Source organism: Anabas testudineus, chromosome 17, assembly GCF_900324465.2.
Source record: "Anabas testudineus chromosome 17, fAnaTes1.2, whole genome shotgun sequence".
NCBI classification, from domain to species: Eukaryota; Metazoa; Chordata; class Actinopteri; order Anabantiformes; family Anabantidae; genus Anabas; species Anabas testudineus.
This window is the reverse complement of record NC_046626.1, coordinates 16,798,869-17,885,901: the sequence shown is the minus strand read 5'-3', so window position 1 is coordinate 17,885,901 and position 1,087,033 is coordinate 16,798,869. Positions and strand designations below refer to the sequence as shown.

The 1,087,033-nt window shown below is 40.2% G+C and overlaps 52 protein-coding genes, 1 long non-coding RNA gene and 4 other non-coding genes across 95 annotated transcripts; 35 read left to right on the top strand and 22 right to left on the bottom strand.

Annotated features, from left to right (window-relative positions):
- Positions 1-3,705: 3,705 nt before the first annotated feature.
- On the top strand, positions 3,706-38,788 carry LOC113172449 (zinc finger protein GLIS1). The gene is made up of 9 exons (XM_026375420.2): positions 3,706-3,822; positions 18,299-19,404; positions 24,216-24,377; positions 28,185-28,298; positions 30,004-30,136; positions 31,198-31,354; positions 36,403-36,536; positions 36,759-36,857; positions 37,038-38,788. The coding sequence occupies exons 2-9, from the start codon at positions 18,499-18,501 to the stop codon at positions 37,178-37,180; spliced, it is 1,848 nt and encodes a 615-aa protein (XP_026231205.1). The 5' UTR covers positions 3,706-3,822; positions 18,299-18,498; the 3' UTR covers positions 37,181-38,788.
- A 255-nt stretch (positions 38,789-39,043) lies between these two features.
- Positions 39,044-46,478, top strand: si:ch211-106k21.5 (probable serine/threonine-protein kinase pats1). The gene is made up of 3 exons (XM_026373574.1): positions 39,044-39,328; positions 42,825-42,995; positions 43,080-46,478. The coding sequence occupies exon 3, from the start codon at positions 43,082-43,084 to the stop codon at positions 44,297-44,299; it is 1,218 nt and encodes a 405-aa protein (XP_026229359.1). The 5' UTR covers positions 39,044-39,328; positions 42,825-42,995; positions 43,080-43,081; the 3' UTR covers positions 44,300-46,478.
- A 1,779-nt stretch (positions 46,479-48,257) lies between these two features.
- best4 (bestrophin 4) lies at positions 48,258-51,186 on the top strand. 2 transcript variants are annotated; one of them, XM_026374528.1, is made up of 10 exons: positions 48,258-48,354; positions 48,429-48,606; positions 48,686-48,786; positions 48,866-49,099; positions 49,608-49,762; positions 49,902-49,979; positions 50,187-50,339; positions 50,420-50,500; positions 50,599-50,753; positions 50,834-51,186. In XM_026374528.1, the coding sequence occupies exons 2-10, from the start codon at positions 48,455-48,457 to the stop codon at positions 51,015-51,017; spliced, it is 1,293 nt and encodes a 430-aa protein (XP_026230313.1). In that variant the 5' UTR covers positions 48,258-48,354; positions 48,429-48,454; the 3' UTR covers positions 51,018-51,186. The 2 variants fall into 2 exon arrangements, with proteins under 2 accessions (XP_026230313.1, XP_026230314.1); XM_026374529.1 differs by having other exon boundaries at positions 48,266-48,354; positions 48,448-48,606.
- Positions 51,187-51,596: 410 nt separating this feature from the next.
- Positions 51,597-58,764, top strand: hectd3 (HECT domain containing 3). Its single transcript, XM_026374527.1, has 20 exons — positions 51,597-51,830; positions 52,185-52,669; positions 53,239-53,492; positions 53,592-53,727; positions 53,981-54,102; positions 54,311-54,424; positions 54,889-54,971; positions 55,067-55,232; positions 55,444-55,525; positions 55,758-55,940; positions 56,075-56,127; positions 56,239-56,407; positions 56,500-56,613; positions 56,712-56,801; positions 57,072-57,278; positions 57,407-57,536; positions 57,821-57,895; positions 57,997-58,078; positions 58,183-58,260; positions 58,544-58,764. The coding sequence occupies exons 2-20, from the start codon at positions 52,310-52,312 to the stop codon at positions 58,626-58,628; spliced, it is 2,583 nt and encodes an 860-aa protein (XP_026230312.1). The 5' UTR covers positions 51,597-51,830; positions 52,185-52,309; the 3' UTR covers positions 58,629-58,764.
- A 2,144-nt stretch (positions 58,765-60,908) lies between these two features.
- On the top strand, positions 60,909-64,237 carry rps8a (ribosomal protein S8a). The gene is made up of 6 exons (XM_026375466.1): positions 60,909-60,974; positions 62,155-62,261; positions 62,525-62,624; positions 62,846-63,021; positions 63,599-63,728; positions 64,079-64,237. Exons 1-6 carry the CDS (start codon positions 60,971-60,973, stop codon positions 64,186-64,188), a joined length of 627 nt encoding a protein of 208 aa, XP_026231251.1. The 5' UTR covers positions 60,909-60,970; the 3' UTR covers positions 64,189-64,237.
- Positions 62,304-62,410, top strand: LOC113172551. Its single transcript, XR_003299766.1, has one exon. It is a non-coding gene; the product is annotated as a small nucleolar RNA SNORD46 (small nucleolar RNA).
- Positions 62,669-62,738, top strand: LOC113172550. The gene has a single exon (XR_003299765.1). It is a non-coding gene; the product is annotated as a small nucleolar RNA SNORD38 (small nucleolar RNA).
- LOC113172549 lies at positions 63,418-63,486 on the top strand. The gene has a single exon (XR_003299764.1). It is a non-coding gene; the product is annotated as a small nucleolar RNA SNORD38 (small nucleolar RNA).
- An 853-nt stretch (positions 64,238-65,090) lies between the features above and the next one.
- acadm (acyl-CoA dehydrogenase medium chain) lies at positions 65,091-70,990 on the top strand. The gene is made up of 12 exons (XM_026375373.1): positions 65,091-65,178; positions 66,630-66,738; positions 67,016-67,113; positions 67,283-67,352; positions 67,519-67,619; positions 67,832-67,912; positions 68,059-68,189; positions 68,520-68,628; positions 69,135-69,275; positions 69,424-69,519; positions 69,701-69,949; positions 70,036-70,990. The coding sequence occupies exons 1-12, from the start codon at positions 65,164-65,166 to the stop codon at positions 70,105-70,107; spliced, it is 1,272 nt and encodes a 423-aa protein (XP_026231158.1). The 5' UTR covers positions 65,091-65,163; the 3' UTR covers positions 70,108-70,990.
- Positions 70,991-72,710: 1,720 nt separating this feature from the next.
- rabggtb (Rab geranylgeranyltransferase subunit beta) lies at positions 72,711-77,698 on the top strand. The gene is made up of 9 exons (XM_026373576.1): positions 72,711-72,785; positions 73,064-73,171; positions 73,566-73,763; positions 74,489-74,594; positions 74,879-74,931; positions 75,070-75,180; positions 75,468-75,593; positions 75,804-75,953; positions 76,288-77,698. Exons 1-9 carry the CDS (start codon positions 72,783-72,785, stop codon positions 76,426-76,428), a joined length of 996 nt encoding a protein of 331 aa, XP_026229361.1. The 5' UTR covers positions 72,711-72,782; the 3' UTR covers positions 76,429-77,698.
- Positions 77,699-107,379: 29,681 nt separating this feature from the next.
- On the top strand, positions 107,380-153,902 carry st6galnac3 (ST6 (alpha-N-acetyl-neuraminyl-2,3-beta-galactosyl-1,3)-N-acetylgalactosaminide alpha-2,6-sialyltransferase 3). Its single transcript, XM_026373585.1, has 4 exons — positions 107,380-107,877; positions 114,209-114,618; positions 146,376-146,483; positions 148,154-153,902. Exons 1-4 carry the CDS (start codon positions 107,587-107,589, stop codon positions 148,338-148,340), a joined length of 996 nt encoding a protein of 331 aa, XP_026229370.1. The 5' UTR covers positions 107,380-107,586; the 3' UTR covers positions 148,341-153,902.
- Positions 153,903-169,459: 15,557 nt separating this feature from the next.
- On the top strand, positions 169,460-208,488 carry st6galnac5a (ST6 (alpha-N-acetyl-neuraminyl-2,3-beta-galactosyl-1,3)-N-acetylgalactosaminide alpha-2,6-sialyltransferase 5a). Its single transcript, XM_026375519.1, is given in 6 exon segments — positions 169,460-169,578; positions 170,371-170,502; positions 170,504-170,581; positions 193,456-193,868; positions 202,399-202,506; positions 206,341-208,488. Coding segments are annotated over 6 exon segments (1,005 nt in total). The 5' UTR covers positions 169,460-169,563; the 3' UTR covers positions 206,600-208,488.
- A 4,359-nt stretch (positions 208,489-212,847) lies between these two features.
- On the bottom strand, positions 212,848-234,689 carry pigk (phosphatidylinositol glycan anchor biosynthesis, class K). Its single transcript, XM_026375187.2, has 11 exons — positions 234,579-234,689; positions 234,326-234,379; positions 234,094-234,185; positions 233,369-233,504; positions 232,125-232,236; positions 231,478-231,574; positions 230,635-230,752; positions 229,929-230,039; positions 228,503-228,672; positions 223,591-223,666; positions 212,848-214,825 (listed from the first exon to the last, which is right to left on the bottom strand). Exons 1-11 carry the CDS (start codon positions 234,642-234,644, stop codon positions 214,709-214,711), a joined length of 1,149 nt encoding a protein of 382 aa, XP_026230972.1. The 5' UTR covers positions 234,645-234,689; the 3' UTR covers positions 212,848-214,708.
- A 2,483-nt stretch (positions 234,690-237,172) lies between these two features.
- Positions 237,173-284,983, top strand: ak5 (adenylate kinase 5). Its single transcript, XM_026375180.2, has 14 exons — positions 237,173-237,461; positions 238,720-238,906; positions 240,402-240,569; positions 243,246-243,418; positions 246,365-246,478; positions 255,317-255,508; positions 262,349-262,439; positions 265,352-265,425; positions 271,954-271,999; positions 273,245-273,289; positions 278,509-278,672; positions 283,115-283,231; positions 283,594-283,794; positions 284,234-284,983. The coding sequence occupies exons 1-14, from the start codon at positions 237,402-237,404 to the stop codon at positions 284,306-284,308; spliced, it is 1,707 nt and encodes a 568-aa protein (XP_026230965.1). The 5' UTR covers positions 237,173-237,401; the 3' UTR covers positions 284,309-284,983.
- Positions 284,984-285,784: 801 nt separating this feature from the next.
- On the bottom strand, positions 285,785-302,913 carry zzz3 (zinc finger, ZZ-type containing 3). Of its 3 annotated transcripts, none has more exons than XM_026374340.2 (12): positions 302,821-302,913; positions 294,958-296,737; positions 292,474-292,612; positions 291,864-292,011; positions 291,621-291,733; positions 290,853-290,924; positions 290,354-290,455; positions 289,885-289,980; positions 289,331-289,480; positions 288,177-288,311; positions 287,578-287,678; positions 285,785-287,450 (listed from the first exon to the last, which is right to left on the bottom strand). In XM_026374340.2, exons 2-12 carry the CDS (start codon positions 296,670-296,672, stop codon positions 287,306-287,308), a joined length of 2,916 nt encoding a protein of 971 aa, XP_026230125.1. In that variant the 5' UTR covers positions 296,673-296,737; positions 302,821-302,913; the 3' UTR covers positions 285,785-287,305. The 3 variants fall into 3 exon arrangements, with proteins under 3 accessions (XP_026230125.1, XP_026230126.1, XP_026230127.1); XM_026374341.2 differs by lacking the exon at positions 302,821-302,913 and adding an exon at positions 302,311-302,559; XM_026374342.2 differs by lacking the exon at positions 302,821-302,913 and adding an exon at positions 301,754-302,036.
- Positions 302,914-303,108: 195 nt separating this feature from the next.
- On the bottom strand, positions 303,109-323,005 carry usp33 (ubiquitin specific peptidase 33). Of its 2 annotated transcripts, none has more exons than XM_026374555.2 (24): positions 322,836-323,005; positions 318,707-318,805; positions 318,514-318,567; positions 318,346-318,408; positions 315,920-316,069; positions 315,475-315,583; positions 313,618-313,687; positions 312,211-312,324; positions 311,919-311,997; positions 310,208-310,646; positions 309,987-310,127; positions 309,741-309,856; positions 309,391-309,563; positions 309,203-309,273; positions 309,088-309,121; positions 308,926-308,971; positions 308,651-308,831; positions 308,393-308,519; positions 308,128-308,297; positions 306,473-306,554; positions 306,221-306,329; positions 305,231-305,333; positions 304,498-304,566; positions 303,109-304,354 (listed from the first exon to the last, which is right to left on the bottom strand). In XM_026374555.2, the coding sequence occupies exons 2-24, from the start codon at positions 318,788-318,790 to the stop codon at positions 304,197-304,199; spliced, it is 2,742 nt and encodes a 913-aa protein (XP_026230340.1). In that variant the 5' UTR covers positions 318,791-318,805; positions 322,836-323,005; the 3' UTR covers positions 303,109-304,196. The 2 variants fall into 2 exon arrangements, with proteins under 2 accessions (XP_026230340.1, XP_026230341.1); XM_026374556.1 differs by lacking the exon at positions 322,836-323,005 and adding an exon at positions 322,459-322,515.
- A 372-nt stretch (positions 323,006-323,377) lies between these two features.
- On the top strand, positions 323,378-332,148 carry miga1 (mitoguardin 1). 2 transcript variants are annotated; one of them, XM_026375296.1, is made up of 16 exons: positions 323,378-323,481; positions 324,289-324,445; positions 325,474-325,645; positions 326,440-326,558; positions 326,674-326,806; positions 326,974-327,110; positions 328,103-328,226; positions 328,375-328,475; positions 329,656-329,765; positions 329,866-329,938; positions 330,114-330,200; positions 330,293-330,391; positions 330,501-330,635; positions 330,746-330,799; positions 330,918-331,034; positions 331,156-332,148. In XM_026375296.1, exons 2-16 carry the CDS (start codon positions 324,347-324,349, stop codon positions 331,372-331,374), a joined length of 1,779 nt encoding a protein of 592 aa, XP_026231081.1. In that variant the 5' UTR covers positions 323,378-323,481; positions 324,289-324,346; the 3' UTR covers positions 331,375-332,148. The 2 variants fall into 2 exon arrangements, with proteins under 2 accessions (XP_026231081.1, XP_026231082.1); XM_026375297.1 differs by having other exon boundaries at positions 323,383-323,487.
- Positions 332,149-332,489: 341 nt separating this feature from the next.
- Positions 332,490-341,964, bottom strand: fubp1 (far upstream element (FUSE) binding protein 1). Of its 5 annotated transcripts, XM_026374176.2 has the most exons (20): positions 341,814-341,964; positions 341,276-341,399; positions 340,605-340,640; positions 340,457-340,493; positions 340,319-340,365; positions 340,158-340,229; positions 340,017-340,074; positions 339,758-339,920; positions 339,540-339,638; positions 339,301-339,399; positions 339,115-339,217; positions 338,608-338,847; positions 338,273-338,433; positions 338,026-338,177; positions 337,862-337,938; positions 337,620-337,745; positions 337,212-337,286; positions 336,693-336,755; positions 335,821-335,984; positions 332,490-335,585 (listed from the first exon to the last, which is right to left on the bottom strand). In XM_026374176.2, exons 1-20 carry the CDS (start codon positions 341,904-341,906, stop codon positions 335,577-335,579), a joined length of 1,998 nt encoding a protein of 665 aa, XP_026229961.1. In that variant the 5' UTR covers positions 341,907-341,964; the 3' UTR covers positions 332,490-335,576. The 5 variants fall into 5 exon arrangements, with proteins under 5 accessions (XP_026229961.1, XP_026229959.1, XP_026229960.1 ...); XM_026374174.2 differs by having other exon boundaries at positions 332,490-335,984; XM_026374175.2 differs by having other exon boundaries at positions 332,490-335,984; positions 341,309-341,399.
- A 595-nt stretch (positions 341,965-342,559) lies between these two features.
- On the bottom strand, positions 342,560-346,383 carry slc25a24l (solute carrier family 25 member 24, like). Its single transcript, XM_026375117.1, has 10 exons — positions 346,261-346,383; positions 346,042-346,168; positions 345,678-345,765; positions 344,905-345,016; positions 344,588-344,746; positions 344,122-344,259; positions 343,929-344,039; positions 343,482-343,649; positions 343,267-343,405; positions 342,560-343,180 (listed from the first exon to the last, which is right to left on the bottom strand). The coding sequence occupies exons 1-10, from the start codon at positions 346,381-346,383 to the stop codon at positions 342,996-342,998; spliced, it is 1,350 nt and encodes a 449-aa protein (XP_026230902.1). The 3' UTR covers positions 342,560-342,995.
- Positions 346,384-347,869: 1,486 nt separating this feature from the next.
- Positions 347,870-352,886, top strand: dnajb4 (DnaJ heat shock protein family (Hsp40) member B4). Its single transcript, XM_026373722.1, has 3 exons — positions 347,870-348,381; positions 349,647-350,227; positions 351,457-352,886. Exons 1-3 carry the CDS (start codon positions 348,171-348,173, stop codon positions 351,685-351,687), a joined length of 1,023 nt encoding a protein of 340 aa, XP_026229507.1. The 5' UTR covers positions 347,870-348,170; the 3' UTR covers positions 351,688-352,886.
- Positions 352,887-354,541: 1,655 nt separating this feature from the next.
- On the top strand, positions 354,542-368,515 carry gipc2 (GIPC PDZ domain containing family, member 2). Its single transcript, XM_026374678.2, has 6 exons — positions 354,542-355,151; positions 364,760-364,945; positions 366,075-366,255; positions 366,391-366,503; positions 366,611-366,692; positions 367,310-368,515. Exons 1-6 carry the CDS (start codon positions 354,876-354,878, stop codon positions 367,459-367,461), a joined length of 990 nt encoding a protein of 329 aa, XP_026230463.1. The 5' UTR covers positions 354,542-354,875; the 3' UTR covers positions 367,462-368,515.
- trnaf-gaa lies at positions 362,130-362,202 on the bottom strand. The gene has a single exon. It is a non-coding gene; the product is annotated as a tRNA-Phe (tRNA).
- On the bottom strand, positions 368,312-372,392 carry txndc12 (thioredoxin domain containing 12 (endoplasmic reticulum)). Its single transcript, XM_026374679.2, has 7 exons — positions 372,231-372,392; positions 371,146-371,206; positions 370,917-370,969; positions 370,430-370,503; positions 370,149-370,218; positions 369,637-369,720; positions 368,312-369,477 (listed from the first exon to the last, which is right to left on the bottom strand). Exons 1-7 carry the CDS (start codon positions 372,328-372,330, stop codon positions 369,398-369,400), a joined length of 522 nt encoding a protein of 173 aa, XP_026230464.1. The 5' UTR covers positions 372,331-372,392; the 3' UTR covers positions 368,312-369,397.
- Positions 372,393-373,975: 1,583 nt separating this feature from the next.
- Positions 373,976-377,682, top strand: LOC113171296 (transcription factor BTF3 homolog 4-like). The gene is made up of 6 exons (XM_026373581.2): positions 373,976-374,076; positions 374,576-374,635; positions 375,695-375,808; positions 376,282-376,483; positions 377,048-377,110; positions 377,458-377,682. Exons 2-6 carry the CDS (start codon positions 374,582-374,584, stop codon positions 377,502-377,504), a joined length of 480 nt encoding a protein of 159 aa, XP_026229366.1. The 5' UTR covers positions 373,976-374,076; positions 374,576-374,581; the 3' UTR covers positions 377,505-377,682.
- A 2,019-nt stretch (positions 377,683-379,701) lies between these two features.
- zfyve9a (zinc finger, FYVE domain containing 9a) lies at positions 379,702-406,493 on the top strand. Of its 5 annotated transcripts, none has more exons than XM_026375192.1 (19): positions 379,702-379,929; positions 386,855-386,954; positions 387,530-387,637; positions 389,158-390,608; positions 392,143-392,242; positions 392,555-392,731; positions 392,898-393,061; positions 394,276-394,405; positions 394,822-394,944; positions 395,716-395,871; positions 396,839-397,063; positions 398,314-398,396; positions 398,671-398,775; positions 400,782-400,932; positions 401,088-401,168; positions 402,096-402,258; positions 402,826-402,931; positions 403,038-403,214; positions 403,449-406,493. In XM_026375192.1, the coding sequence occupies exons 3-19, from the start codon at positions 387,568-387,570 to the stop codon at positions 403,608-403,610; spliced, it is 3,624 nt and encodes a 1,207-aa protein (XP_026230977.1). In that variant the 5' UTR covers positions 379,702-379,929; positions 386,855-386,954; positions 387,530-387,567; the 3' UTR covers positions 403,611-406,493. The 5 variants fall into 5 exon arrangements, with proteins under 5 accessions (XP_026230977.1, XP_026230979.1, XP_026230975.1 ...); XM_026375194.1 differs by having other exon boundaries at positions 386,855-386,958; positions 394,276-394,384; XM_026375190.1 differs by having other exon boundaries at positions 386,855-386,958.
- A 433-nt stretch (positions 406,494-406,926) lies between these two features.
- cc2d1b (coiled-coil and C2 domain containing 1B) lies at positions 406,927-420,570 on the bottom strand. Of its 3 annotated transcripts, none has more exons than XM_026375195.1 (26): positions 420,474-420,570; positions 420,060-420,194; positions 417,354-417,498; positions 417,039-417,142; positions 416,571-416,690; positions 416,027-416,173; positions 414,843-415,143; positions 414,562-414,680; positions 413,989-414,067; positions 413,678-413,752; positions 412,258-412,394; positions 412,083-412,155; positions 411,707-411,846; positions 411,489-411,618; positions 411,201-411,373; positions 410,936-411,061; positions 410,667-410,725; positions 410,271-410,387; positions 409,839-409,912; positions 409,698-409,756; positions 409,544-409,595; positions 409,355-409,454; positions 408,940-409,030; positions 408,687-408,809; positions 408,549-408,591; positions 406,927-408,406 (listed from the first exon to the last, which is right to left on the bottom strand). In XM_026375195.1, exons 2-25 carry the CDS (start codon positions 420,120-420,122, stop codon positions 408,580-408,582), a joined length of 2,619 nt encoding a protein of 872 aa, XP_026230980.1. In that variant the 5' UTR covers positions 420,123-420,194; positions 420,474-420,570; the 3' UTR covers positions 406,927-408,406; positions 408,549-408,579. The 3 variants fall into 3 exon arrangements, with proteins under 3 accessions (XP_026230980.1, XP_026230982.1, XP_026230981.1); XM_026375197.1 differs by having other exon boundaries at positions 416,027-416,170; XM_026375196.1 differs by having other exon boundaries at positions 420,060-420,188; positions 420,474-420,569.
- A 1,179-nt stretch (positions 420,571-421,749) lies between these two features.
- si:dkey-222f8.3 (XendoU domain-containing protein) lies at positions 421,750-426,389 on the bottom strand. Its single transcript, XM_026375448.1, has 7 exons — positions 426,293-426,389; positions 424,415-424,514; positions 423,529-423,640; positions 423,320-423,441; positions 422,756-422,868; positions 422,328-422,481; positions 421,750-422,235 (listed from the first exon to the last, which is right to left on the bottom strand). The coding sequence occupies exons 1-7, from the start codon at positions 426,301-426,303 to the stop codon at positions 421,975-421,977; spliced, it is 873 nt and encodes a 290-aa protein (XP_026231233.1). The 5' UTR covers positions 426,304-426,389; the 3' UTR covers positions 421,750-421,974.
- Positions 426,390-427,165: 776 nt separating this feature from the next.
- pak1ip1 (PAK1 interacting protein 1) lies at positions 427,166-430,831 on the top strand. Its single transcript, XM_026374575.1, has 10 exons — positions 427,166-427,471; positions 427,729-427,891; positions 428,058-428,178; positions 428,261-428,335; positions 428,419-428,471; positions 429,088-429,233; positions 429,353-429,450; positions 429,592-429,691; positions 429,934-430,063; positions 430,248-430,831. Exons 1-10 carry the CDS (start codon positions 427,394-427,396, stop codon positions 430,355-430,357), a joined length of 1,074 nt encoding a protein of 357 aa, XP_026230360.1. The 5' UTR covers positions 427,166-427,393; the 3' UTR covers positions 430,358-430,831.
- Positions 430,832-441,571: 10,740 nt separating this feature from the next.
- Positions 441,572-443,259, top strand: LOC113171837 (transmembrane protein 14C-like). The gene is made up of 4 exons (XM_026374576.1): positions 441,572-441,838; positions 442,589-442,690; positions 442,784-442,871; positions 442,966-443,259. Exons 1-4 carry the CDS (start codon positions 441,763-441,765, stop codon positions 443,021-443,023), a joined length of 324 nt encoding a protein of 107 aa, XP_026230361.1. The 5' UTR covers positions 441,572-441,762; the 3' UTR covers positions 443,024-443,259.
- A 27-nt stretch (positions 443,260-443,286) lies between these two features.
- LOC113171835 (serine/threonine-protein kinase MAK-like) lies at positions 443,287-452,069 on the bottom strand. 3 transcript variants are annotated; one of them, XM_026374571.2, is made up of 15 exons: positions 452,004-452,069; positions 450,637-450,861; positions 449,630-449,684; positions 449,140-449,261; positions 448,955-449,034; positions 448,049-448,181; positions 447,741-447,912; positions 447,342-447,509; positions 446,525-446,878; positions 446,123-446,325; positions 445,925-446,046; positions 445,537-445,647; positions 444,581-444,703; positions 443,750-443,830; positions 443,287-443,662 (listed from the first exon to the last, which is right to left on the bottom strand). In XM_026374571.2, the coding sequence occupies exons 2-15, from the start codon at positions 450,735-450,737 to the stop codon at positions 443,517-443,519; spliced, it is 1,971 nt and encodes a 656-aa protein (XP_026230356.1). In that variant the 5' UTR covers positions 450,738-450,861; positions 452,004-452,069; the 3' UTR covers positions 443,287-443,516. The 3 variants fall into 3 exon arrangements, with proteins under 3 accessions (XP_026230356.1, XP_026230359.1, XP_026230357.1); XM_026374574.1 differs by lacking the exons at positions 448,955-449,034; positions 449,630-449,684; positions 450,637-450,861; positions 452,004-452,069 and having other exon boundaries at positions 443,289-443,662; positions 449,140-449,226; XM_026374572.1 differs by lacking the exons at positions 448,955-449,034; positions 449,140-449,261; positions 449,630-449,684; positions 450,637-450,861; positions 452,004-452,069 and adding an exon at positions 448,451-448,944 and having other exon boundaries at positions 443,392-443,662.
- Positions 452,070-453,854: 1,785 nt separating this feature from the next.
- On the top strand, positions 453,855-496,923 carry gnal (guanine nucleotide binding protein (G protein), alpha activating activity polypeptide, olfactory type). 2 transcript variants are annotated; one of them, XM_026374944.1, is made up of 12 exons: positions 453,855-454,581; positions 464,212-464,284; positions 465,077-465,131; positions 465,301-465,420; positions 473,463-473,560; positions 490,709-490,763; positions 490,867-490,940; positions 492,005-492,063; positions 493,453-493,573; positions 494,020-494,150; positions 494,234-494,301; positions 494,538-496,923. In XM_026374944.1, the coding sequence occupies exons 1-12, from the start codon at positions 454,077-454,079 to the stop codon at positions 494,682-494,684; spliced, it is 1,506 nt and encodes a 501-aa protein (XP_026230729.1). In that variant the 5' UTR covers positions 453,855-454,076; the 3' UTR covers positions 494,685-496,923. The 2 variants fall into 2 exon arrangements, with proteins under 2 accessions (XP_026230729.1, XP_026230730.1); XM_026374945.2 differs by lacking the exon at positions 453,855-454,581 and adding an exon at positions 463,180-463,950.
- An 892-nt stretch (positions 496,924-497,815) lies between these two features.
- mppe1 (metallophosphoesterase 1) lies at positions 497,816-504,793 on the bottom strand. Its single transcript, XM_026375347.2, has 9 exons — positions 504,239-504,793; positions 504,018-504,126; positions 502,659-502,762; positions 500,832-500,912; positions 500,143-500,251; positions 499,786-499,866; positions 499,127-499,249; positions 498,802-498,942; positions 497,816-498,688 (listed from the first exon to the last, which is right to left on the bottom strand). Exons 1-9 carry the CDS (start codon positions 504,487-504,489, stop codon positions 498,503-498,505), a joined length of 1,185 nt encoding a protein of 394 aa, XP_026231132.1. The 5' UTR covers positions 504,490-504,793; the 3' UTR covers positions 497,816-498,502.
- Positions 504,794-506,526: 1,733 nt separating this feature from the next.
- LOC113171311 (cathepsin Z) lies at positions 506,527-510,794 on the bottom strand. Its single transcript, XM_026373601.2, has 6 exons — positions 510,652-510,794; positions 509,445-509,608; positions 508,985-509,164; positions 508,353-508,500; positions 507,595-507,760; positions 506,527-507,499 (listed from the first exon to the last, which is right to left on the bottom strand). The coding sequence occupies exons 1-6, from the start codon at positions 510,777-510,779 to the stop codon at positions 507,386-507,388; spliced, it is 900 nt and encodes a 299-aa protein (XP_026229386.1). The 5' UTR covers positions 510,780-510,794; the 3' UTR covers positions 506,527-507,385.
- A 6,712-nt stretch (positions 510,795-517,506) lies between these two features.
- On the top strand, positions 517,507-579,266 carry LOC113171469 (piezo-type mechanosensitive ion channel component 2). 6 transcript variants are annotated; one of them, XM_033326408.1, is made up of 54 exons: positions 517,507-518,052; positions 524,061-524,156; positions 528,426-528,551; positions 534,007-534,049; positions 536,748-536,910; positions 537,992-538,256; positions 538,386-538,599; positions 541,238-541,412; positions 543,811-543,936; positions 544,505-544,540; positions 545,280-545,397; positions 546,489-546,670; positions 548,038-548,268; positions 548,686-548,806; positions 549,786-549,979; positions 550,635-550,783; positions 551,632-551,805; positions 554,309-554,598; positions 556,748-556,908; positions 557,934-558,110; positions 558,263-558,385; positions 558,551-558,751; positions 558,853-559,057; positions 559,370-559,459; positions 559,933-560,098; positions 561,994-562,237; positions 562,429-562,546; positions 563,100-563,250; positions 563,775-563,864; positions 564,634-564,758; positions 565,006-565,074; positions 566,215-566,318; positions 566,632-566,730; positions 567,458-567,578; positions 567,663-567,743; positions 567,994-568,160; positions 568,309-568,502; positions 569,146-569,319; positions 569,807-570,475; positions 570,591-570,849; positions 571,089-571,268; positions 571,535-571,847; positions 571,975-572,107; positions 572,650-572,797; positions 572,883-573,094; positions 573,186-573,344; positions 573,641-573,788; positions 574,219-574,407; positions 574,730-574,822; positions 574,942-575,111; positions 575,241-575,360; positions 575,528-575,607; positions 575,948-576,152; positions 576,497-579,266. In XM_033326408.1, exons 1-54 carry the CDS (start codon positions 517,989-517,991, stop codon positions 576,747-576,749), a joined length of 8,958 nt encoding a protein of 2,985 aa, XP_033182299.1. In that variant the 5' UTR covers positions 517,507-517,988; the 3' UTR covers positions 576,750-579,266. The 6 variants fall into 6 exon arrangements, with proteins under 6 accessions (XP_033182299.1, XP_026229620.1, XP_026229619.1 ...); XM_026373834.2 differs by lacking the exon at positions 566,632-566,730 and having other exon boundaries at positions 517,989-518,052; positions 567,666-567,743; XM_026373833.2 differs by lacking the exon at positions 566,632-566,730 and having other exon boundaries at positions 517,989-518,052.
- Positions 579,267-580,045: 779 nt separating this feature from the next.
- napgb (N-ethylmaleimide-sensitive factor attachment protein, gamma b) lies at positions 580,046-583,506 on the bottom strand. Its single transcript, XM_026373837.2, has 12 exons — positions 583,331-583,506; positions 583,038-583,105; positions 582,868-582,952; positions 582,759-582,776; positions 582,639-582,669; positions 582,440-582,549; positions 582,073-582,139; positions 581,916-581,986; positions 581,742-581,820; positions 581,332-581,411; positions 581,022-581,151; positions 580,046-580,716 (listed from the first exon to the last, which is right to left on the bottom strand). The coding sequence occupies exons 1-12, from the start codon at positions 583,384-583,386 to the stop codon at positions 580,579-580,581; spliced, it is 933 nt and encodes a 310-aa protein (XP_026229622.1). The 5' UTR covers positions 583,387-583,506; the 3' UTR covers positions 580,046-580,578.
- A 969-nt stretch (positions 583,507-584,475) lies between these two features.
- Positions 584,476-592,269, top strand: rab12 (RAB12, member RAS oncogene family). The gene is made up of 6 exons (XM_026374980.1): positions 584,476-584,869; positions 586,448-586,508; positions 588,563-588,701; positions 589,092-589,181; positions 589,436-589,540; positions 590,186-592,269. The coding sequence occupies exons 1-6, from the start codon at positions 584,644-584,646 to the stop codon at positions 590,291-590,293; spliced, it is 729 nt and encodes a 242-aa protein (XP_026230765.1). The 5' UTR covers positions 584,476-584,643; the 3' UTR covers positions 590,294-592,269.
- Positions 592,270-592,591: 322 nt separating this feature from the next.
- On the top strand, positions 592,592-641,768 carry LOC113171613 (microtubule cross-linking factor 1). Of its 7 annotated transcripts, none has more exons than XR_003299719.2 (16): positions 592,592-593,940; positions 596,228-596,452; positions 597,148-597,306; positions 615,525-615,584; positions 615,877-617,262; positions 620,609-620,755; positions 622,631-622,702; positions 623,175-623,402; positions 624,263-624,433; positions 626,605-626,772; positions 628,155-628,421; positions 629,767-630,111; positions 630,342-630,415; positions 630,783-632,361; positions 640,511-640,925; positions 641,188-641,766. XR_003299719.2 is itself a non-coding variant. In XM_026374089.2 (16 exons), exons 1-15 carry the CDS (start codon positions 593,092-593,094, stop codon positions 634,097-634,099), a joined length of 5,769 nt encoding a protein of 1,922 aa, XP_026229874.1. In that variant the 5' UTR covers positions 592,592-593,091; the 3' UTR covers positions 634,100-634,118; positions 640,511-640,617. The 7 variants fall into 7 exon arrangements, 6 of the variants coding, with proteins under 6 accessions (XP_026229874.1, XP_026229870.1, XP_026229875.1 ...); XM_026374089.2 differs by lacking the exon at positions 641,188-641,766 and adding an exon at positions 634,061-634,118 and having other exon boundaries at positions 640,511-640,617; XM_026374090.2 differs by lacking the exon at positions 641,188-641,766 and adding an exon at positions 632,556-632,580 and having other exon boundaries at positions 592,593-593,940; positions 640,511-640,600.
- A 7,109-nt stretch (positions 641,769-648,877) lies between these two features.
- Positions 648,878-658,748, bottom strand: acss2l (acyl-CoA synthetase short chain family member 2 like). 2 transcript variants are annotated; one of them, XR_003299748.2, is made up of 19 exons: positions 658,438-658,748; positions 658,087-658,282; positions 656,036-656,127; positions 655,639-655,742; positions 654,300-654,372; positions 654,069-654,144; positions 653,402-653,486; positions 653,020-653,157; positions 652,398-652,568; positions 652,187-652,320; positions 651,647-651,779; positions 651,465-651,521; positions 651,089-651,169; positions 650,787-650,895; positions 650,573-650,641; positions 650,197-650,373; positions 649,420-649,494; positions 649,125-649,324; positions 648,878-649,091 (listed from the first exon to the last, which is right to left on the bottom strand). XR_003299748.2 is itself a non-coding variant. In XM_026375474.2 (18 exons), the coding sequence occupies exons 1-18, from the start codon at positions 658,559-658,561 to the stop codon at positions 649,197-649,199; spliced, it is 2,022 nt and encodes a 673-aa protein (XP_026231259.1). In that variant the 5' UTR covers positions 658,562-658,748; the 3' UTR covers positions 648,878-649,196. The 2 variants fall into 2 exon arrangements, 1 of the variants encoding a protein (XP_026231259.1); XM_026375474.2 differs by having other exon boundaries at positions 648,878-649,324.
- Positions 658,749-659,501: 753 nt separating this feature from the next.
- ndufv2 (NADH:ubiquinone oxidoreductase core subunit V2) lies at positions 659,502-666,108 on the top strand. The gene is made up of 8 exons (XM_026375302.1): positions 659,502-659,626; positions 660,435-660,497; positions 661,965-662,027; positions 662,440-662,556; positions 662,711-662,879; positions 664,552-664,661; positions 665,722-665,798; positions 665,909-666,108. The coding sequence occupies exons 1-8, from the start codon at positions 659,585-659,587 to the stop codon at positions 666,000-666,002; spliced, it is 735 nt and encodes a 244-aa protein (XP_026231087.1). The 5' UTR covers positions 659,502-659,584; the 3' UTR covers positions 666,003-666,108.
- A 1,738-nt stretch (positions 666,109-667,846) lies between these two features.
- ankrd12 (ankyrin repeat domain 12) lies at positions 667,847-699,075 on the top strand. Of its 2 annotated transcripts, XM_026375300.2 has the most exons (13): positions 667,847-668,017; positions 684,498-684,611; positions 687,510-687,660; positions 688,788-688,859; positions 689,240-689,380; positions 690,184-690,387; positions 690,688-690,830; positions 691,383-691,530; positions 691,942-696,338; positions 697,068-697,166; positions 697,389-697,532; positions 697,628-697,723; positions 697,941-699,075. In XM_026375300.2, exons 2-13 carry the CDS (start codon positions 684,552-684,554, stop codon positions 698,124-698,126), a joined length of 5,841 nt encoding a protein of 1,946 aa, XP_026231085.1. In that variant the 5' UTR covers positions 667,847-668,017; positions 684,498-684,551; the 3' UTR covers positions 698,127-699,075. The 2 variants fall into 2 exon arrangements, with proteins under 2 accessions (XP_026231085.1, XP_026231086.1); XM_026375301.2 differs by lacking the exon at positions 688,788-688,859.
- A 1,727-nt stretch (positions 699,076-700,802) lies between these two features.
- Positions 700,803-713,009, top strand: twsg1a (twisted gastrulation BMP signaling modulator 1a). The gene is made up of 5 exons (XM_026375326.2): positions 700,803-701,493; positions 702,465-702,629; positions 707,976-708,075; positions 710,364-710,624; positions 711,571-713,009. Exons 2-5 carry the CDS (start codon positions 702,498-702,500, stop codon positions 711,750-711,752), a joined length of 675 nt encoding a protein of 224 aa, XP_026231111.1. The 5' UTR covers positions 700,803-701,493; positions 702,465-702,497; the 3' UTR covers positions 711,753-713,009.
- Positions 713,010-713,366: 357 nt separating this feature from the next.
- On the top strand, positions 713,367-722,251 carry ralbp1 (ralA binding protein 1). Its single transcript, XM_026375036.1, has 10 exons — positions 713,367-713,459; positions 715,691-715,999; positions 716,997-717,428; positions 717,525-717,874; positions 718,403-718,564; positions 719,309-719,440; positions 719,778-719,888; positions 720,030-720,151; positions 720,240-720,360; positions 720,680-722,251. The coding sequence occupies exons 2-10, from the start codon at positions 715,750-715,752 to the stop codon at positions 720,977-720,979; spliced, it is 1,980 nt and encodes a 659-aa protein (XP_026230821.1). The 5' UTR covers positions 713,367-713,459; positions 715,691-715,749; the 3' UTR covers positions 720,980-722,251.
- A 1,044-nt stretch (positions 722,252-723,295) lies between these two features.
- rab31 (RAB31, member RAS oncogene family) lies at positions 723,296-730,656 on the top strand. Its single transcript, XM_026375381.1, has 7 exons — positions 723,296-723,479; positions 724,969-725,048; positions 726,012-726,093; positions 727,312-727,383; positions 727,777-727,883; positions 728,064-728,173; positions 728,568-730,656. The coding sequence occupies exons 1-7, from the start codon at positions 723,444-723,446 to the stop codon at positions 728,663-728,665; spliced, it is 585 nt and encodes a 194-aa protein (XP_026231166.1). The 5' UTR covers positions 723,296-723,443; the 3' UTR covers positions 728,666-730,656.
- A 1,147-nt stretch (positions 730,657-731,803) lies between these two features.
- vapal (VAMP (vesicle-associated membrane protein)-associated protein A, like) lies at positions 731,804-741,821 on the top strand. The gene is made up of 6 exons (XM_026374534.1): positions 731,804-731,955; positions 736,506-736,658; positions 737,639-737,742; positions 738,972-739,052; positions 740,197-740,376; positions 740,895-741,821. The coding sequence occupies exons 1-6, from the start codon at positions 731,898-731,900 to the stop codon at positions 741,048-741,050; spliced, it is 732 nt and encodes a 243-aa protein (XP_026230319.1). The 5' UTR covers positions 731,804-731,897; the 3' UTR covers positions 741,051-741,821.
- A 2,518-nt stretch (positions 741,822-744,339) lies between these two features.
- LOC113171809 (protein APCDD1) lies at positions 744,340-757,892 on the bottom strand. The gene is made up of 5 exons (XM_026374533.2): positions 757,522-757,892; positions 752,731-752,914; positions 752,088-752,607; positions 746,140-746,461; positions 744,340-745,731 (listed from the first exon to the last, which is right to left on the bottom strand). Exons 1-5 carry the CDS (start codon positions 757,559-757,561, stop codon positions 745,283-745,285), a joined length of 1,515 nt encoding a protein of 504 aa, XP_026230318.1. The 5' UTR covers positions 757,562-757,892; the 3' UTR covers positions 744,340-745,282.
- A 26,630-nt stretch (positions 757,893-784,522) lies between these two features.
- Positions 784,523-787,291, bottom strand: LOC113172437 (zinc finger and BTB domain-containing protein 14-like). The gene is made up of 2 exons (XM_026375404.1): positions 787,166-787,291; positions 784,523-786,519 (listed from the first exon to the last, which is right to left on the bottom strand). The coding sequence occupies exon 2, from the start codon at positions 786,494-786,496 to the stop codon at positions 785,324-785,326; it is 1,173 nt and encodes a 390-aa protein (XP_026231189.1). The 5' UTR covers positions 786,497-786,519; positions 787,166-787,291; the 3' UTR covers positions 784,523-785,323.
- Positions 787,292-789,105: 1,814 nt separating this feature from the next.
- On the bottom strand, positions 789,106-822,053 carry epb41l3b (erythrocyte membrane protein band 4.1-like 3b). The gene is made up of 25 exons (XM_026373841.1): positions 821,924-822,053; positions 816,493-816,689; positions 813,468-813,611; positions 807,972-808,076; positions 807,761-807,803; positions 807,580-807,655; positions 807,175-807,393; positions 806,440-806,527; positions 804,797-804,949; positions 804,507-804,604; positions 803,814-803,989; positions 803,164-803,369; positions 802,151-802,735; positions 800,802-800,855; positions 799,621-799,686; positions 798,836-799,021; positions 798,096-798,155; positions 796,995-797,693; positions 796,124-796,156; positions 795,835-795,915; positions 794,193-794,276; positions 793,344-793,442; positions 792,996-793,076; positions 792,497-792,612; positions 789,106-790,113 (listed from the first exon to the last, which is right to left on the bottom strand). Exons 2-24 carry the CDS (start codon positions 816,676-816,678, stop codon positions 792,502-792,504), a joined length of 3,633 nt encoding a protein of 1,210 aa, XP_026229626.1. The 5' UTR covers positions 816,679-816,689; positions 821,924-822,053; the 3' UTR covers positions 789,106-790,113; positions 792,497-792,501.
- Positions 822,054-832,381: 10,328 nt separating this feature from the next.
- LOC113172189 (transmembrane protein 200C) lies at positions 832,382-837,455 on the bottom strand. Its single transcript, XM_026375048.1, has 2 exons — positions 837,348-837,455; positions 832,382-834,572 (listed from the first exon to the last, which is right to left on the bottom strand). Exon 2 carries the CDS (start codon positions 834,537-834,539, stop codon positions 832,983-832,985), a length of 1,557 nt encoding a protein of 518 aa, XP_026230833.1. The 5' UTR covers positions 834,540-834,572; positions 837,348-837,455; the 3' UTR covers positions 832,382-832,982.
- A 15,186-nt stretch (positions 837,456-852,641) lies between these two features.
- On the bottom strand, positions 852,642-978,567 carry LOC113171312 (protein tyrosine phosphatase receptor type M). Its single transcript, XM_026373602.1, is given in 35 exon segments — positions 852,642-853,817; positions 854,376-854,511; positions 855,061-855,224; positions 856,178-856,303; positions 857,954-858,085; positions 858,901-859,074; positions 859,476-859,625; positions 861,888-862,023; positions 862,222-862,376; positions 863,308-863,424; positions 865,714-865,811; positions 871,395-871,431; positions 875,616-875,692; positions 876,495-876,582; positions 880,358-880,551; positions 883,539-883,565; positions 884,232-884,312; positions 886,315-886,532; positions 894,020-894,049; positions 895,408-895,543; positions 896,974-897,048; positions 897,780-897,816; positions 900,176-900,449; positions 908,419-908,521; positions 909,199-909,400; positions 912,796-912,905; positions 914,264-914,303; positions 914,305-914,573; positions 925,155-925,448; positions 931,286-931,460; positions 932,456-932,571; positions 934,381-934,459; positions 937,973-938,247; positions 949,232-949,354; positions 978,301-978,567. Coding segments are annotated over 35 exon segments (4,575 nt in total). The 5' UTR covers positions 978,374-978,567; the 3' UTR covers positions 852,642-853,763.
- A 5,509-nt stretch (positions 978,568-984,076) lies between these two features.
- Positions 984,077-984,976, bottom strand: LOC113172324 (leucine-rich repeat-containing protein 30). The gene has a single exon (XM_026375249.1). It carries the CDS (start codon positions 984,974-984,976, stop codon positions 984,077-984,079), a length of 900 nt encoding a protein of 299 aa, XP_026231034.1.
- Positions 984,977-992,635: 7,659 nt separating this feature from the next.
- rheb (Ras homolog, mTORC1 binding) lies at positions 992,636-997,573 on the top strand. Its single transcript, XM_026373675.2, has 8 exons — positions 992,636-993,340; positions 993,940-994,011; positions 995,237-995,304; positions 995,441-995,523; positions 995,611-995,667; positions 995,768-995,815; positions 996,165-996,246; positions 996,771-997,573. The coding sequence occupies exons 1-8, from the start codon at positions 993,289-993,291 to the stop codon at positions 996,861-996,863; spliced, it is 555 nt and encodes a 184-aa protein (XP_026229460.1). The 5' UTR covers positions 992,636-993,288; the 3' UTR covers positions 996,864-997,573.
- A 365-nt stretch (positions 997,574-997,938) lies between these two features.
- ly97.3 (lymphocyte antigen 97, tandem duplicate 3) lies at positions 997,939-999,741 on the bottom strand. Of its 2 annotated transcripts, none has more exons than XM_026374983.1 (4): positions 999,606-999,741; positions 999,100-999,169; positions 998,669-998,791; positions 997,939-998,270 (listed from the first exon to the last, which is right to left on the bottom strand). In XM_026374983.1, the coding sequence occupies exons 2-4, from the start codon at positions 999,146-999,148 to the stop codon at positions 998,164-998,166; spliced, it is 279 nt and encodes a 92-aa protein (XP_026230768.1). In that variant the 5' UTR covers positions 999,149-999,169; positions 999,606-999,741; the 3' UTR covers positions 997,939-998,163. The 2 variants fall into 2 exon arrangements, with proteins under 2 accessions (XP_026230768.1, XP_026230769.1); XM_026374984.1 differs by having other exon boundaries at positions 999,601-999,728.
- Positions 999,742-1,000,913: 1,172 nt separating this feature from the next.
- On the top strand, positions 1,000,914-1,002,679 carry LOC113172221 (gamma-crystallin N-A-like). The gene is made up of 4 exons (XM_026375090.1): positions 1,000,914-1,000,972; positions 1,001,182-1,001,430; positions 1,001,849-1,001,994; positions 1,002,487-1,002,679. The coding sequence occupies exons 1-4, from the start codon at positions 1,000,952-1,000,954 to the stop codon at positions 1,002,620-1,002,622; spliced, it is 552 nt and encodes a 183-aa protein (XP_026230875.1). The 5' UTR covers positions 1,000,914-1,000,951; the 3' UTR covers positions 1,002,623-1,002,679.
- Positions 1,002,680-1,004,750: 2,071 nt separating this feature from the next.
- On the top strand, positions 1,004,751-1,014,951 carry LOC113172399 (activin receptor type-2B-like). Of its 2 annotated transcripts, none has more exons than XM_026375349.1 (11): positions 1,004,751-1,005,542; positions 1,007,531-1,007,738; positions 1,009,476-1,009,591; positions 1,010,024-1,010,175; positions 1,010,416-1,010,559; positions 1,010,683-1,010,826; positions 1,011,366-1,011,514; positions 1,011,712-1,011,826; positions 1,012,248-1,012,386; positions 1,012,655-1,012,779; positions 1,013,069-1,014,951. In XM_026375349.1, exons 1-11 carry the CDS (start codon positions 1,005,491-1,005,493, stop codon positions 1,013,261-1,013,263), a joined length of 1,539 nt encoding a protein of 512 aa, XP_026231134.1. In that variant the 5' UTR covers positions 1,004,751-1,005,490; the 3' UTR covers positions 1,013,264-1,014,951. The 2 variants fall into 2 exon arrangements, with proteins under 2 accessions (XP_026231134.1, XP_026231133.1); XM_026375348.1 differs by having other exon boundaries at positions 1,012,649-1,012,779.
- Positions 1,014,952-1,017,385: 2,434 nt separating this feature from the next.
- On the top strand, positions 1,017,386-1,043,635 carry LOC113171662 (rho GTPase-activating protein 29-like). Of its 6 annotated transcripts, none has more exons than XM_026374187.1 (22): positions 1,017,386-1,017,549; positions 1,018,215-1,018,594; positions 1,028,806-1,028,949; positions 1,032,045-1,032,141; positions 1,032,311-1,032,383; positions 1,032,630-1,032,690; positions 1,033,297-1,033,446; positions 1,034,071-1,034,135; positions 1,034,247-1,034,357; positions 1,034,600-1,034,680; positions 1,035,107-1,035,277; positions 1,035,408-1,035,545; positions 1,036,108-1,036,295; positions 1,037,268-1,037,437; positions 1,037,999-1,038,133; positions 1,038,609-1,038,707; positions 1,039,420-1,039,583; positions 1,039,899-1,040,087; positions 1,040,227-1,040,364; positions 1,040,562-1,040,794; positions 1,041,222-1,041,522; positions 1,041,724-1,043,635. In XM_026374187.1, the coding sequence occupies exons 2-22, from the start codon at positions 1,018,306-1,018,308 to the stop codon at positions 1,042,894-1,042,896; spliced, it is 4,170 nt and encodes a 1,389-aa protein (XP_026229972.1). In that variant the 5' UTR covers positions 1,017,386-1,017,549; positions 1,018,215-1,018,305; the 3' UTR covers positions 1,042,897-1,043,635. The 6 variants fall into 6 exon arrangements, with proteins under 6 accessions (XP_026229972.1, XP_026229971.1, XP_026229970.1 ...); XM_026374186.1 differs by having other exon boundaries at positions 1,041,721-1,043,635; XM_026374185.1 differs by having other exon boundaries at positions 1,038,609-1,038,722.
- Positions 1,043,636-1,046,087: 2,452 nt separating this feature from the next.
- LOC113172245 (retinal-specific phospholipid-transporting ATPase ABCA4-like) lies at positions 1,046,088-1,074,422 on the top strand. The gene is made up of 49 exons (XM_026375122.1): positions 1,046,088-1,046,153; positions 1,046,388-1,046,481; positions 1,046,580-1,046,721; positions 1,046,847-1,046,986; positions 1,047,689-1,047,816; positions 1,048,285-1,048,482; positions 1,050,177-1,050,266; positions 1,052,741-1,052,978; positions 1,053,227-1,053,366; positions 1,053,947-1,054,063; positions 1,054,274-1,054,471; positions 1,055,934-1,056,139; positions 1,057,172-1,057,348; positions 1,057,650-1,057,872; positions 1,058,046-1,058,267; positions 1,058,358-1,058,562; positions 1,058,652-1,058,738; positions 1,059,200-1,059,406; positions 1,059,729-1,059,906; positions 1,060,179-1,060,310; positions 1,060,711-1,060,850; positions 1,060,948-1,061,085; positions 1,061,399-1,061,580; positions 1,061,732-1,061,837; positions 1,062,588-1,062,793; positions 1,063,072-1,063,126; positions 1,063,363-1,063,422; positions 1,063,947-1,064,110; positions 1,064,353-1,064,477; positions 1,064,636-1,064,734; positions 1,064,940-1,065,221; positions 1,065,496-1,065,528; positions 1,065,699-1,065,804; positions 1,065,884-1,065,958; positions 1,066,266-1,066,435; positions 1,066,880-1,067,057; positions 1,067,229-1,067,344; positions 1,067,587-1,067,734; positions 1,068,247-1,068,370; positions 1,068,658-1,068,787; positions 1,068,966-1,069,086; positions 1,069,418-1,069,480; positions 1,069,839-1,069,945; positions 1,070,452-1,070,593; positions 1,070,874-1,071,008; positions 1,071,301-1,071,404; positions 1,071,624-1,071,716; positions 1,072,624-1,072,873; positions 1,073,829-1,074,422. The coding sequence occupies exons 1-49, from the start codon at positions 1,046,088-1,046,090 to the stop codon at positions 1,073,940-1,073,942; spliced, it is 6,954 nt and encodes a 2,317-aa protein (XP_026230907.1). The 3' UTR covers positions 1,073,943-1,074,422.
- Positions 1,074,423-1,075,226: 804 nt separating this feature from the next.
- LOC113172246 lies at positions 1,075,227-1,084,314 on the bottom strand. The gene is made up of 3 exons (XR_003299740.1): positions 1,084,214-1,084,314; positions 1,076,339-1,076,397; positions 1,075,227-1,075,280 (listed from the first exon to the last, which is right to left on the bottom strand). It is a non-coding gene; the product is annotated as an uncharacterized LOC113172246 (long non-coding RNA).
- Positions 1,084,315-1,087,033: the final 2,719 nt, after the last annotated feature.

The window sequence follows — 1,087,033 nt, the reverse complement described above, 5'->3', positions numbered from 1 at the left end:
TAGATAATACAAACTCCATTACATTTCATTTGTGCCACATGGAATATATTAGTCACAGCTAACATACCTTGATACTAGGCCATCAGCCAAAGTTTGTACGCAACCTGAACCTTGCTGAGCATTTGATCTTTTTCTTATTTTATTACAATACTGACTCAAAACTATTACTTACTGCTGCTGGGAAGAGTAAACATAGAGGACAACTGCAGTATTACCAAAGTCAGACATGAGGAGGCAGCATTGTTACAACCATAAATGAATGATGACCCCGGAATCAATGCAAGATAATACAATTTGGCAGGTTTGAAGATATTTTAAACTGAACAATCCTGCAACAGTTTCACAATCAGATGAATGAGCATGATGCGTTGCTAAGAGGGATGTATGGTGTACTGAAACAAAATCATCCACAAATACTGATGAAGTGAATAAAGCATTAGGATCAAACCACAAAAACAACCAATTGTTAACAAACAAATGAGCAACGTTTCTTTCAAAATCGACTGGAACATCTGCCTCAAGCCAACACAGAAAACAACATGTGTGCAGACAGGTGATCGACAGGGGTGGGAACTAAGGACATCTTGTTTACAGGTATATTTTCCACTGCAGACATTTAACACAGCAGAAAAAGCAGGCATGAATAATAACATTATTAGTGCCTATATCTTACTGTAGGGGTTAAATTACACTTGTGCATCTCCTGTAATGTCTGGGTTTCTTTCACCTTTTCAAGTTGTTAACCTCTAATACTAAAGCCAGACCTGTCTATGACCTCTTGTCACAGGTTGGACATGCATTTCTGCAAATAGTGACATTCTTGTAATTTTATTTGAATAGTTTTAGGATGCCAGAAAAGTAAAACTATTAATTATGGCTGCAGCAACAAACACTTATTTTACTATAGATTAATCTGTTTGTTATAATCTCAATTAACTGATATATTGTTTAGCCTGTAAAATTAAAAATAATAATACAAAAAGTCCCTTCTAACATCTGATATTATAGTGTGTGCTTTGCCTGACCAGCAGATAGTCAATTTATTACCACATGAGACAAAGAAAAAGCCAACAGAAACAATTAATTGATCAATAAAATGAAAAATATGTATCATACAGCTTATTAATGTTACTATAACTCCCCAGATTTAGAATGAATTTTCCCCCTTGGCCAGGAACCACTGTGTTATGATAAAGTCAAAATGTCTGCAAATTAATAGCAGACAATGTGTGTGTGTGTGTGTTTGTACAAATCCTTTATATTAAAAACACTGGATATAGCCCACATATAAAAATGTGGGAATCATTTAACTTTCCAAACTGGAGACTCATTCGCATCAGCACATCATTTCTAGAGACATGTTTGGAGTTTATTTGTCACTGAATTATATGTAGCTGCTTTTTCCTTTGGAGGTTGCTCATGCTGGCTCACTGTCACACTATCATGTCTTACTGGAACATTCAAACTGACCCGAGATGCTGTTAATGTTAGTTTTATTTAAATCACCTGCCTTTTCTTGATGGACGACAAGTCAAAACGTCTGCTGTGATGAAGGCCTATTAATATTCTGGATGATTTTATTGCACCTGAGGAGGCAGAGAAACGGGGAGAGACAGCATGGCAACTAAAAAAGAACAATACCAGCTGTTCTCTGTATCTTGTTAAGAGATGAAACTCTTTACAATGTCCCAATTTTTCATGGAGAATATGTTCTTTTGTGAATTGTTCTCGTTCATCTGGTTTTGTTTTGCGCACCGTCCCAGAGGACTTGTTTACAGATCTGTGCATCATCTTGGGAATCAGAAATCTAACTCCAAGTCTCAGTTTCACTGTGTAAACAGATACACAGATGAAAGGTTTGTCTGCTTGTTTGCCTCCTTTGTGTATTTCTGTCAATCTTACTAGTGCGAGGAATGGCTAGCTGTTTGACAGGTTGTCATGCATCACATCCAAATTTTGATGTGATTGGTGCAAATGTGAGAGGGGCAGAGCGCACACTTCATCTTCTGAGCGTCAGTGCAGGCAGTGATGGAAAGGCTTTTTTTTTTCACTATTACGTGGGATGCCATGGGAAAATGTGCAGATCAAAAGCCAGAAAATGGTCAGAAAAAGATCAATCCTGAACACCATGACCACACAGAGAACACAATTATAGGGACATAACTGGAAATAAAAATACCATAAAGTGAAAAAGGACCCATGTGACCTCACTATAATGTGCTAAAGACTGTAATGTGCTTGTGAGTTTTTATATAAGCTGATAAAAAACATTATATTAGATACATGTTTGTACTCTCATGATGTAAGAATATGAACCCTGTTTAAGAAAAGGTGTCTGATGTCATTAAACACACAAAGAGCCCTTTGTGGGTTTCTATGAAATATAGATAATATCAAAAAATAGATGAGAGTCACCCTGACGATTAAGTTGTTAATCATTGTTGCTGTGTTTATGAAGTGCTTTCCCATAAAAAAGAACAGATCTAAATTGTGACAGAACTGTATCTTCATAGAAAAACAAACAAGATCAAACAAGATCATCAAAATTTGGACGTGATGCATGACAACCTGTCAGGCTGCACTGATAGGCAGGAAGACATAACTAGGAAAGAGGCACAAAGGGTTTTCTTTAGCAGGTGAGAGGCGGAGACAATGAGGTACAGGTGTAAGAGATGAGTGCTGATGAGATGAGATGAATCTGCAGGGAAACACAGGTAGAGACCAAACCGAGAAGGGAACCATTCCCGAAATGAGAAGGGGACAACCGGTGAGAGTCACGCAGAGAAGGAAATAAAATAAGATGCCGCAATAAATCATGATATACTGTAATAGATTTTAGAATAAGTTTAATGTTTTGCATGTAAAATCTTACTACTGTCGTAACTAATGCTGTCAGATACTCGCAGTAAAGTCAAAAGTCAAAAGTACAATGTTTGTTTCTGAAATGTTGTGAATGAACAGATTTAACATAAATAACCCTCCACATTAATTGTGGTTGGGCTCCTGTCAGTCACCGCTGTATCATGCACTTTCATTATTTTCACAGGCAGCCAGAAGCCAAGCCAAGGAAAGTGTCAAAAATGTTTTGTCTTTACACAGAAAATACCATAAATTCACTTTCTGAAATGTGAAACTTCCACTTTTATTTCATAGTAAACTTAATATCTTTGTGTTTTTGACTCTTGGTCAGACAAAGTTAGACATTTGAAGTTAACTTTGAATGATCACTGATGTTTCATCATCTTCTTTTACAGTGAACAATTGAACAACTGACGTAAAAAGAGAAAAATAATGTTGAAATTATTACAAATTCTTAAAAGCACATCACCATTTCCTCTTCTCAGTGAAAAATGGATTTTTGAACATGTGCATAAAGTTGACTTTTTAAAGTTTTCTCCTATTAACTTCCAACATATTTGAGATGTTACAAATGATGCTCCTATGTGCACATATTCTAGTGTTAAGGTGAGCTCAGACAAACTTTCCTTGTCCTGTTAAACTCTTCACAAACATCGTCCAGACCTGAAAACTGAGGACATTAAGTAAAATATAAGCACAGCATGTTTTCGAGTGGAGGGATACTCCAAGTGCCAAAAACATTGAGGCCCACATAAGTGTTCCACAATATATTGGCTGCATCCCATCCTCTGTTCAATCAGAAAGAAAAACGGAGTGCGTGTGCGCGCACACGCACGCACGCAGCGAAGCAGATGCTCGCGGTGCGGAGCGCGCTGCACAGACAGTGGGGAGCCCAATCTGCAGGCAGCTATCGCGAAGGAAAGACCTTCCACCGGACGATGAACTATGACTGGACACAAAGCAGTGAGTACAGCGCTTCAGACGCAACTGGACTTCACTTAAAATGTGTTTTTAATGCGTTTCCCTGCAGGAACAGTGAATTGTGTGGATGAGCACGTTACCATGTGATGCGCGTTGTGTTTTACACATTTGCAGAAATCGTCTTCATGCAGATTTAGTGTTGTTCTTATCACGTAGATCAACACACAACCTGCTACAACTGCTTTAGTTGTTGAGGCAGTGATATAATACATCACTGTAAATGTTTGTAACCCTGTTAGCAGGCACACGGACTCCAGCTGACACATGAGCCATTGTTTGTTGGATGTAGATGTGCAGCAATACTTTAAAACCACAAACTTGTCAGAAATATGATAAATGAGGAAAAATGTCCCTAGATAGAAGCTTTTTGGGTTTTTTTCTTTTTGTGATTCTCATCTCTAACTGTACCTCAGCATCTTTGATTACACAAGAACTTGTTTTGATTGTGCAACAAGGATTTGAGGAAGGCAATTAATAGATATGCAGCTATATACTGTAGTGAACTCTTACCCAAATGGTTCCCTGTGATATTTTCCCCCTTATTACTTAAGGGACTCTTCCTTTCCACTCCTCTGCAGTCCACTGATTTATGTAATGTAGTTGGAATGAAAAGTGCTGCGCAGGGGGTGGAAATCTGGCTTACTGAAAGTCAAACAGATGAGGAGGCTTGTTTTAATCATTAGTCTCATGGTATCACTGACATGGAGCTTGTGCTGGGGAATCAAGGTTTATACTTGCAGGTCTAAGCCAGTTTTCCCATTACACAGAGGTGAGTGCAACGAGGGCTGAGTCGCAGTTAACTTCATCAGTTACTTCATTTAATCTTATATATGTGGCTATTAAAACGTCAGTAAACACGGTTTGTACATGAAAAAGCATTTAATTATCGTATTGTGCCTCTGGGAGGTTGATCAGGTTGTTGATCAATAGGAATGACTCACCAATTATTTCACCAGATGCTCAGATTGTTTGTTCAAGTGCGCAGATGGAGAATGGCGCTACGAGCGAGAGACAGCAGCGAGCCAAGATTTGTTTCACCCTAAAATATTTGTTTGCCCTGGCAGTGTATGTTCGCCTTGATTTCACACCAGGGGAATAAAATAACAAAAGCATTTCAGTTTTAGTGGATTGTTATTATTGCTGACTTTGCAAGATGTAAACTGCAGTTTCAAAATATGTCATTGGGTTACAAGTGAAAGTGTGAACCTTGAAGTTCTGCATGGAAGTTGTATAGCTTAAGAGTTTCCAACAATTTATCGCTGCATGTACTACTTTCAAAATGAACACAATTAGTTTTTGACAGTTAACTTCATAAAAAAATAAACAGAATAAAAGGATGTGGAAAGAAGGTTTCAATCATTTGGAGAACTTGCCACAGTAATTTGACTTAGATTTCCTTTATATCCTCTGTCACTTTCATTCACTGACTGACCACAGAGACAAGACTACTAGGTTTTGTCTCTGAAGACTCTTCTTTATGACTCTATTATGTGGCTGGACATTTGGGCTCATTCTCATGCTGCAGAATGAATCTGAAACAAGCACACACCTCCGTGATCATAGAACATGGTGGAGAAGAATGTGCAGTACTGTATGCATGAACAAGGTGAAATATAAATCCAAAGAAGCAAACAACAATGAAATGAGGTAATGCTCAGGAGCAACTAAAGTTTGGCCACCACATAGATAATGTTAAATCTTACTTAGGAATCATGATGATGCAACAGATGCAGCAGCTCCTCTCAAAATTCATGGACTAAGACAGACATAGAGTTTTAGAATTAATGAAAACACAGGTTCTGGCCTCTGTCTGGTCACCCATATAAAAATGCTCAACTGCAACTTAAGGTGCTCTAATAGCATATTCTGTCATCTAATTTGGAAGACTTTTAACTTTTGAAGTTAAATTAAATGATCTCCTGGGAGTTTACTCAATTTGCAAACATATTGCATGGTTTTAATACATTTTAAGAAGGGTATCCAACTAACTATCATGCACTTCGATTAGATAAGTTATTGGGAGCAGGCTCACAACTTACCTTTGCACAAACTTTGGTACAAAGTGACTCTAACAGGAGAAAGATTCATCTTTGATTGCAGGTTGCAGGCAGCAGCATTTATTAGCACAAGCTAAAAAAAGGCAGTTTCAGTCCTACTCTCCTTAACTGTGTTTACATACACTTAGTAACCATGTTACACAGAGAAAACCTCTTTTTTTTACTTACTCGAGTAACCTCCTTACTGAAAATCTATGGGAACATTCGATTTGATTTCTCCTTATTTAAGAAGTAGCTCAATTTTCAGTTAGTAAGTCGTCACTGGAGGCTGACACTCTGCTGTTGTTGTGCATACTAAGGGTTGTAAATGTGTCGTATGTTAAAATTTATATTGTTGTTATCATGGACGGTATGATATGGCACACCTCCAGAAGCTTCTTCGTGTTAAAACCACAATATGCAACTTTTGGTATTCAATCTAGATGTAGAGATCTGAAATAAATCCACCCAGGGCATCAAATACTAAAACTGTGTCAAAACAATATATCCATGGTCTGTGGCCACTGTAAGATGAGTTCAGTTAATTCAGCAAATTCGTAGTGAAATGTTTTTACATTTGTTGAGCTAATTATTCAAATTCCTTTCATTCAGTTAATCACTTTCATTTTAACCAGCTTTAAATGATTTCCTTTACTCACGAGGGTGGTTCTAATCTTCTCAATTTAATGTGAGTATTTCCCAACATGCAGAACTTTTTTTTCTTCACTAGAAAACTCCCAAAATAAAAAACACAAATGTCAGAAAATTAAAAACACCATTTGTAAAAGTACCCAATAAAATCTTTAAAGCAGTTAGCTGCAGAGCAAAGAAAGAATAAAAGCAGTTATTTTCATGGCTACAGAAGAGTTACTCATGCTCTTTCGAGTATGAAGCTTTCACAGTAAATGTAATTATAATGCAGCTAATGGAAACACCTGTTCTTTTGTTGGAGGTTTTACTAAAACCTGAGCCTGCAGTTCTCTGTGGTGACCAACAGAGGTCATTTAAAGTCATGGGTTTGTTACTAATGCCTCTTTAATACTTGTGTTTACATTACGTAGAGCAGGATGACCTAATGTATTTAATTAAGGGTTCAAAGTCACAAAGAAACACTGATCATATGGGAGGCATTAGTGTTAGGCAAGAAACAAATTTGCTTTCTTTGACGTAAATATTTGTTACTATGCCTCTAAAAAAACAGCCCGGAGTCAGAATTTGTCAGAACCCATCTCATGCCACTTTGCACTGTCGTAGCCTGACAGCGGTCCCTGTGTTCCTAGCATGCTGATCAAACGGGTCGTCACTTGTTTTTCTCAGCTGCCCGGTCCCTACATACCTTTCACGGACATTAACAGTGACTGCCCAACAAGCAGAGCTCATTTTGGTTTGGTTCAGAGATGTTATTCCTGGCCAGAGGTGCATGCTCTTTTGCAACACCCAAGAGTGACACAGCGGGGTAATATGACCCGCTGCAAGTATCAGAGGTAACAGTTTCAACATTGTTTCTGGTGTGTATTAACTGCAAGCTAATGTATTTTAAAATCGTGTTTACTTGGGAAATTATTAAACCGCCTAGAACTTTTCTTTTTTGTGCAGTCCAGTGAATTAGTGAGGTTATAAAAGCTTCAGTTAATACACAGAGGGTAGTTTGTCTTTACATGATGATTATGAACTCCAGATCCTTGCTTAGGGTCATTCTCACAATACATAAATGAAAAACAAATGTATTAAAGAAATGTGCGTGTATGTGTGTACGCTGTTTGGTTTGATTTTGAATCCATATTTAAGTGCATGCAAACCTTTCATCTGCTTCTTGATTGAATGATTCACTTTTTTAGTGTTGGACAGAGCTGGAAACTGTAAAGTAGCAACAGTATAAGAGTTATGTACTAGCAGTATAGTATAATAGTAATAGTTGTATACTTTATGTATCAAAATTGACTTAAAAGTACAGGTAGTACGTCAAAGAAGACGTTTGATCGAGTTGATGCATCATTAGTTGAAAGTTGCAGGTGGTCCAGGTGACCCTGATCATTTTACATTAATACAAAAACATTAGAGAGATGATCAGGAAAAAATGAGACGTGGATCAAAATCTGTGATGGTTGTACCAACCTTTTTATCACTGAATGCTCTAGTCTACACAAGCTGTGCAGCTGTGAGCGCATCCAGGTAAGCAGGGCGGTGTTTGATGTGTACTTTCATACTAAAGTGTGTCGTGCAGACTTTTGTGAAGAGACTCTTGTTAGTTTATGTGTTGTTTTTTTCCGATAGGGGAGTGAATGCAAATGCACATTTGTTCATGCACATTAGGTCAAAGTCAAACTGCAGCTGTAGATGTTAATAATTGGTTTATAAACAGATTTTAGTCCAGATGTCCTGCAGCTCTGTTCCAGAAGTTATTAGTGATCAGACTGATGAGACTACAAAGGTTTCTAAACTTTGCAAACCTAATTGCTTCTATGTGATCTACCAACAAATAGTAATTACAGTAACAAAGTCATTAATCACAGCTTATAAACCCATCATAAATGACACGATATCACTCTACTAGCACTTCAACCTCATCATACTTGTTCTTAAATGTATTTGCCTTTAGTATCGCAATGTCACAATGACATGCTTACCAAACTCTTCCAACATTCTTCGGTTGCACTGGATGAACTGAAAAAAAAACAAACAGTATGCAGTCATTCTGAAAAAAAAAAGTGCAATAACTGATTATTTTTGGTCACTTAGGAGCAACAAAACAAGCAGGATCCCAGTGCTGACATACATTATTATCACCTTATAAAGCTGTGATGGTGAACACCCAGCAGACTCAGAACAATTTCACAAGAAGGAAACTGTCCGTAGAAATGACCTCTTTCACATTACGTATAATTATATAAATAAACCTTTCATTTTTTTAAATACAATAGAATGTGACCAGGGCAGCTTTAAAAAACAAATACAGTTTGACATTGAAACCATCCAATTCGACTTGATAAAACTCTGTTGTTCTTTATTCTTGAAAAGTTCATATTTTGCAGATGAAGCTTTTATGAAGGATAACGCAATAAAGATAATTAGTTTATTTCCCAAGAGTTTCTCAGTGGGAGGTTCGAGTTGCGGCAGCAAGAGAGCACAGAGGTTGATTAAAACAGTACGGAAGCAATAAACGATATAACAGCATACATATTGCTAAATAAACTCAACAAAGAAGAGTAATAGTCCGAGAAAAATGAGAATATTATCATGTCAAATTAACAGTACACTTCTCACGGTGCATTTATTTACAGCCAGTAGCAACATGATGTGCTGTTTTTTGTTAGTTGGTGTTGGGACATGTACAAAAGAGAGGACCTAAAGGATGGATGTAGAGGGAAATGTTCCAGTTAGGCTTAAATATTATTACTGGGAGCCAGTGAGACCGACATACAAGCATAACAAATATAGCAGTTAAAGTGATGTGTCACGATTAATGATGTGTAGTACACACAGCTTTTCTCGTTGCATCTACTCTCAGAGGAAAATAAATTTACATTTCAAAGTTTGAGTACAAAAACAAGCTGAAAGAATTCAGAGGCCCTGCTGGAAACACAGGGAGGAATGTTGAACTCTATACTCGAAACTACAATGTGCGTTTTCAGTGAATGTCAGAAAGGGAGTTGTTGGTCAGTGTTGTTTTGTTTTGGCTTGAATACATGTCCGTGTTGCAAAGTCACGGTTGCAACTTGAAACACATGGATTCATTTGCTTTTAGAGTAATTTAATAAGCTTATCTCTTTTTTGGCTTTATTCACACAAATATATTGGTTATTTTTCCTGTGGAGAAAGTTGTTGTGATTTGCTAGTAGTGGTATGGCATAAAGAAGGCAGTGAGGCATCGATTTCCCTCAGCCACCTCCATGTCTATTCAAATAACTGAATTAACACGTGCATCTCCACTCGTTACTACAGTATTGAATTATGGCGTGTGCACCGTTAGAACATTTTCTTGTTTCCCAACATCGTTTTTTTTGTTTTGTCTTGTTTTCGTTTTGTTTTTTTGCAGTTATGTAGTGGGCAGCTGTGTAGAGATGAGAGAGGAGCCTGGGTTTCAACTTGTTTTTTTAGTATTTTCTGTCACTTTTCATGTGAACATCTGACTGAGACACTAACGCTGTTTTTGAGGAGAGACTGCACAGTTATCCCTGTCTTTAAGCCATATTTATCACAGCCAGCTTTTCACTCTGCATTCCTCTGTGCCTGTCTTTTTTTTATGTGGTCACACAACACATCTTACAAACTAGTTCTAATCAAGCCAAACCCAACATAAGAACATACGATGCTATTCCAGTTTGTTGCAGCATAGCTGTAGCACAGCAGCGTGACACCATGGGTGTTTATGTTGCAAAAGTCCTGTCAGTATAAACTGTTGAAAATGACTGCTTGAAATAATTTTATGAGCACAGCTTATCATGACATCCTTCAGTTTTATGAGCCTATGGTAGTAATAGATCTACAGCTCCACTGTGACCTGGCAAATGAATTATCTGTTGAAGAGAAAACATTGGAGAAAAATTGCGGAGGATGAGAATGAAGGATGGCATGGTGGTGCAGGACGATGGCTGCAGTGAGAGAAAGGTTTGACCTGGAGCTACCTTTGTGTCTGTGCTCAGCAGACCTCCACCCTTTAAGAGATGATGCAGAAAAAAGGGGAAAGGCAGACGAGAAACCAGGATGATGGTAGATGGGGCACAGCAAGTTGGATAAGACACAGCATAAGAGCAAAGAAGGAAGGTCTTTATAGGCATGACAGGAAAAGGGATGTTTGAGGTGTGGTCCTCTTTACTGTATATACAGTTATATCACATGTCTTAGTGGATAGAATGACTATGCACGTTCAAAGCTAACACTGAAGCACATTCTGTCTGAAATGTTGAAAAGATGGTTAGTTTTAGTTTTAGTAGAGGATCCTCACACAGAAAGACGTTCAGGGTAGGTTAAGAGTTGACTCATTGAATAATTGAATGTTTCTATACAACATTAATGAGAAGATGCCAATATGTTGGTACTTAAAATGAATTAAATATACACAGGTGATGTTTTTCTCCCCACCAAAATATCCAATCCACAACATCCTGTTTCTATTTTCTGTCCTCCATCATCAATAAGCTGCAACATCAAGTTTCAAGACTCTGACATTATTATATTTCTGTTCTTGGGTTCAGGCACTAACAGCACTGGTTTAAGGTCACTTGGCAGGAAGATTCATGAGTGCTGACGGCTACTGAGATCCACGATTCAAGGAGCTTCAATTGGACTTTTAGAGAGTCTGCATAGGGTGCAGACTTCTTTAGGCTGCTTATAATCTGCTAAATTTAACAAGCAAAGGTTATCGCTTGTCTCTCATTGGTGTGATAATGTAATATTGTTATTGTTAATATTGTCAAACTGTTTATTCAGCCAAGAGTAATAGCTTAATTATATGGACCAGACTTAATTTCAGGCTATTTGAGTTCCCCTGTTGTGGTTCTGTGTACATTATTTGACTATTTTCCCACATTACCATTACCAGTACTGTCTGCTAGTAATTCTCCCATGACATAATATGGAGGAGTGCTGCTGGAAAGTGATGCTTGATATAGTCTTGACTGGCCTATTGGCTAAAATACTGATGGTTCACCATACATAGGCTACAAAAACCACTACATGTAAAACAATCTATTTTCACTAGGTTTCTCAGACCAAATACCACCCAAAATTTGTTTGGAAAGACACATTGGAGTCAGTCAGTACCCACCACACCAGACTCCAGAGTCCATCGGCGAAGAGTTTAAACAGACGTCTTGTGAAGCTGCTTCTATTTCAAGACGCTGGCAGGATAAGGAGTCCAAGTAGAGTCCGTAAGCTGCTGCTGGCCCTGCTATATCTCGTTCATGGGCTCTGCTCAAACTGTTGTGTGGTTTGGACCGAGTCGCTGTCATTTCACTGGAATTTCCTGCCATCTGCGCTCAGTCAAAGTTTCTCACAGATCCACACCTGCTCGTAAATGTTCAGGTCTGCCAGGAGGACAGGACAGAGGGATACTGTAGGTGAGCTGTGAAGGAGGCAGAGGGGGCAGCTTAACACTCGCTTTTCAAGATTTAGAACAGTGAAAGAGAAATTTACTCGTGTGTAAAGGAAATGAGACAAAAAGATGAAAGAAGAAATTTTAACACCAGCTAAAGAAAATAACACATCACATATCACGTTTCATTCTCACAAACTATTTTCTGCACTTACTGTTATGCTTTTATATAAGAATTCCTGCTGTATACCAGTGGTGGAAGAACTATCAAGTTAGAACTTGTACTTGATTAAAAATATCCATAAAACAATCTCAAACAGTTTGACTATTGACGTTCAAATACAGTTTATCTATTAGCTTAGCATAAAATGAAGAAGGTGTGGAGGGTGTGAAAACAAACCTTGAAGTGTGATCAGGGTTCAGCATGAGAAAACTTTGATGTTGTCCTTGATGGACAGGTATCGGACCACACAGTGCATTGCAGCTTGCTGTGAGGCTGCATAGACTGGTTAGAGCCACAACATTAATACCACCTGATGTTAAAAAAAGTGGTTTGTATGTAAAATAACAGAATTAATTCTCTAAGCTCCATCCAGTAAAAATAGACACTGCTGGCCATTAGCTTGCAAGCATTGCACATTTTCTAAAAGCTCCATGTGTCTCACTATCAAGGAAGAGCCCTGGAAGGATCACTGTGTCTAACATTAACAGTAATTCAATCCTCAAACGAAGACGAGATGTCTGAATTGTCATAACACATCCTCATTTTGTGCAATGGGACACTGTGTTATTCACCTGCTCTCCCTAAGTTTGCTTTGCCTCGAAATCTGTGCCAAAGTGCCAGACACTTTTTCTGGCTACAGCCACGCAGCAAAATCTCCTCCAGTACTGTGGAACAGGGAGTGTTACACATCAGTGATATCAAATCCATCAAAATAACTGAGAGGATTTTACTAGTACAGAACTGTGAGTTTTTCACATTCGGCACATTGAACACATCTAAAAGACTTCAGGTCAAACTGGGTCAGAGCACTGCGTCAAAGCACTTATAGGACTGTCACAAATCCAGGACTTTGTTAACTCGAAGCCAGCTGTGATTTTATACAGTCGAAGCAGTCACCAGCACTGATAAGGTAACTTGACTTTTATGTGAATGACCCTGTAATGAGTGATTTTTCCAAAACTAACACCACATGTGGTTAAATCACACACTTAGCTCACACTCAGCATAAGGCTGAAATCAATTCACTCTGCCTCTGACATTTCAATAAATAAGAAGCTACATCATTATCCTCTTTATCTGTGAAGGGCTGACGCTGACGTTCACTTAAAGAACTATGCTCACCCAGTAAACCTTGGCCTGGGAACTATTTTTAATTTAAATAACACTTCAGTGGATCTTTATCTTTGGCAAAAACAAACTCTGTTCTGTACTGGACTTTTGGTGGAGCCTTGCAATCCTCGCATCAGATCTCTGCCTTGTGTGCACAGTGACCTTTAGACACGTCTTGGTGGCATTGGCATCACCACTGAATGCTGTTGTGGTATTGGTGCTGCTTCAACAACTTTGACATCGCCTCCTTCAGTGATGGGGGCAATGTCAATGTCAGTAGCTCAACTGTTAAGTGTAGGACTTTCTACTTGTGTGAAAAACACTATAATCAGCACCTTGTTCTCTCTGACCTTAAATAAGAGGTGCAAGACTCACACTGAACCATCATTCAAAATCCCAGAGGGAAGTGGTTTGAAAATGTGGAAACACTTATCATGGGGGCAGCTTTCAGCCATGTGGCCTCCATTAATTGTATTAACGTATACAGGTGTTTGGTACACCTGTTTTCTGTAGCCTCACCGTACACTCGATTTGCTTTGGCTACTTGTTGTGGCTCTAGTTCAACATGAAATAAACAGTCTAAAAAGACTTTGTGTTCACTGGCGACACAGATCCTTCAGTCCTTATGCTAAAATCCAGGAATGCAGGAGTTTGTCATATTTAATTAATAAGCTCTTGTTGCTCTAGTTATTATTTGCTGGTTTTCTGGAAGTTGAGTCATGGCGACTGACTCAACTTCATTTTGCTGCAAACTTTGCAGCTGAATCCTCTACGTTGGAGCAGAAATCTGAAAGGACAGCAAGGAAAGCGACAGAATGGATCTAACAAGAAAGAAGTCCAGTTGCCATGACTCATCTTCCAGATAACCTCACCTGGATGACTGAGAACCTTCACCAACAATATTACAGGTTTGTTTTCCTGGACCGTTTGAGGAATCATAGCTTGGGAAAATTAATAAGTTGTAAACCGTGAGCGTGCCAGTAGAAATCTGTAGTCATTCTGTAAATTTTACCAGGTGTGAAATGCGTTTAACTGTAAGAATGTAAACCAGCATCTGTTAGAAAAGAGCTCATTCAATTTCCTCTGGATAAATAAAGGTTAATGACCTGAAAGCAGAGTGAGTTATGATTTATTATCAAACTCCGAACTTCACAAAATTGGCTTCACAGAATTAATCTATTTTGAAAACGGAGGCCGTGAAGCGCAAATTATTTAAAGAAGTGTAAACTCTCACCCTCCGGCCAACTTTCTCCATTACTGGGATACTGGTCTCTCATGTCTTTTATAAAAACACAAGCAACAGTTGTATAACTAGTGAAGTAATTCACATGTTTCTTTAATGCAGAGCCAAACTCATTTATGAGAATTTCTTCCTCTGCAAACTTATTGTCCAAACCAGAAATATACTGCACCTGTGGGTATTTCTACACTAAAAAACTGTGCTCATGTATTTGTTAGTTCACTCGATCAGACACTTATGCTCCTCAATCTCATAAAATGTTATGTTTTATATAAAAAATTTGTATAAAGATATGTCAGGATTGCAAATCTCAGACAATAATGATGTAGCCCAGTGATGTGTTTTTGTCTTTTGCAGTAATATGACAGGAACTCATTATACTACATGTATAATGTTGTCTACAAGGCATATTAACAAAATAATTCCAACATTTATTTAACTTTTAGGAACAGGAATAAGGCAGCGAAAAATGCCACATCCCAGAAAATTAATACCTGTGTCTATACAGTAGTTGCTGTTGCTATCGGCCCCATCATAAAGTGATAATATGCTGGTGATGTTGTTGTCGGGGTAGGACCAGTGAGCAGCTCTTCTGTGTTCGGGCTGACACTAATGTTCCACTGTTATAGCTGTAAAATGAGTAAATATTTGATTTGGGTCAAAATGAGAAAAGCACACACAATGCTCACTTGCACCTGTTTCTTTACAGCATTTTCTGCACAATGAAAAACGATAAAATAAAACTATTAAACTGTATAATTTACATGGCCGCATACCAAAGAGTTCGTCATTAGTCATTAAGACTAGAATTCGGAAACTGGATGTTGTCTGTTCACATCTATCATTTCAATAAGGATCTTTTTCCCATGTTTAAGTTGAACTGAAAAGTTTGTAATTCAAGAACCAAAGTGCTTATTGTTGAGACAAGTACACATTTACTTGTCCTGAAATGCCACAGCTGTGTTTAGCTAACCTCAGCGAGTGAGTGTTTAAAAGACACCACATGAGACGGGCCTGCTATTTTACAACGTTAGTTGGCTCAGTTGAGGCTTTGTGGGACACTTTTCTTAGTTTTACTGTCTGACTCTTCTTTCTGGATTTGGACCAAAGTGGTTTGTGAACAGACACTGCTAAAAAAATCCCCCTTTTGCTATTTTTGCTCCTGGATTTCACAGCTAGATTTATGGTGGATGTTTACATGCAGATAGTGAGATACTATTTAGATCAAAAAACTACGGTGAACCTAATTTATTTTTTAATTGTAGTACATATAATGTTTTGTTTGCATCTAAAATCCCTCAGTTTTCCCTCGAAACTCTTATATTGGTTTTTGCTCTTAAAGCCAACAGGTACTAGGTTGCAATTATCATACTTCATAATGACCAAACCACTTCTGCTGCTTTCTTATCATTAATCCTGCTCAAGCCGTTGACACACAGACGCATCACAACCTCTCTAATTAAGACTCAACCACAGTTCCCATGACTGGTCTGCTACACAACTTTGGTGGGGGGAACTCCGGCACTTTACGGGAAGAATCATAAAACTGTAAACCAGACTATACCAGGAAACTATGTGCATGAACCTACACTTAGCGAGTCCTTCGTCAGCTAATATAACTACAGAACTAAACTTACTCATCCTCTTAGCTGTGTCAGTTTCTGGCTCATAAAATAGCCATCCACATAAAAATCCCATTGAATGGTTCCAATGACTAATTGCACATGGCAGGGATCCTGTTGTAAATTAGATCAATATCTGGCAGAGAGTAGTTCATTCCAATAAACACCCAAAGAGTTTTGCACAGTGGAGCTACTGTATATGTGAAGGAGTTGGGGAACTTCTGTTTGACCCACCACTTTCCAGCCTCCCTGTCTTGCATCACTACCGAGCAAAGAGATGTGGTTCATTGCATTTCTTCAGTTAATAAGCATCTGGACAAGGTTCCAGGCCATCAGCCGCCACACAACGCTTTTCAGTTTGCTGCAAGGGTGGCCTTAATGCCTGCAGAAGCGAACAGTACCAACCTTTACAGCAGCTCAAATGAAGCCAAATATACACTCACTGCAGTGTTGCACTCAGAGATGTTTGATTGAAGTCTGCTGACAAGCGGGACAGGCACATTGTTTGTTTGGGTTTTACCTCATCCAAAAGCTTCTCCGCTGTTCACCTCGGTCCATTAGTTTTTAATGATTGAGCACAGTGATGGAAGTGAGGGAATAACATTCAAATAGTGACACATTTTGTGTTTTATGTTTCAGCTCTTCACATGGCATAGCAGGCTGAGTCATAGCTTTGCAGCATTGCAAGAAAATTAGTCATTTTGTTTGATATCTGCTCACAGAGCCAGCAGGCGAATAAAACATCAAATTCTGCATATACAAGTGGCAAGAAAAAGTATGTGAACCTTTTGCAATTTAATGGTTTTCATCAATTTGTTATAAAATCGATCTGATCTTAATCTAAGTCAAGAGCATTAACAAATATAATGTGCCTAAAATAATAAGACATAACAAATTGTTATCTGTTATATCTTTATTAAGAACATCCATAAAAACCTCACAGTGCGAGTGGAAAAAGTATGTGAAAAGTATGTGAAGGAATAATGACTTCAAACAAGCAGTAAAAAACAAATGCTCAAAGAATCAGGTGTTAGCAAGTTAGAAAAATTAGTTTGGAGGTGTGGACTAGAGCTACTTGGACTGACAAAAAACACTTTTTGAGTATGCTTATGTGAGCCATGCCTCGTCAAAAGAAACTTTCAGAGGATCTATGATCAAGAATTGTTGGTTTACAAAAGGCTGGAAAGGGTAAGTGATGTCAAAGACTTTTAACCAGTCTACAGTTAGACAATCTACAAATGGAGACACTTTGGGACTGTGGCTACTCTACCAAGAAGTGGGCGACAAGTCAAAATGGCCTCAAGAGCACAGTAACGCTCATTAATGAGGTAAAGAAGCAACCCTGAGAAACAGCCAAAGATTTGAAGGCATCATTGGAACTGGCGAACATCTGTGTTCATGAGTCTACAGTAAGTAAAACACTGAATAAGCATGGTGTCTATGACAGGACACCACGAAGGAAGCTGCTGCTTATTAAAAAGAACATTAATGCACGCCTAAAGTTTGCCAAAGAGCACATGGGGGGGGTCAACAAGTAATTCATTTCAAGGGGTCACATACTTTTCCACTATCACTATGAGGTTTTTATGGTTGTTCTTTATAAAAATATTTGTTAATACTCTTGACTTAGATCACATTCTATGACAAATGAATGCAGAAAACCAAAGGTTCACATACTTTTTCTTGCCACCGTAGGTCTTGTGGTGTAGTGTTACATGTATGAATAAAGTTTATTGTGTCTCCAGAGGACGCTGTGAGAAATATGCAGCCCTGTCTCTCCTGTCTAAAAATATTGGCCCCAGATTTTGACCCAGTGAAGAAATCATGGAACAAAAAAAGACATTACAGTCTCATCCAAAAGTATTGAAACAACAAGGCTAATTAATTAGCTTTTTGCCACGAAATTCAGAATTTCAACTTTTGTTTGATGTTGTCCTGAAAAAGAAAGAAACCACTGGTGTTCTGAGCATAAACAAACAAATTAGCCTCCTTTAGAGGGGACTGTATGTCTAGTTCTGCAGGTACCATTCACGTACATGTCCAACTACAATACAATAGTTGTATTTGTGTTGAAGTAAAATATCCTCCACAGGGTCACAAAGCTGATACATGATGAGTTTCAGAAAGTGTTTTGTATTCGTGATTTTTGTCTTTTTAAGTGACTCATCTGGGTTTGGTTTCTGTCTCCCACAGAGCACGAGAGATGACTGACCACGCTGCAGTTTGGAACAAATAACAGAAGATCACACATGCCGAATTCACCAGCAGATCCAATTTAATCTAATTCGATTGAAAGATGCTGTGGATGGATTTTTAAAGTTGTTCCAAGACAGTCATTGTTAAAGATTTTACTGACGCTAACTCTTGGTGGTAGTCAGAGAGTGGGGGCCAGGATGTGGCCCCCGGACCTTGGGCCTCCAGACGTCCAGCTGACTCTTCCTGGCTTTGGGAGTGTGTTTGAAGATGCAGAGGACCTTCAGGCACCGCTGTCTTCTGGTGGCTTCTGTCAATCGTCAATTCACTCAGGAGGTCTGTGCTGTCTTCCAAGGACATCGCTGTCGCTGTCGTCCCTGGGGCGAGACCTCACCTCCTTACTCAACTGTAAGACTAATGGATCTCACATAGACCAGACTGTGGAGGACTTTGCCACCACAGCGCACACAGACCCTAAAAACAACACAGAGAGGTTTGGTTGCTACCCCCAGCCCTCACTCCCTTTATCCTACCTGCTCACCAACTCTGCCACCTCTCCTTCTTTCTGCCCCCCTTCATCCTCCATTTCCTCTACCACGTCCTCGTCATCTTTATTTTTTGCCTCTTCTTTGCCTCTTCCTGATGCCAACAACAAAGCATCTCACCCACAACTGAAGCTGCAAGACGAGTATCATTCGATCAAACAGGAGCCTGCAGATGATTTCTCCCCATGTAAGAAGGAGCCGTTTCACGTAAGCAACCAGCAGGGGGAGCTGTTCCACGTCGGACAGAACCTACAAGTCCACGATGGTCAAGACAGGCCTCAGACCGCTCTGCATTCCCCAAGGCTTAACGGACCTGATGGACAGGTCCCGACAGGCGACCAACAGGAGCAGTCGTGCCATTGGATTGACTGCAGTGCCACGTACAGCAGCCAGGAGGAGCTGGTGAGGCACATCGAGAAGGTTCACATCGACCAGCGCAAAGGGGAAGAGTTTGCATGTTTCTGGGCCGGCTGCGTGCGACGCCACAAACCCTTCAACGCCCGCTACAAGCTGCTCATCCACATGAGGGTTCATTCTGGTGAAAAACCCAATAAATGCATGGTGAGTTTGTTGGTTTCTGCATGAATTATCACAAGAAATAAAATTTATAAACTGTTAAACATTTTCAGAGGACAAGGTAAGATTAAACACATGTGCATTTTACATCTGAAAACAGTGTGGATGGCCACGAAGCAGCTCCAATAAACATAAATGACAACAGAGACAGTAGCTTCTCAGTGGAGTTTTTTATCTCTACTGGATTTTTGTCTACAGTCAGCACAGAGACATCTTAATGTTAATCGTATCAGCAGTCTTTCTTTAATTCTTAGGCAATTCTGCAGTAAGAAAGGAAGGTTTTTTTAGTTTCTTCAGCCACGAGCTTCACGCAAAATGCAGTAAATCTCATCCTTTCCGACTTCGTGTTCATTTCAAATAGTCCGTTCAGAGGTTTAACTGGATTTAAGAGGCATTAACCAGCTTACAGTACTTCTCTCACACAGCTGCTGATCAACAGCCTGTTGAGAGATGATCAAACAGTTTCCTCTCCTCACAACAGGTTTCCCTTACTCATGCATGCCAGAGGAAGAAACGTGGCAGTGTTGAATGAATGAAGGATGTGTTCATGGAACTGAGCCTCCAAGAACCAGCCTGGTTATTCTGACAAATGCAATTAATGTGGTTTTTATGTCTAGTGATGTAATATGTAGATAAATCATTTATTCCTGTAGATGCTGTGTTTTTACAAAGACTCTTTCCTGACTTGTGTGACAGATATATTGTGTTTCCTGTGTCAGTTTCACATTAAAAGCCCCCAGTTATTTACCAGATTTAAATGTAAAATAGCAGCTGCAGGATATGTTGAGTTAACATTTGTCTTAACACGACTTTAATAGATGTAATGAGAGTGATCGATAAGAAGAGGTTCATATAATTTAAATACATTTACATTAAAATCAGTCATTTGTGCATGTGTATGATCAATGTTACAACAGTGAAAGATCCTGCACTCAGTGGCCAAACCTCAGTGATTATACAGTAGGTAGCACTGGTGGAAAGTACATTTACTCAAGTACAGTCCAGTTGTATACAAGCTTCAGTACTTGTTCATCAATCATAAAAAATGCGGGGGTGGGTGGTAAAATAAGCAGACAAATCATTCACTTCAGTAGAAACTTGAGAAAACTATTTATGCAAAATACTGTACATAAACAATGAAGTAATACATGAGCTCAAAGTGACACAGTGACTACGACAAACTAAACAACCGTGATGTTTCTGCATTAACCATCACGACAGTGGCCGCTGAGACCCAGCGTGGCATCACCCTCATCACCATTTTGTGAGAACAAGTTTGGTTTTGTACCAAACCCCTGTCCGTGAGGCCCTCTGTAGTTCCCCAGCGACTCGACTACTGTCATCAACCTGGGACTCATAATAATTTATTTAGAAGTTTTCATTCAGGCGCACGCTTCCTCTTTAAGTGAATTAGTTCATTAATATAACCTGCTGCCAGCTTGTAAATATATTACTACTGCGAGTCGCCAGCAAACATATTAATAAGATTAAATCAACACCAACACAAAAAATAGTCATAAGTCACACTTGAACTACGTGAATAGCGTCATTTCATTTTCATAAAGCGCTCAGGCCAAAACATGTAAATAAAGTCACAGCTGGTGCTGCAATGGAAAACGAATATTCCAAATGAATGTAGTCAGTGTTTGTTAATGAATTCAGCCTTCTTTACCAGCTCGTAATGTCAAGTCTCACGATTAAACAGGTGTTATTACCGCAGTAAACACAAGTTCCCAAAGCGAATTTAAATTCACTGTGGTAGAGTCATCACTCATAATTTATGGTGCTGGGATGACATTCGTATGTGGATTCAATTAAAGGATAAGTCTTTTTTTTTTTTCACTGCCAGCAAATCCCACAAAAAGCTGAAAACCTACAGCGATTCAAGTCCCAAGTTTCGTCTGTGTAGTCGAACGTGAAATTCTTCTCACTGTAAACTATTAAAAACACATCATTGCCCTGGCTGAACATGGGCACTGTACTGTAGTTCACTATGAGCCAGGCCCATAATTACAGTTGAGACTGTTTTCATTTCAGCAAGTGCTCCGAAATGAAAAATGTTTACATACAAGTCACAAAAACTCTCTAGTGGCTTTATTTGATAGAAATTAAGATTTGAATTTATTTTAACCCAAACCATGATATTCCCCCAAACCTAGCCAAGTCGCTTTTGTAAACTTATAACCAAACCATAACCACAGCAATCACGTCATAAAACTGATTTATTAAACTGATTTGCAGTGATTTGTACATGTGGTCGTGCTGCTGACAGGGCCGCTAGATTGCTTTAACCATGTGTTGTTCTAAAGAGCAGTTACAAATAATTGGATTTTACCCATGGTTGGATTCTGAGAAAGCGGGTCCCACAGAGGTAAAATGGTACAAACAGCACAAATGAGGCTGCCACACAGTTTGTCTATTGTCTGGTCAGTTTTATTTATTTTTTGCCTCTTTATGGTTGTTTTTTGTCTGTTTTCGATTGTTTTGCATCCCTTCGTGGCTGTTTTCTGTCCTTTAACGGAGCTCTGTGACTTTCAAACAACAAACACTAGTTAGTTGAACTGTCATTTAATTTGTAGGACTTGTTGATTCTGTCCTGCTGCTGAACGTCCTCACTCAAACACCAAATGCGTATTGATCTGCAGCTGAAAATAGTCCCCAACAAATGCACTGTTGACTCCTGTTTGAGTTATGTTTGCTTACGTCTCCAGTGCCCTGTTTTCATTTATAAGATGACTCAGCCTTTAAAAAGACATGAATAAATAAAAGTATGTATCTGGGGGACCCATTTCTTTTTACTGATTTACTTAACTTGCTTTAATAATTAACCAAGAAACATGACACAGTAGAACAGATGTTAAATGATAATAAACTAAATCTAACGTTGCAGGTTAAACTGTACGTCTCCTCTTTAAATGCCAGACAGAGTGAAGATTAATGTATGGCTTCCTTGAGTTTATTAGGATTGGTATTCATTTTCCCCTAATCCATAAAATAAAGCCAACATTATACCTTTGGTAATAGAGACTTTAAGAAGACACATGTGTGCTGTCATGCTGGGGAAATAAAATATGTAAACTACAACCAGAGCTTAAATAAAGCTGTGCTCAAATTTCGACTCCAAGATTTTAGAAATCTGTTTCCATTTAGCTGCGATTTCCTTTGGTTGATTTTTATTGCCTTTTAACTGCACCATCAATTGGGTAAATTGCAAGAGTGAATGTGCATCTATTGGACTTTCAAATAACTAAAACTAACGTGTTTATGTAGAGTTCGTCTCTGCAGCTGCATAATGTGGATGCAAGCATGTCATCGGGGATACATACATTTGAATTACTCTGTTCTTTAAATAGTCACGTTTAACTTTGTGTGCTGAGATGATTTTAATCAATCAGCATGATGTAGTGGTTTTGTGTACAGACGTATTAAACTAAATGAGGTGACTGACATTTACACACTCATTAGCGAGACCTAATAAAAACCCTGGAATGAATATTAGGTCGAAAAACTGTTTCCAGATTTCTGCGCTAGTTTAAAAAAGATGAATTCTTTTGTTTCAGTATAAGAATCAGCCCAGGTTTGTGTCTTCAACAGTCTTTTTAAACAGATGATGATGGATAGGCTGGATAATTACAGTCAACATGTGTCAGATTAACCACATCGTGTTTGGTTCGTGCAATAAACAGACTTTCTTGTGACTCTCTAAACTTCCTCTGACTCCTTGTTAATGGGGCAAGAGGATTAAAATGAATGCAGAGGAATATTCACTTACATTTCACAGTGGCTAGTAGAAACTGAATGTTTCTATAAAGTTATAAAGTTTTATGGTCTAACAGAAATACTGTTGAAGCCTCTCACAGACTGACGTGTGTGGTTTTGTTACCTGCTATTCATTTATGGTCAAACAACCTAAAATATACAGTATGAATTTCAAGTGTAATATATCTTAGACTTCAGCAAACTTCAGTCAAAGTGGGATTTTATTATATGTAAGTCATAGGCCAACATAGTTTAAAGGTACAAAAGGGATTTAACACCAGAAGTGGGATAAAACTCGGACGTATGGATATGCAAAGCTATATAAACGTCCAGTGGAGTTTAATAAGCAAAATATAACAAAATATGCACTGATGCATCAAGTACGTAGTCGTACAGTACAGCTGCTATTTTATTAGGTATATCTGTGTGTTCCAGTTCAGTCTGCTGCCATAACATCTGTCTCTAACATCTGTAACGTGGCATCATTTTGAGTTATACTACTTGTTTATCGTGTGTCTCCTGTGGTCACTTTTCAACACTTTGTGGCTGTGTGCCTGTTTTTCGTGATTTCGTGCCTATTTTTGTTAGTTGTATCTGTTTTTCTCTCTCTTTGGGATCATTTTGTGTCTGTTTTTGTTCATCGTGTGCCTTTTGTTGGTCATCTTTCTACTCTCTGTGGCCAGTTTGTGTCTATTTGTAGTTGTAGTTGTGTAATTTTTGTCTCTTTGTGGTCATTTTGTCTTTTGATGGAGTGCTGTGATTTTCAAACAAGGAATATTAACACTCACTTCATTCAGAGGCACTGAGAGGTCCTTCGCATTACATCATTTGACCCATTGTTAATATAAAAAATATTGATTGAAGCAGATTTAAGTCTGGAGCCAACAACCTTTTTTAGCTGGACTTCAAACCCAAAAGACGTTTACTCCCTCAAAGCGATTTTATTGAAGAAAATATTTAAAAAGTGATAAGTTAAATGTTATTATATGGTGAAAGTCTCAAGTTGTAGTAAGACTGTTTGTGTTTTCCCTTGTTAGTTTGAGGGCTGCTCCAAGGCGTTCTCCCGTCTGGAGAACTTGAAGATCCACCTGAGAAGCCACACAGGAGAGAAACCGTACATCTGCCAGCACCCCGGCTGCCTGAAGGCCTTCAGTAACTCCAGTGACCGGGCCAAACACCAGCGCACACACCTGGACACAGTCAGTGAACTACAACACACACAACACAAGTTTCCCCTTGTGACAGATGCTTACACTGAAAAAACATCTTATTGTAGCATAATCTCTGCTTTGTTTTTGTATTTAGGAAATCCAATGACAGTTATACAGCTGTGCACATCATCCTTTAGTCGCTTTTAGACTTTACCTCATCACGTATCTCAGTCAATAAAGGTTACAGAGCCATAAAATCTGCACACAAAGAGATTAAACATTCCACTTTAGTAAAAGCACTGTATCAATTCATTAGAAAAATAGTAGTTTTAATAAATCATGAGACACCGTGAACTGGCTACTTTTTACTTTTCATTCATGACAACTACATGGATGAATGACGATGAAATCAAAATGCAGGAATTAAACTCAGAGAGTCAACTTAACTTTTGCACTGTCAGATGTTGTAAAGCAGCCAGAAGAGTTCACCATTTAATGCTGGTGAGTGATGAAACTCCTGTGAAACTTTACTCGGGGGTTTAAAAAAGCAGGGGCGAGCGTCCCCCGTGCTCACGATGGTCATAAATTAAGGATTCAACTGCAAAATAAGTTATGAAATCCACTGATGCAGCATGTGAGGGAACAGAAAACAGACTTTTTCCTTGAAATCCAAACTTTTTAACTCGTCATGGCTCCCACTTGTGCACCAGGTGCCAAATATGATGCCAGGATTGTGGTTCTATTTCTGTAAAGGTCTTTTCCTATGCAGCGGTGGAAAGTAATCAAGTATTTCTTTATTACAAGTGCTTTTACTCTATTACACTTATTAACAGCTGTAGTAAATAAATCACTTTAAGAATCTTCATATAACACAAATACATGATGAATCTATATTCTGTACATATACAGACATGTAGTATATGAATTACAGTGGTTTCAACATAAAGGTCAGTTTCCTCTAAGGGTCACAAGATGATTAATGTTCTGAAGAAAACATATTCTTATAGACATGAATTAGACTTTTTCAGATATCTATGTGAAAACTATTATGTAAAGATGCAGTGTGTAGCCTTTTTCAAATTGAAATCTGCTCTAAAACGCCTCTTAATGTGAGGAGGAGCTCCTGCAGTGCAGAGATTTTCACTTCTGTGAAGTGTTTTAAAGCGAGGCGCCCTCCTAACCAATTCCAAACATTTCTGGTTGATTGGTAAGTTTTGAAGCATTCTCAGTTATTGTCATTTCATAATTACTAATACCTAAACAATATATAAACACAGTTTCCAGAAAAGACAACACATCACATGTTGAAACTGATAAAACCGTCCTCTGACAAACATTAATCGCTGTGTTCTATCACGTCTTCGTCTGTAACGTCTGTCACCATCTGGAAACTGATGGCTTTTAATTTCCATCCTTACTTAATATGTAATATTTCAGCAGAATAATTTCTCCTTTACTGTTTATGTCTGCATATAGTCACAAGAAATATTCATTTATATATGTTTGAATTATGAGGCGCCATAATTTAAACAGCCAGATGAAACCAGCATATTCGCCTGAGCACCTCACCAAGTTCAGAATATTCCTGATGATTTAAAACATTCGCTAGGTATTAAGGGGGGAAAACACATAAAACCACTTTAATTTAAAGTACCACTGCTCCCCTCCTTTCTCCTCTTTCTGCATAGTTGCCACTGAGCATTCTTTAGGATTGTGAAACTGCATACCTGCCGTGGATTTATTCTGAAAACCACAGTTATTTTTACTCCTGCTGACAAGCGTTGAGGATTTAGCGGTAATCCTGCAAATCAGATCTCTTATTACACGGATGAGATGGAACTGTATATTGCACCGTAGTGTTATTACAACAAGAGGAAAAAGTTATTCTCTCCCTTTTTGTGGTTTCACGCTGGCTAATTGCAGCTTCACAGTTGCGTCACAAATCAAGAATCAGACACATCTGGCGCCATCACGGAGGCCCAGTGGAAGATCGTCTGAGTGTAAATAATTGCTGAATATAGTGTAACCAGGAGCCAGGAAAAGGCTGGTGGTTATTTAAGTTTGACTAAATAACTTGTATTGTGTTACTAATTTTATGAATAATAGTGTGTTAAGTGAGATTTGTTTCTAAAATGAGGTCAGCCTCATGCAGATGTGTGTCTACTAAAATTTACAGCTCACGTAAATTGAAAATTAGATGTTTTTTTATACCTTACACCATCTTGTTATGAATTTGCTATGTGCAATTCATATGTGCTTCCAAGACAGTAATGATTTTTTAAATATGCATAAGTTAGCAACTGTCAGACTGTGTTGCTGATGAGTGACCATGTAAAATAGCAAGTAGCAAAATAGTAATTTAGAGCATTTATCACACAGGAAAACTTAGTTTGAGCCATGTGCCACAATCTGACACTCATCTGGCCGTGAGACAGCTGTGCAGCCCATCGTCCAAGTACTTCTGAGCCACTAAAATGAAATGCAGTGTTTCATTTCAGATCTTCTGTGTTGTTTTACAGAGCCAAAATGAATATAATTGTCATTGCTTCACTGTCCAAATATACTGATGTAACTATAAAATCAATGTTGTCTAAAATAATCTTTAAAATTGATGTTGAATCACGAATGCTCTAAACCACAATCACTGTGCAGTTTGTGTAAGATTAGAAAAGTCCAGCACTTTATTAAGAATTTATCTGTTTAAACTCAGGGAGCCCTGCGTTGGTCTCCCTGAGGATAGTGCTCAGAAATAGTTTCATAAGACCAAGATATTGCCCAATTTTTGCAAACTTAAACACTACAGTGGAGTATTCGCTCTGACATCAGATCTATGTCACAGCTTTTGCACATCTGCAACTTGAAATGTATTTATTTTGGGTCTATAGAGAATAACGTGAACAATTTAATAGAAAAGGAGAAGAAACAAACATTAAAACATTAAACTGCCTGCAAAAAACATCATTTGATGTCAAATGAATTAGATGCAAACAGGCGTTTTTAACATTTCTATATGAAAACAATGAATACGACAGAATATACAGAACTCTACTGCAAACATGCGTCCAGGTAAAGACAAACTGAGCCAACAAACATGTGTCACAGCCCCCAAATGTGAAAGTATGTGCGTGCTAGGATCCATTTTGGTTTCTAAATCACAGTTTACATTATGAATGCATTAATTTATGGCTTAAAGTTTATTGACACTGAACTGTTCCTCTTAACTATTTTCTCTCTTCCTCTTCTTAAGCCTGCAGACGAAAGGTAAATATACTCATAACATCCATTCTCTGCTGAGAGGCACCTGTTGACCTCATCTAACTGTCCGTCTTTTCACTGTTAGTGCAGTTGTCACAGTTGTTACAACATTTATCCCAAATATTTGTGCAGAGAAGCGCTGACAGCGTTACACCTGTAACCCATCTGGACGTGACTCATGCAAACCTGTATTTTTATTTATAAACACACTTAAATTATGTGTTTGACATCATGTGGTGAATGTTCTGCCATTCTACGATCTGATTTAGAAAGTAATGAAGTATGTTTTGTAATATTTGTACAGTATACAGTACAGTCGTGTGTTTCATTGGAGGGTTGTAGGGAAGTGTTGGTGTCTCAGTATTGGGAGTAAAGTGGAAACTGTAGTAAATCAGTAAGAGAATCGCTGCAGCACAAGTAGACAACTTCTGGTGAAAGAGAGATTACAGGAGAATGGTAATGTGCCAACACTTCACAAAATAGCATAATAAACGTCACGGGCTGATGATATATGTGCCACAGTTTTATTTTATTTTATTTTATTTTCGTTTCCTTTCCTTCCATCCTCTCTCACCTCTTTCTCCTGTGGCTCATTCACAGAAACCGTACGCCTGTCAGATCCCGGGCTGCACCAAACGTTACACCGACCCCAGCTCGTTACGGAAACACGTCAAAGCTCACTCAGCCAAAGGCCTTCAGGAGAGGGAGGTCAAGGTACCAACAATAACTGTGTTTATTTACACCGGTCATTTAAATGACTGCATTTTTAAAGTTGATGAATATACATAAACGAATAGACCATTTTATGGTCGGGACATGTTGCACTTTGACCTCAGCTGCAGTATAATTTGCATTTACCTCTGATGTTCTTACTCAGCAAGCTAGTTTTCTGATTAAGTTAATGTGAAAATATAAGTTAATCCGACTCAGTTTCCACATGTAGATTTCAGTTTGTAGATTGGTTGACATTGTTCATATCCTTAATACAGGAATACACTACAGCATCCTGGAAAACCATCCAGCTATGACAAACTAATTGACACTAATTATGGCATTTTCCAAGAAAGATTCATCGTATATGCTGCAGATATAAAACCTATTGTGAAATTCGCTTCAGTTTGGGTAGTCAGATATTATGAACATGTTTGAATTCAAAGATACAGACAAACAAAAACAAAAAATATTAGTACAATGTACAAAGAGTTAATAATAATGCAAATAATAGAAAGAGAGGTGAAGAGTTGAGAGTTTCCTGTGGCAGCATTCATGAAAAGAAGAGCATTTAGAGTATTCATAACAAATAAATGAAATAATGAAGAGACTAAAGGAGTACATCAACATTCAGAACATCAACAAATATATCTTCTTTTATTATTATTATTCCAGTTAAATGGTTCTTTATAACACTTCCAGTAGAAAAGAGATTACTCAGTCATCAGTAGTCACAGGTAATAAGAGCTGGAGAGCAGAGGCACAATGAGAGAATAAGCATGTTTATGAATCAGTAGGATGAAATACAACAAAATAAAGCATTACACACACTCCCTGGAAGACATAATAGGGAGCCCATTGTTCAGCGTTATCTGGGCCTTGTTTGTTTTCTATGGACCATGAGTGACACTGGAGTTTTGTATGTATTCCCATGCCTTGTTTGGTTTAAACAGAACCACGTGTGCCTTTAAGTTGTGACATGGCTAACACGCCCTGCACTGCAGTAAATCCTGCGGGGCTAAATAGGACTTTGAAATTTTAAACATGCATTTCATAAACTCCTTACGGTTATACATTTCTTGGAGCTGATGTGTCACAGCTATTGAAGTTTGTGTCTTTATAAACACTGGTTTAGGGAAACATTTTTCACTGATTATTCAAACGTCTTTTGTGGTTTCTGGGTGTCCTTTGCAAGCTTCTTCTGAGTCCTGGAGCTGTCGATAAATTGCTGTGGAAAGTCCTGGGGGATGCTTGGTTAAAGCTGAATAATAAAGTAAATTGTCTTGCCTTAACTGTGTTAGAACATTTTGGAACACGATTGCCTAACAAGATTTCTAGTTGTATCTTGAGAAGCTGGCTTGCATGATGAAACAAGAAACAGGCATCTGGTGCAAGTAAAGTGTCTTTGAAAAATGAACAGTAGAAAAGTGCCTGCAGTAAACTTGAAATTGATCTACGGTATGTAATCAAAGGAGAAGTGAATCCTTTCAAAATGTAGCTCCATGGGAGATGTGTTGCTCAACAGCAAAATAAAAAAAGACAATTGGAAGACAACTAAGCTGTAGTTTTAACATAATTACTCACATCCCTAGTTACAGGCAGGCTTCCACACAGTCCCAGTTCCGTGCAAACACAATATTAGATGTTATATTTAGTATTTTTAATCAACTGCAACTGTACAAACGTTTGTCTTTTGTCTTACTGACAGGTTCAGGTGCACACATTGTTGGAATCTGACATTCTGAGTGACTGTCTGGCCAAGCAGCACCTCCACAGCTCTGCTTCGTCCCACCAAGGAAACAACAACAGCTCATCTTTACCAGGCTTAGATGACTTCACAGGTATTCCCAGATGAAATGGTAGCAACAAGCAGCGCAAACCTGTGTTTATCCTCCAGCACGTCTCTGGAAGAGACTAAAGACAAAGAAAACGCAGTTAACACCTGGCCTGTTAAGTTGTCTCTTTCATTTTCTCCCATGGCCTCATTTGCTCCTTTTCCTCTCCCTCCTCTCCCATTCCTTCGATGATAGCTCATCATGCCAGTGTTTACCTTGTCCAATTACCGGGCACTGACTGCGGGCAAGTTGGCCCCCTCACCGCCCGTCCTTCAGCTTCTCCAAACCAGTTTTCCAGCCAAACTCATTTTCTTTCCCTTTCAATGGCTGAACCACGATCAAGAAGCTGTCAGGTACACTGAGGCTCAGTTGGCAAAAGAGAGGAGAGAGTGTCCAGGAGAGCTGTCCACGTCTATTACTTCAGACTACTTGCAGTTTTACCCAGAAGACTTTGAGGGAAAAGCCTCAAACGGCAAACAACAAGCTATGTTTATCCAGGGTGAAACAAGCATGTCAGTGTTTAATATTGAAAATGTCCCACAAGGACTTTCTCCCTATCAGAAATGGTCAAATGTCAGAGCCTCAAACCTTGTATACATGTATGTGTACGATGTATGGTGACATATCCTATCATCGTGAGCTGCCATGTGCTGAAAGCGCTGCTGATGGCAAGCAGACGAGTGTTAAAGTTTTAAATGAATACACCCCCAAAAGTATAAAACACTCGCAGCCCGTCGGCTTCGAAGGTGATTCTACAGTTTGTGTAGGTTTAAAATGTCAACACCGATTTCTAATCTTCTTAGTATTTAAATGATCAACAAAATAATATTATATTGGAGACTTTTCAAATCTTTTATGCTCATTTTATGTTTACAACTAGTTATATATTTGCCAAAAAGATGAGTAAAGCTAGCATTTGTTTTTCACTTAAACCTAAATATATTTGTTGTGCTGAACACATGACGACATATAGTTTAATTGTTAAATAATATCTCCCTATAATTCATACTCCTCAAATCTTAATGTAATAGGCCTAATTTTTCGGGGGGTCACTGTGTCTCTTTCAGGCGTGTACTCAAACAGCAGCAACATCCACAACAGGGGAAATTCAGATTTTCTCTCTACACCAGGAGACACCTGCTCCAGGTATCAAGGCTTGGAAGGAAACTTTGACGCCAGCAGCCCAGTATCTTCAGTAACAAGCCCAGCGAACATGAGAGAGGGGTGAGTGGATGATAACAGCAAATACTGCCAAAAAGTAAATCATTAATTTACGTGTGCAGGGAAAAGTCTTCAAATTCACACTTAGAAACTGGACAGTTTTCTTTAGCAAATGGCTTCTAGATGTTAAATACCTTGCTCAATGGCTGCCCAACAGTAGTTCTTATGGGAATTTTAGTTGTTCTTGTTTATTTCACTCATTTCGAATATATCCCAGTGTGCTGCGTTGGTTTAGAGCATCGCAGAGTGAAGTCAACCTTAAGAAAAACTACTTTGAATACCACAAGAGACTGTAAAACTATAAAAGTCAAAAAAGATATTTTTATGTCCTCACTGTCATGCATTGTAAAATTAGATTGCTCTCATTTCTTGGAGAGCAGAGTACTTTAATGATACTTAATGATGTACCCAGAGGCAAACTTAAATGGTCAGTTTGTCAGAAAAATACATATTTTCCCACTTACCCCTAGTGGTGTCTGGCAGGGTCTCCACTTATCTGCTGCTGAGATTTCTGCTGCCAACCCAATACAATAGATGGAATTTTGTTTGCATTTGGCTGTTTGGATTTGGACCTATTTTATACGACACATAAAAACACTGAAATGCGCCTCTCTGCATGTGAAACGGATTTTCTAGAACAGTGCATATTTGGGTGTTCACCCCAAAATCTGTTGCCTTTTTGTATGTTTTAAATACATTAATTTAATGACTCTTGCGTGTATTAGCGCATTTTTAAACAGCTCGACGCACTAAGCAGTCCGACTCTGCCCTATGTCAAATCCGTTCAGTCTATTTTGATGCGAAGTTTTCATAGGCACTGTGCTTTGCCTCTCTTGTCTGAGAGTTGTGTGAGTATATGCATTCTTGTATAAACCAGAGGCATTATCACCAGAGATGCAGCTTTGGTTTTGTGGTTGCAGTGATTGGGTAGTTGGAAGCCTCAGAACTTGTGTGTACTGTAAACTGAGACAAATTTTGTCTAGCCTAGTATAAAAGTAGAAGTGAGACTAAAAAGATACATCCGAAAGGCTCCAGGGCACCGGTTTCTGGACAGCACGGTCTTAAATATTGGTCATTGAAACTTTGCCCATAAACTAACTTTTATTGGCGCAACATTGTCAACAAATGCAGTCTATTCAAGAAAACTGTTACTAAGGGCCAAAACTACATTTTTGTGGTTCAATAAATGGTATGAAATCTTCACATATAATGCACATAATTGTGAAATTATCCAGTGTTTCCACAGGTTGTTTTCAAATGGGCTTTCTTGGCATCTTGGCAAGTGTGTTAAGATGGTTTGCTCTCTTTTAAAACAAATTCATGACTGTAAAACACTTAACTTGAAGGCTCATTATTGATCTTGGAAATGAAATGTTAACAAAACTTCTTAGTACAAACTCCACAAAAAGAAGTTCTTTGTCAATTTGAGCTGCAGTTTAAACTCTTTATCTGTTGATGAGATGCACGGATAAAGCTCTGGAAGTTCAGTAATAAAAATGCATCATTTTTATTCAGTGTCTTTATTCAGTTTTCACATGTTGTATACAAGATTCAGAGCCCGGACAGTATTGTTTTAGAATACTTGTTTTGAACTTTATGTATTTGGATATCCTTGAAAATAGTTTCAAAATGCTTAAGGCCATCTATTAAATGGAACTGATGAAGAGAGGGCATTAAGGCAGAGTTTCCATGCTGGAAAGTTTTTAAAATTCAGACAAGGTTAATATCAATTAGATGTACACAAGAAAAGTTTTTTGTCTACCAAAATATCTGATCTACAACATCTAATTCTGTTTTCCCATCTTGCAATACAATGTCCCGCTATTTAACTGGCTGGGTTCAGGCAATCACAGCACTGGGTTGTGTTCAGAGAAAGACCGAACCACCTAAACAGAGAAACAAGAAACAGTCGCGCCGCACAAAAAGCCTGTATTCAAATTTAAACTAAAACACAGTCTTTCTCTAACACTAACCAAAGTGCTTTTCTTCTAACCCAACCTCGCGCTGGACTCTGGACTCGAACTCGTCTGTGGTTTGACAGTTCTGCACATTATCTGCCCTCCATCTACCCCAACAACCTCCTTCAGACACTGTTTCTGTTAATAAATCTATTACGTCATTCATTCAAAATATTTTATGCAAAAACATCATCGTGGTTGCAGTTTAGTTGCTGCTATATAAGCATTGTGCATACATCCAAATTGCTATTTAGGGGTGAAATGAACTTCTTTAAAGTTTGTTTAAAGTTTACTAAACAAAGTCATACATCAGTAATTCAAATATGACGTACAGGTAAGAGTTTGGATGTGTGTTCGTGCGTTTGCAGCACATATAATTGAACTGGCCTCAGTGCAGCATCTTTCTGCCTCCTTTACCTCAAAGCTTGTAGCCAGAGCTGCACAATCTGGGCTTTGACGTCTCTTTATAGAGACTGAGGATGTCATAGAATCCCACTGGTGCCCACAGAACGTGACGGCCTGCCAAAGCCAATACCAGACAAGCACTTGTTTTTCCCCCAAATGACTTAGCGTGACGTTAAACACGTGAAAGTAAATTATCTTTGCTTCACAGCACAGCCGGCATCAGGCTCTGACCTCATAGCCAGGCACGTGTTTACTCTGGCTGGGATGAGCCATTTCGGCTTCTTCTAATTATTTAATACTTGAGGGATTCAGAGACTTGTCCGTCAGCGAGCATTTGTGATGTGCAGTGTTTGTTTTGCGGTTCTGGGGAGGCCGTGCGGGATTGGCTTTTTGGAGCGGAGTGTCCATCAGATACAGGCGCACTAACTGGAAGAGCTGTCACACAGAAACACTATTATACAATTTGAAGGAAAGAGAAGTAATGGAGTTTACTTTACAGAAGCTCCGAGTGACACTGAATCTAAACGCTGATTTAACTGACATGTTTGACGTGTCTGCACATTTGTGTATTTAATATATCTCTACCATTCAATAAGTGGTTACTATCAGTGCCTAGCTGCTAGCGCCTTAGATCTAAATTACATACATCCAGTAAATCTTCATGTTAGAAATACTCATCAGCTTTTCCTTTGCCAAAACCAAAAACCGATCAGTTTTGCGTGCACAAACTGGCACCTTCAGTAAACCTACTCATGCCCTCCTCTGATCCTGCCCATGTGTGCTGCTATTAAAAAGCAGCCCTGGATTAGGGTAGGGTTGCATACAGTATAATGTGCATATAAACATAAGATCTTAAATTCTGCAAGCAGGATTCTTCTCATTCCAGATATAAGGAGGACAACTGGCTGCAGTTAGTTAGGCAGGAAAAAAAGTGAGTGATGGGGGGGTTTAGCTTGTAAAATATGATCATAGCAACAGTTTCCTAAGGTCGTGCTGACAGCAGCTCCCTCAGGCGAACGCTCACTGTTAAGCTCGTGCATCTGAGAAGTTCGGGCACCCTGGCCACAAAACTAGAAATCGAGCCACGCACGGCACAGCTCAGACATCTCAGCTATGTTGTTGCAGCATTGCAAGAATGTAAGCCGTGGAGCAGGCTGTTGTTTATAGCTAAGGTCAGTGCTGATGGTTCAGGGGCCACTGAGGGGAATCCAGAGAAGTGCTGAATTTTTGGGGCTCGTAGCCATCGCAGCACATTCATTTTCAACAGTCTTACTATATCAAAGCTAACTTTATTTACATAATCCTATATAAAGTCTGGTCTTTATTACCTTGGGAAACCACAGCCATCTGTAATTTACATTAGCTTTGGTTCCAAAAAGCCATATTGATTAATTTTGGCTTTTATTGTGTTTCTCCACTGAAAGCAGAGACTGTCAAATTAAATATAATGGCATTTGACATGGGAAATGGGTAATAAAGAGATCTGGGGATGATAAATGATAGATATGTAAAAAAAAAAATCTCCAAACATTTCCTGTTTTATAGCTGGTCAGATGTGTATATAGAAGGCGCTTGGGCCAGGAGCCATCAGTATCTCTGACAAGGCCTGGCTTGTTTATGAAGTCCACTAAAACCCTTCCAGTAGAAACCAAGGCCATTTGGCTCTCAGGGGACCAATATGCTACAGTACATCATCCAGGAGAATTCTCAGGCCACATGAAATGCTGCTCTTTGAAGGAGGAAGGCGGTGGGGGTGTTCAAATACCATACTTGGGGGTTTTCAGCTGCATATCTCCTTGGAGAGAGATTTGACTGCCTTTTTTTCTCCTTGTCGACTTGGCTCCACTGACTCATTCGTTTCCATGTTGAGTCAGAGTGTTTATGCACAGTCAGCACATTCTTACAGCGTAGCCATGGATACAAAACCCGCCTACAGTACCCCCCAATGTGGAAACCTATTTAAACTGCACTGTTTGCTTGTGGGTTTTCATTGTATATGAGTATTTACATGTTTCCTTCTGATAACAGCTGCAGCCCCACTAACCAACCCCCAGCTAATGGTTAAAATGAAAAAGACTGTGTCCGGGTTTGATTTCATCAGTTTTGTGTCAGAGTTTGTTTGAGTTCAAGGCTACAAAAGGTGAAAAACAAAAAGTGAGCCCAGGTGATGATGTTGTTTTGATATTGTTTAGTCTCTTAGTGACCGGTTAGATCACTAATCGTCATTTTTTTTCTTGGCTCGGACATGTTGAAGTGAAGTTAATGAATCTTGAGCAACACTGATGTACATCTCTATTTGACAGAAGACTTTCAGCAGGACTGAAGCTCGAGCCAAATGAAGAAAGTATAAAACAAAGCCATTGTTGTAAAAGTGTGTCTGGATTGTGTCCGTCATGGAGCCACGAGGACGTTTGATTTGCCTTCATCCACCTTTAAAAAAACGTTCTTGAAAAAGTCTGTTTTTATGTATTCCTGTTTGCTTGTGAATTGCTTTTAAATGACTACGTCGTCATTTTGGGGATTTGGCTTGTTCGCCGACTTATCGAGAGTTGGAGGAGAAGTTTGATACCATTCTCATGTCATTTCATGTTTGTAGCAACATCATTTGTTGAAATGCTCATCGGGTTTCTATGTGTTCATATGTGAAGTAATAGAAACTAATAGAGTCACCTGGGAATCTATTGACAGGAACAGATCTTCATTGCTGTTCATGCCTTCTGACGTCCGTCCACTGAGCTCCCCATCAGACCGACTCGACGTTCGGCTTCAGGGCTACCACAAAACCTACAGTCACCAACAACAAGTGTTCTCACAGCAGCAAGGTACTGACAGTGTTCACTGAAGGAGTGTTAGTTCTGTTAGTATGACGAACACCAAAGACCCCAAACATTAGTATATATAGTTTAAATACATGACAAATGCTGATCATGACCAGCATTAAATCTTTCCCATGCTGACCCCTGTGCACCACAACATTAAAACCTCCTGTGACCTATTTTTTGGTGTCCTTGCCACTGACCGTCATCCCCCCTTGTTTCTCCAAGGTTGTCTGTTCAATGAAGGAAAGGTGGTTCAACCAGTCGGTGATGGAGGCCTTGAACCCATCAGTTACGTCACAAACCCCTCTGCTCCTCACTCCACAGGTAGGACAGCAAGAAAGGAAAGCAGAGTAAAGACCTCAGCATACTCCAAGTTTTAAAATGAATTCATTTTTCAAATGAATTCATATCGATTTCATAATTCTTTATTTATCTACATAAAAAGAAATGCGCTGAAACAGAATAAAAATGAATACAGAATTTCCTGTGTCTCTGTCTTGTCAGGATTTGACTTGTTACAGGATCTGCAGGGCCAGGCCGGGGGCGGTTTCTCTATGTCTCCTCGCCCAGACGACAGCTTCCTCTTCCAGACAGGAGGCGTCGACCGCTGCCTCAATCAGATCTACTCCATCTACCTGGACTCATGATGGCAGCCCACCACCAGAAACACAATCACAATCAACAAGTACTAAATGCAGCATAATTGATGTGCGACAACAATCACATCAACAATACACTGAAAATTCAAGGATCAATCCATCAGTACTGTTCTTGTTCTTGGGATTTTTTACAGTACCAACAAAGAGGCCAAAGAAGAAATTTGGCATGAAGATGTAAATAGCAGTTGCTCTTGTTTTTGGTTTGATCATTTGAAAAATCAGTAATCAGTTAAATGGCTCTCTGGCTCTGCCACTGATGTAAATCTCAACCAGTGAGGTGATTTCTCCGTCTTCAGCAGCTTTGCTCCGGGTGAATGTATGTATTGGATGTTATAGTGCTGTGTTTCTCAGCCTAAGTTCAATGTATACAACTGCTAAACTGGTCAAATAATGATTGAGATGTCGTCAAGTTGTCGTTAACAAAACCAAATAGCTCTGCCTCACAGATTCTGCTAATTACTCACATGGTGCAACAAAAGTTTTAAAGAGTCACAAGCCAAACAAAGTATGGAACCACTATGTTAGAATGAATGAGCTTTACTCTCGAATCTGTATAGTAAATATAAAGCTGGCAGCATATCGTCTTAGCTGCCAGACCAGCCCACAGTTAACACATTTATCCTACCAACAACTATCAATCTGGTACCAAGTGTTAAAATAACAGGTTGTCCTTCTTTAGGGCGCTGACGTGCTGGACTTTTACTTCGTTCCTAGAGTTGTTAAACTTACCTAAACAAACAATAAACCAAAAAGATGTAGCAGCTAATCTGCAAAGCAAGCCAATTTACACACTGTTAGCCTTTAATTTACTTAATTGAAGCACTCTGTGTTTTTCAGGTATAAATAATCCACAAGAAAAATCACTGACTGCGGCTTTTTGCAGCCACCACACAACCGAAATAGAAACGTTCCCACATCTGCCCATAATCAGGTGTCAGACCACCCAAAACAGGACCAACACTATATATTCATTAGTGAGCCTTGGATAGAGCCAGTGAGCTGTTTCATTTGCCGTTTCCATTCTTTATGCTAAGCTCAGCTAATGAGCTGCTCGCTCTAGCTTCACATTTACTAGAAAGAAATAATAGTGGTAGGTTAATTTGCATTTTCCCTGAAGTGCAGCTGCACCAATGGGAGCAGCAGGAGAGTGGAGCGTATAGAAAACTGTAGCAGTGCTGACCCCGAGTGTCTGAACGGCTGCATGTACAGTCTGTGAGTGTCTCAGTGTGGAGAAGTCCTGGGATTAACAAACTAACACAACAACAATCTGCACTAAAATCAAATGACATACAACGGTCATGGACTGAGAGGTGCCAACAAATGCATTTTAATGTGTGTAATCTAACACGTAATCTCCTTTTTGTATGTCGTCTCGTGATGCTCGAGCACGGAGCTTTTTACATGTTAGTTTGTCTCAGTGTTATATTCAGTGAGAAGGAGGTGTGCATTGTTTACAGTAAGCAAGAGACTTTAAGACAAATGACCAAGCAGAAAATGTTTACACTGATTTGTAGCAATTCAAAGAATTTCTTATTGTTGTAATTGAACAGTGTATAGAGTGTATAAAAATGCATCCAGCTTTTATATCTAAATAAAAACCTGTTTGTATATGTTGTTAATTAACACGTTAATTGGTCTTAACTGAAACAAATGTCAATTATAACACTTCAGAGCAACCTGCTGTTGAGGTTTTATACTGGTTAACACTGCCACTTATTGGTTATACATTAAAAAGATAACAGTCCATTAGAAATACAGTTTCACCAGGGGGCGCTGCGTCCTCACCGAGCTGCTGCAGGTCTGTTAAACTTTGGACCGAGCTCTGAGGAGATCCAATGTGACAGATAAACGTGAACATAACGTGAACATTAATTAACACCTCAGCGTGTTCACACACTTTGCACACAGTCGTTGAGTGCAGGCTGATTTTCCACATTCCGCCCGGAGGGAGACACACCCTCAGGATCCGGAGGAGGAGAGCTCCACACGGGCCGGTTGGTGGGATGCAGCGAGGAGAGGGACGCTGCGGTCGCCGGTGTGCGTGTGTGTGTCCGTGTGTGTGATGTTTGGATCCTTAACTCAGAGTTTCCGAGTTTGGGAAGAGCAACAGAGCCTCAGCAGATATGACAGCCACAGGTAAACAACGTGTTTTTGCGCTTTATTTCGCCTCCACCTGCTTGTTTTCGTCTCAACAGGTGTGCACTCATGATCTGAGAAGGTTTTCAGCAAATGCTTTTTTTTAATTTGCATGTTTGCAGTTATTCAGTAACTTGGACCAATGCTATTGAGTTTGTGATGTTGAATTCTGTGCTGCTGAGCCAGATTTAAGCAGTACTGTCTGCAGTGATGCATTCAAGTGCTCCCAGTGTCACCCTCCATATAAAGAAGTGGTGTAAGTTTGAAGAGGTGTAATTATTTGTATTTTTCTGCCTATTATTATTTTTAGTTTATTTTTCCCACACACCGTTTCTGTCCAAACTGACATATGGTGCTTTGTTGACCTAAAGATAATCAATTTATTACATTTTAAAAAATAAAGCAATCCACCTCTAGAAAACAAAGTGGTGCTCTGTGGTGCCGCCTGCATACAGATATTTTCTGATGAAAAACCCAAGAGGAGAATGGACACCGTTATTTCAGGAAGCTCTGCAGCCACAGAGGATGTAGCAACTCACATTGTTAGTGGGTGAGATCATCCATGTTCTCCAGATTCAGACCTTGCTCCTATCGTCGGGACGCACACACACACTCACACCCTGAGAGGACACGATCCAAGAAAATCCTATATTTGGATGAAGGGCTTTCACACTCGCGCCTCAGCCTCTGTGTAGGTCCACCAGTGAGTGAAAATCCAAAGATCGACTCATATGTCAATATTTAGAGTGAGTGCTTGATTCATATCTACAGAAACTGCAAACACAGCAGATCTGCTCAGCTGTCAGATACCGTTGGGATGAGAGTCGACTCCAACCTTTTGTTTCTGTTATCACACTGAGATGAGAGCGTGGCTCTTGAGCTTTTCTTTAACTAGTGAATACATGGACTAAGCAACACACACAAAAGTCACTCAAGCTGTGAACATTTGGACTAAAGCATCCAAAGCTATAAGCACATTAATACCTACGTCCAACAATACAAACCCACACCTACAGAAGAGCTTAAGGGTGCTTCATAAACACAGTTCATACATTTCCTTCTTGAAAGTCCCTTTCACACATGCACATCCTCTGAAAGTGTCGCCTTTGTGTCTGAATGATCACAACAATCCTACGAGGTTGGACATTTGTGGGTTACTTTCAACACAGAGAATGCCCCAAACAGCGTTTTAACGTGAGATATTTGTCAGATCAGACAATCTCCATGACCAATTAATCAGCAGACACGTTGTTATCACTGTTGACTTAAGGAGATTTCAGTGCAGAAATTCCATTGACTCCGTTAACATAGTTGCTTCACCACAGATTGCTGACGAGTGGATTCTTCAGGTGGATAATGTCATGTAGATTTTAGTGATCCAGTGAGTTTAGTGCAGCTTGTCCATAAAACTGTGGAACTTTAGCATTAAGGCATAGGTCTACTATCTGATAATAATAATTATCAGTGTAATGTTTGTATCATAGGTAATAATCTAATGTAGGCTCAGTAATAAAATCATCATTTAACACTTGACTTCCAGTAACTATAATATTCAGTAATGCATGTCAAACCGTCTCTGTTTAAAGCACCAGTGTTGTCACATTACCTCTTTGCATATTTGAATGTCATCTTTAACTACCCACTGAGGGGCTTTCAGCTGAAGTTAGCGGGGTGAGAAAAGCCGAAACACGCCCACAGCGTTCAACAGGAAGTTTTGATTTAACTCCTCGCTGCTGTTTTGGAAAGTTTTTAATGTCAGGATGAATTGTTTTATCTTAACGGACTGATTTTCCTCCAGCCTTGGTGTGTCTTAACATTAGATTAAGATTTGTGAAGATACAACAAGAATCTTGCAGATTATCATCCCTCTTAAATTTCATCTGCTTTTTTGGTCTGCCGTGGTCACTGCTCATGCCAACCACCCAGAGTTTCTTCTATTTATCCCAATCAAGCATGTGCTTGAGTCTTTTACTGCTGGAATTGAACCTGTGTCTCAGACAACATCAGAAATCCACTGGTTGTTTCAGTCAGTTTAAATGTGACTTCGTACACTGTCACTTAGCCAAACGAGTCACTTGGGAATAAATCGGTTCTTTCCTTTAACACACTTCCTGCATTTGTTCAAGAGACCAACAGTAAGTCGAGGCTGAAAACCCACTTTGGCTCTTTTTGTGGTTCTTTTTTCTCATTATTCTCTATGTTTATGTTATGAACGTTAACCTGAAAGGTCACTCTACTTATCATGGGGAGCACTACTCTAAAAGATTAAAGCCAGTAATATGTTAGTCTGTTTGATTTTTATGATATGTTGTTGTTTGTTAGATTAATTGTTTGTTGCTTTTCATTGGATTTCAGATTCAGATGCTGTAACTCACTGTAAACCCAGCGTTCTATCACTTTAACCACATTTCTTTGTTGTGAATAATGTGTTGATCAGTTACTGATCAATTTTAATAAATGATCACATATTGGCTCCAGCTGACAGCTGCAGTCCTCTCAGACCCCACAGTGGTGATGAATTGACCCTGTTGTTAGGGAGTGGGCACATTCTTGCCTCCTAACTGCAAAGCAGCTTCCAGCTCTATTGTGGTGGGCGAGGACGTCTGATGTCACGAGCAAACACACACTCACTCTCCCTCTCTGTCTGTCACATCCTGCTTCACATGTACGTCATTCGGAAAAAGACGAGCCTTGTTTATGTCGACCACATCTGCTTTTATGTTCAGGCAGCGTCACTGAGTACAGAGGAGTTTTAAGACATGACCAGCAATTACTCTCGTGTGTTTCCAAGAGCAGGGTTTCCCAAATGTTGTCATGTCATGGTCCTCCAACAACACACACGTTAGGAATGAAACCTGAGATTAAAAGAGTAATACAGGGGTAATTTCTCCTGCATTAAATTACAGTGAAATTAACCAATTTCACCTTATTTTGGAAGCCGTCTGAACATCTCCATGGCCTCTCACACTGTTTTCTACTGTTAATTTGTGTTTTGGTGCCTGTTTTTTTGTCTTTTGTGTTTGTTTCTTTAATTTTTTACATGAAGCCACCCATGCACTGCACACGAAAACTTGCTTGTTGGCTAAATCTGGCACATTTTCAAGTGGCTGCAAGATGCAGTTCTTTCTACTGTAGGTCCACGTTACCTTGTTCTATTCCTGCATGCATGTTGTACACACAGCGCCTTTTTGGTTACAGGTTGCATTTCAGTGCATAAGTTTGAATTTTCCCTTAAAGAGTGAGTTCATTCATTTTCAGTGATGTTTACAGTACATGTGTACTACAGTAGCCACCACTGGATTCTACTGTTTACATTTTCCAAGACTCCCCTCTCCGGAGGATCCCTCACTACAAGTCTGAGGGGGTTTTAGTCATCTAGACAACCTGCTTGTTGAATCCTAGGCCCCAGCTGTAATGTTTGTGCGACTCCCATCTGCCAATTAGCGACATTGCCTTCACGTGAAAGTCATAGTAACATCTGTTTCCTCTCCCACAGCCAAACAATGGGCTCCTGATCCCCAGTGATCTGTGTCACCATGCCAATTCCTAGGATCCTCACAACAACTAGGAGTCCTCAGAGAAGCTGCTAGGTTTACAAACACATTCGCATCTCAGCCTTTAAAAAGTAGATCCCCTGCAGTACTGAGAGAGAGAGAGAGACCAGGAGGCAAGTATGGCTGAGGAACAGGGCAGAACAGATGATGACATGATTATGAACCTTTTCTGAGTGCTGCTGTCATTTCTGTTTCAGAGATGGTTTTCAAGTGGAGTCTCCTGCTGATTTTCACATTACTGGTGAAGACGGGACTTGTGGGTGGATGTGTGTGTCCAGCAGCCACCATTTTGTCCCAGTTTCCCTCTGAGATTCCTGCTGGCATCTGTTGCCTGAACTACTCTGGCTCTGCTTTTAGCCATGTGCACTGGCCTGTGTTTACCAATGAGACAAACATAGAGACACTGGATCTTTCCTACTGTAATATCAGTTTTGTTGATTCGAGTGGGACAGAGACCTCTACACTGCGGAGGGTTTACTTGAATCAAAACAGACTAAAAGTGTTACCAAGGCAATTTCTGGCCAACCAGCCCAGCCTAATGGAGGTAGATCTGAGTGGAAACCTGCTTCAAGAGCTTCCAGATGGTTTCCTCCAGGACTCAGAAAGCCTGGAGAAGCTGAACCTTCAGGGAAACCAGTTACAGTTTCTCCCCAGCTCACTGCTGCAGAAGCACAATCTGCAAAGCCTGGAGCTGGATGGAAACCCCTGGGACTGCTCCTGTGTGTTGCTGGAAGTCCTGGAGGACGGCATGAAGGCTAATAGGACCACAAGGCTGCAGGACCTGGTGGGGAACTTAACCTGCTTGTCTCCTAAGCACGTGGCCGGCATGACTGTGTGGTCGGTAAGTCTTAAAGACGTGTGCCGTCCACCTGGCCTCACTGCCCTCTTCATCGTGCTTCCCCTTCTCGCCCTCTCCACCTTGGTCCTCTGTTGGTGCTGTGGGAGGAAGAAGGAAGCATCTGGGTTCAGTGCTTCAAGAAAGAGGGCCAGCTCCAACTGCAACGGGCAGAAACATCACAACAAGCCACCACCATCAGCCACTGAGCAGCATAGAGCTGGAAAAGGTGGCAAGGAGGGGATCTTGAAGAATCAGCTGTTACTCCGCCCAGCATCCACCCTCCTGGGCAGCACCAGGGACATCTATGAAGAAGTGGAGGTCAAGCTGGGCTCAGTGGAGTCAATTCCTCGAGTGTCTTCAAATTGTTCCAGCTCCACAGAAGGGAGGCAGGGCTCCCAGGAACCTGACGGGGCCAGTAAGACAGAAGTGGACGCAGTCAGTGTGACGGAGGTGATGAAAGACTCGGCTGACAGGGAGAAGGCTTACCTGACCCAGTCCACTGAATATTACAGCCTGGTGCCGGGTATCGAGCTGGAGGACTCAGACCATGGAGAGTATGAGAACGTTGACCTCTCATGACACCATCTTAAAGGAACAGTTCGTCTTTTTGGGGAATATGTATATATATATTGCTTTTTCACTCAAAGTTAAATGAGAGGATCATTACCACTAAAGGCTCGTGTGTTAAACCTGTTACGAATTATAAACACAAACGTCGGTGCAGGTTTAGTTCATTTGCACAGCAGATTTGTCAGGTCTACACTGCACAATATTTTGGCCGACTGATAAGATAGGCTGCATGTACCTGACCAATGTCCCAACACATTGGTGGTCGTCCATTATGTTACACGATATGAAATAAAGCATTTCACTGTTTCACTCAACATGCATATTCAGTCCCCGGGCTCCACGTCTGTTGAGATGCACTGGTCTTATCTCAGGCAATCTGAATCCAGCATATAGCATATAGTGTTATTTTTGAATGCTTCATAGTGGTTTAATCAAACTACAACAACATTTTCATACTGTGGCACATTATGCTTTTGACTCCTCATCTTATCCAAAGTAAACACAAATGAGTTTTTACACTATTCTATTTTGAAATCAAGTTTTCAAGTCCTCTTTGTGCACAGCTAGTCTCTAAGCCTAGCGCAGCATAAAGACTCAAATTAGCCTGACATCTTCCAAAATCTGTTAGTTCTCAATTTCTTTACTGTATGTTAGTGTGACCGGGCCTTTTGAGGTGTTCATATACCTGGTTCCTGCACCACCTATGAATCTTCTTATCGAATTCTCGGAAAGAAAGCAAATAGGTAAAATTACCTAAATGTTTAATTATTCTCACAGTGCTCTAACGAGAGACGGGGCGTGTGTGTTACAGACACAGTTTGGTCTGACCACTGTAGAATCACAATGTGAGAGGAAACGATCTAATCTGGAGCTTTTCCTGCGGGACCTGAGGAACGCAGTGACTGTATTAAACGGAGGCCCACTTTGTTCTCTCTGGAAAAAAAACGAACAATTTTAAAGATACAAAGACTTTTATTGTATTTAATGCTCACACCATGCAGATGTACACTTCATGTTGTTTTCACGTCCACAAAGTCTGAGACAGATTTTAATTACTGTCCTTACTTATTTTCAGTCAAGCATGTTTTTGTACAGTATGTACTTTTCTTTACCTCACCCAAGTATAACTGTTACATCCCATTTAAGCAAAGACAGGACAGGACACATGCTTATTCAGGCTTTGAGTCACACACTAAAATGTGCACATTGGTAGAGAAATGCCAGGGCAGTCAGATCTGCGTACATGCTGGTTTAAGATTAACATCTCTGTAGTGTTGGTTCAGTAAACTGAGAAGCATTTCTGTACAGCGTTACAACATGACGACACTGGAGAGGAGGCCTACACACAAAAGACAAAATTGGCGTCAACGTGAAGGTGCAGAAGGCAGACACTTGATCGTTATCTACGATGTGGAAAACAAAGAGACGTCTCACTCTCATACTTGGCCCTGGCTCTCTTTAAATGCTAAATGGTTTGTGTTTAGAGAGGGAGAGCAAGTGAGGGTGAAGCAAAGGGTGTGAAGCTTCCTGGAATTTAAAAGAGAGGTGCATTTTCCAAACGTACATCCAGCAAAGACTGGATGTACGAAAGTTGCTGCATTCAAAACCTCTGAGGTCAAACAGACAACGGAGTGATTTTTGCATGTTATCATTACATTGTACACAGAAAATAAATTAATTGTTAACAGGGCTGAAGCTAAAAACACTGATGTTCTGTCCTCAGTTTTTCTATTTTATTTTTGGATACTTGTTTCCCTAACCCGGCTCCCAAATGGTGACTGCAGACACAACTTAGTAATTATAACTAGCCAACACAGACATGTCAAGATTTGGATTTCTCAAGAAACAAATGACAACAAGCTGCCTTTAACCTTAGCTCCCATCCTCAAACAGCAGCCATCAACTGCTCATTTAGAAGTTTTGAATAGGTTTTAGGTTTTATTTAGGTGAGCTGGAGACTGTTTTCATATGATCAAACCTGCTAACAATTGTCATTTCAGTTTGAGCTACTTGTATCTAATATCAAGGACTCACTGTTTAAATAGTTAAATATATAAATAAAATCTATTGTGTGAGATTATGGAAAAGCTAAGAAGGGCTGGGTTTAGTAAACTGTCACCATTAATAATCCCTGTCTGTTAAAAACTGGAATTACTGGTGTGATATACAATAAAAGCACAGATTTTCATCTTTATGTTTATACTGGCACGTGCACTGTGTGGATTTGGTGTGTGTGTGAGCAACAGCTTTGAAATACTGTTGAAAGAAAAATAAATGCTTTTTGAATATCGCGGCCTCAGGATAGTGTTTGAGAAAGATGATTTACAAACAAAAGCAAACTGTGTCATGCTTCTCGTCTTTTTATTTGAGCTTCTTCGGAGCCCTGACAGTGACCCAGGTCAGCCGCAGCTACCTGAAATCCTTTGGAGCTCTAATTTCACTCTCTGTGGGAAGTTGTAATTGCCGCATTGGGTTACCCAAATGATCTGCATGGAGCTGGTCTTTCTGTCCTGTTCTCAGAGGTCTTAGCCCCCTAAACAGTAGATCCAGTAGACAAGGCCAGGAAATGATTTTCGCCGTATCAATGGATGCTAATCTGGGGGTGAATTTTATCCAGATTGAAAACACAGACTGACCCTTGTCCTTCACCTCCTGTGAAGGTCATAAAAGCCAGAATCCCTGATTTATGTTGCATCTTTTTAAAAGAGAATAAAGAAAACAAGAAAGAAAGACAACGTTTGCAGTACTGTACGGTACAGTGCAACAGCTGAGCTCTACTTTTACAGATAACATAAATATGTCACATGCTTTTGTTCTGTCAATACAAAAGCTTTGTGTGTCTGTTTATGAGATAAATACAGACAAGGGGGCCTCAGGGCTCAGGCATCTGTTCTGCACATTACAAGATCACCATCTAGTGACAAAGACAGAAACTACCATTTAACGATTAAATCACGCCGGTCGTGAAACCTTTATTGTGACAGATGCATAAATCCTTTGGTAACAAATGCAATAAAAGTGAAGTTATCACGGCAGCTGAATGAATGACACTGATTCAGACAGAGAAGGGGAAGTCCACCGTGAGTGCTTGTCCAGGCTGTGATGAAGGATAGATGGTCTCATAAATGTCCAGTCAGCAAAGAGCAAACATGGTTAGAGGATAAAACACGGCAGAAAAAAATCAGTAGACTGATGTAATGATGTGAAAAACAAACACAAGGTCCAAGCACAGAAGGCTGAGGGACAGGTGGGACGGACGCACCTGACAGCCTGTCTGTGTTACACTGTAAAGCTGTCTGGGCTGGTGCTATCACACTCACTGAGGTCAGAACAGTAAATAACACTGAAGTCTCTGCTGTGGAAACAATTTCTGTGTTTTATATGATTTTTTTACAGCGAGGAAGCAGATAACACATCCAAAGTACTGACTGATGTTCGTAGAATTTATAAAGACATGTCAGTCAGAGAGTATAGAGTTTATGTATATTAATATATTAGAACTGTATTTACCCAGAAATAATATTTTTGCAACACATTCAAGTTTATAGACACTTACCTCTATGGATTTCAAAGTTTGGGAAGAGGTTGTTGATTTTTATTTCTCAGCTGAGCTCTCCATAAGATTAAATGTTGCTGTTGAACACAAGATCCACACTTTCAAAACAGTTGTAATTGTTTAATTGTGGCCTCCAAAGAAATCTGAAATTATATTTTTATATTCAAATGAATCACACACAACTCATCATCAGCTCAGATCATATCTAATTAATGCTGGAAACATTATTCTTATCTGTGTGTCTGCCGATCGTCCAAAAGGTGTAATTACCTACTGAAAGTCAAAGGACCTTTCAAGGAAAAAAAGTACAGAGGTGATTTTCATGCTTTCTGGAAGTATTTATCTCTTAGGCATCAGGTTCCCAGGTAATAAACGTGAGATTTATTTATGACAACACAACAGACGGTTATGACAACACAACAGACAGGTTTAAATTGACACCCAGAGGAACAACCTTTCTTTCCAGGACAGAGGAATTCAACGCCAGCTGATACACCAGCCTTCACAGGTGCGACACATCTAGGATTTTTTTATGAGATAAAATGTGTAAATGTTGAAAATGTTGTTTTTGTTACTTTGCAGGAATTTTTTGCTGTAACAGAATAAACATGACAGTTTCTTACACTCTGGAGGTGGCCAATGTGAGGTTTGGAGGTTTCTCTAAGCTCCTTTTCAGGTGGAAGGGGAGCATCTACAAGCTGCTTTACAAGGAGTTTCTGCTGTTTTGTGGGGTTTATTTCTTTTTCAGTGTGTTTTACAGGTAAAGTAGCACATTTTATCTTTTAATTGTGTTTTTTACTGCTCTATGTTAAATACAAGGGACTTTTTTTGCTTCTCAGGTTTCTCCTCACGCCAAAGCAGCAGGATCTGTTTGAGCGTATTGCCCTTTACTGTGATCAGTTCACCAATACCAACTTCATTCCAGTTTCATTTGTACTAGGTAAGTCTGACTGTCTGGATCTGACTTAAACCAGTCAAGTCAACACATAAATCACTGTCATTTCTATTTTTGGTCCCAGGTTTCTACGTGACTCTAGCCTTTAATCGATGGTGGGGTCAGTACACCAGCTTCCCGCTGCCCGACAACCTGATGATGGTGGTGTCCGGAAATGTCCATGGGACAGATGAGAGAGGTCGTCTGCTGCGTCGCACACTCATGAGATATGCCAACCTATCCTCAGTTCTTATTCTCCGCTCCATTAGCACAAGAGTGCACAAGCGTTTCCCAACGTTGGAGCACATTGTGGAAGCTGGTAACTGAGTCCAGTTTTCAAACAGCAGACTTTTCACTTTTATCCCATTTATCTTTAAGTAAAATTTTACTTTTTTTACAACATTGAAGCCTCTCTTCAGTTATTAGTTTGCTCCACAGGCAAGTTTTGTTTTTTGTTTTTTGTGGTGTGGACTACATTTATTTTTTACATTTGCTGATCTGTATATATTTCAAAAGTCTTTTAAGGAGTAATAAGACAAAATTGACCTTTATGGAACCCAGAGACTAAATTTCAGTGTTGCTGCAGGACAGAAATAAATACACATAAACAGGGGAAGTAGGAAGAACTCTATATAGGAGCAATTGAAGTGTAAGACCAGCAAAAAACCCACAGTATCCATTCAGTGTTTTAAATTTAAGTTGAAGCACTGTCATATAATGTAGGATAAGGTGTACAAACAACAACATAATACAAACAGTGTCCAATGGGGAAAATGCCACAGACTGACTGGCGTGTCAATCACGTTTGATATTAAACTTCTGTGCAGGATTTATGACAACACATGAGCTAAAAAAGTTTGAGTCGCTGCACTCTGACTTCAACAAGTACTGGATGCCTTTGACTTGGTTCTCAAACCTGGCGTCCAGAGCGAGAGAGGAAGGTCGAGTGAGGGACGACATGGCTCTGCGACTTCTGATGGATGTGAGTGTTTTTTATTAATAAATAAACAGCTCAACCAAAAAAATATCTTTTCTATGTCGTACAAAGTGTAAATAGGAAGTGGAAGCAGCCCAAATAATGTTCACCTCTCATTTGTGTATTTTATTTGCTGTGTTTGCAGGAGCTTAATAAGTACAGAGCCAAGTGCAGCCTCCTGTTCCACTACGACTGGATAAGCATCCCCCTGGTCTACACTCAGGTAGCATCACACAGTGGTGAAATGGAACTTAATACAATTACTAAAGTACTGTGTATTTGAAGTTCCTGTATTAGCTTGTCATGGCAGCTGACAGTTTAATTACATGAATTGTTGGAACTATTGCAGACTGCACATTTATTAAGCTTCTTAAATATGAGAATATGCTGCATTTTCTTGTTTCTTGTTTGTTGTTTTCAACCCATCCAGGTAGTTACTATTGCAGTTTATTCATTTTTTGGCTTCTGTTTGATTGGTCGACAATTCCTGAACCCTGAGAAAGGATACAAGGATCACAAAATGGACATGTACGTCCCTGTTTTCACCCTGCTGCAGTTCTTCTTTTACAGTGGCTGGCTAAAGGTAATGTGGCACCTTCCCATGTTAAATGTAGAAACGTCACGTTAATGGCAGAGCAACTTCACTCTGCGTCCTCTCTGCAGGTGGGGGAGCTGATCATCAATCCGTTTGGCGAGGATGATGATGACTTTGAAACCAACCAGCTGATTGATCGAAACATTCAGGTTATTCCCTCAAAGCTTCTTTTCATTTAAACTGTTGTACACTGTGCTGTACGACATCTAAAACTAGTGCTAAGTTGAATTCTGTTTCTCTCTCGTAGGTGTCAATGTTAGCTGTTGATGATATGTACCAGAACTTAGCTCCGATTGTGAAGGACAAGCACTGGGAGCAGAGGCATTTCTCCATCCCCTACACTGTGTCAACAGCAGCAGAGACTCTGAAACCAGCTTTTAAAGGCTCCACCTTCGACATGAGGTAAACAGCTATTTACTTTCTGTGCTTCAGTGACTTTTCCATCCACTGCAACACTTTAAAATGGCTCCCTGTGTTTACAGGATGAGCTGTGAGGACCTTGAAATTCACCAGCCTGCAGACACTGACGAAAGCAAACAATTTTTATCCTTGGATGTGTCATCCCAACCAAATGGGAAAGAAGACACTGACGAGGAAGACATCAGTGCCACTAATCACAAACAACAGGAAAAGACATTTCTTAAGGTTGCAGTGGGCCATAACTAATAAAATATCTTACTTGTCTCTGTAAACCTTGATACCCTTGGATCCTCTGTATGTTTTTGAATCAAAAATGTGATGTGACAGAAGCGAATGTGTTATTATGTTTGATAATGAATGTGAGAAAACTTGTTTTTATGACCCATTTATGAGAATATACACACATACACATTTACAGTTGAGTCGAGTGATTATGTACAACTGTCTTTGCAAAATAATCGGTCATCTTACAAAGAGACCCATTATATGCTTAAAGTAATACTGTATTGTAAGGAAATAACAGAGAATTCAGTTTGTGTTTTTGGATTATCATTGGGGCATTGCACATATGTGATTAATGTGGAGCACATTTTGTCTACTTTATGTCTACGATTGGACAGTTTATTCCAATTTGCAACATCTGCATCAGATTTTAAATAAATGTTAAGTTTCCTCTCAGTACTGGAGCAGGATTTTAAAGATTCTAACAGTCTAGTAAAGTACAATAATAAAAATGTTGAGATTGTGCTTCAGTCTTTTAAAAAAAAAAAGCTGCTGGGGAAAATAATGCGATGGTAGCCTGTGCTTTTACCAGAATCCACGTGGTCTGCAAATGTCTAAGTCCAGGTCACATACACCCCTCCTGCAGCAGGCACAGACGTAATGAAACATGCAAATGTAGGCAAAAGGCAGGAATAAACGCTAGGCTTTTATTTTGAAATTTCACGAATTCCGACGGAATTTCGTAAGGGTCAAAAGTCTTTTGTGCTTCCGCGTTGTCGGTCATCTACAGAAATCCATAACACCCAGTTTCACATAAAATACCTGTCACCATTAAAGGTATGTCAACTTTTAGTGTTTCTAATCATCCCTCTGTCTTTTAGTTTTAAAGCTGTATTTATTTTTTTACCTTTCTGCGTTTGGGTCCCTCACGGATTTGTTAGTAATTTGTTGATAGCAGTAATTTACTAAACACCTAGCTAGCTTGCTAACGTTAGCTCAGCCACTCTTCACAGGCAGAAGTAGCGCAAACTTTTCTCACAGTTTCAGGGAGCTTTGGTCTTTTCTTAGGGGATTTGGGGTCTTTTAGACCCCAGTGTGAAATGGATAAGAATTAAACGAATTCGTGGGAGTTGGGTACAGTTTATTGGACCCTCTGTTGCTGAAAAGTATTCGGTTTTGTTTGTTTTACAGCAGCATCCCTGCGCAAACAGCAGGAAAACAAAGGCAGGACAGTGGTGTAATGTCAGCTGACGCCCCCTCCTGCTGCTGCTGAGCTGTACACAGTCAACTCCATCACTTCCATCACCACCACCACCATGTCTCTCAGCGATAGCCCCCATCTGCTGCTGGGCAGGATCCGCTTCCTGAACAGGTGCATTGAGTGCTTCAGGAAGAGTGAGCCAGTACCGGAGTGTCTGTGTTATGTCCCCAGAGAGGTGTGCTACAAGATATGCAAGGATTCATCGTCCACCTCCTCCTCCTCCTCCACCTCTGGGGCATCAATAGGAGGCTCCGCCGTCGGAAAAACCCTCGTCGCCGTCTTTGAAAGTCCACATCAGATTCTCCACAGCAAGAAAACATGCAAGTACAACATTGAACCAAAGAAAGGGACCTGTATCCGGACCACAGGGGAGGAGTACTGTAACAGTCAGGGCCTATGGGTCAAAATGAATAAGGTAAATTACAGTTTCTCCCTCCTTACATTCATCTTGCACTTCCTGGTTCATTTAATGACAGCAAATGAATTGGATTACTTTGCTGGAGGAAGCATTCAAAACCTCTTTAATAAAAGTACAATCACCACACTGAAATGCTCCATTGCAAATGAGAACATACTCACTGCAGGAAATGTCCCCTGTGACTGCTGTAGATTGATCTATTACAGGGGTGGGAACTCCAGGGCCAATGCTCTGCTTGTTTTACAGCTAACCCTGCCCCACACAATGCTGATTACATGGGTCAGCAAGAAGTGGGAAGATACCATTTTGGATTAAAGTGGAGTGAAGAAAGACAAAGTTAACTGGTTTCTTCCAGCTTCTGATTGATTATACATACCTGAACCAGATAATCACTAGTGGATAGGGCAGTAATAGTTAGGAAACAACCAGGGAACCCCTGATCTATTATTTCATAGGGTTAAAGTAGAAGTATGAGGTGGCATAAAGTTTTCTAAAGATATTAAATATATTTTGACTCTTGAATCCTGAATAAATGTGTTAAATGAATGATCAATGTGTATGTCCAGGAGCAGCTGGAGGAGCACCGTCCAGGTCAGGAGTTGGAGGAAGGCTGGATCCTGGTGTGTAAACACACAGAGGGAGGTGACAGGCTGGTGCCCGTGGAGTCACCAGAGACTATCAGCAGGCAACAGCAGCTCTTTGGCTACGACCACAAGCTGTGCAACAGGTGGGAGCAGGCGGTGGACGTGGAAAACGCATTTTACATCGGCTCTAAACCTAAAATTGCTGAGTGTGATGGTGCAGCCGTCCAAAAGCTGAGGTGAGCCTGTCTCTGTTAAGGCTAACTAAGATGTTTTGAGATGTGTTTCTACAGCAGCAGATTTTCACATTAAGATATTTTTTCAATAAAATCTTTAAGATATGTTCCTCCAACCTGGACGTATGAATGTGACGAGGACCTGGTGCATTACTTCTATGACCACATAGGGAAAGAGGACGAGAACTTGGGGAGTGTGAAGCAGTGTGTGACCAGCATCGATGTTTCTTCATGTTCAGTGAGTAACAAACACACAAAATACTTTTTACTAGAGTACTATCATAATGTAAAGCATCCAATACACATACAGTTAAATAGTGATTAAGCAAACTCTATGGGTGTTAAGGCAATCAAACCTTCAAGCTGTCATTTGCTTTTTGTCATTGATAATATCACAGAGTTTACATAATCTTCCTACTAATATGTAATTCTAAATGTGTAAATCTCTCAGTGAAAAGAAAACTTTAAACTACTTTGTTATTTGTTGACAGGAGGACCCCAGTGGTGGGGCGAGCTGTCTGACTGATGGCGACGCTGAAACTTACTGGGAGAGCGATGGCATGCAGGGACAACACTGGATCCGCCTGCACATGAAGAGAGGCACTGTGGTTAAGTGAGGATACAATAAAAAAATTAATAGATTAACTATAAAACCTGAAAAATGTAGCAGTAATGACAGAAATTGAAACCAATGGTTTTATTTTAACTCACTATCTGATACTGTATAATATTAACATGAGGCATAATGCTTACTTAAACATGTGAATGATCTTATAGGAACTCTTATCTTGTTATATGATGTGCCTTTTTTTGTCCACTAGTAAGCTGATATTGACGGTGGACTCTACAGATGATAACTACATGCCTAAGAGAGTGACAGTGTATGGAGGAGAGGTAGACTACCTGAAGAAGCTGAGTGATGTCACCATTGATGAGTGCGTGTTTTTTAAAATGGAGTTCAGCAAAAGAGTTTTTCACATATATGTACCTCAGATTCTTCTATATTTCACTGTAGACAACTGATAGAATTACCATCCTAAAGAGAGGATAACACACATATTGTCTGCAGTTTATATGGTATGAGAATTAACGGCCTTTGATTATGTAGTGAACTTATCAGGAAAATGTAATAAACACAAAATGTGGTAATGAAATTTAGTTTCAGAAAGCAACAACTTGATTATTACAGCAGATAGTAACTCCTATTTAATAGAATGTCAGTATCCACCTGTTATAGCCCTGATGTAAATGTGATGTTCTGCTGAGGATTCCCAGTCAATTATTATGTCTGTTATACTATGCTACACCAAGATGTCTTCATCTTCAGTACAAATACTGATACAAGTACTTAGAAGTGGTTTTACTTCATCTGCTTCTGCTGGACTGCTTCTACCTCTAGCAACTTGATTGGAGAAGTGTGTGTTCTGGAGGACATGACCTCCCACCTGCCTGTCATCGAAATCCGAATAGAAGAATGTAGAGGTGATGCTGTTTAGCATGTTTTTATTATTTAACACTTTTTTTACGTTTAAATATTGTTTCCGGGTCATCTGTAGTGATGTTGTGGGTCTTTTTAGATGAAGGGATAGATGTTCGGATCCGAGGTTTGAAGATTAAGTCGTCATGTGAAAGGGACCTGGGTCTGAACGCTGATGTTTTCCAATCCTCTAATCTGGTGCGCTACCCACGTCTGCAGGGCACCACACCGGACGTCCTGTATCGCAGAGCACTGCTTTTCCAGAGGTAGTTCACTGTTCATCACACCACCAGGGTTCCTACCATAAAAGAAATATCATGTTTAATATATATATCATCTAATCATGATACTTTTTGCTCAGAAGAATTGTGCTCAGAACATGTAGAGTCACAGGTGATGCTGTGATGGTCTTTAATGGCCTAATCATCATTTACCAGACATGGTGTTGGTAATTTTCTTCTGTCTTGATCTCTGCAGGTTCATCTCTCTCCTGGACAATGTGCTTCCACACGTGGTGCCGGCCTGGGACTACAGCCTGGGTACTTTCAACCAGATAAAGGTGAGTTGTCTTCACTTGAACAATAAGCAGCATTAAGCCCCTAACAGCTGTTGTTTACCATAATATATTGATGCCTACTACTAATTTATAATTAATACACAAAAAGTATAATAACATGCCGCTAAAGACTTGAAGTGTCATTATTTTGAATCATTGCATTGCCCACACACTAGCTTTCAAAATAGTTTCCTAATTGTGGGTCAGATTTTGTGTGTTGTTTGTCTCCCTCTAGAGCATTAAACAGTTCCTGCTGCTGTCCAAACGCCGCTCAGCCCTTATCACTCAGTGCCTGAAGGACTCTGAGACCAGTAAACCAAACTTCATGCCTCGACTCTACATCAACAGACGTCTGGCCATGGAGCACAGAGATAACCCCTCTCTGGACCCGAGCTGTAAGAACGCAGTGTTCAATCAGGTAATGACCGGACTCGTGTTTATGTCAATGTGATGAGATGTAAATATCTAAGTGTTAGATCTTCCTGATTGTTTCCATTAATCTGTCTGACTCTGTGAGTGCCGTTACCGCTATTTATTGTTCTCCTCTTGTAGGTGTACGAAGGTCTCAAACCATCAGACAAACTTGAGAAGACTTTAGATTACAGGTGTGTGTCATTAGTTTTACATCTTATCCTTATGTTTCAGATGTTTCTTTCCTGATAGTCACTAGATGGCACTGCAGTCTAAATCTTCAGCCTCTCTTTTTTATTCATTAGGTGGCCTGCTCGGTATGACCAGTGGTGGGAATGTAAGTTCATTGCAGAGGGAATCATCGACCAAGGAGGTGGATTTCGGGACAGCCTGGCAGACATGTCTGAGGAGCTTTGCCCCAGCTCAGCCGAGTGTCCCATGCCTCTACCATTCTTCACCCGTACATCCAACCAGGTCACTCACCATCACTGTTTAAACACTGTCAAGACGGTGTTACGATTGGACGCAGATCTTTTTTCTCACGCTGTCTTGTGTTGGTCTCTCAGGGCTCCTTAGAGGCCAAAGATTACTATGTCCCCAACCCATCCTGCAAAGAGTTCCACAAGTACGAGTGGATCGGTCAGCTCATGGGAGCTGCTCTCAGGGGAAAAGACTTCTTGGTGAGTGAAGACTTTTTCGCCTTCTGAGGTTGTTTGCATCGCTAGTAAGTTAAACCGGGTGAGTTGATTTCTGGCATCTTCTGTGTCCAATATTACAGGTTCTGGTTCTTCCTGGACTTGTTTGGAAGCAGCTGACTGGAGAGGCTGTCAGCTGGAGTAAAGATTTCCCTGCTGTAGACTCTGATCTGGTAAAGACATTTAGATTACTAACTTGCTGTTGCAAAGTAAATTCTAATGACTCCACTGAGAATGAGCTTCATACCAAACACCAAGCTTTGAATAGAGAGCAATCGGCAAAAGAATTTAAATCTTCAGTACCTTAAACCCTGATCCGCTTCAAAGACAGAATAATTATATGTGATCAGTTAATCTTCTTAAAACTCCCCAAAACACCTGGCCTGATCTCCATCAATCTTTTAGGAGTCATTGTCTGAAGGTAAATGTGGATGTGTGTTCAGGTGAACCTGTTGGAGGCCATGGAGAACATGGATCAAGAGACATTTGAATTTAGGTTTGGGGAGGAGCTGGTTTACACCACACTGTTGAGTGACGGCCAGATGGTGGAACTCATCCCTGGTGGCAGTAACGTGGCTGTCTGTTACAAAGACCGCAGCAAGTTTATCCGCCTTGTGCAAAAAGCTCGACTAGAGGAGAGCAAAAAGCAGGTCTGACTTCACTGCATTATTACTGTACATACATTGTTGTTAGAATTTTTCTATTTGAGAGATCTACTCAGTTGACTTGCCAAGTAACTCAAGAGTATGTTTGTCCCTATTTATCTGTGTGTTTGCAGATCGCAGCCATGCAGGCGGGGCTGCTGAAGGTGGTTCCTCAGGCAGTGCTGGACCTGCTCACCTGGCATGAAGTGGAAAAGAAAGTGTGTGGTGACCCTGAGATCTCTGTGGAGGCCCTGAAGCGACTCAGTGAGTGTCTTTCTTTTAGTTTTTTCTGAAACACATTTACTGTAGTGGCTGAAGAAATAACAGTTTTATTTTTTCTTTTAATCATCAGTCCAACATTGATAGTCCCACAGCCACTGAAACCTAACTTTTGTGGCAGTGCCATTATGAATTTTACATTTGGGATTTTTTGGCAAAATGCTAAACTTCATTACTGTTAATGTTAGCATGCTGCTGTCAGAAATATGTTACTATAGTCAGGACTTTCCATCATTATAATGCATGATTGTTTTCTATCTACCCACTAGCACGCTATGAAGACCTGGAACAAAGTGATGTTAGAGTTCAATATTTGTGGGAAGCGCTGACAAACTTTACCAATGGTCAGTTCACTGTTTGTTTTGCAACATGATGCAGTAAGATATTAAATATGTAGTTGGAATCCTGCCATGTGTCAGACAGTAACTGTGAATTTTGTTTTTAGAGGATCGCAGCAGGTTTCTAAGGTTTGTAACTGGAAGAAGTCGTCTTCCTGCACCTATCTACATCTTTCCTGACAAACAAGGGTGAGTGCATCCTAATACAAACGTTGTTAGGAAAAGAATTGCTAAAAATGATGCTGTTGACTTCCACTGCATTTTAACATATACATATATATTTTCTGTTTTAGAAACGACTATGAAACGACAGATGCACTTCCACAGTCCTCCACATGTTCCAGCACCTTTTATTTACCCAACTATCCAAAGTAAGCTAATGCTCTGTGATCTGTATATGCATAAATTGTTACTATATATTAATGCATACATGAAATATACAGTTGTGACATGCTTTCATTTTGTTTATAATACACAAGGTAAATACTAGTTGCTTTTATCCTAAAGTTTGCATAAACCGACACTTACATATATGTAACGCTCTGAAATGTTATGAAATGCATGACTTTGTGAAGACTTGTTTTCCTGACAGTAATATTACATCCATTATCTCATATCTCTCCCCCCTCCTGTCTTGTTCGTTCTGTCCTGCAGTGCAAAAGTTTGTGAGGAGAAGTTGCGTTACGCTGCTTATAACTGTGTGGCCATCGATACAGACATGAGCCCCTGGGAAGAGTGATCTCTCTGCTGCTTCACTGAACAAACTGCACACTTAACAAATCACTGTTAAAAAGAGAAACGTTTCAAAGTTTATCCCAGTATCAACACAGTTGCCAATTAATTATAGCTGTATATAATAAAGAACTATATGGAAATATGGTGAATGCTTCTGGGTTTCATTAATTATTTCTTACATAGTATCTTTTGGTCTTTTGTTACTTTAATAAAACATGAAATGAGTTGATATGCTTAAATAATCTTTATTAATATATATTATAATAATTATGTTTAAGTTGTGACAAGGTTTTGTGTTGGCTATTATAAGAGAACATTTTACTTCTTAAAATTTCTCAATGATTAATAATAAAACAGGAATGATTTTTTTTTTTCTACAAAGTAATCTCAATTAAATACAAATATGTTTGGTGAAATCAGTGTTTGCATTTACATTCACCCCCTTTAAAATGACTGACCTAATTGAACAGAGGTCCAGATATTTGGTGCTAGTAGTCCCACAATTAGTGAAATGGGGATTAACTGAGTGCAGTTAATGTGTCTCAATTGATTTTCAGTATGAAGACACTTGTGTCTGGAAGGTCCAGTCACTGGTTATTCAGTATTCCTGTCTAGATATACACCACGGAAACAAAAGAACACTCCCAGCAACTCAGAGCTCATTGAAAAGCATAAGTCAGGGGATGAATACAAAAGAATCTCAGAGGCACTAAACATCCCCCAGAGTTCAGTGAAATCCATCATCAAGAAATGATAGAAATATTGCACATGTCTATATCTGCCTAGGACAGGCCGTCCACTCAAGTAGGAGACTAGTGAGAGAGACCACTAACACACCGATGACTACTCTGAGGGAGTTACAAGCTTCAGCAACTGAGATATGAGAGACTGTACATACAACAGCTGTTGACCGGGTTCTTCACCAGTCAAAGCTTTATGGGAGAGGGGCAAGGAGAAAGCCATCATTAAAGAAAATTAATGTTACATGACTTGAGTTTGCCAGTACGCATGTGAAAGACTCCATGGTCAGGGGAACGCGGTTCTTTGGTCTGATGAGACCAAAATGGTGATTTTTTTCCATCAGACAAGACGCTATGTTTGGATGTTTGTTACACACCAAACACTACATATCACCACAAACACATCATCCCCACTGTGAAATACGATGGTAGCAGCATCATGCTTCTTGGCAGCCGGCCCTGAAAGACTTCTCAAGGTAGAGTGTAAGATTAATGCAGCAAAATAAAGGACAATCTTGGAGGACAAATTTATTCCGTCAGCAAGACAACTACGGCTTGGGGGAAGATTTGTTTTCCAGCAAGACAATGTCCCGAAGCACGTAACGAAAGCTACACAAAAACGGTTTACTGACAACAAGGTGAATGTTCTGGAGTGGCCGAATCAAAGCCCAGATCTCAATTCAATAGAGAATTTGTGGATGGACTTGAAAAGGGCTGTTCACACCTGATCCCCACACAACGTGATAGAGCTTGAGCAGTTTTGCAAAGAAGAATGACATTGCAAGAATGAAATTCCAGTGTCCAGATGTGCAAGTCTAACTGAGACTTATTCACACAGACTCCATGCTACTAAATACTGACCTGATTTTATTTTTTGACCTTTGATATTATTTGTAAAGAAAATCATGGTGTATATATATATATATATATATATATACTATAAATATATAAACAAATGTTATGTACTGTATGTACTGTTTCGTGTGTCTGTTTCTTTATTGTCTTTTTAATGCTTAATGTTTATACTAACACTATACTAATATTTCTTCATATAATTGTATGTACAATAGATACATATATACATTCATTTGATAAAATGTTTAACTATTAAATATATATTTAACATATTTAAAAATATTTGTATGTTGAATTATTTGAGCCTGCTCAATGGTATTCAGCCTACAGTATTCAATTAGTTAAAATGTTAATATAATGTACAGTTATTTAGTAAATATATTATTTAATATATAGAGACTGTGCATTAAATAAATACATATACAAATATCTTTCTGCATGATACATGTTAACTAAACATATTTTCTTCATATATGGATACACTTTAAGGTAATTTCTATTAACACAAATAAAAAAAAATTAAAGATTTTGTATTATAGCTACCACACCATTTCTAATTCCTTATTTTCATTTGTTATATGAAAACATTTTTATTTTCTTATGTCTGTTTTGTCTTATTATCTACTGTTCTTTTTCTGAATACGCATTCAGGTGAAATCTCGTTCATGGCGGCGCCAATCCACGCGAGAACTCGTGGCTTCAAACCTCCCCATGATGCTTTGCGGGTCCTCTTTCTAGCCGGCGCCTGAGAATGGGTACGTGTTTTCAGCCTCGGGTTGGAGGGAGAATCCTTGTCCATCTGATGTTTTATCGAAGGGATATTCTAAAAATGGTTTGATATATTGAAGCTAAATATTGCTTAAATAGACGAAGCCTATTTTGTGTTGTTTTCAGCCACTTGGTTATATTTTATTGAAGTTATTTCCAGGAGATGTCTGAACTGCCCCAAGATGGCTGCTCTCATTGGCCATGTAGTTAGCTGTGGATGCTTGGCGTGAACAGAAAAGGCACATTTTGCATTTTGTGAGGTTTTGGGTAGTTTAGCAGGGTTCGGCGTTGTCTTTTTAATATGCCGTGTTCTTGGAAGCAGAGGGAATGAGTTTTGGTTTCTCTGTTTAAGTATCACGCAAATGGAGAAGCTATGCTAGCGTTAGCTTGCAGGCTAGTCGTGCTCATGTCATGCTGCTCCAGTGAAACGAAAGAGCATATTTTGAATGATATTCCTCATTCTATAAGGTAGTTGCCACATTTAGCACTTCTGTAATTTATTTTTACTTCATAGTGTTGTACATTGTGTAATTTACCAAGTAGCATATTAACTCTTAAGGTGCATGCTGCTTTTAAAGACCACGGCATAACGTTGGTTGAAGAAATGCAAACTGCTAAAACGATATTGTGCTTTCATGAAGACACGTGTTTTTTTTTTGTTTTTTTTTGTCAGGCATATGATGTATTGATTCTTTAACTGTTCAACAATCCTGGCTATTGTTTATAATGTGCAGATTGACTTTGGTCAATATTTCAGAAACGGCTGTAATAGATTCAGTAATAAATTCCCAGTATTTGTTCTTATAGAAGTTTATGGGAACGCTATGTCTAATAAGAGAATCTTAAACTTTGAAAAAAGTTTGATAAATCACTTGTTCTCATAGTTGCGGAATTACTTATGTTCTGTTATAACTTATGATATTAAGTGTCTTCAGCGTAACAGACAATGCACGAAGAATCTGTGTTAGACACCTTTACCCATGAGGGAGGATCATACATTGCTTGAGTGAAATGATGAAGCTCTTTTTTGCGGAATCCGAATTAAAATTGCGGACAACTTTACCTTGGAGAACTGATTACTCAAGCATTCTTAATAATTTTCTGGTGAAAGTTTTGACGAAAAAGGAAAACTGATTTAACACTTTGTTGTTACTCCCATTTATCTAGGTATCTCAAGGGACAACTGGCATAAACGCCGCAAGACTGGCGGTAAACGCAAGCCCTACCACAAGAAGAGGAAGTATGAGCTTGGGCGCCCTTCTGCCAACACAAAGGTAAATATTAAACACCTGCAGAAGCTGAATGTTTTGTGATTTTGCGTGGGTGATGAAAACTTGACCTTAGGTAGGTCTTTTTGGACCGTTTTGGTTCAAAGCTTTGGACTTACCAATGTTAGGACTTGTCATAGTTACACTGACACGCCTCAATGCTTGCTCATAAAACCATTGTTTATTTTTCCACACGCCGTTAGAATGCAGGCTGTACATGTGCTTAATGTGAAACATGGGCACTCCTGATCCAAAGTGTCTTTCTTTAGATTGGACCTCGTCGCATCCACACAGTGAGGGTCCGTGGTGGGAACAAAAAGTATCGTGCTCTGAGGCTCGATGTGGGTAACTTCTCATGGGGCTCTGAGTGTAAGTTTCTTGTCATTGTCATTTGATTTTATGTTGCGCACATCTTTCCATGATGATATCTTTGTCCAGTTCTGCTACTGAATGAAAGTGGTGATAGCAAAGACTCTGATGAAGATCTGTTTCCTACACTGTTGCATTTTGAAACTGTTAACAGTGTTATTAGTTGGAAAATTGTCTGCAAAGTTAACTTTTCGTGACACTGCTGAATTTTGTGTACTCAGGCTGCACAAGGAAGACCAGGATCATTGATGTTGTCTACAATGCCTCCAACAACGAGCTTGTCAGAACCAAAACCCTGGTGAAGAACTGCGTCGTCCTCGTCGACAGCCTTCCCTTCAGGCAGTGGTATGAGGCCCACTACGCCACTCCTCTGGGACGCAAGAAGGGAGCCAAACTGGTACGTGATATAATATAATGGTTGAAACTACTGCTTATTTTTTAATTAAGTACTGTCTTATTATACTGTCCAGACTTCTCAACATGCCACAATTAATTGATTTTTATAAAGTGTGACAGTGTGTTGACATGCATCTGATTTCACTGCCATGTATATGTTTAACCAGATTCACTTATGAGGGCATGTGCATGACACTTGCCACTCATTACTTTTAGCAAAGAAGTGTGGCTGAATAAGAGGGGGGATCATTACATGGAGTATTGTCTAAATAAGTAAATTTTCCCCATGTATTTAATTCAGTTTGTGATCTGAAAAAGGTTGTTGCCTGTCTCTCAGCACAAGTCATGAAGAACATGCATATTCCTTGTGAAGTGTTGATCTGATCTGGTTCTTGTCTTTCCATGATGATAACTTTGTCCAGTTCTGCTACTGAATGGAAGTGGTGATAACAAAGACTCTGAGAAAGACCAGTTACCTACATTGACATCTGTTGCAGTGTTTGATATTCACTGGAAATTCAAGTGTGGACTAAACTCCAGAATGTTTCTAATAAGTTTTGTTTTCTCTTCTGCTTTAGACTCCTGAGGAGGAAGAGGTCCTGAACAAGAAGAGGTCGAAGAAGACTCAGAAGAAATACGACGAGCGTAAAAAGACAGCCAAGATCAGCACCCTCCTGGAGGAACAGTTCCAGCAGGGAAAACTGCTTGGTAATTAAGTTTACCTAGGGTTGAAGTTAAATATTAGTATTGCCATTAAGCAAGATGTGTAGTGAACTGAAAGTTAAGATTCCAAGTTTAAATTTGTTTTACGGAGCAAGAACTGCTCACCAGCAGTTCTTGAACACCAGAAGTCAAAGGATCTAAAACAGTGATTTGAAGAACAGGAAAAAATCATTAACAACAAACGTTAAACTCAGAATTAATCCATTTTTAGCAGGGTCCTTCTTTATTTGACATCAATAAGTGCAACTTTATGTAAGCTAGAAGTAAGAAATCTGGTTTTACTTTGTAAAAATATCTGTCTCCTATAATCATTGTTGTCACCTCTTCTCTTGCAGCTTGCATTGCCTCCAGACCCGGCCAGTGCGGCAGGGCAGACGGCTACATCCTGGAGGGCAAGGAGCTCGAGTTCTATCTGAGGAAGATCAAGGCCAAGAAAGGCAAATAGATGTACAGCAGTTTGATACGTCAATAAAATCTAACGTCCCACACCTGTCTACTGTTGCAGCCTTGTTTTTGGTTTTTTCCAGTGTGATTGTGCTACTGCTGGCCTCAGAAGGTAAAAGTACTACTGGGAAGTGGCAGGGTAGACATTGGTTTCCACGTGATTAAAAATTTATCTTTTTGAAGTTATCAGAAGCCAACATGATGAACGAGACGAGCAAACGGTTAACTCAGGGATAGTGTGATTAAAGTGTCACTTCAGTCATTTGCATGATTTGATTGTCACTGGCTGTAAATCTAGATATTGTTAAATGTTTTTTTGTAGAGGGAAGAGTGGATTTTTATCCTCCAGTAAACTTAAACTATATTTTCAGAGGATAATTAAACTTGTATAAACAGGTCTAACAGCAAGCAAAATAAGATTAAGAACATATGAATGGGGCAAAATTTATGAACCAGCCCTTTAACAGAAAAGCTAGTGCTAAATGTCATCAAAGAAAAGGTATTTTATTTCATTTGGTTTTAACTTTAACTTTTTACATGGCACCAGTTCAAAGGTTTATTTTTAAAATATCTGTTTAAATATTCTTTACCCTGTTACTACTTTTAAATACAGTTTTCTGCTGCATTTGTCAGATAATATTTAAAATTGGCTTGAATTCAACTATGACTGTAAAACGGAGCTACATGTTATAAACCTTGATAGTACTGAATGTTTACGTTTTTTTTTATAAAGTAATCAATGAGGTGATTTTAAAAACAGTACCTACAGTAGTGCTCGGTGCGTGAACTTTGACCTCAACATTAAAACAGCGCATGTTATCTAATAACGATCTGGGGTAGAGGTCATCCTCCGCATGCCGCGGAGAACACGTGGTCACATCCCGCCCCTGTGATTGGCTGAGACGCCGACTATTTCCTGAGACGACTGTAGTACGGACCCGTCCTGTGTGTCAGCCGCTGTGAAGGTGGAATAACAATGCTGCTCAACAAGGTAGATGACTTTATGTTTGATATAATTCAGCTAAATATATGTTTACAGTTTAAGATGATTGAAGACTGGTCGTCGAAGCTCGTCTTTTCCTGTTTTGACCTACATTTTCTCCTCTGGAATGTACCAAGTGTCCTGTTAGCTAACTACATTGGACATGTTAGCTAATTTTTTTAAACAACATAAACACTTTTATCTATCCTAATGTTTCCGCTGGCTTTTAGTTAGAGGCAGATTAACATATATCCTGGAAATGGTCAATCAAGACCTCGCCTACGGGCAGTGATCGAGCTAAGGTGAACTGCAAACAGAGCTAACACAGACAGTTTGGTGGCTGCAGACGTGCGCTAAATCTTTACATATGTAAACCTACATGTATATGTTTCCGCAAACAAATCGTCTCCACAAAAGGCTCAAATGAATCACAACACTCGTGCTTTGAGGCACATATCGACCCCCTCCACGTATCTCTTTTGTTCTGCAGAGCTGGATTCAAATGAGCCATTTCCACTTGCAGCAGTTTTTTAAATGTATTTTTGTTTTTGCAAATATCGATGTTAAATTTGCAAATGCATCACCAGGAATTTTGTAGCGTTTTCAAGGCATTAGTTATTAGTGTTAATTTACAATGTGTCCATATGAATCCGACACCAGAGGCGCATGAGAAAACTCCACACTCAAAAGTGGAAATACTGCTGGTAAAACTCCATTACACGTAGAAAGACCACTTCATGTTGAAGTACTTGAAGTAAGTGCTATAAAACCTACAACAAAAATACTCTGAACAAATCGGAAGCTTTACTTTAGAAGCAGTAAAACAGTAGTAGCATGTAAATACACTTTAAATAGAGTATAACACAGTAATAAATATAATGATAGTAATACTAATCCAAACGACTTCATGTCCTGCCAGGTGGTTAAACCATAATAGTACATGTTATTTTGTAGGGCAGTAGTAGTCTGATGTGATCTGTCCCCAGGGGGCAATTATTTTGGTAGCAGCACATGACACAGAGAAAACAGACACAGTCAACATAGAGTAAAAGGAGAGTAGAGTGTTTATATCTGTTAGTTCTGACTCTTGGCTGCTAAAGGGAGAACCAGAGCACAAGTTAGTAAATTATACCACGACAGGGCCGTGAGACGAGAGACTGTCATCGTAACTGTGTCGTCTGCAAACTTCAAGATACAACGACTTTCAAAACTGCTGATACTCTTTAGGATTTATGAGTTTATTTTATCAGTCAGTTAACATCTTGTTTGTTTTTCTTTGTCCTAACCTGACTTTAAATGGCCTTCAGTGTTTATCTAATATCACAGGGTATTTTGTTTTTAGAGGCACAAACTGGGCATAACTCATAATTTAAGTTTTGTTTTTTTTTAAACAGCAAATGCTGTCAAGGTGTCCTTATTAACTTTAATTGTGTTTTTCTTCCTCTTCTATTTGTTTACAGATACTTAAAGCCAGTGTGCGATCTGGGATCCGGCTGCATGGTTCCAGTGCTGCTGCCAGTGCTGCAGCATCTTCCAGCAGCCACTCGTCATCCCATGGCTTCTCGTTCGGTGGGTAGATGTTAAACAGAACACCTCGTCCTTTTTCTGCTCCACTGTCAGGAGTTGTTTTGCAACACAATACATATAACTTGATATTAACATTAATAACTCAATTTGTCATTTTAATTGTGATCTAGTGACCATTTTAAGACCTGAGGCGTGTAGTAATGTTTAACAACATTCACTTAACACTCCAGTATGTATTTCAGTTACCCACCTATTAGCGTTCCTTTAAATGATTATTGAAGCTTCTTCATGTCGGCCTTTTTGCTGCTTTCTCGTCCAGAGCTCACAGAGCAGCAGAAGGAGTTCCAACAACTGGCAAGGAAGTTTGCACGTGAAGAGATCATCCCTGCTGCAGCCGCTTATGACCGAAGTGGTGAAGTGAGTAGCTCCATTATTATATTAGGCTGCACTGTGAATGATGCCTCCATCAAATGCCTCAGTCTCCCATTCGAGGGGACTTTTCAGAGATGTTTATGACTTTTTATGGTGTAAAAATATATTTTATAAGTGTATGAAAGTACGTCTAAAATGCCCCGTTGTATTGCAGTATCCTTTCCCTCTCATCAAGAAAGCATGGGAGCTTGGTCTGATGAACAGTCACATTCCACAGGAATATGGTATGGTTATTTTCTTGCTCTGAGAATATTTGAAAATCAGATTCCATATTTTGAACTTTTGTAGACAGTTTAGACTTAATTTGTAAGTGTATATTAATTATAGACAAGATGGTTGTCTTTGGGTTGAAAACAATGCAAGGAACCCTGTTTGTGTCTTTGTTGTCAGGTGGAATGGGTTTGCCAAACTTCGACAACTGTCTCATCACAGAAGAGTTGGCTTATGGCTGCACAGGGGTACAGACTGCTATAGAAGCAAACTCTCTGGGAGTAAGTTGTTTTTGTTCTTGCTTGGTTTAATAATGACTCCTCTGTTCTCAACATTGCTGGTGCTGCTTCTATAAAAACAGTATTTTCTTATTTTATTTTGTGTGCCCTCATGTCAGGGAACTGTCTTACCAGGATGTGACTCTTAGTGATGATTGATAACGTTGCTGCTGTAGCTCAGTTTGAATTAAGTTACATATGTTTCTCAAATGCAGCAAATGCCTGTTATTCTTGCTGGAAATGAAGCTCAGAAAAAGAAATACCTGGGAAGAATGACTGAAGAGCCTCTTATGTGTGTAAGTATTAAATATTAGAAAAATAAATCAATTAGCAAATCCACAGAAAAATAAGCAACTGTTTTGATAATTAAATGATAATAATCAAACACAAATTTTTAAATAAATGCAAAAAAATTAACTACTGTGTGCTGTGTTTTCGTTAGGCATACTGTGTGACAGAACCAGGGGCCGGCTCTGACGTGGCCAGCATCAAGACCCGAGCTGTGAAGATGGGTGATGAGTATGTTGTCAACGGGCAGAAGATGTGGATTACAAACGGTGGCAAAGCTAACTGGTGTGTACTCACTGCTAATGCTGGTATTGGTTCACTAAGAACATATGTTAACCTGCCAGTTTATTAGGTACAGCTAGCTAAAACTAACATTGCTGCAATAAATCCTCCCGTGTTGAAACTGTTAAAGATTAGAGTCAAACAGGTGCCAATTTTAGAGGCTGCAGTTTACTCCATTAGACTTCAATAGTTTGTGATGGACCTAATAAAATGTTGTCACATTGTTTGAAAATGTGAAATAAATAAACAAAACATCACATTTTACTATTTTCAAAATAATTTATCTCTATCTGTTCTGATGGTTCAGTCATTCATGTCTTTCATGTTCCTTAGGTACTTCCTCCTGGCCCGCACTAATCCAGACCCCAAATGTCCAGCCAGCAAGGCCTTTACAGGTTTCATTTTGGAAGCTGACACTCCAGGAGTTCAAATAGGGAGGAAGGTAAGATGGAGCAGAAATAGCGTTAAATTAAAATCATTGTTTGGTTTAAAACTCTGTATAAAATTTAGTTTTGTAGGAGACATTACAAAAATATTTGTCTCAGTAAACATAGAAGGAATAATAATAAATATTAAAAGTACAGCGATGTTTAGGGGCATGTTCTGTTCTATGAAGCAGGTTTATCAAGTAATCTCATTACAATGACTGATGGAAAACCTCCTCAGGTACATCCTCGGGCACATGAAAAACGTAAAAGGAACAGTTCATTGTTTACTCCAGTATTCCCAGTCAGGCCAGCCAGACTTCTTTCTTGTTATCTAGTTGACCTGGTGCAACTTCCAGACAACCTCACCTAGATGACTGAGAACCTCCTACATTTATGGAGAAGCATTTCCTGTTCAGTCAGGGCGATCTAATAAACTTCTTGATGGTGCAGTCCAGTAATTTGACAGAATAGCATGTGTACCCTGTGATAACACATCAGTGTTTTTGTTTTGCTCTTGTAGGAGATGAACATGGGTCAGAGGTGCTCAGACACCCGAGGTATCACCTTTGAGGATGTGAGGATACCAAAGGAGAACGTCCTAGTCGCAGAGGGAGCAGGCTTTAAAATAGCTATGGGTGCTTTCGACAACACAAGACCACCAGTAGGTTTTCTAACTGTAATCTAATTGACTGAACACACGTGATGTACACGCGTATATATTTCTCCCATGTTACTTAAAGTAATTGCTCTTTTTTATGTTATACACATTTGAGTTAATTGTGTTTACTGATGTAATTACTGTGATGCAGGTGGCAGCAGGAGCTACAGGCCTGGCACAGAGGGCACTTGATGAAGCTACCAAGTACGCACTGGAGAGGAAGACCTTTGGCAAAGTTATTGCTGAGGTTTGTTCAAACAGACACCTTCAAAACCACATGTTCTTTCACAGTCTTTGATAAAAGAACAGTATAGAATTTATTATTTATTATTATTAGACTTACTTCTCATGGAAACTACCAGGTGACAGCTCAGGTGTGAAGGTGAATACAGGATCAACAGGCCGCTCTGTCTCTCCCTGTTTCACAGCATCAGGCCGTGTCCTTCCTCCTGGCTGAGATGGCGATGAAGGTGGAGCTGGCCAGGATGGGATACCAGCGTGCTGCTTGGGAAGTGGACCAGGGCCGCAGAAACACCTATTACGCCTCTATTGCCAAGGCCTTTGCTGGAGACATTGCCAATCAGGTGGCGTCTGACGCTGTTCAAATATTTGGAGGCAACGGCTTCAACAGTGAATACCCTGTAGAGAAGCTGATGAGAGACGCCAAGATCTACCAGGTGGGTGGATGTATTGCAGCCAATCACTCCTAACGGAGATATAATTACTTGACAAAAAGTAATTTTCTCTTATTATTCTTTTTTAGATCTACGAAGGCACAGCTCAAATCCAAAGACTCATTGTTGCCCGAGAACACCTGGGAAGATACCAGAAATGAACTCTGCTCACCTGACTCGTCCTCTTTTAAATTTACTTTGTTATAACTTTGCAGTTGTACAACATCAGTTCAAAGTTTCACCACTGATAGAAGCTGTTTATGTCATGTAGAAAATAATGGAAACAGAGAGAAATCATTGAATGAGAGTTTTACTCTACATGTGTTCCTGGAAAGCCGTTTGCCTTACAGCCTTTGTTTGCCTGAATTCAGATGACACAGCGCTTGCAGCACTCACAGTGCCAAAATTCATTGAGTTAACTCTTAAAGGAGCTATCAGATGATTACAGGCAAGGCACCACATGACCTTTTCAAATTAGCCACATGATACAAACCATTGTAAAACAGCATTCACAGGATTTTTATGTAAGGAAAGATTTCTCATATAGGACCTGCTCTTTGTTTTTATGGATGAAGGAGCGTATTCAGCCCCACTCTGTACTTTGTTTTACGGCTCTCATTGTTGATTTAGTTAGTGAAAGTATCTCAAATTAAAAATAATGCTAGTTATGTTTCTCAGAACATTGTCCTGTTTACACCTTATTCTGCCTCTGACATGCTAGTGACACACTTGTAATGTTTGGTTATCCCTGCTCAACTTCTGTGTCATTTCAAAAAATTCTAATGTATGAATAGAAGGTGCAATGCAACAGTTACATGCAGTTAAACCAAGTGGAAGCAAAGACATATGAATGTGTGTCTTATTGTTAAAATAGCATGTTGTCTGAAAATGGTTTTCACTTTTCAGTTCTACATAATCATCATCAGCCATTATAATTGTATATGTTTAACTCTATGAAGGTAATATGTACAGTAAGGTGTGTTTAAGTTGACACTGTAGCATCATTTGTATTAATTAAAACCTAAGGGTTCATTTTAATTTCAACCACAAACACTAAAACACTGTGTGTATATTTGGTTTGGAGATTCTCAGGGGAGGGTTTAAGCCAACTTCTCCTCTGGATGGTAAAATCATACATAAAATGACAAGAAAAACAATGTGAACTCTTGAAATAATGACCTCCAAAAACCTCATTAGAGTCGGGTGTTAGCATACCTGGAGTCTTCACAAGATTAGAAAATTAGTTTGGAGGTGTGGACTAAGATCATTGCTGCTGAAGGACACAGTGAAAAACATTTCCAGTCGTTTTCAGATGGGCTATATGTCCACATCATTAATAAATACAAATACACTTAAAAAGGCACCACCTGGATTTAACTAAGCAAATAGATAAGAGCCTCCCACTGGATAATTACTTCATGGATGATTATGTTTCAGCTGACAACAAGTTATTTAACCCTAACTGATGCAGTGAGAAGCTTCTAATTTTTTAAACAACCATGTCTGAAGACACATCCTGTGGTCGTAGAAAAGATGTTAATCTGTTTCAGAAGGGTCAAATTATTCACATCAAGCAAAGAAAACATCTAAAGAGACTGATGAAAGTACTAAAACTTGGTTAAGAACTGTCCAGTAGAAGAAGGTCATGTGGTCTGATGAGTCCAAATTTACCCTGTTCCAGAGTGATGGGAGCATCAAGGTAAGAAGAGAGGCGGGTGAAGTGATGCACCCATCATGTCTAGTGCCTACTGTACAAGCCTGTGGGGGCAGTGCTATGATCTGGGGCTGCTGCAGTTGGTCAGGTCTAGGTTCAGTAACATTTTGTGCCCTAAGAATGAGGTCAGCTGACCTGCTACCTGTGTGTGACTCCTCCAGCTGTTCTCCCCTCCATGAACACAGGTGATGGTGGGACCCACTAATGAGAGGTCACTGTCCTTATGAGAGCTACATGCCTTATTTTAATTTTGTTTGAGGGTTACATTATTGAGGCTGATCCTGGTTTATATTTAAATGTTGTGTTGGTAAGCTCAAACATCTAAGACTTGGAAACCTGAGCTATTTTAATTTTAATATAGGTGTTTGCTCATGTTTGCATTTTATTTTGCAGCATTACATAATGGCCCAAATTTTGTGCTTGTTAAATTTTTTTTTTAGTTCTAAAACTACTTTTGCCTTTTTGTTAATGTATGTTTCTTTCTAACTTTTTTTTTTAGAACAAAGTAGGTTAACACTTGTTTTTAAAGTTAATTCTGTTTAATAACCACATATTTGAAACTTTTCGACCCTATGGATGGAGAAGCATAAAAGTTATAATGATAAAAGTAACAAAAAATGAAAACTAGAAGCACCTCAAAAACTGGACTAATAAACACAACCTTCAAACTTCTTATAAGTTCCTATCTTAGCAAATGAATTTGCTTCCTGTATAAACAAAAAATCTTTTAAAACTGATAAAAAACGAATTAAGCGATACAAGCTATTCATATGATTTTCTTTAATGAACTATATATACATTCTCCCCTTGTGTTATTATTGTTGGGATTATTGTTTCCATTAATATATATAATATGAAAAAAATGTATGTGAAGTGTTTCACCAATACACAGTATATACAAGTGTATATATGTTTATAATAAGTTTAAGTCTGGTGATACAATAAAATCTGAAGAATAAGACTAAAAACATTTATTTTTATAAAGTATTATATGTATTAATTGAATGTGTAGTTCACCCTCCGAAGCAGAAGGTGGCGCTGATGCTCACTACACGCTGGTCGTCAACCACCATTAAAAGCAGAAGAAGAGCCTGGAAGCCTGATCATGCTAACATTTCCAGAATGGTAACCCGTCAACTTTTATAAATATAGTTGTTATTCAGTGTACTTTAATATAATATTACAGTTAGAGTATGTTACAATGGCCATTTATATTCGATAGTGGCTGCTAATATATGAACACCGCTAGCAAAATGGCAAAAAAAGTAGCTAGCATCAGTGTTAGCATGGCTGTTGTCAATGACACATTTGAGTTATAATATGTGCAGTGTCAGGTTTTGTAGTGAAATGATCCTTTTATCAAATTAAATAATATCAGAATGTGTGTGTGTATTTAATGACAGGGTACACAAGTGAAAGATGTCATCATTAAGCCTGACGCTCCCAGCACATTGCTGCTGGATAAACATGCAGACTACATCGCAGCCTACGGCTCCAGAAAGGATGACTATGTGAGTCACTACTACAGATTTCACTGTGTTTTCTTACTCTGGAAACTGCGGATAGCTTCTGTTTGTCCACTAAGATCTAGGCCCAGTACATCTATTGTCACATATGTGCCAATAACTAAATATAGTGGGTATGTGTGTTAACATTTAAATGTTCTTGTGTTGGGGCAGCTGCAGTAAATCATAGACTATAGAGTACTATCAACCTTTTTTCTTTCATACACAGGCTTAGTATGTTTTACCTTATATTAAACTTCTTTTTCTTGACACTCATTTGTAGTTCAGTATGTTTTTAACCCAACTAAGTTTGAAAACAAATTTTTTAATGAACCTCTATGGATAAATGTTTGTTATTCAGGTGATGTGCAGTTAACCTGTCCTGTTGTTTTCTGTCCAGGAGTACACGTTGTCGGAGTACTTGAGGATGAGTGGTATCTACTGGGGGCTGACGGTGATGGACCTGATGGGTCAGCTGCCCCGCATGAACCGACAGGAGATCATAGATTTTATCAAAGCCTGTCAGCACGAGTGTGGGGGCATCAGCGCCAGCATCGGACACGACCCCCACCTGCTCTACACCCTCAGTGCTGTCCAGGTGACATTAAGATTGTTACAGACACTTAATCTCGTTTTCTCAACAACATTTATTTATACCTTTTTATTTATTTATCTGTGGACTATATATTTGATTTATTGATCAGATGCTTGTCAGAAAATTATGATATATACCCAAGGCAGTGTCTTGCTTTCACAGTCAAAGACCAAAAGATACGAAGTTTACTACATAATATTAGAGAAACAAAAAAATAAATAAACATTTGAGAATCGGGAACCAGAGAACGTTGGATTTCTTCACTTAGAGGATATAGTAAACTTTATTTTTGTGTTTACAAAATCAGTGGCTATATTTGTCACTATTCCGACATTTTTTGACATTGTGACTATTTGTACCTTAAGCGATATGGGAAAAACTGCTGTTACTGACATTTTCTAATAATTTCAGTGGTTTCTACTGTTTTTTTTACATTTACATTTTAGTCATTTAGCAGACGCTTTTATCCAAAGCGCCTTACAAGTCATTACAAGGTAATGACTTGTAAGTCGGTGATGTAAGCGGTGATGTTACCACTACACTAACCAGCTATTTCCTCCATTATCTGCGTTTGTATTATCCTTATGCTTAAAGTAATATTTATGTTTAACTTCCCAGTTTGTCACTTCAATCTGGCTTATAGATTAACTGAATTGCTCTGCAATCCTCGTGTTTTAAATTGTTAATTTTGGTTTAATTACTGTACTTCTTAAAACTTTCATCCTTAGATCTTGAGCTTATATGACAGCGTGGATGCGATTGACGTGGACAAAGTGGTCGAATATGTCAAAGGGCTGCAGCAGGAGGACGGCTCGTTTGCAGGAGATAAGTGGGGTGAGCAGGTTATGTTGTCTCAAGAAGCATTTGCTCTATAATTGGGGGGAAATAAATTAAGTGACATAAGATATTCAGTACAATGAATATAATGTCAGGTACCATAAGCTCACAGTTTACAAATTGAGTATTTTTTTGAGATATATTTGTACAACTTAAAGAATTGTTTCCATATTTTCACATAAAGTTCCAACCAAAAACCATTTTAGCTTTTTTATTTTAAAAATTATTATTATTTTTATGTAATATTAACATGAATACTGTTGATTTCTCTGTCTTTACAGGAGAAATAGACACAAGGTTTTCTTTCTGTGCTGTTGCTACACTAGCATTATTGGTATGTTCTGACTTTTTCCACACTAATTACTGTGGTCTGACTGTTATTTCCAATTAGTTTATTATTTTGCACATTATTATTTAATGTTGTGTTAGACTGCATCTGAGTGTGTAACACTCGTCCTCTCTTTGTTCTCAGGGCAAGATGGACAAAATAAATGTTGACAAAGCTGTACAATTTGTCTTATCCTGTATGAACTTTGATGGAGGTTTTGGCTGCAGACCTGGTTCAGAGTCTCATGCTGGTCAGGTGAGTCCACTGATATTACTCAAACAGTACAGGACAAATGTCATTTTATAAAGGTAAAATTTAGGTTTTAACTTATCACAGTTAAATGGACTCGTCACAGATGTGAGGCTGCAGGCTGCTCTTGAGGGAGTGAGGCTGACTCATAACTGAAGTCTGTCAGTCTGACAGTAATGTGATGAAATCTGGAAGGTGGCTGATATTGCGTTTTACAGCCCTCTCGAGTGGTGCCGTGTATTAAAATCCTTCTCATCTAAAACCTCTGTGATCTTTTCCCTGCTGTCTGTCAGATTTATTGCTGCACTGGTTTCTTGACACTCACCGGCCAGCTGCACCAGGTGAACGCTGACCTGCTCGGATGGTGGCTCTGCGAGAGGCAGCTGTCGTCCGGGGGCCTCAATGGACGACCTGAAAAGGTTTTTGCTTTCCTGATGTTGTTCTGGGAAATCAAACTCCACTTTGCCATCATTAATAGGACAGAATTTGAACATAAACATAAAACAAAATGTTTCTTAATCAGAGGAAACGATTAAGAAACTTGCCAATCCTAACTTATTTGAAACTGCTGCACAGAGATGTACTCAGCAGAATCTTCTGTAACTTCAAGTTGTCTTTGTTCCACTCAGCTTCCAGATGTGTGCTACTCGTGGTGGGTGTTGGCGTCGCTGAAAATCATCGGCAGGATTCACTGGATCGACAAGGCCAAGCTGCGAACGTTTATTCTGGCCTGCCAGGATGAGGAAACGGGAGGTTTTGCTGATAGACCGGGAGACATGGTGAGCTGTCAAACACAACTTAAATCTGCCTGCTGCCCTGAAAGAAGAAGTGTGTCTGCCTTTTCTCAAAACCCTGACTCCTGTTTCATCTGTAATCTTCAGTCACCTCCCCAAACTATTATTTACCCTCCGCTGTTGTTTTTATTTTTCATAAAGCTGCATCATGTAACTACATATTATTTATGTTTTCTGTGTTTTCTTTCTTTAAAAAACCTCTGTCAGGAGTTTTCTTAGCTGTTACAGCCAGCAGTTAGATGAGGACAACATGCAACTTGTTATATATTTTTATCTGTCTGATTCTCACATATGTCCCCTCTTCCCTCCTTCACTGCAGGTGGATCCTTTCCATACTCTGTTCGGAGTTGCAGGTCTCTCCCTCCTCGGAGACGAACAGATCAAGCCAGTGAATCCTGTTCTGTGTATGCCTGAAGACGTCCTGCAGAGGATCGGTCTGCAGGTGGACCTCCTCAGCTAGCCCCCTGGCACAACAATCGTCATCATCATCATCACACCCACACTACCACAGCTGGATGTTGGAAGCAAAGAGGACCACCACCACACATCGTACTGTTAGTTGAAGCCTACAGGCACAGACACATCTTAGAAACAGGGTTTGGTCTCTGCCCACTAAGGACAACAAGGATCATGCTGTTTGTTTCCTCTGGTTCTGTCTTTAAACCCTCAACCACTCATTATCAATAACGAGTCTGTTTTCTTGGGTTCACGCCATGAAAATGAGTTTGACAAACTTGTTGAAGGTGTGGGAAAGAGATGCTATGGAGTACTCAGTGAAATGATTAAACATCACTCCTTAAACTTTTGACCTGTTCACTCAGTTGGTTTGAAGCACAGGATACTTATCTCTTTCTTGCTCTCGTCACCTTTTCAGATTGTCAACTTGCGAAGAAGGTATAACTGTGATTAGCTGTTCTGACCAGACACAGAGGAAGCCTGTCACCTTTTGTTATGTTACATTTCATTATCACTTTCATTATCTGAATAGCTGAGGAATATTCAGTTTTATTCAACACATCTAACCTCGAGCAGGTAAACAAGTATTATCTGTGAAATTCAGCTGAGGGAGATGAAAGGTAAAAGTTAGGTTTGCTATTTCATTGCTTAAATGTTAGTGACCAAATTTCTTTCATGCACTTTCAATTTAAAATGAAAAAAACTCCCATATTTAAAATGTAAGAGCAGATCATACCAACACTGTGCGAGTGATAGCTAGACTTGTTGCAGACAAACATACTTTTGAATATGTTGGTATATTAAAATAACCTCAGATTACCATAGAGACAATTATTCTGTTAACATGCTGGAGGAAGGAAACCCAGGAATAAATTGTATAACGTCTTATCCACAGGCTGAGCCACACTATTTATGCAAATGCTTGTTACTTGGTCCAGCATTGTTAATAAGCGTTTGGCAGAGGGGTTAGATTAGCTCCCACACTGTGTGTAAAGCCGTAAAATATTTCCAGTCCTGTGGATGTTGCATGTTCACTGGATTCACTGAAATAGCTTTTAGGAAATGTTTAGGAATTATATGCTTTTATTTGTTGAATTATGAAAATTCTTACAGGAATGACTGATCTATATGTGACTAGACTACCGGGTCATGTTTTTGTGTCGTGGGAGCAGAACTAATCCAAAAGTTTCCAGATTGTTGCAAGTTTAGATGTGTGAAGATTCAAGTAAATTATTTGTTACCTTGGTTGGCAATAAATACACGATTTCCTCTCACCTCATCTGTGACCTTGCTTGTTTTTACTTCTGCAGTTTCCTGCAGTTTCGAAAGGTCGTCTGATGCTGTAGGAAAGTGTACTCGCTGATGTCTAGGCATTGTTTTCAGTTTCTCCAAAGGATACTACAGTTTTAAAGCTTATACTGGTCTTCCTTTTTAATTGCCTTTCTCTTCCTTATGATGATAAGCTGACTTACTGCAGTGCAGTATTCCAAATAATGCTTCAGAGGGTAATTCTAATGCTGCTTTTATACAGGATTAAGAACATGTGCTCATTTGTGTGTTGGTAATTTATTTCCCTTGGCTTTCTGTAAATAAAATATCCTAAGTGAAAAAAGCATTAGCTGCAATACCACAGTACCTATAAATTAAATAAATATTGAAAAATGCTAAAACTATATTTGTTACAATAACAATGTTTAATTGCAAGTAACTAATGATAATTTTTTGTGCATTTACAGGTTGTTTGTTGGTGTTTCTCCTCTAATAGACAATATCAAGTGAGTAGAAACACTAGATGGCAGCATTATCATTTAACATCTGTTAAACATGCTCCAAGCAACCCGCAAGCTTCCACATGGTCTGAGTGAGAATTATTATTACTAAGATTATTAGTCATTGCACTGTGAGCAAAATCTAAACATATAGACAGAGGTTATTAAATATTTATCAACCACAGTGAGATGGAAGTATTAAAGTGTAGGCTAAAGCTTGGATATTTGTTTCAGCAGTTACACAGTGCCTTTACAGGAGATGGCTCTGTTATAGCTGCAACTAGTGAACCAGTAAATATTCTTGCTTTCTCTTTAAAATTAAAATACATATTTTTACAGCAGCTTGCAGCTAATAGAAGAGAATGGATTAAAACATTTTCACGTCTTATAACAGTTTATTTGAGACACCTTTATATTTCTGATTCATATATATTCGTGCTGTGGGGGCTGCAGTAATAATGCTGGGATTCCATTAAATGCCACTAGTGAGAAATGATGTTTCATTGCGGTGGCAGATTGTAATATTGAAGCAGTGTAGAGATTTATGCACTCTCCCCAAGTCATATTAGATTGGTAATTGTTTCCTACCTGTTTTTCACCACGTAATAAAGATGAGCGCTTTCTCTGCAACACATGTTCTCTCTTTATAGTGATTTTCCATGTTCTCTGGTCATTTTACACATATTCACTTTGTGGCATTTTTGGGTCAATGTGGTTTTAATTAATCTCTTCATTTTAATTTTTTGATCTTTTTGCTATTGATGTGTCTTTTGTGGCTATTTAATTGACTTTCCCACAAGAAATGTTAGACGATATGTAGAATACAGAGGTTCTGCTCCAGGGCTCCAGGATGTGTATCTGGTAGACCTATTCAGTAATTCATTCATGATACTAACAAGCTAATGACCTATCACCTTCTCATTCTGATTTGGCAGTAGGTGGGTGGGGAGCATGATCCCACCTCTACACCGCTACATGCATTTTTTATAATCTGATATTCTCAGAGCAGCATGAACCTGCAGAAATAAGCAGGCAGTCCTGTGAGTTTCGTATTAATTTGACTATTTATTTAGTCAGTCGGGGAGCAGTAATCTGTGGGCCCCTGGTGTCAGGGAAGAGACAAACATGCGGGTTGTTAGGCTACTGAGAAACCCCACTGGCTCTCATTAGTGAGGAAGAGAAAGATGAAGAGGAAGACAGAAGGTGGGACGGAGGAAATAAGAGAAGTGTGAACGAGAGATGGAGGCAGAGAGAGAAGAGAAGCATAAAGACAAATGGAGACAGATAGAGCATAGGTTTCACCTCTCTGTCTTGTTTGTTTGCACGGAAAGCGGCAACCCATTTTTCCTCCCTCTCCTCTCCTCAGTCCTGTCACCGTCTTGTTATCTCACAGCACAAAATACTGAGGATTAGTTCAGGCCACGGGGGCTGCAGCCAAACGCTGCTGAACCACAGGCAGAGCAGACAATCACTTCATAAATGTTTAATTAAGCCGCTGCAGTGTTATATGTGAATGTGGAAATCACTCATGGGTTTGGAGAAAAATGGAAATGCTTTTAAACAGTCAACACTAGAGATCCATGTTAAACTTTGCACCCAGCTCGTGGTAATTATCAGGGACACTGGGTGACACGCTGTCATTATTCACTCTCAGGTCTGGTTTTACAGCTCGAGACTCGACACTCGACTGGACTGGAGACTTTTGATTAGAGAAAGTTTGTTTCCCTGAATTCATAATTTAACTCATGTCACTGTGGAGTTTTTTTTTCACCCATCAAGTTGCCACAGTTTCTGCAGACTGAGCAGCTTGTATTGTTGTTTCGGTCAAAGTTGTGATGTCCTTTCACATAGCTGTCACACAAAAATATCGATTTTCAGTGCTTGAGCTGAAGTGAGCTCACCTTTGGTCCAAATTCTCACAACCACCTCCATAAAAATCTGATTTAGAAACAACCTATAGTTGAAGTAAAAAGTAACTTATAGACTACCCTAAAAAACAAATTGATCACTAGAAGAAAATGCACTTAATTATCTGTGGACACGTCAGGGATAAAGATGCATTTACATCCATTTCCATTTAAAGCGCAGTACGACATTTCTAAAAACATGGATGTTTGGATTTGTATGTAAAATGCAAATGTAAATGTAAATGTAAATCTCTGAAACTGTCTGGTTGTTTACACTAAGCTGTTCAACATGTATCTTAGAAATTACATTTAAATACCAGTGAGTTGCACTAGTAAATACATTTTGAAGGAAACTAATCAATGACAAAGACCCTATTTCCTCATATCCCAAACACCAACCAGCCATTTTCTTAGATGCCATGATTAGTTGCAGACGTTCAGAAGCTCCACATTTATGAACTGCACTTGAGTGAACAGAACAGGGTTTGATTCCTGAATCCTCTGTGGTTAGGTTCAGGCAGAACAAACAGTTAATGAAGGTTCTGGACAATAAAGTAAACATAGGGCTGTATGGTATCTGTGTGGTTAGTGCTGCTTCACATCTGGAAGGTCCCTGGTTTGAATCCAGACTAAGTGGGTGTTTAATGTGCCAAATTTGGATGTTCTCCCTTCATGGGTTTTCTTTAGGTACCCTGGTTTCTTCCCAGAGTTAAAACGTACGCAACTTAGCTTAAATAGTGAGTCTAAATTGCTCATTGTTGTAAATGGTTTTCTCTCTATAGAGACAGCCAGAGTGTACCCCACCTTCTGCCCAATAACAGCTGTGATCAGCTCCAGCAGCCCTGCAGCCCTCTTCACAACCTGCTTTTAGATAAAAGCTCATAAATAAATAAAGTCAACTTTCTGTATCCCATGAGATTAGACCTGAGTTTTTCTCTAACCCTAACCAAGTTCTGGCTGCATGAACATAAGTATAAAAAACAAAGTTGAATAATGCTGATCTATGAAGTTACTGTAAAATGTACAACTGAAACTACTTGTTACTGTAGTGCTGTGTTGATGTTCAACTATAAATGACTAAAATATGATTCTGTTCCACGAACACTGAAAGTTTTTTAATAAAAACTTTGTCAGAGGGGACATTTTTTCTCTTCTCCAGCCCAGTGGTAGCAGAACAAGTTGACATGGCAGTGACGTGTTCAGTAAAACAATGCTGCACAAAAGATGTCAAGAAGTTGACAAGTGGGTAAAGATAACAAGTCCTTCTCCCGGGCTGCACTGAGACGCTGCAAAATGTTAGAAGTAGGAGTACATTATTTTTATACTTTATACATGTCTAATATATTTTTCAGTTATATGTTCTTCATTGTCACATTTAATTATTTATGCATTTATGCTAAATGCTTTTAATAAGGATGTTTTTAGTCATTGGAAACATTTCATTATTGTTGCTTCTCAAATGTGAATATTTCCTGTTTTTGCTTCCATTTATTTTTAATAATGAAAGCTTTTCTCATTTGAGCTAATTTGAAGGCCAGTTCCTTTTATTTTTATAAAGCAAACCATTAATTGATTCTATTATATTCTTTTACATTCATGCACATTAAATAATAATCAAGTTGTTTGATATATGGTAATGTAAGTAACATTTTTAGTACAGGACATTTACTTGTGATATTAGAACTTTTAGTAAACTAAATTATTTTAATGCTTCCTTTTACAGTGAGCAGTTTTGCACAAATACAAGAGCTACCTCAATGTGAGACTTCTTTTCCACCATTATAATCACTAGGAGGCAGCAAAGCACAAATATTGGATCACTACTTTGAATGGTACATGTTGACACTGATCAGTAGTTAATAGTGATAGTGTCAGAAAAACTAAATAAACTGACCTTAAAGCTGCTTAGGGGAAAAGGAACATGTGGAAAACTTGATTTTAAACTGTGGACACACACCCACACAGTCATAATTATATCAGTCAGCATTCAAATCTAAATTTACACTGTCCGTCCAAAAAACAACTCACCACCTGGATTTAACTAAGCAAATAGATAAGAGCCTCCCATTGGATAATTACTTCATGGATGATTATGTTTCAGCTGACAACAAGTTATTTAACCCTAACTGATGCAGTGAGCAGCTTCTCATTTCTCAAACAACCATGTCTAAAGACACATCCTGTGGTCGTGGAAAAGATGTTAATCTGTTTCTGAAGAGTCAAATTATTCACATCAAGCAAAGAAAACATCTAAAGAGATTGATGAAAGTACTAAAACTTGGTTAAGACCTGTCCAGTGGAAGAAGGTCATCTGGTCTGATGAGTCCAGATTTACCCTGTTCCAGAGTGATGGGAGCATCAGGGTAAGAAGAGAGGGGGGTGAAGTGATGCAGTGCTATGATCTGGGGTTGCTGCAGTTGATCAGGTCTAAGTTCGGGAACGTTATGAGGTCAGCTGACTCCCTGAATATACTGAATGACCAGGTTATTACTTCAATGGGTTTGTTCTTCACTGATGACACAGGCATATTCCAAGATGACAATGTCAGGATTCATCAGGCTCAAGTTGTGAAAGAGTGGTTTAGGGAGCACGACACATCATTTTCACACATGGATTGACCACCACAGATTTCAGACCTTAACCCCATTGAGAATCTTAGGATGTGCGGTCAACGACTTTCAGCAGTGGTCCGACTCTCCCATCATTAATACAGGATGAAAATGGTGAAAATTAATGCAGCTTTGGACAGAAATAAATGTTGTGATATTGCAGCCGCTTCTCCAAACAATGCCACAGTGCATGTGTGTAGTAACTAAACCTAAAGGTGGTCCAACAAAATATTAGAGTGTGATTTTTGGATGGGTAGTTGAATCATTAACTGCTTCAACAAAATGACACAGTGTCCAAAAAAAGATGCTTGGTAATTAAATTTCAAGTTATTCTTCTTTTCAGCAGCAAGAGAAACAAATCTGCCGTACTCAGTCAGAATGATTCATGCTCGTAAGCCTTCGTGGAAGCAGAGAGGAACACAGGAGAGGAGCTTATCGGCTGTTTCTGTAGCTGGAGGCGATCTGATGTGCGAGCACATCTTCTGTACTGACTTGCAGTCTGAAATCCCCCACTTGTGTAAGAGTGCTTGAATTACACTTTATTCACGTCATCGTGAGTCTATAAAGAAGTGAAAAGTGTCCGAGTGAAATAATTAGTTTGTTTTTGATTGTAGTAATTTGTCCATTATTTAAATATAGTTTGTTTCAGATCAGTAAAAGCTGAAAGGTCCAGAACAGCTAAATGGACACTTACGTTACAAAAGCATGTTTGTGGTTAGTGTGCAGACAAGTGACAACTTAAAGGGAAAACCCTTAATGCTTGACTGTTATAGTTATTATGTTATACTGTGGGGGTCATTTTATTATCATGATCTGGGTCCACTTGTCCCCTGAGAGTGGAGAGTCACTGCAAATCAATACAGAGTTAATCAGTGTGATCACCTTTATCTAAAGCTAAAACATCTTCTATCTGAAGAGTCAATGATGCCCTCATCCACAGGACTGTGGAGGTCACCAAGTGGTTTGATGAGTATAACTAAATGATGCTGTGGCCTTCGAGGGACTGAGGTCTCAACCCAGTTTAAATCATTATGGGAGATCTAAAGCGGGTTGGACAGAGCCCTCCACCACCACCATCAAGACTTCAGTGAGAAGATCTTTTGGAAGCATGGTGTTCATCCTTCCTGTAGAGGTCAGAGACTTAAAAAGCTTTCAGATGGCACGTCATGGCCATTGTATCAAACAATATTCTCATTTGGTGCATGAATAATTTACAGATCCACAGATATCCAGTGGTGACATGAACATTTATTATTTTATTATCAAGATTTACCATAAGAAAAACATTTTTAATGTTATGTACCATTTTAATGTAGAAATTGCCTCTAAAACAGAGCTACTTGTCTCCATCAGCTGGGAACCTCCATCAGTGTCTTTGTGTCTGCATCTGTCAGCAGCGGAGGAAGGTTTCAGGGAACAGAGGGCATCATCACTCAGGCATCCTCTTACAGCCGGACCAATGCCGACTATTCTCATCAGGAAAATGGACTCAGGTAGTCTAAAACTGAAATCAGAGCCCTGCTTCACAGCGTAGTATTTCAGACAAAGGCTCGAAGAGAATAGTTGGCGCTGGTCTCCTCTGTGCACATTCATATATACTGTATATTTTGCTTTGCAAGATCCTTAAATGAGGTGAATCTGATAACTGTTAACTGGCTTTTTTCCCCTGAAGGAGTTTCTGTTGATTATGACTAATAACACTACAGTCATGCTGTGTCTCTGGTGTCCATTATTTTCACACATTTTACTTTAAAAGGGAAACATTACAGTACGCCTTGAACTAAACAGATTCCAGCTGTAAACAGAATTACGTTTGTAACTTTAAGTCTTCAGGCAAATTAGTTTTCACACCTTTTCTAACGTTTCTGTGGAAGCATGTTGTTTTGTGCTGTGTTCAGATACGATGCCTTTTATCTCTGCAGGTAATTATTCATCAGATGTCCAACAGGAGCTGAGAAGACAATGTGATCTCTGATTTAATCATTTACAAATCATGTAATCACTAACGTTATTCCAATGCTTCCATCCACACTGCTATATGTCAGCTATTACTGAGTGAATTACCAACAGACATTCATGGTCCAAAAGGATGAATTTTTATGATGCTGATGATTTTATTCCATATATTTTAAGAATAATTGAATATACAGTAGTGTGGATGGTGCATGCTGATCTTTCTTGAAGCAAACATTTATTTCATTATTACGTCAGCAGTAGTTAGTGTGGAAATGAGACAAAGCACTGTTTCCAGTTTTGTTTCAGACTTTTGGAAGAAAACTGCACTGTTTTCACATAATAAATAGTATATGGAGGTAAACCTGTCTGTCATTAGATTTAATGTGCAAAGTGGAGACCGCCATACGAGACCTGAAACTGCTTTTATCTTGAAGGCATAGCGTTACCCTCCTCAGCTTTCCTGAGTCTGATAGCTCCTTATCACATCCAAAAAGGTGATGGAGTATCATCCACAGTCTCTTAATGATCCAGAGGTAATTTCAGATGCACCGTCTGCAGGTGACCTTGACTTTCTCTTTTTCGAACACGGTGCACACTCCTGAGAATGTAATCCGTGATGCGGCACTCCCAGAGTTTGAGGATTACTTTTTTCATGCTCTGTTTGAAAAGCTTTAAAAGAAGAGAGGCAGAGGGAGAGAGAGAGATGGAGAGAAAGAGGGAGATTTGGTGATAACCCTGATGGAGCTATTGATTTGGTGAGAGGACCTGCTTCACACCTGGCAAGATTCAAGAGAAAATAACTGAGAAATTTAATCAATGTGCCGACAGCTAATCAAAAGTAGTGAGGTGTATCAGCAGCCTGTGGTAACCTGCTTACATGGTTTATGTGTGTGTGAAAGTGTGAGTGCTGCTTCTGTTTGTGTCTCAGTAATTACAGACTGTACATCAAATACAGTGTTTTTGTGTTTTAGAAAAAGTTTGTTTCTTTCATTTGCAAACCAGACTGACATCTTGGAAAAGTTCTATTTACTCAAGGTGTCATGTCATCTGGTGGGAAGGCAGGCTGCAGCTGAACTCAATTACAATCTGCCATACAGACAGGAGACACGAGAAACACAAAGACGGCATCTGAATAACATGAGGGAGAAGACAGACAGAGTGTTTGCCAGCTTTCTATCGCCACCAGTGATAATTCCAGCTGCTTCTATAAAATATACTGAAAGTTGTTATCACAAACCAAATTATTTCTATCAGCATACGCTGTCAAAGGAGGTTGAAGAGAACTATCTGGGTGGTTGTGTGGGCTGACTTCGTGTTTGTGTCCTTGGTATCTTTAAATGGGCTTTTACATTTTATTTAAAGCTTCCTCTGTAAATAATGGAGTGAGATATATGCTGCTGTGTACATACACTTTCAAATTAGACTTTTGTGTGCCTGTACAATTATTCTGATAAATATCATAACTGCTACAGAGATGTTTTAAATTAACCATCCTCTGATATAACTGGTTCTCTGGATTCAGACAGTTTGCATCATGCTTTTCTTTCTCCCTTATTGCACGTAGTTCACCTTAAAATAAACATCATTGTTGTTGTTTCAGTTAAAATCCACTTTTAAGGAATTGCAACTAACAGTTTAAGATGATGTAAATGTAAGGCAATTTTCCAACATAGTAAATAAAAAATGAAATATTCTAAATAGAGGATTTCGCAAGAGAGCTGACAGGATTCGCTAAAAGGTAAATTAACCTGTGATGCGGTAGAAAGTGGTGAAAACATCAACAATAAAAGCAAAGTATGCACCTAAATCTGGAGTACTAGTCACTTCAGTATCATTCAGCATCACACTCTATATACTGTAGCTGCATCCAGTAAGCGTCTATGAGTTTAACAATCTCATTTTGTTCCTTACTTTTCAAGAGTTGCCAGAGTTTTCTCCTCTCTATGCTGTTCCCCGCCTGCAGCATCCATGTTGTGAGAAGAATTTGCTTTAGAGTTGGTGACAGAGTCTCTCTACACCTGCAGAAAACATTAATCACCCAGAAATGATGCCTAAAATATTGTTTGTTTGTTTCTGCAGAAAGTGAAAAAGTAATGATGTGAGTAAGAGTTTACTAAATTACTTTTGTAACCTTGTTATAAATCATAAAGGAATATCACACAAAACTGCAATAAGGACAACAACATGGCACAATAAAGGTACAATAAAACTTTAGTATTTCCTATTATTGTATGGGAAAACTCATATGGGGGATGATAAAATACCACAACAAATCATTAAACACGCTAATGACCCCATCACAGTGAAGGTTTCCTGGCTCCGTGGTTCTTTTACAGCCTCTGTGAATCTGATCCTGTCAGCTGGATTCCCTCCGTGTCGTGTTTTTATTTCTGCTCCTGTTTCCAAACGGTGGGCTGGATATTTTTAAGTAGCGTGAATGTGTTTCTCAAGTATTTAAAACGCCATCCGTAAAGTTCTTAATTGGTTTTCATTCAATAAAAAAAAAAAAACAATTTGTTTAATAGTTTATGATTTAATTTAGCTTCTCACTTCCAAACTCCTTGAGTAGTGCAGTTTGTATCAGGATCTTATCCAAGACGAGATGATTATATTCACTAACATCTCTGTGTTACAGTGAATTCAGCATTTATCTCACTCTGAACTATCCAGCAAAGGTGGAATAAAAAAAAACTGCTATAAGAAAGAATAGATTGGTAAAACTATTGTTGTTGTTGTTGTTAGTTGGTATTTATTAGTCAGCCCTGTTGTTAGGTTTAACACCTAACAGACGTAAATCAGTTTAACTTTCCTGCCCATATCTCTTGAGTGTAATAGGTTTTTAGGTATTTGCCCTCCAAGCCACTAGTGGGCAACAACGTGACTGCAGTGGTGGGTGTCACTAATGAGGCACCTTCACACCAGGTTAGGAGGCACCAACTTTTAAATTAGTGATTTCAAGGTAAAACAGAAAATCTGTCCTTCAAGTGATCTGCGTCATATCTTTGGTGATTTCAACCTACTGCAACCCTACAACAGACACCTTCCCCAGGTTAGTGTCACAATAAAGAACAAACCAGGTCAATTCAGCTCTAAATTTACATTACGTTTACAAGAAAGGCTTAGTTGGTTAAAGAAAAATCCTTTATCAAGTACTATTTCAAATTATTTACTCAAGTAAGTACATGTTCAAAAGTTTCCAGTGTACTTTAAAGACAAACACTCCATAAAGAAACAGGGAGTTCTCATACTCTTAAATTTAATCCATGCACAAATTCAGGTAGAAATTTAATTTACAAATAAATAACATAAAATTGCTTCTATTTGGATATTTAATATTTGGCCAGTTTCCACCATAGATCATCAGTTTATAGAAGATCTTTGGACACTTCATGTTTCTACAAACATAAACATTCATGGTTGAGATTTCACAAATTAAAAAATAAAAACACACACACACACACATTGTGGGATATTTGTAGAGAAAATAAAGATTATGGAGCATTTCTCTCCACTCTGCCATGTTGAGAGATAAAGTCAGGAGGAAATCAGCGGCCGTCACATGACAGAGGGGGGCGGGCCTCTGCGTCTCCGCCGGCCAGTAGGAGCGCAGCGTCGGGGCCGGTGGCAGCAGCTCCATGAGAGAAAAAAACACCCAGAGAGAGGAGACGAATAACGGTACACTCCAATATTCATGGAGCCTGTGCCTGCCTTTGTCCGCACCGCATCTGCGTCTCCTCCTGTGATGTGTCCGTGAGTACGTGCGTTTGGAGACGGACGCGGTGCACGGCGTCTCACGGCGGACGAGAAAACGAGCGCTCCACCATTGTCTGCGGAGAAATAAGAATGGCCTGGATGTGGAAGGTAAGTGGGCTTTTCTTTCTGTCACATACGTCACATTCAAGAAAAGAACAACACAAGGAGCCAGTGTTATGGGAGGATTTACATCAGTGTGCATTTGAGCAGATGTGAGGGGGGAAAGTGAGGCGGGGGGAGCTGCGGTGGTGATGCTGCGTGGAGGTATTTCCCCCTCCGGTGGGTTCTCTATGTTCCTCCGGTGTCTGGACTCTGGTTAGATGGGACCATGAGAGGAAAACCAGGCCCCTGGTGTTTGTGTTTTTGCATCCAGCCCATGTTTGTGTTTATTGCTCGTGGTGAAGATGTGGATGTGCAGATGTAGGCCAGCCAGCTGTGCGCACACCATCCATCCTGATGCGTTCAGGTGCGGACGTGACGCGAGGAGCTGAAAACACAGGTTGTACTGCTGCAGAAAAGTAAATAGAAAGTTAACTAAGAAGTTCCCCACGGACTTTTCTAGAGAGTTAATTCACATAAACAACACGTGTTTGATTCATCTACCAATCTGAGGAAAAGGTCTTTCAGAGTTTCCTCAATCTAAAACTCAGCATGATTCAGTTTATAATCTCACACAAAGCCATAAATTATCATAGTTAAAAAGCTGGAACTTCACAATATTTGAAATATTTACTTTGTAAATGACTTGAACTTGAAGTTTAAGGTAACATCTTCAGATAGTGTCTCATCATTTTGTCTATATAAACTCAGGAAACGATCAATCATTATGTCATAGGTCTGAGGATTCAGTTACATTATAATAAACAATTGTACCCTAGATGCAACATGCTGTGAAGGACACATTTAATTCATTTAATTTGACTTTAGGTTGAGCATTTTAAAATGATCAGGTTTGTGTTTGCCCATCTCTTATGAGTTTATGTTGTGACCTGAGGCTAAAAATGAGCAGATCATCATATTTGAGCATAACTTCAAAATATTTGGCATTTCAAATCAGGGCAGTTCTTTCAGGTCTTTCATATATTAATCAATCATCAAAGATAATGAGTTTACACAGATATGAAACAGAGAATAGCAGCAAATTTTCACCTTGGAGAAGACAGAACCAGAGAATATTTACTTTGAATAGACACAAAGATTTTCAATTTAGACTGTTTTAGACAGAGGGAAGCTGTAAATCCTTTAATTAGAGAAGCTAGAACCAGACAGTGAATGACAAGTGCTTTTGCTTGATAAGTGAAAGTTGTTGTTTGATTATCTGTTGATTTACTAATGGATTAATCAACTAATCATTGCAGCTTTAACGAATGTCTGCGTGAATGTGCGTGAGGCTTTCGGAGGAACAATCAGTCCTCACCCGCACAATCACATCATGTAATGCTCCTTAATCCCCAGAACACACAGTCACATATAACCTGCAGTACATTTGTATTACATGTCATTTGTGTGCTTCGAGCAATGCAGTGTTTTTACACGTCCCTCCACATTTTTCCAGCTCTGGTGGATTTATGAATGACTGTGTTTGTGATTTTTGCTGGAACACAGAGTAAATATAACAGTTTGCACAGTCTTTCTGTAGCTGTGAGGATACTCACAGTCTTCATGCTTTTCTGTGAGGTTTGTTTGTGTTCCAGATTAGAACCACCACATTCACAAATGAATAGCGCTTGTTCATAATAAAGTACATTATTGTCAGATTGGATCCTACAAGTTATCACACTCAACGCCTCTAAATTTGCCATGTGAGGCTCCGGTTCTGCTTTATTTGTGGAATAGTTTCATTCACAAAAATGTGAAAAAACAAAAACGTAACATAATTAGTAAAGTCCTAAAACGAGGTGTTTAAGGTGAAAACAATAACTCAGGTGAGAAAATCTTTAATCACTTCTGGTATCATGTTTATACTCACATGAGTTAAAATCACATGAATGTGTTTCATCTGTGAAGACAGTCATTGTATCAGGATATTGTGCAGGACTTGTACAACTTCAGTTCAGTTTCAGTTTCTTTCTACAATAAAATTGCTAAATGCCTCAAATTCAGGTAAATGTTATGGATTCACTACTTAAGAATTATTTGGTTCTTGCATGATTGCATGCAGATTGTCTATATAGCTGTGTCTGTATCGTTTGTGTGATGTGTCTGCACTAGTGGGAGCCACGTTCACGACGTTCAGCATGTAAATCACCTGTGGTGAGCGAGAGTGATGTGAAATAGTGAGCAAACGCTGCCTTGTTTACAAAAGACAACTTATAATAACCCAAAAGTGACTGTGGTGTCCCGTATATATCTGTGATGTGACACCTCCCCAGTCTGTCCAACCTTGATAAATGCAAATTGATTATTACCCATTCTTTATCAATAACGCAGTGCCAGTGTCATTGATCTCAGAGTGCTGTGGGGGTAATTACATTTTTCCTACTCTTAATAAATTGTTCTCTCCATTCATCCTTTTGGTGTCTTCAAACAACCAGTGTCACTGAAGATGAAGAATTCACTTATTTATTATCCTGCAATATGAAAACAGGTTCCTCAGAGCCAGACAGACTTAGACTATTAACATATAGCCGTAGTCTTGTTGTTTATCCTTGTCGCATTGTGTTTTTATTCTTCCAAAGGCACTTTGGTGGCTGTCAATCCCCCAACACCCACAGGAAGAAACAAAGAGTCTGCCAGGAAGCAATCCCTCAACAACATGTCACTTTGCAAACTTTATCGTCACGTCAGCGTCTGCTTGTTCAGGCAGTTTTTTGTTATCTGACACAGCAGTTAATTTCACACTAGATTTGACACTGTCATATTTTAATACGTTTTGAAATTATTAAAAAAAAAAGCAAAGCATAATTACACGGTACAAATTGCAGAAGTACACAAGCTATAACTTTAAATAAAATCACACCAGTGTTCTTGTTTCTTGACAGATAACTAGATTAGCATCAGTTTGATGTAGTTAGAGACTATTGGAGACATACTGTCCTCACTCAGAGGCTTCTAAATCTAATGGAAATCCAATATCTTTATGATAACACACATTCCTTAGCTATTTACTCTGTTTTACGTCTTAGGGTAGTTCTAATGCAGTAATCATTACTTTCATTATGTACATTCATGCTACTTTTCTGTTTCTTATTTTATGCATTAACACACGTTCTGTTAAGGGACAGGGGGTCTGCTGGTACCATGTCTGTCACTACTGCAGCCACACATCTGATGACTCACAGTACAGTGGGGAAATCCACTCTTGTATGACTTTGAAATAGAGCTAGCTGCAAATAAATTACACAGACTGCACAACAGCTCCATTTGTGCACACTGGTCTGAGGTCATGACTTAAGAGGAGGGAGACAGACAGCAGTAAATGTGTCTATTGATTTGATGCTAATAAGTATAATACTGTATCCACACAGTAAATCATGCTTTAAAAGTACTACTTCTCCTTCTTCACTTTTATGTTAATGTTCCTCATGGTTTCATTTGGACATGCTCATAAGAGCAACAGTTATATGCATATGGCAAATACTGCACCAGATTGGACAGTACATCAACTTACATATGTACAGGACAAAGTTTTAACAACAAGACTTCAGTCAGTTCCTGGAGAATCTTTGTTCTCTCATGTTTTTCGTGAGCTTCCCAATAATGTCTGGGTTTAGGTTGCAGCTTTAAACAGCTTTTGACGCATGTGAGATGCAATAACAAGGAGAGAGTGTTGTGAGGATGTTAAAATACAGGAGATGAATGGATAAAGTGTGGAAAATACATTTTAACTTGAGTGCCTGACCTCCCTCCCACTAAGTCCACTCTGGTCTACTTGTATAATGGAAGCAAAACAGTGATCATAGAATTTCACAGGAAGAATATAATACCGATGATCAAGCATGGAGGTGGCAGTGTAATGTTGTGGGGATGCTTTCCTGCTTCAGGGCAACTAATAATTAAGGAAAACATGAATTTGGCTCTCTACTGGGTAATCCTGTAGGAGATAGTCAGGTCACCTGGTCTATAGTGTTACTCTCCTACTCTCTATCACTAGACACAGTTTTATATATTACTAAATATTTTATTATTTGATTAAGAGTGAGTAAACAAAGTGTTAGCATAGCATAGAAACATGTACTGTACATGTATACTCTGATTAAATCTCAATCAGAAGAGTTTGTTGTTCAATTCTCATGGTAAAATGTACAGTGAGTCACTTCCTAAGCTGCCCCACTATGGGTCATAGCAGAGAGTAGTTTTACTCACATTCTTAGCTCATGTTTTTACTCGGTGAGAGGAGCCTGCAGGGAGAGATCTGACGTGCAAGTTTTACCCCTTTTGTTAGCTTGTGTTTTAATTGGAGTGAGTTCATGCGTGAAAAACTGCGCTCAGGCTGGGAAAGGTTTTCCGCTGTCGTCCTCCATATACCAGTTTAGGATGAGCTCTCCATCACATTTCATCAAAACAGAGGGAAGCTGCTGTTACTCCTAACTGCGTATGGCAGAACAGGGTCAGAGCAGCAAGTTTTTGTGATGGGTTACTGCAGGTTTGCACAGGAAGAAAACACACAAACACACACACACACAGAGGATTTCTAATTAATGAATGCATATTCACACAAACACACTCAACTTGTGTGTGTGTGTGTCGAGGTGTTGTAACAGCTTTGGGGAATTCAGTGAGTGTCCCAGTTCTTAAGAGTTCCAGGGATAAATGGCACTTCCCTGAGTCCCCCTTGTCCCCTGTGATTGTGTTACAGCAGAAGGCGGGCTGATAAAAAGTGCCCTGCCACAGTTTTAGAGAAAGCGCAGGGCACCGGCAGGATGTTGAATGAGGCGGAGACTCCGGTTTATATTCAGAGTGTTATCAAATCCGTGCTCCGTTTTCCCTTTGTGCCATTCTCTCGTTTTATTGCTTTCCATTCTTATGTGTGAAATTTACACGAGATCTTTGGGAATCCATTCTTTTAAAGTTTGCAGTGGGGTCTGGCTGCAAATGGGTCTGAAGGGAAGCTTATTCATTTTTAATCCAACAGTAGATGGAGCAGTTACCGAGAGTTCATTTATACAATAATGAAGTAATAGTACTTTTTGAAGTTGCAGAAGGTTCATTTTACTCATAAATGTGTTTCAGTGCAAAATGATAATCTGCCCAAATGCAATATACAAAAGGAATAATTCCAAGTTCTATGTGAAAGTAATAATGACATTTTTAACTACACCCCAGAATCAAATTACTTTTTGCTATGGTATAGATATACAGTATAAAATAAAGTTGAGGTAAAACCTAAAGTTCTAGGCTCTATTATTAATAATAATAATAATAAGAATATATAATAATATAATAATGCCATGTGCATGTCACGATGGAGTGAAGATAATTATGATAAGGTTTCCCAGTGTGTTCACGTCATCACGCAGCTCAAGACAGCTGATGTCCGTCTTGTTTGTTTCTCTCTCATTACTGGATATTCCCGCAGTAAACACCAAACAAAATACAGTATAAGAGCACAGTGTTAGGTGCATCACTTCAGAGAGGGTCATGCTGCACAGCGAGCTAATGATTTGCTTTCTACTGTTGTACAAATTGTAGTAGTGTAGTGACAGATGTTTACAGCAGACTTGTAAGGGTTCAAAACACAGGTCTTTGTCAATAAAGCACTAAATTTCAGTATTTATTACCTTTAACTTTGTTAGCATCTTTATATTTTTTTAGTGTGGGAGAGTAGTAATTCTGAGTTGGGAAGGATTTGTATTATCTACTCTGTCTAAATAGTGATGCTATTTTCCATTTCTTTCTAGAGTGTGTGATTTTAGTACTCATTACATTACTCCTCTCATGATTCAGGCTCTCTGAAGCTGTGATAAACACTTGGACTTGAACTTGGACAGACATCTAAGTCAACTTTAACTTAACTTTTTGGTGGAGGCATACAACTGTGAGGTGGCAATTTTAGTTAGGCTATACAGAGCAGTGATATTGTGACATTCTTCATTCAACACCATGCACATGTCCTGGCAATGGTAGCTCTAAAGGTCAGTGATTTGTCAAGGGGAAACTCTCACCTCAAGCCCGAGGCTAGATCCTGTTAACGTGGACTGGATAACAAACTGACAGATTGATCCAGTCCATTTAAAAAGAGCCTTGTAGACTTTGGTAGCATCTGGTGATGCTTGATATCAGGTCCAGTATTTACCATGTCTTAGCAGTTTTTTGGTTTCTACTACTGGCCCTTAAGCTGCTAAATGCTCCACTGTTTTCATCTGTGAGTCTTTTGCTGTGTCTGAGCAGATATTGTGCAAAACGACTGTGATTGAAAGAACGCTAAAGAATCCCAACTGTTGAAAATCCGTTGTGTAGAAGAAAAATATGCACCATGTGGCTGCAGCGTCGTCATGCTTCATATATTCTGACACAAAAAGTGAGGAGAGTTCACATTTCAGTTTGACTTCAACAGCATCCTTTTCCTGACCACAAGACCGTCTTTGTCTTTGCTGCAGCCCATTCTTTAAACCCTTTAGAGCCAACAGGGTGCCATTTAAGCGTGTGGCTGCTTTATTATGGTAATGTAACCTACATCTGTTGTCTGAACACACTCATACACACACACATACTGCTGCAGGAGCTAGTGCAGGGGTTAGTATATTCACAGTGGTAACCACCACGTCTCATACTAATCCACACTGCAGCAGTCATGGTGCTTACTGGGCCAGTGAGCTGAACCTTTGTTCATAAGAACATCTGGGAGGACTTAAAGCTTTACTTGATCTCACTAGGTGTTGTCAGACGTGTTCTTCAGGTAGTCTCTAATCCTGGGTGGTTTAATCAGGTGCCACTCTGCCAGTTCAAGGTGCTTGAACCCGCTGACTTGAGCCTGACTGCCAACACGGGTCATTTTTTTATTCTGATTTAGGAAGACTACAAAGAAAAGACAGAGTTTAATGAAAGAGGTGATATGGCAACCGACAAATTAAGTTCCACTCTGTAATTGCAGTCGCGGTCAGCAGCATAAAATTATATGTCACTCACAAAGAAGCTCTGGGCCGTAGCCCCTATTATTACAGTACACACATTCACAGAGGAGCTTTGTGAAGGTTGAAGTGTTACAGTTTAATTAACCTGAAACAAAAGGACGGATCCAAACTTCATGTTGAAAAGAATTAAGTATTGTTAATCTGCCATTGGTCTTCTGGACATCAGAAGAAAGTGCACTTGCTTTAATCAATAGTACAACATTTAATTGCATTTTCTTTAAAAAGACTCAAAAGAGAGAATTTGCAGTTTTATTTGTCTTGTCTTCATACGTAAAAAATACTGTACTGTACAGTGGGTGAACTAGCTAGCTCTGCACTTCTTCTTATTTTGATATTTTAAAGAGTTTGTGGTCACTTTAATCATAAATATTACAATATAATAGATTTCATATGTAATAAATCAAAATAGGTGGAAGCATTGTAACCTTCCTCAAAAACTCAAACTAAAACTGAAACTGTAGTAAAAGTATTTTTACAGCTTTTGCTTTTGACTCCCAAAAAACAAACCAAATGCTTCTACATCATGTATTTTTGTCAGGCGCAGTTCAGATAAAATTCATAAATGATCTCCTACATCCTTTGACTGTATCCATACAGCTTTAAATCCATGTCATTTGCAGCTTTTGCAGCAGTATCAGTGTTTATCTCAGTGGACTTGGGAAGGATAATTTTCAGATAATCAGTCACACTATTTGTATTTAACTACACTTGTCTGATCCATCTGCAGCACACACATGTTCAGCAGCCCTTCAGCGAGTCCTCTGGGTATTAAAGGGTCACACACCATTGTAGGATTAAGACTGGCCTATTAACTGGCCACTCAGATGTGTGCTCCGACTTGTAGATAAAGACTAAGGGACTGACTGAGTGCCATCACGGTACAATCTGCGGCACAGAGCTGCCGAAACAGCAGATCGTTGGTGGTCAGATGGCATCATCCGGCCCTGATGGGTCCCTTGATGCAGGTGGTGATTTGCCAACTCACTGCAGCTTGGAAATGACAAATACCGGATGGACGTCTTACTGTGTATGTATAAAGGAGTGACCAATAGTTTTCAAATGGCTTTGTCTATGTCAGATGTCACATTGTCTGATGACGTGATGTGTTGTACATGTGAATGTGTGTATGTGTTTGGCAGGTGGCAAGAAATCAGCAAAGCTTTCAGCTTTTTAGATCTTAAGGTGCAGTATATTATTTTCATTGTTGCTTCATTTTATATGTTCACTATTGATCTAGTGCATAAAATGTCACATCACACTTTGCAAGAGGCCATGGTGACGTGCTGTCACGATAATAAAGGCCAACTACCATATTGAGATCTCATTACAACATGTATGAAATATGTGTTGTATGTGTTTTCAGTGTTTGTCTTCACAGACTGACTAAGACTAACAACTTATGACATCGGTTTGTGTTAATTTCCTAACATGAAGTAGTTACAGAGACATACAGCTCTTAGCCAGTTGGATTCGTTTGAGTGTGTTTCAGCACTGCTGAATTACAGTTTGTAGTGCCCCCCCCACCCTCCAACATTGTACAATTGGCAAGCCCTGAGAGCTTGTTGTGCTCTTGGCAAGGCCTGACAGCCCACTGGCACAGGGGCGATCCAAAGCCCCAGAAGAGGCCCGCAGCAGAGGCCATGTTTGATAGAGAGTTATGTTCTCCATAGATGTGGATGTGGTTTAGAAATACTGTCCAAATGACATATACAAGAATCAGAACGGGCAGCAGGAGTTGTTCAGTGCATCACCTACGGAAAGTTATTTTTTTGTGATCTGAACTTTAAGCTTCTTGTGGGTACAGGAAAGCAGAATCTTTATTTAGAGCATCAATTTAGTATCATAGTTTTATAATATTCTCTGGTAGAAAAATGTACACAGTCTCACAAATGAATTCTTGTACGATAAAATCCAAGAATCCAAACCAGCCACGCTCAGTTGGATCCAGCCTGGACCCATCAGAGCTACAGAATACCCTTGATCTCACAGCCACGCCGCTGTAACACTGCATGTGTTTTCTCAACAGCTTTCGCAGAGAGTGAGGTGGCATGATCAGGCTTGGCTGTTACTCTGAGTAATGGCTGATTTTGTGCAGCTCGCCTTGAGCTCTCTGCGCTCCGCCCTTGAACCGAGCCTCTGAGCAAGCAGAAAATCCCTGTAATTGCATTAGTGTTGTCCAACTGCGAGCTCCATGCCACACCCACTCCTTCCAGTCCAGCTTTTTAGCTTAATTTATTGCCTTGACATGTTAGGATTTATTTTCATCCTGTTGCAGTTTTGCAGATGACATATACAGCATCAGATATCCTTGACGAATATCCTGGCTTTGATTTACTCTTCACTTCTCTCTCTCATTGAAGTGTCAGGTTGCGCTGTAAAGTAAGTGATGTGCTCAGTAGGAGCCACGTCTGGTCATAGTATAGTATAGACCCGTCCCTGAGGGCTCTTGACCAAGCCAGCTAATAAAAGGTTTCAGTACCACTGTTATTATCCCCAGTGGAAGCCCGGCTGTGCTCTCGGCGCCTGCATGGGGAGGCTGACTGCCTCAGTGAGCTGCAGAGGTTGATGGACACAAATAGAGCTCGGTAGTTAAGTGAAAGCATTAAAGTGTTGTCATTTTTTTTTTATCATAAAACATAATCCCCAGCCTGCTTTTATGTTCGCCTGTGCCCTGGAACTTTCTGTTGTTGTGATCATTATGAGAAACGGAAATGGGCAGCGGTTCAGATTGCTGTGCTCTGGTAGCATCTGTTCAGTGAGACTGCTGTTGTTCTGTGACCAACCTGGGCTGATGCTTGTGGGGTCACATTGTTGTTGTTGTTGAGGTTACATGGGTGGTTGTGTGATGGGTTTTGTCTGTCCACATTTGTCTTTTGGCTTCTTATTGATCACCCTGATGACTGCAGGTGTTTTCTGCTATTTCTGTTTCTGTTGTTGACTCTGACACTGCTGCCACCTCCTGATCCCAAACCCACAAACACACACACACAGTGAATGCCACCTGTCCCATCCCTCAGATTTACCAACACAGTGCAGCGGCACCACAGAGGCATTGACAGAATAGGCTCTGCAAACTTTATTGTTATTTTGTGAAATGAACACCTGCATGTGCCGCACAGCGGAGCTATTTGGTGGCCTTCGATTCACCTGACTGGTTTGTTTATCGTGTGCAGCAGCTGCTCCACTTAAGTTTCATAATGCTGTTCTTCAGGAGGACCACTGCAATCTAAAAGGATTAATGGAAAACAAAAAGCTGTGCCAACAAATCATTAGAACGTTTTTGTGGTAGAAAATCTCAGAGAAATTTCTGCAGTTAGGAACAAAGAGGATTTCGTTGACTCAGATTTTCTCTCCTTCAATAAAACTCAAGGCCATAAATCAGTGAGACATGTATTAAAAATATGTCTTAAATGCAACAAATCTTTTATCTGATCCAACATATCCTATTCGTTCTGCAGCTCAGGAAGATAAGTCTTGGCGCTCATTGCCATGTAATTCATCCTGACAGACATTTAGAGGAGGTTTTTGGCTCATATGTGGGAACACATCATCAATCATTAGGGAAGCAGCATTTTGTGGACTGAAATAGTTATTGAATTATCAACATAGGTGTTAACTAAAGGGGCAGACCACCTATTTCATACCTGAAGAACCGCTTGGCTTAATAGTTAGGGTACTACTGTGCTTGTTTATAAAGAAAAGATTTTTACCGACCAGCTCAAGTATAATTTTCTTCACTACTTGCACACTCTTGCTGGATACAAGACTTCAGCAGCTCGACAGTTTGTTCATTCCCTTGTTTTTCAGTCCATCTGACATGTGGCTATATTCATCATGGTAGCTTGACGGGTTCTCGTGTACTGCAACGCTGCCTGAGGGCTCCAAGGTCACACACATTTAGTGGTTACCGCCCTTGACCTTCATGCACTGAGGTTTTTCTGCAGTCTCTGAATCCTTTCACACTGTAAATACTAAAAGACCACATTTTTTATTTTTTGCAATCTTGCAAAAAAAAACAACAACTTTCATCTTTGCAATTTGAAGTTTGGCACAAACTGGTGAGTCATGACCCACATTTGCCTGCAAAGACTGAGACTGGCTTTTCTGGAAATGGAGGTTCCACTGAGTCACAGAGCTGCTGGCACTTTGTGTGTTTCTCGACTTCATGGAGCTGAACCTAACCTTATCTATCGATTGAATAATCCATTAATTGACTGAGTTTCTGGACGTGTGGTGGTGTGTGTATTTTTTAACGGTAGAAACTGAATTAAATAACTTCTCTCTTTGAGTGCTTTGCTGCTTTCAGTCCATGATGTCCACTCCTGATGAGGCGGGAGGTTCCTTGTCAGACACATTTCTTTAACAAATAACACCTTCAGTTAAATCTCTGCAGATGTCTGTGTAGTCAAGTGGAGAAGGAAATTGACGACTGTTCCCCAATCCTGCAGATGATGCACTGCACCTGCCTGTCTGTCTAATCTTTTTGGATTCTCAGATCTGTGTGTAGTTTGCACTGATGATATATGTATATATACCTGAATTTCTTTGTGAGCAGTCATGCTGTGTGTAATCACTATCAATGAGATGAGGCTCTATTATGGAGTTATGGAGGGATACCATTGAGTTTCAAGGGAAATATCAGTTGCTAAATGTCAGTAATCCTGTGCTGGCATTTGGCAAATTGGAATGGATTTTCTCTGGTCGATGTTTTTCTCGACAGCCAAATTCCCCCCTGCCTTCGCCCTTCAAACACAAAGAGACAGGCAGAATAATTGCTGTTCTGCTGTAAAGTACTCCATAGAAATACAAAACTCAATACGCAGCATATGCTCCCTTTTCCCCCAGTTTACTTGCGTTGGTGCATTTAAAATTCTCTTGCAAACTGGCCGTCTGTGTGCCTGGATGTGGTGGATGGAGAGCAGCTGATTCATTATTGTACAGTAGTTTTGTCCTTGGCGAGCAGCGTGGTCTCCTCTGCCCATTGGCCATGTGTGACCATAAAAGCCAGCACTTAAAAATGGTGATGTTACAGTAAGAAAAAGCCACCATGGCTCTTTCTGAATGAATGGCATATGTCGTCTTCTGCCTTAAAGCTGACGGGCATTCTGGCTTCTTACTCCCTCTAAACAACCCTCTGCAATAGAAGTTGATGATGCTGTAATTTTAAAGGATAGTTATAGCACAGCCCTAACAAGAAAGATGTCCTAGTCAGTCAGTAGGGACTTGTACCACCAAGTACAGCACTGCAATCCAGATTTTTAAGGATTTAAGGATTAAATATATTTGAGGATTATAAATCTGTAAATTACTATAGTGAGATAATGTTAGATAACATGAAAAACGTTGGTGGTTGGACATCACTGTCCGTAGCTTCTGATGATAAGAGGATGAAATAGTTTCTGATTATTTCTCTGTCAAATGTTAATTTAACCAACTCAAGTAAACTTTCAGCGCCAGATTTAAAGTCATGTACTTAAAATTTAATTTGTTGTCTTGATTACAGCAGACTACAGACATTTTACAGTGAAAGACAGGTATACTAACGCATACTGTATGTTTAGACTTTTCTCTTCTTGAAGTGCTAAAAAGAGCAGATTTTCCTTTTTCCACTCTGACAAGTTCTCAAGTGAGCGAGCATCAACCTATGCAGCAGAGCACAGAGCGTCACCAAACTGTTTCTGGGAACATATGGTGCGGGATTTTTTTCCCCCTTGTCCCAAAAGTTTGCTGGATCCAGAAGGGGAAGTGAATATTGTAGAGTGTTTAATCCTTTATACTTTTGGGGATTATGTTCCATTTGATATCCGATATGCATTAGTCAAATGGGTTTGGACTGCTTTCCTGTCCCAGTCACGCACACAAGTACACGTGTGCATGACGGAGCACGCGGACACACGATGGATTATATTAGTCTCTCCTTTTCTTTATAACTAGAAGAACAGGTGGATGAAACGTGTGTTTTCTCTTTACTGTTGCACTCTGCAGTGTGTCACCCACATAAAAACAAACAGATTAAGATTCTCTGTGATGGTCGGTAACATACTGATTCAGCATCATGCCACCAGAACAGATTAGCGTTCATTTGACCTGGATTGAAGGATTTTCTTTTCATATGTCACCGTTGAGGGCGGCGATACAATGGAAGTGGCAGCGGTATCAGGACATTTTGTTATTGTACTAAGAGACAGTCACCATCTTTATTAGCTGCTGGACGTTTTCATCATATTAAACTGTTATAAAATGTTATGTAAACTGCTATAAACTCCGTCACATTGATGCTGTAATTGCTAAGGATTCGGTGCTCTGTACACAGAAACAAAACTTCAAATATAACTGAACTCCCTACCAACAGATGGGTGGGCTTTCCATGCTACTCAGCTCTGTGTAATAACAATGCACATAATGAAGGGGAGACAGTTGGACGACGTGATGTCATGCTAACTCGCCCTCTGTTTGAGTTGCACATGGGAACTAATGTTGTAGAAGTCAGAGGATATTTGGTTAAAATGGAGCCTTTTTAAACCTCCCTCTGAAGTGCAGCTGTGCACTTTTTGTATTTGTCTGATTACTCCATGAGTGCCGGGTAGCGTTATAGCAGCTGCCGCTGGCCCAGAGTTCTGAATCCGCATGTGTGTGTGAAAAACCCATTTAACTGGCTGCAGAAGAACAGGAGGCATAAATGGCATATTCTTTATTTAGGTTTGTATTTGAAACAGTCCTCTAACCTAATATTTTATTCAGGAATTGTTTGTTCCTTTACAGTTTGATCAAGATGTTTTGTAGCAGCCTCGGTGAAGTCTTTATTTTACTTTCGATGTTCAGAGTAAAAAGCTTTTATGGTTGTTTGAATCTGCAAACACGCAGACAAGCAATAGTAAAAAGTGGCTTTGTGAGAGTTGATAGATTATGAGGAATATGTTGTTTCCTAACCAGATTACTGGCAAATGCTTTGCCAAGTAAAGTGTAAATGGATGAGTTGGATTGTTTGCTCAGTCAAAAATAAAAAACCTGCTCCTGGAGTCTGGTTGATTGAATGAAAAAGGGGACTGGGTGTTTGGAAAGTGTCTCCGAACCAGAGTTTTAGTCAAAGAAACTAAAGCAGATTATGTTTTTTAAGATGACAGGTTGGATCCAGAGATCATTTGGTGCCATCTGGGAGGCACATGGGAGGTGTGTGAGGTGACTGCCCCCTCTGCTGGGCTCGGCAGGATGCAGCAGGCTGCAATCCTCCCAGATGAGGGATCCACTTTACTGGTGCTTGCTCATTCACACTGCTGCAGGTTTAGCATCCATCACTTGGCCTCTGCATACTTGCATTAGTTCAACTCTAGTTCCTTAATTCAGTAAAATGATGTGCTTATGCGCTTCTACTATTTCATGCTGTGTTATAATTCTGCTGCACTACATTTCAGAGGGGAATATTGTGTTTTGTTTTGTTTTTACTTTTATCTGAGGACTGTAATTATTTAGCACATTATTTTTCATACAAAACAGATGATTAGCTTCCAAATGTTGAATTATTCAGTAAAAACATATCTCGCCTCTATTATGTAGTCACCTTTGTGTGGCATTTGAGTCCAGAATAAAGTAGAACAGTTTCAGCTGTTTTCAGCTGAAACAGAAATAGAAAATAGAAATTTGTTTGTTTCAACCGTTTTTTTAACAATGTACAATTATATTTCTAGAACATAGTTTAAACAGGTATGTTTAATTAAAATCCAGCTGATATATTCTTGCCACACTGCACAGATTTAACTTTAAACCAATACCTAAAACCAGTTTAATCTTGACCGACTACAACAAAATACGCTCCCACATAATAATACCACATTTAATTGGAAATAAATATATAAAAGGGCAAATATCATCCTTCTTTACTTGTAATTTAATGTTTTACAATGAGCTTTTACAACTTTCACTGAAGTAAAGGATGAATGCTTCTTTAATCCTTAGAAAATCAAATAGAAAGGTTCCCATGAAAGGAAAAAACCCAAAAGACTAAATGTAAACAGCTCATGAATAGAATTAATCAAATAGTTATAAACCTAATCTAAATGTAATAACATCTGCAAATTGCATTAGTTTTCCATCAGTCAAAGCAGTCAGAGTCCCTGTGGGGGAAATTTGGGGAACTTGTGTGTAACCGTGTGGACGTCGTCTTCCTCCTCCCGGGAAAAGAACAGTTTGTTATCTTGCACTTGGATGACTTTTGAAGCGAGACCTTTGCTGGAAGTATGACACGAATTAAGCAATGTGTCTGGACCCCACTCTAAATCTCAAAACTGGTTCTTTGTTTATGCGCCTATCTTTTTGCCCTGGAGAGAAACACTGAGGCTTAAAAGAGAGGAGGAGGAAGACTGAGAGAAAGACTCAGTAAATATTTTCTCAAACGCCTTAATTGAAATTGGATTTAAACTGCTCACTGGACCGTGGTGGCAAGAATCAGGTGCCAGAGAGGTAGTGTTTTTGCATTGCAAATGTAATTTTCTGTTTTTTCCTCATTGCCCACGAGGCGCTCCAAAATAGCTACCAGATATGTTTTTTCATGAGCCATTTTCTTCGGGTTGAGCCTCTCATTATTCCAATACCCACTGTGATTAGTTTTTTGGATTGAACTACAGTGTGGTCCTGTTGTTTACTGAGCTGCAGCGTTAGTCTTTGTGGGAAATTGTATTCTCTTCATGCCCAGATAGATAGTGATGGAGCTGAAATTTTCATTGCACAATATATATATATATATATATATGTGTGTGTGTGGAAATAAACTGCTAATTTGCTTTGAGCTTTCATTCATCACACAAGTGGATGGGGCTCCGCTTGTTGATTATTCTGCAATTTTCATAAATTTATTGCCTATTTGGTGTACATTAGGGTAGTAAAATGGCTGCTGTGATTGATACAAAAAGTAATCTGTAGATGTTGAGTCTAATGTGATCTCTTTAGTTACCAAATAGTGAGTATCATACCCCCAAACTGAACGCGATATTGTCAGCAGGGGAGAAAACATTTTTGATCCTCTATTTAAATATAAGTCTAAGTAAGTCTAGTTAGAGGTGCTCATTACAGAGAAACTCTCTCAATATCTGTTCTATTTTTCAGGCTAAAACTAATATCGAAGACCTTTGTGTAGTCTGTAGAAAATCAGCAATTTGTCCATTAATTAATTAATCAGTTGATTAAAGAAAGTTATTGACAGGAAAATTGGTTTTAATCAAGTCTAATTGCCGAAATGCTCTGGTTCCATCACCAGATGTGAAGATTTGCTGATTTCCTTCTACACTATAGAAGATATTTGTCACTTATATATTCATACACATTTCACACTTTTCTGAACTTTCTTAGATCAAATTAACTCAAATTTACTGTGCTTGAGTAAAAGTACTTAGTTACTTTAGACCATGGGCTAGTGCTCCGTTTCTGCACAAAAGACAATTCAGTTAGGTCTTTGCCACAAACGGACGACGTGCCCATCAATAACTTTCTAGTAGTTTTCCCTCCTATATGTAATCTGGTCACACAGACTCACTCCAGGAGAGACTGGGGGAAAATTATGGCTTTCTCTCGTGTCCTGGGTCCCAATGGTCCCACACAGTTTGTCTGTGAACTGAGATCAATACCAACTCACAGTAGGTTTTAGCACCTTTAAAAATAGCCTCCTCAACGCTTTTCAGTCTGGGTGTGTTAAATGAAATGTCCCCAGGCTACAACCACAAGTGGCACTCTTGTTAATTGCCATCACTGCCTGACTTGATGGTTGCAAACAAGGTCATTGCAGCCACATATGGAGTCATATTCCTCAAGTGAGATGTTTTAACATTAACCATAAACTCTGATGTTGAAACTTTATAGCCTTTCTGCTGCCTCCCTGCTGGTGTTAATGACTTCCTCTGTTCCACTACTGTACCGCTTCCTTCACATCAACTCAACAGCTCTACAGGCCGACTTGTGATCGCCCTGATGGATGAGTGAACGAGGAGAGGAGTTGTGAGTCTCACTCCCGAGCTTGAGGAGGTTCAGCGCCACGTTGTGCCCACGCCGAACCATCCAATCGCCTCCACACTTTGACACATCATTTCCCCTGTGATTTGTGGCCAGATTGAGGTTGAAGGAGACAAGGAAATTTTCTGTCCTCGTGAGAACAGATGGATGTTGCAGTGCTGAAGACGGAGCCAATGGTTGTTTCTTTTTTCTCTTTCCTGAAGAGCTCACTTGCTTGATATGGGATGGGTTTCATGCATCATAATGGACTCTTGATGACTAGCTATCACTGCACATTTTCTGAAAATGACCTGCCATTTTTTTCTCTTGTACAATGACAGAGAACAGGCTGACTGTCTTTCGTGAGTGTGATGTCTGTTATTTTGTGAAATACTTAAAGTAGAGAGTGGCAGTAGAGAATTTCTCAGTTGAGACCTTCTGTTTGTTATCGAAGATAGTCAGTAATGCCATGAATTGATGCATGATGTAACGCACATGCAACTGCTAAAATGCGATAGGCTTGCCAGGACAGCAAATGGTCACCATCTCTTTTGATCCATCTCACCTCCCACTGAACATGTTTGATCTTGTCTATGAGAAGTGAAGCCTCCGGCTGCTCCCTTGGGACGTTTGATGTTGGAGATCAGAGCCTGTGGTGATGCAGGCTCTTTGGCTGTGGGGGCTTCACCATTACCTTGCACCACATCCAATCATCTCACCATCAGATAACTTCAAAGAATCTGCCAAACACCAACTTCCTCCCAATCCAGAGTTTCCCACCGGTGTTGTCTGTTAGATTAGCAGTACGTTATTCAAGTTTCCTGGTAAAAAGACTGAGATGTTGTCGCACAGCAGATTTTTTTTTTATTTCTGATTGCTTCTCTCTTCTCTGCATCGATCTCCAGCTTTGCCAATACTTTCTCGTCTGTGAGGCCTTTTACTGTCCTCCATCGCTTATTATTCATCACGTTGGGCTCCTTTTTCCAGGTTATGACTTCGAGATGATTATCTTTCTGTTTTGCAGCTGTTGCTTTATTGATATTATATTTGTGCCCAATGGACACAGATATTAGTATAAATACTCTAGAGCCATGTCAGTGAGGGTACATTTGTGTGGACTCCAAGGAATGACCTGAGCTTTGCAGACAAACTGCTGAACTAAATGAAATGTTATACCTGATGGTGGCGCTAGAGGGAAAGACACAGGATCACCAAAGTTAATACGTCCCCAGAGAACCATACATACCAAACTACTGGATGAAAAGTAAGGGCTTCACCAGTAGCACCATCTTCTGGGGACCACGAATGTAGTTGTTGAGATATTTCAGAGTGCTGTGAACGTGCTGTGAAAAGTAGAAATTTCAATGTGTCAATGAGCAGAGATTAAGTATTAATCTCTGGAAATTGAGTTTCTGAGGAGTAAGACTTCAGAGAGATTTTTTCATACTTGATCCATCTGTACTGAAGAAGTTACTGTGAGTTATCTGTGCCGAATCAGAAACAGTGAATGAATCTTAACACTTTTCTTTTCTCCATGTTATCAAGTCGCTTCTCACTGTTAAATCGCTCTTTTTCTCTTAGAAAGTTGTCTTAGATTTTTATTCTAACTCTGTGAAAAACAATCTTTTTATTCTAATTCTAAAAACAAACCAGTCGGCTTCACTGGAATTTAGTCAAACTTATTTGCTGTTTTCATAGCGAGATTTTCCTTTCAAGGTTTATTTGGCTAAAGCTGATCATTTAAATGCTGCTACATGCCTCTGGGTTTACTATGTTTCAGAGTGATAAACAAATTATCCAAACCGAGAACTGGAATAGCACAGGTAAACAAAGAGAAACAACAACTTACTCAAATCACTGTTGGTTACTGATTGTGGAGAGAAATTAATCAGAAAGGGACTGATCTGCACGACAAAGCCAAAAGCCATTATCTCTAGAGGATTACTGTCTGAAATCTGTTAAAACAAGCCTACCAATTACCCAGTTTAGTTATGCGAGAGGCACAGAGTGAATTCAATCATCACAGGGCAAATTTGACCACATGATAAAACATGAAAACTATATGTAATGTATGAAATTCTGTCAATGTAAACCAAATCTGTTGTTTAAAAGTATAAATGCTGCCCATTGTTGTATTCAAGGTTTTAAACATACAGTGGGATTTAGTGATTGCTGCATTTATCAGACTTGTCATCTCCACTGTGTCTCCGCAGAGAAAGTCGTTGATCGCCACCAGTCTCATCGTGGCGGTGTCGCTCTTTGTGGTGGTGGTGAACTACTCAGAGAAGCCCTACTTCCTCTTCCAGCCTGTGTTCGGACAGACCTTCAGCAGCCACTGGATCTTCTCCAAGCAGTCATACAAGGCCTTCAAGCCTCACCAGGGCTACGTCAGCATCCCCAAACAAGAGGTGACAAACATCAGTAGTAGTATTTGTCTGCCTCACATATGACACTTTATTTTAAATATTGTACTTTTTGTACTCTGCATAAATGATGATATTAGACACAAATAGAAAGAGCTACAGTATACTCCAGTGTCTTCAAGCACATCATGACTTAAACATACTCAACTTTACTGTGAAACTTCTTGCATATTGCTTTATACAACATCTAGTGTGACATGTCAACATTTACTTTTGTGTATAAATAAATTATCAAGGACATTACCTGGTTGGTTGAGGGCACTTCAGCTGTTTACTCAAGTTGGACATTTATACAGAGAGAACTCAAGGACCTCGAGCTTTTTGTTTGCAGGAGTGTGTGTGTGAAGCTAAATGGTCTAAATTGAATATGTTAAAACATCTGAGAAAGTCTGGCTCAAAAGCTAAAACATAGAAAAGAAAAGAAATAATATAAGAAGGACAAAGTGGTCATGGACACAGACTGGAGAATTGTACACGTTTCTTGGTTCAATAAATGTGTTGCTGTGGGGTGACTGGACCAGATCAGGTTACAAAAACACAAGAAAACAAACAAAAAGTTAGCTGAACCTGACCTGTAGAAAAACTCGGAGCAGATGGTCGTCATCTGGTGGTCTCAGATTCACCCATTGAAATCAGTTTGGCCAGCAGATGGCGTCAGTTTTGACTGTGTTAAATGCTAAAAACAATTTCTAGCATCTTCACTTCATATTGATCCAGAAAGCTTTGGTTTCTCCTCCTTTACAACTTGCTTGGTAAACCGCTGCACACTCAGAGCTGCACTTCAGTATCGTCCCTTAACTGGCCTAGAGCCACTGCTTAAATACCATCTTTAATCTGGATCAACTTCACTCTAGGAGGAACCATTTCCCTTACAGGTACACACAATTTCTATTCTAAACACAGGCCAGTAACATTAAGTTAATTTAACCAGTCAACACTCAGTACATCTAAAAAGTCACAAACTATAGATTAAATCCAAATTCCATAACTCGACAACTTAAACAAATCAACATGAATACTCATACTCAACCCAATCCCCCCTACACACTTGGTCTACTCCATGATCTCTTTAATGGTGAGAGTATAAATAGAGGAAGTAGTTGGGCACCTCCTCCTTTTAGCTCCTGGATATAAGGTGAGTATAATTCTTATGGTTTGATTAAGTTAGAAACTCACAGTTCAATCTGTAACCAAACTTAAACAACGTTGTTTGTTTTACTTTAACACATTGCTGGATAGTTTGTTTGCAAAGCTAGAAGCTGGGATTTTGGATAAGCAAATATTTAACAAGCATGGTTAAGAATGTTCTCGACTGCTTGTTCCAATATGATTAAAAGTTTACAATTTAAGGACAAGAAACAACCTCACAGGTGTGATTCAGAAAGCTTTGGCTATAAAAGCAAACATTCATAATCATGTCATGTGCTGCCTAAACATAATGCAAACACTTTAGTTTCACCCGTTACTTAAAATCCCTCCTGAAGTACATTTCCCCCCGCAGTCCTGCGATAAAAGCATTAACATCTAATGTTTAACAATGAACCCCTTTTTTCCTTCCATTTTACACAATAAAAGTGTCACAACTTATGGCATACACAGGCAGCCTTTTCTTCTGGAGCATTCATATTCTATAACCCTCTATTAACATTAACCTGTCATCACACTGCTTCACCTCAGTGATGAAGGTTTATTCAAATGCACTCATGCAAAAGCGAAGCACCTCCTTGAGGATTTTCTTAATTCATTATATCAAGCTCTCTGTGATGGATCTGCAAATGCCTGTTTGATGTCTCTTGTGTGCATTATTTCTTTGTAATTCCAAACACACATGTCCGTGATCCTATTCTTCTGCCTTCAAGCAGCTCTGAGCTTTATATTCCCAGAACAATTTATGGAAATTGAAATATCAAAGCCTTTTAATTCCCAACACATCAAAATGTAAAAACCATGCTGCGTGTTTGTTGTCTGGTGAGGCATTCTGGTGAAAATTGTGCTCATATTGGTGGATGTTATTGGTTTGTCAGGCAGGAAAATTGTGTATTTTGTTCGTTTATGTGCGTTTACACCTGACGTTTCAGTTTAGATGGCAGTGCATGTAGAGTTGGAGTTGCGATGGATGTGTTGGTCTTCCAGGAGAAGTGAATGTCTTATGTTCAACAGGCTGATTTTGGCAGATTAATGCACAGCTCCATCCCCTGCCTTTGGAGAGCTTCATTCACACAACATAGGCCCAGAGGCAATCACGTCTTACACCAAGCTCTACGTCTGCACCTCCTTCTGCCTCCAGACAAGCCTGCTTAAATCACTGCCCCTGTCCCTGTGGAGATTTATGCAAATCATAGAGAGAGACCAGTAGCTTCTGCAAAATTAGGCCTCTTTTTGGCTCAGACTCCCCCACAAATTAGTTCACTGTGACAAATCAGATGGGGCAGTGATTGGCCTGAACGTGAGTGTCAAAAGTATTCTGCACACTTTCTGACAAAGGATGGACAGAATTGTGGAGGTCTGGTCAAGGTGATACTCTTGGTGCTGGTTGTCGTAAGTGATTACGTCCAGAGTGAAAGCCTGCTGTGAGCTGTCAGGCTCTGTTAAGCACACAGCAACACCTTAAGAAGCAGTAATATTTCTCCCGAACAGTAAAGCAATCTTACAGGATCCACAGTGAGGTGTCATCTGACGTGTTATAAAGCTCTCGCGAGCATGTTTAATGTATAACCCGGCCGCATGGGAATGGTCTGCCTTATTTTCCTCATTTGATTGAGTCTGTCTCCAGGTGTGATAAATTGTTCCTGCTCTGCTATACAGGAGAAATGGAAAACATTTGTCTTGTGGCACTTTACATTCATGCCTCTGGTCTATCACAGAATCTCACTGTTGTCATTTAGAACTAGAAACTTTAAATTCAGGCCATTTGAGATGCACAGCGTGGTTAGATTGCATTGTGTGTAATGTCTGAGGAAACTTCTGTTTCTGGATTGGGTTACGCTACGTTTGTGTATAAAAGCCTGTCTTAGCAGCTTATGGCAAATTCCAAACTAGTGACTAAATCAATAAAGCTAGTCAAGTTGGATAACATCTGTAGCGTCTGATCTGAAGTCTTTGACTTTTTAGGGAGACATATGATGCAATGTATTAAATGTATCTACTGTAACTTATGAAATGAAAAATCAATGAAATAAAATAACTGACTCTCAAATATATACAGTAAATAAATTCATTACCTCCATGTTTTCATTCTATATAGCGTTGCTATTTATCACACCTTATTTCAAAGCATTGACTTTTATTTGTACGTTTCTTTTCTGCTTCCAGGTTTTTATTACTGACTGTGACTCTTAAATATGTAATTTCTCCCACTGTTTAACATTATTTGGAAAAGGCTGCTAAAATACTAGTATCCACATATGAAGCTGGTCCAGTGCAAACATCTTCCCTCCCTGTTTTCCTCTTGCTTTACTGTATTTTAGTCCAAGGTCATACATTTTCTGGAAATACATATTTTGTTTCTTTTGAGTTCACATCATTATGAATCTGTTTTTTGATCAAGTGCCTAGATGAGAAATGTCAGCCATGATATATTAGCGTGTTAAAGTTAGCTTTGTTAACCCTACAGCTTACAGTTACTGGGTGTAAATACTGTACGGAGGAACAGTTGGATCTTAACAAGTTTCGCCATGCAGACAGCTACAGTTAATCAATTATTTTTTAAGTAGAAGGATGTCTAAATCCCAGGGAAGCATCCTACACTGGGACTTGACATGTTAATGTAATAATTATTGCATATTAATCGTGTCTAGAGCATCTTAATGAACGCCAAGGTTAAGTTCACACCCTGGTGATATAATTTAATGATGGCTGTGTTGCTGACATCAAGTATGCTTCTTTTTTTTTTTTTTTTTTTTTTTTAAATAACCCACTTTATTTTTAATACGCTCATGCATGAAAAGCCTTTGCTGAGTAGATTTTGTACTTATCAGAGAGTGCCAAAATTATTGGGATTATGAAAGTGCACTCTGTTTGTGATTAGTGCATGCCACACTGAAACAGCACGGTGGTGAACATGAAACTGAAACATGAATTACAGCTGAGAGGATGAGGAGGCCATAACATTTTATGGATTTACAGGATGTAATACTCGTAGATTTGCTGGGACTTAGATTCCTGTCCTGTACTAACTGAAAATGTTCCAGTAGGGCTTTCCACTGTTACATATGGCTTTATACACTTAGTAATGCATGTCAATGTGATTAGTGCTCATGGGAAGCTAATAATGTTCATTGCTGTTTTTATCTTTGTGACTATAAACTACTCAGATGGTTTTTAACTTTAAAGGAGTTGTTTTTATGTAGGGAAATGTTTCACGCAGTCTGAAAACAACCTGTCGTATATTGATTTACACTGAGCAGCTACACTGCTGCACTTGTGTGTTAAATGCTTTGCTCAAGGGCTCCACAGCGGTTGGTTTCTAGCCACAAACCGTGTCTCGTATGCAGTTAACCAACCAGTGCTCCCCACAGTTCCCAGCCAATCTGTATGTGCTGAGAGGTGTGATGGAGTTATGTGCTGGACTGGGCTGAGGGGGGTGATGATGGACGTGCTGCTGACAGCTCAAGGCTGCGGTGATGTGTCAACTACCCATTAAAAGGAAAACTACCAGCATTCGTCCCACAATTTAGTCCATACATGACCAAAAGCAGGTACTGTGTTGAAGTAAATTACACTAAAATGCTTTCTTTACGAAAAATTGAAAATTTTCTATATATTTCTTCTAAGCAGCTTTAATTCTATATGCACAACAACGGGTTGTGAGTGCTGATAAGCCAAATAACTTAATAGAATTTACTGTATTGTCTTGTGGGATTCGGTTTGTACACTAAAACTGTTGTCTGTTGATTAAACGCAGAACACACAAGGCAAAGTTTCACATTTCTCCACCCAACCAGAAGGCCAGAATGCAACACAAATGCAATTTGTATTCAAACCAGTGACATTACAGTTATTCTCCATTAAGCAAATGATCAAATGGGGCTTAGTCATGACACAATGCTTTTTCTTTTCTAACTTTCTTTTGCATTCATTCACTTAAGTAAGTTTAATCTCATCAAAACAAACCAAGCATATTAGCTTCAATTAGGTAAATCTCCCGTTTGAGATTCACAGAGGGCTTTCTTCTCCCCTTGGCAAAGCGTAGCTAAGAGCTATTATTGAAGATTCATTACAAATCCCTTTACTCCAGTAAAGTATAATAAGATATATAAAAAATATACAGTAAGATAAATGACGCATCAACGTTTTTGCTTCTCTGCTCTGCACTGATGCATTAAATCTGTCGTCGTAACCTCTGAGGTCCCACATCCAATTAACTTAATAAGTGTTAGTTGTGGGTCCTGTGACATTAATCTTAGGAACTAAAGGAAATTTACAGGACTGTAAAACATAAATGAATATTTTTTATAAATAATTACCAAATGCATTTTATGTAATGTTATGATCACACATAGGCTGCCAAAACATCACTTTCATATTATTATTATACATATAGAAAGTTTATCACCAACTATAACATCTTAACATAATTAGTAAACGATATGAAATGCAGTATATTTAAATGAAATTCATACTCTAACATCATTAAAATTTTAATTTTAAAAAATTGAAGTCTGGAGCAATTCATATAAAAAAGTTTATTTTTAATAGTCAGGGTATTAATGCATAATTTAAAACATTCAATGAGATAAATATCACACATTTTTGTAATAAAAAAAAATCCTAACACACACACACACACACACACACACACACACACAGTGTATTTAAAAGCTACAGTACTGTCTTGAATCTCTGTTTTAATTATCCTGTTTTCTCAAACCTCTACAGTGTGAGCTGTACTATAGTCTCGCCCGTGTTGTCTTAGCTATTGATAGAATTTGATAAAGGTTATATAGGTTTTTTTTTTTTTTAACACAGCTGTAGCCTTGAGGCTCAACATTTATATTAACCCCATTGTAGCAGGAGAAACATTTGTTTCTACATGGACTTTATTATAACAGACTTAATATATTCTGCTTGAGATAGAACTTCAACTTGTCCTGAATTGGTCTTGACTGCAGTGTGCATCCATAGACTTTAACTTGACTCCTGACTTGAACTCGTATAAAACGTCTTGATTTGTTTTGGACGTAACTCAGACTTGAAACCTCACTGGGGCTTTGACTTGACATGCTTCATCACTACTGATGCTGGATGTGACCTCTAACCTTTATAGTGCAGACTGCAGTGTAGACTGATTGTCACTGACCTGCTTTTTTCTCTCCAGCCACTGAAGCTACACTGTGAACTCTGCAGCATCGTGTCCAGTTCTGGTCAGATGTTGGGACAAGCTGCCGGCCCGCAGATTGATCGCTCTCCCTGCATCTGGCGGATGAACAACGCACCAACTCGAGGATTTGAGAATGACGTGGGCAGACGAACCACGCTGAGGGTTGTGTCCCACACCAGCGTCCCCCTGCTGCTGCAGAAACCACAGTACTTCTTCGGGCAGGGCAACGACACCGTCTACGTCGTGTGGGGGCCGCTACGAAACATGAGAAAGGATGGAAAAGGCATTGTCTACAATATGCTGCGACAGGCTTCGGAGAATTACCCCCATGCACGCATCTACGTCACAACGGAGGACAGGATGAACTACTGCGACATGGTCTTTAAGAAGGAGACGGGAAAGGACAGGTGAGTTGAACCTCGGTCTGCCATATTTTTTTGCTCCTGCCTGTTTTTGGCCCAGCTTCACTCCTTCTGCAGGAGTGCATTCTGCATTCCTCTGCACACCTCCAATTTATCAGTCTTGACAAATTTAGCATTCAGTACTTTGACATACACTGTTATGCTCGATGCCATAATATCATCCTTATCGATGCTGATGGTCTGCTCAGTGCTCTGTACTGTTCTTGTGTCGAATCCTCCCTTTCATCAGGCACTTTCAAAGAGTTTCTTCACTCTACATGGCTCTGGAGGCCATTTCCTAAAAAGAAGCTTTTATGGGAGCCTCTGAAGCATGCACTGCCTGCGTTATAGACATCAGCCAAATGCTGGTCTAGGGAAAATCCAGTTAATGAGGTAACATGATTCTGGCAGTCTTTCTAAACACCCCAGTTGCAGCTGGTCTCCTAACTTCTCTGACGGCATCTTGGCACATTGTGAATATCCAAAAACGATTAAATGATTCAAGCTGCAGATCAGCAAAGGATAACCTGGAAAGCTGGATGGAAAATTGGAAGCAGTGTTATAGTCAGATTTATTGTGATTATTTGTTGATATTTGGCACACTACAATATACTGCACACAGCAATTTAAAGACAAACCTGGTCGTTCCTCTTTCTACCATTTACCAAAAGAGAATTGCAGGTTAATGGTTTGGAGAACCAGGCTCCAGGCGCACTATTGTTTAGGATGAACCGTTTGCCTCAGACCAGACAGTGCTTATTTCTACCGAGCTCCACACTCCTGTCTCTCCCACATGTCATCAAGACCTCTCTTAACTTCTTAAGAGGATTAGCATGTTCAGTAATAGGCATAGCATCCATTCTATTTCAGCTCCATTGTCTTGCTGTTATGCGGGATGGCAGGGTTAACACTGAATTTCATGTAGAGCGTCCATGTTCAGCTTGGCTCAGCTTTTCCGAAGGCCCACAAAGCACAGATAGAGACATGGGATTAGGCAGGGATGCTCGGGGAGAAGAATCTCATTACACGACATAATGCTCCCAGGTATGATGCAGCGCTTCAATCATTACTGATTGGAAACAGAGACCAAACTGAAAGTGTAACAATGAAGAGAATCTAATGAATATGTGATGAGTGCTGAGAGGTTTGTCTATATATCTGCGCCTCGGTCTGTCTGTTGTTTGTCTGATACCTGGTTGCACATGTACTACTACTGAGAGGTAATTAGTCCATGGAAACAAATTATAAATTAGCCTGAACGACATTTCAGGTTAATATGATAAGAGAAAGGATCTCTGCCATCGTCATGTTGAGCCAGTACAGTAGTAACTCACTTTGTCAGCCACCTAGCAATGCAAACTAGCTTTAACAACACAAGTAAACTAACAATTTGCTGCTCCATGTCAACATTATTTATATTTTGAAGTGTGAACAACATAACACTCTCAAACACACTAACTAGAACAGCTTGTTTGCCCTCACCCTGTTATTTGAATGTGTCTGTACTATGAGTGGTTGCAGCGTAGTGCAGGGGATAATCATCAGCTTGGTGGAAATGGAACAGTGATCGAACACAACTTTAATTATCCAGATTTTTGCAATCACCTTGGGAGACGCGCCGTCTCAGCTTCAAATTGCTGATCAGGCGGAACATAGCAACGGCAGACTGACTCACCAGTCAACCGAGGACCCGTCTCCCTGCTGGTGATTTAAAAATAAACGTGAAGGATTTGTCAGAAACTACTGTTATTTGTGGACAGTGGTATCAAATTAGAATTTGGGAGGTGTAAAGTAAGACTATAACCATGGAGTTCAACATCAAGAAGGAACTAATAAAATACCAAATTCACCAAATTTTAATGTATTTATGGTGTATTGTTTTTGCAGTTAGTATTAAATTAAATTAAATGATTACTAAATAAATATTATTAAAAAAAACTCAATATATTAGTATGTTAGTATTAGTATTGTTACCTTATTTCCAGAGAATAAACAAACTTAAACAGCTAAAATTGGCATTTAGCCTGAAATTGGCTGTGACTTTTGTTGCACAATTTATTTCTCAAAGAAAACTGAGGATCTTCTCACAGCTGGAAAAAATAAAATAAAATAAAATGGTTGTGTAGTAATGAAAATCGGCTCTGGAAACACACCTGAAAGCAAACAAACAAGTCTTACAGTATAAATCTTTGGAGTAATAGGTTTTTCTTTGAAGTATTATTCCAGAGTCGGTGGAATTGACACTGTATCTGACAAAACATTGAAGTACTGTAATCTTGTAGAATAACTGATAAAATAAATACCATGAAAAAGTGTATACTGTATATATCATTAAATTGGAATTTAAGTAGGTCTTTAAAATAACAAAATGTCTCCTGTGGGATGTACAAAGTTTACGATTCAATTACTGAATCCACAATAGACTGATGATTAATATTCTCCAAACATGGTGTTGTCTCTCCGTCTTTACGCATTTTCACATTTACACATTTAAGCAGTTTAAGTTGTAATGTCACTGTGGCATCCTGGAATCGAATTTGGCCAGAAAAACCGTCTAAAAGAAATTAAAGAAGAAAAAAGGTGAATCAATAACATGAGCCACATCTGCGTAACGTCTAACTACAGCCCTGCATGTAAATGGATCAAGCAGCTGCTTAAACATATGATTCGTGTAATTGCGCACTGCGGCTGGAAGTTGCACGGGCTGAACCGCTGTTATCAGCACTACCTCCTGAGCTGCAGTCGTTGGCTGTCGGACCGTATCGGCATGGCCCTGTTAGCCGCAGCAGATAACAGACCCTACAACGACACAGGACTTAAATCACACTGTCACTTTATAGCAGTGCCACCTGGGCCTGCGAGACCTGGGTCTCTGCTTCCCAGCCAGTCGCTGCTTCATGGCGTGTTTGTGCACGTGGGTTTGTGAGTGGGTCTGTTCATTTCAGCAACACAGTATGTTGTTTCACCTTCTGTGCAATCAGGATTCTACAGCAGTGCATCACTTTAAATGTTTTAACCTTTAAAAAGTTCCTTACAACGTTAAAGGTTAGTTTGGCACTTTCATTAGAAGTAATCTGGTATTTTCTCGACACCCAGAGTTTTCTCAAGTGATGGGCCGATGATTCATGAACACAGTATTTTCTGCCAAAGTTAGAACTATTACTGTTGATATTACCTAAATTTCATCCTGTATGTGTCACAAAGTTAATGGCATCACATTTGTCTTATACTTAACTCACGAACTGACAAAGACATCTAAAATAAGAAGGGCTGGATGTCAAGCAGCTGGCTCCATATTTACTCCCATTGAGACACGTCAAATAAAGACTGTTGCTGGAATAAAACGCTGCTTATGCTTCTGGTTAAGTAACAGTGAAATGCAGGGACCAAAAATGGATATTTCATGTGCAATTTATCATCGAGGGTGAGTCAGTCTAATCGCAGATGAACTTAATAGCAGATGCTCCGCTCTCATGGCCTTCCAAATACATGGTGATTTTTATTTTTATCTGTTTTTATTAGCTTAAATGTCACGGTTGTGTAATCATGCTTCATAATCTCCACCCATCCGCTTCATATGAGTTTAAGTACCCCTGGCAGTCTGTGCTTACCCATCCAAAAATAGTATGGTTTTAAAACAAAACGCCATTTAGTTCAACAGCTTCTCTCCGTCATCATCACAGTAAGAGATTCTGTTCAATATTTGTGAATGTGAATGTCTTTTTACCAAAGTCATGTGTCGCAGATCTAAAATATGTTGTCAGTTAGAAATGCCTGAAGCTGCTTCATAGAGAAAAGATTGGAAAAGACGGAAGAGCCACACACCCATAGGGAGATGGGAGTGTTTTCTGGTTTGCAAATGGCATTTTCCCATATGGAATAAAAACTCACTTGGATAAAAACACTCAGCCAAAAGTGGAATTTAGTGACTGTATCATACTCAAAATGTTTGATTGGACAGAGTGAAATTTTCTCATGATTGTACGGTGCAGTAGTTGGTGCTAGAGGCTTGGAGACAGTGATTTCTTGCAGGTTGTGCACTGGCTACTGGTTGTAGTTAGTCTTTATCTATTTTGCCTCAGCTGAGGAAAAATAAATGAATAGTGAAGCACTGCAGTGTTATAAAAGGTGGATACTTTAAATGTGAATTTCAGCCAAAAATAAAAAACTGAGAAAATGTGGTTTGTCTTTGTATGAAGCAATTACACTGGGTAATTCAATATTAAATGGTACCTGAACCTGTGCTGTTACACAAACTAGTGAGACACAGATTTCACTGCTATGTACAGTATATCCATAATTGGGTTTCTAATCTTTCACAAAAGTGCATGTTCATGACAATAGTAGCAGAGTGAAAAGCTGAATTAAATGAGGTCACGGCACAGAAAGACACCGCCTCATTTTTAGAGTCCAAACTAGTCGCTTTACACTTCTTTATTTATTTATTTATTTATTTTAAAATCAGACAGTGCTGTGAAAATGAATTGTCTGCCTGTGTGTGTGTGTGTGTGTGTGTGTCTGTGTGTCTGTGTCTGTGTGTCTGTCTGTCTGTCTGTCTTTCTTCTCACACAGAACTAGCAAAAAAAAAAAGCAAATAAAGCCGCTATAGTTGTGAGCTGGCTGCAAATATTACTACTCTATCCAACAGTTAAACATAAATTGCATCATTCATGTTGCCAAACTCTGTAGCATAAACTGCAGAAGGTTTCACATTTTGCAAAAAAACTCACCTGCTGCATGGGTATATACACTGATTTACAGGAAACGGGCAACAGAAGTCCATGTAAACCTGTTCCCCTGATTACCCATAATTATTTTTCGGGATAACCTGGTTACTTAAGTGCATGTAAACGTAGTCATGGACATTTGAAGACCTGCTGTTCTCTTTGTGTCAACTAAATGCCCTCAGACTTCCCCACCTGTCAGCCACCTGACTCTCCACATGTCTCTGCTCACCTGTTTCCCATTCCCTAAGCAGTTCAAAGCAATTAGCACCAGCTCTTTTGCTCCAATGTTTGGTCAACTGGTGTCGAGCCATCCTGCCAGTTATCTTTATGCGATCTCTTCTCTTCTAGATCTCTCCTTCTCTACTTTGTCTCCATCATTCATACAGTACGAGTTACTACTTTTGTCTGTTTTGTGTTAATAAAGCAGAAAAGAATCATTTACTCAGGACATTGCACTAATATATTGTCAATTCCAGTCGGTTCATTACTGAGAGAATCAGTTGCACTTAATACATAAACCTATTTTTACTCAGATGGGATTCTTTTCTTTGTGGCAGCCTCACTCGATTGTTCTTTTATGTTAAAAATGTGCCAGTGCAGCTTTGAAATGCACAATATATTCCAGACAAAGCAGCTGAAAATTGCTATCTGACCTCTAAAATATTCAAACTCAAAATGAAGGAATGTGACAGAAAGCCCCCATCACTGAACTTTGTTGATGCAATGTGTGTCTCAATGTGATTGAGAGCAGGCGCTGGCTTCAGTGTCTGATGACTCTCCACCAGTGTGCAGACCTTTTGTTTACAGGGTGCATCGTACGTGACTGCATCTGTAATTACTTTGTGTATTGGGTGTCAAGAGAAGAAACTGCAGATAGTGGGGAATGCTGCTTTTGGCTCATGTAGGAGATTGAAACGCATTATTTGCAGCATCACCACGTAACTGTAATTTCATGCTTATCACGATGAGGATTCAATGTGTTTCTCTCTTCATGAATTCCTACTGTATACATCCCTAAAAGTCAGCACTGAGCCTATTGCCCGCCATCCAAACCAAGAATTTGTCACTGAGCGAGCGTGTAATGACATTACATTTCTGTGTTGAGAGCTTGTAATTGCTGTGAAATTATCTTATTAAATGTAGCCACTGGAAACCCTGCAACACAAATAACCCGGCGTTCTGGGTGGCTGTTCATGGGGTCAAAACCGGTCAATTCACAAGAACAAGAAAGTCATCACAATGTTCGCTCCCAACAAAAGAGGGGATGAGCAACTCGTCATTTTCTGTGCTCTTGCGACCCCGTCTAAGAGAGAAATGAGGCGTTTGTCGGAGGGCGAGAAGCAAACTGTCAGCTGAAGGCGAAGAGCAGCCGTCCTTAAAGTAATTTTTTGTGCTAATGATGTAATGGCAGTCAGAGGACGTTAGGCAAACTATTAGCAGGGGAGGGACATCGCATTGGCCATTGAATCTCCATTTGGATGTCAGATAGGCAAAAATTCTTCATTCCTCTATATCAAAGGGAGGTGTTTTCTCAACCTTCCTGTATGCGCTTTATTAAACATCTTATTTACTCCATTACCTAAAGTGTGTGATGCTCAAACATTACACCGTGGTGTGAGTGAACATCTGATAACAGTTTTATTCAACAATAAACTTCTCTCCATTCAGCAACATGAGCATAAGAGGTCAGGCCCTAATTTTGGTCATTAATTGAGATTTGATGGATTTTACAGCTTCATTGATGTTTCAGTTAAACTCCTGTCAAATCAGGGGCTGCATGAAGTATGTAAGACCACACCTACATTCAACAATCAACTGATTAAGCAGCTTCCTTTACTTTATGGATATATATACTATATTTTACTTTTACAGAGCTCTACTGTTTTGCATCTGGTGCTCAGCACCAAACAGCAGACAGACACAGTTGGAGAATATCTAAACACAGTGGAGCATCTAGCAGCTAAAGAGCCAGTACTTTAGTTCAGGAGTTGGCAGAGACCAAAAACAGAGTTAAGAGCCTAGATATTGGACCTAGGTTTGCTGGGTGTAAATTAATGTGGTTCCAAATTAGCATTGTTTTTCCATAAATGCCAGATGTCTGAATTAGCGACTGTTTGCTAACTACTTTCCCACACCTTTTTTTTTATTTTAACATACACTGGCAAGAAAAAGTGTAGAAACACTAAGAAATTATTGGATTTTTTTTCACACTGAAATGTAAAATGAATCCTGCATGGATCCAATTTGCAGACCATAATTCACTGAAATGAATAATTTCACTATGTAAAGTGCCCCATAGTCCTGCTGAGTGTACATGTTGCAGACACAGCACAATTGTTAGTTTAAATATGAGAACTATATTTCATTTTTAATATGTAATCTATAAATAAGGACTGCTATCAGGCCATTCCTACTCATCGTTTTATTCGACTTTAGAGACATAAACAGCTGTTTTCACATATGCGGAGGAGAAATAGAAATTCATTTTCATTTAATCTGTTTGCACAGTAAAACTAGATATTCCTGCAGATATTTCAGCAGCTGCTGCACCAGTAGATATAATATAGAGTCTGGTAATACTGTGTTGACACAACATATACTATGTATGATGATTTATTTTAATTGTAATGGGTATTTTTCTTGTTAATGGGGACTGATATGATTGGCCAATAATGAGTCCCACCCTGACTCCACCTGCTCAGGGAAGATTCCTCCCAGTAATGTATTTCACCTGTGCTCCATGTTGCCCCTGATTGTGTCCTGTAACACTAGTGCTGGTGGTCATGAAAACTGCAAAGATTGTTGCTTTGGCCCAAAGAGATGAGGCTTGCGTTTTGACTGTGCCTGGTTTCAAATAGGGCCCCAGATTTGCCAAGAGAAAAACCCCTGCTAAGGTTGGCTAATCGAAAGAAAAGTTTGCAGTGGGCCAAGATGCACAATCAGTGGAGTTTTTGGATCAGTGGACTGAAACAAGTCTTGTGGACTGAATCCAAGATTGGGGTATTTTGGATCCAAGTGAATAACAGACAGTACAGTATGTCAGATGCAGAGCTCATGAAAACATGATAGATGCCTGCTTAACATTATCAGTGAAGCATGGAGGTGAAAACGTGATGTCACGATGCTTTGGCAGTCGGAGAGTGGGCGATTTGCATCGTGTGCATCCTCACTCAGCAAGGATGCCACGGCATACTGAAGAGTCATGCCACTCCTTTTAGGCGACGACTGAGTGGGAATAACTTCATATCACAGCAAGATGATAACAGGAAGTCTTTCTAGTTGTGTAAAAACTATATGGAGAGGAATGTAGCAGCTGGAATACTCTTAGCCAACACAATCACCACATCTGAACCCCATCAAGCTGGTGTGAAGAAGCTGTATTGAAGAGGTTGGAAAACTGCTGCCCAATGAGTAAAGAAGTGCTGCAGATGGCCTGGGTGGAAACTGACCTGATTATCTGCAGATACACCTTTATTGTGGAAACTATAATTGAAGCAGCCTGATTAGGTGGTGTACGATACATCGAGCCACCTCTGAGCTGAAAATCAAAACTACCATGGGACTGCTGCCATGCACACCTTGTATCACGCTTAAACTAACTTAAGACGTGACTCAGTCCAACTCATCTCAAAGGTTTGAACTCTATGCAAACCTGTCAAGGACAGAACAGAACAGTTTCTTTAAGGCTCTGGCTTTATGCATGATTTTTTAGACTTTGACAAAATAGAAAATAATATTAAATAGACAACTTTGCTTTCACCATCATTTTTGAAAATGACTCCCATTTGTCATACCTCTTTTTACAGCAGATGATTTGTGCTTCCTTGCATCAGAATGTCCTCTCTGCAGTGGACGCTAACAAAATCCTGTTCGGCTCACATGAATCTGTTATTGTGCAAGCTGAGCTGTAATGTGAGTAGACATGATGGTTAGCCTGCAGCCACAAAAGCAGTAAATGCATTTTCTGCCATGTGGGACCTGATTGAATAAGCTTCACTGGGTGAAATCTCCCAAACACTCACCTGCATCACGATTCATGTAGCAACCCGGCCCCGTCTATTAAGTCTTATTAGATCTAATGCCTGTGTGACTCAGAGAAATAACTCTAAAGAGATAAAATATATATAATATATTCAACATAAAACTCCAATGTGTCAGTGTAAATTAAGCTTTTTGTCTGAGCCCTAGTGTCACCAAAACGTTGTTTAAGCTTTAATAAGAATTTGTCCTTTTAAGGGTTTATATAATCATTCAGATCATCATATTCAGACATGAGATGAGACAAAACTTTATTTGTGCCTACTGAGAAATTATAGAGCAGTTGAAGGGAAAATTATTAGGATTCATTAGGATTGAAAAGGTTATTAACATAAATGGAAACAACTAAAATATCATAATATAAATGTTTTTTCTATTATACCGTATATATTTTTGTAGATAAAGTGGTTCACATGTGTTTAAATGCATCAACAAAATTCATCAGAAGCTATTTTGATAATTGAATAAAAAGTGATGTGAATTTCTGGTGACACTAATGCTCTGTAAATATCTTTGCATTAATCAACTCTGCATATGACCAACGTGTTGTGGTTTCAGTCCACACATTAAGCCATTAGCTGGCCTAAGCTGTTTTTGTGAGTGTATAGGAGCTGGTTGTTTTGCCGTGAAGGTGAGATCCTGAGAGCATCTGAAGTGTGGAGCGCTGTGGTCAGGCATGGAGAGCTTTCCCCGATATACTGCTGTACATTTTTACCACTCGTGCCCCTGCTCCCACTCTCTCACTGATCTTCTTTTCCCAGGCCAGTGTTTGACATTTTTACTGCAGCAGGTGCTGAATTCGAAGTCTCCTGACAGAGCAGATAACTTACTCTCTCTTCACGTCTCATGGATCCTCTAACACCCTCTGACAAGGTTTTCTAGTGTTAAGAATGGATAAAGATTAATTCCTTTATACCCACTGTGATGTGGCTTTGCAATCAAATAATCTCCAAAAGAAACCAAAACAAAATGTAAAAGGTGCAGCGCGTTTCATCATTTAAGACGACACTCGCTCTGTGGTGTCAAGCAATGCAGTTACTGTTGCAAGCCAGACAGAGATGGATCACAGTGTCCTAAGAAAGACGACTGATGCAGCCATGCAGCATCAGCTGTAATGCATCCTGTCAGTGATGCTCTGTTATATGTTCAGCTCTAAATTGGATGTGAAGTAGTCACTTCAGATTACAGTTGTACAACGCTGTGTGAAAAGAGAAGCAATCACCTCTTGGCAGCAGTATTAAAATCTGCTTGTAAAATTGTCAAACCCTCAGCTCCCCAAACAGAGGAAACGCCTGTTCTCAAGAGTTTCTCAGCCAGTGAAAAATAATAAATCAGGCATTTTGCCTGACAAACACCAGCTTTTGAGGTTCCTTTCAATCTGCGAAGGCAGCACATTACTGCTCCGCATTTTGTTTCCAATTTTTTTGAACTGCATTGACACACTAATCATAGTAATCCCAGAGAGAGACTTCTAGCGTCTTTCTTTTTTTTTTTTCTTGTGCATCTGCAGAGCTGTGTGAATTTAGATGGTTTACTTTCTGGTCAGCTTTCAATGCAGCTGGCAGAGATTGTGAGCATTTATAGTCTCAGTAATGCACTTAAATTTTCTAGATTTCAGCTATGTACTTCCTCTTTACTACCACAACTTTAGTATTTCGATGACACTGATTAACATGCTTATTATGCAAGGCTCATCTTTTCAGAATGTTAAAGGGAATATACGGTATTTTATTTTTGTCAAACTGGGGTTTTTCTTCTGTAATTTATCTGTTTGTAGACCTTTCTTGGTTAATTAATTTTTCAGATTTCGATTTTGTCAGACCCAAAGATTGAGTCTACGAAACTAAAAAGACCCAATATTCCAAATAGTGCTATGCTAAAATGCAAAATAAATCAAGTTATCTGTCAGTGAAAATAGTTAAACTAAAATAAAAAAAACCTCTAAGCAGAATTCAATGATGCAGTTGGAGCTAATTTAATATATAGTTGTGTACTTTAATTTATAGCACTTCATCACATTCTAAAAATATTATATAAGTAAAACAAGCTTCCTATATGTTTACCTTTCAGCAAATTGGCACTAATTAAAAAAAACAGATTAGCCATCTTGATTAGTTTTTTTTGTTGTTTGTTTGTTTTTTTTATTGCTATGCCTAAAATACAAATTAAATCATTATACCTGTCAACTAAACTTCTAAAGGACAGTAATTTATCTGGAAATGATTTTCAGGCAGGATCTGGAGTTAAGGTGCTTCACCATAAAGTGACTTTATGGACCTTCATTTGCGACGGTCACTGGACATAATGACATCCTCAGGAAATTCAAGTCAGACTGGATAAAGAAATGAGTGTTACTGAGTTATAACTCAAAAGAGGAGAGTTATTGAACAGAGAGACTTAAACTACTGTAAGTGCCTTTATGATAGTGTATGCATGTGTGTCACAAGTGGACCAAATCAGTGGCCATATTACAATAGGTCAATTACTGTGTACACTGTCATTAGCTGTCCTCATCCAGTATCTTTGTCTCACATCCCTCCTTCACTCTCTACATCCACAGCTGCACAACTGGAAATCCTGTGGTCCACTATTATTATATGGAAATAATAAAGAATAATGCTTTAATAAGTGGTTAGAACATGTTCATGTACACAATATGTATCCTGTGTGCATGGAAACAAAATCTAAATTGTGTAAATGTGTGCAAAAACGACCTTTTTCAGCAGTTTTGCAGTGAATTTATTACACGCTAAAGGAAGAATAATCACTTCATTATTCCGCCTGTCACACCTTTGAGATTTCTGATTTGTGTGCAGCATCATTTAGCGTCTTCATAATGTGGTGTGATGAACATGAAAATGTAAAATCACGACGCGGTGCGCTGTAAGCCTCCTGTAACACCAGGAGCGGTGCTGCATTGTCAGAGCGAGAAGGTTTTGCATATTAAGGGTCGTAACACATTTCATCGCGAGCTGCCATAAATCTTCTTTACTCTGAGAGGGGGCCTGGCGTGGCTTAAGAGCAGCCTGAACAGTCGAGGAGAGCTTAATAGTGCCATGGTTAGTGGAATTTTGCATGGGATTACACCCCATTGTGAAGCTCTCTAAGGTGTGAGGCTCAAGAGGAGCCTGCACTAAATTATTCAACAGTACAAGTGAGATTAATTGATTATTGAGCTTTAAATCAATGATAATCAGTAGTCCTGTGTGTAATTCTAGATCATTGGTCTTTGTCTTGATCTGTCGTTGGAGAAATCTCTTAAGTTGCTCCTCATCTGTTTTTCTAATCCTTGGTTTTTACTCCTCTGGTCTTGGACAGACATCCCATTAACATGCTGAGTAGGCTGCAGAGCCTTCAGAGTCTGCCACTTGCCTCAGACTATTTTCCTCCTTCCTCTGTTTTAGTAAGTGTTTTTGTTTTCTGAGCATTAAAAATGGCTCACTTTTACCAAACCGTTTCAGACTCCTGCTCACCTCCTCTGACCTTCCACCATTTGTTGTTCTACTTTTTCTGCAAAATAAATCTTCATGAATGGGTAATGCTCAGGGACAGCGTTGCCTCCAAGTCTGGTGAGTAAAACATGGCACAGATGCCTCCATAGTTGATGCTTTGCTTCTCTTTGGGGACAAAGACTAAGGCGTTATGTAGTAAATCCAACTCCTTATGTTCCTGACTAAAATAGGTTAAGACAACTGTCTCAAACTGCATGAGACTTTAATTTCCAAGTCACTTTACACTCACTTTGAATAATACATAAATCTGACTCTTTGAGCAAAACAAATGCTGTTTGCTCCTGTGAAGCGTGTTAAGGTCTTGGCTCAGGTCGTAGATAATGATGGGATTCTTTTACTCAGGGCTGTTTGTCAGAGCTTTGATAAGTGGAGTTAATAGGCTTACGGTGTTAAAGCGTGAAGTCGAGTTTTCTTTTTATCAAGATGTTATTTGGTGAACTGCAGTTGCATTTGACGGTGGTGAGGTGAATAACATGTTAAACTGATCCATAAAGCTCAACAGTTTGTCCTCAGGGCTGTATTACAGCTGCAACTAATCAATTTTTTGAATAATAGACCAAATTAGAAACCAGCCCAAGAGATGTATTAAAATTACACATTACACAAACACAAGATATTAAACAGACCACAATATAAGAAGATGCAAAACACCTTCTACTGATTGAACCAACTATTGGATGGATTGGCATTTACATTTATACAGAAACTTATGGTAACACCCTAAATTTTTATTTATTGAAAATGCAAATGTTACCGCTAACATGCTACGCTAAGATGGTGGACATGCATAAGATGTGTTGACCTGTTTATCTTATGTGTGTCATTGTTCAGCTCAAAGCACTGCTAGTAGTGTTTATTCAAAATGTTTATTATGTTATAATCAAATAGTTTTATATAAAATAGTTAGATTTTTGGTCGGTCCATTTGTTTTACCACTTGTTTGAATTCAGGACTATATGGTTAAGTTGTTGGTTCACTGACAAATGGCCTTTTCAGTTTTAAAGAAATGAACTGTTTCAAAGAAAAATAGCCTATTTGATGATTAATGCATTTTAGACCTTCTTTATTCACCCACACTACTCGTTTCTCGTTTCTGCAGAAGCTTTAACTTCAACTTTAGATGAACTGGAGCTGTAGTCTTGTGCGCTGAGGTTATCTGACAGTCTGGCTTAAGCTAAAAGCCAACATGTCAGAATCCAGCATAGGTTGCTATTGAAAGCACTTTATTGTTAAAGGCAACAGTAGGAATAACAGCAGTACAGTGTACACACTGACTTTATGAAACTGGGGTCTGAGTTACTTTATATATAGTTTGAATTTGCTGCAGCAGGGAGAGACTTTTTAAAATGCCTTTTGTTATTGCTGCAGCTTGTTGCTTTTATCTCATTCAATTAAAATTCAAACCTGTCATTCACACCACCTGTGTTTCAACCAAAATAAATACGAATGAATAAATAAAATTGTGCGGTTGTTGATAGGTGACAGGGGGGTTACAGGGAGGTTGACAGGTGGCCAGTTTCCATGACACTGGAGCCCATTATGGCGGTGGTGTGTGGCTGTGTGTTGTCCTGTTGTTGTATATTGGGGAGGAAATAACATTCCCCACTAGGAATAAATGAGGTTTATCTATCTGTCTGTCTATAGTTATCTCAATTGATGAGTGACCTCCAGTATGTGGAAGAGACAATGATACTATATAGATATACTGTAATGCAGGGACTTATTTTATTATATAGCTGCACAAAACCTGCTGTAGATTTTCAGTTTTCTTATTCCCAGGAATGTTCTCTTCCCAGTTCATAAAGCTGAAAGCTCTATGGGTCTGATTTACTGCATCTTTTAAATAAGAAAAATATTGCATGCTGTGGATTATGCACCTTTGCCTTTATACAGTAAATATGCAAAGTGAGTACTGAACGAGGGCAAACAACGTTTTTCTACTGGTTTTCCGAGAGCTATATGAGCAATCTTTCCATGTAGCGTTTTGATCTTGTAATACTGAAGCTCCAGATGACGGTGCCTCCTCCACTTAGACCTTTAATTTCTCAGGATCTAATTTCCTTTTGCATTTACACTGGTCCAAACTCCAAATTCTCCACGACCACTGAAACACACAAAGCCCTTGTTTAAAAGTGCCTTGAGATCATGTTTATCATGATTTGGTGCTATATAAATAAACTGAATTGAATTAAAATTGAATTGAATTATCGCTGCTCTAGTATCTAATTATGCCGTGAAGTAAACTGGTGTTGAACGATGAGCTCACATATGTTTCAGCATGGTTTAGATGTAGATGTAGTTGCTCTCTTTCCTTTGTCATCTGTGTTATTTGCAGCATGTTTCTGAGCTCTTAAGTCCACATGAACAGAAACCTAAAACCTATGTTTCACTGGTTAGCAATAATAGTGCCAAGTATTCCAAAATAAAGAGTGCACAGCTGCAGTGGAAGAAATAACCTTCTAGTTTACTGCAACGTCTGCACTGGCACTAATTTTTGAGTGGATGTACACACATCTGGACGTCTTTCCGAACCATTGCAGACATTTATGGCACACATACCCTTTGGGGAGGCAGGTAACCTCTGTCAAAAGAAGAGAAATCAGATTGCAGGTAATTTCAAAGGTGGCTCATTTACCTATTGTGCATTTTTATCTCGCCCACTAAGTGGAACATTCAACAGTGACCTAGTTTTGTTTGGAGGTGGTGGTTGCTGATGGCATGTGAACCCCACAGTTGACCTTGGGACTCCTGGAGAGTTGTGTGCAGACACCAAGGTTAAACTGCTTGTTAAACTACATTATCTTGCATTATCGTACTTGGCATTTGGAGCTGTTGAGCACAGCTGAGTAATGAAAGTAATGCCTACATTTGCTATTAAGCTAAACTAGTACAAAAGTCTATCTGAAAAACAAATTTGGCGATGGGATTAGCTCAGCACTGTTGTGTAGTGTATACGTACAGGGTCAAGGAGTTTTTTGCCTGAAAAACGTGACTTTTAATAATAGTTAGGATTTAAATAGAGAGACTGACCTCCTTTGGGCATCTGAATGTTATTTCAGTGCCAATAGGACAATAAGACAATATAGAGCAAATGATACTTTCACAGAACGTAAGCTATTGATAACGAAAATACTAAAATGAGCTGAACCCAAGTACGACGGTTCTGTTCCTCTTGTTGAACATCGTTGAGGATTAGCATGTCAGCTAAATGCCAGAAAATGTAAATACGCTCTATTCACTGCTCTGCTCTAGATGACTAATCTGGCTTTGTCTTTTAAAGAGAGACAGTTATATAATCACTTCGAAATATCTGCCCAGTTGTTTCAGATGAAACCGGAGACAAATTTGCTTTGAAGTTTTTGCTGGAGTGTGACAGAGACAGGAAAATTATCTGTGGGCGGCAACTGTATGAGAACTATCAGTGCGGGCAGACTGCTTTTAACTTTGACTTACTTTTGAGGCATTTGAGTGCAATCAGTTGAACTCAGTTCAAAAGAATAAATGGAAATTATATTGTAACATCATACGCACACCTTTCTTTCCTGTGGTAAAAATATTACTCTGTTCTCTGTGAGGCTATAAAAAGGCAGGAATGTAATATTATTTTTTCATTAGACTTTAGTTCTTTTCAAAGATAATGGCAGCTCGTGGCTTTTTCTGTTTTAGGAATAAGCAAGGAGTTAATTATGATTATAACAGCTATGTGTCGCACTTTAATGAGTGTAATCTAACACTGAAAGGTTCTGATTTATAAATTATAACACCACTTTAATGCATTTTAAGATGTAGGTGAAATGTAATCATGCATTTATTTTTCCCTGAGACACAGACGAAGAAACATTGGTTGTAAAACAAACAGCCTAGACACATTCACCTTAGACATTAAAAAGAAAACAGATTAAGATGTGAGTGCGTTGTCTTGCCTCACGCTCAGTGGGGTGCTGTGAAATTAATGAGAGAAAACTGCTGGGGTGGTGGTGGGCATAAAAGCATCAGATGCCTTCCTCTGCTGTGAGAGAATTATTAAAGTGCCGGTTGCCAGGCGGAGATGAGATCAGTAGAAACCTTGTTGTGAGCTCTGTGCGTGTCAGGAGGGGGGGGGGTCACCATGAGGTTGCAGGAGAGAGGCAAAGAAAATATGTTGTTTTTTTGACTTTTGCTATTTAGCACCATCTGGTCAGTCATTTGGGTGTTTATGGGTTTTTTTTTTGTGTGTAAATGTGGCAGGGGACAAGCGTATGGAGCAAGTTAGGATGATGGATGTTCGGCACATGCAGACTGTCAGTGAGCACTGCTGCCCGGATCATGCTAACAGCACAGAGAGTCCGGAAGGAACAACGTGTCAAAAGAAAGACTAGCACATCGCTGTCCCCAAGTATATAACTGTATTGCCTTAGGGGAGAAATCGATAAACAGGAATACGTGAAAGCACCATTATCTGTGAAATATTAGTTACTGTTGAATAAACAAAACATCCATGAGAAAGCATGTAGTTTTTAACAGTTATGCCAATATGACCAACATATTGGAATCAGCATCAATCTCAAATACAAACAGATCTGGTAATTATAATTGTATTATTATATAATTATATATGTCACATATATAATATATATTATAATATATATTCAGTAATTATAGACATTATTGCAGTAGTAAGAGGCCAGTTTTAGAACCACTTCACAGGTAGTATCATGGCGACGGTGGCTGTGTCTAAGTGACAACAGATGTACCTTAAACTTCTCTTTCCAGCTCTCTTTTTCATTTGACACGTTTTGCAGGAACATCTGAGAGCTGCTCCCTGAACATCTTCCTTAAGAGTCTCCCTGTGAGCCATTAGAAGTGTATTCAAACAGGTATGTTTATTGTAGGAAGCCTCTCTCCATTTTAATAGCCAGCGTTTCATGCATTCAGTTTCTTTTCTGGTCATGCAAACTAGTGTGTCCTGGCCCTGAAAGGCCAGTTCAGAAGCTGCAGTCAACACAACTCAACCATCTGGACTTGGGCCAGTCTAAAAGCTTAAGCCATTTTAAATCTGCCTCTCTTCACTTTTCCTGGGTGGTCAAAGATCACCACTAAAAGTCTCTAAAAGGTTTAGTTTTTAGCTGATTATGACATTTTTCAGCCAAACAGGCATACGGTACATTGGACTTCACAAACTAAGTTGGATCTTGCATTAGAAAAGGCTGAGTAATGATGACCATAACTGAATAAATGTTTTGTCAGCAGAAGGCTTTGAAGCTCTGACATTTTTCTGGGACACTCCAGGGAAGGTTAAGAATAAATTTCTACTTAACTGTGATATTTTCATCGTATCATGGTTGTGTCAGCACAGAATTCTCCTTTTCCCTCTCTCCTGGTCTCCATTTCTGCTAAAAGGAAGCACAATTTGACTCCAGTGTCAGTAGACTCACAGTAGCCAGGATTGGTTGTACTTCACTTTACAAAATCTGCGATGCACAATCTCAGTGCAGCGTCTCAACTGTTGCTGGGAAGTTCAGAGTCTCCCTGTCCCTTTTACCAGCCCTACTGTCCTCCATCCTCTCTTACCGCTCATTGACATCTACTTTATTAGGACAACAGCATCATTAACACAGGGGAGAGTGGAAGGCAGGGAGCAGAGGTCGGAAGAGAGGTGGAGAAAAAGAGCTGAAAGGGTCAGAGATGGAGAGGAAGTGTGGACAGAAGGGATAAAAATAGGAAATGTTTAAAGTTTTGAAAAATGGCTCATACTGAACCAGAAACAAAGATTCCCAAGGGCTCTAAAAATCCAATATCATCTGGGCCTAAAGGACGACAGTAAAATGACTAATCTCCAAGAAAAGAGAGGTATCAGAAGACAAACCAACGAAAGCAATTGAACAAACTTCTTTTGGGGATTTAACTTTATTTTTGGAAATAAAGCCTAAACAATATAAACTGGGTAACTGCGCAATTCACAGTGCAGCACAGAAGCCTGGGAGGTGTGTTTCTGAATAACAGCATTTCATGTTGATTGCAAAATCCTGTGGAGCTGTCCGACCAGTGACGCTGACGTACTGCATAAAACTCTCCAAATGCCGCTCTCGTGTGTTGTGATTTCTGTTTCCCCAAGGATCTGAAGACAATAACCTTTTTCCTCAATCTCCAAAAAGCAGATGGGTTTTGCTATAAGAACAGTAGCATTTGTTTAAATATCAGCCTAAAGCAGGTTTAACAAGTATCAAAGACGACCTTCTTTACTGACCACGGTGTCTTTAGCAAAAAGCACCTGCAGCTTGACTGGATATAACAAGACATTTCAAGGTATCTGGTTAAATTATTACATTTATATATAACCCTCTTTAAAAATGATAAGCTGAATAATTGATAATGAAAATGATTGTTACAGCTGCAGCTCTAAAATATGTTATAGGTTATTAAAGGTGATTGTAGGCTAAATCATTTCCTAAAACAGCTGAGCAATGTACAGGTGAGCTCAGGTGCGGTCCTTCTGCAGGAAGCATGTTCGGGGTTCACTAAACTTGTTTTCGTAGTTCATCAGTGCAACAGTTTCAATTCAAACATGTAAAGTGGATTCTATTTATCATGATTACACACTATGGAAAATTAAAATGTGGGGGCTGATCTCACACTTCTCAAATTTGGACAACACTGGCTGAAGAACAAAACTACAAACCAGCAACTGGAAAAAAAAGGATCAGGAATCACAGAACACACCATCCAGAAGTTTTTAAAAAGGACAGTAGAAATTTGACTTAGACTCCCTACGGGGAACTTTATTTTAAACCAAGTGCTTCTGTAAACTGGAGAGACTGCTGTATAATCTGCATTATGCTGAGTTCAGCTGAGTCGAACAAGAGTCTGAGTAATCCAACAGCACAACCACTGTTGTTAAAAAATGAAGATGTGATAATGAACTTTACAAAAAACCAATGTGCTCTTTGTTTCTCAGTTATCCAAATACAAAAACCTGTCTGTTGTTGTCAAACTATTTTAGTTTCAGCTTGGTGTAGCAATAGTCTAACAACTGTTTCTCGAAATCTAAAACACAGAATTGAATCTAACCTCAGCATCAGCAACCTGAGGCTGAATGAGGTCACTACTTTAAAACTGAGACAATCAGTGACCCAGTGCAAGCAGAAATACATTTTCTGTGCTGAATAAAATTGAGTAACATGAAATGGTAAAAATATATAGGGCAGGACTGGAGGCTCTGTTTGTCTCCTGCTGCTATAAGACAGGAAAAAGGTAGAAACAATCTTTTTGTTCATTAGCTGGTTCAATATGATTTTGTGTGCAGAATAAATAAGTGTAACATGTAGTAAACCTTCTCATATCTTACAGTATTGTACCTTCTCCTTCCTGTTTCTTCATGCTTGTGTCGGATGTGTTTGTCCTAACTAGTTTTAGTCATTTTACTCAAGATGTTTTTAATCTTTCAATTCTTAATGAGAGATGTTTACATTTCTTTACATTTACATTACATACGATATATAGAAATGAGATATTCCTCATGCACCCAGAGTTACATTGAACATAAACGATGAGCAACAAAAAAATAAATGAGTGCAGTAAACTAAATCATGGACAAAACCAAAAAACTATAAATAAAAAACATGTACAAACTCCACATAGTCTGAAAACTCAGAGTGATGAGTCTTAGAAGATTCAGTGTATGTTTTCCTCTTGTAGGAAAATTGACATGTTGGTGCCGTGTTGGCACAAGAGTCTTTAAATGTGCATGACTGAAGTCACCAGTGATGATGAAAAATCTGTTGGCTGTGCTGTTTGTTGTTGATGCCGCTGGCTCTTGCAGCTCTTGCTGTGTCTCTGTCTCCTTAGAAATTCGGGGGGCAGGTTTACAGCTACAGTAGCAGCAGGTAGCGTGGCTGGTACCTCATGATCATGAACATCACCAGGGGAGAACGATGTTTGTTCTTGATTGAAGCACACAGTTCAGCACCGTGAGTCTCACCGGTCAGCGATGACTCCATCATTTCAGTAATAAGGTAGCCTCTCCAGCTTAAAGCTATTTAGTTACACGTCGGTGAACAAACAAAGATGCAGCAGTTCTTCTTATTCTTCTTATTTCACACTTGCCAGTCTGTTGTACTTACTCTACAAAGCTCCAGAAAATCCTGACAGCTGTAGCTAAATTTTGCCACATGCAAAATGTGGCAACATTTTGACAGTAGATTGTAATATTTCACAGATGTTTGATCTGTGAGAAGCCACTGCAGCTGCACATGCTGCATTGGTAAATAACAGACTGATGAATTATTTGTTCTGTTGCTTAAACAAAGCAATCTGACCATATGGTGCTGCTAGATGATCAGGTTAAATGATTATCAAAGATGATCATTCCACACCTTTGGTTCTCTAGTTGTTAAGATATTTCACTCGAAACCAAAAGGATCAACCGCATGGTGACTCGGTATTAATGCCTTATATTAACGCTTCAGTCCACTAAAACTGTAAAATAAGAGTGAGATGCTTAAAGAGGAATTAAAGAGCAAGTTTCTTTCTTCAAACTGACAACATCCAAAAAAAAAAAAAAAAAAAAGCTCAAGCTTCTCTGAATCAACAGCTTTTCTTTCCTTCTAGGCCTAATGTCCTGGTTATTAATAGCGTTGCACACATGTACAAAAATAAACAAAATTAGACTTAAAGAAAGCAAATTGTCTTTTTCCTAATGCAAGTTGTGTAGGTCACTCCCAACGCTTCATATTACCTCCCGGCAGAATTAAGAAACGCCTCAGCAAGCCTACACGACTGCACTGCTCATTCTCATCATTAAAATAAATTGCTGTGCTCTGTGGTCTGTGTAAAAGAAAAATGTTATAAAAAGAAAAGAGCCCCGTTTCCACCCTGCGGCTCTGCTCAGGATTTCGTCACAGTTGTTCTCCCAGAGGCTCCTCAGCTGCTTCAGAGATACAGGAAGACACAGGGGTTTGCTGCTTCACACGCAGCAACTTATCTTGAGGCCTATTGTTGTATGAAGTAATCAATTAATAATGAACATCGTCATTTGCATCAGGCTACATCCTGCCGGGAGAAGAACATCACATCCGAAGAAAGAGAAGCATAGAGAAGATGCAGGCGAGTCTACTGTTCATGATGTTGGAGCTCAGATCTGTGACTGCTGAAGAAGCCCGTCTTCATTACAGGGATGTGTTTGGATGCAGCAGTTAGATGATACTTGTGCTAGTCCTGCCAATATAGAAGTGAGGCTTTGCTCGAGTGGCAATTTCTTTCAGTGAGAATAGAAGATAAAGAAGTTTAAAGTCTGGGACAGAGGGCGGAGCAGAGGACAGGGGAGACAGGTAAAGTAAATGAGGGCGGGGGTGGGGGGGGTGGGGCAGACAGGGGCAGAGAGAGAGGAAGAGAGAGAGAGAGAGAGAGAGAGAGCACTTCCTCCACCGAGAGTCCCTCTAGCATCGGATCCCCCAAGCCTCTGCACACCCCGTGTCGACACGTCCATCTACACGATCCTTGCAGAGCACCGGGGGGGTCCTCCAGCTTTGACCTCTAGCATCGGATCCCCCAAGCCTCTGCACACCCCGTGTCGACACGTCCATCTACACGATCCTTGCAGAGCACCGGGGGGTTCTCCAGCTTTGAGTGTCTCCGGGACTCCGGAGAGAGGAGAGGTGCTGTGCTAGACCGATGGATTCACCTTCTATTTATAACCTCGGATTTGGGGTCTAAATTGCGTCCCTCGTGACGTCACTCGAGACGTCGCCGCTCAATATTCAGACGCCTGTGGCGGATGATTGACAGCTGCATCGTCACAATATCCCCTGAGGACAACATGTACATTATGTCCATATATGATCTTTTCACTTCTATTGTCTCAGACGTGTGGAGCATATTACTGTTTGAAATCCAGTAACACGGAAATCTCCAGGATGTATTAATTTAGAAAATGCAGCTATCATATTCGTGGAGGCGCTGTTTCACTAAAACAGTTTTCAAATATATCCACGTGTGTATATATTTAAAAACTGTTTCACTAAAACAGTTTTCAAATATATCCACGTGTGTATATATTTAAAAACTGTTTCACTAAAACAGTTTTCAAATATATCCACGTGTGTATATATTTAAAAACTGTTTCACTAAAACAGTTTTCAAATATATCCACGTGTGTGTATCTGTGGAAGCTGCTGAGTTTCTTATTTATAAACATTCTCAGTGATCCAGGTGAAGTTATGGTGCAGTTCCTCATGCTGCCTGCAGCGTGCGTGGCGGCGCTCGTTCGTCAAAACTGGTGCGTCTCTTGTTGCGTCTGTGTTCATGAGCAGTCGATATTTTTTAATTAGAAGCTCAAGATCCTACCTGTCACTGAACCCATAAGACCCCAAAAAACAAAAACACGACGACACAGGTGTGATAAACATGTTTTTGTTTAAATTTGTATTTATTTATTTTTTATTTTATTTAAACTGTGTCCTGTCTGGCAGCGCAGCATGCAACATGGAGCACTGCATGCGTTTTTGTGCAGGACAGATTCGCTTTTTCAAAAGGAGTATGTGTTCTTGCCCAGGTGTAATTACTATTTCATTTTTTATCCAAATGAAATAGTTGTCTGCACACTAGTTAAGAGCCACAGAGTGTGTAATCTGCTGTGACCAGCTCCACTTTTCCTCTAAGCTGTACATAACTGGTAGTAAATATGAAAACATGTTGCACATGATGTAATGGTTGAAAGATGTTCGAGTTGTTATCAGTCTCCAGGTGCATGTACTGTATGTTCATCAGTTTTCTAAGAGCTGTGTAACACAGCACAGGTTTGATGTGAACACAACACAGAGGCTGTGTCTCTATTAAAGGCTGGGACAGAGGGCGGAGCAGAGGACAGGGGAGACAGGTAAAGTAAATGAGGGGTGGGGTGGGTGGGGCAGACAGGGGGAGAGAGAGAGAGGAAGAGAGATAGAGAGAGAGAGAGGGAGAGAGAGAGAGCACTTCCTCCACCGAGAGTCCCTCTAGCATCGGATCCCCCAGGCCTCTGCACACCCCGTGTCGACACGTCCATCTACACGATCCTTGCAGAGCACCGGGGGGGTCCTCCAGCTTTGACCTCTAGCATCGGATCCCCCAAGCCTCTGCACACCCCGTGTTGACACGTCCATCGACACGATCCTTGCAGAGCACCGGGGGGTTCTCCAGCTTTGAGTGTCTCCGGGACTCCGGAGAGAGGAGAGGTGCTGTGCTAGACCGATGGATTCACCTTCTATTTATAACCTCGGATTTGGGGTCTAAATTGCGTCCCTCGTGACGTCACTCGAGACGTCTCCGCTCTATATTCAGACGCCTGTGGCGGATGATTGACAGCTGCATCATCACAATATCCCCTGAGGACAACATGTACATTATGTCCATATATGATCTTTTCACTTCTATTGTCTCAGACGTGTGGAGCATATTACTGTTTGAAATCCAGTAACACTGAAATCTCCAGGATGTATTAGTTTAGAAAATGCAGCTATCATATTCGTGGAGGCGCTGTTTCACTACACAGTTTTCAAATATATCCACGTGTGTATATATTTAAAAACTGTTTCACTGAAACAGTTTTCAAATATATCCACGTGTGTGTATATTTGAAGACTGTTTCACTAAAACAGTTTTCAAATATATCCACGTGTGTGTATCTGTGGAAGCTGCTGAGTTTCTTGTTTATAAACATTCTCAGTGATCCAGGTGAAGTTATGGTGCAGTTCCTCATGCTGCCTGCAGCGTGCGTGGCGGCGCTCGTTCATCAACACTGGTGCGTCTCTTGTTGCGTCTGTGTTCATGAGCAGTCGATATTTTTTAATTAGAAGCACAAGATCCTACCTGTCACTGAACCCATAAGATCCCAAAAACAAACAAAAACACGGCGACACAGGTGTGACAAACACGTTTTTGTTTAAATTTGTATTTATTTATTTTTTATGTTTATTTAAACTGTGTCCTGTCTGGCAGCGCAGCATGCAACATGGAGCACTGCATGCGTTTTTGTGCAGGACAGATTCGCTTTTTCAAAAGGAGTATGTGTTCTTGCCCAGGTGTAATTACTATTTAATTTTTTATCCAAATGAAATAGTTGTCTGCACACTAGTTAAGAGCCACAGAGTGTGTAATCTGCTGTAACCAGCTCCACTTTTCCTCTAAGCTGTACATAACTGGTAGTAAATATGAAAATATGTTGCACATGATGTAATGGTTGAAAGATGTTCGAGTTGTTTCCAGTCTCCAGGTGCATGTACTGTATGTTCATCAGTTTTCTACGAGCTGTGTAACACAGCACAGGTTTGATGTGAACACAACACAGAGGCTGTGTCTCTATTAAAGGCTGGGACAGAGGGCGGAGCAGAGGACAGGGGAGACAGGTAAAGTAAATGAGGGGTGGGTGGGTGGGGCAGACAGGGGAAGAGAGAGAGAGGAAGAGAGATAGAGAGAGAGAGAGAGAGAGAGAGAGAGCACTTCCTCCACCGAGAGTCCCTCTAGCATCGGATCCCCCAAGCCTCTGCACACCCCGTGTCGACACGTCCATCGACACGATCCTTGCAGAGCACCGGGGGGGTCCTCCAGCTTTGACCTCTAGCATCGGATCCCCCAAGCCTCTGCACACCCCGTGTCGACACGTCCATCGACACGATCCTTGCAGAGCACCGGGGGGTTCTCCAGCTTTGAGTGTCTCCGGGACTCCGGAGGGAGGAGAGGTGCTGTGCTAGACCGATGGATTCACCTTCTATTTATAACCTCGGATTTGGGGTCTAAATTGCGTCCCTCGTGACGTCACTCGAGACGTCGCCGCTCAATATTCAGACGCCTGTGGCGGATGATTGACAGCTGCATCGTCACAATATCAGACGAGTGGATTCTTGCGTTTAATAGACAACCCGCTCTACCTACAGAGCCACAGCTCCCCAACAGTAAAAGTCTTACAAATAGAGCTCACAGTAAAATGCACTAATCATCCAGTGATGTTCACTGTGATTCTTGATGATCCATCACTGTTGACAGCAGCAGGTGGATCACACCGCTTTGAATAATACTTTGTTTAAATGTTTATGCCACAAAACTCTTATTTTACCGATTTAAAATCTTTGTACAGCACATCAACCTTGTTTTTCTCACCTTTGTTGTCCAGGCTACATCTGCCTGAGTCACTTAACCCTGAGTACAACATGTACATTATGTCCATATATGATGTTGTTTCCACTTCTATTGTCTCAGACGTGTGGAACATATTATTGTTTGAAATCCAGTAACACTGAAATCTCCAGGATGTATTAGTTGGAAGCTGCTGAGTTTCTTGTTTATAAACATTCTCAGTGATCCAGGTGAAGTTATGGTGCAGTTCCTCATGCTGCCTGCAGCGTGCGTGGCGGCGCTCGTTCGTCAAAACTGGTGCGTCTCTTGTTCCGTCTGTGTTCATGAGCAGTCGATATTTTTTAATTAGAAGCACAAGATCCTACCTGTCACTGAACCCATAAGATCCCAAAAAACAAACAAAAACACGGCGACACAGGTGTGACAAACACGTTTTTGTTTAAATTTGTATTTATTTATTTTTTATGTTTATTTAAACTGTGTCCTGTCTGGCAGCGCAGCATGCAACATGGAGCACTGCATGAGTTTTTGTGCAGGACAGATTCGCTTTTTCAAAAGGAGTATGTGTTCTTGCCCAGGTGTAATAAGGCACATGATGTAATGGTTGAAAGATGTTCGAGTTGTTTCCAGTCTCCAGGTGCATGTACTGTATGTTCATCAGTTTTCTACGAGCTGTGTAACACAGCACAGGTTTGATGTGAACACAACACAGAGGCTGTGTCTCTATGGTTGATGTGATGCCTGCCTCCTCTTTTCAAGACACTTGGTTTGTTCTGAAATCTTCTCACTAGATTATATCTGAGGTTGATACAGAATGGATGAGATGACCTGTGGGTCTCCATGTAAAGCTCGAGCTGACCTGGTTGAAAGGACGGGACATACTGCACAGTTCCTACTCTACAGTGATAAGATTTATAAAACCTGTTTTTTAGGAACGGAATCACACATTACACGTAAATAATAATTATTCTACTCCATAAACAACAATAAATTAATAGAAATGTATCATGAACTTTAAAGACCAGCAAAACACATCTAGTGTATAACCAGGTTCAATTGTGGTTGAAAAGCGAGGTATGGTTATAACTTTTAATTCAACAGCTCTTAAATGAATAAAACAGGTTCTAAACACATTTCAATTTGCTGAAAGTAGAAGAAAGATGGGCTTAAAGAGCTGTTCAGAAATTAATTGATTTGAAATATTGGGTGCAAGAGGATAAAAAGAAAAGTTACGTGAGGAGTCTGATTAAAGCCCATCGAGACATCATTATTTTATTCAGATTAACTGAAGATGGTCTTTCTGGTTGAACTTTTGATAAATCTAATGTGGAGATATAGAAATTAAGATGCTACTCAAACATCTGTTAAATTAGATGAAACCAGCCAAATTTAAATAGTGGGAGTAAAAAACAATTACACAACTTCAGATTTGATCACTTTTCAATGTGTTAGCTGTTCCCTTGCTACTGGCAAACAGAGAGTAAGAGATTGGAATGAGCACATAAAAAAAAAAAGGCGGACTGCTCCTTTTAAATTCATCGTTTTGATTTATGAACTGCCAAAGTTTCGTGTTTTAAACTTTGTGGATCAATATCACTGCTGTGAACATCCAATAAAAACAGTATGTCCTGCTCTGATCGTGTCCACATTTGTCTATATAATAATAATATTATACCAGATATATTAATATGTAATAATATTACATTATCATTTACTTTTCTCTGACATATAACATGTTTTTACAGATCAATAGTACTCACACAATTGTTGAGTTATATTCCACTAAGTGGTTATGACAAGTGTCGTATCATGTTTGTGCAGCTGCACAAGCATTATAAAGCGCGATTCGACTAAACCAGTCATCAGCGAGGATTTTCTCGCACACGTGGACAGCTCCCCTGCTGTGAATGTCAAGTGTGAATTATTGAACAGAATCAAGAGTTCCAGGAGTGTCTCCCTGATCCTGGGCAGCTCTCCACCGCTCTTTAGCCTCTGGCACTCGGCAGGTAAAGCACAACAAGCTCGTGCTCAGTCAGACTTAGGGGATTATTTACTTAGACCCTTCTCCAAGTGTCTGACTTCATTTCTCAAACACCCTTCGTTTCCTGGTGCTGGTAGCACTGCAGCTCCCAATCACAGGTTTGTGTTAGAGAGAGCATGAAAACGACGGCTTCAGCGGCTTTGCACATGTTCTCATTTATCTTTTTTTATTCCTTTTTTTAAATCCAGCACTGCTTGAGCCCAAACACGACTTTCTTTCGTTTTTCAAGGAAGCTGTGGCGGTACGAACAAAACAAGGCTGTAAAAAAACAAAGAAACAGGCCGCATTGAAGCAGATGTCATGACTAAGAGACCTTTTCTGCTTTAACAAAACAAGCCAGGTCGCATTTATTCCTGTCCGTTAGCTCTGCACGTTTGTTGCCTGCCAATGCGTCTTCACACTGTGCCTTATCTCTTTTTTTTAAGTGGCCAATAACATCCTTTCTGCACAGTTGTCACCTTATAATTGTTGTAGGTAAACACATTGTCGGTTGAAGACCTTGAATCGTATCAGTCGTTTGCTTTGAAAGGTTAGTTATCAGGTCAGCAGATCCCACCCCTTTTATTTATTCCAGCAAGCCTTTTTGCTCCAGGACATTCAGGTCTCGACTGGGAGATGTGGTGTATGTGTGTGAAAACAGTGTATGCATGTATTTGTGAGTGAGAGTATGTGTGTCTGCTGCTAGAGTGGCAAATGGCTAATGAATAATGCAGGGTAATAGTGATGTGTTGACAGCTCTGACGGCTGAGAGCTGCTGAGCTGTGTATCAGTGATAATGTGCCATTTCCCTTCTGTGCTGCTCCACTCCCTTATTACAACAAATAGCATTTTTTGTAATTTCACCTCCACACAACCCCAGCGTCTGTGTTTTTGTGTGAGTTGGTTGGACTAACCAAACTCAAACTCTAGAACAAAACCACATTCTGCACTTGGGCTTTAAATACAGATTAATTGGTTTCTAAATTAATTTCCGCTCACCAAGTTTGTTGTTGTGTTTTTTACATAAGATAGCCGGGCTGTAGCTGCCACTTGTTGGTAGTTTGGTCTGGAAATTAGGAAGGTTCAGATTCCACTGTTGCAGTTTATATTTTACTACTCAAAGTCCAATATTGCTAGTTAACATCAGGGATATTGGCTCTGTGTGGCTCTATTTGGCAGATCTGTGCTTTGAACTACTCTAAATACAAGTTCATCATCTTAATTTAGCATCACCACAGTTACGCTTCTACAAATTCCTTCTCTACAACTAGTTTAATTTTTCCTGGTAGGGCAACGTGGCTTCTTCCGTGAAAGATATCACTCACTGGCATGATTAATAACTCCAGTTATTAAAAACAGATTACACTGATTTTAGTATCTGGTTGAAGTGATTTACATGTTGCATGAACAGTGAGGGGTGATGATTTCTAATGTCCTTGCTGCAACGTTATGTTTAAACACTGTCAGCTACTGTGGGTCAACAAATCCTCAGCTGCACAGGAAAATGTAACACGTTACTCGTTAATAAAGAAATAAACGGTGTTTATTGTGTGTTGACTGGATAGTGTAGTGACTGGGGTTTGAATCCCAGCTGTGGTCTACCTCCAGAAGCAATATCCCTTATACGCCCTCTGCCTGCCTTTTACCTTGCACCTCACTTGTAAGTTGCTTTGGATAAAAGCGTGTGCCAGCTGACTAAATGTAAATGTAAACAGAAGAAAAACACAGCTGAGCTGACAACGATAAGAGAACCACCTACAGAAACTCAAACTTCATCAACTCGAGCACCAAGGACACAGACGTCAAGAGTATGTCTCATTGTTTGACTGATCTCTACAGAGCACAAACAAATTATGCTTAGCACTAGAGATGCAGAGGTGCTGTAGGACAGCAGTAAGACAACAGTGGAAAGCAGGGTGTTCGTAAGGTTAGACAGAGGTTAGAGAATCCGGTGTTAGAAAGTTCAAAAGTTCCATCAACACAAGACTGCATCCTCTTTATGCCGATTTTTACCTGCAGCACTGATAACCATAAAATGTTAAAATGTGGAACCTATAGTATGTAAATTCCCTCCTGGTTTGACCCCTTTGCATTAAATGGCGCATGTGTTTGCATAATGCTGTGCAGCGACTGCAGCGTATATTGAAAGAGGTCACTGTGAGGCAAATGGTGCCCCTGTGCGAGTTTGTAAATTCTGCTTTTTGTGAACCCACTGAATATACAGTACTAGGCTGCCTTGTTACTTACAATAAATATTTTTTAGTATTTGTTGGAATCTTAAACGGACAATGTTTGGTGTATCCTGTTACTGTGAAAGTTTGAACTGAGATGTGAATCTCTTATCCGCTCTTATGACTATAATGACTTTCGATGGATTTTAAAAACTGTGTTTTGGGTTTTTAATATTTTGAAACCTGCATTACAGAACGTGTCTTCTTAACATCTATATATAAATCCAATGTAACTGTTTGAAACTATCACTCCCTCAGTTTGACTCACTCATTATGTGGTATCCTTACAAATTGCAGCCGTTGCCTTGTGAGGACACTATAATTAAAGGTCAACATTTTAAACTCAAGTCTAACATTTTGGACACTGCTTTGGGACACAAATCCATGCGGCCTTTCACAGTTTGCCTGTTGTAGACTCCTTTCTTTTCTCACTTCTTCCAGCCAGCATCCAACCCCACTGACTCTTCTTCTGCTTCAATAAGGGTTATGTCCATCACTGCTTGATTCATAGATGTTGTGTAAATTGAAAAGCTGGCAGCAATAGACACTTGAAATTGAATTAAAGTGATGCTACATTATTTGCTTTTCTCTGTTTTGTTACTTGGCACATGAAGGAAATGTAGTAGAGTTGATCTCCAGTGATAAGAGTAGTTCACAATGTGCAGGATGGACTGTGAATTCAACATTTCTGGGAAATTAACCTCTGGACCTCAATCACATGCCTGCAGCTTCCAGAATCTGGGCTGGGGTGAACGGACATTTACTCATCTACACCGTGCGCTGTAGTCGCTCACTCTTTATCGTCTTGAGGCAAATGAAGTGATGATTAACAGGATAAGACAACAAAGAAACCACACAGTATTACTGCTACAACATACTATGGTATTTTTCTAGAGATTCACAGCATCATTCGTGTCGACCGCTGTCCAAGGTGCTGATCTTGTGGAACAGTTTTCTTATCTCTAACAGGATGCACCACAGCTAACAGGATTTTCTGATCCAAATATCAGTTTGATTCTAGAAAACTAAAAGTAAAACAAATTATATATTATAGGAAGTAAATGCTGTAGTTTTTTTGTAGTTCGCTGTTTTGGGTCACCACTATGGGATTTGGTTCTACAGTTTGTTAGTTATTATTATGGAAATAAGAATAGTTTGTAACTAATATTTAAATAATTTACACATCAATTGAATAAATTCATTACTGGTAAAAGAAATGTAATTTAATTTGTGAATTAAGTATTTCTGTTTATATATAGAACCACTTCCATTGCACCTTTGGTTGTCTATAATCTCTGCTGATACTGTATCACACTGGTGCTGCAGCCATTTTTTTTTCTACATCATTATCACTATCATGCTCTGCACTGTATTTAATTTAGGCAAGGGTTAAGGCTTCTTTGTGTGCACTGCTGAGAGAGGGGGTGGGGCCCTGTGCCTTGCAGGGTTTACTGGTGTCTTCTTTCTGACTCGCTTGAGATGCTACAAGTCTAGTTTAACAAAACCTTGAGTGAAGATTCGTCTCAGCTGCGTATTCTGCGTTTGAACATGATCAAAGTGTTGAATTTTTAATGCTGGTTGGGTCATCTATAACTCATACACCACAGATCTGATGCTGATGAAAGGATTATCTATGTTGGTATTGATTGGCCTGGAGGCTCCTGCATTATTCACAGGAGACAACATATGTACTGCTGTTAGCTTGTTGAGGTGAACTGTTCAACGAACCAATAATGTGCTTCTCTCTCATATCGAAGAGTGGATTTTATACATATTCTCAGTGCACAAAACCTCTTGACCTGCAAATATACACAAGAGTATAGAGAGATAAACTTACTCATGAAACTTGCAGTATGACAGAGATACAGTCTTACACATGAGGGTGTGTTCTGTGCAATTGATGATGATCCCAGTGATCCCAAGCTGTGACTCTTATCCAGAGCAGCCTACGTTGACAATAAGAACATATGTTAGAATAATTGTAATTCTCAAATCAGCTGAATTACAAGCACACCAGAGTAAAGAGTACAGAGGTCAGAGAAGCAACATCCTGGAAACTCGAGAGAAGTTTTAATATTAATGCAAATGATTTTTAAAGATTTGTATGCAAATGATCATTACAGTCAAAGAGCTGTGCTTTGTGTGTTTGCAGGATCCAATCTGGCTCCTACCTCAGCACGGGCTGGTTCACCCTCATCCTCGCCATGGACATGTGCAAAGAGATCCATATCTACGGCATGATAAATGACACCTACTGCAAGTAAGACACCAACTATCACCCCTCTTCCTCCATAAGAGGGTGAAAAATGTGCACATTTTGGCAAAACTTCGAAAGCGAGATTCACATTCACAGCGGCGCCAGCAAATCACAACTTCCCATAACTGTGGACTGCCCTGTTGGAATACATTTCCAGTGCCTCCGTTTGGGTTTAATGGCTGAATTTCTATGCTGCAATCCATATTGGGTTGTCTGTGCTGTGAATACCATTATGTTTCCCTGTCTCTGTCGCTGCGGGTGGCTGGACTGCAGCACCCAATTCCTCCTCTGCTCAAAGTTTTATTTGTATTGTGGCCGCTCTTCTTTTCTCTGACTCTTCAGTGAATGAGTGCTGTCTGGTTGGGAGGCCACAGAAGGGATGACAAACAAGATGCTGTAGCTCTGGGCATAGCTGCTCAGTCTTCAGTCATCTCAGCCTTGATGGACTCCCCCTTTCTCACTCTCTGTATGACTCCCCTCCGCTCTTGCAGCTCAACTTGAGCTCTCTCTATCCCCTGAATCAAACACTTTTACCTCATGCACATTGAAAATCCTCCCTTTTATCCTCTCTGTGTTCCCCATGCACAGCAGGAGTTGAAATAAAAACAGCCACAGACAAGGATTTTATGATTCACTGAGGCAGTTAAGGTGCAGCGTTCTCTCTCTCTCTCTCACTTATTTCCTTCCTTCCTGCATCAGATAGGAGGATATTGTGTTTCACAGAGTTTCAGAATGGACAATTTAGTGTCACACAAAGTGCTACTGACAGCCAAAAGCTCCAGTACAACAAGAAGAAGTGATGTTTGGTGCGATGATGTTCAAAGCTTTAGCCAGAATTGACCTCAGCGGTAGTGTGGTAATAGGACTTCAACATGTGCTGCAGAGAGGGTGAAATTGAATTTATTTGTTAAAGGTGGTGCACACCACTGTGTGACAGAGGAGAGGCAGTGATTGGGCTGTGTATTACTGTAAGCTGGCAGACAGCCACAGTCTCTCTGTGGACCCACTTGCTGGCTGTTGTGATGGCTGTTTCTCTCCTGTTGTTCTCTCAGTGAAATTGTTACACAAGTCATCCTATCATAAAGCTGTCTCTCACTATTAGAAACCCACTGCAGAGTGCACGTTGAATCAATTCTACCTCTTTGTCTGTTCCTATTGATTCATAGTTATTTTTAATGGCTTGAAGATGCAAACTGAAAGCAGAGAGACTCATCATGAAACTAAGGTTTGAAATGGCTTACATCTCCTACTGTACATCACTCAGTGTATTTACTTCTGGCTCAGAATAGAAATAAGTCCTATCATGATGTTTTACAAATAAATGCACTTTAGTTAAGAGCATTTATTGAATAAATTACGCTGCCAACAGCAGCGTTTGAAATGTGAAACCTGCTGAGTGGCGAGTATGGCTCTGGGCAGCTTCAGTTTAATTTTCTGAATACTGTCCTGAAGGAACTTCAGCTTAATATTTTAATCATTTAGTTTGCTTATTATTGCAGATAATAATTTGTAGTGTTACCACTTATAGAAAGCTGTCAGGAAAATACAATGCAATGGCCGTAAATTGAGTTGAAGTAGTTTCCACACACGCTGTAGTACGTCCAACATCTGTACACTTATTAGAGTTCCCTTTAAATATATTGGGTTTAAAATCATTATCTTCTTTCCTTTAGGTCGGGAGGTTACAGGAAGGTCCCCTACCATTACTACGAGGCTGGCGGCCGGGATGAGTGTGCAGAGTATCTGCTCCATGAGAGCGCCCCCTACGGTGGACACCGCTTCATCACGGAGAAGGCTGTGTTCAGCAAGTGGGCCAAAACCCATGACATCAAGTTCTTCAACCCCTCGTGGCTGTCGTGACCCTGGCTGAATCAACAGGGAACTACGTCATCACCACCATGATTATCATTAACGCAACAGTTGAACATCTACTCTGACAAAAGTTTGTGCGCATTAAAAAAACACAAACAGTTACAGGTGGTGGAGGATTAGTTATCATGTCCTGGTTGGTGAGAGGTGAAGCTTCTAATTCCAGCCTGTTTATTTGACAAAGGCTTCACAATCAGACAAGTTTCCATCAAGGTTTCGCCAACGCAGACGACAAAAACATATCTTGAACATTTTTCTCCTGAATTTGAGAGCTGAGAGCACGCTGCTCTGCACCGACCGAATCGATCCATTCACTGCTCTGTGAGTCCAGCAAAGGATCGCTCGAAGACTGACTTTAAAAAAAGAAAAGAAAAGGAGAAAACAACATGAAGAAGACACAACCGTTCGTCAACTCACAGTGACCTCAGTGGTTCAGATGTCTTCAGGCGCTGTACACTGCAAAGGCTGAATTAAAAAATTTTTTTTAGGATTGTAGTTGAAGGGGAGCTCAGCTGCTGCAGAGACGAGTCACGTTGCCATGGACATCTTACGAGCTCGCCTACTCTGTTTCCTCTGCATGTCTGTGTTCTGACAGGCTGTAATTAATCTATAACGAGTATCATTCAGGCCTTCATCTCTGAGTGAGGGAGTATTGAAGGCAGATGCTCTGTCAGTTTCAATTTAATCCATTTAAGGATGCTTCAACAAACAAGGTCATTTGTAAAAGGAAATGCAAGTGAACAAAAACAGATTTCAGTCAAACCCTAAGGTAAACCAGAGGTGTAGATGATATTTCTAAACTTAAAGATGTCAGCTTTTTTTTTTTTTTTTTATAATGCTGTGAAATTCAATTTCAATAGACACATTTTGCCGTTGGCTTGATGTCCCTCTGGTTTGGTAATTTATTCTGCTGAGATAAGTTCCTAACGCTCTTTAACAGTGTGCCATTGACAATGTGAGCATCGCAGCACATAGAGCAATGTGCAATTAGAAACTCCGTCCGACGGAAGGAGTTAAGACATTTGTGACCCCGCAGAGAGAGATTTATGTGTGTGGTGAAACCGTTTGAAGTTAATTGTATTGTATAATCATTTTGTGCCTGCAATATCGTCTGCAGTTCATTGTATGGACAGAGGAAGTTGCACTCGTGCTGTCTCTCTCACTCTTCTTCTCATCCAGCTTTGTGCCTCTTTGTGTACAGTATCACTCTGTGAACACATCACATTTGTCTTTGGATGCAGCGCGCGCGTCTTCTGGTTCAGGCCGTTACATCTGAATGCATCTGTTCCAGGCCGAACAGTGAAGAATAATCAGTGAAGTGCTGAGGTGTGTAGGTTGGCTGGTAGCTGTGGTGGGCTGAGACACGCTGGCTGTGACCGTGACTCCCCTCTGAGGCTGTGATTAGTGTCCCAGTCAGAGCGGAGACCCAGAGGGGAGGACTGGAAGGATTCAGAGACTTCTAATTTAGGTGACTTGATGCACAGGGGCCCTGACGACTATAATATACTGCAGCTGAGCTTCACTCCTACTGCAGTGTACTGTTTACTCCCTCACATTTCTCTGTAAGCCTTGATTTGCAAATCATATCAGAGTTTTAAAAAGAGTTTATTTGTGATCTAGGAAACACTAGTTTGACAAAAATATCTTAAACTCAAGACTCGTTCAGAAGCGTGTTCACCCAGTTTTTGACTAAAAAGGAAAGTAAAAATAAAATTATATTGTCAGCTTTAATTAGTTTTTAAAAAGTGATGGAATAACCATGAAATACTCAGCAGGAAGTTTATTTTTGACTTTGAAAATAATTTCACAAAATCTTCTAATCTTTTTTTCAGCAAGTGATGAATACAAAGCGGGTCCACAAAACCACCATTTCATTATTTTAGAAAGTGTTATGGAGAAAGTCACCTAATTATATACTATTTCTATCCACAAACCCTAGAAACACATTCAATACAGTAAATAGTCAAGACATTTATTAGTGTAGATAGTGTTGTACAATATATTTGGCAGTTAAATTGCAAGGCCAGTGAGCAATTCAGTCATGCCACGAAGTTTAAAATGACGATATTGACTGCCGATAACAGACTGTTGCAAATGCACAGACGATAATATTTGTGATGGAAATTGGGGCCCACAGGAAAATTGCCTTAATAGATAAATAGAAAGTCATGTTATGTCGAAAGGCATTATAGGGAGGATGTGAGTATATTAGATTGAAAGTGCTCAGAAACCTGCTCTGGGGTTTCCAGACTCCCTTTACGTCTCTGTGCATCTTCTTTGCAACATCAATTCAAACTTCAGCTGGACAACAGTAAATTATAAGCATGACTTCCTGTTGCAAAGAAATTTAATCTAAGTCAGAGTCTATTATCCTTCTAATTTACCTTTTCTTTAAATACATGCACAGTGCACATCTTTATTCCTAAAACTATTTGAAAAATGAGTTAACTTTTATTTTAAAAGTTAATTGGGAAGTGCTGTGTCAACTGTTTCAAGTCAAGAATGAACTTCCTTGCACATCAAACTGCTGTAGATCAGCATACATCTCCAGGACAGTTGAAACTCTGTTAATAGATCTGAAAGAGTCAAATTTAGCACAGTTGTGATCAGATTATTTTATTTTGACCAACAAATCCCCACGCGTCTGCTTTAGGGGCAGAAAAAATCTGTTTTCCAACATATCCTTGAGCTTGCAGAGATTCTTTTACACTACGACTCAAAAATAAATCCTTGTGCGTCCTGTTGTCACCTTGTCACTCATTGCAAGTCAACCTGGCTGACGAGAGCACATCAGCGAAATGTAAAAACACCCTATTTTAAATTCTGCCTGGTGTCACTCAACAGACAGGAGCGGGCCATGACACAAGCAGGGTCAGGGGTCCAGTTTCCTCTGGGACGACACCAGCTTGAGAAACATTCGGTCCCAGCACTGTGAGCAGCTATGGATCAATGTTTCCGCCGCAGGATACATGTAAAGCAGAGACATCTTACAGGATTATTTTTCCTGTATGGAAATGCTGAAGATAAGATCTGGGCTTCAGGAGGAGTTCAGGAAATCAGATGTAGCTACTGAAGCGTGAATTTAGAGATTATACCATGCATGTTACATGATTAAGATGCGTCTTTTATACATAACCGCTCAGCATGTGATTGTGCAGTCATCTGGCAGCTCTCCACCGATCAGTTTTACCTCTGCTGTACAGTATATACACCAGAAATTGTAAAGCACCTCACGCCAGGCTGAGAACTTCTGCTGGAAGACGTGTTTTGCCACAGTGATCAGATTTTAAGATGTTTTTATGCATCATTTGAAGATTTCTTCTAAATTGTTTACTCACATCTGGAAGACGACCCCAGTATTCCTTCTCTTCATCCTCCATCCTCCTTTTTTTGATTGTTCATGTAAATAACGGTTGATTTTGTTTGTTGTGGGTGCAGTGGTTTGTGTGCAGCAGTTTCTTGATTTTATTTCTGTTGCAGGTTGTGTGTTGCCAACATTTCCTGCTGCTTCAGGCTGTGCACTTGGTTATTTTCTGATCAACAAACGCTCCATTGTTCTCAGCCAGAACACACTGGAAGAATACCCACAGATTCATTATACGGGGTATTATGGAGAATATACGACCTCTTATAGGCTCCAATGAATCATCTGTGGTTCAAAGGAATGGGGTTGTTGTCACATTCACAGTGACTAAGTAACAGCAGGGTGGGAGGCATAAATGGGACACTAATCATTTTCAGGGATTTTTAGTTTAATTTGTCAACTTAGTTCAACACCTTGCAAACATTAGCACGAGCATTTTGGCAAACTTTGATGACGATTGATGCCATGGTCATATACAGTATTTGTCTAATGTGACGCTTCACAGCCAACACCTAGTTAGTATAAGTTATAGTTGAGAATAACACCAACAGCAGAAAAGCCTGGCTCTGGTCAAAAGCAGCAAAACCCAACTACAGAACTGCTCTAAAGCTCACTAATAAACACGTTTTTGTTTGTTTAATTCATAAATAATTACGGTTTAAAAATGACAATTTAGTGATTCTGGGCTCTAAGTTGTTGCCAAGGAACCAGCTGAGCTGAAAACATTCCTGCATTCCTAAAACAATTTTTTTTTACTTTTTTTTATTAAACATCTAAATTATTATTATTATGTTTATTTAGACAGAGCCAGATTAGCTGTCTCCCCTGTTTTCTGTTTTTGTGCTAAGCTATTGCCAACCAACACATAAAATTAAAAATAAAAATGCTCTTTTGCCTCCAACTCTGCTCATAATTTTTCACAGTGAACGTGTAGGAAATGTTGAACTTCTTTTTAATCTAAATTCTACTTGATTTTAGAGTCTTTTGTTTTATTCACAGCTTTCAGCTCATTCATATCTCATTCTCAAACCTAAAGCCAAAACTTTTATGTTTGCACCTCTATGCATACACTGATCAGCTACAACACTGAAACCACTCACAGATAACTTGACTAACATTATCTTGTTATAATGGTAACTGTCAAAGTCTGTCAAATCCCACGTCAGCAGCCCCAGGCAACAGAGGAAAAACTCCCTTTAATGGAAGAAAGCGCCAGCAGAACTAGGCTCAGGGTGGGCGGCCATCTGCCTCGATTGGTTAGGGTGAGTGGAAAAATGTCTGTCTATGAACGTCATCCTGCACGGTGACAATACTAGCAATGTACATCACCAATTTCACTGGCATGAACAGACACTGTTTACATCTATAAACATCGTCTGATAAAATAAAAGTAGATTAAAACTAGTATGAAACACAGAACAGCAGGTAAAGTAGACAGATCTGGACTTCTTTGGGTTTAAGTAAGTCCACACCTTCACTTTTTAGAGCTGTCTTGGCAACACAGGTGAGCATACACACTGTTAGACATCTGATTTTAATGTTGTGGTTGATCAGTGTACATGCAAATAGCAAGAACCACAAACACTGTTTGTCCATAGCGACTCAGAAACAGCAGTGGCAGGAGAATGAGCCAGTTTCAAAAACAGTCCTGATTAAAGTGTCTGGGTTTGCAGAGCAAAGATGTGAATGTCATTATTCCTCACAGTTTAAATGCTCTTATTATTTCGGCAGAGGTAATTGCTGTCTTTTGGAGTTGAAAGTTCACATTTTAAAGAACTTTTGATTGTCTGAGTACACATCGAGACCTCTTCAGTTCACTCTGTAGCGCTTGACTCATTTGCTCCTGACTGTCGTACGTGTTGCCATTTATTGAAGTGCTTTCTTACATTAAATACTCCAATTTATTTTCTCTCTTTTCCCATGTGCGTGTCTTGCAATTAATTTTGTGTTTTAATGCACTTTTCCTTTTCATTTTCTGGTTAAGTGTCCTTGTGAACTGTGTAACTTTGGCTGTGTTTGAGTTACATTGAATGTAATATTAACACTGAGCTGGTTGTAAAGAAGGTTGTTTTTGCTAACACACTCCTTTCATTGGTGGTAAAATAATATCCAAATGCTGCATGGATTATTGCAGGTTAATGAAATGTACATGCTGTAAAGGAAAAGTGATTAAATGTATTATTCTGTCATGTGCTGTCAACATATTAGCTAAAATTAGATATATTGTGAAGATTGTTCTGTTTTTCCTGGTGTTGATTCTGTCTTCTGTCTTTTATTCTCTGTGGGGATTAAAGAAAACCCAAAACCCCTTTATATGATTAAATTCCTTTAAAAAACAAAACAGAACAAGCAGCATCAGAATATAAGAAACTGGTGTGTTCGTGGTTTATGAATGGAGCCTGAGAAGAGCTGTCGTCTCAAATCTGGTGTCTCATGAGATTTTTTAAAACATCAGTAGAAGAGCAGAGATGTGCTGAGTTCAGACAGTTCTTGGGAGTTTGGGTTTTATGTAACCTCTTCATAAATGAACATGAGTTTGAAATAATAATGCCTAAATGTGTGATTTTTAATGTTATTGCAATGGAAACGCATCAAGACAAAAATATAAATCAAAGAGCCACTTCAGAAGTTAGTTGAGGACTTCAGCTGACTTCTGAAGTAGATTTGGGGGATTTGCAAGAGACTGATTTAAACAAGAGTTGAGACAGAAAAGCCAGAAATATCCTGACTTTTTGTCCCCGGTTGGAGTAAAGTTCCAAAAACCCACAAGTTACCTTTTCCTCTACATACCTAGTAAAAGGTCCAACAGTTGGTCAATTATAAACACATAATGTTGCCCAGATTCCAATTTTATTACCACATTACAATGTTTTTAATTAGTTTATGTGCGAAACCTTCACTGACAACATTTAGTTTTTCCCACAATCTCAATTTGTGGTGACTGAAACATGATTAATGCTTTAAACATTGTGTTTAGACCCTAGAGCATTTGTTAGCATTTGGAAAGATGCAGGTCTCGATCAACATGTTTACTTTTTAAATCAAACACAAGCTTTGCCGTCTTTTTTGTAGGCTACATGCAACCAAAGGGTTGGAATACAGGGAAAATACTGGTCTTCAGTGTCACAAATCTGCACTCTGTTGACTGGAAGTCATGCAGAAATTGCACTTCCCTCTAAATGTATCATGCAAAACCATTTACCAGCATGTGTAGGAGGTAGGAATCTCCATGCCCAGATAACCCAGATGGCATGATCTGAGATATTTTCTCACACTTAGTAAAGATCCCCCAGAGAAACACTTTCTACAGCTGTAATCGCAGATTGTACTCCTTAGTAAACTGGTCTTCATGTCTAAAATCAGTGGAGTGGCCCTTTAAATAAGACTATTTTAGCTTTAGTGCTAAGTGACAATGGAGCTGGACAGAGCTTATTTGAAAAGTGCATTCATTTGAAATAATACCAATATCTAACAGTCATTCAGTTCCCAGGTAGATGCCAAGTCTTGCCTTTGGTGTGATTTATCAAAATGTTCCAGGGCCCTGGAAAAGTATGCTTGGATAATTTTGTCTTGGCCCCTTTGGCTTTAGTTTAATTAATTGACAGTGACCATCAACACTGTGTCTCCAGCCCTACAAGGGTGATTCATTTACAGCAGCAGAATCACATCAGTCCAAACACGAACATATTCTTCTCCATTCGAGTCCATCTCTGAACATTGTGTCAATTATGTCTTATGAGATAATAAACTAAAGTGTCGGGCATCTATGCACTGAGCTGACCACATCAAATCAGCAGGCTCTTCAGTCTTCTTTATGAAAGCCTCAGACAGTACAATGACATGGCTGATGTATTAACTAATAACTAAATGGCTGCAAGCGCACATTCATTCTCAGAAGTGCTGGGTGGAGTCGTACAGGGAGCTCGCAGTTTGAGCAATGGGAGTAATGGACATGATGTAATTTGCACAAGCTTACAACAACAGAGAAACTAATGAGCCGTTGGCTAAATGGAGGAAAAAAAAAAAACTTTCAGTCTACCTTACCCTGAAGAGAGAGAAACAATCTTCCATTTTCACTGCAGTTACCTTGACTGTGTTAGACCTCAATCAAATTCCAGCCTGAAACCACATTTACTTGATTTTTTTTTTTCCCATGCCTTTTTTGTTTTGCTGACAGCTGGATCGTGTTGGTGTTTTGTGTTATGTGCACGACTAAACTGAGCAAGGTCAACAAGACAACTGGAATCTTTTCAATTCGGTGTTTGCAAATTTGTTCTTGCAGAGTGTTTGACCTCTGGAACATATTTGCAGGAGGATGTTCTCTCCAGGGCCAGATGGTGCTGCAGTATGTAGCATTATCATAGCCCAGAGACACTAACACTAACACAGGCACTTTTTAAGCACATACTCAGGAGCCTCAAATTTATACTGGACCACCTTATAGATTTCAAACACACGAGCTGTATCCCTGTTCTATATCTCACACTTACTTGGAAGAAAAGTAATGAAGAAGAAGAAGGAAGTGGAAGAGCTAACCACAGCTATAAAAACAATCTGTAAAAGTTAGACAGTGTATACATGTTTATGTCTTTTAAAAACAATAGATTATTACAATTACTATGTATGTGGGATCTACTAATACTATATACTATGTATTTGGGTCACAGCAAATTGGCGGATTAAACAATGCCTTACATACCTGAGTCCCACGGCAGCAGCTGTGTTTCCTGTTGTGACAATAAGCACTGAACAGCTACACATTCTCATATTTGAAGCTGCAGTTCATTTTGAGAAATGCACATTTTTGCTTCAGTGCCAGGAATTAGATCAGGGTCTGTTTGCTGATCATCAACATAGAGTTAGTGTTAGTTTAACTTAGCTAGACAATAAATCCTGGAAGCAGATGAAAACTGCTAGACTGGCTCTCTAACTATGGAGATCATTTATTAACACTCATATAACTCATATATTTATCCTATGGCAGTTACATGTGGGTTATAAATGCAGAGAAGGAGCTTTCCTGATACAGTTTGCCTTAATTGTTATCTCGCATTCATGTTTCATACTTGTAGCTGTGCTGTTGTCATTCAGATCATTTTCTAGCCCCCAGGCAAACCACTCACATGACATGACTTTAGCAACATAAACCCGAGAGTAGTTTTTTAATAAGAGCTTGAACCTAATTAACCCTGTTTCCAACATTTCATTCAGTCCAACTCATCTCTCTGCTCCCTTAAATGAGAACCTCTCCCATGTTCTGTTGCACTAATGACCGTTCTGTTGTTTGTTGACAGATGACAGAATTACTCAGGTGTGTATGAGATAACATCAAGCCAAAACACATATCACCTTCCTGCGGGCAATCATCTCCAGCTGTGCACAAAGCTGCAACAGGGCGTTTTTGTTTGTTTGTTTGTGCCTTTGAATGTTTGCATCCCTGTTTGCACTCATTTGCATGATATCATGTTTTTTGGACTCTGTCCTGTCCACTTGGTGCAACACTCGTGCTTGCTGCCAAATCCTGTTAATTGGTGTATTTCATTGGTTTCAAAGTGGCCGACCATCCTAGAAATTGGGTACACTCTCAGTTTGTAGCAGAAATGAAGGAGGGAGTCCACTGGGGAGTCGACAGCCAGACCTGTCTTTCTTTCTCTGTCTGCTAATTTTTTAAATTATCTCTAACATAACGCAGAGCATGAAAGATGGAGGAGTGTATCATGTTTTAATTAATTCCATGCAGGTTTCTTAAAGGCTCTTTAACAATGTATCCCTGTAGCCGCTCCGGTGCCTCATTAATGACTCGCATGGAGCAGACATCACTTTGATGGCCACGTTTTTACACCCACCTCCCTAAAGAAATATGAGTGCTACACTAATTGCCTCATGTTTATATTGATTACACCCACCTTCTCAAGTAGTTGCTCATCCTCCCATCTTTACTTTCTCTGAACATACCGAGCCTGTCAGGAATCAGGAGCGTTCGCAGGATAAAGTGAATGGGGCTGGCGCTAAATGTCAACAATTTTCAGATTATCTGAGGCAACAGAAAACATTCAACTGTGACTAATTGGAGCCGTAGCTCTGACAAAATAAATCTCGGTACTGTCATGGAAAGCTATAGTGGGATATATTCTTCCACAGTCTGTGTTTTGAAACTTTCTACAATAATTCAACTACTTTACCTGCAAAAAGAAGTTTTTTTTTTTAAACTTAATGAAGTGTTGTCTAAGTTAAATATTGTCTCAGTTAATGCCCCTGTTTACAGCCATCTCCTCCCATCGTTTCATCAACCTTGAGGTAATCAAAGTTTATAACATCCTCCATATCCTGTGGGCCTGAAGGTAATTGGATTGCTCTAAAGGGTCTTATCTCTGGAAAATCTCCCTTTGCTCATCTCAATCAATCACCACCCCCTGATGCCTATTTATACTCCTCCAAATACATTAGCCACAGGTTTTCTTTATTCATTTCCAGTGCATTGTCACTTTTATACCGACGACGCCCTGATGTGTGTGTGTGACAGCAGACAGAAGTGATTGACTGCTCTGTCAAATGCACTGCTGGGAGGTGTCAGCTGCTTTCAAGGTGCATCAGGATCAAGGAGAAAGGGAGTGTTCTGTAAGTGGGAAACTTTCCTCGAAATAAACGCTTTTTCTTCCAAAAACCCTGCATCACATTGGTACCGTTAAGTCTGCAGTCCAGACCAATCATCTGCTGCTGTTTCACTGAATCCAGTGGGTGGTAACCATTTATTCAAGTACAGCAGTTAATACAGTTTTGAGGTGCTTTTATGATATTGTGCTACACTTTCCTTTGCATATTAAATCAATATAATAGTGGTTTTACAGTGATATTGACTTGACTTGACTTTCTAACTCTTGTTTCAATGAAGTGTCCATCAAACCTTAACCTGAAACATCAAATAAAAAAAAAAATCCATACATTACTACATAAATTGTTTTGTGACCTTATGTCCTCATCATTCAGAGGAGGAACACAAAGGGCATAAGGGAAGCTCTTGATGCACCTGCTGATGATAGAAATGACCTTTGCCATTGATGACAGATTAAAAAGACACAGCCCTGAGGCTGAATGAGTATTTCACATCACATGGAAATATTTAAGCTAAGAATCGAAGAATATTTCTTCCATTAGTTACTATACTTCAGCAGCAAGTGAAAACCAATCCTCATACTGTAAATTAAATGGCAATAATCCAATCAAAATCAAAACAGAACTGCCTACGATTATCAGAGAGGTGAGTGTGATTTTATAGGCAGTAATAGGTGTTCACAGTACATCTGCAGACATACCAGGCAACTGAACACATCAAAGATTTCACTGACTGTGCTTGCCAAATTAAAGAAAATCTGTAATTCACTGACAGTTTGATAAACCCCTACCCTGCTCGAAATACTGTATGCGACCAACTACAGCAGCTTTTAAACCCTGAAGTCAAATGAAAGTGCAGAACAGCCGCACACAGCTGTTGTTCTCATTCTAACCAAACATTATATGAGCACAGTTATCATCTCTGCCTTAGAAACCCAGCTTGTATGTTGCGCGGTTTGCTTGTCTGTCCAATCCTCCGAGGCAGCACTGATCTCTATGGGGATTCTCACACTACAGAGACAGAGGCGCTTTCAAAAGCCTCCTGAAAATTAGATCTGTCCAAACCAATCACATATCGTGCAAGAATACTTCCACAAAGAAACTTGTGCAGAGTGTTGATAGGATCCAGTGGGTCTCTCTATCTGTCCCACTGCTCTGTGCAAATATCTGAACACTGGTTACAAACTGTGGTTCATCTGTGATCCTGCACAACAACAACTTAGAAACCCACTTAACTATTAAAAAGTGACTGGTGTATGATGTTTAATTAACAATTTTTCTTAGTTAAGGCAACCCCAAAACATTTGTTTTCATGATAATAATATTAAAGTCTAATAATAAACTCGTGCCTAACACTAGAAACAGGAAAGAAACAGTGGTATTCTGTGTCAGCATGTGGGGTTTAAAAACACTATTTCCACCTCGTCTCTAAACGTAATTCTAAAAGTTGGTACAGGGTTTTCTCATGTGAAAGTCAGCACTCACAGAACTCTTCTAAAGCAAATGATTCAGTCTTTTTTCAGTAAAGTCTATACTACAGTCTCTCTGAAGTCGATGTAAACTTAAATTATAAATAAAATTGTATCCAACTCGTCTGTTTTGTGCTGGAGGCAAAAATCTCAGTATTGAGACAGATATCTGACAAATATAAGCAAGGATTTCAAACAAAGATGGTTTCATCACTTGTGCCTCCCTGATCTCTAATTAGTTAACAGCAGTGAGGATGAATTCCAGGATTTTCTATGAAACAAACAAATCCACAGGAGATCTCCTGTTGCTACTGAGAGAGCACCGCGTGGTGTGCATAAGTGCTAAGTGAAGGTAACATTTAGTGAGAAGATTTTACAATTTAGAGAAAACAAATGACACATTTCAATACCACATATTCCTGAAGAATAAGTGTCATTTTAAAATATCAGGACTACCTTGGCTCTTGCACACTCAGACAGCATTACAAATGGTTTCAGCCTCTCTGTTTTGCAGACCTTCACTCCTGACCTCTGATGGGTCCCTTGACACCCAGGAAGCCTTTCCAAGCATCTGGCTCCCCCCCACCCCACGAGAGTGAGCATGTCTGGGCAGACGAGTGTGCCTCCCTCTGGGCCCGGATGATGAGACAGTGCATTTACATTAGCCTAGTGAGGCAGGAGCAGTGGCACACTGCCAGCGCTGAAGCACAGAGCATGCAGGCAGAGCATCTGTTGGGTTTGTGCTAACGTCAGGAGCAGCTTCAGATAGACTAAACCGACGAAACGCAGGCAGGCAGACAAACTGGCACACACTCAGATCATAAAGTCAGATAAACAATCGTATTCAGGAAGTTAATTAGCCATTATTCATTCAGCCAAACCATTTGTTAGCCAAACAGGGAGACAGACTCCTGGCCTGTATCTCAGCCAGTTATAACCAGGGAGTGGAACTGCAGGGGAGAGCATACAGCTTCATTTATGGAAATCTGGCCTCCAATCTCTTGGCTTGGACAACGAGGACACGAGGTTGTTCTGTTCACAGGGAAATTAGGGAGCAGAGAAAGTCACTTGGTGCTGAAATTACCTTGGCAACAAACTGTAATCTGCTTCCTAACCACCAACCATCATAGGGGAATTTTCTTTGGATTTCAGCATGACTTTCAATAAAGATTCAAATGGAGGGGCCTGAGAATGGGACATTAGAGTGGCACTTTGAGAGAGGTACTTAGATACACCAAATGTGAATTTCCATTAGCTGGAATGGAGAATGGAGACGTTAATGGCTGCAAGCACAGCAACATTTTGGGAAGGGTTGCATTACACCTAGATTTGATGTAACAGAGAAGAGAAATAATGTAGTTCTTTATTGTAGGTAAATTTGGATAAAGGTGGTTGTGCACTAAACTTAGGAATAAAAGCAGTGCCAATGAGCATTTCTTACTCCCCTCAATGCTGTCAATGAGCTTTGTGGCTTTTAATATGTACAGTACACATCAGGGAGTGCAAGTACAACAACAATAATAGCTAAGCTAGTCTGCAGTGCCCTTCATAAATTACCTTTCAATTTATATAAGTACATCATTTAATGGAAACATGTAGATAGTGTCAGTCATCATCCATCTAGAGTTTTTCTTTTTAATCCAGTTAATGGAGAAAGACATTTTTGTACTCAAAAAGGCACATGACAACTCCCCATAGACACATCACAAGTTAGGTTTGAATATTTATAGACTAATATCAAGGGTGCCTACTACGTAGTTAGAGTAGCTTGAGTAATGTAGAACCAGTCTGTATTCAAGAAGTTACACAAAAACATAAATATTAAATTATTATGTAATGCTGTAGTCTTATGCAATGATGGGAAATGTAAAAGCTTATGCAAGAGAAGAGAAGAGGAGTGGACCAAAAACAGAACCTGGTGGAACTCGGCTATACTCTGTTAAAAAAGCTGGCTTTTGGGAGTAATAGAAGGTGAAGTATGGTTTTTTACAAGAAAAAAAACCCAAAGATTTCTCTAAATTGGAGTATTTTCTTGTCACAGGTAAGGACAAAATACTTCTATTTTGTTTTTCACTAATTTGCAACTAACTTAGTTACCTGACTGCAAACCAAATTTCCAAATGGTGACATTAAGGGTAAAATGATGAGCATATTTTTCTCCTCTTGTGTCCAGGTAGGGGAAGCACAGCTGTAGAGCACCATACAAACTATTTATGTATACCTCTAGGTTGGTTGATTGTACGAGTGGTGAGGGGACACTGATGCATCGCCCCCCAGCTAGTTTCCCATTTGAAGAAGTCAGACTCTGAATGCTTGTCTCGCCTCTAGCAGAGACACACAACAAAGCCAGGCCTTCACAAAGTGTCGGATCTCCCTCTGTACCCATGGCCCAGTCACCCCTGAAACTAGATTCCCTCTTCCATCATGCCTGAGGGAACAATTTAATTGAAGGCCAGCTCAGAGCAAAGGACACACATCACCCTATTCTTGATGCGTCCACAGTCAACAAATATGGAGAGCAAATAAATCCCTAGTGGACAGTGTCCTGGCCTCGCTACACTAACTGTGAATACAAACCAAGTGAGCAGATTGTGCTGTAATGACTGTAATTTACTGGGTAAAGGGGCAGGATTGAATATTGTTTGAGATTGGAGTTATTTTCAGGAGAATGACCCTGATGATTGACGTTATTTAATTGAATCCGGTTCTTGAAATCCTATCTGTTTTCTAATTTAGCTGCAGTCCAACATGAATAGGCTTCATTTTTTTTGTCCCACCTGGTAGCATAATCCATTAATTTTCCCCCCTAATGACCTGTCAGCTGTTATTATCATGTTAACAATGTATTTATCACACAAAGAGCAAACCCCACATTCCTGCAGTGACGAAAAATGTCAGACTTAACTGTTTGTTCCTCATACCAGAGTTTTGGTACCATTTTGGTTCCTTTTCACAGGTCTGAGCAGGTACACATACTGTATATGTGAACAAATTGTAGTGATGAAACTTGAGGCAATGTCTGTTGAGGCCACAGTACAAGTTTGTAAATGTGAGGATGTGAAGTTAGAAACAGTGAGTTTACCTTATCTCTTTAGCCCGTTTGTGAACTAAACCCACATTAGCTGCTACAGCAAATCAGAATTACACACAGACACACAACTGTTGGTGGATGATTTGAGTTGCATTGGAAATACTACCTTGATATATATGAATCAGAGGAAGCTAGCTGCATGGTTCAATTCACAAACTTGTAGTTTTAAGCAGACATCATAAAAGCTGGTGAGGAGGTGGTGTTCCACTAGTTTAGATGAATCTTGCCAAGTCTGATGAGACAATTTAATAATATATAAAATAGCCCTCCGTGAAGCTAGAACCCACATATTATTCCTCATTATTGGAGACAAATAACAACAACTCCAGGCTTCTTTTCAGCACTGTAGCCAGGCTGACAAAGAGTCCTAGTTCTGTTGAGTCGAGTATCCCCTTAACTCTCAGTAGTAATGAATTGATGACGATGATGAACAAAATCAATTAACAGACCCCAACATGAGTTTTATAATCAGTCACAGTGCATGTTATGAATGTTGCTCTGTATTTGTGCTGTAATGCAGGTGTATGAGCAAATCAATGTTGCACTGTGACAATGTGACTTTAACTTTAAACTTATGTTGATATTTTTGGCCACTTGTCAGCAGATGGATATTTACACATCCATGGGCAGCGTTTCAGTCCGATGTTTATTCTCTCGTAATTTCTGCTGCCAACTTCTAAGCAAAATCTGGCTCTTTAGCAACAAAATATTCCACTTTCTCCACCAGCTAGCTGCTAATTTTCTGGCTTTCTCTCTGGCATTTTGAGCTGAGGCTCACAGAGCGGGGTTTCAAAAGCATGTTTGCTGAAAACATTTGCCTGTTAAGTCTGAACATCAGTGCACATGAGAGCAGAGATAAATTATTTAAACAGCCAAGTTACTGGAAAACCAAAACAATCAGCTGAAAGAAACTAAAATATGTCGTAGAGCTGAGGGGAGGTGGAATCAGGTGATAATTATCATGTGTGGCTTTCAACACCATGAGTGTGCACATTGCATGTTATTTCAACGATACTTGCTTTGATGGATTCAGGAAAGTTTCAGCCTCCAGATAACTGGATTACATATTAAGCACAGAAAAGATTTGAAATACACAAGTTAAATTAAAATGAGTCTTAAAAAAACAATATTATAGTATTTATCAGAAATGTAAATTTAGTTAATGAGCTGAATCATTCAATGTGACGTCTCCATTACATCTCATTCTGTGTTTGGTCCTCTGGTGAAAAATGCCGGTACTTTCTAAATGGGATGTGCAGAGATGAAAAACAAAATCCCTGTGACATTTTGTATAATACGGTGAAGATAATTGAACTACTTTGCAAATGCATCACCCATCTCCCATCCTCTTGTATGCGCTGTTGCTCATTCACCCTGAACGGGACAGCCAGCGAGACTGCGTTAAAACAAGTCTCCTCATCATTTGTCACTGGGCCCAGGGGTAATGAACAGGGTGAATTGGATGTACTCTCTAATTATGGAAAGGACAAAAAGTCAGTCAGATTCCCTTGTCAAGGTCCCCTCATGCAGCACCAAAGGGAGCAGCTTTCACTCATAAATCAGAGGTGGGACACAGATCTGCAGTGGATTAGAGAGAACATAAAAGGGAGAAATATAGGCCCGTGCACACCCTAGACAATCAACCATGTAACGGCCTACGACAGGCAATAAGTGGGTGCCTGAGCCCCCGTGCATCGTAAACACCTGCTGATCAGCATCCGCTACCTCTATCTGCCCAGCACCAGCAGCGATCTTTCACAGTGAGCCCACCATCACTGTCATCATAGAGTCTGCGAGCGCCGTAACCCCAGTACTACGAGAACCATTAGCATCGATCAATATGTTCCTGCTGCTGCTGGCATGTTAGGTTCCCCACGTGGTGATTGCATTTTAAATTTGTGTGCTCACAGCCTGGCGGTCATGGTAAGAATATATAACACAGCAGTGTGGGCGGCCTCCAGCAGCTTCATGAATAGTCATACTGAGACTTGGGTTAAAGTTCACTAGAGCTGTAGGTATGTTGAGATTTTGTGCACTGTTCTCCCTTGGGTATTTAGGTGTTTGAAAAGCAGCAATAAAGAGAAATTACCTCAGCAGAATTACGAGCACAGACTTTTAACAGCACAAAGGGTTCCTACTTCAACTTGAACAGCTGCAACCGCTCACTTTTGTGTCTCTTAATTTATAATAGTTTAGAAAGCCTGAACTTCACTGGAGCCCCTTTTATCTTACCACTGAGTCATGTATAATGTATAAACATTCGAGCTGTAGTAGTCGGAGTTGTAGTATTCCTAAAGTGACTTCACAGTGGAAAAAACCCTTTCATTTAAATCCTTTTTGAAGTATTAAACATCACAATAAACCACACGGAGCATTAAAAAGTAGGCGCAGAGTAAATCTGGGACTATGAGGATATATCAGGCACAGCTACCTTGTGTTCATATCACATTGCTAATTTAGATTCTTTTCCTGTTTCCATTTTTATTCTCTACTCCTGTCAAGGGACGGCAGATAAAAACCAGCAGTTTACCAACTCTGGGGGAATTTAACTGCAGGTGTTGCCATGTAGAAGTCCTGTTTTTGATGAAGAGCTTGTTGAACTTTTGGTATGCTTTAATCGTATTTCCCAAGTGGAAGCGTAAACATAAAAAACAGGCTGCGTGTTCTTCTTTAGAGCCTTAGATGTTACACCGATCGCTCTGGTCACCGGGTAGTTGGAGGATAATTCAGTTTTATTTCACCAATTTTCCTCTACAGTGTAAATGTCTGCAGCATCAGTGAAAAACAGTCACAAAGTAAATGCATAAATATACCAAGACTTGTGCAACAGTGAATTCTGCAAATGCTTGTTACAGCCTATCTGCCCCCTTTTTCCTAAATATCCCAATTAAAGCTCAGGGATCCACATTCATTAAGTGCACACTTCAAAGATGCGTCTTTAAAACGGTTTCTCTGGTGTACTGCTGCTGCTGCTGCTGTTGTTGTTGTTGTTGTTGTTGTTGTTGTTGTCCCTTCCAACCTTATGCTGTGTTATCGCACATGATTCCCCAGTGACTCTGATGGCAACACTGATGTGGATTATTGCTTCTGGGAGGTCTCTCGTGCGTCTCCCATGAGGACCTTTTGTTTTTTCATAAGCAGATTAAACACAATCACTGACAAATGGGAGTGAAACGTGAACGTGCAGCAGACTGAACGATGAGCGGTTTCACTGTCCGTTGTGATTAGAAGACAACAGAAGCTGCTGTGACCAGTGAGCAGAGTTAAAACCTGGGAACGGGGTCATTCTAATTCTTTCTAGTCCATTAGTCTATTTTAGTTTATTTTATAACACTGTCAGCACAGTAAGCACCACAGGACCTCACATTTTATATATAGGGAGTTAGTAGAAACCATCATTTCTTTGTTCTCAGTTTACTTTCTTGCTTGCAATGAATCAATAAAGCTCAAGAAAATGCTAAACCTTGAAACCTTGTTGGACAATAAACTGCTGTGTCCATGTACATCCACACAGTGCATCACTGACAATTTAATTAAAGTTTAATTCATGTTTGATTTTAGACAAGTAAAAGTTACAATGTGAGGAAGTCAGTGTGCTTGGATTAAATCAGACCTGAACATAGGACACTGCATTCGCTTCCTGTTTCTGACTGATGGTCATCATGTGTTTAACTGTGGATATATTTGTTCCTGAACCTGATCAAATGAAGATATTAGCATTTGCATATTTGAAGTTCTCGTTGGAGCTTCATCACTGTTCAAAGTCTGCTGCACTGACGTCTTTACAATACACATGGGCAATGTAGTTTATTTTGAGTCAGTGCTGCATGAATGGATTATGAGACGATGGAGTCGTGGGCTCTGACAGTTAAAGAGCCCCCCACCCCTCCCTATATTTGTGTTTATCTTAGTTGTCATGTGCTTCTTCTGTAATATTTCATCTCTTCTCTTCATTTTATGCCTGTTTTTGGTACATTTTCAGCTTTTCATGGTGATTTTGTGTCTATTTTGGTCATCCTGTGTCTTTTTTTCAATTCTTTGTGGACCTTGTGACCTCTTGTATTTTTGGGCCTGCGCCCATTAGAACTATGAAGTTTACAAAACCCTTTATCAGAATTAATGACAACATTGATTCACGACAACTACAGTATAAAGGAGAAATTATAGTTTTGAAAAACATTAATTGCAGGTCCCCGATGAGAGCTTGCTTGTAAATGTGATGTGTTACACCCCCATCCACCAACCTGACCTCCACACTGTTTACAGGTCAGTATAATAGTTGATGGCTTGGATTTGAAAGTTGCTGCTGGTTACCAATCATGAGAAGAACTGTGTAATTTCAACATGTCTCCCAAAGATACTGTGTTGGTAAAGACTCACTAGAGCATCTGAGTCTGAAAATAGTCCTAAACAAGTTCAGCTGTTTTATATTAAATAACTGAAACTATGTGTTTGTGATCATTGTTAAAGACTTATATATATTACAGGCTGGGGCTGAGAGCCAACACACTGGCTCTGTGGTCTTTTCATGCTTCACTAAAGGGAAGTATTATACTTTAATTTGGACTTTTTGTAGTTAATGCACTAATTTGTCTTCTCAGTATATTTCTGTTATCAGTGCTCTGAATTCTAAGTTACTTATTCTTTGAATTTCTATCACACCGATTGGACATTTTCCTTCCTTCAATCAGAAATTCTTTCTTTCGTACTCATTTCTTTCTCTATAATGCAGAAAACTATCTCATTGCTGACCTGTTACGATGAAATGTGCTCTTAAATAATCTTTTTTTTAAAGAACTATAAATCCCCGTACTTCTATGTGAGGCAGAATTCCCTCTTCTCCCTGTACAGTTAGCACAGACCGCCGCTACAAGACTTCTAAGTCTACAGGATGTGACAGTCCTACCTCTATTTATAGCATCACTAGACTGGACGACTAGAATAATCATTTTTAACATTTCATTGATCACCTTTCAAGTCTTGTGCTGGACGAGCCAACGTCTCTGACCCGTTAATAACCTATGAGTCAAATCCCACAACAAGAGCCTCGGGCAGTGCACTGCAGCGCTTTACTTAATCCAGATCTCAGGCTGTAAATGAAAGGACACGACTTTCTGTGTGAGAGAAAACTGAGTTTTATAAAGTTGATGTTCTCCCTTTTCTTACTGGTTATGTTACATTTATTTTATTAATGCACTTGACATGTTTGCTTCTCCATATTATTAGTATTTTACGTTTTTATTTTCATGACTGAATCACAACACATCCACTGTTTATGATACTGATCTATATGTTAATGATAATTTAACCTTATTTTCTTGTGACCTGTTTGTGACGTAACCATAATGTTTGGCACTAATGTTCAAAACTGCACCCACACATAATAATTATGTCTTTTTATCTGCTGACCATGCAAAAATGTGCAGCATGTCTACAGGAAATCCTTCAGGTCTACTGTGATTTTGTGGCCCCTGCTATCAGAAGGTTTCTATATGTTGCCAGTCTTTTATTTTGGTGGTTCTATTTTCTCGCTGCAGCTCTGTGAAACCCCTTTGAACTTTGTTTTGAAAAGTGGTCTGTTCATCAAGTCTATTAATATTTATGCTAAACCACAGTTGCTGTTGCTGGAAACACAACACACATCACTTTCAGGACTCCACGCGGAGCTTAGAGCTGCAGATTTAAAAGCTTTCAAGAAGTGGCAATTTGTTGTTTTAGTACATGGAGCGTCAAAACATTATGCTGTTGAGAACAAGTCGACTCAGCCCAGAGAGGAGCTGCAGACTCTTGCAACTCTTCTATCAGCAGTTCATGTTACGTAAATGGAGGAATTATAAAAGATGAAACAGCTCATCACATGCACCTCAGTAGTTTTGAGGTTTGGTGGGTTCAGTATTTCAAACTTACAAACCACATTTAGCACTTTTTAGTATATAAGACAACTTAGATACATGATTGGCACATTTCAGTATGAGTATCCTTAACTAAACTAAACTAAAAGACACCATCTGACCCCTTGGCACTCTTGTTTGTGTGTTTTGGTCCATACTGGACTTAATCTCTTTTCATTGCATGAAAACTATAAGGTCTGGAGTCTGTGTATAGAGTCTTTAGGACCCCCTTATGGGTGCAACACCTGCTTTTCATGTAATAGTAGGTGAGTTCACAGAACAGAGTCCCTGTCATAACTTAACACTAAAAGTCCAAATGAGTCCACTACTACTTAACACAGACTGTTAATGTTCATTTTTCATTTATACTCCACCTCACATTTTATGCAGCAGACGTGAAGCCACGTCGTGGCGCGGACTCACTGTACTCCAGAGTAATCCGAGCAGAGATTTCCATCAAATACTGCTCAGCGGGAAATAACCATTAAACAAAACGGCCTTATCACCCTCTTGCAGGTAGTGTCTTTAATTAACTCCGCTGCGCCTCCACTCTTCAGACGCTCAAAGTCGGGGGGCGTTAAGACCCAGCAGAGGAACAATAGTGAACATCTGTCGCCTCGGTCTCCACTGTATGAATTGCGCCTGGGCTCCGGTCTGAACACAGACGGGCAGCGGCAGGCGGGCTGGCACGGTGCGGACGGACTGGATGCGAACCGATGACGCTGGACCATGAGACCAAGTGGACTCGGACGCGCTGAGCCGCAGCGATAAGACAGCGCGCCGCAAAATGAAGACACCCATGGTAAAGGTTTCTGCCGTGTAACCCTTTTAGGCAACTGTTTGTGCTGGCTTTCTAATCTGGTGTTGAAGTGCGCTCCAGCAGCCGTAGCAGCTGATGCGCGGACACTGTCGGATCAAAAGATTAGGGTCTAAACAATAGGCGTCCAGCTGCGCGCACTGGTTGGCACTGGAGCTTTTTCCTATAATAACACAGCGCGTCGGTTTCACTGCCTTTAATGCAAATGTTTACATTTATTTTAAAAAGTGCTTAGAATTTAATGATTTCAGTTTTGATTAAACTGCAAATCGAGTTTGGAGAACTGTGAAATAAGAACTAGATCCACACAACAGTCAAAAGTAGCGCCACGAAAACAAATCAAAAGTGTCCTGAGCTGCTTTGCATCAGCTGAGACTGTTGCTCCTCTGGACACGAGGTCAGGATATCGACGTGCACTTGATGTTTTATAGCTTTCTGGCTTGATGCGTCCTCAGAGGTGTGGCACTTTTTGTAAATCACTCCTGTGCATCAAAATGCATGCGCACTAGTAAAGATGATCAATAAAGCCTGGCATCTTGTCAATGTCATGATTAAATCAAGTCGATAAGAGCTGTTTGGTTTTTGTTTTTTTTTTTTGTAAGTTTGGGTTGCACGTGACTTGAATTGCAGGAAGTTGTTGTTTCATTGACAACTCGGCTGCAGGAGGATGGAGACCGTCGCTGCCTGTCATCTGCTGTCAAGCCCGTAGGTGCAACTTAAAGTCAGTTCAGTGCAACAGGACTAATTTGTCAGCATCTGCTTGTGTCTTTGTGTCAGCGCCATGGGGTAGCCGTGCTTCTCGTGCTTCTCCTCTGCGCCAGCTTGTTCCTCGTGTACAACAGCAGCTTCAACAGCGCTTCCAGGGACGCAAACGACACGCGCGTCCGGCGGCATGAACAGCTGCGGCGGCCCCACTGAAGCCTCCGTGAGGGTGGCCAAGCCTCACCCCCCGGTTCTCCAGGGATACAGTGGCATCATCGACCATAAGGTAAACAGATGTAGCTGTGCACGTCTTCTGTGAGGTAGGAAACGGCTTCAGATGTTTGACTAATGCAGTGCAGAGCAGGAATCAGAGTGTTTGGGAATAAAGACGCACATTTTCTCCCATTAGGAACACATTTGTGCACTGCGTCTTCACTTCCTCCACCTGGAACACACCTTAACGAACACAGACACACACCTTTCCTTTTGTTTAATGACCAGCAGTCCTCAATCTGCACAGCTCTCAGGGAGAGAGAGGCCTCCCCCCCTTGTCATTTATCACAATTTTCTCCAGCACAGTGTTGCGCCACACTCAATACCCACCTGTCGTTACTAATAACAGCTTAGGCTGCAAATGAAATCCTTGGCTGCATTCTTGTGCTCTAATTGATAAACCCAGGAGACCTGCAGCTAGGTGAACCCTGACGTCATTCTATCGGTGTATTGACTTCCACCTATTTACCAGACCAGGAGAAAACAATCAATGTGAGGACTGGGGAGTGAAGGTGCTGCAAATAAAGCGTGCCCACCTTGTGAAGACCTCTTGCAGTTTGGAAGACTGGTGTTGGGGCAGTTTGTGTAGTGGTCTGTGTCACCGACCCAAATGATGGATGCATCGTTTCTCTAATCATTTGCTACGAGGTGTTAAATTATTATGAGACAGGACTTCCCATAAACAGACATGTAACGCATCCGGCATCCCACTTGCATACAAGCGGAGACAATGTGAGCATAAAAGATGTTGATTTGTGTTTCTTTGGAGTCATTTTACATCTGTCTTTATTAGCTTTGCATGTCTTTGTAGCTGTACAGTGTCTGTCTGTGCTTGTTTGTTGCTCTGTAGTCATGTCTTTGTGTAAACTAAGAAAGAAGCAGAAGAGTCGCTTCAAACGTGGGGTTGTGTATCGCTAGGCTCTGTCAGTAATCCATCTATGGTAAGAGTGACAGCAGTGCCACCTCTTTTCTAGAAGGGTATCTGTTGGCTGCAGGAAAACATGCTTTAAGTCATCAGATTATGTCACAGGATTTGCATATGAGTAATTTGACATCTTCTCCCCCGCTGTTGTTGTGTACACGAGACACAAGCAGCATGAACACATATCAGCTGGACCAATTTGGATGTTAACATATTGCTCATGAGCATCAGAAAAAAAAATAAGGCTGGTTGGTAAATGAACACCAGGAGCTCTGAAGAGTCACTTAATCTTCAGACAGAGTAATGCAAGTTGGCAACAGAAGATGGAACTATTATTCATTACAAGAAGTCCCACTGGTACAGAAACCAGCATGTGTGAAACCTGTAATGTCGGCTCAGGAGAAAAGCTGCTCGTCTGTCCACTATCCCTTTTCAAGTCACTCAGTTATGTAGGAAATATATGTTGATAACCTTTTATGTGTACACTGTGAATCCATACTTAGTTTGTGCATGAAGTCACGGGGACCTAAATTATCTTTGTAACTATATTAGTTTCATGGTTTTCCCTTAGTCAGGATCATTATCAGTTATCATGACATCTCACCATCTGCAGTCTGGGAGTTTGGTGATGATACTAAAACACAATGAAGCCTCACAGTCGTAGTTTTTCCTTTGTTTCCACCTGTAACTAGAAGGAAACATTAAAATTGCAGCTGACATTTTTCTTACGCTTTAAAACGTTTGCCGTGTTCTCGTTTAGTGTTGACTTCTGCTCTTCTACATTTATCCATCCACATCAATCTATAAGTAGAATTTTGAGTTGTCATAAGGTTGAAAAACATGTTTTGTAACGACGGGTTTCTTTTTCACTTTTTATGAAAGATAGTAGAGATTTGACAGGAAATGAGAGAGGAGAGGAGGATGTGGATTGACATGCAACGAAGATTTCTGGCTGGACACAAACCAGGGATTTTATGAATCATGGCTGCTGGCACCTAAGCTACGACGAGACCCTGAAAATAGAGGGTGTTTAGCTCTGTTTGGGTGTGAAGACTTGTTTTTTAGAATAAGGTTAGAATTCAGATTGGTTAGGCTCAGGTAAGGTTTACTGTCTGCATGAAAACAATGACAAGTTATGCACTCTTAAGCATTTTCCTTAAGTGATAACCTGCACCAATCACTAATTGGTTAATTATGAAGTTAAAAAGTACAGTGTTCTTTAGTAAAATTTTGTTTAAGAAACGGTAAATTAGAAATTTAAAGATTAATTTAAACACATAATACTATGCTGCAGAACGTGCAGGCTTCGTTTTAGAGTGCTAGATCTGACAAATTACACAGTATTTACTGTACAAAGGTGTCACTTAAACAGGTGGTCGCTTTTGTGTGTCGATGTTGTTGAAGCACGTTTAATCAAATTATCTTAAGCTTGTCTTAAACTCTAGCTCCAGTTCTGACGTGCAGGACAACAGGGAAGCTGCTGGAAACCAACTGTCTGCTGTGGTGTTCATCCACACAACTTCACAGTGCAGAGACTACAAAGATACTCCGTCTTCTCCTTATGTCACTTTATAAATTAAAGCCCTTATAGGTGGTCAGCTAATATATGTAACTCCATCTCACAACCAGGATGAAGTACATTGAAGTACAGTTACTGATAACCTCACTTCCTCATCTTATATCTTGTACACTACTACACTAGTATGCATAAATATTCTATGCATGAGTATTTCTCTTCATGTCACCTCCCACAATGGAGGATATGTGGCCTTTAGTCACATTTTATCAATGAGAACTCTACTATTAGTATAAATATGATAAGTACAAATATGTGTAGTTGTGCAGTGCATTGCAGAATTATGACATTTTACATGCATTCAGCTGTGTTTTCGCTTCTGGATAATTTGATTTAGATAATTGGTTTAAGCTGGGGATTTTCACAGCCTGTTTGCCTCTTGATGCATTAATGGACAATGCCGTAATGTTCTCAAAGCTTTGTGTAGTGCAGTGCAGTTGCTGTACCCAGATCTCAGTAATTTACTTGGTGCGTGGTTGCAGAGATTTGTATCACCAGGACTCATGCTCATAAACAAAATGTTCCTTTAAGTGTGAAATCTTTTAATAGTGTAAATTAGTTTTTTAGAAATATGGGAGTGTATCACTAATCATGTCTGATACAGAACATTAAAATCTATTTAATATTTATCAGTAGCTGTATAAGTTTTGGTCTCTGAATCGGAATGAATGCACAACAAAGTCATGTATGTCTCCCAGAACTTGAGTGGCACACTAATAAATATGCAATGAGCGAGTCAGATTTTAAGACAGCTGATGAAGCACGCAGCTGCATATTTTTTTTCCCACTGCCTGAAATGCCAATATTCAGTGACCGTGTACATTTTTGATTTGATGAGGATTTGTCTGTAATGCGTCAGTAAACCCAGCTATGGATGAGAATTGATTTTCTCCTACTGATGGGAGCAGCCAAGCATCGTAAGTAAACCGCCAATTTATTTTTTGTGTTGGCTATAAACTTATTGACATTTTAGTGACAAGGGACATCAATTAGAGCCATGGCTCCAAAGAATATCATTCATGCTTCTTCAAACCTGCTATTATGTCACATTCTTCCACCACAAACTGCAATGAATACTTTATGATTCAAACGCGCTTTGCTTCTGCAGAACGTGGCAGTGAATAATGCACTGCAACCTCAAAATACTTAGCAATCAATTTTCTGGGCCATTGTGTTCTTCCTGCTGTTTGACAACATGGATGGTTTTCTCTCTATGCATTGAGAAGTGAGAAGTTGTTGGCCTTGCCATGCATTTGTTTTTCTGCAGTGCAATGATTGGTATTTGGAAAAAACCCTCTGACAAGAACATTTGTCTTCTTCATCTTTGCTTGCTGACCTCTCTGCCATATTGATCTTTCCAAGATATCAGCTGGCTGGCACGCAGGGTGCAGTGCCAGTCAGCCTTTGACCATTTCACTTTATCTTCCACCAGAGTATTAAACTCATCACAACCCAGAAAACATTTTGAAGCCTATAGGTTTTCTTCAGACTTTTGGCCAAGATGCTGAAACATTTTCCACAGTGTTAAAAAAAAGATTCTCATCAGGTAGTGAACCAAACTTTAGGAATTTTTTACAGACTGTATTTATACATTAGTTTTTCATACCAAGAATTTGTAATGCAACATTTTGATTTAGGTTGGAATGAAAGGTAATTTATTTCTAGCTATGCAGCAGCATTGCTTTTCTTGGACTTGTGTTGTGATGGAGTGAGATGAGATAAGGAAGCAAAGACAGAAACTTAGGAAAGCAATGAAAAAAGGGTAGAAATTCTTTTAAGGTGAGGATGGAAAGAGTGAGAGAACAGAAAAAAACTAGGAAAGGGTAATGGCACAGTGAATGATAAAAGAGGATACAGGTCCCAGGAATAGTTCATTCTGAAAAAATGAGACGAGAGAGAAGAGGCAGGCAGAAACGGCCTCGAGTGAAATCCAGTGGGGTTTTCCTTTTTCTGAGCACTATCCAGCTTTTTATTTTCTCAGAGAGGAGAAAGAGGAGGAGGAGGAGGAGGACGGGAAACCACTCTCGCTTGTCTCTCTGTGGAGATGGGAGGAGAGGCTGCATAACCACCTGCCTCTCATTGCTTCTCTGACACCAGAATCATGCAGATTCCTAACTGATATCCTGTATGTCAGGTGGAGACGAAGTAATGGAGGGGATTTCGGTGCAGACGAGAATGAGCAACCTTATCAAATATGAGGGGCACCCTGATGTCGTGCCGGAGAGGAATGGGCTGACTTTTCTTGTCTAACGAGACACAGGTTTTTTTTTTTTTTTTTATTCTTCAGATGATCAAAAGCCAAGCCTTCTGCTTCTTAACAAAGCCTAAGAGTCTGCAGCCTAGCAGCTCTGTGAGACGGACTTAAAAGAGCACTCCATTGATTTAAGACAGCACTCGTACAGTTTAAAAACATAAGGCTCAAAATTGAGCCTTATTTTTTTTGGCGTTACCTGCAATGCAACACAACCACCAATAATTCTCTTAGCAATTCTTAGGTGTGTTATGCTAAAACCAGCTAATGTACCCTTGTACTGTCAGTCCCAAGCTGAGATGGGGAGCTTGCTACAAAGGCCTGAAAACTTCACTTCTCCACACATGATGAGTTATTTTTCATTTTCATCTTTTTAGTTTTTAGTGCCAACTGGTCAGATTATATTACACAAACATTTATACTTGTACTCACGAGTGGTAACACAATATGTATCTGCAACATCCCCATGTCGAGGGGAAAATTAGTCCATGCTATAAGTTCTGACACATTTCCGTCTGGACTTGTGTGATGGATGCTAAACCTAGAATCGAACTCCTTAAAAAATACTGCAAACCTGTTGTGCAGCTGTATAAAATCCCACTGAGATGACACAAGACATTTACAAAGCAGATTCTCCCTTGCAAACTGTGGACAGAGTCAGTTTTATCTGGGCTGGAACTACTCTGTGAATAGGTACACTTTGCTTGAAGGCATGAGCCAAGGAGAATGATGCCATCTGTGCCAAGGAGACATGACAAGGCATCCTTCTCCCAACCACAGCTTTAGTGACAGCTGGAGAAGTGAGATGTTTAATATTTCATCTCAGACAACCACATCTTCAGTGGTTTTCTCCAACCAACAAAGCCATTTTTTACTGTTCATTAGGATTTTGCTCAGCAATCAGCCAGCTGGATAGCAACACAGAAAACTCCCCAATTACGCCATTATTGCAAAGGACTTTGTAGTCATTTTATGCGAACTAATGGCGTTTGTGAAGTCTGCTGGGCTGCGTGTGTGTCTGTGCATAAAGTTGTGTGTGCTTGAGGTCTGTCTCTCTTTATGCTTTGTACCATTTGGAGTTTTTAAATTACAACCCAGACTGTTTGAAACATTAGTGAAAGATAACCAGTATTTTTATGCACAGACCTTGTTAGAATGCTAAAGCTGCTCGGTTCTGACTGAAGAGAACAGAACAGTACTTTTGTTATGCCACAGTGGTCCCAACTGGGCTATAGTCTTGGATTTCAACTTATCTCCAGTGCATTCTGCTCTCGCCAAACATAACACAGCTTCAGGCTCTTTCCGACGCAAGCCTGGAAAGCAATTATGGATGAAGGTGGGAGAGGTGGGACGCTGCCTCTCGATAAGCATTCCCTAGACAGAGTAATCTCACACTCAGTGCCTTTTGGCATTCTGTGGTTAGGGAATCACTGGTGAAGTCATACATTTTCAACTTAAAGGAAGTGGAGAGGATTTTTTTTAGATGCCATCACAAGCTGAATGGTGATTTCATGCTTCTCTGTGTTTTAACCTTTGGTGTTTGGTAAGCTTTAATCTGTGGGGCGCCTTTCTTGCTTTTGTTTGGCCCCTGAGAGACCTGTGAAGGATCTGAAAAGGTTAAACTATGATAAATGGATGATACCTTTTGGCACAACATCAGGGGATAGATGATGGGCTGCTGCTACCTTCTCTCGCTGAGGGTGAATGCAAAGAGATGGTTGGCAGGAAACATTGCAATAAAACCCAATTTTTCTGCTTTTCTTTCCTGTGGCTCCACAGACATATGAGGCCAGCTACATTACTCAGCTCTTTAGCTGTGATTAATGAGTGTGCCGTCCATAGTGGGAGAGAGGAATGATCAAATTGTTATTTGTATTGTTTGCCAAGGAATGCCAGGGTTATTAATTATGGAGAACTGGGGTTTGCCGAATCAAAAATAAAAAAGCAAAAGAGCAAAGGAGGAGTATTAAAAGTTTTTATTTTTTGTAAAACAGGAAGTGACAAAGGTTGTTTAGGAACCTGAGCACCAGAGGACCATGCAGACAGAAACAGCCTGCTGTGGCCTTGTAGTGCTTTGCTGATGTGACTTTAAATTGCTGCCTGTACCAAGTTGTCTGCCTTCAGTCAAAACACTCCCCGTTACAGAGCGGACTTTGATCTATATCCCATCATCCCCCTCTATTGAGCAGACAGTGTCATGGTTATTCATCTAAGGTTTTTTGGTCTCGCACTCTCACTGACGAGCCTACTGATTACACCTCCAGAGGTGATGAGGAGTAAGCATTTTTCCTGGATGCAAACAGAGCTGCCACCACTTCCTATTCCTTCCTCTCTACAGGGACTCTACATTCAGGTTTCAGGTTATATCAACAGCAGGGTCTGTCAAGGGAACCTAAATCTCGGTAGTGTAAAACAGATCCTGCAGTAGTAGTTGTAGTCCAAAGAATTCTCTGTACCTGTCCGGGACTGAACCATCACTGTATACCCATCCACAGTTAGGGTGGGATTATATATGTGCACAACTGTTGGTGCATTGTCAGTTTAAAAGTGTGCAAGATAAGACAGCAGATTGAAAAGCCAGCTGTGATAAAGAGGGGACGTGCATAATATTGTTTTAACATGGAGTTAATAGCGCACATTCTCCTGGTCAGCCAGAAAGCTGTGAGGGAGATGGGGGTTCCTCGAAGAAGCACTTTAGCCACTTCATGCATCCAGTGCAGATTGCATATCTATCTGATCTCTACATATAAATGCAGTGACAAAGCATTCAAGGAACATTTACAGCCAATTACTCAAGCTAGCTGCGAAAGTGTGACTGCGTGCGTCTTTTCAAAATGCATACATCATTTTTAGTCCACCCAAGTGTAACTACATCAGTAAGCGTTCACTGAAAGTGGCCTTTCTCAAGGACTGCCCGCTGCGTGAACAGCCTTGTATAATAGAATGATAACACAGAAGTTGTACTGAACTGTTGCCGCATTTGATTCCTGATCAGAACAACTGTCTGTTTTCTGCATTCTTGCAAGTTGTCTATGTTTGTATTAGGTTATTGAAACCTGGTTACTGCCTTGGACGAGTTCAGCTTAATGTGTCCCAGCCCGATTCTGCTATTTAAAGTTTCTTCTCTTCTTCCATTTCCCTTTTCTGTGCTTTCTTTTGGATTTGGTGTAACTGCCTTCCTTTTTTATGTCCTATATATATATAGGACATAAAACCTTTCCAGTTATTTTTTAACTTCATTCCAAATTGACGACGTTACTTACTAGTTTGTGTTTGCTTTTTTGCAGAATGATCTACTGCTTCATTCCCTTGTACCCCTGAATTAGCTGTCACCCATAGGAACTGCACACTATTCCTAGACCAGACTGAAACCAAACTGCTAAATTAGACAAGATATTCTTATTCTGATGCTTTTGGCAGTTACTTAAACAACTTCAGGGGTATTACCCCCCTCCCTCTGGACTGGAGTAAGATGGACCCTGATTGGCATGTAGCCTGGGAAAACCAAGACGGACACAATCAGAGTTATGATATAAACGGCACAGGCTATAGGTGACTATCAGCACACTCAGCTGCCAGCTGGGCAACAGTGTGTAAATGAAAGACTATTAAACCACATCTGGATTTGCATGCTGCGGTCACATTTTATTAGATGGATGGTAGAGATCAAAAAGATTGACATGTTAATAACTTGCAAGCATTGATCAGGATGGCTGCGTGATTATAGAGTTGGACATTGTGCGCTGACAGTGTAACAGCATATCCATCACATCAGGGTTTAATTACACAGAACGTTGTGTTTGGCTGATGTGTGATGTCCATGTTTGATTTTTGGAAACATAATATTAGTCAGATATATATCAGTGCTATTATATTAGAAAAATCGGAGTTTCTGTTCCTAATCATGTGTTGTGCTGTGAGTGGGAATCTCATAATTACGATAATTCTCACCAAACACAAACGCAGCATATGACTTTAGTTATTTTCCATTACTTTTCCGCTTTTTTCCAAAGCTGCTGCACGTAGCAAAGGAAGGAGAATAAAATGAAAGTTTCTGTTTTGTTGAATCAATAAACAGGCTGCAGAATACTTATTTAGCAGATATAAGACCAGCTGTGCCACCGCGACTAAAAATTTGGATTGGAGGTAAAAGATCTGTTGGCAAAAATTCTTCTATCACTTCTCTGATAACACACTGTCTCCATTACTGTCGCCAAAGCAGAGGTGTTAGTGTGACTCTGCAGTGGAAACGGACGGTAGAGGAAAGAGCCATTCGAGGAGTGTGGAGGATAGAATTTGTCCCTACAGCTCTGCCTGTTTTCACACTTGTGCACACCTTGTCAATCATTGTGGAAGACGGACGTGACTGTTGGTTTATTTGTTCCAGAAAGTTAGAAAAATTGGAGCGTTTCACCATGTTACATCCAAACACTTGTGAGAAAGTAGATTTTGATGCACTTGAGATATATATATATATATATATATATCTCAATCTCACCATGCTGGACGAATGAGGGATTCAGACTTTAACTTTATTGAGATCTTGGACAAGCCACAGCAGTAGCAAGTGGGTCACAGTGACATGTAGGCCAACGCTGGAAGTTTCCATGATTGTGAATACAACTGAATTGATTTTAGGCAGGCATGCACCGGGTGTAGTTGATATGGTCTCACTAGCTCAACACAATCTCATCATAAACAGCTCTGCAACTCTATTTCCTGCAGATAAAAATAGAATGTTACTGATAATTGTATATTTAATCATGTAATTTCTTTCCCCAAAGACAGCAGTGTTGTTCAGTCTCACTGTGGGGAGGTTTAATTACAGCCACAAGGAAACCAACACAACATGTTGGCAAAAAATAGTAAGAAAAGGCTTCTTTACTTTGCTCCTAGTAGCATTTAAAAGCATTATGTGATTAACTTGAATGCACAGTGTTAATTCACGCAATAAAACAACCTCGAACAGGTACGGTATCTCTTCTGTCCCCCATTGTCATTTTTGGGAGCTGCACAACAAAATTAACTTGTGCTGAACAAATAACAGATTAAATTTACAGCCTGACAGCTTCTTTGTAGTATGAATGCATGTTTGTGCTTTGAGATAATAGGAAATAAGCGAGTGGGATACGCGCTTATTATAAGCCAGTCGACAGGTTACTTTTAAAAAAACTTTGGATTTAACATAATGAAATAAATTAGATGCATCTTTTGTCGACAATGCAAAAGCAATCACATACATAAAAAATAAATCATGCCGACAGGGATTAACTACTTGTTTCGAAAGCAACTCAATTTGTCAGAAGATTGTTTTCACTAGTCATTTGAAATTTCTGCCTCATCTTAAACTTGAGTTATTTTCCAGGAGACTAAACAATTTGTATGAATGAATTTGCTTTACTGTAGAGTCTGTTTAGAGCCTAGAAGTGGTTTTCAGAAACCCAAAGTTCCTCCGACATAACTGTGGGTGCCTTGAAAATCACTTTTTGAGTTTGTCAAGAGGAAAAAAAAAAGTTTGGGAATAAAATGACTGAAAACATTCTTGATTGTCTCTTTTACACTGAAGAAGAATGATGTGAAGACAGCTGGCTACAGCTAATAAAATTAACAGATGCAGAGGCTCATTTCAGAGATGCAAAATACTATCTGTCTATTTATGAGCTGAAGATGACTCCATTTTCTCGCCTCGTAATCACAGCTTTAATTCTTCCATCATCATCTCATCAATAATGCAGCATAAGCCTGGATGGTGATGATGATGGCATCAGATGCTCAGCTAATAACGGAGAGGAATGGGTATCGACTGCACAGACATTAATATCAGTTTTAATGGTTCTAAAACTTCATTCAGAGTTACAAACTTCACTCATAGAGCAGCTGGCAGACTATATAGAGGTGGATGATATCACTGAATTAGCACTGTGCATTCACGTTTTGTTACACTAGTAGCATAACGACATAATGCCGGGATCTGGTAATGCTACGCCGGCTCTTTTTTCTTTTTTAAACTCACACAAACATTTTATTGAATTTCTGGAGCTACAAAAAGCTTTATTAAACCTCATTTCACTGTTCTTAAAGAAGGACCTGAGCATTCAACATCACTGGAAACCTCCTTTGAGTAAAACTTTGAATGCAGTACTTTTACTTAAAAATAAATAATGTACACATTGTTGTATCGGTACCTTTACTTGGTAATGGTTCTAATTATTTTTCTTTCTCTCACTGTGGCTTTGTGATGCCCACTGGTCCTTCAGGGTGCACTAACATGACAAAGTGTGATCTGGGCTCATTAAAGGATGAAACGATGTGGGAGCACCTCCCCCGACAGAAGGCTGTTAGGATGCACGCATGCATTGTTTGTGTCTTTATGAATTCCTGCTAGACAGAATGCACTCAGGATTAGACTAATGAGCCCGGTGTTTGTGGGGGAGGCTCATCACCTTGGTGAAAAACGTGAACAAAAAAAAAAAAACAAACTCCAAGCATCCATTTAGTGATGTGAGTCAGACCCACACCTGCTGAGAGGAATAATTTCTTTCATTGTCAGCCTGTGTGAAAGTTACTCTCTCGCGTGTTCCTAATCATCAGCTTGGCTATTATCACATCTCAGGTGTATATCCATTAAGTAAATGAATAGGCATTACCTTGGTAATAAACATTAGCATTGTGATTCATTTCATTAGCATTTTTCTATTAAAAGTCAGAGTCTCTGGTAACACAGCAGAACATTGTATAAACAAGCCAATGTCTAAGTTCAACTTAGACATTGGGCTAATAATATTAATAATAATACAACTACTACTACTAATAATAATAATTTGCAATACTATGATCCTCTACTTGAGTAAATGTATAAATTACTGTGTGAAAATCGTACTTTAAGTATCAACACTAATTCTTCAGAAGCACGTCTCCTATGGATCACATTTTATAAATAACATTATTAGCATTGATGGATGAAAGTCTAAACAGCATTTTTGTTAGAGATGTGTGTTAATGAAGTGTTAATACAGAAATCTGCATTTATCTTTTTCTGTCAATCATTGCATCAGTTGTTCTCTTCGGGCCTTGAAACGTTGCTAAAATGAAAACATCCGATTCCTTTAGAGGGGAAATCCCTGTTTGGTGAAACTACCACTTATATACTACTTACTATTGATTTAGGAACGTTCAATACAACTGTGTAGAAATACTCCTGCATTCAAAATGTTTCACCAGAAGTAAAACTCGTGTTGTCAGTAAATCATACTTAAAGTACTCATTACATACTCTGACACTTTTCAGAATAATACACATTATATCATTGGTTTATACTCAGTGATGCATTTAATGTGCAGCTGGTAAAGGTGGAATGTAATCTATAATAAAACCTAATTTATTATATTATTAATCTGAGTCTGCAAAGTAATTACAGCTGTCATATAAATGCAGTGGAGAAGAAGAGTTTTCTCAGACGTGTAGCAAAGTTTCGTAGACTAGAAACTAGATTACAAGTACCTGAACTTGTACTTTATTGCACAGTGAAGTAAATGTACTTAGTTCCTTTCCTGCCACTGCATGCATGAGCAAAAAAAACCACACACACACAAGCATGGAGAGATTGAAAGACACATTCACGTGTCCTGCTTGCAAATATGAAATCTGTTGCCTCCTGGGAGATTCTTTCTGCTTGATGAGTGTTGTCACTGGCAGCTGGTGTTTTACACACACACACACACACACACACCCTTATACATACTCACACACACCCTTTTTCACTTACAGTGTCTCATTATCCTCTTTTCCAGCACATAATGGACACGCTCCAACTAGAATATTTACTATTGAAAAGGTTTTCAAAGGAAAACAGAGTCCCCCCTGCCACGTAGGGACGGTAGTATTGGTAATATATTATTGATGTCTTCTTTTTGTTTTTCTTGGGCTTGTTGTTATATTGCGAGAACACAACAGTAATTGCTCCTTTGGGACTTAACTCGACGGGATTTATTACACTGGCACTCTAAGATTTAACAGCCAGTCTCCAGTCTGGGAGAACTGCGTTTTTGCGTCGGTGTGAAAATTGCCTGTTTGCCCTTGTTCACAACAAACGTGTCATCTCAAGTTTGACTGTTAACAGTTCGCTTGAGTTCCATATTCAGATTTCTTCACGCTGTCCCTATCCGCACATATATTTGGCTCCATGCTAGGATTATGCTGCACCTTTTATCTTTCAGTTTCATTTTCAACTTGCTCGTGTGTAGAAAAGGGACTTTTGCAGTGCAGTGGCGGACGTGATGTGAAAATGAAATAGCTGCACACACCTTGCACTCAGACGTCTGAGTATCAAGTTATTACTCTCACCAGACTTCTCTTAACAAGATCATCTTCTCGTCATCGATTCACTTCATTGTTTACCACGCCGCGCTGGGCGATAACCATGCCTATCACTCCCAACAGCTGATCTAAGTGGATTATGTGAACATATCAGCCCGCCACATCAATAAGCAGTGTGACGACGGAGGCTGCTGGGGGCTCATGTGAAATCTCCCCCAACACAGAATTGACTTTAGGTGTGTGTGCGCACTCGGGAAGTGAAACCCTGCAGACGTTTTAATGATGGTTCAATGTTATCAGGAATCATAACTTTGATGCGGCAGCAAAGTACCAGAGTGTGTGTTTCAAACTTTTCCTCATCAAAGGATGCCCCTGAAATCCCTCCATGTCTCTCTGAAGGCCCTGCCCTACATTTCGTGGTCTCCAAAGTGCTTCTTTCTCTGACAGCCACTCCTTTTTCTTGCTCCTCTTTTTCATCTATCAGATTGCCTTTCATTTTCCTCCCCTCCTTTGCCCGCCCCTGTCTGTCATGGCCCCACTCTCCTTTCTCTCTCTTTGTCTTTCTGCCTCCTTCTCTCCTCCTAATGTCCCTCTGTCATTTCCTACTCCCACCCCTCTCCCCCACTCCATCTTCTCCACTCGCCACCTACTGCTGCAATTTCAAAGCAAAAAGGGGGAGAAGGAGAGATTCTTTGACCTGGTAAATTGCACCTCATCTTTTGTATTCATGCCAAGGCAATCATTCCTACGGGGATGTGCCTGTGTGGTCTACAGAGCAGTATTCATCTCTTCTCTTCTATCTGGGTGGAGGTTATAGGGACGGAAAATGGCTGCATCATTGTACGGTCTGTACCAGTCGCTATCAGGTTGATATGCAGCCAATTAAGGTAAAGGAATGTGTGTTGTAACAAGCTGCACCTCGATTGTCTCCACACTTCCAGTGGCTTTCTGGGTCCTATCTTTATAGCTAATAGAAACTAGAAACTAGAAACGAGAGGAGGCGTCGCTCTCTTCTCAGAGTGACCCGAACTGGATGAGGTGAGGTAGAAGAGGTGGAGCGGGTTCACTTTATATGTGGAAGTGAGAGAAAGACACAAGGTGCAGCATTGTTCTTTTCACCTTTTCGCGCAGTTGGTGAGGAGAGTTAAGGTTTAATGACACAGTTCTTCCTTCAGGGCAGAGTCGGGCTGCACACGAGCTGCAGAGTGTTTGGGATAGAAGGGCATCTTTGATAAGAGAGGCAGAGCACGGACTAGAGTGAGAAAGAGAAATCAAGCTGTGGATTCAGCGTAGGTGGTCACAATAATAGCACCACCTGTGTAATAAGATGAAGTCCACTGTAGCACGGTGTTGTTTTGAAAGTGACACCAAGTCATGCTGCAACTTTGTAGTTAATTTTTCTTTTTTTAAAATAAAACTAATTAAGTTAACTATTACTAGATAAGAGTGGTTACACCAGTTAGTGCTTCCCTTGAGGTTAATACATATGATCAGGATGTTAGTAAAACAGTTTTTATTTATTTGTGCATCATTTGTTCAGACGCTGTTACGTTTCCGAGCATGTGCTCGAGTACCCGTTTGACATCCAAATGACTCCAAAGCGGTTTGCACATTATGCACATTTGTGCAAACAAATCAGACATTTTTGCTCAACGTAAAAATAAATGAGACCACTTTGGAGTCATTTGGTCTTTAATGGAGTGCTGACAAAATAGACCTACTGTTAGCTTCTAATTTTAGTATTTAATTTCTCAGAGGCACAATGTTATGTTTCACAAACAAATGTATTTGTTCTGATTACATACAGCACGGTGCCAACTTCAGTAGTAATTTAGCTAAATTGTCATTAGTTCAATTAGATGCCCAATCTAAATAATGCAAAAAAGTGCAGGTATTGTGACAGTTTCTAGAAAAGACTGTTAACAAATAAATTCATAGAAATAACTACCAACCATTTCAATTCTAAACAAACCTGTAAAATAGTATTTGAGTTAAAATCCAATGACAGAATTCAACAGTTGCTCTCCAAAGATATGTACCAGTCTTCCAACATGCAGCATTAGACATTAATCAGTTTATTTGACAACAACAGGTAACGATCAATTTATACATGAATGTTTTATGAGCTGCTATTGTGGGTTTTTTTGTTTTTTTTACTTCCTTTTGCAGTTTTTGTCTCCTACTCGGGCAGCATCAGTCCACCTTTATCTGCCTTTAAATAATGAACGAAACAGCACGTGGTTACTACTAAAGTCCTGGCGAACTGCTTAAATTTGTGAGTCAGTGTCTGAATTCTGTTTGAGAGTTTGGCGGTGGGACGTAGCGGTGGATCAGAAGTGTGTGTAATGACTGTGCCAGATGTATTCTGCTGCAGTCTGTTTTCGACTTGTGTGTGAGAGAGAGAAAGAGTGAGAGACTTGGTTTGATGTCCTCTAAACTGTTGCATCCCTCTCCAATGGCTGTACACTTTTACTTTGATCACAGACGTGCACACAGGCGCACATTAAATCTCCTCACTGTAGCGATGTCTGTGTTGAGATCTCTCTCTCTCTCTCTCTCTCTCTTTCTGTCCCACACACAAACACACACCGATTGAAGAGCCCTCTTCATACTCCTGCTTTCTTTGAAGATCAAAGCCCCGCGGCCAATCTCCCCTTTACTTCAAATGCTCTGGATGATATCAGCTCTTGTTTCAACCAGTGCCCCTGTAACAAGATCATCAGCCGTGTCACTTATCCAAAAAACGCTAGCGGCCTCCATCAATGAATTTTTATTAGCTTCTTTTTGGGTCAGATGCTGTTTTTTCTGAAGTAGATAATTGCCCTCCATCAAAGATGTCTTCCTTTCAAGGTGCTCACAGAAAACTCTGCCCTAATTAAGACCAGAGCGTCAGAGCAGCAGGAGCTGTCAACCTGGAGTATGACTGCTGACCACTGGAATCCCTAATTGCCCCGGTTTCGATATCCACCCCCTCCTCCTCCTCCTCCTCCTCCTCCTCCTCCTCCTCCTCCTCCTCCTCCTCATCTTCATTAGTTCTCAGCAGCACTTGCTTCCCGTCTCAGTTCTCTCTAATGACTGGTCAAACGCGCGTGCCAGTCAGACGGCTCCAAATAAACCCTCCTCCATCAACTCTGCCCCATAGCAGTCAACCTGCAGACGTGTGTGTGTGTGTGTGTCAGAACAACAGAAGCAGGTTTGATTCTCCTCTCAGCTGAACGCCTTTTCCACCATAACTGGATTCACTTTCCTTCTCTCTGTTGCCTCCAGCTGTTGAGATTTTACTCTAATTGGTAACTGTAGTCGAACCTCCTTCCCATCCGAGTCTCCTTTGCTGCCGTTGGCTCTAATTGGTGTTTTGTTTCTCCATTCGTTAATTCTCTGTTCAGTCAGTATTTCACTCTCCAAATCCCTGTGCTTTTCTTTTCTTTATCCGTGCATTTCTCCACCATTTCCCCTGTCGTTGTCTTCTCCTTTTAATCATCTCCTATCATAAATTGCACATTTTGCACACTCATTTCATCTCGTTCAACTGGCTTTACAGAAGATTTTCCCCAAACAGCCTGTCCTACATTTTTGTATTGTTGATGTTGATGTTGATTTTTATTTTTGTTAATAATGCTGGTAATATTATTTTTTTGCTGCTGCACTCGTTTGCATTTTTGGCCATGCAAGCAGCCAGGCTCTAGGGATGGAAATGTCTGTCAGTTGTTCCACCACAATTCGTCCACACTGTAATAACTCACCACCTGGAGGGCAAGTTTTTCACTGATTTAGTGAAATATCTCCACATCGACCAGATGAACTACTTTGAAATTTTTTGCAGGCGGATGAGTTTGTGAGTGAAATACAAGATCTTAACTATGGGATGGGTTCTGTTCCCTTTGAGATGGATTGTAATCACAAACCTTTTATCATCACGTTCAAATTTCAGTTTGTCCAATACTTTGGTTTATGCTTAAATATCTGCAAAACTAATTCACATTGTTATTCAAATCAGCATCTCCTGTAAAGCGCAAGCGTGATAGCATCCTAAGATAAAGAACAAGGTGAAGATTATACCTGCTAAACATCAGCATGTTGGTCGTATGTTTGGGCATCATGCAAGAACGTTTTCACCTCACGTGTGTACAGAGTGAGACACCAAACCCTCCTAACTGCAAAGACTTGTCATAAACAGACTGATTAGCACCTGTTCATGAGAAGCTGTGCCTCCTTAACCATTAGCATAATCAGGCGCTCTATAATTGCCTTAGTCCTAAAAGGCTCCGGCTCCACTTCATTTGCAGGAAAGTTTAATTCACAAAATATCATATGGGAGTAAAAATATGGATTTCATACTGCAGAGTGAGTGAAAGTCTAGTAGTTTGTAATGGTAGTCACAGTAGAAGACCCAGAAGTACTATAAAATGTTAATAGTACAACTGTCAGGGACATGTCATCAAAGCATGACAGATGCTAAAATACATCTTTCTATAGCAAAACGCTAGTGACTAATGGTAAGTACAGTGTGGAGGTCAAGAGGACGACTGTATTCAACTATGTTAGTAGTAGTGAATCTACAGTGCGAGATGTTACACTGTCACTGACCTGTGTTAAAATTTTAGATTTAATGTTAGAATTTACATTACTTAACTGCAGAAATGCAGGAGCTGCTGTGATTAAATACGTCAATAAAATCTAAGGTACCTCTCAGTTGATTGGCAAACCGTGACGATGATATGATAAACAGAATATTAAGTCAGCATTAAGTTTATTACTTAGGGCACACTCTTCATTTTAATTTGATCAGTTTCTGTATTTTATTGAAGCTCCACGTTCATTCAGATGACGCCAGTGTAATTCTAAAGTCATATAAGACGTTTGATCCCATAAACACACAGTTCTGTTTATGACCCGTGTGTTTATGGGATCAGACATCAGACAGATCTCGACCATTTGACATTTTTATACAACTGAAGTAGGAGAAAATAATTGAGTGAATGCTACAAGTGAAGTCGCTGCTTTGTGGCAGCTAAAATCATATCTGTTCGTGTGAGTGTTTTTTGCGAGCATGTTGCCACGTTAGCATTTGCATTAGTTGAAAGCCCTGCACAATCTCTCAGAAGTGCTACCAAGACCGTAGACTCCTAAGCCTCATTTACATGTCTGCATTAACGAGATACATTCAACATACAGCGTTGTGCCCTCTCTTCATGCGTAACTACACAGTGAGGCTGCAGGGAGGAACCTTTTAAAGTGAATTAACAAAACAAACCTCGTAGCAGACACAGTTGTTTGTATGATAATATCAATGATATGATGTAAATATACTCTTATTAAAAACTAAAGTATGATCCAGTCTGATCACAAGAGCAGGTGAAATCTGGGGTTTAATTCAAGCCTGATGGTTTAATGTTTTACATGTAGACCATGAGAGACAGAGGCTGCATCCACAACCCAATGAGCAGTGTGGCTAATAATAATAACATACTTGTACATATATTGAGGATCGAGTTTCTCCTTCTTTTCAGAAGTGCTTCCATGCTCCGAGCCAACATTCATTTCTGACTATGGCCAGAAGCCCTCTCTCTGAGGAGCCTGTATAAAACAAAGGCGTCTTTGACGAGCCTAAAGGTCAGCCTGCAGGAGTTTGAAAATGTTCTGCTCTGTTGTGGTATGTCTGAGCAATAGCAGACAGCCAGACAGCATCCTGCTGGGCCGGATGATTGCCGCCTCTCAACGCTAACATTTACCGCCCATATTCTCCATTTCACTTCCTTGAAGATCCGGCATCCTCACTAAGCCCTCGCTCGATCCCACCCCTCCCTCCGCATTCACCCACACAAAATCAATAACAGCACTCAAATGCTATTTCTCCACTCGGAGGGGGGTATGGCATACATCAAGCATAATGGTCCGCTGCAGTGTAAGTATGTCTTTCCCTCCGGGGACGGAGACAAGCTGGGGAAGGCAGAGGGAGTCAGGTGAGGAATTAGAACTGATTTCACGCCCCCTTAAGGCCCATGTGAGTTTTAATCACCAATTATTGCTTGTGATACCCATGAGCAGCGAAGGGCTTGGAGCGCTGACCACGAAGCCAATCAGGCCGACCGGACAATCTTTTTCCAGCTACAATCATATGGTAATAATGTGTGGGTCTTCCATGGCTTTTATTCCTCCCCGTTGTTTAATTACACACTTTTGTGCACGGCTTTGAAGTGCCAGTCAATAACACGAGCTTTTTGACTCACATGGAGCCTCATATCACCAGAAACACAACTGTGAAATCATGGTTTCTTCTGTACTTCAATGAACACCACAGTGCCTTCTGGTAATACAGCATCTCTCTTCCATTCCTAAACACCCACCCATCTCTTCTGCCTCCAACGTCAAGTATACAAGCTCCCCAGTTGGTCTGCCTATCACCCCCTCCACCATCTCTCAAGGTTAAGCCCCACAGCTCTGACAGCCATGTTTTCCTCGGGTCAGGAAGTCAGGCTGAGCGAGCTGTGGACAGACAGCGATGGTTCGTGCAGTTTGGTGAAGGACGGGGACTGGAAGTAAAGGAGATGCCGTCACGTTGGGGGAAACAGACGAGGGCTTGTCCCCGGTGTCTCGGCTGTCTTTTCCGACAGGTGGGGCAGAGCTGTGACTGGCTGGGGTCTGTTTGCTTGCTGGTGTTTTTGTATTTTTACTAGGCCACTGTGGAAGGATGGATGGAGGGGGCTTAATGAAACTAGGCCAGGCTCCCACTGTGTGCCACAAGTGGGACAAGGTTACCCTTCATCCCCCCTTTGGCTAAAAATTTCACCATGTAAAGAAAAATGATTGTGTAGTTATGTAAGCTTATTTTAAGTTGGATAATACACTGTTAAATAAAACAAGGTAAAACTAAATGGAAATATTCTTTTAAATTGATCATTTAAGTGAGTTTTTAAGTAAAAATAAGAAAAAATTAATCGCCAACCTCTCAAATGTGAGAAAGTTGAATTTCTTTAGGTTTGAGACAGCTGACAGGCATTTTTTCAGTGTTTTCTAAACTTTTTTTGACCAAATATTAAATTGGTTGAGATCACTAATGTGTGCATTTTGAAACGTGGACACAACTCCAGCCAACAGATGCACATGATAGATAAAACTGCTTCACAAAAATCTAATCAAACATCATTTGATTTGTAGAAGAACCCTGGACTCAGAGAAAGCTTTGGGGAAAAAACTGCTTTTGCAAACCTGTAAAGCATTTACTGAAAGTTTTGTTTGTTCGTTCAGTCTACTTTTATACCCTCTGTGTGACAAAATAGTAATACGAATCTATTATGTAGCTTGTGGGGCTGTTTACAGGTGTTGAACACATTAAAAACAGTAAGACTCACAGTTTAGATGTAGTAAAATCTTCTAATTAAAGGTATTTTGTTCAGCTAGGACGAACAAAGCCTCTGATTTCAGCCACATAAATGATACATGAGCCTTGAATTATGAACCATTTATTGCATGAATCATTGAGCAGAGTGCAATTTTCACAGAAGTTTGTTGAGGTTAGATTCAATTTAAAATAAATTTAGAGTTTTTAAGGAGACTGGAGACGCATTTCTGAGGTACACTACACTTTACCTCGACTCCGCCACCTGAACCCAAACCACCACACTGGGGGGGGGGGGTCACGCAATTCCGGATGAAATGGAGAGTCTTATCCAGACCATCCAGCCTATTTCTTAGTAATAGCCTGACCAAGCTCCCTGAAGAGGCCAATTCTGTCCAGCAGGGCCCACTCAAATTTTCTGTGAGACAGAAGAAGAGAGAATAGAGTCTGTGGAGCCACTTAAAAGCCCCTGGGTGAAAATGGGATTTCTGACCTGCTCCACTGGTGCCGTAGCTCTACAACCAGATTGGCTGTCAAGACGCTGCCAGGTGTGAGAGGGAAGGGCAGGGGGAAATGGGAGGAATGGAAGCTGCTGCTGGAGATGGTGTAGACCGCCAGGACCTCATTAGCCCAACATTTCATCAAACACTATGGCACCGGAGTGGCTCTCACTGCGTTTCTCTCTCTCTCCCTCTCTCTCTCTCCTTTGCCATCTTTTCCTTTTCCTTGTTTTTATCATGTTCCCATTTACTTGTCTTTTCTTCGTCTTCCTCATCTCCCCGTCTCCTTTTCTTCTTGCTCCTTGAGGTCTCATTAACCAGATGAGCCTGTTCTGCTGGTAATCTGCCACTAAGTCAAAGTCAGCAGCTGAGGATGATAATGATGAATGTTCCCCTCACCCCCCTCCACACATCCAGCTACAGTATAATCATTTGTTCTTGTTAATGTCATGAAAATGTAAATTTGTTTTGGCTATACGAATGTAAATAATCACCATATTTCTGCTGGAGACATATTTCAGGGCACATTAGGGGCCTCTGCAGGCCTGGTTTGCAAATCATTGATTTTCATTGCAGAAGTCTGTGTAGAAGCAGAAAAAGTCCCCGACACACACACACACACACATAGAAAGTACATGTGCAGCAGTCTTATACACACACCACCAAGTTGCACATGTACAAGCAAGTCTAGATTAATGATTTATGTGCATGCACACCCCCAAATCAGCATGATGTAGAGCAGAAGAGTGTAAGCACAAATGGTGTCTGCATCTTCAACCACAACAACAGAAGGTGATTATATGTCTGCGTAAAGAAAAACAAAAGCGGGTAATAAAGCAGGAAGATGTCAAAACTCATAGTATTCAGAATTATGTCAAACATGTCATTTAAATTACAGTAAAAACTCAAATTACATACACAAAAATTACTATATTACTTAGATATAGTGCTGAAACTCTTTTTACCAAAGTTACCCTACAGTAGGTGTGCATTTCTTCCTATATTCACAAGGTAAACATGTTAGAAAAAAGAGTAAACATTGTTCAACGTGACATTCGAATTGCATATTTTGTCCTACCTACAGTGCAAAATCTGATATAATCTGATATATCCTGTGTGTGTATATATAAATATATATACAGGATGTAAAAAATATAAATAGAAGTAGATGTGAGATAACAACAACATCAACTGGCACAGTAATAATTTCAAGACAAATAATTGACAAGCAAAGTAAAAAAAAACACTTGCATTAGTAAGTACATACACAAACCGAAGTATAACATACAAACTGTGTGTACATACATCGAGTAGCACAAAATACCCGGATTATCTACAGTTACCAGTATGCTACCAGCAAATCACTTGTTTTGGTGGATTCATGTGTGCATTTCACTCTGCATGTCCCGCATATGTACATTATTATGTTATTATCCTCATTTTACATTAAATTAGACTGTATAGTAGCATATTTAATATTTAGGTATTTATTCTGAATTTCAGGCGTCAGAACAGAGGTTTTGGAGGTAAACACACGTTCCTTTGTTGTATGTGAGCGGGAGAAAGATTTAAAGTGAATCCTTTGTAAGACCCCGGGGTTTCTACCAATCGCAAAGCAATATGACAAGCTACATATACCCAGGAGGCTGTGTCGCTACGCATTTGTCAACAAAGCATTTTCTGCCTCAAACACATAGTGATGCTTTTTACCAAAGTTGCCCTAGGTGTGCATTTCTTCCTGCTTTGCATATTCTGTATAAACCAGGGCTAAACAGAACTTACAGAGCATTTTTAAATTCTGAAAAAAGTACAGACTTTATAATAAATACGGTGGAAAACTAACATAAGAATTCTGCTGGCAGTGCTGCTGGTGGTTCCACAGGGGATGAGGAGGCCACGTATTTGGATTCATGGTATAGATGTGTATGAGAAACTTTATTTTTTTCTCAGTTGACTTTCTTTCTTTCTGTTTCCACCAATCAGCCTCTCAGGATGCACTGCCAGACCTGCGCCCTGGTGACCAGCTCAGGTCACCTCATCGGAGGTGAACGGGGTGAAGAGATCGACCGGGCCGAGTGCGTCATCCGCATGAACGATGCCCCTACTGCCAGAGGTTACGCCCGTGACGTTGGCCGGCGCACCTCCCTGCGTGTCATCGCTCACTCCAGCATGCAGCGGGTGTTGAGGAGCCGCCATGAGCTGCTCAACGCCAGCCAGGATACCGTGTTCATCTTCTGGGGACCCAGCAACTACATGAGGCGTGACGGGAAAGGCCTGGTGTACAACAACCTGAGACTGATGAACCAGGTGCTGCCGAAACTCAAAGTCTACATCATCTCCTGGCAGAAGATGCTGCAGTTTGATGAACTTTTCAAGAAGGAGACTGGCAAGGACAGGTGAGGGATAAATCACAGCGACATGTTATAATGTCATATCTTAAGCTCTGCATTTGTCATGTATTATTTAAGTGAAAGTACAAAAGTATGAGCTGAAAGAAATACTTGGAAGTACCAAAGGTAGAAGTACTTGTCATGCAGAATGGCTCCCGATACATCACTGAATGTGATTTTATTATATTTATTGAGCACTAATGTGGTTATCACCTTAATGTTGATAGTTATTTTAACAACCTAATATGCTGTTTTTATAAATGACTCACGAACATTGACCTTTGTAGCGCCGAGAGGGGGGGGAAGGTTTCACATTGGTTCAGTATATACAACAGTAATGCAACAAAGCAACAAGGAAAAACTCTCCTTTCCTAGTGTGTGAAGTGCAAATAATGTAGTAAACACTGCTCTAAGTTTTTGTCTCTGTGTCACCCTCTCTACACTTGACAGTGTTAAAGGACTCAAATTGAATGAGTCCAAGCTGGGTTCTCAGTTCGGTGGCCATTAATGCTTAATGAAAACGCCACCTTACACATACACACACTATGTTTGTGCCTCCTTCTCTTGTCTGAGCCTTTGTCCAGGGTGTCAGTGGATATTGAATCTGACTCAAGCTTACGACAGATGTCAAGGAGGAATCAGGGTAAAATTGCAAAGTAGAGGATTTGGTAAATGGCTCAGACATCCATCCTTCACAATCTGTGCCTGCAATCAGAGTAAATGTTTACAGTGAGCCATCGACTTCGGTTACTGTTCTCATTCACTGGGTCTCATCTTATGTAGCATAGACGATAACATGAACTGTGTGAGGCTTATTTGAGGTCATTTCTGCTGCTGAACACAGGAAGAAAGCATCTGAATCTGATGTTTCAGGAAAATTTAAAGAAAGCATTTAGCATGTAAAATCTGCTGAACCCCGATAAGATCATATTTTTTACATAATTTAGAAACTGAATCCTGTTGTCTTAAAGAATCTGGAGCTTGTGTCATCAGCATTAATAGCAGAGTTTCTGGGTAATCAACTGTGCAATCGGCAACCCTGGAAGCCTGTAATTGTAATTATGGGTTATGCCATTTCAGTAAAGGTAATTAAGATGGTGTGGGATGATTCCACAGCCACATATTTTAATAACACTGGCAGAGGAGCAATGAAACACAGGTGTCCATCTGCATCCTCTGTGTTAAATTGCCAAGTCGAAATGAGCCTCACCCTGTGATTAAAGTAAATTAGCTTTTGAAATAACTTTTTCTTTTTTTAATTCAGTGTTTATGTTTCTGTAAAGCTTTATTGTAATCACTGACAGCTCCTCTATGGTTAGGTTTTTACTGGATCTGTTTGGGTTGAGTTCTGGTGCAGCTTGTTGGAACAAAATGTGTGGGAGGAAGGACCGATGGCTGGAGATCATTCAGTTGCCAAACGATCACAGGTCTGATTCCTCTAACATCAAACCTACCTGATGTTGACAAAGCTGAAAAAATAGAAGGTCAGGTTGTGGCAGTTGCTGGAAAAAAATATCTGTGTTGTGTTGACTTATCAGAAATGGTCAAAACCAAAAAGGAAAAGAGAGACATGCAACAGAGGAAGCTGCATCAGCTGCATCAGCTGCATCAGCTGCCACAATAGGAGCTTTATTAGCAGACCTCCTTCTAGACTGCTGGAATCTGGATCAGACTGTACAACATTTCTCAAGGGCCTTAGAATTACACAAAGGGAAATCATAAAGAGCTGACCTAGGTGTGAGAAGTCCCTTTCCTTTTCATTTACCACGAGATCCACTCATGCTTACTACAAAGTGTAAAGTAACCTTTAAAGGCCACACACACCTCTAGATGCTGCTAATAAGACCTTTGGTTTAAGGTGGATAACCTGTGCTGGAAAATAGAACAGATTTATTATACTAAAATAACTGATAATGGTGTAATTTAGCTTAATGAACAAATTACTAATATTAACATCCAGTATTCACATTGTTATTTACACAAGTTTTGGTAAAATTTATAATAGATTTGAAACCTGCTTAGTTACTTTAAGTTTAATCAGTCAAATGAGGGAATAAACCTCTGTTGGTCGTCTATAGGTGTCTTACACTGCAAAATGTAAAAGTAAGCTTACAATCAGCTCCAAAAATATATATATAATATATATAAATGTGACACATTTTCTTGTAATTTGCATCTGCCCACTACAATGAATTTAAAATGAAAATATCAATAAAGTTTAGACTTTTAGCTTTAAATCAGATCATTTGTTTTGAATACTTAGATGATCACACTTTGACACCTTAAACTCTTCATTTTATGATGGTGTATAGAAGCAAAGTTACAAACATGTTCCCTCTATAATGTTATGTTTCTCCAGTAAAAGGTAACAGATAAATAAAACAAAAGCATGTTTAAAGAGAGAGAATAGAGGAAACTGGACAAAATGTAAACTAAAGGAAAACTAAACAAAGCAAGAAGCATCGTCTGCTGCTGGTGGAGGGGAAACATCAGAGAAAATATATAATGAGGCAAATCTAGTGGAAAAAATATGCATGGAAAGAGAATAGGGAACAAAAGAAATACCAGCTTTATTCTTGCCATTTTCACCTCAGAACGCAACAAAGTGACGCAACAGAAATGGGAACTGTGTTCAGACTAAAGGTTTGATAGAAGTCAAGCAGATACAGATGTCCTTGGAAAAAGTGAAGTGTCTTAAATTAGTAATCAACACCAAACAACCTCTCATCACTGCAGCAGCTCGGGTATAAACTGCACACTGTACGAGCCCGCTGGTGTCTCTGGTGCAGGAAACAACAGAACCCAGAGCTCACATGAAATAATGATTTAAAAAAAAAAATAATGTCTGTATTTTTTACACTAATTTGCATCAGCAACATGTCCTCAAAAGGTGCACTGATGATGATGTTCAACAGGTGTTTTAGCTTTAACTAATTACACATAATCACACCTTCGTGTGACCTTTACCTCTCAGCAGTCACATAACAACCATAATGAGCTCAATAACAATACAGCTGCTCTTTGGAAATGAGTACAATGCAACAACACGAACCCAAACAGCAGCACAATTATCTGTCTCAGATCAGATGCTGTATTCCTAATTAGCACGATGCATGTTTTATAAAAAGTTTCCTCTAACTCGATTAGTTGGTGAATGTGTAAAACACAGTTTCTAAGAGAAAGCAGGGCAGTCTGCCTGCAGGGATTTATTCTTTTTTTAAATCTCTTAAATTAAATTAATTGATATGATTGAAGAAAACCTCACATTTTAATAGTAGTAATATTTTAGAGTCGGTAATCAAAACACAATATAACTGCTCATTAAAAGGGCAATTTTACTAGATTTACAAAAGAGGAAAACATGAGAAACAGCCTTGTTCTCGGATAAATCTGCTTTTCCACTCAATGCCTGACGCTGTCCTTTCTTTCAAAAGACAGCCATAGAAGCTAAGAGCTTGACATTTCACACCACATTATTCATCAGCATGTTCATAAACAAGGAAATGAGGAAGTCTTCTTAAGCGAGATTAGCCGTGTGCCTCCTGACTCAGACCCCCGTGCATCCACCGCAGATTGCTCGATGACAAAATGTTGCGCTTTGAACTTTGAAAGTTTTCTAATTTGCAAAATGTGTGTGTGTGTGTGTGTGTGTGTGTGTGTGTGTGTGTGTGTGTGTGTGTGTGTGTGTGTGTGTGTGTGTGTGTGTGTGTGTGCACGCGCACATGTGTACGAGGCTGTTGTCATATTAAAGCTCAGTGGCTGTGTTTGCCTATCACAACAAATCAGCATGTTCCAGACAACCTGGGTCCTGTCTTAATTAAATGAAAATGAGAAGTCTGTGCTACAGCTGCGATAGCATCAGTTTAGGATGATGCCGTTCTGTGTTGCATGGGCAGACTTTAATAAAAGTGGAAGTCACATTGTCACTGCTCATCACAGTGTCACTCAGCCAGTGCAGAGTGATTGATTTTGGAGAATCGTCCAGAAAACTGGTTTAGTGATGGCATCATGTTAGCCTGATAACATTATCATTTCAAATTGCATAAGGTTGAATGTGTTCGTCTTCAGCATGCACACTAGTTTTCATATGTTAACTTACAGGATAACTTGTACTTCTCATGTATTACATAGATTCGAGTCTTGGTGCTAACTTGCAGCTGTTTCTAACTACGTAGAGTCGTTTTTACAACAATCACCCAAATTCTGAAGGTGTTTCCTGAATCCTCAGACTCCTCTATGTAATCAGAATCGATCTAAACCCAGTTCACTCCTGGTCAAGTGTAATTTGTCCAATGGAAATTACACTGTTGCTTCACCAAGCACAGACAGTAATATTTATGTCTTTATATTTAATAAGTATAAAGACAAATTTAAATGATTTTAAAAAAGTATTTTCTTCTTTTCTTTTAATGATGATGATGTTTCCCATTGCCATCTTTGTTTTTGTGGAGAAGAACATGTGACCCTGGAAACAGAAGACAAGGCAGAAATTACACTGCCAGGGGCTAAACTAGAAACTGTGTTTGATTGCGACTTCCTGGAAGAGCAAAGATTTAGAAAATTACTTCAGAATTTGTGTGAGTGTTTTAAAAACTTCACTGAGTTACAGCAGTCACAATTTTTCTAACTTACAGAGCATCTGGAGATGAGCACTGCGACTTGAATGTATGTAATAAATGGGCTGGAGCTATGTTTGCGTGATTGTATGTTAGGATTCATCTTAAAGATGATATGTTGATGCCATCCAGCATTCAGATGATTTTTTGTGATAAATTTGACTTGGTCCTAAAGTGAGAATGAATTCTTAATTGTTTGACTTCTGTTTGTATGTAGATGATGAGTTATAATTCTCAAACCAAGCTAACTTGTTGATAGGATGAAAGTCCTGGTCTTTAAGGTGCACTTCATCCCTAGTAGCCAATATATGTCATGGGACCAGGTCTAAATAAGGTCTGAATTGTCTTCTGGCTATGGTTGTGCTCTTTTGCTACTGGTTTTAGGTTTGTGTGTGAATCTGATGATCATTGCTGGTGAAAATGTGTTATTTAGTTTGATGGCTGTGACCATTTCATGCTTCGTGCTACTTTTAGTGTTGTTTTTGTGTCTGTTCAAGTAAATCACATTTTGGTCCTATTTGGATTGGACCTCTTTTTGTGTTTTGGGTTAGCTTGTGCACAAGTCTTCTCTGGATCAGGTATAAAAAACAGATTTTTTGAATTCTTACAGTGTGAACTGTAGAAAATGTGGCACTAAATTTCACACTGTGGCTGCTTGTTCCCAGTGTTTCCATATATATGTCACTTTATATTAAAGTGAAAGTGTAACTGATCATTGTTGTACTACATCATTAGCGTGGCTGAAACACACCGAGGTGTGGATACAAACCTTGATAACCCAACACAGCAGTGTATATCTTCGTAGTTACACTCCAGAGTCCTCTCTGTCACGTCCCTATTCACCACTCAGGCAGCATTAACTCACCGTCCCACAGCTCCGCAGGAAGATGTGTTTCTATTCCACACTCCCCAAGTAGAGAAAATGTTCAAAATACAAATGATAAACAGGCCTTTTTATTTCGGTATGTCACTCGACGTGTACACCCCGGCACTGTTCCCTCTGCGAGAAAATAAGAGAAAGAGAGTCTGAACATCTTTTCAAACAACCAGGTAAACCCTCCACTCCAAATGTGTCACCCTCATCAACCGGAGGCGAGCAGGGTGTCAAAGTGCCTGCCTAGTTGTTCTTGTCAAGACTTTTCTTATCAGACCCAGGTTTTGTTTCTCCGTCTTGCCGAGTTAAAACCTGAGCCGTTTGTGGATGTTGGTGTATGTGTGTGGGAGCAGACGAGAAGCAGTAACAAGCTTTCTGAAAGCAGCGGGGTGATGAGGTGGTCGAGAGAGAGCGCTCCTGTCAAAATGCTCTTAATAAAGAGTTTGAACTTGTGCCTCCTCACTTTTTCTCAGTCACATCGTTTTAAAAAAATATAATCTCTTATCATGAAAAAACAACCAAAGAAATTTTACAACTAACTTTCACACATTTATAGTTTTCAGTATGCAGCTCTTACTGAAATGAATAATTACTCAACAGCCTGGTACTGAGGACGGTAACAATTACTGGATGGATTGTAGTGAAATTTAATATAGATTACGATCGTAGCCAGAGGATGAATCCTGCTGACCTTGTTGATCTCTGACATTTTATCCAGCGCCACTTTCTCTAAGGTTATCAGGGAGTTATTCAGTCACATATCTCTACATGTCAGCGATGGATTTCACCAGTGTTTTCCAGATGTTGCATCTCGTGATTTCCATGATTCTCTGATTTTTCAGAGCCACCACAAGGTTAACGTCTGTGATTTTGAATTAAGTGTCTTGACAGTCATTTGATGGACTTGAGAGAGACATGTTCCCCCAGGATAAATATTTTCTCTCTTGATTACAATTTAACTAGAGCGGTCACCAAGTCAAAATCTCACTTTGTATTGTTCTTATTTTAGGACAAAATATTCACAAAAGTAATCCACATGTAAAGTAAAAGATAATATCTTAGTCTTATTATGACTAAAGTCTAAACTAAGTCCAACTTTGAAGCCTTGTTCATAATAAAATGACAGTAGTTCTAATTGAAAACCATAAAAAAGTAATTTTGATTCATCAACTTTCTGACAACACAGTGATGTTTTGGTATTTTTATAATCTCTGAACTCGTCTTCTGCAAAGTCCAAAAAATAAACGTATACTAACGTGTCAAAATTAATTAAGACAATTAACTTAGATCGATTCTAATGAAGGTTGCAGAGGTTTTCTACTTTCATCATGTAACTTCACCATCCTATTTCATATTTAGAAGTGGGTTATCTTAAGTATGCACCTGATAACTGATGCATGAATACATCTACCAGTCACCAGTCACAATACCAGTCAAGATGAGGTTCAGCTGGGTACTGGGGAGCATAATGACATCCACAACTGTGCCTGATTCGGCTGAAGGAATCTAATTTATCCCTGCTGATTTCTGCATTAGAGACCTTTTACATCAGCTCGCACTCGAATATTTTCACACTGTTTGTGAAGGAACTAGAACAGTTGTGATGCCTCTTTTTTTTTTTTGTTCACATTGATTTGATGAATATGAATGATTCCAAACAGCAAAGCCCCCTGCACGACCGTGCTTGGATTGCAGCAGTGCCAGCTGAGCCAGAGATCAGCATCATTAGGTTTTTGTCACTGTTGCATAGTGAAAACAAGACAAGAACAAGAATCTACACCATACAGCGCTAACAAGTCTGCGATGACGTTCGGCACAGTGGTGCTCTGAGCTAAATGCTAACAGCAGCGTGCCTTCATCCAAGTGTCACATATTATAGACTATACAGTATATCCACCATGTTTACCATTTTAGTTGGGAGCTTTACTTTGTGTGCAGGGCAAACGTTAGCAGGAGCTGATTTGCAGGTATTTCATCATAAAGTATTAAGGATGATGAAATTGTGACCGGCTGATGATGACCTGAATATCTGTGGCGAATGCTGTAGCTCATCAAGATGTTTCCCCCTTTTAAAAAAAAAAAAAAAAATCAACCTGATACTCGGAGAAAAATAACAGAATTGTGAAAGTCAGTATGATGATTGGCCATTATCTCCACAAAGCACCTGCTATAAACATCTTAGCATGTCAAAAACTGTGAGGTAGTTAATTTAAAATGTCTCCTCAAAGGTCACTTTGGATGACACACTGTTTTTATTTTTATAGTGCAGTCTGAATCAAGTTGCTCTCATAAATATTTCATGCTGTTCTGAGAATATTTCAGAATGTTGTCATCACAACATATTTCAGTAAACCATTAGAGTTTATTTATTTTGCTGAACCAAAGTGTTTCTTTCATTCCAACTGAAGTTATTTTCACTTTAAAATGAGGGTTTTCGTGCCCCTTTAGAAGCCCATTGAATCTATTCATAACCAAGAAGGAATTCTTTAAAAATGCGTTGCAGTCAGCCTGGAATGTTTTTTCATCTGACATCAGTCTTATGAGAGCGACCACTCTGGTGGTCATTTAAACTTTCATTTTAAATTTTCGAATGCAATGCAAATATAATGTCACATCGTAATTAGCGCTCATTTCTTTGCTAAAACACTGCACTGTGAGAGCAGGCAGATCATTCTGCAGCTGATGCTATGTCATCTGGACTATCAGCACTACATGCAGACCAAGGATACCTTCTGATTAAGGGTTTGATTATTTGACAGGGTTCATTTGTATCGGTCGATATGTAGGAGAGATCTGTATTTTAATGAAGCTGTGAGGGAACTTGAATGATCTTTGCAGTCAGGGAAATCGACCTCTGGATTTAGATAAATCTTTATTCTGCTATAATACAGCAATGTGAGATTTTCTGATGATTTATCCCAGTTAATCACATTCAGGAAAATCAAATGTGGTACAGTTTCATCCCTGTGGTCTCCCACGCATGAAATCCTTCTGTCTTTTCTCTCTCCATCTCTCCATCTCTGCCCCCTCCTCCTCACCCCTGCAGGAGGATATCAAACTCCTGGCTGAGTACCGGCTGGTTCACTATGACCATCGCCCTGGAGCTGTGTGATAGGATCAATGTCTACGGCATGGTTGCTCCTGACTTCTGCAGGTGAGACAGTGGAGCTGAATGTAAAACATCATCACTCGATCGCCAACAAGTGCCATCGCTGGGAGTTTTTTAAAGCAGAGCTGCATACGCAGTCACTTTAAGTGTGTACAAATTCATAGCAGCACAGCCCGCTGATAAGAACGATTTAAAATACAGTCAGGCAGCTGATAAAGAAAATGTCAGTGTGGCTGACAATGTTTTTGAAATGCTTAAATTGCCCGAATATTAGCAAGAAATAAGTCAGTAAACATGCATTTTTATGTGCACGAGGGGAAGCAAGAGGGAAAAATAAAAAGAGGTCTCACTCTGCTCCTTTCTCTGGCTGCAGTACCACAAACATCCCTAGACAACGGTCCAGAGGTGTGAAAAACAGCTTTATCTTGCTCATATCTAAGAAGAAAACAACTCTGCGTATCAGTACACTCAGTTTGCAGCAGGCTGGAGGGTGGAGTCAGGTAAACGTGGAGATTCAGCCTCCAACCAACAGCCTCCATTTGTTTCTCGTGGCTTTGTCCACCCCTTTAGTTCGGCTTTATTTGATTTGTTTGCTGCTGTGTGCACTATCCCCACAGCGTCTTTTACCTTTTTTCCCTTCACTGCAACAAAAACAGAACAGTTGACCCGACATACAATGTGTTTATCAGCTTGTGAGGGCTTCAAAGGATACAAAGGTTGAATTCCCCAAATTTCAAGCAAAAGAAAAAGAAAAAGCTGCGTATCTTTGATTTGTTCAGATAAGATCGGACGGGCCTTGTTCACCCTTATAACATATTCTGGATTATTCAGTATGGAAACGCTGAATTTAAAAGACCCAGCCCATGAACTGGAACAAAGCTTATGTGACAGGAGAGCACATAAATGGGGGGTGAAGTCACATGTTTAGCCAAAAGACAAGCTGTATTTATTTCACATCAGTGATTCCTGTTTCTAATCATGTTGTGACACACGATGCTGTTTATGAGATGTTAACTGGGCTTTTACCCTCTCACCCTGGTCAACAGTATTATAAGATGAGTAAAACTGTTTGGGTTTATAAAAAATTCAAACTTTCCCTTTAACAGGTATCAACAGTGAAAATGTGCACGGGAAGGGTGAAGGTGTATTTTCCTTTTCAGTTGAATTACGTTTTGCCAGTATATGACTTCTAAACGTTGGAGTAATATTATTTTATATCATGTGCACATTAGTTCACCATCCTGCCAAATGCATGGAAACTTTTAATGATAAAACTTTTTTTAAGGTGTACTGCACCAATTTAGTGTTTCACATTCCACTTATACTTTGGCCATTAAGATTTTCAACAAATGTTCTAGCTTTGGTATTAATTTAAAAGATTGTCTCAGAATAAGTAAAATTTAAAGATACATGGTTTTTACTAGTTGGTAACTTGTTGTTTAAAATAATAAAAAGTAATATTATATTCCTAACTATTACCTAGTTACTATTACCTTTTCTACCTATGACATCTCACAATCTCTGATTGTGGGGAGGATAATATCTCCCCACTGACCTCGTCATGCATGTCGTCCTGGCTCCCCCTTGCCGTAGCATTTGTGTCGTACCTCATCAATCTCCAGTTTCTTGTAGATATCATTAGTTCATTAGTGCAGCAAGGTAGACAGGTAGCATTAAGGGCCCGCACTGGATATTACCCTAACCAGGAATCAAACCCACACCCTACCATACCAAATTCAGTGGCACAAACCACTGCGCTATCCACTCTCAGAAAACCAGGAGTTTTTGAAGTCGTTCTCTTTTTGAGTCTGTTCACAATCTAAACTGAACAAGTCCTGAACATTTTAGACTTCTGTACCAAAACTGTACTGGTACAGTACTACAATACTGAGTGCTTCAACTTGAGTAGTACTTCTATTTATAGTTGAGTACTTTTTAAGCAAGTATTTAACTTGAGTATTGAAGTTGTGTTCTCCTGCCTCTGATCAACTATATTATACAGTAGCACAGAAGTGGAACCACCATGAGCGACACAATATGAGAATAAAGAAAAGCCTCCAGCTCAGACTGAGTGCTTGGCTGCCATGGTGACAGAATATTTTAGATTCTTATTTATTATAAATTAATTAGGTGGATTCTGTTTCCATAGTTCTCTGAGCAAATAAATGTAGAGAATTTGTTTCCCCTCCATCTTCACTGTGGAGTTCATATTTACGAATGCACACTTTCCATGTCACTTAGCAGCATTGATGTTTAGCCTTCTGTAATGAAATTACACTAAACGTGTCCTCGGTGCTGGTCTTGTTTAGCAGAAATGCAAAGAACCGTGACATAAAGTACATAGCAGGTTTTGACTCTGCTTTGCTCCGAGCAACTAACTGATCCTGCCTCATTAGCAGAGCTTAATGGTTTGAATTACAGCTCACGTCTCATCCATCTCAGCCAACGCTTTAATTGGGGGATTTTATTGGACAAGGAACAAATCTTATTGGATTTCTCAATAAAAAAGAACAAACTGTAAAATGTTCAGTTTATCTTTGTTCCAGGCTCTGATTGATTAAAGAATTATTTTTTATTTTGGGTTTCGGCACAAATTCAATCTTAATGATAATGAAGAGGGAACGTCGGTTCATTTATCTGAGAAATCGATGGCTTAAGCTGATACTTTAGTATTTGTTTTAGTTCTAATAATGAGAGGCCGTTGTAGATTTTACTGGATGTGATCCCACTGAGAATTCAAACACCAGTCTCTCTCCAACTTCATGTCAAACGTGCTTTATTGACGTTTAGTTCAGTGAATATAAATAACTCATCCGTTCTTTATTAGCAACATTTGGATAAAATTACATTCGTACATTGTTCTCTTGTTTAAATAATGTTCTTTTTAATCTTAAGAACAAATATGTTGAAAAATGAAGCAGACTAATGATTACAGTCTAGTAAATGCTGGGACACAGTTTTTAGGTGCATCACTTCTTTTATTTCACTGTTAGTATGTGCAGAGATACGGATGACATAAAATTGTCACTGTCAGGTTTTCATTAAAAACTGAAATCTGTATTTGGAGAAGTGTTCAGAGCCTCAATTCAGAACTGACATGGCAGCAATTACAGCTTCCGGTCTTCTTGGATCAGTCTTTACAAGCTTTGTAGACCTGGATTTGGTCAATTCATCTGATTTTTTTGTTCCGAACTTTGTCAGAACTTCCATCATCAGGACTTTCCACAGATGTTCTGTGTGGGTTTAATCCTGAGCTTTGGTTGGTTGGGTTCAGACAGACTTGTGTGACTTCACTGTTGTCCTGGCTCATTATCAGAGATTTATTTAAGGATATCTCTGCATTTGTCTGTTCTAAATTATGCTAACATAGTGCTCATGCGTCACTTTTTTATTTCTGTGTCCATATTTTCATTCCAAATAATCAAAATGTACGAACAATGACAGTAAGTGCTAACGCAGGAGGAGGCTAGAGAGTCAGAGTCAGTGTCTTTTCTCAAAACAGGGAGCTTTGTAGCAGCAGAGATGCAGAACTCCACATCGTTGTTTACGGAGTGAATCAGCAGCCAGTGAGGAACCTGAATGAATGTTTTCCTTGCTTGCCTTACCAACCCTCGAGATCTATTTTTAGAACTTTCATTATTTGCTCACTATGTTTCTTTATTAGGACTTTTCAGTGTTTGGCTGCAGGTGACATTTAAAAGTTATTAGAACGAGTTGAGTTAGGCTGTGCACATCCTCCAAAGACAAACAAATGAATGCAAATTGTCCCCCTCCCTCCTCCAACACAAAGTGAAAAACATTGGTGTCTAATGAAACTCAAGTGACTCATTAAGGCGCTTTAAAATGTCAGCTGTCTCCCTTCTCTCTCTGCCCCCACAGGGAGCCGCAGCATCACTCCGTCCCCTACCACTACTACGAGCCACGTGGTCCAGACGAGTGCGCCATGTACATCTCCCATGAGCGGGGGCGGCGGGGCAGTCACCACCGCTTCATCACGGAGAAGCGAGTCTTTGCTAACTGGGCACGGACGTTTGACATCCACTTCTACCAGCCCGACTGGAGCCCCCCACCTCTCCCAGCCAACCGGACGCTGGAGGGAACAGTCACGGTGGCTCCTGTGGCACAGCGGAAGACATGACTAACGTTGGGATGAAGAAAATGCTTTAGAGAGTCATGTCAGACGAACTGAGGATGAGGGAACATTTGCCTCGAGGGCTTCTCGACCTTTAAAGAAAGCATAAGACATGAACTGGGCAAGAAAAATAGTTACCACAGATGAAACCGTAGTCTTGTCGATCACGCTGGAAATTTGTTATGAACACTTCTCCAGCTCCACCACTGCGGCTCCAGCAGCGGGTTTTGTTTACTGAGGTGAACCAATTCAAAGCCGTTCATCCCTTGCTGAAAACCTTTTAAAGTGAGGTTATACAAGAAGGCCACATCAACACATGCTCCACTCTCAGTGCATGCCATGTCGTACTGTGGATCCTCTTGGTCTTTGTGCATATGTGTGAGTGTGTGAGCATATGTTTACCAGAGAGATCACAGAGGGTACAGACGTGAGTTTGAGTTCTCCACAAAGCTGCTGTTGGATGAACGTTGTTGTTGAATTCCCAGTTCATTGAAAGAAAAACACCACTACATATAGTCTAACCATGTAGTGCTAGAGACTATGTGTTGAATAGTAATAATAGTGTGGCTTGACTTAAATTGGGCTATTTGAAAGATTGAATTATCACCGATCAGATGATATTTTCATCTGCAGTTTCGAGGTCAAGTCAGATGAGCTATTTTAGACTTATGTGTTGCGTAACACAGTCTCAAACTCATTCAAAACAGGTATATAAATCACTTCTGTGACTTTCATTTATACTGCCTTTCAAACGTGCGCGTCGTAAGCTCACTGAAGTGTCACCAAAGTGAAGCTTTGCAATGCGGCACATCCTTGCTGAATGGCAAGTGTGTAAGTCACCGGCATGTTTTATCTCATGCCTGTGCACCTCTGCTGGCCCCGTATGTATGTATCATAAGGCTTTGTCGCCTCCCATCACCAGTTAATAGAGCAATTTATATAGCTACAAGCTGGATTTCCATGTAAATGCACAGTCATGTCACACAAGACAAGTGGGAGATTAAGATCGAGAGGAGGGAGGCAGCAGTAACATCCATCCTACTATATTGTTCTGTGTCTGCTGCTGCTTCTGTGAGCCTGAAAAGCCCCGCAGGAGTATTACACATCTGGATGACTACTGGCTTTCTTTTTCTGTTAAACTGATGAGTATATGATCTGTAACTCTCTATTCTCAATTGTGTCTTATGTGGAGTACATGCAGGCTACTCCTCTCTCCCTCTCTGAGATCCTCGATATGCCTCCTCTCTGCTCTTTCTCCACGAATAAAAATCACGTTTCAGGCAGTGGGAAAGTGATGAGACGTGTGTTTATCTCGATGATACATCCTGGTGCTAAGTCCCTATTGATTTTGCCCTCATCACTGTAATGAGAAGACAGATGCTCTGGGTCAGATACATAGGTGCTCACACCACAAGAACAATTCCCTTAGTGGCGATCAAGACACAGTTGTTCCACATACATCAACAGCTGCAGGAGTGCTGCTAGTACTGTATGACACCTGGCTCAGTCCTCGGAGTCCAGCTGACTCTGTACTATAACAAAGAAATGGGTTTGTTGTCCACAGATGCTGACTCATCTGCGAATGACGTATTAGACATGTTATCAGAACTTCATTTAGGTTTTAGGCTAATTAACACTGAAGTCTAAGCATGTTGTTTAGAGCTGCAAATGCCATACTGGAAGCACTTGAAATTATAGCTCGTTAATAAGAAGGGTTGTATTTCAGTAATCTCCAGGTAACAGCTTGATTTAATCAATGCTAGATATTAGAAGGGCAAAAACATTGGTAATAATGTGGAAAGAAGTGCTGCAGTTACCTCTCAACATTTGGTTCTGTGGTAGTTTCTGTGTAATAAACTACAAAACTACCTGTTTCTACTTGCACCTGAACCCACGTAAAGCTCCTGTATGGAGCTGGAAGGATGGACAAAGGATTTTGTGCACTCTGGTTCTCTATGACTTTCCAATCTCCACTATTACAGACCTTAAGAGAACAGGGAGCCAGTACCTGAGGAGATGGCTAGGTCAGCCCAGGAGTCTGAGCAGCAAAGCCCACTAAGGTAAAGTCTTAATGCGCAAGAGAGGTGGAGAGGTGCTGCAATACATGGAGTCAACTGACCCACAAGTCTCTGGAGTGATTCAGGCCAGGACTAGTCAGTGGAGGGAAGTAGAGGGAAGAGGTTGCTGTAGATTAAGATGTCACAGCTGTGCCAAAAAGAAGCAAGAGGCCTTCTGAAAACCCAGCTACATCAGGAGGTGCAATCCTAGAGGAGTGAACCAGCAAAGCAGTGGGGACGAGTCAACATGACGCATGGACAAAATGGGAGCAGGCGATGGAAAGGAAGTTAACTTGGAGTGATCTGTGATAGGCAGAACCACATTGGATCAGGTTCTTAGTCCAGCCAGTACCCCCAGCACATCCACCCTGCATTTTGACCTGAAGTCTGGAGAACACATTGACCCCTGCTAATCACCTTTGTTAGAGCAGGAGAGAAGCTATGAACAGTCTCCAAAAGACAATCTGGGCTCCTCACAACTGCACAGGACTGGATTTTAATGGAGGACAACCAAAACGGCTAAATTTCCCCCAGCACATTGCTAAGACCACTGTGAGACCTGACATCATCTTAGTTTCCAAGGCAACAACCACAGCGGTGATTTCAGAAGTAACAGTACCATGGGAGGAAGCCTTTGAGCGTAACAAGGAGAAATATGAGGGTCTAGTTAGAGACTTTGCTGGACAGTCCCTCGACAGGTCGTACGCTGCACTCGGCCTCACAGGGGAGAGGAGGAGGAGGAGGAGGGACAATACTAACACAGAGGCAGCAGAATCGGCCCCCAGGTGGCTCTGGCTAAAGAGAGCGGACCCATGGGAGCCTTTATTTTATGAGCTATTTGATCATAACAAAGAGGGAAGTCTTGGTGTAATCGACAGCGTGAGAGCTAATTTTAAACGAACCTGATGCTGCAGTCAACTGTCACCACCAAACTGATCAGAAAAATATCACTTAAATCAGAGTGACACCTGTGTAAAAAGGTTTATAATGAGGAGGGGTCAGGGTGTAGAGTCTGTACAACAACCACGGTTCAAGATGATCACTTCTGGGGATGTCATAATGATGGTGGGCATCATTATTACAGATATTACCATGACATTAAGTAAAAACGGGTAGTTTTGCATTTTATAGCACTGTTTCATGGTTATTAAACAAAAACAACAAGGTTCAGTAATTGCTCTAGTTGTTGGTTTCCACATTATTACCCACGTTTTTCCTTGTTACATTGTTATTACCAAAATATTACCACTCATTACCTTATTTGTTAATTATTATTCCTGCTATTACCTTGTTATTACCAAGCTGTAAATTTAAATGCTACCAAATACCAATCAGTTTCACAATTAATCATTTTGATCTATTATAATGTCAGAAATAGTAAAAGTACCCAGAGCACGAGGGGACACTTTTTAAAACAGATCAAACAGAGAAAAGCTGAAAATCTTCACATTTCACACATTGAAACGAGATAAATATTTGACATCTTTTTTTGATAAATAACTTAAAGGAATTATTCCACATTTTGGGAAATGCAGTTCTTTCTTTCTTGTCGACAGATAGATGAAAGCATATATTCCTTATTCATGTTAGTACGGGTTAGGTTAAAGCTACAAAAGCTACAATATGCTGGTTTGACATTCAAAATCAATGCACTCTGATCCATCTACTTCTTTCTCTCCCTGCCCTTCACATCTTGTGAAATTACAATAAATAAGAAGCTGCAAAACTTACCAGTCAAGTGGAAATCGTTGACCTTCTGTGACTGGGTAGTAGGGAAGCATTTGGAAGGGAACATCTCTGTTTAATGAGCCAGGGTTTTAGAAACCTTTGACAGGACCATAAAGATATGGTTTGGATCAGATTTCAACACACACGCAAAAGGAAATAATTAAGAAAAGTCACATATTGTAGCTTCAACTCAGTAAAAAGTAAAAACCACAACCTAAAACTGACAATTAGCCACTTTCTGACTTATAATCCTCCCATAAAATTGCAGTTTTTACTCCTTAAATTTTACATGGCTCTAACATGCCAGGTGTGACATGTTAATTAGTGAGATTTAGACGCTGTGGTACAGTAAGTGGATTTTTGCTGCCTTTATACAGAGCATGTCTAGCTGCCATCTCCAGTTTTAATGTTAAGCTTAGCTCCAGCCACACAAGACATACTGTGCTGTGCTGCACAAGACTGTACAGACATGACTGTGGCATTAATCTGCACATATCACACAAATCCTGTAAAAGATGATTTCTCATTGCCAATTAATTGTGTTCATTATGAAGTAATTAAGATGTTGTTCTTTTCCTCTCTGTATGCACATGATGGAAATATGTCATTCCAATCAATGAATTACCTCTGGATTAGTATGCAGTAGCCTCAGGAAATGAAGCTGAATCGTGGAGGTTCTGCGGAGGATGGGAGGCCAGTGACTCACCTTCACCCTGCACTGACGGCAGATGACATCTCTCCTTTTCAATCTCTCTCTTCCTGTCTGGTTGTGACATCGGGCTCTGTCATACTGAAATAATAATGAAAGACAGGCAAAGCTACAAGGCCTTCTCATTACTCCCCAGAGCTACAAATAGATCTCTGACGTGTGGATTTTATTTTGTTTTCTCAAACAGCATTTTTTGTGTTTTTTGGAAATAGTACTGCCACATCGCATAAGCTAACAAAAGATGATAAAGGGAAATCAAGTATTCAGCTGAGGGTCTTGAACTGTTGTTATTAGACAGCTGAGTCTTTACCAGATCAATAAAAATGTACTGAATATGAATGGCTCATTAGAAAAGCATAAAATTAAAAGTTATAATCGGGGTGAAAAAAAAAATGTTTTTCTCTTTATCATCCTCCGAAAAAAGACAACATATGTTGTCACAGTCTTAGGGTTACAACTAATGGTTATTTTCATTATAGTCTGTTTCTTTGATCAATAAATGGCTTGGTCTATAAACAGGGATTCTGTGAGGTTCTTCTGTTTTTAAAATGCCTTTTTTTAGGCCAACAGTCTAAAAAAAAAGTTGGAACTATGATGTTTGTCTGGTTTGTTGAGTGAATTAATCCATTTTGTTCCAATTTGTTAGATTTTCTGTAAACACATGATAATGTCTCATCTAAATTAATGCTTTGCACAAAAGAAGCGACTGAGTGTGAAATTTTACTCAACCTTGGCAATTATTAGTTAAAAAAAGAAAAGTCTAATCATGAGGTTCACTCGCTAAAGATTTTTCTTTCAAGAGAGAAAAAGTTTCCATCTTCAGTCATGTTGATAAATGATGACACCAGGTATACAGAAAATTAACTGTTCAGTTTCCACTTTTCAGCATTTTGATGAAGTTTTGTTAAGACTGAAAGATCATTTTCAACCTTGGAAAAAGTAGATTATTAAAATGACATCTGCCAAAACTATTTTCTCCAAGGTCAGAACCAAACTGTCTACTGTCTCACCCGTTTTAAAAAAAAACATTTTCTATGCTTGTAATACAATATTTTTGTATTCAAGCAGTCCTCCATTTGAATTTTCTTTGCTTTTCTTACTTTATGCTCAGTGTAAAATCGACTTTGCATAAATGAATGAATTTCAAAACAAAGCTATGTGGACACAGAAGAGAAAACTGGTAAAATGTATTGCTGGGCTTTCTCTCTAAGCAACCATCATTACTGTGCAAGTCTCTGTTCGCCTTTATTTTTGTTTTCTATCTCACGGTTTAAGAAAAAGCCACATTTAAATGTAAAAATACTGAATGCAGGCACTGCTGAGCATGATTTATGCCACAGCTATTGATGCAGATGAGAATGAAAACTGCTAAAATTACTATTATCATTCCTGGGAATGATTGACATTACAAAGGCTCACTGACAGCCAAGCAGTTGGAAATTCAGAGTTTCCATGGAAATTGGACAACCTGTCAGGCGAACACATCGTCTCCTAACAGCATGTGTGTATTTGAGTCTGTTTGTGGGTAAATCATTAAATTTAGCAGGCTGCCACATGGGGCTAATGTCGAAGTTGTTCCACTTCTAAAGACAACCAGCGCGTGTGTGCACGCTCACTTGTGAATAGTGGCGCCGCTCGTCATTTGAACAAACTGCGTGACATATTCAGCACATCCTGAGCGACTCTCCAGCCTGAAATCTCGCTTCCTCTTTGGACACAGCTCTCTAATATTGTCCTGTCGCTGGTTTCTCTTCACCAAGTCAGGTGTGACGGAAGACAGACACTGATCTTTATTAGCATAGAGAAACCATAGTGACAGAGCAGATGGAAAGTACATCAACACGCTGAAAGGCAGAGTATATTAAATTTCATCAGCAAGTGCTGAAGTAGGAATAAGAGGCTCAGAGGAGATGGAGTCAATTTTGGTGGGTTTAGGAAAAAACAACCAGTGTGGCTGGTATACCATAATTGTATATAAAGACTTAGATCAAATGGCTGCTGTCTTTTTAAAATACAAGACTTGAACAGGAAGGAAATCTTGCAGGATTGTTTGAAATGTTTCCAGAAGAAAACAACAGCAGGTGTGTAAGTCGACGCAAACGGCACAGATTTCAAGCATGCTTTGTGCTAGAAAATCAGCTTAGTGTACAGCTCTGCCAGGCATACCTTCAAGGGTTTGTAACAGTGGAAGCAGATCTCACAACTTTAAGCGTCATTACAGAGTAATTAAAGAAGCTCAGGATTTCTTTCAAAAAGAAAAATACAAACAGCAAGTTAAAGACGCAAATATGTTCCTTTGATTCAGTATTTCACCTTTAATCACAGTTTCACAATGCCACCAAGTGAGGAAATAAAATCTGTTCACTGAAAAGGGAGCATGAATAAAAAGATTATCGAAAATAAACAAGGAGAAAAAGGGAGGAAGAAGTAAGCGGTGCATAAATAATGCAGCTGCAGCCTTCCAATACATATGGTTTCATTTCCAACTCCATCTATTTTCTACTACAGCCGCAAGGGAGAGTGGCAGCAGGCACACAATGGGTGGGTCGCTGCGCCAAGGAGCCAAGATAAACTACCTCTGGTTCGATCCTTATGCTTTGAGCATCAGTCACTCCCCCAAACAATGAGCCTAATGCAGAGTGCTTACACGTGGAGAGAAAGGCAGAGAAGAAAGAAGGAAAACACATATAGAAGATTCATTTGGGACAGACGGCGGACACTAGGTTATCACTCACTTATCACTGCTGTAGTGCAAGACACAGAAAGGCTGGGGAAATAGCTGTCCATCACCCAGAACACAATCAGTACAGTACATGGCTAGAGGAGCTAATGGATGTTTCCACAGGGAGGGCAATTTGGTGAATGGGAAAGTGGATGGGTCCATCATGCAAGATGGGATTATGTGTGATTGTTATCCTTCACAAGCGTGATACGACTGTCAAGGGGTGTAATGTATATGGACAGAGGAGACATTAAATAGTAATCTCTCCACAGCCCACTCACAGCCAATCAGCCGTCCCTCGTCCCACATTTTCCTATTCTGACCGAGCAGACGTTCTGAGTAGCACTTAAACAAAAAGGCTGCTGCTGAAATATGCAGAGCAGCAGCGCTCTCAAAAATAAATTAAATTCTTATCTGCGGATTCAATTCAGTGCATTTTTAACCAAATCAACGCAATTGTGGAATGGCTTGGCAAAACAGAGCCTCTGACACTAAAAATAAATAAGATGAATTCCTTTTCAAAGAGAACACATTTTAGAGAAACTGTAAAAACGGCCATAACCAGTGGTGTTCCCATGTAGACAAGGGGCTTTGCACAAGTGATGCGTGACTTTCAAGTATTAGTCCGTTGTTCTTTGTCTTATCTTAAATAAAACATGTTTACATTTCATCGGTACAGAGCAGTCATTTCAAAGTAAAAAAATAAAAACAAAAAACAAAAAGGGCACCAACGGCATCACATTAGTATTTGGCCAAGCAGTTATGGCATCATACATTTGCTTTCCAAGAAAAACCCAAGCCTGTCACAAGCTGCTCCTTCCCGCTAATATCCCTTCAGTTAAAGCTCCTGGTCTGCAGCTTCCCGTCGTCAGACATCCGGCGGCATAAACACCGAGGCCTCAGAAGATGTGTTTGAGGTGCTTGACGCCGTACGTCTTGAAAAACACCAGGAGGATTAGAGTCCACAGGCCCAGTATGAAGCCGTCAGGAGGATGCCAGTCTTTCTGCTTTGGTTTCTGAAAGGAGGGGTGAGGGTGAGGTTGGGGGCAGGAAAGCAGAGAGGAATGGGGGGTTGCAGGTTAGTAATTGTGTGAATATTTCTCCTGTTGAGGCCACTGCTGATTGTTCTGTCATTCACACAGGCAGGTTGGTGCAGAGTCACACATGCACTGACTTTATCTCCACACACACACACACACTTTATGTACACTTTCGGCTGTCTCTCTCTCTCTCACACACACACACACACAGAAGCAGAAAGGTTCACACAAAAAGCGGGTGGTACAGCTCATCAGTACACCTCCCCTGTCTTGTGTTTGTCCCATTCACTGCCACATCATCACTTTGTGTATGATTATACTTTTAAATCTCACCCGTATTAAACATGCATCTCACAAGGAGCACATTTATATGCTAATGTGGCGGCAATATTCCACAGAGAGATGAGATTTAACCTCTAAAAAAATCTTTCTAACTCCTCTGCTGGCGACAAAGCTATAGACGGGCTGTGAGGACGCACTTAAGAGATTTCTGTTATCCCTTGCTATACAAGCTGCCATTATCCAGTCAGGAAACCACCAGTCAGAAAAGGCATTCCCCAAAGCCAAAATCCCAAGACTTGGCAAAGACGATGACAACACAGCACAAGCTCCAAGTCTGCGTGAGTCACAAACGACAAACGCAACGGTAGCGCGGCGGCATACAGAACAGCAAAGCTGCTACAAAGGTACTTGAGAAACCACGATATTCCCTAGCCTGCCCGTCCGCTACTGCAGTAGCGAGTGTACATTTGTGCCTTTTCAAGTACATCCATATCAGTTCGACACACGTACACACTGCAGTAGGAGCTGGAGCCAGGCTGACAGCAGATTGACAGGCCCTGGAGGATTAGATACTGGTGTGAGAGCCCAGGCCAGGGTGATCATTACCCACAAACTATAGCCAGAGGGTGAAACACAAGGTTATAAGTATCATTGCATTACATGTAACCTGTATTAATCAGTAACTGTATTGCTGAAATTATGGAAAAAGAACATCACTGTGCAGCTAAATAGAACTTTATATCCGTTTCTACTTCATTACACATTTTCTGTATGGTTGACTTTCAGCCTTAGTCATCAACTCCCCCATAGGCAATAATTTCCAGCAATAAAAGCTCTGATAATCCCACTGTAATCTCCCTGTCCTCACCAAGCACTGTTAACAAGTTGATGAGTTTGTTAAAACCCTGATGATAATAAATATCCTGCTGACTGAGAGTGTCAGCAGCAGCATGTATTGTAATTTGACAATACTGTATTTAAATGAAAAAATATGATCATATTCCTTAAAGTTCTGTTGTGCTGTATAACCTTCACATACATGATGACACATTAAAAGCTGCTGAACTAAACTGAGTTCCTTTACTGCATTTGTGCTTATACAATAAAGTGACTACTGTACACATACAGTAAACCGGTTTAATCAGTACAGTGTCTGAAATTACGAGCCAGTAAAGACAGAGTGTCAGTAAAACACGTCTTTGGCTCCTAAAATCTCCACTGGCTGGTAACATTTGAACGCCTCAGAGTGTTTTACACTCCACGCCAATCAAATCAACTTCCTACAATAGCTCAAATGGTTTTCAAAGGCTGACTGTAACGCTGCTGCAACACAAAGCAGCATTACCTCAGCTTGTGGAGATGAACTTGACCTACCACATAATACGGCGAGTCCTCAAATAACACACTGGAACAGGCACGATTACATGTTTCTTAGAATAATGCATATTAATTTGACAGGTGAAAATTACTGTAATTTCTTATTATTAACAGCTCTTGGTAAGTGAGGCGAAAAGTTAATTTCAGGAACTGTGTACTTGTGCCTCTGTGTGCAGGGTACAGTCTTCTCAATGCTGCCTTTTCAATCCAAACTCCAGGTTACGTGACAACGCTGCCAATTTCCAATGTAAGACTGAGGACAGCAAGTAAAATTGGATTACGTCTGACTCCAAATTTATTTAACAGCTCAATCAAGTCAAATCAATAGAGCTCCACTGCCATTCAGAATGCTAAACCAGAGAGCTAGGCGTTGCCATCCACATGAGCCCTGAGCGCCAGGCTAGGCACAGAGTTGGACAAAGTCAGGGCAAGAGGTCCAAGGCAAAGAGCTTTATGAGTAAAAGCTGCATTCACACTGGAAATATATAAATTATTTTCTGGTAAGATTCTTTTTTTCCATTTCCAACATATTTTATTTGTTCATTTTATTGGCTGTCTGGAAATGACCATTAAATTAGGTGATAGACAAAGACTGACGTTAAACTCAGGCTTAGAGAAGAACTGTGGAACATCTGCCACGTAGTGAAATGGGTCAGCCCTTCAATGATGCGCCATAAATGCAACGCATCTCCAGCAGATCATGTGACAGTGACTTCACCGAACGGCAGAGACAATGGAGATCAAACTATAAAAAGATGCTTCAGCGTCTGATTCAAAGGCGCTTTTGTGACAATGACAGAAAGTACAGGACAGATCTCAGACAACAGACATGAAAGTGGGCGGTTAGTCCAAAAATAGCAGGTCCTGAAAACCTGTTTCTTCAATCAGTCAATCAATTTTTATTATGGGTGATGGGGTCTTTTGTGAATACTCCTCTGCCACAGTTAGAACATCTTTATTCATTTCAACTGGGACATGTAAAGTGGGCATGACTAAGTAGTATAAGATCTCTGGACTTGATGTTGTACAGCTACTGCCAGTCGAGTCTGGTGCTTATGAACCATATTTTTAGGGGCTTCAGAAAAAAATGCTGAGACAGTTCAGGCTGAAGATTGGTTAAATTGTAAAACACTGCACAGAAGCCAATTACAAAACTGGATATTATCGATTTCACAAATAGAAACTTGCCAGTTAATGTGCACGTATTTGATTTGCTAAAGCAGTCACATTGTGTTGTGGCAAACATTAAGCCAGGTTCAAATAGTGCTCTCATTTAAATAAATACAAGAGCTACTACTATTATTTTACACAAAGCTAAAGTGTGCTGTACAAAGCTAATTCCTCATTTAATTAAGCAGGGACTAATTCATTCTTTATTCTGAGTAAATTAAGTTATATTTTAAACTAAAGTACTGCTGCGACTGCTTCAAGGCACTCTGCTCTTCCAACATGTTTTATGTTGTTGCCGGGTTATATTGACCTTTTTCATAGAAACATGGTTCTTAATTTGAAAATAACGTGGCATTAGAGAAGCTCAGAGGTTCTCAAACTATTGAGGCCCCTAAAGACAAATATGACAGGTTACAAATTGTACTGTTAGAGTGATTGATGAGCGTTCCCTGCTGTGTTGTGGCTTTTCCTTTAGAAATACTTCAACTTATCAGGAGCCAAGAAGAATTAAAATGACAATCTGCAAATATAACTTTGTTCAGCGTGCTATGAGAAGCCAGAATTAACTCCAGAGACCAATCAATATGAACAGACTTCTTTCCTGATATGACTGATATAAATAATTTGCCCAAAACATTGTCTAATCCACAAACAGCACATTTTGCAGTCATGGTTGCAGGTCGTCTTTCAACCGCTTGTTTTTTTTGTTGTTTTTTTTTTTGCAAAAAAAACCCCTCTCACAGTTTTGAATGCTGGTCCGTTTTGACCCGTCTGTTCTGGTTTAGCAGAAACAGAGGCATCGCCCCAAATCCCAATTAAATTTGCCAGCATGCTTGAGTTGTTGTCCTCTATGTTTTCCGGTCAAACGGAGACAGAGCTGCGATGGTAGTGATTGGTTCCATGGAGAGACTGACATAATTACATGAATACCCATCTGATAATTGTCATCACATGCCCACTAATTCCAAACAGCATACAAATGTGGTCTACATTATACATTCAGTGTTTGGTTTCCTGCAGCTACTAAACTGCGAGCATCTGATCAGTGTTGCATACAAAATCTGAGTTAGGACACTTTCCGCTACAGCCGTGGTGACAAAGTAGCCGACAGGAAGACGAGGAGAGGAGCTGAGGGTGAAATACCTGGAGGACGAGACAGAGCCCAGCCAGGGACGCTCATAAGAGATGACTGGGAGCACGTGGCTGCTGGGGGCACTTGACCTCTTGGCAATGGTAGACAGAGGTGTGCATGACTGTGACTCTGCGTGTACATGCATGTATGTGTAAGCGCGAACCCCTTGGGTAAGGAAGCGCAGAGGGAGATGGATCGACTGTGACAGGAAGCTACGTCAGCACAGCGGGCAGAGATAGGAGCATATGTCAAGATGTAAGTGATGGAGAGGAAGGGAGACATTAGAACAGAAGTAGGCAGAGAAAAGAAGAGTGATACATAAAGTCTGAACACTCACAGGCAAATTATATTATGATTATACTGTATAATTAGAGTGAAAACCCTGCAGAAGGCACGCATTAAAAATGACCCAAATATGAATGCATTCATACTTACTAAGTAAAAATGCATGTTACAGGGCCTGTTGTGTTGGGAACCCTCCCCACATAAAACTTACTTGCAAAATTATTATTTACTTCACTGTTAAACACTTTATCTGTGCTGACTGGGGAGGTTCTCCCCTGTGGATGTGCAACAGACTTTAAGTGATTATAATAAGCCTGTCGTGAAAATGAAATCTGACTAAAAACTCTCCAAATGCTGCCTTCATTACACAACCGATTTTTTAGCAACGTGAATTCTGCAGTTAATTATTCAATAGGTTTTAGTGTTCAAATGACAAATTCCTATTCTAATGTCAAATGAAATGTCGCAAAAATCACATGTGTAGTTTTTGACTTTCAAGAAATTAGCAAAAAATTCTTATAAAACATGTTTTCACTTCATCATTAGTCATTATGCCAATTTTATCCATATGGATTTAAATCTGCTACACAATAAACATGGAAAAGGCCCAAGTCTGAGTGTAGTGTGGAGCAACAAGTCACAGTCGTTATCTTTTTGAGCTACCACTGCAGAGCAGAGATGCTCCGTTTCACATGTAATAAATTTAATTAATTGAACGGCAATGACCCCCCCCACACACACACACACACCAGAAAAGCTAGATCCGTCAGCCCTGTGACAAACCTGGAGTTTGAGGAGATTTCTACAACACATCAGTGTAAAAGTTTAGTTTTTCGAACAACATGATGTCCTACTCCTACAAAAACTAAATGCTGTGGATCACGACAACAATCTTATTGTTATATATTGACTGACATGTCGTAATAGGGTTTGTTTTAAACCCAGAGAAAATATTTCTGAAGGCGACATCTGCCTTTTCCAAACCTTGCACCTTGTCCTTAGCCTTTTATTTACCCCCCTCCTAAAAACACACACACACACAAACTGCAAGTAATGCAGCAACATCGGCACGGAGAAGGCAGAGGAAAAAATATTAGCCACAGAAATGCGAGAGGAGCAGCAAGCATTCACCGACCTTCACTGACGGAACCATTCACATCCCACTGCCAAGGACAGGGACCTACAGTGACGTAACCTGCCTCTATTACACACACTGTGTGTTGCGTATTCAATTCACCAGTAAAATCAATTAACGGCTACCCATCTGATTGATTGGAGCTAATTAACATGCCCATGCAGGATGCTAATGGTCGTTGAGGGAGGTCTGAGACGCTCTGCCAAACACTAGCACTCCAAGGTCAAAACTGCTGCAAATTTATGTTGAGGAGAGCCGGATGACAGAGCAGCAGCCATTGTGTGCTGCCAGGACACTCCACTGTATTGCCTTGACATTTAAGCTCTTAGCAAGTGCTGGGACAGTCAAAGTAGTGGGTGCATTATTCTCTCATAAAGAATGTTTTGCTTTTCTAGGATATTATTTGTTCTTATTGAGCAGTGAATGAAATTCTAATTGATGTTTGACTAAAATGGAAAAAACGGTTGTTGGAGTGGGTTTGGCCTGTGATCTGTACAATCCCAACATCCACTTTTTGAAAAGTGTCATTGTTGCAGCCTGAGTGAGAGGAAGGAGGATTTGGCGAGGCATGCGAGGGAGGCAAAGCATTAATTTTCACTGTTTCCATTTTCAATTGTTTGGAGCCATATGGTGTGGCGTCAAGCTGGCGAAAGAACAAATAACAATTTGCTGCCAGAGACCAGGGCTCGCAGCGGCAAAGGAGAGGAAAAAAAAAAAAAGTGGAATACACAGGAGAATAAAAACACAGAGCTTATTCTACTTATTTCCAGTACGGAACATATTGTGATTAGTTGTTGGCAACGCAGGGAGATGTGTGAGGTTCAGAAGAGAAGGTGGTGGAGGGAGTCACCCGTTCACCACCAGTGAGACAACTGCCAACGATGACAGGACATTAATCAACTCCACACATCCACATACACATGAGGAGAAGTTTGTCTACAGACAGCATACCGCACAGCTTTATATTTCCACTGTCAGCCACTGTGATGACTTTTCTATTTACAAGCTGTCGCCTGGTCTACTAGCAAATGGAAAAATGGTTTTCTTAGAAGATAAACACAGCGAGAAGATTTGTTTTTGTTGGTGGCACAATTGAAATCCACTTCAGACAGTTTTGGGAATATTTTAGACATCAAATCTTATAAGATTCAATCTCATCTAGTTCTTCAGATGAGTGCATTTGATCAGTGACAACAAAAGGCAGCGACAACAGCATGAAGACCAAGATATCTCAGAGAACTCTGAACACAATATGACAGCTAATCAAAAAAAAGGGGGATTTGTCAATAGGCTTGATGGACATTGGTCATTTTGCTGCAGTGTACTGTAGATGGACTTGAGTAAAGGGGGGGGGGGTCAGGCTGTCAAGACTCCCATCTTCAAACCAGTAGGAGTTCTAGCCACTAATCGAAAACTCAGCAGCAGTAGTTGGATTGACTGTACTTGTGTGTTGCACGTGTGTCTGCATTTAAAAGGCAGAGGGGTGGGGTGGGGTGGTCAGAAAGAAATATATTAAAAAAAAAAGACAGAAAAAGCTGTGTGAGGAGGGGGGGGGGGGGGGGGGGGCAGACAAAAGGGCCAGCAAAGATATGAAGCCAAGCAGTAGAAGATTAATATGGTGCGTTTGTGTGAGTGAGTGTTCAAGCTTTCAACAGTGTGATTGAAAATTATGGACACAGTTTATGGGGCAATCTTATGTGCACAGCAGGAGGCCGACTTGAAGCCAGTTCATGTTTGCTATGCTTCTGAGGCACTCCTGAGCTAATTTCCCAGAGTGCTGCTGGGTGTGGAGACCTCTCCTGTTTCCCACCGTGATACTCAATAAGTGTCTGACAGGCCTCAGGGCTGTGGTCAGCTTCACTTCTCTGGAAAGACGGACTGTGACTCCTTTTTTCACACTAAAGCTGATGTCTACCAGGGATGTTTCAACCAGCGGGACTCAAGCTTTTCTCTGAGTTTTGTTTACCACCTACTTAGCTAGCTAGATTTAACCTGCTGCTATAAACACCAGAGACAAAAGAAGAGAGGAGACAAACATCATTTTAAAATCAAACATCAGCAACTCCAGCACAACCGCAGTAAGTGAAATCTGAACCAGAAGCACCAGATCTGACCTCAACAACTGACTTTGCTTCCTAATCAAAAACAGACTAGACGAGGCATCATTTCACCTCTTTTAAAAGATCATTGTTCTGGAAACTTCACAAAACAGCTGCTGTCATCCTCCAAAGGGAGATTTGACACGTGGCATGGGGGGTGCCACCTGAAATGACCTCAACATTTAAAATTAGACCAGCAATAGCTGTCGCAGTGAGACAGCTTTGATCATTTCAGCTGTGCATGCCACCACAATAGATTCAAAATGACACAATCAAGATGTGATTTATTGCAGTCAAATTGATTCAACCCCCTTCAGAATGAAGTCTGAAGAGAACATGAACTAAAGCCTTGTTAAACTGTTGAAGAAAGTTTAATTTGAGGTGATCTTATTAAAAATTAATTTAATTTAAAATTGCTGTGGCTGCAGGGGTGCAGTCAGAAAATAACATGAAATAACAATAAAACAGTTTATAAAGTTACACATTTGTAATCAACACCTCAATACATTAACTGTACACTTCACAAACTTAGCGGTGATTCCTGGATAATACTTTGTAGATGCTCCTTTTGTCTTTTTAACTCCGGCCTGCTCAGAGGCAGCTGAACCCCACATGTAAACACCACTAATAACTGTTCTTGCCTGTGGCAACGATTAATGCGACTTCTTTACTTTTCTGAAGCACAAATTGAAGTGGAAGTATAGAAATAGTATTTTTAATAGGTTTATAATGGAAAATCACAAGCATTATACGGGACCCAGGACCGACTATTTTGAATGCAGAGCACATGTTGTAAAGGTGGAATGAGGAGGAATAGGTGTTCATTTGTGAAGGTCGGCCCGGCTGAAAGCCACAATCCATTTGAGAATGAGGTGAATGCACAATTTCTCGCCACAATCCTGCCTATCCATTCTGCTGGATTTCACGGTGGCCCCTCCACACCGAGACCAGGAGGCACTTGCATTTCACACTTGGAGCCGTCACCATGGAAACGGCACAAAGACATCTGTTGGTGGATGTTGCACATAACTTTCTGCTCAGTGTCCAAATTAAGGATGAGCGTGGACACACTTCAAATAAGAAAAACACAGGAGCCCGAACAAATGGCTTCCCACGCAAAGGCATAAAAAAGAAAATGACCAACGTGACACCTAGAAGTCCCATTTGAAATAAAATGCATGTAAAAATGAAAAAACACGGGCTTGTTCATGTGGTTTTTGAGTGTCCTCAACTGACCCTGGTGTGCGTGTGGGTCTCTTACCTGATGGATGATCTCAGAGACTGGCAGCTGGTCCACATAAGAGTACGTCTCCTTTTGCAGCTCTCCATTCACAGCACTGCAACACAAAACAGCGCTCTTTTAGCATCTACCTGAAGTAAGTAAAAAGCTTTTGTAATGTGGGACACCATTAGTCAGTGATGAAGAAAAGCTGTCAGGAAGAAGAACAGACTGCTGGCAGTGTGTGTGTGTGTGTGTGTGTGTGTGTGTGTGTGTGTGTGTGTGTGTGTGTGTGTGTGTGTGTGTGTATGACTGACAGATCATTTCAGAGCAGAGTCGGAGTCAATGATATGCAGTGTAAATTAATGCAAACGATCCCATTTTTTACTCTTGATAAATGAAAAACGTCGTGAAGAAAACATAATTGAGTCAAATTTATCTTGATAATAATGGATGTTATTAGAATGGATTCAGTATATCACTACACCACTCTGAAGAGAAATAGAACAAAACACAAGTTTAAAGTGATGTATCGCCTAAAATCTGTCTTTTGAGCAGCCCACTCACTCCCTTTTTCACTTTAACGATTTCAGAGGTGTTCACAGAACACCCAGGCACCCTGCACTACCCACGGCGCTCTCTGCACTTTGGTTGCTTTATCTAAAACCCGAGTGACCATCAATGCAGCAATCAATAAGAGTTAGAGGGAGCTTCTGACTCAACTTCAATACTCATACGTGGTTGCCGTTCCATTTGATCAGGTAAACAACCTCTGGTACAGATTACCTGTTGTTGTTGAACATCAGCTCTCCTGTGTCTCCTTCACTAAGATTTTACAAACACCCACCACTCCTCTCATTGTGCTTTTCATGGTTGCCAGGTTATGCAAGAAAGAAAGAAATTATTAAAAATTCAACTTCCAAAGAGAATCTGGCCAACTTTACGTTTTACTTGCACTGATAAATTACCAGGATCCATTAAGTGCTGCCTTAGTAAGCAGGAAGTAACAGCACAAAGAAAAAATAGCATAAAGGAAATTTAATATAGGAAAGTGAAATTAACACGGTCAGTATTCGTCTTGATACATGCACTTAATGGAAAGACGATCCCACAAAGGCTTCGACTAACATCTTATATGTATTTCAACATGTTTCACACTCTCCTCGGGCAGTTCAAACTACCCGAGTCAGTCTGTATTAGCCTGGTATGGTGACAGGTGGCTTGAAATTTGTTTTTAAAGAAAACATCAAAAAGCAAAGACGAATGATGTGCATTAGGTTGTGGATGATTTGTGATGTTATATGCTAGTAGACTTTAAAAGTTTGGGCTTTCGGGGTCGAGTTTCCAAAATAAAAGAGTTCCTTCTGCAAAGCTCTTCCTAGAATTAGACATTTAAAGCGTTCAACTAATGCCACACGTATTAATGAAGTAAGCTGAGGTTTAATATCTTGCTCAAGGACATTACGAAAGGTCAGCACGTGGCAGGTGATGGATGGACATTAGTTAGCGCGAGACAAGACGTATTAAACCGGTGACCTTTCAGATACGGAACGGGTTTTCCAGTCACAGGGATTTCTTGCTAGTCCCCTGCTGTTGTCCAAACATGTTCCTTCATAACATAACATAAAATGTAACTACATGATTGGGTGAAAAAACTTCTGAAATTCACTAGAACTGTTTGGATCCACCAACTTCTCCACAGTAGCTATAGGATAAAACGCTCGCATGCTTTCAAATATGCCTTTTTTGAGAGTTTGTTTGTCTCCAACATCACAGTCAGGCAGACAAGTCTCTGCTAAAGGTCACAGTCGAGTGGAGGTTCAGCTGAGTGCCTGTCTTTAGCTAATCAAAGAAAGTTCAGGGCAGACAGCTGTTGACAAAGTGGGCCACATCCCCCAGTGAGCCACTGTGGCTCTCCTCCAACCACTTGCAGAGTAGAGCAACCTGTTCTCCTTTTTCTTCTTGGCCCATCAGTTTTCTACTATTTTTCCTCTCTCACTTCCGTTTCTGTTCAACTTAATTTCTCTCTCTTCTCAATACGTCGCTAGCTGCTCTGACAGAAACACAAACAGAACCAAACGAACATGTCAAACTACTTTTCTATCCTTTCTGGAAACGATTTTTTTTTAATCCACTTGAGTCGATTCTAATGATGTTACTGACCCTTTCACCCAACTCCAGCTCGGGTATCACTGCTGTCTCCAGCTGCCATCTTTAGGTCAAACAAATTTCCTTCTAACATCTGTTCTACTAATAGCTTTAAAAGTTTTTGTAGGCTCTATCAGGCACTGCAGGTCACTACTTACACAGTTTACATTATAACTCAGTGGGATATGAATTCAGCTTGAATTATCTGAGGAGCTGTGTGACCCACAGGAATGAGTTTTAGTCAATAACCACCTATGGCTGAAAGTGAGTAACTGCATAATGTCATTACACTGTTAAGCTTATGCATAATGAAGAGGACTGAGGGGGTCTATTAAAACATCCTCTCCATCAAGTGCAATTCACTTAATGAGAGAGCCTGTTCTGAGGAAAAACTGCTGTTTAGACCTAGTTTAGCGGAGCAGAGAGGGGACTGAGGGCAGGGGAGGGGAAGCAAGGTAGAGAAAGAACAAGAGACACACACACAGACACACACTCTAAAAAACCTCCTCCACTTGTCTGAGTGGCCGAGCGATTGGATGCAAGTGGATTGAAGCGGTACTATATTTGATAACGGCCTGTTTCAGAGAACACCTGTGCTCTTTTCACAGCGGGATCACACACACACACACGCACACACACACGCACACACACACACACACACACACACACACACACACACACACACACACACACACACAGTGTACTCAAACTCATTTTCAGGTCATGTGGAACGACATTATTTAACTAAACCTAAAGATCCTGTTTCATGATGATCCAGGTGTGTTAAGGAATGATTTAATCCAAAACGTAGTGTCAAAATAGTGTAAAGTGACACACTGAAATTGCATGTTTTGTTTGACCAAGAGATCCAAAAATATTCTGTTTACAAACACGACGTTTGAGAATTTTTCCTTGGAAAGAGTGCACAGATTAATTACTTAATTGACCAATCATTTCACTGCTACTGGCAAAGCAATTTTAATCCTGTACTGAGTGTTCATTTGACATTTCACCCATTTCAACCAATTAAATTCTATTTTTTGTCACACTTGCAGATATTTTCCTATAATTTAAATCAAGGCAGACATCACTTTTGTGTGTGTGTGTGTGTGTGTGTGTGTGTGTGTGTGTGTGTGTGTGTGTGTGTGTGTGTGTGTTTGTGTATAAACCCGGATTTTCTGTTACAGATATTACTTATGTGAAACATGTCTTGCAATTTGTTAATGGATAAAATGCTCTCCAGACCTTACGAGTGCACAGCAAATACTTCATTACCCACCCCTCACTGTAATATTAATCTCATCTGAATGGGGCTAAAGAAACATTAATGTCACATACAAAATGACGGAAAGTGTTATTAGCCTCTCTAATATGTTTGAACTTTCACAACAGTGTTTTTGATCATTCTTAAAAGTAAAAAGGCTCTACCAGTGCTTCGGTGCATCAGTAAACTTAGCTCCATTAAACATCAAATGGATCAGGGGATTGCTGGTTTCTTACATCAGAACTGAAGATAAAACATCTCTCTCAAGGACTGAATTAGGGCAACAGGCTGCTTGATAGCCCTGGTGCTGTGTCTGTGTTGCACGGGGGGTGGGGAGGGGCTCGGCAGACCTAATGTGTTGGCCTGTAATCAATAATAAAGTAATAGGGGAAGTTGTGCACAATGACTAACTAGCCTGAGGCCAAAACAACCAATGACTAAAACGGGTATGGCAATTGCCTCTAATTACTAATTAGCAGCCAACCACATTAGATTCTTTGGCTATAATACCTCCCAGTGGTTCAATTAAAGCCCAGCTTAATGAAATTAATAGAAGTGCGGGAGGGGTGGGAGGGGGGTATAATCATGAATAAAGTTTTAATTTCTATCACATCTGTTTGAAGCGAAGTGAAATCAATTCTTCACCCATAGCTTGATGAGGCAACATAAGGAGAACTGTTTGGATTTTGGCGCTTTAGCCGTTTCCTAAACTCCTGGTGATTATTATGGGATTAGTGTGTCTGGGAACTGGCTAATATGAGAAAGCATGCAATATGTCACCAGGCACAGAGGGTGTAGAGCTGATGATGTTGAAGGGTTTGACGCTAGAGCCATCTAGTGGCCAAATGTATTTCTCACAGCATGCATCAACCGGATGAAAATGCTGTAAATTGCACATAGATGCATGATGTCCTGTTTGCCACAAGGTGGCGCCATAGATAAACCTTTACAGCCACAGCTGCACACTTACTGACACTTCTGAGGAGCAACTGAACATCATAAATGTCCATTTATTATCCTCACTTAGCTGTGAAACAGCGCTTTAGGTGGCGGTACAGATGAGAAATAGCAGTAAATACTAATATCTAATTGATCTGTGTTGTTAAGTGAAACACTAATGTCAGCTGCAGCGTTGTCATAGCAACATCCTCAGTACGGTGTATTCGCCTGGAAACAGGCCACTCAACACATCATTAGCGGAGAAATCAATATCACTAATGAGAGATGTTCCAAACAGAAATCAAAGTCTAGTCAGTTGGGAACAAAACATTAAACCAATTTCGCCCACAGCACCACAATTAAACAAAAAAAGAGGATGACCTCAATTAAGGCTTTTACGTCCAGGTTGTCCCTAATCCACAACAAACATCACTTTAATTTTAGAACTAAATGTACTTCAGTTGTTATTATTTGCACTATTTTAGGTTCATTATTATATATTTGATGTTGATCTATTTTGTCCCAAACACATAATAAACTACTTGTTGGTGATATATCTTGAAAACATCTCACTAATACAACTAGGAAAAGAAATCAGCTTACTTCTCCACTTGCTTGATGTTGTCTGTCAAACTGATGGTTTCCATGGTGATCTCCACTTTGCGGACGCTCCCAAAGAAATCTGTGATGAGGACACTTCGAGGGTCCCGCAGGAACAGGTCAGTACGGTGGCCCGGAGTGGACACACACTGACTCTTGGGACACACTTTGAACTGTGGAAAACAGAGAAACCACAATTGGAGTTTGAGGATCAAGCAGCATGTTGTTATAGACCATCCAATTACACCAAAATGTACAAATACTAAGAATGTAGGTATCTACATATGGTGCTGTCAGAAGGTTTGACCAAAGGCATTAACTACATTGTAGAGGTCACTGAGGATTTTAATATTCAGACAGTGCCAACTAAATTGTATTTCCTCTGTTTTATACCACTGAGTGAGCTGCAGCTGGCAGCCAGCTGTACTGACTGTAGCTAGAGCTGCAGAGGGACATGTTAAAATATGAGGCTGTGTCATAATGGATAGAGACATGGTGCGTGACATTTGTGCATGTCATCAATTTCAAATCTTTCATGTGTTAGCACTGGGTTAATCCTCTTAAGTGTGCGATTCATCAGTGTGTTGTGCAGCTGGGAAAAATATCATCAATTAAATCAAGGTGAAAGTTTTCTCCATCAACCAAACAAGACTTGGAAATGATAGACTGCAAAAAGGATTATGGAGGGAAAATGGAGACAATTTCTGTTTCATCAATGGGCTCGCCAGCAAAATCCATAGTATCAGTATCGATCCTTAATTCAACAAAATAACACAAAAATAGTGGAGCTACAGAAACAGGAACAATGGAAAGAATAATAAGCATTAGTCAAAACACATCAGATGAGGTTGAATAGGCATGTGAGGTGAGGTGAGGTCCAGAGTGTGCATGAGGAGTGGTCCCTGAGGTCCATGGATCTCTGCAGGAGTGTAAAAGATGAAAAGGGAGGTGCTGCTGAGATGGAGCCGTGAGTTCAGCAGCATGTCCTCATCATCGCCACCATCATGTGTCAAAGGCCAAAAACCTCAACACAGCATCAGACATTCTGTTTCAAGTGCAAAGTGGCTTTCATCCAGAAACTTTCTAATAGCAGACAGATGAGAGGGCAGTGCAGGTCAGATACCGGCTCACGGTTGTAGGTATCACAACCCAAATGTTTTCGCTGGCCACAGTTCATATTGATGTTGCAGTGTAGAGCTGCAACTAGATAATTGTTTGGTCAAATATGAACCATTCTCAACAGTATGATGATCCAGATGTAGCTTAATGTTTGTCTGATTTTATCATTCATTAAACTTCAAAGACTGAACAAATAATCAATCAGCAGCTCAATGAACAACTGACCGATAGCCAGAGTGACCCTCTGTTGTTGTTCTATAACACACATACACTCTGTGACGCTGGGTAAAAGTCAGGCACACATCCTCACCAGGTCATTCATGTTGGTTTTGCTCGCAGGGTGGATGTCTTCCAGGAACTCCAGGAGGTAGAAGGTGTAGCGGTCCATCAAATGGACTCCTATGGCCAGATCTGGCTGGTGCTGGAAACAGACGGGAGGGAAAAGGTAATATTTAATAAATAATAAAGATAATATTCAAACTGATTTTGGATTCTGAATGACAGAAATTAATAAATGAATTATTGGAGCCGATCATGTTGGTTCTCAGATTATATTAAAAATACTCATTTTAGTTTATTGATGGAATTAGGTCAACAACTAATGATACCAAGATAGTGTTATAAGTAACTACATGGTGGTTTTAATTCCTCATGTTCTCTAGAAAAGGGTTAAAGAACATGGAGTCAGGGTGAACTGATATATACAATACATCACTGCAGAGTAAATGCATTAAAATTTCTTCCTTCTCTTAAAACCTTAACTCACCGCCTCCTTTCTTTTTTGTTCTCTTTTTGTATTAATCTTGTTTTGAATGTAAATTACAATGTGACTACCTGTTGAACGTGAACATACTGAAAGTATGAAAAAGAGCTTGGATGTGGACAATCTGTATGATACAGTGAGTGTGTCTGAACATCTGTCTTAATGGAATCAAACCACACTGGTTATTATGAAAGCTGACAAACTGATTGATGATTTTTCATTTCTCTCTTCCGTGTGAGAGCAGGTAACTCACCGACAGGGAGTCTTCTCCTACTTGGCTGCTTGCCAAAGCCATGATGTTCGGAGAGTAGAACCTCTCGTACATGGAGGCTCCCTGACAGGTGTCAATGATGAAGAGCAGCTCGTTGTACCTGGAGACACACACACGCACACACACACACCAACAAATAACAGGATGTACATTCTCGAACAAAACTTACGTGAGAATACACAGCTGGTATAAAACTTGTCTATTTGTTCCAATGAACTCTGGTTTCACACAAACCTTCTCACCATCTTTTATACTGCAGTTGCCATGGTGACAAAGAAAAACCAACAGCTCCATTCGGTCCAAACACTCCCACGCACACTGTTTCTCCCTCCCTTCCTCCTATTTTACCTCTACTGAAGACACATTTCTCTGCAAATTATTTCCCCTTGTTCAGATAAACAAATATTTTATATGCATTGGGCTGAATCAAGGTGATTTGGGGATGGCGAGGGGGAGACGGCAAAGTTTTTAATGGAGGCTGTAATTTGACAGTTCAAGCCTGCAATTATCACATCAGCATCAAAGCTGGCGTCACTAAGCTTTTATCTGGCAGCCTGAGGCCTGACTGTTAGCCAAACACTATTGATAGGTTTAGAGGACAATAACATAGAATTATTTTAGCTCATTTACTGTCTCACAAATTAAATTAAATTAAATTAAAACCTATCCTTTTCTAAAAACACTGACTTTAAAGACCACACTGTGAAAATGTGTATGAGTACATCTTACAGTAATGTATGTACTGTACTGACCACACCCTACTTCACATCACATGACTGTAACAAGAAAACATTCATGATTTAGGTTGTGTTGTAATTTATTTACCTTCTTTTCTGCCACATCTGCTCAAAAGCATCAGCCAGTTCCACGTTACTAATCTCCTCAGAGTCCTGGAACTTCAGAAAGCCATTTCCGCCATGGCCTGTTAAACAAATACATATTAATAATTCATTTCTCTCTGATTCAAAATGAAAAATATGATAGACTGTGAAATTAGACAGAAAAAAAAAATCTTGTGTATGGATTGTGACAAACAACTGCAACTTTGCATTTCAGTTGTACTGAGAAGCAGTTTAAGATCTAAAAACACTTATAACTACTTATTCGGCCAACTTAAAGCTACAATATGCAACTTTTAGGAATCAAACTAGCTGTAGCATGACACCTGAAATTAATTCACCAAGGGCACCAAATACACACGCAGTGTCAAACACATACATCCATAGCCAGAACCTGGGGCATCTTCCAACAGAGCCTTATGGGATTTTGAGATACAAAGTCTACGGGACAAGTGACGAAACACTTTAACAGCTTAAAGTTCTGACTCAGTAATGTCATCAACTGCTAGAAAAACTATCGCTCTCACAATAGAGGATAACATGTATAGAAGAAGTAGGGAAGTCTAAACATACACACCTCTGCTATCATCACATGACAACTGACTGGAGTGGATTTGTCCTTTAATTAATTACCTGTCAGGTATATGAGGATGTTGCTGCGGTCATTAGAAAGAAGGCGTTTGGATCGTGGCGTGCTGGGAGGCAGCCTTCCAGTCAAAACTCGCAGGAAGTTCTCCACTGTTACCTAAAAAAAAAACAGTCAGGAAAATTACAGTGATTTTTATAACCCAGCATGGATTAGAAGTGATAAATTATGAAATGTACATCTTCTGCTTCAGTGCACCGAGGCAGAGGTTTAAGACAGTGAGCAGACTTAAAAAGTTAAAAAAAAGAATATGATTTCTCCAATAAAACATATTCACAAATGTTTCCATCTTCATCACTAAGGTCACTAAGATAAATATTTTCGTCCCACTCTACTTATCTTTTAATTAAACTGTGGAATCAGTTATTCATTGTTTTTTTTCCTCCTTTTCTCCTCATCTGATTACCATTTGACAGCAAACATGTATTGGAAGGGCAGTGTTTATTCATATTTTAAAAGCCCGGCACAAAGCAGAGCAAATAATCAAAAACAAACTGTGATAAAAAGTGGATAAGCCAGTGTGGCTCTGCCTTGGTCCACAACAAACAGAACACTGTGGTGCTCCTCTATTTAAGAATTTATATGATATCAAGTCATTTCCTGGTCAACAGACAGAGCAAACACTGAACAAACAGTGTTGACCATAGAACCCTGCAGGTCCCTTCTGCACCTGTATATAACTCTACATTATGTTATATTAAACAGACTCTTCCTGAAGCAGGTGAAAAAAAGGGCCCCCACCAACACTATGCCACCCCTGTCCATTAGACACCACTGCAGCAGCTCCAATCCACCAAGGCACCGCTTATGCAAGACCAGCCAAGGTTTAGTATCTGGCACAAAGACATTAGCTGCAGATCCTTTAGGTCGAGTAAGTCCTGAGGTGGATCCACTGTGGATCAGACTCATTCCAACGCATCCTTCCTCATATTACTGTCAATAGCGACACACTACTGCTGACACCATTTCGGACATGCTCCAAACTATAACAACTTCACCCATTTGTAAGTTGCTCAGGTCTTTGCCCCTGGCTGCTTGTCCTGCACCCAACACAGTCATAACAGTACAAGTGTGTCTAATCCAGACTTTTACAATGTGCTGCAGCTATGATACAAAGTTATACTCTGAGAAATATTCTGATCCTCAAAGATCACTCTTCATGATACTGACACGTAGATATAAATTCCTAAAGTCAGTGGGAAATGGAAAGTGGAAACTCAATGTAACCAACCTCATATCCTCGGTAGTCCACCTCCACATCATCACCATACACATTCAGCTCCATGTTCTTATGGCTGAACACTGTGGCAGGTTTGGGGTTCCTGTGGTTACAAGCCATGTCATCAGCCAACATCAGAACTATGTGGCTGGGAAAAAAAGAGAAAAAGGAGAGAGGAGATTCAAAGTTATTATATTTGAAAATACGTGAAAACACTAATGCTATGTTATGTAGGTGAACACTGTATCAGTGTATAACTGTTTCCTATTTTACTTCAATGGACATAAAGTGCTTCCATTAAATACCTTCAAGGTCTGATCTCTCCCAAATTCATTCTACAGCATAACAGTCTAAATCCACAGTTCTCAGAGATGCTTGGAACAACTTTCCTGGCAAATACCTTGAGAATTAGATAGTGTCCCTATGCAACCTCACACAGTGTGCAGTACAAGTACAGGATCTGATATTAGAGTTCTTTAAATTCCAAAACTACAATCCGAGTTTTATGGATAAATATTTCAGCAGCAAATTAAGAGCACGGCTGTAGTTGAATCTACAAAATATCTGCAGTGGAAAACATGATATTCTCAAATACCCCATCAACTAACATCTCCCTAATAGCATAATTTAAATCATATTTCAGTGGCTATTGGTGGTAAATATATGTAACATCAGGTGATTTCTACAAGTGACACAGAAAATCTAATATAACAACGACAGCTGATTGTAATAATTACCTGTCAGGTATTCCCAGTCTTTTAACACTTCTGTAGACGGACAGCGTATTGGCCACATGACGGTAGTTGAACCAGAATCTGGACGTGCACACCTGTATTTGAGATGCAAAAATAAGACAAATGGAGAAGAAAGCGAGTGAATCAGGTGGAAATCTGTTTCTGCTGCTTCAACACTGATGCTGGAAACCAATTAGCATACACTGGGCAAGATGTCACATCAATTAATACGCACCAGAACAGCCCAGTTGTTATTGTGACCACTGCTGAAGAACTGTCCTGCATTATCCTGAATAAAAAAAAAAGAAATTAGACTCATTCATCTGCATTTACATTGGTCTCGATTCGCGACAATCACCAACAGCTTTAAGTCGCTAGCATGACAGCTGTGGAAAGCTAACATGAGAGCGACCTAGCAGGTTTAAATTAGCATTAAACACACAAATTGGCAGGATACTCGCAATCGCATACATAAAACATGTACTCACCTCAATGTTAATGCTGACTACTAATAGATACGTGCAAAACAAGCTTAATAAAGTGAGTAACTGCATTGTGCAGCAGTATTAGCACTGTACATCCAGGAAGTGAACCCGGTAGCTCCGCCCAACAACCGCTTCCGGTAGGAGACATTATAAAATAAAAGCTTCTGGTGTGGTGTATGAGGTGAATGTGCATATTTCATTTTGGAAGGTAGAAACTACCAAAACAGACTCTAAATTACAAAAAAATGAATGCATACTTGCCACAAAGACATTCAAAATGACCATTAGAGACTGGAAAATCTACTGAAAGATTTCACTGAGATATACATATCTAACTCAGTCAGATGTTTATTTCATTTACTGTTTATGTAATATTATTTATATTTACAGTTGAATATATTCTTTTTTATACTCTGTGTGTGGTTTTACAATAACATATACTCCACAATATATAACATACAACACATATAATAAAGGCTTGCTCAAAAACTTATGTACATCAACACCAGAAACATAAATCACAGACAGAGAGCAACACATGAATACATAATTTTTAGTTGTAAGCAAAAGAAAAAATAAAATAAATAAAATACATCTTTTAGGCGCATGCAGTTTTAAATGCAAACCTTTATTTGAGGCCCATTGCTACCTATTTACCTATAAAAAGTATGTGAATAGTGAATTAGTGATTGCTGAGTAATAGTAGGAGAATTGTGAGTTGATTATCATTTTATGGACAGGCACTGAAAACAATTTATTTCAAAGCTTAAATCAGGAAAACGTGATATTTTTCTATGTATATTTTATTTTTGTGTTATGTGACAATCAGCTTTTAAGATACTGAGGTTACATCACACAGCTGACTGTACAGACATGGCTGAAACACAAACAAAAGAAAAATGTACAGATTAAACATCAAATCATGCTGACAGCTTCATTTGCTCTCTACTCCTAAGAGGCAAAAACCTGCTTAAGGAGTAGTGACATGGATATTACATTCAGCAGATGTCAAAATTCATGTCATGTTACTACTGAAAGTAGTGTCTGGGTGCCCTGCAGTAAGGTGGAGCTATAAAAAAAAATGCCTGCAAATCTAATGTAGAATTACAGCATGGCAAGCAGAAGGTCTGCTGGAAATGTAGCATCAAAATCTGTTTTGACACACCGCAGGGCGCCTTCACAGGTCCGCCAACCACTTTAATCCTCCGGATGTCTTCTTCTTCTAGGAGACTTGCAGCATCCCTCGCTTTGCCTGACCAGAACTTATAATGCCACTCTCAAACTACATCACATTTGAAAATCAAATCTAATCCTTATTCCACTTTCAACCCATAAATTAGCATTTTACTGTCAGGCTATGTTGTCCTCAGCAGTGGCTTATTCTTGGTCAAGCATGAAACGCTTTTCATATGGAATGAGCATCACTTTCCAACACTCATGTCACTGAACTAATCTGATGCTGTTCTGTGATATAACCAACAAGGAGACTCAGAGTCAGCTGCCCAGTTGTCAAGAGGATTAGTGGCCTATAAGGATCAAATCCTACGGGACAAACGAGGAAATCAAATTGGCCTATTCCTGGGTTGCCTAAAAAAGCCCTCATTGTGTGACAAGAGGAATTCACCTTTTGCTGAGCTGTTTGATTCCATGTAAAACCCAAAATAAAAGCAAAGATTTGTTGAGCATGTTAAGTGATGACCTGCAGCAAAGCATGCATGATACTACATTTAGCTGCTAATGAGCTAAGCACCCTAAGTTTAAAACATGATGCACTATACAGTTAATTGGGCATTTAATCATATATTTTTGTGGCACTGCAGTCGTCAGTTGTGACAAGGATGTGGCATTTGTGCTCCCTGACGGAAAAAGTATAAACTTCTAAATGTATGAATGGTTATTTAGGTTGTATTTTTAATCTATTCTAAAACTTTACAATAACTATTCTCTAAATGATGCCACCAGGGGGTTACTATAAAACAAAATATCTTTTACAAGGTAATTCAGTGAAATGTAAAATGTAAAATGTACTTGGCCACCTGTGGTGAAGTAAGGAGATAATTAAGTCATGAAGTAATGAAAAGAGAAAAACAGCTAATTTGTGAGTGAAGTAATCATTATCTAAAAATGTTTAGCCTAATTTATTGTTGAATTTGTTTTCTCACATTACAAACTACACTTTCGCAGCAGTCTAAACTGTTACAAACTATTTATTAATCAGAACATGTAAAGTTGCATGTGTCTGTGCACTCTCATTAATAATAATACAGTAATATGGTGTCTCGTCTTCTAAAAGTGTTTTTTTGTTTGTTTGTTTGTTTGTTTGTTTTTTCTTGTGTGCTCTGGCCACAGAAATGTCTTCACATTACCAAATAATTAAAGTTATGAAATAAATGCGGTGTAGTAAAAAGCATTTCCCTATAAAATGTAAAACATGATAAAAGTCTTAAAGTAATGTAACTAAACTAGAGTAATCATTTAAAAGGAAAAAAACAAACAAACAAGTGTCTACAGTTATTGTCTGCGTTTTTTGGCACCTATAACGCGCAACCTCTGTGCCAACGTCAAGACACACATGGTGCGCGCTGGAGGCAGAGCGCTGTAGGAGGGAGGACGGACGAGCCACGCATCCGCATCACAGAGGACGGTGGCGCGGTGGCATCGCCTGCAGGAATCCAGTTGTAAAGTCCACACAGATGGGAAACATGCGCTGAGGGGAAACTGTGTGGAGCTCTTTTGTTAAACGCAAAAATACCTTAAGGCAGAGAAACAGCTGAGGGGGAAAAAACGCTGTGTGAAGTTGTGATTTCAGAGGGAATCCGACTGGAGATGAATACCAACGATGCCAAGGAGTATCTCGCACGGCGGGAGATACCTCAACTATTTGAGGTGAGAGATGGTGTGCGCTAAGTGGGGACGACAAGACGGTGCTGAGGGCAGATATGACAGAGTGGTTTTTACACATTTTTCCATCGGTGCATGGCCAAACGCACGTCGGAGTCATGGTAGAAATATCTTTATGATGGGTAGTAGTCCGCATCTTGCTATGGTTTCCACTCGGAGTGTGTCAGAGAGCGCATTTCCTGATGTAATAGTGATTTAAAAGAGAAGGGAAACTCCAGTGGTTCATCATTTTATTAACTGTACCGTGTAGATATAGTTCAGCTGTAATGATAAATAAACCAAACGCTGCTCTCCTGAACTGACGCGAGGCAGCCGACATACAGCGTTATCAGTTCTTTTATCATATAACATCCAAACATGTTTAAATGCTGTGACATAGACAGAAAAGAATATTTACTGTAACTCATGTTAGCATTATTGCATCAAAAATAACACTTACTTTAAGGAATATAAGCAGTTTACATCTGGTAGACATGAAGTACTGTTAAAGAAACCAGTATAATTTAACATTTAACCATCTCAGCCAGACACAGTGTGAGGACCTACAGGAATATAACAGCAAATATAATATTCCAGCTCCTGAGGGTGAAGGAAATTGGCTCATCCACTTAATTAGACTCAATCCCAAGTGCTGTGCATCTAATGTATGCAAGCAATCACAGCTTATTTATTTACAGCCAGTCCAAATTTCACCAAGCAGTGAAGTGACACGGCATCATCCTCTCTGCAGTGTCATTTAACTTCTTACAGCTGCTGCTCACATAGTTCAATCCACCAAATAAGCGCGTCTAATTGTTTTCAGTTGGGAGAAGCTGTTTTGTTGTATCTGTTTGTACGCTGCACGCTGGGAACAGGGAGGAGGGTGGAGACGGAGTCCCAGAGGATGGTATTGTTATAAAACATTCAGGGTGAAGGGGACAAATGTCACAAAAACATACACTTGACTTGTGTTTTGGCAGGGAGAGCGTTCTCACGTTCATCATAGTCACTGATTTCCTCCTCGACAACAACAACAACAACAGGGCGTCGGGCTGTTGTGTGTTATTTGCCAGGCTGAGTCCAATTTCATGGGCTTCTGACAAAATGTTGGAGCTAAGCCAAAGCCACCAGGACGGGCATGTTCCCGCCACCGCTGTGTCACAGAGCAACACATTATTACAAAGATGTGGCGATGCCAGAATAAACATCTCCTCCCTTCTTATTCTTTGGACTTAATGAAGTCATTCTCTGATGTTTTCCACAGAGCCTGCTGACAGGTTTGATGTACTACCGGCCCGATGACCCCATCGACTACTTAGAGACCTGTCTGAAGAAAGTCAGGGAGCTTGGAGGAACAGAAAAGGTGCGGTGGGACACTTTTGTGGGCCAGGAGAAGAAGTCCCTTCCCCCTCTCAACGGTGGCCAATCACGCAGGTCCTTGTTCAGAAATGGTGAGTGGTGAATGCAGGTCAGACACATATATCGGCCTCATGACTGTGAAGGTATTCTCAACAACATATATATATATATATATATATATCTGGCACTTGTCTTCTTTCTACGTATACTTTCTCACGCCGTCGAGACAGGTTGGCTCAGTTTCTGAACAGGAAAGGGTGTTGACATCAGTGACATTTGTACTTTCCCCTCATGAGCCCCACTGCAGATATACTGATAAAACTATTGCTGTGTTCTATGTATTTTACCTGCCTGCCTGGTGAGAGGGGATGCTTTTCTTTCTACTGCAGTGTAAAGTGCAGCTGTGTGCATCACTACTTTCAGATTTAGTTCCTTAAATGTTGTTGAGACACTGTGTGTTGGTGCTTTCCCAACACCGTTTGTTGAGACACAAACACCCGATGTCCCAAACAACAGCTACAGCGTGTTCAAAAACTGCATCCGAGGAGCAGATCACATCCTCAAACGTGCCTGTGCTGCCTTCACTGACACATGGAGTTATTGGTAATCTATTACTGTACAGTAGAAGACAGATGAATGTGTGTAGTTAATTATTTATCTGGGTGGAGAGCCCTGAAGGCCTCCATTCATCAGTTATCTATTCCAGCTGTGTTTCATAGGAGGCCTGCTCGATTTGGGAAGTTGCGCACATGGAAAAATTAGTATGTATTTGCAAAGCAAAGTTGACTTCAGCCACCGCTCCAGCATGCTAATGATATATTCAATTTGCATTGTTTTATGATGTTTACATTGACCTCTCGGTTTGGTCACAGCACGGCATGTCCCCAACAGCTGACAAATAAAAATTTGTTTAGATATACGTGATCACGCCTCACAACTACACAGATACGGACAGATAATATTCCTCAGAGAGAATCCTTCACAGTGAGAATGTTGTTTGTAGCAGTGTTTAGGACAGATTTGATTTACTTGTTGTAATATTGTGGTGAAGACGCCTGTACATTTTGCCAGCTGCAGCTTTTAGCTGCTGGGAGCTGCAGCCTAATTAGGGTTAGAAATGTTTGTGTCCTGTGATTCCCCTCTCAGCTGAGAGCTGAGGCTCCGCTCTGCCACATTTCACAACATGTGCTGGAGAGGAATGCTGCTCTCCCTCGTTAATTTATTCTTCTGCCGGCCTGATTGTCAGATTTACGTGCTAGAAATGTTGGAAGGGCCAATGTAAGCCTCCGTTCTGTCAGGTGGTACAGTATTAGCTGCTGTTTTTCTAAATTGTTTTCATCATAACTGGAGCAATTTGTGTTTTGCTAAACTGTTAAATTGCAGAAAATTGCTCAGTTGTCTCTGTGATGATCAATATCGCCCTCAGAGCTGTTATTTATATCCATCTCTACTTTACTGTCTGTTAAAAGTGTCGCTCCATGTTTATCAATGATGTGATTTGCAGCATACATTGACTATATTTCAAATATATATTCAGTGATCTCTTCACGTACTTGTCTCTTTGTGTTCGTTTTCTGTGTGTGCCAGTGTTGCCCGACAGTCCCAATTTTCCCTACAGACGGTACGACCGCCTCCCTCCCATCAGCCAGTTCTCCATCGAGAGCGACTCAGACCTGTCAGAGACAGCGGAGCTCATAGAGGAGTACGAGGTCTTCGATCCATCGAGACCACGACCCAAAGTCATCCTCGTCATTGGTAACGAACATTAAAACTATGTGTTTGTGTATCCTCACAAGACAAGTCATAAAGGCAGGACGGTGTATTTACAGCTTCATCAAATGCTGTAGCTGATTTAAAGTGCTTATCTGGACGTCTCCTGAATCATGTTTTCCATTAGATAAGAGAGAGCAGTAGAGCTCCTTCTACGCGTAAACACAGTATCTCACTCTTTATTGCTTCAGATGAGTGCTTTTATTTTATTTATATTAAAAAGGTCAAAGTAAATACAAAGTAGAAGTTTATATTTGCCTCGCTGATGAACTAAAAATACACCCTCTGGATGGGAATCTTTGACTAGGGATGTGTGTGTTTTTCTGATATTTTGAACGTAGCCCCGCCTCTCTCTGTTTGTATCAGCAGGGGGGATCTTGTGTTAGACACTCACACTGGCTTAATCTGATTACCTAGATGGGCCTGCATTAACCTGTCAAATACATTCATTAATCTTATACATTAAGCTTTGCAGCAGCGCAGTGAGAGTAACGACACTGGCCTGAAAAAAGCTGCTATTTACAGTGGAAACCCTCTTTAAAACCGTCCTTTAAAATGCTTTCAGTGTCTGTTTAAAGGCTCTTACCAAACTTCTCACAGCCTTCTGCTACAGCATGTTTTGCTTTCAGTGTGTATGTGGGATGTTCACTCTGTCTATAGTGTGGATAATAGTTATTTGTCCTCGCAGCACAAAGCCAGTTCCTATCTCGTTTTTGTGAGCACATTGTGCCCTATTTCAAAGGCAAAACAGGATGGCAGCAGCTGTCATCTCTTCGGAAGATCGTGGCAAATGTTTTGTCTGTCAGATTCGTACAGAGAGACTGACAAAGACGTGTGGTCAAGAGGAGGTTGGGAGGGAGACCGAGTTGAATCTTACAAGTAGCTGTGATGCAGGACAGAGTGCACATATACAGACATCTCTCCTGTCCTCTCAACATCCACAATCTCATCACATAAGAAACCTGTAATTAATAGCATTGCGTTGTCTGTCTCACATGACATCTTAATTAAAACGGTGTCTCATTTACTTCTGTCAAACACAGAAAAAGCTTTGAACCTTACAAAGCAGGAAGTGAGTCACAGTCTTATACTAATAATTTGAATTCATTTTTGCCTTCAGTCAGATAATGCTCTTCGGGTTTTATTTTCATATTGAACATACAGCTACGGGAGTGGTGTCTGTTTGGTCTTTTAACTTTCTAAAGAGGAAAGAAGTCAAAAGACAGCAACAATACTCTTAAACAAAATAAGTACTTAGAGGTGACAGTATATTTAGAAAGTCCTGTGCTAGAATTGTTCAGTTGACTGAAGCCAGTGTCAGCTTTTCCACAGATCAAGCAACCTAGAGCCCAAACTTAGGCCTTGAATCTGCACTTAAAAAGGCCTTAATATGCTTTAAATAATCCAGGCTGTGGAAGCAAATGGCATTTGAGGTCATGTATGCACATAGAACAGACAGGAATAGTGAGAATATTATATCGAAATTAGGAAGATTTAAACCCTGTCTTCCTTCACTCTTCTTCACACTGAGCCAATCACGTTCCTCCAATCGAACACTCTGACAAGGAGCATGCTGAAGCTGTAACTGTGAGTGTAAACCCCATAAATCTGGATTATTAACTCCGCTTGTTAGCTAGATACTAAGTACTTGTAGGATGCTTTTTCCACATTCGCACGCATCACTTGGGTCTCGGTACACCTTTAGTGACACATTACAGTCACTTCACTAACACTTGGACTTTCTAATTTAAATCCAACCAAATAATATATCAGCAGTCGCTGATTTGTAATGATTTTCTTCACATGGGTGCACACTTCTTCTCGTCATCCATGAAAAATCATTTCTGACAGTAACACCATGATGGAATAAATTACCAGCCACGCAGCTTGTTCTCCAACTAATTTCACTTCACTCTGGCCTGGCTGTCAACCAGAGCAATTTTGGAGCTGGTGACATTTCTATGGTAACAGTAGCATCTGTGAAAACCTGGGATGCAGTTGCTGCAACAAGTGCAGTTGTTGCAGTATTTTGTGTCAGCTGGCTTGAGCTGCAGCCCTCTCCTCTATTGCATGATTATCCCTAATAACTGGGAATCTTTTGTCAATCTGGAGAATGTGTGAACGTTGTTCTGCTGCACTGACATGATGAGATGTTAGAACTAGTGCTAACATGACATATATTCACCAAACCTCTTTGAGAGCTGTTTCCTCCTGTCATCATATCCTTTTTCCGTTATCTCTGATATCTCTGATATATAGAAGAAGAGGATTTGTTAGCAAATGTAGGAGTTTCACACGTACCTGTGTCTCTGCCCGCCCCTACATGCCCTTCTCCCCCGCATACACTTGGACAAACGCACAAGCAGTAACACACATTCACACTGAGAAACACACACACACACACACACACACACACACACACAGTCACAAACACACTCTCTCACACATGTGCAAACACTAGCGGAGTCGTGCACAAACAAAGTCTCACGTAGTCTGGCTGATACACACATGCGCCTACGCTAACACACCCACACGCATAATGTTTCACACTCACACAGACACATTTCACACACAAGACAAAATCTCTCCCAAAACATCAACAGCTCTCTCTCCCTCTCTCTCTCTCTCCCTCTCTCTCTCTCTCTCTCTCTCTGTGCCTAGGTGGCCCTGGCAGCGGCAAAGGAACGCAGAGCCTGAAGATTGCCGAGCGCTACGGCTTCCAGTACGTGTCTGTGGGCGAGCTGCTGAGGAAGAAGATGATCCACAACGCCACCAGTAACAGAAAGTGGAGCCTGATCGCTAAAATCATCACCAATGGAGAGCTAGCACCACAGGTAGCAGCACAGCAGAGGTGGGGGGGCGAGAAGAAAGATGAGCACAGAGTGTGTCCAGTCACTTGCCGGTCATTATCTCAGCATGCATGTAACCAGGGACTAATTAGCAGCATCCATATCACATGCATGCGGCAGAGAAGGATGCTCATCCGTCTTATTAGCGCCCTTCTTTGCAAGATAATGACTTTGCTTGGGAAGAAAATGGACACGGACCCCCTGTGGTTGTTTGTGGTTGATCAAAGTTCAGAAGGACCAAATAACAACAATTATTGTTGTTAAGCTCATTAGCTGCTACTGCACACTGGTGCCAAGCAAACCATAAATTATAGCAGCTCGTCCACTAATCACAGGGCTGGCAGCTCCTGGATGTGACACCTGAAGATTATTGAACAACTTTATTATAAACAAATATCCAATAAAGTCTCATACATGAGTAAGTTTGACGCAACAGCAAACAGTACGGTGTTTTATTTCAATTACAAAAAGTATTTTACGCCTGCTTCTTCTCATCCAAATCAGACCCAAGACCAAACTCGTACTGTGCTCAGTTTCAGAACACGCCCTGCCTCATGTCCTTGTGTGGACCAGCAAGAAAAGTATGTCACCAATGTCATTGTGGTTCGTGGTTTGGTTCCCATAAAAAACAACCGTCCTAAAAATAAACACACTTCCTTTGAACAACCACAAATATCAAGTATCAGTCAGGGTTTTATCTTGTACTGTATCTAAAATGGTTTCAAACAGTACAAGTGCGTGACAGGTTTGGTTTCCTGGATGAACATAATGGAAACACCTGAGAGGGTGGTCTTTACTGTCAACTCAGGCAATGTGAGGCTGTAACACAGACGCTGGGCCCCCACCTGCTTCGTGACTGGTTGTTCATGAATTACCTCTGATAAGTGCCCACCTAATGATTTATCATCCCTCCGCTGCAGCTCTGGCACGACATCACATCTCCTGTTGGCCGTTCACCAGATGTCAGAGCAGGAAGCAATGAGCTAAAACAGCAAAGTGGGCCAAGCTGCAGACATATTACATCGAAAAAAAAAAAGTGACTTGTGGCTGTTTGGCATTTAATTTCCAGCCATGATTAGTTTAGCAAAGCAGCTTAGAATTTTATTTCTTAATGAATGTGGATGTGATGATCAGTGGAAGAAGCACGATGCAGCTGGATGTTTGTGAACGCTGCTATTTGCTTTTAACAGGAGTCCTGCTGATTCACATTCTTGAGTATTACTAAGCATAATTTGAGTTTTATTATGTGTTAAGTGGCATTATTGATAAATTTTAGGAAAAATGCTTATGTCCAGTGTTTTTGCTAAGCTAAGCTCACTGGCAGCTCCAGCTTCAGATATTAGAATAATTTCGATCAAACTCTTTATTAGAAGATGTACTTTTATAACTTGGACGTTTATTTCTGTAAGGTCCCGAAAAAAAGTAATAAATGCATATTCTCTTGTAGCCTGGAGTGCTGGAGCTGTGATCGACCCTTTCAGTGTCGTAAATGATTCAGAAGGCGCACAACATCACTCCACTGACTCTCAGCCAGCAGCCATCTCAGCTTGAAGTTCTTGTTGTTTGTCTGCAACTCGCTGCAGGGTCATGTGACTCAGTGTATTTCTGAACTTCTGTTCACTCAGAAATCCCACAGGTCTTCGCATAAGAGGCTGTTGGATGCTTGACAGTCTGGTCTAAAATTAAATACTGATAGCACTTTTGCTTTTATATCCTCAACAATCTCCATGTTAAGAGGAGCTCAGGGCCATTTTTAAAATCATTATACTGTGCTGCCCTTTAGGGAGGCTCAAGGTAATCTTACTCTTTAGCATTTTTACTTTGCAGTTTGCTTTTTGTACTGCTTTTAAGGAAGTGCACAGTGCACATGCTACATGACAGGACACTGTTTTCTCACTTAGTATATAAGAAATCAATGAAACAGCAACTTTGGTGCAACGCTACCAAACATAAAACAGTCCACACATTTGAATGCAGCAGTTTCTTTAACATATGATTAATGCACAAATTACAACCGTGCAACACTGCACCTAATGTAAAGTTAACAGTGAATACAAGCTCAGTTCACTCGTCACTATAAAGTGAACATGGGGTGATCCCAGACTCAGCTTTAATGGTGAATCTCTTTATCTGCTGCTGTTTGATGCCTGGTTTAATGTTGTACTCACTGACTGGAGTGAGAGATGATTGTTTGATGCTCGGCATTACTGCGAGAGCTCAGACATCTGCAGAGGACCACACACAAATCTGTTCAATGGAATCGAGATCCCTGCACAGTCGGCCTGGACGCTGCTCTTATTCTGCATTTGCAGGGAGATTAAATGTCGGTGTTAGTCAGCGTTGACCATGATCACCGATGTTATTTTTAGATCAGCGCGTTGCTCACGTATCTCTGCCATATCGTATGATGCACTCTGCCTGGAGAAATACATTCGAACACGTTGACCTCCTACAGGGATGAGGAAATAAGTGATGCTGAAAGATGCTGGCACTCTGGCCTCAAGTGCCCTCAAGACAGTCGTTCTGCTGCATCAGGAAAATTAAACTACAATTGGATAAACAGATAAATTATATTGTGGAATTCTCCATTGTGCTATCATAGATTTCTGTTCAGCCTATTTATCCCTCTAAATCATCTAATTGTTATTAATTTTCAGGGGGTTTTAACTAATCTACAGCCTTTATGAATCAGCACGAGGAACTGGAACATTAACAAAACTCATCTCTTCCTTTATGCTCCTGCTTGAAAAGCAAATTAGAATCATAACTATGTTTTAGCTGAAACAAGCCCATCGATGATAAAACTTTCCCCTATAGCTAGAAAGTGTTGGAGCTATTTGTATTGTTCAAACTTCTAATATACTCATTGCAGATAAGTGCAGTTTGTTACCAAGCAGTGGGAATAATAATGTTGCTGTTTTTAATTTTCAGGAGACCACAATAACTGAGATCAAGCAAAAGATTATGAAGATCCCAGATGCTAACGGCATCGTCATAGATGGGTTCCCTCGTGATGTTGGACAGGCCTTATCCTTTGAGGATCAGGTGAGTTTATCTCTAGGGGCAGTCATGGCCCCAGCTCTTTATACTGTATGTGTAGGACTCACGTGGCCGTTTGTGGATGCATAGTTTACACTTCAGCCAGTGCAGCGATGTGAAATATTTCTGGATACTTTCCTCAAACTGTTTAATAATAATCTGCAAGAATATTTATATGTTGTGAACACGGCTTGATTCCCGGTCAAGTCACCTTTGTGCCCAGTAAATTATGAAATGCATGGCTTGCTGGACACTGGGGTTGTGATCTACAGACCACAATCTCCACTATCATTTGTTGTACTGCACCTGATAACAGTCACCGTCAACGTGTCAGTCAGACAAGAGCAGCAGAAGGAGCAGTTTGCTTTGATATTCTGTGCAGGTATTATTTATTTTCAGCACAGCATTTAGGTTTCATAACACCTTTCACACTGTGGTAAATGGGCCAAACTCTCAAAGTGAACTGCCTCAGGGTCCTTTTCTCACCCAGTTCTCATCTGTGTGTGCAACACACACAAAGAGACATTCAAGTAGGCACCTGCTGCAAGTCAAATATGTAAATGAGTTGGTCGCACACCACACACTGGAACTCTTATCTCGCTGGTTTTATCTCTAATAGCGTGACATCTCAGGATAGCAGTGTCGACGTTAGTCGGCGGTTTGAGTCACAAACTTGATATCAGCTCGTCGCTGTTCAAGCATTTAAACTTTTTGACAATATATGTTTCCGTTTTAAATCACATGACATGTAGAAGACATCCTGACAGTTTCTGTTTTGTGCTATTGGACTGGAAAACAAGAAGCAGCCACGATTTAAAGGGAGTTTCTGATTTAGCCACAGAAACTGCACTCAGCTCCAAAACACAGTTGCACATCCTCCAGCTCTAAACAAACTAGATCCTGAATGTATGTGTACCTGTGGATAACAACAGCCCAGCCAGGAGCACTCGCTATTTAGATAGAAAAGCATTGAAATTACCAGAAGTCTCCTTTGGGTAGTGACTTGTGGAATTTCATTTTCACTGAATTCACCTGAACATATTATAAGTTATTAGAAAAATCACCAATTTCTCCATATGGGTCCCTGAAGCACACATTGAGCAGCAGAGTCTGCAGCTTACAGTAAATCCATTAGTCGTTTGACATTAAAGGGCTTTTTCCAGACACCGACTGATGGAATTTGGATAATGTTTTATTCCATCATTGGTAAATGGACTGTGCTGCTGTGGTCGACACGTTTCATTTGCATGTGAAATGTGAGCTAAAAACTAGTCGGTGTTCCTGCAGCGTCGGCTCGAGTGATCTCGTCCAGATTGTAATATTTTACATTGGCAGCGACCTTGAGCTCACACCGTTTGCTCTCACGATGCCTTAAATCAGCGCGCTTTAGCTGCTGCTGCTGCGTCTGATCAGCTATTCAACAGTGAAACACTAGTTTTCCATTTCGCTGCCCAGTCGATGCTCAGTGTTCCTGAAATGTGCAGGTAGTGTCACACTGAGGACACTCTGCCCTTTGACTGACAGACTGGTTCAGTTCTTTTGTTCTCGAGCATCTGGCCTTGATCAAGACTAAGAAAACACCTGATAGCTGTTATTGTGCATGTTGTGTTCGGTTTTCTGATGGTGACTGAAGCATTACCTGCCAATTTTGTCACACAAAAAAGAGCAATGACGAACAAGAAAGCAGAATTGAAAAGGTCGGTTTCAGTGTGAATAAGCAAACAGAGAAGATGATGATAGAAGACAAACGTTACACTAAAAACCTGTAATGTAGAAGTGTTTTTGACTTAAAATTGAGTTTCATATGGAAATGAATCCTTTACAGTACAGTACAGTAGACGGCTTTTAGAGGGATCGAAGATTGGTGATTGTGAACATGCTGAAACTCACTTAACACTCATCAACTTCTAAATGAGCACTCAGTGACTTTTACAGCTGAATCACCATTTGCACAACAATAATATTCTGTGAGGAGATTAATATTTTCCCTGTACCTAAATCACTAAAGTCATTGTTGAATGTTTCATAATATTAACTCATTGATAAATGTGTGAGAAACTCAGGACGTTTACATCACTGTGCAGACTTTTTATTGTTACCGTTCAAACTTATTAATGCAACCAAACCTTCATAAGCACAGGATTTCATTAGAGCCATTTCGCAGTCAGTTTACGACCCAACACACCTACCCGCAATGTTTTCGGAAGTGCCTACAGTTTTTTGAGATCATTTTCTAACAGTTAAGCTGTGCTGATAATGGTAATAGTAGACATGAGTCTTAGTGCTGCGCTGTGGTGCACTGCCTGCAAGCTCAAATCAGATTCAGTATTAGATTAGAAAAGGTTCAGTTTAGGTCACTTTGAAAGAGTTTAATTGGAGATACATGCAGCCTTGGACCAAACAGTTCTACTTACTGTATTTTATTTGAACCAGCTTTTAAACGTGTCCACAAATATGCAGTAATTGGTGATCTCAGTACTTTAGATGTAAATAAATCTTAATGTTTTCCTGGAACTGTTTATGTTTTAATTCTCACGAAGAAATCACAGCATCTATCTTTTCATGTATTTATACTTTATACTACTTTATGCTACATCACAGGTGTTTGAGAGCGTTTGTGCAGTTGCAGGGTGAGAGTGTCACGTAAAGAGCTACCGAAACCCTGAGCGGTGATTAAAAGCGCTTTCCTGCAGAGATGAAACCAGAGGCAGCTCTTCTGGATGTACCGTTTAGTGAAAGACGGTGCTGTGTCCCAGCATCTTTCTCGTTAACTCATCCAAATGGCTTGTTTATGTACGCAGCCAATCAGCTGGCTGTATAGAGTCTGTCAGTTTCAGTTAAGTCAGACGCTGAGAGAAGCAATCTCTGGCTGTTGTTTGTTATTTCATACCAATTAGCAGACACACACACATCAGCTACAAGCTGTATATATTATAATCACACACACATTAATACAGATCCTGTTCACTTTCTCAGGCATGGATGTGACACTGACACACATCTGTACATCTTTAAATGCATCAAAACATTCACACACTCACCTATTATTCAGAGACAAACACAGATGTTTGAAGCTCTGGTCTCATGTCTGTGTTTTAATTGTTGACTTTGCACCAAAACTATGATGAGTCATGTTTTGAGTTGTGGCTTAATTAACTCATTAAGTCTGACTCATCCACTACACGTACTTATTAGTGAGATTAGCATTAGCGCTCTGTAACTCACTCATTAAAGTTCAGCTTTCCTTATAATTTTATTTACTTCGCCTGCAGTTCTACAGTGTTATGAGTGCTGCATGTCACTGAATAGATGTGGTGGGACATCATACCTCTAGTTCAAAGGGCAAGGCTGGCATCTTCCTTTTTTCTTTCATGAAAGGGCAAAATAATTTGTTTTTTTGTTTTTGTTAAAGGGCAGAGCAATTTCCTAAAACACTTTGACACTGTAGTTTTCACCAATTATTTCTTATGCTGGAGTGAAACCTGCAGGTTTTTATGCACATTATGTGGACAAAGTGATCCATATGTGGACAAATAAGCAACATTAGACTACAGGATAACTACACCATGATATCCCACAAAGATTTATGAGATTTGAGTGTCTGTGTAGATATCATGACCAGATTTTTGAATAAGCGCTACGGATACATTAACAGATACAGTACCATCCATCCATGTTGTTTTTATGTTTTCTTATCACTCTGGTAATTGTACATTTTGTCCTTTTTTGTTTTTGTTTTTGTTTTTGAAGAGATTAAGGCTCGGTATATTGAGACTTGATAATGGGGTTGCTGCCGTCTCCTGGTCCACCTCAGCTGACAGCAGAATCCACTCTGTGCATGCTTCCTGTCTGAGAGCTGCCTGGGGAAACAAAACAAAGAAATGAGATGATATACGTGGCTCGAGTAGAAAGAGAAGGATTTCTAACTAGACAATACCCAAGCAATTACGCACTCCCCCCTTTTTGATAACGCTCACAACTGAGCTATTACTGTGGTTATTATCAACAGTTGCAGCTGTTTCAAACATGAAGCAGATTAGATGTGATTAAACACATCCCACCCTGCATCTCCATATCAGCTTAGGCCGTAAATGAGAATAAATCATCATACAGTTGCTAAATAACTTAAATCTGTTGCTGAACATTTGAGAATTAACAGGCAGAACTACATTTAAGGATGATGCAACGTCCCGTCTCTCATCATATAAATTGGAAAATCACATTCGACAATTTGTAATCACAGAAATCCGTCCAAACGTAATTTAAGTTGTCGCGCATAAAAGCATTGCTAAAAGGGTTGACGGCAGTTTGTAAATGGGCTCCAGGGTTAGATAAGGACCCGAGGAAGTTCACTGGAGATCAAATCACGTAGATAACGCATGTATGCAGTTGTGTTTAGAAACGTGTCCCAGCAACCGCTTGCAAACAGCTCAGACAGTCACTGGAGACTGGATGGCAGCTGATGCCCACTCGGCCAATAATGCACAGATGCAGCAGCCCTGGGATTTACAATTGAATTAAGTGGCAACTGGTTATTAAAGGGTCTTTTGTGCAGCTCAGGAGCAAAGGGAGAAAATAACAGTGGCCAGCTTGGACAAATGAGGGGATGAGGTCTTGAGGTGTCTGGGATGAGACCTGCAGCAATGAGAGTGAGTGTGGATCTTTGTTAGCCCCCAATTTAGGTCAGATTCAACTTAAAGCAGTTTAATTGACCTTTAGGGAAATGGACCTCTATTGTGCAATGTCAAAAATACAGTGTCAAGTACTGTGATTATGCTGTGGCTTCGAAATTATGTATTTCTTCTTCAGTGGCAAGAAAAAGTATGAGAACCTTTGAACGGAGCAAACTCAAAAAGTAAGAGTTGCTTTTTTAGCTCTGGTCCCCACCCTCAACACACATACTTCACATAGATTTTCCACTAGCACTGTGGTGTATTTGTGGTTGTTCTCAAAAAAGATATGAAAGATCAGAATTTCTTTTGTGTTGTTATTTTAGGCACATTATATTTGTTAATACTCTAGACTTGATCAAATCACATTTTTTGACAAATTAATGCAGAAAACCATGAAATTCCAAAAGGTTCACATACTTTTTCTTGCCACTGTACATAATAATAATTATTCTGTACTGTACTCATTAGCTGTCACAATCACTGATAACCTCACTACAGCCTTTATTTGAAGTATGTGAACTTACTGCAGCCAATAAGCATCTAAATATAAATAAATATAGGCAACAGTACAATATATACAGTAATAAAGTATCTAAGTCTAAAAACATCATACAGTTTAGTCTGTTGTTATGAAAAGTTTGGTTCCCATATTCCCCAGCGCTGTAGTGATCCTCTGAGGACCCGCAGCATCCACTTTCATTAGTCTCCCTCCACCCCATGCAGCAACTTTGCCCTTTACACCATCACAGCAGCCATTTAAGAGCTGCTCCTGTGGGCCACCACAGCCGCCCTGCTCCCCTCTATAACTCACCGGAGAGGCCTGTCTGTGTGCTCATCTGCGTCACTGTGAGCAATCACTATTTTGTTTTGGAGTCTAAATGTTAATTGACAGTGATTTAATAGGAAATCTTCAATCTGCTGATGAAGCTGTTATTTGTCTAATAAATTCTCACCTATCGCAGTGGTTATGAAAAAGTGGCAGCGCGGCGCAGCAGCTGCACTGCTGTACTGCAGCGTGTTCAGTGTGGACATCATAACGCTCTCAAACATCAGAGAGAAACTCAACATTATGCTTTGGGCAGATTTAATTAGTGTGTACCACAAGCACACACAGCTTCATCCTATGAGACTGAGATTTCTGCAGGCTTAAGTCGAAGCTGCAGAGACAGTGTTGTTATATAATTCTTCTTTTAGCGAGCGTACACGGCCCTGCTGCTCAACCAGAAAAAAGTTTCATTTCCTGTGAGGAAACACCAAGATACATATCAACGACGAATAAGCGAGGAAAGTGTGAAGATGACATTTATACAGTCTGACACAATCGGCAGGATACAGCTGAAGACCGAGCTTCATCTTCAAGTGGCTTCACAGATGATAGCTGTGGTTGTCCGGGGTCACTCTGGGGCAGAATTTGAGGTTCTTGGATCAGCCCAGTTTAACTGAATAACGTCTATACTGGTTACTCTTCAACAGCTCAGCAGACAAATGTGTGGTTCTCATTTCAGCCTCATATTTGTTTCCGTTTTGTCTCATATGTTGCTCCTAAAATTAACCAGGAGAAACAGGTGAGACAGGAGTCATCCTTGAGCTGTAAGTGAGACGAAGAATGAAGAAGACAAAGGTTTGAGAAGCAAAAAGAGGAAATCTGAGCAGCATTTTGAGACATAGGGGATCTTTTTTAAATCCTAAAAAGAGGCTAATTTAAGATCTTTTTGTTCTGCAGCGAACACGAGAGACAGCAGGAATAAACTACAGTCTCATTAAGTTTCACACAGACATCCTAGTTCTCCTAGAAAAAATACATAAAACACTGTCGAGAGCAAGTCTTTTTTAAATTTTCTTATCCTCTGGGGAGACCAAAGCTTTTTATACATTTTTTTCAGGTAGTTATTTATACTAAAGAGACTAATATATATCCACAGTGCAGCTCAACACTTTGCTTATTTTCAACATAAAGTAAACTGTATGTGTCGGATAATTTCCTCAAATGTCAAAACCTGTATGTGACAGTATCAGTACTCTGTATCTAAGGTTTTGCTTCATAAAGGATCTTGACTTCCCTGTGCAGCACAACAGGAAGCCAGCATTTTCTGCTGTATTTGAAAAACTGACATTAGTTTATTAGTTGTTTCTTATGACGAATTGCATTTATCATAAAATCAACATTTGCCTGTTTCTGCTCTTTAAGTGTGTTCAATAGGACACTTACCACACACCTCTTAGCCTGTAAGCAGGAGATAGTGTCGCCAGCCAAACTACCAGAGTTTAAAGTGTTTTAAATAGATGCGTTTTTATCACGATAATCTAATAACACCCTCATTGGAAAGTAAGTGGTATCTGATGGTGTCTCCACATACACAGTGTTGTAAGAAGAAGCAATATCACAGTGCAGAATTACAGAATTACAAAAGCTTGCTCTTTAATTTCAAAGTTCATCCCATTATATCACAAAGAAAATAATAATAGTTCCAGGTATAACTCAGTAAATCTCTATTATCTGATGGTAAAATGTGCAGTTAGGTGCTCACTCATACATGCTTAGTTATTTTCCACCACTTAAATAAGGCAAATGTGATTAGGATGTTAAATGATAACCGTGAAATTGAAAAAAGAAATTGTACAGTTACATCATTGTACAGACTTTCTCCATCTCTTATACCACCTTACAAGTTTGCCAATACATTTGCCAAAAAAAAAAGAGACAGAACATAAACAATAAAGTTTAAAATGAGCTTGACTGACTAGTAATCTCGTAGTAAACAGCTTTTGCCATGATAATATCTGATATAATCACAACTCTAATGAGATTTTAGAGATTCAGAAATGTCTCAGGTATTGATTTGATATCAGCCTCTGCAAACGTAAGGAACAAATATTTTTCTCCTGATCTGTAGTAAAAGTATAAGGTAGCATCACTCAAAGTACTTTCCACTACTGCACATTAACAGTAAAACCTGGAAAAAAACACAAGGGCACGAGTGTGTTGCCATGGAAACAGAAACTTTGATTTGAAAAGATCCAAAACGTTCTCCAGACCCGCATGCGCCTCAGTAAACAATGCCATTCAAGCTATTTTTGGCTCTGGCTGAGAGCCAAGTGCGTCCAACACGGAGGGAAACAAATGACAGAGTGTGTTTCAGGTGAGCGGCGCCAGGTTCAAGATGAGGACGGCACCGTGTCCTCTGTACAAACCAGATGGAGGTCAGAACCTTAGGAACCACGGTGTTCCACTTTCCTTCACTGAGCTTTAAATACACGCCGTGCACGTCGGTCGGTTCAGTTTACGCACTCGTTGGTTACTGAGGAATGTCTTTGTGTGTTGGACTTTGTAAAATAAAAGCGGCTCATGCTCATTGGCGTGTCACAAATTAAATCTCTGTTAATCAGATCTCAGTCAGTGCTGTTACTGTTATCTGACTTTTTTTTACTTTATTTGTCTGATATTATATCTTGGTAACAGGTATTGAAGTAGTTTTTTACTATTTAAGACTGATATTTTGTGATTTGAATAAATTAAAGCAGCACTAATGACTTTTATCCTACAATTTTAAGAGACGCCTTGTGAAATAATTAATAATATTACAAGTATGTGCAATTTAAAGTTTTTGTGGTTGCGTAATCACACGTTATTCACACTTTCTGTTGATATGAGGCAATATTAAGCCTTATACACAAAATTGGTTCCCCTTCACGTTTGAGCTCTAAATAGAAAAGTGTCGTCACAGTTACTAAAAAGACTGCATGTGTGATCGCACTTATAAGTCAACTAACTGGCTCTCGAATACATTTCTGTGACCATCTACAAAGGCAGGTAATAACGTCCTCGTCTCCTGTTGATGCGGTGCAGTCTCATCCTGTTTGATTCATAATAGCACCTGTATTAAAAGTGCATCATCAGTGGAGAAGCTGCAGTTTTTCTCAGTGTACGATCTTAAACCTGATCTGAAATTTGATTTCTTCACATCTTACTGAGAGGGAAATTTTTATTCTTGTGTGAATTGCAGTTCTGACCCGACTCCATTGACTTTAAAAATGAGACTGTCTCCGAGGGTGCTTCTGTGGTTCTTCAGGTTAAATAGAGTTTCCTCTGGGTCAGAACCTGAATGAAGGTTTAACTGGGTGGTATAACGTTTGCCGTAAAGTTTCCCACGTCCTTTCTCTTTCCTGGTAGATCTGCACTCCTGACCTGGTGGTGTTCCTGGCCTGCACCAACCACCACTTGAAGGAGAGGCTGCAGAAACGAGCCGAGCAGCAGGGACGACCAGACGATAACCCGAAAGCCATCGACCGCCGCCTGACCAACTTCAAACAAAACACCATTCCTCTGGTCAAATACTTCCAGGAGAGGGGCCTTATTGTTACGGTAAGGCACGCCACATATACATATGTGTGTTTACATTGGAGCCGCAGACAGGGAGCCACAAAATCCCTCAGAATTTTCATATTGCAACGCTCATGCCAAAACAGGAAACAGCACATAGCAAAGCTGGAAGGAAGGGTGTGGGTTTTATGTGGATGCTCGTGTAGGACATCTGACTTTTATGCCAGGAAGGGGAGACCACAGACCAACTGTTACAGCATCCTGCATTTACATGATGTGGGAGTGGAATATGTCATTGTTTAGGACTCTAAGTTTACCAGTGGACAACTGCCAGTGTTATTTCAAACACTAACAAAGCAGAAGACGAAGCACAAACTACAATTACAGTAGGATTTTTACTTCAGATCCATCTAAAGTAATCTCATTTGGGTGAAAAAACACTAATCATGATGAGAAAATTCACTAATTGTTGCAGCTCTTGTGCAGCATATGTACCGGGACAGCACAATGCAGATGCTGGCCGATATGAGGTCTCTATGTTCATTTGATTTTCAATCATTTTTCAGTCAAACAAAATGAAGCCTTCATAAAAAGTTTTTCTGCAGTTAAACTTTCATTCATATCACATCAATAATTGAAGCTAATTAACTCATTTATTTAGAAGGTCACACTCTGTGGTTTTACTAATCATAATTTAACAATACAGAAATAACTTGTTTAAAAATGACACTAGAGCAACCTGCTAGTCTTGTCCCCCTTGTCCATCCCTGGCATACTGTAGGCCCACTTACAGTGTGTGCACAGTAATCATATTTAACACTCAGTCTTCTGTTCCAACAGTGATAGTCTGGGTTTTAATGCATGCACAATAGAGCTACTGTCTTTTGGGTGTATAATGATCAGGAATATCTTTGGTAATGTAATTAGAGACCACTGGGAGCTTCATCAGACTGTGTGGTCTGGTCCAGAGGGGCAGCAAGTTACCCACAGTATGTGTGAGGTGGGTGCTAACAAGGCTCCTGGCTCCTGCAGCCAACAGGAAGCGGCTGCCTACTCCTCTAGTGGGAGTCTTATTGATCTGTCTGAGTCTCAACGCAGCGTCGTCAGGATAAATCCTCTACTACTTCATTGTGAGAGGGAGAATTTGTTTGCATGGGTGTAGGTTGTTTTATCTCAGTGCAGTTTGAAGTCAGTGTTCACAGTATTGAAAATGTTAGAAGATCCCCTCTATAAGTCAGAGCCAGTGTCAGTGCTCTCTCTCTCTCTGTAGCTGTTCATGCACTGCTGTTAGAGGACTGGTGAAAATACCAGCAGACACCTAATAACTCTGGGACACACTTGCAAAATAAAACTTTCACCTTTTAGTCTGTTAACGTTTCCAAGTGGATATAGCAGCATGCTTCGCTTCTCTGTAGGCTAACAAGCATTGTCTTTGTTTGAATTTACATAATCTACATATCTTTGCACTGTGGGAGGAAACTGAAGGTGAACTGGGGAGAACAGTCTCCATACAACTCATATCGTGAATAATCCAACTCCCTCTTGCCCTCCGCCTGTGCGTCAGTCTGGTGCAGCTTTGCTGGTTGCTGACACTAACAGAGAAGTAAAGCAGGCTTTGTTACCCCCTCACGTCCTAGAGTTGTTCCATGATCTGGCAATTTTGGTGTGATTTCCACCATTTTCCTCTTTTTTTGCTTTGTCCATTTTTACAAGTGGCTTCCTGCATTTTACAGATCGACCTTAAGTGTTGTAGATCGAAGCTCAGTATTATATTGGTACTGACTGAAATTTGTCTGGAACCTAAAGTACTGACAACTGGCAGAAAATGCTTTCCTCGATTTGCTCTCTTCTGTAGTGATATTTTTGATTTATTAGCTTTTCATGTTCAAATGTTAGGCTGAAAGTAACTGGTTGTCTGTATTAATTATTGATTTTTATATAATATATGGATAGAAATGAGAAATTAGTTTGAAGGTGTCAGAAAATATTCACATTTTCAATCTGATGTCAGTGAATTTATGCGTTACTGTGTTATTACTTCTCCTTTAGAACGCCTCCGAACAAAAAGCTGAAAAGCTTATCCGTTGTTTTTATAAGATGACGTTTTTTCATTTAATGTTGGCAGGAATGTAAAAACCACAAAGTGCACTTGCAGATCTGTGTGGGTACTGTATACAGTACATTAGGAGTCAGTTACATAATTTAATGTTGGCTGTTAAAACACAATTATTTATTCCCTTATGATCAAATTATCAGCTCGTCCTTTCACAGTTTGGTTGTTAGTGGAGACTGAGACATTTCACAGCCTTAGAGAGAAAAGCTGCATCACTATATAATATATACACAACAGATCTGTGTTTAACATTCAAAGTGTCAACTGTTAACTTTACCTACACAGTTCTGTGTCAAATGTTTTTCTGTATCAGTGCAATGCAAAACTTTATGCAGCTTTAGAGACAAGGTTAGAGATGCCTGTGTCCTGTTTCTTAAAAAAAGGACTGAAGACTGTTTTGGCTGCAGGTGAAAAACAAAAATGATAAGCTTTATATATATTTAATATATATACTCACTCCTGTTTATTTACGTATATTATTATTATTATTATTATTATTAGTAGTAGTAGTAGTAGTAGTAGTAGTAGTAGTGGTAGTAGTAGTAGTGGTAGTAGTATAATATAATATAATATAATATAATATAATATAATATTATATTATATTATATTATATTATATTATTATTACAGTTGCCACAACATTAAGCTCCTACAACAACCACCTTTTTTGCAAAAACACCTTAGCTCTAACCAATTTCCTTTCCTTATACCTGTGAATGAAAGACGCTTGCAGTCCCTACACTCCCCTTTGCTGTGATTTGAACATTTTGAGAGCCTATCGATTGATTTTTCCTCCTGTGAATTGCTGTCGCCACTGTCTTTGTTGTCCGCCAGCGTCGACAGGCAGTCACTGAGATCCTCAGACAAACAGCGTCACTCCTCCTTCTCGCCCAGTGTCAAATTGTCCCAGCAATCACACACACTTGACACCTGTGAGATCAAAAGTTGGCACAGACTAAAACTCACTTTAAAAAAAAAAAACACACACACACACAAAATAAGTTTATTCATTTATTTATCTTTACAGTAGATGTTTAGATAATTCACTGAGAGATGATTTGTTGACTTTTTACAGCATGTCCACAAATCACAGATGTTTTTTTTAAGCCAGTTTGTCATTTTACTGTTTCTTAGACAAACTTAAAAACTGGCATTGGTGAGAAGGATTGCCATCAGTTCTAAACAGGTAAAGTCAAACCACAATCCACGTGAAACTGCTGCAGTCTCATGTTTTTTTCCATCTATGTTGTGATTCTTTAAATTCACATGAATATCTTAGGGGAGCCAGCGTTTTCAGCTGGCCAGGTCACAGATGTACTGTTCTGATTCTCCCAGCTCTGCAGCTGTTTTCAGAGAAAAAGCTCTAAAAATTCACTGTCCGCTACATCAACACAGCAACAAACAGCAGACATACACAGTACAGTACACAGTGTCAAACTGGTGAACATAATGGAGATATAGAGGCAGATATCGAGGGTTGGGGGAGACCAAAAACAGAGCTAAAAGAAAAAGTATATTGAATATTGATGGCCAAAAACTTCACTCCAAATAAATAATGGCATAAACACACACCTAAATTACTGAGCATTGGGTTCAACCATGTCTCACTTTTTAATTTTTAAGCTCTGATGCTAAGTGAGTCAGACTCGATGCAACTTATTAGGTGAAGATAAGTTCGTGTTGGTTTCTGCAGCCCCGAAGTGACAAAAACAATCAGCAGCTTCAGGTTAAATAGAGCAAAAGCTGATTGATTTAAAGACAGTAGCAGGAGTACTCTTTGTTTGGTGTGCAATAATCTACCTTATTGCTTTGTGGAACAAAAAGAAAGATGAGGTTCTTCTTCCAAAGAGAGTACAAGAGAACAAGCAAACATGTAACTGGGAGAAATCAAACGGTTGATTTAAATGCTGCATTCAGCTGTTCTTTAAAAAGTTATTTGTAAAATGTGACAACAGTATTGACTTTAGGTTTTATCAGAGCACAGAAACAATATTTAGAGATCAGATTAAATTCTGTTTGCATTTGTTTCCTCCTGCTCTTTAGTAATTATCCCAGGAGAAGGACTCAATACTTGCTTGACTAATGAATGCAATGAACGTCTGAGGCTTAATTGTTTTTGCTCTGCACAAGGCTTTTGTTTGAAGGTAATCCTTTCATTTTAAATGTCAAGTCCAATATGAGAAGACGTAACTCTATAAAAGATAAAAGAGCAATCGCACTGAGTCATTACTCCACTTCCAAGACGCTGAATCGGAATGACTGAATTGTCAATCCATGCATCCTCTAATCTATTATTCCTGATGTTTTATTGAGTTAACGCATCCTATTTCTGTCATCGTAGAAAGGTTCTGTCACCTCTGACGTACAATTAGTCAGTAATTTTATTTTTGAGCAGTTTTCAAACACTGACATTTGTATTTTTCTTATAAAAGTGATGATGATGACAATGATCTGTGGATCGGATCTGTTTTTTTATGCAGGCTGACTCTGATTTTCAAACACACACACCTCCACAATAATAAACCGTGACGGGAATTTGCTGCTGGATTAGATAATTGTTTGTTGTTGCTTTGATTGACGCTTTCCTGTGGTTCTAGGAAAAAGAAACAATCTAATTAAGTATTCCCTGAGCGAATTCGGCTGCAGCTTCCTTCCCACATGCAGCTCAATGCCACAGAGATAAAAACAAACAAAAGACACCTTGGTTTGTCTTCTTGGTTCCCTTATCTATCCAGGTACAAGGTATTAGTTCATTATTGCAGACATCTCAATGAGATACAGGCTTTGTTACTAATCAGTAAAAGTATGAACAACTGCTTTCATGACCCGAATTTCAATATATCTCTCACTTTAGAGATAAGACTGAGTAAACAGCAGGAAATTGGTACCGAGTCTTTACATCAATTTGTGTCTATGTGTATTTATAGCTCCTCTGCTTTCTGTCTACTTAAAAGAGTGATAACTTTGAGCAAAACCTTGAAACTGGACATGTATTGTTGAAGAACTTTCCAAGTTCTTTTCAGCTGAAGACCTTCTCATGAATTCATTCAAATGATCAAACAGATTACCGTGAATGCCCCAAACACTATCTTAATTTAAAAAAAGATGTTGCAGAGTCCAAAAAGAGCTGCTGCTCTCAGCTGTGTCAAAGCTTTGAGTCTCCTTTGATTCACCCTCTTCCTTTAATCTACTTTGACATCTTAAAGATAATGGATGATGGCTTTTACCCCGCTTCACCTTATCACTGGCCAACATCCAGACATACAGCCTTATAGACCTTATATAGGCTCAATGCATGAAGGTGAAATCGTTCTTGGATGAGACATATGAGCGTCTGAAGCTGGCACATCCACTGCAGATAAACGTTCAGAGCTCAGAGGAGAGCGTCGGGATGAATGACGCTCACACTCTGTGGAGCATCAAGTGGACATGAGGCATAGAGTGAGACCGAACATTTCCAATTCAGCTCACAAAACAACCACATTACCAAAGATATGTGGTCAAATGTGTCACCTCAGTAATCAGATCACAATCCATCTTGATGGTTATTCCTATTAACAAATCGAGCACACTGTGTAGTATGCTCAAATGATTTATTATCATTAGATTGAGTTTTGGCAATCTCACGCTGACTTAAAATGAAAATCAGCCAATCTGAAAACATCAGAGGAGTCAAGTTGTTACTCCTTGTCCTCTCCAAAAAATCACTGCACACGAAGTAAGTATAAATGGATTATATGGAGTCTCTCTGATGGAGTAGAAACAGACAGGGCCGTCACTTTACTGGCTCCTGATGCCAGACAGAGAGAGCTCAGAGTTCCCTAACGGGTTTTTCGAAGCCACGCTCCTCTGGGGAATCCTCAGTTTGGTCCCCTCTGCTCTTCTTCTGCAGGTGGACTCGCAGGGCCCTCGGTGGCTCGGGGGACTCTCCCACGCGGTAGATACCAGACACCGGTCTCTTTTTTTAGGCTGCTACCATGGAAACCCTGGGAGAAGGTGTTGACTGTGGACTATCCTTATCTTACATTTACTGGCACTGATGAAAGGCGTTCATTTCTTTATTTAAATTGTAATATATATGTAGAAAGTAACCCTGCTGAGAATCTGAGAGGCTGTCTTTTTATTTATATCCATTTTTTTTTTTTGTTCGCACAAGGTCGCCTTTCAGCTGCTTGGCATCAGCCCTGACGAGAGCGGAGGGACAGCCAAAGAACAGATTAGGGAGGAGGAGAAGTCTGCTTCAATCAGCTTCTAGTTCAGTCACAAAGCAGATTGTTCATGGCTAATTTGCGAATACTGTATGTGCAAAAGAAGGCAGCTGAACCCTGAATAATCTGAAAGAGACCCAATGACACAGATGGGAAGTTAATTAATCTAGTGTTATTGAAGTTTGCAGTGTGTCTTGAATATAAAATAACCTGTGTGTAGCTGCCAGGACCAGAGCTCGTGTCCTATGTTTGATTTTATAATGAGTCTCACTCTCACGGTGGTTTTTCTGTGTGTCTGTTCTACTGACGATGTTCAACTCATGATATTTGTGCAAACTACCACAAACTATATCATTAAATTATAATAGCTTTATTTTTATCTTATTTATACAATCTTAATGGCAAAACAAAGCTTACAAAAACACTGATTTACGTCACATATTGTATAAAACCACCTCGACCTCAGTGTCTTCTGGTCGTATCTCGTCCCGTGTGATCAAACATCATTAAATTTAATAAAAACATGAATTTAGATTTAGTTTGACATTTCTTCTTCTTTCAGCTGGATGCCGATCGAGACGAAGAGGAGGTCTTCTGCGACATCAGCATGACTTTGGACAACAAGCTGTTTCCCTCCAAAGAGCCTGCAGCAGGTGAGACAGCCTCTTATTCTGCAAGAGACACCTTTAAATTTTTCAGATTGCAGTCTAGTTTGTTGTGTGTGTTTTATGAGCTTAGGAATATTGTGTTTGCTGATATTTGTGACTTTGGTGAAGCTCAGATCAGATTTCACGATCAATTTATGCAGAAATTTACTTTTTCTTGCAACTTTATGTATGTTAATCTATAACGATAGTTAATGATGAATTAAAGAACATCCTCAGGGGATTTATAGCTTGCTACAAGTGTGAGGTTGTGCACCGTGTAGACAGACTCAACTAAACTGTTCACATATGCAAGAAGAAGAGAGAACAAGTGAAAATCCAAAACATCAACCACCAGCTTCCTGACTATCACAACACTTGGCATAGCAACCAGTGAAGCAGGGTTAGCCATGCTTTGTGAGAAATACAGAATCAACAAGGTTAGTGTTCGATGGCTCAGATGACGGGAATGAGACTGTTATATTATTATTATTATTATGTAAAAGTCTGTTCATATAAAAATGTGCCAGACAGATCTGCATACTTGACGATCAGGGGAGGTCTCATGTCAGTTTATGATAAGTCAGCATCCTCCTGGTGTTTCTGCAGTGAGTGATCAAGATAATAAACGGTTTAGTTAAAGGAGTACATGTTACCATTGGCAGAGAATGTATCTGGCAAAATATGCTTGCGACATCATAGTTGCGACAACCAAATTGCACGTTTTCCGCCACAACAGATTTACTCAGGAGGAAACTGAGCTTCATGTCAGGGGGGTTCCTGAATCACCATCCACCAACATATGGCAAATAAGAGAAAATAGATATTGAGACGCTGTTGTTCTGATCAGAGGAAAGCTGCTGCACAGTGATACAAACCTTTCAGTGATATTGCAGGATGGGATGTAGCATCTCCGCGCTCTCCAGCCTGTGTGTCATTGCTCATGCAGGCAGCACTATCCTGGATGACAGTTATTACACAAAATCATCCGTGTCTGTTGTCAGAATGAAAATCGGTACCTCTTCTTGCTTTGAGGTTTGATATTAGAGTCAAATTGACCCCTGAATCATCAGATTGAGCCAATAAAACAGTTTATTGGTTTTTCTCTAAAATCTTTCTAACAGGTTAAAAGACCAAGCACATAATACGACTGAGGTTTATATTGCCGGTGATCTTTGACACCTAGAGCTCCTCATGCTACCTTATTGAAATGTGAATGAGTAAACCTATATAAAACTGATGTTTTCCTCATTCATGACATAAAGCACTGAGAGCACTTCCCTTCAAGAATCTACTTCATTACACTCATTTAAGAGCAGCGTAGCATCTATACATTGGTGAAGAACTCCTTCCACATAACGTTTTCCATAAGGGAGCCTCTCACTATACATGCTCCACACAGAAATCTAAAAACAAAGACATCCTGAGTGGAATGTAACTTGAAAGGACGACTAACAAGGTCTGTTTTTGTCTTGTAAAACTCTTAAATGCACAAACTGGAAATGTGGGTCATGTGACGTTTAAAGAAAGGCTGCAGGAAAACAAAAACTGCAAAAAATACCAATTGACTCTCAAGAGAAGGTCTTAAAGAGAAACGACCTTAGAGTCCATCTGCGGCTTGTAGTGCCACATTTCTCCAAGGAGGGAGAAGAATGTCGCCACTCTTCCTCCAGCCTTGTCCATCCTCAGGCCGTGATTATCACAGCAGCACATGTGGCCCGAACTGGAGTGCTGCTGATGAGCACAACCTCGGCCACCTGACATCACTGTCCTCAGCAGCAAAACAGAAAATGTCCACGCTGTCATTGTGCAGCCATCTCTCCCCATAGACCCGACAGACTCTGACATGTTGCTGACTCTTGAGTTAGGAACTGCAGCGAGAGAGAACTGTTTTGGTTTGCCCTACAAATCCGGTGCATTTGGAAGCCTTTTTAACTTAATGCATCTAAGAAATTCACAGCTGCTGTTCTCTGTGGAATTAATGTTTGATGCGATGCTGCATTCTCACAGAATCTAACCCAGTTCTCTAATCTGGAGGATCTGGGATGCAGGAAAAAATTCAGCCAACGGGCTGCGTTATTTATGACCCACTTACACCGACAAAGGGGATGAAGATGCTGTGAGTTAATTGATCACAGCGTCACCTTCGGCAGCAGGAAGTTCAGTTCAGTTCAGGTTTGTGGGTGAGAGGCAGAAAACTGTGTACAAACACAGGTCATACAGTTATTTTAGCATTTAAATGAGTCAATAAATAAAATCTAAATAATAAATAGCACATCAAAATTCAAATACATCACACAACTTGTCCAATGTACTAAAATTAATTAAATATAAAAATGCTAAGTTTGGCTGTGTGTGCAAAAGACAAAAATAAAAAAAAACACATCAAGGAAAATTAGCAAAACAATGTTTGAGCATAAGATTACATCTCTCCTATTTATTGTCCTCATCATCAAGTTTTTTTAGCACATGCATGTGTTTTTGTGCAGTTTCATCTGTCTTTGTGAATATAACAGGTTCCTCCACATGTCTACATCTAGAAATGTGATTTGACTTTGTGTCTTTGTTATGTACAAATGGTACAAGGACAAAGTTAAAGCTTATAAAGAACTAATCTGCAGCAGCAAACATGTTTTGTATTAACTGATTTCCTATTGACGTCATGAGGAAATGTTGTTAATGTATTTAGAAGGTCACGAATATCAGTTGTCAGAAAAACATTGTGTACTGTAAGTTATTCAAAGTACTTAACCACAGGCAGAAGCCCAAGTGTGAGACCTGTGACAGTCTTGCACTTTCTATGCTCACCACACAACTTAGTTATAGATGCAGCTTTTAATTTGTCCAATAAGCACGTCATCACCCAAACTATTCCTCTAAACACTAAGTTTGCTGTATGTTGTGGGTTTTTCTGTCTCCAGGGCCGAGTGAGCTGGACCTCAGCCTACTGGGTGAAACCAGCAGCCTGGCGGACGTTGCTTGCAAATATGATGAGGTACGATTACATTACTGCTCATTACGTTATTACCTGTTGACTGTGGAGCTACTTACTCCGCTATTCCCAATGCTTAGGAAAGCTTTGTTCTGGTCTGATGGGTTGTGCTGATCCTCTGTTTCTCTGGGACAAACTAATCCTATTTGCACTTTGTATATTAGAATGCAGGAACAGGACTATGAACAAACATCTCCTGCTTATGGATAAACTGTTTCTGAGTCTTATTCCTCCTGCCACACTAATACACCATATTAATAATTAATGCTCTTTCACAGGGATGTTTTTTAGCCCATTATAGAAATCTGGTTTCTTTCTTTCTTCACCAACACGTGTAAACCTTTTCCACGTCCTGCTCTCTCTCTCTCTCTCTCTCTCTGCAAAACAGAAGTGACAATCCCAAAATTACCCTTTCAAAGCTGGCAAACAGTGAACTAGCTTCAAAGACCGGATGATTCAATGAGACACATGTCCAGAGATGGAGAGTGTTGTTGTGTAATGCTTGGCGAGCCTCATTCCTCCACACTGTCCTGGCGCTGCAGTGAAGAGTAACCCCGACCTCTGTCTCATGTTCCATCCTCCGACTCTCTCTGCTTTTTTATTTTTTATTTTTCGTTTGGTTGGGATTGTTGCTGCCTGACACAGTTTTCCAAGCAGGCATGAATTTCAGAGCACACACTCTTTGTCGACAGCGCACCTCTTTACATTTATTCAATGCACTGAATTCCCACCGGGGAGGCCGTTTGTGATAACTGAGTCTATTTACCGTCGGACGCTCTTTAGGGAAGAAGTTTGGGTGCTCTGCTCAGCAATCATTCAGAAGTAGTGGAGTAAAAATTTCTCCACTGTAACATTTACTGTCACTTCTCTCATTTACCTATTTATACATTTCTTCTTCTTCTGCATCTGTGGAGTTTTTTCTGCTGTCGTTCAGGGTTAGAGCTTCGAATCCTTGGACACCTACAGAAAAATCATATGATAAAGGGAAGTAGCAACCGCACTGCCTATACCTCCTGTTGTGTATGCTTGTAACTATGCAGACACATCTTTTACAGCAGTACACTGTGGTTTCTGAATGAAAAGGGCTTTAGTGTTTTTATATCTTTCATATATGGACATCACTTCAGAACTGCTGCAGTTTTAAAGGTCAGGAATGAACTTTCAGTCTGTTCAACATGGGAGAAAAATCCCTGAAGTGCTCAACAAAATGTTCACATCACTATTCTGGATCATGTGAGATGAACAAACGCTGCATATTGATCAGAACTAATCATAATTTACCCTTGTGTTCGGAAGTTGTAATCACATGCAGATATCTGATTCGTTTAATTAGTTCATTACCAGGCACCGATTCCAATTCTTCTCTTCATCACAATCTTTGGCAGCAACAGATTAATGGCACAACATCGCAGCCAAAACTGGTTGAAACCTAGCGGCACAGCGTGAGCACGATGTGAAATCTTCTCCTTCTCCTTGTAACTCAGCTTCTATTGATATGTTTTGATGTTTTGTCTGCGTGTCGTTCATGGAGCCGACGTTGTTTAATCTTAATCAGCCCTGTACACAAACAGAATTACTTTCACAGCCAGTGGTTTTGTTACCTCCCAGCTGTTATCCTGCTGAGTGTCTCCTGGACTTCCTGGCTGACTGTGATTTATAATAAAACACACTTACAGCAGATAAAAGTGGACTCAAGCGAGGCTCATCTGTGCTTACTGACTGATGTCACCTACTCACTCATTAATTCCACATTCAGACTCAGGATAAAGCGATGCAATATAGTGGTAATCCTTGGAAAGGAAACCACAGAGCAGCTTGAGGACGAGGAGAGAGCAAACAAAAAAGGTGTACGTGGCTCATTGAAGACAGTGACGTCCCTGTGCAGCCCTTCCTGTGGCGAGCAGCGGCGAGAAGTGCAATGAAGAGACTGAGCAGCCTTGACAGACATATCTGTGGCCTCGGATATGAGGCTGAGATGGATTTTGTTAGTGTGGTGATCCACAGAAGGGCAGAGCAGTAATTCTGGGTCTCTGGTGTCAGATCTCATGGACTTTTTTTCCCCAATTACTGTCCACAAACCAATTTATTGCTGCAGAACATCCACAGTGCATATGCTTTGCATTTCTGAGACAATTTGATCATTTCATGGTCGATTTTTCTAAGTCTTATGTCTGTAAGTAATGTTTATTTAATGAAAAGTGTTGTTACAGTGACGTTTAAGGCCTTTAGTGGCAACCTCGTAGATTCACAAAGCAAACACTTACTGTATTTTTACATATATTTACTGTTTTTTCGTTAACTCACCTAGTGTGAGAAGTGATTTTCTAATGCCGTGGTCACATCATATGATTCAGATGATTATGTGGAGCTGAGTTGGGAAAAAATTGCTTCTGCCAGTTTCAGAGTTGTAATTCCAAGTCAGGGATTTCTGACACTATCAATTTCTCCAACTTGGTGAAAGAACTACAGAAGAGTCATCAAACTGCTGCCAACATGGCTGCACTAGCTGTTACAGCTAAATAAATCCAATATTAATACTGACTGGATCAATCAGGCTAATTTGAAAAGAGCTATGAGTAGTTTTTATCAACACAACAAAATAATAGAACAACAAAACTAAATAAGAGAAAACAAAAGCATAAATATTAGACAAATACAGATAAATGCGGTGTGACTACAGAGACTTTTTAGATGTGTTTATGGTAAGATGTGTTTGAACCTAGCGTGAGTGAAACTCCACATTCAAAAGACTCATGAATCATTAATGTGTTGGACGTCATGCTGCTGCTTTCTGTGTGATGATGATGTGCATTCTTCAGCTCATCAGAGCATCCCCAGACTCATTTTGACGGACAGGACATTTCAACATCGTCATCCCGGGGTCTGAAAATAATGAGTAGAGGACAGCAGCCACACGTGTCTCAGCAGGAGTCTGATGTGAAAGAATTATTCTCAGAAATTACGATCAAGAGCAGCGCCGCAACACTGTTGACCCTGCTCTATTTAATTTCTGTGGAGTTTTTAGTCACATATTAGGCAGATGAACAAATTCATCCAGTCCTAACAATTTTCAATCTACAATTATAATCTACTTCACACAGTCATAGATCTCACAGGACTAAAAGCACAACTCAGTCTATAGAGCAGTCTTCTTCTTCTGATTCCTGACCCCATGTCAAATTGACACTGCACACTGAACCCTTGGCACCATAACAGGGCTGCCTGCCCACAAGAATTTCCCCTAGAAGATTAATGAAGCATCAGTAATTATTATTACATATACTGTTGCTGTCGGTTAGCAGCGTTCTCAATTATGGCTCTTTACTTTATCATCTAAAGCCTCCATCATGTGATCATTTCAATATGTCCAATACCTTTTATCATTACAGATCTACTGTTTAGTTCTATATAGCAAATATTAGCCTTAGCATTTAATTCAAAGCGCCATTTTTTCTGAAGTGCAACTTCACCTGGTGCTAATTCAAAGCATTAGCCAAAACCACTGGTGCCATTTATCCCTATACCATAATACATTTATATTGCCAGAGACTGAATCAATTTTAAGTCCTTATGCTAATTGTAGGCTACTCAAAGATAACATAATCATAATCTCATAGACTTTACAGTAAGTGTAGTCTTAGGAATACGTGTTTATTCCTGTACACGTGCTGTGTGTCTTGCATACGTTCATCAGCAACATACAGTTTTCACTGTACAAGAATAAACAAAAACAGGGTTTACATGTGCGTTTATATGTTTGTAATATCTGGTCTTCATCACGTTTAAGCAGTGTGTGTTGTGCTTGTGTTCGTCTCTCTGAGTCATCGGAGCAGTTGGTGTACCCACATGCCAAGCTGGCTTGTCATTGGCACCCAACACTCCCCCACACTGACGGCATTTATTTAACACTAACAGAGCTCTTCATTCTCTTTACTTTACTCGGGCGTTCTCCTGTATAAGTGCAGCCCAGTATGACCCCTCTCCACACAGCCACATGTCTAAGTTATAGCAAAGTCAGGTCAAGAGCTGGCTGTGGTGGGAAATATCATGGGAGGCCATTTTCTTCAGGCGCCCGTCTGTAGATGATGTTGAGCAGTTTTCTGGCAGTGAGGTGGATAAAAACACTCCTTAATGCTAACATGCTGCTGTCAGCTTAATCTATTATTCATTATCATATACTATTTTGTACTATTTAGCACTAAACAGTGAGTAAAGTACTGAGTTTTACAGATAATAAATAAAAAAAAGTATTTCTTACTATAAGATTCTGATCAAATAATGACAGTAGAGGACAAAAAAGAAGTTTGGCCATGCATGTGTACAAATGTTACCACAATTCATCCCAATCCTGTCTCTCATGTTTGCAAATTTTGTTTCCAAACATGTTTTGATAAGTGACAGACAGATAACGCAGCCTTCCCACCATCATGCTGCTGTGTTTAATGTTTAAACATGGTCAATGTATTTATTGAGTTTATTAGCATATGATGTTTGTAAGACTGAGATTTACTTTATTCTGTGCATGGTTTTATGAAGACATAGTGTTGACAGATTGTAGATGTAGCTGCTCCATCTTTTAGAGGGAGCTCGTCTCCACATGTCTTATTGTTTTATATATATATATATATATATATATATATATATATATACTTTTTTACCTTTTTGCACCTGATTGTGATGTGAATATGTTGTTGCTCAGTGAAAATTACTTGAGTTCAGTATGAGAAATGCATGTTTCTAACCCCACTAAACTGGCAGACATTCATCTCACGTTGGATTTATGTTAATGTTAGATGTTTTTCTCTGAAATGCGAAGTTGGACACTCAGTTTTCACACATTCAATTGCTTTTTGGAGGAAGAAGCGAACAGAAACATGGAGGTGATGAAGCGCATAATGTTTTGTTTGGGCACGTCTCTGTCGGCGGCATGCATGAGACCAGACACAGAGACACAGAGAATAGAGTTTCATAATCAATATGAACATCAGTATAGATGAGTTTGTTAAAAACAAATTGATCTGTACACTTTCATTTCCTATACTCCCACAACAGTTTCAAAAAATGTTTTGTTTGTATATACACCCCATGAAAATGGTCAATTATGGAATTTTAACACACATTAGACTTAAATAATCAATTCAAAATGCAAAATGCACCATGCATTTGGAGTAAAGAGGGTTTAAATGGAGTTAAAGTGCCAAGAAAATCTGTAAGAAGAAACTAAATGAAGCCAGACTGTGGGGGTTTAATGCTTATATTGGAATAAGTAGTAATAAGTTGTCACTTACATTTTACTTAATGTCATGTTCTTTTATTCCCCCGATGGGACTGGTTTGTGAAAGTACATGTGCAGTAATGGGATTTGGCTGCTATGATTGACATCCCTTAAATATATTTTTTATGAGATAACAGGTTGTTTTTGTCATCCAGCGCATTTCATAGCTGTGGGAAAGTGAAGTGGAGACAGCACAATTGTTAAAAGGCACACATAATTATTTCCAGTGATTTAGTTAAAACTGCAACTGCACGTAACAAGAACAATAACAACAGATTAAAGGTCAATATATCTTGTGCCACCAGATCTCATAATATTAAAATGTGACAATATGCTGCACACTGCAGCTACATCAAGCTGCAAAGACACCTAGAACCACAGAAAATATTCATCCACCCAACTCACTCTAGTGTGAGCAGCAAATGACTAGTTGTCCTAGCAGGCTTGAAAGGGTCTTAGCACTGTCATGGCTCTGGATATTATCCTCTTGTGTATGTACATACTTCAGAGATCAGCAGTGATCCGAGTATAATCAATAATTTGGTTCTGTCTTTTAGCCTTTTTGACACCAGCTATTCTGGCTTTTACGTGTTTTCTGTTTCTGCTGCGACCAGACTGTTAAATGAGAACTATTAATGATTTTTCTAATGCTACCACTCAAGTCATTAGCTGATTATTTGTGACAGAATGATGCAGATGGCCAAACGCTGAGGAGGATAACCATGGAAACGTGCAGCGACGAGACTTCATTTTCAAAAATAGTGTTAAATATCTGACATAGCTGATGTGCGCTTGAATCAAATGAATCAGATTTCCTCTTGAAAGAGATTAAACTAAGTGGAAAATGGCTCTCAGCCAATTTTTCTGCTCCAGTTTGACTTTGACATGTGTTTGTAACTCTGTAATCAAGATTCAGTGAATGATGCTGCTGGGAATTTAAGTCCTTCTCCCGGCTCAGACCATGTGTTGTGTGCTGCAGGGAGACTGAGGGTTTACACAGATCTCAGTCTCTTTCTTACTCAGGTCTTCATCGTACTTCTTTTCTTTATTATCTTAAGCCTTTTCAAATACCAGAGTCTGATCTAGTGTTAACATGTGGGTGTCCACATACTTTTGGCCGTGTTTCGTCCCTCATCCTCTAACCCTAATACCCGTCTTCAATGAGTGTTAACCTCAAGTACGTAGTGAAAAACAAATGAAACATACACAAAAACAATTATGGTTTAACCTAAAATGTGAATTCTCTGATTGTCCAGGTGGAAGAGGAGCAAGAACTGGGGTACGCTGAAGGAGCTGCAGAGAGTAAGTGAATGAAATTATTGATTTTTAATATTGATTTTCTGTATAAACACTCAATAGACAATATAAACATCCCCCATTCTTTCTTTTAATAGCATACAGGACACAACACAGCACCACACCCTATCCACACAGCTTTTCATTAGCAGGTGCACGTTTATCATCTTCTCTTCTTTCATGAAGTAGCGGTAACTCCATTCATTTTATCACACACATTGTTCTATGGCAGTAAATGCCACAAGTGTCATAATTGTTATTCACCAGATACCTGAATGAACCTCTGCTTGCACGGTGTGTGTGTGTGTGTGTGTGTGCACATTTGTGTTCATCGGCCTCGCTCTGCATCAACAGTATTGATTGTTTAATGGAGGAGGAGGAGGGCTCGTCTGTTGATTCACTGTCGCCAGTTAGACCTGATGTTTATCTCGTCAGCTCGCTGTCGTTACGCTAACGCCGCCCTGCACCAGGCAGAGGACAGAGAGGAGGGAGAAAGCGCTCATCCGATTAGTGAAGGCAGCGTTTGGTCGACATGTTGGCCATAAGTGACATTTAGAACATGAAATACATTTTTATAAAGTCTATATGTTAAAGTTCACTGGTCCAAATGAACATCTGATAATACACAGACAGTAAATGACTAGTATAAGGCCCTGAAGTGAAACTAATTAGAGGTTGAACAATATCATACAGGATTCAAAATGTCCTGCAGTGACCCGGTACATCATCTGCCCTGAATCCACTTGAGCTGCTTCTCACTTTCTGACAGATAAACGAACCACAAACAAGCAGGGTGAAGACAGATGTAGTATGGACCAGGCAGAGCATCATGTGAGGTCTAATTATGTTGGTTTGTCCAATTAATTTCAGGCTACTTTAATTTAGAGACTATAAATAAAAATGGCTGTAACTCCTTCTGGTTAATCCAGTATTGTAAAACCCTTTGATTAAAGCTGACACTACTCACTTTAAGCTGCCTGAACTGAAAAACGTTGGTGTTTCATTAGAGGCGTACAGAGTCACAATGTGTGTGTGTCTCTGTGTGACGGTCCAAATATATATATGGGCCACAAATATTTACATCTGCTAAGACGTGACAACACACTTCAGAAGCTGTAGATGATGATTTCCTGATGCATTTTTCTGCATATTTTTTTAATATATTAAATACATCATACATTTAAAATGTGTAAAATGAACTGAACATCTTTGATTTATGTTTATGTGCATTGTGTCTTTTTTATCTCATAGGTTTTAATACAGAACAGAGGAAACCAAAGGTCGTCTTCATGATGGGTATGTATGTGTAGTAGAGCTCAAATACACACACACCTCAACGAAATATTGTCACGAAGGGAAACTTCACGTTTTCACAGAGTTTCTCTGTTCTGAGGCAGTTGGAGCAAAAGTTAATGAAAGTATGATCAGAAAAAGCTCACAACCTTGATCCTGTGCAGTTTCAGGAGAGGAAGGTGAAGTCAGTTATTTAAAATCATGGGTAAAAGCACTAAAGGCTGTTACAGTCTGACACTGCGTAGTACAGGAGGGGAGAGCAGCTGTCTATACTGTACTTCAATTTTAAATAATTAGTCAATTAGGTGATGAACATAAACAATCTACAGCTGCATTCATTTATAATTCACGTCCTTTTTCAAACATAAGCTGCTTCCTGCTTCTTAAACATGTAGATCTGCTGCCTCCCTCGTGTATTTCACTGTCAATTGAAGATCGTTACAGCATTCCTGTAGTTTGAGCCTTACTGGAAAAGGTTTAGGGCAAATACAAAGTGATTTTCTGTCACTTTACAGTTAGTTAATAATTATACAAGTAACAAAGACACAAGAAAAATAATTGTCAGATCAGTAAATAATGGGAGTAGCCCTAAAATGTGGGGCTTATTAGATGTTTCTTACTGCAATAACATAAAAAATAACATTAAAAATCAACCACAGTTAAAATCCACAGACACTCGTGCAGAGGAGTAAATGTACTTTCTGTGATTGATGATACACAGTGACAGCAGTAGCCCGATCTCCTCACTGAAGACAGGACAGACATCATGGAAAAGCACAAACGATCCAGTCATTAAAAGACTGTTTAATCAGTCCTGTTCCCTTTCACACCCACACAGATAACAGATCAGTTACGTGGTTTGAGAAATGAACGCAACAAAAATCCTCGCTGATCTGAATTAACACTAGTTTATCTGAATATTTGAGAAACAAATGCGGAGACAAGGAGCTGTTTCTCAGCAGGAGCAGATAATTGGAGGAAAATGCCAACGGTACTATATGTAATAAATGTCACCTAGACTCTATCTGTCCATATAATGAACGTCCAGTTATTCAGACTCACATTTCAGGTGATTTAATTTAGTTTTGTTATCAGGACCGTCAGTGTTTTGCCAGTACAAAACGTTTTAAAAATCAAAAAGAAACATAGGATACGTGCTCATTACGAGTCATTATCTGGCGGAGGCAGAAGAAAATAAAGTGGCTCCTGAGTCTGTGAGGTTTGTGTCACCTCGGAGGACGCGTTCTCTTTCTTGCCACATCAAACATCATGCTGACTTTGAAAACCAAAGACTCCCTGACACAGCATGGTGACGCCTCCCTTGTACGTGAAAATGTTCACGTCCTCCAACGCAGATGCTGCAGGGCAGACCCAGGTTGTCTGTCTGACTTTGGTCTCTCATGTGGTGAGGACGGGGCTCAACCACCAGTCACTCGCTGCTCGTCTACCTGCCTTCTGAAATGCTGATGAGAGCGATAATGAACTGTACAAGGAACACGATGTTAGTTCAGAACTACTGAAGGCGCTTTTTAGTTCATGATAAAGATACAGTTAGAATTTGGTGCCGTTTTTTTATGGTAAACTCTGCCAAACGAGTCTAAATCCTGGGTTCTACTTAGTATTTGGTTAGTTAAGCTTTTATTTAACTGAGAAATGTCACTGAGATCAAGATTTATCTCATTTATATCATTTTATTTTAGCATTTTCTGACACTAATTTGCTTTACAACAACACTTTCTGTCCTCAGACCCTCGAGTCAGTTTAGGAAAGAAAAAGTCTTTGTATTGAAATTCTCAAACTGCCTTAATTAAACGTTTTAGAGTAGATTGTCTCGTTTACTGTGAGCTCACCCATCCAATACATCCCTGACTATAATAACTGGTGTGAAGGTTGAATAAATCTGCAGCAGTGCTTCAAAAAAGCGTTCTGATAAAGCCTGAAGCGAATGCTAATGTATGTAGGAGGTGCTTTTAGTTTGTTTCCCCTCTTTTCTCTTCCTCATGCTCTTATTCCCCTGCTCCTCTCTTTATATTTTCTATTTCTGTCCTCTCTTCTGAAAATTACCATTTTTACACATGTAATCAGACTCAAATTTAAATTGTGCTGCTGTTGGTGGGAGAGCACACTGTAATGTCAGTTGTTTGGAATTGATGCAATTGCAATTTTACACTTGTGTGGCTTTGAGTGGGAAACAGTTTTCTGGGGTTAAAGGATGCTGTTAACAAGCAGGGAAAAAAATAAATTATGTATTATAAATCCTCATAGACTGAAAGTGTTTAGTAGCTGTTACAGATAAAATAATAATTTAGATTTCTTCATGTACAGTAATTAAAAAACGATATGATGGTGTAGCTGCAGATCGCCTCTTGTCTTACCTTATTAGCTGCAGCTCACTAACCTTAATGTAGCAAGATGGTTAAAAAACATTAGCAACATCCTAAAATCTGCATTTAATGGCTACAAACCCAGTAGTAAAATAGATTACTGCACAGTGAAGCAAAAAAATTAGATGTGTCATTGCTGGGTGGTCCTTTTTCTAACATCAGTGGAGATTTAAATCTGTTTTCTAGTGTTAAGAGACTGATAGTGCTCATCTGATTTGGCATCTCACTGTATTCCACGATGATTGTCACTTGCTTATTTAAGCTTCAATCAGGCAGCGTCCAAAGCAGATTCATCCATCGTTTGGAAATCTAGTTCTCATTCAGCTCTGCCCTCGCTTGTTGCATTTGGCGTTTAGGTTTTCAGATGCTTTTCTGCCAGTGATCATCACCAACATGTCAAACTGATGCGGATAACTGAGGCATCTCCGTTGGTGCAGGCGACTCTGTTTGCTGCTCCATCCCTTTCTAACTCTCTCTAAAATATACCATCTGTCACTTTGGATCCAGTGGAGGTCAGCGCTGTGACAGAGCTGTGCACACTTGGTGGGATGGTTTCTCAAATCGAAGCCTCCACCTACACGAACAATCTAAAAGGCATTCAGCAGAGTGTAAATAACAACAAATACTCAGCAAACTTGTCTTTTATCTCTTGTTGCTTCACTCATTTCTGTTCTTTTCAATTCAGATCTGGATTTTATACCAGAAAATGCATCGGTGCTGAGCTGTTTATCAGCAAATACAATTCCTAGATGTTAAATTGATCAGTAAGGGTGTATTCACATTACAGGCCTTGATGCGTAATTCAGATCTGTTTATGCTCCTTACTTAATTGGACTGAAATGTGAGCAATGCACTTACAATAAAGTTAACAGCAACATTCAAATTGTGCAATTTCCTCAAAAACTGGCTGCATAAATCTACAACAAATCTACAACCTCCTCGCTCTCCTCAATTTTTATTTTTACCAGACAGAGAGAAGTCGACATGGACTCTCTCTAAAATATACCATCTGTCATCATTGTGACAGCGGCCATATTGTCAGGGATTGTTTGTGAATCAGCTCTAGGAACCACATTAAAAAGTCACTTGTGAGTAGAAAGATCAGATTTGCTCCACTTCACCATGGGATGTGAATGTATCCTAAATAACAGCCAGTTCTGTTCTGTCTACTCTACGTATGAATGATCAGATTTTAAATACTGTATTTCTACTATCAAAGAGATTACAAGGAAATCTACAAACAAATACTCAGTTTATATCCTGAAAACGACATTACCATCAGCCTTAGTTGTTTTGTTTAGTGCTAATTAACAAACATTAAAATGATGAACATCAGTACCTTACACCTGTATGTCTTGTATAGTCATGGAAAGCTACTAGTATGATTTAAACTGAACTGATTTCAACATACACAACATTTTTATTCAAGCTACTGGTTTTCCCACATCCAAAAAAAAATTGTAATCAGTTTTATTCATGTTTGCAGATGTACTCCTGGGTAAATTAACTGAGAGAGGGGAAGGTACATTTTGGAAATTTAAAAAAAACTTTAATTGCAAAAGCGTGAATAAGTAAGAGCACAAATAAGATTTAGGGTGTTAGTAGAATAAATAAGAGTGCAGAGGCAAAGTATTAAACTTCAAGTTGCCTTGAGATATGAATGACAAGGCCAGGTGATCTAAATTTCAGATGGTCTCACCAGGTTTGACCCGACTAACTAGAAGAGTCACTAACAAGCTTCTCAGGGTTCCTGGTTCAGCTCCGGTGGGTCATTATTTTTGCTTCCTGGCAGAGGTGTCAAGCTGCAGAGGAATACCTCTACTGGGTAGGTGTTTGGGGAGAATAAATTAAGTCAGTGAGAAGTGGCTGAATGCACAATGAATGAACCCCCTTCCTTGATTTCTTATGGACCTTTTCTGACTCCTGTGATTGAACCGGGCCCGCTCATATCTGTCCGTGCTCTGAGTAAATGGTGATGAGGACATTTGTTTTTGCATGCTGACAGAGGGCAGCGACACTGAGACTCGAACAGAATACTGGTGAATATGAAGCATACCATGAGCCTTATTACTGAGCTCGGGGCCGGTTATCATAAATCACAGCTTCCAAGTTATGCATCGCAGAGCTTCATGGCTGAGTAATACAGTTAACCAGAGATAAAACACCTGCAGGAGTCATAGCACAGCATCTTGGTTTTAGGGCTTCTTGATCATTTAGACTTGATTTTAAGGCCAGGCCACAGTCTTTCCAAACCATGAACCCACAGCCTTCAGTGTGTAAACATAGTGTAACCACAAAAAGATTAAAAGAACTTTATTGGACCCGGAGGGAAATTGTCTTGTTGCTTTGCTACAGTTGCTCAACCAGGAACAGAACCACAACCAACACAAATACAAACAAACAAACTCTGAAAGAACATCTGAACATGGATAAAATGAGGTTTACAATAGTCAGGGGGTGAGATGCAGCACAATAAACAGGGAGAAAGGATCACCTGTGGCGCCCTGTGGAGTCTCAGTCTCAACAATGATTAAGGTCAGATTGTCTTCACAACTGTAGACTAACAGGTGTGTGGTGTCATAAAATCATCTTTAGCTTGCAAAATACTGAACATTTGAGATGTTCCAATAAGAAATTATATCTAAAGACCATTTAAATAATTAGCTACATTAGATCCAGCTTCGCCTATTTCATCGTTCCACACTTTTCTCACTATTCCTCCTTCATCTCTCAGTTTCTGCCTCTTCCTCCTCACCTCATTTGTGCTCAGTCTCAGTGATTTGATTGTCTGTGAGGATCTGGACTGATCCTCGTGCGTACCTGCGTGTGTGTTCTCAGGCGGACCCGGCTCGGGGAAGGCTCTCCAGTGTGAGCGGATGGAGGACAGGTTCGGCCTGCGTCGTGTCACCGTGAGCGACCTCCTGTGTAACGAGTTGCAGTCTCAAAGTGACAGAGGGCGCCACCTGCGGGACGTCCTGGAGAGAGGAGAGCAGCTGCCCGAGGTCAGTGTGGTCGTCATCATATTGTGTAGAAAGCGAGAATGAAAACGATTTAATTATTTAATCACATTTTTTCAACTGTGTTATTACTGTACTATTAACTTTATTACAAGTTAAGTGGATAAAGTCATATTTTCTCATGCACTTTTCTTCTTATGCCATTGTGCTACAATTCAACTGACATTCATTACCTAATGTGACATGAAATTGCTTTGACAAAGACCGGATCAAATAAAACCTGTGTGTCATTCACAGTGTGACACACAAGTACGAGACAGTTGTTATCAGACAGTTCAAGGAAAGACACCTTTACAAATACTCGAGGCCAGTTAGTCTGCAGGTGGATTGAGATTCTGGTTTTCTTATTTGCACAGAATAAAGGTTTTATTTTCATCACCAAAAGGGAAATAACAGTTTCATCAGCAAAATAATCTTTTTTTCTGAAGCTGCCAGCTCATCTGACTTGACATTCACATACACACAGAAAAAAACATTTCTAGGATCTGAATATTTACACATAAATATAATTGACATTTAAGTTAATTTCAGTTTATGGATGTTTTTTTTTGGGGGGGGGGGGGCGGGGCACAGGATATTTTTGTCACATTATAAACAAGTTTAGCAATTCTCTTTTGCTATTTGCTGTTATTACTCTGTAGAAAACGTCATATTGCATGAAAAGAAAAGAAAGATCAAGCAGTGCTCAGACCTCGAGAACTACACTATAAAAACATGATGTGCTTATTTTTGTGAAGCTGCTTTTCTACTCTGTAAATCAGAATTTGCAACTTGAATTTTTATTTGACTAAATGAAACATTTTACAGATTTCTTGCGCCCTTGGTTCAAAAAAATGCAACTTTTGCAGAGTCAGACTTGAAAAAGAGTAAATGTAAAATAAAATATTTTCTGGAAACAACATGAGAATATGGTAGAAGCAGAAAAAACAACTACATAATGGCTGAATATAGATGTCACAGAACCTCCACCAACACATTTTGACTGACAGGTGGTTTCTGGAAAGACTAGTGCAAAAAACATGGCAGCACTGAAAAGTAAAGTGTGCAAACTAAATCTAATTTAAAAACACGATGTTGCAGATTCATATTAGCTCATAAATACACACAGCTGAAGATGTTAAATCTGCAGAAACACATTTTTTCCCCTCTTCTGAGAAAATGCTGTTATACTATATAACGTGTTTTACTGCCAAAAACCTAATGAAATAAATAGAGATTGCACATCTATACACACTGTACCAGACAGAGCTGGCATGGCTGTCTGAGCCTATACTGGAGCTGGAAACAACAATTCACAAACTGCATAAACCAGATAAATTATCCACAACTCCCAGGGAGCAGAGCAAATATGTTACTGCCCTCCTTCCCCTGATATATTAGCACCATCCCAATGAGACTTAGATCACATTATAAATTCACTGTGGCGGACAGAGGTGACAAATATTTAGCCACCCAGACTCATTTTCATCCTCCACATCTCTCACTGCGAACCCAGAGATGATGAACGGTGATGTATTTTGGCACTGGGCAACACTAAGCCACAGAAACCTACCATGGTTCTGTCATGTGTGACGTTTCACATAAAAACGCACATCACCTATCATTCACACGCTGCCATCCCTGCTTCATATGTTCAAAGGTGGATGTGTGGCTCAGTGTGTGTGTGTGTGTGTGTGTGTGTGCCACTTTCATACACAGCCATCGGCTCGAGTGAGTCACAAACATTGATTGGCCTCCATGCGTAACAAATTTGAAAAGAAATGTAACGTGGCAGCATGTCCATTCACTGCGCCTGACAAAGTGAGGTTTGCTCACAATTTGTCCGAGCAAACAGAAAAAGGATTTTTAACCTCTTCCTGTCCAGAGACCATTTACGGTGTTCACATTCATAAAATCATCACAGCCTGCACTGAGTGAGTTACTGAGACACTGGAGGTTAACTGCAGAGAATCTGTATTGTCCAAGAGTACAACGTGTACTGTCCAGTATGTCCTGTATAGAGGGGGTTAATTTACAGCAGCAGTAGCTCAGTAAATGTGTCATTAACATGCTGAGTTTTCTGGCCCCAAACTCAATTTGTGATTACTCATTATTAATGTGTTTTTCTATTTTTATCAACAGTTACTGAAGTGTCATCGAATCATGACTTAAAATGAACCCGGATTAATTAATCCTCCATGTACATGAACCAGGCAGTAATAGTGCAGATATGATGAGTTGTGGTTTTCATATCTCTGTCTAGTGTAGAAAAAGACGTTGAATAGTTTCAGTCACTTGAGAAAAAAGAATTTCAGGGAAACAAACCTAAGGAAACCTTGATGCATGCTGGGAAGAACATATAAGTATGTATATACTGTTCTGACACAGCCTCCGCTGAATGTTTTTGTCAACATTGTGAATGTTGGCAAAGCTGCACAACTGCAAACTTCTGTGAATGCAGACGTTTCCAGAACAGCACAAAGTGACATAACAACGGCTCGGTGGATGACCTTTCTCGCTTCATTATAACCTGCAGCAAGTGTTGGATTGTCTGGTTGTCAGAGAGAAAGAAAAGAAAAGACCTGAAGTGAAATTCATCGACTGGAAACCTTCGTGTGGAGCAGTGAGGTTACAAAATCTAACAAAGAGCTTTTTGCAGCTCATTTATTTATTTATTTAGTGCTTTGATGCACAATTTCTGGAGGACTTTGTGCTCCTCGTTTTGTTCAGGACCATCTTTACAGAGTTTTAAAGTGAGTTGCGGCTCTTTGTTTAGCTGTCCAGCTCCACTTTGCTGTTTTCTCTCACTGTCACGGTTGTTTTCAGACACAAAGAACGCTGATACTGTCACAGGGAATCGTTTAGCATCTTAAGAAGCACTTATTGTGCATGAAAGTTGGTGGGGACCAAAACCAGAGCTAAAAGTGTTTTATGTTTAGATATAAACATGTTCACAGAAGGTGAATGGTAGTTATTGGTTAGTTGGATCCTAAAATGTAATCCTTATGAAAACAAAAGTGAGGTCCTGTGATATCCTTATTTACAGTAAACTTACAGTAACACCGTCTCTGGAACAAAGCATCAACAGGGAAGTGAGAAAAGTGAAAACTGTGCGGTTTTTGAACTTTCATTTCTGCTCCTGAATGCGTCACGCCAAGTTTTGTGAGCAACACAAACAACTGATGCAAAAATAAGAGACACTAACTGTACCGAGACGTTGAGGCTGTCCATTATTTCAAGATAAAGAAGTTGTTGCTTTGAACCGATTTGCAAGACATAAAGACGCCCTCACACAGATTTACTTTAACTTTCCATTTCCATGGGGGAACGCAGTGGCTTTCAAGCAAGGCTCAGCTGTCTAAGCTTCTTACAGCGCATTAAGGTCATGTCCCATGTATTCACTAACATAGTCACTGCCAAATGCTTATTTTTATGTTGTGCAAGTGAGATATGGAGAGAGAGAGGCAGTGATTCAAAGCAGGACGAATAATCCCACTGTGGGATTACTGAAGTGCACCTCTCCAGGTTTATAAAAGCTGCTGTAGAGCAACAACACACCGCTATCAGAGTTATGGGTTTTATTTCGAAGTGAGATAGAAATGCTGTCATATGTGGTTCACCGGTGAGGGTAAAACTGTAAAATCAACACGGCGAGAGTTCGACTTGGTGAAGTGTTACTGTACTGTTGCCTGGCAACGCAGAAAGTGCAATTAAATTTTTGATTTGAACTGAAATCCCTCTGCAGATCTGTCTGGCCACATGTGTGCACATGTGTGTGTCTGCACAGGGCACAGTCAGGAAAACCAGCAGTAAGACCTCACAACACAACATAGTTTGGGGTTTTTTTATTATTTTTTTTTTGTGACACCAAGCAGAGATGGAAGAACATTTCAGAAAGGGAGAAATTCACTCTCAGTTCCATGTTTCAGGCTGAAGCCAAAGAGCAAGTAGTAGGTACTGTATGTCAAAATCGGTCTCTCATGGGAGGAAGAGTTGCACATCATTTGATGCATCTTAGGCAGCTCTGGGTGTCCGTCCAGGTACAGGTTATATCTGACTTTGGACAGGGTTGCACAGAAATGTAGTTTTCCAACCAAACATCTGAGTAATAATGTTGTTCAGGAACTTGTTGAGAGGAGCATCTAGCAGCTGACATTTGACGACGTTACAGTGTCGGAGCTTTGAGGAGGTGAAATCAACCTGTGAAGTAATGTAGCATCTTAGTCTGTGATTATAAGACGATATATAAGATAGATTTCAGACGATGAGCACAATTCTGGGCTAATTTGCTGTTAATCGACACAGTGGAGCTTTCAGGGAACATGGATGAGCCAGCATGTTGCACACGAGGCCTTGTAAAATGTCCCATGTAAACACATGCATATCCTCGTTTCTTTTTAGGTGTTAATTAAAAATGCTTGTGCTGCGTGTGTGTATTTGATCTCCAGGACGCTCTCCTGGAGCTGCTGTGTGATGTGGTGGCGTCGTCAGTACGGCAAGGAAAAGGTCTTGTGATCAGCGGGTTCCCCAGAGACCTGAGACAGGCGGAGGAGTACGAGGCCAAGGTCAGAGCGCTGGAGCGACAGAGCAAACAGCACATGTGTGGTCAGGAGCATGAATAAAAGAAGGAATAGCCCCTCACCAGTAGACACATTAGAAATCATGTACCTGCAAAGGTTTAATGAGTGCAAAGTAGAGAGAGGAAGTAGAGATTCAGAGATGTGTTTTAAATGCAGCACTGACATCAGTATAAAGAATAATTAATGACTCATACTGTTAATAAACAAGTAAAAAAAAAAAACAATTCTAGACATTAAAGCCGAACACAACAGGTTAGTGGCATACAGCAGGAAGTGAAACAGAAGCTGTAGCCTGAGGTCCACTGCTTTAATCAGACTGACTGCTTCTCCTGTGCTGTGCTTGTCAGATGGGTGAACCCAGTGCGGTTCTTCTTCTGAACTGTCCGGTGGACACCATGTCTAGTCGTCTGCAGTGCCGTGGCAGATCCACTTCCAGCTTCCATCCCGACACAGACAGAGACAGCGCCGTGCACAAGAGAGCGGAGAGCTTCTGCACCAACAACCCGCCACTGGCAGCTCACTACGAATCCAAGAAGCTTCTGCACATGGTAAAGAAAAAACTAGTACACCTGTACAGCTAGAGTCAGCTCATTATATTGTTTCTATCACTCATTATATCAAGTGCTGTCTGGAATATAAAGCCTAACGAAGGTCAGTCTGTATGATTTATATCATATCCACACATTAAATTAGCCAGTGATGCTTCATGTGGCACCAGATGTAAGCTTAGAATAGTTTTAAATACTTGTTTGTTGCTTCCTCTGACATGAAGGTCAGTAAACCATCATACAATGTCAGGGTGGGAGCGACTGTCCCTTTAAAATGAGCTGGAGTGGTTGGGTTCAATGCCACAGCAGGTATTGAGCTCATCAGTCTGCTGTGAGCTTACAGATGTTGTGCTGCAGCAGATTGCTGTCCTCGCGTGCACGTGAAGACACTGATGACTTGTGATGGGTCTCGTCTCAACCAGTTTGTCTCCGTCCTCAGATTGATGCAGAGAGGTCACCAGATGAAGTGTTCGCCCAGATTTGCCAGGCGATGGAGTGCTGTTCCACCTTCTGATTTCCTCACCGCTCCCACCCCGAACTCTTCTGTCCAGGAGGTCGACCCGTGAAGACCCTCTCTCTCTCTCGCTCTCTCTCTCTCTCTCCGCCACATCCCTCAAAGGAGACTCACCTACACCCTCATAACCTCACACCTGCACCAAACACATGCTCATTGAGCTCCAGTGGTTCGCATGTCCCGCCTGATGTTTTGAAACACTCCCAGCACTCAGTGAAGCCTCTCTCTGCTTTTGACACAGATGAAGCGCGTGGTTGTCACATTCTGCTCCACTTGCATTGTCTCTCTCTTACATCGACCTCAATATATGCTGCCAACTGCCAGAATGAGGAAGATAACTGTACTGAGAAAACAGCATTCCCTGCTGTGACTGAGAGCGTGTTGCCAGATGAATGTGAAGTCTCTCTAGAGCTGAAAGAGGGTTCCCACCACGCTAGAAAGGGAAATTGTCAGCGTGTGTTCATGCTCTCATGCACAGCAACATGCTTTATATTGTAACAAGCATGCAAGTATTACAATCAAGCTTAACTGCCTTTTGTGCATCAAATAAAAACAAGCAGAATATTATCAAGAGTGTTGAAGAATAATGCATTTATATGTTTCAAAGCTCATTGTACAGGTGCTTGTTTGAGTCTGGTATTTAACATTCAATAAAGCCAGTGCATTTGGACGATTTCCCAGTGTGTGCAGGTGTTTTGTACATACACGGGTGGGAGAGGATGACAGCTGGTATGATAGCCCCATCTGCTGGTGAGACGCTCACAACAACACAAAGTTCATGCTGAGAAAATGAAAGAGAACATTATTGTCACACATCGAGCCCTGGAAGTCTTTTACATCACAGAAGCACAATAAGGAAATCAGCATTTTAATTATTTTAGCAGGAAGAAAAGGTGATAAAACAAATTAGCTTTCTGCTTTTCGTTTCGTCTGACAGCCGAAGTAGGTTTAGATTTGGGCTGATGGTTGAACATATTAAGAAAAATCTACTTTCTATAATTTTCTTACTCTCGCTTTATGTTTGAACTGAATGTGAAGTTTCTGGTTTCTGTAGTTGTCTATGAAAGTTAATATCTTTAGGTTTAACTGGTTATTAAACAAAATGAGGCATTTGAAAGATGTTTTGACATTGACTACTAATCATTAAAATGAACTGATTAATAAATGTGTACTTCATATTACTACTCTTTTCACTTGTAAGTTCACTGTTCTGACCTACATAAACATATATTACATTTCCAAAACACACACTGAACATAAGCAGGAGAAACCACTTCAACACCAAACCTCGAGTCTCCGTCTGCTCTGTAGACGTTGTGAGATTTCTATCATCCATTTGCATTTTATGTATGTTACACAAGACCTTTCAGCTCAAACTTAAACCAATCGAGTTGTCTATAGATTCAAATATTAAATGTTTTTGTATCAGCTCAACCATGTGTTAAACTGCAAATAATAATACAGGAACCACGTGTGTAGAAACACTATTTTCACATACTTTTATTTCCACGGTTCTCCTCTAGCATTTTTTTTTTTTACATTATTATTATTTTTTTACATAAGAACAGACTGTTATACACAGATATTGAAGCAGGGCAAAGGGGGTGAGGAAAGGAGACGAAAACCATACAAAATGGTGTCTACTCAAGCACAACAAAATCTATGTGTATAAAATTGTGTGGGTTATTCCACTGTGGAGGCACCATCCACTACCTCAATACTTTTTTTAAATAGATTAATAAAAATACAATCTTTTAAATGGACTTAAGTGGACTGCAAAATTAAAGAAGATCTAGAGGCATGATGACTGGATCAGTAATGTAGGACAATGTGGGTCAATGGTGCCACGCAAGAAGAGAGAAGTTGTGGCCAGGTTCAAAGGTGGAGTTACCCACAAAAACAAATTTCTTTTTTTTAAAAATGGCACACAGCAACTAGCGCTGGCTACTTTTCACCATATACTTGTACACTCAACATGATCAATAACGGCACACACTGGGGAGAAAGGAGAAAAGAAAACCGGAAACACAGTCTTGTGTATTTTTCCATACGTTCCCATTCCCCTGCCTTCACAAACATTTGCTCTCCGTGCTGTAGTGCTTCCTTGTTAGACATGTTTTAGTGGAGAGAGCAAAAGGGGAAAGGAAACAGAGATGAGAGTGTGTAGCTGTGAGTATGTTTGTGTGTGAACGGTGAGGGGTTAGAGAGCAGCGTTGTGTGACAGTGGTAGTGACGGCTCCATGTTGAAACATGATGCACAGTCCGAGTTAACACATACACGTGTGTCTGCAGAACGTCATGTGGATCGGCAGACCTTCCTACAGTCTGCAGCCAAAAACACTCCAGTCTCCTGCAGCAGTGCCAACTCCCAACACGGAAGCTGCGACTCATAAATACTCAATCTACGGATACCTAGCTAGGACATGTTTCACTCTTGCATAACACGCAGACCACATACACATAAAAACCACCTATGTGTATCTGAGTTGATGGCTTCACAGTCCACTATGACACAATGGTCGAGCACACATCTCCATTAGGTGGCGTTTCGCCAGACTGATCATCAGTTCTCCAGTTTCAAAGCAGCACAGGGAGGTAACTGGAGGGCGGTGAGGGAGGAGGGGAACAGGGACAGCCCTCCTGATATCACAGAGCTCGGGAATGTCAGTGTGCCTTCGGTTTATTTTGTTTGTTTTTAAAAATAGTGTATCGTTTCAATTCACAGATCCATTGATTAACCTGGCTGAGGTGGGGCGAGGCCCCCTTGTTCTGAGGAACCAACATGGCTGCCCTTCGCTCAAGTCAGGGAGGCCAGTTTACCCCCCACCCAGCAGCACGGAGGTCTGCTCTGATGCCCCTGGCTGTGTGCCTGTCTGCTGGCCTTCCAGCCAGGCGGCAGGTTAAGCGGTTATCTTGGACTTGGAGGATGGAGCCATGCACAGAGTGGCCTGTGGGGTATGTGGAGAGAGCCTGGAGCTAGGGGCGCCTGGGACCCTGTCATCTGTTGGCTGGGAAGTAATTAGGGTCCAGATAGTTGTAGCCTGTGCTCTGCGGCAGGCAGTAGTCCCTGTCCAGGAAGGTTTCTGGCTGGTACACCGGTTCCAAGTGGTGGTCAGGCTTGTGTGTCTCTGTTTTGAATAAGCTGCAGGACGAACAAAGAAAAACATTAGTCAGTTTCATGTGCTTTATAGAGTCATACATTGTTGTCTCAAATACAAAAGATAAGAACATGTGACACTTAGTCTCATGACAGAGGTGGAGAATCTCACCAGTCTGAGCAGCTGGAACAAAAATCCACCGAGTTGTCCGGCGGACAGTCTTGACAGTGCCACCGCACTCCCTGGATGGGCTCCATGCCACAGACGTCACACTGCGCAAACACGCACACATACATCTTCAGAACACAATGTTGGATCAGTGTACAACTAGTAAAACCTGTCTTAAAGGTGAAGGTGTCTTAAAACCCTTCAGGCACGTAGGACAGAGTCGTATCTCGTTTATGGAGAAATGTGAAATATTAAGGTTGTAAACTTCATTAAAGGCAAAAAATTATTTGTGTAAGGAGCACTCAGAAGGCTTTATGAATATTATCTAACTCACATCTAAATCTTTCACCAGAACGTTTTACAAATTTTACAACTGTAAATAAATCACCAGAATCAAACGCTGGTTTGTAGTGTGTGATTACAATTTCTCTTCCCATACAACAGGTTCTGACATGGTTGCTTGTTCTGTAATGTGAAACTTCAAAGCTCCTTCTGTTGGGTCTACATGAGCCACGCAGGTATCTGAGCATATAAGTCACATTAGTGGTAGTGCAATTTATAAATAACTCAGCTGACTTCACTCATGTACACAGTTACCACACCTTGTAGCCGACATGCCGCACCCCCGCCTTATCGTCCTGAATCTCCTGGAGTTTCTGCTTTTTCAGCCGCTTCAGCTCTAAAAGTTCTTTGTATTCTGGTAAATTTCTCAACTCCACAGGTACACTCTCCTCATCCTGAAAGAGGCAGACAAAGAGAAATAAATGAACAAAACAGAGACGGCTGATTGGCATTGGGAAACAAAATCATCTTTACATGAATCCAGTGAAGCAGGTTATCTTTTAGATTAAAATACATGAATGAAAACCTTTGTGTCCTACAAAGACATTAAATGTGTTGGCTCTATGTATAGTCTATTCTCCACTTTTTATTAAATGGCAGAAGTACTCAGTGGCGACATTTTATTTTCAGCACAACTTTAAGTTGCACTTCCAGAGCTGGACTGCTCTTAAATGGCTTTGTGAGAGTCCCGCTTGTTCTGCCAACAACACTTGCTCTGAGCAGACTTTACTTCTTTCCTCCAAACACGGCCAAAATAAAGGACAACCAGGTGAAGTGAGAAATTATTGTCGCCCATGCTGGCAACACCTTTATGACTTTGCTCCATACCAGCAGTGTCAGGGGTTTTGTTAACGCGCTGGTGGAGCCAGCAGCCTGTGTTCTCTGCAGGGCACGACGACCTGGTTTTACTTAAAGGTTACTGCCATCAAAGGGGGAATAGAAAATGTCAGTTCTTGGATAACAACATGCGTCACGAGTTGCTCAGTTCAAATGGAAAAAGAGGCGAGGCTGGCTGGGTCCCTACTCTGATTTAGCAGATTTTAACAGCACATCCTGGTAGGAGTGAAAAAAAGCAGAGACCTGCATCATCAAAGGTGTTAAAGTGAAGTAAAGAGGTAGAGGTACAGTCTGTCATATGAGAGCAGACGTAAGTGACAAGGGAGGAAAACTTTTACGTGTCTGAAATGGATTTGAATGAACTAGTCAGGTACAGAACAAGCTCCCAGAAGCACATAACATGCAGTTTTAACCAGTCTTTATCTTTCAGGTCACTGCTTACATAAGGAGTTGTCAGAGGGATGGGATCAATTACAAAACACAAGTTGGAGGAGTCAAAAAAGAAGCATGTATAAAAATACAGATAACGCCTTTGTGGCTTCCAGTAATTGGTGTTGTGTGATGACAGAAGACTGACCGAGTCATCAGCAGACGGGTCCTGAATGCTGCTGTAATACGCTGAGCGCTCATCATCCTCGTCCATGTAGACCGGAGGCTCATAGGAGGTGAGAAAGGTGGACGGTCGGTACAGATGCTTGTTAAGGTGGTGCTGCCTCTTACTGGATGCCTGGAGAACAGAAAAGGTACAGTCAAAACACCATGTAGACATTTTAAATAACATTAAATCTGTGAAATCAATAACATGATATTTAAAAAGTATGCTTTCTAACACCAATACATATAAGGATGTGACTAATTATACATGAAATGAAATAATCAAGAATGCAATAAACATTTTATCCAGCAGAGAGCACTGACACCAGTTGTTTTCACTCAGTTGATATTTATACCTTAATAGACACACATAACACTCAACATGGTCTACACTAAATAATAACACCACAATACCATGAGACTGAAAGTCGGCTCTGAATTCACCTAGTATAAACACTTTACATTAATTAGAGACAAGTGTTACTGAAATTAGCTAATGAGTGTGGGTAAAGGGTTTAGTAAAAAGCTTAACGTTACCTTTTTAGTGTACATGCACAGGTTGGGTGTTCTTCCAGGCACAGGAATACCAGCTTTTGTCAGTTTGATGAAGTACTTTTGAACCCTACTGGCAACCTGGAATAATTTTACAGGAAAATGGCTGTGTTAAGATTTCACACTGAGGAACAGCTGCTTGAAGTAATTAAGGTCACACACACATGTATCATCTAAGTATCTGCAGGGGGTGCAGTTATCATACAAGTCAGTCTTCGCCTTTCAGCACTGCACTATGTACACGGTACATTTAGTAGTAAAGTTACAGTTTTTTTAATCTCCTGACTGTTGTTCAGCTGGTTCACTGATCTAGCAGCATACAATTAATCATGTTAGTCTTTCAGGTTTAGACCACCTTGAAGTTAATTAATACATTACATTTAATTAAACCAAAAGCTCAGAATGAAACGGGCAACGATCATCCCCTTTTTCTCGTTAATCTTAACTCAGTCACCTGTTTTGCCGTCCGATTGCCTAGCTCATCAGCAATCTTCTGCCATCTTCTAGACTCGACCTCTTCAGGAGGGAATTTAACAAGAAGCTGCTCCAGTTTTTTCTTCACGATACAGAAAAACACCAGGTGAAAACCATATGAGGACAAACATCTTCAATGCATTTACAGACACATGAAATTAACCCAATGATAGTTTTCCAGACTAAGTGCTGCAAATGTCATATAATTTAAGTGAGAATAGAAGTCAATGTGGGAAGATCCTGAAAATGTTTTCATCAAGCATTTCCCACACACACACTTGGCTTTTCACTCTTTATTTTATATGCTATTCATAATTCATTGTGTTTTGTGCACTGAATCTGTTACTTTTTCCTTTGTATATGGAGACACGTGTGCTATGTGCTGGTTGTCTGATGTCAATAAAACTAAACCAACCCCTTCCCTTAATAAATAATGCGATTCTGTTATAATCCAGTGAACCATCTTACACACAACCTACCTGTTCCTCCACAGTCCACAGCTGGTTAAATGTGTCAGGCTTGTTTGGGTGACAAATCCTTCCCCTGATCATCTGTCAAAAAAACATAAGTGAGAGGCATCTTAAAAGACACAAAACAAAAATAATGGGTACTACGCCATTTGAAAGGATCGGTGCCTATGAACTGCCTAGCACACTGAATCTGTCAGTTTGACAGAAAAACCCCAGCTGTCAGATGCGACTTGAGATGTGTCATTGGGAAAACACAGAAAAACAGCAACTCTGACTGTTAGGGTTCAGAAAGTGCAGCCAGAGAATGTGAAAGAAATGTGTTTGTGCAAGATAAACAGCGAGAAAAAAACAAGTAGTTTGCTCAGGGTTAAAAGCTTGGCTTTGTCTAACCTATAATCAATTCAAATTGAAACATTACTGCCCATACAATTTGGGAAAAGACATACATGTGATAAAGGCCAAAAAAGACATCATAATCAAAGGTGTGAGCGAGGCGGTCCTGTCATGTTTCCATAGATACCATCTTTTGTGCTCACGTGTGCTGTATGTTTAATTCTGGTGAGTAGTGAGAAAAAGGGGAGATGAGGATGGAGCTGGTCAGGCAGTGTGAAATGGTAACAACCTGGTGATTTGTAGGGCAACCTGCAGGAGATCAGTGACTCACCAGCTACAGTTAAAAATGGATGTAACTGCATCTGCACTAATGATACACTTGGAGACAATCACAGCTGTCAGCAGGCAGTAGCAGGTTATTTTTGTAAGGACAAAGAGCTATACCTGTGTTTGCCTGCCATTCTCTGGTGCATCACTGGTGGGAAGAGAGGAGTACATGGTGGAGGATTCACCCTCCTTCTTGGGCTCTACAGGACTTTTTGGTCGTAGGGGCAAACCTAAAGGAAAAGAGAAAATGAGCAGGATGAATATTTCTCTTGTATTTATTGTTTATAAACCCTTTTAGGAATAAAGGAAGAATTCATCTACATTAAATGAAATTCAGAGGCATCGTAAATGCTTACGTACCTTTGTCAAAGATCAGCTTTAGCTGCCTGGTTTTGCGTTTCTTGTCACAGAACTCTCTCTCAAAGTCACCGAGGCCTGAGGTGTACTGTTCCCATGCAATGTCAGGGAGCTGGACGACTCGCTGGGGACACGGTAAGCCCAAATTCACCTGAGGATCACAAGTTTTAAAGAATCACTATTTTTTCCTAAAGCGCCACTACATCAAGGTCACATATGTGGACATAATGAAAAGACAAGATTTTAACTACTGTAATAGGTGTTCAAATGCTATATTTATCTGATTGGCTGATTTATTTGCTGATTTGTCCTGATATTCTACTGAATAAGCTGTCGACAAGATCCCAAGCAGAAAAGTTATCTTCAGGGGCAGATTTTTCCAGTGCAAAAATATTTTGAACCTTGAATTTTACAAGCAAGTATTTATTCAAGCAACATTTCAACAAGCAGCATACCCCTGAGGCAAAAGCAAAAAACAAGATCTTGCATACCTTGTCTCTGAGAGGGGTTGATGTGATGGCATATTAAAATACGTTTGTTGTGCACACTGAAACATAATATAAAACTCCCCCAGGTTTTTGGCACATTATCACATTAAGGACATTGCTTTTACCCGTTTTTGTAGATGTTCCACAAAGCCTATAGGATCAGCAAGTGCCTCTCGTTGGTGACGTGCCAATGTTTCCAGATCCAGGATGGCCTGTGTGCGCTGGGCCTCGAGAACTCCAATGGTCTGTAGCAACCGCTGATAACTGACATAGAGAGAAGCAAAGTTAGATAGGAATGGAAAGAAGGGACTGCTTGCATTATCTAACCTGACACTTACAATGCTGCAGTGCATCAAACTTTCAGACCCCTGACTGTGCACAATTCAACTGTGGTGCTGAGAACCTAAATAGCACAAAACAGAAGGAGTTCTATCAATTCAATCTGGTTTTCAACTAAGATGTTTAAATGTGTATCAGAAATGTTGTGGTTGAAATATATGCATCTTCTTCAACCAGAAAAAACTACAAGCATTAAAACAATAACTGTGCACGTCACAAAGATTTCACAGCAATATGAGGAGCCTTCAGCACTGTACAAGTCCGACCTTTCTATTTACATCCTGGGGCAACAGGAGACCTGCAAAGTGAGCGGTCAATGTATAAGTGTGATAGTGACTCAGTGGCCTTACAGTAGTGTGAGCAGAACTGGAGGAATCAACAGGAATGTCTACACTGCTATAACCCAATGCAGCTCAGTGGAGCAGAGTGGATCAATCTTTCCTAACAGGACAGGAATGAAAATCAATGCACAGGACACAATTTATTCAACAGCTACTTGTGGTTTGGAAATCCTACAAGTAAAAGCATTCAGAAGCATCAACTATGTTTAACCTTATACCCCTTTATCAGGTAGACACCACTCTTTTACACTATGTGAGGCTCAGCAGACCTTTTACAGCATCAGTTTCTACTATGCCACAATCCAAGCTCTAAATTTGTCTCTGCAACATTGGCACAGAAACATACTACTGCACATTTCCTGAACTACAGAGTGATTCTGACTCAAACATAATCTCTGCAAGAGAAAACAGCAAGCATGCTGACTTCCTGAGATGAACAGGCAATCTGAGCATTAATCTGTTTTAGGGAAATGAGGAAGTCTTGGCTCTTCCTTCTTTCACTCTGGCACAGTTCAGATGTCCAAAGACAAGTCTGGCATTCCATTGCCACCTACTGGGCTTGAGGTCCACTGACAAACATTGATGCAAAATGAAAAACTGCATAAGACATGTTAATGCCTTAGAATAAAACACCTTACATTATTTTTTGGAAACACTTCCCCAAAAATGACACAGCAGGATATTGATCTGAGCCTTCAGAACTTCTCCTTACTCAGCACAACCAAACCTTGCAACATGAGAGCAATGAAATCTTATTGTAAAGTCACTATCAAAGTTTGAAACATTCACCAGCACCGATTTCAAAGATAAAACGGGTCCCCACTGATGGTGTCTCTAAGCCCTTAAAGCCCTTTCGCCCCTCCCTCTATGAAGATGCATCATGAATCAGCTGACCTGCCACAGTGCAGTTAGCAGAGCCTGACTGAGCACAGCATGAGACCTGTCCCCTAACAAACATCCCATCTTGTATGACAGCTGACAACAACTTATCTAACTGAGTGGAAAAAAAAAAGAACAGAAGCAATCAGGAGAGTAATTTTAACATCCTATCTCCTTGGGCTTTGGAAACCTGACAAATTGCAGCTACTTCACACACTCACAGCACCAGATTGAAGGTGGAAATGAAATGCTGAAACATGTAAAACCTAAACAATAAGACAGGAGCTATAGTTAGATGTTCACCAATACCCCCATAAAGAGTGAGAAAAGATTCCAAAAATAATGTGTGATGATAAAAACATTCTGTCTGAGTGTTAGTGCAAAAACACAGATCCACTTGTACTGTATACTAATTCAGTGTTCCTGGGAGCCTGCTGACCAAAGAGGCCATTAATAATATACCTAAATGAAACAAACTGTGTCTTCACCACAAGCTATTAATAGATAAACACTGCTCAAATGGAAGAACTCACCAGGTTATTTTCTTTTCTACCTCCAACCAACACAGTGCTGTCAACAATCACACGGTTTCAAGATAAATTGTCGGGATAAACATCGTTCTGCTGCTCAAATGTTCGGACTTTCACCTACACCTTAGTAAAAACTGCAGAAGAGAAACCTGTCCACAGCTCTGACATTTTCAGCTGCAAGAAGAGTTCATAAGCAGAAACTGCTCCCTGTCAAAACGATTACAAGCCAAAAAGGTTGGGAACCACTGATGTACTTTGTATGTATGTATTTTTAGAGGATGCTAAAAATTATACTCCTGCATATTAAACTAGCTAAAAGAATATAAAACTATACTTAAGGTTTTGAAGCACCTCAAATGTCAAATTAGTACATGAAAATCCACATTAACTGAAGTGTGTTTCTGTTTCATTCAAAACCACAGACTGGAAGCTTCACAATGATCACACACTATAGTAATCAATATGTGCGAGCTACATCACAGAAGAGACAGGACAGAATCTCTGGGGAGCTCCCACATACTCTTTGTTGTGTTTAAGAGCCAGGTGGTCAGATTCAAAGTAATACACATCAGGCTCATCCTCCTCTTCCTCCTCTGCAGTCTGGCTCTGTGTCAGTTCCTTGCTGCTTTCGGTCCCTTTGCCATCCACAGGTCCGGTGACCTGGCCGCCCCCTGTGTCTCCAGGATCCCCGGAGATTGGCTCCTCACTGGAGGGGCCAACAGAGTCTGATGGAGCAGGTTCCTCCACCATGGGGCAGTCCTGTTCCAGTCCAACCACCACCTCCCCCTCTTCTCTCAAGGGGCCATTGTCTCTAGGAGAAGTGGGTTTGGAGGAGGATTTGCCACCATTGGCGGCCCTCCTGGGTGAAGTCCGTAGGGTGTATCTGTGTTCGTAGAGCTCTGTGAAAGAGGGAGGCGTGCTGGAGATTGAGGGATTGCACCCTGGCTCTGTGGGGGAGGGGGTTGTTGCTAGTGGGGGTGTAGTTTCTCCTGAGTTGCTGTTGTTGATTGGACTACTGTTCGTGTTGAGTATGGTGGAGGAGGTGGCAACAGCGATCTCCTGCACTGGCGTTAGCGGCCGGCCGTTAGCATCACTCTCGCTTTCCGTCACCTGTTCCTCGTGGGCCAGACACAAGGAGTCGCCCACAACGTCAACCTCCACCTCCTCCACCTCCTGCTCCTTCGCCACTATCAACTCAGGGACAGGATCCTCTGGAACAGCCTCAAAGGTTGGCGCAGAGGAGGCTGGCGATTCACCTTTGTCAGAGACTTCCATCTGCCCAGGGACAGAGTTTCTACAAGGCACAGCGGAGTCAGGGGATGAGGGAGCACCCATCTGGCTGCCGTTAAGCAGCGACGGGCAGCTGGTGGCAGAGGTGGGATTTGCATCAGACCCTTCACTGATTGTGCTAGGTTCCTCTGCTTTATTGTCTCTGAGTCCATTTGCGGCCTTGTGAGCATTTGGGGACCGAGATGCCCCTTCACACTCCACATGACCATCCTCTGCCTTCTCCCCTGTCCGCTCACCTTCCTCTTTACTGAGGACAGGTGAGGCAGGAGCTATGTTAGCAGAGTTTTGGCTGGAAAATTCTTCGCAACTATTGTCCTTGCTAGGCTCTGGGACAGAAACTGGACTTTCGGGTTTCAGAGGTTCAGGGTCCTCATCGTGTCCCTGAGACTCTCCAGAGCGGGAGCACCGTTTGGTCCTTTTGATTTGAGGAGAGGCATCCCGCGCCCCCTTCCCTCTATCACAGTTCTCGGACTTCTCGGGACTAATGTCTTTTTCTAAACAGGACAAACCCCTCTTCCTGGAGCTGGTGCAATGCTCCACCTCAACTAAAGAAGCATTTGAGTCAGTCACCTTTCCCTGCAATGAGGATTCTTGCTGGCCATCCTGCTGAGTGTCCTGCTTTGTATCATGTTTAGCATCATGCTTTGACTCCTGCTTAATGTCTTGTTTTGACTCCTGCTTGGCCTCGTGTTTGGCGTCCTGCTTTGACTCTTGCTTTGTTTCGTGCTTGGAGTCCGGCTTTGACTCTTGCTTCGTTTCCTGCTTTGCATCCTGCTTTGACTCCTGCTTCTTCTTGGGCGAGCGCGCCCTTGGTAACGGAGACACTGAGGTGTCCTCTGGCTGGGCAATGCTGCGGTTCCTGAGGGTTCGACCACAAAAGTTCTCATCCAATCCATTGAGCCCCACTGATGACCTTGTGACACGCGAGGAACGGGACGCGGCCATGCTACGGCGGGTGCCTACAGTCTCATCATCCTGGTGCTCTCTCCTTTGCAGCAGAATGTGGGCACCTACAAAAAGCCACAAACAGAAACATGCTCTTAGTTAGGGCATTTTAACAACTCAACACTAAAGATCTTTACAACAAAGAGCACACGGTAACACCAACGCTGCATATAGGTTCGATTGGTTACACTTGCTAGCCAAGTCAAAAATTAATACATGAACTGCATCCTAAGGTGTTTTAAACAAAAGTGGCCTCCAAAGGCCCTTTGTTAAATACTGCTTGGGTCACTTCTCATCTCACACCAGAAGGGTATTGATTTCTCCTATCGCTGTAGCTAAGCAACACCTTCTGTCCACAGGCTAAATTAGATGTCTTAACCCAGGCATGTACAAAGAAAATACATTTAACAGGTAGGAGATCAAAACAGGAAACAATAAGGTCAGATCTCCCACCTAGCCTAAATGAACAACCACACAATCTCTTTTGATACTTCACAAATGTCAGAGCGATGAGGCTCATCTGTATGTACTTGGTAACTAAAGAGATAAAGGTGACTGCAGCACAGCACACATTTTAAGTAGTGACAAGCCCACAAGCAGACAAGCAGGTGATTTTCACTGAAAAAAAAAAGAACAAGTGATTTTACAGAATGTGTGTGTGTGTATGTTTCAGTGAGGGTATATTTATTTACCCTCCCTGCAGACATCACATATTCTGTCACACAAAGAATATGGTTTACTGGTTCCATGATTTCTGACACAGAAGCTGCACTGTAATTCTTACATCCAATTCAGCAGAGATAACAGTGCAGATGTGCATTTGTCATCTCGCACAGTTGGCTGTTTATCTCTTTTCCACAGGTGTGCCAGAGGACCAACAGGCTGCAGTCTTTTGACAACTTATCAAAAGGTACAGAAATTGAAATGCTCCGAAACAAAAATTCTACACAGGGCTTACAGGCTTAAAGTGTGGGCAACCACAGAGGCTTAGGACATGACGATTAACTTCCTGACACAGTTTAAAGCACAACAAAACTCAATGTGCTGCTGAGGTATCTTGCAGATAAAGTGCATTACTGTGCATTAGATAAATAAATCCTGGCTTATAGCAGAAACCTAAAAAATAGTCAAATTTCTACCAGGCACTAATAACAAGTCAATATCTTAATCTTTACTAAATAACCAACTAGATCAATCAGTGATCATCATGTTTCTCAGATTAAGATTGTTATTAAGGCAAAACATAACTTGATTAGTAGCACATACAACATAAATGAATAGAGTACACATATGCAGACAGTTTATTCTGGTTTGCCTCAGTATTTTGAGTCTGCACATTGCATAAAAGGTCAAGGACTGAAGTGCATGCAAAGCAAAGTGTTTGGAAAAATATAAATATGTAAAATAACACCGCGATGGCAGACAGCTGAAGACTAAACACACAATATCAAAGTAGATTTCACACAATAAACACATAACAGTATAAAGAACAGAGCTCAAGGTCTATTCGGAAACTTGTTAATACAAAGAACAATTAATACAAAATCAAACAACACACTTTAGTGGGAAAGTGTGCAACTGTAAACCACATAAATACTTTAATCACCTATTAATCTTCAGCTACATATACAGTAATTATCAAGTAATCTTTGAGTAAACAACCATGCAATTAATCAAAGTGCAGGGAAATTCTTGCGACTTCAGCAGGTAGATAAAGCTACAACGTACCCATGGACAAAATGCATGCATTTATTCCCTAATTCCCAACAACATTCCCAAACACCACACACTGGAAACTTGCCACTGGAGTATCCTCTAGATCATAGCTCTAACTAATAAATCTAACAACAGAAGACAATAAAAACGTGACGTGGTAAAGGTCATATTAAAGTGACATTCAGTGGGAGATGATCTCATTGTGTGTCCTTTTGCAGAAGACAAGACACAATCTCTCAATGTAAAGAAGAGGAATTATTGCATCAATTAGAACTGCGGACATTGCGTTCACTTGCATTAATTCCCACTATGTCAATCTGTCGGCCACCCTCTGTCAAAACTGATTAAGCTTAGCTTAATTAAATAAATTAGCTAAATTAGCTCATTTTTCCTTTCATGGGACAAACCCTTCCTTTTCTAAGCTGCTAACACAGCGACATCAAAGCCAGAGGGTACCCCGTCTACAAACACATTTTGATCATATTTCTTCAGGGAGCTAACATAGTGGATACCTGGAATAAGCATCACCACATGAACATATTACTCACACCCTGCTAAAGACTCCAGCAGAGAAAGCTAATGTGATTTGTCCGAGCATAAAATCAGAAAGAGAAAGAAAAAACAGGACACAATGCGAGGACACAGGACTCACCTTAGCCTCAGCATGACAAAACTAATTAAGCCAGCTCATCTGACCCATTCTCCAAAACTAGGAGATTCATCACTACTACTTCAAAATAATCAGGGTTACAGTTGAGCTGATTACATTAAATATCTACTCACTCCTCCTTAGCGAAATAATTAACATGTTGTTGGCATAGCTGGCAAGACCTTAATTAAGGATTACTAATGCTGTGTTCTAGTGCCTGTGGGAAATATCAGAATAAGTTCTGCACCTATCAAATAACAAAGCATGTTATGATTACTTTGAAAATATGACTTATCTAAGACTACATTCACATGAAGCCATTTAAATTTCTGAATGCATCTTTTTCCTCTCTGTTTAAGGGTCTTATCAAGACTAAAACTGCATTTTCTCTCCCCCAAAGCTAAGTTTTTCCAAAACAGCCTGCAAAGTGTGCAAATGTGAAAATGCAGGCTTGGTGTTTTAGCCAGTACTATGTAAACAGAGCTCCTTCCAAAAAGATTACCTAAGTTAGTGAAGTGAGGGTCAGAGCCTGTGTTGCCAGACAACCTTTAGTCGCCCCCAACGTTCACTGTGATCATTCATTATAAATGCCAATATAGCAGAGTACACTGCAGAGCTGTTGTCATTAACCTGGGTTTATGCTGATTTTGCCAGATGACGTGGTGATTATTAATTAAGGATTAAACCACTGCAACACAGCAATGTCACAAAAACTGCCTGTTCAGTGTGGTATTTATAGGCAATGGTTAAACCACTATTTCACTCTCATTTAAAAACCGAAACATATGTAAATAAGAACTACTAATATTGTTCTTCTTGAGTGTACAAGTAGCACAGAATGGGACTGCTTTGTTTTTCCCCCAGTCCACACTATTACCAAGTAGTTAGGCAAGAACAAACTCCTTCTAGACAGCAGTCCACTTGGCTGTGGAGTGTGTAGTGAATTAGCATCGAAACATACAATACAATTCAAAAGATTTAGGAACTGAAGACGTTTTTCAATCTCGCTTCACGAAGGCTAATTGGGCCCAAATTAATTCTGTAGTATGACACTGACCCCAAACATACAGCCAAAGTCATAAAGAACAGTCTTTAGAGACAAGAACTACAGCAACAGATGGTATGGTCCCCACAGAGGCCTAGGATTATACAAGGAGAAACAGACATTAGGAGCCTAAACCTGCAAAGGAGCTGTTTCTTAAGATGCTTGTAACAATGCACCAGCAGAATACCTCTTTAAAAAAGATGCACAAGATGCCAGTGAGAACTGATGCTATTTCAAAAGGCAAGGCAAATAGAGATGCAAGTTTTATTTCTGTTTATTGCAGTTGTATGATTTTTATTGATAAATAAAGTAATGGAATTACTTCTGGAACCATCCTCACTTACCTAAATCTTATTTATCCTAGCATTGTCTCATTGCTATAAAAACTATGATCAATAAAATACATTTAAAAAAAACTTCATTATGTTAAACTTTTCTGGTGTTTGTTATAAAGTATTGGATGTTTTAAATTTGACAAAATTCTAAAAGTGCTTTAAAGAGAAAAAGCGGATACAAAGGACCCACTTTAATTGCATTTAAATCATGTCAGCACTGAGGCCATAAGGTCAGATGAGGTATCGCAGTGCTTTATTTTATGGGGCCACAAAGGTTGACAACCACTGCTCAAGCCCACCATCTGATTTGTGTTCTCTCTCTACTGTTGTTGTGTAAATGAAAATCCGGAGCCAAAGACACGTGTCATTTCGTGGGTACTTTTTTTGTTTCACATATCAGTTTATCTGTGGCCACTTTCACAGAATAAAACATAAGCATGGTTAAGCTGTATATCAGCACACCGGATCCCAGGGCACACCACATATGCCAAGTTAGCATTTTGCAGCATCCACATTTCAGCAAGTCTTCTACAATCTTAAAGTTTGACTTCTTACACTTCTAGTTTGGGATGTGAATGTACTGTAATTGAATGGTATTAGCCTCTCCTCTGCCTTATTTATAATAAAATATCTAATTCTATCTGAAAAATTCCTTTGAGTTCAGATGATGTTATCTTGTTGCTCATACTATAGAAGTTGCAGTGTTGCTCCTACAGATCTGTTCAGCTTTTATCAACTAAAAGCAAAACAATATTTTAATTTAGAGCAGGCAGAAGGAAGCTTAATGCCAATCACATAAAACTAAAAGGTTCTCCCTAAACTAGAACCATAAGAAGCGAGCTGAATTTGGAAGAAGTTATCCTTTAACACATTAAAACCATGGATAGCCAGTGATCCTGAAGGGTTGGTGAGGGCACAACTTATGCTCACAGACTTTAGTTTAACCACATTTTTAAAGTATCACAGTCAGAGTGTGTTATTAGTCGGTGCAGCTACTTATGTAGGACCATGTGTGACTCTAATTCACTTTCAAACGACTTCCTGTTCTCGTGTAAAGCGCGTTTGGTTGTGGAGTTATGTTAAACACGTGCTTTAATCATGACAGACTAGGACTTAGTGATGGCACGTTTGCCTTCATGAACTAAACTCTGGTTTCACTGGTATTCAAATGCTGCAACTACACAAGTAAACACACTGCTTGCAAACAAAACGTGAATGCTATTGTGACCACCCCAGCGAAGCTAACTGACTTTATTTGGTTCACGATAAACAAACAAGCTTTGCGCCGTTCAACCAGACTAACAGCCGTGTCGGACGGGTTGTCTCCGGTACTGACCTGTAGTTCAACACTTCCACGGGGCCTACTGGCAACAACAATATCCACGAAGTGGTGTAGGTGTACACACCGATGAGAATCGCTCAAATCCCAACATCTCGGCTAATCAGCTGCCGCCAGCTCGGTGCCGACAAAGTTGGAGACACGAGGATGCTTTAAAGTACCGAGACTAGACAACGGTGCCGCCGGTTAAGTCAACGCTAGTCTGCCGCAAATGGACTCTAAAGTTCCCCGTTAAAACTCCACACACGCACATTTAGGCAAAACAACCCAGCTGGTTCACGGAGCTACACGTTAGCATGGACCAACTTCCAAGCAAATGATACTACACCTAGCTTGCCGTTTAGCGGGCTAACCCTAGCAGCCAACTAACTTACCGTTAGCTCTCGGTGCTAAATACAAAACATTAACGCTTGAGTCACCAAACTGCAGACTGTTGCACCGCTGACATTTTAATAATACCGTGCACGTTTCCCATCGCACCCAATGAACAACACTACATACACCAGTTTCTTTTTTTCGCCAGTGAACGACTTAGCCAAGTTTGCTAACGTTACCTCTGCTAGTTCTTCCCGGCTAGTTTTCCCGTTAACCGCATCGTGCAGAGAAGAATCGTGGCGATTTCTCTGGGAGCCCCTCCGGTAGCCTTAACGTTACTAGCGTCCGATGCATGCTAGCTTAACAACTGAGTGGATGTTCAGGTCTATCAACAATACATATAAACAAAGGAGGGATCGCTATTAACATTGTGTTTCACCGAGGTTTACATTTCAACTGCTCCGCACAGACAGAAGTAGCATGGTTAGCATTCAGTCAGTGTAACGGCAGTTGGTAGCCAGTTAGCCGCTACGGCTAGCAGCAGCAGCTTGGCTACCTATTATTAGCTAGGCAAGCTAGCTGATTGTTCAGCGCATAACTTTCCCGATGTATTTGTGAACTACCCACAATGCTCGCCAAACACACATTTGATGGGATAATTAACGGAGGATTTGTCATTTGCTGTCCTACAAGTGCCGAATTGGAGGTACACTTCTAAATAGCTTTTGTAGCTCAAGAATTACACATACCTCACTTCCGTAAATTTGCTGCACATTCGGCCGCAGCCATGTTTTCACTCCAGTCAACTAATCGGGGTGTGTGAGCAGATTCAGCCGCGCTCGGCAAAATGCAACACTATACTGAACATTTTAGCAGCCGCAAAGAGTGCAGGCGCTCACACAGTGTCGGGGACACCTCGCTTATAATAATCAGTGTTTAGTGACACTCTCATTGATCGTTCTTGTCCAATGTACCCGTTGTTTAGCATTTAATAACCCCTCAAACTCATAGGTGGCAAAATCAGGATGACCACAATGTTCAACATGTTTTCATCAAGTTTTAATAGTGTCAGCCAGCACAAATCTGGATAGATCTTACTCAAGTGACATCCATATGCAAAAACTTACAGTAATCCAGATGCAAAAACTTACAGTACAGCATTCTGTTTACCCCTATGAGCCAACACATTAATTTCATGGCCATACACAAAAATAATGCCTCTAATTAATTAATTAATTGCGGATGATGCTGATTACATACTGCAATATGCTTTCTGTAGCTGTACAATTTAGTGACAATAGATCCAGATTGTGATTTGCGTGCACATTTTATGAGCAGTGTTGCATTTACATGCAGTTACATGTGATGTTAAACTGGGACTGTTGTGTTAAAGCATGCACTCTTATCAGACTCTGCCTTCCATTTATTTCCTACAAAAAAAAAACTATTAACATATTAAAACACTCCCTTCTTTGATGAATATTCAAGTGCTGAATCTTGACCAATATGCAGTCAGTACTGGTACATTCAAATAAAACGGGACATCTGTGTGAGCATACCAAGTTGTACGTCTACAGAACAGTGCAAACACAAAATTCAATCCTGAGGCTAGTCAGTAATAAGTCCTTTCATAACCTTATGATTTTCAGCACTTTTAAGTGTCACATTTTGCTCTTCTACCCATTCACTAGACAATATTCTCTTACAACCAGAAAAATGTGTGATATATCTACAGCAAGATAGCATTGTGATTCATATATCAATATCGGCAACACAAGACACATGGACAACCAATATGTGCTTATTTGGTCAAAAAAAAAAAAAAAAGGAATATGGCATTCAGTGGAAGTTTTAGCTGCACATACTTTAAATGCTTGGTTCTGATAACAACTCGACACATGAATAATACAGTGCTAATAGAAATTTCATTGCTCTTTATACACATTTATACAACATGACAAACCTTTTCAGACATGTTAATTCCCTCTGTCAGCTGTCAAAGGCTGTCATGGAGCTGTGAAGATGAGGTCCTTTGCTTGGATGCTTTAGAAATAAAAGTCAAGTGCAAAATAAAAGGCGTTTTCGCTTCTTAAATGTTTTCCATTGTTTACTATTGAGTGCTTGATTAAACAGAGCGCGTCTCCACCTCGATCTTTTCCTCGGACTGTGATGATTCTGATTCCTGGTGGCTGATGTTTGGCCGAACAGTCAACAGTGGACCGCCGCCATAGATAGAGTGGAGGAAGTTCCATGTTTCTTCAGAGATCTGCCCAGAGTCAGCTCCTGCAGGGTCAGTGCAAGGACACACACGCACTTTAATATTGCAAGTATCTACATGGCTGGTTTTAATCTCTATATTTTTACAATCAGGACAAAAGCAAGAAGTAATAATACAATGTGACATTAATAATAATATTGTTTTGTACCTTGTTTGAGTGTTAAATAGCCATTCTTGTTAACTGCAATCTTAGAATTATCAATGGGTCCTGGTGGATCTTGGAAGACAAAGAAAGACAATTAGTTTTCATAAATATAGACAACAGTAATAGGAATGGCTACATTTCAGATTTGTTTGTTTGAAATAGCTAAGATGTTAAAATGTCAAATGTTTTTGTCACAGTATGAAAGCCATTTCTGCACCCCATTTGCTACAGAGACAAAACAAATATTAGAGGTGCAGAAGTCACAGGGAAAAAAACGTCTGCAGACATGCCAGATGTTAGTTGGTATAAATAGAAATGACAATACAAAGCACAGAAAGGGGAAAAAAAAGAAACTTTTGGAATAAAAATGAAATATATTTTGACACTTCATTTTGTTGTAGCAGGAGGGAAACATGACTCGGGGGACTAAATCAAACTCTTTGAAGATAAATCAAAAGGAGAAATGGAACTTCACAGTTTCTTTTGAACATGAGCAGCTTTTTGTAACAAGAAGATGTCCCATATAAAAGAACATATGTGTCATAGTCTGCTCGACAGAAAGCTGTATAGGACATTTGGTGGATAAGACAAATTTACATCAAACAAAATCACACTGAGGATAAATCACAACCAATCACAGATATTAGGACAAACTGTCATTTAGTTTTACATTTAGCCTGTTAATTAAATATTTAAACAAGTTGGGAGTGGAAAGACAAGACTTTTGTCCAATTACCATTGTCTTTTCCTTTGACAAAGCCCTCCCAGTCACGAAACCACTGCATGCTGATGCAGTATATGACCACTGGAGACTCCTCCTCCTGGAACGCCTTGTTCAGCTTCAGTGGGAGGAGAGGGAGAGAGGATATGGGGGAGGAGCGGTAGAGACAAGAAGAGGAGAAGAAACAGCAGGGAAAGAGGGGGGGGGGGGCAAAAAATTAAGTGAGGATGAAAGGATTGAGGAGAGGAGATGGAAAACCTAATCAATTCTCTCTGGTAATTATTCCAATTAGAAGACATTCTTAACACCACACTGCACCAGTTTCATCTTTTTTGGAAAACGACACACTTCCTGTTTCTTTTTAGCTTACTAAAGCTCTTTTCACACACACACACACACACACACACATTCACTCATTGACATTATTCATTCCTTAGCCCGCTACTGTTGCATAGGCCATGCTAATCTACTCTGTTTCAATTATTAATTTATCACGTGTACTGCCTCACCCTAAACTTTACCCTTACCCTAACCTAAACCTAATTACAACCCTTACCCTAAAACCTAGTCTTAACCACAAAACCCTTCTCATTGTGAGGACTGGCTAAAATGTCTTTAATCCAATGGTTAAAAATTATGCTGGTCCTCCCAATGATAGCCATACAAACACAAACACACACAGAACATCTCTCTCTCAATGAGCAGCCATTGTGTGAGTGGGCAGACGGAGCAGGCAATAACAGCTGCATCTGTCCCAATGCATTAATGATAAGGCTTTCATCACGCTTCTCATCTCCTGCCGGGGTGAAGAGCACCAACACATGCAGCCTATCAACTGGTTAAACAGACTGAAGAATGGGCCTTTACACACCCATGAACACCGGCTGCACACAGGCTTACTGACACGCAATGCATTAACACTCACATCAATTTTCACTGTATCTGGCTGAAGCTCTGTTGTCCCTGCACAGTTTTGCTGGTGGACACACGGTTAAAAAGACTTACCCGGACAAACATGTCCAGCTCTGATTTGCGTCGTTTCTCTAGCTTTTCTATCTCAATCTGGCACGTATGGCAAACATACAGGTGGTTGACAGCTGGTCCCCCACCGTACCTGCAGGGAGCAGTTCACATTAGCTTACACAGATAAAATTAACACTACAAAGGAAACGATAGAACATCTATGAGAGCGACCAGAAATGAGAGATTTGAAAATGCTTAAGGCCACTAGTAAATCTGTAATTGCCCTCTATGTACCTGCTGTAAAGGTGATCCCACACATTCTGTGGCAGCATCACCACCAGGTCGTCAATGAATGTTGCTTTGTTGGGTGGAACACCTGATGAAACACATTGAAACAGCCATCAAATATTTTACATTTTGACAGTAATGATTGGCTGAGATGAGATGTTTCTTACAGATCACTATTGGAAATACTGTTACTGGTATTACGTTGCACAGGCAAGAAGCAGAACTATACAAAAATTGTCAAATTGTCTAACCTTTCTGAAATATAACATTTTCCATATCAAGTATCTACAGTGGCTCTGGAGGGAGCTTTTTCACAGTGCAGAAATATAACCTTGGTTGTCACAGCTTGGACCTTTCAGCTTGGATTATTTTAAAAAAGAAGGCATGTAGTTAGTTTGAAAAGAATTGACATTTAGGAGGCATGTAGGGTTTGAAAGGCACTGTCCAGTTGAAAGTCACTGTCCACTTGCAAAATGGGGAATGTAGCATCAAGATTTGTGAAGCTTTACAGAGAGTAGGTACTAAAAGTTTGGATGTCGTGGCATCTGCTGCTTCAGTTTTGACCATTTGTTTTTAATCTACAAGTTCAGATTGATCTTCAACAGATCTTGGACTGGAGTTTAGTTTTTTATATATATTTATACTGTAACACATGACAGATCTTGTAGTCATAAGAAACATAAATGGTCGGTACTAGGACCCAGCAGGTACTGCAAAGCAGCAAAATGTGTGCGTGCAGAAAAGCAGTGACACTTTGCTACAGCAGAGAGGAATGTGACAAGACAAGATAAGCGACTGTATAATGAACGTGATGGTGTAAAAATCTATAATTATTATCAGTTGTATCATATCAAAATGTTTTTATTAAAGGATTAAATTAAATATGCATTATCTAAAACTAAAAGGGAATTACATACTGTGTTCAGTACAAAGGAGAACATCATATTTTTGTTTGTTTGCTTTTCTCTGACCTGTTTCCTCTTGAAACACTTATGGGCAGGAACCATTTTATGGCTGTTATTTCAAAATAGTCTCCTGAGAAAAAATGCTGCCAAAGCTCCTGATGACATCCTTAGCAATGAACAGCAAAAAGAAAATAAGTTACAAATAAGTACATTCAGATTTGAATGGAAAATAAACCACTGACTGCAATGCTGAAATATAACACTATTTTAATACACTGATATAATCACTTATATATATGCTGGTAGCTGCTAAGGAAGAGAAAACAACCTGCAAATGCTTGTTTATACCATGAAACAGATTCTCCGCTGTCACTGCACCCTAAATGCTTTATCATAAATTGGGATTATTTGCTACTTAAATTTCTATTTCATAATTTCCTGAAAAAAAGAAGCCTGACTGGCACAAACCCTTTTAGTATCCTCCCCTCTTCACTACCAAAAGGAGAAAGAAGGATCATCTGCACGAAGAGAAGTAAAACCCTCTTTTGAGGTCTGCTGTGTTGTGAAGGGAATGCTCTGCAGTCTTTGTCAAAGCGAAAAATCCCTAGCCAAGATGAAAGCAAAAGCTGTGCTAAGAGAGGGCACAGCACAATTTTTCCACTAACGGGTGGACACAGGGCAAGGAAAAGGATCCCTGCTCAGAGACAATTTGACCTCTGCGTGGTTTCAGTAAGAAAATTACATGGTCATATGTACCTCCATGTGAACACAGGAAGTCATCATTGGAAATGGGCCCCGGCTCAGCAAAGGTCTTGAACTTGTTAAGCCACTGGCGAGAGATGTAGAACTGCAGAAGGCTGGGCTCCATTATGTTGAATAAACCTGACACCCGCCTACGTTCTTTCACTGCATCCTCGTTGCTCTTTCTGTAACAGACACAGACCAAAGATTAGTCACTATCGCAACTGGGTAATCAAAAATAAGATGTTAGGTTATGTATATAAGTGGCGTGAATGCTTACTTATAGAAGAGCACATAAGCTTCAGCATTCTGGACACAGGATTCAGACACCTCGGTCACACTTTGGTCATCAAATTCATACCACAGATTGTTCAAATCATTCCTGCAGTAGGCTATGTAGTGGCCACCTGGGATTAAATGGAAGACTGTATTAGAGCAGCATTCTTCAAGCTAACAAGAACATGAGAAATCAAGGCTAAATGAATGCAGGACACTCCTATGTGCCAACTGATGAAGGGGAGTGACTCTGCCCACTCACTGCTGGCAGTGCCATGGTGACAGATGACTGACAGCAGGTCGTAGTTGGTGGTCTGGGTAGAGCTGTCTTTTGCCAGAAAAGGCTGCAGGTCCAGGCCTTCAAGCGGGAAGGAAACGTGGGTGCTTATCTTGGTGGAGAACATCAATTCATGTCTAAAGCGCTTCAAGTGGATACACAGGATCTGGAGGAAAGGACCCAAGGATACAAGGACGTTTTATTTGAGAGGCCCATTTTGTGAAAAAGCAATATGATATGTTATAGAGATGTCTGTATACCTCTGGCAAACTTTGCACTTTACAAAATTTGACTCCGTTCCGTAATCTAAGATAAAGAAGGACAAAGAAGATGAGTAATGACTAAAGTATTATTATTATTATTATTTTTATTAATGTAAAATTAATAGTTCTCTTCATTATTCAGGCACTAAAATTACTCACTTCTTGCATTTTTCACAGCTGTACATGTTGTCTCCTAGAAAACAACAAACATAGTCACTGAGGCATCAATCTTGGTGTTTGTGCTAGTAGAACAGTTTTACACCCACTTGCTTACCCTTTAATTCATCCCTGGCAAAGAAAGCCGCAAGACAGTCTTGTAGCGTAACCACTGGACCCCAGAACCAACTAAATATAGAAACAGACACAAGAGCAGATTATGAACAAGAAGAGCAAAGTAAATAGATTCTAATGTCTGTTGTGAAAGTCTAAAACAAATACAGTGTTCACATTATGTACACACACCTCTTGATATATTCCATGACAAAGGCGATCCAACCCTGTGGTGCATAAGCTTCCCCACAGGAGCCTGCTTTTACCAGAGAGGTCTGGTGGGTGGATGAGTGGAGCTTGGCCAGGTCTTCTTTACCCGGGATGGGCAAGGAGATATCCTGGAAGTTCTCCAAGGTCACAGACACCTGATATATACACACAGTAAAGATTTCTCTTAGGACAGCTACAAAGAAAATAGCCACATTCAACAACTACTATCCACAGTATAAAAGAACTTAAAATATTGCAAAATATTTCTTTTTTTTAAGACAAATTACTTGTTGATGAATGTGTCTTAGTATATATATTTTTAGAAAACTAACCCGATCACAGGTGAGGCACTGAACTGAGCTGACAATGGTCCCATCGAACACATCTGAGATCACACTGCGGTATTTCTTCTGACGCTTGTTCTTAGGTGGAGAGAATGTGGTCACTGCTGCAGGAAGGCAGGGAAATGTGAGAGTAATGCGTTACTGTATGTTGGCAAAAATAGACCAGGGGTATGATTACGCCACAAAACCCTGACTTCAATCTAGATATGACTTTCTCTGATTATCCAGAAGTACCTTTCTTGTGTGCAGGGTTAAGGCTCGGCCAGCCAGAGGCAGCTTTGGGTGGGCTGCTAGACATTTTGGGAATGTGTCCCTCCATGGGAACTGGACTCTGTGGTCTTGTGGTGTTGGACATTTGGATGCCTGGAAAGGAATCTAGGGGAGAGCAGGCCAAATATTATAGATTACGGATTTCCAATATGTTGTGAGCCAACATGTAGCTTCTTTCTGATTACCTGATGTTCTGCTTTGAACCTTAATGGCTCCCTGGCTGCTGATAATAGGTGTGGTCTCAGTGGTGGTGTCAACATCTTTGTCCATGTCTGCTCCACAGTTTCCACCCATAACACCAACTCCAGAGCGATAAAGGTCATTAATCATGTTCTTCTCCTTCTGCCACTCCCTGTTGGCCTGAATCTCATCTTGTTCAGGAATCAGCATCTCAGCCTCGTTGGTGTTGTCCATGAGCACATTCCCACCCTGCACCTCGTTATCGGCCCGCTCGCTGCTACCACAAGACTCACATGACTGGAAGTCATCTGACTGGCTGTGGTTGTCCTCCATAGGGCTGTCGTCCACTGTGATACTATTGCTCTGGTCATAGGGCTCAGCAACCAGCTCCTTCAGCTCCTCATGAAGCTGATCCATCAAGCAGCGCAAGAATTCCTGGGAGTCCTGAAGATCACAAGAAGATCCGTTAATATCCAAATGTTAGTGGGGGTAGCAAATTAGTGTGAGCTGGTATAATCTGAGGTTTTTGCTGTTGTTTTGGTCACAGTAGTCTGTGAAGAAATATCCAATTTCCTCTGCCTGAATATAACACTAAATAACAACACAGCAGTAAGTCTTCTGCAATATAATCAAGTCTGACAGTCAGAGTAATGCTTTTCCAAAGCTAGTTTTTTTCCTAAATTTGAACAACCACTTCACCTTCTTGTTTATCTCAATTCTGCCAAAATCTGAAACCAATTCCTTATGAAACTGCAAACTAACTTAATGAACCTCAGACATCCAATCTCCCTCTCAACCTCGATGTACTCTCCAGGTCCAGAGCCTGGAATGTTAACTTCATTCATAGCAATGCTAATTCCAAGGCTGTGCAGCCCAGCGTGGCGTGACAAATGAATATTCTTCAGCTAACTCCACTGAACAAACACTGGCAAGCCGAGAGGAAACAGGCTTTTTTTATCATTCCACCATTCAGGCTTATAAATCCTTTATTTACACACACTGGACAAAGACAAGACGTGCAGTTAAATGCATAAATCCTTTCTTTTTTCAAGCACCAATGGAAACAAAACGAGAAATGTGCCTTTAGATTTAACATGAGCATTTGTGTGTGGATGAAAAACTGTAGCTCTGGGTGATTTGAGCTGGAGCTAATGTGATTTGTGTAAATGAATGAGCATGAAGGGATATAGAGTGGAAATGAGTAAAGAGAGGCTGTATAAGATCTGAGACAGACTTTATAGTCTGGGCTTCAGACTCATAAAAACCCCAAGTCAGCACATATTCATCCTCAGAAGGAAATACTCAACAAAGAGCAGAATGTCAGTGACAGACACATTTTTGTGTTATATGCTTGACATGCTGTATTACTGCAATCTTTAAAAAAAAAAAAAACAAGTCAAAGCATTACTCACACACTTAAAAACACCCAAACATCACTATAAACTGTACAGAACAATCAATTCAAACTTCATTTCAGAGTTTACATTTATATTGACTTATTTACAAACTGCAGAAGGAAACGCAAAAGCAAAGACTACACCTGCTTAAATTATTATTCATAGAGAATATATATTGCAACATACAGTATTAACTGCTGTTTGCAACGTTTCATTAAGGCTTCCAACCATGTTAAGTGTGTCCATGTTTTATTTATACAATGAATATGCATACACATACTTCAGTTGAATATTTATTTTACCATCTGGGATGACTCACCTGCTGAGAATATCCTCTAAACATGGGGTTTATGGCTTTGATCCCCTGGAACAGGTTGGTCGGGACCACATAGGAGGGTCTACAATGTGGGAAAACACAGCTTGCTTAACAGTATTGTAACAGACAGTATCTTGAAATCTAACACAGTATCATCACACATCACACATCACACATCACATTCAGCTCGCCAATGATTCTGAGCTTAACTGTGGCTTGCGCGAAAACTTTAACACTCTATAAAGTTAAAGAGCTAACTACCCAAACAACAACCACAACAGTGACAACCACCAACCTGTTCTTGTGCCACAGGTCTGACACTAGTTTCTGGTAGCTTTTGCAGAGGGCAGGTTTTTTGTCGGTCCTCACCAGGCCACCACATTCAAGAAAGAACTGTGTCAAGGGCGGACTGCAGTGGAAAGACGGATAAATATATCATATGTGGGCACCAAACAAGCTTTTACTAAATATATGCCCATTAACGGAGGAGTTATTCTTTGATTGCTGTTGCAAAAAAGCTTGCAAAATAGCTAGTTCTCAAAAACCTAAAAAGGTATAAGATGGCATTAGGTTAACTGTAACTGGTTTTGTTTAGAAATTGCTGTTTTTCTACAAATCGTTTTAGGTTTGTGCTAATGCATTCATAGAGGTCAAACATGATCTGAAGAAGTTTAAGTTCAGCATTTCTACATAATTCTGCCCGTTCAATTATATTCATAGTTCACTCATAAATTCCCAGAGGTACTGGCTCACGCAAGAATGAAGGACATCTGAAAGAGCGGAAAAGAAAAACAGTTGAGGGGAATAGTATTTGATGGATACCGAGTGGACAGAAATTTGCAAGAGACAAACTACAGGATGAATAAGGCATGTTGTGTTCCCTTCCCTTGGGAAAAGTAAAATCCTTTCCAACTGAATAATGACCCGACAGAAACTGAAAGAAGCAGCGCTCACACAAACAGACATCAAAGTAAAGTTTCAGAGAAGGTCCCTCCTTCTGCAGCTGCATAACTCAGTTACTCCTATTTTTGGAATGTGATTTAGATTGCAAATTTTGACCCACATTTTTCCCCATTTTGACTTGTATCCAGACAAGGCACCATCAGTTTAATTTAAAATTTTACCAGCTCCTGGGTAGAAAAAGTATGAGTTACAAGAAAGTTGGTAATAACACATCCTAAGGCTCTGCTGCAAAGACCTAATTAAAGGGATGACACCAGCAATTGTATCACAATTACAATCATGAGGAATGAATCAGAAGGATTGGCACCCTAATAAAAACAATAAAACTGCAGGAAAAAAGAAAAAGTAAAGGTATGCACACAACAAGACATGGTGGGGAAAGAAAAAGAACAGAGGAGGAGGCAGATGAGATGGGGAAAGAGTTCATTTGTAACAAAAGACCCTACAGGGATCTACAAAAGGCCATTTCAGCCGTCTCAAATGGTGCACTGCAGCAATTTTCACTCAGCCGTCACTCTCCCCAATGAGCATAACCATGGTTGTTTCTCACAGTCAACAAGAAGCAGCCAGGCAGTGAATATATATATAGCTACTGAAAAGAAGCATTTAACGTCTGAGTAGTGAGCACAAAGTAAAAAGAAGAAAAACCAAAGAGCACAAAGGCAGAGTCAGAGAAGTGATGTGGGGTAGACAGGTTGACCAGGGACAGAAGGCAGGTAAACAGGGGGCGAGGTCTCACCAGTTGGACAGAGCCTGTAGGGCAGCATTCATGTAGCAGGTGTTGCCAATGTTCTTCAGTCCCGTCAGGCCTAAGGGACACACAACACACCAGGGAAATTAAAACAAGCTACTCATGAAACGCTCGTAAATTTTGATGGCAGCCAGAAAACCTCTACGTTGTTAAGAAGACTCATCCTATTTCTTAATTAAAATTTTACAGCAGGCGCAGAAAAAGTGGAAACCTGGTGTTTTGTAAAGGTGACTCCATTTGCCGGCTATGAAGGCCAATGGACACTCATTAAAATCAAACAGTTTTTGAAATATCTCATTTACAGAAGTGTTTTTTCTTAATTTACTACCGTTGAGTATTCTTGAGTAAGTATGTACAAGCTTTGTACACCTGGATTATCCCCACTAATCCAGGTGTATCCCCAGAGGGATAAACTGTACAGAGGGTTTCTTGGACTGGAGGGTTTTTGTCCTGAGATGTAGTGTGAATTGTGGGAACTTATATATACTCAGATGTGCTCCTTTCCAAACTATGTTTAATCATTTATATTTGCCACAATCAAGTAGAACCAATCTGTAAGTCACAGTGAATCTAAAAACAATAATGTGCATGTCTGTGTTCAAATTCGACAGCGTTATGATTCTGCAAAAAGCAGCAATCAGACCTAACCGCCTCCACAAGCACAGTCGTTGACCGTGTTGATGTGAAGTGAGGCAAATCAGCCAAACTACAATAACTAAACGCTGGAACACAGCATGCACCTGTCCCTTTCACCTCACTCCTTAACTGTGCTTCATGACTCTCTCTCCACACACCACCTGCAACTCTCACTCACCCACTTGAGGAATCACACCTGACAGTTTCAAAACCTCTGATGTTGTTTTGTGTAGCCTGTTCTTATAACACCTAGTTAATCCACCTCCTGAACATATGACCAGCATTTGTGACAAAAATAACCAAAACGTGGATCCAAAGATGTGAGGTTTAACCTAACATATGCTACTGAAAGAGCCTCTGTGTGTTTCTCACAGCACTGAGCGGAAACATTATTTGCATTGGTGGTTCCAGTGGAGTGTGAGCTAGGGACCATGTGCAGTTTGTTGTATTATATCTTTGTAGTGTGTGGCTGCACTGATTGTAGTCAGCACTTATCAACAGCAACATATGACAAAACCTTTTCAGTTGTATTTGTCTTTTCAACATGTCGGACGCTGGCTGTGGTCTTTGTGTTGTGTACAACAAAGTACCATGTACAACCAAAGATGTGGTGAAGTGAGGCAACCCTTGTGTTCATCAGCCAATGTACTCTGAAGTCTGCTTGATGTGTCAGGGTCTTTAGAAATTCTCATCCTGACGTACCGCTTCCCTGCTCTTATTCATTTAAATAATAACCTTCACTTTGAATTACATCGACTGTTGATAACTGAGCTCCTGTGTTTGAGGTGCTCATTTGTTAATTTTGTCAAACTTGGATTAAGACGTGATAAAACTTAATTACATTTTAGTCCCCTCACTGACTTCATCTATATGATTTTAATTATTAAAATGATAACGTAAAAAAAGAAAAATGAGTCTACTGCAGCAGAACTGTAACTGTACCTGGAGATAAGAACATTTTGCATAAGTACATTTATGCCGGCTTCATTTGCAAAATTCAGATATTTCCACTAGTATATTTGTATGTATTTGTATTGTATGTATTATAGCCAATGCTAGCATTGTGCTTGAAACTTGAACTGTTTTTGCTTCATGTACATTTTCATTTGACTGCACATCTCTGTCAATGTGAGTAAAACCTATAACTTCCTCAAATCAACAAATTATTTTTGTCATGTGAAGATGAATACATTGTCTGATTGGGCTGACCTCTTGCACGCAGGTCATCTTCCTCTTCTGTTTCCATGTCCAGATCTTCACAGGCTCCATTAAGGGGCACTCTCAGAGAGGTCGGGCTCCCAGGGGCCTTGCTGTTATCCTGGAGCAACAGAACAGCACACAGACCTCATTGTAAAACTCTTATCTAGTAAATGAGCAACCACTCAATCTGGCTGACAGTTCAAACTGTAGCTTAGGACAGACTGGTGCAATCAGTCAGTATAATTGGAGAGTACGTGGTTATGTAACAGAGTGATTATACCACTAACAAGTGCATTCCAATAAGACAGGCAGATGCAAAAGTCACTTTTTGCATTTTTTTTTGCATCATCATCGTTATGACTTTGAACATTAATTAACAAACTGTAGTTTAGGGTGTGAAGGCAATCCTGCATAATAACCCATTATGACAAACAGCAGGGAGTCTGGCTCTTACCTGATCGGCCTTCTGTGGAGAGGGGAGGGGTTTGCTGTTGGCGTGGAGCGAGTGAGGACCCAGTTTACGCTCCAGGAAAACCTCCTTGCCGCAGGCATAGCACCACACTCGAAGTGTGGTCAAGTTCACTGTCAGGTTGTGCCGTGTCTCCTGCACATAAAGTTGTCAAAGAAAAACATTTGGTGAACAGACGTATCAAAGTGTGTGTGCTTTGTTGTGAGTACAGTGCAGCAAAACTAAATACATACTGAAGTCTGACAGTCAATCAAATTATTGCTTGTTTTGTTTCTCTTGACGCTGAAACTCAAGGCCACAACATCGTGAATAAACTAAATCAACCTTCCACCATTGTCACATATACAAAAAATAACATATGGTACATTCCAACCCCAAACACAGACATTATTCCAGAGCTAAGTGTCTCAGGTTACAGGTGCAGATTGAGGCAGCAGTGCAGCCTTTTACTGCTGCATGGAAACATGGCCGAGTTCTGCTGACCCACTGTTGCTCTGACAAACACCAGCAGCCTGACAGGTCGACAGGAGACTGAACGTGAGCAGCACCCGACCAGAAGACTCTGCATTATTCATCAGGGCTGCATTAGCTTTCACACAGCGGGGTAAAGTGGAGCAGGGCAGGGCTGGCAGAGGGGGCACACCAGACTAAGCACGGGCATGAAATACCCCTGTTTCAATTATGTATGAATGGAAGTGCACCAGGTAGGGAAGTAATAACAAGCTGGATTTATATGGTTTAGAAGATACTTTACCAGCCCACATAATGTTTCATATCACAATCAACTGCTTTTCCAGTGACACTTTTATATATTCATATAAAACAAACCCACTCACACACAGAAAAATACTTGAGAAAAGGAAAAAATGCAATAAAAGCTGTCTGAGTATGTCAGTAACTCCCATCATGCTCCATATATATTTTAGCCAAAATAAACACTGCACAAATATTTAGGATATTTCAGCACCAGCCTAGATTCACCACTATGTTCTTCTGATAAAGAAGCAGGTTGGTCTGGTTTTTGTCTGACAAAAACACTGTCAAGTCTCCTCTTTAGCAGTCAAGACATCACTGAGAAAAACAAAGAAACACCAACAGGAACTACTCCTTTCAGGGCGATTCTGTCTGTCGGTGAATCTGCAGTTTTTGCACAAATGCAGGCAAAAGTACTAAAAACTGTTGTTTTAAGAGGAGCACTGGCATCTTGAAAGTAATAACGAGGCAGTGATTCTTCTGCAATGTAAAGGATTCCTGAAGTTTACCTGTGGCTGAATTCTTCTTCCTTTCCTTTCCTTTTTATGATATTCAGTCTACTTGTAAATACTGATTGTGTGTCTCATTTTGTTGCCAAAAGTACATACAAATGTGAAGCCTTCTAAAATTTTCTGAACTTGCTGTACATTTTAATTCCACACTAGCCAGTTTTATTTACTCATATTAGCAGTGGCTTTCACTCTCAGTTCAACAACATCCTTGCATAGTCAAGATATTAAAATGTTTCCCTCCTCTCAGGGCTTCCAAAGCACTAATTAAACATGACTTTCATTCCTACAAGATTTAAAGATCTGCTGAAAAAGTACAAGAGGCAACTGGTGAGCTGCACAGTCAGATGCCCCAGATAAATGCACAGATATCAAATTCACTGGTGATCATTTAGAATCTTTCTGCTGATATTACATTTTGCCAGCACAGTCTGTATCCGATTTCTGTCTCTTATCTGGGTGGAGAGCTTCACTGAAGTGGTTGGCACTTTAACAGGCTCTTTCTCGACAATAGTTTGAGCAGCTATGCAGATACCATTAGGCAGGGCAAATTACACGTTTGCTTTTATATTCCTCCTTCTAACCCCATTTGGCCCTAGCGTGCTGGAGGAAAAGCCTTAGTCAACAGTCGCAGCACAGAGGCTGAGTTAAGCTTCACAGCAGATAGGAGGGGCACTGACTGTAACCATGGAGCTGACAGTACTAGTGGATCTCCCCCACTTTCTAGAGGAATGGCAATTAATAATGGATGATCCACTGCTGTAACTGCATCAACTGTGGAGATGTAGGCGCAGAATGTTGGCTTGATGGTTTTTAACAAAGCGTGCACTTAAATAGCTAAAAGTTGCACATGCGGGCTCTTGCAACATGGAGAGAAAACGTTAGAAGTAAAGCAATGCAACAAGCAGTTTTATTCCAAGTCATGGCTCCTGGGAATTTGAAAAAGTATTCCTGTCCTGAACTGCCATCTGTGCCTCTCTTCTGACACCTCTACTGCTTTTTAGGTTACACTTCTCCTTTAACTTAACATCACAGTCAGTACTTAAGCACTTCCCCTTCTCCTTGAGTCACATTCCTTTCCTCTCTCTTCTATGTATTAGATGCCATTTCCCAGCTGATAGAGAATTTTTACACTCTGAGAATTCTCACCTGTGAGTGGACAGTGCTGTGGTCAGCGTGAGATTCTCCACATCCTACATATGCACAGCCATTCTAGAGAAAAACATACATGATTATGTGTGAGTGTTAGTGGTGAGAAATTATATTTCCAACAATCCAGTGAACCTTTTTTTTTTTTGCAGGGGAGCATTGTCTTACCTCCAAACATGCCCACAAGTTTGGTCCTCCGACTTTACAGTCTTGGCACTGGCCCTAAAAAATGTAAAACAAAAAAATGAAACAAAAACAGAAAGCTTGATGAAATCATATTAAATGAGCTATTACAACATTTTTTAAAGAGTGACAAGTTATGAGTAGGACAGTTGAAAGAGTCAAGAGGGTGGGGTCTCACATGGGATTTCTGAATAAGTTCCTCTTTGGTGATCTCCCCCACACAGTCCAGGTGGGGGCAGTCACAGCTGGACACTGGCGGCATTGCTCACCAGCAACTCTGTGACAGCAAAAGAAAGAAAGACAGAGAGAGAGAGAGACAAAAAAAAAACACAACATTCAGGCAACTTGCTTTTTGTGTCAGGTGACTTCTTGTTCTAACATCTGATACTTGAAACATGATAGGTGATAAATCCAAAGAATAGCACAGAGGTCAAGTAAAACAGTTACGCTGCTATAACCTGAGTCACCACCAAATAACAATGTGCACCTTTTACTATGTTGTGTAAATTTATTTTAAAAATCTAAATCATGTGCCCATCTATCTACACTCAATCCCATAATAGCAAAATAAAAACCCTCACGCCTTTAACTCAGTACTGTGTAGAAGTCCCTTTGGCAGCAATTACAGCTTTGAGTCTTGTTGAGTAAGTTTCTACAGCTTCTCAAACATGGATTTGGGCAGTTTATGCTCTGAATCTCAGTCAGATTCAATCAGAAGCATTTCTGTACTCTCCACAGATGATCGTTATACTACAAATGGGGCATAAGTCTGGATTGGCTGGGCTGTATACTTTAGGTCACTGTCATGCTGAAAGGTTAACTATAGTCATACTCTGATGTTGTGTTCAATCTGGATCAGCTTCCTTTGGAATAGTTAGTTGCAGTCATCTGTCCCTTTGTTCATCCCCATCGTTGGATAAATAAAGTCTATCTTATCTTATCTTAAGGAAAAGGCACAGATGTTCCAAACCTCTTCCATTTCACAATTGCATGAAGTGTGTTGTCCTCCTGGCAACACTCAAAGCTTTAGAAATTATTTCAAACCCTTGCTGTGATCTGTGCCTCACCACCATTTCATTAAACAGATCAACAAAAGTGAAAGCAACTGAAGTCTCAAGTCCCAGGTTTTTCCCTGCCTTCATGACTGACAAATTCCTCCTATCAGCCACTGAAATACCAAGCAGTGCATCACGCCACAGCTGTCAGCAACTCGTGTGGAACCAGCATTGTATGAACAATGAGGCTATAAATGATTTTAGTGTTGACAAGGTAGAAAAATGTCTTTTAAATGTAAAACAAGTCAGAACAAATCCTCTTCAAACATAGTCCAAGTGATTAAGTTCTGCTTATTGACAAAACTCAAGCAGTGAGTTTAGAAAGATTTCCATCTTCACATAACAGTGATTTCATTCCATTTGACAACAAGAGAGAAGAAATGCTTTTCTGCCTTATCAGTAGATAAGCACTTTACAATGTCGCCTCTCATTCACCCGTTCACCTATCAATGACACTGGAGCTGCCAATGGCTGACCACAGGTGCTGTTGTGTGTTGTGCATGTAAACGATATAGCTGGTTTCACAAACCTGGCCTTATGTAAACATGCTGAAATGCAAGTAAGGTCTTTCAGGTCATCTGTGTAGGCATGACAAAGAGCTTTAATTCTCTACAGGGATAGAGCTACATTAACCGGTTGTAACTACTGATTAAGGAACTACTGAGGAAGCATTTGGAATTTTGTTAACACCTTACGTGCTATGACTAAGCCAACCGGCTTGACAAAATGACATGGCTTGTCACTGTCACCACAACAATCTTTAATTGTAACTCGAGAAAAGCTGTGCATCACAAGACTTCGCAAGACTGATAATCTACTTTTGCTACAATTTGTTGGGCGTCTGTTGCGCTTCTGTTTTTTAGTGTGTATGAAAAGAGGAAGATCGGCAGCTTCCCAACACAGGCGTAAAAGCCTTTGTTGGGATGACAGGAAACCACTGACGGTTTTTATTATCAGCCTTCCTCAGAAGACTGCAGTCGCATCTCCTCCACAAAAGAAAACAATGCTCAGGCACTGCCTCGCATAGGGATTTGCTCATATACTGAAAGACAACATGGATTACTTGGGGTCTGTCCATCAGGTGTCCTGTATGTGAACAACTGTTAAATCATGAAATAAACATCTGAGTGTGACACAAATCCTTACTCTTATGTGAATAAAATAAACAAGCAAGGTTTGATCAGTGCTTTTCAGACAAATCGGCAGTACATCAGACACCACGACTTTTAAAAAAATCATGTGACAGACTGGGAAAAATAAAACAAAAGAAAAACAAAAGGAAACAGGAAATAAGACTGTGAATGCATTTCTTCCCCTGCATAACACAAACCAAAATAAAAACAGTCTTTATCAAGCAGTTTCATTGCAGGTGTCACTACAGCTATTAATAATTCACTCTTTATCTTAAATGTGTAATAACACTCATAAAAAGCCTGGTCATAATGACTGACTCTTTGAGGAGCTTTCTGAAGACCAAAAACTTGTTATTCCAATGTTTCTGTTGCTCACAAAACACCTGATCATTAAATATGGAACCACTTTGCCATGGTAAGGCTGATCATTTCATGTTATTGGTTGTTTTGATTTAAGGTTCCTGAAGTTGTGGCTCTTGCAGACAAACGGTAAGGACATACATAATTGGAGCTATAATAGGCAGTTGATTAGTTCATTGTTTAAATATTTTTCATTGGTTCAGTATTGTACATTTAATATTCTGTTGGTTGGACTTTACAATGTATTTAATGACACAAGCGTGTCCTCTATATATAATGTACATGTTTCAAAGTTTCCTTTGAGATGTTAGGAGGTGAAACATGGGCAATGGTAAAGTGTACAGGTACCTATCCAGGAAGACTCAGAGTTGTAACGGGTGCAAACAGGGTTAATACACAGGACTGAATTATGCCTGAATACTTTTAGATTTTAGTTTTTGGCTTTTAATAAATTTGCAAATGTTTCTATCAGCATGTCTTCTTTTTGTTATTATAGGTTGTTGAGAGTAGACGGATGGCGAGTGCAATTTAATATTTTTTTTATTAAATATATATACAACATGATAATAACACATCAGTCGTTTCTAAAGTCACTATACATCCTGTATCTTAATACTTTTGTGATCAGCTTGAACACAGGAAGAGATCCTCTATTACATTCATGCCCAGTCTTGTACAAGTCAATACAATATGCCTGCTTCCTCATCTAATCACTGCTATCTGTTAGTCTCTTTAATAACCCAACTATCTTATCTAATTAATGTATATAACCTATAACCTATCTGTTTGTCTTACTAGAATCCTACAATAGCCCTGAACTTTGGACGCTTCTTTCAAAGGGTCAAATGAACAAACTCACTGTGCCTCCAACAGTAAACAGTCACTATTACATCCAGTAGTAAGCACTGAGAAAATCAAATTAGCCCATGGTTTTACTATTAAGGCTAAAGCAATTACGCAAGGCGGGTGAGAGAATATTTGACCATTCTTGTGTTTTCACTGTGATGAACAGAGATTCTGTGAACAGGAATAATAGTAATAATGCCGGAGATTTAAATCTCCACAAAGAAGTGGTAACCTAGAGTCAGGGTGGGGCGTTGACCCAGACCAGGCAGTGCACATGAAGCCGATATTGACTGTCTGATTCCGTGTTATCCTTAGTCTTAGTAAACTTAGACGCTAAAATCTGATACGTGAACATTGCAAATCACAAAATGAGTCAATCTAAGTATGCTAATGGTTCCGTTTAGCAATCGACCAATTACGCCATTATGTTGAAAGCGTAGAATTACTTAGAATTAATGTTAGCTGGATACATTAATGGTAAATTACGTTTTCTCTAGCCAGTTTAGTTTGTGTGAGATAAAGGCAGAATACGTTACCGATATGTGTGGCTTTGGCCTTGTCCTCTGGTCAAAATGAACTGTCAAACCCGAGCACGGCGTTGACAGCGTCATTGGCTGACTAGCAATCTTTCGCTGTTAGCATTAGCTTGTTGGCTATAACTGGTCTTTTTTTTTATTCGTTTCTTTTGCAATCTAGCTATAGCACTTACGACAACATACACACATAGCTGGGGATGAATAAAGCACATAAAGCAGTTAAAATTTGAGTTAATTTGGATGGTTTGCTATCTCCCCAGTGATCTGTCAGCTAATGTTAGCCAGCTAGCTAACGTTCCTGTATTACATGACGATCCCACAGTGACTAGCCTTACACCAGTCAGTTAGCATCCAAAGAAATTAGCCATGGCTCTTACCTGTTGTATAGTAAAAAGTGATGTCTTTCAACTGGATCCGAATGTATTTGATGTCTAGGATTGAGTTTAATCTCTATTTAGAGTCATATTTCAAAGAACGATCCTTCAGGTTAACGATAACCGTTCCCGTCGCTCAGCGTGGTTGCTAACGTTACAACTGTCCCCGCCCATTTCCGGTTACAAAATAAAACAAACCCTCCCTCTCAGTTTACTGTAAGCAGCTGATTTTTGTGTTGTCCTCCCTTATGCTTCAAAATATAATAACATAACAAAACGTAAGAAGTTTGAAAACAACAATTTGAATTAAACTTTAAAATTAAAATAAAGAATATTGAAAACTGATAATTGCAGAAGTCTTGACTCGTCATATATATGAGTAAATAGTAGTACTGTGAATCAAGGCTGCTTATTTACAGCCTACATCTTTACACAGTGCAGTGGAAAACACGACTTTGTCCATTTGTAATGCTTTAAAAAAACCGATAGGAGGCGCAAAAACTCCACGAAGATGATGGGGAGCAGCCTTTATTTTGAAAGTCACGCTAGCTGGACGCCGGCTGCCGCCTGAGTCCTTCAGTTGGCGGAGCTGAGGTCACCGGAGGACCGGGTGAAGCAGCGGGGAACTCCGTGGAGGAAACTTCAAAATGTACCGGTGATATCATTCATACTTCTTGTCTGTCGTGTTCAGGTAGAATATAGACGCCCGGACTGACGGGTTTACTTGTAAGACTGTTTGATTGAAGCCGCTTGAACAAGTCGTGCTAATGCTGTTAGCAGCTGTTAGCTAGGTTAGCCATTAGCTTTACAGACAGGCCAGATGAGGATTTTAATTTTTTTTAATCATGTAATAAAATAAATAAATGACCAAATTGACAGTTTGATTAAGAGCTGTGATATTGCTTTTGGTCACATCAGTGTCTTTGTCTCGGAAAATAGCTCGGGAAGTTAGTTAAACTTTGCCAACTAATTGATTTTGAAGTTTTGTAATTAATCGTTTCCATCAATAATGAGACAAAAGAGTGAAATGGGAACTATTGTTTTACTGTTTCTTATGTTCAGGTTTCAGAAATAGGACGATTTACTGCTTGTTACTGTCATATATCAAAGTAAACTGAATATCTGTATAAGTCTGATGTAGATACTTCACACATCAATTAACTCACTTCATCTTTTCTCTAATTTACATGTTCAGGCATGTGTACAATGTCGGTTGAGGTCTTAAATGTCATCATGCCTCTCATGTGCATGATTTTCTATAGATCAGTTCTTTCATGTTAGTTTTTATGTAGAGGTTTAGTATTTAATGCATGTGGTTGATTAGCCCTACTCTGCTCCAGTAAGGCAGATACTGCTTCGTGAACATACTGTATGTCTGAGGCTTTATGAAATAATGTTATTATATCCCCTCTTGAGCCTCCAAGGTTAAATCCTTGCATGTCCCTCACTCTTGCAGGTACAGCCAAATAGTGATGAGGATAAGAGAGCTGCCAAGTCATGGATAGACTGCCAAAATGACACATGAGACCCTCAAAAGTTCCCAGCTGTCTATCAAGGCTGCTGCCCTGCGCATGGTCGACCTACCTCTGGTCGTCTACGGTTCTTTGGCACAGGTGAGGGTGTGTTAATTGTGGTGAGACTTTGTCAACAACAGCCCTCTTGCAGGAAGACCTTATGGGGTCTAAACTATAACCCCTCACCCAAATACTCAGACCTGCTCATTGAAACTCTAGAGTACTATTAATAGTCTCAAATTAGCCGGCTTACGTTTAACCTGCTTTGTCACACGAGATGTTCCTTTTTTTGTCTTTGTGAAGCTGAGTGAGTTGTATGAACGTCTGATGTGATTGAACTTGGCGCAGCTCCATTCATAGTGTAAAGCCAATTAGATGTGCCTGTGGCTGTGTCTGTTTACACATAAAGTTGTGCAGCGCACTTTTGCCGCAGTGGAACTTGATAGTTGATAAGATATTTGAAGAATACCTGTGATTCTGTTTGTATATTTTGCCAAGGTCGACTCATATTGAAGTGTAACAGGATAATGCTGAGCGTTTATGAGACTAGAGTCACGTAGCAGATCTGATATCATTAAGAATCTGGTGCGGCTGTGTCTGCTGTGTGGTGGTAGCAGGAACAGACACAGCATGGAAACACTACAGACCTGTAGCACCATTTACCCTCAGTAGCTTTTCAAAAAAGTCAGCATTATGGCTTTTATGATTGTTTATGTATCTTGATTTGTTGGAAAAGTGCAGTGGCTGTGTCTGTAGTCTCTTTATCACTCTGTGTTTCCATTGATTGACCATTTGGAGCTACATCTGACAGACTGGAAGCTGACTTTCAGTGCTGCTTGTTACATCACCAGCCTCCTGCTGTATTTTGAGTTGTCTGTCCTCAGTTTAACTCTGATCAGGCAGGGAATTTATTCTTTTGAGTATTAACGCATATCCTTTTATTATTTGATATGATTACTGTAAATTGGAGGCATTATAAATTTCAAAGGTAAACAAAACATTAGAACATATAGGTTCAAATCTCTGGCCTCAGTTCCCAGTATTAACTACTACTACTACTGCTTCTACTACTGTTTAGTGAATTAACCTTTTACATAAAACTTTTCCTCCTTTTACTTGTGCTCCAGGTGAGCGTCAGCACAGGCACCAAGAAGCTGGTGGCTGCCACTGCCTTTGGCGCCGCATCGCTCCTCTTCCTTGCACGGCACTTCCAGAGGAGGAAGGGCAGAAAGAAGGCTCTTGCACCTCAATGGGAGCAGACTGGTTTTGAGTTTTTCTCCCCAGCCTCAGCAGAGAATGGTAAGACTTTCTGACACCGTGGCGTTTTTCTTTTTACCCTCAACCAGCAGCTCACTGTCCCTGTGATCTTCTTTTAATGTGTTAGCCGAGCTGCGAGTGTGTGATGTAATCAGACGGACACGTTAGGCTGCTCCTGTTTAACCGTGAACTGCAAACAGCAGGCTCCAGATAAATGCTTTACCTCATTTAATCTCACTTAGGAAGATTAGAGTCCTAAACAGAAATGAATAGAAATATAGGATTAGATGGAGTCAAATGAGCAGCTGGTCTATTTAAAATATTGATTTACAGTGATTTGCTTTAAATATGGACAGCGGTTATACAAGTTTAAACAGTGTTTGATGGGATTTTTGCAAAGTCGGTTTAGTTTCTGTATATTAGCATTAGTTTTTCTATCCCCTGGTAGTGGATTATTATTTTCTGGTGCAATAAACTTGTTCTAATGCTCAGACTGTGGTAATTAAACATGGACTTAATTAAAGAACGACAAAGGTAGCTAAAAATCACTGTTCACCAAAGATTAAATTTCACCTGATACCTGACTGTGCAATAACTTTGTGAGACTAATTTCTAGTGTTGATTTTTGCCTTTTCTCAGACTTGGTCCTCGTTTTAAACTGTACATTCTGATTATTCAGAAATCAAAGCATTTCCCCATAAACTGTGTATGAATTTAGATTTTAAAAAAGTAGATTATATTTAAAACTGAAATTAAATTATAGACTGCTAATCCTGGTGCATGCTGTTTTAATCTTTCTCTTAAATCTTATGTCTAATCTCCCATTTTCTGTGTAGATAACACCAGTCAGAACATCACCCTTTCACTCAGCTCAAAGAATGGCTACTCATCTGGTCTGGTCCTCACTACAGGAGACTACAGAAAACTGTCCGGGTCTCTTCGGAGCCTGGCCTCGGTAAGACAAGGGGACAGTTTTGTTGGAAAGAGTTTTGAAGGGGCTGACCTACATTGTATTTGTACGAAGATGCTCCTGCCTCTGCCTCAGCTGTGTCCTTTTGTTGGCTTTGCAGGTAAAAAGCATGAACTCGTCCAGCAGCAGCACCTGTGCAAATGAATCCACCTGTTGGGACAGAGTGGGGGACGCTGACATCTGCAGTGTTGTTAGCTTACCCGTCACTACACCTGAGAACCTGTACCTTATGGGTAAATACTGTTGCACAATATTTCCCCAAGGGGATCAATAAAGTATACATTACAATACGTTACTTTACTGTGTTTGCGGTGATGATGGGTAATAAGTAGTTTTACAAAGTAGCTTTGAGTTATTGATTGTTTTGGAGGATCTAGAGTTTATGTTTGTGTGTTTGCAGGTATGGATTTATTCGAGGAGGCGCTCCGACGGTGGGAGGAGGCACTGACGTTCAGGAGCAGGCAGGGTGAGGACAACGTGAGCTGTGCCTCTGTGAAAACAGGAGCTGGAGATGCTATTGCTGAACAGAGTACTGAGGTGAATACACAGAAATACACCTAAAAGTATAAAAGCTTTTTGAACTGGATGTACTTTTAAGGCATTTTATTATTTACCTATAAATTACTATTTCTACTACTAAATAAAATAAGATGCACAGCATCCTCTTCAGCCTGAGACTGAAGGATTGATGTATTGATTCAAGTTGTTCCAACATCTTCTGTCTGTGTACTCTTATTTTACACCAGAGGAATGCTGAGAGGAGTCGATAGCTCACAAACAGAACTGCAGTGCAGTATAAATACTCAGAACTTCTACGAATAACAAGGTCTTGTTGACAGCCCACCAGTGTTGGAGTTTGGATTGTGTAACAAGCTAACTCATTGGCTCTGTAACCTGGTTGAAAGGTTTTTGGCTTAGTGCGGGTCAAATAGTTAAGCCTGAGCACCCAGACATCCAGTCTGCTACTCAGTCTTCTGTCAAGGATTTTCCCTACTCAGCCGTGTCTTTTTAGAAAGCTTGTTAAAAATTAGGTCACAGGGAAAGGGTTTAATTAAAACTTTCTAAATGGTCTCTCTTGTATCGTGTCCAGTGTCAGTTTAATGATTTCTGCAGTAATCACCAGTGTAACTGCCCACATTATTACGCGCATACTTCTAAGTACACCTCAATTCAGTTAGTGCGGTACTTCATTGCTCACATGCTGGAAAATAGTTTGCAGCATCACCACAAAATGATAAAATCCACAAAAATGAGGACAAAGGGCAGAGAACGTGATTTAAAATGCATAAAAACTCTAACAGTAAGTAAATAAAAATGAGTTATTTACCTGAGGAGGTATATCACCAGAATGACCAGTACACAAATGTTCAGTGTTTATTAATTATCCAGTAATCTAAACAGTTTCTTGTTGTTGTCTTTGTTTAAAACACTGTTTCTGTCTGTTATCACGCTCATGTTAATGTAAAACATTAGGACTCCTCTCTCTAGTCCATATTCCCGCAGTTTAAACCTCGATTATTTGTGTTTAGGATGTCATCAGTGCCGAGTTCATCCACAGGCTGAAGTTGCTGCTGCAGAGGGCTTACCGCCTTCAGGAGGAGTTTGAGGGAGTGTTGGGAATGTCAGAGCCCTCAACCCACAGCAGCTGTCAGGGTGAGTCAGTATTATATAATCTTTCATGACCACCTCATAAAAATATACTCAACTATAGAGGAAAATATTAATCCACCAAATATCATTGTGCGTTCAGCTCTGTAAATAAACTGCTGAAGCTACAGTGAACAAACATCTTTCTTTACAGATAAAGTGGCAGACATTTTGGCCAGAGAGGAGCCGGATGACGCCTGTCTGAGAGACAGCATCAGTATCGCCTCCACTGACTCCTTTGTTTCTGCTGCTGAGGTGAGAGGAGCATCGAAGCTCATATTGGACATATTTAGAATTTACCAAACAATATGCAGAATGCTCAGGTATCATCTTTTGTAAAAGAAATTTACCTAGCAGTCTAGATTCTTAGGTACAGTTGACAAATACAGTGTCTATTCACACATTTTCCATGTTTCTAAGAATTTGGAGTTTATTCACTGCTGTTGATTTAAAAATAATCACTTTTAACAAACTGTATGAGATATTGTTGATAGACTATTACTAACAATAAGATAGAAAGTGTAATAAAGGAGGTGCTTCATAAACACATGAACACCCACAGGTGAAACAGAAACAAGCAAACGTGATCTCAACCTGAAGCGCTAAATGAGCGACAGGCTCCCAGCGGGAGTTTGAGTCCTGTTAGTCCTTAGATCTTCCTGTAGGGTCACTGCCCGCTGTTTTCCTGTGCAGCTTATTTCCTTTACTCATTAAATCACTGTGGGGGCTCGAGCTGTGCAGCCGGTGCTACTGGGACACTTGATCGTCAAAGTACACAAATAAACTGGTTGTTAGGGATTACTGATTTGTTTACTGAAGCCACAGGCTGAATTCCTCATAATGAAATATTCAGAGACGACCTGAATATCTCCACTGGAATCAGGTGTTAACGTGTATTTAATGTAAGTAGCTGTTAAAAATTAGATGCAACATGAAATGTAAATGTATCTTTAAAATGTGTAGGAGCTTAAGAAGATTCAACCCCAACAGTAAGTTTATGTTAAAGACCTCAGCTGTAAAACTGAGTCACTCTCTAAAAATAGACCTAAACATGCCTCAGTGTACAACGTGCAGTTCACTTTTACTCTGCAGCTCTTTACAATAGAACCCCCACTGTATGGTATCGTGTGCTGTTTAAAACTGTACGCTACAAAATACAGTAAAATACACACGTGAAGAAGTAACACAGGCCTTGGACTTTATTAGTTCAATTAGAATACAATTTCTTTTTATTTTCTGAACCAGTGTTCAATAATCATAGTGGTTCTGTGCATAAGGAGCAGTTTTAGTGTTGTTCTAGTGGAAAAGTCTCATTTTGGAGACTGCAGTTCATTTTCCAACCCTCTCTTTAACAGGAAGTGGTTCAAAGTGACATTATTTAGTACATAATGATTTTTTTTTTCCTCTTTTCTGTCTGTGTGTGTGTGTGTGTCAGCTGTCAGAGCACAGAGAGCTGAGGAGCGTCCTCGCTGTGGGACATCACCCTTTCTACGAGGAGGCGCTTCAGATGGCCGAGGAGGGGGCGATCTCCTGCAGGGTGCTGCGGTAAATGCACTAATGAGTGTAACCTGCGTAACTTCCATCCCTTTAACTTGTGTTGTGTGCAGACATTTTAATCTGATGTTTGTCGTGATCTGATCGTCAGGACTGAGATGCTGGACTGTCTCGGGGACCTAGACTTCTTGGCCAAGTTGCACTGTGTGCGGCAAGCATGTCAGGTACCGACAGTACATTTTAATAACATGGTTCCTACTGGTGAAAATTGTGAAACTTAAAAAGTCAAAAGGCATTTGATAATTAAATCATTTATATATAGCTAATCTAAAGCAATAACTAAATTCACTGAATTGTGTTTTTACCACTGAAGCACTCATATACATATTTTGTCCTCAGCTCATTTTGTGCGAGAGGACGACTCGGCTGTTTCTGGCTGACACTGGAAAGAAAATACTGTCTTCTATTATAGTTAAAGCACAAAAGGTGAGATTAAAGCCACAACTCACAAAATGAGATGAGACGTCTTCGCTGAGGTTTTCTGCCTCCTAACCTGCCAATTATCATTTGGTTATCAGAGCCCAAAGAGATTCGAGGAAGTGTTTGAAGAGATGATTTCCTTCCTGGAGCACACGGAGCACTGGGAAAACACAGAGGTGGAGCTCGCCACACGAGGAGTAAGAGAGAAACTTACATTATGTCTTACTTGTTTCTGGATCACAAATGGTACAGCAGGAATGGACTTTTTCTTCTCTTAATTTATTTTAAATAATTTATCTGCGCCAGGTGAAGCACTTGAACTTCTACGACATAGTGCTGGACTTCATCCTGATGGATTCGTTTGAGGACCTGGAGAATCCACCGATCTCCATCCAGAATGTGATCAACAACCGCTGGCTCAACAGCTCCTTCAAGGAAACGGTGAGTAAAGAATTAAAATATTAAGAGTTGAAGAGTCTCTTTTAGGGATGGGCGGTGATTTTTTTTTTTGTTTTGTTTTTAACAGTGTTTAATCTTCATGTATGTTGCAGGCGGTGGCATCAAGCTGTTGGTCAGTGCTGAAGCAGAAGAGACAGCACATGAAGGTACAAGTCCACCAGCTCCCAATCGCTGCTTTACCTCCAACAGTATATGACACAACTTAGGCGGAGTAATTAGGGCTGGAAACAGTTTAATTAAAAACGCTTCCACTCTTCATCTCAGGTACACAACGGCTTCATCGCTCATTTCTACGCTGTGTGCGAACAGATCAGCCCTGTCCTGGCCTGGGGCTTCCTGGGCCCCAAAAGTTCCCTGCACGACTTCTGCTGCTTCTTCAAGGTCGGTCTCGGCACCAGAAGCAACATCTGGAACAAAATCCAACTAAATATTAGAGTGTAGCTGTTGTAAAGCTGAAAACCTCATGTTCACGTCATTTTTTTTTTTTCACTCTTTCTTCCAGGACCAGGTTCTGTACTTTCTGAAGGACATTTTCGACCTGGATAAGGTGCGCTACTCCTCGGTGGAGACTCTGGCAGAAGACATGCTCCACCTGCTGCACCGCCGCTCTGAGCTGCTGCTGGCCTACCTGGGAGCAGACTCGCTGCGGCACCTCAACAGCTGCAGCTCCCCACAGGTGCAGCTGGTTCCCAGCGGTCTGCTGGAGGCGCGAGTACAATGAGAGCTGGGAATAAGTCAGTCCCAGCTCATCAAACACTACGCACATGGAAATCTCTGGAGTTCACACCAGCTGCTGGACCAAAGAAAACTCTCCCTAGGTGTCAATGTGTCTTTTATCTTTGTGATGCACACGTTAGATCACAGCTAAAAATCTCCCATCCTGTCGTGCGCTCTCATTTCTCTGTATGAGGAGCCATAAACTGTACCAACCGTTTGCCTTCACACGTATTTGCGGCCTCTAATGTGCCGTGGCAGTGCGCATTTATTTTAAACCATCAGAGCAATAATATTTGTAATTTAAACGTGGTGTTTGCCTGGCACTGATACTCACGCAGTAGATGTATTGTGTAAATTAAGGTATATTTCCTGCCATTAGGAGCCATTTGTGAGAAGGAAATGTATTTTACATATTTATTTTCTTATAAAGCTTAAGTATCGCAGGTCAGTGTTAATGAATTAAATTCATTATGTATTAAAACATACTGAACATCAACTATTCAGAACCATTAAATGTACTTTGTGTTTTTGTTAAAGCACTTTGCTCGAGGCAATCGCTGAACTAAGGGGCGCTGTTTGTAAATGTGCCGACTGCTGTCGTTCTAAATGTTGATGGCTTAGACTTTCTCGTCATTAAATTTAGTTATTTTCTGACACCAAGATACAGAAACCTTGATGCAAATTCAAACAAATCCCATCAGCTACAGTTATACATCACTGCTGCGTTCAATTTTTTCATGACAAGAAGCCTAATTAATAAATCCATGTGCATATTCAAGCCTTGTTTATAACAGTCTGAAAATATTTTTCATAACGAGAGGAAGTATATGCACCTTTTAATCAGCCACAGAACGTGCCACAGATTTGAGTGACAGTCACTGCAGGACTAAATGTGTTGATAAAATGTGAATTCCAAAATACTTAGAAATATTTGAGGGGTGAGGGTGAGAGAGTTTCTCTTCCTTCTTATTCACTCATCACTGTGTGCAGAAATTAAATGAGGCTGCAGCAGACAAATCAAGTTTTTTTTTTGTGTCCAACATGTGGTTCAATTTCTGAATTTAAATTAAATAAACTGAACCCCATTGAACAAGTTAAAATAAATTTCAAGTACTGATGTGGTTTTTAATACAACTTTATTAATGAACATGGCCACATTTCAAAGATCAAAACAGTTAATTTAAGAAACAAAAACCAATAGATTTGATAATATACACAGCACATGAAACCTTTTTACCTCTAAGGCATGCTCCTTGTTTTATCTTCTACACCCCCTCGAACTCTGTGTTGGAACACTGAGCATCTCACATGTACAGATTGAACAATGCGACTAACTACAGAAAATGTGATTTAAAGTGATAACCCCAAAGTTATTACCAAGAAAACAGTGCATATGTCATTCAAAGTACATCTCTTCCTGTCCTCGTCCAACTTTCTAAAGCACATTCCTGTTCAGGTTATTGATGAGTCAACCAAGCGATAAACAGAAACCATCAGACAACTCTAATTACACTATGGCATGGTTAAAAAAAAAGAATTAAGGAAATCCGAGCTGAAAACATCTGACCAACACTTTGTGCAATCACAGAATTTCAATTTCATTGCGTTGCTTTTTTTTTGTCTTTTACCTTATCACTGGAGCTCTTGAACGGTCTACGTTCAGCAGTGGGACTGACTCAAAGGATTCCTCCTTTTGGGGACAAACTACGACAGGGCCTGACTCTACGACCTAAGCTTGCAGCATCCTCCAACACTGTGAGCGAGAAGTGAAGGCAGCAGCATTTCAATAAAAGATTTGCACTGCACTTGAGGGCAGATTCACACCACGACACAAACAATATCAAAGAATCATGTATTTCAATGTATTTGACCTATCAGGTGGGCACAGTGCTAACTTCTGGCAACAGGTTTGCATGGCATGCAGTTTGTTAAACCAGTCTATAGCATCGATACACAATCACTGTCAGACTTACCAGGGTGCAAAGAAAAGGCTATTATCAAACATTAAGCACATTACATTTCCTCAGTGAACCTACACAACAACGTTTTCTGGGTAAAGTCACTTTTTGAGAAGTCAAACGTCATGTAACAGGTCATATCATGCAGTTCATTCATGAAAGCAGATCTTAAGAAGGGCTGTTCATACTTAAAATATATCCTCGACATTTCTGTACGGCTGAGCATGAATGCATTGAGGCATGTTAACACAGGTAAGCAGTTCTTTGCATTTATGTCATGTCACTGGACAAAAACACTGGTTTCCTTAGATTTCGCTTACCTGTGTTACTGCAGCAGAACCTAAGGTGCAAGGTCTGGGAGGACACTGCAAAGATCAGATATATTGCACTGTTTGCCGTCAGTGAACAATGCAGTCAAAGATTGTTTTGACCTTTAAATTAAAAAGCCTTTCACAACAGTGCTCATCAGAAAATGTCATAATACTGGACTAGTCAGAAGCACTTCCACTACCATCATTCCATGCTCATATAGGACATTGAAGAAATTATCAGCAGAAACCTAAGCATGCTACACTGGACTTATGAATGTTTTCTAAGCAGTATGTTGCAGTAAATGGCATTTATAAACATAACTGTGTCAACTACACAATGGCACTTTGCAAGGTCGGATTTTCAAAACGCATGAAATAAAAATAAAAGAACCAACATGGACATCCTTACAATTCAGTTCCTACCAGCAGTGAAACAGTGCTGACATTCAAACTCTCAGTTCCGAAATCCAACTGGCACTGAAATGCTACCTACACAGACAGTCTAGAACAATCTACAGAGAATCAACATACTGTGAAGAGTAAGCAGTCAGGAGTCACACAGGGGAAATGAGTCTCAGAAACATGTGGTACAAGAATCACCAAAGACTAAAGTACTGAAGCCTCTCCTCAGAACATTTCATACTTACCCAAGAGAAGGGGGAAATGACAATATCTGACAAAAATACTACATTGCTTGCAGTTTATGAAAGCATCAAAAAAAGGCGAGTATCTCTCAAAGTGAATCAGTTTTGTACTTACATTACAGGAGGGCTCAACTGATGGATGAAGGCTGCTTAGCCACCTCCGACCCTACAACATCTATGTTCTTATATTGGATAAACACTAACAGAACGGGCACAGCAAAAAATGATTTTGCAATGTTTTTATATTAAAAAAACATTCTTTAAAAAAACAAATTTATACATCAGTTAGTTCACAATTGGAAACGGGCAAGACAAACTTTGCAATGCATCTTGATACAGTGGCAATTTATCTTACTGTCCTGGAAAAAGAACAGCACAAAAAAATATGTGTAACACTAAAAATATGCAACATTTCTTGCAACCACATTTTCTGAGGAACATGTTAAGAAAAAAATACTTGCTTACCGCTTTTCTAAACTTGCCTGTGGAGGAGGAAGTGTCTAATCAGGGCAAAATACAATGCATACTACCTCAACAATGTCAGCAAACCAGGCAGAAATGTAAAAACACAGTGCCGCAGCAACGCAGTTAATGCATGAGTAACGATACAAGGATACCTGTCAACAAACATCTGTCTACAACTAGAGTCAGCAGTGTCAAGAAACAGGTGTAAATAATAAAAAAGGGCCTATCAACAGGAGGACGTTTGTTGGTCTGAACCGCTCAGGATCATAGCACGCGTATAATGTATCTAGGAGCCTTATCGATAGTTGGAGAGAGACAGGACAGCACAACTTTGAGTCAACCATTTTGGACAATTAACCCAACACATGGCTTGCATTTCAAACTTCACCCTCCCCCAGGTTAAAAACAAAAAAACAATACAGAAACTCCACCCTTCATCCTCATCAGACCACCCCAACTTACCAACACAGGAGGTTTCAGTTTGTTTTATTGCAAAAACACAACAGGCAATAGCATTTTAAAACTGAGATGATTTACATGGTAATGTCTACAGTTTAATAAACATGAGTTCTAACCACATTTAATGTAGATACAGGGCTGGAATGACCATATGTATAATTGCCTCACTAAAAACAAAGCATTTACAAGAAAAAGAAAAACAACAACAAAAAGAAAAAGAAAGGACGTGTTCGCCGGGAAATCTGCCATCTATGTGAAACACTTTCAAACCAAGGAAATTTAAGATCTTCATCAAGGCGTCTGCATCCAAACATTTAACAAAGGATTTTGTTTTCGACAATGTAGCATTTACTTTATGTCCACGTCACATTACTGGCCCTGTGCAGAAGAAATACATAGAAGATACATTGCATGTTAACAGCGGAAACAGTGGACTCAGCTTCCCAAAATAAAAAGCTAAAACCTGTGCAGGGAGGAAAAGTGTTTTTGGTTAAGTTTGTGAAGCAGCTGCAGCCACCAGAGCCCTGTAAAAACCTGAGGAAGGAAGGGGGTTATGGTACAAAACAACTGGCTATAAGTGAATGTGCAGGGCAGATTCTGAGCACGAGTGTACCTGAGGGGCTTGTGGTGCTGCACCCATCGCCTGAGGGTTTGCCGTGCCGTAGTAAGCGGCCTGCTGCCGGTAGTACTCCGCCCAGGCAGCGCTGTAGTCCGGCTGTCCTCCAGGCTGGGAGGCTGCTGCTGCTGCCGCTGCGGTGGCCTGAGGAGCTGCTTGACCTGGAACAAAACCAAGAGAAACCGGTTTGAACAGCTACAATATCAAGCACACAGAGGTTCAAAAAGCTGGGAGAGCAATGGCCAAAAAGAAAAAAAAAAAAGTTCTGGTCCAACACTGATTTTTATCTTCAAGTTATAGTTCAAGTTGTCAAGTTGAAAGTGGTTTTCAATATACAAGATTTTCTTTCTCCAGCAACTCCAACGCTGCTTCTCTACTGACATAGATCCAAGTCAAATAATATATATCCTGCTGCATAACTATTGAAGTTAAATGTTTCATTGCCCGGTAACCTAAACAAGAACTAGGGCCTTGAAACACATGACTGTTTTACTGACCTTTCCATCATTTTATATTTTGACATTTTGCTACTGACAAAACAACTGGCAGATGAATCCATGCAGCCACAATCGAGCAAAATTTGTAAGAAGGGGAACGAACCCACCGCCCACCTCTCTGGGTGGCGGGTCAGAAACCTTTTGGCTTTCTCTCGGGCAGCTGGAAGAACAGCAACTCTACTACAGAGAGCTGCTGAAGAAACGCAGCCACCCTTATTATCATTCATCTCCAGGATTAAAAAAATATATATATTTATGATTTACAGACCTTGTTAATTAATAAGTGTATATATCATTCTCCCTTCAATGTTAAAGTACAAAAACTACAGGTGGTAAGGACTAGAAATATAAATAAAAAGGTAAAGTACTGACCTTGTTTCTTGTAGTACTCCTCCCAGGCTTTCGTGTAGTCCTGAGGTTGTTGACTCTGTTGACCTGCAAAGAGAAGCAGAAAATGCAACCGGGTGTCAAATGAGAAAAAAACCAAACAAAATAACATACATCCTACATTTTTTAATACCCATGAGCCACAAATCAAACATGAGGCATCATTTAACCCTACAAACCTTCAGTAGCAGTAACACATTCATAAAGACATTGCAAATACTGACATCACTTTAAATAAAGCCCTAACATAGTCTAGAATATAAGCTACTCTAAGCTCATAAAAGGTGGTTCTGTGTCGACAGCTTAGTCCTGTAAACACTCATGTGTGCAGTCTAAACAGCACAGGCGTCAAATGTTAAACCAAGTGGATGCACTGAAAATGCTCTATAGTGTGCCAGTGGTACTGACAAATACCCAGACCTGAAAAAGAAGTTGACTGAATGCCCAGTGGCTGTTTAGACTGTGATGTGTTAATAGGTGTACACTGAAGCTACGTTCGTATACCCATTTTCTTGTAATATTCCTCCCAGGCCTTGGTGTAATCTGCCTGTCCACTTTGACCTGCAGCCTGTGGGTCACCTGTTAAAAAAAACGGTACTTGTAATTAGTGAATCATTCTCAGCAGTTTCTCCTCCACCTGCCTGGACCCGACTGTCAGCCTAGGGATAGTGGAAGAAAACTATCCTGTCCCTGGAGTGATAGCAAGAGGTTTTTCTTTTTAAAAGTGTTCTGCAAAAGCAAAGTTCTTTTAAGGTGAAACCAAGTCAACATGTCTGCTGTTAGCGACATGAGCACAGGACACTACTAAGGTAAAGCTAGTAAAGCTACGCTGTGCTACACTTCACTAAAACACTTTCTGCTTCTTGTTCTAGAAGCACTGGCGCCTGCCTATTTGAGAAACACTGCAGTTACCTTGGCCGTTGGTTTGAGTCGTGCCAGGAGCTCCACTGGTCGGGGTCATGGGAGCCTGAGGCTGCTGGCCATACTGAGCATAGTAGGCTGCCCACGCTGCTGCATTGGCATCAGCTGCTGCTTTATCTGCACAAAACAGGTTACAACACAGAGCCTTAGATTAAAGCCAGTTTGTAATTGTTATTTTAAAAACAACTGCACACTTGTGACAGCTATCACACTAGCAGCTAGCAGATACTCACTTGGATCAGGTTGTCCCTGTTGCCAGTGTTGGTAGCCATTGCCCCAACCCTGAGGCTGGTAAGGTGCAGGAGGACCACTGATGAGAGACAAATAAAATATCCATAAATTATTTACTCACCTGTGTGACGGGAGAAGGGAGAAACACAAGACTAACTGCACTCACTGTGGTCCAGGAGGTCCCTGGTTGTATGGTCCAGGGTTGTACGGACCCATAGGAGCACCAGGGGGTCCAGGAGGTCCGGGAGGACCATGTGGGCCTGGACCTCCATGTGGACCAGGAGGGCCGTGTGGACCACCCACAGGAGTGACTGGTCCCTGATAAGAGCACAAATAGATCCAGATCAGTAAACAAGCATAGAAAAGACAAATGTCTTCACAGGGATATTATAGTAAAACCTTCAGTGTCTCACCCCAATTTTCTCCTCCACCAGCTGCCGAGCATAGTCGATCTGTTGAGGAGAGCCCCTGACTGTGAACATTTTGAGGTTAGGATCAGCATTAGGTGGAGGATTCCTCTGTAGCTCGATTCGCGCTCCTGATTGCTGGCTGATGCCCTTGATTGTCTCACCACCTGTAAAGTTCCAAAATTCATGATGTGTCTCTCACTTGACAAATAATGTATCACTTAATGTAACAAAATATGGTTAATAGTGACAATTACAAGTACATTTCAGACTATCAGCTCCATTTTCAGTAGCATTTAACTATATAGTATATTTCTGAACATAAAGGAGGAGCCACTTGCCTTTCCCAATAATGAGGCCGGTCTTCATAGTAGGGACGGTGAAGGTAAACTCCTGCAGGCCTCCAGGGGGGCCCATGTTCCAGTTGCCCTGCCCACGACCACGTCCTCTGCCACCTCCGTGTCCTGGGGGTCCTCCAGCTTGGACACTCCTTAACAGGTCAGATATGATTTCTGCTGCATGCTGAGCCTGGTCAGGGGGACCCATAATCTGTGCTATCCTGTCTGGTGTGCTGCCATCATCTAGAGAAGCAAAACTGGGCAATTAGAGACTATGAAAGTATTTTGTGCTGAAACTTAAACGCTATTGTCTTGTAATTAAAACCCAACAACATTATACTCTACTGCAAAGTCTCTGTATGTGTTCAGGTCTCAGATAAGTTTAGGGTTAGGGTTATACATCAGCTCTTCAGCGTGGTGCATGAGTTTTCATCATAGACCATACACATCTAAATGACTTGACTTCTGCAGTTTTAGATATTTTTAAGACTAAGCAGAGCAATCACTCACCTGGTTTAAACTGGATCCTGACACCTGTGTCATTCTGTATTTTCTTGATCATCTCTCCATTTCTGCCAATGACTATTCCTACTGCAAACCGGGGGACGGGAACCTGAGCGACAAGAGACAAACTTAAGACACTGCTTGAAGCCAAGTCCAAGCCTAGTGTATAGTGTAGATGAAACAAATACTCACATCTAAGCTATCTCCTCCTCCAATTCGTGAACCATACTCGCCCCTCTGCTCCCTGAAGCCTTGATCTCTGATCAGTTCCATCACCATCTCTTTAGCTTGCTGCAGAACATAAAAACATCTCATAGTTCAACTCAACAAATAAAAAAAAAAAAAAAAAAAAAAAGTAGTACATATCCAACTATATTAAAAAGCTACTACCCACAACTCTCACATGCAAGATGAAGAATTACACTACCCACCTGTACTTTAAAAGGTTCTCCTGAAATGCGAAGTGGTTTGTCTGCGCCTGTGTTTTGGGGTCCATCCTGGATCATGACCATCTTCACGCCAGCTCTTTCCTATAGGTTAAGAGTAAACACATACAGTATATGTGTACCCTTGTTTTATATAGCTCTCTAGTCCATACATTGCTTTACCCCCAGTTAATTTTTGTCCCTAAATATTATTGAACACTCACCTGAAGGCTTTTGATGGTTTCTCCTCCCTTCCCAATGACAAGGCCGGCTTTAGAGGCAGGGACCATGATCTCCTGGACAGTCATCCCCGGGCCATCGTTGTGGTGGAATGCTGGAGCAGGCCGTCCCTTCTCAACGATCTCTGTCAGAAGCCTCTTGGCAGTCCTAATAACAGAAAAGTTCTCCTCAATCTGGAATCCTCTGGAACCAACTTACTTTTTCCACATGGATGCTTTCAGTGGAAAAGAGATTGCTACTTACTGGATTGATTCTGGTGGACCTGTTAATGTCACCGACCTGTCTGGCATCCCTCCACTGTCTACAACAGAGGGAAAGAGCCGCTAGTACAGGTTACAACAGTATCTAAAAGTAACAATTAATACGTCAGAATCCCAAACCTACCAGGTGCAATCTGTATCTTACATCCAGACTCCTGCTGCAGACGTGATATTTGCTCGCCTCCTCTTCCAATAACTAAGGAGAAGAAGAAATAGTTAAAAAATACTCAATACTAAAATTTTAAATTATGTTTTCTACCACATAATCTTTAAATAAAAACTTACTGAATCCAACCATTCCATCTGGAACCTTAAATTCTTCTGATGCTGCCCTGAAAATTAACAGAATAAAATCAGCATAGATTACAAAACAATGTGACCAAGTGTAGAAGACAGACATTTCAATTCAGTTTGAGTATCTACCTTGGGGCACCACCCATTCCTCCCATTCCCGAAAACGCTGGCAAAAAGAAACATACACATTTTATGACAGTGCACCAAATGTCATGGTGATGTTATAAATAATAATGAAATATATAATGAGCTACAACTATTTTACCAGGTAACTTACCATCATTTGTAGCCACCTTCTTCGTCTCTGGTTGGTCTGTGACAACATGGCATAATAACTGTAAGTGTCTGTGTTCATACACACTATCACATGGTTTTAAATTCTGGGATAGCACAGTTTAAACAAATAGCTTATCAGCAGGACCTGTAACGCAGATGATTAAAAGCCTACAGAGTCTAGTGTACACTGAAACCAGTCATATTTGCTTAAACAAAAACTGGTTTTCTGTTCTCAGGTACATACTTTACATATTAAAGTTTAACAAAGTGAAAGCAAAACCAACAATAACGCCATCTGCTTAGACAGTGTGACTCAAAATCCCCAATCACAAAAAAACTGCGTTTTAATTTGTGAGGTGACTTTATGTGATCATTCCCAAAATATTTATACATTTTCACAGCTGGGCAGTGATTGGAAACAACAGCAAGAACAGGCATTGATAGTAATGTTAGAATCAAATCACATGCAGTTAAACATGCTGCAAAAAAAAGTTAAAAGCACAAAAATGAGACGCTCGCATGGTTGTTAGATGTTAGACTTAAAGATGAAAATGCACAAAACACAATAATTCTGTAGATTAAGTCTTGATAAATATAATTTAGTAGCTGCAAAAAAAACACAAGCACGGATTAACTATGAAGACTTGCATCGAATCGATTTGAGCCACTGACCGATATTCAGGTTAGGCATGGGAAAATACCCACCAGCGTCCTCCAGGGGCCTTTTCTGGCCTCCGTAGCCAAATTCATTTGTTGGAGGTGCCGCAACGCCATCACCGCCGATCTTCGCTGCAATCTGTAACAGAAAATTATAAGAAAACAACAATTTAAATGGACGATTTGCTGTTTACGTCGGTTTAAATATAGAGACGCGCTGAATGCGGCCTACACTTCGGGAAGTGGACCAACAAAGGAAAGCGAAACTTCCACTTAAGCTAAGTTAATAAATTCATACAAAACCACCAAACGCTAAGATTCACAATAAACGCTCATATATAACTAATGTTATATCTGTTTTCAGCTCGGATCGTTTGTTTTCGATGCGTTTTCGTCGTTCTGTGCCGTAACGTTAACGTTTGCCATCGTTGGCTAGCTTAGCATGTCCGCCTCGATGCTGCATGTTAACGGCAGAGAGAGCTGTGAAAACTCGCCTTTTACCGTCGAATTCGTGGTTATTTTTTTTAACTAAATGTGCTGCTAGTCTTCTCACCTGTCGTGCTCGCTGTAGAGCGTCTTTAAAAGCATCGTTCATTCCGCCACCGGCGTTAGAGGACGGGGGAGCCACGCTGCTGTAGTCGGCCATATCTGCTGCTCTTCTCCTGCTCGGCGCGACAAGATGGCGGGTTTCATTCACGGGAAGTCAGAGGAAGATCTCGCGATCAAATACGTACTATCGCGATAACGGACGACAGCGTTAGGAAATGATTTATAGATTTAATTAGATTTAATTAAAATTATATTATAAATGAGTTTATACAAAGTTGAGTCATTTACTTTTTTAAACAGAGGTAAATAAAAGCATTGAAGGTATCCAAATATTCTGACACTAGTTTAAATGTTTTACGCATCAAAATGACTTAAAATGCACCATTTTATAAAGAAAGAAATCTAAAACCATAATATGATCATTGTCCCAAAAGTTACATTTATTGGAGCTCACATAACTTCTCTCAAGTAAATCCAGTAATTAATAAATATATGATGGATGCAGATTTAAATTCCAATCCCTCTGTTGTTACTTACCACATTAAACTTAAAGATGTAATTATTTGTATTGTTTGAATTTTATGATAATATAAATGACAGGTGTCATTTTTACACCTGTTAAACATCTGTTTCCATCACAAGTCAAAATCTTTCATTTGTAATTTCACTTCAAGAAGATGAGCTGTAAAATGTGTATAAAAGTGTTGAGGTACATTGGTGATTATAATTACAATGTAGTCTTGCCATGAACTACCTGCTTTAATAAAATTAGTTTATAAATGTTTAAATACACAAATGGACATAAGAAAAGACACAGAAAACACACAAAAACAAATTCTGCTGTTGAACAATCCTACCTGTTGTCAAACTAAAGTTGATCAAACAGCCCACACTTTAAAACATGTTCTCACCCGAGCCTCCAGTTAGCAAAATAAAATTAGAAAATGTCAAAACAAACTTTGCACCATGTCTGGTACTCTTGGCCAATCTTTAACCATCTTAAATGTTATATTTACTCATATGTTAAGACATGTCTGGAGGACTTCATCCATGTTTTTGAGGATTCCAGTTACTACTGGACATTTAATTCACATTAACAGAGTTCACAGTTGTGTTTTTCTTAGTATTTCTTGAAAACATGTTTTTAAAATAGGAATAGAATAGAAAGCAAAACCAACATTTCTTATCATTCTATGGAGGAAAGGTAATTTTCAATCTTCCTAGTTAAAGTGTAGTTTATCAGAGCGCAGGGAACAGCCCTGACAAAGCTGGCTCCCATGCCGTTATAATACCCTCTAATTCCACGTCTTTCATATATCCCAATAAGTGCTCGTAAAACACCAGAGGCCTGAGGCGAATCTGAGCTGAAAGCTGGAAAACAAAACAAATGCAGATGAGCATGGTGTCTAGTTGTGTCAGATAATCTCACCGGGGTTAAACCATTGTGTAAATGTTACCATGTGCTTGCTGCTGAGTCCGGATCACTGCCAGCGGGTAGCTGGTCATTTGACCAGATGCAAAGGCCACAAAACTGAAGAAAAACAGTTTGGAGTCACTGTTGTAGTCTGGATCGCTCTTTGCCCAGTTCATGATGGACTGTAATGACAAGTAAATACTTCCTGTTAGTGTATTTCAGATCAACATTTGCCGTGTCAGTGTTGCTTTCTCTCACCTGATGAACTGCACACTCCACACCTGCATAGGGGATCATGCACAGGATGCTGGGCTGGAATCCTCGGTAGAAGGAAAACAAAGACTCCTGTCTGTAAATGGATCGGGCGCAGGCTATAACGCCGTTGTATTTACCAGCTTGCTGCAGGTTCAGCCTCACCTTCAACACCTGTGAACGGGAGAGAAGGGAAGTCCCACGTTTAGATTCATTTCATGAACATATTCATAACTCAAATTTTTAATCTGTGAGATACTCAAAAACCACCCAATCACTTCCACTATTACATCTTTCGTGTACAAAAATGAAACATGCACATAATTAATTTCCCCACTGATATGCAGATATTGCACATGTTTAACAATCTCAATCTAATAAACATGTTCACCTATTACAGCGTGACACCACAGAAATGGTAAAGGTCTCAGACCTGCTGCTGATCTCTGATACCTCTAAAGGGTAGAAGGCAGCATGAGTAACAGCACCGGAGACACAACCTAAACCGAACCGCTGCTGCACCGTCAGAGTCTCCTGGGTGTGGTTTTGGGTGTACACCTTCATCTGGACAGAGCAGAGAAGATTTCAGTGTGCTGGTCACTTTGGAAACAGAAAAAATGTTTCATTCCAGGCTGATACGCCTCACCTGCGCGTATATAAGACACTGTAGTGTTGACTGCGGTGTTCCCTTCAGCATGTTAACCGCGTTACCTTGCCACATTGACCGTAGACCCCCTGCCCTCATCTCTTGAAAGCCCTGGGAGAAGGCCTTGGATCCATGAACCTATAAATGAAGAAATACAAAAAAGGTGGTTAATCTAAAATACATACTGAACCTTTATGCATCTGACACATGTACACAGGAAATAATTTCACTTTCACCTGCCAATGTGAATCTGTGACATACTGACAGAATGTGATTTATTTCCCTTCATCTATCCAGAGAGCTCAGAGCTCAGTATCAACAACACAACAATGTTGCTTACTGTTATTAAGTGCTTTTTTGTGAAAACCTGTATGAACCTCCCAGATTATTTACAGTGGAATAATCCCACAGATCCGGCAACTTGCAGTGGTTTAAGTGTGATGATAGAACTGACTGTAGAGCTGACCTGAAGTTGGGTCTTGAGGCGGTCGATGGGAGCCGTCACAGTCCGGGACACAGCGTCTGCCAGTCCTGCTGCAAGAACAAATGTTCTCCACGAACCCAAACCAGACGCCTCCTCAGGGAACTCAATGGGCATAGCACGACTCTCCCCTACATCAAAGACCTACAGACAGACGACGTGATGAATCTGTCATCTTTTAGTCATCGTCTTATTATTTAGATGTGAATTGACAGGATGAGTCAACGTTTCTTTCACACCTCTGCTTTGCTGAAGTGTTTGCACATTTAAAATTAAAGAGTGATGCTGCCAGATGATTTTACCAGACTGTGTTTCCACGAGGACACCAGCTCCCCGATGTCGTCCACAGGGTTGAGAATGACATGATGCAGGAATTCACTCCAGTCAATCGTCAAGGAACCGTCCTTATCCATCCTGCCATTAACCAATTAACCATTAATTAATACTTTAACAGTCAACTGTCATCAAACTAACTGTGTTGTTACAGAGCTGTAATAAGACATTTTAATCAGAAATATAATCAAAGAGTAGAAGTTTCCTTTGTAGCATCCAGCTCACAATACATTTATTACTAAGGCTTGAAAAACTTAGTAAACCTAAAAGTTAGGTTCAAAGTACAGTACTATACTGGTGAAATACTCCATTACAAGCAAGTGCTGCATTTAAAATCCTACTTAAGCAAAATTACTTATATTTTGTACCAGGTTTTGTTTTGCATTTCAAATGTTCAGCATATTCTTTTACTATTGTGAGCTTTTAATTGAAAGGTAAACAACTACAGTTGTCAGAGAAAAGCAGAAGAGCAGAAAAGTAAGAAGTATTTCCCTGTGAAATGAAGTGGAAGCAGAAACCTGCATAAAATGGAACTACTCAACCTTTAAAATGTACATCAATTAGGTAAATATAGAGGGGAAGTGCTGGATTAGTCTACTCAAATAAATCTACAACTTGTTGACAGGCAGTAATATGTGTAGAGTGTATCAGTGTACTTGGAACTTAGTGGTGTACATTGCAGGTAAAGAATCCATCATGAAAATAACAATAATCAGTGAGGTTGTGGGCAAAATAATCTTACATTTGTATAATTGTTTTCGCCTTCGCCTTTGTAATGACCACTCCTAACTCCTTAAACAAACATACGATGTCCTCCTGGTCAATCACCCCTGATCAGAGAAGAAACGCACAAACATTACAAACAGATGGTGGAACATTTATCCTCCGCATCAGGAGACGCTGTGGTCAACGTTTCTGTAGAGTGATGCTGAGTTTTGTAACTGTCTGCTGTAAGCAAATCTTGCATTTGCATGTCTGCCCTCCGTTGCGTTTGATAACAGCTCTTTGCCATGGAATTAACATTTAATGACGTTAAATCATCGTCTTGTAAAATATATGATGCCCTTTAAGGGATAGGAAGTGAAATATTATGTTTTAAAACTCACCACACTTGTTCTTGTCGAGGTCATTAAAGTAAATTTTCCATTTCTTCTCTCTGTCCATCATGTAGCAGAGGAACTCTTCATAATCCAACAGGCCATCTTTGTCTTTGTCATAAGAATCAATGATTTTCTACAGAAATACAAACTCTTTAATGAGACTCAGACTGAAGCACACACAGGTTAAAATATGTGATATATATTAATACAGTAGTATAATGTTACCTGGACTCTGCCGTCTGCTGAGAGGATCCCGTGCTTCCTCATTTCATCGTGGAGCTCTGCCACTGATATGAATCCATCATTGTTTTGGTCCAATTTGACAAATAAACCATGAAACTGATCCATGGCTGGAGGAGAAAATGAAGGCGTAGATGGTTGTACCCACTGAGCACAGGTTTAAATTCATTAATAACCCCTCAGAGCTTACTGACCTGCAGCTCTGCACTGATGCTGACTCATGGGCAGAGCTCAGAGCCAGTGCAGTCAGAGTTGAGCATCAGCTCAGTTTCTCTGAGGTGCAGCAGGTGGCGCTGTAGCTGCAAGAGAGGCGACCATGTTGGGTTTTTAAATTTTATTTTAATGTTACTGCATTTCCATTATATTTATTTCAGAGATTGTCAATGAAAAATATAATTAATTAATATATTATGATGGATTGTTATGGATTAACCAGGTTTTAACCAAGTTGTTGTCTCCTTGAATCTGTTCATTAATTAAACATTTGAGATTATTTATTGCATGAGGCACATGTGGAATAAATCTGGAGCAGACTTTCACAACAGCTTTAATAGTGTTTAAAATATTTTTTTTAATTAGCTTTTTTAAAAAGCCTAATTGACACCCAGAGAAAGTGGAGCACATATTTCAGTACTTCAGCTTGAGTAAACTATTTAAACTGGTCAGATGTTATTTACACTTTTTACTGTTCACTTCCAGATGTTAGAGGTCCATTAATCAGGTGTTGTGTTATGTTTGGGAGAAGATTTGCTCTTTGGCAGGTGTCCATCCTACTACAATGTGAGCTGTAGGAGCCTCAGTGTATCTGACACTGGGAGTCCAGCTGTCAGTGAGTGTGACGTCAGGACTTTTGTCACCTGTCACCTGGATGATGCGTAAAGGACCCTGTATAGTGAATGACGAGCCTCAGCATTTGCTTTCTAGAAAGAGCCGCTGGATTCCAGCGCAAATTCGAGTTGAGAGTGTGAAGTTGGATATTTGGAGCCAGGACAACCGGAAACAAGCTTTCAAAATAAAGACAGAGTGTGTAATTCATTAAAATGTAATTTAAAGGACTGAAAAGGTTAATGTGAAACGTGAGGTTGACAACTGGCTGAATAGACAGTTGAGAAGGATTATTCTTTTATTTCACTACATTTTAGATGCAATATTTCATAGAAATTTCCACATAACTTTTCAATTAGGTTTCTTTCTGATAAATTGAAGGACTAGAGCAACGAAAATTATCCAGATCACAGAGTGTGCTAACCAGCAGCCTAACAAAGCAATTTAAGATGAGTAAACATATAGCCTACGGTAAAATACTGATTGCACATTAATACAGTAACAACAAATGAAAAATATGATATATTATAATATGATAATAGAAAATAGCAAAATAAAATTCCTTTGGGCACCTGACTGTGAAGAAATTGTGATTATATACATCAATTATGATAAAGAATGGCCAAAATCACCCAATATAACCCCCTGCATCATGCACATTGCTGCAGGCCCTTCTCATAAATAACACTGTGCACTGAAACCCTGGCACCGGCAGCTCATCCTGTTGCAGCGCTGCTCTCACCGGAACCAGACGTACCTGCTGGGATTAACTTGACTTTGGCGCTGTGGCTGCAGAGGAGGGAGCTGTGGCTATTTAAAGAGGGTCATCCAGTCACGGAGAAATAACAGAGGGTCCACGGCGTTGACTAACCGGCTCTAAATGGTCTTCATCCTGCGCTGTGTGTCTGTCTGCGACCACTTATTGTTATTTAGTCCAGACTGAGGCTGATTCCCTGCTGTGACAACCCTCCGTCGACCAGACGCACACCGCTCCTCCAGCTCTTCTCCAGGGGCTCATCCGTTTTTACTTTATTTTATTGTATTTTTTCTTTTCGGGGAGGACGTGAGAAATGGGGAAAGATTACTATAAAACGCTGGGTATCTCTAAAGGAGCCACAGATGAGGACATAAAGAAAGCCTACAGAAAACAGGCGCTGAAATGGCATCCGGACAAAAACAAGTCTGCAGCCGCCGAGGAGAAATTTAAGGAAATTGCTGAGGCATATGAAGTCCTCAGTGATCCGAAGAAAAGAGAAATCTATGACCAGTATGGAGAAGAGGGTAATGGTGTATTATTATAACGCGTTCAGTTGCGTTTTCTCTGTGTGTGTGTGCTGCATCACTGGCCTTTAAAATCCTTTCTAAAGCTGGATGGTTGGATGTAAAAACAGCTGGCTTGAATTCAAGTCACACGCTGCAGCCAGAACAGGCCCCAAAACAGCTGTTCAGCACAGCACAGGAGAACAGTTTGTGCATCTGATGTATTACATTTCATTATTACAAACGTTTCTTATACATATTAATGCTTTAATAGAGAGAATCGTTATTTAAATCACGTCAAACCTTCTGTACAGTGTGTACTACCGAGACTGTAGCATCTGAACACACAGGTTTAATTTTCAGTCCAGATGGTTATGGGTGGGAAGTATGTTTGAAGTGAGAAAGATCACAGATCATGTCTACAGATGAAAAATTGAAGGTGGCATACAGTGATTTTTGCAAATGCACGCAGGGATTTCACTGCCTGAAGAAGTAAATGTGAGTGAAAACAGATGCATTTTAAGAGGGAAGCATGAAAAGGTCATGCTAACAAAAAACAAAACAACAAAAAGACAAACCTGCACATGTCTCAAATGGATTCTTTTAAAAGCTTAAGAGACAGAGCATCTAAATGCACGTTTTTCACACTGTTGTGAAGAAGAACAAGAAGAAGAAAACAACCTATTGATTAGATAATCAGCTTTAACAAGCCTGAAAAGTTGAAGAGCTTGAGTGTGTGCAGTCTCACAATTTGACCACCAGACGATATCGATCATCAGTACCAGTTATTTCTGACAGACTTAGTAACTGTATGACACACAGCGCTGAACTCACTGGGATTATTTTTAAGTGACATGAGCCCAGGGTTGCTATGGCATTAAAAAATGATCCTGCAGACTGATGTAACAGATGCAATTTAGTTGAAAATGTATTTGATATAGATGTGTAATGAGCTGTTTAAGGCTAAAACCAAGAATTATTAACATTTTCAGTTATCATTAATTGTTAAATTAAAATATAACAGATCAGAAATGAGTAAAATAATTCAGTAAGTATAAAAATAGGTCTGTCTATGAATTGAATCATTGCAGCTGTAATAAACTGAATTTAATATGTTTCGGTGACTGATGTACGATCTGCTTAACATGGGCCTTTATCCAGCAGATTGACTCGTGCCTCACTGTCATCCTAGTGTCATCACTCGTGGCATAAAAAGTTCTCACACTGCTAAGTGTCAATGTCACGATGACTGATGACTGATGACAATCGTTTCTGTCGCCCGTCAGGTCTCAAGGGAGGAAATGGACCCACTGGTGACGGACCTGGCAACACGTTCACCTACACCTTCCACGGGGACCCTCACGCCACCTTTGCCACTTTCTTTGGGGGTTCGAACCCTTTTGAGATGTTCTTCGGTCGCAAAGCCAACGGGCGAGATGATGATGACATGGAGGTGGATGGGAACGACCCCTTTGGCTCCTTCACCAGCTTCAACTTGAACGGATTCCCCCGTGACGGCCACGCCGGCCTTGGAGGGCAGCAGCGTCGCAAGCAGGACCCAGCCATCATCCACGAATTGAGGGTCACCCTGGAGGAGGTCTTCCACGGCTGCACCAAGAGGATGAAGATATCTCGCAAAAGGCTGAATCCAGACGGCCGGACCATGCGCACTGAGGACAAGATTCTCACCATCGAGATCAAGCGGGGCTGGAAAGAGGGAACCAAGATCACATTCCCACGAGAGGGAGACGAGTCGCCCGGTACCATTCCTGCTGACATTGTTTTCGTCATCAAGGACAAACCACACCCTCACTTCAGGAGGGAAGGCTCCAACATTGTGTATCCTGTTCGCGTGAGCTTACGACAGGTGAGGCATTTTCTATTCTGAGTGCAGCAGTAATAATAGAGTCTGATAGATGGATTAGTCACACACAGGGCAGAACCAGAACAGGCTCACATTTAGATAAGAGTGCTGCTTTAAAGCTCTGAAAAGCCTCATCACCATCAATGAACAATAGTCTGCCTCAACAGGTACAGGCAAACTGAATGAGTGTAGTACTGAATTACACACACACACGTACTTTGGATGTGCACTTATGTAATCTGGATCATCAACATTGAGAAATAGGAGCTGTATCACATGGAGGGCAGAGAGGCGGCGGACGCCCACACACATGCGGTGCAAGATGTACTTATATGGTTCCTCCTACTCTTCTCAGCACTTGAGAGATGGAGCTCAACACCAGTAGATCAGCTCCACATCACATAAATCCTGCGGAGGAATCACATATTAGACATTTTTTTAATAAAATAAACTGTTTAATATCACAAGGTTGAAAAGACAAAACATATTTATAACAACTCAGTTCTTAATTTTGCGAACTGTAGTTTGAGAAAAGGTCCCACGTACTAGCTCTTTCCAGTGTACAACCACCTGTTATCATGTCAGGACCAAAGGACAGCAGTAATTCTTTGATACAAACCACGAGATGCAGCTGAAAGCTCTACAAAATGCCAGTAAGATGAGTTCACTTCCAACTTCAACTCAAATATCACTATGATAAAATAATAATTGTCCTTAAAAGCCACATTACTTAATGCACAAATGACATAACTTGCACATCATCTGTTAAACCTTGACCAAGAAATCGGTTGCTATGGGGGCTCATCACAGGTACATCATGTTGCTGTATAATAAGTGACAGAGGAAACTGCACAGCAGAAATGTAAAATACACACAGGTTATAAACAATGAAGCATTGTGTGTGTCCTCCATACAGCACTGAATAGTTTTATTATCATCTTCAAAGTGGCCCACCTACAGTAGTATTAAAGTTTAATAAACTCTCTCTGCAAGATCCCAACCAGGAATCAAATGGCATGAGCTGTAATCATTTGGCCACCAGGGCTCACATCTGTTTATCTGATTACTAAATGTATACCCAGTAATATCAGTATCAGCCTAAAGGTCCAGGACTAGTCAGTCAAGTATGTTCATATCACAAAGCCCTATTGATTAATGTATTTTTCCTATGTTGCTATTTGTCTGCTCATTCTCACTCTTGCATCCATTTCTTGAATTTTTCTGACTTGCAGTCGCTGTGCGGATGCTCCGTTACCGTGTCAACAATAGACGGGAAGACGTGCAACATGAAGATCACAGACGTCATAAAGCCTGGCATGAGAAAGACTGTTACCGGGCAGGGTCTCCCCCTACCTAAAAACCCAGAGCAGAGAGGAGATCTGGTGGTGGAGTTTGACGTGAACTTTCCTGAAACGTTGCCCGGCAACGCCAAGGACGTCCTGAAACGACACTTACCTGCTTAGGACGAAGGACGCGGACTGAATGAGGGGAGAAAACTGCATGTCAGTGCTCACCCTTGTCACCAAACACACCATAACACACACACACACACACACACACACACACACAAGGACAGTTCTGACAGCTCACAGATGGACCCCCTACTAAAGAATGTGCAATTTCTATTTTTGAGCTATTTGGTGTTTTTATAAATACCGTGCATGCTGCCAAGTTGATACAAGTACAAGTGAAAGACTGTTTGGGCTGTTGCTATCTGAAAGTACACATTTTCTGTATGTGGATCTTTGCCACGCTCACTTTCTCTTTTTGTTTGTTGGAGGTATTTGGCTATGAATTAGTCTAGAGTCGCTGGGAAATCTGCAGTGCCAAATGGTACACTTTAATGCTCTCATTTAGATTTAACAGGCTTTGTTACTGAAATTTTTAACTGTCATTAATGTGTATTTTGTTATAGGACAGATACAAGCTTCAGTTTGGAGTCTGTCTTAAACATTTTGTGCATATTTTATTCAAGACGAAAGCGATTGATGAACTCAACTGGTTCGTTGTGCATTTTAGAAACTTTCATGTGAAGATTTAGACTTGAATTTTAAAATAAATATTTCCAAATGAACTGATTGTGAGCTGTTTCAGTCATGGAGAGACATTTAATGAACCGACCTCCATGAAATAAACTGTGTATTAGCAAAAATCTCTTGAAACTCACTAATACTGCTGAGACCTATTTATAGTCTACACAAAATGGGCTCTCTACAGTAGCAAGATATGAAATAGTTCCTGCAGAAATACATATTTTCATAGTAAAATGTGGATATTTTCTTGTTGTAAAACTGATGTGACAAATCGTTATTAAAATACATTACCTGAATTCAATTCATAAAGTTACTAACAGTAAAACACGTGTAAAAATAGCTGTTTGGTCTCAGCTGCTGGACATCAGCTGCCAACACAGAGGCCTTTATATGTTCCCACCAGGGGACGCCACATCACTCATCATGGCTCAGGGGCCCACAGAGGGGAGAGTCTGTTTGGTCACTTGGCTGCTGACATTCAGTTTTTAAGTTTAGACCAAGAAATGAGGCATTAACAGCAGTATTTATCAGTGTTTGGGTTCTAACATCTGGTATTACACATCTACAACATGTATTTGTTGTATTATTTGCTACACGGAGGCCCAGGGGTGCATAAATTGCTGTTTTTTTAAACCAGGTTTTGTATTAAACGTCAGCACAGTCTTGCAGATACTTAGGAGCACATCAGTTTGTTAGAGATTAGTGCAAATCATGAGTCACTATTATCCAGGGAGGGTGGAGAGTAAATACACCTGCTCCTTCTATGTGTGTAACCCTAACAGCCTGACGTCAATATTCACTGTATAATATTACAAACACTAATGGAAGAGCAAAGGTCATTTATATAAAAATATACATTAAAAAGAGGTCATAGTATACATTTTATGTGTTGATCTTACTATTTTTTTTATGAATTTGGGTGACCACGTCACACGTAGTCAGAGGCTCAAAGCTTGAGGTGAATGTGTGTTTGCATGCTGGGTGGTAGTGAAACGCCCAGGTTTCAGTCTGGACAATTTGCTTTGTTCTCAAGATTTTCTTTAAAAGGCTGCTTTAGTTTACGTCCAGAGGTGTGGAAATTCATAACTTGCCATCCTTCTGAGCTCCTACGTACACCACCCTCCATAGGGAGCTGTTTTAATTCATAATAACTCATTAAATGTAGACAATACAGGCTTATAGTCAACATGTTTTTCTCTCCATGTTACACTGCTATACGGTAGTTACGATTTACTAGTGAATTATTACCAACACCATATACGCCAAGCTGACCTGTGTCCTCACGTGTCTAATTTGAATTCTCCCGTCTCAGGACCTTTATTTATACCTCAACCTCAACTTCACGCAGTTATTGGTTTAAGTTGTCCCTTTAACACGAAGCCTATATCCAAACCTTAAATGCACTGATTGAAAATGCAGTGCACTGATCAGGAGAGGTCAACTATAACCATTAAATATGCAGGAAGGGCATCATCATCATCTACTGTTTGTTTACCTCACAGGTCATAAAGTGGCTGAAATCAGCTCCACTTTTACCAGTTGTGCTATTTTTGTTCCACACCAAGTGAGATCTTTAGCCCTTTTCTACAACTAAGTAGTAAAGTTGATTATTATTTACAAAAATCTTTTGTCTTTTGAAAATTTGTTTGCATTTCGCAGCACAAATTTGAAAGTGTTCTTTTACAGGCTTGTGGCCTCAAATATTTGCTTTTAATTGATACTAATGCTGGATGATTTTTCAATTAAGTAGTGATGCTCAGCTTGAATTTGCACATTAACCAAATTTGACTTGATTTCTGCAGAAATGTTATTTGTGAGGCACATGTATACATCTGAAGTAAACATGCACATTCAAATTCAACAGAATTAAGTAAATAGATCTGTTGCTTTTTATCAATAAGTAGAATTAATGCACATGTTGAACTCTTAGTGGCGTAGTCATTTAACTAATTGTAGGGCAAATATTGGCACTTTTACATCAGCAAGCCTAATTATTATTTATTTATTTATTATTTTTTTGTGGGCTAATTAGTTTGTATAAATGTTTATAAGCCACCGAGACAGATGATGCATCAGTTTCACTAATCCTTAACCGAAATCCTGACGAGAAACCAGTTCCACTGTGTGCGGGGATAACCTCAGACTACTTTACCTAATACTTGCACAATATGTTTTGTTTTTTTAAATACCTGGTTAATTGTTTAAGGTGTTGCCGTGGGGGGGGTACAGGTGCACCGGGAGCGTCCATGCTGCCCTGTGGATCCCGGGAACGTCCCACTGCGCCTGCGTCCCGCTGACAGACAAACAGCGGAGCTATTGTTAGCAGGGACCGGGCAGCAGGTTGTGTCACCCTCCTACCTGTTGAATATTTACTCCATTTATTTGCAAGCGAGCGCTGAGTCGAAGAACAAAGTCGAGTCGCAGCTGAGCGCAGGTGAGGGACGGAAAAGTGTTGACGGTAGGACGGAAGAGACCGAGGAAAGCTCCGAGGAAAGAAGGAAGTAAATAAGGACCGCACGGCCGTTGGGACTTGAACTCAACAGGTACTTCAATGTTAAAGCAGCGGGTCGGACTTTTTGGTTTTTAAACGACTGAAAACAAACGCAGACAACGCAAACATGCCGCTGGGACCGTGGAGGAAGAAAAACAAGTCGACGAAGGAGCATTTGGTGGAGAACGAGGAGGTCAGCGGCGGACTCGCAGGTGCCGGGAGCCTGGCTAAATCCGCCGTGAACGGAGCGGGGCTCCCGCCGCCACCTGCCAACCTGCGGCCGAAGCTGGTGTTCCACACGCAGCTGGCGCACGGAAGCCCCACCGGCCGGATCGAGGGGTTCACCAACGTCAAGGAGCTGTACGCGAAAATAGCAGAGGTGTTTCATATAAGCCCACCTGAGGTAAGCCCTCACCTGCTGTTAGAGAGGCGATCTGGTGCGACGCTCAGGGGCTAAAGCACAGATTTACCCGGAGTACGTGAAGGGCTCTAACATGCTTCTCCACTGTAGTCATCATGGCTGAATTTACCTCATCAGGAGTTGTTTTATGTCCCATCTGTAGTTTAATCATTTATCAAACATCTTAAAGCTGTGAGGATTGTGAAATTGATCATGCATACCTTCATAAATAACATATCTGAAGATGCTGGGGTTATCACTATTTATTCAGAATTTAAACATTTGTTCAGATGTGGAGCAGAAAAGTAAACATTCAAACAATAATGACCTATTGCAATTTAAGTTTTACAGTCTATAAAAGTGAAAGATCACTTAAAGCAGCAGAAGTTAAAGTCCGGCATTCTTTAAATTCCCAAACTACCAACAAATGCTGTTACTGACACTGTTATAACCACCATAACAACCAATCTGAACACTTTTCCACCACTGACAGCTGAACACTTGCAGTAAATGGTTTTATAAGTCCGTTTTCTAAGGGATTTGTCCTGTGGTGGCCATTAAAAGTCAACTTTGATTGTCTCGTGTCAGAGCTAGTCAGTGTTTGGAAAGGCACGCCCTGAAAACTCCACACCTTCAGTCCTAGAAGATTAAGCAATACGATCTGATCTGATCTGCATTATGCAATCGGAGAATCTCACAAATTAATGTCACGTCTATTTTAAGATGCTTTTACACATTAAAACAATTACTGGGCAGTAAGAGGAAAACGTATGTCTACGTGGAGGTCCTGAAAACAAAAACAGGTTCAGGGACCTCCTCTGATACCAGACTGCTTAAGCTCTGCTTTTCAAAGGGAAAGTGTGAGTGGCATGTTTGGCTTTTGTCAGCCTGATTGTGACTAGATAGGCTGGTGCGGCAGCCTGTTATCAGCCTAATGTGCTGCAGGCACTATAGATGTGAACTTCCTTCTTGCCTTGAAAGCTTAAAGATAAAATTTCTTTACTGAAGAAGAGACATAATGGTAAGTAATATGATAGTAGTAAATAGTGACGCAGCTGACTTTTATCATGTTGCACTGGAAGTCTGGGATTACTACTGTGATTCTGGCAGGTTTGTATCCTCGTAAAGTGTCCATGACCAAGACACAGATGCCCTACCAGCTCCTGAAGAGCTTTTCTGTAGCTGATTGAAATATTAAGAATCTTAAAAATGTACAATCACATCAGTCATAATGACAGAAAATAAATTATTTCCTGCTTAAGTTATACCTGGATGCTGGCCAAGCCTGGCTGGCATGTTTTTGTGTACAGTAGGTACCGAAAGTGTTTTGTCACAGAGTACACTAGCCTATTCAGAAATGTGGTGAAGATAGATACACAGGGACAAACACAGATAGACGGGAGGGAGTGTGACGTGGTAATGTTATAGCTGGACTCAGATTTTACCACAGGAAGTCCCTCATGTCCTGCTCAGTGGGCACAGCCTCAAATCTAACCAATTAATCCGTCCCAGCCACAGGCAGAGGCGTCCCGGAGGACCCTGGGGAGCTGCTCTGCCCAAGGCCTCCTCCCTCCATAAACACCATCAGATCTCACTGTGCCCATGTTGACTGAATGTAACCTGTCACCAGGCAGAACAAAAATATCAGCGCTGCCAAATGGGGTACTTAATAAAGTGGCGTCATTCCAACAGCGCACAGCTTTTTAGGCATTTATTTAAAGTTGCAAGTTACTTTTTAGAGCAAAAATGTCACCTTTCCTCATATAAGCTTCTATTCTGTGAGTTACTGAGGCAGAATAAGCAATTTTAATAAATGATGATGAATAATGGGAATTACTCTATATTCTGTATTTATTGAGCTTAACTTGAACAAAAAATGAAATTCCCACTAACGACACATATTCTGAATGTCCCATCTGCTTTTGAATATTTCGCCTTAGTACTGTTACAAAGCTGTAATCACATTTTTCTATATTAATACATCTCACAAAAACTTTAAAAATTAAATACAACTAAATATAATCTAAGTGTGAGGTGTTGAGGTGTCCAAGATGCTGTTCATCGGCTTTTTTCTGGCCCAAACCTCGACCCTGATCCTCCAACTCATAGCTGTTGCTACACCATCCCACAGGTGGCATTTAACATCAGACTACACTTGTAGGGTTATTATGTTGAGTCACTATGGTGCTTTTGGTACCTTCAATACCATAGAAAACAAGCTTGTATAAACTTGGTACTGACAACAGAACCATCATTCAGGGTTCCACACAGGAACCATTACTGTGGTTGTTTGTAAACCAGTAGCTCTGTCACATGAGCACTTGGCTGAGCCTGATATGAATTACATAACGAACAGCGACCGTGTCTCATCATGCTCATTGCCTCTAATAGGTTGCACTTTTCTTTCCAGACATCACATTGCATTACAGCACTTTTTTGAGGCAATCACAATTTTCAAGAAACAGAACTGACAGAAATTAATTAATGTGGTAAATAACTGACGTGAATACAGTTATATCAAACACAGTCTTAATGGGGGTGAAGAGCATACAGTAGAGTAGACTCTGTTTAGTCTTTGTTATCGTATCCATCATCTACTTCTAATATGAAAGATTTGGGATGTTTTATGTGCTCGCTCTGCACAGGTCAAAGTCTGGTTATTATCCGTACAGCTGTAGAGTTTTAGGTGTGGCCATTTGACTTTGGCTTCTTGTCGGCCCATTGGAGTGAGTGTGCTCCCTGCTCATCGGAAAGCACACAGCCATTTGCCTAAAGTTTGAATATCTAGTCTGCGGTCGTGTGACAGAAACAAGCATCTTGTTTTTTGTTTAGCAGGAAGTTGTACCACCGTGTTTGCAGCCAGACATTTCTTAATCGTGGGGATTAGGTGAAATAATCTCATCTGATTAAGCTCAAGTCTGCTGTTTGTATTAACTAGGTTACTGCGCTCACTTCCTAAATGTTGTAAAAAGCAAGAAAGCATCAGGATGTTCTGGAAACCATGAGCACGAAATGTGTGAGGCCGAGCAGTACAGCTGTAATAAACACTCTGTACCCCTTCAACTGTATTAGGTGAACTTACATAAATCAATCAGCTTCATTTTGTTTCATGTTCATGCACAGGGAGTGCATGTTCTTCCTGTACCTGCTTGGATTTCCTCTGGTTTTCGCCCACATTTTAAAAACACCACTTGAGCAATTATTGACGCTAAATTGGCCGTAGGAGAGAACGTGTGTGTGAGTGCTTGTTTATCTCTACTGTATGTGCCAGTCTGGTGATGGGATTGTGTACCATGCCTCTAACCCAGTGTCGGCTGGAATCAGCTTCAGCCCCCCATGACCCTCTGTAGGATAAGTGGTTAAGCTAATAGATGGATAGATACTCATCGCATGCTCCCAGAACCCAAAGTAAGAGGTTTTTATTGATTGTTTTATCTGAAAGCCACAAAAATATTCATCATTAGCTCATTTGAAAAATTTAAAAACAGAGAACGTTTGCTGTTTTGTTCTGTGTCGATTTTAGAGAGTGGCAAGTCTGAATATGTGCGCGAACGAAAGCGACCAGTTCTGTGCTGCTGCATAAGTCCACAACGACCTGAATCTATCAGTCTAAAACAAAAAAATCCACAATCTGTTCAGAGCCTAACAGGATATGAAGAGAAGAGAGATTTCTAAGTTTGTCCATAAACCAATAGCTGGGCTTTGTCTTGTTTTGGACTTGTTTTGCGGCCAGGAAAAAGTCCAGTGGACTTTACAATAGAAAATGCGTTTTTCTGTTTTTTTTTTGTTGTTATTCTGTCTCTCACTGTTAAAATAAACTTACCATTAAAATTTTAGACTGATCATTTCTTTGTCAGTGGGCAAACATACAAAATCAGCAGGGGATCAAATATCCCTCACTGTTCTTGGTGTGTGTCACCATAGAGTCACATAAAACAGAGTGACTGGAAAATAATTCATTGTATGAACTTATTGCACACTTGATGTTCAGAATGAAAGATACAACTCAAATATGTTTCAAGAGTTTACTGATTAATTATTAATTTATTTATTATGTCAATAAAATACCAAACGGTAGAAAATCTTATTGACAAATTCCATGCGCTCTAAATGACTTTATTTATTATATTTAGTATTTATTTATATATTAAGTATAGTGTCGTGATATATTGACATACCCACAGTGGGTGTCCAGTGATTTTTCATTTTGCCCATAACATGAAATAACGTTAACTCTTATTTGAGTACTTTAGATGATTTGTTAGTTGACTGAATGATTGACCAATTACATCCGCCCAATGAACGGGAAAGTTTTGGTTTCAAAATGTATTTCCCAAGTGTTCCTGCTCAGTAGAAAAACATATTTGGCTTAACATGAATTTAGGCTAAACTAATTTGCCTGTTTTGTGTTTTTCCTTTGTTGAGACCATTGTTTTTCTGTGGGTTAAATAAACAAACTTATATTGTATTAGTGCCTAATAACATGCTCTGGATTTATCCTGCAACATGATTCCAGTCAACATGTGGTTACTGGTAATTGTGCCTCGTTATACGTGTGACAAGCAAATGAGCATGGACTCTTCCTGTGTGCACACTACACGCAAGAAACAAATGTGCTGCTAAAGAGGAGTTTGTGAAGCTGCAAAAATAGACCCCAGGTGAGCGTGTGGGACTTAAGTGGTTGTTTGCAAGCAGTGATGCAAAGGAAAGTGTTGTCAAGGCACCGCAGCCTGCAGAATGACAACAGCAGATTCGGAGAAGTGAGTTCAGGTTCCCATCGGCCTCTCTGTGGATCCACAGTCAAACAACTGTGGATAAGAAACAAATATTGTTACCACCGGTCATTGAACTGACGCCTGCCTCCCTTCAATCAATCTGACAAAGTAAAATATCAGATACCTTTTACTGCTGCACTATGATCACTCGATACACTGGAGACTCTATGAAGGTCCTGGAGAGGTTAGCATCAGCTTGTGCCTTTTATTTACATACATACATTTCAAGTCACCGTCCAAAGTCTCCATAGAATCATAGTTTCACTTTGTTTTTGTAAAAACAAAGATGGTGACAGAATCATATTCATTATCATTTACATTTGTCTCTCTAACATTTCTTCAGAAAGACATTAAACCATTTACAAATGTCTGACTGCGCTCAGTAAGAAAAGAATTTCCAGATAAACTGACTTAAATGATACGTATTCAGGACAGAACAGGATTTGAGATGTATCTTCAAACTTTGGTGTTAGAGAAACAACAACACAGTCAGAAGCTTTACATTTGGGCATATTCATAACCTTCTGCATTATTCCAGTCAATCTATATGCTTTTAAATCTTCACAGTTTGTTCCTCTAAAAATATCACATAGATTAATCTAAGCATGCTGACTAAACTCCTCTTTTGCTTTGTTTTTTATTTGTTTTTTCACATTTTGAATTGATGGAATCATTGATATGTCTTGGATCTGTTTACAGTTCATGTTATAATCTGTGCTGGACTCTGATCAAACTACCTCTGAGTCAGTTACAATACATTATTCCTGGTTCAGTTTGTTCGTTTAGGACGAGCATTTAACACTAAACCCTGTTTTTCTGAACCACCTGTATGAAACGCCACTCTGTCATTCTGGAAAATCTCACATCCGTAGTAAGGTAAATGATTACACTGGCCTAAATGCTGATGAATGTGATTTCCTTATGAAAACAGCCACACCACAATACACACGGCTTACATCAGCAGTCCCTGTTAACTACTAAAAACACCCAACACAGAAATAACAAACGAGAAATGATGAAAAAACGATTCCTCTCTGGGATATTGTCTCTTTAAAGTTCCCAACCCTCTTTTTCTGACATTAAAGGGCCAATTTGAAAAAGGCAGTGCAGTAAATAGACAGTGGTTAGGTTACTAAACAGACAGGTTTCCCAAGTGTTATTCAACCCTGTTTCAATGCAGGATTTCAAAGGGAGATCCAGCTAAAAGCTGTATTTATCCAGCTTTAACTTTCTTCAAACACAGGCAAGTGAAGTGGACTTTCAAGAAAACACTGGGGTGGAGATTTGTAGGGAAAGTATTGAATACCTGTACTATTAAATTATTACATAAAGTCTTCTGGACAAATCTCCTGTGTAGTTGAATTGTGTTTTATTTTTACAGCTGAGGAACTGTTTACAACTCCTAAATGATGTTGTGTGCATTGATGAAGTCAGCAGACAATAAGCAATACACAGCCTACACTTGATTGTACTTTTGAGGCGTTCATCTATGGCAGTTAGTGGTGTTTGGGTCAGTTTTATGGGCCTGTTGGTTGAGGCATATACTGTAAGCAGAGTAGACTATTGTGGTCTAAGTTGGCCTCTGTGCCATGTGGACAAATGCAAAGTGAAGATTTTTTCCACAAACAGAATTTATTAGATTCTCAATGGGTGTTTTTCTATCAGACGATGTCCAACCTAGTAGTCAGATCAAAGCTTTTGGTATAAAGTAGAGTTCTGTCTTCATAACTAGGAAATTCGTACATTCACGGTTTGCCACACATATAGGACTGTGTAAAGTATTCAGGTTTTTATTTACATAAAAAATAAAAATGTTCAACAGTGAAAAATATTCTCTATCCACGTAAAAGTTTCAAAAGTATTCTTGTCCACTTGAGGAAGTAGAAATGAGTTGGTAAAGCTGACACGTCACCCTGTAAGTTGCATCCAGCAGTGATAGAGAAATATTATCATTAAAGTTTTGCTCTTTTAGATCTGTCTTTGTTCATGTCTGTGCTAAATGCTCCACTGTGATCACCAACTTGTCTGCTCTTTGGTGCTGAGTAGTTGGTGTTATAAATAATCATGACATATTTTATTGATCCACATGTGAAAATTGTGGTTGGACAGTACATATCCACACTCCTATGGGGTTGCAGTGTCTTTCCCAAGAACCACTAAGCCTGGGGTTCATAGACAACTGCTCTACCAAAGGATTCACACTCTCTGCCGAAACCCGGGATCGAACCAGGGACCTTTAGATCTTCAGTCTAACGCTCTCCCAACTGAGCTATTTCGGCACAGCTACTATGAGTGTTCAGAGCTTTTTACTGAAAACAGCTGTCAGAAGCCGTCAAAGTGAATCAAAACAGGAATGTGCGGTCAGACAGCTAAACACTGATGTGAAACTCAATACAAAGCATCACAGGCTGTTTCTTTCACATTGTCGCATTGTTTTAACGTTGTAATTTGATTTATTGTTAAAACTATCAATTACTGCCACTTTAAATTGTTGTATAATGTTATGTGTGTATATTATTATACATATTATTATCATATATGTATATATACATGCTGAAGATGCTAAATCATTACTATTATGGTAGTTTGTCAAAGCTGAGATAATTTATACAGTGAAATAAAATTAAAGTTGCAAACGTAAAATACTAAGAGTATAACGTAGCCTAAAATGGAAGTACTAAAGTATGAATACGTTAGAATTAAAATTTAAATTACAATATTTAATTCAATGCTTTTATTTACATTCCTCCACTGTGCTGTGTGGATAAATACTCTGACAATTACAAATGATGTGATGAATCAAACAGTTTTCTGATGAGTAGAATCAGATTCTAATGTGTTTCATGTCATTGTCGTTGTGGTTACTTGGTGACAGTTTTGACAGTTCCCTCGTTAAACACATGCTGCTCTGCTCCACTCCACATTTCTCCCAGCTGATGTTATTTTTCATAAAAATAGAATGATTTGACTCTGACATTAACAGAGGCGCTTTTTATTTCAGGAAACGAATGGCACCTCTACTGTAAATTGCTGCCATGAACCCTGCATTTATTCAAATTTATTCAAAGCAACGTGGGCACTTAATGCAATTTTGAATCAAATTTTTGTCTCTTTATAGTCATTTCATGTGCTTTTACTCATCTTCTGAACGGTTTGACCCAGAAATAGCCCTGTCGTGGGTGATGCAGAACAGATTGCGGTCCCTGGCCTTTCACTTGCCCTTTTCCATGTGGTTATCAGGGTTTTCAGGGAGGGCAGTGGGAGGTGTAGTATCTGTTCTTGTGAGTCATGTCGTCAGAGGAGAGGCAGTCGCTGCAGTGTGTGATGCTGCTCGCTGCAGCCTAGCTGCACCCCGTGGTGTGAACACGCTGTGGTTGTCAGCCCAGCAGGAGGAGAGGAGTGCTGAGAGCTGCCTGCACACAGAAGTAGCTTAATCTGGTTGGCAGCCTTAGTAACCGGGAGTAGGCGTCTACTGCTGTTCCTCCCACTCACTCTTGGGCAATGCCCTGGCTTCGGTGGTGGTGGGGGGAGACAAAGATGGGGGTCTGTTAATGGAAAAAGAAAGCTAGAGAGCCATCAACTGAGCTACAATTCACCTTTCCTTTGGTACAGCGATTTGCTCCTCTGTCTGTCTTTGCCTTCTCCTCTAGCGGCCCCCCTCCATTATAATCCCATTCTTTTATAGTCTGGTAACCCAAGGCAACGCGTGAGGCTGTGTCAGCTAATATGTGTGTGAACAGCGCTTGTTGGTACACAGAAACAAGGCCCGAATAAGGCAGGCCTCACTGCCAGAGCCTGATTGGTGCACGAAGGTCATCCTCCTGATGAACCAGTGTGAATCATTCCCTTTTCCACATGCAACCCGGAAGTTGGCCACTAAATCCTGGCTCTGTATTTCACAAAGCCCCGCTAGAAAGCTGATCTCACAATAGGATTTGGATGCATGACTTATATTAATGTATATCTGTGTGAGTTTAAGCTACTATATTAATAAATGTCAATTGGGTTGGAGGCAAATAAATGATTCACCATGTAAGTCTCCTCTCAGCCTGTGTCCAGCCTCTGTTTTAAGTGCCGTTAAATCAGGCCACTTGTGGATCGTGTTCCTGGTGATCACGTTTCCATCTCTGTGCCCTGCCAGGATGTGACATCCACAAGGTGTGAAGCCAGATTTCTACATGTGTGGCACAGCAGAAAAAGTCATTTTCCCCTTCCCCCATTTTTATTTGGCCGTCATAGGCCATGCTAATCTACTCTGTTTTTAATTTATCACTTGCACTGCATACCCTAACCATCCCAACTAACTGCCTGACCCTAAACTTTACTATAACAAAAACCTAATTCTAACCATAACCCCTAAAACCCAGTCTGAACTCCGAAATAGCTGTTTAAACACAGCTAAAATATCCTCACTTTGTAAAAATGCCCTCAGTCCAGTGGTTAGAAATTCAAGCTGGTCCTCACAATGATAGCCATACACACACAGAGGCTGGTGACACCTCGGGGTAGATGAAGACATAACTACATAACTGCTGCAATAAAGACAGAGCTCCCTGGTGATTCCTGTATTTAGCATCCTGACGCAGCGTTCTGTCATCTACACTTTTATTTTTAAATCCAGCTCAGTTTTCAGGCCGTGACTCAAACAGGGATTCGTTTTTTGATTGTGTATGAAAGATGCAGACTATTCTGGGTGTTTCCTATTGTGGTTGTTCTTTCCGTGTCTATTAGATTTAATTCGTGAGAACATCCCATCAACTATGTGCATTTTGCAGTAAGTTTGTCTTCTTTTGTTAACATACTGCAAATCCCTGCTCCATTTGTGTCTTTGTACAGATTCTGTTCTGCACCCTGAACACCCACAAGATTGACATGGACAAGCTGCTGGGGGGCCAGATTGGCCTCGAGGATTTTATCTTCGCCCACATTAGAGGGATCAAGAAGGAGGTAGAAGTTCATAAATCTGAAGATGCTCTGGGCCTCACCATCACCGACAATGGCGCAGGCTACGCTTTCATAAAGGTGAGGAACATCTCACTCCTCAAAATAAACATCTACTGTGTTTGCGTTATTAACAATATGTTGGTATTTATCCTGGGAAGTTGAATTATGGGCTTGAGAGTAATAAAAGGAGTACATTACAGAGTACATAACAGTACACAACTAAGAGTTGGGCTGTACATAGCACCTTTCTTACATCTAAATGCACTTCAAAGTGGTTTACTGATGATTGAGAAATTAATCAAGATAAAAATACGAAAAAATTAGACTAATGCGTGCAAAATAATCAATAATAACAATGATAATAAAAAAATAATGATGAATGCAATAAATAAAGGACCTTTAATAAGCTTTTTTTTAATAAATAGTGGTTTTGCACTGTATAATGTCTTTTTTAAATTATACTATATCTTGGCATGTTGGGTCTAATGATGGAGACCGGTCTAAGGAGCTTATTTGGCTATTTGGTCTCAGTTGTGTTGCTGCGCCAGAACAAATTGCTCACATGTGCCATCATGTGATTCTGCAGCAGCACTGCATCCAAACCAACCTGACTCATTATGACTCATTAAAGCCACGGATCAGTTCTTTTATGTGAGCATAGACAGTCAGGTCAGCTACAGTAGCCAGTGCTCAGTTTACTTCTAACCTCTGCTCAGTGAAAATCTTTATTTAAACATGTTTAACAAACTGTACAACATGAAACATTAGTCCCACTTCTCTGTGTCCTGAGCTCAAGCCAAAAGGAAATCTACTGAAATAAAGAGAAAAGACCAGGAAGTTATTGTTTACATTATATTCAGAAAGTCCATGCAGTGCAGATGCTCTTGAGCCAGTGGGGCGGATACATTTGCATCACAATTTGTTTCCTTTTTAAACCCTTTGAAATCTCATACAGAAATAAACAGTATTATTGTGCTATAAACATAATAATATATTATGTTTGTGTTCTGCTGACTCAAGCGGCCTCACAAACAAGACAACAAATTATACTGTACGCTTTTGTTTTGATCTGTATTTTAGTCTGGAGTTGCCTGGAGAAACAAACCTCATTTCATGTGGCACTAAAACATTTGCTCTTGTTTAATTATATGTGTCACTGATGTTTTCTATCCATATTCTGTACTCTCCTTGTCTCTTCTCGTGACAGCGCATCAAAGAGGGAAGTGTTGTGGACGGGGTGAAGGTGATCTGTGTGGGTGACCACATCGAGTGCATTAATGGCCGTAACATTGTCGGGACACGACATTATGAGGTCGCCCGCATGCTTAAAGACCTTCCCAGAGACAAATCCTTCACCCTCAAACTGGTCGAGCCAATGAAGGCCTTTGGTGAGTGAGGAAGGAGATAAAGAGAAGGTGGAGGTGATACTAAAACTGATTCAGAGACGCCAACATCCACACGTTTCATTACCCACCCAAGTTCTGAATGAGGCTCTGTAATGCTGTTTCTCTGCCTACTGACAGAAATGCTTGAGCCAAGGTCAAAAGGCGCTAAACCTGGCAGTGACAACAAGATCGGCACAGGGAGGGGGACTCTGAGACTTCGCTCAAAGGGCCCAGCTACTGTAGAGGAGGAGGTAAGACCTAAAACTTAGAAATAAGCATTCAATAGAATGAACAAATGACAGATTTCTTGTAACAAAAGCAAGAGAATGGCTGAAACTGAGTTGTTTGTTTTCTGTAGCCAACAGAATTTGAGGAGAAGGCGGTGAAGAAAGTGGATGACCTGCTGGAGAGCTACATGGGCATCAGAGACACTGAACTTGGTGAGTGTCATTAGCAAACATTATTCACTTTATCCATACTGCTGGTTAAAAACAGAAGGAGGGTGAGGGCGCCTGTGCCGAACGTGCTGGAGGCATGACATGACAGCAGAGAGCCCACTCGGATATTAATCAGACTTTGTACTGGGGTAAGCTCTGGGTAATCTCCAGGCCGTCTGACTCAGACATTTGAGTTCTCACATGCAGCTCAACTGGGTCATGCCCAGGTATCTTTAGGCTTCCAGTGCACGTCTAAGCTAGCAGCTACAGACTTCTAATATTACAGATGCAGTTCAGCTGAGAAGAGCACACTGCAGTAGTCAAGTGATTGCACTGTGATTGCAGTGATTTCTCTGTGTCTGGAGGGGGTGAAGCTGCTATATAATGCAAATCAAGAATGAGTAAGAATGTAGTTTTTGTTGTCTGATTGTTATTTGGCTTAAAAATAAAAGAATCAGGGACTAATCCCTTTTTTTGATTGAAAATAGCACAAACTTCAGGATTTATCAAAGTTCCATTAAACCAATGTCGTGAGGGGTGTCTGAAAACCCATTCTCCAGCTTGTAGGGGTGATTGGCTGTTACAGTGAGTAAGATACATTCCTGCTCTTCTCTGTCCAGCTGCTACGATGGTTGAGGTCGGCCGTGACAAGAAGAATCCAGATGAATTTGCCATGGCGTTAGACGAGACCCTCGGAGACTTTGCTTTTCCAGATGAGTTTGTCTTTGACGTCTGGGGGGCCATTGGAGACGCCAAGCAGGGAAGATTTTGAGTTGCCCCAAACATACACACACACACACACACACACACAAACACACTCACTCCTTCCCCAGTTCACTTCTTATTATCCTCACAAATCTACTGGACACACAGACGAGGGTGGATGAAGTGATTTTACCATTGCTTCCGTCACAAGAGTCTACCGTACATAACATAACAGCCTTTCAGCGTGACCTTGTAACGCTGGACCTGCTTCCTACAAGCTGAAGAGTTGTTGATTGATTCCAGATGCTGTGTAAACCTTGTGACCCCCACCTCGGGGGCAGCACAACTCCAGCTGCATCGGATGATGTCAGAAAAGCAAACCTAGTCAACTGTTGTCTCTTACACTGGTTCTAAATGGTACTTACACACACACACCTTAAATCTTAATCACACTCAGCTGTGTAATTTTGAAGATACAGATGTGTCACACAGCTTTTATAGTTTTTTATATGTGAAAATGCTGCTGATTTTACAGCAGCAGCATAGTGTAATTAGTGTAATTATAGTGGTTGTAGCAATATTTCTCTCGAGCAACCTTTTTATTTTCATCCTATCTTTTTAAAACCTTTTAAATGACCTCACGGCCACATTTCACATTGCTAATGTTCTCTTACACTTCTGTCCATCTGTGAGAGACTGAGCAATACAGAGAAAACGCTTTATCTTTGAACACCTTTAGTTTGAAAACCCACATTCCAGCAACATTCCTCTCATGTTTTCGTGTTGTTGTAGTATATTAGCACCACATGTCATGAAATGAGGCATATTAAGAGAAGCACGCTTGTTTTTTTTCTTCCTGTAATTTATTTTATCATGAAAAATCATTTTTACACTGAGACGTGGCTCAACATGTACTCTATTTTTGTAGAATATGTCTGGAATGGGATCAATTGCAATCCAGTGTCTTAAATAAACACACCTACATTCATATAACTGCACTTTTTAATTCACTGTCAACCTCAATTTATTTAGCGATTAGTTAACTCAGCAGTTAAATATTGTTTGACAAACCATAAGGGATCACTTTTGTTGGATAGACAATAAAATTTGATATACTATTATATTGCTGCTGTGTCATGAATATATGTGGTTCACAATAGTATAAAAAACACAAACCACTCAATACAATAAATTTTATTTGCACACTTGGCTGTGTACATGTATAAAATACATCAAGACACTTAACCAATGTTTCCACACCTCATTCAAAGAGTTTAACAAGTAAAAAAAAAAAAAAAAAAAAAGAACGGGTCACTTCACAAACACCAAAACAAACTGGGAAAAGAAAAGAAAATCATATAGTTTTATCTTAGCAAGTAGAGATTACATGGCAGGATTAGAATTGGTGTTACTTTAAAGAGAGCAGATAATAGAAAGAAGTGCAAAGCCCCTCTAGTAGTGCATGGTGAATATTGTCACAGACAATGTACTGTAGAGAATCTTTGGAAGCACATTAGTATATGTTAAAATAGTGATGAAGTGCTGTATCAGTTGGGTGAAAACATAACACTACTACTTCTTCTCAGTGCTAAAAAAAGAAAAACTTTAAATTTCATGGCTGTTTAATGACAAACAAGGCATTTTACTTATGTGGTAAAAACTTGGCATATTGAAGATACTGTTTGCAGTTAACTTGGCTAACTTGAGTCGTTTAAATCCTCTACAGTCAGTAAATACAGTATATGGCATTTCATTAACAGTAGACTACAAATACACATATTTTAAAACAAAGACAGGAAAATGAGTAGTAGTTTTGGAAACACTATACAGGACAAATACTCGAGCACCGATGCCTATTAATGATCAGCTTGGTTTGGTCAGTGAGTCTAAAGTATAGGTATAAATAGTGAATCCTGGGGTCGTCAGGACACGAGTGCACTCGAAAGCTCAGGCTCAGGTAGAGGAAGTGTAGCCCTTAGAGCCTGACGCCCGGCTCGGCCTCCTCACAGCTCGTCTCCAGTGTGACCCCGCTTGTAGGCGTCACCCGTCAGCTTCTCCTGAGCCTCTTTCATACCAGACACAACTGGATGAGACGGAGGAAACAAAGGCAGAAAATACAAACCATGATTAGGACATAGTCATATGGGAATTTAGATACCGAGATTTAAAGAAAATCTATTTTAATCCTAGTTCTCACTTTAAAATAGCCAGTAGCTATAACCACAATCATCTGCAGTGTTACCTTGATCTGCACTGCTGTAGAAGTACTTGTAGTTTGGATTCCCATTCTTGTTAGTGATTTCAGGATGAACTTTGCCGCTGGGGTCTATGAGGGGAATAAGGAAAATCAAATAAAAGGTTTGTTTAGTTCAAATTTAAATCCAAAAACATGTGGCAGCGAATAATCAGATGTTTTCTCAATTCTCCTGGTCTAAACTGGTCAACAGATTATGATAGTATTTTAAATTATTAGATTTATTTTAATTAAGATAAATTGCAACAGTAAGTTTCCCAGCATTCAAAGTAAATTGTGTCTTTTTTAAAATTAGTTATTGAATTTACAGTTATATAAATAAAACACTGTAAATATTCACATCTGCTTTTTCAGTTTAGCCACACTGAGACTACTTAAATCCAGCCTGTGGAAACCTGATCATTGGCTGCACGTTATTCAGGAAGAGTAAGTGAAATCAGACTCTGCAAAGGAATTCCCAAAACACGTTGACATGACTGGGGAGTCGACCCCCTCCGTACCAAGGAAAAGAATCCGAGGAATGTAACCACCATCAGGGCTGAAGGCTTCATCCTTTGGTTCCTCCTCATCCTGTTCAAATACAACACAACTGATCATTAACAAGACTGAGAACAAATCTCAGCCACTAAATGTTGGCTGTTAGCACAGTGAGAGTTCCTGAACTGACATTTTAAAATGTGATTGAATATATATTTCATGGTTGTTTAAATTTCCAAATTACACGGTAATAAATAAATAAATAAATATTTTTCTGTACATGTCACCGTTACCGTTTCCTTACCTCCAGGTTGACCATAACAAAGTTGTGTGCATGTTCAGAGATTTCCTTAGACTCAGCAAATTTAGGCTTCAGTGCTGATGCAAAAAGAATTAACACAATTAATAATTATTGTACCTTACAGCATTTCAAAAAAATTGAGTAATGAAGACGGTAACGAGCATATGAATCAGTAATGAAAATAATTTTATTTTTTATTCTAGCTGTGCTGTAATAGTGAAAAATGTCCATTATTGAAAATGTATTATCTTAACAACGATCTTCAAGCTGCACACGCAGCAACTGTTTTGAGAAACAGCTCTGCCCTTAAGTGAAGGCTTCCTGTCAGAATTGAACTATGCTGACTTCATCTTTTTGTTTGTCTTCTGTTCTTTGTGATTGAAACATGTGCTCCCTATGCATTTGTTTCATAAAGACTTAATTAGCCTTCACACACAGGTTCAGTTGTGTTTATATCAGTGACGGCTAAAAGGAGCGAACTGTGTTTTACCTTTGCAGGCTCCACACCAGCTCTTGTGGATGATGACCATGATCGGCAGCCCGCTGTCAATGATAAAATAAAATAAAAACAAAAAAAGAGTTGATAATTACACTCAGACTGTGAAAACTGCTGTCGTCAACATTTCAGTCTGTTGAGGTCATTAGTGAAAAGCTGTATTCAGCAGCGGCTGTTCGGCAGAGTTACAGCAGGAAGTGCTGCTGCTCTCAGTCGAACTCACCTGGCCTCGGCCTCTTTCTTGCCGTCATCCAGCGTCCTCCAGTGGATGTTATCTCCAAACCCTGCAGGAGGATGAATTAACGAGCACATCAGCATTGTGTAACTGGTATTATATTTCTACAGCAGGGTGGATCTGCCCTAAATACAGTGTCAATAGAAGGAACTGTCAGAACACTAGGCCAAACACAACTGACTGAGCGGTAATTCAATATCTCACTGCTGGAAACATCGACTCTGCTCTTTAGCTACTTAACTGGCTCTTTGTGTAGCAGCAGTGGGATAAATAATCAATACAGCAGCGAAAATTACTGTGATGCATCATCTTGATAAACTGACGCTTAATTTACTCTTCAGGCTTTGATTAATACATAGAGAAAGAACAAGCTACACAGCCAGTGTTGGTGCCTTTTATATTTCTGGATACATTTTGCAGTATTTGAAATAGATTTCTACACATTAATTAATGAAAAGAACATCATAATAATCATTTCCTTCCCTTTTGGAGAACACACACTTCTCTATGCAATTCTCCATGGTACACAGTATATATGCTTTTTTAAGTTACACCTCAATAATAACAATAAATGATGCCACTAGGGGAAAACACTAATTATATTTGGCACCTTTTGTCAGCAATTAATGATTATTTGTCCATCAATAATTCACAAACAAATTTCACATTTTAAATATAAAGACTTAATTTAAGGAAACGGGAAAATAAAACATTAGATTATATTTAAAATGATTGTGTTTTGAGTTTGGTGTCTGTAAGCAGACATTTCATTATTATTTTATTTATTTTTTTTTTTAATTATGGGCCTAACAAACTTATGCACATATCCTCTTCATGGTGTTTGAATGGAGAAACCATCAACATTCAATTGATAGAACCTGTGTGTCTGTAGAGTTTTTATTACCAGTAAAACAAGTCGGTTGAAACAGGATCTACAGCCTCTGAGTAAATACTGATCCGGGACGGAGGCTTCAGGATCCAGGATCCAGCGACTGAGACAAACTATCAATGAACCAGCTGCTGCACACAAACAACCCGCTCTCACAACAAATTCACCCCGAATATGAACTCACCTCTGCCGCTGGCTGCTTCGACGACATCCTGGAAACACGACAAACACAGGAAGACCTGCAGAGAGGAAAATAAAGCGACATTCATCACAAACTTCTGCATTTTGTCTGCTCTGTCTCTCGCCGACTCTTGCTAACAAGTAACAGCGACGGCTGCTCCGTAAACCGGTGACCCGGATGTGCAATGGCTGTATTTCACAATAAAAGTCTGTCCAGTGAAAGTTGTTGCAAATAAGACGAATTGGAAACGAATTCACCTAATAAAGTCACATAATAAATACCTCTTAATGTACACCACAAATTTACATTACAAGTGTTTTACTATACATATATATGTCCATAATGTGTGTTATTATATACTTAGACATGTGTTTATCTGTTTAAATTTTATATGATATAAATATTTTTTATATGATGTAAATATTAGGGCAGATAAAACCATATCTAACACAGGAAATAAAATGATAACATTAATTCAAAGAATAAAAATCCACGAGCAATGAGCAATTAAAATTTGCCAGATGATCATTGTATGTCCAAAGCTGCAGTGGGTGGTGTTTCAGGTGTCATCATTCATTTCTCTGGACACACATAAATAGTGTATACACATGCATTCACTGGGACTTTGTTAGGTACAGCTATACAATCTAATTTAATCTAAAATATTTTTATAAGGTTATAACTGCTCAGTTTTTGTTTAAACTGTCATAAAGGTGATAATACGTTAACACGATACGATAATATGTTTATTATTAAGGTGTTGGAGTACTAGGAACTAGAGTGCATTATGTTAAAAGGCGTTTCTAGTGTTTTGGTCCTTTATTATTGTATTTTGTATTGGGTTGCATTAGATTGTACAGGTGCACCTAATAAAATGGTGCACCTGTACAATCTAAGTGAGTGTATATATGTGTACCTACATTATGTACTGTGACCACACATAGACTATTAACACATGTACATACACATATATGATGTATGTTTCAAAATCAGACTCTATATAAAACACTCTGTGTATATTTTTAACATCAGGCTGCTGTGAACCGGTGCCTGTATGTTTGCACTGGGCTCCTCCTCCAACTGTGATTCATTTTCCATTTTTGGGGCCGTTCACATGACATCACATCCACACAACCGCGTGTTCCTGTCTGCAGCTTCTGCAGCTTCAAGTTGTCAAGTTACACAATGAAAAGTTGGACTAAGACCGGAAATTTGTGTAATAACAAAAGTTTAAAAGTCGCAAATCTTTTCTGCAACAGCTTTATTAGCTGAGGTTGATTTTGCAAGGGTACGGCAGTTAGAGTAATAAGTACTAAGCCAAAAGCCTATACGATTAAAAGTTTGTTTTATATATATAGTTATTAGCAATAAAGTGTAAACCATTAGAGTAAAGCGATCATGTCAGTCATGTCATGATACATTTTTAGAGATTAATAAAGTACTATCTATCTGTATCAACAACTTTATTTGTATATTATGTGCTATAATGTTAGACTTACCAACAAACCAGAATATGTAAAAAAAAAAAAAAAACATAAATAAACAATAATAATAATAATAGAATCACAACATTTTTGATGTATAGATGACAGTATGTGAGCAGACTGGGTATACTCATTCCAATATAATATAGTATGATATAATAATGACAACAATAGTTAATAACACTGTATTATGGAATAAAAACGTGTGATATTGTTCGGTATGAAATGTGTGATGCAGCAGACGTTTAATGGAAGTTTTATTTTGAAAATCAGAATCGGAAGTGTGCTTCATTGCTGCGGGTTAGCTTCTTCCGCCTCATTAACGAGAGCAGTTCAACGGGCTGTGGGTTTATTCCTCGTTTAAGGTAAAAAATAATAATAATTCTGTCTTAAACATTTGACCCGATTCGAATCATCATGTCAATTAACTTTAACTTCTGTTGTTGTTCTGCCTAGTCAGGAAAAAACCCTTCGTTTATGCTGTTTCTTTAGCAACTATGCTAATATTAGCAGTATTCTAGCTAGTTAGCCACCTAGAAGCTACATTCACTGTGGACAGGAATAAAAATCTAATTAAAAATCTGCCTCTTTATGATTTTATTTGTCTATTTCACTTTATTTTCCCCGTCGTTGTAAATGTGTGCTCAGTATAACTGTCAGAGGTAGTGTTAGCACTCTGTTAGCTCAATGCTAATGTGTGGAAGGATTATTACCTAAATCATGCTGTGTCTATTGCACTTTGTCATAAAATAACCTTTGTTGTTTTCTTTAAACTAACTATGGAAACACTGCTCTCTGCCATTTACTGTCACTTGAAAACCGTGTTAAAGTATTTTTTTTTCTTTTATTATCATTTATAAACAGAACACTATGAATCAAGAGAAGCTCGCCAAACTTCAGGCTCAGGTCCGGATAGGTGGAAAGGTAAAGTTACTGTTACTGTGTTTTCACTGTTTTTATGTGATCTCTGGTCCAAGTTTCTTCAATTTCTAGAGAAGGTTGTATATCAGCTACACAAAGAACCCCAAAAAAACAAACTTTGATGTGTGTCATTTGGGTTTTGGTTATTTGTGTAAGGTTTCTATGTTAAAATCTAGTTTTAGGGCTTTTTTAGTTGTAGTAGACAAAATAATTCAAATTAATTATTAGCAGAAACAAGAGGCAGCAGGTTGTAGAGCAATAAAGCCGATAAATGTACAAGAGTGTTTTAGTTTTGTCCTGTTGGGCCAGTTGTTGCTTATTTTAGGGAGGGTGATGACATCCAGCATCTGCTAGGTCTTTCCTACTGACCTCAGCATTCCCTTTATTGGGGGAGGGCGTTGGCCCCCTCCCTCTGTGTCATCTGTGGCTTTGTTCAAACTCACTACTCTTTAACTAAACACTAGGTGGCGTCAGTATGCTGTGCGTTTTCCCCACATTGCACCACATCAACATATATTGACTTTATTTGTATTTTCCCAGAAGTAACACTGTGTCACACACTGCACTTTCACTTGAGGTCAAAGTGCTGCAGCTGATTTATATCAAACTGATTTTTTTTTTTTTTGGATGCTGGACATTTGTCAGTGGGAAACTATGAAGTTTCCCACCAGTTATGTTAAAAGTGCAGCGTGGACTTTTGGTTGAAATAGTTCCCTTTTTTATGTGGACAGTGTTTAGCTTACTAGTGCACTAGGAGAAATTACTTTCTGTTACATAACAGAGATTAAAGTAGTGTTTTTTACTTCTTTATTTGAGCCTAAATATCATTAAGAGGCTAGAATTACACACTGAGTAGCATAAAACAGTTCATTTGCAGCACGGGTTGTAGTAATTTGTTGTTAAACTGCTTCAACACAGTTATAAAATAGTATACAAAAGGATGTACTCTAATCTCTGTCCCATATAGATTAAAAAGTCTGACCCAGTGCTGGTAAACTGTTTTGTTTTGGTACATTCTGTCATCTAATTATTTTTTGCCATCCACACCTGTTCTTTCCTCAGGGAACAGCCCGCAGGAAGAAAAAGGTTGTTCACAAAACGGCAACAGCTGACGATAAAAAACTCCAGGGCTCTCTGAAGAAACTGGCAGTGAACAACATTGCAGGGATAGAAGAGGTGAGGCATCTCCGACAGGATTAAAAGGAAATCTAATGACAGCGTTGTACTGCAGCTGTCCTGAATATTTTGTTGTCACGTCACAAAAGACAGGGAGACTGCTTTTATCCAACAAGCTGCTGAAAAGTGTTTCAGTTAAGTCAAAGCATGAAAAACAAAGAAAACACGACATGAAGACTTAAGCTTTTGAGCATGAAATTCCTTTAGTCTCATTCGTTGGTACCTGTTTTGTTTTACTCCGCTGTTTTTAAGGATTCATGGGTGTAGAGGGCTTAATAAATTAAATAATTGGCTACATGGTCAGTAGTATGGTGGGTATTGTTCTGTTAAAATTGATGCACATCTTTTTCCCTTGTCCGTTTATTGCTTTATGAATTTATTATTTGTATGAGTTGATCCTACTTTTGCACTAGTCATACGTCACCCTGTGTGGGATCCTCTCTTCCTAAGTCTCACTGTGTTTCACCTCTCAGGTAAACATGATAAAAGATGATGGAACAGTGATTCACTTCAACAACCCCAAAGTGCAGGCGTCTCTGTCTGCCAACACCTTCGCCATCACAGGCCACGCCGAGATCAAGCAGCTGACAGAGATGCTGCCAGGCATCCTGAGCCAGCTGGGAGCCGACAGCCTCAGCAGCCTGCGCAAGCTGGCTGAGCAGTTCCCACGGCAGTGTGAGTACACACACAAGTCACAGCCACAGTGTCAGTATTGTGCAATATCAGGAATATTCACAGATGATGTTTGCTTCGAAAAAATACAATCAGCCGGTTTTATGAATACGTAGATGAAGAGTAAGAGTTGTATAGTGAGAAGGGCTCCATGTGAGTTTACATACAGTATTTAAATCTCTTCACATTTTGAATGTTGATGTAATTTTCAGTCAGTAACCTGTAATGATAATGGAAATGTATAAATGGGACCTCGAGACACAGGTTGTAGGAATGAAGAGAATCTGGGGAAAGAACATGAGAATCTCAGTGTTTGCATGTAGATGAAAATAGAGCCAGTGAAGCAAACACACAGTATGAGCTGCTTTTCCACACGTCATAGCTGTCAACAGTGTCGTCACCAAAAGACGACGACTTTCTGATCGATATCACACACTTTTCTGATTCTAGAAAATCCAAATTTTACAATACTGAGCACATGTAAAGCAACACCTTTTCAGACTCATTAGACAAAATTCACCCACAGTAAAGTAAATTTATTAATAATTAATCATAATTTTTTTGCAGCAATTGACAAGAAAGCAGGCAAGGAGGAAATCCCAGAAGAAGAGGAGGATGACGATGTACCAGGTATAAATTGTTATTATTGCTTTAACGAATGAATTTTACATGTTTTCTTTGTGCTTATAAAGATGTAATATTATGTGTTTATTATAGGATTTGTATCCAAAACGATGCATTACATCCATTTTTCAGAAAAGAAAAATTACAACGTAAAGCCGACCGTGGTGTCTGTTACCACTTCGTCAGTCAAGAAAATGAGGCTTTAGATCATTTTTTGTGTTTCTTAATGGTTTTTATAAACGGCAGCGGTACCGGATAAAATCAATCACTCTCTCTTTCAGAAATTGACACTTTTGTCAAATGCAGCTGTCAGAACCAAATCCTGATGTTCTTTGCTGTTTCCTTTCTTACAGATCTGGTGGAGAACTTTGACGAAGCCTCAAAAAATGAAGCAAACTGATGAACCGTATTTCTGTTTTCCTGAGTCGGCCGTTTTATCTTTTACCTCTTTTGGATTCACAAAGGGCATTTCCTCCTGAGGGGAAACGGTGGTTAGAGGTGCAATGCATCATCTCCTAAGACTTGAGCCGCTTTGGTTCAGCCTGCAGCCAGTAGGTTCTGATTTCAGAAATTGATACTTTTCTGTGTCTATTTCTGAAATACTGCGGTGATACTGTGGACATGCCGAGAAACGTGGATCAGCACGACTCTCGGCACCCAAAGGACGGTAGAAATAAGCTTTCCACATGAGAACATGTGGCTAGTATTTAAGAGATTGTTTATTAAATTACAATTAAAGTGGATGAATAAATAATTTCACATTGTAGTGGTGATTATGAATTTAATAAAACATTTTTGGGCTTTTGATGCTTCTGTATGTTATTTGACTTTTAAGATTTGTCTTGGAACAAAATGAAAATGAACAAAAAAAGCAGCTGAGTTTTAAACTTTTAATTTTACATATAGAATAAACAGTTAAGCCTATAAAAAGCAACTCGGTGCACTATATTTCACAATTAACCCTACAGTCTGAAGGGAAACTTTACATACCTTCTGTATCAGTTTGACACATTTACTCATACATTACACTAATATGCTGCATATTTGTATCATGTAATTACAATGACAACGGCAATGCATGAAATATTTAGATTTAGTTCAGTAGAGTTGTAAATGTACTTGCTCTGCAGCAGAATAATATCTGAAAGCACAATATACTGTATATAACATTTTAATATTTTATTTCTACTGATCAACATGCAAAGAGCATTTTAAAGTAACTGGCTGTAAATGAAAATATCCCAGTGAATCTCAAATTTGTAGTTCAATAAATACTTTACATTAATGCAAATCAGTTTTAGTTACTGTCTTCGGTTAAATGTTTGTGTTTTATTTTATTCTTTTGTTATAACCTCTGAAAAGAAAAGTGAAGGATTAGTTTACTTTTTATTTGCTCACTCTGAATAGTTTAATTTGTGTTACATCTCATTTTGTGCTGGAAATCTAAGCAATACAATCAATTGTTAAAATGCAAAGTATGGTTGAGTTTGCATGAAGAGGGGTTAACTGAGTTTGGGTGGGTTTTCCACAACACTGTCACGCCGCGTTTCATTGATCCTCCCTGATGCTGCTCTGCTGATTCCTGCTGATCAATGGACCGAGGGAGAAATGTGCTGTTCTGGCCCTCGATGGCGGAACCGTGAGCTCGACGGAGCTGCGGACCCGCCCCAGGGCTCACCGCGCCACCTTCTGCAGCCCGGTCTGAGCCAAAATGTCCCTGCTGCTGCAGCTGCAGCTGCGGCTGGACCTCAGCAGGAGCTGGATGAAGCCGAACCGTCTCGGAGCCGCGTCAAGTCCGACGGGAACAGCTGGGTTAAAACCGGAAGCCAGGAGCTGATGCCTTAGAAATAAGAGCTCATAAACTTCTGGTGGCTCATGTTGGTCAAGTTTTCTACAATGTGCAAAACTCCTAATGCAAAGAGCCACAGGATTAGGATTATTAAATATTACAGGTGATAGTGTTTTAGGCTAGAATTATATTTATCAGATTTCAACTTCAATTTAAAATACTGCTTTCTGTCCAAAAGATCATCATCAGAATTAAAACTGGAATAAAACTAGTTAGTGTAAATAAAGGATGACTGTGTTTCAGCATGAGGAGACTACTGTTTCTAATCTGCTTCAATTGTAGACAGTTTTAAAGAGTCATAAAATTATACCACATCTGTGCAGCAGTCAGAGATAGGAATCACTAACCAGCTTTAGTGGACATAGTGACGTATAAACAGAATAACAGAGTCTAATGATTATACAGCAGCTGAAGTCTCACAGTGACCCCGGACACACATTTGAATGCATATTTTTGCATAAAACAGTGATAAAGCATTTTGTCCTCCATCATGTGCGCTGAAATGATTTTAGCAAATGATCGATTCACATCCACTAGGAACAGGAGGAATAACAACAGCAGGCAGAACCTCCCAGGAAGTTAACCTGACTGTTTTAAGAAGGACTTGAACATATCCTTAAACAAAGAAACGTGTTTTAGATAAATAGTTATGGAATTTTAACACTTGCTTCATCCATCCTCACTGATTATAGTGAAACCTTGCAAGTGAAGCCTCTTATTTTGAAATCTGCCGCCGGATGTTGTGTATCCTCGCCGCTGGAGTCTTGATGTTGCTCCTTATTTTTCCAGATATTAAACCTTGGGGGAGGGATAGTTGAGTGCCGTCGCACAACTACGGTACACTACAAGCTGTACTTTCCGAGTTGCGCTGTTTGAGTCCGTCAGTCGGCGAAAATAGCTTCCAAAGGCGATTAGATATGACCGATACCGACGGAGGGGCTCTGCGGGACCGTACGTAGAGATGAGGGTTCCTCCGGTGAGTGGCTGGGTTTGTTTTGATCCCATTTCACCGCTCGGTTGTGGCTCTAATGTTACAAACCGCCATTGCAGCTGCAAGTATTAACATTAAGTCAGCCGAAGTCGGCGTGGAGGTGTTTTTATTCGTTAGCTAAACGGTGTTGAACACGGTGGAGGTGGTGTTACGGTAACGGTAGCACTACGTCAGTTACACAACACGTTAACGCTCCTGTGCTGTAGTGAACTAGCTAAACAGTCACATGAACACAACACGTCCATTGACTGTGAGGGATTTAACGAGTTAACCGGTCGGCGGGGGGTGTTTTGTGGTTTTTCTTTAACCGTTAAAACTGGCCGTTAGCCACCAAGCCCGCCGACTCAGTGACGGTGTGACTGTCCGTCAGAGGAGCAAGTCACTGCCGTCATTCGGCGCACGACTGCCCGCTGAGTCGTTGGAGCTAACTCTAGCTACTCCCTTCCCCTGCTGCACCCGGGTGTTAATAACTATTATTATTAGTCTCCACAGTTTATTTTTTCATCACATTGGTCAAACGACTTGGTGGTGACTGTTTGGAAACTTAGTCGTGGCCTTTCACGCCTCTGGAGTGGTTAGATTGAGCTAGCAGCTCGGCTAACACAACTAACTCCAAGTTGTGGTGCAGACAAACCTTCAGCTGTGGTGGTTTTTGCAGCTGTTCCGTTTCAACCTGCTGCATTTAATAAGACAGAGCAGTTTTTCCTAGTGTTTACCTAGACTACATGTGAATAATATTTACCATGTGAGGCTGTGTTTGGCCTGTAGGCACAGCCACAGTGCCAATTATGGTTGCATAATCCAAGCTAATGGTCACCTACCTGCTCCTGAGAGTTGGTTTGGTTAGGTTTGTTGATGCCATCTGTTTTGTATTTACCTCCTCATTTGGATCTGCAGGCCTTAGTCAAGGTCTGGAGGTGGATTTGTGAGTAAATCATCTCATCTCATAAATGTACCTTGAATAGGATGAATGTGTCGCTAGAGATAGAAAAGTTAAGATTGGGGGGTAAGACTGATTTGCAACTGTTTTGATTGTGGTTTGTAATTTTACTATTTCTTCTGCACATTTTTAGTTTCCAGGTTCTTAAATAGCAGGGTTTGCTGCTTATCTTTATTGTCTATAATGGTTAACTGAAGATCTTTTGGTCTTAAAACTATGTATGTAACATTTAGACAAATGTCTTCAGGTTGAAATCTGCTTTAAAAACACATTTTAATGTGAGTAGGTGTTGTCAAACAGTTCCCTTGGCAGCAGTGTCAATGTGTTCCTTTCTCAAGGTTTTAGTGCACTGCTCACCTTTCTAACCAGCCAGCCGTGGGAGGTCATGGCTTGTACCAAAGCTTCATGATGTGTCTATTGCTACAGCAGACAAAACCCCAAACACAACAAGTCTAAATATTAACAATCATTAGTTGCAGCCCTACATTAAAGTGTATTTTCACCTAGTTTAGTGTAGCATTCACATTACCAGAAACTAACTTTTATCACTTCCTTGTCTGCCCCTACTTGGTGTGTCTCAGCTCTTGATGCACCGATTGTCCATCACATATACAGGACATCTGAGGATGATGTCCCGCTCAATCATCAAGTGGTATTAAAACCCAGGGGGGTTGATTGAGTAGACTGGTCCAACGGGCTCCAATGCAAAGACGGGCTCTCTTGTGTGCAGAGATTTCCCCGGATGTAGGTTACTGTATGCTTTCAGAAAGTATTACAAGTCTATCCCTGATGGCAGCCCAGAAGCCTGTCTCCGTTTTGCTTTTTTTGGTCTTGTGGTAGTTAAATGTAGATCAAAACATAAGGGAGAAAGCAAGCTCGTAATAGCTTTTGACATCTGCTGTGAAGAAGAGCTCCTCTTTGTAACAGTAGGACACCTACTCTCTTTTTAATCTTTCCTTCTTCAAATCTCAAATGATTTACCATTTCAACTCATCTTGTCAAAGCTTTTTTTTATTTTGAGGAAGCGTGGCCTTTTGGAGGATACGAACCTGTGGCATGTTTTTCTTTTATGGGATTTGTTTTAATTTCTTAAGATCTCTGGTGGTGTTTGACAAATTTCTATGTAAAAAATATTTATTAGAGGAGTAGGTAGGACTATTCCCAGTGTGCTCCCAGTTTGGGCGTTAAACGTGACCTAATGTGTTGCTCAGACATAGAACTATATTTTTAAAAATTATGTCACTCCATTCTTAAAAAGAGGAAGTAATCATTTGAGGTTTCCTGTGCTCACCCTGTGCAGACAGTGTCAGGAGCATGGCAACATTGTGCATCTAAAAACGCTGTTTATCAGGATGCAAGTTCACAGTCCAAGGAAGTTTGTAGCAACAGGGAACAAAGCACTGAACATAGAGACCAAGATCTTCAGTTTCAGTCAACATGAAACACACAATATTAAAAAGTAGGGAATCTACAAAGGCTTAAATAAACTAGGGAAGAAAGCTATCTCCCCAATTTCCCAGTAATGAAGAAAAAGTGAAGTGAATCAAGTTTCTAAAGAAATTAGTGATTATAAATGAGAATATACCAATGATGCAGTTGTGATTGATTGAATGATTATTTTGTGTTTTGGAATATTGCTTGGTTATCTAAAATACTACTAATGAAATAAACACTATGCTGTTTTAATGATTATTTGAAGATTGAAGGTTTTGAGGACATTGGTGTTTTTGTAAAATTTGTATCTAATGGTTTAATGAAATGAATGTTGAAGCTTTGTTTCAGATAGGACAGTGATGTCAGTATTGTTTGAGTGTCCCCTTGAATGATAACTCGATAAGTCAAAGTGTCAAAGGTGTCAACCTTTGACACTTTTTTACATTTTTATAGACAAAGCAATAAACTGATAAATGGAAACAAATCAGATCGATCAGTTCTTAAGAACAATTGTGGTTTGCGACCTCAAGCTCCATCAGCTTTAATAGGAAGTGTCTGTGAACTCTTGTCTTCAGGTTTCTCCACATATGTTCTGTGGAGTAAATCTGGGCTTTGGCTACTCAGGGGCAGTCAGAGACTTGTGCTGAAGCCAGTCCAGCGTTGTCTTGGCTCAGTTACTCAGTTTGGTCGTATGGCCAACTCTACTGCTGGTGGTTTAAACTTCTTCATTTCACAATAATTGAGGCCACTGTGCTCCTGGGAACACTCAAAGCTTTAGAAATTGTTTTACACCCTTGCTGTGATCTATGCTTCACCACAAAACCTTATCATGTAAGTCTACAGGGAGCTTTTTGCCCTGACATGTAGTGTGAATTGTGGGACACACAGGAGTCGGCCTTTCTAAACTACAGTATGTCCAATCTGTTCAATTTGCCACAGGTGGACTCAAGCTTTAGACACATTTCATGAAAAATAACAGCAAACTGGATGTACCAGACCACTTTTGGACTGCTTTCACTTTTCAAAAGATGTATGTCTCCAAAATGTTTGGTCTGCATCGGTGCTGTCAGTCTCTGTGGTAGACTTGTCCTCACTCCACTTAAATACTTAAGGAGCTGAAACCAGGTCTGAACACTTAGGACCATTTATGCAGGACATTTATTTGTAATTTGAAGAAGTGAAACACTGAAGACTAAGTTTTACTTACTAATATACCTGCCTAGTTGCCAGGTAGTGTACTAACTAATGATGTCTAGGACACTTGAATGTTTTTATGCTGTGATTAAGAATATTACATGTTTTTTTTAACTGTGATATATGAAAACATACGCCATTTGTTGCTGTTCAAGCAAATCAAAACCTGGGTAAATGTATACATTACGTAACCAACAGGGTGAAGGAGTTTCCCTTTTGCTGAGGAAGTGAGTTTAGCTCCCTCACAGGAAATAACAGGAAACGGAGTCTTGTTCTGACAGCGAGGACTTAATGAACTGTTTTAGCATTCTAGGACTGTAACAGTAAATGTGCCCTTATGTCTTATTTAATTTAGCTGCCATGCCAGGATGTGCAGTCAGGCATGGTTTATTGTGTTAGTAGCCTGTTGTTAGGCCATTTCATTATTAGCATGTCTGGCTGACGCTGGAGGCCGGAGCATGACTGAGTGAATGAGGATACGACCTCTGTTTTCTGGATTTAAAAATAGAATACAGACTCTGGTCTTGTTTTCAGTCATGTTTCATTCAACATTATATTTTATACTTATGTTTTATTTATGTTTTATCTATTTATATTAGTTTTTTTATTATAACGGCACACAAATATAAATTAGATGAACAGCAAAGGATAAGATTGGTCTCTTCTTATATTTACATTTCTATTCTATCTGTAAAATAGTTACAGGTAGAAACAGTAGACGAGTTGGAATAAGTGAGTAAGTAGGAAACACCCATGTGAGAGGTACATACTGGGTGGAGTTTTTTAATTTTCTTGTTTAAGACAACATGACATGTAATTTCTTGCTCCTCTGATAGTTTTAGATTAGTCATTGGCTCATGAGTTGAAGGAGTCGTTTGTATGTTGTGTAGCTGAAGGGAGTATACCTTTTCCACTGATAGTCTCTCTCTGACACACTCTCTCATGCACATATGTCTCTTTTGAAGCATCTTCCCAAGTTTACATGTCTAAAAATACAACTCCTTCATGCACTTTGACTGAAGATGCATTATTCAGTGCCTCTGCAGAGTAATTAAATCTTAATCAAGTTGTCCTTGTGAAGGCGTGTCTGGGTGTGTTTGTTCACATGTGTTTGTGTGTGTGTGTGTGTGTGTGTGTTTAGTTTTTAGTTTTTTTTTTTGTTAGTGCACTGTCTCGCAGACCAGTGGAGTTTTTTAGGCATGCATAGTGCGAGACGAGTCAGAGAAGACTTTCATTCAGTACATTTAGAAACCTCTTTACTGAAGTTAAACTTGCAGAGCGTTAGACGTGGTTAAACTCTGGTGCTAGACGTTTCTAAGATTCAGAGTTTGGATTCATGTATTGTGAAGATTATTTATTCTACTCAGACTCATCTCATGCGCCCATTTTTTTCCTGTCACTTTTAAAACACCTCCTGAGGCAATTTATGTGAAATGTGCCTGACGCTGTATACGGCTCATGTGTCATCAGAGGCACCAACAGAAAGTTCTGCATGGGTAGGCAATGAGAAAAGTCAGAGTCAAAAAGTCCTGATTTAGACTTTTTCTTTGTCTTGTTACTTTAGACTTATCGTAATTTTTTTACTTACTAGTGATATTATCTAACATGACAACTTTTCTTCTGTTTTGCTGAAGTTAACAGCTTCCAAATGGAGATCAATGTATTTATTAGTAGTAGCAGTAGTAGTAGTAGTAGTAGTAGTAGTAGTAGTAGTAGTATAAATATTTACCTTATTTGAAGTTACTTATTAAAATTTTGCCAATTTCACCTTTATTTTGGTGACAAGGTCTGCTTTCCATCAACCCCTAATTTAGTCCAACAGTTATCAAAATAATAATTTTGGTATCCTTGGCTGCAACTAGTGATTCTTTTGGTCTTTACAATGTCTACTTGCTCCTTTAGCAACTTGACAATGTTAAGTACAGTTATTTCTCACACAGGTTATCTCATTCAAATACATTTGCATCACAAATGTTTCATTTATTTTCATTCATAAACTTCGTGTGAGGAAAACTAAAAAGGAAATGGTAATGGTATGTTAGAAAAATTTAACAGCAGTTTGCAGTACTAGTTTTATTTTAGAAAGTAAATTCATTCTTTTATTGATTGAGTGGTGACGTCACTGCCTGAACTGAGTCATCGTACTCCATCTGGACAGTGCCTGCATGTGGTTTGTGTCATACTCTAATTAAACCACACTTGGTTTGTTTCATTCAGTAGTAAATGATTAAATTTGTAGTCTGTGTAATTTGTTTGGCTCTGATAGCTGCATTGTCCTTCAGCCTCGACCCTGGTGTGACTGAAATGGTTTGGCCCCTGAGATGACACACTACACCTTCAGCCTCCTGTCCTGTGTGTTCACTGTTTTGTGGTCCCATGTTTGCATCCTAAACTAAGCGGAAAATGTGTTGACTGTGCTCCTTTCTCCGAGGACTTCGCTCTGTGGAATATTTGGTCTCTGGTGTATTCCCTGGTCGCTCTTGTCCTTATGAGAATGACCCTGAAGTTCAGCCTGGCTGTTACTCATTTGCAGCCCAACACACAAATACACATGCTCCAACACATCACATCACATCCTCACTCCAAGGTCTCCTCATCAGCAAGGACTGGCTGAACAGTGATTCAGGTTTCAGCTGTTTCCCATTCATAACTCTGATTGCCTTGTCGAGATTGGATGGCTAATGGCTCACTATGTATGATAATTTGCAGAAGACTCTGTTGAGTCCATGGTAAGTGATCCTGACCTGTATTAACATTTGAACTCATGAACTGTGCCCTAGACTGATCTAAGATGTTGTGATGCGTCATCCCTATTTTCTTTATTTCAACAACATGCTCATATTCTCTTAACTAGGGCTACCGCTCATTATTAGTTTCATTATCCATATGCAGTTTATTAGGCACACTGAGCTAAAACTAATCCAACACTACAGCAATAAATCCTTCATCATGAAGGTGAAAATGTTCCAGAAACAGCTGCAGTTTGTGCTGCTTTATACAAAGAGGTATTTCTGTTATGTTTCTGTCACACAAATTGTGGTCTGACGTCTGCATGAACTGTGAGGCGTTGTGTGTTTGTTTGTTTTTAAAGGCAGTGTGTTTTTTCCCAAAAATAACCTAAACCTGACAGTGACTTGCCATAAAGAAGCCTCATTCATAACAGAGACCCTCTGAATTCAGGTCCTGACACTTTTCACCCACAAGAACTGAAATATTAAGCTGGTCTTGCGTCACTATAATATATTTACTCTTCGTATCACCTTGTAGTGTATCTAACAGCGTGCTTTGCCACACAGGTTGAGAAGCAGCTCTTTACTCAGTGGTGTTTTCCTTCTGTCTAAGGTGTGGGCGCTGGGCGCTTGCCAGACTGGGTGAAGTGAGAACTGAAAGGAAAACCTGCTGGGATAAAACACTGCCTGGGACTGCTGAGAAGGACCTCTGTGTAGGTAAGGGGGGGGGGGGGGGGACAGCATTATTTTGCAGCTTAATGTACTATACAGCCTTTTTACCTGAGTCACGAATATATATATATATAGAAAATACAGTATGGTTATAAAACAAACAATTCATCATAAGAAAGCCTGGTGGCCTCGGAAGCTCGGCTTTTAAAATTACTTGTGATATGAGTTTGCTTGTTTTTTCTCTTGTTCTTTTATCCTCAGTAGTTTCACACATCTGTCAATGTAGGAGCAAAGAGAATGTGATAAATTATGTACTGTCACACCAAATTATGTGTGAGCTGAACCTGTGTGAGTACGAGCTACACATAAATATTTGCATTTTATTTCATAGCGTAACACTCTCATTCAAACTTAGTCTTATAGTCGGAAAGTAGGAAAATTACCAGTACTAGAACAGTGCAGAACAGTGTGTATGACTTGAGTGTATTTGTCATCTAATCTAACAGGTCATATTAGAGTAAAAGGAGGACAAAGATATGGAAATGAGATAGGATTCAGGCTGCAGGGGACAAATGCAGACATTATGAAAATATGAGGACACGCTCTCACTCTCTAGGTTCACACGGCTGTCGGCAGGGTGGAGCTTCCTGACCCATGGAGAATTACTTCCAGGCCGAGGCCTTCAACCTGGACAAGGTGCTGGACGAGTTTGAGCAGAATGAAGGTGAGCTACTGCGTCAGCTCTACCGAACAAGGAGACGAGACAGGGACAAGCAGGGAATCGCTGTACTTGAGAAATGATGGATGGGAGAAGGTGTGGCTGTGAGATCACCGTTCTGATCACAGACGTTGGGATTGGATAACTAATGACTAAAGCATCAAGGTGCCAGACAACAATGGGTTAGACTCACATTTACAGGTGTTGATTGAAGGTGTGCAGGGTGGGAATAGGACTAATTGGGTTTTCCATTCCCTCAGGTTTGTACGAAACTGTGTAATCAGTCCAAGTCAAGAGCCCTGTTCTTTTTCACAGTTAATGTTCACAGGAAGTAAAGAAATGACATTAGGGCTTCTTTGAAAATGTGGTTCCAGAGTTTTTTCATGGTAATTGTAGGTGAACACTACATTACTGAGGTGTGTGTGTCTACAGCCCCACAGTTCCTCCTAAACGATCTGCTTATTATAGCGGAAAAACTTCTTTTTATGGATTTATCATCAATGACCCCAGAAAAATGCTGTTCAAGCAGACTCTCACACACATGCTCACACAAATAATGTATTTTGATGGTGCTCTGAGCGCAGTGTGTATTTTGACTGTGAGCGATTATCTGCGTGTCCTTTGCCAGAGATACAGCTTGGCAGATTAACTCTGTGTGTGTTAGTGTGTGTGTGTTAGTGTGTGTGTGTGTTAGTGTGTGTGTGTTAGTGTGTGTGTGTGTTAGTGTGTGTGTGTGTGTTAGTGTGTGTGTGTTAGTGTGTGTGTGTGTGTGTGTGTGTGTGTGTGTGTGTGTGTGTGTGTGTGTGTGTGTGTGTGTGTGTGTGTGTGTGTGTGTGGCAAATACTAAAAGAGCTTAGCATGAATTCCAGTGAAGAGAGAGGAAAACTGTACAGTAGCTGACACGGCTGTGTGTGTAAGTTGCTTTGAATAGATATAAGAATTTCCACTTGTATTACACATCATTCATGTGTTTGCTGCACTGATGGCTCCCAGGGGTGACCAAGCCGTTTGGCCCACTTTCTCAGAATTTCACAGTTCGTCCACACACTAATTTCCCACTCCATGCCAACCTCATTTCTCAATTTGTCCCCTGGTTTCTTCCTTCCATTTTTAGCTCTTTCAATCACCTGGGAGCGTGTGTCTTTGTATCACTGCTGTGTGGCAGTTCATTTGAGGCTTTCTATGTTGCCCCATCCTGCTTTTTCTGTGTGTTGTCTTAAATATGTCAAGAAACCTGCAAGCTATCCACTAAATGGGGGCTAAAAATGTTTTGCACACAAGATAATGATCAAATTAAATGCAGAGTGCAGCAAAGCCACTGTTGAACATGGAACTGGTTAGAATCAATTAGTCGGCAGCTGTTTTGAATATTTAGAATAGTTTTTCTCTAGATGTCAATAAGTGTGTTTGTGATCGGCAGTGATAAAAAAAAATTGTGGCAGCACTGATAGTATATATTCATGTTTTAAATTATTGCAAAGTGAGAACCATCTAATTCTGTGTTTTCGTCTCTTTGTCTCTGCCAGATGAGACTGACACTCCCATTCTCTCAGATGCCAAGTGGACCCAGATCCTGGCTCCACCAGCCCACCTGCTCTCTCTGAACCCCGCTCTGGCCCACGGAGACCTCAGCCCCCAGAGTCCGCTGCCTATCAAGAACCTCCCAGACTCCTCTTCCAGCGCCTCCCCAGGTACTGACCCTAAAAGACATTCAGGTCCTGAACCTTCATTGTGGGTTGAGGAGAGGCCTGCAGACATCCATAGCCCACCACTCCCCCAGCCTAACATTGGCAAACTGGTGGGGACCGACGACCTCTCACCGCCCCCTTCGACGGCGTGCAGTGCCCTGGAAAATGGCTGCCATGCAAGCCCACAGCACGATGAGCTCAGCAAAGAGATAAATTCCCCTCTAGACAACCAGCCTGGTGCATCTGACCCGGAGGTGAAATGTCAACAGGACGCTAACCCAGATTCAGCAGCAGCAGCAGCAGCAGCAGGAGGAGGCTCCACTGATGGTCACTCTCATTTTACATTTGAGGTTGGATCAGGAAAGGAGCAAGCTGCATTTGAGAAGGGTCATTTACATGGAGACCCAACACAAAACGGAAAAGGTGTCAAAGAGGAGGCCAGTACGGCTGTTTTACAGGACTTTAGTCCAAAAAGACAAACTGCAAATTCACCAGAGGAGCAGGCAGATTGTTTCATAAATGGGGGGAGGGATGTTCAGGCTAGTTGTAAGGCAGAGAATGGTGTATCTGCTCCTGAGAGGGATGTAGTGGAGGAGGAGAGGAGACGTGGTCCAGAGGGGCAGACAGACCAGTTCCTCAGTATAACAAACCTTCCCAATGGTTTGGAGCAGGAGAATAGCCATTCCTTACTGAAAGAGGAAGAAGAGAAAGAGGAGGAGGGTTGTTCTCCCTCTCCTTTGCCCTCCAAAGAGGACTCTGTCACTGAGGAGAAGGAAATGGAGGAGAGCAAACAGGAGAACACTGATGGAGGAGCAGTGGGATCAAGTATCATCCAACCAAAAGTCAACAACAATCGGCTTCAGCCGGTCAGTGTTCCCTATGGAGGGGCACGCCCAAAGCAGCCAGTCAACCTCAAACTGCAGATTCCACAGCCAGTGTCAGGCCAGGTCCAAAACCAGCTTGTTCCGCCCACCATCAGCAAGAACAAGAACCTTGAGAACCAGTGTCGAAGAGGCACACCATCTGAAACGACAGTCAGTGGGACAGATCAGCATCCTGCTGAGGTGAACAGAGGTGGTGTTGTCAACTCTCCTTCTCTGATACCTTCAGAGAGCCCAGACAATGACCTCCAGGCGGGCCAGCAGGGTGCTCTGTGCAGGAAACCTGCCAGCTCCCTAGGAGAGGTGGCCCCTGTGTGGGTGCCTGACTCCCAGGCTCCTGTCTGTATGAAATGTGATGTCAAGTTCACCTTCACTAAGAGGAGGCACCACTGTAGGGCCTGTGGCAAGGTCAGTGAAACACAGGAACTGCTTTTAAAGCAAAGATTCACATTAACACAGCTGCAAACTGTTAGTACAGAAACATACCTGGGTTTCTGGACTGTATTTACCTACCTATCTTATTTTAGGATCTTTGTCCGTTGAAACTGATAAATTCACCTAAAGTTATTAATGTTATGGTTGAGTGGTACGATATACATGTAGATATGGTCAGATAAAATACAGTGGCAAGAAAAAGTATGTAAAATTTACTAAACTTACTTCGTGGTGTCCTGCCATAGACACCCTGTTAGTTCAGTGTTTTACTTACTGTAGACTCATTAACAGAGATGTTCGTCAGTTCCAAAGATGCCTTTAAACTGTTGATTGTCTCTCTGGGTTGTTTCTTTACGTCATTAATGAGTGTTTGTTGTGCTCCAGTCATTTTGACTGGACGCCCACTTCTTGGTAGAGTACAGTCCCAAAGTGTCTATTTGTCTAACCGTAGACTAGTGAATTTCTAAAGTCTTTGACATCACTTTGTAACTCTTTCCAGCTTCGTGTAAATCATCAATTCTTGATTGTTAAACTTCTAAAAGTTCAAGGAGTGTATTCTTCTTGTACGGAGCAAACTCAAAAAGTTTGAATAATTTTTAACAGTCGAAGTAGCTCTAGTCCACACCTACAAACTAATTTTCTTAACACTTGACTCTAGTTAGCCAAGAGGCACATTGTATTTGAGAAAATAATGCAGAAAACCATGAAATTCCATAAGGTTCACCTACTTTTCTTGCCACTGTACAACACTAACAAACAGGATAAATATGTAGACAAGAAATAAAATAAAAATGAGAGATACATTGCACATTGTACTGGGTAATATTCCAGCCGAGTGTTGAAGCGTTGTTGGACTCTGTAGAGTAAGGAGCTAAATTAAAAGCACTGTTTTGAAAATTAGTTCCTTTTTTAGGGCTTTATGTGCCGATTAACTCGGTGGGTGAGCAGGTAGATTTCTGTCATCATGTCCACCCACACATGCAGCAGGGAGTCCACTTTAAAGTGAAGATGCGGTCGCTGACAGAGCAGTGGAAAATTGCCGGACTGCTACTTAATTTCCCATGGTGGTAAACAAACACACACACTCTGCCACTTGAGCAGGGAGGAGCTGGCTCTGCAGTAATTCTGACACCAGCACTGGGGCCGCAAACAATAGACGCAGCGGGATCCTCAGTGCATCCACCACCAGGCTGGTAGATCCAAAAACCGCCTTATGATGCTGAAATTAAAAGGATCCTCTGCTTTGTCTAATCATCTACTAAATAGATGTTACTGGATAATGATGCGTAATAAGGTGCTAATCTATTGAAGAGAAACTGCCCTGTACACAGCTGCAGCTTGAAGTGCTAGCTAAGTGCAGGAAATCAACATCCACACTTAATCACAGGTTCCAACACTTAATTTCAATCTTTACGTGAATCTGAATTAATTTGGCAAAAACGTCAACCTGCTTTGTCCAGTTTTCTGAAATTATAAACTCTTTTGTGTGCCTCCTGTTATTTTCAAGGTGTTCTGTGCAGCATGCTGCGGTCTCAAATGCAGGCTCACGTACATGGACAGGAAGGAGGCCCGTGTCTGTGTCACCTGTCATTCTGCTCTGACGAATGGTGAGCATAGTTGCAAGTACAAAGTCGATTATTTCCAGCGTATATGTGGTATTTTTATGTGTATATATAAACTTCATTTTAATTGTCACTGTTAAGTAATGCAAAAAGTTTTACAATATTATTACAAGTGTAATTTTGACATGTAGGTGGGGTTAATAGCATTTAATCAGAATGGGGTACCTGGCTATTTACTGGAAATCTCTGTCTTGATGTCTTGAAGCTGACAATATGGACTCTCCCATCGCTGTAGTTTTTAGATGCTAATAGACATTTTTTTAAAGTTACACTAATGTTATTTTCTGTCTCTTACAGCACAATCGTGGGAGACACCGGCTACTGGAAGCAACCAGAGTCCCAACCCCAACAATCCAGCTGAGTACTGCTCCACCATCCCCCCTCTACAGCAGGCTCAGGCCTCGGGGGTACTTAGCTCCCCACCTCCTACTGTCATGGTGCCTGTGGGGGTCTTGAAACAGACTGGCAACGAGGGTATGACCTTTACCAGAAATAAGAATACGCTCTGTCATCATTTACTGTGACTTTTTAAAACTACTTTTTGTAAGTTCTGAGGAGACACAGAGCATTTTGGTGATAAGTTGTGTACTATGTGTGGATGTTATATTGAGGCATTTGAGTAAAATGTAATTTCATTTAGGGTCCCTCTCACGAGAGCAGAGGCGGGTGTGGTTTGCTGATGGTGTTGTACCTAATGGAGACACAGCAGAGTCTCCCAAACCTCCGACCTCCAGTCCAGCCCCATCTCAGTCACTGGCCATTTCCACGTATTCAAACAAATCCTCCACTTCTGACTCCTCGGAGGTAGGCTTGGCACGAAAAACATGCCCAGCTAATGTTATTAGGGTAACTTGTATGACAAAGAACTCTTTCTGTGGTGGTTTATTAGCTAAGTTGTGGACTCTAGTAAACAGGCAGTAAACAGGGTTCAAAAGACTCGTACTGTTTAATCAGAATTAAAATCACAGTGGTGAAATGCTCAAAGCTAGAAACTGGTTGACTTTAAGCTAAGACAAGTAGCCAATACATGGAAGTTTCCCTGTATGCAGCAGAACAGCAAATTGTGTTTGGTTGTTTCTGTGCTTGTGCTGTACACTCATTGGACTTGAATGCCAGCTGTCAAGATGATTCATGGTCTGTTGAACAGAGTGATTGTTGAAGCTCTGAAAAGGCCTTATTTCCGATGGCCTGCTGATGCAATGCGGACACAGCTTGTGTAGAAGTCGCACTGGAATTTTACCTCCAGAGGTTTGGCTCATGGTAAAGTGACCACTGTAGCTACTACTGAGCTGATTGACCCCTACTGGGTTTTTCAGACTATTTTAATGGTTTAGTGCCTCAAACGGTTTCAATTAAAAGTAAAAAGTCAGAGTAAATCAGTATGTTACACAGAAAAATGTGTTATCTATTGGCCATTTAAATTTGAATGTTTAAAAGATCTGCACATGTATAGAATTAGACTTCAGAATCAGTGTTAGTTCAGTTTTCTTAATGTAAGGTGTTTCTGTCAGGTCTAATAGGAATCTGTGAGCTTCCTTTCTGCCCTGCTCAAATAATCCTGAACACAAAAATTATGAAAAACCCATGACAATCTTAACTCTGCAGTCCAGTACTACATAGTTCGGACTGTTTTCATCAATCAGTTTACATGTTTAGTGGGCTGAGAAGCAAATCAGTGTTTTTACTGTGCCCAGACTAAAAGTGAGAACTTTTCAGGACAGTAGTAAACTTTAAAAGAGAACTCAATAAACTTTACAAAGTCATTTTACTAGTCAAAAGAAGCCTTACTCATTCTGTGAAAAGAGATCTCGACAAGTTTGCATTACAGACCTGTTGCATGGAGTTTGAAAACAGCTTACCATGTACAGAGGCAACATCTAAACAATTTGTGTTTTAGTGTGTGAGATAAATACTCATTTGTTGATTATATGTCCACTTTATGAATGTTGATGCTTTCTGTATGTTATGACTTGCAGTACATCAAATTCCATACCTCCACCCCACTTTTCCGCCCCCAGGTCGCCCATACACCAGTTGCCCCGGTGGGCAGCCCCGTGGGCAGCTCGCTCAGTCTGATCCCGGAGGACGGGCTCCCTCCCATCCTCATATCCACTGGAGTCAAAGGAGGTACGGGAGGCCACATCACAGGTGCTTGCCCTCATCCTCACCATTCTGCTGCCTCCTCATTGTTCTGTCAGCTGCTGTGTTTGTGCTCGTCATGTTGTTACATGTGCTTTATATCACGGCTCATGTTACGAGCACTCATCGCCAACAGTGGGGTACGGGTTGTTCATTTGAAAGCTGCAATGTTGTGAATCATTTTGGGACTTCTAGCTGTTGTTAACTTGGACTCTGAACACCATGCCACTCTCTTGCCTCACTTACTTTGAATCAAAATATCTTTATTGTCATTGCACCATGTACAACAAAGTCCTTTTCCATCTTCACCTCTCCCCCGAGTTCCACTCTCATCGCTTTCTCCTGTCTGTCTGTCTAACTTTATCTCAACTCCTCCCTTCTTCACTCGTCTCTCCTTCTGTTGCTCCACCCTGACCCACCTGCAGACTATGCTGTGGAGGAGAGGCCGTCGGAGATTGTTCTCATGCAGCAGCTGGAGGAAGGAGGTCCAGACCCGCTGGTCTTTGTGCTCAATGCTAACCTGCTCGCCATGGTCAAGCTTGTCAACTGTGAGTTACCACAACACCATTAAAAACACTGATTTGGGTGCTTTAAAATGTTTAGTAAGTATGCAGAACTGTTAAATTGATAGTTTCACAACGATGTAAGAGAAGAGGAAAATTTATGGTTGCATTATGGCTGATTTTAGTTTTTTCCTTATGAATTACAGATTTTTATAGTGTTTATAAAGAGTCTTAGTGATAAATTCAAAAACTATATTTTGGGTTTGAGTGGATCCATTAAGACATTTTAGTAATAATAAAATGTAATAATTTATTGCATAATTCTGCTGCTTATTGTCATTGTTACCAGTGCACAAGTGTAGGGTGACAACATGTTTAAGATTCACGTTTCTATTTGCTTACATGATTTATCTAAAGCCTTTTCCTGCACATTAATTAATTTATCAATGCAGGTGGCATGGATGAAAATTTAAAATGGAGACAGATGGTCTAATTATTGTTGTAGGTGTGGGACATAACATTGCCATGAGGGGAAGCAATCACTTTCAAAGCCCAGTCTGACATTTGAAAATTGTCTCATTTAGTGTTTTGTGTTTTATTAAAGTGACTTTTGCTCTACTACTACTACTACTACTACTACTACTACTACTACTACTACTACTACTACTACTACTACTACTACTACTACTACTACTACTACTACTATCAATCAGCAACAAAATCTCCCCAAATGAGAAATATTTATGGTTCTGATTAAACTGTCTCCGTGTTTGGCTGATAAAACAAACTTGTTTTCTGCTCTCCCTCAACCCACAGATGTAAACAGGAAGTGCTGGTACTTGACGACTAAAGGGATGCATGCCGTCGGCCAGGCAGAGGTGGTCATTCTGCTCCAATGTCTTCCTGACGAGAAGACCATTCCGAAAGACATCTTCACCCACTTCGTGCAGCTCTACCAGGAGGCCCTCAGTGGTAAGAAAACAATCAGCAGCTCCATCAGGAAGCTCACTATGAAAATAGTCAATTTCCCCTATGGGTTAGAATCATCACTACTTGTGTCTCAAGGTTCACAGGTGAATCTCAGTCAGGTGCAGGTACCTAAAAAATTAGGTAACCTTAACATAATGTAGTATAATGCACAGAGAAACTTTTCCAGCTCTACGTTTTGTTCCAGAGAGACAACTGGTGCCCCCAGTCGTCCTCTATTTAGAGACCAGGTTGCTCTCTACTGCTGCTGAATTGTCTCTGCGTTTTTTATGACAAATGGTCTGAACATTAGCATCCTGCTGTCAGGTCACCCCCCTCCAGGCGTGACATCTCACCACTGCTCATCTTGCTTTTTTAACTCCACATGCTGCAGAGCAAATACGGCTAATATCTGTGACTTTGATGGTTTGCTCCCTTCAGGCCGTTTCCTTTTTCATATTCACACGGGAGCAGTTTCAAGCTGGTGGAAGGGAGCCATATTGTGTTTGTCTTTCCTGATTAAGTCACTGATAGTCAGGCCCTGAGAAGAAATGCTGTCTTTAGCAAATCCCAGCCACTGAGCTTTGTCTTGTCATTAGGCTTATTGTGTTGTGTGTCATCTAAAGGACCAAGACCCTTTGTAGGTAATATGACGCTGTAGGGTAAGCAGCAAGGTCTTTTTTTTTTTATTATTCACTGCAGAGCTTAATAGAGGCAAAGCAAGGCTCCTTATTCACACAGTAATCCCAGGAATGTGCTGAGAGCCTCTGCTGTTCATGTCTCTCATGACGAGAGCCTCTGTTTATTTTCTGCCTTGGCATTTTCCTCCATGGCATTTTTTATTTTTTCATTTTTAATGCCTGATCACATTTTACTTTCTTTTCTCCCCCACTTCTCTGCTGTGACTTCCCTCTCCCATTTCCTCAACACTCCCTGATCTTGTCTCTCTTTCTCTCTCCCTCATCTCCTAAAGGTAACGTACTGAGCCACCTGAGTCACTCGTTCTTCACGCAGAGCTTTCTGGGTAGTAAGGAGCACGGGGGCTTCCTCTACATCAGTCCTTCCTTCCAGTCTCTGCAGGACCTGCTGCTGCCAAACCCGCCTTACCTTTTTGGCATCCTTATACAGAAGTGGGAGACGCCCTGGGCCAAGGTCTTTCCTATTCGACTCATGCTGCGGCTAGGGGCAGAGTACAGATGTGAGTTACTTGGGTTGACACTATAAAATGTAATAACAGTGATGATTTGGTTTAAGTCTACAGTTAAATTTTATTATTTAGTTTCAAGTGTAAAATCTTACAGCAGTTTACAAAATAAGCTTATGATCACAGTTTAAGGTAAAAATAAATACAAAGTTTGAGCCTTACATTTGAGATGAATTAGCAGTTTGTGTGAGGTTTACTGCATTTCATTTATTATTTATTTAGTCTCTGTCGGACTACAGTTGCAAATTACAGTTGGTGAGTGTGAGAGCAAAGTGTGTGTTTCTCCTCATTAGATTTGATTCATGCGGTAAAAGATTACTGACATATCCAGAGTATGTCAGTAATCTTAGGAAGCCTGCAGACCTCATACAAGACTGCCTTATACATTCCTCACTACCTCCCATATGCACCAGGAAGTCTTGTCAGGAGGTTTATCAACGAGGCTCCTCTCCACCAAATCCTCTTCTTTCACAGCCAGACGTGCCACCACGGAGCGCCGCCTGGCTCCGTTAAGCCTCTTGCTTGCTTCCAGTGAGCATGGATAGAATACATTAACAAAGCCACATAAGCTCTTCAACGCAAAATATCAGTATTTCCATGAATTGAATCCACTACACAAACAGTGCAGCTCTCTGTGCTCTCACCTCTTAGCTTAAACAGTGACCTGCAGAAGGTTGGCAGGATTGTCAGCATATGGATCCCAGCTGAACTGCAGATTGAGGCTTAGATATTTTTTTTATTGCTAATAAGAGTTTGTGGCAAAATCTTATTTCCAGCAGTTTCAGAGACAAGACTAAAAATAGTCATCTAAGGAGCTTTAGTTGCTGGAGAAAAAAAGCAGCCGTATTTTTCTCTTGTGCATTTGGAGTGTTCCTAACTGCAGACACAGTTTGCTGTATTTGATTTTAGAGATGAGGGAGACGGAAAACACTGGAAACAGATATGGTACAGTTAATAAAAACATGAAAAGAGAACCTTAGCACAGAAAAAGGAAAGACCCAAAAAATGAAGATGAACATTAAAGAAATAAAAACAAATGGGGAGGAATAATATAACAGCACAAACTGTTCTAAGAATAAATCTATTTCCCTGGACAAATCTAAAACACTAAAATTGTTTCCAAATCAACGTTATTCTGCTGAATTAAGTAAGATGAGCAATATTAAGTGTGATTTACAATAAAAATGTGATCTCAAGGGGCAGTAAAAGCATGTTATTGACATTGCAAACATTTTATTTTGCAGTTTATCCATGTCCGCTGTTCAGTGTTCGCTTCAGAAAGCCACTCTTCGGAGAGACCGGTCACACTATCATGAATCTGCTCGCAGTAAGTGCTTTGTTTTCCTCCTGCTGTGGCTCTGTTATTACTTATTTTCGAGACTCAACAGTTCTGCTATTTGCTGTAACTTTGCTTGAGAGACAGTTTCTAACATTAAAGCATCACGTCTCCTCTGTAAGATGTTTGTCAAACTAAACAAACTAAACTAAACTCGTGTCACTCATTAAGTTAAGTATTTTGTAGGCTTGTAACTTCATTTTAATTAAACTGCAGACATGCAATTTAAAATAACTCACATTTTACCTGCATTTGTCTGTCACAGGATTTCCGTAACTACCAGTACACGCTACCAGTGGTGAAGGGTCTGGTTGTGGACATGGAGGTGAGGAAGACGAGCATCAAGATCCCCAGTAATCGCTACAATGAGGTGAGTGTCCTGCGTCTTATATCTTTACTAAAACTTAAGCGTTAATGTGTGTATTTATGTTCTCTGGTGATTAAAGTGTGCGTTAAGAATAACTCATCAGGAGTGTTATTATTAGAGTTTATATGATTTCTGCATAAATTACATTAAGTACCATATTTAGGTCCCCTAAGGAGACTGCTGCATAAAGTTATGTAATCCATAAACAGCTTTTTCTGTAGTTTGTTGAACATTTTCTGAATGGTGATATAAAATTACATAAACTGTGACAATGATTATTTTTTAAATTTTAATAGGAAATCTGCACACATCCTAAAACTAAAACCATTATGATGTCAATGAAGATTCTTAGTCGTCCATGAGAAGTTGTCTGGAAGTTGAGTCATGGCAACTTGACATCCTTCTTGTTAGGTTGAAATGTTTCGCTACTCATCCATTGCGATCATCATTAGTTACACTTGCTGCTTGAAAACAGGTTGAAAATGTGCAAAATGCAACGTCTTTAAGTGTTGGAGGGCTTCCGGTAGGGTTAATGAGAAACTACTGAAATACATGGACTAAAATACAAGCACAAAATTCGTGTAATGTATGATTTGCATAAACATTCTCAAACGTTCCTGCACATACAGTGGCAAGAAAACGTATGTGAACCTGATCATTGACACAGCAGTATTGGCAAAATGTTTTGTGGACTGATGAAACTAAGATTTAGCTTTTTAAAAAGAAACCACAGCACTACATGTGGCGTAAAGAGGTCATTGCATATCACCATGAAAACATCATCCAAACTGTAAAGTACGGTGGAGGAAACATCATGTTTTGGGCCTGCTTTTCTGCATCAGGGCCTGGCCTATCAAGAAACGCCAATGATTAATTCCAAAAGTTCACATACGTTTTCCACTATGACTGTGAGGTTTTTATGGTGGAGCTGAATAAAGAAATGAGAGATCTGAATTATTTTTGTTAATATATATTTTTGTCATATTTGTTAATGCTCTTGACCGAGATGATCAGATCATTTTTTTAGGACAAATTAATGCAGAAAACCATGAAATTCCATAGGTTCACATACTTTTTCTTGCCACTGTACATAGGTCACATTACAGACAGATTTAAAAGTACTTCAGCGTTTGTATTTATGCAAAATTCAAACAAAACGCTGCAAACAGACCAAGGCCTTCTTTATTTATGTGGTCATCGTCTAGTTGTCGTGTACACCCTCCAAATCAATGCTCTCAACCTTCCAATTCAGACATTTTTAGCAGCAGAATAAATTCCAGACACTGAGAAAGCAGAACTGTGTCTTGGGTGTTTTTCATTTGAGAATTGTTTTCTCAGAATATACATTTTTCAGGAAACTAACCCAATAGCCCCCCCTGCACATCAGTGGAGGAGTTTTTAAGCTCCCTAACATCAGTGCGCACATTTACTCAGTGTACTGTAGGTGATACGTGACAAACTCTCCAGGGTCCCTGCAGCTGAACACGAGGCGTAGGCTGTCGGCTTGTTATAACGCTGTTGCCTCGAGGGTGTGAATGAACGTCCAGCCAGAAGAAGTGATACACATGAAAACTCCGTTTGGCTGAGAAAGTGAGCCATGGTGGAGAGGGTGGTGCTGGTTGTAGCGTTTGGCTGCTGATGCACTGGCAGATGGGATCCCAGTGATATGAAATGGGGACTGTTTCTCAACAGCTTGCAGAAGAGCTTTTAGCGCAGCAAGTGGTTAAAGCCCTCCAGATTTTCATTTTATTTCTGATTTGCAGAAGGGTGGCTGCTAAAAGCCAGAGGCAGGGGATTTAGTCAAATTAATACGTGGAATCTTTCAACTATTGATATCCATCCGTGTCGATGTCTTTCTCCACAATCTGTCATCTCCAGCACCATCCTCTTTAACTTCACTCACAAGCCCACTGCAATTAGGCTTAACCAGAGAGCCTCTCATGCCCATTTTCCACAGCACACTCCCAAAGGGCAGCTTAATTAGACATGGATATTATTTGTCCTTGCAGCTGATGAAGGCCATGAACAAGTCCAACGAACACGTGCTGGCCATGGGGGCGTGTTTCAACGACCACGCCGACTCCCACTTGGTGTGTGTCCAAAACGACGACGGGAACTACCAGACGCAGGCCATCAGCATCCATCACCAGCCACGCAAAGGTGCTAAGACAGAAACACGAGTCAGACTTTCTTTCTCTCTGGCTCTGGCTTGGTTTTATCTCCAGTGTGTTGTGTGGAGGACTCTGTTTGCCTGAAATCCTTCTCCTGACTGTTTTTTCTTTCTGTTTGTGTTTTGTTTTGTTTTTTTCTTTCAGTAACTGGAGCCTGCTTCTTTGTATTCAGTGGTGCTTTGAAAGCCTCATCGGGATTCTTAGCCAAGACCAGTATTGTGGAAGGTGAGAACTGTGATGACAAACTACATGTTGGCTGTAAAAATGGTGAAATGTTAGTTGAGTATATTTGTCTGAAACTACCAACACAAAGGTCACAGCATCTACAGAGAACAATGTGGGTTGGAGTTACATTTGCCAGCTGTCAAGGATTTTGCTAAACCATCTGTAGCAAGGTAGCTTCTTCTTTAACATATCTGAGTGTTAGGCTGACGTGGGAACTACTGCAAAGCAAAGTTGTTTCGGGACATTATGTGATTCTTAGGAGATTAACAGAACAATGTTATTGCTACAATGGTTGTTAAATACCATTTGTCAGGTGTTTAACAAACTCAAATACCCTAACAACAGGGTATGGTTGTTTCATCTATGACCAGCTTCTAACAGTGTTTTTTAAAATGCACAGCCTGTGCAGTAAGAACCCAGCAGTCACACAAACAGAACTTCAGGAGTCGACTGGCAGCACTTCATCAGTCAGGCTTTAATGGTAGAGCGGCTAGATGGAAGCCACTGGGAGTAAAATGCATATGACAGCTTGACTGGAGATTTTAAAGACTCTGATAGCATGAGGAAAAAAATTTTCTGGACTGATGAGACAGGATTAAGACTATTTGGGCAGAACTCCAAGCTCCAGGCACTGCTCATCATCTGGCTAAGAATATTTCTACCATTAAGCACAAACACAGCTTCAGAGTGCACGAGACCTAAGACCTAAGATGGTTCAATCTATTTTTTAGATAAAATATTTGGTTAAAATCTGTACAGTAAAGAGTTAATAATGTTATTATAAAGCTCCTACAGTTTTGTTAATGCACCTAAAAGCATCTCAGTCGACTGTCTGATCCCAGTCGTGAGTTTCAACTGACTAATCAATTAATACACAGGTTGATTGAGCACAAGTCGTGACGATTGATCAGCGTTTTCCACCCTCAGATGGTGTGATGATCCAGATCACAGCTGAGACTATGGACTCTCTACGGCAAGCCCTGAGGGACATGAAGGACTTTACCATCACGTGTGGTAAAGCCGACCAGGAGGAGAACCAGGAGCTCGTCCACATCCAGTGGACGGAGGACGACCACAACTTCAACAAGGGGTGAGACAGGAAGAGAAGAGAGCTTGTGATCGGGGGGGGGAGAGATGGAAGAGACACATTTATGTCACGGATAATTGAGCTGATAGATTCCCAGTCATTACATTTACTACTTTGCTGTAAAACCTCATTATGTGTGCTTGGTGAAGCTGTCTGGAGGAAAATCTCAGCAGCAGGGTGGAATGATGTGGTTTGGTGTAGCTCCGAGAAACCCACCGACACAATCAATTTTACAGCAGCCCGATAAAATCAGCAAATTTAAATGTAACTTTTCAGCTTTAAATATAAATGAGGCCTTTCACCAGATACTGTATCACCTCATCAGCACAGCAGCAGCACTTTTAACCCGTTTTTCAGTTAACAAGCTCTGCAGTCATCGTATTACGTTTGATTATTACTGTCTGTGTTAGACGTCTCCACACAGTTTGCTCGTCCTTTATTGAGGTTAAGTTAGTCTTGTAATGTTTACCCCCCTCTTTTCTTCTGCCCTACATTTACTTGTGTGATTTCTTTGTACCTCGTACATTTGATTTAATTCATCACTGTCATGTTGTGTGTTGAATAATTCAGTGTGATCAGTCCGATCGATGGCAAGTCTATGGAGTCCATCACCAGCGTTAAGATCTTCCACGGCTCAGAGTTCAAAGCCAACGGCAAAGTCATCCGCTGGACAGAGGTACGGTGCACCTGACTCCTGTTGATTATTGAGTAATACAATTAATCTACATCACATCATGTGTGCAGAGATCTTCTCCGTGACACTGTTTGTACGATTTCCTCAGGTGTTCTTCCTCCAGAGTGAAGACCAAACCAGCGGACTAAGTGACCCGGCCGACCACAGCCGTCTGACGGAGAATGTGGCGAGAGCTTTCTGCATGGCGCTGTGTCCGCACCTCAAACTGCTGAAGGAGGACGGGATGGCCAAACTGGGACTGAGGGTCACACTGGATTCTGACCAGGTACAGTGAAGGAGGTTTTATTTATTCAGATTCAGGCAGAAGAAAGGTTTGGTGAATGCTTTTTTATTTTTAGGCTTCTTATGTCTTTGTGTGTTTTTACTAGTTAGCAAAAAAAAAAACTGTAGTTCATTGATTAATTGAATTTATCAATTTGATATTTAACTGAATTACAAGAGGATTTATTTTCCCCAGAGACACTTCACAGGGTTCAGTAACGTCTCTTTATCGTTACAGGTGGGTTACTTGGCAGGAAGTAACGGCCAGCCTCTCTTGCCTCAGTACCTGAGCGACCTGGACAGCGCTCTGATCCCCGTCATCCACGGCGGAGCATGTCAGCTGAGCGAGGGCCCCGTGGTCATGGAGCTGATCTTCTACATCCTGGAGATCATCTCGTAGGAGTCAGACACAGACATCTTTTTCACAGTTCATTCCTCCATCCCTCCGTCATCTCTCTTAAACAGTTTGCACTTCAAAGGAGCCTGAAAACTGTGCCGTGCCAGCTGGGGTAGCGTTCCTCAAATCAACCTATGCATCCAGCCACCTTCTGCTCTGCTCCAGAGGTCACCCAGGGCCCGAGGATCATCTGTCACCTTTCGCCTCACCCGTCAGGTGCCTCGATCTCTGGTGAGCTCCAGAGATCACACTGGGTTCGTCCTGATAACCGCACTTACCGCCGTATTTGTGAGTTATCAAGTGCCTACAGGAGTGGTTTCTGGTTAATGTTGGTTTCAAAGAACTAATAATGATGCTCAACCAGCCAGTAACAGTCGGAGATATCAGCTCAGCAGCTGTTAATAGACATCAGGTTATCTACAAGCAAAAACATTTTAGAAAGATCATATGTCTTAAAATGAACTTTTATAATATAACTAGTATAATAAGATGGGTGTAAGTGATACCCACCTGTGGAGGTTCTACTACTAATCATGAGTACTAATAGGCTAATGTCTCTAAAAACCCTTAATTGGCAAAAACGTTCTGCCAAGAACTGGACTGTGATGAGCTGTAGCTACACTTAACTCTGAGCTGCAGTCTTCAAGTGTCTCAGAACATATCTGAGAGTAATTCATGTCATAATCTGTGTACTGTGCCTCAACACTTTCACTCCCAACAACTTCAGACTTCAGCCTCTGGAGTGAATTCCAAAATGAGTAAATGTGAAGTCTCATCACTTCTGAGCAATTAGGACTGATGACTCCTTTAAAAAGATATTAGTAAATATCGGCGGCACGTGAAGCTGAAGTGTGGGTATTTGGACAGACCCAGTGTCCGACTCCTGCGTGGTGTTACGTAGCTCCTCAGTTTCCTAATCTCACCGTCACTGTGGCAGCCAGAGGTCCTGAAGCACTGAGCTCAAAGTCTTCTGTGTAGCACGGATGATCGCCGGAAAGTTCAGACTATTCCTCTGAAGTTAAAAAAGGAAAACGACAAATCATCGACAAGAAAGAAGGTGTGTGTGTGTGTGTGTGTGTGTTGATCCATGTTTTTTTACTTTTCTCTGAGGCTATCAGAGGATCATCAAGGATAAAAAAAACAAAACAACATCTCAGCTTCACCTCTTAAGCTTTACTCATCAATCACCAGATGCTTTACTTCATGGACAAATGCGTTTGTTGTACATATTTTTGTAGGCAGAACGATTTCACATTGTAGCCTCCAATGATCCCACTGAACAACAGTATTATCACCTACCCTGTGAAATAAGATTACGTTACTCAGTCAAAAGCGTCAAAAAGCTCTTTTGTCCTACAGACGACAGCTGATAAAAAGGTTCCAATGCTTTATTTACAAACTCGAACAATCTGTACATAAAGCTGAAAAAGCAGAAGACGAAAAACTTTCTAATCACATCAATTAAAATCATCAGTGCTCCGTGTTCGTCCAGCGGTGGTCGGAAAACCTCCACTTATTTTGGTCTTTGTAAACATACAAAGAGGAAAACTGTTAAAAGATGTAAAGATATATACAGTATATATAAATATATAAATAAATATATAAGAACTGTGTAAAAATTGCAGAAGCAGTGCACTGGATTCTAAGCCATTTACAGGAGAGTTAAAGCGAACGCTGGAGTTGCTGCCACTGTGTCCGGAAGACAAACACGTTTGAGGAGGAAACAAAACAAACGTTTGTAAAGATCCAGGGTTCCTGCAACAACAGTTTGACCACTTTGGAGCTGAATGTATTTCATCTCACATTTTCTGCAGCTAATCTTTCTAAATCCCCGAAATCATCAATGTCCAGACGTTTCAGAACTTTGCAGATCTGCACAGGAACCCTGTGGAACTCCACACAGGTGGCGCTGTTGTTACCTGCAGCCTGTTTTTCTTCTCTTTTGTTTTTTGGACTGTGCTCTCCTTCAGCAACATGGACCTGGAAACCAATCTAAGAATGTATTCCTCCTGTTTCTGTTCAAATCTGCCACATGTTTTTGTTTCTGGCTTCGCTCGTCACCAAAAACCATCCCGTCGTGTCAAAATGCTCTGTACAGTGATCATTCGGCATTACGGCAACTTCTCCATCTTTAATCGTGCTAATGTAAAACCAGAAGGGGCTTCGTTTAAAAAGTATCAGTGGAGAAAACTCTCGTCATCACAAGTGAGAAACAGACAATCACATGAAAATCTGCAGAAGAGCCGACGCTTCGAGTTTAAATTAGACCTGTAGTGATTCTGTATTCGTTTATTACTCGATTTGAAGTATTTTAGAAGCTACTGTAGCAAAGTAATGCTAGTACTTAATGAGAGGTCAAAGGTCACAAGTTCTGGGTTAATTTACTGTGATCAAACCAGAGTTGGTGTCACTCAATCACTGTGTCTTCACTGTGTAACGTTCTGTTTTTATAAATTAGCAGAAAGAAGAGGAGACGTGACAATTTGTTTTCCCGTTCCCTGTTTTTTTTTTTTTTTTGTTATTTTTAAATTTCTGATCTTGTCTGATGTGCAATATGTCCTAAATCCAAAAAACAAACGGTGCAATTTGACTGAAAAAGTAGCATTTCTTTTATTCCCTATTCTAAGATGTTATAATCTAAACACTGCATGCAAACAGGAACAAGCTTTGAATTTCAACAGTTACGATCTCGGTGTGTGGATGAAATTTTCCACTTTCAGTCAAAAACAACTGTTTTGTTAAAACTTTTTTTTTTGTTTTTTTTTTTTGATAAACATCAGTCAAATGTCTGAAAAAGCCAAAAACCCTGTACATCTTTTTTCTTTACACTACAAATGTCAAGAAAACTGTAGTATATGTAAAATAAAAACTCATAGAAAACTGAAACTAGTTCTTGTCTGATTTAGATTTTTTTTCCCAGTTATTAGAAAATAATCGACAGTGCACAAATTATTATTATTATTATTATTTTAATGGTACATTTTTAAGCAGGATAGGGAAATCCAATCCACAATTAAAAACAAGTTCTTGATTCTGTTTTAGATTATTTTTGGAAAAATAAACATGACATCATTGCTCTTTGTAAACACGCAGACAATCCAGATGTTATAACAGAAAATAAATGACGGGTAACTATTTTTTTTATTTAGGGCAATTTGTTCCTAAAAGTCCTGCAGAAAAACAGAAAGAGAAATGTTGTGACCACAGTAACGGTTGGCAGCTACCGAGCGTTGCAAATATTATTGAGGTAAATCTGTTGAAGATGAACTTTTGTAGTTGGCTCATGTTAGTTATGGCTTCTTTTTGTTTTTTTAAAGGGTCAGTTCAATCAAATTAATAATAAAAAAAAAAATACTTTTCTCAGTGTTCCAACTTAAAACGGTTTTAATTTAAAATGTTTAATTTATAAATGCTAAAATAGTGTCTAGTTTTGTACTTGGTTGGCAGCAAAAGTCAGGAACCATAAAACCAACTATTAGCGTAGCTGGAAACAATAAGGAGTAAACAAGAACGTCTTTTTTCAATTTGGGTGAACTGACCCTTTAAAAACACTGAGGATTAACTCCAAGCTTTAGTTTCTAGTCCACGAGAGAAATGATGCATAGTTTTAACAACTAGTTTCTACATTTAAAGGAACACTTTGACATTTTGGGGGAGTCCGGAGCTGGAGGAGTTTAGCTTAGCTTAGCATAAACAAACCAGCACCACTGAAGCTAATTAACACATCATCTTATTAGTACATAACATTTTATGTTTTGGTGTCAAACTGTGAGATTTAAATGTGTTGTTTTTAACTTTGGACTAATGGTTTCCATTCTCCCTGCTAAACTAATTAATGTTCGTCATCTCTAACTAAAAGCATTTCCCAAAAAAGGTCAAACTGTTCCATTTAGCTATTAAAAGTGATTCAGCCAGTGATGTTTAGTTATAAATTACATTTTAACATAATTATTTATTTATTTGCTTTAAGATAAAACTACTATATAGCTTTCTAGAATGAAAACGCTTAAATGTGTTTCCCATAAACCCGGCACCGGTTAGTGCTGTTCTGTGTAAACAAGACATCAGTCTAACACCCGAACCGCAGATAAGTGCACATTTAACTTATTAAAGTAAAAAAATAAAAATAGGGGGAGTGTGATCGTTAAATTAGTCGTTTTAAATTCTTGGCTTGCTCTTTCCTTTGTATCTGCCTGTTTTCACACAATAAACCTGATGAATTGTGAGGGAAAAGAATAAAATAAATAAACCTCCGACAGTTCGTGTCTTGTCACATATATTGAAGTCTTGTGTCAGTGTAACAGGTTTGGCAGCTAAAGGCAGTTTCAAATACGCAGGACTATACAGCAACAGTGATTACTTTGGTATTAGTGCATAGGTGCAGTTCTAGATACCAGAGGAATTCGCACACATTCTTTATTATATTAACTAAAGTCGTGTTGGGCAGCAGGATCAGGTTAGCGCGAGCACTGAGTCCCTTCAACATTAGCTGACATGCTGCCATCCTCCAGCAGGGAAAAGGAAGTCTGCCTGGTGTGTCAGTTCCTCAGACTTGAGACGGGTTCACATCAGTGAGCCAGCGGACCTACCGTAAACCAGCTGCAGGTCTCCCTCTGGTGGACCGGCATGTGACAGGGAGCTCTGGTGTCTTGCAAATGTGCAAAAGTTTTAACAAGTTAAAGACCCGTGTAGGCCTGAGTCCGACGAGAACAACAGACCATCCGCATCAGATCCCAACACCCCTTCCTCTGTCCTCCACCTCCTCCTCGTCTGAGTGTTTTTGATTGAGTGCCTTTAATCTGAAAGGAAGAGACATGAGTCTTAAAGGGTGGAAATGTGAAGTATAAGAACATCAGAGTGGATTCACGATCTTAATCAGGAAAACATTCTGGGAAATACAAGCCGACAGATTTGGTTTTAAATTCATTTTCATTTCATTACCTTTTAATTTGCTTTAATCTTCCAGGAGCATCTAAACAAGAACCTGAGACAGAGAAAAGAAAACTAAATCTTGTCACATGTCTTTTGAGATAATTACTCTACGGAGACATCATTGGAGCCCTCTAACGAGAGTCCTACCTGTGACTGGTCGATCACCAGCCAGCGCTCTGTGCTCTTCTGCACGTCCTGTCCACTCAGAGGCTCCCGCAGTCGAATCTTCAGCTCAACACGACCTCCTGTGGGCTTACGACCATCCATCACCTGCCACGAGCAACATGATAATGATGTTTCTAGAGATTAGCGTTCAATAAGACCAACAGCAACAACCTTTCCCTTCTTTCTCCCTCCTCTTTTTTTTTTTAAGTCTCAGTTTAAACGAGATGCCGCCCACCTCTACGATTTCCCTGATTTCACTCTGTGACTCCAGTTTGTCCAGCTTCACCAGCGCCGTCCCGATCGGCTTGTCACTCCGCAGGAAACCTCTGTGAGACGACACAACATCACTGTCACACTACACTGTTCCTCTGACATAACAGTGCTTAGTTCGTCTTGTTTTATTATGTTTCAGAAATTCTTTTCATATCTGTGGCATCTCTCAGACATTACAATTACTAACCACTGAGGATTGTCTGACTTTTCCTCATACTGTCACACTGAGATGCTGTTTAGCAGCAGTTAATTGTATGTTTAATTACAGACAGTCAGAATATCCAACAATAAAACTAAGTAGAACCTTCTCCACCTATTTAAAAATGACACTTGTATGGATGTTTTCGTGCAGTGAGAGCAGCTCAGTCGTGACTCACCCTTTGTGCAGCAGCTCCAGTTTGAGGCCTTTGGACGTCACCAACCTCCTGAAACCGCGGTGGTTTCGGTTGATAGATAGTGTGAAGCTCTGGTTGTATTCTGGTTTAAAAACATCACAGATGAAGACTTAGAACCAACAGTTATTCAGTACTTTGGACAGAAAAAGGCCTTAATCCACCAGGTCTCACCTGGGGAGTTAGTGTTCTTGATGACAGCTGTTTTGTTTTTCTGAGGCTGCTCCTAGTGGTGACAAAACAAAACAAAGGTAATGTATCTACAAACTGTCTCATCAGTCGTGGTAATAAAAGAAAAGAAACAAAGGCTCTGTTGAAACTTTCTCACCGCGCTCGGGTAAGGAAAGTCAAACTTGATGTAAGCATCCAGATAGTTTGGCTGAATTCCTGAGAAGAAGGAAAAAATGTTTGACGCCCTGTGGACATATTATGCTGTGCAGGACTGATATGTGTGGACTGTTGTATTTACCACTCGGTGCAGGAAGATTCATCCCTTTGACGATAACGACAACCATGTCAGTACTGCTGAGCTCTGGAAATATTCTAGAGAGAAAGGAACGAAAAGAAAAAGGAAGGGAAAAATACATTAAAAAGTACTTTGTTATTGACTTAAAGTACAAACAGTAGGAGGATTCAGTTCTTCTACCATCACAAGCTTTAAAGAGAGAACAAACACTCGACAGCCCAACATGGGGAAATATTTTGTGGACTGATCGAACTATGATTAAAGTGTTCGAGAAGAACACGTAGCGCAGCACAACCTTTTCAAAGTTTGGTGTCACTTAGAAGAATAGTTCTTGTTCTTGAAAGAAAACCTAATATTATTATTATATTATTATCTGAAGACCCTGAACATACGGTGAAAACATCTGTATCCTGGATGTTTAGTGAACGTGCCCACCTGACCGTGTTAAACGATCTCTCCTCGAAGTGATGTCTAGGAGGAGGCAGACCCCTCGACTGAGCCAGCTTCAGGATCTCCAGACTCTTCTTACAACTCTCCGCCATCTTCTCAAACCTGGAGGACACACACATTAGTACTTCTATCTTTGTAGAGACATTCATTGACTTAATACAGATAACACACATTAAACACAGTGTAATGAATCACATGGTCACAAACTAAAAATCTGACACTGAATTCATTAATCAGGTTATGTTCATTTTATACACACAGTTTGCTGCTAGTGAAAACGTGTCAATACAACAGCCCTGTGAATTCAACCTTTAATATGTAAACATTTATGTGTACATTAAACACTATGAGAGACTGTAAACCTGATTAAAGTGATCTTACTTTGTGGTTTCTGAGACGTTCCCCAGGTGTGTGAATTGCTTGGAGTGAGTCAAGCATTTCTAAAAAGAGGAGAGGAAGAAGAAGTTGGAGACATCTCTTTGCTCACTAATGGTACGAAGTAATCACAGCGAGAACAGACAAACAAAACTAAATATTCATCAGACATCAGATGAAGCTAGAAGGAAGTCCCAGTGTCCATGTCCATGTAAATAATTAAATAAAAAAATATCTAAAACGTGAGCACCAAACATTCAGAGTTGTTTATTTACCTCGTACTGCTCTTTGAGGATATTGGCCAGTTGTGTGTAAACCTGTTCTGCTTTGTCTGAGTTCTGAACTTCACTGTGATGAATCAGGATGAAGTCCTCGTCTTCATCACCAGGGGGCGACGGCACCTGCAGGTAAAACAGAGTCTGCTTCAGATCTAGATGTTGACCTGTTTGTGTTGTGATTTTACAGAACACAGAACAGGTAACAAACAACATGTAAACTTCCAGCAACAGCAGCGACAGACTAAACCTGCTCTTTTCTCACCGTGCTGATGTCCACAGCTTTTCCGCTGCGAGCAGCCTCGATCATAGGGTCCAAGCCTTTGGCGGTTCGGAGGAAACTCTTGGCCTGCTCCATGTCTTTATACTGCTTCGCCTGCAGAGCTGCCTTCATGTACTGCTTCTTCCGACCCTCCAGGAACTCCAGCTGCTCAACCGCTAGAGGACGACAAAACACAAAATAACACTAAATGTTCAAACTTTAATACTTTTGCTGGGAAAAAAAAAACCTAAATAATAAATGATCAGCAATCACTGCATGTTAAAGACGGACCTGATGGTGAAAGGTCTTCTCTGGTGACTGTTCTGTCAGGCGAGGCTGTAGCAGTCCCCATCTGTCCTGAACCTGCAGAGGGAACATCTAGTGCAGGCTTCTTTGGTTCTACGGGGGCAGCAGTTTTGGACTAAAGTGGAGACAGAAAACAATGAATTAACTATTTCTCCACAAAGTGAGACAGAAAGGAGAACAACCGTCTACTGCTGATGTCCCACCTCCTTTACTTCCTCCTCATCTTCTTCTTCGTCTGCTACTTCTGCAGCATCAGTCGTGGCGAGTTTATTGGCTGTCTCCAGAGCAGCAACAAATCCCTGCTCAGCTGTTGACGCCTTCTGACCCGGGAGAGGAGGAAACCCTGTAAAATAAAAAGAAAATGCTCATTCTGACCAGCATCACAGTCCTTACACTCCAGTCAATCACATCTTGTGCTTCTCGTACAGAGTTACTGACAGCTGGTGCAGTGGTTCTATGATTATATAGCCTGCAGAACTACAGAACCGAAAACACCATGTAAATCCAATTTCACGCAGCCAAACATAATGTGGAAATTACACCGTCAACTCAAAAACATGAAACACTAAAGATTCTCACCAGGGGGAACTGGCAGCTCGTCGAAGTCCACTGCTTTTCCTGCTTTGTGTGCTCGGATGGCGCTCTGGTATTGCTGCAAGAAGAGAGAGTTGAAATATTTCAGCTACAATCCTTAAGTAAAGCATCATTATATGAAGCATGAATTGAGAAAAGGGATTTTGAAGTACCAGCGTACCTTAGCAATGCGGTCGTGCATTCGGGCCTTGCGCTCATCTCCGCTGGCTTTAGCCTGAGTTGACGCCTCCACATACTTGGCTCGTCTCTGCTCGAGGGCCTCCAGTACGTCTTTGGGAGCCGCAGGAGCTGCAGGAGCTGAGGGATGAAACGACAACTGTATTACTATTTATTTTTATTTAATCTCTATTGTAACTGTAGAACATGGAACTAGGTTTATCATCTAGTTTTCTAGGTCACACTATTCAGTGCGTTAGTTATCATCATCATTTATAATTCATGTATAGATTTCAGGAGGGTTTTGTTTTTATATCACAGTATAAATGTTTTGTCCATTTTTTTTCTATTGTTATCTTCGCTCTTCGTTATTATTTCGCTGTCTTTCAGGCGTGAACTGCTCGCAAAAACATCAACATCAACATCAACAACTTTCTAAACGCGTCTTCTTTAGGCAACGTGTTTATACTTAGTGTTTTCAACTTTTTATTTTGTTCATCATTTTTTTAAAGGGCAGTCTATGAGTGTCATCAGTCAACTTCCTATCAACTTTCCTCTTCTTCCTCAGCTTCCTGTTTCATCATACTTTGTCGTAAAAACGTAATTTAAACTTTAAATAAGTCCAGACGCTTTTACACGTTTTTCCCTTTAAGTCAGCTTCTTTGTAACTTTTATACTTTTTTTTTAGTTTTGGCAGTTTTCTTTTTAGGTATTTCTTAATGTAATTTTAGCTTCTCCGTTGGCTTGAATGATGAGTGGGTGATGTCATGACATCTCACGGTTAGAGCTCCACTTCATCTTTGATCAACTTTTTTTTTCTTCTCTCGTCTCTTCTAGAAGTCCTCATACCTCAAATCTAAAAGGAAAGGCTTAAAGTGATTTGATTATTCAAACTAAAAGCGTATGAAGTTTCAAAATCCCTGTTACTCAATTGTTTCTCCTTCTTCTAACAGTTACTGTCTACTTCTTGTTTTTCACTGGCCTCTGTCTGTTTTATTTTAACCTCTTTTGTAATCTTAACTTTCCGTCCTTTATTTTTCTTTTCGCCTTCCTTGTACATTTTTCTCATCTTTTTCTGCCATATATTTTTGCCCTCACCTTTGTCCATCACTTTTATTTTGTATCCAGTGTTTCATTTGGTCAACTCTTTATCTTTGTGAACTTTTATCACTTTTTCAACTTTTACTCTTTACCAACTTTTCTTTGTGATGTTCTATCAACTTGTGATAACTTGTCGTAACTCAGCAGCTTCTAAGCGGTCGAGTCTTTTCAGCAACAGATCAACTCTCCCACGTAATTTCTTTGGAAATTGCTTTCTCTAGTTTGTATTACATATTTATTCTCAGCAGTAACTTCTGTTGGTAAACCTGAGTGCTGGAAATGACACAAATACAGACGTAACTACATGCTGGAATTATTCTTACCTGGAGCAGCTGCTGCAGCTGGTTGGGTGACTTCAGGGGAAACTTCCTTCACTGGAGCAGAGCTTCCTGCTGAACCTTTAGCACAATAATATAAGATAAACTGCATCATACAGAAGCAGATCCAAACCATTTCTGTTAATTTACCTTTACGTTTCCTGGATCACCTAATTTCTCATGTATTTTTAACTTTAAGTTAAAGTTGTTGTTTTTTTAAATACAATCTGCACCAGCCCTTACATTGCTTTTTAAAATAGTTCAGAATATTTAATGACCTCACGTCAGTATTTTTGTAAAATGCCAGTGCTCCTCACCCTGTTCTGGAGACGGCGGGAGGCCACTCAGGTCAACTGGCTGTCCTTTCTCCAACGCCTCGATCACTGCATCGAACATCTGCACACAACAGAATAAAATAACAACACTGTCAAACATAATGATGGTCTTTGTCTACGTCCTAATTCTTGTGCATATTTCACATATTTGAGAGAAACACTGCAGTAAGAATGTGCAGTAACAGACTTAAACAGCACAGAATGAACAAACAATGATATTCAACTGATGATGAAATCTGACATCTGATCATTTAAGACTTCTCATGTGGTTTAGTTTCATAACTTATTTTTTATAAGTCTGGTATATGGACAAAAGTCAAATGATAAGAAGGAACTGAAACAGGTTGGTTATTTAAAAATAACTGGAAACAATAAGACTAAAAAACACAGTGTGTCTATTGTTATAAATCAAGCTGCTGCCACAATCCTACAGCAAAAGATTTACTTATATAGTCTGGAGGCTGCTTCCATTTCATTTCCTTTTCTCTGACCTTCAGCATAGTCCACTGTCTTTGTTTTTAACAAATCACTGAGGATTGCAGTTGTTAAACTCACCTTGCTGGTCTTGATGTAAAGCTTGGCTTGTTCCACATCCCCCTGCTTCTTGGCTTTCAGAGCTGCCATCCTGTATTCTTTCTGCCTCTCCAAAAGAATCGTCTTGGTTGCCTCATTCTCTGTGGAATCACAGCACAGAAACACACAAAATTACCACAGCAAAAGGCCATATTCATAAAAACTGCATAAAGAAAAATACATTTAAAGCACAAAAGTTTGCGGAGAGTGAAGATGTCTAAATAGTTTCCAAATGCAAACTGTATGTAATCCAACAAACTGACCATGTGTCAGACTAGACTGAAGCTGCTGTGCAGGTTCTCCTGTCTGCTCCCCTGGCGAGGGGAGGCTGCTCAGACTGGGTGTGATGATCTCTGGTGCAGCATCTGGTGGTGTTGTGGCCTTCGCCTCCATCTGCTGATCTGAAATAGTGGGTTCAGGACAGGTGGGTACAGGAGGGGCAGGTCGTGCAGGAACAGGAGGTCGAGGAGCGACGCTCGGAGCTCCAGTGGCAACAGGTGGAGGGATTTCTGCCTCGTTTACCGGTTTCCCTTTTTTCACAGCAGCTAACATCGTCTCAAGAGTCTGTAGAGAGTAATGGTAACATTCAGTATCATTTTAAATTTGTATTGCACAACTGAAAACAGAGCAACATTATGTAAAGCATGTTATGTAAGGTGATAAATCAATTTATATCATGACAAAGAGCATAATGTGTTCCTTTACATAGCTAAACAGTGTGATCAGACACATGAACACCAAAAGAAAGACTGCCTCTTGTGTCTCTGTGAATCTGTAGCTTTTGGGCATGTTTAGTGTTGCTGACACAAATCACATACAGTCTGGCTGGGCAGTTGTTTTCAGCTTGAAAACTATATTTCAAAAAGTGTTTAAGTACTTTCATAGTTAAGGTGCCATAGTTCCATCTACGCATGTCTTTCCCTATTTCTCTGCCCTTTCATTCTAATGTTTTCAAAAAAACAATTAAAAACAGATCCACCAATGAGTCATTGTTGCACCTGGTGACATGTTTGCTTTTATGCAGATGCAAAGCACTTTGAATTAACTCTGAATTACTATTCTGTACAAAAAGTGCTATATAATAAAATGACTTTACAATGAACACACACACACATTGTAGTTGTATGTTGAGTTATTACCGCATAAAAGTAAGTTTGAAGTATTGGACTCTCAGGTTGAATTGAATCTTTTATGAAATTTGTTGAAAGTAAGAAACTATTATATAATAAATACATCAGCCTTCAACTTCCATGTAATGTCATGCAGATATATAAAATATGGGATCTGACATTTTTCAGTATTTCAGGACTATATTATATTTTAAGTCTCACTTCGTTAATAGTCTGTATTGGTAATTTATAAAACAATCAATCAATAACAATCAATGCAAAGCTGTAGTTTTGCAACTAGAGCAAATATCTTCTGATTAGTAAATAGTGTCACTCACCTTTAAACCGCGGTCAAACCTCCGGCTTTTAGAGGTATCCCCTGCGGTCTTGGCATTTTGTAAAGCCGCCTTGTACATGGCTACCCTCTCCTCCAGGGTGTGTTGAAGGCTACCGGGGGCTGCTGAGGAGACCTTTATTTCCTGCTGCTTCACAAGTGCAATACCAAAAACAAAAGGTAGTTCCTGTCATCATTATCTGAAAACATCTGGTAAATCTATGTCAGGTCAAGATATTACTCAGCCAGCAGAACTGTGGGTTGAGAACGGAAAGTATTTGTCAGAGATAAACAACAAGAGGGAAAAAATACTAACTGCAAATTCTGCATGTCACCTCTCATAACTTGTTTTAAGTATACAAAGTATTTATATCAGCCGGAAACAGGTGGAATAAGTAACAGGAATTGCAGGAATGCACAGGCTAGATAAAATTGATTCAAAACTGAAAAACATGCAGCTAATTTTGTAAACCAGCAACAGAAGAGCATATTATAGTTGCTGGTGTCAACTTCAAAGCTGGCAGAGAACAGTGTGTACTGTAACGTACCTGCAGCGGTGAGGACTCTGGGGTTTCAGCTTCATAACATTCAGCAGCGGCAGAGGACGTGGGGGAAGTAGTAACAGCATCTTCAGCGTCCCCCTCACCCACCACTTCCTGTAGCTCTGCCTGATGTGAGGGAAAGAAATACAGCAACTTATCAACAGAGAACTTTGATTGTTCACATGCGAGGCTGGATTTCAGAGAACAGATTCAGAGTTTCCCAAAAGGCAGTTTGTGCACCCATATTACACGTGAACGTCCTGTAAATCAAGAAGTGCAGATGAAATGAAGGCCAACATACTACAATATATGATGTGTAAAACTGGCAGAGATGGTTTATTTATTCAGATATTTCTCCATCATTATAATACACAGATCAAATATAACTAGCCGGTTTGGTAGAGTTAGGATTTTTTATGTCTGTGTGTTAAGCAGCCACAACGACAGCAGAGATTAATTTAGACAAACACTAACCAACAGATCCTCATCATCTTCCACGTTATCATAGTCGTCATCTTCATCAACATCTTTCATACACTCATCAGCCATTTTTGCGATGTCCTCCATGGGCAGGGGGGCTGCAACACAAACATGTGTCAAACCTGAATCTGTATGAAGTTAACTGACAAACAAAAGGCATTATTACACAAAGCATCCTCACTTTACTTTTATTTATTTTATTTTATTATATACCATAAAAAGAAAACACATCATCTAATGTACTGTATCATCACCAGATTCATCACCTCTGTTGTTTACAGGACTATAAATCGAAACCCCAACACTCACTCTTCCCCTTCGTCTTGGCTTGAACTCTGGCAGCAGCTTTATTTCCAGTGATAGCAGCAAGTTCAGCCTCCAAGTCCGTGTCGTCCAGATTCTCCTCCACACCCATCATCATCTCCTCTGGGCTCAGGTCAACAAACAGGCCCATCTGTTACCAGAATGGTAAAAGGTAAACTTCAGAAAGAAACCTGCGAAATCACTCAAACACTTGGGCTACCGATTTATTTCTATGAGTTATGAATGAGGATGTTTATATTATAATTTAAGGTGATTTTTTTGTAGCACATTTAATTTTGTAGTTTGTTTTTTCATGTGCTTTTATTTTAAAAATGCCTTCCTTATATTCTTTTTATTGCATCTTGCTCCATGCTGTTGGAGTGTTTTATAGTGTCTAACACTCTCACTGTGAACTGTTTTAGTGTATAATATTTACCCCCAACAGGTTTATTAGGTCTTCGGCCCATATTTACAGTCTGCTTACCTTTCGACCATATATGGTGTCACTCCCCAGACACACCCCTTACCTTTTTGCCAATGTCAGAAGTTGACTCGGCCAAAACCACACGTTGATGTATAAGCCCACCCATGTAAATCCTCCTTATTGGCTGATGTGTGTGTTTGTATTTTACTTTTTGTAACACCCATTCTATTTGCATATATGCAAATATCACACACTGAGTGATATGACAAGGTGGGTTTATCTATCTGAACTGCAGCGATATCCAACACCAACAGCTCAGAGCTGACAAACAGGACTCCAGACCGCAGGAGAAGTTAAGTTTAAATGTTCCTCATTCCAACTGGTTTCCAGTACTATGCACCTTCATACTGGAATGAGCTGCAACATAGCTTGACGTTAGAGACCATCATTACTCTGAGTGACTTTAAAAGTCTACTACCTTCCTTTACCAGTAATATTTGTAGTTACCTCAATGTGTAACAACTGTTCTGGTTATTTTGTCATTTTTTATTTATTTCCTTGATTTTATTTTCTCCCACTGAAAAAGTCTGAACATTTTTTTACTGTTTACCAGAACAAAACACACCAACACTCCAAATATCCTTGACGTCCTCTGCAACACTGCATAGGCACAAAAAACACAGAGAAACTTTCATTGATAATAACGAGAAGACGTCCCACACATAACCTTCCCTCGCCTGATTACACTGTAGCAAGAGACCAAGTGTTTCCTAATCTGACCAAATACTTTCTGGAACTGCAGAACTCCACTGTGGATCTAATTTGACATCAAAAACTTTCTACATAACAAAGAATTAAAAGCATTACCCAGCCTCTGAGTACTGGCTGTAAACTACAGTTGTGCAAAATACAAAGTGAAGGAGATAAAGAAATAAGATCTTTAACCACAGTTGTTAACCATCGCTCCAAATTAAGCCAAATCTAATGAAGTCCCTAGAGCAGGAAGTGACAGGAAGTGAAGCAGATTCTCTAATATAATTTTGCACTTGATGTCAACATCTGAAGCCGTGTTGTCAAACTGGTTTGATAAATTCTTACCATCACCAGAGTCTGTTTTGTTAGCAAAGTGTGCAAACACACCAAAAAAATGTGTTAGCTTCCTAAATGTACTTATTACTACTTTATTTTTAAACAAATATGTGAATACAGGACAGCTAGACATTGTGACTGGAACTTAAAAAACAGTATCACATCTGTTTCACTTAATCCAAACACAGAGCACTGTGCATTATTTACTACTAAGACCATTTGGCCATCAACAGTAATGCCCTGCTGTGCAGTTGCTTCCAATTGGACCTGATTGAAAGCTTTAATTTTATTCCACGTTAATTTGATAACATCCTGGAAATCTCTTTAAATTCCCAGAAATCTCTGGAAACTTCTTGAAATAAGAGAGTCTGTCTTTTTCCTGTTCCTTTAACTGTCTCTTATCTGTTTATCTTATGACTCTTGGGGGTGTGGAGGGGCGTCAAACCTTAGAATCGGACCAAACTAACTAGGGTTAAATATCTGGTGCCACCCCTGCTGTGCATACTTTAGTAATATCAACCTCTAAATATTTTACATGTTACATAAGATGTATTTATTAGTGACAGGAGTCACTGTTAGAAGAATGGGTAGTCTTTCATAACCATAATTAAGAAACTGAAACTGAGTCATCTGCCAACCCCCAACCCATCTCCACCTCCCTAACAGACTTCAACAATACATTAAGAATAAACCACAGGAAATGTGGCTTAATACAAACGAGCTACAAAAAGCAAAAAGCAGATCATACTTTTCTAAATTATTAAATATATTCCTCTAGTATGAGAAAAGAGATTTTTATCGTTCCCCATTAAATAGAATAAGACAATAATGACAGCACTGTGGTAAATATTCATAAACAAAAGAGATGTTTTGTTCAGTCTGTGCGTTGTAAGCTTCACACAGAGCTCGACATAACCAAAGCAAGTGAATCAGCAAATTAAAAATGCTATATTTCACTAATTATGGTGCTTGTTAAATAGACACAAACAACCTTAAATCATACTTATATACTTTTAAGTCCCATTCAGTAGTGAGGGATGCAAACCTGTGGGGTTTTAATCCAATATTTGTTCATATTTGGGGCTCAACCCCCCTTGGAATTAATACTTTTGAGCTACTTTGAGTTTGTAATCGGTGCATGGTTCTTTAACTTCACTGGAGGACCTCTGTCTCTGTGTAACTCTCCCAGCTGATGCTACCTGCTTGGCTGCAGCAGCTCCCTGGCCTCTGGGCTGCGGTGCTCTCTTCTTTTTCCCAAACATCTTGTTGTTGTTGTTGTTGTGGCTTGTTCACTAACAAGCCCCTGAGCGACTCCCTGCGGATCCAAACTACACCTAAGACACAAACACACATGTTAGAATCGGTTTCCTGCTGTCACCACAGCTGGTGATCGTAGTTAAAATCATGTGAGCGGTTGTCAGGTGGTTCCCAAACACACAGGGAATGGTAACGAGCTACCAACCGACGTTAGCCGGGAGCTAGCTGTTAGCTTCTCTGTTTATCTACCTCTAAGTGTAAAAGTTCCTTTATGAGAGAGAAACGGACTGTCACAGACGCTGCTGCTGAGTATGTTAGAGAGTTCTGTCTAACTTGAGGAGCGTGTGTGTCTTTACCTGCTCGGTCATCACTTCATCGAGTAGTTTTCAGAGGAGCAGTTTCATTTCTAGGGTTTGACATGAGAAGATGTTTGAGTACGCATGCGCACACCGAGGAGGCGTTCAGGGACTAGAGGATCCCTCAGTGTTGTCTGCCAGGCAGGACCAGGGTGTGTTATAGTGTGTTGTCTGTTGTCTGTTGTCTTACTGTAATTATCAAATATTAAATGAAAGAGTAAAGAAGGTGCTAAACTAACTTGTTTGTTCTAATTCTTTTCAGCTGCATCCTTGACCCCTGAGGTTTATCTTGTGCCCCTTTAAAACAAAAACCTGTTTCTTAAAATGCTTCTACTGAAGTAATACTATCACGGGGGGGGGCATTGCTGATAATTAGTCATTTTAACTGAAGTAAAAGATCTCAGTGCTCCTGCTGCCACGTACTGTAACTGCATTAAGAGCGCTCTGTCATGCATCTATGCATATAAGTTGTGAAATATGTGCAGATGTACAGATATCCAAAAGTAGTCTACTCCCCTTCAAGTAGAAATACTTCTTAATTTAATTAATTTACATATTTAAAGACAACATAACTTATTTACTTATTTGTAAGAATTTAATTTGAAGAATCACCAACATATATTTAATATCTTCTACACTAAACATAGCTTTTAAAGTGGCAATACAAAGCACAGTAGGTGTTGGGGGTGCACATAAGCAAAAGGATAAATTATTATCAACTAATTTCATATTTGAGGTCTTCACTTCAAAGAAAAAGGTGGAATATGTGACAGAGACACTTTCTGAGCAGGAAACAAATCAATAAATGTGAAATGAGCTCTAGTTCTGCTTTCGAATTCTGCAGCTATCTCATGATTACAACACCACACTTTTATGCAACAACACATTTTTATTAGTGTGTTTTTAAACTAAAATCAAGACTTGAGCTATACAATGTGTAACTGATGTCTGACTACACAGGGTGTACTAAGTAAGGAAAAACTATTTGTAATTAATATTAATTCAGTATAATACTAAATATATATGTTTCTCTTTTACTCCAAAACAGGTCATTTAAGAAAACATGTTTTGCCCTTAAATACTAGTAACAATACTTTTTCTAGTCAGTTGTAGCTGTGATACTCAGTTATTGGTGATGCTACTTTTGTGTAAACGTAAATAATATCTGTAGTTAGAGCGCCTTATAATTAAAAACTGAAACTCAGACGTTAACATTTAAACAAGTTTACCTGACAGACCAAGGTCAAGACAAAAAAGACGAAGCTCCAACTATGCATCTTTTGTTCCTGTCTTCACAAAGTCATCTTGTGGTTTAATTTTAAAAACACAAACTCTGTAACATGAAGTTTTACTTACTTTATAACAAAATAGGAAAGACAACAGATTAGGCTAAACCCTCTGTTTTTGACCACATATCATTTTTTATGATTGTACTGCGTAGCCATTAAACTAAAGTTTAACAAAAACATGCAGGATTTTTTACAGTCTGGACGTTGTAACATTATAAATCCCTGTTGTTGCTGCTGAGCAGCTTAGGGAAGGAGGTGCCGATGGATCCCCCGTGACGATACACAGTCAGCTCCAGCAAGTACTCGTCCACTTTCACTACCACAGATGTCATCTTCTCAGTCGACATGAGGAAGATGATGGTGAAGACAGCGACCTCAAACTCTGGACTAACACCAATGAAGGAGCTCCCAACCGGCTTCACCAAACCCTTCCAGCTGAACTGTAGGTTCAGGACATGGTCGTCTTCATCAGGCTATAAAAGAACAAAAATAAAAATAAGTTATGAACAGTTGCATTCTAATAGGAAAAAGAGAATAAAATATTTAAATAGAATATGTTTCTCACTGTGTCTTTGTTGTCTCTTGCTTTGTAGCCTTTGTAGTCCACGTTGCCTAGTTTTTCCTGCAGGTAGAAGTGGACCCAGTTGTGAAGACCCATGATTTCCTTTCCAAATTTGGTTTCTCCAACAAACACATGTTCAAATCCACAGGAGTCCTCACTGAAGTGTAAATAAAGCCAGTTTAGTTGGACAAAAACATGAAGTGTAACTTTAAACCCTAAAATAACCAGTACATTTTTCTTAAATAAATAAAAAATTAAATAAATTAGTGGAAGTCCTTTACAAATAAATCATGTAATATATAACAGTCACAGGGACATTTTCTACAATGAGTATTTTTACTTTAATTATTTTAATGCATTTTACTTATTGTACTTTTACATTTCATTTGTTTTACTTCACTAGCTCCCTCTGCTGTTACTGTGAAACTCACCCTCCACTCCTGTCCCGGTGATAAAGGCGGAACCAGATGTCATACAGCTGTTTCTTGAACTGTGCAGGATCTACTGGCGACTTCCCCTTCTTAACCAGGTATTTGTGAGCACACTATAAACAGACAAAACAAACACAAGGACAAATTCAAGAGGCTTTTCTACACATAGGTGACTTGTCAGGTCAAGATTAAGTTACCAACCAACATGTACAATACACTACTAATTAGCACATTTACTAACATATTCATTTACAAATGAACTGCTATTAAATTTTGCTATGGCAGGGGTAGCACCTGATATTTAAGGTGGCTGTAAAGGAGTGTTGTTGCACTCTTTGTTTAAAGCTGATCCCTAGAAAGTCAAATAACAGCTAATGCCTTTATTTCTTGGAAGTCACCTTTACAGTCAAACCTTCTGTTTCTAACAACACCTGAACGAACACTGTAACCAGGAATGTAAACATGTGCGGTGTAGAAACAGTGTGTTGCAACTCTGTCTGAGGATTAGACGTTATGCTGACAGACATGTTTTAGACATGACTCTGTCTCTTAAAGTTACTCTACCTTCATGACACTTGTCTCCGCTATGGCATCGATAAACAGCCTGTTCTCTTTGAGCTCCTCCGTGGTGACCGTCTCAGATACACCTGTGGACATCTCGTAGTTGTCCAACAAACTGATGAAATCTGCATAAAGAAGACATGTGCATGTTATAAATATAAAGAAATGATACTAAAGCAACAAAGCAACTATTAGGAAAGGAAAATACCTACATGCATATGTCTTGATACTTTTGAGTTTGTCTTCGTTGACATATTTGAAGAGTGGAGCACTGGCCTTGTCTCTGGCTGAGTTACTGCCCTGAGCCACATAACCTGCCTTCCCCTGAATAAGATACATAGAGAAGAAAAAGAAAAACAGAACTGGTTATACTGGATATCATGATGTGTTTACCAATACTACAGGTGTACAGCCACGCTAGCCCCCATGTTATTGTGTACCGTGTGCAGTGTTGCTTTGAGCTGATGCTAAGGTATCATTTACTCTGTTCATCATCTTAGTTAATATTAAAATGATATAGTACAACTGAAGCTAGTGGGAATATCCAATATTAAGGTTGGTGCTACAGAAAATGTCAGATGTTAGTTTTTCCATAATTTTCATAGCTCTATAATTTAATTGGTAAATCCCATCTGAGAACAAATACTATACAGTGTATACTGTATAAAGCAGGTGTTCTCAGTTCTGGGACAGTGGTCAGACACAAGTTTTGAACTTTTCTGACTTAATTGTTAAATAATGAGTGATTGTGAAATGTTTATATAGTAAAAATAATTATTCTTGTAGTGCAGTGTGTAGGATTCTGTATATGCATATGTAGTTTATGCTGTAGTGTTTGTTTGTTAGTAGCAATACTATGGAATAGAATCTATGGTGATTTTATGCATTTTATTTTCTTGTTTGGTTATTTTTCTTAACTCTATCATTTGACTTCCCTTTTATTTTTTAAATGTACTTTAACATATGAGTTATTGTACATAAACTATGTTATTATTATACTGATGATGTCATAATGATCAGACGTTGTATGCCACTAAAAAACAAGCCCTACATTTATGGCAGAGTGATTTGCATTGCAAAGAATCTATGCAGGCAGACCTGGAGAGAAATTATGTAATCAGTCCCTGGTTTGAGGCGGTTGGTATCCAGTTGCCAGAGTTGGTTTAGGACGTCTTTGAGCTCCGGGTTTGCCTGTTGACTGTGAAACCACAAACGTACACATAAGTAGCGGTAGACAAATGAGAAAGGGTGGAGTGGGATTGGTCTCCTGGAGATTAAAAGTTTACACTAGTAAAGAATTAAATTAGACTGTCTGAAAGGATGTTCCTCTTTTAAAAAGCAATCATTGTGGCTATTGCCATTTAAAGTAATGATGGCTCTGTTATTGTCAGGTATGAAGAACTGTATGACAGTGTGGCAGCATTCATAAAAATATTAATCATAATGCAGAATTAACAAAAGGGTATTAAGAATTTATTAGTTTCATTATTGACATCTGTGCTTTTCCTGCTGTGTCACATCATTATATCTAAAAAAAATACCTATTCTTGGAGTGACAAAGTTCAAAAAGTTAGTGAATTATTAACTCAGGTGTGAGATCCTTCAAAGGACCTGAAATGGAATTTCAGTGTCCACAGAGAGAAAGAGAATTAATAATGACAGAGAAGTTAACTGTCAGTATGATTGTAGAAGACTTCTCTATTTTTTAACCACCACTGAATAACTCGGCAAAAAAGTAAAAGCAAACAAATACACAACAATGTCACCAAGGAAACCTCACACTGATCTCAGTAGCTGATGTGAGGCGGTTTTGATTCAGCCGCACGACATTAGTTGATAGGAAGTTGCTGTAATAAACCCAAACCAGCTTGTACACCTGTGTCAAACTAAATGTCCCATCTGTGAGGTTAAACAACACAGAGACAGGTTTTTGTGAAATCACTTAAACACAGTGAGTGTTTAAACCCAGTGCATCTAACAGTGGTGGGCGACTCAGAAAATGTGTTAATTTATCTTTAATTTAGCAAATTTAAGCTTTTTACTTAAATCTAATCAACAAAAGAGTCTATGAGCAATGATTACTGCCAGGCTCTGCTACAAGGAAGAAAAACATCTTCAGATGTTTTAATATGCATATTTTAAAAACAGATTCCTGCCTGAAACCTGTATGACAACTAGAAATCTGTGTTGCTGCTCCTGTTATGTTCAGTTAGACATCAGGGAAGACTGAAAGACGGGTGGGAATCATGGCTCCATTTAACGACCACACCTGTCTTTGCTGCCACTAACAGCTGAATATCTCATTCATTGTACATTATAATAGAAAGTGGAATTACAATTTACTGCATTTCAAAAGTCTCCATAATGCCACACCCGTCTTACTATTAGGATGGCAGGGAGATGTTTGCCATATTCAATAACAGCTGAGTAAGACCCAAATGACAGGAAGGAGGGCGACACACTGAAACTCCTCTGTTCTTATTTTAGTCTGGGTACAGTTATGAATATCACAAAGCAGAAGCACAGTGCCACAGGCTGTTCTTGCTCAACTGTGTCTACTATTTGTTCTGTTGTAAAACTCAAACAGCTAATCCCACTCACATCCAAACAACTGTCCACATCAGCACACAACATCCAGATAAGTATCCGCTGCACAAACATGTAATCTTCACCAAGATACAACAGCAGCAAGTCTGAGTCAGGAAGAACCAGTGTTTCACAGCAGAACAGGAAAATCAAACAGTACAAATGAGGATTTTCCACCTTCACATCAACAACAATAAGAAAGTGTCATGTTTCATTGTAGCTCATGTTTACATCAAACGTTACTGCAACAGAGAGTTAAAACGATTGGAAAGTAACTAAAAGTATAAATATTTAACTATTAAACAAGAAAAGAAACAAGAACTGAATAAATCACAGTAAATAAGATGCATTATTATGCTAACTGTGTTACTTTATGATCTCTAAACGTACCTTTTTGCCATCTCGTCGACTAATCTTTACTTCGACTTCTCACATCCTCTAGTTTCATGCGCTTTAGGAGGCGTCCATCATGACGTTTGCAACAGAAACAGCCAATCACAGGGCAGGAAGGCGGCCAAACCCCTCCCCTCTGACGTAACATGAGCAGACCCCATCATGTGGTTGTTTTATTAATGAACACTGGGCTCACTGTGAGGAAATAGAGATTTAATAGAGATTGAATCCATCTTCATTTTCGTGATATAACCAAGTGTTAAGTGCAAAGTTGCCACACTTACCAATAAATTGTATTTACGTAAGATTTGCATGAACTGATGATCTTGAAATCTGCACTTCAAAGTCAAAGTGAACTTTCTTGTCAAACAAATAATACACCAGTTGTACAAAGCTGGATGACACTGTGTTATCTCCACACTCCAATGTGCAATGTGAAGAAGTGGAAACACTGAAGTGCACACAGACGCAACAGGTAAGTATACAAAATATAAGTGATTTAGTGGATCAAAACAAATAAGCATAACACTTACTATACACTTGAGAAAAATAGAAATGATCGCAGAATTGCATATATTGCACTGGACTGTGAAACAAACCCTATTTTTGTTTTTATTATTTTTGGCACAGAGAATATACCAACTGTGGTCACTAACAACCCTTTGGCTTGGCAAATTTAAATAAACTTTTGCACTGAATTAAAATTTGTAAAACGTAACACACATTCTAAAAATATTTACATAAAGAAATATATATATAAAAATGTATATATAAGGAAATACATATCTGACGTTCACACCCACCTCTTTTCAAAGTGCTGGCTTTTATTTTGAAAGTTACTAGACGGAAGGATTGATTGCGCATGCGCCATAGGTGTGCACGTTAACTTCTGCTCGGACGCGTGTTTCGTCAAAACAATCATAGGAATCTTGTTTATGAAGCTTTATCCCTCTATTTATAAGGTTGATTTTCACTCGTTTTATTATGTATGTGTGTTTGGACTTTTGTTCATGTCACTAAAGCCAAGCGACACATTTTAGCTGACGTTTTAAGAAAGCTAATTGGCTAGCTTAGCTCTCTGTAGCTGTAAGTGGCAGCATGGCAGCTGTACTGGAGCTGATAGCTGGGAGCTACGAGCAAGTCACCTTTGGTTACCGTGTAAAAACCGATGAGAAAGTAAGTTGGTGGATTTTGTCTTGTAGTTGTGTCTGAAAGTAGTCTGTATTGTGATTTCTGTCATCTGGTACTTTAAAACTAAACTGACTCAGGAACTGATGGGGAGCAGCAACCTTTAGTGATTTATTGTACGGTTCAATGTTGTTTAGTAAGATGATGGACAGTTGAAACTCGTCTTACAATACAGTTAAATTGTCACTCTTCAGGGACTCACTGTAAATAAAATTATTTTCCCTCAATCTCATCTCTTCACATAGGAGTGGACAGCCAAGGCAGACTTCACTCATCATGCCCACACAGCATCCATATCGACTGTGGCAGCCAGTGAGAGGTTTGTTGTCACAGGAAGCAAAGATGAGACCATACAGCTGTATGATATGAAGAAGAGAACTGAGCACGGTGCTTTACTGCATCATGAAGGTGAGTGTGTATCTTCTGTTTTAGATCAAGATATTTGTACTGATGAGGAGCGACCCTATGCCTGCTAAAGGTTTCTTGGTGTTTAAAGATCTCTGTAGCCTGTAGCAACATGTGTGTACCAGTGTGTGTCCTCTGTGAACTTCTGCAACGCTCTTATGTTGCACAGGTACCATCACCTGCCTAGAGTTTTATGGGACATCTCACTTGCTGAGCAGAGGAGAGGACGGACTCCTCTGTGTGTGGAGCACGAAGAAGTGGGAGTGTCTAAAATCCATCAAAGCTCATAAGTAAGAGAGAGCTGCTGCAGAAGCACTGAGATGGTTGTGTGATTGTCATTTGCAGCTTTCTTAATCCTCTTGTTTTGTTCAGAGGCCACGTCATGTCGCTGTCCGTCCATCCCTCTGGGAAACTTGCACTTTCAGTTGGGACAGATAAGACTCTCAGGTAATAATCACAGCTCTGCTCTGAAGTCAGTGTTTGACTTAAGAAGAAACTAGAAGTGACTCTTGTCTCTTTTATTCTTCTAGAACTTGGAATCTAATTAATGGAAGATCAGCTTTCATCAAAAACATAAATCAGAGTAAGTTTCATTGTAAAATTTGTGCATTGAGGGTATTTTGTTAGAAATCTTTACATGTCTGAAATAAAGTGAACTAGAGCTGCAACCATTAGTTCATTTATTTAAAAAAATATCTGCCACTGTTTTGATATTTTATCATTTTGACTTAATTGTAAAGGTGCAGTGTGTGAAGTTTAATGGACTATAGTATTTATACTTATGTTTCCATTATTTTGTTCATCTAAAAGTATGAATCACGGTGTTTTCTTTAACTTAGAATGAGACTTAATTATCCATATATTCCTCTTTACATTCTGCAACCTTACAGCCAGATGTCACTAAATCCTTGTAGAAAAGAGTCCCATAATTCTGTGGTTGCAGCTCTAATTCTTTCCTTTTTTTGTTTCTTTAGTCTTGTTGAAAGTACTTTTTTTTTTGGTTGATCACACAAAATAAAACATTTGTAGCGGTCACATTTGGCATATTTCACTATTTTCAGGAAATATGCCAAAGGAGACGACTACTTGATAATCACATAAAGGTTGATTTGTGCTTCTGCATTGAATCCATGATTTAATCTAAAAAAAAAAAACTCTAAAGATTGAACTGAAAAATCTTTTACTTTCACTTTTACCAGATGCTCACATTGTCAGGTGGTCTCCAGAGGGGGATAAATATGTGGTGGTGGTAAATGACAAGGTGAATGTTTATGACCTGGAGACGGCGTCAATAACCGGAACAATAACAAACCCCAAAAGGATCTCGTCTGTGAAGTTCTTAAATGTGAGTTTTCAGTTGTTTGAGAAACCTGATACAGTGTTTGTGAAGACAGAGATTAATTCAGGACGTTAATATACCACCAGTACGTTTAAATACGTTTTGTAATCCTATGTGTTTTTCAGAACTCCATCTTGGCCGTGGCAGGAGATGATGAAATTGTGAGGTTATGTGACACTGGGAAACATAAATGGTTGTGTGAGTTCAAGGCTCATGAAACCAGGTGAATTCAGTGTTTTGTGTCTGTTGTGTGTCTATGCACAGGTGTTTTTTAACATAAAATGAAAGTGTTTAGTGCTGAAAATGAAAAGAAAATGCTTGGTGAAAATAAAGCAAACAAACCTTAGTTCTCTTGGGATTTCAGGGTGAAAGCTGTCGACAGCTTCAGTATGGATGATTACTGTGTGATGGTGACGGCCTCGAATGATGGATTCATCAAAATGTGGAAACTGCATCTCAAAGAGGCACGTCTTTAGTGTTGACTTTAATCACATGCACAGAAACCATTTAATTGTAACGTCATTTAAATGTTTTCAACATTTTCATCAGTGTCATCATGACCTTTTGATACACTCTCTCTCTACTTTGAGAAGCACATTAATTAAATGAGATGAATAGACAACAACACCAGCTGCTACAAGAATAAAGGTTGTTGTTACTTTCCAACTTGCTGATGATCTGGTGATGTACTCGTGCTGTCCAACAGGAGCTGGAGTCTCCAACTCTCCTCGGGGAGGTGAACACAACAGCCAGACTGACGTGCCTCGCCGTGTGGAAACCTTCATCAGTTCAGCAGGTCAAAGAGGAACCAGAAGCTCAGGCGACAACATCTGAAGGTGGCGTCATTATGCAAACATTGACTTACAGTAGTAGAAAACAGGAGTAAACTGTAAATCTACAAAAGAGGATGTTCTTGTAAAAATAATTTTGTGTTTAAACATCTTTGTCTAGACAAATACAAAGCTTCAGGGTCCCCAGTAGTTTTTCTAACACCTACCTTGTGTCTGCTTCTGTTCACAGAAGCTGCTCGAGAAATGTTGAAGAAGAAAAGAGTTAAAATTTCAACAGAAGAAGTCGTTCTAGAAGATGAGAGCAAACCTAAAAAGAAGAAAAAGGACAGTGGGAATTGAAATGAGCAGCAATATTTTTTTAAATAACTGTTGGATTTTAAATTCCAATTCACTTGTTACAATAACCACAAGGAGACGATAAACTCTAGTTGAAATCCTACAAATCCTGTTTTAATTTTTCTGAGAAATATTTAAAAAAGAAGAAAAGAACCTGAATAAAAACGTTTCTAAGATAAATTCATATGTGGCTGTGGCTAAAGTTAACAGCAGAGTATTACTTGCTAAGTAGCATTAGATTAGACTTTACTTTTTCTATCAAGAGAATAGAGGACATTTAGAAACTCATTCTCTGAGACAGCCGTTTTGCTGATTGTAGTTTTTATACTGAGGAAGTCTCATCTTGCTTAGTTCTTGCATCATGTTTCTCCACCATCGTTCAGTGAAACACCCCTTTCTCATAATCCTCACACGTTTATAGTATTTTAGCAACAAAGCTCCAACAGCAAAGAAATATCAATAGCATCTATGCAAGTATGGAACCACTCCAATAAAGTGTGTGAAATGTGAACGAAACTTTATCATTCCAACATTTCCATAACAGAAAATGGGCTCATCCTGAGGACAGCTGCATTACTCCAGATGATTTTATTGTTCAACCTGGAATGTTTTCCAGTCGGATGGTTTGAAAAACAATGACACTATTTTACAGGATCATGTTAGTTTTCAGTGTTACCGTGTTTCTCTGATTTTACACATAGAGGGAGCAGCAGCACCAACTAATTTGTGACCTAAATTAGTAAATCAAATGTTAATAATTAAAATAATTGAAAAATGTCTGAATTTGGTTTTGAAAGGCAAATATGAAACTAACAAATTATAACATTACAGAAAAACTGATAACAAATTCATACAAATTTAAAGTATTGAAGATTTGTAAGAAAATTTAAAGCAAAATAACAAAAGAACACAATAAATGACATGATACTGGAAAAAATGTAAGAAATTACTTCTGTTTTGATTTAATCAATGAATCTTTTTTGATTAAATCTGTTCCTTTATAGGTTGTAGGTCAACACAGTCTTGTTTAGGGTGATGGATACTATGACCAAGCCAAATTTTAAAATAAAGGTAAAATCAGTCAAATAATCCACGATAGACCATAATGTACTCATATTTGAGTTTTATTAAAAACTTTTCCTTAGGAGGTTACATGAAACTTTCAGTGTAGTAGTGTTTATAGAGATGTGTAATAGTACCAAACAAAATCTGAAGTATTTTTAATGAAGAATTGTGAAGGAAATGGTCATGACAATAGTGTCATCACCAAAAAAAAAAAGACTGCAGTGAAAGTTATAGGAACCTTTAAAGGAAAAGATCTGGATCTGGTTTAGGACGGTGGACAAGTCCCACCTATGTCACTTTGGCAGGAATCACTTGCGGCACTCAGGGACATGCTCGCACACATCACAAGACTGAATCACCATTGTGTTGACTGCTGTTTGTCTCTGCACTTGATAGTGACGTGTTATTGCTGTTATTATCATTGTTGCTACAGTTAATATTATTAATGTTAGAACTGGATGCTGGTTGTACTCTTTTGAGCTAGGTGTTTGTCTCCCTCTCTTTGTCCCCCTCTGTCTCTCAATGGATTTCTTCTTCCCGATGTCATTGGTATATTACAAGATGACTGTACCAGGATTCATCAGAATCAGAATAACTTTATTGTCATTGTATGTTGTACAACGAAATTAGAGTGCAATCATTTCGGAATTAAATTGTCATAAATATATAAAAACTAAAAACTACTAAATAAGAAAAAACACCAGTATGTTACACAAACATACTCCAGCTATTCCACGGTTCCCTTAATAAATTAAACCTTTTTTTAGCAACGTTTAAGGCAACCGTGGTTCTTGGATGAAAACTGTTTTTAATCTGTTCTTGTTTTAATTGTCCTGTATCTTCTGCCTGTAGGCAGCAGTTCAAACAGAAAATGTTCAGGGTGTGATGGGTCCTACAGAATGTTCAGTGCTTTTTTTAGGCAGCGGGAGCTGTACAGTTCTTCCAGGGATGGGAGAGGGCAGCCGATGATCTTCTGGGCTCTCGTGGTGACGCTTTCCTATCCGCAGCTGTGCAACTGGCAAACCAGGCACAGACACAGTATGATAAGATACTCTCTACTGAGCAACTGTGGAAGGACATTAGCAGTTTCTCATTCAGGTTGTTTTTCTTTAGAAGACTGAGAAAGTACAGTCTCTGCTGGGCCTTCTTCACCAGAGCAATGGTGTTGGCGCCCCAGGTCAGATCCTACTCATTGGTGACTCACAGGAACTTGAAAGCAGCCACCCTCTCCACACGATCCCCACCGATAAACAGTGGCTGAATGTATGTTTTGTTCCTCCTGTAGTCCACCACCAGTTCCTTGGTCTTTGTTGTGTTGAGGATCAGATTGTTTTTTCCACACCAGACACAGAGCCGCTCTACCTCGTCCCGGTAAGCAGACTCAGAGATAAGCCCCACCACTGTGGTGTCATCTGCAAACTTAATAATGATATTGCTGGGGTGGGTGAAGGTGCAGTCTTCTGTGTAGAGGGTGTAGAGCAGGGGGCTCAGCACACAGCCCTGTGGGGAGCCTGTACTGAGGGTGAGAGCTGTCGACATGTGGGACCCTACTCTAACCCTCCGGGGGCGGGCTGTCAGGAAGTCCAAAATCCAGAAGCATGTGGAGGTGGAGAGTCCGAGGGCCTGTAGTTTGGACACAAGTCTGTGAGGAAGGATGCTGTTAAAGGCTGGAACTGAAATCCACAGACAGCAGCATGTAGCTCCCGGCTGCTCCAGGAGGGACAAAGCAGCGTGGAGAGTGGTGGTGATGGTGTCTTCTGTGGACTCGTTGCCCTGTATGCAAACTGATAGCTGTCCAGTGTTGATGGAAGGCATGAGGTAATGTGACTACGTACCAGTTTCTCAAAGCATTTCATGATAATCGGGGTCAGGGCAACAGGTCTACAGTCCTTAAGGCTGCTGATTGTGGATGTTTTGGGCAGGGGGACGATAGTCAAGGACTTGAGGCAGGGTGGGACAATGGACTGGTGTAAGGACCGATTGAAGAGCTTGGTAAAGACCCCCGCCAGCTGGCCTATGACCCGACCAGTAATGCCATCAGGTCCGTCAGCCTTACTCGGGTTCACAGACCTCAGCGTGCACCTCACCTCATGTTCCTCCACACTGAGGGAGGGGCCACTGTGGGCTGATGCCTGTAGTACAGCTGTCTCTGGTGGCTCCACCTCAAAGCGGACGAAGAAGAGTTTAAGCTCCTCTGCCAGTTAAAAGTCCCCATCGACAGCAGCGAGGTTTGGTCTTTAGTTGGTTAAATGCTGGATCCCTTGCCAAACCTGCTGTGTGTGTTTGCGCTGAGGTTGTCCTCAATCCTCTGCTTGTAGTCCAGTTTGGCCCATCGGATGCCTCTCTTCAGGTTGGCTCTGGCAGAGCTGTACAGGTTCATGTCAGTGGACCTGAAGGCTGTGTTCCTCTCCAGCAGCAGTCGCTGGACCTCTCTGGTCATCCAGGGTTTTTGATTGGGATACACTCGGATGCACTTGTCCACAGTAACAGCATCTGTGCAGTGTTTGATATAGCACAGGACGGCTGCTGTGTGCTCCTCCAGGTCTGGGTGGTCAAAAATCTCCCAGTTGGTTTCTCTCAAAGCAATCCTGCAGCTAGTGGGAGGCACCTTCGGGCCAAGTTTTAATAGTCATTGTTCTGGTAAGAGCCTTATTCCTGAGGGGGGTATATGCTGGTGCTAGGAGCAGGGACCTGTGGTCTGACCGGCCCAGGTGTGGGAGCTGTATAGCTCTGTAGCCATGTTTTATGTTGGAGTAGACCTTATCTAGTGTCTTATCACCTCTGCTGGCAAATTTCACATGCTGATAGAACATAGGGAACACAGTTTTTAATTCAGCATGATTTAAAATCCCTGGCAATAATATGCACAGCCTCAGGGTACTTGTCTTGGTTGCTGCTAATCGTGCTATGCAGGAGTCCCAGTGCCAAGTTAGCATTGGCATCTGGTGGTGGATACACAGGACATCCTCGATTCTTAGATCTCTGAATACGACAGAACAGGTTTGGAGAGACAGTGAATACTGACACAACACAGACAGACAGAGTCACAGTTTTAGATGTAATATTGCAATTTATTTATTTTGGTAAGGACACGTTTGGTCTTGAGGTGATTAACATAACCCATGATCATAATAATCTGATACAACATGTTGTTGCCACAGTGAAAGAAAATATTTGCTCAGTTGATTTATTATCATTTAACATTTAGGACACAGACGCTTGAGCCATCACAATACTGTATTTTCCTCTTAATTTTCTCTTGTTCTCTACGTATTTCCTCTTCTTTCTCTTTCAACAGGCGTTCTTTCTCCTCTTCAATTGCCCTCTCAGCCTCTTGGAACATTTTGTTGGTGTAGTGACTCCCTCCATTCTTCTTCACTATGGTTCTGATCTTCTGGAGCAGCTCAGTGACCTGAGACTGATCCTTTAGCTGATTATTAAAAACATGGTATTGATTGTTACATCTGGCCACAATTTCTTGAAGATCAGAGCTTTCATCCAAGAACTCTTCAATAGTGGTTCCTTTAAGAAGGTCACCACCAGTAAAGAGAACCATGCTGTATCTGTCTGCAGCCTGACCAAAGATGTGTTGAATCTTCTGCACTGTCTGCTTTTCCTCTTCAGTGAATCTGCCCAGTCTGACGACCACCAGGAAGATATGGGGTCCAGGAGCAGCGTATGAGATGCACTGGTTTATAATTTTTGTTGTTTGTTCCTCTGTAAACCTGTGAGTATGAAGATCTGAGTGTGAACCAGAAGTGGTGAGAGGTGGTATGACGTTACGGCCAAGATGGCCGACAAACGACGAGCACGTGGAGCAGATAGAGGCAGATGGAGAAGGTAAGTACTGGGAATGGAGGCTGGCAACAGTGGAGTGCTTCCAAGAGAGCAATAACAGTTTGCAGAAACACGATGGGAAAACTGTCCAAATACAGAGTACCCTAAGAAATGGAACAAGAGATGCTCTCTGTGAATTTGTCTCATGTTCCAGGGGATCCAACAAACAAATGTGAAGAGACTGGACGGACGGACAAACCAGAATCATGGAGGGGACTAATGGGCATGTAGAAACAACAAACCAGCACTGAACAGAAGACTGAGGGGAGCTTATAAAACAAAAGAGACACACAGGTGAAAAGAGTCAGTTAATTAGGAGTCCGGTGAGTGGAGAGTGGAGGAAGGGAGACGAGGGAAACTCCAGAGGGAGACAAAAAACCCAACATCCTGGGGATGAGGCCAGAACCATGACAGAACTGTGATAAATTAACACTTCACAGAACAAATGTGTAGTTTTAATGTCACATCTTTATTTGTAGTTCAGTTTACTACATGAACACAGTTTTGTTGTAACTCATGAAATAGAGGTTAATTAAATCATAATAAAATAATGTTTGGATTTACAATTAGTTCCACAGTAAATCTGATCTAACACCAATCACAGAGAATTACTACTGTACCAGAAACAACACAAGATGCAGTGGTTAAAAAACACATATGATGTATGTCAATCAATGTAGGATATAACATGAGTTATGATATGCTTCTTATGAACTTCTTATCCTAAACACACACTTAGGACCATTGTTGGTCATATTGAATAAACATCATGTAAAAACAGCATTAGATGGTTTCATCATACAACATTATGATGAGTTATTCAACCTCACTAACCTACACTGTGGCTGAACTTTAACAAATACCATCTTCATCATTCACTTCTGATTATAGTTCTGTGGAGTCAACATATGTTTCTGTGATTGGAGGGTTTCTCTGAAGATGACTACCTGAATTTAGAACCACTTATCTGAACCAGCCTATAACTTGCCCTGTCACTGAATCAATGACTTCGCCTAACGTTTGGAAAAGTGCCCCTCTCCTCCTCATTGCAAGTACCATCAAATCATGCAGTCTTTGTTTTTCCTCTCTTAGGTTTTGCATCTCCCTTTCTCTCTCCTCTCTCTCCCTCCTTCTCTCCGCTTCTCTCTCCTCTTTCTCCCTCTTTCTTTCCTCATTCATCTCCTCCCTCTCCCTCTTTCTCTCCTCCTCTCTCTCTCTTCTCTCCCTCTCTCTTTCAGCCTGGATCTGTTCATTAATTCTCTTCATCTCTTCTTCATATTGTTCCTTTATTTTCCTCTTAATTTTCTCTTGTTCTCTATGTATTTCCTCTTCTTTCTCTTTCAGGATGCGTTCTTTCTCCTCTTCAATTGCCCTCTCAGCCTCTTGGAACATTTCATTGGTGTAGTGACTCCCTCCATTCTTCTTCACTATGATTCTGATCTTCTGGAGCAGCTCAGTGACCTGAGACTGATCCTTTAGCTGATTATTAAAAACATGGTATTGATTGTTGCATCTGGCCACAATTTCTTGAAGATCAGAGCTTTCATCCAAGAACTCTTCAATAGTGGTTCCTTGAAGAAGGTCACCACCAGTAAAGAGAACCATGCTGTATCTGTCTGCAGCCTGACCAAAGATGTGTTGAATCTTCTGCACTGTCTGCTTTTCCTCTTCAGTGAATCTGCCCAGTCTGACGACCACCAGGAAGATATGGGGTCCAGGAGCAGCGTATGAGATGCACTGAGTTATATCTTTAGTAGTTTTTTCCTCCTTAAACCTGGTGTCAAACAGACCTGGGGTGTCAATGACAGCAACCTTCTGACCATGTACCACAGCTCTGTGCTTAGAACAGTCTACAGTGATAGACCTAGGACTGAACCTTGACTGAAAGTACTGTCGACCCAGAATAGTGTTTCCACTGGCACTCTTTCCAATTCCAGTTTTCCCCACCATCACAATCCTCAGCTCTTCATTATTTATGAATACTGTGGAGAATAATGAAGGGAATAAAAAAAATCATTCATGAACCCTTTTCTACACTTTTTTTTAGAAGTAGAGAAGTGAAATATAAAATACAACATATGTCATTATACATCTACCCAGTACAAGTCTGCAGTATTTGTTTCTATGAACTACAGTAGTAAACAACATTAATTAGATTCAGCAGTGATCGTTGTCAAACCACTGTAAATTAATTCTCCTTTAAAACTTACACACAGTGACATGACTTACCTTTGTTAGCCTCCATGTTTGGGTTGTAGAAGTTCCCGGTAATATTTGGATTAAAGAATAAAGAGTAGAAACTGCAGCTGTAAAGTCAAAGTGTTCCAAGTGAGTCTACTGCAGCTTTTTATATTGACTCCATGCACCAAGACACATCCCACAGCTCATAATGAAACTGAAACTAAACCTGCAGCACATCAGATCTGCATTATTTCAGTTCAAAGCAGGAAATTAAAACCACACCATACAATAAAAAAAGTACAAAGTTATATAAATCCCTGAGGATGAAAGTTTTGATATTTTAACAACAAAGGGGATCACTTGGATATCAGTGGTATGTCATTATTATCATTCAAAACAAAAACCAATACTCTAACAAGTGGAACAAGAGATGCTCTCTGTGAATTTGTCTCAACATAATCACCATGATAACCAGTCAAGACACAAGACCCTACTTTAGGAAAAACAGTTTTGTCATGTGACTTTAAATTTGTGACTGAAGTTCTGATGTAATTAAATAAAAAGCATGTATCTATTTAAAGGAACATATAAATGCAGTAATGTGTGTTTAATGGTCTACTGCATGTTTTTAGTGCTCAGGATCGTATAGTTTATTATTTATTAGTTTCTCTTTTGTTTGTTGTTGTTATTCAGTCTTACCGTTGTTCACTAGACCAGTTTTACTACTGTGAATTCCCAGTGGAAATCCACACCTAAAACCACAAAGTGTTTCCAAGAAATGGCAGCAGTTCTTTTAAGCTCCATGTAAAACTGTGTACTTTGCACAGTATCACAGAACTGACGTGTGTTAATGAGTTAGAGAATCGCAGTGTACAAAAATGCTAAATAATTCTTTTTCACTGACCAACTTCATTTTATCTTGGAAATAAAAGCAAATGTACAGTTTGACACCTGTCACTTACAGCTGTGTTAAAGTATAACAGCCAGAGTCAGTGAGAGGTTACTTCATGTATTTCTTAGATACAAAGAACAGAGTAAATTATTATTATTATTATTATTATTATTATTATTGATACACTTTATCTATCATGTTTTCACATTGAGACCAGACAACAAGAATAAAAGAAAGTAAAGAAAATATGTTGTGTTAAACTTTCTATACATTACTGTTAAGAAATAAATTGCTCAATATTTCATCAACTGAAACCTTATCTGCCAGTTCCCTTTTCTTATCAGGACAGTGGAGATTAGATACTGAAGGCCAGCAGAGTCTGATGTGAAGGGAGCGGTTAGGGGGGCGACATTGTGTATATATGCTGCATTATTGAGTTGTGTAGTTAGTCAGACATGTAATCTTAATGTGCAGGTACTGGGTCTTTGCAAGTAAAACTTTTAAAAGACTTCAATGAGTCGGTCATCCTTGAGCAATTGAGATTTTTTTCTAACAACTGTACATTCTACAATAACACATACCTTTACTGTTTAGAATAATTTGGTAAATATAAATTTAAATTTTAGGTGAATCCCCATAATGACAGTGCTGTAAAAACATGTCATTTGATCCATGTACTAGGTGAAATAGACTTTTCCCTGCCTTCCTCTGTCTCCATGCTCTCTAATGTGAAGACAATATCAGAGAATGAGGGACATTTATCTATTCATTCATCTGAAAATGTTGATATGAGGCTGAAATGATCCTGTAAATTTTCACCACAACCCATGAACCGAACTGTCTTCATTAGTTTTATTTCTTTACATAGAAAGGCCAACAGCAAGTGTGTTAAAAACATGTATATCCCTGCATGTTTTAAAGAAAGAAAAATGTCCAGCATTAGAGTGACGTGTATGGACAACAACAGGTTACAAAAGCACTAATTGTGTCTCTAAACTCAAAACCTCCATTACATCTTACATCACTTATTTTAAACCATGTTGTCAGTTGTTGGCATAAGTGTGAACCTCACATCGTACAACAGTTACACCTTTGGTAACAAACCATAGTAAATTGTGTATTAAAGATCTGATCTTTAAGAGCACCCTGTTCAAAACAAGCAAGCAGAAATGTGGCTCCACTTCATCAGGTTGAGTGAGGAGGCTGGACGGGTCGAGAGTAGAACAGTGATGTTAGGATTTCAGGCTGTTGTGCTGCTTAAAACAACAATAACAACAACAATACATGAACCATCATTGATCAAATCAACAACATGAAGAGTGACAGGTTCAGCTCAGATTCACCCACAATGTCAACACAGCCTCTTCTACAGCTTTTCAGCTTTTATCATCAAAATCTGTTTCTTAATTAAATGATTCTGAAGACATCGTATTTGTTTGTTTAGCAGTTTAGCAGTAAGACACTTCCACCATATCTCTACAATGTCACTGTTTGTTTGCTTTTTGATGGACCCGCCTATAACACATGGCTGTTCTCCTGTAAACAGCAGCTCCTGTGTAGAAGAGACTGACAGAAACACTGACAACCTGCCTCATGAAGAACACCATAGTTTCTTACCCTATATGATGTGTGGTGCAGGGTGTCATCAGTGTGTGTGTGGAAGCATAAACAGTATATGAGTGGTGATGTTTGAGGTGTTTCATTATTAATTAATATTAATTAATTAAGTACATACAATCATGTGCATGTGAATTGTAGGTCAGTGTTTCCAATCTACATTATCCGGTATGGAGAAGATGTTATTGTGATGTTAATCATTGGAATAACAATACAGTAATAAAGCAACACTAAAGCAAAACTCAAACATTATTTGCGCTGCACGTGTTACAAGGTAAATTAGAAGTAATAGTACAAACTTGGTAATTTCACAGCGAGACACAGACACATTGATAGGATTATAATAATCAGTTAATGATAGAAATCTACTGTTGGTAATTTAACAAGGTGATGTAGAGAAATTAGTTACTAATGAACATTTTACAATCAACTGACTGTTCCACCAAAATATGCTGTTACCCGTCTTTACAACTATTGTTAAAGTTGTCACCACATATGTACTAATCCCACTAGTCACCTTTGGTTACCGTGTGAAAACCAATGAGAAAGTAAGTTGGTGGGTTTTGTTTTCTACTTGTGTCTGAAAGTAGTCTGTATTGTGATTTCTGTTGTTTGACTCTTTCAGACTAAACTGACTCAGGGACTGATTCCCAAGATATGGGAATTGATGAGGAGTGATCCTATACCCACTAGAGTTTCTTGCTGTTTTCAAATTCACTTGTTACAATATCCACAAGGAGGAGACAAACCCCAATTTGAAAGTTTTCAAATTCTGTTTTCAGTTTTTATTTTATATTTAGTTGTATTTGTGATAAATATGATGTGTATATATTTTCTGTCCACATCAAAAAGAAGAAAAATGAGATGGGCAACAATAAAAAAGGTGTTTTAAACCAGTGATTAATTTTAACGTGTATTTGCTCCTGATACCACAGGGAGGTGACAAACTGCATTTTTAAAGTGTACTGCCATGTAACAAAACTACAATCATGGAAATGTTGGAGCTGTAAAGAAAATTTAATATTTAAGATCCAACTGCAGCAAAAGTCAGCACACAGTTCATCAGTGGTTCCATATTTTTATTTTTCTGCCTAGGTTTTTGATGACATTTTAATCCTTAATGACTGCAGCCTTGCATAAATTGCTGTAGACATGGTGTGTCTTTTTTTTTTCTAGTGGGACCTGTGTGAGAAATATCTGTGTAAATAGGTGTTTCAATGACCGATAATAAGGAAATATGATGCCCGAACAAGCAAGGAGGGACTTTCTCAGTATTAAAAATACTGTCAGTTTTAAGATGACTCATTTCTCTAAGAACTGAGAATAGGTCCTTAAAAGTAAACTGTCTAATTCTATTTAGTTATACTCTCCTGTTACCTTGAGCCACAGCCATACATGTATTTATTTTGTAAACTTTATTTATTCTGGGTAACTTTATTGAGAAGTCACTTATTTGATTTCTTACTAAAAAACAGAGAACCTCAAATATTTCTTTAACTTATATATCATAACTTTATGTTTCTCTCATTTTTTGTCCTAAAATGTTCTGACCTGTGTTATTCAACTTTAGGACTTTAGTTCAGTATGCTTTTATTTTGGAATTCTGTCCTGGATGACCCCGGAAGTGTTAACTTCAGGAAGTTGCTAGGTGCTAAGCTAAAGTTGTTTATAAGTTCATGTTTCGTTCGTGTTTTCTGACACATTTTCTTTTCGTCGGTGTTTTGAACCTCACAGACCTGTAACCTGTCGCCTGGTTGTGGTACAGTGGAGCTGTTAAACCTTATTTACTTGTTATAACAGCAGGTTGTTCGTGGACATGGTTCTGGACCTGTTCGGCTTCAGTTACTCTGCTCTGGTGTCAGCAGGAGGAATCATTGGTTATGTTAAAGCAGGTAATAATAATAATAATTAGGAATAATTACACACTGACAGACTATAACTCTGATTAATTAAAACTGATTTATTGTTAGTAAGTTAAAATCAGTCAGTCTATATTACTGTAACGTAGGTAACTTTACTCGAGTTACTTTATTCTTCTTTTCAAGTACTACAAATACTTTAAGTAGGGTACAACTTCACATACTTTACATTTAATTAAATATTATAGTTTTCTTACTCAGTTACATTTATTTGATAACTTTGTTACTAGTTTCTTTTTTAGAATGAGAATAATAATTTAAAATTACAGTAATTCAAGTTTTAGTAGTCAAATAACTTTTCAATACAGTACTGTAGTGTAAAGGAGTATTTTTACACTACATTACTGTCATTTAAAACTGAATTTCAAACTTTAAATTTTTTTTTTTTATTCCATTATTCCAGTATTTTTACTAATTAAAAACAAAAACTCACAGCCCAAATAAGAGTATAAATAAGAAAGAAAAAAAAAATTAGAAAAAATATGTATTGATTATTCATCTCAAGATGCTTCATCTTTGTCCTGTGACCCTTTGCAGGAGGTAAGTAGTTTGGGAACCACTGGATTAAACAATAAAATGCTGTCTACAAGTTATTATTAATAATCTAAGACTACATGTTATTTAAAACTAACTTATGTCATTCTGTAAATTAGATTTTGAGTGCTTCTACCTGTAATGTCGCATATTCACTTTGTTGTAATTGTGTTTTCGTTTCATCCACAGGCAGCGTCATCTCTCTGGTTGCAGGACTTGTGTTTGGCCTGTTGGCTGCAGTCGGTGCTTATCTGACATCTCAAAATCCCAGGAATGTCTGGCTTTCACTAGGTGAGCAGGTTTAGTTTGTTAAACTGTGGCAGAGCCAGTTCATCCTTCACAAACACCTGGGAACAATTCTCTCCCTCTGCTGTGGACATTCAGGCACCTCAGGAACTCTGGCTGTAGTGATGGGACTGAGATTTCTTAACTCCTGGAAGTTCATGCCTGCTGGTTTAATGACTGTAGTGAGGTAAAACATCATGGTTAAACATTTTAAACATTTAGTGGCATTAATGGGATTATAATCTGTTGTATTCTGCTTTATACGTCTCATCTCTTTTCAGTGGACTGATGCTGGCAAAGATCATCACTGGAATGATAAAGAGGCCTCACAGATCCTGAAAATACTAAATGTATGTCTGTAAACATTCCCCGCCGTGTTGTTTAATAGACTTCTGTAAAAACTGTTTAATAATGTTTTTATACGTTCTTTGGACAACAAAATAGAAACTACAAAGACTGTAAAGTGTAAAACACTTTGACAGAAACATACAGAAACAGGTTTTTGTATTTAAATAAGATAAAGTTATATCTGTAGTTTCTCTGATGCTTTGAAATAAAACATTCACTCAGTTAAATAAAAAAATAACTTGTTTATTTCATCTTCTAGTCTTTGATAAGAAAAGAAAATAAATACTGATGGTGGGTCGTGCCACACTTACAACAATTTTTAAAATTTAATGGAAAAAGTAGCAGCAGCAGTAGAAACAATAGAGATGGAACAGAAACACTGTTGGCAGTATCAAACATGTCTCCTTTAAGTATGTATTTCCTGGCAAGAGTGCAGTGGGAACTTTTCCCATGAGTCACTGGTGGAGCAGAGCAGACAGCTGTGCTACCGGTTGCCTCCATATTTGGCGGTCCAGTCGACTCGTCCGTGCACGGGCTGGATGTTTGTGCTCCGTAGGAAACTGTTTTTCCCCATAGAGCTGGTGCTGGATCCAGGGATTTGAGGAGTCCTGGTCCTCCAGCCTTCGTACTCTGGACATTTGGGAAAGAACGTGTTTGTAAAGTGAAGAAACTGATGGAAATCTGTGTTGTGTTTTTATACTTCTAATATTTTATTACCTTCATTTGAGGGTGATAGTTTGTTTGTTGGTGGTTTGATTTTAGAGTTGGTTCTTAGATCAGCAGCAGATGATAGATCAACTAGAAGATCAGAAGAGAGATCTCTGGTCAGGTTCAATTCTGATTGAAAAAAGTCATATCTCACACTTTTGTCTTTCCACTGAACCACCAGGGGGCGCTTTGCTCCTCTACTGTAGTGTGATGAAACATGAAGTAGAAAAAGAAATGTATTGGAAGAAAGGTGGTGCTCCTCAATACAGGCAGGACTGTCAGTGATCTGTTTGAGTCTGACATTTAAACAACTTAAAACCAAGTATGACATATGAGAAACATCTTTTTGGCTTCATGCAACTTCGACACTTCACTAAACAATCTAAATTTTCCAAAACAAGCCAATAGTTCCCACAGACTAATTTCCGTTTGTCCACATGCCAAGTCTTTATTTTAGAACTGTTTAAGTGTTGTAATTTTTCTCTGCTGTGATTTAAAATAGTTTTTATTCTATTGAAAATGTGAAATAATTAAAATGATTTTTTCCTATGTTTGGGAGCATCAACAGTAAAGATACAGGTGTAAAGATACAGAAAGGGACACGAAGTGATGCAGCAATAGTGCTTGGTCCAAATGTAACTAGAAGTGTTGTAGTTAAACAGATTTAACCTAAACCACTTGACAACAGGATGCCCTGAAAGTTACAGAATACTTAAACAAAGTGCAACTCCAAACCTAAACAGTGTAACTCAGGCCTGGTTGATACCAAGCAGCACTGACCAAACTAAGTCAACTTGACTCTGCTGCAGAGAAAATAAAAAGCTCTTTGTGGTGACTCACTTGCCGAGGCGCCTCCTATCGGTGCCAGTGTAACTCTCTGACGTGCTGCTCCAGCCTCGGTCCTCTGAAAAGGTGGCGTGAACGTCTTGGCTGGGTTGTTGGATTTGTTGCTCATGAAGGAGTCTGAGAAGGACAAAGAAATCCAACACAGGGAACTAACGACCTGATTGAAACTACAATAACTACAAAGGGTTAAAATGTATTTAAAAGTACAAAAGAAATATCAGAAAAATATAATTAAAGTCAGCTGGGTTTAAATGACGCTGGTTAATATTTACTACTATTTAGCTAATTTACTGATAAACAGTTTATTGTATGTAATAACTAATATGTAGAATCTGATCACCATCATTAAATATACATATATATAATAGTATGATAGTTAGCTAGTGCTGATGTGCAGATCATTTAAAGTCTTGATACACCACTAAGTGGAGACCAATGGAGAAAGAGAAGAAGAGGAGTGAGTGGAGGGGAAACAAAAATAATAATAGAAACTGGCAGCAGATCAGTTGAAACAGTTTGAATAGACACTCAGTTTAATATTGCTCTGGCTGCTTAATTCTCTCTTAAAAGAACATAGAGTAACTAACATAATCATAATGAAGTTATGTATATGCTTCTTAATACAACAGTGAAACCTTTACAGCAGATTTGAAAATCAAAAAATTAATCCAGGGTTTTAAACTAGCCTCTGTAATTTGGTAAATAAATAATAATTTTTTACTAAATGATTCCTCTAATTCCTCTGAGTTTGAATGAAAAACCTGTCCCTAAATGACATTCCTTAATTTCTGTTTACAATTGTTGTGCATCAGAGTAAGATAAAAAATGTAATGAAGTCGAATGAATAAAATAAAAGTTATTGTCCTGCTCTGTGGCTGTAACTTTGTCGCAAAATCACGCTGCAGACAACTCCTGTGAAACTGTAATGTATATTCTCAAATCCTTCTTACCTTTTTTAAGAGGAATCTCCAGCCCCTGTCCTCTGGTTAAGCAGGAGTTGGACCACAGGTTCCTGTCAGTCACCCGGCCTCCTGCTGAAGAGCTGCTTATTGGATTTACGCCTGAGAAGGACAAACAGCTCATAGTGAACTCCCTACTAAAAAAGCTGCACACTGTGGCTTTAACAGAACTGAGTTAGCTGTGTTTTTTTCTTCAGTCACTGGTTTTAGTTCCAGATACTGTAACATCAGTGTTGGTGTTGGTCAGTTTTAAGTCGTTTCTTTAGGAAACCGAGGAAATAAAATTATATTTATTTTATCAGATGTACAAAAGCTTTTGGAACAAACCTTTAGGCTGGACAAAAAGAGGGGTGTGGAGATAAAGTAATAGTTGACTCACCAGGCAGGTATCTGGACTGGCGGAGGTAGTGCTGCTTGGCAGAGAAGGTGGTGGAGTCAGCTCTGTTCACCCCAGTGTTTCCTGGTGATTTTCCTACTGTGTTGTTCTTTAACTCTGTCAATCTACATAAAATCGTATTATTGTATTTTGTCAAAGCCGTAACAAAAACAGTTCTACATGAAAATGAAGAGGCCTAACCGACAGCTGGGTCCATCAGGTGTTCGGTCCTTCAGAAGACTGATAGTGGGTTTTTTGGAGATGGAAACTCCAACGTCTGCATCGCCCCCATCATCCCAGCTGCTGACCGACTTGAAGGATGTCTGGCCCCATCGTCGACGTCCTGTCCTGACTGCAGAAACACTGTTTTCTGCTCCTGTGGCTGCTCCTCGCTGATGTAGACACTAGTGAAGAGATATGTCAATGCATCTCATGAACCAGTGTTAAGTATTAAACATTCATTTGCTCGTCTTTCTGAAATAATTTAAAATGGTCAAAAAACTTAAACTGATTTCATGAACCTAGTATTAATGGCATAGATATTATATTAAGGCCTTTGTATGACAGACATTAATATTACTGTATGTCATAGAGAGTCAGTACCTCAGTGATTCCTCCAGAATGCCCACTCATTGGTTTCCTGTTTTTCACCAGGCTCAGAGGTTCCTGCTGCCCTTCTGTCCGTGTCTTGGGAGCCACTGCTTGTTTTGTGCTTTGCTCTATGTTTTCCTGAGGAAGAGGGATCTGCTTTAGAGGCTGGTGGGGAGACTGGCTGTAGGTCTGCGACTCTGTCTGACTCATATTTGCTTCGCTGGACTGCAGTTCTGTCTTATAGAGGGGCTGAGGAGTTGGCTCTGTAGGTGCCTCAGACATCTCTGCCTGAGCCTTGTGCTGCTCTGAGTGCTTCAACGGCGCACCAAGCGCCTGGCCGACATGGAAATATGGATACCGTAGAGACTGGAATACAAATAGTGCAAACAAAAAGAAAAATGTTGTTAATTTCAAGCTCAAGAATTTAAATCCACAATTATAGGAAGAATATACAGAAAACTGTACTGTATACTGACTAAACATTGAGACTCGTTGCTTCAGTGGTAGTTTCTGTCTCACTCCTTGACTGAAGTTAGTGGACATTAACTTTCTTAGTGCACCCAAGTTTTGGTATTAAAGTAATTCCCAAGGTAAGCTGATTGATTCTAACTTGTCGCAGCCTGTGCTAATAATAAATGGACTCAGCGTACTCAACAGAGCTTAGAATAAAAAGATTCACCAAAGAATGCGTGTTACTTTGTAAACAGTGACACCTCACTATCTGTCAGTTGTCTTCGCTCTGATCTTTGTTTGGTTTTATAACATATATGTTAACACTGGAGTGTTATGTTTATATATGTGTTATGTATGTGTTGGGTTTTAAATGTACCTGAGCAGCACTCGGCCTTTTCTCTGGGTCCCACTGCAGCATGTCCTTCATCAGTGTGATTGCCTCATCGCTGGCATTGGGGATCAGGGATTTGAGGCTGGTGGGGACACACTTTGGGAAGCGGAAGTTCATCGAGGCGGCGAGGTTGTAGCCCTCAGGCCAGTCTGACTGATGGATGAATCATGAATCATCAGTGAGTTTGTGTGCACTCCTGTGTCATGTACACAATCAGTTTATTTTACCTAATAAAATGTAAATGTCTGAAAGCCAAAGCATCACAGAAGCAGAGTGAGTGCCGTCATAATCCAACACACATCAAGGGAATTCAATTAGTTTGCTTTCATTCAGCATCAAAGCAGAAGTCCACATTAACACCTGTAGCAGCCACCTTTTCCTCACCTTCTTCAATGTTCCCAGCACCTGACAGATCTTAAAGATCTCGTCCACTTCGCTGTTGCCTGGGAACAGAGGTCTGAGAGTGTAGAGCTCTGCCATGATGCAGCCCACGGCCCAGATGTCAATGGGTGAGCTGTAGGAGTTGGATTTAAGGAGAACTTCTGGGGCTCTGTACCTGTAACAGCATAAGAGGATAGATTTGCATTTAGAATAAAGATTAAATTCAGGTCAGACTTGTGCAAGAAGTGTTTAATCAGCAGCAATTAATTGTACATTCATCTAATAATATCCTGTAAACACATTAGACTCACCATCTTGTGGAGACATAATCTGTATAAGGTGGCTGGGATCTGATTTCTCTTGCTAGTCCAAAATCTGCAATCTTAACCAGCTCTGGGCCCATGCAAAGCAAGTTCTCTGGTTTCATATCCCGATGAAAATACCCTGAAAAACAGGTCTGCCTTATTTTTGAAACTAAATATGTGTTACATCTCTCAACTACTACTGTCATTATCACCACCAACATTTATACTACAATCAAGACCAGATTCTATTTATTAAATTAACTATTTTAATAGTTTTTTTTAATTTAAAACACAGAGCAAAAACAGACTTTTCTGACAAATAAGATGCTTTAACATGAGAAAGCACAGTCAATAAAAGCCTTTAAAGCAAACAAAGCAGAGTAGAGAATGATAGGAGGAGTGTCTTACCATGCCTGTGCACAAATGCTAAGCCAGACAAAACCTGGAACAGAATGTTCCTTATCTCATTTTCAGAAAACATCTTATCATCTCTGGCAGCAGTAAAGTGGTGAAAGACAAAAGAAAGAAAGAAGGGATAAAGAAAAGAACACTAAGCAAACAATTGTGCCTTATTGAAGTTGGAACAACACCAACACCCACAAGCACTAAAAACGGTGTTGATGATTTTAATTTTTTTTTCTGAGAAGCAAAACTTTGTTCTGTCAAGTTTTGGTACCATTCACACCTCCTCTTCTCACAGGAGCACAAGAGAAGTGACTCGATTTTGGTTGGAGAAAATCCTGCAATGCCTGATGTCTTATCAACTGTCCAGCATCCATATACTTTTTAAAATGTAGATATGTTGTTAACTTAACCGAGATAACGCCGACAGCTTGATAACACAGCATTTTACAGGAGAGAAGAGACAGTTTGTTTCTTTGTGTACTGAACGGCTTTGCTGAAGTCACCTACCATGTTTATGAATAAAGGACAATCCCTGTAATATCTGAAATGTCATGTTTCTGACGACTGACTCAGGGAGCAACTTGTTTCTGCAAAAACGAAGACCGACACGATGACTCAGCTGACCCAAATAATTCTCACATTCCCAGTGGTAATAAAAACACACTGCAGTATGAGGTGTGGTATGTTCTTACCTTTCTTTCATGAGCTGATAGAGGTTTTCTTTCATGTACTCAAAGACAAAGTAGAGGTAGTCATTCTCTCTGATGACTTCTTTCAGTTTTACCACATTGGCATGGTTTAGCTTCTTCAGCGACTAATAACACAAGATATTAAAGAAACAGTGATTAAAAATCACATTATGCTCTCAGAAAATAAGCTTAAATGCCTGAGCATACTGTACTGTGTTAAAGGAGCTCTTAAAGTCCACCCCAGAAGCATATGTAAATGAAATTACATGCTAATACTATTTTAAGTTAAAAATAATTTGTCATTTTACCCATTATAACACTTATGACAGGCTTGGGTATTGTGTTATAAACTTGCTCACAGAAGCAGATCTGCTGGCTTAAAATTTAAACGATAAAGTGGTTGACTGCTTGATGTAACTGATGGTACAGTGTATAATGAATTTAGCTGATGTAGTCAGCGGTGATCCCTTTGTGTGACTATACTGATTCTTACCTTTACTTCTCTCAGATTCAAACACTCATCCCAAGAATAAAACTTTCTCTTCATCCTGTTGAAAAACAAAATAATTTCTTAATTAGTTATTTTTAATATTCATGTTATTTTTTAATAAAGCTAATCTCTTTCCCCACAGTGACACTTTTTGTTTGTCTTTGGTCTAATGTAAATACTCTTCATCTACTTCTTTCTAGTCACCCTCACGACACAAACAAGCCTCAATCAAAAACATATCTTAACGTATCCATGTATTCACAGCATATTTCAACTAAAGACACATCTAAAGAATTACATCCTGTAGACACATATTGGAGCCAGTATGTGAAACTAATGTAAAATGCTTCTCAAGAACTACAGCTACTGTGGATGAATACATCTTCAAACACTAGGCAACATTAAAAATCTCGTTACAAAATACAACACAATATGAAGCTTATTCTGTGCTGGACAACTGTTAAAGTGCTTGTGACTTTGTTGCAGTGAATCTGGGATACACACAGAAACTGCTGCATCACTGCTTAGTTCTTGTAAAAATAACATAATAGGTAGCTGTTTTTAATTAACTATATATTCTATTTTTTATAGTTCTTAGAACTGGCAAGTTTCCTAATGCTTCCCATACTCCTGTAGCAACACTATCCCGTGTACTTTCACTCCTTTCACTGTCTTCAGCAGTATCAGTTTGCACTATAACCTTACATTTACAAACACTGCCTGGTGGAGCCACATGAAACATTCATTATTAATGTTTTGAACAGGCCAATTGCTAAACAGCTCATCCTTAGATATATTGGGCTAGTAAGGAAATCTAAAAGTATACTATATTTACTAAATAATGGTAAAGGAGACCTTTGCTTTGTGTACTGATCTTTCTTCTTTATGTTCATGTGCTCAAAGCACCTGATCAAGCACCTCACAGCAGCCACTGAGGGTTTAATCAGCTTAATGGTTCCAGACAAAACAACACAGTATGTCCCTGGCATGTTTGCTGGAGCCACACTCACCTCTTTATGGCCACCAGCTCCCCAGTTTCATTGCTCTTGCCCAGGAGTACGCTGCCATAGGTGCCATCCCCCAGCTGCTTCAGAGTGGTGTAGCGGTTCATCGTCCACAGAGAGCCCTGTCCCTCCTTCACCGAGGAGCCTTGACAGTCCAACAGTTGGTCATTGTAAACACAGTAACATCCCACCACAGACTTGACAGCCCTCTGCAGTGTGTTATCTTGCTGGCTGCTCAAAGGTAGAAAGAGAAATCAAGCATGAATATACTTTACCTTATTCTCTGCAGACTGGTAAAGAAGAGTGGATGTTTATTTGGTGAGAGGTAATGGAAAAGTGACACTGTCTCGATCCTCTCTGTTGTACTATCTCACCTATCCTGAGCTTAGCTTTAAAGTGGACAGAGGAAGTCCCTGCGATGAGAAGTGGATTAAAGTTGACGTTATCTTAAGAATGTGTGCCAGGAAACAGACTCATAGGAGAGGATGGAGATGTGGCCACTAAATCAACTAAGTTTAAAAATAAGTCCTCTGTGATATAATGTTTGATAATGTTGTTGATTTTTTACCTGTCTGTTTTAAATGGTGGCACAGAACTGGTTGTTGATATTTATAGTCACATCCTGGGAGTCTTTCTTTAGTTTATCATTTGATCAATAAAATATCAGAATACAGTGAAAATGTACAAATTCACAAACTGGCAAACAGCAAGTTTAGGTAATTTTCAATTTATTACCATGGAAGACTAGCAAAATCAGCAAATTTTTTTGTGTGTTTTTTATATATAAGCCATCAGAATAAGTTCTTACAATGATATTACTTCTCCTGTTCGTTTTCTGTAGTACATGCATTTATTTGGCTGCTAGTACATTTGATTAGTCTACTGATTAATCTCCCTGTGCTCTTATCACAAGCTAATAAGTGATCTGTAAACACTTATAAATTGAATAATTGATATTGATACTCATTATTTTCAATAGTGAATTATAAAGGATCCTTTCTTAAACAGTGGTAGCTTTAGAATAAGGGTTATAGTTTGTGATATTATTGATATCTAATTGATATAAATTAAATAGCGTACAATAAACAATATAAAAAAGGTTTTCAATGATGATTAATGTTGAACAAGACGGAAAAAATGTAAAAAAAAAACCCTTTTTGTACACTGTCTAATCACTTCATCACATTATTTCAATTAACTGTATGATTTATTTTAGCTAATGTTTGTTAGCAGACAACCAGCAAAGCCTAAAAATACCGTTAGCTAGAGACCTAATTAGCTAACTTAACATCCAACTGCACGTTTAAACATTTTACTGTATTTACTATGTCAAACATAACATAAATAAAACGTAAACTGTAAAATATATTTACCACAGGAGACATTAAAATGCTGCTAAAGATAAAACGGAGCGGGACTGAGTCAGCTGCTTCCTGTCTCCTAGGCAACGCCGAGACCTTCAAAATAAAATAAAATAAAATAAAATAAAATAAAATAAAATAAAATAAAATAAAATAAAATAATAAAATAAAATAAAAAATGTTTTATAAGTTTTATAAAATATAATTTTAAATAAGATGATGCTTTTAAAAACAATATATTCAACAATATATAAAGTGCACCTACATACAGTATAACATAGAATGTGAATACAAATATCTACAAATAACTATGATTTTTACTGTCCTGAATTTGCATTGCAGTGCTAATATAGTATATATACACGTTTTAAAAAGTGCAAATTATGAATTAAAATTAATATTTGTCCCATTTAAATGTATATTAAAGGATGTTCTAGTAAAATGTGTTTTTGTGTTATTGTAGAACAGTACATTTATTTAAGTACTGCACTGGGATTTCCATTTTCTACTGCTTTACACTTCAACTTTTTATATAAAATATCACACTTCATTCCATTACATTCATTTCATAAATGGAGTCATTTTTAGGAACCTGATTGATAACATAACTGATCCCCAATTTGAAACATTTGTGGTAGCTATAATTCAAATGATCTGAGATTCAAAACATCATCATTAAAACTGTGTAAAAACTAAATAAAGTTAGATCCATCTTTCTCAAGTCAAGCATCTAAGTAAGGAACACATTAAAGCATCAATCATAATCTAATAATGTCATATCAACTGATATAAAATGAGACATTCTACATAGAGAGTGTATAGAAGTATTTTTGATTTTAATGACTATACTTCATTAAGTAATTGACCTGAGAACTTCCTGCTCCACTGTGTGGGGTCACTGATACTGAAATCTCTCTACATGTTTGACAAGTCCTCCATCTAGTGGTATATTTTCAGCCCTGCATCAGATTGTGACTAAAGCCTCTATAAGGCAATGAAACTTTATTTGACTCTTACACTTATACATCACATATTATAAAACCCTGATTACGGAATATCTAATTAAAGTGACTGACAGCTGGAAAATTAGATAATGGTTTTGATTTGCTGTCCAGTTGTAGGTGAAAAGAAAAGTAATATATGAATATGTTTATGTCTTATTCTGTAAATTAGAGTAAACAAGAGTCCTAAAAGTGTTAAACCCGCTCTGGAAAATGAGGAATTTAGTCCATGAATGGAAACTCTGCTGCATTTAATGTAAAAATAGGTCCAACAGATGAAGACTATTGATAAATGACTCTTGGAAATGGGAATTTAGTATACACCACCTTCATATAAAGGCAAATATGTAAAAAGATATTAGACCTTTGTGTAAATAAGTCAGTTAAATCAGGACACTGGAAATAAAGTTTAACACAAATGATGCTTTAAATAGTTTACTATAATCTCTCTGTGTGTGATTATACTGAGGCAGCTCAGCCTGTGTTGGAATCTTAAATCTTCTTTTGTTGATATTTCCATTAGACCTCTGGACAGCTCGGGTCATTTTAAATAAATAACCACTGAACCAAATCAAGACACGTTACGTTGCATCCGTCCGGTGCTGAGGAGCAGCTTCACTATCTATAGTGCGGTGGGTGTCTTTAAACATGCAGGCATGAAATGTGAGGAATGAAAATCATGACCAGCATTCTCGAAATGGCCATACTGTAGTAACATGACGCACCGTGCATTGCACCTAACAACTGTGCAGCCGGATTGTGGACTGTCTGCGCAGCAGATGGACGCGCTTTTTCTCCAAGGTTGTGCTTTTGGTTACTTACGGTAAGGTGGACCCGCAGTGTTCACTGAAGGATCAGGTGATCCACCAACTACGAAGCGAAGGTTGACTGGGGAAAATGCAAAATGACATATAGCAAATGTCGGAGCATAATTCATTCACATTTTCGGCTCAAATCCGGACTTAAATCGCACCGCTGGAGCTCCAATGTGACGATGGCTCGTTAGGGCTGGTGGCGCAACTGCGACTTTTTGGATATTTTAATTTATGAAAAATCACATTCACAGACAGAAATTGGTTTCAACATGGGGCTGTGCTACAGTTTGCGTCCCCGGCTCTTCGGGGACCTGAGCGGGTCTATCTCCAACGCTACCTCGGACTCGGACCAGCCTCCGGACGCCGCCGTGCCGACTCGCGCCGGGGGAGCTCGCCAAGAGGACACCGGGGGATGCGGGGAGACTTCGTCGCTACGCGGCGGCGGCGGCGGCGGCGGCGGCCCGGTGCGCCCCGGGGACCCTGCCAGGCTCCCGGCCGGGGAGCACCGCCGTGGAGACACTGGCACCGACGGTGTGCTTATACAAAACGGAGGCGGCGGAGGAGGAGGCAGCGGTAAGGGCACGGGGAAGGACCGCGGCCGACGCTTGCAGCTGCTGCAGAAGACCAGCACCCAAAAGCAGAAGAACTGGGACAAATTGCTGGTGGAGGAGAAGGAGGCCGAGAAGGAGGCGAAGAAAGTCAGTAAGAACATTGACCGGGCGCTGAAGGAGCTCAAGCGGGAGTACAAACAGACGCATCGGCTGCTGCTGCTCGGTAGGTTGAGTCCCTGTGTGTCGGTGTCGGACTGCTGAGGCGTTTTATTATTAGAAACACTAAACGTACTGGCCTTTCCACAAATTAAGTCACGGCTCTGTCGAGGCCTGTTGCCACATCTGTTGGCTTGGCTGTGAAGACTACCCCCTGCGGCTGTCAATGACAAATGATGAAGATATAGGCGTTCAGGCTCCCCGGGCCTGCTGCGCGTCCGACGGTGCGTTTTGGGGTTGTGAGGAATTTAAAACGAGCACTTAAATAAAAACGTGGGCTTTTAAAGGAGCTCAGGTTACACAGGGTGGATGGAGAACACATAGCCTTGGGCTATGTTTGCAGGGAAAGCTAGTAGGCCACAGTAAAGTACAGTAAAGCATTGCATATACAGTATTTCTTCAATTAAATAAATATATATCGAAGTACATAGTACACAGTGGGTGGAACATAGGAAATGCAGTATTTTTAGGTACATGTAAATAATAGTAGCCAGCTTTTCAAATAAATCAATGTAGCATAGAGGAAAGCTGTAGTACAGTGTAAAGTAACAGTATAGTGATGTATAGTATCATTTAGTTGGTTTTAGGATACAAATATATTCAAATGATGATGTTTTTTTATAACAAATCTACATTATTGTAGTAGATTACAGTGTAGTAGAAGATAGTATAGCTGATTGTTATGTGTACAGTCCAGGTACAATAGAAATACCCTTTGGTTGACCGTGGCACATTTAAAGTGTTGTATAGTGTAATAGAAAGTACCATTTAATATTCACACATGTAGTGGGACTGTAAATAACCAACTGTAGTTTATTTACAGTAAGATATTTTAGTTAACATTGGGGTGTCGTACAGCAGAGTACAATGTAGTATAGTTGAGTGCAGTATTAGAGTTAGAGTACAGTTTATAGGATTTATTTCAAAAGATATGTAAAAACCACTGGGTAGTGTTTACTCTGAATATAAAACAGTATGTTGTACTACAGTGGCCTGTGTTGTTGTGTGACATGTGTCCAGCAATAACAGGTGCCTTCTGAATGACCGTGGCTCCACAACACTGAGGGTTTTCAATACATATTTACAATAAAATAATAATAATGTATGGCAGGGTGATGGCTCATGATGTAGAATGTACTGTACTATAGGGTAAAGTACTTTAATAGGTTCAAAACGTGCTAAATTTAGCTAAAGAGACAAATGTCTTGCACATTCATAGCAAGGTTTTCAATAAAGAAATGTACAGTAGGCTCTAATGTGCAGTGTAGTGTGAGTATAGTAGAGAATGGGGGCTTGTGGCACAGGTCCAGGGATCAAACAACAGATGAAAAATAGCATTAACAGCATTTTGTCTGTTAATCCATGTTTGCTCTGCATAGAATAGAAGATTATATTATACTGTTAACAAAGATGATCCATTCAATTTCCTATTATCTTATATGGTAAAATAAATTTACATTTAGCAGGTGCTTTTATCCAAAGCAACTTACAAGCAAAGGCAGGGTAAGCATAAGGAGGTCTTAAGGACCCTACTGGAGGTAGGATAGCTGGGATTCGAACCGTAGTCTCTCACATGGAGGGCAGCGATCTTACCACTACACACTAATGCATTAACAGATTGTCTAATGATGTTACACTGATTACAGTTGTTCATCGTACTGTATAGTGCATCAGAGTGTTGTACAGTATAGTGTAATAAATAGTAGTTTAGGGTGTCCTACACTACAGTATAGTACAAAGGTTGTACCGCAGTAGGCCTAGTTCTGCATAATGTGGCTGGGAAATATAACTCTATTTATCTCATATTATTATATACCATAATTTTAGCCGCTATTTTAAATAATTGATGGCACTGGAAACACATGGTGAGCTTTTAAAGTACTCTAATTTGACATTTTATATAGGAGCAAATGTTTTAAGTTGTAGCTCTGACAGGTTTATTAGTGTCCACATAAACCATATCTATTAGAGGTTATTAGCTTTGTGAGTTGAGCTATAGAAATACAAACAGTGAGTGGGTCATGTGATTTACATTTTGTATTATTCTTTAGGCTAAAATAAGTTGTGAATATTGTGCTGAAACATTCAGTGTGTGTCTCTTGGTTAGGACAAGGTTCATCTACTGCAGGTTCCAGTTTAACATCTAATTCACCTCAAAGCCTCCGCGATGAGGAAAACAAAGTCTGAATGTTGGTACATTTACCATAAAAAAACAGCTACACTCGGTTGCGGCAGCGTTATGTCACACTTAATACGATTTTACATGTATTTGCTTTACTTTAAACAGTGTAATGCTTTGTTACTCTATATAATAAATGGCTACCAGTTTAATTTCCTGAGTAAACAGCCCTCAGTAATTACAATCACAGGAAGAAATGGCTCATCCTAATGAAGTCACACAGGGAAATATCATACATTCTTCTATGAGCCACTGTTGAAAGCTATACAGCATGTGCAAGCAGTGTTACCGTGTGATTTCAGCTTGTTATTATGGTTTGGGCGGCTTTCTTCACCGCTACAGAATCACAGTGATGTTGGGAGCTATCTGTCCTCTGGAACACAACAGCCTTAGCACGCGCCACAGGCCACTTTAGGTTTTTTCTACGAGGCCTTTGGGACTTTATATCCTCCGGGCTCCAGCAGGACTCTTATTGCATGCCTGGGGACTGAGGTGGTTTGAGTTCCTCTGAAAGTGGACACCTTTCAAATAGTGTTACATTTCAAGGCAGCCAATGCTAGCTAATCTGGGTCACTTTATCTGTTTGTATTCGGTGCAGGTATTTAGTTGAATAATGGTAGCCATAAGAAGCTTTTGTTTATCCTAAATGGGCAGTTTGAGCTGCAATACATAGGAACTACAGATAAACCTTAGAATATTTCATCAGGTTTTAGGGTTTCAGGGTTATTTTATTATAAAAACATTCAATGATTCACATCAAGGTGTCTTACTACTAGTATACTGCTAAGTTTTAGGTTGTGTTAGTTACATTTATTCAGTGAATATGAAACCTGCTGAATATCTTTTTTGGTTTTGGTAAATGTGTTAAAAGTAATTTTTGTCTTTATTAACAGCATTTTTAAACGTCTCTTCAATGAGAGTAAACTCATTATCTTTGGATTTTTGGCTGAGCTTAACAAAATTATCAAATTAAAGGGCGTTAGCTTGGGATCTTGGAAACGGATACATGTTCTTTTTTATTTCTGACATGTTAAAGAGCAGACGAATCAGTTGATAATGAAAATATTTGTTGGTTTAAGCCCTGAATTATAAGAAATCATATGTTACATCAGCAACAAAGTCCCCAATCATGTGCCAGTGGCTCCTTAGACGTTTACAGATTTCTTTATGAAGGCCAGCTGGCCATGCAACACTAGTCCACACCCTTTATTACATGGGAAAAACACTAATTATTAAATTACAAAACTGTACAAAAAAAGAAAATAAAACAGATTTTAGTGCAGGGATGCAGAGATTGAAACTGGAAGCTGCTATTATTTCTCACACGGGATGTTACCTTATTGTTAGCTGTCTTGGATCAGTGTGATAATATCTGTTACTGCTTTCCTAGCTGTCGTTAACCAGCCATTTCATATGTCAGCCTTCACTAGCTTGTTGAAAGTCACTGATTGTCATGTTTTGTCAGTTTTCTTTCTTTGTTTTTGAGCCACTATCCTACACATGAAACCATATTTTGGAAAATCTTACTCATGCACAGAAGTGGAGCGTACAGCCCTGTCGGCCCTTCCCCCTTTATATACACGTAGAGGAAGGTGAACTTTGCTTCTGTCTAAATGGGTTTTATCATTGACTGTCGCTGAACTTTGCTACCAATTGCACAGAGTTCACAGTTAATGTGGTGACCAACAGGAGGACCTAGTGTATAAATGTTCCACATATTTATGATGCTGATAGCAGTAAGGCTCTGTGCATTGTCTTTATACTTGTATCAGCTCAATCAAAGTGAACCACGCCACAGAAGAAGGACATTGGACTTTTGCTTACTGTATAATTTCCTCTTTATCAAGAGCCTCTGCCCCTAACAAGAGTGCTATAAAGTTATTTCCAGCATCAGAATAAAATTCAAGGGGGCTAATTTTAGCTGGATATCAGTTGGATGCGTGCCCTGTTTTTACAGTGTGGAAGATTTATACATGGAAAAAACTCCTGTAAGTGTTGGATGTTGTTGAACTTATTGTTAGTAACAGCTTACTGGCAGTTATAATCTTTTCTAGGACAGAAGGCTCATGTTTTAGGCCATATTTAATGAATCTATCATTCAGTAATCATGAACAAATCACCAATAATTATGTAGAACCTCTGTTATGTTTCCAAAATACAGCTGTACATTGTTGAGAGTTTTATTAGCAACTGTTTTTAAAGGCCTTACTGTGCCAGAGTGTGTAAATCAAACACCAAACCCTGGCAGTGCCTCAGTCATTTTGCAGCACAGGGCTACTGTTGGCCTGAATATATATAGTAAAAACATCTTTGTCAGTCTTGAAAACAGAATTTACTTGTAGTACACTATTTTTAGATTTTTGTATTGATGCGTTTACGTAAGCAAAGGATCTGAAAATGTCTCAACATGCATACACGCTGGCAGAGGAAATAGGTATGGAGTGTTTTTACCTGCAAATATTGGGATCATTGTTTAAAGCTCTTCTGCAGAAGTGTTTTTATTTCAGATGTTTAACTAATAGAGTCTCAGTGTATGTGCACCGGATGCTTCAAGTTTGTTAATGTCACATTACAATGCACAGAAGGACTTAAGCTCTTTTATTTAAGGTGAATACAGTGAAGTGTCAGACGCTGCTGATACGTTCAACTGAAGCAACCTTTTTTGAGCAAGGGCTTGCTGCAAGTAAAAATTGAAGTATACTGGCTGGTGAAACTCAAACCTCGAGTCTCACACACACACACACACACACACACACACATACACACACACACACACACACACACACATTTTTAGTCTGGTTAAACAAAAGCCACAGCAAACTAAACATAAACATCAGTCAGCACAGGACTTCCTAAAAAGGCTGATAATGTATGCAACAACACAGGGGGACTAACAGCACCCACAGCATGTGTTCAATTCTGCCTCTGACCACTAGAGAGCGTTGTGGGACAGGGACTTGTTTTGACCTTGCTTCCTGAGGTGGGAGACAGGATTTTTTCCCCCCTCATTTAACAGGGGCAGTGGGCTGGTGGTGATATTTTCATACCACTGTAGGTGAAGTGAGAGTTCCAGTCTTGGTTTGCATGCTGCACAACTTTGTTGCACTCATTTCACTACTTGGAACTAGTATTTGCATTGTGTTTGCATAATGTACACAATAACAGCACACTCTTTGTTATATGTTACACAAACATTCATTCAGAGTTGCCTCATGCTATTGAGTGATTTATGGGTGTTTGTAATCTAAGCATAAAGAATTGTATATACAAGAGTTTTGGTTTTTTTTTTTTTACTTCAGTGGAACAGTGTGTGTGTTAGCCGAGCGTTAGCTCACCTCGATCTTGAATGAAAAATACTTCACTCTCGGTCTGACTAAGTACTGACAGAGACATTATTGCTACAGCTGCCTGCAAATAGAAGAACGGTAGTCTATATGTAAAGAGTAGTTGTGGATATTGAAAAGTCAAACCAAGCCCCTATATTGGTTTGGGTGAGAGGAAGCCACAAAAAGCTAAACAAACGCCCGACCACTCTCTCAACAGTGACAGTTCCTTCTTTATGCAATAACTAAAGCCTGCATTGGCATGCTGTAAATGTACTACCTGTTCTGTTTTTTACGAGACAAAATAATAATTTATACATAATGTAACATGCACTTAAATACACTTAAATTCTTGATCCTCTGAAAGTTGGTAAATGTTTGCTTATTATTGTGAATTATCAGATCATTTTAGCCTCATTAAGCCTAAACAGAAACAGATGAAACAGAAACTGTTTAATTGCTTTGAATTTAAGGGGGTCAACAAGCCATATAGGGATGCAAACCATCATATATTTAGACATGGGTCAAAAAGTGACCCTCAAACCTAGATGCACTGGTCAGAATGTGCCTGAAAGAACAATTAGCCCAATATTTGGTCAACAAAACTCAGTAATTTCCAAAAATTGGCAAAACTATAAGCTTTTTACAGTACATATACCATCTTACTCTGAAAAGGTATTGCCAGCATGAGAAACTAAAATGCCACCTTAAAATCATCAAGCCTACAACCAGAGTAATGGAAGTTCCAGTGCTATGAAATTAAAGTGATCCTCAGGCAATAAAAACAAAGTATGATAAGGTTTACAAAAACTCCCTATTGAGCACGCTGTCAATTTTATAGAGATGTTTTATTGAGGGAAACAGGTAATATACTTGTCTAACATATGTCACAGTTAACATCTCTGTTTAGTGTGAACTCTTTGTAGTTATTTGTTAGGTCTGCAGGACTTTTTACTATCAACCACCACTGGATCAAGGATTTGAGAGTACATCTGGTGTCTGTTTGACTTTAATTAAGTATTTTTATATAGTGTTACACCTTCTTTTACTTGAGTACCTCGCTGAGGAGCACCATGATGGCAGTGAAAGTGAAAGTGGAAGAAAAACACTGATCATTTACTTAAGTAAAAGCACCAACATCACACTGCAGAAGTACTCTGTGAGACTGTGTTAATCAGTTAAAAGTATTAATTAAGAGTAAAGTGATGACTATATCTCAACTCAGAGGATCTCTGAGTTAAAGAAAGAACACAGGAAGATTTTTAGACTCTGTCATTTTTTTGTGATTTGAAGACCTACTGCTCTGTTTCTGGGTCACCTCAAATGTTTCTGACACTTTAACAAGAAACTATAAAAAGTTCAGCAAATACCTTTTTATTCTTTTTGCCTGAGTCGATTAGGAGCTACAGTTGTTGTTATTTGTGTGTGTGTATGGAACTGAACAGACATTTTTGTTGTAAAAACAACATAGTTAGAGGTAGGAAGTAAATAAATAAATGTACACAAGTACTCTACTTAAATACAGTTTTGAGAAACTTATCCTTTACTTTAGTCTTTCCATTTTGTGTTACTTTTACTATATTTATCTGACAGTTTTAGTTACTTTGCACCTCTAGCTTCTTAATGCACAATGAACTGGTAATAATTCAGATGTATTATTTACCTGTGAGTATACCAAGTAGTTAAAATGAAAGGTTTTCACACATTCTTGTATCAATAACATTTATTTCTCCATAACAAGTTTTACTTCAGTTTACATATGTTGTTGAATACTTTTGTAATTTGTAATAGAGGGCATTCTAAAAAAGTACTCCACTCGAAGTAGAAGTACCACTTCAAATACATAAGTTAAAGTAGTAACTACAAGCTCTAAGGTTTACTTAATGTACAAAAGTGCAAGTACTCCACTGAGAAAAGTGTATTTTAACAGGTATTGAACTTCATGCTGTTGACTGCAACGACAGGTGGTTAATCCATAATAATACATCATCAAAAGTAGCCTAACTAGTAACTAAATCTGTAAAAGTAGTTTAGTACGTAAGTATACAATATTTACCTCATTACAGTGTGGTTAAAGTAAAGTACAATGAAAATACTACAGTCGTACAAGTACAAGCTCATCAACATTGAGTACATGTAGGGGACAGTGGGGAGGACAGTGTCTTAATCCCTAAATCCGTACATGTACTGTACATGTAAATGTAAAAACGTCACATATGAGGTTGTCAGAAAGGTGTTTTGGGAGTAAAAGTACTTATTTTTTTTTTAGTTTTATTGCAGATTTGATACAGTCTTTTCTCTTTCAGTTAAAACCCTGAGTTTATTATCACATTTAGACACATTTCAATGACATAGTTAATGAAAAACTGAGCATATCTAAACCAAGTTCAGAGTGATTGAGTAAAAAGTATAGTAAAGTAACTGAGTACATGTACTTACAGGTAAGTACTGTGCTTATGTACAGTAATACAATAAGGTCGAGGTGCATTTTCTTCTTCTTAATATTTTGACTTCACTACATTTCAGAGGCAAACATACTTTTACTCGAGTACATATATTTGAGAAATGTAGTTACTTTTCAAATTCAGATAATAATATAAAAAAGTTATAATCGTAAAACTTTATTGAGTCTTTGAGTTTGAGAAATTCACAAACTAATCAGCAGCGTGTGAAATAATTCAAATTATAACCATTAGATAATAAAAGCAGCATAAGGTTATTAAAATAATCATTGTTACCAGCTGGAGAATACAAACACATGAATGCAGCCTTTTTACTTTTGGTACTTTAAGCTGTTTTAGGTGAATACTTTTGTACTTTTACTATTTCAATGCAGGACTTTTCCTTGTTGTGCTGCATTTATTTAAGTTAGTTACTTCACCCCTGTGGAAATGAGTTTCTCAATTGAACTTGAGCTTGAGTAAATAATGAAAGTGGTACTTGTGCCTGTAGTGGAGTACTCTGTAAGGCAGGTACTTGCACTTCTACTCGGATAATGGAGTTTGTTGTACTTCTGCCTCCTCTGGTACACAGATACTGTACACGGGTTGCCAGTTTGGGTCAGGGCCACCTCTCCAGGCCCACAGTAAGAAGACCCAGCCCCTGTGTAAAGCAGCAGGGAGGCGTCCGGGGCTCCAGCCCGGGGTAGCGAGGGTAGCAAAGGGCAAAACCAGACGACGAGTGGCTGCTCACGAGTTATAAAATGCTATTGCTGTTTATATCAGTGCGGGTTGTTAACGTTACAGTTTAACGCAGGTTTGTTTTCCACCTCCTCCTCCTCCTCCTCCTCCACGGTCCACGGCTACTTCCTGGTGCCACAGAGAGAGGCAGTGCTGAGTTAAAGAGGCAGAAATACTGATAGAAATTCAGATAGAAAAAACACGGAGAGAAGAGAGGGGCTGGATACGCGATAGGAAACAGTTCACTGGATTCCCAGGAATTAAAAACCCTCTCTCTCTTCGTATTTCTTTTGATATTCCTCCGTCGAACCGAATCGTTTTTCTCCGGTGGGTTGCTAACTAACAAACCGTTCGGATGACGGTTGGCTGCGGCTAAAGCGGAATTGTAACGGGGAACGTATTCCTCCCTCCGACGGAGAAGCCTCGCAGAGATTTTTTCCCCCCTTTTTATATGACATTAGACTCGTTATTGTGTCTTTTCACGCCGCAATATCATCCCAGGTGGTATTTTTGATCTGTTTTACGATTCCACAAGGAAGGGTTAGGGCGACGGAAGATGGGTTGTTTGGGCAACAGCAAGACTGAAGATCAACGCATCGACGAAAAGGCACAACGAGAGGCTAATAAAAAGATAGAAAAACAGCTGCAAAAGGAAAGACAAGCTTATAAAGCCACACACAGGCTCCTATTGCTGGGTAAGGCTCGTTTAAATGTGCTCGGCTATCTCGAAATGTAAGCTAATGCCGTTCGTTTACCGAACACGTAGCCCCATTTGACAGCGCTTGCAATAATATGTCATGGGGGTGGATATTGATGGAAGCGAAGCTCGACCGACCGGAGCCTACAATTAGCTGGCTTCATTTCTAAAATATTTCTGGGCTTTTTACGTAACCAGGATGTCCCCATATGTGGGCATTTGGTTGATGTATTTGTGTATTTTTATGTTGTTTTCGAAGGTGCGGGAGAGTCCGGAAAAAGCACCATTGTGAAGCAGATGAGGATCCTACACGTCAACGGCTTCAACGCGGAGTGAGTGCTATTCAATACCTAAAAGCAGCATTAACGCCATAAAATGTATATTAATGCTTATCTTTTAATGTCCCGTCTAATTAATAACACTGAGACCAGAATATAGTCTCTTAATGGATTTTCCCCAGGCACTGCAGCGCCTGTTGGGCCCAGTATCCCATGCACAGCAGCTAATACCGTCCCCACTCTCTTTCTCTTTCTCTCTCTATCGTTTCCCCTCCTTTTCGTGCACAGTGATCATACATGTGAGGATTTCAGTGTCACACAAGCGGCCAAATAAGTCACTGTTTCCTGTTTCATGTGAGAGGGTGAAAGGTTGTGATCGACACAGGCCTATTGATGATTTGTTTTGCTGCAAGGCCTTGCATGGCATTGATCCTAGCAGTGGTCTATTTTAAACAGGCCCAGTACATGTAAAGTGTACATGTCGAGAGTCCTGTAACTGTGTGAATTTATGTGGAAATTCAACATATGATACGTTGGATTTTAGAGATTAAAATGAAAATGCATCATTATGCATTTTTAGCATTAGAAATGAGAATAATCTTGAGCACAGCACATTATATAACTTTAGTTTTGCTGAACCCTACCTTGTATTTTACAGTTACCTGACCTACATTGGTACATATTCTCAGGCTTGACACCTGTACTGTACATATAATTGTATTAAAAACACTCTAACCTGGCAGTAACCCCTGTCTCATAACCACCTTGATGATTAATCTTTTGTGGCCGGCTGTGGTTGATGTTTTTGTAACTACTGCCTCACACGTCTATTATGTCTCCATGTAGAGAAAAGAAACAGAAAATCCAAGATATTCGGAAAAACGTGAAGGATGCCATAGTGGTGAGTTTCATCTGCATTGCTAACCAAATGTCTCCTGTTGCACTGAATACCACTGCAATCTCATTTCACTGATTACTGCACGATCAGATTGTTTTTAGTCCTGCATTCATCCTGCTTAATATTTGTTGTCTTGTTTTTTTTTTGTTTTTTTTTCTCCAACAACATGTAGACTATAGTGTCTGCGATGAGCACTTTAATACCCCCTGTTCCGCTAGCCAACCCAGAGGACCAATTCAGAATCGAATACATCAAAAGCATAGCACCTCTCTCTGATTTTGACTATTCACAGGTAAGGTTAAGTTTCTGCAAGCTTTTATATATGTTTGTGAGTGAGAGGCATTAGAATGTGGATAAGTAAGGTATATATGTGTGTGTTTATGGGCTATTTGTGTTTGTGTGGGTGTAACATGGTATGTGATGAAAGTGTTTGCTGTTTTTAGGAGTCTTATACCCAATACTGTAGCTCTTAGTAATGTACAGTAGCTCAGGGGTGCAGATATAATTATGTTATAACAGAATTACTGTTTCTTTATTTTTCACTTTCTTAGGTTAGATGGTATTTTTTAACAAACTAAATTGTTGTTTTGAAGTTGTAAATGGCAAAAGTTAGTTGATTCAAGTGACCGTTTGATTCCCCCTTTTGTAAGTGGGGCAGATGTACTGTAATGTATGTGGATTTGAATACAAGTTGGAGCACATGGGATACTTTTGTCTGTGATCAGCCATTCGATAGTGTGGAGTCATGTGTTGGAAATATAGATAATGTTTTACATAATTTTGAAAGCACTCCTTGTTTGACACAAGCCTTTATTGATATAGACTCATGGAAGTTTTGATTTTTTTAGTTCACTTCAGGAAACAGCAAAGTACTGTATTAACATGCTGTTATGTGTGAATCAACTGCAGGATTTCTCATTTTAGTGTGTTGGTCTTCACTTTTGCTTTGTGTTGTATTGGACTTGACAATGATCCCTAGTCTTGTCATGTTATAACTGAACAATTTTAAAGTTGCAGCTGTTACTATCTTATTTGGAAATACCTTGTGTATAGAGCTGGAACTATAAACCAGTTGATAGTAAGTCGTAGTTAATATTTAGTTAAGTTTTGATAATTGATTGATCCTTTTTAATTGTATAAGAAAATAATAGCAAAGTTTTCCTAGTTCCAGATTCCTATGTGAGAATTTGCTACTATTTTCAGTATTCATTGTGTGAACTGCATTGCTTTGAGTTTTGAACTGTTGGTAAACTCTGAAGAGGGCACGTTATTGCAAAAACTATAGCTTTTAGAGCAAAGTCTGTGCTACACATTTGTCTGTGTACATCTGCTTTACTGCAAGGACTTGCTCTTGCTTGTTGTTCAGTTTGAATATGTCGTAAGAAAATCTATTTTTTCATTATATATATATATCTTATAAATGAAACAAGACATTAATAAAAAAAACTTCTTGAGGGATACTTTTATAAGTTAGCATTTCTTCACAATAGTTTATAGCTTTTGCTGTCATACCATATAGGCGTTTTTCAACAGGGCTACAGACTTTGTCCTGTGCTGACACTTTGTTGACTTGGCACTCAGGTCTGATCAATTTAATTCAATTCAGTTTTATTTGTATAGCACCAAATCACAACAGAAGTCATCTCAAGGCACTATACAGTGTTTACAGAATTATTTAGAAAACCCAACAACCCTACTTGAGCAGCACTAGGGTGACAGTGGAGAGGAAAGACTCCCTTTAGAGAAGGAAACCTTCAGCAGAACCAGGCTCAGGGTGGGCAGCCATCTGCCTTCAACCAGTTGGGGTAAGTGGAAAGAGGAAAGAGAAAGAACAGCAGGCAACAAAAAAAAAAAAAACAACAAGAAGCAGCAAAAACACTAGGCAGGTTGGTAGGACCAGTAACTGGACTCTGGAGATATACACCTCCAAGGCTGAGGATACCTGCTGAAAAGTACAGAGAGAGGGAAACAGAGAGCAGGGTGCACGGCTACAGGAGAGAGAAAAGACTAAGTTAATGACATGCAATGGTAGCATTTGAATGGATAAAATAGAGGATTGGAGGGTAGAGGAGAGAAGACGAGCTCAGTGTATCAGTAGAGTTCTCTCAGCAGACTAACCTATATCAGCATAACTAAGTGATGGTTTAGAGTCATCTGATCTATCTCTAACTATGAGCTTTATAATAAGGGAAGGTTTTAATCCTAGTTTTAAATGTAGAGAGGGTGTCTGCCTCCCGAACCTGAACTGGGAGCTGGTTCCACAGGAGAGGAGCTTGATAGCTAAAGACTCTGAAAAACTCTAGGAACCACAAGTAGACCTGCACTCTGAGAACTGAGAGTTCTGCTTGAAAAATATGAAGCTATGAGATCTTTAAGATAAGATGGAGCTTGATTATTAAGTGCTTTATATGTGAGGAGACGTGTTTTAAACTCTATTCTTGATTTTACAGAAAGCCAATGTGGAGAAGCTAATGTAGGAGTAAATATGATCTGGCTGGCTATTTCCAGTCAGAACTCTAGCTTCAGCATTTTGGATTAACTGGAGGCTTTTAAGGAGTTATTAGGACATCCTATTAATAGTGAATTACAATAGTCCAGTCTGGAAGTAACAAATACATGGACTAGTTTTTCAGCATCACTTTGAGACAGGATGCTCCTTATTTTACCAATATTCCTTACAGTATTACTTGGCATCAAGGATTAATATATTGTTGTGCTGTTTCTGTGTAGTTCGGTTGTTTTAAAATCTTCCACATGCTTCTCAGGATCCTTCTCATCAATTTAATTCAGTGGCTTCTAAGGAATATCTATCAGAATGAGGATTTGGGTGTTAATTTCCTGACTGGGCCCACAGTGATAGTGTCAACAGGGCAGCGGTAATCTGTGATGCTGTGTTGTGTGAGGACCAGGGCCATGGGGATTGCCGGCATTGAGTTCCCAGTCCCAGCCAGGCCAAAGGAAACAACATGGCTCTGTTTGGAGTGTCTGTGCTTGTCATCAGTCTCAAGCTTCACTTGTGCCGTCAGTGTCACCACTACATTGTCACTTATGCCACCAGGCATGATATCCAATACAGCAGCACAGGAACACGGCCAATCAGTAACCTGTGGCTTTCACCTGTTGGCGCCGTTTTGAAATGTGGAAGCATATTTTTCCTTTTGGACAGATGATGTCATGGTGAACCAAAGTTCATTAGTTTCAAATCATACAGGGAAAGCCAACTCTTGAGAAGCATAATGGTTAGTGCATTTTAATAGCTTTTTTTATGATAAGATATTGCTGTGGACAGGAAGAAGTAGATGATCTTTGACCTTATATGTTTCCCTGAATTATTTCTTTACATGTATAGGTGAAGATAGTGATAGCAGTTGCTTAGCATTTTTGATATGACATTTTCACTGTTGGCCCCTATTATATTATTATCAATAGTATTATTATGTTTTATTCATAAAATGTCAGAAAATAGTGACAAATGTATGTCACTACATCACAACATTAAAAAATTGTTGAGAAACTCAAACCAGCAACCGCTTGTCATGTTTGCTAATTTATCAATAACTCAATTGAACTGTTGCAGTTGACTTCCGTTGATCAACTAATTAATTAATTGTCTAATTGTTTCAGCTAATAAGTTGGTGTTTTTGGCTGCTGCTCTTTGAAAACATTCACCTTTAATTGCTTTCTGTTTTGCAACTGATTTAATTTGATTTGTCTGACACAGACAAGGAAAGTAGACCAAACAGAGAACTGAACTGGGTATATTAATGTTTAACACTGACCATTTTTGTTGTTTTTATAAAACTGATAAAACATTTATTTATCTATTTTCTGTCATGCCAGATGTGTATTATAATTTTGTGTCATTATCTTTAGTACAATGTGCTGTTAATGGTTATTGTAATATATCACACATTGTTATGTGATGTGACAGTGTAGTAAGGTTTTTCCAGATAGAGAAAAATAAATACACAATGTTGTAGTGTGTCTAGTTACTCAAGTAATACCAACATCATAGCTGCTTTATTTCATGTTGTTGGTGGACATGATTTTTTTTCCAGTATGGTTTTTGTATGTTGACTAAAAATCATGAAATTTATTTTAACATTTTGCATCTTTTTGGTGGTGCACAGCTTCTTTTTGGCTTAGGTCAACAGCTTAACTATTAGCTAGTGAGGAGAGTTGATTTAGTGCTTTAAAGTTTAGCATCAAAGCATCCTAAAATTTCTCCAACAGGCTCTTTGGAAAGCATGCCAATGGAAAAGTAAGTACAGATAGAACGGTTGTCTATGCAAATGGAAACAAATGCCGGTGCGGTAGCTATGCTAGCCACCTGACAGCATCTGTCAGCTGAAGTGGAGTGAATTCAAATGAGTCCTGGTCCCTGTTTTGCACAAATACTGCATAAAGCTTTCTGTCGGACGGGGTGAAGCATAATGTGATTACAATATAACTGTTTAGTGGTAGTTAAGCACTGTTAATGTTTTTACACTCACAACAAAAAGCAGAGGATTAGGTTAAAAAAAACTTGTTCTTTGCTTCAGGATATGAATTACGGTTTGTTGTTACATTGCTGTCAAATGTGAGCTCGTTATGTTCAGCCCCACCCTTGATGAACTCAACTACCTTTGTGTTTCGGTGCAGAAATTCTGTACTGATGAATTGTTTAAATCTTAAGCACACATCAGTGACTGCCAGTGAGAGTGTAACTTTATTTAATGTCTGATTGTAGTTTATAGGCCAACCCATAATTATGACTTCCTCCTAGACAACATGACCTGTTTTGTTCTTCCTCTGTTCTCCGCTATGGCTGTCAAGGGTAACACCTCTGCAGTATTCACTTGTTGTTAGCTTGTTGTTGGTGACTTCTAATGATGAAGACGTTGAATCCTAGAAGTAAGTTTTTACATCTTAATTAATTAACTTAAACATCCATGACGTGGGGCAAAGGGTAGCATGGAGGGCTACTCTGTTTTTGGAGCCTTGTGATGAAAGGTGTCTGATCTCAAACTCTCTTTTGCTTTTGCTTTCTTTCTTTCTTTATTTATTTTTAGCTAAATGTGTCTTTAACTGAGATAACTAATGAAAGTCAGGTCTGCTGGTGCTGGTTGACTTGTTATCTAACACAGATATTCTCTTCAAATCCAATAAATGAGATGATGATGGTTTACAGAGGAGCTTGTTGGTTGTCTGGCTGGCTAAATATGGACAGATTAGAGGTTATTGGCCGATGCTGTACATATAGCTCTAAAGTCAGCTAAAACTTTACCCAAAGGAATTCCAGTGTCCACATGCGACCTAAGATACTAGCCATTTGCTTTACAACTTTGTTAAGCTTAGTAGAATCAGATTTAGGCCATTTTGTTCTCTGGGTCAGCCTGACCTATATCGCTCAAGTGAAATATTACGTCACAAACCCGACTTGATTAACACCGAAACCAAGGCAGAACCACCAGAGAATCAGTGTCTCGTGGCTGTTTGGCGTGGAAGTGGACTGGGAAAAGCAGAGGAAAGAGTTAATAAAGCTTGTGTTAAAGCAAATTCCCTCCTGGTCTCTTTCTGTGTTATCAGTTCCTCTGTAGGGCACTGCAGCACACACTGCATTTATTCAAAGGCCCAGTGTCACACGCCTCTGTGGAAAAGAGCCCTGAGGACCAGACTCTGCTTTCCCCCCCCTCTGTGCCCCTTCCACCCTCTAACCCTCACCTTCGCTCCATCTAGTCCCAAAGCTTACTGGCTTCATTTGGCCCTTCTTTGGGTTTTTTAAGGGCCTCATGTCAGGTTGTAGCAGAAGAATGTAAAATGTGCTGTTGACTGCTATTGATATTAGTTAAGGTGGGTGTTAAAGTTTGATTGTGAAAGAACTGGGAACAACTACAAGCAAGACAAGAAAACAAATATGGACCGTTTTTGTTTTTATTTTTGTTAAGTAAGAGTTTAGGGCAGTGGGTAGATGCTTTTACAGTAAGCTCAGCCGTGCAGACAACGCTTAAAGAAAGCTAACATGTTAGCATCACAGTATTTAGGTAATTCCTAAATTTATACCTGAAGGCAAATGTAGACTGAAGATTAAGTCTACATTTGCCTATAACAACAACAACAATACAAAAACAATGAATAACATCTACCACTGTGAGACCGGCTCTGCAGACTGGATCAGTGGATTTCCTCCATGTTGAACTTAATCACCGGATCTGCCGAGAGGAGATCTCCCAGAGCATGTGATCATTTATCAGGCTCCTTCTCCCTCTCTGTCTCTCTGGTTTGGGGCTACTTTTACCCTCTCTCCAGTCAGAACGCACAGCCGGTGCTGAGTGCAGAGAGTCATGTGGTGGTTCCGGGCTAGAGGAGGAGCCCATCTGAAAGATGTGCATAGGAGGCGACGAGGGATGTTAGCCCAATCATCTTTGTTTAGGGCATGGAGAGAGTCCTGGGAAATGTCTCAAAGTCATTGATAAGATGAACTCCCCTCATAATGCTTTCCATTGTCTATTAGCAGGAAGTCAGCTGAAGCAATGAGACTATAGTCATTTACAGCATCATGTCTGATGCTGGTTATATTTGGACACTTTAGGGGATGTAATTAACTTGTTTTTTTTCTGTTTTATCTGAATTAAGCTACAGCATCCACGTGTACCACAGTTAGTGCTTTAGCTTTGTGTCTGATCAGAAAAAAAAGAGTTTAAAATCAGGAACTGCTGAGTGAACCAGAATAAAATAAAAGAATGAGAAACTCAACTTGCCTCCCTCTATTACAGATAAGAGAGATGTAATGTAGGGCTGCAGCTAACTATTTTTGGGGTTGATTAATGTACTAATTATTTTTTTAATTAATAAAATGGTATATAAAACGCATCAAAAAATGCCAATCACACTTTTCTAGAGCACAAGATGATATTAAATGTTGTCTTGTTTTGTCAGTAATCCTAAAATAACATATTTGCTATAATGTATGATAAAGAACAGCACAAATTGAGACATTTGATTCAATCGTTTGATTGAATTGTCACATTGTAATCATCATATTGTTGGCAATTCAGCTTGACAAATGAGTTAAAGATACAATGTGAAAGTTCTGGAAATTCCAGCTGTTCACCTAATGCAAGAAACAAAAGCTTGCTAGCCCCCGAGTCTACCATAGCTAATGCTAACATGAAGACTTGGTGCTAAAGAATTACACTGGAAGTGAGTTCATGTTTTGATTGGAAGACCTGAGCTCCTACCCCTGACTTTGGCCTTCTCTGAGTGCCTAAAAGGACAAGCCTCATTCAAAAACGTAAAGAGGTAATACTGCATCTATCTATTGCTGCCAGGCTGTTCAGTGTATCGTGTCAGCACAGTGACCTTTGACAGCACCTCTCCACATTAAGACATCCTTTGGAGCATATTTCTACAAAAATATTAGAAACTAAATATTTATTATTGTCTGTTCTGTATGAAGCGATTGTCTTTTAATTGAGTGAAGTATGGTTACCTTAGCTTATCTTAGACTGAAGCAGGGGGAAATAGCAATCATGCTTCTGTCCACAGTGAAATAAATGCCTACTCACAACCTTAAAGCTCACTAGTCAGCATTTTAAATCTTGTTTGTTTAATCCATAAACAAACAGATATGTAAAAACAACAATTTCCAGTTAACGGGAATTGTGTGGTGTAGCTATTTTGTGATGAACAGCTGTTTATGAATCTGGTGACAAATTTGTGCACTGTGTCCAGCAGGTTACCAGGTGGAGTCTGTGAGCACAGATTTTAGTCTACCTTTGGTCCCTGTATGGAGTGTGTGGTACCAAACCTGAGAAACTCGGGGAAGCTGTGCACAGTCCTCGCTCCTGGTAGTTGTTTGTTTAGATCTAATACTTGCTGAGTAAGATGTTCTGCTACTCGTTCTGCTCCTGCTGGCAGTATGCTTGAGCAAATCTTCAAGCAGGATAGTCTACAGTATAAGACAGTGATTGTGGTAGCCAGAAGTGTGTGTGTGTATTATTGTATGTAACAAAGTGTGGAACTTGGTGTTGAGAAACATAATGCGTGCTACGGTTCTCTAGATAGATTTATATGTGTATATAAAATGTACCTTTTGTTTGTTTTTTGGTGTAGCCATGCACCTACTGTGGCATTATTAGTTTTAACAAGCTCTCGGCTTTCAGAGATAGTGTTGTGATTAAGTGGGCACGATTTAAGTATTTCTCTGTCATATTACACTGGTTGTTTTTCGATTGTGTGAATGCGATGTCAAGGCCACCGACCTTTGCATTACTACACTGTACACTAGAACAATGTGTTTCACAGTAAATGTTATGGTGTGTTGTTTATTTCTTTATGGTTTTTTTTCCTCAGGAGTTCTTTGATCACGCAAAGAAGCTGTGGGATGATGAAGGAGTGAAGGCATGCTTTGAGAGGTCCAATGAGTACCAGCTCATCGACTGCGCACAATAGTGAGTTCGAATTTTAAAAGCATGTTTTGTGATATGCATTTGGGTCATGTATACTTAAAAGTTCACATAAGATTGTTCAGAGCTGCATAAATCATGCAATTGGTTATCTGCGTATGCATTATATACTGAGAGCAAGACGAGAGTTTGTTTTTACAGCAAGCAAACAATTGTCACATCCCTGCTGTGTCCATCCTCTTTGTGTTGTGTTTGAGGTGAAAACTGTGCAGTGTGTGTGCTTGTGTCATGTCATATATGCCTGTGGCTGAGGTATGTTTACACTGGGTGTGGCAGGGCAAGCAACAGTTGTATTCTTTGGAAAATTATACATATATCTCCTCACGTCATTGTGTTTGACATTTCACTATGGAAATATGCAAAGGCTGCTTTGGCCTGTATTAAAATGTTTGACTGTTCATTGAAATTGTCTCATGTAGGATTTCTCTGTAAAACTGTAATATTGCGGTAGTTAAAGTATTTCTCATTTCAGTTTTGGAGGTGGAAATAATCAACCTCTTGAGTTAATACTCTAAATTTCAGTGTGTTGGACTGTACAAAAGCTGAGTGGGTCATGAGTTTGTCTACCACCTGTATAGTGTTTTACTTAATACAATTGTACTGCAGATACTATAGTTATGAAATACTGATAACTGCAGTGTGGCAACACCCAGAAACTGATATCTTTTTGCATGGTGCCCCGGATTGTTTGTAATTCTCCAACAGTACCTGTTGTCTGTAAAAGGAAGTTTGGATATGCAAACTGATTCACTGATTACAGTGCTGTCCTTCTGCTTCCTCTCTGACTCACCTCTGGATTCACATGTAAATATGAGGACATGTACATGGAGCTCAGGAGTGCAACCCGCTGGAAGTTTTCACTTGGCATCCCAAAGATTGGCTCGGTCAAAGGCAGACTTTATCAGTGACTGGGGTTATTGTCTTGTTGTTAGGGTCCTGTGAGTCTGTGTTGCATGGGTGTAGCATTGTTCAAATGATTATTTAGCAGCTATGCAAGACTCTCTGTACTTTTGTCCTGAACATCTTCCATTCCTTGAACACAAATTTAACTTTGGATCAAGTCTTTCCTGGTTGCCCAGACCGAGAGCAGCTTCCATAGAATGAAGAGAGATAGTCAGGTGATGGTTGGAGAGTCACATGAATCAGTAAGGTGGAGCTGTTACAGTCTAGGGCCTGTGTTTGTCTTTGCTGCTTTCAGTCAGTCTGTGTCTGTGTGTAGTGCAACTACAATATATATAAAAGAGCATATTCTATTTATTTCGGTCAATATTCCTGTATCGTAATGACATTGCATAACATTGTGATTAGAAACATTGTAAACCTTTTGTTGTCGCTGTCTTATGCTGTAAATGCAGTCGTCTTCTGCATTCAAAGCTTTTCTGGGATATAAATAAGACACGTAAATAATAACACAGTGAAATGAAGACAGTGATCTGCATACAGTGTTTAAATTGAGCAGTACTGGTTTATATGTTACCTTTTGTGGTGATCAGAGTGCATGAGCTAGTTTTGAACTTGTTTGCAATATACAGCACACTCTTCTCTGTGTTCATATGTAGTGAGTAGCCTGTATTGTATATTGTAGTTATGATACATGTATTCGGATACATCGAAATGACTCATCCCAATCTTTTTCCTCTTGCATATCTTTGTTTTTTGTTGATTGCATCTTTTCCTGCCCTTCATGCTCTCCTCCTGTCGCTGCATGTGTGGCTCTTCTTTTGCTCCCCTTGATTAAGTAGCACCTCGTGACCAGCTACAAGTAACACTTTTACTGTACTGGTGTGTAAAAGGGAAATAATTGCATTATGCTATTATTGTGTTACTTACATATATGGCTAGTAAGAAGCGGTGTGTGTGAACAGGTTCACTTTTAGATTAGGAAAGATTCATTTTAAAACCTCACTATTCTGTAGAAACACATTAATATGTCTTTGATGTCAGTGCCGTGGGTTTAATTGATGTCTGGAATTTGTCTGTCTACATGGCCTCTCTCTTACTTACTTTCTCTCTTCGTTTTAACCTCTGTATGAGCTCCTATGTATGGAGGGCATTTATAGATACTCTGACCTACATGGCAGCAGACCTGTCTGCGTGTTATGGCCCACAGACACACACCTATTGTTGTTATGGCCACTATAGTACAATAACTGTTCTTAGTCAATATCCTGGAAGTAGTGAAACACTGGCAGACAGCCTCGGCAGCCAACTGGGTTGAAGAGGAGGGAGCAGAGTTCATAACTTTGGGTTGTGGCTATATTTAAACACATTTTTGGTATTTTGGTTTTAATATTGTTTGGTCAATGTCTTTTATGTTGTTTCAGCTATTTCTCAGAAAATGCATTTCAGGCTGTAAGTGCCTCATCTTGTACTATTCACCTCTTGTAACCTTATAGTCTGCCTAGAAACATGTTGTTTAATGTTTTACCTTTCTTCTGTACACCTGCTCTCGATTTTATGTGTTGAGCTTTTACAGACATGTGTTTGTGTAGTAGGCTACATCTTGAATCACAGATGTGATAAGAGAGCTTTCAGTCACTCTCAGAGTAAATTAAAGAGGAAGTTGGCCTGCCTGTGGCTGTTTGTGGGAGGAGCAGATTAGCAGGCAGCAACCCTACATGCTAACACTCAAAGACAATAGATACAGATCTAATAAAAGCACCGACAGATCTAATAGAAAGAAATTTTAGTTAGATCTAGCTGTATGTCGAACTGAATTGCGTTGGATTATATACCTCCACCATTTCATCCACTTTGTCCTTCACAGACCTTCCTCCACTGGCAGATATTTTTCCAGCAGGCCTAATGCTAGATGGCCCATTGGACAAAGGCACAGGAAATAAGTATGGGCCGATCGCGAACGCTTGTTATGCCAAAGAGCATGTCTGTATCGATGCTTTTGGAATTCTGTCACCCATCGATCTGCCCTCTGCATTGCACATTTATACGTTTTAAGAGCACAGATATGTGTCTGCCAGTTGATTGATTATGAGCTATTTTCAGCTGCAGCAGGCTTGTTCCATTGCAGTGCCTTGGATGTGTCAACAGCAAAATCAAACACCTTTTCACACGCAAATCTGAACTCCCAGACCTCTTGCTTTTTTTATTTTTGCCTTTAGTGAGTGATTGTTGCATATGACACAGTTCATGACATGATTCTTATATTAACGTATGTCTAACTGTGCTGGATACTTGTTATTCAGTGTTAGATTCTGTTTTATCCTGTTTTAGCGTATGTGTGTGCGTGTGTGTGTGTGCGTGTTGGTGTGTGCGTGTGTGTTGGTGTGTGTGTGTTGGTGTGTGTGTGTGTGTGTGTGTGTTGGTGTGTGCTGTGGCTGAGATGCCAGGCTGCCGCAGTGGAGATTGGGCTAGAAGAGAGCCGCCCTGGATGGAGATGGTGCTGGAGCTGGAGTCAGGGAGTGTAACTGAAGAAATTAGGCTATGAAACAGCTGAGCAACACAGCTGGGGTTTATTCCTGCAGTGAGAATAAGGCCTGGGACAGAGATAGAGCTGATGCCGAATATGAGAGTGTGATGAGAATGCAGTTTGCTTTAAATGGCTTAAACTCACATTTTACTTAACATTTTATTTTATTTTAAAATGGTGTATAACGAAAACAAACAGAGAGGCCAGCCATGTTGTCCCTTTGATCAGTTTGAGTCAAAAGATACAGAAACTATCATGCTTGTTGTGTAAGGCTTAGTGACTTGTTGTTCTAATATACCAGCCATATGCTTTCAGTGTGTGGTAATATGAATTAAGTCATACTGATGAGAAACATTTAATTTACCAGCTTGTGATAGAATTTAATAGCTGTTCATATACCTTTACAAACTTACTTAACTTGTCAAAGAGAAATTTATTTTGATAATTGAAAATATTTAAAGCCGTACTTCACACTAGAATCCTAAGCTTTCCGTACTTCAAACTTCTCACTTGTAAGGATTTCATGCTTCATCCATTCTTCGTGTTGGTGAACTGCATATCTTTGGCCTTTAGACCGCTGGTCAGAGAAAATAAGTTATTTGGAGACATCACTGTGAGCTGTATTATTATGTTTATATTTATGTTTTATTTGGCATTTTATAGACCAAATGATTTGTCAATTTATTTAAAAAATATGTGTCCAGGTTAATTAAATAAGTGACAATGAAAAATGCTGTTTGCAGCACTAATTATCTTACCTAATGTTACTTTTACTGTAGTGTGCGTTTGTTTTTTAGATCAAATCCAAATTTTATTTAAAATAAAAGCCACTACATTTAGTAATTGTAAAAATCCTTTCTAGACTAAATATTGATTGTGTCTCACACATATAAAAATAAATATGCACACGTATGCAAAACATACAGGTAGATGAAACCTTCCTATTGAGACAACTACTAGATTGTTCTTGGTCAAGTCTTCTTGGGACACTCATTTTGGCATTTATTAAAATGTAAATTAATTACTAGATAATAGAACTAAAAGAACTAAAGATCGGATATTGAGTCGAAGTTTAGGCCATTCATGATGGAAAATATATATATATTATAATATAATATTCGGAAAATATAAAAAAGTCAGTCTGATATGTTATAAAATTATGTTATAAAGGTTCATAAAAAAAGGTTTAAAAACTATTGTTTTCAGCCTGTTATTCTGTTAATACTTCTCAACTAACAGAATACTAATGTTCACAAGAGCTGAAAGTGACATTGTTAGGTGCTAAAAGATATTAATCTTATAATGATATAAAACTTTGTCAAGCTGCAAAACCTCACCTTCTGTTTCTGTTTTATAGTGAATTAAATTAATTGCATCACAAAGAATTTGAGAAGAAATGTTATGTCTGAAGATGTGATGTTGTGTAGCTGGGATGGCCCAAGATGGAGTACTATAGCTAGGATGTGACAGGTCTCTAGCAGTCTCAGAGTCCTGGAGATGGAGCCAAGCTGTGGATATTCAAAGGCTGGGCCTGGTTTGTGGCCTAGGCTGGGGCTGGGGCTGGGGCTAGGGTGTAGTGCTGGTCACGGGACTCTGTCACCAGCCTGGGGGCCACTGACACAGTCATCTGGAACAGTAAAGTGCTAAGAATGGTCGGCATTGTCAGCCAGCCCTGGCCCCTGAAGGGCCTACAGAAACAGAGGGGCTACGCTTCGCAAACAGTGGTTCTCCTCAATCAGTAGCCTCTTCTGTTCACGGAAGAGCCAGAGAGAGTGATATTTATACACTGGCTGCATGTCACTGCTACTTCTGTCACCAATAAGTTGCTGGAGTTATACATGTTTTAGCTAAGTTGATGTACAAATGAGGCAGACTTTGACTTTTGTCTTCTGAGTGTTTCACTACCATCTTCTTGGTCTCTGTGTACACAAGAAATTTAGGCCAAATACATAGATTTTCTACTTGAATGTTTGTCTCACTGCAGCCAAATCAGCATTTTGGATTGTGTTAAACCTGGACTGTATTGTTTTGTACAGTTTCAGGTTTTGCTTAGTTTGAAAAAGAAATGTGCAGAGTCTGTAAGACAATTGCAGTCTGAAGGGTCAACGATGGTAACTTTAATGTTAACTGTTAACTGCAAAACTAAGCTGGTAATGAATCTATTGGTGATTCTGTCTTTTATCACACAATAAAATAGTTCTGTTTATTCAGATGTTTACTACAGTGGAATTTAAATAACTAATTGTAAAAAAAAAAAAAAAAACTTCAAAAAAGGCCTTAATCCAGATTAACAAAAACCTTTGTGTCGCTTGCTAAAATCATATGACCCTGCTGTCAGCTGACTGAGAAATAATCAAAGAGGGCACTATGGAAGTGTTTGTGTGCATGTGTTTGAGTATATCTGTGACTGTGTAGCAGTGGGTTTGTGTGCATGATTTCTGGGGAAAAGGAAGGAGTGGTTTGGAACTGTAGAATCTGATCTACTGGAAGCTCAGTGGGACTGCAACTACACAAACCACTGTCCTTAAGGTTGTTAGAGCCCCCTGTGGGACCAACTCTCTCTCTCTCTCTCTTTCTCTGTCTGTCTTTTCAGTCCTCTCTTGATGCCAGAAAGCAACAGCAGAGAGGATGTTGTGGAACACATGAGAACACATGTCGTTCCCTATATGAAGCACAGTGTGTGTGTCTGTGAACCCTTTACAGATAGGGTCTAATTTTACATTTAACATCCTAAAGTTTATCAGGAAGACCTACTAGTAAACTTGTCTTTTAAAGTACCGTGGCTATTGTTGAAGTTGTAGATGTGGGGTGAAGAAAGCTCTCAGCCTTGCTTGGGCATTTGGAAACAGTTAAGAGAGCCTAAAGCTGGCGAGCATAACATGCTACATGTCACAAGATTAGCTACACTGCCAGTGTGTTTTTATTTTGTTTCTAGAGACCAGAGGCTATTCCAGCCTGTATTTAGTTTAGTCAATGAGTTGAATCACATTTCAAAGACAGCACAGCTCCATGGAAAAACATACTTTTTGCGTAGCCTCCATTAAAATACAGAGAAACTAAAAACTCTTTTTGCATTGTATAGTAAATTAGCAAAATGGTGTCATATTTAGCTTGTGTTTTATTTTGTTAAACATGAACAGTGTTGTGGGGAAAATGGAAATTTATGTTCCACTTAAAGGGGAATTGTAGCTATAAATAGATTTTTATTTTTGGTTTAAAATGCGCGTCCATTTTAAAGGACAGACAGAGACACAGAGCGAAGCCGGTGAATGGCGGATATCTGTGAGTCTGTCACTGTGTGCCGATTACACACACACACACACACACACACACCTTTCTCTCTCTCACACACACATACACACCCTGCTGTTGACCAGGAGAGTAAAGGCACAGACTGCTGGAGGACAGCAGTGGCGCTGCAGGTTTTCTGCTCAGAGATTGTGGAATGGTTGTCCATAGACCCCTCCTGCTCCCTCTCCCTCTCCCTCTTCACTGTGCCCCCACCCCTCCTCACTCCCCTTTCTCCCCCTCCCCTTCCACCCCCCTTAGAGCTTATGTAAACTAGCTGTGGAGCCAGGGCAAGCTGAGGCTATTTTTAGCAGCAGCACTGCAGAGCAGAAACTGGCGGAGGGTCACGTGTGCACAGCCAAATCAAAGGGAGTATCCCGGCAATGCGCTGTAAACAAAGGGAAGGTCAGTAGCAGAAGGTGAGACACAAAACACCTCTGTATTGGTTTTGTGTGTGTGAGTGACTACACAATGCCTGGTCATACCTTCTCTTCTCTTAATGTCCTGACATAAAACAAAACATTGTGAGAATATAAATGCACCTGTATGCTTTCCTTGCCTTCACGCGCACACAGTTCAACCATTTCTTCCATTGCTAGAGACAGAGAGGGGGAGCTGAATTGATCAAAGCGCGGTTTGACACACGAGGAGACATTTTGCTGTCTAATCATGAGAGGGGCTCCCAGCTCCACACTGTTTCTCTGTTGCCTATCAGAGTGAGGAGCTACAGGCTTGAAGCCACGGAAAATCCATCAAAAACCACATGCCCATATGTGTTTAGCTTTGACAGTAGCATGTTTTGTATCACACAGAGATTTCAGACCCATAGTGTGGCCTGGTTGTGCAGTGTAGCTCGGGCTGTGAAGGCACCAGGCCCTGGCTAACAGATAGTGGTGTCCAGCCACACCCAGGCAAAAGGTCTCCCTCCACCTCAGCCACTAGTCAAACAAGCCTCAACTTTCACCTCCTGTGGAATGTAGCCAGAGGGGGGGCACAGCTATTTATAGAAACCTTTTCTATTTTTCTGTCACATTGGTTTGTTTGCCTAGACATTTTGAGCTGTTGGCTATTTCATCAGGCTAGACTGGAGGAGGTAGCTTGGAGGCTAACTTAAGCAAACATTCTGCCCGAGCACAAGCCGTGGTTCAGCACCTTTGGTTTCTCATAGACATCCTTAACCTGGGATTCTGGAGAGTCTTCAGACTGATGATGACCAATAACACTTGTCAGTGTCCTGACAAGACAACATGCTACATTGGGGGAACATCTGGTTTCTCTTTGTAAGCCTTTGAGGTTTATCAGAGTGATACTGTACTGCACTCCAAAGCAGTATTTATCTAGATATTTCAGTCCACACCTAATATGTTTTTACAGCTGCTACAAGTTAAATAAGAGTGTGAAGTACTGACATGTTCATGTGTGTATGTTACTTGTTAATGCGTCTTCCTGTTTCTGCAGGTAAATAATGTAGACAGTGGAAAAACTTAACTTATGTGATACATCATTTGTAATTTCTCAAACTAAATGATTTTGTTGTATCTTGAGGATTTGGTGCTTTTTGCTCTTGTTATCAATTCCGCTGCTGTGTGTTGGTCTGACAAAAATAACCAATTTGTTAGATGAACTGATCATGAAATGTTGGTAACTATGTTTTTGTTTTTACCTTTAAGACTATTAAACAGCTCCTGTATTAGAAGATGCTAATGCTAACTGTGCTTTAATTGAATTCCACTGACATATTACCAACAAATGCAGTCTATATCAGTAGACATTGGGCTTTGTCTGCAGTCTAGTATAAATGTGTCTTAATGTAGAAGTGGAATGAAATCAGCAAATTGGTGTATCAGGTCAAGATCTGGTTTTACTGAATATCAAATTGATTAGTATTACTTTTTTACAGTAAACCACTGTAATAATCAGCATTTTCCGTGTGGGTCCTCTGACCCTGTTCTCACCTGTTCACACTGTACACTCATTACTTTCACATATTCCACTAATCACTAACAGATCTAATCACTCCAAATCCATTTCCACAGATCTGCTGGTATCACAGAAAGGACAGAGTTAAATAACAAGCTAATTCATACAGACTAGCATGACTAGAAATAGTCTTCATAAGCCTAAATGTGTACTGAACTCCCCCCAAACACACACAGTGACACATATAAAGGTGTAGAGAGCTAGTATAGAGCGTGGTTTGTGGTGATGTACGGGAGAGTCTGGGAATGGAAGGATACAAGTGCAGCCTGGCTTAGGAAGAGACAGGGATAGAGAGGGAGAGAGGAGTGGTATGGACTGACTGGAGTTACCATGGGAACCCAGCTGCTAAAAGCAGGCAGGGTCATTTTGGAAGAGGCTGTGCAGCAGGAGCGAAGGGATGCCACCCAGAGGCCAGTTTGTGAACTGAACAAACAACGTACACAGGCCTGTACAGCTCTGTTTCTGAGTGAATTTCATTCAGATAATCAACATGTATAACATATAAATAAATACATGAATAAATAAATAAAATAGGGATTTAATTTGGTGTTTTATAGAGAATTTCTTTCCTCTTGTACAGTTATGTTTGATATGTGATCACCAGCCAGTTGCCTGCACACTTGGTTCCTGCTTACGCAACCTGTCCTCATGCTGTAGACTTCCCTGTCTGATATTAGTTGTTCATTATTGACTTTTGATTAGGGGAAAAGAGGAAAAGCTCATTTTCACTGGGTCACCGGTTGACTTCCAAGAGGAACAACAAATTTGACACGGAGGCTGCAGTTGTTTACAGGCAAGAGAATTGAAACCTGATCGATGTTGTTGATTAGACTATTTTTACTTGGTTTTCTATTTTTGGTGCAGACTAATTCAGTAGCTGACAGATAGCGTATTGATGCTGGACCTCAATATTATTTAGAGACACCCATAAGTCAATTTCGCTGTGAGAACTGCATTTTAGAGCTCCACATGGGACATGTTTCAGACGTGACATAGTCCCCACTGTGTTTCAAACACTGAATTTGGGGGCTGAGTCTATTTTAAGCAGGGGTAATTTAATAGTCCATGTGGACATTGAACAGAGACAAAAGGCAAAATTTTTATACAACACCTTTCAAAACTATGACTTGATGCTGCCCTGGAAAGCGAATTGGCGGCCTTGAGATAAAGCAGGCACTTTTGTTTACACAAGATTTGGTTTGACTTTCAGGAGTGTCTCCGTTCTTGTTCCTATATTTAGGAAGTACCCACTGAGCCATTGATGGATTTGTCTAGTTTCAGATCCATCTCCCAAACTGCACAGTGTTCCTGTTTGGATGGATGAGTTGAACTCCAGGCTCAGATGTTTCCACTAGGTGACCAGGATCCTGCACAGCTCCAGATTCACTTTGTCCTGTTGCATGTGGCTCTGTGTGCTGTAGCAGCTCAACACATAAGACAGTCAGTGTGATGTGATGAGCTGTGTTGTGCAGCTGGTTTGTTGGGATACTGGGTGTGTTCTGTAAGAGAAGACAGATGAAGTACGAAAGAAAATTTCTCAAGCTGAGATATTAGGTTACAATTTGGCAGTGTATCACTTTAGGAATGATTGAACTAAAGCTGAAATGATCAGTTAGATTATTGATTATCTGAAAATCCTTTTGCTGCTTTTCAAACAAAGGACTAAACTTTTTCAGCCAATCTGAACATTTGGTAATTATCTCTGTTTTATATTAGTAAAGCTCAGAAGCTCAATGTCGTTTGGTTGAAGAGAACAAAAATACTTAATTTGAGATTCTCCGAATTTATAATAATAATAATTTATATATTTTTAAAGTAGACAAAACAATTCCTACATCAAATAGTGGATCATGATCCTGAATTTTGTTAAACATACAGTTACAAGAAAAATAAAGTGAACTGTTTCAAATTTCCTTTTTCTGCATAAATTATGTTTTAATAACTGGTTGAACCACCTTTGGCGTCAACCTCAAGCAAGCCCTTCCTGTAGCAGTGGATTAGACTTTTATTTACAGGAGCAATCGTCACAGAATTGTTGTAGTAGATTTACCTGCTGCATCACCCTTACATTATCCTGTTGAATAACCTGATGAACTTGGGAATTAATTTGGATGCTCCACCCACCGTGCTTAATGTTTGAACGCACTTCTGTTATTACACAATGTGTAGTTGTGTTCTTCTCTATCCTTTGTGGGCCCACAAGCTATTTTCCCAGTAGTTGTGGAGTGTCAAGGCGGTCTTTGGTAAATTTAAGGCGTTCTACAATGCGTTCTTTGTAGTGACCTGTAGTGTCCCGCATGATCAGGGATGTTAACCAGCTTGATTAAGTCAGGACTGTTACTCTTTGGTTCCTTTTCACTTTACCAAGCATTCTGTGTTGTGCTTTTAGAATGATCTTGGCTGGGTGCCCACTTCTATGGAGAGTAGCCACAGTACCAAATCGTCTCCATTTATAGACAGTTTGTCTAGCTGTGGACTGATTCCTTGAGATTAGTCTGTAACTCTTTCCAGCTACATGCAAATCAACAACTCTGGATCTTGGGTCTTCTGATAATTCTTTTTTGCAAGGCATGACTCACATTAGCAGCACACTGACACTGTTGGGGTGTTTTTATAAATCAAGGCAACTCCAAACCATGCCTCCATTATCGTTTCATTGATTAGACTCCAGACACAAAATATCATGCCTGTTTCTGTTTTATTAGCTTAGAGATATTGTGTTTGTTGATATTTTTGACTTTGGTGAAGATTGGATCCTATTTTATGACCAATTTATGCAGGAAACCAGAAAACTGAAAATAATTTATTTAGTTTTTCTTGCAACTGTAATTAGCGTTTAGTTTGACTGTTTTTGTTGAAGTTTTTTGCACTTGCTTGACATAATTTGTTAGTCAAAAATTGTGGTTGCTACAGCCATACAATAAATGCTAAGGTTTTTTTTTTTTTTTTTAATTCAGCCATGATAAATATTGCTGCACGTGCTTCTGTTTTTTCCATTTATTCCAAATAAATTTGGTGAATTGTTACTTCAAATAGTTCTCTTGGCAAAATTAACTTGAAATAGAACTGAGCTACAGTAAATATACAAATGCAGAAAAATATTTAAATAAAACTTTACCAGAAAGCAGTAGAGTGATTGTGATACTGCCGTGTCCAGCAGTGGGTTTTAAAACACCAGTCAGATCGAGACTAAAGTGAAAGTCCATTATGCTGGCCTGAGCGGCTCAAAATATGGAAACTATTGATCGTATTTCTCTGCACTGCTAATTAAAGATGGTGCACTATTTGTAAAAAGTCAACCCAATTATCAAATGAGCACATGAGGCTGGGTGCTGTTTGTTGGCATGAGGGTTGACTGTCTGTTGCAGGGGCTTTTTTTTTTTCATCCATTATTTCAGCATCCAGCAACTTTTCACAGTTTTTTTAAAACTTATTTACATATTTGCAAGAGACTCTGTTTTTGCATATACTACTGTTTATTAAGCCACATATTTAATGAACTGATAGGTTCACTCATTTATCCTGTTAGTAGCTTTATTTGTCGTTAGGCTTGATTATTTGTTGCGGCTCCAAAATGGTACGTGAGTGTGTATCGGTGGTCTGGCTGTGGAGCTGGATGAACTGTGTGTTTCCGACTCCCAGTCTGTATTTTAATACACAAGTATTTTAATACCTCTACCTTTCCTGTACCACCACTATCTTCTCTCTACCCATATTTCTGCTCAGTGGGCAGCAACATGTGACCTGGACCACGTAGAGGATGAGGCCTGTGCCCCCCAGCATCAACTGTCCCTCAACCTCTTGGTGTGTTTGTGTGGGTGAGGGTTTGGCTATTGTGTATTCATACTTGTGTCTGTGTTTTATGGAAAGATTAGGCCAGCAACACAGAAAGACCAGGCCAAGTCAAGTGATACTGTCCGCACCGAAGCCTATACATAGCAACACTGACGGGCCCGCAGGACGAGCACAGTTTGTTTTGGTTAAATACAGACACAACCCAGCGGCGCAGACACAAAGAGAGGGACTGTACAAGACAAGATAGTTAAATTTAACCTTCCAGTTCAGAATAAACCATCATACTATTAACTACAGCAGGATTGAAGTGGCTTATGGTTCATCAACAGCCTTAAAAGAACACAAAAAAACAAAGGCAAATAATTTTCCATATACGTACTGTGGACATACTAACAATAAAGTGAAAAACCAGTGGCCTTTTATTCCTCAGATCCACAATTTTGCCCAGAATGACCACATCATAGAATGATCTCAGTTCTGGGAGGAAACTAAAGAAACCAACACAAACCACAGATTTCCCTGGATTTGAAATGCAGCTCGTCTATTTGTAGCTCTCAACCAGAACAGCTGTAGTCACTGAAAACTGAACCCAAACCTTTTGATAAGGCATTATCTGGACGGCCACTCGGTAGTCAATGTTATCTTTTTCAGCATTTTTCCTGGATCCGGGACCGTTGTTTTATTTTGTTGTTTCTTGCTGGGTATGGGGACTATATTTGGCTCTCCGGTGCTCTACCAATAGTACTTCTGTCACATGGCAGTCACAAAGTGCTCAGTAATTATAACCTAGCAAGGTTTCTGCAAGGAAGGCTGACTAAAAATACTCCCACATTGTTGCAATGATGGGGTGAAAGCTGAGGTTTTTGGAGGTTTTGACGACATTTTTGTGTGCGTCTGCCCAGTGGAGAAGAGTGTGTGCTTTTTAAGTCATTTGGTCTGATGTCTTGCTTCATGGTTCCAGAGAAGCACTAAATGACACACAAATGTTATTAATTATGTGATTTCTTTTTTTTGAGCCATCATGTTATTATGACTTCAAAGGCAAGTTTCTGCATTTCTTCGTGCTGCTGCGATTATTTCAGATCAGTATTTTTGTTTCTGCATAATTTAACCAGAATGTTTCCCTTACATTCACTAAAACACTAGCTGTAACACATGTCTATAAATTGTTCATTTTGGTGATCGATTAAATGTTTAGTCAGTTCATTTAAGCAAACTAAATACTTGTTGTTTCTCAGCTTTCTTTGTATTGTAATCATGAGTTAAATATTTATGTAATTATTTTTTTATTAATTTATGATGGGTTTGTTTTTACCTAAATGATTTATCAAGAAACTAATTAGCAGACTACACCCAATGACAATGAATAAAATGTTTGTTGTAGCCTCTTAAGTAAAATTTTATATAAATAAAATAAATATATTTGCTGCTTCTGTATTGTTCACATTAAATTAGATTCAACTTAGTTTTGCAGAGTAGAGATACAGCAAAAGTAAGAAAAGTATTAAAGAGAAAGAAAATATAATTTATAGATAAGGTGCAAGTATGAGTAAGTAAGTACATCAATAATGCCATAAATCTCACGCTGACCTGGTTATATCAGCTTCTGGTCATTTCATATTTTATTTCATGTATTGCCACATTTTAAGGCACCACCACATACCTTTATGACAACCCTCCATAGTCATGAGACATAAGATGTGTGTGTATATTTTTACTTAATTTGTTTCTGTTTTCTTGTGAAATTTTAGTGGAGGAAATCAAACTTTGATGAAACTACTCAACCCTTATAGACAAGTAAAATATAATATTCCTTTGTTTTAAGAAGTCACAAGTGAAAAGGAAAAGATAGAGCACAAAATAGTGCTGTGACCAAAATTTCATATCCCAATAAAAGTCATTTTATACCCTAATAACGATACATATTAAGCGTTAGCACTAACTCACATAACCTCTGTTTGCCCACTGTGTAAATTTAGGCAATGTCTGTAGATGTGCTGCGATGGTAACTGTTATCTCTTTCCATCTTTATGTTTCTTTCCCATATGTTGTGCTGCAGGCAAAACCCTCTTGTAATGTCTGAGCCTAACATTTGTTTTAAGCACCTAACTGTACTTTTGTGACTCTGGCCTGTTGCATAGTTGAGGTTAGTGGAGTTTAGGCCTGTTGTGTGGACCACTCTGCGGCATAATTGACTGCAGTGCAGCTGCCATTCACATTTCTGGTCCGTAACAGAATTTTCATATCCAAACCATCTCCATGCCACAGTAGTACAGAAGCTCTTCTTGGAGCACTCTGGTAGCTGCATGTCATGCAACAACAGCATCATGGGTTCGAGTCTGGCTGGGGATCTTAACATCATGTCATACCCCTTCTCTTCGTCATGTTTCCTGTATATCTCTTCACTAAAATCGCTCAAATAAAGGCAAAGATGCCCAAAAATGTATCTTAAAAAATACGATAACTCCTCTTTAGGTATGAACTCTTTCCTTTAAGACACTTTTTATTACAGCACATGATACAAATCATATCGCACAGACAAGACACATTTTTACAAGATATGAACAATAAAAGCAGCTGTTCATCAAAGCGTTGCTTTATAGAGCTACAACTAGCAGTTGTAAACCTGTTTCAGGCTTAGTATCTATAGAGAGGTTAAGGTTCAGAATGGGTTAAAGGTCTAAAAGGTGCTTCAGTTCAGGCTTGAATCCTGGCCAAAAAGCTACAGCCATCTGAAGTTCAGGTTACAAGGGAAAGATGAGGTGTGGAATTTTACATTGAGAATTAGACCTCTGATCAGCCTGGGAAGATGACTTGGCACAAATACTGTAAGTTGTCTAGTTAATGAGTACGTAGTGGAGCTTGTACCTTGATAATAAAGACGCAATTTTACATGTCACTTTTGTGACATAATTACCGGTACAGGTAAATCAAATAATTGTGTTTATAGACCAAAACCGTTTTTTTTTGCAGGACTGAACGCAGACATACATCTTACACATACTGTACATGTTGCTGTTGATACAGTGGAAGCATCTTCTCACATGAATTGTAAGAAAGTGTCATCATTCAGATATAGCCTATAGCTTCTTCTTTTGAGTGGTCTGAATGTGGCAGAAATAAAGTTTGTCTGATAAACACATTGTTGTCGAGCACATGAGCAGTGTCTCTGTTACCTAATGGTTCATAAAAGAGCATTCATTCTCAATTATTTAACACTCGATGGGTGTGCTACTTTTGAGGACCGGATTGGACATCAACCATCCCAGGCTAAAACCATACCCACCATACCAAACCCTCAAAGTCACAGATGGTTTGGGTGAGAAATGAGGGATGGTTTGGTCCACATCTGTGTCCTACATACCAGAATCACTACACACCAGCTTCAGCCACAGGCTGATATCTCTACTTTCTAAGAAATACCTGACACACCTTAATCTCCCAGCACTACAGTTCAGATTTGGTTTAATGTAGGAATAAATTGAAAACTTGATTGATTGATTTGCTTAAAACATCAATTGTTTGAGTTATGTAACATAAAAAAATAGTCAGATCACAAAATTGCGATCACATTTAGCCACAGTCTAATGTCCAGTGACATATTAAAATACATCATCCGTTTACCATAATTAAACACAAGAAAAACATTCAATTCTCACAATGATTTTTGATGAAAACATATCACTTAATTAACTACTTCAGTTGCTGTAACACACCTTCTTGCTCCCTTTCCATGACTTGTAAAGACAATAAGTTGCCTTTTAAGAGTTAAGAGCACTTTTGCATTGACCCTATTCATTTCTAACTCTGCTGTGGTCCACTGTTGGCCTGTAGTAAGTCAGCTAAAGAACGCCTTTGGCCTTGTCATTCTATTGACGTGTGTATATATAATGTACACATCAATTCAACTGTTTTTTTCTTAGCAGTGTATTATTAGAGTATCTTGTTCAGCCTGTATGAATTTTGGCTTTGTCATGATGTGATCAAGACCATCCATGGGCCTCCATGGACTGTGTGTCCCCGGCCTTGGTATCCTGAGCCTGCCTGCTGTTCTGCAGAGAGGCCCAGCTGCTGCTGCTGCTGCTGCACATGCTCTGTCGGTAGTGAAGAGATCGCAACAGCAAGCTGTCTAACCTCCACAATAACCGCCTTATGTAATCACTCTGGCTAGAGACAGACCAAAATAGCCCAGACTGAGCAGCCCTGCCCTCTTGTGGTGACTGGCTGCCTCAACACCGGCCTGCTGAGCCTCTACAGGGAGTCAGACATGGCGGCTGCTGTTTGTGGCATTCACTGTAGCTCACATGAATGTCTAAACACCAAGTTCAAACAGTTACTCCACAAGACAGAGGTTTCATAAATGATGTTACAGCTGTGGTGTGGATCAGATTTAACATTTGTCATATATAGTATTTGCAGTTAATGAATAGGTTTGGCAAATGTATTAATTTGAGTGTGGATTTTTTTTAGCATTAAAGTAGTTGTGGGGTTGTGTCTTGTTTCTAATGGTGTTGTTTTGTCTAATGTTGAATCAGTTTCTGGAGAGAGTAATATTTCCTAGTTTTCTTAATTAGTGACATACAGCTATTTTATGAAGTAATAATACAGCAAAGTCTGACTCTGTTCTTTTTCTTTCTTTACAGTTTTCTGGACAGAATTGACTCTGTAAGACAGAGCGACTACACACCAACAGACCAGGTGAGTCCTCCTTTTCACTTGCTAAATATTAGGGCTATGAATCGCCCCAAAAACCTTTGTTATAATTTTTCCTACATTTCTCCTCTGTATTTATGTTTTACAGGACCTGCTACGCTGCCGAGTGTTAACTTCAGGGATTTTTGAGACGAGGTTCCAAGTAGACAAAGTGAACTTTCAGTAAGTTTTTGCTTGTTATTCTTTGTTTATACTTTGCTGTTTTACATTTTTCCAAGCTAGGCTAAAGAAACGCCCTGTCCATGCAGAGCAAGCAAAAAACTTTAAGTAACTTCAACTAAGTGTTGTCGAATCCTTCCACCTCATTCATTCACTTAAACCCTAAAGAATAGAAGTATATTACACGCCTCATTTACGTAAAGGTTTATCTGTTCTGTCCACATCCGGTGTGACATGGTTTCTTATGCAGCAACTTTTCCTAAATTGGCCACTCGGTCTTGAAAAGCAGACTCTCCAGGCGTTTTCCAGTTTCTGCGAATTATTTATTTTCTTTTTAAAACACCTCTTTGTCTCCTCTTTGCATCACTATTGCTCCAAATCTCCCAGTTTTTAGTGCGATCGCTATATTTACCCAGGCCTCGTGTTAAGAGTCTGAAATGTCATAAGTTCGTACCCTGTAACAGCAGCGTGTCCTTGAACAAAAACACTGAACCCCAGCCTCCTCTGTGGCTGGAAGCTGAGGAAAACAACGTCATCCAAGTGCCTAAAATGAAAATTGAATCCTCTGTGGTTGACTGGTGTGATTTCTGAGGCTGACCATTGGCTGTAGTTAGACGAACAGCTGATAGAGAGAGTAAATGTTTTGTAACTGCTTTGATGATGTCAGAAGAGATGACCCATTTCCGCAGTCACAACAACAGACTTATTCTATCATCTGAAACGGGCCTTTGTATCAAATTATATCATCCTGAATGATTGATAAAAAAGCTCTGGGACATGACTCCCCTATTGGTTTGCAATTTTTATTATTCAGCTTTGATGACTTCCAAAAATCCAGCCATACTTACAGAGGGTTACCGGTCTATACCCTGTTCTTCTGGTCTTTATTTTATTTTTTCATGAACCGGTTATTCTTGTATCTCTTTGTGACATAAAAGGAGATTAGCAACAGATTTGGGCTTTTTGTGATGGCCAAAATAAATGTGTATTTATGGGAATAATTTAAAACCACAAGAGGGCAGCAGCAGGTGTGTTGTGTCTAAAACAGTATTTTGTCTCCTCCACAGTATGTTTGATGTTGGGGGCCAGAGAGATGAAAGGAGAAAATGGATCCAGTGCTTTAACGGTGAGACTTGTTTTGTTTTGTTTGTCTTCACATACTCACAATGCACATCGTCCTCGACCAACCACATGTCTTCTCCTGTCATATCCCGCCTGTGTTAAAATATTTTCTGCCTGCTTCAGTATCACTGCTTCTTTTTTTTGGGTCATTCCAGCTTATCTGGGAGAGTATCTATTAAATTAAATCACATTACATTAAATTAATCATATATATATATAAGATGCCTCTAGTACCAACTTAAAAGAAAAAAACTTTTGCTGCAGGACTTTCGGCTGTTGGTAGGCGTCAGAGAAATTATATAATATGGCTAATTTAGAACAACTACCATTAGATGAGATGTTCTTCTCTACATGAGACATCACAGGACTGAACTAATACACCAGAATACATAGGAACTAACGCCACTTACTGATCTTTAGTAATCAGGTTTGTGTCGAGTCAATTGTAATGTTCGTGTCAGTACTATTATTGTATAGTATTATTCAGCTGCATTATACAATGCCCGTCCACAAAAAGCAAATAGATAAGAGCCTCCCATTGGATAATTACTTCATGGATGATTATGTTTCAGCTGACAACAAGTTATTTAACCCTAACTGATGCAGTGAGCAGCTTCTCATTTCTCAAACAACCATGTCTAAAGACACATCCTGTGGTCGTGGAAAAGATGTTAATCTGTTTCTGAAGAGTCAAATTATTCACATTAAGCAAAGAAAACATCTAAAGAGACTGATGAAACTACTAAAACTTGGTTAAGACCTGTCCAGTGGAAGAAGGTCATGTGGTCTGATGAGTCCAGATTTACCCTATTCCAGAGTGATGGGGGGTTTTAGGGTAAGAAGAGAGGCGGGTAAAGTGATGCAGTGCTATGATCTGGGGTTGCTGCAGTTGATCAGGTCTAAGTTCAGGAACGTTATGAGGTCAGCTGACTACCTGAATATACTGAATGACTAGGTTATTACTTCAATGGATTTCTTCTTCCCTGATGACACAGGCATATTCCAAGATGACAATGTCAGGATTCATTGGGCTCAAATTGTAAAAGACATTTCCCACCACAGAGTCCAAACCTTAACCCCACTGAGAATCGTTGAAATGTGCTGGAGAAGAGTTTGTGCACTGTCTGACTCTCCCATTTTTAATCTGCATCTTAAATCTTAGCTTGTTTTATAGTATTATCATTGGTTATTGAGTTGATAGTATTTTTGGACCTTTCTAGGTGCTAAGATAATAATTAGCCTTTTGGCTTATTGTGTGTGTGTGTGTGTGTGTGTGTGTGTGTGTGTGTGTGTGTGTGTGTGTGTGTGTGTGTGTGTGTATATATATAATGATATAAGGGAAATTCACATCAGCCTCTGACTTTCTTCATGTATCATCTCTGTCTCCTTCTAGATGTCACTGCTATCATCTTCGTGGTGGCCAGCAGCAGCTACAACATGGTAATAAGGGAAGACAATAACACCAACAGGCTACGGGAAGCACTGGACCTCTTCCGCAGTATTTGGAACAACAGGTGAGTAAGAAACTTAAAATGAAATGAAACATAACACCTTCACAGCAAACAGTAAAATAAATAAATCAATTAGGTTTGAACAAAATGGACACAAAGGCAGTAGTACAGGAAGTACATTAGTTGTTACAGGTACAATTTCACAAAAAATCAGTTGCAGTTTATTACAAACGTTTTGCAGAGATGATGGTGAATGACTGTTTCAGACTGTGCTGTCTTAAAACAACAAGAGCATCATCAACAATATTCCAACAAAAAGACCGGAACAGCTTGTTCAGCATTAGTGTGTTAGTGTAATCTCAGTCCAAGCGATCACATGTTCATCGCTTTGCCTTCCTTAATCCACGACACATTTACTGTAAATATTAACCACTTTGTTTTAATGTAAAATTAGACCCCTGTGCACATAGTGCTAATGTTTTTTCCTAATTTGTGTGTGTGTTTTTTAGATGGTTACGCACTATATCGGTCATATTATTCCTGAACAAGCAGGACATGCTGGCTGAGAAAGTATTAGCTGGAAAATCCAAAATTGAAGACTACTTCCCTGAATATTCTCGCTACACCATACCAAATGAAGGTTTGTGATCCACTAGATACTCACATCCTTACTCGTTTTTTACTTTATTACACCTGTTAACTGTTCTTCTGCTGTTCTTTCAGCAACTCCTGAACCCGGTGAAGACCCAAGGGTGACGAGAGCTAAGTTCTTCATCCGAGATGAGTTTCTTGTAAGTAGATGACTGTAAAAGTCTGAACACAGAGACCAGATAGAAACATTTACTCTCCAAGGATCCTGTGTCCATCACAAACTCACGTTCATCAACATGCTGGGTCATTAGTCATTTAAAGATCCTATAGCTGCACAACTTGCCAGTAAACAGGCACTGCTGATATCACATTGATGTATTCAAAATATAAACAAATACAACAAAAAACAATGCTCGTCTCCTCTCTTTCCCCTCAGCGGATCAGCACTGCGAGCGGCGACGGCAGACACTACTGCTACCCCCATTTCACCTGCGCCGTGGACACAGAGAACATCCGGCGAGTGTTCAATGACTGCCGGGACATCATCCAGAGAATGCACCTGCGGCAGTATGAACTCTTGTGATTGGAGACTCCTCCTCCAGCCTTCTGTGTTTTTCTCCACCATTCTGCATCCTTGATGAACCCTTCCTCCTCGTCCTCCTCTTCCCTTACTCCACTCCCCTCGTCCCTCAGAGAAACCCTCAACGACCCCTGACCACCCCTCCTGTCGAGGACTATGAAGTACTACTGAAGTGTGTCAAATCCTCTTCCTCTTCTTAACTTCTTAGCTTTTTGTACTTTTTTTTTCTCTCTAAGACAGATTCGTCCCCATTTGACCGATGTAAAAGGAACACTGGGGAACAAAGGTGTTGCGTGCCGCTTCTTTTTTTATTTTCGGTTTCTCTTTTACTCCTTCCTTTTGAATGCCTTGATTTTTGTCATTCCACTAAGCCTTGGGCTACCTCCTTTTTTTTTTTTTTTTTTTCTTGCTGCCCCTTTGTGTCCTTCTCTTTCTTTGGCTCCGTCGTCGGACCTAGGCTGGTGGGTGTGGAAACATAAAACACGCCTACAGGACCTCAGTGTAGAGGCAGAGAGAGTGTGTGTGTGTGTGTGTGTAATGAAGAGAAGGAGGAATGCCATGTGATGTGTGTTTGTTTATGTTTGTATGTCACTTGCCAGTTTACTCTGGCATCACCACAACGACCTTCGCCCCCTTTATTATTATTTTTTGCCCCGTCGTCCCTTTCCGACCGGCTTCTTCTCTCCGCGACTGGACACCGAAGAAACGGGAGAGGGAAGAGGGGAAAACCGAGTGGATGAAGAGATAAATGCACTTTGCATCAGGTTCCTTAATAATTTTTGTTATTGTTGTTGTTGTTTTTTCTTAAGAGGAAGCATACACACAATGTAGCATCACAATATTTATTACCCTGTCACGATGTTAGCTTGCCGAGCTGCAGGGTGGACCGAGCAGCCGAGAGACATGTGGAGCGGAAGATTAAAGAGGGGGTGGGGGTGGGGCAGGAAATATGACGACGATGTGACAGAGGATTTAAATGAAGGAAAAGGGACTAGGCTCTGTGCACCTTAGCCCTGCTGCCTCCACGGACTCGGACCTGCCTCCTTTTCCACACAAACCATCCTTTTAGCTTAGAGGGGAGGGGAGGGGAGCGTGGGATAAAAATGTATCGTTCCTTTGTTTTTGTTTTTTGTTTTTTTGTTAACTTGTACACTGTGCAAGGTTGAATTATCCTGTACAGACTGTAAAATGTAATATTATTTTGTACAACTTAATTGAAAGAAAAACAAATCTACTTGTAGATCTTTGTGCCTTGATTATGGCTGTACCTGTAAATGAGCTCAGATGTAAGTATGTTTTCGACTGCGCTGTACAGCTTGATGTCAAACTCTATCGGCAGCGGAAGACTGCGGGTAGGGGACTTTCTCTGTAGAGTTTAGTTTTTTCTGGTTTATAAAAAAAAGAAATACTATTTAGTAAAAAATAAAAAATAGGGAAAAAATCCTAAAAACCTGTATACATTATGCAAATTAACCACTTACCTGCAGTGAAGACCAGATGTTGCAGCGCCATGCCTTTTGTTTTTAGTTTGTTTTCTTTTATTGGTTTTATTTTTCCTCCTTTTATTCTTTTTTTTTTTTTTGAAATTTCACAGCTTTAAACATTGGAAATCAATTGAAAGTGTCCAAATTGCAACCTGGTGTTGTTTTAATAGGAACCAACGTTTTTTCGATATGTGTGTCTGAGATCTGTACTGATGTGCGTGCCTGTGCGCATGTGTACATAAAACAAACATAGACTCACAGACGCATTGTGTGTGTGTGTGTGTGCGTGTGTGTGTGTGTGCGTACGAGGGTGAATGTGCATTGCGTGTAAAATTTTATAAATGTATGTACATGTAAATTTATAGGTCTATATAAATATATATGTACAATTATACATGTTTAATTATGTGTGTGCCTAGGTGTACATACCTATGTATGTATACGGTAAATATGTATACATACACACATAGGAAAGCATGTTTAGAATGGAGATGAATAAATGAGAGTGTGCAATATTAGTAATTCTTTGGTCCTTTGGAGCCATAACAAATGGCACAGGCACTATGAATGTGTGAGCAGCACCCAACAAGACAAGCTCTTCTCCTTGTACAAACAGCATCAGCCTTTTCTTCTGCTACAGTACACATCTATCCCCAAAAGAGAGTGAACTGACTGGAGGTGCAAAAACCTTGTTTGGCCTGGGAGGATGATTTAAATGACATTTTTATTTTCTTTAAATAAAGAGGCACATTAGAGGACTTTGCTTTATTTCCATCTTGGTGTCCAGTTGTGTCCAGATTTATTTTTCTGTTTGTTTGTTTGTCGACGATGCAGTGGTGTTTGTGAGTTCATGATTCGAACTTGGCTGCATTTGTGGAAAGTAGTGAAGTACATTTACTCAAGTACTGCACTTAAAGTCGAAAAAGGTGAAGTCGCCCTTTATGTACAATTTCTACTTTCATTGCGCATTTTCATTTTCTCCTTTGTCACTACGTTTCGGCAGCAAATATTGTACTTTTACTCCCCCATACATTCTTTTAACTAAAGTTAGTAGTTACTCTTGGATTAATGATACAAACCACTCAGCATTAGGTAAAGTAATTCATCATTCTAAATATTAGATTAAATATTATCATTAAAAACGACGTATAGGGGAAGATAATCCTGTAAAATATGAATTAATGTGAACCAAGTCGTTTTGTATGAAGAATACGTCATATTTTTACCTAAACTACGTTTTGATCTAATATTTTTTACTATTAAGTAACATTTTGAATGCAAGACTTGGACACTGTATTATTGCTACTTAAGTAAACCACTACTCGGTTATTAGGTACACCTGGCTGAAAACTAATCCTGTTTAAACTGTTTTTATAGAAGTGACTACAGTCGAACTGTACTACGTTACACAAAAGTACCTGTTAGTATAATGCAGTACAATTTAACAGCAGCAAACTACATTTAAAAATACAGTAAAGTCAACACATCATCTGGAATATTGTCTTCACCTCTGCTGCAAAACATATTGAACCTGAAGACTTGAAGTTTAAATATTTAGTATTTTCATCACAACTCTGTGGATGATTCATTATACTGAGTATAAATAGTTTATCTGCCTCCAATTTACACCATAAAACTCTGAAACGCAGCTTAAGATTCCAATTTATTATGTACAGTTCATCAGAAACGCTTCAACAGTTTGGCAAAAACCCTCACAAACATTTGGCACAGAAAGTCAGCAATAAATATATTCAGATATGCATCGTTAAAAACGAGGAGAATCTGGCTCAGACATCAACAACAGAAACGTGATGGTGGGTGTGAGACGATCGGTGCGTTTACACCAGGTCACAGTTAAACATCAGAGTGAAGAGACGCGAAGCACCAACGCACGATCGGACTTTACCACCTCAAATTAGACCATTTACCAGAGTATTTACAGAATGGATGTGTGCGATTTGGCGCGTGTGCACTTTAATTAAGCAGACGGTGGAGGTGTGGTAAAGCTCCACCCGTCTCATACTTCCAAGGAAGGTAAAACAAACTCCACTGGTGATTTGTAACAACTAATTTGGCCCCGTGTCTTCTGTCAACTTAGGATAAAACCATATAATCATCATCAATATCAGAAGTGATAAACGTTTGAGTCCTTTAAAGACATAAAATATCTATTCAGGTCCGTCACAGTGCCGCAAAAACATTTGGACAAACAAATCGAGGTTGTATGAACAGAGTTTTGGCCCCTTCAGAGGACGAGCGCAGCTCCCCAAAAGCCTCACATCGAGTGTTTACTACATGGCTCTGTCCTGGAACGTGGTGCGCCCTGGGTAACGTAGTTCACAGAGACTTGTGCTTCCCCAGCAGGCAGAGGCTGAGGCACTGCAGCAGGCCCTTCATCCACAGACAGTGAGCGAGGAACAGCAGCAGCAGGCAGGCGCCGGCCGAGCAGTAAACGCCGATCACCGTGCTCTCCTCAGGTAGGAAACACTTGGACAGGGTGTAGCTGCTGGGTGACACCGACGCCTGAGAGGGGGCAGGTTAAAGGTGACTAACAGTACGCCTGCATAGTCTAGCAGAACTTCTTCAGAATGAGCCCAACTCCCTTTAAAGTCTGTAAAGTTTGTGTTTGCACTCACCAGGATGAAGCTGGGGTTGTTCCTGTTCCTCCAGCTGAACGACGGCACGCTGATTTCTGGGTACTTGTTGTCATGGAGAACCTCACATCCGCTGTGGGTGTGTCCGCTCAGGATGAGGCGCGGCTTGAACCACTGCAGCAGCTGAGGAGAGAAAACCCACATCCAGCTCAGAGGCCGGTTGCTGCTGCCTTACATCATCAGCTTCATCATCGTCACCATCTGCTCTTTTCTGACGGCAGCCGCTTGTGCTGCGTTTTAATTGGTTAAAACCGCTTGATGCTTCTGAGAAAGACGAGGCGGTGTGATGAGACTGCGGAGTACTCACCCTCTGAGAGGCCTCCTTGGACAACACGTCATACTTCTCTCTGAACAGCAGGTGTCGCTCTGCAGGCGGCGCAGCGTCTTGCCCCGTGCAGCCGGCATCACTCACTCTGAACAGTGGATAGTGCTGCAGAGCAGAGCGCCTGTGATTATTATTTAGATTTCCAAGGTGTTATTAAATATTTTGAATCAACGAATTAATGTGCAGCAATACAGACTACAGAGACACAAGAAATAAGGTCTCACAAAGAGCTGCAACACCAGAACGAAGACACGCAAATGAACAGAACACAAAGACGGTGCAAAGTGACCACAGAGAGAAGATGAAAGAGACACAACACACACAGAAAAACACAAACATGCCCCACAAATAGAAACACAATTAATTCACAGAGATGCAAAACAAACACACAGACATAAAACTACTTTGTAAAGACGCAAGGATGAACACAAAGAGACACAGACTGGCATAATGTAGACTAATGTGACATGTGACCACAGAGACAATCACAGTTAACAAACATAAAAGACCTATTAGTTTGTGTCTCTTATAGTCTGGAGGTCGTATCTAGGTGGTCTAGTCTAAAACCCGGGGCCGACTGTCCCATAATCCGTCCATTCAAGGACGTCCTATCTGCCTGGATGAGAAGTGAGAAGTTTTACCTGTAACATGATCGGGGATGCGGGAGGGTAGAGCTGCGAGCCTTCACAGCTGTCCATCACTCCGCTGCCGGACTGTGAGTTCTGCAGAGAAGAACAACATAAAGAATTCATCAGCTGCCTCCTCAGACGTCAGCAGACATCTTTACTTCACATGTCTGTGCTGCCTCTGTTTTAGAGCGCCACTTTTTGAAACGTGCAACAAAGACAACAACAACAACAGCAGCAGCAGCAGCAGCAGCTTTGGAAACATAAAAGCGTTTTCCTCCTCCTTTCTCGCTTGACGTGAGTCGTTCTCACTTCCTGAGCGTAGCCGAGGCGCCGCCGGCGTGCTACTGATTTCCAGAAATGTTCCCCCACCTGACGAGAACAGTTGAGGTCTCTGGAGAGTTTGATCAGCTCCTTCTCCACCGCCTGGCAGATGGGACACCCGTCACCGTGCAGGGCCACACTGTTCACCAGCAGGAAGCTGAAGAGAGGAAAACAGCCTCATTGAAAAGCAGCGACTGCAGAGAAACATCATTATAGAGGTTTTTTATCTAGCGAGGTTTCTTTTGATCCAGTTTCATCAGCCTTAGGGGTCGTGTGTGGAGGATAAACAGTGATTTTGTGAGTTTAAAGGTGAACTGGTTGGCAGCACAAACACGGTTTACTGAGTGGTGATTCTAACCTGTTTATTTCAGCTAATCATCCTTATTTATTGTATGTTGAAGAGCTCATGCTGCATTTCCTAAAACAAAAAATCAGTCAGTGCAGTGAGAATCTTTTAAACTGTTTTGAGTAGAGATCATGAAAAACTACGACCATGTCAAGAATTTTGTAGATTTTGTTTTTAGATCCTGAAACGACACAGGCCAGGGTAAGTCGTTAGGTTTCCTGTTTACGCATCGGTACAGTACGTATTCACCTCGTTCAAGACACGACATCTCTGCATATTTAAAGCTCTGTTTTGGTGCAGACTGACTCAGGGGATTAAACCTGTGACCTGTCAGGCTGCTGAGTCACATGTTTGTCCTGCAGCGTGCGTGTTGCATCCTCCTGTCACTCACTTGACTCCCTTTCTGGTGACAATCCTGGTGGACGAAGCGTTGAACACCTTCTCGAAGCGCTGCAGCTTGAACCAGTCCATCCTGTCGGGGGAGACACAATAGCGGCCGTCACAGCGTGACCAAAACCAAAACCTGCTGCTCAGTCTGCCACGTCTGTCTGTCATGCACTGTTACGTAAGAGCTGTGCCACTTCACTTCCTGCTGCACGAGTCAAATCAGAGCACACATGAGCCGCTGCATGTCTACATAATCCCACATTTCTGAATCACAGGCATCAAATACTCGACTGGGGGGATTATTTTGTGCATTTACTTTCGCCGCTGCTTCCCCCGAGAAATCAGCTCCAAATAAAAACAGAGCGGGGGGGGTGGACGCAATAAACGCAGCGTCTCTGCAGAAGTGGAATCCAATCACAACACGAAATATACACTATCAAAAATGACCTTTCAGTTACATCGAGCTGATGAGCAGAGCTTCTTTTATCTTCTCCATTAAAACAATCCACAGTATAATTTAATATTTGAATTTCAACAGTGTAAACGTTACAGTGTCTCAATCTGTGGTTTCCTTTTTTGTAATCTGTGTTTAGTTTCATTAGAAAACGCCTAAATAATAGGATTTTAAGTACAAATTCACCCAAACACTTTGGATATTTGATTATTTAAATGAGTACTTCAGGGTCCAATGTGTCAGAAGATGAATGTTAAGAGTTGAGAGATGGGAGAAGACCTGAAAATCTTTTTTATTTTAAACATTATTTTCTCTGTCTTGTAAAACATTGGAGACGTTTAACCTTTAAACGTTATTCGTGAACCAAAGTCAAAACTCTGCTTTAGATGTTATGTACCTTTGAGGACGGGGCGTTAGCTGACTTTTCATTATTTAAAAAGAGTTTTGTTTGGTCTCTGATTTTATTATCAGCTGCACGTGAGGAGGGAATAAAGAAACACTATAAACTATAAATCTAATTTAGTTAAACTGCTTCTTCCAGGATCAAGAATGGACCTTTTAGATGAATATCAATCACACGTTTTGCCTAAGAAACCTTCAATTACTGATACTGTCAAAACATTTAGTGAGGAGCACAGATACCACATCAAGTATAAATCAGTTTTATTTGTTGAAATCTGTCTAATTTTCTAAAACAACTGGATATAGTAATATTTAGCAAACACAGATCCACGGAGTGTTTGTCAGGGAGCGTTTTGAACCACAGATGAACACACATTTGGTGCTCTATTGAGTATTTACAGCAGCAGGATGGCGTATGTGGGACTGACTCGAAATAAACCACAGTGTTTGTTCTTGGTAATGAAGGAACATGTCACCTAGTGCGACTGTGTGACTCATGGATGTGTTTTTATTCGTTTCGGACGACAATGGAGCTCTACGGCACAGAGGAGACACATAAAACACAGTGATCGATGGATGGATCACTTCGTGGACGGTGGATAAATCACAAAGTATCAGCAGTTTCACGCTTTAAAAGCTCTAATCTCCTTCAACCCTGGCTGCGTTTTGTTCTGTTCTAACTGTTCTCTGGCTCTGTGTAACAGTATGAGGCCTTTATTGACATTTCTTTGGCAGCTGATAACTGTCTACTCCGGTTACGAACTGCTAGCAGGTATTTCTGCAATGACAGCAGTGAAAAATTGAACAGGAACTCCCCGTGCTGACGTATTCTGACGTCTAATGAGTCACAACCTGTGAAATCAAAGTCCTTGTCTTATCAGGGAGCGTTTCTTACTGACCAAACAGGCTGTCTGCCTAATAAAAGGCGGAACAACGACAACAATAACACAACAAGGCTGTAAAGCAGTTGCTTACTCATAATGGAAACCGATGTCATGGTTCCCGACCAGTACGACCAGTTCTGTGTCGGTGTTGTGCCTGAACATCCTGTGGAAGCGACGCACATCGTCCTCCCAGTGCTGCAGGGAGAAACAACACAGTTCAAACAAGTCCCGCCGCAGGTCTCTATTAAAGAAATAAAATAAAAAAACCTCCGCCGGGAAGCTCGGGAGAGGTAATGGGATCTCTGAGGGTCACCCAGCAGCCCCCATGGGCGTCTGAGCTTTGATTCAGGCTCCAGATTCAACTCCTGCACCCACAGGCACCGACGCCGCACACAGGAGGCCTTTAATTACAGCGGTGCTGCGGGTTTACATGATGTTGTGCGTACCGATGTGATTCCCTGACGCTGCTTTTAATTAGAGACACTGAGTCAGTCGTTAGCCGGTCATTTAAATAATCAATTCATGGCTTTGGCAAACAGAAAAACACCAAACATTTGCTCTTCTCAGACTCTGAAAGGCGCCAATTTTCAGCATGTTCTTTGTTTTTTAGAATCACATATGGAGAATTGAAATCAATTTTGATCATTTATTTCTTGGATGTGGGTTAAATAATGTTTTATATAAAGCTACTTGTGTGATTCAAGACATAACGTTGTGTTGTTTGTCACTCGTTTTGAACATTTACTGTATAAATGACAAAATAATAGTTCAATAAATAGAATTATTAATAGCTGGAGTCGTCATTTAGTACATTTTCTCTCTGTAAATTCAAAGCTTTGCTCCACTAAAGGAGTTATCTGAAAGCTTGTGACAAAATCATTCATAATCAAAGTTCTTCTCTATTACAGAGGAGCAAGAGTGAATCTTTTAGTGGAGAAAACAATCAACAGATTGATCCATGAGGGAAACAATGAGCTGCTCAGACACAGTTTTCAGTGTTTCTCTCTCTGCATATTCAAAGAAGCGATGAGCTGCCACAGGAGGGAACACGGCGGATATTTTACATTCTGCAGAATCCTGGTTCCTTTCTAATGAGGCTTTGTTTCTGTGCTGCTTCTTCTCTCTGGTTTGACGGATCCCGTTTGACAATCCAATAATAGATGCGTGAGAATTCCCAGGGGCTGTTTTTCTTTTTCTTTTTCCTAAAGCATCATGGATGTCAGGAGGGGCTGCAGCTGCTGGTGTTTTCCTGCACACCTGCAGCCTCTCGGGCCTGTATGGTAGAAGATGATGGTGATGGGGCTGATGATGACCGGAGTGCACTGGCCTCTGCTCTGCCTCCACATCCACCGTTTTCTCCCCCCCCCCCCACCACCACCACCACCACTATCATGAGCACTGTGCGTGTGCAGACAAAGCAAGTGAGGAGAAAATGGGAGCTCTACGTTACCTTCTGGGAGCTCCACTTGCCTTCGTCGAAGATATCCCCGAGAATAAACACTATTTCGGGCCTGAGCAGCCACAGCGCGGTCTGGAAAGCCCTCTCCATCTGCCATTCCCTGCGCGTTTGGACACAGAAGCCAGCGTTATGTTTACAAATCGTACCTGCAGAGCCCCGACGGACGGATGGATGGACAGGAAGGGATTTCAAATGGAAAGACCTGAGATTACCTCCTCAGCTTGTCGAACCAGTGTCCACCGACGGCTCCCAGGAGGTGGGTGTCCGACAGCACCATAGCGCGGACCGGCGAGTCCATCGGCCGGCCGTCGATGCCCTCTCCGCCCCGTGCATGGTTGATCTTCGGCCAGGCGCACTTGAAGATGGTCGGGAAGTAGATGAGATACTCGCAGAAGAAAAAAGCACCGCCGACCACCAGGATCAGCACCGCCGCGACCATCCACCTGACGCTGAACCTCGGCATTTCTTTGTTATTCGGCGTTTGGGATGCCCTGAACTGGCGCACTGGAGGTGGTGGTGGTGCTGCTGCTGGTGGTGGTGGTGATGGAGCGGTCCATGAGGCATGTTCACCTCTTCCAGCCCCGACTGTTCAGGTCTCCAGCCGCGGGATGCTCATGGCAAGTTCGGTCTCAGGAAAAACGAGCCGCCCGTCGGGTCCGGTCGGTTCACGGTCCAAGATAAAAAAGTTCAAAACGCTTCAGGTGGCGGAGCAGGAACCTGCGTCCGAGTCGCACCGAGCTCGTCTGAGTTCTCCACGGTCAAGCTGGAATCAAGACTTCCTGCGAGGGCTTTTCAAAATAAGACTCCCGACAACCGGTCCCGGCACGTGGCCGCCCACCCTGTGTTAGTCAAATGATTTACTAAATCAAATGCATGCTCTAAAATTAACTCCACCAAGAAATTTAAACCTCTGTGCATCAATCAGATTAAGTTACCAATAAACCGAAGTATTTGAAACCCTGTTGAAGTTCTTATACTACATGTTTGAGGTACTTGTACTTTATTTGACTTTGCAATACTAGTAAATTTGTGTAATGTGACATTTAAGCTCAGGTTGGTTATATTTGTGCAAAATTTACAGTCAGTGTTTGTCCTGCTTTGAAAAATGTGAAACAATAATTTACATTAATAAGTTGCAAAATATCATTTTAAAACTTCACTGTATATTTGTTTTCTAATATTTACAGTAGAAAAATGCTCCAATTAATCTACATATTTAAATATAAGCACAGGTCCAAATTAATAATCTTACCATACCTACCTCCAACAGAGCAAATGCTGTATTTTTGTAGATTAAACCACCTGACAGTATGTGAAATCGTTAAAATAGCTTTAATTGGCAAAAAAAAAAAAAAAAAAAAAAAAAGACAGAAACACCCAGGTTAATAAAAACAATTTACGTTGTTATCTCACCATGGTTGTAAGTGGTACCTATGTAGCTTGTAAAACAGTCAGCTGATAGAAAACTAACTAAAATTTAATATTAAACACGAATTTACACTGTTTACACAATGTTTAAACATGTTTCTTTTAATAAATAATGTTTTTCTGTCACAAAGTTCTTATATAAGACGTGACAAACTGAACTTAACCTAAAAGTAAATTCATCTCACTTCCTGTACTTGTGCTATAACACACCTGCTAACTTGACTGTATGTTTGTTATTATGTTTTCAATCATGTGAGAGTAGGTGAAGTGGTGACAAAACACAGAGTGAACATACAAAGTACAAGTTAATCTCAAAATGATAAAATGATTCTGTAAAACTGGTCACTGATCGGTAAACCTGGCATCCGTCCACCCAAATTCCAACAGTGGGAAAGGAGCCTACAATCTATGGGACAAATGAGATTAAGCGATTAGGAACAGAAATCTAATCAGCAGGACTCTGCTTATCTGTGCAGCTCTGTCAGCTATAAAACCAGGACCACAGCTCAGACGAAACGGCTTTAATTGTGCGTTCACATTGGAGCTACCAGCTAAACCAGTTGTGCATACTTGCTCAGAAATGCAGAAGTCAGGGAGGAGTTTTCACCCTTCACCTGAAAAAAAGCGTTTGCTCTGACTTGTGCCCAGTGGGGGAGCTGAAGAAGTGACAAGTAAAGCAGAGCACTGATGCATGAGAGTGAGATTAAAGCAGAGGACATCTCAGTTTTCAGGCGTACGATTCGTTTGTGGTCATGAATGAGTATTTTTATCTCTAGAGACCTAAAGGGTGGAGACTCCAAACATTGGTCCCCTCCAGATGTGTGCTCTGTTCCACTGACAGCCGACTTTTAGGATATAAAGACCGTTTGCTTTCAACGTCAAACTGCACTTTCACCCCTTTAACAGTTTATCTCTTTCTGCTTTAAGACCTAAAACAGACTCAAAGAGATTCCTTTATACAATAGGCTGACATGAAGCTGCCTCTTCTCTGAAGCAGTGAAGCAAAACAATTTACACTACTTTAAGCTATGAATGCTGCTTTTATTTACAGTAACTGTCAGGCCTCCATACACATTTTGTCACATAAAAACACAGTTTTTCTCACTAGGTTATTATAAAAGTATTGAGACAATAAGTCAAAACCCCACCCAAGTCATGCCAGTCATGTCATATAAACTCATTGATTCATTTGTAAGGAATGTGTTCATAGTTAGTATGCAATGAAAACCTATCTGTACAATGAATAAATAGCACAGATATATTGACACAGCATAAATAAAACATGAATACATAAAAGAAAAAAGCTTTTTATCCATTAAAATAACATATTATCACACATAAAGTGCCGGAAACAGGAGGGAATGTAATGTTGTGGGGCTGCATTAGTTCTGGGAAAAAGCCTTTTATAGCCTAAAAAGCAGAAGGAAGAAGATCGGCTACCACTCTGCTCTACAATACGATGCTATAGCTTGCAACTGGCGCTTGAGAACAATGGTACAAAGCACAGCTCCAAACTAAGCTGCATTATTTAGGGAGGAAGATGTTTTTTGTCTATGATGAAGGAGAAAGAATAAACAATCATTTAATACTGGTTACTATGGGTTTTTTTATTATTTAATATAATAAAATACATTTGATTGTATCACTTAACACAACAGAACATTTCTTAATCTAAACATTTTTTTATAAATTAAAAAAACAAACAAATTAAAAGCAATGGTTTCAAATAAGCCAGTTTTGCTTTGATGCACATATTTCATGGCTTGAACCAGACTCGAGGAAGTTATTATGTCCAAGAAAATGATTCAACATTTAAAACAGTAAATTCTCATTTTTACATAAAAATTATGATTTCCTGACATGTTGAACTATTACTATTAAAAAACTTTTTTTAAATAAAACTCAAACAAAACTTACTATTTTATCAGTTTCTATGTTACAATAGGATCTCCATATGCACAGTGTTTTTCAATACCCAAATTGAACCAGTTGCCTTTTCCTCCTTTGTAGGCACTGGTGACAATTCTTGCCCATCCATGTTCTCCCTGAAACAAAAGCAAACACCAACAAATAATATTATATGCTGGCAGAGTAGTGTAAACACAGGGGTGATTTATCTGTGTGAGGGAGGGAAACTAACCCAAAACTCTCCCCAGGAGTTTCGGACGACCCAGTACTCAGTCCCGTCCTCTGCCACGCCCCAGCCAGCCACAGACACGATGTGATTCGGTAAAGAGAGGACGTGAAACTCTGAGAAGATCCCTCCAGAATATGCCTCCAGCCTCTCAGTGGCCATCAGGGCACAACTGAAGAAGAGATAATCACAAACTTGAATTTTATAGTTTAGTAATTTCTCAGATTAATTCATTTTAATCTGTATTTGAGTCCATCATTCACAATTCTAATTACAAATGCATTACAAAGTTAACTTCAACATATCTGCAGGTATTAAAAAGGCAAACGTTTGATGTATGTAATGTAATAATTTAAATGCAATGTAAAGCTGTCAAACCAGACCTTCACCAAAAGATGAACAGCTATAATAAGGTGTAGTTATAAGTGAGCAGGATCAGAAAAAGAACATCAGTAAATTGTTCAGTGACCAAAAGTTTAGTTGCGTTTTTTAAAATGGACATAATGAAATATATGTCTGCATGTAAAGTAGGATATTTTCAAAACTCTAGCCTTTAAATTCACAAGATTTACAGTATTTTATGACTGATCTCAGTGAAATAAAAGTACACTTAGTGTTTAAAGAGTGATTAAATATGCATCTACTCATAAAACCTTCACTGTGAAGAATCACTCTGTGAAAAGCTGAATCTCCTCGTTCATGTGGAGGATGTACAGTAGGTGGATGAATCATTACAAATCACTTGGGAGGATGACTTAATGTACCTGATGGGCCCGTTGGTGTAAATTTCAGCCATAATCTTGTCCCTTCCAGAAACTTCTCCGTAGTCACCCACTTTCCACACAGTGTAGTTCTTCACAACAGCACACGATTCAAAAGAGCATGTACCACACTGGTTAAACAGCTCACACTCTGCGAATGAGCAAAAACAAAATGAAGAGTTTAAGTGATGAATATAAAATATTACACTTCTTTATATATGGCAATGGAGCATAATAAATACACATGACCAAATATATCACTAATATTTGGGCACACATGTGTGATACACCTGCTGCAACACCCACTACTTCTCTGCTTCCAGGCTTTTCCCCAAATTTTGGAACCTGGCTGCAGAGATTTGGTTCCATTTTATCCACAAGAGCAGTGAAATTGGCCTCTGATGATGGATGATATGGTCTGTGGGTCACATACTGTATTTCAGATCCCAGATGTGTTGATAGGAATCAGGACTCTGCACAGACCAATGATTTTCTACAATAATCTAATAGAATAATTTCTGTCAGGATCTTGCTTTCTACTCAAGGAAACAGGAGAAAGTCTTCTCCAAATTGTCTTATTGCCAAACTTAACAGTGTGACTTTTACAACTGAAAAGAGAAAATAGAAACCGTTACTTTGGTTTCTGGCTTGGTAGTTGTTGCAGGTTTCATCAGGAATGCCTCTGTTGTGTGCGTAGGCGTAGACTCCCAGGTGATCTCCTCCATAACAAGAGCCCGCCCTCCCGCAGTCGATCACATTCTGGACTGACAGGTAGGCCAGCGGCCACGATCCTCCACGCTTGATGTTAATTCGATCTTGGACAAAATAAAGACAAATAGTCGTGTTGAAGTGGTCTTCTCTTTACTTGTGGGTGCTGCTCTGATGCTATGCTAACGTGATGCTGTGTAAATATACAAACTGTACAATATGACGTATGATGCCAACAGTCTGTGGTAACAACCTGTGTAATAATCATTTTAAATTCACATAAAATACATATGTCATATATTACACTAGTCCCATCTTCTCTTCATCCCTGTTCTCATCTTTATTCCTCCCTCCTCCATCCCTCCTTCCCAGCATTGCCATGGTTACCAGCTAGTGCACTGGTGGCTCCCATGGCCCAGCAGGAACCACAGTACTGTGGGATGTGTTGGTTCCTTGTGACGCTCACATAATTCTTCCCCTTGATGTTCCTCCAGTCCCAGGAGAGAGGAAGGTCCGACGCATTGACAAGCTCATGTGGTCGAGCCTTTGTCCTGAAATAAGAAGAGGAAGACGCTCGTATCTACCTATGAAGTTCAGAATCTGATTTATTCATAGAAAAGATATGAACATGAGTGTGTCACAAAAGGGTCATGAGATTATTAGGGCCCTGTGTTGTGGGGGCCAGACTGTGTTCCTGCATACAACGAGTGTCAATATGCATGAAAACTATGTGCAAAGAAACATAATAAAGTTAAGCATAAATCATGCTTCATATCGTGAAATGAAGTTTATTACAGGCAATCAGTCAGGAATAATCTAATAATAAGTTTAAGTAATTTTACTTTGATAATAATCCTGTAAACTGTGCATAAAAACAAAACAAAATAAAAAATATTTAAGGGAGAGCTAACAAAAAAACTAATCAGAAAATGTATTTAAAATGTATATAATTTATTAGATTAAGAGTCAAGGTTAAGTCAAGTACCACTTCAAATCCTTCCTCAACTTGAAGTACTTAGTGCTTTAAATAATTTAATCAAAGTATAAAAGTACAAGTAAAGGTAGTGGGAGACTTAATTGTAATATTTTAAACATAATTATTAAAGCCTATTTTCAGATTAGTAAAAACCTTTCTCCCATTTGTGGAAATTAGCCTTTCTCCTAACAGTCGAGTCTGATACCAAGACGTTTTCTTTGTACTTTACTGAAGTAACTTTACTTTTACTTTCGTGGTACAACTTCAAACAATTGCAGTAGAGTAAGAGTTAAAGTGGAAATACCCCAGTACAAGTACAAGTACAAGTACAAGTACCTACCTCTAAATATGTAGGTATTGTAATTACAGTAACGTTACTTGAGTAATATACACAGTTAAGCTATCACTATAGCTTTAAAGTTACTATAATCACTATAGAGTCATCATTATTTTATAATAGATCGATAATACTTTGAATATTAAGACAACACTGTTAGAAACACAGTAACTTTATGTCTAATCTCCAAACCACAGCTCGGTAACTTAACGTTACTTCGCTCACACGTAAACGACCTATGATGGTTAAACTCGTACTTTAATCATGTTCTGGTCTCTAACCTCACGGAGTCCGGTCTGTCGTCCTCGATGGGTTTGTAACAAGGCTCCGATAAAAATGACGAAGAGCTAATTTGCAACGATAATGATGCAAAACAAAACAACAGCGGAACAGTTTTAGAAGCCGCCATGATGGCTGTCCTCCCTCTGACGTAAAATCAGCGCGCCCCCTGTTGGCGCGGATGATCACGACAATTTCCAGCGACGAACTCTGATGGAGCAGGTTGTTCCAATGTGGCTTTATAAAGTGTGTAAATTAAGACTAACAAGCTGACATCAAGCTACTCTGATCCTGTTAATTCTCTTCCAGCAAATATGTAGTCTGCAATTTATGCATTTATTAAGAGACAATAATTATTGTCAAAAAGAAGCCACATTACATTATGACATTTGGTTATGACAAACAATGACAAAACAATGTCAACTAATCATAAAGATGAAAAAAATGGCAACAAAAAGAGGAAGGATTTAGGGTTTTAAAGGGCCCGATTATAATGCCAGATAGGTGAAGGAGTTTATTATGACATGGGAATGGTGACTAGGCAGGGAAAACATGGCTGAAAGCAGAAAAACAGTGACAACAACAACAAAACAAACAAACAAACAAAACAGGAATACAAGAACAAGAACAGTAGGAAACAAAAGGCACGGTAAGACTGGTAAAAATAACAACAAACTGTCACTGCAAAAAGAGCAGGCAAAAACATACAATAATGTCTACGATCCAAGAGGGTATCCAGAACATGAGGCAAGGTCGTGGCATGGAAAGCAGTAGGCCTATCAACACCCGCAATCTAGCAAGGTAGTGAAGACATTTTAATTTATGCCACTTCATCGATGGTAACCTCACAGTTTTACACAGTGATGCACCTCCATACCATTACAGATGCTGGATTTTGCCCCTTATGTTTATAAAAGTCTGGATCTTTTTAGTCCGAACCCAACATCCGTTTTCCCTAAAACAACCTGAAACATGATTTGTCTGTCCACAAATCATGTTTCCACAGTCTTAAATAAATTCTTTTAGACCTAATTCTGGCACTCAGAAAAAGTCCCAACTTGCATTTTATTTATATTGAATTATCTGTATTTTCAAGAAGATGGTAAAGAGATGAGTTAATTAATATTTCTGATATTCTTTGCTTCAGCTGACTCCTCTCTGAGTCTCGCCACATGGATCAATAAAGAATATCTACCAAATAAAAGCAGATGTCAGAGGAGGGCAGATTTTGCAGGCGCAGCAGGAAACTTTTACATAACACACTCAGTTCCCAGTTACAATCACATTACACCTAATGCAGTGTCTGATTGGTTGAGTTATCATAGATAATATGCAGCTCTTAACAAGGTTATCATACAGGATGAGGCTCAACTTCAATCAAGGCCTGTTTTTGTGAAGGGGAAGCACTATTGTTTGTGCTTTTAATGATTAAAACTAGAATCAGATTAGATATGCATTAGGCACCTAATGAAGCCTCAACAGGAACACTAGATAAAACACTTACCAGCTATGGTTAGTTGTGTGATCAATCTTCTGTTTGTGGTCTTCCTCCTAAAGATGAGCGGCTTGTGTAAAAGAAATTCAACATTAGGAGGAAAGGATGTTCATGTCTTGATGTCAGTGTAAAGTGACAAAAATGGGCTCTAAATATATTCTAAATGCTTTCTGTTGTAGCTATTTGACGATGTTTTATACCTAGTCGTTATTTTTGCTGTAACCTTACGAGGTTCAGCCCACAGCTGAACACGGCGTATTCAGGAGAATGCTTAAATTTGTTCTGGGAATGTCATAACTGTAAAGGTCCAGCATTGACCAGCACTTTGTCACAAAGTCGGCTAAATAGTGAATCATGACTGTGAACGTCAGATAATTATGATATATGTGACAGTAGGGAAGGAGAGGTTGAGTGTTCCCAGAAGGAGTCACTAACCTCAACTAATTTATTACTCAGGGTTTGAAGCTTCTGAAACATGTACCAAACAAAGCTAACCCCATCACTGGAAAAGTTAAGATAATACTGGAGTAGATATTCTAGGATGTAAAGTCACCAACTTCTGCTGAATTTACTTTTTAACTAAGTGCAGTTGCAGTTTAATCACAGACTTTCTCTCTTGCTCTGTGTTTTCTTGGACAGCAGACACCGCCTGCTCCATCATGTTATAAAACACTGACACTGTTGTCTGCAGTGATCTCTCTATGACCTTTGGCCTTAGGTCATGATTGCTGTGTTAAAATCCACCCCCCCTCATCCTCCACAGCTTTGGGAGCTCTTCAAGAGCACAAATACTTGTCAATAATGCATTTGCTTTACAGCCTAAGGCAGGACTTCAATCTGAGTGCTGTAAATCTGTCAGGATGTAATGTAGTGTTACAAACAACCCAGGAGTAAAAGAAGACATCTCTCAACATATCAGTTCTTTGTGATGAGGATGACGTCCTGTGTTTGTGCATTAACACAGGCATCTTCCTGCCTGCTAATGCTAAGATAACAGAATCTGATGACACTGCTAAACAGACCTTCAGTCATCAGGTAATGAATGCCATTATTCTGCTTCAGTTTGCAACAATAAAGCAGCTTCTTCCATCCAGTTAAATAATTTTAGCTGTGTCCAGCTGTCTTACCATTTAAAAGTCCTGGATCACACCTGTAACTGATGTACTGACTTTTCTTTGTAGTTAGTAAAAAACGCTTTTTAAGTAGAAAAAAAATCTATAGAAGGAAAGAGAGATAACATTGAAACCAGTTGGATTTAACCACTTCTCCTGTTAATTAAAATATCATTTCAATATAAGTGATGGGGGACAAAATGTGCACATGTAAATTAAAATGTTAAAATAAAAGGACTTACTCAGATTCGTCAGCATGAACAGAAGGGAAGATGACAGCTACAAAAACCTCTTTTGTTGTGTTTAGGAACGTTGTTTGAAGACCAGTTTAAGCCACACTGCTGGTCAGTTTAGAAATAGAAATATCAGAAACATCTAAACAGCTACTACATGAATGACCATCACATTTTGTGCAGACATTTGTTGTCCCCTAAAGATGAATCCTTATCTATGACCACATTTCTGCAAGACTTATGACATCCTGTGCTTTGCTTACCCCTCGTTCTAAACATCAGCATTTTACCTCAGCACAAAAAACATAAACAAAACCCAAACTGGACTTGCAATAGTATATCTGACTAAATTCCTAAAGAGACAATCTGCCCGCAACCACCGCAGTAAGACACTAAAAAGCCCACTTAAGCAGAGGCACCTTCAGAGTGTATGGAAAGTGCATCCATGTAAATATTGAACATGCACACAGTTTGGATTTCACTTGTGGATCAATATTGAAGCAATCTGGACGTTAATCTCATTTGCACTTCTGTTTTCTTCTTGGCAAATGCTGCTGCAGACTGACAGCACAGGCTCTTCAGAGAAAACACAAGAAACTCATATTTTTAGGAACATGTTCGGTGCTTCAGTTGATAACCAATACACTTTTTTGTTCCTAGTAGTGAAAAAAAGAAAAAGGAAATGCTATCTGTAAGTTTGTGTGAGCACTTCCTTGTTTTATCTTTCACATTTATGCCCTCCCAATTCTTTTGTTGTATTTTCCCTCTTTTCTGTCGGCCCAGCCCTGATCCGCCCACACACTCACCTGCGTTGCATCAGCACAATCACAGCCATTATATAAGTCCAGGCCACGAAGCTGCCTGTGGTTGTTTTCCTTCACTCGCTCTCATCATAACCTCTGTCTACTGAATTGACAGGTATGAACTTTTGCTTTGCCCTCAACAACTCTTCTCCTTCACAATCCTGCTTTGTTGAACTGTTATCATTTACTGAACCTTCCCAGTACCCAGGCCGACTCTTTAACTGCCCATCAATCTGTTTTTTGTTGTATCTCATCAGAGCTCAGCTCCACTTGCTCTCTGGTGACTCTGAACCACTTCTCCTTCAGGTGCAGTCACATCAAATCGTACTTGCATTTACTCCAGGACGAAACAGGAAATGGTGTGGGTAGGTATGGAAACAAAACCTGTAGGAATTAACATGGCTAGGGTCTTAACTGCAACAGTCCATAAAGGTCTCATTAAATAATGTGCTTCTTTAGTTGGGTCCTATTTCCTCATGACATCCTCGATGACACCATGTTGAAATAGATATATGCACTTTCTTACAAATCCAAGAAGCAGCAGCTAAATCCCTCAGTGTACAGGCACTGGATAAGGTGGAGATCAGGGCTCTTTCCACTCAACACTGGGAACACCACCAGTATATAGACCTTACTATGTGGACAGGGGCTTTAAATAAGTTTTATTTATTTGTGTAACTTGCTAGCAGCTCATGTGTTCACCACACTCAGGCTTCTTCTGTCACTGCAGGTTGATATATCTGTATTTGATTGAGCAATATTTGCTGAAATCTTTCAAACAACCATAGAATTTGTTCTAAACATTAATGTCCCGCCTCTGGATGAGTTGTATTAAGACACCTTCACCGAGTCAAACTTTTGTTCACAACCTGCATAAATAACACACCCATAATCCTCTGCTGATGTTGGCAGGCTGCTACTAAGAAGATTAATGTGGTAAATATTACACCTGTATGTTGGCTCAAAGCTCTCGGTACAAGTGCAACCACCCCCCTTTCCTCAGCCGAACCTCTGCTGTCCAAAACATTTTTATCCATTTGGTCCAGGGGTGTATCGATAAGTCCCTCTTAAGAATTGAATGAATAATGGATCAAAGACAAATGTTACTTAAGATTCACATTCATCTGAGGGATTAGATCAGCAGGTCCTGATGTCAAGCTGCAAAAACAAATCAAAGCCCGACATGTTTTGAGGTTGGTTATTGATTATTGCTGGCTGCAGTTCAAGGGCCTCGTGGTGACTCTGACTGCTCCCACATGAACGCTGTAGTGTACGTCCAGGCGGTCTGGACTTCCAGGGACAAGTGGAGCTTCAGGACAGAAGTTGGTTTCTCAAAGTCGGCTCTTTATTTTTCTAACTTCCATAAACTGAGTCCAATTTGGTGGTCGAGCCAAAGACTGATTCATCACATCACAAGCGGAACCTTTGTTGCTTTAAGTGCGCTGTTTTTTTTTTTTTGTTGTTGTTCTTGTTTTGTCCCCCCCACCCCCAACACGGAGGGTCATTTGGCTCAGTCCTGACAACTCCCATAATGCCGTGCTTCCCTCCTGCCTAATGCACTTCAGAGGAAACGGCATGGATCATTTTCCTGTCAATATAGTCGTTAAATATAAAAGTGTGATTGACTGATTGGGTTTTATTCTCATGTTAATGCTTCAGTTAAAAGAAGTAAACATGATGTCAGCACTTCTGAGCTTGTTTCTAAATGTTGTTTTATTTTAATAGTAGTAAATAACTTTAAGTGGGATTTTAAGTGTTTTTGATATCTGGGAAATAAAGGGGGGAACTATATTAGTGTATATATTCCCTCCATTATATATATTTTTTTAAACTATGTGGATATTTCCACAAACTGGATTACTGACACTTTGTCTGAAATTGGTTAGTCATGAAAAGAACAAACCATAAGTCTGGCTAATTTTCTTTTGCTTACAAACAGAAGTAAGTCTCTTTTCTGATTTTTAAAATGAGAACTAAAAATAAATTTGACATTTGTATTGTAACCTGAAAACAAACATTTAAAGGGGAAAATTAAGGCCAAGAAAAGAGATGAATAAAGATTTTCTACAAGTCACTTGGTGTGAAAGTATTCTGATCCTCTACAGTAAAAACATTACCACATTAATAAAAATACAGAAATAATGACATCAAAGTACCAAAAGTGAAAGTAATCATTATGCAGAACATTACTAAATATACTTATTAATGAATTAATATATAAACTTCTAATGCTGCAGTGGTAAATGATTACACAGGATTATATTGTATCTGTTGAATGTTGGTTAAATTCTTATCATCTTTAGACCACTGCTGCTGAATGGCAGCTCAAGCTGAACTCAGACCTGAAGACAACAATAAAGGCAAAAAGTAAAATGCTTCAGGTATTAAGTAAATAAAACTTGACCTCATCAATGTAGAAGACTCAGGCACTGTAGCTAAGTATAATTGAGGTACCAGTACTGTACTATTTACTGTTTGTTATAATTACCACTAAAGAGCAGAAAAAATAAATATGTATATATGCATAAAGATATTTATTTAGGTCTACAAATCTTTATCCCATAATCATTCTACAGATTTTAACCTCAAGACCTCATAACATTCAACAGTTGACGCCACAACATGATGCAAATCTGTTTTTCCATAAATTCATTTTAAAGGGGACTTTTGGTTATACATAAACAGATCGGGGCGTTTTGAGTCATGCTACACGTCTGTTTACTCAGCAGACAATTGGATTAAATGTAATCAGAGAAGATGTTTTTGCTGCACTGTTCACAATTATTTCCAGAAGTGAAAACATTTTGGTTGCATTCTGCCTCCAAGGGAGAAGCTGACAGATGTGCAGCTGTGTGCAGGCTGATCTTGCACCATTAGGCGTCAGTGTTTCTCTCTAAACAAAATCTGTGCAGCAGATCTGAGCAAGTTGAAGTCTTCATAAAACCTCCCGGGGGAAGGTAGTTCTTATTTAATATTGATTAAATATACATGTAGATTAAATATGAAACATTTTTTGCGTCAAATCAAACAAAATATTTGGATTTGTGAGGCGTTACCTCCACTCGTGGTATTTTCATCCATCTGTGTCCCACCTCTTGCCTCCAATTATCTCAGGGGGCTGGACCGGCTCCGGGAGGGAGACTTGTGATTGGCTGGCTCGGGTGTCAGTGACATGCTCGTCCTGTAGCCTCCTGGTAGTGAGGACCGTGCACACCAGAAGTCAGAAAGTCCAAATTCACCAAGGAGAGAAACGGAGAGGGCTCGACTGATCCGGTGGCAGTGGGCTCTCTTCCCACCCTTCCTAGTAAAGCAGTGTAATTTAACGTGTTAGTACTTTGAATGTGTTTGTTTATGGGGTTTGTTTTACAAATTAGGAGGTTAATTGGACTTGAGAACTTGTTGGCTCCTTTCTCCGGCATTTTTACGCGCTGTACAGTTGCGCAGCGTCAACATGACTTTAGAGCATTCGAGCACCTAAACTGTGATGCTGCCATCACTGGCACACCTGCTGTACCTGCTCACTGTGGAATAACCACCGGTGCCCAGGTGGAGAGCTGATGTGGTCGCTTGGAGGAGCGCATCAGTTTGACGCCAGCTGGGGTTTGACGGAGCTCAGGAGTTTGGGATGCAAGAGAAACGGTAGAGAGACGATTCTAGGCGACTTGGACGTGGGTTCATCACGGGCTGCGTAGAGCCATGGCCTCTCAGGTGGTGTGTGGACTGGTCTTCAGGCTCCTGCTGCCAGTGTGTCTTGCAGCTGGTGAGTTTTCTCACTTTTTACGCATCTTAATGGATCTGCGGCAGGGTGGGTTGGCTGATAAATCAGTTAATGGATTAAGGCTCATAAAGTCACTGTTATTAACTAAAACCTGGTTATTATACCTTAATGTTCCTTTAAAGGAAGTCTTTATTTTTATTTAGCATTAGGAAAATGGCTGTCCACTTTTTTGTTTTTACACTGATGTGAATCTCTGTGATTTATAAGAATGAAGTAGTAATAATCTCCTAGTACAAATCTGAAGTGTGTGTATGCAGGATGTTAAGCTCAGCAAGCTAATTTATGGGTATGTGAAAAGTTAATTGACTTATCTGATGATTTATGATTGACCTTACAGTGCTGGAGGTCATTTCATCCCCTCCTCACTGCTTAGGGCTGTGCTCTAACTGAACCCTGACAACAGAAATAGACTGCACACAGTGACACGCCATCAATAAAATATACAGTATGTAAATTACAAACCATGCATGTTGCACCGGAACTGTTCTTCACCTACCACCTTTTACTGGAAAACAGCTGAGCAGAGCGTCCAGTGACGGCACAGTGTGCATCAGACGACCTTTAGCAGTCACAGCGTATGTGGAGAAATATCTCATAAACAAATGAAACTAACATGAAGTGCATTCTTCTCCATTGATAGTCTGCGATACTAGAGTCACTGATGATGATGATGATGATTATTATTTTAACTGTAGTATAGAAAACGTATTTTCAGTGCACACAGGCTGCACAAACAAGTACATGACATATTCACTATAGTGACAGTAAATACGTCACTATACTTTTCCAGTTTTACTAATTAGTATTGTTGGTTTTCATTGTGGTTTCTGACTTTGTATAGTGACTATGAATGAGTCACTGTCACTGATTATCTGCAGACGGGACATTCAGTAGTGTTGGTATCATTCATTCATTCATTTTTATCATCTTGACAGTGTTGGAGCTTCATGTCTTGTGGTGTTTTTCATTCCTGTGAGTTTTTTTGGTTTGTTTACATTTTGCTGCACAGATGAAATTATTGCTGCTTGTTTGCTTGATTCAGTTTTTTGCTCTGCAGTTTCATTCATTTTGTTTGGCAGCTTTGTTTTTATTTATTTATTTATTTATTTGGGGCTTAGCTGTTGTAGGGTGCCTGGAAAAGTCTCATTTCTACAGCACAGATATTACTAGTTTCTCTGAGTAAAGGCACACACTTAAATGCAGATTTGTGGAGAAGAAGCTCGTGGTATGATCACACCTTGGACGCAGACTCTATTAAATGCAGTTTACTTTATGTTTTAAGCTGTAATCCTGTGGTAGACCACGAATGAGAATGGTTGTTCTAACTGAAGTGTCTGTGTAAGACTTATTACGCTGAGGTATTTCTGAGGCTAACAGCATGCTTTCTATGGATAAGACCCACTCAGTACCACCCTAATGCATCACTTGACAGCCCAACGCCCCCTTTTATTTCCAAAAAGCAATTGTGAGGCCATGCATTGTCTCCATTAATTCGTGGAAAGTCGTTTTAACAGTATGAATTAATAATGCGGTTGTGAGGGAGAGAAGAATTGCCTTCCCTTTTATCGTAAACATAGCTTTTAATATTTTATGTCTTTTCAAAGTGCAAATGAGCACTTGTCATTCACCTTAGCTGTACACAAGAACTGACACAGAGGAGGGAAGGTAAAGTGGAACATATAGAGGAACAGATGATGTTACGAGATGAGCACAGGCATTTCTGTAGTATCACCTGATCTGTATCTGGTTTAACTTTTTGTCTAATCTTAATTAAAACGAATGAATGAATGTTCTGTAAGTCAATAACTCTCACTTCTTATAGTTTTGACTTTGATGCCACGTGTTATATGGTACAATAGTGCAATAAAGTTGTTTTTTTTGTGTGTCTTAGTGCTGAATAAACAGCACAGCAGATGTTATCTGACTCCAGACACCTACAGTACCATTACCATAGTGTAATATGTTACAGATCGTCGCTTTTCTCGTGTCCTAGTGAAAGACTCGTCTGCTGACGTTACACACTCTGTGTTTCCTGGGAGCCATCTGACAGCACCTCTATTGAAACGGACTGAACTGCTGGGCCCGTGTGTACACAGTCCCTCCGCCACACACACTCACACATTTGTACACAGCTACAGTTTCGCTCATCAAACAGGCCGCTGTTTATGTGTTTACCGGCAGAGTTTGGAGTGTGAACATGATTATGAGCATGCACTTTCCCAAATGTCTGATCTAATATCGAACATGTGGTGCAGGTTGCAGCAGAGTAAAACATAAGCAAGACAGAGTAGAAGTGGCAGCGGACATGCAGATACTCAGCTGCTTGGAAGCATCACTGCAACCATGATGCTTGTTTCTGTTTTTGAGTTTTAATTCAATAAGACAAAATCAATTTCTGCTACCACATCATTCCATAGATGGATCAGTTGGCACAATCATAGAGAACTTAGTACAGAAATAATGCTTCTAATGTGCTGCAATTAGTTATCAGTGGTGATAATACCACACACTAAGAGCCTATTTTAATAATTTTACAGCTATAAATACGTAAGAATAAAAATGTACCAATGAAAACCACACTACAAAAAAAAAACACATTGTTGAAGATAAAAAAAGATAAGAAATGTGATTCTGTCTTTTAATTATTCAAAATGAATTGAAATGAAACAACCTTGAGGCTCAAGATAAAGAAAAAGTCAGTTATATTATATATAGATAAGTTGCAATAAGTCAGTAAGTTGACTTTATGACTCTCATCTACTGTTACATCAATTATACTTCAGCTGTAGTATTTACTAGTTGTTAGTTTGTAATGTTAATTATAGTGGCCACTGCTTAGTCGAAGTTAACTACTGTATGATGTTAACTAACAAGCTCATATTTTATCTTAAAATTGAATTAGAATGAAATTATTTTCCTGCTAACATCTGGAAGTAATATGAATATCATTAGGTTTTAGGCTGTTGGCATATGGACAAAAACATTCATTAAACAATTATTGGAGAACATAATTAGCAGATAAATGGTTGTAATAGTTTACAATAGTTGTAAAAACACTTTTCAAATGTCAATAATACTGATTTTCTTATTATTCTATGATAGTTGATGTCTTGGGGTTTTGGACTGATGGTTGGATGAAAAGTCACCTTGAATTTTTTCATATGTGTGAATTTCATCAGTCGGTGATATTTTACAGCCCGAATGTCTGTGATATGTTAACCGAAACTTACAGCACACTTACCCGGCTGTTTACTATGACTTTATAAAGTCTGTTTCGTGTTTTCAGGCCCTGATGAATACGCAGTGCTGGTGTAGCCTTGATGTGGTATGCTCTGTATTATTTTCATGAGAGTGGTTTAAATTCCTCTGATATCTCCCAGTGCTCGGCCTGGCCAGGCACCGCACCACCTTATCTTCCATCACCACATTTATGTTTTCAGGCTCAAACTCAGTCAGTTGGCCTTGACTTCACTTTTAAGACTAGTTTGATTCTTTTATGTTGTGGCTGTGAGTGTCGGTACTAAGAGCGTTTACTGGGGAAGACAAAAGCCCAATTCACCCGTGAATGAAGATTTCTTTCTGTTTTTTTGCTCTAATTTGATTTCTGAAAACAACAGCAGTTTATTTTCATTCCCTGTGTAAAAAAATCCTCAGATGGTGAGTCATACAGTGAAGGCAAATGGTCAGGAAGACTGTAGTGAAGTGTCTGCAAACTAGCAGCTGGAGCAGTGCCATGCAGAAACCGATAATCTCCACGTAGTATAGATACAATAAGACCACTTTAGATTTGTGACTTGGAGATGATGAATGATTGGAGTGACATTCAGCGTGCTTGCTTGGTCAAAACAGTTAAGAGCTTATTTAATACGACATTTAACCAAGTGATGTGGGTGGGGATAGAAATGGTGCAGAGTTACACCAAAAATTAAAGACTGTGAGTCATTCCCTCCTCTGTTCACTCCTCAAGATGCTTTAACCTACTTCTCGCAAACATTTGACTGGGAAAATAAAAAATGATTAACAGGATAAACTGCTTTGTATGCCATCAAATTTGTGGTTAGTCTGTCAGACATGTCAGGCATTTTATGTATACGTGAAACTAAGATATTCTACAGATGCTGTAGATGTTTGCCCTTCTGTCATTTCTAAGTAGCTTTCGTTGGTCTGTATCTGAGCACAGGGAAACCCATGAGGTTCACTTACTGGCTCTTGCAAGGGGAAAAGTAAGAGCCAAGTCAAATGTCAATGAATAGGTCCATTGAGTGTGCAAAGATAAATAAAGCAACATTTTCAGCAGTTAAGTGTAATTTTTCAGTAGTTCAAGACCAGTAGTTGTCCAGACAGACTAATCTAACTTATGCTGCTGACCAGATTGTAAACACTGTGCTTGTTGTTTTAACCGCAGAGAGAAATTTCAGAGGTCAGACTGTGTGTCATCGTTTTACACAAAGTCACTGTACTGTTCTGCTAGCTGAACTATCCCCTGACCAAAAAATGTTAATAGAAAAGAAATAACTGATGCATCCCATCACATATTTGCTGGAAAAAAACTGTGAGTTACATTAAATATTTTTGCTTTGCTGATTTTGTGTTGTTAAAACACTCTTGCACTGGCTTCAGTGTTGAAATTGGTAAGTGTTTGCCACAGTCTCGTTCATTTTGGACGCGTTAATTGACGTTCAGTCAGCAGGTGATGTGAGCCGTTTAACTGGTAAAAGCCCTGATCAGAGCAGATGGTCAGTCTGGCTCTGGGGAAATGAGGTGCGTTAAGGATCAATACATCAATTAATGGTTTTTGGAAGTTACATTTGCACTTAAGCATTTTAACTTTCATCATGAGCTTAAAAGACTTCCTGAATGAGCTATGACAGAGTGTGTGTGTTCGTTTGTAGGGGAAGTGTGTGGGGAAATGATGAATGTGTGGAGTTACATAATGCAGCGTCATGTGTGGTGACACAGCCTAAATACTGTAACAGCTGACTGAAATCAAACATGAGTAGAGCTGCAATTATGGGACTGATTAATCTCAGTTATCTTCCCAAGTGAATGATGGATCGTTATTAAGTCATGTAACAGTAAAAGTCGGCATGTTCTGTTTCCAGAACAAACGCTAATCACAAAAAGTTGATAATCAATTATACGATCAGTTGATTATTTGTGTATAAAGGAGAGAAAATGTAAAGTTTAAGATGAACATTCACTTATTCAGGGAATAAGGAGATAACATTAGCCTTTCAGTTCTCTGATAAATAAATGAAATTAAGCAGAAATGCGGTGAAAGTATCACACAAAAAGAAAACACTCGGGTGTTTCCACACTTGTCGTTCCAGTCTTCACACATGTGGCTGTGTTTTCTATCACATTTTGGCAACTAAAAGTTTTCTTTCCTACTTTTTAAACACCGGGGAACGTCATGGATTTAAGGGCTGCGCGTGTGATCCAGCCCCATTTTGCAGATTTTAATTAGAGAAAGTTATCCCGTTTCAATAATGCTCACAATCCATGAAATCGAAGTGAAATCTGATACAAAGCTGCACTTTGTGAGGCATTAAACAGATCTGACCGCAGGCAACTCAGTCGATTAACTCTCTCTCTTAACACCCAAGGACTATTGTGTGATTATTTTACTTAAACATACATCAGCTCTCTGAATGGCTGAGTGAAGCTCCGGCTCTTTTTGTGATACAGACCAGATGAACAGATAATGAGGCTTGTGAGTGTGAAGTTTGGTTAGAGGAATGCTGGAGCTCTTTATTGCTACAAGCAGCATTTGAGCGCCGGGAACTTTTAATGAGTTTCACCACATGTTTCTCTCATATCTGTGTTTAGTTGATCTCAGTGACCAAGCAGCTTATAACCTGTTGTTTTACTGTTCAGAATGTAACGTAATGCAGCTATAAATATCCACTTGCTTTACTGATATTTTACTGCTTCTTTCTTTTGTTATGTTATGATTAAAAGTGCTTGTTTGTTGTTTTTTTCCCCTGCAGCTTGCCTGTTCAGGTACAATGTCCTGTCCTTCTTCTACCTCATCTATCTCCTGCTTATTCCACTCTTCGCAGAGCCCACGAGCACGACGATGCAGGGTAAGATTACTTTTACTTTCAAGCTTCATGCGTTCAGTGACTTTTGGGGTCATGCATTGCCTGGAGAGTCTTGAATGTTTTCCAAAACCCTCCAGTTTGAACTGCAATATTGTTCTCTGTAATACAAACCAGCCTTTCTCTGGGGGGACTTGAATTTTCTTGAGATGAGGATGGATTTGGCACATAGCTCGCTGCATGAAAGGTAATATCGGTTAGTGAGTCCATCTGTAATAATAAAAATGATCCACGGCCAGATCTGAGATAGAAAGCGATGATTTATCACGGCCATGTCTGCATGATGAAAATTAACATGTTAGGCTTAGGTTTGGTTTATTTGCACAAGTAATGTTCATATAAATGATTAAAAAGAAACTCAAAAGAGGTGGCGAATCACCTCCGTTATAAAAGGGGTTTTTATTTACCATGGTCTGCAGTCTTTGCTGCTGAACTAACAACAGCGCCCTCTCCCTTTGCAACAGGTGCTCATCCTGTAAAGAAATAAATAACAATGAACATCTGAGGTTTATCAGAAGTGACTGAGCTGCCTGTTCTTTTAAATGTGGCATTACGTTTAGCCACACCTTATTGCACTTCGCTCACTGCAAAATACTAAACTGTACATCTCAGACCTCTCATTATGTAGGAGACCACATGCATGTTTAATAATACATAAACGTATATTGGTGGGGGGGAACAACATAAGAGTCTGAGACCCGTCTCTGCTCGTCTCCAGCTGAAATAACAATCAGGAAGTAAAGGAGGAAGAGTGGAAGAGGAGGGAGTGGAGAAAGTGGACCACTTACACTCTCATCAATAGTTAAAGAGAGGAGTCTTCTAGTAAAACTGGATGTTCTGTTTCTGTTGGCTGCTGAATTCATGCTTTAACAGTTAAGTCAGGATTTGATGAAAATGATGATGTTTAATCAGCATGAAACATAAATAGAGGCTTTAGCCAAAACATCCTGTCCCCAATTGAAAATAAAAATAGCATCTTGGTTAAAAGTAAATCTGCAGTTAGGGATTTTCTTCAGTCATTAAAGCTTCTGAATAAAATCTTCACATTAAAAACTCATAAACAAACGAGCGAACAAGCTAATTGTTTATCATTTTATTTTTCATTGAGTTTATTTAAATATTAAAGTAATTTATCCCTGATTCTGTACCTTAATATCTCCTTTAAACCAGGTGGTTTTTCTGTTTTCTCTTATGTTGTCTGAACTCTGATTCAGATTTCATGAACTCACAACCATGTTAGCAGAGTGTCATTAATGTTCTTTAATTTTAAAGTACTACTTCTCTCATACAGCAGCTACAAACTTTGTGATTCCTAACCAGGCTTTTACATTTTGCAATAACTTTGCTGCTTCTGGTCTGTTTTATTTTTTCTTATTCCCACATAATATCAAGGTGTCACAATCTGAGTAAGGGACCTTTAACACAAGACCCTCTTTAACAGTTGAAAGTACACATATGAATGCATTTATCATCAATGTTTTTAAGACATTTACATGTTTTGTGTACTGCACAGAAGCTCTAACAACCAAATTATTGCTCTTAAAGTGGTGTCGAATTATTCTCCGCTCTTTATGTATGTTTATGTAACCTTTATCCAGGTGTTATTGGAGTGTAAAGAAGCAAATACACAAAATATGTGAAGTAAATTGCCACCGGTGTCAGATAGTGAGATGTTTGCCTTGTGTAACACCTGTTTGGACGTGAGTCCCGCCTGTCTGTCATCAGGCAGGAGGAGCGCAGGCTGACAGTTATGAGGAAGTTGAAGTGAGTGGCGTCTTAGTAATAGGATTATTTTGGACAGGTTATAAAACAACATAAACATATTGTAGGTACAGTAAATATCGGATTAAACAGCTCATTAAAGGGAGAAGTATTAAATGGTAACACTGCCAACACTGAGTTTAGGATACAGAGTAGTTTATTAATCATTACATTGCTGGTTTGTGTCAAATAACAAATGTGTAGAATTTACAGTTGAAACTATCTGTTCATTCTTCTTTTGGAATGTGAGATTTAAATAATGTAAAATAATATATAAAAACTGCAGTAGACATTCAGAATACACTGATAGCGTGCTTTTTGTTTAGAAAACATTTTTTAAAATGTATTTTGGAGAGAATTAGGAAAGGGATTTAGCTAAGTTGAGTGTTTTGTTGTGATGGTCTGTTTCATTCTGTGTGTTCAATTTTAAAAGACACGTGGCGGTCAGAACCTTCGACGTTATTTAAACCAAATGTTAGACATGAATAATTCATTAGGAGTATTTAGTTGTATAAACCAGGGCAGTGCAGTATGCCCAAGGATACAGTCCTAGCTGGAGACAAACAATAGCTTATGCAACTTGTTGTTGTTATTTACTCTCTAATGCCATAATTGTAGTATTTGGCTGCACTTCCCCCTGAAGGCATTAAATTCTCAATAGAGGTGAAGAAACCTAAACTGTTTTGCTGGGTAGCAGCATTTTATGAGCCTTTGCAGTAGGTGCAGTATGGCTTTTTGAATGGGCACTGACATGACAGCTTTCCTCAGGGGAGTCTTTTAGTAGTGTTGTATGAATTTCTATTAATATTTGATGTTATGGGTGAATTATTAGGTTTGTGTTTTGGCTAGTAGACTTCTAACAGGATGGCTAACTTTAACATATTCAAATCCTTTTTCATCATACAGTTTTTAAATAACCCGAGACACCTTTCTTCTCTTAGTGCAAGTTGTGCTGAAATTGTTTTGCTGCACAAACCCATTGGCACAACCATGCGGCATAAGGTTTTTATGCTGATAAATGGTTAAGTTTCCCTGATTGATTAGTGGAAAAGCACGATCTGTTAAATCTGAACAATGTCCTTTGTTTTGTATGCATTTCAAAAGCACTCCTGGGATGACGTTTTGGGACTGAACTATGGAGCGAAGCAAAATGCTAATTGAAGTTGAGTGTCGGCAAACCAAGACAGATGGCCGTCACACAAAAACATGCTCTATTAAAACAGGGAAAAAGGGGGACAGAGCCAAAGCAGTTGCAAAGTCCAGAGCGTTTGGACCATTTTAGACACAGGAGCTTGCAAACAGTTTGCATACGTCATGTTTACAAGCATTCTTTTGCACCTTTGTGAAAGCCCAGGGAATTACAATGGGAAATTAGCACAAATAGTTTTTACTTGAACATTTAATAACCCTTCCGTGGTGCTGCGATGTTGGTTCTGATCAGGTTAGCCTGAGGCTCAGCAGTAGAGCTTCACTTTAGCCAGGATATTGTGCCACGCTGTAATAAAATGATTATGTGTTCCCCACAAAGATGCAGTAAATTTAATGAGATGGAGATGTTTCCCTGTGAATAACTAGTAGAGCAAACTGTGCAGATACGTGGGATGATTTTATCTTTCAGGGCTGGTAGCACAGCAAGAGATATTACAGTTATTTCCTCATCAAGCTTGTTCTTCCCAGTGGATCTTCTTTATAAGAAGTGAGTGTCAAAAAAACTCCTACTGTAGAGAACTGTCACTATAACAACTCCTCAAATTATCCCAAATACCTGTAGGTGCTCTGTAAAACGGCCATGTGTTGAACAGCTGTGCTAGCTCCCCGCACTGCTCTCATCCATCTCTCCCAGGATCAGTAATTTCCCACTGACAGCTGTGTATGTACCTGTGTTTAAAGAAGACACAAAGTCGGTCACGCCTACATGTTACGCAACTTACAGTCTGGGAAAGTGAAGATGTGAACTTTAAGCTGCTCAAGGCCAAAACTAAAGAATTAAATCAATTATAAAGCCCGGCTTTGCCCCTTTTGATGATGAATTAGAGACTTGGAGAATTAGAGGCCTTGCGGTGCACCAGTGTTTATTTACCTATTGCTTTTCTCTATGATGGTGTTGCCAGTTCTTAACTGGGATATGTATCTTGATCCACAGAAAATCCACCTTGGACCCTCTCCCAGCCACCTTCTTTATCAAATTATTCAGAACAGCTCCACAGTCCATCACCTGAATGTGATTCATATTCTGATTTTTACTATGAGAACCAGCTGTTCATGCTGAAGTGCATTCCTTAATCTGCCCTTAAGAGTAATATAAGAATGTAGAAACAGAAATACCAGCACGTCTAATATGGGAGCAAAGTTTCATCTGTGTTAGACAAGGTTCTTTGTGGTTTTTAAAACAAACCAGCGCAGAGACGGTGTGTTTCAGTGCAGCATTAACATGTGGAAATCCTTAAACCGAGTGGTGGTGGTGAACTCACTGTTGCTGTTCTCCTTCTCCAGGCCACACAGGCCGTCTGCTGCAGTCCCTCTGCTTCACCAGTATGTCCTTCCTGCTGCTCCACATCATCTATCAGATTACAGTCAACAGCCTCCTGGCTGGGAACTCCATCGCCTCCGACTTCAACTGTGAGTACACTGCAGCCTTTATAGCTCAGCCTCTAAAGCTTCTGAGGTTTGTTAGGAATGTGGAAGCACCTCAGTACACAAGACGTCAGTCTTAACTGGGGACAAACAATATCTCATGTTGTTGTTGTTGTTGTTGTTGTTTGTGATTTATCAACACACTGCTGTCTTTATAGTTAGTATGTAGTGAGTACAAGCACCACAGAGGTCAGAAGACATACAGAAAGTGATATACTGTATGTATATTTATAGAGACGCTCACACAAACTACTACACTACACATTTTAGGCTAAATGACTTTGCAGTAGTTTGATAATTTGGGAAATAAACTTATTAACTGTCTTAGCTTGGATACAGGTGGAAACAAGTTTCCTGCACCTCTAAACACATGCAGATTCTGTTTGTAAAACAATTTAATATGTCAGAGCTGGTACCACATCAATACAGTAGATGACTAGCAAAAAATGTGTGTGAATGAAAAATAGATGTATGTGAAATGTTTTTTAAACAGTAATATTAAGTCCATTCATTCCCCAGAAGCCCAATATTCTCAAGTGAGAATAAAAACGAAGTGCCTTTAGGTGGTATTAACATACCCACTAAATTATTTCTTAGCTCCAGGTGAATGTTACAAAACAGTGTCAAAGCTTTTTAGACAAGTTCAGTGTTTAGTAACTTTTCAGAGATGCATATGAAAAACATTGATGAACTTTACTTATGTTTTTTGTGTTTTACTGTTGCAAATGAGTAGCGAGTCAGCATGTACAGTTTAGAGTTCAGTGAGTACATACATGTACAATTTAAGGTGATGAAAACTTGAATTCATCCATCTACCCCCTGACAGTTTTAATGGATTCACTCTTCGTGAGCAGATGAGATCTCTACTTGTTGGTGCATGCTTACTCCTGACAGACTGTGTGCATATGTGCCACATTCATCACACAGACTGTTTTGTACTTAAACTCTGACCTGATCTATTGATGAAGTGTCACAGAGTTGTATATTACGAGAAAAGGAGTAGTTTTTTTTTTCTTTTACAACCTGGGGGATAGTTTCCATTCAAAAAAAAAAAAACAACCAAGATTTGATGACATGTGCTATTCTTCAGGAGTACTGTTTATAAAATATGCTCTCTAATAATTTCATAATCTCTAGAAGTATTCTCAATCTTATTGCGTAATGTTGCCTTGTGAAGATTTATGAATCTAACACATTCCTCAGTGTAATTAGCTTCCTTCTGCCATATGCGTTAAAGATTCCTGCTGCCAGTAAAGCAAACACTTTAAGCTACTAACTCAGTGTTGGGAAGGTGTTAATAGTTGGCCTTGGGGATCTCATGAAACCCTGTATCAAACTGTAAAAATCTGAATGTGTCTAGACGGGACAGACCTTGACCTTGTGTTCTAATGACTTGTTCTGTCTAATGCTAAAGTAGCTTGGTTTGTACTGTCGAAGCGCAGCCAACTTTGCTCAGGAGGCAGAACGAACTTTATCGTCTCAGGCAGAAACACAGAGCCGTTCAGAGAGGTAGACTAAATATTCACTGAAGGAAATCTTTATTACTGAGGTCTCAAGGGTTGCAGTTTTTGGCAGATCAAACTGTGGAGAGATGGGACCATAAATTCTATCCATAGACTCTGTATCTAACCACAGTATGTATTATCCATCCGTCTATTGATCTGTCTACTTAAACAGTAGTGAGCTGCATTAAGAGGATTGTAAATTAACATGTTTTGTTTGCACTTTGAAAAGTTTCTTTTATACCAGTCAGCAAACCAATTGATTGGTTCGCCTGAAGATATGGGGTCACTTTTTTATAGACTTTATTTTATACTTTTTCATGTTATTGTTTAAACATTGTTAATACTATGAATCATTTTTCTTAAAAATAGAATATATACTGTATGAAAATATATTAGAAGATACTGTTTTACCAAAATAGTTAGACTAAGACAGACACAATTCCAGGATAAGATATTAGGATGTTTCATATTTTCCATGAGAAAACCAAAACCAACAATAAATTGATCCTAATTTTTAATTATTGCCAGCTCTTCGTTGCAGACTAAAATAGCTCAATTGGATGAAATTTGGTTCAGACAATCATGAGCCACAGAGGATGAATCCTGCTGAATTTAATGACACTCTTTTGACTAACTTTTCCTGTTGCACTTAACTTTGATCAAATCTGCTGCAAATATTTTTTCACCTATTTATTGTAGTGTATTTTGTTTATGCAGTTTTGTTCCTGAGTGGGAACCAGTTGACTCTAGGGCTGAGACAAGGATGAGGAAGTCATAATGCATTGTTTTTGTCTTTTGTTTTAATTAACATTAACAAAATATGCTGCAGAATGCCACCAGATTTATTCTAGACTTTAAATAACTGGACAATAGTGTTAAATAAATACAAGGCTGCATAGTGTAGTGGGAGACCGGGGTCCTTAGGTTTACCCTGCCTTTGCCTTGGAACTCACTTGTAAGTCTCTGTGGTTAAAAGTGACTAAATGTAAGGCCTTTGAATGCACAATGGTGCTGGTGTTAAGCTGAGTAAGGACTATCCTTATCTACAGTATAAGTTTCAGATGTTAGATCATTATCACTCTGGCACTTGAACACATAACATTTTGGGTCATTATCTGCACCATTTAACAGCAGCCCAGTCTCTGGATGAGCACTGGGCTGCTCAGCATTATTTTATGGTGAGCAGCTGGTGGACACTGATGAGCCACAGGTAGGAGAAATATATCATTACACGATCGTGATAAACTTTACGTGGAGCTGAAAAGACAATAAAAGTTTCAAAACGACATAATATTTCAGATAACCTGTGTATGGCTGATTTTCAGCTATCCTCTTATTCCTGGTTTTATTCTTGGACTATACATGCAACAGGAAGTCAGACATAAATTTTTGTCATCTTGATCCGCCGGCTGCATTCAGAAAAAATGCCTTATCTCAGGTTTCTATATTTGGTATTTAGCCCCTTGACACCCTTTTCCTTTTGGCAGCCAAGTATAAACAGGGAGGCGGTGAGGCAGTTATCCTCCCCCCTGGATATCTTCATATAATTTCCTCTATTCACTGCAGCCAAATACACCATTAGGGCAGTAAACCGAGTGCAGAATGAATGAGAAAACTTTCCAAAAAAGCCGCCACCTCCAGCTGTTAGAGCAGGTCAGTGACTGGTCACCAGATGATCCGGAGCTGTCTTCTGAGTCATCATGGTGGGAAGTGCATTTACAAACACTTTGTGAGAGCCAACGAGCACCAGATGGGTGGACCTCGCTTATTTTCAGATAATGTCAACTAAATTGTCAAATAGTGACACAACCACACTGACTTTCAGATCCTTTCCTGTTATTGTCTCAACTTTTTTGCCATGCATTGTCCTCTGTGGCAACCTCCGCCCATCTGACTTCTTAGTAGGTTAAAACAAACCATAAAAGAAGGAGCTGTAAGTTGGATTGGCTTCATATCTGATTGTCACTGGTATTTCACCAGTGTTTTAGTGCTCAATGGACTGTCGAATGGCTGTTTTGTGGCCAGAACCTTTGGTATAGTCTATATTAAGGCTTATACACAGCATTGTTGACCTTTTACTGAATTCCCCACAGCATTCAGATACTTTGATAATAGTTATGACATACTGTAATGTTGACGCTGCATATTACCAATCTGTGTAGGAGAGGCCAACTGGCACTAGGCCCCAGAGATGGAAGAGAGTGCACAGAAATGTGGTGCTGAGAGGTTAACAGCCCAGCAAGTACAAAGGATGTTTTACGATGTTCACATAAAGTCTGCGGACAGGTACTTTTGGTGCCCAGCTGGGCTGGAAAACGGCCTCGCCTCGACAGGCAGAACATCTCGCATTGTTCCCAAAGCCTTCACGCTGAGTTTAGACTATCCCACAGTATTCCTCTGTCCTCCCTATGGATCAGACTGGCCTCATTTTACCTCCTCACATTCCTTGTGTATAACATAATAAACAGGAAGGATTTCCCATCCAGCAAATACAGAGCGACCTGACGCAATCCAAACTTTGGTTTTGCTTTGGTCTTAACCTACAGCTACTCCTCCCTCCTATGACTGATGTGTTGTTTAATTTCTCAACTATTTCTGTTGCTGCACACCCACTGATCTCTAGAGAGTCTTTACCAGAATTTATTTTATTAGTTGTAATCCATTGAGAAATTCAAAGGATATGTCGTTTCCTCTCACACCTTTACTTCTGCCAGACCTAGAGGTTTGTGGACACGCAACATCTGTGATGGTGAAGAGATTCTTATTGCGTTTTGTCACTGATGAGTAATAAAGAACACCGGGATTTCTGCTGACAGGCCATTATTGTTTTTACCACCTTTAGTACAATTGACTTCTGTTTCCTGTTATTATAAAGTGCCTGATAGTGTGAGTCAGTCCCCTTCTGGATGCTTGGTGTGTATGTGTGTCATTCAGGAGATAACCCTTACTTCTTTATTACCTGTAGTGTTTTATTATTGATGATTTCGTATTAACTGTAATTCTCTCCATTTATAAATTGACCTTTTAAGTTTGAAACTACATTTAGTTTCTTTTACATCTATCTAATTCCTGTAAAATGCTGATGTTTGATGTTTGTTTGATGCTTTTTTTAATCACTTACACCTTCTAAGAGCTCATAAAATTATACATTTCAGATGTTGAAACTGTCCTCCCAACATAACAAATCAAAAGTAGCTGCACACAGGTGACACAACAGGTGACATCAGTCTGAACGATTGTGTTGGTTTGACCAGAAACGTTAGCAGCAGCTCAGCACCTACTTATTTTCCGAATACACCCACAAAACAGCTGGATAAACCAATATGGCACTGAGGCGAGATCCTTCGCTCATAAACCAATGCTGTGTTTTCTCTGGCAGTAGAACAAAGGCCAATAAACCTTCCTCACTTTTTCTCAGAGTGAGAATTGAATACCTGGAAATTTCCCTCTGATTGCTGCAGTGACGTTCAGGAACACTTCAACCAGTCCAAGTTGCAGCAAGTTTATATGACACTTTTTATTTTCTTGTTTTTCATTATTTCCTTCAGATGGAAATATAAAGCATTTTATTTCTAAGGATTAATGAATGGTTAAAACAGGGGTAACCTATTCTACAGACTAAGTCATCATACTTAAAGCTACAGTGCATAACTTTTTCATCTTCTTGTGGAGAGGTTCTGCTTCATTGGTATGTTTCGTTGCATTGTATTATTTAAGACTGGGCTGAGAAGAGTGGATTGATTTAGACTGATTCTCATGCTGCTAGCTTAGGCTGCTTACTTTAGCTTAAAATGATAGTAAAAGTGTCCTTAAACTGTTGCATGACACACCTTTATTTCTCTTTAACGTCTAAAATATGTTGTGATAGATGTGAACATGCTTTTCTGTGCCCAAGTATCTTTATTGACTGAACGACTTCATATGTCTCTGTCCAGGTTCCACGTGGGAGAAATCCATAAGACAAATTGGCTTTGAGAGGTAAGATGATAAATTGAACCCTCCACAGTAAATGCACTCATTAGATGTACAACTGATAATGATTGAATATTTTGATAATTGTTAATGACATGAGTGATGAGAGTACCAATTTCTCATAGCGTCTCTACCGACTGACAGCCATGCAGCATAAAATATGCAAGTGTGTATTTCGTTTAACTGACCATTAATCTTTCTCCCGGTTGTGTAACTCAGACACTTTTTCCTAGGACTCAGCTCAGAGAAAAGCAGCGAGAGCACTATGATAACCTCTACAGAACAGATATTACTATTATTATAAAAAAAAAAAAGCCTCACCTGTCAAAGATCAAACATGTGGTTCATATATTCTCACTTTTTACAGGTAGGTAGTTGCATTGTCTGTGCAAAGTGTCCTAAATATTGCAGCACAATAACAATAACATTAAACACCACTTTTCGCATTTTAGCCACACGGGCTCGTCATCTGACAGGGTTTATAAATGCTCCTCACTTGTCCCTGTGTGGATTCTTGATGAACGCTAAACCCAGTTACGTCTGACAATCCGTTGACAGGCCTATTTTTCAAAGCTTTTGCCGCTCTGTCTGTCTCCTCACATCCCCGTGATCGTATTAGATGTGGTTTCCTAAGTACGGGAATGTCCAAACTCAGCCACGTCCTTTTTCCAGTACTCAACAGCCCTCAGTGGATAGTATACTGTAAGTGGCGGAAGTAGAGCCATAAACATTTTATCCCGCCTGCATTTACCTGTTTGTGTTGAGGCTCATATACAGTATATACAATATTTACAGGTTCATTTGCTGCACAAGTGGATGCTTTCTCCGTTTTTACTTCCTGTGTGAAGGAAATGGTTGAGTTCAAGTGTGATGTAGTGGAGTCTGAAGAGAACTCACAGCTGTTGTCTGTCTTTTCACAGAAAGATCCTTTGATTCCCTCAAATTTGACCTTTTCAAATGCTTTCTAAATACCAAATATTTATATGGTGCAGAACATTTTTTATACTGTCTTTATTTGTAGTTGTAGTTGTAGTTGCTGCTGCAGCCTGAGGCAAAGAAAACAGGTTTTAGCACGGCTAATGCTGAAAAACAGGAGGGAGTAGGAGGCTCAGCGTCATCTGCTTCAGACCGTTTCCATTTCTTTGATCCATGTGAGGATGCACAAATCTCCACAACAATAAAGCACATGGAAACTGACGTCCTTGATTAGATTAAACTCACCAACAGCAGCCAAAGGCACAATTACTTATCAGTGTCTGCGTTTTCTTCTTCTTCATCTTGCTGATTCTACTGTTTCGAACTTTTTAACTTTATATCCATTTAAGGCCACCGTGAGATTGGTTCTGTCTCAAATGACAAGTTGTTTTTTAACTAGATCCAAACATTTGGTCAGCATTTCTCTGCAGCCTGCGCCATAGAATCAACCAGTATGTTTTGTTTTTTGTAAACAGTTTAATTACACTTGGAGCTCAGCATGAAACGAAAAGAAAACATTTTAGTGGGCAAACACAGGATGCAGTATGATTGCTGTAAAACCTATATAGAAATGGGTTTGGATGATAAAAGGGCGTTTTAGGGGTTCTGAAACCTGTTAGCCATTCCAAGGACAATTTTATTTGCTTTAATTGTAAATGCAATCATGACACCTCATAAAACATGTCCTAAGGCAACATAAATACATCACAGTGGATTATTTGAAGCCTGAATAAGCTGTAGCAGTCATGGGAACAGCTGGCCTGAACAAACCTGTTGGTATTTAGTTAGAGGGTAGCAGATAAATCAAATAACAAGTTTTACAAAAGCTTTGTGTGCCCAACAAGACAAAAGCACAGTATTTTGTAGTGTCACATGTAAGTGGATTATTGAAAAATGCACACATGCAGAACACAACTGTCATAAATATGTTTTTTAGCAAGTGCACAGCGTTTGTGCTCACCACAAAGAGAATCATCACAAGTTAATTAACACATTACATCTGAAAAACTCTTAAATAGTAGCCTCTGTGTCACTTCAACTTAAGGAGGGGTGAGTGTTGCAATGAGAGAAGGATGTAATTTCCAGTGAAGTAAACATGTTTTTCTCACTCTCCCATGGCCTTTTTGTTTGAATGGAATTTCACTCGCTGGTTAATAGCAATACATTTGAATCCAGGAAGCCTGATTTCATTAAAATGGGTGGTACTCCTTATAAAAGCCCAGGCCTTCAAAACAACTCATATTAAATGAACAGTTGAGTAATAGTAAGCTGGAGATTCCCATGCATTCATGAGAACAGGTGATGTTTTCTGAAACATAATTGCTGCTATAATATCTGTCGTCACGAGTGTCGGTGCAGTTTTAGTCTGTGGGGAAATAAAACACGGTGACAACTTAATGTGCATGATTGTTAAACTAGTGGTGTCTTTTTTAAAATAGTCACAGATGCACGAAGGATTAGAAACGACATTAGAAGATGACGTGTGACAAATGTTCAAGGCCAAATTCAAACACAGGACGAGTCACAAGTCCCTGGACCTCTCAGGAAAACTGTTTCTTATTAGGAGTGATTGAGCTCTTTGCTTTGTACTCGGTCCCATTTTCAGTCAGTCTCTCATGATCCTAGCCTGCGAGATTTCTGCTGATTGCTTTATTTAGAGATACTGGGACACATCTGTGCAAGCGTATGCTTTCTGTCAGCGTATGTCTTGTTTTCTGTTTGTCTCCAGTGTGATTGGTGCAGATGCGGGAAACGGCATCCGAGTATTCATCCCTGACATCGGCATGTTCATGGTCAGCTTGGCCATATGGCTGCTGTGTCGCAGTCTGGTCCAGAAGAGGCCGCCCGAGGACATGGCCCAGTACAACGCCGACTTCGAAGCAGAAGAACAAGTGGGTTTAATTTGTGGAGACACGCACTGCCTGTGACCCTGAACATATTACACTTAAATAAAATAGTAAAAAGCAGAAAATACTTAAGAAAAGAAATACTAATATTTTTGTATGCTGCACCTCAGTTGACCACAATCCCCTTTGTAAGTATTTTAACTAAAAACTGATTTTAGATTTCAGGACAATTTTGTTTAAGATGAGAACTTGTCAAAATTTCTTGCTGCAGTTCAGGTTTCTCACAGTTCACAGCAGTAATAGATTACATTTAATTACATCTGGTATATGCAAACAAACAAATGCCACCTTATCACTACCAACATAATTATTTCGATTCAGCTCTTACTGTGATCACTTACTCAGCTCCAACATGGTAAATAAAGCAGTGAGCAGAGTGGAAAGTTGATGACAACCTCCATCCCCTGGCAAGTCCTCCAATCTCTTTATGACTCAGTGTTAATTAAATCCACATTCACTTTCGCTTCGTCTGTGCTGCTCGCGCTGGCACAGATGGCATTACTCGCCAGTACTGATTCATCTATGGATGATCCATTGTTGTCAGACTTTTATTTGAGCCATCTGAGCTGAAATCGACATTGGATTCAGATCAGGATTTCTACCATGTGCTACTTTACTTTTCTTTATAAATCACATTTGTCTATTGTATTGATACGTTTGGAGACGAAGGACACATAGTTGGTTTGATAGAGCAGCCAAAGAATAACTAGATAAGATCTCAAGCCAACAAGTGGTTCGAGAGGAAACATCTGCCAGTGGTCACTAATAATTTGAAGCAGCCACAGACGCCACATATGTTTATATCAGCTGTATTACACACAGTACATGTTGTAGTACGTCTAATACATACAGTGTTTGAATGGTTATAGTGGTAATACCTGTAGGAAATAGGTTTTCAGCACCATGGAGAGCTCTGACCTCCAAACTGCATCCATCAGTCAACACATTGAGTCATTTGGCAAGACGCTTTTATCCAAAGCGACTTACAATAGAGGTACAAGGCAAAATATCTAAGTCAAGGACAAGAACACTGAAATGAGTTTGTCCATTACAATCTGCTTTCAAGGAAGAAGAGGAGAAGCTGAGCCTGGACGACAACATCCTGCTGGAAGAGGACTCTGAAGCGGGGTACGAAGCCGAGGAGGACGAGGACGACGACGACATTTATGAGGAGGAGGAAGAAGACGAGGAGGAGGAGGAAGCGAAGGAGAGCACCAAGATGAAGATCCTGAGGCTTGTGGCAGAAGTTGCGTCCAAAGTGAAGGAGATCATTGGGAACCTGATCACCACTGCAGGGAAGGTGGTGGTTACCATCTTGCTGGGCATGACAGGTGAGTGTGCTGTTAATATCTTCCATTGAGCCCAGTGCAGATTTATAACCTTACCCTGGTACTGACGTCCAGAACCAGGGAAAGGGTAAAACCCTTTGGGTTCGTTATCCCCTGTTTTTGTATTTGCAGGCATAATGCAGCCTTCGTTGACCTCGGCTGTTTACTTCTTCATCTTCCTGTTCCTGTGCACATGGTGGTCCCTCTGCCGCACCTTCAACACGCTCCTCTTCAGCTGCATGTGTGTCCTGATTGCCATCTTCAGCGCTGGACACATCATCGTCATCTACCTCTACCAGTTCCAGTTCTTCCAGGAGTCCATCCCACCGGGGGACAACTACACCAGGTCAGAGACGTGGAGTTCAACTAAAATAACATCTGTAAAGTATACGTTAGCCACTTTTAAATGTAGATGCTGTAGATATAACTGCAGAATAAACTCCATTGGTACACTTACAGCTGCTCTTCACACAGATGGAGAAGAATCAGACCTTAGCAACAAAATACAAACTGTCTCCCAAACAACAGTGAGCTAAAGTTAAACTTACCAGGATGCCTTGTCTCTGTTGTGACTCTGATTGATCTTAGAAGTTGTATTTCTCCAGTTAAACAGCACAAGTCCACACTAATACTGTCTGCCTCCTTAATAATGTGAAAATACATGACGTGATGACAGAGCCCAGCAGCCAGAGCTCTTCTGGCTCTGTGATATTTATTGCACCCAAGCCACATTTGTTTAAACATTAATAAATATTTACTATTGTTACAAACAAGAAGGCAAAGGAAAAGGCAAACCGAGCTGCAGGGGAGATATATCAAACTCCTACTCACCGCACATCGATATCAGAAGCAGAGCTTTTAGGCTCTTCACTACGACCAGCGTTGTTTTATTATGCATGAGAAAGGAGACAATCAGCTGTCTGTGGCTGCAGTGGTGAAACGTTGTGGTTGGAGTTAAGCCACAGTGTTGCTCATATCGTAAACATGTTGGTCACAGCTGTGATGAATGTCGACTCACCAAGCTCATTGATGGACAACCTGGTATGCAGGTGATGCTGTTTATTTACTAATTAGAAAAAAGAACACGTCATGCTGCCACCTTAGATGTTTGACTAAAATTAATTTCTGCTATTTTAGTCCTAAAAATAATGATAAATATTGTCTTAAATATTTTCCTTAAACCACCGTTTTATGCTTCTCCACTGAGACAGGATAGTGGTAATATGAAAATTAGCTATAAATATGAAAATAATAAATGAAATAATTTCTGTGTGGAGCTGAGTTCTCTCTGTGCCCTTGGTGTTTCAAGGTTTTATCGATGATATGGTTTCTCCATTGAAAGCAGTGCTGCTGTGTGTGGCTATTTACAGCTATGTATAGCTGAAGCTGCCTTGGATAAACCTTGTGTCCTCCACACCCCTCTCCTGTGTCTGATGGCAGATAAGGTGTGATAATACTGCTGCACTGATGGGTTTCTTTTTAGGAAATCGTTAGAATTAATAGACCATCTAGGGTGTCGGTAATAGTTTATTTAGATGTGCACGCAGCTAATCAAGTAGGGGTTAGTAATAAAATGCTGCACTTGTATGCTGTCCAGCCTCCTACTGGATACTCTAAAATGATCTATTATTTGCTTTATTATTATTATTATTTCCTTTGCAGCACTGAGTGGGTTACAAACGGTGGACATCACAGTTTGGAAAGAAGCTGTTAATTTGTGTATTTAAAAGGCTAAATTTGGAAAGTTTGGCATGGCTCTGATTCGTTTTTTTTTTTTTTTTTTGGATGGTCTTTACACAAACAAGCAGACTACAGACTACTGTATTAGATCATGTGCTGATGTTCATGTTGACTTTCCACAGCGCTGAGGTATTTCTGTCTGCCCCTGTGTAAAAATGATAAAAGTAACATGCTGTCCTCTGCTCCTCGGCCTGTTTCCTCGCATCACAGGGAAAAACTTACGGCTGTAAATATGTGCAGCTTCCACTGGACAATAGGCCACCTCAGTGCCTGCCCTAATTGTGCTTGTTGACAGTGACTCGGCCTTGCCGTGGGGCCGGTGCTGAGTGAGACTGTTGAGAGGCCTGGCTTCCACTCTCCTTCCTGCCTCGCCGCCTTACAATGGAAGTACCCAGTCATGTGACCAGCGGGCCTTCCCCAGCTGGAAGAAGAAACCGTTCAGGAAGTGTGATGGGGTCAGAGGGCCATGTTGACTCCTCCACATGGCTTTGAAAGAAAAAACTCAGGAGGCCTCTAACTCAGTGTGGCTGTCACAGTTTGAATGGGATACGTCTGTGCACTTCCTGTTGAGAACACGACCCTTGTTCTGCTCAGAGGAAAAACTCTGAATCATGACACATCCTCTGTGGTATCAACAGATTTTTACATGAAGAATCCAGATTCCAAGGTTATAGGTTGTTGTCTAGGCAAGCATTCAAATCTTTAATTAAGTAACAGTGGTGAAAGTATCACCCAGAGGGTTAGGGATAGAAGGACAGCGGCTTGTGCTGCACGAAGTATTTTGATCCTTTTTTGTGGCATTTCAGACTGAAATGAAACAAATGCTGAAGGAAAAGAAATAAGTAATAAGTAAGTAAGTAAGCTTTTTGAAAATAATGAAACTAAGCAGATTATATTTTTATCCAGCCACATAATAATAATAATGTGTTTATTGACAAAGCTTTAAAACATGTTACATGCTTGAGTGAGGAAATCAATTTACCCTTTTATTTTTTTTTGAGCTGGAACACATGATCCATCTTGTTTTTACAGTTCCAGCAGCATGCACCCTCTAGTTTGATTGGTTACTCTTGAATGGTCCTGACACTTAGGTTGGTCGTCTCAGTAGCTATAACCTCCAAAGACGTGTGGCCTCTACAACAAAGTCTCAAATCTGAGAACAATAGACTGAGAGCACAAGGTCTTTTTAAGATTTTAGGTGTTATTCCCATAGTGCCTGTTCTTATCTTGTCCTGTCTCTACAGTGTATTCGGCATCTCCCCCATTATTCAGAGCAACTGCTCCAACACGTGGAAGCTCACCGTGCACCCGCAGCGTAAGTGGTACCACTTCGTGAATCCCATCATGCTGTTGATTCTCTACTACACCCTGGCCACGCTCATCCGCCTCTGGCTGCAGGAGCCGATCGATCAGCTGATGGTAAGGACAGCAGACCCAAATTCCGTTGCAGCACGTGAAAATAGAACTTTTTATTCTTTTATTTTTACATTTATTTTAAGTATGTGAAATATTTGACCATATGAATCATGACAGAAAAATAAAAAGCACTTATTTAACTTCAAAATAAATAAATAGATGATTCTAATTGATTTAAGTTGTGTGTCTTATTTACTGGAACATGCTGATACCTGAGGGAGGACTGGACGAAGTAGAGTAGTAGTAGTAGTAGATGGATTTCAAGTTTCATGTGCAATTAGCTTTACATAAACTGAAATGAATTAATAGTTTAATTGGTCAATATATCAATAATTATTTTGGTGCTTATATGGCTCCAGCTCCCATTAAAGTCAATCATTAGAAACATATTTTTATATACTGCGGTCAGTTCTACATATATTATATGTACTAGTTTTCTGTTATATTCTTTAAAAGTCTGAAATTTAACCCTGCAGATAGTAGAAAAAGTAGTAGAAGTAGCTCCTGTCATACAGAACTATTGCACAGTGATCTTAAAATAAGGGGAATAATGTAATAAAACATCACTTCCTTTAACAACATGTGCATGACTGGGATTATTCCTTCCTGGCCAAAACATTACAAGAAATGTTTTAGGTAAAAAATATAAGACCTTCTGCTTATTATTTGCTGTGATGTTGATCCAGGAACGTAGGATAAGATAATGCTTTATTCATCCTAGTGGGGGAAATTCAGGTGTTACAGCAGCTGAACGAAGGTTACTGAAAGAAATGACTCCCACCGCCTGCTACTGCAGGCAGTGAGTCGACATCAACCTGAGAGGTGTTTAGTTGAATTTAGCATACGACAGCTCTATACGGCTCCTTCCAGACAGAACTGAAATAGATCCAGATTGAATTAAATGAGCAGCCACGTGGCCTCGTGATCAGAGAAACTGTGGTGATGGAGGATTGCAGGATCATTGATCTCTGGATTTGTCCGTCGTAGCTCAGGTGTCATCTGAGACACTGTTTACGTAATAACTCACCACTTTTCTACTAGAAGACTAAAAACATGAGCTTGTAAATTCTGATCTTTATTCTTGATTCATTTTATTTAATTACTAGAATATTAAAAGACTTCAATAAATTTGTCTGTCTCGAAGTGAAAAAACAAGACTTCAGTTTATTTAAGGTTTAATTTGAAGTTGAATTTTTGGGCTTCAGCAGGTTGAATTAATCTGTAATCACTATAAATTACACTGAACGTTAAAATTAAAACTACAGTCAGACTTATGTTTTTATTGCTGATTTGCCTCATTTGTGCACAGGAACTATTATTTATTGACTCTTTAAATTTATGTGTTAATAAATAAATGTAGAGTCAGACTAACACAATGATCCACATCAAAAGCCTTTAATATTTTTACTTACAACACTTTATGAAGGAAATATTTTTGAAATAACAATTAAAAACAAAGATTTTAACCTGATGTTTTAGCAGTTCTGCAATAAGTTAAGTGCATAAAAAGATTGAGCATTGATAGAAGCTCAACTGTCATGAAACGTGTGAAACCATGGACTTGAAGAAGACCCCTGCTCCTGAACTCGGCCCCTCTTCCTTCACCTCAGAGCTTGTGGCTCAGCTTCTGTAATGGAGTTATAGATTAAGGTTTTTATAGAGGAGTCAATACGTCCCTGTAAACCTGCAGGGCTGTATGCATTATTGATCCCTCCACAGAGGGTGTGTGTGCGTGCGTTTTCACCTACGCTTACACTTTAGGAGATGCTAATATTAAAACATGATTATGACATAAATCAGCAGCTGACTGCTTTGTTCGATACTGAGGATAAAGACGAACCTCCTCATCAAGAAAAATCTCTACACACTGTGACCATTTCTTTTAATTTAATGCTTCATTTGTTTATTCTGCAGAAACTCATGACTTAAAACTGTCAAAATAAAATTCAGCAAAGACACGAAACGCAAGGAATCTGCATCTGACTGTGGACTGAAAAAACAATAACTAGCAAAAATATATTTAATAAAGAACAACACAGACTTTAACAAGCGTCTTAAGCTGTTATTGAGCATTATTTCGTTTTATTTATTTATGTTTTAATAATTATTTAGTTTGAGTTTCAGTTTCTAATACAGTAGTATTCTGTTGTGAAGCTATTTTTTACATTATATTATCCCACACTTTTGAATACAATAGAGGAATCAATGGTAATAAATGCTGATGATGTACAGTAAAAGGTCACTGTACTCACAAACTTCTCTTTTACACTAAACCTCGTTCAGTAGGAGCTGATTAAAACTTCTTGACGGTGTTATCTGTGCTGCACAGTAGTGAACTGAGGTCAAAGTCTGGTGTGGGAAAGAATACATCATCCAAACTTGTCTATCTGTGTTTTTTCAGGACGACAAGGACGGAGATATGTGTGAGGAGGAGGAGGAGGATCTGGCTGAAAACAGAGCAAATAACTCGGCCAATAGGAAGAGGCAGATGTGGTGGGAATCGCGCCAGGGCACCGATGAGAAAAACGTATGTGAGGGTTTAACACATGATGTAGAGAGGTGGTCGTGAAGTTAGAATCCTTGAACATGAATAGATGCTAAAGAAGAACATGATGGGGGATATTATTCTTGCACTTACTACAAACCCAATTAGCACAGTTCTTTGATGCACTCATACCTAATGTTGGCCTGGAACACTTGGATGGAAAAATCCTGTAATAATTAGAGATAACAAATCACTGACTGTTTATTAAACTGTAATAATATTATAGGATTATTTCATCAGGCTGTTTTCTCACCTTCGTAATAAACTCGTCATTGGAAAGATTTCAGCTAGAAATGCAAACACACACACTCTCTCATACACACTGACCTTGTTCCCACATCAAGGACTGTAGTCTGCCTCCACCGGCCACCTCCTGAGGTTTAAAAGCTTTTAGGATGTACACACACCGATGAATGATGGGCTCGATTTACAGAGTAGTGATGCTCAGCTTTGTTCCTGCTTATCAGCGACTATAAAGAACACAGAGGCCTTTGACTTCAGCAGCTCATCGATAACACACCTTGCCTTGTATGCTCTTTTCTCCTCCTAGCTCCTCTCCACCCAGGACGGCATCAGTACAACTGAGGTGGGGGCTTAAATCTGTGCATCTTACCCCCTACCCCACCCCTTTTATCCTTCAGTCTTGCTGCAACAAAATGGAAAAACTGCAAATTGCTTTACACACTCCACTAAAACCTGTGGTTCAGTTAGTCCAGAGATACAGTATAATAAAACTAAATCTGCTTTACACCAGGTTGAGGCGACACCTGATGAGCTAAGTGTTAAACTGCCTGTATCTGCACAGTTTTCAGTTTGTTCAAGTGGGTCTGAGCCTTAAAAATGGAAAATAAGAAAAGTTTAAGTTGAATATCTCTGTTTAATATTGAAACATATCACACAATAAGCTGTTTTTATACATACAGCTTTCAAAGAATAGGTTCCTATTTATTATACTTTTATTAAGAATCCACATCTGTAACCAGGAACTAAAGCTGCTGTCAAATAAATGTATTTTTTCTGAATGTGTTGCTTTGTCAAACTCAGACTGCTGAATTTTAAATAATTATTTGTGCAGTAACATCTGTTATCCACTTGTACAGCAGCTGAGAACAGTAAATCAAATAAAATAATTCTATTTATATGTTCGTTTTATGAAATACTTGCCTGGAGTTAACTCTAACTTCTAAATCACAGAATGTGCAGTGTTAAAAGTAGAAAAAGTTCCTGTACTGCAATAAAAAGTGTCCATTTACCAACACACACATGTACCAACTTCTGTTCCTCGTGTATGAAAATGTTATTTATAATTTCTGACTGATTTACAGCCTGTGCCCACCTCAAATGGGACATCGTTTGACTTTGTCACTGCTGCGAATGGACCAGTCCGTCTGGACCTGTACTCCACCCCCAAATATAAAATGGACCAGCCCACTGATGAAACAGGTGAGTTGTGTTTGATTACAGATTTCCTCGGTTAACACGTCACTGTGCGTTTTAGCATTTACATGCAGTAAACTAATAAATGGCAAATAAGACGCTGATGCAGCTGTAAACACTTTTACTTATTAAGGTCTATAGTTCTTCTATAGTTCTTTCTTTGCATGTCCATTAGTAGACAGTGCTGTGTAAAAAGATCAGATCTTACAGTTCCCTATAACTATGCCATGTGTTATAAATCATTTGTAACACATTTGTAGAAGTTAAATAGAACCATTATAATATTTAATATTTCACAGACTGTTTTTACTTTCCTTTTTATTGGATATGGTCATAATCACAGTACATTTAACAGTAGCTGAGTGAGGAATGTTACACATGTTTACAATGACAGATGCTTTGTTTTGATTGTCCAGTGTGGGAAGTAAGTATTGTCCTCAAGTACAATTCAGATTTACTTGAACTGTAGTAGTAGTAAGTAACTTTGTGCCACTTTTGCACCTCTACATTTCAAAGGAAAATATTTGATATTATATTTATCTGATAGCTTTAGTTACATTACAAAATATAGGCTTATAATAAAATTTTTAATCTGTAAACTATGCAAAATAACTAAGTTCCATCAGTTCACAGATTATTTGTTTCTTTTATTCAGTTGGTCCACCACTGCTTTTTTAAGTGTCATTGTAATTTACTTCTACCAGCATGCGTTACTGTCGTATGACTGTATTGACGCTTGTTGCACTTTCATTTTTCACTTTGTTGCTCCTGAATTGTCCTAAAGTGGCACTTGACTGATTTTTATGTGTCACACTCATTAATGGTCGTAAGGGAACTGTGAACACAGCTGTTTAATGTCATCTGCGGCTCTGGAGGAGCTTTATGAAGTCTGAGCAAATTACTCCAGGGGCATCAAAGCGTCTGACTGAATGTAAATGAGCATTTTGTTTTGGGCCGGGGAGACTAAAACTTTTTAACAAGCTTTTTCTCAAACTAGGGGCTGAAACTCTCGACCTAGGTCTTGTTTCACAGACCTGATTCTGTTCAGTCAGTGCAGGGAGTGCCTAACTTAGATTACTGTTTCTGTGTTAAACCAGAGAAAAAGGATGAGAGTGTATATGAAGTGTGTTTGCCTCCGGAGGACTCAGCGCTGGAGGGTGGGGAGGAGAAGTCTGAGGGAGGAGAGGAAGGGATGAAGAAGAGAGGAGTCGGTGCAATGGTCAAAGTCTTCCACTTCATCATGAAACAGAGCTACATCTGTGCTCTCATAGCCATGATGGTGAGTATTTGATGTAAGGTAGGAGCTAGCAGGAGCTAATTAAAGCTGTAATTTGCATAATGTGTCATTTAATCACTGTTATCTGTGCAAAAATGACTCTTAAGGTGGAGTTTTCTGTAAAACTTTACTTTAAAATCTCAAATCTCAATCTCTCCAGTTCAAATTAATTTCAACATGACATCAACGTAGATATATAACCAGAAAGTACAAGTACAACCAAACACCACCTCCACGATCAGCTGAGACTAAGATGGAAATGGACGTGGCCTTGAGCTGAGCAACAGGAGGAAACTGTGGTTGTACTGGGCAGCTTCTGTTGCTGAATGTGTGTCAGAGTATTACTAAAGAGAAAAGACCATCTGTTCTCAGTTTAAACATTCCTGGATGAGTCACTGTTAAAAACTGAGTTACAGCGGTGTGATTATGATTTGTTAAGACACAGATGCTCTATTTTATTAACTGGTTATTTCTTTGAATGCATTTTATCTTAAACATCACACCACATCACATCCCCCACTCTCATGATGATACTAAAGGGTTCAAATTACTGATGTGAGGTTTTACAGCCAAAACTTTTTAGTCCGATTCCAGTATTTAAAGTTTTTTTTCTCCATGATTTACTATATTGTACTTTCAGCTGTGTGGAGATACTTATAGTGTGATTTTCATTTTGATAAATAAGAAATTGTCATGTTTTATTTTATAGTTAATAATAATTTGCTTCCTGGATAATACCATTCAAAACACAAAAAATACAGTCACATACAAAAAGAATAAATAAATGAGTATTGTATTGTATTTATACTTTCCAATAACACAACAAAGTTCAAAACTTGCCTTTGTTTTTTCATTAAATCTATTTTTTGTTAACAACAATGGCATAATTCAATTCTCTAAATGTATTTTTTTATGTCTTGGGATGTTGTGTTGTGTTTTTAAAATCCTGGCTGCAGACCTGCTCTGCTCAAAGTATTTATCATTTTTATTGTGTAGGAACTATAATCCAGGTCTGTGGTTATAGTGCAAACTGACTATAGGTGGGAAAACTGCACATCGGTTTTTATTCAAAGCATTACAGGATAAAGAAACAACAGGACTGAACAAATCCATGACGCCTCTATAGAAGCAGATAACATTTATGTGTGTGGTGCAGAGCAAGAAACCCAAACAACTGTGTTATGATTGTGTATTTCTGCTTCATGTCATAAGCCGTGCTGAGCTTCTTTAAGTGAGTTGAGTGAACACTGATTAGAAACAGCCGAAATTCGGACCACAAATAGTTTCATTCTTTCATTCAATCTTCATCAGCAGCAAAATTGCAGCATTTGTTTTGAATTTCCTGTGATTTTATTTTATTTTTTCTTCAGGCGTGGAGCATCACGTACGTCAGCTGGCTGACGTTTGTCTTCCTCATGTGGTCGTGCATGCTGTGGATGGTGAAGGATCGGAGACGCTACGCAATGCTGTCTTCGCCCTTTATGGTGGCTTATGGAAACCTGCTGATAGTCCTACAGTACATTTGGACGTTTGAGAACATGACTTACATCTCTGGGCTCTTTGTCGAGAAGAAAAACCCTTTCCACTCGCTTTCATCAAAGGTTTGGCAGCTAAAATGTACATTTTGACATTTGCCATGCATGTCTGTTTATTTTAAATCCATATGTCTTTAAAAGTGACCTTTTAAATGTTTAAATGAACTTGACCTAATTTTATCTACAGTACTGATGTATAAAACCAGGCCTGCCAGTGTTTAAGATGTATTTTATCATCTGTGCTCCTGCAATTATAGTTCACACCTGGGTCAAATGTTTAAAGTCAGATGAGTGCAGCCTGCATGCCTGAAAGTTTACACAGTTCGTTTCAAGTTTAGAAACTTCTGATTTACATATCTCCTTGTGTTGTTTTGGCCACCCGCATTGTGCTCTCAGCATTTTAAACTAGATGGAAACAATTTATTAGTTCATCGCTTCTTGTTTCTCATCTCTTTGTCTAAACATCTTATTTAATGCATGTAGGTCCTGTGTCTGCTGAGCTTCTGGCTGCTACTAAGGCAAACACTCACAGAGAGACGGGAAAAACAAAAGGAAGACAGTGCTGGTCTCTCAGATGTTCATGTGGAAGATCAGAGGAAGGAGGGTAAGACCTGGACTCTAATTTCATTTAATTACTGTAGAAATAACATTTAGTGTAAGTTCCAGTATCAGTAAATGGAAGCTACTGATCAGGTTTCTGAATTGACACATAACAATATGGGTTCAATTATGAGTGTGTCTGAGGAGTTCTGTCATTGATCTGATTGATTTTTGGGTGGTGAATAGAGTTTTATGCTTTTGGTGGGAAACCTTTGACTTTATTTCCGTTTGTTTACCCTGAACATCTTATAGTCTTTTAGTTTATGTTTTTTACAATCAGGAAAAAAAATTGGTACAGTAGCTTATCCACCTTTTTCTTCAGGAGGGCAAATAAGTTTTATTTCCTTTCTAATGACAAACTCCAGGATCAGACTCAGCATTTTTTTAAACAATTTAAGGTATTTATTCATCATCTTCTTGGCTGTCTAAGGATCTTCTCTGATGTTCCATTTATGTTGGATTTAGAGACCTTAAAACCTTTGCAACTTTTTATGTACGTATTTAAAATTTTCCCTTCTCTTTAGTCACTATAAGCAGTATATTGTATATTATTATTATAATTTATTACAGGAAACATATAAGCAGATATACACCGCCCATCTAAAACACACACAGACACATCCTGTGGTCGTGGAAAAGATGTTAATCTGTTTCAGAAGAGTCAGATTATTGACATCAAACAAAGAAAACATCTAAGGATGAATGATGATACTATCAAAACTGGGTTAAGTACTGTCCAGTAGAAGAAGGATATGTGATCTGATGAGTCCAGATTGACCCTGTTCCAACAAACAACAAATCTGAAATATGATAAAGTAATAGTTATCTGTCTTTGGATCTATGTATAATCATATTATAATGTGCTACAGTGTGTTATAAACTTTTTAATGTGTTATTTTCTCCTTCGGTTTCCTACTGCTACTCTGCATCTCCTACATAGCACATTTTGGTGCCGTTTTCTGATTTGCTCTTGTGTTTTATAGAGGAGGAGGACTCTGAGGAGGGAGGAGAGCAGGACATCATGCACGTTCTGGGCAACATGGTCATGGCTATGCTGGTCAAGTACTGGATCTACATCTGTGGGGGCATGTTCTTCTTTGTCAGCTTTGAGGGAACCATCGTCATGTACAAGATTATCTACATGATGATGTTCCTCTCCTGTGTGGCGCTCTACCAGGTAACAAATATACAACTGTATGAGAGCTGTAAGGTCGGTTGTTAACAAATTAAAAGATCTTGGTTACTCTACTTACACTCATCTCTCCTATACTGAATTATGTCACAGACATATGGGAATTTGAACTGAAAAACCTCCATCAAAATGCTACAGATGTTTCACCTCTCCCAGACGTAGTTCTGTGTGAGCCGCAGCTCTCTTGATGATGAGGTGGTCAGGGTCTGGTCTGAAACCAAACCATAGATTTGATCTTGTAAAATCGTGATGCCATTGTTTTTGTTTTTCTGATTATACACTATATTATTTAATTATTTTCAATATTTTCCTCGGTTACTGTTTGTATTTGCCAACAACTAATACCACAGCTGGGTCAAAACTATGTTAGACATATCTGATATGGGAAACTTAGCTTGTCTATAGTTTCTGAATTCAATTTCCTAAAGACAGAAGGTGCTGACAATTTTACGAGTACCATAAAGTTTGTGTACAGCAGCCTAATAATCCACAGTGTTTCCTGACTGTTTTATAACCTCAGTCACAGTAAAACAGAGCAGTCATCCTAAATCCACATGTCCTCTGTGTTTTATTCAGTGAATTATTCAGTCAGATAATTTACAACCTGTGCGAAACAATAATCACTATTATTCTTGTCAAGGTGCACTACGAGTGGTGGCGAAGGATCCTGAAGTACTTCTGGATGTCTGTGGTGATGTACACGATGCTGGTCCTCACCCTGGTCTACACCTTCCAGTTTAACAACTCATTTCACTTTTGGAACAAAGTGTTGGGAATGGACAAAAACGGGTGAGAAGCATGTAACTGACTCACTACTAGTCTTTTCTCTCAGGGAAGAACCAGAATAGTCATAAAGCTTTCCTACAGTTTCAAAGAATCTGTTTTGATGGTGGTGCAGCTCTACTGTGGGACAGTAAACAGCTCCACAGCTTTAGAGCATTTACAGCAAACGCATGAACCCCTTGAGCTTTAATCTAGACTTTGGAAGAAGGATAATATCTGGTCAAAGGGCCAAAGGGCCCTGGAGGGTGTGTGGAGCTGTAGAAGGTCAGTGAGGTGGGAAGGTGCTGACCCAGTAAGTGAAAACAAACAATAAAACTTTCAAATCAATTCTGTAGTAGAACCAGAAACAGTGGAGAGATGCTGCAATGTTTACGAGCTGCTGCCGGGAGCTTAGCAGTTTTGTCCCAGCTGCAGACGAGCCAGTGAAAACTCACTGATTTCCTTCTCTATGTAAAGGGAATAATAGTAAAAGTCAAGACGGGATGAAATAAAGTCATGGATACATTTTTAAAATCTAGAAATGAGAGAAAAGATTTGACTCTCAAAAGAAGCTGGATTTGACGACTCTGCTTATTTCTTTATCAAATTTGAATCCCCTGTCGAATCTCATTCCCAGTTGGGAAAAATAAAATAAACTGTGTAAAAATGTTTTTACTAGGTTTCAGTTATTTTCAAGTACTTATCAGGTAACATGTTGCTTATTTTTTGTGTTGTTTAGATTGTATGCAGCAGCAATGATTCAGTTTTAACCTTTAACTATTAAAATAGTTTTGACTTATTGTTAATCTTCACATCTTTACTTATAAATAAATCTAATATCAAGTCTCTTTTTATTTTGGTTTCCCCCTGTGCAGCTTAAAGGACCTGGGTCTGGAGCAGTTTAGTCTGGCCAAGCTTTTTACCAGGATTTTCATCCCCACTTCTTTCCTGCTGGCTTGTATCCTCCACCTGCACTATTTCCACGACCGCTTTCTCCAGCTCACCGACCTCCAGGCTGTAGTGGCCAAAGAGGAGAGCACTATTTACAGGTGAGACTCTTGTTGTTTCTTTGACCCCAACTGCAGTGTCTCCAAAAAGCAGGTTTCTTTCAAATTCAAGCAGACTGCACAGTTTCAACGAAATACTGATGAACGGAAAAAGTTATAGAACTGGGATTGAGAACACGTCCTCAGTGGTGATCTCATGACATTTTCCTCATTTAACTGCTTTGTCTGTAAAATGTTATTTTATTATTCCACCCAAATTATTCCACCATCCATCATCTTCTGTCTTTGTTTTGTGTGAAAATGATATGATCCTTATTTTGTCAAAGCAACAGTTTAAAACCCATAAAGATTCAGTTTGTGATTGAAGATGTCAGAATATTAGTAAATATTCATGTATGAGAAGATGGAAGACTTGAATTTTTTGACACTTTTGCTTAAAAAAATACTTATTATAGTTTTTAAATGCAAGTTGCAGATAATCATTGAGTTTGATATGAGAACTGTATGTGCATAAGCATTCAAATTCAAAAACCTATGAATGAATAATAAGTTATTTTTACAAGAGATGATGAGAAATAAAGTAGAACTTAGTTGAATGCGGGTAAACCTTCATCCTTTTCCATCACTGTGCTGGATAATCGCACTTCCACACCCTTTTTAAAAACCCATTTCAACCATTGTTCTCGCCATTCATCTGTCGTCGTGAGCTTTGTTGTGCAGCTCTTAAATTAAACACACCACAGACTGTGAACATTTTCACTGTGTTTAATTTTATTGTCGCGTTGTTGTGGATTTTCCGTCATTTCGCTGCTGCTTGCTCAGCTCATCTCCGCTCTGCTTCTCTCTGTGACCTGCTGCCATCCTTTTCTCACAGCCACGCTAAAGTCAATGGGCGTGTCTATCTGATCATGAATAGGTGGGTATCTGCTTGCTTTCTGTGGCATCCATCACCATCCCTGTTCACTAATACTTTCTCTTTCCACTGTTGGCATATTTTAACATTTCAAAGTTCTTTTTCAGGTTTTGTATTTTTGCCTGTAGCCTTCTCGTGTTGGGTTCTGACCTTTAACCCCCCACTCCCTCTAAATCCAGCCCTTATTTCAGTACATCCTACTATTTCTCCCAAATCTTGTCTAACTTTTACAGATAACATCTTCCCCAAGCATGTTTAAAAAAAGCAATAGTTGTTCTTCCCTTCCAGTATATCCTGCCCTGATCCACACCCCCTCTGTGCAATGAGTCCAAGAAAACGATCCCCTTACCACAGGAACCTTCTGACCACTGTTCATGTGTTTTAATAAAACCATGTGGATATAAAGTGATTTCAATCTGTACATGTCGGTTTCTCTTCTCACTGTTCATCTTGACTGTTTGTGTAACTTCATTGTTCTGAGCAGCATCAAGCAAAAAATTCCTACTCAACAGAGCAAGTAAGTGTGACCACTGGAAAAACAAAATGCTCGTCTTGCTATGCGGTTCATGCAAGCCAAACTTGACCTTTGACCTCACTCCATTGCCTGAGTGGACTTTAAAGTGTTAATGCCTCATTTCAGCTGTTACCATGTATCTGTTGCAAGAAGACGTCTCCTCAAAATAGATGGTTTTAAAGAATGCAGAAGGAATGTGCACTGCTTGTTTGTTGTAATGCCTGATGGACAAATAGCTGATGATTCCCATCCTGACATTTGCATCATTTTCCTTTTGCGAATCACGCGGACCGTGTCTGAGTGTGTTGTATTTATATGCTTATGAGGACAAAACCCCTTCAAAAATATAGGAATGTGAATAAAACCTCTTAAAATGTGTTATTACTGTCAGATTAGAAAGTAATGTCTTTAAAGTATGTTGTATGTTAAAAGACTAATCATGTTTTCAATTAGCTCTGTTAAAATGGCGACTTTTCAAGGAATTTGAGGCATATCTGTTGTCCCTACATTGTCTCTAAAGGCTTAAAAAGCTCAAAACTTAAAGTAAATACAGAAAAAGACGCTGACAGGGTCAAATGTTTATACACACTTAAAGTAATAACATCCAAAATAGGGGCCAAAAGTGCTCAAGTCTTCACAGGGTAATGGTTTCAATTGGGCAAGAAAAATAAAACTGAACTATAAGACAACCATTTATATAGTAAACAAAAAGACCATCCAGCAGGCAGTGGGAGAAAAAGGCTCTGTAACAACCACTGCATCAGCAAAATATAAAACAACCAGCATGATAACAATAGGACAGTTCAGTGAAGGAGCTGAGCTCTTATAGCAGATGGTTAAACATCTGCTGTGTGGAAGAAGCAGCTTCTACTGTGAGAACTAATTTACTTAATAATTAGAAGTTATAAACATCAGCTCTTATCAAAATCTAAGTCAGGAGACCTTTTACATTAGGAGGAGAATGGTTGTTGGGTGATAAACTAATGTAGAGATCCACAAGTTAAACAAGTCTTTAGGAAAAAGACTGTAAAAAGTCCTCAAAAGTGTAGAAATCACATGTATGTCTGAGTCCACATGCACGTGTCTTTGTGTTTAATAATTTTCTTACATGTGTTCAGACTGGTGCACCAGGACGGCAGCCTGGCAGACCTCACCATGCTCAGCGCCAGCTCGGTGGACGCAGCGCTGCCCAGAGAGGACGAGGAGCAGGAGAAGGAGCAGGAAGAGCAGCCCGGGCGGTGGGGGACGGAGAGCGAGAAGGAGCAGGCGCTTGTGGTGGTGATGGAGGACACGGATAAGACTGGGGAGAAGCCCAAGAGCCTCTCTGACCCGCGGCAGTCCAGCACAGAGGAGAGCCACCACTGCAGTGCGGGGACCGAGCCTGAGCCGAGCACAGAGCAGAGCTCAGGTACTAAACCACAAACCTCAGTGAAATACTGTAGAGCTGCAACAAACACCTGTTTTCATCATTAATACATCTGTTGACTATTTTATGATTTATGATTTTTATTAAGCTTTTAGGTAATAAAATGTTAAAATGGCCCCAAATAGCCCCAGACGTTGTAAAAATACCTCCATGTTATCAAACCTCCCTTTTAAGATCAGTGTTGGGCATAAAATAACTATTAAATTATAAACTGAATAATTGTCTGTCTCAACGATTTTAAATCAATGTTGGTTTTCTTAAAGCACGAGTAATTAAAGCACAAAACCGTTTGGAGAACTGGTGTCCCAGTGGTTTGTATTTCTAATATAACACAAACGCATACAGAGCTGATAGTAGAACAATAACGCGGAACTTCAGAGGTTCTAATCAGACATAGAAGTCTGGAAAGGACTGGGAAAACTATACTTTTCTTCAGAGTAAGTTTTTGCACACCAAATAAAAGGAAAATGCTCTTTATACCTGCAAGAATGTAGCATTTAAAGCAAGTTTATGTTTTGATTTTCTACGTTGAATGTAAAGAAAGATGATTTTATTACTGTTAAACAGCAGATGAAAGGGCTGTGAGGCTGCTCACACAGTTGTAGACAGTAAAGACACTAAAACCCTTTCCCTCAGGTCTGATCTCAGCCTGTGGCTCTTCAATCTGTTTGGAGACAAACTGCATGCTGCTTACAGTCTTTCAAGATCCAAACTCTGCTGGAGAACTATCTGCTCGCTAAGCCAGCCGTTATTCATCCCGAGCAAAGTTGTAAAAATTTGTTATGTTGCAGATTTTTGGGTTCAGCGAGATTTATCCTCCAGTTTTCTGTTCTGACGCAGCATGTAGCTCAAGTGCTCACCCGTTATGTCTTCCTGCGAGCGCCTGCTGAAGCTGCACCATTTACACTGTCACGCTGCTCTTAAATTATAATGTTGTTTATATACACAGAAAATAGGTGATAAAACACAAGCCTGCAGGGCCTCTCGGTTTATAATGAGCTGCAGGCTATATGAGCTATAAGCTCTCTCAGACTTTCTAATCCAAACAATGAGGCCTCTATTAAAACCTGGAATAATATACCTTTTATAATAACATAAACTCACCATGCATGACTTTGGTTTTTATATTCTTTGTGAGAATATAAACCTAATATTCTCAGGCTTCGTTCTCAGCTATCAAAGCAACAGTTAATACAGATTTTTACAGATGTTTCCATTTATTTGACAAATGACCCATGGGAAAAATACATCAAACTAACTTTTAATAGCTTTGGTGTACATACAAAACACATTTACTTTTTAAATTGACAGTTTTTATCTGGAATTACAATGGTAAACATCTTTAAACCTCATTAATGTGTTTGCATGTTGTAAATGAATTATAGGGCTGCAACTTGATTCATCCACAGACGATTTTCTGTATTATTTTAAAATCATTAAGTCTGTAAATATCATTTATCGACTAAAAAAGGTCCAAGATAGTGTTTTGTTTTGTTTTGTTTGACCGATAGATAAACTCTTACAGGACAATGTAATTTAACTTTGTGAAGATGGACCCACTGAATTATTCCAATTTATGCTTTTCAATAATTTTTTTATTTAATTCCTGATTAACAGCCGCTTATGTGGTTAAACGTGTCTCTGGTGACATCAAGATGCAGCTTTATCAATCTTTAATGCATTACATCTAATGTGACTTCAATCAAATCTTTCAGGGTTTTTTTTTTTTTTTGTGTTTTAAGAAACACATGAGAAAAAGTACAGTTTAGGAAATATTTTGTGTTTTATCTATCAATGCAGCTTTTTCTCCAAAAGTTTCTTTTTTAGTTGAGCCTTTAATGCTAATTATTAAATCTAGCGTTCTGGCACAATAAACAGCCACCTACTGCATGGCACAGATAATAAGACCTAAGACATGTTAGATTATGACATTTAAAATAAAATAAAAAGAGAGATTGAATCTTCTTCTTCTTTCTTGTGAACTGAAACACACATAAGCCAGTGGTTAGATAACTATCAACGTATTGCTGTAATTAAGTGGTAACACCTAGAAACACTTTCCATTTGCCCCTCTTCAGTCTTGTTGGTCTTTCCATTCAAGTGTGTCTGGTTTTTATCACTTCTTCTTCAGACCTGAAGAACAAATGGCACCTGGTGGTTGACCGTCTCACCGTCCTCTTCCTCAAGTTCCTGGAGTATTTCCACAAGCTTCAGCTGTTCATCTGGTGGTTACTGGAGATCCACATCATCAAGATTGTGTCCTGCTACATTGTTTTGGTCTCTCTCAAAGAGGTATGAAACACCGACAGCGACCAGATGTTACAGTGATTAAAAGTATGTGAAGAAAAATAATGTTTACATTTGTTGATCTGTTGTTGCTGCTGTTCTTCAGCTCCATTGACCTCTAAATGTTTTTTACCTAATTTCCTGTTTCATTAAACATTTACATAACTAATTTTTTTGTGGTCCAGCGTTATATTACATCCATGCTTCCATGCTGCTTCTTTTTCTTCTTCTGTGTTGGCCTGTTACCTCGATCCCTTCATTTGTGGAATTGTGTGAAAACATTGGCAGGACTCTGAATCAAGTCACATGTGTGGATGTGCACGCATGCTCCAAAAAAAATTTTCCAGCCCAGAAGCTGTATAAATAAGGTTGAGTTACTGAGCCAACTCCAGCCATTTCTGAAAGGAACCAGGTTTGTCTACAACCTCACAGACTAGACAGATAATAATCTGGGCAAACTGTAGTAGCTGTTCAAGTTTCTCTTGGGAAGGGTGGGGGGGGTTCTTGATCTGAGTTTTTTGGCATCAGACTTTTTAAAAACTGGAACAAACTAAGTTTATTTCTGAATAAACTCAGGCTCATTAAAACTTTTCTAGACTTTGATTTATGTGATATCAACAGTGTTGCTTGACCTCAGATTTTTTTATATTACTTTTTCTTATCTTTCGGTTTTTTAAGTTTGTCCTAGAACAATATTCAGGTCCTTGTATCAGGGGACAAAATCATTGTTCTACATTCATCTGTATATTTACACTAATATGATGAGTCCTGAATATTGAGCTGAAGTGAAATGAGACTAACAAAAAGACGGAATTCTGTGCTAAGAAAACTGCAACCTACCTACTTTAATATATTTTTACACAGAATTACTGGACTGCATAGGACCTTTAGGGGACAAGCAGGAGGAATGGTTACAGCAAGCAATACTGTTGTACTAAGTAACTAAGTAGTACTTAGAGGAAAAGGAGGCTTTACAACTTTATTTGAGCTGTTTATTTTTCTCCTCATCATCTGTATTGTCGTCTGTGCAGGTGTCTTTACTCAACTATGTGTTCCTGGTCTCCTGGGCCTTCGCGCTGCCTTATAGTCACTTTCGGCCTCTCGCTTCCAGTGTTTGCACCGTGTGGACATGTGTCATCATTGTATGTAAAATGTTGTACCAGCTGAAATCTATAGACCCCCCATCTTACTCCAAGAACTGCTCTGAGGTAATTATTAACCACATTTGAATGATATTAAGTTTTTAGTGACAAGTTCGGTTTCTCCTGACTACAGATTTAGATCCTTTTATTTCATGGTAAATATCACTTCTGGGAAGGAATGGCACAGAAAACACTTTTACATATTTCTTTATCTACAGCTAGTGAATATCTCAATGCTACGCAGTGATGAGATGAAGGAGTCTTTGCTCTATAAGGAGCCTGTGGATCCAGCCAATTGGGTGGGCCTGCAAAAGTCTGACGACCTGCTGGGCTACCTCACGGTGAGAACTGGAAATAATCATTAGCTCAAGAAGTGCATGTTGTTAATCAGAAAGGGAACCCATGTTATATTCATAATTAGAAATGTGGGCATCAAAACAACTTGAATATCTCTTTATTTTACATATTTAGTACGATAAATGTCCTCTCTGTTACCATTTGTGCAGAACAACCTCCTGATGTTGGCTCTCCTAGCATTTGAGATCACCATCTACCGTCATCAGCAATTCTTCAGACTGAGGAACAAACTGTCGCCTCCCGCGGCTCAGATCATCTTCCACGATATCACAAGGCAGCACCTGGACATCGGCATCATCCACTTCGTCAAATATTTCATTAATTACTTCTTCTATAAGTTTGGACTTGAGGTACTAGAGTGCGGAGAAGTGGGAATAGAGAAAAATGTGTTTTGATTTAAAGAAACTAAAGTATATCTGTGCATCATGTGGTTGTTCTGTGTTTCCCACAGACATGTCTACTGCTGGGGGTCAATGTCATCGGGCAGCGTATGGATTTCTATGCGATGCTTCATGCCTTTGCTCTAATAGCCGTCATGTATAGACGGAGGAGGAAAGCTATTGCTGAAATCTGGCCCAAGTATTGCTGCTTCTTAGCCTGCATGCTGACCTTTCAGTACCTGGTCTGCATCGGGATCCCACCTGCAGCCTGTAAAGGTTTGTGACTTTGACTTGCCGTCAGATTGTACTTAACAGACACAGAAAGGTGATGACCTGAATTTGTTATAAAACGAATGTTTGTTCACAAAATACATTTGTAAAACTTATATAAATATCTTGCTTTCGAGTTTAATTTAATTTCACATGACTTAAAATAATATACTGTATCATCAAATGGTCACGTAAAAGGTGTTCATCTTGTCTTTGTGCAGTGTCTCTCTGTCAAAGCCCTAATTGCCACAAATAATACGGATATTTTATTGTTGTTATTGTGTGTTTAATCCTAATGGTGCATCTCTTATATTTCAGACTATCCCTGGACTACTACAGACACCAATGTGGTCAAGTGGCTCTATATTCCAGATTTCCGCAGCAGGCCCAATCCATTGTTCCTCATCTGTACGTTTTTTTCGTTAAACAAGATTATTTTAAAAAAGTAAAAGCCAGTAGGAGCTGCTGTTAACCATCTAAAATATTGTTTTTATTTTAATCTGCAACAGTTATCATATTTTATAACCTTTTGAAGCACAGAAACAGGAACTAGATTTACTTTCAAACCTCCATCTTGTAGAGATATAAAGTAGCGTAAAATACCTGAGAAGTGTTTCTCATAAGCAGTAGTTGAGTAAATGAATTTATTGACATTTGACCACAAAAACAGTAAAGTCTGACGTATTAAATCGAAACCAGTCAAATTCTGTTCTATTATTTTATCTTTGTTGGCATCAGAGGTAAAAAATGTGTTCTTTGAATCTTTAATGTCTAAAATAAAACAGTTGCATATTATAATAAATGTCTAATGCTGTTGTGATAATAAAACATACTGATAAATTCATTCTAATATAGAAATTACTATCTCTCCTCTTTTCTAGATGACTTCATGTTGCTGCTCTGTGCCTCTCTTCAGAGGCAGATTTTTGAAGATGAGAACAAGGCGGCGGTCCGTCTCATGGCCGGAGACAACGTGGAGATCTGCAGAGACCTGGATGCAGCTTCCTTTAGCGTCCACAACCCCGTCCCGGACTTCATCCACTGCAGGTACAACAGCTAACGTTAAACTACATTCACACTGCAGCAGGAAGTTTCTCATGCCTCTGATGGTACACGTCGATGGATCCCATACTTGTATTTCAGCGTTTAAATTAGATTTGACATTAGATTCAAACAGTTGTCATAATTTTGGTGTCATTGGAGCTTGACTGAAGCAGCATTAACACAGAGGACGGGAGCGCACAGAAATGGAAAGGAAGTGAAGTAGCCAGCTTAATTGATGCTTAACGATGTTAGATGCTTACATTAAAACTGAAACAAATTCAAAACAAGTGGAGTTATTGTATGGTATATTACAAACTTACATTACTTCTTATAATATAAGTAAATATCCAGAACATCAGATAGGAGCAGTACATTGGAATTAAGCCTTCTAATCTGTGGTGTCATTTTATTATTTCAAGAGGCTAACTATTTTCTGTGGCGTTATAACTTGTGTCTATAGCAAACAATGGGGATTAAAAACAAACCTTGGTTAAATTAGCAATGAAAACTTGTGTATCCTTCTCTCTACCACCTCTGTGATAACTCCCAGTAAAACACTTACTGTACCCATCTATTTAGCCATCTCTCCTCTACTGAGATGAGTAGAAAATGTGCCGTACTTGGCTGCTAACAGTGTAGAAATCACGTGGGGTGGTGCTGAATAACGATATACTCACTCAGCAAATCCTTTATCCTAAATGAATAAGAGAGGAAAAAACCAACAGATGACAGTAGCTCATGTCGGTAGCTTAATGGGAGATATTATTCAATATATACCTTATCTTGGAGGTATATATTGAATACACACTGTATACATAATTCAGATTTTTGGCTGTTGTCCCATATTTGAATGTGGAGCTGGATCCTGAAAAAAACTGAGAGGTTCTGAGAGGCAGGGAAAAAAGAGAGGGAGAGTTCGAAAGACAGCAAGAGCATCCTGACCTGTCCACAGTCATTGATTATATGCTCTTCACATTCCACTGTTTTGATGCTCAAAGTGGACAAGTCTTTTATTAACGCACTCTGTGTCCATCAACAATCCCTAGTAGAGAGAAAGGGAGCTGTACAGCCCGTCTGTCCACGCCACAGCAGCTCTGCACTTATTCCATCGTTTCCCTCCAGGATCGAATTACGGATACGGGGTGGGGGAGAAATCCATAATCCACAAAAACACTCTGTCCGTCACTCCATGACTCAGACGCTTTTGCCCTGTACTCTAACTCAATAAATAGCTTTTAAGTATGGAAAAGGTATTTTCTCCCCCTGATGAAGAAGGACACTCACTCAGCTATTCCGGCCCATCAACGCATCCTCCGATCCCACTTCATCAGACCCTCTTCCTAAAGAGTGCAGCTGTTGCAGCTGTGGTCCCATGTTTTCCCCAGGTCTATCATATTAACGCACCTTGCTTCCTATGTTTTCACTCTACACATGCTTTTAGCATGTTGGACAACAACAGGACATGCAGTAGTGGATATACCTGAGCTGAGTGACAGGAGTCAGGTTTCACTTCTGGTTCCCATTCATTGATCAGAGTCTTACCAGTGTCCTGACACTAAGTGATACCCTAAGTGTTATTGATGTGGCGGACACAGCAACAGAATGAGCTGAAATGTTGTTTTGACTTTTATTATGTGGTTGACATGCATCATTATTAGCAACCTAGTAACCTTTGTACTTCCAATATCACCTAGGGTTTTATTAAATCATCAACATCTTGGAACAGTAAAGCTGCCGGGCTCATTACCTGCACTCTCACACACGTTCTCTTACAACAAATAAATATGACTTTTCCAGGATATTGTATAAATAGAAGGTGGAGAGATGGGAGGTAGGTGAACATCTGTGTCGCCATTTCAGAACAGTGGAAGCTGATTAACTTATTCCTCTCTCTCCAGGTCGTACCTCGACATGCTGAAGGTCATCATGTTCAGCTACCTCTTCTGGTTTGTCCTCACCATCATCTTCATCACAGGAACGACGCGTATCAGCGTCTTCTGTATGGGATACCTGGTGGCTTGCTTCTACTTCCTGCTCTTTGGCGGAGAGTTGTTGCTGAAGCCAATCAAGAAGATCTTGCACTACTGGGACTTTCTGATCGCCTACAACATCTTTGTAATCACCATGAAGAACATTTTATCTGTGAGTAAAGTGTTGATGGTAGAATATGATATATATATATATATATATATATATATATATATATATATATATATATATATATATATATATATATATATATTCATACATACCAATCTTTTTATTTAATATAATATGCAACATTAAATACTGTGTTGAAATACTTAATGAATGATTTTGTCCTGTGTCTACAGATTCTGGCTTGTGGCTACATTAAATCTCTGGTGAAGAATCACTGCTGGTTAATCCAGCTGTTGAGCCTGGCATGCACCATTAAAGAGTACAATATTGAAATCAAGCAGCCAGAAAATGGTGAGTGTACTCACTACTTTATCTCTTGTGTCTTAAATTGGTAATTTTTATTTATTTATTTTATAATGTTGGACACAACAAGATGAAGTATAGAGGAGCAAAAATTTCCATTCAAGCTACAACTAACAGTTTAACCAGAACATGTTGGTGCGAGTTGCTGCACTAGACTTATGTTCAAGAGTGTGTTTCCTAAGAAATTTTAAATTAAACCCACACCCTTGTTTATTTTTCAGTTTTCAGGACGGTTTAGTTCAGAGCAGGCTTATCTTAATCCCTCTGGGAAACTAAATTACAGTGAATAGAAACACTATTTTACTTTTTTGTGCATAATCATAAAATAACAGTTTACACTCACACACTTATGTGTGTCCTTAAAAATCTTATGAATTATTTATATCATCTCTTCATCAAAGATACTTTACATGAATTACTCATTTCAAAAAACTCAAAGAAACGAGATATTATTTTGTATCTGTGAAGGAGGTTGGTCACATTGGAGATTAAGTTTATTTTGCTGTGAAAAGTAATTCGAGTTATATCTTGTATGTTTCAGGTGATCAATGTGAGCTCCCCAGTAATGAGGCTGGGATCATCTGGGACAGTATCTGCTTCGCTTTTCTGCTGCTGCAGAGACGAGTCTTCATGAGCTACTATTTCCTCCATGTGGTGGCTGATATCAGAGCATCACAGATCCTTGCATCAAGGTACACAGCTGAGCCACATAGACACTGTAGCTTGGGGGGGGGGGTCACAGGTTTCATACTGGGACCCTAATAAAGCACATGTCTGGAAAAACAAGTCAGTTATTAAAGCCCTGTAGGATTCATGTGGAATAAATCACAAAGTGGTTCAAAATGCAGCAGCCAGTCTAGTCCTGGAAACTAGGTTGAAAACTAAGGGGGAGAACTGTATGAGCTCTTTTATGATGTAATGAACTACCTGAAAATCATCTGAAAAACCTTTATTTTAGTGTAAATCTGTGTAAATAGGTGGCGGAAGGGCAGGAATCCACAAAGCAGTGCTCTATACATTTTTATATTTTTATTTTATTTAGTTAAATATACACATGTGTAACAAACTACACTAATAAATGCTTTGAACTGGGAATTATTGTGGCTGAAAAGGTTTGGGGATTGCTTAAGGTCTCAGTTACAGACACTGTTGATATAATAATGGTTTTTGTTGTTTTTAATTTGTTTGGTTACGGATGTGTTTCTGTGTTTTTCAGAGGAGCGGAGCTTTTCCAGGCCACAATAGTGAAGGCAGTGAGGGCCAGACTGGAGGAGGAGCGCAAATCTGTGGAGCAGCTGAAGAGACAGTGAGACTAAACATTAAAGCTCCTTCATGTTAAATTATTCTGTTTTGAGTGCTGAACACAATACTAGAGGAAGTTTAAATTTTAAAACTTTTAATAATAATCAACAACTTTTAAAACTAAGGTTTTTTGTCAAATCTGCATAGTTAAATACATCTACTGTAACTTACAATAGCTTTAATTAATGGTTAACAACCAAACAAAGCCACAAGCATGCATTGATTAGTTTACTGATTAGCCAGACAAGTTGAGGAAATCATAAACATTTCATTTTTTTAAATGTTCTTTTGAGTTTTTAGATACTGTAACAGCTAATTTGCATTTTTGCAGCTCGACAGCTGGTGACTATTGATGTGTGGGAAAAATATAGGATATAAATCAGTTTTAACTTACTAACTAAATAAAATATTATCAATTGCATGCTTATGTCTTATGTTGGGATTTTATGTCTCATTAGCCCTAATTAAGTCCATAAGTTAGTAAATATTCTAGGTTCTACATTAAATGCTACTTGTGGTTTTGACTTTATTGTTTCCTGTAAACCACCTCTCAATATATCATACCACATAAAGTCAATGTATTTCCATCACTTACAGTACAGTTACCTCAGGAGTTACTCGTGAGGTCTCATAACATCCACTCATGTACTAATGAGCACTCTGCTGTTACATAAGTACACTAATTTCCATATGAAGCCTGGAGATGTTTATGGTCAATCTGTTCCTCCGTGTCGATACTTCGTGTCTCTTCACCATCTTTCTGATCTAATCAGGATGGAGCGCATTAAGGTGAGGCAGCAAAAGTTTAAGAGGGGCAAGGAGAAGATGCTGAGCATGGCACAGGAGTCTGGAGATGGACAGACCCTCATCCAGCCTGAGGACGATGATGATGATGACGGTATGATGAAGCCTTCACAGTGTAGGTGATGTTAATAAAAAAGGTTGAGTAGAAGTAATATGATGGCTAGTAGAGCTCAAGGAAGGTGGGTGAGAGTGTATTAAAGCTAAATACTTTAATTCATTAACATATGTTGAGTAATCCTGTCTTTTGATTAGCTTTTCAGCTAAACAGCGCACAACAGAAAGTTTATAGAAACACTGATTTTCTTATGAAATGTTGCACTGATGTATTTGTGAAATTTTAGGAGCACAGCGAACGAAAGCCAAGACCAAAAAAAAGCAGTGGTGGAGGCCGTGGGTTGACCATGCTTCCAGTAGGTTGACCCCCAACCCTCTTTTTTCTTTTCCTCCACTCTGATTGGCCCTTGTGTCCTTGACCAGAACATTGAGGATTCCCATACTGCCACTGGGCTCTAAAGGCACCAACATACAGTAGCATTGCTCCCTCCAGACTTTAGTCCTTTTCTATCTCTATTTAAGGGCCCCTGTTACCTGTTAGTGCACACTGTGTGTGTGGAGAGGCACTTCAATTTTAAGATAATCTATAAATCTATAAGGAGGTGCAGGGCAGAGCTGCCTTAAATAGACACAATGAGAAAGAGAAAATGACTAACAGCTGCTGGTTTGTACTTGACATTGTTTAAGTCGTTAACCTAAGGATTGGTCACACCTTAAAGAGCCCACAGTAAAGAATCGCTCTGTTGTAAAACACTTGAATGCAAAGATATGAAGTCGACTCGCCTTTATTCTCAGTACTGGAATAAAGGATGAAGAGTTTGTTCATTCTTTGCCTGCAGACATGATCACCAAACAGGTGTTAGCCTGAGTAAAATAAAACAGCAAGTATGATCAAACATAAAACGATATTTACTGTATTTTCCTAAATACATTGTTTTAAAAACGGCGTTTTGCAGTGGTTGCCTGTTTGGTTTGAACTTATGTCTCATGTTGTATTCCACCCCAACAAGACATTTCAAATTATTTCTCCATTTCTCCATCTCTTTGTCATTTAATGTTTCATTACCGTGTCCCAGCATCCTCCCCTCACTTCCCACCCACTGTGGTTCTGTTCAAGGACATAAGTCAGCCTTGTTTATCTCATTGCATCTAACATTAACTACTGTAGGCTGGAGTTACTTGCTCTGTCCAAGTCGCTTAAAGACGACGAGTGTGCTTACTAGAATAAGAGTCTTTAATTGACATTCTTTATTGTGCTCAATAGCTTTATCAATCGTGCTAACATTTGTGGTGCATTATGTGTCCTCTGCATTTCCAGTTCCATCTTCTCTTGACTCGGTTACATGTTTAATACGCGGTAAATCGAATAGAATTAAATGTTAGGTTGTGGTTTCATTTCTCTGCATCTTTCTTTCAGCACCTGAGACTTAATTACTGCTACAGTGAAAAAACTGTAAACGATTGAATGTAACAGCACTTTACCTTCTGCCCCTCAGTGGTTAGAAGTGGAGATTACTACTTGTTTGAAACTGACAGTGAGGAGGAAGAGGAGGAGGAGGAGAAAAAAGACGATGAGCCACCAAAGAAATCAGCATTTCAGGTGACTCATTAGCAGCGTGAACATGATTTTCATTGATGTCTGTCACAGTTGTTTGAGTTGATTAAATGTTTTATTATAAAAAATAATGAAAAATACTGCGTTAAAAAGCATTGAATTGGATTTATTGATGTGTCATTTCATGCCCCATCCGTCGTGAGATTATAATACACTATTTGGAATAAATATTTGTAACACAATACAAAGAAACAGCTTCAGTCTTCAGCATTCATGACTAAATCCTTCTCACCCACGTGTTTCTAACAATGTGAAATGTTTTCTATTAATCCTCTCTAACTCTGTTTCTTTTCTGTAGCGAGCAATTGGGAAGTTTGTCTCTGCTGTTCTGGCTTTGCCCAAGTCTATCATTAAACTGCCTAAAACTATTCTGCAGTATGTAGTCAAGGCGGGCAAGGTACTCACCAGCACTAACGCAGCTGACTTTCTGCATGAACATCAAATAACCATTAATACCACCTGAAATACAGTAGATGTTTTGACCTTTGCTCTTTTGCATGTTGTGGTCTGCAGACTGGCTTAAACTTAAGTTTATATTTGGTGTCTGTGCGTACATTTTCCTGTCGTGTGACCATAAATAGTTTTGTCCTTAAAGACCAGCTGTTTTTGTGTGTGTATTTGTGCTTTTTTCTTATGTGTTAAATGACTACACTGGTGATTGTGCATGTTTTCACTAAAGTTTTAATTCTGAGCAGTGCTGGCAGCTATTTTCTTGGTCTTACCATGTATTTTTATAAGGCTTGGCAGAAAATAAATAATTGCAACTATTGAGTGATCTTACATTTTGTTTAAGCTTTTAATGCCAGAGTGCTGCTGAAAAATAATTTCATGTAACAGCAATGTTCTGTAAAATAGATTATGTTGTTTTCCAGTTATCTGTTAAATACGTTTTTACATGCACTTGAACACACCATTAAGCCAAACTGTTACTGTTTTGTTTAAAAAACTGAAGTCTACTGGAATTTTGTAAGTAACATACAAAAACATGCAAAACCACCTTCTGTTTTTTGTATTTATTGTTTTCCCCTTTTGTTGTTTTTGTATATAGTAATATTCACCCTTTTTATTGATACTAAACCCTTTTATTGATACTAAACCCTAAACTGCTTCCCTCTGTTCTTCAGTTTCTTTACCATGCCTGGATCACAGACCCCAAAGCTGCTCTGAAGGCGAGAGGCAAAGAGAAACGCAAATTCTGGAAAAAATACACCAGAGGAGTTAGACACAGAAAAAGCAAGAAAGATGGTACGCTGAGAGAAAACGAAAACTTTAATATTACTTTCATGTTCTCTCAGTCATGTTCAGTGAACTTTTCTTTCTGTACTTCAGCAGGTCATGTGGCTGTAGACGTTGGTGAGCTGTCTGATGGGCAAGAAAAGGGAGATGAGACCAAGAAGTCTGGTGGTCCTGGTGGGTTTCTCCCTAAGAAAATAGTTTACCTTTTCAAAGTGGACTAGAAACACCACAAACTCTATGATCTCAACTGTGTATTTGTTTTAAATTTTCCTAATTTGTTAGTTATTAGGTGGATATTTATGGTTTAAAGTCACTTCTCTATTCAAAGGATGCTTTTAGAAATAATTGTATGTTGATATTTTGAATGTTATTTATTGCATCGTAAGAAGTTTATTATATGTGACTGTGGTTTTTCCTCCATCAGACAACATCATCAAGCGAGTGTTCAACATTATTAAGTTCACCTGGGTGCTCTTCCAAACAACGGTCGAAAGCTTCACCAAGTGGATGAATGAAATGTGCAGGGAGTACATGGACATCTCCACTGTGCTGCGTATAGAGCGCTGCATGCTCACCAGAGAGGTCAAGAAGGTAGATGATTCCTCACTAAACTCTCACTTGCGAAGAGGAGTTACAAGCTGACATCGCTATAAAGTTTATTACAATAAATGTAGTGATTCAATAAATTGTTCAGCACTACTTTTGCTTAAACAGAATCATTTCCTTCTATTTCCATCAGGGTAACGTGCCGTCCAGAGAGAGTATTCACTACTTATACCAGAAGGCCATGAGGCTCAACATGTCCCGGCAGGCCAGCCTGGATCAGCTCAGCGAGGACGAGTCGACCTCCGGCTCCATCAGGGTCCGGAGGAGGCGAAGAGTCTGCCACCTGGAGAGCCAGGACTCCACAGCCTCCAGAGACAGCATAACCAGGTATATAGAGCCCACAGGTGGTCCACATGGGAGCGAAAGTAAACTAAATAATAGATTCTTGCTTCACAGTATCTTCCTCCCTGAACTTTTTCCCTCTTCTTCATGACACTTGTTATTTACTGGTCAAATTTGTTATTTGCCTCTTGTGGCACCTAGACATGTGGTAAGTCTTGGTTTTATTTACAGAAACAAGATTAAGCTCAGTGTTTCAATTTAATTTTGAGCTGAGCATTTTCAAAGCTGCAAGCACCACACACGTTGTATTCAGCTCCACTGAATTTGGGTGGTGGCAGAAATGTTGCAGACCGAAAATTCAAAGTACCTCTTGTGTGAGGAAAATGTGTTTTATTATTTTGGATCAACTGACCCTGTAGGTTGTTCAGATCACATCGAGCCATTTCATCATTTACTGCATCTCATCTTTTTATGGTCAGAAGTTCTTGAACAAGACATCAAACCGACATAGGAGCAGTTTGTATGGTTTTAACTTGAAAAACTGTGAATGTGTCCTTTAAAATTGGACTAAATTGAATATAGGGAGTCCCCAGTTTGTTGTAACCTTGACATGCTGTAGATCTCATCTCATCATCTCCTATCAGATCATCATCTCACCACTAATCATCTGTCACTCTCATCACCTCAGTAACAACACTGAGGCCACCAACCTGTTTTCTCGCCAGTCCACGCTGGAAGAACTCGATGGGATGCCGGAGTGCATTCCCAAAACCAGCGAGCGTGCCAGGCCCAAACTGCGTAAGATGTACTGCATGGACATGTCCAATTCATCATTGGACAGTGGCAGCAGCTTCATATCCAGGTGCCTGGCTTCTGCATCACCCACCTGACATAAATTATATCATTGCATCTTTTGCATGACCTTTAAATAACCTTTCTGTTTATCACAACCTGTAAACAACTCAGAGCATTGAGTGTTCACTGAGACATCATTCATATTTATTAATGCATTCACTTTATTCAGTACATTAACCCTCTTCTTTTATTCTTCTTTTATATGTATTTTATTTATTTTATTTGTGAGCAGTATATTAACATTTATTAACATTTAACAAATATAAAATATGTCTTCACTGGAGAGATACTCTCTATTCTCTATTCCTGAATGTGTTATGAAGTGATAATATTATTATTATATAAAGTTCAGGCCTTCTGGGAGGTAAAAGTGAAGTTTTATTTCCTTTATTCTGAAAATGAGGAAGTCCACAATAACATGTCTCCTAAGTAATTTTTAAATGTGTTTATTTGATTGCTATTTGAAGCCATCTTCAATGTTTTGTCCCCTGCAGTGAAGCGACCCAGTGCGTCACACTCTACTCCAGACAGGGCACCGCCGACACCATAGAAGAAGTGGAGGATGAGCAGGACCAAGGGGAGCAGGACAAGCAGCAGGTTCCCTGGGAATTCCAGCAGGTGGATGAGAGTCAGGGTGCCGAGGGTGGCCTCTGGAGTGACGGAGAACCGGGACAGACAGGAGAAGAGGAGAGTGAGGGGCAGCGGAGACCAGAGGAGGTGGAGGAGAGTGAGGAAGCTGAGCAGGATTTAGAGGAACCAGAAGACCAGGAGAAAGAAGAAGCACCGTGGGAGTCTTTCGGCCCAGATGAGGGTCCCTCCCTCAGGCCGGAGGGGGCAGAGTGTGTCCATTCTGCTGAGGAGAAGGACTTTATCACTGAGAGTGACGATGGAGGACGACAGCAGGACAAAATGCAGAAAGGAGGGCAAGTAGGGCTGCTCTACACACCTGATACAGACGCTTCCAAGACGTCAGATGCCGACGTGCCTCCCAGCTACAGCAAGGCGGTCAGCTTTGACCGTCTGGAGCTTAGCGACGATGAGAGTGACATGGAAGGGAAGAGGCGAATGTTGATGACGTCTGACAGCCGCTCAGACAGCAGGTCAGACATCATGCTGCCCTCTATGACCACTGAGCTGACTGCCAGCGAGCTGCTACTCAACAAGTAAGTCCAGAAGCAACCAACGCTTGTTCCACATTAAACCACACAAGATGCTGCAGATTGAGGTTGAGGTCAGTGCATGCTAACTGAATGAATTAATGTTTCTGTGTCTGTGCAGGATGTTTCATGACGAGGAGCTGGAGCAGTCAGATAAATTTTACCAGAACCAGCCTCTGGTCCTCCAACTTTGCTACGCCCTCTACAACATGCTGGTGGCTCACTCAGAAATGGTCTGCTACCTGGTTATCATCATCAACCACATGGTGTCGGCTTCCTGTGCCACTCTGGTACTTCCCATCACCATCTTCCTCTGGGCCATGCTGTCAGTGCCCCGACCCAGCAAACGCTACTGGATGACTGCCATCGTCTACACTGAGGTACAGTCAAATATGAGGATGTCATCTTCAAAATGTTGAAAGCTCCAGTATAAATAAATGCACAATGATTTCAGCAGTTTATGTGCTGCACTAATAAAATGCACAGACTGAGTCTAAAACAAAAAAATCAAATCAAACATCATATTCATTCAGGGGTTTCTCTCTGGTTTCACTGTAAATCTTTGTGTTGGTCTTTAGTCCTGAAAGTTTCACTGACTCTAACGTTGTCGTCCCTTTAGGTCACGATCGTCACCAAGTATTTCTTCCAGTTCGGCTTCTTCCCCTTCAACCAGAACAAGATGGAGAAAAACAAACCGTATCACCCTCCAAACATCATCGGCGTGGAGAAGAAGGATGGATACGTCCACTACGACCTGGTCCAGTTACTGGCTCTCTTCTTCCACAGATCCATTCTGAAGGTACCAGCAAACATATGAATGTTGTTATAAGGTATATAAAGGTGATCTTTGAGAGTTTTTAGGATTTAGTGAAATATCTTTATTAACATAAGAACATCAAATGTTGCCAGAATAACTACTATTTAGTGATTTGAAGTTGTAAGTCCTTCTTTTCCAATTAGTGAGTGAGTTTGTTTGGGATCTGCTCCTGCTGTTAAATGTTATCGATGCAGCTTCACTTCCAGTACCACACTCCTAAAATAAATACTTCTTCTTTTCATTTCCAGTGCCATGGCCTGTGGGACGACGACGACCCCAAAGAAAAGAAAGAGCCTCCTCCTCAGAGCGAGTCTGAGGACGAGGGAAAAGACAAGGAGGAGAGCGAGAAGGAGTCTGAACCTCCTTCCTCGATGATTAGCGAGAGGCGAGGGTCCAATCACACCTTGAGGTCCATAAACTTTGGCACCTCCATAGATTCAGGACACGTCCAGGTGCACTACCCTCAACAGCAGACTTACCAGCGTCGCAAAAGCTCCAGCGGAGGCTCACACATTTCTCACTCTTCTCGATCCCTCCACCCTTCTGCAAGGTCTAAGAGAGGTAAGAAGACGCTTCCTTTGGGATTTTCTTGCTACTAAATTGGTAGCTTATTTCCTTTTATTTAGTTTTTTTAGACTCAGTGTCTGGTCACAGCTCGTTTATGACTCGAAATTCATTGTTTCCACAGGAAGTACAGCTTCTCACAACAGCAGCCGCAAGGACGGCAGCCTGCCGAGCATCCATCAGAAGACTCGCAAAGAGATGATTATGGAGAAGCTGAGAGAGCAGCTCTATAAAGGAAAAGCTTTCATCATTAAGCGGTACGATGAAACTCGTTTGTTAAAGTTGAGGCAGTTCTGCACAAAGAGTCATTTTTAAATGTGCTCACACAAAAAAAGTGTGAAATTTTCTGAAGGGAGTAATGAGAAATATTCTGGACAAATAATAAAAGATTCTCTGTGGAAAATCACATCAGTGATACACCAGCTAAACCCTCTCTAAGGTCTAAATTTAGACCTTTAATTACAGCGTTCCCGTCAGACCAGTCAGGGTAATTTCTGTAAGTGCTGCAATAGACAATCAAAACATGTTTTTGGTCTAAATTTAGTCACAATGGAACAAGCAGCTTTTGAGATATTACGTCTAGAAGAGTAAATATACCAGAAATGTTACGTAAAGCATTCAGATTTTCTAACAAATAAGGTTATTGTGATACTGTTTTGATTTTATTCTGTCATAAACAGCATTCAGACAACACAGTTATCCAAATAAAACAACAACATGGAAAAAAAAAGAAACAGCACAAAATGGCACATGGGCTTAAATATATCAGACGAAATAAAATAGCTCCTGTCGTTTCTAGGTTCATGGAGATTTATCTTCCCATGCGACAGTTCTTCTATAACCTGATCCATCCAGATTACAGCGCAGTGACAGACGTCTATGTGTTGATGTTCCTCGCTGACACCGTGGACTTCATCATCATTGTTTTTGGATTCTGGGCGTTTGGTGTAGGTTTGAAAATCAGATTCAGATTAAATAAATCTATCTAATTATCAGCTTAATTAACGAGCATTTGTATGTTTCCGCCTGTAGAAACACTCGGCAGCTGACATCACGTCGTCTCTGTCTGAGGATCAGGTGCCAGGTCCTTTTCTAGTCATGGTCCTGATTCAATTTGGGACCATGGTGGTGGACCGGGCCCTCTATCTCAGAAAGTCAGTCATGGGCAAGGTCATCTTCCAGGTCATCCTGGTCTTTGGTATTCACTTCTGGATGTTCTTTATCCTGCCAGGAGTCACAGAGAAGTAAGAATTAGATTTTTCACATCTGACATGAATCTTTACACTGTTTATAAATAAACCTTTATTTATCCTCAATCCGTTTTGTTTCTCGTAGACGTTTCAGTGAGAACATAGTCGCTCAGATGTGGTATTTTGTCAAGTGCATCTACTTCGGACTGTCGGCCTATCAGATCCGCTGTGGTTATCCCACCCGTGTTCTGGGAAACTTCCTCACAAAGAGCTACAATTACGTCAACCTCTTCCTGTTTCAAGGGTGAGTTATACAGGCGAAGCATCGTTTCATCCAACTGGGCTCCAGTTGGCCTTTTCATACATGTTTAAATACCAATTGAGATTTGTAGGCTGAAATAATTTGGTCAGTTAATCACTGAATATGAATGAATGACATAACTTGGTCCATAATAGATGTGTAGCTATGTCTTAGAAGCTGTAGGCACAAAGCATGGCTAGTTTATTTAATGAACATGATTTTTTTTAAATACAGATCTTGCTTTTTAGTGCCGTGTTTTGACTGAGTGACTAATGCCGGTGTGTGTTTGTGGTTTTCAGTTTCCGTCTGGTGCCTTTCTTAACTGAGCTGCGAGCCGTGATGGACTGGGTTTGGACGGACACCTCGCTGTCTCTGTCCAGCTGGATCTGTGTGGAGGACATCTATGCTCATATCTTCATCCTCAAATGCTGGAGGGAGTCTGAGAAGGTGTTTATCACTGTGGCATCAGCCTGGTGTGAAAGGAATTGTGTTCAGAGCCAAATCCAGACGTGCTGGAATTCAGGATAAAATTTATGTTTGTGATTTGTTGAAGCTGAGCTTTCCACAAACTTCATAGAGACAAAGATCTGTGTTGTTGATGTGAAGTCATAATTTATGACCTCTCACTTTCTGCGATGTACTGTGCATTAGATAATGAGGAATTATTGTCTGTTATGCCCAGTTTTTCACAGAAATATCTTCATTCTCAGCCTCACTACAGTTAATAATCCACTCCTGCAATCTTTCCCAGTTCAGTCTGGCAGCACTTCTTAACATTTACTGTTATAGACAAAGAAAAACGTAGAGCTGTGGCCTCAGAATCAGGTAGATCTGCTGTAGCAAAGAACAAACTGTGCTTTATCTCATCCCTCTGCAGAGGTACCCTCAGCCACGAGGCCAGAAGAAGAAGAAGGTGGTCAAGTACGGGATGGGAGGCATGATTGTGGTGCTGCTGATCTGTATCGTCTGGTTCCCGCTGCTTTTTATGTCTCTTGTAAAGTCTGTAGCTGGAGTGGTCAACCCCCCGCTGGACGTCTCGTTCGAAATCACCCTGGCTGGCTTTCAGGTGATTTCTTAATTAAATCAATTACAGCAAAACCAGTTGTTTAATGTGACAGTGAATTCTGCCTCCTCCAAGGTCAGATCAGTAAATGAACCTGTGACTCCTTCTAGGTGATGTTATTATTTGACTCTCTCACAGCTGTCTGTTCTTTTTGTTTGTAAGGGGAGAGAGGGTTATGATATTTTCTAGGTTTAGTGAGAATTCAGGCTGCAGGATTTAATGGTTTTTGTACCAAAAAGAAAAATGTGCATACATTTCTGCAAAAGCAAATGCATTCGGTCCTAACAAGCCTTTTGTTTGTTTTATTTATTTTGTTTTCTCACAGCCCATCTTCACCATGAGCGCTCAGCAAAAACAGCTGCACTCTGTGAAACCAGACCAATTTGTACAATTTTGGAAGAGATATGTTGGTAATGATGTAAGTACAAGAAAATACAATTGTAAGTCAGAGGTGTTTATTTCCACTGAGGTTTAGCTCCTACGTAATTCATGTTTTAGGCAGTAAATGTGCAGTCAAGAGAGATTCTGTGTGTTTAGGAAGCCTTGCAGTGGCTAGAGAGCTACAGGTCAGACGACTTGTACATTGCTGAGCTGAAAGGCAGCTCCAACTCTTTGTGGACCATCAGTCCACCCAGCAGAGCCAACCTAATGGAAATGTTGGGCTTGAATGAGGACTTTCCCATAACGGTGTCCTGGTCTGTGCAAAGGTATGCAGACGCAAAACCTCCGAAATAGCCTGCAATATGATTTGCGCTAATAAAAAAATAAAATTTTTGCTAACAAAATTCTTGCTAAAAGTAATTCTATGAATTTTTTTCTTCTATTTTTGATCTCAGAAACCTCACATTTGGTGCCAAGGCTGAAATAGCATCTGGAAAACGAGTGACATTTCTAGACCCTACAACAAAGACGGATCTCATAAAGCTCCTAAATGGGACAGAAACCAACGCACAAGTGTGAGTTTATCAGCTGCTTCTTCTTTTTGGAACTGTTATACAACGAATACAAATCCGTAATGTGAGACACTGAACTGGATTAACATGAGAGCTACAACACATAATATGAAACCCTGAAACATATTGATGACGTGTTGCAGCAGTAACAGCCTCCTGTTTCTCTGCAGGACCCTGAGAGATATCTTCCCTCGTTATATTCGAGCCCCCAGTGACTCCGATGCCAAGCCTGTTGAGCAGCTTTATAAAGGTTCAAGTCACCATTATACCTGCATAGAGTGATTTTTGTTAGTGAGAACAGTAAATGTTGGAGCCTCTATTTAGGTGATAATTACGCTTAATAAAAGTCACAGCTTTTATAGAAATGTCTTGGTGCATTTATCTAAAGCCTCTGTGTGTAGAGTTTTAACATTTCTGACTTTGCTGCTCCACAGTGGCAGCGTGTCGGGCCTTATTTTAACTATTAAAAATTGAGTATCTTAACATTTTTAATAATGCTTCTATTGCTTTATTGTTAAAGTTGAGAAAGTCTGAAGTCATTTACATTTGTATCTGTTTAAATGATTAAATAACCTTTTTTTTCTGTGTAGATAAACAGATGTTGAACATAACTGTGACTTTGATGCGAAGTGGGAATGAGTCGGGGCAGGTCCAGGAATGGTGGATCGTCAACCAGACAGAGCCTGGCCCAATAGAAAAGAGCAATCCGAAATATAAATATGAAGCAGGACTGGAGATCTACGTGTTCAGCGACCCAGTCAGCCCGCCAAGTTTGGGCTTTCTGGCTGGATACGGGTAATTAATAAAAAAAATATTTAAATAAAAACACTTGGTTAGAAAAAGATTAGTCCTGTGGTTCCCGTCTGCTGGACCTACAAGGTAGTAGGTACGGTACTTGTTGTGTGATTAAAAATAAAACGTGACGCTGTACTATAGTAATAATAATATAAAATAACTGAAAGAGTTAAAGTAAAGACAGCAGCGACCGCTTAAGCTTTAATATTAAACATGTTCTGTGTTTTAATGGTAGTGGGAACAGTTTTCCATTGTACTGCTTTTACATAAAAATGCAGATTGAATATAGTAAATTAAATTAATAAACATTTCTTTCCTTTTCCCCCGTTTTCTTTCCTGTGTAGGATCATGGGTCTGTACGCCTCAGTGGTTCTGGTCATCGGCAAGTTTGTGCGCGAGTTCTTCAGCGGCATTTCTCACACCATCATGTTCGAGGAGCTGCCCAACGTGGATCGCATCCTCAAGCTGTGCACTGACATCTTCCTGGTCCGAGAGACGGGCGAGCTGGACCTGGAGGAGGACATGTACGCCAAACTAATCTTCCTCTACCGCTCACCAGAGACTATGATTAAGTGGACCCGGGAAAAAACTCAGTGAGGGGACGTTGACTTTTCAGAAACACTTGATGGTTGCTCTGTTGGTATGAGCAGCTATTTTAGCCCCTAACCCCACACAAAGCAGCTGAGGACCAACTTCGCACTGGCACACGAAACACTTTTTTCAGTTATGAACTGATATTTTTTATTTTTTACTATTTAGTGATGACAAACAAAGACGGTCATGAAAAAAAAAATAGCACAATTTGCTGGTGCTGTATCTCATGTGAAACAGCTGTTGGTTTTGCATCCAGTGGATAAAATGAGCAGCTGGTGTTCAGTTGGAGGAGACACATTTTGGGTCCTATCCCTTGATATATGGGTAGATTTTTAAACACCCGTCAATGCTCTTCACGCCTGTCGTCTTACAATTTCACACAGCAGGCAGAGAGAAGCTCAACCTGGCTGCAGCATTACTCTTTAAGGGCTTCCCACCAACTCATACGTGCACAATAATGACCACATGAAGCACAGTCTTATATTTACAAACGCTTGGACTGTGGGACTGTGCAATAGAGAACTTAAGTTCCTCCGGGTTTTTGGATTGATGTGATGGACCCAAAAATAAGACACACGAGCGTACTGACTCTTTTTTTTTGTTTTTTAAATTGTCGATGTTATCAGATAATCTTTAATTGCCTTATTTTGTCTGTATGAGAAGAACTGAAACTCTTTTCGACTACACATCTTTCTCAGGAAGAGCTGTTTTCACAGATATTCATTGTAAGAGTTATGTTACAACATGTAGGCTTTGATGGATCTAAAATAATTTGATTGTAAAGAACTATTTAAATGGCATGAAATATAATGTGGATATTGTTGAGATGGACTGATAACAAGTATGTTCACTGTAACAGGACACAGTTTAAGGTGGTATTAAGAGAGTAAATTTATCTCTGGACTTTTTCTTTTCCCGCAAAGAGATTCATTGCCAATCATCCACGTCCTGAGTCATCTACAGGTTGGCTTGAGTCGAGACCAGCAGGAGGCTGTTTTTGAATCAGGGTAACATGCATTTAAGTGGTAGACTATTGCACAAAACTTGTGAACCTCTCGCTGTTTTTAACATTCACACTCATTGCATTCAGTCATCAAGAAAGAAACAAGCAGACAGACAAAAGATTCCTCACATGAAGGGCTGAAGGATGAAGATCTTTGGTCCAAACTATGCATTAGAGGACACTGTAGCATGAAAGAGAAACTTCATTATTGCCATGACTAATTTTCATTACATGTACGTAAGGTTTTTGAGAGGGCTGGGACACGGAGGAACGAAATGTGAAACTGTACCTGTATGTTAAAGCAGAGTGGTCTGAGAGACGTCCAGAGAGCTGCGAATAAAACATCTGGAAAAGGTGTGGAGTTCTTGCATTCAGCTGCTCTTTGGGTGTGAGTGAGCAGGTGCTGGTAAAAAGAAGAATAAACAAAAACCTGCAGCATCAACCCAACCTATTCACATCGCACTGTAAATAATCTTAAGGTGGTTCAAGCGTTAAATGTGCTGCTTTAAAATGTGAGTTTTAAACTAAAATTAAACTAAAATAATTTGAGAAAACTGGAGAAAAGTTAAGCTGAATCCACAGATTGATGGATAGAAATGTTCAAATGTCCTCCGACTGTCTGGTCCTCAGGTTAAAGAGTCGTTATTTGACGTTATTTGATGTTATTTGACATCATTATTTTACTCTGACAAGAAACAACCAAGACCTAAATTAACAAGCATTAACGTGCACAGTGCAGCAATGCATCAAGAAAAGTTTCTTCTAACTACTTAACTGAGGGTTCTCTGTAATAATGTTTCTTATTAACAATAATTTAATGTTTATTGGCCTTTTAACTGTTCATTCAAGTGAGAATTAAATCTTGAAAATAATAAAACTACTAGTAAACTTACTTAATTTTAGCGCTTATACTACTATAAAATGTTAAAAAACTAGAAGACTCATGTACATATATGTCCAAGCTTTCAAAATTTCTGCATAGGGCTTTTTACTGCATTCTGGGTTAGTAAGTTGTGTAATAATGGTATTATTAATGTAGAGGGTAACAAAACAATGTGATCAAAACCAGTTTCCTTAAGAGCAAAAAAATCAGAAACTAAAACTAGGACAGCAACACTTGAATGATTTCTTTATGCACTGAATTAATTGAGAAAAGAAACCAAAATAAATTACCTAAAGGGCAACTTCACCGATTTTTAACTTGCTTTCTATGATACTAGTTTAAGAAGGAGCGTATGTGATTGTGCTGTTGAACGTCTGTCTGCTTCTAGCTAAAACACTCCTCCAGATGATGCCACCTGAAGGCACAGAGATGATTTATTACAAAGGAGGTGAATATACCATTGATACACATGCACTCTCCAAAATCAGACAATTGCACTTCAAGTGCGATAAAGTGTGAATAAATGTGATGTGATTTATGTTTAGTGAGGTGTGTTTGCTCCTTTTTGATATGAGTCTTTCTACTGGCTGAACCTGTGTTTGGTTCCAACAGGAGCGGCTGCCCGTGCAGAGCATGAATAAACTATGAATGCACTGCACAGCATTGAACTTTAAGTGGAGTACTCTCTTTCTTTTGTTTTTTTTTTAATGTTTATGTACAGTGTGCAGTATTTGCAGTCATTCAGTTTGGGAAGGCATCATAAAAGTAGCATGAATGTGTGTGTATGTGCATTAAATATCGTTTAGCAGGGGGAAAGCATTAGCCTCATCAAAGATAAATACGTCTTAGGAAGCTACACAGTCATTACATGTCTGTCAGAGGCCATTTTGTTGTGCTGTTAGTCTCTCTGATATGGAAAATCTGTCTGCTAACTCGTTTAAGAAAATGTACAGAGACCATAAAACGCCACACAGCGGAAATGTTTATTGATGCATGTGCGAAGTTTGGAGATATGCTTTGAGGGATATTCAAGAAGTGGGCAACAGCACAAATAAAAAAAGAAAACGAAACAATCCCTTATTAACTTGTACTGATGGTAGAATATTGTCTTCTTACATTTACAGTGTGAGCAATAACATACACATAGGTTTAGCTTCAAAAAGGAAATGAGAGCACTGGAAACATCACTGTTTGGCCCCTTTTTCATGCGTTAGTTGCTTGAATTTAACTCTACTGTGGAAACTGGATGTTTTATTTTCACACACAGCTCGAGGTAGACGAATGGAAACGGCTACAAGCTGCGTCATAAGTTGTATGTCTCCTTTAATTTTCTTTCTTATTTTTTTGAGTAACCTAAATAAGTGCTAATGTTCAATAGTGTGAATCATTTAAGCATAAATATTCTCAAATCAATAGTTTTAATTTTCCATTTAATTATTCTGAACATGCATTAACAGACTGGTTGAATATTATTCCAGTAACATTTGAAACAGGCCACAGCCATGAATACTGAATAAATTAACTCTGTACAAATAAACACCTATACACTGATCAGATTAGACATATAGAGTATTTCTGATTTTAACAGACCTATAGTAATCTTAGACTTTACCCACAAATGAGAACAGCAAATTTACAGCTTCACAGAAACGAAAAAGTAACAGAACATTTACAAACAACAGGCTTTCATACATTATCGAACATTAAATCATTTTTCATTGCCAAGGATCCACCTCAAAGAAACAATTTAAAAGGTTGTTTTACACACGACTCTTCTGCAGCACCTACTGTGACTGTTGGATTTATAATTCTTTTTTTTTGCTTAGTACTGTTTGCACAATAAAGATCAAATGGAACTGAGAGGGTCTGTCGAGGTTTTTGACTTGTAGGGTGTTGTGGTGGAGCAGCATATGGATAGAGTCGACTCTCGCTATCACAGCTGAAGGCTAACACAGCCCGCCCTCATACTCATCCTCCTCTTCGGCGGCTGGCGTCCCACTAGCGCCACCTTCTGGAGCAGCTGCAGGCTTCTTCTTCTTTCCTCCTCCTCCAGGTACCCTTAGGGAAATGGCCAGCTTGGCATACTGTGAGGAATAAAATGTTCTCTGGTTTAAAAGATATAAATGACAGGGTGCAGAAGTTACAACAGTTTTAGCTCTTTCGTGTCAGGGATTTCGGTCGTAACTTTCGATCAGCTGAGATTTTGTAATCCCATGTAAACCCATGGCATATTTAAATGTCACAACCTCCTAAAATGTTTTGGTAGATCTTAAACATGGGTGACACAGTAGTGTTGTGTCTAGCACAGCAAAAAAATACCTGGTTTGAGTTTACATGCTCTCCATTACAACCCACATTTATCTGTAAAATATGTGTTAACAGTACTCACGTCATTGTCCATGTACTTCAATAAAGGTGAGTTGCACACACGGTAGACCTGGTCCTCGTCCTGCTCGTCATAGCCCTGCAGCAGCGTCTCCATGGCAACACAATCTTCGCTTCCACTGTAGCCGGGCAGACTGGTGGAGATCAAGCAGCACTTCATGTAATAACCCTCAGTTTAAGTGGCAGCAGTGAAACATCATACACAACAAACACAACAGAGCTAAACCAGACGAACTTTTGACTGGGAAACAGTAAACGTTGCCTGAGGGACTTTTGGCTCCTTGTAGATGCAGAAGTAACTACAGGAAACATACCTGTAACTTTCTCTGACACATTTATCAGCTGCTACGTAGTCGCCTCTGTGAAGGTGAATCAACACTTGGGCAGTTGTTTTCTAGAAGTGACACAAGTTCAGGAAATACGTTTTGTTATCACTGATCCACACAAGGTCAGAGATAAATGACACTTTGACTCCAGTTACCCTAATACCTTAATTTACTAATTCTAACTTTATCGTACTAACATGTATTGGGCTGTGTGCCCACTAGGACTCTGACACCATCGCATTTCTTTAAAACACATTTATTTTCTAACCTCAAAAATGTTCAGCTTGCTAAGAAGTTGAACATTACATACTTTCTAAATAATTTAATTCTAACTTTGATTCTAACTTGATTATGGTGCAAATAGAATTTGTCAACATGAAACCAACACGGTAACTCACCTTAAAGCACATGGGAAAGTTCTCTATCTCTTTGTACATGTTTTTCTCTTTCTGCACAGCAACTGCAGCTTCATCCAACCTGGTTACAAAGACAAGAACAGAGTGAGGATTGATGAGGAGCAGCTGGTGCAGCTGCTTGTCACTGCCCCGACAGCTTAATTTAACTCTCTTTACCTTTTTAATCTGACGAGAAGTCTGGAGGCTTTTCCCAGCAGTTCGACGGCCTGACGCAGACGATCCTCATTCTACACACAAACACAAGAATGTATGAGCTACATGAAACAAAATCAACAGCATAAAGATTTAGTTGTTGTTGGCAACTCACGGTTACCTCAAACACACCAGCTGCCTTCTGATACAAGTCCACAGCTTTCTCCAGGTTTAAAGGCTCTATCAGTCTGAGGAGAAGAAGAGTTTCTGTTTGAGGGTAGGTGTGTTCAATATGTGTTTTCAGTGACAGACGGATTAAAAGGTCCAGTGTCAAATCAAAATGTGCTAATAACCCCAATGTAAATTAGCAATACAATAGTAATGATCTGTGTAACAATTCTAAATACTGAATTTGCCATTTAATGAAAATAATGCACCAAGTCCAAGTAGGCAGAGGGATTTCTTTTTATGTCATCAGCATTCTCAGTAATAATATTTAATCTCGTGTTATTCTGTCAGCAAAATAGCTCAAAATGTGTTATATTTACTTTCCAGCCCTGTCCAGAGCCATAGCAGCAGTGTCAGGAGTCCCATTCTCCATGTACATCATACAGGCTTTCTCTATGTACTGGATGGCCTCTGGCATCTTCTTTTGCTCCTGATGCAGTACAAACACAACCACGTTACAATTCTGCTGCAGACACAATGCCTTCATGTACCTCCCATTGAGTTCAATGTTTTACTCACCTTCATCATCATACCTGCCTGCTCAATAGCCCTGAGGAGGAAGAGGAGAGTCTGAATACAACAAATAGTCATTACGTTTGCTGTTGATTTAATACTGTGGTTATTTAACAAGATACTTACTTTGCAGCATGGAAAAGCCTGAAGGCCAAGTTAAGAAAATTACAAAACAGAGTCAAAAACAACAGTAATGTCTTGTTACATGACTAAGGAGAGAGTGCAGAGAGGATACGTCTTGTTTTCTGTGTGATATTCTGCTTCCTTCAGGTAAGCATCCTTTGCCTGCTCATACTGCTTGGCATTCTTGAAGCACACAGCTACAGACAGGACACAGACAGTTAGTAGCACGCTATATGTCTTGAAGGTGCACTTTGTAGTACATAATAATATTGAATATGTTACCTGCTTTGGCGTATTCAGATGCAGCACTGTCATAATCAGGCTTCCACTTTGTCAGACTTGTCTTTAAGCTACAAAACCATCAGAGAACAGTTAGTAGAATCACTGTGGTGCTGATTAATACTGAATACAAAACAAAACATGCGTTTACAATTAAATATGCCTATAAATGCACTGGATGTTAATTTATGTCGCATAGCCCTTTTCATTGGCCTTACAGCTAGCTAACATCACTAGTACCACAAACTGGTGTTTACTGAGCAGGAAATAAAATAAAGGTTTATATGGCAACTCACCATTTTTCCGCTTTGGCTATGTGCTCATGAGCTTCATTTATCTTCTGAGCAGCCATGCTGTTGGTTAAATATGTGATATTTAATGAATTTGTGCTGAAAATGGTGTAGATGTTGATCCGTCGATGTTTGGATTAGCAGGAACTCCTCATCGGCCGCAACGTCACCTGGTGTCGCACAATACGGGTGCCGCCGAGGACAAAACTGGCCGTAAACGCGAAGCAGTGTTTCAGTGCACGAACCCATCAAATTTCAATAAATTTAAATTAGTCCACACATTTGTGGTTTGTCTATAGTTAGAAATAGTAAAATCACATAAACAATTCACCTGCAACTGAAAAAACTGGACCTTTGAATAGTACATATTAAATATCATTATGTATTTTTATTTTTAAAGCTCAAACCAAAATATAATATACTACACCACAGCATTATTTCTTATAGTATGTGTACTGGAATTATAAACAATTTAGACCAAAATTGGCTAATTTTACTTGCTACATTTATTTGACAGCCTAATTTACTTATTATTTGACATTGGCCCTTATTTTAAAATTGACCAAATAGGTTTATTTGTAGTTCATAGCACACACTACTAGTTGCAGGGTTTTTTTTTAGGGCTAGTTATAATACATTTCTAAAATTAACTGACTTAATGACTTTTCAAGGTAAGCTGTCAGATTATAATAATAAGTTTAAAGTTTTTTTCTCTTTAAATCTTCATGAATTATATTGAACAAGGCTAGATTTTTGTGGCTACTTTCTTTATGAGCCACATGTGGAAGCAATCTGGAGTGGACCTGTAGTAGTTATCAACATCCTGTTCAGTAGTAGTATAAAATATGTGTTTTCTTAGACATGTACTTGCACTTTGTAACAACATTAAGAGGATGTAGTTATTACGTCATTTTAACTAATTCAAAAGGTCTTAAATAGTATGTAAAGTAAAGAACCTGAAGATAAATACAGTTAATAACAATAATAATGAATACTGTATTCATACCCTTGGGGAACTAGTTACTTTCTACACCCGCATAACACCCCCTCCCCATAATAATAATAAAATTAATAATAAAAATAAAAAATAATAATAAACGTGAAAAACGTGTCGCCGGAAACGGAAGTACTTAAACGCTGGTTAATGACGTCATGACGCCTCCGGTGTCTAATGGCTGAACAACAACAACCGTGAGCAACAAACTTTCACAAACTTCTTCATCGACAGAGGAAAGTTGGAAATAAGTAATTATTTCCACTGTGTGCCACTTTCGACGTGCTTGTTTGCTTTTCCTGTAGTTACAAATGTGGAATTACTGATGGATCCTAGATATGACATACCGCGGAGGGCCGCCGGTGGTGGCGGGGGCTCCGCGAACTCGTCCCCCGCTCTGGGGGCACAGTCGCGCCGCAGGAAGATGCCACCCAGACCCGCTGATTTTAAACTGCAGATTATCATTATCGGCTCCCGTGGTGTTGGTAAAACCAGCCTCATGGAGAGATATACAGACGATACTTTCTGCGAAGCTTGCAAGTCGACCGTAGGTGAGGAGACAAGCTTGTGTTTTTGACAACTTTGTATTGAAAGGATGCAGAAGGGCTCCGTCTATTTACTGGACGAAAGACACCTAAACTATTATGGGATGGAGGCTAATGACAAACTGCCTCCTATTACTTATTAACTTTACTGTTCAAGGGCTCTGAACAGAGATGACACTACCAGCACTAGCTAGCTAAAGCTAACAGTTGTAGCTAACAACTTAGCTAGTGGACTGTTGCTTTTGAGTATTTTGGTTCTTTTTACACTTATTTTAAGCTTAAAATAGTGTTTAGGAGTTTACTGTGCACTTTGAGCTGTTGGAACCAGGATATTTACCCACATCACGGCATTGTTTTTATATGTTATTGTTTTTATTGCAAAGTAAGGACAGAACAGCAGTGCAAACACTGAGGTAAACAGGAAGCACACAGGTGCAAATGAAGATAACATAGCTGACTAAATATAGATATAGAGTTAAATAACTGAAACTAAAAACAGTAGCAACAGCAACATCCGGTCAAAAACATTAACAGAAAGAATTACAACTTAAAAAAGAAAAGTCAGGCACACACACAACAGGCTAAAATGAGAAAGGCATAATAAGAAGTTGTTTGTTGAGGTTAAGGATAAACAAAGACGACATGGGCTTAGATTAAAGCTATTTAAGAGGTGAAGTAAGAAATATTTCCACTTTGTGTATTTGCTTGTGTAAAAAGAATTTTGTTAGAATAAAGATGTTAACTTTGCACTTGGTCAAAATAACAGAAAGTATCTCTGTGGGTAGGTGTGTGAGTATGTGGAGTTGACTTTGATAAATCAGTGAGGACTAGGACGACCTTCACATTTCAAGGTTTTCTCACAGCGTAAAGAACAAAGGATTTTACACAGAAGACACAAGAGCTGACAATATATGTGTATTTGCTAGATCAGTGTTTGACGTGGGTTTCTCTTACCTTGATGCAGCATTTTACTTTAATTACGATGATGTGCAGCAATTTACTAATTGTGTAACTTTATGTACTACTGATTTCCCTGTTTGTTAGTTTTTTACATTTTTTACATAATACAAAGACCACTTTAACTAATTGATCACATTTATATTAATTTACTCAAATCAAGAACACCTGATGCTTAAAAACCTGAAACCTGTTTATATTATTATATTATAATTGGTAAACAGTCCTGTGACCAGTCATAGTGTCAAATCCCAAAATAGTCACTCAAGCAGCTGCTACGGCAGCTCCATTTTGTTCCATGTCATTCCCGTGACACAGCTCTTATATCGTGTGAGCTATGCGTCAATAATATTGTGCCACTTTGATCACAAATACCACAGAAGTAATAGTTTGAGAGTGACTGATGTCTGAAGTCTTACATTAAACTAAGATGTAACTGCCTTAGTCATTGTTTTTCTCATAATAACAAAGGAAACCTGCTATTATATAGTTACCCAGACACAGTGTTGCATTGCAAAAATATGAATTATTTTCATGAAACCAACTAAATTATAGTGAGACTAAGTCAAAGAAACACAGGAAATGCTGTCACTTGTACATGTTCACATGTTCTGATTTCCCTGATAGGAGTTGACTTCAAGATCAAGACAGTTGAGCTTAGAGGGAAGAAGATCAGGCTCCAGATATGGTGAGTAATTGTACAGAAATCTGCAGTTCCTCTGCTCGTCTGCTTGGTGCTTTTCCTGTCTGTCCTGTCATCATACATTTCCTCTGCATGTTTTGTATTGTCAAAACCTGCAAAGCATAAAAACAATTCATAATATTTGTTCTCATATTACTATTGGTTTTTTATTAAAAACTATTAACATTAAACTTATATCTCAAGAAGAAAGCATGTGGCTCCTGGAGGAATCTGATTTACTCTACATATGGAGTTTCCAGTTTGCAGTTGCTAGACATGAGGTTCGATAGCATTTTATCAAATTAGAATCTGGACTGGAATCGTGAAATGAATTCCTACACTGCTGTGTTAAAGGATTGTAAGCCTTTGACCACACATTTTGCCCCTGATTTGTGATGTTCATTAACTTTGTTCTTATTAACTTTTATTCACACACAGACTATAGAGACCAGTGGTAAAATCACCACCATAAATAAGAATTATGCTTTGTCTTTAACTAATTCAATCTGTTACCTGCAGTAAACATTTCCTCCATTGTGTTAATATCTTTTTTTTAATGAAACAGCTTGAGAGAGATTTTGATTTGTATCTTCTGTTACTGTTTAAATGTTCTGCACTCAAAACAAAAACTTATGACCTTTTATGAAGAGTGGATTTATTACAGAACCATTGTATTAAACCACACAAGTTTTATCTTGGTGGGTCTGATAAACTGTCAACTGAGTTTACAGCATTGTGATAATCAGGCTCAACCTGCTCCTGTGCTTCAGTAATTATTGAAATAAAATATTTAAATTGCTAAATAAATTAGATTAGTGTGTAGAGAATCCGAGGTCTGGAGCCAGTGAGGTGATTATGTTGTTTGACTGTTTTGCGTCTACTTGTGTCTTATGACTTTAACCAGGCTCTAAATCACATTTAGAAAACATCTAGTGTGATTGAAAAACTATAAATTACAGTCAGGATTACTTTTGGACTGACTGTGGGTATGACTGCGTTGATTGTACATTGATGCTTCTTGGCAAGAATGTGGAAACTCCATTGCTTATTTCACTAATAACACATTTCACTTGTTCACTAACACCTCACCCACCCTCCCACCTCTGTATCACATCTACCACGTCCCGTTGTGTCTCTGCTCCTGTGGCCGTCCTCAGCCTGTCTGGTCAGGAAGGCCTTCCTCAGTGTGTCTTGTCTATCATGTTGAACTGCTCACGTCAAGCTCCATCATTGGCACACCCGGCCTTAGCTAACCCTGCCACTGTGCTGCTGTGTCTCTGTCTGCTCTTCTGCTCATAAGCCTGACTGTGACTCACAGGGGAACAGGGAGAGACTAGCTGACTGAAGGTACAGTAACTCAAACTGCTTGTCATGCTGCTAACCCAGACTGAGACGATCAGCTCAAGCATAACACTGATTTAAACACATCTTATTTTTTTACAGTATTTAACATATTTACTCTGATTAAATCTGTTAATTTCAATCATATATATTTATTGTTGATCAATAACTTTTTTTTTTTTTGTAATTAAAATGTTTAGTTACTGGTAAAACGTTTAGCATTTACAAGCTCTAAATAGTTGAATGGTTTAAAGCATTATAATATAGCTGTAGTTTACAATTCATGTCACATTTTATTAAAATACAAACTCTATTCATAAAGTTACAGCTATGTGAACACCAGCCTCGACTTACCAGGAGGCCTTCATTGTTGAAAACTGCATTAATAAACAATAAAACCTGCTTGCAGCTATACTATAGTGTGCCAAATCCATTTATGAAATGCTTCCCATTTCTATTTTTGTGATGATGTGGATGCCAGATTGGTTCCACATACAGAGTAATTCAGTGTTTTAAACTGATTCTACTTTTACTATTTTGATCTTCAGTAACTGATCATATTTCTAATCTATAATAAATAAATTGTCTTTTTTTTTTTTAAACATACAGTAAATCTGTTAGTCATGTTGATTATTGTTGAATGAAAACCACCTTAAATCAGTCTGTTCCTATTCTTGAACACTGGTAATTTAGTTATTTATTTTCTTGCTACCTCTCAGGGACACTGCTGGCCAGGAGAGGTTCAACAGCATCACGTCAGCCTACTACCGAGGTGCCAAGGGAATAGTGTTAGTGTATGATATCACAAAGCAGGAGACGTTCGACGACCTTCCTAAATGGATGAAGATGATAGACAAGGTAAAAGAATGATGTTGAAAATCATGTTTATCTTGATATTACAGAAAAAACGTTTCTAGTTACCAAAACGGTTTCACCCAGCCATACCTCCCCTGATTATTCATCCTTCAGATGTACCTCTGCCTACAAACACGTTAGAGTTGGCAGCAAAAGAAACTCTTTTTACCTTTATCCAGACATTTAACAGATTTTATGCGAATATTAATATTTATATTTATATTTGTGTGTTTAAAAACTCTGATAAATGTGTTGTATCACTATCAAATGCATAAACGTGTATTTTTTGTTGCTGTACTACACAGCCAGATTTCACAGCTCTAATCTGGTTTGACTTTTATGAAGCTGATGATTTCCTGACATTTCTCCCATACGATTTCTGTTTTGTGTCAGTATGCCTCAGAGGAAGCAGAGCTTCTCCTGGTTGGGAACAAGCTGGACTGCGAGACCGATCGTATCATCTCCAGACAGCAAGGAGAGAGGGTGAGATCCACACACACATATCCAAAAGGAAGATGCAGTGGTACAAAGGATATAAGAGAAGATAAAAGACATAAAAGACACACTGTTAACACTAAAACTGACTAATTACACAGCCTGGCTACATAAAAACCAATTAATTGAGGAGACCTTTCTTCAGTTTGTGGGCTGTTGCTAGTTTTAATTTCTGCTCCTATGGAAAGATGAACTTGTTCTTTGCTGGCACTGAGCTAATTTGGATTCATTTTGTGTCACAGTTTGCCTCTCGAATAAGTGGAATGCGCTTCTGCGAAGCTAGTGCCAAGGATAACTTTAATGTGGATGAGATTTTCCTGAAGCTTGTGGATGACATTCTTAGCAAGGTTTGTGTATTTTAATTAAATCTTTCTGTTCTCTATAGAATTTACTTTGAAGCTGCAAATAAAATAAATATTTTTACTGCATATGATGTTTTCCAGTTGCAACTAGTACAACAACCTGCCTTGTTCAGTAGTATATTTACATAACCATTCAAATTATTACTGTCTTAACTCTCTGATGTAACTATTATTTAATTTTCAATAATTAAAAACACTCATTCACACCATTGAATTACAAAGAATTATTGTGCCTACACTGTAAGAAAATTTCAACCGCATTTAAAAAGATGCCTTTCTCTGTTCTTCCTCTTCTCTAATGACTTTTGTAGGAACGTACAGTTAACAAACATTGATGTAAAGGCATTGCGTTTTTACTTCACAAAAAAATAAGTTCCCTGTTTTGTTTTTTTTTATTTACATTTAGAGTAGGGGTCCAATATGATGATAGTAGTAGAGTCCAAAGTTGCTCATATCATAGAGGTGTTTACAACTTCAGAGCATTAATAACATGGATCTGCACTTGTCAAACTTATTTTTTATTGATCGACTAAACGATTTACTAATTTCTTCAGCTGTTTTTTCTACTCATGGCTATATTACTGTATAATTTATTACACTTGTGTTTCTTTTTTCTCTCCGATGCCACAGATGCCTCTGGAGGTTCCTAACAGAGAGCTTTCCAACAGTGTCCTGTCTCTGCAGCCCGAACCGGAACTGCCTCCGGAGTTGCCCCCTCCTCGCATGCGTTGTTGTTGAGAGTGGGGTCCCCCCCCCCCCCCCATCCCTCACCCACAAAACGCGCGCACACACATGCAGGATACCAATCTGGCCACTAGGGGACAGCACATAGCAGCAGTTTAGTAAAGCTGACTGCTGATAACATGCATGGACTCACCTAAACAACCAATTTTATGTCTTCTCCTGTTTTGTAACTGCACACTATGACATGTACCACACTAACACTTAGGCCCGGTTGAGTCACCCACTTCCTCCCACATTTCTGTCTACACTTGACCCAGACTACCTCATTCCTCGGACCGATAGGCGCTGTGCCCCACAGGTGCCTTCGAGGTAGCGAGCCCTCTGGTAGCAGCTGCACATTTTATAAGGAGGGATGTTACTGAGGGCCCTAAAGTTTGGTTACTCTTAAAAAATGTTCACATCACATGTACCTTACACTACGTTTGACATTTTGTGAACATCCCAACAGTCTGTTGTCTTTACATTTTCTAGGTCACAGAAAAAAAAGAAACTAAATCTCACCTTGTCTCAGCTTAGTTTAAATAATGGGTCTACAGTAGGTACAGTAGTTTTATATTATTACCAAGTGATGAGTTGACTTGAGGTAAACAAAAGCACATGATGTAAATATGGTGTGTTGCTGCAATGACTGGACAAGGTGCAGGTTTCTGTGGCCGTCAATAGGCGGTTGTGTGGTGGTGATATCGGTTTGTATTCCTTTGCCTTAAAGTATTAAAGTAGCTGGAAGGACTTGTTTCACATTTGTATAAATTGTAATGTTTTGCACTGCGATCCATCCTAACTTAGTTCGACTGACATGCAGAAAAAGACACCGAGTGTAGTTTAGCACTAATAAACATCAGTGTTGCCTCAGTAGTGGCCGCTCTGAACTCTACCACACCCTGTCTGCAAGTGGGATGGAGACGAAAGGAGAGATGGGTAATGTAGTCTCTGAGGGATTTATGTCGTCACAGGGGCATTCTCCATTTGAGTTACTGGATTTTCAGAACGAGAAGGCTGTAGGAAGCTATAAGTGTTATCTTTTCTGTTTTGGTTTTGTTACTAATGTTTTATAGTATTTAGTTTTGATGTTTTTCCTCTGAATTCAGATCCGGCTTAGAGGCGTCTGCGTTGAGTCACTTTGTGTTGGAGAAAAAGGGGCAGGACGGTTTGTTTAGTATTTGAATGACTCAGGACATTTTGATCGGCTCTTATCTGCTAATTATTTCAGACTTTTATTGCAGACTTCCTTCACAAAAACCCTGCTTGAATGGCACATTTGTGTTTCATACAGGAAGTCAGCTGTTTTGATTTCATGATATCCCAACTAGGCTATGCATGTTGACGCCTCCTTTGCTCATAGACAGTAATAATCCTTTAATTATTCAGTCTTTGTTGTAACATTAATGCAATATTAGCAGTGTAGCACTATGGTTTGCTTTGTTGTTACATGTTGATGAAGTAAGAGCCTGAGTCTGCGGGTGAGGAAGGGCGAGCCCATTTAAAGCACCTGATTTGTATGTTATGATCAAGCTAAGCTGGCAAATGATGTTTTCTACCAAATGAATAGTTTCATACCAAAACATAAATGAGGCCTCTGCTAATGAAACCGTCAGCCACGTCCGAGCACGGTTAGATCAGCCGGTGAACGACATTTGCTTGGAAATAATCAGCAGTTAAGTAAATAAGATTTGTGCTCTGAGACGCTGACTCGTCGTTTTTGGAATGAAACTTTTCATTCGCTCTCCCTCTCTGACTTTTAGCATTCAACACTAACCCTGTGGTATCTGTTTTTAATAGCCAAGCCTTATACTACTTACTGTTTTAAATATAATTTTAAAAATGCTCTTATTTGAAACCTGTATCCTTTAAGATGAAAGACTTTGTATTAAACCAGAGGTTTGGGGCATGTTTAAAGCAGATTTGTGATATTTATAACTTGTGGCATTCTTGAACTAATGAAATGCAATTAAAGATATCTATATTTATTACCAGATGATGGTCTTGATTTTACTGCATGACTGTGTACTTATTTAAGAACAGAGGTTTAAATCACTGAAAGATGCTGAGTGATGTTTGTACTTCATAGTGTGTAGTAGGTCTTGAAGGGTGGAGGACTGGGTTTCCATAGAAGGAGGTGGGTATTGTTTCATCTTTCTCCTTGCGTTAAGGTGTTTATTACCCGTGTGTGTGTGTGTGTGTGTGTGTGTGTGTGTGTGTGTGTGTGTGTGTGTGTGTGTGTGTGTGTGTGTGTGTCATTAGGGCATGCGCACCAGAGCGTGTCAGACCTGGTCCCGCCTGGTCCCACAGAAAACAAGGGGTGTGCTTGGGCGCTTGCGAGGCTGCAGCGCATGCGCCCCGCAGAAAAATCACGGGCGTCGAGCCTCACACCGCAGCGATTGCAGATCTTACATGTCAGATAGGAAGGAGTGGGGAGGCGGTTCGAGACACGGGGGGGCCCGGTGAAACACAGGGATGGAGACCAGGTCTGCAGAGGAAGAAGAAGGCTCCGACTGACTCCTTTCTTCCCAACTTGAGCCTTAATCCCTGTCTGCAGATGCAACCTGTCTGCCAGCCCATCCGTCCCACTAATCCGTTTTATTGCAGTGTTTCCTCCAAGGGGGCTTCAAGCAGTGACAACCTGGCGAATGCAGAGAGGATGGAGTAAAACATCCAGCTCAACGCAGGATGCGCATCCTCAGCCTGACGAGGAAGAAGGTAGAGAAACCTGACTGTACTACTGGTGGCGCATGTCAGAGCTGTTCCGCGGTTCCGCTGTGGATTGATCGTTTCCTTCATCGTCCTTCTGTATAATGGAGAGCTCCAATGGCTCTGGCAGCGACACCAAACCGCAGAACCACCAGCTGGAGAAGAAGAGACTGAACCGTGCGCCTTCGCCGGCCAGACCGTTCCTCAAGGATGTGCACTCCCGCTCCACAAGACCACCTGCCATCGTACCCAAATCCCCCAAACTCAACAAGCAGCATCCGTCTGCCACAGTGTCCTCAGCCCATCCGAACCGCACCTCCAGGCGCAACACAGCCGGGGCGAAGGAGAAACCAGCCACGGCAAAAAGTAACACCAAGTCAGCTGTCGCGAAAAAACCCACGAAGGTGCCCCAGCATGCGGCAGCTGAGCCCAAAGCCGCCAGCACCAAACCGGACAGCACCAGCAGCCCGATCCTCGCTAAAGGCAAAAAGGGGAAACTAGCCTCGGGGTCCTCGGGGCCTCCCAGCCATGGGTCTCCCATCCGGGTACCCACCGGAGCGACTCTTGGCCCCGTCAGCCAGACCGACAGCAGCTCGGACCTGTCCGACTGCCCGTCCGAGCCGCTGTCGGACGAGCAGAGGCTGGCACCGGCCGCTAGTAGCGACGCTGAGTCCGGTACCGGCTCTAGTGACCGGGACCAGACGGCAGCAGATAATCCGCTGCGTGGAGAAGCGCAGCCGGCTGCTGCGGCTCCGGTGCGCACAACCGAGGCTTCCTCCGCTAAGGGAAGCATGTCTCAGGCTCAACTCGCTCCGGGGACGCACGGAGAGAGACACAAGCAGGAGAAACCCTCAACAGGCGCACAAACCAAACTGCCAGGAACCAAGGACGGAACCGAGGAGGACCTGCTGCGGGAAATTGAAGACCTGAGATCTGAAAACGACTACCTCAAGGTAAAGTCTGAGCAAGTGGATATGAAGTCCAGGGAGAGGGAGAGACCTGTTTAATCAGCTCATATTCAAAATTCAATTTAAAAAACACCTCATTTTGTTAGAGCCTCATGTGGTTTTATAGTGGGCTACAGGAGCAGCTGGTTTTCAAAGACCACAAACTGTCCTGTTCCTGGAGGTTCCCGGGTTAGGTCCTCATCAGCATCCTGTTGTGTGTCATTGAGCAACCTTCACTTACTCACAAATTGACCGCACAAACACCGAGTATAAATCAGAATGACACCAAACGCACCCCTTTGGATGCCCAGCTGTCGTGTTGTCCCACTCCGACTCCTCATCCATCACCGTCGTCTTATTTATTTATTGACGGGGGTTTTATTGAAGGTTGCTTCACCTCAAGGTGCATTTTAAATCCAACCTTTTTTTAAAAACGAGCTGTCAAAGTCATCAGAGTCTGTTTTGGTAGAACATAGTGTCTCCTCTGTTGCATTTGGGACACAGACACTTCATTGTCTTCATGGGATGATGTGCTCACACACTCTTATTTAGCATTTTCCTTTTTTTATTTGAACTTCTATTAAGTAGTCAACACATTTTTAAATCTGTATATAACCTGAATAAATAAATTAATGTGTGCACTGACATCAGCCAGAGGAAATATGGACGTCTAAGAGGGAAATAGATGAATCCTAACAGGGATTTTCTTAACTGTAGTTTCTTATCAGTGTATTTTTGCATCAAGATCCTGCTTGAAGATTTCATGCAGGATCCCCCCCCGCCCCCATTCTTTAAGTAGGCTATCCCCATAAGTTGGGGAGGGGAGGCAAACAGATAATGCGGCAAACAGTTTTGCAGTTTTTCTTTTCTTTCCAGATGGGAGACAGGTTTATTTGCATATTACTGAGTATTATTTCAAACTTGATCACGCCTGTCCGTCTCTGGCTCGGTGCAAATACAAGAGAGTTAATCAGCTTTGCCAGCTCTCGCTGTAATGGCTTTATCCCAGAGGACTTGATAACAGTCAGATGTCCCGTGTGTGTGTAGGGGGGGTTCAGGCAACCTCCTGCCTGGATGTGGAGGTGCCAGCTGGGTCCCAGAGGTGACTCCCCCACCAACGTCTCAGGGAGTCTCTGCTACTGCTGCCTCTTATGCTCTTGGCCAAACATGTTTATCACCTTTAAAAAAATATCCCTCACTGTCCTGTTATAGATTATGTTTCAGGTATTTTGTGTTTTTAACTGGAGGTGCAAAGGTCATGAGTCATGGGTCGTGGGTTTGAGACAGTTAGTCAAGACAAACACAACAATATTTTATAGATTAATCAGTTTTTTGACGATTTGAGAAAACAATTATCAGATAATCATCTATTGCTCACAGTTTGATCAATAAAGTTATTGTTTGAGCACAAAATTGGGAGAAAATAGCATTAAAACTTACATCTTAAAAATGCTTGTTTTGTCCAAAAATCAGTTCTCGAAACAAATATTATTAATATTTATATATAATTAAACAGGAACGCAGCAAATCTTAAAATATGAAAAGCTGGAACAGTCAAAAATTTGTCATTTTGCCAAATTACCTGCTGCTTCAATTGTCAGCAGACTAATGAAGTAATCAGCATGTTAATTCCATTTTGCAGATCTTTATTTTTATGTCTACTGCTGGAGCAGTTAATAGAGTTTGCTGCTGAACAGCTTCCGTCTCAGGATGCTGTCCTGCTGCTGGCTCTGCTTTTTACCTGGCCATCGATTGGGCCGACCCTGCTCGAGGTCATTAGCTACTTCCTCCAGGGCCCTCCTCAGATGACAATGGGCTCTGTGCTTTTTTTAAACGAGGATAGATTTAGTTTTCATTAATTGACACGCTCTTTCCTCTTCCACCACCACTTTTCAGTATCCACTTGTTTTTTCATCAGGTGCCAATCAGGCCTGTGAAATATCTAATCCCAGGGGAAATCTACTGAGCACACGGATTCCTTGGGATAGGAGTCAAACCATCGCTTTATCTCAGTACCACAGATAAATCTGCCTTTTTCCAAACTAGGATGTTTCATGTGAAGAGCAGATGGACAAAATGAAAGTGTCCAGTCCAAGAACGTCCTCTCAGAGAGCTTAGAGCCAACTAACATCAGCATTACTACAAAACTATATTATATCACCTTTGTTGTCATTTTATCATTCATAGGTGGATGTTACCTGTAAACTTTAACCCACGTCATCATCTATGACCTTAAAACAGTTGACAAATCAAAGTAACAGCTCATCTCTGTATTTCTCTTGCTGTCTCTCAGGATGAAGTGGACGAGCTGCGGGCAGAGATGGAGGAGATGCGAGACAGCTACCTGGAAGAGGAGGTCTACCAGCTGCAGGAGCTCCGGAAGGAACTGGACCGGTCCAACAAGAACTGCCGCATCCTGCAATACCGCCTACGGAAAGCCGAGCAGAAGAGCCTGCGGGTAGCCCAGACCGGCCACGTGGATGGAGAGCTGCTCCGGACTCTGGAGCAGGACCTGAAGGTCTGTGGGAGCGTTTCTACAGTACAGCATGCGCTTATGTTTGTTTGTTTCTTTATATTAGGCCTTGACCAGATGCCACAGCCACTGACTTTGGGCTTTTATTTTGTAATTTATATATCAAAACATTTGAAGTATTACTACCTGGTAAAACACAGTGTTGAGTCATCTTGATGTTCTGAAGCTCTTCACTGGACCCAGACTAATGAAATCCAGTTCTAACTAGAGTAGAGGTTTCTTGAAAAGGTGATAAATAGCACCTTGTTGCTGTTCGGGAAACCGTGGAAAACAGTTTGATGACAATAACTGAATAATTGACATGCAATAAAACCAAGTGGAAAATTAAAACGGTAAATAAAAAGCAGAGCTTTTCCAGAGCTTAAGCTCTAATTTTAAGGTCCCAAAGATAATTAGTTACTGACACAGCACCACTCTGTACCAACACCTTATCCCAAAAAAGAGATTTTCAGTGTATATTTGTACATTTATGGAGATTTACTGTAGATTTTAAATCCTGCAACGCGCATGTTTCTGCACAGAATTGATGTTTGGCTTCCTCTCCGTGTAATAAGTACAGGTTGCATTTTTGGATGCAGCTGTGGACTTTAAGTGACAACGGTTTGTGTTAAAGAACATGAGATAAAATGCTCATAGACTCGTTTTGTATTATGTAGATAAATGTTTGTTCTTGGTGTCAGGTGGCCAAAGACGTGTCGGTGCGCTTGCACAATGAGCTGGAGAGCGTGGAGGACAAACGCAGCCGAGCTGAGGATGAGAACGAGCTGCTCAGACAAAAGATCATCGAGGTGGAGATTTCCAAACAGGCACTGCACAATGAGCTGGAGAGGACCAAAGAGGTGAGAGGATAATGACGCTCAAGTGCTAGTTATTATGGTGTCGTTCCAGGTCACCCCCACACGTTCGCTTTCAAACCTACTGAGCTGTGTTTTCATCTCGGTAAACAGAGATTTTCTTACATGAATACAAAACCTTTAAATAAGCCAACGTGTTGTTACTGTTTTTAATACGTGGACCTGTGGAAACCTTCGCTGGTTGTCGAATTCGCTCGGGGCTTGTTGTGCATTTGTCATCAGGGAAAATGGCAACAGGTATAATTATGACTGATTTTGTCAGTGCGCTGGTTGAATTTCCTCCATATGGTTTCATGTTGGGCACTTCGGTGCACACTTGACTACAAGTATTGAGTGTCGAGGGGAAATCTTAGTTAATGGGATGTCATTTAAATTCAAATGGTGATCACAGTCTTGATCAGCAAGGTCATTACAGTGAATTCAATGCATCAGTCCCTCCCCTCCCGGAGAGCCCTTTCAAAAACAATTGCTTTGTGCAATGATGCAGAGATTACACATCACACACACACACACACACACGCACATATACAGTAATCAGTGATGAACTACAGGTAGGTTAGATGCTTCCTCATTACCAAATTGTCAAATACTACATCAACGCCACTGAGTACTACTTCACATAGATCTATAGTAGTGTTCAGTATATCTTGTGTTGCAATCACAGCTCAGGAGTGTTTCTGACCCTCAGGCCAACAATTAAATCCAAACCAGTTCCTGTGAATGTGTAACTGGAAAGACGCTCAACTACTTGTTCTTAACCATGTTTAAGTTGAAAGCAGATATTTAACCATGTAAATAGTCTAAAGAGTACATATTAAGTAGTGTGTGTAAACCCTTTGAAAGATCGGGTTTGACTAGCAGTTACTGTATTTATAGGTTTACACACACACACACACACACACACACACACACACACACACACACACACACACACACACACACACACACACACACACACACATACTTCCAGTTCAGATTGTTCTAATTAGTTCAAAATAAGTAGTTTTCTAGGTTTCAGACTTTTGTCTATGAACATTTTGTATTGTTTGTCTCATGTGGTTCAGTAAAGACGGTGTTTTCTGGGATAGGAGTCGAGTAAGGTCTTCTCAGGTAATAAGATGAACGAAATCTATTCTCAGTGCTGCTCATGTTGAGCTGCTTAGACTAATCGTTTTTGACAACAGCAGGTAACATGGCATCAGGCAACAAAGGGAAATTAGGCTAATACCACAGCAGTTAGTACTGAAACTGGGCTATTTCTTGGCAACTGTATGACACCGTGTCTTTTTAACTGTCATCATCATCATGTGTGTCTTTTGGTTTGATTCCCAGCTTGTGCTTGGCTCTGTTTTTCTCCTACAAGCCTCTGCCTGCGCTCGTAACGCGTCTTCTACTGGTTTACAATCTATATTCTTATGACCTTAACCGTCAACATTGTTGTTTTCTGAGGCAACTTATCAGCACCTGACCAAGATGTCTGCACTGGGACAGAGACAGAAAATCCATGTCTAGTCTGGACGTGCTACTGCAGCACATGCAATCTCTAGTTTTTGTTGCAGCCTTATGCAAAGTGAAGTGTTTCACATGAGGGTGTTTTTTATTTGCAGTAATAGCAAGTGTTGCTGGTTCCAGTTCCTCGTTTCTGAACAGCATTGTGATACTAACGACCATACAATGACACAGGCTTCGCTGTACACAGAGAAATAGTGGAGGCGATAGGAAAGACGCTCAGCTCGTGGCTGCTCCAAATTATTGCAGTTTTTCTTTTTTGTGTGTTCCCTTGAGGTTTGTCCCAGAAAAACACAAGTCCTCTCTAGATCTTAACATTATAATGCAGCACTGCAACATTTTCAGTTTTTTGTTTCATGGAATCCATAATTTCTTTGTCCAGGACTTTTTCCTGTGAGGAAGTTTAACAATTACGATGAAAGAGTGTTTACAAACATGCTAAAACCAATTAGTTAGGGATTAATGTAATTGACTGAATCTAAGAATCTGCCCTCTGCTCGTGGAGTAGTTCAGTCATAGAGATACGTGTCGGTGACAGAGGAGCGAGGAGGAGCAGGCGCTATGATAAGAATGTAGTTCAACTGGACTGATGGGTTGTTTCTTTCCCTTTTCTGCTTCAGTTTGACCTTGTAAAGCTGCTGTAATGTTACGCTGTGAACAGCACAGGTTTGATTTTAAAATTAAATGCTAAAATACATTTTGAATACAAAACAAGCTCCTTTAATATTTCACAGTTAAACAAGCTATATGAAAACAATTTCTTATATTAGAGTCAGAGGCAGGAGAAGTACACAAGTTAATCTACAAGCAAATAGTTGCCACTAGAAGTTGAAGCACCGCTCTATAAAATGTACTGTAATTATTCAGGTGACTGCAGGAACTCTAAGAAATAAGTTCAGTTCCACTGTAATTGTAAATGGAAACGTCAAGTAAAGGACCTCATAACGTAGTCGATAATCAACTGCTCATCTTTCCTTATCTACTATGATTGTGAGTATTAATAAAGTGGCATTTGTTTTAAAACATAAAAAATCAAAGTCAAATATTCCTACTGACCACAGACAGTTTGAGCATCTCTGCCCTTTAAAGCCCATCTCCTCGCGTCCCCGTGCCTGTTCTCTTCGATCAGAGGCTACACAGTGTGACTCTGGCCCAGAGATTGGCACCCCTGCGTGGATTAATCCAACAAGAGGGCCTGTTATAAAACAGCTTGGCGTGCCCTGTGATGAGAGGGGAGGGCAGGAGACAGAGAGGGAGAGTGGCAGAGAGTGGCTGTAATCAGATGTCAGATGTAGGCTCTGTGTGCCTGTGATGCTTCCAGATATTACTGATATTACACAGTTTAGGAGGGCTGCTCGACAGGACCTTCTGTTGTTATAGTGCTGGCCTGAGGAACAAATTACTGCCGCTGCGACTGTGTGGTCAGTATGACGGTCGAGAGATTTTTCATTCCTCTGACATTTGAAGAAAGGCCTACTGATACGTGTAATGAAATGGAACTAATGAAATGTCAACCTGCATAACACGAGTGTCAGGTGATTTATTAGGTGTTTCCAGTCCCTTGTGATGAAATCATCTTTCATTACAGTAATATGATAATCCTTTGTGCTCTGTGTTTCCTCCTCAGTGCACACCAGGTATGCCTCATGTCATAGTTCCACTGTTGTCAGACGGAAGCATCACGCGAAGTCAACGTGCATACGATTATGCAGAAAAGTTGTTAAAGAAAGACTTTATTTTGTAAAATGTTGTACCAGTGAAACCCGTTTTTGTTGTCGGAGAACGTGCCTCATCACTTTTTCGCAGAGAGTTAGCTGAGACAACAAGTCCTTCAACCTTAACGCTCAAATACTTTGTTATTTGTTCTCCTTGTATGCTGTAATCGAACAGTCATAGTAAGGCTCATAAATCTGAAGCAATGCACTTACACTCAGGTACTGACACAACAGAATCAACAACATCTGCACAAATATGGGTTTTCTTGTTTAATAAGGGTTTATTTTTTAATGTGTGCACTTCTTTCGACCTACTGCATATATATTTTGAAAGACTTATGGTGTCCTGCTGCTGTTCTGTGTGCTCTGCTCTCCTCTCCTCTGCTCTCCTCTGCTCTCCTCTCCTCTGCTGTGTGGAGAGAGGAGCCATAAAATATGTTTAGGACATTCAAGCAGTTAGAGCCAAGGAGGGGAGTAAAGTTGGAGACTTTCTGGAGACATTGTCATGATAAGTAGAGAGTGTGTAAGCGTTCACCTAAAAATGTAATGGGGTATGTGTGTGGATACAACCTGGACAAGGAGGCACAGTAATAGTACAACTATAAACAGTGTAGACAAATACAGAGTGAGGCACTTGGAATGAGTTCTGCTTCGTGCCATGGGTCTTACTTAAGCAATAAAGTAGTACTGCTAAGACTATTTTGTCTGTAACCTCAGTCATTTGGTCTGTACCCTCCTATATGACTCCTAAGAGTGTTTGTTTGTCAAAGCAATATGCAGTATGAGATTGTGGATGAGACTGTATTTTGCAGTTTGGTTTGGTTACAGCCCTACTGACAGTATTTTCACACTTGTGTAAAAATAGGAGTTGGCGGTATCCCTGAACAGTAGCTCCATCTCTGTTGCAGCGTTTCACTACTACAAAGGTTTGAGAAGGGATTGCCTGCATTCTCAAAAGGTAACATCAGCAATGCTGGAGTGAGGTTCACTGCAGACATCATTTGTTTCATGTCAGGGCAGCTGCCTCGTGCTCCTCTCTCGCTCCCTTCTCGCAACATCTCTGCAGAAGATGTGTTTCGTCTTCAAGTATTATCTCGTTCTCCATTTCGCTTCTCTGCTCTGCTCCTCACCTCTCCTTCGCGTCTTCCCCCGCTCTGCCGTGGCTCTGATGGAAGAGACTGAAGGCATCTCATTGACCTAGTTAGTATCTGGTGTCTGACTGCACCAATGGGAAGGAGAGCAGGCGCGAGGAGAGGAGTAGCGCAGGGACTCTGATGTTAGTCAAAATCTGCTGCAGTGACACACATCCATACAAAGCCGTCGTCACGAAGCAGCTGTGCAGCTTTTATAGGCCACATACTGTAACACACCGCAACTTTATTGCTTTTTAAAGAGGCTGCAGATCATTTAAGCAGCACTGATTGTGTCGCTCTATAAGCACCCACACAAACCAAATTCAAAAATTTCAAAACCATCAATTCTGCATGAAACCCTGGAGCAATCAAATTCTGACGTGCTCTCCTTTGAAGTTTAAAACCCTTGAAAAATGAAATTCTTCCTCTGTGTGGACAGGGTTTTTTTTTTAATACACATGAACATGTGTTCAAAAACAGTTTTAATTTGCAGAAGTATCAAAGCACTACTTTAAAATCACACAACATCCTGAAGCAGTCGCTGTTGCACTGATCAAAGCGTGTCTGATTTTAAAGTAGTTCAGAAAAATGTTTTTAGTTATCTTGAACACAGTCTACAGAAAATCCTGACTTGGGTTTCTCATTGAATGTTAATTTTAAAACCCCAGTTTTGTGTATTAAGTGTATTAAAATGCTATTTCCTGCCTTTTTGTAGAAACATCCAAACAGACAAAGGATATTTTTCAGTAAGAAGTAAAAATATGATGCAAGAAATGCAAGGGAGCTGTTTTTGGCATGATTAACTTCAGTATATAATAATAATAAATCATATTTTCATTATTCTAAAGAATAATAAGCATAATCTTAACTTGTTGCAATAGACACGTAGCTCTAGATGTGGTTATGAAGGATACAGTTCCAGAAAAACATCTTCACATCATCTCACAGCTTAGCCTAGATTTGAAAACAGCAGAACAGCACACAGTTCCCATCCAATGCTGTGTTCTCAGATGCTTTTCTTCTCCACTGTAACAAATGGTATTAGCAGTTATATTTAGGGAGGTTGACAGCAGCTTGGCAGGCTGTAACTCAGGCTGAGTCATTGTGTTTCTCACCTCTCCTTCAAACACAGGGAACAGACAGGACATCAGAAAAGTAGAGCTCCCTGTAGTGCGTTGGGGGCCGTAGCCCTGAGTGAAATATAGTCCTCAGCAGAAATGTTTTCGGTCTAGCCAAAGGTTTTAGAGTGAGCGTGAAGATGTCAGGATTGATCTCTGTTATGCAGGAAGAGGAAGGGTGGAGAATCCCTTCCAAGCTTTGGGGATTTTTGCTACTGGTGGAACAAACAGGAGGTTCAGTAGCCACCTCAATGTGCCCCCATCTCACCTTAATGCAGCTCGATTAAACATAATTTGATGTCAACAGTGGATCAGATGGCTGCATGTAATATGAAAGTCACCCAGCAGCTCTACTTAGATGTATGTTTAAGCTACTGTACGATACATCTTTGGTTAGATTGTTTCCAAATTCAGCTCTAATTAACATGTTTTCAGTAGCAGTTTAGTTACAAACAGTGCTGATAAACCCCTCATCACCTCATCACCGACTCCAGCACAGTGGAAGAATTAGCAACCAAGGAGCCAGATAATTCCCTCTGTGATCAGTTTAAACCAAACAGGGAGAAAATTAAAGTGAATATTAGACTTGAATTCATCATTTATGATTTGACATTTCATCCATAACAACATTAAACGTCTTCTAGATTTTTTGATATTTTTTTGATTAGCACAAAAATGGAAAATTAATCTAATACTTTTTTTAACTTTTCAGACAAATGTTTTTAAAAACTGATATTTACAGTTCTTGTTTCCTTTATGCCAAACATTTTATTAATTAATTCAGTAATTTTTGTTATAAAATCTCAGAAAATACAAAAAAATTCCTTCAATTTAATTTCATCCAGCATCAGTTCTCACTGTAATCCAGGCCTGCTCACATGTTTTGTATCAGTCTGCAGTTCTTCATGTCAAAAACAGTGTGTGCCCATGATCAGAGATGAGACTACAGGGTGTCTGTGGAGCCTGATGGACTTAAAAAAAAGTTCATTTGACATGGCCAGGGTCAGAGACCGTCTGAGTCAGAGAACTGTCACCACGCTCTTGCCAACAGCAGCAGGATGAGACGATGCTGCATCAGAACATAAATTGTACATATTGTTCAGTGAAATATCACTACTTTGGCCAGAAAGAACAGTAGTACATGAGACACACAGATAGGGCTCAGTAGTAGTACAATAGTGTAGCAGCCAGTGGAGAACAAATAACTAAATTTTAAGTCTAACAGCACCAACGTTTAGACCTGCAATAACTCATTTTTGCGCCACTTGGGGACGGTGGAAACAAACCGTGAACACGATATTGACAGTTAACCACCTTTTAAGCTGATGTGGTGAACTTGTTAGGAATCAGCTGCTTGTTTCCACGTCCTCCAGATATGGAACCACATTATTATTTGTTTCAAGTTGTGTCTCTTGGCATCTAACCAACGAAAGTCCATTATTCATAATTTAACTCCTGAGGGAAATTCCTGCCTCTCAGGTGCTAAGTGCTCCATTATGTTCACCAGCTAATCACTGACTGTGTGTGTGTGTCTGTTGTTTGGTGCTGAGCAGGAAGTGTGCAGGAGGTTGTTACAGCTTTTCAGCTAAAAACTCCTTTTCTGAGGCAGATAGAAACTGGTGCTATAGTCATGATTAAATGATGACTTCAGCAATAAAGATCAAGACCAACCTGCCTACACAGCTTGTTATACTTTAATGCCGTGACTTCTTAGTGACAGTTTCCTCCTCTTCCTGTGTAATGTCTTAAATCTTAATCTTTTGACCTAGGACTTTAAATATCCCTTTAATTATCACATTTAATATAATAAATGTAATGTAATGTAATATATTTTATGTTTATGGCAAAACGACGCAGCAATAGTCGCACGTCATTTTCATTCTTGTCTTAAATATGTGATCTTACTGTACAATATATATTTTTACTGACTACAACATTGTTACAGCTGTGTCTGTACACATGCTTTAAACTATGAGAAAACTGTGATTAGGTTTAATCATCAAAACTTCAGACACAACCGTGATCTTTTCTTAACCTTAACCAAAGTGTGTCGTTGCTTATATCATAGACAGGACTGTGAATGGGAATTCAGCCACGTCCCAGTCATTCTGGTGCGCTTCATTAATGTAGAACTAATTGTACTAATGGAGATGCTCAAGAGATAAGACAACAAAAAGCTCCAGGAAATGTAGCTGGTACTGTAGCTGTGGCCCCGGTGAAAACACGTGGACCACCATCTGGGCTGAGTCCAGGTAACAGCTCTCTAGATTACTGTGGGCCTCTGTTGCCACCTGAGCTCAGAGTTCGTTATCTTTTACACCGTTCTGCTGGGATTTGATGATGACAAAGTATTTCAAGTCTCACTTTCTCCTTTATTGACTCCCCTCCTACCATTTTCGAGCCACAAAGACAGCATGTGTGCAGAGGCAAACGCCCCTCCCTCTTATTACCAGCCTATTGTGAACCCTTTGACACACACAAGGGGACAGTGAAATACTGAAGGGCGGAAAGTGGCGCAGGGTGCAGACAACCTCATTATCAGCCAGCTGGACACTTGTGCCCCCTTTATTACACTCATCCCCCACACTACACCCTCCTCCAACTCTCCTCCCATACAAGCTACATAATAACGCTCTGTTGTCTGGTTCCCATTAGTGGTTGGAGTCCAGAGGGACAGATCCAGTCCACGTCTATCTCGAACAAACTGATTCAAGTTGCTCATACTCATACAGTAGTTACTTATTACCTTAAACCCATACTGTCTTTAGAGAACAAGTTAGTTCATGCTAATTATGAGTAGTATATGATCTTCAATGAGGCTACAGTCCCCAGCTAGGTGATAATCATGGGCTGAAGCATAATACGCTGCTGTTAAAGCCCTACTTAAAGCATGGCGACCATTTTGAAAAGTCTGTTTACAGAAATTATCACAGCAGAGACTAAATAAGCTTATTGTTTTTATTCTTTTGTAACACAGGAATGAGATTTGATCCTGTGAATTCAGTTGTTTCATATTTGGATTTGTGTTTTTCTCTTTTTTCTCAACTGTGTCCAGCAGATTATTTTGAAACAACTTCCCTGACTGCATTTTCAGTTCAATTTATTTTTATACCACCACAACACAAAAAAGTCGCCTCAAGGCTCTTCGCAATGTAAGGTTTAAGAACTAACAATAGAACTACATAAAGAGAATGATGTATTCAGGCAACAGTGGAGAGGAAAACAACAACAGAAGAACCAGGTTCAGGGTGGGTGGCCATCTGCCTCTACCGGTTGGAGTAACAAGAGGTCTTTTATGTTTAATTGAGCTACATACACGAGACTAAGTCATTTTCAAGTACTGCACAATACTTAAAAAAGTGAACAAGCAAAGTAAAATAATAATTGGTAAAAAAGACAGACAATCAGTAGCTACGAACCATGATCCAATCATACTGATCAAATATTTTATTTTCCACTTTGAATTTAAAATAAATGTTGTCAGCTTTAACACAGACTGTCATTAGGATTAATTCCACATTGGTTTTGGTCTTTTTATGGGATTTTTTAAGTAACACCAAAGTAACACCACCAGCTTTGTCCTTTAAATAGAAAATATTATTCTTCACAACAGGTTACATAAGAAAAAAGAGACGGTGCCTGTTTTTTACATGTTTGAGATATTTGCTCCGACAGGAACAGCATGGGAAATGTAGTATCTCTTTCCATTTGTGATTTGTCAGCATTATTTCGCCTGGGGGCTCCAGTCAAGTGTAGCTCTCCGATTTTATCCGTCTTCTGTGGACACGATGATGAGTTCAGAGCGACATTTGCTTCTCCAGCTCTCTCTCCACATGGCTCTCTATCTGTTATCTCTGCATACTGCACACCGCTGGCACGCTGCCAGTCAGTCTTCCCAGAATACACTGTGGACTGAGGAGTTTGCAGGCAGATGACATGGCAGCTCCACCCTCCTCCTGGCCTGTCTGAGCCGCAGTGTCATTTATAGCTGTTAGTGTTGCTCCACAACTGGGTCGACTCCTGTGACACTTTGAATTCTTTTTTTTATAGCCTCCACTTAGGTGTGAACCGTGGTTGAGAGTGCAGGAGACGTTTTAGACCTGCAGACACAGCAGGAGAGTGAATGTCTTTCAGATATTATGGCCTGTTTTTGTCACCTGTGTCTCCCTCGAGGATGGTTTGGCTGAGTCTGCATGCTCTTTCAAAGCACATCCTGCAGCTCATTTAAGCATTTACACACATTCTCACCTGGGAGCTGCCCGCCACAGTCTCCTGTCTTCACCGAGGGCTATGTAATGGCTGTTGAGTGGGAACAGAGCTACTTAATCATATTTACGTTTGTCAGAGTTGATCTCAAATAAATACTTTATAATTGTTATGCTACTGCTTCCTCTTACAGTTTCTTTTGCTGTCATGTAAGATCTATGTCAAATGCCACACTTGTGTAATGTAGTTTTTTATTGAAAGGGATTTAAGTACATGATTCAACAATTCACATAACGCTGGAGCATATTTATACCCATCACGCTTCTATACAGTCCCTGTAGTGATCCAAACATGACGTACTATCGTTAAAGGAGCACGTAAATGTGCAACAAAAGTCAATTAAGTCACCAGTCTGCAGCCATCTTAGAGAAAACAACAATAATAAATGTAAAGCACAGATTGAAATGAGATGATTTTAAAAGATAAGAGAAACAAAGAGTGTGATATAGAAAATAACCAGTCTAATTGATCTTTCAGAGGCTTATAAGGATGAATAATTCACTTTCTCATTAAGGGGAGAAGATTAAACCAACTCTATGTGTGTATTTTACTACGAAAATTTAATCTCAAGTTTTAATATTTCGAAAAGGTACGATTGCGTAGTAGATTTTAAAATGTCTTTTTAGTAGAATTTTCTAACAAGTTACAGAAAACTTCATCCACACAGTACAAAACACACAATAAAGTCTGTTTTGAAATGACACTTGTCTCACGGCAGGAAATCTGTTTACTGATGCCGGTCCGTGCTGCCTGACGGTCTCTTCTTGTCTGTTTTATTACACAAATATCAATCAGCACTCCCCCCCACTGGCCTCTAGCAGCCAGGGACCTGTCTCCCTGTTTGACTCCTCCACCAGGTCCATCACAGAGCCAATGGGGGGTGGGTGGAAGGGGGTTGCCAGTTCTGTGCTTGTCAACCCTCCACAACAGTGAAATTCAGCCCCACAGCAGCTCACTGCTGCTCATGGCTGCAGCCTGTTCGCTCTTTAAAGCTGCAGTGCTTGATAAAAATTTCAAGACTAAGGATCAAATTTCATGGGACAACAATTTGCACACACTTCAGAAATGATTAATTGCAGCACAAACACAGTGACTAATTAGAGTTAGTTCTTCTAATTAAATTGCCTGTGTAGTCACAACATGCCATCTGACGGACTGAGTGTACATCTTACACACCGAGTAGTATCAATCTGACTTATGTTGGCCAGAGGAGCTCACAGGTGGAAGCCGATAAAGTAAAGCACCTGGTGGAAGAAGGAAAATTCAGCAGTGATGCATTCTGCATGTATCCAGTAAGTTAAGTCAATCACTCAGTTCTCTCAGTTAACGACCCCCTGCTCATCGTCTCAGTCTTTCAGTTTCCAGGTCCAGGTTTTTTCGATTTTGTCTGTCTCAGGCCGTCCGTTACCGCGGCAACCAGTGATGGACAGCCCATCCAGGCGTTGGGTCATCAATTACTGTGAGGACATTTCCAGTCTTTACTTCTGTTCTCAGAGCAACCAACCAGTGTGGCTTGTGACTCCACTACTTTCCATTAAAAATGTCCGAGTGGGGCGTCTCAGAATGGACAGAAGAATACAGGAGTTGATCTGATGCACATTTATACTTTTATACCAGCTAGAATAGAGAGCTCACTGATCACAACCTGTTTAAACTGCAAAGATTTTATCCTTTATTCTTAAAAATAATTTTTGTATGTGAGTCTGTTTCTACGTGATCTTACTCTCATGTCCAAACATGAGGAGGTTAGTGATTGGTATTGATCGTATGGTGCTGATAGTAACAGATGCTTGTACTTGTTTTCAGCTAGATTCACCCGTGTGCGTGTCATGAAGGGACCTTGAGGTGAAGCTGATTGTAATTATACATTTCAGAGAAGCTAAAGCTGCTAATGGAAGTGTTCACTGAAGTATAGCCTCCGCGCTCTCTCCTGCACATTTCTTAGTATGAGATCTGCTGATTCAGCACTACACGCCCAATCCAGGCGTTCGAGAACCAGTTTGCCAGCAAGTTAATGTATCATGCAGCACACACACACACACACACACACACACACACACACACACACACACACACACACACACACACACACACAGTGACTAATCACAAGGCTGAGCTGGTGTTACAGTGTTAAACCTGATTCACTGTGGAAGGAAACTGCTCCTAACAACCACTTATTTACATTTGTTAAATTGTTCAGTCCTTTATCCCCTGATTGAGAAAATTGCTAATTGTTATTAGCAGCTCTTACCTCCTGATGTTTTATTTCTCAACAGCGTGAAACAGCAACATGGCTCTGCTCTGTACAAGGGATTAGTAGAAGAATTTCTTCTGTCACCTTTAGAGTTGTCTCAACTTTGTGTCTTTGGTTGGTGCCAGTTGGCGTTTTGTTTTCCTGCATGCAGCATGCCAGGCTGTCAGCGTTCAGGGACATTTGTAAAGCATGAATTAAAGAAGAGTTACACACCCTAGAAAAGCTCTATTGTCCTGCTCTTTAATGCATGTCGGGTCTCAGACTTCTGGAGACGAACATTCGTTTACACACACACACACACACACACACACACACACACACACACACAGACACACACACACACACACACACACCTTTATTACCATGGTTTATTGCTAATGAGGTATACACCATGTAAATTTGCTTCTTTGGCTTTTTTAAAACGATTTATGTCCAGCAACAGAAGTTAGTTGGACTTCACCCCTCTATGTTTTTGCAGTTTAGCTGGATGTCGTGAAAAGGAATTATTCGGTTTTATTGAATTATAGTAGATACGATAGAAAGTTCTTGGTCTAGTAATGAGTTAATTAGATTTTTGTTTCCTGTATTATACAATTGCCGGGTTTTAGTTATAAATATCATGGTGCATTCAAGGTCTTAAAGAAGTAGCCTATCAGACAGCTAGAAGTTCAGTCTTTAGTTGAAGAGGCCGATTGTGGATTTCACATTCACAGAGTTGGAGAGTGATCTCTGGACAGCTATTGATGTCGAGATGCAGGGGCGATAAAGAGAGCAGAGTCTGTTTACAAAATGCTCACAACCGCTGGGGTTGGCCTGACATTGGAATGACCTCGGAGTGCTGCAGTCAGCCTGTCTCCCTTCCAAGCATATGCACTCACCTTCGGTAATATATAAACTCACAAACGCCTCATGCACACATACAGCAGTTTTATGGCACGTTGCTCATTGACAAAAGCACAAAAACAAGCAAACACAGATTCTTAGATACATGTGGGATACTGATGGCTGCAGACATATAGTATTTGCACCCAGACACACGTTTGCGTCGTCTGAGCAGCGCACTCTACTGGATTACTCAAATTCAGTTAGCTCTGATTGGTTTAAAGCTTTTTCAGAAATTACCGCTGTAGCTAGTCGCAGTAGCCTCATGCAGCCGGCATCCATTTTCAACTACAAATTGAATTTCGTTGGGTTGCATGGTTCATGTTTGGCCTATGGCGCACATCCAAGCGCAGTATATTTAGACGACTGCAGGTGCTGCAACCGAAAGATTGATTGCTTATAAAAATAACACAGCTCTGTAAATCATCATGTAGCAGCAGCTTTCACAGAATGCTCCTAGGATGGGAATAAAATTATTAAAATGATTAAAGGAAAGTGTTTGATACTCGTCAAGTGTGTGTGCTGTATTAATTAATTTATTGAAACGGATTACAGTCCAGATTGAGCACTCATTCATCCAGATCTCACTAATACAATCTGCCTCTAAACATTTCATAGCGACTTATCTGTCTGAGCTCTCCCGCTGGGCGAGTGATATTTATTCTGTTGTGATGGAGTCTTAGGCTCCTCTGTCAGGGCTGAGAAGGGGTTTATCTGCATCCGGCGGCAGTCGCAGCTTCTTTTGTGCTTTACTCCCCCACTCCCCCATCAGCCCCTCTATCCCGCCCCCTTTTTGCTGGTCACACCATATTTTCTTTTAAATCCCATTACCAGAGCCAGATGCCGCTCTCTGCACTGTGTTACGGTCTTTGAACACAATCATATAGGCCGCACAGTGGAGTACAGATGCTCTGTTCCCCTTCTTACTCGTCCTCCACCCTAAAAATATTTTTTTCCTCCCTACATTGGGATTTTTGTTTGGTGATGTCACTGTGCAGCGTCGTCCAGCTCTTGTTCCAAAAAATGCCTCAGCATCTTACGCAAACAGGCGTGTCAGAGTACACAGTATTTCATCTCTCAGATGATGTGCTTTTCTCTTACATTACCCTGAGGTGACAGTAAAGCAGCTAAAACACAATCATAATGTAAATGTATGATATTCTACTCTTATTGTAGTGGAAAGTATGATGGCAGTAACATACACACACTCTCACACACAACATGTCAGCATCTGGTGTTTACATCTGTGTCCTTCAACTGTTTAGTCTTTAGCCCCAGACTCTGACCTGAACCCTCATCCTGACGCATGTCAAACTTAATCCTTACCTTAACCTGCAGTAACACTAATCCAAATCGCTATTTTAAACCCAAGCCTTACACTGCATTAACCCTAAATTCAACTCTTAACTCCAAACATAAGGCTAATTTTAACCTAATCTCTTTTATTGCAGCAGATGCCTTAGTCCAGAGGTGGGCTTTGTCAAACGAAGATCTGTTACACCTGATGTTAAACAATGCTGCACTTTCAAGGGCCAAGGTACAAAATGTACTGGAGTAAATTCCTGTCTAAAAGTGAAATTCAAAGTTTACCCCAGTACCAATCCTTCTTTAATCTCATGTTTCAGACTTAATCTGTACATTAAATTAGACCTTTGAAAAATGTTTTATGTTCAGCTTTAAATGACCTTAATCTCATGGTCTGAAGTCCAGCTGGTTCTCAGAGGGGTAGGACAACACACACAGTCCATTATCTGCCCCCAACATTTCAGATGCCCTTTATGCATGACATGTGTGAGGCCAGCATAAGAAGGAGATGTAAAAAAGGAAGGAAAGTAGGGGGGGTGAAGGAGGGAGGCAAAAGGATGGAGTAAAAAATGGATGAGGGGGTCCAGATGGGAGGTACAATGAAAGGCCAGTGACATACAGACAGTCAGTCGGTCTGTGAGGGCCCACGGTGACTGGTTCATTCAGTCCCAGCAGGGTGATGAGTGTGTAACTACAATCTGCTAATCCCACAGGCTGGCAGACGCCCAAGGGAGTAAAAACCAGCCGCACCAGTGCTACAGCCAGCTCTGACACCAGCTGGAGCAGCCTGCTAGCCTGCGTGACTGACTGCCGCTAACCCACGTTAACGGGCTCAAGAGAGCAGCACATTGCATTTTGTGTGACGCAGTCATGCAACAGTGGAGCCATCAGGCTTCAGGTGTTTTTATTATCTCTGCTTATGATTCATCTAGTTTGTTATGTGACTCTTTCAACGGGAATAATAAGACGATATTATAATTAACGCACATATTCCATGCAGTTGGTGTCAAAAAGCAAAACCAAAAATGATCAGTGACTCGGGAGGAAACATAGATTCAGTATTTAAGACTCTTTGGTGGAGAGAGATGCAGAGATGGTTTAGTGAAATGCTAATCTTATTGATCTACTTATAAGTGGATTACGCGACTAAAAAACCCCTCACTCTGTTGTCTATATTTACATTTAGCAGCGACTCCACTGAAGGACTTAAAACTGCGTATAATTGTGTGATCCAGACATTTTCACACTTCCCAGTTTCTGGACATTAGTGGATCTTTATCCCACGGAGGAAGAACACACTGTATCAGGCTCTGGAAACATATTTAGAAAGTACCGTCCATAAATGCTGCTGCAGAAAATGTTGTCATGCAAGTTTGTAAACACCTCTCCTTGTTGTTTAAGTGGACCCCACTTAGAGATGCCATTAAGCTATTTAGATTAGTGCCAACGAGTACGTAAATGTCAGTTTACACAATCACATTTGCTGTTGAACTACTCAGACAAACAATTCAATGAGTTAATTTTCTCTCTGATTGCACTTGTGTTTTCTCTGAGCCCCAGTCTGACTTCTGTATTTAGTAAACAGGGATCTCTGGTTTGTGATGGTCTGAGGAGTTCTGCACAAGATGCTGTCTAATCCGCTGTCTCCCCAGAGAGATTAGCTCTGTCACCAGGGCTTGGGATAAAACCACAACTGGTGTTTGAGATGCTGACACAGACCCAAAGCTGGTGTAGCAGATAAAAAAACAACCAAACCGCAAATTACAGTATGACATTAACACATAACGTTAATTATAATGTTATAGAGGGAATTCCTGGAGCTGAAGTGAGTTATATGAACACTTCTGGATGGAGGGGTTATAGCAAAAGGTGAGGGTCAGTTTGCCACAAGGTAAACAACAGCAGTGTGTCACAACTCAACATTTGCATCACCTTAAAATGGGTTGTTATGAGTTGCATGTGGGACAAACCTCTTCACTTTCTTCTGGAGAGAAAAGCAGACAGTTTGTGCCGTGACTAGATTATACAGTGATCCCTCAAGCAAAGAAAACAATCCACGTACAATTAACCTTTCTGCATTCAGCTCAAAGCAGATCTCTCTTTTTGAATGTGTCAGTAGAGAAGTTAAGTTCGGATCAGACACAGAAACTTCAAAGGAGACTGTGAAGGCAACACGAGGTCAGACAGAAGGTTGAAACTCTTCTCAGTGTCAAATAGTTTGTGTGTTTAGAAAGACGCCACAGCAAGTAATGAAAGTATGTTGAGAAGGCTCGTATGCTGTGTCTAAATGAGATTGAACTGTGCAGGTTGTCACAGAAGATGTTGGACACATGTTCGGGTTACAAAACATAACACAGAATTTGAGGCAGACATTTCTCTCTATAATTATCACTGCCCACAGTTTGGCTGCGTTTATGTTTTGATGCCGTTTCTAAGTGGGCGATTCCTTCCTGTCACAGGGCCAGAGACTGAGTCAAAGTCCGTTCCTGCTCTGGGCAAAGCAGGTTTACCCTCACACTTTCCGTCCGTCTGGCCATGAATGATTCACAGTGTCCTACTGTTCTTATTTTGGCTGGCAGCAGCTTGTACAGTGAAGAGTTTGCTTTATATGAAGTAAAAATGAGCATGAAATAGAAGGAGACCATTGTTTTCTTAAAGAGCAGCAGCAGAAACACTGATGAACAATATTCTCTTCATTCGCTGACGGGTCTTCACTGAAGAATAATTCCCAGCACGGTGGCAGAGTGACACTGAAACACTTAAACACACATATGTCAAAATAATAATGTGAAGATGAAATAGAGTTAGAGCACTGTGAAGGCATCTATCAGAAGTCATGGACGCCAACATCTGTGCAGCTGTCCCATAGCAATTTACCCAAGGCGAATAATAAAGTAGATATCAAATAAAAACATTTTTAAAAACTTTAAACCTACTATTAACCTCTAAACTGTGTTTCGAGGTGTGATGATGAGGTATTTCAGCCAAATCAATAAAAAAAACATGAATTAATAAATAGTACAGAGGAAAACCAGACAGGATAATGTATAGATGGATTTGTGCTATTATAATAACAAAGCTATTTAAAGACACCATCTTAGGCTCTTTAAAATGTCTTTTTTGCAATTTACTGGTTGAACAAATGAAAAAAATATATTGAGGAGATCGACCAGTAATGAAAGCGACTGTAATAGATTTGAAAAATATGAATATCAAGTTATGCTTCCTAGGAAGGAGCCTGGCTGTGGATTAACTGACCAGCAGACCCTTTAAATAACGCTGCCTGGGCAGCGGTCTGTTCCTGGAAGAAAGGTTCACACTCTGCATTTATACACAGGGATTTCTCTCCCTCCCCTTCTCTGTCGTCTTCCCTTTATTTCATTCTTACTTTCTCTCTCTGCCCGTCTGTCTCACACCTGTCTTATGATGCTGCAGCTGATGGGAGAAACCGACTTGAATAGAAAAAGAGTTGCGTGCAGAAGGCTCAGTTTGATCCCGACTTTGCCTGCGATGCCTTCCCTCGTATTAGCTACTGGACAGATTTCCTCACTGGACAGACAGATGGTTTCCCTCAGTCTTGTGAATCTGAGCCGGGATAAGACGTCTGTCACACTGAGCTCTGAATGTGATCTAATGCCCCCTCGTGCAAAAACCCCAAAAAACATCCTCATCATCTGTACTGTGGGTTTAACCGACTTAACTCTCAGCACAGTTTACATGTCAACGTGATCATTCACTCTCTCACAGTAGAACTAACATGATAACCACATGTTGGCCTTTGATATTGACTATTAGGATGAATCATATTCAGTGTTCGTTATCCGTAATTATATCATCTGCAATCTGCATTAGAGTAAATGCTTCCTAATTAGACTTGGCCTCGACCTGATGATGGAAATGTTATGAAAGCTGTCAACATACATTAATGTCTCACTGACCTTTTTGCAGTCTGCTTCACATTAGTGGAGTTTTGTTGAAGGAGTATTTTAACATTGCAACATCCTTTCTTGTACTTTTACAGTCTGGACCGAAGAGACGAGGAAGCAGGGAAACATTTAAAGACAAGAAAATCACAAGTCAGGTAAAACATTATTATATATTTTACTCTGCTGCATGGATTTAATGGCCTGAATTTGGAGTTTCAGTAGTGAGTTGAGCTCATTGTGCAGCTGTCTGGGCTGCAACTCAAAACTACTGTTTCCCGTCACCACTCTCGTAGTTTTGTTTTTCACTGGCACAGGCAGCTGTTTTCTAACACTACCTGCTCAGCATCAAACTGCAGACAGACACAGTTAGTGAACACATCATGTCAATCTTGTGTTCCCTATTAAAGGGTTTTTAATTGTGTCTTCTTCATCCTATCACCCCACCAGGAGGACAGTGCAGACCTCAGGTGCCAGCTCCAGTTCTCCAAAGAGGAGTCGAGCCTGATGAGGAAAAAGATGGCAAAGTTGGGCAGAGAGAAGGATGAACTGGAGCAGGAGCTGCAGAAGTACAAGTCCATCTACGGGGATGTGGACAGTCCCCTTCCGCTGGCCGAGTGCTCTGGTGGAGGACCTCACACCACTCGAGAGGCTGAGCTGCGATTGCGGCTCAAGCTGGTGGAGGAAGAAGCTAACATCCTGGGGAGAAAGATTGTGGAGCTGGAGGTGGAGAACCGCAGCCTGAGGGCAGAAAACGAAGACATCCGCTGTCAGTATGAAAGAGACTGCTTTGGGCGGGAGCCCTTCTCCAGCATGCCCTCGTCGCCGTATGGTGGTGATGCATTGGAGTCGGCCAGCGAGCTACGGCGCCATCTTCAGTTTGTGGAGGAGGAGGCTGAGCTGTTGCGCCGCTCCATCTCAGAGATAGAGGACCACAACAGGCAGCTAACATCTGAACTCAATCGCTTCAAATTCGGGCCCAGCAGCAGCAGCAGCAGCTCGGGGCCTGTTGCAGAAGAAAGTGGTGACGGAGGGTTGTTCAAACCTGGCAATGGGGGGAATGGAGGGATGATGATGATGGAGGAGCTCAAGTCAGCCAGGATGCAGATCAATGAGCTGAGTGGAAAGGTGATGAAGCTGCAATATGAGAACCGTGTCCTCATGTCCAATGTCCAGCGCTGCGATCTGGCCGCACACCTCGGCCTGCGCACTGGCAGCCCTCGAGACAGCGACGCAGACAGCGATGCAGGCCGTCGAGAAGCCGCCGAGGAAGAGGAGACGGGGCGACTACTTCTCCTCCACCCCAAGAGAGAAGGCCCGGTTGGGGGCGAGAGTGACTCTGAAGACCTGTTTGAGAAAACAACAACCACCTCAGGGTTCGGCAGCATCAAACCTTCAGATGGCAGCGAGCTCAGCGCCACTGAACTGGCAAATCGCAGGAGGGAAGAGCGGGAGTCATTCAGTAACGTGAAACGAGAAGCAGAAAGGCTTGGGAAGACCGTCGACCGCCTCATCACTGACACTGACAGTTTGATTTTTGAGGGGAGGCTGCTCGTGACGACAGGTGAGAGTCTAGAGGGAGGGGCGGCCTCTGGATCCAAACCAGACACCCAGGTCCTGGACACCATCAACACTCGCATGAAGGCTTTCCGCACTGAGCTGCACATCTTCATGGAGAAGTTGGATCATATAGGAGAGGGGCTGAGAGAAAGGACAGACGATCTGTCACCGATGCCAAACCTCACAGAGTCCAGCAGCTTCCTGTCCACAGTCACCTCCATGTCCCGTGACTCTCCCATCGGTACGTTTGGAAGAGACCTGGTGACGGACTTCCAGGTAAGTTCAGTGGATCCACTTGCTCGAACGTTTCTTATAGATTTCTAAGGTGACACCTTTTTGGCACATTGTTTGTTTTTTTTTTTGGCTGCATTGTTCTTTTGCAAAAGAAAAGTATCAATAAGGGAGAAGGTCTGTCAGCCATGATGGAGAATAAAAGACAATACTTAAGATAATATTCTCTTATGCCCATTCAAAACAAGATGTTCTTTAAAGATCCTGGCATTTAACCTCATAATAATCCAACCTGTTTGTCCAGATGATGTGTTGCTAGAGAAAAGAAGCTGAAGACTAGAAAATATCATGCCAGATGGCTTCACTCCTTAAACGCAGCAGTAGGCAAAACGAAACAGTTTGCAAAATTATGTTTAGTATCAGGCAGAACCCATATACAGTGGATGAATAAACACATTGTTGTTTTTGGATTTAAATGGCCCTAAGTTTGCGGCCATTAGTGGAACATTTTAGGCCAAAATAAACTAAAAGAGATCCTAAGTCAGCACTTTGTGCAAAAAAATCAACTCTAATTAAAGACAGTGGCAGGTCGGTAGATCTTTTGTAGAACACACACTGTCCAGTGCCTGTCAGCGAAAATCTCATTAGGTTGTAGACGAATATGGATTAAAGGTTGGGTTTGGATTTTTTCGAATCTGTCTCAATGCATAGATGTACATTCTCTTGTGTTAATATCCACTGCTGTAATTCCTCCTATGCACACTTGCTCGACAGCCATCGTGCTGTGCAAAAACTCACTCTTAAAGGGGAAATGTGCAGATTTTGCACATCAAATTCTGAGGAAAACTGATATGAGCAGACAACACTTCCACTGATTTAGATTTTCCGTATGAATACAGACCAATATTCACCAGTTATCTAACCTTTTAACTCAGATAACCACTAAGATGGGGAGGCATGTTAGACTGGTGAAAAAAATCCAAACCCATCCTTTAAAGCCTCAACAGGATTTAGAGACTCATTACACACACCCCCCACCCCCGAGCTCTGGTGCCAGCACAGGGTGACATTATTAGGTCCTGCGCTCCACATGAGCCACCCAGCTCTAACACACTGGCTCCACCATCACTGCTACCCCTCCCCTGACCCACTGCCATTGCTCCCTGCTGCTGCCGCCACATTCACATCTGCATCTCCACGCGCATCCTCATAGCCAGCAGCCCTGCCTGCCTCCTTCTCCCTGCACTCACTTAAAGGACTTGGCAGCTTCTTTCAAGTTTCTTGTTGCATGATGAAGTTCAGTAAATATTCTCTTTTTCCAGCTCAGCCACGCCATGCTATCATGAGTATGACTCAGTACGACACACAAATGGTGTTGCTGTTATGTTTGCACAACATGGGATTGGTTACTCCATACAGTTGCCAAGGAAACCATAAAAATGTATGCACTTTCTAAAATAACCTCTGTTCAACAAAATAAGAGTCTAAACCGGAGATGCATGATGCTTTGTGAGTTGCCTGCGGAAGAACGTCGCTGGCTGGCGTCCTGCTTTCTGTCTTTGTTTTCCTGCAGCTTAGTGTAAGTCAACATATCAACACACTGTTTACTCTTCCAAAGCTGGTTCGTTATCTCTGTGTTGCATGACATCTGAGATGTCTTCTCTAATCAACCAGACTGTCGTATGGAGTAGAACAAACAGCTCTTCAAACATTTCTCACTTCAAGATCTCGGTCTGCTTTGTAGCGATAATATAGTGCACTGAAGCTGCCGTCATACTCATTCTGCCCAATGACTTGTTTCTGCTTTGCTTCTCCGCCTGTGGGACTCGCTCTTTAGTCTGGGTGAAGCTGGGTGGTTTAGTCAAAGCTCACAACTCACACCTCTTTAAAGCAATAAGACCTTTAAACCTTATTCAAGATTAACAAGCTTGTGAAATCTTAGATTTTTATTGCTCAGAGGAGGGTTCAAATACAACAAATAGATTTATGGAAACACATTCACCAAAGAAAAAATAAATATTATCATGTCTTCTTACCCTTCTTTACAACTTAGCATGTCGTGTATGAGACTTTAACTCATAGTAACAATATATTTCTCTTGTAATAACAAGATCTGTATCTCCTTAATACAACATTTTAATAATTTAATTATGGTGTTAGAAATTGCATATTTGTCTTATGATTATCACTCGAGTATGTTTTTGTTATGTCTTTGGGATTTTTTAATTAAGTTTCAAGATCTTTATTTTTTATTCACAGTATTTTTATCTTGTAAAAGCAATTCTGACTCTTGCATCTTTATAGTTTTGTGGCCTCATCTTTTGTAATTTCACAGTCTTAAAAAGTCTTAAGTATCTTGTAAGCATGTGAAGCTCTAAGATGCAGATGTTGTTATCATGAGATATTTATGAGGTCTAAGTGTCTAAGAGTAAGATGAAATATTAACTTACACAGAAATTTAAGACATTTTTAATAGTTCCTGTCTTATAATTACATCATGCAAAGCATTAGATAAAGAAGATAATTATATCTCATAAATTGGAAACACTATCATAATATATAGTATAATAATTCAATCTATTTTTTGCCTTTGGTGAATGCTATACACCTTGTACATACCTCTTCCTGCCATCCGGGGAAACTCCTCAGCTATAAAAAGTGGGGCAGCAAACCTTGGTGCGACCTTAAAGCTCCACTGAAGCCTCCTGTGTATTTGAAATCCTGTGATATCTGAAAACAATGTGCATCATACAGGCTTTTAGTTGTCTGCTTCTCCAACACACACTGCTGTGCACGGGCATGTGTTGAAAATGTTTAGCGTGCTAGCTCTTGCTCTGCAGTTTGCCATGGTATCTCTCAGCTGTTGGTTTGGACTCATGTATCCCTCATTGCATGCGCTTCATAACAAGTGTTTTGCATTCTTTTCCCCCCTGAATCCCTCTCTTTGTTCCTCTTTGTGTTCCCGCCAGATGTTTCAGCCCATGATTTTGTTCATCCTCATTCTCGTTCTCTTCTCATCTCTCTCATACGGCGTCATCTTTAAGTTGGTCTTTCTTTTTGCGCTTTTCTTCGTACTCTAGTCCGTTTGTTCTTCTCCACACCGTGTAGTCTGTTAGTTGATTTCTCCCCCCTCTGCTTATATTCTTCACCCATTTTTGTTTTATTTTTGTTTTTTCCCCACCCGTTTTCTTTCCTCACCCCCTCACCCTGTTTCTTGTCTTCTGTCGATATTGTCCTCAATCCACCTCACACATCTCCCCCACTACCACCACCACTGCACCCCTGTTTCCTGCACCTGTCACCCATCTCCCCAACCCCTTACACCCACCGTCCACACACCTCCCCACCCCCTTTCCCTTCCCTGCCCTTCCCCACCCCACGTCACTCACAGTCCGGTCAGAGGGATGAGCTGGAGTGGCGTCTAGGACAGGAGCGAGGCGTGGAACCCCAGAGCCAGAGCCAGGGTGGGGGCCAGTCCCAGAGCAGGGGAGCCACTGGACTCACTAGGTACCACAGGCCCCTGGCTTTAAGAGCAGAGGTCAGTGCCTCCTCCCTCCTCTATCTCCCCTTCCACCTGTGGGGCTGAGCAAACACTGGCTCCACTGTGAGCCCCATACAGGGGCCTCTCTCTGTAGAGTCTAAAGATTTAATCTGGACTTTGTCTGAGCTAGAAAATAATTTTGTATATTTCCTCCCTGATTAGTTGATTCAAACCAAAATCTGTTTGACCTTTTGCTTCCCAGGGTGTCAAATACAGCTAAAAATACATCTAATGACTTGTGAAGTTATCTGATGAAGATTTAATGTCCCGGGGTTTTTTTTTTTAAGAGTTTAATAGTTTATTGACACAGAAGACAAAAGTTGCTCAACATTGAAGCAATTGATAACGTTTCCAGGTATTACTGAGTTTATTTATTTATTTATTTATTTTATTTACTGGAGACGAAAACATTGTGAAAGAGCAAAGTTCACAGTTTGAAATGTATCTACTACATCTTTAAACGCGTGTAATGCTATTTCAACCCAATTTGTTCTAATAAGAAGGAAGGCCGCTCAGTCCAGCATGTGTAGTCACAGACCAGCCACAGTCACTTCTTAATACTTTACACTTCATTCACCCACTCTACCTTCACACTAAATATCCACTCCCACAGCCACTGATGTTTATTTTCTACTTTGATTTAGCATCTTTCTTCTTGCGTTTTACCATATTCCCCTTGGACTTTTTTGTGATTGATTTGCTTCTTTGAAGAAGAAAGTCATAGAAAGTTGAATAGACTGTTTTACCAGTATGTGAATCAGCAGCCATGCACGTGTACTGTATATTGACATTACTTATGATGCTTATGCACTTAGGAGCTGCAGCTAACAAGCTATAAACGCACATTTGTGCTTTGAAATTGCCTTAATCCTTCATTGATTATATAAATAGTTGGTCTCTCAAGTGATGCCCTCTGGCACCAAGGCAGCACTACAGGCTGCAATTTAAACATACACATATGTAAAAGTGCAGCTTACACACTCACACACACACACACAAGTATAGTTGTGCACACAGTGAGAAAATAAAAGGAGCCGGTGGAAACATTACTGCAGCACATATCAGCTCAGATCTGTTAAATCCTTCACTGACTCAGCTGTTATAATCGCAGGACACTGTGATTCATAATCGCCGCCTCATGTTTGTTTTCACAGTGAAATCGCCTGCTGTTACGTAATGCAGAGTACTGGCAACAGCGATGTGACACATAACTATTACAGTTACAGTTATGGCACATTGGTGAAGGCTCCTTTCTGTCCCTGTGCTTTCTGCTGCAGTGTAATCTGTGAGGTGAAATGAATGAATGGAAAAGCAGCTGGGATGTGGCAGGATTAGCGGCGCTCTGTAGGCCTGTGTGATTTGCATTTGACATTGGGCTGACAGGGAGGTGATCCAGGGTCAGCACACACTGAACAGCTCAACTTACTGTTGCTGGGTTCAGTAAAGGCCCAGCACGCAAGACAGAGAACAGAAATCACTTTACAAACTGCTGCAGAGTGAAAACTGTCAAGTCGGATCATTACATTCAAAACCATAAACATAAAAACATCTCATCGCTCCTGCTCCACACCTGAATTTCAAACCTGATGTATTTGTTAAATGATGCATCTTTGGGAGATAAACAACTTACAGCAATTCAGCCTGTAGCTAATTTAATATCTGGAATATAACATGTTGTTGGTTTTACTGGTAGAACAATGTTGTTCCCTTTTGCTTCCCAAAGACAGAACCAGACTTGCAGTTGTAGCTTTTTTCGCGGACACTTTATTTTGAGTTTGAATCGGAGACATAAAATAGATTAAGAGTGAGCTATCAATGTGTGATATAACTTATCCAGAGAGCTGGTAAAGTAACTGTGCTCTGTGCATCCAGTTTCGCCTGGATCTCGAACGGAGGCTGAGAGCGGCGACAGAGGAGCGGGACGCTGTCGTTTCTCTGCCTCAGGTATAATAATGTCAGAGTGTCTTTAGATTATTAACATAAACGAGCCCAGCAGTATCACACCTCACTTGTTCTGCTGTCTTTGCTGAAGTTTAAACAGAACTTTAATTAAGACCACCACTTGGGCGGAACGTTTTTGGATTTCAGCTTTAATATTCGTGTTTGCATTTTGCTTCAGACAGGAATAAAAATGACAGTGATCAGTTTGACTCATGCAGTTTCCATAAAACCCCAGTTTTTGTTCTTGTAGCATCTCAAGGTGACGTCATTCACATCAACATCAGATCAGATCAGATTCAAAACACCATTAATTTTTTTTGTAATAAAATCTAATTACGTTAAGAAATGGAGAACAAATATCATGTTAGCTTCTCTCAAACACAAAAGGGATGACTGTGACATACACCACAAATTATTAAAAAGTGCATTTGTCCAGCGTCTTTCTCTGTTTCTTCTCCAATGTTTTCTCGTGCAGGAGGATGAGCGTTTGCGTCTGGAGGTCCAGGCCCAGCGTGGACGTCTGGAGCTGCAGGGACTCCAGAGCCACGAGGTTCCCTGGGCTCAGGAGAGAGCGGTGCTGCAGCAGGAAATTCGCATGTTCAGACGCAACACCATCATCTTCTACATGAAACTCAGGTGGATCCTTATGCACTGGAGGCTCGGCTGCAAGGACGACGCTGGAGAGGGGACGGTGCATCCAGAGGTGAGTGGACGGGACAGTTTTCAGTGTAGTTCTGTGTCTAATATTCTTTCTTTTAATAACAGGCATCAGAACTTTATTCAAATGTGGCACAAACAGAGAACAGAGATGAAAAATAAGACATCATTTCTGCCAGAGTGTTGTTCTGTTCTAATTGATATATTCATTCCATAGACTTTGAATTTGACATTAACAAATAATGACAAGTATCAAATATAATGTCGGGTTTTACTGAGGGGTGGAACTGTATGATTGTTTTATAAGATGTAATGTGAAGTGCTGTCTACCTGTCGATGATGCAGTCTCAGGCTACACAAACACCAGGTTGGGGTTTTTGTCTAGTATTTGAGATGAACTGGTCAACAGGTGACACTTAGAGTCCTGCACCACTTTCAGGTGCCCACGTCCCCCCAGGATGCGGTTACCACTGCAGGACTGATTGATAGTCGGGTTAACTCTGCTGCCCGGCTGATTGAGCTTCTCCATTTGTTCTTTGGCTCGTTGATTCACCGATCGAAGCTCCACTTTCTGTTGTCTGTTATCTCCTCTGGCTTCTGGTTGATTAAACCTGTAATTTGTGAGTTTCATGTTTTACCACCCGTTCCTTCTGTTTGTGCTAAACTAAATACTTCCAGCTTCGCAGTTAATGCTGTGATACACAACATAGGAACCACTGTCTGATATGGCAGCATTTATAAAAACTAAATATGTGCTTCAGGTCTGATTGTGAATGTTACTGGTCTCTCTGTACTGAACTGTACTCTGCCACGTACCCGTTGCATTCTGGGATTAGTTCACCAACTGTGTTGGTACATGGATAAAAATGAGTGCACGGCTTTTCAAGGCTCCATCATCTGTTCCAGTTTGAGAAGTTGGAAGGCATCCCAGAGTTGGGAGTGATAATGGAGCAGTCGGAGGGCGAGTCCGACCGAGATGACAGGCTGTGTTTACCACAAACTCCAGGGGATGTCCCAGACCCCGGGCCAATCATTCCTCTGTCATCACCTGATCGACACCTGCAGCATCAAAGACAGGTACTCAATTACCCGCTCCACCTTCACTGATGTGCAGGTGACTTTGAAGACGCTTTCTCTTCCTGTCAGGCTTGTTGTGATCTATAAACCATCATGTAGATTAATTCAACGGAACTGAAAACTAAAGCACAGCAGAAGTGAGAGGGAGGGTCCATGTGATTTTAAAGGTCCTGTCCACAGTTTTCCAACAGCATAAAAAAAGCTAGTAATGCATCACGTTGCTGTGTTTTTATTTACAGTGACAACAGTGATGTCAAATCTCCTCATCTGCAGTAGCTCAGTGCAGGCAGAGAAACTAATCCAGCTCTGCTCCATATATACATACACAGCAACTCAGCATCAAAAACCAAATCTGGGATTGAACACATGCGGTATCTTAAGCATTAATTATGGTAACATTAATATATAGATAAATAGATTTACACAAATCCATCTTATCCACCCATCCATCTTATCATTTCAATCATGGACTACGTACGGACTTGTTTCAAAAATCTGATTAAAACATACACACTCTTTAAAATATGATTCTCTAACAGCAATGTTTTTTTTATGAAACAGGTGCATGAGTTTGGACATCGATTCGGCCTTTAATTATTTTTCTGCTTCATTTTCATTCTGCACAAATGAACGTTTGGCAGCTGATCATTGGAGCTGTTTTGGCATCGTATGCAGATGAGAATTTTGACCCAGATATCTATTTAGACTAGAGGCAGTAATTATTTTGGTTGCACCCAGTTTTATGCGAACTGTTGAAACAAGAACACAGACTCTCAGTTACATTCGAAGGAGACAAATGATCTTATCACACATATTATCGCGTGTGTGTGTTTAGGTCTGTACCTCTGTCGAACACTTCGCTGCCCGTTAAAGTAAAGGAAGAATGGAAGCATTTTCAGTGGGATACATTATTAAACAGCCCTAAGTGCTCTACTTTGTATCGGGTTTTGATTTTTCCCCAACATCGTAAAATGGTTTATACAGTAGCCTGACATTGTTAACAAGCATGCCCAATAGACTATATTAAGCTTTATGCATGAGAGCAGAAAATGCAGACTCGCTGTAGTAAGCATTTGCACACATGACTACTGCAGCAGAGAGCAGAGCAAGTATAGATCATAACTCCTGCAGCTGAAGTGAGATAATAATGTCTTAAACTGTAAAGAGGTCACTGAAAGTTTTCAGTGAAGACTTGGAGGGAATTTTACACGTTGGCAGATAGTTGACGTAGAAATCCTGATTAATCTCCTGGGCCTGTCGATGTCTGATACTGTTCAAGTGCTTAGGTTCTCACCACCTTGGTTGCCACTGACGTGATGCTTGTTACTTCTACCTGAACATAAAGGCATGCAGTCCAGTTTTTGAAAAAGCAAGTTACATCATTTAATGCATTTATTAGTTTAGTGCATTTATCACATCTATCACTACACAATTGCTAATTAAATTCCACTTTGAATATCTATAGCCGTGATGGTCACACTATATCATGTTTGTTCAGATTCTCAACAGCAGATCTTTAAAAGAACAGTACGGTGTCGTGTAGTCGCCCTTGTTAAAAGAAAAATAGCCAGCGGCAGTGTAGTGATGCCCTCAAATGATGTATTACTCACAAACTCCTTCGGGCTTCACTGCCTCTTGCAGACCTGAGGAATTGTCTCTGCAACAGCACCAGAGGCGAACAGCCGCTTTGTGCAGACACTCCCACACATCCCTTTCTTTTCAATGTGAATAAATCCACATCTAGATCCTAGATATGATTATTTAAACCTTTTCAAATCACCAAAATAATTTGAGATTGTAGTTGTCCAATAGAGTTTTGTTGTAACTTTAATCACAGCATTACTGAGGAGTTCATTTGATTTCTGTTGATTAGTTAATAAGGTGTTTTAATGCAGTCTTGTATTTACACCCGTCTTTACTGCTGGGACTCAAGAAAGGACAGATGGGAAAGGACAAGCAGAGCAAGAGACAGATGGTAAACACGATGGAAAAGTTCAAGTCCAAATGATTTATAAACACACCAGGTTCACCTCAGAGTGCTTTAAAGTAAAACAAAGGACACAACAACTGAACTAAAGGACGAGTCCACTACATGCTGTGTGCACACACCTTAGTAGATTAACCTCTCCTACATGTGTGTTTGTTGATTTGTCTCAATTCTCTTTGTGCAGTTTGGTGAGAACCGTCGGGTGCTGCAGGCCCTGCGGACGCTGCTGGAGGAGTTTCGAGAGGAGCTGCGGGAGGAGGAGACACGACGACGCCAAATGCAGCAGTCCTACGCCAATGACAAAGCCGCCTGGGAGGTCAAGTGGGCAGAGATGAAGTGCCAGGTCTCCCAGGTACAGATGGCGTCTCAGTGCCCACCTTTAAAGGGACAGAACACAATCTGGTGTAGAAAACTAGTGGTGCATGCAAGTCGACAGTAAACATGTTGCCTCTTCCCTGGACGAAATGCCTCGCAGGGAAAACCGGTAACAAGCAAAAGAAAAACACCTCTTTTTGCTTTTTCAATGATCATTTTAGTTCCCATCAACTCATGAGGGTCATTAATGTCTTAATCCGTGTCACATGTGACAAACAAATCCAAAGAATTCAATTTATAAAGACAAATATAATGACTTAATTGAACATTTCTGCATTTGTGTTTTATTCCAAAATGAGAGAATTTGAAACCTACAGTGTCACAGCACTTTTTATCTTTATCTGATAAGAAGGCAACTGCAGCTTTGGGAGCCAATTAAGAGGTTTGAATTATAGGAGGAAGATTATCTCTTTAACGCTCGTGCTTTTATAATCCGTGCAGCTTTTACATGGTTCATATCCGTCGACAGAGCAGAGGTCGCTGAGGGCCTCGGTAAGAACTAAATTATTTAGTTTCCCTTTATAACACCATGTTGAATTCTTTTCTTGCTCTGCTTCGTTAAGACTTCAGAAATATGCCTTAAATTTTTATTTGATTATTACATTATTACATGCATTACATTATTTATAATGTAATTACATCTCAGCTCTTGGCATTCAGTCAGCAGCTGTTGCTGTACATGTCGTCCTCCCCAGGATGTAATCAGACAATACAATACAAAACTAGATTTGTGAATGGGAGTTATGTAAGCTGATGTTTGAAGGCAGCCTTGACTTGCTCTTCACGCAGCTTCACTGCTGCAGACTCTGGTTTGTACCATTATGCTGTGGGATCAAAGCCCGACTGAAGATTACAAAGCTCTGTTCTCAGCCTAGAAAGGAGAGAAACTTCCAGAGCGGCTTCCCTCTTGTCGTTCTGCAGCTTTGAAGATTTCTGCAGTACATGTGAATCCTCGGTTCATGTCCCTGCACCTAAGTGTGGTTTGAAATATAAATTTTGGGAGAGCAGCTCTCGCTCTCGTTGATACAGCATCTCTGTCGACATACAAGTCCTTTATATTTGCTTTATGTTTTGCTTCAGTTGGAATAGTTTTAAATATCTGTCACTTTTTATTTATTGTGATCTGTAGGCTATTTGTTGTACCACACAACAAAACACTGCTCTGAATCGATCCTGAAAAAACACTGAGTGTGAAGCCGTTGTAAAGTAAGATGGGTGTGTTTGATAAAACTACTGTTTCTTCTTGTTGTCTTCCCCTTTTTAAGTGTTGCTGTTGTTTTTTTATTATTATATCTTCATGTAATCTCTTTGTAAAGATGACTAATCAACAACATCCCTGTGTCTTTGCTCCGTGGACAGTTGGAGGTGAGAAGCCAGGTGCGAGGCGAAGCTCAGGGAGGTGAAGGGGAACCGACCGGAGACCCCGAGTGGGCTTTGAAACAGGAGCGCGAAGAGCACCGACGTCTGCTCGCCGAGAGCCACAGCACCTCCCTGGACCTCCACTGGAAGCTGCAGCACGGAGAGAAGAGGTGGGGCCGTGAGAGGGCCGAGCTCCTGGAGCACTTCGATCGGGAGCGTCAGGAGTGGGACGGCAGTATGAGGGAGCTCCACCGCAAAATGGAGAAGGTAAGGAAAGAAAACTTCTTCAACTTTTTGGTGTAAAAATAGAGTTTATTCTCGATCTTAGAAAGAAAAGTTAAGAAAACTATTTAAGCACCTGGTCCATTTAGTAACTTGTCTTGAACCTCTTCACAAATGTATTTAAAAGATTAAGAATGAGCTTCCGTCCCAGCTTTTGAGGAGATGGATAAGAGGTCACGAAAGTACTTAGAAAACTGAAAGGTTTAGCATTTGCAAACTCCACCTGCTGAAAACGGAGTAAAACGATGGAAAGCTCTGGAAATAAATGAGCCTTGAGATGAGAGATGTTTTGTCAACTACTTCTTTCAAGGTCAAGAACAAACTTCCCTCGTAAAAGCTGATGTTAATCAATGAAACTTAAACCATTTATCAAGCAAAAATACTAAATATTACAGTTACAGCTTCTCAAATATTTCGGTTTAGGGCTCCAACTAAAAATTATTGTCATGATCAATTATTAATTCAAGGATTTATTGAAAATGTTGGAAAAGGTAAAACAATACCCACTAAAACTGCAGACATTCTTATGTAAATCTATCTTATGTCTAATTAACAGCATTGTATTTGGGTTTGAGTGTGTTTCTTTAAATAGACATGAGAGAGAAACTGTGACCAAGCACCCAAGGTGATAATCTTCAGTTGTTTGGTAGTTTAAAATTGTTAAGGCAAGTTACAGTAAATACTGAGGATTATTGAATTCTTGATGTGCTCTGTGAGATTTAATTAGACTAACTGCAGCGTCTCACCTCATGTATGTCTGATGTGCAGGAAACAGGAACATGCGCTAGTATATATGAGTGTGAGCATATGAACATATAAAGCAGGGACAGGAATATGCTCTGAATACAGCCCACGTTTACCAGCTCAGATGAGAAAAAAAAATGCTGATGCGCCGCTGAATTGAGACTGAGCAGGATGTAGAGATGCATTATTCAGCAGTGTTGCAGCACACTATAAAGCACAGGTCACCAACTGAACCGTTAAGACTGACAGGTTGAAAATGAATGAGTAATGGGACTGTTCTCCTTCAACATCAAGCCCGGAGCGACGTATTAATACCTCAAATGATGCAGAATGTTGACTCGGAGTTGAGGAATACGTAAGGATAAGTTGTGCGCTTATACCACGACCTTATGCCAACAGAAGCTTTTTGCAAATAGATGTATACGTCAGATGTAGTTGTAGTAGTACCATGTAGTTGGGTGCCCATGTTACATATAGTCAAAGCTTGAGGTGAATGTGTGTTTGCTGGCTGGTCCAAGTGTCAGTGTAAGCGAACAGTAAACTCTGACTGATCATTTCACATGTTCCTCCATTTGTCTTCATGAAGATGCAGAGAGAGCTGAACACCCACCGTGGCGAAGGCATCGATGTCAAAGACGGCAGCTCAGGCCACAGAGGCGTGTTCTCACCTCAGGACAGTCCCTGCCACGTCCCCCGGTCGCCTCGCTCGCCACGCTCCCCCTGTACGTCCACCCCTTCCATCCCGGCTCCCCCGACTCGCTCCCACTCAGACTCCGAGGCCATGCTGGAGGGGCAGGGGGCTGCAATGAGGCTGAAATGTCCAACAGAAAACCTGTTCCTGGACGCACTCTCGCTGGACCCCCTGAGTGGACTGGAGGTCCCTGCACCCTCCAGACTGGAGAGTGAGAAGAGGTTCCCCTGCATGAAGGAGGTAACATGCACTTTAATCAAGTCCCGACCTTTGTTAATGCAGCAACATAACCGGTATGTTGCACAACAAGGACAAATTAAAATCTAAACAGTAGCAGCAGTAGTTAATGTAAATGATTCACTTTTTTAACAGTTTTCATAATGTGATCATAATTTGATGTCGTCTTAGAGATTCTCTTGTTTTTGAATGATCATTATTTTACAGTGCACGCTCTATAAACTGTGTTTTAGGCCCTGAATGAGATTTCAGAGAGAGAAGCTCCTGTGTACCCAGAGGACGAGATGGGCGGCGGGAGTCTGCTCAGGTAACCTGTGTGCTTCAACACGAGAATGTTTAAACAGGAAAACCACTCTTTAAAAAGTGTTGCATTTGAATAGATGTCAATAATAAATGCATCACTAAGAGCTGGGTATTATACAGCCTCCTGCTCATACATCCTCACTGGCCCCTCAGGGGAATAGCTCCTGATTCTATTAAATGTTGCTAGAAGTGACAGAGGGTTTTCCCTTGGGGATTTTTCTGTGAGAGTTTGTCTTGTGGCAGAAAAGTGATCCCACCTACTTTTCTTTCTGCAGTGAAAGATCATGATTGAGGTTGGATGTGTTGCAGTAGCATTAGATGATCAGCTGAAGTTCATATTGATGATCTGTTGGTGTGTGTGTTTTGTCCAGAGCCAAGTCCGTTTGCTCCATGAGCGACTTTCAGCGGTTAATGGACAGCTCACCCTTCCTCCCCGATAAGACTCGCCACGGTGACCAGGGCCAAGACGACGTCACCCCACCTTTGTCCCCAGACGACCTCAAGTACATTGAGGAGTTTAACAATAAGGGCTGGGACTTCCCATCATCCAGCTCTTGCCCGGGTCCTGTTCGGGAAGTGTGGACAGACAAAACCTCAGAGGCCCGGGCAGGGGAGCCCATTCCTGATTCATTCCAGCCAGCCTCCTGGTTCCTCACCACCAGTGCCACCCTGACCACCAGCACCCTGAGCAGCCCTGAGCACTGCCACAAGTCCCCGCTGAGGGGCAATGCAGCAGGGGAGGCAGGGGTGGGAGTGGAGCATTACGGGCTGCACATCATCCACAGCCCCACCAGGCCTGGGGTTGCCGAGCGCGCCGCTGCCCAAGACTCTGACTTCCTATATGCCAAGGGGACCAAAGGCAGGGGTGGAGGTGAGGCTGGGGTGGGGCCCAGTGGGCCAGATGAGGTGTTCAGCAGTGGGAGGTGGCCATGTGGGCTTCTGGAGGGTGGGGGACTGAGGACTTCTCCTAGTCAATCTCCTATCTGCCCCACAGTGGGCTATGCCTCCTCTCTGGAGCTTCAGCTCTCCAGGAACATGAGTGACGACATGAAGGAGGTGGCTATCTCTGTGAGGAACGCCATCCGCTCTCCTCCAGGGCCTGTCGTCCGGGACACCGCCTGCCAGACGAATGGATTCACCACGCGGGGCACTCAGACCACCCAGACCATCAGCGTGGGCCTGCAGACAGACTTGCTGAGGAACCTGACCAGCAGCCCCCACCGCTGCCTCACCCCTAAAGGTGGCGGGACGCCCATCTCTTCCCCGTCACGCAGCCTGAGAAAGGTGCAGTACTCTCCTGTCGTCCAGAGTAAGTTTGAGCGGCCCTGCTGCTCTCCAAAGTACGGCTCACCCAAACTTCAGCGCAAACTGTCCACATCCAACAAGACGGAGCTACCTAATACCAACCGTGCCCCCACCCCCACCACGCCCCAGAAGGGCAACAATGAGTCTGCGTGGGCTCGCTCCACCACCACTCGAGACAGCCCTGTCCACACCACCATCAACGATGGCCTCTCCAGCCTCTTCAACATCATTGACCACACCCCAGTGGTCTACGACCCCATGCAGAAGTTCAACAAGTCCCCCATTCGCTCACGTCCCACCCCACCCGCCACCGCCGAGCCCAGCCCTGCCCACGGGGCTCTCAGCACAGACCCCAGGAACATGCAGGAGTGTTTGCGGACTGCTCGAGGGCGGTCTCCGAGCCCTGTGCAGCTGATAGTGGAGACCCAGGGGGATAAAAACCCAGAGGTGGTCAGCATTCGGCAGGACCTGTCGGCCCCGCCGGGCTACACGCTGGCTGAAAACGCAGCGCGCATCCTCAACAAGAAGCTGCAGGAGCAGAACTTTAGAGAGGAGAAGAGGCTGCAGGCAGGAGGACAGAGCAGCCACAGCAGAGACAACAGCAGGCAGGGCGACTCGGACAGAGGACAGTCTGGATGTATGGAGGTAAATATGCAGCCTCACTGGATTCATCGCTTCATCATTCACTTGATCTGGGGCCCATGTTTTATGACACATTGATATTTATGACTGCCTTGGATTTTCCTTGTAATGGTTCAAGACAAACAAGAAAAGCTAATCAAGTAATCAGCTGCATTAAATTGTGCACGTTCACTGAAATCTTCATGCTTTTTTCTCAGATCGAAAGCACTGACTGATGCAATGGTAAAGTTAAAACCTTCCTCAGTAACACTACACTCTCCTCCAGCTCTGTATATAGACACTCTTAAACGTTTCTTCTTCTGTATTTTCCTCTTCTCTGTAGTGACTTTAATACAGTTTGGCTTTTATTCTTGGGCTTTAATTATGACCAAGGCCTGACCGAGTTATGATCATATGTCTTATAAAAGTGAAATGAATGATCTCACAGTTATGATTGAAGTGAGACTGTAGCTGCAAAACTGCATGATTAATTATTACCTGTCATCTGTATTTCATTCTTAAACTAGTGGGTCCAGTTTTTGAAAGGGATTTAATTCTCTTAAGCAAATCAAACTAAGAAAAGTGCAAAGTTTATTTAGTCAAATGGGCGCTGTGGCACTTCGGTCGGGCCTTTTTTCACCACCCATTCAGCTGACCTGTGATAAAAATAAACGACAGTCATGCAACCATCTTTCTGGTGATGTGTAAATGATGAACTAGAAGGAGAAATGGATTCGGTGTACTGTGTGTGCCTCACATTTGGCTCTCCGAGGACAGATTAACACTACAGAAATGTAGGTCAAGCTGTACATTAAAACAATCCACTCCACACATACTATGTATTTAAAACCATTGCATATACACTAAGCAACACAATCCCACACATGCTGATTAAAATGTCCACTAGCATCAAGCCTGTGTTCACTGATCTGCAGAACAATCTGATGTGTGCTATTATGGATACTAGTGGAGTCTACGTCTCATGAAGTGATCTCAGGAGTTATAAGACAGAAATGAGGTTACCAACCTCTGTAGCACACTACACTACTTCATTACTACTGGTGGTGCAGTTGCATTGTGGGTAACGTAGGCACTAGATTTTGACACAAGGAAGTAAAAAGTTCTGCTGCATTGACTTTATTTTTATACTGTGTTACGGGAATGCAATGGTAGATTAATTGCACACTCTTTAAATCATTTAGTCTCTTAATCTGATAAACTGACAGATCGCCTCAGCCCTCGGGTGAATGATGAAAAACCTGGTAAATCAAGGTGCACGTTGAGTTGCAGAATTACTGCCGCGACCAAATTTAACTAGAAGCATTAAAGCGAATGCTGCAGGTAGAAATTAAATAACAAGAGGTATCGGTCATATTATCCGATTTTGAAGTTTTTTGCCATGTTCCTGATATCAGATGATTTCCACTAGTACCAGACCAGCCTGTGTGTATCTACACCAAGGTCAGCTTCACTTTTTTTCCAGGTCTCAAGTGAATGGGTGTGTGTTTACTGCTCTCTTTGTGGTCTGCAGGCTGACATCAGCCTCCTCATGTCTCCTGGTCAACCTGTCTGCCTGTGATATGCCAGACTTATCATGTATCTCCTCTTCCTCTTTGCCCGGTTTTACCAATTAACATTTCCCGCTCTATCTCCTCCCCCCTCTCTCCTCCCCTCTGGGCTTTATCTCTCCCTCCTGCTCCCTGTCCACTGTGCTCTGATCCAGAACCACACTGTCATACTAACAACTCCTTGGGGACTCTAACTCTGCTTGTCTCCGTGATGTAAGTTCCTCTTCCTCTACGACCTTTGGCGGTGGGTTCACCCGCTACACGGACCTCTCACCTCACACCCAGCAGACCTTCCCCTTCTCACCCTGTTCATTAATGCATGCTTCACAGGACAGCAGAGTGACAGTGTGTGAAGCCATCGGAGTGGTGTCAAAAGTTGTGCGACGCCCATGCATCTGTTTTCTTGGTGTTAATGCGTGCATGCTCAGTTTATTTGGTGTAGATCATCTGTTTTTTTTTTTAAAGGACCATATTAGTGTTTTTGCATGTTATAGTCATTAACCATAAATTACACATACTGTTCAAATACCATGCCATATATTTTAGATTATTAGATCTATATGGTATGATAATCAGCTTTAAAAGACTTGCATGAAATATTAAATCAATTAGAGCTTCTGGTTACGAAGTTGTATTTCAAACTTTAGACCAATTTCAGAAAACCAGACAGAAAACCAGCAGAAGACAGGTGCAATTTAATCCTCAAGAAGAAGGTGAAGCTCCAAGTGAATGAAAATTAAGTGGGAAATGGTATTTAGTATGTTTTATTAACTGATTTGAGGAATATTAAAGACTCTTCAGTGGTCCACATGTAGCTGATGTTTTCATCTGCATTGTTGGCTGTCTTCAGTGGGGTGGAAACCTCAGTGGACATTTAAATCTCATACTCTCGTGGTTTATACACTAGTCAGCGCATAAGCGCATAACATTTTCATAGTTTTTCTTTTAGGATTTCTAGATTTCTAGGCAACACTGTTCTGCACAAGTAGTGAAAAATATATGTCAAAATAAGTCATTTGTGCAGAAAACAGAGAAATATGGAGCCACAGATGCTGGACAATAAACATTATGGTTTGTTCTGGCTTAGTTTAAACTGCTGTTTAAAATCACAGCAGTTTAAAGCTGTGACATCCACAACAGGTTAGATACCGCTCTGATAAGATTACTACAGTTTATTATTTTGTTGCATTTACATTTGGCAGAAATGCTAATGTTTCATGAGATGTAAGAGCAGGTGTAGCAGCTCTGTCTGAGCTGGCACACGCATGGTGGTTCATGAAGTAGTGCTCATAAACACAGAGTGACGTTAAAAATTAAACTACAATAAAACAGATATTGAAGATCAAACAGCAAGTAGGAGACAAATTATGACCTCTTTGGCTTTGGATACAGGTAAAAAACTGCTCAGTTGACCACTCAACAGGCAAGTGTCAGAGCTTTGAACCTGATGTGAGAGGCCACAGGAAGCCAGCGCATGGATTACTTTTGCAGTTTTGGATCATCTGGAGAGGATTTATTGCACATGCTGGCAGTCCTGTTAGTAGAGCATCGCAGTAGTGGAGAAGAAGTCCTATCTTCCAGATGTTGTGATTGAATCTGCACATTTGAGAGATTAATGGCATGTGGTCGTTAATGATTATCTCCTTTTTTTGGACAACCATTGAAGAGACCAAGTTGTTGCTGATACTGTACCGTATGAAAGGTCTTAGTAAGAAGACAAGGACTGTCCTGAGTTGAAACTGAGTTAAAAGAGTCGTTTAGTCGAGAGGGCAGACAGAGCCGTGTGTCATTGGTATAGCGATGACGGGAAAAGCCATGTGAGAGAGGATAGAAGCTAGGGATGTGGTCAAATACTGTATGTGAGGGCCTTTTGCTGGCCTAATGCAAGAGCAACTGTTGATCTTTCAGGGACTAATCTTGAGTTATGACCCTCCTCAAACTGCACATAAAATGAAAATCATTCTGACTGAAATTCTTCCTGATTGACGAGACTCAACATGATCAGGACTAAAATCTATAGAACGTGTGTTTTGTTTTAATTCAGTATGTTTGAGGTACAGTTATTATCAGACTGTAAAAATATTATTGAAGATATTTTATTATCAGTATTCTGACAAAGAAAGACAAGGTTCTGGTATTTAAGTCTCCAGTGTGGTGTTTTCCAATGAGCAAAGACCATTTTTCAGTTCAGCTCCTGCTCTCTGTACTGAATTAGTGACGGGAACAATGAGACGTGCGTCTGAAGCAGTTTTCAATTTGTTTTTTCAAGTTGATCACCATACCATACAGAGAAGAAACTAAATCAGTTTTAACCTTTTGGTAATGGAATAGCTGCTGTGAAACCACTGGTATGGTCCAAACTCCCAAACTCAGTTAACTTAACTCAAAGAGTCATCCGACTGTGTCTTGATTCTAAAATATGGACCAGTGAACGTGACTCAAACCTCGTTCACTGGTCCACATTTTTTGGACATTTCACACATTCCTCAGCGCAGGTTGGTTGGTGTCTTTTTTGGCTGCATACAGCCACATCTGGATTATTCTAACACTGTGTTTCTAGCAGGTTTTTATGTCAAGTGTGCAGTTGGATGGACCGTGCTGATTTCTTGTGATGTTTTCTTTCTTTTTTTTTTTTTTTTGACACTTTATTTGTCCAAACAGTGCTTTCTTTCCTCTTTTCCCCCTCACCATTTCCTGTCACCCTAACTAGACAACGAAAGATTAACCAACGACGATGACCTGAACACTAACACTCATCGCTCTCATCTGCCTGGATTATATGTGATTTCTGGTGGAAAGTAACTGAATATTTTGGTTATATGTTGCATGCTTAAAGGAAAAATCCACTTTCACTGTGTAATAAAAATTCGTTTTCACTCACTTCAGTGACTGAATTTATCAAAATGCCTTTGAAAAAACCGAGAGGGAAATTAAATATCACCAGGTTGCTAAAGTGTGGCCAACTGAGAGGCAAGCTTTTAGATTGGGCTGTCAATCCTACTGGTCCAAACATAAAAAAAAATATTACTGTGAAAATTATTTTTCAAAAGCGAAGAAGTTTGAAAGAGCGTGGGTGGATTTCACAATTAACAGAGAAACTTTTATAGTTTGGGGCCCTGAGAGTTCAACTCACTGTAAATACACAAAACACAAGTAAATCAAGAAAACAGCTTCACCAAATTTCCAACAATACACGAACAGAGAGTTGATTCCAGTAGCTGTAGGATTTTTTGTTTTCATGCTGCACCTGTGTCAAGTTGGTGAACATTACCACACTATTACTGAGCTGTAAATTAAAGTGCTATCAGACGCTTTCTTTATTTTCTTGTGCTGTGTCTATTTCGATATTTTCTTCTTAAGTTGCAGTGCTCTGAGCTCTCAGGGCTGCCGAAAAACATGCTTAAAAAAATGTATTATAACTTTCTGCTCAATCTAAAAGGAAACTCTTGCTGAAACCTGATATTTATCGTATTTTAAAAAGCCAGAATAATAATTACTGTCAGAGTAGAATAAAGCAGTAAATCTGTTTCTATAATTCACTTGTACATTTAAAGTGTTTTAAGGTGGATTTCTCCTTTAAAGCCAAAGCGACTCTTACTGAGAAGTCAGGGTTCATGTGGATTTGTTCTCGTTGCTGTTTGCGGTTCTGTACGATGACTTCCTGTACACATTACTGGGGCATGAGCTGTTGTGTGATCTGATGTATTAGGATCAAATAGGAAATTGTTGTTATTAACCGACAAGCCGCCAATCAAACGACGACTTGTCTGTATTTCCTGTGTGTAGACGATCCGTCAGTCGGGTTCATAAACAAATTATCTATTGATGGAGACATGTATTTGGCGTAGATGTTGCTCATCCATCTCTTTGACTTGTTTTCCTGCCATGAGGACGTCCTGCAGGTTGTGTAACACATCACTCACTGGTTGATTCATGCATTCATCCATCTCACTTATTTTTCCTTCAGTTCACCGTCCCACCCCACCACAGCCTGACTGTTGCGTATTTTTAGCAGAACTAGGCGGTTCCTTTGCAGGCTCAATGTCCCCCATCCTGTAGCTGAAATGTAATGTCTGGAGATGGACTATTTATAAATCAGGCCAGTGGTGTGATGTCCCTCTGTGATCATTCACCCAGTCACACTCTGACGTCATTAAAATGGGGAAAGAAACTCACCCACACTTTTCTCTCTTCTTATATCTCTCTCTCCTCGTTTTTTCATTTTCATCCATAGGAAAGATGCATAACGCTCTTCAAATCCATTAATCTGTGTACATACCACAGCACAATTATGCATACACAGTGTTGAACCACATTAAAAAAAACCCTGTGTTTGCATTATTCAGTGTGGAAATTTCTCATCATGCATTATCAATACAGTGGTGCCTGTGAACTAGAATTTTCTCTATTTCTATTTCTACGTCCTGAAACTTCAAGAATCCCCTCCAATTAAGCAAATGAGAAAAAAACTAAAGTATAAGGTTTAGGTTTTAGCCCTTTCTTCCTTAAAGAACAGCTTAAACTCAGGGATCCTTGAATGACCTGCCTGCTTCAGGTCGTCCAGTGTAAAGTCAGAATTTCGACTCATCCATTCTATAATATAGTGTGTAGTAGTGTGTTTAGGATCATTACCTTGCAGCATGATCCAATTTCTGTTGAGCTGCACTTCACACATAGATACCTTTTGCTTGCTTGTTCAACTTCATGACAAACTGTGTTGATCCAAAGGCAGCAAAGCAGGCCCAAATCCTTACGCTGCCACCACCGTGTTTCATAGAAGGTCCTTATATGGTCAACATCAAACCTAATGCAGTGGCAGTGCAGTGCTGTGGACAACATAACAGCACAGACCCACCTAAACTCCCTCATCCGGGTCTATAATCCCTCCCATCCACTGTGCTCTGCCAGTGAACGAGGTTAATTCTTGCACTTACGCCTCATGAAACGGACACAACTCTTCCTGGTGCACTTTACTTTAAGGTTCTTCTCCTTAGATCTTTTGCTTGCCTTGTACATCACTTGCAAATCACTGTGGATGAAAGTGTCTGCCAAATGACTGAATTTTGATGTAATGCTTCTCATTCAGGCAAAAAGTTCTACTTTGGTCTCAGTCGTCTTTCAGTAGTTTTCTGGCTCAGACACATGGCCTTCAGCAAACTGTGGGTGGAAGAGTAGTGGCGAGTGGTGTTGTCAAGACTTAGACAGGGAAGCCCCAGACTTCTCTTCTTTAATAATTTAATACCACCTTGACAGAAAAGTGCAGATTCAAGCTGCACATGACTGAATTCTGTTGTTGTTGCTCTTTCTTGTCACTAACGCTACATGACGAGTGTGATGGATGGTCAAGATGGAAAGATTGTCACGTTTACGACTTGTTGACGTAATCTGACAACTCAAGATAGATTTCATTGTATGTTTGTTGTGAAACTGTGCATTGATAATTTATCCCTAAATGAGTTGAATTAGCTTTGAATTACCATTGGTTGACATGGGGCGTCCATGTTTGTTTGATCATCACACTTTTTTAGATTATAAATTGCAAGTAAAAAATATCAGAGCTTGTCATAAATATAACTTACTGTGAGCACAATTCACAAGCTAGAAAGTAAAAGTTGCAAAAATTACTGGACACAAGCTTGTCTGTGTTTTATAGTATGACATAGTATAAGAAGAGCTTTTACTTCCTGTTGTTTTGATTTGTTGTTTTATGATCTCACTGATAGTGAAAACAGGTGTGGACCATTTGGTTTTTGCGAATCTGAATCTGAACTTCATAAATTCGGAGAAAGGCCAGAGGAACATGGTTGATGCAGCAAAGTGAAAAAGTGTGGCCCATATTGAAATACAACTTTTTTCAAGGGTGTTCACCCTGTGTGCACAACTTACAGTTAAATAATAACAATGGGTTTTGATACAGGACTTCTCAACCCAACTAATGATGCACGATCTGCCTTTAATAAGAATTTTAATAATAATCACATTATGTTCACCCAGTTGATGTGAAGTGATTAGGAGTAAAGAACATTACAAACACTTTTCTTCGTCAATGCATAACGTAGCCATTCATCTACATTAAAGCATTTCTGATGAAGCCTTTTGAGCAATTTATCAATATCGATGTCAAAACTTTTAAAGTTTATAACTCATCTATGTCAATTTGATATAGAAAGTGACATTCTTAGGTCACATTTGAAGTATTTGAAGTATTTTATTTTAACATGTGGCAGGCCCTAACTACATATTAGGATTCAATAAACAATTCTATATGTTTTATTTAAACGTAGCTGCAGATGTTTTTTGTTCTTCTGACTTTACGTGTAGCAGTGAGTCTGATGTGAAATAAATAGGCAGGTAATGTAATTTTGCAAACTTTATTGTGGAAAAGAGAAAACTCAGAACTATTGTTCATGACTTTGTCTGTGTACACCAGTCTGTGGTGCAGATCATTTTCTGTTTAACATTTTTTCTTTTTATTTGTGCACATCATCATTTATCCATCTGCTCACTCCTCGCTCTCTTTCTTTGACTCATGTTTCTTCACGTCCCGTTTCCTGCAGAGCCCTCTTAGCTCTCCTCTCTCTCTGACAGCTCCTTGTCATTGGCAGGACCTGCCTCGCTCTCCGGTGGCTCCACCCCTGGACTCTTGTTTCCTGAGACCGGCCCGCCCGGCCAACCGCAGACCCCCCTCGCGCTGGGCCGCCCGCTCCCCATCGTCCTCCCCAAGGTGGAGCGAGGGCTCAAAGAGGAGGTTCACCTTTCCGCCGCCGGGACATCGGAAGACCATCTTGGAGGGCGAGGAACCGGCATGAGGCCACTCTCTACCTCCACCCACCCTCCTCCACCTCAGCCTAAAAAGAGCCAGTACCTCAGAAACCCCTCATATACAGAGACTCACAAGAGCCTGAATGGGGGGTTGGCATCCACCCAGTAGCACCAGCTGACCATCGAGGCACCAGAACATCTTTTTAGAAGAACCTGGAATGTACTGTAATATCACAAAGAACTACGTTTCCATAAAAGGTGCCTGCACACACTTGAGTTACTCGTCACCCCACATGTGCGTATATACAGGATGAATTTAATACAGCCACAGTTCCCACACATCTGCTGTTGCATATACGTGAAGTTTACACCATTCTTTTCTCATCTGTTTACATTTTTTTCACACAAACGTCTCTTACGTTCTGTTGTTCGTCAGTTCATGCTCAAGCTGTTTTATTTTTTTATAACAACATCTTTTTATTTGTTGCCAGCCTTCAAAGCTTTTTCTCTTTAGTTTCAGTCAGAGGAACAACAACAAACAACAAAACAAAAAAAACTACTTCTGCTTCATCGGGTCTGAAGCAGAGACGCATGATGTCATTTCCGACGCTAATGTCCTCATTCATCTTTACATTGGGGTGAATGTTGATCTGTAAACATGAACAAGATGGGTGACAACAAACTGAACAACTTTATGCATATTTGGAAGGCAGTTGTACAAATATCAGTCAAATATTTGCATGCCTTTTGAACACTAGCACTTTAGTGCATGTACATACAAGCTCTAGTCATTTGTGATCACTCAACTCCGCTGTGGGGGGTAAAAAAGAAAAATGATCACATGGGGAAATCTTGTTTTTGTTGTCACATGATTTGCATCGACTAAAATACGAACAGTTTTTAAGTGAATTATTGTATCTACCAGACTGTCTTTGTACAGTTGTTACTATTGGATATGAATTACCTTTTCTTTTGACAAGAAAAAGGGATTGTGGAAAAAAATATGAATGTTTTAAATGAAGAGTCTATGTCAAAAGTCTAATAATCTATAGTGTTATGTAAATAGTAAATGGGAATAAACATGAATGTGTATTTACAAGACTTCCTCCTGTTGTATATTTCATGTCACCACGATGAAGGTTACAAACAGTGCACGATGGATTATAATCTCTCTCTCATTAGACCTGAGTTTGTGTTCTTGGCAGACTCATCCCAAACGTGTGTGTGTGTGTGTGTGGATTACAGTGCAGACCACAGGATTACAGTGGGTCAGGGGGGACAGACACACACATACACACAGCGAATGTGAATAAGAAGATTGTGTCCTCCCAGAAGTCAAATCCTCTTGCATCATAGTTACACATGTGCCACCTTGCTCGTGTTTCCCAGCTTGTCGTGCAAGATAGAAGCCAGCAATTAAACCCTGGACTAGTTTATTTAAAGGTCTGCAAAAAAAAAAAGAAAGAAAAGAAAACACTCCTCTGTGTGTGTTGGGTCATGTAGATCATTGATGCATTATGTGATTATGTTTATTATCTGTCTACAATAAATAGATTAATTACGAGTTTGTGAATCAGGAGAAACAAAACGAATGTTTCCAAAAGCCCAAGGTGAAGTTTGCATTTTGCACCAAAATCTAAAAAAATGAATTTTACAGTGATACAAAGCTGAGAAAGAAACAAACAAGCTGAAACTAACTAATAAATTGACATTTATGCATGTTTAATCACTGACCAGCCAACTAATCCTCTCAGCACTAATGCAAATATGTTAGGTTTCACTATAATAAAGCATTTAAAGTAATTTCTTTATAAATAATATAAAATAAATAAATATATATAAATATATAATGGGGATAAAATAACATAAAAGCTACATAAAATAAAATAACTGTCAAACTCCATGCATTCAGCGTTATTATGAAGTTGAGATCTAATGCTCTGCACCTGCCTTTGTAATATATATGAGATAGGTTTGTGGATCATCCAGTGTAATACAGATATTAGTGTTTTCACAAAGACAAGTTCCTGTTGACATTTTTCAAGTGTTCACTCCTTTCAGCATCACGAACAATAGGTCAAACATTCTTTCTCTGTTACACCAGGCAGGCAGTGGAAATCTAAAACAAAATAAAACCACAATATGCAGTGGAATGCCCTTTACTACGATTTTATCCATAACCTCATCATCTTAAAACTGTGTTCTGCCCAGATTTACAACTTTCACTGACACTTCTGTCGGGCATTCTGCTCTGAGCTGCTACAACAGCCCCCAGAGGAAAAAGAAAATATTGACATTTACAAACACGTCGGCCTTTATGTAGTGTTTTGCTATAATTTTCTCATAATCTCTGTGGTTTTGTGGTGCTGCCTGAGGAACAGCTGATAGTGTTGGTATATATAAATACAAAACCTGAACCTCTGAATTCTGGTTTCTCATATTTCTACTTTTAATATATGAACTGAAAAATCTGTGAAAGAATTAATGTCTACATTAAACTATTCTCCTCAGGCGGAAAAGTCCAAGCTTGACTCAGAGGGAGGACGTCTGAGAGAGGGAACGATAAAGATGCAGAAACTGAGAGCTAAAGGCCTCCGTATACCTTTCACACAGTTATAACGATGAATAATTAATGCGGCGCGGCTGCACGCTGGGAGCTGCTGATGGCACTGAGTGGGTCAGCGGAGGGAAGAGGCAGAAGATGCTCTGCTTTTACTTCAATCCGCCCTGAGAGAAACCCACCACCGGGTGCTGAATAATTTACAGCAGCCCTGAAGTCGTTGAAGTCACAAACACACACTGCTGCTCTCTAAATGCAGGACCGTGCTTTCACGTCGGCTGCAGCGAGCAGGGTGTGACCTCTGTGAAATAGAGGTCAAAACCCGAACTACAGTAGATATCCTGAAGCACAGATGGAGAAGGATATGTCCTACATCACTTTACAGTGAACTTGTGACAAGCAAAAGAGCAAATTATTTTCTTTATTATTAATTTATTTCTTTACAAACCAAACTATTTAACTTCTTTGTTCCAAGTAAACAACAACAATTTTTGTTGTGTGAGATTTTTTGTTCCCTCATATAAGATGCATCTACTTAGTTCTCTGTTATTTTGTTGCTGCAGTTTGGTTTTGTTCTTGTTACCTTTGTTACTTTTTAAACGTGATTAAGATTTCTAATATGCATGTGCCTTGTACTGTAGTAATTATATTTGAATCGATGGCTGATTAGAATAAATGACATTTACACATGTTATGTAAATGAATTTAGGTGAGTCATAAAGTCCTTTAAATTACTCTCTGATGATTCAAACCATAACTCAGCTACCCATTCTAGTCAGTTTTATTATTACTATTAACTTTTCCATAGAGCAGTAACAGCTAAAGGAGTGTACAATATGTTTAAACAGAGGAAATAAGCTCATTCATTCTCCAATCGTCAACCTCTGTGATTTTACTTGACACTACCTCCATGTCCTGTAGTCGTCCCTTTAGTTCCATCACACTTCACACCTGTCCTCAATCTACTCATCAGCTGCTCTGTATTTATCTAAGTACCCGGCCAGAGCAACTGTTTCACCATCCAGCCACAGGTTGGAGGGATGGTTTTTCTGTCTAGCTGCCCAATTATGTCCCTCTGAGTTTTTATTTCTTTGCTTGCACTTCATGAACAAAGAACTAAACTTGCACAGAACCAGCATTTATTTTTTCTTGTCTCATTTTTGTCAAGCACACATACTCACATCTCTAATGTACGCACCTTTATGCAGCAGTCTGTCAAACTAAGAATTTCAGTTTAATGTCACGCTATCAATCAATATTACATTCAAGCACCACTTTACACAGTTGTAAACAGATCCGATTAACTGATAGGAAACATAAATGATGCATGTGATCATGATTTCAGTCCTCTACATTGATCCTCAGTGTTCAGGTCTGACAAACATCCGCTGATGTGTGCGTCTTTGACAGGACACACTGGTGATATAAAAGATGAAGGTGTCCGACCTGTAAAAACTCTCTAACAAACAATTTGAAATAAATAAATTTAAACTGCAGAACCAGTGTTGAACCTCAAAGGAAAAACTGAAACGATGACGCAGAGGTGATTTGATTCAGTTTGGCTCTTCCAAAACAGGATGGACAAACAGTTATACTAATAATCATTTTGAGACACGTCTTTAGAAGAAGCTGCTTTTGAATATTTGCTCTGACATTTGACTGTCATTGAGAGAGAGAGAGAGAAAAAAGAGCCACGTTTTCCTCTCTGGCTGTGATGAATAATGCAGCGGCAGCTGTCTGGCCGTCTCTCTCAGATTGTTCGGAGCAGTTTCCCCTTGTGTTCCCAAATCTCTGTGTATTTGGCTAAATAGAAGAGACGAGCCTCTTGTTTTCCCGTTTGCCTCGTTTACTGCAGCTGCTGTCTGAGGACTCAGCTGACAGTCTAATCTGAACACGGAGGATCAATGACATCCTGCAGGTATCACACTGTAAACCAATCTGAGTCAGTCTGTGTCAGTTGACCTGTGTGCTTCATTTGCAGATATTAGGGGTCTAACAGTTGAACAACTCCAACTCTCATGTTTTAAAGGCACCAACCGTCCAAAAACAAAAAATTAGGTCTGAACCGAACCATGGAAAGAAATTCATTGTTGAATAACTGTGAAGTGTGAATGGGTTTCCACGTTTGCCACTTTCATAAATTAACTTTTTGTTTATCTTTCTGTTGGCCAAGAGTAAAATGTATTTTTCTATTGTGTTATTTATTTTTCAGAAATGCACCCTTACCCTTATATTTTCTTTAAAACCACTTTTATTAATAAGGTTGGATTTGGGACTTGTAACCAATGGCTTCATAAATAAACATAACATTTATAAGTTCTTAGTAGAAATTAACAACTAACTTCAAGATTGGCGCGTCTCAAAGTTTCAGGCTTTAATTAATACTTAAATTTCTGGCTTTTGCGTTTGAAATCCCTTGGAGCACCACTAATCTTTAAACTCTGAATTAGTTGATATGTATTTAAAATAAATGGTATTTGGTATGGTGGAAGGGAAAGTTGAACTTTACCACTTAGTTGCGGGTAGGTGAATGCTAATCAGATAATCACAGGGCACCTCTGTTGCATATCATTCTCCTCGCTCTTTCTCGTTGTTCCCAGTGCCTTCACTATGGATGATGCAGCAAACCTCACTAAAAAGTCATTTGTAATACGTTTTGACTCGACCAGCTGCAAAAATGTCAGCTGGTGTTTGTCCTTCAGCATTTAAGCGTTTATGTTTTTACTCACGTAATTTTTTGTAGTGGCTTAATGCTGATCTATAAAAATGATAAATGTCAAGTGGCATTAATCAACCATTTAAATATTGTAGGTTTGCGCCAAAACATCTGAAAGCCTCAACCCACTGAATAATGCCTTTGTTTGCTGGTTGAATGTATTAGAAATAAAGTGACCTGCTGTCACGACGTCCGATACGCATTACGAACATTTTTCAATTTTACTAATCTGCTTCTTGTTGTTCTCTGTGCGTCCTGCTGACAGAATTAACCTTTCTGAGGCTCCACGCTGCCTCGTTCAACGTGCAATCTGTGAAAAATTGGACCCCAAATTGCACATGCCTGCAGCTGCGTGCAAAGGCCTCAAACAGACAATGAGCAACACAATGGTCCTGGCTGTGCCATTAGCTGAGAGGTTGTCATGCCAACGATGCAAAAAGCCCCTCGCCCGGCTCCGGCAAAAGGTTTGGCCCTGAGGAGAATTCATATTGAGCAAAAGCTTTGCCTGGAGGCTCTTCACGTCTTCCCTCTTTCTGTTACATCTTTATTCATTTGACAAAAAAGCCCATCCTGCTCCTGAGGCTCCTGTCAGACCCTGAGACCACAGCAGTGGCAGCTCCCACTGCTGTGTGTTCAAGCTAGGGAAGCTGGGTGTAGCACAAGTTTTTGTTTTTTGTTTGTTTTAACCCCACAAGAAATGTGCTATTGTCTGTGTGAACAGAGAGTTCCATTGTGTGGAGGAGTGTGATGACCGTTTGAACCCTGAACTGAACCAGCAGGGCCGTCGCTCGGGCTGGCGAGGAATCAACCTAAATGTAAGGCAAAGAAGAGATTTTCATAAAATAGGAAACACGAGAGGTAGAGAAACATGTCAGAAGACAGGGGTGATGATGTGAGTAGTGGAAATTAAGTGCTGGAAAAGAAATTGAAGTGGCCCAGTGATGTTTTAAACGACGGCTTCATTAGATTTTTAACACTGACTCATCAGCGTGTGAGACAGGTGCCCACATCACATCAGCGCTAACGTAACAGCTTCTTCTGCTTCTTTTTTTTTTAAGGTTGACCTCTCTTCAACAAATAGTTTGAAAATAAAAACCGTCCTGCAGGCTTCAAGTTCAGTCAGACCATCTGTCTGTCTTTAGAAAGAGCAAAAACAAAAACTGCATTCATTTGGCTCATTCATTTGCTTGATTCCTCTTTTGTCACATTTGCTTTAACCGTGCCCAGTTGTCTTCAGGGCACTGGTACACACACACACACACACACACACACACACACACACACACAACACACACACACACACACACACACACACACACACACACACACACACACACATAGAGCTCACACACACACAGACACACACACACACACACACACACACACACACACACAGACACACACACACACACACACACACACACACACACACACACACACACACACACACACAGAGCTCACACACAGTGGGCATCTGCCTCTACACAGGCTGGGATGTATAGTGGTGAAAACTCTGGCTCCCACAACATCAACATCAGAGGGTAGTATGGTGTGTCTCCAGAAACAAGTAAAAGTACGGAAGAAATATTAACAAAATGTACTTCAAATATCAAAGTAAATGCAGATGCATCAATGCTTAAATATGATTTTACTGATAAAAATGTTTGAGGTGGTGCTAGTTTTAACTATTTTGGTTTAAATGGTCGAAGAACCAGTCAGTGGTGTAAACTTTTACCACAAAAGCGCATTGAAGGGAAGGAATGGTGGGAGTTTGCAGTTTTATTAAACCATTATTTCTGAGCAGCATTAAAATGCTTTAGAAATAATTTAATCTCTCACTCTATACTGAAATGTACTGAGGGTTGTTGTTGTTGTTGTTATTTTACTGTACATGTCGTTTTAAATTGTACAACTGTTATTTTTGAGCAGTTTCATATCCCACTACATGGTGAGATTGAATAATGAATTTATAATAAGGGATCTTTTTCAGATAATTCAGAAAAAGGCCTAAATCCATGTTTTTGTTTTTTGTTATGTTTTGTTTTCTATAGAGCTGTTTGATTATTTACTCAAACGAATGCTATGGCCATGCACTAATCTGAAACAGTAATATAAGTAACACAGAGTGGGTAGTGGGTAACGCTAACCCAGTAATGCAGGAATAACAGGCTTTACCTGTCCTAGTTTGTTTTTGAAAAAGCTTTAAGGGGTGTTTGGATGTAAAATACCCAGAAATTCACAAACAATGACGTTTAACAATAAAAACAGACATTAAAACCTTTTTTCCCCTGGTCAACATCACTAGGTTACAAAACATCTGCAGACTGTGATCAGAGGAAGGGAGAGGAGGAGGAGATGGAGGGCTGGGGGGGAGTTGAAGAAGATGTGGTGGTGGTGGGTGAAGAGGTTGTCATAGTAACCACTCATCTTCTGCTAGGGGAGATGATATAACGTTACCCGTCGCTGTGTTTCTGGGCTTTTTTCTCCTCTTTACCTACAGACACACACGCTGCTGCATGTATGTGACATGGAGTCGTGAAGAGGAGACAGAGAGACATGTTGCTAAAGAGAAAGGAAGTCTGTCGTTACGTGACCAAATATTAACAGTAAGATAAGAGAGAAGTCCCTCTGAACAACCTACTTCAATCTCATCTCTTAAAAAACAGCTAATTGTTCCTTTTTTTATCTCAAAAGCAGCCGCCTCTTCTCCTCTGTCTCCTGTAATCGCTCCTGAATGCTGCACTAAATGTCAAAGCGGTGAGGTTGCTCCGTGCATCATTAGGCAACAAAAAGCAGAAAACATCAGCGAGGACAGTAAAAAAAGCTTTTACAGTGAACAGCAAAAATGTCAGACAGCAGCTGCAGAGCACGATTCCTGCCACACGAGGGCATCAAACAGCAGCTGTGATAGAAGGTAAACGGACAAGCAACAACCAGATTAAACACTTTATTCTCAGGTCATAGAAATGTGTAGCAGATTTAAAATATACAGTCAATACAATACAAGCCATCCAAAGCTGGGTCTTCTATTTTAAGATAAAAAAAAACACACTGTAGATGCACTTTTTCCACCAATTATATGATGCATTAAAGAAAATTGTGATTCTGTGTTGAGGACATTTCTCATTTGTGTAGGTACAAAAAACCCGAGTGCACACGAACAGTCAGACGCCGACGCACCAGCAGCTTATGATCACCTGTGTTGTTGCATAGTTGAAAAGGAAAGCGAGATAAAGAGGGTGGGGAGGTTGTTTCAGGCTGCAGCTTCACATCTCTGGCTAAACAGCACCTCCACCACCTTCGGGTCAGCCAGGGTGGAAAGGTCGCCAAGGTCCTTCTCGTTGCGGGCAATCTGCCGAAGGATCCGCCTCATGATTTTCCCTGAATTCATCAGAGCCAGAAGAGAAAAATAGGAGACAGATGAGGAGGAGTAGAGGGGGAGTGGGTGATGGTTTCAAGAGCTGTTGAGTTGTTACCTGAGCGAGTTTTTGGAAGCGCTGGAGCATTTTGAATGAAGTCTGGCATGGCAATTGGTCCGATTTTCTCTCTTACTGATAAAAAGTCACAGAAAAGTATTCAGTGCCATGCAGAATACCGCTCGCCTGAAATTAAACCCTATTGTTGGTTTCGCACAACTCCCAGAAATATGGCTGCTTTTATTCAAAGGTGTCTGCATGAGCACATCAGGTAGTTTGAGCAATGAGGAAGCTGCATCGTTTACTCAAAGCTGCATTGAATCTGGTGTATTGAAGAACTTTACTTTATGATAATGTTACAGCTGCAACTCCTACAAAGAATTTCTAAATGATAGATGGATGTTTGTGCAAGTCTGGAAAGAATTAGGCTTCTTTGGTATGAGAGGTTGACTTTTAGGAGTGTTTTGTTTTCCATTAGTATGTAATACAATATCTTTACGATATGAATTGATAGTAATATTAATAGTTAGTTGCCACTCTAGTATTGTATATTTCATTTACTGAGTGGCTACAGGTGTTGTACACATTCTCCTGTGTGTGACTGAATTCTGTGCTTGTATTCATGAGCCTGTGTGATCGTCTGACACTGAGGAAGATGTGGTCGTGTCTATTTTAATGTAGCTACTGCGATAAAGACATTTGAAATTTGGCAAAACATTGTACATTATCTATTTTTGGCCACTTCTTTACAATACAACAAACAATAGAATTGCTAATTTATAAAAACCTTACAAGATGCATCATTTTGATTTTATTTTTCCTTCTTCTGAGCCTCACCCAGTCTCTTGAGCTCCTCCACTAGTGTGTGGGTAAACTCCTTGCTGTCTTTGAGGGTGACGAAGCAGTAGAGACACTCGCCCTTCACCTTGTGAGGCCGGCTCACCACCGCAGATTCCGCCACGTCGGGATGCTCCGTCAGAGCCGCCTCCACCTCTGCTGTGCTCATCAGGTGGCCTGGAGGTCAGCAAAAATAGACAAGGTTATAATTTCCTCCTGTGATAAATCATGAAGAATAAGACTACACGTTCTCGATAGTCTGTGAGTTACACAGTATGTGAAGTTATGGTTTAAATGTATAAATAACTCAATTTGGTGTGGCAAGATTTTGAAAAGCAGCTGTGTTATCAGAGAGTAGAGTCTCACAGAACAATACCTGACACATTCAACATGTCGTCTATTCTTCCTGTGATCCAGTAATAGCCGTCTTTATCCCGTCTGCAGCCTGGGAGAGGAGAAAACTGGTTGCAGAGCACGAACCCGAACAAACAAGTGTTCTATAGCAGGATGAACATCTTTGGTATGTGCTAAATCCAATATGACATACAGTAAGTAATCTGTTTGATTAAAATATGATTTGCATGCCTTACCATCACCAGTGACATAAAAACCTGGAAATTTCTTAAAGTAGGTGTTCTCAAAGCGCTCCTGGTCTCTGTACACAGTACGCATGATTCCAGGCCAGGGTCTCCTGAAAACCTGCAACAAAACGAGAAATACTACCTGAGGAAAAAATGTATACTAATGAACAAATTAATACTATTATTAGTTATTTATTAATATATTTCCAGTTCCACTCATATTTTACATTATTGCTTTCATGATTTACCAGATTTTTTATTCTTTGCTGCTAAAATACAGAAACGTTGCACTGAACTGAACTGAAACCTACCAGATAACCCTCTGCCTCGCCTTCTAGTTCCTCTCCGTGTTCATTGAGGATGGTTGGCTCCACTCCAAAGAAAGGAAAGGTCTGAAATGCAAGAAGAAATGTGGATTTTATTTTAGATAACTGAAGCCTTTCATTATAAAAAAGACCCTGGACACAGATTTCTATTCCAGATCATAGCCTGGATCATAACCCTTTCATGGAAAGCAAAATAAAAATGCACATGTTGTAGTTCCTGCATTGATTTTGTTAAAAGACTGATAAACATTCATATTCAGACGTACAATCCCTCTTTATCAGCAGCTTGCATTGATCAAACTCATTGCATTGGATAGGTTTCACATGCACGAAATAGGTAGTAATAGATGTTGTCACTTACAGCAGAGCCTGGTTTCAGCGGTGTGGCAGCAGGCAGAGGAGTCAAAACATGACCTCCCTGCACAGAAATAAAGAAGCACACAGCTGCTAGTTTAAAAATGACTCCACCGATGTTACAACTGTTGTTGTATTTCTGATTAGTCCGGCCATGTATACGACCAAACTCAAGAGTGTGTTTATTACCGTTTCTGTCTGCCAGAACGTGTCCACTACTGGACATCTGCCCTGACCGACCGCCTCATGGTACCACTGCCACGCCTCCGGGTTGATCGGCTCACCCACAGTTCCTAGAATCCTCAGGCTGGAGAGGTCGTACCTGGCAAAAAGTAATCAGTCTATAAAACCTTCTCAACCGCCTCACACCTCTTAAAAAACGGCTTAAAATTCTTGCCATAATATTGCAAACTGTTTTAATTTCTCATCTGACTGGTTATATGAAAGCACACTGTCTATTTCCATTGTGTAGTTCCTATATCTGACCTAACTGACTGAGCTAAATGTTACAGTATATACAGTAAAGGTGAGCATGATGATGAAAGTCTTAAAATCAAAGGGTGTAAATTTCATATGAAAGCTGGGAAATCCTGTTGAAAGAAATACGCCACTTCTCAGCTGAAGCCGTGCTTTGAAACTACAACTGTAGCTTCTGGAAAATAACTTTTTCATCTATTTATTTGAATTTCTCTGTGTTCTGTGTGAATCTGCGCAGACGCAGGCCCTTACTTCTGCAGTGGCTGCCGTCCGTACTTCATGAGCAGGCGGATGGCTGTAGGAGCCGTGTAGAACTTTGTCACTTTGTACTTCTCAATTATCTCCCAGAACCGGCCCACATGAGGGTGAACTGGAATACCTTCAAACTGCAACAAACACATTTCTATTACTGTCTCCTAATGATTCTTATCAAATCAAAGGAACTTAATCTTGTCTGACTCACTAGAACGCTTGTAGCACCATTTGCTAGGGGGCCATAGGTAATGTAGGAGTGACCGGTGATCCATCCGATGTCGGCCGTGCACCAGTAGACGTCGTCATAGTGATGATCGAAAACATACTTGAAGGTCAGCGACGTGTAGAGCAGATACCCAGCAACGGAGTGGAGAACACCCTGTGCCGTAGACAAGGACGGAAACATGAACGGGGGGATAATTGATCAACAGAGAGACAGTAGAGATCAAAAAGTGTTCTGGTTACAAATGTGTGTGTGTGTGTGTGTGTGTGTGTGTGTGTGTGTGTGTGTGTGTGTGTGTGTGTGTGTGTGTGTGTGAGGAGGAAAACTTTGATGAATTCTGTACTACTATGTGGTAATACCACATAATTCAAAAATAAATCAACTCTCTAAGATTATGCCTTTAAGCATTAGAAAACCACTATTTCTCACTGGAGACAGAAGATTACAGAGTGTAAAAGGTTAACTTCATTACAGCCTTATCCAAGCAGAAAATAGATGCTGATTTGTTTTAAAGATGAGGTTTCACTGAGAATTCACAAGCAGAAAATGAATGTAATGTTATTATTCTAAGTCAAACTGTGTGTTTCTACATCCACTTGTGTCCTACCTTGGGTTTTCCAGTGGAGCCACTGGTATAGAGGATGAACAGTGGGTCCTCAGCGTCCATCCACTCGGGTTCACACTCTTCAGGAGAGTCCCTCATCACCTCATCCCACCACACGTCACACTCTGAGTCCCAGGGGGTCTTAACAGATGAGAAGACATCCAACACATAAAACCACACATTGTTACTAATCCAAAATCAGCAGAGAGCAGTTTGTTTTAGTACTTGGGTGATTTAGAGACCCTCAATTTAAAAGAAACAGGCTAAATGGGTCCTTTAAAAATCAATCTACATTAAAGCTTGTGTAATTTATGAAATATTTTTCACTCTTAGATGTCGATTTGTTTTATATAGTGGGCAGGTGTTTGTTTTTCTTTTTTTTTACCTGTAGTTTGTTGCACCCAGCCCCACTTTTTGTCCTCAGTGCATGGTGCCTGACGACGACGCATTTATTGATGCTAGGTGCGTCTCTGTGGGGTAATAAAGAAAAGTGTGAGAGGCAGTGACGGCAGAAAAAGGTGAGCAGTTATAGAAATCATTTTTATTTTTGTTTTATTTTGCCACCTTCTGACATGTTTGACATCCTTACTGAAAGTGAACTGTTGTGCTCCTGAGTGTATTGAATTGTGAACTTTGTCAGATTTCGATTTATAGACAAATACAGGTTTATTGGGTTTAACAAACAATTCCACTATATTCGTATTTTATCTTTGAATCCTCTGAACACGTCTGCATCCCTGAAACTTTGCCCACACCAGGCTTTGTTTCTCCGCTCACATCCCAGGCTCACGTTGCCACGGGAGACGGGCAGCTTGGGCTTCCCTGTTGACTCCAAGTGCTCCATGTTGCTCGGCAACCCCGTAATGTGGAAACCAGGTTGTGTGTTTCTTCAACATCCCTGATAACAGCTGATGCAGCTTTGCCATGAGTGTGTTTGTGTGTTCGATGACTCAAATGCTAGGGGTTGGGTTCCATTACCAGCAGCAGCAGATAGTGTAAATAAGGGAAGCTGCTGAGAACCAGGAAACTGTTGCTTTGTAAGCAGAACCTACTTTTCCCTGCACTTCTCCAGAGCCTCATCCACAATCTGTTTCAGGTTGATCAGCTTCTCTCCTCTGTAAACACCATCTGTGTATTACAAAAAAGTGGAGGGAGAGAGGGAGGAACATGTGGATTTTTCAACAGAGTCAGTTTACACCTTGAAAATCATGTTTCTAAACCTTAAGTGATGCGATTCATTGTGTGCTGCTGTGTTGGCACATGGGTCTCCTAACTGGACCTACCAGCTGTCACCAGGACGCTGCTCTGGGCATCTATAATCCTCTCACACAGGGACTCAGAGGAGAAACCAGCAAACTGAACATGCAAAGAGAAAGACAAACAGAGAAGAGAAGAGAGGTGATGTGACCATAAGAAGAATAGTTCTGGTTCATTAAAGCTCGGGTCTTTAAGTTTTATCTATTAATTGCGGTGCTGGAGTTCAACAGGGTAAAATAAAGACTTGCAGTGCAGCTAGATTATATAAATCACTGTATTTGAAGGTAAATCCAAAAGTGAATAAAAGTGCAATGTTGAAAATAATCAAGCCTATAAATAGTCTTGGTTGCTAAAGCAAATAGTTGGGTAATCATTTTGCAGTTCATCACCCTTTTAAAGAGTAAATTGCAAACTACTTTTCCTGGAATTGAAGCCTTTTGTTTACAAACATTCATAAATTTTAGACTATGTAGTTTGTCCAACTTACTCTTAGCTAAGTCAGGCACATACAGTATACTGTACATCTTTAAGTGAACATGTTTATACTGAGTTTTGAGTTTTGGTACAGAACTGGTGTTCTCATTTGAAAAGACTGCCTTTCAAAATTCAACAGACTTGTAGTTCTGTAGTTCACAGAGTACAACGTTAATAACTTTAACAACCACATTATGAATCAGATCACTCAGGACTCTGAACTCAGCAAAATGTCACATCATGATTGGCACTGGCTGCCCTGTGTGACTCCATCTATAATTGAAATTTATACTATACAACAATGACAAGCACAGATAAGATTATTAACACTCTAGTCTGCCAAGAAAATGGCCTTTGCAAGTGAAATGAATCCACCTTGGACCACTCTGGAGGTATTTTTAACATGGATGCTAATCTTTGCACGGATGGGGAAGGTTGAACACCTAAAATAGAGTTGGCTTGCTTGCAAAATTGACTCGTGTCTTCCCAAGCTGTCTGACCCATATATTGAGTGAAGGTGCTACCAGTGCAGTGTTCACACAGAAAAGAGCTGATAGCTGGATGAGCAGTGCCCCTTGACAAACAGGAGCAAGTGCTCATGTTCAAGCAATGTTGTCTTGTCAGAGCATTAAATAAAACTAACCTGCACATTGATTTCTACACAACTGTTCTCCTCACCTGAAGTAGCATGTAGCAAATTATGCTTTGCCTCTCTAAACCCCATGGTAGCATGCATTTACTACCACGAGCACTTGCACATACTGCTCATACCTCTAGCTGTTTGTTCAGGAAAGATGCACATCTGGTTCCAGCTCTGTATAAGTGTCTTCTAATATAAAATTATATATACTATATTAAAATGTAAAAGCTGATGAAAATAGTGTTTCTTACCACAATGGAGTGAACTGCACCAATCCTGGCACAGGCCAGCATGGTGTAAACCAGCTCTGGGATCATGGGCAGGTAGATAGACACTCTGTCTCCCTTTTTCACACCTTGATAAAGGACAAAAACATACATGGTTTACAAAATCTATAAACAAATTAATGAGTCTAGTGGCCAGTTCCAGTAAAGACAGTGAAGCTTTAATGAGTTTTGGTTTGTTGGATTTGGTTCAGACATTGTACCATATGTGTAATATGTTACAAGTGCCTTGGACACACTCCACAGACATGAGGAGTTATTTACTTTTAACTTGCTGATGCCAAAAATGCTCAAACAATTCCTCATCCTAGATATATTTTTAGTGTTTAATAATTAGCAGCTGAGGGAGGCATCAGGTTCTCACCCATTGTCTTGAGGACATTAGCACAGCGGCAGACCTGGCTCAGCAGCTGACGGTAGGTGATGGTCATGTGGTGGTCAGGTGAATTTCCCTCCCTAGCAAACATGGCACAAGAAGAGAAACGATCATGCATCCACAAACACGTTTCATGTCCTGCAAGTTCCGTGAGTTCACGGGGGAGATTCCTGTAATTGCTGGGTCTATATTGGGTTTGGATGTTTGTCAGAACAGTTGTTAGGAAATCTATGTGGCACGGTGTTTCACAGGACAGCAGGCTGCGTGGCAGCATGCCTGTAGTGTGGAACAGTACACAGCAGGAATATGGGAACATGTACCTGGCTGGGAGTAGGGGACTTGGCAAACACAAACTTAACAGATATTGATAAAGTGACTTTAGAGAGATGATCATGTGTAATCTATGTGCGATCTAATCTGGGTACGCGTGAAGATTTTAGTATGTGCAAGGCAGAAAACTAAAACCTAATTGGGAAATGTTTGTGTAAATAAAAGATTTCTTGCAAAACTTTAAAAGCCCAGCTGAGCAATAACAATAAATTATAACATTTTGGAAGAGGTTGGACTACTGCTCATTCATAAAGCTGCTTATGATCAAAACAATAACAACCAACAACCAAAAATAACCAATAAACCTGAGTGTGAAATACTATTTAATACTTCATTTAATCACTGAATTGCTTAGGACTAAAACTCATCTATGTCTGGTTCTCTGCTGTCTTTAGCTTCTGTGCTGCAAAAATCTTGAACACTTTCCAGATTGTCTGTGTTGACTCCATAGTATATAAAAAAAACATAACTGAACAAACAACATTTCCTTTAATATTCAATAGGGGATGTTTTTCTTTTTAATACAGAGGCAGATGATATGAGGTTAAACTTTTCTGTAAATCGAACAATTTATTTTTGGTACTTTACAGGGTTAGGAAACTTGAGGTGAATGGGTATAAATCACTCAGTGTTTGCAATGTTTGTTCAAAAGGTGACACCATGGGTCAACTCAGCTGTGAGAGAGCAATGACACCCTTCTCTATCTCACATGAGAAGCCAATACAAACAATTAAAACAAACCACCACAGGGGTTTGATTAGGGAGCAATGTATGCTTTAGTCACATCACAGTGTAATAGAACTCATTTCCTTAACATCTAAGAGTTAAACATTCACATTGTTATTTGTGAGGGACAATTTTTGATGTAAGTGAAAACATTATTGATGATTTGGTATCAAACTGTGTTGTCCAGTAAGCAGTGGTAGCTCAAAGTCAGGTAGAGGCACCTAGCTTTAAAGTTGTCTAGATGCTGTTTGCATAAGGTGTGCACTACAGTCATATACGTGTTTAACAGTTCAAATCAAACCATCTGGTAACTGATAAATTAAATAAATGAACATATCATGTGGTGAAATCCAACCAGGATGGCAAACACTTACATAAGTGCTTTCATGTAGTGCAAACAGTGTTAAAACACTTGTGTAGGTGATGGTTGGTCTCCACTGTGCCCAGTTCCATAGAGGCCCTATTACTGATGAGCTTGCAGAACAAATGTTTCTTGTTTGCTAAGCTTCTTCAGTTGACAGAGCAAGTATGTGACTTAATGTAAACACAAAACAACATAAACTACGGCCTTTGTGGTAATTTCTCGATTGTGCGGGAATTTACTTTAAGTGGCAAGAAACAGAAGTCAAAATCTAGAAAGAGAACAATAAGAAATATATGATCTCAAATCCAAAACGTGCACCTGAAGATAGTAAACAATCTACTAGATATTTTTTTATTGGGAGATTCTGGTGAGATTAAAGTATTATGTATATTATAACAACAAACCCTTGTTTTGCTATTACAAAAAATCCTGCTCTCTTTTTATTCTGACAGGACAGACATTGAAACGCCGACACTGTGTTGCATCAACTGAGGTTTGGTTTCACGCACTGAGGTTGCAACGAGGACACAGCAGCTGCCATTGACTGAAATACCTGACGTAACTCCAGGCAGTATTTCCCCTCAAAGCCATTATTCACTGTGCACACGTTGTTGCTTACCAGTAATAGGCAACCTTTTCTCCAAGGTCCCTCTCCTTCACATGCCTGTCCAGGACATTATAGCATATGTTGGTTTTCGCCCCCTCCATGAATTTGACATATATGTTTCCTTTTGTTACATCAAAGTTGTACTGCAGCATTGGGCCTGTTGCTGATTTCTTCCAGAAGAACTCATTAGCAACCTCTTTCCAGAAAGCTAAAACAAAGTGATTTATGTTATGTTAGTGTTACAGGCTGCAGACAGGGCAGATAAACATTAAGAGACACTGTATACGTACAGGATCAGAGGAAGGTGAAATGCAAGGAAACTCTGCAAGCATTGCACTAAAAATACAGATGCGTTTGACCTACCTTCTGGATTCTCCAGAGACTTCCTGTACAATGCCAGATATGAGTTAAAATCAGGCACATGACCATCCCTCTTCAAGTCATCAGGAGGGTAGTACATTTTGTCCTGAGATTCAGGAACAACCATTGTGGAAGGACCAATGCAGACAGGCCTAAATCATCTGAGACTGAGTGAGAAAATGGGTCAATCTGGAGTCACTGCTGATCTGTCGGGATCGCTCTAGGTAAAATAGGAATACTACAAGGCTTTGGGTGCTGAAGCAACACAATCCAGCATGTAGAAAGATCCACCTCTAATCCCTGAGCTGCAGGCTCACTCCAGTCTGCTTAGTGCTAGAGCAGCCAATCGACTCCCAGGGTGCAGCACTCCCACTTTTTCATTGGATGCGTCCTCCCTGGCCTGTTGATCACATTATTTTCCCAAGCAAGAAGGTGGAGCAGGTAGTGGAGGAGTTGTTTATGGGACGAAAACTGGAGATTCAATCAAGAGTAGGGGGGGTTTGAGCTGACAGGTGGTGTGATAGGTGCTCTCAGATAAGAGACTCATTCATTCATTTAACAGCTTTAGTCTTGTAAAAATATATTCAACTAGTAAATTATGGATGAACCACTTGTCAGTTGCCTACATTAAAATGACCTCCGTTTCATCTTTTAAGAGTCTGTCAAACAAGTCTGGGCTAGACCTGCACACACTTTATCAAATTCAATACTGTTCACTTATACAAACTGAACACCAATACAGTACTTGCACGTTTGTACTTAGTACTTCAACTTGTGTTATGACTTTCAAGTGGTACTTTCTTAAGTCAGTACTTGTACTTGTATGTGAGTAGTACCACCTTTGCAAGAGCCCCTCTACTTTTTTTCATTGTGTCTGTTGGTTCTGTTTATAAGTACAAATATCTGTAAGAAGGATTGCTGGTAAACATCCCTTTAAAAAATCAAATTTCAGGTTTCATAACCCAGTTAAGAGGAAATGTTGAAATGGCTGTTTTGGCATCGTTCATCTAAAAGTTGAATCTGGGATCGATTCAGTGGCGCCTTCACTGCCTGATGTAGCGTCACACGTCAGACCCTCTTAATCGAGTGTGAGAACCGTTGCTGTCCCGTCCATTTGCTAACAGACCGGGACCAAACTTCAAGAGCCAAGATGTTTTTGTCTGCGGCTGTTCGCTCTGCAGTATCGCAGACGGTATGATTGTGTTATTCCTTATGATTATGGGCAGCGGTGTGAATCCTAAAAGTATGCTTTAAATAATTTTCTGGAAAGAAAATGCAATGACTCCTTGCAAGGGCAAGCAGCAGTGCAGGCCTCTAAGCTAGCTAACTAGCTGGCTAACGTAGGGTATAACTAGCATGCTAGCTAGTTTAGCTTTTTAGCTTTGTGCTGTCAAATGATTACAAGGTGATCCTTGGACAACTTAGCAATGCAGGGGCAAATCACACACGGGAGCAATTCACTTTTAAAACTAACTTTATTATGCCCGTTTATCGTCGTTGATTATTGATAGGACTAATGAGAAGTGTGAATTCAGAGTTGTAGCCGCCTGTTATGTGTGTGTTGATATTGCAGTTGTACAGGATGGCAACGTTTTGGTTTGTGGTGCAATCACTTGCTGTATTTAATAAAAACATAAAGGTCTATTATCCACCTTGTGTTGGAAGTTGACTTTGATAAAACTTCACATTACATCACATTGCTGTATTGTATTTCCTTTTATTAGCCTGTTAACCTGTATTTCTATCTGTGATTATGTGTTATGTGATTACTTCTATAAGTAGTAAATTTATAAATTTTATTTAATAAATATCAGTGAAAATTGACACATTTTTACAATCTACAAACATCAGATGTTTTTGGTTTTTGGTTTTTAAAGTTTCATTTACAAGTCACTTCAGGTAGTTTTTCTTGTAAAGCAAGATGAAACCACCAAAAGTCTCAGTATCAGTTCACACACTAGCTGATATTTTATCTGTCTTCTGTGTCTCTTTGTTTGCAGGCCAGGCAGGTCAGAAGTCTGCATCGGTCTGCTGCACGCGCTGGAGCTGGTGGCATTTTTGTGGTTAGTTAAAGTTTCTTTGCTAATGATGAAGAGGTTAGATACAGTGTCACTAGTGTTGTGTAGTCAGCCTAATAAATTGATAGTTGGTGAAAAACCTCACAATTAACTTTGTGGGTTACATTAAATTAAACACTTCAGTTTGTCAGAATCTGTTGGAGATATCTCAGAGTTTGATTAATGTGACCCTGAATATTAGTGGTTTTTAGGTTTATGTTCCAGTTTTTAGATTTAGAACAAGGAATCAATAATCTGAAGTACCAGGTAGCATAAAAATAAAAAAACTCAAGTTTACAGTTACACTTCATAGACAGTCAGTGACTGTGGTGACCACAGCATTCAGAACCATGTTCTGCTCAATACTGATATTTTCATTTTATCTCTGACCTTGTATCAGCCATTCCAACTGTAATAGAGACCAACAATATTGATTCTTTCCACTAAGTTATGCACTCATCCATTACATAAATATGTGAGCTCAAAATATAGATTATGTTTAAATAATTACTACTACTAATAATAATAATATAAATTTAAAAGTTTGTGTTTTTATTTAAACATTATTTATTCTTTATCTCCATTGTGTATTTCATGAGGTGTTGTCCATCTAACCTAATGCTACTTCACATTGAATAGCACACAGTAAAACACATCTTATTATTATTATTGTATTCACCTGTAATTTATATATTTATTTAGACGGAATTAGCCGGCCAATCTGTTGTTTAAATTTGATGAATGCATAACTCAGCAGTATACTTCTGCTTCCATTCTTGCTTCAATATTCCCACTGGTATCAGTTTTTTACTACTGGGAGCTGCCTTCAGAGCCTGTTAGAGCCACGCTGTGCAACAAAAACATCACACGTGATAATCTCATGTAATGGAAACATGCCATGGTTGCATAGTGTTTAGATAATTAAGATGTTTTTGATCTGGGTTGGGATAGGGAAAATAAGTATTTGGTTGAATTGTCTTTGAGCCTCTCCTCTTCATTCAAAAATAATGTTTTTGACATTTAACTTCAAACACCATTAAATTTGAAGTTGCTCCCTTTGTTGACTACTCAGGCATAATTTGCTGCTCACAAGGGGGCAGTGTGTGCAGAAGTAGAAATAATTGTTATCTGTGCGGAGTCTTTTCCTGTGGTCTGATAGTAGCACCTGTTTCCCCCTGGGCCTACATGATGGGTTATTCATATTTTATCAGAGACTGTTAGCTGCTGCAGAAAAGCTTCTCACTGACACAACTGAAAGTGGTAGTTGGCAAGGAATCTGCAATAGCACCTTCATATATTAAATTTGGAAGATATGTTTATCTTATTTATATTTTATTTTTGATAGCTTCAATAAAGGCTTTAATATAAATTAAGGATATAATATAAATTACCTGATACTTTTTTTTCAGGGTAATTCTATATTTAGTGTACTGATGTAAACTGTCCTTTAACATGATGAAATTTCTGTCTTAGCACAGAGATACTCCTGACAACAACCCCGATACTCCTTTTGAGTTCACTGCAGAGAACAAAAAGGTAAGAATGACATCTGTGTTGAGCCGTACTCAGATCAGTCCCACATCACTTCATTGCACCAATATTCATTATAACCACCTGCATTTGCTGATTCCAAGATGCATTTTCTATGAATCTGTAATTCAAATTCAAGTGCAAACAAGTTGAGCATGTCAGATACATCAATGGAGGGCCATGTCTGAAGAGCTCAGAATGCCCTTTTTAAGTGAGCTTCTGTTTCACTAGTTTGTTAGTTTTTTGTCTTTTTAATAGCCTGAAAAATGATGCTGTGGTTTTCTATCCATATTTTGTAAAAATGGTATTTGCCACTAGAGTGAAACATGAGCACCTCACAAATTAAACCAATTGTAAATAATAAAGTGCAAAAGAGGAATGCAATAAAGATGACATTTATGGTATTTTTTCCCTGTAGAGGCTTGAAGCAATTCTTTCAATGTACCCTGTTGGACACAAGCAATCAGCCACCATCCCAGTGCTGGATTTAGCCCAGAGGCAACATGGATGGCTCCCCATCTCTGCTATGAATAAGGCATGGTGATTCTTTTAGAATTGGCTTTGTAGCTCTGTGTTGCCAATTTGATATTTATAACCACAATAACCATCAGTTGGACGATATTTTAATGACGGTCAATACAGCAATGCATCCTCTGAGTCACTGACTGTTTGGAATTGTTTTCATTCAGGTTGCGGAGGTGCTGGAAATCTCTCCAATGAGAGTGTATGAAGTAGCGACATTTTATACGATGTTCCAGCGTCAACCCGTGGGAAAATACTTCATTCAGGTCTGCACAACAACACCATGCATGCTCTGCAACTCAGACAGTATTCTGGAGGCCATCCAAAACAAACTGGGTAAGAGAGCCATTTTCCATAGTACGGCAGTACACTAATGAAGAAATGAAAACACAGATTAAAAACAAGGCTTTTTTTATTGTGTATATTTCTGTCAAACAGATTAGGAAAGTCATATAGGAATATTAATAAACATGTAAATATACAGTTGTCAGTGTTATTCAAACAACAACGAGGTGCAGCAGCAAACAAGAAGAAAAAGACATACAAGACTGAAATTAAACCCCACTTCAGTCTGTGTGGTATTGAACAGAGAACACTGATCTTTGTTTGTGCTTTCAGCTGACCAAATAGTGTTAGAAGTCACATGTAGTGTATCAGTTATGGATGGTTAGGTAGTTCTGCTCGAGTTAAAAAAATCTGTTTTAGTAACAGAATCTGCAGCTTGTCAAAAAGGATAAGCAACACAGACTGCTCGATCCTTTCCACTTTTACACATTTTGTTATGTATCAAGACTGATGAAATTGATTCAATTCTTTTTTCTCATAATTCCACACAATACTCCACAATGACACAGCAAAAAAAAAAAAAATCCTTGGTTGCAATGACAGCAAGTTTTCTTGGAAATGATCCTATAGGCTTAACACAGCTTACTTTTTGGTAGTTTCTCTCGTTAAACCTAAAACTGCTCAAGCTCACTCAGATTTGATGGGGAGTGTGACCAGCCTCTGCCAGGTCTCTTAAGATGTGCTTCATTGGGCTTCATAGATCTTTCAAAGCTTTGCCTCGTTGAAATGTAACACTTTATTTACATCAAGATAGCTTTGAATGTTTCCATCCATTTATATTACGCCTGGTCCTGACTAATTCCTGTTGTGGAAAACATACACACAACATGATACTTCGCCAACCACACTTGAAGGGATTGTGTTAATAAGGTGATGCTTGCCGCTGTGTTCCCTTCATACATACCTTTTGTGAATTAACAAAATAGTTCAATCTTGTTGCTTCTCATGGTCTGAGAGTTGGCCAGGTGTCTTTGGATAAAGTCTCGGATAAATCTCATGGGCTACGATACTGCCACTGTGAAAGGATGATGTACAAAACTTACACAGCAGGGGCCTCTAACATCTGCACACCCCCTGGTTATGGTTTATATGCTTCTATGCTATATGATTTAGCCTCACTTTCAGCAGCTGCAACATTTATGTGGTTACGCAAGGATAATTGATATTTTTATGCATACTTTGTGTTCAAATTGGCCATTATGCTAAATCAAAGATTATATATGTACATTTCTAAAGCTGAAATTTTTGTACTTCACCTTACAGTTCCATCATTGAACTTGTGCTAAAATGAGACCCAAAATTAAAACCCTCGACATCCACCTAAGCCCCACCTAACCCTAACCCCCCATGTGAACTCTGGATTTTATTCATAGCTTTGGGTTTTCCTAATTATGGCCAAGCAATTCATTAAACAGAGATTTATGAAACCATCTGGTGGCTCAGGTGAAACAGAAGTGTCACCTGAGCTCAATTGCAATCATCATAGTTTGTGTCAGTAAGTGTCTGAATAGTTATTATACATTTACAAAAATATTTTTGCTATGTAATTTTCGAGTTATTGCAGAGTGCAGAGTGTTTTGTATGCAATTTAAGATGAGTCTGAAACATAACCTCACGTGGAAAACTGTCTGTATAAAGCGTGCCTACATTTATTTCTCCACAGGTATCAAGGTTGGAGAGACTACTCCAGACAAAATGTTCACTCTAATAGAAGTGGAATGCCTGGGTGCTTGTGTGAATGCTCCAATGGTCCAGATCAATGACAACTATTATGTGAGTGCTTGACGACTTTGTGCAGATGGCTTCCTTTCTGAACGTTGTAACCAAATGAACAAAATTAGGTTAAAGCCTGAAATGAGTTTTGCAAAGAATGTCTGCAGAGAGCGCACAGCTTATTTCAGGAATGCTACTTCTTTGGAAGCCGATACAGCTGTGGGACAGTTTACATATTTAATGCTTAAAAGAAGTGGAAACCATCACAGAATAATAAACAATTATAAATTAGTAATAATCTGGCTGGAATAACAATATTATTTTAGTTTTAAAAATGATTAACTTTGAGCCAAAAGTGAAATGAGAAGTTTGCTTTCTGGATTTGTGGTTAAACATTATCTGAAATTAATTGTGCAGCCAATTTGGTTTTTGTAAGTAGAGCACAATGGAATGACTCAGCAAATCCTTCTGTTATCATTTGCATGTATTTTATTTTATTAAGATTGGACAGTTGTCAGGTTTTTAGGGCTTTAAATATCAGCGTGTTAATCAACATGTCAGGTTGTTTTTATATTTTTATTGTAGTAAGATTATGAATTGTATTATAAAATACAAAAACTACCAAGCTAAGGTTTCAGGTCTGTCTGTTTGCCTTTGTTAAAAGCAAACTCAAGGTCTGTTATTTGACACAGTTTTAACTCTTTAGCACTTACTATAGTCAAAACAAATCTGTCAAAAGGGATTTAACTGAACTGACAAGTACAACCACTTTTATTTTGTTTTCCATGTAGCACCGTATTTTAATGTAGTTCACTTATGCAGGATAATTAATGATGACAAACCAAGAGAAATGTGAATGAGAAAAGTGTTCATAGAATAACTGCTGCTGTAGAATTAGTGAAAGCACTAACTTTATGCAGCTGCACTGTGGTATTTAAAAAAATAATCATTGTAAAGCACTGTATGAACTATCACCATGACAATTTATTTTAAATCCATCCTGTGTTAAAAAACAAGCTATAGTCATCATAATCTTTTAAGACGTCCGGAGACAATTAGCAATAAAAAACAGTGCACTATGTTGCTTTTCTCCTCATTTGTCTTGCTTTCTTGTTTCCAGGAGGACCTTACACCCAAGGATATTGATAACATTATTGACGAACTTAAAGCAGGCAGGGTCCCACCACCAGGACCCAGGTACACGCGTACAAAATTCCCATCAATTTATTAATATAGATGCCTCAGTGACACAAGTATATGTTCACTGGCTGCACAATAATCCATGTTTTTCTCTCCTTTTTCTACAGGAGTGGGCGTTTCTCCTGTGAGCCTGCAGGAGGATTAACTTCTCTATCAGAGCCTCCCAAAGGACCAGGCTTCGGTGTAAGATCCGACCTGTAGATGTTTTCGGCCATCATGTGCTTTTTTTCCAAAAGCAACTTGTTCCAGAAGATATTATGTTTAACTCTGACATATTGTGTAAATAAATTGTTGTATCTATGCTCTAGTTGTGTGTGTCTCACTTGGACATATGTAGGTAATATAACTGTAGGTAATGAATCTATAATTTGACCTATGAAAACAAGTTGCTTGATAAATTATACATAAGATTGAAACTATGTCCTACAGAAACTTTTTGCAACCATTAATAATTTGGTAGTTTTCAGACTTATTTAAATACTACTATATTTAATTAATAATTACTTTCAGGTACTTTGAATTAGACTGTTGACTTGCACAAAATAGGTTACATCTAGTATGTTACATGTGGCTCAAACAAATTAGTGACTGCTTTTTTGAGCTTGTAAAGGATCAGTTTTGTTGTGTTGTCATGCAGCTCTGGCATGTTAGAGATTTCCATACCTGAGCAGTCCCCAAAACAAATTATTTTAATATAAACTTGGTCACAAAAAGGTCAGTCTGCTTTACCATTTCTAGAGCAACTAATGATTAATTTCATTAATGATTCATCTGCATACATTTCACAATGAATCAGTCTGTCTAGAAAGTCTCAAAAATAGTGAAAAGATGCAAACTATAATTTCCCCAAGACCAAGATGATGTATTCAATAGCTTCTTTTATTCAACTTACAACAGATCCAGAAGCTTTAACCCATACATGTTAAGAACTTTAGCTTGACTAAATGAGCAATCGACTTAGTTTATTATGTTTCTGTTGATCAACTGACTTCTAGCTGAATTCACTTCACTTGTTTGGACTAGGATTCAGGTTTTACTCTGTATATGCAAAAGCAAACTCGGATGCATTTATTTGTGAATAAGTACATGTTTACATTGGACAAATCTTGATTATTCTGTTTCTATTAGTTATTAAGCGAAGATATCTACAACTCACATACTGTAAATTGTAAGGCAACTTAATGGTAAAAGTAACTTCAGTGTATGACAAGTCAAAGGTAATTTAATTTACATTTAGCAGACTTACAAGTGAGATGCAGGGTAAGCTAAGGAGGTAGGCCATAGCTGGGTTAGTTTTAAAAATGAATTATTACTAGCTATAAAGGAATTTCAGATGGCTTTAAAGGTAATCCGTGGAGGCTACTGTGGCCTTCAACAACACAGCCCCTTCCTACGGCTGCTCTTGTCATTTCCATGCCGCCCTGGTGGCCTCTCCCTCCCCCACTCCAGTCTCTCCTGCGACTTTGAAGCCTGCTCTGCAACATATAATAATATGCACCGGGGCGCATGCGCACTGTAGCCACCATGATGCAAATGTCACTGCGCAACCAATTCAAAGCGGGGCCCGTACAAAGAATTGGCGGGCTAAACGGGCAAATGGATAGCGCTCGGTTTATTAATGTACGTGCGGCTAAACTATGCACCCATGCTCACATGAAGGAAAGGCGCCGTCTTTCACCGATTAACAGCAGCCGTGATGTTCGAGAAAGTTCCCACTGACCGCAACACAGCAGCGGAAAAGATGACGTCAAGCGCCCATTACTGCGCTCCCTCTCTAGTGCTTTCGATCCCAATTCGCACGCTAAAAAAGCCACCTGCGAATGCCACACACGCCGCTAGCTGACACAGTACGACGGCGCCGAGGATATTGTTAACGTCAAGGGCGTCGATTTAGTCGCGGCGCCAACAAAACAAGAGTTTAAATCGTTTGACACATACCCATCTAGTCTATCCAGCAGACGGAGAGCGCTCGGTGGGGCTCAGGCGGTCACATGGCCGCTCTCAGCCAATCAGAGCGCGGCTTGCATGCTCGCTAGGCTGTGCAGTGAGCGGACGGCGACGAACGGCTGCGATGTTTTCAAAAGCGGCGATGAACGTCACACAGCCGTAGGCTACGGTTAACGTCCAATTATTAGGAAATAACAGCTTATATTGCGCAATATTCACATATAGCTCAACCCGAATGAGTCGGTGGGAACGCGTAAACCAAGTTAAAGGTAAGCGCATAACGGGGTTTGTTGTTTGATTGTGTCGGATCACGAGGGGTAAAGATCCCAGTTAACGTTAGCCATCTGGCTACAGCGAGCAAGGCTAATGTTAAGCTAACCCAACGTAAATTGCGTGCGAAAAAAAAAAATGGGATGTTGTGTGTTCCGAGTGGGCTCGGTATAGTTGTGTGCCACGTGTTTTACACACATTGTGCACTTTCTCTGGGCTAACATGCGTTTTCACGCGTATCCGCGCGCAACAACTCGCTCCCTGCGAAGGGGGAATAACGCGCAGAGAGCTGACAGGAAAATGTCGGGGCGAAGCACAGTGAGCCGCGCTAGCGCCAGCCAGCCAGCCAGTCATCCAGCCAGCCAGCCAGCCAGCCATCGAGGCTGCGTAGGGCTGGAAACGAGCTTGCTAGCTAGATTAAGCGCTGGGGAGGGGGAACGTTGTGAGGGCACTGAAGGGGCTGCAGTGGGCTTTTGTCTTCGCCTGTGCTGTGCTCTCGTCTTGTAACGTGATGTTGCCACTAAATATAAAACCCGAGCTTGAATTTTCTATTGCTTGGTCACACGGCGACATAAACAACGCATACATGTGGAACTCATTTTAGGGTGTAGCATTAAAAATGCCTTATGTTTACTAACCATTACCCAGTTGGATCGCTCAACAACATATTGCTGTCTGTGTTGAAGGCAAGCACCAGCGACATTACCGTGAGGTGGGTGGTGTTGTCTGCAATGGTTTAGCCAGCGCCACCGCTTATTTACACCCAGCACAGCTGTAGGTATAATAGCTCAGATTTAGTGTAAAATATAGTTATGATGTGCTAACACATACAAGGAACTAGCATAGCTTGAATAACCAGGAGGTTTTGCGCCTCCCAGCCAATGACTGTGACATTTTGGGGGTGTGTTGCCTGATACAAAAGCTGCCTGTTTTTAGATGGCCTGCCAGCAAAATGTCAAAATCAAGTTTAAAATGCCTCCCTTTATACTGCTATTTTATGGAGACACCGTTTATACGCACTTAAATTAAAATGAATCATTGTATAATTTCAAAAATGTTAATGCTTTTCAGCTCATACATGTGTATTTATGTACTATTAATATTGTTCAGAATGACAACTATGGTGTCCTGGAGCTATGTAATTACATGAACATGACTACGATTATTGGGGGGGGGTGTAGCTGATTTGGACACTTCTATTTAGAAAATAATATAAACATTATAGTATAATGCATTATATTTTTTCTTTTTGATGAAGAATAATGTATGTTCTGTGGCAGAACCCCAAGTATAACCACAAGCTGTCTGTGCTTAAAAAGAAATGACTTCGCAATGCAATGCATATGAAAACGTGCCAGAGGTATACCTGGATAATGTTAACATTTAATCAGACACCAAAGGCATTATAGAGGTGTTTGAATATCGCAAATCTTGTGTATTCCTCAAAAATAAAATTGACATTTAGCTTGGTAAAATTCAGTCAACAAAGCAAACCAACATTTGGTTATTAGTTATTGTTAAATTCACCCTGTGTGGCGATTAAGTAGTGACATTAGTCTGCTTTTTTTCTTTTTTTTTTAACTAGTCGTCACATATGCTCACATAATACTGTGTAAGATGAGCTTTGGAGCTAGAATGAAAGCTATGCTTAGTCATTTCACTCATTATTACACATTAAACCTGAGAGGTGGAACTAATCGATAAAAATTGCCTATCGTGGTGTACTTTGGGTCGAATGACAACCTGCATGCTCTCAGTCTTCATAATGCGTCATGTTTTGACATTATTCATCTAAAGCACAGGCCTTACTACCCATCATATTTGGAACTTGATGAGGAATTTTACGTGTGCTTTAGAAGTAGACTTTAAACGTCTGTAATTTTCATTTTATGATACAGTAAGATATGTTAGATTGAGAGTTGAATTTAAAACCATACTTGACCCATTGCCTGTGTGGCTTGCAAACATTTTATGTTTTACCTTTTTGTAGGTTCTATAACAAACAAAAATGTTGCTAGTCTTGCTGTGCAGTTGTAAAAGTTCTATCACTTTTATGGTGTCTCCGATGTCTCCAGTGTTGTTTTCTGCCAGATTTCAAGACCTGTACCACCAGTTTGTAGTTAACTGTATGTGTTGGGATTAGCAGGTTTTTCATCAGTGTTAGTGTAATCAGATTCTATACCGATTCTGTTTTTTGGTTCATAGTCATTAGGTATTTTTTAATGTCAGTGATGAGCTTATGCTCATAACATGAGAATTGATACATACCCTGCAAGTGCATTTGGCAACTAAGGTTTTATCAGGTGGCGATTTGGCTGAGAGTAAATGAGTCCTACCACAGGGCTAGAGGTTGTAATCTGGAAATATGGTTGGTAAAAATAATTGATGTAACGGCACACAACCATATAATTTCTGGCAATCTTCTACAGGCACTCTGGCATCAGTAGCACAGTATCTTTTTTTGTCGTGTCATTGAAATGTTTTGCTTGCTGGCGGTTTACTCTTATGCCAGTTTATCCATGTTTGACATTGAAATGATGGCACATATAAATGTCATTCCGTCAAAATGCCTTCTTCTTTAGACCTGCACATAAATGTAAGTGGAAATGAAAACTTAAATAACCAAACGATGAACCATACAATACCAACAATAAATCACTGCACTCACTATAATTCTGTGACAAAATCGACCTAATATTCATTAATGATCTAGTGATTACTTGTTTTTAAATATAGTATGTTGTGTAGTAGTGTAGAATAGTCAGTGCACGTTAAAACTCTTAACTGTAGTTGTTTTGAGGTTCTGGTTCAAAAGTGACATGCACTCAAGTAATCATGTTACAGTCTGCTTTTTTCGAGAAAGCTAATTTCTTAAGTGTCACGTAAACGGGAAACCTGGTTATCACAATCGGGATAGGGGATTAGAGAAACCAGATTTTCCGATGTAGATTTCTCCTGAATACCGATTGCTCTGCCATGTAAACATGTAACCGGTTTTCTAATCATCTTTCTGCAGGAGTGCATGTGCATAACAAAGGCTGCAGACACTAACCACTCTACTACTGTCAGCCGAGAAGTGCTGCTGAATAAAAGATCATTACATTGACCGATGCAATCTTGTTTTTAAATCCACCTCTCTAAATAAGTCACTTCATGTGAATTTCTTTCATTTAGACCGTTTGAGCTGTAAAATGGGGCACTGTGATGTTTCTCTGCGTGTCTATCTCACAGCCCCGTCCATCACCTCCCAGACGCACGTATTAAAACAAGGAGAGAGAAAAAGAAAGGAAAAGCGATTTTAGAAGGATCTTTTCTGTCTCCATATAGCTAAAATTTGTGAACCATGCTTCCAAAATCAACCCAAGGACAAATAAGATTACTCTTTTGCTGCATGCATTCTCAGATTTCCAGTAACCAGGTATCTTGAGTGCATGTAAACGCACTGATTGAAAGTCAGCTGGCACGCTGGACGGGTCGATAATTTGTCACAGTGGCTAACAGGTGATTAATTTAGCTATTTCATGAATTCAGTACCTGGGCAACAGGTACAGATTGTGCAGCTAAATCAACTTTGAACTAGAGATACTTTGAAGGAAATTGTTTTACTGATCAGTTAAGACGGCAGATTATTGAATAAGCAGCATGAGCATAAGCATGACTTTGCAGTGAGATGATTTTTCTTTTTTATTTATTTTAGTATGGTCTTTGTTGCAAACAATTGGTCATCACAGTATTTTTTTGTCATAGCTTACATTGGCCTAATTAGCAATGGGTTTAGTTAGTGTAAACAAAGTAACATGTTGGATTTAAATTGTGTTGCAACAGGAGGTCCATCCTACTATGGATGCACTATTGTTACGCAAGTTGCCCATTGAAGTTGGGGCAATAATAAATAATAAGAAGACATGAGATTTTAACACAGACAGCATGATGCAATGTTTACTTAGGCCAAAATAACTTGGCAGCCAGTTCCTCTGTCAGCAGCAGCAGTCTGATGATATTCCTGCAAGCTGTCCACCATAAAAAATATAATGTCGTGGGTTCTTTTTTTTGTTTGTTTCTTTTTTTACCTGCTTTTGCCTTTTTATATGAATTAAATCTTTATATTCTGTATGGTCTCTGGTCATCAGGACACAGCTAATGTAAAGTCTGCTAATCATTTGTGTGACTCTTGAGATATTTTTTATCAATGTTCCAGATATTTAGATGGTTAAATTCAGGTTTTCTAATAGTTTTGTCAAATAAGGTTAAGAACTGACAAACCAGATAACCATATCTACGATTAGAACACCCATAACGTATGAAGAACAGGGCATGTTTGTATGATGCTTGTTTTCTAGGACCAAAAAATATATGTAGCTCATACCGTCAGAAGGGGGATATGCCCAAACTTTAAAGCTTAACATGAAGTTAGGAGTCCTCCACAATCTATTGATACCACTTTTCCCCTTTCAGATTCAACAGGTAAAGTTTTCTAGCCATTTTACTTACCTTGATACTTTTATAATTTGTGTTTTTAAAGTGACATTACAGTAAGCAGTGCCATGTGGTGCTGCACCTACTGCTAAGTATTGCTTTCAAAGCTGGTGTATTTGACTGTCATGGCCAACTGACTAATGCCACCGTTAAATCTCCAGCACACCACATATATAGGATGAATTTAACAACAGGCAATGTCCAAGAATTGCTCGGCCTTAACTCACGACAGTTTCACGAGCCAGTTGGCAAGTATCACCTCTGAAGCCCAACATATTTCCATAACAGAATATGACCTGTTGTTCTATGAGAGTGCAGTATTTTCTTCAGAACTGGCATGGATATTCCTCATCTTTTCAAGTAGCGTGTCTTTTCGTGTCTTTAACCGAGTCATTACTCCTTATTTCAGATCATAGATTGGGCCGCACTGCATGCAGTTTTTACTGTGTGATGCTTTTTCCTCCAAACTGTTGTGGCCACTACATCTAGGTTTTCTCTTCCTTTCTAACTTGCTGGTAATCTTATTTTAAATAATCTGGGGACTGTGCAGACATTAATAATTCACTAATTTGTTAGTTGATAGAAAATCAGTCAAAGGTTGAAAGAGTTATTTGTTTTTTGATATTAATGCTACCATTCAGTCTAGGTCATTTTGAAAATCCTGCATTTGTTCGTCACGATATTGTAAAAATATTACATAAAGGTTATTGATCAATACAAAAATACGAAATAAATATTGTAATATTGTTAATACTGATTAATACGTTTTTTGTTGCACGCCTGCTGCAGTGCTGTCTTGGAGACAGTCAAGACATTTAGCCAGTAAATTGATTTGGTCAGTTTGAAAATTTTAATTCAATCTTGGCAACATTAGTGATTCATCCTCTGATCACACCCATATGTACTGAGTGACAACTCTGGCTGCACAAAGAATTTGATTTAGCGAGATCATAAAAATTAACTGAGGGAGAGTCAGTCACATAAATTTTACACATGCAGTCAAGGCAAATGCTCATACAGACAGTGGAAGAGTGCAAAATGCAAAAAAATACAGCCTCAAGAGGTGCATAATAAGTAGTTTGATTCGCAACTTGTTCTGCAGCCATATTGAAGTAGCAAATTTGTTCTTTTATTTTTACAACTTTTCAGGACACCTTTGCTTGGTAAAAGCTGGCACAGGCATGGCCTATTGTAGCTGTGAAACCATACCTTGTCTCTTATAGTCTTTCCAGACAGGCTATAAGCCTCTTAGTTAAATAACAGGGTATTGACCAAGGTGCCGTACAGCAGGAACAAATGTATAAAGACACATGGTATTCTCAGCTGTATGCAGCAATGTATTTGTCACTGAGACAGATGTGTTTTTATTAGTTTTCAGGATCAAGGGGTAGAGCATAACATGTACTCCCATGTTATTTAATTAATTTAAATAAACCATTTATAACATATTGCATGCCTTAACAGGCTGAAAAAAATATCATCCAATGTGATCCGCAGCTTACTGAATGTTGGCCTCCTTTTAATGTAAACTGTAAGAGGAGTCTGTTATTACTAATGCCCTTTGTGCTCAAGACCTTTTCTTACAAAGTCTTAGGCTGGCCGGTTACAGTAGGTAGCTGGCTAGGATATATTTGCTAGGTCTAATTGTGTCATCCTGGAGATTTTCCACCAGCAACACAGTGCTGCTGTAATAATGCTATCGAATTATTGTAGGTATTGCATGTTTATTCTAATGAAATGCTAATAATGCAGTTCCTCTTTTTTTTTTTTTTTTGCTTTGAGTGATCACAGCAGAGCTGTGTCTTCAGGGAAACCCCCCAAAACGGTCATAGTTTTTGTTTTATTCTGCTTCCCCATTAGCAAAGTGAAGACCAGTGCCTGCTGCTGATGGTGTGTTTCTGTTGGAGATCATTGTTGCTTGTGTAGCTCTTGTTTAGGAATCCTTCAAATATCGATCTGTCGTCCGGTTGAAGGTAGATCGGTGGAGAGGCAAAGTTGAAAAGGTCACACGTAAATGGAAGAAATCCCAAGCACATAAGCTAAAGTGAGAAATAATATATTTCCTCTGTTACAGAGAGCTTAGAATTCTGCTCTGTATCACTTTCACTTCAACTTGTCGACCACATTTATTGCATTGCAGTTCAAACAAGACTGAAAAAAGCATGAACTTCGTCTATGCTATGAAGTGCCTCTAGCCAGGCCCGAGCCTATCTGCAGTTGGCTTCATTGCCAAGTATCTGCGTCTTGAGAGGCCCAGTGAGTGTGCGTTTGTGCATGTTTGTATATCTGTGTGTGGCGAGGGTGGAGCCTCCTGATTACACATGTGCTTGCCTTTGCCAGCATCTGAATGTGTGCAGACGATGTTTTTGTTTGGTACGTTGAGCGCTGTATCTTTATGTGCAACGGCTGATGCTGCCGTGATAATCCACCATGTTCTTTGAAATGACAATTTGAGAGCTTGTGACCTTCCTACAGGACTGTGAATACAGCATGACTTGCAGAAGGAAAGGATAGAGGAGGAGGAAGAAAAAGCTGTTATAATATTAAACCATTCAAGGTTTTTAATTAAAAATTAGGTTGTAAAGATTCCTTTTATGAATGAGTGAGTGCTGAGAAACTTAACAGTGGCCGACGATAGTTTAGGGGGGGTAAAAGACAATTTGAAAACGTATGTGAGGTTTACATTTCATACTTTTTATTGCTATTGCTGAGCTGCTTTCACTTTACTGACAAAGAAAGCAGTCATATCCTGTTTAGTTAGTAATTAGGTTGTCATTAACACAGCACGTTTTGGTGTATGGCTTTTCATTGGATTTGTTGCATCTTTCTTTCTGCAACACGCTTTCAGTGACCTTGAACTTTTTTTTTTCTCTTTTTAGAAATGTGGTCAAACATGGTTAAACATTGATAGTAGGGTGGTTTACTATTCATGCAGCCTCAATACTACGCACGTCTGTGCTCATTGTTTTTTTTTTGTTTTTTTTTTGTTTTAGACCTAAGCTAAAAACAGCATGGCCACATACACGAATAGTTCAGATTCAGATCAGTTGTGCACATTTTTACCAACGTGATATGTTGTGGACTTAAGCAAGTTTACAGGTTTAAACCTGCATTATATATAACCTAAACAGGAATGCAAGGAGGATATTATAATTAAGCTTGTGCACTTTTGTGCTACATTCAAATTGCACAAAATTATGTTGATGATTAATGTTGAATTAGGGCTGAACTCAGTCAGCACTGAAATAGAAAAAATAGATTTTCAAAGAGAGGAATTTAAATGACTCAGTATTCTGGGTAAAGTTGACAGGGCTCATTCTTATACTCTGGTTTGTGTCATAGCATAGCAGAAAGCATGGTTGGTGAAAGGTGACAACACACTAAGGTAGATAGTCGCATGATTTCAGTATTAACGTGTCACGTTATGATGATGAAACAAAATTTATTATCGTTGTTGGAAATGCTTTTTTGCAGTTACTCTAACGTAGGAGTATTTGTTTCATTACTGGTCGACTGTCACTGGGATCCTGTTGTTTAGCCCCACACAGACTCAGTTTTGAGAATCTAAATCGGCATGTTCAGGTTTTGATATGAGTATGCTGTTTCACTCAAACCTGAATATTCCTTCCTCCCCCACAGCTGTAATTTTAACTGTTGATTGACAAACTGAGCAATGTTGAAATGCCACTTTGGCATTCGGAAAATTATTAGCTTTTTTTTTTTTTTTTTTTTTATAAATGAAAGTATCCACAAACTAATCCATAAATAATAGGATGAAATTCTACTAAATTGCTTTAAATTATACAATTATGCTAGTTATTGTTTCTTTCTTTTTCATATTCTTCTTTAATATTTAACATACACAGTTTTGATCATTCTATAATAAAAACATAGTGAGATGTTTTGTATTATGAATGTGCACAATGTAGTAGTAGTAGTAGTAGTAGTAGTAGTAGTAGTAGTAGTAGTAGTAAACATGCATTGTTTGTGCTGGAGACAGTATGACTTATTAGTCTCCAAAGCCTACTGTAATGAGCCTGCTACCAATCCCCATGCTGCATGAACGTTGACCAAAAACTTAGTTCGCTTACTAGTTGGAGTGTTTCTTTTAGTCTGAAGATGGAGATGCTGTGTCAGACTTTACACGCTGGCCTCACCAAGGCTTACTCTGCAGAGCTGTGGTTTTGGCAAAGCTTGGGCAGCCGTGTGTCGGGCCTCTGATCAGATCAGCATCTCATCATGCTTAATGCGATGTGGCAGGTGTAGACGGAGTTATGTCTTGAATGTCATACCACAGCGTTGCCTTTATGGTTTATTTTTCACATGGGCCTTCTAGTTGGTCATATGGAACCCAGTAGATGGGGAATCCGTGGGCTTGTGACACCTTGTTAGCTGCTGCTGTTTTGTTTTATAGTCCTGTAGGTGGCTTTTGTGCCTCAAGGGGCTTTAAACACGACCCACTGCGTTTCCTGTGTTGAAAGGAAAACCTGTTTGGTGTTTAAAGGGAGGAAAATGTGTCCAAAGATGACAAGGCACTTTTATGAATTATTTCGAAATGTGTGTATGACAATATGTCATGATTTAGAATATAATGGCATACCTGTCATTTGCAGCACACTTATATTAGTGTCAATTCCAGTATATAAAAAATCCTGAATTAGATTTTGAGTCCTCTTGTTCACTGTGGACTTCAGCGTCCCACCCCCCTCCTGTTTAACCCACATGCTTTAGTAAAAGCTTCATTGTTCTTGTCCACTGCTTGGTATCTGGTCATTAACCTACATTCACAGTAGAGGCGGTAGGCTTCTTAAGACTGTCAGTCTCTACCAGTTTAAGAGGCGTGTTCCAGTCCCCTGCCAATAAAGTTAACCCTATTGATGCCTCTCACATACAAACATTAGGCTACTTTATGAGGGTTTGATTTATGTGTGAGCCATGCCCTGAGCCTCTCCCTGGTGAATTTAGAGCTATTCCTGTTTTATGGAAGCTTTTAAGTGATGGATAAGGCTGTGGAACAGTTCAGCACTCAATCTTACATAAGAATACACATTTAGGACACATGAAGTACATTATGTCTGGGTTTTACAACCGCTTAATGCTTGGATTATTATGAATTAAGCTAGAAAAGTTGGCACCATGTCAGTTTTTTTTTTTTTTTATGCCAAACTAACATGATTTGACCTTTTTAGAAGAATTATAGGAGTATGCTCAGTATACTGTAGTTTGTTCAGAAAACTAACATTGGCATCTGTTTCTAAAACAGTCAATACCCATAAAAATCACTGAGAGTTTTAAAGCTGGTTTAATTTAAAGCACTGATGACTAAATCTTAACCTGCAGGAGAGGTTGGCACCCTAACAACATTTATCAGCTTCCATGGATTTTTTGGCAGTTCCCTGGTGCCTGTTTGAGCATTTACTCACCCTTATTGGCAATAGTAGTCCATGCCTTTCCCACATGGGAGACATGGATCCAGAACCTTTCACTTCTTCCCAGGAACATGGCTGGCACGTTCATGCAAACCAACAACCACTGGAACGAAGGCCAGACACTGGTTGGAGGAGGCGTGTTACGTCTGTCTGGGGTTAGGGTAGAGAGAGGTGAACTGATGCCTTGAGGCATCCAGTGTCACTTGCTGTTTATTTGTCCATGTTGAAATGTGACTTGAGTTCAGATGACCCAGTGACAGGAGATGCAGGAGATTTATGCTTGTGAATTTGGTACACAGTTAAGTCAGGGGGGATTGCATGACTCTGGCTAAAGAGCACAACACAAAAACTTATGCATTTATTTTTATTTATATTTTTATGGGTAATTTTAAGGCTGATGATTTTGTTCACTTCACATATAACACTGGTATGAAGTCTGTACTACATAACATATAACACTGGTTTGGCTTACAAGTTGCAGCAGGATTATTGCTATTATTTTCATCAGTAATTAATCCAGCATTCTTATAAATTTAACATTTTCTGCTTTTAAATATAAAATGTAATTGCTTACTTCCTCCACAAGCATAGGCCCAGTGTTTAGTCTATAAATCCATTAAGGATAAACTCGCCACGTTATTTTTACATTATAAATAAACCAAATGAATAATTCATCATTAAAAAAAATCAATTGAACATAATTTTAACAATGATTGGAAGGACAGGCATTTCTTTTTGCCAGTCAGAAAATAATTGGACTAGACATTTCTAGAGTGCAAAACAGATTTGGCATTAGTAGTGTTAAGTATTTATATGTTATAAATATGTCTGTATGTAAACATGTAAGCTGGCAGGAAATGTGTGATCATGCCGAAGATGGCTGGCTCTTTGCTGGGTATTGTTGTCTCTCTTGCACCTCTCCTGTAGTCTCAGTAATCGGACCTTTCTGCCTGGCTTTGTCCTGCTGCTCATTAGAGAGTCGACAGAGGAGGAGGAGGAGATGAAGGCTTGAAGTGGAAGTGCAGCAGAGAGAGACCTCCCCCATCATTTAGCCTGACGGCATACAGGACGCGCACAACCACGTGACCGGCTGTTTACTGTTGCAGCAAGCGTAGCGTGTCTCCTTGAGCGTGTGCAGGATTTTTCTAGGTTAAAATCTGGAAAGATTCTAACTGTAGATTTCCGATGTTCTTGATGATAATTTATAACTGGTTATTATTTCTATTTCTCCATATACATTTGAACACAGAGACCTTTAGAGCTTGGTTTTCAGTAGGTTTCTTTGTGTGACCAGATATTCACCTGTGTTTTCCACATGCTGAGTATGTGAGCTCACAGCAGGCAGGACTCTGGACTCTCTCGTGGAGTAATAATGCTGCTGTTGGTGGCGTACTCCGTGTGTCAGACTCACTGCTATTCTTAGCCCTCTTCCCTCCTTGTCCCATCCTGCAGTCAGTGGATCAGGTTACCGTACTGTGTGTTCTTCATCCATCCCAGCTATACCACCACCACTCGCTCTTCACGCCCCTTTAACACACGTCTCCACTCCAGCCCCCCCATCCCACTCCCCACTCCTCAAATCCCCAGACCGCTACACTCACGCAAGGACATGCACTGATGCAGCGGCTCTGCTTGTCAGGGCCAACATGCTCAAGCACTACAGGGAAATGGTTGTTATTGTTGTTAGTCAGGAACCAGTGGAGTTAAAGTGCAGGAACACTATGTTATAAATAAATATGGAGACATCTGCTTTTCACAAGGACCAACAGTGCAGCCAGCAGTCTTAGCTTAGGATTTCACTGACTTAGTTCAGACAGTCCAGGTGGATATTTCACCAACACAAATTGTTGTTATCACCCTGTAGCCTTGCCAACTTGCTTTGGTCATCCAAAACTGTTGTGGCTATGTGGCAAACAAAGTGTATTGCACGCTTTCAGTGACCTAAACAGAACTGTGCTATATTTTTTAGAGCTTGAATGTCCTGCATGAAATTATTTTAGATTTGATGCTTTGCTTTCTTGATAACACTGTTAATTGTTTACTCTGAAGTTATCCCTCACACTTTCCTTTAGTATCACCTCAGACAAAGAAACTAAGGATGCTTGGGTGCTTGTACTTATGCAAATAATGGATTATTAAAATAATTAACGCTATGGTTGGTTCTGCAATTAAATTAGTTTATTGACAGCTGCTGTTCTAATACTAGATCAGTTGTTTCTGTTATTAGTCTTAGCTAAAATACCAACTATTTTTTGGGTTTACAATGTGGAATTTAAGTTGAGGTTTTGTCGCTGGTGTCTTATTTGTCTGTAGAACATCTTTAAACCTTTCAATAATCACATTTTTACATTGTGTTTTATTGGTATTCATTGAATTAGTTAATTGTTGCCATCACGCTTTTTTTTTTTTTTTTTTTTTTTTTTTTTTTATTTATCGGAAAGCAACTCACTTGTCGCTTTGGATAAAAGTGCCTGCCAAATAACTAAACGTAATATAAATACGTCCCACTTCAAACTAATCTGGGCTTTAGTCTTGGTGAACTCTAGTAGTCATCAAGGCATGGCTTGATCTAGACTTGAAACAGCCCAAGGTTAATGGCAAAGCTCGCAGGGGCTTATGCAGCCCTGAGCTGCTCATGAAACGCAGTCAATGTGAATGCCAAACTGGCCAGTGCCCAAATACCTCTGTAATTATAGTCACACCCTCTTCTCCTCGTCTCTGGGCCCGATCTGAGTCCTGTCAGCGTTTGTTTTCTGGTCTGGTCTCGGGCTGTCTGTACCGCTTTAATACCCCCGATACACTAGCCTCTTTACACGAATGTGTTCACTGTGGGCTGTTCAGTTCTGCCTTTCAGCTGCCTGAATGACAATGCTGCTGCATACTGGCTATCTGCTGACTAATGATGGACCTCTTAATGGCCCCGGCCATGCAGCGTGGCTGTGTGTGGACAAAACGATACCTGTCAGCGCTGACCTATTACTCAGGAACAACAAAGCTTGTACACATATTCTAAAAACATAATTAATTTTAGACGTTAATGTGATGAAAACAAGTAAGATGGATTTCTTCCTAGAAACACTTGTGTTTAAATCTGCTGTCTTATAAAGATTAAAGTAGCAGTGCTGTGGTGTTTATATTTTAAAAAAAAAAATCAAAAACAGGATTAATGATGATTACATGATGAAACACAAAAGCTTCCCCTCTCTTGATAAATTGTCTTTTTTTTTTTTTCAAATGGGGAAATAAAAAACCCATTACTATTCCCAAGAGTCCAGGGTTGACAGCTTTGTTTTATTTGACTGCTAGCAACGCAAAACCCCAAAATTATCTTTTTAGAGTGATGGAAAGCTGAAAAATCCTCTAATTTAAAAACACATTGGGTGACTAAAACAATTAATTGACTATCACAACTGTTTTCTTTGTTTAGTAATCAGTTGATGGTTGATTTTAACTATATCTATATATATATATATATATATATATATATATATATATATATATATATATATATATATATATATATGTATATGTGTATATCAATGAATTAATTCAAAGTAAACTTCAATTTGTCTTGACAATATCATTTTAAAATGTCAACCACATAACAGGCTACAAAAACATGCTACATGTCTTGGAGTACTGTGGCATCTTGTTAGACTGTGAAGATGAAAAATCCTCATTATTCTACATAACTGTAGCTTGTGAAAGGTGCGGAGCATGCTATCTGTTTGACATCTCCTGCACTCTTTTTATGACTCTACTGTGCTTTTCATAAGGGCTGTTATGTTTGATTTTGACGTGAGCTTCATAATTTACTCCAGTGAGTTAATCTCACCTGTTTACATTTGAGTTGTTTTCTTCACTCTTTACATATTAGGTTGGTTAATATACCGAGCCACTTGCTTTTACTGCATCTACTGTGCATAAAGTATGTGGCATGTAGCTTAGATTTATAGGATTATTACCTTGCAGTGCCTGTCATAGCCACAGAGACCAAAAATGATAGACACACAGTACATGTAAACAGGGTAAAAGTGGTTGTGGGACTAATGTGTTTCTATCTTGATATGCTAATCTTTTCAATTAAAAATACAACAATTCAAGGATTCATAATATACTGTGTGTGATTGCATTTATCAACATTTAAGGACCAATTTTTATTTAGTTTATGTTGAGGCTATGGCTGTTTTCAGATAATGACTGGAACCTCGAACTTCTCTAGACATTACCCAGAGGAGCTGTATGTAAAATGCAAAAGTCAGTCAAGCTGGGCATAAATGTACATTTTGTCTACCAGCTCTCTATAACAAACTCTGAATAATGTCATGTCGAGTCCATCTGAGAATACAGCTGGTAGTTGTTCGGAGAATTCATAGCGTTTGAGTCGACACATTGACAGCGTTCCCTTTCATTTGTGCCACTCGGCTCAACACTTCAGTATTGTTGAGTATTGTTTATACAGGCTTTAGGTGTTGTATCTCAGTACTCTCCTTCACAGGTTATACAGATAGCGCATCGTTGCTAATCATGCAACTTTCTCTGCTTCAATGTGCTGTAAACAAAACACTGATTTCTGTGGTGTGCTTTTTGTGTCACATCGTGCCTCCTGCACGCTCTACCTAAGGACCACCTCTCGCCGAAACCAAACTATTTCAGTTTGTGAGAAAACGTCTGACACAGTCTCCTGTTATGCGCTGCATGCATTAATGAGCAACTCTGGACAATGTTTGAACCTGATTCTCTAAACAGCTTCCAGACCTTATATGTGAAAGCGGTTTATGATCCAGCTTGTGGTCCAGTTCCACCGATCTTAAATTAAAAATAAACAATGAGCCAAATGCTTTTGCAGATTTCAGTGTCACACACCAATACCTGCCAGTGCCAATCCAATTGTTTTATCCAAACCGCTTCTAGCCTTGCTAGAGTTCACATGTTGCAGAATGGACGAAATCTCCAGAACTGAGAAACTGGAAACCTGACTGAAAACCTAATGTCAGTTTTCCCTGTGGCCATTGCACCCTTAGTGACAATATGGTAAAAAAAAAAATAGTGTTTTTAATTATGTGCTTCAGTCAAGACAGTCAGTCCAGTAAAGGGTTTGGTGAACACTACCCATAGTGTCTACAGGCCTGAGTTCCCCGTGGCTGCTATTATATAGGCCAAACTAAAAGGAGACTGAGAGACAGGGTAGCTGAACACCATTACTCTATTTGCACTGTGAATCCTGCATAAACTATGGCCAGACATTATTTAGCAGCCAGATGTGCTACTGACTCTTCCTTGAATGTCACAGGTATAGAGACCATAATTTTGGACATCAGAGGTCGTAATGGGAAAACTAATGGTTTTCATGCACATACAAACTATAAACTATTTGGTGTGTTTGATGTTGCTCAACCCGTAGTGGCTTAATAAGCCTTTATATGCACATATGTTCTGGGTTCATTCAACACAGGTGTGTGGCATTACTATTTATTGGGTTCAGCTCATTGCGTGTCAAGAGACCCTGAGGAAGGCAAGTGTGCCTATACAGGGTGGTGTAGCTTTTAATGTGTTAACCCATATTTCATAAAGGCCTTTACTTTTAAACTGCACTTTATAGTCATATGTCCCACCCATGGATATAGAAATATTATTAATATTATTACAGTTTTATTTTTTTTCCTTTGTAGTTTGATAAATTAGTAGCAACTGTCTTTAGAAATGTGGGTCAACCCCAGTAGAAAATCTTTGTATTGCACGTATCTACACAATGAAAAAGAAACAATGATGGTGGTTCTCTTCTTGGTAAATTAGATGTTTACTATATATGTTGTAGTTGGAATCAGGCGCACATTGAGTAATGGTGCTGTCCCATTCATTTTGGTGTCTGCTAGCTGCTACGCTACACTGTATGGGACTTTCATAGGGTAAAAAAAGGAGCAGGGAAAGTTCAATGGGGGTCTTCTGACTAAAACTCTTTGTGACAAGATAACTGACACATTTTATGTTGGCTTCTTGCACATGTTCAGCTGAGTGTTAATACTTTCTCCAGCGCCCACAGTGCCCCCATTGACTGTGCTGCATGTAACTACACTGATACAAACCACATCAGAGAGAAGCTTGGTTACACTGATGAGTGGGCAAGAGTGACACCCCACAGGGGGATGTTTTCCCCAAAGCTGTGATTCATGCTGCCATGTGTAGTTGTTTCCTGCCATTTTTTTTTTTTTTACTTCTTCTTCTGAAGATCGCTATCAAGAAGTGTAACGGAAATTTCAGTAAAAATCCCTGGTTGCTGATCCATTTAACCTACATGCTGAAGCGCAGCTTGACAGAGTTATATTTTTTTGCTATACTGTTTTATACACCACTGTTCACTTCTCTCTTGGGTTGAGTGACATTTCTTTGGTTTCCTCTGTGAGACCAAAGCCTAGTTTCTGACTTGTCATTCTATTGTACCTGTGTTTAAAAGGCTATTCTCTGTGTCTGGTGTCTGTTTAAACCAAGTCTAAACAAGAATCAGGCCGGTTATTCACTCAGACTGGGATGTTGCATAGTGGAAATCTTGCTCATTGTTGTTTTCTGTCTCCAGGTGCATGATGACCCTGCTGTGCAGTAGCTGTCACAGCTAGTCAGGTGCTGCACCATGGCCAAACCTGGGAGCGACAGAGATGGAGCCATGGTGGAAAAGCAGGCGGGGAAGAAGGTACACAAGCACTGGGCATGGGTATTCAGGGTTATTGATCCTTTTTTAGTACTGTACTTTAAGTACAGGATTAGAATGTATTGGTATATGTTTCAGCAGTAACAGTGATGGTTAGAACAGAAAGTGATTATAGTAAAATTTAGTCTCAACTGAAATACAACCCACATGCCAATGGGCAAAGCTGTTTTTGTTGCTCTTAAAGTAACAAACATAGATTGACATCAACACATTAAAGTCATCAACTCTGTACCCCAATCGTCAATACAACCATTTGAATAGAGTTTTGCGTAAAAGCTAAAGCTCGAGAAGAATGAAGCCACTTCATTTAGGAAAAAAAAAAACATGTTTCACTAATTTATTATGTATTAATTATTTAAGAACCATCTGCAGCAGAACTCTGTACTATACATCCTTTGTTAGTGAGATTTCATTCTTTGTTCTTCGATATGATCCTCGTGGGCAGAGATGATAACAGTCTTTTTACATACCTGTTGAGAGATGTTGTCATTCTTCAAAGATGATTTATTTCAGCTGCTTATTGCTGGAGGGTTCTTGTTGTTCCATCTTCCATTTTAAAATACCCCAGAGGTGTTTCATTTGATTCATATCTAGGGGCTTTCTTGACAGTTTTCACTTTACTTCTTTAAAACTCTTTGGTGATTTTTGGAGGGTGTTTGGGATCGTTGTTTTGTTGGGAAATGTCTTTCTAGCCAAGCTTCTTAAAACTGGGGATTGTCTTTTGGTATACAAACTCTCCACTGCTTACTTCATAGTCAAAAAATGTCACCTCCCCTACGCTTTTTGCACTTATGCAGCTCCAGATCTGCACACTCCAAGTGACTGTCGTGGTCCTGGTCCTGGCACACCAGCTTCTATAGTCCTTGTGACAAGTCAAGTTTTTTTCGATGGAAGCCTGTGCACATAGGAAATTGCAGAAGGCATTTTTCAAGGATGGTCATCTGGCTGTTGTTGGTGTTTGTTGTTTTTATTGTATATTGTTATTGCTCTCTCTGTGCCTGTTGCAGCTGTGTTTTGGCTCATATTCAGACACTCACTCACAATCTGGTTTATCACTATTCTTTTATAACCATGTTGATGCATTTTGCCTCATTCTTAGGCATTTTTTTGCAGTGATGTGTATGGTGCGGTGGTCACCGCTTTGCTTGTGTGATGGTGACCTGTTCTCTTCAAATACAGATAAAGAACCCACCTTAAAGATGGTCCACGTGCTTAATAATTTAAAACCAGTTACAAGTTAGAGCTGGGTGTCTGAAGTCATCATAAATACTTTGCTAATCATATCACATGTTCATAATCAGTAGAGAATTGTTAGACATTTTTCTTTAGATGTTTATGGTCTCTTGAAGAGAGACTGGTCACTCTGTTCATGCACATTTTCAGACTGGCCACTCACTATAATATACAAAGCTTTTCAGTATGACAGTGCACAGGCACATTTTGGAGACTTCAAGGACTCGTTTTCAAAGCCTGAAAAAGGGCATAATATGAGCACTTTAACCATCCTCATCACTCCTTTGCTTTTTTTGGTTTCGCTCCACATCTTCAAAAAAATGCTTTGAGCCACTTTGACATGTCACGTTAACATGGCTGCTTCCGTTTTGTCCTAGTTACCCGTATAAAACTAATGCATGTATTAATATGCATCAGTATAGGCTGGGTAGCGGTATAAATTGTTTGAGTGACTTACTACACTAAGATGTTCTTCAACACTACTTAATTATCCTTTTTTCTGTAAATGAGAGCGACAATGTATGTCTGCTTTTATTTTTAAGGCAGAAGTGCTTCTCATTCTAACTCTCCTGCTTGAAAACACACACACACACACATTTTAGCTTTGCACTGCTGGCACATTGCTTCACAGAGATCAAAGAAGCACCACACTGCAGACATTTTTACTCCAGAAATGTATTTTACTGCACCAAATGCCGCTCACTAAAACTAGAGGTAATGAAGAGTCTTTAGCTGCAGATCACAGTGTAAGAACTGGCTGACGGGAACTGTAAGACACTGATAGAACAGATACTACTGGCATAATTGTTCAGGCCTATTGAAGCAGATGCTTTCACTGTGTTGTTAGACCTGAGTCTATGTTACACCTTTCTATAGCGTATTTAGCTTAATTTTTATCTCTCACTATTCTTTTTCAATTAATTAATTTGTGTGTGAAAATAGTTAAATAATGTGCTACTGCTGTAGGTCTCCTCTAATCTTTTGTTTAGTCTGAGTCCAAAACCCAAGATAGTAATTTTATCAATTAAAACGGTTATGTAAATGTTAGTAAAATTTGTAAATAATAAGTTAATTCATTATTTTATTATTCTTTATGTGTCTCTGTCTCGTAGTTTTCAGTCTTCCCAACTCAAGGAAAGATATTATTATTTAACACTATTCTTGATGATTTGAGTGCCACTTGCACTTGTGAGCATCATCCCACTGCAACACACTGTGCCATTTTAATGCACTTCTTTCTCTTCTGTATTTTTATTAGTGTGTGTTGTAAACAGAAGATGAAAAAAATACTGATCACTCGTGATCTTTCGGTCTTCACTTGGCAAATACTTCTGCTTTGGGAAAAAGATTTTAGTGAGTCATGCAGGCAAACCTGCTGCCTGCCTGCAAGATCCAAACAATATGTTGCAGAGACACAACACAGCCTGTAATGTCATCATATGCACCTTGTTGTCTTAGTGTTTGGTTTTAACAGCGATGGTCTCAACTGAAATACAACCCACATGCTAATCTCAACCCTTATTTTGTCATGCCTCTTACCATGACTGTGTTGCTTACATATACAGACACGATTTACAAATGTGGCCACACTTTTGCTGTGCTTGACATGTCTGACCTTTTCTTTTCTATTTCCCTCGACCCTGGCAGAGCAAAGAAAAGTTGTCCCCTTTCACCAAAACTCCGAAGCTGGACCGGAGTGAATTGCTGGGGAAGGAAGGAAAAGCCAAGTCTTCCATGAAGCGTAAGCTCTCCTTCACGACTAGTCCGCCACGGACTGAGGAGCGAGACTCAGACACCGGTAAGGACTGTTACTGCTGCTCCACCTTCCTCTTCCTCCTCAAACAGCCATGCTGCTGGCTTACTGCCATGTCCTCACACTGCCTCCTGGTGGCCTGATATCAAACCTTTTTTTAGGGAATGAGTCCATGGTTTTGGATTTAGTTGTAGATTGAGATGTATCATGAGACATTTTGAGAAAAAGGGGCATTGAAAATGTAGTTATATTCAACCTTTGACTGTCATTGTTAAAACTAAAAGCCTTAAACCTTTTCTTCTCGAGTTCCTAGCTATGATAAACCTTGTAGTATTCTGTAATTTTCTTATTATCCACAAATCTAATTTTAACAATAAATGGATGGAAGTATTGTCTGTATTCAAAAAAGTAATTCAAAAAGTAGCTTTTCCTTTAGTTTTGTACTTGCAGTTGTCTTTGTGCGTTTTCAGAAAATGTTCCTGTTCCACACAAAATACTTCTTTTAACTACGTGGCTTCACAGTGGAGACTTGGTAAACTTTAAGGCTTAATCTTGCCCCTTAATTGTGTAAACACATTATTTGGCTTCTGCCATTCAGTTAGATGTTTAACTCTAAGTTTACATAAGATTTAAGGCCTAAAAATAGTTTTAGTTTATCATCCAGACATAATTACAGTAATGCATTTGATAGACTGTGTGAGGTTCTGCATATTTACCTTCATGTTTTCTGCAGAGAAAAGATCCCTGTAATGACTTTCTCTGTGTGGTCCTGAGTTCTTCTGACAGACAAACCCTCAATTTTGAATTCACAGAGTATAATTTATGTTGCATGTTGATATAAACTTAAGATAGCATGGAGGGTGGCTTTGCCTTCCCAGCAGGCTTTCCCGAGTGCCCCGCAGGTCCTGTGTTGAGCAGCTGTAGGAAGAAGGGGATGTATTGACTCCACTGACCACCTCGGATCAGATCTTCTCTCCTGTCTTTGTTGCCATGATTCATAATCTGTGCGTGGAGTGCAAGTTTGCCTTTTGTGTCTGTCTGTATTTGAGTACATGTGAGAGGAGGAGGGTGAGAGTGTGAGCGTTAATGCAGTGCTTTCCCACCCTTCCACCCTCCCTTGCTCTTCCCTCCCTCATCTCTCCCCTCCCCATGTTCTCTGCTTTGCACTGTAGATGACTCAGACCCAGGCCAGTCGAGTGAGACCTGGGGAGAGAGTTTAGTGCCTCCCTGCAGGATATACGCAGGTAATCGCTGCGGCCCGAACCTCAGCCCCCGTGTCCTCTTCAAATCACGTCACCCACTTTTCGCTGCAATTCTGCTGTAACCACACATACACACATGCACGTGTGCGTGTTTTCGCCCCGCATCTGCCCCCGTTACAGCTCACGCATGTCTGTGTTTAGTATCAAACAACTGATGGAGACAGGGTGCTCGAGGTCTGCCTTCTGCACTTGGCTGGCTTAAGAGAATGCTGTCTTTTTTGTGTCCCTTTTTCAACCATCATGCTTGTCATCTGTTTCTCAGCTCGATCAACAGATACAAGGGGAAGAAAACTGTGATAGTTAACCTGCTATTAGAAATTGCTTTTGAATGTTCTCTAAAGCCTTTCTTGGTTTTGTTGCAGATAAAGATGGACCAGACAAAAAGAAGGTGAAAAAGGAGACTGGGAGCAAAAAGCCCCAGGCTCCCAACCTTTTGTTTGGGTATCCTCTGTCAGAGCGCAAACAGATGGCTCTACTAATGCAGATGACTGCCAACAGCCCAGGTTTGTGTCCTGCCCTCTCACCTTTAACCACATCCTCAAGATGGCTTAGAGTATATTTACTGTTGGATGAGTGGTGCCTCCGACTATTTGACAAGCATACTCTAATATTTCAAGGTTGTTTGAAAATAGGACAGTGATTAATATTTAATGCTGCAACTGGAGAGACAGCTATATTATAACTGAGAAAACTGACTGAGGTTATTTTTGTAAATGAAATTGTAGTTGTAAGACACATAATAGATGCCTGTAGAAAATACTCTCACATGTAAGTACAGGTTTTCTATTTCCAGTAAAACCAGTCTGTGTGCTCACATGCACTTAAGTAATCTGGTTATGCTTGTAATCAGCGAAGGCGTTTAAATGCACTTTAGTAACCTAGTTATTGTGCACAAGTGAAACCTAGTTAAGCATGTACATGGCAGAGAAATGCTTGTATAATTACAATTTCAGGTTCTATGGGGTGGGTTTGGACAGGACATTTTGTTAACATTTGTTTATTTTATTTTTTTAATAAACTTAAAAAAAAAATTGTTATTACTAATTTTTTTGTCAACCTATGTTAATTAGCTGCTGGCTATAGCTTTACCTAAATATATTTGACAGTAACATCTGTTTTCATATAGCTCATTGTACAAGAGAGGAGATGCGCTTACATTTTATTTGTCAAGCTATTCCTCTAATTTAGACCTACTAGAAATCACACTCAAATATAACTTGCACATTAATTCAGGTAGTTATCTCAACGTGTGACAAGCTTTTGCTTTAAGCATCAATTAAGTACTCCTGTTTTTGTCTGTGCTCAGACTCTACACCCAGTCACCCCTCTCAGACGACCCCTGTGCAGAAGAAAGTCCCCAGCAGCACCTCATCTCGACAGAAGGACAAGGTCAACAAGAGGAACGAGCGAGGGGAAACGCCCCTTCACATGGCAGCCATCCGTGGAGATGCTAAGCAAGTTAAAGAGCTCATTAGCCTGGGAGCTGATGTCAACGTCAAAGACTTTGCAGGTATAATGCTCCAGGAGGTGATCATTTTCTGGTTTTGGCCATCTCTGTATGGTAGCTATTAATGACATAAAAACTGACTAACAGCTGCTGATTCAAAGGAGATGTCTCATGATGAGATAACAAAAACAGACATCGGTGTGCTTTTATTATATTCTGTGCACTTTTCTTCTATTTGTCTACCTGTGTGATCTCCCAATACAAATTAAAATTACGTGCAACTGTGATGTACTGACAAAAGTAAAAATCCTCTTAAATCTTTCTCTCTCTCTCTCTCTTGTTACTGTTTTCTGCCCTCTCCAGGTTGGACTCCTCTCCATGAAGCTTGTAATCTTGGTTACTACGATGTAGCCAAGGTCTTAATAGCAGCAGGTGCAGAGGTGAACACGCAGGGTCTGGATGATGACACTCCGCTCCATGATGCTTCCAGCAGCGGGCACAAAGATGTAAGAACATAACTTGAGCATTTTCCTGCCATACTAATGTAGGACTTGGAAGTAAACTGCACAATTGTAATTTCTGATCAAGGAGACATGAATTGTGTCAGGTAACCTTTGTTTTAACAAATTATCCTGAGCTATGGGGTGAATTGGCTTGTTGATACACGTCAGCCTTAAGTTCTGTAGCTCGCATAGACCATCACAACAGCAAAGAATCTTGGGTTGTTGTGTGATGCCAAATAAAAATAACAGATATTTTGAAAGCATAGACTTACAAACATAGTCTGCCACCTAGTGTGAATAGGAGAAATGTCCTCATCAAGAGGAATTGTTGATACGGTATTGCAGTGTGTGCAATACACAGTGTTAAATTACTTAAAATGTGAACTGTCTGTAGTCTTTACTAACAAGATTACATTACAGTATCAGTTAGATTGTACATACAATTAGACATCTTAGCTGCACTAATTGATAAAGGTAGTGAAAGTGTCAAGAACGCGATTCAGCTGGCTATATTTTTCAAAACAGATTCTTACTATCAAGTTTTGTTTTATGTAGATTGTGAAACTGCTGCTGCGTCACGGTGGAAATGCCTTCCAAGCCAACAAGCGTGGGGAGCGGCCAGTGGACGTAGCAGACTCCCAGGAGCTGGAGCAGCTGTTAAAGGGAGAGTTGCCACTGTCGGACCAAGATGACACCTCTTCAGGTATGCAGAGAACGCTGCAGTGTTTGGCTGACGCTCCTGTGTTAAGTAACATATTAACTCTATTATTATTGGACTTTGATATTCACCAAACCTCATAGCCAAGTGTTTACAGGTTTTACACTGTAATAGTAAGTAGTAATTGGCCAAAGGGGGTTTAAACATGAAATGTCAAAAGTGTTTTAAGGGTGTTCTCTACTCAAGGACTTGGATGCAGCTATGGTGGGGACAGTTTAACTTATTAGTCCAAATATATATTTTTGTCTATCACACAGAAGGTAAATTAAAACGTGTTACCTGTTGCAGAGGGGAGAAAAATCACTGCTGCTTTTGTTAATATAATTCATCCTAAATAACTATATTTGCATTAAAGTACATTATATTACATGTTAAAGTTGGTCTTTTCTTCTCCAGAGTCTGAAGACCCACCTTCTGTCAATCCATCCAGTGTGGACGACAACATGGAAGACTCTGATACTGAAAAGGACTCAGATGGAAAACCAACCACAAAAGCATCATCCTCTGTACCAGGGCTGGATGAGTACGAGTTCAAGGACGAGGAAGAGGAGGAGGATCTCAGTAAAGCCCTAAACGACAGACACATCCTCCGGAGGGAACTACGGCAGCGTGAGAAGGAGGACAAAGATAGGAATCATGTGGCAGGAAAGCAGGGTGGCAAGGGGGATTCCTCCTCCAAGTCCAAAAAGCAGAAGACTTCTCGTGTCCACTGCAGCTCAGATACCTCCAGTGATGAAAGCATTTCAGAGAAAAGGAACTCGCCCACCTGCTCTCAGAGCTCAGAGACCCTCAAGGCAGATACGAGGTCTAAAAAGGACAATGCTGAGCAAAAAGACAAGGGCAAACTTAAGAGGAAGAGCAAGAGTCAGAATAAAAACAAGGAAAACCAAGAGGATGGTAAAGAGAATAGCAAAACTTTGGTTCTCTCCCTCGCAACTGTGTCAGAGAGCACGGAAAAGGGTCGGGAGGAAGACTCCTTTAAAATGTCTTTCAGTCCTAAAGATGACTCATCTGTCCACCTCTTCCATTTGTCATCCATTAAGTCTCCTAAACTAAATCACAGCTTGACCGATAAACAAACACCACTCAAGCAGGAAAATACTAAGATGTGTGTTTCCATCAGTGACAGTCCCTGTCCGGTGGACGGTGTCAAATACAACCACTACACAGATGCAGATTACTGCACTGAAGGCTCCAGCACCAAAGGATGTAAGCACAAGGAAAAAAGCAAACATCAACAGAAAGACTCCAGTGTGGATGGAGACGATGGTCAATTGAGCCCTTACAAAGACAGCAGCATAGGAAACAGTATAGACAGCAGTGAAGGTGCCTTGCGGAAAACCGACCTGGATGGCAAAGTAGTAAAGAAGCATAAACTTAAACACAAGGAGAAAGACAAACACAGGAGGGAATACGAGGCAGAGCGGAGCCGCCGAAGAGAGAAGGAGGCCAGGAAAGACAGCCACAGGAATTTGGAGTTTGACAGAGAGTTCTGGAAAGAAAATTTTTTCAAAAGTGATGAGACAGAGCAACCTCTACCAGCGAAAAAGGAAGGTGATGACTCGCTTCAGAAGAACTCTGACTCCTCTCCTGTCAAAGATGAGAGAAACACAAAGGAGAAACACTCCAGCAGCAAGGAAAAGAGGCAGAAAGAGGAGCGAGAAAAAGACAAGGCCGTGAAAAAAGAGCGGAAGGAGGCTGCTGGTAAAGAGGAGAAGGTGAAGGATTCAAAGCCGAGCGAGCGTGACGAGAGGCTGGACTGCCACAGCTCGGGGCGGATTCCTGAGGAGTCACAGCAGAGCAACAGCGTGAAAGAAGAGACTGAAGAGAAGCCCATAAGTGGGATCACAGCTGATCAGGAACAGCTGGAGTCCTCTGAAAAAGGCTCACGCGAGAAAACTGACAAGAGGCTCCCAGGAAAGGAGAAGGATTTAGAAAAAATGGAGAAAAGGCATCTTGACAAGGAAAAAAAGGTTAAAACGGAGCACTCTGACAAAGCTGAACCACAGAATTCAGTGGATCGTTGGAAGGAAAAAGAAAGAACTGGGGCCATTTCCTCCCACTCGCCTGGAGATAAAAACTACAAAGAGAATGAAAAACTTAAATCTTTATCCACAACAAAAAAGCATGAAGACAGCAGGAGAAATAAAGATAAGTTCGACAAACGGTCTGATAGGGAGAGGCAAGACAGAGAATACAGTGCCGGGGATCATAGAGAAAAGGATCGCACAAACTCTGATAAGAAAGGAAAACCTCTGGAGAAGACTGCAGATCACAGCAAATCTGATCGTTCCAAAGAAAAGGACTGTGATAGGAAGAAGAGAGATAAAATAAAAGATGGAACTCTTTCCTCAAGTTCTCATCTGAAGTTACTTCTGGAAGAGAAGAAGAGCTATCTGTCTGACAGCAGCAGGTCCTTATCTGCAAAATCCAAAGAGGAAGTTGTCAGAACACCGGAAAAGGATCGCGACCGGAGAGACCGGGACAGAGAGTCCGATAGGCACAAGGATAAAGACCGACACAAAGACCGCTCCCAGCAGGCCAAGATCCCCAAGATCAAACTTAATGAGGCAGACGGAGACAAGGCCAAATCAAAAGCCTCGCCAGCAGCACGAGACCCTAAGCCAAAAGAGAAAAGGCTTGTGAATGACGACCTGATGCAGACAAGTTTTGAGCGCATGCTCAGCCTGAAGGACCAGGAAATTGAGCAATGGCATCGGAAACACCTGGAGAAAATCAAACAGAAGGAGCGGGAAAGACTTAAACAGCGGCCTCTGGCAGACCCGGGGAAATCCAAGCCTAAGGAACGGACGAAAAATGAACCGTGTTTGAGTAAGGAGCTAATGCGGTCCAAAAGCTCTGAAGCCTCTGATGTCCACGGCAGAGATAAACCTCTTAAGGATGGCACTAGCCCCAGAGCTATGTCTCTTGATGGAAAGAGTCTGCCCTCCATCAGTGCAAAGGTCATGTCAGCTGTAGAAAACTGTCTGACCCGGTCACCCAGACCAGAGAGTGAGCGCTGTGACGTCATGTCCAGATCTGTATCCTTAGTCTCTGTCGCCAGCTCAGAGGATTCATGTCAGGCCACAACATTAACACCCAGACAAGGTGAATATGACTCCGACATGAACCTGGAAGCCTCAGACTCTCAACCTGCATTCCTCCAGTCTTCCCTTGTCATACAGGCCACCAGATCGCCATCTGTTCACAATAAAGATTGCAACAGTCTTCCAGATGTGCCGCAAAATAACCGGACGCTGCTGTCCAGCAGACATGAAACTCCATACCTCAGAGCTATCCTGGATGAAGACGCCAACTCGTTGACTGAAGGTAAAGCTGTTGACAATCTGCCAAAATCCAGCCTACCCATGGAAGAGTTGAGAACAAGGGAGACCTTGGCAGAAATGGAAGACTGCGTCAATAGTCAACAATGTCTGAATTCAGAGGCTGATCCAGTCACAGACAGAGAAGAGAGCACTCCTGGCTGCTCAACACCAGAAAGGTTAAACAAAGATCCTCTGAATAAAAACCTGACACTTCCACAGTCAGGCCTCTCTCAAGGTAGTGGCTCTCAAACTGGGTCAACAGAGCAGAAAGCTCTTCCTTACGAGTCTCCTGTTGTGAAGGATGTCCAGTGTCTGACAGAGAGTTCACAGGCAGAATGTAGTAACGAGGAATCTGATCAACCATCAGTACATACAGCGTCTCTGTCTGCTGAGCCGTCAGCACTCACAAACACGAAAAACTTTCAGCAGAGGGAACCACCTCTACAGCCGGGTGTGGAGAGCGTCCAGCAGACAGACACAGGTACCACAGAGGTTTCTGACTGTAAAGAAAAACCTGTTGAGAATGCAGATAGACCAGAACAACAAAGCATCGAAACTGCTCCTGAAAGCTTTAGGACCGAGGGGACAGGCAGTCCTGTACCGTCCACCAGCTCGCACGCTCCCACTACAGGGGAGTCGTTACCAGGATTTAGAAAAACTAACAAATGTTCTGAAGAGAACACTGACTGCAAGAAATCAAGACCTTCTAATGACCCTGCAGGCCCATGTGTTGATGCTCAGATGGAGCAAAAGGACAGCATTCCCTGTGCAAGCCCCGAACACGCAACTGAAGAGGTGACTGACGTTCTACAGAGCTCAGAGAACAGTGGTGATGTTGGTTCTGGTCCAGTAGAGACTTCATCAGTTGAGGGTAGTGTTGCTACCGAGGACTCATTTGAATCGAAAGCAGATTCCTCATCGGAGCCGATGGAGGTCACGCCTGCTGACGAGAAACCAGAGTCGTCATCGTCATCGTCATCGTCGGCTGTAGACGAACAGAGTCAAAGCTCCGTCCAGCCAGCACCTCAGACTGATGACAGCAGCAATGCTTCAAGGAGCTCCTCTCCACAGTGCGGAGACCAGAAATCGGATTCTTTAGGGGCCAAGCTCAAAATTCGTTCTGCAGAAGAGGAAGTGGACATTCACGTTCCCCATCCACGCAAGAGAAAGATGCCTAAAGTGTTGGCCTCTCAGCCGTCCTCCACAACGCATCAGGAGAAAGAGAGAGGCCAGCAATCCCTGGCTGCGATTGTGGACTCTTTAAAACTGGAGGAGATTGAACCCTACCAGACAGAGAGGGCCAACCCTTACTACGAGTTCCTGCACATCCGGAAGAAGATCGAGGAGAAGCGCAAAGTGTTGTGCAGCGTCACCCCCCAACCACCACAGTATTACGACGAATATGTGACCTTCAACGGATCCTACCTCTTAGACGGGAACCCGCTCAGCAAGCTCTGTATACCAACGGTGAGTCCCTCTTTCTTTTAACGCCTTCTCCTATTCTGCGTTTAGAATTTCCTGATCGGATGGTTTCCCACCGTTTGCTGTTTTAAGCTCTGTGCTCCGGCATTTGGATTCAAAATTAAACTAATAGCACAGTTAAGATGTTAAAAGTCAGCTGTAAAAATGTTTTACTGAAAGGATTGATGTGATATTTATTTCAGTTCTCAGAGAGCAGTGTTTACTTCGGGTGTTAGCTGGTATAGATATCAGCTGTAAATATGATTCCAAATAAAAAAACATTTGATGTGGGGTTTATTCGTTTAACCGTTTGACCTTATTTATAGCAATTTCCATTCCTATAAACAAAATTTTTATTCCATAAACACTCATCACTTCCTGTTTAGTGTCATTCAGCACCTGCAGAGCAGCTGCCCCACACTAAACTATAATCAGTCTACATGCGCCTCATGTTTTGCCTTGACGACCCATATTTTAATGCATTTTTCCATCGGCTGTGATGTAAACTATGATGCTCTTTGTCATATTGTACACAGGTACAATGAATTTAGTGTCATTAAAGGCGTTTGTCCACTAAGTAGTACTGACTCAACTCACTGTAGGTATCAGCATGTTTAAAGTGACACTTAAAAGCATAATAGGCACTAGTCTCAATCACGTGACATATGTAGCAAGATGAGAGTGCCTGCATCAATCTTGAGTATTCATCAAGTGTTTTTGTTTTTGCTTTCACAGATAACGCCTCCTCCATCATTGCCCGAGCAGCTTAAGGAGATGTTCAAACAACAAGAGGTCGTCCGCATGAAGCTACGACTACAACACAGCATTGAAAGAGTACGTAGTTATGTTGTCGTAGCTCGTTGTTTTCATCATCTGCAATGTTACTGTTGGTTTCAGTAGCTTTTGTTGTAGGTTTTTGTGTTTTGAAATACTTTGTCTGACTCTTTGAGGTCTGTGACTAAACTCTTTCAAAGGCTCGAACAGAATCGGTGCTACATCCAACATTTGCTTCCAGACACACACACAGACTCATGTGACTTAATTTTCTTCTCTCAGGAAAAGCTGATTGTATCAAACGAGCAGGAAGTCTTAAGAGTTCATTACCGGGCAGCCAGAACACTAGCCAATCAGACTCTGCCTTTCAGTGCCTGTACGGTTCTATTGGATGCGGAAGTCTACAACATGCCTCAGGACGTCCAGGTAAGTGACAGTCATAGATTAGACTACACATCAGATCACCTGTGGCCTTTTTTTATTAGCCTGGTGTTTAATTTGTTATTGTGTTTGGTTTACAGAACGACGATGGCAAAACGTCAGTAAGAGACAGATTCAACGCCCGGCAGTTCATGTCCTGGTTACAAGACGTAGATGACAAGTTTGATAAACTGAAGGTGAGGACACTGATCTGACAATTAATTAACACAAGTAAACAAGTAAAACTGCTTATTTGAACAAGATTCATTTAAAAAAGTGAACTTGTTAAAACACATTTGAAGAGTCAGATGTTTGAAATCTTTGGTTTTAACAACACATTGGACATTTTCTTCAGCTAAATGAGAACACTTGATTGAATAAAATACGTTTTTCTCCCTCTCCCCACGTCTACAGACGTGTCTTCTGATGAGGCAGCAGCACGAGGCGGCAGCCCTGAACGCTGTCCAACGTCTAGAGTGGCAACTCAAACTACAGGAGCTGGACCCGGCCACCTACAAGTCCACCAGCATCTTTGAGATCCCCGAGTTCTACATCCCGCTGGTGGAAGTCAACGACGACTTTGACCTCACCCCGATATGAGCTGTAGGACGGACGTGCTTTACCACAGAGGTGGCCATATCATAGACACAAGCGGCAGCCCGCATGTTCAAGGAAAATGTGAAGCACTTAGGATGGCGTGGTCGTACAAAACAGCACTTAGAAAAGAGACGATTTTACTCCAGAGTTCTCGCAGTCCAAACAGGCACACCCAACAAGTGGGCTGACCAGGAAACGGGTCCAGGCCGCAGATGAAGCCCAGGGAGCTGAGACCAAAAGCTGGGCCCGAAGCTGCAGCAAGAAGCAGAAGTGTGGGCGACAACCACCTGCTACTGCTCCTCATCTCGCAGGGTCACTGAAAGATTTCAATTGTTCATACATTGTGTACAGACTGTGCTCTTAATTTTTTAACTTATTTTATACATAAAAAAATTGTGCATTTGTAAATAGCCATGTAATTATTATTTTAAACTTGTAAAAACAAAAAATAATAGATATTTTGATTGTAAACTTGTTCTGTCTCATGTTTTAATGGACCAAAGTTGGTTTTTATATCAAGTGTCCTCTTTGTCTGTGATGTTCTTGTTGCTGTTTGCTTAAAATCTTAAGCATGTGTTAGCTTTTGTTGTGTTTTTTGTTTTTACCGTTTCTTCCTTCTTCATCTGGAGTTCCATGCCACAGCTGGTGTTATTTGACTTGGCAATTAAATGCTGTGCATGCGTTGCGTTGTTTGTACTTCTTTCCTAAAAAGCTGTACTGTGGACTTAATTGTGAGGTTTACTGAAGTGTTCCAGCTTTTTTATTTCTTTATTTCTTTTCTTTTTTGCAGCATTGTGTTATGTCTTTTTTGCGGCCTCACTCTTTCTGTGTTGTCCATTGTGTCTCGCGCACATTAAAGTCTGTTGTGGCTTCTAAGGAAAAAAAGATACTTTTACAGTTTCAATGTGAGATCACAACAAATCCTATTTTTTCAACATAATGCCTTTTGAACGATAGTTCTAAAAAATGTCTATTTTAATATTTACTTGTTACATGACTTGTACATATTTGTAATATATAATTGAATAAATTTTATTTGTTGTGAAATTAAAACTGATTTGGTGTCAATTATTTAGCTGTGGCACAAATTTACAGTTTATTAGCTGCAGTTTTGAATTGAGAACTGTGCCCAACATAAAACACTCACTGGACTGACCAATGGGAAAGTCCACAGACCTCAGTGCACATGTAAAGAAGAGGATGGTGGGTTTGCACAAATCTGGAATGTCCCTTGGAAAAATTTGAAAAACAACCTCACATTTCAGAGCATCAGTTCAAAAAACTACCGAAATGAATACATAAAACTATTTTAAGGTGTAGACGGGGCAAACTGTCACGCTCTGCTAAGAGGGAGAACCCAGGGTCATTAAGGCACCAGTCTGCCCTGAACTGGTTACTGTATCTGTGTCTACAGACTGGTGAGTTTTACATCTCCCCAAGAACACTGTAAAAGCTGTTGAGCATGGTGGTGGCAGCATCATGCACTGGGGCTGTTTTACTGCCAGTGGACCTGTGGATAAAATGATGGAGGAAGTCTAACTCCTAACCAGCAGTTAGATAGTTGAAATGTGGACACAGTTGGGTTTTCCAACAGAACAATGAGCCCAAACAGCGCTGGTTGTGAAATGGATAAAGCAGGATAACATTACGCCTGAGTACTGACCTCGTGTTTGTCAGAAAACCAACTAATTCAGTTGAACTCTACCAATTCTGCAAGAAAAGAGGTAAAATATTGAACCAGATTTCAGCCAGATATTTGTTTATAGACACACGACCCAGAAGGGAAAATCTGTCAAGGCACATTCTACTAAATATTGAGTGAGTACGATGTGTTGATGTGAGAAAACCCAACATAAATTCCTGCGACACAACACAAATTCTGAATTCTGGTTCTAAATTAAATTATTGAAAACGAGACTTGTGACTGTGTGGAAAAAAAAATACATGTTCACAGTTTTCATTCACTTTTTTAAAAACTCTATTATTAAATTTCACAATTCTTTGACACAGATCATTCTCTTCTAGCAGTATGTTTTTCGTCCAGTAGGTGTCGCTGAACACAGCACGGAACAATCAGTAACTCAGTGTGGAGCTAAAGTAAAACACTGACTGAGAAACTCACAATAAAAAGACATTATTGCACTGATAATGTTGGAAACTACAGAAATCAGAATGAATGGATGTAGAGAACATTCAGTAAAGTAAAGTGTGTAAGTTAATATTTTTATTAAATCCAATTTGATACTTGTACTTCACTGCGATTCAGTTTATATATATTTACTCCACTTAATTTACTACTAGTATGTCATTATCCTTATTATTACATGTTTCTATTTATTGCCATTATTAATTTCATATCAATTTATTGCATTAAATATGATGTCCTACGAAGCAGTATAAATGTTATAAATGTACCTCCACCTTTAGACTACACCTTTAATATTATTCCCATAAATATACATAATACATAAATATAACTGAATGGCTCCATATGACCCCATTGCATGATTAAGTTTAAACCTTTCCTAAATATTTTACTTCTAGTAAAACTTGCTCGCCTTTGTTTTACTTGTGCTTATTTCAAACTTATCTCTTTTCCTGAATCTGACTCAGATTTAAATTTACCTGCGGTGATTCAGGGCGTGTCTGTTCCTCGCTGACCTTCCTCTCCTACAGGCTGGAAGTGGGGCCTATTGTGGCTTTGATGAAAACACATGTAGACGCCTGTGGGGGTCAAATGGCCCCTCAGTCATTTCTGTGGCGGCAGAGTTGCTACAAACGAGCGCAGGTAAGCGTCACAGCGGGAAGCCTCCTCAGATCCGCAGCTTCCGAGTCGCTGCTTCTCACCTAATGAGCGCACTTAAGACGCCGCTGATAAGCCCGGAGACAAAGGGCTGTTTAAAGGAGCTGGGGGGTGGATTGAATGGGAAGGATTTGCATGTTTCAAAGAAGCCAAACAGAGCCCACATGGGTTGGTTATCAGCCGCCGGAGTTCTGGATAAAACAAGATAAGCGGAGATTTTACGCACAAGACGTTTACGCATTGAACTCGACGGGGGGCACTTGTAAATTCACTTTTTGCGGTGATTATGGTTTGGAAAGGCTGGTCACTTGTGCCCCCGCTACCCTGAGGACTCTTATCCGATGTGTGTGTGACCCGAGGCCCAGTGTTTTCCTCCACAGACGTTGGATAGAAAATGGAGTGTGTGCCTTTAAGGCGCCCGACTGCCTGTCGCTTTGTGCTGCGGAGAGACTGACGCCCTCTGGACACAGTGGACACTTGAGCGGCGGCAGAACACCATCCTGGAGAAGTTCAAAGAGAAAACAGCCACAGTCCCCCCGTAAAGAGAAAACTAGTGAACTCGTTGCGGTAAGTTTGGACTCTTTATGTCTTTATTATTCTGCTGTTTTTGCGCTCGATCGTGTGGCTGCGTGCGAGTGAAACAAAGTTTTGGTGTTGGCGATGAGCAAAGAAAAAAAAAAAAGAGGTAAAGAAATGCATTCATGAGTGAGGGAGCTAATGTTCCTCACATGTTTCCTCTCCGTCATGTGAAAAGGAACAACGTGCAGCAAAAGGTGAGTTAAAAAAAAAAAAAAAGCCGAAGCAACAGGATCAGCAGACGCTGCGTTAAAGAGCTGCACCGAAAAAAGAAACGAGTGAAGAGAGCTGATGTTGCCAGATGTGAGTCCACAGTGAAATAGCAGTGTTTGTTTGAATGAAAGGTGACCCGTGTCCTCTAGAAAAGTGGAGTTTAGTGAGCTTGTGATTGCTCCAAGACCTTTAATATATCTACAGTGCATGTCCATCTGCTCCTGACTGAAGTTTATTCTGCATGTGTGAGTTTTAGGAAACACATTCATGAAGGGAATAAAAGTAAAACCTTCCACCAAGTGTTGATTTTTTTTTATTTACTTCAAAAGCTACTAAAGGTGAAATACAAGTTGTGATGGGGAGAAAAGCTGGTTATGTTTCCAGACATATAGATGAAACGCTGCTTCAAGTCATTTTAACTTGTTTTGATCCTGGTGTTCGAGTTTTAGTTCTAAAAGTTCGATTTCAGATGTGACAGCCACTGTATAAGATACTCAGCACTGACTCAAGCTAAACAACAACAACAATAATAATAATAAATAAATGAAGGGACTGCAGGTGAAAGGTCGTTTTTAAGTTGATGGATAAAAAGAGATTCGTTGATGTTGCTCTGTGTCATATTTGGCACCAGGTCGCAGCTCTTTCCTTGTCCTGTGGAATCTCACTGATCTGAGCTTTTGTTTATTTGTCTTCGCCCCTCCCCGTGCCTGTTCTTCTCGGTCCTGTCCTGTATCCCTGTGTTGACGTAGGTGTTCCCAGTGTCGTGCTGGTGAGCCATCAGGATGAGGCTTGGTCAGCTGATCCTCCCCGCTGCCGCCACCGCCGCTCTCCTCTTCCTCCTCTCGGGACTGTCTCTGACCTCCGGCTGCAACAAAGCCCTCTGCGCCAGTGACGTCAGCAAGTGCCTCATACAGGTAAGAGACTGCCAAGTTTAAGACGCTCTAAACACACTTTGTGTGAGATCTATGGATGCTGAGCGTTAGATTTATTTAACAATTCCATGACTCGACCCACATAGAACCAACATAGCTCTCTGATCTGTGAAGTTAACTCACCTCACCCTTAAATTTGGAATCAAAGACGTGTAGTTTCTGATTAAACTGCATGAAAATGCCATTTGTGCCATCAAAACCCAGCAGTTTTTGTTTGGAATATGTTCATGAATATGTGCTGTGGCTCCTCGTCATTGCCTCACTGAGACTACTTTGTGTTTGCAGCGTGACGGTCGCTGATGAGCGCTGGGCTCAAGTTATGAATGTGGCGATCTTATCTGTAGATTAAAGCTGCAAATTTCTCCACAAGTGCAGCCAAGTTCAAGCTTTTCATCAGTGTTACAGCTGTTCAGTGTAAACACAGCCTGTTGTTTCTCCTCACTAGAACGCGAATGAAATTCTGCCTGCAGCCGAAGTCGAGTACAAGTTCAGAACAGAAGCAGAACAGTAAAAACCTGTTTTAATACTATTCAAATTTGCATGAAACCAACAGGACGGCGTCCACAGCAGCTTTCCTTCGACTTGTAGCTGAATTAGCTGGAGGAAAATATGTTTCAGCTGTTGTTATGTCTTTAAGTGTGTGTGCCAGCTTTGTATAAACACTTCAGATAATAAAAACACAAAACCCAGCTGTGGCCAAAGTCAAGTTAAAATCTGCCAGAGTCCAGAACAAGATGGAGATTTGGACTCGAGTACAAAGATGGAAACCGTTGTGAAGAATGCAGATGCATTCCTTTGATAAGCCAAGCCAAGTCTGGTGAGATGGTTTTCCTAGAGCGAGCTGCAGAGGAGCAGAAATGTCTCCACACTAACCTGTTCTGTACCTGTTAGTTGGTTTCACAGGATCCTGAAGCTGGCGCTCATTGCTGAGTAGTTCACGGGTTTATTTACACGTCAGCCCTTCAGGGATTTTTGGCTTCATAACATCCTCTGTGTCACATTTTCCACTCATGAAGTCCAGAGGGTCATGAGCTGAGGGGTGGTTTTCCTCATTTACACACATTCTGTCATTGAAAACTGAAGAAAGGTGTTTCTCTGTGTGTGTTTTGGTGGCCCTGCCTCTCCCATTAGCGTCTTCAGAGTACTGTAGTTAACCTCCCAGACTATTTAACCTGTCACTGTGAGCTGCAGGTAACACTCACAGTCTTGAGACACTGAGCTCAGCATGTAAGTGACTGGACACAAATCAAATGCACAGAAATCAATTAGTAGTAATTAGTTAGTTGGACAAAACAAAAGTCTTTGGGCTCAATTTGCTGTTTGGCTCGTGTTGTTTGGGTTTAACATATTTTAGGGATTTGTAGCATCTGAGGACAGAACCACAGACTCGGCTAAGACTGCAGGGTCTGTTTTAGTTTAGTGGATTGGATTTAGTAACAAATGTGCAATTAATGCAATTAATAAATTCATTAAAATGTGCTTAGTCTGCATTTCCTGTTCAGGTGATCTAGTCTCATCTGTCCAGAGTTATGTCTCCATCAGCTACTATAGGTAAAGATTAGGCTTAAGTTAGCCAATTATTAAAATAATTGTTAAAGTCAGCAGCAACAGTTATTAATTGAAATGATTTTTTAATTACATTTGTAAATGTTTGATGTAAAACTGATCACTTTTTGCTTGAAAAATGATTGAAACTGTTAAAGGATTATCAAACTATTATAAAAATCTATCTTTCACATAATTAAACGACTAATTTAACCTCTGCTCCTTAACCAAGAGGTCTTCTTACTAAAATCCAGTCAAGCTGACTTTTCTGCGTTTTTGAGCTTTCATGGCACAAACCACAAACTTCTGTTCCTTCTTGTTTGGGGTCAAATTCAATCCTCCTTCTGCAACAGAACACGTCTGGCTGCACTTCTTTCTTCTCTACTTCCAGGTGGCTTATTTCGCCTGATGAATCATTACTCCGGACAACAAACTCTGTAGCCTCCGCGACCCCGTCGACACTAACTCGCTAGCTGTCAGAGGCGAGAGCGATGGTGTGTGTGCCGTGAAGGAGAAACTTTTCCGCCTCTAGCGTCTCTGTTGATCTTCGTGTTGCTCGTGATTAGTGGGATCTGCCGTCCGACGCTCACTTTTACGCTCTGCTGCCATCTCAAGCCATTTGTCTGAATTCCCCTAAAGCCCTGAGGCTGGGAGAACATGAGGAGAGGTGGAGGAGGGAGGGGAGGCGAAGGTCAGGAGGAGGTGTGTGTGTGTGTGTGTGTGTGTGTGTGTGTGTGTGTGTGTGTGTGTGTGTGTGTCCTACAGTTGAGAGCCTGTGAAGTGTGCAAAGATTCACAAGCCAACTCTGTCCAGACCGGGCTGCTTAGCAGGGTGGGGCAGCAGATTTCAAAGTTAACACACAGCAGCGGTTGCTCTGCAGGCCGCGGCAGCACACGTTCACTTTCTCTCCAGAGTCCTTTTGTCTCTTTGCAGCTGGGTTTTGACTGATTGCAGCGGTTTCCGCTTTGCAGGAAGGGAAGCCTAATTAGAGTTGTTAAAGTGGTCGAGATAACCCCATCCACCTCGTTGAGAGAACTGGTGTTTTTAAAGCTGCAAGTAAAGATTATTTTCACGATACATTAACTAGACAATGACTTAGATGGTTATTTGTCCTAGAAGTTACAATAAGCTACAGAGAAGTGTCAGCAAAGCAGAACAAACTCTACATGAAAACAGCGGTTGTATTTTTTTAGAGATAATTTGCTTAGATAATAAACAAGATGAAGTAAAAGATGACGGTTATTGATAATTACAACCTACCTGTCAGGTAATTGTACAACTTAGGAAATGGTTTCAAAATAAACTCTACATGGACAAAATAAAGCAGCCTGAAAATCCTATATATTAAATTTCTAATCATACAGAAAAGAAAAGAAGAAAAATCCTGACATCTGTTTTTTTTTTCTATTATACATAAAAAATTCTTAAGGTGCTGTTTATTTTATTACTTTGATTAAAATTAGAATTTGACATTTTTAACTGAAATAATCTCACTATTTATCATCTGGAAATGAACGTGCACGTCTGCTGTTTGTGGCCTTGTTCAGTCTGTTTTTGATCATTTCGTGTATATTTGCAGTCGTTAATTTTTACCTATTCATTTGTACATCTCTGGGGTTGTTTCGTGGTAGTTGTGCATCTCCATGTGGTCAAGTTGTGTCTTTTTAAGGTCATTTTGAATCTCTTTGTGGTTGTTTGGTCTCTTTTTATGCCTCCATGCTGGAGACTTCTGGAACACACACTCATGCAAAAACATATGAGAATATTAGTCTGGACAGATGCATGTAAACTACATCATGAGTCAGCGGAGGCAAACAACCAAAATGCAGTCATTTGAGTTTCTTGGTCATTTGCTTCTGTGATTTTTGTTGTTTTCTGCCTTTTGTGGTATCGTTTTATTTCTTTGTTGGTGTTTTGTGTTTGTTTGTGTCCATAAGACCTGTTTGATAATCGCTGTTTATCATATTTTAACCAAACAAACAGAACTGTACAAATAACAATAATTCATATTAGTAAGAACCTCACAGACGCTGTGTTTTTATTGCTAACTTTAGCATCCTAGCGGTAGCTATACTTAACACAGCAAAATCTTCTCAAAATGCTGCTCATAAACCAGGAAAGTGTGTTTCTCAAATTAAAAGTAATTACTGACAGGAATAAAAGTGCTGCTTTTATAAACACAAAGTTAGACTAGCTCTAGGCTAAGAGCCTCCCAGCTTCATCTCTGTTCACTAAACCTATTTTATTTCCACAAGATGGATTTAAAAAGTGTTTTCTTTTCTGATTTGTGTAACATGAGATGCATGTTTTCCCCTTTGGGCAGCTGTTTAGTTTTTATAATTCTACCTTCGAGAGTCGTAATTACTCGTGGGATCCGATTTTGATCAGAGGTTTGGGGACTGAGAGGCTGATGATTAAGCGAGCTGTGTGTGGTTTTGCAATCCCTCACTGGTGAGTCACCGGAGAGTCCTGTGTTTCTGCACAGACTGTTTACGGGTCGGAGAACGGCTTCTGCAGAGATTTACAGGAGGAGCAGGGGGAAAATAAATTAAAAAAAACGAAAAGGAAGCTAAAGAAAGAGGCAGGAGAGAGAAACAAGAACAGAATAAAGGGGGGGGAGCGTGAGGCGAGCAGCCATGTTCTGTTCTCCAGGTGTTTTCTCCTCCCTCCCTGCTCCTGTTTCTCCCCCCACCTCCCTCATCACTGTGACCTTGACTTGAGGAATGTGCTCCTAGTTCGGGGGGGGGAGATGGAGGACCTCCGTCTCAGTCCCACCTACACGTTTTTGGTTTCCTTCGCTGCCTCTACGTCCCCTGAGAGGAGCTGCGCTGAAGCCGAGGCTGTTTTTATGTGTTTGGAGAAGAGTTATGTCATCAGGGGTTTTATGTTTTTAGCAGTTTGTTTGCACAAGCTCTTGTAAAAATATCACCGTCGTTCTTTAAAAAGCAACATTGGAAATCCGCTGCTGTACTGTTTATTGTTTGTTTTCCAAGTTTGTTTTCAAGCAACGTGAACCACATTCACAAATGTTTCTCTTAAATCCACTAAAATGAAAGGAGAGTCGGCCTTTTCCTGCTCATGTAACATTAAATCTTGTAAATAGCTGTGATGTTCACTTTAATCGTGCAGCGTTTATGGGCACAGGTTTTGTGCTATAGCTGTATTTGATATATGGTTCATTTATCAAACTGTTGCATGATGTCGCCACTGCTACGGTACAACTTGTAATTTGATTTAATATATATATAATAAATACAAATATATCTGTTGTTGCAGGAAAACCTAACAGTGAATACATAATGTTTGTACTAATTTATTTTTACAGACTTTTCTTGTCCTGTTTGAACTTTTTAATGAAACCATCTTGTTTCCAACAGTATTACTTTGTTCTAATTTGTTTTGTATGGGATGTAGTTTTGTATTTTTTAAGCTGTTAATACACATTGTGTTTGATTATCTTTGCTGATGAAGCAGCAGGATATAAAAATAAAGCCAGTGTCAACAGTACACACAGGATACCCGTCATTTACAGCCTAGAGAGGCTAAAAGTGCAGGTTCACGTCCAAGAAATGATCAAACTGTGATGTCTCCTTACGTCTTCTCTCTCCGACGGCTTCTCACACAGTGATGACGTGAAACAAAATGGCCTCTCAATCTAATCAACAGGCTGTCATACAGGTTTTTCTATGATGTTTTGACAGCAGAAGGGTTGATGATAATCTCCGTTTGTCGTCAGATAGTGATGTGTTTCTGCTTATTCATGGTTTTGTGTGTGTCCCGCAGGAGCTGTGCCAGTGTCGTCCGTCCGACGGGAACTGCTCGTGCTGTAAAGAGTGCATGCTGTGTCTGGGGAACCTTTGGGAAGAGTGCTGCGACTGCGTGGGTGAGTGCAGCATCTCACTTACCAGCAGCATAATTTTAACGCTGACAGCAAGTGAGTCAGCGTTATTGTGCAGCTGGAAAACCTGCTGTGATTACATTTAATTTAAAGGAATGCTGTGTTTGACTGATTTAAAATTAGAAACACAGAAATATACATACAAATACATACACAATAACACAACAAAATGCAACGTGCAAATACACTAACCTATGACGGACCCAGCTGCAGCTTCTTTGCCTCTGGAAAATGAGATTGCGGCTTTAATGTGCTCTTGTTTAAAAGAGGAATCAGTCTGTGCAGAGTGCTGCTGCTCTGATACGCGTTGAGTGCGAACTGAGTGAAGCCAGAGGATTGAATGTGCCGTCGAAAGGTGACAGTGTGGAGGTTAATGCAAAGCAGAGCCAGGAGGGCTGCCGCTCGCTGGAGCCCATTGTCAGTACAAACGAGTACCTACACATATGGACAGGAAGTCTTCCAGAACATCAAACCAAAGGGCTGGAAGGGCGACGGGACAAAGAGGTCGATCAGCTCAAACCAGCTTCTCGCCAGCTGCGGTGGGGGTCCAAAAACAACCAGATCTGAGAAACAAGAAAACATTTGTTTGCTTAACTACTCTCTTCATGTGTAATTCACTTCAGACCAGCAGGAACTCGGCACAGATTTGAAGAATAGTGGCCACATTTGTAACAAATAACTGCAAATTACTCAGATTTAAAGCCCGAGTTTTTAGCTAATGAGACAAAGGGCTCCTGAACAAAGACATAAACATGTCCCCCGCTAGGCTCACAGAGGAGTAGGACACCCAGACTGAACATGTGCATCATTTGGACTCATTTAGCATCAGATTTTGTGTCTCTTTAGAGTCATTGTGGACATTAGTCTCTTTTTGGTCATTTTGCATCTTGATGCATTTTCATTTGTCATTTGGCGTATTGTGTTGTCATTTTGATCACGTCACACTTTTTTTTTTTGTTTTTGTTGTGTGTGTGTCTCCACCTTGCTTCACATATTTTCCTGTCCTATTTAGTCCTTTCTTTTCTGTTTTTGTGCTCATGTGTCTCTGTGGTTGTTTTTCCATCTTCGTACTTGCATCTACTTCCTTCATATCTTATTTTGCACCACATTTTAATCTTCCTTCTATTGTTTTTTGTAACATTAAGCATGCCTTTGTGGTCATTTCTTTGTTTTATGTCTCATAAAACGACTTAACTTAGCTCTATTAGTGGTTGTTTGTGTGTCTATATGGCTGATTTGTCCCTTTTTGTCGTAATTAGATTTTCCAGGAATGTTAACAGTCTCTTCTTACAACCCAGCGACCCTGCACCCTGCACCCTGCACGCCCTTCGCTAACCCATTCTACTCCAACTACCTATCAACATCTACTGCAAACCAGTAGGCTCTCAGATCCACTTTGACAGACAGATATTGCTGCTCGTGCTGACAACGATGCTTTATTAAAACCCTTTCATGTGGAACACAAATACAAGCATCTGACACTGAGCTCTGAACTCGCTGCTGCTGCCGCGCAGATGTTACGGTGTTGGAGTTTTCCTCCTGGACAGCCTTTTACAATACACTGAAGACGGATTGCAACTTAAAATATCAGTATATATATTTATATATCCCGAAACCTTTTTGTTTTAACATTTTTTTTCTCGCTGCAATATTCTTATTATTACTTTGAGTGGGTTTCCAGCGTGTTATCTGTGCCAAACGCCTGGCTGCTTTGAAGTGCGTCTCTGTGAGTGGTTAGAGGAGCGGTGGGGAGAGGACAGTTTGTATTTTAGAGGAAGGGAGGAGAAGGGAGGGAGAGAGGACACGGAGGGAGGACTCGTGTACACTTGATCAAAAACAGCTGCTCTGGCTCTGCTTTTAGCATCGGTTTGTAATCCAATTCCTCTGTCAAAACTCCGTTCCCCATTAAATGATTTACCCATTAGCTGTAATTCACTTTCACTCATTAACAGGGGTTAGAAAAGATCACATGTGAGCATTTGGGGACTGTTTGTCAAGCGATTACTACTGTGTTTGGAAATTAAATGAAATGTTAATTGACCTTAATTGAGATGAGATTCTCTTGACAGCGGTGCGGTTTCAAACTGCTCTTAAAACCATGTCACTGGTAGACCTGTGTATTTTGGGATAACCTACTCTTGATTTCTATTGTTTCCTGGATTGAATATTGCAGAATTCACTGGTACTAGTAATTCAACTTTGTCAAATTTAATTCCTTCACTAAAACTATCTGCATGATTGAAGTGACACTGTTATGTCTTCTTCCGCCTCAGGGATGTGTAACCCCAAGAACTACAGCGACTCTCCGGCCACGTCAAAGAGCACCGTAGAGGAGCTCCACCGCCCGATCCCTTCACTGTTCCGCGCCCTCACCGAAGGCGACGCGCCAATCAACATGATGGTGGTGTCCTTTCCCGTCGCGGAGGAGCTCTCCCATCACGAGAACCTGGTGTCTTTCCTGGAGTCTCTCGACAACCAGCCCCAGAACGTGTCCGTGCCTGGCAACAGCATCCACACCAGCTACGATACCCAAGGTAACTACGTCGGGCTTTTTAAAAGTTATTGAGACAAAATCATGATTAGAAATATGATGAAACTATTATAATTTATCAAATAATCAGTTGAGGAGATCAGTTTACAGTATACAGCTGATAATGGTGTTAACGTGTGTACCTGTTCACACTCTCACTCTATTCAGTTTATGAGTCCAGGAGGCTGTTTGTTCATTTTAGTCGACTGTTTCAAACAAAAATGGCATCATTCAGTCCAGATTCAGAAGAAGAATTATATTATATTATCCTTGTAATTTTAATATCTTGGATTTTTTCATAGTTTGTCATAAAACCATGTGTTTCCAAATACCTAATTGGCTCTGGAGACTTGTCAGAGACATTTTTAGTATAGCAATTTAAAAAAAGTGTTAGTTGCAGCTCTATGGGAGATAAGTCATTCAGTTTCTCATGAAAAACATGGCTTGGCTGACGTTTCTCACATTATTGCATAGTTTTCTGGCCCGTCAAGTCGACTCACACTTTTCGTCTCAGTAAAATCATTCCCGAACTCAGAGCTGAAGCTGAAGTCTTGACCCTAAACCAGTTGGGCTTGGGTCATGTTTTCATTATTTTAATGTTATAGGACAGTCAAAGGATTACCAGTTTAGGGAATTGTAACTGCAATGAAAGTGTTGTTCTGCTGCCACTTTTAATTTTCCTTTGCGGCTCTTTTGGCTGTCTACCTCTAAGCCTGTGAAGCCAGTGCTATTTTCTGTAAAGACGCTCGAAATAGTGTTCCCACAGTGCGGAGCAGTTAACTCATTTAGCTCAGCAAAACACATGGCCGTACCTATTTGCAGCAGTTTCCCTGAAGTAAAAGAGAGAACACGGAGGGTTAAAGGTAATTACTCGGTGCTTGTTTTCTTATACCACATTTACTGGATTTGTGACTCAAGTCTTCTGCTGCGCCTGTGCTTTTTTATTTCAGAAAACATGTGCACGGTGGTCTACTTTGATGACTGCGTGTCTATCCGTCAGTGCAAGCTTTACTGTGAGTCAATGGGAGGATCCAAGTACCGCTGGTTTCACAACGCCTGCTGCCAGTGCATCGGACCCGAGTGCGTGGACTACGGCAGCAAGGCTGTGAAGTGCATGAACTGTCTCTTCTGAAATGCTGGCACATTTTGATAGCAAACGTCTGGTCCATACCAGAGAACTGAGGGCAGGGGAAACTATGACTGTTATGTTTTACCATTCCTCAGTTACCTTGTAAAATACCCCCTACACCCCTCCTCCTACCCCTGCAAATTGTTTTTATTCTGCTGTTATGTTTCTACTGTATATTTTTAGATATGTTTTAATAGTTTTTTTATTAGAGGTGTATATGAATAATGTATTTTTACAATTATGATCTGTTAAGTCTCAGTCTCATACCAAATAAAGAAAAGTTTGGTGACGTGGGCTGTTTCGTCTCACTGACACGAGTTAAAATTATGTGTTAAAACATGACTGGATAGTAAATGTTTGTCCTCCCAGTTGCCTGTCTCCTGCTCTAATCTTAGCGTAGTGTTGCCCAAGCCAGGAAACACATCATTTCCTGGGGAAACAAAGTTGTTATTATGCCATTCTGCTTCACAGGTGCTCCGTGCTCACTGACCGTCTCATGCAAACCGAGGGGAAAGCGAATGGTTATTGATGCCAATCTCTCACCGCCACACACAAATGCTCTTTGTAATGCCAGTGCATTTCCAAAAGGCAGCAGGGTGCCCTATTATTGATTCTGTTCCCAATTGGCATGCAACAGCAGTTTGCACAGACTAATGTACCAGACACACAATGAGACCTTGTTTGTCTTTCCTTTTTTTTTTTTTTTTTTTTTTATGATACTGAATCGCGACCTCATTTTGTCACTGCAGCTGTGTGGGTTGGAGCAAACGGCGCCAACAAAGATCAGACAACCAGTGGTGGAAGAAATGTTTATATATGTAAAAGTGCAAATATAACAATTCTCAATTACAGGAAAAAGAAAAAGTACTGCATGGAAGTAAATGTACACAAGTATTATGGAAAATGCCTCAGGTATCAAATTAAAAGTGTTGACTAAGCAGGATTTTACCCACTTTATATAGCTTTTTCAGCTTTTCTGTGGGTTTATTGTATTGTTTTCTGAAAGACTGAATATTTTTTCTCTTCAACCAATTATCAAAACGAAATAATGTGAGAACATTTGAGGAGAAACGTGTTGGAACTGTTAATGACTCAGAAACATGTTGAAAGGTGTCAGCAGCCACCTTTAATAATGTCTTGTATGTTATATGCATATGAAATAACTTAATTATTACCGTAAAAATATGTATGCTGTAATAGTTACCTCTGAAATTAGTGAATTAGACGTGTAACATAAAATGGAAAATGGAAAAATGGAAAAACTCAAACATTAAAAGTTCCTGAAAGAACAGTAATTGTATAGATGCAGTTACTTTCCGTCACTGTTGAAGACTAATTTGCTTTAAATGGCAGATGATGACCACCAGTGCTCTGGGTGCAACCACAGGGTCTGGGAAAGTGCATGATTCAGAATAGCAATTGGTTCCACCAAATTTAGATTCAAGTTGCTTTACAAAATATAGTTTGACAGTTTTTGAACTTGTGGTCACGATCAAAATGCAACCACAGTCTAAACACAGTCAATGTCTTCCAGATCAATCTCAGCCAATAAACCTGCACAGACTGTGCATCAGCGGTGAAGCGACGGGCTCATTTCTAACTACATTTCCCATTATGCACCTGTTGTGCTGCGCAGGCGCAGATTGATCTATTTAGTAAACGAACAGCCGGAAGCTGCGCTCTGAAATTGACCGAACTGGATAGTACTTGGTAAAGTTTCTTGTCTGTTGTGTTTTGCTTGTTCAGCGACAGTACAGCTGTTGCAAAATGGAGTTTAACGCCTGTAGCTAATTATATATGTTATGTTTATTTCGTGTTGACGACACAGCGGCTTTAATCGTAACACATAGGCTGGCTAATCAGCTAGCTTATCAGGTTGGCAGCTAGCTGAACTAACGTTAGCATATGGGCCCTTCCATTCAGAAGAGAGCTTCAATTTTATGGCTGATTTGATGTAAATGTACTTAAATTAATTAGCACAGAAGCCAAATTTACTGTTTTAATGGAAAAGTAATCATTCGCAAATGGCTGTGTTGTGTTATTTTTGTTCTGTAAGTAGCATATGGCAAGAAAATAGTGAGGATGATCAGCCCACAGCGAAGGAAGATTAAGGTAGACAGGATTTATTAATAGTTTTGTTTCCAGAATTCAGCTGAACAGTGATAATGAATGTTATTATGTCATTTTGTATCAACACAAATATCTTATTGACTCTAAGTAACTTATTGGAGAAATGGAGGAACTGTTGAAAGTTGTTTTTACAATATATTTGGTACCAGACATCTGCAACCTACTGTCACTATGAGTAAACTGGAAACATATGCTTTTCTATAGGTTGTAGGTGTTATTCTGTTTTAAAGACATTGCAGTGGTAATCTAAATCTATCTACTTCCTGTTGCATGTACAAACTGAAGGCCAATGAGTTCCCATTTTTGCTTAATTTAACATAAGCAATGCAGGAAGCCCTATGTTGTTTCAAATAATTGTTGACTGGAGATGTGTAATTACATGCACATCAGGTATAAATGCCTGCACACTGACTCCAAGCAATCTTAAAACAACAAAAACAACTCAGAGACATTAACAATTCAAGATTGCACATATCAATAAGCTTAAGTACAAAGGCAGTGCATCAAAATAGATTTTCAAAATAGAAAAGGAAGACCTTTATATTGTAATTTACAATGCACAAGATGTGTCCTGGATAGACATCCAATCGCTTCAGAAATCTGCTACATGCATTGTATTTTATGCTTACCATGCACAAACATGTGTGCTGATCGAGGATAAGACGAGATAACACCAACAGGCTGTACTTGTCAATACACTTCAACTTGCAGAAAAAAAAGCAATATTCCATTATTGTTATATTATTTTTAAACATTAGTTTATGTACTTCATTATGAATATTTTTGTAATTAATGTCTATGATAGATTAAGACGACTGTAATTGTGTTTCTGCTGACAGTAAATGTCAAAAGTAGAAGATGGAATATGTGATTGTTCATATGGCAGAGCCCCATCTGGTGGGTGGACTTTACTGCTGCAGTTGTTCGTGAGGTCATCATCAAAACATTCAGGAGCAGAAGCCTAATAGCATAATAATAAACAAGATTCAAACCACTACTATTTATGGAGCATTTGTCAAAACAAAGTGCTTTACATAGTTGAAACATGATTAAAATATTTTAACGCTACTCTGAGGCAGATAAAATCATTCTGTTAATAATAATATATAAATGAAATGGAAGAAATCGACCAACAAAAACACGAAAACAAAACAGATAACAGAAACTTTTAGTGCACAAAATCTTTGGGTTTGATTTAAACTCAGTCTAGACGTAAAATAACTTAACTTTCCCAGATACCATTACAGCTTGTCAACAGAAATAATGTATGTTAATCATATGTTGACTTTATGTCTATTTGGTCTAACATGGTTTCTAAACTTTGTGCAAAGTGTTCTTTTAATAATACTAATACTATGTAAATATAGTAAATTGTTTTTCACATTTAAAAGTGGGAGTGTTTTTGTGCTTTTCTAAAGCCAGAACTATTAATTGTCATTTAGATCTTCATTTGATGGTGCACATATAGTAGTTCAGTCACACAAAGGATTTTAACATACAGCAAAACTGCAGCAGAACAATTGCAAACACCCAAGTTAAGCATTTGTTTTTATTGCTTAAGGCTGATTCATTAAATCTCTAAAGTGAAAAGTATTGCAAAACTAGTTTTTCAAATTAATTTGATCACTTTTTGATCAAAATGTATAAAAAAAATAATTTAAAACTGTTAAACAGGCTAAAAAGACTGTCTGCTGAATAAGAAGGAATATTAATAGAATCAGCATGAAAATTAAACCACACTTCTGTTGGATTATCTGAGAATTCAAGTTCTGGTTTGCAGTTTCTCAGTTTGTCTTGTTTATATCTTCTAGCTGCAAGTGTGATGGAGAGGTGATGTGCTGGTCAGAGGAGTGATAAGGTCAGAGCAGCCATGACTGAGTGCTTCCTGCCCCCCAGCAGCAGCCCTGCTGAGCAGCGCAGGGCTGAGCACCCAGGGGGCGTGGCCCGCACCCCGAGCTCTGAGGAAATCAGCCCCACCAAGTTTCCGGGGTTGTACCGTACCGGCGAACCATCGCCACCTCATGACGGCCATCACCATGAGCCACCTGATGCCTACGTCTCAGATGATGACAAAGAGCACAGCAAGAAGAAGAACAAGTTCAAGAAGAAGGAGAAAAGGAGTAAGACGTGATCTTAAATTTTAAAATCAAAGGTTTATTGTCTACATTAGAAACTTGTATATTAGGGCTGCATTTTTGCTTCCCTCTACTCCAGTTTGACACTGTACTATAGTGTAGTAGTACCTTAATTCGGTGATCTAAGATAAAAACAAAAAAACAGTAAACTCTGATAACTTGAGTTAAAACATTCTTCTCTTTGTCTTTCTTGTAGTAGGTTTCAGTGTGAGCATAATTTGTGCTTGTGTGTTGCATGACATATAGTAATTAAGGTGCATTAAAACAGGCACAGCTACATGTTTGTGTTTTATTCACAACAGGACAGTAACACCCTGTTAACAATAGTTGTTGTTGTAGTGAACTGAACACCATTGTAATGTAGTTGAACGCCTCCTCCACTGGTCCTATCCTGTTGGCTGTTGCCGTATGTAGCAGTGAGAAATCACTCCTTTGCTGAAAATGTTTTTCACTCAGTGGCTGTCAGGCCCTTTGTCCACTTTGTATCAGGATTTTTCCATGTCTGTATTTAGCTCCTATAACAGTGCGCGGTGGGAGAGAGGAAGAGATGGACAGTTTCAGGGCACACCCAGAGAGCCCAGTGAAGGTGTGTTTCAGGCAGCGATGTGATACACAGGGACTGTTCTGGGGAAACCCAGAGTAGAGATAATTACAGGAGACAAAAACTGTGAAGAGGCCACTAAGTGTCTTTGATGCAATTTTATGACCATTTACTCTAAGGAGAAATAGTTACACTGAGCTCGTTCTGAAGAGGAGATGCGTAAGGTGCAGTGGGAGCTATGCTAAATCGGTGGCTGACCTCTTTTCCAAGTCCCCATTCTCCCCCTCCTCTGTTATCGTCTCTCTCTCACACATCTCTCTTCCTGTTTCTGTTTCACTGCTATCATAGTTCAGTCGTAGGAGAAATAAGAAAACAGGGGTGCTTCTCCCGTCACATCTAAATCTATTTCTGCTTTTTCTTACGCTTTCTTTACTTTTACAGCGGAAGGCTACGCCGCCTTCCAGGAGGACAGTTCAGGAGACGAAGCAGAGAGCCCGTCCAAGATGAAGCGCTCCAAGGGAATCCATGTGTTCAAGAAGCCGAGCTTCTCCAAGAAAAAGGAAAAGGACTTCAAGGTGAAGGAGAAGGGCCCCAAGGAGGACAAGGCCAAGGATAAGAAATCTAAGGACTTGACTGCTGCAGATGTGGTTAAACAGTGGAAAGAGAAGAAGAAGAAGAAGAAACCGACGACGGAAGCAGAGCCAGTCCCAGTGGAGACCCCCACCTTCAGGCCCATCTTTGGAGCACCTCTGGCAGAAGCCGTAAAGAGGACAGCTCTGTATGATGGCATCCAGCTGCCAGCCATCTTCAGAGAGTGTGTGGACTACATTGAAAGCTATGGCATGAAGTGTGAGGGCATCTACCGGGTTTCAGGTACAGAAGCCTTGTGTTGATGTGACATTGTCTTGGGATAAAAGTGCTTGTAGAAACATTTTATTTCTGTGACTGATGTGCCTCTCTCCCTCTCAGGTATGAAATCCAAGGTGGATGAACTAAAGGCTTCATACGACCGCGAGGAGTGCCCCTGCCTGGAGGAGTATGACCCCCATACAGTTGCTAGTCTCTTGAAGCAGTACCTTCGCGAGCTGCCAGAGAACCTGTTGAGCCGAGATCTAGCCCAGCGCTTCGAGGACACCTGTGGTCGGCAGGTGGAGGCAGAGAAAGTGACGGAATTCCAGAGGCTGTTGGCTGAAGTGTCGCCTGAGAGCAGACTTATCCTCTCCTGGCTCATCACGCACATGGACCACGTTATTGCCAGGGAGGCAGACACCAAGATGAATATTCAGAATATCTCCATCGTCCTCAACCCAACCATACAGGTCAGAGAGGGGAGGTGGATAAAGAAGAGTAAATAGAATTTGGATTGAATGGAAAAAAGATAAATGGAAAACAATGGGCGAAAAGCTGGTGACAAAGCAAATTAAAAATCAAAAAGAAAAATGGCTCATTCTCAGTTGTACCTAAATATAAGAAACCTCCCTTAGCAACAAACCAACAGATTTTTATTGGATCAAACAGTCAGTTTATCTTTGAAATCCTGGCCCAGTTTAGTGAAGCTAATTCATCCCCATAGGGGACAGTCTCAGGGGCTGCTCCACTTTATCAGCAGCAGCAGCAGTAGCCACAGCACTGTTAAGTAAACACTTCATGAATGGAGTCCAGGGTCGGTTTAATCAGACTAAATAAATATGCAGGAATTTGTGTTGTGGAGAAATTGGTGCAGAGAAAATGTGTGACACATAATTAGACTTCCCCCAAATGCTCTGCAAGACTAGCTGCAGTTTGTGCACACATCTACACAATAGCCCTGTGATTGGTGTTTACCAGTTTGTTGACCTTGCTTTTAGATTGGGAATCGCGTTCTGTACGTGTTCTTCACCCATGTGAGGGAGCTGTTTGGTGACGTCGTCCTGAAGCCAGTGGTGCGGCCACTCCGCTGGTCCAACATGGCAACGATGCCAGCGCTGCCCGAGACCCAGGAGAGCATTAAAGAGGAGATCAGACGACAGGTGGGTTCAGTTCTACGCAGCAGTATCTATTTTAACCAGTTTATTGATGGACACAGATGATACACAAAACTATTAGAAGGATTTGGGTAAAGCTTTAGGAGTGCTGGAATGTACATTTTAAATAAGTTGCCATCAAAAATGCCAAATATTTACCAATTCCACCCTCTTAAATATGAGGATTCCTGCTGACAGTGTTCCCACTTTTTGTTCTGGACCTAAACAATTTGCAGAGGTGCTTTTTGAACCTGCTTTATGATGCTGTTGGTAAAATGTGTACATGTATATCTTCAGATGTGATTCGTCATTGGATTTGTTTCAAACTGAAATAGTTACTTTCAGGAAGGATTAAAGTGTGACATAATAATACAGAAAGAATTTAGCAAAATAAGCGTCTTCTGTTTATAGTCGATTGTCTTGTTGGTGCAAATCTTTATCTTTGCTTGTGCTTCTCAATGTGCCTGGACTTGACACTTATTCTGCATATGTTGCATTATTTAAACACAGTATAAACAAATTATCATTAATTTATACTGTGTGTGTGTGTGTGTGTGTGTGTGTGTGTGTGTGTGTGTGTGTGTGTGTGTGTGTGTGTGTGTGTGTGTGCGCGCGCGCGAGCGCATCACGCTGCAAAAACACAAACTGGAGACAGATATCTTTAACTTCACATTTATGTTATTGTTTGAGGAGAAAAACCTCACCAAGAGTTTTTTATGATGAGTATGTATGTGTGTATGTGTTTTTTAGGAGTTCCTACTGAACTGCCTGCACAGAGACCTGCAGGCAGGCATAAAGGACTTGTCCAAAGAGGAGCGACTCTGGGAGGTTCAGAGAATCCTAACAGCTTTGAAACGCAAACTGAGGGAGGCCAAACGCCAGGTAGTCCATGTTTGGATAATATTTCGATGTATGTCAGTGTTTTGTTTGTTCATTTAAGGACATTTTTAATAATTCAACATCAAATATTTTGCTCACCCTGTTTATATCAGTCAGCGTAGACTAAATACATTTCCCTTCAACAGCAGCACAAGGTGAAAAATCATCATAAGTTGTTCAAAACAGTATGATGTGAAGATTTATAGCAGGACTCTATTAGATACAATAGCTTTTTTGTATTAGCTGAGTCAACACGTGCAAAACATGTGCAAAACACATTTGTTATTGTTGTGCATAACTCTATTCTTCCTCTGAATGTTTCCTCTGTTGGCTCTTTTAGGAGTGTGAGAGTAAAATAGCCCAAGAAATAGCCAGTCTGTCTAAGGAGGATGTTTCAAAAGAGGAAATGACTGAGAATGAGGAGGAAGTTATCAACCTCCTCTTGGCACAGGTGAGTTTGTGGGGACAAACACCTGTAAAACTGGCATGAAAGACTGAGATTGTTTCTAAATATACTTACTCTTAATGAGCTCCATCTATGCCTGCTTGAGGTGGAATCATTCTGGGTTTCCCTAACTTCTTTTATAATCAGGAAAATGAGATCCTGACGGAGCAGGAGGAGCTGATCTCTCTTGAGCAGGTGCTTCGTAGACAAATAGCTACTGAGAAGGAAGAAATCGAGAGACTGCGGGCTGAGATTGCAGACATACAGAGGTTAGTTTTGTAACTTATTGGCATACAACAAGAACATGCATCATGTGTAGTTTAGGTCTCAGCTCTAACCCAGTATTGTGTTTGTCAGCCGGCAGCAGGGTCGCAGTGAGACAGAGGAATATTCGTCTGACAGTGAAAGTGAGAGTGAGGATGAGGAAGAGTTGCAGATGATTTTGGAAGATCTGCAGAAACAAAACGAGGAACTGGAGGTGAAAAATATAATTTAGCATATGCTAAGTGTTTAAAATGGTTGTTTTTCAGAAACTTTGACGGTTCATCAAGGTCAAATAGAGAAAAATCTTCAAGTACAAATTACTTGAAGTGTATATTTTTGTTGAGAGTTGAGAGACAGTTGAAGATCTAAACTATATGGACACATGTAATAAGTAATGAGCCCCCGTTTTGAAAAGCGTTGCTAAATAAAAACAGAATGGGATGATTTGTACAGGTCCGACATTTAAGTTGTACTTGCTTTGTGAATCACTGCATGTTTTTTTGTACATTAAACACGATTTTGTTGCCCTGTAGAACAAAAACACCCACCTGAACCAGGCCATCCACGAAGAACAGGAGGCCATCTTAGAGCTCCGTGTCCAGCTCCGCCTGCTGCAAAGCCACAAGCTGCAGCAGGAGCTGACCGTCCAGCCGCCGGCCGAGCAAGCACCTCCCACGCAGCCGAGCCCAGAGGCCCGCAGCGAGGAGCAATCCAAGCGCTCTGTGACAGCGGTGGCTGCCAGCACGGACACGGCTGCCTCGTCCAATGGAAAGACGGCTAAGGATCCTTCAAAGCCTTCGCCGAGCAAAGACAGAAGAGACACCAACATGTGAGATGTCAGTACTGCTGTACGTCTATGCCACTGGTCAGTTGTCCTGTAGCGTCCCTCTTTATCCACTGGAGATTTTACATTGCTGGATCACTACATGTAAGTTCTTTAGTAGGCAGCCATGGAAACAAAATCTGTTACACTGTCTTTGGTGTCCTGGCTCAGCACATATGAAACACGCTGTTAACCATTTTTACTGTGCAAATCCTGTTGTTACATGTTTTACATATAAGGGCTTAAGAAATAATCACTAGGCACAATCTCATTCGTTAAATGGAAATTTGAGACCACTGTGTCATCAATGACGACGCCAGACAGGACAAGTTTCCCCAGAGAACCACTAATATAAAACAGCTCTTTAAATAGTGAAGAATTTATGATTGGTTTATCTATATATTATATATTTAATTAGTATTCTAAAGAATATGGATGACTATTGAAGAAATATGATTTTAAATGCCAGCTTTTTAGTAATATATGAATATATGTGTGAATATATTGTAGATGTTTCCTTTGAACAGCAGACGCACATAAACACAGTGGCGTTGTACTTCACAACTGACCAGTGGATAAAAACATGAACTGCAAACAAATACACAACAAAGGTGTATTCATCACTGCATAATTTGACAATGTTTTGTGAAACAAGACTTGGCTCTGTAGCACCATCATCTGTTATCGCTGTACAAACAAGGAAACATGGGAAATGACATTTTTCCGCTTTTGTGATGGGATAACGGATGATGATGATGATGTGTAGTGATGATTTTTTTTTTGTCCAGTATGTGTGCAGAGACACACACTGTTGTGTATTTGATTGTGTTTTTAACTCTTGACGTGTGGAGTTAATATTGTTTGTGGCATCAGTTCGAAGAGAGTAAACGCAGCACACAATGTGTCATCAGTCATTTCAATTGTCATGTGATCCACAACTATTGGAAAGTACTGTCAGGCCTGACCTACTCACCATTTCTGTATATTATTGTAAGATTGCAAACATACTGTATTTTCAGCTCTTATGTTTTGTCATATGTTGTTTTTTTATAATTATGAATGAACCTTAATGGAGTATGCTAGTGTGACGGCGCCTGCTTTGGTCAAATCTAAGCAATCTCATCTGGACTCGTGATTCAACATGTTATTAATCCTTTGACTGAAACAGATCAATGTTCGATTGGGTTCAGAAGCGTCTCATAAGGTTATTTTCCTATTGTTCCAAGCTTTTGTAGCTTATTGTTGCATAATGCTGTGAAGAATAAAGTGTCAATCCAAATAATTGATCTTAATCACTTCCTTTCTCTGACACAAATCCTCATGTTTACTTATTTACTCATCTCTGTTTGACTAGAAGTGTTGTCCATATTTAGTAAATCCCATTTTCCAATACACATTCTCTGAATACTTCTCTCTCTGTTTAAAGATGCTGCAAAAAAAAGCTCATTTTGAGTATATAAAGTGTATAATTGCGTTTTCTTTAAATGTCAGAATAACGAATTTAGTATTTGATAGAAACAGGAAACATCCCACTTTTTGTCGCTGCTGTTACTGGTCTCCGATTTGAAACGTAGTCTCGTCAATTTACACATAAGCAGCGAGAAAAACCGGAAATAGGCAAATGATTCAAAATTAAAGTATTCTTTTTTATTACTTGTCTGTTTATGCAACTTGTACCATTCATCATCACATTTCAGGAGGAAATGTCGTGTTTTTACTCCTATAACTTTATTTCAGTTTAGTTACTAACTATCTTTGAGTTCATCAACACAAATAACTGGATACGGGATAAAGACAAATCTAAAAATTTTTATGTATTTATTTCGTGTGACGTGCTGTCCAACAAAATTATTTCTATTTTAATTGGTAGCCAAAGAAGTGTAGAGGTCCTTACTGCAATAAGTATACGAATAAAGTTAGTTAGTAAGTAGTAAATATACAGGATTTTAACAGTTTAGTCCCCCCCACATGTTACTTAATGTAAATAAAACCATCCTGTAATGTGAATAATGCAATACATTTATAATATACACTATTTCATGTTAACTGAATGAAAAGTAAACAATAACTATATGTACAAGTATTTAAATTAATTCAATAATCTATTTAATGCACTTTACATAGTGAGATTATGGAAAACCCATCAAATCTCATTTTAGAATGAATGTAGTGGAGTTAAACGTACAGAGTAGAGGTTCTCAAACACCTGAGCATTGTTTTTAAGTTTTACACTCTAGTAAATCGACTTTGCACCATGGTCAATGAGTCAGCAGTGACTCTTATTTTGAAAGTCGCCGCCGGTAGTGGTGTGTGTGTCGTGCGGCTCTTGACGATAGATGGTCAGTGAGTGTTTCATGGGCTGGGTTTTCTCTTTTATCCAAGAAGAGGAAAAAAAGCAGTTTTAAAGCATGAAGAGACAAAGACACTGACCGAAACTCTGACAAAGAATGATTTAAAGACCTTCTCGACTCACCATGGCCATTAGGGAGCTCAAAGTTTGCCTTCTGGGGGTAAGTGGCAGCTGTTTTTTGTGGATCTATTTTTGGGGGAAATTCCTTTAGCGACTGCTTTTTGATGGGGACGACACATTAGGAGGAGCTAACCCCGTCAGCTGGGGTTATTTATTTATTTTTTATTTTCACACAGATTCTACTTTGTCGCGTTTTGTTCTTCGTCTGTAAAGTTGGAAATGGAGGCTGAAAGCTGGTTAATTAAAGCATCCCATCGATTAGACGAAGCAGTCATTTTAGAGGAGTTACTTTAATCATCTGCATGTGTTTTTTTTTACTCTTAAAACCACTAAATGTGGTGTTTTTGTCTTATTTTCTTACGGCTCTGACAGTTCATCATCCATTACGTCATCATTAGATCAAGTTAGATTCCTGCTGCGTTAGCGAAACACATCCCTCCTTCTTCACGGTGACAGGGACGATTTGTCTGTAAAATACTCGTTTTTTAAGTGGAAAATAGAAGTTTTAAAGGCTGCATGCGGTTCACCAGGCCTTTACATACCCCGATAAACCACCAACATGCTCACAGAGGCCTTTAAAAACCCTTTAAAACAACTTTAGTTCCCCTCAGAGGCGGATCTAGAGAGAAGGCCTGACAGGGGCAGCAGGAGCGTTGGGCAGGGGGGCCCTCATGTGGGGGGTTCACACAGTCAGCCTATTATTATTATATTTTCACAAAATAATCAAACCTGGTGTCACAGATTTATAACAGAAAATAGAAGTGTTGACGAAAATGTTAATGTACACTGAGGGACATGGTGTCTTTACTACTACTACTTACAAATGAGCTATAAGCACGTAAAAGTTATACAAGTGGAAGAATAAGAATAACAAGTGCATATAAGGAATATAAAGTTGAATAGTTCACACATAAGTTTTTGATAAGTACTCGAACTTAGCTACACAAGAAACTATAGGATGAGAAAGCTCACCCCATCTGCTCTGAAGTTGTAGCTTAACATGTGCAAATACGTTGTCAGATATATGACACTTTGCCATCTCCTTATTCAGACAGCAAATAAAATGCACAACTGAAGCTGCTTTTTTCTTCCATATTTGCAATAAGTAGCAGCAGGTTTGTGTCTACACAGAATGCAGAAGTGCATGTGCTTTGTGGCCGATCATTGCTGTTACTCTGGAAATGATCTGAACACAGAATAAAAACTTACAAAGAGGTCTAGTTAGCAGTTACAGTCAGTGTTGAGGTTGAGTCAGAGAAACTAGGTTGTTTATAGACAAAATAAAACCCAACCAAAACAAAAACACCCTTAAGATGTATGTTAATCAGTTTTGTGTTTGACAGTGTGTGTTGTAATTGTACTAATATGTGTTTTTGACCATAAATATAGAGCTAAACAGGAAGCTGTCAGCAGTAGTGGGCATGTGACCAGACAGTTGCATAATAAGTAGTGTTCAATAGTGAGCAGGGACTCTGTTTGCAAGCGTGTGTCTACATTTCTGTGAATGATGTGTAACCTCCTGTTTTCAGGACACTGGAGTTGGGAAATCCAGTATTGTTTGCCGGTTTGTTCAGGATCATTTCGACCACAATATTAGTCCCACAATAGGGTAAGAGCATCACATCACATATCATGTGAACACCCTGACAGCAGGAAACAAATCAATCACAGCCATGAGATAAAGATATATTTAGTCCAGACTTTCCAAGTACCCACATTTGATATCAAGTGAAGGCCAAAGTCCATATGTGCAACAGTCTATTTGAATTCACTGTGTGTTCTGTAAAGTAAGGTGAACTTTTAGGAATGATAAATGGATAGTGATATCATGTGTACCAATGAACATACTGATTGTAGCGGTACAGATTATAGGCGTCATAAAGTCAAGAAACAGTTCTCAGCTGAGCAATTTAATTTACAGAGAGGAAACATAATGGATTCCCTCATTCTGCAAAATAAAAATATAATACATCTAAATTCCTTTGGGTTATTTAGCCCCAAACAGATGCCCGTCTTTAATGAACATTGTCATGTCACTCGCTGCAGATGTTTGAAGCTCATCTGTGATAGTTGGCATCAGGGGGACTGAATATCACACTTGATGCACACCTACACAAAATAGGCTCCTTTTACCTGCCCTGTAGGCAGCATCAATATGCAAAAAGAAAACCTCTATGAAATGAAAATGAGTATGAATCACAGTAGAAAAAAAGACATGCTTTAAAATATAGTTTATAAAATGTGAAATCTGGGATCATGTTATCCAGAAGGAAACACTAGACTGAGATAAACTGATAAAGGTTTTAAAAAACTTGTTTTTGCTTTGACAAGATGAGTAAACAAATGTTTGAGGCCACTGTCATCACTGATTATATTGTGTGGACTCTCTTGTCTAGTGGTTGTTTTACAAGGCTTTGAGCCAACACTGCGTTAGTGTTTTTTATGCAACAGTATCAAAAATCTCTGTTCTCAGTGTTATTTGTTTCATGCTGACTTATAGTAATTTATTTCCTGTGCCTTTTAAGGAACAAGCCTAGAAACATTGTTGTGAAATACACTATGTCATCCACAGAGCTTCCTTCTTGACCAAGACTGTGCCATGTGGAAATGAACTACATAAATTTCTGATCTGGGATACAGCTGGGCAGGAAAGGGTAAGTACATCCACAAGAGAAGTGGCTCATTTGCTTACTGTTAGTTTAACATTTGCACACATGATGAATCACATTAAAACAAGTTGATTCTCCTTTACACTTCAAGAAGCTAGTTATTATTATTATTGAAATAGGATGGTCGACACCAGGTTAAAAGGCCGCTAAACTGTGGTGTCATCATAGTGATTCATTTGATGGAAGAGGGGGATGGTGTGTGTAGTTAAAGGTTGCCAGATTTGCTTGCTACATGGAAAAAGCAGCAGGAGTATTTCCTGCTAATGTGTGAAAATAACCCCTTGAAACCTCTGTTTCCCTTTGTCTGTGTGACAAATAATATTACACTTCAATCGGGTATTAACATCTGTGAGCAAAGACAAGATAAAAATAAGAAAATACTACTACTGTGAGTGTTTTGACAGGATTACTAAGAAATTATGTCACTGCAGGACAGAAGAAGTCTGCAAGGTGATATAAACAATACAGAGTTTGAATATAGCCCAGTATCAGTATTTGAAATTACTGTTATAATTGCCTTTTTAAGAATTGGGACTAAGATGTGTACTGTGTATGATTGGAATATTTCCTATTTAAAAAATCGACTTGTCAGTGCACTCTGGTGGACATATTGTGTAATGGAGACGCTGTCTCTGAATGATCTCAAACCCTGTTTAGGAGCTGACACACTTTCACAGCCTCACTTTATCTCTGACTGTGGCAAAAACAGGAAACTTGTTAATTTGATGTAATATATACAACGATACGGACACAAGTCTGTGGGAGACATGTCGACATATGTGGATAATAAACTGAAACTCCCTGACATATAGGTATAACTAAAATCTCCAGATGTAAGAAAAGGCTAAAAAGAATGAAAAGAATTTGGCAGACTTCAGCTTTAAGCTTAGTTTTTGATGAGAAAAGTCAAATGTAAACATGTAAAACTGTTTTATATTCAGAACTTCTCTGTAAACTCTTTTAAACACAATTTGGGGATATAATGAGATCATTCTTTTAAACAACCTTTAGAGTTAAGAGCTGTTGACCTGTAAGTAAGTCGTTTTTTGCTTCAGTCACTTGTAACCACTTAAGAATGTATGACCACAGGATGCTTTTGTTGGGCCTTTATGTGAATAACACAGCAATTTTGCTCTGTGAGTTAGAAAACTGGGTGTTTTTATTGATCATGCTAACTGGTGTTAATGTGTGGTCTTTTTGTAGTTCCACTCATTAGCTCCGATGTACTACAGAGGATCAGCTGCTGCTGTCATTGTGTATGATATTACTAAACTGGTAAGAATGACAAAGTACTAATCTCTAAATCAAAAGACTTTGACTAAATGAAACTTCAGAACAGTTAGAATCCAGGAAACTATACTAAATACCTAACTTTAACTGACTTTTACTGAAGCATTTCCTTTCAACCTGCACCAGTGGTACCACTATATTAAATATGTTTAGCTGAAGAAGCTGGTTTCATGTAAAATTAAATTACTTTTCCATCACTCTGGGAACCTATTTGTCCATGACCTACAAATACCATTCTTTCCTGGTCTGTTAATGGAAACTTGTCTGAAGTACAACACCTAATGCAACAACTATGTGACACACGATGAAGAAAATGTTAGACGCGTTGTCATAAAGTACCTATCCCACATTTGACCGTGATGTGTTCTTTTTGTCCAGGACTCTTTCCAGACTCTGAAGAAGTGGGTGAAGGAGCTGAAAGAGCACGGTCCAGAGGATATTGTTGTAGCTATAGCAGGGAACAAGAATGATTTAGGAGACATCAGGTGAGTGTTTTTTTCTCAGATGAGAAGGACATTGTTTGCTAGAGTTTGCTGTTTTTGTTCATTGTCTTGATTCTTCCTGCACCTTCTTAAGGAACTGTCTTGTACACATTAGTGAGACATGAAAAGATGGAAGTCATTGATGAAAGTGTTTGTTTTCCTTGGTGTCCTTCTCTTTTACAGGGAAGTTCCTATGAAGGAAGCTAAAGAGTTTGCTGAATCTATTGCAGCTATTTTCATTGAGACTAGTGCAAGAAATGCTGTCAATGTTGAGGAGCTCTTTCAGAAAATCAGTAGGTGCCATATCTTTATACTTTGTACTGTATTCTTTTGGAAGTTGGCAGCATGTAATCAGAGAAATGATTAAGGAAATGTATACTCATAGAAAGTACTGTGTAAGAGGCTGCAGAAATCTAGCTTTGGATCAAAGTTGGGGAACCAATAAGACACAGATTTAATGTACAGTGCAATAATGTGGGCAGACAAGTTCCAGTATATTGGAGTACACGGAGAGACAGAGAGACATATTTTACACCTAAATAAGTGTTAAAATTACCGAAGCTCAGTATTGTACCAAGTAAAGCAGTGACATTGGTCTGTTTGTTTTATTGCTGCTGGTAATAAATTGCACTATTAATATTAAATCTGACATTGCAGCTCTGTAAATGACCTTTGCTGTGTCGTTAGGTAAACAGATTCCACCCCTGGAAAATCCCGAGGTGGAGAGCAACGAGTCCTTTAAACTCACGCGCCAGCCTGCTCCATCCGTCAGGAGATGCTGTTAGTACCGACAGCGAGTGATGAGATTACTTCCTTCAGCAACAGGGACCCCGCCAGCACAGCACATAGTCCACAATGCACACAGTGTCTTACACGAGGGAAAGACAAGACTGTGGACAGACAGAGGTCAGGTTGCACGTGTGGTCAAATGCAGTATAAAACAGAAAAACCTGCCAACAGTACTATATGGGTCAATGCAACTTTATTTCATTTAAATAGTCCCATCAGGTTAGAAAGTAGAAAGCCCTCAGTTTGTCCCTCTCCTGTGGGGCTTTGCAGGAATTACATTAAGAATTCTGTGTGTGGTATTACAAAAAGGTAGTTTTATCCCAATATCTATAGTAGTAACTGTAGTTACTATATACTAGTAACTCAAAGCACACAAAATGATGACAAGTGATCTCGTAGCTGTGGCTTCAAAGCTGGGGTTTGGTTGTTGATGCAACTACATTTTCATTTAAAGAGTCAACTGCTCTGTAGACTTTTCATTGCGCTGTGGCTCTTCAATGGCACACATGAAATGAAAAATTTTACATTAACTTTTTATCAAGGCTACAAGTTTCCTTCTCGTGGAGCTTTTGTGTTCACGTATGCATCACTCTTCTATAGACATTTATTAGAATATTTGAGATTGTTAAGATCTATCAGCTTTACATTCCACTTTGTCATGTGTTTTCACACACATTTGCTGTATAAGGGTTTAACTGTATTGCTGCAGAATTAACAGCTCAGAGCTCTAAATCATAATTACAGAACGACTCCCCCTGTTGAAACACTGTGACCAATACTGGCATTGTTTACATACTTTCTACACAATGTATTGTAAGATTTCATTACAGGGAATGATTGTATACATCTGCCAAACATGAGTATTTTACCTGAAAAAGGCTGCATTTATGCTGTAAAGATAACAAAAGACTGGCATGGATATTACTCTAAACATGTTTACAGCTATTAAAAATACACAAAGTATGATTAGTACATGTATGTTAACCAAACTCTAAAATAAGTGAGAGAATATAGTCTTAGCTTGCAAACATCGGGTAAGAGAAAATATGGAATATAGTCCTTAACAACATATATACAGTGTCTGCTGCTGTTTCTTAGCAGTGGGAACCTTGGATTTGACCACTTGAGAAATCTATAACAGCACTTTTGTACCACAGTGTTAGTTAAAACAGTGTTAATGCTCTGTATCATTTGATAAAACATTGAAATGGACATGGAAGTTCATGGATACAGGATGGCTTCTTATAATAACCGTTATTCTGTTTCCACATTTTCATAGTTTAAGAAAACATGTTTACATTTGAACTTTTTTAGATAAAAATAACCAATTTTATCCAAATCTATGGGTTATAGGAACTCAGATATGCGTTTTAATGTACTCCAAAATACTGTGGCTTTGCTTACTGGGAAAAAAACATACAGTACATTCCTCTGAGAATGTTTCCGTGGGTAAATCTGTTTCACATATAATCTGCCATTGACCAGAGGCAAATATCAACCACATTACTACAATCACCCACCAGCACGTAACACACTTATCAGCTGAAACTGAAAGAAACTGAATATAAACTGCCTACTGGGCCGGATTCCTAGTAGGTTAAAAAATATACTTAAACTCTGCAGTCTGGCATTAAATTACCACCATACCAGAGGCAATGACATACTGGGCAAATACATTTCAGTAGTGTTTACACATTACTATTACGATGAGATTTCCAACAAATATGTTAAAACAAAGTGCCTTTTTAATGTTCCAAACCAGTGTACAACATGGATAAAATGTACATACTGCTAGAATAATGCATGAATTACAAGTCTAAATCGGTTCACATTCCTGTGTACATATCTGTACACATTAGTCAACTTTAAAACTGCCAGGTATTTGCACATCCTTATATTGTACGCCTAAGTCATGCTTCATTGTATCCTCTGTAGGCCGGATTAACTTTTGTATATTAATCAGTGTAATAAAGTAGTTGTAATTCTATTTTCTGTTGTGTTTGTCTTACTTTTCCATCTGGTGGGATACATACTGTATGTGTTTGGAAATGCTCGTTACTGAAACGTGAAATTCTTAAAGGATTACAACACAGCCTCTGTGACTTTATGTTTAACCTTAGTTGACAGAGAGCAGAAAATGAGTAGGAGAAGAGGGAGTTAAAGATTAAGACTTGGATTAACCTCCTGGCTGTCATGAGAACGTGGTATCTATCTCCACCGAGCCGCCCTGATGCTTCAGAAACCTAAACTCCAAGTAAGAAATAGCAAAACTTGGTTACTACAGGTGAAGCCTTTACTCTGGTCACTATGAGATATATTATTACGTTCATTTAAGAAAGCTTAAATTAAAAGAGAGGCATTGCTCTCTTTTTAGCTCTTGATTTGGAAAAATGATAGCAGCTGTGTTTAGTTTTGTACATGTTCGGTTAACGAGACCTTTTGAAAAACTGTAAACAGCACAAATCACATGTAGAGCGGTAAATTCTGCAGGCTTATATTTGCAATGGATTACACTTTCAGCTGCTTACAGAGGGGCGGTCAACAGTTCTTCTCACAAAGATGGATTTAACAACAGTTTTTTTTTTCTTAGACAGCAACCAGTAGTGTAGACCTGAAATCATTAGTTTAATTAAAGTTAATTGGCAATACTGAAATAATATTCTATGAATAGTCATACATGTGAGCTGGTTGCCCATATTAAAGACAGTAGAACATATGGTCAAAGACAAATTAAACAATCTGAAAATTGACTCTTGAAGATACATGTTTGATTTGACTTATGAAATATTTTTTGCAAAGAACAGACACTACATTTTGTCCCCTATCACTTCTATTGAAGGTGGATTAAAGTGTAATATTCAAAGGTCAGTATGAATAGAGGAAGGATAATTGCAAGTGTACACTGTATCATACAGGCAGCTGATTATTACTATACTTAAAGATAACAGTGTCAGTGTCTAAATTAGATTCATATAATTTCATAAAGTGTTTTCCTCCTGTGTTTCAGAGTATTTGCAGTTTAACTAGTTTTACTGAGACATAATCACATCAGTAGGTTGAACCACGAGGGCGCGCAGTAGGGCCGTGCACCCGCGCGTTCAAGTATTTGTACCCACATGCGCGTTCACGGAGCTCAGTCAGCACCAGAGTCAGTAGTAGCAGGGGATCGAGGATTTCCACTTCTCAGTCACTCCCGACACCGAAATCAAGTGCATCCCCTCAGATAAAATGTCAAAGTTGGATCAGGTCCTTGTCCTCGACCCTCCCGCAGACCTCAGATTTAAAGGTAGGTGGACTAGAATATCTTTGCGCCTGAAATGTCCGGCGAGCAGTGGTGGAGAATTGAGCTACCTGACTGAAATGATTTCACACTCCCTCAAGCTAAGCTAGCTAGCATTCACCGCCATTTTAAGTTAGCTAGGCACACGACGGGCCGCTGTCGCCTCGCACTGTAGTGACGTGTGTAGCCGGCGTGGCGTGAACCTGGACGGCCTGCCATTCATGACAACACCCGGCAAAGTGCTGGAAGAAGTGTGGTAACTGCTAGCGGGTGTAAAGCGGGATGGAAATGAACATACAACTCACTTTTTTAGCACGAACGTAAGCTAACTACTGTCCTGTTGCTAGCAGTGTTAGCAACAGCAAACTGTTGTTTCTTTGGGGCTCAGCCTATTACCTGAAACATCTAACGCCCATAACCTGGGCGTCATATTGAAGGAAAATAACTTTGATAGCAACAAATGAAACGTCCAGCCTGGTACAACCCTCTCAGATGCTCAATAATATCAAGCTGCTAAACAGCTGGAATGACAAACTTGGCTAACTCACTAACCTAAACTGCAACGTTAACAAGCTAAATACAGTTTTAAGCGACACAGGGCCCCCGATAGTTTGTTTCTCTTAACTCCATTAGTTACGTGTGTTCAGAAAACACACCATTTACAACGTTATTGTTTTCACATTAATCGAAAACCAAAGTAATTCAGACACAACATTAGCACTGAGGGCTTGCCTCGCAGTGATGTTCAATGATGTGTCAGTTAACCGTTGGCTAACGCTAGCTAGGCTAGGTTGCTAAGGCAAAAGTTGATATCTGGCTAAGTGGTTAGCTGCTATCCAACAACAAGCTGTCGATTTATTAAGTATGTGTTATTGATTACAGCGCTTTCTCTTGTCATTAGCTTAAAAATCATTACAAGTGACTGGATGATGCAGCTGGAACAATTAAAAGTTTCAGTGTTGCTGTCTTTTAAAGCTATATTATTGTAAAATATGTATTCTGTGCATTTATTGTATTTGTCAAACTACGTCCTAGCTGCAGACATTATTGCCAGTGAGACACTGTTTTATTCTTGCTGAATGTACCACTGTCATAGAGCGATGAATCCTTCAGCCTATTGTGTTGCTGAACCTAAGAGGCTGATTGTTTGTTAGGACTAGGTATGAATGGATCCTGGTTGTAGCCTGGACTTAACAGGATTGTTAGAAAGGTCACCACTTAAATACCACACAGGATAACTTAGGGTAGGGTATAGTTATTGAGATGTTTTCGTGGTGAGGTGTCCTATGTGAAACTGATTTGTCACATATTTACATATCATTACACAGTTCAGATCATAAACCTGATGACACCACAACTTGTGTAGGAACTAGTAAGATTCACATTTATCCTACAACATTTTATGTACTTTATTGGACTTGCCAATTTTCTGTCAGATTAGAATTAGACATAATATTTTTCTGCTTTTAATAGGCCTGGGCTGTATCAGGTGCAGCAATAGTGAATGTGAGAAGCCTTTTTAACACAGTACAGGAAGTCTTAACTATTTGTTAAGGAAAGGAATTAAGGTTAAAATCATTAAAATTCATTTTGAATGAAGCAAAAAAACAGCTGTAAATGTAGTAGTTAGTAGTACTGAACTAAAACTGGTCAAACTTGCATTTCAGTTGTGTGTTCAACAGGTTACTGGTGCTTGAATGATCTTTTTCCCTGAAATGGTCAAAAACAAACAAACAATAAAAAAACAGAAGTCTGTTTGTATTTGTAACCTTGCTTTGTTTTGGATGCATAATGATTTAAAAAATGGTTAAAAAATGTTGAACACCGATACGTAGCCAATGTTTGTCCTCTACCTGAACTTTAAATTGATATTGACAGTCTGATGGCAGAGACATGGTCCCACATCATCTGATAGCAAACCACCTCATTAAGAAATTCAGTTCAAATTAGACTTATTCTAATTACGGATCAGTCATACGGTTTACATTTTCTCTCATCAGATTAAACCTTTACTAACCTTTGATGCAAGGCTAAATCAAAAAGTTATGAGAAAGCTGCAGATAACTATTGCTAGTCCAAACCAGCTGTTCAGTTGCACTGTTTCTAAAACGCATGTAATCCAAGGTACAAGAAAGAAAATTTCTGTGGTTATGTCTTCAACCCATAGAAATGGCCTACTATTGAAATTTAATCGTAATGTGAAACTATTGCAAATGGATTATTATTTCTGCATCATAAGAGGATAAATGGCATATACACCATTGATTGATCAAATCTTAACTAAACCACTAAATGAAAAAGAAAAGATCACGTTGTTTGTGCAGAACGACAGCAGAATATGAAATGGTTCCTACTTTGTCTCTGAAAAGCAATATGAGGAGAAATAACATGACCACAGCTCCTTTACTGTCACAGAGACAGAGCTAAATTGGTCTGCATGTATCTGATCGCTGGTCTGTTTTAGAGCCTCTGCTGGGATTCCTCCAGCAAGCTAGAGGGGGCAGCCCTCCTTTCCTTGGCTGGTATTTTTAGACTAGGACTGACCTGGGGGACCCTAACTCAGCATACATGCAACAAGATGAGAGAGGCGCTGCAAACATTGCATGAGCAAAGGTGGCATCTCAGAGTTGGGCAATGGATGCAGGCAATGTGGGTGTATATCTGAGTATATCTAGTGTTTCTAACATTTTATGTTTCACTCTTGGTTTTAGTGCTGCTCATAGTGTGTAAAACACTATGATACAGTCAATTTCTCATTTTTGACTCTTTTTTATTATGTCTCTGTGACAAAAGAGATAAATAAATGAACCCAAGATTTTCACATCCTTACATTCCTACTTAAAGGCGACACTCTTGATAATTATGTATGTGTGGTGATCGATCAGAAAACATCCATTTCCATTTTCTCCACTTGACACATAAGACGTCAAAAGTTGAGAATATTGTTTTAGAAAATCAGACCTGTGACAGGTTGTAATTACCATGTCTACCGTGCTTTTGATCTGTATCAAATTTGTTCCTCATTCATTTGAAGAAGGAGAATGAAAAAGGTTGTGCAAAGAAATATCAGATGTTTCAGACGCAGCGCCACCAACAAGGTTTTTCAGGTTTGTAGGAATGTTTCGTGACGCACTTGCTTTAAAACAACACCCCAGTCGTCATCGTCATTCTACATGTTAGCTTTAGCTGGGTGGAGCCACTGCAATCTGATCATGAATTACTTCTTATCTCCCTTAACACTGAGTGTGAAGGACAGCTGAATGTAGGCTTTCTAAGCTATATAACTTCTACCAAACTGTAAAAAAAAAAGTGGCCAGTTGTAATTGTTTACAGATACAATTTGTCAGGTCATAAACAAATAATAAACCAGAACTCTGTCCCAACTCTGCTCTCTTTTCTACGACAAGCCTCATTATGATTTGGTCAGTTTTAACGCTTCCGCTCTGAAATGAGATGGTCTGTCCTCACAGACACAGAAACTACTTTTTCATTGTGTTCCCTTATAGCAAATGTACTGTCAGATGTTTTTATTAGAATTTATGACTTTAAAAGAGACACTGTGGAGGTACAGGTAACTTGATGGACAGCTGTTAAATAGTGTTTCAGTGAAATCAGTAGACCTCACTCATGACATCCATGCGTCATGGGACATGTTTTCTCCAGGCTCCCAGGCTAATTGTACTGATCGAGTTTGGGGTACCTCTGACTTGGCATCCAGCTGTGTTTTTGACCTGACTAAATGAAGCTGTATCATGCTGACCATAGTTAAGGACCTAATTTGAAGCAAGCTCTATCACAAGATGGGGAGCTAATGTCCTGATTTATGATCTGAATAAGATTGGAGCTTCATTTTATTTGCAACATGACTGGTTGTAAATTAATGTTGACATCTGTATGAAATTAAAAATGTAACTTGTGTGGTTTTACCTGTTGTATATGGAATCATATACAGGCAATTTATGGCTAGTTTTACAGATCCTGATCTTAATAATTGTCTCATGCTTAGGTTTTGTAGGTAGTACGATTCCCTTAATAGGATAGATTACATATCTTAAGGCGGTTTCGAAGTTGCCAAACAAGTTGCTTTTAAAGCTATACATGTCTGAGTCGGAAGTAGCTCAAAGGTCTTCAGTAATGCAACCTACAGTACATTAAGTTTCGTAGGCACAAAAATCAATGCAGCTCAAGGTGTGCAGGATGCCAAGAGGCTAGGATGAATGACAAACCTCTCTGTTATAATGCAGTACACGTCAATAACGGCACAAATTACATCCTTCAAAATTATCTTTCATTGGATATTTTTACTAAAGCCGAACATTATCACCTTCATGAATGCAGAATTTATTGCAGCACCGTAGTATTACTGCATTACTTTTTTGCTAGGTGTACTCGATTATCTTCTAGTAGCAGAACTTTCATTGTCTGGTATTCTAAATCAAGCCAATGGATTGGTATATATCTCTTGCAAATTCGCACAGAGGGAAGCAGAGGATAATTTTGAGAGTGTGCTTCAAAATACAGAAATAGTAATGCATTTTTTCATTTATGTTTAACAGGTCCTTTCACAGATGTAGTCACCACCAACCTAAAACTGAAAAACCCTTCTGACAAAAGAGTGTGTTTTAAAGTGAAGACGACAGCACCGCGCAGGTACTGTGTACGGCCAAACAGTGGCGTCATCGATGCTGGTGCAGCTGTCAACATCTCTGGTAAGTTTTTCTACGGACATTAACAAAAAAATGTCTTAATAATTGTCTTTTTGGTCCATAGACAAATGTGAACATGCTGAATTTTGTTGATTTTAAGTGAGATATTGGGAGAACTGAGAGGAAGCATGGGACAAAGTGATGTAATCTGATTTGGTCACAGGCCAACAGGACCACATGCTAAGTTGAAGCTTAGGTGTTAATGACCCAATCTGTGACTTGTGGAAGCAGTTTTCATCTAAATAAGGCCACACAATAGGTCTGCTTTTCTTATTGCAGTAAATAACACCCTATGCAGTATTCACCGTATAGTTGGTTAGATACAAGTGGGTACTGTTTTTACAGCACTGACAAACCTTCATTTCTGTGAAACACACATGCTGCATAATGCGTCATGAAAAAGAGAAGGCTTATTTTCAAAAGCAGATACTGTATGAGAAGATATGTCTTGATATATGTCCAACCAAAACAAGTGCCTGTGTATATGGCATATAATTTGACTAATATGACCGTGTATTTGCACAGCAGTAATCATGTTAAATGCAATAGAGGCAGTAAAGTGATTAAAGTGATGCTCATATATGTCTTGTGATGTAAATTAAAATGACCTTTTACTGCATTTAAAGTCCTAAATAAAAAAGTTACATGAAAAGACTACTGTAATCAAATATACAGACAGATGACCACAGCTGCTTTCCTTCATATTGGAGCAATTGCAGCACGTTGTAAGTTCATATTGTATATTTTGAAGTGGACAGTGACGTCAGCACTTAATTTTTTTTTTTCCCCTGAATTAAGTTTGGAAAATTTTATTCAAAGATCTTTTGAACCTTTTTAAAATTGTATAGAACATGGCAAGTTTTAAAATAAGGCAACAACATGATGTTGCAGGATCATTGTCACATTACAAAATGAAAATGGTGTTTAGCTCACTGAGCTCTAATGTTGCAACAGTTTCAAATCTTTTTACTTTTTATTTACAGTCATGCTGCAGCCCTTTGACTATGACCCCAATGAGAAAAGTAAACACAAATTCATGGTGCAGACAATTTTCGCCCCACCAAATGTTACTGACATGGATGCATTGGTAAGTGTGTATTGTTTATCTGTACCAAATGTTTGCAACCAAAAGTATCACTATTAGCTGTTAAATGTTCGAAAATCTGTGCACCATGAACAATGAAGATGGACTTAAAGTGAGAGCTTGCTACTATTTTATTAATAGATAGGTTGACTCTGTATTGCACTTCCTTCTTGCTTAGCTTCCCCAACAATATAAAAAAATGGTAGCAATTCACACATTGGTCTAATTTACTAGTGTCATGTGAGGTCAGCTTAAAAATGTACATACAGATTTCACACACAGATATTTCAACATAACAAACATCCAAATGTTGACTGCTACACACTGATCACTACACTTTACAGTAAGTACTGTTGGTAGCCTTGGCTACTGCATCTCGGGTAACAGGAAGTGAAGAACAAAATGTACAGTCCAATTTCAATAGGATAAAAAAAAAATTAATTTTAACTTTTACATTTATCTATATATTTATGTAAAATCTGATATCTTTGTAAATGGAATATATGCACTGAATGGTCACTGAGTGTGTCAGTCAATGGTATTCTGCTGAATTACTTAACCAAAACTCACTGCACTGGGAAAAGATCCTTGTGTTAAAACATCAGATGCATTCTCTAGTCATCCAGCAGAGGTCAGCAAAGACTCAGTCAGTAAAAGATGCTCATACCCCCTTGTCCGGTTCAAGTGGTTTGTCTTGAATGAGAAAGAAAATCCAGGAAGTGTTGGAAGACAAAGCTCTGACTGGTTCTGATGCAGTGCACTGGAATCAGATAAAATTACCAATTCATTAGATGCAGTTTGTTTAATCTCTTTGCACCTAGTTTTATTTTTTAATTATAAGACAGGCAGTTCTTTTATACAGCATAAAGGAATCCTCAGCTTTTTGAGCATTTTGATTACAAGAAATGTGGTCAGTGAATGTGTCAAATCATAAAGGAAATGTCTGAGTTAGGGAGATGAAAGTGTGAATCCAGGTCTAAAACCAATGGAGAAAAAAATGGAAAACCAATGTACACTTGAAAAAGTTAGTTGCTCTTTTGTGTAGTACAATATTGTCAGAGGTTGTAATTGTTTAAATAAAGCTGTGTTTGTTCTATGTGGATGTAATGGCTACAGATCCAAGGCTGCATTGCATGTGAATAGTATGAAGTAGGATGCATGTGTGTAGATAGAATCCAGCTGCTAGCAGTTTTGAGTTCATGAATAACATGCCTATTTTTCATCTCCACCAGTGGAAAGAGGCAAAACCCGATGATCTCATGGATTCCAAGTTGAGATGTGTCTTTGAGCTGCCTTCTGAAAACGATAAAGTGGTAAGAGGCACTGCCGCTCATTTTTTTTAACATGACTTTAATCAGAGCTTAACATTTCAATTTGTTGTCGACTTATTTTGAATGTTAAAAGTCAACATTTCCAGAATACCTTAGCCTGTTGTAGAAAAAGTATAAATTGCACCACAGTCAGATGTTTCTTTCTACCCAAGATTCTTTTAATTAGATTAATTAAGATTATTTAAATCACATTTCCAACTGGTGTATGTTAAAGCTTGACACTTGATATAATCCAGTTCTCTGCTGCAACCCAGCGGCCAGAAGGAGATCAAAAGAGAAAGAATAAAAATCAAAAACAAACCAAAGCAGATTAAAAAAAAAAACAGCTTCACAGAGAATGTAATACCTCGCATAACAGCTCAATTGGAAATTGAGCTGAAAGTTAAAGGCAGCACGGACATTCAGCATAATTAGAATTCACAGTCTATGATAGTCAGATGTTCTATTAAGAGATGAATTCTAAGCATCTCATTGTGGAGTACAAGAACCCCCATCTGGTGGGTGGCTTTTGCACTGCATTTTGCATTTTAGCTGCAAAGGGCACATATGCTGCCTACATTTAGTCTCAGTGGTCCAACATGAATAACAAGACTGCTGGGAAACTTTTTCAAGGTAGGAAAATGACTTGAAAGATGTGGGTAATGAGTAAACTGCGAAAATATCGTTTATTAGCTTGCTGCTGTTTCCTGTAACATAGTGGTGTACATATGTTTTATTAGAGTAACAGGGTGTTCACACATACAATTTAACAGCCTCGGTCAGCAGCAGCAGCCTTTTTTTGTCAATGTAGGGCTGGTTTGCAGCAAAAAAATAGCGTTTAATGGGTTAAGCATCAAAACTGGAAAGTACTCATAACATAACTGGTAGCAATTATTACAAAGTTCTTGTGCACCAGAAATGTGCAAGTTCTTCATTTAAAGTACAGTGTAGTCATTACAGAGCCCTCCACCTCTCCTTGTTTTCTGTCCTACAAACAAAGCCACATCCAAATGATTCTGGATGGTGCATTACCTCCCGGATCTCTTACGTACCTAGCATGGAGTCCTGTCTAGAGGGTAACCTTTCAGCTTAGCTCAGGGCATGGTGGATATCATATCATTGTTGTTTTTCTCTCTTTGTTGGGCAGAATGATGTGGAGGTGCCCAAAGCAGCCCCAGTGACGAACTCTACAAAGGCCGACTCAACATCAGCTGCGGTGCCTGTCACTGCCTCCCTGGACGATACAGAGGCGAAGAAGGTGCACGAGAAGAACAAGAGGCTGCAAGCCGAGATTAGCAAGCTGAATGAGGAGATCCGGCAATTAAAGGTAAGATGTGAAGATGAGATTCTGTTTGCTTTAACATGTTCATTCATAGAGTGAGTGAGCCCATCAGTTCTAATCTCGGAAAGGTGTACCTCTCCTGAGACAAAGGCGTCATTTGAAGCATGTAGTATTCTTTCATTGAGAGTCCCCTGAAGCTATGCAGCTGTATGGTGTGCAGCAGATTTATTCCTTCTACTAGAAAAGGGTGGTCTGGAGAAGGGGAGTTATTGTATATGACTTTCACATAACTTCTCTTCATTAAGAAGCCAGACTGTACAGATTGTATTTACAGCTGAAACAGATGTTACGACTGTGTGTGTCAGACCACCTCAAGATGTGACCTGTCCACTCTGACTCCATGTGTTCCAGACGTATTTACACTTTGCATTGATGTATTTATTTTGCACCAAATGGGCTCTCTTACTAAGGGCAGCTGAATTAGTTTAGATACAAGTTAAAACTTATTCAGTTCTGCTGTGATTCCTTCCTTCATTTAATTTATTTATTTTTTCTTTCCACAGGATGAAAATGTGAGAAAGGTTCCCCGCTCAGACTACATGACATCAAACTCCACTAGTCTCCTTGGCCGAGAAGCCTCCGCTGCCTCCTTGCCCTCTCTCCTTGTTGTCATAGCAGCCATCTTCATTGGATTCTTCCTAGGGAAGTTCATCTTGTAGACTGTGAGATGCATGCCAGCCGTACGCCCCGCCCCGGCTTCAGAATCAAAAAGGCCTGGAAGAACCAAGACGTCTTTCTGTTGACTTTGCCATATCATTGGTAGTGTGGCCTACAGTGAACACATCTGTACAGCATCATTTGAAGGCGTCGCCTTTTTACAGTCTCACACGGTTAGTATACACAGAGAGTTGAGAAAAGAAAGACAAAAGTGATTGCTCCATTATTTTTTTTGTTTTTTGTTGATGGCTGTATTATGCAGATAATGTGGAGGGACAATGAAAGATGTTTATCAGTCAACATGGAAGATGCACCTTTTTCTCTGTTTTTATTAGGACTTGAATGGAATGTTGGGTGTCTTGTAAATGTTGTTTTAAATTCTTTTAAACAAACAAAAAAAAAAATCAACAAAAGGAAAGAACTTCCATCAAAAAGACCTTGCTACCTGTTGCTGGATTGCCTCTGAAGTAAATTTGTTCAGTTTGTAATTTCTACTTCTTGTCTTGGAATGTTCAGGTCCAGCTGGGGATATAGGTGCCTCCTTGTACATTTTCACACTTTCCTCACAACGCCAATGCAGACTTTATATTATTATTATTATTATTATTATTATTATTATTAATATTAATATTATTATTGTTATTATTATTATTAGACAAAGCATATATTCCTTCTGAGGCAAATATTGACTGAAATAAGGTCTCCATTCTTAAAATCCTGTCCCATGATATTAAGCATTGAAGAAATAAAAATGAAAAAATGTGGTTTTGATAGCCATCTTTTCCTGTGTCTCTCTTCAGTGAAACGCCCACAAATAGTCCTTGTTTGGCGCCTTTAAATGAGCGTTTATATTGCAGTGTTGTCACCACCAATGTGTATAGTATACTTTTTTCTTAGTACAAGGAAACATACAGTATGTGAGCTAACCATGTGTTTTTAAATATACTCTACATTTCAGCTGTTTTAGCAGCAGTCGTACGTTGCCAAGAGTCGTAAAACAAGGAAATACTTCTCAGCCTCAGACATCTGCTTTTTTTAGGAGCTTGAAATGAAGTATATTCTTTTTTTTTTTTCTTCTTTTTTGTTGGAGTGTGCCGTTAATATTTAACTAACGTGGACGTTTGGATCACTTCTTGATTTTTACTGATTAAATTCAGGTGCTTGGACATCTTAAGAATTTGATTAGTCCGAACAGGAGCTGTTCCTCAGTATTTTTGATGTTGTCTTGCCAAGGTAATTTTATACATTTTTGGTACATCTAAATCTGCTGTGGTCATTTGGCCTCAGACATTTATTATTTCAGCCTGATGGGTAAAAATCAGAACCTTCTTTACAAGACGCTTACTTTCCACGAAGCCGAAACCTGCAATCGTTTTATTAAAGCATAAAATAATATGATTCATACTGACTCCTGAAAGGCTGGATAGCGTGGGAAAAAGCCACTGTATTTTTTTTCCTACTTGGCAGTAGAGAGAGGCTGAATTACATGTTAGGTGTTTTACTGTGACTATAATCAGATGATTCTTAGAGCACTGCAAATGAGGCAACAGAAGAGCTATGTTTAAATAACCAAATTTAAATATTGGCCGACATTGTGATTCAGATCAATATTGGCATGTCAGCAGGTAAGTAATTATGTAGTTAAGTTAGAATCAGTGTTAAAGGGTTAGTTTTGACTGAAATACACACGTTGGATAAAATCTATGTACCAATGTTTTGAGTGTGGATGCCTTCAGAAGGGGGCTGCTATTAGCATGTTTTTATTGTTTCCTGATTAACTGGGCAGACTTTTGGTACGACCAGAATTCATGTTTTAAAGGAAACTACAAAAACATTAAACCCACATTTAAATTTTATATAAATTATACATGTGCATGTGTGTGACTCGAATAGCATCAATTAAATTTAAGACGGCTATCTATCTTTTTTTTTTTTTTTTTTTAAATCTTCGTTCATTTTATTGTGGAAGCACGGCAGCACACAATCCAACATGTTTATTATGCATTTTTATCTGATTCAAGTATCTCAACCTGCACAGACATAGTACAGATTTGGGCAAATTCCATACCTGCAGTAGATGTGATAGATGGAGCAAAATGCAATGTTTTGTTAGTAGAGATTACAGAGATGTCAGACCTTCAAGTAAATTAGGTCAAATGTGTTTGCTTGAGAGAGCACAAAGTAAATGAGAACTCCTTCACATAAGGGTGATATCTGACGGTGTTAACAGGATGGAGTTGGACTCAGCCGTTCAGTGGCCCCCTGCACAAGTCTGATAATCTTTTGTCAGCTCCTGTGCAATTTCCCTTGTGCATCCACTCCCCATGTTTATTTGTCAAGTTAGAGCAAAAAACAACACTGAGGAGTATCAAGTCTTTAATTTCATACATGTATCCAGTTACAATGACGGTTCTTGGAGCCTATTACAGGTTTATTATTTGGTACACTCATCAGGATTCTGTTTTTCATTGCAGAAGTGGAAGGTGCTGTGGTAGCCTGTTTACCTGTGTAATGCATGTTTCAAAGTTTGTTATGCTGTCAGCATGTTGTAAGCGCCCAAACAGGTAGTGGTCCACAATCCAGAGGGTGACGACATCTTTAGACCGTCAATAACGTCCCTGTAACCCCACTGGACAACTGATTGATGCTGATCTGATTACTAGGGAAGTATGTTGAATTTACTCCACTCTCAAATTCAGAAACCAGCGAAGGGCAAATCATTCTAATCTGCTCTCATCTATTTCAGATTCCTCACTGGAAGGCTTATTCTGCAACATCAACTGGACAGGTAATATCTGATTTACTAGAATTACCAGACTCTAATTTCTTTGATTACAGTTATTCTAGTTATTTATGTGTGGTCTCTGCAGGTAATTTAGTAATTATTTAATTTTAAGAAATATCCATAACTTTCACAGTAGAGACACAAAATGTAAATGGAAAGAAAGAAACTAAAGTATTTAAAGATAATACTAGTACATTATTGACAGATGTTGATGGCTAAAACATAAAAATATCAACGATTAAGGTTCGGTAAAAAGAAAACGTGCAGATAAGACCTTTAGGGGCCTCGGCAGGCTGTCTCTAATTTGTAGTTTGATGTGTACATTGTTTTGCAGTCTGTTCCTAAATTCCTGGGCAAAAGTTTAGGTTTTTGTATGTAGTGAATTTGCATTTTGAGGAGATTTACAGTACAAAATGTATTTCTGTAGTATGTTAAGTCATATAATAATTCAATATTCTCTGTTTGTGGTGAGATTATATTTTAGTTTAATAATGCAAAAGTTATTAAATTCTGCCTAAAAACACATATCCAACTTTAATCAGTAACTAATAATCTTATTTATTAGTCTTTCTAAAAAGGGCAGAACATGTTGGATAATAAACTTAAAATTGGGGCCGCAATTTGTGCAATCATAACAGATGCTAGAGTGATAAGTTTAACTTAGCTTTTACACATATGTATTTCTAACAAACATTTGTTCTTATACATTTAGCCACACTAGCCACTCCTAACTGTGAAAGTAAAATGTCTTAGGTTTCCGTATTTGTAAAGTTTTTACAGTGTTTCCTAATCTGAGATCAACATAATTTTAAATATCTCCTGTGTCAGCCAGTGAACATACTGCTATCTGATCTGTGAGGGAATTAAAGATCTCTTGAGAATGCATCGGATAATTGTCTGTAGGTGAAAGAGTTTATTGTACCAAAATAACATCTTCTTTAAGTGGAATAGACAGAAAACTCAGTCCAGGTTATAGTCAAAGAAATGATTAATTAAAGTAGTGTAGTTCCCTTTTACTGTAAACAGTGACTCACAAGCATATCTCCCTGTTAGGAGCTTATTGTCAAAGGGTTTGTTGTAGAAAACACTTCTACGTATCCAATAGTCTCTTTGCAGAACTAAACCAAGAAATGACTTGATACTTGTAGCTAAATACACTGTATAAAACATACTCTCAGGTTCAGGTGGATATATAGACATCTTTGTATATGTTGAGGAAATGGGCAGGTCGACCTTTGGTCCCACTGTAAAGTGCAGTTTCTGTGGTGCAGCAGTGTCAAGTCTTTGGTAGCTGGGGATGAGTTCAGAGGATCAGGAGCACCAGTTTTCATCCTCGTTCAAAGGGTAACTTAAAACTTTTACATATGTTGGTTTAACAAGCAGTCTCCCTGTCGGTCCTTGAAATATACACAACTTGTGTCCTTTTGTAGAGAAAGTCTAAAGTGGTCTTTAGCTCTGCCAGAAGAGAAGCAGGGTTACGACGAGCACCACTACGATGTGTTTCTGGTTGGCTTTGTGCCATCCTCTGCAGTCATTGTGGGGCAGCAGGGGCCTGTCTCCCCCTTGGATATAGTCAGTCACCTGGCTGCTCGACAAGCACTGGACCAGGGGCATCTGGTAGGAGGTCGCCCGCTTCTCCGGCCGGTCCGGGCTGGAGCCATCACTGGGACGCTGGCCATTGTAGAGCAGGTAGCGGCTGTGAGCGTCCTGCTCCATGCGGAAGAGCTCATACTCTGTGTGGGGGAGCCGGATACCCAGCGCCACGCAGCCATTCGTTACGGTGACATCCTGTTCCACTCCGACCTGCCACGACCCCTGCGCTCCACACTCATTACCATTGAAGACGTTGAGGAGGGAGGTGGTGGCCAAGTCCATCGGCGTCACTCTCATGTGGTTGACTAAAGGAGGGAACGCAAGCACACCTGTTAGCTGCAGTCGTGAGGGATGTAGAGCAACAGCTACTCTAAACCAGGGGTGGGCAATCCTGATTGAGGGTCACAGCCCTATTTGTTTTCCAATCTCTGCACTCACAGCTTCTGGTTGGCTAAACACACCTGACCCGTGTAAAGTAATGGGTGGTGTAGGGATAGTTGGAAAACAAATAGGACAGTGGCCCTTGAGGACCAGGATTGTCCACCCTTGCTCTAAACTGTCAAGTGCAGGAGGCAGGTAGAAAGATGAGCCGGCAGTCATAGTAAAGTAGAGGTAGGAGGAAGAAGAGTGGCAGTATCAGGAACAACACTTTGAATTGTATCTGTGTTTCATATGTGCTATATAAATAAAACCACATCTAAAGGGTGAGTAACCTTTAAAGACAAAGTCTGTCCCTCCCATGACTCGAGTGGAGTGAAGCCCTCGGCTGTAGCGTCCACGAGCGTAGATGGTGAAAGTTGGGTGTTTGCAAACGGGGTCAGAGTAGTGGTAGTAGTGGCCCTCCCAGGTGTGGTTGTTATCATGGAAGATGAAGTGCCGAGTGAGGAAGAGAACTTCGGGACGAACTTCGCAGCGCTGGCTCACCCACTGACCGTATAGACCAACGGTCAGGTCGGCCCGTGGCGGCAGGATGGGTGGGTGGAACTCGTCTGAGCGGTAGATGATACGACAGGCGATGCAGCCGTGGTCATGATTCTGGAAATAAAGGGAAAGAAATAAGTTATGAGCATAGAAAACAGAGCCTCGCAGAAATTTAGAGTAGTCAAAGTGTCATGAAATGTTAATATGCCTCCAAAAATTCAATAAGTCTTGTTTTAATTAGTATATAAACATTACATAACCTAGTTTATAATGCAATGTAAAGTAGGAGTTCATGGATCAATAAAGTATGTTATGTACAGAATCTGTGTTATTTGTGATAATACATTTAATTTGTACATCTGTACATTTCTTAATCAGAAACTGTATCACTTAAAAAAAAAAGTAATTTACCACATTTCTAAACTGAAAGCATTAGCATGATGTCATTAAACTAAATTGACAACACAGCAATATAAATTATATACACTCATCGCAACTCTAACCAATCGCACATTGGTCGGACGACATCCACCCACAGTAAAGCACATTTGAGTTAGTGCTTTGGTTCGAGTGTTGATAGAGAAATTAAAGCTCAGCAGCCACACCAACAAAGAAGATAAACCAGGTAAAAGATTCTGGTAGTGCAGTGGTACTCTGCAAACCTGTGGCATCTAAACTGGAAACACTCCATAAACCTAAAGGACGAACCTGTCAACTGTTTACGAACTCTTAGTTGAAGTTATCACATAGCATGACTGCATAGAAATCCAGTAAAATGTCAGTGCTGAAAGCTTTTTAAATCTATCATTTGGTATATTGTGTTGTTAAAATCACATAAATGACGGCTGGCATATGTTCAGAGGTGAAGGAGGAAAAACTATTTCCTTCAGTCGGAATCTCTGGAGTGTTGGAAGCCGGACAAAGTCCCAACATTTTCTCAGAGTGATCACATCATTTTACAGTAAAAGACAGATGTCTGGTCGAACACGAGCCCCGACAACAAGAAGTCACACAGTGAGCAGCGAGCAGAGCTTTTATGCTCCTTAAAAACATGCTCACGTTGACAAACGAGGGTTTGTAAAACCAGGAGTGACTATTAATCATATTGAATTTGCATCATTTCTGGTCCAGTGGAGCCCCAGAGCAGCATGTGATCAGCAGATTCACACACAGGACAGCTGTGGATCTCTGGCTGCAGGAAGCAGTCGAGGGCCGTACAGATCCAGAGCTAGAAGCCTTCATACTGTATTCCACAAAATCACTTCCAACGGCCAAACTCCAGGGAGGGAGAGTTTTTGTTATTTGAGGGTGGTCAAATTTTAAGACCCAACGTCCGGGCCTCAATCGCTCTTTTCCCAGGCAGCATTATAACTGTGAGAGATTTATGAGGACTTAAAAAAAATAAAAAGGAGTATCACTACATCCTACAGATGAGATAATCTCAGTTCAGAGTGAGAAAGTGTTTCTTTCTCTTGTCTAAGTAAGAAGTAGATTGTGTAAAAGGGAAAAAAGATGCAGAGAAAAACTTATGTGCATGTATTTCAGCGTATACTGTGGAAAGAGCAGAAGGTGGGGGAGTTTCCGCTGCAGGTGTGGAAAACATGTTCCAGATCTGCAAAAACCTTGAGTCCATAAAACCCAGACAGTTTGTTGGAGCTCAGAAAAAAAAAGGCCTGACAATGAACATGTCTTCCTTCAATGGAGACTCATCTGTCAGCTGATGAGGGATTAGTTCTTAGGATGAACTCTCAAATCCTTTTAACTTCATAGACTAATACTTTGTGATACAAACTTCACCACTAATATTCAATACTTGTGTCCCTTTCTATGAATATTCACTTTAAATAAACTGGAATCCATTTATTTTCCAGCCTCGATTAAAAACAAGATTATATTGTTCTTTTCAGACTATACAGCACCAGCAAGCTGCAGCAATGAAGCCTGAGAGTCAGAACTCAGGGCCGTCTGAAAAGCACTGCTCTCACCACCTGCACGATAATAACTGAAGGTGTCACAGATGGAACTTCAGTAAAAATAACTATAAATCATGCCCTTTGGTGCAGCATATAAAAAACTAATAGGTTAATTTTTTAAAATCAACAACAATCATCACAGCCAATGTGGAAGTCAGTTTATGAGTTGCCTCAGGCAAACTTTCCACAACCCAATTTCAGCTCGGCTGTTTACAGGTTGCAAATAAAAAGGGTTTTACTGTCTCTGTCACACCACACTAATCACAAACAGTCAAAATCATGATTCACTCACTTTGTGCTTTTTTTGCACGGAACAAGAGTCCAACTGTGTAAAAGAGAAGTTCACACTTCTCTCCAGATAAAACACAGTAAACAGCGTCGCAGGTCCCCGTTTCTCATTACCGAGCCCAGCCAGCCGTCTACACCTGTGTGGAGCTCTTATGCTAAGCTAAATTAACCAGCTGCTGAGTGTAGCTTAAAGGTGCAGCGCGTAAGACTTAGTGACATCTAGTGGCAACGGTGCAAACTGCAAGCATCTCACTATTTGCTGCCATGGCAGCCTCTATGAAAGGAGACCTGCTCGCTCCCCATGTAGGTGATGATTTCATCTGCATCTCGTCGTACTAACGTGTTTTACAACTAACTATCAAACTACAGAATTGAACCAATCACAGAGCCTCGGGATCGAACTCTGCAAACAATTAACTCTGACCAGAAAACAGAAGCAACACAGTCGAGTCAAATACTGAACTTATTTGAGGAGCATTTTGTTACACAGCGAATCATTAGTAAACCCATTTTCTTTTTTCTTACAGCGTTTGACTTGTACAAGCTTGTGCTGCTATGAGCTGTTGGCTGCGCATCCTACTGGAAATGAGGGAGGATATAACTTTACATATATTACATTTCAGTTCGAGCTTTACTACACTGGGCAGATGCTTTTGTCTGTGTTGACGCACAAATAAGCGACTGTCCAAACCACAGAAAATCAAGGAGAAGTCGAAATGAATTCCACTTTGTTTGGCAGCCATATTCCATTTGGTCATTTTGGGGATTAGTGCCACAGTTCAGAGGAGGACAACATCCAAAACAATTAGGATTAAAATGCGTCTTTAAAAACCTCTTGGTGATAACATACTTTACTTACAGCGTCTTTTTTTGTACGATTACATCCCTATAATTCATAATAAGTCTTATTTTACACTGACCAGCTTCATTATTTAAGTTTTATTTGTGCTTACAGGCTCAGAGAGAAATAGAAAACAACAACAAAGCATAAACCGTAAGCTCCAGATAACATAACGTGTCACCACAAACGAGTCTGTGCATGATGAGTACATGTGAAAACCAAACTGCCACTGAAAGACTTCGACAACAACAGTATAAAAACACAGATCCCTTCCTAACAAGCATCGTTATCATGCGGTCATTACTCCGCCTCAGTGACGCAGCAGCGACCCAGACGACAGAGAGTGGAGAAAACAAACCTAAAACAAAGTCTGCTGCCTCGCTGTTGCATCACTGCTGGGATCCACCCAGTAACCACAAATGAACATGCCTGCACCAGCAATTGTTCTGGACCAGCACCAGCTCCGGGTACATGGCTTAAGATTAGTGGACTGGATGGTCATCATGGCAATAAAAGTCCCCAAAAAGAAACCATTGCAACCTCAGGAGATGGTTGAGTTGAGTACTTTGTGTAGGAAGGAGTGAGGTATTTTATTCTGCTGTTCACCACAATATATGGAGGTCAAAATACAATTTACTGTATGTGCTCAGTCGACGACCAATCGCAGTTAAAACTGACCAAAGTCGTAAAATTACTCAGGATTTAGGATGTTTGAAAATGCCTGTAATGCAGGCGTGTATCGTTATAGAAACATATTACCAAGCGTAAAGGGTCAGTTCACTTAAATAACAAAATGATATATTTTCCCATTCATCTCTACTACAAATAGAAAAGTTGTTTTACGTCTTTGTGCTGAGGTTTCTCCTGTGTCCCCAACTCAAGTATGAACAGAAACATGTGCAGCAGTGTGGCTGTGTATGGCATGTATTTCCAGCTCCTTAGCTGCTACAAGCTCCAGTATGTTCACTTCAAGTCTCACTTCAGCTGAAACATGCTAAAATATTCAGAAGAGCTGATGGAAACTGTCGAGTTAGGTGATAAGGAGATTTAGAAATAGAGGTGAGGAGACACTGACGGTTAATAATAAATGTTATATGGAGAGTAGCTATCAATGGTTGCTGCTTTATAAAGGTAGTGGAGTAAAAGTACAATGGAAATACTTTCCATCACAGTGTGAGGCTAAGAGCAGCAGAGGTGAGAGATTTATTAGTATTTTGGTAAACTGACGCCGTCACTATATTAGACTAACCACAACTTTGTGGATGTGGTGAATCAATGAATCACCGCCCTACAAACACCCTGCCTTCCTTTTTATTCAGGAGAAAGACAGCACATGCAACTGTTTGATTGGAGCCTCAGGCATGCATGAAATCAGACCTGCTCTGTGCTCACTGGAATAATTCATACGGCTACGTGATTATAAATTCTAGGAATACCACATGTTGATCGCTCCCAGAGATAGGCTGGGTTTCACATTGCGCCTCTGAGGGATAGAGGGGCTTAAGCAGAGCAGAGCTCTGGTCATTACAGCATCACCGGGGAGCTCGACTGATCACAGCTCCTCCAAGCGCATGTGGATTTAGACAGTGGACCTGAACAGGATTTCAATGTAATCTCTGTGGAGGGTGACAGTGAAAACATCGCTCTAGGATTTCGCCCAGCAGGGAAACTGCTGCTCAGCAGTGTAAATAGAGAAATTACATCCAATAGGCAGGAAGGAGGGAAGAAAGGGTGCTTTCTTAAAGCTAAAACCAGCTAGATGAAATCACAGTTTCTGGTTTCAGCCAGTGCAAATGTTTAGTGAATAAGCGTGTAAGGGCAAGATTAGTGACATGTACACTGATCTTAACTCTGATTTGGAACAAACTGTTTTTCTGGTTGTGTTTAGTTTAATTTACTTGATTCAACAGGTGGGTGGAGTGTGGAGCGGGAAACAGATTGTATCACATGTTCAATCATCATTAAATTTATAACAACAGAATTAAAAGACTTATTTTAAAAGCTATTTTACTGAGGTTTCTTTGGGACAACTCAACTTTTTTGGTGTGTGTGGTCTTTGCGGTGTGGGGGGTCGACACAGTGGGAGTGGAGCTCAGCAGAGGTCATGGAACAAGCTGCGTGCTCGGGTCAGAAAACAAAACTCTACCTCTGGCCTGGTTTTATGTTCCAGTGAACACAAAACACAGTTCAGGGGGTCTGTACTGTAAGAGCTCTCATCCTGGTCTCTGAACTAGTGAATCATACTGGTCATATGTCAGTGAGGACACCTGTACAGTGAAGTTTACAAGAGCCTGCAGGCAAAAGCAAACTTTATGAATGCTTTGTACTGGTCCTTTTGGTGGAGTTAGCCTTATTTTAAGTGGCTGAAATTCAATCAAAACTACTATTGTACTCAACAAACCACAAAAGCTCCACAATCACTGAAATTTAAAAGTACCATGTGGAGTTGGACCACGAGGATTTAGGAGACAGTCCAGGTTTGTAATGTGTATGAGTGTTTGCAGGCGTGTCATAGTTTTCATGCTATTTCATGCCATCCAAAAGGCAGTGAAGAAGAAACAAGTCTGAGATTGTAAATTAAATATATGGACCCTAAAAAGAGTTGGGAGATTCAAAGGTGGCGACAGAAAGCACTAACCTTGGCGTTTTGCAGGGCAGTCTGGTAGCTGGACGGCTTGTAGTACAGCCTCTGAGACGGCTCAGTGTGGATATCCCCCAGAAACAGCTCCTCCACCAGGTGATCCAGGTTGTGATGCAGGTACTGCTTCTCCACCCTGAGCAGCTGCAGCTCATGCATGGCAAAGTTAAGCTCTCTCAAGCAGTCGTAGCCGTCCTCCTCGCTCCACAACTCATAGGTCACGCTGGGATCCCAGTGGCCCTTCATGACCCCTCGACAACTCGGCCTCTGGCTGAGCTCTTTGGCCACGGTGGCTGTGTGACACACCATTTGGACACGGTGGAGGTGGTACTCCGCCTCTGTGCCACCACGGATGATCCAGGAAGCCTGGCGTAAGCGCAGACGACCCTGGACGACCAGCGTGTAGATGGGTTTGGTGCAGTGGTTGTCCTCATAGTAGAACTGGTGAGCTTGGAAGGTGTTGTTGGGATAAAAACGGTAAGAGCGCGTCAGAAACTCTGGACCTGATCTCACCTCACAGCTGCAACAGAAAACAGAGGAGGATTCAGATGAACACCGTGCAGAAGCTGCTTCTTTTGTGTGAGATTAAGGTTAAATGAAAAATTCTGAATGCACAGAAAACATGGGACCATCATTTGTTTACCTGGTGGACACCCAGTGACCCTCTATGTTGGGAGGCATCTGCACAGTAATTCGTGCTCCATTGTGGAGGTGCTTCAACATGTGCGGGCACTGGGAGTCTTTGATGGAGCGGCCGTGGGTTTTCTCCAGATAGAGGTGGCTGGAGCGGCTGTCTGAGTAGTGACGAGAGGAACCTTTAGCCCAGCCTGTGGGAACGACGATACAACAAGTATGAAGAATTAACTCAGCTGAGATTTTAGCTGATGATCCTTAAAGCAACAAAATGCAACTTCAGCTAACACTTGCATGCGACTTGAAATTAGAAATGCCTCACAATCACTTCAATAATTTTAGAGGGGGGATATCAGAGTCTTTATTTTATTACAGACCTGTAATTTTGTCTGCACACCAAACACTTTTCCTTTTAGATGCTTTCACCCTAATAAATTAAGCTTCAACTAATAAAGAATTAAGAGGCAGAGGGCAATTTAAATCAATTTAACTCAATGACCTGCAACACCTGGTTAGTATTAGCCTTTTATTCTTCAATCAATCAATTTCTGCTCTGTTGAACAAACACAAAAAACTAAGAAAATGAGAAGATCTGAGAAATTATAAATGACAAAAGGACAAGAGCAGCATTGACAATCATCACTTCCCACCCTGTCCATGTACCTTAGATGAACCACATGAAATAACAATGCTTTCAACAATGGCCTGGGCTTAAAGGGATAAAATATCGGATATTAAAGCTGTTTCGAAGCATGGAGCCAAAAGAAAAGCTTGAAGCTCACATTCCAGTGCGGATTTATTGAATGCAATACTCTAATATCATCAGAATCTACCTTGAAATATGAGGAGTCGGCCTTAAATTCCTCCTATCAGACCCAGCTCGCCCGGCAATATCATTTAACGCCAAGGAATGCCACTGCGGTCGGCGCTGCGCTTTTAATTTGAGACACAGAGGGAGGAACAAAAACATCTGATTAAAAGAAACCAGAAGCTCCGTGGAGAACAGGGCTTCATCCAGCTGTTTTACACCCAGTGAGGCAGCTCCAATGGGTGCTAGCTGAGGCTTGTGTGTAAATCACCACATCACAGCGGTGCTCGGTGGAAACGCCGGGCAGTGGAGGAGACTCGATCCCCCGACTCAGCTGGTGCCATTAGTAACGCTGCTCTGCACAGTTAGCTGTGTGGTGTGTGTGGCCTTTTTTCTACACCTGCAGTCAGGCTTGTACCAGCAGGAAGATCCTGATCGGCTGCCGACGTTATACTAAAATAACACTAAAAAAATAATACTAAAATAATAATTCATAATGAGTGAAACACGTCCTTTATAACCCTCTATGCTCTTTTTAACACATCAGATTACAGAATTAGTTTGTCGTTCCCGCATCTCCACTGTTTCCTAGACAGACCTCTCCTTCCTTCATCATTAAGGATTAATTTCCTCAAGCTGATTTGAGCATAAGCTTCTCCATAAATGTCCAATAAACCATAAACTTCCATATTTCTCCCTCCATTTGTTGTTGCTTTCTTCTCCATGCTGACATGATGATAACTGAATACACGAAGAACAAACTAAACTATCCAATATATCAACATATTAATATTTATCTTTTAAAATGCTTTGATAAATTTTCACCACTTTCTGATGTTGTAGTCTTATAAAAAAAATCAAGAAAATGAATAGATTGAATTTTTTTCCAGTCCTACAATTCTCAGTAGAGATCTACTGACATCTATCCTGAAGTTCAACAAACAGCCCCCGTATCTTCGACTTTTCATTCTGCAATTAAACATTAACAAAACCTCCCAGAATCTTCCTCCGTCACATGATCCATCTGTTCTGTGCAAACATTTTAGGTACTTCAGATGTTGATATTATTATTCAACATGCAGTACCATCAGGGAGACATCTCATCTGTCCCAGATTCATTTGGCAGGATTACAACAACCCCAGACGTATGGTCAGAGTCATAAAGAACATTCACAGAGAGGAGAAGAACTAGGAGCTCCGCAGCAGAAGGTACGGCCCCCACACAGCCCTGATCTCAACTTCATGGAGTCAGTCTGAGATTACATAAACAGATAAGACGTTACGGCAGCCTAAATCCACAGAGGAGCTGAGGCAAGTTCTTCAAGAAGGTTTTGCTGTAATTGTGTGTACAGTAGTGGTTATAGTGGTAAAATATAAATAAAAATGTTTTTTATTTTTCAAACCTGGACTTTGGGGCTTCACTCCTACTTCTGAGCTTTTAAAACGGGCAGCAGCGCGAGGTCGATACAGAGTCAACATGCATCAGATCATGTTTAAGATTAGTTTGTAAAAATTTAATTACTAGAGAGAACCAGTTTTATTTAGAGCAATTTTAAAAACACAGCTACAAAACGTTTTATGAAGCATTATACTGCATCAAAGCCAAGCAAGAAGTCCATATGGAAAACAGGCTCAAAGAGAAATAAATGAGGAAATGATTAAACGGCATTAAAGCCTGTTTGTAAAATTACTTTTTAAAGAGGAAGCATCATACGTCTCCTCCTCCACACATTTCAAATGAGTTTCATGAACAAAAAATAAATAAATAAAATCCTTTTCCATCATTAAGGCAATAATCCGAACCGTTTCACTCAAACCCTCTGCAGTTCCTCAAACTACTGCTCTTTATCTGAAAATCAAAGCGCCCACAAAACTCCCAGAGCCCTAAACCACCGAGAGCATTTCCAGTTGGCCCGATCCCACTGGTGAGGTAACAGCACTGGGACCCCGGACAAGCAGAGAGACTCCACATCGTTCATGGGAAGAGAAAATCCACAAGTGCCAGAGCAGAGACCAGACAAAGAAGCGTTCTTTGGGTTATCTCAGACTTTGGCAGCGGCCGTGCAGAACTCGAAAGGGGGCCGAGAAAACAGCACGACACTTCTAGACTTTAAAATAAAAACATCCAGAGGTGAGAAGTAACTAAAAACATTACTACAACCGTCACAGTGATTCTGATTCGGAGTTGGTTTCCATCTTTTTATAGGACTTTTAATTCAGCTTCCATGATCAAGAATGAAAATTCTACTTTTCAGCCAAAATGAACTAAGTTAAGTCTTTTAAGTTTTTAAGTGGTGAAAGAAAACGGACCTAACATCATGACAAACACATGATAGATGGTGGACACCACTGTATGAATCACTGAGTTGGCTCATACCGTGCTGCAGTTAGTATCATTTGCCTTTCCTCCATCGTTCTTATGTTGGTTTCTTTGAACTCGTAACCACCCTTTCTTTTCTGTTGTTGCAGTTGGACTGCATTTGTCCAACTTATGTTGAAGACTGTTCCCCTTGATCTGACATTATTTAGCTAATTCTCTGACCGATCCCTCTGCAATTACAGCGCTGATTATTTGGCCTTGCTGGAGCTCTGTTAGCTCTCTCATCCTGCTTTGAAAACTCACACATCAAAGTGTTGATTTCCATGCTGGTAGGTGGCACTGAGCCCACCGTGACCAATGGCTGTAGCAGTATTTGTATTAAAACCTGAATGATGCACGAGCAGACTCATTTCATGGTCCGATGTCGTCTTGTAGTCACATTACAGCACATTAGAGTTAATTTTATCTCAATATGCACAATATTGTTTCCTTAAAGGGTTAGATTCCATGTTTTGTTGTTAATATATGTACAATATAATACTATATGGAGCACAAACTTAAAAACAGATTAGTGGTATCATCGTCACAGATGCAATGCAGCGCGAGTTTCAACTTTTAAATTGTAATTAAAATGGTTACAAAACACTTTTACTGTTAACTGTTTTTCTATTTCTTTTAGCCACACTCTGTTGTTTTGTCCATTTTTTAAACTGGCATTGACCAAAAATTGAGAAGAACTCATGTCTATCTTCATGTTTTAAGATGGAGATGATCATAAAAAACACATGGATGAGCTCGTAGTTGTTGTGTCCAACACTTCCCATACAGTTTAAAACAGTTAAATATTTACAAATGGAGTAAAATGTGCCGGGTCCAGCAGAACCAGATCCATATCAGTGAAAAGGTGAATTACATGCAGCTGTCGCGCCACGTGAGGCCACTTCATCTGTGTGTCTTTGAATTGTGCTGTTTCACTCTCCAAGGGTTCACTGAGGTGTTTTTCCCACCCACAGTAAATGCACAGCGCACACTGATCTATCCTGACCGTGCATCTCACTCCACTATGAAAAGGCTGCACACCACACACCACTTAATTGAATGTTAGATTCACTTAAACACACTTAAGGATAAGTGGGCTCCTAGATATTGTTTTATCTCCCAGTCATTTGAAGTTGCAGCCAAACGTTGCCCTCTACTGTCACTGCCAACAGATGGAGTGGGTCAAACGCAGTCCCATAATCCTCTGCTGCTCAGGCAGGGTTTTCATCAGGAATTGATGTTTTAAGTGGCTCTTAACTCTCAGTGCTTTCATCCTCCCACCAGCCCCAGGGAAGCTTTTTATTGGCTTTTAGCCTTCAAACATGTTCATCACTGTGGCATAAGGGACAAGTTAGCCAGAAAATATTGTCATAATTAGTTATGTTGGACACACAGACGCACAGCCATGATGGTAAACAGGTGTGCTGAGAGCAAGAGAGCAACTGCAGCTCCTATGTGACAAATATGAAACATTTAAAAACCCTTTAAAAAATTAAATGACTGCGTCTTTTTTAAAGTTTGCTCTATTCTGCACTTCTCAGGCATCTTGCGCACTCATTCTGGAGACAAACAGCTCCACACTTGTTGCACCAGAAAGAACAATAAAATCTTGCGAATCACGAAAAGTTTCTTACCCAAAAAAGCGACGAGAAGCAGCGTGGATGATGGTCCCATTCCGCACCCTGGGTGGATTGAAGCAACTTTCACTGCACTTCAGGAGATCAGGTTTTCCTTCACACGGCGTCCTCGTGTATTCCGACACAAATCCTCACATTATGGATCCAGAAGGTGGAGAAAACAATCCGGCGATATCCGAGCATCATAAGAAGCGCAGCTCCAGAGAGCATGAAACCCCGTTTACAGCCAAGAGAAGCAGCCAGAAACCAAACGACAGTCCAAACTCTGTCTACAGCACTTTATCACTGAGATAGTTCAACTTGAAAATGACACAACTCGGCGGCGTTTGCGCGCGTCCTCCGTGCGTCCTGCGCCCTGGAGGACTGTCTGTGATGTGCTCGGACTGGACTCGCTCCCCGCCTCTGTGGAGGTTTTGTGGGCGTGGAGAGTGAGTTGATGTTGTCTCCTGTTAAGAGAGAACTGCAGAAAAAACTCTGTGTTCAAGTCAACTGTTGAGCCTGGAGATAGTTTGAGCCTTATAAATTATAAAAAAAATTAAATAACCTCTGGTCATTAAAACATGGGTAAAATCTGGGAGTGAAAAAATATCTTTTAACTTCTTAAAGTCACTTGAGTGACAGGAAAACATATATTTAGGAATACTGGAATGTTTAAATAGGAAATGGAGGGACTATAAATAATATAATGAGGTGAAGTATCCTATTACACTTTAATAGAAGAAGACTATTATGAGAATATGAGGTGCTTTTGTTTATGGTCTTTGCATTAAAATCCCCAAACAACAGCCTTTTTTTTTTTTTTAGCTCAAGCTCAAAACACAAAACTCTTATTGAACTCTGTTGAGTTCAGGTCTGATCCTGGTCTCTTCTGAAAGTTACATTTTAGAGGGCGGTGTCAAAAAATTTGAATGAGTTTAAATCTAAATTAAATTAAATTTAATAGATCAATAAATTAACTAACTAATAGAAGCACAAGCAAGTAAAAGAAAGGGGTTTTATAGCTTTCCACAGGCAAAATAGTAAACAGATCTGAATTTCAATTGAATTTAAATTTGCTCCAAGACCACACTGAGTCTTTGCAGCTTAACATTTCATTCATTAGTTTCCAGCCCGCTCCTTGTTATCAGTCATGATGATTGCTGCACATTAGTGTTGACGTGGCTCTCAGATTATACACCTCATCATAGTCTGTCTGCCTGGAGGGAGACACAAAGCTTCGGTTTCTTTCTCTACAACAACTGTGTGTGTGTGAGATAGAGAGAAAGAGAGAGGGAGAGGAAGAGAGGTAGAGAGAGAGAGGTAGAGAGGGAGAGGAAGAGAGAAGAGAGGGAGAGAGGGAGAGGAAGAGAGGTAGAGAGAGGTAGAGAGAGGTAGAGAGAGAGAGGTAGAGAGAGGTAGAGACCACCTTGGCCTTGAATTTCTGTCTCTTTTTTTTTTCCATTTTCTCTCTGATCTTTTGACCCCGAGGCGACTCTTCACCTCCCGTTCATTCATCTACTCAGACAGTCGGACACTGAGCCTTTAAACACCGATTGTATCTGCACAAAAGCCTCCAGACTATTTTTTCTTTCATCATTTTAACTGTTCCTGTTAATTTTAACTTACAGCGACTGAAAATCAGCTTCACAACTTATGACTTTAACGTGACACCTGACACATACATGACCAAAACTGATGCAGCTGAACAACAGATAGATTTTTTATTCCATTTAATCTTTGTGACGATTCATAGAAAAAACATTCTGCACACTTTACAGATGCAAAGGACAACATTTTTTTTTTTTTAATGCAAAAAACATTCTAGGGACATAACTACAATACCCACAATGCACCTCAAGGACTCTCAGTTCAGTGGATTCAAGCCTGCAAATTATATGCAAAATATAACTTTGAACCTTCAGCTTAGGCAGAGATGAGCACGGAGCCACACAGGTCTGATAAACTCCCTTCTTACTCCTCACTATAAAAAAGGTATTTATAACCTTAAATTTAAGTATTTAGTTCAACGTAAATACCACAGAGCTAACTTGTAAAATATTTCATGCACAGCAAAGTTTTCATCCCTGGGACAAGTGATAATGAAGGACGCTCCATCACATACAAAAACATCCATCTGATCCAATAATCCTCCAATCCTTAATCAGTAGAGCAATGCTCCACTCAGGGAGTTCTAATTAATTTCCATTGTTAACCGTGGAGTCTTAACCCTCACGGCTACCTCCCTCCCTCTCTGTACGCTCCACGGTATTAGCTTTTTTCCTCTAATCCTGGATCCACGCTCTGGGAGAGTGACTCCAGCCTTCCTCTCTCTCTCTTAATTCCTTCTTTTTTTTTTTTTCAAGGTCCAGAAAAGCTACAGAGTAAGATCCGGACAAACAGACTGATGGGATTTAAAAGAAGCCCGGAAGGGGTATTAATAAGGGGACTGTATAGAGGAGAGGCTGGAGGCAGGGAGGCGAAACTGGGAGACTTGTTCTGGTGTGTTGACCCCTGTGTGTCCTGTGTGGCTAATCAAAGCATCACTGCACTCTCTTTGTGTGTCTGCAAGACTGCAATCTATGTGAGGTGGAAATAAAACGACTTTAAGGTACAATGAGGCAGTAAAACTAGTGAAAATCAGCCTCTAAGTGTTGATATAATATAAAATCCTGAATGCTGAAGCATTCTGTGCTCCCCATGCTCTCTTTCTAACATGTTTTTTGCATTAAATCTGTATCATCAGTGTCCCTAAACATGTCAGAGCAGATGAATGTGAGGAGGGACATTTCAAAGTTGCAGCGTCTCTGTTTCTGATTAAAGCTGTGTTCTGAAGATCTCGATGACTGGTTTCTGTTTGCTTCTCTCTTCATGTTTCACTGGAATTGTTTGTGTCATTTCTGGAGGGTGCTGTAAAAGTCAGAACGAGTAGGGAGTGGCGCACAATGAGCATAAAACTCACACTGAGTTATGGGATATTAATCGTTTAACCGTTGATTGTTACTGTACATCAGGACCCACAAGTTACTGCCTCAGATTAGTGACAACAATAGCAGTGTGTTTTCAGCAATTAAGCTGAAAATGTTAAGGTATTTATCGTTATATATATATATATATATATATATATATATATATATATATATATATATATATATGTTTTTTAAATAAGCAGTTGTCATCCCTCAAAGAATTTGGTACACTACAATAGTGCTTGTGAAATTTTGAGAGACAGAATTAACATGGTCAAAATCTCAGCAGCAGAAGCTGAAGTCAAGTTCCAAAAACTGAACGATACATAAAACTTAAAACAACCAAACGCATCCTGCTTGACTTTCCCAGCCCAGTAAACATCCTTCAACCTTCATGATCTCCAGTTAGAAATAGTAAAATGGTTTCATATGGAAACCTGTTGAAGCATAAGCTCACATATTTTATCCACTCTGACATAACCATGATAATGTTGGGGAGATGTTTTCACAGATTGGAGACATTATAGCCTACATATACATACATACATATACTTTTCTTGATGCACATTTACTCTAAGTGCAGGAGGATGACTGTCATCTTCCACTGCCTCCACTGTTTCCCATCCTTAGCCAAACAATGAGTCAAGCACGTGAAGTAGCCCAGAGCCTGGTCGGGAAGGTCTGGCTCCAATATGGCCGACATCTGCAGCTGCAGAGAAAATTTAAACAATACAGTTAAATCAATCCAGACTGAGAGCGAGAACACAGAGACAGAAAGAGGAGAGCAGAGGAGAGGAGGGGGGTCTTGGTGCAGTGCTGCCATGTGCAATGACAGATCACATTGTGGAGATGTTCTCTGGAATAAATCATCCCTTAAACAAAGTTGCATAAATAACTGGGAGAAAATAAAAGAGAGTCCTGATTCTTGTCCATTGTCATCCAACTATCCAATTTGTCCCATTGTCTTCATGGAGTCTTCAGTTATTTGACAATTTATTTAACATAGCAGATACATCCAGCCATTAAATGGCAACAGCTTGAATTAAGCTGCTGTCCCATATGAAGAACTACACGTTGTAGCCCTATTTGTGAGGCAACAAGAATTTGAGCAACGACTTCCTCTAGGAGACCTCCAGGTCTTTCTGCGGGTGTGAGGTGACTGACAGTAAGTGGACCGTAAAGTAATGCAGCGCTGATATGAAACCGCACTGCTTTGGCACACGGAGGAATGATAAGGCTGCGACACTGACAGAGCCCATAAGCTGTCATGTTTCCATGTGATGGATTGTTCTGGGTGATTTGCAGGACTGCTGAAGCTGTTTTTCATAGAGCACAAGAAGGAGCTGCAGCAAACGGGTTCAACAGAGGGAAGGAAGAAACGAAATGTTGAAAATGGAAAGCAAGAGAGAGAAACTCCAAACCATGAAATCCTTAAAATTCACAGTGATCCATGATGCAGCATGAACTTTTCTCTTCCTAAACCAACTTAAAAGAGACCTAATCTGTTGCTCCACTATGTCAAATTCAGGATTCTTGTGGTTTTTGTGGCCTCTGGCCCGTTCTGCAGTGTCTGACCTTCTCCGACAGAGCCCTGTTTCTCCTCCATGGTGCCAGCTGTTTGGTGAACACACAGGCTGACTGCTGCTCTGCACGAAGCAGGCAAAGGAAGCGGAGGTCTTCAGCCAACTGAAGCTGCAACAATTCACGCCAACAGCACAACCATAACCATAAATACACACAGCGAATTATTCTAGACACCAGAAAACCAGCTCTCTAGGTATAAAGCATTTGGCAGGACTGCAAAAGAAAGCACCAAGAAAGCCTGGAAAAAGAAAAGCTGCCACTGTAGCTCATCAGAAATGCTTGTCAGATGGTCAGACGTCCCACAGTTTCTGTGACTGTCTAAAACAATCTGACATCTACTCCCAGTGAACACCACTATTCACAAGAAAAGCTTTTTGTTTAGTTATTAGCCAGAAAGTCATAAACTGGAGCAACTTTCTGACAGATAAATAATGTTGTAAGTTGTAAATAGGTGCACACTTTAGTTGATTCCTACAAAAAACTAAATTTGATCTGATCTCTACGGCCATTTATCGTTTGGTTTGACGGCGCCAAAAAAATATTCACTCTGTTCTAACAGCTTCAAAGCATCTAGCAGATGTTGCCCCATGCAGCGTCACGTTGCTGCTATATAATAATGTGTTAATAGCATTTGCTCAACATTATAATGTTTGCAGGGAAGCATCGGAGCAGCTGGCAACTTGTAAACAAAACATTAAAAAGGAATCAACAATAAAGAAGAGCTGTGCTGCGGGACTGCCACGAACTCAGACATGGAGATTGTATTTTATTTCTGTCCAAGTGGTTTTCCCCTGGGTGTGACAGGCAGCTGCGTGCATCAAAGGCTCTGGCATGAGGAGGAGGAGGAACAGTAATCTGACCAATTCCTGACCATCCAGAACGATCTGCTCACAGGTGGCAGGAAGATGACTGCAGAGCCGCCTTAGACGCCAGGCTGAGCACTCCGACGACACCGGGAGACGAAGCACTCAGCCAGAAAATGCATTTATCATCATCTTTTAAAGTTATGCCATCGCTTTGAAATGAGCAGAGCGTTTTATAGGCCTTGTTTTTTAATCAGACAAGTTGATGACATTCTTATTTATCGTAGCGCTTTAGGGAGATGGAAGTTCACAGTAATAAAAAGAACTTTTCATATGAAGAAATGCTTGCCTCGACAGCTTGTGTCATTTAATAAAAGTTTTTACATTTGTAAGCTGTAAATATGTACAAGATGGCCTCTGTTGATCATGGAAAACATGCTGAAGGGATCCAGTTTAAGATGATGGAAAGGCACCAAAGTTTAGCAGCGGTTCTAAACCTTTTGAATTCATCTGCGTCGTTAAAAGGAGCTGCCTGGTTCTCACTGACTTGTAGATGTTCAAATAAAAACTCAAAGCTAAGTCGGACGTTTCATTCTCATCCTGTCTCCACCCAGAAACTATAGCTAAATTTTAAACTACTGTCAAAGGCAAGAGCCATACTAATCGAAGTTATCACAGATCTGTGGACTGACAGGTGGATTTGACCTCTGCACTCGCCGTTTCTCCGGCTGGCCTGGAGCAGGCGCCACTTAAACCCTTCACTGGATTTTTAGAGCAATGAGGTCAACAGTGTTGGATCTGCACCGATGCTGTGTGGCCAGCATATTTATTTCACACCACAGAGCTGCAGCTGCAAGAATGACATTCTCTGTTTTTTATCATGTTGTGATATAATGAGATTACACTTTAACATAAAACCCACAGGGTTCAGACCTCTTCTCTGTAGGCTGTCAACAAGAACGCTGGGAGGAAATCACTTCACAATGCAGAACAAGAGGAAATGAATGTGCAGGCAGCTTTAGCAAAAAACTAAAACACAGAATACAACAACAGGAAAGCACTAAACATCACAGTTTAATATAATTGGGCAATAAATAGTGAATTTTGCCAATATCAGTAATGGAGAACATGAGCAATAGATTGAGAAATCATAAAATAATGGTCATCTTTTGCTATTTTCCTTAAATAATTCTGTATAGTCTTAAGAAAACCAACTCCACTACAGGTTTTTCTGCCTCTGCACTGGCGACGGCCCTGGTCAGAATGTCTGTACATGCGTCTCATTACTGTGAACGTGCCTCTCAGGTACGCCTCGAGGGAATTTCTTCACAATTGGCAGACGTGTCCACTTGAACTGAAGGATGAACTGGTTTTAGTGGTCAAAAGTCAAAGTTCAAGGTCACTGTGATCTCACATCTGTCCCATATCTCAGGAACGCCTGGAGCGAATGTAATTACATCAGCCACAAACGTCCACTTGGACTCGTGGATGAACTGACAGTGAGTCTGTAATTAAAAGTAGAAAAAAACAGTTGAGGCAACAACACACAACTAAACTGTAAACGCAGTTATATTTTTGTTTCAAGAGATGTGGTGTCATAATATTTTCATGTTGAGGACTGTTGTATTTTTCTCTATGAAGCCATCCAACAAAGTTGACCTGACCTTGACCCAGAACCTAAACCCAACCATAAAAATGTATGAGCTTCGTCACAAATCTGAAAGCTGCGATTTTATATTTTTGCTGTTGTTGATTAGTTAAATGTTGAACATTGAATTGATAAAGTTCAACCCAAAACTATTGGGCACCTTTTCACAGTCAAACAAAACTCCTAACCTTTCCAAAGAAAGGCTAGATTGGCACATGTATCTTGTGATTTGACACTACTCTTCTATTGTTTTTTGCTTACGTGTCTCTTTTAGCGGACAATGTATTGGTTTCCACCACTCGCCAGCCTTGCTAACAAACAACCAATCCTCCTGGCCTGCATTATCTTCATCTGTTACTAATATAGCCACTTAAGAGCAGAGGCTAAATGTAATTTAATGCAATTCATTACTGTTCCCATCAGTTGTCAAGACAGGCCTGTGCAGATGAAAATTGTTCTCTGTCATCTCAAATGTTGAACACAAAGAGCAGCAGGAAGCGACAGGTACACTCGTGTTTGTGTTTTTGTGCCTCTGATTGATGGGGAAAATTGCTGGAGGGTCACATTTCAAAACGTACCATCACTGCCCTCAACATTTGATCTTATGTTGTGTGTGCGTCTGCATGCGCACATGCCCAAGCTTGAAGAAAGGAAAAGCATTAGGAGGACTTTTTGATCACCGCTGATCTTTTTCACAGTGGTGATTGGTTATTTGAAGGTTTTCCAAGCACGGAAGACAGAGGTTGTGTTGAAGCCTTGCCATCACTTGCTATTTTGTTGACATAATTGAATAAAAGTGATGTAACACTAATACAGCAGAAACTGACAACGAATGATAGAGCCTAGAAACCTCTCGCCAAAACCTTTAAAGCTGTACAAAGATGAGCGTGGGAGCCAAAGTCACACACTATCTGCGAATGAACGAGTCAGGGCACGGAGATTGATGGATTTTCAACGCAACACCACTGATGTGCACTGCAATTTTTCCATGAGTAAAGACAGATTTGCGGTGTGTGTGTGAAAAAGAATTTGTCCCAGATTTTTTTCTCTTCTTCTTCCTCCCTCTTTGCTCTCCTCTCTTCTCTGTGGGCTGGATGGAGGGAGCTTTGATGTGGCACTCTCTCAGTGTTGTGACCGCAGGCCCAACAGGAACCAGATGCTCTTTGGACTGGCTTGTGGTGAAGAGGCATGTGTATAAATAAAAAAAAAAAAAACAGAGACAGAGAAGATGGGTGACGGTTGAGGGGGGGTGCACAACATGTACAGGCCGAGAATGACAAACGAGAACCCTGTTCAACCGTGGAAACTCAAAATAGATTTGATCAGAGTGAAGAGACTGTCATCTTACAGCACACTATACTATTATCATAAGATGCAAGTAGAGGGGTATGATGCTGCATTCGAAGCACAATAACAGTCAGTTTTCCAGTCAGAGCTTTAACTTCATGGGTTGTTCCATCATTGTTCACGTGGGAGTTTGAAATTATCCAACCACTGAGCGTCCTCGAATGCATCATTATAGTTTTCAATCAAAACTATAAAGATCCATTTGAGTTGGGTGGCTGAACCTTATACAGTTGTCAGGCAGGAATCGCTCTTTATAACTATTTTGACCTTTATTTAATTATTTTTCTTTAAATACTAAAATAGTATTCTCCGGGCAAATCAAAGCTGCCATGTGCCACTTAAGCTAGTGGTGCCAAGACTATTTGCCATGTTCTGCACAACCTTTTATGTATTAGTCATTATGAATGTTAAACTCACTCAACAACATGGCATGAGTGCAGCGACCATCTCTAAAAAATGGATCAGTGTGAAATGTTTTTTTTTTATCCATATCGATTCATAATGTATTAATCGCTTGTTTATTATTATTATAAATTGTGATGGTAAAAGTCCTTTAACATTAAAGAAACACTTCCTCTAAATGTAACCATGTTGTCTTCATCATTGCAGCTACCTGATTGTCATAGTTTCCATGATGCTATTTCAAGAGACGCTCCTGTGCGTCATATAAGAGACAAATTGTTTAGGTTGGAGGAGCTGGACATTTTCCCTTCTAAAGGTTTTTGACCACCGTGAGAAGGCGAAAGCTCGGGGCTATCAATCGACACACTTCCAGGCTAGGGGAGTCTGGGCTGAGCGAAGTCGAGAGATTTCAAGTTGCATACTGTACATGCAACTTTTTTCAGGGAACCTTTTACCATATGGACTAATGATTGAATCAGGAATGTTGCTGATATTTTAAATTAATAAAGCAAATGTTCAAACAAAAGTGACCTTGGTTTTAGTGGATGATGTTCATCTGTACAGCAAAACACTGACCAGAAGTTTATTTGTAATTGTTGTGTTTTATTTCTCACCGTTCTAACGTTCTTCTACTTCACTTAATGTTCCTACATTTCCCCGAGTGACGCCCAGTGACGTGCCTGAACTTGCTCTTTTCAGCAGTGGGTTTTCTGGAGGTGGAGGAAGTGATGGTTACTGTAAAAGCAAGACAGTAAGTTATTCCGGTCCCAACAAGAAAAACAAGAGTCGTGACTGTCCAATAAAATGCTGGATGTTTTGTTCTTTTAATCTTTCATTGCATGAGTAGTAACACGACAGTGTTTTTCCTGCAGTTACAGTATAAACACAAGTACCTAGTGTTTTAAACCTTCTAATAAATCATCAGGTTTGGTGTAATAAATGGTAATATGACAGTTTCTAATGACTCATTAGTAAAAGTGATTCAGTCACTGGTAATCAATTAAATTAAAGTAAATACATCATGGGTTCTACAGTCCATTAGTTGTAAATGTTAATAATTTATAAATTGATCTTGTTCCAGATGTCCTGCAGCTCTTTTCCACATGGAAGGCAGTCAAACAGCCAAATGGAGAAGTCTGACTAGTAAAATGTTGTACTAGTAAATAATTCAACATTAACAAGTCCATTAATTACAGCTAATAAATCCTTTAGAAAAGGTTGTCGTAGGAAGGTGGTGCTAATAAGGGAGAATAACTTTAATATTAAACACGAGGACACATACTGTACATGGATGAAATGCACTGTACTTCACCAGTTTCCTTCAAGGACACTTCCACAGCCTGAACATTTGCTGACACAGTGGGTTTTCTATGCTGGTCCTGTGTTTGAAGGATAGTCTGTCTGACCGCCGGGCCACCAACAACCACACCAGCATCGGCAGCATGACAGAACACAAGCTGAATCAAATCCGTTTCCATGACCGCTCATACTGTACCATTACACAAACCTCATAATAGTTTTGATTTATGACCCTCATGTGACACTGTAGCGTCTGGCGGGAAGCCTACAGAGCTCCGACTTCAGCTTCAACCACAAAAACATAATTGCGTACATTAAGAATTTCCCTCGGGTCTCCGGTCACTGAGGACAATAATGTAACTAAACAGAGATGAGAATAAATGAAAGCTACATATGGAAAGATTAAGCCGCCCTCTTTAAAATGATGCTTTCCCATCTCTGAGGGTGATGAGGGATGTGGCAGAGAAACAGTCAGGCCTTCTCTCCCTTTGCTGCCTCTTTAGGTTTCTTTTTTCCTTTCACAGTTTCTGTGTGAGGCAAACATGACATGAAATGTTTGCCTCACATGTCAGATGACCGTTTACGCAGTAAACCAAAGAGGGGCAATACAAAGGTTGGTAACGGACCCTAAGTACAATAGAATGATCCAAGTATTTTGATTAAGAGGAAGTCGAGTCCAGCAAACAGAAACAACTAAGAGCTGATTTTGTTTAGAGAAAGTAAGAAGGTGGAATGAGCTTCAGGATCAGAATCACTTTAATTGTCAACATAGTAAACATGGCAGAGTTTGATTTGCTGACACTGGTGCAAAACGTATACTGACGACTTGACTCATTCATTTTTCATGAACTAATCATTAACTATCACTATCACATAATGTAGACTTTAATTGTCATTAGCATCAATTAACATTTGCATCAGTGGCAACACAAAGTCCATGAGCTCTGTCACATGGTTAGCATTGATAGTAGCACATAGTTAGCTAAATCAGAACACAATAAAGAGTTAAATACTTGTACTACTTATAATACAATACATAAATATGAAAACAAGTGTCACAAACCTTAATGCCAAGTTTATCTGGTGCTGAAGTGAAGTGACACTGTCCTCCGTACCTTCTCCTTAAAGTAAAAGATGGACAAAGCTAACTTTGTATTGCTGTAAATGCTAATGCTACCTGATGTTAATCCAATTCAATGACTAGGTGACTAAATAATTAATAAGATACGTTAATCAGGAACAACATGTTTACATTAACAGTTCATTAGTTATGAGGTTGCTCCTGATCAGTACCAGTTGTTTACAGCATTGTAAATTCCTACTAAAGTTAAAAGAAAGACATTTAACATCTTTTGCATCTTAGTTGAGGATACACATCTTTTTGGTGATAAGAAACTGGTAAATACTTTATACGTCTTTGTTAAACTGCGAGAATGAATAGAAAATGTATTTCCACACAGACTCAGTCTGGATATGCTAAAGTTGGAATTAGGTTTCTGTAAATATCCACAATATGTTTCTGCAGAGTCAACTGTCACAGTCGGTTTTATTACTCGTAAATAAAATGGTTTTAATTTCTGCCCTCTTAAATTAAAGCTGACAGTCTACACTTGTTGAAATAATGAAAACTGTGTTACTAATAAACACTTACGGACCTGATTGTGTACACAACTAAACTGTTGTATACAACTCAGCTGATATGTTGTGGATTCATGTATTTGTTGACACAGAACTAAATGTTCACTGAAAATCAATCTCACTAGTACGTCCAGTCTTGGTGAACAAAAAAACGTCTGTAGTGACTGCAGCGTTATTAAACCTCTCATATTTGGGCACCGACAGAACTTAATTAATCCTACAGAAAGACTGTGGAAAAAGGTAAACAACGACTTCAGACTCAGCGACTACATTTCATACTAAATATCTTTACTGTTGTAATTGTTCAGTCATTTCTAGGAGATAATAAATGTCAATAACAGGTTATGTGGATCTTTTATCCAACAAGCCGATGACTTGATCCAGCTCCTGCTGGCTACAGGTGAAGAGCAGCCACACACACGTCCACCTGACCAGGTAACTGTCATGTCCACATAAAGATTTGCTGCTCTCTTATATCTCCCTCGTCCTATAAAACGTTTCTTGCCCCAAACACACCGTTACATTACTAAACCTACAACTGGTAGTTTAGGGGTTTCAAACTGCAGATTATTCCAGTGAGCTTTGAGTCAGATGAAAGCTGTTGACAGAGAAACTCTGCCTGTGGTTTATTTTATGTGGAAAAGCGCTGCCAATTTAAGAATCCTCTTTGGTTTCCCTCTAACAGATCAAAGGATGTCGAGTAATCTATTAGACTGGGCCCGCTGTCTCCACGACGACAAGACCACAGACAGGAAGCCGGTCCTTCCTTCACGGGCCCTTGTCATCAACAATGCAACTACTCAGCAGTGTCTGACTCTCCTAAAAGCGACTGTGTATATGCAACACATGCCTGTTTGCATTTGAGTGTAACTCAACTCCACAAAACATGAAACCTTTCTCATGTTTCCCCTGTGTGACTATGTGTGTGTGTGTGTGCACGCGGGTATGTTTGTGTAAATATTTTAGTTTTGAATGATACACAATCTCCTCTTTTTATCCTCTGTGTGTGTGTGTGTGTGTGTGTGATGTAAGAGAGAGTATTGAGTTCTGCTTCAATGACCCCTAAAAAGAAAATCTTTGAACGCTGTGCTCTTAGGTCACCGAGGAGCTCCCTGTGTTTGCACAACACACAGTTGGAGATGTACACGTTTTCTTTGTCTCAGGGAAGAGATGACGCATTTCTGTTTCATCAAATAAAACTTTTTTTTTAAAGTAATTGTGAAACCGTTCAACCTTTGGACCAGCTAACATGGACTCTGTAGTTTAAATATGAAATTACACAAACTAGATTCTTCAAACACGCAAAATTTGGTGAGAACGTGTAAATGTAAAAATGTTTTTGTATGATTTTATAAACAGCCACACAAAAAAGTGTGATTCCATCAATTTATTGAGATGGAAAAATTGGTAAATGAATAAAAACAAAGGATTTAGTGAATAAAGCATGACGTACTTGAAGCTTTTGACTCTGGACAGATTATAATAACTGAGGCCAAAGCGTCCAAGATGTGTTAGCCAACGTGGAGACTGTAGCAGCTGTTTGGGATTTGACTGTTCTTTTAATCATGCCAGCTCGTTTCCCCCCTTCTTTTGTAAACTTTTAATTCTATCTTGATGCCCCCTGTTACTATTCACATGGTGGTAGTGGATGGAAATGCACATTAATTAACTTTAAAAAAAAAAAAAAGATTTTATTTAACTCCACAAGATTGAACCAAAGAAAGAAAATGTCCACACATTATTACACATTATTTTCCACATTTTAATTCCTAATTTCTTTGTATAAATACATCAAATAGTCTGGAAACAGCTTGTTTCCCAGTTTTGGTTTTGTGATTTTAAAATGAAAAAGCTGGACACCAAGTACATGGATCCACTGTGCATGTAATGTGAGAGATATAGTTGTGTGAAACACCTACTCTGTTACAATAACAAATACAGTTTTGTAGGTAACACAATCACAACTGGATTATGTTTTCTTTTCATTAAATGTAAATAGACAACTACTTTTTCTGACAATTTAGCTTTTTCTTAAAAAGACACAGCACTTTGCTTAATAGAGAAAAATGTGTGTCTTTATTAAACAAACTGCAATCTTTTCCTAAACCTAACCAAAGGGATTTTGTTGAATAAACCCAACCAGATACAGGACTCTGGAACTGAACGTTGGTCTGTGGTTTGTCAGTCCTGCAGATAATGAGGCCCTCCATCCACCAAAAACACTCTTTGGTTTTCATTTTTTGTGAATAAATCGGAAGATTTTTAAGAGACAAAAAACGAGAGTTTAAATCCTTCTTGTTCCACGGCCAATAACGACATTTAGTGTCCTATTGTTGGTTTTGAGAGGATAAGTCACAGTTGGAAAGTGGGGAAAGGCTGTTTGATGATCTGACACCTCAGTGAATAGTACATCGTAATACTATACTTGCGTGAAATATGCTGAGACAGCTGTTAGTCACAGTCTTCTACAGTATCTGTTAGATATGAGGGACACTATCCACAGTGCTCCTATGTAAAAAGAGGCAATTGTAAGTTTAATAAGTAAAACTTCAGCGCCTCGTCAAATCAACTTGGTCTCTTTGTTTCTGTGGCTGTGTTTTGTGTAACTTTTCTCCTTTTCTTTCTTTTCTCTTACTGAATAGTTTGAAAGAGACTCAGTGTGGAAAACTTAAACATCTCTGTCTCTAGAACTAAATTTGTAGTAGTTAAATTAATTAAGAATCAAACTGGATTCAAAGCCTCATCAGTAATGCCTTCTTAAAGTTTCCTAAAACCAATCCTAATGACCACAGTATACATTTCCAACCAAAGATCACAAACACATTTCCTTCACAGTTACCAGTGGAGCTGTGAGCATAAAGCGGATCATCACCTCACTGTCCTCGGGCTGTTGCCTGATTCAAACAGCGTGTGCACTGTACTGTATGTGAGGATGCATGTGTGTGACTGTTTCAAGCTGAATGTGAACAATATCATTTGGATGCCCGTAGGCCTTTACAGACTTGGGGAATGTGGAGTCTGTGTCCTATTAAGAATCTGTTATAAGCTCATGACTGAAAGATGGAATGAGACTCTGAAAGCATGGGGGGATCAGCTGCAGCACATTAGACTTCCAGCCTGTCAGATCCCGCTCTTCTGGGTTCAAGAATTAGATTCCATTGTGCCCGACTAACCGGATCCTCCTCAGTCCATCTTGTTTGCATGACATCAAGGGCTGTGTAAATTGAAAAGATAATCCCCATTCTTTTATGTGTTACTGTGGGGTATGTGGTGCTTTGTGCGTCCAATGTGAAGCAGAAACAGTTGTGTGTGTAGAGGAGATAAAAGGAGTCCCATTTGTGAGAGGGATCAAACTGCATTTACAAATAGTTTTGGTGGCTTGTTTGAAGATTTTTAGATACATGGTTGTGATTTGCTCCTAAGTACATAAATGTTTAACAGTACTTTTTAAGTCTTACATTATAAAAGGCTTATAAATTCTAAGTAATGGGTTCATAAAAAGATGAATGAATCCTTTGTTTTGTTATTACAGCTAACCATTAAGCTGTTTAGCCAGGTTGCATTAAAATCTCTGGCTGGTGTGTAGTATGTATAGCATTAGTCCAGCTTGCACCTCTCATGTACTAGTATACATTAGAGTACATTCAATGTCATAATCTGTCATTGTTCCTTTAAGCAAACACGTCCAACTTCTCAAAATGAGCCAGATGATTTCAAAAGTTGCACTACTTGAAAAACTGTTCTTCTGCAGAGTACTGTACCATTTATTATTTCTTAATCCACACAGTCAGCAGAGCAATTTAGATTTTGAAATACGTCGTTGTGATGTTGCATATCCATGTTACAGGCACAGACAAATTTCCAAACCATGAGGTGAACTCGAGGAGAAATCCATCTGTCTTTGACGATGTCCAGAATGTACAAAGCATTTCTGTGACCACAGTGATAAACAAACATAGCGGTGTCCACTGTGTTTGAATGAATGACACAATATGACAAAAAATATGATGATTTATACAAACATGTTCAGCTGGAACTTTTAAAAGAATTTTAAATCATATTCAAATAATGCTTATTTTAAGTAAATTCCAGCTTTCGCTTCTTGCTTCATGTCACAGTGGCCCTAGCGGCAATATTCAGAAAGCATCTTGTATTAGCATCAAATAAAAATTGTTCAAGTAACCAACCACTGATGAACGCAACAATTTTAGTTTTTGGAAAACACAATGTTGTCGTTGATGATCCTGAATCTGAAAATGATCTATCTCCCTTTGAAAGGCACCACCAGCCTGGAACATCCCCGCTGGATTCCCTCACATGCCTGGGCTGTCAACCAAGTTTCAGTCAAGTCTAAGTTAGTCAGCAATTACAACAAAACAGTCAACGCCACAGGATCTCAAGAGCCCGGTGAGGAGGAAACCTAGAATGATGTATGTAATAAATACAACTAGTGCGGAGACGAGACAGAAAACTGCAGTCGCCACTTATTTCCAACTGTTTGTAAGCACCAAACCAAACTTGGACATAAAACTCAAAAATAAAAAGCTAAAAAAATAAAATACAGTAAAATAAATGGCTACAGGAAGAAAACTCATGTCAGACATTAACAGAGAGAGTAGATGTAAAAACACCACGTTACATCACTGAAGATTCGTCCGTAGCGTTTACTTTGTTGGGAGATTTTGGGAATGATGTGGGTTTACTTCAACGATCTAACATGTCGACCATCTGAGAGCCCAGATGTGATTCTCTCAGCATCACTGTTTAAAGTGAGATATTTAGTAAAGTCTAGCTGTCACTTTAGAAGACACTGATTAAGAAAAGTGTCTCAGAGCCTCGGACTTGAGTTTATTAACGTTCAGCGAGGTCAAAGTGTTGTATGACTCGTTTCAGCCATTAAAAACCTGCAAAGGATTTGTCACAGAGCCTGAAACCGCCTCATTCCTCTCCCCCTCCTCTGTAGCCCACAAAATTTCAAACACTTCATTACTGATGAGTTGTGAAGCCGTGGATTTTCAAACATTTCACTGATTCCATCTCCTGGCAGGGACGTTTTTGTCTGGTCCCTGCAGCAGGTTGGAAACAGATGAGAGCGGTGACTGTGGAAAATGTCGGACACTATCTAAACTATCTCAAAACACTTGCCTCATAATCAGTCAAAGTGTCTGCGATTTGCAGTCTGTAAAGGAAACTCGACAGTGCTGCAAAAGGTTCCTGTTGATGTATCGTGTATCATCAAACTGGACAATTTAGTTTTTCCATAATATGAGATATTATTTTGGAAAAAAAGAAATGCATCATGGCATCTTGTGTTTCATCAGGTTTTTATAAGGGAGTGCTATTGTTATTGTTGTGATGTGGCCTTCTTACCATTATCCCCTCACTTTTTTTTGCCTTTTTATTAATTAAGCGTGAGGTACAACGCAGAGACAGGCTGAACTGTTGAGTGTTTTGTTTTTCCCCTTTTCACTTGTGTGCTGTTGGTTGTACAGTGCAGAGGGGGGAACACATTTATCCAATTGTGCGACACGTATGCGTCAAGTCAAAGCCAAGTAATTCATCATTTCCAAACATTTGGTTTGCATTTGATAAATCTATATCAGATTGTTAAGGACAAATGAGTCCCCAGCCTTTGTCAGCATTGACTGTTTCTCCAAATGAGGCATATTTTCTTGGCATATGTGCTTTATGAATCAAGAGCACGTTACAATATTAGTTCCAAACACGGTTCCAGTGTTAGTGGATCACAGCTTGACCTGTCTTTATTATACTGTCCACACTGATGGTAATCACCAGGACAGACCTGAAGAGCTTAAGTTAAACTGTGTCCATCACCTGAAAAACATGAATTATTATCATCTTATTATGTGTTGAATTGGTGTAGTTCCCCTTTAACGTGTGTGATAGTCTTCTGAAGGCCTGTTAACTTACCCTAAGTGCTGCATGGGCCCATGTACCAAACAGAAGCCGGACCAACATTAAACCTGTCATCACACCGTATTTCAGCTGTGTTTATTATCAACATCCATTTATCTGGCACAATATAAGTAGCGGGAAGTGAAATGATTAGTCTGGGGTAGGAGGTATGTGGCATTGTAGAGGTTTTGGTCCATGGAAAGCGGCTGCATCAGTATTTCAAAAATTACTATTTTGCTTTCAATAGCTTTGACATTATGCAAGCAAATGGTTACAGCTTGGCCTTAAATCAGTTCAGCTTGATGTATGATAAAAACGGCTCCTATGACCTTATGTCCAAGACTTTCACCATTTTCTGACACATAGAAGAATCCCATTATTATTTTTGTGACCATTTAATGCTGCAACAGATTAAAAACAAATAAAAAATGATTTAAATGTCAGTAAAATGTTTAATTCAAGCCCAGAAACCAAGAACTCCAGTGTACATTCTTTATGGTAAATCCTAAAGCACTGGTATTTCTGCACATGTTAAAAGCTCAACGTGCATGTTTGCAGGTGGCGAGGTTTAGCTTTAGGTTTAGCTTCAGAGAGCCAGATCAGATACGGAGCGACAGAGCAATCTGTACGAGCTCAAACTTTCAGCATTCCTCATTCTGGGGTGGACCACCCAAAAACAGCCCCACCTCAGCTCAGCCAACCCTCCCCTCTGTGTCGGGTTACAAGGCATCGCTGCTCTCCAAAAGAAAATGTCACAAAAAAAAGGAACATGAACTTCAAAAGGCAGCTAATCTGAAGTAGCCCGAGTTAATCGTGTGCATCTGTTCACAGCTCCGAGGATTCTGACCCACAGGAGTTTTGCTCTGCCAGAGGCCTCACAACAGCAACCCAGAGTGTTTCAATTATGACCCCTCAGTGTGACGAAGAACCTGAGGTTGGAGGTTGTGGAGGCTGATCTGATTTTATGAGACTTCTATGAGACTCTTAACTTATCTCATAACATCAGCGAAGTATCGTTCAACCCAGATAAACTACTGCATCTTGCAAATACATGCAAAAGAAGTTTGTGACAGTGAAGCTCATAATACTTCACTTCAACTTAGCCTCTAAACACAAATTAATCTTCAGCTCCAACTGAATGTTTTTCCACTACTGGTAAACACAACACACATTATCACCTCACAAAGTGAGCGTATTAGCAAGCAATTGTGCACAACCACACTGGAATTTGTGTTTCTGTAAGGTCCAACATTTTCTCTGCTTTAAGCTCTGGTCTAGTCTCCACTAGCCTTTTTTTTTTTATTTATTTTTTTTATTGCTGCAAACAGCTGCGTGATGATGCTGGAAATGAGCGGTGATGGTGAACCAAGGCAGGATCGCTGTGGGCTGGAAAACCAAAGCTGAAAGATGCTAACACACTCTGCAGAGTCTGGTCACTGCAAGCCACTGCTTTCCTACTGCAGATTTAAACCATAATTAATGTAAGAATATTAATAGTGCAGCTTTAACAGATCCAGTTTCTTCGTATCAAACATCTCAATTCACTCACACAAAGTCAAAATAGCAGCTGGCAAGTTTATTGCCTTTACTCAACCACCCTTAAGTCAACGCGTGTAATGCTCCAATCCCCACCAATACCTTAATCTTTAGGAACAAAACACAGATGCAGAGTTTGCACGAAGCCAGGTCACAAACCACCTTCTCAGCCAAATGTTCAATATCTGTAATGACGACACTTTTTCTGCAGCCAGATGTTAAACAACCGAACCCAAAGCAACAATTCATTCTTGACTGTGATGCAGTTCAGCTGCAGGACATGTTGTGTTTTGAGTAGACTTGATTGGAAAGTCTCTCAAAACACCTTTAGCCCACAGGTGAATGAATTCAATTGATAACATGAGTATTTGTGAGGTCACAACCGGTATGACGTGGACTCTCCTCATTCATTTAAATGCTGTCAGATTCTCTCTTGACCTGTGGATCGACCGTCTGCCATCACACGATAAGATCCAGACGTCGCTGACGTTATTAGTGGCAGCATTAGAGTCCTCTCAGTTTAGGAGTAACGACAGACCCCCATCCAGACTGTCTGCGTTCATCACGGTGGGACAGAAACAAACAAAAAAAAACATTACATTTCACATTATGCACCATTTGCCGAGCAGATAGCAACTCTAACAACATGTGGCCTCCCCTTGAAGGCAACCCAAAACCACATGTGTGAATCCCCCACCCCCTCACACACACACATGCACACACAGGCGACCTGGTGCTGTTGGAGTGGGGTGATTAGGGGGAAGCCAAAATCAAAGGTACAAATCATGAAAATTAAAGGACTCGCAAGCTGCAGATCTTTTCCTCTCTCAGGCAGGAATGCTTGTCATTAGATGACCGGCTCAACGTGAACCAGCAACCCACAGATGCACATGCACGCTGGTGTGGGTGTTTGCTTTTCAAAGACTCTATGAGAACAAAAAAAAGGAGACTTCTCGTAATGTGGATGTGTTGCAGGATTTCAACATACTGAGCGTTTTTTACACAGTGAGAGCAGATGAAGCAAAGCTATGGGTTAAAGGGTTAGTTCACCTAATTAGTAAAACAAAACACATCATTCCTATTTAACAACTTTACTCCTTATGCAACATTATTCATTTGTTTGCAAAGGTTTTAAGATCATTTTGAAATATTGACAGGAACAAATTTAAAGGGGTCAAGTTAGGATGATTAGTGGTTGTCTCTCTCTTGTGAAGGACGCCTGGTGAAGGTGTGGAGTCACAAAAAGTGGTAAATAAACCACATCCGGCCCTCCTCATTGTCTCTGTGTCGGTGACAAGATAGATGAGAAACACTCGAGATCATGTGTTTACATATAAAGTGGCTCAGACATTACACCAGGTGCACATGTTTAACGTGTGTGTGTGTGTGTGTGTGTGGAAGGTGGCGTGAACATTCATAGTTTGTCCACTTTCTGTCACCGCTTGTCTTGAGCTTTAAGCTCGTAACTCACGTCAACTTTATCAGGCTGGTGAATTATTCACAGAAGGAGCCGTTTAATCATCCCAGTTTCTTTAGGCTTTCAGACGGGCTGTCGGAGAGCCGACGGGGCCCGTGTCATCGGTGTGTGTACACTGGAGGGAAAGGCATGCGCTAAGTGAGTGTGTGTATAGAATGAAAGTCTGCTGTTTACATTCACACGCTCCAGACCTATAAGCTGTTACTGGTTTGTATTTGGGTTTAAGTGACGTTAACGTCCCCCTGCAGCTTTTATCTTCTTCTCCTCGTTCACCACCTCTTGCAATGGTTTGTTGTCCCACCTGTTCCCTGCACACTGTGTCCAATCTGTGCAGAGACAACTGCCGGACAGGTGGGGATTGAAATCCTTCTGAAACGGCCTGTGGACCTTCTTCCTACAAGGTGTTTATGGCAGCAGGTTGGACTTCAAGCTAATTGATCCCACTGATTCATTCCTTGGCTACAAGCCTAACATCGATAAGCCTCTGTTTGAAATCCTAGATTGTGGGAATAGTGCAAAGAAACGTCCACTTTTCATTCTTCCATGTGAGCCTTAGTGTAAAAAACAAACTTTACAAATCTCTTTGCTCTGCAGGCATCGCCTGGAACAACACAGGTCTAACTGGACACCCACACACGCTGAGCCGCCACAGCACCAGATTTCGGACGGTTATCGCCAGATTCAGTTGAAAACCTTTGATGGGGCGCTGTGATGGTTTCGAGACAAGGCCTTCAGTGTTCAGGGAGATGCCGTCCGCCGTGGATCAGATGAGACTGTGGAGGCTACAGCTGCTGATAAGCTGCCTCTGGACTGATGTGAGTCATGTGCAAGAGGATGAAAGTAGACGCATTAAGTTTAAAGTGGTAATCTTCTGCTGTCGTGTTGCTTTGATTTTGGTGACATCTGTGGCACTAAGCGGTCATTACTGTGGTAACCCCCCCCCCCCCCCCCCCCCCACCCACACACACACACACACACACACTTCCCCAGTGATCACTCCTCAAACTGACACTGTGTTTCCTGTGAAGCTTAAATGTTTTAAATGGAAACAGGAGGATTCACTTTCTTCAAAACACGGGTTTAAAGTCTTACACGCAGGCCACGGAGCAGGTGGAGGTTGCCAAGTGTTGGGAAACAGGCAGTAAAGATGGTGAACGATGCCATCTGCAGTTACACTGAGCAACAGGTGCAACACAAAGCCAGGTACAGCGTCCCCAATAATAAAAATCACCATGGCTGAATTAATATTTGTTATAAAAACAGTGGATTAAATAACTAGATGATGATGGTGACGAGTCCTTCAGCTCTATTTTAACAGACAAAGCTAAAACCAAGCTGTTAAACGTGCTGTTTGTAGCAGAGAAGAGTTGAAGATCCCACGTTGCTATAACATTTTATAACATCATAACGTCATTATATCTTGTTTATCCAAATTTTTGTGCTTATGCAACAGAAAGAGTGAAATCAAACGTCGACGTGTCTGTTCAAGACATAAACATCTCTTGGTTCACTTAGGAGACTTGGATCTACTTCACATAAAGACGTTATGTTGTTGCATTCGTGTTTTTATTGGATTCTATTTAATTATTTTTCCAAACTGCGTCCAAATTTCTATTGTATTCTGCAAAACAGAAACAGATGTTTGTTACACACTTGTTTTCATATTAAATTCCACAGAAGCACGTCTCGTGATGGGTCCATACTTTCAGGGACGTTGCCCGGTGAGGGTCCTGCAGTCTGGATGCCTGGCAGGAGGAGACAGGGGCCTCTTTCATGAAGCCAGGCTGACATCAAAGTTTCGCTCCACGCTCAGACACAGACAAGACAGAGAGAAGCCAAGCAGAAAAAGATTGAGGCGATACTTTTAATGATTTATTTTCTCTCTGTGGGGGGACTTCTCAGATTAAACACCAAAATAAAAGCACTCCAGGAGGCACAGAGTCAGGAAACAGCCAATAATAATTGATATGTGAACACCTGCTGAGGGACAGTGATTTAACACGGCGACTGTTCTCTGTGGATTTACTTAATATTGAGCTGGATGAGATGTTCGCTTCAGCTCTGACTCTGCTTTGACAGGTCTTAATAATGATATCGTCATAGACGCACATCTGAATCAGAGGTATTGAGCATTAGGAGATCTGGTGCCCTCCTCCTGTCAGGGAGAAACCACAGAATCACTTGGAGGAGGTGGCGTCATAATCTGGGAGGCGGAAGAAGACAAGTAAGTGGGCCGTCTTTCTGCTGAATTTCATCTGGATACGATTACAACGCTGATTTGGAAATTGCTCAGACTTTTGCAAGAAACTTTTTAAGTTACTTCTTATGTCATGTTAGTAAATCAAACGTATCACTGGTTAAACTCGCTTGTTTTTATCTACGGTATTATCTATTCTAATCTATTAAATGTTTCAGAATTCAGATCGGAGGAGATAACAGGTAAGAAGAACAACTTCAGATTACAGCTGCTTTTTATTTTTATGCCCTCAGCTACTCCCCAGATGTGGTCTCCAAACAAACACTGCTTTAAGATCCGACAATGTGATCACAGAGGGAATTTCATTAGTGAGACCTCCCTGGACGAGAGTGATAAGAGCTGAGGAGGCGGTGAAGGAGGGCAGAATGAAGGAGGGGATGGATGAGAACACTGTGCGCTGTGTTTGGCCAAAGACAGTCCTCAGTTGTTATGTCTGCAGGAGGGCGAGGCAGAGAACAGAACAAGCAGCGAGGGGGGGGGGATAGGGAGAAGGCAAGAAAGTGGTGAAGACACAAGGAGATGGCAGTATGAGAGGAAATTAAATGAAAGAAGAGTGTGTGTGGGGAGCAGTGGAAGCAGGAGGAGGAAAACAAAAGGTATGGAAAGACAGGGATAGGAAAGAAATGGAAGGAAAGAAGGAAGAGAGGAAGTAAAAGGAAAAGAATAACTAGGCTGAGGAAATGTAGAAAAGGTAAATGAAAGGTGGAGGAGAGGAAAAGAGGGGAGATGATGAGGATGAAGAAGGAATGGAGGAGGAGAGAAGTGGGAACAGGTGGAGACGGCCTCGACTCCCCACTGACGAGTGATGTGATGGTAATCTCTCAGCTGGAACATCTGGTCCGCACTGGAACAATGCCTCCTGCAGGCAGATCGCAGCGATCGGGCCCCGAGTCTCTCGGACCTGTGGAGATGGCCTGATAACCCAGCTCCGCCGGTCTGACTCTACAGGTCAACACTACGGGGATCAACAAAGACGAACCTTGTCTGTGGACGCACTGGGTCAGTTAATAAACCTGCTACTATGCAGGCTGATGGGAAAGGAGGAAGCTGCTCACAGGGGTCTGAGACATAGACAAAGATGTAGAGTCACCAATACAAACCAACTACTGTCAAAGAGACACAAACCTCATGGAGGTGCACACACAATGTTCACTAAGACACTCGTAACAAAATATAAACTACAAAGAACTGAAATGCTACAACAAGTGGGCACAAAATGACCAATGATGGAAGCAAAGTTAAAACAAAGAGGAGCTAAATGACAATAAAGACGGAGAATAACTAGAAACTGATGCAAAACAACCCCTGTTGTCTGTTGTCTCCAAACCCTTTCATAGACATACACGTTGTGAGATGATTTATGCCTTGTCTTGGTTTAAAATGCTTTGGAGATTAGATCAAGGACATAAAAAGACATCTGAGGAAGGAGCGACACCGTGCTCATGAAGTCCTTAAGAGTTGAAGAAATTCCAGATGGTGCTCGAGTGGAGGACGACATCACAGGAGACGATACGGCTCATGAATGTCAGCAGCTCCGATTAAAAGCCTCTCCGCTCGGAGGGAGAAAAAAAACTGCTGGCTTTGCCTTTCGTGCCCATTTATCACATGGGATTGTTTGTATACAGTTGTTTTATTCTCCACAAGTGTGTGTGTGTGTGTGTGTGTGAAAGAGAGAAAGAGCGAGCGAGATGAGATGAATGTAATTAAAGTTGTTTAATTAGATACTGTTCTTTTCTGGGAAGCCTGTGGCAGCGCTGGGTGGAGCCAGAGTGGAGACAGGAGGTTTATGGTCTGGCTGAGGGAACCACGCCGGCCAGGGTAATGGAAACCGGGTGTTCACTGTTCACACACACACACACACACACACACAAACCAAAGCTGAAGAGGGAATATACACAAAAAGCCACGTACACCTACGCAGACATGAATGCACAGCCCGACACTGCTAACATATGCCCCACACACACACACACACACACACACATTAAAATGCATAAATTCATTCAAGTGACTACCTGTATGATAGACTTCAGCCTGCTGACACGTGAATTCTCCAAATGCGGGTGATGTGTGCATTTGCATGCGCACACATGAATGCAAGCTCATGCATACATAAAAATAAATAAGGACTGACACACAATTCACACGCACAGGCTCAGAAGAGCACACGCATGAATGCACACTCCCTCACCGCCTGTCCTTCTCACACACACACACACACACACACACACACACACACACACACACACACACACACAAGCGTACGTGCACGAACAGAACATTATAAATGCATACAGCTTTTTTTTTTGTGGGCGCACAAACATAAACACTCTCTAATGTATGCACGCACACATGCATGAATGCGCGCTCACGCTCCTCCCCCATCCTCTGAGCCTTCATATATGCGTGCACACACATATAAATGCGCTTAGGCACGTGCTTGAGCACACACACACACACACACACACACAATAAGCCGTCCTCACTCAAATCCCTTGATACACACACACGTTACATTTCAAGCCTTCTCCACAAACATACATACGCAGGCAGTCATGACACAAAGACGCACTCACACCCCCCAACAATGTGTTACAATCCCATAGATTTAATGCACAATCACACACACACACACACACACACACATATGCAGCGGTGCAGCACAGGCCAGCAAATGCAGAAAACAGATCTTGGGCATCCACTAACATCAGTGAAGCAAGGCCCGCCTTTTCCATTAGACGCTGACGTCAGTTTTCCACAAAACTGTTTTGCCCCAAACTACAGCAGATCAAACCTTTCCTCTGTTGACTGTTAAGAATAAATAAAAGTAAAATGTTCAGGCAGCAAACAGAACCAGTGGTGATGATGCTCTCATTCAGACCGTCTGTAGCTATTAATGACAGTTTGACCAGAGTGCTTCCTTCTCAATGTGAATCCCTGATACTGCACTGGCTCCGCTCCAACCACAGATATATGTAAATATATGGAAAATACTGAGGTGTGAGAGCGCATACATTTCACACAACCGCTCATATGCACTTCTCAGGGAGCCTTCCATTAATAAACCCCAGCAACTTTTATTCTGCTGTTTCACTTGTGCCATCAGAGCGTCCTCCAGTCCGGGGACGGTCGACATGAGCAGGTCAAATTGGGCAGCCACAGGTCAAACACTATGAACAGGGCACCATCTAGTGTTGCATGCAGAGTATGAGAGACCTGCAGAAAAGTTTCAACAGCAGATGATGGAGCACACAAAGCCATGCTGGGGGCGTGTGTGTGAGCGTCTGCTGGCTTTCACATCACGAAACACTGAGGTCACCGAGAGGTTAGTGTCACTTCCGAGTGGCAGTGCAAAGCAAACCTGAGGTGCAGCGGACATAGGGATGGGCAGCGGATGTGACAGTTTGCATGAAGCAGGCATATAAACAAACCAAAGCCTGCGCTACTGCAACATCTTTGAACTGAGGAAAGTTTTATATCTGAACTAAAGACTCATCATTCTGAGTAAAGCTGAAATATTTTTACCTTTATCTGCTGATTATTTACTCAAAATGTTCAGTATACACCAGACACACCGTTACAAATGAGATTTGTCATTTTATTTTACTCTGCTCTTGCAGAAATTAAGATATATTTATATTTATTATTATATTTTATAGACCAAAGCTTCTGTCGTTATGTTGACACTTATAAACCCAATACTGTAGGATTAAAGCAGCATGTAGCTCGAATGTGTCACTATTACGCTTTGTTTACAGATCGTTTTACCACACACCTGTAGCTCCACTGGGACCAAGATGCGATAAACTGTGGACCTGCAATTTCATTATGTTACCATTCAAATTAAAAATCCTCGTACGGTTATTTATTTACAAAGGTTTTGCATTTTAAGTTTTTCTGTGAGTTTAGTCAACAGGACACAAGCTGTTCGACCTGTTCACCTCTGTGGCACCTACAGAAGACACTCACATCTTTAAATGCTGCTGTAATCTCCACAAAAACCTGGTTAGATCCCAACACTATATCAGAGAAATATTTAGGATGTGAAACCACATTTCAAGGTGCTTGGATTTGGGCGCAGACACAGGGTAACACTACGTGATACAAATCCTGCATGTGCACAAAAACCAAGCTTTGCAAAAACAATAAAACACAGCAAATGGTGTTTATTGTCAAAGTGTAGGAGTAGGACAATGTTATATGTGCATAATTCATTATTGTGTACTCTAATTGTGCAACAAACTAAGCTACAGTATATACAGACATCTATCATTAACTGCTGATAGCTGGATGACAGTTATACTGTATAACAGTAAATCTAGTTGGCCGGTTGCTTGGGCAGGACAGCCTTTAAAAGACGATCCGATACAGACCCAAGACTTTGGTATCATCTGCGTCAAATGCAAAATGGTGACTCTTACTCTTACAGTGTAATATCAATACAACTAAACACATCCATTAAAAACATCCACATGAATATACTCAATGCAACAAATGTTATGCAGAAAAATCTTTTTTTCTCACGTCCCCCTCCGACTCTGCTTCGTCTTTTAGCTCCATAAAATCCAGTAAAGGTTAAACAAACATTTAAATGTTACATATCCCATAAAAGTAAAAGAGAATCATGTTATGAGAACCCCCAGTCTAGATAGCAACGATGCTTTGTGAAAAATATACGTATAGTAGAGTGAACTAAACATTTACATGATTTTACAGGTGGAAAGAAAACATCGTTTGACATAACTCTTTAGAATAATAATACAACCCCACAGTCTTATGAACATGCTATGATCTCTTGTTACTCACTCTGATCACTGTCCGTGTGATGTCAGGCCGTCATCAGCCTGTCACAGGGTCGTGGTTGTGTCAGTGTGTTTACATGTTTTTACGTGTGCACATGTACGTGTCAGTGTGTGTGTTTGTGTGTGTGTTTTTGTGCTTGCAGGTTTAACAGTCCCCCGAGTTATGCGAGTGTGGCCCCGTCTCGATTTTCCAGTCTCTCTGGTCGATGGTTTCTCCCTGGCCGTGCTGGGATGCGGCGGGAGACAGGGACATCTGTCTGCGGGGGTTGCCGCTGTGCATGGTGTTCCAGTGGCGCTTCAGATCCGATGCTTTGATGAAGGCTTTGTCGCAGGAGCCGCAGTTGAATGGCCGCTCGCCTCGGTGCTGCCGCTCGTGGTCTTTCAGGTGCGACTTGTGCTTGAAGGCCTTTTCACACATTTGGCACGCGAAGGGCCTCTCGTTGCTGTGGACCCTCTCGTGCCGCTTCAGGTCGGGGCCCCTGATGAAGGCCTTGCCGCAGACCACGCAGCGGTGAGGCTTGAAGCCAGAGTGGATCTTCAGGTGCTCCTTAAGGTGGGCAGCGGTGGTGAAGGCTTTGGGGCAGTGCTCGCAGCCGTACGGGCGGTTGGCGGTGAGCAGCCGCTCCTTTTTGGCGTTGTGGTCCATGGGTTTTGCTCCCGTGTTCTGACAGGAGCCGTGATCACGGTGGCCGTACAGCAGGTACTCAAGCTTCATGTCGCTGGAGGAGGAGGAGCCCCAGCCGTGGCTGTGAGGCTCTTTACCCATGTTGGTGTTGTAGTTGTGCGGCTGCGACACATGAGAGCCACCGGGGCCCATACCGTCCATCCCCTGATCGTAGAAGCTGTTCTTCCTCACCTCCTCCATGGCCAGCTCCTTCAGGATGGCGTCCTGAGCTCTCATCCCGTTGTCACCTGGAGCCTGGTTTTCTCGAGTCTTCATGTTGGTCAGTTCACGTTTCTGCGTGCACAGGTTATCCAGGAAGTTGATCCCCAGAATCTGCCCGGATGACATCATCATATTGATGTCCTTCTTCCTCACAGCCAGCCGGGCTGTGTACATATAATTGAGCACCTCTTCAAAGATATCGGAGCGGATGAAGTCCAACTCCACTATGGAGTTGTCCTCGTCGCTCTGTTTCTTGAAGAGCTTCTTGAAGTAGTTGCTGCAGGCCGCCAAGACACAGCGATGAGCCCTGAACTCTATGTTTTCCACCACCACCACCACATCACAGTGCTCGCCTTCCATCCTCTGTTGGTTTAGCATCTTCAGAAAAGTGGCTTTGTGGTCATAGTCGATATATCTCAGTAAGTCAGACATGTTGCAGGTCAAGTAGGAACAACCTGCAGGAGGAAAAGACAACATGTCAAGTCAAACGCTTTGATTTGCACAACAGAACCGGGCATGTGCACGACCTGCACAGCTGAGAGGTGCAGCTGTGCACGCTGCACGATGCAGCTTGGGTATGCAACACACGTTGTCACACAAATGCAACAGTAACCTGCAGCCAATGTGACCCTGCTTAAAGCTGAGAGTGCAAATGCACAAAGAGTAAAGAAAGTGACAGAAACCAATGAGGCAGAAATCATGAGTTTAAAAAAAAAAAAAAAAAAAAAAAAAAAAAGGCACGATAGGCCCGACAGCGATAAAAGCCGCGGTAAAGCCAATTAAAATAACCACGAACCGCACAGAAACGCGCACACACGCACTTTTCTCGACTCGAACCAACGCGCTTTCGCCGCCGTTCGCCGTGACAGACGCGTCGCGTCCAGAAAACGACGAGCAGAGCAGGAGTGTTTCACATTTCACTGCGCCCAGCCATCTTGGTCAGCGAAGCCTCCATTGGCATGTTTCTGGTGTCTTTACAGCGGGAAACACCGCGGCGCAGGGCCGGTGGGGGGGGGGCGCGGACGGAGGCGCGACGCCACGCCGCCGCGTCGCCCCCTGCGCCCTTCGGAGCCACAAACAGAAGAAGGAAAAGGTTAATACCCGAAGCCTGAACGCGATCCCTGTTGTTGTCACGCAAGGCAGTCGACGACCCAGAGCTGTCGTTTTTCCTCTTCCTCCTCTTGTTGTGACTGTGGAGCTGCGCAGGAAGCGCGGCACCGTCCTGCTGCCCCCTGCAGCACCGGAGCAGGTACTGCACCGAGATCGTCTATGCGCGAGACGACGACTCACGCTGTACCAACTGGGTTTTGTGTTACTTTTATTTTTTGCTAGATACTTTATTGATCCCCGAGGGGAAATGTAGGTGTTGCAGCAGCCATTACACAGAAAACATTGAGAACATTGAGTTACATAATCTACACAACACACAGTACAAGAATAACACACAGTATAGACAATAATAACAACAAAACACACTGTAGAACTTAAATTGAACTTAAACCATCAGCGTGGACACTGACTCTCCATCAGGGAGTCATTGTACAGGCTGATGGCAAATGACTTCCTGTACCAGAAGTCTCTGACTAAAACTGCTCCTCTGTTTGATAAGCAGGCTGTGGAGAGGATGTGAGCTGTTCTCCGTGATGCTCAGCAGTTTGTGCAGCATCCTCCTCTCCACCACCTGCTCTAAAGGTTCCAGAGGAGCCCCCAGCACAGAGCCAGCTTTCCTGATCAGCTTATTCAGTTTCTTAGTGTCGCTGGCTCGGATGCTGCTGCCCCAGCAGACGACAGCATAGAATATCGCACTGGCTACAACAGACTGGTAGAAGACCTGCAGCATCTTGTTGCACACATTAAAGGACCTGAGCTTCCTCAGGAAGTAGAGTCTACTACAGTACAGTTTGGGTTTAATACAGAGTATACCCAGCTGATAAATTATATATGTATTATACTAATATTTGAATGTGTGTTTGCAGTTAAGAGTTAAGTTTTTTACAAACCTCTGTTGTCCTAAAATATTATGGGTAATAACTAAAGAAGAAACTAAGTGAACATTTGCTGTTTTGTCTGTGGAAATTCTCAGAAAAGAAAAAAAACTTTCACTTTATAAATACATTTTTTTCAATAACTCAGTTCAGATAAATCAATTTAGTGGACTACTTAGAGAGTAGTCTAAATTATAATTTCACTAAAGTTGGTGGGATCTTTATATTTCAAGTATTTTTAGGCACTTGAGTGTTGGATTATACTATACAATAAAACATATTCAGGCTATAACAATCATCCAGCAATAGGCTGTCACTTGGACAAGGTTTTAATGTTGAGTGTTTACCATCTCTGGTTCTGGATGGAAATGTGATTATTTAGTATTTTAACATTTAGTTTTGGATATTTATTTTTACCCTGGGAAGAGTCTATTAAAAATGTATCTGCTCACTTTAACAGATAATAAATAACCTGCTGGTCATATATGTGAGTTATCATCTAAAATGTTAAAAAGGTTCATGCACAAGAACTAAAAATTATTGTAAATAATTAAAATAATTGTTAAGAAATAATTCAACAGTATAATTGCACTTCACATGGACCAATTAATTTATTTCTAGGTTAATTTGATGGACGTTTGTGTTCGTGTATTTACACCCCGCAACATAAACAGAGTGAGACCTCTTACCTTTCGCCTCTCTTTGGTACACCCGCACGTACCCAGAGGGGCGGGGCTTCGGAGGCCTCCGTGTATTCAGGGTAATGAGTTATGGCCAGAACCTTTAAATAATAAGTTTAATAAAGATAAACTTAAAAACGGACTAAACTTGACACACAACCTTATTACATTACAATTTAATTTCTTAAAAGGCCAACATAGTCTTTAGTTTAGATTTGTGACATAAACAGTCTTATTAGTCTGTATTTTGACTAAATTGTACCTGACACCAACTTCATATCTCAGTTTGTGAATGAGAAATCAGTCAGTAGATCAGTAGATGTTTCTGTTTCAGTACTGTGGTCAACATTTTACTATCTGAGAAGAAAACAGCCAATTTAAACGAATGCATTCGCCACTTTTATTTCACCATTTTGAGTAAAACATGGCCGTACATGAACAATGTTTGGTTATTCAGATACAGAAGAACAGACGTGGGAGGCTTTCAGCTGACATGACGTGGTGGTGGTGGTGGGGGTCAACAGAACTCTCTTGGCTTTGCATCTAGTCGGGCAGAGCTCAAAGTCACAGTCACAGCAATCTGGGAGCTGTGCCGCAGCTGATCATCTACCCCGGGAAACATTCAAACCCTGCACAGGCACATACAAATCTATTTCTTGCACAGAAATCTTGATTCCTTGGCGTCTGCTGAAATAGACCTGCTCAAAAAAGGTGTTGCAGTGGTGGAATCAATCAGGGGGAAATGATCACATAAAGGAAAATGTACTTCAAGTAGATAAGATGAAATTTAGTGTGAAAGATAATTTGCTATTTACCTAAGGAAGCTTTGATATGTACAGTACTGGGCTGTAGTGATTTCTGTAGTGGTATACCTGACGGAAAATCAGCGGGTTGTTGGAGTGAGAGCGGTGATGCTTGCTGGCAAATGAGGTTGGCACTTCTACAGCAAGGTTAAATAGTGTCTGCTCTAGCACATACAGCCTACAGCTATTTTAAGTGTCTGGAGTGATGGCTTTATTTCATAAATAAAATGTTGCTACAACAATTATACTCAATAATCATAAAAATGCATTAAAGTCATAAGGCAGTGGAAGCAAAAAGGTCTGCTTGCTGCACACAGGGACTTGGCGTGCAGATGGATCGAGACTCATTTTTGAAATCGGTATAATCTTTGCAACGCGACGTTGGAAAATGCAACATTGCGTCCTTCTCATGCTAAATGCATTTATTTATTTTGCAGGTGATGGTTGCGGCTAGAGGCGAGCTGCAGCATTTGGAGAGTAAGGGTTCGTTACAGTCTTCTGAGAGTCCCGGGGTGATATATGAAGTTCTGGATGCTGGATTGTGGGAGGGGTTGAACAGAAAACAGCCCTCAGAGTTACTCCTGAAAGAGCAGAGGAAACAGCAGTTAGCAAACTGGAACACCTCCGAACCTTTAGTGCAACAGTGACAGCTACCAAAAGACTACAAAGGAGGCTCACAGAAACCTCTGGCAGTTTTACCCCCGTAAATAGATGCACACTGAGATGCACAAAAGACAAACACACCATAGATACACACAGGCTTACTGGGCACTTTCTGATTCCCTTTCTCTCTATATACATATATATAAATAATATATAAACAATCATTCAATACTTCTTAAATTGTCTAGTGCACATACAAAAGACCATGGAACTCTACATTTACATTCAATTAGTGATTTTAACAATTTTCTCTGTGATTTTTTGTTCTGTAAAAACTGTAACTAACTGTATTTTCGGCCACACAACTCATCAATGACTTGCATATAATGAAATCTCAGATTTTAGAAGGAACCTGAAAACATTCAGTGATTAAATCACAGCATTTTAATACTCAACACCACACTTTGTGCTTTAACGCTGTGGACAAAGCTGCTCCAAATGTTTCTGTATTTGCCCGTCTACTCTGTGTGCATCTACAGTGTAAAGAGAAACATCCAAAACTTTTTATTAATAGATACTCAAACTGTTTTTATAGTTGTGAGGACACTGAGTATTTATGACTAGTCACATTTAAATATGCAACCCTCATACTAACCTAACTAAAGTTGCTTTAAAGTTGTGAGGTTGTCTCAAAATGTCAAAACAAGAATGATATTAAAGGGACATTTTTCCACAGAACTACATAAAAACACACACATAAAAACACACACACACACACACACACACACACAGAGAAAACTAAGAGCAAGAAACAAAGCCAAGCATTCCCATCTGGTGAGTCAAGTACACACATGCACGCTCGTCCCAAACCCTGCGCCGCGGGATCATTTCAGTCAAAAGCTAATGAAACAAGCAGCTTCAGAGTCGAAAGATGAACCAGAATAAACTGGGAAACGCGTTTCAACCAGAGACAACAAATGCTCAAGAGAGAAGATGTTATAGGGTTATAACGACATGCTGTGGTTATAATGGAATGAGAGGCTGCCTAACGCAGCTCCACACCTGACATCATCTGCACAAAACCGACAGCGGACAAGTTGAAACACAAATGGTTGCATTTGTGAAGTTGTGGAAACATTGCTACGAGGACTGATGACCTATTTTCACCCACACACAGAAAGCAAGAGTGCATCTGTAGGGAGCAGTATGTCACAAATTGTTTCAAGCATGAGTGCCCTAGAAACACAATTTTCAGTGATATACTCCATGCATGAACATTCAAACCACAAACACTGTACGCTGCTGTATAGAAAATACTTTAGCTTAATGTAGTAAACAATGGGAACATTGCTGAACAACAGCCAGTGTTATTTAGACCAAACTCACCTTCACTTAATTTAATTTACTGACTTTTAATAATCTGATATGCACAATGTGCACAGATTCTTGTGCACGTTAAGTAGCATAAAATTGCTTCATGTATTTGTGCATAATGTTGCATGCAAATATAGTTCATCTCTGTTGTGAAAATTATTACATTTCATAATGTAAGGACTTGTATAGTCAATGTACACGATTTTTCTTGCGAGAGCAGAGTTGAGAATAGACTGAAGCAAGTCTGTGTACACTCAAGATCAGATTTCAGCCTAAACGGGTATGTTTGCAGTTGCAGACTGAATGCTCTGAGGAACAGAAGCTGGTTCAGCCGGTATTCCATCACTCATCACTGCTGCACTGTCTTTTGTGAAGCTACACAATGTACACACGAGGTATGGACAATGTTTTAACAGAATATTGCTCAAGAGGGAAGCTTTGCTCCCTCAACATATGTTTGTTTTTGTCTTATTTAAGCGAAATTTAGTGGTTAGTTTTTGGAAATCGTTCAGATCACAATCGCAATTTTGCTGTTTAAAAATGTTGAACTGTCTAAATAACATAACATCAAAAAGTGTGTTGTATTGATGTATTAAACCCACAGCAGCTCTATAATCAAAATAATTGTGTTTCTTTCCAGCAGGGGGGAGTGTTGCAGCCACATTACAAGAGATTGCGTGTGACCGCCGGCAGCATTACTGTAAAGGTTTTTAAGCCTCGTCATTGAGCTGAGGCTGTAACATCCGGTCTGTGCACACAGACACACTGAGGGGGAGTGAAGCTGGAATGACAACAGCGAGATGCATTAGCTTTAAGTGCTACACAAGCAGGGCTGTCTGTACCAGTGGGAAAAAGTGTTGATGGGAAAGCAGCATGCTGGAGATGGAAACCAGCTTGAAAAAGCCCAGTTCCGCATAGTTAAAGCCAGACCAGACCAAACCAGGCAGGGCCAGGACCAGGGCTAGGGCTGGGGCTTCATTGACTTACCTGGGTCAGTCCTCCCCCTCCTCTGGCGTGATCTCTGTCTCTTTATGTACCACTACTTTGGTCACTGACATGTCAGGATGCTGTTCTTTAGCCTCCTTTATGGCCTGAGCCAGAGCCTACATACCGGGGTGCAGTGTCAGGAGGGATCACCAGGGGGAGACAGAGAATGGAGAAGGGCAGGGAGGGAGTGGGACGTTGGATTGTGAGTCAATATGCTGACAGGGAAGTCACTTTTAGTTACATTTGACATATTTCCTGTATTTGTAAAGTTCATATCACAAGTTAAAACTGTTTTGCCTGCAAAATGTCACATGCTAGCCAGTTTGTGCTACGCAAAAGTTAAGGTCCATGTGGGGGTCACTAAAGGCAGTGTCCAGCATTTCACTTTGTCATGGTCACTGCTTAAAAACAATAATTGACTGTAACAGGCAAGGAAAACGTATTGAGGGCGTTATATAAGAAATGAGAACATAATTAAAAAACAAACAAACTCTGAGACCTCATCGTGATCGATGTCTGCATCTCCTGTGATGACGATCCTTTTCTCGATTCTCGTCTCCGATATTCCTCCTTTCACGGTCTGACCAACAGAAACGAAGAGGCTCAAATCAATCCATCTTAAACAATCGTTTTCTGATTGCCTTATTCTTCTGATAGTTAACTTAGTAGCTCTGGTTTTGAGACTGTTCAATTAAAAAAACACTGCAGCTAATTTCACTCTTAATAAAAAGTGCATTACAACCTTTTTGTGTTTTAAATGCTGCAGCAAGAAGATGAGCAAGAAACACAGACACAAAGACTGTAGACAGGCTTCGAGAGGTCAAATGGACAACGAATGAACCCTGACCTTTGTGATGTGTGTGGTTGTTGTGGTACTGCTGGTTTCCATGGTGATGGTCTGAGCACTCAACAAAACCCCGGGGTCCGTGTCACCATTAGTGTCAACCTGTTGACACGTCAAACACACATTTTTAGATGATAGTCCACCTCTGTTCTCTGGATAAGTCATTAAAGCTGCACTAAATGTTTTTTCCCAACAACAAGCAGAAAACAAAACACTTTACATGTGTTACCTAAAAAAACATGAAAATCTATATTTCTATTTTATAAATTCATTTAGAGCTCTGTTTGTGTCCAGTGTTAATTCCTATGTAAGTTTTTTTTTGTCTCCTCCGACTCTAAAGGGAAACAGCTGCCTCTTTAACAACTAGAATTTAGAAATTGCTTTTAGTTAATTCCCAGTTAATGGGAGTTTCTCAGTCGGGACAATTTTCTGGGTAACTACAAGTGAACGTGTAACATTGGAAAAAAGCACTGATGGGAAAGTACCAGCTTGACACACTCGGAAAGTGCATAAGTATAGTACTTATTCATTAGTTCATGGAAGTAGTAGTTCATGGTTTAGATCTAATATTAATTAGTACAGGTTTAATACGTATACAATCTAACTACTAAACTACTTATATAGTTTTTTGTAGTGTGAAGTAACCTTCAATTATCAGATGAAACTCTGGATCACTTCATTCTTATTTAACTTTAAAGTTTGGGTTTTGAAACCTGTAAAATTTCTGTTTTGATTCAGCAGTGTTTTATTTCCACATGCAGCAGTGCTAGTGAACTGGCTAAAGCAGCAGCTATCTCCTTCTGGAGTCGGTGGAGAGCTAAAAAAAAGACTGAATCATATGCTTGTATGTACCTCTGAAGACTCATAGGTGATCGTTTTCGTCTCTGTGTGGATCACAGGCACCTCCTTGGTGCCCACCTCACTAATCTCAAGAGTCTGGATGGCAGAAGACACAAATATAAATCATCACAGAAAAAGAACAGGAACAGTAATAAAACCATCTGTGCTCTGGTTAAATTAGAAGCTCTGTCTTCAACGGGCTGCTGTAGGTGTTCATTGTTAAACTGTTAATTCTCTGTTCTTCAAAAAGCACCACACTGTTGTAAACAATATCAGAACCAAACTAAACCAGTAACTCAATGTAGGGTTTCATTCACTAAACAAGCATGCAGTCATGCCTCAGTCCCTAATATAGTGAAGGGGAAGTAACCAGATAAAGCAAATCGCAAGACTTTGATAAAGCGCGTGCATCATATTATAGAACCCCATGACCTGCTGCTGTGAAGTTAGCAAATTAACGTGCTGCATGTCCAAGCTTTGGGTCATGTTTTGAGCTTGATTCTTAGTGGCAGTCTGTGTTGGCACTAGGGGAGGGTGGTGGGGATGTTACAGGGCTAAGGCCACTGGAGCTGATACCTCTGGTTGAGACACAGTGGGAGGAGAATGGAGAAAGGTGTTTGAGGTATTTGCTTCAGGCAGAATCAGTTCTTGGGGGCTGGACTTCTGATGTTGTTCCTTGTTTTTCACTTTTTCTAATACTTCAGCTTGGATAACTTCTTCTTCTTCTAATATCATGACACATTCCTTCCCTTTAGAAAACCTTTTTGTCAACAAAGTCTTCTTGTAGTTTCATATTCAGCACTTCCTCATTGTACTTGTCGTGTGCTTCTCCCTTTGTATTTATCTCTTCAGAGCTGTCCTCTTGTACACTGTGGTACTTCTCCATTTCAACGGGCAAAGGTTTGATGATGTCTGAAAAGTTTCCTTTTCCCTCATCTTCTGCTGATGAACGTTGATCTATTTCTTCATCAAAAGCTTCAATACCATCCTCTAACGTCATGGGTAACTGTTCTTCCTTAAAATACTTCACCTCATTGGAGAACTGGACCCTCTTGCTATCAACTTCTTTCTGCTTTCTGTTGTGTTTTAAATTTGTCAATTCCACATCCAAAACCTCCAAGAAACTCTCTGCTGATTCCTCTTTGTTGTGTTCCTCTTTTTCTGTTGAAGACCAGTTATCTTCCTTTTTACAATCTCCGGCAGGAGCAACAGCTAGAAAATCATAGTTTTCATTTTCTGACACCAGTACCTCCCCTACCACATCTGCACCCTCGCCTTCCTCATTTATTACCTGCTTATTTCCATTTTCTGCTGCTATGTTGAGCACTGCAGACTCTAGCAAAGAACTACTGTCAGACAGGCTCTCATCTAATCCCAAATTAGTTGCTAATGGTGGCATTTCTGATTTAGACGGCACAGATGCACACTGTTGAACTAGCTCAAAAGATGACGCAAAGCCAAGAATAACAGATTTTTCACTGTTTCCACAGTCAGCTGGTAGAATAACTGAGCTGTCGTCACCAACAGCTCTGTGTAACACTACTACACAGTCTAGCTCTCCCTCAGCGCGCTCTGTAGACACCGTATTGACTGTGAGCTTCGCCGTTTTGTACACTGGTTTGGGCTTTGCAGCCTCTGTGATGTGGATATTCACCGTTGGCCCTGTCGACTCGGTTGGTGCTGCCTCCGTCTCCGTGGTAACCACTGCCTTCTCCTCTTCTGGATCAGCTGACGTCTGTGAATGATAATTGTATCATGAGATGTTGTTCCAGTATCACTGTGAAAAAAAATCCACTCAGTAGAGGGCGGTTTCACATCAAACCTGATAGAGAGAAATGGTTATGATGGCTTTGACACTTTCATTGTATACAATTTGACGGGATTATACATAACGGATACAAATATTTAAAGATCATTTAGGAGAACCATAGAGGAAAGGTCACCTTTTGAGAGGAGGAAACCCATCCCAGCGTAGACTGATGGGACAGAAAGATGAACAGAGCAAATATAGAGAGAGGAAATAAAAGAGAAGGCAGTTAAAGTGGACACACAACACAGAAGGAAAAAACAGAAAGGGTGGAAAAATGAAAGCTGTGAAAGTAAATAATGTATGGATTGTATGGAATACCATTGTGTAGCTTATTAAATCTGCTAAACCTGATGCCAAGTTGAACAAATCCTAAAAACCTCAAACAAAAATCCATTTTTAGAGTCGCTTAATCCAACAGCTGCACATTTCAGCTAATCTACTTATGAAAACTGTTCCTTAAGAACAGTGAAATGTCTTTTTGGTAGACCCATACAATTTTTCTCCTGACTCGTTACAGAGGCAGAGGGGGATTTTGGAGGATGAGGTGGGGAAAGCTGCAGCAGTGGCACTGAGCCAGAGCTATGAAGTCATTGCTTTCAGGAAACTGATAACAGAGCTTGAAGAAAGGAACGATGCAGCTGAGCAAAACAGTAAAAAACAAACAAGGGCCAGCCAGATCTCCCATTTCTCCCTTATCAGCTGTTGGAGCCAGCTGCTAAGGCAAAACGAGCTGTCAGAGCTGTCAACAAACTAATAAAACAGAACCACACCAGTTTTATCAATAAAGAAGCAGCAGGCTTGATTTTAACAGAAAACTAGGCAAGTGTGAGAGTAAACGCTGGTTGTTAAGGGACCGTTAGCCATGCACAACGCTAGATTAAACTGCTGTTAGACTGGTTTGGCTGTTGCTGGAGGGAGGGCATGGGGGTAAGCTGCGAGTGGTGGTGGAGATATGAAGGGAGGCAGCCAATACCAAGTTGTTGCTTTTACTTTTCATACAGTACCACGGCTAAGGATGTAGTTGAAGACTCAGGAAGTGTGATGTGAGTCAGGCTGGGTCTTGATTCATCAGTCTGGACTTCAAATGTGAAGATTTCAGTTTTCTGCTGCAGACCACCAGAAGTTTCTTCGACTTCCTTCGCAGCCACGGTGAACACATCTAATGCCTCTGTCTTCACCTCCTCAGAAATCCATGATGCCATGGCCTTTTTAGGTGAGTCAGTTCTTTTGATGGGAGTCATTTCATCAGTTTTTATCTTCAGGTTTGGACTTGATGTCTTGACTACCATGGTGTCAGCTTCTGTGACAACACCATCATCTTCTTTGATGGTTTGTATCTGATTCTCCTCAGCTTTGGCTTCTACAGGGACAACAGGTTCTTCTTTTTCATCTAAAGCTCTTTCCTCTTTGTCTTCGATGTCCACTTTTTCCTCTGCCTCTTTCAGGATAATGAGAGTCCCTTTCTTATCACTGATGGCCTGGTACACTTCCTGTCTGACAGCTCCAGGGCTGACCTTTACCATCGACCTCTCTGACACCTCTTCCTGGGAGTCTGGGGTTTTCTCTTGCACCTCCCTTAGGGTGCCGTCCATAAAGACATCGTCATCCATAGTGGTTGACATACTAAGCCCATGAGGCCCAGAGGAGGTGGCCCCATCTGTTACGATACTATCCACCACATATTTCACCAGATATCCTGCTGCCTGAGGAGACACTTGGCTTATTGGACATGGATCAACTTAATAGACACAGAGCATCAGAAAGCAATACACAGCAAGAAAAAGCTAAGGAGAATATTTATTTGAATATGATTTACACAGGCTGAGCTCAGTGACTATGTGGACACATGCACCGTTTGGGTATAGCTTAGATTCTCTAAATATTTCAAATTAGAAATAAAGTTATACAGTTCTTGAATCTATATTCTTCCGAATAAACAACACATATTTTATACTTAACATGTGAGTTAGTAAAAGCCAAGCACCAAACGCTGTGCTAATGTCCACAGGTCCGAAGCTAACTAGATTTAAAGGCCAACAAACAACACAAAACACAGGAAACAGTATTTCAAGTGTGACAAATTAATTGGAAACTGTTTATTGTACCTCAGTGACTTTAGGTTCCACCTCCTCTTTTGTCTCTCCTGCAGGCTGCTCACCGTTAGTCTGCAAAAAGACAAAAAATAAAAGGTCACATACACTGAGACAGTTAAAAGGAACATATCCTGTGCAGCTACATGTTCAAATCGACACGATTGGAGTCCCACAGCTGCTTCACAAAACCAACTTCTTTTCATTTCAGTTTTACACCTTTGATGTCAGTAATTAGTCTTCAGAGATTTTAATGAGTGCTGCTCATTTGTCCTGTGCAAGTTCATGAAATTATGTTTCACACGTAAGGGAGAAGCTCAGATGAACTTTATGTAATGTCACTAAGTGCAAACAACCATATTACTGATAAATGATGTCACCACCCATTAATAAAATACATTTAGTAAGTGAATCAGTTACTGATGAGATTTAGTTAAGAAATGAACGATCGTTGGAAACTTAATTTGCTCACTAACACAGAATGACTTTATTGCAGATTAATTTATTCTAGCAAGGTGCCCATTTTCTGCTTTAAAATGCACTTGAGTCATTTAGAGTATAAAATATACTGTGCTTGACTCCTTTTGATGTAGAAAATATGGCTCTAGGCCCATTATGAATATCGAATTTCCTGCACTATGACTTATTACGGGCTGACTCCTGAGATTGATGTCTTTATTTATACAAAAATCGCCTTGATGTTGTCATGCTCCGCACACATGCCGTCATTCAGTCTGCTGTGGACTGCAGCTTACATCCTGCGGCTCCAGCGGCTCTATCATTGGTGCCTCATCTGCTCTGGGGGAGTGTGCAGGGGACGAGGAGAGTCTCTTCTCCCATTCTGTCTGACCCAGCGTGCTGCTGCCAGTCTCCAGAAAAGAGCGCTTCAGTTCGCTGATGTTGGTCTGGTGCTTGACCACCTCTGCTGGAAGCTCAGAGTCCTAAAGTAGTTGGTCAACCATGATACAAGGAGATGAGGACAGGGGCAGCGCGGAGGGAACGACGGCCATGCTTTATATACGCAAAAATAAAATGCAGTTCTGAAAAGGTCTGGATTTCGGTGATACAGACCAAAATCAGCCGCATTATATGCTTCCTAATTCTTTATTGTTCACAGACCTGTGCAAAACCTTGCAAAAACCGAGCAGCAAAGTAACAGGAATATGGCAGATGTAACGTAGAGAGCAGCTGCATGTACTTAAATGCTAACGGAGCATTTAGGACCAGCTTTATTTGAGGAAAATAAACTGCATCATGCAAAATTTGCTTCACAGTTCAAGCTAAGCACAACACTCCCAAATCTTGTTAAGACTGCTACAAACACTGAGTTAACTTGTTTTAATGTATGTTAATTTAGAATTCTTACTCACAGCAAGAAGATTGTGCAAAAATGATTGCCATTCACACTGGGATCACACACAGTCTGCAATACTGGTAGAGCTACAGGTTAGACATAATTCTCGCCAGTCCTGTTATAACTTAGGGATTCTCGTACCAAAAGCACCAGCATGCGTATTTCATGCACTGTTTCCTTACCAACCTCTAGCATTAGATTACTATGCCTGATAAAAACGTTTTCCCCTTTTACTCGTCTTATGAAACTATACTGTAAAGAAAAAAAAAAAAGAGGGGAGAGGAGTTACAGTTGCTATGACATGTTAAATTTAGACTCTTTTGGATCCAAAGATTGGGAGTTTTGTCTTTTTATATATGGCTATCAACAACATGAAGGCAAAAGCCACCACAAAACAAATCTGACTCTTTGGTGCAGAAGAAAAAATATGAACCTGACTCCACCTTTTACAAACACAAGCATGTGAAAAATCAGCTGAAATAGTGTGATTGCAGCTGAAGTCTGTAAAATGGGAACTGAGACGAGAGTGAATGGTGAATCTGGGGTGTGGTGTGATACTGAGCGTGTTAAAAGCAGCAGCAGAAGGGAAGCCAAGGTGGAGAGACAACACAAAGCGACTGATTGCTGATGTCAGAGTGGCTCAGTGCATCTGGTGTGATACACCGAGTGGGTCCTGAAAGTGAGCCGAGTATACCTGAGTCCGCATCTCAGAGTCCTCATCTGCATCCGACTGACAGCAAGTAGACAGGAGAAGACAGAGACAATGAGACAAGGAGGGAGTGCAGGTGATGAAGAGAGCATAACAGGTAAAGGGAAAGACTGCGCATGAGTGGCAAGCAGAGAAAATAGAGGGAAACATTAAAAACGCAAAAGAAACTGACTGCTTACTAACGCACTTCTTAGAAAAGTACCTCTTCAATCATAGCAGCAACTCTAAGTGAGGCTGTCAAGTAGTAAACTAATGAGTCTGAAGAATGGTCTCTTCTAAACTTGCATGTTGTCATCCATGTGTCCAGCTAACAAAATCTGATGGCTAGAAAACATCAGCATATGTCTAAAATCACAGATCGATTGATGCAAATCTGTCACAGTAATTACAGTAAACTGTATTTTGTGCTGTATGAGAATGAAAAGCTTATCATGCTCAGCAAACGGTCAATTGGTCAGTGGATGTATGTAGAAATCTGTTTATAATAAGAACTAAATTGCCATAACAAGACATAATGCATGCATCATGTGCAGAACAGAGGAGAGCAAATTCTTCTTAATATGTCAGCGGTTGTTACGTCTATGATTCATCATCCATTTCTTTATTCCTCTTCTGTCTGTCATGCTCTAAATATGACACCGTTTCCTAAAATACAAACCTCTGTGGCAGTCATCTCTCCATCAAAGGCAAAGTCAGTTTGTTCGCTGTCAGTCTGCTTTCACAAACAGACCGAAACCATTCCGAGAGGCAAGCAAGAAAACAAGAGAAACCCAACTTTTAAGCCCTTGAAAATGCATTACGCGTCAGAACACAGATCCTTTTAGAACCACAAATGGAACAAATGGAAATGCACTTGTTTCTATAATTTACACATCATCAGACAACACTACAGGTAAGGTTAGCAGAAAGAGAACACAAAGAAAAATAAAAGCAAAATGAAAAGTAAGCAAGCAAAACAGACTCAGAGGAAGTAGAAACCTTTGGTCAGTCACTTTGACATTTTAGTTGTAGTATAATTAAATGTACTTTGGGTTTTGAAAGGGTACAGTCTGGTATGAGTTAAATGGAATTCAGTTCAGACATGTAAAATGTTTGCTGTGTTTCCACTGTACAAACGTGATATTAAAAATGTTAATTTGACAATTTAGTTTCTGGACAGTAACCTGACTTTCAGGCCCTCCCCCCTCCTCTCCATGCATGTTGACACTAAGGGTGATCTGGATGCATTTCACTGTCACAGTCCCTCTGCATCACAGCATATCTTAGCACTCCACAGTAAGCTACTTCACTGGGAAACGTTAAGAGCCCTTTCAGCAGAAGTTCAATTTAAATGATTTATTTTAATTTGTGCTGCTTTGCTTGAGTCAGATAGCAATGCAGAGGGACTGAGTGCTCACGGGAGTGTTTCCATGCATGAATGCAGGTGATAACACTGAGATGAGTTAGGCACAAAGATTTGTTTTTAAATATGAGGTTTGGTGAATGATTAGTAACTAAAGGAAGATAGGTGACTTCTTAAAATCTCTAATAAACAGTCAAATATTTTAATATCTGTGTGAGTTATTTTACACTGCAGTGATATTTAATGGTAAGTTGTTTGTGATGCTGCTTAAGGCTTAAGCACAATATGCAGTAAACTGTTTTGTAAAGAAGTTAAATCTTACACCATCTAAGTAAAAAGTGCTATTTGTGTCCAACCCTCTCGATAAGGTGAAACAAATACAACCCATTAAATATGAAATGGTGACACTTGCAGGTTCATTTCTGTGTACTTATGATGCTGATGGGGATGTAGTCTACAGGATGAGAGTGTGATCGGGCAGAGATGAGGTTCTGAAAGTAGGAGAACTGACAGACACTGGGACAGACACAGTCTCCAGGTCGGCTCTGAACTGGTGAAACAGCAGAGCGGGATACAGGACAAGTTAAGGGGTTAACCGTTATATGGAACTGTCATTCTAAGCCAGAGGCGGGTACTGGAACATACAGGCGTACACAAACACACACCTCCTCTTCCTCTGAACTGTCATGGTCATGGAAGCCCTGGGCTATGGAGGCAGTCAGGGATGTTGCCTTAGGCTCCAGGTAGCAGAGGCACAGCGCCAAAGGGAAGGAGAGGGTGAGAGCATAGGGGACTGAGAAGGAAGTGGAGAGCAAGAAGAAGAAAATGAAGAGGAAGCAGGGGATGAGTGAAGGTGACTTAATGGGCAGGAAGTTTTGCGCGCACTCAGGGAGGAAGCGCATCTCTGACAGATCAGGAAAAGTGATGTAGCCGTCCTCATCCAGGATGGCGGACAGGTCGGGCAGGTGCAGGGAGAAGGAAAAAAGTGTGCCGCCACGGTTCTTGCCCTGCTCCAGCCTCTGCTTGCGGGCCGAGAGCAGCAGTGCCTGCTCCTCCAGCAGCGCTGCCTTGCGATCGGCGTGGGCTTGCCGGCGGCGGCACCCAGCGCTGCTCTTGACCGGACTGACCGACGAGGCTCGTTTGTGCACGTTCTCCCTGCGCCTCCGCCTTACTTTAGTTGATGAAACAGGAGATGAGGGGAGTGAGAGCTCAGAGCGGAGGGGGTCGTTTGCGAATACATGAGGGGAGCACTGATGGAGAGAAATGTCAACGAAGAGTTGATGTTTGTGTAAATGGAGAGGGGGGACGGGGGGGGGGGGGGGGGCGAGTACGCATGAGCACACACACGAGTATAGTGTGGGGTCAAAGAAAGGACAAGAAAAGAAAAGCTAATTAGTAAAGCGCACACAAGATGAAAGCACTTAGGCCTAGTCTACTGCAGTGGGTTAAGCTGAAAGCAACTGGGAAATTCTCATCATCAAAAAAGAAAAACTAAAATCAAACAGTCACAGCAGCTTCTAAAAACATGATCCATTTCTTTGAGATTTCTGTGGCTTCTCTTTATATGTTTGAACCAAAAAACAAAGCAAAGAAAAAACAAAAAACAACGAGTCTAAAAGGTTCTTTTATCCAAATTAAGCTCTGACTGCACTGAAAGTGTTTCTAGACAGCGGTTTACCTTTGTGTCGTGTCTGAGCGGCGCGGCGCCAGTCGGCTCTGGTGTCTCTGCAGCATCCATCTGAGCGTCCTCCTGCTCCGCCTTCTCTTCCTCTGCTTTCTTCTCCGTCGTTACCGTGGTGATAATGTCTCCCTTGGCAATGACTTTGGCTGCCCCATCAGCGGCACTGTCCTTCATCAGAGTCTCGTGGTTCTCCATAATAGGAGCTGAAATACCAGAGGACAAAGATGGATGCGACAAACTGGAATCAGTGGCATTTCGATGGTGTGTCTGAGTCGCTCGAGTGCATTGTTGTCATAATACCCATTTTAGCTTTGAAACTATGCTGCACATATGCCAGACATTTTAGCTTTGCCAGCTTTCAGGTGCAATTAATTATTTCTTCCAGTTAAAACAAATACAAGAGCAACAAAAACTAATTTGCACTTCTAACAAAGGATTTTTTCATTATATTGTGTCATGAAAAGCACTGGTAGCATCATTAATAAGAGACATTTTTTCACTAGAGAATAACATAAGACACACTGAGGAAAACTAGCAGTGCTTTCTTTAAAGTATTGTTTTCTTATTCATTTAAAATACGGCTTATTAAAATGACTTAGTTGGCACTTGTGGCCAACCGTCAACCAGAACCATGAAGTGCTCATCACCTCCATCTAAGCTGCGGGACATGTTGTATCGTTTGCTGGAGGAGCGTTCAAAGAGTGGAGCAGGTCTGATGATCTGAGAACTGGCTCTGCGGGTCTGAGCCTGCGTTCTGCCACTGTAGCGAAATTTGGAGCCGAGGGTCAGGAACTTCTTCGGGGGAACCTCAGGGGATACAAGCCTGTCGCAAATTACAAACACTCCCATTAATCAAACCAGAGACAAAAACACAGATTACAACTAAGCGCTGTAAGACATTACAACTCCTACTCATTTTAATACTCTCTGGAGAGCCCCCAGGCTTGGCTCACTACTTGTTAGAACCCAGGAGACCATTGTTTTGCTTAAAGCAGCACAAAGCAACTTCACATGTTGTCCAAATGGCAACAGCTACTGAGAGTCTAAACACTGTCTCGCTACATACAAGTGATTTGAGGTGATTATCAGTAAATTCATGCTTACAAGGCTGGTATAATTCTGATTACTCATAATCAAAGGATGCCAAAGAGTTGAGAAAACAAGGCAGCTTATGGTTGGTGAGTCCAATTAGACAAAATCCTCTCTGTCTGCTACATAAACAGATTTTAAATCATCACTTATTGTCAAGAGGAGTGAAATAATTCATTTCTGTTGCTGTAACATTGAATTAAAAAAGACTGCATTTTAAAAAACTGCTTGTTGTAAAAGTTTTTTCTTACCTGAAGAAGGTATGGTGTTCGACACAGACCTTCCACAGCCTTTTGGCAGCCCGATGATTTGGAAGCTTGAAACCAATTGTGCTTTCAAACTGCTCAAACTAAAACAAAGACAAATACTGTGGTCAGATTCAATACAATATTTATATTTCTGTCTACATAAAACTGCTGCATACACAAAATGTGTTGTAATGAAAAAAAAAAAAAAGAATCAAACGTGAGAGCAGATATTAATAAAACAATATTCATTCTGGACATTCCTATTAATAACTTACAGTAAAACTTATTCTCACCTCGCCAGGCCGGATTTTGATGTAGAAGTTGTTCCTCTTGTAAGAGATCTTGAGGATCTTCGGCCATGCAAATCTGTTGATCCGCAACCTGTCTCTGTAGATGAGCAGGCCACTCGCACAAACTCCCAACATGATCTCTACACCCTCAGAGTCCTGGCAACACACACACACACACACACACACAAAAATTGTTTATCAATACTTTGTTAGAGTGACAAGATTCCTGCTAATCTCAGAAGAGACGCTACTAAACACATTATCGCTCCTTTTTTCGTGCTCTTTAAAACATAAACTACTACTCCATAAGCTCTAAGACATATACAGTATAGGAGCTACTCAGGAACCAGTGCACAGCAGGGTAAAGTTGCCTTTAATAGATTTACTGTACAGTATGTTTGTGATATTAACAGGGTAATGCAGGCAGATGGAGAGTGGATTCAGGCATATGGCACGCTAATCTTCTCTATGCAGGCTGTGGTGATGTTGAACAACGACTCAAAGGGACACTGAGAGGCAAAAGCAACAGTGAAGTCTTGGGAAATGGTGGATGAAGCACAAAATGATGCTTCACTGCACAAAGCATGAGATGAGCAGGTGAAACCAATTATGACATTCTGAGAGGGAAGCACTGGTCCGAAGCGGGAACAACCAGTCTTAAGTAACAGTGGGATTTTGGAAAATGGCAACTTTATATGCAACCATGCACAAGTAGAAACCACACACACAGTTGGGTAAGCACATGAAATGCAGCATCTTACCTCTCCCTCAGCTGAAGCCAAGCATTCATAGAGATGCCCTACCAACTTTGCATTTAATGAGAGAGGAGAGAAGACAAAAGAGGGACGCTGGTCTGATATGTATATATTATTTTTGTGTATCAAAACTAAGCCTTACAGAACCAACACTGAGCATTGATGTCTGCTCATTTTGATCAAGGCCGCTTCCTCATCTCTGTCATCTCCTCCATTCTGATCGAAATCTATGGAGGCAATATCCTCCTCCATCGCTCACATCTAGACCCATTTTGACTTTCAAAGCGCTTTTGATAACTCATTCATATCTGAAGACTGATGACTGTAATTTTCTTTTATGATGACAGCAGTCCTGCTGTCGTACTTCAGCTCTCGCTTTACTGCCTGTGTTCTAATGATACATTTGATCCCATCTGGTCGGTGGATTAGAAACAGCACAAAAAAATAATTCAAGTCAAGCTGGGCTCCAGAGCCCCATCCCACCCCACCCCACCCCTGCCCCATCCCTTGCTCCTTCAGCACCAAATCCATGGAGGCGGCAGTGACATAATGTTGATCAGTGGTGCAGCAGAGGAATGTTAAACTAAGCCATTACTGTGGCAGCCATGATGTTTCTGAAGCAGTGGTGTTGTGGTAGCAAGCATCACTACAGACTGCATGAGTGAGATGTGTTAAAACACTGTATTCATACATACTTCATCTGTGTCAATATTAATTTATAGTAATTTCTTTGAATAGTTTGACATTTTAAGAAAATATACTTATTTACCTTATTTCCAAAAACATGCTTCTTTTACAGCTTTGTCTCCAATTTCTAAATTTAGTTTGAGGGAAAACAGACATAGCTGTAAAGTCTAAACACGGAGTTAAATGTCTGAAGTGACTTGTTACCTTAGCATGATGGAGGTCTACGCCATACATCGACAGCTTCTTGGCATTTTCCAGGAAATGTATCTCTGCTTCAGCTGGAGTCATTCCCCTGACAGACCAGAATGAAAAACATGCAGTTAGAGTAAAGCAAATAGATTTCATGATTTTACACCAATGTGAATACGTTGGTTAGAGACCAATAAAATCTAAAACAGAGATCATTTGCAGTTTTATTGTTGTTGTTTTTATGGATGCTTTTAACTGATGCTCCACAGAGCACTATGAGTGCATCCATTTTTAGCATAGAAGGCCTTTAGAGAGATCCTAATCCTGGCACTGTCACTTCTTTGCTCCACCCACAGGGCTCGACTGACTTGCTTCAAATTACAGACGAATCATTGTAATACAGAGAGAATGGGGGACAAAAGACGGTCAGCTAGATCCACTTATTGGAAAATGGAAATTCAATGTTTGCAGACATGTTGCCTTTCAAAACAGATTATTGTAACAGGATATAAACATCCGTTAGCCTGTATAAATGACCTAAAAATTTAAGGCTTAAGGGACCTGAAAAGCTTTTCCCAGAGTCAACATCATAATAGGAGCAATGCGGTCTTATACGATCTCAAAATGTTCTGGTAAAGTTAAAACTTTGCCAAAAAATGTATTATTTATTATTACACACTATTAACATAATTTATTAAATATTGTGATAATATTATTATTAGACCAATATTCTTATATGCCAAGACTAACTTGTAGGTTTTATGCAGTTCCATGACTTTCTCCTCCAGCTCTTTGGTCTGATTGGGTGCGAAGCGTAGTTCGCTGATGTAGTCACTGCCCAGTTCCTCAGGGTCGTAGTCTCCCAGTTCAGACTGCACTGTGTAGGAGCCCAGCACTGTGTGGGTGGCAAAGGAGCAGGGCAGGCGACCGGAAACCACATCATCTCTCAGCTGCAAGCACAGGTAGTACCTATGAGAGTGAAGGAGACAGAAAACAATATGTATTTTGTTTTAATTATCCACTCAAGCTTCTATTATGATTTTCTTATGCAATTAATGGAGACATTTCAAGTTTTTTTAAATATTATTTAACTGCACAATTTGCTACTTTTATTTGCCAACAATCTCAATAAATGTAAATTAACTGCAGACTCACCTTGTGATATCCTCAGTCAGTTGGGAGGGGTCTGGAGGGTAAAACTTTACATTGAAAGCAAAGTTCCAGGGACCAGCTGAGATGAAGAAATGACATTAAATGATTAAAAAGCATTGAACAATGACATGCAGCTCAACTGGTTATTCAGGACCAAGTGGCTTCAGTATATTTCAGGACTTACTCCTGATTTGCTTCTTTAGCTCCTTGGAAGGGTCGAGCCAATTCTGTGAAAGACAACCACAGACAAAAATGATTAACCATCAATGATTTGTCAGTTGAAGTGCATTTAGACGTCATTTTCTATTTTACTCTACTTCAGGTTCATTTCTACTGTCAGTCAACCAAAATGCAACCTCATAAAGTAATATTCCAATTGATGATCATTTAATTACCTTCTGATTATCTACATCTCTGTAAGTAATGCCAAAGTAGTCCTTCTCCAGCAAATTGAGATGATCACATATTTTATCAAACAGAATTTGGCCCTTGGCTCGTTTCTGTGAGAGGAGGAAAAAAAACAACATGTAACATGACAAGACACTGAAACCATTAGTCTTTTATGAAGATTAAAGTATTGTTTGAAGAATCTGGAAGTTATTTTGCACAGGACGTTTTCTAGCTCTGTTTCTTTATGTTAATATCAAAGTTTGTAAAACTCTGCCACTTTTAAATGTTGAGGATGCTCATGTAAATTATATTTGACATTTTAAACATTGCCAACAAACTGCACATACAGAACTTCATAATCTGAGTCTGTGGAATTTGCTGATGCATTTATTTTCAGGATAATTAGATGAAAATTAACTAAATCAACTGAACCTTATTTTGTGGAGCAGTAATAGGAACTTTTTTAATTAAAGTTGCAGCATGATGACGCAGCACAGCTGCGTGACAGAGCCTTTTCTCAAAGGGCTAACCCTTGAGCTACTGAAAATGTGTTTGAACAACTGGGGCACCCTGGTTCGATTCTTTCTATTTAAAGCATTGTAGTATAAATACCCCTCGGATTTCTGAGCTCAAGGTGAAAATCAGCAATGTAAGGATCGACTGCACATCTCAAGTACCGGATGTCATCAGCTGGAGCTCTGTTGTCTCCCCCACGTCACACAGTTATTTGGACAACTCACATGGGATATTTTAAGGCCTGTGTTGCCACAACACAGACATCTTCTGCCAGCACAGAGCCAAAGCCATATTTCTAAATACGCTGAAAGCGATCGTCACAGCTTATTCTACCACCAGAAGTCACAACACACCTTTGCATATGTAGACAGACTAGTACACAAACTGGATGGTTTGGATGAAGTTTACATGCATGTTGAAAATGTGCACAGCCAAATATAATCCTGTAAATTATTCTACACCCATTTGTCACAAAGCATAAACACATCCTTGGTATTAAAAAAAAAAACTCTAGAGGGTATGTTTGTTATTTTAGCCTCACAAAGCTGATGGTGGTCTAGAGTTAATGCTAAATCTCTAAAGGAATTAATGGTCATGTCACACAACTGCTGCTTTGCTGTGATAGTAGCTTCTCAACGCAACACTTACTCTGGCTTACTGACAGAGCCTCCACAAACACATAAAAAAAGGTCGTGATCTACAAACGCTCTGTTGAGGCTTCGTCACATAATTGTCTATGTAACGCGTGTAGCTGTGGAAACCAGGGTAAATACATTAGGAGGACTTCAGATACAGTGAGCTGAAGAAAACAGCAGGAAAAGTTCAACCTTAATCAAAATGTTTTGAGAATAACCAACAGTAGTAGCTGCTGCACAATTATATAAACAACTATATGAAGGAAGACTATTTTTAAATTACTTGTTCTTCAAATAGTAAAAAAAAAAAAAAAAAAGACTGTATTGACTTCTTCACACGTTTTGTTTAGTCTGACCAGTATCACAAAACCCGAAGATAGTCAGTTTACAATTACACAAGACAGAAAACTAACAAATCCACACACTGAAGAAACTGCAAACAGAACTGACAAATGAAAATAGTTGCAGATTAATTTCTGTTGAGCAACTGATCCATTGATCCCTTTATAGAATGAACATATGCATTTAAGCACAAGCAATTTCTAAAAATACTCCAGTTTTAACAATAATAACACAGTTAAATTGATTTTTTATCTCCCCACAACACCCTCTGAAGTGAAGCGGAGGAGGTGCAGCAGTTCTGTCCCACAGAAAATGATAGGAAACGATTAGTGCAGACATTTTTCCCCACGGGAGGAAATTGAGTTGAGCTGGAAAACTACAAGGTCAGGAGGATAAAAATGTCAAATCTTGACATGCTGGACTGCTTTCAAATGGGATTGGGAGGAGCGGGAGGACTCCCTGGTAATTATCTCAGGGTCCTCTGACCTCTATTGTATCAATGTGTCAGATACCATAAGCTGGTCTAGCTAGTGTCTGCTGTGTTTCACCCACAGCTGTTACATTCATACAAGTGATTATTATTCTTTTTTTTTTTTTTTTAAATCAAGTACAGATTGGTCACGATTGTGCTGTACTGGTTGTTGCTACGACAACTCCTCTTGTAAGCAGGAAACTAATTAGTCTATATTTGATGTATCTTGCTTTTTTATAATGAATGGCCTTTAATTAAAGCGTTTTACACACAAGACTAGAATTAAGTCTCTTCATACAATAGTATGAAGACACTGATGCTGTGATTAGGGGTATTGTTTAGCTACCAGCGTCACCCAGGTGTGACTCATGCCTGCTGCATCACAGCAGCATCAATTAGCATGCTCTTTAAAATGGTGCCCAATTCAGTCACAACCAAAAGAAGCAGACTAGATTTCTATTTAGAAACAGCCGTGCACGATGTACATATTATCCATTTTGTGTAATCAATAACTGCAAGTCGCTTAGGATAAAAGTGTCAAAAGACTAAACTTAAGTCTATAAAATAACAGATTATAGTCTCCCATCACAATATCTCATCGCCTCACGTAAAGATTTTTAAAAGCTTTGCATTTTTGTTCCACCAATAGACCAAAATTCAAAGATATAAATAAATAATACATATACAGTGATGCTGGGGCAGCAGCAATGAATTGAGTAGGTTTTCTAAATTTTCTATCATGGTAAACTTTGCCTTTTGACTGCTGTTGTCCAATAATCAAATTTTTTAGAATTTACTCACATTTTATAAACCTACTGACTAATTGATAAAATATCTGGAAGCTCAGCTTGTAGTTGAAAGTATCACTTGTTGCATCCCTAAATTATACAAAACAGAAAAAGCAGCTTTGGGTGTAGGTGTGTTTCTGATTGCAGAGATAACTCTGATGGTTGGACAGATAATTCAATCACTCCAGTCTTTCTTTCTCTATTGGTTGTTCCTGTGCACATGCCCACTAATACAGTGTAATCCGAGGTTAGCTCTCAGCACTGCTCTACTAATGGAAGTCAGTGTTGGGACACACTAAAGTGGGGTGAGTCCCAGATCGCCCTGGCACGGGAACAACACTAGAGATTACAGGATAGTAAACAGATGGGTTACGGTGGTTCAATACACTTCAATACGCTATTAGATGCAAAAAGACACTGTAAATATTTATGTTTACATTGGCTTATTTTAAAATATTACACATTACCAGAGATTATTCAAATGTATTGTATAAGAATAAACCATAAAGATGTATCAATTCGTTTTTAAAGGTGTCTCGATAGACTGGATGGTAATTAGGAAAGTTACAGATACAAAAAAAACGGAGCTGTCGTGTATATGATGGATTGTGATTCAATTAACACTCTATAACTGCAGCATAATTAATTATTCTTCTGGTGAATGTATTTCCTTTACCTAAAATAATTAGAGACATTCAAAAATGTTGTGTTCATACACCATTAAAAGAAAATTAAATAACATGATAAATAATTCAATAACTGGAGAACTTAGCAAGATTAAAAAATGAGATATTAGAAAACACTAACAGCTCAGATTTAGTTGCTTTAAGATTAATGTATCAATTCGACACATCAGGATTAGTTTACTCATCATAATTGGTACTACTTGGGCCATGAAATCAGTTGTAAATTACTCTTGTGGATCCTAAAAGGATCCACAAAGGAGCTAAAAAACATCTTTAATAAACAGCAAAAAGTCTGGAATAGACAGATCCTGATGCCGTTGTAGGGTTAGCTTAGCTTTTTCTCACATCTGTCTAACTGCTCATCAGGAAGAGTACCTGAAAATGATAATTGAGTGTGTTTAAAACAAATTGAAAACAATTAAGGTCTAAAGAAATACCCTACTGAGCAGCTTCTGGGGATATGTAGGAGCCAGAGTTTTTGGGAGCTTAACCCACATTAGAGATTTAAAGTCAGGATGTATTGGCTTTGCTGCATTTATTTTTCAAATCTCTCTCTTGCAAGTCCACCAACTTTATGTAAGGAAAGAACTAAAAGAGTATTTATCTGCCATTAGGTTTTGGTGTAAAAGCAGGTTTCAATCCCATGTTTTATTTATTTCTTTTCTGAGGACTATGCTTTTTGGGCATTTAAATTTGAATTAAGGATAAGGCCTCTAAGTATAGAGTATTATAAGCAAAAACTTTGGTTTAAGTCTCACTGAGACTCAGTGTGCAGCATGAGCACAATTCTGCGAGAAAAATCTTCTAAAATAACAGCACTGCAAAAACGGCATGCTCCAAGCCTATCTCAAGTCTCAGAAGTCCAGATTAACCCCCCTTCCCCTCGTTTTAAGACTCTTTCCTTGGTCACAGTTAGACATTAAGTAATCATGCCAAAACCCAGAGTAAATGACACTGATTCCCTCTAACAAATGCTCCCATTTCACAGTCAGAACCCGTCACCTCAACGTCACCAACACAGCAGTTAATCTCTGTATCTAAACCCCTGGTGGGGAGGAATCTGCTCAAAGGAGACATGAGAAGGAGGCTCTGGTTATTTCCTTCTGCCTCTTCACATTCTGGCAAAGGTACAAAGCTGAAAGTCTCAGCAAAATGTCTTGTTATGAAAGGAACATGCAAGAGTCAAAGTGGTCACATAACTTCAAATTATTCTGATTAATTCCTGAATTCATTCTGTGAAAGAAAGAGGAAGAAAGCAGCTATTATGCTGTGGAGCTCCTACACTCACATTGACAACATTTTCCTTGATTGATCGTGGGCTCTATTTGCATTAGTGGGGTTATTTGTGAGTCCTGAAAAACTAAGAGCTATAGATAATCAGAGTAATTGTTCCAGTCAAGGTTCACATTGCTGCTTTGGGAGAAAATGAATCTTACACAACATCTTGACACAATATGAATGTAAGTGTGTGGTCAAATCCACCAAAACCCTACAAGACTTATAAAACAGACTAGTCTCAAGACTACATAAAGAAGATATGGGAATCCCACTAAACAATTTGACAATGTAAATGTAAATGCAAAGTGAAATCCCTGAAATTCCTACGTCTGGGAAACGTCGTCAAAACGGCACAGTTGTATTTCAGATCACATATTTTGGCCTGATACTGAGAAATCAACACAAGTAATACGAAGAAATACAGACAGAAACTGTCAACATTTCAACACTGTCTTCCCTGTTTTGATGACTTTCCATTAATAGACTTGGTTAGAAAATGGTGTAACCATAGCCATTATAAACTGATGCAAACATCATTAGTGCAGCTGCATTTTCCGCAAGGCAATTCAAAAAGCAATGTGATACACCAGTGGCAGTTTTAATATCAAACCACTATTTAAAATGAACAGCAATTAGTGGGTAAAGTTTGGTTAGAGTAAAATAACTGAGAAACATTATCTCTAAATGAGCATTTCTCTGTGCAAATGATGTAAAATGATGCCTCTACATTAGTTCATATAGGAACAAAAATAACTCAGCTGCTTCAACCGCCTCCGTTCCTCACCTCCACGTTGAGTGTGTAGTCGGAGCCATCCAGCAGGGTGACTTTACACTGCATGATCTTCACCTTCTTAACTCCTCTCAATGGAGACCTGGAGAGACGACTGGTGGAAGATCTGTGGGACACCTGATCCTCTTCCTGCGGCTCCTGAAAAAAAAAAAAAAACAGAACTGTCAATTAACTACAATTTTCTGTATGTTATTTTTGATATTTTGTGCTTCACCTTTATTTATTCAACACAGTACAGCTGTAAGTCAACACTTCCTGTATTTGACTGACTGAATATAATGTAAAACGTAAAAGTACATAAATGTGCCAGAAGTTGAGCAGTATATCTTATGGAAATCCAGCAACAATGAAGATCACTAGGCGTCTCAGAAGCTATGGCAGCTCCTGGGCCCCTTGAAAAGAAACACCATTCTCTAGTCCTAACCTGCACTACCCTTAAGATGACCCGACATAATTTCAAGCTGCGTTTAACACCTCCTCCCATCCAAGCAAAGATTAAATGTTCAGCAGCGTGACTCAGCTTTAAACGTTGTAGCTTCTTAGGCTTTACCGTCATGACCAGCCACTGGCCTGACAGGCAGTTTTTCCTCTGCTATTCTAGCTAGACCCGCTCAGATGTCCAGCTACCATCACCATCTTTACCTAACTGCCACCGACTACCCTAAATGTCAGTTACTTAACATAGATGTCTTTGATGTCTTTGGCAAAACCACCAGTTGCGTCACAAGTCCAATACCTAAAAATAGAGACTGGGATCCTGACTGAAGTCCCACTGAGAAGAGGTAGAGGTGTTACCACCATTATGTCTTAAACAGAGAAAATCCAATTTTCCACTTCAATGAAAACAAAGCCTTCCTGACTAACTTTATGCTGAAAAAGAGGCCAGTGGCTCAGAGAGATTGTTCCTATTTACACATACGTTGACAGATTTAATTCCCCTTTTCATTTTTACTGTCTCTAGAAAATTTCCTGTCTTTTTCTTTAGGCTCTTTACATAATTTTAATCTTTCAGTGTTGCTCATGTGGGCCACTTCTCCCTGTGGAACTATTCATGTGTAGTGCTTAACAATGCAAAAGCATGAAAATGTAAGTGACAGCATCATTTATTTATTTTTTTTTACATCTGAGTATTCCAGAAATACTAAAAGGACATACAGTATTTCAAACATTTACTGATTATTTGAGTGGCAGAAACAATTAACACCACAATAAAGACACTGTAAACAGAGGCCACTTGATTTAGATGCCGACTCTTCTGAAGCATGTCTTTCTTAGAAAGTGTGGTGTTCGAGTGCTGTGATGTCTGTCATCTATATTGTGACAATTCACACAGCTCCGACAACGGCAGTGTGTGTCATCCATCATCCTCAGTGTGACATGATGAGAGCTGTTTAATGTAGCTAAATGCAGTTAAAGTGATACTGTATGGGTCCACTTATCATGTAGCACCTTAAGTGATGTAACAAGGTAAACTATACAGTTAAAACATTTATATTTTCAGCCACACTAGTGGTTGACCCAAACTGAATTTCATTTTATACAGACTTATCACTGTCTCTAGTAGATGAAACCACCTTTGAGTGTAAATCTAGCACCATGGTAAACATAGATGTTAGTATGCTCATGTTGGCATTTAGCTAATATAAGCACATAGCTTCTACCATAGTCTAGTTTTTATGAAAACTATAACTACTAACAAATGTAAAGCAACTCCGGAAACGTGTACTTTCTAGCTGGCCAGTTCTGGCTAGAGGCATGCATCAGAGTGAGCAATAAAGATAAATTATATGGTTAATTTCATATAACCATGTAGCACATTTTCAGGAAATTTAATTCAAAAACTGTTAGTGGATAAAATAACAAGACAGGGAGGTCTGAATATGACTAATAAATTTAATAAAATACCTGAAAATCAAGATACTTAATAACATTCACAGTAAAATATAATATAAATCTAATATTTTTAGGGAAGTGAAGCAGACCTGATGCAGCCAATTATTTTTAAATCAGATACTATTATCATTGAAACACATTTTGCTATATCGCTCTGTGTAGGACCTAACAAATATATCCATTGCCTCATTCTGTTTCTGCTGCTTCATTACATGACTTACTCATTACGATTCATGTGTGAACTCGTGCTCTATTTCTCCTCTTCATCAGCCATTTACATACTAAGTATTTCCACATCACGATAAAAGCCACAACGCTAGGTCAGCGGAATCAGGAGCCAGAGCATGTTGAAATTGTATTTACATTCTCAAACGTGGCAAATCATGGCAGTGTTTTCAACTTTACAACTTTGATGCTGGATGTTTGTCGAAGATTAAATCTTGAATAATAAATAAATACTAAATTGGTGGAGCTTCAAACTACTTTTCACACCAGGAAGAGTGTCTACAGTCAAACTTCAGTCAAAGCTGCCCCTGCTAAACACCAAAAGTGTGTCTTTAAGTCTTTGGTAGTTGAGTTAAGCCAGAGGCCTCAAACCATAAACCACTAAAAATCCTGAGGTTTTACTTTCAACTAGCTAGCTCAATCCTCTCAACATTCCCACCACTGTATGATGTTCTGTCAAGACAATTAGCCGACATAAGTGCTGGGAGTCTAAACCTCATTTCCACAATTAAAGCACTGAGCACTGATGAAGACAAGTTTACTTGTAAAAGGATGTATTTAAAGCAGGGTTGTAACCACCACCGAGGACACAAAGGCCATGTCGTCAGCATTTTGTAGGCCCACCCCTGTTAATTTCCATTTTTCACACAATGGCACAATTCATTCAGGAGAATAGTGGACTGTAAGAAACATTTTCTCAAATCAAGTCTAATTTAAAGTGATGTACGGTGTTTGTTATTATACCAAGAAAATCCAACTAACTAAAGTGTGTTTTATAGGCTGGTAAATTATGAAAAGACATTTTAAAAGATAAATTATCATCTATGATATTTAGTTCATTATCTGTGACAACTGAGTGGATATTTTCTAAACCAAGGTGCAGAAACGAAGAGAGGCTGACCTGTTCTTTCCTGGCTGGGGTGCTGTGTCCGGCAGCAGCGGGAAGCCGCACGGGCTGGTTCTGAGGCGAGGTGGGTTCGGCGGCTGCCTGACCCGGCTGAGATACTGCTTTGGCTTTCTCCTTCTCCGGCTCCTTGTTCTCTTGCGGCTGCTTGGCCTCTGCGTCTGCGCCTGTTTCAGTTGTCATGGTAAATCACGCTGGAGTGGAGGAAAGGACAGAATGAGATGAGTCAGCTGAGTGGTTTTGAATTGATCTACTGCCACTTTTTCAGCACTGTATAATGATAAGCTTCCCTCAGATGCAGATATTGGGATATTGTCTAACAAAGGAAAATTGAAAATAAATATAAGTGGCATACTGAAGTCCCTTTTTAAATAATCTCAGTGGTGGAGCTGATAATGGAACTGTAATATGCACAAATTCTACATGTTTTCTAAAAGCACAAACTCTCACACACCGTTTTATTTAAGGCTGAAACTGAAATTTTTCCAACATTTCTAATTTAATTAACTGTTGGTTATTAAAAGAAAAATGTAGAGAAAAAAGAAAAAAGATGCCGATCACCCAAGCTGATGTCTTGCTTTGTCAAAAACCCAAAGATATTTTTACAGAGGTAGAGAAATGAGAAAAGCAGCCGAAAAATGTAGTGCAAATGTTCGGTTCCCTGCTTGCAACATGATTAATTTGTGTCTTAATAAGCGATGTCTTATTTGGTTTGACCAACCCAAATATATGCAATTTGTATTTTTTTTTAAAAACAACTCATAGAAATGTCAGCATTTTTGTTTTTACCAAAAACATATTAATCATTAATGAGTTCCTCTCAGTTTCTTTTGTTGTCTCTCAGTTCCCCTGCTGAGAAGCAGCATACCAGTGACACACATGGCCCCAAGGGGCTGAATGAGAGGAAACATCTAATGGCTAGTTTTGCCAAACAAAGATGACAGATTACACTGGGGGCCCCTGTGCTAACTATACCCACAGGCTTTGACACTTGGATGTGGGGTTTAGAGGGCGTGTGCGCGGCCGAGCATGCTGGGCCACTGCTGCTGAGAACATGGGATTTGTAGTACGGTTGTCATTCTGTAGTTGGCCTGCTTCTCCCTGAGCTCTATTTATAGGAGCCTGTTTACTAGGATGAGATGGTTCAGGAAAGGATCTCTGACTTCCAGCCGTGGCTGGTGACAGCAACCTCTGGATCAATACAGCCGACGCTGTGGGATGAGGTGATCCCCAAATTAACAACTGAAACATCCACATTACAGAAATGTGGCACTCAAACACACAGTACAGAAAAACAAGTTATTGATCATTTTGTAAATGTCAGAAAACTGGTTTATTGAAGAACTAAATTTGGCCACATGCCCAGTTCCTTGTGTGCCTTTATCAACAGGAGTCAATGCCTTTTATTGTGCCTCTGTGTTGTTTTGCTCATCTTACACCTTCTGTAAACCGACACGTTACATTGAGGTGAATGTTTTGTTGTCTTCAACTGAATCCATTTGGTAAAATATCATTAGTAAACGAGGCAAACTAAGAGAATCTTTTGTGTCACTATTATGAAGTATCAGCATTTATTCAGTTCTTGAGAATTGCTTTTTGAACGCTAAAGGGAAATTCATCATAGTTAATGATCAGTGGATTTGAATCCCTAAGGAATTACATAACACTTCAGATCAGAGAACGGAGAGCTGTAACTTTTTAAATAGATCAAAATGACGTTCAGCAAATCTGGATTTAGAAATGAGTCACACCACTTTCATCTTTTTTGTTTTTCAGCATTTCTGTGTCAGGCACATTAAGGATCACACAGAACACACGATTGTGATCAAACTCTTTTAAAAATTAGCTTCACTAACTACAGTGGTTATAAAAACACTATAAATATGACAAAACTGGATTACAGTCTTGAGATAACTGATTCTGAAAGATTGTGGTGCCAAATTCAACCACATTTCAGAGAAATTCTCTCTGCTGTGACTCAGTAATCAGCTGACAGCCACCCTTTGCCTTTTCTCAACCCTACTATGAAACATGAGCTATGTTACGAGGGAAGGAAAGGGGCATCTTAACACCATAGAAATAGAGGAAGAATACGTTCAGTCACTGGTGACAGGCACTCTTCACAGAGCTACACAACAGCCCACACAGTAGCCTTGTGTGTGGCCCTCACCATGAACTGGTACATATATTACTCATTCAGAAAGCTGTATTCACAACTCATTTTGTGCCTTCACTTACTTTTAGTGTACAGGAACAGATGACGATTGCACAAGCACAGCTTTGTCATATTAACTGTAAGATTTAGCTAAAGGCAAAGTATTTTCAATGTAATCAAATACATTTGTTTTTGCCTCTCTATGGCTGATTAATGTTGTGCAATAGATAAACTCCCAGGTCATGATAGCTTTTATAATTGTAGTTATAAACAGCTATTGTTTGGCAGGTTTGGCATACTGAAAGCCCAGGTTTGACAGCATTTTATCAAGTCTTTCGTGATTCTTATTCAACATTTTCAGTAAACTAAAGTAAAAAATAACCACAACGAAGATAAGTTTAATTACTTTTTGTTGAACCAGAACACAGTGCAATTAATGTCCAAACTAAAAAAGCAAAAATGCAATACTTACAGATAGAAACTTAAACTAATGTAATGTCACTACTAAGAAAGGGCAAACAGTAACTATCTATTTGTCAGCCTTCGGACACAGAGAAGAATAATTCAGTCATGAACACTCCCTGCCCCTTTCTTCTTCTTAGCATAAATCAAAACTAACCCACAGTTTATCAAACTGGCTGTCTGCCGCAGAACAAATTAATTAAATCAGAAATCAGACGTATTGGTGACACAACCCACTGCAGTAGCTGTTCTTGTCTATGCTAAAAGCTCAGCAGAGGCTTTTTAGTACGTAGCCACATTACATAACTGATTACTGACACTAAATGATGTGATGCTGCCCCATGCATGCAAACCTCCATTTTAAGGTCCATTTGTCAATGTAATGCACACTGTTGGAAAGTGGCCTGTGCACATAGTGTCTCAAATACACACACACAAGGATGGGGGACTGCCATCTGTGCTAAGTGCTATTGACTGGAGAATTGCACAGCTGGCCCCTCCCTGCCACCCCTGCCCTCACACTCATAACCCCACTGGAGACTTATGGAGGTTATGTGGAGAGGAATGGTTGGCGTTTACTGACAAGCTGAGACCCCTTCCAAATGGGTCTGCTGTGTGTGATGTGGCCCTTCTGCATGGCTGCAGGGCTGACAGCTGTCACACACAAACCCACCTACTGTAACGGGACACTGTGTAGCTGGTCTGGCCACTCAAATGAGACACCTGTGCCGAGGGGTCACAGATCCCCGAAGAGTAACTTCAACAACTCCTAAACAACAAACAAAATGAGCTGTAGCCAAACAATGTCCTTCAGTATTTTCAGACCCTTCATCGGTGTCAAAAACATTTGTCATGGAGAGGTTCACCTGTTGTTGACATATGTTGTTTACAGGTTCATGAAGAAAATTACATCCAGATGAGTTCATAATGAAAATAGTCTATAGTTGAAAGGCCTGGACTTTTCTAGACCTTTAACGCCTCAAGCGCTAAACTGAACTAAACAAGAAAGACTGGAATGGACAGAGCTAAAATGCTGGACTGGATGGAGTATTTCCAGTCCATCTAAACCCGTTTAACAAGCAACGCAACAAACCAAATGTTTATCTGACTCCTGGTTTTTCAGTAAGAAAAGCAAACACGTTTAATCTGGCTTCAGACATCTGCAAAACGCTCTAAAGTAACATTTCACAGGCCAGCACAGCTACAGAAAGTCCTGCTCTTAACAATTCAAGAAATTCAAACAACCCAGATCTGTTTTCTACCTCCGTGTGTTCGGCCAGAACATTCTCCAGCTCTGACACAGCACAAAGTGTGAAGACACCTCTTGCAATGACTGTTTCATTTATAGTCACAGCAACTTGAGGCCAACCCATGAAAACAACATCCAGTTAACATAAAAAATTATTTGTCCACTACATTTGAATCAAAGAACGGAGAACAGGATCAAAGAATAATACATAATACAATTAATAATAATACATCCTCACTGTCATAAATGTGGGACACTGCATTTTTCCCCTATGGGTTCCTAATAATGTGGTGAGGTTGAATGAGACATTCATTTCAGCCACACCTTAAACTATAGAAGTTTTTCTTAGACCTCTGTGAACCGTCTGGAAACAGTATCCTAACAGCTGAAACTGAAATGTCTTTGTATGTCAAGTAGTTTAGATATTTGGCAGCCGTTTCAGGGACACACAAAATAATATTATTGAGCCCTTACGGAGCAAACTGAATGAGATAACTAAACAGACAGGCGGATCCCATCAAGGTGACTCCAAACAGAGAGCAATATTGCTAAAGGCTGAAAGAACCAGTTTCAGTAGGAATGAGGTCAAATGATTATCCTCCTAGTTAATGATCTGGATGATTATATTATGCATATTTGTAATATGCGTACCACAACAGCCTTAAGCTTCAAGTGATAACCATCAAGTTAAATGTTTGGAGTCAGGATTAAACAGTGCAGACTGTAAAACAATTCAATTTAAGGATACAATGTGCACAAGTTGAAGTAAATTCAGGCTACACTGTGAAGTCCTGCAAACAAGGCCCACGATGCTGCTGCTGCCTCTCTGAGATACTGCAACAACAGCTTGGAGAGCATCTTAATTAAACTGTCAGTCTCCGGCCATTGCATACTCGGTGCCTACGAGGATGTGAGGATGCTGAAAGCAGATCCAGACCGTGTCTCCCTGCCCCTAACCACGCCTACCGCACTGCAGATCAAAAACACCCAAGTATGTCGTCTTAACCTCCGACAGCGCAACAATGTCCATCCACAAACTGTCTACAAATGTGTCTGTCGGTGACTCAGCGCGGACAAAGCGATGGTTTAAAGCGTGTGAAAGCATCAATAACGTGACGTTTCCCCCCCCAATTTTCCACTTTGAGCCTCTGGACTGGAGCACGTTAGCTCACTGGACCTGGTTTTCCTTGAACCCTCCAGCCGAGCTTTTGACTTCTCAGCTACAAAATAGCCGCTGCCGCTGCAGCTCATTCAGCAAATAACACTCCGGACCGCTACTACGTTACGGAGCGAGAGGCTGCGATGCAGCACACACGAGGCTGTGAGCGATGTTTCTGACACCGTGAGCCACGTCCACTCGACTTTTCCGCCTGAGTGAGGACGGTGGAAGTGTATTTTACTGGTCATTATCTGTCATCGGCCGCGGGTGGTGTTGTCAGACGAACATGGCAAGAGGAGACAAGAAACCGCGCACTGCACGAACCGGGAAGCGTCAACATGTCTTGGAAGAAAGCCTCGGCGCAAAATAAGGAGAGAAAAGCAGCAAAAGAGAGGTTTATTACCAGGTAGACCGTCCTCGTTCAGCGGGTCGGGGGAGTCGTAGTGGGCTTCTGTTTCCTACCAGCGGTGCTGCCCTGCTGCAGTTCCCCTCTCCACCAGCCTATCAGGCTCCGCCGTGCAGCCGACAGTAGAATTGTGGGATATCGGTGCAGCCGGGGAGCACGGCACAGACCCCCCCCCCAGCACGTGCACGAGCACACGTGCACGCGCGCACACATAGTGCATGGCAATAAATTACATTGAGGTTCGTTTTAATGGAAAATGAAAGTGCAAGTATAGTGAAGTAAAGAGATACTTGCAGGTAAACTCTACTTGCATACTGCTAATGTATGAATGAATACATCAATTGTATATTGTCGTATGTCAACATTATTATACAGTAATAACAACTGCAGCTATGCCCAGCCTGCTTAAGACACTAATACAGTCAAAATGATGAGTCAACAACTAAACAGCAGGTCTATAGATAATAACAGTCAACTATTTTAGTAACTTTTCAAGCAGAAATAGACATTCACTTGTTCCAGCTTCTTGCTTGAGAGGCTCTGCTGCTTGTAAATATATCAGTAAACTAAAAGACATTTTCTCCATCACAGAGTAGAGATCGGAATAATACAAATTAAAGAGCGCATTGTGCCTTTGGTTCTGTTGTGGTTCCAACAGGGCAAAGTGATCCTAGACCCCCCAAAACCAGAGGAACCAGGCATATGTAATTTGAGGAACTTTTTACTTCCCTACATTTAAAATACATTGGATTTGCATTTTAACTTCCCTGCATTTATCTGACACCTATTTAAGTAGCTTCGTCCTGACTCGCAACAATGTGAAAACACTTCATGTGTTACTGCATCAATAACAATAATTCAGTAATATAAAACTGACAGGAGCCATTCTGCAGTACTGCATAATGAGCACTTTTCCTTATGAGTCATAAAGTTGTACTTAAGTCTACATTCAAAATACTGCTTAACCTGTAATTATTCTTGCATTGAGGGACTGCTGCACTTCAGTACATGATCTGAATGCTGCTTTTGGTTATCTTTAACTAAACTGACTAATCTGAGTAGGGGAAATGTTGTTCTTGAACTTCATATAGACTTCTCAAAGACCTAATCACACAGGCGAGAGGACTTCATAACATCCTTCAAAATGACAGACATAATACAAGTGCACGCATGAACACAACAACACAGACAAACATCTGTAGGCCTCCTTGAGGTACATGCATGTGGCTGTACATGCACAAACGTGGACATAAAAGCAACTTTTTAATTAGTGTTTGGGTTGTTCCCTTTAGGAATTTGTGGGTTTACCTCCCAGTGCGGACTTAGCCCAACTTGGTCACCCATTTCACTTTTATTTTATCCAATTGCTTTTCTGCTCCAGCAGTAAACTGCATGCCAGCATTATGTATGTATGTATAACTATGTATAAGTATAAGCAAAGGCGTCCACATAAGGGCTTCACAGAGTTTTCTGCAGAAGTCATACATGAATTCCCTAAATGGTGACAGAGACATTGCAAGCATACTTTGCAGAGAGTAGAGGGTGTAATAGCACAGACAGTGTAACTCTTAGCCAGACGCCTGGCTCCTCACTGAGCCTCTACCTAATTGTGGCACAGCTCATAAAGTAACCTCAATGACAACAACAATGAACGTTTTACACTAAAGACATATAATTTACGCTACAATACAAGGTGATTTAGCCTCTTTACAAGCAACCAGAAGTAAGGACAGAGATGTTTAGAGCCTCAGCAGACTGACAATAGACGTAACAAAATATTCCTGGGAGGAGAAATAATGGCAGAGAAGGCTGTCAAAAGCTTAGTGTTCTCAGAAACTGCAATAACTTATTGAGCTGTCATCCTTGACTGTAATGGAATATCTTAATTAGTCATAGAAAGTAAAGGATTTGTTATTGCGTGTTGGTATTTTTAACATTTTCACATAATATATTTCTTCCTTTTCTTCATATTTGCATGTCTTGTTTTAAAAAAATCACCCACACAAATGTAATGATAAACATCGCTTACAGATCTCAAGCAAATTGCCATGTACATGGACATTACGACAATGACAATGAGAAGACATACTGTAACAACTAGCTGCAACGTCTGTTCTCTGCACAGCCAGACAATAGTTAAATACATTTAGAGCAGGTGGAGTCTGGCACGATATTGTCATGAGCAGACTCATTCTCTCAGACATTGCTCATCGGGGGCCGTCTGGCCAGCAGGCAGTGACTGTGCAACTGTAAAGCAGTAAACAATCTTACATTCTAGTGTGTTGAAAGGAATAATCAGTTCACATACTTGCATTGTTAAAAACTGCTCCAAACTGCTAAAGAGCAATTTGCAGAAGGACCCCTGCAGACATAAAGTCTGGATAATTTTATTGTAAAAAAAATATGTTTCAAGGATCTTTACGAAGCAAACATGTTGTAGAATGAACAGAATTTGACGTAAATTCAAGTTTTTATCTATTATAACTGTAATAAATAAATGGTATAAACTTTATCACAGTATTAATGTGTCTTCTCCCTTTCATTTAAGGCCAACACGATGAGCTAACAGCATGTGAAAGCTGCAAAAAGCTGGTTGATTTCCAGTGGTGTTGGCAACACTCATGAAGTTTTATGGACGCCAAGAGAGATTTGATTTAAGGAAACATGACACTCATCAACTTCACATTTCTATGAGCAAAAGTAATGGAATATGGTGGCCAATGTAGAAAAAAAATATGAAAGCATTAAAGCTTCACTTCTATTTTCAATTCTTTCGATCAATGTGCCATAAAAAACATGCAGCGTGACGTCTAGTGTGTTTCTCTACTGTATGTTAAATGAAAATGGAAAAACAAACTACTTATGTGCTTAGGAAATGTTTGCAGTACTAAAATAGGAACCAACATTCTATAGAGATACAGACTTCAAACTCTTTGTATGCATAATGCCTTGCAGATAAGTGTGAGTACAGATGTATGACTCCTCAGAGCTTCAAGAACAGCCCTTGGTCAGCAGAATGATTAATACCACACAAGACAGACAGCATGTGATCTCTGGACTCTACTTAGCTTATGTGGTTGCTTAACTCTTCACTTTTTTATGCTGTGCTCAGATACTTAGTTCCTGTGAAGCTCATCTTCTCCTTACCTTTCCTTGTCTAACCTTGAACTCGGTTAACCTTTAATCCATTGCCTTTACTTACAGTTTTGCCACGTATTAGTGGATCTAACACATAATTCCACTCAAGTCCATAAAACATCAACATCATTTTAATCAGTAGCCTCATGAAACTAATTAAAGAAATCCAATTTACAGTGCTGCAGTCAGAACAAGCTAGTTGGCACTTCATCAATACAGAATAATACCGAAGCATGTCCCTTATAATTCATGGCAATCACCCGTGTGATCCAATTAAAAAAAAAAAAAAAAAAAAAAAAAAGAGAAAGCAAGTCCAGGCCAGCATTCCCTGCCGCCCCCAGGGTCTGAGGAAAAATTGCTGGTCTAAACTAATCACTTTTACATTTTGTTGTTGGACTTTCACACAGACAGCTCCCATAATCATAGGATTTATCAGCCCCCCACTGCACTAGATCACATATGCTGTTTAGTTAATTCAAATTAAAATATTTTCAGGCTGATTTTTTCGATCTAAAAAGCTCCATTGTTCAAGCATAAATGCATTATTGGTAGCTGAGACATTACAATCATTATGTAATAGCAGCTGCAAATTACATTTTGAACTGAATGAACCCGGAGGGAACTTGCTCGAGCTCTGCTTTGTACTTTATTGCTAACAAACCCATGCTACTATCTGTTCCTGTCCAACTCTACTCAGCTAAAATGCTTTCACTGCCAAATAACAGTCTGATTTTTACCCCATACTGGGCCCAATCTCCTAAATCAACCCCCTACATTTAACACGCATTCATCACACTACACTTCCTCTTAGAAAAGTCAGTCATTTAAACATTTTTTGGTTCCCTTTTAGATCATAGACACATTACAAATTTTAAAGTGTAGAGAAATGTTAGTAAGACGGGGTATTCTCTTTTTTAACTGTAGGCAGCATTTCTTACCTTGACAAATCATAACTGTAACCTTTGGAAGGTGGTAAGCTAATGATTGGGCCTTTCAAGTGATTGTGGACATTCACTTTTAGAGAAAGGGAGGAGCAGCATGTGGTTTGAAAAAAAAAAAAAAACTACTGCATAAAAAAAAATCCCACTTCCTTTTTAGAATTTCCTATGAATAGCAATATTTTACTTAAAACAATTTAGATGGCTAGATGTCCAAGCAGCCGTGTACGTAATGATTTAATGAATTTCCTTTTGATATCACAGTCCAAACTACTGGATCATACATCAATACAACACACAACACAGCTGTTTTATGCGTCTTCTATGCAGTTTTAAATTACAATAATGATTTCAGTGTGCATGATAAAATAAAACTAGGAGCCTAAAGACTAAACTAAATCACTCACAATGACAATGCTAACATGCTGATATTTAGCAGATAAAGTTTAACATCGTCAACTCTACACTGAATACAAAGTACAGCTGAGGCTGTGAATGCCCCATCCAAATGGAAACCTTTCAAAATGTTTCTGCATATTTTATTTCACTCCAGACAAGTCATGAACTACCATGACATGGTAGCTTAGACAGACACACACAAGGAGACACAAGGAGATGCATTATCCCTGAATGTTCATAGAAATACTCTAACAAAATCAAACAAAAGCTCCTTCACAATAGCCCATTATAGAGAGGACAGTCTCAGGCTAACTACAACCCTCCACTATAAATACATTGTCAAGGTGCCACCCCTAGAGCGGCAGCTTTATAAGGCAAACACAGCCCCATACTACTCCAGAGTGATCAGGCAACACCAGAAGAGAACACAGTCCAAACAAGCTTATCTCTCCACTCAACAAGATTGAGTCATACGTCTTATCTCTTCCAACCCCTGAAGGCTCTGACAGTAATAAGCAGCACTGCACTCACGTGTCGGGTTCGGCTCACTTCAACTGACTAAAGTGCTGCACACCTGGGGGCTGAGAGTTTCACTGCATTTTAACATTTCGGGCTACTAATGCTACAGGAAAAATGACAAGTGGAGAGGCAGAGATTCGCTGTCTTTTTTTTAATGATGTGTGATAGCTGTAATTAAAAATATGAACTTACTTTCGACCCTAAAGGCTTTTTCATTAGTGATGAATCTGCTGATCATTATTTTTAATTAATCACTCGTGTGACGTGTCAAATGCCCAAAAAATCTGAAAGGAATTATGACATCACAATTTCTTAGGATACAAATATATGCCACTGTTTTTTTATTTCCCCATAACCCTCTTTTGTTTGACATTTCCTTTAAACATTTTAATGTACTATATTGGACCATGTCCTTCTACCAGATATAAAGACATAATTTCATCCATGCCATGTGCCAACACAGAGGATGGCAGTGATGAGGGTGCAGCTTCACTGCATCTGATATGATACTTTATACATGTTTTCCTTAGGCAGTATTATTAGAGAAACGTTCTATAAATTTACACTGCTATGCAGATGTCACCCAGCTATATTTATCTATGAAACCAGGCAAAACAGATCAACTGACCAAACCTCAAGCCGGCTTGAAAGACATGAAGGCCTAGATGTCCTGTAATTTTCTACTTCTAGGAAAAAGATATAGTATTTGGGCTTACAAACCTCAGCGATATGCTGTCTTACCATAGTCTTTGACCAGGATATCATATATCCTAGCACATAAAAGAAATCTCCAGAAATATGATTAAAATCAGGGGCATCCGGTCTCAAAATGACACTGAGGCACTCGTCCATGAAACAAAGCAGGTCTACTTGTAGTTCCTAGAGTTTCCAAATGTAGAATAGGAGGCAGAGCCTTTAGCTATCAAGCTCCTCTCCTGTGGAACCAGCTCCCAGTTTACGTTCCAGAGGCAGACAACCTCTCTACTTCAAGACTTGCTCTTCTCTGTCCTCTACTTGTACTTCCCCTTCCTCTTTCTCTGTACCTTTCTGCAGGTATCCCCCACTTGGCCTTATGTTTCCAGTGTGCAGTTAATGGTCTCACCAACCTGTTCAGTGTTTGTCTCTTGCTTGTTGTGCTTTTGTCTCTCTACTTTCCACTCATCCCAACCATTCAAGGCTGCTCACGCTGAGATTTCCTCCATTAAAGGTGATGCTTGGTCTAGTCAGGGTTTGTTGGGTCTCCCATTAACCATATGTTGCCTATATAATTCTGTAAGGTCTTATTCTTACTATGTGAAGTGCCATGAAATGATTTTTGTTCTGTCATTGTGTTTTGTTAACATTAATTGAACTGAGATGTGCCTCATAAAGTGAAATGGCCCTTTTGGGTGAGGTCACTTTATATCACAAAAGGCTTCTATGGGTAAGATAGTATTTAAAAATGTCAAGATGTCTCAAATATATCTGATGTTTTGCCATCAAACAGAACAATATTTGATACCAATTTGGTAATATTTTAGTGTTTTAGACAGTTACAGTTTGAATATGTATATTAACTTGTGTTTTGTAAATCTGAATTAGTTACTGTCTGATGTTACTAATAATGAAGATATTTGTTGGCTGCAGCTTTAAATGACTTAACATTCTGTTTGAATAGCAAAGCAACATCTGAGCTCATGTAAAAACTAACTGATACATTTCAGATTTAGAAATACAAATAAGATAAGAAAGTAAATATCAACTTATTGTTGAAAGCAGACATTAAATTAGCTGGAGAGATGAAAAGAGAGACGCTCAGTGTGGGAAGGTCGTGGGTGTAATGTAATAACTCAACACTCGCCTCAAGTCTTTTTATGTCTACAGATATTACTTTACTCCAACCTTTGCATGTCTTATCACTGAATTGTGATAATGACAGACTATTTCTTTTAACCTTTAACCCCTATTTCTTACTTGCACACATTGTTCTTCCAGATCCTTAATTTTGTCACACAAAGCACAATGACTCAAAGAGCAGCAGGTTAAAAAAAGTCTTCACCTGCAGTCCAAAGCCACTGCTATTGATAATGACGTGAACTGACAGCAGAATTGATTTAAATTCCTGTAATGAATGGTCACAGATAGTCTTTATCACTGGTACCGTTACAGCCAAACAACAGAGGGAAATCACTGTAGAAGTGTGAACATGAATGACTCTTTCCTTGAGATTTAATCTTGTTATGTCATCCTGTATGGGCTCAGTAATGTAAAACATTCTGGGAGGAGATAAGTTTCTGTTTCTGAGCAAAGGTTGCTTAAAGCACAAGGTGATCTCTACTTCGTCAAAGAGCCATAAAACCTAAACCACTTTTTCACACTCTATACCTGATGAAACATACAGTTTTTGTACATATGCTGCATTCCTGTCTACGTCAGAATTTGGAAATTCCTTGCTGCTTGCCCATAATTACAACCTTCCTGTGCTCCAATGGCCCAGCTTGGAAAAAACAGGCAAGAAATATCATCACCCACAAAATTGAAATATGCTTTCCCATGTTACAGCTGGTAGCACATAATTTACAGCACATGTGACAATGTTTACTAGTTAGTCTGTAAGTGCGACTTTCCATTTTTAATTTACAGTCATAAGATTATGATTGTGGCTCTTCTAGTGTCCGCTGTATACTTGATCTTAGAATTAATGCCTTTGTTCTCTCAATGCAGTTTCACCTCAAAGGGCCTCAAACTGAAACAATCCTTTTTTCCTGCCAAAGTTAGAACAGTTGTGGTTTAGCCCCAAACCTTTGCTGTTTTTAGTTCACCCACAGCAGGCAGCTGTTCTCAGCAAAAAAAAAAAAAAAGAAACAGTGTAGGTACACTACTATAACCATTGTAAACTACCTGCTCAATACAAATGACCCAGACGTTTGCCTTAGGAGTTGGTGGATCCTAAAAACAGACATACAGAAGAGTGAACATTGGACTTACACTCAAGAAGTGGACAGAAACCTGACTCTAAATGGTTAATAAAGTTGCTCCACAACTGCTGGGATGTGCAAGTAAACAACTGTTTGCTAATAAAAGATAATGTCAGTGATGTGTCCACTTAACGGTTTGAAAAGTCATAGGTTTTTACTTTTGTTATAAAATGCAGCATATGAGTGTTGGTTTCTGGTTTTGTAAGAGTAATTAAGTAACATTTTCTACTAACATCAAGTTCACCTTGAATATTAGGACTTCGAAAAGCAGGCAATTCATTCCTGGTGACGGCAAAACTCCCAGCTCAGCACATTCTTCAGACTGTCAGTCCATAAACGTCTTCCAAAGAAACGTGCAGGATCATACGCACCACCACCGGCCACTGAACATGACAAGTCCCATGGACCTTGCCCACTCTTATCTCCAGGGTCGTGTAAATTCACCCTCATCATTAAAGCTCATAAACCTGCTTACTGAACCGTAAGAGCGGTGATGTGGCACTATAAAAAGTAACAGTCCATCTTAAAAAGATATGCAAGAGGACACTACACAATTACCAAATTGAGCATTTCAGTAAAACGTTAAATGTGAAGTTCAAAGAGCATGAAAGACCTGTGTAACCCCACAGCTCTTTCTTCTTTGATTCATTCACATTTCTATTTTTGGGGAGAATCGAAGCGGAAACACATACTGTGACAACTTCCCATTTCCGAAGTGTCTGCCTGTGCCCACAAACGTTTCGATCAGGTGTGTGCACGAGTGTGTGTGAGTGTGTGTGTCAAGGGAAATAAGTGGCGCTTGCTCAGCAGATAAGAAAAGAAATTAGTTGAAGGAACAGCGAGAGAAAATGCTGATAATGAGTTTATAGACATGTCACAAGGAGAGGCACCAAAAAGCAGAGGAACTTGGACTGAGGTTTGCTCAGTCATCATAAAACTAATATAGTTGTGATCTTTAATTATTTGACTTAGTTGCTCAATATTGTTTCATTTTACAAATGATCTTAAGTCTCTCTTGTCACCCTAACCCTTAAATTGACCTTTAGGCTTTCTGTGTGACCCTGAAGCCTTAATCACAGCAGCTTAAACGAGCTGGAGCTCTTTTAACATCCTCAGACGTGTCTCTTTCGTGTGTGAACTGCCTCTGTTGGTGTTTCTCATACTTCAGCTTGTACTCACCGATTCACATTCCAAGTTACCAGGAAGGCAGCAGCAGGTCACGGTGCGTCGGAAAGTCCGGTGGTTACAGCACGGAGACAAATGAAAAATGAAACAAAAAACACATTACTCAGTGGAAACACTCTGGAAACCAACTTTTCCAGATGTGAACAGGCCCTTAACAGTGCAGTTAAAACAGGAGAATACCCTGTGAAGTATGAAGTGTAGTCCTCCGGCGCGTAACACCGCGTAAACAAGTCCCCAAAAAACACAACGGAGCACTGTACCTGATTTACGAGCAGCGGAGACACGAACTCCCACAACACCAGCTCCGACCGGCGTCTGCTCCCGGAGACCAGGCAGGAATCCCGACGTGGGGCTCGTCCGGCTGAAAAGGACGAGACACCTGTGTGCGCCTAATTTGGCAAACCCTCTCCGGACGCACTTAACCCCGCCCCGCCGGCCCTCCTAGTACTCTTAAACGGGCACGCCCACGAAAGCAAGCCAGCCAGCCACTGTCCCAGCGCCACCTGGTGGTAGTGTGCAGGAAGAGCTGCACGTCTCTGCAGCTGGTTAGTAATGTGCATGTCACATCTCCACCAGATGGCCATGTTAGATACTTCTATGATCAGTGTACAACCTCTGGACAACGTGTTCGAGAAGTGACAGCTGTACTGTATTATTAGTATTTATTATTGAGAAGGAGTGTGAAAAGTATTCAGTATGTGTTGCAAGTAAAAGTATGAACACTGTGTGAGCAAAATAAACATCAACAGAAAAAGGTAGCACAATACCCAGATATGAATTATTATGTTGGATGGATTTTAATATTTCTGTGCTTTTAGGACTTCTTTAAGGTCAGTAAGTGTTGTCATACCACAGTGAAAATACAAACCAATGAGTGGCAAATAAAGTAAATAAGATATAAATGACTGGAGGAACATAGAGATGGAAAGTCCCTACTGTACAGGCAGAGGGGCTCACCGATGTTTGATCAGAATGAAAATAATATGCTTGAACACATAAGGAAGAATTGGAAATGGTGTGTTTGACAGCACTGTCCACCTCGTCTCAGCTTATTTCCCCTGTTAATACTGGAGAAAATGCCTAAAAGTCAGTTATAAAGGTCACTGGTCTAAATTCAGTTAACAGAGGTTATGTAACATCGATATCACTGTAGTGTTTCCCAGTGACGTAAATGTTGCTAAAGTAGGTTTGTCACTTACTCTATCAGTCATACTCCAACTTGTTTTAATGTAACTTAAAAGCAGGTAAAAATCAAACTATTTAGCACTGCTGCATTTAAATCTGATATTAAACAAGGACGTCCAGCAGGAGGAGTTACAGTCAAGTTTATTCAACCATGAATGTTTCATATAAACAAGTGTGCACATAGGGAAGACCTTGTCCTCAAGGTCCCAGTCCTAAACCAAACGCCTACCTGAGATTCAGTTCAGTTCACCTATTCACATGGTATTCACAGAACAATTTAGAGAAACAAATCTAGACTATTTACTTTTCTGTGGCATCTTTTAATGCTACAGTACAGTAGAACATGTCGGACAGTAGTTCTCAGTGACGGTTTTGGCATTTCTACAAGCTACAATGTTTGCCCATGTGTTATAAAAGAAAAGTTAAGACTCATCAGATTTTCTTTTTCTTTTTTTAAACAAATCTGTACTAAATCTTCTTACAAGTCTTTAGTATTGCTCTTGCTACATTGAAAAAATAGAAAAAATACATCTGACTATTGAGCTGTGGATGTGGTATTCATAAAGAGCCTTGCTCTTGAGTGTTCATGGCTATGTTTCAATAGTCCTCAGCTGCTCTCTCTCCACATTTCCTTTCCTTTTCAAAGGCCAGCTTCACATCAGCGATTGGAGAAGAAGATACAAAGTAAGGAACAAGACATCAAATACTTTTCAGAGGCTCATAAAAAAAAAGACTCTAAGATTCTGCAGAGGTGCTGGGTGTCACTAGGCTGTTCTCTTCCTGAGCGTCTTCCTTCGCTGCTGCTGCTGCATCCGTTGCTACTTCCTGTTTGGTGGCCACTAAAGAAGTGTCTGTGTCTGGGGCTTCGAAGGACTCGCCCCCGAGATCAGTCAGTTTGATGTAGCCCTTACTGTTGGAGCGCTCCAGACGAGGACAGCTGAAGCGTCTTGCTCTGTCCCCTTGACGGCACACGGATACAGACAGGCTGCAGCGCCGCGCAGACCTGGGCTGATCCGTGAGCGAGTTGAGTGACAGCCGTGACCCCATCGCCCTGGCGACAGGTGATGGAGGAAACAGCTGGGTCCACTGTGGTTGAACCTCTGGCGCCCCCTGTTGCCCAGCTGTGCCGGTGGTTACGTCCTCATGGCTCTGATGGGGTGAGAGGAAATCTGTGGTGGAGGCGTCCTCATCATTTCCATCAGTGTGGTCGACCTGTCCGCTGCTGGCTTGTTTGTCCTCATTATTGTTTTCAGTAGGAGCCTCAATAACAACCCCTTCTGCTGAGCGCCCCTCTGCCTCTGCTCTTTCGGACTCCTCCACCTCACAGTTGTTGAGTTTGATCACAGGGAGGGTGAAAGCATTCACAGAGGAGGTGACAATGGAGATGGTCTCCCACTGTTGGGGCTGTGGTGCTTGCTCGCTGCTATTGCTGTAGTCTTTGTAGATGCTGTAGACAGTGTCTGTAAAGGTCTGGACATCTTTGGACCAGCTACGCGGCCTGCTGGCTAAAGATGGGCGTCTGAACACATCATCTCCACCTAATTCTCCCTGGAAACTGAGCCCAGTGGAGGGCCACGAGCTGCGAGTGAGCATCCCACTTGCAGGGAATGAGCTGGACGGGCCCTCGGCACTCCGCGACTGAGTGTAGTTCACCAAACCATTTAGAGGTGAGTACTCCTTAGACCGTATGTTGTGCAGGTCTATCACCGTGGAGTAGATATCCCTCAGGTTGATGATTTTCGTTTTCTTGTCTCGGTTTTCGTGGAGGACTGCATTGGCGCAGATGAACAGGAAGATGCCGATTCCCATCACCAGGGGTCCAAAGACTTTCAGATTGTCGGAGTACAGGTAATTATCCAGGAAGTCACAGAGGACACCACAGTGAGGGGCGGGATTGGGAGCGCTGCTGTTCGCACGACTCTGGTTGGATAAACTAGTCTGATCAGAGGGAGGCTTATCACGGCTCACGTCAGAGGAGACAGGTGAACTTTTGGAGTGGCTCATCCTGTTGCTATGGTATGCTCCAGTTCTGCGGCGCTCCTGGTACTGGTTTTGGTTTTGGCTGGGCCAGTAGCCCAGTACGGCCATGGTAATCCCCACCATGAGAACCATTACTCCAATAGCGGCTACAAAACCGGCCGGGGACAGCAGATTGAGCTTTCCCTTCACCACTACCACGTCGTTCTTCTTCTTCTTCTTGGCTTTCCGCTTCCTTTTGTTTTCTGCTCGGTTTTTAGAGCGGAGGGAATCCTGGCGCCTGTTCATGCGCAGGAGGCCACCTGTGGCTATCATGGTGCCGATGGGACAGCAGGCTTGTCACTCAACCTAGTAGGACACAGATCACAAAAGAAAGGGCGTTAGGTTGATGATGTACATGATAAACAGAAGGTTTAGGCATATAGGAAGAGCCACAGATTAAAATGTTCATTTAACTATGCGATTACATGTGTAATCCAGATTTATTGTACATATTAGGCTGGATTAGAGGACAGAGTCAGATAACTAGACCTTAGAAACAGCAAAGACCACAGGCTTACTCTGCAAGCAGTTCTTCATGTTGTTGGGATTAGATCCAAATTTGATTATTGATATACACAATATAAATTGACATAATAAGGGTCCTCAAATGAGGGAACAAATATTTTTCATACCTTTAAATGCCTTAAAAGCAACTTTCTACTGTGAGAGATGGAGTCCAACAGAACATATTTCTGCCGACTTAAGAATACTTTTGGTAATTAAACTTTAGAGAGTTTCTCATTCCATCTTTGTGCTCTTCTAACTGATTCAAAGTGGAAAAATATGATGTTTCTTCGGTTTCTTCAATATCAATTAAATCAAACCACACAAGTCCAGACACTTTTTGGTGTAAATAGAACTTAACTTTGCTTAATTTGAAGCTTTTCTGCTGCTTTATTATTTCAGCACAAGAATACTAACTGGTTTCTGAAGCAAACTGGTTGGAAGAAAAACATTAAGCGGGACCCACAGCTCATTTTTGCCACAGGATACAGAAGCAGGTGAATCTGGCCATACAGCTGAGAGTATCCTACAGGTAGAGAAGACCCTTAGGATAAACCCACTACCAATAGATAACATCCATCTGTTGCTGCTGGATCAACGAATATGACAATGCAAGCAAAACAGAGACAAATACCCAAGTTGACAGCAAAGAACAAGGAGTGCTATTCATCTATATTCAGCTGTGCCGGTACTATATCAGCCTATCAAATGTAATGTGTCCAGACAGGAGGCCAGCAGGCATGTTGTCTCCTCTTCGCCCTGGCTTCCTTACTCCGTCTTTCCTTTCTCCCACCAATCTCTCCTAACAACACGCTCCCTCCTGCTTTCCTCCCAAATCCATTTCACCGAGATGACAGCATCCCTCACATACATCACAAAAGCAAACATGAGCTGCTGCCCATTTGTTTACACACCACCACGGCCTCGGCCTCATAAGATGTTTGCATTTGTTTGTTTTTTTTTTTGGGGGGGGGGGGTTGTTTCTGATTATGCATTATGCATCAAACAGCAGACGAGTCACTGCCGTGTGAGAGTGGAAACTCTGGTCCAAAAGGGCAACGACAGCACTAACCCTCTGCTGATGACTTTCATCCACATGTGGCGAATAATTATAATGATAATAATAACAATCAGAGGATGAGGCTGATTAATTAGACACACTCTTGTCTTCCCTTCTTGATTGTGCTGATAGCTTGGTATTTAATTTGACTAATCACGCCTAATTGTGTGTGACTTAGGGCTTGGGTTCACAAATATATTCTACAGTAGCAATTGAGATGTCGTTTTTTAAAGGGTCTGAGTGTTGCTCTTACCAGTCAAATAAATGATGAGGGCCACTGAAATGCCTTTATGATCCAATTATTACAGGCAGTTCCCGCATAAAGTAGAACACAGAGCTCTGCACCTGAGCTTCAGCAAACAACACACCGGTACTCAGCTGCTGTTTATAGCGACTTTCTCCATATATCACATCCAATAACCACTCAAATGCCTCTCGGGCGAGAGCAAGTCAACCTGCACTAAAGCTGATAAAGCGTAGGCGGACCTTCCTCTCTGTTTGGGAAGACAGGGGCAGCGGTAACGTGGACCAGAAGTGGGTGTGGACAAGTCGGGTTGTGTCTCTGTCTGCGGTGCTGAACAGGAAGCTGCCAACGATTTGTCTCCCAAAAAGCTGCTCGTCTGGCAGGATGGGAGATGAGGGTGGTTTTAACGCTGCTTCCCAGCTGCGGGGGCGCATATTATCGCGCAATGTTGCGATGAGTAATCGACTGTTGACATTACAGCGCATCTGTTTCCCTTCTGTTGGAAAAAGCCCGTGAAGCAAACACGAGCTGCCGTGGAGCTGGAGGTGCCCTGAAAATGTCCAGAGCCACAGCGGCTCATCTCTCTCTCTCTCCAACACAAAGCCAAACACTGTATTTTGGAGCTCGCAAAGTGGAGACAGATGACAAACATCCACGCCTCCACCACGGCCTGACGAAGCCCATGCTTTCATAACTAACATCACAACTCAGAGCTGTGTGGTCATAATTTAACCTCAGCGCAAAAGACTAATGCTGGTCTCGACTGAGTTGCACGAACCGATCAGAGATGATTGTCTAAAGGCAGCCATCAAAAAGTTGAACTGGATAAAATGCTTTTTAAAAACTGTATGGATATTTTGATGCACTACCTTTCGCATATGCCAGTGACAGATAATCCAATCGACGTGTTGGATAAATCGACATATTTCTACCAAATTACAACAAATCATCATTTTAATCTCACCGACAAAAGTAAACGGACTCGAGTGCGCATTGCTTCAAGCTCAACGCCTTTTCTGACATGAAAAACTCTTCCCCCTCGATTTATTCATGATCCAAAAATAGTCTCCAACTAAACCAATCCAGCAGAAAATCTAAAGACTTCTCCAACCTCGCTTTTCCTCGATACAGCTTTCGGGAGTCGATGTATAATGAGATGCGACTCTTGAACACAAAGGATCACAGGTCTTCAGTTGGAGGTAAAGGCGCCGCAGGAACTGATGCTGATTTAGACAAATATATAGATAAAAACGTAAAACAGCGCGTCTCTTACCAGAAATTGAAGCTTGGCAATCAAGCATCTTCAAAGGCGCACTCCTCGTTCAGCTGCGCATGTCGTGGTGCGCCACTTTGGTGCCAAGGCTGGAAGAGTGGTTTCCAGTTGAACGCGGATTCACGATAGACCGGTAGGGGCGGGCCAGCAAATTTCCATTGGTGATGATTATTGGGCAGCGTGAAAAACGAGGGCTGCTCAAGACATTTATCATACATGTTATAGGCTTATTTTATTTTAGGATTTCTTACCTGTCTGGACGCAAAAAATGGACCAACAATCTGTAACTATCTGAACTTGATGGTCTTTATAGAACTAACAGCCTGACCTCTGCAGCTTGGGAATTATTATGCCACTAAAGACAAATGGGACCCAAAGGCCATTTGTTTACATGTGCATGATAAATAGGTGAAAAATATTGAGTCACAGACTTACTGCAAAGACAAAAGACAAATTTAAATACACCAAATTCATCACCTCTTACATCACGCGCCTTTCTCCCACTGCCTTTCCTACTTGGTTTACATTGCTATAATTGCTTGTAAGCTGGGCCCGCATGTTTTACAAAATGAAGTATGACAGAGTCCAGATGTGTTTCAGTGATGTGAGACTGGAGACAGAAGCAGCAGCTTTTCACTGAGCTGGGTGGGGGCATGAATAACAGAGCTTAGTGCTGATGCTCCAGAGAGTTGACTGCGAATATATGACCCAGAAATGTGTTTTGTTTATGGCATAAATTACTGGAGAGAACAGAGAAAACTCCGGTATGCATGCCGCAGTCAGAGTCAAAGTATTCACGGACACGGGAAATAATCCAGGGGGCTTTAAAGAGCTGTCTTTAATCCGTGTTGTTAAGAGTGCTGTGTAGGTCTGGAGGTCTGGAGCAGCTTTCAGTATAACTCTAAGCTTGTGCAATATAGGAAGATAAAGAGACACACAGCAGATGTTTCCGAACTCCTGGCGGAGGCTTATAATGTCTTAAAACCTCTGTTACGTGAACAAATGTACCCAAAATGTGCTGTTCTAAGATTTCCAAGACAGAAAGGCAGCAGCTATTATTACGAAATCACCCTCACATTTATTATACTACATGACTTGAATATAGGCTTAATGACCGGAGAGCTGCTGTCTTTCTTGGAAGGATAGGTGGAGTCTGTCCAAAGTGTCCTTACACGCTTATCTAACTTATTTTTATACTGTGAGTTAGCACTCGTTTAACTGTCGTTAAATATGCAATATATTTCACTAATGGGAATTCTTGCAAACTTTCTAAATATAAAAGTGGAAATAAACTCATAAACTTAACACATCCTTACTCCTCATCTGCATATCTATTACTGTTTTATACTCAAGAGTACTTCCCCCCTCAACAACTCTTGATTCCAATCAGCAATCAGGCTGAAAACACACCTTCACATTTCAGACTTCATCTGTGTTTCAAACAGAGTCTGGTTTCACTTTCAAACCCGTGAAACAGCTCGCTCGCTCACACAGAGGGAGTGGCTAATGTGCTCTGTTTCAAAGACTTGCCAGCACCTGTTCATTTACTATAATTAAGAGGGTGAAAAAACGTCATTACTCTTTACACAATCTGGGGCTATAGAGAAATATTCAGGTCACTGTTATTTCACTGGAAAGTAGTTTCTGTGACTTATAAGGAACAACAGTTGCAGAAAATTTACATAATTTCTTCAGACTTTCCAGTGTGGCCTAATGATTTTACCTCACATACTAAATCATTTCTTATCAAGACATCCTCGGGTAATTAAAGTCACCTAGACCACAGTGATAAATTAGTGGTTCAGTGGGTGTTCACTGCCACAAAGAAAGAAAAGGGGTGCATGGAAAGATTAAGAAGAGGAACCAGCGTCAGAGGCAGAGAGACTCTTCACGTTCTCCTAATGCTAGGCCTGTCTTCTCTGGGAGGATCATTCCAATCCACACTGCAGCAGTAATTCAATAATTTAATTTATTCCTCAGTGATCATATCACCCATCTGTCACGGTTATTTAAGACAACCCTCGTCCGTCCTCGCTGCTGTGCCTCCTATACACAGTTCTCTTCATGTCACATCAGATCTGCTCCTATACTACTACTGCCTGGTGCTTATCAAAAAATAGATCATCCCTCGCACGTCCAGGCTTCTCAAGAGACAGTGCACCATGGTCGGGCTCACATATACTGTAGTGTCAAAAATAGTTCCAGTGGATCTCTTGTTCTGAAATTGCTACTACTGTATCTGCACATCCACAGCACAGAAGAAGACATTTCCTGTACTCGGCTTACACTATTTCCTTCAGTAATATGCTGGTTAACAGCTAAGAGCTCTGTCCAAAGCAGCATCAGGAGCTGCAGGGGGTTCATTTCCTTTCTTAAGCTTGGGCTTTACCGACTAATTGGGAATGTGGAAACTTTGAATATGGGCGTGAGAGCTCAACTCCTCCAGGAAACGTTGTCATCATTACGGCTTTAGCTGCTGCAGGAGTCAGAGGGCTTCACAGATGAAGAGATAAAAGCAGAGTTCTCTTCTTAGGCCTTATAAATGAAGACACAGCAGCTGAGGGAGATGATAGGTCATCAGTTGTACGGAAAACAACTACTCTTGTCTGTGTTGTTGTGGAGTATAGAATCTGCCTCAGGTCTGTGCACTTTAAGTATAAGACTTGATTGTTCAGTGTTTTTTTTTGTCTAGTCAACAAATCACAAGAAACAACTAAAACTAACACAGTGTTGTCAGTTTTCTCTACCCAAACCCATTGGTTCTCACAGTAACGGTAAGTTTTATAAAACACTCCTCAAACATCAGTGCACAGTGTGGATTAATACACATTTGGTTCCTACATGTATATGTTATCAAAATAAACTGTAACCATAGTAGTGATGAAACATAACTCAGTGGATCAGTGTGTTTTATAATTTTTGGAAAACAAGGATTTGTATTTTAATCCTTTCATACTTATGATACTCTCTTTTTCCCCATTTAATACTTTGCTACCTGATTATCTGTGATAGAACTTCAGAAACAGGTTCATCAAACTTCAACATCCTTGCATAAATCACAATAGATGCTATCGGTGTACCAAATTCTTCTTCCCCAGATGAACACATCAATCTCTTGACTTTCCATTTTGGACTGGAGCTACACATGTTGATTATCCAAACAGTGGAACTACACCACTGTCTGCTTAGGTGCTGCAGGGAGAAGACTTTCTGTTGATGAATGACCATTAGGATTCATCTGTGGCTTCTGGTTGTGGTTAATGAGATGCATGACTGATACAGGTCATGGTGAGATATGGGCATTTCTGGTCTATCTGTGTCTATGTTCGGCAGCCATGTGTCTCTGACATCATGTGGAGCACTAGAAATGGAGCAAGACGCCCAGTGGTAGCAGGCACAGGGACCAGTAGATGGTTTATTGTGGAGAAAGCGTCACAGTGGAGGAGGGTGGGAGTTGAGAGCAGCAGGTGAACACTTGTTCCCGGCAGGAAGCTGATTCCTACAGGTGACCTTACTTCAGTACAAATGGCTGATGAATGGCAACCGCGGACCTGAACACAAATAGAGGCCAGCATTAGCTCACATATCATCAGCAGGTAATACTAAAGGGAATTCCTGGATAATATATGGAGGTAAAAGAAGATAGCCCTAGAAAGTGAACTCTTTAAAGTTTCACCTGAGTTGTGCTAAAGTTTGCTAAAAGAAAACAGCTTTCTCTGAACATACTTATGAAGTAGATAATAAACAGCAGTGAGCAGGGTGTGCAGTGTGCTGAGAAAAGACAGTAATTACAGTCCTCAACATCAAACGCTTTGCTCCACGTAAACTGCAGGATCATGAATCCTGTAGGCTAAGCAGCCACAAAGAAGCTGTTTTTCCACTGTTTAGCTTTTGCAGTGCAGCGAGACAGTTGCGCAATCAGAGCTGATTATCAGGGTTCGTAAGATGCAAGCTTCATGGGATCACAGTGAGAAAGCCTTCTTTGATCTCCCATCCTAGATAATATAGGTCATCTCTTCGGGGAGAAACAACAAAAACAAAATGAGGCAGAAAATACTGTATCATTCACTCCACCTCTGTGGAGCAAATAGCCATAGAGGCCTATGGGTCTTGATCTTTGTCATGTTTTACACCACAGTTCATCAGCTAATGTGTTGCTGCTGAGAGAAAAAAGGAATTTTTAAAATGTGAAATATTGCATCTGTCATTTCCTATTCTGCTGCTTGTATGTGGAGCCTGTTCAGACTGGGTATCCATGGCAACCGTTTTATAATGCCTCGCGAAACACCTTAGAAGAGGTTCCTTTTTATCTGTGCTCGAGGGCTGGGACAGGCAGCGAGGAATCAAACGAGAGGGCAAAAGTGAGAGGCTGACAGGGTGGTACATCCAATGTTGTTTCAGCTGACGTCTCAGTAAGTCGGCCCCTGATAAGGTGTGACTTGCAAAAAGGCAACAGATAAGGGAAATAACGAAAAGAGCTCACCTCGAGAGACCAGAGGAAAATATGATGACATAAGAACATGTCAGTTTTTCATGACAGGGCCAGAAAAAAACCCTTTGGTGGTTGCAGATTTTGGATTTCAAATAGATATAAAGAGTCCTCATTGCATGTTAGTCAGAGAGACATTGTGGCTTTGGCATTTGCTGTACAAGGACATGGTATGGGGGGGGGGGGGGGGGGGGGGGCACACAGCCAGCTGGGTCTTCTGCAGGGGTGAGCTAGAGCTCATGCCAGGAGCTGACAGGACCAATCAGGGAAGAGCTCGGGCCTCATTCATGCATGCTAATCAGTCCATCAGAGGAGCCTGGGTCGAGGGCATCTGCAGGCGTTCATCGCCATGGATACGGCAGCAGTCACATGATATTACCTGAGCAGGTAAACCAAGTGGAAGGAATGTGTGTTCGGACACTGGCAGCACGAGGCTCCGTGACCTTCAGTTACGTCAAAGCTTCTCAGAACAGTCAAAAGCAGCAGAGTGTGGAAGCAAAAAGGTTTTGGGCTTGATTAATGAAGGATGCTACTAAATGAAACTACATGAATCCCACTGTTCTCTTACTGGAACTGTGGAAGTAGAAAAAAATAACAACAAAACAATATAAGAGCACAGTGTCTTAAAACATGTAGGCTACGGCAAAAGAACTCATTCATCATTTGAACACATTCCTATAATTGGATTTTAGGCTAATGTTGCCAGTTTGTCTTTTTCACAGCTCCACTCCTACTTCTATTTACAGTTTTGCAACACAACTTTTGCGTCAGGTGATGTTGGTGGTGTGATGGGAGACCAACGAGCAAACTCCCCGGAGTGTTTTATTCTCTGGATACACTCTTTAATCATATTAAAAGGCTCCTCTGAGTCACCAGAGTGACAAAAACATCAGTATATGATAGATTGATGTGACTGCTGGGACAAAGGACTTTGTTATATTTCATCGACTCCGAGGAGGCAAATAGGCAGTAAATTTGATGGAGTCTCATCCTACAAAACAGCATTATTCACTGTATATTTTTAGCACATTAATCACTCCATCACAACATTCCCAGCTGTGTGGCAACTGCTGGAAAACATATTTCCAATCAAAGGGGTTTCGTCTCAGTGGTCGACCTTACACAACCACTTTTGACTGCTTTTATCCAACGCATCTTTGAGGTCGTTCATCTTTTCATATGCTAATGTTTTAATCAACATCACCCAATGAATTAAGCCTTCGCAGGTCTCAGACTCATTTGCGTTATCGGGCAAATTAACCTTTACTGCTGGAAGGACAATTGAAAATCCCAACTGCTCGAGAGTGTTCAGAGGTAATTTTCCTTCCAGAAACCGAAAGATATGAAATGAGTAATGGTGTATTTTTATGGGCATGTTTTAATGAACTACTCAGTTTTACCAGCTCCACCAACTGAACCACAGTCGCCCAGTATTATCCTTATGTCTCTTTGGAAGGGGTCATAGTTTTGTCACAGATACACAACCTGTTCTGTCACTGATATAGGTGGGAAAATATAGGTGAGGAGGAGGCAGAACTCAAAACAAGGTTAAATTAAGATTTAATCAAGGAGCTAAAGGCTAATGACGATGCTAAATCCACATTAGATGGTTTTTTTTTGTTCACAACAACAGGCCCCAAACAAAAAAGCTTGTTGACATATTATCACCTCATAAATGTGGAGAAGGAAAATAGATGTCTATTTTAGCAAGCAGCAGATATAGAGTAACGTTCGATTTTATTTGGAGTCATGTTCCTGGATGAAAGTCGAATACACACTCTGCCTCCAGCTCTGTTGTTGTTCCGCAGTGCACCAACTCCTGAGGGAGACGTTTGGCTCTTTAGCTGCTAAACGCTCCCCTATGTTCACCAGCTAGTCGCTAACTTTGTCTGTTGGTGTTTGGACAGTAGCATTCAGAACAGTGTGTTTATCAGAGCTTTGGTGGAAAACAGCTGCCTGCTGCATCTGGAAAAGATGCTGATGAGAGAAGTGAGACGGAACAAAAAACAGTTCTGGGCTGTGGAGAAACAAAACACAAGAGTTTATGGGAACTGAGGTCATAAATTCTCTGTAGGCTTTGTTACAATGTGTGACCCCTAATATGAGAATGACAGATTTACTACCAGAATACAGCCAAATAAATCTGGCAAAATGAAATTAGGACAACGTAAAAACAACAGCAGCTTGGGAGAGGTCAAATAAGAAGTAAACTGGTATTTAAGAAGAGGTGTGAGGGGAGGAAAGGTGGAGTAAAGTAGATTTTAATATTAAACAGCAGAGATCTGAGAACAGAGGTGATGAGATCAAAATGGCTTTTTTTGTATTAAGACTGTGAAAATGTTTTGAATTTGCTGCACTTCTACCACAGTTTACAGTTAGGTAGAGCACTAAGGAGAGAGTTAAAACTGTACGACTGAAAGGAGATAAATGTAAATATTTCTGTACACAGTATAGCAAAAAGGTCCAAGAAGACTCCTAGTGGTTCAAACTTCTTCTATTTACGGATGATGGAGGCCACTGTGCTCATTTGGACCTTCAGTGCTGCAGAAACTTTTCTGTACCCTTCCCCAGGATGAACCAGAGCCCAGCTTAAAGTGTCATGGAAAATACTATGTTGTCACTTTGACATGATGGGATATATTTTGTAGATGTTAAGTAAAATAATGAATTTAATCCATTTTGAAATAAGGTTGTAACAAAACAAAATGTGCAAAAAGTTGTTAACACTTCTGAATATTTCGGGGTGCAGTGTATAATGTTTAATACACAGTACAGTCTCACCAAGATGCAATAATGTAACATTACGAGTGCAGACAGCTCTCATACATACTGTACTGTACATTCACTGTTACCACCTTCTGCTCCAGGGAAAAGCACAAACAAGAGAGGAGAGAGAAACACAACAACAAAGCACGGTGTACACTGGCCTATGACCAAACTGTTCAGTGAGAGTGCCTACTCGTCTCTTTGCTCTGCCTCTGAACCACACTTAGACCAGTAGTGTGGCTGCACAGACGCCGACCGACTCCTTTGTTCATACGGGAAGGGACGACAATCAGTAGCTTATGTGCTCTGACTTTGCTTCATGTTAATGCACATACTGTACTTGATGTGCAACGACAACTCTTCACCACAGCCGTATATAATAATCAATTGAAGTGAACCCAAGCTACACTCCACTAAATTGAGGTGACTTAAATTAAGTTAGTGTCAAACCCTTGTATCCATTAATGAACTAACACAGCCAACACCCGACTTTATAAAAGCTGTCTCTATTTAAAGAACGTACAGTACAGTACAGAACCTACGGTGTGCCAAGATAAACCTCCTAACATCAATATACAGGAGCCGCCAGGCTGTACCTCTGATACAAGGCTGACTGGATCAATAGGGTCGTACTGTAAACAGCAAATTGAGACCCTGACATCAGCAGCTTGTGACTTGTATTGTAATTCATCATAACAGCAACATGTTTTCCAGTTGTCCAGTGTAGTTTTATGTTCTTGGAAATCATTTCTGCTCCTGTAGAATAGATTTGCCTGAAGAATTACAAAGAGTTTCTGTCGTGCGAACAAGTGTAATACCAGATACTGCTTCTAACATCGGGTGGGGGTGGCCCAAGGACCAAGCTCTCTTCAAAGCGTGACAGGAAGAAATTGCTGACGCACACTTTCGATATCAGAATGTGACAGTTTTAGCCCCGCAGGTCTTAATGATGGACGGATATGGATGCATATGAGATCAGTTTGAGGGTAGAGAGAGCATAGAGTAGTTTGCTCAGATATGGTGAACTAATCCTAAGATCTGTACATCCATCCATCCATTATCCTAACTGCTTGTCCTCTTAAGGGTCTCGGCTTTCATTGGGCGAGAGGCAGGGTACACACAGGACAGATCGCCAGTCTATCACGGAGGCGACGTAGAGAGACAACTATTCACACCTACAGGCAATTTAGATTTCACCAATTAACCTAACATAGATGTCTTTGGACAGGGAAAGATCCTTAACATCACATCGCCTCAAAAAGATGAGTCCCACCTGACATTCAGCAACCAGGAAACAAAAGTTCCTTTGAAGATAAAAAGATGCAGCTCCCGTGGTGTGAGACAGAACTGGGCCACGCCGCCCAATTCTGCTGAGCAACACGGAGTCATCTTCCTTTTCTGAAAGGGCACGTATAAGCAGCAGCAGTCAGTCTGGGAAAGGGTCAGAGGAGCCAAATATGAGTCACCAAACTCAACTTCTTTGTCCTCACAGTGAGGTTACCAAATGGTGGCAGCGATGAATGTAGTGGCAGCACTGTCATTATCTCACCCCAGGCAGAGACCAGCAGTCCTCACAGCCCAACTCTGACACATGACCGTCCACAGCAGAAAACAAGTTTCAGCTGACAAAAAAAAAAGAAGCAAAAAACAAAAAAACAACTGTGTGGTGCTAGTTGCGTAGCTGTATTGGTCCATAGGGTTATGTTGAGTCACCATGACGTTGTAGGTACATAATGTGCTTTCAAAGTGATTAGATAAAGAGATGAAGAACTGCACATGCAAAGCACAACACCCTCCATCTTGATGTGAACAGTTATGTAATGCACCTTAAATGCTTTGTCTGCCACAAAATAAAACCTCTCATTTTATTTTCTAAGCTCTTCTTTTCTCAGCCGCAGAGATCCTGAGTCGATTACTGCAGCCTCATCCTCACACACACACACAAACAGTAAAAATACATGTTGGTTTGGTGTTTATCAGTGTGTTAGACTGCTGCCTCCAGCCCAATTCAGTGGATGGCATTGATTTTTTGTTGTTGTTTTGTTTCTTTCCAAACACAGCGCCCCAGTTACTCTGAATCAGCGTCAGAACACACTGTCAACACGACATTGGTTTTCACAGTGAAAGTTTCTTTTCCAGTAGAAAACTTATTTTCTTTTTCATTGTCTTCTCCGTTCTAAACCTCGGGTGGCTCTTCGTGGGCAGAGAAAACAAATTATGAACAAACACGGACATATCACCTATCACAAATAGTTATAAAAGAAAAAGTATTGTAAGAAATTATGACACACAGTTGCTTAATTACACGCTCAGCAGGTTTGAAGCAACACTGGCATTATTTTACTCATGTTTGTGATCATCTGGCAAACATATTTAACCTTGTGTTTTAGCTCTGGTTTGGGTTGTTCAAATACTGGACTCCTCAGCTGCCAAATGCTCCACAAGGACCAGCAGCAAAACAGCTACTGAGCAGGTAATGTAACGTAAATACAATGGGAAACAGCTGCCAGTGTCCAGAAATGACACTATGAGACTGGTGAGAGTAAACCGGAACAGTAAAATAAATACTTAGGCCTCTGACCTTAAGCTAAAGAGAACTATTAATCTAGTTTTCACATTGTTATCTTAACAGTTTCATACATTGCTCCCAAATATTGAAGATAGTACCTTTGAAGTGCAGCTTTGCAATGCCTGGAGCTCTGACTTCCTTGTGGGTTGCACACGTTTGAATGGGTTCACCAAATTAACAATGCAAAAACACTAGATAACTGCACACATCCACTCATTCCAATACAAAATGAGTCAGCTGGAGAGTCCTCTCAGAGTTACCTTGTCGGGAATGTCTCTCTAACATCCACCTTCCCTATGTACCTCCTAATTAGCGCCCGATGAGCACGCGGCACATCTAAGCGCACCGTTGCTCTAGATCTCACCATAAGTATATTATCTTGACATCTACCTTCTCCCCTTCGGCTCCCTTTTCTCTGCTCACCATGTTGCGAGCCCAGAACACAGGCAAGCTCAGCTCAATATGACGTGTTGGAAGATAAAGAAACTGACTCCCTGCCATGCCGAATCTATCCAGAACGCTATTACGCTGCCATGGCAACAGATGAAGACATGCAGGCCTCTCTGGATGGGAGCACCGCTGGTTCACTCGTCTTCTCTGCTAGACTGACTGGCAGGAAAGCTCCATGGGGCTGCTATGGCAACAGACTGATCATATGCAGAGAGGGGCTGTTGGCTGCCACGGCAACATGGGGGCCAATTCGTCAGTTTCCCCCTGACTTGCAGGAAATTAGATTGACTTTGATGAGGACTTGACCTCGGGCAGATTTCCAATATCACTTTACATATCAAGGATCCCTGACATGATGGAGATTGATATTCAAACTCTAGAGGATACTGTATGTGTGCACATACATTTATGCTTGTTAGCCCACAGAACATCTGCAGAGAGGTGATACAACACACCAGCCATACAGCAAACTAGGCTATTCACTTGTGAGTTGACACTAAGCTTGCAACTTCTAAAATATGTAGTTTCAAACTACTGAAATATGTATGGCACGTCTGTGCCCAGGAACACTGTTTCTCCAGCCTTCGTACATCCAGCCTCTAACCAAAAATATTACAACACCAGCAGACTCAGAGGGCTGACAATGCAATCACATCAAACTGTCAGGGGGATAGGAACAATGTCAGGAGAGCAGAGACATCTTACTCTCTCACATCTCTCTCCATCTGCATGAAAATGGAGGAAATATAAGATATGGATTTGTCTCAGATGTGCAAGCTCGACAGGGGCGCTTTTTGTATGTTGAGCTGGTCCATTGATTGATCGCTTGCTCCCTCTTGGCAAGTGCTCAATGGCAGTGCTGCAACCGAAAGCAAATACGCTGAATTATTGGAAGTCAGCTCGAAACAGCTGCTGTTTCTCCAAAAGAGAGAAGAGAGGATGTAGGAGTGATTTTAAATATAAAAAAAATCCACCGTCAGCATTTTAGAGGGGTCTAATTTTTGCAAGATTAGTGGTTGTTATTTGCATTTTCACATGAAGACATCTCTGTTGGAGCTAATTAAAATATGCAGAGTGAAAATGGGTGAAAGTGAAGACGATGTCCACGCCGGCTCTCCCACAGACTTACTGTCCAGTCTGTGAAATGGTGCGTGGTTAAAAAAGATGGTTAATAGACAAAAGCAGTGAGAGAGAGAGAGCGAGAGAGAGAATAATCTGGTCCCTGGAGATGGAAACAGGCTGCTGTGTTCCAGTTGCTTCAGCTGCCCTTTGACCTGCGTGTGGATCTGCACTTGTGTAGAGTCGCATGTGAGCATGTGTGTTTGTGTGCACGCGTGTGAGAACTCGGAGTGGTGTATGTGCTGGAGGGTTGTTGGCCTGCAATTTAGCGATCATCGCAATTATGAGAAAACACACCACTTAATCTCTCATCGGCATTTGCGGGTGGATTAATTATTCATTGGTTTATTCATTACATTGTTACATCAGCACAGAGGAGAAAATGTAATCTACATGAATCCAGTGTGCACATGCAGCCAGAGAAGTATACATAGATGTAAACAAGAAATATAATCCTTTATAGAGATTATATATCTATCTAGTATAGGCGTGTAGAAGTGCTAAATCACTGTTGTATCAATACATACTGTACCTGCTACAACTCTGCTCCAATCACTGTCAAGTAATTGTACAAATTAAATGACTAATCTTTGAGACGTGTCCAGTTTTCTTCAAATATTGTGTTTGGTAAATAACATGCACTTGACATAACAGTGAATATGAGCTCGCCAAAGAGGATTAAAGGTAAATTGAGTCTATAACAGAGTGAGGAGTGCTCTCTCCACAAGCTGCTGTTGACTTCAGCTGACATTGTGTGGTTGAGCGTTGCCGGCTCCACACCGTCACCTGCTGGACATGTAACACAACAGCGCAGTGCTCAAGGCCAACGGATCTGCAGCAGCAACCTTGCTCTTCTCAATTGCACCTAATAAAAAATTCATTGCCAAATGTAATGCCTGCCATTTTGGAAAATGTGAATCTGTGAATCTGAATCTGAACCATGTGCATTGATTAATTAATTAATTAAGTTTAAACAGTTTTAGTTTCTCTGTAGTGGCTTTGTTTGTTTTAAGTTCCTCTTATATAATCATTAATCGCCTTGTGGTGCTTTTAAGTATCTTTTAATAGTTTTGAGTCATTTTGAGTGTCTTGTCCATCTCTTTGTGGAAGGTTTGTCTCTCTCTGGGGTCATTTTTGTTCCTTTGATTCTTTAAAGTACATTTGAGTTTCATTGTGGTTATTTCGTGTCTTTGTAGTCATAAAGTCTTTTCTGTCATAAAGTGTGTTTTCATTTCCTTCCCTGCAAATATCATATGCTAAATATGACAGCAACTATCCCAACCATGGCCTGTGGAGAAATCCATAATTCATTATCCATTATTTATTTATATGATCAATGAAAATGTCAACATGAAAATAGATCTGATTTACATTTTTAGGTTCATGCCGCAAGCCTCCACAAAGGACAGGTAGACCTGGAGACCAGTCATCAGGCGAACTGTTTAAGGTCACCATTCATTTTTTAGCTGCAGATCTCAGTTGCTGTGTGTGTGTGTGTGTGCATTGTGCATAAATTGCTGCACCGTTTTGTCCCTGTGGTTCTGGACTTTAGCTCAGGGAACATCTGGTGTGGACTCTCCCTGCAGCTCAACTCACATCCAGCCTCAGTGGAAGGAACGTTTCCTCACTCCAGCTCATGAGCTCTCCCGGTCTCCATGAGCGAACAGAGGAATAATTCACCAGCAGCCTTGCAATGAAATATGAAACCATCCCTGGTGCCACAGCGCCTGTAGCTCTGACCAGCTGGAACATTCTGTAAAGGGAAAAGATGAGACCTTCAGCTTCTATGAAGACGTGCCAAAGATTCCTTCCTCCTGTCCAATAGCAAGTCTTAAAGGCACAACCATAGCCTGCAGAGACAAAATGAATTAACAGCCAATAAAAGTCAAATATCAAATGTTTTTTTGTGAGAGGGGTTCTGGCACCTCTTTCTCTTTTTAAATCTGCAGGATGTAACACAAGGAAAAATGGAAATGCTGATGGGTTTTTAATATGGTGAGGTGCTCATTAGCTGTCCAAGTCCAAAGCTGTATTTCTGGGACTAATAGCACTAAAATTGTCAAGAGACACAAGGTGTTTGCATAATATATGCACAATTAAAACATCTTATACTGAGTTGCATATCACCAATTAAAAAGCAGAGATTCACTGACCTCTTGTGGTTGAAAGCTTCAAGCTTGTCGCAGCAGTGGTCCAATAGTTCCGACTATCTGCAATAATGTTGTTGCTTTGCAAGTAATGAATGAATAACAGGCAGCAGGGTCAAAGTTTTCCACATGATAAATCATTTTATATAAGATATGCAGTTCTAATCATGCCCACAAGAGAATAGTAGAGACAGTCTGCACGGTGTGTGACTGAAGGCTTGGGGGTTTGAATTAGCCAAGAGGTTTGATGTGAATACACACAGTTGAAAGAACATTTCCAGGATGAATCTGTGGCTAAGTGACTGACCAGTGATTGGTTTGTCCTTATTTCAACAGCTCATGTGTTTCACTGTATAAGTGGTGGGTGACAGATCACACTGTGGGTTGACTGGGAGGCATGATTTGTATTAATTATGTTGTTGAAGTATAGAATAATTTCTCCAGCCTTTATTCTTTATGTCCATACATTACACACTGTAGGTTAGTACAAAAATTAACAGACAATCTGTCAAACTGTGGTTTGAATTCACAATTTAAAGAAGATATTCAGCTGTTTCAGACACTATGTTAAGACATTCCCCCTTTTTCATAATTAAATTTCACATTAAAAGTCCTGCATACTTTACTTCTGACATGATTACATCTGCTACTAGGGAGATAATAAATATCTCTATGTCCCGCGCTGCTTTCCCACATGATAAGGTTTGATCCTAATGTAGACTGTTTAGCAAAAGACAAGGTTAGAACATGTATCAGCATAACACATACATGATAATGTTTAATATTTCCTGCAACCAGATGATGTGTGTTACTCTATGAGCAGGGACAGGGAAAGTACTGAGGGAGACCACTAGAGGGAGAAAACCAAATAAATCAGAGAGCAAAACCCAAAGATTCCTTTGAAGAAAACATTTCTATATTAATATCCATTAAAAAAATATCTACACTGAACAGTGAACTGTTGAAGTCAATTTGCAAATTAATTGTTCCAATTAACAATTTTTGTTATTATGCACCAAGTCCTTGACAAGAGGTCCGTTTTCTGTCTCATTTTTGCTGATCAGACAATATAAAGAATAAAAGCCTTGGCTCTCACTAGTGTGATTAGCACATAATGAAATTAAATCATTTGTAAGAAGCTGAGGTGCTGCTTTGCAACATTTCAAAGTCATTGCATGCTTCACATAAAGGATGCAGATTTTTAAAACAGGAGTGTGCAGCTGGGAAAAATTAAAATGACTTTGTTTATGATTAAAATGCTGTTAATCATGAATGCTGTAGTAGGTTATTTATGAGCAGGACGTCTGAACTGAACTGTACATTTTTGTGTATTTATGTTACTGCGTCCACCTTCTGCAGGTGAGTAAAACTACTGGGTGAATGAGGCCTTTATGTATTTATTTATTTTCAAAAAAGAAAATTATATCCCACTAAGCTCAATTACATTACATCAGCGTGATGTTACTTGTTACAATAAACTGTACAATTTTTATTACAATGTTTAATGTCAGAATAAAATTGAAAGTAAACACAGTTGCACCTGTCAACCGCACCAATGCATTTCTTTATACTGTAGCATAACAGGGGCACTTTTATGGGCTCTCAAATATTGCTTCATGTATATAAATAAAGATGTTAACTGAAAGCATTGTGAGAATATAATTTTGTTATGTTTCAATATATTTAAGAAAAAAAAAACACATTCTGACTTTACACCCATCAATATGAGCATAATTAATTTTATTACTCTCACTAAACAATATTTATAACAAAACCAAAAAAATAATATATGAATAAAACTGCAAATAACTCTTCAATGTTATCTTAAGATAGTGTAATTGAAGACAGATTCATCAAAAGTGACACATTTAAAAGTCCTAAGCACAGGGAGGGAGCTTGTTGTTCCTCATCCCTGCAGCAGATGTCCCCACAGATTCATCTTTCAAGGTTCCACTCACAAAAGAGGCAGAAATCCATAATCCAGTGTTGATATTGTAGATACATTTATATATTTTTTCTTTACAACTGGATTTATTGGTGATACAGGATGGACCCCCTCCCAAAAACAAAAAGAAAAAAAAAGCACACAATACAGTCAATAAACCCAAACTATAGAACAGATGATTGTCACTTACTGGGAGTCACTAAAAAGTACATACCGTGAATAAATAATCTACAGAAATATGTACAATATGCACAACAAGAATTCAATGGAAGTGCAAATAAAGCTTTGGATCCCTGTACAGGAAATAAGGTAAGCAGATGCAGAGTGAGCCGGCTGTCCCCAACATACAGTGTGAAGCCATAGTAATCTATTTATAAGAATTTATAGGACATTTAGTAACATTTAGCCTCTGAGCTCCTGCATTTAATGACTTTAAATAAAGAGCTTAGCAAATTTAAAAAAAGAAATCAGAGAGAATAAAATGAACACATTACATTATGTACAGTGTTTCGCATTCCACAGAGTATTTAATGCTCGTCGTCCAATGAGGATCAAGGCAACAACCACGGGACTACAGGCGTCTGAGGGAGATAGACACAGAGAAAAGGAGGGGTCCAGAGAGGAGGCGATTCACCGAAGAGGAAAAAATATATACTCACTGTGCTCCCGCTGGCTTCCTTAGCCGACAAGAAGCAGAAACAGGCTGCGATATTTAACTCTGTACAACTCTGCTACCTTTTCCCATCTAGATCAACTGAAGACCAGCGCAAGAAAAGAGCTGGCCAAAGGAGCTGCATGTATGGTTGTGTGTGTGTGTCCCTTGCTCCCGGTGGGTTGGAAAACACACACACACACACTTAGCACAATGCACACATGTGAGCTGCAGTCGTCTGTAATGTCCCCAGCTTCAACTCTCTGGCGGCTACAGTAGTTACCCAGAGTTCAAATACTCCAGTGCCACTTCATAGCAAAACTTGTACTGGTCCTAAGAGACAAGAGGAAACACAAAACAACAGATGTACATGGCTGAATTAATCTGCCGGGGGGTTAAAAAGGTATACAGGTGCCCTATTTCCCTCCACTCCTTCCCCTTTCCCCACCTTCAGTACATTTTATACAGCATACCTATATGCATAGTATTTACTGGATAATAATTTGATTCTACATAGATTTATTCAGGAACATGTAAACATAGAACAAACTGAAAAAATGGTCAGAGCTGCATTTAAAATAAAAAACACAAGTCCTAAACTAATGTAGTTTAGTGGTGCATATTTTCATACAGCTAGTATGTTGTTATAAGTTCTATTTCACCAGATTATTAGAAAACATTTGGCCGATGATGAAGCTTGGGCTTCTGCAGGTTAAGCCTGGTTATGTCTGTAGGAGCTGTGTGGCCTCATAGAAGCAAATTACATGAAGAAATTGAAGATGCTGCAGCTACAAGAAGGTCCTGTAAGTTACCTATATTTAACAGTACATAATACAAACACTATTATTTTGCTATAGTAAAAGTGTCCAACTTGCTAAAAGGACTTCTCACCAGTAGGTCCACCATGTTGGGTTTATTGTTCCTCAGTGTTTTGACAGCGTGGAAAACATCCACAGAGCGCTGGTGTTGAAGCATCTCACACACAATGCTGATGGCACAAAACGTCCCGCTGCGGCCTCCTCCGTTCCTGGAGTCAGCGCAGAACAGAAGAGGCAGTCATTAGGAAATTAAATACAATATAAACTGAGTTAAATAAAGTTTAGTTTGATACATGGACAGATTGTGTGAAAACCCTGTTGGTCATCTGGTGTCTGCTTTTTTCTCTTTACTGTCTCGTTTTCATGTCTGTTTATCGTCACCTTATGTCTCTTTTTGCTATTTTAGAGTCTGAGCGTGGACATTTTTAAATTCTTTTTAATCTGTTTTAGTTTATTTTCATGTCTGTTCTGGTCTCTTGGTTTCCCTGTCTTAGTTGTTTTGTGTCTCTTGTTGATTCTGTCTTTTCTCTGAGCTCTATAACTTTCAAATAGAGGCCTCCTGACCTCTCGAGCCTCTGGCCACAGGTTTATTCATATATCTACTCTTAGTTTGTAGAAAGATCGGGGTTGATAATAATGCTCATAGATTACTGAAGAATCTAATGTTTTATAGATGCAGTAACACTCTTCAGTCAGTAGGTGGAGATGTTTCATTTTTAATGCAACATCCTCCTTCATTGATTGTTGGGAAAACTTACAAACAGTGGACCACAGTGCGTCCCTCGCCCCCGTCGTACTCCTCCTGCCACTTGTCCACCTGTCGAATCAGCTTGAGGAAGGAGCGTTTGGACATGGGTGTGTCTCTGTACATGGGCCAGCCCAGGAACTGGAACTGCTGCACCATCCGGTAGCCGTCCTGAGGCTGGAGGGGAAGGACACACAGGTTATCCCAGGTTAATACGCACAGTGGGTATTAAGTGCTTCCACACAAAGATGCAGTGTGACTGTAAAGATGCAGGGCTAAGCTGAGGTGATGGTGACAAGTAGGACAAGAGATGGATAAGGACTTGAGGAGTCACTGAAAAGATGAACGAGCAGATAGAGCATTGATAGATGAGCACAGTCCCGTCCAGTGACAGATACTTTAGCAACCTAAGATTAAGACTCTCAAAATCACGCTCAGACATATAAATCAATACGACTTCACGTCAGTAATCACGTATGATTTGACTGTATTGTACTTAACATGCTGGTGATGCCTCTGCCAGACAAATACAACTGTGGCGAGTGACTGACGACTGCGGTCGGCTGGGGTAAGAAGCTTATGCAGGTGACCGCAGGCGACGCCGCCATGGTCAAAAGGGTTCCTATACAACTAGAGGTTTTAAACATAGTATTTTAAGTCAGAGAAATGTCTGAATGAATGTGGGAAACGAAGCTACATGTAGTTCACCTGAAAATGTGTTTTATTTATGGGGATTAATAATTGGGTGGAACAACCCTTTCAGACAGACTCCTGTTCTACCCAAAAGGTGTTGGCTGATGGGGAAACTCAGGGAGTTCAGCTTCGGCTTCTACCGTTTTCAATATGCGTGAACATTTTTGCAAGTTGTCTAAAAGACACGACTTGTGGCAATCACACCTCGGTCCAATCACAGGTGCAGTGGCATAGTTAAAGAACAGAGTGACTGCTTCCGCACAGCTTGAGTGGACAGGCCAGCATACGAGTGGGACGTGTGAGGTGTGCCGTCACAGAATAAATTGGCTGTTGTGATCACCGCAGGGAAGACAAACAACTTACAATAGTTACAACAGAGCAGAAAAACTACACGCCAGCACGCCTGTGTGAAGCTTGACCTCACTGTGCCACCGTACCCGTGCAGCGTTGTAGATCCGAAATATTCTGCTGATGATGTCCTCCTCCAAGTCGGCAGAGACGAATTCCACCTGGATGGGTCCATGCCGGTGGACTCCATTTTCTGGCCAGTACTGTGGGCACAGCTAAACAAAATAGGCACGTACACACATGTACATTCGCACACGGAGGAAAAGCAGGTACGCCAGTACACACACAGACACAACCCAGAAAGACACACAAGGAAAACAAAGGAAAGATGGAAGATGATTCATTAGTTTCAGAATCCAAATGCCCTCCTGACACAGAGGTGCTGAAGAAGTTTATGTGGGACATAAGGTACAAGAGGTAGAGAAAGTTGAATTAATTAAATTAAATTAATTATGGTCCTTCCACTCCCCCCTGCTGCAACATCAGTACACTCTATAATACAAGTACTTTAAAAGTTGGTTTCTGCTTTTGAAATGTGAGAATTAGATGCTATTCTCCATTTCATATCACAATGACAATATATTTGGCATTTAAAGTGCTGCATGGACACAGCAACTTGTTTACAGAGCATACAATTGGAACAATAAATAGCTCAAATAGACCTAATGAAAAGTATTAAGAATAGATTATTGAACGACAGTGTTACTGACAGCACTGGCAACAGTTTTGAAAAGTACAGACGGTGAAATAAACCCCTGGACAGCCTCATAAAAGCTGCAAAATCTCCCCTATTTCCGCTCCTCGGGAGAGAAAGCCCAGTTAAGAACATGCACCTGCAGAGCACACTGCCAGCCTCACTGCACTAAATCAGCCTAGTAGTGGAAGCATGCATACACACACACACACACACAGATGGACAGATTGTGCACTGACACATACACACACACGCCTGCATGCAGAGTCACACAGAGATGAACAAACAAGGCAAAGAAAGACTACCTGAGAAGAATGCAAACAACAGGACTGAGTACACACATGCAGATGGTCAAATACAGATATTCTCACTTTCTTTCTCTGACGCACACACACACACACACACACACACAGAATATGCAAACACATATACAGACTGTGTGGCAGCTAAAGCACTGCTCTCTAGCTTCTTTTGAGAGCCCGTCAAAACTTGACAAATTCAACAGATGCAAAAACAAAGATGCTGATGGAGACGATAGTGAACCCCCAGCTCCCTCGCCTCCATCCACAACCCCGCTTCCTCCTCCCTTTCCACCTGTGCTGTTTCTGTGGCTGGCTGACTGGCTGGATACAGTGAGAATATTGAATGAAAGGCCTTTTCTATCTATCCAGTCAGCCAGTCAATCAGTCACCTAGGGAAAGGGGATTTGGATGGGGAGAGCAGCCTGGCTTCAGGCTTTGATCCCCGGGTGTTATGACAGAGCCTCGGGCTGAGAAATCTGGAGAGTCTCTTCCACAGGCCTGTCTCTACATCTACCAGCACTTTCATGGCAAGTCCTCTTCCACTCTGCAGCACCTATTTCAAACATATTCTGTATACTCATATATATGTGTTTGCCATACAGATGCATCTGGGCTTTTTTTCTTTTTCTTCCCTGGACTCATACTTGAAGAAAACAAAAACATAAAAACAATGTTTCTCTGAATCCAATTCCCACGCTGTCCTTTTGTGTGTGTGACTTTATTAGAAGCAGACTTCTCCTGAAAGGAACTGCTTCATGTGTCATCTGTTTGTCAGTGCACTTCTTGCCATTTCCCTCAGGGATTATTGTGTGTATTGTTTTGCTTGTGTGTGTGTGTGTGTTTGTGCACATGTATCAGGTCGGGTTTACCTGGGCTGGATCGACGTCGTTGAGCATCACTATGGATGTGCAGTGGTAGTCCAGCACCAATCTCCAGAAGTCCTTTACTGTGTTTGGAAGCGGGTGCTGGGTCACTATGAATGCAGAAGGCTGCTTGTAACTCTGAAGAAAAGAAAAGAGACAAAAGCAGCAGAACAGATTACAAACCTGTCACTGAATACACCTCATGCATATTATACAGATGACCAAAAATAAATCCATAACCGTTTCTTATCCTCCCTCTTTTGACCTGCGTCTCCCTGAGTCTTGTTTTCTAATGGAGGTTTCATGTCATGTATGTGGTTTCTGGCCTCTAAAGGTCGTCTACACTGAGAAGATCTCACACCTCCAAAGTCTCAGGCAATGACCCACAGTTCATCACTGCACACTGTGTCATAAGGTAAAATACATTTAACATTTTGAATGCTATTCATTGGATTCTGTGTTGTCTTACAGTAACATATGCTTTAATGTGAAAGCAGGACAGACCACGACTTAAGTATTTTGAGGTGCATTAAGCTCTCAAGTCAAGACTCGGGTATGGGAGTCTTTAAGGGAAATCTCCCTGATGATTAAAATGAAAAACTGTGGCGTCTGCTGCTGTTGAACTGCACTCCATTACACAGATAAGTTTCATTTAGCCTTTACATTTATCTAGAACCATGATAGAAATGTTGTGGAAACACCTGTTATAGTGTGATGCAGCAGAACGCCACAGGCCACATCTCCCAAAATGATCTACTATTAAGATTGATGTTTGCTGTTTGTTGCACTGCATCAAAATGAGAGAAGTTTAAAGTGTTTTGCCCCTTTACAAAGAATGGACTACATAATGTAGTCTAGTACAACACCACCACAACCTATGACCTCACTAAAAAAAGTGTTCCTCTCACTGACTCTAACACGGGAATACAATCATGTCTGTGTTTGACTCTTACATCCATGAGTGCAGCATTGATGTAATTGGAGCTCTCTCCATCAATGGTGATGAGGAAGGGGAGGCAGCGGTCTGGAGGGAGGACATCCATGCAGCGGTTCTTCTCGTGGTTCCGGGGCAGCAGGGCGATGCTGCAGTCCTCCACCCGCAGCGTGGGAGTCACCATATTCAGAGTCTGTCAGGTCGAAGTAGAATTATACACCATTATATCAAGACAGCAAGGTACGCATTTGGGTCTTGAGTGTGCTAATTATCTCCCAATATGGTAATTAACAATGCAATTCTTTAATCAGTGATATTAGCGATAGCTCTGACTCCCCTGATGTGACTGTGATGAAACTTAGGGGGGACAATGCATCTCAAATAGCGCTGATTGGTCCAAGGAGGGGTGCTAATATTACAAATTGAAGTAAGATGAAATATTTTCCACTGATTGGCCCAGAGGGGGACTGTGCCATTCATCAAGAGACAACATTTTTACTATTGTTCTGAACTTATCCTACACTTGCCAAACTGCTTCATCAGGTATTTACATATACTTTATATCTTACTACTGTATGCTCAGATTGTCCTTACCCTAAACTCCTCCTTAATGGGGCTCGAGTTGGTCTGTGGGTCCAGGCGGTTCATGTCGTAGTAGACAGAACGAAGCTGACTGGCAGGTATAGTGGTGTCGCCACAAAGACACGCCTCCAAAATGGCATCGTGTATAAAGACATACTGCTCCTGCAAAAAACAGCATCCTCATTGCGGATCCATCAGACTTCTACGACTCATCACAATGAAAAAAACATTTGCAGAACATTTGTATTTTTACCAGTGGTAGCACCAGAAGTACACAAATGTTTCCCTGCATGTTGCTGGAAGAATTCACTGACCTTTCCACGACCTTCCCGTGATTATTCTTTACCCCAAGGCAGTTTCTATGACTAATATTTGTCATTGTCTATGTTCAAAGGTTACATTACATATTTTTGCATTACAGATTTAATTCTGTTAGAAAACCTTGAATTCAGTGGCATTTTTAAAAACCTTTAAATATTTACATACAAGTCTGAAAGATAGTACTTTCTTAAATACATCTACTGTTTCAGGACCATATTTACATTTACAGTTAGTAATTTGGCAGATGCCTTTATCCAAAGTGACTTACAGGTGAGAAAGAGAATAACTAAGCCAAGGAGACCAGCTTTAAAGTAAAGTGCTCTACAGAGAGCTGTTTCAGTTTCATGGGGTATAAGTGCAAGCTTTTTTATTTATTTTTTTTTTTAAGTGCAGACAAAGATTCGGAAGAGTTCTGCTTTTAGCAAGTTTTTGAAAGTTGAGAGTTAGTGTTGGAGGGTGGGTTGTTCCACTATCGTCAAACCCAAGTGACCGTAGCGAGGTTAAGATTTCATAATGAGGCATGAACAGGGTCGAAACCTTAACAAAAACAGCCCCCGCTGCTCCTTACACAAAGCAAAACAAGAAATTGCGACACATTTTCTACTCCTCGCATCAGGCAGTCAAGCCGTCAACGTGGTGACAGCTCGAGGCTTGACGTAAATCTCTTTTGAAGTGACATTTTCAGCTGACACTCCCTTGTCACTTCAGACCAAAATCTGCACACATGCAGAGGGGTCACTGATTTACAGCTTTACAGAGAGAAGTGTGCTGCCGTTTGTTAAGTCTAGTGCAAAATGTGAGCTGTTGACCTGAGAGTTTGACCAGTCTGGGATGGGTTAGCAGGTTGGTGGCAACAGACAGAATCCGCAGATTAACAGATCCTATCTGCTCATAAACTATAAACAACAACAACACGGCTTTTCATTTCCGCGAACAGATTAAAAACACGTTGGAGAGTTGGTGCCTGGCCTCGGGCTGAGGAGCCGCGCCAATGAACCTCAACACCTGCGAGGGGAAACGCACAGATACACACGCACTTTGAAGGTCACTGAACTTGAGGAGAGTGACTCAGGGTGAACAACATTTGGTCTCCAGTTACTCAAATCCCAATTCGGACGTCAGTGATGAAACATTTGCCCATTAAGTCCAATGACGCTTGTGATTTAAAGGGAATTACGGTGAAATGATGCATTCAACGAGACTACGGACACCTCCAGATGGCCGGTGTTCAGGAAAGCACAAAGTCCTTTGGTAGTCCACTGGCGTAAAGCTGGGGGATGAGCCAGGGATGTTTTCAGCTATCACTATAAGCTAAACGTTCTCAGTTATAAGCCTCTAAACCTTTTATATTAAAACATGTTTGCAGAGCATTTGTGCTTAGTTAGACTGTGCACTTCAATAAATGTCTTGAATGTGTAAAATGATGATTAAATATAAGTAGTTATGCCAAATGCATTATCTAGACATCTAGACTTTTTTACTTTTTAATTTTCTTTATCATTCATTTAATGAATAGACACAATGCAAAAAGGAAAGATTATAATTTAGATATTACAGTTGCCTAAAGACAACAGCGGGATTCTTTTTATCTTTTTACATGATGTGAAGTATTTTACTTCACCTAAGATGAACCTGTTCTGTTTTGACATGAGCGGCCACTTTATACGAAATAAAATTCACACCATAGATGCATCTGGTGTAAATATAAACACTAATCAAATAATACTTCAAGCACTCTGAGCACCGAGGAGCATTTGCTTTACAGACATTGGATAGATATTAATTGATATTTAGATTGTTCAGCTGCGTGATGAAATATATTCCCACTGTTTGAAAATGCAACACTTTAAGTGAGTGGCTGAAAATTAAAACTAATTATGCCACATTTTTAAAGATAATGGGCACCATCAGTCACTGGGAAAATGGCTGAAAACCTTTACCTACTGAATCATCTAAGCTGCAGAAGTAATGACTAATTAATTATCTGATTTATTTGGAGCACCAGAGAAGTGGGGCTTATGCTAACGGTTACTTGCAGATACTAGTTAATCCACTTTTGGTGGCAGCAGCCTGTCGAGCTGCAGACGCGCTCTTTCCTATTACCTCAGTCTGGACCATGTTGACCCTCCGCGAGCGCAGCTCCCGCACACAGTTGTAAATGTCCACCACGCCCTCACGCTCCGCCATGTCCAGCATGATGTCGATTACGATGAAGCAGCCTGTCCGGCCGGCCCCGGCACTGTGGACAGGCACATATTACAAGCTTCAGTGATGGTCATGGTCGTATTGAGCAGAACGCCTACAGTGTGGTTAGGCCTATTTTTCTTAGGGACTCCTCCTAAGTTCTGTTTTCTTACTCTACTGTATTTCATATTCTATTTTGTAGTCATGTGATGCCCTCATGTCCATTTCCCCCACAGTTCCAGTGCACACCAACCTGCAGTGAACCACCATGGGCCCAGCATTGGTCAGAGTCTTGGACTTGACTCTCCTAATAAATCCCAGCAGGCCCGTGGCGTGATAGGGCACGCCGTGGTCCGGCCAGCCTGTGAAGTGAAACTGTCGGATCTCCCGGATCTCATGAGCCCCTCTCTGAGGAAACAGAGTCATCATGTTAAACACACAGAGCAGAGCAGAAGACAGCAGAGGATACAGTTTACAAAGCGAGAGGTTATTCTAAAGCAAATGCAGAGTTGGATTGAATACAAACACTGACTCCACTGACATAGTCGAGGAGTGGTTGAGCAAAGTTTCCTTTATCTAAAAGCAAACAGGAAGTGGAAGGCTGCCGTGGCCTTATTTCTTTACCTACAGTAGCATTTCTACACTGGATTATAAGTCACATCTATTATATAGAGACTGTAGGTTTGACAGACAAACAACAGCCTTTTGCAGTTTTAACGAGTTGGGATTTCATTTGGATGGACTATGTGGGGACTCAAAGCTTGTTTGTTTGTTTTATGAGTCACACTTTAACACTTATAATGTGTTAAACTAAATTACTAACTGTAACCAAATGGTTAGAGAGGCTCTCAATGGGCTCCACAAGGAAAACTTTGATTTTTATAGTTTCAGCAGAACATGCTGTTCCTCTATGGTAACATGGGACCAAATACATTAAACGGTTCTGTTTCTGTTTGGGTTTGTTGCATCATAAAGTTACTACATGTGAAATTTCTATTTGATATAATATGGTTCATATTATTCTACTTGCATAGTTTTTACTTTTAGGGACATTTGAACAACTTCATTAAAAATTCTATAACACAATTAATGTGTTGTAGAAAAACAGAAAAGAGCACAAAATCTACAGCACATTGTCAAGGACCATGATGTGTGAGTCAAAGTTTGGAATAAGTGGGATTTAAATAGTTTTCAAGCAATAATTAACAACACACTTCACATATTTTTAAGATCTTAAGGTCATATTGTTATGAACGATCAAGTAGTTGTGAATTAAGACTTTTTATGAAGTAAAGTGTCTCACTTGAGTATCACTTCAAAAGCGATTTAAAAAGTTTACCTTCTCCACAGCAAAGGTCCTGATGACATACTCTGACAACAGCTCGGTCTCTATCAGCGTCACCTTGATGTCTCTGTAGATCTCGGTGTCATCGGGCCAATACTTACAGCACTTCACCTGAGAGCGACAACAGCGTTATATAGCCACATGCACACATACTGTACGCCATCAGCAATGCATTTATATTCAAAATGCCTTATTTTGCTCCACAGAAATGACTTTAATGTCTGCAAGTTAGCAGGCCCTCGTTTCTTTTTTTGTTTTTTGTAATAAAGATAATTGTCACATAACATTACCTCCGATTTGCTGTCTGATATTTCAGTTTATGGAGCTTTTCTTTCAAGTCAAAATGAGATTTGCTTCGTATTAGTTTCGGCCTCCGGTCAGGGATTTTCTGTAAATGGGAATCTTATGTATCGATGGAGAGCTCATTCTCACATTATTGCTTTTTCATTCTCACATCGATAATGTGAGAATGAGTGTAAAGGTAGACTGTACAGAAACCTAGAACAGAACAGAACAGGTAGGCACAGGGGAGAGTGTAAAATTTCTCCTGCTTAAATTTTTGAGTACCAGTGTAGAGAAATAGGACAAAACATAAAAAAGCAGTGTGCTGCAATTGGATGAGGGGAGTATAATGACAATCCAATAATGGTATGAAATAATAAACCCTCAGCTGTTTAAAACAGATTTCCCAACAGAAATCCAAAACACCCCACTGGAAATATTACTTGTATTAGGTATCATAAGAGTGCACACCCCCCTCCTTGTCCCCCCCATTCAATTAAACAGTTGATACTAAGGGAGTAAGACTGGTAATAGAGATTGAGATCATGGAGGTATATCAGAGAATGATAATTTTTGATGAGGGATAAACGCGACATCAGCCACAACTAGATTCAATTTTCATTTCTGGAGTCTGCGTGCTGATTAGGACTGAAATGAGATTTTGGTTTGTGGAGTGACACAGACTTTCAGGTCCCTCTCCCTGACACCCCTGATGACTAATCCCAGATGACAATCACAAATTCACCGTCCGCTTCCAGCCAGATTGAATTAGGCAAAAGCCATTACCTTATTAGATCACTCTGAATCAGGAGCCTGGTTTGGGGGGAATTAGCCTTTAGGCAAAATTATGCCAGCATATACGCAGATGTTCTTTTGCATGGGCACACTTACGAGTATGAGACTGCGTGTACACGGCTCTTGAACTCATTCACTCATATCGATTAAGTGTATGGAGAAGAAGCACACGAACTGCAGCATCACCTCATCACACACGTCAGCACACTACCTTCCTAACCAAATCTCTCGTACATCAAAGTGTGCAGAGCGCTGCCCCGGTGTGAAGCCAGCGGGACTGAGGCTGTGCGTGAGTGTTCGTCTGTGTGTGCGTGCCAGGATTTCCCAGAGTTCATCAGCAACTGTGCCGAGCAGATGGCGCACTGTGATATGGTGGAGTGATTTTTATGGGGTCCTCTGTGGAACCGACGCCACTGTGACCAACTGTGCCTACCGCCCGCCATTGGACAAGGATCATATAACAGACGGTTTGGGGGCCGGGGTCCGCCGAGGACGGCACCGCAGCTAAGCAGGTGTGGAGAAGGTGTTGGGCGGGGCAGGTTGAGCTCACCTACTGTAGAGAAACGGCCTAATGAGGTACCTAGAGATAGGCCCATGAATCATTATCAGCTCTGCTACATTTAAGCCCCACCAAAAATGCACATCAGCGAAATCAAGGTGCGCCTGTGCTGGAGGTGCTTTCACTGTGACTGTGCTTAAAATTCTTAGAGAAAGTCCCCTGGCAGTCAAAGCATTACACTGTACATTAAGACCTTCATTTTCTCTTGATTATAACCTAACCAGGAGGAACTACAGTGTGAGTTAAGTGGAACAAATTAGGACTCAAGTAGGGCTCTGGCTTTTTTTCTCCCCAGTGTCAGGCCACATGCTGTAGTGAGCAAAAAAACTCAAGGCCCCACCATTAGTTTCAACATTATGAACCATCCCCACCACTCAATAACAGTCCCCTTTTGTCCAATGAGGACAACATTAAGAGACGTTTCTGCTCGGAGGAGCCTGGTAGGAGCTGCTGCAGCGGAGTATAATCTCCTGTTATAGAGCCACTCAGATGAAACAGTAGTCAGTCGCCTGGATGCCTCTGTGGTAATGAAGGCCATCAATCAGTCTCTTCTCACTTCTCACTGATCAGATAGATGGAAAAAGAGCTGGCGGCACACGAGACCCATGCTTCGCTAAGTCGCAGCACACACACACACACAGAAACATCTGGACACGGATGTTCAAAGACAAGGCACTAAAAAAAAGAAGACTCAAAGTCGCTTGAGGGGCGAGGCAATCCTATTTAAGGTCTGCACTTAGAGTGAATATGTAATTAATACCCACCCTGCCCACTTCCACCAGGTTGGTCACCATGACGATGGCTGCTGTGTTCTCCTGCCAGACCATCCTCCAGAAGTCGAACACCGTCTCCTGCATGGGGCCTTTGACAGAGGGAGGGAATGAAATTTTACTAATAAAATTTAACCTTAAAATGATCGAGAGAAGCATATTCACATGTTCTTGATAGAACTGTTCATCAGGCTGAACCGTCACAATGTGGTTTCCTTTCCATTTAACACCCACCACCCTCCTAAAGATGGTCGATCCACATTACAACCAAAGGACTTTTTAAGTCACTGGACCCTTGTAATGGATTTGGACATTAAGTTTTCAGGATTTATTAAATTCTCGGGCTGTTAGGCTGCTCTGAAAGGAGGGAAACACCATCTTTTTGTTTAGCTGGACACCATGTATTATACAGTATCTGAATTATTTTTACCCCCATGACTGACAAGAGGAAAGCATAAACAATCAATAAATATCTGATGAGTAATTACTGTGTATTGCTTTAAAAAAATCTCACCTTGCTTCACAAATACTGTTTAAATTGCCTAATTTGTATGCTTTATTCGACTTTCATTATATTTTATTCTATGCATGCTTTCATTCCTTAAATGCCTCAGATGGTTGTTTTTATTAAATCTATGTGAAGTGCCTTGAGTTGCATTTAATGTATGATAAGAGCTACCCAGATAAAGCTAAATATAGGAACTACAAAGTGCACCCAAATGCTGCACTCCATACGGTATGTAATGTCATTTCAAATGTACCAGTTGCACGTATCAGTACTTTGATACAGTGCATATAAAGACATAATAAAGTGTTTTTGATCACAAGTTCCTGCCAATAAAGCTTCTTTCTCTGGCAGACTGAGCTAGATCAACACACACACACACACACACACACACACACACACACACACACACACACACACACACACACACACACACACACACACACACACACACACACACACACAATATAAATACAGGGGATTTGGGGGTATTACAGTGCTGCAGCAACAATGCAGTTTATAGAGTATTTTCCCTCCATTTTCACTCCTCCGATCAAGCATTGAAAAACATGTCAAGTCAGATTTATATATAGTGCTTTCTACAACACATTCATCCCAAAGTGCTTACTCTATAGCAGAGGGCTTAAATACAGATAGAAACAAGAGAGAGCACAACTAAATGAGAGTATTTAAAACGTGGCTAAAGCCTGTGTGTTTCTGCATTAAATGGAGTGTGTATGCAAGTGTGGCAAAGCTCAAAGTAATTACCACTGCACCACATCTGTTCTACACCAACCTTTCCACCGAACCGGACCCAAACACGTCTGGTGAACATCGAAATAAATGAGCAGAGATGCCATTCAATATCTCCAATATTTAAAACTTCACTGAGCAATAATTGCGGATTGATAGGAATGTAATTATTATTCTGGTTAATTAAAATAATTAATATTAGTTTTAATCAAGCACCAAGTGAAAGAAAAAAATTCCTTCTGACAAATTAATTAGTGAATGCAAATCTACGCAGTTGTGCATTCTCCTGTGTTGGCCCAAATTACCTGGAGACATGACAAATTATGCAGACACACACAGAGGCACGGGCGAAGACACAACACGGCACAGGCACAAACTATTAGTGTGTCTCATTTCAGGTCACAGGCCACATCACTTTTATTAGTTACATCGGTTTTGCATGACAATGCGCCACTCGCACACTTTTCTTTTTCAAGCATTTGCTGTTTCATTGCAACATTGGACAGTTGAGAAGTGATGACATTGATTATTAAGCACCTTTACCATGAAGCCCCAGTAGCTGGACTGCATCCTTCAGCATCACTACTGCTCGTGATCCTTATTCACTTATATCTGCAACAACCTAATCTCCCTCCGGTCACCAACAAAGTGTCATTATCATTTTATTCACTCGACTGACAAAGCCACGTTTGATCTGTTTACCTTGGTGCAGAACCTGTTTTTCCTGCCTACCCTCTAATTGAACTAGTACAGCCTCATGTGACATGAGTTGAAATCACTTCTATTTCTCCCCGACTCTGTAATGAAATGTGGGTGCTTTTTTGTTGGAGAGAACTGATGCGCCGTCTCCACTGTCATTTCTTTTGCTGCCAGCTCATCCACGTGTCTTTCAGTCTTTGGAAAACAAGAACATTTTACAAAGTAAAATGGTTGTGGAAACAAACTTCTGTCGACTTCCTATCGTCTCAATTGGGTATCTAGAAAATTGGCACAACGCTCTTCAGTATATTTCATTTGTATTTCCCTGCTTTGTGTACGGTGGTTCGTCTTCATTTTAACTGTAGGACCTCAATCTCCAATTGCAGTCACTTCCATTCTCTCCAATAACTACCCAACCTGATTGAACCACCCACTCTTCTACCTCCTACACTTGTCCCCGAGGGAGGATACACACTGCTGAGAAGTTTAGGAGAGGAAGACTGAGAAGCAGGACAGCTGGTGTGTAGGACTTCAGTAACACAATAACACTTGGCAGTATATGGTAAATCATCCAATGGGAGGCTCCTGCCAAGCTTAAGCCAATTTATGTTTCCATATGCATGAAGAGATGGAGAACAGGCTGGACAGCGCTGAACTTGATGACACTCAAAAGGGGGTGAGCGTGGCACTTGATGAATAGGTGGATAAGAACGAAGGCATCTCAAACACAATCACTTTCACAGCTTTGTGCTAAAGTGGTGAAGAGCTTCAGGAGTTCAAATGAACTTTTGCTGACAGAAGGAAGTTCCAGGTGCCACGAATCCTTGGATCGTCGCTGATCACTGGAATTATTTTGTGAGTCTTACACAGGAGGACAGCTCCCAGCTCTTCTGCCCTTTAATTCACCATGACCATTATCTTCTCCTAAGCTCATGTATCTCAAGTAGTTTTATCTTAACTATAGAGGTGGCAAATCATTTTCTCATCTGCTTTAATAAAAAGAAACTGGACTGAGAGCTCACTTGAGGACCTGCAAGGCGAGAAAAGTGTTTCTACTAGTGTGTGTGAGTGGAGTCTAGTTGGAGAAGTTTGGAGGAGGCACTTCACAGACCAGTAGGAGCTTCACTTCCAGCTGTCAGAGACCTGATGCTGCTGCAGCCAAGCCTCTGTTTTGGGACAAGGCCTGTTCCTCCTCACAAGCAAGGAGTGTGACAGCTGTAGAAATCCCCCAGCCAGGTTTGCTGCTAAAGCTCCTGATCAACGTAGACACACACACACACACACACACACACACACACACACACACACACACACACACACACACACACACACACACACACAAAGAGCATCTTCCCCCTCATGCCCATTAATATTACATGCAGCAGACTTTGGCATAATGTACACTCACTTATCATTGATTTGCTCTCCCTCTCTTTCTATCTCCCACCCCCTCAACCCCCCAGTGGGCTTTGAGGTGTTAACCCGTAAATAACAAAACTTTTGCGCTGCTGGTGACATTTGCCGCTTGTGAGGGAGGGGAGGGCAGAGCAGAGCAGGCCGGAGGGGAAAACGTGATGAAACTGAACCCGTTCCTGCGTCATGAATATTTTCCACATCACCAGGAGGATGCAGGGACTTATCAGAAGTGTTTGTACCCCCAGCTTCAGTATAATTTAGAGTCTCCACAAGGAAGGAGCTCATGTCTGACCTGTATTTAAACAATCTGCAGGGCATAAGAATGGACAGAGGCGAATCCCGGGAGGGCCGCGGCGCGCGCATGCACTCAGTCTGCTAAGTTGGGTGAGCTGCAGTTGGTGTTGGTGAATTACTGACAGTCAGTTGTATTGCTGCAGCAAAAAAAAGCTCAGGATGAGAGAGAATGACCTACATAATGAGGAGCAGAGCTGGGGTGATGAGGCTTTTATGGAGTGACAGCTGTTCTACCTGCCGCTGTCACCTTGACAGAGCAAAGGGACTCGACAATAAAACCCAAACTAATGAGTGTCATTGTAGTTTATAGCATAAGAGACCAGGGATAACGTTATCCCACACGCCTGCCATATTAAGCACACCCTCAACCACCTCCACAACCAATTTATGACAACGATTTTTTAGCTTATCCAGCACTATTGCGGGTCTCATCATTTTTTTGAGCTGCTGGTCCCAGTGGACTTGAGTGAAAGTGTCACTCACTGAAAAACTTTACTCGGGGAGAGAAGAGACTACTTCCTCATTTTCAGCAACTGTGCCAATGCCCAGGTGCTCTTTTCAGGTGCTACAGTATGCAGTTTGTCTGACTGAGGGAGACAGGTCTGTGTCTGGCTTTCCTATCATCTCTGGCTGCTCTTTGCCTCAGTGTCAGCAGCCTGAGCCTTCCTTCCTGTCAGTCTGCTGGAGCTGATGATGAATTATAAAAGGCCCTGCTCTCCCAGAGAATACAGATGTTTCCGCACACTCGCACACACACAGACAGAGACACACACACACACACGAGCCCGCTTCCACTCTTTCATACAGGATGGCTGTACACAGTGAAAAGCCTTATCGTGCTTGTGATACAGTCGATGGAAAATGAGGACTTATTATGCAAACTGAATGAGAAAACAGGGGCTAATTAACTTGAATGGAAACACGTTTAGCTTCTCAAGCGTTTCATCTTAGAGAAGGCTTCTGTTTGCAATATTTCTTTGACTGCTGATCTCCATATGCATATTTTTAAATGAAATATTGAATGCTGTTAATGACTATAGGACAATAATAGAAGTCATAATAATCCTGTTGAAATCCTTTCCCAGTGAATGTGCCTGTTAAAGCAACTTGGTTTTTGTGAATTGAAGCCCCCGCAGGAGACAGTCGGCACTTGACGGACTGGTTGTTGTGGTGGAGTGTGTGACTTGGTGGTCAGTATTTACTAGTGCTGCAAGGAGAGGCAGACAGAGAAGCTGCTGCCTGATTGGTATGCCATCTCTTTCTGAAGTTAGACCAAACAGAGGGTTGTTTTAATTGAGACACTGAGGAAGAGAGGCAATGCACTAATAAACAGGTAATTATGCAACTCCCAGCTCCGCCAAAGCAGATTGTGAATCCATTAAGGCCTCTTCGCAAAAACGCCTCTTCCTTTTTCTTTTTTTTTTCTCCCTCCACTGATTTTTTTATTTTTTCTAAAGTGGCGCTCAAAATCCCCATGCATGCAGCCCTCGTGTGGGAGGGAGGCTCTCGACGCGAAATTCATAACAATTAACCATCAATCAGACTTAACCTCTGGGGTCATGGTAAGTGCTCCTCGACTGCAAATCTGCCGGCCAGATTAACACAGTGACAAAATGTTCCTGTACATGTCAGCTAATCCATTTATTTATTCAGCTTTCTCCCAGACTGCCTGATTAATCGCTCCCACACCACTGATGGAAGGAAAGAGGAAAGAGACTGAGAGAAAACGTGCTGCTCTGCTTGCTCACGGGTGTGTAAGTGCATGTAGGTGTGTGTGTGCACTGAGCAGTAGCAGATTCCCCGAACACACACTCGACTGAGCATCAAAGAGTAGTTTGCAGGAGCGTATGTAAACAACGTTGGGGATGTTCAGAGAGATTTTCATGAACACATGCACACACCCACCCCCTCCACCCCCCCTCCAAACAAACAGACAGTCTTAAATTCTCACTGCCCACACATCCCAACCCAGAATGCTGTGCAATTTGTAGAAAGTTTCCATCCTTACCTTGAGTGGCGATGTAGTGGTTTGGCCTGTGATAGCCCTGCAAACAAAGGGGAGAAGAGAACGAGAGCGTCACTCCCATTCCATAAGAATCTCAGAAAACATAGTGTGTTTGAAAGTTTTCTGACAATGGAGGCTGACCCTTTGCATGCAAACTCAGTTTGTCTCTACATCACAAACCTAAAAACAAAAACACTTTACGTACGATGCTGAAAAGGACGGATTTAAACTGTAAGTAATACCACTTAACAGCTGTTACTGTTTCGGATGCCCCATGTTCCTGCAGCAAAAATCAACTCTCAGCGCGCTGCCGCTCCACCTTAGGAGGAACTGTTGGAGTAATTTGTTTGCCGCTCTCATGAAATACTGTTCACAGTCACACTGCCAGCTGTTTGCTACTGTACACTCATTTCGTTCTCTATATTTCAACGTGTGACGGAGTGAGGAGAACACTTGACTGAAATCTCATGATAGATGCTGCTGGATACAAGCTGCATAAACACTCTCCATCTCCATCACACACTCTATATGCAGCGCACCTCTGGAGTGAGCAGCCAAAGTGTTGATAATCCCCAAGATACAACTAACAGCACTGATCTTCACAATAGGCCCCTAGTCTCAAGGATTACTCTAATCCCTTCAAGTTTTATTTGTCCAATTCCTTGTCTTCTCTCCAGAGATATGAGGCAGGAAACAAAACATTAGGACTTAAAGGCTCTTCCCCGGCCCTGCCTTCTCTTGATTGTCTTCCTCCAAACCCCCACCCATCCAACCCAACTCCTGCTGCTCGGCTTATCTCACTCATATTCAATTTAACTTGGACTGTGATTAACGCTCCTCCAATGAAGGGAGAAAGACACAAAGGATATTTTCTTCACTCTCTCTCTCTCTCTCATTCACAGTGCTCCTTCAGCTATTCAACTGTCCTCCATTTTTAATGACTTCTTTATCTCTGGACTGAGGAGGAGATTTGTTTGTGCTTTCATGTATGTTCTGTCAAGTAAAGTGGGGGCCTGCTACGCCGCTGGATTAGAGAGGGGGAGGCTGAACGAAAGGAGGGCCCTGACAGCGACTGTCAGGTGAGTAGAGCGTACTACATATGGACTTTTTATAAGTGTATTACATTAGGTACATAAGAGAGTTTCTTCATCATCAACACAAGGAGATTAATGCAGAAATGCCCGTGTTGAAATTACTAATTGAACAGGCTGTTGTGTAAATTACTAAAGGGCATTAGGTATGTGTTATGCTTTTTGTATTTTGCTGCATTGTTTATTACAATAAGATGAGTTGTAACAATATAAAGATGAATTCCTTCTAGTAAAATTATGGTGTAGAAAGTTTAATATATGCAGAATGAAGTGTTTTTGCCCGAGGCCATGAATTTGTATTTTCAGTCTGAATATCATTAACAAATCTGGCATCCAAACCGTAACCATATCACCTGGAAAATACAATTATATGCTACGTATTTGCTTTGCCAAATACGTTCAGGAGAAAACAGAGTTAAGTGATGTCTTCATTATGTTCACTGCCAATGTTATGTCATAGTACATGCTGTATTACACAAAGGTCATAGAGAAGGGCAAGGCCAGATTATGAACAGGGCAAAGTGAACAACTGCCCTGAGGCCTCAGACCTTCAGGGGAAAGCCAAAGATTTGTGTGTGAGTGTATTCTGCTCATTTTTGTTCACTGTAAAAAGCCCAACAAGCACAATAACAACAGAAATAATAAGGGCCTTAAGTTGCGTTCTCCTTTATTTTGACTGGCTTATTTTAAATAGCCACAGTTCCCAAGATGAATTGTATGATGAAATTATGTATATTATTCTGTTCTGTGCATTTCTATGTTTTTTTTCTTAAGTTTATCTGTTTTTTATCTTTCAATAAAAGAAGGACAAATCTGCTCAAATCTCATGTTCACTCCAGGTTATAACCTGTGACAAGAAGTTACAGGAAACTAATACAGTAAAGTTAGCTGTGTGCCGAGGTGTACACAGAATATATTCTTCAGTAAAACTGTGTTCAACATATTACAATAAGCAGTGGGTCAGTAGAGGCCTACTGCTCATTTTGCACCAGGGCTCAGTGCTGGATTAACCCAGTAAGAGGATGACGGTCTGAAAAGCGCAACACAAAGGTTTGTGTCCTGTGGCCCATGTGTTGTTAGCTTTGTGCTACAAGAGCACTTGGTTAACTTTAGAGAACCTTACTCAAGGCTTTGGTTAGATACTGAAAATGTAAACACATCCCATCCTGTCCAGTGAGTGTGTATATTATGTTTTAGTTGGCAGCACCAACAACACATGAAAAACAGCACATCAACAGTGTGCAGAGCTATCCAGTAACAGACTTCTGCACCGGTCCTTGTTACAATAATAAAAAACATGATTTGTCCTGTTTATTATCTATAAAGTATTCCGCAGTATACTGCAAATAAGCTGTAAATGAATGTGAACCTTTTGGAGCCAGAGTTGGGGGCATCTAAGTGACTTGATTTCTGAGCATGCTTGCAGTTTTAGCAAAACCACTGCATCACTTCAGCCTTCCCCCAGCAAACCTTAGAGTGCACACAAACACCGCTCTGCAGGCTAGAGGCCATTACACCGCGTTTCCGTTCCTCCTAAATGTTTATGAAAATACTCAATCAGCTGTGCAGAAGCCAAACATACCCGACTGGCTCTGCTTACTCGTTCATGACTCAAAATAATCGGCAGCATAATGGAGTACAATAACAAACACTGTGGGAAATGTTCTACACATGAGAGTTTATTGGGCAGGACAAGCTTTTAGATGGGTTAAAAAGCTTTCTGAAGAGCAAAAACATCATTACCCATATGCCTGCATTTCAACTAAGTACTTTTCCAATGAAGCTGGCGGAGCAGTGGAAATCCTTTTCAATCATGGTCTTCTTTAATATGCGTATATTCTTATCTTATAATGGGGCCCTCTCTATTGTGAGACTCTTCTCTGCAGAGCACCTTTTTGCAGCATAATGGGCCATAAACTGGATAGTGGGAAAGGTAAATAATTTAAGCCCCCTGCATTTGCCATGGCACACCTTGCATTATGAATTTATGTTTGTAGGCGTAACAAGAGATTACAAATTACCACATTAGACGGGGCGGGGGGAGAGAGGATGGGAGACGGAGAGTTCTCTCCTCTGCAGAAAACCACTTAGGGAGTCAGGTACATCCCCAGCCCCATTACACATGGAGTGGAAGCATCTGCTCAAAGAGGCCAATGAGCTGCTGTTATTGGTCACATCCTGCTACTAACACTGCTATTAACAACAAATCAGGTCAGATGAGGAGGTCCTACAGTATAGTGTGTGAGCTAAGTGAGTTAGGTCTGTTTTCAACAGGAGGCATGTCTCACACTACTTTATAATCACTTTTACTTACTGTAACATTATGCTAAGTAACTCAAGTGCATGTAAAAGCAGTGCTGCAAGTGCTCTCCTGTGGTAAGAAGTCTAACTGAACCCCTGTCTGTAACTGCTGTGTCTATTTTGATTCTCCACTGTGAATTGTTCACTGACTTCTAGCAGAAAGATGCTCCATAATCTTTAAAAAACTTCTTACTGTGTTATAAGACATCTTTAACCAGCAGTTAATACTGATCAACTAAGGAGTTAACTACATTTTGTTAAATCCCACTTCATAGATACAAGTTCAGACTTAAAAATGTAAAGGAATAAAGCTACAGAGCTATTAAACCAGACATACTGATGATTTGGACTTGTTTTACTTGAATAGCTTTATGGTTTCTAACTGTGATGTTCAAGGCGATGTCCTGTGCTCTCTTTGTCTTTCTTCTTGTAACTTCACTAATTAATCATCCATGAAGTTTCTCCCCTTTGTTTTCTCATTCTTGGTTCATGCTGTTGCTCAAAGCAAAGTCCAAAACTATAACCTCAGCTTCCCCTGTGTGCTGCTTTGCCTTTTCTCTCTCCCAGCGCTGTCAGCCTCTGATCTTCATTTCTCTTAATGTATCCAATAGAGTGATACAGCAGCCCTCTAAAGTTGAATATAAAGGCAACATGTGTGTGTGTGTGTGAGGGTTTCTGTGTGTGTGTGTGTGTGTATGCATATGATGGGCAGACAGCAGGGGCTTCTTTGTCCCTAAGGCCCCCTGTGACGGCGGCACCAGCGCCCTCTCTCTCCCCAAGAGGAAGCGCAGTGACCTTTGTGTTGGTGGCGCTGGCTGGTGTGTGTACTTACATCAACGTAATTTGCATTAATGTAATCGGAGCTCTGTTCCCCCTCCAGGGCCTGCAGCCTGACACGGGAGTGATCATCTGGAAGAGAGGCAGAAAGGAAGAAACCAGCATTGAATTAATCATATTAATGAGGGCAACAGGAGAGGAATAGTGGGAGAGGGACAGAGACACAGACAGTAAAACACAAAGAGGATAAAAGGGTGATGGAGGATTGGAGGAATGATGACACGGGTACCATAACTGGGAGTTGTAGAAATGCAACACAGCTTATGAACAGCTATTTGTCACGTTACTGGGAGTGTATGACAAATACAATACTGATGTCCAGTAAGAACCTTGAAATTAAAACAAAAAATAAAATAAAATGTATTTTTGGAGGGTTTTGACCTTGATAGATTAGAAGACCCGATATATTTCCAAAGCCTGAGTGCTTAATTTAACTGCTCAAGTCCAATCCTGTATTAAAATCTAATTTGCATATCAATTCTTAATCACCAAAGGTTCAAGATTTTACTGTAATGATAGTGATTTAAGTTGAAGAAGGTTGAAATGATGTTTCCAATCAACATTAATGGGAAAATTTACATTGCTGCTAATGTCAAGTCTGAATAGGTGATAATATTTAAATGTAAATATTGCTGAGGCTACATGTTATGTGCCATATGCTGCGCAGCTTATTTCTCATGACTGAAAAACACTGCGGGAAGATGAATATAAAAGTAGACTGGAAAGGTCAAAGCTGCTCTCGTTGGCTGATAATAAAACTCTGTTTGAGCAGCTTATAGTTATCCAGAGTCACAAGCCTGGCCAATAAATCAGGCAGAAGAATAGAAATGGCACACAAAAATGCATGAGCGCTGACGAGGTGCTTTGTACACACATGCAATAATATTTCCATATCGGTTCTTCATGCGGTTCTCATCCTTCTTGGCAGAATCCCATGGAGCCGACTGTCCTTCAAAAAAGCTCTGAAAAGAGAGAAAACAGAACAGAAATAGGGAAGTTGAAGCATTATGTCATGTTATCAAATGATAACCCAGCTAAACAACACGCTCCTTCTCTTTTAGATACATAAATAAAAAGCTATGTTACACAGACGAGAGGTACTGTATATTCACATCATTGTTAGGCCTACAACACAGAGAGGATGGTGGATCCTGGGGAGCCGTGCCATTAGGGCAGAGGCGGCGGGTATCACGTCCAGACCTCTCCCTGTGCGCCGCTCTGCCAGGCGGAGCCACCGCAGCGGCTGTCTGTCTGTCTGTCTGCCTCATCCGAAGGACTCAATCAGCTCGTTATGGGAAAAAATAAAGCCAGCTCATCGTCTGCGGATCAAAACCGCTCCTCTCAGATTACCTTCATGAAATATTTATCATCTCTCGCTGGGGAGATTTCCATTCTGATGGCACACCAGGCACAATTAAGCCAAATTATGAAAAAACATTCCCACTGCCAGTCTACCGCTGTTTGGGTGGGGCTGGCTCCAAGCAGACTAGCCTGGACCAAAACATGTCATTGTTCTGGCTTTTTGATCACTAATGCACATTTGCACAGTCAGCTAATACATTAGAATGCAGAGCGTCTGCAAACAGATATCTGAGGGCATTTATAGGAGCTTAAAGAGGCTGGACGGTCTGAGAGAGCTGGACGTACGGTCTTCAATCATCACTGCTCTAGGACTTGATGGTTTGATTCATCTCAGCGCTGTGGCAGGCACCGGGCCATTTGTCTAGCAAATAAAGACCTTTCAGACACCACACAAGGACATATTTCTGTATTAAGGCCTAAGGATTAGTGATTTCACTGAGAAACTGCTTCAATATGCTAAGAGGATGTCCCATTCTTCCCTGTGAGGATGGAAGCATGTCTCAGAGGCAGTATGTATTGAGTAAATGCACAGGCCAGTGTCATTTTCTCTGTCACTCTGAGGGATGCTGGTCTAATATAAAGCATCCTAAAACAAATCCTCAAGTCCAGAGGTGTAACCTGGCAACTTTATAATAGTTTTCTTATACTGAGTTACTCTGTTGGTCTCAGGTGCGAACATCTCATTTCTTAAGCTGCTTAAATCTTGAATTAAGAAAAAAAAACAAATTTAGGTGATGAAGTAGTTAGTGTCCCATGAGATGGTATCTCTACACCCACATAGGGAATGATTGGCTGCCTGTAATTCATCAGACACTGACTGAAAAACAACGGATGGCTTCACGTAAAAAAACTGTTTAGTAGCAAAGGTGTGTGATGTGTTTTACTTCAGTGCATCTGCTGGTAGTTCTTCCACCATCCTCAAATAATTCCCATTGGCCCAGATCCAGTGTTTTTTAATTACAGGCTACCTGCTGTACTCCAATCCCAGCACAGTTAGTCTGCTGTGCTGTTTCTTTGTTCGTAACCACTTAGTGTAAGTGTAAGGCACAGTACTTTCTCTACATACAATACAATCACTATGGGAAAACCTACATGAAACAGCAACAGAGTACTTGACACACACACCACGGCAAAGTAAAAACAAAAAAACAAAATACAAAAGGATGGTAACACGACGAAGCAGAATTATTAAATGAATCGCTTCTGAATTAATGAATCATTTACTGTGTGAGAAAAGGAGACTCATTCAATTCGACTAGTATTCATTTGTGTTTGGAGCTGGATGCTGATTTCCCCTCACATAGCTGAAAACAAGCGACATACAATGACAACATAACGTTCATAAAGCGCTCGACACTTGCTTTCTGCTTTCTGTTCGCTCACTCAAACTGTGCCAACGTGCAGAAGGACGTGGACATGCAAATATTTTGGTATCACACATGGCTTTATAAAGCTTTTTCAAAGTATACAATGTGAGTTTGCAAAGTGTGAAGCGCTGTGTAGCATTATTTTCAAGGTGTTTTCCAATTAGTTATCAATTTAATTAATTTGTAAATGAACTCGATTGGTGATAATGACTAATACAATTGTTCACCCGGATCTTATTTGTAATTACTTGCTTGAGTTATAGTCTCTGAGATAGCACTTTATTATTTTTTGGTTGTGTGCAGTATGCTTTTGAAAAGCTTTATTAAGCAACAGAATTAAGCATTTATGGATCTCATAGTTCAGATCATGTAAAAACATTTCGTCATGGAAAGGAAAATGTCACCGTTTCACACATTTCATCAACTGTTTTGGTATTAGTGCATAGCTTCTGTTGGTAAATGCCCTTTTCAGACTAGATCATATAAGTGAGCTGTTAGAAACCCACAGGGCTTTAACAAATAGCCAACAAGCACCATCGATCTGTCAGGTTTGTGATATCATCTACAAGTCTAAGAAACTCACAAATAACCAAAAGTATTGGCTTACCTCGTTTATCTGATCCAAAGTTAACGTACAGAATAACAAGAAGCATGGGTCAGAGAGAGATATAGTACAGTGTAAGTCAACAGGTTTAGAGGTGCACAAGGCTCCATTCTCATCATCGAAAATAAACGGTTAAAAAGGGCATTAACCTTAAGACAGATTGATAGAGAGGAGACATCACAACATACAAATGAATCGCTCTAGCCAAGTTAGAATGAGCTCCGTTACACACTTTAACCATCCAATCGGCTGTTTTCATAGATGGCGTGCACCTGTGCATTGCCAGCTGTGTGAACCCAAAACAACTTTTTTCCATAATGGATTAGGCCCAGTGGGCAGCCCAAAGCACTCCAGCCCCTCCATGATCTGATGCCGCAGGTAGGAATGGGAGGCTGCATTATTTAATTCTGCAGTCATGAGGGGGAACTGGGGAGTTAATTACTGATAAATCTGGCCCACACATAGTAGATCTAAGCAGGGAGGGAGATGAAGAGCGGTAAAGTAAAGCAAGGAAGGGATGTGGGAGGTGTGGATAAGTAAGTTACAGAAAAAGAGATGAAGCAAAAGAGAAACTGGAGGAAATAAGGGCCAGTGTGAAGTCTGATTACAACACCGAAGTGATGCAGATTAGTTAGTCAAAAGGAAAGATTTAAAAAGTATAGCTTGAAGCCAGTCTGTTACAACCTGGCATCGGGGTGAGATCAGGCCGACTGGTGTGGCGTTGAGGGACAGCAAGGAGGCTGGAGCGCTGCCAAGGCCTGCCAGCCTCCCACACTAATGAGAGGAAATGAGAGTGATTCTCTTCTGGGGCACAATCTTTTGTTTTGGTGTCAGCGAGAGGAATGGTGTCAGATTGCGGATGCTGCTGTGTGACAACAGTCTTATGAGCAGCAGGTTGCCATCGCCGGAGCCTAATCGGACCCGATTCATACGAAGGAAGGGATGTGAGCGAAGACACAGCTAGCTGTTCCTCATGTTTTTTTTTTTTTATTGCATTTCACACTGGTCTATATAGCATGAGTCTCTGAGGGGGGTGGGACAGCAGCATTTGACACAAACACACACACACAAACATGCAAAAATGCACAATTGCTGCTAACAACAAGGAACAGATGAACAACAAAACGAATCACACCGTAAACACACTGAGACAGGGTCCATTAACAATTTATCATAAAAGTGCATCTGGGGAGTAACAAAACAGTTCTGCTGTGTGGTGCGAAACAGAAAGAGAGACAGATACAGAGAAAGAGGCGTGGGGCTTTACACCATGACACAGATGAAGCCACGTGTTCAGACTCATTTCCACTCAGGAATCTCAGTGGAGATGTGACCAGTCTATCACCAGGCTTTATTTGTGTTTTCAACCTTTATAGTGGGGGCGGCAGCTGGGTTATGCGCTACCTCATACTCCTCCTTGAAGCCGTAGCCCTCGGCACACTTCATCTGGGTGATGTGCTGAAGGAGGTCTGCGACGCGGATCGCTGGGTGCAGCTGACCCGTTTGATATGGCACATCGACGGGCTCCCGCTTCCTCAAGGAGTGAGTGTGGGACTGCACTAGGCTGCTGGTGTCGCTGCCCATGTTCTGGCTCTCATCTGCGGGACACAGACACAGGGAGAGGCCAGGGTAGGTGAGGACGGAGGGGTAGGAGCTAACCTCACATCATTTATCAGAAGACTGTAATAAGATACACACGGGTGACATAATGCTTTAAGCAGTAAATGACCCAGAATTGAGTGAGTTTACTTACATTAGAGTGAAGAAGACTAGGTGTTGTCACTCTTTAAACCAGTTCACATCTCACTTACGACTGTTCCCATTAACAGATGGCACATTATCTCATTTACTGGTAAGCATTATGTCACCACCCTCCAGATTGACAAACATCTCTCAACTAGTAATCTGTTTGTTATGGATGGTCACAACAACACAACATCATTGAGTAATAGGATGAGTCATGTGGTGGGAAGGTTCAGGTCCATCTGTTTGAGTGTGTGGCTGGAAAATATTTAACATCACAGGCCTACTGTACTGTATGGCAGCATATCGCCAAAAAATACAAGGCTCTTTAAGTAAAGCACTTAAACTATGAGCATTTTAATATGGCTACGGTCAGAATACAATGCACCAGTGGCCCTCGACTGCGAGAAACAGTAAAGAGCGATCATTAAATTCCACATGAAGATGCTGTAAAACAACAAGTTCACTTCCTTAATGGCAGTACAGTATGCCGGTTTGGGCTGCTGCTCGTTTTGAGAGTCATAGCCCAATCCAGCTCTTTCATACTGTAATGCAGTGGCAGACATGAGGCACAGATGCTGTGGGGAGCCAGCAGACGATGGAGGGTGTCCAGAAACATGGAGGAGGAGGATGTGAGGAGTGTGCGGTGGGCCACAGTGAGCATGTTGCAGCAGGCACCGTCAGAAGCATCACACAGACACAGCGTGGATTCAACCCCCGCCACCCGCTCTTCCCCCGAACAATGAAAAAAATCAAACCTAAAGAGAAAGAAAAAGCCAACCCAGGAGGGAAGAGGAGATGGGAGGAGAATGCATGGGGTGATGCTGCCATGGGGCACTGTACGTTCTTTGACCATGCTAGGCTAATGGTGGCTTGGTGGCACGGTACGGAGGGTGGTGAGATGCTACATGTTCACTGGTCATGCAATAAATGTCGTAATGTCCATGTCAGAAGCAGCCTCTCACTGTCAGCTTGCTTTCTGAGTAAACACCACCTCCTTCCCCCAACCCAGGGCCCACTTGGGAAAACTTACCATTAATGGGCACTTTTTAGATAGCAGATACATAAGAGGTTACGTATGTAAAGAGAAAGAGAGGAGAAGAGAGAGGAGAGAGGGGATAAGCAACAATACAGCATGAGAACCTGTTACAGTAGAGTGTTTTAGACCTACACTATAGGGCAAGATCACATGCCTCCTCAGTCCAAACTGCCTAAGTAGATAGAAAGCCTAGTCGGGGGGAGGGAGAGGGATGCTGAGTGGATGATGGGGCAATTTCAACAGTGCAAGACAAAAGTAAAAGAACAAAACAAGGAAGTCATGGATTTTAAGGGAGAAAATAATGGTGAAATACTGATCATTGGGAACAAGCTGGAATTGTCTCAGATCTGTGACTTGCATATTCTAATGAAGCCAATTATTATTTTTTGAGTATTCTGACATTTTGAATTTCTTTCCGTAATTGCAGTAATTATATTTGCATGTGCTAGTGGTGACACCTGTGTTTATAGCATTTCTCTTACGGAGCGTGTGCGATGAAATCTAAAACATTACCAGTCCCCTGTGATCTAATCAGTTTTGATCATTAACATCAACTGATGAAACAATGCTGTGACTGGAAGTGTCACAGGTGAAAGCATGTAAACTTTTCTGGCTACAGCAATTTCATGTTAATTGTTTCATGCTTCATTAAATGTGGAACTAACAGAAGCAGCTGTCACAACAGCGATGGTGCAAGACGCTGCTTTAAGTTGCACTGATGTGGAAAAAGAAATACACCCTAGTTGTAGGTTTCTGTACTTAAAAATGCATTTATGATGCTCGTAAAGCTGGAGCAGACTTGCTTATTGCATCTTTCTTCTTAGCCTTGAGTACTAAATTATTACAGGTCTAGTGCCCCACTTAGCAGCTACATTATGTGCTCCGCTGATGGAAAAGCATCTGCATGTATAAGATGCAGCACTTTGGGCGACTCTGGATACATGTATTCAACAAAGGCCAGTAATAATTAACAGAAGAACAAAATGCCCTTTTATAATTCTATTTTATCACTGAACGCGATGAGTAAACACCGGCAAGACCAAAACAAAAACAAGTAGGTCACTAGCAGTTAGCCAAGGGCAGGGGGAGCAACATTAAAAAGAATAATAGAAAAGGTTGTTGTTTTGGAGGGAGGGAGGGGAGTAAATGCGTAGTGAGGAGAGAGGGGGAGGGAGGGGGAGGGCAGCACGCCTAATGTCGATTTTAAGTGTTCAGACCGAACGCATCCCGGTTTAGATATTTTTGCTGAGGGGGGCTAAGAGATTGCTTTTTCTTTTGTCTCCCTCTCACACAGTTTGATTCGTGTTTGTGTCTCAGCATGCTGTAGCCTTAGCGCTGGGGTGGTCTGCCCCCCGCCTCCCGTTTGCCCCCCTTTAGACACTCCCCCACATCCAGTCCACATGTCTGTCCATGCATATGAGAGGTCAAACACGTATGTGACATCACACGCACGACACGCAATGCGGATGGGATGGAGTGAAGCCAGCCTCAGCCCAGGAGAGCCCCCTCGTTTGACGGGGAGGGAGAGGAAGAGGGGGGGAAAGGAGTAGGAGGGGGGGTGGGAGACGAGGAGGAAAGGGGGGAGAAGCAGCAGGCAGGTATGAAGGTGAGGAAGCCATCTTTAGTTTAAAAAAACATAAAAGAGCCAACTAAACCAAAAATGAGACAGGAAATCTGTGCTTTTGTGTCCTCACAGTTAAGTCTTCAAAGAGCCATCTCATGAATGCAACGTACTGTAATCTTCTTTAACACTGAAGTAAGAATAAATAATCGTCAGCAAGAGGAAAAGAAAATGTGTCTCACCTAAGATTGCAGTTGGCACAAAGGGATCTGCTCATATCCCCATAACAAGTGCAGAGGTTGGAGGAGGAAAGAGAGGTGCAGTAAATAAAAGAACTCAATAAAAAACAACAGTAATAAAAAGAATCATTTGTTTTTGTTTTCTTATCAAACATCACAACGAGAAACTTATCGTATTTTATGAAAAAGCTAATTATACAGTAAGTTAAGTTGATTATAAATCTAACTGGCCTTCCATCTAATCAATGAGCTGTGCTGTGATTACATAAGACAGACAATTATGGATATTATTTGGAGAAATTGAAGTCATAATTGAACAGCTAAATTACATATTGCAGAGTGATATAAAACACTTTCTTTTCTAACTGGGGATGTAGCAGAGTGTGTAAACGCATCTAAAGTCAATTTATCTACTTTCTCATTTATGAGATTGTTTTCTAATTTTTAAAACACATTTCAAAACTATTAGGTAAATTCATCGCACATATTACAGCATTAGTTTGTAATTTACAATACATAAAAAAGAGATTTCACATAGAACATTAAACTAATATTGCTAAAATATTATCTCTTATTGATTTATCCTTACACCTTTGCAGGTTTCATTATGAGTGAATTTCACATCTCCAGCTCGTATAGTAATCACTTCTTTGTTGATGTACGGAGTTAGTGTGAGAAGACACAGTGTGTGTTTACCTGGGTAATAGGAGTTGGTGGGGATGGAAGTAGTGAGCGTGTTCGCTTTAGGCAACGTGAAGGAAGAGGGTGAGGATCCAGCTACATATGGGGAAGAAGAACACAACATACGGCATTAACGGCGTTGTATTGCTCATCGGTAGAGGAGGTACTCAGAACTTTACTCAGCCGCTTTATCACAAACTTTCTTTCTGGCGGCGGCAGAATATTGCAGAACATAAACAAATTATACTGAAACAGCACCAACTGTGCAGGGCTAGGTAGCGTCAGAGTCGACGTGTGTTTTTTGATTAAAAGTCTATGCATGACTGTGGATTACTGAAATATTAATAATTCAATTTTTAAAACATTCTTTGAAAACTTTTTATGCAGACATAAATGAGATTCCAACTCCTTTCATTTCCCTACACTGTCTTAAGTTAGGTTCTTTTAAAATATCATCATTAGGCAGACTGAGTGAGAGCAAGCGGAAAGGGCCCACATGTGAAAAAAAACAAAACAAGTGCTCTTCCTGAAGTTACAGCGTGTTTAGTTGTTTAAGCTTTGGGATAAAACTTCTTAAATGCTTCTCTGTGGCATGCTTAAACAAAGTGTAGCAGCAGAAATGTGGAGCGAAGTCACCAAGCAGATTCACATATGCTAAATTGACTGTGGTGTTTATTGAAGTAGACCATGCAGGGCTACAGCAGCCAACCTGTTTACTTCTGTGCAGTGCACTGATTAATACTTTCCACTTGTAAGTACAACTATGTGCTTTTCTTTATCTAAAAGTGAGGCAAATTCTCATGCTGTATAAGACACCACAATCTCTATCACGTATCCTTCACTGGCAATAAGACACTACAGCTTTGCCAAATGTGTAAATGTCTATTTAGTGATTTGGCAACCTGACCTGTCACCTGGTCTGACAACAGAAGGCAACACTCCTCATGCAACACAGCTAACTGCAGTGCTAACACAGTTTAAGTTATGAGAGAGCAGTATGTTCATGACTGTAATCTGTCAGCCGCGATGCTCTGAGCCATAATGACAGTCCTGACAGTCACATAAGGTCACGGAGCGCTTAGAGTACAGTATTGAAGGCATTACATTGATAGGCAAAGCAGGAAGGAATGTATTTAAATCATCCGTGCTGGCAGACAGAGGGCCAGATTTGAACATCCACACTAACAGACAGTTAATCAAGGTCAGAACATCTTTGGGGCTCATCCCCTGCAGGGGTGTGGAGACAGAAGCTGCTGTGGAGTTTTAATCTGATGGTTTTGACTGGGATTATACTAGGTCAAGCCCTGGGTGCAGACTGAGCTGAGCTGTCCATCAATAAAGCCTTAAGTTTAACCTGGGACACACAAAATTAATAGATTATCACACAAGGCCACATTTAGTACGTGTTGTGGGTGTCTTCCATGAATTGCAAACAGAACGAGGCCGAGTGTGGGACCTCGTGACAGACTTCATGTTTACTGATAAGCTTTGGGGTCAGGTTTGGGATTAGAAGATGCCTTGATTATTGATCACAATACCAGACTCCCTTCAGGCTATTAACAAACATTTTCACCATTAGCACAGCTGAACAACTCAAGTGCAGGTCTCAGCAACAGAAGTAAATTATTAATACTGCTGTTTTAAGTTTACTTTTAGCTAATTAAAACAAAATAATTAGAGAAAACTGAAGAAGTTTAAAAAAGGGAATGTGTGAAAAGGGGAGAACAAACACTCGGGAGCTTGCAAAGATGGATGAATCTCCAGTTGAAGTAAAAATTCAACAATCTTTCTCAAAATCATATCAAAGTCTTTGCAGTTAAATTAAAGTAAATTCTGTTTAACCATTTTGAAGAAGCTGGTTCCCTGTTGACTACCACTAGCGCTCAAGTTCATCCAACGTTTTTTATTCCTGAATATGTTCCCAAATCTGCGGTTTACTCGGAGCAGACTCACATGTGCAGGTTGTCCCAGTGTGATATTCCCAGCTGAGCCACCTTTGATTTCTTCCTCACCTGACCAAACCAAATAAATTGCTTCTGGCCTGCTCGGTGTGTGTGACCTGCGGAGAGGCAGGTAGGCTGATGCAGGGGCGTCTTACCTCGGCCGTTGAGAGTGAGGGTGCACTCGCTGCGGCCGTTGAGTGTGAGCGCACATTCGCTGCGAGTGTTCAGCGTGTGGTTGTGCGTGTCCATGAAGGAAAGAGCCTCGTCACAGTTGGTGCCCTGCTCTGTGTAGCTCTTATCCATGGAGTTGACCATCACTGTCATCTCCTGGCGGGTGCTGTTCAGCGTCTCCTTGCGCTTCTTTGCCAGTTTCCTTCACGGGCAGGGAAAAAACAAACAAACAAACAATCAGATAAAAACCAAGACTGTGTTTGACTTGATCTGGTGTGATACTAGTGGAGGTGACTCATCAGTGTAATGAGATGGCTGAGCTAATGTGCTCTGGGTTGCGGTCAAATTAGGTTTCATTAGGCTCCAGATGCTTTTTCAAGCAGTGAAATATAAATCCACAAGCATGGAAGGTGTGACACCCTGGCCCAAATACATCAGTGGCCCTGATGATTTAAAATTAGTCTTTCGGGGGGGAAGAATTAGAGTTGTGAACAGTGAACTGAAACAGTCAACCTGCTTTTATTGACCTACTTTGAGTTTATGTGCTGGAGCCTACAAGCAATCTGTTCCTGATCAAACACTGTTAGACACTGCTCTATGTATGGAATTAATACAGAGACACACACACATGAACAAATCCACACACAGACACCACAAGGTGACAGATTCTTATAATAAAAGAAGAAGAAGAAGGAAAAAAAAAAAAAACAGCTGCAAAGCTCCCATCTCACCTGGTTTCACTTCATTGACTCATGATAAAATACAGCATGGAGATTTTGTCTATTCCCTGCTCACAACATAAAGCTACGGTGAAATGCGTTGCTGCTGTTGTGCAACATGCTTTGCAATAAACTATAATATTTTCCTACAGAGAAACCAATTTTTTGTGTTGTTTAGTGCCTTCTGTGTTTGTTTTTATGATGTTCCCTCGACTTTAAGCCCAGCGCCACCACAAGATTGACATTTGTAGTTCCGGATGATACATCTCATCAACATTTAGTTGGCACATTCATGTTCTCCTCAGGATGTAATCACATTTCATTTCAAATGTTTTTCTATAGGTCATGTGTGATTCTACCAATTTGATAGATATAAAAACTGTGATGATGTTTTTTTTTTTACTTCTGCAACAACTGAAAAGTCTGGAAGATGTCAAAACTTTTTAAGTATGCGAGTGCAAACCAGTTTCCTTCTCCTCTAACTCTGCTCAAGTGTCCTAAGTAAGAATGGATCCCTGAAGGGGAATCCGACCCTGACCTCTGGAAGGAGGAAGTCACTCACATAAGAGAGTTTCCCAATGGTGATAAATAATGCATCACATTATCACTCTGAGAAGTGGACCCTCCTATATTTCCACAGAAGTTGCACTAAGGAACAATGAGTGGTAGTCGTATCTGTTGTATCTGCTGCTCTGCTGCTGCTTTGTAGCTGGAGGGGAGCGAGCGGTGTAAAAATTAACTATGGCAGCCCTCACACTGATCCTCGCACTTTGTTACTCTCTGTGTGACCCCTCTGCATATTTGAATCGCAGCCTCTCTCATGGACAACTGCTGTCTAATGATGTACTCCTGCTGCTTTGTTTTCGCAAATCTCTTCTGTTTACTCAATTTTGTCGCTGTCTTGTGCCATATGGCAACAGGCCCCCGCTGCCTTCAAACAGTCATTTGCTCTGAAGGCCCCGACATGAGGCTAATAGTGTATGCGTTCTTCAGAAGGCAAAGTGACAAAGTAGTGACATTTTCATCTGCTGGACCCACTTTTTGCCTTTAATCTGCAATTAGAGCTGGGAACAAAATGGCAATCTTGTCTCTTTTTTTCCATTATAGCTTCATATTGTAATAGAGAGGAGTGAGGAGGGGAGGGGGAACTGTATGTACCCCAGGCAATATTAAGATTGATTCAACACTGTGTTCACTCGTGGAGAAAACCATTGAGAACCATTACGATCCAGGCTTTAATACTGTATCACTGCTCTTATTTCCGTGTCTGTTGAGACTTGGACTTCCACTTTCCTGGCCTGTGTAACAGTTGAAGCAAGAGCGCTGGATATAACCGAGGCTGCACAGACACCGAGGCTGCACAGACACCGAGGCTGCACAGACACCGTTGCCAAAACGAGGAAAGCACCAGCAATACTGGGATGTTTGCTAGGCACCGTGGGTGTTAGATGAAGATTAATTGGCATGCTATTCTCTCCTCATTTGTAAGAATTTAATGATAGATGACTATATTACAGGGTCTGAGATGCTGAAAGAGATGGTATAAGGAAGTGTACAGCTGAGTGTTTGTGCGTGTTGACGATTGTGACCATTTATCAACACCCCCGATAGTTAGTGTAAAGCTGAACATGGAAAAAAACCCAATAAAAAAATGTGTAGGACCAGCTGCACGCACGCATGCACAACAAGAAAAATCACAAATTTCCCTGAACTGTACTGAGCGTGTGTATTAAAGGGATAAGACAGACAGATGGCAGAGGTGTTTGTAGAAGTAAAGACTGAGCAAACACCCCAGGTAACTATATTAGGCAACTCTCATTAGAGAGATTGTCTGCAGTTCAGTACATGACAGGCCTGGCACATCTAGGATCTAAGAGAGCAGAGCTCCTAACTCCACGAGTTCAGCTACAACAAAAAGCAAGCTGCTAAGATTGTATGTCTGCATGTTTGCCAGGATGTCTATTCTGTGGGAGGTGACGCTGCCGCAGCTTCTAAGACAAGAGCTTCAAAACCTCAAGCTCAGCATGGTGGGCCTCATTTCAGCACGGGAGCAGCCTAAACCTTGTGACACTAGGACAAAGACAGCTTCATTAGACAATCCGCACACACATCTGCAGTTCGTGTGTGTGTGTGATGACTGACATCCAGCTGGGAGGGGCAACAGAAGCGTCTTTGATTTACCCAGTTGGGGTATTTCACTAGTTGTTTGCACTGTGTCTCATTTCAAACAAGCCTCCATCTTTAACCCGTTCTTCTGTTAGGCTGTCTGTCCATCCATCACCTTTTCATTTACTCACTTTAGCAGCAGAGAAACTAGTATTTCTCTATTCACACTATGTATTCAGTGATACACAATACTGTTTATGTGCTAAATCGATTGCTTGACTCAGCTGCAAACCAGTGCGTACATTGAACAAAGCAAAGGAGTGTCCTTCATAACTATTTTTATTTTTTGATCCTCAATTGTAAAAATAAAAATAAAACACACAAGCATATGAGGAGCCTCCCTTGTGTATGAGTTAATGCTAAAAACATTATCAGCTCTATTATAATGGAACTATCTGTATATAAGCACATTACATGTAATTTAGTAAATAGCTGATAAAAGTAATTGTTTATAGTGCCAAACTGTGACAGACAGATGTTTCATAAATTACATCTATTTAAACTTTATCATTCCACGCATGACATCCCTCCGCCCTGCTCCTCTATCTGCTCTTCCTCTTTCCCCTTCCTCATCAACATGCAGAGCTCGTATGTGCGAAAATCTGCAAGGCTTGTACCAATTAATGTGATTCTTGCTGCATGTTCTGCTTGTAAGGTTTAATGAAGGTGTTTGCCCTGAGCACACTGTGTTATATGTGGCACGTTCAGTAGGCCTCGCAATCTGACAGTGACTGAAGTGTTTATTAAAAGCAAGTTTTTGGAAGAATGAGTTTCTCTTATTCATAAAACACTGTAGTATGAGCACCTTAGATACAGGTTTGTTTACTATTAGGACCACTCAATAAAAAGTGCAGGTCATAGAGATTTATATTATAAGTCACCTCCTGTCAGATGGAAATGGATCATGTCACAGCTGAATAGTGTTTACAAGCTTATACAATAAAACACTGTGCAGAAACTTTAAGCATAACACCAATATTTAAAGACTGAATTTATCAATAATAATGTCTTTCTCATTTTTTCAGTCCTGTAAAATAGCATTCATGAGGCCACCGAGGGATACTAAACTCTCCGTCCTTATGAAAAATAGTGAGGAACCATTACATTTAGTTTTGAAAGTCTTGTATCCAGCAGTTTATTAACACTTTTTTGATCACTAATATACTATTTATACATTGACAGCTTATGTAAATCTAATGTTCACTCTGCTTTTTGCTCTTTTTTTCCACCAACTCTTGAGCAAAATAACTGGGTCATTGCAATTAACTGCAAGTGTTGACCAGCTAGTTGCTAAATGTTTGGGTTGTTAAACTTTTATGATACAAGAACTGCTGCTTTTACAACTGAACACAGTGGAAAGTGAACCAGAACAGAACAAAACTAACCTAAACATGCTAGAAGAACACTGTAGAGTTGAGGCCATCACTAAAAAACATTTTTATACATACATAATACATGTAAATTTAACCAATTTAGAAATAATAACTAGTGCTTTATGCTGAATAGGTCAATATTGTTTTGATGATATGAAAAGCAGAATGGATATATTATTCGTTTTTTTTTTTTTGTTTGTCTCTGTTTGCAGGTTTTACACTGAGTAATTACTGTGGTTTAATCTTGATGCACATACTTTTGTGAGTTATATGGAAGAACTCTACAGTCAGATCACATGCAGACACCTGATCTGAAGACATCTTGAGGAGCAATACACAATCTTGACGTATCAGCTAGAAAATGACAGCGTACGTGTGTTCCTTCTTAACATGCTTGCAGCTTGATGGATGAATCCAACTCTCACAGGAATAAAAACTCAATCACAACCCTTGCTCTATGCCAATTGATCTTTCTCTTGTCCCCAGCAGCAGCAGGCACAGCGGTCAGTGTGGCCACCTGATTAAAGAACGGTCGTATATTTGATCACACATGTAACTGCATTCACAATGAGCACTCTGACTGATGTTGCGTTGCGTGTTAGCATCCAGAGTCACCTCTGGCAATATAGCTAAAGTGCATATTTTGGCATCTGCAGGATGTTTGCCTGCTTTTAAAAGACTTTGATGAATGCATGAGAGCATTAATGGAGTTCATCAATCATAGAGGTGTTGTAATCTCATAGCTGGCAACAAGGCTGTCATCAGAAGTGCAGATGAATACCTCAGAGACTGCTCTAGAGAAGAGCTTCTTAAGAATGCAGTCTATAATTAATATAACAATCTGAACTTTGTTTATATGCAATAGATTAGTTTCTGCTATTATCTGAGCTTGAAGACATAGAAAGTAGTAACAGAAGAAAGGAAGAACATTAAACACCAATGACAGAGAGAACCTCTGTGAAACGCAACATATTCATTTTCACCTAAACGTGCAAACGTGCCACAATTAGCTACTACTCTACCACCACTTTACTGCTTCTACTCTTCCTTCACTTGCAGAAGGTGATATACAGAAAGTGTGAGTTCAATTAAACGTCCTTATTTCAACATAATCCTCCTGAATTCAAATTCTTCTGGTTTTACTTGATCAGGCAGATCTAGTGTTGAACATCCAGATGTACACTATTTATATGAAAGGTTCTTGTTGGGCTCTTTTTTTTTTTTTTTTATTAATATGCCCAGTGAAAAACTGTTGTACATTATTATTTATACCTCGTCTGAAGTGAAGCACATAAAATAACAACACATACAATAATCAGCAATAGTGAATTGGTAGTTCATAAAACCATCAAATCATTACTGATTTTATTTTTTTAAATACTATATTACACCTTCTAGCCATTCGTAAGTATATAACCAAAGCTATATTGCTGTTGTGAGGCTCTTATTGTTTCAATATGATAATGTGACTTTTTCTTTTTTATTTAGCTATTCAATGCTTACTGGCTGTTTTTTTTTTTAAATGTACAGTATTAGTTGCTTTCATGACACAATTTCCCATTGTGGCTCATTAGTCGTTGATCTTATCTAACAGCAAACTCTGTTGTTATCTTGTCAGCTTCAGAGAGGAGTCACAACATTTGAAGACCTAGCATTCCCTTTTTAAATCTTAACAGCAAACCTTTAATTTATCTTGACACATGACACGGTAGAAAAATGTTTTTGTGGACGTCACAAATACCCTTTATGCCCCTGAAGGGACTTCCTAAAAACCCATGTTATGGTTTTGCAGCTCAAACGCATCCTATCCATTGTTTGGAAAATATCCAACTTCAACCGCTATCGTTTCAACGAAAGAGCAGAACACATCCAAAATAGCTCTTAAATCCATAACTTCTAGTGGAAAATAATTTATGGACCTGTTTACAGTATAAGGGTGTTTCCTGCTGTCTATTTTGGAGGCAGCTGTTGGAACAAGTACTGTACGTCTACTTCAGCAGCCGTTTGTAGCTGCGGTTGTTTTAATGCCTGCATGCACACTGGTATTAAAACAATAAAGCAACACAAACATAATAATTAACATAACAAAAACACAAAAAACAATATTTTGATTGTTTCACTGACAACCTAATTTCTACCTGCTTAACGCAGCCGATGTGTGTGCACAGCTTGGATGACACCACTCCACTAAGTCATTGGGGCTTTCCATTCAAGACAGCTGTGATCTATTATGAGTGACACGCTGAGTATTCAGAGTAGTATTATCTCCAGGTATAGTCTGAGATGTTCTTTGATGTGAGGCAGCCTCCATTCTCTTCTCTGATCACAGTCAACTCAAGACAGATTAGTCGGCATCCATCACAAAGACTGTACAGAGGGAGCTTATGAGCTACAGCAGGGAAAGCAGAGCTGCAGAATAAGCTTCTTTACTATTCAGAGGTGTGATGTGGAATCATCTCTTATATTAAGAGCGAATAAAGCATCACTACAACTATTGTTTTATGGAGTTGGAGACATCTAAATAGAAAGGAGGTTATTCTGTGATCACATCAGCTCGCTCAGTAGTGATGCAAATGTCTTGTCAGCTAAAGACACAACTCCACCATCACCATAGAATCAAAAGGGATGGACGTGCAGTAACCCCGAAAAAAACATGCTCGGGGGAAAAAAAAAAACAAAAGCAAGAAAAAGCATGAGAGCAGAAATGGTCTGATTAGAAAATGGATAAGGGGCAGAAAAAGACGTGAAATTATCACATGCAGAAGAAGCCAGATTGGTAAGGTTGACATGTTAGCTCATGCTTCCGTTTTCTGTTTAATACCTCGAAATTAGGTCTGTCCCACACAATGTTACTGACTGCATTTTTGGCATTTGCACAGTGTATACTTAAGTGTACAAAATGTGAAATATTTGAACTAGCTCATTGAGGTTCAGGAGACAACTAAAGCATAGATGTGCTGTGATAGGCACTTCAAAAAAATCTAACTTTGAGTCAACAGAGATGAAATCATTGGAGGCGAATGAAAAATTCACACTCAGTAAAAATGCAGCAGCTACTGCATTGATTTTTTTTTCTTACACATGATGAGTTTGGCAGCCGTATAATCATTAAGGCAGTTTAGTTCATCACTGCATAAACAAACTCCTTAAAATTCTAGCAGAAATTATGTCTGCAATATCATCGCAGTGGCAGGTTTATTTCGTGGGGGTGTAGCTGCGTATGTCTGCTTTGTCAGAAGTGGTGCCAAAGTGACATACAGTATGATGTGGAGATGCATTGGAGTGGCGTCCTCCGTTCCCCCAGCAGAGATTACAGTTGGGCCTCTGTAATGGCTCTGGGCAGGATGAGGATGACATGGCTCTTTGCATGCATAGGAAACAGCGTGTGGGTGAAAAGCATGGCACTAACATTACACAAAGTGGTTACTTACAGGTAGTAAGTGTAGGAGTGATAGGTTCTTCTGCCGAGTGGGGTGGTGGTAGGATATAAGCAGTGGAGGGGGGGGGGGAGGGGATGGAATGAAAAGGAAAGAAAAAGTAAAAATATATTAATGTTTGAAAAAAGAGTAGAAATGAACAAAATCAGATATGGTGGCATACGTGGAGGTAAACTAGTGGTCGTGAGGGAGAAGGTGATCGCTTGGAGTCATGTCATGCTTTGAAAAGGGGGGGGGCCTCGGTACAGTACGATACAAAACACTAATGTAACCCGATACTGAGCTAGTCTACACCACGTGACGGCAAATCAGACGCATCCCATGCTGTCACTAAAACCACCTTTTTATGAACACATAATTTCAAACACCTATAAAAATTATCATATCTGACCTCCAAGGTTGCGACTTAATGAGTGATTTGAATGTCTAAACACAACTCGGATTCCCCGTTGGTAACAGTAAATTACACACAATTCAGCCAATGAAGTCATCTCCATCTCTGGTTTGATTAAGGCTAATTGAAAACAATTCCATTACTGTGTGCTGATTTTCCCACCGAACCCTCTGATCACTGTGCTACACAGACATGCTACTGTGGAAAATACAGAATCTAACTGTGCTGTCAAAAAATAAATGATAATAATAAATAAATATGGAGCGTAGTGATTCAATTAGTAGACAACTATGCCTAATGTTCAGCTATCTCTACTTCATCTCTACTTCATCGCCTCTGCTGACCTTTACACTTTATTTAAAAACAAACTTAATATTAAAAAAGAAAGTACAGGAAGCACAGCTACGATGTAAGGAGTTTGTCCCTGCAACTGACAATCAAACTATTAAACGAAACCAAATTATGTTCACCAACAAAATCTCTGCAGAAACTGACACCGTATCATTCCACGTGTTTCATGTGGACACAAGGGGGCTGATATTTGCTGAGCTTCAGCTCCACTGATGCTGGGATATGTACAGAGGACCCCTCTCCTGCATGGTGTCCGGGGCTAATGTAAACTTAGCTTTAGCTATTCAGCCATCTTTTCTCCTTTTGAGCCTCTCATCACAGTTTCTTTCTTATCTCTTCCCCGCCTCACTCCATACCACAGGCCTCAAAAAAAAAAAAAAACATTTTTCCTATTCCCATTCCAGTGTCACTGAAGCGCTGTGCATTTGTTTGAGGGTGCCGTGGAACGGATTAATTTTTAATGGCACACGGCTGTAAACAGCCTTAATGGGGCATATCAACATAATCAAATAAATTATTTACTATGACGCTGACAATACTACTGTTTGACGGAGAAATATACAAAATGATGAAACAGAAGCTACTCCCTCTTCCACAAATTTTAAGTATTTTAACAAGTAAGAAAGAAATAGCTTACCTTTTCTTCATGAGGAGCACTAAGCCTAAGAAGATGATGACGAAGAGGAGGATACCAGCGATGACCCCGGCGATCTTCACCGTGTGGTCAGTTTGTTTCTCAGGCTCTACGGCGTCGGGTTTGTGAGTGGCTGCTCCTGAAAAACATCACAATGCATTAAAGTTAAAACAAAAAATATATTAATATAATAATTAATAGAGCAGAACACTTTTCTTTTCACCTATTTGTAAGTGGACTCATCAATACACTTTAATTTGAAGGTCTGAATAATAGTTTTCCAAAATTAAGAGACTCCTATTGTCCTGAGAACTCCACCTTTAACTCTGTCCTTAGTGGACATCAGCGCATTGTGGATCAAGCTGCACTGGGAGAGATAAGTCAGCACCAGCTTTACCCTTGGTTAATCATGTTTGGGGCAAATGGTTGCTGGCGTGTAGAAAAATGTTGGATGCAGAGCGAGGAAGATAATACCCAAGAAGATAAAAAAGCCTGAAATAACCAAAACATTAAATATCAGCTTGGGAGGAGATAGCCAATAACGAGAGACACGTAGCGAGAGTGTGGGGAAAAAGCAGCTTGTTTTAACACCATCTGCTCCCCGGGAAGTGATAAGAAGCACTCTGAGGAAGGCAATGTTGCTGGAATCACAACTGTTCACCTGAACAACACCATTATTCCTTGTCACCAGGGGTAAATTTAGAATGATAAATTGTTATGTCAGACAAATCTGTTAAAGCGGGCTTCCTTCTCTCCTCAGCGTTGCCATTTTCTGTCCCTATCAAAAAGGTAAATATCCGTCCCAGGCTGGTTGTGACATATTGTTCTGCTTTTAGTGTGTTGTTATCAACAACCAGGCCTTTATTAGATATAAGGTTTTTAAGGCAGAGCGGAGGATTTCAAGACTGGTGACATATTAACAATCACGTCTAGATTGATGGAGCTGGTTTTGTCTCAATATACTGTAGGAGACTAATCTTACCGAAATGCCGTCAGTGACAAATCTCCATTTGAGCTGTGAGTGGTGTATATTCGCTTAGACAAGTCAATATTCTTTCATTTTAGCCTTAGAGAGCGTGAGATTCACACACCAGTAGAAACGGAGCACAATTTCAACAGTGTTGAAAAACCTCCAGATCCTCACAGTGAGCACTTCAGCATCTGCTTGTGTGTTTACAGTTCTCACAACTGCAGCAACCAAGACTAACCAACAATAAATTTCCCAGAAATAATGAGGAATGTTCATGAAAAGAGTTTAACTCCTGTCAGAAATCTCCAACACTGACACTTCAAATAAAAAGTGCACCTCGAGCAGGTCTTTCATGTTCGGCAATGGTGAGAAGATGAAGGTAGAAGACGATGCCGGTGAGTCTTTGATTTAATCACACCGATCCTATACAAGTAGCAAGGCCATAAACAAAACCACACACATGCAATATTCCTCCTGTTTGTCTTCCTGTTGAGGGAGTTATGAGTATGGCTGCCACGATAAACAAGAAATGAAAACAAAACAAACAAACAAAAAACAAGTGTTGTGGCAGAGAATGTAGAGAAAGCTACAAGTCTGACCTGTTAGTTGGTTGTCACCGGCCGCTGGGGCGATGCGGATGTAGGGAGTTGTGAGCTGAGTCACAAGTATGGCGGCTGAGTATAGTCAGTGGATCCAGGACGGCATGCAGTAAAGAGAGACACAGAGAGAGAGAGAGAGAGGCCACACTGAAGCTGATAACAGCCGTACCAACAGTTACCATCACCATGCACCATTAATGCAAAGAAAGACATCCATTACAGTGTTAGGAAGCTAAATTCGTTTTTGCAATTGTTTCACACAAGCTGCTCCTGATGTAGTGCAGTACAATGTACCCTGGCAGCTCTTTTACTTCAACCTATTGAGTCTTATTGAGTACAGTAGATGGATAGATAGATATCTCAAACTGCTGCATGCAAACTCCACAATATACAAGACTGTTGGGGCATGTGACAGGACCTCCCCCGGCCCAGAACAGAGTGTGCCTAAGGCTCCCACTGGCCTCATCAATTCTGCTCCCAGATCAATGGTGTTTAGACTTCATCACCCTTAATGTGTGGAAAAGGACATAGAGGCAGCATAGTTAAGTACCTACGGACCTCGATGGGCACACAGGTTGCCTCCCACTCATGAAATAACACATGTTCTTGATCAGTCTATCGACAAAATTTATGTGAAGGCCATATGACACAAAGGCTAACACACTAGTTTATTTCTAGTGTTACTTAATGAGGAGTGACACTAAGATGTGACCGTTTACATCAATTTAACATGTTAGTTTTGTTAGTTCTCAGTAATCCAATCCAAGTTATTCTAGGAAGCGTGTGTGGATCCTTATTCTTCCTACCTTTGGTGGCTACTCGAACGCAGTCGATTTTGGTCTCCTGTACAAACACATAAATTAGGGGAAGAAGAGGGGAGGAAGGAAGACGAGGAAGAGAATTAGAGATTATTATGACACACGCTTTTGGTAGCAACAACACCTATCGAAAGAACTCATGGCTACAACAAAACAGCTCGGCAAGTTCCGCGCTCTCCCCGATCATCTGTTGCGCTCAATGACTGTGACACAAAACGCAGTTAGGCGAGAGGGCCCACAGCACAGATTAGTGGTGCTGAGCTGCTGATTTGTCAGCCAACAGCGATCTGTCGGCAGCCTGCGGCTCAAGGTGGTCAGCCACTGTGGAGAAACCAGAGCCCTGTGACAAGCGACACCAACCCAGCATGCAGGGCTCCAAAATGACACGTCAGGGAGGCTTTCTGAATGTATAACAGAGTTTCAGCTCTGACAACAGCCTTCAACAGCAGAAAAAAAATAAAAAAACACACTGCTCTCGCTGCTGGCAGAGAAGTTTGTTGTCAACAATGGTCTGGTGAACAGGAAAAAGGACACAGACAGGAACAGCGGGGCAATGAGTAATACAACACAAAAGACACGAGTGCTGTGTCCCTGTGTTTGACCCAGCCAAGCTGTCCAATGAGCAATATGCACACGTGGGAGAGACGACATTCAGAGACCATGAGAGGCATAAAGAAAAGAGAAAAAACACGAACATTTACATGATCCTACGTGCATGCGCGTTCCCATTACTACATTACTATAGCTTTTAAGCTGTCAGATGGTCCTTTTGTTAAAAGCAGCACTACAAGAAGTCATATTAGATTTTTGTTTGAATAGAAGGATAAAAAATCTAGGTATGGATAGCACTCACCTTCTCTAAGTGCTAATTTTGTTTAAGAGGCCCAAACAAAGCAGTCCAACATCATTAGACATTAATTAAAGCCTACAATACTGACAGTGATGGCTTCATAAAAGAGAGTGCATTTGGCTACTGCAAATCAAAACACTGAATATAAAAATAATGTCAGAAATGTCTCCATCATGGAGACAGAGCTTTATGCTGTATCAACAAGAGACTCTTTCATTTTGTTTATTCAAGGAAGAACGCTATCGGCCAATTCATACCGCTCACTAATTCACCCTGGAAAGTTCCAAACCTCCAAATCTTTACTCTCAAGAGCAAGTTCGCTAATTGGATTCAGCCCTGCCTCACGTGTTATTTCGATTGCCTCCTTAAAGACGGGCTGGTGTTTCTCAAGGAGGTTGTTTGTGGCGATTCTCATTCAGGACCACACTCGGTCAGGCTCTTGAAGTCACCATTGAGCTGTCTGCTGCGGCTCCATGGAGGGAGAGCCCCGCCAAGTGCCACTTGATGACAGAGGCTGCGACCTGTACGATCGGTAACCCTGTTGTTGTTGCCTGCCTCCCACACTTAACTGCCGCTGGGACGACTGCTTCTCTTAAATGCTGTTGATCAAAGGCTTATCTGGCATTTGGCATAAAGCTTCATTGGAAAAGGCAGAACAGGACCACAGTAATGAAGGAAGAGAGCATGTCACCGGAGAGAGCGCTGCATTCCAAGTCTGACCCTGCTGCAGCCCATTAAGAGTGCAGACAGTGCTGCTGGTACACACCATCCGAGTACGGCCAGATCTATCAGAGGCCACACGCGCACGCAGGTCAATTGAGCTGCTATGTGCATGGTGCTGCTTATGTGAACAGTTACTGTGCAGAGTAACAGAGATTTGTACAGAAGAATAGAGACATCAACACTTCTCAAGCAACATTCAACTTTAAGTTGTTTGTATTTTTAGTGCTTGTACCTCATTAAATTAAGTACACAAATTAGTTGTTCTCTCGACTATGCTAATTTATTTATCCAATTGCTGAGCTGAGACAGTGTGCTGTAGACACTTATTAGTACAGAACTGAGCTACGCAGTCAAACAATGAAATGTCAACGTGCCACGCAACAAACACACAACATGTAAGCAAGTGGAGCTTGGACCTGTGTTATTTTGTGCCTCTTTGTTATGTAGTGGAAGAAATATTCAGACTCTTAACTGAAATGTACAAATATTACTATAAATACACAATAAATAAAAGTACAGCTGTGTTCTGAGCAAAATGCAGTAAAAGTTCTCATTAAGGAGAACAGCCAATTTCACAGTGTTATATTATTATATAAGCAGTATTCTTTTATTAGGTACACTTACAAAGTCAAATGCAATCCAATGCATTTGTCAATAAGTCTACTGATGCAGCTGATGAAATATTGAAGTAAAGGGCAAATACATTTGCACCTGGTTATTTTCCACCAGTGGTTACAAAGCAAATGGGACACAAAAAAAGCATCAGCACAACTAAAACTGTATGAATTTTACAAATTCGTGAAACACCCACCCCGTTGGCTGTGCTGACAGCTTGGTAATAGATGCTGTAGCTCTTCTGGGGCAGCAGAGGGGCGTTCCAATAGCCGTTGTAGGTCTTGTTGTCCCCCACAGTGAAGGGCTGGGGCGAGTGGATGCCAGCAGCAGGGAACTGAGCAGTAAAGTAGTACTGGGAGTTTAAAAGCGTGGCGTTCTGGAAGTGAATGGGAACTGGGTAGCAGCGGAGGATTTCTGCTGTGCCTCGTGCTCTGCGTGGACGTTCCTCCTCCACCACCACCTGGTATGCACTGCAAACACAGAACACAAACAGAATCAGACTCAAATGGGCCATTTGAGTCTCGTAGAACACTGTTGGCATCGCTAGAGATGTTCTGGTTTGCCAGGTAGTGATGCTAAATATAAAAATTGCATCTTTATGAATGGCAGATATGTGTGTTACAAAGAGTACACCAAGGTTCTAGAAATGATCCTTCATCTAGACCAGACATAGAAGATATTTATGTAATGGAAACCTAATGTTTCCCATCCAAATATTTCAGGTTTACTCATTAAAAATGTTTTAAAAGTAATTAAAGTATTGTAATATACAGAGGCCTCAGAACATTTTCAGACATCTTCACTTTTTTACACACACGACACCAACATTCCTAATAATCAGACCCTTAATGCAGCACTCGACATAAGTGATAGTAGAAGTGCAGCTTCAACTTTTCTTGGGAAAGTTACAAAGTACAAGCCTTGCACACCTGGATTTAGGCAGTTCTTCCTGCAAAATCCTGTCAAGCTCCATATGTTCTATAAAGTTTAAGTCTGGGCTTAGGACAAGTCTCTGACTTGTCCTGAAGCCACTAAGGAGTTGTTTTGGCTGCGTGTTTTGGGTTATTGTCTCCACAGTTTCAGGTCGGGTACACTCCTCTGAAGTAGGAGTTCACCAGTCTCCCTCCACCAGTCACTTTTATGCTTCTTTTGACAAACCACAATCAAACAGTCATATTTTTTTTACTTAAGATTGTCTACCCTCTCTACTAAAAAGGCCTGCAGATGGATCCCACAGGCTCTCCCATCTCTGCAGAGAACATCTGATATTCTCTAAGAAACTGTTGGTTTCTTGACCAAGACTGAAAGACCGAGTCTTCACTTTATTGTTATAGGTTACTGAAACATTAACTTTATTCAACAATAAGTAAAAAAAATATAGACATGTATATTCATGTAAATTACATTTATATTAAATGAATAAATACAAACTCTATAGAAAAATCACTTTTGTAATTCTAAGTTGGCAGGATAGACTCAGATACACAGTGCAAGAGAAATAAGCAAAGAGACTGGACAGGCTGACGTTATTTACTTTTTCATTATTCAACAACTGAAAAGGTTAACGGCTCTTTCCATTTCCTCTCCATTCGAGCCTTGTGTTGAGCTAGATCAAAACTGCAGCCCTCTGTGCCTCTGACAGAGATGACATTGTCTCTGGGTCCGGCCACTTAGCCTGTATGTGTTAGCTTAGTATGCATCTCGCATCCACCTGTTAAATCTATTGAGTCGCTGGGTGACAAAGACTCTGATTACAGCTGCAATGGAGAATAACCAGCCGTGATTGGGGAGTAGTGTTCCATTTCCACAAGACTCATGGAAACGACAAGTTATTATCACAGAAGCTAAAGCAAAGTCACACTGTCACCATGAATGAATGAGTGAATCCTGCCATGCAACATGACGTTATACTTTCGAACACAGATTCCCTGGAGCATCCACTGGATCATTTGTTTAGAAATAAATATATAATTAAATGAAGAATTTGCACATTGATAAACTTAATTTCAACTTAAAGGTTCCCCATGAAGTTCTGAATCATCGTTAGCATCATGGAGCTATGTTCTGAAGAGTGGGTTTAGGATTTATTTTTATTTCACACACAAAGCATGCTAATGTGATCACACAGACGATGCCATATGCATTAGATAAATACTGCTGAGTAAGCAGTAGTGGTAATGTGCCTGCAAAGGACGTGAAGAAGAATACTGGCCTATCAGGGAATTATTCACTTTTAGCTTAGTAATTAACTTATTTTGTTATATTCTGTAAGCTCTGTTCATCAGATCTCAACAAACTAGTTGGACTGTCGGGCTGGCGATCTTGTTTGAGGTTTAAGAAACAGCAATATCATGAATGGACTCATTTTTTACCACGTTTTGTGAGGGAAGTATTTGGTACTGCGTGTAGCTTTTGCTGGGTTTCCTAAAACCAACATGACCAGACAGAGTTAGGTTACTCTTCAACTTACTTGACAGCTTTTCTCGATGGTCAAACTGTACAGGTTGTATTTACATGTGGCTGAGAACCTCCCTCTGTGGTCTAGTCCTGATTTAACATGGATTTTCCATGATCCAAATATGTATAATATGGAGGATACTAATGTAAACATGACATCTGATCACATACAGGAGGATTGTTAATTAAATAATATTAACTGTACAACAGTGTTTCCTGCATGACTTCCAGCTGTCACAATCACAGCTCAGACTGATTAGAAATAATATGAATACAAAAGAAAGTCTGTTCATGACTAGACTATAAAATAGTTTTGCAAATAGACATTATAATGATTGCTAAGCACTCTTATCTACACATAGCAATAATGTAATTGTATAGTCCCATATTAAAATGACAACGGGTAAGGCTGAGAAGGATGTACAGCTCAGACGACCCTGAACATTTTCCCTTGGGCTGTATTATTTAAACAAGTAGAAAAAAATATCTTTGTCACAAAAAATGCACACTGTAGTGATTGTACTGCATAGTCACAGTACAAACAGCCTTGGAGATGATCAATTGTTCCCCGCGGTTGGTACAGGATGATTAAGTGTCCCCTTGTGTGTACAGCATGTGCTCTTTAACCCTATAGTTTATCATAAGGTGCTTGCAGTGTCATTAGGAAATCCCCCTTTGCTCTTGCTGGGTGTGTCCCAATTCCTCAGAGCTCTCCTATTTAGCGCTGGGTTGGGAGGTGATGAAATATTTAATCCTGCTGAGAGTCTGCAGGAGAAATCAGCCTTTAATTACTGCTCCCTATTGAGAGCAGAGGTCAAAGAGCAGGTGGCGCTGGTACATGGGACCCACTTAAGTAGCTTCAGAGCCGCAGAGAAATTAGTGATGAAGCTGTGTGGAGGCCTCAGCCAAAACACTGATATGAGCTATTATGTGGTGATACATTTGTATATGAAACTGGATCTGCTGTGAATCATATTCCAGTACTCATCAGGTTTGTATCGCGTCACGATATAACATCAGAATGACAGACAACAGCTATATTTTGATTTTAGAGCTGAGAATCTATCACGAGTTCTAGTCACAATAAACTACAGCATGCCTAACAATTTTGTTTTTGTTTTGCTGTACAAATGTACATTCGCTCAGACGGTATCTTGCACATATTGGTACTTTATATTCCAAATCAATCTGCAGATAGTGAAATAACAACACAAGCTGGAAGCCCCTGGGTGGTTCCTTATGATATGATGATGTGACTGTGCCATGACTTAATGGCAGACACAGTATGAGTACGACTGGTTTCCTTTCCTCAGGCAAAATACTACGTGCTAAAGGCTATGAGGCTCCAAGGGTAAGAACTCTTGCAATGCGGAAAACGAAACCACGGATTCACTGCAACAAGAAACAACACTCAATATTAGAAATTTAATAAGAATGCTTTGTTCATTTCTGTAAGTGATAGAGACAATAACACCCACTTTACTAGTTTCACTTAAAGCATTTCAACCGTGGGCTGCTGTATGCGTGTAAAATATTAAAGAAGCACTATTGCACCCCTATTTTACCTCCTGCTTATAAAATGTACAACTGACTCATGGTTTTAATGTTGGCGATTTGGAAATGCAATGATTTCATTTTTTCTACCAACTACCGCTGTCATGTTAATGTGCCTTTGAGCAGCTGACACCTTGTCACCTCAAGCTGAGTTCACGATTTACTGTATGAGTCATTTTGACAGACCAGAGTCATTTAGTCATATTCTTGATTTAGTATGACACAAATGAGCAACAGAAAAACAACAGATGAACAACAGAAACACAACAAAATCATTTATATCTAATATATCATTAGATCTGACAACCAGGGAAATGCAAGTTATTTGCATTCATATCACTGATGATTATGAATTGATGGCTGCAGTATTCAGATCACGTATTAAAGTAAATGTAGAAATATAACAGTGGAAAAATATTATAGCATATTGTAACAAAAACATCCATAGTACACATACTTACAAAGAATAGTGCCTACGACCACAATGTTTTTTTTTTTTTATATTGAATCATACATATATATTGAATCAATACACTAGTTTAATATAGTTGGTTAAAGTGCAAATGAAGTAAAAGTAGCACAATTGCACTATATAAATACTACAAAAGTACAGTTTTAAGAACAAAATGTACCACAAGTAGTCAAGCAGAATGTCCTCAGTCAGTGTTATAATGCTACTGAGTCATTATTACTGATGCATTATTAATTAAGCAGTACTTTATTGTTGTAGTTGGTCGAGTGGAACTAATTTTAACTGCTTCTTAATACTACTGAGTAATTTTAATTCTAACAATTCATATTTTATGAACTGATCATAATATATTTTATATGCACAATCCTACATATTGAATGTAATGAATGAAAAATACATTTCCTTCTGAAATGTTGGTGGATGAAATAAAAATTTCAATAGAATGAAGTTGAATAAAATGGATGTACTCTTAAAAACGGTGTCCGGATACAGTACTGCAGAAGGGCAGACCTGTATTCCCGCAGTAGCACTGCAACCTGAGCTGACACCAATTAGGCCTCCTCCAGCCTTGCTGCCCGATAGATTTCAGCTCTGCCGCGATGTGACGCCAACCAATTATGGCGGATTGACTCGGAATCGACTGGATTGTGACCTGAAACTCAGATTTATTTTTCATGTGGGCTGATAGTGGGAGAACTCCAGGCTGTTTAAGGGTATGACAGAAGGGGTACGGGGAGCCCTTCAATCACTGTCTCTCCCTCTAATGCTAATCGGTCAGCTCTATATGCCTATATGTCTGATTTAAGAGCCGTTGTAAGTAACACACTTCCCCTGACCCAGCATCCTTCCTCTATTCCTCTGTCTTCTTGTTCTTTATATTTCCCTGGTGTCCAAAAAGCTATAAAGCAAACAAATTAGAAGGTGCAATAGATTACATTTGCCATTAAATCGTAAAAAGCAATGAGTTGTGTCACGTTTAGGCACAGCTATTAGCGTTTGGTATGCCGTGATCAAAGAAAGTTAGTGCTTATTTTAGAACTGTAGAAAATCATTTAACTGATTTCAGGCCATGGTTGAGTACAGATAATCTGATGCTACAGGGTGGAAACTACGCTGGTACTCCGTTTTCTCAATATGCTACTTCCAAGGCCGGAGACTGCTGTGTTTTATAGATTTTCTGTTTATGTATATGTGTGTGCGCTTGCTTAAGGCAAAGGTTAAGGCAGGAAAAGAGAGAAGGGCTGATTTAGTGGTGTGAATGATAAGGAAAGCATTTCAAATCACTTATTTCTGCAGAAGCATGTAAACATTTATGTTGTTGCTACGGAGTGAAGAGGCGTATTCTGGCCCTGACGAGAGGCCATTGCAAACATTAGTTTAACACGACATGACTGATAGACAGTTCACTAATCCTCTTAAAGGCACAGTGTCCCCTCTGGTAAAAATTGTTCCCGGCTACGCGTGTTGTCCCCAGAGATTAGAAGCCAAATCCAAGTTGGAAATGTTATACTGATTAGCAATTACACAAATATGAAAAATTGACTGCCTCCCTTGGCAGTGACATCTTCTGCCTAGATCTATCTAAAATATGATTTGACTTGAGCCTGACGGCAGGATGCTGAAGTGAAACGGACGTTTGTCGTCTGTTATGCCTTGCTTTTTTATGAGCCAGTACTATCTTGTGATCTTCCAGTGTGCTTCCCTTCCTGTATTACAGCAAAACATCTGCTGTTTGAAACTCAAATGTCTGGAGCTCTATTACCTCCCAAACCAAATCAGCGTGCAAGATTGCGTTATCAAATCAAGCTTCATGCTGCTCTGCTCTGTAGTGCTGTGGATCAGCGTTCTCCCTCGTCAAATCCCTATTTCATAGAGGCTTTAAAACTGATTTCATAAAGTGTTCAATTTCAAAATGAGCTACCCACCACTCAAGAAAAGTGATGACTACTCTTGTAACATGAGCAGTAGAACAGAACTTAATCTAACTATGGTGTGAAATTGAAGTCCTGGGTTGACAAAATGCAAACTCTTCAATCAGTTCAAAGTTTTTGACTTCAGAGATTTTCTCCGGTACCCGAGGTCATGTCACTTTCTGGAAAACATCTCTTACTGTGGACTGAAAATGTCACTTAGTAAAGCAACCTTTAGTAATGTCAACCCTCTAACCCTAACTAAGAGATGCTGGGAAATTTAGATACCTAAATTTATCACCTTACATTTTCATTCTAGGTGGAGACAGAAACATCAGCCTGCTTGTGCATCATCTTTGTCCTGCAGCCTACTCTCTTGCTACCTCCTGTGTTTTTTCAAAGATATTAAGAGTACACATGAAGGCAGTACACTGGTCTTCATGTCCTGTGAGACTTAAAAGATGTGTGTAGGTGGGAAAAAATATGCATAAAGTTTAGATGTGGAGAGGCTCTGCTGTGATCAAAGGACTCCACAATTAATTGTGAGCTGTAGTGTGCCATGTACTGAATACCACTGATGAATTTTTATCATTATCATTTTGGAAAATGTGTCTTGTGGTGCAGTCGTATTGTACTGTATTGTTCTATGTGTGCATTATTCAACATATCCCTCCTTTATATCAACAAGACTAGGCTAAATAACACAAACACAAAACTACAATCTACAGTTCAAGCACCATCTCTCTTTAAGCCGAACAAACCAATTAAAGGACAAACACCATATTAAGGATTAAGCTGTAAAGCATTAGTGAACAGTTATGGCTCAGCTCAGTCAAACAGAGTGAAGTAGGGCTCAAACTAAACTTTATGTCTCCAAAGACCAATCTCTTTCATCTGGTCCTGAGGTGAGCATGCCTTCCAACGGTAAACAAAGAGGAGCCCGGCATGCTAATTAATGGAAGCTCAGATTCATGACACTCTGTTAATTATAATTAGGGGTTTGTAATTAGCCTACTGAAAGAATGGCAGCCTGAGTAAGGCCTTCTGAATTGTACCTGCGAGAAGATTAAAAACCGATCAGTCTCTCTTTCTCGCTCAGGCCTCTCTGTTTAGTGATGGGGCATTAATCTGGGCAGCTGCACATACGGTAAACATGAGCTGACAAGCCTGACTAAAGATCTCCAGGCTGTAATCTTTAAAGGACTCAGAAGAGTTGACAGTGTAAAACTGAGTTTTACAGCAAGCAATAGTGTTTATCACTCCTCATGTGAAGAATTTAAGTCACTTCCTCTGGTCCTAGAGGCTGAAAGCACATGCCACGGAAGGCCAACAACATAAACTGGTAATAACACCACTCATAACATGGACAATTTTATAATATTGGATGAGTGCTAACTGCAAATTCACTGTGGGTCAAAAATACAAAGGCATGTGTCACCTTTTATAGAGCTACATAGAGGTACCTGCAATCCCAATGGAGGATTGTGTTTGATATATGATATATGACATATATATATATATTATGTATACAATATAATAAATAAATCATTTAACATTAATATATCATCAACTGTCTTTTTTTTTCAGTCCCAGCGACTGTTTCCCAACAACTTGCCATTTAAACAGACCAGACATGGTGCTTCCCTAAAAATGTCTAATACATGTAGCATCAAACGAGCAGTAATCCTTCGTACCCCCAAGAAGCCTGTGGTGGCTCGGTGTGGGCAGCCCGGTACATTAAACACATATAAAGGCAAGAGATCCTGAAGCTAGCCTTGGCTGCACCAGGCTTTGTTCTCATCTTCAAAGACTGTGCTTCTTTTTCACAGCATCAAAATCCACAAACAGATCTCAGAAAATGAGATACGTACTGTAAGGTACTGAATTCCTTGGCAACTTTTCTTCAAGGCGGGGTACTAATAAAAACAAGCTCTTTGATAATTTTTTTGTTGTTGACGGTGATTCCTAGTGTGTTAATATGCTGTTCTCTTGTGTTTACTCTATGTTGTGTGTATATGTGTGTGTGTGTGTCTTATGAAATCCTACCTTACGGGCGCCCCTCTGCTCTGGGCAGGTTTAAGCAGTACTGTGACGGTGCTGTCTGTTTGGTTCAGTGACGTCTCCTGGTCGTATGCCGGCATGGAGGGAGCTAAGAAGCAAAGTTAACACAGTTCACGTTTGATCAACATCGAGTTTTATCATGTTTCCGCTACTACAAGTCATTCATCTCGGCAATAAATACAAAAACTCCAAACCAGTTTTCTCGCTTTTACACTGAGCACTTACCGCTTTTTCATTCATTCATAATTGAATCACAGACTATAGCAATAACAGTGGAATGAAACATTTGCTGCTGTCACAAAAGTATTTACAGTATGTGGCTAAAGGAAAATGTTCGTAGTAGTGCATAAGCATTGCAAAAATAACTGTATAAAAAAAGAAAAAGCTGTCATGTCATCTATATCAAACACAGCAGCAACAAGCACAACCAGCCGAAACTAGTAGCACTATTTGTCTGACCAATCAGGCAGTTCTGCTAAATCTAATGTGACCAAATAGCAATGAAATTAATTAACCTGTACACCTCATTGGATATATGTATTAGAGCTCATATATTAGTGGTTGAGGGCATGTATGCACAGTTCATTTCATATGTTGAAAAGCAGTACAGTACAGTAAAACTAGAAGTATCTAACTTAACTAAGAGTTATGAGTACATTAATGTTCTCCTTCACACATTTAGACATAAAGAAATCCAGTGCCAGTGAGGGATACACTTCTTGTTTGACATCTACTGTAACTGGCAATCCTGTTGACCCTGCTGACCTGAAATCTTGGTGGTGAACTGGGTGATGACAGGGGGGCCGTAGCCCTTAGCTGTGCTGGCGCGCAGTGTGAAGGAGTACGTAGAGCCCGGGTAGAGGCCTGTGAACATGTGGGTGGTCTCGTTGCCCAGCTTCACTACCTTCCCACTCTGGTTGGAGAGGTCCAACTCAGGGTCAAAGGAACTCACTGCCTTATAGGAGATCTAGAAAGGAGAGAAACACATATTCTTAGAGTGACCTCTGGTACTCCATTTTCAGCTCTGTGTAGCTGAGGAGCATTTGTATTCATGCAGAGCAAATATTTCATGTTGGAAGCTTCCATGTAGCTCAGCAAACATTACTGTACTCACTCTGTTAAAATTCTGCATCCCACTTACAGTATGGACTCAATTTTAACTGCTATCTTCACTCTACTCAGTAAGACCTAAATGCCATGAAACAATTTTGTATTTTATGTTGTACCTGTCTATACACTGCCCAAATGAATTCAATCAATTAAACAGTGAGAGCTGGAGGATATGGTTAAAATCTAAATTACTTCTATAAATGTAAATGTAAAATGTAAACATTTTTGTGTAGCACACATTTCATTCAATACTATTTTATGTTAAATTAGAGGACAACATATTAGAAGCACCTTGAGTTGTCCAAAAAAAAAGGTGTCACTTTGCAATAGCAAATATGTTTTTCATGCTGTTTGAATTGCATTTATAATACTTATCCAGCACAATAGTGTTGTTAATTAATGACATACTAAACAAGGCTGTAAAATAAAGATCTATGCTTAGTGCTTAGACAGTTAAAGCACTTGTAAAAGCTAGGGCAAGACTGAGGGATTATACATAACAGTTATAATCTTGTGTTTTAGCTCTCAGTTTATTTCTGAGCTTCTGACTTGATGTCAACAAGGCATTATGCTGTAAAACCAGAAGTAGATACTGTATTTTACAACCAGAGCTGCTGCAAGCTTGTGATTTCAAGGAGAGAGGAAATACACTTAATGTATTCCTTCTCCATTAATAAACACCGGGAGCTCTGGAGGGAAGCATTAAGGTGAGTGTTTTTGCTAATATCCATTTTGAATAAGTCTAAAGTCCCACTTTAAGAAAATGCCTCAGCTCGTAAAGGAAAACCTCCATTATAATTCCAATTAAGGAACACAAAGGGAGTTTGAAGTGCTGCATAATTTGTGTCCATCAAGTTTTGAAATGCTTCGAAGCCTTCTCATTTAGTCTTTGTCTGTGAAATGATTCTGTGACGCTAAATCTTATATCCTAACATTACAGGGACAGGGATTTGAAATGACTTGTCAACACTGGGCACATGGACAAGGTTTTTACAATTATAAAAGAACTGCTGGGGAAATAATAGAGAGTATTTAAGCAAATTCTTTTCATCTTGCTTGTAACTAACTAACTAACTCTAACTCAACCACAAAAATCAAATTTTTGTATTAATTGTAAATAGTAATTTTTGTTTTAAATGATTCAAATCACAATTCAAGGTTCCAGGTTTTATTTAAATATTGCAGTAGGTAATCCACTCAAGTAACAAATGGATTACCTGTTAGTACTTACAGTATTTTTAGTATATGGGGTAGCTATGGGGTGCACAGTGTTGATCTACTACACTAATTCTACTTCACAGTTAGTTTTTCTTGGTAAATGTTAATGATGAACAAGAAATAAATGATAAAGTCTGCTACACACTTTTAAAGATGCTCGCTCATGTCTGTTTGAAAAGTTGCCAATAAAATAGCATTCACAGAACTCGGTCAAAAAGGAATAGAGCTGAAATCTCTTTGATATCAGGCCTTGTCAGACGTATTTCACTTTGACTCCTTTGATAATGTCAAATCAAAGCAAGGTCCTGACTTATAAGAAGCAACTTCTGGGAAATACCGGCAGAATACATTTTGGGTTACTGTCTTAAACCAGAGTCAGACTGCAGCTGCGTGAGAGGAAGACACCTGGAGCAAGCTGCTGGCTCACTAGATTTTCCTCATGTGCACCCTCTTTAAGACAGGGTGAATTTAAACACTCCATCTTAGTCTAGGCGAAACCTGTAATAATGCTTTACTGTGTATTAAATACCAGGATGTCAGTGACTTATTTCTTATTTAACTAGAAACATTACTATACTGTTAATGCTTTCCGCCCTGAGACAGAGAGAAATAATTGCTGCAGAGTGTGAATATAATAGCCTGGAGTGGGTATTTTAAGGGAAACACATTTGCCCCAACATAAAGATGAGTGAACCTGACAAAGCAACAATGCAAACCATACCATTTTCTCTAAATGCTTTTACTTGTACCATGAAATTTTAAAAAGAGAAACTACAAAAATATGCTGCACTTAAAGTGATTAAATGTGTGGTAAACCTTCCGTTTTTATGGACATTGTTTTCCTGCACTCTGCAAGCACCTCTAAATGCCACGCAGCTGTGGACAGGACACAACACTGCACTATACACACTTGAATAAACACGGATGTGTGATGATTCTGATTTACTGACTGGGACTTTCCTGTCTCGACTGATTTGTATGTGTGCTGCTGTGAGAATATATCTGGTTTTACATTTCGTTCTCCTCAGTCACCTCCGCAACATTTACAGCATCCCTGATTTCATTGCTTCTACCAGTCGATCTGTGCTCCACGTATGAGAAACAACCATGTCAGCGTTTGCTAACCTAGTCAAAATACCAAGCATGAGCAAACAAGAAGGAGAATCAGTCTGTGGGAAACGCTGGAGGATTACTTCCTCCTTAAGCTGGTTAGGATCAATGTGTACACAAACTGTGTGTGTGTGTCTGTGTGTGTGTAAAGGCTGTTTCTATTATTCAAGACTCAAGGCAGCTCCTGGACAAGGTTGGCAGGGACTGTGTCAACATTTGCTCGGTGCTGAATTGAGATATGTATTTTAGAGACAGTACTTTTTCACAGCGTCTATGTGTCAGAGGACAGAAGATGATGGTTTACAGCTTTACAGCTCATTTTTTAGAACTATTCAACACACTAAAGTTGTATAGGCTCAAACGCCGAACTGTAACTTTAATGAACTTATTCAGATTCCAGCTGTTCCACAAATATAATGTCTAAAAAAGCCTTTAACAGTTCACTTTAATACATGCACATACATTAATAAGGCATTCAAAGAGTCAACCATGACTATTAGCACCAATTAGCACAAAATAAAATAGAACAAATACAGCTGTTTGCAGCTGTTTGGTCGTAAAGTACTGGAAACAGTAGATGAAGCTGGAGCAACATCAAAGTGGCCCCAGGAAATAACTCTTTGTACCAGTAGGTGGTGCCAGTCCAAAAACTAGTCTGACAGATGCTCACTAATGGGCTGACGTGTGTCAAGGCCCTAAGCCTGAAAACTATGTGACCAGGTTTTAGACTGAAAGAATAAAGAGGTCCATTGAATTGAAATGTAATACTGGAATACTGGTTCAGCAAACCAGTGCTCCACTGACCATCACGCTAAGAGATGGAGGAGAGAAAAACAGCTTGATATCGGGAGCAGGTGTGTTTATCACTCCATAGGATGCTCAGTATTTAACATTTTGCTAACCCTGGTGTTTGTGTTTGTGTACCTCATACTGAGTGATGATCCCATAGGTCTGAGCAGGTTCTCTCCACTTCAGGATGATCTTCTCCTCGTAGGCACTTCCCTGAATGGACTCCAGAGGTACAGCGCCTGGCACTGTGGGAAATTACCAGACACATTTGCTTCTCAAAAGAGGTAGTAGAGTGGAAATGTTCAAGGTAGAAATGAGTTTAGAAAATGGGTAAATAGCAGGATTTCCTTGATATATATTTATTGATATTTTATTCTATTTGCTTTGTTAAGTTAAAGAAGTTCCAACAAAGCTTTAGTCTTTTCTATTATGATTTACTCAGCGCAACTCTTCATGCTGAAGTGTGTAAACAATCAATAAAATAGCTTTTCAAGGACCTACAGTACACAAATGACCATCAGTCACGTCAAAGGCATCTTAATAGGAATTTGCTGGATTATTTGAAGCCGTCGTCACTAAAAACAAACTTTAAAAGATGTTTTACAGCAAAACTGAACCTTTTTCGCATAAATGAAAATGTGTTGCAAACAAAGATAAACTAGTAACCTCGCGGGAATAGCACAAATCTTAATCTCTCTTCGGTGTTTACTTGTAGTGACACACTGCAGAAGAGATCTGGTCCTACAGCTCCTCACGTGAATTGCTTTCATTTTGCAAGCAAAACACAATGATGAGGAAACTTTTTTTTTTTTTCCCAAGATTTATCTTCAACAATGCAACTGCAGCGACACCCCGTCTGTACACTGTATCCCACGGGACCCTGAACACACAGATCCACACAGCAGCCAGATAGTGAGAAACAGTTGCCACTTTCAAGTTTCCAAACACAGATATCTGAGCCAGACATGACAAGACTCTCTTTTCGTCAGCTGAGTCTGTTTGTTATCAGGCGGCCGGGGTTCCTTGAGACTTCTATAGAGTTCATTTCCTGTGTCGGCTGAGGCAACACAGAAGATCTTTCATCTTTGAAGGAGGTGCAACAACTATACAACGCAGAGGCTTGTTGTGTGACTCTCATGCTCTGCTGGAAATTATTTGGAAAACCCCAAACTTGTCCTTAGTGTACGCTGTTGATGATCAGGTGAGACCATCCATACTAACAATTCAAATGTTGATTGAGCCTCTATGCTCATCTCTCTTTTACTCTTCTGTAAATAGCAATATAAACCTCACATAAATATTTTATTGAGCTTGATAATTTCCTGTTGAATTTTAGATTATGCTGTATTCTACACCTCTCCCTTAAGATTTATAGGTTAATAATATATATCTCTATAATATATTGTTTATGACACGTTACAATGGAGCTGTAAGTAAGTGTGTTCACCAATGTATATGTCATCAATTATTAATCACACCAAAGAAAATCTATAACTGGTCTCTAAGCAGTAATAAATGTTTATTAACACACTATAATATAGTTTGAATTGATCTAAAATCAGTTTAACAGCTACTTGTATCATCCTTCCCATATCACACTCACCGTCCTCATCAGTCTGAACTTCCAGCTCGGTGCTCTCCTTGACCCCCTTCCAGGTTTCGCAGCACCAACTTCACGCTGAGGTTGGTGTAGGGCGTCAAGTTGTGGATGGTGTGCTGAGGATCACGGCTCTGGGTGTCGTAACACACCTCCTCCCGGGTCTCCTCCTTGCCGGCCACCCTGGAGCGGTACTGGACGGTCAGGTTGTAGCTGTGGCAGCGGGTCACATTGTAGCCCAGAGGCTCCCAGCGCACCGTCACCTGTTTGGACTGGATGTCCACCACTTCGAGCTTTTGTGGGCCATGCATGGGCTCTAGAGGGGTGGACAGAGAGTGAAATGTGAGGATACATCTAGATAATCGGTTAGGCCATTGGAAATGGCTGGTAGAGCAAGATAGTTTCAATAAATAAAGAATTACTGAGGTCTGTGCCCAGGTACACAGCAGACCGTGTTCCTTTGGGTCAAATCTACTACAAGATTTTTCATAACCCTTGAGACCTGGTCAACATTTTTATTCACACTGAAATATTATGCCCTCTGTTTGGAGTTCATATTTCCAGGATATATTTGAACATTTCAAAGCTGCAGCCTGATACTGAGCATTGCTACATCCCATCACCGTTGCTAACTCGGTCTCACAGCAGCTGCATACATCAAGACAGCACAGGTTTGCTGGTGGAAACCGTCAGCAGGAGGTGTATCATCCCTTCAGAGCGTGCCGTTCCTCTGCTCCTTCTACCTTGTCCTCTGCCTTTTCCTCTCTCGTTTCCATCTCGCCCAGTGGCGGTCAACTATTAGCGCCACACTGATACAGACTCAGCCAGCCTGTCAATCCAGGCAGGACACAACCCCACTGCCATCCTATCACCTCTAATCACATACACTCCCTGTCTTGCTTTTTTTCTTCTACTTTTTCCATTTTCTCTCTACTTCTGTTTCCTTTCCCTTCATCTCTTCTCTCCTTCTCTGTCTATCTCTTTTTCTGTGACTCTCTTATTGCTCTTTCCTGCTCTCTCTCTCTCTCTCTCTCTTTCTCTTCACCTCCGCTCTCTGTTTTCCTCGTCTGCTTTCCCCTCTTGCTCTCTCTCCTTTCCTACGGGAGGGAAGCAGCCCATGCACAAGGTAATGGGATCAATTTCCATTCCAGGTTAAATTCGCAGTCCATTTCTCTGGAACTTAACACTTTACCACCTATTAGGAAGAGCCAGGGCTCAATTTCCCTGTTCCCCAGGAGACACAGTCCAGCAATTCAGAGGCAGCAACGGCAGCCATGTTTAACATTCTGGAGGTGCATCGGGGGAGACTGGACTGAAGCTGCAGCACGCTGTTCATTTCTACAGACTGTGCAAAGGACATGACAAACAAGCATGAATCTGCAAACAACCCTGTTAACATTTTGATGCCCCTTAATGTTTATTTTGTTAGGTTTCTACGTGCAGCAGACACCCACTGAAATACAATGTGCAGCAGATCAAATTTCGCAGTGAATCGTTGAAAATTAACTTATGGTGATATGAGCCAAAGTTATTTTGCAGTGCTACAGAAGAGCTACAAGACACAAATGAAAGGGTTTCGGGGAATTAGGTCATGACTTATGACATGTCAGAGGTTTGTACAGTACAAGTGAGAAAGGATAACGCAATAAGAGAAACAGTGAGAGAAAAGAAGGCTGCTAGTTGAATGAAAAATGGAACACACTGAGATTTCACAGGGAGAAACAACGGATGTGATCTCTCCTGTGCTTTCATAGAGAATAAAATATCATTAGAAGGGCCCGAAGGAGGCAAAGGAAGCACTGTTGAAGAGAGATGGGGGGAGGGAAATCGATGTGTAGCATACAGTACATGAAACGTACACAAAGGGCTACAAATGATCAAGTAGTGAATGTCAGGAAAAAATCTTTCCTAAAGGAAAAACATAGGTGATCAGCTTCTGTTTAAGAAGGATTGTCACTACTATTCTCCACAAATGAAGCACATGAACAAAATCCTTGACAGAGGATCTGCTTTTATAAGAATTTAAACAAAATATCTAGTTTTGTTGACTGGCTTAGGGGTTAAATAGAGGTTAAAGCTTGGAGAAAAGTTCTTAATATACTCTGAGAGAACTTTCTTTGAAATACTATGTTGAGGTACTTTGAATTTGTGTGTCATCTTTGATAAGGGTCTCGTAGCAGTACTGACCTTCAGTGATTGTTAATCTTGAAAAGAAATGTTCATCTTTGGTGAAGACTGGTATGTGAGACATCAGCCTTCAAAATTATTAGCTGCAGACTCAACTAATAAACTACTCAGAGGCAGTAACAACACATTATAGTAGAATCAAATAAAAGTAGTGACTGACAAAGTGGTCCACCATTTTAAACAAATGCAACCGCACTGAAAAAGCAGATTTTAACATAGAAATGTGCAGAACTGCCAAAGGAAAACAGGCCTCTTCGAATTGGTTGCAATGTTGGGAAAGCCATGCAGAAAATAGAACGTTAAACCCCTTTATTTGTGGAACTATCTGTTGGCCGCACTCAGTGGGCAACGGTTACACTAAAAGCACAGAGAATTGCAGGGTGGCCAGGCACAGAAATCAAATTAAACCAGATGCTCTCAAAGTGACAAATGCACCAAAGTGTGAATCTCAAGCAGACATGCACAAGCAGCTGGGAGGGAAGTTTCATTTCTGGAGCGTTCAAGGAGAATGTCACAATCCCATCTTCTTGGAACATCATAGATAATGTCCAGTGCAACCTAATTTTGGTGAAATGGAGAGATGCCAACAAGCATGGGAAAGGCTTGTGGAAAATATAATTGTGGGGAGAAATAGACCGTGCCTTATAAAGAAGAAGAAAAATGAATTACAAGAAAGCAATTATTTATCCACATATACATTTGAATTAGGTGTTTTTTTGCATGTGGTAAGAACATGAGACACATATTTTGGGGAGAAAATATGACTCTAATATCTTTTCAGTACGGCAGATATTTCTAGTGGAATAGAGTTATAATAATAGCTATGAGAGCATCCCTTGGAGCAGGAAATTACTGAGGTCTATCTTATGCCAGGCCACACAGAATGAACCTGAGTGAGAGCCAGATTGGTATTCCAAGCAGTGGACAAATTATTACCTGCCCCACACTCACCAGTGTAATTGAATAATTTGAATTTGACATTTACATAGAGCTATTAGTGATTTTTGGTCATTACAGCATGACATTTAAATAATGTTTTTAGAAATTATCAGCACATTACTGCCCCTTGTTAATTTGAACAGGCCCTGCATACACACCACTGCAGCTCGAGTGATAATATGATTTCCCAAAACATGAAGCACAAACAACAAATAACCGAATGTTGCAGCCGTCTGTCCTGGAGGGGGCTTCAAATGGTGCACTTAGCCCCTGGGTAGAGGCAGACATTAGTCCTGGATGAAAGGAAACAAATTGGGCATGTCCGGAGCACAGCCACTTTACTGCGAGACAAGTGTGGTATGTGTGTGTATAAGGGGGTGAGTCTGTGCTTGTTCTTGTGTGTTTATGGAGTGTCCACACACATGCACAGAAGCACAGCATCTCTGTGCCTATGTGTACAGAAGACAATTTACTTATCAGATCTTCCTCAGGCTTCGCACAGTACGAGTCTCTCAGAAAGCCCGGATCTTTATCAGATCCACATCGATTAAGAGCAGAAAAGCCCGGTGCTGGCACAGACTTCCATCTCCCTGCTCAGCAAACAGAACCAGGAGGGGGGAAAGAAAAGACGACTTCTCCAATGATTAGAAACCCCCAGCAAGTCAAGTCTGAGCCCAGTCTCCATCTCATCAGGAAGAAACAGCGCACAGGTTGAGGAGAGAGAGGAGGGAGCCTTGTTGTTTGGAAATGAAAAAAGACAAATGCCTCGACTTTCACAGGATGGCATGTAGACTGTCGGGTTCCTTGACGGAGAATGTCAGCCGGGACTCTTCACACACAGGCGCCTTCATCGAAGACAGTACCAAAACAACATGACAGCGGTGAAGATTAAATCCTGGTCGGAGGGCTGTTTTCATGTAAAGTGTTCCATTCTAGGCAGTGAGGCCTGATATTGCCATCACTTATCTCTCCATTGCTGTGTGTTATTCACTCTGTTCTGTTGAAGCTGGGTGGGCTGGGAGGCGAGCACATTTGTTTGCCACTTTCTATTACATCTCAGTGATAGCACTGAGGCCATTGAGGTAATGACATGGGTTTTACACTTAGGAAATCATTTTCATATCCCACAGAAGCGAGCCGTAATGATAGCTTTTGATAACCGACAATCAAAGCTCCATCACCCTCCTAGAGTGCTCCTCTATGCAATCCTCTGGAGGAAGAGAAAGAGAGGGAGGGAGGGCGGGCGTTAAGAGAGAGAGATGGAGGGAGTCAATGTGTGGGTGGATGGGTGGGTGATTGAATGAAGAATGCTATGACAGAAGAGAGGAGGGGACAGAGGTGCCAAGGTTTTTGTTACCTCCATCAAATGCAACAAGTAAAATGAGGCCTTGGGACTGACGTGTGTACACAGGTTATAATTGATAGCACTTTAAAGGCACTGTACACGGACCTCTCGTGTTCCAATATCACCCTATACGCCCATTACAAAGTCAGAGACAAATGTGCTCAGGACACACACGCACAGGCACTTAGCCCATACCTTGGGGGTGTGGATAATCACAAGGATTTATTGAATGGTGTTGGTCGCTCCTCACTCTATCAAGTCCTTCTTTATAGGCCTCATGATAAATGGGACTGCCATGATGGGTGAGAATGAGGGGCGGAGGGTGCTACAACATGCAGGATCGAATTGAAACCACAGAATGATGCCCCAGCGCTGCACCGGGCTGCGCTGCCACCGAGCCCGATGAACCCCCCGAAGCTGTAGGGGTGGAGATGAATGGGTGAATGCCTTTTTATTTTACAGCTCAGAATCAAAGAAAGAAAGAGCAGATGTGTGAGAGGGAAGTAAGATACACTTTACCAACACAGGAAGATGATACATGACAAGACCCAAGACTGTCAAGTTATACGAAGCCAGGGGTTCTCTTTTCCATGACCAACCAGCCTATGTTGCACAACTAACAACCGTGTGAGTACAGATATTCTGCACAGCTGCACACAGCTCTCTATAAATACTCCCACTAGCATTCCTGATAATACACACACACATATATATTAGCATTGTATTGTATTGAATCAGTAATTTCATGAATTATTAATGACTTCTTACTTCCATCATGTTTTGCAGCACAGTTCAGTAGTTTAAAGCCCACTCAAGCTAAAAGGGGTTATACAGTTTATATATGACAGCAACATTAAGTGGGGTGCAGATAAAGTACCATGTTCCAGAGTACAAATGTGAAGTATTTCAGAAAATGGTGTCATTGCTAAAGAATCTTCTAAAGGAAGCAAAGCAAATACCCTCTGCTTGCTTTTGCTTTAAATACAAAGCGTTTTCAGCTGCAAGATCTAATGGAAACAGAATAAATAAATCAATATTAAGAGAATAAAAATGTTAGTAGGTCATCTTTTCTATCACTGACCATTTAGAAGGACTAAAAGAACAAACCCAACCAGTGTTTCTCGAGGGCAAAAGGTGAAGGGAAGCGAGTCCACCAAATGAATGAAAACAAATGGACAGCCAGTTGATGGGAAGAGCCGAGGCAGCGGAGGTGGAACTGGTTAAATCAATCTTTCATTTCGTTTCCACCGATATGCTGTGTAGTGATTGGGGTCAGAGTGACAGGTAGCATGACCTTCCTCCTCCTCCACCTGTCTTTACACGTACGTACACATGCCCACACAGCCGTCTCCCCTGTCAGACCAGCTTTGTTTTTTGTTTTTACTTGTGTGTGCTCCAGGGGAAAATGCCTGTAGTTAGTGCTTACAAAGGGAAAGAACACAGGCCTTCATTTACCGACAGGGACATAATCTCTACAGGAGCATTGGGAGGTTACCAAGGTGATTTTTCAACTTCAACACTCCCCAGATGGCCCGTGTGGCATCGTCATTTGTCGCCAAAAACCTGCATGTCGCACTCAACTCAGGGTGTTGCCCAGAGTGTAAATCAAAGTGAAGCGCTTGACTTTGTGAAATGGCTGCTACATTTTCTGAACCACCTACATAGGAGATATATGGCATCCACACTATGATCCAACTACATATCTAGGTGGGAGAGTACAGGGAATAAATCGCAGCCTTCCTGACGTTCCCGTCCTTTAGTTGAGGAAGAGACGCAGAAATTTACTTGAGTTAGAGTTATACAAGCAGACTGAATGAGAGCTTCCTGGACGTCTAGCAAGGGGAGTGGGACATCTATAATTCAGCAAAGGGATGGAGAAAATCTGTGACAAAAATTACAGCAGATAGACCATGAATAATTAAACATGGAGAATAGAAACATTTAAAGACCCTGAGAAGCATTTCAGTTCAAATTTAAAAACAGCACACAAAAGGATCTTCCAAGCCTGACTAAACTACCGCTACTTATCATTCTCATGAGGCTTAAGAGCGGAGGATACAAACAACCTCACTGATAATTGTTTGTGAGGAGCTGAAGAGGCAGCTCCAGTAAGGAGAAGCTAAGTTTATTCGAGTGTCACCAGAGTATCATTTGTGCACATCTGTTCTCAGCCTCTCAATTCTTTCATGTAGGGGGAATAGATGGATGGAATGATGGTGATGAGGGAAATAATAATAATGAAACAGCTATAAAAACAGAGCCTCTCTCTCTCTTTCCTTTCCGACAGCAGTTATTTGAAGACATGTCCTTGAAAAGAACACAATTTGCCATTCGTGGAGCCAATATCATAGAACACAATTCGCTATTCTACTTCCCACTGCCTCTGATAAAAAGACTTTTATTGTGGTTCTGCTATAACCTTCCTGCACACCACAAACTCAATCTACCCTGTTTTCTCTGGCTGACAAAAGAACACAAACTCAATGGGCCTCAGACCAAGGCTTTTCATTCACCTTGCAAAAGACAATGTATAAATCCTATAGGTCACGTGACTGCCAGCTTTTGTGAGTGACCAATGTTATCTAAGATGGTGAGGTGAAGTGGCTGTCTATTCATTTCTCAAGGCAACAATAGCATTACTTAGACACGTGAAAGCTAGCAAACAATTTCCTTTCTTTTTAGACTGTGAGAGACAGATCTGCTCAATCTCAGCCGCAGAAAGACAGGCGACCATCATAAAGAGTTAGACCTCGCTGAGGCAATTTCCCCCTGAAGATGGGGGGGAAAAAAAACATTTTAGCTGACAGGTGATCTATCTCCTTTTTGTTAATAAAATTTTAAGGCTTGGTGAGACAAAAATGGCACGGTGATATATACTGAGTCACTTAACTGTGACTGGAAATAATGTAAGCTGATGGAGTTAACCTGTTTGTCAAGCTAACAATAGCATCCAACACATTTAAAATGACACACTTTTGGGGAAACATGTTGTCACCTTGCATCTCTGTCCTTGGAGCATCCTTCATGATCTGCTGCTTATTTCCTACCTAGACAGTTTCGTGTATACCAGGATATAAACAACCAATCCTCCCTGTGAGAAAAGTAAATCATACTCTTTGTGCAAATTGAAATTTGACCTGTAAATTTATTATAACCAGCCAGAGGTTACAACAAAACCACATACAAGTTATTAAACACAAAATATTCAGACTTGAAAGTTGTACTGAGCCTTCACTGTCCTTAAGTCAGGTCATTCAATTTTCCTGTCCATCAGCGTGAATGGTTGACATCTTTTAAGAAAAAGGGTCTTTTATACTGTAGATTGTACTTTACCAAGCCTTCTTTGACAGCTGAACAATGGCAGAAGAAATGAATGACATTAACGTACCTAAATCAGTCTTATCATTATGCATCAATTGGCACAGTTTAAAAGAAAAAATGGTGAAAGATGAAGTTGATGTTTCAGTAAATGGCATTAACAGGTTTTACCTGTACAGCTCATATTATTCTTAGCTCCATGTAACAGGGGAACTTCTTTCCTCAGTTTATGAGAGAGTCCCAAACTTTATATGGTCTGGCAGTTAGTATTTCAACATGGCTAATATAGTGTGTTGTGCTTGTTATTTTTCTGTGTCAATGTCACAAAGACAAATTATTGTACTTTAAAAATAATTTGACAGATATTACATTTTCCATGTTGCCAGACACTGGCATCGTTCCTTTTTGCATGAAAACAGACCAGGTCTTTTACAAATTAACCAGGACGCTAAATGCAAATGCCCAACCTTGGTGTGAGTGAACATAATTGCGGGGCTCCTCCCTTCTCTTCACCATTATAAACAAGTGTTTAAGCGAGGGTTGATCCCTGATTAATGCTGATTCCCTTGTGTTTCATATCACTCAGTGCAACAGAATGGCAAAGTAAAAACAAACAGATGAGACTACTCCCACGTGGTACCCGAGCGCAGATGGAGACAACTTATAGATGGAGATGTGGAGTTGGCAGCGGCTGGAGTCTGAGCAGGTGTTTGGACCCAGCATGGACATCATGTACTGCCATTTTTAAAGAGCCAGAGAGCCAGCAGGACAGCGGAGGCCATAGGGTGGAGACAGCACGCGCTGTTCGTCTAGCATGGGAACTAGTATAAAATTATCTCCTCTGCATCAGAAACAGGGTAGAAAACAGGCTGTGTGCAGCTCTTTCTCTGTCTCCATCAACTTTAAATGAATTCACATTTAAAATGTGTAATTTTCTTAACCCAAAGCAGATCATGATGTGGAGATTGAAAAGCTCTACCAAATATTTCAGCACACAAATCTGAAGTACAGCCTCAGACTTCAGAGGAATACTTATTCTATCTGCCTTCCTAGTGTGGGCTGGAAATGGTTTCTCTGTGTGAGATGGTCTCTCAGTAACATTGCTAAAATGCAGAGCACCCTGCTGTGATCCTAGGGCACCACCTGATAATATAGTGTCTTCCTTCAAGTAGCACCAAGCGTGGAGGACTCTGAAGTGGTAAACAACTTCACACGGACACAAATTTCACACAGAAGAGGAGGACAGTTACCAAATGCTTTTCTCTTTTAGCTACAAATGTTTGCCAAGTCATTTTGGCCAGTAGGAAAGAGGGGAAATAACAAATTTTAAGTTGTGAAATTTGACATTGTCTGTTTAATAAAAAAACAGGAGGCTAGGCAAAAGCAAAATGTTGTTTGAATCATTCTGCAAAACCCTTGAAACCCACAAATAACCCCTAAAGCAATCACAGAGCCTTGAATGAGACATTCTTTTGATGTTCTCTAGGAAAGTAAGGGAAGTGCCTCATGGAAAAGAAACCTTTCAAGGGTAGCCCTTTCTTCTTCCTGCTTCTGAATTGAATTGGTGGTGTCCTTGCATTATACATTCCCAATTTTACAGAAGATTGAATTAAAACATCCTTTGTCATCAGAAACATTGCTCAGTTTGTGAAGTGACCAAGGCATGGCTATGAATGATTATGAGACAGTGTTCTAAAGTGGCCACACATTTTCATTAGCACCTCCAGACAGCAGTGCAGGGAGATGGGGAGCAAGTCTCTAGGCCTGTCTGCATCAACATTGATGTATCGCACAGCCCTGTGAGTCTTAACTGTTCAATTAGGGGCTCTGCTGAGGCCCAGCCTGTCAGTGGGAAAGACCAGGAGAGAGACGGACAAGATCAAGAGCTGCTTCCTCAAACACACTTCAGTAGCCGGGGCCATCCATCTCCCCGACTGTGACTGGTGGGGTGGCCAAGGGGCAGGACCCCTGCAGAAGCTGGGCCTGGTTCAGAAGGCTGCACAGGTAGGGCCATTCATCCCTATCAGCCAGACTAAAAATGAATAAGCCCATGACCTTCACAGTGGGGAGAGGGGTTACACCCTCGGCAGGGAAGGGAGAAAAATCTCATTTTCATCAGCATTTCTCTGGACACAAAACAACATTAGCCTGGGAAACTGCTGATGCTAGGTTTGTTTTGTTCCCCGAGTTGGCATCGTAGTACAGCATGGGAATTTAGCTGGTTAATGTTGTGAGAAGGGCAATTTGTACAATATCATCAAGCATTCACGAAGTGTTTATGTACATGTTGGAGTTTGAATGCCCACAGTACAGCAAAAATACAACGATCCACATTTATTTTTCTTACTCTGTTTTACATGATATCAATCTGTGTTGTTTATGGATTAAGAAACTCGCAGGGCCTATGGAAATGAGAATTAAGCTGAATAAACAAGTAGTTATAAAGTTAACCATGTGGCAGGGCAGTTTTCAGTTGTACAGTACAGAATATCTGAAGCTACTATAAATCATTACAATTACTGTGACGCACAGCTGGTCTAGACAGCAAGTGGGGGTTTAAGGAGTTTACTTAAATGTGTTATTATCCCATTGTTTCACAGGTGTTAACGGTTTTTATGTCACTGGTAAAGCTTAAAAAGTAGGAACAGCTCAGAATGCATAACTTAGAGACAAAAAGAGAAAAGAGAAAATGTATGTCCCTATGCCAAGAATATTAATGAAGATCTATGGGTGGAAACTGTGAAAACAAAGCAGCTACTCTATTATAGAAAAAATAATTAGCTAAATAAACTGTATGTGATATATGGAGTAATTGTGAACTGCAGTTATTTGCTTCACATGCAATAAAGCTTTAGAGAAAACACAATGGAGCCTCATTAAAAATTAAGCCTTGCTTTCTATTTACTGTATGCAGGAGGTTAACTGTAAAAAAATGAATCTGTTTTTAAAGGTTGTATTTCTATTTTCATGTTTGTAAGTGCGTGTTCATGTATTAACAAACATCATTTATATATTAATCTACTGTATGTGACACTGTAAACAACAAAAGTCCATCATTTCCCTAAAATCACAGTGGTCCCCTGTAAGTAAATATATATTTGGTCTCACCTGCACATTTGGTCCTGGCCCTCAGAGGTGGTCCAGGGGCTCCAGTTCCTCCCTCCAGAGGTCTGGTCAGCAGAACACTGATCTCATACTCTGTGTCAGGGTCCAGGTGGCCGATCTTGTGCGTGGTCTTGTCTACAGGCTGAAGGTCATACATAGTGCCCGACACTGTGCGGTACTCCACCTCTCTGTCTATGATTGGGCCGTCCCCATTGATGGAGTTGGCGTTCAGCTGGATCCACAGATAAGTGGCCCCAACAGCAGTCAGCTGGGGTGGTGCAATAGGCACTGGGGGCTCTAGATGGAGCAAAAAGTTTTTACAGATGTTAGATGAGCACACTATAACGATGAATGGGCAGAAAGTCAATGCAGAAGATAATTAGGTATTTTCAATGTGACTTTCTCACAGAAAACTATGGACAAATGTACCAAACAAACAAGGAGAGCAGAATCAATTTGTTCTTTTAAACCATCAACTACATCAAAATTCCCTGGGAGCACATGAAGAATGCGTTCATGTTTGCCAGACAGTTTTAAGTAGTACCATGTAACAATCAATAGTCCCAGCTTGGTGAATGCAATATCTCATCATCGGTAGTACAATGACTGAGTAATCACACGCATTTTGAAAGTGACGGCAACTTCTAGTAGAGGTGTAAACGAAGCTACCCAGACCTCGGCAAAGGCTGCACCTACAGAGCAAAGTATTGATTTTAATCAGAGGACGTCTATGGAAAAACCTTTTGTAATTAGAACTACTGTCATTGTCATCTTTCTTGTCTGCATCACGACCTGCTTTAATCTCTCAACTCATGACTGCTGTGGAATTTTGTAATTCTATTTAAAGCCACAATTATTGATGGGAAAGAATTTTGAGCATTTTACCTTTATAACAAAAAATAAAATTTCTACTTTGGTTACCGTGTGTGAATGTTGTCACAAGCAAACAAACATTTTTGCCAGAGAATGTTTCACAAATATGCCCAATATGGAAGCTTTGTCCGGCATGTTCACAAAAAAATTTAATCAATGTGCCATGGATATTTTTTTTCCATAAACACAATTGCCAACACAACATAGCTTCATGGACGTGGTATTTGTATGAGATAATGAAGTTTGTATGTGTGTGCTCTGCACTTGTTGTATTTGTAAGAATAGCATTGTATATACACTAATCTTTTGAAATGATTTTAAGTAAAGAGACAGTGGTGGAGAAAACATTCTGGTTCTTTACTTAAAGCTACAATATTCAACTATATCTTCTGTACAAATATGTTCCAGAACGTATCTTATTGTGGAAAGACTGAGAACAACCTGGCAACACTAGTGCATAGTGGTGGATTCTCATGCTAGCACGTGCATAAAGTGCATATTGTAACTATCACTACCAATAGCTAAAGATACCAAAGTAAAAGCAATAGTATCAATTTAAAAGACTTCATCCAAGACCTGGCCTCTCATATTTGATAGTTTCAAACTGTTTTATCTCTCCACAACACTGTAATAATAACTCACGTGGCAACTAAGAAATTAGACTTTAATATCAGCCTCTTACTTGGACACTTTTTATTATACAATTATCACACATTAAAACTAATTCTGTTATAACAAGCAGAACAATTGGAAATAAATATCACTTCTGGTTATTTTTAACCTTCAGAGCATTTGTTTGGATTTGTCTGAAAAATATTCTGAAGTTTTTCTTCTACAATACAGAAATGTGGCGTTCAGTGACAACCTTGAGAACGACCTTTTCCTTTGTTGTGTCACCAATATTTGTCTAATCTTGCTTAAACCTTGTGCCGTTTCTGGTCTAATGAGGTTCCTTGAAATGTCAGACAAGTTATTTCAACTGAAGGATATTTTCATGATTCCAATATTATATTACCTTGTAAGGAGACAATGCTTTAACATTTGAGGGGGCGTTAGTGGAAACTTCTGTCATCCATAGAAACAGTTTTATACATTTGAGTTTATGGTTTGCATGCAAAGGATCATGATGGCTTTGTGAACATGCAAAGTCTACTTTCGGCATTTCAATAACAAATATATATCAGCATATTTATTATTTTATTATTTATTGTTTGAGTCCCTATTTGTTTACAGGCACAACTAGATGACTTCCATGCTCCAAACCGTGTCTCCTGGTGCAACCAAAAACCTGCCACTGTCAACAAGGACCCATGACCCACTGGTAGGGCATTGCAAAGGAATCTACCCTTGTCACATACTACAATAGTTACACATCCCAAAGGCCACGGTGAGTAGCTCTAATGAGCACACATGTAACAGAATAATGCCATTAGTCGCCTGGCTGCTTCTCATGGAGTTGTCATGGAGAAGGAGAAGTCTCCAGACACACTAGGAGCAGGCAGAGGTGTCCTACAGAGAATTGGAGGCTCCTCCTCAGCAGATGGTTACCCCACAGTGACCTCCGTCACAGGTCCCTAAACTCCCACTAATCTAAGCTTCCAGCGCTGCTGTCAAACATCACCTAAAGCGAACCAGCTAATCCAGCAGGTCTTCCTCCAGACTTAAGCACGGTGCAGCAGTCTGATGCTGGAGCCAGACACTTGAGAATGAGGTGATTCAGAATCTAGGTTTAACCACTGTTTTTTTTTTTTTTGTTTGGGGTCTGTTATGCCTAAAAGGTTTAACTGAGTTAAGTAGCAATGTGCTCAGTTTAATTTAAACAACAGAAAACAGCAGAGACTCGTGCTAGTATGATCCCTGACATCATAGCAGCGTATCAAAAATTATTGCTACTGCAATTCTTTTTGACATTTGTAATATTTTAAAACATCAAATGAGACTCAAATGTACAAAATGGGTTTTCCTGTGTTGGCTTAGCACAACAGAGAACTCAGGTTTTCCTGAAGTTGTTTGGCTTCATTATTTTTGAGAAAAGCAGATGGCATGTACAATTAAAAAAAGCAGATGTAATTTATTCTATTGCATAATAAGTATGTATTAATTAAAGAACTAAATCAAAGGTAAGAACTTTGTAAAGGAACTAATTAAAAGTGAAAAATCGGAATAAGTTATTGAGTTGTTCAATGTTGTCAGTGCACTGACACCTTGTGATGGTCAGGAACAAATAACCTTCAAAATATGACAAAGCTTTTCCTCTTAAGGGTTTTTAGATTTACCTAGATTCAAAGGTCTAAGGACAGAGGGTGTCATTGTAAAGCTGACTGTAAATCCCACTGAGTGAGTTTGTCATTTGTTAATTTTAGTTTATTTGATTTTACAATATTAATTAATTTGCTTTTATGCTGATGTGAATCGCCTCAACTTGCCGATGTGTGTGAAACGTGATATAAATTGATTAGACTAATGATACAGCTTCTTCCTCTATACGGTTTTATCTGCTATTAATACTGTAACAGTGTCAGACTGTAGAATACAAAAGTCCATGTTTTTTTTTAATGTTTTTTATGCATGTCAGCTTCCATTAAATCCTATTTTTGCTGTAATAATAAAGTAAAACTAAGCAAAGTACGATAGCAATAAGCATTTCACTTAACTTTTAAAAGTTACTGCTTCACAAAAGCAAAAACAGCAGCTTATGGTGATGAAATAATTCCTGTAGGTACAGTAATCCTCTGTTCAACAGCCGACAGCAGACGCACTGAAAACAACGGATTACCGGTGTGAAATGCACTCAAGTGCTGGAACACTTCAGAATATTAACACCTAAATTCCCACTGTTTAAGTGAGGCAGCTTCACAGCGCTGGGGCTGCGGAGAGGGCTCTGAACCGAGCCCCGCGCTGGCTGGAGATGGGCGACAGTGTGGAGATGACAGGGGCAGCCATACGCGAGGGTCACTGAGCAGCTGTTGTCATGATGTTGACCAGGCAGGCAAACGGCCGGGCGACAGCTGCGCTCGCCTCTACCACAGCACCTGCCTGCTTGCCAAAAAGCAATCACACAAAGTAATACGCACATGCACACCCTGGCATGCACATGGACCCAATACCACATGACATACTAAAAATAAAAACACACAATGAAAACAACTGATTTTCTTATTATTAATCTTTAAGCCTAAAAATTTCACCAAAATGTTCGAGGGACTTGATGCTGCTCGTCGTCTCGTTTTCTTTACAGTGATATAAGAAAAACAGCCAAACTTTGCAGCAATCTTTGGCATTTCTGCCACTGAAATTATGAATTGGTTCTCAATTCCCTTTCCACTAATCACTTAATTAACTAATTATTTTAATAGTACAAAAGATTGCAGATACACACACACTTTGCCGCCCATTTACCATTCACCACACAGAGAGCAATAATAAGAGCTGCCACTCTGCTCTGCTGTTCGATTAGTTAGACTTGTCGGTTTATAAATCCTTCTTTCTTTTGCCCGTTACGTCCACTGAGCCTCGCTTGTTAAGATGCAAGAGGTCCTCATTACGTTGTGTGCTCTTCTAATTGGACTGCTCTGAGTAAAGCATGACCTACTCCTGATATGAAAAGAGGTGGCCACAGGAAAATGATGAGCTTGACTGGCTGGCCTTCGATTTTTGGTGGCTATTCTCATTAGTGCTGACACTGCCACGCCTCGGCAGCCTTGAGTGGGTAGCATGGCCCAGAATAATACGATGGAGCTGAGCGGGCGCTTTGAGGGCTCCAGGTGATTCTAACCAGGCCAAGAAAAGAGCCAGCACTTGGACAGGGAGTAATTATCCCTCTTTCAAAACCACTGGCTGCACTACAGGAGAGCCCATCACAAGGGAGGCTCGGAAAAGAGGCTGCACTGGGCCAATCCGTATGGCGCTAGGGAAATACATGCAGAGCACTTCTACATAGGCACATAAATCTGACTGAATCCTGGCATGAAAAGCAGAAATGATTATCTAGGATAATCAAGCATTCACTCTCCTCATGTTGAAGAAAAAGGCAGTGTATGGTAATGAGGTGTGGGGAGCGAGCCGTCGTGAAACTGTAGCAGGCTCATAATCCACAGAATTGCTCCATGGTCACTCCTCCAAAAACGAGTCACGGATGCGGTGAATACACATTTAAGGAGGATTTACAACTCAGGCACGTTGCTAGGAGGGTTAAGCACTTGTTTTATGACTGGTACGATAAGAGAAGATATCAGCTTTTTTATGTATGACACTTATAACCGTGAAAACGCCTCTTTTCTTTCTCCAATGAGTTGGCTCATGGCAGAGTCATTGAGGTGTGAAATCTCTGCGGATTTTAAAGTGGGATGCATTACAAGATTCGATAAATGCTTAAATCTAGAAAATTACTGTATTTTAAATATTTATGACAAAAGCACTTTGCACTTAACTGGTTTGTCTTGTGTAAAAATATATCTAGTAACACACTGAAAGCAGCAATCAGCAAAAATATTGCTGTCTAGCGAGTATGTGTGTGCGTGTGAGGATGTGAGAGTTATTGTGTTGCCAAATTTATGCACAAGTGTGGTTTTGAGTGCCTTTAGTGTGTCAGTAAATTTTCTTTGAGTACATCACTGAAACCCACTGATACACTTGGGCAGAGAGACTTTATCTCCCTCTTCACTCTGCTGTGTCTGGTCCCGGCCATTCTCGCATGATTGACAGACCTCGATCTGGACAGCCAGGATTAAACCTATCAATCACATAAAGCTTGGAGACAAAAAAAAAAAAAAAAGAAAGAAAAAAAAATCGGGGCAGTAAATTCAATTGAGAGCACAGGGAGAAAATTGAGGTGAAGAAATATAGAAGGCCATTACCGGGCTACGGGGCTGTAGGAAAGTAAGGCCTTGCAGGATTTAGTTTCAGATGACTCCATAAATTCATATCAAATGACTGCAGAAGTGAAATATCAGTGAGGTTACTGTAAACCTGGTGCCTCTGTGCCTTTGTGATCTTTTAGGTGAAATGGTGCTTGGTCAAGGTCAGCCTTTACTGGGGAGGTACTAAATTCTTCTGAATAACAAATCAGCATAAAAATAGTATTTTTAATGTCGCCTTCGAGGACATTTTCATCTACGAACACTTCCTGTTTATCTCCTGTTGACTTTGCTGAATGCGTGGAGGTCGTGCGGATGGAAAACATCCCTGCTGACTCTGTAGTGCTCATTCAGACGCTGTGGGTTGTGGTTGTGTTTTTCCCCTGCTTTGGGACCAATACTTACGTTTTATGGTCAGCTCCCCATAATTGGACACTCCAACCCCTTTGTCTGAGTGGACGATGCAGCGGTAGCGGCCTGAGTCGCCCTTGGTTGTGTTCTCCACGTCGAAAGTGCCTATGAAGCGCCGGTTGTTCCAAGGTTTAGTGGCTTTCATGGGGGCCTCACGTCCACCTATACCCTGTTTGGAAACGAGGCAAACACACAGGTGAACCTCCAAAATGGAAAGGTTTACCAACCAAAGCAGCCTGACCTTGTGTGTTTCCGAAACTCTGGTTGAATGTACTTCTCGTCTGTTCTCATGCATGTTTGTTTGTGTCCTATCATTCCCGTCGGTGGCTGATAGTAGGAATACATTTATCACACAGGAGTGCACGCACACACACAAACACGCAGTGGGCTCTCCCCAGCTGTCACCCCTCACAGCAGGCAGATGGGGGACATTTGTTCATTAGAAATATTTCTTCATTACTGTCATCGGGGGAGTTCACTTAATGTTTGTTTTCCAGCTCCTGTGCTAATGAGGACATGTTTGTTAAAATGATGGAGTACCTGGCAGAGGACCTTTACCCAGCGTCATGCTCCCACTGATCACATGTGTGACAGTGTGCTTAGCAGCAGAGCCGGCAGGGTTATGTCTGCCAGATGCACTACCTTTGCTGCTCAGAACAAGGTCAATTCAAGACTGCTGTGCAGCTCAGTTGTGCCAGATATAGTACACAGTACCCACAGAGCCAGCATCTATATAGGTTAAGTCCATACTGCAGTGATCTGAACTAACAGTAATCTGCTGCTTCCCAGATGGAGAGCCACTGGAAATCTGATGAGCAGGTGAAATCTCAAACTGAAGGTCATAGTAAAACAAACAAAAAAATGTTTGCATTAAATTGTCACATGTTGCTGGCCGTAAAACCTGAGTGCAGTGTGACAAACTTTAGTTTACTGGACAGTTAATGTAAGTGTTTACCTTTTGTAAAACCATGGGCAGTCTGTTGTGTCTGAGCTTGTGTATTTACCATGAATGAGTAGAGAATGCACATTAAAAATACAAGGAACAACAACTCCAGATAAATATTGAGAGTTCAGTAAGACAATTTAATTTCCAGGGGGCTGCGGTCTGAAGCTGATTCAACACTTTGATCTTGTCTCTGTGGAAGGGGGGAAAAGCACTCTCACCTGAAGCCAGAGGCGGAAGTTGTCCCTTTTGCGTCCATTGACTGTGCAGTGAAAAGAAGCAGTCTGTCCAGCATTGACCTCAACTCCTTTTATAGTCAGGAAGTGAGGAGTGTTCACTATGAAACAAGGCAAATATGTATCACATGGAAGAAAAAGAACTGAATTTAGTGTCACTGCATGCTGAGATGTAAAAGTTCAACCTCTCTAAAATGGGTTTGTAGTTTATGAGGATTAATTGCCATAGCAGGTGCACCAGGGCAAAGGCAGTTTATGCTGCTGTGTCCTCAAATGTATCTGCTGCCCACTTCCTAACTTGTGCCAAGTTTTGTATGTAACAGAGAACTCATAGAAGTAGACTTAAATGGATCCTGCTGTATTTAACCAGCCAGAGCCCCTAAGTGCTGAAGGTCTGTATATTTTGTGAGGAACACACCTAAACATGCATACATATTTAAAACAAGTCAGCCGAGACTGATCTTGCACCCAAGAGAAACCCACTTTCTGCTGTCTTAACTGCAATGCTTTGAATTTTCGAAAGCATTTTTCTCTTTTTCAAATGTGCTCATTATCGGCACACTCGCAGACTGGGGATAGTCCACAGAAAATAACTTATGTAGAACATTTCTGATTAGTACTGCTATTCTACATAGGAAAATAGGGCAATTCAGTGAAGCGACCTTGATTCGAAACATTACCAAATCTCCAAAGACTTGGCAAAAGCTAATTCTATCACTTTCATCATCAAGACTTTCACTTTCACTTCATATTTGATAACCTCAACTTTGAACTTTACCTCCATTATAACTTTGGCTTGTCAATCTAAGCAGTGCCAAAAAAAAAAGACATATTTGTTTTTCTCATCACCACCGTGTTCTTTAATGATTGAAGGAGAAGCAGACCACCCAGTGGCATAATCACACCTTTGTTCTGGATATTCCACATGGTTGTATAAATAGATACTGAACTGGCTGATGAGTCACTCTGATCACTTTGCTTATCACTCAAAGAAACCCAGTTGCCTTTTAGTGGGTTATTGATCCATTCGCACTTTCATGCATTGAGGCACAGATCACGTTGCAAGGCGTCTTTGATTTACTGAAATGCATCTATATGCAACACCTATTGCTATATAAATCAATTTTATTGATGTAACATTTGTAGGAATTTGGCTGCTTTCAAACGGTTACCAGGTCATTAGCACCTAACAGTCACAGCTTGATACCTCAGCTATGAGGTGTAGAGTAACGCATAAATCAACGGATGAAAACCCATGTGGTATTGATTTAGAATTAGACATATAGCATGTGATAACCCTTTAATATAAACTAAAGCAGTGCCATGTGGACGAACATGACTCTCTGCACTCAAAAGCATATAAAGACAGAGGAGCTCTCATCCCTGTACTCGCACAACAGGAGCGCATCCAAGAAGTCAAGCAGAACATTTTTGAAATACATGCATGCTAGCACGTCGATTAGCTCCGCATTGCATTCTGAATTGCTCGTACTTATATTCAGTGGAGGCAGCATAATTCGGAGCATCTGAGAGATGAGATGCCCTACTGAATATCCTTAAGGAGGGAGAATAACAGCAGAACCCAAACACAGGCTGCGGCAGCATACTGTAGGGTGGTATGTGTTTTTCATCCCCTTTTTTCTCTATTTCTCCCATCTCTCAAAGGACAGATTTAACAGAGCCACTCCAACATTATATCCTGAGCACACTTCAGCATGACAACTGTATGCTCATAAATCTTCAGGGAGCTCAGAGGAGGGAGGTTTACACTTTGGATTGACTGTATCCTATTCTTTGAAGGCCTTTTGTTTGACTGGGGGAGTAACAATACAGGTATTTGTGGAGGTGTCATGGAGACAACAATGACTCTTTGATGATACTCTTTTATGGCCAAGGTAAAAATGACTTACTGCACTGGTGGCCTTGGACCACGACGTCTTTGATGGCCAGCAAGCCGCGCTGCCCTGAGGTTACGGCTTCAAACACAATCTGAGGAAGAGATAGGAGACTCATAACACCAATGATAAATGGGCACATGTCTTCAAATGGCATTTGAGTGAGGGCGCCCCTGTGTACAGAGAAGTCCAGCTCCTGCTAATGTAATCTGCTCTAAGCCTAGCTGCAGCTGGTCACACAGCTGCAGGCCACTGACATTATTTCCACAATATGTCACAGTTGATAGGCGTTATGACATGCAAATGTTAAATTAAGTTTGAGCCTTAAGATGATTAGTACACGGCCTGTGACATGCGCATTATGTATGGGAAGGTCACACACCTAGTATCAGGTCAATTCAAACTAAAAATGCTTTGATGTAAAGTGTACAGCGTATCAAATATACACTACTGGGATTTTGTGGCCTTCATTCCAATGACGTTTTATTTGTGCAATAATGTCATCATATTACAAAAAAGAGAAATCCTTCCTAATTAACTAGTTTCAAACTAGTCATTTGGCAACTTGAGGAGCAATATAACAAGGTAAGAAATGTTTCATCTGCTAAAGACTTAAGTCCTGTTCTCTAGTCGGTTGCTAGGAAACATCTGTAGCACCGGCAAATCAAAAGGAATTCACTATGTTAACACAGTGTGGGATACATTTTAAATAATGATTCAGGAGGATGCATTCAACCTGAAAGCCAATCATTTGAAAATACAGGTATTCTTTATTTATTTATTTGTGCAACACAAGATGTTAAAAGTTAGTGGTACTGAATTATATTGAAGGGCTGTTGACAAAAGCTGATTACACTCACTTAACCAACACAATTTAGTCTAATAGTGGTAATTGCATCAGTATACTGCATATTTTATATGAAACGTATTTAACATTTTTCAATTTAACAGGCCATTTATAAGCAGGCTAACATTAGCTTTCCCTTAGCTACCAGCAGTTACAGGGTGTAAATACTGACTGCGATAATTAGTTTGCATAATGCAAACTATGTAATCTAATGATGTGCAATTTTCCATTTAATAAACACACAATAAACTTATATTTACTTTTAAGAACAGATGTTTCGAGCCTCTCTTTAAAATTTTAACTGGCACTACTTCCTATTAAAGAAATAACATTTAATGCGTGATAATCTCTAAGAAAAATATATAAAACAAAACAGCAAATTGCATGGACATATGCATCTGGAGGTAAGTGTGCACATTCTATTTTGTAAATAAGGATATATTTAAATAAGGATAAATTAAGGGTCAGTGGTTGTTGGTCACAGTTGCTCTGGGTGTAGTGTTACTTGTTTGACAAGTTAGTTGCTATCACTGACAAGAAATCTGAAATCACGTACAACTGTGCTGTGTTGGACCAACATGACCCTATTTTAGGAGACAAGTTATCCTGCTAAACAAATGGTCTTACACTCTGACAGAGGGTGTGTCTCAGCAGAATGTCAGAGTTATGTACTCCATGGTCTCCAGTGTGATAAAAAGGGAAACAGAATGCCAGTCGCTTCCCAAACCCAGGGTGTGGTGCAGCGCCTTATTACACCGCACACACTGCAGCTACACGTGTTTTGCATGCCATTACTCCCTAAATATAAGCACAGATCTACCACTGAATAGTATATATATGTGTATATTAATGGGTAAGTTCTGTATATGGTGTCACCCAGAGTCTTATGCCCTACTAGCTGTAGCTTGGCTGCACACACTTACATCTCTGAGATTCCTTTTGTAGCCCAGGAATGTGGAGGCGGAGATAGTTACCATTGTCATCTGGGAGGCAGGATGCCTTCAGATAAGACTGTCTAATTATAAATTTCTTTTTTTGTCTCATGAAATATGAAAGTGAATGTCTTGGGTGCCAATTATGGCCTCATTACAGGCTAATTTAAAGGAAATTAAAAGGCCAACCACTCCATATATCGCCACCAGACAAATGAACTGGCCCCCACTCTCTAATTGAAATCCTTTGTTTGTGCAACAGACATCAGTCAGGCTGCCTAATAGCTGTGATATAATTGATTCCAACATCAATGATAGTGCAGTGCATAATTGGGCCTGACCCACCAACTGAAAATATTCACATGGGACAAAAGCTGTTGATGTCACAGCAAAGTTCACCATTCTCATTTGTCAGCGAGACAGACAGTGAACCCAACATTGAATGTCTACATCACCGCACTGGTTGTCCCTAAGGGACTTGGCTAAATACTGTATTACAGCAGGATTGATTAGCTCTGCCACAGGCCCTACTGTATAGAAGTCAAGATAGATGAGGACGTTTGGGTTTTTCCATTCTCACTGGTGCATTATGATGATAAATTGGGGTTTTTCATCATACGCACATAGGACATTTTGAGCATTTTGCACAGGACATTTATAAATTGTGTATCACATTTACTGAAAATTATAGTGTTTAGCACAATGCTCTGCAGTTTTGGAAATGCATGACAATCTAAATTAAAAGTTTTAGGGATGACCTGACAGTAGAGTAATTATCATGGGCTGAAAGGCTCACAACGACTCAAAGCCTTACCGGTAATTAAAAAATAATTTCCAAGTATCAGGTGGCTTCTCTTTGACAATTGCGTAGGTTACTATGCAATTAAAGATACCTATAATTAGTGTTGTTAATTAGTGACAATTTCAAGCATTGGTCTCTCTTTTCTTGACAGAGTGGTGCTCAGATTATTAGCGCTGTTGCATTTACCCATGTTGTCAGTTTGGCCCATGAGCAATTACAGACAGAGACAGACCTTCCACTTGGGTCTGAAAGGCAACAGATGCTGGGAGTTTCCCCCGAACACACTGAAAAGCACCGTGCACCATTTTGAGTCTACATGCTCGTGCTACAAGCTCAAAATCTGCTGAAACACACCACAAATAGCTGTAGCTGTAGCAAATGCTGTCCTTTTCAACTGTTGCCTTTTCCCTCTTCTGTCTTTCTTTTGTCCGTGTGGCTCTCATTAAAACTCCTATCTTGCATTCAGGAGTGAGAAGCTCAGCGGTGTGTCCCTTGTTAACCAAGTTATCAAGGTAGCTGTGATGAGCAGGCAGGAGGACTCCCCTCAGCTCTGCTGTGGAGCAGCTCTGCCAGGCCATAATGAAATAATTCACCAAGGGGCTGTCTCCCATTGGGAGGTTAAGGGGTCTCTCTGCATCAATTAACATTTGGTGGACTCGTGGAACAAGCTCGACGAAGACTAATAGCCAGGCAAGTGTGAAATCACCTTGCCTCGGCCAGCAGTCATGTGCATTGGTAAGTGAAAATGAGTTTTTAGAATTGGAAAAAGAGAACTGGCTCAGATGGAAAGGAGAGAGAACATATTACCATGGATACCACCGTAGCCCCAGAAATCAATAATCTTAGGTGTTTTGAATGGGCTATTGTGCAATTGTTTGGACCTCCTCAAATAATAAATTTGCTCCACCCTGCAAACAGGCTTTAATGACTTTGGCTTAACTACAAAAGCTGCTTTACAATGAGCAACCTAGTTTTGTGATGAGACATTATGGAAGAGAGAGCTGGATTCAAGCCACGTGTCCTCACCTGATAGAAGTTGGGCCAGTAGGTGCTGACGGCCAGCTCTACCTGTGACCAGGAGCGAGTAGCTGGACCTGACACGTTCCAAACAGGCATTCCCATAGGACTGTTGTTTTCCTTGATGTAGACATTTAAGTGACCCGGGTGGCTGTTGTCTCTGCCTCCTATATAGTAGTAGAAGATAACGCAGTGGGTGTCATTCTCCTTCAGCTGGGGTGTCAGCAGTAAGGCCTTCTGGCCTGCAAAGCGCCCTGACGTGTTCACCATCATGAAGGCAGAACCTGCAACATATACAAGAGTTTTATGTGATGAGCCGAGCGTGCTTTATCCAAACAACAGTTCAAATAATCCCAGGTAATCTTCTCTGCATAGTCAATCAAAATACTAAGTAAATATTGCTCCAAAGCACTTGAAATGTTGCTGATATATTACTTCCAGGAGGACGTCATCCTTCATGGTGTGCTTTGCATTAATGTGTTTTCAGCACCTCCATTTGACATCCACTTTGCACTCCTGATCTTCCAACATTTCTCCAAACTTACTCTAATAACAAAATCAAATCATTTATCTGTACAGTTAGCTGTAATGTGGCATTCAATGGGAACTTACAGTCAGCACTGTTATTCTGTAAGTTATCTTTGACAAATCTGGCTACGTCAATTCTTTTTAATTATTTGTTTCTGTTGGAGGATCTTATCTTTGGTTTTTAGAGGCAGTATGTTATTACCACAGCACAAAAATCTCCCTGACAAAGAATTAGATTATTACTGGCAATCAGGTTCTGAGGTTTAACTGTAACTAAATAAAAGACATAATCTCATAAGAGTATGCAGAATGCAGGTAAATGACTGAGCTGAGACCTTTGCTATTAGTGCTGAGAATTGCGTGTGCCCCTTAATGAGAAAATGCTCTTATCTTTGGATTGATAGAAACTCTCGAATCATTATCATTTATCAAAATACAAAACAGGAAAAAGACTAATCCCAAAAAAGCTGGATGCTCGAGAAGAGTGTGTTTTTTTCTCCTCAATGACAGAGAGAAGGAAAATGATGAAAAATCAATAAGTTAAAATCTATTTGCCAAGCAAGCCCCATTTAGATTTTATCGCTTTGGTTCAATATTAAAGGTTAATCTAATTCCCTCCCCTCTTGCCAATAAAACACAAGTGAGAATTATTATATTGGCAAACTTTCAAGGAGATGCAGAACACATTCTATTTGTCATCATCCTATTTAGCTCGGCTTGGTAATGAGATGGCACAAATCATAACAGCGTTTGAGACACAGCCAAAAGAGACTCCGTTTATGTTGAAAGATATATTTTTTTGGAACGGTGGTAATGATTGGAAAGCATATTTTGCTCAGAGGTGAGACAAACAACCTGTAAGCTCTGCTCTCCTGCATGTGAGGCAGAGCTGAACCGCAGTGGATCTTTGTCATTACATTTAACATCTGGTGATTCACTCAGATATGGTGTTAAAAAGGGTGAATAACGTCAACGAAATCAGCAGGCTTGCTGCCTGAGTGTGTCAGACAAACAGCCTCTCACAAAACCCTATTTGTTCCATCAGTGACTCGAGCTTGCCCACTTGTCTTGTTGTGCTGCACTTGCAACGCTCACCAATTCCATCTGTCTCCAGCTTCAGATAACGAGTGGGGGTTCTGTCATGTTTAAACAATGAAACGGGAGGAGAGGGAGCAGAGGAGGAGGAGGAGCAGTTAGTTGTGATGACACGGAGTCAGCCTCCTCAGCGTTGTTTGTCAGGTATTAGCAAGTTGTTGTTTTAAAGGATCTTAACACATTTTGGATCATAGGAGCATCGTATCACAAGAGGGGCTGTATTTAACTCATGTTCTTTGTTCAATGAAACCATGAAAACAAACCAGTGAAACCATTTTATACTGACGGTCGTCATTTAATCACACGAGCCACAAGTGGAATACAGAATCTGTGGACCACTGGTGGGCTACAATGTGCACTCAATAAGAAAAATAAACAAATTGATTTTATGCACATTTAATACATTTGCACAATAAGAACTCAAAGAGTAGATGCATTGCACTGTAAACAAATAGTAAACTGAGAGTGGTTTTCAACACAGCCATGTGCCGATATATGTCCACTACATAGTGAGCTCAAAAATTCATGACATGTAACATGCATGTGTTGCAGAACTGGATTCTAACAGTTCCCTGTGAATGAAAGCTACTTGCCTTATGCATGAGCCAAAAAAGCTCTTTAGCATCTTCTTTCTTTACTTGCTTCCACATTGTTCAGGGAAGGTTTTACAAAACAACACCTTAATGGTTTGTAAATCATAAGAGTAGGAATAAAAAGACAGTTTTCCAAAGTTTTTTTTTCTATATTCTATAGATGCAAAAATTACTGTTGCATAAATCTTTAATTGACAGCGATGACACAACACGATGAGTATGCGTCTGTGGTTTAGTTAGGAAATAGTGAATAAGGGACGTTCGGACACAGCCGTGGACTTTGTCAGTGAATGGAGCTTGCTCAGTTGTCATGGTGATATCTCGGTTGTCATCACATGACCCAAGTGTGGAACTATGGATCGGTCTCCATGACAACTGAGCAGTTCCAACATCTTAGACCACATGAGGACAACTGTGATATCACCACAACAACTGAGCAAACTCAGACACGTCATTGGTCAAATAGATACATCAGTCAAATTAGTAGATTTCAAAATGTGCGATTTGAGTTCAGTGCATGTGTGAGAGCATTAATATCATTAATAATATCTCTTTTTATTTACTGTAAAAAAAACATCTTAACTATTTATGGTGTTTCTGTGTTATAGATTTTCCTGCACAGCCTAATCATTCTTTTATGATTCTCTATTGTGAACAGCACACTCAGAGCTTTTTAATCTATTATTCACCTTCAGTTTGTCTCTGTTTCAACTGTTGAGGCTAATTATTTCTGAGGCTATACAGGAAGTTGTGCGAGGTACATGTAGAAGGGCAGGAGATGAGTTGACTTTGAGACACTTGTTTGTTCAACCTCAGTCAGGTGCCTCTATATGAGAGCTCTGAGGTCTCTTTAATAAAATTCAGCCATCTGCTCAGGTGTCCAGAACATTTCTGTTGTTCCCCTTTGGGGCATCAGCAACCCTTGGTGTGATGCGAACCAGCACTAATAATCAGTTGATGAATTGTTCAGTTGTAGCTCGTGTTACAAAGACAAAGATGCTGGCACCTGCTTTCCTCTATGATGAAAACAGGGTGTTTACTATCTCTGAACAGCAGATTTACTGTACTGTATGTACAGCACTGGTCGTTGTTGGTAATCAGAAATGAAGGCCCATCAAGCTGCATTCGTACAGGTTTTTTTTCCTATATTAATGAAATATTAATAAAACCAGAAGTGCCTTTCACTTCTAAAGCTTATTGCAATCACTTTTAGTATTTAAGTGAAATTACTTTATAGGAGCACATAAATATTAGAACATGAGTTCTTTGTTTTAAGGCTGCAGAACTGTTGCAACCAACTTGAGGTCTACAATTTGCACCAGTAAACTCAAACACGGAAAGGGGAGAAAAAAAAGTCTCCTTCTTCATTACTGACCGCTATAAAACATAAGAACTCAATATTTCAAGTGTTCCGCCTCCTCGTGCTGCTATTGTCACTGGATGACAGGAGAATGCTGATTGTCATTCAGTTTCTATGCTCCTCGTGCCTAATGACCACATACTCTGCAGGACCTGCTGCACCATGACAAGCTAATTAGCCAGCGAGACTAAAAGCAAATTATAATGACACTGTGTTAGTGCTGTGCTAATGTGCTAGTGATGCACAAGAGTGTTTTTCGCTCTCTCTCTTCCTCTTTCTCTAGCTCTTGTGCCTTAACAATGGCATGTTCAAGACCAATTAAAAATAGAGAGCTCTCAGCAAACTCAAGACCTGTCTCTGGCAACTTTGTAAAGGCCAGGGCTCTGCTATTGTTTAAGGTATTCAGAGGAACAGATTTATTATTATTCCAATGTAGGCCAGCTTCACCTTCTATTACAATGATGGCTGAACATGGAGAACATGGGGACTGTTTTGAAAAATTAATTAGTAAAAAGATGAAGTGTTCCGGCTGCGGACGCAACATACATTCATATTGCTGTTCTTTGGAAATGAAGGGCAGACTGACAGAAAAAAAAACGACCAAATTTCATTATACTGGAGTATTTTAGGCATTAACAAGGAGACTATCCATGAATAGGGGCTGTTGTGGCACATATCTGTTAGTAGAGACCATACAGAACAAGTTAACAATGATTCCAATTTGGTTGTGGCCACAGAAATCTTGATTCCTTTTAGATGAATTTCAACCTATTTACAAAGTCTCTCATTTTGATTAGAGGGGATCTAGTTTTACATATCAAAGTGTGTTTACAAGTCTGGGGAAACACTAATGCATACTGTATATATGAAGAAACTGTATGATGCATTTGTAGTTCCACAATTTGATAAACTGTCACTTGAGCTGGTCTTAGTTGGAGCTGCTCTTTACATCTGTAGCTCCTTTTCTTTTCTCACACACCTGAATGTACGACGAAACTGTCAACGGTCTGGTTGCACTGTGGGTAAAGAAGGCATCATGTTTTGGCAAGGAAGATAATTGGGATGAATAAAGAACAAGACAATATCTCTGATGCAGCTACATTGGTTTTTGCTGCTTTTTTAAAACTGCTCATTGAGTCAGACGGTGCAACTCCTAAAAAAAAAAAAAAAGATTGCTTAAAATCCTATAAATGACTGTGGTATTTTCTGTGAGAGTTAAACTAAGAAGACACACACACAAAAAAAACTGAAACCATTATAAAGCTGTAGCTTTGGAAGAAGAATATATGGTCAGCATCAATCTCCCAAGTGCTTTCTACTATCTATTCTTTTCCAAGTACAAACCCACAACCCAGCTGGACAATAGGTAATCCAAAACACCCTTTGTGCTTTAATGGCATTATAAGACATACAGAGAGAGCCGTGGACATACTCCAGGGGAAGGCTTCCATCAGGTTAATCCTTTGGCCTGTCAGCTCAGTCACACTGGCGGAGCAGCTGGGAGTTGTTCACAGCTTGTGTCCGTCCATATGGGAAGAAAAGTTCCCCCGGCTGAGATACAGAATGAAACTGGTGGCTTACTGGCCATCGCCAACATCACTAAGAACTACTTGAACTGCTCTAATGCAGTTGTTTGGTTTGTTTAGCACCTAATCATTCAATAAAACAGCTATTAGCTGTTTTTCTGAACATAACTACTTCATGACGTTAACTAGAGGAAACAGGAAAAGGTTGATGACCAGAATTCAGACAGTATGAATTTCAGCTGTTATGTAAACAATCATACTCAATTTAAGAATGACAGCTTTGCAATGCAACAGTGTGACAAGACCACAACATAACCTCCTCCCTCTCTCTAGTACAGTTTTTTAATCGCTGTGGAAAGCAGGATTTGATTTGGGGTTGGCAGCAAGCTAGAGAGAGAGAGCAGGGACCTGAGGCATATGTCTATTCACCTTTTTTTTTCTGTTGAATCTGAAGACACCACTAAAATACAGTGGATTTCTAATATTAAAAAGGCACATTACACTAAAATAAGCAAATAAAATTGACTGCTCAGTGGGGAAAAGCACATGTGGAGGACTGCTAACAGGTTTGTCCAGCAGAATAAGACATGATGTAGCTAAATACTATAAGTGGCTATATTTGTACAACTTTTTTCCCTTGGCTCCTTTTCTTAAAAAGATAGGAAAGCCATTTTAATGGAAACACAGTCTGATACAATTTAGTTCACGCAAATAGGATACTGTCTAATCCTAATCACCACAGTCTATAGGTTGAAGGTATTTAGATTAATTATGAGTTGAGTGATGGTCTGAGCAGGAGATATAATTTGCAATAATGACTAGCGCTCATTATTTCTCCTCCACTCAGGTCCTGAACTCTGAAAATCATTATGTGGGGGAAATCAGAATGAAGGGGCACTCTTTAAACCCAAACCCTCCAGGTCTCATTTGCTAATAAAATTCACAGAGGTCACCACTGCAGAAAAGCTCGGCTGCTGCCTCGAAAATGTCAATGAAGACAGGGCTATTCTCACTGTCTGCCACCAATCAAAAATGCTCTCGCTGTGAGGGTTAGGCTGTTAATGCGAACATCCGTGGCCTCCACTCAATTTTCCAGAACTTTCCCTGTGTCCTTTGAAACATGAAAGGCGACTGATAAAATAACACTGAATAAGTTTGGGCTCTCCGTAGGAAAGACCTGGCAGGTTTCTTTGACAGTGTCAAACAGATTCACCCAAAACCATCCATCATGCGCAACACATTTCAGCTCTGTCATTTTAGTCAGGTGGAACCACTGACCCTGATTATGTTCCCTGGCAGCATCCATTGTTGCACCATGTCAATCAACAGCAATTCTTAATGGCTTAATATGTATCCTTAATATGCAGTGCACACGTTTGCTGCTCCACTGCTATAAATGGGTCATATAATGGCCCATTTGCCTGATACAAACCCATTACACAACCAATATTGTTCATGTGAGTCACCTAGCTGCATCATTAGGCTTAAATGTACGCACCATACACAATAATGTTAAAATATACAGTATGCAAATGTGCAGTGACTGCAATCCTGTTTACTCAGACCACAGTACACTACTTAACCCCACAAACATCCCAAATTGAAAACCTGAGTCTGTCGCCCACAGGAATTAATTCACAAATTGATCAGACGTCATAATTTGCTGTTCTGTTTCATGCCCTAATCATATAATGGAGTTTCTCCTTAACCTTACCACCTTGCCAACACCGTTTAAGGTGTGATTTTCACACAAAGTTGTGAATGGCTCCAAAGCAATTAGCTTATTTTCACAACATGCTGCCACTCCCTCCTCAACAGCAAATCCCATCTTTTGCTGATGTGATTTAAATTCTGATTAAATTTCTGACGTCCTTCAGCGAGCGGGGGTTCACTCTTCTCCAAGTTTAAGTGGCTAGACTTAATACAGTAATACATAAAGTACCATAAACAACACTAGTTGTCCAGGTAAGATGGAGGAGCTTTGTTAATTCCTTAACTCCTGAAGATGGTAAGAAGGTGACAAGCTTGTCCTTTAAAATGACCTGTCTTGTCCACAGGGAGCTAAGGAAGGAGCCTTCTAGGTTCAAGAGTGAGCTGAATTTGCATGAACACATTTTAAACCTGACAAGAATGAACAGAAGGAGGATCGCCATCACCCTATGAGGAACCTAATTCTGCCAATCCCTCACTATTGTCTAGATGTCATTATCGACCAAGGTCACACTATCAAAACAAAGACCCTGTGCAACAGTGAGACAAAAGCATTCAATTTCTCTCTTGCAACATATTTAGAGCAGACATTAAGAATAAAACAATAAGTCATTTAGCCGGAGCTGCATTTTCTATTGTGCTTAGCATAATACAAAAACCCTAATTAATCTTAGTTAGAGGACTTTCTTTCTCCTCCTCCTCCTCTTGCCACTATTCCCCAGAACAAGTCTCATGAGAGAGCCAGGGAGCAGCAGCCTACTGTTGGCAACATCCATGACACCATCAGAGAAGAGGCAGTACTGTCTGCACCAGCTGGGGCTCACTAAAAACAGTTTCCTTTTTAATGGCATCTGGACACCCCCCACAACATCACACTGCAAACTTCCCCACCAACTCAACTTCATCCATTTGTCAGATACTACTGCACTATAATGACAGAGAGTAGGGTGGAAACTAGATGCACTCCTTTTTTAAACATGACACAAATGATTTGACCTGTGTGGTCATTTTCTCATCAAATAATATGCATCAAAGCCAATGCCTGATTCTGACAGAGGTGAATCCAGGCCTATTCTCCAAGGCTGAATGAGTGTTGCCTTGGCTGAGATGGTTTTATTATCATTGTCCAAGACAGATGAGGCTTGTTGATAATAACAGGACTGACAGTGACAGTTCTGCCGACAGTTTCTCCAGTTGACTCGAGAGAGGGAACACACTGGGGAGTGCCCAAGTAGACATGCAGGGACTCAGAACTGCACTGAGCCACCCTAAAGGAGCCAAAGCATGCAATCAGGGCTGCGCAGAGGGATAAACAAGGCTACACTCCGTCCAGACATAGCAATTAGGTAGGGAGCAGATCGTGGTAAACAACTATGAGTTGCAGGCACTGCTTGTCTCTTGTTCATGTGACCAGAGGGCTTGTTTTCCTCGTTGCATTTCATTTTGCTTTTCCGTTTTGGTACTCTTCTATTTACATGTTGGGATAGATTCAGGCCAGTTTGGTCTTTGGTTGCAATATGCGCTTTGAGGATGAAGGAGAGTCCTCTGCGGGCTGACATCAAACTATGCTCAAGGCCTATAATGAGTGCTTCTTCTACACTTACCCCACTGATACAGCACCTTCATTCAGGATGTCTCCTATTGATTTCACAAGCCTTTGACACATGTTTCTGCACACAGATAGCAGTGTGCAGCTGTCATGGATGTTTTGAACTTTGAAGAAAACAAAGAAATTATATTACCGCATAATTAACTTGGCACTTGAATCTCACTTAAAATAATGGAATTAGATCACCTAGTCTAGTAGTTAATATTTAATAATACATATTTATTATCAGCTTATCTACAGTAATTATAAATATTAGTTTTAGACTGACATGTCAATGCTGGATGATTCTGCAAGACCACAGATTATGTTTTACACTTAGCTATTGTTAGGGTTAGGTTTAGACAAAAAGAACAGCTGGTTAAGGTTAGGGAAAGACTGTGGTTGTGGTTAATAAGAACACAAAAACATTATCTGCAGGCCTGTGATAGAAAGCAAACTCTGCACAATCAGATGTGTTGCCCACTGATCTACCGACTTCCAAACCCTTACTTTCTCCTTTTCAACACAAAGGTACATATATACATACTTCCAGCATTCACAATGATAATTGGTATTGAATTCCAAAAAGGATGTAATTCAAGCATTATGGCCTATCATTGACATATTTATTTTAAACCTCTGACACCTCTGGTTTCTAGTTTGTTATAAATACCAAATATTCACGCTGACATTAAGAGCAGATCTGCTGTATTTGGACGAATACTGTCAACAACCAATTTCAAAGGCGTGTGAGGTAGTAACACCTTCTGATCTGAACCTACTCCTATTCCATTTCCATCCCCAGGGACCAGGTAGGATAACAATCTGTTCTGGGAGTATGATAAGGTCGTTTTGTGAAGATTCATAAGTACAGGTTGAGAGTGAGACAGCAATCAGAGGTGAGATAGCTTTTACACCAGTGTGGCTTTCACATAAATGCATTTTTACTCATCAGCTTCCTCTCCAGTAACTCTAAAACAATTTCGACCATGGTGTACACCACATTTCACATCCCTTTCAATGGGGTCAAAGAGGAGAGATTACAATTTTGCACAGCAGGTTGAGTGCAACCTGTTAATTACGCACAATTCACGATGCACAGGTAGAAAACAAGCTTATGTGAAGTGTACTCAGGCCAGAGAAGCACAATCAGGGACACTTCTTAACTAGACATGGGATTTTAATCAGATATGTTAAATTTAGACCATGCGCAAGGTGTTAATTTGTAGGTCAGAGCTTTCCCAGATTTCACCATAACCTTTGCCCAACCTCTATTTGTCTCAGCATTAATAAATTGTGATGGAAAAAGTAGACACAGGCAGTTCAACACATATCACCCCAATGTACACACAAACAGGTTTGGGCACTGGCTGCTTAAAATTAGCGAGGGCCTGCTAATTAATTCCCCCTCTGTCACAGGGGGGGCCCAGTGCAATCTATCTGTGATGCAGCCTTTGTGAGATTAGCCGTCAGATGGGGGAGGAAAACAATATCCATTAGTTTGCAACACTACCTTTGTTATAACATGAAAAAAAAAATTCATTCCATTAGTCTTTAGTCCTTAGGTACCTTCAGCTCTGTGGTGGTGATATCTCTGCATTTCGAATCAAATGAAAAGCGATCAATGGAACATTAAAGAGACAAATTGTGTGCGACAGACACAAAATGCAGGGAAAGCATTTTAATGAATTTCAATATGTGCCTGATGAAAAGACTTCTTTAATTAAAATGGATCTGAGTATTTTGATATCAAATGTCGCTTTTTGTCTCAGTTTGCGTGACTGTCCAAAAAATCCTGTGTAGCAGATATTCATGTGGAAAGAAGTTGAGGAAAGTAGTGTTGGAACGCTACAGAATGAGTGCAGAAATACTGCTTTTCCTTAAATGATATTGTACTGTGTGACAACATAACACAAGACAAGACATAACACCTAAATCATCAGACTGAACCTGTCATTTGAAGAAAAATTCCGACATAACAGATAAAAATGTGAGGGCCCCATTGTGACAAAGTGGGTGAGAACACTACACAGTTCTTTTATTTTTATATTTTTCACATCTTACACATTTCTTAACCATGCTTGTTAGATTTTTGTTTAACCAGATTCCTAGTTTTAATTTGTAACTATGAAAACACATACTAACCCAGGTTTTGTTCTTGTTAAGCATTAAGTTGTATTATTCTTACATCAATATTTTCAAGTTCAAGTTAATTAATAATTGTTTGATTTTTAGAAGAGAATTTGTCAGTACCTTACATTTACATTTACATTTAGTCATTTAGCAGACGCTTTTATCCAAAGCGACTTACAAGTACCTGTAAAGAAAATGGTTTCAACACCAAGATAATAAGTGTGTTAGTGTGCACAAGTTGGTGATTTAAGCTATTATGAGTTGAGTTTACCTAAGTTAAGCAAAGTTACATTTATGGTTGTTATATTCTTTGTATTTATTTATCAGGGTGGCAGTAGTGAAACCTCATGTTGAAGTCTGCCTCCTATATTATTAGCCACTTTGGCCAGGCTACACCACACTCCATCAAATTAGTTGCATATTGTGACTATAATTGCTGCTCGCTTGAGTCAAGTAATTTACTACTTTTCACTTTTTTTTACCTAATTCATGAAAGATGTCATAACCAACTCATGGATGCTTTATGGAGAAATACTAATTTGACCTGAAATTAATTAGCTCATGTGTCGAGGTTAACATTTGTGATAATTGTTTTTTTCTCCTAGAAAATTATATTTTTCAATGTAAAAAGAAACTTTGCTCAATGTAGAAAACTGCCCCCAACACAAAGGCTACTGCTGTATAGTGATGGAACCATCATTTGTCCTTTCTGTGAGCCAGCATCACCGTCCTTACCTGAGGGCATCCACGGATCTGATGAAGGTTTCTCTCTAGTATTGGCCTGCTCCCAGTCAAGGTCATCGTCTCTGCCTTGACTGTACCCGCATGCTGCCAGCGGCTTCTCAAAGTTACAATCGCCTGTGACAAAAGAAAGGAAATTTATATGGTTAAACAGTTTTTTCCATTAACTGCCTGCTCAAATGAATGAATATATAAATTAAATTCTCCTCTTTTTTCCTCCCAGTGGTATTCATAATGCAATATGCCAGACAATGAGATGCATTTAAGTGAGACAGAGTGAAGGATTACTGTAGTAGGCGAGGCACAACATACATTACCATCATTAGCAACACGGCAGTCCAATTTCACAATGACAAGTATGAAGTGTCCAAACTCCATCATCGTTAAGCATTATGTTCCCAAACTGCACCACCATCAGGGATAAATTGATTTATTTTCCTTGCCGGCCACAGAACTTTGCTGTTCATGCGCCCTTACTCCACAGAGCCACTCTAATCCTTTTTACAAGCTGCTTGCAAAATGACAGCAAGCAACCATTAGGGCCAGGCTTCAACCAGGCTTGGCGTGTGATCGATTAATACAAATACCCCTTTATTCCTCGCACCTTAAAGGCCGCACAGAGAATGTGAGAGTTGAGCTTTTTTCCCCCCAAAGTGCTTTTCAATCCACTCATAAATCTATGAGAAAGGCATGTCAGAACAATGTGCGGCTGGAAAGGAGTTCATACCGAGTAAAAAATATGAAATGTAAAGGTTTTGAGAGGGTTGTTTTCAGAAGAGGCAAATGACAAAATGATACTATACTGCTTCAGATACGTGATTATGTACACTGGTTCTGTGTTGATAACAGATGTACAGTGTATCATCCTGCTCCTTTCCAGAAATGAATCTAATTTGCAAATTTGAAAACGTTTGCTTGCACATTGCTAATAAGTTTCTAAACACAGATGACATACAAATTTGATTGCCTCTGGGAATATCCTTTGAGCCAGAACCTATGCCAGGCCAGAACCAATATCTCATCTCTTACAAGCGCCTTCTGACATTCTGCTGCATAAAGGCTACTAGCTGGGGTTTTTGTTTTCCCATTTATCTCACTGGTGACATTAACAGTACACGTGCAAATGAAGAACACATGATAATTAATATCCAGCTCCATAGGGCAACTGCTAATGATGTATTTGCTGCTTTGTCTGCTTTTTGAGGGGGTGGACATAGAAAATGGAGTGACTCACAGGTAAAAATGTCGAGAAACTGTTCTCCCATGGCTAACACATCACCAAAGCAACTTGTTCAGATGAGAGGTTAACTGAATTGTTGAGTAAATATGAAGCAGCAGAAACATATGGCCAAAAACTTTCCAAGACCATTGTTTGTGCAAAGAAATCTGAATGACAAACCCGAATGACCAACATGCCCTTAAATAAATGTCTCACTCGTAGTGGTTTAGTGGCCACGAGTAGGAAGCGGTGGTTGTCCACCTCCCTGTAGTGGCCGTGCGAAAGTCCCACCGTATGAAGGCTGTGCTGAAAACAAGCATGTACTTCATGCTCAGTCATCCTCCTCTCTAAATAAACATGTCTGTTTTGCCAGAATGTAACTTGGAGCACATTAACATGAGTCTTTGGCTGCGGAGTCACAGGGACTGGCTCTGTTCCATCAATATTTTGACTCGATAGTTCCAAGATCCTTGCGCCCTGTGCCGCCCACCTCCCTCTCACAGCATGGTGCAGCTCAAACAAAGCCAAAGAGGTGGCTTTTATTGGTGTTTGATATTCAAATCGATGGCATTGGCAAGAAGTGAAATGTATTCTGAGTCAGTGGGTGATGGGTGTGGAAGGAGAATTTGGAACTTTGAAGAGAAAAAGCCATCAAAAAGAATATTCATAAAGCAGAGCCTATTTCTTGTTTAATTTTAAGACATTTCGTTTTTTTTAAATGTCATCTATGTGCTTAATAATAAATCAGGAAAAATGAGAGGGGTGAGGTCTCAGTTTGAAACTTCATACCCTTCAAAGGCATCATTAACAGCTCAGTTCTATTAACGATTCTCTTGTTGCTCAGTTAATTTGAATACAAAAGACATTAATTAAAAAAAACAGTTCAGTTTCGATTTCATAATTTTTTTTTTTTTTTATGGCAGCAGTAGCAGATTTACAAAAAAATAATAAAGCTTAACAAACATGCTGTTGCACTAGTCCCCAACACATCAGTCCACCTCTTTAAGCCAGGACCAAGACTGACCAATAAAATTAGCAGAAGTCAGAAGTCGATACAATGACAATTAAAAGACATTTAGAAAGGTAATTACGATACTTAATGTGAATGTATAGTGTTACTAAACCAAATTACACTGCATAGTCTCTTGGTTTTCCTATTGATTCTTTATTAGAAAGCAGAAGGTGGGACAAACCCATACAGCTTTCTCATTGACAATATTGAAATACCTTCCACGTTCATTGCTTTAGCAACCATTAAAACAGGGTAACAGGGTGTGAACAAGCAATAAATCAATTTGCATTGCTTTGATTGTTACACGAGGCCCTCCGTATCGGTGTTCAGTACTGAGAAATTCTCCAATAGTGCCTGTAACTTGCTATTGATCTGCTACAGAACCGCCCTGAGGTCAATATCCAAACATCTCGTTCTAAAGGAATTCCATGCCGAGCTGTGGCTTCACTGATGTAAGCGCTATGAATCAAAAACTAAATGTATCGCCAATCACATGTTGCATGCCATCATTACAAATGGCTGCTCCTGAGTCGAGAGGTTGTACGCCTGCATGCAGATGAAGGCATCAATCAATAGCATCATAACAGTCCTTCTCTCAGTGGGTTTATATCGCTGCCAGTGTGTGGCACAAGCTCCATATAATCAGTCCCGACAGCTGCTGAAATAGATATCCCAACGAGAGGCTGCCAACTCTCTGAAGGAGATTTAACTTTCAATAAAAGCTAGTATGAGGTGTGGGTAGTCTGGGAGTACAGATGAATGTGCTCCACCCTGTCAACATTCCCCTTTCAAGAGAAGCAGGCAGCTTGAAGCTAAAAAGGTGGCCCTAGATATGTCATGAAACAATTTATTCCTGAGTGAGAACACACAATAGTCTTTATATTCTCACGCAGAGTGCATTTCAAAGAAATCTATCCATCTTTTCCTGGACCGAGCCAGAGGCCAGAATCAATATCTCAACCCCTCAATGCTGGAGCCAATTTCTCCTAAAGATTTTCAAGTCTGACTTAAAAGGCCTTTTGTTATTGCACCTGTAACAAAAGTAAACTTTCGGCATTAAAAGCTGTGTGTGTGGAAGTGTGGTGCTGTACAGGAGTGCTATACACGCCGTGCTCTCTCAGAATGCTAGTGAATGACTCTCGAAAGGACTGTAAAGGTAGAAAAGGAGTGTTGAAAAAGCAAATCTGTGGTAGGGCATTTAGTGAAAAATAAGGGTTTTTTCAAACATGTTTCGAGTGCAGCGTCTTGGTGAAGTTATAATTGACTCTGTTGTTTTGATGCACGTCTTTGTTTGTTTGCAAGGTTACATTTTTTAGGTATTAGAGAGTACATGGTTAGATTTTTTTAGCATGAAATACAAGAATGCCAGTCCAACAGTCTCTGGTCCTTGACTTTGTGAATATCTTTTCAACATTTTTAAAATGAATAGTTTGGGAAATGCAGCTTTTTACTATTTGCCATGGGCCTGATGAGAAGATTGATACCACTTTCATGACATTCTGTTCAATGCGAGTCAGCAGCCAATGAGATTAGCTTAGCATAAAGACTAGAAACAAAATAATTTCTGGCCTGGCCCAGTCTGACAATAACAAAATTGACATCTTGAATGTTTACTAATTACATCTTGTTTTTTCAGCCCAAAATTAACCTAAGTAGACAAAATAGCAATCTGTATAACAGCAGTTTACATACATGGTTATTTTTGTCTGGCTACAGTGATTTTCTGGAGTCATCACAGTGAGGCTGCCAGCAACCAACAGAGACCCAATGAAGTCACTCATCAGTCTTTTGGAGAGAAACAGAATCTTCTCTTAATGTTGAGTTATTCTTTTGAGCTGTTTAATACAAAGAAAGAAGAGTCAGGACCTAACCCACAGGGGTACCTGTACGATAATTACTGGCTGCTGCATAATTATTGGTAATTTCCTACAATACCATTAGTGTGGTCTGTACTGTAACTTGTATGGCATCTTATAGATGCTTCAAAGGAGGAAACTGAGCCCTTTTCCAGCATTACCACCGCTTCAGTCCCAGTGGCAGATATCATTGCTGCAAGACCCTCTTAGCCCCTCTGCCAATTCTGCAATTACCAGCCTTCCAACCTGTTCTGTCTGGCTAGGAAATTGCAGGTCTGCTCTTCGCTGCAATCTGCCTCAATGTCTGCACTTGTTTTAACAAACATCTTGTCTGCCGGTGTCCCCACAGACTGAAACCACAAGGAAATCTTGGGTAATTTAAAACCAATGTCGACTATCTCTCTTCACCACAGCCAGTTTAGAGCTTCAGAATCCTGCAGCTAAGCCCCTTAGGGACTGATAGGCCTTTTCACTCTGGCCCTATTTCACTTATCTATTGGCAGCTCCTGCCAAGTCCTATCTCTGAACTGAATTGCATGTATATATACTATCTGTTTGGGGACTTTGAACTGTGGGAAGGGATTTAGACAATCAATCTCAATATCATTATCAATCACATCTTGCTGTTCCCCACATTGATTAAGGAGGAAATAAAGAAGTTGGAGTGGAGATTTCCACTGATAATCCGCCTGGCGGAGGCATGCACTTGTCAGCAATGTTTTGCTAAGCAAAACTGACAAACCACATCTCGTGTATCAGAACAAGATCATGACAAATAAAGAACATCACATTTTTAAGTAAAAACTGGATGTGGAATGGCTCATAAGTGGATGAAGCTAAGAATATTTTGGTTTTAAAATACTATGAACCCCTTTGGCACTATGTTTAGTTCAAAACCCTCTCATTATAAAACCTCTTTGCCTTTCCAGGGCAATTTTTTTGTCTTGTCAACCAAATATCAACTTGATGAATGTGCTTTACATCAGTCGTATACAACATAGTTCCTGATCAAATCCGCCCTTGTGCACAGTTAGATGTACATTGAAGATGACAGGCAGCCTTCTCTTCAGATATGCTAAATTTTGACAGATGATTTTCAAGCCATGTACACCAGCACGGGGTCTGACGTACTCTTCCACTACGCCTGTCAAGAACTTCCAGTAAATGACTTCAAATCCATCTCCATTCTGCACAACCTGCCAGGCACCAATTAAGATGCATATTGAATTCACAAACTTGGAAGTCAGAGACATGGAAGATCCTTATTGTCATTTTACTCGAAGTAATAAAAATGAGAACTTCAGGTCTGTCTGCATATAAATACCTTGTTATGATAACAATGGATAATATGCTAATTTTTGTTTTAGTGAGGGTCCGTGTTGAATCATGAAATAATAATTGTAACAACTTTTCATTCTGGTTACGGTTTATCGTGTAGTTCAGATGCCCATTTGCATTTAAAAGCATTAGAGTTCCCAAATGTTAAAGTTCAGATTAAATCAATTTTGGTAGACTGAGGACAACCTAATGCGTGTTTAGTTTGCACAGAGGTGTCTTAGGCGCATCCAGACTCTGGCTTGACAGCAACAAAACTGGATAACAATGGCTCCTCCACCTATTGTTACCACCATCCTCATTCTTGTCTCTATCCACAGAGAGAGAGCTACAGTCTGTCTGTCTCAGTGCCTCTGCCCTGCAGAGGGGGAGAGAAACAAAATGATGCTGTTTCCTATTCAGCCTAATGCCTGTTGATACACTGAATGGCAGAAGGAAATAGGCTTGTTTGGCTTCCCATTTTCTTGTGTTCAACATGCCCCCAGAAATGATATGGTGACTGAGCATAAAAGGCTTTCTATTAAAATCGCTGTTTATTTGTTGCTCAAGTTAAGACTCCACAGAGGAGAAGATGCATTATGATCAGTGAGGTGAGGAAAAGCTGTGAAGTTTACTTGTCAAATATCCTAGATGAAAAACAAAGAAACATCCTGCTGTGTCTAAATGCCCTGCTATTGATGATGTGAATACTGCAGTATCAACCCATAAAGATGTGAACTAACTCCCTGAATGGATTCGCGACGTGGTTTTAGCTCAATATTGTTGAACTGGAAATTAAAACTTTCTCCAACTTGGTTTCACGTTTCATACAGGTGTAATGGGTCGGTGGCCTGAGCTTCAATCAGTGAAGCACAGTGTAAATGTAAGAGAGGAGCACATTTCCATATTTCTGGTGGAAAATAGATCCACACCTGCACTGGGAGGAAGAGTAAAAAAAAGAATAAAAGCACAGCCTCTGAGCCCTGGCTCACTTCAACAGGAAAAAAAACACCCCTATCCCACAGTGGATGACCCTTCAGATTGAACCACTTCAATCCTCCCAAAACCTGCTAAGTCAACAAACCTTTGAAATCTGCCTGAACAGTGTAACCAAAAAGGGATGAAATGCTAATGTCAGTATTAGTAGCTCCCCTCCTTGTTCTATCGGAGTTTCCCAGAGTCTAATTTGTCAAACATGCAAGTAACAATGCCAGAAATTAGCCCAAAGGGGGATTTCCTCCAGAGCAGAGAATGATTATGTTTGATCATGGAATAAACAAGAACATTAACATGCTTTGTTAGTTTTCCAGAGCTGGAACAAATGCTTGTTTTTTATGTGTGGAGGAGGGAATAATTCAAGGTTGAATGTCAAAGAATTAGGAAATCGCTAAAGCTAATTAGAAAATGTAGAAGAATAAAAGAAAGGTTGAATCAATCCCTCTTGAGGAGTGAAAATCTAGGCCACAAAGCAAAGCGCTGCGCATTCAGGCAGAATTATAAGCTTGATGAAATATCATTACTTTGCTTTTGTGTCACGACATATCATCAATCACGTATGCAGTCGGTTTAATCCCCTGCCACGACCATTGCTGGCTTAAGAAGTCTGACCAACACGTGGAGAGCCAGAGCACAGGTGGAAGGTGAATCCAAGCCCAGGTGAAAGGTTAGTGTGCAGAGTGTTGCCTTGACAGGGGTAGCTGAAGAGATTTTAATCCCAATGGGAGCTTTTTCAAAGTGCCGTCTAAGGGTCTTCACCTGCTCACTTCAAACACATTCAGACCCTTTGTTTCTCTGTAGAAGCCCCATAAATCAGCTACCTGAAAGAAAAACCCATGGCCAGGCTTAATCCTCCTGGGTCAGGGGGAGCCAATGTGGAAGGCGTGATGCATTCGAGGCCCGCTCTCAAATTTATGTGTGATGAGCTCCTGTTGTGCTTGGCAACAGGAGAGTCTGCAGCTTGGTCAGTGTGAATCTTAAAGCAAGTGGAAGGGATCTTGTCTTACTGTGTGTAACTACAGCCTCAGGTCGTGCAGCCATGACATTTCAAGTCTATGCAAACTAATTATACCAATAAAGATCACCAGCAGCATTTCCTATGACATTTCTCCTAAATGATATATAAAGCAGCAAAGAATTTATCAGTGTGGTTTTCTACAGTTTAATAAAATCTCAATATGACTTTTTATCCTTTTCTAATACAGAAAACTCAGGTTATCTTCTGATAGTATTACCAAAGTTTTATACCTTAGTGTAATCTCCTGTTAAAGATAACATGCAGCCAGGAATAACTGTAGTAGACAACATAGGTTTGCAGACCCTGCATTCAGATCAGGTCATGTCAGAGCTGATTCTATCCACTTATCAGTCTGACATTTTGGGAAATGCATCGAACAATGAGGCGATCAGTTCAACTCTTAAATCTGTCCATTCATTATGAAGCTACCACTAGCACTCAGTTATCTTAGCCTGGAAACAAGCAAAAGAGCTAGAGCCTGTTTAAAGGTGACAGAATCAGTCTGTCAGCACATTGGCAAGTGCAGAATCTGCAGATTTGCCTGGAAAACTCAGTGACAAGAAGTGAGAAGTCACTGCTCCCAACCTAGAAGTAGTCCAACACAAAACACGCAGCAGCTAACCTACTTTAATATAATACTGCTGCATGTCCAGGTCCCCCCAAGAAGTGAGTTAGTTAGTTATCAGTTTAGACAGCCAAGTGGTATGAATAAGTCAAGGAAACAAAGGAAATCCTTGGGTCTCATTAATATTATTAATTTTTAAATCCAATTATTGTATGATGGCTCATGACCTATTTTTTGATTTAACTGTCCTATCTAAACGTTGCACATCACAGAGCTTAGAGGAGCCACTGAGGTTGTAGACAGGTTTCCACTGTTTGAGATTTGGAGTTACCAATCTGCAGAAGAATATTATAATCTACTATACCATCCAGGTGAATGATCGCAGGTCTTACTGCAGAGCACAAAAACTTTCAAGGTACATCACCTTCCTGATCTCTTGTTCCAGTGCAGTTTTTTTTTTTCCATTAACAGCGTGACAAATGTTTGTATAAAGTCACAGTGCAAGCACATTTTAGCAAGACCGAAGGGGACATTTATACAGGAGGATAAGCCTCAGGTCTTGCTGTGTGAAGTCTGATCAGTGAACACAGTGAATGTGCAGACTGAAGCAAAATAATCAGGAGGGTTCAATAACCTGTTTCTGGATTAGACAGCGAATAACGAAGTAATAATAATAAAAAGGTATGGAACATGATATTTGGAACATACTAAACGTTGCTTTGGGAAATTGTGAAAATGAATTATCAATTTTAAAAAATTATAAAAACAATTACTTGTAGCCATGTTAACTATGGAGTCTATACACACTCACATCTATAAAACCTTGTGTGCCCACTCTAAAGCACTAACCTTTTTCATCAGCTTAGAATAAGGAAGAATAAACCTTTGTTCCCCTCAAAAGGTCACAAATATTCTACATCCAACAACATCTCTGTAAATATGTGCCCACACAACAATGTCAATCAGTAAGCTAAAAGAGCATGTTAAAAGGTCACATTAGCGCGATTCACTACAGGAATACTGGACTAAACAGATTCTGTTTTAAAGTGTCAAGTGTTTATAAAGGGTGATGCCTTGAGTACTGTAATCACTAAAACTGCTTTCCTACAGGTCTCACTTCTGGCTCATAGAAACACTTAGCAGACTCACATTGAAGTACAGAAAAGTCTAAAAGGAATTTATACGCCCTTAAATAGTCTAATGACATGTATTCAAGTGCCACTTCACCAATAACAGAAGCAACTTTAAAAGTAACAGTCACGCATCAAAAAGATTTTAAAAATAGACGTACTGAGCGCTTTCTTCTGCCGAGTTTGGTCGGCATATGTTTTGCCGCAATTTGAATATCTATGGTTTATCTATAGCTTTCCCGGCTATACCAAGAAAACAAAAGTTCCAACGAAAGTAAAATAAAGAAATAAAAGCAGAATCTGTTTTGTAAGTGTACTGTAAGTCCATAGAAAATATTTCTTTACATTCCCCCAGTTAAATTTGCCATGGAGTTCATGATCAGCACATCATGAGCACTGCCAGGCTCTTTGAATTAAACACACTGTGGAACTCAATATCCATAATTACATACTGCATATAGGTGAGTAGCCCTGAATTTAAAATAAAAGTAGCAGAATAAAGGTTGTGTTAGTCATCAGTCACTTCATATCATCTCAGCTTGAAATGTCACTTGTGTAATTTAGCGGATGCGCAGCTCATTTCCAAAACAGTAAGCAATTCTCTCAACTAACCTAAGCATTAAGAAAAATACTAAAAGAGCTTCATTAAGAGGGAGCTGTGATCAACTTTTATACACACTCCTGCAGGTTTATCCTCCATTAAAATAGTGACATCTGTCAATCTGTGACATCTAATCCCTCTGGTTTTTCTAGAGAGCGTCATCATCTGAACGGCTGCAAAGGTCATGATACTTAAAATACTCTTATATTTGAGGAAAATGTCGAATCCAGTCAAACATCACTCTGAGCCTGTCTACTCTGCTTGACCACCCCACAGGCTCTTCGGGCCTATATTGGTTTGGCCAGAAGAGCTAAATCAATCATAAAACAAGGAGAGCTGCCAGAGCCTTTCTCCACATCCCGACACTGCAGCACTCAGTGCCATGTTTCGGTTCTTTTGACATGGTCTCAGAAATGTCACGGACATCAACGGGGACAGCATGCAAATGCTGCGGGGCGAGTGGCCATCATGAGTTTACGCTTGACAAGATTAAAAAAATAAAATAAAAAATGAGACCGAGGAAAGTAAAGATAAGAGATGATTAATTATTGTGACATTTGCAACAAAGACACTATTAAAATGTCTTCACGACTCGTTCATGTCAAAAGTAATAACAACCAGAAAAGTTGTGTTTTATTTGTTATCTGTATGAGTCTAAAACCAGGTTCAGTCAAGTTTACATCAAATGCTGCTAATACAGAAAAGTGACAGAAATTATCCCTTTCACTGTAGCACAGTTGAACTAAATCATCAAACACAAAAAAGTACCTCCAGGCAATGTGAGATTAGTGAGAGAGCAGGGGGAGATGGAGAGGGGGGAAACGGGGGATGGAGGGGGGTGGAAAGTAAGTCTCCACAAAACACTGCAAGCTTTACGACTACTGAAGTCCACGATCACGAATATGAATAGACAGAGACCAGACAGTTGAACAAAAAGGAAAAGCAGAAACAGGCGATAAATTAAAAAGAAAAACACTAAGAATCTCATGGACAAGACTCTGAACTCTGAACCTTTGGTTCCTTAAATGCAGCAGCCTGTCCACTAAACATATGAAATATTATTATTATTGAATGAGCGGAAAAACAAGATAAATGCAAATGTTTTTACAGGACATGAGGGTTTGCCAGTTTCAATGAGCTTAAAAACAAAAGAAATCCTATACGCTGCGACCGGATGTAAACTTAATTATACACCTACTGTAGATGAGATTCTGGACTCTCCACGATCATTAAACAACAAAATGAGAGAATATTTAACAGTAACATAAGCTTTTCAGTCTGCTCATTTCAGAGACTGGAAGGTGATATTACACAAGATGTACAAACTGGGGCGAGATCCAACCCCTTAATCAGACACTTCCAGTTAGTTTCTCCTTTAATTTGCCGCCCATCTGTAGATCAGCCGTCATCATCTGTCCCTTACTTTTATTTGATTTCATGCAATTTGGAAGATGTTCACCTCAATCTGCCTTTCACACACGGTACTGCTTTTTGTACACAAGAGAAACAAAAAAAAAAAATCTCAGCATTAGATAAATACACAAGGTACAGATGGTACTGCTGTGTACTTTTAGGTGCACGGTTGTGGTGGTAAAGAGCAGAAAGAGTACATAGATGTATGGGAATGCTTTTAAACAATGATTTTTGTTTTTTTTTTAGATGGAGACTGGAAGAAAACCAGGATGTTATCTCCCACTCGTGACTGCTGAAAGTAAATGGGAAAGCTTTTTAATCTAACCTTGCGTAGCCCACTTCCATATGGCACGATGAATCTGAGAAAGTACATGGTGTGATTACACAAAATATGGTCAGCTTGAGCCGTAGTGGATATAAGTCTAACATCCAGATGTTTAAGTGCAAAACCAATGAAAAATGTTACACTATGACCATCTGTAGTGCTGACCTGACACTGAGGGGAGAAAAAAAAAATTAAAACATCTTCATTTGCATCTCCGGCAATTAAAACTGCACTTATTCCAAATACAAGCATTGATTCTGTGAGGCACAAACGCTAGAAACTTTTAACTAACGCTCTGGCATAAAACCATATGCATACACAAACAAACAATGCACAAAACACAAACTTCTCCAACAGATTGGGAGTTGGCAAACTTCCCACCACTTCTACATGACATGATGATAACTGGCACCTGGGAAGCATTCGCTCCTTACAAGGGAAATGTGAGCATTCAGCTGTTTTTCCAAATAGATGCACGCATAAATGTATTATCCATCTTGTGCATAAAATTAACAAGCTGTGCCTCATTTTGACGTTCATTCGCTTTCATTTTCTAATGATTAAGGTGAGAAGTTGCACAGTAAGCGTTATATTTAGCCGTGGATCATTTTTGTGGATTGTGCCTCTGACTTCGGCTCTTAATGAAATAGATGTGTGAAACTTTTCAAGAGGCATCCTCCATTTCGCGCACACACATTTCATTAACCTGCAGTTCATTCATTATTGCTGTCGGTGTGGAGGGAAGTTGCAGCCCCACGTATAATTGCGTTACTGGGGTTGTAGGGCTGTGGTTAATTACTGGCTGAGAACACATAGGCACTTAGACATCAGTCTGACGGAACAAACCACAATGGCTTGTGACAAGAGCTGTCCTTTCTGGAGTTTCAGGAGAAGACATGATAGCACAGTAATTCTTGACTCATAAGGGAATCACATTGTCTCCATAGCATGGAAGATGACACAGGGACGCTGAAATAAGTTGACAAGTTTACTACAGCTCAACTGGAAGACCAGATGTGACAGCTACCAGCTAAAACAGGAGGAACGATCTACAACAACAAGTCAAAATGTGGAATTATTTTAATCTTCACATACAAGAAATCCACAGCATATTGTCGTTTTGGTACAGATGCTGCAACATAGTGGGTATCCTTGCATGCACAGAGTAACCTGGCTGCGGGCCATGGAGCCGTTAAGGTCTTATTTCAGTTAATCTATTTACAGACAGCTTTGATACCCTGCAAACTGGGTCTGGGTGATTACCAGAATATTCCTGTAAACATGTAGTGTCCTGTCAGTTTATTCCAGCTACAAATGAAGTCAAGTGGATCCTCTTTTTAGAAATCACAAGTTAGACCCAAATGCTTTGCATTCAGTACTGCATTAAATCCTCTCCGTCCTTACACCTACAGGTCAGTGAGGTTGTTTGAAAGGCACAAAGTTTAGCATCCTCATTATTTTACTTACATTGTCTTACACCCAATCAACTTCATGCTGTTAGACTATCTATAAGACTGTTAGTCATTTCTGCAGACATTTCCATACACATCCATAACCACAGTAACCTATGAGCTCAGTAAAAGTAAATTAGAGTAGACATAGTGAAAGAATCATCCAGTTGCATTCCATCATCCTCAGCCGTGCTTTGAATCTTTAAATTAGTCTGAGTATGTTTCAGTGAATTCATATGAAAACTAGAATAAATTGTCTGACACGAACAGTGCTTATCCCACAAGTCCTTTGTAGCTGAGACATTGTCACCTGGAGACCCATGTCTTCACACCAGTGCAATGTCTGACTCATTGCAGCGCTGAATCTCCAAATTTGGAGCTCATAGAAAGCGCTTTGGACAAGACATCCACAGCAGCATATTTCTTCACAATCAAAGCTTTACAAAGGAAGAAAAGGAGAGCGCAGACGCTGGAGAGTTATCCTCATGAATCTCTGGCAGGTTTTTTCTCCCATTTATCCTCCTGTCGGCAGCTTGTCTGATTCTTATAAAACCCATCCTTCACTCATGTCTGTTTGTCTTTCATTGAATTGGCTGGAGATATCTTCTCCACTCATTGACCTTGAGAAACAAATTTCAGGAGTAAAGCATCAAGTTTAGGCAAGTTTTATTTTTTTTTTTGCATGAAGGAGAAATAAATGGCAAAATCAGGAATAAGAAAAAAAGACATTTGTTTTTCTTTCTCTCAAAGCTTCTTTGCAAACTTCACCAGGCCCAAAGATTCTGGTGTCAAGAAACCAGGCTCAACTCTGAGACTGACTAGTTTATTTTCTTTTCTGCCATTTTTATCTCTCTGTTCACATGCTGTTCAGTGTCCATTTATCCGTGGTGCGGGCTTCTCCTTGGCAGGAACGATCGCTTTCAACAACAGTCCCTGCGAATCAGAGCGACGTGTCACATCGGCCCAGTGACAACTAACGACTACCAATGTATTTGGGCAGGCTGCCAGTGAACTGGGCTAGGAACAGCTGGGGGGGGGTGGAGGAGATGGTGGAGGTGGTGGGGGTTGTATACTCCGAGGAGACAGAGGTTTAACTCACCAGTGGCAGCATCAAAATATCACATCACATCCCTTCAGTCAACAAAGTCCCTTACACATCATGTGTCAAGAGATGAAATCAATCTGCTTTGAGAGGCTGACTCTGATACTGTATGTCTGGAGGCTGACTGAGATAGGAGTCAGGCAGTCCAATATCCCGAGTGAGAGAGGGGGACCAGCGGAGACGTGGGGGTCATCTGATTCATCCACCAGTCAAACCCTCTTTTCTTCTCCTCCCGTCTGCTCATTTGTATTAGCAAGGTCACAGGGGTTGCTGAAACTTTACTATGCATGTATGTATTTGGGCTTTAAGATTAAGATTAAAAACCCAACTTCCCCCAAAATAAACACTAATTGGTAGCTAATTTTCTTAGTTCTTGCCTGGTTGATTCATTGCCTCTGGGCTACTATGAATTATTCATCCAAGTGGCAAAACAGCTTTATGTAGAAACCTACAAGGCACCGCATTCATTATGCGATCATGCCGAGTAATTCCAGGCACTGACGGCTGGTATTAGAATAATATGTATATTGGGTATTCTTTTTTTTTCCTGGGGCATTGGCAAGCAGTAATAGCGATTCTGTTGGCATGGACTGAGAGGGATACAACACCCCTCATGGCTGACAAAACCCCCTTGTTTTGACAGAGGGTTGAGCGAGGAGGGGAACAAGTGTTTCAGCTCTGCCCTCGTGGCGAAAGGATTAAGCTGTGTGGTCGTGCTGCCGGGTGGCACAGGGAGTTGGTAGGCATGTTATCCCTCCCGTGGTACTGCGGATCTGCGGTGGCCCCGTGACTCCACGAGAAGCACCTGGCTTGGCCGCAGGGAGCTCATCAGGCTCATCATTCTCCCTTGGAAGCAAGGCTGTATCACACCTTGCCCCAGTAGTAGTTTGGCTGACTGCAGAAGAAGGACAATTCAAAGACATACTGTATGTAATGCGGAGCTGCAGGTTCTGTTTGTGGGAATAAGCTTTACTTCCACATTATCACATGTTTCTCTGTACAAAGTTTAAAGCTGCAGAGCGTAGGCGACGAGTTGGACGAGAGACAGTAAAATAGAAATGTCAGTTCGGAGTAGGTTGGGACTGTTAAATGGCAGAAGGCGTCTAGCCAAGGTATCTGTCGTCCCAAGTGTTTCCTGTCTCCGCAGATCTGTCTCTGCGCCGGAGATACCTTGCCTCCGGAGGCCCGTGCCATGTCCTCAGGCTACAGAAACGTCAGCGTGAGAAGAACACACAGGGAATGTTGATATCCCAACATGCACTTGAAGCTTCCTTGGAAGCAGTGATTTGGTGATTTGTAGGTCATCTACACGTGTAGCTTAAATCAGCAAAATGCTGTTGCCAGGTTCATTGATTAGATTTCCTCGTGGACTTTGGAACCAATTTAGACCAAAATATCATTAAATAAATATATTTAAATATTAAGCTATGGCATCAAAAGACATTTTGTGGAGATTTTCCTTATTATAATCAGTTATAATGATTGAGACCAACATTTACTGTCTTGATTGAAAATCACCAACTCAATACTTACTGGGCCCTTAGAAAGTGCAATTGTGACATGTGGATTATTATATCAACACACCAGCATCATTATTTTATTAATCAACAAGAATCAAAAGAGCTTACTGATTGTTCTACAGTTCCTTGACTCACGTAAACAGTGCAAAAATATAGGGTAATGTCTGCCTGTTACCATGTGTGGTCTTGTTTATAAGGGATCTGGCCAATTTGTCATTCTTTTGTTGGCACTTGTTCAAGCCAAACCTTACACAGAGCACCAATAAAATGTGATCTGTCTAATAGCGTGTGCACGTTTGGAGGAATTATCTGTGTTTTCCTCATTATACTGAGTGTCAAACTGTGTGCTGCCAGATATTACGGGGCATTAACATCATGCATGCCCACTGGGGTGGAATTCAGCCTGAACCCAAACTGAGAGCTGTTTTACATGACATTCATTTTAAGAAACTAGACAACCCAGGGCTAGGTCCAGTGACTGTCTCTGCCTTACAACAAATGTGCTGTCAGGCCCTTAGCAATCTAAAGCAAGCTGTATACCCTCCAATTCATGGACTGCTTATATTCAGGGACAGTGCTATTCAGTGCTTTGTGATTTAAGAACAAAAGTGATGAGGACAAGGTTTTACAGCTAAGAAAATCCTGGAAAATAAAGCCTGTAAGACAGCTGCAGTTAAATTTCTCCTACGAGAGCAATAGGGTAGCTATATTAAACATGTTAAGCAAAACTCTACATATTCCCAAGTAAATTGAAAAGATGTTTAAAAACTTATTAACAGTCAAAGGATAATATCCCTCCTGGAATAAGGGATTGACAGAATTGGAGCAACTCGTGCGAAACATTAATTAAGCACAGGGTTTGAATATTCCACCACTGCAGCCAGCGGATTGTCTGGCATCGAGTCCAACATCATTACAATAGGCCGTGATGTAGTCCTAATGCACACATCTCAAATGTCAATGACAAGGCATATCTTCATAACGCTATCATATCAAATGTGTTTTAAGAAATATCAAGTGTTGCAGGGCCAAACTATTCAAATGACTCAATCTTTACTCTCTCAGGGCAAATTTTACAAGCTATGATAGAGAGTAACCTGCAGGTTGAGTAGAGCAGTAATGAAAAACTGGGATCGAATCGAGATATGAGTGATATCAAAAATCCAGGGGTAGAAACCAAAGGTGAATTTTCAAAGAAAATGTCAGCTCCTCCTACAGGAGGATAAGCCGCTATGCCTTGTCACCGTTACCGCTCCACAGTGTGTACAAGTGCGTTAGTATGAGATAAGGTGTGAACATCTGAGGACGTCCTATTTCATTTCTGAAAAATCACCCTTTACAAGTGTGCAAGATGAACTTCCACCTCACCAAGCTACTTATAACGATTAGAACGAAATTTCAAAAATTGCCTTCTTCCACAATCCTAGATAATAGTCCAATGAGCACACAAAACAATGTGACCCCGGCCGCTGACCCTCTTTGTGGCGGGGAAATTGCCTCTAATGACATGCTGCAGCACAGACGCATTAAAAAAGATTTCTCTTACAGCTTTGCCAATTGACACATCCTTAGAAAAATTCTCCATGCGCAATAAACACTGGCTGCCCACCGTCGAGGAGAGAAGCAAAAATCCATTTTTGCCTACAGCAATAATGTTGCATCACTCACTCTAAATCATAATGTAGTACCTTTATGTAATATGACAACTATACATATTTTCAATTGAGCTGAGAAGATGGAACAGCCTAAATTTGAGAGGATGGATTAAGGAGGAGTGTGTTTAAGAGATACGCACTGCTGGGGTTGCAGCAGTACACTTGGGCATATGAAATTAGGAGGCCAGCCATCAAAGTAAAACACGTAATTATCTTGGAGAAAATTAATGTGCATGAATGCATTACCAAATATTAATAAGACTAATCCTAATCTTTTTTTGAGCCAGGTACTCCTGGAAAAGCTGGACAATCTTTGGGGATTTCTTCAATTAAAAGTGTGACACTAAAGCTCAGACCTGGTTATTATAAACCTAACCCATCTCTCCCAGTCAAAACAGCATATTTTTCTGTTGTCACTGCTGAGGCAGGCACTAATTACAACTCATACATAATCTTTTATGTAAATGTTTTTGCCTTCTTTGATCTCTCTATGTAGTCGAGGACAGCCAGATCACAGACTTGGGCTAGATCTGTCACTTGAGTCAGAAGCAGAGAAGCGAAGTGGAAGGAAATCTGATTTGTTGTGATGTTTGTCAGCCCACGAGCACTGAGGATGTTTGATCAGGTCATTACATGTGGGGTCTAAAACAACATGGTCAAATCACAAAAATCTTTCATCCCAATCTTCTGGGACAAACAAGTTTAGCTTCAGATGTGAACAAGTAAGATGAGGATCTGAACACGTTTTAGTCACTGGATTAATCTTCCTTAAGCTGCAATGCAATTGCTCCTTTATGCAGTTCTTTAACTTAATGAAACACTGGCTATATGTTAGAGTAAGTCATTCTTTATAATGAACTTTTAAATGGCTTATATAAGTCTGAATTTCAATGACAGATAATGATTTGTGCTAGATATAAATGGGGCAAGTAGCAGTCATTAGTAACAGTATGAGACCAGCTGAGCAACACAACTCACACTGTCCCTCATTTGCTATTACTCCAATATAACATTAGAGAAGTGGTCCTGTAGTCCTTTCTGAGGGATAGCACGGATGGGGGATGATAGATAGATAGGGGCCACTTACATGTTATTCCTCCTGCCTCCAGAAAAAGGTCTGACATCCTGGAAGGAGCCCTCAAGCTTTTAAGAAACATATTTACCCACTTCAGCTGTATGGTGGATAGTATTTACCCAGGTTTGGAGACATCTATGATATCTGTGTGATTTTTTTTGCAGTGTGCATGTTAGTGTTGATACTCAACACACCACAATATCAACACATTTTATATTACTATGTCACAGCAAGGTTGGTGGATGAGGAGTCCTAGTATTAGTGACTAACTACCTATAGTGTGCTAACATTAGTCACTATATAGTGGTCATACAAGACCAAAGAAGAAAGAGTTGACAAGATATAATGAAAAAAGGAGAAGATTGAAAAGGAAAGCTCTGCTGGCAGAAAATGTGGTTGCTGGGGTTATCTCTGATCAAGCAGGGGGGAGTTTTGCACTTGCAGGATTTTGATAAGAAGAGTATAGGTGTTCAGTCCACCTGAGTGCTCTACAAATGAACATGACTGGTTTAATTCAGTGGTGTGAGGCCTGGACCCGCTGTCCGCTCTCTTCTCGTCCTGCCAATCTGGTTACTGCCTTTCTCATTCTCTCGCGCCACGGTGTCACCAATTAGCCAGGGCCCAGGTTTCATTAAGGCATCGGCGCTGCTGCCTGCCGCCTTCTGTCACATCCCTGATAATAAGCGTGAGATGGCTCCACTACCTGACACACAGGAATGAGGTGGGCAACACAGCACGTGCACACACACACATGCACATACGCGACACATAGACACAACCTTGGTTACGCACGACAACACACATCCAAATAGGAAGTGGCCACCGTGAGAGAGACGCACACATCGTAAACACACGCTACATGTTTATGTGCCTACACGCAGCCATGCTTGGACGCAGTCGATGTGTCAACATTTGAGCGTCTTTTGTTCGGATAATTATAGAAATGAAGGCTGAATGATGAAATGCAGAATGATAGGGGAGGAGAAGAAGAGTGTGTGTGCTTATCTTGAACCAAAGTCAAGGCAGCTGTGCAAATTATTATGCATAAAACAACGGCAATGGAAAAATATGGTGTCTGAGTACGAACCCAAATGAAAATGTTATTCATCAGTGGTGAAATGCTTTATCATTTGAAATGTGAGATACTAGTGCCACTATGATAAGTGCATTTTCCAAATAACAGTATGTTATTTTATGTACACAATCACCTGAACAATTAAGAAAATACACCAATAAATCACATTCTTCTGGTATGTTAAGCATGAGAAGTGCTCTGCTGATTTCAATGAGGGGCTTCGTATGGAATTAAAGACGTGAGGTTTGATAACCTGCCATCCAGCCACACAGCCACCTACTGTACAATACAGCCATACTCTCTCTGTACATTTCTGTCATCCCTGCATACAGTAGCTTACCAACCCTGGTAGTGATATCGTGACAGTCTGGAGAAAGCACAGCTGAGGTGATGCCAGGATGAGGTTTTCCCTAGGGAAAGGATCCTGGTGGGTTGAAGGGGGGAGATTTTCAGACACACAGGTGCTGTTGAATATTAGTCTCACGGCAAGTGTGGGCTCATGGGACTGAATTATTCATCTTCTGAACCCAGCTTGTGTGCTTCTGCCTCACCACTGAAATCCTGATCTGCACTTTTTGATGCTACTGCAACTTTCCAGTGACCAAATAAGTTGGCAGAGCGTAATCATGCAGTCAATAAAGTTTTGATGTCAGTCTGGAAGTTAGCATCACCCTGGTACCGTTGACCAAGAGCCAGTGGGATTGTTTCATTGGATTTTGGATTAATGCACAAAATATGTTTATGTTTTCAGCAAGATAATCGATAATTACATTTTTTTTTACTTTAAATACAACCATCTGTCAGAAATAAATACAAATAGTAGACTAAATTAACTACGCCACAGATAATTTAAACAATACTACTACTAAGTTTCACCAAAGTTAGTAAAATCACAATTAGTATAATTCGCAACACACAAAGTTAAGCACAAGACTGTTAAAATGGACTAGTCAGTAGATGAGTCTCTCTCTTCATGGTGATATTTAATGTTCCTCTGTGGTCTTACCAAGTGTCAACTTTTCAGATGTGATGCTCAACAAAGACTTTATTTCACACCAAAAACCTATTTAAGAAACCCATTGCCTGTGGAACAAGCAGAAAAATGCAAATAAATTTGCAGGTTTGATACACTACAGCTCTATAAGCCCTGGATTCAGAACAGACTTTCCAAATGGATATACTGTCTGTCTACTGTTGAAATGAGACATTTAAAGATATTAACAAGCACGTGACGGCTCTGTTTTGTGCCGCTCAAACTTATATATGTGTGTGATTTTTAAACAAAACAGGGAAACAGAAAAATGTGTGAATCCAGCTGCTCAGGATTTTTTCTTCCCGTTTTACAAATGTCTCTGCAGCCTACCTTCAGCTGGGATCCTATTATGAATAATGCCCCATTTAGAGATCTGGAAATGGCGATAGGGAAATCCTCCGTTAGCCTTGGGACTTGCTCAAAGACTTAGTAGGACAGCGAAAAGGCATGTTTGCATTTTTTTTCAAACCGTAGCTTCAGTAGTAGAAAGAACCCAAAGCAAGTTTGTTTTTTATTTTAATACAATAGTTTGTGCTCAGTTTAGTTCCAACTTGTTTAAGTCACATGCTGTTGTCAGGATGTGTGATGCTGGCTTTCCACATTAATTACTCCTTCTGTTGCTCTGATACAAATACATCTGAGATCACATTCAACTGAATGTATCCCCCCGGCCGGCAGTGTACTATCATTACAATCAACTTGTCAGATTATTTTTTTGTTTATTCAGATGTACATTATTCCAAAAACATGTGTTTTCAACTTGGTTTCCGTTTGCAATGCAGAGCTGCACCCACACTTCTAATGACTCCTGTTCCCTGTAATTTCTTCAGCGTGGCAAACTCTGATTACAGGGTAGGAGTCAAGCTTCAAGCCAAGCATCATCTTTTCCAGTTATTGTTTTCTGTTTGCTCTGTCTTTAACATGGGCCCTGCAGCTGTGCGTCTCAATAGCCGTTTCGATGAAGCAGTGTTTAACACCGAAATGATTAAGTACAACAGTTGACTGCATTACAGCCCATGGCTACTGATTTTCAATGCACTGTTTGTGCCAACACGTCTGAAAATTGAACAAGGAAAGTGTCGGAAACACATTGACATCAGTGGTGCTGACTGATCGTCCTTGATAGTGGACAGACCAGCAGCTAAGCCAAGTTTCCCCCGAAGAGCTATTAATGCACTTCACTCATGTCAGATTTCAGTGAGGTAATAGACTATCACAAGGACAAGCACAAGTGACAGAGTAATTTATGTAGTGATAAAAAGTTTGCCACTTGGCTAAAAACTAAAACTGTGATTGAGAGTGAAGGAAAACAGTACTGTATCATCTCACAACTCTATTCCCACAAGCTACGCCGAGTACGGGGGCATAAAGGGGTCATTCACATTACCATCACCATTTTCCGAATCTTGAGCAACAGAGAGCGGTGCATCTTTTCTTTCACATCATCCCCACCGTCTTACTCTCCTATTTTCCCTGTGCTTCTGAAGGCATGAACCTCTCTGGCAGCTCCGTAATGACCACCTTGTGTGGTGCGGAGCATACAGTAATGCCATTAAACCTCCCCCTGGGGAATCAGTCACGCCGCGGTTTGAGCTTAGGGCCAATACAAAAAAAAAGTCCCGTTTGAAAAGAAGCCAAGCCGAGCCTGAGGAGGTCAGAGGGCTGTTTACAGAACAACAGTCTCTTATCAGCTGTACGCTTCCCTGAGGAGTCTCCACTGCAAACAGATAACAGCCTCCAAATAGGCGCCAGAGTGAGACCGATAGGAGTATAATCAGGTACATTCTGCTTTGGGAGGAAGAAGTGGAGGATAAGAGTGGATAGTCAACTGTTAGTGGTGAGATCATATGCTATTGGGATACAGCTGCTCTAAAACCACACAGTGCAGTAGGTAAGTAAAAGATGAATTTGTGACATGTGCCTCCTAAAAAGGCCGTAATAATGATGCTATTTTCACGTCCTAATAACCATTATTCAACAGCACCGCGGAGGCCACGCTCATCCACAGGAATCACTTCATTATTGAACAGTTAAACAGTCAATAGGTTCAGCCAAGGCAGCTTTTAGTACAAGGGCAAACAGACAGTGTAAAAGCCAATGCAAATAACTGGCACTCAAACGAGGCCTAATGCATTAATGACTGCATGACGTGTGCTAATGTGACGGCAACAGATTCAGACTGACAGTAATGGAGAATTTCGCCCCTGGTTATACTCATAAGGCCCGGATGGGGGAGAGGAACACGAGGGATGTGCACCTGCCTTCTGCCTGAGCCTTGACAGAAGCCTAATAAATAACAGGAGACAAGGTGAAACAGCAGTAAGGTCCCCCCCCCGCCCTCCTCCTGCCACCATCAACACTACCACCAGTTGTGTGAGGAGCAGGAGCTTGTGCGGACAGTTCTTTGGCATGAAACGCAGTCTCCTCCAGGCTCCAGCAAGTGCACTTGTTCCACGATGGAGGCAACTCGAGGTGCATCGTGAAACCACAGAAGAAGCTGCGTCACTCCAGCGTCAAAGCAGCGGCAGGAGTTTTAGTTGACAGACTTGAAATTAAGCCTCGCGATACAGGTCAAGGCTGCGTGGTCACCTGAACCAAACATCCAAGTGTGGACTATCAGAATCAATTTCAATTCACATAATAACCCCAGTGTTTTAGGCGGCAGTGCTGTGTATAAAGCAGCTGACTGAAGAGCAGGTATTGAAGATAAGTGAAGAATGTGACACGGGCTGGGTCAATTCAATCTGAGTGCAGAAGCACCTGTGTGACTGCAAGTCATTCACCACAGATAGAGATTTATTTCAGCAGGAATATAAAAAAATAAAATGCTACTGAAAAATCCTGAGTAAAACTGAATCAATATCCATCCTGGTATTGAGCAGACACACTACAATGTCCTGATTTCAACTGCTTCTCCTACCGTTTCCTCACTCTCCTCCTCCTCCTCGTCACCATTAATAACAACTGAGACCCTTGGAGCATTAATTAGCGAAATCTTCCTGAGTGCCTGGACTCTCCGCGCCACCTACAATGAATGCAGACTTCTGTAAACATGATCCGCTGCATAGTAAGCTGTTGTTTTTCTTTTTCTATTTTTTTTTTTTTTAGACATGGTGACGAGATCACAGAATTGTTCGAGCATGCCTAATACACACAAACACACGCTCTCGCTCTCACAAACACTCCCCTCTCTGTCTCTCACTCTCTCTTCATTAGGCAGCCCCTGTGCTGGCCTGTGTGTGATTCATTAGCTTTTATCCTTTTCATTTGAAGAAGGAGCTGTGTATAATTAGAGCATCTCTGTTTGTCCAGCATCCTTCACACAGTCACATCTCAAGGCCAATTATCATTCCGCTGCAGAGCTCCCAGATAACATCGCCACATCTGCCGCCTGGAGAATGAACTTCAAACTATTACCGCCTCTCAAGAATGTAAATAAAATCACTTGCAAATCAACAGCTAATGATTGAATGTGGAGTGGCACTCCAGGCATATGAAGATGATGAACCATACTGGTAGACGTGTTCGAAGATTTTCCCTCTGCCTGTGGTCGGCCAACACTTAACCAATTTCCACGCTGTGGAACAGTGCGGTCCAAGAAGTGCTTGGCCAGTTGCTGCTGTGTTGGCTCGGAGCTACGGCGCTTTAACCCCGGTGCTTTCAACTTAAATGTGAGATATAAGCTTTAATTTGAACTTAACTTCACAGTGATTTGTATAAATATAGCTATTTTAAATAAGACTGTCCAATATTCTGGGGACAATGCAGCAGGACAATGACACAAAACACACAGTCAAAACTTATGGTCAGACAGTGGAATGTTTTTGGCCGGACAGGCCCGTCATCAAATTGTGTCCAAATTATCATGTGTTTCACTTGCTGAAGGCCAGTCAGAGTGCAAAAACCCAAACAGCCAGAAAGAGACAATAGCTGCAGCACAGACAAGACAGCAAGAGTCTGCTTCTGCTGCTTCTGTCTCAAGGTCTCTGCTTAGAAAGGATTTACATATAATGAAAGAAGAGAGGAGTTACGTATGTTACAATATGTTTTTACAGGGTCTTAATCAGGGCAGACACCTGCCTACTACACCTGGTAGTAGATATTTATAACGACTCCCTAGTAATGACATGACAAACTGGTCCGGGTTCACTTTACATTTGGATGCTGACTTTATTTAAGTTTGTCTTCTCTTATCCAATTACAATTCTGTGTCCTAGAATCGGGGTCCATGTATTAAAGGGGCTGCAGTTTCCTCACTGTTCATCTTAAGTGGATTAAATGCAGACAAATTAAAGCTGACAGTCAAGACTGTAACTTTACAGTCACTGTTTGGTTTTAGATCTAATGTGCTGGAGTATGGAGCCAACATAACAAGAATGTGTCCGCATGTAAAGACAGGCTGAACTTTCTAGCCCCCTTTTCCGAGTCTGCCAATAATACCACTTTAATTATGTCGTATGTATGTTGGTTTTCACATACAAAAACTGTGTCTACAGCCATTTACTGTACATCGTGCCTAATAAAAGTTGCAATAAGACACGTCCACAGTATCAATGTCCACACTAGCTGCTCATGTACTGCTATGCATGGTCAGTCTGTGATGTGATGTGTGTCAACTTTTCCTCTACCTCCCTTATCTTCTCCAGTTAGTGATTTCCTACATTGCCTCTAAGCCCTTCTGGCAACTTCCACAGAGCAGATGCTAACTTTTCCCATAGAAACACAGCTGAATAATGTGTTAATCTGTGCACCCTGTACTCAAAATGCAACATGTTTTGTTATTCTGATATGATAAATCTAACCAGGATAGCAAAACATCACATAACCTACTATATATGATGGATTTCTCCAGGTATGACTCCAATTACTAACCATAGAAACACAATGTTGATCTTTAATTCTGAGACACTGACATTAGATTCTGACCTTTGCTGCTGACGCTTCAGATATCTAATTTTATCTTGAAATGTGGGTGGCCTGGAAATAACTTGATATGATTTCATGTTGTCTGTGTTCAAACAGTTCTGTTCAATGCCACTGTTGTAACTGGGTATAAAAGTAAGATGTCTAGGGACCCCTATAGGTTCTGCGACGTTACATAGGCCGTCCTGCTGTGCCAAATATTAGGAATCAGACGGCGGAGATGTTATTTTAGTATGCTGGATGACTGTCACTTCAAATGAATTGGTCTAAGTCTATAAAGCAGCACTTTATATTTGCAAGTTTTTAAAGTTTAGTTTTGTGACACGCCCCCCGTGTCTAGCAGCCATGATCAGTCTTAAGACAGCTCGGCTGACAAACTCAGCAGACCCTTTTCTAGGAAGTCGCACATGTACCCACAGTGTTTGAACAGCTTCAGTAAATCCACGTGTTTCCACCGCCTTCATTATCATCATAATAAAAGTGTCTGAAAAGCAAAGTTACAGAAGAATGTAGACACCTCACTTTCTGCTTTGTACTATCATCAATCACCATGGAGCTTTTTTTTCCCCCTCCTCCAACGTTGGTTGAAGCAATCGTATAAAAAAAAAAAAAAAAAAAAAATCACATGCATATTTAATTTCATTCTCCACTGGCTCACACAAAGGAAACTGCCACCCTTCAGGACACCTTTCAGAAAAGTCTCTATTATATCTGAGTCAGCTGGGAGGAAAAAAATGGGAAAAAAAAGAAACATTTAATGAGTGAAAAACTATCTAAATTATTGCCAGACTTCAAACGAAGTGCTGTTTATCTTCCCAAGCAGCCAGCGCGTTGTTTTATTCCTTAGTCACAGCTTGGATGGCAATCAGGATCGGTCAACCAGGACACAATCAGCAGCAGTCACTCTGCAATGACAAACTACAGCTCTACACTTCAAGCATGGGCATTATTCTCAACATATGGCTCCCTCCTATCAGAAAACAAGGCAGGTTTTATGGCTGCTGCAAAAGGTGGTAAAGATAACAAAGCGCACAGCTCCCTGGAATTTAATGCGCCCTGTGAAAAGACAGAGTATAGATATCAAAGGCCAGGACTTCAAGAAAAGAAAAGAAAAAAAAAAAGCTGTCCTCATAATGTAGAAAACACAAGCACTGGCCATACACAACAAGTGATTTATAATGCTGTTTTCTTGCTTTTTCTCTGAACCTGGAGAATCCAGTGGGCACTGTGAATGCAACAGGAAAACAAAAGTGCAGTTCACCTCTGTGACAGCACCGAGAGCCGATGTGCAAGCGCATATACACAACGGAAAGGGATGAAACCGTGACCCTGATTATGGAGTCAGTTTTGTGTAAATTAAAAGACTTCAAAAGCACTGCTCTCCATGATCAAATTGAGGCTGTACAGTCACAAGGCGTTGATACTGTGCACTGAAGTAGACCGGTACTCTGGTTACCTCGGTGATCTAATTATCGCATGAGCTGTTATCACATACTCCCCATAACAAATGTCTTAAGCCGCACGCACAGCCTCATATTTAGCCTCTACCCCTCCATCCGTGTGTGGCTAATCCGTCACCCAGCCTTAGAGAGTAAAACACATCCAATTGATTTCTTCCTGGTTTACATATTTACACACACACTCGTGCAATTAGGAGCACATTCATTGATGGTTTCAGCACTACTGGGAGCCCTGCAGCGCAGCCCCCTCCAATAAATCTCCCCGTCCTGAGGTTGCTAGTGGGCAAGACAGATAAACCTCAGACAAAGACGAACTGGGAATACTTTGAGCTTCAGGGTAAGAGAGCTCTCAATCACTAAAATTGACCCGTGGCATTTATGCTACTAGATAAACACTATTTATTCAACATAAAAAGTTGAAATGCATTTACATGTAGGCTGTATCCTCTCTGTTAAAACATCCCTAAAGGACAGGGATACACGCAGTACTTAAAATAATGAATGCAACTTTTTAGTAGCTAAGTTATTTCATAACATCAAGGTTGTGATCAAACTGCACTTTTGTCACAGCCCAGACGGAGACAGTTCCCAAAGTGCATCTGAATTCTGATCTATGTGTCTGACTCGTGGTCCTCCACTCTGAGCAGCTTAACTTCATCATCTGGGTATCAGATTATATGTGTACCATGCTGCCCCCAACAGGCTCTCTGAAAAAACACCTCAGCTGTTTGTTGAATCCCACGGTGTGTCTGACTCCAACAGAAACCAAACATCACAGCTCCAACTTCAACTCACACGCCACTTCCCCAGAGTCAAAGCAGCGCAAAACCCCAGACAGACGGACACGGGTGCAGTCTATTAAAATCATTTTACGTTTCTAATTGGACCCACAATATGGATCACCCTCAGACCGGACAATGATGGACTAAACATTGATTGGCATGAATTCAGGCTAAAGCAGCCTTTTCCACATATAATGCCAGCGTTGAGGCAGCACAAATGACCCCATCAGAGGTTAAATTAGACTTAGACTGTCAAGTCCCCTTAGGCAATGTACAGCCATTACAGTGAAGGTGAAAGTCTGCACTATTGTGTCAGTAATGAGAATAAGTCAAATCCCAATCTGACACTAACCCTGAACTTTGTTTTTTAGCCTCACAAGTCTTTGAACAGACTTACTGCAAAGAAAGTTGCAGCCTGTGTATGAATATCATTAATTTGAGTAGGAGTGCTGTTTGCGTCTATGTGAGGAGAAGTTTGCATCAACAATCTGTCAAACAGTGAAACAACAAATCCATCAAAATTTAAGGTGAAAAATGACAAAACAAACTGTTTTTAGAGACACCCCAAGGCGTGTACTGTCAGCTGAAACCAGAGTGCATGCCAAGGAAACAGATGTGCTGAAAACAATGAGAGCTTGATTGACTTGTTACCACTTAGTTTAATTAAAAATGTTTTTTCAATGTGGATAGTGACAAACTGAAAGAATAAGTATTTATACTGAACCATCCGCTCTTTACTGTAACAGTGAACCAGAGCAATGACAGATAAATAGATAGATAGATAGATAGATAGATAGATAGAATTTGTATTTTTTAAGGCTGAAAAACAATAAGAAAACTTGATTATGAGGCAACTGTGCATCAAATACACTAGATTTTAAAATAAGTATTATACTTCTAGGACTCCAGCTTTTCTTCACAGGCTCACCGGGACACTAGAAATGAACTTCATACCGAGTTCACGGTGACATGTTGACAGCAGGTCTTAGTTTGGCTTATCACCACGTCGTATACAACCAAAAGCGCACGGTGGCACTTGAAAGCGTCAATCCCCTGAGGTTAATCAAATTAGACAGCAACTTATCAAGATAAAGTTAGACACAAACACTGAACTCCTTAAACTGGCGGTCATCTACATGGTGACACTGAAAGCAGCGGAGCTGCTCCGGTGCCCGTAGCGGAGCTGCTCCGGTGCCCGTAGCGCACCTGCCCGTTACGCACAACAAGGTGAGATACGAATTGCAGATAAACGCCGGGATTAACTGTGACACTGAATTTATGAGACCTCATTTCACGAATGTATGTTCTAAACTTCTTTTTTACTAAATACCTCTATTAGGTACAACTTACACTGCTTTCATGCTGCCACATATGATCGAATTCACATTAAAACTCTAATTAAAGCCTTTAAATGACAATAAGACTGTCGGACTAAACAGTGGGCAAACTGAGTTTAAGTGTCTTCACCGTCTGTGGAATAATTCAGGACTGCACATAGATTGTATAAATAACAAACGTGTCCAGGTAAACGTCCCTACCTTTAAAAACTTCCCCTCGGGCGGACAACAGCAGGGTTATTGCAGCAAACAAGCAATTGATAACTTTATCCATGTCGACAGCGCCGTCGCAGCGTTAACCCCCGACCGCGGGGTTAACTGGCAACTCTTCTTTTCTTTATTGCAACTTCAATCCAGATTCAGCCTGCCCTCCGTCCCTTGGTGCGCTGTCTGGGGGGATGAGAGGACACTGTCGCCGATCCGACTGCTCCTTGCCGGTTTGCTCCACACTTGGAGGACGAATGTGTGAGTGAGTCCTGATTCCTGAATTACGCGTGGATTGAGTGGTCCGGCAGCTCCAGAACAGCAGCGGCTGCGTGCGCGCTGTCTGGCCGGTAGAGGGCATGTGTGAGCCCCCTCCTATGAGCACAGGCGTAGGTGTCCCTTCCTCCTGCCCCCCCCCCAGCTGTGAGTCGTTTATTTAGACCCACTGCAGATTAAAGTGAGTTGAGAAGTACTGGTAACACATCAGTCATTAATTTATAGTAGAAATCAACTGTTAGCAGTCACTGCTCGTGTAAAGGTTATATATATATATATATATATATATATATATATATATATTTATAATAGATTATCTTATGACCTCATGTCAAACGTGATAAACTGATGACATGGTAACACTTCAGAGTTTGAACATTAGCTCAAATATTAATAAGATATTGAAGTTACAGTAAAGATTTATAGGAGTAAGTATAGGACAATATGTCTAAACAGAGACATGTGCAGCATGTTGTCCGAAACAATGACACTGCTAATGTTTGAGCCCCAAAACACAAAATCAAATACTTATTTAAGATCTGAGAGGGGCAGATTTATACACTTACCTGATTGTAACCTTTAAATTGCTCAGATGCAATTATCCTAAAAGAATTTAGGGGTATTTTAAGTATTTTTAAGTTATAAAAAGTCTCCAGGACTCCAAGCAGAACATTAGGATTAAGAATTTTTTATTGGGTATAGTTTGTTGATAAATTAACAAAGATCAAGAGAAAATAAAACCTGATGATCATTCGATCTCCAAGTTAAAGTGGTATTTTCAGAAAACAATGCTCAGTTAAGAAAAACACAAATAAAACCATAGACGTCAGAAAGTCGGCGTCAAAGAACCAATAATAATGTCAGAGTTTATTTCAACAAGAGAGGGAACATGGTGATGCAAGAACTGATGAGAAAAACAGTGGATCAGTGGCTAGGAAGAGAAAAAGCAAAGTAAAAACTAAACACATGTACTGAAGACAAGAATTCAGCTCAAAGTAAAAACCAAAACTACACAACCAAAGTCAAAAAGGGAGAACGAAGGCCACGGTGTAAAACAGAACAGTAACAACTAAAAGTCACTGCTGCTGAGGTGGAAAAATAGTCACAAAAACCCATAAGGTAGACGTAGAGGTCTGAGATCCAACAACAAACAAAGTCCAAGGTTAGAGAACAGAGCAAGCAGGGATTTCAGAGAGCAACCAAAGAGGTCCAGAAACACCGGGCAAAGCAAAGGTTCAAGGAACAGGGGAGATGCACAGGGGCAAAAACAGAGCTGGAGCAAGACACGACAACGGCTGGAGAGTTGGATGGAAACAGACTATCTGCCAGAGCAATGAGGTCTGAGAGGAGACCAGGTGAAACTCCTCAGGTGATTAGTGGCAGGAGAGAGCAGGTGAAATCCATGAGGGGTTATTAAATAAAGCTGAAGACGACAAACACGAAGGAGAAACAGCAAGAAGGCAAAATAAAAGCACAAAAACAGGAAGTGGGACCAGGAACGTGACAAGAGAAACTTTGATTTTTATTTAAAAGATGGAACTCACCATAGCTTCCATATCTGCTTACAAAGTTCATGTGATATGATTGAAAGCTCCAGACTATCTGCTGAATAAATAGTACCTGCAGCACCTGTCCTTGTAATAAAACATGATTTATGTTCCATTCATCACCATTGGTGTTTTAGTGATGGCTCAAATCTCGATCCTCCATGGCATTTAGCTGAGCTCTCTTTTGAGCAGCTTTAATTTATTAACTTAATAAAACTTAAAATAGTTGCCAGCTGGATTCTTCATCAATTCCTTTCAGAACAAATTCACACATGAGTCCTATTAAAGGGAAACTCAGACTAACATCCAGGAGGGCCTCTTCAGGTGACTTGGCAAAATAGAATGATGACATGTTTGTTTGTTTTCTGCTTTTGACTGATCCACAATGACGTCTTACTTCAATATATGCATTTATTCGTTCATTATTAGTTACATGTGAGACAGTAAGTACAAACAGAAGCAGTGTTCCCTCTGCAATATCAAATACAAGATGGAGAAGCAGCTAATGACAAAGTCATCCAATGTCATTCCGCTATTGTTTTTGCATGCATAAACGCACACGGCGGTTTCACTTGTACCAGCAGTTTTCATAGCTAATTAAAATGCAGGCAGATTGACAAGGGTCCACATTTAGTTTCAAAATGACCTGCTGCTGTCAAGGATATATGGCTCCAGTTTTCTTTTTCACATAAGGACACAAAGAATGCCCGAAGCATTTTATAGAACGAGCCACACGTCTCTTTGTGGCGTCTCTTTAGGTATTGTCTTGGCTTCAGCACTCATGTTGCCAGGAATGCATGAATGCTACTCTGAGAGAGAGCTGTCATGGGAATTGGTGAGGGTGTATCTCCTCCGATTGGATGGAGGAATGAATAGATAACTTCATTGTTTGGACTCACAAATGTGGAGAGAGAGAGAGAGAGTGTGTGTGTGTGTGATTGAGAGGTGTGTTTCAGTGGATCTCTACGAACACAATCCTAAGTCGTGCTCAACAAATTTATCTTCATAGTATAAAAACTGTTTATCTGTTACTTTTAGATGATTATTACAACCATTCATCGCTTTTTTCTCTATTTATTGATCATTTGCATCTATTACTTTTAACATTTATCTATTACTTTTAACTACTACAGTATTTCAGAAATATTAATTCCTTGTAGACATGTGATCACTACTTTTAGTCATATCAAAAATATCCATTGGGCTACTTTTACCTAACTATTCCAAACATTTCAATTACATTTCCTTTACATGCTATTACATACCTGACCACAATGTATTTCTACTGTTTTCCATGACTTTTAGATTAGTAAAACCTTTTATTCATTACTTTACTATTATATATTAAACTTTTTATTCAGTGTTATTTCAACCACTTAGACCTTTTACTCATTATTACTTTTACTTACACTTTATGTGTCAAATATCCAGTAGTCTGCTTTTAGCAAACGCTTCCAAACATTGCAGCCTTTTAGGCTGTCTATTATTTTTAGCCAACAAATTCCACTGTGAATTCATTACTTTAGCCGTATATATATTTCTAGTCAACTGCATCAGTATTTTATTCCTTACTAATGGAACTCAAACTCATTCAGCTTTCACCCGCTTGCTTTCATCAAACTTGCAAAGAACAACATAGAAACGCTTTGAGATTATAGTGATTGGACAGGAAAGTAGTCCCCAAACTGACGCCAGAGCAAGATCAAAAGTATCCACATTTAAGCCTCAAAAGTTTTGACAGTGGTTTTTCTGAGCGACTAAATGGGTGATATTGACATTTCATTGTGGAGAGCCGTCACCAGCAGGGGAAGACGCTGTTGGCCTTCAGCAAATCTATTCTCCTTCATATTTCTCCCTGCAGGGACAGTTTAAAATAGTTAAACATAAGAATGATGAGATAAATAACACTTTCCAGTAATTGCCATAAGTGGTTGTATAATGCTGTCTGTCGATAAATGCCAATCACCTCACCCTATGCGAGGGTTGACCTAATAAATTACAGAACCTAAAGAGCACTACAAAGAACGACTTATTGATTCTCTGCCAGTGATTCTGTCATTTAATTCCACTGTGATTATCCCGTTTCTTGATTGTCAAAAGCTCAATATGAAATTGATTAGCCGTCCTTCATTATGTGAAGTCACTGGTGGCAAGTGATGCTAGACTGTTTTTGAAGCTTTGGCTTATAAATGCAAAAATGCCCCTGAAAGAAGAACATGAGTCTCAGCCTGTGCTCACCCAATTGTTACGTCTCGCACAGTGTCTCATTATAAAGCAAACTTATTGGAGCACAGAGCAATTAACTAAGATCAGCAAATCCTGGAAAGCCTGCTAACTGCAGTCCTGGGTGTACAGCTGACCACCAGTGAGTTAGTGCTGTTCCCTGCAGTGAGGTTGATTGCCAGGAAGGAAAGGATTTAATTAATTGCCATAGTGGTTAAAAGTGTTTTACCTGACTGTACATAAGAAACGTTAAGAGACGTTTTAATCTAATAGTGACAGATTAAAAACCTCTGTAGATGTTGTAAGTGTTTATTTCATCTGAAAGAAGTGGTACATAGTAAATGCAGTCAGTGTAGTTTATATTATTTCTAGAAAAGTAGCATCAGCACATGACACTAATACCTGAGTTTAGATCGTCTGACTCACCCTGAAACAATTTCTTTACCGGTGCTTTATTTGACAACATGTCCCATGATCACTATTTAGGACAAAGACTTATTCAGGAGGAGTTCCTCTGTCATGAATGCGTGGGTTGTGTGTTTATCTGTGTGTGTGTGTGTGTGTGTGTGTGTGTGTGAGTGTGAGGGTATGAGTGGAAAAGCTCCTGCATTCACTTTGACTAATGTAGTAATAGATACAAACCAACAGAGGTCACTTTTTTGTGCCTTTGGAGAACAATCAGTTTCCACTGAGTGTTTAGAAATGTGACTGACCTTCTTAAAGCTGGTGAGATGCACACGTGTTTCATTAATATTCAAGCACCAAAGCTGATGCAAACTCATACAGTTGTTTTTCTTTATCTGATAAAGCTGCTCGACCTCTGCCGTTCAAGATAAAGTCACTTGATTGCAACAATTTTAATAAGACTTTTAAGTGTAGATAGAGAAGTGAGTTAAAGATTAAAAATTATAATAATAATTAACTGTTAGCTATGTATGTGTGTTATTGTAGTGCTGTATTGTAAGTGCGTGTTTAAATCGGCATCAACTACATATATTTAATAAAATAATCCAAATTCCAATTTATGCATTGTGTCTGATCTTTATTTACATTTAAACGTGCTTCATATGTAAGTTCTTCTATATTTGTTCCACAGTTGTGCAAATTACTAAGTTTTCTCCGTGACTGTTTTCAATTCCAGCAACCTCAGAGGAACTGCTATCCAGTAGTCCTGCTCTGATCTGATGGAGTGGAACAAAATTTAATCAGAGTCTTACTGTCTCCCTGTTGTGTTTGATTTTATTTTCTTAAACCCCCTCCGCCGCCCCCTCCACTGTTCTTTCCATTGACTTTACACACCTGATCCCTGTGACCTGAATGCAACAAAGAGAGCCGTGTTGTGCAGCTGAACGTACTGCCACGCCGCCTGTCCAAACAAGATCAACCGGCCAGTAAACAGCTCCCAAATGTAGACCTGTGAATTTTTGCGTGAGCTGAGCGACTTATCCTGACCGCTTTACTGTGGATTTACAAATGCTCAGACATGACATAACAGTTACTAGTGCTTTATTTATATCCAAACTTTTATATTACATAAAAAAAACTGGGAAATCAATTTTTCAGACAAAAGATATCCGACAATATTAATACTGAGAAATAGTTTGCTGTTGAGTCATCATTTTCTGGTAGTAGTTAGGGTGTCAGAGCATGGTTACCACATGTCAGGGGTCAGATCTGTGATGTAACATTACTCTTTTAGACAAACATACACACACAGTGATGGCCCCTCACGTGGGTTTGAGGTAGTTATAGAGGCCACTGAGTCCTCCTTGCAGCACCTCCTGGATAGGCTTAAGGAGGGGGTTGTGGATAATGTGAAGTCCTTTATCCAGTGGGTGGCAGGCTAACCTCCCGAGTCTACTTAACTGATACATCTCCACCGGCACACTTTGCAGGTCATTGAAGTCAACATTGAGGAGTTCTAGAGACTCCAGAAAACACAGAGTCTTGGGGAGCGTGTGGATACTGTTCCCCTCTACAATGAGGATCTTCAGGTTAACCAAGTCCTGGATTTGATCTGCAATAGTTTCCAAGCGGTTGCAGGCTAGGTGGAGGAAGACCAGACCCTTCATGCTGTAGACACATGTGGGGATATGAACAATGCGGTTGTGGCTGAGATTAAGTTTAGTCAGATTGTGCATGGTTGCCAAGCTGACAGGGAGGCCTGTGATTTGGTTGTTGGCCAGGCTGAGCACCTCCAGGCAGGTGCAGGAACCCAGCTCCTCCGGCACCTCGCTCAGGCGATTGCGACAAGCAAAGAGCACACGCAGCTTCTTCAGGAGGCCGATCTCAGGTGGGAGGCTCGACAGGTTGTTCCCCCACAGGTTGAGGATGACCAGGTTGTCCAGAGCACCCACAGCAGAGGGCAGAGAGCACAGGCAGTTCATGGACAAGTTTAGCTTCTGAAGGTCTCGAAGTTCCCACAGCTCAGTGGGGGTCTTGTCAAGCCCCCGCATGGCCAGACTCAGAGTGCTGTAACCAAAGTGCACAATGGTGTGTCTACGGATCCTCTCAGCAGCCCAGGACAAGCTGGGCTGGTTGTCTCTCATGGCACTCTTCCTCCTTTGACTCACACTCACGTGATTCAACTCCTTGTTGGAAAAACTGCGAGACTGCTTCCCTCCCATCGTCCGCAACGTGGATTCTATCGCCCGTGACAAGATGTCAGTATGCGATTAGCTGAATCAACAGCATTTGGAGCACTGAGAGGCTCGCTAAGGATAATGGCGGCTAATTGATCTCCAGGGTTCTTGAACAAGCCACTCAGAACATAATCAATTCCAGTGGCACTGTGGCATCTGGTTGTTGTAGAACTCCTGATGTTTGGCAGTAGTTACCCTGAATCTTTTCCGAGTTGAGTTGCAGGCTGTTGTAACACAGCACTACTATGACCACTACTCGTGGTCTGTTTCTCCCAGACCAACTGCCCTTCCTACTGGATTTCATTCCCCAGCTGGTCCTGTCACTTTTCAAGTCCACAGATAGCACGCTGCTCTCCACCCACCACAGGAAGGCCTGACTGGGAATAGGATGCTGTGTGAGCTCAGTCAGTTGAGGTATGACCTCATACCCTAAGACACAGAAATACATTGGTGCACACATGCTGTCAAACTTGACCATGTTCACTCTGTTGGCTACACTAATACTTTATTTTGCATTTCAACAGATTCAGACATTCAACATTGTCCAACTGTTTCTTCTCATCTCACTTCTTATCTGCTGTTAGTGTGTTTCTTTGTCTCAACATGGAGCCAAACTGGCAGCCATGAAAGCACTAAATCATCTCTTAAAAAAGTAACAGTTCTTAGAGGAATTAGTGAACAACTAATGCACAGATGCACTGGTTGGAGTGTAACAGGACACAAAACATTCCTATATGTTCATATTAAACTCTCCTGGCTATTCTAAATCTCATTTATGAGGCCTGAACGATGGATTTTAGTTTAAATGAAATAATATTCTGTGGTGAATCTACATTGTAGAGTGTCTTCTGCCTTTGCACATACACAGTGAAGTAAAAAAAAACCTCTTTCTCCCTTAAGAGTCACTTAATTATCTTTTCAGAATTACTCTAAGAAAGTCAATTGTTCCTTTTAAAGGAAATGGGATTTGGTGCTCTGCGTGTATGAACTTTTATTTTTAATAAGTAATCTCTGTAATAAGTACAAATCTCTAATGGTGCTTCTGTTATACTGTTATTTTTTCAATGTAGGTCTTGAACTTGTAGTGAAGCATTTTCATATTGAGGTGCTGCTACTTTTACAGCAGCTATAATTTATACTTTCACAATTAAGAGACAATATAGAAGGCATTGCTTGTAGTACATGAAGTTATCCCACAGCTTTACAGAGCTTCATAGTGGGTTTCAGCTCACTGTTAAATGGGGTGAGGTGAACATAGTGAAGCATTTTGCAGTTTAGGAACCAGATATTTCCCTCAAGAGTTAGTTGGGTTTAAACCAGAGCTGAAAGTGGACAACTGCTGGCCAGAAACAATGTTCCTCCATATCTCAAAGTATATGGGAAAACATTAGTATGACGGGTTAATATGTCAGTTTTGTGTTTACAACTTGTTTGTACTGCCCCCCAAGGGACCAAAACATCAGTAAAGCCCCTTTAATAAGTAAATCTTTATTAATACACATTGTTTTCAACACATGACATCTTGTGCTTTGGCATATTTACTGTAACTAAATATGAAACAAGTGCTGCCTTGTTCACTAATATTAATAAGAGAACACACTTTTGTCAAAAAACAATAGAAAATACTTTTTGGCATCAGTATTTTTTAGTATTTGTTATTCAAGCGATGAATTTTGCATGAGCCATGAACATGTTAGACAAAAAATAGAGGTGTAGATGGGACCTTGGACAGCCTTACAGAGTGTGGACAGGACTCCGAGCGGCCGTAGTCATCATTCTTCTCCCAGTCCGGTAATCAAAGTACTTGGATGACAGTGATATCCAGCTCTGGGGACTAAGTGGCTCTGCTCCTGAGCATGGCTACATCAGCACTTGTGAATGACAGGTTGAATTATGTATTTGCTGAATTGGACACTGGAGATAGGGATGTTAGGGTACAGTGCCCATTCACACAGCTGCTTGTGCAGCATGTCTCATCTGGACATTTTTAGTAAATGTTAATACTTGCACATCACAGTAGCTTTGTGTGGGAAATAGTTTCTGGCTGACTGGTCCATTTCTTGCGTATGTGCTCGCAGCAAAACACTTAATCACAAACTCTTTATACAGCCTTCAGTTTTTCGGAGATCTGTGCTGCTGATCTCGTGTATATGTGTGCCACAGCTAATTTCACAAACGCCACGATTGCTTTATCCTGCCATCCTCTATTTACATGAAAATATAAATAAATGACACCTCAGCTGTAAACATCAGAACACTCCATGTGCCATGTGCAAACACAGGGCTGGGAACACACGCTGTCAAACATGTAGAAAGACCCGGGCGTCTTATGCATATTCTGCGTTTTGGGTGTTTTGCTAACTGTAAATAGCTAGATGGATGAATGGACAGAAGAAATAATGCGTATTTCTGTGACAGAGAGAGGTGCCATGATGACATACATCTCCATATTGTCAAACACGCTCACTGTCATAATTCTGTGAAGCATCATCTGCACTAAACGCTCCTTTTGTAGCCTGTTTTTATCTTTTTTCAAATGAATCTTCCTGTCTGTCAGAGGAACAGATGTGTGGAAACAGCTTGAGATTTAAATGACAAGAAAATGGAATTTACCATTCCTTTTGCATTTGCACAACACCTTAATGCAGAGTCCCATTAGCACCAAATGAGGATGAGTTATTCACTCTGAGAACAGTTACACCCTCCAGTCCTTGGGGTGACAAAAATGATCTCATTTGAGAAAGCTCATCTGGTTATGTGGCCCAATAATGACTCTGGATGAGCTACCTTTAGAGACTCAAGTTCAAGATATATACCATTATTACTTGTTCATTACTATGGAGGCTTCTGGCAAAGATGGATGATATATGGCCTCGCTGCTACACCATCCACCATAGTTGTGTGTGTCCTGTTGAAATATAAGGAGTACCTGCCAAGACCTGAGGCTCTTTAGAGTCAATATTGCAGACACGATACTCCCTGAAGGCAGCACTCTTACTAAAGAATATGTTCTCCCTCTAGGCAGAATACAAGACAAGATCAGGTCTGAGAGACAAGAAATATGCATTTGGCAAGTCTATTGAGTATTCAAGACAAAATTAGCACCGTGAATGGAAGAAAGCATATGAACGACGGTGGATGGCGAGCCACCTGAGCTGATAATCGTGTATTATTCAGCAGGTGCAGATGTGAATATTCACACCACTGGACACTTTCCACTTTCCATTCGTGCATCTCCCAGCTAATGGAGTCTGTAGAAGTGGCCTTGGGTTTTTTTTGTTTTTTTAATTTAAGGATATGTCACACATTTGAATTGCCATCTGGAAATTGGCTGCAACACTGCTTTGCCCAAACCTCCAGGTGACACAAAGGATCTACTTAGCAATGCAAATTAGCGGGGAGGAAATTTGAGGGAGTGTCCAACAAGTCTGCTTGAAGGCTTGAATACGAGGCCAAGAACATTTCATTTCAGTGTTTCAAATATTCATTTATTTACCGGATTGGACACAGAAGTTGCCCCTGGCTGTTTGTGCAAAAGTGAGTGTATTTCAAGGCAATCATAGACACTACTTTCAAGACAAACCAGTGCTAGAAAAGCACAAACACAAATTCATAAATACTCTCCTTGGAATATTTTTCACCTCCTTATCAACTCTAAGTGAAACACCTTTGCTGAGTATCTTATAATCCCCTGATCTCTCTCCCCAGGCCACACGCCAGGTATCTGTAGTTAGATCTGTAGTGAAGCAGCCAGATTCATCTTGAGATAAACTGGGACAAAATGATGAATAGATAATAAAGGGACCCAGGGGGGAGCTATATCCAGGTTAACCCCACCGAATAAAGATACCATTTGTAATGATGGTTGGAATCAATGGGGAAAATGCAGGGAGAAAAGCTAACTGGGCTCCAAAGTGACCAAATCAGTCCTGACTTTGCTGATGCAGCAGATGGGGAGTACAAACCAATTGTGGCTGTGACAACAACAAGCGGGGTGATAAAGTACCATCGAGCAGTCTATCTGGGTCTCACCTGCTCACTCCCACTGCTACAGGCTAGTGAGGGCCAAACAAAACTGTTGTACATGTACAGTGAGCAGAGTTGTAGAGTAATCATGATGACATAAACTGTCAATGCTTTGGGGTGGCGATGAGACTGATTGATTTGGAGTCCAAGCCTGACCTCGTCACTCCCCTGTAATGTCAGCAGGCTCCCGAGAGTGACTATAATGATCTCCCCCACCACAAATGCATTTGGAACAGAGCCACTAACATGTGTGTTGTCTAATGTGAGAGGACAGGAGCCACTACTCCCCTGCTACTGTACTGCACCTCAGACCACTAAGAGAGTAGTATGTAGTGAAACCTTCATGTGACAGGCAGGGAGCAGCCACCATGTGGCAGCTCCAACCACTGCAGCAAAGTTTTATTTATTAGAGCACAGGGAGCTGAATTGAGCAAGTCAAACACACATAGGACAAGACATAGGAAAAACTCAACTCAAGGTCCACTTTTACTGGAGCTTTCAAACAAGTGTTATGACTGGATTAGGCACAGTTATCAGTTTTTATTACATCACCCACGTGCAAAGAATAAAAAGAGTAAAAAAGATTGGTTTTACTTTCAAAATGTGTTGATTTCCAGCACATTTGCTTCAGTCTGCCAAAGTATCCCAGTAACTAACTAACTTGTTAGCAGCATCCAACAGAAAAAGTCAGTAGTATCCAGAGAAGTACACAAAAAACATCAAGATACCGCCCCCAAATGGATCTGGGAGGGAGCAATAAACTAGCCAAGAGCGATGGCAGTCGGATAGCTATCTGGTGTTGCCAAACATTCATGCCCATGATTATTGGAACAATCGTGAAGCCTTTATCGCAACAGTTGTGTTGGAAATGTGTTAGAGTGAGTGAGGCATGTTGTGAGTGTGAACTAGGTCTTGGTAGGATGTCAGGTGTGGCGGGGAAAACTCATATTAAAAAGTTCTGTATGTGACTGCAAGTGACAATGGTGAGGCTTCGGGGTTTTTTTCTGTTCATGCCACCAGAGCTTGAAACAATAGGATTTGACAAGCTCTGTTCTAGACATTAGGATGCTTGCCAGACCATCACTGCCAGCATGCCATAAATGTTTCATGTGGAGCTGATATGGTAATCATTGGATCCCTACAATGACACCTTGTGAGAGTTGGATAACGATGACTGTCTTTCAGGCCTGTGTGACTCTGGACACAGTCCAACAGCTGAGGCACAGCCTGAAGAGTGAATCACCCAGTTAAAAGGGCCTTGTTGTGACGAATATATGTACATAAAAGTCTCAAAGATGAACAAAATAAAGGTGCACTGGGTGTCCTTCAGGCGTCATGCAGATGCACAGACTCAGTGGAAGATGATTCACAAAAGCATTCCTCGGAGTTAAATATGCATTCCGTTTCATGAGGCTTGCAAGTGGGTCCAGGTGCCCGTTGGTGGCACAGACCCAGCTGGAGGATGTGGCTGACTCGCTCTGCTGGCGCTCAGGCTGGCATACTAAGAGAGCCAGGGGTGCTTTCACAGTGAGTTGAAAGAGGCTGGCGCTGATAGCCGCACACCCAGGGTTCAGAAACACGAGCACCAGCTGCATGTCCACTAGCTCGCGTATAGCTAAAGAAATTAGAGACTGGAAATCCAAAGTGAATTTTCAACCTGCAACACGGTTCGTGACAAGAATACTGATCTGGTGACATTAGCACCAGCGCCTTGATCACATCTGTGGCTTGTTGTGCAAGACACTGTGAGATTAATTGTTGGGGTGAAAAAAAGAACTTTTCCAATCATAAGGGATGAAGCAACAAAAGGCCAACGTGTCTGGAAAAGCTCAGTGTATTATTTCTCTGAGGCTTGTGTAAGCCTTTTATTAAAGTGAAACAATCTTGTCAGACACCTGTTGTTCCTGCAGGGGGTATTTATTGTTGGCCTGTGTCAGCACACTGTAATCCCTGACTAGAACATGGCTGTATTACCAGTGTGACCTATTCTTGGCCATCATAATTTCCTGAAAGAGTGTGTGTTTTAAGTATGTGTGTGTGTGTGTGAGAGAGAGAGAGACTGGAGTACAGAGAGGCAGAGAAAGTGACAGTGTCCATGTGTATGAGTGTGTATTGTATTGCACCCTTCAGCCATTTTTTTTTTTTACATTTTTTTTCTGACACTCAATGTCATGCAGAACAAATCGCCTATTGCTGACACCGGAGATTTCCTGTGTCCACTGCTGAGAGGTTTATGTGGAGGCGAAACAGTTGGGTCTCAGTGACGGGAAGTTGGACATTTCTCTGATTAAGTAGTAATGGGCCGGGACGTGACAGAGAAACAGGGGATTTCGCTGGTCACAGGGCAGGAAAAACTGCACACCCTTGGGCTCCTTGGCTATTTTTGAGAGAGCATATAATTATTTTAAGACTTTTACTCAAAAAACTCTAAAGTGGCATTTGAGCAGTGAGAAAAATGTAAAGCATGCAACAATTTTACAACCTCTGTGTAGAAAATTGGAGAAATACTAAAGAAGACCAACACTCATAAGTAACCTTAGAGTTTAAAAGCACTAAGGACTCTCATCATCTCACCACCTTTGCCATGTCTGCTTTGAATTCCAGTGTCTGCCCTATGGGGTTACCCCACTAATTGTGGCCTGAATGCCTGTGGTATTGTTGCACGCCTGTGGCCACAGTTATATTAAGACATGGGTATTTTAACATCTATAATGGAATACGCTATCAGCTCAGATAATCAGAAATAAGTGTAGCCGGATTTATGTGTGAGGTGCAGCAGGGTTTTGGAGAGTTTGTCTTATTGTGTGCTAAAACTTGAGCAACAGGGCTTTATGAGAGTTGGAGTTTGAAACAAAAACAAAAGGTGGAAACAACCAGTAATTAGAAGATGATGTTTCTATGGAAATATATATACAGCAGTTGTGTGTGCATTTAAAGATAGGCCCCCACTGGTTCTGTAGCTGGGTCCTGTGTGAGATATAAATGATGTTATGAGGACATCTACTGGCCAATGTTAAAGTAGGTGAAGGTGTCTCTTCAAATCCTGCATCCATCTTAAGACTCACAGCAAACCTGTGCTGCATCTCTCCAGCTTATATTATTTTTTATCTAAATTATAGCATTATAAAATAAATACAAGGCCATGAAATAGCAAGATACCAATCAAGTGTATAGAAATAATGAAAAATTAAACTATTTTATTGACATATTATTGAAGTGACAGACTTAACAACCTAATTCTTAACTTGAACTTAGTGGGACAAGTATTTTGATATGTGGTACAGATGAGCTTATGACTTATTATACATACATACACAGCAAATGTTCAGTGTACAGTAAAGTAGCAAAAAAAAAAAAACATATTTTGCACGACTGTTGCAGTGCTTTAATGTTGCAGCTGCTCCAAACTGATCTGACATAATATGTAACTCTGAGTCTTTCCTGTAAATTATCATATCATGTAAATTAACTGCACTTGAGTACCAATATTAATACACTTATCTTCCTCTGCAGCCAGTGTTCAGTAATATATGTTTTTCCATTACTGATATTGCTATAAAAGCTGCAGTTGTAGTAATAAATACTGACCCTATAATCCTATAATAATTCTATAGGCAGTAATAGAGCAATAATTCCATAGGCATTAACCGTGTGTCCATGTTCCTTTGATTTTAGAGAGCTTAAGCTGTTTCATGGTAATTATAGCCACTGTGATGTGTTATATTTTACTCTAAGTTACACTGTCTCTCTCTAGAGGCCGTAACAAAATGACTACATGATGTCTGTATATTTAAAAAATGACGCTGGCCCTTCTCCCCGACCCTGTAATGTATGAATGACATTGCGTCCGACCACCCAGCACGTCATAATGCGTGGAACAGCCAATCACATTTCAAAGCTGGGGCGCTCTTGTTTGACGCACAGCCGCTTCATCCAATTAGAGTTTTACAAAAGGCTTCAACGCCCGCCTTCACTGCGTTTGTAGCCAATCACGACGCAGGAGTAATTACTAATTCATTACATAGCAAAGGGGAGTGACGCAGTTATTGTAGATCTATAGATACTCCACGCTTTTTTCATATGACTTGAAATAACATTATTTGTTTCTCAAGCCGTGCGCGTAAATTGCCTCATAAGCACAGAAAGAATAGGGATTCCTGCTGCCATCTGGAGGCTGTATGTCGAATCTCTGCGCTCCTTGAATTTGGATGCCATTCCGGTTGGAGGTTGCGGTAGACCCCGAGGACTAGATGCGATAACCAGAACGAGATATGCCGCAGCCGAAGTCACGAAAAATCGCCATCCTCGGGTACAGATCCGTAGGTGAGTTCCGCCAAGACGATGCGCAAGGGGGGGAAAGGACACCCCGGGGGCCTTAGATGCGGCGCCGAGCCTAGATTTCAGCGGCCTTTCGGGTCAGTTTAAGTCCGTTATGAGAGCGGTTCACTCCTCCTATAATAGACTTTTATTATAGGGAGTAGCAGCTGCCACGCAACATCTCCGAGCGCGACCAGGTGAGACCTGGCCTGGTGGGGTTTTTTTAGGACGCATGAGGCCTCGCGTGATGTGTGAAAGACAGATGTTGGACTCGTCTGCTCGTTGGGACGGTTCTGTGAGTGACCCTGCGCGCTCTGGTGCCATCCTCTGTGAAGGCCTGGGGGGCGGTGGAGGGGTGGGGGGGCTACAGGATTTGACGCATTGCTGTGCACTTTCTTTAATTCGACTCCGTAACCAAAGAAGCGCAGTTTGCGCGCAGCGAAAGGATGTTCAAGGATGACAAGATGGCACATTACACCAGAGGAGGCCCAGCCAGCATGGCAGCACCAACCAAAGAGACGACGCGTTCAGTGCTTTTATGTTTCCATTCACAATAGTTGTCCTAAATGTTGAGGGTCTAATGTGCTTCTCACTTCTTTTTGCAGGAAAGTCCTCCTTGACAATTCAGTTTGTGGAAGGCCAGTTTGTTGACTCATATGACCCAACAATAGAAAACAGTAAGTGGGGATTTTGTGGACTGCTGTAAGTCACTCACACCTCATACATATGAATATAAAGTATAAGTCCTACACACTCTTATTGTCTATTGCCAGTTTATTCTGTACACCAAGTACTGAACAGTTTAAATCTCAATAACTATTAATTATTGAAATCGTTCCAGCTCTACAACTCTTTCCTGTGTCTGGATGTGAAGTACAGGCTGTAGTATCATTTGACTCTGTGCCCACTCTGCTCAGTGTTGCGTCCGTGTGGTTCATCGAGTATTATCATGTGTGATCACATGTTTGCTTTTCAAGCCTCTGATTATACAAAATCAACTTGCTCAGTTGCCGTGGAGATGGTTTTGTTGTTATCACATGACCCTGATGTGAAACTTCGGTCACGCGACGACCATTGGGTGATTTTTCTAGTTCATTCACTGTTCATGCAAGATAAGAGTACATGGGTGCAACTGTTGATTATTTTCATCACTGACTCATCTGTTGATTTGTTCCTCCTTTAAACTCATATGATTTGAAGACGTGTCCAGTGTGGCCTCCCACCACTACACACGCTACAGCTGCAGATTTCACCATATTTCTAATCTGAAGAACTTTTTCTTAAGGAATTCAGGAATGAGCTGTTGTAGTGTTTGGTTGAAATAAACCTCCACTGACTGATTGATATAAGAAGATACGGCACGTTGTGCCAAAGGAGGAACCTACTGTACAGTTCTCCACCAACCTCCTAAATAAACATTTTTCCAGACACTCCAGAGATTTGAGTCCGAACCCTACCTGTCGGCTGTTTCTCTTTTTTTTTCCATCATGCTACATACCACCTTGCATATCTCGAATGTGTGGTCTGTATCTATAAGTAATGTCTGGATGGATAACATAGAAAAACAAAGCATCAGGGTTATCAGTAAGATGCTGCAGGCTGTGTAATCCCTCAGTCCCACTGTAGATAATATGACACATCTCCAGGCAGATATTGATGTTCTTGTGCCGGATGAACCCAGTGGTCCTATGCAAACCAAAATGGATCCATAACTAGGTTGTTGCTCATATGTGTGCAGATCTGCAGACTATCACCATAGAGTAATAAAAACACAGTCGGCTCTCCTGTAGAGTACAGTACAGATGTGCTTTACTAGAAAATGCCTTGTTTTCTGATGATTACAATATTTTGATTTTCAAGTTCTGTAGGATAATTTCTTGTTTCTTTTTCTCTTAACTGCAGCGTTTACTAAAATGATCACAATAAATGGACAAGAGTACCATCTGCAGCTGGTAGACACAGCAGGACAGGTATGAATGTTTGATAGCACTTTCAATTACCCTGTGCACGGAGTATTGGTTTTTATGTAAATGTTGGTTGATATGTTGTCAGAACGCCTTTTAATTCTGTGCTATTGTTAATTCTTCACAATTTCTGCCTTTCTAGGATGAGTACTCTATCTTCCCACAGACCTACTCCATAGACATCAATGGTTACATTCTGGTCTATTCAGTTACATCTAATAAAAGGTAAACCTGTTTTCCCCTTTATGAAGGCACAGAGATATCTAATATGTTTTTTGTCTAAAAGGAAAACCATGCTCTCAATTCTTCCAGCTTTGAAGTTGTACAAGTTATCCATGAAAAACTGTTGGACATGGTGGGAAAGGTTCAGTGAGTATCAGCCTTTCTCATGTCCACTGCTTTTCAAGACACGTGTCGTACAGCGTACATAAATGACAATGTGCTGTTTGTACATCTTCCTCCAATGCAGAGTACCAATTATGCTTGTCGGGAACAAGAACGACCTACATATGGAACGGTGCGTCCTAAAACAAACTCAGACTGTCCAGTTAGTCCACGATACACAGAACACATGGGTCAAAGCATCTGCCAGTTTAAATGATCATTTCTATTTAAGTCTTTCATATTTTTTCAAGCTGTCTGTAGCAGAAATGCAGAACTGAACATGCCTGACATGACACTTAAACACAAACACAGAGTAGATTTTAATATGTATAGTAGGTTAAAACCTGTTTCTTTTTTAAGTGTGTGTATTGTAGTCCTTCAAATACGACTTTCCCAGGAATGATTGAATGGAATTATTTATAAGAGCGGATTTATTTTGCATTGTGTTGATTTCCTGCTGTTGTTGTGACTGTTTTCTTTAGAGTAATCAGTTGTGAAGAAGGAAAAGCATTAGCTGAATCCTGGAACGCTGCCTTCATGGAGTCCTCAGCTAAAGAGAACCAGGTAAGAGCCACGGGCATATAGACGATGTTCTACTTGTTTTGGGGATTTGAGTATTCTCAAGGTCTGTTTTTTTTATTTAAAAAAATACAGAATTACACTTCACCTTAAGGAATTACGTAACCATAAATGCCTCACAGCAACCTGCAGCTGGCTTCAGCTCCAGGTTCCTAACCACTAAAGGACAAGCGTTCGTTGGCAGAAAAGTGACAAACATTTGTTTCCCAGCCTGTAAAAACAGGAAGAGAGTTTTCCAAAGTATAAAAATAACTCCAAGTTATTTTTTATTTCTTGGCTTGAAGAGCCAACAGAAAACCTGTGTTCCAATTTGAGGATATGGAAATTGAAATATGTTCTCCAGACAATAACTAATATTTGCATGCTTTACATTCACATCCAGGGAGAGGCCAGATTTTGATTAGCAAACGCAACGAGCTTCTATGTACAGCTGAAATCCTGTTCTTGAAAACCCGGTGGTGGCTGAGACATGTGACAGCGTCTTGTGTGTCCCTCTTTTTTCTTCTCAGACAGCTGTGGAGGTTTTCCGGAGGATGATCCTGGAGGCAGAGAAGATGGACGGCGGCGTGCAGCCAGGAAAAACGTCCTGCTCCATGATGTAGAGCCTCCCAATCAACACACAGGACACTGCACTGGGAAATCCCGTTACTTGAAGGCTAGCTGCCAGTTCTCCTCCACCTCAGCTGACTCCACCCCCCCAGGGTCCTAAATATCCAATATTGTCTATTTATGGCTCTGAATCCACCATTATTTATCAGTATTCCCTGTTTCCTTTTGTCATCCTTGTTTTCTTTGTGTGTTTGATAAAAAGGACGGATGAGTGGTGGCTCCCTTACCTTACATTACCCACAATCCACCCCTCCTCCATCTCTGTGCTCAGCACTGATGCAACACACAGAACATCATTTGGGTGTATCAGAAAAAATGTTTTCCTGTGCTCGGTAATGATGACAACCGTAACTAAGGACAGAGATATTGGTGGCTTGATGCATCTTAGCTTCCCATTATGCGTCTCCCCACAAGCCCTTTTCTGTTTTTAATAACAAGAGATAAGAGAAATGTCATGTCTGGCTGGTGTACGCTCGTAAACTTGATGAGTAAACATGGACGTTTCTTCTGATACATCACCAGCTGTTTTGTCCCTTCCAATATACAGCTCTTTTTCTACTTCATCTCCACACAGTTCCTCACTTCTCTGTTCCTCAGTTTGTTTTCAAAGCAGTTACTGTCAGGCAAAAAAAAAAAAAGAACTGCATCCATTTTCTAATGTTGAAAATGTACAAATGTTTTTGATTGTAATCATTAAAGCAAAAAGTGGTTATGTAAGACACGGCTGAATATGAATCTTTGGTGAAAATGTGCAAATGGAAACCGAGTTTAATAAATATGAAATAGTAAATACATTAAGAGCACAAACAAACAGCTCATTGCAGTGAAGTAACTAAAATCAGTTTCTTTTAAAATGAAGGAGCAGAACACCAACAGGTGAGTGGATCGGATACCTGAGAAAAGACATGACAGCATGTAGGACTATTAAACTCTTGACCGAACTTTAGCCGTTTGATTGTGACTGTTTTTTAGGCTCAGAAGCAGTTTTTATAGTTGACCTGATGTGAAAGTTGAAAAAGAAGAAAAGTCAAACAACTTTCAAACTTAAAAATCAGCACAGACACAAGCTGTTTTTCAAACCTGTAGCAAATAGTTTATTTGTCAGGGTAAGGGTTTCATACAGAGATTTATTTTCCTTTTTTTAAATGCAGCTGCTTTATATTCATACTTATGTTTACACCTGCAGCAACAGTCAGCAGGAGTCACTGTAGGATGAAGGCCTTGCTCAGTGGTACCCCAACAAATCTGAACACTGATTACTGATCGCCATTAAATAGACTGTTATATTGAATTTTAAAACGTGTTGCACAAGTCGTCAGTACAGCATGAGATACTGATGTAGGCGTTCATCTTCAGCATCTCACAGTCTTGCAGGGCCATGCATTTTTGGAACTCACCATCTAAGAAAGTAAAGAAAAGGAAACATTTGCCGTCAAATAAAGGGGGCGTTTTATAAAATAAGAGGGATTTCCCTGTAGTAGAGACATTTTTACATGTTTGCATGATTCACAAACATTGGACACGGTGGTAGCTGACAACCAGGTGACTTTCTGCTATTCTTACCTTATGGTCTTTGGAAATATTTTCTCTTTATATCGTACAAAGCACTTTACCTCACCACAAATGTCACTAGCCATCTAATTTTCATACACATGAAAAACTCCTTCTCATCAGTAGGCTTTAACTTAACTACAACTCACAGCAAGGAATATTTCTATATTATGCTGGTCAAAATTTTCATTTTCAAGCACTTGTACTTGTTTGTGATAAAATGGTTTGAGCATTGGGATGAACTCACATGGTTCTCTGAGGAACTTGGCAGCAGCACAGCTATTCTTCCCTGGTTTACAAGTCTCAACAGTGAGCTCACACGGGCCCCCGGCATTCTTGGAGACACAGCGGTGACAGTTCAGGGCTTCACCTGAGGCCAAAAACACAAAGAAAACATTTTAGGCCCTGTTTTGTACCTCCCATGGCCTGAGTTTATCTGAAATCTGTCATTTCTGTAAAAATCTATCCTGTGTTATTATGCTTTGATTGAATCCAACAGGGTGTTAAGTGGGGAGGATGGAGCCAAATGGGATATTGTATTATGACCATTGCAAGTAAGTCAGCTGCTTTTTACTTAATAACTTTCACTTCTTAGCTATCACTAAGAGAAAGCAGACCTCCCCGCTGCACAGCAGCAGACATTGTGTTTATTCAGTGGAGAATCAGTGACAGACTCACCAGCTGTAAGCAGCAGGGTGATGGTTAAAGCCAAGACCAACAGCTTCATTGTTCTGCTCAATGCGGCTGCCTGTGAGAGATTAAGCACAAATTTGATAACATGGTATGTGCTGTACTTTTAGTGCAGATTTCATGATACAAAACATGACTTTCTTCCGTTTTTTCTCAGTCACACAACAAGCATCCTGTGGTTTTAAGGTTTGAAATACATCAGAGTAAAGATATTATTATTATTTTAGAAAAACTGCCACCATGCCTCTGTTGTTTTTTTGTGCATTTTTACTACATTTTAATATCTATAAATGTCACTGGAATTCCTTGATTTGAAATTTACAAATTAAATGTAGCAAAAAGTAAATCTTAGCAAATATGTGAAACAGAATTTGAGCTAATATTGATTTTAATATTGTACCGCCATGTTTCAAAAACGAACGGAACATGTTAAGCAGGCAAAATAATCAATATAAGAGAGCTGAAAGCAAACCTTTCATGCGTACGTACTGTACCTTCTTGATTTGTCTGTCCTGGCGTCTGCCAATAACTGATATCTGTTCATCTGGGTTCCCTGTATTTATACCCCTTTATACTTCCTGTCCTGTCATGGAAACGTCCCGTTAAGTGGTGTCTCTCTTTTAAGTGTACTCACCTTGGGTACAGTGTGCTCAGGGGTTACAGTTTCCCAATGCTCAGATTGCTGAATTATGCAATAGCTGTCCACCCTTTGTCCACTCCTGTCTATAATTCATGAGATTTTGCATTTGTCACAGACGGCTATAAAGTTTTATTTTAGTGGAATTTGTACCATTAGAGGACTGGAGGATATTAGCCAAAGGTTCAGTGTGTTTGCTTTAGGTGTATTATGTCTGACACATTTAAGGTCTAATATCCTGAACTTATCCTTAACCAACATCAATATTAAACATGAAAAGACTCAATAAATACAACAGCTGCAACAAAGGCAGCAACACTCCACCATCTGTCAAACACTCAAGGCAAACCTATTTAACTTTTACACCCAATTCAAAATGAATTCATAAAATATCTCAGATAAAATTACTCAGACTGAAAAATATAAAGTAGTTAATTATATAAACTAAACATTTATCAACATCATAAATTCTCCTGTATACCTTTTCTGGTTCAAATAATCCCCCAGTAAACCGGGTGTTTCATTTCTGTATTTATTTTTTACCGTTGCAACTGAGGGTCTCCTACCAGATTTTTTATGGGTCAACATTAAATTGATTCAGAGATACTCTGTGGGTCAGCAGCAGAGAGACTACAACAAAAGAAAAGCTGGAGAGATTTCTGCTTTGGAGTAAAGGATCTTTGTTATCTTCCTCATCCTGCCATTAAAACTCAGACATGGATAAGTAGCTCGAAATCATGTCGGGCCACACCTCATTCTTTCCACAGTTACACCATTTACTTGCTCAACTTGTTAGAGGGTTTGTTATTTGCTCTGGGTCGTTCTCATGTCCTTTCACCTTCATCTTCCCGCTTGCTGTCTGTTATGCGAACACAGCTCGACTCCCCTCATCTGGACACAACCCAAATATTACTCTGCAACCTCAACTCGGTGCACCTTCACTCCCAAAGCCCAGTCAAAGCAAAATGTCTCTCTCTGTCCCCCCTCCATTGTTTTGCCCTCCAGAGCCAAAGTCCAATATCAGCACTGGGACATGTAAGAGAAAGTGTCCATGTGGCAAAATGTCTAAATCCCCCATTGTTGTGCCTTTGTTGCCTCTGCCTCGCGATATCACTGCACTCTCTGTCGGCCATATATATCTGGCTGTCCAAATATTCTCACTCTTATACTTTGTGACTAGTTTGGAACAGCTAACAGTGGGAAATGACTCAGTACTCAGGAAAGGTGAGTACCACAACAAGAATGCAGCCACAGTGGTGCATTCAAATTCACCAATAAAAGTCACAAAGACAATAATGCAGATGACTGGTCCAACATTAGATATTAAGGTTTTTCTCTGATACCTGTGGCTCAGTGTTACAAATAAGTTTTTGCAGGATTTTCTGTTTGACTATATTGGTCAAAAAAATATTTTAATCTTGTTAAAAAAACAGGTCGTGTTCTATGAGGGAAAATGCTTCACTGGGAGGAAACTAGAGATCTGCAGTGAATGCGACAACTTCCAGGATCGAGGCTTCATGAACAGAGTGAACTCTGTCCGTGTGGAGAGCGGGGCTTTCGTCTGCTTCGACCACCCAGACTTTAAGGGCCAACAGTACATTCTGGAGCATGGAGAATACCCCGAGTTCCAGCGCTGGAATGCACATAATGACCACATGGGCTCCTGCAGGCCCATCAGGATGGTAAGAGTGTGTGTGCGTGCGTCCATGAGGCTGCAGGGACAGACAAATGTTTGCTTGGTGAAACTAATCAACATGGCAGACTGGCATATGTGTAGCCTCATTTATGCACATCTGTTGTTTTTTTAGAATAGATTAATTACTTCAGTGTATAATGATGAAGTCTTGCAGCACAGACATATTATCAACGTGCAGCGTTTCATATCAAGTATTGATACCATCGGCTGAAAGAAAGTGCACTTCAGACGTAGACTGTGGGTTGTACATATCGTCCTCCACATATACATTTAACCTTTAGATTCCTATAGGTACAAGTGTTTGCACAGTCACACAAAGGAGAAGGCCTTGGTCCTTTGCAGTGAGGTGAAGGCGGACATTGTCGCTGTGACTCAGAGAGCTGGCATGTCATTATCCTCCCCAGCATGGAGAGCACTACAGGATGGAGCTGTTCGAAGGAGACAACTTCAGCGGCCAGTGTGTGGAGCTGTGTGAGGACTGTCCATTTCTGCAAGCACGAGGCCTGACAAAGAACTGTGTCAACTCCATCAAGGTGTATGGAGATGGAGCGTACGTATCTCTGCAGCAAAGGATAGCGTTATATATTCCTGTGTCATAAACCTGCCAGGCAGACTTTTAAACATGTGCTCTAATTATGGATTGTAATTTTGAAACACTGATAACTTCGGTGAACCTTTTGAAGACTGTTAAAGGTTCAATCCACTCACATCACAACAAACATGCATTTTTCTTTTAACCCTAAAATGACATTTTTTTATTTTATCAGCAGCAACTCTTTCCAGAAACACTTTTCTTGTTACTGTGAATATGTAACTAGCTTTATTATACTTTATTATTAAAATTATACAATTATTATAAAACAGCCCAATTTTAATGTTTTTAGCACCACAAATAAAATATAATTAAACCTAAAATATGTCATAAACCTAAAGCAATGTGTTATGTACCAACATATTCCTTGTATTTACTTTACTTATGCAGTTAATTAGACAAATTATTGCACATTTAAATGTCACTACTTTTATTTATTCTTCCAAACAGCTGGGTGTTGTATGAGGAGCCTAACTACCGTGGCCGCATGTACGTCGTGGAGAGAGGAAACTACTGCACCCACATGGAGTGGCAGGCAGAGAACCCCAGCATCCAGTCTGTTCGCAGGGTGGCAAATTACTTTTAAAACCATCTCACGGTAACTGGCAATGTAACTTCAGGGATGAGATTATCCAATGTGGAGAAACACAGCACACTGTCAAATAATCTCATACAGACTTTGTGTAAAATAATAAAAAATGAAGAAAATGTTTGACGCTGCTTGCTGTTTTATTTTTGTACTGAATTATTCAAAGGATTAAATAAAGTAGTGAACCTACAAGTTCCGCAATTTCCATTCTTTTTCCTTTTATGCCAAGTAACCACCACATTTCACTGTAGGCTATGATTTATGTAATTGGTTTCTATTATACGCTATAACTACAGAATCTTTAAGAGCCGTTCTCCTCTCATACTAATGGACCCATTATAAAGTTATATTGTGGATATCACTGAATGCAAATTAACAGATAGATAAGCATTGTGTCTACCTGGGGGGAATTCAATTGTTTTTATAGTTAAAACAAAAAAGCGCAGTCCAATAATCAATGTAGTACTCTAATGTAAACTTATAATGAGACAAAAAAGGCATCATCCACTTGGCCAAACATTGAACAATACAAACTGTGTGTCCTCCGTACATATAGTGTATAAATCAGGAGTTAAAAGAGAGATGTTGCAGGTTTAAGCCTTAGCTGCAGCTGCCCCAGGGAGCTCTGCTACCACCTAGTGTCATTTGTCTATGCTGCTGTGAAGTTGTGACACTCACCTCAAGGTTTTTAAAGAGAAGCTGCAATAACACAAACGAATAGAAAGACACAAACATAACATTATTTGCTATTTGACGTTCATCCTCCTGAAATTGCTTTTCCAAGGACGCGTATGTCTAGTTTTTATATAGTAGCTCATATTAATGTATGCACACATGATGTATTTATGCACCATGCACATAATGTCCAGTGCAGAATTACTGATGACAGGCTGGCATGAGTTACATTAAATAGCATCTTACAACCCTATTAGCTCATAATGTCCCGTTTTTATGTACCACTGGATCATTTCCTCCTGTGCTCTAATTCTTCTAGGAATGTCACACCACGGTTGTGGCCGCTGGACCTTTAATGAGCACTCATGTGCTTTCTCTTCCAACTGTCATGACAACACAACATCTATCTTTACCAGGTTTCACTCATGGCCCCTATTGAGTTACTGGGTCAATATAGGATAGCTTAATGAGGAAATGCTTTGTCTTGAGTTACACTCAATGACACTAGTTTAGGGGAGATTACCTATAGCTAACCTTATTCTCGGAGCATTTGCTGCATGAATTGGCTGGGTGTCACCAACATGCCATTAGTCTGGATGTGAAGACAGAGAAAGCGAGAGGGACCTGTGGGCACAGCTTAATGGCATTTTAACTATGTCACTGTTGATTTCCTCTGATGATGGAGTTTATTCTACACAAAGGACTTCAACTTTGAAAGAGTAGAAATGCTTGGAAGCAAACTCCATCCTTTGATATTTTATTATCGAAGGCAGCTATTCTATTTCACAGAGCTAAATTACTTCCTCTAATTGAGATTTTCTTTTTTTTCTCAGTAGGTAGAGAAGAAAAAGAGAAGCACAGCCAATTAGTCCGAGCAAGAAAAGTTGAACATGAACTCTTTTTAGGGAAATGCTTCCAGAGGTGAGCGTCTGTTGACTGGGAGACTGGTGGAGTGGTCAGGGTGACACAAAAACACATCTTTTTTTTGGTGCAATGCTGCACTTAATTTGGCCAACAGACCATTAAAACATATATTAACTTTGGAAAATGGGGAAGATATATTTTGTGCTAACAATAAAAATGCTTATTGCTGGATTATGAGCCACGATTTGTCTCTATTTTGTTGTTGCATGTGTGAGTAATTAGAACGAGTACATTTTAAATAGCATTTATTGTATCCAAATTAGGTCAGCTATTTTAAGCACTGAGACTAAAGCATAATAAGAAATCATTGAGAGAAAAGCTCTGTAAGAGATATATATATTATATTTATCACAGACAAAACTAAGATACATATAAAAATATATATATACATAGAGTATATATAATCTCTATTATGTCTTTCGCAACAGATATTACAAAATAATTCCATTAAAAAAGTAATTTCTCTTTTTTTATGCTTATTTCTTTTTTTATTTTTTTTTATTTGAAGTATAATTTAAACCTGGTGCTGTATGATAGGAACCGAACAGCAGCTTTTAAAATGACCAGCTCTGACTCCATAAAGTGCCAAATGTGGAGCTGGAACCGGGACAAACACCAACGTGGAAAAGCCACATCTTTCACTAACACCTTGTTTCCCCCCTGCTGTTGTTTGTAGCGTTAAAATAACGTCTTTCTTCTCCATTCGAGGCTGAAATAAAGTCATTTTTTCAGGCGTGTAGCTTCAGTGTCGAGTTAAGGTCACTCGCTGGCTGCATGAATCCCCCTCTTTGTGTTTACACATCCGGGTTTCCCTGTTTGCAGCCCATTCCCCATTTAGAAGCCATTTTGGACACAGATCAGTAACATGCATGTAAACCCCGACCGACCTCCCGACGCAGCGCTGCTACTATTCAAGTGAATCCCCTCAAAAAGCAGCGCCGAGCTCTCGTCTCCGGTGCTTCAAGGCTTCCCATTCGGTTTTTTGGAGCCACTTCCGACGCCAAACGCTGCACCGAGTCCTGGACTAACAGCCTGGTGGCCAGTCGCTCCTGTCTTCTCTTGCAACATTGTTGCAGCGTCGCGGATATTGACACGCGTTGTGGCGGCGGCGGCGGTGGTGGTGGTGGTGGTGGTGGTGGTGAGGCTGCTGGAGGGACCGGAGGCCTGTGGTCGGTCTGATCCTGGACTGATGTTTCGGACGAGCTGAGTTTTAATGTTCGCGACGGAAAGCGGGGGGAAATCTCTGTGCTGTATTGAAAACGGAACATGTCTTTTTCATGGCTGACTTGTTCACTTCTTCTGGGAACTTTGTGCGCAGGTAAGCTACCCGAACTTCACGATTTGCAACAGTTTCGTTTCCCTTCTTGTTCGACACACGTTTCTTTTTGGAGTTTTTTTTTAAACAACCCGTCGACCCTCGAACGAGTTGCTGTTTGTTAGTAGTTTAAAGTTTGTTGCCAGTGGTTGCTGTCGCTCGGCTCCGGGGATTTTGTTCTCCTAACGTAGCCTTAATCGCCTTTTCTCCAGCAGTCCCTTTAACACATCTATTTCCCAGTGGGTTTATCAAAGTGACATCTCGGGCTGTTCGGGTTTAAAACATAAAACTCGTCCGACATTTTATTTGTGTGCAGGTAAACACAAACCCGACCTATATTTATCCAAACTAGAAACTGTTGCGTCCTTCTCGCCTTTCCTCACGGCGGCAGCAGCTGCATCAACATCCTGAAACCTTAGAGGCGACATCTCAGGTCTGAGCTCCTGTTTGTGGTTCACAGCCTTTGAGAACACGCTCCCTCTGGAAGGAGATTTCCTTTTTTATTTATTTTAACAATGAAATCAATGGAGTCTGATGTGAAGAGGCAGCAGCTGTTTGTATTTACTGAATTGAGATCAGTGTTACACACACACAGCTGTGAGTGGACCACGTGAAATGATGTTTATTGTGTGTGTGTGTGTGTGTTTTTATTATTATTTTATTTTGCCAGCGTTGCAACTCACATTCAACCATCCATTGTGTGTCGGATATGAATAGGCTGTGGCTCTAGTGAGGTATTCCTCCTCAGTAATGAACACTGATTGTTATTGTGAATAACAACAATGTTCACTTTCCCTCATGAAATTCCGTTGAGGCACAGCTGTCTCTGGAGTGGCAAACTGAAACTGTGCTGGGGCTAATACCTTTTTTTTTTTTTTTTTTTTGGTTTATAGATTAGGGCTTATAGCAGTGTATAGTAAGCTGCTTCTCTAGAATTTGTGTTGTTGTGGTATAAGCCTCACTAAGTGACAGAGGAAGGGGGGTTGGGAAATGATCTTGTAGTAAGTCTTCCCAGATCATGTGACCACCGATATCAGAAATGCCATCTCGGCTCAATGGGGCTTTGGGCATCACTGATCAGTTGCTGTGTGTATTTTTTTGTCTTTACCGCCTTCTTTGCTTCCATCCTTAATAGTGAGAATGATGTTTGGCCATTGCACACACTTCCATGTGCCAAAATGGAGTCTATTGTAAGCTTCAGGACAACTAAATGCATGTAAGAGTGCCTGTGTGTGTAGTGGGTTGGTGGGGTTAACACTGGGGGATGGGCAGCCTCCTATAGGCAGGGATTTAAAGAGACAGGCACTGTTTTGTTTTTTTTCTGTGAACAAAGATTAGACGTGAATGTCCAGGCGAGATTGGGACTGACATGTACAGCGTGTTATCTGCTTTAGCGTTAATCAAAAACATGTCCTCTGTGTGTTGCTCGAGTGTGTCCTACACTGAATCCACTAAGAAGAAGAAGAAAGCTTTTCTGTAAAGAATTCAACACCGGGAGACTGACAGCTATTGTTGCATTCAGGCCTGGTTAGGAAATGTCCAACTATTTCCCCTTTAAAGAAGAAGGTCTTATCTGGCTTTCCAGATGTGTCATACTCCAGGAGTCCTTATCTATAGTAGTAGTATCCCGGTGTGTGTGTATGTGTGTGTGGTGTTTTTGTGCCACAGCAAAGCATTTTATAATTGTTATATTTAATTAAAGACTGTAATTTCCCCCTTCTGTTTCACTTATTACTCTTTGAAAATATCTTTTAGTCCATAGGATTAACCTGAACTAGTCTTCAGCAACAATTTTTTATAGCCCAGAGGAACTTCCTTTTTACTATATAGAGCCTCAAATCTTGGCCGTGTGCCAGAGTGATGATAGAAGCTCTGCACAGAGATGTTTCTTCATGGCACCGAGAGGATCCTGTGCCATATGTCTGCATTTCCGCCACTGAGTTTTCAATTCATTACGATGCGAGCTGACTGAGGCCTTCTGTCATTCGCAGGGTACAGTCTGGGAGAAGCGGAGACCCGGGAGTGTGTGTACTACAATGATAACTGGCGTACGGAGAGGACCAACCAGAGCGGCTTTGAGCGCTGCGAGGGGGAAAAGGACAAGCGACTGCACTGTTATGCCTCGTGGCTCAACTCCTCAGGGACCATCAAGCTGGTGAAGAAAGGGTGCTGGTTGGACGACTTCAACTGCTATGACAGGTGAGATCATCCACACTGTGCACATACATTTATATTTTAGGCATCTGGCTCATTCCCAGAGTGATTGGCAGAGTACAACAGTCTCAAACTTCACAGAGCCCAGTGAGCTGTAGTTCAGTAAGATTTATCTTTCTGACCTGGGACATTTTCACAACACAAGTAGACTATTCATTGGTTTATTTCTTTTTTCATATCACTGAAAATTCAAGGTCTTTTTTGCATTTGGTATGGTGAGTAAATCAAACCTAAGCTCTCGGATGTGCATTGTTCACTTTTATTTCTGACATTTTCTGGAGTAAATGATTAATTAATCCTTTGAGCTGTTCATAAAGAAATATTCAGTTGTACCTCCAATAACATCTCAACAAGTCAGAAAAATGAATCCACCTAGAGATGCATGATACACATACATTTGCCAGATTCACTGTGATCCGTTTGCATGTTGACTTTGGCAGACAAACATACACACTACAAGAACTGTACAAAAAGTCTGCATTGACGGTGCAGAGTGCAGCTCAGTGTCCACAGTGCGATGATGGTACATAGATTTGGTGGCACTGGGCCACTCAGGATTTTGTAATTCAGGAGGAGAATTTTAAAGTAGACATGAAGAGCTGTGTGGCATGAAACTGCCTCATTTGTTTTAATATTCATGTCACCGCTACTTGAACGAGCTGAAAACCTCTGGCCTCTCATCTCTGTACGTCTTCTCATCAAGCTGGAGAAAAAGAAGTAATAAAGATGACACATCTGTGGATAAAATGTGTTTTTATCAGTGTCCCAGCTTTTCTAACATTATATTAAAGGATTTAAACGTATTGATGTTAACCTGCAGGTTCTGTATTTAAGGATTAATAGTGGAGTTGTACTAGTCGAATGACAGCTGTTTTGGTAATTTGATGATCATGTGCGCGCATTAAACTTAAAGTGCTTTCAAAATGCTTTACCAGAATGGAATGCATACAAATTGTAGGCTTGCATCTACTAATGTGTTGACACTTTCAAGGGAAATTGGTTTGGCCTGATGTGTAGTTGGCTGTAATTACTACTACAGAGGGAATATAATAATAGGAATCTGGAAAGGTGCCCTTTTCCCTGGTCAAAAGCTCCATATGTAGTGACAGAAAGTGAAAGGTGATGAACAGGTGGGCAATTTTGAGTACGTCAAGACACTATGTCACAAAGATGAATTGTAGTATGAAAGAGCAGAGATTGTCAGCTATGGACCTACAGAGTTAGAAACCCTGCGATTTGAAACATTCACTGACCACATGAGGTTGATCTGCTCATATTTTCTCAATAAAATCACTCGATATAAAATTTTGTCTCTGTTGGCTGATATAATGGCAACATTATCAGGCACCAATATCCAAGTACATTGGTTGAAGACACTCAAGCACTAGAGAAAAATGTGTAGCTGTAGCAAAACAAGCATCAGACACTCAACTACTTTGTCCTTCAAGTTACAGTGTAGATGACAAAATGCCTTGTTTCTTTTACTGTCATGTTATTTTGATCCTTTTAAATATTAAAGCATCTTGCTTGCAAGTGCTTGCTCAAGTGGGGTTGTTGGGTTTTCTATATAATTCTGTATAGTTATATTTTGGAAGTTCTTAAACCTTACACTTTAAAGTGCCTTGAGATGACTTCTGTTGTGATTGAATTGAATCTCTGTGTGTCATGTTTTGGCCTTCGGTTATTTAAGCAATAGTGTAAGTGTATAATCTGATGTTTCAGACAAGAGTGTGTCTCAATGGAGGAAAACCCTCAGGTCTTCTTCTGCTGCTGTGAGGGCAACTACTGCAATGAACGATTCACCCACCTTCCTGACATGATTAGCACCGGCAACCGAGGTGAGTGGCAAATGCATCCCACTTATAGTAGAAGCAAAAAATAGGTCTTTGCTTTTCCCCTCTGATGAGTGGGAGTGGAGCGTTACCTTGGATGTAGTAGTAGAATGAAATGCATAGTTGCAACGTAATTATGAACCCTTTAACCTTTTTTAAATGTTAATTTAGATCATATCAATGATATATTTGGCAGATTCTGAAACTTGGGTGACAAAAAGTGACATTTTATTAACAGACAATTGCCTGTTTGCTACATTTCTACAGACTCTGTAATCGCTTGTTAATCGCAGGACAAGGATGGACAGTCTAGATAAACCGTTACCCTGCTCTTTTTGTAAAATCACATTGAGGGGGAGGGGGGGATTCACAGCGCTGCTAATAACTTGCATGTCATAAAGCATGACATGCTGTAATTACTCTGTTCCTCCTTGACAGTAAAAATCCGGCCTCCACCTCGTGTGCCATCCCTGCTCAATGTCCTGGTGTACTCCCTGCTGCCTCTCTGTGTGCTGTCCCTGGCCCTTATTCTGGCCTTGTGGATGTACCGCCACCGCAAACCTCCCTATGGCCACGTGGACCTGAGCGAGGTGAGATGGGCCATACACAATTCTGAATCTCATTTAGAGTAATTTGATACCTGTGAGATCTGTGTTTCTGTTGGTTGATTTTTAGATTTTCTGCACTGCTCATCAAACATGTTGGCTGCTGCTATTTATGCAAATTACCCAGTTCTTCTGTGATATTCTGTTTAATATTTTGTAGTAAGGGATGTCAGAGTATCATTACATTTGGCAGAAGAATAAGACATGTATTCCTTGTTTGTTTAGGACCCAGGACACACTCCTCCCTCCCCCTTGGTGGGTCTGAAACCCCTGCAGCTGTTGGAAATCAAAGCTAGGGGGCGCTTTGGTTGCGTTTGGAAAGCCCAGTTGATGAGTGAATATGTTGCTGTAAAGATCTTCCCTGTTCAGGTAAGTCCAAAAAAAGGGAGAAAATGTAATGCAGTATGCTGTTCACACAAGAAACATCAGGAGGTGCTTGTATAAATCATCACAACTTAAACACAACTCCCTGGTTTGTCTATATTTGCACAGGATAAGCAGTCATGGCAAAATGAGCGGGACATATTCATGACTCCGGGGATGCGACATGAAAACATCTTACGATACATTGCCGCAGAAAAACACGGAACCAACTTGGAGACGGAGCTGTGGCTCATCACAGAGTTTCATGAGAGGGTGAGAGTCCGTGTGTGCCTTAATACTGTGAGGTATAGGGCGCCTGTGTTGACTAGAAGTGCTGGAGATTTTCTATTATTGGCTGGGCCTTTTATTTACCTCAACTACAGCATCACAGCTTTTATTAAAGACGCTTTTATTACTCATGACAGTTGTACTGACTGCAGTACTCACTATATCTTTAAGGCATATAGATGTTTCTAAGCCTCTATTGTGGAAAGGATACAGACATTTTGATGCTTGAGGTATTAAAATATGTGTGCCTTAAATAACATACTGTGCTGCTAGATCATTCTGCTCATTAGTCTTGTCACCAAGTACTGTACGTCAAAAACCTATTACACAAAAATTGCCAGAACCACAGAGGCAGCATTACATTTGAGTAAAGACTTTGAAGGCTTAGCTTATTTTTATCCGTCGCAGTGACTTGAACATATTTAGTTACAGTTAATTGTCTTAGTACCATGTGTGCATGTGTCATCTGTGTTTGGTTGAGGTGAGAGTGTCCCTGAATCTTTTGTGTGTTTGTGGGTGCACAGGGCTCACTGACAGACCACCTGAAGGGTAACACTGTGACCTGGAATGAGCTGTGTCACATAGCCGAGACGATGTCGCGCGGCTTAGCCTACCTCCATGAGGACATTCCCAGTTACAAGGGAGAGGGGCCAAAACCCACGATTGCACACAGGTAGGGAGAACGTGCCTCACTTTCCTGAACATTACAACACTGTGAAGCTGCTATTCTTGGTTGTAGATGAAAATTTAAACTAGTACTGCCCTCTTCTGGTTGTGCTTGATTTAGTAATTTTCCGCAGATTGATAAGCGTGACTTAATGTCGGCATAATTACAGCATTTTAATGACTGTCCTCAAATGAATATCCTAGGGACTTCAAGAGTAAGAATGTGATGCTTCGAGATGATTTAACTGCAGTTATTGGAGACTTTGGGCTGGCTGTACGGTTTGAACCAGGAAAACCTCCAGGGGATACTCATGGTCAGGTATGGAATAACTCCCTTCTGGTTTTAATTTCTGCAATGGCCCCATTTCTTTTTGCTGATACATTCACAATGGCTCCATGGAGCGTTTGCAATATGCACACTCTCTTAAATTGAAAAGATAAACATTTATGCAGTTAGTGGGATTAATATTTGTACTAGCCCAACTACCCTAAGATTGTGTCAGTGTTATATTATGTAGGAGTTACAAATAGTGCACTTTGTTTTTGTTTTCATTTAGTTGGCATTAGCATTGAATGGTAGGGTTAAGAATTCTTCATGCAAAAGATTAGCTGTAAAGTAACTTAGGGTTTGGACGCAGCTGCTTAATGGAAAGATGTTTTATCCTGCAGTCTGTCTGGATGTTTGATATTAAAGCTTTAGTGCACACGCACTCGTGAACTTTCATCTATTGTCCTGCCAGGTGGGTACGAGGCGTTACATGGCTCCAGAGGTGCTAGAGGGAGCCATCAACTTCCAGCGAGACTCCTTCCTGAGGATAGACATGTACGCCATGGGCTTGGTGCTGTGGGAGCTGGTGTCCCGCTGCTCAGACATTGACGGTGAGTCACATAGTGCAGGAATGCTGCATCAGCCAGAGGGTAAAGGTCACTGTACTTCAGGCTTCACCTAAAAAACAAAGAGTCCATGTTTGTTTTGTCTGGGGAAAGTCATCTGATCAAGGGCAAAGGTTTGATGTGGATAAAGTTACTCTTTAAACAGAGAACATGTTTTGACTTTTCTAAAATCCAAATACTGCTCTATTGACTTGACTTGACCTCTGCATAATGCTTTCCATTCGGTGGTTTCACCTCCTTTCTTCAGGTACAGTTGGCGAGTACATGCTGCCGTTTGAGGATGAAATAGGCCAGCATCCCTCCCTGGAGGATCTGCAGGATGTGGTAGTGCACAAAAAGATGCGTCCAGTCATGAAGGACTGCTGGCTCAAACATCCTGTGAGTAACGGTGGAAGAATTGCTACTGCAGTTTCAACAGCAATACCAGGATGTCACGCATCCTTTTTCCCAATTACAACAGCTCAGTAATATCTGGGCTTACAGTTGTTCTCGGAATCAGTTTTTTTTTTTTTTGGCACTCTCAGTTATTTCTACAACTTTAGCCCACAGAGAAAGAGAGGGTTTCTACTCTATGAAATACATTTTTACGTATTGTACTGGGTGTTAATAAAATAACAGCATATAACTCTAAACTCACTCTGTTATTACTTCTGGTTTGCAACTGCAGGGTTTGAGCCAGATGTGCGAGACCATCGAGGAATGCTGGGACCACGATGCGGAGGCACGATTATCGGCCGGGTGCGTCGAGGAGCGCATTGGCCAAATCTCCAGAACCATCAGCAGCACTACCTCTGACAGCCCCGTCTGCATTGTGACGTCTCTCACCAACGAGGACCTACCTCCCAAAGAGTCCAGCACCTGAACGGGTGGCACCATCCTTCACCTGAGCTCCTGACTTTTTATGTTTCAAACTCAAACTCAGCGGATCTCCGTGAATATTTAAAAACATTAAAAAAAACAAAAAAACCCAACAACTAGCAACTTGAATGCAGCTGCTGTGTTATTTCAATACTGGTATTAGTTTCTGTTTTAATGTTTTTGGTGTTTTTAATTTGGATCTTACTAACACATCCATCTGCTGTAGTTTGGAAGTAGTTGTAATAAGCTATGCGATGGGCACATCTGATAACACCTACGTGTCAAAACTTAAATATTGTCATTACCTCATGTATTTGTTTTGTGTTAGTCTTTTTTTACCTCATGAGTTGTTACCTTTTTCATTTTCCTGTCTGGGTCATGATCGTCTGCGGCCAAATGAAATGAACCTTTGCTCCAAACCTCGGACGTCATGCTGCACACCTCGGAGGAACCGTTATGAGACTGTTAGACAAAATATATTCATCTTCCTCAGGGGTCGAAGCTTCTCGATTTTTAATCTCGAGTGTGCTCCCTTATTTTAAACCTGGGAATGCCTCAAAACGGGGGAAAAGATACAAGAGCCGGAGCACAGCTGTTTTATTGTAAGGGTGGGAGCTAAATAGGAGCTGAGCAGTTGCAGTGGACATTTGAACTTTTTCGAAGATTTGGGACAAGCATCTTGTCCAAGGGGAACTACCTCTCAGGTATCCAGTAAGCTTCTTTGGAACATTTTCTCTAATTTGAGAGCCAAGCTATCCAGCTAGCTATCATGGACATATTCCTGGATTTCTTTGTTTCTTAATTGTCGAAATTCAGAGTTACTCCTTTGCCAGTGCCAGGGGCATTGATGGATGTTGTCTGGAGTTGCAATGTTACACATTCTTGATTTTGTTTTTTTTTTTTTGTTGTTTTTTTTAAGCTGTCTGTGTGAGTTTATGTACGTATGTGTGGGTGGTTGTAAGAAACTGAAGAGTAAATGGTATGAGATGGCTACAGAGCATCTTTTTAAAGTAAGAACCCTGAGCAGGTAGTTGGGGTTGATCCTTGTGAGGGCCATACTTGAGTAAGCAACATGTCTGTTTTTAATTTTCAGGGGTGTTTGTTCAATAGACTCAGACGCTAGTCCCCAGATACCTCAGTCAGTGTACGTCATGCAAGGAGAGCTCAAATGGTTGCCTTTGTCTCAAATGCAATGCCATAGTTGTACCATAACATGAATACCATACATTGAATGTCCGTTATGCTGCTGTGACTATTCCAGGATACTCAAGGATTTGTAGATGTACATGTATTCTATGTTAATATAACTCTTAACATGTGATAACTATCCATGATATTATGTGAGGCTAAATTTCTGTTGTTTTCTTTTTGTTTTTGTTTTTTGACTGGGTAGGCCCTCAGCTGCTTACTCCTCCAGACTGACCTCAGATATTCTGACAAGTACCTCAGGCTTTTTCTACATGTATATCAACTTGTGTTATGTATTTTATTGTGTATTAGTAGTTGAGATATTTTATTGCCAGTTTGGCCTCTTTGTCTGTGGAGTTTCTTTTTCTTTTTTTTTTTTTTTTTTTTTAATGGAGCCTGACAAGTTGTCAAGGTGTTAATGCTGAAAAAATCTGAAAGACAAGAGGCAGATTCTTGTAAATAGATGTGTACACACAGTTGCCGAACACTGATTTTTTTTTTTTTTTTTATATATATATATATATAAATATACATTATATATATACATACATACAAAATCAGGGTATTACTGTTCCCATTTCACAGAAACACAAAGGGATTTCTCAGTTTCACAGCTACATATTTAGAAGTCATTTTGACAACTAGCCCTGTGATGATATATACATATATATTTTCAGATTTTTCACTAATGTGATTGTGTTACTGTTTTATGAATAATGGTATCAGTTCCTCTGAGTCAGAAGCTGTGTAGGTAGCACTTGCATTAGAAAGCTTAGTGTGAACATCATCAAACAACAAAAAGAATAACCGAATGGTTCGGTGCAGGTGGCTTGTGTGATTGGCCACTCGTTTGAACAGTATTACCTCAATATTAACCCGCTGATGTGATGTTCATACCTGTACAGTGATAGTTTAGCCACGTTGGACAACACATGCTCATCTGTTGTGCTTTGGTTAGTGCTGTGGAAAGATGGTGATTTTTGCCAGTGGTCTATAACGCTTGCTCCTGTGCAGTTTCGATAAAGAATGTGTGGAAAAAAAACATCAATCAATACAGAACAATGTTTTTAGGAATCTTCTGTGTGTCTAACAACATGATTGATTTTGATAATGCAGCCCCATTAGGAGTAATATAAATGGTGGCATGTGCATGGTCCAAGGGTCCAGCAATATTTATTATACAGCAATAGTCATTTCAGTATCATAGTTCCAGTCATTAAACTCAGCTGTGACTTAGTGGTTTTCTTCTGCAGCTCAATAAAGTCCATCTCATCACACCTGGATCGTGTTGTGATGAGGACATGTGTTTAAAGCGTCCGGACAGAAAAATGCTGTGAGTTGAACGTGGCCCAGGTGCTTTCACGTATTGTGCCAGGAAAAAAAAAAGAAAAAAACAAAAACAACGTTCACGTAGGAAAATCTGCCGTGATCAGTTGCTTCCAAATGCTGTCTTACACCCAGCTCTTCTGAACAGAAAAACCAGTTACCTCATGCAGTACCTCGTTAGTTACACTAACATGGAGTCAGTCTCATCTTCAAAAAAAAAAAAAAAACAAAAGAACAAAAAAATCAATTCTTGTGTATATATTTACTTGACAAATGTAAAGGGTTTCTTCCTTTTCATGTGAGTCCTGTGAATGCAAAATCCCCTGTTTTGATTTAAAGTCAATGTATTCATTTATTGTAGCGTGAATGGACGTTTCACTGAATTGTGTGACCTTCCCTGTTTATGTGAACTCTGTGTGCGTGAGTGTGTGTGTGTGTGTGTTGGTTGGCTTCACTACAGCAGTATGAATGGTTGGTAACTGTGCGTTGAAATGCTTAGAAATATAAACTAGATGAGAATTCATCCATCTTTTTGTATATTAAAATAAATATGAACGCTGATTAACCATGAAGGTGGAATTCTTTTTTTCAGTTTCCCCATGTTACCATATTCTCACATTACACATTACCCCAACATAACAAGTTCCAGCTGATAAAACCAAGAAGCAGGTTAGTAGAAGTAGGACAGAGCAACATAGTTGAAAGGGGTTTCTTCTTTTCTATCTCTGTAAGTTCAAATTTAAGTCGAATTTGGGGCAATAAATATTGATCAAAAGTTAAAAGGAGCCTAAGTAGGGATAATTTGTCATTTGTTCCAGTGCAGATGTGTGAAAAGCTGTAAAATGAAGGTATTATAGTCTAAAATATAAAAGTTTATCTACCTCAATTTATGATCCTACAACCAAAGTAAAGATGTTACTTTACACATGAAATATATTAGCTTTGTTAGTGGAACTACTAGAAGTATTGTAAACATTAAAGTTGCATATGGTCCCTTGGTCTTTGTGCAAAATGTTGTTAAATCTGTATTTTTTATAAGAGTGAAGGTCTGGATTAAATGATTTATTTTATTTGATAAATGAGGAATCCTTGACGAAGGCTTAAAAAATAATAAATTAAAAGGAAGACTTGTATATTACAACTTAAGGTGGGGCACACAGTTATTCCAATTGCCATATCTACAGGTATTTCTATATATTATAAACCTGTGGGACAATTCTTTTGGCCACATCTGATGTTATTGTGTTATTCTGAATAAGTGTTTTTCGGCACATTCATGGGTCGTCCGAACAAACCCAATTCAATTGACATAGTACGATAGTGTGATGATAGGCTTTAACATTATGTGGGCGAAACCAAAAGTTAGAATCACAAAGGACCTTTAGTTTAATTAATCTTCTTAAACGTAACATATATTCCATAAAGCCACGCCACACTGTATTGGCAAGTTAATTATAGATGACTCAAGTTGGAATCTGAGAACTATTTATAAAAGCAAAACTTCCTCCAGGGCCTGAAGGCATCACAGCTCCATTCCGTTGACACGGGCTAGCCAATCAAAACGCGCCTCGGGGGTCATGTGACAAACCAACTCGTAAATTACGATTGACTTGCGAGTCGCCGACAGTCGCTACTTGTCGATGTACAGTGACTTAAAGCGGACAACTTTGTTCCTTTGCTGGAGTTTGCATTTCTTTCTAATGGGTGTTCACGGCTCTTATTAAGCAACACTTTGTTTGGATATTGTGGGCATTATGTCGCTAAACTGCCGCGCAGGTGAGTTGAAATAGCGTTTTTTTTTTTGGCTGTGCCAGCGAAGCAGTTTCGGACCCGGGTCGACAGTTTTTAAGCTAACGTTAACTAACGCCCTGGAGCAGCATCAGTTTCCTCTGTAAGCTGTCGCGAAAAAGGGTATTTCCTGAGAAAGTCCCACAGTTAACGATATGGTTTTGAGGTTACCTTTTTATTTTCGCTAGTATTTTGTTTTTATTAAAATTAATCGCAGTGTTTTTTTAGTTCTATATTGATATGAAATGCTTTTTCTTCATTTAAGCTAGCAAACAAAACGTTAGTTAGCATTACAGCCATGGTTGGTTAATAAACCAACTTTCTTGATTTGATTTGAAATCAAATTACATTTACATACATTTAAAGGACTTACATGGGACCACAAAATATGTTTACTGTAAACTCAGTAGTTGATGTCAGAGACGCAGTTTCTATAAAAATGTACATTAAGACAAGCAACGTTAACTGTAAGTATGGTGAATTTGTTAGTTTAAAGGAATTAAATAGATTTTAGGTCCAGTCAGCAGTTAAACTCTAGTTCGTCTGGTGTGTGTCGTTACTGTACATTGTACATCATTTCATGTATACAAAACAGTGAGGAGTTTGGCAGAGAAGACCCACAACAATCACACCCCTCATTTTCTGTCTTTCAGCTGTCCAGGGACCAGGACAAGGTGCCGAGATCTGGGGTTAAGTGGCCTGCTGTACCACCTGTAAAGTGTGGCAGCTGCACTGACTGCTGGGATGATACGGAAGAGCAGCAGCAGCAGTGGTGGCGGTGAGACAAGGCACACCCAGGGTTTGCCACAACACCTCTCCAAACCCCACATGAGATCTGTGTCCGCCGGATCCACCAATACCTTGGATATGGGCCGCACCTCTAAGAACTGCAACCCCCTGAGCAGCATAGGGCTAGCATCTAGTGTGGCTGGGGCACCAGGAGTGGACCCGGAGTATGTAATGCAGCTGGTGAATGATGTACGGTGGTTTGCTGATGTGCTTCTGAACCTCAAGGATGCTTTTCAGAGTAAAGGTGAGTTCAGAAGAAGCTGAAATTCAGAGGTGTTGTGGAGGGACTGTTTGGTTGGAACGGTTTAGCAAAATAAAATTACATACTTAGAAGGAAGAAAATAGATTTTCTTATACTTCTAATGCATCATCAATCTATGGATTGCATTCTTATGGGGTTATAAAGATATAGTTATATTGTGTGTGTGTGTGTGTGTGTGCACTTTTCACTTGCCTACTTTTACTATGTTTGTGTAGAAAGTCCTTTCTCTTTGAACTATGACACCTATTCTAAACCCTGATGTTTACCAATGATGATATAGGTAACTGCTGTTCTCTGCTCCATGTTCAGTTGTGGACATGCTGGGAATTCATTAACAAGATGTGATGTTTTTGTTTGACCCGTTGTCCACAGCAGTCATGATTGAATACTTTAATTCTGAACACACTTTTAGCTTTTTAAACAATATTACAGTGAACATCTTTCTTTGACAGAGAGATGGGATATCCCACACTTTTTATGCCTTTTGTGCGTAAAACTATAAACCATAGTTGCACCTATTGCTGTACTGTAATGTATTTTAGATGGGATGCCAGGCAATGCTCAGTATGCTTTTGTGATGTTCCAGACTGATAATTACAGATCAACTTTGCCATTGTGAGAGACAGCCAGAACCACCTGTGGAGTGTCAGTTTATAGTGTGCCTCACTGCTAACATGCTGGAGGGCTTGTAGTCTTGTTAGCGTCTTAATAACTACACCCACCCACATCCAACTACATACACACAAGCACACGAGAGGAGAAGACCCCGGTTGCTTTCTTTCTTTCTGTTTTTCTCACTTGGTTTTGATGGCTTGGTGCTTGTTTGCAGACACACACAAACACTCTACCCACACAAATGCAAACTTGTGTTTAACAAAATTTCACAGTGACCTAGACACACTTACAGTGTATTATTGTGTGGGTGCAACTACTCTTAGTTTCAGTCAATCTGTGTATTATTAGCTTTGACTCATAGAAAATGTGTGAAAATATTAAGTTCTTAGAGTTCACAGTGACATCAGGAAATTTTCTGTTTTGCCCATCCATCCCAAAGGGGCTAATTTTACTAATTAGTAAATTAAATAATTGTTTATATGTTAAAGTTGTAATTGAGTGAAGTTATTTCCTTCTGTAGAATAATGGTCACTGTTACAACTGCTACTGCTCCTACTGAACTGCTGAAAGACTCTCAGCTACACACACGCGCACACACAGACATTGGGGTCCTACTGCAGGTCTGGCAGTGGGAGTGAGTTGTTTAGTCATTCCTCTAGCTGGAGGAGTGAGCCTTGGCTTGTGTCGTGCTGAGTGTTGCTCTGACCCATCGCAAAAACATTTGGGTTATTTGCCTTCCCCATTTACAGAGACTCTTATTCAGCAGGTGGGGATGAAATCATACCATATGGCCTCATGTAATTCAGTTATCAGATACAGAGACACAAGTGGTTTATTGGAATAACTTGGGCAAGATGGTACAACTAGAATGTGGTTAAATTTGGTTTAGTAAACGTGTCATTTTCATTACTGTTGAGTCTGTTTGTATAAGCACATCAGTTAAAGCAGTGTTTACTATGCACTTTGGTGAGTGTTTCAGTTTATCCATTACAGTCTACTGCCTAGTCTGATTTGCTGACTTTTATATATTTTTAATTTGTACTGTAAAATACACATTCAGTTCAATTCTATATAGGTGAAGAAAGCATCTTGAATTACATGTTACACTTAATTCAAACCACCAGCATGGCTATATGATATCTTCTTTAATGAATGCACAGAATTAATGGGGATATACACTGTATTTCCAAAGTTGTTGGTTTAGGGCGAGGTTAAACTTTGCTATGTTGCTGTACGGTTGTGATTAGCAGCATGTGTGGAAAAGACAAACAGCTTGACAACAACACGTCTCCATGTGGATGAGGAAAGCTGCAGCAGCAAGGTTGTGGGGGTAGTGGGGAGGAGATTAGCGGGGCACATGCCAGCTCTCATGTTATTCTTTTCATCTTTGGAAAGGTCTGTTACTGGAGTTCTGTGTGAAAGCTGACACAATGCTTTTTTTTCCCTGAAAGACGTGCGCCCTGTTGAGATCTGGCAGGCTTGTATTCCCTTTGGTTTGACTCAGTGTGTCACGTTGCTTCTCATGCAGAGAAAACTTTGTGGAGGGTTTAGCTTGGAAGGTGCTTAGCAGACCTGCTGCGTTCACACCCACAACTTCACACTGACAGATTCACCAGGGTCAGATTGAGGTACTAGATTTATGCTTTCTCTGATAACTCAGTTATGAGAGAAGAATGTCACATAGTGCAATGCAAGGAATACATTTGAGGTTGTATGTTTTGTTTGTACTTATTTTCTAGTTAAAATGTCTGTATATAATGGTGTATCAACCCCCTCTGTCAATTCAGATTTTGTGTGTGAATATCTCTGTTGGTCTTTACTGAATTACACATAGTGTGTCTCAGATTCCACTAATGTCAATGTGTCAAGCTTCTAATAGTAATCATACAAGAGCGGTAATTGTACAGCACTTTTTATATACTATACTATTATATATATACTTATATACTATGATATAAAACTATGATAGAATATCTACTTCAACTTGAAGTTTTCACTGGAATTTGTATTGCTTTGCTCAAGAGAGCTTGGTTAATGGTTATAATCGGGATGAAAAAGGAGTCCTCTACACACAGCCGAGCTGCTGTCCCCCTCCCATCCCCCCACTCTCCTGCATGCTCCGCATTCCTTTAGAACAAATGTTCACTTGTAGCTATAGTGCCTTCAATAGACTAACGGTAAGTCTGAGGGAGATTTACTATAAAATACTATCAGATATACTACAGTGAAATAAATTTGGATATGCGTAAATATCTACTATTCTGATTATCCTCTCAAAATTGTCTTTTGTGTGTGAAATGTGAAAAATTGGGCCTATTTCTAGGATATCCCAGGGTAACAATTTCAGTTCTCGAAACAGATTAAATGCCACTTTGTTTACATGAATAAATATGTTGACTAAATGATGCCTGGTGGAAGTGCAGCCTGTGTATGTCGGGCATCTAGAGTATACAACACAGAACTCACTTGGTAAACTACTATTACAAAATGCCACATTCATAGCACAAAGCCTGTTACTTAGTTATTTTACATTTTTATTTTGCTTTCATTTTGGTGACCACACAGGAATAAAACAACTGCAAATTGCCTCTCAAATGTTTTTTTTTTTTCCCTAAATGTGTAAAATTAAAAATTTTCAAATGGTAAAGTAAGTCAGTGGTTCACCCTCACTATCAAGCCAAAAAAGTTTAGGAATGTGTGTTGAGAAATGTGCGGTAGAGGTTATGGATAGTGTTCAGGCCAGCAGGGGCTCAAACCAATAACTTTAAAATTATTTTTTTACAACAGTGGATCAGTGTCTAAAGTTTTAATTCCTTAAAGTGGCTTTGCTCAAGGGAATCCAGCTTATTATTACTGTTATTATTAGAATTATTTTAGCCTTGGGTGTAACACGAAGCAGGTGTTAAACAAACATCTCACAGCATAGAAACCGTATTTACACACTATATGTTCTGTTTGTTTGACCACATAAACTTTGGATCCTCCCATTGTTGTAGAGTGTGCTTCATATACTATAGTGCTGTGAGAAGAGGTGTTAAATGCCTGTAAACAAGGAGGAACATGTCAAGCTGACTCAAGTCATAGCTTCACTATTAAAACTGTGGCATTTTTCACTGTTATCATTGCGACGTTGATAACATCTGGCTGTACTCCAGTTAAACCGCATTGCTCAGTGTTTCACAGTGCCAACCTGTAACTGTGACGTTGTCAGAAAGGCAGACTAGATATTATAAAAATGTTAAGAACGTGGTTAGTAGGAGTCTGGCAGCAGCTTGTTTATATCTTTTATAATGATTTCAGCAAAGTTGCTTATTCATTGCCTTGTTCAGCTCAAAAATGGGTATATAACATTTTAATTGCATCTACAATGTTTAGTTTGTAAAATCTACTGAGAGATTAAAATTACGGATTTTACCACCCGTAAAAGCCACCACTACACCCTGAAAAATATACACAGCAGTAGCCACCACAAATGTCTCTGCTTCTTACACAAGTGCCCATGTGCCAACTGAAGTGGCTACTTGCGGGTGGTGCCTTCAATTGAGAGAAAAGCCAAATTCTAGCACATAATGGTTTAATGGCCTGCTGCTCTTAGGAGAAAGAAAGGAGAGATTTGTTGAGCACTAACTTTCCCCTGTGATGCTGAAGGATGTTTTTGTGCAATCTTGTGGTTGGGCTGTGTTTCCTGGGGTGGGATTTATGGTTATGGGCTCTGGATGTTTGTGTAGGACATTGGTCATGGCGAGGGGTAGATTGGCCAGTGGAGATCCTGCTAGCAGGGGCACGTCACTTGGTGGTGATTGGACAGACCTGCTAAAATTTATAACTTTCTTGTGAGCCAGTTTTTTTTTTAGTAGAATATTAAAAAAGTTACGTCTGCTCAGCTTTTGAATTAAGAGACACAACAAAACACAATCATTCCTGTCTCAACAAATTCCCTTAATTCACACATCGCAAAGAATGAGTCATTCCTCTTGCTCAAGACGGTAAAACACACATTCCCATGTTGTAGTAAGTGACGTCATTCATTCAGGTATGTGAGGGCTTATTTGTAAAACCTTCAACTGCCAACTAATCAAGGTGAAGTAATTTATAGATGTGCATGTGGAATAAAACTCTTAACAGTACAAGCTTTGCTACTGCTACCTTAAAAATGTCTAACGCTGTTAGAGCTGACTATCAATCGGTTGTCATAGTCATAATGAAAGGAATAGGGTTGCAGCCCTATTTACAGTTTTGTAAAGATGAAACAAGAATATAAAGTAGATTGTTATTTTAGCTGACACTTGTTAGACATGGTTGACTCAAGTTGTTGTGCACCTGTTGTAAAGTCCTCTAAACATGCTATTTAGTGTAACAACAATTAGCCTGACTGTGAAGCCCAGACCTCACAGGGTGTAGTCCATTAACAGGCTGAGAGCAGGTAGCTGTTTATGGAGTCCCTGCTGTTTACTGTCTGTGTGATGTCTGCAGCCTATTCTTTCTCCAAACAAGGTATGGGAAAACTGGACAGGCAACCCAGCAATGCAGCGTTTGTTTGGACAGAGGGGGAAATTGGTGTTTGGGGATGGAATCCTGGCCAAACAATTCCACCTGTTGCAGATAAGGTTGCAGGCAGCTCAGCAATGCAAGCAGAGTCTGTTACAATGAGTGTTAAATGTTTTCTGGCCTTGTGGAGTTTGACTGACAAGGCTTGTGGAGGAAGTGTAGCTTATTTAGTCCTGGTTTCTATTCTGTTCTATTGAAAGGACTAAAAGTGGCAGTTTCCATTTGTTGTATTTGGCCTTGACGACTGAGAACACTGCTGAAATAATGCAACAAGTGTAAATCTGTCGCCCTACCTGGTTCTTGAGAAGAGGAGGTGGAGGTGGGATGCTGATGGAGAAAAATTACTTCCTCTGCCTTTGAGTGAAGCCTGCAGCTGTTTCCCAAGCAGCGCTGTCACCAGACTTGCCTAGGCTTGCTTCATGTCGAGCAGATTGCATGTCTAGGCAGGCCAGTTGATTGCCTGCTGTTATCAGTGTTGGGGGAGCAGGGGCTGTAACCTCTGTTAGGCCACCTGAAGATTTGGATTAGATTGGTCTTTCGCTACCCGAGACACACAGTGAGACACAATAGGATCCTCCCACACACAGTAATTTAAGAGGTGACATTTATTTAAAAGGAAGATGTTTGAGCTACTGCATTGTATTAAAAATGCTCAATCTTTCTCAAAGATTGTTTGCAACAAACTAAATACAGATAGACAGCATATATGTGGATTATTTTGGACCGGTGCTTTGCAAAAATGCTGTAAAGGTGGAAACTAGTGAAATTCATACAGTGATTTCAAACTTTCACAAGCACTCAGTAGTGATGGATTTTCATTTTTCTATTGCTTTCATGACCCGATGACCCTGATATTACAAACTTGTTAGTATTATTATATTATAGAACAAAAGTGGTTCATCCATATACAAGTAATTTCTTTCCTCTAGAAATTGGTCTATCAAAAAATACAACCCTTGGAGATGTGTTGATGCATGATGAACCTTCCTAGAAGCAATGTTGTACACTTTGTGTTTGCACATTGCATTGAAAACGAAAGGTGTGCTTCATTAAACGGCATAAAAAACCTTTATTGAAATATGGTAAATGAAGAAACCTTTTCAACGGCACTTATCCCTTTTTTTTGTACTGTACACACAATGTTATTTTTTGATATGATATATATAAAGTGGAAAAGCATACTCGTTCATTGTTTGTTAAATTAATGTGTGTTGTTAGGTAGTCTGAAAGTTTGAAACTATTTTTAGTGTTTTTCACTCTCATTCTTTTTTTTAAGAAAGGTAGGTGTTGATCTGAAAATTAATGAAGAAGGTAGAGGGTGAAGCTTGGCTGGGACACCAGGTCATCACACTACAGTAAGGAAAGATAAGGCTACTTTTAGCTGTGATAGGATTGACACGACGTCTTTATTTAAACAAAGTGGCACTGGCTCTACACGTATGTCTGTGTGCTGTTATCTCTATCATGACAATGCCGTGGTCCCCACAATTACCAGCACATTTCCAGTGTGCCTTTTGATGCCATTGTTGTGACAAAACCACCCGCCACTGATTTTTACCAGCTTTCTCTCAGTTGTCTCATGCTGTGCTGAGCAACGATCCCCTCTTACAATTCAAATGGCAACAATGATCTTGATCAGTATGAGCTGTCACTAAAATTTGACTGTAATTAGAGATCTAAGTAGCTTAATTTCAGGCTGAGCTGCAAAATATATGCACAAAGGGAAAAGTTAAGCCATGTTCACTAGTTAGTCTACTTTTAACACTAAAAAATCAGTTTTATTGTCTTTAAATAAAATAATTAATAAACTTGAATTTTATTTAAAAGCTCTGTGTAAGAACATATAGCATTTGTTGTGATTTGTTGTAGGAAGTTTATACAGCATCTGGACTGCTTTTACTTGTATTCTTGAGGTGTGATGCAAAATGTCTGTAGAGTAATTGCATAAAGTTCTGCTCTCCTTAGTATGGACATGCTCTTTCTTCACTGAAAAGTCACTGTCAGTGTGTATATCATTAATTGAAATTGCTGGTTTTTTATTTGTGTGTGCCTCTCCATTACATTGTTCAGACTTTATACAGCGGGGCTATTTGTGAAACCTGGCAGTGAGTGACAGTAAACAAAGGATACAGCCAATAAGTCCATGAAAAGTCTAGTCCATGAAAAAAGTGCCTTTTTGGCTCAGAACTTCACTGTGTCCTTGTTGCCACAACATCATGGCCGTTGTTATTACCTCGCAATTTGTGTCCTGTTAGTTTTTCTAAAGAACTAATTAGTCTAATTAAATTATTTTCTTTTTGGAGGAAAGGGAAATGGGTAATCCTAACAAACTTTACTGCTGTGACTCCATATTAGCACCTTCATTAATGCACTACTTGTCATGCAAAGTGAAAAATGTGTGCATTTCATTAGGAGATATTCTAAAGGCCAAACCACATACTGTCTTTCATAAGAAAAGCTTCAAACACCAGTGAGCTAACCAGAAATACCCACATGGCCACAGCTGGAAAGGAGGGTGAAAAGGTAGGGGAGGGTTTTTTAATGAAGGCCAATTGTCAGTACTAGAAGCGAGGGGGACTTCAAAGTGTTTTTTTTTGCAGAGTCACAGACCTCTTGCCCTGGGGCAGGCAAGCAGGTGAGCCCTCTGTTCTACTGGACATCTTTTCTCTAATCCTGGGGGAGGGTGGAAGCTGGGGACATGGATCAGTTGGCTTTAGACCAGTAAACTGGACAATGGTATTACCTGTGTTATTTTGTGATTTTTGTGTGGGGAAAATTTTTTTACCTGTAACTTGTGTAGTATCTATGTTAATCTCTATGCAGTTGTGAAATACTATCGCAGATGGCCTGAGCTTATGTCTCTGTTGTGGTTATCTTGTCTACCATGTTTCATCAGCCAGCCATAAATTAGTGTTAGTGGAAGCAGACGCTTCCTGTAGCTGTGGATCAGACCTACACATTGTTCAGAAGGAATTTTAGCCCATTCTTCCAGGCAGGACTGGTTTAGGTTGGTCATTATCTTTGGACATCTTATGTGTGGCTCTCTTCAATTCGTTCCATAGCTTCTCTATTTGGGTCGAGAAAGCAGGCAGCACTGTTCTTTTTAGTAAGCAGCAGCTTCCTTCGTGGTGTCCTCACATAGACACCCTGCTAATTTAATGTTTTACTGCAGACTCAATAACACTGACGTAAGCCAGTTCCAATGATGCCTTCAAATCTTTGGCTGTCTCTGTCTCTCTCTCTCTGAGTTGTTTCTTTACATCATTAATGACTGTTTGTTGTGCTCTTGGGGTCATTTTGACTGGCCGCCCACTTCTTGGTAGAGTAGCCACAGTCCCAAAATGTTTCAATTTGTAGATTGTTTGCCTAACTGTAGACTGGTGAATTGACATCACTTTGTAACACTGTAAATCACCAATTTTTGATCATAGCTCCTCTGAAAGCTCCTTTTGGTGAGGCATGGCTCACAGAAGCGTATTCTTCTCAAACTCAAAAAGTTAAAGTGCTTTTTGTCAGTCGAAGTAGCTCTAGTCCATACCTCCAAACTAATTTCCTTAACTTATTCTAACACCTGACAGCTTTTTTGAGGTCATATTTCCAAGAGTTAACATACTTTTTCTACTAGTTATTATTTTAGGTATATTATATTTGTTATTACTCTTGACTTAGATGTAGATCAGGTCATATTTAATTAAAAATTAATGCAGAAAACTATGAAATTCCGAAAGGTTCACCTACTTTTTCTTGCCACTGTATAAGGAAGTAGTAGGAAGGATAGCACACCCACCAAGGCTCTCATTTTCACTCCCTCCTTTTAACGTTTCAGTAATTTCTCTCATCTCACTCTGGTGCCTGGTGGGTTGGCCTTGATGAAAAACAGATGACTTTTCTGTTTCCAGCTGGTGTTTCTGCTTCTTCCAAAACAGTGAGTTAGACATGAACGCACCTATTGTCTGGTGCCATCTTGCAGAACCTCTGCTAATTAACCTGCATCAGACTAGGACACCAACTATATTCCCTTCTTGTCTATTGAAAAAAAAAATTTCATGTCTGCAATTGTATTGTCTTTTCTTGTTTTTTTGTGTTTGTGTAGTGTTTTTATGTTGTGGATCTTCAGTATAAAGCAGTGAAGGCCATATATGGTAAACCCTTTGCCAAAAAAAGCATGTCTTTTATCACATAATCACATTTTGTACTTTCTTATCCTCCTCAGTATGATATTTTGAACCCTCACTGGCAACAGAGAAATGCAAGATCTTCCTCAGCTTTTTTTGACACACAATCTGCTGATTGCCTCATAACTGGTGTACTTGCACAATGGTTAGTTCAGTCACCTCTGAAATTTAATTTCTTCATCTCTACTCAGAACAACACTTGTATTTCTTCAGTGCTGAAACAGTGAAGTGTCACATAAATGTAAAATTTAAACTCTATCATGAACCACAAAGTCAGTGATGCAACAGCTGTTGTATAGATAAAATGAATTTTAACTAGGGCATTTTTCTAACTGTCAAGATTGACTCTGCTTCATTTATGACCACAAAAGCACTTGATCACTGTATTCATCACTTGACACCGGTGTGGGATTGTTACAGTGTAACCTGTTTTCAAAACATACAACACAACGTGACGCCACGCACCACTTCCGCTGTACATGGTGTCATTTTCTGCTTGTAAGAAACAGAATAGATGTTGCAACACAGTAGTGTCATGCAACTGAGTTTGCCACTTGTCTCTTACCCACAACTCTGTCTTCCACTTTTTATCTGGCACAACCAGGCACACAGATAACACATAATAGAGCATACTGTTTTTTTATTTGCCCTGAAGGGAATTGTCTAGATTAGACAAAAGATGACAGCATAGTTTCATAGTTTCAAAATGACTGGTATTGGCCAAGAATTGTGTGTGGCAATGACAAAAGAAATGCCAGAAATGAATTTGACGCTGGCTAATCTATGACTCAAGATGCTATGTGATGGTGGTGACTGACTTTCTCTCTCTTTTTTTTTTCTTTTTTTTATGTCCAGAAAGTCTGGAAGGCCTTCAGGAGGTGGTGCAGGAACGTTTGGCAGAGTTAGTCCACATTCTCAAGGCTGTCATTGGCAAACACCAGACACTTAACTCGGCGGAGATTCTGGGAGCGGCTGGAACAGTTATTGCTAAGGTGAAAGGTGGGTAATTAGTCACTACCATGCATGGGCACACACAAACTTAAAGGTAAACACATGCAGGCACCCAGATGATACTCTGATGTCTGTTATTCTTGTGTTGCATAACCGGTTCAGGATAAGGGTCTATGTCAGTCTTTCAGACCATGTGAAAAAGACTCAGGAATACTTTATTGATCTTTGCTTGATTAAAGTTGGCCTGGACTTTTCTAAAAGGTCACAGTGAGAGGTAATTATTTCTTTTACAGATCCATTTGCCATCCCCTGAATAAATACAAACAAAATATATCTCAACTCATGAGTTAATGTGCTCGAAGGATAATGTAAAGCAAGGGGAGGTGTTCAGTTGACTTGCAAACAAGAATTTCTATAGTGGAGACATGACTGTAATTTGCATATTTCACTGACCATTGAGGCCCCTTGTCAAGATGCTTGTCTCCCAAGCACACCCACATTTCTTCATTCTTTTTCTTTGTGTTGTAAGTTAAGGGTTGTCTGACAGCTTACCTGCTCCATCTTAATATCTGAGTTCTGAGCTACTCCTTCAGAAACCTCAAGAATGAATGTCTGGCTTTGACAATGCTTAGAATGCAAATAGAAAACAAATGAGATCCAGTATAAGATTAGACAGTAATCCCAGTCATTATGTTAACTCGCACACAATGATTCCATTAAGTACTGTGCAATCTGGTATACTAATTGTACATATTGGAAAATCAAACCACTTCAACAGTTGGTGCTACTGCAGAATAGGACAGTATAGTGTGATGTTGTTTGTATTTTAAGCTCTGTTACTTAGTCCTGCATTAAATGCAGTAGTTGCATATCTGGTTGGAACAAGCGGAGACTTGTAAATTTTCCTGTCCACAAGGGGGTGCTTTACATCATTCCTCTCCCTTGCTGGACTATTTCTAATGGCCAGTAGGTAAAACAATACTGACACAGCCAGCAAAGCAGAGGATGACTGAAAAAAGATGAATGAGGAGAGACTGAAAGAGGGATGAATCAGTGATATGTCAGAGATAAAAACTCAAAGGGTGAGATGATAACAGGCCTTGTGCGCCTTACTGTCTTGTGAGTGTATCGTCTCTTCACTCATGTTGCTCTTTGATACTCGGTCATGACACCTGGGGCATTTGGACAACTGCCAGAACTTAATAGAAAAAATCCTTCTTCCTCCTCCCACTCTAAACACATGGTTGCCTGACCAGTTTCAAAAGCAATTTACATGTAGACGTTATCCACTCAGGCTAATCTCTTGTCTGTTGTTTTTAATATAACACTAGACACATTTTGAGCACTCTGGAAAAGGAACTTGATCATAGGGCATAGTGTTTCATCATGGACAGAGACAATTATTGTTTTATCACCCATGCTTAAAATTGTTGAAATGTGTCTTTGTAAAAAGTTTTCTCCTCCGACTAAAAACAGCAGCACATTGCAATAAATGTCCTCAACTAACTGAATTTACAGTAATAAATGTAGTGTTTCTACATTTCAATACTACTGTTCTTTTAGCCCCCCATACTAATAAACCAGTTTCATTCCATTCAACCTTTATTAAGGTTATTTCAAGACGGCTTTATCAGAGAATTCTCAAACATGCATTAGCTCATTGAAGACATTTTCTTATCCCTTTTACAATTCAGTTGTGAGAAAACCATGGCCCCTGTACTTGAATGATGCAGTTTCCATACTTCAATTGCGACAAGGGGGGCAGAGCTCTGGAATCATTGTTATGAGACCCACAGGATGTCCTGAGGAAGAAGTCAGCGCAGAGTTGTACTCTAGCATTCAGGGCCAGGGAGGTGCACTGCAGGGAGACTCGCACCACTGCATCTCCTTTCTTTTGGTGTCCAAAAGGGTCTCCCTGGAACACGGGGTTGCGTCTACAGCAGAGAATTCCATGATGCATCTGTCCTTCTTCATAAGATGGGAATTTACAATTACCCAGCCATAACCAACCTGGATTGAATTTGTTTTCATGAAGAGAAAATGAACAAAAGCTAGACAGAAGTCTAGGAAGTGGAACTATTTTGAGCTTTTTAACTGGGTTACATTTTTGAGGTTTTCTGCTCCTGGTTACTAGATAACAGTACCGAGGTGAAAAGGGAAAGAGTGAAAAGGTAAGCCTTGTCATGGTTGTCTATAGTGTTACATGTCACAGAACTCAAGCTGTGTGTTTCCTGTTGCGGGGCAGACAGGAAGTACTCAGCTTAGTCGGATTTCACTGCATGTGTCTTTGGTTCCTCTGATTGCTTTCTGCAAATGTCCTCTTGCTGAGTAAACCGTTTCCTGAGGAGAAAAGCGCTGTGTACACGTTCATGAAGATTTGTTAATGTTTGCTGGCTTTACCGCTCTGAATTGTTGCACGGTGTGCTGTCAATACATCCCAAAGCAGAGAAAATGTACGAGTGATCGCCTTTTCTTTGCACGATCAACATGAAAGATGAACTATGGGATTACAGCACGTTGGAACAAAGGAGGGAAGATTTGGGACTGTTTTTGAATATGCCTTGAATATCCATCCTTGAAGCTGTTCTAGAAGAACTTTTTGATTTGGTAGGAACATGTTAAATTGTTCACGTTATTGCCTTTAACTGCTTTTGTTGTAACGGACGTGGTTTTAAGCTGTTATCATACCTGTTTCTTGAAAACCCTTGATCTTGTGCTCAGGAAGTTTGACTTTTGGTCTGTCATCCCTTACTTGAAACAACCTACCGTTGTAGAGGAGATAAACCACTCCCTGCAGGAACCCAGCAGTTAAGACTCTCAACTGATTGTGATTGCAACAAGAAAACAAAAAACAAGTCGTGGACCAAAGTACATGAATTCAATCTGCAATTAACTCATAGTTGTTTCTTTCAAAATAAATTATAGCTGTTTGTTTTACTTGCATATCCTTTTTTTTTTTTTTTTGATCTATTTAATGTGTTTGATATTGATTTTTAAAACGCCCTGAGCCACTCACATAGTGTATAACCCATTGTGTAAATATCTTTTGTTGAATGATTGAGTCTAAATAAACTGGGTTGTAACAGTCTTTTAACAGTCTTATTCTGACCTAAGTTCTTGTGTCTTTTTATCATTCTACACAGGCATTGATTTCAAGGAAGTGAACCCAGAAAAGAAAAAAGCTGTTTTTAGTGAGATAAACACATCCATTGACACTTTGGCTTTCACGTTCGGCAATGTGTGAGTACAGTTTTTGTTACCCTTTTCACCACCACAAGGTTTATTACCATTTTGTATAATAGTCAGGAAAAGTGGAGCTTACTTCAGCTAGTTTAATGACTAGATTACCAGTTTCACCATATCAAACTGTGCTTTTGACGTGCACTTCATTTACACATTTGCTTCTCAGAGTTTCTGACTTCCTTATGGGAGATGTGGACAGTGGCCCAGGGTTGGGGATCCCCCAGACCAAGAGAAGCAGGGTGAGACACTGTTTTTGTTTTGTTCTTACCTTTTATGCCAGCTGTTTGTTTTTCAAAGCTTTGTTTTGAAACATGGTGGTTTTCAAAAGGGTGCACTTTACTGTAAGGCAGCAATTTTACCACGCCTCAATTTAAAAAAAGCCTCAAAGAGTTGCTTTCAGTACTTAATTAACGTAGCAGCTTCTGACGTCTTTGACTGTATGTCTGCTATTCCTTCCTTTTTAAAAAATGAAATCTTTTTTGCAGTCTTTTGACAACCTCTCTGTTGATCCTGAGGTATACGTTTCAGAGAAAAGTGACCTTGTGGGTAAGTGTTATTCACATTCAATCATATTCCTTCAGATGTAAATTAAATTAATCCTCAATAGCTATTAATAGCTGCTTTATATTAGTGTTTCATAGTGGCTTCATAGCCAGGGGGCTTGCCGGAGTGTCGGCTCAAGAGTTAACTGAGTCATTCAGGCTTTGGACTCTTGAATGCCTGAGGTAGACCCACCCTAAACCTCTACTTCCACCCCTGTTATTTCTGCTGCTTTTTTCATACTAGCTGCTCGTTTTCCCTTCTCCGTCCACATATCTGACATTCCTTGCCTGTTTAGGAGGAGCTCTGTGTGGGATGGGAAACACATGGGATTTGTGTAAAATCAGATGGCGGGCAGCTGGGAGAGGTGTATCACATTGTAACCAATAAAGAGAAAATAATGTTGTCGGACTGTTTAAAAAAAATTCCCAACACTTTCATATCCTCCTACACTGTCAACATCAATTATCTCAGTGTTTCTTCCTTTTTCTCCCACACACGTCTGTTGGGATTATAGAACACACATCAATCTGGTACTGGCCAGTTTTGTTGATGCCATGTGTTTTGCCTGACTTTGTTTTGGTATGTGTGTCTCTTCTGCTGACTCTACAGGCCCAGAGGTGCCGTTGTCACGGGAGGAAGAGGTGGACTTGATCCTGCTAAAGAATGACAGTGGTGTGGAATCTGCACTACTCTACGCTAAAGCCTCGTCAAAGTATATCAAAGACCTTCTGGCCTGGATGGAGAAAAGACTGGCCATGGGTGAGACATTGAGATTGCTGACAATGCACCTGTGACCTAGAGGATTACTGCACAAGAACATTATATTAAATATTATGAGACAGGATGTGATCGTTGTCTGACCTGTAATTTTGTTGTTTAAAAAGAATAATTTGTTCTGTTTCAGTGGAGTTACTAAAAAGTTATTCAGAGTTATATGTGCATTTATAGAAGCACCATTTTGTAAATAGACGCTTGAGTCATCATATTCCTCTGACTGTTAATTTAGAGGTGGCAGCACTCCACAGACACTTAGTCATGGCAATACGTTTTTCACGAAGGAAACGCCTTTTAGTCAGTTCAGAAAGACAAACATCATCAAAATAGAGAGTAGTTATAGGGATTATGTTAAGCATCCATATTAAGCAAGGCATTTACAAATTTTAAATCGGCCTTTTTCTGTCCATGCACAGTACGGTAAAAGTGTGCTTCAACTATGCATCAAACATGGTCCTGCTCCTGTGCATTTATTAAGATGTTATTTGTTTATTTTGGACCTAAAACCACATGCTTGCTTGTAAGTAATCTGTGTGAGATTGTGTGTATGTGTTATGAGTGATTGTAAATAAATAATTTCTTGTCCTTTGTCTATTTTTTCTATTTCAGATACTGAATATGCTAAGAATTATGCCAAAATGGCTGAATCTGCAAAGACAATGGCCAGTCAACAGGTAACTGAGAAGCCATTTTAGAAAACAATTGTTTTCAATGGTAATGTGTAATTCTGTTTTATTAAAATACATACTTTAAATGACATAAATATATTTATTTATTCTTTCTAGGACTACATGCCATTTAGTGATATTTACGTTTCCACATTCAAGAAAGACATAGAATACAACCAGCTGGTTCTTCAAACTACGATGGCTCTTCAAACCAATAAATTTATACAGGTAGGCATGACAAGAAGAACACTGTAGCCCACATAGGCACATGAGTCTGTTACCTTATATTGCTTCTAGCCACCCTCAAAACACTGGTTGTTTACATTCCTCATGTAATAATATTTTGTATAAATACCTGTTGATCAGGGCACAAGCATCTGTGGTATATTTACCAGCAGTATGTCGTGTCTTTTGTGTGAACCTTTTGAGAATTAGCTTCAACATTAACTGTTGACCTCATCTGTTCTCAGCCTCTTCTGGCCCGTAAGAATGAACTGGACAAGTTGAGGAAAGAAATCAAGGAGCAGTGGCAGAGGGAGCAAAAGAAAATGGTATTTCATACATGCATGCCATAAGATTCTCACTTATGTCGCTCACATCTCCATCTTATCAACATTTCACAGTATAAATGTCAGAGAGTTACAAGGTTAACTATTCTGAATGTCAGAATAGTTAACCCCATGCCATGCAACCTGCCAAAGGCATGTTGTAAAGTTTTAATTGGCATATTAGAATTTACTTCTGGGATGGTAATAGTAAGGAATTGTCTATGTAACTTTTAAGGCTAAGCAGTGTTAGTGCCTTAGATTAATAATGGCACAAATTGTCAGTGTTTAGCGATGAGTGTTTACAGACTTTACTGTGTCACTGTACATGCAGGGCTGATAAACCCCTAATATGAGTCAGATTATATTTATATCAACTGTTGCACACCTACCTCAAATGTAATCATGGACTGATCTTTGTGGTTTTGGCAGCAAGAGACACATGCGACCTTGCGTAAAGCACGAGTGCTCAAGGCCCAGAGGAAAGAGGAGTATCAGAAAGCCCACTCATCTACCAATCGCTCCCAGGAGGAACAGGCTAATAATGCTGCTAACAAACAGCTGGATAAGAAGAGGAGGCTGCAGGAGGAGGCTCTGCAGAAGGTAAGTAAAGGAGAGGACAAGAGGCACTGTCTTTACAGCAGTGCACTTTAGGTAAATTCATGTGCATTCTTTTCACTTAACATTTCCTCTATGTCATCGCACTATTCTCTCTGTTCATTGTTTTGGTCAGGTGGAGGAGGCTGAGGACCAGTACCAGACCTGTATGGCTGACGCAGGCGTCAGGAGAATAGATCTGGCCAGTTCTAAGCACACCATCCTCACACAGATCCGAGAGTTGGTCTACCAGTGTGACCTCACACTCAAAGCTGTGAGTAGAGAATGCATAATAAAAGCAGTCAGTCAAAAATCCAATGAGCTGTGAGGAAACCGGATTGTCCAATAGCATTTAGATCTTTTAATACAATGACTGATTTTTTTATTATATAAAATAGTCCTATATTATTAAATGAATTATGAACAGAAATTTACTTAAGATGTTCCAGTAACCTAATATGCTACCTTATCCCTTGTTTTTATTCTGGGCTGACATATCAATGCTATATAATTACATTTTTTATTTAATATGGATGTGGAGATGGTGTCAACAGAATTAAGATATGACAACTGATTTCAGACATATGGTGATTTCACCGAAAGTTTAGTTAGATTCTCTTTCTTTTTTCTCTCATCATTTAGATATTTTTTAATAAAAAATATTTAGATTATTTCGCCTGGGAGGAATAGGAACTACCGTTCATACAACAATGTTTCTTTGCTTGTAGTTCTTTTTATATGCCACTTTATCTATCCATTTGCCTATTCTTTCATTCGGTCAGTGAGTCATTCACTTACTTGTGCATTCATGCAGCTTTTAATCTGCCATTCTTTAGGTGACAGTGAACTGGTTTCAGATGCAGCAGGCACAGACTGTGTCGCTCCCTACTCACTACCAGGCCCATAGTGAGAGTGTCAAGTTGTATGAACCGGGTGAATGCTTTGCTGAGTTTGTCCGGAGTCTGCCCAGAAATCTACCCAAAGAGCGTTTCCAGTCAGACTCCATCTCTTCTGATAGTACCAGGTACTCAGCTCTGTAGCTTTAAAACTGCTGTGCAAAACATGAACTGGAAATCTGCTAAGTCAGACTTAAGCTTCTCAGCTGTGTGAAAGTATTACGAAACGCTCCTGTATGATGGTTTAAAGTACTTTAAATAGTTTGGCCACGAGGCAAAATGTTGCATAGGCAACTAAAATACTAGAAATTCATTGTGTTTAAAATTCTGTTTTAGACAACTGAAATATTTCTCTTCCAACCATTTAAAAGTTGCTTAGTTCCTTTTTCAGTGAAGGTAACAGTGAGTCAGAGTGGGAGGAAGCGAGCGAGCAAGAGAGAGAGAGAGAACCAAGAGAAACAGAATGTGTGTTGAATATGTTGCCCTTCCTCAGGAAATATCTGTGGTGCAGGCTGAATGCAGCAGGGTAGATTGTGAGCGTGAGAGTTTGGCTCAGGGTTAGAGCTGTCCCTGAGACTCTACTTAGATTGTCAAAACACACACACACACACACACACACACTACCATTAAGAAAATAAGAAATACTACTATCTTAACACTAGGTTAATGGGAAGATGATTAATGTTGCTATAGCTTATCGATACCGTAAAGCATCAATCACAAGCCTGTACTTCCATTATTGTAAAGCTACCAATGAATTTAACATGACCCAAAAGGTTTTAGTGGTCTTTAGGCTTGACCAGTTTCAATTTCTGTTCCTTATTTTTTATTTCGTTCTCAATAATGCCTATATGACAGTGTTTGCAAAATACTTTGGTAGTTACCCATAACAAATCATAACAGTTGCCTTGATTGGAAAAGCCTAAAACGTTACTTGGTGAAGTAGTGATCGAGCTACTGGAGCTAATAAACAGTTCTGTTAAGCCTCATGAGATAGACGCTGTATATAACAATAAAAGCTTTGGGACAGTTGGGACAATAGAAATGATTCTTGCCGTTATATTCATTATATTCATCACATGCTGACTGTATTTCCCCAGGTTTCTGTTCAACAAAAGGTCAGTGGGTAGCACTCATTCCTCGCATGGCAACCTGTCACAGGCATCAGTCAATTCTGGTGACGTGCTGAGTGGAGATGAAGCGGACAATCCTCTTCACCAGCCAGCGAAGATGAGCGATCAGGGGTCTAACAACAGCACAGACATACGAGGTACATATTTAGGTGCATATGCTGTACATGTGGAGTTTTACTTGAGGTACTCCTCTGGACTCAACACAGACGGGTCAAGCATGGATGCCATTTGTACAGTGGCAAGAAAAACTATATGAACCTTTTGGAATTTTATGGTTTTCTGCATAAATTTGTCATAAAATGTGATTCTGATCTTTCATGTCTTTATTTAGAACAACCACAAAAAGGCTTATGCCGTATGCTGAGGTCTGACTCCAAATTCCCAAAGGTTCACATACTTTTTCTTGCCACTGTATTTACTTACTCTGGATATCTGCAGGTTCTGTTGGCAGACCTGTTTCAGACCTGCCCGTGTCTTTACATGATCTTCTCAGGGACTTACCCCGTCATCTGAGTCATGGAAATGTTCTCAGGACTAAAGTCAAAATAGTTTGAGTCATTCACTCATCATAAGTCTGGAATATTTGTGTGACAGGTTGTCCCTGAAATAACCATTATTTATGATAAGAATATCAGTTGTGATTTAGCTGAGTTTCTCTGTTTTACTGTGTTTGTGACTGGTGGTATGTTTTCTTGCAGCACTGAGAAACCAGAACGCACTCAGAACTTGGGCCTCCAGTAGTCAGGGGAGCCAGGGTGGGATGTGCAGTGACTCAGAGAGTGCTGGAGGGAGCAGTGAATCGAGGTCCATGGACTCCCCCACTGCCAGTCCAGGTATGACGGTTTTCCAGTAAGCTTTTTTTTAGTTTAAAGATATTTAAGGACTGAAAGTTGAGGCAAGGACACAAAAAATGTGAAGGTGAGCTTAAAAACCATATTGTGACAACACCAAATTTATATCACTTACTAAAAAATATAAACAGAAAAGAGAAAATGGCCAGCTTTCGATATCCAAACAAAGCCTCTCATAATGCGTTTTATTCTTTTATAATGTTTGTGGAACTTCCTCATTGCATGCCAAACGCTACTCTTGTCCTAATGTACTTCCCCTTGCAACTGAAACTAAACGCTATACTGTGCAAAGTTATGAAGTATTCAACATTAAATGGACATATGTGCACTCGAACAGTCTAACTCATCTCTTCTTACTACAACTCTGCAGTGTTGTCCTTGTGCCAGTTTTTAGTAAAACTGGACCCTTGTCACTGAAGCTGCTTATTTCCAAAATCATTTTCATTTATTTGTGCAGGTGACTTCAAGCGTCGGTTGCCCAGAACTCCCTCGACTGGGACCATGTCTTCTGCTGATGACTTGGATGAGAGGGAGCCACCATCACCCTCAGATAATGGTACATCATTTTTGTGTATGTATGTGTGTTGGTTTGGTCTCTATAATTATTTTATGTGAACTAGATGCATGTTAATACGTATACTGATTTTGGACTTGTGTGTGCAGTAACATCATGTGTCCCTTGTGTCATGTGACAAGGAAGTTGAGGAAGAGAAGGAGAAATAGTGAGAGATCACTATACACCTCGTGAATACATAGTAATGTTGAACTGTCTGACTTTGTGGTGAATTTTGCTTAGATCAAGTTACTTTTACATTCACCTCAACTTCAAAAATGGGGATCATACTAGCTTGCTTTACACTTCCTATATGCTGGCCTCTTTGTATACTGTCGAATTGAGACAGCGCACAAGCTCTTCTGTTTGATCAGATTCTTCGCAGTTTACGATATTTTACATGTAAAAGTGTGTTAGAATGTTTGTTTTTTTATTAAATATGGTCATTCAACTAACTTCATATATATTTTGTGTGTCCTTACACCTTTCCACTGTCTTTTACATTTATGAATTTTCTGAATTGGGTTGTTAATATTCAAAAACAGATAATCTAAATTACTTTAAGCTACTATTTGTTGTCCTGTACATTATCACAGGTTATGTTATATGTGGTTCAGTTCTGCTGAACTGAAATCAGTGGCCCTACTGACAAGGACTTGCACGATGTCACCTGGCTCGTTTGTCAGGTTCCTCATCAGGTGTACTGTTTTTTTAGGGTTGGCAGAGATGGTGACGGAGACAGCCAGTTCTCCTGGCCCTTTCCGAAACGCTCAGATGTCCAAAGCTGCTCAAACCCACAAGCTGAGAAAACTGAGAGCTCCATCTAAGTGCAGGGAATGTGACAGCCTGGTTGTCTTCCATGGAGCTGAGTGTGAAGAGGTAAAAATATGTTTATTATTTTGTAATTAATTGTAGAAATGCTTAGGTGCAGCAGAGATTAGCGAGCTATGAAACTTTTTTAAGCTATTGGAGGAAGTCGATTTTTAACATATATATACTGTACATTAATACCCTAGCAGATTTATTTTATTATCCTATTATTTCAACTGCAGATGACTATGTTCAGTATTTTATAGTACACTCTTTAAGAGGCAAGAAATATGCTGTATCTGTGTTTTATTAGTAAGAAAAAAAATTAATTTTGAATTAAAATCTACCTATCTGGCAATCAGTATTGTTTGATTGTCTCTCCAGTGCTCCCTTGCCTGCCATAAGAAGTGTCTAGAGACACTTGCTATTCAGTGTGGCCACAAAAAGCTGCAAGGCAGACTACATCTGTTTGGTATCGACTTTGGCCAGGCAGCAAAAAACAGCCCAGATGGTATCCCCTTTATCATCAAGAAGTGCACATCTGAGATTGAGAGTCGTGCTCTCAATATCAAGGTAAAGCTTTCAGTTCTTTTTGATAGAATACTAATGACTATCATATAGTATCAGGTCATGTTTTGGATATGTCATGCTTGCAGAATATTGTCATCATAGTAAAAATATACTGATCCATGTGCCTATTTTCTTCTCACAGGGGATTTACCGTGTAAATGGTGCCAAATCGCGTGTAGAGAAACTCTGTCAGGCATTTGAAAATGGGCAGGACTTAGTTGAGCTGTCTGACCTTTCGCCCCATGACATCAGCAATGTCCTCAAACTCTATCTGAGACAGGTGGGCCTCATACATGTTTACCAAACAGTCCAAAAACTACAGGATCATTTGTCATTCTACCATCTTAGAAGAGCAATAAGTGGCAGTTTGATTTTACCCTAATGAACTTATTTTGACTTTAAATATCAATTTAAATAAGTATACATGCAGTGGTAGCTTCTTAATACAACAAACATATGATTCTTTCTTTTGAGCAGTTACCAGAACCACTGATTCTGTATCGATACTACAACGACTTCATCGGCTTGTCCAAAGAGTGTCAGAGAGTAATAGTGGAAGAAGCTGATAAACCTCCAAACACCCAGGCAGGAGAGAAAGGCAGGCCGAGCATCCAGCTCAACAGAGTCCTTTTCAAGATCCGAGATCTGCTCCGCCAGCTGCCTACATCTAACTACAGGACTCTGCGCTACCTTATAACACACCTAAACATGTAAGGGCTCTTACAAAGAAATACTTGAAGCAAGTTCATTGTACTTATTTTGTCTTTTACTTTCTGTTCAAATACACTGATATGGAGACTTCTTCATAAGACACAAAGGGAAACACAAACTTCCCCATAACCCAAAGGAAGTGATACAAAGCAAATAAAACGTAGGGCACTTTTTTATAGTATTGTATTTTTCTTTTGGTTTTTAAATAAACAAGCACCAATATTTTTCAAATGAATGTTCAGTTTCTCTCATTCATAGTTAAACTTGGCCATTTACTTATCTAGACATTGCTGTCCTTATTTAATTGAAGATGTTTAGATCATCACATGGCAAAAAACTAATTTAACAGCTGCTTGTAACTGTATTTATTTAGACAACTACCCGACATGTCTTTTTATTAATTAAATCCATTCTTTACTGACACAGAGTGACAGAGAAAGCAGACGAGAACAAAATGACTGCGAGCAACCTGGGCATTATCTTTGGCCCCACGCTGGTGAAGCCACGGCAGACAGATGCAGAGGTGTCTCTCTCTTCCCTGGTGGACTACCCCTACCAGGCCTTGATGGTGGAGCTGCTTGTGCGACACTTCAAAACCGTCTTTGACCCATCGCCCCTGTCTGGCTCTGACTTTGCAACAACTGGCCAGTCATCCCCCAGACTCACCCCTCTTGAGAAGCTGCAGAGGCTCAACAGACACTCCACATCTCTTACAGACATCAAAGAGGTGAAGCAGGTTCAAAAACAATGAAAGATACATTTTTCCACTCTTTTCTCATGTGTGACAACTTTAACAAAGTGCCTTTTTCTTTTGTAACTGTGAAAAATGATTAATTATTCAAGAATCATTAACAAAATTAAAATCTTCTTCTTTGACTACTGCATGCATCATGATGCATAGATGTAATTGTTCATTATGTCTCAGCAGAGTACCAAAGCGTATAAGAGATACTCATCAGTGATCCCATCTTCACACATCCTGGATGAGGTGGATGAGGTCCAGCCAGGAACAGACAGAACAAAGGTCTCTGCCCTGAATACACTCAATGGGATCCAGACATCTAGTGGAGAAGTCCAGAGGTCAACGTTGGTGTTTGGCCGTCCCAGCACAACCATCCCATCTACTTCTAATGTGGCGCCAAAAGTCCAGCTGCGCACTCTTCGCACTAGACATGTGTCTCGACCAATCAGCATGCCACTGGAACGCCTGCCTGCTCCCGCCCAGATCAGCGAGAGAAATAATCGAAACACTGCTGCTAATGTTGAAACAAGCTCCGCAGAGCGGGACCCTGCTACTGAGACTATACAGGAGATACCAGAGCCAGAAAAGGTTCGCCAAAGTGGCTCATCGAGGGTTAGCACCTACTATATCACCCCTTTTATTGACACACAGACAATGCAGAGAAGGACATGGGACAGGAAGTACAAGCACTATGATGTTACACCCAGAACTGCTATGATTGTTGCTAATTTGCCATCTGCCAGTGCTGGAGTGCCACCTGTGAAGGCAACAATGCCTGTCACTGTTAACTCAGCTGTGACCACTGCCTCTGTGGCCATTACCACAAGTAGCATGAGCACAGTATTCTCCAACAGCCCCTACACACTGCCAGTCAAGCCTAACTGGACATCTAAAAGGGAAAATAACACAGACAATTCAGTCAGTGAGTCCAGCAGCTTACCCAACCTTCCTCTAACACTTAGGGCACCGAGGACTCTGCAACCTCCCCCTGGAACCTTCTACAGGCCTCCAGTTTCCATTAACAGCAGAGCGAGTACACTTCCAAACTGGACTACTACTATTACCTCCAGCACCAGCACCACCACCACCACTTCCTCGCTAACCCCCATCAACTCTGTTCAGGTAGTCAGCCCATGCCCTGCCCCTACAAGCCCCCCACAGACACGGCTCCAGACACAGGACTCCACTGACAGCGCCATTGACCCCGGGGTCTCGACCTGTTCAACCCTTTCACCCCCCCAGTCTCCACTTCCAAGCAGTCCTGATGACCTCAGCCCCAATGAGACTAAACCTGTCTACCAAAGACAACGACCTTGGCGGCTGCAAGAACTTGAGCACAGAGAGGCTCATTTTGTCTGACCAAAAAAAAAAACAAAAAAAAGAATTTGTACCTGTAAATATTCATGTATCTGTGCCATATTGTATATTAGGGAAAAAAACATTTTTATGAAAAAGCTGAGAGTGAGAGAAAATGGAGGTCTGTGGGGAAAAAAACAAACATAGAAGTATTGTAAGTATTGATGTGCTCTATTTTACATGTTGTTAGTGTCAACAGTGGTTGGTGGAAGCTTCAAACAAAGCAAAGTGTGAAGCCTGAAATTGTGACGCCAGCATGTTTTAAAAACAACGAAGAGATGAAGCCTTGATTCTTATGTCAGAAAATATGCCAACCACGCAAATGGATTTATGTCTTTAAAGAGTTATAAGCCTATCATTTTTCAGTGTTTGATTTATTATAAAATTATATTTTATTGTAATCACACAATGCACTTAACACAGGTTCAATTCTAATGTTGCCTTTAATGTTAAATCTTTTCTCAGATTTGTATTTTATTCCTCAAGGAATTGAAGTATTTTTAACAAGATGTTCTTAATTATAAAGAATTTAACATTTTTACCTTTTTAAAACGTGTCCATTGTAGCCTGTGATTGGTACATCATTTCTCAGTATTCAAGCCTTATGTATCTGTTTACGTTTTTGTATTCATTCATAAATGCTGCATGTTTCAGACAGTAATTTTACTGCAGTATTGTGACTACAGATAAAAATGACATGCAACAGTTCTTGCTGCAAATTAAAAATGTGGTTTAAACTGTTTTTTCTGCTCCACTTGAGTTTTTAAAGATCTCACATTTCGGTGATTCGGGGAACAAGGGTTATATCTGACACTTCTTTTTCCAGAGTTGTTTTGTTGGCATACATTTACTGAGTGTGTCTATGTGTTACTTATACTGCTCAACATGTTAAATTCAGCCTGTTGTGTGTTCGGTCAGACCTCTTGCTTTATTTTATGTATTGGATACACTGGATGGTTATAGATGGAGGGTCACATTTTCAAATTACTTTTGGCTTTGTTCAGCCAACACCCCAAAGCCCCAGAATGTGATTGATATGTAAAACACAGAATAACAAGTTCAGGTCCAGATTTTCCAACAATGTGTTTTAATGCTGGGAAAATAATCTTCCTGGAATTGAATTGATACCGAACACTGTCTTTGTTTTCCTTAAAAAATATTTAAATAAATCGCACATTTATTTCTATAAAATGTCTTGGAAGATATTAGGAAGTAAATTAGAAATAACAGACCTGTGAAGTCAGAGAAAAACAGAAAATTGACAAATGCAAGTATCTGGAAACGGGTTATATTAAAACATTCTGACCCTGACATGTTTAACAATTGAACATGAGTTGATTCAATGATTTAAACTGGGAAGTGGAATTGAAACCAGTTACCTGTTACATGTCTGCAACTTCTAACCATTTCAGCTGTTCTAGCTTTGAGTTACACCCATTAGTCACGATACTCAGGGTACCTGGTGGTTTTAATGTGGCTGACTGGTAAATATTTGAAACTTTTAAAGCTGATTTTTCTGAAGCCTTGTTGGCATAGGTTTATTTTATGTGCATTATTTATAGAGCTGTGTTGTTGCAGCTTGTTGTGTTTCTTAACCATGTATTCAGCTTCTGAAAAAATTCGAGAAAGGGACTGTGGGAATTGTGTCCTGTCAAAACAATGTGCCATAAAATGTAGCAGACCAGCGAAGGGTTAATCCTCAAATGCCCCTCAGTTTCATGGTGAGCTGTGTCACTGCTGCAGACATAGTTTACAGCAGGTTCAAGTGATGTACCGTACTACTTGTCTAGGCCTCAAATTCTCACTACCTAATTACCCTTGTCACCTGCTCCACCTCGTCGAGCTGCTTGGAACGGTGACTCACGTCAGCCGTGTGCGGCGACTCGAGTCTGGTCAGCTTCTACTTTACTTTTACTCTAAGTATTTTGTAGACATTTAGCTAAAAACTCACGTCAGTTGACTTTTACTGACTTCAAGAAAATGCCACACATGTACAGTTGTATAGTATAGAAATGTATAGTTTTGGTGAAGGCTGTAACCACCCCCTCCTCTGCTAGAGGACAGTGTTTTGCTACATCCACTCTAACCAATACCCCCCTAATTCTGCCTCAAAATGGATGACTGTTGTCTTTTTTCTGCCTGCCCATGTTGAGCTGGGAGATTAGAGCAATCAGATTAGGAGTGCTGCTGACCTGCAGGCAGAGGAGAGAGAGTGGGCAGCTTGGAGTCACACAGAGCTCTTCTACCTTGCTTAATGTTTTCCATTACTTCTTGCTTGTTTGTGAACCTCTTTCTCTAGATGTCGTACGACTTTTATATCATTCTATAACAGGTAAGGATCACAATTTCTTGTGTTATTCCTTTTGTTATCAACATAGTATGTGAAGGAAGGTTCATTTTATCACGAATAGCTTTGTGGTTACTAATTACTGTTGACTAAATAAAACTGTTTATTGTTTTTAGTTTTACAATATCTGTTTTCTTCTGAAAGGAATTAACTAAAATGTTTTAATTAAAATTTCGGTCTCGGTTCCTCACATGTGCTGCAGTTTTCCACTGTACTTTTCAATCAAACGTGTAGAAGCAAGTCTTCTGATGTGTAATTACTGTTTGTGTAATAGTGTGTTTTTCCCAGAAGTGGGACACACAATTATAGCCCGTACTCTCCTGTTGTAGTCTCACAATCTTTGTCCTCTTGTTTTTTCTCGACAAGTGTTTCTGTCCCTGCAGCCCGCAGTAATCTATTGGACATGTCACTCTGAACAAATCACTGTTCGTGTCTGACATCCTCTGAGGCCATCTGCCCATAACCTGTAGATGTGTGTGGCAGTTGAATATTTTCAAAGAGTCAGTACACCAAGATAAAGTGTTTACATATCTTTTCATGCCTCACCTGATGGGCAAACATTGCTATGGAGGTGGAGTCGTGTTGCATATTTACAACTGAAATTATTTTTGTGTGCAATAAACAGAAAAAACTACTTTCCTAGGATCCAGAAGAAAACTGAATTATATTAGAAAATCACGGGAAAGTCTAGTTAACGTCTGATTAACAATGGGCTCAAGATAAGTTTTCCCAAGACACAATACTAGGTCACGGATCTATTTAACCACAATATCGGCTCTAATGAACTTGTGTGTCTGCAGGTTTGTCACAGTCTGATGACCCCTTCCAGGGGTTAAGCTGTGGAACGATGAGGACAGGCTCACAAATCCGCCTGTTGCTGTGGAAAAACTGGACTCTCCGCAAAAGACAGAAGGTAATCTACTATTAATGTAGATTGGCTTGGATCAAAACCTTAAAAAACACAGATCAGGGTAATGCTGTTATACAATGACACCACATACTACTGCTTAGAAAATGACAACATGACTCAATAATCATATCACCACCATGCTGACAAGAGCTAGGACTGAAGCTTTGGGCTGTACAGGTGTTCCTGTTTATTCGGCTATTTCACTGTGAACCTAAACTTCACTTCTTACCACCTTAGATCCGCTTCCTGGTAGAGATCTTCTGGCCAGTGTTGTTATTTATTGGTTTGGTTTGGCTGAGGAAGGCCAATCCACTGTATCAACAACATGAATGTAAGAACAACACGCTACCTCAGAAATAAGTAAAGTAAAATAAGTTTTAAGGACTTTTAATATCACATCATCATATGATGTGTGCTCTGTGCCTCCAGGTCATTTCCCCAACAAGGCCATGCCCTCAGCAGGAATTCTGCCTTGGATCCAGGGCATCTTCTGCAATGCCAACAATCCCTGCTTCAGATATCCAACCCGAGGAGAGTCTCCAGGCATCGTCTCCAACTATAACAACTCAGTGTAGGCCTACGAACACCCACTAAAATACTGTTTAACATTAAATACACTTATTATAGATGTCATATAGTTGCATATATTATTAAGTTGAGTTGATTTAGTTAATACATTCTTTTGGCTTATTCCAGGTTGGCACGGTTTTATGTTGATGTCCAGGAGCTTCTGTTCAACGACACAGAGGTCCAGCAGCTTGGCCGTCTTTGGAACGAAATGTCATCTTTCTCAAACTTCATGGACACGTTACGTAACAGCCCATCTGTGGTGTCCGGTAAGGGGAAACTGTGAGAGCTGATTCAGACAGTGACACTTCTCATGAGACTGAAACTATTATAGGCTTTTTACAGCTCTCATGTTGTAGATAGAGCCGTTTTTAGCAAGGTTAACAGAGGTTTTCCATGATGCTGAGCATAACGAGTTGAGGTGTTGTTACTTTCTGACCAGAGCTGATAATAGTACTGATACTAGTTACTGATAAATGATTATATTTGATAGTTTTTTTTTAAAATGGTATTCAGTTGGTTATTCTGTATTATACATGATCAGGTATGAAGGTTTCTCCTGATATTACTTCAGTTTAAGTACCTGTTGGAGAGTTCTCTGGTAGCCAGATGATTAATGAATACTTTATTGATCTCCTTGGGGAAATTGTGGGTGGACAGCTGCTAGACAGTATGTACAGTGCACACCATGGAATTGCCAGGGTTCAGGTCGGGCTGAGGACCTTTGCTGCATGTCAAACCCCTTCTCTTCTTCCTCTTTTCCTCTACACATAAATAATCTACCTGTTGGCAGAGCTGTGCATAAAACTAGGCTCTTCCTTTTGCTCACGGGACTTTCCGCCGAACACTAAACGCCTGCCTGTTCTGTTTTGGTGTGAATCATTTCCTGAGAGCAGTCCAATGCTGGTTGGGTCAATATTGTCTTTAGTGGTTCTACATTTTCAGTTTCTGTTTGTGATTTTTCCATCTAGGCCGTGGGCTGAAGGTTAATGACATTCTGAAGGACGATGAGGTTCTCACAGCCTTCCTGCTGCGAGACGCCGAGCTCTCAGACTCAATTGTCAACCAGTTTGTCAATGCAGAAATAAGACTGGAACAGGTGAAGTGGGATGTTGATAAGTGAGAAACATTGCAGTCTAGTCTGTATAAGGATGCAAAGCAATCATTCATTTGTCTTTGCTCTGCACTAAAGACTTGGTTTAAGGTCAAAAGATGTATATGAGATGAAAGTTTTTCTGTAGTTCTTTGTCTTCCTTCAGTCCTGTTCAGTTGGTGCAGTATGGCCTCTGTATTTATGTATTTCTTCTGCAAATGATGGAGTGAGATACTATAACGTCCCTGCTGTGTGGAAGCTGTGGGTGATGGTGGGTTTGTTGAAACAATGAGCACAGAACACACAAGTGGGTAACAAAGAACCACTAAAGGCTGAAATTCTGAACTCTAGTCTCATGTCCATCTTTTGATCTTTAACAAAAACAATTCAAAAATAATTTAATAAAAAAAATATTTTGTGCCATTCACCACTAAAAATAATATAAATAGACTGTCCACTTGCATTTTTGTCCAGCTTGCCTATGGTATCCCAGACCTGCAGCTGAAAGACATTGCGTGCAGTCAGGCCTTGTTGGAGCGCTTCATCATCTTCCCCAGTCGAATGGGACTCCACAGCGTCCGCAATGCTATGTGTGCCTTCAGCCAGCAAAGGCTGCAGAAGATAGAGGACGTCCTTTATGCTAATCTGGACTTCTTCAAGATCTTCAGACTGGTGAGTAACTTGTAGTAGCTGGGTGTGTGGCCTATGTTCCTTTCCTCTATTCCTGCTTGTCCTATTACCTTGCATTATTGTTGAGGAGTTTGTGCTTGGTTCTAGTGACAGAAGATAAAAGACACTTTTTAAGTTTTCCTTTTTCATTGACGTCATTTTCATTATTTCCACTGTGAGATCCTCTGGAAGGCCGTGTTTGTTGGAAAAATCACATCCCTCTTCCTGTCCTGGCACCGAAGGCCATAGCCACAGCCAATCTTCCCGGTGATAGTTTCATTTCTTTACAGTATATTCACTAATTTGAATGACTACTCATCAGCAAAACTTGACAATATTTAAACCCTTTCTCTGCCAGTTCTTTTACTATATGTGTGCACTCAACTTCAGCTAGAGTGAGTCAGGTGACGGGCTCAGGGAGTTGGCATGGCATTATCCCTCCTGGCCTGCTTCTCTAATGGGCTTATCTAGACCTCACCCACAGGTATTCTTTAAGAGGTGACGCTGGTGCAAATACATTACCAACATGTGTTCAGAGTTCAGATGGTATAGCTGCCACCACACCTGGTCATCTGGTTGCTAGAAAACCTGACTCTAGGATTGAGGGACAGAGCTGCTGTACCTTGAACTGCCTCATTCTTGATGTGGGAAAGGGCTGAAATGCGTTTGAACAGCTGCAGAAGTTGTATAAAACAATGGCAACAGGCATCATCATGTTCACCAGCCAGATATTATATTGTAAGTATAGAAACACTCTCCGTCATGGAAAGGAGAGAAATGGTGAAATGTCCTGAAAAGCATTGTGTCATGCTGGAACACATTTGACATCCTTGCAGTTTCCGTTTGCTAGAGAGCAAACTGTCAAATCTCCACAGCTGGCATCTGAAATCAGAGCTACTGTATGTTCAGGGCCCAGATGAGGTTAGACAGGCAGAAAGGACGGTGTCTTTAACCCATTAGCTCTATTAGGTTTAAAACACATTACCACACCAATCCCTGCCTTGTAACACCTTTCCTCCCGTCATTACGCTCCTTACTCCCTTTTACCATCCACCTCTCGACACCCTCCCTTCCTATTCCCTCGCTTTCTCTCTTTTCCCCCCACACCGCACCTCCTCCCTCCGTCCTTCGTTCATTGAAATGCAGGCACAAAGAATGCCAGAGGAAGGATATCTCATGTGTGTGTTTGTCTTGGCATTCAGGGTTTCCGTAACCCTCAGCACTTTGCCCTGACCAGGCTTTTTCTAACACCTCCTGCTAATGGTTTCTCAAGAAGATAAACCTCCACCTCACTGGTGGAGCTGGGGAATATTGTTGGCGTGTTTTCATATCAAACAATTTATGAATTTCTGCTTTGATACAGTTTCACCAAAGCTACTCACAGTCTGTGAAGCAGCAGGTTTCTAATCCATTTGATTAGTCTGTGTAAAGAAAACAACGTTTTGCTCCTTTTAATTTCTTGGAGGAACTAGACAGTATTTTAGAGCTGCTGTTAAACTGGGTTCTTGTTAGATTATCTGTTTAAGATAATCATGGTATGAATTAATTAAATTGAATCGAATTAATAAAAGAAGCAGCGGTGGCTTTGTTAGACAAGAACAAATAGAAAATCGTCTCAAAAATTGTCTCATTTGAAAAAAAAACTGAATGAGAATATTATGTTTTTCTTTAATGCACATGTGTCTTTGTCTCCCCAGATGCCGCAGGTTATGGACAGAAGTTCAGAGGGGATTGACCTTCACTTCTGGGGCCGGGTACTTAAGGCAACGTCAGAGAAGATCCAACTTGTAAGTGCTGCAAACTTCATCAATTCCTTCCACTCCCGCTCCTTCTTCTCTCCTCTTCTCCTCGGTCCTGCAGGATCATAAGCCCCAGTATTTTTAGCCCTGCAGGAAACTTGCCTTTTCCGCTGCTCCCTGTTTGAGAAATGCTCGCAGAGGACGCTGAGGAACGAGCTCAACAATGTGGGGTGTGGATATCTTTGTAAAAAAAAGGTTACGTTGATATGTCTCTGTAAGCTCATTTGATGTGTGTGTAAGGCTCTGTGTCACTGTTCTGGAGCTTTCAATCGCAGCCCATGATCTTTATTGGTAGATTAAAGTTAGTTAGAGTTATGGGATTGTAGATGTTCACATTTCAACTTAATCTAGGCGCTTAAAGGACCTAATGTCCATGTTGCAAAAACAGAAGAATAGAAATAGAATAGAATAGAAATAATTGCACCCATATTGAACAATGATAAAACTGAACATGGAAGAGAATAGAAAATAGAGTATAGTAGAAATTAAAGGAGATATATTACAGCGTAGTGATGGACAGAACAGAAGGTAGGACAATAAAACTCAGTTTAACAGAAATTATATTGAAGAAAAACATACATATAGAAAAATCTATGGTAGACATTAATGGGAGATATAAGATGATGTTTAATAGAAATTATATAAAAGAGCAGACACAAAATATAGACTCTGATTCAGTTCAATACAATAGATACTGAAGAGAAATATGAAAAGCATAGTGAATCTGCTCTAGCATGTTAGAATATTAATAATATTAATACACAGTGTGTCTCATATTCACACACTCGCACACAAAGACAGACAAAAGCAGATGGAATGACTGTGTTGTGTGTTTCGGCACGTTCGCTGTACGTCCCGGGGGGGAGGGTATCCCATCATCACCTCAGCCGTGATGGGAGAGAGAAGGAGGCGGTGGGGGGTGGGGGAGGGCATGTGGGGGGGGGAGGGGGGGAGACACATTCTTGAGAGGTGACACATCCTGTAGGTGGGACCTTCGTATCACCGTGGTGACAGAAAGGCGAGCCAAATGCTCCTAATACCCACCTCTCCTTCCTTTCAATTTAGCAAGTGTGTGTTTGTGTGGAATAATAAATCCAAAAAGGGAGGAAAAGGGAGTGAAAGCGAAAGAAATCGGGGGGGGGGGGGGGGGGGGGTGATGTAGCCTGTGTGTGTGTGTGTGTGTGTGTGTGTGTTCACAAGTAAGGCTTTAAGCGTGTGAGTGCATAGAAAAACCATGACTCATTTTCATCACTGACCTTAAACCTGGTTGGTTAACAGTGCCGCAATAAAGTCCTCATTTGAAACCTTAGGGGGATTATAGAGCTACGTATGCTAGAAAATACAAAGACAACTCCACCTAAAGCCTAATTCCCTATGACATCATCTCACATTTGAAGTCATTACAGGAGAATTTCGTTATCGATTGTTTACAAGTGAGGAACAATGTGCTGCTAACCCCATTAAGCATTTACCTCAAATTGTTGGCAACCTGCTCCCTATTCCTTTTCAAGGGAAATAATACACACTGGGGAGAAACGCGCTTGGAAGAAGCTATTTTTGTTCTATCAATTGGAGGATATTTAGTCCACCCTCCAACTATCCTCAACATACGGGGAGAGACTTCTCTCCGACATGTTTGCTTATCTTACAAACTATTTCTAGTGGCCGTTTATGTTACGAAATTCACACGGTATGAATGAATATGAAAAACATAAATATACGTCTGTCATGTATAATTATCTGATAAGAGGTCAAAAAGCTCAACATTAATTATTAATACTTTCCAGCAATACACATGCTCATCCTGTTGGAGGTAGCATGCTATTGTTCTGCTTGTCAACATGTGACAGACAGGAGTCACAGAATATGAAAGGTAAGGTGACAGCTAGTCTGCGTACCTCTGTGGGGGTTTCAAGGAGTGCAGCTCTGTGTTGTGGGTCCTGTGTCTGAAATATAAGTCAACTTGTTTTTGGATTTACACAGGCAACTAGATAGGAATGTTCTTGGCTTCATTTCAAGCTTACGAGTCCTTTTACTGTACTTTACCTTCACAAAAGTTCATCGTCTGTTTGTCCTACAGTTCAGTTGAGTTTGTAAACATTTCTTTAAATTTTTTATTCTTGTATATTATTGTAATTGATTTTTGGAAAGGCAGATCTGGGGACACCCCTGTTAATAGGATTTCATTTACCAACACCTGTTGGTAATAAGGTGACTGACAGTTGTTAGTGAAGAGCTCCAAGGACTCACGTGAGAGGTAAAAATTAAGGGGTGGTCTTTTTAGTCTTTCTATAGGACTGAAGTTTGGATTGTGGCTCAGGATAAACTAAGCATATACTGTAGGTTAAACTCAACAGAAAAGCTTTTTTTTAGACCATAAATAAATAAAAGTAGTAAAGTTAACAAGTGAATAGGCCACTGACAACATCTCTTTCAACAGTTCCTCTGTATCTCATCCACAGCTGATGCAGCGGGAGAGCTCTCAGGAGCTCCTGAAGGCGGTTTCCTCTCTGTTCCAAGCCGGGGGCCCTTCCTCCTTCACCCAGCTCATGTCCAGTGTGTCGAGCCTCTTCTGTGGATACCCAGAGGGAGGCGGCTCCAGGGTCTTGTCCTTCAACTGGTATGAAGACAACAACTATAAGATGTTTCTCGGGGTCAATGGCACCAAGAATCACAACTATGTCTACGATGACACCACCAGTAAGTCAAGAAATCCTGAGGTTCCTCTTTATTCACAATAGACTAGGAAACACTGTGAACATATTTCATAGTAAAGCAGTCCCAACATGAGGTACAAGGAGCAGCTGTGATCTTCTGAAGCTTTCGATCTTTCTAAACAGATAAAGGTTATCCAGTTGTCATGAAACTGTAGATGTTTACATTTAAACATTTCCTGTCTCCTCATTTTTCTTCCTAATTGACTGTTTTTGCTATTTTTCCACCTATAGCTCCGTTCTGTAACGCCCTGATGCAGACCCTGGAGTCCAACCCTGTCACAAAAATCGTGTGGAATTCGGTCAAGCCCCTGCTGATGGGAAAGATCCTGTACACCCCTGACTCCCCTGCCGTCCGCAAGATATTAAAGAGTGTAAGGGAGGCTGACCCCTCACCTCTCCCTCACTCTCTCGACTCACACTTTTTCTCTCTCCGTTTCTTCCATCACTCTCAGTATCTGTTTATATGCGTCAGAACCCTCTCCCTTCTTAGGAATGAGCTGACGGCCAAAGCAAATGAGGGCGGGGGCGGGGGCATGCAATCTAGTGCTGTGCGAGCAAAGGGAAGAGGAGGGCAGAATTAAACAATAAATTGGAAGTGAGAGCGGAGCAGTGAAAGGAAAAACAAGATTGTTTTCATTGTGTGACATCTTATTCATAGGTCCTGACTCAAAAGATCTCAATTACAAGTGTTTTTATTTTTTTTTGAGGAATGAAACAAATGACATAGTGTGACTACTTGTTACTTGGCATTTTAGAATTTAGATATGTTTAGATATAGATAATGTGTAGATTTCTTAGATGTCATCTGTCACCTGACACTATTACAAAACAATAACAAAGTTATACTGTATATTGATTATGTGTCTTCACTGCTACTGTGGAAATACACATTTGTGAATTCTATTTAAAGTCTGTTTTGACTTTAAATGGTGTGTATTTGTGTGTGTCCAGGCCAACACAACGTTTGAGGAGCTAGAGAGGCTCCAGAACATGGCAAAGGCCTGGGAGGAGGTGGGCCCCCAGCTCTGGACTTTCTTTTACAACAGTGTTCAGATGAACATGATCAGGGTAGGACACATTTATTCTATAGATTTCCCTACTATGGAGCCAAAAACATGGCCACGGTTAAAATTTGTGATATGACAATAGAAAACTGTTTGTCTATTAAACCTTTTCCTCACAAAAAATATTCGTGTCTAATAAAAATATAACTTTTGAAGCACATATGTCTTTCACAGGTTCCTTACACAAACTGTTCTCATGTCCTTTTCCCTGCAGGACACCCTGCAAAACCCGACTGTGATGCACTTCATGGACAACAGTCTGGAAGACACTGACTTTACCACCAAAGACATTCTGAACTTTCTGTACACTGGTCCAGAGGAGCAGAGGGACCCGGGCATGCCAAACTTTGACTGGAGGAACATTTTTAACATCACCGACCAGATCATACGCATGTTCAACCAGTATGGAGAGGTTAGGAGCTTTGCTCTCGGCTTCACTCTCTCTTTCTCTTCTGCTCCTGCCACTATCTGGCAAATCTCGCACATTCCCAGGAATAGGTGTTCAGCCTTTTTGTATTACTGACTCTCAGCTCTCCAGACAGTAGCATCAGTCTTCCCGGTCTGCTCCCAGGAGACTGCAGACGGGCCCCTTTGAAACAGAACAGGCCACTTAGCACTGCTATAGAACCACGCTCTCCTTCACTTGGCTGAAAGGTTGGGCGAACAAGTCAGCTGTCACCCCCTTCCTTTGCTTCCATTTTGGAGCCAGTGATAAAGTAGAGAGTAGGTGGGAGTGAGTCACCCCCCTCCTGACCTCAATGCTGTTTTGGTGTATGGCCCTGCATTGAAACAGACCCCCGCGCCTGTGAAATAACACAGGGCAAATCGCTCTATCCATCCTTCACTGCTTCCCCCTCCCCTCGCTCGTCTAATTTGAAGGGGGGCAGGGGTTGTGGTTTTGGAGAGAGCCCTATCAGTGGTGGCATCTCAATTTTTTCCTTTTGTCTCCAAGTTCAGCACCAAGACCCTTTCGCAGCCCCACAAACAAACCCAGGCGATTTAGCCAATTAGACATAGCTGTCAGTTAGCATTGGCCCATAGGATAACTGGTGCATTAGATCCTGTCACTCTGTCAGGGATGTGTTTCTCACACTGAAATCCCATTGGAACATGTGTATCAGTGAGGATCTTTCTTCTCAGCCCATCTCTGGGTGAACATTATTGTGTTGTGAATGTATGGTTTCGCAAAGATGAATGGAAAGTGCTCTCTCGCCTCTTTGAGCGCTCCCAGGGTATTGTACAGTAATGTGAATGGAGACATTAGGCATGGTGTATATAGGGATCCGGGGGTGGTTAGACAGCAGTGTGTTTGTGTATGTGCAGGGTGAGGGTTTCACATGTACACGAGCAAGAAAAAGTATGTGAATATTGTGGTTTTCTGCATTTATTTTTTCATATAATGTGAATTGATCTTTTAATTAACAAATATAATCTAATTCACAAATATAATGTGCCTAAAATAATAACACAAAGATAATTCTGATCTTTCATTTCTTTACTGAGAACAACCATAAAAACTTCTTTCAACTTCTTCAGTTTGAGAGTAGTCGGTCAGGGAACCTCAAACACAGTATGGCCTCAATGGAAAGTATCAAGGTTCAACACTCGGGTCTTTTCCAACCACATGCACTTAATCCTGTACACAAACAAATTATACTTAGACACACACTCATTTACATACACACACGTGTATAAATACCACTTCACTAACACAGCAGCTTCATATTTGTTCTTTTCTCAACCAGCACATAACCACCAGCTTAAAAGCCCAAACATACCCGAGCACGTGAACAAACAGTATTTACACTTGCCCTTCAAGTTCCTAAGTGAATTATCAGACCCACAGCATTTTTTCCCCTCTTCTCTCAATGCAGTGCATCAGTTTGGATAAGTTTGTGGCTCACACGGATGAGTCCCAGATGATCCATCAGGCGTTGTACCTGCTGGAGGAGAACAAGTTTTGGGCCGGCGTGGTCTTCATGGACATGTATCCCTGGACCACAAGTGTTCCCCCACATGTCAAATACAAGATCCGCATGGACATTGATGCAGTGGAGCGCACTAACAAGATCAAAGATAGGTCAGTAGCAGCTGTGTGGACCTCCCAGCCTTAAAATTAAGCACACTGTCTATTTTGAAGTTGTAATTGCCTGTGGTTTATAAGGATTTCAACCAAAGAGTACATCTGTTTTCCCTTTCTGGACTCCTTTTTGTTTCATTTGAGCAATAGTTTGAGACCTGGAAGGGTAAAATAGTCCTACCCCCCTTCCTTCTTTCCTATTCAATGAATCATCCCGTGACCACTCAGATGTACTTTGCATTTTCTTCTCTTGCAGGGATCCTGATTACTAACTCTCTAAAGGTCATGACTTCCAGACCACTGGTAGAAACTGAGCAAAGAGAAAAAGGCCAATTACTGATACTTTCCAATATGTTTCTCTGCAGCTGACTGAGCCAGTAAACCACCAAACAACCCTAACACCCTTCTGTCCCTTTATTTCTGCATGTTGATACCACTGTATTAATGAACCCATTTACATGGATTTGTCACATTCCTCAAAGGATGTAAAGCAAAACCTCTCCAGCTGGCCTCTACTGTGTGGGTTTTCTAGTCTCTCTGTGGTTCCATAATAACTCAATACCTGCCCTTTCATCCTCCCATGTGAAGCTCTTACATGCATTATCCTTTCCCTTTTATCCCCAGTTCATAAACAAGATGCTATGTCAATAGCCCCTGGGGTTGAACAAACACTTTTAGCAGTAGTTTACAGTGCACCCACAGGCTGCACTAGACCCAGTGGGAGACCTGCCTCTATTCAATCAATTAATCAGCTTGTACAAAGGGCTTTGCCTTGGATTTAAGTGCTTAAGTAACAGCAAGTGTGTGTGATTGTGTGTGTGAGTGGCTTTAGAGAATTTTGCTGCAGGATGTTTTATTGTTGCGATGTTTTCATTTGAGACAGATTAGTATTTTTATTTTCCAAACAACAAAGTTTAAATAATTAGATGATGTATGATGGCTCATGTGAGGATCACAGTAGTGGAGTGAAGTTTTAAGTGTCACGAATTTCCAGAAATTTGAACACACCACCATATCACTGTCCTGTCTCAGGTATTGGGACCCCGGTCCAAGAGCTGACCCTGTGGAAGACCAGAGGTACATCTGGGGAGGCTTCGCCTACCTGCAGGACATGATTGAACACGGCATCGTCAAGATTCACACAGGCAATGACTGGCCGCTCGGGGTCTATGTCCAGCAGATGCCGTATCCCTGTTTTGTAGACGATCTGTGAGTAAACAGGGTTCTTTCTGTTATTTTTGACAGCACTCCTCCTACAGGTGCCTACATCTGAAATTTCCCAGTTTTAACAAGATGGCTTAAAGTTTCCTTCCTTAAGTTCCTTAAGTTGTCTCCCTCCTCACCATAGCAACCCAGCTGAAATGAAAGTTTTGAAGTCACTAGAAGCTGTAAATCAATGCTGCATTGCATCAAAGTCAACTTTTTCTTATGGGGTTAATGAGTTTTCTCAATCCAGTAATGGGTTCATGTACCAACTCACCCTCTTCCTTCACCTCTCGTCCTTCTCTAGCTTCATGATCACACTGAACCGCTGCTTCCCCATGTTCATGGTGTTGGCTTGGATTTACTCTGTCTCCATGACTGTGAAAAGCATTGTGCTGGAGAAAGAGCTGCGCCTCAAGGAGACCCTCAAAGCCATGGGGGTCAATAATGGAGTAATTTGGTACACGTGGTTCATCGACAGCTTTATCATGATGACTGCGAGTACGGCGCTGCTCACCTTCATTATCATGGTGAGAAAACGGAGCAAGTGAGCTAGAGGAGGTGAAGGGAGATCATGTTGATTTTGAAACTAGGATCAAAGTTTACAGCATATGTAGCTTTGGAGAATTCAGATTTGTGTCAGGGTGTCAAACTCAACAGGTCAGTGAAAAATCCTCGTCACACAGTGTCATTTTCCTTTCAGGGCGGGAAGGTGCTGAATTACAGCGACCCCATTCTCGTCTTCTTCTTTCTGCTGACTTTCACCATTGCCACCATCATGCAGTGTTTCCTGATGAGTGTGTTTTTCAACAAGGCCAACCTGGCAGCTGCTTGCAGCGGCATCATCTACTTCACCCTCTACCTGCCCCACATCCTCTGCTTCGCCTGGCAGGACCGCATCACAAAAAACATGAAGTTGGCGGCTGTACGCCAGTTTTCTTATTACGAGTAGATATTGTCCATTTGTATCTAAACTAAATTAATCTTTTTTTTTTGCATTCTCTCTTTGCCATAGAGCTTGTTGTCTCCAGTGGCGTTTGGTTTTGGGACAGAGTACCTGTCACGGTATGAGGAGCAGGGTTTGGGCCTGCAGTGGGACAACATTCGGACCAGCCCATTAGAAAAGGACACTTACTCTTTCCTTACCTCCATCCTCATGATGATTTTTGATGGTGTCCTTTATGCCACCCTGGCCTGGTACCTGGATAATGTCTTCCCAGGTTGGGCTTGTTGTGCACTTTATGCTTTTTTCACAGTGTAGTTCAACATTTCAACAATTTTATTAAGTGTTTTTTTGTTTTTTTTACAGGGCAGTATGGCATTGGTCGCCCATTCTACTTCCCTTTCCAACCCTCATACTGGCAAAGACCTGCACCATCAGAAATGGCAGATCAAGGCCAGTATGATTTGCACTAATATCCTTTACATGCAGCCCATCTTTGCATTTTTATTGTGGAATAGTAAGTCTGGGTTTGTCACCTGAGTAGGAGAAGTGAAAGCCACTTCAAAACTATCTACAGCTAGGAAAGGAAAGGCATTGAATGGCTGCTGAAAGGCTATAATTGTACCAGACAGGTCAATATGAGCTGCTGTATATAACAAGTCAAGACCCCACAAGAAATCCGCTGCATCTTCTAACACTCTTTAGGCAAGAATTAAATAGTCTTGGTAAAATATGTTTTAGTAGGACACTACACAGCTTAAGATAATTAATTTTGGAATTTTAGGTGTGTCTTAATATTTTATTTCATTTTTAACATTGCTCATCAAAAGTTAAGATTATGTTATCATCAGTATCACGCTGGAAACGTGACTAAATGCGACCAGGAGGTAGTTTAAAGTATCTGTCCCCTACAGATCCTGAGAAACCTGAACCTGAGAACATGGACAAGGATGTAGAGAGCAGGGAAACTCCAGATACCAACATCTGCAACGGCTCAGCCTGCAGGAAAACCTGTAAGCACCAAAGTAAGAGGGAACGACTGGAGAGAGAGAGGGAGATTCTGAGACGACAGGAGCAAAGTCCAAATCAGGAAGAAGAGTGTCAGGACTCAGGGAAAGAAGGTGAGAATTTAAATACACAGCTGAGAGGCAGCAGTAGAAAGACAGGCTGACTGGGGATGATGAGCACGCTGAGGACATCTTGTGGACACGCCAAGTAAGATGCCAAATCCAGAAAGCAAATATGCCTAGATGAAAGACTCGGAGGCACTAGTCCACCAAAAAAGAAAAATTGTGGTTGTGCCTATTGTGATCATTAAATAAGCATTTCCTGAGCTGCCTACCATGCTCTGCCTCTGTTCACTATACATGTGTACTATTACTGTTACTGCAAAATAACAGTAATAATTAATCTAATTTTTTTCCCATCTATTTTCCAATGCAGTTCAGTTGTTTTTTGAGCCTGAACCAGTTGGCCTGAAGATGGGGGTGCACATCCAGGACCTGGTAAAGGTGTTTCGTGGAAGCTCTCGCCCAGCCGTCAACTGCCTCAATATCAACTTCTACGAAGGCCAGATCACATCCTTTTTAGGTCACAACGGGGCTGGAAAAACCACGACTATGTAAGCAAAAGTCCGATTTAAGAATTTCAAATAAATAAAGTGATGCATTTAAACATAATAAGCGTGCACTGAGCGAGTTTCACATCTGTCTGCACTTAGAGAGTTCCTATCAGTAATTTTTTATTTTAATATGGCACATCATTATAGTTCAAACTACTACTACCACCACCCAGACACCCTTTAACCCTGGTCCAGTAGTAGACAACCCTGGTCTTAGAGAACCACAGCCCTGCTTGTTTTCCAGCTGTCATGGTACTGTTATGGTTTTCCAGGTCCATCCTGACTGGCCTGTTCCCTCCTACGTCTGGCACTGCTTACATTAATGGAAGAGACATTCGAACTGACATGGACGTCATCCGTTCCTCTATGGGCATGTGTCCTCAATATAACATCCTATTCAAACAGTAAGTCACATTCCAGATACTTGAATGAGTTCAGTATGAATAGGACACACAAATGACTTGCATGCAGAATTTCTGAACTTTTCGAACCCTGTGAAAAAGAGTATAAGACAGATAAGTGACTTGTTGATTATATTTTGTTTGGCAAAAGTTTTTAATGGAGTTTTGAAGGTTTAGAATGCCTTCAGCTGTGATAAAGAGACAAAGAAGCTCTGTTAAAATCAATTTGCATTCTTCAGAGTTTTTGACAGCAGCTGCTGAAAGCCAGACTCACTAATTTACTTCCGAATTCAGACTTTCCCAGCTTTAAAAGAATTCACACGCCGTTAAAACTGTCAAAACTACAATTTTACCCTCTTCCTCTGTAAAACTCTTTATTGCTGCTGCCATGTTTTTGTTCCAGTCTCACAGTAGAAGAGCACATCCTGTTCTACTCGCTGCTGAAGGGTCGGACTCAGGCGGAGGCAGAGAGGGAGGTTGAGGACATGCTGGTGGATCTGGGGCTGCCGCACAAGAGAGACGACGAGGCTCAGAACCTCTCAGGTTGACGACTTCTTACCGTGTGTGTGTGAAAGAAAGAGAAAAACTTCATTCCTCCATGAGCGTGTCTCCTCTGAACTGTCTGTCTTGCATATGGCAGGCGGTATGCAGAGGAAACTGTCAGTTGCCATGGCGTTTGTTGGAGGGTCAAAGGTTGTCATCCTGGATGAGCCCACCTCAGGAGTGGACCCTTATTCCAGAAGATCTATTTGGGACCTCCTACTGAAATACAGAACTGGTAAAAATGTCCCTTTAGCTCCGTCTTCTATACACGTTGTAGACTACAAGTGCAAGTCTCAGCCCCCGATGTACATTTTTTCCTGTTACACTAAAAATGAAACAAATCTTTGCAGCTCTCCTGAGGCGCTTGAATTAAGTAGCGAGCTGATCAAAAGGAAAAATTCAGCTACAACAAAAGCAAAAATTAGCATCATAAAGTCAATACATTTTAGCATCTGCTGGCAAAGGCTCTTGAAAGCTGTGGTTAATTATGTTTCTGACAATTAGAATGGATCAAAATGTCCTTTGGTGAAAGTTTAACCCCTGTGCAGGCCGTACTGTGATTCTGTCCACTCATCACATGGACGAGGCCGACCTGCTCAGCGACCGCATCGCCATCATCTCCAAAGGACAGCTCCACTGTTGCGGGTCCCCCCTGTTCCTTAAGAACTGTTTCGGAGTGGGTTTCTATCTGACACTGGTGCGCCGCGTGAAGGACCTGAGGAAGGGGGAGGTGAGGTTTGTCTGCTTGGTGTGAAATTGAATGAGTTGCTAACACTGACACAGTAGCTAATAAATAGTTTTCCTCTCTTCAGGCTTCAGTTTTCTTGCAGGATTTTATTTTTCTTTGTTAAATGTGTTCTTGTCTTTGCTGTTTCTATCAGAATGACTGCGACTGCGCCTCAGACTGTTCCTGCTCCTGCTCCATCTGTACAAAATACAAAGATCAGTCTCAGAATCAGTCCCAACATCTAGACAGAGTTTTGGAAGGTAAGTCTATACTGTACACTGCATAATCTTAAGGTCCCCTGTTTTCTGATTTTGAGGAACAACTTGAGATTTAGCCTCTGAGTGAGCCAAGATGTCAAGGATGGAAACAGTAATTCATTTTAGGTTTCTATTTGTTATTAATATAAAGTACACTTATGATATCATTAAATAAACTAAGAATTTAACATTCAAGAGTCAGGTTTTACCCGTTAGCACAAACATCAACCCCTCAGCTGTGAACACATTGTGCTTAAGATGCTGAATATTGAATTCTGATGGTGCATGGACACTTGTTGCTTTTTCCACTTGAGTGCCATCCACTTAAACCCAGAGAGTAAATAAAGGTACAGAAATATTTCAGGCTTCATCAGCCTTGGCAAGAAATCCTTTGACCGATGTTAATAGTAAAAAAGCCTCCGGTATAGCAGTGCAACGTCTGTGACTAGTAGGGATGTGTGGGAGTGTCTGGCCCACTTTAAGTTAAAACCAATTCAGAAACAAAACAATATTTCTTTAACATTTATAATTTAGTGGTGAAATTGACCCGTGAGCCTTTTCTCTTTCATTCTGCCTGGGGACACTATAGTTGAGATGCAACAGCATGAAGTTGTTCAGACACAGTTTCTCATCCATTTTCAGAGCTTGAATAATAGTGTCTGTTTGTGGGTTTTGCATTTTAAGCAGTTTCCCTTCTTTTGTCCTTGTCTCGCTTTCTGCTACTTCGGGTTATTCTTTAATAACTTTTCTCAGGGGACATCGACAGCATCACCAGTCTCATCCACCACCATGTCCCAGAAGCCAAACTGATAGAGACAATTGGACAGGAGCTGACCTATCTGCTCCCGAATAAGGGCTTCAAGCATCGTGCCTATGCCAGTCTGTTTAGGGAGCTGGAGGAGACGCTTGCTGACATTGGGCTCAGCAGCTTTGGCATCTCTGATACATCTCTAGAGGAGGTAGAGACATCGCTCCATCTGATGAACTGTTGTTCAGCTGGTGAAATAACATGCCAGAACAAGACAATGCTGCTACGTGTTTCTACTATATATCAGTTTGTGTCAAGATGTTTTTTGTAGGAACTGTTTAGAAACAATACAACAAATGAATTATTTGTACTGAAAATAGAATAAAATTACTGGACAGAGACTTAACTTAAACTTAAAAGTGGAACTTTATTTAATGTGTGAAAAGTTATAAAAGTTTGACCAAGTTTTTTTTTTTTTTTGCTTTTCAGATATTCATAAAGGTCACTGCAGATGGGGAAGCTGCGAATAATGCCACCACTCTTGGTAAATACCACCACTGAATATTGTACATGGCCTTTTCCTAGAATTGAATTTCTGGCCCATTGCCCTGTGACTCCAACGTGTCGTTAATCCATTTGCCTCTCATCTGTTTTTATTGCGATGTTAGTGTCGTATAAGCAGTCGCTAAAGTGTAAACTTGTGTACCATGCGTTAGTCTTCACCCTCTAGTTTGTGTGCATGTTTTGTGTCTCACTTTTGTGTCGCACTCCCACCTCTAGAGCAGTGGATGTTACAGCGGAGAAAAAATGACAGCAACGTTGGTGTAGAGGGAGATGAAGGTCAGAGACTAGCGAGCCACTCAATGGGAAATAGAAGAGCTTGTATTTTTTTTTCTTTATTGAACCGACTGGACTTGGGTCAGTCAGAAAAGACTTGTTGTTAATTGAATTTTACAGAACAGTATGAAATATGTAATGTACCCGACACAGAAATATATAGTATTCAAATATATATTATTATTTTAATCATCTTCTTTATGTTATGGCAACAATTGCATTAACCTTCTATCTTCTGGTCGAGGTTTTGAGTGATCCAGGTCTGGGAAGTTAAAATTAGCCAGTCCAATAACAGTTCCTCTGCACTTTTCTTGTACAGCACTGCTTTTAATTCACATTTACTCACATTTAGCCTTGACTGCACACAAAAAGGATGAACAACCTCTTCAGATGAATTTAGATGCTCTGCTCAGTTGATTCTCTCCAAACCTGCTTTTCCAACTTGATAACAGCCTCCCCGCTGAATGTTCTGAACTCAATAGATCTTTAAGTTTAGTACTTACTGTAGGTTTTCTTGTTGACTCCAGAACATAATGACATGAACGGGACTGCTCATGGCGCAACAGACAGCAGCGCAGGAAAGGGCTCCAAGCAGGTGAAAGGTGCCAGTCTGATCCTGAAGCAGTTCCACGCGCTGCTAGTGAAGAGGTTCCACCATGCTACAAGAAGCCAGAAGGATTTCCTGGCACAGGTACTTGAATTAACAGGATGTCTTGTTAGACGGCATTTTCTTTGTTGATAACTAACTATTGACAGCTATAAGAATAGTTGTGATAACTGTACTGGACATTAATAATGTGGAAAAACAAAAGTTTTAACTGATATTACTACGTGAGCTATACTGAAAGGAAACATACAATGATGCACCAGCTTTGGTTTTACATTTCTAATCCCCATTTTTAATGTGACAAATGTATTCTGTGTTGTTGTCAGATCGTCCTCCCTGCCAGTTTCGTCCTGATAGCTCTGATCTTCACCATGATCGTCCCTCCTTTTGGAGAGTATCCCAGTCTGACTCTCACCCCCTGGATGTACGGACAACAGTTCACCTTCTTCAGGTCAGACCTCGTGACAAACACTGCACAATGGAAGATTGCCAACTCCGAAACACTAGCTTCAGATAAACCATCAGTTATGTGTCAGGTAAAGACTGAGGTGCCTGGCGGATTAATGTTGGTGATATTGTTTATATTCTTTGTCACCCCTTTACATTTAGTAATGAGCAACCATTTGACCCTAAAATGAAACGCTTCATAGAGCGACTGTTACACCCACCAGGCATTGGGACACGCTGCATGCAAGGAGAGCCACTGGGGTGAGTATCAGGACTACAGATAGACGAGAATGAGATACACATGATTTATACTACTTTAAAAAACTGGTTCTGACAATCTGGACCATTAGAATAGAGGAAAAACATTGCTGCTACCTGTTTTCCACCAAAGAATAATCACATACATTATAATAAATGGCAGAAACTACAGTTGACACAGTGTATATTACATTTTACTTCTCTCCAGAATGCCTTGTAACAACAGGTCATCAGGGTGGGAGTATCCTGACGTCTCCCCTGTGATCAGCAACATCTTACTGAGCCCTGAGTGGACCCAGCAAAACCCCTCTCCCTCCTGCCAGTGCAGCACCAGTCAGAAGTTGACCATGATGCCCATCTGTCCCGATGGTGCGGGCGGTTTGCCCCCGCGCCAACGAGTCGAGGCCACAGGAGACACGATGCTGGACCTGACGGACAGAAACATCTCTGACTACCTGGTCAAAACCTACCCCAGTCTCATCAGAACCAGGCAGGTTTACATTTGTGTTCTAATGATAAAACTGGGGAATATTGAAAAATGAATCATGTCAAAACTGTCAAAGACCTTAGAAGCAGATCTCAAACCCGGTGTGAGATGACAGACGAGATTAGGCTGCTGCAAAGAAATACAAAAAAAAAAAATCTTTAAGGTTTATAAACTAAAATGTTTCACACAAGTTGTGATTGCTCTGTAAATAGTTTTGTTTAACCACATTGAAATAATGACCTCTCCACTTAATCAAATTCTGAATTTAATTTCACAGTTTGAAGAGCAAATACTGGGTGAATGAGCAAAGGTAATTATTTCTACTTTGTTCCTGAAAGTCTTCTACTTTTCAAGATTAAAAAGAACTTTATTAAACCCATGATACCCATCAATCCTAGTTTCTCTTGTGCATATTACTTATTACGACACTATAAGGCACACTGATGTGGAACAGTGAGTATAAATCCTCTCTGTCATTAGATATGGGGGTCTGTCAGTGGGAGGACAACTTCCCATCCTGGACGTGAATCCCAAAGACATCCAGAATGTTTTCCATCAGCTGGGACGAATGCTCAACATCACAGGGGTAACTATTGTAATGTTTGTTCATTAGACATGAGAGCTGTGTTCATTTCATCTGTTCATAACGAGCACTGTGTTCACAGGGTTATTATTCTGCGCTTGCACTGAGGGAGATTGGTCCTTTCTTACATTACATGGAAAGTGAATTCAATGTAAAGGTAGGTGTGAGGTTTTTCTTTTTGTTTTACCACAAATAGCAAAACCAGTGAGCAGCAGATTGTTTGCAAATGCTTTTGCCACTGGTCTGATGTCTTCCTCACTTTGCTTTTACTCTATATTAAGCTTTTCAATTTATAAAGTCTGCAGTGTTGCAGGCACGCTGACTGATGGCTGCAAGTGCTGGATTTAATAGCTTTCTTTGCTGCTTAAAGTAACATAAGTAAGGTCAGCTTGCTCGTCCTTCTGCTGTACATCAGGACTGTAATTGGAAAGATAAGGTCAATAAACTGTGCTTTTCCTTGACAGGTATGGTATAATAACAAAGGCTGGCATGCCATGGTGGCCTACATGAATGTGGCTAATAACGCCGTCCTGCGGGCCTTCCTCCCCTGGACTGCCAACCCTGCCGAGTTTGGCATCACTGCCGTCAACCACCCTCTGAACCTCACCAAAGAGCAGCTTTCTGAGGTCACAGTGTGAGTGTTACTCTATTACATGACTTTTGTTTTGTGTTGCTTTCTATAGACTCATATATATACATGCATTAGAGTAAACAAAAGCTCGAGCGGGGGAAGTGCAAAGATAAAAGCTTCTACAGAGACCTCTGCTGAAACCTCCCGGCATGATAAATGATTTTACATTAAATAAAAATAACAACGGACAGAATCGGCTGCAGCTGCTGCTGAATAAAAAAAACAAAGAGAAAATTAAATACATGCTGTATATAACAATTATTTCTCATGCTGCTGTCCAGCATGTCTAGTAGACTTTAGTCCTATGTTATCTGGGTTTTAGTGCTGACATATATTTTATGTACATGTACTGTTTAACAGCCTTTCTCAAAAATATTATGGTTTTAATTTTTATCAAAATCTCAGACCAGAACGTTAAATACCAACTTCATCTGCTGCTTATTTCAGGTTGACTACTTCAGTAGACGCCGTGGTGGCGATCTGTGTTATTTTTGCCATGTCCTTCATCCCTGCCAGCTTCGTTCTCTACCTCATCCAGGAGCGCGTGACCAAAGCCAAGCACCTGCAGTTTGTCAGCGGGGTTAGTCCCTTAGTTTACTGGGTGGCCAACTTCTTCTGGGACATGGTTAGTAAAGATTCAGTGTGTGTCTAATTTTAGTTTTTCACATTTGTACAGTATTTGCATCGATGTACTCAGGCAGATATTGTGGATTATCTCTGAGTGAAATTGCATCGTACATTAGCTTTGTGTACTTTCTGTATTTATCATCTGATGAATGCTGGTTCTCTCTCCTAGATGAACTACTCCCTCAGCACTGCAATGGTGGTTGGCATTTTTATGGCTTTTGACAAGAAGTGTTACACATCGCCATCCAACCTGCCAGCACTAATAGCACTGCTTCTACTATACGGGTAAGACTTTGCTTAATTTAGTTTGGATCATAGTTGGGAGGGTGTGAAAGGGAAACACAGACTGTGAAGGTTGTATTAATATGTCTGACATTAACATGTAACAGAATGATACAAGAGAAACTGAATTACAAACCAACACAATGCATCTATAAAAAAAGAAAAGATGCATAAATGGCATCAAAGAGAGGCATAAAACAAGTGTTCTTATTTCTGAATCTTCTCTTTGGCTCTCCTGCTTTTAGATGGTCAGTGACACCCATGATGTATCCCATGTCCTACATATTCAACATCCCAAGTACTGCGTACGTCTCCCTGTCCTGCATCAACCTGTTCATAGGCATCAACAGCAGTGCCATCACCTTCATCCTGGAGCTTTTTGAAAACAATCGGGTAGGAAAGATACAGTTCATATGCAAAGATTTGACATTAACTCTTACAGAGGTTTAGAAGATGTACCTTAAAGAGACGTTTCCACTTGTATTTTTATCACGGGTGTTAAAAATACATCTCTTCATTTTGTTCAAGTGTCTCAGTGAGCCTTGACGACTACAATTCAGAGCAGAGCGATCTCAAATCAAATGTAAAAACAATACAGAGAATTTCAAGTGCTACAGTTTTATGACATTGATTATACGGTGCAGTTTGGCATGATTGAAAAAAATAGCTGGAGTTTGCTTCAAACTACTTTAATGATCTGGATTTATTTTCATCACATGCAAATACCATACATTTGAGTAGTATGGAGGAGTTTCATTTAGCCCAGGATATTTCTCCCACACAACCACATTTAGTCTGATATTGATGTTTACTGTGCATGTTTGCAGCACTTGGTGTAATGTGCATCAGATCTGCACATCGGGGAAGTGTAAACTGAACATAAACACTTGTTTTGTTTTTGACAGTCTTTGCTAAAGTTCAACGAGTGGCTAAAGAAAGGCCTGCTAGTGTTCCCTCACTTCTGCCTGGGGCGAGGACTGATCGACATGGCCATGAACCAGGCTGTTACTGATGTTTATGACAGATTTGGTAAGTCCTAGACACACAGAGATTATGATTATTATTTTAATAAATATACCTTTTAGTTCTGACATATACTTTTCAATTAAAAAGCTCAGTATGTTTCAAACTGTAACATGACTACTTTAGTCATCCGAGTTCTGCTTTGTACTGCTAATGTCTCACAGACAGTTGTTGTCAGATGTCAGAGCCGAGTGACCAACTGCAGTAAAAATGTTTTTTGTACAGCCTGCCTTTTTTTTTTACTCAATGAACAAAGAGTCTATTTTTAATACAGCTCTTATCTTCATTTCCAGGTGAAGAGTACACAACAAACCCCTTCCAGTGGGACTTTGTAGGGAAAAATATTGCCTTCATGGCAGTGGAAGGCTTTGTCTACTTTCTTCTCAATCTTCTGATCCAGTATCGGTTCTTCCTGGACCACTGGTAAGGCACCAACTTAACACAGATCAGAATACAGGTTCACATACACACCCTCTTATGACACCCTTTCCATCGACACAACCTAGAAAAATGTTTCAGGGTCAGTTTAGTTATTAACAGACAAACTGCAGCTTTGCTGTGCCAGATGTTTGCTGACACATGGTCTTCTTGCATGCATCAGGTTATCAGACTACAAACAGACTCAAACGCAAGATGAAGATGACGATGTGGCAGCAGAGAGGCAGAGGATCTATGATGGAGGGAGGAAGACAGACATCCTGCAGATCAGGGACCTCTCCAAGGTACAAATCACATAATCATAATATCAAGTTCATACTACATTTTAGACTGCAAAAGGCATTGTACGTGTGCAAAATAAACTCTTTTAAATCATTTTATTCATATCCATATACAACAAGTGTACATTTAGAGTAATTGTGGACATATCCACAGAAAATCAGTTTCAAAGAGCAAAGAACAAAAATAATCAGGTGCTACAGACAAGAAATGCATTGGCAGGTTTTTATTGTAGGAAAAAAAGCTTCTGGCATATTTCATTATATTTCTTTTCTCTCTAAATGTTCTAAAAAGTACTACCCAAATAAATATTGTTGCTCTGCCTTCTCTGCACAGACCTATGTAGGCAGGAAGAGGGCAGCTGTGGACCGGATTTGTGTAGGAGTCCCTGCAGGAGAGGTAAAGTTCAGTTCATTGACATTCAGAGCTGCTACTGTCTTTTGTATTTTCAACACTCACGCTTCCGCAGCACACTGATTAAGCTTTCACTCCGTTTGACTGTTAGAGATGCAGATAAGATGTAGTAGGTGTCTTGAAACATTAGCAGGCAACATACTGGAGTATTTATTTCTAGTCGTATTTTATCTAATACGATAAAATAATAATAATCTAATTTTCTCGCATTTGTTTTATGAACAGACATTTTTATTAAAATGAATAGACTTTTCTCTTTACTATTAAGATCATTTCAGTGCTTTATTTTCAGTATTTCAGCTAAATCCATTCTTCAGAGTCTGATTGTCTTTTGTCTTGTTAGTGTTTTGGTCTCTTGGGAGTTAATGGAGCTGGGAAGACGACAACCTTCAAAATGCTGACTGGAGACACTGATGTCAGCTCTGGGGAGGCTACTGTGGCTGGTTACAGGTACATGAAGATCAGTCAAACTCGTCCCTGGACAGTACAATAGAAACGCTGTTCAGGGCTGGATGAGATGGTACTTACAAAGAAAAAAAAAAAATGGGGCTTATCCTTCTTGCAGTTCCAGGTGGGTAAGTGTTTGAAAAAGTCAAGCGAGTTAGAAAGTTTCAGGACTGAGGTTATTCACACTGACTGTAATGAAACTATCTGAATTATCCTGTGACTAAATTATCCTGTAATTAGGAAAAGGATGGGAGCTAGAGCTTAAATGACAATTTCATTTCTGTAATGGAGCAGTGGTTTTACCAATATTCTCTCATAAAAAAAAATTAAATCATGCCAACTACTCTTTTTTGTCAAGGATGAAAACGAATCTCAAACCGCATTCGACACCTAAACTCTATTTAAACCCAGATGAATTTAAGTTCAGTTTATCAGGCAGTTAAACCCATCTCAACCTGTTTGACCTGTGCATCAGTTCACTGCCGTGAGTGACACCTTGTGTCTTGCAGCATCCTGACAGAGATTCTGGATGTGCACCAGAACATGGGCTACTGCCCCCAGTTTGATGCCACTGATGAGCTCCTTACTGGCAGGGAGCATCTCTACCTCTACGCCCGTCTCAGGGGGGTACCTGAGTCAGAGATCCCTCGAGTGAGTAGGACTCCAGCTGCTTTACATCTTGAGCTGTCAAAGGATGTTTCACCTTGCTGCCCAAATGAAACCAGTTTGACTAAGCACTAGGCAGAGGGAGTATCTCTGTCGTTACTGTAATTTTTTACATCTTTACTTTCACTCAGCATTTGCTCATGTTTGCTTTCTCTCTAAATTCATCTGGAATAATTTAATTAAGGGCTCAGTTAACACTGCACTGAGGCACTTTGAGAGAAAGAGGAAGGACTCTCTCAACACACGTATCTTGGTCATCCTGTAGGTGGCAGAGTGGGGCATTCAGAAGCTGGGTCTGACAGAATATGCCAGCCGCTGTGCAGGGACCTACAGTGGAGGCAACAAACGCAAACTCTCCACTGCCATCGCGATGATTGGTTGCCCGGCGCTTGTGCTGCTGGTGAGTTAGCGAATGACGAGGAGCTCCCGAGCCCATTGTTTGGGTTTTTGGGTTTTATGCAGGGATTTATCAATGAAATGGTCTATGGATCCAGATGGGAAGCCATATGGGTTCAGTCAAGCCTGGCCTCGAATGTTTTATACATTGGCAGGCAACAGTGCAATTCAATTCAAATGGGCATAAATCTGAGATCTTTGCCATATGCTGATAGAGATAAGGATTTGGTCCCGTGTTCATATGGAATTATGTGCTCACACAGTCAAGTTTACCGTTTGTTGCTGTGTGCGTTCAGGACGAGCCCACGACAGGGATGGACCCGCACTCTCGACGCTTTCTCTGGAACGCCATCATGAGTGTCATTCAGGATGGCAGAGCCGTGGTGCTGACATCTCACAGGTCCGACATCTAATAATGAGATGAATTCACTGCACACATCTGCTCCAGCAGCTGAGCAAACACAGTTAACTGTCCTGCCAAAAAACTGCTGATGAAATCATGACTAGTTTGGAGTTTGTTTGATTTTACTATAGAGATCTGTGCGATTATAATTTATTGCTCATAGACACAAAATAGCAGAACTAAAAATAAAAATAAATAATTTTTTTGTTCCACCAGTATGGAGGAGTGTGAGGCCCTCTGCACTCGACTGGCCATCATGGTCAATGGGACGTTCAAGTGTTTGGGAACCATCCAGCATCTCAAATACAAGTAAGAGCCTTTCTGTGTTTAATATTGAAATGTAAACTCCTAAAACTAGAAGAAACTGAGGTTAACAGTATGGTGCAGACAATTCACGTGCAGATGACATAAATTTACAGATGTGAAAACATTTGTTAAGTACCCCCACAGCTCACTGAAACAATGCGTGATTCCTCCTGAAAAGTGATGAAAATAAAAGTGTTTGTTTCATGCCTTAGGGTATCATAAAGCAAACTAAGTGTGAAAAGAGTTAGATTGTTCTACAATGATATTTAGAAATGATTTGCTATAGTTTAAGGCCCACAGGACTGTAGCCAACGCCCCTGGCTCTAACGGTAAGACTGAAAATCAGGAAGATTGAACAGAAGCACACTGTAAATAACTTCTAAAGACATACCAGCTAAATTAACCATTGGTTATTTTTAAATGACACTGAGCTTCCTGGAATGTAAAGAAAAATAAAAAATAAAATGCTAGAATACAACTCAGTGCTTCTGGGAGAATGTTACTCAGATATACAGTATAAAACTAAAAGCATCAGCTCCATGTTCATAGATGACAAAAATAAGTCTTACAAAGAAAAGAGCACTGTACCTACCATGAGCATGGAGGTGGGTTGGTTACGTCTCTGGGCTGTTTTGCTCCATCTGGCACTGGCTGTTGGAATCTGTGCAGGGCACAATGAAATATCAATACTATCCAGAAATGTCCTGCCTGATTTCTATCTCAGTCACAGTTCATGGGTTCTCAAATGGCCTAAAACGTAGCTTAACGCATCCAGGAATGGCTAAAATCGAAACACTGGACTATTCTGAAATCTTTAACAAGAAACTAACTAACAAGCAAAATAGCTTCCCAAGTTTATAATATATCCTCAGACATTTAAGATTTTTAATATGTTGCTTCCTTTATGCAGATTTGGTGATGGCTATGTGGTGACCATGAAAATCCGGGCAGCTAAAGCGGGCTTGTCCCCAGAGCTGGAGCCTGTAGAGAGCTTCATGGAGAGCTGCTTCCCTGGCTGTGTTCAGCGGGAGAAGCACTACAACACACTGCAGTATGAGATCGCCTCCTCCTCTCTAGCCAGGATATTTCAGCTGGTGGTGGCCCATAAAGAAAGGCTCAGCATCGAAGACTACTCCGTTTCTCAGACAACACTAGACCAGGCATGTACCGTATGTATGAACAATGACGGTAACGAGAGGGGAAGTGACGAGCATCTCCAAAATGTCATTGTGCTTAATGAATCTTCCAGCCACTTGTCCTGGTAACCTGCAGTCCCAACAATATTGATGTGCCCAAATGGACAAGCTGGGGTAGAGCGATCCCTTCCACCAGTTGCATAGGTTTTGTTGCCAGCTTAATAGTCATTAGTTGCAGACTGAATCAGGAGCATATTCTTTCTTTTAACATAACTTGAATATATTTGCATATGGATTTGTTTCTCCAGAGCTGAGGCAAATGTTACTGTTGTATTACAGAAGAGCTCTCAGAAAACCTGAATGAATGAAGATGCAAACCTTATTCTATGTTTTATAAAATGAATAATACATATGGGCACATCAGTACTGGAGAAAATCATAAACCCATACTTAAAGCAGGAAAAATGTTTTTATGTTTCACGTAGTTATGAAAAGAAACAGTAAAAAAGTTCATACTTTACAGCTTGGTAATCTTCTGATGTTTGTTTCTGTAGCATTAAGTTGACTGGGTTGACATTAGGTTGGTTTCCAATGTCTGCAGTAAATAAGAAAATGAAAAAAGTTAATGACTGAATTCTTTCTTCACACATTGCTTTGCCCCCTCTGCTCCTGTGGCTCATCTCACAGCACCTTTGAATCAATGTCCATTATACAGAGACACCCTTTGTTATATCATCATTAAAAAACAAAACATCACATGACATGGAGGAGGAGGTCATGCCATCAATCGTTATCACTACAGACATTGTTAGACTGTTATTAGTGAGATATTACTCCTAATACCTAAATATTAACTTGCTCTTACCTGGTTTCCTAAAATATTAGTCCAGCACCACCAAGCTACTGTAAAAAAAAAAAAAAAAAAAAAGTATGATTTTTTTATAATGACAATGAATTTAAATAAGTTTCTCTGTTTCAGGTGTTTGTCAACTTTGCCAAGCAACAGACAGGAGAAGAGGAGGACATTACATTGCACCGAAGAACAGGAGGTGGACGGAAAGACATCAAGGTTTCACCAGTGAAGAGGAAATAATGAAAAAGTTCATGTTTAAACGCGTTAACTTTCCACCACTGTTAATATCTCACTAGCCAAATTGTTAAGTGGGGGAAAAACAAAGATTTCTGCTTACATAGATAGAATATGTATATATTTATACAATCCAATGTGCAATGAATACATAAGCACTTTAGAAGCAGTATTTTTTTTTTTAATATGTAAATGAATGCACACTTTAGGTTTATGTACCATGTTAAATGAAGCATCATTTAATGTTGATGGCATGATTGAAAAATTTGTTTACCGTCAGTGATGTACTGTATTTGTCATCTCATATTGTGTCATTACAAAATATTCCTCTTGAAATATCAGAAAAAAATTAAGTTTCAGATCAATGTAAATAAAGGGGAATCCAATTTTGTATCTGAAAAATAAACCTTTAACATGCTTTGTACTTTATGCTGTGCCGTCTCGCCTAGCTGATTTGATTTGTACTGTATCACGAATTCCAAATAAAACCGCCCAAAGTTTCATAAAGTATTTGCAAAGTGCAGTAAATCTTATTAAATGTTTTTAGCTCTCTTCTGCTTCTCTTACTGCATTTAAAGAAGACAGCTGCTGGATGACACTGTAAGGTTTTTTTAGTAATCTAGTAAAAGATGTTGCCCTCTGCTGACCTACAAGATCCCTTCTGACCTCCACTGAAAAGCAAAGATCTACTGTTGGCTGGTGCCTCAGAGACAGCTCTGCATCTGGGCCAAGGCAACAATGTGCTGAGTGGCTAGTCACAACCTGAATTTATCTGACACGCAGTCCAATTACTGTTCTCCTGCCGCAAGTGATGGTGTCATTGCCTCAGGCCACCCCAACAGTCTGAATTTCATTGGTTACCTCAAAGAAACGGATGGATGGCGGCACTGTGCATTTCGGGACTACTAATGAATTCTCTGGTGTGGATCTCACGCTCCCATCTCCTGCCCATATGGACATCTGGATGAAGCTGATGAGCATGAATATTGCCACTGTGGGAGAGAAAACGAGTCGTGCTGTAACAAACTGTGAAATGTGAGTGTTTGTATACTACTGAATACCAATAAATCCTAATATAGAGCAGACTGCCTGAGGTAGAGCTACTTTACAAACCAAGATTTTACATACAAAACAATTCAGGGACTTTGGGAATGAATCAGTTGTGCTACTGGTGTTGATAATGTTTCATGTGCAAATCACCAAACTTCATGTTGTAGCTTCTCAAATGGGGACAATTTGCTGCTTTGTCCTCATCTTAAATTACACAAACCTGGATACTTGAGGTAGGGACTGTTGTTTGGACAAAACAAGACATCTGAATGTGTCACTCTGAGCTCTGGGAAACTGTGAAGACAAGAAAATATAAACGTAGAAATAGTCAGAGATAAAAGTTTATCTGGGTTCAATCACCTGCAGGAACACAGCATGGTTTAACTGCTACTGCATTAGCAATCTAAATATTTACACCATATAAATATCACAAGAATAAATTATTATTATTAAATTATTAATGACACAGTAAGCAGCAGTTTAATGCTGTATTTTGTTGAGGAGGCACTAAGCTGACTTTATCCACTGTGCACCACATTCTCTTGGATGGATTATGAGCGTGTGTAAACAACTAATCTGCTGTTAAATAAACACAGTGGAATAAAAAATATAACATTTCTCTTTCTCTGAAGCTCAGCTACAGAGATGTTTAGTGACTCACCATCGTGATTGAATGTTGTTTTTTTTTTTTTTGGCCAACATGGCAGAACCGGAGGACGGTAACTGCATGATCAAAACACAGTTTCCTGCACATGTGCATTGAAAAGTGTTAAACCTGCCACCAAGTAGCACTCACTGTGCCTCTGTGAATCTTCACAGACATACCGCCTGCGTGCCGACCGAGTGCGATCAACACGTTTGTGATCAGGTCAAACATCCGGTCTTGCCATACATCAGTGAACATGTTCTGCTCTCATTAAACCTTTTTCTGCGGCCTTGCTTCACTGTGGCAAGAAATCACTCTAGTGGAACTGCTGCAAACTTGTTGTTGACTTCAGGCCCCGTTAGCTCCTATTGTTTTTAATTTGACTGTTCTCTGTCACATTGAACTGCTAAATACCTAAAATTTGAATTTAATCAAATGAAACAACAGGAGACTATGTTAAGGAAGTCTAAAACCACTGGTGGAAAGCAGCTACGAAATGAAAGTGAAGTGAATGTGACCTTTTCTTAGGAGAAATTTAAATTATAACTGCATCATTAAAATGTGTCATTGTTCTAGTCTAACACTATATAATACAATGATATACATCCAAAATATGAAACCAATACTAATACTATGTGAAAGAAAATCTTTTTTTGCTGGCAGTGAAATTCTGTTTTTAGATGAAAGATTTTATGGTCACACTTACCTGGTTGTGTGCACAGCAGGTGGCCGGCGTGGCTGCAACCCCCTGGCAATATGGCAGTTCTGAGAAGAAGAGTATGAAATTTGAAATTGAATAACTGCGATAATATCAGAACTTTCAGTCCACATGTTGCTTCATAATCTGATATATTCACACACAGCGTTCTTCACGTATAGTCTGATGTGGCACAGAGAGAGGAGACACAGTTCTTAGTGAGTCAACTCCTGTGGACACGACCAGTGACTATCAGCTTAATTAACATGGCACCTCAGCCCCACAGTCACCCCCCCCTACTACACCAGCTGCTCCTAATCACATACACACACACACACAGTGTACATTGATCCAAGGCTTCCTGCCTTCAATCAATACATATGAAGTTTATTATGTGATAAACTGCTTATTGCAACATCTATTCTATGGCGGTTTGAGTGTGTTCAGACCCCTTCACTTCATGTTGCAAATTTATGTAATTAATGACAACAACGGTGGCAAAAATGGGTTTGGAAAGTGTTACAGTACTTCGAACAGTCATCAGGCACTTTTCCTAGATGTGTCAAAGACCTCAATGCAGTGAGGAGTCTGAATTAATTCTATATCCACTGTAGATAGCAGTGATTTACAACATTTAAGTGTTGAATCACAACATTAATACCAGGTATCAAAGCTTCTGTTACATGACAACGATGGTGAGTCTGAAAATTGGACATTGAACAGGGAGGAAGAGTCTCACAAAAGATGCTACGTACCACGTTGCATATGGGAAAAAAAGAAAACTCAGAAGTTCTTGAGTTTGACCTACACAACAGAGTCGAAGTCTCGTCTTTGATCATTTTTAAAATCTGTCTCGTATAAAGAGGTGTCAGCACAGTAACATTTGGTGATTCTGTGCTCAGTCAGTCTCAAAAAATATGAAAAGCACAAAGACTGAAAAACAGACTACAATGAAATGAAATGACCACATCCCTTATGATTCAAAAGTCCAGTTTAACACAGAGTAATAAGTAAACTTTCGTGGTCAGTAAAGGAAATATATGGACTTTGCACCGAAAACTTTAATTGTTCCTGTGGCTCTGAGATATGATGTGTGCTGCTGGAGACAGTATGTGTCTGACTCTTACAGCATTTGGTGTTTTTTTTTTTATGTCCTTTTCTTAAGCTGAGCCAGTGTGGTGGATATTTTAGGTCATGAGTTTAATTGGGGGCATGGTTGAAGGATGGAGTCAGAAAAGGTTATTGGTGTATCTGTGCTGAAAGTGGCAAAAATAAGCTTCTGGAGGAGAAGAAGTTGCTAAGTAAGAGTCAAAAGTTAAAAAAAAAAGTGCATTAAACTGGTACATCTACTGAGCTGTATGTTATATGAGAGAGGGAGAGAGGGGGACAATGAAAAAGGGGGAAAGGCATTTACAGTTAGTAACAAGCTTCGGCAATGTGGATTTAAAACTACTACATATCACAATGTTTGTAATAGAAATATGGATGACATCATAGTACAACTACAGTTTATCATCAAAATCATAATATGACAGTTTTTTTTTTATCATGGGGCAGAATTATTACGATATAGAAAACACAACAGCCACAACCACCAAGATCAATCACTAGTTTCAGGCCTGTCTCTGTAAAGAAGGTTGCAGCTTCTTCTACAAGTGTTCAGCAGCACGAGGGTGTAACGCACCATAATACATCTGAAGTGCAAAAGATGAAAAAACAAACACAGTATTCAATCGAGCAGCACATGTTGTAACCTTGGAACTAAATGCATTTAAAGTCTGACTTCCTGTTCTAAAAAACCTCTGCTTTTCTTTATCCTCTGCTATTCTGGTATGCAGGGCATGCAGAGAGTAGATTCAATACAGTATTAACACTGGTTAACAATGCAACAATGGTTTTGGATGAGGTGACCACACACAAATGCTCTCTCTCTCTCTTCTGGATGACTCTTTTGTGCTGTGCTAGTGTCCTTGTCACTGGCAGAATGAGGCAGAACCTCATGGACAGCCCAATGAGGTGGCACAGTTACTCCAAGATGGCCCAGTAGTTGCATGACGTTTTGCTGCATCTCCAAACAGTCTGAAGAACATGGAGGAGATACCAGAAGAAAGGCTGTTACACCAGGAGAGCCCTACAAAATGGCATCAATTACGATTCTGACCAAACTGTCAGACACAGACACAGCACCGTGTAGGTCAACTGTCATTTGACAAAGAACACCATCATTGGTGGGACCACCAGTGGCACCCCTATATCTATCAGTGTAGGCATGGCCTGATCCAGGTCTTGTAGCAGGACACCATTCACTGACACATCAGGAGCATGTGCAGACATAGGTGTGCATACAGGCACATGGTGGCCATATTCTTACATATGTCCATCCAAACCTCATATACTGTTTCAGAATCTGAAAGATTAAAGAGCACCATCCACATCAATAATATCTATGCAGAGCAAAAGCTTAGCTCTTTCTCAAATTACTGTAATCATGGGATTTTCCCTGAGAAGTCTGAGATCATCAGTCATTTGCTTGTAATCAATCAGTTTCCTGACAGAATCAAACCATAGGGATGCTCATAAGTGGCATAAACTGAATTGCATCACCATTATTTTGTTTTCCAAAGCAGGTCATAAAAAGTCTGCAATACATTTCTGAATAATCAATGACTGCCAAAGTTTTATTTTGTGCTCAGGAATGTTTTTGCCCTGTTTCTGACCCAGGACCAACCACATGAGGGCAGTAGGTTTATGAAAATACCCCAGCAAAGTCTCTGTCAATGAAGCAAAGCAACTCTGCTAAGGTATCCCCCTCTTGTCTTCTCAGGTCTGTGCCCCGAAACTTCGGGAGGTGTCTTTTGAAGTCTGAGGGATGTGTGGGCTCATAGAAGGAATTGCTGATCAAGTGTGCTTTTAAAGTGCATCAGAACCGTGCAGCCAGCCTGCATCTTCTCGCCTCGTACGTGTGTGTTCTTGCCTCTACAGAAGCTGCAGGAGATGCCCTTGAGAAATCATGAACAAATATTTCTCTATCCCCTCTCTCACATACCCACACACTAATATTTATGCTGCACAAAATCTACTTGCACAACTAAAACAAAACTAAACTAAAACAAAAAACAAATGAAATATGCTGCTGACTCAAACCTTCATTGTTCACACTTCAACACTCCCACTGGAGTTGATCAACAAGTGAGGAATAACTTATATCCCTTGGTAATTTGTGCTAAATGGATCATAGACAGAGCTCAGGGAAATATGTATTCATGCACTAATTACTTCAACTTCTCTTAATACACTTCTTGTAAACACTTGTCGTTGTCTTCTTCAGTTGTGCTCCTAACAACCCGATATATCATTTACATTTAGAGAGCGTAAAAAAAAAAAAAAAACATTCTCACTTGGGACTTAATGGAAGACGAAGTTCTGCTGGTGAATTAAATTTGCAAGTGTAAAAAAAAAAAAAAGACAGTGAGAGAAAGTTTCTGGAGTTTCTATCAGTAAAGACATCTCGGCATAACTTGAGCGTAAGCTGATATTGTTAGTCTGGGTGTGTGGGCTTGTGTGGGCCCCGGGGACTAAAATAAGCAGGCTCTAATCAATAGTAAGAGTTGACTCATCATTAGTTTGCCATTCTTGCTCTTTTGCTGATGTGAATACCAACTTCCCAGCTCTATGTGTTTAGGCCATCATTTACCGTGGCACATTGTCAACATTTGGCTCAGAAAAGACTCCGGTACCGTCAATTTAATGTTCTCCCAAGGTGTCTCATCATTGGTACACAGAAACTGAAAATCCTAAGACAGAATGCATTTGCCTCTCTGCAGACATGAATACCATAAATCTCAAGCCAAGGTGCTGTGGTGATATAGTGAGCCATTAGAGATATGACAAATACATTCATTAGCTTTCTCACAGCACCCCAGCTCCATGCTGTTACTCCCCCGGGAGGAGTGCGAATAAAGGCAGTGGAATCGACCCCGGGGGTAATAGAAGAAAAAAATGATTGAGAAAGACTGATCGACACGGCTCACCTTCAAGTGCTATTCTTGGCCTATTGATCATGAAAAATGTCTGACAGGCAGGGGTTGTTTTGCCTCACCTACAGGTCACAAAAATAAGGAAAGAACAGCTATGAAGACTTTTCTAATGGAAATCTCAAAACTTCTCTGAGCAGTTTTCCACGACTCGAATATTACAGAAACACAGATTTCTAACTTAAGAATTTAGAGCACAGCAATTTATCTTTACTGTAGGTGTTGCTCCACATTTAATAATCTCAACATAACTGACAACACATTGGTTTCTATGCATTAACCCCTGTCCCTGTTGTCCCAACAGCAGCATGGAAAAGCAACTTCATCACAGTATAAAGTCTGTGGAGCGAGCAGGAGTCTGCAGATGGAGCCAGCAGAGACACACTAATGTGGACGTGCAGCGAGCCGCACAACGTGGAAGAAAGGTTTTTTCCAGCTTATGTGCCAGTCAAGTGAGTCTGATATTCTGTTCCCATGATATGTCCATGGTTCATTTATGAACATATAGATTAAATTAGAGGACATTTGTGGTTATATAATCACACTTTAGATTAATCACGCCGTATTTACTAGCGCAAAAGCATTTTAGGTACTTTAGATGCCATAAGGCAAAACAATCAAGAAGGCATCTGGTTGGTCCCACATTCACTCTGAAACATGACAACAAGCCCCAAAATACAGCCGGGACTAATTTCAGCAACAAGAACAAGCAACAGGTGGTCTGGCCACCACATCTCAGCAGCACTGAGTCAGCATGTGATTTCAAGAAGAGACAAGAAGACACGGAGACTAATTCTCCTAGATGTTTGGAACAACCCATCTGCTAAGTTAGAAAAACTGCACATATTCTACCAACTGTAGGAGAATGGGTGGGTCTTTAAAAGCAGAGAGTGGTCATTTTAAATATTAATTTAGTTCAAGTGCACTTTTTATGAAGATACAGAACAAGCCCATCCATAACTGGCCAAATCGAGTCTTGCGATGTCTATACGGGTCGAGGCCGAGTTTTCACATATGATTTTGTTTGACTCACTGTGCATCTGTCACAAGTGTAACCAAAGACTTTGGACAACATCCTGCAACTCATGCTGATGAACGAGCAGCCAAACACTTACAGGGGAAGAGGGCGCCGTTAACGTCAGTTTGCTAATTACCTACTCAGCTGCAGCACATTAAACAAAACGTAAACTTGGGGGCGAATGTCTCCCCGGGGAGTCTAGTTGCTGGTCTGGCACTTACTCTTCAGTTCTACTGCTAAGAAAACATTTCAAACCCACTGCTTGAACACTACACAGACAAGACTGTCTGCACTTTGTCCTGTCATTTCTCTGCTGGTGGTTGGATCAGAGTTATGTTTTCTGCTCTCTGACTGACATGCTCCCATTCACAGTGACAGAAAATGAGCATTTCTTATGTTGTCGGATAACTTTTCACCTCCTTATCTATAAAAAATGCTGCAAAACAGCTGAACCGCTTGGGAAAAATCATGTCTTCTCTGAAAATTTTGGGATTGTGACTAGAATTTGTACATATAAACAAAGATTCTGCAGGTTATCTGCATTTGGCTGCACATCATGAGATTGTAAATACTGAAAACAGTAACTTAGCAAAGCACTTTTCTTAGCACTTTTTTAACTGAACCAACTCTGAATCAAGTCATTCAATTTAAAAGTTAAAGAACAGGATAATTAGACAACAATTGCAGATTGTGTTGTCACTCAACACCGTCTGAAATGTTCTACTATTGTAAAGTCTATTTGATTCATCAGGAAATGCAAAATAGATGAGCTGAACCGTAGAGACAGTCGTGGAAAATGGACTATGAATAGTTCCCTTTTAAAGGTCAGACATGCCTCATTTACAGACCATAATTGAATCACTTGCCTGGGGATTACATATGATTCCCTCATGAATATCTAATTGATTTTATTTTAGACCATTAAAAAGTCCGAACAGGTTACATTTCTCTAAAATGTGCACAAACATACCGCAGTGTGATGCTAGATAAACACACATCCACTTAATTGAGGAGGTTGATCACGAACAGTGTTTGACACGACTACACTCAAATAAAACCGCGGATAGTTGCAGAACGGCAGCTTTTAGAAATAGCTGATGTACACATGCACAGTCTGCTTTAATACACCTAATGCACAACAGGCTGACAGCACATTTGTCCCGCCTAACCCGCTGCAGAAGCTGAGTGTAATGGAGGTGATGCCAACCCATTATTAGCCCCTTAATGTCAAAGACAATAAGGTTGACTGTTTACAGTCACATCTATTGTAGCTTACTGCGGCTCACTGTCAACTTCTATTCTTCCCATGACTAATACAGAGAACAATTTCTCTGGTTATGTTAACAATGTAGTGACGGATGAAAGCACCATGCTTAAAGAGGAAACTTGCTTTGTCCATCCTGTAAAAGGAATAGTTCCACATTTTTGGAAATGTCCTGGAATAACCTGACTGGATGCCAGTCCTGACACAGATAAAGATGATCACTTGAACAATATGTGTCTACAAAACCAATATACCAGGCCTGTATTCTTCAGCTCAAAGTACCAAAAGCAACAATATAACACAGCAGAACAACAAACGTGTAAACTCTATACAGTGACTGTGTGTTTTAATGGCATTGTCATGTGTGGGCAGAACATCACGTTGTAAATCTGTAGCCAAGCTGAAGCTAATAAAAAGGATGGATGCCTGTAACCTGAGTCAATACAGAGTCAACAAGTCTGGGCTGTGACAGGTTTATTGAACATATTCATTCAGAGAGACGAACCCTTTGCTGCTGTGCACACAGATAAGGGATGATTGCAGAGGAGTGCAGCCAAATCCAGAAATGCAAATCCAGAACGAGTGACATTCAAAATTAACACAAATGATGTGGAGCAACGGCGTGAAGGGCAAAAAAATATATAAAATATCCGTCTGGATCTGTATTTAATCGAAAAGAATCGGAGCTGTGTTCTTACACAAAACATGATAAATTCACAAGTAGCCTGTTTCCATTTCCTCTACTTTATCTCCCCACAGTGAAATATCTACAAATCTCAGATGATAATTCTCGCCTCAGGGTTCAGTAATTCGGTTTGGTGGACAGAGCTTATAGTAGCTTTGATCATCTGTAACTGCTTGAGGGGATGTGACATTTTCGCTGCTTATGAGTACAAGTTTCGGGGGTTCTTTTTTTTTTTTTTTTGTCTGTAATCGCTGTTGGAGGAATTATAAAGCAGTGTTGTGAAGCAATGAGCGGAGGTGTTGGCAGAATGTGCAGAAATGCAGTTGCCTCTGTGTCCTTCTCACTGTTTGTTTCTCATTTGTTCAAGAAGTGTTTCTTCTTGTGCTGTAGATCGAAAACTTTAAAGACAGGCTCACAATTGATTCCCACTGTGGTGACTCATGCATTAAACGCTGTAAACTATTTGCTCTGCGAGGATATAACTGTCTCCAGCTGTTATAATTCCATTCAAGTATGATCTATGAATAATTTTGGTGCTGACATTTTTAATCTAGCCGTTGTTTAGACAAAGTGGATTGGCCCACGGTGTCTGAGAGCACATGCAGACAAAGCGATTGCTGTTTTAAAGCACAGGCTTTGCTCATGGAAGATGGATAATGTTTTGCACTGTGAATTTAGGATTTTCAGTGCATCGTCATAAATGAATAAATGAAAATTAGAAGCGAAATGAACAGACTCAAGGACAGAAGAACAGAAGGGGGACTACTTTACTTTTGAAAGAATAAAGAAATCTACACCTGCTCTGTTCTGGTTTAACAAGTCTCAGATGAACATTATCAGCGGTTTTATTTGAGGAGTGAAACACGTTGCAAACCAGGCCTACCTCACAACAACACACGTTTGCTGCTCCATGCTTCCACCCCTCTGGTCTCCTACCTCCTCTTCTTCTCTGGTGATTTACTGCTGGCTTTCTGCATTGCTGCCACCTTCTGAATGAACTCCATTATCTCACTGTGCTCACATCATTTTTAATTAGCTCACCAGTCTTCGTCCTCTTTTCTTTTTTCCATCTTATAGTACCTTTAATTATTGCTTCTGCTAAATGAATATTTCCCCTCTATTTTGATATAACTGTTCATATTTGTTGGCCCTGCTCAGTTTGAGGGTGCTGTTTACGTTGTGATTCTCATTCTGGTCAAAGTTCTTTTCTCACTCTTCCCCCTGTACTTATGCAGGCTACTCTTTCGGCAGTGAGTACAAATGTTACTATTTCGGGATTATCTTCCTCCATAGCAGTACAGTTCTATTCTGACTTTGGAAGTTTAATATTCACGGCCGTACAGGATGTCCCTTTACTTTCCACTGGTTAAAATATATATAGAATCTCTCCACCTTTCATTGCGACTCGATTGAACACTAACAGGATCTCATGAACTAAGTCCTGCTGGATTTGAATGCTCACAATCAGTCATGAGGTTGAATCTTTTCAGTAAACTACATTGACATCAGCACAGTAGGATGTTCTTATGTGACTCTCAGTGATCAAACCTTTGACCACAATCGCTGCTACATCTGTTGCAGGATCCTTTGACACATCTGTGAACATGTTTGTTCTGATATTTTCCTTCGGTGTGGTCTCATTCTGGTTGTCTGAGGATGCCTTTAAAGGAGCTGCCCCCTAACGATCCTGCAAAATGAATTGAAATTCAGCACATCTTGATTCCGTGTCTTGGATTAGTAAAAGTTTTCTCGTTAAAAAAACAGAAAATGAAAGCCAGCACAGTAGTTGAGGAATCCCACTTATGTGACGCAAAGAAAATATTCAGAACATTTCACCCTCTCATGCTTTTCTCATGACATTTTATTAACCAGAGCAACATGGAGATAGGACAGTGTAGTCATGCAACATTAGTATCCTTATTATTTTTGTAGTTATTTTTTCCAGTCTGTAGAACACACAGGGTCCAATCTAAGTCACACCACCACACAACACTGCAGTAAATCAGAGATTTGTTTCATTCCCGAACCAAAAACAACAATTTGAATCACAGCAATCTGAGCACAATTTCCATTTTTACCCATCTGGAGACAAACTCAATTATAAAGTGTGACATGTAAAGGGAGGTCTTCGATGAAAGCTAAATCTTGTCTTGTTATAGTACCCATTTAAATGTAAAGTTCCCTGCCACTAGTCGCTGTTAGCTTTAATGACTTCAATCACCACAGTTGACTTGTTTTAGAGACATCAGTCTGCGGCTCTATCTTGAACTCAGGCTGTTTTCCACAATCCTAAAACGTGCCTCGATTGCATAAGAGCACACCTGACACAGCCGAAACTGATTTGATGTTTCCTAAAAGCAACTTCTTTCTTCACTCACGTTGGAAATTGGCTCAGGCAACAAAAACTGCTTTTTAAAAACACAATTCCTCAGGAATATTGTTTTTTTTTAGTCCCCCCCGCTTTCTTTTTTTGTAAACATCTACACATCCATTTGAAAGTGGAAATCTGTAGCTGCTACTTCCTTCACTCTTCTTTCTGTTTCCTGAGGCCTGTCTGTCTTTGGTGTGTGTGTAAAGGTGACACATCCCACTCTCAGAGGATTAGCAGCTGTCAGACTGATTTGCAGCATCACATATATCATTTCTAATCAGATTCCTACCTTGCACATCAGCTAACATATGGTCAAAGGGTTTATTCCCCTTTAGTGCTAAACCTGTGGGTTTTATTCTAACCCCTTTGTGCTGGCAAAACTAGACTGACAACTCATCCACACTGCTGGTCAGCAAATGTTAATGTTTGTACTATAAGGATGGTAAATAGGAGTTCCCAGTGGAACAGTAAATATTCATTTGAGTGGTTGGTAATAGCTCTCAAAATGTAGCACTGTGTGTTAAGCACGTCTTCTGTAGACTAGCTCACATTCAGCAGTCTGAATTGGCCTGGTTTATTCCCACCACCCTCTTTGATTATCGATATCTGACAGGGATTACATTTGAACCCCGAGCTGTAACCAAGCAACAAGATTTCAATGAACAGAGGGTTTTTTTTAAATGTCATTTAATTCTTAGCTCAGTTAATATTGTGGTGAAACCGCTGAAAAACAAAAGAGAGAGTGAAGAAATTCTGGTAATACATCGAGGACATACCATGTTGTGTTCACTGACAACTAAAACGCCCAGTCCATCACATCTTATTGCACTGATTTGGCATTTAATTTACAGTAAAGCAGTTACTTATTCTGCATGTTGATGTGTGCTTTGTAGCAGCTATACCTTTTACTTCTACTTAGTACTTACATATACTATATTTCTTCAGCCTACTTGGTTTTGTTTGTGTGGACACTGAATGGTTTTTATTTTTAAATCAGTCTCCATGGGGATTTTTTTATTGTTAATGCTCCCTGCACATTGTTTATCATGTTGCTGTGTATTCCATGTTGTTATGCTGTACTCTGTCTGTGGGGACCGCCCTCCAGAGTAAAGCAATTCTGCTCATTTGTTTACATTTTCATTCAAACCATTGCTAAAGTTATTTCTATTAATGGAAATCTATAATATGATATGCTTATATGTTATTTATTTAAAAAACATATTTGTAACAATCTGCAGTAAAGTACTGTATTTTACTGTAGTACTGTTGTTTTAAATAAAAAAAGGCCATTTTATGTGTGATACATAACAAGTGGATGTTATTAAGTGGATG

Excerpts from the sequence above, each read along its gene's own strand:
- LOC113172449 (XM_026375420.2), top strand. The coding sequence starts at position 18,499 with ATGTGGCCCCCGGACCTTGGGCCTCCAGACGTCCAGCTGACTCTTCCT. Across the intron at positions 24,378-28,184 it reads AGCGCACACACCTGGACACA|AAACCGTACGCCTGTCAGAT; the intron begins GTCAGTGAACTA and ends GCTCATTCACAG. Across the intron at positions 36,858-37,037 it reads CTCTGCTCCTCACTCCACAG|GATTTGACTTGTTACAGGAT; the intron begins GTAGGACAGCAA and ends CTGTCTTGTCAG.
- si:ch211-106k21.5 (XM_026373574.1), top strand. The coding sequence starts at position 43,082 with ATGGTTTTCAAGTGGAGTCTCCTGCTGATTTTCACATTACTGGTGAAG.
- best4 (XM_026374528.1), top strand. The coding sequence starts at position 48,455 with ATGACAGTTTCTTACACTCTGGAGGTGGCCAATGTGAGGTTTGGAGGT. Across the intron at positions 48,787-48,865 it reads TCCAGTTTCATTTGTACTAG|GTTTCTACGTGACTCTAGCC; the intron begins GTAAGTCTGACT and ends TTTTGGTCCCAG. Across the intron at positions 50,340-50,419 it reads TTTACAGTGGCTGGCTAAAG|GTGGGGGAGCTGATCATCAA; the intron begins GTAATGTGGCAC and ends TCCTCTCTGCAG.
- hectd3 (XM_026374527.1), top strand. The coding sequence starts at position 52,310 with ATGTCTCTCAGCGATAGCCCCCATCTGCTGCTGGGCAGGATCCGCTTC. Across the intron at positions 53,493-53,591 it reads GCAGCCGTCCAAAAGCTGAG|ATATGTTCCTCCAACCTGGA; the intron begins GTGAGCCTGTCT and ends AAAATCTTTAAG. Across the intron at positions 56,128-56,238 it reads GAGAAGACTTTAGATTACAG|GTGGCCTGCTCGGTATGACC; the intron begins GTGTGTGTCATT and ends TTTATTCATTAG.
- rps8a (XM_026375466.1), top strand. Across the intron at positions 63,022-63,598 it reads GCAAGAAGGGAGCCAAACTG|ACTCCTGAGGAGGAAGAGGT; the intron begins GTACGTGATATA and ends CTTCTGCTTTAG. Across the intron at positions 63,729-64,078 it reads CCAGCAGGGAAAACTGCTTG|CTTGCATTGCCTCCAGACCC; the intron begins GTAATTAAGTTT and ends CTTCTCTTGCAG.
- acadm (XM_026375373.1), top strand. Across the intron at positions 66,739-67,015 it reads ATCCCATGGCTTCTCGTTCG|AGCTCACAGAGCAGCAGAAG; the intron begins GTGGGTAGATGT and ends TTTCTCGTCCAG. Across the intron at positions 69,950-70,035 it reads GAGACGCCAAGATCTACCAG|ATCTACGAAGGCACAGCTCA; the intron begins GTGGGTGGATGT and ends ATTCTTTTTTAG.
- rabggtb (XM_026373576.1), top strand. Across the intron at positions 73,172-73,565 it reads GCTCCAGAAAGGATGACTAT|GAGTACACGTTGTCGGAGTA; the intron begins GTGAGTCACTAC and ends TTTTCTGTCCAG. Across the intron at positions 75,181-75,467 it reads CAGAGTCTCATGCTGGTCAG|ATTTATTGCTGCACTGGTTT; the intron begins GTGAGTCCACTG and ends GCTGTCTGTCAG.
- st6galnac3 (XM_026373585.1), top strand. The coding sequence starts at position 107,587 with ATGCTGCCCATTGTTGTATTCAAGGTTTTAAACATACAGTGGGATTTA. Across the intron at positions 114,619-146,375 it reads AAGGAGACGGGAAAGGACAG|GATCCAATCTGGCTCCTACC; the intron begins GTGAGTTGAACC and ends GTGTGTTTGCAG. Across the intron at positions 146,484-148,153 it reads ATAAATGACACCTACTGCAA|GTCGGGAGGTTACAGGAAGG; the intron begins GTAAGACACCAA and ends TCTTTCCTTTAG.
- pigk (XM_026375187.2), bottom strand. The coding sequence starts at position 234,644 with ATGCAGTTACTCACTTTATTAAGCTTGTTTTGCACGTATCTATTAGTA. Across the intron at positions 232,237-233,368 it reads TGGACTACCGAGGATATGAG|GTAACAGTGGAGAACTTCCT; the intron begins GTTGGTTACATT and ends TTTTTTTTTTAG. Across the intron at positions 230,040-230,634 it reads TAGGAGAAGACTCCCTGTCG|CACCAGCCAGATCTGGCCAT; the intron begins GTGAGTTACCTG and ends GTCTGTTTCCAG.
- ak5 (XM_026375180.2), top strand. The coding sequence starts at position 237,402 with ATGAATACCAACGATGCCAAGGAGTATCTCGCACGGCGGGAGATACCT. Across the intron at positions 265,426-271,953 it reads TTGCTTGCAAATATGATGAG|GTGGAAGAGGAGCAAGAACT; the intron begins GTACGATTACAT and ends CTGATTGTCCAG. Across the intron at positions 272,000-273,244 it reads CGCTGAAGGAGCTGCAGAGA|GTTTTAATACAGAACAGAGG; the intron begins GTAAGTGAATGA and ends TTTATCTCATAG.
- zzz3 (XM_026374340.2), bottom strand. The coding sequence starts at position 296,672 with ATGGCCGCGTCCCGTTCCTCGCGTGTCACAAGGTCATCAGTGGGGCTC. Across the intron at positions 289,981-290,353 it reads GCAATCGGACGGCAAAACAG|GTTGCCAGTAGGGTTCAAAA; the intron begins GTGACTGAGTTA and ends AAATTATTCCAG. Across the intron at positions 289,481-289,884 it reads TGTGCATGTACACTAAAAAG|GCATCCAGTAAGAGGCAGCA; the intron begins GTAACGTTAAGC and ends TCTGTTCTCCAG.
- usp33 (XM_026374555.2), bottom strand. The coding sequence starts at position 318,790 with ATGCCGCCAGTGTCCAGCTGTGACTGCCCCCACCTGGACTGTGTGGGG. Across the intron at positions 310,128-310,207 it reads GGTTCAAAGCAGAACATCAG|ATTCCTTTCCAGGCATCCAA; the intron begins GTAATCAGAAAG and ends GCTCTCCCCTAG. Across the intron at positions 306,555-308,127 it reads CTTCCTGTGTTCACATGGAG|GTGTTCCACCCAACAAAGCA; the intron begins GTACATATGACC and ends GTGTTTCATCAG.
- miga1 (XM_026375296.1), top strand. The coding sequence starts at position 324,347 with ATGACACATGAGACCCTCAAAAGTTCCCAGCTGTCTATCAAGGCTGCT. Across the intron at positions 328,476-329,655 it reads CCTTTGTTTCTGCTGCTGAG|CTGTCAGAGCACAGAGAGCT; the intron begins GTGAGAGGAGCA and ends TGTGTGTGTCAG. Across the intron at positions 330,392-330,500 it reads TGGAGCTCGCCACACGAGGA|GTGAAGCACTTGAACTTCTA; the intron begins GTAAGAGAGAAA and ends TATCTGCGCCAG.
- fubp1 (XM_026374174.2), bottom strand. The coding sequence starts at position 341,906 with ATGGCCGACTACAGCAGCGTGGCTCCCCCGTCCTCTAACGCCGGTGGC. Across the intron at positions 341,400-341,813 it reads CTCTACAGCGAGCACGACAG|ATTGCAGCGAAGATCGGCGG; the intron begins GTGAGAAGACTA and ends TTTCTGTTACAG. Across the intron at positions 337,939-338,025 it reads CAGGGACCTCCTGGACCACA|TGGTCCTCCTGCACCTTACC; the intron begins GTGAGTGCAGTT and ends GTCTCTCATCAG.
- slc25a24l (XM_026375117.1), bottom strand. The coding sequence starts at position 346,383 with ATGGATCAGTTTCATGGTTTATTTGTCAAATTGGACCAAAACAATGAT. Across the intron at positions 346,169-346,260 it reads CAGCAGACGGCAGAGTCCAG|AAAATCATTGATTCTTATGA; the intron begins GTAACATTATAC and ends GTATTTCTGTAG. Across the intron at positions 343,650-343,928 it reads CTGCCTTCTACCCTTTAGAG|GTGTTGAAGGTGAGGCTGAA; the intron begins GTATCAGAGATC and ends TCCCGTTCACAG.
- dnajb4 (XM_026373722.1), top strand. The coding sequence starts at position 348,171 with ATGGGGAAAGATTACTATAAAACGCTGGGTATCTCTAAAGGAGCCACA. Across the intron at positions 348,382-349,646 it reads TGACCAGTATGGAGAAGAGG|GTCTCAAGGGAGGAAATGGA; the intron begins GTAATGGTGTAT and ends GTCGCCCGTCAG. Across the intron at positions 350,228-351,456 it reads TTCGCGTGAGCTTACGACAG|TCGCTGTGCGGATGCTCCGT; the intron begins GTGAGGCATTTT and ends TCTGACTTGCAG.
- gipc2 (XM_026374678.2), top strand. The coding sequence starts at position 354,876 with ATGCCGCTGGGACCGTGGAGGAAGAAAAACAAGTCGACGAAGGAGCAT. Across the intron at positions 355,152-364,759 it reads TTCATATAAGCCCACCTGAG|ATTCTGTTCTGCACCCTGAA; the intron begins GTAAGCCCTCAC and ends GTCTTTGTACAG. Across the intron at positions 366,256-366,390 it reads CGAGCCAATGAAGGCCTTTG|AAATGCTTGAGCCAAGGTCA; the intron begins GTGAGTGAGGAA and ends GCCTACTGACAG.
- txndc12 (XM_026374679.2), bottom strand. The coding sequence starts at position 372,330 with ATGCAGAAGTTTGTGATGAATGTCGCTTTATTTTCCTCTCTGCAGGTC. Across the intron at positions 370,970-371,145 it reads AAGAAAGAGGCCGAGGCCAG|CGGGCTGCCGATCATGGTCA; the intron begins GTGAGTTCGACT and ends TATCATTGACAG. Across the intron at positions 370,504-370,916 it reads CTGGTGTGGAGCCTGCAAAG|CACTGAAGCCTAAATTTGCT; the intron begins GTAAAACACAGT and ends TTTTTGCATCAG.
- LOC113171296 (XM_026373581.2), top strand. The coding sequence starts at position 374,582 with ATGAATCAAGAGAAGCTCGCCAAACTTCAGGCTCAGGTCCGGATAGGT. Across the intron at positions 375,809-376,281 it reads ACATTGCAGGGATAGAAGAG|GTAAACATGATAAAAGATGA; the intron begins GTGAGGCATCTC and ends TTCACCTCTCAG. Across the intron at positions 376,484-377,047 it reads TGAGCAGTTCCCACGGCAGT|CAATTGACAAGAAAGCAGGC; the intron begins GTGAGTACACAC and ends ATTTTTTTGCAG.
- zfyve9a (XM_026375192.1), top strand. The coding sequence starts at position 387,568 with ATGGAGAATTACTTCCAGGCCGAGGCCTTCAACCTGGACAAGGTGCTG. Across the intron at positions 393,062-394,275 it reads CCACTTCTGACTCCTCGGAG|GTCGCCCATACACCAGTTGC; the intron begins GTAGGCTTGGCA and ends TTCCGCCCCCAG. Across the intron at positions 395,872-396,838 it reads CTACCAGGAGGCCCTCAGTG|GTAACGTACTGAGCCACCTG; the intron begins GTAAGAAAACAA and ends CATCTCCTAAAG.
- cc2d1b (XM_026375195.1), bottom strand. The coding sequence starts at position 420,122 with ATGTTTGGGAAAAAGAAGAGAGCACCGCAGCCCAGAGGCCAGGGAGCT. Across the intron at positions 414,068-414,561 it reads TTTACATCAAGACCAGCAAG|ATGTTCGATGCAGTGATCGA; the intron begins GTGAGTTTAACA and ends TGTTGTGTGCAG. Across the intron at positions 409,757-409,838 it reads GAATCTTCCTGCACCGAGTG|GAATTCAGCCAAACTATCTG; the intron begins GTAAATACAACA and ends CCTTCTTCTCAG.
- si:dkey-222f8.3 (XM_026375448.1), bottom strand. Across the intron at positions 422,482-422,755 it reads CACCGGGACAGGAGTGGAGG|TGAGGACTCCTGTGGATTTG; the intron begins GTGAGTTTCACA and ends TTTACACTTCAG. Across the intron at positions 422,236-422,327 it reads CAAGAGACAACAAAGACACA|CCTGATGAAGACGACCATGT; the intron begins GTGAGAAACATA and ends GTTCTTTTATAG.
- pak1ip1 (XM_026374575.1), top strand. The coding sequence starts at position 427,394 with ATGGCAGCTGTACTGGAGCTGATAGCTGGGAGCTACGAGCAAGTCACC. Across the intron at positions 428,179-428,260 it reads AAATCCATCAAAGCTCATAA|AGGCCACGTCATGTCGCTGT; the intron begins GTAAGAGAGAGC and ends TGTTTTGTTCAG. Across the intron at positions 428,472-429,087 it reads CATCAAAAACATAAATCAGA|ATGCTCACATTGTCAGGTGG; the intron begins GTAAGTTTCATT and ends CACTTTTACCAG.
- LOC113171837 (XM_026374576.1), top strand. The coding sequence starts at position 441,763 with ATGGTTCTGGACCTGTTCGGCTTCAGTTACTCTGCTCTGGTGTCAGCA. Across the intron at positions 441,839-442,588 it reads CATTGGTTATGTTAAAGCAG|GCAGCGTCATCTCTCTGGTT; the intron begins GTAATAATAATA and ends TTTCATCCACAG. Across the intron at positions 442,691-442,783 it reads GAATGTCTGGCTTTCACTAG|GCACCTCAGGAACTCTGGCT; the intron begins GTGAGCAGGTTT and ends GTGGACATTCAG.
- LOC113171835 (XM_026374571.2), bottom strand. The coding sequence starts at position 450,737 with ATGAACCGCTACACCACTCTGAAGCAGCTGGGGGATGGCACCTATGGC. Across the intron at positions 449,035-449,139 it reads TATCAGCTCATGAAAGAAAG|AAACAAGTTGCTCCCTGAGT; the intron begins GTAAGAACATAC and ends TCGTTTTTGCAG. Across the intron at positions 447,913-448,048 it reads GATTATGTCTCCACAAGATG|GTACAGAGCCCCAGAAGTTC; the intron begins GTGAGTCTAATG and ends ATGCTGTTACAG.
- gnal (XM_026374944.1), top strand. The coding sequence starts at position 454,077 with ATGGGGCTGTGCTACAGTTTGCGTCCCCGGCTCTTCGGGGACCTGAGC. Across the intron at positions 464,285-465,076 it reads GTCAACGGCTTCAACGCGGA|AGAAAAGAAACAGAAAATCC; the intron begins GTGAGTGCTATT and ends GTCTCCATGTAG. Across the intron at positions 473,561-490,708 it reads CTCATCGACTGCGCACAATA|TTTTCTGGACAGAATTGACT; the intron begins GTGAGTTCGAAT and ends CTTTCTTTACAG.
- mppe1 (XM_026375347.2), bottom strand. The coding sequence starts at position 504,489 with ATGCCGAGGTTCAGCGTCAGGTGGATGGTCGCGGCGGTGCTGATCCTG. Across the intron at positions 502,763-504,017 it reads GCAAGTGGAGCTCCCAGAAG|CACTGGGAGGACGATGTGCG; the intron begins GTAACGTAGAGC and ends TTCTCCCTGCAG. Across the intron at positions 500,913-502,658 it reads GACATCGGTTTCCATTATGA|GATGGACTGGTTCAAGCTGC; the intron begins GTAAGCAACTGC and ends CTCCCCCGACAG.
- LOC113171311 (XM_026373601.2), bottom strand. The coding sequence starts at position 510,779 with ATGGCGGCTTCTAAAACTGTTCCGCTGTTGTTTTGTTTTGCATCATTA. Across the intron at positions 508,501-508,984 it reads CTACCAAGCCAGAAACCAAA|AGTGTGAGCTGTTTAACCAG; the intron begins GTAACGGTTTCT and ends GCTCATTCGCAG. Across the intron at positions 507,500-507,594 it reads ACTCCTGGGGAGAGTTTTGG|GGAGAACATGGATGGGCAAG; the intron begins GTTAGTTTCCCT and ends CTTTTGTTTCAG.
- LOC113171469 (XM_033326408.1), top strand. The coding sequence starts at position 517,989 with ATGGCCTCTCAGGTGGTGTGTGGACTGGTCTTCAGGCTCCTGCTGCCA. Across the intron at positions 566,731-567,457 it reads ATGTAGTCAAGGCGGGCAAG|TTTCTTTACCATGCCTGGAT; the intron begins GTACTCACCAGC and ends TCTGTTCTTCAG. Across the intron at positions 570,850-571,088 it reads CTGCCATCGTCTACACTGAG|GTCACGATCGTCACCAAGTA; the intron begins GTACAGTCAAAT and ends TCGTCCCTTTAG.
- napgb (XM_026373837.2), bottom strand. The coding sequence starts at position 583,386 with ATGGCTGCTCAGAAGATAAATGAAGCTCATGAGCACATAGCCAAAGCG. Across the intron at positions 582,953-583,037 it reads ATCTGAATACGCCAAAGCAG|CTGTGTGCTTCAAGAATGCC; the intron begins GTAACATATTCA and ends TCCTGTCTGTAG. Across the intron at positions 580,717-581,021 it reads TGAAGTACATGGACAATGAC|TATGCCAAGCTGGCCATTTC; the intron begins GTGAGTACTGTT and ends TATTCCTCACAG.
- rab12 (XM_026374980.1), top strand. The coding sequence starts at position 584,644 with ATGGATCCTAGATATGACATACCGCGGAGGGCCGCCGGTGGTGGCGGG. Across the intron at positions 584,870-586,447 it reads AGCTTGCAAGTCGACCGTAG|GAGTTGACTTCAAGATCAAG; the intron begins GTGAGGAGACAA and ends TTTCCCTGATAG. Across the intron at positions 589,541-590,185 it reads TGGATGACATTCTTAGCAAG|ATGCCTCTGGAGGTTCCTAA; the intron begins GTTTGTGTATTT and ends CCGATGCCACAG.
- LOC113171613 (XM_026374085.2), top strand. The coding sequence starts at position 593,092 with ATGGAGAGCTCCAATGGCTCTGGCAGCGACACCAAACCGCAGAACCAC. Across the intron at positions 622,703-623,174 it reads CTGTCGTTTCTCTGCCTCAG|GAGGATGAGCGTTTGCGTCT; the intron begins GTATAATAATGT and ends TTTCTCGTGCAG. Across the intron at positions 626,773-628,154 it reads TGAAGTGCCAGGTCTCCCAG|TTGGAGGTGAGAAGCCAGGT; the intron begins GTACAGATGGCG and ends CTCCGTGGACAG.
- acss2l (XM_026375474.2), bottom strand. The coding sequence starts at position 658,561 with ATGGTTGTTCCTGAATCTCAGGACAAAATGTACTACCCTCCTGATGAC. Across the intron at positions 650,896-651,088 it reads GCGAGGCAGAGGGTTATCTG|GTTTTCAGGAGACCCTGGCC; the intron begins GTAGGTTTCAGT and ends GTTTTGTTGCAG. Across the intron at positions 649,495-650,196 it reads GGAGGAGCTCAAGAGACTGG|TAAGAGAGAAAATCGGACCA; the intron begins GTGAGGCTCAGA and ends ACTTTTTATCAG.
- ndufv2 (XM_026375302.1), top strand. The coding sequence starts at position 659,585 with ATGTTTTTGTCTGCGGCTGTTCGCTCTGCAGTATCGCAGACG. Across the intron at positions 662,557-662,710 it reads CCATCTCTGCTATGAATAAG|GTTGCGGAGGTGCTGGAAAT; the intron begins GCATGGTGATTC and ends GTTTTCATTCAG. Across the intron at positions 662,880-664,551 it reads GGCCATCCAAAACAAACTGG|GTATCAAGGTTGGAGAGACT; the intron begins GTAAGAGAGCCA and ends ATTTCTCCACAG.
- ankrd12 (XM_026375300.2), top strand. The coding sequence starts at position 684,552 with ATGGCCAAACCTGGGAGCGACAGAGATGGAGCCATGGTGGAAAAGCAG. Across the intron at positions 688,860-689,239 it reads TCCCTGCAGGATATACGCAG|ATAAAGATGGACCAGACAAA; the intron begins GTAATCGCTGCG and ends GTTTTGTTGCAG. Across the intron at positions 697,167-697,388 it reads TACAACACAGCATTGAAAGA|GAAAAGCTGATTGTATCAAA; the intron begins GTACGTAGTTAT and ends TTCTTCTCTCAG.
- twsg1a (XM_026375326.2), top strand. The coding sequence starts at position 702,498 with ATGAGGCTTGGTCAGCTGATCCTCCCCGCTGCCGCCACCGCCGCTCTC. Across the intron at positions 702,630-707,975 it reads TCAGCAAGTGCCTCATACAG|GAGCTGTGCCAGTGTCGTCC; the intron begins GTAAGAGACTGC and ends TGTGTCCCGCAG. Across the intron at positions 710,625-711,570 it reads CACCAGCTACGATACCCAAG|AAAACATGTGCACGGTGGTC; the intron begins GTAACTACGTCG and ends TTTTTATTTCAG.
- ralbp1 (XM_026375036.1), top strand. The coding sequence starts at position 715,750 with ATGACTGAGTGCTTCCTGCCCCCCAGCAGCAGCCCTGCTGAGCAGCGC. Across the intron at positions 719,889-720,029 it reads TCAACCTCCTCTTGGCACAG|GAAAATGAGATCCTGACGGA; the intron begins GTGAGTTTGTGG and ends TTTTATAATCAG. Across the intron at positions 720,152-720,239 it reads GAGATTGCAGACATACAGAG|CCGGCAGCAGGGTCGCAGTG; the intron begins GTTAGTTTTGTA and ends TGTGTTTGTCAG.
- rab31 (XM_026375381.1), top strand. The coding sequence starts at position 723,444 with ATGGCCATTAGGGAGCTCAAAGTTTGCCTTCTGGGG. Across the intron at positions 727,384-727,776 it reads TGTATGATATTACTAAACTG|GACTCTTTCCAGACTCTGAA; the intron begins GTAAGAATGACA and ends CTTTTTGTCCAG. Across the intron at positions 728,174-728,567 it reads GGAGCTCTTTCAGAAAATCA|GTAAACAGATTCCACCCCTG; the intron begins GTAGGTGCCATA and ends CTGTGTCGTTAG.
- vapal (XM_026374534.1), top strand. The coding sequence starts at position 731,898 with ATGTCAAAGTTGGATCAGGTCCTTGTCCTCGACCCTCCCGCAGACCTC. Across the intron at positions 731,956-736,505 it reads CGCAGACCTCAGATTTAAAG|GTCCTTTCACAGATGTAGTC; the intron begins GTAGGTGGACTA and ends TATGTTTAACAG. Across the intron at positions 737,743-738,971 it reads TTACTGACATGGATGCATTG|TGGAAAGAGGCAAAACCCGA; the intron begins GTAAGTGTGTAT and ends CATCTCCACCAG.
- LOC113171809 (XM_026374533.2), bottom strand. The coding sequence starts at position 757,561 with ATGGGACCATCATCCACGCTGCTTCTCGTCGCTTTTTTGG. Across the intron at positions 752,915-757,521 it reads GCTTCTCGTCGCTTTTTTGG|GCTGGGCTAAAGGTTCCTCT; the intron begins GTAAGAAACTTT and ends TCGTTCCCACAG. Across the intron at positions 752,608-752,730 it reads GGTCACTGGGTGTCCACCAG|CTGTGAGGTGAGATCAGGTC; the intron begins GTAAACAAATGA and ends TTTCTGTTGCAG.
- LOC113172437 (XM_026375404.1), bottom strand. The coding sequence starts at position 786,496 with ATGTCTGACTTACTGAGATATATCGACTATGACCACAAAGCCACTTTT.
- epb41l3b (XM_026373841.1), bottom strand. The coding sequence starts at position 816,678 with ATGACAACTGAAACAGGCGCAGACGCAGAGGCCAAGCAGCCGCAAGAG. Across the intron at positions 804,950-806,439 it reads TAGACCTCCATCATGCTAAG|GACTCTGAGGGTGTAGAGAT; the intron begins GTAACAAGTCAC and ends GTGTGTTGCCAG. Across the intron at positions 794,277-795,834 it reads CCGAGTCGACAGGGCCAACG|ACTCTTGAGATTAGTGAGGT; the intron begins GTGAATATCCAC and ends TCTGCCATCCAG.
- LOC113172189 (XM_026375048.1), bottom strand. The coding sequence starts at position 834,539 with ATGATAGCCACAGGTGGCCTCCTGCGCATGAACAGGCGCCAGGATTCC.
- LOC113172324 (XM_026375249.1), bottom strand. The coding sequence starts at position 984,976 with ATGGGAGGGAAGCAGTCTCGCAGTTTTTCCAACAAGGAGTTGAATCAC.
- rheb (XM_026373675.2), top strand. The coding sequence starts at position 993,289 with ATGCCGCAGCCGAAGTCACGAAAAATCGCCATCCTCGGGTACAGATCC. Across the intron at positions 995,305-995,440 it reads TGGTAGACACAGCAGGACAG|GATGAGTACTCTATCTTCCC; the intron begins GTATGAATGTTT and ends CTGCCTTTCTAG. Across the intron at positions 996,247-996,770 it reads CCTCAGCTAAAGAGAACCAG|ACAGCTGTGGAGGTTTTCCG; the intron begins GTAAGAGCCACG and ends TTTTCTTCTCAG.
- ly97.3 (XM_026374983.1), bottom strand. The coding sequence starts at position 999,148 with ATGAAGCTGTTGGTCTTGGCTTTAACCATCACCCTGCTGCTTACAGCT. Across the intron at positions 998,792-999,099 it reads CACCCTGCTGCTTACAGCTG|GTGAAGCCCTGAACTGTCAC; the intron begins GTGAGTCTGTCA and ends TTTTGGCCTCAG. Across the intron at positions 998,271-998,668 it reads CAAGTTCCTCAGAGAACCAT|ATGGTGAGTTCCAAAAATGC; the intron begins GTGAGTTCATCC and ends TTACTTTCTTAG.
- LOC113172221 (XM_026375090.1), top strand. The coding sequence starts at position 1,000,952 with ATGACTCAGTACTCAGGAAAG. Across the intron at positions 1,000,973-1,001,181 it reads TGACTCAGTACTCAGGAAAG|GTCGTGTTCTATGAGGGAAA; the intron begins GTGAGTACCACA and ends TTAAAAAAACAG. Across the intron at positions 1,001,995-1,002,486 it reads AAGGTGTATGGAGATGGAGC|CTGGGTGTTGTATGAGGAGC; the intron begins GTACGTATCTCT and ends TCTTCCAAACAG.
- LOC113172399 (XM_026375348.1), top strand. The coding sequence starts at position 1,005,491 with ATGTCTTTTTCATGGCTGACTTGTTCACTTCTTCTGGGAACTTTGTGC. Across the intron at positions 1,005,543-1,007,530 it reads TCTGGGAACTTTGTGCGCAG|GGTACAGTCTGGGAGAAGCG; the intron begins GTAAGCTACCCG and ends TGTCATTCGCAG. Across the intron at positions 1,009,592-1,010,023 it reads GATTAGCACCGGCAACCGAG|TAAAAATCCGGCCTCCACCT; the intron begins GTGAGTGGCAAA and ends CCTCCTTGACAG.
- LOC113171662 (XM_026374184.1), top strand. The coding sequence starts at position 1,018,306 with ATGATACGGAAGAGCAGCAGCAGCAGTGGTGGCGGTGAGACAAGGCAC. Across the intron at positions 1,018,595-1,028,805 it reads GGATGCTTTTCAGAGTAAAG|AAAGTCTGGAAGGCCTTCAG; the intron begins GTGAGTTCAGAA and ends TTTTATGTCCAG. Across the intron at positions 1,032,142-1,032,310 it reads GCTTTCACGTTCGGCAATGT|AGTTTCTGACTTCCTTATGG; the intron begins GTGAGTACAGTT and ends TTTGCTTCTCAG.
- LOC113172245 (XM_026375122.1), top strand. The coding sequence starts at position 1,046,088 with ATGAGGACAGGCTCACAAATCCGCCTGTTGCTGTGGAAAAACTGGACT. Across the intron at positions 1,056,140-1,057,171 it reads ACTAACAAGATCAAAGATAG|GTATTGGGACCCCGGTCCAA; the intron begins GTCAGTAGCAGC and ends GTCCTGTCTCAG. Across the intron at positions 1,064,111-1,064,352 it reads AGAAGGATTTCCTGGCACAG|ATCGTCCTCCCTGCCAGTTT; the intron begins GTACTTGAATTA and ends TGTTGTTGTCAG.